General features: G+C 42.6%; 2 protein-coding genes and 1 pseudogene across 5 annotated transcripts; 2 read left to right on the plus strand and 1 right to left on the minus strand.

Moving 5' to 3' along the window:
* The first annotated feature begins 9,067 nt into the window (after positions 1–9,067).
* Positions 9,068–133,448, plus strand: LOC126184888 (uncharacterized). 4 transcript variants are annotated; one of them, XM_049927517.1, is made up of 12 exons: positions 9,068–9,149; positions 34,398–34,474; positions 55,549–55,721; positions 69,031–69,296; positions 69,403–69,582; positions 76,779–76,924; positions 89,658–90,141; positions 100,319–100,499; positions 109,966–110,656; positions 119,210–119,355; positions 124,035–124,108; positions 133,076–133,448. In XM_049927517.1, the coding sequence occupies exons 2-12, from the start codon at positions 34,402–34,404 to the stop codon at positions 133,194–133,196; spliced, it is 2,535 nt and encodes an 844-aa protein (XP_049783474.1). In that variant the 5' UTR covers positions 9,068–9,149; positions 34,398–34,401; the 3' UTR covers positions 133,197–133,448. The 4 variants fall into 4 exon arrangements, with proteins under 4 accessions (XP_049783474.1, XP_049783472.1, XP_049783475.1 ...); XM_049927515.1 differs by lacking the exon at positions 9,068–9,149 and adding an exon at positions 9,724–10,105; XM_049927516.1 differs by lacking the exon at positions 9,068–9,149 and adding an exon at positions 10,366–10,404.
* A 23,327-nt stretch (positions 133,449–156,775) lies between these two features.
* Positions 156,776–796,268, minus strand: LOC126183691 (uncharacterized). The gene is made up of 9 exons (XM_049925871.1): positions 796,253–796,268; positions 516,135–516,235; positions 451,112–451,315; positions 270,079–270,214; positions 259,611–259,750; positions 224,666–224,797; positions 199,828–200,016; positions 187,488–187,769; positions 156,776–157,516 (listed from the first exon to the last, which is right to left on the minus strand). Exons 2-9 carry the CDS (start codon positions 516,223–516,225, stop codon positions 157,392–157,394), a joined length of 1,299 nt encoding a protein of 432 aa, XP_049781828.1. The 5' UTR covers positions 516,226–516,235; positions 796,253–796,268; the 3' UTR covers positions 156,776–157,391.
* Positions 219,230–219,347, plus strand: LOC126186059 (5S ribosomal RNA; annotated as a pseudogene).
* Positions 796,269–884,560: the final 88,292 nt, after the last annotated feature.

Consider the following 884,560-nt stretch of genomic DNA (forward strand, 5'->3'; position numbering starts at 1 on the left):
AAAAAGAACTAATTCCGCTTGTTGTATATTAGGTCGAAAATCATTTACATACATGAGGACCCAAAGATTGAGCCTGTGAGAACCCCATGCATGAGTTCTCTCCAATCAGAATAATGTCCCTGCACTACTCTGTTTGAATTACTATGTGCAACTTTCTTCATTCTTTTCGTTAGATATAACATTATGTATTGGTTGACTATACCACCAAGCCGATAAAAAACTTCAGTTTATCTAGGAAACATGGGCGATAAACAGTTTAGACAAAAAGAGAGTAGAAGTTTTCGAAATGTGGTGCTACAGACAAATGTTGAAGGTCAGGTAGGTAGATCACGTAACTAATGAGGAGGTGTTGAATAGAATTGGAGAGGCAAGAAATTTATGGCACATCTTGACCAAACGAAGCAATTGGTTGATAGGACATCAAGGGATCACCAACTCAGTACTGCAGGAAAGTGCGGTGGATTAAAATTGGAGAGGGAGACTGAGGGATTAATACAGTAAGCAGATTCAGCAGGATGTAGGTTTCAGTAGTTATTTGGAGATGAAGAGGCTCATACATGGAAGAGCAACATGGAGAGCTGCATCAAACCAGTCTTAGGACTGAAGACGACAACAAAAACATCTAGGGAAATATTGTGATTCACACAGTCAAATACCTTAGATAGGTCGCAGAAAATAAAAACTAGACCTATTTTGTTGTTCAGTGCTTGTAAAATATACTGACTGAATATGCAAATGACTCTCTCAGTAGAGCAACTCTTCTGAAATCCAAACTGTGGTTTTCTGAAGGTGGTATTGTTGTTCAGGTGATACTTTATTCTAGAATACAGCACCTTCTCAAAAATTTTGAAAAATAATGTCTGTAGTGAAACAGATAAGTAATTATTGACCTTTCTCCAGTCACCTTTCTTGGGGTTCAACTGCTGCATACTTCAGTCTCTATGGAAAAATGCCTTGAGTTAGTGATGCATTACATCTTTTATATAAGACAAGTATTATTATATGAGAACAAATCATTTTATTCTATTGGGAACACCATCAAATCGAGATAAGCACTTATTTTTGAGAGAATATGTAATTTACTTAGTTTCAGAAAGAGAAATTGATGTTACTTTCATATGACTGAATTTTATGGGAGATGCTTTTTCAACATACTACTGTGATTTTTCTCTGGAATTATTGTCCCTATACTTTCTTCTATATTTAGAAGTGATTACCTATACTGCTATATGATGACAAGTTGTACTTTAACATCGTTTCCAAACATCTCAAAAAGTTCTTGACTGATTTACTTCAGATTTTTACATGATACTCTACTAAACGTTTGGGCAGACATGGGCAACATATTTTTAAATATATATGGCACACACAGACAGACACACACACACACACACACACACACACACACACACACACACACACACACAGATATATATATATAAGAGAGAAACCTTCATATAAAAAGTTCTTGGCCTATTTACTTCATATGTCTACACAAGACCAATAAACATCCAGTGAGATATAGTGTTCCTATTTTTAATAAATGGTATATAAGTATATACTATGTAAAGGGCAAAAGTAGTTAGCAAGAAACTAAAAAAGTTCCTGACTGTTTTACTTGAAATTCTTATGTGATACCCTAATGAAAATTTGAATGGACATAGACTGCACGTTTTTTACATTCACATGGTAGATAAAAACCTATATCTATACTACTATGTAAAAGTAAGTCGCTGTTTTACGTTGTAACCAAAAATGTAGAATAGTTATTGACTCATTTACTTCAAATTTTTCGTAATACTGTAATAAACATTCAGATGCACATAGGTTAGACATTTATTTATATGTGGCTTATAAATATATACACAGTATAAAGTGCAAAAGTTTTTAGCGACAGTCTTGGAAAGGTCTTGACCAATTTACATAAAATTGTTACACGATACATTAATAAATGTTCAGACAGACACAGACTACATACTTTTTTCATATTTTCTGTAGAAAAATATATACCACTGTAAAAAAACATGTCGTTGTTTAAAGTTCTTACCAAATATTTTGAAACATACTTGACTAATTTACTTCAAATTTTTACCCAATATTCTAATAAACGCCCAGGCAGACAGGCTACATATTTGTCACTGTATAAGGTATATAAATAATGTGTAGTACATTAAGAGTTAATACTGTTAGCAAAAATACAACATTCACTGTATTTAATATGTATTGTACAAAAATCTATACCACTGTACAAAAGCAAGTCGTTGTTTACAGTTCTTAGTGGTTATTTCGAAATGCACTTGACTGATTTACTAAAAATTTTTACACAATGGCATAATAAACATTTAGACAGACATAGGTTATATATATTAGGGGAAACAGTGTCAGAAACTCTCAAAAACTTCTATCGTCGACTTAATTCACATTTTCATGTGCTGCTCTAATAAACATACAGACAGACACAGGCCATCTATGATTTAAATATATGTAACATATGTACATATATATCTTTCTGTACTTACTTCACAAAGATAAGCCATGGATTAATGTTGCTACCAAAAGACTCGAAAAGTACATGGAAAACGTACTTCAAATTTTTCATGACACTAACAAACGTCCAGATGGACAGAGGATACACGTCTTTAAATATATGTGGTATATAAATATACAACTAATACCTATATGGAATATGTTAGCAAAAAAACTCGAAAAGTTCTTGATTCACTTAGATCAAATTTTTACCCAATATTCTTATAAACGCCCTGACAGACATAGGCTACATATTTGTCAATGTATGATGCATGTAATATATATATATATATATATATATATATATATATATATATATATATATATATAATAAATTAAGGGTTCTACATCTACATCTACATTTATACTCCGCAAGCCACCCAACGGTGTGTGGCGGAGGGCACTTTACGTGCCACTGTCATTACCACCCTTTTTCGTTCCAGTCGCGTATGGTTCGCGGGAAGAACGACTGTCTGAAAGCCTCCGTGCGCGCTCGAATCTCTCTAATTTTACATTCGTGATCTCCTCGGGAGGTATAAGTAGGGGGAAACAATATATTCGATATCTCATCCAGAAACGCACCCTCTCGAAACCTGGCGAGCAAGCTACACAGTGATGCAGAGCGCCTCTCTTGCAGAGTCTGCCACTTGAGTTTGCTAAACATCTCCATAACGCTATCACGGTTACCAAATAACCCTGTGACGAAATGCGCTGCTCTTCTTTGGATCTTCTCTATCTCCTCCGTCAACCCGATCAGGTATGGATCCCACACTGATGAGCAATACTCAAGTATAGGCTGAACGAGTGTTTTGTAAGCCACCTCCTTTGTTGATGGACTACATTTTCTAAGGACTCTCCCAATGAATCTCAACCTGGTACCCGCCTTACCAGCAATTAATTTTATATGATCATTCCACTTCAAATCGTTCCGCACGCATATTCCCAGATATTTTACAGAAGTAACTGCTACCAGTGTTTGTTCCGCTATCATATAATCACACAATAAAGGATCCTTCTTTCTATGTATTCGTAATACATTACATTTGTCTATGTTAAGGGTCAGTTGCCATTCCCTGCACCAAGTGCCTATCCGCTGCAGATCTTCCTGCATTTCACTACAATTTTGTAATGCTACAACTTCTCTGTATACTACAGCATCATCCGCGAAAAGCCACATGGAACTTCCGACACTATCTACTAGGTCATTTATATACATTGTGAAAAGCAATGGTCCCATAACACTCTCCTGTGGCACGCCAGAGGTTACTTTAACGTCTGTAGACGTCTCTCCATTGATAACAACATGCTGTGTTCTGTTTGCTAAAAACTCTTCAATCCAGCCACACAGCTGGTCTGATATTCCGTAGGCTCTTACTTAACATTGTTAGCAAAAATCTCAAAATGCTGTCCATCACTTTAGTTAAAATTTTTACACAATACTTTTAATAAATGCTCAGAAGGGCATATACACATATTTTTCAAAACTGTGTGGTACATAAGTGTATATGTAATACATAATGGCGAAATGTTGTTTGCAAAATATCTCGAAAAGTTCATGACTGGTTTGATTCAAATATTTGCACGATACTCGAATACACATTTGGATTGAAAAAGACTACATATCCCTTTAATGTATGTGGTGTATAAATGATTATATAGTTCAAAGGGAAAATGTTGTTAGCAAAAATGTCGAAACGCTCTTGATTATTTTATTCATTCAGGGGGACATAGACTGTCTATTTTTTAAACAATAATGTACAGAGTTTCTGTTAAATCCAACAACAAGAAACAAAAAGCTGTGCTGTGAAACTGTATGGTTTCGTTTTATTTCTTGCAGTCAATTTTAACTTAGATATCTAGGCATTTAAACCATTGGACAAATTCTTTCTTCCACATATATTCTTTCTTCTTATACATAATTTCAAACAATAATTGTATACACAGCTGAGTGGTGGGTTGCTTTCTTTGTCACATTAAACTTTAAGAGGAAAGAGGAATGTTCTATTTATGGCTTCTCGAATTATTGTTGGAAAACGATGGAATCTGAATCATCCAAACCTTTGTAAGTATGAGAAATACTATTATTGAATATACACTTCTGACATTGCCATTGTGGTGGCGACCTGTGGTATTACGAACAATGAATAAATTTTCAAGTGCCAAGATCCCAAATATCATTTATTCATATGGATGACCAGTTTTTGCAATTGATGGTTGCCACCTTCTGATCTGCAAAAGATGCGACTGAAAATGCTGTGATACAACAAATAACATAACAGCACACATAATTATATCCAAAATTTACAATACATACAATAGCAGCATACCTATGTTTACATCATTACACAATCTTATCCTTCAGTACAGTATGTGGTGCTATCAATGTATGTCCATGTTGGTATCGTGGGCTGTACTAGAAATCGGCATGTCAGTTTTAAAATAAGTGCTACGTACACACATATTATTCTGAGTGCACACATTTATTACCACTTTACAACTGACAGATTCCAATGTAAACATTCTTAGTGATACATAAGCACATCAGAATGTGCAGTGGTAGTACAAATCGATACTATCAACTCACATTGCATTAAGGCATGAATGTAATATTTCATAAAATTACATACACCTAAATTATTATCATAACGTATAAGTGAAGTCGGTATTCTACATTTAAAAAAAATCTGTAAAAGTAATTCATACATGAACCTTTTTACATCTTTAGAAAAATTTTAAAAACACTTTATAAACATTCTGCATAATTCTTTAGCAAACATTTCTTTATACAAAGTCACAACCAATATGACAACCTATAACCACTTAAAAGCTCTTTGTGTACAGTTAATGGTATTATATGTAGGTTGATTTTAATACATCCAGGAATAGCTCGATATCTACAGGCATAGATGTGATATTTCATCAAGAATACATTCAAGGTAAGTGTACCAACAGTGGAGCTATTTAATGTTTGTGCTTTTGTTGTGAATTATGATATTTTTATGGAGATCTTATCAAGATAACATGTCTCCTGAGGTCTAGGTGGAATCTCGTCACCTGACATCTGTGTGAAATACTATCACCTAATATCTAGGTAAACACTCTTTCCATGTTTAATATAACCAATGCACAATTATTACACCATGTATAATTGCATGCACTCTTAAACTGAGCCCATGATCTAGCATTACCAGCTCACTCTTACATATGCCTGTGCTAGAACAAATATGTTGATGTAAGGGGGTATAGTTTGTGTTCTTGTCCCAGATGATGATTACACTAATATTTTGTCAGGATTTGTAAGTGGTGGGTCCTTGAGTTATGGCAATACGCGAACACAAGAAGTAAGTTTAAACAGTTTTATTAACAAAGACAGAGTATAAAACACGCATTATATGTGCACCCATCATAACTGTGTCTGACATCCTAGCACTGGCTAATTATGGTCGTATCGAAAGGCTCCATGGTGAGCTAAGAAAAGAGACATATCCATGCCTGAGGCCGCGCTAGTTAATATTGCGCAGTGCGGATGGCGGCCAGTGGCGTACTCCCCCTCGCAGTGCTGCCGGACGCGCGTCTACTGACCAAGCAAATTGTCAGCATTCCAGACAGATCGGTTGGCGAGCGCGTGTTAATGTACCACACAGCTGCGTGCAACCCGTAGACCCTTACATTGACTTGATATTCATCTGAGATGACTAATGTCAAAATGCCATAATGTAACAAATATATCCAGTATCCAAATAAACATAATTTGAAAACATTACTTGCAAAAAATCCTTAAGCCAGTTCCTCATAAAGAATTACATTCTATGCCAATTTTGATCTAACAAACTTTTTCTAAAATATTTTAATTTTTTTTAACAACAGGCTATTTTCTTATGTAAAAATATGGTTTGGATTATTGTTATACTGATTGATTACACATTCAAATAGCATTTTGAGTCAACCTACTTTTTCACAAAATATGTGTTATTTTTATGTAATTAAAGCTTGAAAATCATTAAATATCAAGATCTGGTCATGTGATCAAAAACGCTTTGTTATTAGCTGATGCTCTGGTGATGTCACAGGCTATACTTGTGTTATAGGAGCGTTATCCGAAGTTATGAGGTTTTTATGTACATTTACTGTAAACAGTTTAGTTATTTAGTGATGGGAAACGTAATTACAACTTTTAAGTAACTGTAGTAAGGAATTTTGTGGATGCTTATAATGGAAGTCTTGCAAAAGTTGATCGTTGATGCTCCCCCATTTAGAGTGGCAATATGTGCACGATGGCTATTCTTTTCCCTGCTTCCTGCAGCATCATTAAACTCGCTCAAACTTGTAAACTATCAGTCATGAGCTACGTTATGAAGCACAAAAAACCTATTATTGGTAAAACTTAGTGGTGATTTCCTATGCAGAAGACACTCAGCTCAGAGAGAGCATCTGTCAGTTGTCCTGCATTGCAACGGATAGCACATAGAACTGTAGTGTAATAGGTCACATCTTCGAAACCTGGAAGGGTCTTTTTTGACAGTTATGAAATAAAATATGAACTGATTGTAATAGTTTTATCGATAGTAGGATATATTATATACAGCTTCACATTAGTGTTGGTCCGGCACAAATTTTTAATCTGCCAGGAAGTTTCACGTCAGCACACATTGCGCTGCAGTGGAAATCTCATTCTGGAAACATCACCCAGGCTGTGGCAAAGCCATGTCTCCACAATATCCTTTCTTCTAGGAGTGCTAGTTCTTCAAGGTTTGCAGGAGAGCTTCTGTGAAGTTTGGAAGGTGAGTCGTGCTTGGGTAGCTCAGTTGAGAGAGCACTTGCTCACAAAAGGTAAAGGTCCTGAGTTCGAGTCTCGGTCCTGCACACAGTTTTAATCTGCCAGAAAGTTTCATATCACCACACACTCCGCTGCAGAGTTAAAATCTCATTCTGCAGTCAAATACCTATTCATAATATCAAATTGAATAAAACGAACCTAAAACTTTATTAAAAAAGTATGGCGTTATAAGACACACAAAAGAATTTAAAAAAATGTTTTAGGTTTAATTACAGTTAAAAGTGAACTATGTTGTAATTTTTAATCACAAGCATACAATTCTATGTGGTGATTACTACAAAATGTACTTGTCTCAATGTTTTTGAACTTTTATTTTTATATGTAACAATTCATCCCTTTCCCATATTAGTTCTGAATGAGTAAGTTGCTATAGTATAATCTTTTATATGTAACTTATTTAACTCGGTGGCTATGTGGTGCTCAGATAGGCGCAGAATTTCTGTCTTTTCAGAGCTCTGTAAATTTTCCAAACAGCCAAGAAGCTCTTCTACTTTATTACTCAAGAATCTGATATTATGATGAAATTTGCTAACCTGGTTTTTCTGTACATTCTTAAGCACTTTCGATACTTTTCTGTTATTATGATTTCTTTCAAAACAGGGTGGCTGGATCCATATTCTAGCCTAAAAAGAACATCTTTCTGACACCAGTAACCTCTGGGATCTTGCTTTGTGTGATGGTGGCCTCCTGTATACTTTCTGCAAGAGGCTCAGACAACCTATCTTTCCTTCTAATATTCAGATGTGGCTAGTAAATCTCCAGGCAGTACACTCATATGATTGAATTTACTGCAAACATATGTTTAAGATCTGAAGATGACAGTGTAGAGTGTTGAAATCAGTTGTCTTGAATTAAAAATATTTTATGCGATCTTCGCTTTTGAATGGTTTTTAGCACTCATATGAGGTTTCATTTCAGTCAGCAGTAGCTCAGCGCAGTGTTCACACAGCTCACAGCAGCAGCTGCTCATGGCACTGTAGGACCTCCACAAAACTCACATAATATGTGTGTGTAGTTGCTACTCATATTTCATCCAGGTTATCTCTCATGCTGTAGTTACTGTCCTTAGCCAGGATGTTCTGCACTCCACCTACTACAAAACCTTATCCTCTTAATCCAAATATTTAGACATATTCCTTATGTTTTCTTTCACCTAGCTAAACCTGTCACTTGGCATTGCAATACTTGTGATCTGTCTCCCTAATCCTGATTTATCCTGCACCATCTGGCCTACACCCCTGCCTTGGCTACTACCTAGCATTATATATTTATAACGTCAGTATATATGTGTATATCAGTATATATGTATAGCGTCTAATCTCTTTTGGTACCGATCTAGACTTAGTTTCTTTGCTACAAGTCCGCTGCACACTACTGTGACCTACAACTGGATGAAGCTACTCCTGTCCTACTTCTAGTCACAAGTCAATTTTATTCGATACTACCATCTCAAATGTGGATGAAGGTGTTGAACAGTTGCTCCTCTTTCATCCACTGTTTGATACCTTCACCCAGTTGCTAAGATTTTTTCTCACCTTCAACCTATCTAGATCAAATTTCGCGGGCACTAATTCAGCTGGAAGGGCACAAATCTTTGTCTCCTGTTCAGCGATTTTCTTGTCTTTTTCGATGAGCCTATGGGAGAGTCTAGTTGATTTCCCATTGAGGTCCCTGCTGCATGTATGACATTCTGTTTGCAAGTATCTTTGTGTGTTCACACCACGTCAACTGAGAATCAATAGCTATAACGTCCTAATCATTGCAGCGCTCGGTGTATAGGACACGTGTAAGTTCCACTACCGCTCCTTATAGTAAGTGCTAATGGAATCAAACTAAAAGTAAACGAGCTAGCATACAACATTCAAAACCGAAGTGCTAATGGAATCAAACTAAAAGTAAACGAGCTAGCATACAAAATTCAAAACCGAACTGTCAGACTGAGAAGTGAAATACGTAAATCCTTAACGGCCTATTAAACAATACTGTTTCTTAAGCCAAGATTACTAGCACAGTTAACTATGACATATCCAGTATCCTTATAAATTGATCTACGAATGAATACTACTACTACTGAAGAGTTACTAATTCGTCAACAGTGCGAACTACTGGAGAAATGTTCAGCCTGTTACTATTTTAAAAGCTCCTCACTACCATAAACTGACTACACTTTTATGAGAACGGGTTAACACTACTGTTACTGTGAATCTACGGGCTGGTAACAGTAGTGTACATTGTACACGATAGCATCAGATGCGACTAACTTCCGATGGACGAAACAAGAAAGTATTTTGAATAAGTGCCTCAGTGTTTCCAAACTTACCCAATCGACATTCATATGCGATAGATCGAAGTTACCAAAACATAAACAAATGTCAACGCGCTATACATGATATTGTGTTGGTTTATAAACGTGTTGTTGACATTTTTTGTAGTATTTATCGTAGAGATAGCCAAAATAAGGGTTTTCATTGCATCATAAATGCAGCTTTAAAGAATAGTTGGACGACGATGTACTTACTATACCTTAAGAATTATTGTGTGCGAGTATTCAAAACCTGTGGTACGAAGTATGGTTTAAACGTGTGTAATAGTGCTAATCGTGCATTCTGGACCAATGAAAAGCGTATGCGGCATTCTTAGCGCCGAATTACGGCTACACTTCCGTTTAAAGAATATATTAGACTCTTACCACTGGAAGTTGTAGCACGGTGATACAGGAATCTAGTAGGGACGCCCGGAAATGTAAGTTCTCGGTTGCTTGACAAGTTTTAATTCCATTTTTCGCTTGTAATAGTTGTTGCGACACGGCTGTGTACGATACATGTAATTCTTAAACTCTTGGTTCAAGTGTTCTAATCTAAACTCACGTTTCCTTAATCAAGAATGCTTCTGGTAAGTTACGACATATTGTAAAATTATGCAGGAAATGCTTCCATTGAGTGTGTAGTGCTATATGTACAATAGGACGCTTGGTAAATGTTTGTGTATCATCTCTATTGTAGTGTAAATGTCAATGGAGGCGTCTGATAACACCATGTTCTGTAAGTAACCTGAATTGTTCTATAGCTATGAAATTTTCATATACAACGAAACCAGTGATGCTTGTATTTAACACACACTGCTGTTTACTAGAGCAATTGACAACAAAAGGTAATACACAAACATTGCTGACAATACTGTGCATTCTGTGGCACAGTTGCCTAGAGTGAAAAAGTCAGCAAAAGGGAGAAGTATGTCTCTTTCCATATTTTGGTTAATGTTGAACTGCTACTTCTGAGAAAAAAAATCAGTAGGCGATAGTTTCTATTTAAATATCAGATTAAGATTTTTAGTGTCAAATTCTTTCTTTGTTTATTAATTTCATTTGTTCATATTTAGACAGATTTCTTTTAATGGTGGTCATATTCATTATTTATAGCAGAGCAACTTATTATGAGAATAATTGAAAAAATGGGGTATACATAAAAAGTTCATGACACAGACATATACATGCTATTTGTCACTGAAGTATATAAGGAAAGATTAAAATGACAGAAAGAACCAGATTCTAACAAGAGTTCTACGTGTGTTCTCTTTTGTCTTTTTTACCCACAGGCAGGTAGGTCTACAGTTTGAGGTTGGTAAATGTGATGGTTCTGTAGGTATTCTGATATGCTGTAGGGACATGTCATAGTCATGTAAAATTTTGCTATCAATACTTTAATGCTTGTTATATCATGTGAGAGCTTATTGTAAAAGATACACCAAGCTTCCTCAGGGTCCTTACTTATTAACTTCAGTTTTTTTTGTTTTTCATATGGCAATCATTCCTGTTTCTAGTATCATCCGTGTGTGCGGATCTTTATTAGACGTTTCATGCAATGTTCCTTCAGGTACATAATTGCTTGATATTTACAGTATGTGTGAGACAACATGTCCTAATGTGAAATTTTGACAACACTAAAAACTCTGATTCCACTTGTGTCAACTGACATGCGATATCATCAAGATTGCTTAGACCCGTGTCTACAGTGTATACAATATATTAACCATAATGTCACTAAATGCATGCACAAATAAAGGTAAAGACAATATGAACTATTTCGTTCCATCAATAAAATGAAACTGAGGCAACTGTGGGAAATAGAGTTTTAGAGCAGGAACAAACCAGTTATGTAATGACAACAAAAACAGTGCCATCCCAAAACAAATATTGGCCATAAAATCAAACACAAAAAATGCTCAGCATTCAACACAACACTACAGAAACAAGAACTGTAGGCATTGTACATTTCACTTGACCGATATATCTTAAAAGGAAGCTCTTGATACCAGAGAACCCGCTCACAACTCAAACAATGCACCACAATTTTCACTTGACCTATATAGCTCAAATGAAGCCATCGATACAAAATAAGATTTCACTTGACTAATTCCACACACACAAATAACTAGAAAGCTAAACAAACATGCCATACATAATGCATTACTAAACAAATAAAGCAAGTAAAGAAACCCCCGCCCTCCCCCCACACACAAAGCCCTGGAGGGAAGGCAACACTCTTTTTGAGGAACACTGTTGAGAAAATTTGGATAACTGGAATTTGAAGAGCTCTGAGTGCTGGTCATTTCCACTGTCACGAACGTATATTCCATGTAAGGACCGCGTAGATAAGAAAAGAAAAATTAAGGTTCCTATGGAGGCATATAGATAGTCATTATTCCCGCACTCAGTTTGCGAGTGGAACAGTTAAGGAAATAACTAGTAGTGCTACATGATACCCTCCACCACACATCATATGGTGGCTTTCAGAGTATTTACGTAGGTGTAAATGTAAAGAAACAAAGAAAACCTTTAAAAATCACCCTTACATCCCAAAGCCGTGCCCCATCCCCGTTCTTCCCCCTCCCCCCAGGAAACTAACCCAAACCCACCCAATACTACTGTTACACACAGTACCCAAATCAAATTACAACAAACAAAAATTAACAACTTTCTTACCATACAAACAAACAAAAAGATCAAACCTATCCTTCGGAAGCAAAACTAAATAACTACTCAACCCACCCAACCCGCTCCCAAAACAGCTACCCCGACTCCCACAAACCGCACCAACAAATCCCCCCCCCCCCCCCCCCTCTCTCCTCTCCAGCCTATTCAACTGAAAACCCTTGCATACATTTTCTCTACTGCCCTCAGGAAACATCAAAACACACAATAATTATTGAGGACACTGTACCACCTCCAGTAGTCATCTTAATGAGTCTGTGGAGTGGAAGAGCACCTCTTCCCCTTACCTATAACAGGTTTCATAATGCCTCAAAACTCCTCTATTCTTTTGATACACGCCCCAGTGCTATGATAATAGCCCCTTTTCTCTAAACCCTAATGTGACAAAAAAAGCATCTGAAACTACAGTTATATTCTCCTCAATGTATTCCTCAATCAAACCAACTAATTTCTTTTTAGTTCTATTCTCAAGCACCTGAAAAATATCATCACCCCCTGCCCCTCCTGAAATGACAGCCACCCACCCGAAGAAACCTACCCGAGAACCACCGTTCCCATACTTCATTTTCCCAAACTGAAATTTGTCGATTTCCATTACCAGCCCCCCCCTCCCCCCCCCCCCCCAAACTTCCCACTATATATTTAATAAATTCAGAACTTACTTCTCTACAAAATCAATACCAATCTCACACACAACGAGCATTCACTTCATTCTCATGTGCAGAGAAATCAATGGACAACTAATAACAAAAATAATAAATAAACAAAACAATTTCTCAGATGGCCAGTGTAGATCTCTCAAACCAGGTACTATTATGTATGGATTGCCACACATTATCATGGCGACAGTGCCGTACATAAAGGTCCCTGGTCCGAGAAGCAGACAACTTCATGTGTTCATGACAAAGATGGCCTTCAATGTACTGACCATAAGAAACACATGGTACTAAGAATACCTAACACAAACTTGAAAGTATGATGCCCAATATACAAAATCAAAGTAACACTCTAGTGAACTGGCACACGCTATTCCAAATACTACTTCACGCCATGAGCCAACAATGCCAAATGTCTCGCTAATATATCTAACAAACAACATCGAAACATAAATGTGCAACCCAAGAACATGCCACAAACACACATCATCCCATTAAATACAACCTGACTCAAAAACACCATGCCACGATGACTTCACACAACACAGCACATTTACATCATGGGTCAAAGTAGAGGGCTGGGATCGGTCCCTTCTGTTGACGCAAAATTTCTATAGTACAATATGAAGAGCCCAGGAAAAAAGTGGGGCAAATCACATTGTGTGCATTTTTCAGGAGAGCATATTTAAATTTTCAAGATTACAAAAAGTACTGAAAACACTCCAGTCGACTGTGACCAATATAATTATGATGCCAAATGTAATGACTGTAGAGGAAGTATATTAAAAAGAATAAAAATTGAAATTATATGATTAAAAAGACAAAATTACATCTTAGCCATGAAAAGAACGTGGTGAGTCCATAACTTTTTGGTAGGCTGTGGTCCCATCTTTGTGTTGTTCGGCTTTGGAAGTTTCTTTATGTTGATTTGGATTTCGGTTTGTTATGTGGTAGACTGGGATAGAAATTTATTGCCTATTAACCACAAGGTTGTTTAAGTTTTTGAAGGTATGCATATTTTTCATAAGGTATTGGCAGGAGCTCTGAAAATGTACCCTAGAATTAGTTATTTGCAAAACAACATTGATTTACATAACAAAATGTTTCATATTACAAAACACTTACCATTGTTTGCTCAACAAGGCTGTAAGAATCCATCACGTCCTTGTGACATACTCAGGTTTGATATCTACTTGTAGACTACCAGAACGTTCCACATGTACTGGTGTCCAGGCTCACTTGTTAAGAAATCCTCTATTTGAACAGCTTACCTTCCTTCACAACCACAGCTTATCTGAGTGTTATGTCTGGAAAGAACATCTTGGTTTATAACACGTTTTTAAAAAAGGGCATCCAATCTCCTATAATTACTAGATGAACAAGAATGACTTTGTAAAGCCTTGGATTCATTATTACAGCTTAAAAGGCGTTAACCCAGTGCTTTGGTAACTACAATAGTTTTGTTTTTGTCAAAACAAAGTTTTTGACACATTCCAAGTAAGAGTGTCCTCTTATTCAAATATTATTTTGACACTATCTCATCTTTTAATGCTATGACCAACATGGTGATGGTATAGAAAGATTCCATAGTTCTTATTTTGTCCTGAACACAAGTCACAGAATATTACAAGAACCCTTACATTTGGTCCAAATGTTTCACTCACATAATTATGCAAAAAAACTAATAACTTCATTCACTCCTTTATTCTCTATATCTTCAGTGTAAGTATAAAATATTGCATCACTGTTGGACATTTGATGAATGTTGGAACTATAAAACAATAACTGGTGCTAGTAATAAGAAACATCAGTGCTGATGTACGAATGCAGAGTGTCGCGGCGATAACATTGAATAAAATGCTCCCGGGTTTCCAACCGCGTCAATTGCTTAAAAGGTCTCAGAACACCTGGGGTCTACGAAATACCTTGTGAGTGTGGCCAGAAGCAAATCGGACAAACAGTGTGCACTGTGGAACAATGCAGGAAAGAATGTGAGAGGTATTATCGCCTAAGCTATCTAGAGAAATCTGCGTTAGAAAACAGTCACCACATAAAATTTGACAATACCTCTGTTGTGGCTCGCACTAACAACTTCTGGGACAGTTTAATAAAGGAAGCTATTGAAATAAAAATTACCACAAACACCCTGAATAGAGACAGTGGCTTGCAGCTCAGCGCTGTGTGGGATCCAGCGATCGCGTGGTTGAAGAGGGCACATTGAACGCCGACCCAAAACATGCCCATATATGGCAATGTCACGGGCACCAGAGATGTCACAGCCGGCAGCTAGCGTATATAAGGGCGCACCAACAGCCCACTGGCAGTCATACCACTTGACAGTGGCCAAGGAGTGCTTGGCCAAAAGCTCGTGTAGTTTTAAGCAATTGACATGGTTTGAAACCCGAGAACATTTTATACATTAGTGCTGATATTTGGCAAGGATAGGTTTTTTTGATAGTCCATGCATATTCCATTTTCCACTATTTTTTTATTTTCTTGTCTCACTTTTTGCTTTTTTGAATAAAATGTGACAGCCCTTAGCTTTTTGAACCTAGTCTTCCACACCATAAGTACTTTAATTTTGTTTGTTATTTTTTAACTTTTCTTCTTCAGAGATGTTTTGTGAAAACTTTGCATCCAGACCTTTTAATTGAGCAGGTATTAGTATGCAGGTATCCAGATGATAAATTGAAGTTGGTGTTAACCACAGGAAGTTCAGAGTTATTTTCTTCATATAACTCATAGCCATAGTGACTCTTTCTTCTTCTTAAATGCACCTACGTGGTTTATAACAGCTGCCTCCTGTTTGGATAGTTTCCAGTGCTGGTTAGCAAGCAAGTCCGTTTTGTATTTTGGGGATTTTCCAGTTTCCTCCATACTCAGCTGTATAGTCTGCAATCTGTGCTTTGCTGTTCCATGCAAAGCAGTGAAGGCCTTTGGCAAACAGGAATTTCACTCATGGCATCATTCTGTTTGATTCACATAAAGTATCCAAAAGAGCAATCTCTGGCTTTGGAATCATCATGCCTAGGCCTTCTACGAGTGTTTAATGTCACAGGAATTAAGCTGGTGAAATAAGGAAGATTGATCATCTACATCTGCATTTATACTCCGCAAGCCACCCAACGGTGTGTGGCGGAGGGCACTTTACGTGCCACTGTCATTACCTCCCTTTCCTGTTCCAGTCGCGTATGTTTCGCGGGAAGAATGACTGTCTGAAAGCCTCCGTGCGTGCTCTAATCTCTCTAATTTTACGTTCGTGATCTCCTAGGGAGGTATAAGTAGGGGGAAACAATATATTCGATACCTCATCCAGAAACGCACCCTCTCGAAACCTGACGAGCAAGCTACACCGCGATGCAGAGCGCCTCTCTTGCAGAGTCTGCCACTTGAGTTTGTTAAACATCTCCGTAACGCTATCACAGTTACCAAATAACCCTGTGACGAAACGCGCCGCTCTTCTTTGGATCTTCTCTATCTCCTCCGTCAACCCGATCTGGTACGGATCCCACACTGATGAGCAATACTCAAGTATAGGTTGAACGAGTGTTTTGTAAGCCACCTCCTTTGTTGATGGACTACATTTTCTAAGGACTCTCCCAATGAATCTCAACCTGGTACCCGCCTTACCAACAATTAATTTTATATGATCATTCCACTTCAAATCGTTCCGCACGCATACTCCCAGATATTTTACAGAAGTAACTGCTACCAGTGTTTGTTCCGCTATCATATAACCATACAATAAAGGATCCTTCTTTCTATGTATTCGCAATACATTACATTTGTCTATGTTAAGGGTCAGTTGCCACTCCCTGCACCAAGTGCCTATCCACTGCAGATCTTCCTGCATTTCGCTACAATTTTCTAATGCTGCAACTTCTCTGTATACTACAGCATCATCCGCGAAAAGCCGCATGGAACTTCCGACACTATCTACTAGGTCATTTATATATATTGTGAAAAGCAATGGTCCCATAACACTCCCCTGTGGCACGCCAGAGGTTACTTTAACGTCTGTAGATGTCTCTCCATTGATAACAACATGCTGTGTTCTGTTTGCTAAAAACTCTTCAATCCAGCCACACAGCTGGTCTGATATTCCGTAGGCTCTTATTTTGTTTATCAGGCGACAGTGCGGAACTGTATCGAATGCCTTCCGGAAGTCAAGAAAAATAGCATCTACCTGGGAGCCTGTATCTGATATTTTCTGGGTCTCATGAACAAATAAAGCGAGTTGGGTCTCACACGATCGCTGTTTCCGGAATCCATGTTGATTCCTACATAGTAGATTCTGGGTTTCCAAAAACGACATGATACTTGAGCAAAAAACATGTTCTAAAATTCTACAACAGATCGACGTCAGAGATATAGGTCTATACTTTTGCGCATCTGATCGACGACCCTTCTTGAAGACTGGGACTACCTGTGCTCTTTTCCAATCATTTGGAACCTTCCGTTCCTTTAGAGACTTGCGGTACACGGCTGTTAGAAGGGGGGCAAGTTCTTTCGCGTACTCTGTGTAGAATCGAATTGGTATCCCATCATTTTGCAGTCACTGCCTCACTCATGAAACATTGCCATAAGATCCCTAAAAACATTACTCATTCTACCATAATTTTTTCTCTAGTTAGCTGATTGATTAACAGATGGCTTCTCACCTACATCTTGCGATGATCCACAAATTTTAAACGTCCTATTAACAACTGGCTTCCCACTTTCATCTTTCAATAATCCATAAATTTTAAACATTCTAAGAGGACCGTGCTACTGTCACACTTCAAACTAAGCACTGTTACTATAAGGAAACAACAACGAGTAAGAAATTCATGCGATCACATTTGCAGGTGCAAACTAACCGACGCAATAAATGTAGTGTAAACAGTGGAAGCAGACATTGGACTGCCATATTCTTTCCATGAGAAGATTGACTTAGAATGCTCATTCTGTTACAACTAAAAAGCGAGACCCTCTCTATCTTGATGACTTGCCCTGTTATTTAAAAGTCATTTTAACTGCCTTGTGGTACTGAATGTCTGCTCATAAGAACATTCCATAAACTCATTTCCTAAGTAAGTGGACATACCAGTCTTTTCTGTGCGGTCTTCATGTGTATGCAGTACATAAAGGAGATTCTTACAACAATGGACACACAAAGTTTTGAAGTCTTGTTTGTTGTCACACATTTCTAAATGAGCCCCGCAAGTGCCATGAAGGATGTCTAGTTGAGACTTGATTTCTCACCAGGTATTAATGAGCACGTGTGGTGTAACTGTCTGCATTGTAACTCTAATCTTTTCATGAAGCTGTTCCAGAGTTGACACTTTGGTATGGTACACTCTGTCCTGAACATACCTTGACTGGAAGAAATCCAGCAGAGTAGTGTCATGTGACCAAGGTGGACACGGGATTGGAACACTTCTTGCAGTGCATCATTGTGGAAATTTGTCACTTAGTGCTTTGAGCTTCCACATGTTATTATGGAGGTGCTTCATCCTGCTGGAATGGCAGATATGGGTGTCAATGTCTTATCTGAGAGAACACAAAATTAACCACTGTATCAAGATATCAATGAGCAGTGGCAATTGCCCCTTTAAAGAAGAATAGGTCCAGTAATTTCATCCTCAATTAAGCCACACCAAATGTAGGTTCGAATCCTGCCTCGGGAATGGCTGTGTGTGATGTCCTCAGGTTAGTTAGGTTTAATTAGTTCTAAGTTCTAGGCGACTGATGACCTCAGAAGTTAAATCGCATAGTGCTCAGAGCCAATCACACCAAATGTAGAGCTCTGGGCTTTCTCGTTGATATTTCATGGCTTCTTGAGGACATTTACTACCCTAAATTCACACATAGCATCTGCTGACCTTTCCAATAAGATGAAATGTTGCCTCATCAGAAAACAATTTTAGCCAAGAAGCAGTTGTCTGTCGATGCGCTAAAAATGTCTTCAGGAAATGTTTCTCTTTTGTGTTTAGAGTCGGGCTTCACCTCATGTACAATAGCACTTTGTTTGCATAAAGCCTTAGGTGCTTGTGTAGCACATCATGGGCAATTGATTTTGGGACACCAAGCTCATATGATGCTGTACAAATGGATTCCTTAGAACTTCTTGCAGATGTATCTAAAATGCAATTAAGAGTCTCCTCTCATTTTCTTGATGGCCCACCACCATGCTTCTTAGCAAGAGATCCTGTCTCTCTAGAAATGCTGCTTTCCACATCTGGAATCTCTTGGTGTTGGGAGGTTTCTGTGGTACTCTGCTCAGAAACATAATTGAACTGCAATAATGGATCCTGATTCTGCATACAACCACACTGTTTGTGCTTTCACAGAGTTCGTTGCCATTTTCAGTTGTTTGAAAATCTCTCTGTTTCTTCAGTGTTCAGCTCCGTGAATAAAAAACTCAATAGAAATATAAATGAACTTGATAGAACATTATAAATAATAAAATTTCACAGCTAATCTACCATCTAGAGTCTAGGTTCTTTATTGCGATCAGTATAAGTTTTTTAAATTGAAAGTGTTAAGATTTTTCTTGGCAAGATTCTTGTGGCTGTAATTTTTCAGTGCACTTCAAAGCATCCATTTGTATCATAACCATTCTTTTTATGTGAGGCTCATTTAATTTAAAATCACCCAAAATAATGAAATATTACAGCCCTCATGTCGCAAATATTTTTGGAAAATTTGTGCAAAAAAGTATGTAATGGGAGAAAGATAAAATAGTTTTTCCAGATTTTGTGTTAAAAACTGCAGTTAGAAGGCCATTTTCGAATGTTTGTCACTTTTACAAACTGATGTTAGTAGGAAAGGTGAGTTAAAGTTAAACATTTGTAACTACCATTACTTCTCCTTCTCTCTCTCTCTCTCTCTCTCCCTCCCTCTCTCCCCCCTTTCTTCCTTTTGCCCCCTCAGGTGGGTCAACTAAAGACCACGTGCTAATTTATTTCCATTCCTTATGCATTGTTGTCTTTTATTCTTCCAGTACTCTTTCATCTGTTCACTAGGTTTTTTCCTTCCTGTCTTCTGACCACTTCATAGCATTTTTCCCCCCCCCACCCTTTTGCCTTGGAATCCTTCCATATTCAACATTTCTTCCCTAAACACTTTTGTGTTAGTTGTCCCTTCAGCTTTTATATTATTTTTTTTTCTAAATCCTTTTTACTTCTTGGATTAAATTTGCAGTTAACTTCTTACACCACAAATATTTGAAGATTGTTTTTTGTCTATCTACTGTCTTGCATTCATTATAAATGTCCAAAAAATACCAGTCTTCTTTTTCTCATTACTTCTGCTATGTTTTCAATATTTCAATAAACTTCAACATAATTTCCAACCTTCCTTAGTTTTTTGTGGGCCTAGTATTTCCTAAAGATTCACCTTCATATTATTTCTAGTTTATGTGACTTATAGTTTAAAGCTAGACATTTGCATGCATATGGAGATTATTGCTTCACTACGGTATTGTAATGCCTTATTTTTGCATTTTTAGAAAGGTATTTTTTCTTGTAAAAGTCTTTGGTTTTACCATATGTTCTTCCCAGTACCTTCCATATGGCCTAAACTTCTTTGTTTTTGAATCAGTTTTCTTCTAGTTGGTGTCATTGGAAACATAAAAGGTTCAATGATGATATGAAGTTATTAAATTTCTGGAATTACGCATACAAATATTTACAAATCTTCTAATGAAAATAGTTTCTAAGTTTTTATTTTGTCATCAATTTCAGAAATTTTTTCGCCAAAATCACAAGTTTCACCATCTTTGTTTTTATTTCACGTAATGCCTACTATCATACTTTTTAACATAAAAAAATCAGAATGGTGTTTCTTCTGTTTAATAATTTAAAACTGAAAAACATAAATAAAAATATATTCATTTTATTTTGTGACTTTTAGTGTTCAACATATCATCTTCAGTTCACATAAAATACATTCATAACATTCTAAAATGTGTTCATTCTTTTAAACAAGTTATCAATGGAGAATACCATGTTGGATCCAAAAGTATATAAGCGACCAGTCCTTCTGGTTGTGATAGGAATAGGCAAAGTAATTAATGCAGACATGTATCACTCTCTGCCTCCTGGCCCACACATCCTGAGGTGCAGACCATGCTACTTTTATCCATCTTTACCGCACTCTGGTTTTGTTGAGACTAGACAATGGTTGTCAGGTTTATGGCTTGGAGGCTCCTTCCATTCTGAAACTACTTGACTCTGTTCATCATTATTGGGTGCGTCTGGCTATCAGTGCTTTTTGCACTAGTCCCGTCTACAATATCCTCGCAGAAGTGGGGATTCCCCCATTACAAATGCGATGGAGCCAACTCCTGGTTTCTTAGGCAATCACCATTCAACAATTATGTGACCATCCTTTTGTACCCCATCCTCTTTGCAAATGAGGGATATCTCCCTCCTGGTACCTTCCCTAGTTGGGATTGTCAGTTCGATTGTGTCTCATGTCCCTTTGTTGGGGTTTCCATCTCCACTCCTCGTATATTTCATCCTGCAGCCCCCAGTCCTAAGGTCTCTGTCCCCCCCCCCCTCCCCCCGTGATCCTTCTGTGGATCTGGGGTTAGAATAGTCCCGAGGTATCCTTTCCTGTCGTAAGAGGCGACAAAAAGAAGCCTCACACTTTTCGGCCCTATAGGTTCAGGTCCCATTTTATGGTTTGATCTGCCACTTTCCAGATTCCATGGAAGTGCAGGCCATGTGGGGAAGGACGCTTTACGTGGTGCACGAGTGCCCTTAGATTCGAGCTTCTGAACGTCTTGTCAGGGCTTTGCATCTCCACCTGCAATTCAACTGTTTGGGCGAGGACACTTTCCGGGGTATGTCATCTTCTTCCGTTGTCTCCTGTCCTCTTTAACCCCCCTGAGAGTATTGGATTCCTGTGCACCCAATATCCAGCATGGTAGCCAGTCCGTTGTGGTGGGGCTGCCATGTACCTATTTGGTGGTAGCCCCCCTGACAACACAGGGATCACACTGCTGATGCCTGAGCTGTAAACTCCCCACGTACGCCAAGGAGTAGATGCCTGTCTTCCTGGGCCATCAGGACTCCTAGCAACGGCCATCATGCCAGGTGGCCTTTGCTGTGGCTGGGTGGTGCCTGTGGGGAGAACCCCTGATCAGAGTGGGTGACATCAGAGCGAATGACCCGAAATGAAGCGGACTAAGTCGTCTCTTGCTGGTGACCATACGGCACCAGCAGTCTGTTAAGAAGAGCAAGATTGAGTACAATGCTGACAGATATGACACTAAATCGTTTCCCTCCCTCGCTACAACATGAGAGGAACATAGGGCTACAGAAAGAAGAAAGCCATATTCGCCTCAGTATTTAGTCTATAGCAGAATGGATGGGGACTCCTTTCTACTTATGAAGCCTCAATTTTTTATTTAACATCTTGAGGATAAGTTTGGGGACATGACAGTGCTGTCCAAGGTGAGAAGTGGTGCAGTCTTGATTCAGAAAGCATCCCCAGCCCAACCCCAGGCATTAATTGCTTGTGACCCACTGGGTGATATTTCTGTTTCTGTCACTCTCCATAAAAGCCTCAACATGGTCAAGGGGATTATTTTCCATTGCGACATCCTCTTGCAGTCTGACAATGAGCGCTGCACCGATCTAGAATGGCAGGGTGTTCATTTCATCCGGCGTGTTTACAGGTGGCCCAAAGACAGCAGGATTGCCACTGGTGCCTTCACCTTGGCTCCCCTTGCGGGTGTGGGGTTTACAATAGGTCTGAGGTATTCCTGCCTGTAGTAAGAGGCGACTAAAAGGAGTCTCACACATTTCGGCCTTTATATGATGGTCCCCTGTGGGGTTTGACCTCCATTTTTCAAAATTTTCCTTAAGAGTGAGCCAATTGGGGAAGCGCACCTTACATGGTGCATAGTGTCTATCATGCACTGATACCCCTCGCATCCTTCGTCAAGGTGGATCTGCACTTCCGCTGATTCTCCAGCTGTTGGGCAAGGTCACACTCCTGGGTGTGTTTTCCTCCATCCTCTGTGCAGTATCGCTTTCTGTGGTGTCAGCAATAATGGACTTCTTAGCTCGTTTGTGCCTGATATCCAGCACGGTAGCCAGTCCATTGTCATTGATGGGGCTGTCATGTACCCTGTTGCTGCTATGACAACAGTTCTATGATCTTCCATTCTGCTGTGTACACTTGGCTCTCAGAGCTGTTTGACTCAATCTGCCACCTTGTTGGTGGGGGACACTTCACTCGCTGTTGCTCCTGCACAACCTACTTCAGGAGCAACACAGCCCCCCCCCCCCCCTCCCCCGCACCCCGCCCACTTTTACGTGGACCCTCTATCTTAGGCAAAAAACTTCTGAATTGCAGGACTGATGACCTCGCCATTCAGTCCCGTAGCCATCATCAATCAGTCAGTCATTCGAAATTGAGAAACACAAACGCATGATTGAGCTGAGAATACACAGATAGGGTCTTAGCAAATGCTTCATAGACTAAACAAGAGAAACTGACAAGTGGCTGGTTGTGGTATTTATCAGCAGTATCACATCGATGACCATATCATCCTAACATGCAGGCTGTGCTTTCCATGAGACTTAGATAATATCAACTCAAAGGCTACACAGCTAGAGGGTTGGGTGGTTTGGGGGAGTAGACCAGACAGCAAGGTCATTGGTCTCATAGGATTAGGGAAGGATGGGGAAGGAAGTCGGCCATTCCCTTTCAAAGGAACCATCCTGGCATTTGCCTGGAGCGATTTAGGGAAATCACGGAAAACCTAAATCAGGATGGCCGGCTGCAGGATTGAACCGTCATCCTCTCGAATGTGAGTCCAGTGTGCTAGCCACTGTGCCACCTCGCTTGGTCACAGCTAGAGGATTTCTGACTGCACATCTGTATCAATAATCGGACCGAGTGGGGAATGTGAGTCATTGTCAGAAAGACAAAATGCGATAATCTTTGTAATGTTAAGTTATTTCATTGTATTGCACTCAAATAAGTGACTTCTTTGCACATCCTTAAGATCCCACTCTGCTGGATTTGTGGAATATGATGAATTCAGTGAATATAACTGATTTTTCAATTTTATCTGTTAGCATATAACTGTTGAATCGGAACAAATTTTAGTGCATTGAATGATGATATCTTCACAGTTCATGCATTATCATAAGGAATTTACAATAGTTATATTAATATATGTTTTGATGGCTCATTTTTACAGTAAATGTTTTGCGACTGAATTGACATTTGTAGTGTGTATACTATTTCCTTAGTGTTGATTGCTGTAGGGGGGGATGGGGGGGGGGGGGGAGAAACAGACTTATCCAGTGCATAAACTGCTGAATGGGGATGAGTTGCAGCATGGGAGCATGCACCACATTCCTTACAGTATTGTATCAGCTCCGCACCATACTTTGTGCTTTGCACTGAGTGTATGGGGTGTATAATTAACTTTTTCTCACCAAGGAAAAGTTGTAGGTAGTGCCCATGTTGTACAAGGAACTACTTTGTCTCTTGTTCTTGCACAAACATCGTGAACATAGCAAAATAAGAGGAACTATTCCATTCAACAGTGGATGCTGTTCACATTAAATTTTAGACGTATATTTGCCAGCAGCAATATAAAACATTAGCAGCCCAAAATCTTTTGTCTTACATCAATTGAGACCTAGGATGCCAAGCTCATGTGAAAAAGTGTTGTTTTCACATATTACTTTGTAAGTTTGAGTATGGTAGCGTCCTCCCCAATAATCTGGGTCGTCTTTATTTATGTCAGAAGTATCAAAGAAAACAGATCTTGTTTATAATGAATATGAAATATACATGGACAAATTAATCTGTTGACAAATTATAAACAAATAAATTGGGACAGATGATATAAAGTACTACACAAAACATAAAAGGGCATAATCAGATGTGTACACTTTACAGAATATTTATACAAGTTATAACAAGTGTTTCACTAAATTGATAGTTTTTGTTTTAGCCAGTGCCAGTTCCAGTCCTGTGCACAAATCGAGACAAAGGAGGCACTTCTTGGCATACCTAGAAATTTGTTCCTCACCACATTTGCATAGTAAGTCATCATCTTGCACGATACTCCACATATTGAGGTTTTCCTTGGATCTCACAACGCCTTTGTACAATCTGTTGAAGAACTTGCACATGCACTATCCCTTTTCATGGACAGGAACAACTCTTCTTCAGGTTTCATATGTTGTGGACAATCAGGATACTTCTGTTTCCATAGTTCATCCTTGGCTTTTCTTGGAACAGATTGAAGTGGAACAGAAGGTGGTAAGAAACTCTTCCTGGACTTCAGGCAAGCTAAGGTGGCTGAAAATCTTGGTTGTGTTGACAGATAGATCTTTAACATAGCTCAAGATCTACTTTATGATGTGGAAGGTGACAGCTGGGTTGAGAGTTGGCAAAACCAACAAAAGTGAATAAGAAATAAAGGTTGTGGTAAAAGATTGATCTGTAATGTTGCATAAAGTCTATGTTTGATGCACATCTAACACATTATAAGTAACTGAAACCTCAAAGTAAATGTTGAAAAGTAATAGACAAATTTTTATGAGTGTATTGATGCATGCTACGTATATATATTGCACATAAATTATGAATAGTGAAAAGGAGGGGGAGGGGTACTTTGTAATGCGTACACACTTTATGATTTATTTTATTTTCCTTGGTAGACTTCCAAGCAGTTTACTCACTGTGTAATATACTCCTTGCTGATCCAGTACTTAAATTCTTTATAGGTATTTGAAGTTCAGTTTTCATTTTAGTATAATGTCATGAATGTGAACATTATTCTCAATAAATAATCTAGTGTTAATAATGGTCTTCACTGAAGAATAAATGTACACTGACTCTGCTCTGTGTTGCCAGTCTAACAAATAGGTGGGCAGGACCTGTAACCAGGCAAATAGTTGGTAGATTGCCCAGTGAAGGTATTTGCTTCATTCTGAGGTGTAAGGAAAGACCGAGGTGACAACCAAATGGAGTGTAAGTAGATGACATTAGAAAGCTTGCAGTGTCAGTATGGTTGTATATAGCTGAAAACCATAAGGCATGGAGAAGACTGGAGGAGACCTTTATTTATCAGCCAGTGTAAATGGCTGATTATGATGATGAAATAGACTAATTGAACAAGAAGTCTCCAGACAGGCCATTGTGAAGAAGCTGTTATTTTCTGCTGTGGTGTGGGGCACTGACATTATAGAACTGAAAAGGAGAAGATGGAAGCGGTCTAAAAGTAGAGCAATTTACAGTTATTTTTGACTGTGAGGTACATTTCAATATGATTCTGAATGTGAAGTGGGCACAGTGTGTGAATACAAAGTTGAAGTTAGGCTAGAAGATTCGGAAACAGAGGAAGACAACAGTGAAGGTGATATGTAACTGCTTGAGGAAAACAACCATTACTATGTTGGAAGGAACAATGAGACAAAATTGAATAATGTTTCGCGATCATAGAGAGGAGTGTGTCGCAGGGATCATAATATTATTCAAAAGTTACATGGACCTATAGTTGTGATGAAAGCAGCAAGAATGCCTTTGGAATGGTGGAACTACATCATAGATGACAACATTTTTCCGTTACAATGTAGAAAGAAATTATCCCATTGGCAATGGTTATATTTTTTGCAATGATCAATATGAACGGAATGAGTGCTCAAGTAATTTATTTTGCCTACAGTGAAAATTTTATCAGAAGAAAAGCATTCCTAAAACAACTATCACATGCATTAGTTTGCCTCACTTGGTTCAAAGAAGTTTTACACCTCAGGGATTTATATAGATCTCCAGCAGAGGCTAAATCATGACAGGCCAACATGTGAAGAAGAAACAGAAAATGAAAGCAAAAATAAAGAAAATGGAGTTGGGGTCAGGAGGAAAAGGTGTAATACCTGCATAGTACAGAAAAGACTGACTAAATATTGTTGCAGAATGTGCCAAAAGCCAATCTGTTTGAAGTTCACTGAAACATTTCCTCTACAGCAAAGTTCCTCATGCGTTACCACAGCACAACAGTACTAATGATAAAATTGAATGATTAATACTTCTGCTGTTGTTGTTCTATGATGTCTTCATTTTTCTGTAAAGATGTTTGCCATTTATTATATGTTTCATTAGTAAAATCTGATAGAAACTAAGTGAATGTTTGAAAAGTTTTCAAATGCTGTTACCACTAACAAAATTTGTTGACAACTAAATTATTTATTTAGCAACATGTTTTGATGTGATACCTCATCATCAGGCTGTGTTGGCATTACAAAAACAATGAAGACAAGTGTATACAGATATTTAAGTTTCTTTACATGACTCTTGTGTGTAAAAGGCAAGCATAGTAAAGAAATGAAACATATTTCCTGAACAGGGTGCTGGATGATTCAAGGGTGAGGGTAAAGTTTAGTAATAGTAAAAAATTATAAGGGGCATGTGGTTACTCCTAGATGCCTTAAACATTTGAAAGTTGAAAGGCATCCTAGTGGCATACTATTTTCCTACTGTACAAAAGTTTCTAGCAACAGTTTAGAGCCTTTCACTATAACATATTTATTATATATACTATTGTAAATCTGCGGTGTGTGTGCATGCGGGCATCTTTGCGTGTGTGTGTGTGTGTGTGTGTGTGTGTGTGTGTGTGTGTGTGTGTGTGTCAATTTTTTAAGTCATTTCTTAAGTTTTCTTATCAGTTCCCTGTGATCAAGTAGCTTTTCCTTGCGTGGTCACATGGAACTTTACCAGCAACACATATTCAGTTTGTAGAGTAATTTTGACAGTCATATACAGTGATTCCCCTTCTTTTCTCTTTCCATTTTCTTCTTTTTCTCAGTTGTACTTACCTTTGGACATAGATGTATATTCAGTAGTGCCAAGAAAGACAGAATATAATCCAACTTGTCATTGCTTGTACTATTTTGGTCCCCCAAATATTAGCAATGATAGATGATGAATTGGTGTACGAGTCGAGGGGCATGAAAGGGAAGCAGTGGTTGGGAAAGGAGTAAGACAGGGTTGTAGCCTCTCCCCGATGTTATTCAATCTGTATATTGAGCAAGCAGTAAAGGAAACAAAAGAAAACTTCGGAATAGGTATTAAAATTCATGGAGAAGAAGTAAAAACTTTGAGGTTCGCCGATGACATTGTAATTCTGTCAGAGACAGCAAAGGATTTGGAAGAGCAGTTGAACGGAATGGACAGTGTCTTGAAAGGAGGATATAAGATGAACATCAACAAAAGCAAAACGAGGATAATGGAATGTAGTCAAATTAAGTCGGGTGATGCTGAGGGAATTAGATTAGGAAATGAGACACTTAAAGTAGTAAAGGAGTTTTGCTATTTAGGGAGTAAAATAACCGATGATGGTCGAAGTAGAGAGGATATAAAATGTAGACTGGCAATGGCAAGGAAAGCGTTTCTCAAGAAGAGGACTTTGTTAACATCGAGTATAGATTTAAGTGTCAGGAAGTCGTTTCTGAAAGTATTTGTATGGAGTGTAGCCATGTATGGAAGTGAAACATGGACGATAACTAGTTTGGACAAGAAGAGAATAGAAGCTTTCGAAATGTGGTGCTACAGAAGAACGCTGAAGATAAGGTGGGTAGATCACATAACTAATGAGGAGGTATTGAATAGGATTGGGGAGAAGAGAAGTTTGTGGCACAACTTGACTAGAAGAAGGGATCGGTTGGTAGGACATGTTTTGAGGCATCAAGGGATCACAAATTTAGCTTTGGAGGGCAGTGTGGAGGGTAAAAATCGTAGAGGGAGACCAAGAGATGAATACACTAAGCAGATTCAGAAGGATGTAGGTTGCAGTAGATACTGGGAGATGAAGAAGCTTGCACAGGATAGAGTAGCATGGAGAGCTGCATCAAACCAGTCTCAGGACTGAAGACCACAACAACAACAACAACAGGGCAACTGTAAAACCTACCGTGTATATAGTAAAATAAGTAAACAGGAGAATAAAAATACACCGTATTTCACCTGGCACCAGAAGGGAGTAATTAAAAGTAAATTCTGTGTGTCTGTGAAATGGAACATTATTATAAATATTTACATACTACCAACACTTAATATATGGCAATATGGTATGTGTGAACATTGTAAAATGATCATTGCTCAGTGAGCAATGGAAAGATACATGCTGGGAGTAATGAGAAAGACAAAGAAGAAACACAGATGTTACTATGAACATAATTTTTATGTTATTGGATGGAAATGATAAAAGTTGACCATATAGTTAGACGAGCTAAATGTATCATTTGTCAGGTGTATCATGATAAGAAATAATCTGAAGGCTTATCATACGGGAGATGGCAAGCCACAGTTGTAACCATAAACTTAAAATTGTAATATGTGGAAAAATTTGGAAGATTTCATTATCCAGCTGCTGATAACTAGCTAGAGAGGCAACTATTTTCTTTTTAGCCGTTTCACTGCTCTTGAGAAGACAGCATAAATCTTCAGTGTTCATTAGCGATGAATACACACAGCAATATTGACACTACCATTTACAAGATAACAATATGCATTGCTATTCCCTCTCCCCCTCCCCCTCCCCCGTCCCTCCTTCTCTCCCCCCTCTCCTGGACCCATCCACCCACACCATCCCCCTCCCCTTCCTCCTCTCCACATCCCCAACCCACACACAAAGGAACACTTATTACTAAGACACACAATTTTACATGTGGCACTGTAAAAAAAATCACAAATTTGTTTAGAGCCCTATCACTTCTGCATCCATACAAAATTTGCAGTTCGTGGTTCTTGTTTCTGTGGTTAGTGTATTTGATCACAACAGGAAGACAGGTTCTGTTCTTGTGTTCTGGTCAGAAGAAAACTGATTTTTTCTGCTTTGCATTTTGAAGGTAGTAAAATATTTGAAAACAGGCCAGCAACATTTTGTTGGCATGGCTACGAAGTGTTTCGCGACGTATTTCTTGAATAAAAATCTCTCGGTGTACATGCCGCGTCAATTCAGGATAAAACTCCAAGCTTTCGACCACTACCTCCATGGTCGTCGTCAGGGCTAAAACTGACTGTCGTGAACTAGCGAGGTTCCCACTTTTATATGCAAAGGACGGCTTCTGATTGCCTGGAATACGTCATAGCAACAGCGATATGGTGTGTAGTGAAGTGGTGTCCTCTACTTCCATAGATGTAGTTTCTATCCCGCGTTGCTTGCAGCGCCATCCCTTGAATCAGGAGGTAAAGTGCAGGAAGTTTTTTTCTGCGAGTTTTCTTTATCCAGTGCACTCTTTCAAGTGTTGCTAAGTGCATAGCCGTTGTCTCTGTTAAAGTTATTATCGCTAAGTCTAATTTCGACTGCTTCCCGGATCACGGAGTCCCAGTAATTCGATGCGTGGGCTATTACTCTGGTTTCTTCAAATAAAATCTTATGCTTGTTAAGCAGGCTATGTTCAGCCACCGCTGATTTTTCCAAATACCTGTATTTCAGGTGGTGCTGGTGCTCGATGCAGCGGTTGGCAACGGTTCTTACAGACTGGCCCACATAATTCTTGCCGCATTCGCAAGGAATAGTATAAATTCCCGGCACTCTTAAGCCGAGACTATCTTTGACTGATCTCAACATTTCCTTAATTTTCCTAGGTGATCGGAAAACTTGTTTTATTCCTTGCCTCTTCAGGACTCTTGGCTATCTTGCTCGTTGTAGCACGGCAAAAAGGAAGCCACGCTATGTGTTGGTCCTCTTCTTGTATATGGCCGGCATCGTGTCTTACTTTCTTGGACAATACTGATTTAATTTCACCGGCAGAATAACCATTCCTCTTGAAAACAGTCGTCAAATGGTTAATCTCGGGACCGAGGTGGTCCTTGTCGGAAATAGTCCTGGCTCTGTGTACTAAAGTATTCAGCATAGCTCTCTTCTGAGATGGATGATGGAAGCTATGGCTATGCAGATATAAGTCTGTATGGGTTGGCTTCCTGTACACAGAATGGCCCAGTCGTCCATCCGGCTTTCGCTCCACCAACACAACTAAAAAAGGTAACTTCCCTTCCTTCTCTACCTCCAATGTAAATTTTATGTTTGGATGTACACCATTTAAATGTTCGACGAACTGCTGCAGCGTGTCGCTGCCGTGTGGCCAGATTAAAAAAGCATCGTTGACGTATCTGTAGAAGCATGATGGGCGGAGGTGAGCACTGCTCAACACTCGTTCTTCAAAGTCCTCCATGAAAAAATTCGCTATTGCTGGTGACAGTGGCGAACCCATGGCTGTTCCATCCGTCATTTCATAATAATTTCCACTATATAAAAAGTAAGTGGTCGTCAAGGTATGCTGGAACAACTTCAAAATTTCTGAGGAAAAATGAGCAGCCAACAGTTGTAATGTGTCATCCACAGGTACTTTGGTGAACAGAGAAACCACGTCGAGGCTGACCGTGATATCACTTGGGTCTATCTTCATCTGTTTTATGATATCAACAAACATTTTTGAATTCTTAATATGATGTGGGCAGTGACCAACTATAGGCGCCAACAATTTAGTTAAGTGCTTTGCAAGCTTGTACATAGGAGAGCCAATAGCACTAACAATCGGTCTCAACGGGACGTTGTCCTTATGATCCTTTGGCAAACCGTACAGTCTTGGTGGCCTAGGTGCTCTCGGCCGTTAAGTTCTTCACCAGTTCGTCGGTGAGGCCAGAGTTTTTTAGTAGCTTCCTTGTCTTCTTGCTGAGCGCCGATGTGGGATCCCGTCTGAGAATCCGGTATGTGCTGTCCTCCAGTAATAATCCAACTTTCTTGTGGTAATCTGTAGCATTGAGGATTACCGTGGCGTTCCCCTTGTCAGCAGGTAAAACAACTAGATCTTCATCATTCTGCAACAATTTCAGTCCTTGTCTCTCCTCTCTGCTGATGTTTGACTTAGGCGGCTTGGATGTCGCTAAAATCTGGCTAGTAGCAAGCCTTACGTCATCCACTGCTTCTTGAGGAAGATGACAAACTGCTTGTTCCACTCCACTAATAATCTCAACCACCGGTAACTTACGTGGAGCTGGGGCAAAGTTCAATCCTTTACTGAGAGCCGAGATGGTAGCTTCATCAAGTTCCTTGTCAGAGAAGTTGATAACAGTGTGGTGAATGCCATTGGACCCAGTAGTTCCTTGATCACGGTTAAGCCGCTCAAATTTATTGGCCTGTTTCGCTGTAGTCCTGCTTAAATTGGCTCGTTGGTGTGCCGCCAAAGTCATATCCACCCATTCTCAGTCCAAAGGTGAGAAAGTTGGATTATTACTGGAGGACAGCACATACCGGATTCTCAGACAGGATTCCACATCGGCGCTCAGCAGGAAGACAAGGGAGCTACTAAAAAACTCTGGCCTCTCCGACGAACTGGTGAAGAACTTACGGCCGAGAGCACCTAGGCCACCAAGACTGTACGGTTTGCCAAAGGATCATAACGACAACGTGCGTTGAGACCGATTGTTAGCGCTATTGGCTCTCCTACGTACAAGCTTGCAAAGCACTTAACTAAATTGTTGGCGCCTATAGTTGGTCACTGCCCACATCATATTAAGAATTCAAAAATGTTTGTTGATATCATAAAACAGATGTAGATAGGCCCAAGTGATATCACGGTCAGCCTCGACGTGGTTTCTCTGTTCACCAAAGTACCTGTGGATGACACATTACAACTGTTGGCTGCTCATTTTTCCTCAGAAATTTTGAAGTTGTTCCGGCATACCTTGACGACCACTTACTTTTTATATAGTGGAAATTATTATGAAATGATGGATGGAACAGCCATGGATTTGCCACTGTCATCAGCAATAGCGAATTTTTTCATGGAGGACTTTGAAGAACGAGCGTTGAGCAGTGGTCACCTCCGCCCATGATGCTTCTACAGATACGTCGACGATACTTTTTTAATCTGGCCACACGGCAGCGACACGCTGCAGCAGTTTGTCGAACATTTAAATGGTGTACATCCAAACATAAAATTTACATTGGAGGTAGAGAAGGAAGGGAAGTTACCTTTTTTAGATGTGTTGGTGGAGCGAAAGCCGGATGGACGACTGGGCCATTCAGTGTACAGGAAGCCAACCCATACAGACTTATATCTGCATAGCCATAGCTTCCATCATCCGTCTCAGAAGAGAGCTATGCTGAATACTTTAGTACACAGAGCCAGGACTATTTCCAACAAGGACCACTTCGGTCCCGAGAGTAACCATTTGACGACTGTTTTCAAGAGGAATGGTTATTCTGCCGGTGAAATTAAATCAGTATTGTCCAAGAAAGTAAGACACGATGCCGGCCATATACAAGAAGAGGACCAACACATAGCGCGGCTTCCTTTTTGTGGTGCTACAACAAGCAAGATAGCCAGAGTCCTGAAGAGGCAAGGAATAAAACAAGTTTTCTGATCACCTAGGAAAATTAAGGAAATGTTGAGATCAGTCAAAGATAGTCTCGGCTTAAGAGTGTCGGGAATTTATACTGTTGCCGACCGCTGCATTGAGCACCAGCGCCACCTGAAATACAGGTATTTGGAAATATCAGCGGTGGCTGAACATAGCCTGCTTAACAAACATAAGATTTTATTTGAAGAAACCAGAGTAATAGCCCACGCATCGAATTACTGGGACTCCGTGATCCGGGAAGCAGTCGAAATTAGACTTAGCGATAATAACTTTAACAGAGACAACTGCTATGCACTTAGCAACACTTGGAAGAGTGCACTGGATAAAGAAAAATCGCAGAGAAAAACTTCCTGCACTTTACCTCCTGATTCAAGGGATGGTGCTGCAAGCAACGCGGGATAGAAACTACATCTATGGAAGTAGAGGGCACCACTTCACTACATATCGCTGTTGCTATGACGTATTCCAGGCAATCAGAAGCCGTCCTTTGCATATAAAAGTGGGAACCTCGCTAATTCACGACATTCAGTTTTAGCCCTGACGACGACCATGGAGGTAGTGGTCGAAAGCTTGGAGTTTTATCCTGAATTGACGCGGCATGTACACCGAGAGATTTTTATTTTGTTGGCATGTTACGTTGCAAAAGAAACAGCAAAGCCTCTCACAATCACAATTATGTATCTAAATCAAGTCACAGTGCTGCAGTCAATTCCACAAATTTAAATCGTGTGTGTGGAAGATTTAAAATTACTGTGAAAATGTATATGTTTTAAAAATTGATATAATGTTCTTCCTTAGCTCTTGCAGATTATCTGTATTTACAGACATGGTGTTCTTTGTATGTGTGTGAACATATTCTTAAAAATGAGTACTCACAAAATTTGAAGTAACTGTTGTAAAAAGTGAAGTAAATATTTTGTGGTGGTTTCAGTGTAAAAGTGTATCATAATTTTAAATCTGACTCTTTCCATTAACTAACTACTGGATTTGTCTTCTGTAGCAATATGGAAGAGACAGGAGGAGGTGACATGGAAGATGATGAGACATTCACTAGCCCATTTCCAAATAATGAAATAAGTGAGTATTTACAACCATTTTCTGTTGTCTGTTACTTGAGATGTTATTGTTTTTATTGTACGGTCTCCTACAAATAACACTGACCATAAACAATGGAGTTGCAATAAAAGTTGAAGCTGGTTTTTCTAACTTAGTGTATGGATTTTAACAGAAAATAGACAATGGGAATACTAATTATGTATCCCATTTTCTTTATAAATCATGTCACACACGTCTTTTCAGTAAACATTGGCCTTTTGTTCTCAACATTGTTTGTATATTGGTCACATGAATTACACTTTCACATAACATAGGAATGAAACACACAGAAAACTAAAGGACAAATTTTTTCTGAATATGAAATGAAAAGGTATGCGGACAATTTCCTTATGGTCATTTTATGTTGTCACATCGAAACCGTAGTCCAGTCCAAATCTGAAGGCAGGATCATCAGTGAAGTTCAACACTGAGAACTAAAAGCACATTTATTACTGACACCAACATACAGCCAGAACAGAACTGATCTCCTGCTGGGAGAATGCTGTTATTTATACAAACTTTGAATGTTTTAGAATTTATACAACATTGGCTATTGCAAATATACAAGCATTACAAACATAAGATATTTCAAGAACCTTCCAGAAATGATAGAGGCAAAATAACAAATAATTGTTGGTGTTTTTGTTCAAACCAGTAACCTGCAGTGCGTCAGTTAGCAACACTAACCACTACACCAGACTACGTGCATCAGAGGTCGCAGCATTGTTCCCTGCCCTGGAGAAACAGCTAGCCACTGTTTCATAAGTACTCACTGGAGTCAATTACAGCAACCTAAATCTAGAGCATGTCAATGGCCCTCTGTATGGCATCACTGGTTGAGCCTTGCATTTTGGTCATGTTGCTATATCTTCCTCACTATTATGAGCACTGAAGGTAGCCCTCCCATCAAAGTTTTGTGATCATCAAGTGGGTCTTCAGTTTCCTTGAGTCTGTGCTTCTGTACTGTAGTAGGGCTTCATACAGAGGACACTGATGATGTTTCTGCATTTTTGTCTTCATGGTGAAGGGTCATAACCTTCGACTTCATATGTGATATCTGAGAAAACACAAAGGGTACAATACGGCCCAAATGAGTGCTTTAGTAATTTTTCTGATGGACAGGTGTAAAAAGTCATGCCAAGTCTCCTGCATTGTATCTCATTGGCTAGTGTGTGGTGTTACAGCAGTCTTGGTCTTTCCCATGGGTATCCAGTGTCCATATGAGAGCCAGCTGCCTTACTTCTTCAGTCCTGGTGATGGGGTGTTTAATGTGGTCATCCTGAGTATCATTTGTCCGAAATGGGAACCTTCCCAAGAGGTTTATTCCAATTCAGCGGAATGGTGCTGCTGCAGGCAAGGTTGCTACCAGATGGCCCAGAGGTAATCGTGGGTGTGCTTCCCTCACTGGCATTCCTTTCCGGGGCTCACTTAGTGTGTAATGGTTCGGTATAGACCTGGCCAGTGATACCAGTGTCTGATTCCATCTAGAGTCTTCGTGAATCTTAAGTGATGTCGATGTGTTGTAGAAATACATAAGGATTGCTGTCAGTAGATGAGGTGGGAGGGCAAACAACCATTTCCACCCTGTTGGATCATATTCATTGTATACATTGTACTTAGAATCCTCCTTTGGTTGGTTCCTCAGTCTTCAGGGCTTCTATGGTTTTAACCAATGCTGGATCTTCCCTCTTTTCAGCAGCAGTGTTATTTAATGCAGCAATGACTGACATATTGTCTATGCTGCTTTGTTCTGCAAGAGGATTACTTAAAAAGCAGACAGTGTCCTTGTGTTTGTGTCAGTTTTTGTATACAACTGTGATGTCATACTCCTGAGGCCTCAGTGCCCATTCCTAGCACAGAACCTCCTTTTTAAAGACAATGAAAGATCTTTCTTGTGCTTCATTCCAGGAAAATTTATTGCCTCCTCTCATTGCAAGGGACATGCCTTAGTAGGGAAGTGCTTTGTGAATTGTACACTATGGACACATTTTGAGAAATCTTCTTGTATCACAAATGTGCCAAGGAGTCTGGAAATCTGTGACTGCTCAAATTGTTCCTGGATCAGGACAGACTCCAGGACCATTCACTAGGTGCCCCAGTATTGCCATTTCTTATGCGACAAAGAGGCACTTTTTTGGATTCAGGCAGAGAGCTGAAGTCTGAACACACATCCAATGCAGTTGTCAGTCAGTTTAGATGTTCTTCAAATGTCTTTGAAAAAATGACAAAGTTGTCCAAATAACAAAGACACATTGCCCATTTAAGGAGACAAAACAGATTGCCTATCATAAGTTCAAAGGTGGCTGGAGTGTTACATTGCCCAAATGGCATAACTTTAAACTCACAGAGGCCATCAGGAGTTATGAAAGCAGCCTTTTTCCCAGTCAGTCTTGTCGACCTCAATTTGCCAGTAGCCTGTCACAAAGTATGTTGTCAAGATAGTTAAGAAATACTTTGCTCCTTCAAGCACTTCAGGTGTCATCAATGCATGGCAGTGGATAGACATCATTCTTTGTGATTCTATTCAGTCATTGGTAGTCAATGTAGAGATGCCATTGCCGTTCTTCTTATAACGAGGACCAAGGATTCTCTGAAGGTAGAATGATGTCATCTTGTAGAAACTCCTCTACTTCCAGATTATCGGTCATTGAGCCAGCAACACACTATATGAATGCTGGCTACTTGGTGTATGATCCCCAATGTTGATATGGTGTTTTATCATGGGCGTCATGGTTTGTCTTTTCTTCACTCCGGATCTGAAAGCATCTGAAAATCAACGCAGAATGGCTATTACTGGCCAGCTTTATTCTTAGATATGGTCAGATCCTGTTAACAGTTTGATAGTACCTTTCTCCGTGCATTATCTGTCATGGTAACGGAGCACGATTCTTCATCAGTGGCGGTAAGCTGCCCTTCCTGGACTTACTTGGCTGTCCCCACACACATATGTTTATGGATGAGTTGTGGTTGCTTGTGATCACTGCAATGCTTGTGACTGTTGCTGGCATGTAGACTTCTTTAGTAAGCCTGAGTAGCTTTTTAACATCATGACTATATTATGTTAAACCAACAAATTTGTAAGGCTATATTCTGTGATTGATAGTTATTCTTGCAATACATGTTCCTGTTGGCTGCATGTATTTCTGATTTGCAATCCTCAGCACAGTCGTTATCATATCTTGGTACATAGTCTTCTTTAACTGGTGACAATAAGCATTCAGTATTACAGAAAAGGAAGCCCTTGGGTCGACTAGTGCCCGGACTGGTAGGCCATTGATGATGACATTGATGAGATGTCCTGTAATCTTGGTAAATGTCTACCCTGGAGGATTTTCATCTGTGCCGGCCTCACCTCCATAGATGGTCACCTCACTTAGTTTTCATGAAGTTAGGGACTGGATGAGCGACTGATATTTCTGTACAGCGATGGGGAACAGATAAGGTGTGTTGGGGAATGACCTCATCCAGGGTACAATGATGAAATTCACCCTAAAGGTCGGCTGTAATCATCTGCAATTCACTGGCATAAATAGGATTGTTGTGATGGTTGACATATTGCACATAATAGTCAGTGAACACTTGTCTTATTTCTCTGCAGTAGTGCACAATGTGTCCAGAGCATCCACAGTGAAAACAGACTGCTGTGTTGTCCTCAGTCTTGCAAACATCTGTTTTACTTACTAGAGAAGTTGGTTGTTCCTGCAGTGGTCATTTGATGGCAGCAACATAAGTCCAAGTTGGCTGTGTCGTTCTTTGTGGTGCATTCTACTTTTGGTCAATATTGGTGCAAAAGATTGACGTACCACATATACAATATTCTCTATTGCCTCCAGACATATCGAGCCGACTTTCAAGGCTCCTATCTCTTGCGTAGCCAGTCCAACATTTTTGGCTATCAAACTCTGTTCTATATCTTCTCTTACTACTTGGTGTATGAGAGAGAGGAGCTGGTGGTGATCTACCACAATTGCCATTGGGGCCACATTTGGCATTCAATCATACATTTTTCGTCTGATTCTTCTCTGTTGCATTTCTTTGATTCACTGGCACTGCTTGATGAATTCTTACGTTGTCATGACATTCTTTACCAGAAGAATTTGGTACATGTCTTCTATGATTCCTTTCATGAAGTGCAAGAGCTTGTCAACTTCTGATATATTTGGATTCACATTGTTGCAAAGGGCCAAAAGGTTCTGTACATATGACTGCATTGTTTCCCCATGACATTGGGCCCTGTTCTTCAGTTGTTCTTCTGCTAAACAGACTTGTTAATTGTTGCCAAATGTTTTCTTCAGTTCAGCCTGCAATTTGCCCCAGCTATTGGGCTTCTCTTAATTGTTGTCAAATGGTTGCTGAACTTTGCTGTCCAAGTAAAAGTATACATTTGCCAAACACATTAAGTCATCCTGCCTGTTGTATTTGGGAAATCAGTTGGCTCCTTTCAGCCATTTCGTCGGGTCCTTATCAGTGTCTCCAGAAAACACTAATGGAGTGCCTGATGTGCAGCTGACTTACTGATGTTTTGGAATCCATCCATCTTCTGAATATACAAATCATAGGACTGGACTGATGCACTGCTTGTGTTCCAGTTTCTGTCCATGTAGGCGACAGCTTACGGGTTCCCTAATTGGAGCCACTGTGATGTAGATATTTTGAAGTACCTGGCGGCTCCACCAAACAATGTCACGGAAATGGGAACCTGCAGTATGCTAGCAGGCAACACTAATCCCTACACCACAGTAAATACCAGCACTTGCAACAACGTACACATGTGTTGTTCTTGTTTTATTCTACAAAATGCTCTTTTCTGCTGTTACCTGAAAATTAACAGAATCCATATATCCGTGAAAAATGTACATAATGGCTTTCTTCACTTTTAGACAAACATTTGGAATTAAATATGGACTGTCAAAGAAAATTTATTTTCATCTTTTTTAACACAAAACATTTAATACATGGTTGAAACTTTATGTCCGTTCTACTGACTTGTTGTGATGACGGGCATTGAAAGAGAATCATCATGAATTGGACTCTATATCATTTACGTTTCCTTTGATCCTTCATATGAGTGTTGCAGAGCATCCTACAGAAAAAGAGGTTGTAATATGTAATGAATATTTTTCCACATGAACCATACAGTCGGCCTACCTATAATTCCTGCAGCCTCTCAGCAATTCAAATGACTTCAGTGTCAGCATAAGTACAGCCATTCTAAAAGTACACTAAACATCTTTCTTTTTGAATGTTGCAGAATGTCCTTGAGGGTATGTTAAGGAGTATATAAGTCATTAGTACATACTTTTGAATCAAAGAACTTTGGTTTCGTGAGTTGAGGCATCTTCCTGATCTGTGATCAATGCTTCAGAACAGTGGCAACATACTCAGCGGACTAAAAACCTACTCGTAACTGTTGCGCTCGAGCAGCAGAGGCGCACGCATCACTGGTGAAGTGCGCTACTTGTGCTTGGCCAGAACAAGTGCTGTGAAGCTGTGCTTGGACTGTAGCATGATGCTAAGCAAATTGTCATGTGTCGTTATTACGACACAGCAAAATTGTTGTGTCCATCACAGAATGGACAGACACGGGCAGAAGAAGGAGGCAGACACAGAGAAGAAGCCTTCGACACTGCAACGTACCAGGAATGTGAACTGGAAGCGCGACGAATGTCGTATACCTGTCCCCCCTCTGTACATTCAGTGCAATGTAGGGTCATGGGCAGAGATGTATGATATCGTATCCAACTGCTGCAGAGAAGAAGTAGGCGTAGAGTCCCTGGACTCAGACGCCATCGTCCAGCTGCAGGCAGCAAGTGCGGCTGACCATTGCACACTGAAGAGCGCTGCGGCTGCCAACATTGTTGATCCAGCTACTGTGGAGAAGACGACTGTGCCTAAATAGGGCGAGAAGCACTCCAAGGCTCTGATCAGGAGGCTGCCTTGTATCAGTGATGAGAAGACAGGCCAAGAGGGACTGCCACATGCTGGATTCTGGGGTGAAACTACTAAGCTGCACAACCGGACAAATATGAAGAGGCCGCCGCTGTACATCATCGTATTGGAAACTGCGATGGATGGCAGCGATAACTTCGGGATGAGGAAGGTCTTAGGCCTGTGACCATCGAAGCTCTCCCCCTAGGCATGGACCCTAAGCCACAGTGCTTCAGGTGCCAAGCTGAACGGCATGTGGCTAAATACTGCCGCAACTCGCCACGGTGCGTAAAATGCGCCGTCATGCACGACACCTGCGCCTGTGACAGATGATGAGAAGGAGGTGCTAACTTGTGCTTGCTGCAGCGGGCCACATGTGGCAAACTGGCGTGGCTGCCTGGCTTTCGCCAGCGAGGGCTGCGCTGGAGACAAGGCGCAAACCGAGATGACGCAGTGGTGGCGGCGCAAACACTGCCGAATGAAGGTGAGAAGAAAGCTCCCACTGCCAACAGGCGGCCGGAATACCATGCCAGTAAGAGTGGCACAGGGGACTGGGTGCTGGTGGTTGCACAGCAGGCACTTCAAGTGCAGCAGATGCACACCACGCTGGTGGCCGTGGCAGAGGAGGCAATTGTGGCCTTCAAAGCCGCCATGGACACAGATAGGGCAGCTTTTAAGGCCACCCTGACTGCAGAGATGGAGAGGCATGCAGCCAACTGCGGCAATTGCGCTCGCAGATGGTGCACGACATCCATGGGGACGCCACAGACTTAGAAAAGACATGTGCCACCGCTCCCCTTACGGAGCAGCCGGCGGAAGCTCACTCCACAGTGGACACCCCCAAAACGAAAGGCGGGATCCACCGCTACAACACCGAAGCCCATCAATTCCGAGCAGCTGCACTTCGGTGAGTGGGCTACAACTGTCAGAATGCTCAGGGGTATGGGCTACGGCATCCACTACACAGGAGAGACACAGCAGCAGCCCTCACTGAGCCTGTTAGCGCAGTCAGTGAGTAAGGAGTGGTGTCGCTACGCGACCACTCATCACCGATGGGTGACCTGGGCCTTTTCCTGTGCCATGTCACCACTGACGCAGCACGGCAGGGGGCTCTAACAGCCTGAACTGCAGCACACCATGCTGCAGCACTGTCACGGACTGATCTCTTATGACGAACATATGGCTTGACACGGTATCCACTTTCATGGTACCTGCTGCTAGCTTAACCCATCCTTGCAGGACTTATCGCAGTCAGCAAGATTCCACCACTACTCTTACTACCTGACTTAACTATTGCAGAGGTTTTTTTCCCTTGGCACTTTTTTCCCCTCTGCCCTTCAAACTGTTACCCTTCGTTTGACTTTCGACCCAATCTATCTCCAGATGAGCGCGTATTAATGGTTAACCTTAACCAGACGTACGCAAACATTGCAGTACCCACATCCTGCAACACCTCACATTAGTGAAAACTAACCCTTATGCAGAGATGGCTGTAGACCTTTTGAGTTGGCCATCATGCTGGGGTGGATGTGTAGGGGCTCCACCTCTTTTTTTTATTTATTAAACAGGTCGATATAAATAAATGCTAATGAGATTAGTCGGTGATTGTGTGCATGTTGTGAGTGAAGAAGTTACTGAGAAGCATATAAAGAAAACAGATCTCTCATAGTGCAAAGTCAAACAAAAAGAACGTGTAAAGATGACCAAGAACAAAGCAAAAACTTCAGATTTTTCAAAAATGTTGAAAATTTGACACATATACAGTTCACAGAAACAGAACAAGCTCTTCAAAGCTATAGAGCAGTAGGATTAAAAATATTATAGTTAATGCCAAAATAGCCTTAGGCATGCCACAATTCCCCATAGTTGACCAAACCAAAATTACATTTAAAATTTCCAAATTCATTTCAGAATAAATGAAGCATGACCACAAAGACAAACATGTATACCCATGCCACTGAAACTTTGCACTTGACATACGCATTTCAAGTTGGCAGTGTAACAATTTAACAACTGATGAAAGAGAAGCACGAGGTGCTAGGCATGGGGCGCAAACCAAGCACAGTGTAGTGATCACTGCTGGTTGTGATGATGAAGTTCCCATGTTGCTGGCTTTGTTGTATGTGAACATAAACAACTTGTATTGTATATAGTTTCTACCACATGCTTGTGTTGTACTGTGCTTTCTTTCATTATGCTTTAGAAAATTCTGATACTTGGAAAATGCCACAGAAAATACTTCATTCACGTCGAGGTGTGCTGCTGAACAGCCAGGCACTGGAGTTACTATGGAAAACTCATAAGTTTTACGGGCAGGAGAAAGAATACGTAAGTATTCATGGACAACCATCAATCCTGCCAATAAAGTTGCAGAATGAACATCTAAAACTCTTGGCATTAGCACAAGAACAGTAGTGAGTAGGAAAGTGTCATTGCCAAAGTCGGAAGATTCTTTCCAGAGGGATGCAACTTGCAGGCATGTTTATGCTTACTACAGCTGGAAAGAGTATCCTATCATAACAAAATTACTAGTATCCTTAAAAGAAACTGAACATTTCAGGAGTGGGAAAACATCACAAAATGTTGTGGGTTTCCATTACAAACTGCTAGACAGACGCAAAGTCATGCGAGAAAAGGTGTATTTTGTGCCCAGAATGAGATTTTCAGTCTGCAGCGTAGTGTGTGCTGATATGAAACTTCCTGGCAGATTAAAACTGTGTGCCGGACCGAGACTCGAGCTCTAGACCTTTGCCTATTGCGGGCAAGTGCTCTACCATCTGAGCTACCCAAGCACAACTCACGCCCCATCCAGGAGTGCTAGTTCTGCAAGGTTCAGAGGAGAGCGTCTGTGAAGTTTGGAAAATAGGAGACGAGGTACTGGCGGAAGTAAAGCTGTGAGGACGGGGCGTGAGTTGTGCTTGGGTAGCTCAGTTGGTAGAGCACTTGCCTGCGAAAGGCAAAGGTCCAGAGTTCAAGTCTCAGTCCGGCACACAGTTTTAATCTGCCAGGAAGTTTCATATCAGTGCATACTCCGCTGCAGAGTGAAAATCTCATTCTGGAAACATACCCCAGGCTGTGGCTAAGCCATGTCTCTGCAATATCCTTCCTTCCAGGAGTGCTAGTTCTGCAAGGTTCGGAGGAGAGCTTCTGTAAAGTTTGGAAAGTAGGAGATGAGGTACTGGTGGAAGTAAAGCTGTGAGGACGGGGCGTGAGTTGTGCTTGGGTAGCTCAGATGGTAGAGCACTTGCCTGCGAAAGGCAAAGGTCCCGAGTTCGAGTCTCAGTCCGGCACACAGTTTTAATCTGCCAGGAAGTTTCAGGTGTATTTTGTTATGGCACAGTCTTACATTTGCATTTGGATATTCTTGCACAAAATTGTGGGCAGACACATTCATTTGATAATGTGACTAGATGAAATGTGGGTAATGCCGGGAAAGGTGTCAGTAAATGTTGGACAGATGACACTCCAAGGAGTAGCAGTTATCAGCCAAAGGGAAGAGAAGCTGGATTACTTGCGGCCCATGCAGGCTCTTCCAGTGGATTCAGTCCAAAAATACAGGTGATTACCATGAAGACATGGTCCACAAACAATTTACTAAGTGGTACAACAACCTCTTAAAATAGTGTTCTGTCCCTATAACAGTTTAATAGCCAATGCTCCATATCATTTGATCATTCTGAACAGAGTCCCCACCACAAAGGATTGCAAAGAACTTATGGTGCAGTGGCTTAGAAGGACGAAATATTACTGTGGTTATATGTATGACAAAGCTTCTTTTATATTTGCTTTTTAAAGAAAATAACCGTATAACCCCTACATTTGTAGTAGACAAAATCGCCAAGGAGCAGCTGCCACCATATCACTGCCATTTCAAGACCATTGAGGTAGTATGGAGTGATGTGAAGACGTACTTAAGGAACAATAACGGAATTGGAAAAACTGTTGCATGACTCTCTTGACTGCAGATGGAGCCTCATGCAAGAAAAAGATCAAGCATGTCGAAAAACTGATTTGAGCAGCAGAGACAATGGAAGTTATCATCAGTGACCATGAACAACTAATGATTTTTTGTGGTGATGATGACAATGGAAATAGTTTTGATGCTGATTCTGACAGTAGTTAACAACAGAAAGCTGGATAGAATTGCACCATTGTTACCATAAAGCTATGAATACCGGTTGCTTATTGCTCATTGTCATTATGAAATATACAATCTCGGGTATTATTTATTTTGTAAACATGCACTCTTTCTTTTTTTTTGGGGTGGGGGTGGGAAGGCATTGGTCATCATCAAAGTATTATTTTTCTGTATTTCTTTGCTCTGTTATTGAAAGTTTGTGCTTGTTATGCCTATAACTACATTATTATGCACTTGTGCATTTTTGCTGTTGTTGTGGTTGCAGCTCAAAAATGGATTCTTATGTACACTGTTGTTGCTCAGTAGCTTACATGTAAGAGATGGCACGGAAAACTGTATTGGATGCTACATGTTTAGAGGTTGCTGTTGCAACATCGCTGTTGCAATATAGCCAGCCTAATTTGATATGGTGGAAACTTTCAAGTAAAATGTTTTGCCGGCATAGGTATAGTAGCAACTGACCAATGTACACTGCATAATACTAACAGAAAAAAAGAGAATGCATGATAATGAACCCCAGAGCCCTAACTTTATGTGCACAACCAAAAATTCATACAACAATTTCTGTACATATGAGAAGAAATATACAATGAAATACATTGGAATTAAGTAACCAAATCAAAAGTACTCATGTTCCTAACAAGACTAAGTTGGTTTTTTTCTATATGTTTATGCAGATATACCTAGAAAAGAAACTACAAATATGGTTGAAAGTAGTTTAATTAAACACAAGAAACTATGTTCAGGTGAAATCTGTGATCTCATTCAACTGTGACCACTTACCTTTCCTATAACTACTTTAGCTTCCAAAATGAAAGCTAATCACAACCAGACTGTTAAGCAGTGAAGAACTACATGGCAGGAACCTTTACTGACATATTCATCAACCACATTGAAATAATTTTTTTTGAGCAATTTAAACAGGCAGCTGAAAAAGTTACTTACTGTAAATTGTTTGTCAATGACGCATTAGGTCTGTTGAACGGTACAGTGGATGACATTGCTAACATGCATGCACAATTAAATACGAGGGCCGTTCAGAAAGTAACCTCCGGTTGATTTAAAAAAATACACCAAGTTAAATAAAAATATTTTAATATATACATCTTACAACTACATCTTTGCACTATTTTTCTACATAGTCTCCATAGCGATTGAGGCACTTATCGTATCTCTTCACAAGCTTTGAAATTCCTTCTGCATAAAAATCACCCGCTTGTGCCTGGAGCCAGCCTGTGACCGCATCTTTGAGCTCTTCGTCGTCATCAAACCGCTGTGACCCGAGCCATTTCTTCAAATGCATGAAGAGGTGATAATCACTTGGCGCCAGGTCTGGGCTGTAAGGTGGATGGTTGATAACGTCCCACTTGAAGGACTCAAGAAGGGCCGTTGTTCTGCGAGCAGAGTGAGGACGGGCGTTATCGTGCAAAAAAACGATACCGGAAGTCAGCATACCACGGCATTTGTTCTGTATAGCCCGTCGTAACTTTTTTATTGTTTCACAGTACACGTCTTGATTAATGGTCGTACCACGTTCCATGAATTCAACCAACAACACCCCTTTGGCATCCCAAAACACCGTTGCCATCAGTTTTCTGGCAGAAAAATCTTGCGAGGCTTTTCTTGGTTTGGTAGGCGAATTTGAATGTGCCCACATCTTTGATTGTTCTTTTGTCTCAGGGTTCACGTACTTAATCCATGTTTCGTCACCGGTCACGATTCTGTTTAACAATGGCTCTCCTTCGTCCTCATAACGTGACAGAAAGTCTAATGCAGAGGCCATTCTTTGAGTTTTGTGGTGGTCGGTAAGAATTTTGGGCACCCATCGTGCACAGAACTTACGGTAACCCAATCTTGCTGTCACTATCTCATACAAGAGAGTCTTAGAAATCTGTGGAAAACCAGTAGACAACTCCGACATTGAGAAACGTCGATTTTCACGAACTTTTGCATCAACTGTCTGAACGAGTTCGTCAGTCACCAATGATGGTCTACCACTCCTCTCTTCATCATGAACGTTTTCTCGTCCACTTTTAAATAAACGTACCCATTCATGGACAACTCCTTCACTCATAACTCTTGGTCCGTACATGGCACAAAGCTCACGATGAATAGCTGCTGCAGAATATCCTTTGGCTGTAAAAAACCTTATGACAGCACGCACTTCACATTTGGCGGGGTTTTCTATTGCAGCACACATTTCAAACTGCCACAAAAACTAAACTAGCGCAGGTACGACGTTCACTCGACCACGGCTTGATGCCGACTGACCTGTTGAGTGCGTGAACGCACAGATGGCGTCGCTACTCCCCCCACAACCCGCACTGTGACTGATCGGAGGTTACTTTCTGAACCGCCCTCGTAGTATGCATGATAAGATTCACCAGTGTGGTAAAAGTAAATAACTGTGTTAACTTTTTAGATATTAAAGAAAAAGAGGATGCAGTGCTGCAGACTGTTCTGGAAACCAACTGCAGACACATTAATTAATAATGGATCATGCCACCCAGAAATCCACAAAAAAGCATATTATCACACAGTGTTATGAAGAATGGTAAATTTCCAGTGTGATGAATATGAGATTAAGAAAGAAATGACAGTCTTTGAAAACTTAGCTAGATTTTTCTGGATGACAATGTGCCATGTCACTATGCCTTAACTTTTCACAATTAGTTTGAAGAACATTCTGGACAGTTTGAGTGAATGATTTGGCCAACCAGATAGCCCGATGTGAATCCCATTAAACATTTATCGGACATAATCAAGAGGTCAGTTTGTGCTCAAAATGATGCATTGGCAACACTTTTGCAATTATGGATGGCTACAGAGGTAGCTTTACTCAATATTTCTGCAGGGAACTACCAACAACTTGTTGAGTCCAATCCACATCAAGTTGCTGCACTACACTGGTCTAAAGGAGTCTGAGACAATGTTAGGAGGTAACCCTTGGCTTTTGTCACCACTTTTCTGTGCAGAATTCACTAGATAATGGCTCCGAAAGCCAAAACCTGTTGTGATAGTAAATAAAGAACAGTTTTAGCATTTATGAATTTTGTGGTATTTCACTCATGTATGTTGAAGTAGGAAATACTAGGCCAAAATAAAATAAAAGAATGTTTTCCTGTCCAGTCATGTGACAGTTATGTCATAAATTTGGTGATAATGATTGCAGCAGTAACACTTTGTGACAACTCTGAACATGCTTTATTTTTAAAGCATTTGGGCAGCCCATTTGATAGTTTGTTAATTCACCAGATGTTATTTCATTACAAATCAGGCCACCTTGTAAGGATTTCTGGAATAACTGATCAGTGCTACAGATTTTTTTTTAAAGTTTCAGTAATACAAATATAACCCAAGGAAACTCCACATATCATCCACTTTAGAATAGGTAAATCATTGATTGCTCACACTTAAAAAAGTTCTCATACTCACTTGGAGCAAATTGGCTCAGTGTTTACTCAATGGTTAGATCTGTTTGTACCCAAGAAGGCACAATTTTGGGCAGTGTTCCAGTCTTCTTAAATATTCGTTGTAAATTTCTTAGAATACTGTTATGTTGCGTAAACAACAGAAACATAGCCATTTAACTTGATACAAAATTCTGCATTATTCTTGTAGATGGGCCAGTGCATTATCCTAGCTGAGTGCCAGTCCGTCGCTTTCTTTGTCAAAACTGCAGTAACTATTGTTCCCGCCAGGGCTGAACAATGCCAGTTTAAAATTTCCATATTTTTTCTGAGCTATATAATGATCTTCCTAATAATGTTACAGCAATTCCTAACCTCCAAACTTACCCGTTAACCGTTCTGTAGAGGCCTTTGCAATGGGATCAGCACTCTACCATAGAAATAATTACTATCTGACACCTCAAAAAAGATATTGACATGATCATTGCCCTTGCAAACAAAGGTTTCTTCTTTGTAACTATGAACCACAGTGATTGTCTTTCAGATTGTGTCTACCAATTGTCTAATACAGCTACTTTCAAGCCCTACTGTAGAGACCTCATCCCAAAAGTCTGACTGACTTCTCATCCTCCTCAGATTCCTAGATCTGTATCATATCCTCTGTGCTGAGCCTGTCTTTTTTCCTCACTCCAACTCCTCCACAGACCCCTGCTATCTACATGCTTCCTAAGCTCCATAAGCAAATTGTAACTTGTTACTGCACTACGTTGGTCAACACTTTCAGTTCACTGCTCTTGTGTTAAAGGTGCAACCCATTTCTCTACTGGCTTTCCTCAGTTGCTGTTCATTTACCATCTGGTGCTCTGTCTCTCACTATCAGTATTACTATTCTCTACATGAACATCCCCAGTGGTCATAGGGATGGTCCCAGCATCCAATGCTACCTCTCTCAATGCCCAGTTTACTTGTAACCAACCAAGGCACAGCTTACAAACATATCTGCACCACTGTCATGGGTGCAAGAATGGTAGTGATCTGTTTTGTTGTATACTGCTGGGGGGATCTTTTGTAGCCATCCACTATCCTCAACTTCTCTCCTGCTTCAGTTTAGTTGTTGATGTCTTTATGATCTGGACCCAGGGCAAGGACATCTTTCTTATATTCCTCCAGAATTCAAACAATTTCTTGCTGATTAGTTTCTCCTGGCCTTACTCCACTCAGTGACCCACCTTTTTGGATGTTGACCTTCCACCTTATTTATGGAGTGCCATTGAAACTTTTGTCTATGTTCAGCTTAGCAATCAAAAAAATTTCTGAACTTTTTATTTTTATGACTGCTGCCAGTTTCACACCAAAATGTCCATTCCATGTATCTTAGCCGAACGTTGGTCTGGCAGACCAACAGAGGTGGCACAGTGGTGAGATACTGCTCTTGTGTTCGGAAGAACGGTGGTCCAAATCCCCATGTGGCTATCCATATTTAGGTTTTCTGTGCTTTCCCTAAATTATTAAGTTGAATCCCAGGATGGATCCTTTGAAAAGAGCACTGATAATTTCCATCTGCACACTGCAAAAACAAAATTGCAAATATATGCTGAAACACCAGAGAAAATGCGCCTGAGGACTCTTGTGAGAGATACCTCGTATATAAAACACCCGCGCGCGCGCGCCCACACACACACACACACACACACACACACACACACACACCATATTATTACATAGCTGCTTCCTTATGCCCTAGCAACAGGTATGAGGTGGTGCCCACTGTCCTTAGATCACCCAGCATGGGATGTTTTGTCTGTTGGGCCTGTAGCTGATTGTCCTGTAGAATCTGCACAAGTTGAGGGAGGAAGGGGGGGGGGGCGAGAGAGAGAGAGAGAGAGAGAGAGAGAGAGAGAGAGAGGGGGGGGGGGCACACTGTTCATTGGGAGTTGTAACATTTGGGGAGTATTGGAACCACTCATGGAGAGAGCAGGCAGATTCAGGAGGTTTCTTCTGAGATGTGGAAGAGGCTCTACCTGCAGTTGTTGAATATTCTGAGTGTAATTGGTTGCAAATCATAGCTGATGTTGGAATGAATAGCACCTGGACTCTGAGGCCAGACTCTGTTTCTTTCGACAGGTGACTGTGTTGGTGAATAAAGCTAGTCTCACGTGAAAGATGGAGACTTGGCTCACGATTTGCCACATTATACTCAGATCCAGTTGCAGTTCACTGGTTTGGAGCTGGATGGAATACTAAACCAGAGATTCAAGCAAATCTGTGATAATATGGGCTGTGAATTTCTTCATTTCCGATATTGATTGGAGAATTATAGCACTCCATCCCCATCCCCTTTCCCACCTTCAACAGGTCAGGTGTGCAATATATATAGAAAGGGGTTACTCTGTTGGCAGAGTACATGTGCAATATTCATACATTTTTTGTAAGTTGTAGGAACACCTATATTACTGTTTACCTCTCTTGTGGAACAGCACTCCTGGACAGTCTAGTGTACACAGCATACTAAGTTACTCGCTCTCATTGTTCGCCGTGCTTCTGCCAGGTGGTCAACAGAGTGTTTATATGATCATTATGTTCCAGAATTTGCCTTTAACATTACATGAGGTAACTAGACTTCTTAAATCATAATATTGTCACAACTCTGTGGGGGCTCCTTGTGAAGACTGTTAAGAACATGAATTGCACATCTTTATGCATATAAGTTTCTATAGCTTTTATCATAATTTTTGTTTTGTTCAACTGCAGGCAACGTGATGGTGTTCTTTCAGACAAAACCAGTTGTGACATAATAAATACCGAGCGAGGTGGCGCAGTGGTTAGACACTGGACTCGCATTCGGGAGGACGACGGTTCAATCCCGCGTCCGGCCATCCTGATTTAGGTTTTCTGTGATTTCCCTAAATCGCTCCAGGCAAATGCCGGGATGGTTCCTTTCAAAGGGCACGGCCGACTTCCTCGCCCCGTCCTTGCCTAATCCGATGAGACCGATGACCTCGCTGTCTGGTCTCCTTCCGCAAAACAACCAACCAACCAACCAAAATTTACATAATAAATATGTTTTTATAAAGCTATGGTGATTTCTTATCAATATTAATTGTAAAGGAGCACATCAGCTGTGTTAGTCACAGAGGAAAATATTCATCACTGCAGATTAAAAATAGTTAATGTTTAGGCCTATATGGTATGAATTAACTACAGGAATATGTCCATGGTAAGGTCCTAGACTTAGTCTCACTTATTGAAGCTAATAATGTCCACATAATACTAGGAGCAGAAAGCTGCTGAAACCAGAAGCAAATAACAGTGAAATATTAAATACAAATTGGAATATATATCACAAAGATAAGATACAGTAATTGAATGCATTTTATATACCAGGTAATTTAGGAGCTGTATTGACAGAATGCTTCTAATAAAACCTAGAGAATATCTATGGTAAATTTCCTGATAGTACTATTGTTGTAGGGGTATTTCTACTTTCCAGTTGTAAAATGGGGTATTCATGTAATGAAGACAAGTGCCATGGACAGATATTTGAGTGAAATTTGTATAATGCTTACTTTCTCCCATAAATATCTCTTGAACTGCCAACAATGAGAAACTAGAGCTGATGTGGAGGCTTACTAACAGTAGTGCTCCTTGTACACTATTCATGAATGGTATGGGAGAGAGGGGAAATGATTATGCTACCATAAGAACCCTCCACTACACACCATGAGGTTGCTTGCAGAATGTAGATGTGGATTTCTTCCTCATTCCGTATCCCTGTTTTTCTGATATACTATTCTTCGATTTTCTCCTTCTGTACCCATTGCCTCCTTATGTAGTTGCAAACCACCAACACTAGTCATGCCTATATTTTCCAGATGCATAACCCACCATAGCTCCATACTCTGCTTCTCCTCCCTTTCCCCACCTCACACTAATTCCATGTCACCGTTATATCAAAGCACAGCTCGTTACTGCCCTTTCTATATGCCCGCCTGCTGCTAAAATCCATTTGTACTCAGTAAGTAGTGACTTGCCCATATGTGATACTAATATGCAAGTTGAGATAATCATTATCCCTCTGTAGCTGACTGGTGGGTGATTCCTTGCACTTATTTGATATATCATATTCATGCAATGTATCTTGACCTCTGTTTCTGGTTTACAGCACTTGGAGAGGCAGCCTCTGTTGTTTTACAGTTGATTCAGGAGTCAAATGCCTATGTGTTGGATAGCTGGTGTGTCTTACTTACCCTTGATATGAATAAAAACATCAAAATATGTTGCTAGGAAATTTTTTCTTCCTTTTTCTCTCATCTGCGACTGTTTTAGATTGATGTAAGTCTCTTGATGTTATAATTATTAAACATATTTCATCTCCCTCTTGAGCAATGCACTATATATCTATCCGGTTAAAATGGTGAAAATATTTTGGCTAAATGTCCCAAGTCCCAAGATGCCAAGATCCCTCACATTATGTATAGCATCATAGATACTTCTTTGTGAGAGGTAACACTTTAGATTTGTGACCAAAACTTGCTTGTCTTCTTATCAGTTGATTTTTTCCTCGTGGTTTGTTATTAAGGTTCTTAAGTTGGCTTTGTAAATGCATTTTAAAGTACTCTGTCAGTATGACGAGAGGTCAACAGGTCTGGCTCTTTGTACATAACATCTGTTTTTACAATTTTCAGCAATTATTGGAACTCCTTTTGATCTGTTTTGTCATAAATATTTAACCAAAGCCACTTCTCTTCAAGAATAATGGTTGGTACCCATCTTCAGTAATGCCTCTCCTTTGATAATCCATCTTTCCTTCCTCAGTACCAAGTGAGGTGGTGCAGTGGTTAGCACACTGGACCTGTTGTCGGTAGGGTGACAGTTCAAACCTGCGTTTGGCCATCCTGATTTAGGCTTTCCATGAATGCCCTAAACTGCTCCAGGCAAATGCCAGGATGGTTCCTATGAAAGATCACAGCCAACTTCCTTCCCTAATCTGATGGGACCGATGACCTCACTGTTTGGTCCCCTCCCCCAAATCAACCAACCTTGCTCAGTCATATTTGAATTCATTGTTATACTCAGCCACAATGAGCTTTGAATGTATGGCTTTGTAGTATTGTTTGTTTGACATTGGTCTGTACACTTCAGTTGTATACATGTCCAATGTGTGCTTGCTCAGAGTAGGCAGGGTGGCAGCATCCTTAGGGAGGGTTAGAGGAGAAGGTGAAATGTTCCCTTATAAAAATGCCACCCTCTTTTGTAAACAGCAAGATGCCTCGGTGAATCTGGAACTGATGTCACTGTATGAAAAAAAAAGTGGATGCCTGATGATACTGAGGCTACTGAGTTGTTGGGCCATCCTGTTGGATGTGATGGAAAACACGCTGCAGTAGGGGATCCATTCAGGGTTCTGCTGCAACATCCCTAGAGTTTATCAGCAAGTCCTCAAAGATTATTGAACTTGGTAGACAGTCTGAAAACAGACAGTTCGCTGTGTGTCAAATTGCAAGTTTGGACCCTTAGGGGGTCAGTATAGGGCATCTGTATTATAGTGTTAATAGGATCGGCAATAATGTATGGAGTACTGGAGTAATGGCCTAACAATGAAGACAGTTGGCTGATCATTCCAGCAGTTTAACCTTGGACTCAAACAAAGATAGCAAAGGAATGTGGCCAATAACTAATGTATGCATTCCAAAAATTATAGCCTTCATTTTCTGTTTGTGAATAATGTTCTTGAGCTGGATTTAAGGTTGTGGAAATGAGCGTTACAGACTTTTCAGAACCATCTTGGAAAGAAGGGCATCACTGCCATGAAGGGAGGCATCTGGTGCCGAAACTGATGCAACCGAGAGAGATTGTTAAACAAGGAGATGACTGTCAACTAGTTTTCAAAGCTTGAAGTGCTTGCTGGCTGACCATAGACCATTGAATGGGAATGTCATTGTGACATAACTGATTCCAAGGATAGGCAATTGAAGCAGCCCGAGGGATAAAAGAGCCTAATAATTAAACTTTAAATGGAACACCTGGAGGTTATTCACAGATTGGGAGCCTCAATTTTTTTTATTTCCTTGACAGCACCCTGTGTGGGCTGTAACATTTCTTTACTAAGGACATATTCTAGGTAAGTGAGGGAACATTGAAGAAATGAAAAAATAGGAAAATTGCTCATAAGGCCCTTTTCAGAGAGAGCCACAAAAATCAGATGCAAGTTGCATGGATGTTCCTTGGTTGTATGACCCGTGACCAGGATGTTGTCAAGGTAGTTGCCTTATTGAGAAGTATTTACTGTCAACTGTTCTAAAGACTTCGTAGACATGTTCTAAAGACCGTTGGAAAATAGCAGGAGCACTCGCGACCCCTAATGGCAACCTTTTATACTTGTGAAGTCCAAAAGGTGTATTAAATACCAAGATTTTCCTCCACTCCTTGGCTAATTGAAGCTGGAAATAAGCCTCCACCAGGTTAATTTTTAAAAAGAAGTGACTACCAGCTAATGTGGAAAAGAATTGATCAGGCTGGAGCAAGGGATTAAAATTGATTTATTCTTGGGCATTGACAGGAAGTTTAAAGTCCTCATACAGCCATAAAGTGTCACCTAGCTTACATATGATCACTAAGAAAGAGGCCCATTGACTAAAGGGAATAGGTGGAAACACTTGCATTTGTTCCAAGCTTCTGATTCCAGTTTCACTTTATACTGAAGACCAGCAGAATTGGGTGAGTTATAACAAAGCAGGGCACTGCGGAATGTGTCTGAAAATTCAAGGCTGTCCCTGAAGCAGGCTCAAATAATGATTTTGCAAACGTGAAGTCTCAATCTATTCACCACCACTGAAAGCTCAATACTATTAACAGTATACTGAATAGAAAAACCAAAATCTGAATACACATAAAGTCCAAAAATATTTTCCACAGGTGGATTGGCGACCACCAGGAAAGTCAATGACCTGGTCACTTATATATACTTCACAGAGGGCTTTGTTTGGCCCAACAATGGAATGTTGGAATTTGGAATGCACACTGCCCAAAGGCAAAGTGCCAATAATATACACTCACTAAAGTATGTCAATAGATTGATCATAGACAGGTGCACCTGTATCAAATAAGAATGCAATTGGTATATCCCCTGTTTCTGTAACAGTATTTTTCCTGAAAACATTGTATGATCAGTTCCTGTAACATTGCTGGAGGATGTGCCAGACCAACAGCAAGTTTCAAAACACCTTACATTCTGATATTCATTTGGGAATTAGAAGTGTGCTAATAAAAGCAAATTTTGGACAAATTTCATGAAATCTGAGTTGTCAATAATCTTAGTGTGCATTGTGGAACAAATAGCTAATTATTTTCTCCCAAATGTAAATTGCAATTCCTTTGCTTGTTTCTAGTAAATGGCATGGTCTCACATGTTCCCACAATCTCAGTTAATTTCTACTAGAGTATTGATGCATAGAGTGTGTTGTTCACTTCTGTTTATATTGTGGTTAATTCGATTGCTTCTTGCTGCCATACCTGTATTTTACATCATGGAAGAAATTATAATAATTTTTTTACATCTAATTCAAATGCAAATTTTTCAGGTAAGGAAGAACGGCAGTTGAAGGCCAATACTATTTTTCAAAGAGAGTTTGACAAACAGTTAGATGAACTAGAGAAACAGATAATACGCCATGAATGCAGTATAACACTTGTGAAAAAGTACCTTAACATTATTCGCTGCCAGCTACTATTGAGAGGAGTTGGGGATGACAAGGTAATTTTATTAAGACACTGCTGTAGAGCTGTCAGTGTATTCAATGGTCGTAAGTATGTAGCCTTTAAATAAGTAAGTCACAGATCTGGTTTGAATCAGCTAGTTAGATTAATGGCTGAATTCTGGTGGACTGGCCAGTGCAGATGTGAAGTAGTAGTAGTAGTTGTTGTTGTTGTTTCATTGCCATTTACATGTCAACTGAAGCAACACCCTGATTCTGCATAAAATACATTCCTTAAAAACATTTAAAAATCATGAACCCCCCCCTCCGAATAATCCATGGTGCACAATGAATCTGGCTAATGGCATGTCTTATGTGTCTGAAAATTTAAACCTGATCTTAGACAGGCTGAAATAATGACGGATATTGGGAATGTAAAGTCTCAATTTCTATACACGACACCCAAAGTCTTAGCTGCATCTCATTAGAGGCATAGTGCTATATGTGTGTCAGTCTCAAAGTATGGGAATAGGGAAATTAATTACCAAAACAAGTGAAATCTACAAAGAGAGGATCTGATGTGACACAAGGAAAATATAAAAGGAAAAGCAGATGAAGAATTGTTAATGATATTAGAGTGTGGAATCTGTGCCATTGGAACTTGCCATTAAGAAAACGCTACATAAAGAGTGATGTAAAACAAACAATAATTGTGAATATATGTTCCAAATTTTATAGACATTTTGTTGTGCAGTGATGAGCAATGCATATTAAGTTTACTCAGTTAAGGGGGATGGGGATCTGCTTGGTCAGAGAGCATAACTCCACCTGGTTGTTCTTAAAACCAATATTCTTCTTTATCCATCTAATGTTCTGGGTGGGATGTTTGGCAGTGGGAAGAACCATTTGAAAATAAATACCCAGGAAACTTTTCATCCTGTTTAAAATGTATTTATCATGATACAAACTGATGAACAAAGTACTATATAACTTCGTTTCTATGTGCACATGGCACTGAACTGAATAGTTCTGCCATTGAGGTCCATAAAGAGTCTATACAACAGAATACTGGTGGTAGAGTCAGTGGCACCAGTCTTCTGGATGCAAAGGAATGGAGGAATATTCAATTGGAGTTTAACTGCGTCATAGCTTTAATTCCGGTATAACATGCTAACAAGATACTAAGTGTGGCAGTAGAGCTTCAGGAGGAACACACAGATGGATGTCTAACAGAAATGACTTAGGTTATACAACCATGAAAGTGTAACAGAAATGTCTTACATCGAGAAAACAGTAGTATCTACAGTATTTCACTTACCAAGGTGGCAAATTGCATAATTGGAGACAAAGCCCACAGTGCACCATGTCCACTTCCAATGTATAGAAAGGCAAACACCATTTAGGTCATCTTTTTATTTATTGGATAATCAGTTTCTATCCTTTTTTAGGTCATCTTTAGATCCATTAATTGTTAGAAAGGAAAGAAAATTTGGTGCCATAGCACAAAGATAGTTATGAAGTGACCTAAAAAGATATACAGTGGAAGTATGCAAAACAAAAATAAAACAACATATGAAGTTAGTCATATTGAATAACTGTGAAGCGCAGGTCGTTGGTTGACAAACGTTCAGTTAAAATTACTGAAGCTATGGAAATTAAACTACAGAGCATGATATACCAGTGCCTATCATCTGACAAAATTGAAAGATCTTTATGTGAAACTAAATCAAAAGTTGCATTTGGTACAGAAACACCATAGCACAGAGTATTGGGTCAGTTGAAGTGTGGATGCCGAGGAATAGATGGATGCTGAGACAGAGAGCAAAATAATGAGAAACACACATACAGTGTGTGTAACTCTGGTTTATTTAACTTGATTTCAGTTAGTTCAGTTGCATTCCAACAATTCCTTGTCACAAGGAAGTTGGTTGTAGATAATAATAATAATAGAAAGGTGAGGCTAATTAGTAGCTTTGAAGTGCACCTAGTCAACTCTGCTATGTGACAGTGCTGGCATCGATGTGGCGTCTTCGACTAGTAAGGCAGTCACATGAGTTATTACCACTTTGCTGGAGATGACGAGGGGATGAGGGAAGTCTGGGCACAGGTGACAATGGGGAGGCAGGAACTGAAATTTCAGCTGATGACAAGCTCCTTTCCGCACCCCCAACTTTTGTCATGCAAATGCCAGAAGTATCAGTGGAAAGACCAGCCATATAGTGCTCACCTGACCCAGGGAAAGAACGGCAACTGGAGGATCCATGTTGGCCCGCTGGAAGGCAGCTCAGGCAGCCAGCTGTGTGCTGTCGACAACGGCACTGTGTTGACAACCAAATGGCTCCCTGTCCAGCACACGTGCCTGGGGGAGGCGAAGGTGCCTGAGGCTGTAGTGTCCTCCTGGGCATCGAATGTACAAATGAAAAATCTGAAGCAGGATCGTGCAGCCCACGCAAATGAAGCTGATTCCAGCGGTGCTTCTGCAGCCCTATGGGACCCTATAAGACATAAAGAGTGGCCTAAGACTTTGGCAATAACTCTTTGTTCCCAGTGCTTGTGTCTGCCAAAAACTCTGAAAAAGACCAAATTATTTAAAGTTCTAGTGTTGCACAGAATGGCCCATCCACTGTGGAGGATGCAGCAACTAAAGCATTATCCTATGCTGGTGTCCACGCATGAGCACCACAAATAGAAACCTGCTAAAGGCAATCTACTGCAATAAGCCAAGAAGAATTCCAGTATGGTCCTGCAAAGTCTAAAGGCAGACGTTGATGAGGGGCACTGGGCTTGGACCAATCAAAAAAATTTCTGTAGCGGAGCAGCCTGGATGTCCCATGAATGGCAGACATTGAGAAGTCAGTTGTTCTATTAGAGTGTTCATACTGACTCATGTGCAAGCTGCTCAGAGCATGCAATGGCTCAAAGTCCTTGATAGAGGTGATGAAGAATTTCCTTCTGAAGCAAATGTAGCCCAACCACATAGGACTGATCATTGTCTGTATGTAATAAGACAACATCCTGCTGGACAGGTAAGTTAAGCGGGAGGGCAAAATAACCACCTACAACCAGATCACGAATCTACTTTATTGATCTCTGATACAGAGATACTGCAACAGAATCTTGAGATTGGGGTCTGCAGCCATCATCTGAGGAACCCATTGATTCTACGAGAAAAATATCAAATGTTTCGTTGTCCTGAACATCAGTGTGCAAACAAGAATCCTCTGAGGTGTTGAATGCCGCACCAGTGCCAACTGTTAGGCGAGAGACACTATCTGCATTCGAATTATTAGCTGTGGGCTTGTTCATAATTGCACATTGTAATTTGAGAGGAGCAAAAACTAACACTGCACGTGTGCAGATGGTCTGGCTTTGAAGGGCTGAAGAATGAGGTGAGACACTTGTGATACATCACAAGTAGAATTTTCTGCCATACGAGAATTGGTGGAATTCGGTCAGCACATACACGACAGCAAGAGCTTCCTTCTCAATCTGCGAGTAGTTGCACAGAGCTCTGTTTAGGAGTTTGGATGTAAAGGCAATTAGCCAGTCTAATGATCCGTCTCTGTGCAAGAGAACAGCACCAACCATGTAAGAGGAGTGTCAGCCGCAAGCACAACTGGCTTAGCGGGATCAAAATGTACCAAACAGTGATCGCTCAGTATAGCAGCTTTCAAGATCTGAAAAGCAACCTGACACTCTGAGTCCAGTCAAACGAAAAATTCTTTCAGCAAAGACAATGTAATGGAGCTGCAAACTACACAGTATTTGGAATGAACAGAATGTAATAAGTTGATTTACCCAAAACAGCTTGAAGTTCACTAATGTTCCTAGGAGCTGGGAGATCCCATATGGCAGTTAAGTGTGACTGTAAAGTGTGGATATCCTGACTGTTGATCACATGTCCTAAATATTCAGTCTCAGTCTGGAAGAATATGCACTTGTCTTTATTACACTTTGACCCAGCATCTGACAGCACTCGAAATAATTTCTGGAGATAGGAATGATGTTCATTGGGAGTATGACCTGAATTGAGTATGCCATCCACATAGTTCAAACAAGATGGAACTGTAGCAGTCAAATGTGACAAATAACATTGAAAAATTGCAGATCTGGGTGCACTCCTGAAGGTCAACCTCAAAAACATAAATAACCCAATGTGGGCATTGATCACAAGAACTTGTTGTGACTGTTTATCCAGGGTAAGCTGCAAATAAGCACCGCGAAGATCAATCTTGGAAAAAAAGCGACCTGCACCAAGTTTGTCAACAAGTTCCTCAGGCCATGGCAAAGAAAAAGAGTCAATCAAAGTCTGTGGATTTACTGTTGCCTTGAAATCTGCACATAAACATAACCTCTGCGAAGGTTTCTTTATTTCCACTAAAGGTGATGCCCACTGACTGATTGCTGCAGGGGAATCACACCATTGTCCTTCCAAGATAAGAGTTGCTATGCCACCTGATCTCTGATAGCGTGAAAGACAGGCTGTGCTCGGCAAAGCTGTCGTTGCACATTGTCTTTCAAATGTCATTGAATTCGTCATCACACAGTTCAGCTATCTTGTCTGTAGGCACAGAAGAGTTCACAGAGAGAACATTGTCTTGAATGAGCAAACCAAACAGATCAAAAGAGTCCATGCCAAAAATGTTTTCACTGCCATGTGAGCACAAAACTGTGAATGAAACTGCCTTGGTAATGTTACAAAAAGTAGCTGGTAGGCTGCAAACACTTTGAACAGGAATGTTATGTCCACCGTAACCAGAAAGAGGTGCCTGTGACTTACGTAGCTTATGCTTGTCTAACAGTTCGCAAGTGATTCTCTTCAACAAAGTCGCTGATGCACCAGTGTCCCCCGCATGCAGACTTTGTGATTGGCAGTCTGCAGAGAGACAAACAGCTTATTGGGCTGACACAGAATGGGAGATGTGTGCGACTTCTTTGCTATTGCACTTGACTTGCACTATGTAATACTAGAATCACTACTGGGCTTGGAAAAAATTGTATTAGCATTTATGGACTGAAGCTTTTGAGAAAGTGCATGTTGAGCTTCTGTTTTTGCAGACGTACGGATGGAACATGACTGTGCTTGCCACAAGGATAACACGTAGCTACAAGTCTGGGGCACGCCTGGCACTTGTGTGCTGTGAAACACCGAGGCCAAGATTTAACATCGCTAGTCTGCTGCCTAGCACACTGGTTCTGTTTATTTTGCTACCTGGCTGAGAATTTATGTGCTGTGGTGTACAAACTATGGGCACAACCTGTTTACCACTACTTTGTATGGCACAAATAGAGTGAAATCAAAGTCAATTGCTACAATATCATACGAGTCCTGACGCTCCACTAATTCCAAAACCTGTCACAAACTAGGATCAGGATACTTGAGAATCTATTCGCATATGTGAAGATCTTGCACATTTTGTGTAATTGTGTCCCTGATCATGGCGTCACTATAATAGTTTCCACACTCACACTTAAATTTGCAATGGCGTGTAGACCCTAATAAGTCTGATGCTCACGAGTCCAAGTAGGTTGCCTCCACAAATGAAAGAATTTGTAGCATGTAGCTGCCACATTAATCTGTTCATCAAAGTATTTGTCCAGCCCAGCAATTAATTCTTCAGAAATACTTTCAGGGTGGGCAGTGGGGAAAAGTTTGCAGGTGAACCTGTACACTGACATACCAGCCATTGCAAGAAGATCAGGTTGCCTGCTCCTACCTTCAGTGTATGCATCAAGCTGTGCTCGGTACTTGATCCATTCCTCGTGTGTTGAATCAAACACATGCAATGGTGGGATGGAAACAGGTGCTGGCACCTGTGGCTGTGCTGCAGAAGGCTGGGGTGGCAGCGGCATATTTGGTTGCACAGTGAGCAGTCTTGTTCATCATGTCCATGAGCTGCTGCATCTGCTGTGCCTGAAACTGAACAATCTGTGTTAGTAACAGTTCTTGTGAAGGACTAGCCATGCTCAGTACACACACCAAAAATTACAAAACAAGAAATAATGTGTGCAAGCATGAATGTTAGCCTCATTATACACAAACAAACACAGTCAAGTGCAGACCACATTTTGAAACTCAAAATCACAGGAAGGTGAGCACAGTGAAAAATGACAGTTCTGCAAGAAAAGAGAGACAATTAACAGTAGCACCAAATGGGTACAGACTCGTCGCTAGCTATGGGGTCGCTTCAGGGGTGGGTGCCGAGGAATAGGTTGGTGTTGAGACAGAGAGCGAAATAATGTGAGCACATGTAAAATGTATGTAACTCTGGGTTACTTAACTTCAATTCAGCTAGTCCACTTGTATTCCAACAGTTCCTTGACACAAGCAAGTTCATTGTGGATAATGGCAACAGAGAGGTGAGGCTAACTAGTAGGATTTGAATGCGTTGAGTGAACTCTGCTATCCAATTGTGCTGGCATTATTGCGGCAGCTTCTTAAGTCAGCTTGGTGGTGGCGCTACTCGCGCATGCAGCAGAGCAGAGTGTGTGTCTTTGAGCTGGCCGTGGGTTGATGGGGTAGTCATGTGAGTTACTTATTGCCTGACCTGGTGCCAATAGATTAAGACACAACACAGAAAGATTTCACGTGAAAAAATGAGTACCTGCACTCAGACATATATAGTGTCACAGGTGGCAACTGTCAGAAACAATGTATTGGACCTACGGGTAGAAGGTTTAAAATGTGTTTCGCAGAGTACATCTACACATGAAATAAAACTGCTCTTGGCACACACATCAACATACCATCATACAATCTTGGATTTAGACACAAACCTGAAGGTCCTCCACAAACCCAATAGGTGTGAATCAATACACCACGTTTGTGCAAGGAAGTAGAAATTAAAATACAAGAGCAAACTGAAACTTCCGGGCAGATTAAAATGGTATGTCAGTCTGAGACTCAAACTTGAGACCTTTGCCTTTCACAGGCAGTTGCTCTGCTGACTGAGCTACCGAAGCACGACTCATGACTCATGACAGATTATGAATTGTGCTTGGGTAACTCAGTCTGTGGAGTACTTGCACGCGAAAGGCAAAGATCCCGAGTTCGAGTCTCAGTCTGGCACACAGTTTTAATCTGCCAGGAAGTCTCAGATCAGTGCACACTTCACTGCAGAGTGAAAATTTTGTTCTGGAGACAAGAGTGAACTGATTACCAAATATCGGTAAAAAATCTACTACTTTAAAAAGCCTTTAAGAGGTTGAACATGGAATCACATATTAAAAACCAAGAAAAACATTAAAAAACAGATGCTGAAAGACAGCCACTTCAGAAAACCAGACAGAACCTACATCCAAAAATACACTTAACAAATACATGAACTACTATATATACAGCAAACGTGTGCGCACTTTTTTATGCTTGAAGCATGAAGTAGTACAAATCAGTTGTGTAAATAGGTCAGAATTAACTTAAAAACAATATACTAAATAGGAAGCAAAAATTGGGCTGCCACTTTAAAGTGCACATAGCACAGTATTCTTTAACTGGAAAAACATTGTAAAATATAGAATCTACATAGTGGAAACATCACAAAGGGAACTTAAAATGATCAATATCATATCGATTCTGTATTGCAACATGCATATTAATGATCACAAATGGGGAATAGCAAAATGCCATGAACCACAGAGGGACAGATAACCTACCTGTTATGTGTTTTGATTTGATTTGATTTTTTATTGGTCCAATTTTATCATACAGCACAAATTGTACAATTGATATTGGACAGGTCAAAGATAAGTTACAATAATACATAGTATTAACGAAGTAGTAGGTAAATTAAAAATAGGTACCTATAATTTTGTTACGTATTCAGAAATTTTCTGACAGAATAGAAACAGTGCTTTATTAGAAATGCCTTTAGTTTAGCTTTAAATATTGGATGAGTAGCATTTTTTATTTCCTCTGGTATCTTATTGTGTAGTATTACACCAGTGTTAATTATGCTCCTCTGGTAGGTGGTGGTTCTGTGATATTTTTGATGTATATTTGATTTCCCTCTGGTACTATAGTTGTGTAAATTTTTGTTCTGTAGCAGTTTGCCTGTTTTCAGGAGGTAGTCCCTAGCAAACAAGATAGTTTCATAAATGAATAAACTTGGAACATTTAGAACACCAAGCTCAGTAAAATGGGATTTACAGGACTCCATCTTTTTAAGACCACAAATTATTCTTAGAGATCTATTTTTCACTCTAAAAACCTTTACACTGTGAGTTGAGCATCCCCAGAAAATGATCCCATATCGGACTAGTGAATGGAACTGTGCATAGTATGCCTGCAGCACTGTTGTTTTGCTTGATGTAGCCTTTAAAATTTTTAGGCCATAGCACACAGATGATAGTTTTCTAGACAAGTTATTTATATGTGTGTCCCACTTTAAGTCTTGCTGAACCCATAAACCCAAACATTTTGTGACACATTTTCTAGGGGATCATTTTTTAATTGTGCTTGAATAGACGATTAGTTGGAGGAATTAAATGAAAATCGACAGACACAGTTTTTTCAGTATTTATAATGAGTTTGTTTTTTTGGGAATCACTCAGAAAGTCTTTTCGTAGAACTTTCTGCTGTGGACTGCAAAGTTTCTGGACTGGATCCAGTGAGCAATACGCTGGTGTCATTGGCAAACAGGATAGTTTTTGTGGGACTCGTATATTCAACTAAGTCGTCCACATAAATCAAGAAGAGTAGTGGACCTAAGATTGAGCCCTGTGCTACACAATATTTTATTGGTAATTCGCAAGAAAGAAAGTTGTTTCTTGTTTTATTCATTTTGTTGAATTCATAGTGAAGTGATACTTTCTGCCTGCAGTTTTTTTTAGGTATGAACACAACCAGCTATGTGCTACATCTCTTACTCCTTGTCTTTCTTATTTTTTGAGCAGAACGTTATGGTCCAGGACATCAAAGGCTTTTGATAGATCTAGAAAAATACCTGCAGTTAATTTATGTTGATCAAGGGATTTTAAAATGCAGTCCAAGAATTTAAAAATTGCTGTCTATGTAGATTTAGACTTTCTAAAACCATGTTGTTGTACTGCAAGTGGTGCATATTTATTTATGAATTTTATGAGTTTTTCTAGAATTTTTGAGAAGGAACTTAACTGTGACATGGGTCGGTAGTTTGATATTTTGTCAGAAGAAGTGGTGAAACTTTTGCTGTTTTTAAAACATCTGGAAATACACCATTTTTTTAAAGGGAGATGGAAAGTTTTTGCCAAGGGGTTTGCTGTGTGGTGATCACACGCTTTTGATATAAAATCAGGTACTTCATCAAGACCACTTGACATTTTATTGCTTAATGATTTAATTTTACTTATAATTTCATTGGGCTTTATATCATAAACATACATAGAAGCAGTTGAGATCACTGACTTACTGGAGAAGCTTGGGACTGGTCCTTGACAGTGTACTTGAATGAGGTCTTCAGCTAATGAAGTGAAGTATTCATTGAATTTTTCCACAACTAAATTTGGGTCTGTGACTGTTGAGCCTTCTAGTGTTAATGATACATTCTTTTTCTTTGGCACTGAACTACAAGTTTATTTCTTTATAACTCTCCACGTGGATCTTATTTTGTTAGATGAGTTTCTTATCAAATTGTCATTCCACATAATTTTTGCCTCTTTGACTACTCTACCATAGATTCTTTTGTAGGCTTTTGAATAATCTGCGAATTCTTGGGTTACTCTATATTTCTTACAACATTACTGCAGAAATCTGTTTCTCTCACTGGAAATTTTTATGCTTTTAGTTACCCATTACTTATTATTGTTATGTTTTACTGTTTTTACTACTTTTGGAAATACTAGATTAAAATAGTGAAGAAAGTTGCTCTGAAAACTCATGTACATGCTATCAACATTGTTCTGAGTGGCGATGCTTTCCCAGTTTTCCTTAGCCAGTAAGAGATTAAAAATTCTAATGTTATCTTCAGAAAAGGTTCTTTTTTCAACTACTTTTTCGGAACTGCTATTACTTGTTGGTATTTCTATACACAGCAGCTGTGCCTCATGATCACTATAACCTATGCTCAGTACACTGCTTGTGAATCTGTAATTTGTTCCTGAGATGAATATTTGGTCAATAATGGAATTTGTGCATTCTGTTAATCTTGTTGAGCTGTGTATTGCGGGCATCATATTGAATGTGTTGGTCATATTTATCAAAGCATCTCTGGTGCTGCTGTCTTTTGAAAAATCGATATTGAAATCCCCAGAAAGCACTATCTTCATATTTAGTATACTGATCCTGTTTAGCAGAACCTCTAGTTTATTCATGAAGACTGGCAGGCTTCCACTTGGTGCTCTATATATGTCAATAACTATGAAATTAAGCTCTGACAGTTTAGTAATGGAAAGTTCAAAGTCTTTTTCAATTGAGTTGATATAACTTTTACTGACATCACAAAACTTTATTTGTTCTTTCACAAAGATAGCAGAGCCACCATGTTTGGAAAACTCTCAGCTAAAATGACTTGCTAATCTATATCCTGAGATTGAGGTTAGTTTTACTTCGTCATTTCGTAGCCAATGTTCAGAAATGCAGATTATGTCTACATTTAGTGCATACTGGAGTAGTGCTTCCAACATGGAAATTTTATTTGTGAGTGTCTGAACATTATGGTGTAGTATAACAAAATCTGGGTATTTAGTAACTTTAGTTGAAACAGTTTCTGATTCTTTATCTAATGGCATTTCTAATACAGCACTTACCCTAAAAATTTTTCGGTATATGTCTTGTGTGTGGCTTCTGTTTGCTGGTGGCAATCAGCAGGTGAGTTAACTTCTGGAGCATGTATAATTTTTGCTTCATCCACATCTGTCCTCTTCGGTTTAAACCATTTTGTAATTTTCATTTGGCTGATGACTTGATTGTTTGTTTCTCACCTAATCAGTTTAAACCACTTTGTAATTTGCGTTTGGCCGATGGCACAGCTTGTAACTCATATAAAGCACTTCTTAATCTCCCTTTGTTTGCCACTTATACTTTTTTCTTCACTCTTCTTCGAAATGCGAGTACAAATTTTCCCAGCTAGTAATTTCTTTCCTGGCATATTTAAATGAAGTCCATAGACTGTATGGGACTTTTGCTCCAATCTGTTTATATCTACCATATCAACATTCTTAAAGTTAGTGCATATTTCAGTGATACACTCGTTTGCAACATTAATTTCGTGGTTCACGTACGACCAGGGTGGTAAATCATGATGATGTGGGATGTTCACAATGAGTACATTTGTGTGGGTTGAATTATTTAAACATTTCCTCATTCCTGTAATAACCTCGTATGTCTCGTTTCTATAGTCGTCGTTTGATCCTCCTATTAACACGGGGAAATCATCTTTATTCAAACTAGCTTCATCAGTTGATGTTGTTAGGTCTGTTATTTCACTCAGTGGAGCCCCTGCCTTTATGAAACCCCCGTCACTTGTGTGTGTTCTGTGCAGGCAATTAAAATTAGACGCAGTGGTATAGTTGTGTTGTGACACTGCCAGTAATACCAGTTATCAGATCAGAAGTAATTGTAATTAAGAACTACCTCAAGTAATTGCAGTGCATCACAATTTCCTTATTTGATTTGCCACTATGTATGCGAAGATTTGTTGCAACTAAGTTAAAAAACTCATCCTTGGCGACACTAGTGTACATATTCTTAATTTCAGGAGGTACAATATAGATTCCATGTGCAGTGTTAATTTAATCTAGGATTGTGGTAAGGTGGTCTCTATTTTTAGTATTATAATTTAGGGGTTTGTAAGTAGTGTTGATTCAAATATTTTTACAAAATTTTGTCAGTCCCATATCCTGATCCACTACATGCATTAACAATCGGCCACAAAGATAAATTTAGTTTATGGGTTTTTAAGGTAGCTCTAAGCATAAGAGCACTAGGATTCATCAGTAAAAGTGATGTTTTTTCCAATTCACTAGGAAAGGATGAGAATCCTTTAGCACGCTCATAAGTTGCTCAACATATTTAGTTATAGGATCTGTTCTACATTCCAGTGATCTCGTTTTCCAGTACAAATTGCTAAGCCTCACTTGTATACTGTTGTTCCTCCATTGTCACCACTCTTTTGCTCTTATCAGCCCTCACAGTTAATGCCTGATTATCCTCCAGTTTACTATTTATACCACTCAAAATAGCATTTTCCTTTTTATATCTCATCCATCTTGTATCTCGACTTTTACAACTAGTATCAGTCATCTGTTTTGCCCTAATAGGTACTTCATTATGCTGCACAACCATAAATTTGACTCTGTCGAAGGCTGTAACTTTATAAGTAATCAAGAATTTTTTTTGTTGATTAGTGATAGCGCTGTGTGTTGCACATTAAACCACATTCTAGCAGGCTAAGCTCCTCATCATTAAAAACAGTGTCTGTCGATTTGTAGATTTTAGGAAAAAAACTGAAATGATGACAGGGGGTGTCACTAATAACCACACAGTTGTCCAACTTTGTAAGTGTACCAGTGTGAATTTGATGTATCCTGTTCCTTTTTGACAGATTAAAAAACAAAATTGGAAATATCTTACTAAGCATCACGTTTAGTAGGGACATGAGGTATATATAGTTCTTACATTTGCTAGATTTTTTATCATTATTGTTATAGGATACAGCAACAAATGTTTGTGAATCTTACAGTGCTGTTGTAGTAATACTGCATTAATAATGCTGCTAAATGGAATAATAATAATAATAATAATAATAATAATAATAATAACAACTATGCTATTAGCTGAGCATGTAAAAATGGCTTACGAATGACAACACTGTACTTTGCACCATAATGCAGTGATCTGTTGTAATTTTGTTAGTCTTCTGTGCTTTGCTTCAAACGAAACAGAATACTGAAATTTTCAAATTTATCAGCTTCAATATTGCTATGGGTTATTTTTTTCTCCTTTACTGAATTTTTTCCTGTCAGTTATGTCATCCATCCAACTTCTCTGGCATTCCTTTTAATTTATTGGTCCTTTCTCCAATATTCTTCATAGTTTTACAAGCTATGGTTAGTCACTACTATTTTGTCTAGAGAGAAACATATTCCTCTTTGCTTTATTTTGTGAATTTCATCCCTTCTGTTCATGGTATTGCTTCTGTTTACATTATAACCATCTTTGAGTTCTTGTGTAAATTCTATCCATTTGGTCCACTCTCCTCCTCCTGTTTGTGTTGTAACTGCACACCATGGAATCTGAATGCCACCTTCCATAAAACATTTTAGCTCTCACATAATTTGCTACATGTTTTCTTGCTGTAGTGTCATTTCTTTCAGGGTATTTAGAGATGCCATGACATTTGTTTGATGAGCCTAAGTGTCATGCATTGTTAATTGTAATTTCTTACTTTTCAGTTTATTTTTGGTGCAGGGGCCTATCATTTTATTAATACCCGTAAAAGAGCAGAAAAACAAAATGTGAGAAGTAAAAGCATTTCTACAGGAATTCAGCCCGAACAGATTCCTTGTATAAAAGATGATAGTTCATGTGGAAACAACAACAGAGTTCTGGAAACAGAAATAAAGTCAGCTTTGACTAAGAACAACAACAGGATTGCCAGAGAACTTCACCAGAAGTCAGAATGTCACATAAGAGGGAGAAGATTTAAGAAGCTTCAAAGGCAAGTTTCTCTTGTTGAGACGTGGCTTGTCATTAAGTGAAGGAAAAATTTGTGTCACTCAATGAAAATTTGCTTATTGTTACCTGAATCTGGGCATTTTCTACAGGTTTGTTGTTGGAAATGTTTCTCAGTGGTGCCCTGAAAGACAGTACCAAGTTAGTGCTCCATACAAATGGATGTTATATATAAGGGGCCCAAGAGAGGATCCAGAGATCTCAAAATATGTGACAAAAGTTTCAGTCTTCCTTGATCCTTCATATTACCCAAACAATGTTGTGCACATGATGTAAGTTGCTTTGTGTGTTATTTGTGAGAAATTATCAATCTTTAATTAACTATTTGTTTAGTAATAAGAACATATAAATGGTCTTGAATGGTATCTTAATAATAAGGGAAATTAAATTCAGAATTCTCTCTCTCTCTCTCTCTCTCTCTCTCTCTCTCTCTGTGTGTGTGTGTGTGTGTGTGTGTGTGTGTGTGTGTGTGGAGTCAAAATTTAGTGGCAGAGTAGAACTTTCATATAGTTTATACTCATTATAGTACTGTTAATCTGATAGCATTACTCAGCAAATAGTGCTTGTTCTATCCATGAGATAATTTTCTTTGTTATCTTTTAATGTCAGTTCCTTATGGATTTACTGTGTCCAGTAAACCAGAACCATGGTATAAATTGTTGTAATGATGGCATCAGGATGATTAGTATGAGGACTTAAGCAGGGAAGGCAATAACTTGTTTTTATCATAGACAACAAAGGTCAAATGTTCCAGGTATATACAAAGACAGAATGAAATGATGTTGTTCTGTCTGATAAATATCGAAATTTCCTTAATCAAAAATTTCTACATATTACAATTAGCTCGATTTTACATATTATAGATATTGCAAAACATACATCACAGGTTTACAGGATGGTTCAGCTAAGCTGTTCCCCTCAAATATTTTCAGAGCCATTTAAGATATTGCAGTTCTGTTTTCATCCAGATGAATTGTGAGGTAGTTCTCACTAAATGACATTTCGTTTCTTTTTATAGCAATGTTAATTACAGAGATTTTGATATCAACTTCGCTGTATCATAGTTCAAAAAGAGACAAATTCTATGCCATTTCACTCTTCAAATTCCAGTTACTAGTTTCAGAATAATTACAACATTTATGTCTTATGATTTATCTATTTTAAACATGAAACAGATTGCAGTCTTATTTGGAGGTTCATGATTGCATACCCAAGTAGGGAAATAAGTCACTTTAGATTAGGAAGACACAAAGTGTTGCATTGCCGCAATACCAGTATAAAAGGTGCACAGAGGAGCTGTAGCTTTCATTCTGTCTTTAACGTTCGCAAGTATCAAGTGCTGGTTAGTTTGAAAAAAATAAATGTCTTTCACAAATGTGAAGAAACTAGATATACCACTTCTCTACAGGGAATACAGAAGGAACACAAAGAGAACAGCAAAGTGCTGGTTAGTTTGAAAAAAATAAATGTCTTTCACAAATGTGAAGAAACTAGATATACCACTTCTCTACAGGGAATACAGAAGGAACACAAAGAGAACAGCAAAGTTGTTAATATGCGGTGACCAACAAGAATGACAGTTCAACAAATGTACAAAAAAATTTATTCGAGAGGTGCTGGAATACCACACAGAGGACAAGCAGTAAGCCTGCAATGAGTGGACTGAATGAAATAGACAATTTTGTAGCTGTTGCTCCTAATCCACATGGTAACTGCAGAGAAATTGTGTGTGTTCCTGGAATCGATCGGCCCAGCAATGTTTGCAACTTTGGCACATACAGCTTCCATCCATATCATGGGTCACTTCACCAGTAGATTAATCAGTAGGATTGCTGAATACCTATGGAATTCTTTCACTCAGTTCTGATGCAACATCAGGACAATATATTCTTTCTTCAAAGAAATCTCTTTACCAGTGAAACTACCCTTACAAATCATGGAAAGCTGAATTATGAAATCTGCATTATTGGGATGCTGAGAATCTGCACTGGCTGAGTCAGGTTGAATGTCACAGGTACTGGAGTGTGAATGTAGAGGACATGCCTCTTGAAATATGCAGATGTATGTGGCACAAGTGGTGCCCAGCTCACTTATGTGCTAGTGGCTGGGAAAGTGATCACCTAGGTTTTTCCCAGTCTCTGGATCAGACATGAAGGCATTATCATTTGACCTATATGTCTGCCGTTATTTGACGCCTCTGGACAATCCAAGAGGATTTAACACATCATGATGTTACATACTGTATGTGCAGTGATATTCATGGACTCTGTCTGTCCAGGAGTCCTTTATGGGTGACTGAAAACGTATAGTGCTGTAGACAGTGGCCACGTGAAATACTTGATGACATAAACTGAATTTTGAGGAACTGTTTATGGCCACATTCCTCTGCATTTTCCTCTTTTTTTTTGTGATACTGTTGTTTTCCAATTTAAGTGTTTATTTTGACTTTAAACTCATGACATGAAGTTGTTATTTAACAATTTTTATATCCGAATTCCCCTTTTACAAATTGATTCAATTTTTGATGTGCACCTTTCTTTCAAGGCTTTGGCAAAAACAAGCAGACTATCACAGTAATTAGCTGGTGTCTCATACTTAAATGTCATGTCCTTTGCCTTCCAGTTGATGCATCGGTCCAACATCATGCATCTAAATGTGATTAGTGTCAGCTTTAAACTAATTTTTTTCCAAATATTGTGTATTTTTAAGTAGACTCTCTTAGCTGTGTCAAGCCGGAGTGCCCCAAACAACAACACACTTTTACACATAAGACAGCAGTTGGTTTCATGGACAAATCCTAAGTTCTAAATATTGCAGTTTGTCTGAAACTACTAATCAGATTTGGAAGAGTGACACACCATTGAATATATTTCTTTTTAGAACTATGATACTGGCAGTGGAATTTACTATAGTTCTGTGCAAAACAAGTAGATGTAGCCCTGAATGAGACAGAGTGGATCATTACAGGATGTCTTCACTGTACCTTTGCAAATCAGATCTATCAGCTTATGGACATAGCTCGCCTTGAAGTAAGGAGAAGAATAGCTGCAGAGGTTGAAAAGTGATCACCTAGGTTTTTCCCAGTCTCTGGATCAGATATGAAGGCAACTGGAAAAAAGTGCAGGTGACTCTTATATATAAGGGAGGGGGGGGGCAGGAGAATTAACCTGCAAAATTACAGACCAATATCCTTAACAGCAGAATTCTTGAACATCATCTCAGTTTGAATATAATAAAGTTCCATGAGACAGAAAAGCTTCTGTCAACAAATCAGCACAGTTTTAGACAGCATTGCTCATGCGAAACTCAGTTTGCCCTTTTCTCACATGATATCCTGTGAAATGTGGATTGAGGACAACAGGCAGATTCCATATTCCTAGATTTCTGAAAAGCATGTGATATGGTGCCCAACTGCAGACTTTTAATGAAAGTGCAAGCATAGGTTCTCAGATATGTGGGTGGCTCAAGGATTTCTTAAATAATAGGACCCAGTAAGTTGTCCTCGATGTTGAGTGCTCATCGGAGACAAGGGTATCTTCAGGAGTGCCCTAGGAAAGTGTAATAGGACCACTGTTATTCTCTATATACATAACTGATCTGACAGATGGGGCAAGCAGCAATCTGCGGCTGTTTGCTGATAATGCTGTGGCATACGGGAAGGTGTCATCACTGAGTGGCTATAGGAGGATACAAGATGACTTAGACAAACTTTCTAATTGGTGTGATGAATGGCAGCTAGCTCTAAATGTAGAAAAATGTAAGTTAATGTAGAGGAGTTGGAAAAACAATCTTCTGTTCTTTTAATACAGCATTAGTGTTGTGCTACTGGTCACAATCAGTATTAAGTTGGTTGGTTGGTTGTCTTGGGGAAGGAGACCAGACAGCGTGGTCATCGGTCTCATCGGATTAGGGAAGGATGGGGAAGGAAGTCGGCCGTGCCCTTTCAGAGGAACCATCCCAGCATTTGCCTGGAGTGATTTAGGGAAATCACGGAAAACCTAAATCAGGATGGCCGGACGCGGGATTGAACCGTCGTCCTCCCGAATGCGAGTCCAGTGTCTAACCACTGCGCCACCTCGCTCGGTCAGTATTAAGTATCTGAGTACAATGTTGCAGAGTGATATGAAATGGAATGAACATGTAAGGACTGTAATGGGGAAGGTGAATGGTTGACTTCAGTTTATTGGGAGAGTTTTAGGAAAGTGAAGTTCATTTGTAAAGGAGGCTGCATATAGAACTTTAGTGCGACCCATTCCTGAGTACTGCTGAAGTATTTGGGATTCCCACCAGGTCAAGTCAAACGAAGACATCGAAGCAATTCAGAGGTGGACTGCTAGATTTGTTACTGGTAGGTTCAATCAACATGCAAGTATTACGAAGATGTTTCGGGGACTCAAATCAGAATCCCTTTAGGGAAGACAGTGTTCTTTTCAAGGTACACTATTGAGAAAATTTAGAGAACTAGAATTTGAAACTGACTGCTCAACAATCCTACAGCCACCAACATACACTTCGCATAAGGACCACGAACATAAGATAAGAGAAATTAGGGCTTGTATGGAGGCATACAGATAGTTATTTTCCCTTACTTTGTGAGTGGAACAGGAAGGGAAATGGCTTATAGTGGTACAACATACCCTCTACCATGCACCGTACGGTGAGTACAGCATATGTATGTAGATGTTAAGTGGAACTGTGGCTAAACTCATTTCTAATAGGCCCATGGAACAACCCAAAGGAGGAATTATGTGGCTGTGTTGAACTACCTTAAATGACTTGGAAAATCCTGAATCACCGAAGGATGGTCATATCCCGGAGTAAAGAAAATTTGGAGCAATGGGGGTTACATTAGTACTGATGAATGCTGTGAATGTCACAGTCTATAGGATCCACCCCACTTGCTAATCTGCGGAAAGTTGGATGAGCTGTGAACTTTAGACAACTTCTGTTCAAGCAAATAACAAGGCTATTCAGACTATTTCCTGGACTAATTTTGGAATATGACCACCTGGAAACTGTGGTGGACATAATTTTCATTACACATGACATATAATAGTGTAATAAAATAGGTTTTTAAAGTGTTGATTTTATTGTTGCTATTGTATTATGTATTGGACAAGACTAAATAAATAAATACTTCCAGTTGGAAAAGGAAGTCCATACTGATATCTATATTGTATGTTGTATTGGACAAGACTAAATTAATAAATACTTCCAGTTGGAAAAGGAAGTCCATACTGATATCTATACTGTATGGTGTATTGGACAAGACTAAATAAATAAATAAATACTTCCAGTTGGAAAAGGAAGTCCATACTGATATCTCCTTAATTAAAATAACTATGAAAAAAGAACTCATTTGAGTGAAAGCAGAGTATGATATTTTTAATCGTTCAGTTTTAATGGTTCAGGAAATATCTGAGATGAACAGCCTAGTTGAGTCACCCTGTATATCAGGTCGCATTCTTGGCCTATGAGATGTATCCTTGGAAACATTGAATAAATGTCCGTTGAATCCAGTGTGGAGGATATGAAGACAGGATGTATCATAAGAATATCAACTATGGTTAGTACGTAGTGTGTGAGTGCAAGCTCATCATTTTTCAAGTGGAAATGCATAGTTTTCACACTGTGGAGTTAGAGAACTGTGGAGTCAGTATTTCTCCAGCTTGCATTTCGTATTTATGTAACTTACTAGCCATGAATGTAAGGATGATTAAAAAACTGTACTGAATAGTGTTCTTGCATGTGTGCTGCACCTTCATGAAGCAGTCAGGTCGAACAGGATTAGATGGTGGGGTCATGTTACACACATGGGAGAAGCAAGGTTACCCAAGAGACTCATGGGTTCAGCAGTAGAGGGTAGGAGTAGTTGGGGTAGACCAAGGAGAAGGTACCTGGATTTGGTTAAGAATGATTTTGAAGTAATAGGCTGAACATCAGAAGAGGCACCAATGTTAGCACTGAATAGGGGATCATGGAGGAGTTTTATAAGGGGGACTATGCTCCATACTGAACACTGAAAGGCATAATCAGTCTTAAATGATGATGAATGATTAGGACCACAAAGTTTAGCCACTGGAGAGTAGAATTATTTTTCAACTTTCTATTGTTAATTTTGCAACAATATAACACTAATGAGGGAAACTCCCCATTGCAGCCCCCCTCCCCCTCAGATTTAGTGGCAAGAGGATAGCCCATCAAAAACTGAACACAGATCAAGCATGAACACAGGAAGAAGGTGTACTGAACTGTGGAAAAAAGAAGCTAAATAGAAACAGCGATTGGTCCAAGATTAACATGGGCAACATCAAGTGACTTTGAATGATTTTGGCATTATGGTTATGTGGTCACGGTGTTGGAATGTGAAGGGGAAGATACAGATTCAAACCTCCCTCGTGCCCCACTTCTCCCCCCCCCCCCCAACCACCCCTCCCTGCCAACTCTCCTCCCCCCCCCACCCCCCCTCCCCAATTATGAACTCTCCATTGACGTGTCTGTTTGCTGTATTCAAATTTGTGTATGTATCTTGGTGTAATGTCCATTTGCAACAGCGACGTGTAATGAAGGGAACTCCAGTACGTACCTCCTATTTGATCTACACAAGTAACACATTATTCCTCTTGAGTTCCATTTTGGAAGTTTTGGCACTTGAATTTCTTTGTTGTAATGTAGTTCACACTTGTGTATTAGTTGTTTTCATTTCTGTGAGAGATCTATGTGGCATCTCGCCTGCTCTCGCTATTCATCACATTTACTTGCAATGGTAATATATTCTCACCACATGTCTCATATTCTATAACCAATGTTTAGTATGACAATTGCCAAGACTACAGAAGGAGAACAGACCTGCCAGTGACCGGATGAACAGTTCATAAATTTGTGAAAAAGAATGGGGCATGACAGAGGTTTGAACACGGATCTCCCGCTTTGCAGTCCAACATTATGACCACACAATCACGAGGCCATTGTTCATCTGAGTTGCCCAGTGTAACATATCTTGAGCTTGGCCCAATCACTGTTTCTATTTTGCTTATTTTTCCACAGTTCAATACAACTACTTCTTGTTTTCATGCTTGATCTGTGTTCTGGTTTTGACGGGCAGTCCACTAGGCCATTTTACCACTAAATCTGATGAGGGTGCAATGGGAGTTTCCCTCATAAGTGATGGATCAAATTTGTAAGAAAATTTTATTTGTAATCTTTAAGTAATTTTAAATTGCACTTTATTTTTATTTTTGATGTATTAGAGGTTACAGTATTTATTTAATGTTTCACATATGTGCCTGTCACATATTGTGGAGGTACATTAACATTCTGTATTTAATGTTTCTGTATTTCATGTTTCACGTATGTGTCTGTCGCATATTATGGAGGTACATTAAAATTTCATAGTTTACTATGACTCTCTTTATAGCTGTTCCCATTAGATAATGCTGGTTTCTTTTCATATATTGACTGTTTCTAGAGAACCGCCCTTCCATCTTGTGAGACGAGGATGGGGAGAATTCCTTGTTCGTATAGTTATATTTTTTTATTTATCAAGAAACAAACCATTGACAATTTACCATAGATTGCAACTTGATCGGACTCAGTGTGGATACCAGAGAGGTGGTAAGTAAGTTTATTCATATGGCAATCTTAAACTTACTTAATTTTTAAAGCTGCCAATATAACTGCTACATTCATAATTTCTTATGCCTATCACAAAAACATCTGTATTGCTAAAATGCTATTAACACAATAAGACAAATATTACTGTTAAAATCTCTGTGTCTGTTGTGAGACAGTGCAACTGACAGCGTGCAAATTCCCAGATTTCATTCATTGTGTATTTGAGAATGAGAGCACTAGTGACTTCCGACAAACTTTGCACGTATTTTGAAATCTTTATGAAACCTTTTCTCGCTGACACCTTCCACAAAATGATGAAAGGAAAAAAAGTTTATCACTTACAACATTTTCAATGTTTGTGCAGTCAAACCTAAGCATCAGGCATAATGTTTTAATTGATTACTTCTTTATCAATAACTCTCTTGACAACACAGTTTTCATATAGTATCCACATATACCACTGAATGTACCTACAAAATTATATTATTTTATGACCCATGCACTGGGAGATACATCGTTTTCGATATTTAGACTCATGACAAAGTAGTTTTTGCTTAAAATGGTACACAGTAAAATTTCATCATCAGATGTGATGTTTTAATTTGTTACTTCATTGCTACTAAAACTATTCACAACCTGCTTTGCACACAGTCTCTACATGTGTCACTTAATGTGGCTGCAAAATTATAGCATTTTACAACAGATAGTTCAAGAGCTATGACATTGTGAACATTGTGATGCCTGACAAACCATCTTTAGAATAAAATGGTGTGCAAGTTTCCAGACTATATTCATCCAGTGTTTCATAATGAGAGCACTTAGTGCCTTCCAAAGAACATTAAATATAATTTCAAATCGTCCCTAAACTTTTCCTCACTTACATTCTTAAAAGGAAATATTTTTAAAACCTATTTGTAAAGTGATCAGACATCTGAAGCTGTTTTATACGTGAGAGTTTGATTCTTTACAGAATCAGACATTTACTGGTCTTACTAACTTGTAAAAATGTTAATGTGCTAGTCAGTGTTGTAAGATGATGGGGATATGCTTTTCTTGACATGCATCTGATTAAGAGTGATACAGACAAATTAGTAATTTTATTAGCTGATAGCATAAAGTGAATCAAGTGTGACAAAATTTTACGTGTGTGTGTGTGTGTGTGTGTGTGTGTGTGTGTGTGTGTGTGTGTGTGTGTGTGTGTTCGTGAAATCTTCTCGGGTGATCAGCCGAGTAAAGGCGTCGTCTTCTCGCAACGTTTCGAAGGGTTTCGTACCCATCATCTTCAAGCGAAGTGTCGAGATGCTGTGTTGCGCGGTCCTATAAAGGCTCCTGGACCAGTGACTGATCCCGGGCGCCGACCAATCAGGTACCTGCGGAATCGGCCGCCGCGCCAGTGGTGGGGGGTTCGCGGCGCGGACCAGGCGTCGAGTCCCTGCCGGTTCCTACTACGTCTTTGACCACTACCGTCTTCGTGCCGGAGCGTTCTCTTCTAATTTTAGTTATTGCGGGATTCCAAGCTGTACTAAGTTGGAAACCAGTGTCTCGATTGATCAGGTTGCTGTTCAACCGAATTTCTACAGCCTCTTTGAAAACCGAATCCCAAAATCCTTTAGCGTCACACAGCTTCTTCGTACCCTCAAAGAGGAAGGTGTGTCCTTCGTTAAGACTATGTTCCGCAACCGCCGATTTTTCTGTCTGACCAAGGCGTACATGTCTAATGTGTTCCGAGCGCCTCTGCGTGATGCAGCGCTGCGTTTGTCCGATGTATTTCGTACCACATTCACATTCAATACTGTATACGCCCGGAGTCTGCAGTCCTAGGTGGTCTTTGACTGAGCCAAGTATGTCTTTAATTTTACTTGGGGCATGAAAAATGTCTTGATGTTGTGTTTCTCCAGAATGCGGGCAATCTTGGCTGTTGGCGGTCCCGCGTATGGTAGAAATGCCAGGCATCTGGTCTCATCTTCTTCTTCCGGTGTGTCTACCTTCCTGCTCTTGTGTAGGGCGCGCGAGATTTGCGTCTCATTATAACCGTTGCTGCGGAAGGTCTTCCTTAGGTGTTGTAACTCTGCAGGTAGGCTGTCATCATCACAGATAGACTTGGCCCTGTGCACAAGTGTGTTAAGCACTGAGTTGCGTTGTGCCGGGTGGTGGCAACTCTGTGCATGAAGGTATAAATCCGTATGTGTCTTCTTCCTATACACAGCGTGACCCAAGGTGCCATCAGGGTGCTTCTTGATTAGAATGTCAAGGAAGGGCAAGCTTCCGTTTTCTTCCACCTCCATGGTGAATTGTATGTTGTTGTGTATGCTGTTCAGATGTCGCAGGAAGTCTTGCAGGTTCTCTCTGCCATGTGGCCACACGACAAAAGTGTCATCCACATATCTGTGGAAGGCTTTAGGTTTCAGTGGGGCGGTGTCCAGGGCTATGTCTTCAAAGTGCTCCATGTAAAGATTAGCGATGCCTGGAGCTAAGGGGGACCCCATGGCTACACCATCCACTTGTTCATAAAATTTGCCTCCACATTTGAAGTGGGTGTTTGTTAACACATGCCGGAACAGCTTTATTGTGTCCTCACTAAAGCGTGTTTCGAGCAGCGCTAGGGAGTCTTCCAGCGGTACTCGTGTGAAGAGTGAGGTGACGTCAAAGCTGACAAGAAGATCTTCTTTATCCAGGCGAAAGCCTTGTAGTACCTTCACAAACTCCGCCGAGTTCTTGACATGGTGCTCACAGTGACCCACGATCGGTTTGAGCAGTTGTGCTAGGTACTTGGCTAAACCATATGTCGGTGAGTTGATGGTGCTCACTATGGGTCGCAATGGAACTCCGTCTTTGTGGATCTTAGGGAGCCCATATAGCCGTGGTGGTGCCGGTGCTCTGGGGTACAGCTTCCTGATGACGTCCTTTTCCAGTCCAGAGTCATTGAGCAAGGCGATGGTCTTGCGAGTCACGGAGGCTGTCGTGTCCTTGTCCAGTTGCTTGTAGGCAGTATCTTGTAGCAGTGAGTTTATCTTCTGCCAATAATCTTCTTTCCTCAGTATCACCGTGGCATTGCCTTTGTCAGCAGCTAGAACGACAGTGTCCTCATCCTCACGTAGGGCCTTAAGAGCCTTCCTTTCAGCGGGCGTTATGTTGTTCTTGGGCATTTTTGCCTTCTCCAGGACCCTGCACGTTTCTCTCCTAACTTCCTCAGCTGCCTCTGTAGGGAGGCCGCGCATGGCTTGCTCGATGCTGCTGATAATGTCTCGCTTAGGTAGTGTCCTGGGTACTGGAGCAAAGTTAAGTCCTCTCGACAGCACTGATATTGTGGTCTCGTCCAGTTCTTTGCTTGCCAGATTGATGACAGTCTTGGCATTGGTTGTGTGGTCGGCATGTTGCCGGGCTCCAGACAGTCTGGTGAACTTGCCACATTGTTTTTCCGTGGCTTTTCTCTTGTGGATCTCACTGCTTGCATATGTGTTTCCGTCGATCCACTCCCATGTGTGTGGTGGGAGATAGGAGGCCAATCGAAGGTGTTGAGTAAGCAGCATCCTTGCGTTCTTATCTAACTCCTGCCTGGTGACCCGTATGTGTTCGCGCACCAGGGCCGCACCGGCTCGTTGTAGTATGCGTCTGGATCTTGTCGTGCTAACAGGATGCCGCAAGTTGGCAAATTTCGGCAACACTTCTTTGTCTCGACACCGTTGTAAGAAGGCCAGTCTGCTAAGCAGCTTGCCCGCCTTGAGTCGTAGTTTCTGTAGCATCTGGTAGCTGCGATGGATATCCTCCCCGTAGAGGTATGTTAAATGTGATTTGAGACTTTCTCGGCGTATTCCATTCGTGAAATCTTCTCGGGTGATCAGCCGAGTAAAGGCGTCGTCTTCTCGCAACGTTTCGAAGGGTTTCATACCCATCATCTTCAAGCGAAGTGTCGAGATGCTGTGTTGCGCGGTCCTATAAAGGCTCCTGGACCAGTGACTGATCCCGGGCGCCGACCAATCAGGTACCTGCGGAATCGACCGCCGCGCCAGTGGTGGGGGGTTCGCGGCGCGGACCGGGCGTCGAGTCCCTGCCAGTTCCTACTACGTCTTTGACCGCTACCGTCTTCGTGCCGGAGCGTTCTCTTCTAATTTTAGTTATTGCGGGATTCCAAGCTGTACTAAGTTGGAAACCAGTGTCTCGATTGATCAGGTTGCTGTTCAACCGAATTTCTACAGCCTCTTTGAAAACCGAATCCCAAAATCCTTTAGCGTCACACAGCTTCTTCGTACCCTCAAAGAGGAAGGTGTGTCCTTCGTTAAGGCTATGTTCCGCAACCGCCGATTTTTCATGCCCCAAGTAAAATTAAAGACATACTTGGCTCAGTCAAAGACCACCTAGGACTGCAGACTCCGGGCGTATACAGTATTGAATGTGAATGTGGTACGAAATACATCGGACAAACGCAGCACTGCATCACGCAGAGGCGCTCGGAACACATTAGACATGTACGCCTTGGTCAGACAGAAAAATCGGCGGTTGCGGAACATAGTCTTAACGAAGGACACACCTTCCTCTTTGAGGGTACGAAGAAGCTGTGTGACGCTAAAGGATTTTGGGATTCGGTTTTCAAAGAGGCTGTAGAAATTCGGTTGAACAGCAACCTGATCAATCGAGACACTGGTTTCCAACTTAGTACAGCTTGGAATCCCGCAATAACTAAAATTAGAAGAGAACGCTCCGGCACGAAGACGGTAGTGGTCAAAGACGTAGTAGGAACCGGCAGGGACTCGACGCCCGGTCCGCGCCGCGAACCCCCCACCACTGGCGCGGCGGCCGATTCCGCAGGTACCTGATTGGTCGGCGCCCGGGATCAGTCACTGGTCCAGGAGCCTTTATAGGACCGCGCAACACAGCATCTCGACACTTCGCTTGAAGATGATGGGTACGAAACCCTTCGAAACGTTGCGAGAAGACGACGCCTTTACTCGGCTGATCACCCGAGAAGATTTCACGAAAGTATTCACAAAGTATCATGAATAGAAAAGAAGCTGATGCAGTGCATCTTTCTCAATGCCCATAACTATAGATATAGATAATGTTAGTAGCTGTAAAGCAGAAATGTTGAAAAAACTGAATTGGCACACTCTTGAAGATAGGTGCAAACTTTCCTATGAAAACCTACTTCCAAAATTTCAAGAACCAGTATGAAGTTAATACTTTAGAATATTCTTTCAAACCCTACATATCACCCCCTAGAGACCGTGAGGACAAAATTAAAAAATTAGAGTAATTAAAGCGCACACATTGGCATTTAGGCAGTCATTCTTCCCATGCACCATATCTAATTGGAACAGAAAGAAACACTAACATATGGTATCTCACTGAGTAGCCTCTGCCATGTACTTCACAGTGGTTTTTAGAGTATGTATGTAGGTGTAGACAAAGGTTATGATATATCATGGTGTGGACTCTATGAGAAACCAAAAGCATTAGTGAGCATTCTTAATGCATGAATGGTAAACTGTTGCCAAAAACTCATAGGAAATGTTGAAAGGTATGTCCAAAGGTACACATTCTGCTCGATGTTGCCCCAGTTGTGCTCTATAGGAGAGAGGTCAAGTGATTCGGGCACCCACACAACCACCCTCATGTCTGTCAAGTGTTCCTCAAATCATTCTGACTGACTTGGGGAATGATAAGCTGTTACATTGTCTTGTTGAAGGTACATATTGTCTGCAGCTTGCTGTCTGTGCCTTCGTGCACTGAAAGCCAACTTGTCCAGCCAGCTATAAGGGGAACTACAGTTCTCATTATACATACCTTGGTATTTTTAACATACAGAAAGAATTTCCAGTGGTGAATGTCAAGATAAGTACATTGAAAAGCCCAAGGATTGAATGGGCACAGATCCTGAAACTTTTGGATTTGTAGTGTGACACGAAACTCTTGCATTTGTAGTGTGACACTTACCTGTGGTGTCACCAATACTAAACTACTATGTTAACAGTGTGAGTGGTTTCATTGATACTCCATTGACAAGTTAGTCAGACAGTACAGATTACCTTAAGTGAAATAAATGTGTATGTAGTGCAAAAGGCAAAATTTTTGAGAAGATACAAATTTCAATCGATACATGGAATTGTTTCTGGAAACTAAATGAGTTATTGGTAACATGAGATGGGGTACATGCACAGCAAAGCCTTTGTTTGTATAGTTATATCAGTATGTTTTCCTGAATTGTGGTAATGAGACTGTCCTTTTTAAAGATATATATTCAGTAGTTGGTATTGTTAAGCATTTATTGTTGAGAATATGAAAGTTCTTTAAAAATGTCTAGTTGTGCACTTACCCCATAAAGTGGCTGTGAACATCTCATTTTAGTTGGCAGTGATACTGGAGCAAGTGCCCAGTAGTACATATTCTGACATTTATTTTTATTGCTGAAACTTCAAAGTGGGCTTAAAGCTTTTTGAGTTATCAACTTTTGTGCTCTGATGTGTCACAATGCTTGTGGACCTCAAGAAAATATATAGCATCAAAAACAAGATTTATTGAGGCAAAGAATATATTTTAATGATAGTCTTTCTTCATCAGTAAAAAGGGTTGTCAAAAGGGTCAAGATGTACATCTTTACACAAAATACAGCTTACAATAGAGGAGGAAATTACAAGTGACAGCAAATCTTGTCACTTTAAGTACTACAACGATGAACAAAGTAACAGTAGTTTTACTAAATGATAAATAACAACAAAATATACTGTAATATACATTACTGCACATCAGAATTAAAGAATTCGATGTTGAAGGTCATGTCCCCCCTTTTTCCTACTCTGGGGTGTGGTAGTATCTCATCTGGGTTTTGCCAGCATACTTCACTACTGCCCTGTCAACCATAGTTAACTTCTCTACAGTTTTCAAAGCCAAATCATACACCTGTTGTGCTTATTTCTCCACAGGTTCCACTGATACTGTTTCGTCTTCCCCCTATTGTGCCATACTTTCCTCTGAAAGATTGTTGCTGTAATCCACATTGGAATCTCTGATGCTGTTATCGTAATCATGTGATTCCAATGAACTTTCTATAATTTCTCTCTTTATACAGTTTCTTCTACAATCTTCTTTCTGGCCATCCTATTAGTCTCATTTTTTAGTAATTTCTGAACTTTTTGGTCTTATTTCAACTTTTCACTTTCTTATTTTTCCTTTTGTCGGACTACAAGCTTCCTATGCATTTCATCTTAAGTTTTTAGCTTTGACCCTTTGGCTATTCACTACTTCTTTTGTGTATTTGACATCTTCTGGCTGTGAATTATTTCTAAAAAGCCCTGAATTGTTTTTCTTTGCCCTGAGCTGATAGCTTGGCTTAGGTTAAGTTGACTGCTAAGAGAAAGAACAGCTTGCGTAGATTTTGAGGGCTCCCCACAGGGTGTTGGATCATCAATGGAATAAGTGGATAATACTTGTGAAATGGTCCTTGGGTGCTCTACTTAGTTATGTTGAAGAGCTTTAGGACCAAACATGTCCTCCTAAATCACATCGTTTTTGAGTGGATGAATTCTTTCTTTTTGAAGCCCTGCCTGGTTAACAGATGACTCAAAATTTGCCCACATATGACTTTAGATGTTAATTTTTTTCATCTTCTGGCCAATATTATGTTTTTTGCACTTAATGAGATCTATATCCTGGCAGTTTTTACAGATTTCATCACATTTAATTCCAATGGCTGGAGAAGGTGGGATGAATGAGGAAGCAAAATTAAAACTGTGATGTTTTTATGCAATGCCATTTCTGTCAACTTCAGAGATACGTGTGTTTTATGGCCGTCACATATTAGAATAGCAGGCCTATATCCTCTTAGTAATGGTGATAATGATTTCTTGAAAAAATTCTCAAACACATCAGCTTCCATCCAGCCATCAGGAGTGGCTGAGTAACAAAGTCTAGAAAAATTTCTTTTTCAGAAGCTTTCCATTCACAGATACACTAAGCAAAACTTAAATATTATCCTGTTCTGGAGAACTTTTTGTTCTTGAGGAAGGTAACCTTGTACCCCTCACAACTTTAGTTTTTGAGCGATCCCTAGCAAACCCTGTCTCGTCTAAATTAAAAATAATATGTTGTGTATTTTCAAGGACAATAACTTTTATGGTAACTTCAAGGAAGTTGAAATAGGGATAGGTAATGAATGGATCCACACAATTTTTTCTGCACATTTCAGTGCTTTGGGCGTGTTTTTAATGCAAAAATTATTGCATTTCATTAACACATAGAGCCAATAATAGCTTGCTTTGCCATTTGTGAATGGTGTTTTCAGTTTGTTACTTTTAACAAACTTGCCTTCCACTGACAAAAGCTCCTGTCTCGACAGTCCAAAACTGTACTTTTCATCTCAGTTATTCCTACTGCCATGCTCTTTTCAACATCAGGTGAAAACATGATTGAGCTGCCCTGAGAGGATGATTTGGCCCCTCTTCTACCTTTTAAAATGATCTCTTAATGTAAATGATGGTACATTCTATATCTTAGAAGTGCAATATATATTCATTCAGCCAGACTACACCTCTTCCACAGCAGCTTCTAGATCTCTTGCTGTATACAGCTTTCCTCTTTCTGTTTTCCTTACATAGTTTCTCACCTTTCTCACCATATAATAGTCCTGCCAAAGAGTATCTTTAATTATAAACATTGAAAGTAGTTTAAAAGGACAGTATTCATTAACCTGAGAATTTTATTTGATTTATTTATTCTTGTTCAACATTTTAGCCTTGCTGCACACTTCCCCATGAAAATTCAGAAATGGGGCAAGAGCACAGTTCTGTGCACTTTCCCCACAAATTAGAGTGCACTTGCCCCACTCTTGAATTTTGTGGGGCAAGTGCACAGTGAGGCCTCAGTGCATTTGTTAAACTACAATATCAGCACTGTTTACTTATCCTCACAAAACTGGAAAAAAAAAAAAAACTTCAAACGGTACCGGGATTGTGACAGAGTAGAGAAACACACTTGAACTCGGCAACTCTACTGTAGTTTAATGCATGCATGGGAATGCTTCTGGAAATGCTGTGCCTGACATGACTGCACCCTAGCCAAGTTTCATTCCACCCAATGCTATGTAGGAGCTAATGATATGGTCAGTGCTGTGTGACTGTTGTGAAAGATTACTTCTCTTTATCAGCCTCGTATTGTATTTCAGGTTTAATTAATATTTAAAGAAAGCTCTCAGTTTATTTACTCTGCATGAAGACAGTGAAGCTTCTGACTTACACATTTCACAGATTTCTATATTCTCTCTTAAGTATGTAAGCTGCTTGTCTAATAGTATATAAAATTTTCACTGGCATTGTTATTGTGTGGGATATATACGCCAAAATGAGAAAAGTCTCAAACAAATAGTGTTTATGACCCACCTAAAAATGAGTCTTTTAAACCCAACACAAAATGAAGTTCCAGAATCATGATGCATGCAACAAAGTCTACTGATCGACTGCAGTCATGGGCAGAAGCAGAATATCTAATATGTGGGACTGTCTAGCTTTTGAATGCTCGGATGTTTCTGGAGGATGTGGGGGAGGGGGGGGGGGGGGGGGGGGAATAATCTTGAAACATATAATCCACTGCTAGAAACCAAGCTCCATTGACTGAACAATCACCTACAATGGTCTTACAGGCCTTACCAGTTATCTTTTCAGGATAAAATCAACTGAAAATCATGATATGATTGTCTAAACCACTGCAGAGGTTCTTAAGATACTTCTCATTTTGAAGACGACATTTTGAATTATCTGCTTTCCCCGGTGTTATTCACATGTGAATAGGAGTGGCACAAAACTTGGTGTTTCAGGCTAGATTACATACTTACATTGGTTAGTTAATTAAGATTTTGTGCTCCTTGCACCAGTGCTTTGAATTCATTTTGTTTACAACACATGTGACACTACCATGAACGTTTGGTTCCTGCAGTTCCAGATGCACTGGTTTTGTTGACATTGTGTTCTCTGGAACTGTCGCTTTCATGGCATTGTCTTCTTGTAAGTCTTCTTTGATGTTAGTGTCTATTGATAAATTTATTTTTGGTTCTGCTCTTGTGTAAACTAGACAAAGTCTTCACATGAAATCCATTAGTAGATTTGTGACTTATCATATATACTCAGATGAACACTGGTGATTTGCCCTTGTGTGAAGTCTGCAAGGTTTAATTGTGACATCACATCATTATCCACTATAAAAATTATAGACACACAAACGAACACGAACATACACACAAAATTCAAGCTTTCGCAACAAACTGTTGCCTCATCAGGAAAGAGGGAAGGAGAGGGAAAGATGAAAGGATGTGGGTTTTAAGGGAGAGGGTAAGGAGTCATTCCAGTCCCGGGAGCGGAAAGACTTACCTTACCTTAGGGGGAAAAAAAGGACGGGTATACACTCGCGCACACACACACACATATCCATCCACCCCCTAAGGTAAGTCTTTCCGCTCCCGGGACTGGAATGACTCCTTACCCTCTCCCTTAAAACCCACATCCTTTCGTCTTTCCCTCTCCTTCCCACTTTCTTGATGAGGCAACAGTTTGTTGCGAAAGCTTGAATTTTGTGTGTATGTTCGTGTTCGTTTGTGTGTCTGTCGACCTGCCAGCACTTTCATTTGGTAAGTCACATCATCTTTGTTTTTAGGTATATTTTTCCTTCGTGGAATGTTTCCTTCTATTATAACCATATCATTAAAATTGTAGACATATTTATGATCTTGAACACTTCAAGACATTTAGGAGAGTGTTAATATTTTTTTGTCACTTGTGTATTCACATTGGTTGAACATGTTGGCATAGTAAATCTTTCAAAATTCCCCAGAATGTTCACCAGATGAAGCTTGGATATTTTTTGCCCTGGAATATCCTATTGCCATTAGGTTGGCCACATGAAGGGCTGCAGTTAGTCATTAGAGAGCCTTCAACTGGTTGTCGTGTTACAGTTTCTTCCTTAAAAAAGTAGGGTCCATAAACCATGCTTTGCAAAACAGCACAAAAAAATTCACTTTTGGTGAATCACATTCATGTTCAATTGTTTCATGAGGATTTTCGAGCCCCCATATACGCACATTATGACGGTGAACTTTGCCGCTAATATGGAAAGTTGCTTCATCGCTGAATATCAACCGTAACATAAAAGTGTCATCTTCCATGTCCTCTAGAATAGCATTGCTAAAGTCCACTCACTTCACTTTGTCAGTATCTTGAAGAGCTTGTACCAGTTGTAATCGGTATGGTTTGAGGGTTAAACGACACCGTAACACACACCGCACTGTCATGCGTGGTAAAGCATGACACGTAGATTTGCGGGGGGCTCCGCTCAAATTCTCATTGGATTTGTTCCACTGTTTGGTCAGGCACGTGTCGCCAGCCAGGACTTTTGCCTTTACAGAGGCACCCTGTTTCTTCAACCTGTTTATACCACTGTCGAACGTTCTTTGGTGATGGTGGTTTAGCACAAAATCGAATATGAAACGCCCGCTGAACTGCAATCACTGATTGAGTATGACTAAATTCAATAAAACAATATTCCTTCTGTTGCGTGGACACCATATTGCACATCTAGCGGATTTTTTCTGAAACTGTAGACCATGCCAATTACATCTAGTGCTGTTTCAGTTACCTAGTGACATTTGTCTCAGTACTATTACAAGCTAAAATTGTGTCATTCTTTTTGGGGTACCCTGTATTTTAACGTTTATGGCACACTTTACATGAATTAATCTTAAAAATAGACTCTCTAAGGAACATTTTAAGCCAGTAAAAATTAGGCTAAATGAATTTCTGTTCTGGTCTACCCCATTTAATAAAGTCGTGTGTGTGGATGTTTTTTATTTTTTTATTTATTCCTTTGAGAAACACCCATTAAGCATTTATTCGACTAGATTTTCAAGAGTGGTTTAACTTCCGTGATGTCAGATCAAAGTATGGTCCTCTGTAATGAGGGGGATGAAAGTGCAGTGTTGAAGAAACAGAAGAGTAGTGTGCTGAAGAACAACAGTAGAATTATGAAAGATAAATATATTAAAATCAATTTTATACGCAAGTTAAAGCTGTAAACCACATCTGGACTCAAAATCGGATCTCTTGTCTTTTTGTAAGCAGTAGGCTCAGTGTCTCAGTAGCTCTGTGGTAAAGTGCTGGACTACAAATCCAAAAGTCTTGGGTCTGATTCCCAGTCAATCCCAGGATTGTTATGTCACTTCCCACTTCTTTCACCTCTGGCAATGTTTGTTGATGTGAAAAATGTCGAGTTACACTGTGGTTTGAAATCCATGTTAAACTCTAATTCCCACTAAAATTGACTGGGTAATTCAAAGATAAGAGGAAAGGAAATACACGCCATCTCCAGCAGGACCATGCCTATTAAATGTGGTGTTCAAAATGATCTTCAGATTGAAGACAGTTTTACTTCCTTTTTTATGCTACCAGTTGTGCCACTCAAAACGCATCTCATAGACAGTTTGTAAGGCTTCAAATTGTCATTGGATCCTCCCCACCACACAATAACTGGAATATATACTACACAAATTGTAAGAGAATTTCATTCTAGGATTAAATCCATTTGTGTTACTGAGCAAATGAAACATCTCACTCAAATGTAGTTCTGCTTTGGGAGAGAATGACTGTAATGGTAAGTGTGATGTGTGAGGCTATACTAGTGGTGATTTGATATTTAAGCTCTTATAGCATTTTGTGTAGATCACTATTTAACTTATTTTGATGTGTTTTTTATCTTACAGCACCAGAGACCATTGCTGATTATTGGATATACACTGATATACCACGAAATAGTGTTAATTTAGACAGTGTTATTCAGTTAGGTTACAAAAAGGAAAATGTGACCATAAAGGAAGACAGAGATGATGGAAATAAATTGAAAGAATCAAGTTCAAAAGAGATTGACCATCATTTTATAAAGGATAGTGTATCTAATGTCAATATGCGCCAAACAAAGCGGATGTCAGTAACTGAGTTGCTGAGATTAGTTGGTGGCATTGTAACTGAGCATAACTATTCTTCATTGTATAACCCAGAGAAAATAATTCGAAGTAAACCCAGTCAGCAAGTCCCACTTGTAAATCCATTTCAGATATTGATTGAAGGCAAATCGGGAGTTTCTATACTTAAAACATCAGCAAAACGTAGTGCTTCAGGTGGTCCGCCTAAGAAGAGACGCATGTTAACAAAAAGTTCATCTGAGATTGAATATGATAAGCTTTTCAGGTTAGTTATGTATTGTGGATCTTGCAACATATTGTGAACAGTATATGTCGTGTATGTTACATGAAAGTTTATTTCCATATCTTCATGGTAATTTTCAGTTGTTTGGCTGTTTAGTGAAGTTATGTTTGAGAGTTGTTATAATAGACTTTACTACTAATAAGTCCTACATGTGTGTGCCTTTAAAGAAGAAGAAGAAGAAGAAGAAGAAGAAGACAGAATACTGACTGTAATTTATTTGTTGTTTATCCAACTTGCCTGCATAATAGATTATTTGAAGTGACCTTAGCATTGTGTGTATTGGTAATGAAACAAACATTATTACTGCTGCAGTGGATGAATGTAATCATGCAGAGATGAACAATTGTGCAAGTTGCCCTTGAAATTGATTGCACCTTTTTTGCACTATTATTAGGTGAAAATTAAAGTTGTTTACTTCACTGAGAGCAAATATGTTTCAAAGTGAATTTTAAGTGTTATTTCAAATAGAACCCATTGCTGTAGTTGGTTATTTGTGTGTGAGCCATGTTTCTGGATATTCTCTGATCACTTAATCCTAGAAGGATGAACTTGGGGTTAGGGTCTGAACATTGACATTAACCACTAGGTGGCCATTGCACAGTTTTTCACCTGAAGTGGACTGATTCCAATAGACTTCATTAGACTCAAAGAAACTGTTCTAAAATTAATTAATATCAATATACGAGGCGTGATTTTTAAGTAAGGTCCATTTGAACATAGGTACACAATGAAAGGTTATTTCAAAAAAGTAAATTTATTTTCAGAAAGTACATACTTCTCTCTATTTTTTGACATAGTTCCCAAGTTTGTTGAAACACATATCATACGTCTCAACCAATTTTAAAATACCGTATTCATAAAAACTTGCCGCCTGTTCCGATAATGAAGAGTTCATTGCCGAACGAAGAGTTCATTGCAGTCTTCACGTCGTTGTCATTGTAATGGTTGCCACTGAGGTGTTGTTTGAGGTGGAGGAACAGGTGGTAATCACTCAGCGCAAGATCAGGAGTGTAGGGTGGGTGATCTAAAACTTCCCAGCCAAAACTGTCCAATAAATCGCAGGTCTGACCTGCAGTGTGAGGTCTTGCATTGTCATGGAGAAGGACAATTACCTTTGTCAGCATGTCGTGTCTTTTGTTTTGAATCGCTCTGTGTAGCTTTCTCAGGGTTTGGTAGTATGCTTCTGCCTTGATAGTGGTTTCTTGTTCCATGAAGTCAACCAACAAAACACGATGCATATCCCAAAACACCAACGCCATGATTTTGCGCTGGGACAGAGTCTGTTTGGCCTTCACCTTTACAGGCGAGTCTCCATTCCATGCTCTGTTGCTTCGATTCGGGCATGATATGCAAAACCCTTGTTTCGTCTCCAGTTATGATCTGACTCAAGAAGCCGTCACCTTCTTCGTAATAACGAGTCAAGAACTTCATCGCACACTCAAATCTTTAGTTTTTGTGGTGCTCTGTTAGGAGTTTTGGGAACCAATGGGAGCACAGTTTTTTAAACTTTAAGTGTTCAGAAACAATGTTGTAAAGCACTGATCTTGACACGTCAGGAAATTCATTTGAGAGACCTGTTATTGTGAAGTGCTTGTTCTTAAGAATCCTTGCTTCAGCTGAAGCCACCAGATTTTCTGTAATCAGAGAAGGGCGACCGGAGCAGTCCTCATCATGGATGTTGTCACGGCTATCTTTCAATACTCATACCAACTTATGCACTTTGGTTTCACTGAGTTTATATTCTTAAACATTTTGAAAGCACAGAACATAACCGTACAGGTTAGCTACAGAGCTGAAACTGAACACAGTTGTTCCTGAGGCATGCCGGTACATGACGCATGCGCTCATTACAGTATACGCACGAACTACTAGTGTCTACAATAAAACAGACCTTACTTAAAAAACACGCCTCGTATAAGACGATGTTTGTGCGCTGAACAGGGAAGTTCAGAAAGTACAGAATTCCGATTCATGTCTGGCTATCCTTATCTAGGTTTCCCACAGTTTCTCAAAATCTGTTCATGCTAAACAACAAAATAAATATTGGCCCTAAGTCATGATTTCTCTAAAACACATGAAAGTCACTATAGTCAGTAATACATGTAACACATGTGAAGTGACAGTACAGTTGCCAGGAAGAAATGACTCTCTGTAAACCAGTTCACAACAAAATGTCAATAGAAGGCTCACAGTCAATCCATTTAAGTTCCAAAACAGGGACAAGGTAGCACATGGTTTGTTGTCAGTAGGGCAGTCTAGTGGATAACGAGTGAGTAGCATAATGTGTGATGAATGCCAAGTGAGGTGCTCAGGCTGTGGTGGTGGCTATTTGTGGCATACGATATCACATGGCGTACCTACCATATGGGACACATGACTACTTTTCTGTGACCAGTGAGGCATTGCTCTCTGGTGAGACAGGGCCTACAGCTGCATGTCTGTCTCTTGCAGGACACCAATGTCACTACCTGACACTGTATTCCTATCCCCTGGGTTTGGTGCATAGGAGTGGAAATCACTCAAGACATTTCCATCTGTGCTGGTGGAGGAGGAGAATGGTTGCCCTGGCCTCCGGTAGTGTGACACTGAGGGGGTGGCCATTTCAATGTTCTGCGGAGGTGGTGAGGGGTGATCTATGTTGTGTGAGGCATTCGCTTACACGGAGGCACCCAGCCGTGTGTTACTGTTTCACAGCTTGCATTCTGGGTCCAGTCTGTGTGATGATGGGACCTTGTAAGATGTGGTAGTGCTCGGTAGCACGTCGATCACTAATATTGGCTGAGGCTGGGGTTGGAGCTGTTTGTTCAGTGGCTACAGTGCATCATGCATCAGCTGGTTCTGTGATGACCGAGGGGGCATGACTGGGAGCAGCAGCTTTGACTGATGTGCCTACAGTCCTTCTGGTGTTGCCATTGCAGGTGAGCTCCACAGTAGGTGGTTCTGGGAGGCTGCGACTGTAGTGCACCCTAGGGCTGAGCTTTCTTAATGGTGTGCACGCACACTAGGGTGCCAGGCCAGAAGTGTGCCAAATGTACATTTGACAGTCTTGTTTATGGGTACACTATTGTGGAGAACCATCTGCTGCAGGCATCTGCTCAGGATCTCTGCTGGGCTCTTCCTGTTGAGGGAAGAGATTTTGTAAGTGCTCAGGAACAACGTTAGGGCTGTCTCTCCACTGCTGTTGTTATTTAATGCTTAAATGTGGAGGCCATTCTCCCCACCTCACAGGTGCTTTATATATGGAACAGACTTGCTGAACGCTATTTCTGTTATCGAAATTAGAAAATATTTTTGATGTTAGTTTTAGTCCATTGTCTGATACTAGTGTGGGAGATGCTTTTTGTTGACTAGATCCTAAATGGCACCCTGATCATAGCTTTTGCGCTGGTGAATGACATGAGGACAATGTATGGAAAATTGCGTAATGATTCCCCCCACCACTACTCACATGGATTCCTGAAAGGGCCAGTGAAATCCAGGTGGTATACATTACCATGGCTGTGTGGGTGTTAGTCAGTACGAGAATATGGTGCATGGGGCCTGCAGCTACTTGGCACACTTTTGACGATGTAAATATCTGGCCAGGATATGTGTTCAGTCAGATTTTCCAGTCTTGTTGTAAACCACTGGCTTTTGTGTTGCTGCAATAGAATCTGAAGTCAGAGAGCTGTGGCTACAACAACTCTGTGTTTTCCCCGATTTTAATTGACAGAAGTTGTCGATATTTATTATGCTTGGCATCTGATAAAATATTTGCAGTTTCGTATCTGCTGACATTTTTCTGTTGCCAATCTGTCTTTAAGGAGTTAATTACTTTGGAAAAAGTTGCATCAGTGCTTGTTTGCTGAGCAATGGCGTGTACTGATGGTGGAAAATTGTGTATAGTTTTCTGTAGCTCCACATCTGGATTGAAGTAGACTATTCATCTTTTTTGGTTGTGATAATGTATTAGCACTTGGGTGCATGTAATAAATTAATTTCACAATTGTAGGAGGTGAGGAAGACGGAGTCTTGAGAGAGAGTGTGTGTGTGTGTGTGTGTGTGTGTGTGTGTGTGTGTGTGTGTGTGTGTGTAGTTTCACTTCCATTCATGAAGAATACTGTGTACATCATACAAACCTTTTGTAAGTGATTGCTTAATAAGGATGCCTTCTATTTGTTTGCCAGTCATCTGGCACCATACTGTTCAATTTTTTCTGTTGCTTTAGAGACGCAGGATGAAACAGATAGGCTGATAAGTGTGTCATGTCTTTCTTTCCTCATTTGTGGAAACAGGAATTAATTTTGAGATTGTCAGTGACTGGGGGAAAGTATCTGCCTGCAAAGAACAGTCACAGAGCTGTGTTAGTGATCCAGCACTAGTATGCACACGTTTCTTGATGACAGTTGTTTGAATACCATCAATGTCAACTGCATAAGATTTTTTAAAACGTCTAAGGGCTTTTATATTATCATCTTTAGTGATTATTCTAATGAATATTGACTGTGTACACATGTGAATTTTTGATTTAATGCTTAATATTTCATGTTTGGGCTGTTTTTAACTAATTCTGTAGCTCTGCTTGGAAGAAATAGTTGAAAGTGGTCACTGCAGCTTTAGGATTAGTTATTACGTTGTTGTGTTTAATTTCTGTGCTTGTGTGCATTACTTTGTTTTCCCCCTCTTGCCCTTGTTACAATATTACTCATTGCTATTGATTTTACTTTATTGTTTGATTTGTTAATTTACTCATCTACATGTATACTCTGCAAATCACACTTAAGTGCCTGGCAGAGGGTTCATCAAACCACCTTGACAAGAATTCTCTGTTATTCCAGTCTCGAACAGCGCGTGGAAAAAAGTGGACACTTATATCTTTCCATGCAAGCTCTGATTTCCATTATTTTATTATGATTATCATTTCCTCATATGTAGGTTGGTGTCAACAAAATATTTTCGCATTCAGAAGAGGAAGTTGGTGATCGAAATTTCGTGAGAAGATTCTACTGCAATGAAAAATGCCCTTGTTTCAATGATGTCCACCCCAACTCGTGTATCATGTCAGTGACACTCTCTCCTCTTTTTCTCAATAATAAAAAATATGCTCCTCTTCTGTTGTGAACTTTCTCAATGTACTCCACACAGCAGTGCTCCAAAAGAGGACAGATAACGGTTGTGTAGGCAGTTTGTTTAGTAGATCTGTTGCATCTTCTAAGCGCTCTGCCAATAAAACACAGTCTTTGGTTCACGTTCCCCATATTTTCTATGTGTTCTCTCCAATGTAAGTTGTTCGCAATTGTATTTCTTAGGTATTTAGTTGAATTTATGGCCTTTAGATTTGACTGAGTTATCATGTAACCGAAGTTTAATGGATTCCCTTTAGCACTTATATGGATGACCTCATACTTTTCATTATTGAGGGTCAATTACCAATTTTTGCACCATACAGATATCTTTTCTAAATCATTGTGCAGTTTGTTTTGATCTTCTGATTACTTTTCTAGATGATAAATAAGAGCATCATCTGCAAACAACATAAGGCGACTGCTCAGATTGCATGCTTTTGGTCTGTCTTACTAACCCGCTTAGGACACATTGTAACTTCCATAGTATTTGAGTAATTGAGGAGAGTCATTACTTTGTATGCAAAACTTATGGATTATTCCGTTATTGTTGCAGAAGGCTTTTACAGCTGGTGTAATCCAATTCTTGTTTCCCTTTTTGTTATTTAATCTTACTGTTTTTTGTGGAAATGCCTCTTCAGAGAGGTGGACCATTGTGTTAAGAAACATGTTAATGTTTTTGATGACATAATTTACTGAATATATCTCTCTGTTAACTTTCCTTTACTTAAGGAGGCCATTCATATTGTTTAAACTATCCTTAGTGAAATACCTTCATAAAGTTTTAGGATTGATTGGATATGAGATATATTTATTTACATCAACATTTACTACAAGAGCTTGGTGGCTACTAAATCCTGCATTGTATAATTGTATCATTGAGCTAAGTTGATGTTAACTTACAAGAATTTGGTTTAAGGCTATCTTGCATCTAGATGTTTTATGGTGCACTCATGCAGTCCATGCAGAGTATAATATTTAAATGATTGAAATATTTCTCACTGCTTCCATTTTGTGTGAGAAAGTCAATTTAAAGTCACAACATAAAATTACACTGTGTTTCACTGGCTTACTTTGCTGAAAAACCATTTCAATTTCTGCAGGAAATCATTAAGATTGCTTAAGGGAGATGGTAAATTGTATCCACAATGAGATTTAGATTTGTAATTTTTGTGGCTGCACTTTCAAAGATTTTGTCTTCCCCCTATTTCTTTTACAGTAGGTAATGGGTTAGATTCAGTATGTTGTTTCATGAAAATTGCCACCACCACCCTTTTTATAAATGGTTGTGGACAGTGAAATTAACTTCATTACAGTGGTGCAGAGTAGGGGTTCTGCAAGGCATACTACTGAGACATCACTGAGCTCGTTGGTTAGCTGAATGTTTAAGTCCTGAATTTTGTTGGGTAAAGATTAGAAACTGTGACAGTTAATTTTCAGATTTGTATTGAGTTTTCTGGAGAAACTTGATGTCATATTTACTGTGTCACTGACCTTCAGTTTAAATTCTGCTGCATTCAGTATAAAGTGGCTTCAGAGACGTGCTGTTTCTGTTGGTCACCCTTGGGTGCAGGTTCATCTTTTAATTTGCCCACTGTACTGTGTACTTTTTTTTGGGGGGGGGGGGATTTAGTGTTGCCTTGATGGAATGACATAATATGCTTTGGTCAGATACCACACTATTTTTGTTTCTTTCTTTGTTATACAGAGAGGACAAACTAGCACATTTTGAATCCACAATTGCTTAGAGGAGCTGTGTTTGAGTTTCATACCTGACTGATTTGGAGGATCAGAGAGTTTCCATTTCCCTCATTGAGTTCTTGACCTATTGGTCTAGTGTTGTTTATTCAGTATACCCACTTGTACCCCTTTTTTCTTCTGACTTGTTTACTGTGATGAGTTGTTTACTGTGATCCATTTGCTCATAAGTAGCTGGTTTTGATTTATGACCTTTGATTTTGTATTTTCTTCAATGGATATCAGGAAGACCACTTTGTAGCAAATACGCTCTTTGTCATGCTTGTTTATGTGGAACCCACGTGTTGTGAAATGGTTTCCATTTAATCTCTTTAAGTTAGAGTTTATATCAACCTTTTTTTTAAAGGCATTTTTTTGCAAAATTAAGTCTCAGAATGAGGTGGAGATTTGAACCTGACCTTGTTTCCCTAACTGACTGTTCGATCTTATTCTTTGAGGTGGTTTGTTCACATTCTGGTTGTATTAATTTAGGCTTTATATTTTGTACAACATTAAACTGTACATGATCACTAATTCTATCCAGCACCAAGTGGTTACCAAGTGTTATGTTGTGTATGTGTGTGTTTCCCCATGTTTGGTACACTCATAAACAGAAACTGGCTCTGTTTTATACAATGTGTGTTCAAAAAGTAAGGTGACTATTTATTTTTATGAAAAAATATTTATTTATTCATCAATATTCACGTTGCTGTCTTCAAAGTAATCCCCCTCAGATACAATATACTTGTGCCAACGCTTCTTCCAATCCTTGAAGCACTTCTCTTAAGCACTTTGTGGTACAGCCTTGGAGTACTTCCATCAATGCCGTTTTTATTTCCTCAATCGTTAAAAACTTTTGTCATTTAATAGGTCTCTTCAGTTTTGGGAACAGGAAAAAGTCGCAGGGGGCCAAATCTTGTGAATATGGTGGCAGAGGCAGGATCGTAGTGTTGTTTTCGGCCAAAAAAATCTCTCACAAGCAATGATGAATGAGCAGGTGCATTTTCATGATGCAAAATCCATGAATTGTTTCTCCACAATTCCGGACTTTTTTGGATATTGCTTCTCGAAAACAGCGCAAAATATCAAGGTAAAATTCCTTATTGAGTGTACGACCTTGAGGCAAAACTTCATGATCCATTACGCCATGGCAATTGAAAAAAACAGCGAGCAAAACTTTGACATTTGATCAAACTTGGCGTGCTTTTTTATTTATCTTGGCTCTCTGGGATGCTTCCATTGGGACGATTGGGCTTTGGTTTTAGTGTCATAACTGTGAACCCAGGTTTCGTCACCAGTTATGACCCTTTTGAGCAAATCAGGATCATCATTGACATCATTCAAGAGCTCCTGAGTGATGCTCATGCGACGTTTCTTCTGATCAAAATTGAGAAGTTTTGGAACGAACTTCGCTACCACATGTCTCATTCCCAAAACATCCAAAAAAATTGCATGACACGAGCCAATCTTACGGTAATCGACGATTTTTAAAAACAGTTTTCTTTACAGCTTTGACATTATCATCTGTTGTTGTGTTGAGGTGTCCAGAGTGAGGTTCGTCATTGGCATCTTTTTGGCCATCTTGGAAGACCTTCTACCACTTGTAAACATTTTTTTTTTGTTGAAGTGCTGGGGCATCCAGAGCAAGGTTCATCATTGGCATCTTCTTGGCCATCTTGGAAGAGTGCGTACCACTTGTGAACATTTTTTTTACTTAGAGCAGACTCAATGTTCACCACTGTCAACATGTCAAGTATATTAGAGCACTTGATTCCATTTTTCACACAAAATGTGATGCAAATTCCTTGTTCCATTTTTTATAAAAACCAAAAATCATCGAACACAGTAAAACATGTCTAACCTTTCTATCTATCAAAAACAAATGAAGTATGCTGATCGCTAATTGAATGTACATTGCCCATGCAATTTGAAAAGTTACCTTACTTTTTGAACAACCCTCATATTTCAATGCATTAGCTTTGTGTACCTAGGAAGTTTGTTTACATATGGATTGTGTCATGATAAGTCTAAAATCAAACATAACACCAGACCGTAGTTGAATATTATTTGTAATCAGCACTTGGTTTCGAGCATAGTTTAAAGCTTGATTTCTTCTCTCAATTTGCTTTCCTAGCAAACACCACTTTTTGTTACAGATATTTACGTTTGGGTGGGGATTATGTGTTTGTATTGTCCATTTTTACTGTTTTTCCCCATTAAATTGCACTTCTGTTCTATTTTGACTGTTTATCATAATTGACATTGTTGCACTATTTCTTGTTCCAGAGATTCAGTTATGTGTTTCTATGTTTGCAGTATACTGTTTACTGTGAAATCTGCAGCATGTATAATGCATTGGTGGCATGTCCACTGGTCATCATTATTAAAGTATTTCAGGTGTACTTTGACACACTTGTCTTTGACATGTTGGGCATCATTTACATGTCCATTGAATTTACATTTCAACTGTGTGTTTGAGGTACCAGCATTGATAAGGCTTGGACTGAAACAAGTGCAAATTTAGATTTGTCAGGATCTTCAGTGGATTGTGTGCAAAACTCATTGTGGCATATCTCAGTTTCATCAGTGCATGCGATAGAGATTGTCTTCTTCACTGTGTCCCTTAAAGTAAATGTTCAAGGAATAATGTGGAACTCATTTGCTTTGTGGTGAAGGAACTGTGAGTTTCTTCTTTGACTACTGAGGAATGATTTACCAGTGTATAGTGCTTCCACATTCATTAGTTATTCGAGCTTATTACACGTAAGTTTTTAAGACGGGGCAACACATCCAACAAAAACACGATTATACATATATTTGCTACCCTAATATTGAGTGTGTGCTGTACCTTTCATGCAACCCACATCTTTCCCTGTGTTACTACATTTCACCTTGTATGGATGCTGAAATACAGGGCAATTGTTCAAAATCATCAGATACCATTCTGAAGAGTGTGGAATCAGTTTTAGTGACAGTGTCAGTAAGTGGATTCCAGCAGTTAATGATGAATCAACCAACACAATGGGCAGAAGAAGGCTGCGTTTGAAAGGCCAATGTAACTAAGTTGCAGTGTAAATTATTTCATAAGCTATATATGCATTGTAACTTTTACTCACTCTTTTCAAGACGACATAAAATAACGAAATAGGTGTATGCTATTCATTACGAAAATATTAGTATTATTTATTACACCTTTTTCTCTTGTGAGTAATGTAAAAGTATTAATCAGCATTTACTTTATCTCTCTGAAACATACACTTAATCTTGTGTTATTATTCAGTAGTGAAAATACTATGATACGCTCTTTTGTTGTGCATTAGATTAGCTGCAGAGAAGGGTAAGACTCTCCCATGGCACCAGGCTGTAAGCTTCTTACTTCACCGACTTCCCCTGGTGACAGATAAAGCAGCTTCTCAAGAATATTTGAGGTTTCATCCATACGCTGCCAAATCAGTGGATCAGTATCACTCTTGGAGTATGGCAAGACAATGTGCCGCACAGGTATTTTGAAGTTTAACTATTTAATTCTATACATCAGTACTGTGATGTTTTCATAGGTTGCTTATCTTTCAATAAATTGTTTACAATTGTTACGAGAATGTAGCGTAGTGTCTGTATATAACCAGTAGGCTAAGACTAAATATGGAAATTTTTATGTTGTCTTTTATGTTACCCTTAGAATACTGCCCTATTGTAGCAGTTAATTATTAACTACCATGAACTCCTTTTTTTTTTTTTTTTTTGATTGAGTAATATGCTTTTATGATGACGTATTGATCTCATAGTCTGATTACACAGATTTATGTGCTGTTACTTTTCTGCATTTTACGAGGTTGATTCAAATGAAAATCTTAAAAGTTCCATAAAATTTTGAAAAATTTTATGATGGAATTGGTAGGTGGCAGTAGTGTTCTTTGAGGTTCAGAAAGTGACTGATTGCTGACTGGTGGCAGAGAGATGCTACAATGCAGGAGAAGGCAGCAGCAACCACAACAAGATGGCCGCCCTACTGTCAACCTGCACCGTGATTGAGCAGCAATCTGTGATAGGTGTCAGACCAATCGAAATTCACTGCAGAATGAAAGTGCAGTATGGTGATTCATGTTAGTAGTTGCAGAAAGTGTGTGAGTGGTGTAGGAAGTTTAAAATTGGTGTAACTTCTGTGGAGGATGAGAACATTGTGTTAGTGGAGGAGCTCGTAAAGGAGAACAGATGTGTAACTCTGAATGAAGTAGCCACCAGTTTGAAGATTAGTATTGGTTCAGTGCAGAGTATGGTTCACAATGTGCAGACGTGGGGGTCAAATCTGCTGGGGCCCCGTGCACCAATCTGCCCATTGCGGCAAGTCCGATTGTTATAACAGGAGACATGAGCGATGTGTCCACATCCTTAGGAGAAGGAGGCAATTAGAGTTGCTCTGACAGATGATGGTCATCTGGTTCCTGCATGGGCACATCTCCTGGGGGCGTCAGTTCTTGTGCTGGCACCGATATGATGGTGAGAGGACTGCGTTGTGAGTAATGAGAGATTCCAGTATCCCGAGCATCAGGTAGAGCCGAAGGTGGTGTAGCCGCATCCGGAACAGGCGTTGCCGGCACACAAGGCCGAAGCTGGTCCGAATGACGCACTGCAACACCCGTGTTCGCCTGGATTTCATACAGGCGTTGGCCACGGTGTTGTAAGATGTGGCCAGGACTCCATTTTGGCCACCTGTCATATCCCTGTACCCATACAAGGTCATCGGCGGTGAACCGGCCAAGCGAAGGCACCCGCAGCCGTGAGGTGGAAGGCCGCAGAAGATGAAGTAGTGTGCGGGGCTGTCGACCATGTAAGAGCTCAGCCGGGCTGTGGTCGCCCATGGGGGTGAAACGGTGAAATTGGAGAAGCGCATCATCAGCAGCAGAAGAAGTCAGGAGTTTCCTCATCTGAGCCTTAAATGTGCGGACCAGTCGTTCAGCCTCACTGTTTGACTGTGGATGGAACGGAGGGGCCGTGACATGCATAAAAATCCGCAAAATCGGAAGAGGCAAATTGCGGACCTTTATCAGTAACAAGAGTAGAGGGAAGGCCTTCCAAAGTGAAAATGCCAGCTAGAGCATTGGTGGTTGCCGCGGTGGTAGGCGACATGCAACGGACAATGAAAGGAAAGTTAGAGTAGGTGTCAATAATGAGAAGCCAATAAGTACCTAAAAAAGGTCCCGTGAAGTCAGCATGAATACGCTCCCAGGGCTTCTCAGGCGAAGGCCACGGTGACGAAGATGACTTCGGGAGAGCGGCCTGTGACACACAAGGGCCGCAGGCAGTGACCATGTGGGTGATTTCAGAGTCGATGCCGGGCCAGTACACATGACGGCGCACCAGAGATTTTGTGTGAGAGACACCCCAGTGCCCTTGGTGAAGGAGGCGCAAGACCGAAGCACCCAAAGATGCAGGTACCACAACATGCGGCGAAGCATTTTCAGTGGAAAGGAGGATAACACCATCCCTAGCCGTGAGGCAGTAACGCAAAGCGTAGTAGTTTTGCAACGGATCAGAAGTCTTAGCGGACAGACAATCTGGCCAACCCTTCTGAATACAGCGGAAAACCCGGGAGAGAGTAGGGTCAGAACCTGTAGCAGCCGCCAGCCTGTCCCCGGTGATGGGGAACCCGTCCACAACCCACTGCTCGGCAACATCCAGGTGGAAACACGAAAGTTCGTCCCTATCGAATGCCAGATCAGGTCTCATGGAAAGGCGAGACAGTGCATCAGCATCTGCATGTTGAGCTGTCGGCTGGAAATGAATCTCATAATTGAAACGAGACAAGTAAAGAGCCCAGCGCTGGAGGCGGTGTGCAGCCTTGTCGGGAAGTGACGTTGATGGATGAAACAAAGAAACAAGTGGTTTGTGATCTGTTACAAGATGAAATTTGGATCCATAGAGAAAAACACCAAATTTATGAAGAGCATAAATAATAGCCAAAGCTTCTTTTTCAACTTGAGAATACTTTTGTTGGGCATCTGTGAGCGTTTTGGAGGCATAAGCAATGGATGGGTTGTTCAGAACCATCAGAAAAACGGTGTGCAAGGACTGCACCAACCCCTTATTGAGAGGCGTCCATGGCAAGAATAAGATGTAGGCTAGGTCGATAAGTAGCCAGGCACGGGGCCTGTTTCAGCATAGTCTTCAATTTCTGGAAAGCTGCATCGCATGACGCGGACCAGTGAAAAAGCACGTTTTTATGCAACAGGCGATGCAACGGCTGAGCCACCAAAGCAGCAGACGGTAAAAACTTGTGATAGTATGCTATTTTCCCCAAGAAGACCTGCAGTTCCTTAACAGATGTAGGGCGAGGAAGGGCATCGATCGCAGCGACAGTTTGCCGAAGTGGACAAATACCATCCCGAGAGAGTTGAAACCCCAAGTACGTGATAGATGCCTGAAAAAATTTTGATTTCTGAAGATTTCACTTAAGACCGGCAGTCGGTAAGACATGATAAAGTGTGCAGAGATTTTGAAGATGTTCGTCAGTGGTGGAGCCAGTGACAACAATGTTGTCCTGGTAATTTATACACCCAGGGACAGTAAGCAATAATTGTTCCAAGAATCGCTGAAAGAGAGCAGGGGCGCTGGCAACCCCGAATGGCAATCGTTGCTATTGATAGAGGCCGAAAGGCGTGTTAAGGACCAGAAACTGCTGGGAAGCAGCGTTGAGAGGAAGTTGATGATAAGCTTCTGACAGGTCAAGTTTAGAAAAATACTGGCCTCCAGCAAGTTTAGTGAACAATTCTTCAGGTCGAGGCATAGGGTAAGTGTCGATAAGGCATTGAGCATTTACAGTGGCTTTGAAATCGCCACAGAGACAAATATCACCATTTGGCTTAGCAACAACAACGACAGGAGAGGACCACTCACTGGAAGTGACAGGAAGCAAGACCCCTGAAGCAGTGGGATGATCCAGCTCCTGTTTGACCTGATCATGAAGGGCCACAGGAATGGGCCAAGCCCAAAAAAACTTAGGCTGAGCAGTGGGTTTGAGCATGATATGAGTTTCAAAGTCATTTGCATGGCCTAACCCAGGAGAAAAAAAGAGACGAAAATGTCGTCGACAAGGAATCCAATTGAGCATAAGGAATAGCATCAGAGACGATATTGAAGGAGTCATCTATGGAGAACCCAAAAACGCGAAAGGCATCGAAACCAAAAAGATTCTCCGCATTAGTATGGTCGACCACAAATATGGGAACAGTGCAAATGACAGATTTGTAAGATACCTCAGCATCAAATTGTCCCAAGAGAGAAATCTTCTGTTTATTGTAAATCCGTAATTGCCCAGTGACAGGTGACAGGATTGGAGAACCCAACTGAAGATACGTCTGAGAATTGATGGTAGTGGCAGCAGAACCAGTATCCACCTGCATGCGAACATCTCGACCAAGTATTTGGACAGTGAGGAATAACTTCCCTGAAAGGGAATAAGTACAATTGACAGACAACACAGAATCAGAATCAGCATCATGTTCATGAACATCACGTATGTGGTCGGATTTGCAATTGATGACACATGACCCTTTTTTTAGCATTTGTGACACACGGCCCAACGTTGTGGACAATCTTCTTGTGAATGTTTCGTAAAACACCACGGACATGAAGGAAGTTGCCGTGGGTTTTGCTGCAGTATCTTAGAGGTTTGTTTACGGTTAGGCAGAGGCTGCACTTGGGAGCGTACTGCGGCCACGTCGGCCGGCGGGGACACGCCACACGCTTCGTTAACATCGCACAGACGTTGTATTTCCCCGACGTCGCCCCATGCCCCTATTTGCGCTCCAGTGGCACGAGAAATTTCAAAAGACTGAGCTATGGATAGGACTTCAACTAGATTCGGATTTGCCAACTGAAGGGCACGTTGCCTAACTTCTTTGTTGGACGCCAATTGGATAATAGCATCCCGTACCAAGGAATCGGCGTAGGATTCTTTGTGAACTGTAGAGGCAAAGAAAGCAGGCATACATCATTGTTGCTCAACAGATTGAGAGTTTTTTCCTCTTTTCAGTATTGTTTTAATTATTCAACTCTGCTTAATGGCTTTTTTGTGCAGTGATTGCTTGAATTTCCCATTATCATTTTCTGTGTTCTATTCAGCACTTTATGTTCTTGAATTTATTTTGAAGCAAATTTAACATGGATCCCTCCTAGAAGGAATTTTTCTAAAAGAAATAGCTGTTTCTTTTATTAATTTGTATTCTTTGCATACTTGTATCACTTTGAGTGCTAGGTCACGCAGTGGTTAAAGGAATGGCATTACATTTGTGAAGAGCATGGTTCATATCCCCATTTGGCCATCCAGATTTAGATTTTTCATGAGATCTGTAAACCACTTAAGATAAATACAGGCATAATTTGCTGGGTAACTAAAATTGATCTTTCTTCCTTCCATTTTACTGTAGGCAATCTTGCTACACGTCGTGTTTAATGCTAACTTGTGATAGCCCAATATGACTACCTACACTAAGTACCTTAGGTTCGGGCAGCTACCTGGGGCTGAATCACACATGCGGCCTACTTCACATTCTGCCCAATATTTCTTGGTAACTGTTAATAAAGATTGTCATTATTTCTCTCAATGTTTCCACTACAGAGGCAAAACAAATACAGTGTTTTTAAAAATGTGTTGAACACACAAAGTTTGTCTGTAACTCTTTTAAACTTCTCTTCAAACTAATTAATGATCTGTCAGACATAAAGAAATGTTAAATTTTGTGATAAAGAATTACACCTTTCCATCAATTCCTAGATGATTATAATTTCACGGTGTAGGCAGCATGCCTCTGTGGATTGATCTCAGTAAATACTTAACAGAAACTTTTGAAATTAATGTTTTGTGATACTTTTTAATTAGTATTATCACTGTAAAATAATCTTTTGTAATTTTAATTAATTGACTTGCATTGCACTTGAAGTACATAAAATGTATATCTTTGACTTCTTTTCACATTCCAGAGACCCCTCTGCACGTGATCCATGGAATGCGACTTATGTAATGCTTAGTGTTCCTTCTTAACTACTACTCTATTATACCCATTGTGTTAAATACAGCACTTACTTAACTGCTAACAGATTCAATCATTTCTGGAGTTAATAAAGAGGATTTTTTGGATCAATCGGCTTGAGCTACTATTTGACAAAATGCAGATTGTAGTGTTTTGCTACATGGCTTACTTTAGGGTGTTTTTATAGTCCATCTACTTTCATTTTAATTTGCAGCAATATTTTCTTCACTTAATCTTAATTTAACAACTATCATGGAATTTGTTTTATAGCTCCAGATACAATTTTTTCATAAGAGGGTAACAACATAGTCTGAGCCCATAAGGCCAATAAAATTTTCCTAGAGAACATGTCTGAATACTGTTTGTTGGTGTTTGAACATTTTTTGTGTACCTAAGTACATAGGCATAATACAGTGAACTGATGTGAAAACATAGGTATAATACAGTGAACTGATGTGAAATCATGTAGAGGAAAGATGGGATGAATTTGATTTGCTGGGAGGATTATGAGAAAGTATAGTGAATCTGTTAAACAGGCATAGTACAAAATGGCAGTGTAAATCTATTTTAGAGTACTGCTCCAATATTTGGGCTCCTGATCAAGTAGACCTGATAGAAGATTGTCCCCAGATCTATAATCTGCATCTTATCTCCAATATAAAAGAAAGGAATGGAAAGGAAAGTTGTCTGGTCACAACATGTAAGCCTACACACTATTTTATAATAATTGTACCATAGGGAACTTACATAATTTTGACTGTGTACAGAGTCATTTGGGGTACCTTGTTGACTGCAAAGTAGAACCTTGTGTGTTACAAAGAGCAATTACCTTAGGTTTTTTGCTTGGATTTAAAGGACATCGTACAACTCTGTAAAAGCCTCTCAGTTGTTAGGTGGGCGTCATGCCAAATAGAAAAATGAATGCTGAAGCAACAGATGTAAATATCCTAGTTGTATTAGGCTTAACCAGATGTGAAGGACTTTGTTCTGATGAATTCTTACTCCAGCAACTGATAGTGAACCAACGCGGGCACTTGTAATTACCACAACTTACAGCAGTTTTATTGCATTGTCGCATCTAGCACCCCAACCTGTTGAGAGCACAGCAGATTATCCTGTCTGAAAGATACTACAAAATAGTTCAATATTTGTATCAGAAAGTATTTTCAAGAAGATGTTGTAGTATTTGTTGAGTTTTGATATTTTATTTGTGCTCATAATCATATATGGTAACAATCTTAAAGGGCTGATGACCACCTAGTTGAACTAATACTGAACAACCATAACAATGGTCATCAAATTGATTCTTGTTGTATGACCATAGAACTTTCATAGAACTATAGTAGCACTTTTCCATGTAGCTGTTTGGTAACCCAAGTGACACCAGAAGCATATAGTTAGAGTTTGGGGTCACCCTGATTAGTGAGTAGTATTGAAAATGCAACCTAATTTGTTGAGGGTTTGCTATTCAAAGTAATTAAACTGCTTTAAGCTTTTCTTAATGTCCATTATTTTATTATTTGCTCTAAACAGTATGTAGTTGCTGTTTTTTTCCAAATTTTCTGTTTATGTTTTCTAGTAGCACACTTTACAAGTACCGATATTCTTCAGAAACTGTGTATTTTTGCCTCTAGACGACTGTGCATGAGTATGTACAGAATTAAGCTGCAAAATATTTGTGTATCTTAGTTATCATAGAGGTATAAAAGAGAAGTGCTTGAGTTATATACACATTTCGTTTGTTTCAGCTGGTGAAACAGGGTGAAATAGCAATAGTGAAATAAGTTATATTGATATTTACATGAGACTGTACCAGTCATGGTATTAAATATTGTGTGACTTCAAGTAGAAAATAAGGCATGCGTGATTTGCATTAAGAAATTGTTGTTGCAGCATTTTATCTTATACGAGAAATTATTTCCCCTAGGAGGATGAAATTTTCTTTATAACTGTTCCTTAACACTCAGACCACAGTATCAACTACTTGTTGCATATGAAAATGTGAGTCTTTGTTGTGGAAAAGGTAGCAACTAAATTGTTAAAAAAAGTTTATTTATTCTTTTTTTTGTATTGAACTTCACACAATCACAGGTTTTATTCATACAGTTTTCTCTTTCAACTGTAATCAACACTCATCTACACTGCCTGAAAAAAAGTGAAGCACCCAGAAGGGGAGGAGGAAACAAAGTGAACCTTCATGGGATGAGAGTGTATGTGACATTATTTCAGTAATTACAAAATAAAGTCAGATTTACAAAGAAGTTACCAATATAAGCCCACTTAAGCATTGTGACATGGCACCACCTCTGTCCTGGATGCGTGCACTGATTTGAATTGGAAGGGTGTCGTAAAGCCATTGTATCCTCTCCTCAAGCAAGCTGGCCTACAGCTGTTGTAACTGGTCCTTGATATACTGGATACAGGCGCTATACAGAGTTGACATCCAAATTGGTCTCACACACTCTAACATCGACAGGTCTAAGAATCTTGCTGGCCATTGGAGTATCTCAACATCATTCAGACAGTTCAAAGTGACACATTAGTGGACAAGCACTGTCCTGTTGAAAAATGGCACCATGATACTGAGGTAACACAAGATGACACCGGAAGTGCATGACATATTGTTGCGCAATGTGAGTTCTCTCAATCACTGCCAGCTGTGACCTGAATCATACCTGACTGCTGCTCACACCATGTCACCGGGAGTAACACCACTGTACCTCTCCAAAAGTGTTGGAAGAATGGGAGCTGTGGCCAGGTTGCAGCCATACTCACTGATGATGGTCATCTGGGGTAGCTCGAATTGCGATTCACCGCTGACCACAATGTGATGCCATTCATCAGCAGTTCGTGCTTAATGGTCATACCACCACTCCAGACGTACCCATTTATGTTGTGATGTTAACGGCTTCCTACTCATGGTACGGTAGATCTCTAATCCGGTTGCTGCTACTTTCTGACTAATGGTGCGGGACAGCACAGAATGTTGCAAAGAGTCCATTACTTGTTCTTGAATGGTAGACACAGATGTAAAAGGGTTATGATAAGCTTGACACACAGTGTGGCAGTTCTGCGTTGTGGTGGTCAGATGTAGCCAACTGGAACCTTGATGATGAGTATGCCTGCCTCACATTCCCATGTGGTCCAGCAAGGGCCATTGTCACACTGGAATGCCCCACAATTCTGGATATTGCACAAATTGACTAGCTGGCCAAATGGAGACCCCCACAATGAGGGACCCTTTAAAACTCTGTTAGATGCTGATGACACCGTCTCTCGTGAATACACGGCATATCCATGCCTTTAACAGTGATCACTCAACATCTAACGTTGTTCTCACTCCTTAAATACCATATCAGGTGAGGTAACAATACTAAACAAGAACGACACGCACTGTTGGTCATTCTACGTATCACAAAGAATTACAACTCTGTCAGTTACTTACCTGGTCGATGGTGTGTACTTGTTTGAAGTTACATTGACATCCAACCATGTCTTCCGAGTACTTACCTTTGTCAGGCAGTGCACACGTTGTGTTGCAGCACAAGGAGCTCCCTGACACTAACACATACACAATTGAGTATAACAACACACACATATCAGTGTTACGAGACTTTTTATGTTGTAACAATGGATCTGATGAAGACTGTTGATTGCAGTTGAAACTGGTAATTGTATGACTAAACATGTCTAATTGAAGAAAAGAAAAAAAATTGTATCAATCATGGAATTCTGCAAACAATAATTATGTAGGGTTTTTGTACCAAACAAATGTTCTGTTATAAACAGACATAATTTTTCCTTTAAACATAGAATATTTATTGACTGTAAAAAAAAAAAAAACTCTTTTAAAAATAAGTGTCAGTTGATTTCCAAGATTTTAAAGTATATAAGTTTCTGTTCTGGTGCTTAATATTGGTATTTTCTTGCGTTTTCAGTATTACCGATCGAAGATGATAAAAAATGTACTGTTTGGGTGTGATTCATCTGAAAAATCCTGGACATGCAAAGAGATTGTGATTTATGCCAGGAGACATGGTTATGTTCCCTACCCAAAAATAAAATTAGTTCAGGATGGATGTGAAAAGAAATATGTTAAGATTTCTGCAAGTGACAGCATGTGCTATAAATTGAGTAGGAAACAGAAAACTTTCCCGAGAAGTAGTGCAGAAAAGGATGCTCGTGCTGTGATTAACAATAAACCTGAACGTGGAAGTAAAGTGAAGAAAAATAAAATGAGTCTTGACAAAAATAAAGGTGACACCACCACTGATACAAAAAATATAGCTGTAACAGAAATCACAAAGAAAGAAACTACTTCAGTCAACAAGAATTATACTCCATTAATCAGACCAAAAAATAACCCAGCTTTGGAGTTCAAGACAAATGAAAATAAAATATTTAAAGCTGATGCAAAAAAGATGTATAAAAGTAAGAAGAAGAGATCTGAAACACAGATTAACAAAGACAATCTTCTACAGAATTTGAGAAGACTGTGTATGAAGCCGACATTGTGTGAACCAAAGAGAGTACTAGAGTTCATATATGCAAATGATGAAGATGATGATGGCTGGAATGATGATCCCAGGGATGTTGACATCCTTTCAGTGTACAATATAGCGGATGGAGGTAAGATGGTTTTAACTGTGTCAGTTGTTGTCTTTAGCATTAATCTTTGATGTAATTTGTCCTCAAACACTGATATAATTTGTCGCCGTATAGCATAACCCTTTTCTTGTGACACAAAGGTGAGCCAGACCCAGATGGAATATGCGTGGTGGATTAACAACAGTGGTCGGTGCACTAGGCAGCCCAAATGTGGTTTTAGGTGGTTACCTTGGTCATTTAGGCAAATGCTGGTCTGGTCCCCAATTTCCACTTCAGACAATATGATACACAAATGGTTTAAATACAATAGCACACAAAACAAAGTTTACACAATTCACAGACATGTGGCATGCACAATTTCTTTCCTTCAAATAACTGACAACTGTGGGAACACAAAGGGTATCTGGTAGCAAATTTAAATACTATACATTTGCCAAATCTTCTAGATGGGATTATTGTTGTGACAGTGCCACGAGATTTAAAAGTGCCGCTACATCAGTACGCGAACTCGGCGATAGAGGCGCTCCGCAGCTCGGCTGAGTGTGGGAGCGCCACCTAGCTATGAACGGGGCCAGCCACATGTCACGGCATGGCAGTTGAGTGACAGATACGGAGTTGGTAGCATGAAACCCACTATTGTTTCTACGTTTGTATATCCACGCAATTTATTAGTGATTTAAAGGTTATAACACTTTTTGGCGACGAGGTCGGATATTTTTTTTCCTGCGTTGGGGAATTGTGCATTCGTGTCTGGGCAGACATGGAACAGCTTCTGCAAGCGCTCATTGAACAATAAACACAGCTGACGGCTGCTATTCAGGCATTGTCGACGTCGCTTACTTATCGTCTGTCTTCCTCTTCTCCGCCTCCGTTCCCTCCTTACGACGAGGCCGCTGAAGACTGGGAGGATTATGAGAAGCGTTTGTGGCAACACTTTTTGGCTTTCGGCGATGTCGACGCTCCTATGTGTAAGTCGTTATTTCTATCTTGGATTTCCCCACATATCTATCAGCTGCTGTCTCAGTTAGCCCCTCTGCGGGAACCTGCCTCTGTTTCCTTCCAAGAAATGTGTGACTTATTGTCTAACTATTACCGAAAAAACACCCACGTCGTTGCCGCCCGTGTGGCGTTCTACCAGTGTCGTAAACAGCCCCATCAATCTTACCGGGCTTGGGTGGCGGAACTACACAGTCTGAGTAGGAAATGTCAGATTGTCATGGACACTCATCATGAGTCTTATGCTGATTCAGTGGTTAGGGATGCTATTCTATGGCTTGCTCCTGATAAAGAAGTTCGGCAACGTGCCCTACAACTGCCAAACCTGTCGTTGTCGGAAGTTCTAAGCATCGCTCAATCCTTTGAAGTGTCTCACGCTGCTGGCGCGCAAATAGACGCGTGGTGTGATGTAGGCGCTGTACAGTCAACTTTCGACACGGACAATTTGCCTGTTTCCCAGGAGAACGAAGATGTGGCAGCGGTTCACTCGCGTAAACAACATCGGTGTTGGGCCCCAACGCTCGCAGCGAAAACAGCAACCACAGAAACAGGTTCGTTTCGCACTTCCTTCTTGTCCACGTTGTTTCGTACAGCATGACAGTGCCGCGTGTCGAAAACGTTGGGCCACGTGTAATTCATGTAGGAAAAAAGGCCACATTGCTTCTGTGTGTCAGTCCCCTAAAGTTCCTGTCGACGAGGACGAGGCATCGGACATGGATGTTAACTGTGTGCTTTCTCAAACAAATAAGTTGTTTGTTACTGTTCGTGCTCTGGATAGAGACATTCGCATGCAAGTGGACACTGGCTCTGCAGTAACTCTCATTAATTCTCGCACGTATTTGGAGTTGGGCTCCCCTCCCTTGTCTCCAGTTACGCAAAATTTGCAAACTTATAATAAGCAGAAAATCCCTATCGTTGGCCAGTTTGATGCTTCCACTGCCTACAAGTCTGTTGTTAGGCCCCTCACGTTTTATGTGGTGGATCATGCGGGCACTGAAAACCTGTTCGGTTATGATGCTTTCCAGTTGTTCGGGTTCTCCATTGATGATGATGTGCACCTCATATCTGAGGATATTCCGTATCAACAGCTGGATGGATTGTGTTCTGAATTCTCGTCCGTGTTCTCTGCTGGTCTGGGTCGTGCCAAGGATTTTGAAGCCCACATTACTCTTAAACCCACAGCTCGCCCTAAGTTTTTCCGGGCATGCCGTATTCCGATGGCGTTGCGTGCACCTGTCAAGGCTGAGATAGACAGGTTAACAGCTTCCGGGATTCTCCTTCCTGTTACCTCCAGCGGATGGGCATCGCCAATCGTGGTGGTTTCTAAACCAAACGGGAGTCTGCGATTGTGTGGCGATTTTAAAGCCACTGTCAATGCTCAGAGCCTCATTGACACTTATCCTCTTCCCCATCCTGAGGAGTTATTTACCAAGCTCGCTGGGGGCCAGTTCTTTTCCAAACTTGACTTATCGGAGGCGTACCATCAGTTGCCGTTGGATGCGTCTTCCAAGGAATTTCTCGTCATCAACACTCCTTGTGGGTTGTATCAGTACCAGCGGTTACCATTTGGTGTCGCTAGTGCGCCGGCCATTTTTCAGCGGATTTTTGGAAGAGCTCACGGCTTCCGTTCCTGGCTGCATCAACTACCTGGATGACTTTGTTGTCACGGGCGCCTCCACTGAGGAGCACCTTCGCAATTTGCGTTCCCTATTTCGGGTTCTGCATTCGGCTGGGTTGAAGTGCAATCTGGACAAGTCACAGTTCTTCCAACCCTCCATTGTGTATCTTGGTTTCTACTTGTCCCGTGGGTGTATACGTCCTCTACGTCAGCACGTTGCGGCCATTACCGCCCTACCCCGGCCGTCTACGGTCAAAGAACTTCAGGCGTTTCTAGGCAAGATTGTTTATTATCACAAATTCATTCTATCCGCGGCGGCGGTGGCTCATCCTCGGCATCAGCTGTTACGCAAAAACGTTCCTTTCTGTTGGTCCGACGAGTGTGAGCAGGCTTTTGTCCGCCTGAAGGCTCATTTGCAGTCGGCGCCTTGTCTTGCCACATTCCGTCCGGGTCAGCACTTGGTTCTGGTGACTGATGCGTCACAGTATGGCCTAGGGGCTGTTCTCGCCCATCGGTATGAGGATGGGTCAGAACGACCCATCGCCTATGCTTCCAAGACCCTCAACGATGCCCAACGGCGTTACTCTCAAATCGAAAAGGAGGCGCTCGCTATCATTTGTGCTCTAAAAAAGTTCAGCGTTTTTTTTTATGGTTCTAAGTTTCACCTCATCACCGACCACAAGCCGCTGGTCTCTCTGTTCAGCCCCTCGGCGTCGCTTCCGGATAAGGCAGCTCACCACCTGCAATGTTGGGCCTTATTCTTGTCTCGTTTTCACTATGAGATTCACTATCGCCCCACGGCCCAGCACGCCAACGCTGACGCGTTGTCGCGTTTGCCGATGGGCCCCGACCCGGTTTTCGATCGAGATGAACTACTCTGTTTCCACATTGATGAGGCAGAACGTCGTGCGGTCGAGGGTTTTCCGCTTACAGGTTCGCAGGTCGCGTCGGCTACTGCGCGGGACCCGGTCCTGCATCAGGTGATCGGTTTTGTTCAACGGGGTTGGCCGGACAGGACCAAGGGCCGGGCATCGGATCCCCTTCGCAACTACCTTGCCTTGCGCCTTCGTCTGTCTGTTCGTGAGGGTGTTGTTGTTCTGGCCACGGATGGCGCATCTCCACGGGTCGTGGTGCCAGCTTCTCTTCGCAAAGATGTTCTCAAACTGTTGCATGAAGGCCATTGGGGGATTTCTCGGACTAAGTCCCTGGCCTGTAGGCATGTTTATTGGCCCGGTATCAATTCGGACATCACCCACATGGTCGCTGCGTGTGGTCAGTGTGCTCAACAACTGGCTGCACCCCGTACAATGCCCTCTCCTTGGCCTGATCCGGCGCAGCCATGGGAACGGGTGCACGCTGACTTTGCCGGCCCCTTCCTCGGCACTTATTGGCTACCGTTGATTGACGCCTTCTCGAAGTTTCTGTTTGTTGTTCGATGTCCGTCGCCCACCACTGCGGCGACGACGCTGGCTTTGTCCAAAATCTTTGCGCTAGAAGGTCTTCCATCCACGATTGTCACGGACAACGGCCCTCAGTTCTCTTCGCAGGCCTTCCGTGATTTTTGTACGGGACAAGGGATTCATCATGTTCCAGCACCGCCCTTCCATCCCCAATCGAATGGGGAGGTCGAGCACTTTGTCCGCACTTTCAAAAGCCAGATGAAAAAATTCCTTACTGATTTTTCTACCGATGACGCTCTGTTGCAATTTCTGAGTTCTTATCGCTTCACGCCTCTGGGTGATTGCAGCCCTGCTGAACTCTTGCATGGCCACCAACCACGCACTCTCCTGCACCTGCTTCACCCTGTCAGGCCTAGTACTGTATCCCCTAGTGCGGGAAAATACTCGGTGGGCGCCGACGTGTGGGCACGAGGGTATGGATCTCGCCCTAAATGGATCCCAGGGGTGGTCAAGGCTCTTCGCGGCCGCTGGCTTTGTGAAATACGTACGGACGACGGCATGGTTGTTCGCCATTACGACCAGATGCGCCCACGAGTGGTGGCCACGCCGGTGCCACCGCCCCTTCTTTCGCCTCCACCGGCCTGCGAAGCCCGTCCTGTCACTGCTGCCGATCTCCCGTGCGTGTTGCTGCAGCCAACGTCGCTGCCGCTTCCAAGTATGCCGGAACCGGCCCCAGTCCCGACGCCGCCTTCTCTGGGACCCATCTCGCTGGAGCATACCCTCAGGTCCACGACACCTATGGAGGCTGCTCCGGAGTTTTCACCCATCATCTCGTCCAGGAGTCACGTTCCACGCACAAGCTTCCGTCCTGGACATTTTCGACCATATTCTCGTGTTTCTCCGCGGGATCTTCTCGGGGTCTTCCAAGAGGCCATGGATGTCTCCGCACTGTCCGTGTCTCCAAGGAAGTGAGTTTTTTTTTTTTTCAAGGGGGGGAAAAGTGTTGTGACAGTGCCACGAGATTTAAAAGTGCCGCTACATCAGTACGCGAACTCGGCGATAGAGGCGCTCCTCAGCTCGGCTGAGCGCGGGAGCGCCACCTAGCTATGAACGGCGCCGGCCCCATGTCACGGCACGGCAGTTGAGTGACAGATACGGAGTTGGTAGCATGAAACCCACTATTGTTTCTACGTTTGTATATCCACGCAATTTATTAGTGATTTAAAGGTTATAACAATAATGCCAATGAAAAAAATATAAAGAAATAATTTGTCTGCACTACCATTTATACCCAAAATTTTTCTCTGTGTTATACAGAAAGAGATCTCATATCCGGTTTCTTATCCTAAACTAATTCTTTTTTCTGTATCCATAACGTGTGAGATAGAAAATCATATTAACTAAAAAGACAGACCTGACTCCAACTATTATATTGAAACCACAAAAGTAAAAGTAGCAATACTAGTCACACAATTATTTATTCTGCATTTTTAATGATAATTTCATTGAATTATTATTTCTTGTTTCATAGTTAAGTATGTTTGTGACAAGGTTACTATTATTTAGTTCATTTAAGAAAAATGTTATTGTCAGCCATCAAGGAAACATAGATATTGCTGGTTACCCAAATGAGTACAGCCCATTCCATTTAGATCAGGGCTGGCCATGGTGTGTCAAACTTCACATGTGCAGGCCAAGTCCCAGCCTGTCACTCGGCTTTGCTCAGTCCTTCTCAGAAATACTCGAACAGTGTGACATTCCATTTAGCATTCCAGTGTGGCATTTTTTCGTTAACATAACTCACCTCAGTTCAGCAGAATTGTGGCATCAGCACTTTTACCCTTCGTCATTTGTTCATAGTGTGGAGGATGTTAATAGGTCCAGTGGCTGTTTGCACAAAAAGGGCCAGTCATAGATCTGTCATCACAATCATTTAAAAATGAATGGTAATGACAGAAGAGAGTGATGAGAATTCTCAATTTGAATAAGCAATGGGTACTGCATATTAGCTCGAAGTGACATTACAAAGTCGTGCAGAAAGAATCTAAAGATTTAGTTGACTATGGAAGAGCAGAAAATTACAATGATTGATAGACCGGATTCATTGTTCTGCACATCAAGAAGTACTTTGTGTTAAATTTGTAGCCAAGGAGCACGTGAAGAAATTGGTGGCGTGAACAGTAAAATTTCTGAAGATGCACACACTTTCCATTGTCAGTTGCAACAGTTTTCAATGAAACTGAATGAAGAGCGTGGAGACTTCATATATCACTGCAAAATACATTGGTTAATTCAAGGAGCATGCCTTGAATGATTTTTCGATTTAAAACTTGCTATTGTTGAATTTATGAAGGACAAGGGAGTGCAGGAACGAAAATTGAACATCCAGAATGGATTGCGGGCTTTGCATTTTAAGTGGACTTGACTGTACACTGCTCACAGTAAGACAATGGAAGGTAACTTGTTCTTGATTTGATGGGAATGCATTTAAAAAGAAAATCACATTGTAAAAGAGACACATTCTGACAAAGACAGTCCAGTTCCCTAAGCTCACTGATGTTAAAGAAAATGTGAGGTTTGAAACATTCATTGTGGCCTTGAAAGAATTACAAGGATAGTTTCCTCAATGTTTTCAGGACACTGCCAATTTTACATATGTTTTAAAGCTATTTTTGCGACCCTTAGCCGTTTCAGTTGAAAACACCCCTGTGCATGTGCAGATGTAGCTATTTGATTTGCAAGGTAATTCCTGTTTTAAAGACAAATACCTTTAACGTTAACATTGCTTTCCTGAGTTAGAGTTTCTGTGTCTCCATAATGAGGTTGCAAAAGTGCTACAATATTTAAATTAACATATGTGGGAAATATATATATGAAACTAAATAAGTTGCAATTATGTGCCAACCTAAGAGAGAAAATCTGTCAAATTGTCTGTGTCTGTCCGTATGCTAACAATTTGTAACAAAAAAATTATGTCTTCAACGGTCAGACCATGAGCACTCCGGAGAAATGATGCATAGAGCATAAGCATCACACATGCTTAAAACAACAAAGCAAATTTGCAATTTTAGAACATTATCTTGATAAAAGTTATCTGATGGAATATAATAACACAAAGATTCAGTTACTGGGATTATGTTAGTAAAGAAGTTGTTGAGATTCAATTAGCAAATGGCCTTCTAATTAGACAGATGTTTTTACCTGAATTTTGCCTGGAATCCTGCTCTCCCTCTGGTCATGTTGTTAATTAGTATTTCACAGTCAGTTATGCCAATGCTGGTTGTCTGATTGTGTGGTGGTAGTAGTTGTTCACAGTGTGTTGTCCTCCTGCATACAATGTCTTTTGTATCTAGTTGACATACCCCACCCACAGATGGTTTAAGTTACCTTGTACAGTGAACTCTCATTTCATTTGTGCCCTGAAAGTAATTGGGTGTTCACCTGTCAAAATATCGACAGTTATCAAGAACATTAAATGGCTGCATAGCCAAAGATATCTAAGTTTTCCATGGTATTTGTGGTGACTTGTGACAGATACGGATCCATCATAACAACTTAACACATTCTCAAAATGAGTATTAAGTGGTTATAATAGAAGGAAACATTCCACATAGGAAAAATATACCTAAAAACAAAGATGATGTGACTTACCAAATGAAAGTGCTGGCAGGTCGACAGACACACAAACGAACACAAACATACACACAAAATTCAAGCTTTCGCAACAAACTGTTGCCTCATCAGGAAAGAGGGAAGGAGAGGGAAAGACGAAAGGATGTGGGTTTTAAGGGAGAGGGTAAGGAGTCATTCCAGTCCCGGGAGCGGAAAGACTTACCTTAGTGGGAAATGGTAAGGTAAGTCTTTCCGCTCCCGGGACTGGAATGACTCCTTACCCTCTCCCTTAAAACCCACATCCTTTCGTCTTTCCCTCTCCTTCCCTCTTTCCTGATGAGGCAACAGTTTGTTGCGAAAGCTTGAATTTTGTGTGTATGTTTGTGTTCGTTTGTGTGTCTGTCAACCTGCCAGCACTCTCATTTGGTAAGTCACATCATCTTTGTTTTTTGAGTATTAAGTGGGACATTTATAAAAGCTATTCCAGTTCAAAGAGGAAAGACAAGCGTGATACCCTTTTGTGAAATCAAGATAGTATTTTGGAGTTTGTTTTCACCAGTTGAATTGGAAAGCCCTTTGCTTGGACGATGAAATGCTATTTTGATTCTAACAAACTCAAATTATTTGTTCACATGTTATCCCAACTTTAAGACCCCACCTTCTTCAGGGAGGAGAGGTCCCACATATGTAGAGGACATTCCCACGTGAGCATCTCTGTGAAAGTTTTCCTACAGGTTGCATAAAACTCACAGCTAGGAGTTACAGCCATTTTTAATTTTTGTACATAATTTCTTAGTGTATTGATATTGTTCTGCTTCAAAGCTACTGAAAAAAGCACTGGACAACTAATTTGAAATGCACACATGGGAAACTGCAGAAATTTGTTATTCAGGTCTGTCTCCTATAACAACTTGTACAGTAAACTTGATCATTTTTATTTTTTGGCAGGAGACTCTTTGAGTGAAGATATACTGGAAGTGGATAATGACCGTGCACAGCTGTGCCACTTTGTCCGAAAAAGTTTGAAGTGGCTTAGTCTTTGGCATGGTCCAGAACCAAATCACTATACAGTACCAGAAATCTTAATAGCAATTGTAAGTACCAAATATAATTTACCATTTGGAAATGTAGATGTTTGAACTGAAATAGCATGAATGCACGTTTGCATTGTATCAAGGAAAGGAGATAGGATCATCAAATAACAGCTCATTCTTTACTTTTATGAGCCCCTGTCAATATATGATTAACTAGTACAATGGGAAAATTGTTAATGTATAATGCTTTTGATAGCAATTTTTATGTACTCAAGTAATAGGTGGACATCAAGTACCATATTTACTCGAATCTAAGCCGCACCTGAAAAATGAGACTCGAAATCAAGGAAAAAAAATTTTCCCGAATCTAAGCTGCACCTGAAATTTGAGACTTGAAATTCAAGGGGAGAGAAAAGTTTTAGGCCGCACCTCCAGATCGAAACAAAGTTGGTCCATTGTAATATGAGACACAATTTAGGTCGAATGAATGATGATACAGCTGCAGTAGTTTGGTTCGAGTCGTAAGCTTAGCAGTTAAGCTTTACCAGGTAGCCATTGCTATGCGTCAGGTGCTCCGTCCGTATTTATACGGGTGCCCTTCCTTTTTCACGTGCTTCGTCTGGTTTGATTTGATTGCTTATTTTTCTTTGATCTGATAAGTGCCGTTCTCTTTGTTATAGGTGTTTACATCACTCTAAGCTGAAAATGTGTTATTGTACTGTGTCATGCATTGTTTGTCGCATTCTGATAATGAGTGTTTACGGCCTGTCGCTGCTCGCGGCATGGCTTGCTTTTGTGCGCGCTACCGCTGCTTACAATAAAAAAAAAAGAGAGGAACTCTCTCATAAGCAAAACAATAGCAAGAGACTGATATTTGTTGTTACTTACACTGCTGCTTTCCTTGATTATGATCAACAAGAACCCAATAATAGACTGTGTATGATAGATGGTGTGAACGAGAGTTTAGGGAAAATTTTTCTCCATTTGAAAATCTTTGCAGACGCCTCTTCAGTACATTACATTCTGCACAGAAATTGAGTCATCTTAGATTTAAAAATCTAATCAATTGTCGTGCTTCATTTCTGGCTGTATCACTATTAGGCATAAGAATAATATGAATATAAACATGACACGATATGCATATTTTTCTGCGTTTGCGGTTCGTAGTTTATTAGGCAGATGGGATTTAAATGAGATAGCAGGAAACACGAAACAATACATGGCAAAATGTTTATATTCGTATTATTTTTATGGTGAAGAGAATACTGCATGTGATTGACAATTCATAAAAGTTCCTATTAGCAACCATCTCTTCTCACAGGTAGGAAAAAATTCAGAACGTAGAGTTGGCCATATTGACAAACATCCCGAATAGTCTTGCCAGTCGGATCGGATTTTCATAATAAATTGAAATGCTGCTGCATTCGAAGATGAACAATACGGAATTTGTATTTACTTCGTTGGATAATGTATGAAAATGCAGTGGTCGAAACTTGAGGTGGAGAAAAAAGCTCGTCTTCCACCTTTTTTTTTTTTAATTTATTTACTGACGCAGAGGTTTTGACGCCAGTATTTATCTTTGTGCCTGCAAAGCATGTCTATGTAACGCTACATATATTCGACGGCAGAAGTTAGTTGTGGCGGCACCTACCGACATTTTTCAGAACTTCTGCTTACTTTGCACTCGATTATAAGCCGCAGGTGGTTTTTTGGATTGCAAAAACCGGGATATAAAGTGCGGCTTAGATTCGAGTAAATACGGTAGCCCTCTAGTTTCATTTTTGCACTGTATGTACAGTTATATTGTATGTTTCATTCATTCATCTCCTATTATAATAAGTATAGAAATAATAAAATTAAAATTACTATAACATGTTCAAAAGTCCTAGTACATGCAGCCAGAAACAACTTTTATCTAAATCTCACTGTTGTTGGCCGGCCGGTGTGGCCGAGCGGTTCTAGGCGCTTCAGTCTGGAAACACGCGACCGCTACGGTCGCACGTTCGAATCCTGCCTGGGGCACGGATGTGTGTGATGTCCTTAGGTTAGTTAGGTTTAAGTAGTTCTAAGTTCTAGGGGACCGATGACCTCAGATGTTAAGTCCCGTAGTGCTCAGAGCCATTGGAACCATTATGATGCAGAATTTCTGCCCAGTACTTATTTTCAGGAGGTGAAAAGTTTAGTACTGCTGGTAGACACACATAAAAGTAAAAGTGATACACTACTTAGCTTTCAGAGCTAATAGTTCCTTCATCAGTGAGGGGAGAGGGGTAAGGGCAGTACTCAGACCCCACAGCGAGAGACACCCACCTGTCGTGAGGATGAGGCTTGCAGTTTGATGTTGTGGAGTTCGTTATGCTAAATGAAACATCAGTATTTACACACACGTAATATTACTATTTAGGTACACTCCCAGAGGCACTTAGTCTTGTACAGCCTCCTCTGTCCATTTTACCGTTTAGATGCTGTATGTATATGAAGTTTTTCTAACAGCCCTCATTACCTAGGTCCACGTAATGTGTTTTTTTATCCCCCTGACATGTGTACTTCTAGCCTGGGGATGTCAAATTAAGAGAGTATGAGATCCTAGAAAGGTTTAAATAAACAAATAAACTATGCAGAAAAGATGGACCGTGTAGACTGTTGCACAGTTCAAACATTTTGCATGGTGGTGCTTTATGAGCAGTGAACAGTATGAGTATATGTAGTTCCTCACTAGTTTGTGACATTTTAGGTTGACTGGTTATGGATTGGTTCTCACATCTGTGATTGTTGATTGAAAGTGTGGTCATATTGTTGTAGCAGTGTAGTTTATTGCTAAGTTCTTTATATATTGTGTGCAGTTTCTCCTGTTATTTCTGACTGATTCAGGTCAGATCTATTTTTGTTGTTTTTCTCCCCTGGCTACATAGTACATGTTGAATTAAGACTGCAGTGATCAAAATCTTCTGTCAAAAGTTCTGGGTTTCAGTTATGTTCCGCGTCATTAATTTTGGTTGTGATTGCCGTAACACGTTTTTCACTTTTGTAAAGTTTTTGAAAATAAATTTATTTTCTGATTGATCAGCATATGTAAGAACTTCACAGATTTTAATTTTTCTGTAAATTGGAACACTTTGGTGCTCTTAAAGCTTAAAATATGTGGGAAAACTGTAACAAGGATCTATCAATTACCGTATTTACTCGAATCTAAGCTGCACTTTTTTTCCGGTTTTTGTAATCCAAAAATCCGCCTGCGGCTTAGAATCGAGTGCAAAGCAAGCGGAAGTTCTGAAAAATGTTGGTAGGTGCCGCCACAACTAACTTCTGCCGTCGAATATATGTAGCGCTACACAGACATGCTCTGTAGGCACAAAGATAAATACTGGCGCCAAAACCTATGCGTCAGTAAATAAATTAAAAAAAAGGGTACGATGAGCTTTTTTTTCTCCGCCCCGAGTTTCGACCACTGCATTTTCATACATTATCCAACGAAGTAAATACAAATTCCGTATTGTTCATCTTCGAATGTATTTAGAATTTCAATGTACTACGAAAATCCGACTGGCAAGACTGTTTGGGATGTTTTTCAATATGGCCAACTCTACATTCTGAATTTTTTCCTACCTGTGAGAAGAGATGGTTGCTAATAGTAACCTGATGAAATGTGAATCACAAGCAGTATTCTCTTCACCATTCACCATAAGAATAATACGAATATAAACATTTTGCCATGTGTTCTTCCGTGTTTGTTGCTATCTCATTTAAATCCTGTCTGCCTAATAAACTACGAAACTAGAGTGAGACAACAGCAAACGCGGAAGAATACACTTATCGTGTCATGTTTATATTCTTATTATTCTTAGCCTAATAGTGATACAGTCAGAAATGAACCACGGCAACTGACTAGATTTTTAAATCTAAGATGACTAATTTCTGTGCAGAATTTGATGTACTAAAGAAGTGGCCGCAAAGATTTTCAAACGGAGAAAAATTTTCGCCTAACTCTCGTTCAAAACATGTTCTATCATACGCAGCCTATTATTTGGTTCTTGTTGATCATTCTCAAAGAAAGCAGCAGTGTAAGTAAACAACAAATAGCAGTCTCTCGACATTGCTTAGCTAATTAGACGATTCGCCTCTTTTTAGCTGTAAGCGGCGGTAGCGCGCACAAAAGCAAGCCATGCCGCGAACGGCGACAGCCTGTAAACACGCACTATCAGAATGCGACAAACAATGCATGACACAGTACAGTGATGCATTTTCAGCTTAGAGTGACGTAAACACCTATAACAGAGAAAACGGCACTTATCAGATCAAACAAAATAAGCAATCGATTCAAACCAGACGAAGCACGTGAAAAAGGAAGGGTACCCGTATAAATACGGACGGAGCGCCTGACGCATAGCAATGGCTACCTGGTAAAGCTTACGACTCGAACCAAACTACTGTAGCTGTATCGTCATTCATTCGACCTAAATTGTGTCTCATATTACAATGGACCAACTTTGTTTCGATTTGGAGGTGCGGCCTAAAACTTTTCTCTCCCCTTGAATTTCGAGTCTCAAATTGCAGGTGCGGCTTAGATTCGGGAAATCTTTTTTTCCTTTGTTTCGAGTCTCATTTTTCAGGTGCGGCTTAGATTCGAGTGCGGCTTAGATTCGGGTAAATACGGTAACTACTGACTTTGCAATAAGGCTCTACATACTATGTAACTGTATTTCTCTCGTATATAAGAAAGTGTAATGTTTCTTCTCCAGGCTGCAGAATTATTTATGGAGGATATTTTTAGGAGAACACTGGATGTAGCATGGAACCACTATGATCCAAAGGGGTATGTATTCTTTGTTAAAAGAAATTTATTCTTTTTCTTTTGATGAAAATCACTTACTCTCTTTCTTAAGGAACAAGTACCTATACATATTTTCACTCCCATCTTCCTTGTTTCATATACACAAATTAAATCTAATACACACATCTTCTTATGTGGAAATTTATATCTCTCTGTACATGCACCTTACCCAGGAGCTCAGTATCCACCAACTTTACTGTTGCTGTTGGCCAGTTAATAGCAAGTAAAGGCATAATAGCGGAGCTTATGTAGACAGTGTAGAATGTTGTGTGCACTGTGTTTGAAGTAAGAATGGCTGAATAAACTTTAATGGCTTCATTCTCATATCCAGTTACAACTTTCCTTGTACCGTTTGACAATGTTCCAAATGACATCAAAAATATAAAGTAATTTGTGCAAAGAATGTTGTACCTTTAGTCCACTTTTATTTCAATGACAGCTGCTGGCACTTGTTGAAACACACAAATGGATTGAATGCCACAACAAAGTGCAGGGACATTTTGTAAATTACATTATTGCTTGGTTCAGTGTATTCAGTTCAGTTCTTAATTCACCATTGACCACATACAGTGGAATAGGTTTAGATATTATATATTTAATAAATAACAATTTTTGCAGAGGAGGTCTTTGATTTAATGCCACATATTTTAAAATATCTTAGAAACTAATTTCAGTAACATTTATTTCAATTAGTTCTGCTGTCTTATAAAATGGATGTTTCAGTAACCACTCATAAGTCTTAGCTTTGAAAGTATTATAGGGCAAGGACCAAGCAAATATTTTAAGTTTATCAAAAAGTTATAAGCTTGTTATTTTATGTGAGTTTATAGTCTTTGTCACTCTGTGTCTTGGAATATATAAGTCCAGTTTGCCTCTAATGTTGTGGAAGTGTATATTCTCTCTGGTTTAGAACTCACTTAAGTTGCTTTTGACACAAGGAAATATTGTATAGATGTGTAGGATACAGTGGACCTGTAGCTGTAGTTCATTTTTCACAACTGATATATGATCTGTGTCAACTCTATTGCACATATTATGTTTCAGTGGCAACAAAACAGTTAGTATGCCTGATTGTATATTGAACATCTAGCTTCATGCTTTTGAACATGATCTTTTCTGAGTTGGTTAAGTGATGATTGTCTCTGATGATGTGCTACTAATGTAAAATGCCATGCTGTGCTACTATACTTAGTGCATATGCTCTGGTTTTGTGGATTATTGTATGTGGCATCCTTTGCTGAGATTCAGTTACTACTGAATAGAACGATCCCAAAATCCTATCGACAGACTTTCAGAGGTTGTTGATCACAGATGCTATTTGAGGGTTTTGGTTGTGCACAATAAATTGTCTGTTACATTTTATGTACAGTGTAAATTCTTTTCTTATTTGTGTTGTCCTTGAACTTAAAAAATTTGACTAACACATAGCTGTTCTTTGCATTTTACAATTATGTGATGTAATTATTCTTTCTTGTTCTGTTGAATAAATTATATTTTCACGACACTTGTTGACCCCTGTTGTGTCACACTTCTTGGACACAGATGGCTAGTAATAATACAGTTCATTAGACCACTCTGAATAATTAGTACTATATTAATGAAAACCAAACTGATCTTTGCTCGCCAGGCTTGGCTGGAGCTATGAAACTGCATACATGGGCTTGTGGTTCAGAACACACTAAATGAGTCACAATTATTGAGTGGTGAATTGATGTAAGTTCAGATTGGCCGTATTGTGGTTATACTAGTCAGTAGAAAGTGCAAGTACGTAGACACTTGTTGACATAGATGTGATAGCGTTGGTGCATATGGACAGTTCACAGGAGATGTTAGTCTCTTCATTTCCTGATAGCTGATATGGGCTGTGACACGCCAAGTAGGTAGCACGGCAATGTTACTCTGACAGGAACTTCCTGGAAGTAGGCAGGATCTGATTTCGAACAGAACTGCTCTCCTGGCCTCTGGTGACACTAATTTGGGGCAGAGGCATGATGGTGACACCTCGGAAGTACGGGAGGCTCCTTCCTAGCATCTCATTGGGGCCTTGTGATACTGCTTTGCTGTGCAGTATCTCTGTAATGGTCAATACTTCTTGCGCCACTCTTGATACCTGACAACACGGCAACCACAAGTTTCTGAATCACATGCTTCAATGATTACACTGCTTGGTGGAAAAATTGAATCACATGCCAGAACAATAAAATGCATCTTACATAAGTTTTCGTGTCAGCCTTGCTGCACAGAACTACTCGTAAACAACCGTGTTATGTAAACATTACTTGCCATTAAAAACAGACAGAATGTTGCAAGCACCGACTTACTAGTGGCAAACATTGTTCTTAGTCAGATTGCAGTGAACCCCCCTCCCCCCAGCTCACCCCCCCCCCCCCTCCCCCTCTCCTGCTTTCGTCATATAATACAGTACTGTGGTTTGTCCAACTTGAGAGCCAACTTATCCTGCCCCACATCACCTGGGATGAAACTAAATATAGGTATGTGGTGGCTGCACCTAACGAACGAATAGCTGTGGAAGTGGAATTCTTCCTAGCTTTGCCACCAAGCACTAAACTGTGGTTACATGGTGTTCAGAGAGACACAGAACATCTATTACTTAAAGTTTTCCACATCTTCTAGGCATACAAGGAGGTCATCTATCTTGTTTTTAAATCCCCTAATATTCTGATGGAACAAATTTTTCTGAAAGCCATTATATATATTATAATCCTGTTTTTTTTCTAATTTCTTTCCAGACTGATTGTCTACAGACTGACTATAACCTAAAAATTTGTCCCTCTGGCTCCAGTAATCACAGGGATTTTGTCTTGTGTGCTTATGATCCTCCTTACACTTCCTACAAGATGCTCAGTTAATCTGTCCTTACCCTCATATTCAACTGCAGCCTGTGATTTGTGTATCCCCATCTCCCAATTGCAGCAACAGGCACAGTGTAAATATGACACCATGTTTCTGCAAAAGTAATCCACACAGCTCTTTTTTATGTCTGACAGCTGTGTTAACACAGGTCTGATCACGCCACTGCAGAACCTCCATAAACCCCACAAATATGTCTGCTGTTGCTGCTCTTGTTTCTAAGTTGCTAGCCAGACTGTTTCCTGCAAAATTTTTGCACAAAGCCACTATGTTCTCTGTCACATGGCTAAGCTTGACTCTAGATTTCACAGTGCTTGTGAACTAATCTTCTAAATCTACCACTTTTTTTAGCATTTGGTCTACACCTATCATATGACTGCTACCCAGAAGTGGGACTCTCTTCTTTCTGCTTGATGTTTTATCAACCTAGCAATAAAGTTGTTCCCATGAGTCTGCTGCTCTCTACTTTTCTCAAAAACTGGTTGAGGCTCTTATCCTATTTCAGGCGACAAGTCAAACTGATTGCTAATTGGGATTTGAAATTTGATTTCTGAGGTGTCCTTCATTTGCTTATTGCTCGTTACCATCTCCCAGCTCCCACAGTCTCTTTTTTCCCCTTCAACTTATCTCTTTGAAAATACACCATTTCTCTTTATGCTTGAAGGGCACAAATCTTTCTTCCCTGTTCCATGATCCTCTTGTCTTCACTACAAAATTTATTACTTTGTGGGATATTTCCTCATCTGTTACTTAACTGGGTTCCCCATTACAGTCACATCTGCATGGAAAATAAGATAAAGGCAACCACTCACCTATAGCGGATTGATGCATGGCACACAGTAAAGGAAAGCAGAAAACAGCATTCACACCAGCTTTTGAGCACTGTTTCTTTTTCCAGATATAGTACACACATTCCTACACACAACAACACAGTGGCCCAAACACACACTCTGTGGTTGCCTTTCACGTATTTTACGTATTTCTCTACCCAGGAATTCCCATAATTATTATACAATAACATCTGTGAAACATCAACCCGCTGTTGTGATGTGTTTCTCCAATACTAACTAACCTGTGGCAACATCCACATTAGTCACTTGATGCTATCTTTACAGCAAAATAAAAAGCAGTAACACACACTTACACTGTTATAAAGTAGTAATCAGTGAAAACTTGTCTTTTGTCTAACTTGTAGGTGACAGGCAAATGTAAAGGAGGAGGTGAATATGGAAGTAAAATTTTTAGTCTTCCTTATCCATGCACAAGGGATCCTACCCCTCAAGACAAAGTTGAAGCTATTTCTTAATTTCTGCAGCCCACTACAACACATGAACTATGCTGATTATTGGGATTAACAAACATATATCAACATTTTTGGGTGTAATCTTGCATTGTTGGCAGCACCTCACAACAAAAAGCTAAAATATTTGTCCAAACTTGGAGACATGCTCTTGTGGATTGATGAAAAGAAAGCTTCCTTTGCCAGAGTGAAAGCTGCTGTGCAGAGCTTGCATTGTTAGCTTGTCCTCATCCTGACGCTCCTCTAGCATTTATTGTGAATGCATCATCAACTGTCATTGGAGCTATAAGGGAACCCCACTTTTACACTTTTCAAAGGACTTCAAAAAATGGTGTAAAATGTGGGAAATAACGTTTTAAGCTGTAAAAGTTACATATAGGATAGCCACTTGCATTTCCAAACTTTATTTGGGATATATGCACATAATAGGCATCAAAATACTTGTCAGTGACTTTTTTATTATCTAGTAAAACCCAGTGATGTAACTGGAACTGATAACTGCCTGGGAAGCAGAAATGTTTGACTCAATTTCACATATTATAATCGATGTTTTTAAAAAGCCTGCAGCTGTCATTCATTATTTAGTTAACTAGCGGATTATAAGTGGCCAAATGCCAAAACACACTAAATATGGTTCGACAAAGGTATCGCGAAACTGTGTATGCGCAATACAGACAGTTTGGAAATAGTTGTGATTGGTCATGGTATCTTTATTCGAATGAACCTAGTTACTCCCATCAGCTACCACGCCGAATAGAGCTTGGCAGCGGCAGGAGATACGGCGCAAATTGTTCCAACTTTTACATGTTTACTGTTTAAAATCTGCTAAGTAGAGTATCCTGGTGTCAAGTTATTTAACCACATAATGTTTGTAAACACACTGATGGCCAACATCATGCCAGCATCATTTTCTGTCTTTTTTTTCTCCACGAACATTTTTTTCGTAATGCGTAAATTGCAGGAAAATTATAAATTTCTTGACGCAAAATTGGGAGCGAATTAGCATTGTGGACATAGGAAATTTGACGGGAGCAATAAAAAAAGTCATAACTAGTGGAAAAATGCTATTTTCGGGAATGTAAAAGCAGGGCAATACTGTATATTACAACAACTTGTACAACAGACTGGCAACCTCTAGCTTTGTTCAGTAAAAAATTATGACCTTCCGAAGACAGTCGGTCAGTGTATGACCATGAGCTCTACGCAGCATATGTCTCAATCAGAAAGTTTAGATGCATACGTGGAGATAAAGACCTTTCATTCTTATGAAAGACCATGAACCACTCATGTGTACCTTCCTTCAGAAACCAAACAAGGCATCACCAAGCCAGTTGCAGCATTTGGATCTCATTGCGCAATTTACTACAAATATTCAACATGCTGATGGTGGGTAGAGTAGACCAGGAGATTCATATCTCACATTGATGCCATTGCAAAGGAAACTGCCTTTGTAGCACTTGCAAATACCCAAAAAGGAGACAACGAACTGAAGGTATTCCTCGAAACATTGTCAGGCTTTCATCTTGGACATGTTGAAATACTGTGCTTCAGGATAGCACTGTACTGCAGCGTATCAACATCACAAGGACAACCGTTCATTACAACAGATTTCCGCCACCAGCAATTTCCTCTCTCCTCTCCCTCTCTCACCCAGGACTAAGGGCTACTGTACAGATAGTGAGAAAGATATTTGTTCGGCCATATATCAAGAATGATTGTAATGCATTCGTCCACTAGTGCAATGCTTATTGATGCAACAAAAGAACTCTGCAAAAAACAGCTTCACTCTGTAATTTCACCCCACTGAATCAGTGATTTATGCATGTCTGCATCAACATTACTGTATCTTTATCACCATCCGAAGAATATCAGTACACACTGCCTGACACTAACTGACTGTTTCTCTTGACAGCCTGAAGCCTGTCAAATGCAAGATGCAACAGCAGCCACAACCTTCTTTTGTGAGTAGATTGCTCACTTTGGCATTCCCCTCTGCATCACTACCAATCAGGGAAAACAGTTTGAGTCATACTTCTTGAAAGAACTTTCAGCATTACTTGGCATGAACCAAATTTAAATCTGTGCCTGCCACCCTGCTGCTAGTGGCCTCGTGGAACAGCTCCATCAACAACTAAAGACCTCATTCAGATGCCATGCCACAGAGCATTGGACTGACAGTCTCCCTTATGCCCTAATAGACTTCTGAACATTTTTTAAACAAGACTTCAGTGGATCAACAGCTGGGTTAGTGTATGGAAAAACAATTTGACTGCCTGGAGAACTCTTTTCTTATACATCAAATAACACTATTGGGACCTCAGACTTTGCACAACATGTATGCTCACAGATTCACGAGCTCCAGCTAGCTATTTCAAAAGAACCTTCTGCCCAGTGGCCATTCATTTTCTGCGACTGACTGTCCTGCAAACAAGTTGTTGTCCTACACAGTGCCATTCAAAAATCTCTACAATTGCCATACTATGGTTCATACACAATATTGTCATGCCACCACAGAAAATTCAGTCTACCAATGGTGACACAGAATGCATCTGGACTACCACTGCCACCGTTGCCATTGGGGGGGGGGGGGGGGGGGGCAGCTAACACCAAGATGCTATCTTAGTGTGACACAGAATGCACCTAGTCTTCCACCACTGCATACATTTCAACCCCAAATAATGTTGACTTTTGGGGTGAGGGGGCAGTGATGTGGACAGTAAATCTTCTGTTAGATTGTATGTACAGTGTAAATGGTTTGATTACTTGTGTTATCTCTGGACCTCAAACAGGTGATTGATGTATAGGCATTCTTTTTAGTTTACAGTTTCATGATGTAATTAACTTTTTTGTTGTGTCGAGTAAATTGTGTTTTCATATTACATGATATAAAGAACCTTTGCTCTCGTTTCTCATTACAGAGTAATTTATTCAGTCTCCTACCCCCATTACCTTTGTGATGGTGTTGACAGACAATTGCATATCAATGGAAATGAATGTGATATGCAATGTATGTCAAATCTGTCTAGAAGATATTTTCATTGATTAATGCTTTTCATCATTATGCTAATGGAATGTTATGGATGGAATACAAATAATTTGAGGAATATCGGTGACCATTCACCATATAGTTGAGATAGGTCAGTCATTGTATGGTCAACAGACATATAAACAGGTCTGAAAAATTTCTTTAGCTTTAGGATGATATCTTCTTTCTGTCCTGACTGACTACATTGTTCAGGCACTGCACACTGCAGCTCAATTGGGTTAGAAGGGGGCCCGAGAGAGAGAGAGAGAGAGAGAGAGAGAGAGAGAGAGAGAGAGACTAATAGCTCTGTAACATTTTCAATCTCATGTATGTACCTATCAACTGCTCAGTATCTGACTATAAAGTAAGTGATAACCATTACTCCTTTCATTCACAGTTTTGGAGACACTATTAAAATGTAAATGCCTCTTTGCTCCCAGGCTTGAACTCTGACAAGGGTAGAACACTATCATTTGTACAAAAAAAGATAGTGAAAGCTTACAAAACAAGGAGTGAAGATCATCTATACTTGGTGCTCCACAGCTTGTGAGCATTTGTCGTGTGTACGTATTACAGCTATCAAGTACTATGTGGCTACACTTCTTGGTCATATTGAACACTACTGCCCTGGGATGAAACCATGTTTCCATCCTGTGACAGAAGTGTCCAATACCGTCTTCATAGAAGTTGATCCAAATGCTGACAACCATGATCATGAATCCGTCTGGCACACAGTTTTAATCTGACAGGAAGTTTCATATCAGTGCACACTCTACTGCAGAGTGAAAATTTCATTCTGGAAGCATCCCTCAGGCTGTGGCTAAGCCATGTCTCCGCAGTACCTTTTCTTCCAGGAGTACCAGTTCTGCAAGGTTTGCAGAATAGCTTCTGTGAAGTTTGGAAGGTAGGAGACGAGGTACTGGCGGAACTGAAGCTGTGAGGACGGGTCGTGAGTCATGCTTGGGTAGCTAAGTCGGTAGAGCACTTGGCCATGAAAGGCAAAGGTCCAAGTTCGAGTTTTGGTTGGACACAAAGTTTTAATCTGACAGGAAGTTTCATTATCATGAAAGATTGTACAGTATTGTTGTGTCACAATTATGTTGCATCCCACTACCTCATACCCAAGGTGCATTACTTCCCACGAAAAACTAACTCTGCTGGAAACAAAATACGAAATGGGGCTGAGGGGTACAAAATTGAAGTTTGAGGGCAATCCATAAGTTAGTGAAAATATTTTGTTCACAAATTTGCTACATATTTTGTGTTATTGCATTTGTATTATTGTGGAGGTATTTTCAGTGCAAAATAATCACAAAGGTAATTGGGATAACAAACCAAATAAATTACTCTATAAAAAACCACTGGAGATCTAGATTTCATTATATCAAATTATTCATGAAAACACCTCTTATTAGCTTCTGAAACTGTTCTGATGGAGTTTAGACTCAGTTTACCATTTTAACAGTTATTATTTTGACTCTTTGGTAATTGGTTACTCCTTGTGTGTACAACAGTTTTGAAGTGTGAAGTGAATCTTAAAGATGCCCTTGTCTCCCTAGATCATTAAAGGCAAACAACATTTCAGCAAAAATTTTATTTTGTGATGCTGGACTCCTTATCAAATTGAAGGATTAGTGTGTAATGGGCTTCATTCTGTAACACTGTAGTGAATGATATATGTTTAATAATAAATGAAAAACCTCTCAGTATTCATATTTGTAGATAGTAATAATGTTATTTTGTTTATTTGCAGGAAAACTCCTGTGACCATTTACTTGAGGGATGCCTTAGTGGCACTAAGAAGAAGAAAACAGTTTGATATATTCAGTAACTGTGGACTTGGTGTTGATGATACTAGACAAGTGGACAAGTAAAATTCATTTGTATAGCGTTCTGAAAAATCTGTGATAACTGTTTACATTTAAAAAAAGTTACAAGAATGTTGTGTTGTGATTGGAGCTCTTTCCAGTGTTAAAAGACCGATTATATGAATTATTGTACTGTGTGTTAGTTTTACAGTGTGTGTGTGTGTGTGTGTGTGTGTGTGTGTGTGTGTGTGTGTGTGTGTGTGATGTCAGTTGTTAGAAACTCTTACTGTATTGATGTTTCAGTTGAAATAAAAAAGTTCATGGCTACATGTATGTCTTTCTGAGCTTCCACACTAAAAGCTGACAAGTGCATCATGTTTTCAAATTGTCAGTCTGCTGACCAAAATATGTGCATAGACTCATCAAAAAGTGTGTTCTTTTCATTTAAGAGATAGATGTTGCAGGTTCACTGTGGCTGTGGTATCAGTAAATATCATTGATCCCCAGTCAGTAACAGTTAGTTGCTACCTGAGCAACAGAGGTCAAGTGCACACCTTAGAGTTTAGATTGGCTCACTGAGTCAAAGAGAGATTGGTCATGCACTGTTGCTTAAAGCCCTAATTGAAATGTGGATCAACCACAAAGCTCATTCCTTAGCACAGACATTAATAAATAGTTAAGTAAGCAATAAATAGATAATCACATTTTAGGGTAAACAATATGAAATTCATTATTTATTTATTCGTATGGCTCACATGCAGTTTAAAATTACAGGTATATAACGTTAGTAATACTATATATAACAGGAATATGAAAATACAAAAACTACATATAAAACTAACTAAATGTCAATATCTAGGTTCCTAATCCATCTAATAGCCGTATCATCAGCTTTCATGAGGTCGCTCCAACTCCTCTGGTAGGAACGCTAGGGGCATTCATCTCTAATGTGCTCGATTATCTGTTTCAGAGCCCCACAGCCACAAAATGGAGACACTGTAGCACCCCATTTGTGATGAGAGTCTGCGCATCGTCCATGTCCAGTGTGAGCTCCGTTCAATTTGGCCCACAGTTTCCTGTCGAGTTCTGTGCCGGCAGGATCACAATTATACTTTCAGAATCACTCATGCTCTTCAGAATTTTCAATACATTCACAGCTTTGGTTCCACAGGTCTCTCACACCAGTATTACTGGCATCTAGCTCTTCTGATTGCCGTAATGGTGGGTTTCTTGAATGGAGTCTATTTCGTCGTAAACTTGGTATGTATTCCTGTATGGGTAATTACAGGTTCTCCTTTATCTTGCAGTATTCCCTAAGCAAGGCCTCACTTCTGCAGATAGTATCCTGGGGCACAATACTCTGCTGCTGAGAAGACCAGCGCAATGGATGATGTGCGACAATATGAAATAATCCCATGGGATAATGAGTTTGTGATAGCAAATAGTTTAAACCTTGACAATATGTTTGTTCAGATAAACATACGCAAATATATTCTGAATGGTGGCTTCACATCACTTGTCAATTTAACTCAATATTGATTGAAAATAGCAAAGAAATATTGATTTGTTGCACAGGCAGTGCATTCAAAGACAACAGCTAGTGTGGACTAAGTGCTTGGAGCCAAGCAACAAAATCATGAGAAACTGCAGTCAGAATTTCAAAATTCAATGGCTGCTTACAAGTTATTAAACAGTTACAAAATGAGTGTGACTGGAAATATTCAAACACTGGTAATAGGGCTCTGCCTTTAAGTCCAACAGCATTCAGAGTTCCAAAATATTCTAAGTCCTGAACTAGCAGACACCAAAATATTTCTAAGTACAATGTAACACACTTAAGCCCAAGCAGCTCTGTGGCCACACAATACCTTCCACGCATCTTATCAATCCAACTGCACACTGACCAAAGACGGCGAGCTCTATCTTGCTTGATTATTTTAAACTTAGGTCTCATGACCATTATGTTAGTCAACAACCTACCATTATTCACAAAATTAGGTATATTGTAACATTTATGCAATTGAAATACATTCATTAAGTACTCCTGATTAAGTTTCTGATGTTATCTTACAATATTACATTCAGAAAGTTATCAAAATATCACCAAATAAGCATATGATTGATGAGATGTTAGGATGGAACTGTCAAGGTGGAAATATTCTGTTGTGAACATGTGGAGAAAACGTGGTTTAAGCACCATTTTTAATGTTATTCAGTGAACAATTTATAACTGTTTGCTTATTTGTTTTACAATAATAGAAAATTGTTCATTCCACAGCTGGCATCAAGAGATTCATAATGATGTATCATACACATACAGCGTGTGTGTTTCCAATGTTAGTTATGCATTTTATAAACAATTTTGTTCAAATGTTAATAACTGTTATATGAATATGTGGTGTCTATTCTTTTGGACTGTTGAACAGTCGACAGGTGATGACTGAAGTGATCGCTGTGTCAAATAGAAATCTATGGATTCCAGTCATTGAATGCTGGGCACTATTTTGACTGGACCAGAGGTGGGAATCTTCCTACATGTCGGTCAGGGGGCCTGAAGAGAGCGTAATATATCGTGGAAACTGGTTGCTCAATAAAATAATAGTTTGGAAATGTAGACGGCTGAAAGGTGTTTTTAATTTGAAGTTCTGTATTGAACATCCAAAGTCCCATGACCATCTGTATAAATATGGACATACAGAAACTTTTTGAGGAACTGTTGTAATGGCACCCTGGCTGAGTGGTCAAGTGCATGGACTGGTAATCTGTCGACTCTGGTTTGGTTCCCAGTCTTACCCACATATTTTTTGCATTTTATTTTATTCCTTTCTATGCTAAAGTATTATCTACAAACTTTAAATATATTTCAAAATTTCAGTTCATATGCATAAAATTAATATATTCACTTTAGTTGAGATTACTACTATTGTAAGTCAAAAGGCTATGCGCTAGATGGTCGTAAAAGAAGTGAGTATGTGAGGTAATTTAGTATCAAAGTTTTCTGTAGATCATTTGTAGATGATTTGCAAAGAGACCCTTTTTCACTAGGTATTTTGAGAAAGTGAGATTTTAAGAGTCATACAGATCTAATTCAAATCTAAATGTAACTATAGAGAGGCATGGTACGAGGCTCACTGATTTGGCTTGTGCACCACTGAAAATTTCAAAATACTTGCAAGATATTTTGATCAGCCTCTTAATTGTCAGAACCAATCCATAAGCTCAAATACTCATGAAAACCTAGAATATTTACCTCCCGGTATCAAAGAAATTGAAAAAGTTGTTAAAACCTTATAAAACTAATGGAGAAGGCTCTATTACAGCAGAACTTTTGAAATGGTCTCTACCAAAAATAATCTTTGAGAAAAGCTGGAAAACAATAAAACTCTCAGGGGAGTAGAAGGAGGCTTTGATGCATCCACTACGTAAGAAATAAGATGTTAACAGCTACAGAGGAATTTCCATACAACCAGTTGCATATAACATATTTTCCGAGATTGTACTAACCAGAGTAGAAACCAACACTGGAGAATGATTTAGATGAATATCAGTGTGGTTTTAGGAAGGGGATATCATGTTCTGAACAAGTATTTAAACTGAAGTCAATCATTTGCCACAGATTACTGAATTCAAAAGATGTCTGTTGATTTTCAAAAGGCCACAAATTCCATTGACAGAAACTAAAGATAAAATAAAACTATGTGAGTAGAAGCAGGTAGATGTGCCTTTCATGTTTCTAGAATATTTTGCCTGAGTGAGCCGTAGGAAAAAGTTGAATGCTCTTTAAAGATTTACACATGGAGTATGAGAGATTTATGAACAGCAACTCACATAATGGTCTGATAGCCCAGAGGTTAAGAGCTTTGACTGGTAATTTGTTGGCTCGAGTTAAACTTTAAATATATTTAAACAGTTCAATTTTTGAAATTAATATATTCAATTTAGTTATGATTACTACCCTTGTAAGTCAAAAGCTACAGGCCACCACATTGTAGCACACTGGTAAAATTTTGCACTAGCTACCACTGCAGGAGACACTAATTTTTGAGATATATGGAGGCAGGTGCAGAGGCAGATCAATGCTTATGAGCAGTGTCAGAAGGCAAGAGTGGCTTCTTTTCCTATCAGGGCCTTAGTCAGCATATTAAAGTGGATGCTGAGGTGTGGCTCCTTATATCCCTGCTGTCTAGAGCCTGAGTATCAGGAGAATGGCTCATGCGTGCATAGTGACAGATGGTCTGAAGCGGGTTCAGTCGACTACATAGTTCTAATTTTCATCTGCTAAAGGACAGTAGTGCACAGAGACAGTAAAGAAACAGACCAAGAGAATGTTTTACGAATTGTTCTGTTTATTTTTAAGGCTTTTTTGTTTATTTATGTTTGTACAGTTTTGTATATATTTTTACCAGTGTGAATGATGCATGAATGTGGTCTAAAGTAAATGTGTAGATCATTGTTCTACTGATGAACGCTGTACGAACTAGCGTGAAAAAGTTTTAAAGACAGTGTGAATGCAGACGACAGGGAATTTTGTATCATATGTTAAGTAAGTCTATGGTAAAAGGAAAGCTAATTCAAGTGCAAATGAAAATAGTTAATAACATAAAGTATAAACAAAATATCAGAATGTTAAATATTTATGTCAGGAAAAAGTATAGTTTGAAATTGTATTATTTGTTGATTGTTTAGTCATGAAAAGTGTGAACTAATGTAGGAGAATAATGTTTTTCTATTGGCCTGAAAGAGAACTGACCAATCAGAATGGAGTATTCTTCATGCGTCTTTTCTCTTGGAGATGCAGAATGCTTACAGCAGGCTAAAGTCGGAGCCCAGCCTTTCAATGGCATGGCCGTGTGTTGTACGAGCTGCGAATGAAGTTATAATTTGCGAGCTTCAGTTGTACTACATGTTTCAAAAGTGTTTTAAAGTGAAGGCACATTTGTTTCGGTGTGTTTTTTAGAAAGTACAGATTTTTTAAGTAATTTTGTGTATGAGAAAAGACATTAATTCCGTGTGGCATATTGAGCAGATCACTGACTAAAACCTTGAGTGCATTAGACACTGATAAACTTAATAGTATGGCAAGCATTTTCATTTAAGAACAATCCATGCTTAGTAGCTGTTCAGATTTCTGGAAATACATTACCATAAACTTGCTAACATGAATGAAAGCGTTTGTGCATGACTGTGTTAAGATTAGCACAGGCTTGGCAGTGAACGTGTACATTATCAAGGTTCAGACCATACCGAAGTTTTGTCAGTATTTCCAGCTTTCCTTCAAAATTAAAACATTGCAGTATGGTTGGTTTCTGCTCAGCTTTCCTACCAGCGGTCTGCTGCAACGAGTTCACAGGTAGGTGTAGTTAATGGACGAAATAAACCACGCTGCCGCAGATGCCACTAGGCAGTTAATGGCAGTGGATTTATTTGGTCCATTGCCAATGTCAAGAGGGGAATGTACATACATTTTTGTAGCATTGGATGGATTTTCCAAATATGTTTGGTTATATCCAATCAGACTAGCCAGGGTGAAAATTTTGATAGACAAACTGGAGAAAAACTACTTTGGGCAAGTAGGTAAATCAGATGTGTTGCTGTCTGACAGTGGTCCCCAATTTACTACTCACTGGTTTGAAGAACTGTTAGAAAGCAATTGGGTTAGACATGTAAAGATTTCACAATATTTCCCTCAGGCAAGTTCGAGTGAGTAATGAAAGAATTAAGTTTGGTGTGTCAAACAGTCACAAATGCAACACTGGGATGAAGCATGGGTTTTGCACTGTGTGAACTAACGTTTGGGCGGAAAAGTGGGAACATTGATGAAGAAGGCTTTCCAGTGAGTAAGACTCTCATGCACAATGAAATCGAGAAACTGACCAAGGAACAAATGTTAAAGAGGGCAAAGGAGAGACAAAAAGTCACTGATTTTCAGCCTGGTGACTTGGTGTTAGTAAAGATGAAAAAGAGATCTAAAAAACTGTCACAAGAAATTAAAATGTTTACTGGTGTATCCTGAGCCATTCCTAGTGGAGAGTTCTCCATACACAAATGTGTATCACTTGGTGTACCCAAAATCAAAAATAGTTGTTAGATTAAGAAACATAATGGATTTAAAGATCCTGATGGAGCTCTCTGAGAGACTTCACAGCATGGCAACAGTGTGCATCTGAGCTGTCTAGAAAAATTATGCTTTTCCTTATGCTAGTCTCTTATGTGATATATTTTCTTTCTTATGTTCTAAGAAGTGTAGGGAGTTTCTCACTTTTAGTCTATCCTGACTTTAGACCAAATTAAGGGAAAAGGGTGATGCAAGTCAAGCTAGTGTGCCTCTAAAGGATAAAGTACGCAATAAAGAAGTTACCTAACCCAGTAACTGAATAGCATGAACAGAGGGTGTGAATATATAAATAAACTGGGAAATATATTTTAAAGTTGGAGAGTTGACGGGGTTGCGAGGAGGTGAGAAAGGTGTGGGTGCTGAAGTATTGTGGGAAGGGTTCGTAAGATGAGAGCACTGGAACTGTTTTGATTTAAGTGATAAGAAGTAGCTAAGGAAGTCTGATAAAGAACTTGTACATAATGTGAAGCAGAAGTAGGTAACAAAAAAAAACTGTGCTTTATAATGGGCCAGCTGATATTAGATTAAGTAAGTGAACAAAAAATGGTGTGATCTGGACTGAGATGCCTTGGGCTCCAGGGTAGTGTAAAATTTGCATGTTGAGAGAAGTATACACTTAGGATTATGATATGTGTTTACAGAGACTGACCAGCCATGAGAGCCAGTGAAAGAACATTTTAAGTTAATATGGTTATACAGGGTGTTACAAAAAGGTACGGCCAAACTCTCAGGAAACATTCCTCACACACAAAGAAAGATAATATGTTATATGGACATGTGTCTGGAAATGCTTACTTTCCATGTTAGAGCTCATTTTATTACTTCTCTTCAAATAACATTAATCATGGAATGGAAACACACAGCAACAGAACGTACCAGTGTGACTTCAAACACTTTGTTACAGGAAATGTTCAAAATGTCCTCCGTTAGCGAGGATACATGCATCCACCCTCCGTCGCATTGAATCCCTGATGCGCTGATGCAGCCCTGGAGAATGACGTTTTGTATCACAGCCGTCCACAATACGAGCACGAAGTGTCTCTACATTTGGTACCGAGGTTGCGTAGACAAGAGCTTTCAAATACCCCCATAAATGAAAGTCAAGAGGTTTGAGGTCAGGAGAGCATGGAGGCCATGGAATTGGTCCGCCTCTACCAATCCATTGGTCACTGAATCTGTTGTTGAGAAGCATACGAACACTTCGACTGAAATGTGCAGGAGCTCCATCGTGCATGAACCACGTGTTGTGTCGTACTTGTAAAGGCACATGTTCTAGCAGCACAGGTAGAGTATCCCGTATGAAATCACGATAACGTGCTCCATTGAGCGTAGGTGGATGAAACTAAAATGAGCTCTAACATGGAAATTAAGCGTTTCCGGACACACGTCCACATAACATCTTTTCTTTATTTGTGTGTGAGGAATGTTTTCTGAAAGTTTGGTCGTACCTTTTCGTAACACCCTGTATAAATAAATATAGGTGCATGGAGATAGTGGAAAAAAGTCACACTCTCCAGAAGGTTCAAAAAGTAATTCGAGGCCCAGTAGTAATGAACTTTTAGGCCAAACTGTTCAGAGAGACAAAATATGTGGATTTCTTAGTGTGAATAATACAGATGATGCGAGCAAACAGCTTCCGATGTTGACCAGTCTGGTGTGGCAGTAGAAGGTAGCGAGAGCAAATCTGAAGTTTTAAATTCATTCACACAAGAGAATCAAACAAACATACTGTTGTTTGAGCATCTCACACACTCCCATATGGAGAACATAAAAATAATAGGCATCCCTGGCATAGAGCTGCAACTAAAAGAGTTGAAAGCAAACAAGTCACCAGATCCAGATGGTATCCCAATTCAGTTTTACAAAGGGTGCTCCATGGCATTGGCTCCTTACTTAGCTTGCATTTATCACAACTGTCTCACACAGTGCAAAGTCTCAAGTGACTGGCAAAAAGCACAGGTGACTCCTGTATTTAAGAAGGGAAAAGGAAGGACCCACAAAATTACATACCAGTATCCTTAACATCAGTTTGCTGCAGAATTTTTGAACATATTCTCAATCTGAATATAATAAATTTTCTTGAGACAGAAAACCTTCTGTCCACAAATCAGCACAGGTTTAGAAAGCATTGTTCATGTGAATCTCAGCTTGCCCTTTTCTCACATGATACTCACAAACTACAGATGAAGGGCAATGGGTATAATATTTTGAGCTTTACAGCTATCATATTCAGCTACAAGAAACTCTTCTTAGAACACTTGAGGAGGCAGCAATAGGAAGATGATGCAATGTAATGGGAGGTGTCGGTGACAGGTGGTTTATTCAGTACATGTACCATGAAAAATACCACCTAAATTGTGATCCTTCTCCGCGATCGGCTGCTGCGTTTAAAAGTATCATGCCAAAATGGTAAACTTCTGCTATTTATATTTGAAAAACTTAACAGTGCATTTACTTGCATTTCACATAAAAGTATCTCTCACTGGCAGGCTATCGTTCCATCATTTCAACAGTGTTAATTACTGTCAGAATAATTGCAAAACAAAAAGGCAGGTGAAGCACTTAAGAGATCTTCAGCTCACTCCTAACTTGGATGGCAGGCGAGGTGGTCTAGCTATCACATCAGAGTTCAATCGGCTGTCTTGGAGGACAGACATGTTGTCTGCCACAGTCGGCATCAGTTAAGATTTAATTAGTAATCTCTCATTCGTAAATGTAGGAGCTTGATTGGCAGTTGAGGAGGAAAGACACATTGTGTCCTGAGGTCAGTATTGGTTAAAAACTTAATTAGCTATCTCTGATTTTTGAACATGTAGTTGATAACTAGTTTGATAACAATTACACAAACATGCAGCTCATTGTTTTTTTCTTTGTTCTCTGTGAATGTGTGAAGAAAGGAGATTATTTGTGATTCATAAAGTGGACTATAATTGTGCTATTTCTCATATTCTGCTAACAAAAAGTGAATGGCTTCCTGTTTAAACAAAACAGTTCAAAATTTAATTATTTATGCAATACCAGTTCCTCACTAACAGCTTATTACAGCCTCAAGATAACGATTTATGACCTACATGCTGTTTTCTATGCTGGGGACAACAATTATAGAACACTGCAGGTTGGCGAGCATTATTCAGAACTTGCCCATTCCACTCAGGGTGGTGGAAGTTATTAGGCACCTCACGTATACTGCAGTATTAGTGCAAATGAGATCAGTGACACACCATCAGTGATATCACAGAGGAAATATGAAGGAAGAAAATTTCGAGGGAAGGATTTATCATAAACACACAAATCCCTCTCACTATCTCTCTCTTTCACTTGCCATACAGGTAGATTCTATGAGGGTTGCCTAGAAAGTAACGCACCACACTTTTTTTCTCAGCCAGAGACAATGCTACAAATGCAAAACATTACGTATGTATTATTTGAAGTCTCCTGAGTGAGCATGCCAAGTTTCTGCCACTTCTGACAGATAGTGTAGCTACAGGACAGTATCAAAATGGTGTCTGTAGGTGATGTACATTACAAGCAATGTGCCGTCATTGAATTTCTCACTGCAGAGAAAAAAAACTGGGGGTAATATTCACAAACACTTGTGCAAAGTCTATGGAGCATCTGCTGTTGACAGAAGTTCAGTTAGTCAGTGGGCATGGAGGGTGAGGTCATCAGAAGGCAGTTCGGCAGAGCTTCACGATTTGCAGTGGTCGGGGAGACCCTCCATGACTGTCACAGCTGACATGTTGCAGCCCCCTCAGACTTCCACTTGTTTGGGCCATTAAAGGATGCCATTTGTGGAAGACATTTTGAGGACAGTGAGGAGGTGATTCACACAGTGAAGCACTGGCTCCACTCCCAGGACAAGGATCGGTAACAACAGGGCATGTACACCCTTGTTTCGCGCTGGAAGGCAGGCCAAAGAACGGGATGGAGATTATGTGGAAAAATAGGGTGTGTAGATAAAACACCATTCTTTTGTGTGTGTGTAATTCTCATGATGTTCAATAAAGAATTGTTGAAGGAAAAAATGTGGTGTATTACTTTCTGGGCAACCCTCGTATATTCCTAGATTTCCGAAAAACACTTGACATGGTGCCCCACTGCAGACCGGGAATAGAAGTATGAGCATGTGGACTAGGCTCCCAGAAATGTAAGTGGCTCAAAGACTACTTAAGTAACAGAACCCAGTACACTGTCCATGATGGTGAGTGTTCATCAGGAACAAGACTATCATCAGGAGTGCCCCAGGGAAATGTGATAGGACCACTGTTGTTTTCTATAGACATAAATGATCTGGCAGGAAGGGTGAGCAGCAATCTGTGACTCTTTGCTGATGATGCTGTGGTGTACGAGAAGATGTCATTACTGGGTGACTCAGGAGGAAACAAGAAGACTTAGACAATATTTCTAGTTTGGTGTGATGAATGGCAGCTAACTGTAAATGTAGAAAAATGCAAGTTAATGCTGATGAGTAGGAAAAACAAACCCATAATGTTCAACTACAACATTTATAGTGTTCTGCTTGACACAGTCATGTTGATTAAATATCTAGGAATAATGATGCAAAATGGTATCAAATGGATTGAGCATGTAAAGATTGTAGTAGGGTAGGTGAATGGTTGACTTCAGTTTTTTGTGAGAATTTTAGGAATGTGTGGTTCAGCTTATTGACGACAACATGTAGGACATTAGTGTGACCCATTCTTGAGTACAGCTCAAGTGTTTGGGATCTGCACCAGGTCATATTAAAGGAAGACATCAAAGCAATTCAGAGATGGGCTGCTAGATATGTTACTGGTATGTTCGAACAATATACAAGTTCATCAGGTTATCTTCCATTATGAACGTGGGTGCACTCATTGACTATGATCTGATTTATAAATGACAGAGCATAGCAATCAGTCATCTTTTTTTGCGGGTTTTATTTGGCAAATCCAAATTTTGGCTAGTGCCTAGCCATTATCAATGCACTATTTTCTAGTCTCAATGCATGTCAGTTCCCTGTTGTCCAGGCATCAGTCACAGTTCTTTGACTATGCAAGTATTATGGAGGTGCTGCAGGAACTCAAATGGGAATGCCTGGAGGGAAGGCAACATTCATTTTGAGGAATACTATTGAGAAATTTAGAGAAGCTGCATTTGAAGCTGACTGCAGCACAATTCTACTGCCACCAATGTACATTTTGCTTAAGGACCACAAAGATAAGACATGGTAGATTAGGGCTCACATGGAGGCTTATAGACAGTTTTTTCCTTGCTCTCTTTGTGAGTGGAATAGGAAAGGGAATGACTAGTAGTGGCGCAGGGTGCCCTCTGCCACACGCCATATGGTGGTTTGTAGAGTATATATGTAGATGTAAATTTGACAGTGTCACATTGATATGACAGTCAACACTGTCTTTGATGTCCCCTGAGTCTGGTAGACCACAAGGTGGAGAAATAAACACCCTTCCCAGTTATGTTTACTCAGTAAAGTAATGGGACATGTGGGAAAGTGAGTTGAGGTGAATGGAGAGGATAAAGACTAAACAATGCAGCAGCTCAGCAAAGCATGTAGATTGCAGAGTGAAACAGCCCTATCAGAAAGATCATGTATTAGAATTAGATTTATATGTTAGTAAATGATAAGAGTCAAAATTTTTTAAATAGTAAATAAGTGTTTTGATTGGATAGCAAGAAATATTCTTGATCATTAATGGAAAAATGAAGCCATAATTGGGGTAAGTAGTGAAAACATCTGAAATCTATGGCAAAAAAGGTTATAAATTGTAATGTAAGTGAGAGGAAGATTGGGCAAAAAAAAAAAAAAAAAAAAAAAAAAAAAAAAAAAAAAAAACGTATTAGCTACAATGATCAAAAATGTAGTTCATGGTGTTGTTCTATGAAACTCATGAAACATTTTAAAACAGTGGTGGTAGGGTGAGACACAGTGTGTTGTCATAACACTGCACTCACTCTAGTTGATAATGAAGCATAATAATTAAGAAAAGTAATTATTTGGAAACATGTTAATTGGTGCAGTACTTTATTACAGTAAGGATGGTGAAAAGTTTTAATTCAGTGAGCCTATCAGAATTTACTCGGCAGCAACTGAAGTGTGGGGAGGCAAGACAGCATTTTTGGCCATAGATGAAGCCAGCAGCCCTCTATATTGCAAGTCAGTATGGTGGGCTATGCAGCCTGGTCTGGAAAGTGGAGCAGTAGGTGCATGGATACTGAAAAAGGACCCAAAGTAAAAGTTAAGGCATAGTTTCCTGGGGCAGACACCTCTTCACTTTGGATCCTGTGACCGAGTTAACAAGCAGACTCAGCCCAAGGGAAAATTAGTGCACCTTAAATTTTATTGCTATGAGTTGTAGAGAATTTGCGGCATTTATTAAAGTAACATTTAGAGCTTGTCTTCATGTCAGTCAACCAAAGAGAATGATGTAATTAGAAGCAGAATTAGCATTTGGTAAACTGTAGTATCTGATAACACTGCCACCAAGAACTGTGAGTAGTGGGGAAACATGCCGTTGTTAAGAGAGACGCATCTTGGAAGTTGTACTGGACCCGTGTGCCAAGTGTCACTCCATCTTGATTGTGCAGTAAGCTTTGCTAATGCTCACACTGGGTGAATAATGTTGTCTAAGTAAAGTCACATAGTCAGTGAACTTTGTGAATGTATTTGAAGAATATTTCTGCTGGTGACAAACTGCTGAGGCTTAGACACAAGTATTAATAAGTGAAGCTTATTGTGTGTGTGGTGCATCATTCCCAAGTATGGCAATGTGCTCTGCGTGGCATACTATTAAACTTTTAACTACTTAAATGTTCTGATGTTGTCATCATGGGTGACCTTTTGGTTGCAACTTGTAACTGAGTTGAATTTTGTCAGCATGGAGAATATCTAATCAATTAGTTCCAGCTTTTCCTAACTACCCTGGCAAGGTGTGACAAGTCCATCACGGTAAATAGCATTAACTGAATCTTCCTAATATAGATTAGCTGTGTTGTGGCATGCATAAAACATAAAAGCTTACCAATAGAGAAATAATGCAGCCAACCGGTTGTGGTTTATTTGCAGCTGGTTGGCTGCATCATTTCTGCATTGAAACTTATATACAGTTTTTATTTGCAACAGATTGGCTGCATCATTTCTCTATTGAAACTTGTATACAGTTGCTGAAAGATAGCCATGTACAAAACTGTAATAAACACTTACATGAATGAAATTGTCATGTCTGGCTTTTGTGCCACTGGTACTGGCACACTCGCGTTTAAACAAGATTGGTGAATTCTGATTGGTGCTGTCTTTGATTTGGTTGAGATGTAATTATGAATGTACAAGCACTTATTCTGAGGACACTGGGCCTCCACAATATAGATGACTTTTACCGTAGTTAGTATCTCTCTATTGTAATGGACATTTCATAAGTCTGGTTGAGCTGTAAACTTAATTAGGCAAAATTCATATAGTGGAGTGCAGTGTACTGATAACTGCACTGGAAGTAAGATCAGGTGAGTTTGACTTGGTTGAGGAAGTGTGGTCGGCTTTTGGGGACATAGAACTGGCAGGTAGATCAGTGTCAATATAGTATCAGGCACTCCTGTAAACTGCCACTTACTGCAACAGTACGTTACATCCAACAGCACATTCTCAATTAGTATTTGACATTCTAATTTCTCTCTGAGTCAGTTGATGTCTTTCTGTTGTATTCATAAGCAAAACAGTTGTTAAATTCAGAGTAAGAATTAATCTGACTGTGAGAGGATATTAGAAATGAGTCATGTCCTGCAACAACCCTTGCTACAATTGTCCAGCTGCTGTGCCCTGCATCCAGCGTGACTCACTTTGCATGGCTACTCTATGCCAGTAACCGCTTAACCAGGTACTCAGTGTTTATGTAGTTCATAGCAGACTTACCATTCATAATGTCACAATGTGTCATACCAATATCTGAGTTAAGCGAGATTTTGTGGATTTAAGACTTACTTCAACCACTGCAGAGGGCATTACATAAGATTTACTGCTGACAGCCTTGAAGACTACAGTGAAAATTTCAATTCCATCAATCTAACAAAAACTCCCTGAGGATCATAATCTAGAGTCTGTATACTACATGTTGCCGTATCATCATGTCGTCATTTGTGTCTATCACCTGACCACAAGCAGTGCTTTCAAAATGTTTCATTCCAGCAGCATGCATCACTTTAGATTTCAATGTGTGTATGGAGATGTCCGCATGGGAATCAGCAATGTTAGGAGATGTGTGAAACATTTCAAAGATACCCTCACAGCAGTCGTCATCTAATGGCCTCCACAGAATCCAAGAAGGAAAAATTCTGGCTGTTTTTCTTAAATCTGGACTAACCATAAATGCTGCCCATTATATGCAGACACATTTGAAGCTACATTCTGCATTGCACAATAAGTGCTCTGGGAAGAACATCATCCTGCAACAAGATAACATGTGTTCTCACACTGCTCATGTCACTGTGGAGAAGATCAGGAATTCAGGTCCAAAAGTCTTGCACATCTTTCCTACAGTCCTGACATGGCATTCTCTGACTATCATCTTTTCAGTTCTGTTAAAGAACAGATGTGAGGCCATTGCTACGTGATAATGGAGGATGTTTGGTGTGCATAGTATAACTGTCTTGGGGAAGCTGAAAAGAGTTCTGTTGTAAGGATATTTCCAAACTTGCAGAGTGCTGGGAAAATGTGTGCAAAGAAATTAAGACTATGTTGAAAACTGACAGAAAGTATGTAGATTAGGGCGATGCACTTGGATTTACCTAAAAAATAAAGATTAAAATTTTTAAATTTGTTGGCGATTACTTTCAGTATGGCCCTTGTATATTCGTGCAAAATGGTTAGTTACGAAGTGACGCAGAGTCCACCTGATACTGTAGGTTCTGCAATAACTGGCTGGGTAAGTCAGCTCAGAAATCAGAGGAAGGCAATGGTGTACCACCTCCAATAAGGTCTTGCCTAGCATATCACTTTAGTGCTCAATCCAACTTTTGGGTTCAGGCCAGTTTTAGTTTCTTATTCTTCTAGCTTACGTAATGTAGATAATCAACAGATGATTTAGCATAAATATATTAGATAATGAAATGGGAAACAGATGAACAATACTTAAATATATCTAAGTATATATATAGTTGCTATGTTTGAAAATCTGATAGTATTTTATACTGCATGCATTATATACGGGGTGTTTCTAAAAGGATTTAACAACTTTGAAAATGTATTACATATTTATTCATATGACTTACTGACCTGGATTTGGTGTCTTTTTCACCAAAGCACATAATTTTGTTTATGTTTCTTGTATCTGCATAGGTCAAGACAATGGTGCAAAACTGTCACATTTTCACAACAAATGTAACTGAACAACTTACGAATGTGGAAACAGAGCATGCAGCAGGTGAAGGGCAGGTCCAAGGTAGTTGAAATCAGCATAAGAACCGATGAGCCTGGCCTGTCAGTCTTGACAGGTAAACACCTAGATTAGTGGTTCTGCATTGTGCACACCGTCAATGACAGCTTGCCACATCACGTGGCTGCGAGACCCATGTTATCTCATTGGCATCCATATTGATATCCGCTGGGCGGATACTAAATCTCTCCATCCTGGGAAGGCCGTGTAGGAATGAAAATGGCCAGGTTTGTGCTGTGACCTCCATCACAGAAGTGGAGAGGCCATAAGATTCCACATCAGCAGACATACCTCTGAAGTACACAATGCTGACATTGCTGATGCCTCCGAAGTGGTGGAATAATGCAAAATCTGGTGTAACAGTTGGTCCATGTGCATCAGTGATGGCAAGGACTTCTGCACAGGTAAATGGGGAGAGGGGAGATGATTCAAATTCCAGTGGAAGTCACAGGATTGATCACTGCCAGTGGCCTGTTCCACAGGGGAAATTTTGCGAATGCAGATGGTATGGTGGGGATGACAGTGGGTGTGCATGCTGCCACAATTGGGAACCTTCTACTGGGAAAACTCTGTGACTGACACTGTCACCCATGTGGCATAGAGACAGCAGCACAGCAGGTTCAACAGATCACTGATGCCACTGACTGGAATGTTGGGTCACCTGCTCCTGACCAACATCCACAACAAACAAATACCACCCTTTGTGGCCCACTACTACACCCAGCAGCCACCTTTCCTGCTGCTGCTGTCTGAAAGACTGGTCCTGTACGGCAGCCCCAAGAGGAGAGTGTGGTACGCAATGATGATCCAGGGCATGCAATTTGGAGTGCAGCAAATGCAAAAGACCCCGCAGCTGGTGCCCATATATACTTCCTGCCAGACTGTGCCTATTAACTGGTGTCACCCGGTATGTGTCTAGAAAACCAGTCAGTGTATTGTACAGGCAGACATATATTTTTTCTGTTGAGTCTTGATTGTCGTACCAAGTGCTTCTCCTCAGAGTTAGAAGCTGTGTGGAATGGGGCTGTAGTCAGATGCTGACTACTGCTACAAATGCAAAAATCTTCAAATTCCAGTGAAACAAAATGCTGACTATTGTTGGATATGGTGGTCTGGGGGGGGGGGGGGGGGGGGAGGGGGGAGGGAGGGACATCGATAGCAAAAATTATGGAATATGCACAAGTAACAACTGTTGATGTCATGGAAGACAGTTTGGCAACATATGGGAAATAGGACAACACATCCTCCACCAACAACCCACAAAGTTGATGTGCACCCTGTCCCAATGCTGACCAGGACTGGCCAAGGGAAAGATTGACTCAGCAGCACAGTGTAGCTCTGTGCACAGGCCACACAAGCCCACACAAGATGTTCAGTATCACAATCCACTGCCAGCCAGTAGATGTGAAACAATGGCAAAACCTTTGTACGAGATATACCCCTGTGTGACACATGTAGCAGCTGGGGTAGGCAAGGACACAACATTGGAGAGAAGTCCATTCAACAGCTTTGCTCCACTGTGCTTAGTATGAGGACCCCTAGAACCACTATGAAGCGGTCGCATAAGAGGAGAAACGTATGCCACATTGACTCATCTCCCGAAAGTGTGCACTCGGATTATCTCATCTGGACTGTTGAAATGATGTTTTCAAAAAATGGGTTGACAGCTGTGGCCACAGTGACGTCTGGCATTGCCAAAGGAAAATCAAATAATTTCTGCTGTAAGGTATCACCCAATGAGAAAATGAGATCTCCTGTTGGTCAAATTCCAAATCTGGTCCCATGGCAACCACAACAGTGCATCCGCATTAACATGCTGGGCGGTGGGCTGGTACCAAATGTCATAGCAGTTATCACTGAAATTGAGCACCCACCTCTGCAACGGATGGGCAGTCCTATCTAGTTGGTTGCAATGAGGTCCTAATAAGGAAACCAGCAGCCTGTTGTCGGTGATGCACGGAAACTTCTCTCTACATAAAAAAACATGAGACTTTTTAATGCAAATGATAGTCAGTGCCTCCTTTTCTACCTGTGAATAATCACGTTGCGCCACTGAAAGTGTATTCGATACTGCACCACTGAATGCACGTTCAAAGCATAGGTGATGGACTACTCGATGACATCTGAATTCTGATGCAACAGGATAACACCTACGCTACAATGGAATGTGTCAGCTGCCATAGTTAATGGTTTACTCAGCATACAAGAATACAAATGGATCAGAACACAAATACTGCTTGAGGGACTGGAAAGGTCATTTCCAATCTGTAGACAATGCAAATTTGATGAGATTTTGGTGACACCGGTTAAGAGGATGGCAGATGTGTGTGGCCTGGGGGATGAACTTGACATAACAGGAAATCTTGCCCAAAAAATACTGGGGGTCCTTCAGGTTTCTGGCTGCCAAAAGGTTTAAAATAGCTTTGATGTGCTTGTCCATATGGGTGAGGCCATCTTCACTAAGCACGTAACACTGACAAAAAAATTTTGGAATTTGACATGAATCTCTCTTATTTATATAAAGTGACTCAAATCATACTGGTTTTGGGGTGTAACAGTTAATTAACTGGCCTCATGTGCAAGAGGTTGTGATTTTGTATCTCTTCAGGTATTTTGAAATTTTTCATTTTAAAATTTTATCAAAATGACTTCCATCATTTTTTTCAATTAACTGGGTTAAATATATTTTTAATTTGTATTCCTTTGTCACACAATTTTAATCAAAGTAATTTTTTTCAAATTGCTCTCATTTTTTCTTCTTATCCTGCTCTTTCCTCTTGAGAACTTTGTGCATGTACATTTTATTATTTATCTGGCCATAATATCAAAACATTTGAAACTGCCAATGTATTGGCTAAAAAACAAAAGAGGAAAAAATATATTTGCATTAGCTGTGCAGTTGTGTCAGAGAAGTATTTAGCATTACAAGCTGTACATTTTTTCTATGGTTAATGTCATAAAAACATGTAAAACATTAATAACTATGCCACTATGGGTAAAGTAAAGCAGATGGAGATTTCATTGTAAGAACAGATTATAAATAAATGAAATTCAAGGAAAATGAGGAATGGGATTTATGAACACAGTAACATGGACAAAAATATAGAATGATAAAATGGAAGAAATTAGATCAAAGTTAATACATAAAAATAATTAAAACCACATGCACAAAGTTTACAAGTGGTAAAAGCATGATAGGAAGAAAAAATGAGAGCAATTTGAGGAAATTGATATGTTGATTAAAATGTTGTGACAAAGGAATAAAAATAAAAAAATACCACTAACCCAATTAATTGAATAAAACTAAAAATTAAAATCATTTCAATTAAGATTTAAAAGATAAAAAGTTTAAAGCAACTGACAAGATACAAACCAATGACCTCTCGCATGTGAGTCATATACTGTTTTCACTCCCTTTTTCTTTTTTCTAGAATCCAGGCATTTGGTGTGGGAGGACATCATATGACACTTGTTAAAGCTGATCATTGAATACTTCACTCAGCTTCTTTTATTGCAGATGGCAGCCAGCCCTCTGACTGAACACACAGATCTGCCATACTGGCTAACCCAATTAACTGAATAAAAATAATGATTAAAATGATTTCAATGAAGATTTTAAAAAATTATAGCAAGCAGCTAGATATGAACCCATGATTCCTAGTGTGTGAATCCTGTACCTTGACTGTTACAGTGCGTGATCAATTCGTTATTTGCATCCTTGAAACGTTCAAGTGGGTGAGGCAAAAATCTGATTTTTTGGTTGATTACTCACAAATGAGGGCGCACCATAGTGAATAGCTACACAATATGAAACTTGGAACCTTAACCTACATCAGAGTGCAAATCATTTAAAAATGTCGATCCCATTGCTGGGGACCTCTACGTGAAAGCCAATGAGGCTTGTCAGATGCTTTGAAGTTTATCATTTTTAAATCTTTATCGGAATGACTTTAATCACCTCTTTACCAGTTAATTGGGTTAAGTAAAATCTTAGTGATGAGCTTGATTTTTTTATTACTACTATTAGTTTTAACCAGTTTCTTGATTGCATAGATTCAGTGGCCTCCAAACTTTGTACAAAATGTCATTGTTCTTTGTTTATTTTATTACTGCAATAGGCACGGGGCACATCCTACAGAGCTTGGGTGTTACTGCAGGTTTTAGAGTGATATGCACTGTGAAAGTATTAGCTTATCCTAGGCATTGTGGAATATTTCTTTGAATGCAAGGCATCTGTTCTTTCAGACATGTGTGACAGAATAGACACCATGCAGGATCCACAGCTGTGATACATATTATGTAAACTGAAGGGGGAGGGGGGAGAAAGGAAAGAAAAGGGAAGGAACTAAAGACTTCAGCTGCATCAGGAGTGTGTTGTATCGGTGGTGATGAGTGAAAATGTGTGCTGGACCAGGAGTCGAACCTGGGATCTCCTGCTTACTAGGCAGTTGTGTTAACCACTGTGCCACGCAGACACAGAATTTATCACAAATGCACAGACTGTCACAGCACGCCGGCTGACTCATTCTCCCACCCAGCACCACCTATCTGCAGATGCTATCCATGTCCTCCATGCTCATCCATGTCTGAAAGAACAGACAGCACTCATTCACATAATTGATTCATCTCAATGGGCAATGAATCTGCAGCCTTTAGTGCAGATGCACATTTATGTTTGACCTCCAGCAGGAATCTAAAATCAGTGAGCACAGTGGCCATGGATAGGGACAGTGGATAGGTTGCTCTAGGTGGAAATGTAGGTCGGCCAGGGTGCATGCTGAGATAGTCTGCACATTTGCAATAAACACTGTGTTCAGGTGCTGCAGTGGTTAATGCAACTGTCTACTAAGCAGGAGATCCTCGGTTCAAGTCCTGGTCTTGCACAGATTTTCATTCATCATTGCACATTCAACACACAGTCTCAATGCAACTGATGTTGTTAATTCCTTCCCTTTGGTTTCCTTTCTGTGCTCTCTTCCTTCAATTTACATAATTGTGGGAATAGCAGCTCTAATTCCTTACATAAGTGTTCTAGGGCATTTAATGGACTATCCTGATTCATTAAGCTTAATGCATTCTGTATAGTGAATCAAAAACTGTAACTGTGCTGAGACCAAAAATATTTGCTACTCCATTTTGAATCATTACCAGAACAAGCATTTCATCAGTCACTTGCTTGCATTTCACCTCAGCAGTGGAACTGCCCATGATTAGAATGCTCTGTGTGTTATATGGCACCAAACAATGGATAATGGTGGGAGGCTGATTCAGTGTTCAGTTTCTAAATTGATTAAAGTCACTGCAGTACTGGCGTTGACTACTGAACTCACTGAGTGCTGGTTTATAACTAGGTTCATTGATATTTTATAGGGTTTATTTGAACCTGAATAATATTTGTCTCCTGGTGTATTAATGCCCATTTTGCTGGGTGAATCTTCTGAGAATTCCTGCACTTGTTGGCTATTGCATACAATGACTAAATGGCTTTTCGCACTCCACTTACATACTGCATTGCAGAAGTGCTAGTTATGCTGGTCATGTAACACAGAATGAGTGCAAGAAAGAGGTGTACAACTAGAAGGAAAAACTGGAACTGTGCAGGCAAATAGGAATCACATTCTGAGGGTTCTGCACACACTAACTATGCATATAGATAGTTCATCTATAGGTTTTGATGAGTGAGTTTGCAACTATCAAAATATGTGAAATAAATGGTCATATCTTTTGATTGCACTGACTTATAAGCTTAAATTTTTTACACTGCTAAGAGACTATAAGCCTGAGTATTTGACAAAAATTTCAACTTGATACCTGGCACCCATTCCTGAGAAAAATTGGCCTTAACAAACAGATGGACAACAAAGTAATCCTATAAGGGTTCCGTTTTCACCAATTGAGGTAGATTCCATAAAAATTATGTGCAATTCCCCCTAGCAAATCTAACTTTGGTAAAAAATGGAGTGAAACACACAGTTATAAAACTGATACAACCCCATTATCTTTCCCAGCATTTTGAACTGGTATAAAGTTCTTGGATTTCTTGTTCTGTGAGTTCATCATAGTGATTGGATGTTACTTCCATCATCTTCTGGCAAAGTGTTGAAATGTTTTGTGGGTCATCTTTATGTGGCCAATACCTTAGGGCAATACTTCCTCTCCCAGTGCCATAGGATGACATGGTCAGTCAGAGACATACACATGATCATTCAGAGACATACAGACAACATACATTGGTGGACCGTGACTGACCATGGTGAGGCTTAGTTGCAGGTCCTCTCTTTACTCGCACGAACTCTATGACACTGGAAAGGAATGGATTGGCCTGGGACATTGCCTACATAAAGATGACCAAGACGCTGTTTTGACACTTTACCAGAAGATAATGGGAGTGACAAGCATCAAAACCGCACCATTCTGATGAATTCACTCGGCTGGAAACTCGAGAACTTTATATTAGCTACAAAACTATTTGAGTTTCACCCCATAGAAATAAAATGCAAGATATAAAGCAGAAATGTCTTCAGATATAGATGATAGTTGTTTATCCTTAACAACTCCTTTTGTACCATAGAGGAATTCTTGAATAGAAATAAGTAGGCAATTACAAACCTGGAAATGAGCACTTTTTAACCATATAGTTATTGTTTTTTATTGTTTATGCAGTCTTTCGTTCAATGGATATGTTCCACATTTCAAGCCTGATCATGAATATGCTCTACGCAGCACAAAACCAGCTAACTAGTCTTGCAAGCTTTTTGTGGCATTTCATATTGTAAAGGCCATGACTTATCAGTGCTCAGTGACTAATTGCTGAAGATACTGTAGAATGTAGCTGCAGGAACCTGAATGTTATTTGTATTTCCCTCATCTCTTTCCTCAACATCTTTATTTTTGTAACTGGTCATGAGTTATGCTACTACTGCTGCCTCTTTCCCTCCGTTCTCCCTCACTTCACCTATCCTTGATTCTTTTTCAGAGTCTTCTTTCATTCCTATTTAGAAATCACACCTCTCTCTCTTGTCCATTTTTCTTGTCCTTGATATTCCCCTCCTCATTTAATTTTTTTCTTTTATATCTTCTTCATCAACCTCCTCCTCCAATCTTTGTCTCAATTATATGTGTATTTTTTTCAGTTGCAGATGTCAAATTTTATTCATTGAAATTCTTATAATTGTCTAATAAGTCAATATTTAAAACGTCTGTCCCACCCTCATGTCAACTGTACATCTTACCTTTCCTTTCATCTTGAAAAAATTGCTTTCTAGTTGTTATATCTTCTGTGCATATGTTAGTCATCTCCTAGCTATAATGTTTTGCCAGTTGTGTAAAGTATCATTAAAGCTTACTTTTTTAAATTGTCCTGCAAGCCATTTTGTGTGTAGAATGAATAGGTTACCAAATGACACTGATGAGCATAGGGAATAATTGTAACAGTGAACTGCAAGATGTTTGTGTGAGCATGGTTCATTCAGTGGGATACTATTATTTATTCCATTGCCAGATATTATGATTACCTCTTCATCGAGCTCTACTTTGTATTTTGAACTACATAATTGTGGAGTCCTGTCCACTTGTCTTGTATAGGGTACCTAAATGTATGCTGTGTTCTCAGAATGCTATACAACAATTCAAGCAAATAACATAAATAGTTTTATCTCAATAAAGTAGATTGACAATACTTAACTTTGTAGTTAGAACAAGTATTGCAAGTGATAGGCAACGTGCAAACAGTAATGCTCCTTGCCATAGACAATGTCCAAACAAGCAATGGATGCGGATTACTAATAACTGATACTGTAGCACTCTTTGCTAGGCCATGCTGATAGTGTCCACTAATATCCGGCCAAGGCTGGCAGGAGTGGTGCTTATATTCACTTTGGCTAGATGCTGCTCCAGTTGTGGTAATGTCCTGGTCAGTGCACTATTGGCCAATGTTGTTTCACAGCCTTCTCTTCTCTTGCGTTATTCGTCTTTGTTCCAGCGCTTGTGGTTACACCAGAACAATAACGGAATCTTACGCAGTTGGTAACCAACTAATGAACACAAAATATTCAATTACACATTATCTCTGCTGATAACTGTAATCTTGTGTGCCCTAAGCTAACAACGTACATTACCGTCAGGTTAAAAATCAGCAGAATGAGCTTTTGGTGTGTAAATTTCCAAGTGCAGGATACTGGAAGCAACAATGATTACCAGGTGAATATGACATTTTTGTGAATCTGTTCGTGGGTTATGCGGCTTAATAAGAATACTTCATAAAGTCTCTATTTATTTGACCTTCAGCACCGCTGCACCATACAACCATGAATCTCATAATCCAGCTGTACCTTAATGTTTCAAACATTTGACAAAAATAGCAGTCATCTCTAGTAGAGCACTGCTATATAACATCTTGTTATGTTTTGATAACAATTCTGGTTCATCATCGTAATTTTAGCTTGCAATTTAATGAATTCCAATGATTGGCAGCAATGAAATCACATACACTACATTAGGCAGTCTAATTCATCATTTTTTTGTTATTTTTGTCTAATGTTATGGGTCAAAGTATGGGCCTTTAGTGTTTCTGAAGTATGACTCTCATTTATAATATCTAGTTAACTATCACTTTGATGAGTATCTGCTCTGTGGATTTTGTTAGAGATTTTCAATACACCTTACTCTTATATAAATACAATAAATAAATATATAAATTTTATTGGTTATTGTTGAGCAGAATGTTTATCTTAGAGACCGCATGCAACCTGTTCCTAGTTGCTTGTAAGTAATGTGAAATCCCATTTCTTTTTCAGGCTCTGTAACATCATCACTATGAAATCTCAGCACTATAGGTCCAGATGCAAAACCTGAAAATAAATAAGGTTATAGACAATGATAAGAAAAACTGGAGATTAAAATTTTTCTAATTATTTAGTAATTAAATCTTTTATTCAGAGATAATCTGTAAATAATTTTATTACCAAGATATGAAAGAAACAAGACTTCTTACATTACTGAGGAAATATTTAGTACTATGTATTAGTGTATGAATGTTTTATGACATAGACCTGCATCCTTTTGCTGTGATAATATTGTCAAAATCAGTCATTATATGAGGTTTCAGGATTATAGCCACATCATGTTGACTTCTTGCCACAATATTCTGGCTGGCAACCATCCAGCCATCTTCAGGCAAGTGTCTGCCACTGGAGACTGCTACTTCACGGTGTTAGCTATATAGCAAAAATTGGCATGGAAACACATGCACATTGTCAGTCATCACAGGAGCATCTTCTATCAAAATCCACGCCCTCTGCAAATACCATTCCATCTGTGGTATGCAGGCTCTCTGTCAGAACGTGTGCTTGGAGTGCTAAAAACATATACCAGATGTTGCCACACATGTCATTATTAATAAACTGTTTTCTCTAAGAAGAAATTAAAGAGATCACTAGGTCCCAAGGCTTGTCCAGGTTTGATAGAGGACACTCCAGTGATGGCAGCCAATGCACATGCATATCCGCACCAATTTTTGCTATGTAGCCAACACCTTGAACTAGCAGTCATAAGTGGCAGACACTCACCTGAAAATGGCTCGACGGTTGCCAGCCAAAATATTGAGGCAAGAAGTCAACATGATCTGTCTGCAATCTCAAAACCTCATACAATATTCAATATGCCAGGAAAACATCAGGAACCAAAATCAGTCATGTTGGTGACAGTGGATGCGCAGTTTACTACAGACCTTTTTGCTGCACCCCATTGGAAAATGCCATGTCTGCAGTCTGACACAAATGAAAAATTTTCAATCAAAGGCCACTCCAGTTGCTGACATGTAGTTTATTTTACTCCATGACCATTTTCAGCCCTCACATCCATACCATTTTCCAGTTGTCTGAAACTGCCATTGTTGATGCATAACATGATGGATAAAATAAATATTTTACATAAAAAGAGATAAGAAATGAAGCTTAAACATGTACAGAATAAGTACAGAAAGGTTATGTAACATAAATTGTGCAGCTGTGAAGCAACATCAAATGATAAAAAAGTAAAAGTCTGATGACTTTAAAAGCTATGTGCTCAATGATATCATGGGAAAAAACACACACACACACACACACACACACACACACACACACACACACACACACACACACGGATGTGTCATGTTTGTGATGATGTCAGTAAGGGGTGGCAATTTCCAAGAACAATCACACTAAAAATCCATATTCATCAACATATACCACCCCATTACTGACAACTTCATTTAAAGATACTCAGCAATTTTGTAGCTGCACCTAGATTGCACCTAGATGTTAGTAACACATTCCTGTAAGTAGTCCATATTGTGTCCAAGACACGCTAGTGCCTAACTTTTACCCAGTTATGCTAGTGGACATAACAGCAACTATTTTCAATTTTTATTAAATCTAAGAATTATTTTTAGCTAGTTATTGGCTAAGTGTGCAAACTGAAATTTTGAATGTGTGAGAATATTACTCTTTTTCAAGCTAAAGCATGTCAATACTTTTAATGTACTGAATTGTTCAGTTTTCATGATAATGAAACAACTGTTCTTCTCATGTTATAGTTGAGCACATAACTTTTAAATCCACCAGACTTTTACTTCTTTTTATTTGATGTTGTTTCACAACAGCCCAGTGTAAATTATGTAGTCTTCATGTATGTATACTGTACAAGTGTGAGCTTTGTCTTTCAACTCACGCTATGCAAAATATTTATGTATCCATCATATTTTGCATTAACAATGGCAGTTTCAGATCCATGTAAAAATGGGCTGAATGTGAATGCCAGAACAGGTCAAGGACTTAAATAATGCATGTATCAGAAATTGGAGTGGCCTTTCATTAACTGAATGTACGGTTGCTAGACAACAGCAGCCTCTGAAATGAGGAAACTAATGAAAGAAAGAGTCTTATGCTGCAATTTTCATGCTTACTAAATATGTTAAATTAATAGTTGTGCACTTCAAAAGAGGAGTTCGAATTCACATAAATCTACCTATATATTTTTTTGTTTTCTGTGGGACTGCACAGTGTTTTGTTCTTTTTGCATTCTAGTGGAGCACAGGAACATGTCTGTAGTAAACTGCTCATCAACTGCTACTGAACTGATTGATTTTGATTAAACTTGTCACAGGAGACAATTCAAGGAAAAGAAAGTAGTCATATGCCAACATGCCATGACAAATAGTTGCTTAACAATGTGAACTGTCTCATTTCTTTTGTGCAAGGCAGTCTTTGTAGATATAGATAATGATTGATTGTAATGATTATATTTTGTAACTGTGTTTTTTCTTGTTTCCAGTAGTGATGTGAATGACTAAAAAAAAAAGAATTGCGTGATACCAGTATTTTGATTACAGCTGCAGGTAAAAGGCCCATGAAATCAGCAGTACATAATTCAGTGTTTCAGATTACCAGCTAGTTTCAATAAAATAACAGTTAGTTGATAACATGCTCTGTAGATCACTTGAATGACTCTTTTTATCAAACTGGTTTCAAACAAGTCAGTTAACAGATATTCATGATTCATGATTGGTGTTAACATTAATGAAGACATTATTTTTTAGTGACCATCATGCCTGAACACTTAGAAACTATTTGGTATTTTACTTTATTTTTCTAACAGGCTACAAATTTTTAAATAGAAATTCATGTATGGGCTAGAAGGAGATGTCCAGGGGAACTGATTTTGGGTTAGGTTTAAAACTTGCTGTGCAACCTGTCAGACATTTTATGGTATTGGTAAAACAACCAAAACTTTGTTGCTGCATATTGCACTCCTTTCTGAAACACTGACAGCTTTAATATTGGGTAATGAAGCTCATTTTTTTTCTACTGTGTTGAAGATATGAATATCATTATTCTTCTCAAATTGGGACCAGTTACTTATGACAAATTTTGTTAGTGCATGTGTGTATTGTAATGGCATATTAAAATGCCCAGCTCCTTGAAGAGATGAAAATCTCATATTATTCTTACTGCACACATTTGTGCAGTCAGTACTTTCTTTCTAAGTGATGAGTTACATCAAAAATTATTCCATAACACACTACTGAGTGGAAATAGGCAAAATATGTCAGAAGGTTGATTCATGTGTTTACAAGACTAGCAGTTACATGAAGAGCAAAAGTATCTGAACTTAATTGTCGGAGAAGTTCAGTAACATTCTTCTCCCAGGTCAAGTTTTCATCAAGACGTAGATCCAAAAACTTGGAGCATTCTATTCACTCTACTGATTCCTGTTCATGTGCTACATCAGTTGTTGGTATGACCATTTGTTGAACAGAATTGAATATAGTGTATTTTCTCAAAATTCAGGGAGAGTCCATTTTCAGAGAACCACTTAATAACTCTCTGTAAAACATCATTAACAATCTCTTCTGTTGATATCCATCTGTGTTGTGGTCTTTAGTCCAAAGATTGTTTTGATGCAGGTCTCCATACCACTCTATCCTGTGTGAGACTCTTCATGTCTGAATAACTACTGCAACCTACATCCTTCTGGATCTGCTTACTCTTATCATATCTTGGTCTCCCTCTATGATTTATACCCCCCCCCCCCCCCATACACATTTACCTCCAATACTAACTTAGTGATCCCTTGATCTCTCAGAATGTGTTATAAAACTGATCCCTTCTTTTGGTCAAATTGTTCCACAAATTTATTGTCTCCTCAGTTCTGTTCAGTACCTCCTCATTATTTATATGATCTACCCATCTAATCTTCAATATTCTTCTATAGAGCACCACAACCTGAAAGCTTCAATTTCAATGGAATTTATTGTAACACTAGGATCATCTTCAAAAAGTACCAGATCTACTTGATGAATGTTAAGTGGATGATCATTCACATATTTAAGTAATAGGAGTGGACCTGAAATTGAATCCTGTGGGAATCCCTTTGTCATTTCTCCCCTGCCACTAAAATTTTACCACATTTCAACATTGTTTAAATTATTCAGCACAACTTTTCACATTCTGTTTGTTATGTATGATTCAAACAAGTTGTGCGTAAATTCATGAATTCCATAAAACATGAGCTATTCTAATAGAGTAACATGATCTACACAATCAAATGCCTTGGGAAGATCACAAGAAATATCAACTGGTGATACTGTATTATTTAAGGCTTGTAATATATGGTGAGTGAAAGTATAAATGGAATTCTCAGATGAGTAATCATGGATTCCAAACTGTGATATGTTAAGTACATTGCTTCTACTTAAATGTGAGACAACTCTGAAGTACATTACTTTTTTAAATATTCCGGAAAAAGATTTCAGAAAGAAAATTGGGCAATATTTGTTTATTATCTGTCACTTTTCTTATTAACAGACTTAGCAATTACATATTTTGTCCTGTCTAGAAAAATTCTCTGTGCCAATGACGCATTGCATTATCATTACAGACATTATTCATTAAGTTGGAACAACTCAGAATTTTATTTGAAATTCCATCAGCACCACAGAGCTTTTGTTTCTAAGAATTTTTATAATTTTATTAATTTCATTAATTTCATTGTTGCTTAAGGTTTTGTGGAATGACATCTTCAGTCTACTCTCTTACTACTTCATCTGAACTATTTAATCTTACTTTTGCTGTTACATTTAGAATATGATTGTTAAAAGTACTTGCAGCTTGTGAATTATCAGTCACAACATTGTCATTTAATATAATTGTTACAGTATTTTGTTCACTGACAGGCCATCCTGACTCCCATTTGAAAATATCTCATATAGTTTTCATTTTATTATTGGTATTATTAATTTCTGTCAGGATGTGCATCAATCTGTAAATTTAATGACTTTCCCAAAAATATAACAGTACTTTTGTAGTGTGCAAGTAATGTCAGATCTTGACTTATTCTGGCCTTTATATAAATTTTCCTCTTCCTCTTACATGACATTTTAGTTTCCTTGTTTTCTTTAATGGTTTTTTCTGGCTAATTTTTCTAGGAAATATTGACAAAAATTTACTATGGAATTTACTGAATTTGACATCAGCATCTCTTTCCATATATACCTCACCCCAGACCACTTCTTTTAACTTAATCTTAAAACATTCCATTTGAAAAGCTACAAATCACACAAGAACCAGAATTCTGGCCAGAAAACATACAAGTATTTCAATTTTGTTTCCCAAGACGATCAATGGAAGAGGGAGCAAAGCTCAACTAAACTAAGAAGAAAACCAGAAGAACAAGAAATAAAAGCAGTCTTGTGGAATTCAGAGGGAATAAAAAGTGCTCTTAACCTAACACCAACAGACATTCTGCAAAACTCGGATCTTGCAATTCTAACAGAAACCTTCCTGATAGACAACTGGCAACATAAATGTTTCTACAATTATCACCTAATGGTAAAGAAGGGAGAAAGAGAACAACCCATGGGAGGAATATCTAGCCTACTGAAACACTGGTTGACACCCACCAAAAAAATATCATAAAACAACAAAATAGCATGCTAGTAGAAGCAGCAAAAATGAATATAATTGCAGCCTATTTTAAACCACACACAAATGCTGTAGAAATAATTAACGAAAAAGTCACACTCATCAAACAATGCGACAGCAAATCCACCATTATTGCAGGTGATCTCAACTGCAGAATAGACATGGAGAACTATAGAACAAAACTAGTCATTGAAACCCTAGAAGAAGATGGTTTCACCCTACTGAACAATAGACAGATAACTACAAACATATGCCACAATGGGAAAAGCACCATTGATATCGCATTAACAAGAGGAGAAATAAAAGGAAGTATTCAACCAATATGGCATGACTCCATTACTCCTATATGAAAGCACATTCCAATGAAGATAAAAATAAATAATGTCATGTCACTGGCAGCAAGAAAGACCCACCAAATCACACAAAGAAAAACAGATATAGAAAAATTAACAAAGCAGCAAGAACAAATAAGACAAATAGAAACTTTAATGGAGGAAGGAGACCTTGAAAAAGCAACAGACTAAATAGAAGACCTCCTAAAAAATTCAGTGATATAAACAAACCCAAAAACAAGGACGGCAAAAAGATGGTTCGATGCTGAATGCTACAGCAAAAGGAACACTGTTCTAAGAACGCTCCATACATTAAGAAACCAGCATGACGAGGAAACAGACAAACTGTACACAGAAGAGAGGAGAATCTAAAAAAAAACTAATAGAAGAGAAGAAAAAAGAATACATAGAAAGAGAGGCAAAAAGAGAAGCTGATGAAGCAGAGAAAGACCCATACATAACAGCAAGACCGAGAAAACTGTCTCATACACCAAATATAGACATAAAGGAATGGGAAGACTACTTCAGTAAGATACTGGCTCTAAATGAAGAAGATGTAAAAGAAGTAATAAAAGCACTGAAGAAAAAGAAAGCAGCAGGAACTGATAATATATATAATGAACATATAAAAGATGTGAAAGAGGCCCTCCAACACGTATGGATCAAACTATTTAACAAATGCCTAGAACTTGGAAGAATTCTGACACAATGGAGACATTCGACATAAAAGTTCTCTACAAAGGTAGAGGAGACCCAACAGATTCAAACAAGTACAGAGGCATAGCACTGAAAAATACTCAGTTCTAGATGTTTTCAAAGATAATTACACAAAAAACCAAAGCCTCTGTGGACAGTCATCTCCCAGAATGACAAATGTGTTTCAGATCTGGAAGATCAGCACTTATGGCAGTCAGGCTTCTTCTAAATAACATCGATGAAGTGCTACAAAAGAAATAAATGTTATACACAGTGTTCATAGACTTTAACAAAGCCTTTGACCTACTGGAAAGAGATGTCATAGTCCGAAAACTGTAAAACACAATGGGAGAAGATAGCATATGGCCAAGAATAATCAAGTCAATCCTCGAATACAACTTAATCACAATATCAGACAACCTCTCTTTTTCGAACGTCATTCTGCAATCGAACGGAGTCTTATAGGGTAACCCAATGAGTCCTTTGCTGTACATTATTGCCACTGAAGAAGTACTCCGAATTGGAGAAAATGAAGAAGATGTATATGTATATGCATACGCTGATGACATAGCCGTAGGTTCAACAGATATACAGAAGCTGCAGAAAATAATTGAGAAAATAGACAAATGGTGCAGTGAACACAAACTACACACAAACATAACAAAGTCAGAAATGGTGATTTTCAGAAAAGGAGGCAAAACACCCAAGAATGCAGAAATCAACATCAGAGGACAAAAAATAAAAATCTCATCAGACTTTAAATACCTAGGGGTGACATTGCAACCAACAGCCAAATGCTTCACAAAACATACAACAGAACATGCAGCCCAAGCAATAATAGCAATACAGGACATCAAAAGCATCCCCTTTCTCACTCTAGAAACAGCCATGAAATTATTCATGCAAAAATCTTGCCAATCCTGGCCTATGGGATGGAGATTATATGGGACCACCTGACAGAAAAAAATCTAGAAACACTAGAAAAGGTAAAATCAACTTATCTAAAAAGAGCACTAGGTCTCTCAAAGACAACAAGACCTAGACTAGTGTACCTACCAGCAAGAGAGACATTCCTAATTGAAGACATCAAACTTCAATATATGATGCCACACACCAGGGCTTCCAGAAAGCAACTGAAGACCATGGAGGACAAACGAGAAAAAGTATGGCCAGAGTTCTATGGCACCGAAGCAATGACGAACTGCTCATGGACAGCACCAAGCTTTGAGCTGCAACATGTCGTAACTAGACTTTCTATTCATGGCTTTCATCATCTAATTTGCAAAAACAAAACTTATCATGAACCAATCACAACGTGTATGTGAACTGTGTAACAAAGCCTGTGAACGGTACCACATAGAACTGTACAGTAAAAGAGTGAAATCAATAAATAAATATACAAAAATGTAAAATTGGCGGCAATTTTATTAAATAAAAAAAAAAAACATTGTATTCTGTTTTCATTAATGAGGCATGAACCTGCCTTAGGAGCATAAGGTCTACCGTTTATTTATATAAATTGTGCATAATTATCAGATAGTCCACTAACAACTGGGAAAAAAAAAATATCAGTCAGAGCCCTAATAGCTTGCTACACAGAGTTGGAGAATTAACCACTGAAATTATATTGAAATACCCACATAATGATTCCAGTTAATTGTTCTTGTCTGTGTCTTGTAAAAAATCAACATTGAAGTATCAAACTTTTAACTGTTTCTTCTTCTCTGACAGGCAGCTCAATTATGCATCTAGATTTCTTAAAAATGGGTGAATGTTTCCTAGAGGGGATATGTGGATTTTACAGTAACAAGATATAAAGAAAAATCTGTGTTCCTGAATTCTGACTCTACCTCACTTCTGCTGGCATGTGATGCAATCAATGACATACCCACATAGTGGGCATTTGCATCCTCCCGACCCCCCCCCCCCCCCACCCACCCTTCCAGAAAATATAATGATCTTTGAAAACCAAATTCATGTCCTGCCTCACCACACATGCACATGAAATAATTCAGTGTCAAATCATGAAAGCCAGAGTATATACTGAGTACTGACAAGTAGCAAGTGTACCCCAAATCCTTTTCAAGAACTCTCAAAACTATATTGCTGTTTGCCACTATTCTCCTTGCAACTAAAACTCTCAGATGTTCATAGCTGTTTTAGCAGTTAGTCTCATGTTCCATGCATCATTTGCAGGATAAATCATGATGATGTGAAATGAGTCAGTTTACATTCAGATAACAAATTAAGATGTAAATTTGTCTACATGCTAATAATTTTTTATTTTATTTTTATGTAATAATTTTTTATTTGATGTACAGATGTGAGTTTGTTATTCCTATCTGCCACCTTTCACACATTACAAGAATAGGAATTATTCTACAGAATAGAAGGAGCTGTCAACAAAAAACTTTTTCAATTTGTCTTCAAATTTTGCTTTGCTGTCTGTAAGATATTTTATATTACTGGGAAAGTGATCAAAAATTTTGGTTACAGCATTACGCATACCTTTTTGAAAAAAAGACAACTATAATTTGGAGTAACGATTGTATTTTTCCTTCTGGTGTTGTCATTATGTATGTCACTGTTCCTTTTGTGCTGCAGTGGATTATTTACAACAAAACTTCATGAGGGAATAAATATTCTGTAAAGCAGTGGTCAGATTGCTGAACTCCTTAAACAAATGTCTTCAAAATGATCATGGGTGAGCACCACATATTTTTCTTATATCATGGTTTTGGGCAATGAAGTCTTCCTTTCTTAAAGATGAGTTACCCAAGAATATTATTCCATATGATATTAATGAATCAAAATATGCAAAATAATAAATGTCTCCCCAAGATTTGCAATGATTATAAGAGAAAATGTGGCTGAACTGAGTTGTTTTAGGATTTCCAAAATGTTCTTTTTCCAGTGTACATTCTCATTAATATGGACACTTGACAATTTTGAAGTTTCCGCCCAATTTATTATTTCCTAACCATTTGTTACATTTGTCAATGGTGTAGTACTGCTAGATGAGCAGAAAAACTGAGCATCAAACCATTCACAGAAAACCTGTCAATGACACTTTTAAGAACAGTATTTACCATTTCTTCTGTTTCTGTATGAATGCTTTGATTGATGGTAGTTCTCATGGAAGAGGTGTTGGCCAACTTTTGCAGGATGAACTAGGATCAGAATACCAGGTCACCAATTTTTTTAAACCTAGTGCTGGTCTGGAGCAGGTGACAGAGGATTTAGGATCAGTTTTCAAAGATTTCACTAAGGAAGACACCGTGGTTATAGTGGGTGGGGTAGGTAACAGTATTGACAGAAATCCTGGGTACAGTATAGAGTGTGACCTGGCAAAGATTGCATCAGCATCGAAGCATACTAGTGTTGAGTTTGTATCTGTTCTTGGGCACCATGACCGACCTCATTTGAACTCTTCTGTCAGGAGAGTTAATTTGGAGCTGGAACGGCTGCTTATGTTGGGTGCAGGGTCACACATTGATGTGGTTCCTGTTGATTCTCTCAATAGGTGGGATTATACTAGGCATGGCCTTCACCTAAACAAGAAGAGGAAGGGTAAATTGGCTGGGAAAATAGCACGAATGTTAAAGGGGGGAGGCACTGTCATGAGTGGTAAAATACCAGTGGTTATAGGGCTCAGGAAAGACTCTTTTTTTAGAGTAGGGAGAACAGAAAGAAACCAAATTTTAAGAGAGGTTATAACTGAGACAAACCTTCAATTTGAGAAAGAAACCAAAAAACATAATTCTAGCTTGACATCTTGGGTTGTCGGGTGTTCTGCCGGATATCAGCATCGTACTTGCACTTGTTTGATGATACAACCTTAAAGGTACTCAGCAAGGGTCTCAACTTTGCTACGACCCCTAGAAACGTACCCATTTCATGTTTCATCAGTGCAGTAGAGCAAGTTGCAGCCACACTTCCACCTAATGTGGCAGAGGAAGTCCGCCAAGAGACCTGCAGGGCCCTCACCAAGGCCAGGCCGCCGAAATCGAACATCACAACCGAGGAGAGGCTTGCACTCAAGAAACTACGGGAGGACAACAGCATTGTGGTACTGCCAGCAGACAAAGGGAACTCCACTGTCATCTTGCAGCGGGTGGATTATGATGAGAAAGTACGCCAACTTCTGGAGGACCCTGCATACAGAATTCTGGAGTGTGACCCCACGGACAAGGTGGCCAAGAAGACTAGTGCTCTCTTGAAGGAAACAGGGATGCCCGATAAGATCATCAGACAACTACGGGAAAAAGCGCCAGTGCCACCTAGACTGTATGGTCTGCCTAAAATACACAAGGAGGGCGTGCCCCTATGTCCTATTGTCAGTAATATTGGGGCACCTACATACACAACAGCCAAGTACTTGAAAGATCTCCTGTCTCCATATATGGGGAAATGTATTCACCACATCCGCAACTCAGAAGATTTCCTGCAACGCCTCAAGCAACTGTACATCACAGATTCGGACATCATGGTTAGTTTTGATGTGGTATTGCTGTTCACCAGGGTCCCACTGAAGGACTCACTAGAACAGATTGCAGATAAATTTGACGGTGCTCTGTTGGACCTGTTCTGTCATACACTGACATCCACGTATTTCCTGTACAGAAACCAATATTATGAGCAAACTGAAGGTGTAGCTATGGGCAGCCCACTGTCCCCTGGGGTTGCCAACATGTTTATGGAGAGTTTTGAGGAGAGGGCATTGGAGACAGCCACATTTAAACCCACATGCTTCTTTAGGTATGTGGATGACACCTTCGTGATCTGGCCACATGGGATGGACAGGCTCAATGAGTTTCTTGAAAATCTTAACTCATGCCACCCTAATATCAAGTTCACCATGGAACTGGAGAAGAATGGCCAGCTGCCATTTCTGGATGTACTAGTCCAGAGGAAAGCAGATGGATCAATTGGCCACAGTGTGTACCGAAAACCAACACACACTGATTTATATCTGCAGGCCAGCAGCTGTCACCACCCTGCACAGAAGAATGGGGTTCTGAAGACTTTGGTCCACAGAGCATGTGCCCTGTCAGACCAAGAGAATCTACCTATAGAGATAGAACGTCTCAAAACAGTCTTCTCCAAGAATGGATACACGGACAGACAAATTGAGAGGGCACTCCAACCAGCCACTATACCACAAGTTCCTGAAGAAGACCAAGATGAAGCAAAGAAGGTGGCATATCTGCCCTGTGCTGGCTCTATTTCTGCCAGAATCAGTAGGATCCTCCGTAAACACAATATCAAGTGTGTTTTCTGTCCATCCAACAAGATCGGGGGACTGCTGGGGAGTGTCAAAGATGACCTGGGGTTACGACAACCAGTTGTCAATGTGGCATGTCCTACATTGGCCAGACGACAAGAACTGTGGAGATCAGGTGCAAAGAACATTAGACACACACTAGATTAAGACAGGTGACTAAGTCAGCCATTGCTGAACACTGTCTAGAACTAGATCATGCCATGAAGTATGAGGATGCCAAGATTCTAGCACAAACACCCAGATTTTGGGACAGTGTTTATAAGAGAATCGATAGAAATTAAAATGGCTGATGATCTTATGAACCGTGACACAGGGTACCAGCTAAGCAGAGCCTGGGATCCGGCTCTGGAATTGTTAAAGGAGCAACGGGGCCAGCTGCAACACTACACAAACAGAAGAACCAGAGACATGAAGATGGAAAACGAGCCCCTGGTGGACTTCCAGGTGCACCAGACTGAAGATGGAACACCCAGAAGTGGGACTGGTGGGCGCGGACCGCAGAGGAAACATCCAGAGCTGCAGCGGACGAAAAACGGAGCGGCAACGCTCCAACACGTCGTGGTGAGCGGGCACGGACCGCAGGGGGAACGCTTGGTACTCCAGACCGTAGATGAAACCCCCAGGAGTGGGTATGGTGGGCGCGGACTGCAGAGGGAACACCTAGAACTGCAGCAGACGAAAAACGGAGCAGCAACGCTCCAGCAGGTCGCAGGGAATGGGCGCGGACCACAGAGGAAGTGCCTGCAGCCGTTGGTGGAGGGGGAAGGCCATAGGCATAAATACTGGACCAGGTCCACTCAAGGAGCAGTCTCAGGTCGCACCTGATGAAGGTCACGAGCTACGTGACCAAAATATCGTGCAAGAATGACGCTGATATCCGGCAGAACACCCGACAACCCAAGATGCCATTAGATCGCCGGGAAAGCCTGAAGAGTTACACAATTCTAGCGTATTACATCAGCATAAACAACTATTGGTTAAGAATTTTCAACAGTCAGCAGATATTTTAACTCTACCAAATTTTAACTCAGTCAATGTGAAATGTCAGCTATCTTTATTGCATCAAAATGTTCGAGGACTGAGAAATAAAATTAATGAATTAACAATCTGCATAGATGAATTAGAGTCTTCAAACCCAACTGACTTAATCTGCCTCTCTGAACATCATGTGACCACTGGTATAGAACTTTTAAGTGTTACAGGGTTTAGCTTCGCATCTCACTTTTGTAGATCAGAAATGGAGAAAGGAGGAGTTGCCACATTCATCAGAAACTGTCATAAATTTAAGAACATAGACATTCATAAATTTTGCCTAGAGTAGCATATGGAAGCATGTGAAACAGAAGTAGAATTTCACAAAAAATCCTTCATAATATTAAGTGTATATCGAGCACCTGCAGGTAACTTTAATCTGTTCGTAAACCACCTTGAAGCTGTACTGGCCCATTTAACAACCAAAAACAAAGAAATAGTGGTTGCTGGTGATTTCAATGTAGATTTCCTTAAAGACTCTCCCAATAAGAACTTATTTGAGTTAGTAACACTATCAGTCAACTCAATTCCCACTGTAAAGTTCCCCACTAGAGTAGCCAATTGCTCACAAACAGCCATTGATAATATCTTTATAGAAAAGGCCATGAACAAAATTATATTACAAAACCAATAATCAATGGCCTCTCAGACCATGACATGCAGTTCCTTCTGTTAAATGATAATAATGAACAGGATATAAAATCTGTTAAATCTGAGCTCCACAGGGTAATCAATAAGCCAAAAATTGATTATTTTAGGGCACTCCTCAGAGACATTCACTGGACTGATGTTTACAGTGCTCATGGCATGAGTGAAAAATATAACACTTTTGCTAATAAAGTGCTTACCTTATTTGAACACTGTTTTCCCCCAAAGCTTACCAAGGTTAGAGCAAAGTCTACAAAGAAGCCATGGATTACTCAAGGAATAGGGGTATCTTGTAAAACAAAAAGAAAACTGTATCTGTCAGTCCGAAACAGTCCCGATGTTGATGCTTTTATTTATTTATTTATTTATTTATTTAAATGTCAAGTTCCGTAGGACCAAATTGAGGAGCAAATCTCCAAGGTCATGGAACGTGTCAGTACGTGAACTTACAACATAAAAAGTAATAACAGATAAAAATAAATGTTCATGAACCTGAAAGAAAATCAGTCCATACGTTTAAGGAAATGCTATCAGCAATACAATGAGAATCATCTTAATTTTTCAAGGAACTCCTCGACAGAATAGAAGGAGTGACCCATGAGGAATCTCTTCAGTTTCGATTTGAAAGCACATGGATTACTGTTAAGAATTTTGAATTTGAGTGGCAGCTTATTGAAAATGGATGCAGCAGTATACTGCACACCTTTTTGCACAAGAGTTAAGGAAGTCTGATCCAAATGGAGGTTTGATTTCTGCTGAGTATTAACCAAGTGAAAGCTGCTTATTGTTGGAAATAAACTAATATTGGTAACAAGAAACGCCAATAAGGAATATACATATTGAGAGGCCAATGTCAAAATACCCAGACTCGTGACAAGAGGTCAACAAGAGGTTTGTGAACTCACACCACTTATTGCCTGAACCACCCATTTCTGAGCCAAAAATATTCTTCTAAAATGGGAAGAGTTACCCCAAAACATAATCCCATATGACATAAGTGAATGAAAATAAGTAAAGTAGACTAATTTATGTGTCGAAATACCACTCACTTTCGATACCGTTCGAATAGTGAAAATGGCAGTATTAAGTCTTTGAACAAGATCCTGAACGTGGGCTTTCCACGACAGCTTACTATCTATCTGAACACCTAGGAATTTGAACTGTTCAGTTTCACTAATCATATGCCCGTTCTGTGAGATTAAAACGTCATGTTTTGTTGAATTGTGTGTTAGGAACTGTAAAAACTGAGTCTTACTGTGATTTAACATTAGTATATTTTCTACAAACCATGAACTGAGGTCATGTACTGCTCTACTTGAAACCGAGTCAATGTTGCACACAACATCCTTTACTACCAAGCTAGTGTCATCAGCAAACAGAAATATTTTAGAGTTACCCATAATACTAGAGGGCATATCATTTATATAAATAAGGAACAGGAGCGGCCCCAACACTGATCCCTGGGGCACCCCCCACTTGACAGTACCCCACTCAGATCCCACATCACAGCCGTTATCAACATTGTGAATAATGACCTTTTGCTGCCTGTTGCTAAAGTAAGAGGTAAACCAATTGTGAGCTACTCCCCTTATTCTGTAATTGTCCAACTTCTGGAGCAATATTTTGTGATCAACACAGTCAAATGCCTTTGTTAAATCAAAAAATACGCCAAGCGTTCGAAACTTTTTGTTTAGCCCCTCCAGTACCTCACAGAGAAAAGAGAATATAGCATTTTCAGTTGTCAAATGACTTCTAAGGCCAAACTGCACATTTGATAGCAAATCGTGTGATATAAAATGATCAATTAACCTTACATACACAGCCTTTTCGATAACTTTTGCAAACACTGATGGCATAGAAATAGGTCTAAAATTATCTACATTATTCCTTTCTCCCTTTTTATAAAGCGGCTTTACTACTGAGTACTTTAATCGCTCAGGAAACTGACCATTCCTAAAGGAAAAATTACAAATATGGCTAAATACAGGGCTAACACGTGCAGCACAGTATTTCAGTATTCTACTAGACACTCCATCATAACCATGAGAGTCCTTAGTCTTCAGTGATTTGATTATTGTCTCAATCTCCCTCTTGTCTGTATCACAGAGGAGTATTTCAGACGTCAATCTCGGAAAGGCATTTGCTAAGAATTTTATATGATTTTCTGTAGACACTAAATTTTTATTTAATTCACCAGCAATGCTCAGAAAATGGTTGTTAAATACTGTACATATATCTGATTTATCAGTAACAGAAATATTATTACTGCAAACTGACTTTATATCGTCAACCTTGTGCTGCTGACCAGACACTTCCTTCACAACTGACCATATGGCTTTAATTTTATCCTGTGAATTAGCTATTCTATTTGCATACCACATACTTTTTGCCTTGCTAATAACATTTGTAAGCACCTTACAATACTGTTTGTAATGGGCTACTGTAGCTTGATTGTGACTACTTCTAACATTTTGATATAATTCCCGCTTTGTTCTACATGATATCCTTATCCCACTAGTCAGCCATCCGGGCTGTCCATTACTGCTAGTACCCCATTTAGAATGTTCTAATGGAAAGCAACTCTCAAAGAGCATGAGAAATGTGTTATGGAAAGCATTGTATTTATCATCTATATTATCGGCACTATAAACATCTTACCACTCTTGTTCCTTGACAAGTTTTGAAAAACTCTCTATTGCTGTTGGATTAACTTTCCTACATAGTTTGTAATTAAATACAACATTGGTTAGAGTACAAAAACCTTTTAGTGTTAAAATTTGTGCATCATGGTCTGAAAGACCATTTACCCTTTTACTAACAGAATGCCCATCTAGTAATGAAGAATGAATAAAAATATTGTCTATGACTGTGCTACTGTTCCCCTGCAGCCTAGTTGGAAAAAACACAGTTTGCATAAGATCATATGAATTTAGGAGATCTACCAACATCCTTTTTCTTGCACAATCATGTACAAAATTAATATTGAAGTCACCACATAGAACTACTTTCTGGTACTTCCTACAAAGTGAATCAAGAACCCTCTCTAGCTTAAACATAAATGCTCTGAAGTCAGAGTTAGGGGACCTATAAACAACAGCAATTAGAAGTTTAGTTTCACTAAATTCAACTAATGCTGCACAACTTTCAAATATCTGTTCAGTGCAGTGTCATGATACGTCTATGGACTCAAATGAAATACTGTTTTTTACGTACAGAGCCACTCCCCCACCCCGTAAGGAACTCCTTGAGAAACAGCCAGCTAATCTGTAGCCTGGTAAAGGAAGCCTCTGAATTATCAAATTTTTAACATCTATTAGCAGTTCACTAACTTTATCTCTAATACCTCTTATATTTTGATGAAATATGCTAATTCCTTCTCTACTTGGAAACAGTACATCCTCTGGAGGTGATCCCTTAGTTAGAGGCACTTCCTTTAAGCAGATATACCTATCAGCTGACTTCAGTCTAAAAAAGGTGCAGCTCTAACACCAACTACTATAGGAATTTTTCCATGTGTGATGCCACTACCACCACCACCCACTGCGCTGTCACCTATAAGCTTAGCCAGCCTCCCCTTCCAATACCTGTTGAGGTGCAGGCCATGCCTAGTGAAACCCCATCTACTGATAGGCCCAACTGGCACCACTGAGATGTGATCCATGCCCTCCGCCATCAGTGCGCTCCCCAGCCCCACATTAATGCGCCTAACAGCCACATTAAGGTGAGGCCAATCATGACGCTGAAACAGTTGCACGAAATGCACATTAGTACCACCAGTTTGAGTAGCTATCTTAACCAAGTCACCACTGACAGCATATTCCCCGTCCCTATCGAGACTGTTCCCTGCTCCACCCACTATCACTACCTGATCCTCTTTCGTAAAATTCTTACATAACTCCCCTATGCTTTCAGTCACCTGAGCCAACCCTGCACTAGGCTTCACAATGCTGGTGACCTGGTACTCACTGCCCAACTCACTGCAACTGCTGGCCCACACCTCTACCGTGGGAACTACCTAGCAGCAGAACCTTCTTTCTGCTAGACTTTGCAACTAACCTACGCCTCCTAATTGCTGAGGACTGCTGCAAGTTACCTACATCTATGGCTACACGAGGCTCCTCTCCACTCAACTCTGACAGTTGGTCGTATCTATTGCATGTATGCAAAGTAAAACTGTCTGAGTACCTCCTCTTCCTATCTACCTTCTTGCCAACTGCCAGTTCCCATTCCCCACCACCCTTCACCCTCCTCAACCAATCTAGTTCCTCCTTTGCACATTGTAACTGCACCTGAAGGGCACAGATCTTACGCTCCTGCTCCTCTATTAACTTGTTTCTACTACAGATTCTACATTCCCAGGAGAGGATCTCCCTAAAATGACCACTGGCTTCCCCACTGCATTCCCCCCAATGAAAATATTTTGAACAAATCCCACACAGTAATCCACTACTCACAAACCTACGACAGAGCCCAAACTTTTCACTCATGGTAAATTTTACAGTTACTGAAAAAAACTATACGTCTACTTTACCAAAGTTCAGTTACACCAGTAGAACTATTTAAGAACTAACAATAATGGTCTTGAAATTCTCTGCCTACTAAGAAAGCAGCTACTTGGATTAATACTACTACAACACAGCCGATACCAATACCAGCAAAACTTCACAAAATTATTAACTACAACCAAAAAATTAAAACTACCACTGTAACACTAAGTGAAGTTAAAACACTATATGAAAATTTTACTGAAATATTTCACTAGAAAGAATAATAAACGTCAGTTGAAAACTAAAGCACGAAAATTACTAATGACTTCAACACACTGAAACCTCTCTAAAACACAGTGAGCTAACGATTACAAAAGTTTATTAAGTCGTTATTTCACCACAAATGGCATGCAACACCACTGAAATCTATTAAATTTAATAACTGTATTACAGAGCACAAGTAAGTTTGTCGTTACTTAGTTTATAACCGCTACAGCTGTAGTGCACGCCGCAAAATGTAAACACACTATAATGCTATAGCACATTACAAGAAATACTGCAAATATTAAAGACTGTAATATGGACATCAAAGCAAATATATTACAAGGAAAATATAGTCATATCAGATAACAAAATAAAGACAATATGGGATATAGTGAAGGAGGAGACCGGTAGAACCAGACATGAAAAGGAACAAATAGCATTAAGAGTAAATGATACATTGGTGACAGATATGTATAGTGTTGCAGAACTTTTTAACAAACATTTTATAACTGTTACTGAAAAGATGGGGTTGTCAGGTTCAGTAGATGCTGCTATGGAATACCTCAGACCAGAAATTTCAAGTAAATTCCATAATATCAATTTACCCAGCAGAAATAATGTCCATCATAAAATCTTTAAAATCAAAGACATCTAGTGGATATGATGAAATATCAACAAAGTTAATTAAAGAATGTGATTATGAGCTAAGTAACATATGAAGCTATCTGTGTAACCAGTTGTTTATCAGTGGAATATTTCCTGAATGGTTGAAATATGCTGAAGTTAAGCCACTGATTAAGAAGGGAGATAAAGAAACAGCATCAAATTTCCATCCAATTTCACTGTTGCCAGCATTCTCAAAAAATTTAGAAAAAGTAATGTACAATTGGCTTTATAAATATCTTATCTCAAATAACATACTGTCACAGTTTGGATTTCTAAACGGTTCTGATATTGAGAAGGCTATCTACACTTACATTGAAAATGTGCTTAATTCATTAGACAAAAAATTGCAGGCAACTGGTATATTTTGTGATCTGTCAAAGGCATTTGACTGTGTAAGTCACAATATCCTTTTAAATAAATTAGAATATTATAGTGTAACAGGAAATGGTGCAAAATGGTTCAAATCGTATATCTCTGGCAGGAAATAAAGGGTGTTATTAGGAAAGAGACATGTATCAAGCTATCAGGCATCATCCAAATGTGAATTAATTACATGTGTAGTCCCACAAGGTTCCATTTTGGGGCCCTTACTTTTTCTTGTGTATATCAATGACCTTTCATCAGCAACATTACCAGATGCCAAGATCATTTTGTTTGCTGATGATACAAACATTGCAATAAATAGCAAATCAAGTGTAGTCTTAGAAAGATCAGCTAATAAAATATTTGTGGACATTAATCACTGGTTCCTAGCCAATTCTTTGTCACTAAACTTTGAAAAAACACACTACATGCAGTTCAGAACTTGTAAGGGGTGTCCAATGAGTATATGCCTAACATATGATGACAAGCAGATAGAAGAAGTGTACAGTGTTAGATTCTTGGGATTACAGCTTGATAATAAATTCAACTGGGAGGAGCACACCACAGAACTGCTGAAGTGTCTTAACAAATCTCTATTTGCAATGTGAATTGTGTCAGACATAGGGGATATAAAAATGAAAAAGCTGGTGTACTATGCTTACTTTCATTCCATAATGTCATATGGGATTATTTTTTTTGGGTAATTAATCAAGCCAAGCTAAAGTTTTCCGGGCACAAAAACGTGCAGTAAGAGTTATATGTGGTGTGAACTCAAGAACATCCTGCAGAAGCCTGTTTAGGGAGCTAAGGATACTAACTACTGCTTCCCAATATATTTATTCCTTAATGAAATTTGTCATTAAAAATATATCACTTTTTCAAACCAACAGCTCAATTCATGGAAGCAATACTAGAAATAAGAATAATCTTCACGAGGATTTAAAGTCACTTAGTCTTGTACAAAAAGGTGTGCATTACTCAGGTACATACATTTTCAATAACTTGCCAGCAACCATAAAAAGCTTAACAACCAATGAAATTCAGTTTAAGAGAAGCCTAAAGGGTTTATTGGTGGCCAACTCGTTCTACTCCATTGATGAATTTCTCAGTAAAATCAACTAATATAACTTCTGCACAATTTCAGTGCAGTAATGTGCTCATTGTAAATATAAATCTAACTTCTGCACCATTTCTGTGCAGTAATGTGTCCATTGTATTATAGTAGTTGTATCACACATTTATTACCTTATAAATAAATAAATAAAACTTTTTTATTTTAAATTCAGTGCATTACTATTTGTAAAATGACTCTTTCATATAATGTTCACTAAAAATGATGATCATTCCACTTGGGACCTGTAGAATGGTACTTTAGCTTATTTGTTTTAGTTGTAAATATTTGTCATGTATTGTTGTTTTTCTGACATGTTCTACATCCTGGAGGACATCCTCACTATGGATCAATTGGATTGAAAGTAAATCTAATCTAATTACAAATCCAGTGCCATCTGCAAAAAGAACTAATTCTGTTTGTTATATAGTAGCTGTAAGATTATTTACGCATATGAGGAACAATAGTGAACCTAAGATTGAGACTTGGGAACCCCATACAGGATTCCTTCCCAGCCACAATAATGTTCCCAAACTACATTGGCTGAATTACTAAGTAAAACTTTCTGCATTCTTTTGGTTAGATATGATGTTATCCATTGGTTGGCTATAACATCAATTCCACAAAACTTCAGTTTATCTAGGAGAATATTGTGATTCATGGAGTCAAGTACCTTAGATATGTCAGAGAAAGTACCAATCAGTGCTATATTATTATTTAATGCTTGTAAAATTAAAATTTAGAAATGGCATTCTCAGAACAGTAACTCTTCTGTAATTCAAGCTGTGATTTACATAAGATATTTTCGTTGCTCAAATGGGATGCTATTCTAGAGTAAATCACCTTCTCGGTAACGCTGAATAATGATGCCAGTAGTGGAACAGGCCAGTAGTTATTTATATCTTTCCTATCACCTTTTCTATAGAGGTGTTCAACAATGTCATATTTCAGTCTCTGAGGAAAAATGGCTTGAGTTGGTGATGCATTACATATTTCAGATAATACATTGCTTAGTATATGGGAACAAATCTTTTGATTAGTTTTTTTATTGTGCAACTACTGCAGGACCTTTACTTGTACTTGCCAACAGATCAATTTCCTTTTCCTTTCACATTATATTTTAATCCCTCTAATGATCCATGTTTCTTTACATGGCTGTTTAATACCATTTCTGATTAGCTTATGCAGGAAGGTGTCTTCAAATAACAATATGAATTTGTCAAGGAATAGATTAAATTTTATGTCAGCATTTGGCTAGTTGAGAATTTTGTCCCAGTCATCTCTTGCAAACTATTCTTAAAAGCATTTGTTCTAGAGTCATTAATTCCACTGAGGAGTAGCTATACTGTAAGATGATATTTAAAATATCCTAACTAACAGGGCAAGGAAGAGTATTTGTTACTGAGTATGTCTTCTTGCTTAGAGCTTCATCAAAGAAATCATTATCAATTAGGGTCCTATTGTCTTTATCCACCCATTTTACAAAGTTAATTACTGAGATCAAATTGTAGGATGCAAATAAGATTTCAAGACCATTTTTCCTATCAGAATCCTTTTGAAAACCTAAACGAAAATCATCACAACAGCTTGCTGCTGTCCAGCAAATAAGGAGGACTCTATAATTATCATCAGTAGTTCAAAATTTCCCAGTGTGGATATACAGGATGGTCTGAAACATCCTGTAAAGCTTGTAAGGGCATTGCACGTTAGGCTGTATTGAGAAATAATTGTTAAGAAAATTACTCACTATGTTACACCATTTTCTAATTAATTAGCATTGAAATTTGCCAAGCAGGCTGTTTCTTGTGCAAATTCAATTGGACCACCAGAGATGGTGTCGGCAAATGTGTTCTTCATTTGGGTTCCGAAAACTGAATAAGAGAGCAATACAAAAACTGGACATGGGATGGTAGAAAGGATTGTATCCAAGCCAAAGGCTGAGCAGTCTCATGCACTGTTGCTGTGAGAACAACCGACACCAACTGTATATGGCAGGCCACTTGAATTTGTGCATGCAACAGCCTGACTTGCTAACTTCAATGCTGATTAACTTGTAAACAGTGCAATGTATCAAATCTTTTGCTTTATGATTATTTCTAAGCACAATATACCCAGCAACACCCTCTCAGATTGTTTCTGACCACCCTGTGTAGGCTACATAGTATCACAAGACAAACAGTCAATATTCATGGATGTAACATGAATGATAATTCAAAGCAAAAAAGTCTGGTGAACATACATTCTAAAATACATACATTGAGAGCTATGAGCACTTCTCCAACTGTGAAACAAATCTACACTGTTGCAGGCTCTTTGCTTTCCATATTTTGAGAGGTGGTATTGTTAAAGTGCCTACCATATGAGCTATGAGCAGTTATGCATCTTTGTTACTATGAAACATATTTTTTCTACTGAATAACTGCTCATAGATCTCAAGGCACACATTTTAGAGTCCATATTTACGGGAGAATTTTTTCATTTTTGGTTCATACTACCTCCTCCCAAAATGTGGAAACCAAATAGCTTGCAGTAGAAATTATCTTTTACATAATATCAAAGATACTTAAAGCACGCATTTTAGAGTTCATGTCTATCAGACTTTCTTGCTTTGAATAATCATCCCTGTCATAGCCGTGAATACTGGCCTTTCCTCCTGGGACATGATACATACAGTTACAATTAAAATGGAACTATTGCTCAATATTACTTCAGAGGAATACAATTATATTACTGATCACTGCAAAATCTACTTGTCTCATTGTTTTTTTTAACACAGTATTAATATATGCAACAATTCCTCCTTTTCCCCTATTAGTTCTTCATGTTAGTGTGTTATCATATATATTTAAATTTTCTAACCCAGTGGTTATGTTGTGCTAAGATAGGCATGGGATGCCTATCTTTTTGTAGCTCTCTAAATTTTCCAAACAGACAAGAACAAAACTAACCTTAATTTTCCATGCATTCTTAAGCATTTTGTGGAACTCTAGTGTCATTTTAACCTCTTTCAAAACAAGGAGCCTCAGTCCTGATTCTAACCTACAAAATTTACCCCAATGACACCAGCATTTTTTTTAATAGATTTATGTAGCTTTCTTGAAATGTTTTATGAAACTTTTCCATTTAGAAACACATGTAACAAAACGACTAATAAACTTAAATGGAGAACTCTGGCTATAAAAATTTCTAGAGCCAGGAAGAGGAAACTTCACAATGAACTGAAATATAATAAAAACAAATGTTTTACTGAGTATGTTCATCATTATAAAGCGATATTTAAAAAAAAGTTATGAAGGCAGCCAAACAAATGCTAAACAATAAGTTCATTGTACAACATAAAATTAAGACAAAAGCAGTGTGTCCTGTTGTCCAATCATAGTTGTGAAAGTTAGCAGTAATGAAATATCTTGGGTCTAGATGATAGCTTTATTGTAAACCCAGCTCAAGCACCACAGTGTTTAAAAGAATTCTTCATAAATTTGCAAAGTCAGATAGTGATGTAGAAGAGTAGCAGAGTGAAGTAAATATCTTTGGATTGCACCATGAAGCTGAGTATCTTAGAGATTAAAAAAAAAAAGTCACAGTAAAGGATGTGGAAAATGTTATATTATCATTAAAAATAAAAACTCTGCTTTGTGCCTTTGGATACCTACTAAAGTGATTAAAACAATGTGTGACATAATAGCACCTCCCCTAACTAAAATATTCCACCAATCTTTTGAACAGGGATGGTTTCCTGATGTTTTGGAGTATACCAAAGTTAGACCTCTATTCAAGAAAGGGTCAAGAGAAGACAAGATCAAAAATTCTATTGAAAAAATGAAATTATTATAAGTGACTAGTCTGGATTTCAATCAGGAACAAACACTCTGGATGTTTTGAATAACTTTACTGTAAAGGTAAACAAATCATTGAACCAGAGGAGTAAAGTTGTAGGTATCTACGTGATCTCACAAGAGTATCTGACTCTGTGAACCATGACTTCATTATTAAGAAATTAAGGACAATACTCTTAAATGGCTCACATCATACTTACACAACAGAAAACAAAGGGTAACTGTCACTTCAGATGCAATGAATTATTATTCTAAATGAAGTACAGTATCACACGGTGTGCCTCAAGGCTCCATTTTTGGGCCTATCCTGTTCCTATTCTACATAAATGATGTACCCATAAATATAAATTTCCCACCAGTTCTGTTTGCAGACAATACTTCTATTTTACTTGAAGATCATGATGCAGAAAACATTTTTATCTCCATTGTAAGGGCACTGGATACCTTAGAAAACTGGTTTCAGTTAAATGGATTGAAACTGATCATTGTGAAAACCCATATGGTTCATTTCAAAACCTAACATTCTAAATCTGTGGAAATTAAAATACAACAAAACAATCAAATTATGGAAGAAGTTGACATGGTCAAATTTGTAAGACTAAATGTGGACAAAAATTTTAGCTGGAATACACATATTGACTTCCCATCAAATAAACTATGCAGTGCTGCATTTTCAATGCAAATACCAGCAAATTCCACTGACTTGAGTACACAAAAAAATTTTTATCATAGTTATTTTGAATGTTACTAGATATGGTACAATTTTCTGGGGTGGGGAAGTTCAAGTAGTGTATCTCAAATACTGACACTGCAAAAGAAATTTGTCAGATACATGTGCACTGCACAGCAAACACAGTCTTGTTGCCCATTATTTCAGAAACTACAAATCCTACTGTTCCCTCCGCATACATTTATGAAGTTATAATCTTCCTACTCAGCAGACAAACATTATTTGTGGAGAATAATTTTTACAACACTTATAAAACGAGAAATAAAAATAATTGTATGCTACCCACACACAAGTTGATATTATATGCACAGACTCCACAGTATATAGGGATGACAATATATAACAAGTTAATGGAAAAAAAATATTTAATGTGAAGCCAGAAATTTTGAAAATGAGGCAACAGCTTATTCTGTGTGAGAAATGCTACTATTTAATAGAAGAATTCATAGAGGATGAAATGATAATTCGAGCAATGTGTAATTGTTAGATTTTTATTGAACATATATGTAATGAAACTGTATTATTATTATTATACTGTTTGTTGACACTAGGTGTTCTAAGTTTATTGTGAATTTTTATCACAATTTTGATGTGTCTTCTGTACCTGAATCAAATTATTTAGATTAAGTACGTTATGAGTGACTGGCAGAAAAGGTTGAGAAGACCAGCCTTGCACATCAAGTTTCAACAAAGCTCACAATTTGCAGCATTGTCCCCAGAAATGATCATGGCCCCTTGGTTCTAAGTTGAGTGGAAGGACTGAACCAGATACTTCAAAAGTTTGGTGAAAAGCTAGGCTGTGAGCTCCTGGACTTGCGCAATATGGTTGAGAACTGTGGGTGGGTATGTGGAGTTACATTGGGCAACTCTCCAGATAATGATAGCTGTAGGAAACCCAGAAATATCAGTGTAAGATCAAAAGAAATGCATCCCACAGGTGAGAGTATTAAAATCCTAATAGTAAACTGCTGAAGCATTCACTACAAAGTAACAGAGTTTGAAGCACTCATGAAAAGCAGTGAAGCTCAAATAATGCTAGGTGCAGCAAGCTGGTTGAAACCTGAAATTGATATTAGTCAGATTTTTGGGGAAAATTTAAGTGAGCATTGAATGGATAGCCAAATGGAAAATGGAAGTGGTGTATTTGTTGCAGTAGACAAGAAACTCAGATCCACTGAGACAGAAATTGAAGCTACATGTAGGATTGTTTGGGGTAAAAATGTTACCAGTTTTTGGGTTTACGTATTTATGAAAACTTGAACTGAAAGAAGCATATTACTGAGCTTCTCAAACAGTTATGTTCAGCTTCTTGTGCTCTTCATATAATTACTAGTCTTGAATGAAACAGTAGAAAACCCATGATGGAATGTAACAATATTATGAAAAGGAACGTTGCTACTCAATATAGTGGAGATTCTGATTCGCAGATAGGCACAACAAAAACACTGTCACAAATAAGCTTCTGGCCAGCAAGGCCTTTGTCAAAAATAGATGACAGACACACACACACACACACACACACACACACACTCACACTCCGACAAATGTAACTCACACACACATGACTGCAATGGCACTGGCAGTGGCTTCAGCTGCCGAAGACTGCAGTCATGTTCTTATTTGTGACAGTGTTTTTGTTGTGCCTATCTACAAATCAGAATCTCCATTATATTGAGTAGCAACTTTCCTTTTCATAATTACTAGTCTTGGAAAGTAATGAATCAGCTCCGACATATTTTCTATATTTCCACTCAATAATTTCTTATAGAATAATTTTCTGGGGTAACTCATCACTTAGAATAGATAACACAAAAGTGAGCAGTAAAAATAATAGGTGGTGTTGCATTTTAACTGTACCATCACAATATATATAATTTCCAATGAAATTCATCGTAAATAATCCATCACAATTTTAGAAGAACAGCCATGGACTCAACATTAGGGGAAAAAGTGACATTTATTACCCATTATTAAAGCTGTCAGCAGCTCAGAAAGGAGCTGGGAGAGGATGTTTGATCATTTGCCCAATAACATAAAATATCTGACAGATAGCAAAGCAAGTTTCAAATCTAACATTAAATCATTTCTTTTGGACAACTCCTTGTATTCCATAGATGAATTTCTATTTAAAAACTGGCAGCCTCTAAAAATTCTTATTTTTAAGTGCCGTTGGATTAGTGGGAGTAAAAAATAATATCTAAATTAGTGGTTACATTAACCATACATACATATATTTTACCCTAATTCCAAATCATTTCAATAAAAGATTTGTTCAAATGAACTAAGTAATGTGTAACTAACTGTTTGTGGTGGCATGCAATCAGTCGAGTGAACTATCTTTGGACTGCCATCTTTGAGGTTTGTGACCGATAGCGCATGGACCTCCAGTTCATTGCGAACATTTGAATTGGAATGATTGTGTTTTTATGCATAGTGATATCAAGCTGATCATTAAAGTGCTTGTCTCTACATGTGGAATCTTAGCGTACTCATTTAAGCCATCGTACCTATTTCCACACTGGTGACCCCGATGACAAGTGCTCCAAATTGTTTACGTTTTTTTGTATCACCTTTTGTTGCTATGCCATGTGGTCTTTTAACAGCCAAAGGCATCTACATTTGCCTGCTGCGACTCAAGCACCTTACTTATCAGTGAACCAGATGCCATTGTAGCTTCCAGCTATGCAATCAGAACATCCAAGCACCAACGTTCATCATTTTTCTACTGTGCCACAACTCCTCATGGTGTGACACATTACCCTAGGTTCTTGTGGGTATCCATGTGTTCTTCAAGGAGGACCTCAAGGCTTCCCTGGCTGAAATATTGTATGGTGAACCACTGGTCCTTCCGGCCCAGTTTGTTGAGGACTCACCTCCGCTTGCAGACACTGAACTCCCTCCCACAGTAGAGCAGGTGCACTCCCATATTTCTTGACAGCTTATGCCACCTCTCAGTTTTCACTCCACACTGTCCGTGTTTATCAACAAGGAACTAAACAAGAGTGATTATGTGATGTTATGCAATGACTCAGTGCCCACATTCTGGCCCCCATAAAGTGTTAGCATGTGAAACGAACACATTTGATGTCCTCCTACATGACCAACCTCTAACCATTTCAGTTCATCGACTGAAGCCAGCATGGACCGTTGTGGACCACACAGTGGATGAGCCTGCTCCTGTTGCACTGCCTACATCCCCACAAGAGGTCTCTGCTGACACTGATGTCTCGATGCTCGATGGTTGCTCGGCACTGGCTCCATCTCCAGCCTGCCTGAGTCTGGCCCCTGATGGCGATGGTTCCCCTTCCTCACCAAATACCCACTTTTTCCCTTCCCCTCCTAGGTCTTTCACTCTCCAAACAGATGTGTCCTGTTTTGCCCCAGATGACATCTCTCTATCGGTATGTGACAGTTGCATTTTCATCCTTCACACTCCTCCCTGCTCAGCCGACAACCCTCCCACTTCTTCCATTTCTATTATCAAAAACCTCCAACTCCCCCCAGGTGTGGCGATTAATGCAATCTCTTCTTTCATTGATGCTACATGCCTCCTAACTGTCACCATCCCACTCAGTCCTTCCCCCCTGACCAATTCTGATGGTCCACCCCACTCATAAACGGGCCGCTTATTATGCCCACCCATGCGGCATCAGGACTATGACATTCTTCCCCCACCCCCCCACCCCACCCCCTGCCCCACTCCCTTGCCCATCAGCAGTGACTCACTGGGTCCCTGCCTACAGACCCAGATGTACCTACTGCTCTAGGATCTTCGCCTGTGTGCGTATAGCAATATCAAGCTGATCATTAAAGTGCTTATCTCTACACATGTAATCTTAGCATATTCATTTAAGCCATCATACCTATTTCCACATGTTTATTGTGGTTATTTAGCTTTTCATTAAATGGGATCTATGTAAAAGTAGCATGAGAAAAGTAATGCTTATCTTTGTTGTAGTTCTATGATACTCTGAATAAGAATTAACTATTGTAGTGTTATTCCTACTAGTAACATACACTTCATTCTTACTGCTGTATTAGGGATTTGTTTCATGTTTTGGGTTCTTGTGGTCTTTGATGTACAAGCATCCTTGTCAAGGGTTTCAACTGCACAAAATTGGACAGAACCATGATAATAATAAACTTAGTGTTGTGTTGGTAGAAGAGCCAACATCGTGTTACTAGAGGAGGCCAAAATGCACGCGTTTTAGCTCACGCAGGCTGGCGTGAGGAGGACATGACTATATTGACGTGAGGTCTGGAACATGACAAGGAATTAGAATTCAGAAAGCGGATGAAGCTAGTTTGATACTTAACTTTAATCCATTAATTATGAACATCGCTCTTGACGGTACATGATTCACAATATTGTCTGTTCAGAATTGATTCTAATTACTGAATATGGTGCCTTGCTAGGTCATAGCAAATGACGTAGCTGAACGCTATGATAAACTATCGTCTCTGCAATTGAGAGCATATGTAGGCAGTGAACCATCGCTAGCAAAGTTGGCTGTACAACTGGGGTGAGTGCTAGGGAGTCTTTCTAGACTAGACCTGCCATATGGCGGTGCTCGGTCTGCAATCACTGATAGTGGCGACACGCGGGTCCGACGTATACTAACGGACCGCGGCCGATTTAAATGCTACCACCTAGCAAGTGTGGTGTCTGGCGGTGACACCACACTTAGAATGAAAGTGTTTCTCTGTAAAAAGTCTATCCACATTTATCAAAAACAAATCTTTCATACATAGGGTTGCTGTCACAGTCATACAAACAACACATCTGAAAGTAAACCAGTGCACACATTAATCTGGTACATTATATAAAATAACTGTCAGGTGTGTGTATAGTGTGAATGAGAATGTTTGCATGCTTGTGTGCTCTAATAACTTATTGAAGAGAACTTACTTGTAACTGCTGATGAAACTGATGTATTTTCTGGTGGGTCTAAAACATATCCAGACTTCAAACGCTCTGCTTCTTCAATAACTGCTAAACCAGATAGACTTCTCCCACAGAATTTATCACTTGATGAGGTAGAGAAACTACTAGGATCATCATGGAACTGTGTTTCATCATCATAATCGTCACTAGTTGCTCCCCGTCCATCAGGAATGTGAAGGTAATCATGGGTTGTTAGGTCACAACTTGCTGTGCCTGCACGTCCTATATTCTCCTCCAGGTACTCACCTGTAAATGTTGCATTTTGAAGCCTGCTTGTGTGGTAAATTGAAACAATAAGCATTTGAATGACATTATTTTTAAAATAATAACAAGCATAAAGACAAAAAGCAACATTTTACTGGGATTAATAGTACAGCCAGGAGCACTAGTTCTGCAGGTTCGTAGAAGAGCTTCTGTGAAGTTTGGAAGGTAGGAGACAAGGTACTGGCAGAATTGAAGCTGTGAGGATGGGTTGTGAGTCATGTGTGGGTGGCTCAGATGGTAGAGAAATTGCCCGTGAAAGGCAAAGGTCCCGAGTTCGAGTTTCGGTCTGGCAGACAGTTTCATATCAGCGCACACTCTACTGCAGAGTGAAAATCTCATGCAAGAGTAGCAACATTTGACTGTCATCAAAAAAGCAAAAAACAAACAGTTTTTCACATAGAGAATGTGAAAATCGAGTGATGAAGGGTATTTTGTGTGTGGTTGAACGAAAAGTGCATGAAAGTGAACCTAAAATTCATCAGTGATGATATTCAATGGACATGCGATGTTTGTTTATGAGTTGAAACAGCCAGTATAGTAAGTACAGTGGACTCAAAAAACGAAATTATGAAGTTGCTGCAAAAGGACATTGAGGCACTAAATACCAAAATAGTGAGTGCAAAAAAAGAAAATTGAAAAAATGGACTTTCTTGTTATTGGTGACTCCATACTCAAAAAAGTTACAGCTCCAGGTTGTGATATCGATGTTCGTCCTGGAATCCGATGGCATCAGATCAGCAGACACTTTCAAATATTTCCCAATTTGAAACAAAGTGAAACTGAAAGAGGAAATGAAAAAAAAAAGGACAAATACAAAGGCAAGGAGGAAGAAATAATCAGTGAAACATGGAACTTGATCCGTTCAGCAAAAAGTATATTTGCAAATTCAAAAACTGTCATTAGTGCAATTTTACACAGAAGGTCAGTAAGTGATACATACATAAATAAGATAAATAGTGGAATCAGGGAACAGTGCTACAAGCTGGGTGCAATTTTTGTAGACTCAAATAAATTTATAAGTGCTAAGTGTCTGGGAAAGGATGGGCTGCACTTGAATAGGTTAGGTTCAATGACTTCCAGCAAAATAATTGTAGACATCTGCAGAATCATTGAAAGCAAGGGAAACTGAAAACTTCCAAAAGGGGTGAGAAAACAAAAGTGGTGATCCAAAATGGAAACTTTAATATAATGGGACAAGTGAGGCTCTTCAAAGTATAAACAAACTCAAAAACTCTATCTTGATGCATCTAAATATAAACAGTTTAACAGAAAAATGCCCAAATCTAGGTTACTCTAAAATTGATGAACTGCAAGTTATACTTTCTGAACTGGCAAACATAAAGGCAGTCTGCTTAAAAAAAGGTAGTCTGGCTCACAAAAAAATGCATAGACATTCTAAATAAAATTAGTAATTTAAAACTTGCCAGCAGCTTTTGTAGAAAAAAGCAAATCTCGTGGGGTTTCCTGTATCTTACTGCATGCCTCCTTAAACATTAAAGTGAAAGATTTTAGTTATCTAACTGAAGAATGTATTTTTGAAAGCTGTTGTGTAGAGCTGTGATAATATCAATTTGCAGAATTTCTGGGAGTACTGCTACTAAATTGTTCTTAGAAAAATTTCAATATCTCTTAGATAAACTTAAAAAAAGAATGCAAGAAAAAGATTGAGATTGCAGGAGACTTCATCTTAAATACATTAACTGAAAGCAGTGACAGTGAAAAATTTCGCAATTTAATTCAAAAATCTGGTTTCAAGTTAAACTCTACTATGTGCACTAGAGAAAACTTCCACTCAGCAGCCTGCATAGATAATATTTTACAGATTATCAGTTTGATGATACAAGGAAGTTTTAGTTAGATCTATGGATATATGATCATTCAGCTTTCTTTATAGAGTTATCCAAAACAGAGAAACTAAAATCTGAATCTTATATAAGAAGGGATTTTAGCAAAGAAACATTTGAGTTGTTTTGTGATAAGTTAAGTGTTATAAACTGGCCTTTAGACCACTGTGAATCAAGCAACAAAAATTTTGATTAATTTCTAAATTGTTTTTTGGGTGTATTCAGTGAAACATTTCCCCCAATATCTTATCAAAAGATAGTCAGGAATAAACGAAATTGGATTACACCAGGCATAAAAATTTCAAGTGGCAGAAAAAGACAGCTGCACAATGAGCTCAAAGTAAATAGAAACCCTAATTTTGTAATTTATGTTAATCACTATAAGACTATATTAAAAAAAAGTGATACTGGCAGCAAAAAAACTGGCAAATAGTATATTTATAAGCAAACAAAGAAATAAAACAAAGGCAGTCTGTTGTGAAATCAGAGTTGGGAGTCAATCTTTAAAGTCAAGAACATTTGAAAATTACATTTCAGGGTGAATTTATTGTAAATCATGTTCAAATGTCAAACTGCTTCAATGATTTATTTGTCAGTATGGCAAAATCTGACATAGACATAACAGCCCATCAGGACAATATGATTTTCAGGCATAGTGATGACATACAAAACATTTGTTTTAAAAAATTCAGAAAAATCACACAGAAAGATGTGGAAGACACAATATTATCATTAAAAACAACAATTCAGCTGGATGGGATGGAATAGTTTCTGTGGTAATCAAGGCAGTACGCCATATTATTTCGTACCCACTGACTATTGTTGTAAACCAGTCATTCGAATGTGGGTCTTTCCCAGATGTCCTAAGATATGCAGAGATTAAGCCAGAAGATATGGGAAACTACCAGCCTTTTTCTCTCCCCACTGTCACTGTTTTTTCTAAAATATTTGAAAAACTTGTGGCAAAACAACCACTTCCTGTGGTGTCTAATTAATCTGTCTTTCTGGAAAATGTTCCATGACTTGCTAAATATTTCAGAGATTTCTACTTTTGGTTTAGCCCACTTTCAGCCCCAAGAATAATTTTAGCATGAGAACTTTACTGGAGGGCAGTAAATTTGGGAACTTTCTACTCTCTCTCTAGTGAGTAAGTGTTCATTAGAGTACCTCAAACTACCGGCTAGCCTAAGAAACCCATGTGCACTCCACAAGTATTCTGCTACCAGAGTAGCAGACAAAAATCTCTGTGCACAACTAGTTTAACATGTTTCTAGTCATCATCACAAATAAAAGCAGTGTGACAGGTAGTAAATATAAATGCCTTGAGTCACTCCCCTCTTGCCCATAATACACACATTATTAAAAAAGAATTTAAGGTGCCAAAAGTTAAACTTTGTAGTACTGTTAAAGTTATATCCAACAAGTTAGAAAATAAGGTAAGTATTACAACAGAGATTCATACATTGTTAGAATTATAAAGAAGTAAAGAGCCTAAGCATATGAAAGAAATGTTGTTAAGACTAAGAAGAAAAACTTTATCTCTGCAAAAGTTCAATTTTATTATCTGTCATAACAATAGAATGGAGAATCTGAACACTGGAAAAATTCTGTCATGGAGTTTATTCAGTCATGAGAAGCCACAAGCCACAGAAAGTGATACATCAAGAATTTATTTGAATGATAACAAGTAGTGCTCTGGACTCCTCCATGTTGTTAAAAAGTGAGTTATTCAGTTGCCACACTTGTTGTCATCAGAACAGTTCATACATAAAGAATAGCACATGCTGAAAGTATTACTTAATATTCAGGTAGTGATGTGCGAGTTGTATTACTAACACACCACACGAACAGTATTTCAAGTATTATTTGTTGAAAAGTATGGCATTAACACAGTGCATGCTGTATAAATAAAGGATGAGGGACCCAGTCTTTCACCTTGTGTATCTTTTGACATGCTAAATATATTGAAAATATACAGGGCTATTACAAATGATTGAAGCGATTTCATAAATTCACTGTAGCTCCATTCATTGACATATGGTCACGACACACTACAGCTACGTAGAAAAACTCATAAAGTTTTGTTCGGCTGAAGCCGCACTTCAGGTTTCTGCCACCAGAGCTCTCGAGAGCGCAGTGAGACAAAATGGCGACAGGACCCGAGAAAGCGTATTTTGTGCTTGAAATGCACTCACATCAGTCAGTCATAACAGTGCAACGACACTTCAGGACGAAGTTCAACAAAGATCCACCAACTGCTAACTCCATTCGGCGATGGTATGCGCAGTTTAAGGCTTCTGGATGCCTCTGTAAGGGGAAATCAACGGGTCGGCCTGCAGTGAGCGAAGAAATGGTTGAACGCGTGCGGCCAAGTTTCATGCGTAGCCCGCGGAAGTCGACAAATAAAGCAAGCAGGGAGCTAAACGTACCACAGCCGACGGTTTGGAAAATCTTACGGAAAAGGCTAAAGCAGCAGCCTTACCGTTTACAATTGCTACAAACCCTGACACCCGATGACAAAGTCAAACACTTTGAATTTTCGGCCCGGTTGCAACAGCTCATGGAAGAGGATGAGTTCAGTGCGAAACTTGTTTTCAGTGATGAAGCAACATTTTTTCTTAATGGTGAAGTGAACAGACACAATGTGTGAATCTGGGCGGTAGAGAATCCTCATGCATTCGTGCAGCAAATTCGCAATTCACCAAAAGTTAACGTGTTTTGTGAAATCTCACGGTTTAATGCTTACAGCCCCTTTTTCTTCTGCAAAAAAAACGTTACAGGACACGTGTATCTGGACATGCTGGAAAATTGGCTCATGCCACAACTGTAGACCGAAAGCGCCAACTTCATCTTTCAACAGGATGGTGCTCCACTGCACTTCCATCATGGTGTTCGGCATTTCTTAAACAGGAGATTGGAAAACCGATGGATCGGTCGTGGTGGAGATCATGATCAGCCATTCATGTCATGGCCTCCACGCTCTCCCGACTTAACCCCATGCGATTTCTTTCTGTGGGGTTATGCGAAAGATTCAGTGTTTAAACCTCCTCTACCAAGAAACGTGCCAGAACTGCGATCTCGCATCAACGATGCTTTCGAACTCATTGATGGGGACATGCTGCGCCGAGTGTGGGAGGAACTTGATTATCGGCTTGATGTCTGCTGAATCACTAAAGGGGCACATATCGAACATTTGTGAATGTCTAAAAAAACTTTTTGAGTTTTTGTATGTGTGTGCAAAGCATTGTGAAAATATCTCAAATAATAAAGTTATTGTAGAGCTGTGAAATCGCTTCAATCATTTGTAATAACCCTGTATTTTTACCTAGACTAGCAGTCAGAGCATGTTTGTAAAATAATGATCTATGTATTTTCATATCCTTATTAATAATGAAGATAAAGATAACAACTGTTGAATCTGTGCTGGATATTCCTTCTCAGCTTGTGGCTCTTTATGAGGAAAGTTCAGTGATATATCTATCTAGTAGGCCTGAACAGAATTTATGCAGTAAGAAGCATCTAAAATTAGGATTCCTTTGTATCTGTGCAGGTTATGTGGTGTGTTACCAAGAATTGACGTCATCCTCAAAGCTGACATCCTGTTTTTGGTTCATAAAGCTCCAAAAACTTATTGGTGTCTGTTTTGTAAGCCCCTTATGACTATTTGGATAAGTGAAAAGAAATGATTGAAGTCTTATTTGTCAAAAGATACTTTGTGAGGAAAAAACTGAGAGCCTCAACATTTTCACCAAACTATGCTACTGGAAAATGAGAACAGAACACTTTTAAAGCCATGAAATGTATATGCACTTGCATATATGAATGACAGTCAGCTGCCTACTGGAATGACAACAAAGAAAATCTCTGCCGGATTTCCTGCTGATTGTGAATGGTTGCCTTACCATTAGGCCATCCTAGCATGACTCACAGCCAGACACAAACTTCCATATGTCATCAATAATTTTGTCTACAACCTGTTCTCATACATCTATTATGTATATTCCTGTACTCACTCATCTGGTGTCAGCTGATAAATACAATATTGCAATGCCTGTGTTATTCTGAATGTGTGTGTGTGTGTAAGTACAATCTAACTTCTGCACCATTTCAGTGTAGTAATGTGTTCATTGTAAATAAGTATTGTAGAAGTTCTATTACATGTTTATTACCTTATAAATAAAAAAAACCTTTTTGATTTTAAATTCATTGCATTAGTGTTTGTAAAATGATTCTTTCATATAGTGTTCATTAAAAGAAATGACGATCATTCCACTTAGAATCTGTGGAATGGTACATTAGCTTATTTGTTTGAGTTGTAAGTATTTGTCATGTATTATTGTTTTTCTAACATGCTCTACATCCTGGAGGGCCTCCTCACTATGGATCAATTGGAATGAAAGTAAATCTAATCTAATGTAGATGCAATGTTCTTTTGGGCATGAATGCATGTAAAAAAAAAAAAAAAAAACCACAGCAACTACAGCCATTATGAAATACATGAAATGTATTCACAGTTGTGAATATGAAAAAAATCAACTGCATAATGGAATGATGACAATGAAAATCTGCCGGACTAGGACTCGAACCCAGATTTCTCATTTATCATGAGCAGTTGCCTTACCATTAGGCCATCTGAGCATGACTCATGGCCAGACCCAATCTTTCATATGTCATCAACCATTCGGTCTACACTTGTACTCATACATCCATTATGGATATTCCTGTACAGATGAGACATTTTACATTAAAGTTGCTCGCCTGGTGTTGGCAGATAAATACGATATTGCAGTCCCTGTGTTATTCCAAATTGTGATGCAATGTTTCTTTGGACATGCATGCATATATATGGTTGGTCATACTCCCAACTGCGAATACATTTCATGTATTTCATAATGGCTGTAATCGCCATAGTGCCCATTCCTTTGGACATGTACACATGCCCTAAGGAACACTGCATAATAATTCAGAATAACACAGGCACTGCAATATTACATTGTACTTTTAAAGGCATGTCATAGAAATTCCATGTTTAAATAGGTACTGATAGAAGGAAACAGAAACAATTTTCATGCTGTGCACTGTGTAGAAACCTTAATTACGCATGAAAATGTTGAGTATACAGCTATTTTTAATATGTTTAAAGAGTGGTCTGTTGTTTCAAGCATTATACTGGGCTAGTAATTGTAGATATGTCAGGGCAGAACTGACAAATATAACTTGTGCAGTTACCTCAATTTCAGTCCACTTGTGGCTGGATAGTACGTCCAAGAAATTGTCCAACATGTTAAATGTGTTGATAGTGGCATACTGTTTGAAAGATGGACTACTGTATCAGATGAGCAACCCCTACTGACCCTAAATAGAATTGCAACCATAAGTGGGACCAATGTTGCACTCACAGTCTTTGTTAGGTCCACCAAGAAATATTTGCTGAAGCTGACTTCATCAAAAGACTTCCACTCCTATCTCATTCCTGTGCACCTACCTCCAATAGTAGGAGACACAATGGGAGGATAGATAGTGTAATATTGCGTTTGGGGTGAATCAGATTTTGTTCTGTTCTCAGTGGTGACCATATAAGGCATGCTCAAAGAGTAATGGTAATTTTGTTTTTCTTAAAGAATCTTTATTTATTCATCAACATCAACTTTGTTGCCATTCAAATGAATCCCCTCAGATATAATACACATATGACTGTGGTTTTTCCAATCTTGGAAGCACTTCAGAAACGCAGTTTTTGTTATGGTGTTCAAGTTGTTCAGTGATTATGTTTTTATCTCGTCAATTATGGAAAAATGACATCTTTTCATAGTTCTCTTCAACCTCAAGAATTGAAAGAAGTTGCAGAGGGCCGTGTCCAATGAATATGGTGACCGAGGCAACATAACACTTTTGTTTTTTGCCAAAAAATCATGAACAAGCTTCGAGCTGTGAGAGGGAGCATTATTGGGATACGATTTTCACAAGTCTTTTTCCCAAAATTCTGGTCATTTTCTTCAGACTGCTTCATGCAAATGATGCATAGCTTCCAGGCAGTCTTCTTTACTGACTGTATGGCTATAAGGATGTCAAACTTAGCATAAGGAGGACTATGCGTGAAGCGTTCAGTGAATTCGAAAGTAAAATTCTATGTACCGACTTGGCAGAAAATTCTAGGAAGTTCTGGTCTTACGTTAAATCAGTAAGTGGCTCTAAACAGTATATCCAGACACTCTGGGATGATGATGGCATTGAAACAGAGGATGACACTCGTAAAGATGAAATACTAAACACCTTTTTCCAAAGCTGTTTCACAGAGGAAGACCTCACTGCAGTTCCTTCTCCAAATCCTTGCACAAACGAAAAAATGGCTGACATCAAAATAAGTGTCCAAGGAATAGAAAAGCAACTGAAATCACTCAACAGAGGAAAGTCCACTGGACCTGATGGGATACCAATTTGATTCTACACAGAGTACGCGAAAGAACTTGCCCCCCTTCTAACAGCTGTGTACTGCAATTATCTAGAGGAACGGAAGGTTCCAAATGATTGGAAAAGAGCACAGGTAGTCCCAGTCTTTAAGAAGGGTTGTCAAGCAGATGCGCAAAACTATAGACCTATATCTCTGACATCGATCTGTTGTAGAATTTTAGAACATGTATTTTGCTCATGTATCATGTCATTTCTGGAAACCCAGAACCTACTCTGTAGGAATCAACATGGATTCCAGAAACAGCGATCGTGTGAGACCCAACTCACTTTATTTGTTCATGAGACCAAGAAAATATTAGATACAGGCTCCCAGGTAGATGCCATTTTCCTTGACTTTCGGAAGGCATTAGATACAGTTCCACACGGATAGGCACTTGGTGCAGGGAGTGGCAACTGATGCTTAACATAGACAAATGTAATGTATTGCGAATACATAGAAAGAAGGATCCTTTATTGTATGATTATATGATAGCAGAAGAAACACTGATAGCAGTTACTTCTGTAAAATATCTGGGATTATGCATGTGGAATGATTTGAAGTAGAATGATCATATAAAATTAATTATTGGTAAGGCGGGTGCCAGGTTGAGATTCATTGGGAGAGTCCTTAGAAAATGTAGTCCATCAACAAAGGAGGTGGCTTACAAAACACTCGATCGACCTATACTTGAGTATTGCTCATCAGTGTGGGATCCATTCCAGGTCGGGTTGACAGAGGAGATACAGAAGATCCAAAGAAGAATGGCGCATTTCATTTATTTGGTAAGCGTGATAGCGTTACGGAGATGTTTAGCAAACTCAAGTGGCAGACTCTGCAAGCAAGGCGCCCTGCATCACGGTGTAGCTTGCTGTCCAGGTTTCGAGAGGGTGCGTTTCTGGATGAGGTATTGAATATACTGCTTCCCCATACCTCCCGAGGAGATCACGAATGTAAAATTAGAAAGATTCGAGCACACACGGAAGCTTTCCGGCAGTCGTTCTTCCCGCGAACCATACGCGACTGGAACAGGAAAGGGAGGTAATGACAGTGGCATGTAAAGTGCCCTCCATGACACACCATTGGGTGGCTTGCAGAGTATAAATGTAGACGTAGATGTAGAACTTTTGATGCACTATCCCACTGTAATCAGAGAAAGCAGTGAGAAGAGCCTTCACGTATAATCAAACTTTTCAAATTTATTTTCGGTCTCTTGGGATGACGGGACCATTGTTTCAACATCATAGACATATACCCACATTTTGTGAATTGTTATAATCTTCATTATGAGTTCTGGATCATTGTTGACTTCATTAAGCAATTCCTGAGCAATGTCTATACAACACCATTTTTGGTTGAAACTCAACAATTTTTGAACAAACTTTGCTGCTACTCACTTCATGCCCAAACCACCCAAAAAAACTGGTTGGCATGAGTCAAAGGTTATACTAACATCATCAGCAATCTCTCTGATGATGATTCAGTGATTTTTCAAAACCATTTTCTTTAGTGCTTTGATGCTCTTGTGAGTAATTGATGTGCTAGGGCATCCAGGATGATTGTCACCTTCAATGTCTTCTCAGCCCTCTTTGAAGCATGTATACTACTCATAAACTCTTGTCTTAATCACAGTAGATTTGCCAAAACTATAGGCAACATTTTGAATGTGGTGCTGTACTTTATTCTATATTTCAAGTAAAATCTAATGCAAATTCTTTGATCCCCTGTTTCTCACATAAAAATTTTCCGAGCACTTGAAAACACATATAATCTTTTTGACTGTAAAAAATAAACTATATATTCAAAACAGCTGAAAATGCAAACATACAATGGGAACATGCGTACCCACAAGATAATAAAATTTTTGAACAATCAGCTGTATAAAGCTTGCGAAATTAATGAATGTAATGTAGACTGGCAATGGGAAGGAAAGCGTTTCTGAAGAAGAGAAATTTGTTAACATCGAGTATATTTTTAAGCGTCAGCAAGTCGTTTCTGAAAGTATTTGTATGGAGTGTAGCCATGTATGGAAGTGAAACATGGACAATAAGTAGTTTAGACAAGAAGAGAATAGAAGCTTTCGAAATGTAGTGCTACAGAAGAATGCTGAAGATTAGATGGGTAGATCACATAACTAATGAGGAGGTGTTGAATAGGATTGGGGAGAAGAGAAGTTTGTGGCACAACTTGACTAGAAGAAGGGATCAGTTGGTAGGACATGTTCTGAGGCATCAAGGGATCACCAATTTAGTATTGGAGGGCAGCGTGGAGGGTAAAAATCGTAGAGGGAGACCAAGAGATGAATACACCAAGCAGATTCAGAAGGATGTAGGTTGCAGTAGGTACTGGGAGATGAAGAAGCTTGCGCAGGATAGGGTAGCATGGAGAGCTGCATCAAACCAGTCTCAGGACTGAAGACCACAGCAACAATATGTATAGTGATGACTGGGAAAGTGGTCACTACCACAATGTGTGAGAGCAAGGTGAATTTTTGAGCCTTTCAGTCAAAGACAGTGTTTTCCATACGAAAAATGCACTTACCTTTTGGTTAGTACACTTTGTTCCACTTTTTCCAGTAAGTAGATTCAATCCCTGAAGTATAATTCTGTTAGGTCTGCAAAATATCCATTTATGGCTGCCTTTTCATTGCTCTCAAAACATTTTCTAGTTGTTAATATATATAGCTTGGAAACAGTCCTATATTTGGGAAATAAGATGGATTTTCCAGCAGTCTGTGAAAATTTATAGGAAGATGCATTGTTCTAATACAAGATTATTATTGTTTTGTTTTTTCAATGTATGCCTCTGCTCATGTATTTATTTGTTTATCAATTAGTTGGCCCAGAAGACTTATGTAGTATTCACCAGTTATCATTTGGCCCTTTGTTGTGTAATTAGCAAATAAGAATCTTAGAAAACACTGTCTATAATGTCTCTCTTGCTGCCAAATGAAATAAACTTCATCCCTTTTTTTCAGGGCTGCTGACTTCCACCTACTACTTTGATCAATATTTCATGCAATAGTGTGAAGTAGTGGATCTCTGTCTAAACCACTGTAAGAAACCAACACACAAAATTAGTTTGATTCTATTTAAAATGATCCAAACATTGCTGAGAAACTAGTTTTTGCTTTTGCTTTTGATCAGAATTCTACAAATGCAGCCCCCATTTGCACAAAACTTTCTCATAGTTATATTCAGTTAAAAGTGTATTAAGAATTTCTTGTGACATTTCTTTAATGTCAATTATTTCATACACTTTCTTTATTGTACACTTTCCTGACATTTTCCTTTGTGGTGGCAGTATATCCATTGCACTCGATATTACTTTAATAAGCTGTATAAGAAAAATAAATACGCAAATCTATTTGATACTTGACTTACATTATTATGCACTGTTTACCAACAAAAATAAACTTCATTAATATCAGTGACCTTTTTGTTTATGCTCATATCAGGCAATGGAACACAAAATGGTTTCAGTCATCATGGTGTTCGGATCCATAGCCTGCAACAATATTGTACACATGTGGTTTTCAGCAAGGGAACAGTGGAATGTTCAGGATAGATCCAGAATGCCATTCAGTCCATTCTACACTCATAGAAAAGTTAAAATAGGTGCTGGTGAAATTAAAAGCAAGGATTGCAAGACTGAGAGTGCAAAGGGAATTCCACTGTTAAATGCAGAAGAGAGAGTGGATAAGTGGAAAAAGTAAACACAGGGTTTTCAAAAGGAGGAAGGAACTTACTGTCTGCAGAATTTATCCAAAATATTGAATCCTCTGCTTGTCTGTACTCAACACGGCATGTATTTGGTGAGCGAAGAATACAAATAGAATAATCCAGATTGCTTTGGTAGTGTCCCTGCCCATGGTAATAATTAAAACTTTGGATGGTTCCAGATAGCTCTGTGTAATACTGCAAACAGCCTTGTGGAGCTGAAAAACAAAACAGTCACTGAATTAAACATGAAATTTTTGCTCACATTTAGGCAAGACAGTTGAGTACTAGTATGGAAATTTACTTTAAGTAATAAGCAGAAGTTAAGTTTATACTATTACAGATATGTGTGATTGTGAGTCCACTACTGCATGACACAAATATAGTCTAAGCAATGTAATTCACAGCTAATTTAATTTTTACTCTACTCTCGCCCCTCCGTTCCCCAAAATCCCTCCAGATTTGAATTTTTTTGAATCTTTTGCCAAGATTCATGATACTTCTTTAAATACACAAGATATGGTTTCTTCGGTGGTGTTAAAAAATACATAGTATTTTAAGAGTGTGATGTTTTGAACATAAATACAAATGAACAAAGTCAGTAGATTCTGTGTCATTAAACTGAAACACAGAGTACTGTGTGAGGATCACCTATGATGAAATGTAAAAATTTATATACATAACTAAAAATGGATGGCATGTTTATATACTTTTCTGTGTGACAATTTGCATGTTGAAAATATTTAAAGATAATGTATATTATATGTGACTGTATGTAAATCATAGCTTATGTTGCTCTGCAAGATTTTACAGGATGAGTGAAAAATATTTACTTTTAGATTTCAGCTCCATCTGTTGGAGGGGATTTTGAACTACAATGTGGAAACAAACATAGCACTCATTGGGCATGTGAAAGCCTTCAAAAAGTCCTTTAAAGCAGGTTAAACACACAAAACCATAACATAAACTCACAATGTTATATCTATGTAAGTAATTTAATGTTTATTGAGTTTCAAGTGTTAACTTCTTACAATGTAAAGCTAAATAACAATATATGTACCACACTGCTGATACTACTGTCCTGTATTTTAAATATTTGGATGCATACCAAAGGCATCCTCCATGAATCCCGCCGTCTCTACCGTGCCTTCCTCCACACGCGTGGCCCGGACACACTCCGACGCCACCGGCAACTCCAGCGACACATTCGAAATTTGCTCATGGCTAAGAGATGCCAGGACTGGCAACAGACATGCACCTGTTTAAATGCTACCCTACCTATAAACTCGTACAAGTTCTGGTCAGCCTTCCGTCGCCTTACCGGAACTAAACCCTCCCCCTACTATCCTCTTCTCCATGATGATCACCCCTTCCCTGACACCCTTAGTAATGCCAATCACTTTGCCTCTTACCTCTCCGATATCTTTTCCATCCCCGATGATCCCCAGTTCGATTATTCCCTCTTTCCGGATGTCCGTGATCGAACTGACACATCTGTCCCTCCCCTCACACCTGGTTTCCAGAACTTGGACAACATTGCACACACGGAACTCAATGCCCCTATCACTACACAGGATCTCATTGCTACACTCCACATGAAATGCAACACTGCTCCTGGTCATGATCGTTTCACCTACCGTCACCTTCGTGAAGCTCCTGTCTCTTTCCTCTCCACCCTGGCCAGGTTCTACAATGTAGTCCTGTCCACCGGTTACTACCCCGACCTGTGGAAAACCTCCCATATCCTGATGTCCCTTAAACCTGGTAAACCGCTGTCCGCTGTCTCCTCCTACCATCCCATCAGCCTTACCTCGGTCTTCAGCAAGGTCCTGGAATCTATCCTCACCCGCCGCATCCACCAGCATCTCCACCAGCACCGCCACCTTCCCGTTACCCAGTGTGGCTTTTGGCCGTCCTTCTCTTCCAACGACCTTCTCCTTCACCTCACTCATCTCCTTTCTGAACAGCTTAATTCCTGTCGCTCCGCAATCTTCCTCTCCCTGGACCTCGAACGTGCTTATGACCGCGTGTGGCATTCCGGTCTCCTCTTCAAGCTCCAAACCTTCACCCTTCCCATTAACTACGTCCGTCTGATCAGCTCCTTTGTCTCCCACCGTCATTCCTATGTCACCATCCATAACACTGATTCCTACACCTTTTTTCCCTCCGCTGGTGTGCCCCTAGGCTCCGTCCTCTCCTCCCTTCTGTACCTTTTATATGCGGCGGACATGCTGCCGCCGTCACCCCCCGTCCACCTTCTCCAGTTTACCGATGACACTGCCTTCCTTGCCCTTGCCCCCACCCTGCAGTGCTCCCAACGCCTTCTCCAATCCCATCTTGACCGGTTCACCGCTTGGTGCAACCAGTGGTTGCTCAAGGTCAATCCCTCCAAAACCCAGGCGATCATTGTAGGCAAAACCACCCCTTCCTTCCGCCTCCTTGATTTCTATCTCACCATCTATGGCCGACCTATCGCCCTCACCCCCACCCTTAAGTACCTTGGTGTCACCCTCGACCATCGACTCTCCTGGACCCCCCATCTCCGGACAATCCAAGCCAAGGCACGCTCCCGACTCCATCTCCTAAAGCTCCTTTCCGGCCGTACGTGGGGTCTGGACCCCTCCACCATCCTCCACACCTATAAATCCCTCATCTGCCCTATCCTTTGTTACACCCATCTGGCCTGGATCTCCGCCCCCCCCCTCCCCCCCTACCTTTTATAAATCCCTTCAAATCCTTGAACGCCATGCCCTCTGCCTCGCATATCGCATCCGTCTCCCCTCTCCCACGTGGATCCTGTACGATCTCATTCCGTTCCCCCACCTCCTCATTTTCCTTGAAAGGATACGGATCCTGTACACCTTCTGCAAACTCGATGCTCCTCACCTGCTTGTCTCGTCCATCCTCTCCCGCCCCCGCCCACTGCTGTGCCTGTATTCCCACATCCCACTCGGTCTCCATCTCTCCACCCTCCTTACCCTCTCCCAAGGTGGCTTCTGCTAGCTCCCTCTCCCTGATGATGCCCTCGTCCCCTCCATCTACCCCTCCTACCAACTTTGATCCTCCCTCCCTCTTCCTGTGTTTGCTCCTTTGGACACACTCCCTCCCTTCTCTCCCTCTTCCCTCCCTCCTCCATTTCTCCCCACTCCTCCCCCGAGCTTCCCCTCCCCTGTCTCTCTCCTCCTCCCCCCATCTCCTCAGCCATTGGCATCCTTGTTCTCCCCTCTCCCCCACCTCACCCTTCTTCCCCTCTTGGCATGTCCCCGGACTCGCACACGCTAAGTGGACATTCGTGTGCCGGAGATCATCGCCATCAATGTCTCGTGTGTGCCGTCGTGTTTAGTGTTCAGTGTTCACTGTCACACTCCATTGTACACCAGTGCCATCGACATCTTCAGTGTTTGTGCTTCATGTCGTGGATGTAATGGAGCTAGAAAAACTTATTTTGCATACTTGTAACTCTTTCTCAAATGATGTTGACATTCTTCATGATATTCAGCCAGTTTGTAACAATTACTTGTTTCTGATTTCAGTGGTGATGAAAGCAGCACCAAATATGCTCCAGAGGATGACATAAGATAATATCCTTCATACTTTCACAGATTCCAGTACTTGATGCATTGCTAGTAAGTAGGAAATTTATTTTTTATTATATGTATGGGAAGTTTGAATATCAATGCTTGAAATGAAATGGTTTTTTTCAATTTCCATAGCAAGACTCACTGCAAGATGAAAATCACCTGAAGAGCATGAAGAGGGAGCTGAATGCGCTGTTACAGAACATTACGCAGTCTGCAGTGCAAAATTACTTGAAAGTAGCAGTAATGGAGGTTGTGTGCTTCAACCATCACCAGAGAAGTTTACTGCTGACAGTGATCATGAAATAAAGTCGCTTTTAAAGTATATTTGTGGCTGTCAGCAGACTTACGTTGGGAAACAGTGTAATGATAAATTATCTTAGAGTGAATTTAAGCACCTATTTGAAACTATTTCTCTTTGGTTATCACAGTAATAGCTACAATCCACTCTATCTTTTCATTCTTGGACAAATACCTTTACTTTGTTCAGTTGGTACCTTAGCTGTTTCTTTAAAAATGTAGATGATGAGGGACAGATAACATTCTAGCACAAGGTAAATGATAAATGGTATTCCACTTTGAACCTCAGCCCAGACAAGACATGCACAAAACAAATTGCATATAACTAGTCCCTAAGCCCCTATGTTCATTGGTGTGATGTAGAGATGGACACTCTACAGTGATGTGAGCCACTATCAGTGAAGCATTGTAGTCATATTTGGGAGAAGGAGGTAGGATAGTCACACAGGAGAAAACCATAATTCAGATGGAGATGACAAATATGAAGCCAAGATAAGACAGAAGAGTCTTTATAGGACAAATGGAAAGAGGAATGCCACACTGTATTGATCTACATGATGGCATGCAGTTTGATGGAGGTAGTAGTATCCCACCACTCCTTGCTCTGGTTGTGGTGGATTTCAAGTCTTATCTGTGCTCGCAAATCAGTGACTGATATCCACATTACCAATGTTGGCCATATGGTTGCTTTCCTGGTTAAGCAACAAGTTACCTCATTCCCCAGGAATCCTATATGACTTGGGATCCAGAAGAAAACCACCAAGGAGTATGGCTGCCATCATAAGGAGAGTCACGGATGGTGGACAGTTTGAGGAGGTGAGGACAGAATTGCTCAGTAGCCTCAGATTGCTCATTGTGTCACTGCATACCAAAGATTGATTGTGAGTTTTCATTTTAATGAAATAAAGGGCTCTAGCAATAGCTACCAGTTTCTCTGTGAAGACACTACAGTCACCTGGTAAATAGTATTGTTCCTGACCTTCATAAAGTGTGAGAGCGTATCCCATTTTTCTGCTATTTTAGAACCATCTGTATAAATGATTTCAGTGCCTTGGTATTCCTAGAAGACTGAGAGGAAGGTACATCAGAAAACCCTAGGGGTGACAGATTTTAAGTCTTTGGAATAGGTCTGATTAGCGCATTAGGAAGAACATGTAGTTAATGTCACCTCATGGGTACATAGAGGCAAAAGGTGGAGATTCCTACGATGAATGGGACTGCAATGATGTCAAGATGTTGATTCATAAAGTAGATGTCTGGCTCTAGATGGACCATGGTACGGTAACAAAAATTCATGATCCATGTTTTAATGTGGGACTCCTAAAAGACATGGTAGAATGTCAAAGAAGACATTAATTGTGTGACACCTTGAAGTTGATGCTTGGCTAAGGCCACAGACAGAGTTGTACCAAATGTGGAACTCATCAACATAAAGAGCAGGAGTGACTATCACACCCACGGAATCTTCAGTCTGATTGTGGCTATAAGCTCTGAGGGATGCCATTTCCTGGGACTGTGAAGAATTTAGCAAAGCACTGACTCTAAACTAAAACAATTATGGTGACAGAAAGTTGCGATTACAATTCAATAAAACAGTGGAGTGAGGTCGGTGTACAGTACGGCAGTACCAGGCAGTATTGTATGCTTTATGTGAGCAAAAAAGGACAGCTGTAATTTGTTGGTACTTGGTAAAAGCATGCTAGATTGATGTTTCCAACTGCACCAGATGATCAGTTTTGCACTACCCTTCCTAGAAGCCACAGATTATTTATTTACCATTGACCACCTGAGGTGGAATAGGCATTTTACATTGATAGCAGCTAACATTTCCCTTCAATAGTACCTTAAAACTAAAAGAGCAGTACATATTCCAAGTAGAACCTACAAATGATAGGATAAACAATAAAATAATAAATAAATACAATCAAGAAAATCACATAATGAAAACTTTAAAAATTAATGTCAATTGATTTTATATTCATAAGTTCAGTTATACCTTAAAAAAGGATTAATAAGTAACCAATGTAATAACTTGCATCTGAAGCTAGTTATGTGAGCTGACTGAGCAGAAAATGGAAATTTATTAAATATCACAATGTGGCATGGACTCGAATAATGTCTGAAGTAGTGCTGGAGAGAATTCATACCATGAATCCTGCAGGGCTGTCCATATATCTGTAAGAGTATGAGGGGGTGGAGATCTCTTCTGAACAGCATGTTGCAGGGCATCCCAGATATGCTCGATATTGTTCATGACTGGGGAATGTGATGGCTAGAGGAAGTGTTTAAACTCAGGAGAATATTCCTGGAGCTACTCCGTAGCAATTCTGGATGTGTGTGGTGTTGCATTGTCCTGCTGGAATTGTCCAAGCTTGTTGGACATGAGTAGATATGAACGGACATGAATGGATGCAGGTGATCAGACAGGATGCTGATGTACATTTTGCCTTTCAGAGTCATATCTAGATGTATCAGGGGTCCCATATCACTCCAACTGCACACACTCCATACTGTTACAGAGCCTCCACCAGCTTGAACAGTACCCTGCTGACATGCAGGATCCATGGATTCATCAGGTCGTCTCCATACTCTTATATGTCCATCCATTTGATACAATTTGAAATGAAACACATCTGACCAAGCAATATGTTTCAAGACATCAGCAGTCCAATGTTGGTGTTGACAGGCCCTGCTGAGGCATAAAGCTTTGTGTTGTGCAGTCGTCAAGGGTACACGGGAGGGCCTTCAGCTCTGAAAGCCCATATTGATTGTGTTTCGTTGAATGGTTCACACGCTGACACTTGTTGCTGGCACAGCACTGAAATCTGCAGCAATTTGCAGAAGGGTTGCACTTCTGTCATGTTGAATGATTCTCTTCAGTCATCGTTGGTCCCATTCTTGCAGGATCTTTTTCCAGTCACAGCCATGTCTGAGATTTGATGTTTTACCGGATTGCTGATATTCATGGCACACTCATGAAATCGTCGTATGGGAAAATCCCCACTTCATCACTACCTCAGAGATGCTGTGTCCGTCGCTCATGCACCAACTATAACACCACATTCAAACTCACTTAAATCTTCATAATCTGTCATTGTAGCAGCAGTAACCAATCTAACAACTTTGTCAGACACTTGTTGGCTTATGTAGGCATTGCTGACCACAGCACTTTATTATGCCTGTTTTGACATCTCTGTATTTGAATACACATGCCTGTGCCAGTTTATTTGACATTTCTGAGTCTGTATGAATTTTTCTAGAATTTTAACTGCTTTTAGTTCCACCTCTTTTGACAATCCTAGTATAATATGTTGGTATGAATTTTTCTAGAATTTTAACTGCTTTTAGTTCTACCTCTTTTGACAATCCTAGTATAATATGTTGGTTTTTTTTTCAGGGTTGCAAAGCAGTGCATTTGATGAGAACCAATTTAGTGCTGATTCCATGCCATCTTGCATTGTATCTTGCAGAACTAATGCATTGTCATGCTGAGCTAGCAGAGTTATGTCATTGGCTAATAACAGAGTTGGGGACACAGTGGGGTAAATTATCAACTGCAGTTATAAAAAAGAAGGGCTCAATGACAAACCCTTGTGAAACCCCTGTTTTAACATCTTGCAGCTGTGAGTGCCTATTTCTATCAGAGACAAACTGTTTCCTATTGTTTATGTATGATACAATTACTGCTAATGCAGGGTCTTGTACACCATAGAATTTATGTTTAACAAATAAGATGTCATGAGAAATACAGTCAAATGCCTTTCTTAAATCACACAAAAGAAGTGAAACTTTATTTTTATTCTGAAAAGCTGTTATCACTTCATGCATAATTGAGATAACAGCAATGGTAGTATTTCTTTCCTTGTGGAAGCCAAATTGACTACTAGAAAGTAGATTATGTGACTCAAAACAGTTGTTTAGTTGGTGATAAAAAGAAATTCAAATATTTTGGAGAAAATAGGAACTAATGAAACTATTTGGTAATTTTTGAGATCATGTTTGCTCCTTTTTTGTAAGATGGAATAACTGTCAATATTTTTAGTATTATAAGAAACAGACCAAACTCTATAGATACCCACTAAAAAGAAAGGCCAATGGTTCACTAATCACATGTACTGTTTTCCTAGTTATATAATTCAACACCCAAGAGTAGTTCATGCTCTTGGAGTTTGAGAATTTGGCCACTACATCTATAATCTCAGTGAGTGTGATTGTCCTACCCTTAAATCTATAGTTCCCATGTTGTTGTTGCTTAACCTTCTGTCAGGTGCGGTGTTTGTCGCAGCAAGATTGGGCGTGGTGTATCAAATTGATCTCACCATTTATTCACGTGATCATTTATTAAATTCTGTTCGCAAAACATATTATCAGTACCAAATATATTTAAAGAAAGACAAAGATGACATACGAGCACAACTGCAGTAGAAATATTCATCATCAGATTTCTTATCGTCAATGTTGGGCTTTAGTAACAAATGATAGAAACGTCACTTTCATTTGCTTCTTTATTATAGTTCACTAATAAAACACATTACAAATGACAATTATCTTTACAGAAAGGCTATTATGACACTGGAGCAGAACAACAATGATATTACAACTCATTCATTTGTTTCATCGTCACTTTTTGACTGTGGTAACAAATGCAGAATTTTTCCGCATTCAGAGCAAAAAGGTTCAATGAGTATCAAAGAGATAGGCTTCTGACACATTTTGCAACAATATTTTGTCAGTCCTTTTTTTCTGTGCAGGTATTACACCTTTTCCTCTTGATCCCAGTCCCTTGTTCTTTGTTTCTGCTTGTGTCTTCTGCTTCTTCTTCACACGTTGGCCTATATTGTTGTAGCTGCAGTTGAAGATCTTTGTGAATTCCTGAGGTGTCCAAGCATCTATGAACCAAGTGGGGTAGAACTAACACATGTGAGAGTTGCTTCAGGAATCCTTTTCTTTGGATAAAATTCTCATTGTTGCCATAGTAAATTACTTGTGAATTGATTCCACTCATATTGATCATTGCAAAAAATATGACCATGGGCCAACGGCACACATTTCTTGCTACATTGTATGAAACGGTCAACTTATCTGTAGTGTCGACTCCACCTTTGGTGCTATTGTAAAATGTTACAATGGATGGTTTCTGTTTATCTCCAGTGTCAGCATCTACTGAATTATCTTCATGCAAACTTGATGCCAAGATAACACACTTCCCCTTTTTAGGAATGTAGGAAACTAGAGTACAGCCTTTCTTGAAGCCAAAAAGTGAACTATGGACAGCCCTGCCTTTACTGGTAGCGAACTCCAGAGGAATCTCACGATTGTTTTTCTTCATCGTCCCAACAAAAGAAAGATTTTTTCTTCTTATCTCTTCTATCAAACCAATACTAGTAAACCAATTGTCTGCTGTCACATTCCAACCTGACTGATAAATTGGTTCACATAGTCAGAGAACAACATCTGAAGGTTTATTGCTAACATGGTACAATCCTTCTGGCTGCAGCCCAGCGTATATTTCCAGATTATAGAGATAAAATACTTGGGAATCCACAAGAGCATATATCTTAATTCCATATTTGTTTGGTTTGCTAGGTATGTATTGGCGAAAACTGCACCTTTCACAGAATCCTTCAAATTTCTCATATACTGTAACGTTTTCTCCGAGGGTGTAGGATTTTTGGCAATTCTGTACAAACAGAGAAAATATTTCCTGAATCGCTGTTATCTTGTCTAATTTTCTCCTTTCATCGTGAGTCACACGACTGTCAAATCTAAGGCATCGCAGGATGAATTTGAAACGTTTTATGTTCATAACGAGATGAAATTTTTCAATTCCATCCACATCACTTCCCCACAGATCTTCTAAGCTTTGTCTGTTACTTTTGTTAACACCAGCCAAAAACAGAAGACCAATGAAAGCTTTTAATTCTATAATATCTATAGGTTTTACGTCTCTCTCTCGCTGAAAAGAAGGCTTGATGCTCTCAATATACTGATTGGTATACACAACTATAATCGACAAAATGTCATCATCTATGAGGCAATTCCAACATTCCAAAGGTGTTCTCAATGCTTTTGCCGCACGTATGGGACCAGGTAACTTTCGAATAATCTTGTGGGCCCTGAAATGTACTCTCTGCGATGGCGGAACTTTATTCCATTTTGTCTCTTTGTCCCTTCCAGTATAATAATGCTGGCTTTCTTCAAGTACTTCCTTGTTGTTTTCACTGTCGTTTTCCTCTGTTTCTGAATCTTCCTGCCGAACTTCAACTGCGTCATCACAATTTGTGTCTACTTCATCTTCAAAATCCTCTTGAACTTCATCATTATCCTCTTCGAACAACATTTTTTGTATTTCTGCAACATGATTTGGGTCAATGAGGTTGTATGTCTTACTGTAGCCTGCCATGATCAAGTGTCTCACACTTAAAATGATAAAATTCCTATAAAATAACGCAGTCAGGTGCAGTGTATCAATTTGATACCTGATACTCAAACATTCTTAACTGACGATTAAACGGTCCAAAAAGAAAATAAGTGCATTACACATTGTATATTAACATTGTACTACTTACTAAATTATGTTGATAACCAAAGAAATGAATTGTTGAAATGCAACACGAACGGGCGCAGTGTATCAAACTGATCAATCAGCACATATATCGACAATAGAGCAGTCGTATCGACACTGAAGCACACAGTAATAACAAGTGTTTGGAAAAGGCTAGCTACTAGCGAGTAGGCATCAGTGCTGCCACTCGTTAGCAAATAATTTACAGTAAACTTCGAGGCGTACCAATTTGAACAGCTGCGCCCAACGGAAGGTTAAGTAGATCAGTTGCATTTTAATGTTGTTCCTAATATTGGTTACAGAATCAATAAAAAAAAGATTAACTTTATCCACGACAAGAGCTATGCTATGTTCATGATATGTACAATGCTTTTGTGCAACAACATTCCATGCAGCTTTGCATTTATGAGCACCTACAATTTACCTTTTCTATGTTGTTCTTTTTGCCATTTTAAGCTTAGTTCTGTAGGTTCTGTTACATTTCAGATAAGCTTCATACAATTCATCTTTCTGCTCAGTTCAATATTTAGAAGCTTTACATATGTGGTACGAAGGTAACATATTTTGCCTGATGATGTTAAGTTTATCCATGTACCACTTAATTTTCCTCTTTATAGGTTTGCTTTTATGACTAATTTTTAAAAGAGGAGGACACATATACCACAAATCTAAATAAATTTTAATGAGGCTCGCAAAAGCAGTTTCAGTTTTATTTATACCTGTTTGATACTGGTATATACAGTCCCACTTAATATTTCTAAGTTTCTGAATGAATTGGTTTACTATCTCTCCCTTCTGCTGCCTAACTCATGTCATCTTTTCCATAGCATTGGCACCTGCATTAGAGGGAAGTCTTTCAGTTTTGTTTTGGTTAAGCCTAGGGACAGCTAGATCATGGTCTGCAAATCCCCCACCAACATACTGATAGTGTTCAAATCGCTTCAAAGTTAACAATTATGTTATCTATACATGCTCCACTATGTGTGGAATTTCTGTTGCTACATTCTGAAGAGACTGAAAAATGATGTAATGACTTGCTCTCTCTTGTTTCCCATTTCTATATTGAAGTCCCCACAGACACCAATTTTTCTTTTAGATTTTAACAACTTTTACATTATTAATTCAAAATTCTGAAAGAAAATACCCATGTCACCACTTAGTGATCTGTAGAGACTTATAATGGTTAGGTTATAATCCACAAGATTTACACAGCAGAATTCCTCATCTGTTTCAGAACAGTATGAGCTAATATCAATTTTTGTAAATATTGTATCCTCTTTAACAAATATGCCTGCCCCACCATTTTTTTCACTTCTAGCACATTAAATCTGCAGCAACATATCCCTGAGGAATAAAGGGATCTGCCTCATTACTCCTAAGCCTATGCTCTGATACACATATAAAATCTACTGCAGAAATGCTCCAATTCCAACAACTTATTCCTAATGCTACATAAATTCACTTGCACCACAGTTAGTTTTTATTAATATGAGGATATTTTTCAGTCATATTTATGGTATTCAATGTCCCATTCTGTCCAGTGTGCTGGTGAGGTTCCAAAACTCCTTCAGAAGCACAAGCTTCCTGTATCTCATGGGTCATTCTCTTGACTGCGGCAAGTAATTTGCTGCTGCTGTTTTTCCATCTTTGTTTTCAGTGATGATGCTGTTGCTGTTACAGATATTTTGGGTGCTTGATCAGCCACTACTACTGCACTCCCCTGTGAATTTCTGGTGTTTCTTTGAAATGTTTCTGGAGGCTGAGCAATCTTCACAAATGGTAGTCCATCATACATTGTATCAGGCACACTATCTGATCTTGTTCTTCTGATTCTTTTCTGTGTACTGGTGTCATTTGGGATATTTCCTTCCTTTATCAGCATCTTACAGTTAGCTTGGAGTGATGTAACATCACTGGCAGCAGAAATTACATTTGATTATCCAGGAAACATACACTTTCTGTCTATGAGTGGTATGACTGTAGCATCACTGTGCGCATTTGGAGTCTTATTTTACCATTTATAAAACCTTCATTATTATAACATTTTTCCCTAGTCAATTTAGGTGAAAACCATGTTTAATGTGGGATCTTTTCCCCAAATTGCTATCGACAACAATTGTTGCATTTTCAAAATGACTGCAGATCTTCCACATCTCTGTATTAGCACTTTTAGTTTCTTCATTGACACATGACCACTCTGCCAAGTTCTGTTGATGTGGTACTAAAAAAAGGATAACATTTTTTCCTCTCAGCTCAAATACTCTTCTGTGAGATTAAGAGATCTTTTTTCTCGTTCATTGTAAAATCATTCGATCCCACCATTACTTAACAAAGAAATCTTTTCTGGACTTACTGATGTGACTGCACTAAATTTCATAACTAGCTTTATTATACAAGTTAATTTATGACTGCTTTTACTCCTAAATTCAGTGACTATACTTTGCTCTTGGCTCTCTGGGTAGAGTTCAATTTTACTTGTACTTGCTGTTTCAAGATAACCTATTTTTGGCTACCCTGCACAGTACACAAGGTCTTGGTTTTCCACTGTGTTTTCTTTACTTTACATTAAGGGAATCTGATAGTGCCTCAGGAGAACAACTTATTGCTGACAAATTATTGAGACCACTCTCAAATTTGTTTTCTTAAATAGTGGTGTAATATCCCTTGTTCCGTCCCATTTACAAAGACATTTTGTTTTCATGTGGTTCACTTGACTTGGTCACAACACTATCACACTCCATTTTTTGGAATAACCTGAAAGTAATTTTCATGCACTACACATATCTTCCAAGAGACCTCAGGGACCCAGTACAATTTACAGGTTGGCATCATCTCCAGCAATTTGTGTAGGATATTTTTGAGGTTGATTTGTTTATATCTATCAGTTGAAACTTGATTTTTTTGCCTGGTTTAGATACTGGAATGATGACACTGCCGTATCACTGTAAGGTGAAATCACCTCTAATCCAGCAGAATTAGCACTTAGCAATTAGTGTTTACAATTGTTCTTTGCAAAACAAAACAACACTAAATTAAAATAAACAAATATGTAGTGCATCTTTAAATTTATAGGGAGGCAAGCAATCTAAGTAAAATGAATTTAAAACTGCAACAAATTAAAATAAATCACTATCTCTGATGATATACGGAAGAAAGCATGAGTAACTAAACCATCAAATTTTGATATCTTCCCATATATTATATCAGAAAAAAAGCACATAAAAGCAGTACATAATAATTAAAATAGGATACTGTGTCTATCTGAAACAAAATTACAATCTAAACTACATATTCAATCAAAAGTGATAGCTGTTGGGTTAACACTTACGGTTGCACATGAGCATATCAACACAACAAAGGACTACAATATTCATTTCTGAATATCATCTATGAAGCAGCTTTACAGCACAAACACAAAGGTAATCCTAAGCCTCTAGAACACACAGTATTGGTGATCTGCATGCATTGTTACTGAAAATTTTAAATACAACATGTTTCCATGCGTTGAGTATTTGATAGAATACTAATATCAGTAATATAATCACTGCAAATCTATTGGACATGTAACTCACTAGTTGAGACAATTGAGGAGGATTCAGGGAACCCAAAGTCTGCTGTAGTGCAGGTCAGAAATACCATCATGAAGGATCTGAATCTTGGAAATAAAATGCCTGCACTAGTTGCACTTTTATTTTAAATTTTGATTACTGTGAGTGGTTTCAGCCACCAAGGCCATTGCCCAGTGGTCATGTGTTTATTGTCATGAGAGCATGTCAATAGACATGTAACCATTGTCAGTGGTAAAAAAAAGTGTCACTGGTCCTGGCATTTTTCTCCCAAGTAATACTACAATTGCATAACTTGCACCACCATGTTCCATATACTGGCCAAGAAATTTGCACTTGATCTTGTGATTTTTTTGATAAGTGGTGCACCACAGGGAATTTGGTCTACCTCAGGTTTATCACCATTTGCAGCCTCTTTCAGTTATGATCTCCACTCTGTGTGTTACCTACATCATAGCCATGCTAAAATTTGAGTAAGCTGCACTGGTGCCTGTGTTCTGTCAACTACTCTCAGTAACATTGTGTGACTGGAACTGTATGGTCTCACTAGGTTTACTTTGCATCTTCTACCTCTCCACTCACAGAAAATTTTTGACCCTGTTCCATTGATTTTCTATGTCTCCTTTCCTGCACTTTTTGAATCATAGAATGTTGTCACAGATGCCTCCCATGTTAAACAACTGAGTAAATGTTGTCTCAGCAAAATTTTCAGTATCTTCTTCTTATCCTGGGAAATTTATCCCTTCTCCAGTTTGCAAATATTTAATATTAGAGGCAAGAGACATACTTTACCTGTTTCTTGTCCAGATAAGTCATTACTGTTATTGTAGTTGGATTAGGTTAGGAAAGATCCTCACAATTTATGTCATAATCACTATCATCTTTTCCATCTCATGACATGGATTTTCATCTTCTAATTCTGCCATTGGAAGAGAGTTTATTGCTGAAAGTTCACTACCTGTCATTGCTGGCACTTAAGTAATAACAGACTGCCCCACAATAATTTAAGAATTTGATTGCATCTCTTCAGATTGATCCTGTGGTTCTGGTAGTTTTTTCTCTCTCTCCGCTTCAGTTTCCAAACATTCAACATTAGAAGCAAGAAGCAGGGCTTCATCCACTTCTCACATGGATAAATTAGTATCACTTTCTAGCTTATTTTGGGAAATATCTTCAGCTTTAGTCACAAATGTATTTCCCACCTAGTGCCATTAAATTTCCATCTAATTCCTCTGATTCACATCCTACATGTACATTCCATTCCTTTTACATGCTTCATGACTTAATTTGGTGAATCCGTTTCATTTATTACTGAGTTTCATTACTTGTGGATTACTTCATCTTCATGTTATTTTATTTTCCGTTAACTGATCCTTCATTATCACCTCTCAGTTTAAAAAGATCTTGGATTTAAATCAGTTATATCTTGTGGTTTAGAAGGGCTGTAAACTCTCTGGTTTTCTTAGTTTTGTAGTCTAAATAGCGTTTCTTAAACAGAGTTGCAACTTTAGATTAATTTTCATGTTGGATGGAGAATTCTTTTCTTATTTGCCAATTTTGTTCACTCCTTACTAGGCCTAATGATTTAATAGCTGAGGTACAGTAGAAGTTGTTTATACTATGTTGATTTGCTGTATTTTGCCTTGTTTTATGGACAATGATTTTATGAAACATAACTAAACTAAACTAATCTTAACTCCATCTGAACAGGCCATGAATGCCCAATGGCACCAACTGGCCACCGTGTCATCCTCAGCCCACAGGCATCACTGGATGCGGATATGGAGGGGCATGTGGTCAGCACACCACTCTGCCAGCTGTATGTCAGTTTTTGTGACTGGAGCTGCTACTTCTCAATCAAGTAGTTACTCAGTTTGCCTCACAAGGGCTGAGTGAACCCCCCTTGCCAACAGCGCTTGGCAGACCGGATGGTCACCCATCCAAGTGCTAGCTCAGCCTGACAGTGCTTAATTTCAGTGATCTGACAGGAACTAGTGTTAGCACTGCAGCAAGACCATTGGCGATTTCATGGAACATAGTAAATTTTATTTTGAAGTGTCTCATTAGTCTTTTTTCAATTGTTCTTTTTCAAAAATTATTTATGTTTGGGAACAGGCTAGCAGGTCACATGCATTGTGGAACCAAGTAATAGCTTTACCCAGTTGATAGAGGACACAAGGAATTTGTGTAAAGAATTTGACAAAGAGTATCAGGCTGTTGTAGCAGGTGGAGTGGGGAACAGCATTGAGGGTGACCTGGATGAAATAGGAGTAGCAATGACTCACCCTAATGTGAGTTTTATGGAGGGCCTACTGAACCATGACCAGTCTGTGTTGACTTCAATGGAGATTTAGAAAATAATTCTGATAAGAAATGTGATATGGAAACCTTGGATCCTACAATATAATCTCAATAATTAACTTTTCAACATGGGTGGATAAAGCCAATAGGGACCTAACTGATACCATTTCCTTTACCTAAGCTTAAAGCAAGAAAATAACAGTTTACCCAGTAACTAATGCTCTCTCTGATCTTAATACACAGTTAGATATGATAAATAAGATAGTGTCCTACAGTATGGACAGTTCTCAGTGGAAATCAGTTAGAATAATTAATGACTCCAGGACAAATGTTTTTAAGAATACTGTACAAGAGGTGACCTGGGATGAAATTTATTATGAACCAAATGCTGACATAAAATTTAATCTCTACCATATTAAATTGATATCATTGTTTGAAAATAGCTTTTGGCATAAGATAATCAGAAAGGACATTAAACAGCCATGTAAGAAATCAAGATCACTAGAGGGATTAAAGTATCTTATGAAAGGAAAAGGAAAATGTATCTGTTGGACAGAACAAGCAGAAATCCTACAGTAGTTGCACAGTATAAAAACTACTCAAAATTACTAAGAAAAGTTGTTAAAGAAAGTGAAGGAACATGTACCTAATGTTAGAAATGAGAAATTCTGATAACAGACTTAAGAGTGTATGGAATGTAGTGAAATGAGAGACAGGACAACCAATCACAGAACAAATATAGTAGAAAGTATATGGACAAACAGATCAAGAGAAAAATCACAACAGTATGTTGAAAGAGCAACTCTCATAAAATTCAGTGATATGAATGTATCACCAACATCTCCTCCTGAAATTAAGAAAATTGTACTAGTATATTCTTTCAAAAATAAAAGCTCATTTGGTTTTGATGGTACTTTGAATAGAGCACTAAAGGTTTGTTTCCATGTAATAAGTGAAATATGTAATGCATCACTAACACAAGGCATTTTTCCAGAGAGACTGAAATAGGCCACTATCAAATACCACATTAGGAAAGCTGATAGAAGATATACCAATAACTACCAACCTGTTTCACTGCTGATATCATTTTCCAAAATTATTGTGGAGGTGAAGTATTCTAAAGTATCTCACCTGAGCAACAGTAATATCTCAGCAAATCACAGTTTGGATTTCAGAGGAGTTGCTCTACTGAGAGTGCCATTTACATGTTATTCACCAAATTCTGAAAGTGTTAAATAATAAAATAGTGCAGGTCAGCATTTTCTGCTGCCCATCTGAGGCATTTGACTGTGGGAATCACAGAATTCTCCTAGATACATTGAAGTTTTATTGGATTGATTGTATAGCCAACCAATTGATAATATCTTAGTAACTCAACCAATGTAGTCCAAGGACATTATTCTGACTGGGGAGAAATCAGGCTAAATCATAGATCCACTATTGGTCCTCAAATATGTAAATTATCTTGTGTGTAATGTACAACAAACAGAATGAGTTGTTTTTGCAGATGATACTAGTATTGTAATCAGTCCAAGCATAAACACAGAAACAGAAGAAATGATAAAAAGTGTTCTTAAAAGTGTCATTGACTGTTTTTTTGGGAATGGTCTCACCTTCAATTTTAAAAAGGCACAACAAATGCAGTTCTGCACATTGGAGGTTACTACAACAATAATAAGTGTAACATGTGGTGAGACAATAATAAATAGAGTGGAAACTTCAAAATTATTAGGTGTCCATGTTAATGAGAATATAAACTGGAAAAAGCACATTTGGAACTCCTAAAACAACTTAGTAGTTCAGCCAGTTTTGCAGTCAGAATCATTGCAAATCTTGGGGAGAGACAAATCATTATGTTGATGTATTTTGCATATTTTAATTCAATAATGTGATAGGCAATAATATTCTTGGGTAGCTCATCTTCAAGAAAATAAGTCTTCACTTCTGAAAAACGTGTTGTAAGACTAATGTATGGTGCTCACTCACTATCATCATGTAGAAATCTGTTCCAGGAGTTGGGCAATCTGGCAACTGATTCACAGTATATTTATTCCCTCATGAAGTTTTTGCAAATAATTCACTGCAGTTCAAAAGGAACAATGATGTCCATAATTACAGAGCCAGAAGGAAAAATAACAAACATTGCTTCGCACTTAAGGTTGTCTTTATCGCAAAAAGGGGAGCACAATGTTGCAATTAAAATTTTTGTATAAAATGTCTAACAGACACATAAAAAGAAACTAAAAAAGTTTGTACTTCACAACTCCTTCCATTCTTTAGAAGAATTTCTGATATTTTAACAAGTTAAATGCAGTGGGTAGGAATTCGTAACTAACACTTGTATATTTTTAAAAAATTGTTCAGCATGGAGCCATATATACAAATTAACTCATGATGAATGTAAAATGAGATGTTCCATAGCATTACAAATTATTATTAAAATGATGCCCGGAACATGAAACTAACTAATTATAAGGTATTTGAAAACATGGTGTGAACTGGGCCTCTGCACCCAGAGACAACAGTAGCCATGAATGTGTGAGCTGTGCACATCCTTCTAAATCTGAAGAAGGACTGTGCCTGATAGCTTGCTATATTTTTAAATGTGATCATCTGCTATTCAATGTCTCCTCTATGTAGTCCACCTGCTTAGTTGAGTGGCTATATGCTTGCCTCCCATGCAGTGGGCCCAGGTTCGATTCCTGGATGGGTTGAAAATTTTTCTGCTCATGGACTGGGTGTTGTGTTGTCCTCATCAACATTTCACCCTCATCACCGGGATGCAAGTCACCCAATGTGGCGTCGACTGAAATAAGACTCGCACTCAGTGGCTGAACTTCCCTGGATGGGGCCTCCCGGCTGGCAGTACCATATGATTATTTCATTTCCTCTATGTAATGAGTGACAATCTATCCTAATTCATATTGTCCATTATTCCATCCCAGCTTTTCCATTGCTTGACATATGTAATTTAGGGTTGATGTCAAATGTCCATTTTTGACCAGTAGTTACTGAGAGAGATAGATGAGTACTCTGTAGACACAAACCAGTTAGCCATTGTTCCAGCTGGTTGTATAGATTTTTTAGCTCCAAAACTTTAATCACCCTGATAATAAATAATGCCAACAGCCTTGCCACAGTGGTAACACTGGTTCCCATCAGATCACCGAAGTTAAGCGCTGTCAGGCTGGGCTAGCACTTGGATGGATGACCATCCAGTCTGCCAAGCACTGTTGGCAAGCGGAGTGCACTCAGCTCTTGCAAGATCAACTGAGGAGCTACTTGATTGAGAAGTAGTGGCTCCGGTTCTGTAAACTGACATACGGCCAGGAGAGTGGTGTGCTAACCACATGGTCACTAGCATTGTGAAGCCTAGTGCAGGATTGGCTCAAGTGACTGACAGCATAGGGGAGTTATGTAGGAATTTTATGAAGGAGGATCAGGTAGTGATAGTGGGTGAAGCAGGGAACAGTCTTGACATGGATGGGGAATATGATGTAGGTGGTGACCTGGTAAAGACAGCTACTTAGACTGGTGGCACTAATGTGCATTTCATGCAACTGTTTCAGCATCATGATCAGCCTCACATTAATGTGGCTATTAGGCGCGTTAACATGGGGCTGGGGAGGGCACTGATGGTAGAGGGCATGGGTCACATCTCGGTGGTGCCAGTTGGGTCTATCAGTAGATTGGGTTTAACAAGGCATGGCCTGCACCTTAATAGGTATGCAAAGGGGAGGCTGGCAAAGCTTATAGGTGACAGTGTAGTAGGTGGTAGTGATGGGAACACTCATGGAAAAATTGCTGTAGTAGCTGGTGTCAGAGCTGCACCTTTTTTAGATCAAAGTCAGCTGATAGATATACTTGCTTAAAGGAAGTCCCTCTAACTAAGAGCTCACCTTCAGAGGATGTAATGTTTCCAAGTAGAGAAGGAATTAGCATATTTCATCAAAATATAAGAGGTATTAGAGATAAAGTTGGTGAACTGCCTATAGATGTTGACTCTGAAATTATTGGTATATCAGAGCTCCATTTAAATAATTTGACAGTTCAGAGGTTTATCAGATTAGCTGGCTGTTTTTCAAGGAGTTCCATGTGGGATGAGGGGGTGGCACTGTACGTAAAAAAACAGTATTCCATTTGAGTCCATAGACGTATCAAGGCACTGCACTGAACAGATATTTGAATGTTGTGCAGGGGCAGTTAAATTTAGTAAAACTGAACATCTAATTGTTGTTGTTTATAGGTCTCCTAACTCTAACTTCAGAGCATTTCTGTTCAAGCTAGAGAGGGGTCTTGATTTACTTTGTAGGAAGTACCAGAAATTAGTTATATGTGGTGACTTCAACATAAATTTAATATATGATGGTCCAAGAAAAGGGATGTTGGCAGATCTCATAAATTCATATGATCTAATGCAGACAGTGTTTTTTCCAACTAGCATGCAAGGGAACAGTAGCACAGCCATAGACATTATTTTTATTCATTCTTCTTTACCATCTTGTGAAGTGAATGCAACTCTTGGCTGCCTATCTCATAGCTTGCAAAAGAGTTTGTTGCCGTACCTTCTCAGAGGTCAATTCCTGGAGCACCGTCTGTGACTGGTCCTTGTGTTTTATTATTGTATTATTTATTACCATACCTTGTAATGCCTACATTAATGGTTATGTATGTCTAGTTAATAGTTCTGGTCACCTTCTGGAATAAATCTAGCAGTGTGAGGGATGTGTTTCAAGGTTTAACATCATCTTATTTCACCCATCTGGTGGTCAGTTGCTTGTTTCTTTTAATTAACCTTTGCTTGTATTTGCTGTTTGGCAGCAGGTTCCTAAATTTTTTTTTATATAATTGCCATTCCTGGCATGTAAGGCCTTCAGCCATGATTATGGTCATTTGCTTTGAAAACCTTATTCACTGCCATTCCTGTTGTCTGATACCTTCTGCTGTGTTTGTGGCCACTTACCTTTAATATTTCAATACCTGTAAGTTGTAAATTGCAGCGAGTTCTTAAAAATTCATAATTTATTGCCATTCTTGGCATGAAAGCCTTCAGCCATGATCACAGTGGCTTTTTTTAAACATTATTTGTATCTGTATTTTATGGTGATTTGCTAAACTGTAACACACTGAAAACACTTATTTACACAGTTGTTTATTCCTTCATTAATAATGTGTGGTATTTTTTTTATTCATTGTTGAGTCTGGGATTACTGTTTTAAAAATAAATGTGTGTAACTGTAAAACGCAACCAATAGTAACTGATTATGGCCCCGTCCACAATCATAACTGAATCCTGCCTTCCATTGACCACTAAATGGTCTCAGTGTTGTGGTACCTGACACAATCATGTAGATTAAATATTTCGGTGTAACACTGCAAAGCACCATTAAATGGAATGAGCAGATAATGTTGGTTGAATGGTCAACTTTGGTTTGTTAGGGGAATTCTAAGAAAGTGCAGCTCATCTATAAGACTGCATACAGAACACTTTTGCAACACAGTGTCGAATACTGCTTGAGTGTTTGGAATCCCCATCAGGTTGGATTAAAGGAAGTCATCAAAGCAATTCAGAAGCATACTGCTAGATTTGTTACCAGTAGGTTTGATCAACATGAAAGTGTTATGGAAATGCTATATGAACTCAAATGGCAGTCACTGGAGGGAAGATTATGTTCTTTTGGAGGAACTGTATTGAGAAAGTTTAGAGAACTGTTATCTGTGACAGACCGCAGTACAGTTTTACTGCCACCAATGTACATATACAGGGCTATTACAAATGATTGAAGCGATTTCATAAATTCACTGTAGCTCCATTCATTGACATATGGTCAGGACACATTACAGATACGTAGAAAAACTCATAAAGTTTTGTTCGGCTGAAGCTGCACTTCAGGTTTCTGCCGCCAGAGCGCTCGAGAGTGCAGTGAGACAAAATGGCGACAGGAGCCGAGAAAGCGTATGTCGTGCTTGAAATGCACTCACATCAGTCAGTCATAACAGTGCAACGACACTTCAGGACGAAGTTCAACAAAGATCCACCAACTGCTAACTCCATTCAGTGATGGTATGCGCAGTTTAAAGTTTCTGGATGCCTCTGTAAGGGGAAATCAACGGGTCGGCCTGCAGTGAGCGAAGAAACGGTTGAACGCGTGCGGGCAAGTTTCACGCGTAGCCCGCGGAAGTCGACAAATAAAGCAAGCAGGGAGCTAAACGTACCACAGGATGGTGCTCCACCGCACTTTCATCATGATGTTCAGCATTTCTTAAACAGGAGATTGGAAAACCGATGGATCGGTCGTGGTGGAGATCATGATCAGCAATTCATGTCATGGCCTCCACGCTCTCCCGACTTAACCCCATGCGATTTCTTTCTGTGGGGTTATGTGAAAGAGTCAGTGTTTAAACCTCCTCTACCAAGAAACGTGCCAGAACTGCGAGCTCGCATCAACGATGCTTTCGAACTCATTGATGGGGACATGCTGCGCCGAGTGTGGGAGCAACTTGATTATCGGCTTGATGTCTGCCGAATCACTAAAGGGGCACATATCGAACATTTGTGAATGCCTAAAAAAACTTTTTGAGTTTTTGTATGTGTGTGCAAAGCATTGTGAAAATATCTCAAACAATAAAGTTATTGTAGAGCTGTGAAATCGCTTCAATCATTTGTAATAACCCTGTAGTTTAAGGGCCATAAATATAAGTTAAGAGAAATTAAGGCTCATACAGAGGCTTATAGACAATAGTTTTCCCTCATTCCATTTGCAAGTGGAACAGGAAAGGTAATTACCAGCAGTGGTACAAGGTATTCTCCGCCAGGCACCATGTAGTGGCTGGGGAGTATGTATTTAGATGTAGCCCAAATCATAGTGGCAATTGAATCCAGTGCATCTCTGGTAATTCCAAGCTGCTGGTTAATGATCTTGCCATTCCCTATCATCCATTGGGTTATGGTGTGTGGCCTGCTGCAGCAAATATACTTACTCAAGCAGGTGTCATCAATTTTACCTAATGTCCGTGTCTAATAGAATGATGCTGAACTTTTGTTGATACTTTGAAGTATAGTTCAATTATGTCAGTCTCTAACTGTTTCACTTATATAACAACAATGGAAATTCCGTGATGGAGCAATATGTAATGTAAGATAGTCAGCCACTCACCTATAGCGAATCAATACATGGAGCACAGTAATGCGCAACATAAAACAGCATTCACACTAGCTTTTGTACACTAGCTCTTTTCACACCAATAGTATACACATTCACACGCACACACACACACCCACACAACACCCAGACACACACTCCAATGACTAGGGTGTGTGCATTTTGGTGTCTGCGTCTTTGTGTATGTGAACGTGTGTACTATTGCTGTAAAAAGAGCTAATGGTTGAAAGCTGGTGTGAATGCTGTTGTCTGTTAAGCATTACTAAGATCCCTGCATTGAGCCACTATAACTGAGTGGTCACCTTTTCCTTATTTTATGTGTTGTTTCACTTATATATTTACCAAACACTGCCTGTCTGTTCGCTGTGATCATCTGGGCATTCAAATACTATGTGATCTGGTTTTCATTCAACAGCATCATGTTTGTGGCAATTTTTTAACTGCACTGCATGAAAATGATGGGTAGAGATAATTATCATTAAGTAAATGGACAATTCCACATTCTCAGTGTGAAATGTAGTACTCTTAATTTCTTGTTTGCTAGATATTGCTTGCTATTATTTGTCTAATTTTGTAAAATTCTCATTTCTTTGACCAATAACTTACAGATTGTTGTTGAGTTACTAAGTCCAATGGACACAGGCCATTATTTCCAGTAATTCATCAGTTGGAGGGAACCAAAATGCCCCAAAAAATTGAGGAGATAATATTTCTTTTCACTTTTCTTATGGCCCTGGCAAGTATAAAGCCTGTTGACCCATGTGCTCTTGCCATAATAGACTACTGAAGAAAGTATACATTGTTTTGCCCTATACCAATAAGTTTATAAAATAACTAACTTAGGTTCATGGTCCATTGTAGGATTCAGCTAGTAACAAGAGTAGATAGTTGATATATACTATTTTGTATTGTGTCCTCATTTACTAAGGTTTCCAAGAGCGGTTAATTTCCCAAAAGTTGGGTCCAAATACAGACCATCATGGACAGCACTTGATTATTACTTTGCACAGAGGCATCTCTGGAGGTGACAGATCCATTGCCCAATTTCTGAAATTGTATTTCACAGAACTAGCCTCAGAAACATTGTATGAATATATGTTTGTAAGGTATGCTTCCTTGTGAAGGCAGCTTTCCTGTAAGCCATTCTCTTGTTTGTGATAATTCATGTATTAGTAATAGGAATTTTTTCAAAAATTTTGTTATTGACTCTTTTGATGTTTATAAAGACTTCTCTCTCTCTCTCTCTCTCTCTCTCTCTCTCTCTCTCTCTCTCTCTCTCTCTGTGTGTGTGTGTGTGTGTGTGTGTGTGTGTTTACAAAAATCAAAATGCAATACTTATATCTCTTGTTTACATTCTTTGCCCAGATTTTAATCTGATACATTGTTATTCATACCTGCAAGGTTGACATTTTCCTTACAGTTGATTTGTGTAGCGCGTATTCTCCATTGATATGGTTTTATGCCAGAGGTCATTATCATAATGGAAACAGAAGCACCTCCAATGGCCGCATCAACAGGGACATATACTGCAAAACAAATAATTCAGTGATGACGTCTGACATTTTAAAATAAATATTGAGTCATTTTTAAGTACCAAATCATGGGCAAGTTCAGAGAGTAGGTAACAGTTTATATACATGTTTTGGTAAGAAACAATGATTGTATTATTTATTATTATGTAAACAATGAATGATTTTCGGTATTATATGTTTCATAGTCTCTTCTAAGATATTTAAAAAGATAAGCTTCTTTGTCCTCTTTTATTTTAGTTCTAAAAGTACTGTGCAGTTGCTGCAGACAACATGTGAAAGACATTTCCTCTTTGAGTCTATACAATTTTTTTCTATCTGAAATGTTGTACCTCTAGCCTGCATGTGTTGCTATTCATTTCATGGGCCTCAAACGCTTTGTAGGTTGACTATAATTCTTATGAATCACTCAACCTGCTGAATATTGAAGAATTAACAAACTTCTTGCTGTTCAGTATGCATGGCCAAGCTTTAAATAACACACATGCTGAAATCCCTGACATTCTCTGCCTGATAGATTTTTTTAAAGAAATGTTTTCTGTACCTTCAATCTATAAAATATTTTTATACTCTCAATTTTCTGCTGCTGAGAGCTGAAGTACATTCATTTCACAATGGATGTTTGCTAATTTATCCAATGCCAAACACCTAAAAGACTAATATTGACACATGTCACTTGTGTGGAAACAGAACATTTTATTGTAGTCCTGTTACTGCTATGTCTTATCTCATAAATTGCATAGCTATGTGTCACATCTATATTGTATAGCAACATTTCTACAATTAATGAACAGCTTTTAGAGGCAACATGGCTACCAACTGGCTCTCCACGGCTGGCACCACAGCTGAAACTGTAACTAACCTCTTACAGAACACTTTTCCAAATCACAGCAATTTTACAGTTGAAAAATTGGAAACAAAGGGAATAAATAATAGCTTCAAAATTGGTGTTCATTTTGACCTAAAAGATAAAATAATGGACAACAGTATATGGCCAAAGAATTTTGTGATAAAATGTTTTTTATTCCAGAGGATGCCTAGTGTACCAGTGTGATAAACTCCCAAGACCAAGAACATTCCAGTGAAAAAGGAAATTGTTTCATTGAAGAAAATGTTGTCTTAGTTATAGCAAGTGTAAATGTGCAGTGCCTCAGAACAAAACTTGATACATTATCACTGCTTGTTGATGAAGTGAGACCTGATGTATTATATATACACTCCTGGAAATTGAAATAAGAACACCGTGAATTCAATGTCCCAGGAAGGGGAAACTTTATTGACACATTCCTGGGGTCAGATACATCACATGATCACACTGACAAAACCACAGGCACATAGACACAGGCAACAGAGCATGCACAATGTCGGCACTAGTACAGTGTATATCCACCTTTTGCAGCAATGCAGGCTGCTATTCTCCCATGGAGACGATCGTAGAGATGCTGGATGTAGTCCTGTGGAACCGCTTGCCATGCCATTTCCACCTGGCGCCTCAGTTGGACCAGCGTTCGTGCTGGATGTGCAGACCGCGTGAGACGACGCTTCATCCAGTCCCAAACATGCTCAATGGGGGACAGATCCAGAGATCTTGCTGGCCAGGGTAGTTGACTTACACCTTCTAGAGCACGTTGGGTGGCACGGGATACATGCGGACGTGCATTGTCCTGTTGGAACAGCAAGTTCCCTTGCCGGTCTAGGAATGGTAGAACGATGGGTTCGATGACGGTTTGGATGTACCGTGCACTATTCAGTGTCCCCTCGACGATCACCAGTGGTGTACGGCCAGTGTAGGAGATCGCTCCCCACACCATGATGCCGGGTGTTGCCCTGTGTGCCTCGGTCGTATGCAGTCCTGATTGTGGCGCTCACCTGCACGGCGCCAAACACGCATACGACCATCATTGGCACCAAGGCAGAAGCGACTCTCATCGCTGAAGACGACACGTCTCCATTCGTCCCTCCATTCACGTCTGTCGTGACACCACTGGAGGCGGGCTGCACGATGTTGGGGCGTGAGCGGAAGACGGCCTAACGGTGTGCGGGACCGTAGCCCAGCTTCATGGAGACGGTTGCGAATGGTCCTCGCCGATACCCCAGGAGCAACAGTGTCCCTAATTTGCTGGGAAGTGGTGGTGCGGTCCCCTACGGCACTGCGTAGGATCCTACGGTCTTGGCGTGCATCCGTGCGTCGCTGCGGTCCGGTCCCAGGTCGACGGGCACGTGCACCTTCCGCCGACCACTGGTGACAACATCGATGTACTGTGGATACCTCACGCCCCACGTGTTGAGCAATTCGGTGGTACGTCCACCCGGCCTCCCGCATGCCCACTATACGCCCTTGCTCAAAGTCCGTCAACTGCACATACGGTTCACGTCCACGCTGTCGCGGCATGCTACCAGTGTTAAAGACTGCGATGGAGCTCCGTATGCCACAGCAAACTGGCTGACACTGACGGCGGCGGTGCACAAATGCTGCGCAGCTAGCGCCATTCGACGGCCAACACCGCGGTTCCTGGTGTGTCCGCTGTGCCGTGCGTGTGATCATTGCTTGTACAGCCCTCTCGCAGTGCCCGGAGCAAGTATGGTGGGTCTGACACACCGGTGTCAATGTGTTCTTTTTTCCATTTCCAGGAGTGTATGTGAACACTAGCTAGCCCAACTAGAAACAGAATACTACAGAAACATTGAATATATAGAAATGGTGAATGCATGGTGTAGAGAAACTACTATCCATGGTGGTGTAGCTGTGTATGTAAATAGTAAACTCAATGCCAATAAAATTGACTTAAGTAAATTTTGTGTAGATCTAGACCTAGAATTAGCTACTTTGGGACTGTCAGATGCCAACTTAATTGTTGTTTCTGTGTACTGTTCCCCAGATGGAAATTTTGAAAATTTCCTCAACCAGTTGGAAAGCTGTCTGTGTCACCTAGTACACTTAGGGACGAAAATTGCTTTATGTGGAGACTTCAACATTCATATTGGAGAAGGTAATGATAAAGGAAGAACTTTCATGAACTTAGTAAGAAGCTATGAGCTATTCGTAGGAAACTCTCTACCAACAAGAGGAGCTATTTGTCTTGACACAATTGTGACAAACCTAAATAGTTGGGACTACAAAGTAAGTGTGGTGGACCCTATACTAGCGGATCACCATGCAGTAATCATGAAGTTATGGACAAACTCAGTAAGTACACAACAAATTCCCATCTGGCATTCAAATTATGTATTCAGAAACAGAGTTATTACAAAGAAAATCTTAGATGATTTCAAAACTACAGTGTCTTCTATGGATTGGCACCAAATAATTGATGAATTGCCACCAAATTCTGCATTCAATCACATTTTCCAGATCCTTAAAGTGAAATTTGATGAACATTTTCCATTAAAACCCAAGAGATTTCAAATGCTAAATCAAAATGTAGACAAAAAACTAACAAAGTAAAGAGGTGGTGTACTCCTAGACTAGCCAAAATAAAATGTATTGTCCAAATACTAAATGACAAGGACAAAGCTGCTAAAGGTGTAGAAATTAAGGATAGACTATACTCTAGTTATTTACAGACCAAAAGGATCTACAGAAAGAAAGTAGAAAAAGCAAAGAAGGAAACCAATGTCAGATTTATTGAAGCAGCTCACAATCCTTGTAAAGCAGCATGGGATCTGGTTAATGAGCACAGGAAAAAGCCCACCTCTTGCTCTAATTCTTGCAGTCCAGATGAGTTTAATGACTATTTTATAAAAATTGTGGAAAACACAGTAGATGGAATTCCTGACTTTGGAATAGATCCTGCAGCTGCTGTGAAATTTGAGAATAAATGCAGCAGGGTAATGTGGAAGAGAGTGTATCCAAAAAAAATTATAAAAATTGTAAAAAGCTACAAATCTTCAGGGAGTCCTGATATTTATGGCATGTCCTGTACTATGTTAAAACTATAATCAGTTAAATTGCACAGCCATTAACAGTAGTAATAAATAAAAGCCTCCGTGCAGGGGAATTTCCAGACTTCCTGAAAGTAGCATGCACAGTGCCTGTTTACAAAAAAGGCAGTCCAATGAAGTGTCGAGCTACAGGCCCATATCTATAATACCAGTACTAGCAAAGGTGATGGAGTCGATAATGAAAGAACAACTATTAAGTTACTTTGAAGGAAATAGTCTCTTTTATGATGTGCAACATGGCTTTTGGAATGGCAGGTCAACAACAACAGCTGTACTTGACTTAGTTACAAACATAAGTCAGGGTTTTGAAGACAAAGATCCTATAGCATTAGTACTCTGTGACCTTAGTAAGGCATTTGACTGCATCCCACATATGGCCCTGCTCAGAAAGCTAAAAACATATAATGTAGGGGGATCTGTCCTGCAAACTCTTGAATCCTACCCGAGAAACAGACAACAGATTGTCTCTGTGCAAGGTGGGAAGAAGCTACAGCATGATGTGCCACAGGAATCAGTAATAGGGCCCCTGCTGTTTTTTATCTTCATAAATGACATAGGCTCCAATGGGCACACCTTGCAGTTTGCAGATGATACAACCTTGTTTTCAAAACGAGAGAATGTACAGGCAGTCCAACAAGCAGAAGTCTTGTTCAATGAAGCTAAGGCCTGGTTTATCATGAACAAAATGAAAATTAATGAAGAAAAACCTCAGAGGATGATATGCAGCCTCAGCAATACTGGAGCACGGGGCAACGCAGCAGATGTTAAACATCTGGGCTTTCTCATTGATACCAAATTAACCTGGCAACAGCACACGAAACGTGTATGTTCCAAACTTTCACGGGTCCTGTACCTCTTGAGGAAACTGAAAAGTATAGTACCAGAACAGTACCTGCTAACTGTGTACTATGCAATGTTTCACAGCCACATCAGTTATGGGCTGTTGTTTTGGGACCATTCTGCAGGCTGCAAGAATGTGCTTTTACTGCAAAAGAAACCAATGAGGATAATTACTTCAAGCAAAAAAAAACAGACCACTGTAAACCAATTTTCACCAGGTTAGGAGTTCTGATGTTAACAGCCAGTATACAGGGTGTTACAAAAAGGTATGGCCAAACTTTCAGGAAACATTCCTCACACACAAAGAAAGAAAATATGTTATGTGGACATGTGTCTGGAAATGCCTACTTTCCATGTTAGAGCTCATTTTATTACTTCTCTTCAAATCACATTAATCATGGAATGGAAACACACAGCAACAGAACGTACCAGCGTGACTTCAAACACTTTGTTACAGGAAATGTTCAAAATGTTCTCCGTTAGCGAGGATACATGCATCCACCCTCTGTCGCATGGAATCCCTGATGGACTGATGCAGCCCTGGAGAATGGTGTATTGTATCACAGCCGTCCACAATACGAGCACGAGGAGTCTCTACATTTGGTACTGAGGTTGCGTAGACAAGAGATTTCAAATGCCCCCCTAAATGAAAGTCAAGAGGGTTGAGGTCAGGAGAGCGTGGAGACCATGGAACTGGTCCGCCTCTACCAATCCATCGGTCACCGAATCTGTTGTTGAGAAGCGTACGAACACTTCAACTGAAATGTGCAGGAGCTCCATCGTGCATGAACCACATGTTGTGTTGTACTTGTAAAGGCATATGTTCTAGCAGCACAGGTAGAGTATCCCGTATGAAATCATGATAACGTGCTCCATTGAGCATAGGTGGAAGAACATGGGGCCCAATCAAGACATCACCAACAATGCCTGCCCAAACATTCACAGAAAATCTGTGTTGATTATGAGATCGCACAATTGCGTGCGGATTCTCGTCAGCCCACACTTGTTGATTGTGAAAATTTACAATTTGATCACGTTGGAATGAAGCCTCATCCGTAAAGAGAACATTTGCACTGGAATGAGGATTGACACATTGTTGGATGAACCATTCACAGAAGTGTACCTGTGGAGGCCCATCAGCTGCTGATAGTGCCTGCACACACTGTACATGGTACGGAAACAACTGGTTCTCCCGTAGCACTCAAAATACAGTTACCTTGTACAGCAGCAACTTCTCTGACGCTGACATTAGGGTTATTGTCAATTGCACAAAGAATTGCCTCATCCATTGCCAGTGTCCTTGTCATTCTAGGTCTTCCCCAGTCGCGAGTCATAGGCTGGAATGTTCCGTGCTCCCTAAGACACCAATGAATTGCTTCGAACGTCTTGCTGTCAGGACACCTTCATTCTGGAAATCTGTCTCGATACAAATGTACCACACCACAGCTATTGCCCCGTGCTAATCCATACATCAAATGGGCATCTGCCAACTCTGCATTTGTAAACATTGCACTGACTGCACAACCATGTTCGTGATGAACACTAACCTGTTGATGCTACGTACTGATGTGCTTGATGCTAGTGCTGTAGAGCAATGAGTTGCATGTCAACACAAGCACTGAAGTCAACATTACCTTCCTTCAATTGGGCCAACTGGTGGTGAATCGAGGCAGTACAGTACATACTAACGAAACTAAAATGAGCACTAACATGGAAATTAAGCTTTTCCGGACACATGTCCATGTAACATCTTTTCTTTATTTGTGTGTGAGGAATGTTTTCTGAAAGTTTGGCTGTACCTTTTTGTAACACCCTGTATATTGAACTGCCTCTTCCACATAAAGAGAAACCATGATATCTACAGAAAGAGAAATGTAGTTCCGAAATACAGCACTCGCAAAAAAGACAATATCGACGTGCCAAGGTGTCGATTAGCAAAGACACAAAACAGCTTACCAATGGTGGCCCTAAAACTGTTTAATGGTCTACCTGATGACATTCAGTCTTTACATGGGAGCAGTTTAAAACTACTATTTTGTGTAAGCTAAAAGAGCAACCCTTCTACAATATTGAAGAATTCTTCTCTAGTAATAGCATAGTGTTTACTTGAGCTGCAGCTCAGTTCCATGACTCCCACAGCAACCGTTATGTATCTATTTTATTGTTGTGATATTATTGCAATCTAATTTATAACTTAAATATGTCTTGCAGTAATAAATTACTATCATAGTAGAGTTGTAGTCTTATATTTTGATAATGTTGTATCTTGATGTTGTCTGTCCAGCTATGGCTGGTGAATAACAGAATTGGTAATAAAGGTAAATAATAGGAATGACCACCACCAAATCAGGCCAAGAACTTGTGTCACCGCCCTATGGCAGAGCATGTTGCTCACTGTAACACCATAGACTGTTAATTGCTTCACAGCCCCAGCCATCTGGATCCAACCACCCTCCACCCCTCCTCCCCCATATAGATGCAGATATATTTGCCCCTCCCTTCCACCTGGGATCCACACTTTTCTTTTAAGCTATCATATAAATGGTTCACCACTACAATTCCATCCAGTTATACCAGAAGACAAAAAGCCACTGTATCACTGAAATATCATGGAATCTCCATGAAACTGCAATTAGCAACACTAAAAATAAAAAATAAAACACAAAATCATAGTAGCACAACTCACAACAATTTCATACTATTCAATTAAACTTATAGATTTAGACATAATATAGTACAGCCACATTGTAGACTAAAAGTTCTAGAATTGTTTGAACAAATTGGATTTTAGGTACTCATCAACAGAATAAAAAGGTGTGTAAGTAAAATTTGTTTTACTTTATTCCTAAATACATTCCTACTTTTTCTAACTGATACGGGTAATTTACTGTAAAGCACACTGCCAAACTGCCCATTTTCTTACACCATGTAAACCTTTGGTCAGTCTTTGACTATTAAGGTGAATGTCTGCACTAGAATGTGTATTATGACCCCAATAGACTCATTGGTCTTGAATATATTCAAATTCTTATTAACAAAAGTCACAGTTTCTAAATATTTTCAATTCCTTGAAAACAAGCTTAGTGGAGATATGTGGAGGCATCTGTGTCATTATCTTTAAGATCCTTATCTTGCATCATAAAAATTTTACTGAACACTGACCCCCAAAATGGGATTCCATAGGAGAGAATTGAGTTTACTACAGCAAATTAATCTGTTTCTATGGTTGAGATATCACAGGACTGACTAAGACTCTGAAAAGCATAACACAAACTGCTCAGTTTCTTTAGCAGCTTCTCTCTGTGAGTATTCCACTGGAATTTATTGCCTGTCCATCCCCCAAGAATTTTAATCTTACTGATTTGCTCCACTGCTTCATCACCAACTAACATGGGCTTCAAGTAGGTGGGGCGGTTTTTGGGGGCAGTGAAAAACAGATGAGCAGTTTTCTTTCTGTTTATTAATAATTTGTTTTTGTGTATCCAGAAAATTAGCCTGTTGGTAGATTGTCATTTACAGCCTGAAGAGATGGATTTAAGAAAGGCAGGTGTGTGTCATCTGCAAACAATACAGGTATGGCATTAGGTAGCTTCAGACGCTGGTGATTGATAAATAATATGAAAGATAACGGCACTGGAACTGAACCTTGAGGGACACCATGATTGACCATAGTTTCATTGGTAGGAACTTTAATACCATCTTTGTTCAAAAATTCAACTGTCTGCCTCCTGTTAGTGAGGCACGATTGAAACTACATACTCTTCCGTGAGCAAAATGGCGGCATTGTGTTTGCAAATGAATGTGTTCCTGCAAAAAATGAAAAAAATTACAGTAAAAATAAAGTGTGTACAAGTTGTATGACTGAAATCATGAAGTTAAATGAGCGTGTTTCTAGCCTTTAGTTAATCATTAGTTCATTGAGTAGTGATACCTTTGAACTTTGAAAAGAAATGAGTGAGCCATTAGGCAAACAAAGGTCCATTTCTTCTCCACTTAAAAATTCAAATGAGTGCACTAAAATACGAGGGGGAGCTGTAAAATAAGCTTCCCCTGTCGACTGTGGGCAGAGTTGTGTGATATGGGTGAAAGACGACATGGCAGATGAACACGCACGTGCAAGACACCAATACACCATTGGGTAGAGGTCAACTGCGATCAAGCAGATGGTGCTCTTGCAGTGCCTGTGCAAAGTGGAGGCCTGTCGCTCAGTCTTTTCCCAGAGCTACAGAGAGAAGGTGCATTTTGGAGTTGTGGTCAAAGGCTGAAGTGAGAGCTGTTATCTGCTATGAATGGGCATGTGGAGTATCAGGCACAGAAATTCATAACTGCGTTGTTGAGGTGTATGGGTCAGGTGTGATGTCGAGGCAAATGGTGCAGAGATGGTGCCAGCAATTCAGTGATGGACGTCAACAAGTGCAGGACATACCGAGACCTGGACAGATGCACATGAACACTACAGATGCAAATGTCAAGAATGTGGATGACATGATTAAAGCGAACCAGTGTATCACCACCCGGTGTATCACCATCGATGGAGTAGCAGCAGAACTTGAAATTGGACATGAGCGAGCTCACAAGATCATCCACAACATTCTTTGATACAAGAAGGTGTCAGCATGATGGGTGCCCCACCAACTGACCCCGACACACATGGAACAACACATAGCATTCAGCCTGGAACAGCTCGTGTGTTACCATGAATCTGGCAATGACCTTCTGTTTAGGATTGTGATGGGGGATGAAATCTGGGTCCACCATTACACACCCGAATCGAAGGCCGCACCCATGGAGTAGAAACATCCATAATCACCCGTCCCCAAGAAGTTCAAAAGCATACCATCTGCAGGTAAAGTGCTACTCACCATTTTCTGGGATGCCAATGGAGTTTTGCTAATGGACTTTCTGGAGGATGCAACCATTAATGCTGAGCGGTACTGTGCCACTCTGTCGAAATTGAAAGAGGTGATTCGGAAAAAGTGGCCTGGCCTTCTCAGATCTGGCATTCTGCTGTTGTATGACAATGCAAGACCACACAAGGTGACGGCAACGCAAAAGCATATTGCAACTCTTGGTTGGGAGTGCCTATACCATCCGCCTTACAGTCCGGATCTTGCACCAAGTGACTTCCATCTGTTACCTCTCAGCAGAAGGCGCTTTGGTAACAATGCTGACATCAAACAAGCCATTCAATGCTTCTTCCATATGCAATGCCCTGATTTTTTCCTGGAAGGCTGTTTGAAACAAATAAAGCGGTATGACAAATGTCTCAAAGTACTTGGAAATTTTGTAGAAAAATAAAGATATCTCTTATCTTTAATGTCTCATTCTCTTTTTTTTCCTTTCACACACAACTCTGACCACAGTCGACAGGGGAAACTTATTTTCCAACTCCCCTATGCACCACATAAAAACAAAAGTTCGAGCACAAAAAAATCACCAGAAAGTGAAAACATCGAACAACTGGTGCTCAAAAACAAACTTCAAGCTTTTCCCATGCGTGAAGAGACTGAACCAATACCAGTATGTGGAAATGAATATTCAAAACCACTGTGTTGACACAATGGTGAAATATCATCTAAATTCAGCGTTAGGAAAAGCAGTGGTGGTGAGAAGCTATGCATATCATCCATTGTATGTAATAATGAAATTAATGTGAAACACACTGTTAACAAAACCATAAATCACATAAACTGTGCATACAGGGTGTTACAAAAAGGTATGGCCAAACTTTCAGGAAACATTCCTCACACACAAATAAAGAAAAGATGTTTTTTGGACATGTGTCCGGAAACACTTAATTTCCATGTTAGAGCTCATTTTAGTTTCGTCAGTATGTACTGTACTTCCTCAATTCACCGCCAGTTTGCCCAATTGAAGGAAGGTAATGTAGACTTCGGTGCTTGTGTTGACATGCGACTCATTTGACATTTGACATTTGGGCAGGCATTGTTGATGATGTCTTGATTGGGCCCCATGTTCTTCCACCTACACTCAATGGAGCATGTTATCATGATTTCATACAGGATACTCTACCTGTGCTACTAGAACATGTGCCTTTATGACACAACATGTGGTTCATGCATGATGGAGCTCCTGCACATTTCAGTCGAAGTATTCGTATGCTTCTCAACAACAGATTTGGTGACCGATGGATTGGTAGAGGTGGACCAATTCCATGGCCTCCACGCTCTCCTGACCTCAACCCTCTTGACTCATTTATGGGGGCATTTGAAAGCTCTTGTCTACGCAACCCTGGTACTAAATGTAGAGACTCTTCGTGCTTGTATTGTGGATAGCTGTGACACAATACGCCATTCTCCAGGGCTGCATCAGCGCATCAGGGATTCCATGCGATGGAGGGTGGATGCATGTATTCTCACTAACGGAGGACATTTTGAACATTTCCTGTAACAAAATGTTTGAAGTCACGCTGGTACATTCTGTTGCTGTGTGTTTCCATTCCATGATTAATTTGATTTGAAGAGAAGTAATAAAATGAGCTCTAACATGGAGAGTAAGCGTTTCTGGACACACGTCCACATAACATATTTTCTTTCTTTGTGTGTGAGGAATGTTTCCTGAAAGTTTGGCCGTACCTTTTTGTGACACCCTGTATACCCACATATCAAAGAAAAATAGTAAAATACATGTTTTTGCAGATAGCAGTGGTAAAGGAATCCCTGAAATTTTAAGTATTGGTCACCAAAACTTGATGTAACCGGCACTGTCAAACCAGGAGCGCCTTTATGTGAAATTCTAAAAAATTATGAAAGCTCCTTACAGTCTGGAAGCAGCTGTATTGTGATAGGTGGTGCAAGACCACTAAAACTATAATTGATCAAATATTTTTTGTACTTGAAAACATTTGAGCATAGTGTAGAAGTGATTGAGACTGGATTCTCAGATTATGAAGCAATAAAATTTAGTGTAAATAATGCACTCAACACAAATTCCAAGGGAAGTGAGAAATACTTCTACAGAAGATTATAAATGAGGATAGCATTAGGATTTTTAATTCATGTTAAAAAATGCAGACTGGGGTTTGGATAAGTGTTGTGGCATTGCAAGACAGCCACGCCACTCGGAAGTAGCCGAAATGCACGCGTTACACACGCCGGCTGGCGTGAAGTCTGGAACAGGATACGTAATGAATGCTATAAAGAAAAGTACGTAGCTGCGGTTATACTTAACTTTAATCCATCATTTGTATACAGCATTCTTGATGATACAAGTGAGACTCTCAGATATGGTTAAAGGCGCCTTGCTAGGTCGTAGCCATGGACTTAGCTGAAGGCTATTCTAACTGTCTCTCGGCAAATGAGAGAAAGGCTTTGTCAGTGTAGTCGCTAGCAAAGTCGTCGTACAACTGGGGCGAGTGCTCGTACGTCTCTCTAGACCTGCCGTGTGGTGGCGCTCGGTCTGCAATTACTGACAGTGGCGACACGCGGGTCCGACATGTACTAATGGACCGCGGCCGATTTAAAGCTACCACCTAGCAAGTGTGGTGTCTGGCGGTGACACCACAATAAGTATCACAATTCAGATATAAAGTTTGAGTCTTTTTCAGCTTTTTACAAGCATAACTATGAAACTGCATTCCCTCTAAAGAAAATTAAAGTAAAAACCAGAATTAACACTTGGATAACACAAGGATAAGAAAATCTTCAGAGCAACTTAGGAAGTTCACTAAATCAGCTAGGCAAAATCCAGCTCTGACACAGTATGTAAAGAAAGTGTATAAGAAAGTCATTACAGCAGCAAAAAAATTAAGCAACAATTCATACATCAACAGAAACAAGGGTAGGAAGAAAAAAGAAATCAGTTTGGAATATGATAAATGCAAACTTAGACAGAATCAAAGCAGTAAACATCAACATTGTTCTTAAAAGTGAAGGCAAAACTATAATTTATCATTTAGAAATAGCCACTCTATTCAATAGCCACTATAAAATTTCAGTACAAAATCTTATAAGAAACCAAAGTCACATAATGGGTAATCATAACGCCTCTGTAAATCTTAAAGCCATATTTTTTTATCCTGTAACAGTATAAGAGGCAGAGAATGCAATCGGAAAACTAAAAAATAAATTTTTCTGTGGTACAGATGGCATTCCTGATAAAGTAATTGAACACTGCAAATATATTGTTCCTCTACTCATTGATATAATTAATGCTGCTTTCAGCACTGGTTGTTTCCCTAGAGAACTTAGTCTGTCAATAATAAAACCTGTTTAGCCAACTACAGCTTATCTCCATCTGCTAAAGAGATACAGCATAGTAGTCAGGCAATAACTTTTTATTTCTGAAAGCTCTAACACCAGTCAACTGAAAAATCTAATTCAATACAAAGAATAATAATAAAAATCAAAGAGTAAAGCAGAATGTTCGTGTGCTTGTCATCACAGAATAATGTTGTGTTTCATTGTGTGCATTCACAGATTTTCTTCTGATGACTCCCTACACATGCAAAGGGCAGCTGAAACATGTGATCCATGACGAAAGAAATACCCATGCCTCTGTTTCTGCACAAATGTCCAATAATGGAACTGCCTCCGCCCATATAATTAAGTGCTACATTGCACTGAGGAGGTAACAGTATCCTTAGTATCCTTCCAACAGCAATACAGGTCCCACGATGTCCAGGTGCACATATGTGAAATGTTACGTTGTAAGTGGGAGGTCTCCTACTGCTTTGAGCACATATCATCCAACCTTGGCCCTCTGAGAATCTAAGCATGTTTTTGGCCAACTGCAGCAGTCCTTCTTTATATTGGGCCACACGAATATATCTGTCATCAGTTTGATGCTGGTATTTATTCCTGGATGAGCCAGCCCATGGATGCAGTCAAATAATTGCCGTCACAATTTCTTAGGTACAAAAGGTCTCAGTTTTCCCTGTGATACATTGTACCAAACTCACACACGCTCACCAGCAGGTTGTATTTGCTGCATACGTAATGTGGCTGTACTGTTGCAAAGGAATTTGGCGAGTTGTTGGTCTGTCTCTTGCACAGCAGCTAGCTTCTTATAGTTAATAGACTGAGAGGTTGATTCCAACCAAGACATGAAATCTGCCATGATGTTCTCAGCTCCTTTTATATGCTGCAGGTCTGTCATGAACTGGGCAATGAATTCAAGTTGTCTAAATTGTTGTGGTGAGCAGCCATCCTTGTTCCTACTGAAGGCAAAAGCAACCAGCTTGCGGTCTGTGAAAACCGTGAATGGCCTGGCATCCACTTGGCTGGAAATGTCTGACAGCTTCATAAATTGCCAGAAATTCCCTATTGTAAGTGCTCCATTTAACTTGTGATAATGTATGCTTATAGAAGAAGAAGCCCAGGGGCTGCCAGTGGCCTTTGACATGCTGGTGTAGAGCTGTGCCAATGGCTAGCTGGCTAGCATCCACAACAATTGCCAGTTGTGCCTTGGTCTTATTGAATGCACTCAACATCTCTGGTGTCCATTGCAAAGGTCGCTTGCCCACTGCATCCTTTCCAGCTAGTGCTGATGTCAAAGGTGCCTGGATGGCTGCAGCATTAGGCAAATGTTATCTGTAGAAAATAACTGCTCCAAGGAACCAGTGTAGTTGGTGATAATCAATGGGTGAACCATCTTATCTTGCAGTGGGAAGGTACTGGCTGTTGTCTCTGAGTATCCCAAAAATGATACATGACATCGTTGAAGTAAACACTTTGATTCATTGACCGAAATTCCATATGCATCAGTGTGTTGGTAAACAGTCTTTAGATGCAGTTTGTGCAATTTCTCAGATTTGGAAAAGACCAGGATATCATCGAGGTATGAAAAGCAGTATGGTAAACCTCTTAGTACTTCATCAACGTACCACTGCCAAGATTGTGCTGCATTTTTCAAACCAAACAGCATACGGAGGTATTTGAATGAACCAAATGGTGTCATGACAGCCATCTTTGGTGTATCAGCAAGCACTATTGTTATCTGGTGATATGCTTTCTGGCAATCAATGACACTAAAAATGGTCGCACCTGGCAGTACACGCGTAAAATCCCTAATATAATGGTACTGGATAGCAATCGGGAATAGTATGGGTATTGAGTGCTCAGTAGTCTCCAGGACCAGTCTTTCTTCTCTACTAGATGAAGTGGTGATGACCATGGGGTGTCGGATCTATGGATGACTCCCAAGTGCAAGAATTCTTTGAGTTCTGCCTTCATTGCGGTGAAACAATCAGGAGCTAACTGGTGCGGGTGCTGCAATGCTAGTTGACCAGATGGAGTCCTGATGTGGTGGACCGTGTTGTGTTTAACTGTCTGAGCACACAGTATGGATTCTTAGTTTGCTACGTGTGGCATCACTCCCTGTCTGTCATCGAATGTGGTCAGAGAACCTTGTCCTAGGGTGCTGTTAATGCTCTGCTTACCCCAGCAGGTGCTCGACGAGCCAATGTCTCCTTCAACTGCTTAATGAATCAATAAATCTGCACCCAATATTGCATCTGACACATCAGCAATCACCAAAGTCCATGGTAAACAATCTTGGAAACTGAGGTCTACATCTATCTGGCATTTTCCATAAGTCATTATTGAAGTCTGATTTGCTGCTGTGAACTTCAGTTGAACTGGAACAAGCTTTACATCGCAACTTCCAACAGGCAGTGCACTGACATCTGAGCCTGAGTCGGTTAGATAAGCATGGCCAGATTTAGTGTCTGTGACAAAAAGTTGGTGGGACAGCGAAGGTAAAGAAGAAGGGTTACTCACCAGTAGTTTCCTGTCAACACTCTAACCTTGCAGTGGTAGGTGCTGGTGCTCGAACTCGCAACCAGCAGCGCCTATGGCCAGCTGCTGTCACCATTTGGGTGAATGCTGATGTGCATTGTGTCGTCTTGTTTCCGAAGCTATGGTGGTACCAGCCAATACGTGACATGGACACACTGCTATCTTCCTCATTCTTCTTGTATGTTGCCGCTTTGCCTCTGAGGAATGTTGATATCTGTTGCCAAAAGTCATCAATGTGATTTTGTAGCTTGTCCAATTGTTGAGTAAGATCCGTTTGTTGGCAGCTTTGTATCACTGCAGCTTCCTGAATGTCTGTACTGCTGCGTTCGAAAGCCACAGATGATGCTTGCCCTACATCTAATGAGACATAGATCTTGTCCGCTAGTGAAAGCAATAATGTAATATTGCCTGCATCAGAAAGCACCACACCCATTCTAACTGTCTCTGGCAACTGTATGTGCCATACATATTGCAGTGTCATAGCTGGCAACTCGGTGTCATTGACTAATCTTCACAGGTGCCACCAAAATCCCGAAGTGCCTGTTGGATACATTGTTCCAGCAGCCGATGTAGTCACTCAAGAAGTAACTGTTTATGTGTATACTGCTGTGTGTCGGGTGGGTGGAGTATTATATTTGCACTGATTGTTGCTGTTTTACTGTTGAACGCAGTAACAGCGATCATAAATTTGGTATCTTCATTTACAATGCCATGGTGCTGGAAAGTCAGATCGAGAATTGCAAGCCATAATTCCAGTTTATCAGGAATGAACTGCGGTGGGCGTATCTTCATCTTGCTAGTGTTATCTGCCAAATGGCAGATGCAATAGAAAAGTTCAACCCCGTGCTTTCCTTGTCTTCAATGTCACGTCATAAATCTTTGGTGTGCTTCAACAAAGCATTGTGCCGATTCATAGTACTCTGTGTGTCATGCAGACACGCCGACTCTGCAGTACATGATACCAAACGGTGCTGCATTTGCTCGTCTAAAATGGAAATCAGTATACGGGGTCATCACTTTAGCCAACTACAGCTTACCTCCATCTGCTAAAGAGATTCGATGTAGTAGTCAGGCAATAACTTTTTGTTTCCTAAAGATCTAACACCAATCAACTGAAAAATCTAAGTCAATACAAAGAATACTAATACAAATCAATGAGTAAAGCAGATTGTCCATGCACTCGTCGTCACAGGATAATTCTGAGCTTAATTGTGCATTCACAGATGTTTTTCTGAGACTCCCACACCAGTATATAATAACAGTGATCCTTATGATGTAAAAAACTACAGACCTTTGTCAAAGTTGTCTTTTCTCTCAAAAACTTTTGAAAGAATAATGTATGAAAGACTCTATGCTTTTTTGAACAAATGTGGAATATTTGTCAGTGAACAAAATGGTTTTAGAAAAAATAGATCAACAGAAATTGCTGTTTATAATTTCCTAAAACTTGCTCTAAATTCCATTGATCATAATGAAATAAACTGTGGATTGTTTTTAGACTTATCTAAGGCAATTGATGTTATTGATCATAAAATTTTGCTTGACAAACTATACTGCTATGAAGTCCTTGGCAATGTTCATATGTGGTTTAAATCATACTTATCTGATAGATACCAGAAAGTGGAAATAGTTAATGAAGGTAAATCCTTCTTTTCTGGATATGAGAAAGTTACTCATGGAGTACACCAAGATCAGTGTTAGCACCCCTGTTGTTCTTGATATTCATAAATGACTTACCAAGTTATTTAACACAAGCTGATTCTGTACTCTTTGCTGATGATACTAGACTCTTTGTCAAAGCTCAGAATGTGACTGAGTTACACAAAAAAATAGAAATAACAAATGATGAAGTAGTTAAATGGTTTTGAGAAAACAGTCCATTTGTTAATGAGAAGAAAACGGTATGGATGAATTACAAGCATACTTCAAATAAAGTAATACCTAACATAATAGTGAAGTTAGGCAAACAGGAAATATTTAAAACTTGAAATATTAAATTTTTAGGAATTTGGTTAAATGAGCATCTTGAATGGGGTAAATGTATATAATGGCTCAGTAAAAAACTAATTAAATGCTGTTACATATTAAGAATGCTCAAAAATTCCTGCAGTGAAGAAACGGTGATGAGTGCCTATTATGCATTTATGCATAGTCTACTGCGATATAGTGTCATATTTTGGGGTTTTTCAAGTCTAGCAAAACACTCCTTTACTATTCACAAACAAGCAATAATTACCATAAAAGGGATTGCAGCTAGGGAGTCCTGTAGGGAAAAATTAAAATAACTGGAAGTTATGACTCTTCCATCTAGTTATAGCTATAAAAGTATATGCTTTTTAAACTCCCATCCTCATCTCTTTTCTTTGAACAGTAATTACCACAACTATGAAACTAGACACAAAACTGACTTCCATTGAGAAGTACATAAGAAAGCCCTGTATCAAAAAAGTGTGATATATCATATCATAATTCTTTTTAGTGCCCTTCCCTTAAGAGTTAAAAAGATACAAAAGCTGCAAATTTTTAAAAATGAGCTTAAGAAAATACTTATAAGTGAAAGCTTTTACAGTGTTGACGAGTACATAAATTTTATGAATTTGAGGACATTCATAGCTTAAGTTAAACTTAGCCATATCTCACTGAACATAATGTAAACTTACAATTTGTTTGGTTTATGTATTTGGTTATCTGTATGATTTTATATGTTCCTGTATGATTTGGTTCTGTTTATGTACTTAATTATCTGCATGAGTTGTATACAGACACTATTATTTAATTTCTTTTTCATGTCATTTCTTTTTCAAGTCCTATATCATTTTACATGATAAAATGGATGATCAATAAAAAACAATATCTACTGTAATGAAAGTGGGTGGACAATGTGGGTTCTGAAAGACGAACTTCGAAATAACCCACAAATTACCTTCTTTGTTGTTGCTATTCCATGGAGGCATGATTTAATAGAAATGTTGTGTTTTAATATTGAAATCATGAATACTAATATAAAACTATGAAAAGTTGTAAATCATTTCCCAATGCAATCTTCATACCAGTTGACAGTTGTGTGAGAGAGCACTTTACAAAACATGGTCTCAACCAAAATAGCAGGGTAAAGATCCCATGTATCTCAATTCCCCTGCCAGCAGTAACAAGTATTGAAGACCCAACCATACCTGATTAAACAGCAGGTTACTCAACAGGAACACTATCACAGGCTTCAGATGCAGCAACAGGGGAATTTCAAAATGTAGCCATCAAACCTGCAACTGCTGTCCCATGCATTCACCAGTAGCAATGGTAGAAATTTCATCTACTGTTGACTGTCCATCAGTGGCTCAAGGTGCTTCATCAGTATTAGTCCCTCCACAATCTACAGCAGTGGAAGAACCTGCTCCACCTGATGTGTCTCCACCATCATCAGTGGTAACAGAGGCAAGCAGAAGAGGCACAATAACCAGGAAATGCAGAACTCTATAGGAGTTTTGGTACCCAGCCTCAGTTCCAGGACTAACTTAAGTCAAAAATTTGCAGGTACACTGCCTATAATCTCTAATTTCGGTTGACAACAAAACAATGACATCAGAACAAAGAGTTTAGGAAATGACAAAGTTTGTATTTTTCATCAGAATATAATGGGTCTAAGAAACAAACTGGACCAGTTGTATGTTTGCATTAGTGACATTCATACAATAAACAATACCCATATATTATGTCTTACTGATCATCATTTGACAGAAAGTATTGAAATGGTGCAACTATATAAGTACAGTCTAGCAGCTTATTATACTACATTCATGCTCATAAATTAAGGATAATTCTGATACATGGTGAAACAACGCTCTGGTGGGTGGTTTGTGGGTTTAAATAAGCTCGGGGTATGATCATGCAGTGCATCTGATCTGCGGTTCTTGCATGGTGGCACTGGCAGCAGTCCACATACGCAGAGGTGTGTTGGTGTATGTCAGAGTACGGTGCAGCGAGTAAGTGTAAAGATGTTTTCAGACGTGATAATGGTGACTTTGTGTTGAAAATGGCTCAAAGAACACCTATTGGTGACATTGTGAGGGGCAGAATAGTAGGGCGATTGGAGGCTGGTCAAACAAAGCAGGTCATTGCACGGGCCCTCCATGTACCACAAAGTTGATCTCAAGATTATGGCAACAATTCCAGCAGACAGGAAACGTGTCCAGGTGCTACAGTATGGGACATCCACCATGTACAACACCACAAGAAGACCGATACCTCACCATCAGTGCCCACAGACAGCCATGGAGTACTGCAGGTAGCCTTGCTCGGGACCTTACCGCAGGCACTGGAACAGTTGTCTCCAGACACACAGTCTACAGATGACTGAACAGACATGGTTTATTTACCCGGAGACCTTCAAAGTGCATTCCACTGACCCCTGGTCACAGGAGAGCCAGTAAAGTCTGGTGTCAAGAACACAGTACATGGTCATTGGAACAGTGGTCCCAAGTTTTGCTCATGGACGAGTCCAGGTATAGTCTGAACAGTGATTCTCACCGGGTTTTCATCTGGTGTGAACCAGGAACCAGATACCAACTCCTTAATGTCCTTGAAAGGGACCTGTATGGAGGTCGTGGTTTGATGGTGTGGGGTGGGATTATGATTGGTGCATGTACACCCCTGCATGTCTTTGACAGAGGAACTGTAACGGGTCAGGTGTATAGGGGCATCATTTTGTACCAGTATGTCTGCCTTTTCAGGGGTGCAGTAGTTTCCATCTTCCTCCTGATGAATGATAACGCATGGCCCCACTGAGCTGCCATTGTGGAATAGTACCTTGAAACAGAAGACATCAGGCAAATGGAGTGGCCTGCCTGTTCTCCAGACCTAAACCTCATGGAGCACGTCTGTGATGGTCTTGGTTGACATATCGCTGCACATCTTCAAACCCCTCCGACAGGCACTGGTGCAAGAAAGGGAGGCTATATCCTAGCAGATGCTCAACCACCTGATCCAGAGTATGCCAACCCACTGTGTGGCCTGTTTAGAGGTGTATGGTGATCATATCCCATATTGATGTCAGGGTAATTGTGCAGAAAACAGTGGCGTTTTGTAGCACATGTGTTTCAGGACAGTTTTCTCAACTTATCACCAATACCGTGTACTTACAGATCTGTGTTGTGTGTGTTCCCTATGTGCCTATGCTATCAGCGCCAGTTTTGTGTAGTGCCATGTTTTGTGGCACCACTTTCTGCAATTATCCTTAATTTATGAGCATGAGTGTAGAACCACAATGGATAAAGGTGGAATATTAAAGTATGTTAAAAATAATGCAGTGTACAAATCTGTAGATGTAAATAACTATTGTGTTGATCAACATTTTGAGGCATGTTGCATTGAACTCCATGTTAATTCTCTGCCTGTTAATGTGATTACTGTTTACACAGCACTCTCAGGAAACCCTAATATATTCCTCAAGCAAATAGAATCACTTTTAACTCACCTGTTCTCAAAAAACAAAGAAATTATCATGCTTGGCAATTTTAATGTAAATTTCCTTACCTGGCTCATTAAGGGAATCAAAATGTACTGTAAAACAAAGAGAATGCTTTATGTCTCACTCAGAAATCCAACAAACCTCAGGAGTGTCATGAAAAAATGCAAGAGCATTTTTATTAAATCTGAAATTAATAATTCAAATAATAAAATAAAAACTGTTTGGAAGATGTTCAAAAGAGAGACAGGAAAAATTACAGAAGATATAGACAGTATCGAAGTGTGTCATAATGGATCCATGGCAGATGAAGGTGATATAGTTGCCAATATCTTCAACAACAAATTAGTTGTAGAGGGTCTAGAGTTGAAGCCATGACTCTTCTACAAAAATCAATGCAGAATAAAATTAGTCAAATGCATCTACCCTATATTACAACCAAAGAGATTGAGGCAGTAATAAGGCAAATGAAAAATTAAAATTCCACTGGTGTGGATAATATATCTGTCAAAGTACGGAAGCAGTGCTGCAAATTTATTCTTGAAGTTCTCTGTCACATATTTAATGAGTCTGTAAATCAAGGTGCTGTCTCTAATGGATTCAAATATGCAAGTGTGAAACCACTGTTCAAAAAAGGTGCTAAAGCTGATGTTTCCAACTACTGGCCAATTTCATTGTACATTGATAGTCTGCCTGATTGTGAGTGCATCATGCCAGAGCTAAGTGAATTCAATTGTGGGGAAATTGTTGGTGCTTGTATGTTGGGTGCTTCAGTCCCCGAGGTAAATGAAGTGTTTGGTGTTTCAAGAGGCACCATATCAAAGATTTATACCTCTTGCAGGGTAAGCAGAAAAAAATTATCCACGAAGTCACAATGCAGATGAAAGTGTGTGTTGAGCAGCCATGAAAGATGGTCATTGAAGAGGATTGTGATCAAAACTAAGAAGATAACAGCTGCAAAAGCCACTGTAGAACTGCATGTCACACTTGCAACCCCTGTCTGGGCAAAACAATATGAAGGGAACTCCATAAGAATGGAACTGCAGGATGAGTTGGAATTCCAAAACCACTCACCAGTGATGCAAATTCCCATAACAGAAAAACATGATGCCATAGCATGGTGTATGGAGTAATGGAAGGAAGTTACTTAGCCAGATGGTTCTGGTTCCACACTGTCTTCAACTTTTGGCCAAGTTTACATCCCGAGAGCGAAACACAGTGGGGTTCAGTGAGGATTTGGACTAAACATTTCTACTTGTTTAGTGCCCTTTGTGCTTTGTGACAATTGCCTTTATTATGTACACCTCCTAGGTGACTCATTTATCTTTTTTCAATTTAATTTAATTTTCTTTATTTATTTCCTACTAACAGCTGCAGATGTCATTTCTCAACTTAGTGGGGTAATGTAGATCATCTGATATTTTTCCAATTTTTTGGTGGCTGTTTAGGAACAAAATAACTTGTGTTCATTATCTGAACAATAGTGCTGACTGTTGACTGATATTTACTTTATTTTATAGTTAAACAGAGGCCATGTGGCTATTCAAGTAATTTGTTTGCTATTTTCAGGGCTGTGCATAGATATCTACTTTGAAAGTGGTACATTTAGAGTCAGGAGAGTTTTAGAGTCCCAAATATCTTTGTTGGCTTTGTGGTGGTGATTCTGAGGACTTTATTAAGCATATAGCTTGCAAAATTATGAAACATACCACTACCAGTATTGGTTGGTATTGTACTTTTACATTGACACTATGCTCTTTTGCACCTGCCACTGACACTGTCCCATTTTGAAAAACTGTAGCTAACTTCAAGATGGTTAGTGTCATCCACACCAGTGTCCTTGGATCCTCTCAATTGTTAGATGGAAGATGCTGTACTATTATCATATGGAAACAATATAGAATAACCAGAGGTTGGGTTGACTGTTAATTTTGTTTAATTGTACAAACAAATACAGGTTCCAAACACAATACAATGTAGATTTTACAGTGATGGCACAGGAAATGAAATATTGTGTTCTCTGGCAAAAAATGCAATTTTGTTGTGACACATTTCATAATGAATCACTCTCTTTGTTAAGTGATTTCCATTGTGTACATCCAATCACTGAAATAAAATTATGTAAGGTCTGCAAAGTAGCTATCTATGGCTGCTGTAACCTCTTTGTTGGACTCAGTATGTTACATAACAACAAATCAAAAGTTAACAAATCTCATGAACAGGGTGGATGTCAAACACGTTTTACTGTTTTTGAGTTTTCCCATTGCCAAATGCACTTTTGTTGTCAGATGCACTGTTCTGATGTAAGATAATTGTTGTATTTTTGTTGTATTTTGGAATATATACCTATTTCCACATATTTGTTTTGATCTGTTGGCCCAGAAGACTTGTGTAATATATGTTGTTTAACTTCTTGCCAGATAATCTCCCAGAAAACACTGACCACAACAATTCTAGCAAATGAATTAAATCTTGCAATTTGTGGTGCATGGTGACTTGCTTCCAGCCAATGTTTTGGTTGTTATCTTGCTGTTGGCATGAACTGGCAAACCAATGTTTCATCATAAGTTATAACATTAATAACTTTCTAATGTCTTGACCACATTTTTTATTATTTCCAAAATCACCTTACGCATTTTGTTATTTCATCATTTTCAAAGGCTATCCAGCACCTACTATCAATATTCACACTACGTCTTTGCCAACCGGTGTGCTAGCAACAGCTTATGCCAGCACAATTCGTGTACACTGAAGAGCCAAAGAAACTGGTACACCTGCCTAATATTGTGTAGGGCCCCCATGAGCATGCAGAAGTGCCACAACATGACATGGCATGGGCTCGACTAATGTCTGAAATAGAGCCAGAGGGAACTGACACCATGAATCCTGCAGGGCTGTCCATAAATCTGTAAGTGTACACATGGGTGGAGATCTCTTCTGAACAGCATGTTGCAAGGCATCCCAGATATGCTCAATAATGTTCATGTTTGGGGAGTTTGGTAGCCAGCGGAAGAGTTTCAACTCAGAAGAATGTTCCTGGAGCCACTCTGTAGCATTTCTGGATGTGTGGGGTGTTGCATTGTCTTGCTGGTATTGCCCAAGTCCGTCAGAATGCACAATGGAAATGAATGGATGCAGGTGATCACCAGAATGCTTACGTTCATGTCACCTGTCAGAGTTGTATTTAGATGTATCAGGCGTTCCATATCACTCCAACTTCACATGGCCCATACCATTACAGAGCCTCCACCAGCTTGAACAGTCCCCTGCTGACATACAGGGTCCATAGATTCATGAGGTTGTCCCCATACCCATACATGCCCATCTGCTCGATCCAATTTGAAACGAGACTTGTCTGACCAGGCAACATGTGTCCACTCATCAACAGTCCAATGTCAGTGTTGACAGGCCCAGGCAAGATGTAAAGCTTTGTGTCGTGCAGTCATCATGGGTACACGAGTGGGCTTTGGGCTCCGAAAGCCCATATTGATGATGTTTTGTTGAATAGTTCACATGCAGACACTTGTTGATGGCCCAGCATTGAAAACTGCAGCAATTTGAAGAAGGGTTGCACTTCTGTCATGTTGAACGATTCTTTCCAGTCCTCATTAATACCATTCTTGCATGATCTTTCTCCAGCTGCAGTGACGTCAGAGAGTTGATGTTTTACCGGATTCCTGATATTCAGGGGTATACTTGTGTAATGGTCGTATGGGAAAATCCCCACTTCACTGCTACCTTGGAGGTGCTGTGTCCCATTGCTCATGTGACAACTATAACACCATGTTCAAACTCACTAAAGTCTTGGTAACCTGCCGTTGAAGCAGCATTAAACAAACAACTGTGCCAGACACTTGTTGTCTCATATAGGCATTACTCACTGCGGCACCATATTCCGCCTGTTTACATATGTCTGCATTTGAATACACATGCCTATACCAGTTTCTTTGGTGCTTCAGTGTACATCACAGAACTGGTATCAAAAGATATGAAAATATTACATTTCACAATATATCACAAAACTGGTATCAAAAGATATGAAAGTCTTACATTTCACAATTTATTAGTGACAGTATAATGAGTAGAATATAGATTTCTAGCTTACCAGTGTTATGTTGATCATATAAAATTGTTCAACGAATTGAAACTCCAGGTAGGAATATGAACAATGTAGGAAATATAGATTGCTACTTACTGTAAGAAGACATGTTAAGCTGTAGGCAGGCACAACTGAAAGACACTTACATAAAGCTTTCAGCCACAGCTTTCATTAGAAAATGAGAAACACACATCATTCATATTCACAAACAAATGCATTTCATTGATGTGTCAAATTGTGAACAGTCATGCTGCACTAATGTATAAGTTAACTAGGGACCTCAATAAAAGACTTAGAGAAGCTTAAACTTTTGAGAGGTGCTTTTCTTTGAGAAACTCATACCATTTTGTACAAAAGATAAAAGATTTAGTCCTTCCAGAGAATGCTTCTCTAGCCTCCTTGGATGTTGTTAACCCATACACTAACATACCAGTTTCCAAAACTATTGTTGTTATCAAGTGTAATTTGTTAAAACATAAAAAGGTTTGCCTAGAATAGAATGGAATTGATTGATATATCATAGTTTTCTTTGTTTTTCAACTATTTCTCTTTAAGGGAACCCGGAACCTAAAAATGATGAAATTTTGGGTTTTCAGTTTATTGTGAAATAAAATACTACATATCTTCCTCGTTAAAATGACATATTAATCTTACCTGTAGCTCAACTCCAAGTATTGAAAATATTATTTTCAATGATGTGCTGTAGAGAGCATGTCACCACATTGAATTTCCATGGATACATGTTCATTGAAAACATCGTTTTTCAAAACTTCTGGTCTTTCCAGAGACTTTATATTATGTTGGCAACACGATTTGATAGGCAATTGTTTTGTCTGTGTATTGTAGTCTTTGGCTACTGTTGTTTACATTGAGCATTTGGTGGTTATTGCACAATTTGTGTTGTATTTCTATTGTGTAACTGGAACTTATAAAATATGCCTCAATTTAGTAACAGAGTTTACAAGAGGAAGAAGCCTCCTCCAAGGTACACTAGTGGAACTGTGACAATTTCTCCAACCTTGGGAAATGATTCTGAAAATAATGAGGTTATTCATGAAGTGAAATCTACTCCTGTCTCTAGCACAAGCAAGAAGTTGCATGGTTCAACTGAAAAATACTGCAGTTTATTGGAGAAGTGTAGTGAGGATAATGTGAATGAAATAATTAACATTTCATTGCTCTCAAAGGTGATTGAGAGTTCAGTACTGTGTAAGGAATGTTGGAAATTGAGTATGTCAGTAAATGTCAAGCGAAACATAGGACTTTCAGCAGAAATCTGTCTCCATTGTACTACTTGTGATTACAGTGTTTCATTTTGGAACTCAGAATATGTCAAAATAGGCCAAGGTGAAACTGATAGTGAGAAAAGCAAGTACTATGGTGTAAATATTAGACGTGTTTATGCTCTAAGGTCAATTGGTAAGGGATACTCTGCTGGTCAAATGTTTTGTGATGTAATGAATCTACCACCACCACCAATGAAATTCTCAAAATACACTCCTGGAAATGGAAAAAAGAACACATTGACACCGGTGTGTCAGACCCACCATACTTGCTCCGGACACTGCGAGAGGGCTGTACAAGCAATGATCACACGCACGGCACAGCGGACACACCAGGAACCGCGGTGTTGGCCGTCGAATGGCGCTAGCTGCGCAGCATTTGTGCACCGCCGCCGTCAGTGTCAGCCAGTTTGCCGTGACATACGGAGCTCCATCGCAGTCTTTAACACTGGTAGCATGCCGCGACAGCGTGGACGTGAACCGTATGTGCAGTTGACGGACTTTGAGCGAGGGCGTATAGTGGGCATGCGGGAGGCCGGGTGGACGTACCGCCGAATTGCTCAACACGTGGGGCGTGAGGTCTCCACAGTACATCGATGTTGTCGCCAGTGGTCGGCGGAAGGTGCACGTGCCCGTCGACCTGGGACCGGACCGCAGCGACGCACGGATGCACGCCAAGACCGTAGGATCCTACGCAGTACCGTAGGGGACCGCACCGCCACTTCCCAGCAAATTAGGGACACTGTTGCTCCTGGGGTATCGGCGAGGACCATTCGCAACCATCTCCATGAAGCTGGGCTACGGTCCCGCACACTGTTAGGCCGTCTTCCGCTCACGCCCCAACATTGTGCAGCCCGCCTCCAGTGGTGTCGCGACAGGTGTGAATGGAGGGACGAATGGAGACGTGTCGTCTTCAGCGATGAGAGTCGCTTCTGCCTTGGTGCCAATGATGGTCGTATGCGTGTTTGGTGCCGTGCAGGTGAGCGCCACAATCAGGACTGCATACGACCGAGGCACACAGGGCAACACCCGGCATCATGGTGTGGGGAGCGATCTCCTACACAGGCCGTACACCACTGGTGATCGTCGAGGGGACACTGAATAGTGCACGGTACATCCAAACCGTCATCGAACCCATCGTTCTACCATTCCTAGACCGGCAAGGGAACTTGCTGTTCCAACAGGACAATGCACGTCCGCATGTATCCCGTGCCACCCAACGTGCTCTAGAAGGTGTAAGTCAACTACCCTGGCCAGCAAGATCTCCGGATCTGTCCCCGATTGAGCATGTTTGGGACTGGATGAAGCGTCGTCTCACGCGGTCTGCACGTCCAGCATGAACGCTGGTCCAACTGAGGCGCCAGGTGGAAATGGCATGGCAAGCCGTTCCACAGGACTACATCCAACATCTCTACGATCGTCTCCATGGGAGAATAGCAGCCTGCATTGCTGCGAAAGGTGGATATACACTGTACTAGTGCCGACATTGTGCATGCTCTGTTGCCTGTGTCTATGTGCCTGTGGTTCTGTCAGTGTGATCATGTGAAGTATCTGACCCCAGGAATGTGTAAATAAAGTTTCCCCTTCCTGGGACAATGAATTCACGGTGTTCTTATTTCAATTTCCAGGAGTGTATAACTCGGTTGTTGGATCCTGTGTTGAAGATATTGCCTAAGAATCCATGAAAGAAGCAGTGGAGGAGGCTGTGGCGGTGAATGAAGAAATTCCAGATGTTCAGAATCCTCGGGACCTGACTGTCGCACTAGATGGTACGTGGCAGAAGTGTGGGCACACTTCACATAATGTGGTAATAACGGCAACAAGTGCTGATACTACAAAAGTTATAGATGTTGTAATTAAATCCAAGCACTGTAGGTGTCCTAAGAGAGTGAAGGATGAGCATGCAGAAAACTGTCGAAGGAATTACAGTGGGTCTAGTGGGCCATCGAAGTTTCCGGTATGAAAGACATTTTCAGTCACTCTCTTCTGTGGTACAAGGTCAGATACCTACAGTTCCTGGGTGATGGTGATTCGAAGTCTTTTGCTGCTGTATCTGAGCTGAAACCTTATGGAAATTATGTTACCATTACTAAACAGGAGTGCATAGGTCACATTCAGAAATGTATGGGAACAGGGCTGCGTTGACTGAAGACCACAATGAAAGGCCAAGTACTCAGTGATGGAAAACCTTTGGGTGGAGCTAAAAGATTGACAGATGAGGTAATCAACAGATTGCAGAGAGACTATGGACTGGCAATAAGACAAAATACTCACAGTGTTGATGCACTTTACTACCACACCTTATCGACTGACGAGGAACCACTACATGGACTATGCCCACAGGGACCCAATTCCTGGTGCAAGTACAAAAAATATCAGGGATCTGATCATGTATACAAGCATCATCACAGTCTACAAGAAACTGTCATGAAGGCTATAAAACCAATTTTCAGAGATCTTTCTGCAACTAAACTTTTGAAGAAATGTCTCCATGGACGTACACAAAATCAAAATGAGTGTGTGAATAATGTAATTTGGACCAGAATCCCAAAAAAATGTGTTTGTGGAAATTCATACTCTTCATTTTGGAGTATATAATGCCATTGCTATGTACGACAAAGGTAACATTATAAAATTAATGTGCTGCAAAAGTTGGATGTAATACCTGGAAAGTACATGGTGAGTGCAATGATGTCGATAGACAATGAGAGGAAATGGGATGCTGAAAGGAAAAAAAAGGAGTGTGAGAGGCAAGCCAGACAAAGAATGAAAGGTGTGAAAAGAAGGCTAGATGGGGAGATGTCTAGTGACAGTGAAAACCCCTCTTATGGTGCTGGACTCCACTAAAATGTTAGTGAAACTTTGAAACTCGTTTTCCACAAGTTCACTTTTTTGCCATATAAGGAACATTTTCTGCTAAACTATTAGCGATAAAAACTTAAAATTTTCAAGGAATGTAAACAGTGCCAATATACACCTTGTATCAAAGCCTTTTTGTGATACATAATTGATAACAGATTTTATTTCAAAGATACTATGCCATAAAATGTGTCAATTATTTTCAGTAACAAAATAATTAATATGCTCCCAAGAAACATCAATAAATTAAAATCCATATGGTACATGGCATTAAATATATGTAATATTATACTGTAAAAGTTTCATCATTCTGGTGTTAATAGTTCATAAGAAAATGTTCCTTACATTTAACATTGGAGGTATAGGACGTTCCGGGTCCCCTTAATGGAAAATGTTACCATCAACCAGTAGGCCTAGCTACTAGAAACAGTTTATTGGGCACAGCAGCCCAGATTTTCAAGGATCAGTTGGAAAACAGTTTCGTTACTAAATACCCAGAAATCTGGAATAACATTCTCACTATAGCAGATATGTGGATGATACTTTTATAGTTGTGAAAGGTAATGATGAAACAATCAAAAAGATGTCTGTAAAATTTATCAGTATGCACCAAAACATAAAATTTATAGTTGAACATGAAGCTGGACAAGCTATAAATTTTCTTGAGTCAGCTATAAATAGGTCCACCAGCAAACTGGCATTTGGAACTTTTAGGGAGGCAGCATTTACAGATGCCATTATACTAGTGGAATCATGCCACCAAAAACTACACAAACGGCCCTATTTTTCATCTATGATAAAAAGGTTAATGAAGCTGCTCTTAAATGAAAATTACATTGATAAAGATTTGAATATTTTAGAACAAATGGCAAGGTTGAATAAGAATGAGTACGAAGTATAAAGGAACATTCACTAAACACATAATAAACAGATTCAGGAGGCATAATATCAGTTTGGGGGTAAAAAATAACAGGGAATTAGGGAACACATTATGACACTCAGTTGAGGCCAGGCATGAAAAGTATGAGGGCATGGGAGTTTACAGGCTTAAGTGTGGTGATTGTGAAAAATTTTATGTAGGACAGAGTCATAGGATCTTCATAAAACATATTAGAGAGCATGCATATGACAGCAATGAAGGCTATATGAAAAGGTATCTTTTATGAAACAATCACATATTAGGCAAAATTCAAATTAATCTTAAAGTTCTGCACTGTTGTTAAACGTGCTTAAGGAATTGGAGAATTTACAGAGTAAAACAAAATTTTCATCAGAAATACTAAACAGACAAACACATTTCACCAAAAACTTGTTTTTCAGTCTACTTACAGAGCACATATAGTTCTGCAATCATCCTAGGTCCTTGGTAGATGGCAACTCAATGTAGTTTGCCTCTACGTGGTATTGTTTTTGTGATAAACACTTTACCATTCTGTACTTTGCCCATAAAGCTGTACACCTTTCTGTGGCTCTTTCCTGTATCTTGCTTTTTACACAAGATGAGTAAAAGTTTAATCATTAACTACACATATAGTGTCATTCACTTGGTCATAGGCTGATGAAGTATTTGTAAGTTGTTGCTCAGTGCTTGACATTGCGTGACACAAATTGAAAACTCTCCACAACAGCACTAATACAACTATTCCACAACACTTTTGCATTATTTGATTCAAAGTCATTTATCAAAACATTTGTAGTCACAGGATTACAAACAGTTTTAAAGGATTTTTCAGTATGTCAAGATTTATCTTGTTTACCCCCCCCCCCCCTCCCCCCTCACCGCCTTTTAATTGCTCCATGAAATTTGACAATGTTTGTTATTCACTGAAAACAATTCTGTAGTCATAGGACTGCAGAAGCTCTTATGTACATTATTTTAAGTGCGCCAGTTGTAAACTAAACCCTTCCTGTCCTCTACTAATCTCTATAATTTTTATTAATTTTTATCAATTGGCATATGTACAATTACAGCTCTTGGTTTGTTATATACACTCCTGGAAATTGAAATAAGAACACCGTGAATTCATTGTCCCAGGAAGGGGAAACTTTATTGACACATTCCTGGGGTCAGATACATCACATGATCACACTGACAGAACCACAGGCACATAGACACAGGCAACAGAGCATGCACAATGTCGGCACTAGTACAGTGTATATCCACCTTTCGCAGCAATGCAGGCTGCTATTCTCCCATGGAGACGATCGTAGAGATGCTGGATGTAGTCCTGTGGAATGGCTTGCCATGCCATTTCCACCTGGCGCCTCAGTTGGACCAGCGTTCGTGCTGGACGTGCAGACCGCGTGAGACGACGCTTCATCCAGTCCCAAACATGCTCAATCGGGGACAGATCCGGAGATCTTGCTGGCCAGGGTAGTTGACTTACACCTTCTAGAGCACGTTGGGTGGCACGGGATACATGCAGACGTGCATTGTCCTGTTGGAACAGCAAGTTACCTTGCCGGTCTAGGAATGGTAGAACGATGGGTTCGATGACGGTTTGGATGTACCGTGCACTATTCAGTGTCCCCTCGACGATCACCAGTGGTGTACGGCCAGTGTAGGAGATCGCTCCCCACACCATGATGCCGGGTGTTGGCCCTGTGTGCCTCGGTCGTATGCAGTCCTGATTGTGGCGCTCACCTGCACGGCGCCAAACACGCATACGACCATCATTGGCACCAAGGCAGAAGCGACTCTCATCGCTGAAGACGACACGTCTCCATTCGTCCCTCCATTCACGCCTGTCGCGACACCACTGGAGGCGGGCTGCACGATGTTGGGGCGTGAGCGGAAGACGGCCTAACGGTGTGCGGGACCGTAGCCCAGCTTCATGGAGATGGTTGCGAATGGTCCTCGCCGATACCCCAGGAGCAACAGTGTCCCTAATTTGCTGGGAAGTGGCGGTGCGGTCCCCTACGGCACTGCGTAGGATCCTACGGTCTTGGCGTGCATCCGTGCGTCGCTGCGGTCCGGTCCCAGGTCGACGGGCACGTGCACCTTCCGCCGACCACTGGCGACAACATCGATGTACTGTGGAGACCTCACGCCCCACGTGTTGAGCAATTCGGCGGTACGTCCACCCGGCCTCCCACATGCCCACTATACGCCCTCGCTCAAAGTCCGTCAACTGCACATATGGTTCACGTCCAGACTGTCGCGGCATGCTACCAGTGTTAAAGACTGTGATGGAGCTCCGTATGCCACGGCAAACTGGCTGACACTGACAGCGGCGGTGCACAAATGCTGCACAGCTAGCGCCATTCGACGGCCAACACCGTGGTTCCTGGTGTGTCCGCTGTGCCGTGCGTGTGATCATTGCTTGTACAGCCCTCTCGCAGTGTCCGGAGCAAGTATGGTGGGTCTGACACACCGGTGTCAATGTGTTCTTTTTTCCATTTCCAGGAGTGTAGTTATACCTTTTTCTGTAAGAGTTATCTTTAATTGCTGGAAAAAACTGTGACATATAATGCAAGTAAAAGGAAACGAGTTATGTAACGTAGCGTAATTGACAGTGTACCATTAGCAGTAATGTTGCACTGGTTTTTATATGACTGTATTTTGGATGGTGCTTTAGTGAAACTTATGTTTGCAGGTTAAGGAATTTTAATTAGATAAGGCAATATGGGATGGTTGCCATATACTATTGAGGGAACTGATGTATGGGGTTCCAAAGTAGTGTCTTCTCAAATTGTTTGAATTTTCTGTATAGTGCTTAAGCTTTTGCTTCCATTGGCAGGAATGACAATGCATGGGTGCCACCTGTACTTCATAAGTGAGTGCTTGTCCCAACTGGTATTTCTAGGTGCTTATGAACTTTTATGGATGTTACCAATTTACATGCTGCAGGTTGTCAAAAAATTGTTTGTTGAAAGACAGTAGGCCTCATGTACCCTTGCGCTACCAAGTGAACTCTTCCAGTGCATTATTTTCAACCACTCAAAAGACCTGTTACACATTGTTTCGTAAAGAAATACCTTTTTGTAAAACATTTTACAGTGATTTCCACAAATTGTTTCCTGATGAAATTGTTTTATAAGATATAATGATGAAAATGTAGTTATAAACAAATAAATGTGGCATGTTTCATGCATCCAGCACAGCCTAGTGGTTTCATCCACTTGTTTTCCAATTTGTCCCTTGGTAGCGGTTTGCACTAGTCTCATGATTTAGACTGTTGACAAGATACAACATACTAAGGAACAATTTTATGATTTACATGACACTGGTAAGCTAGAAAGCCATAGTCTACTCATGATACTATATCTCTAGTTAATTGTCAAATACAACCTTTTTACATATATTTTGATACCAATTTTGTGATGTATTTTATAGGCTTTGAAACTGACATAATGTCAAAATGGATAAGGCAGTTTTGGAAATAATAAAAAGTGTGGTGAAGACATCAGAAAGTTATTAAAGTGCATACAGATGGCCACTTCATCTCATGGCATTTTCATGCAAATTGCAGCCTCAGTTATAAACTGGTTCACAAACTCAGCTGAATCTTTTTAAAATTAACCAAACATCACTCATAAAACTTTTGCTTTTGCTTTAAGTCAATATTCAGCATGTGTAGCATTCATTTTACACAAGGCTTTCTTATAGTTAACTCTTCATGTAAATGTATTATTCTCTTCTCTGCCATGCTTTTGGTGTCAGGTATTTAATAAATGCTAGTGGCATTTTTTGCATTTCATTTCCAGGACAGGTACAGGCAACTTTGAATTGAATTGCACATTTTGTAGCTATTGAAAATGTTGATGTGGGCTCCTTATAAGCCCCCATCAACTTTGGGTGAATAAATCACCCAAAACCAAAAAAATTATCATTGCACAGTATTACTGTTTATCAGTCTGAACAAACACACACAACTTAACTGAGTTATAAAGCTGTATAAAAAGAATGATTTTGCTCATTATGATGGCATTTGACTTACTGCATTGAAAAACATGTGCTAACATAACAAAAACAAAATTTTATTGCTATCAGTGCAACTTGGGTGCCAGGATGAAACACTTTTTTTCTTGTTGCAGTAATGTGTGAAAATAAAATGAGATAGGAATTTTACTTCTTGTTGATCACTACAGATGGATCACAAATTTAGATTGGGCAAGTATTGGTAGGAAATGAAGTACTGACTCATTATAGAGACCATCTTGACATTCACTTTAAGTGGTGTAGGAAACAGTGAAACTAATTCATAATGACCAAATGGGGAATTCTGCCCCCCTAGCATACAAGTAGAGCACTGTAGCAACTGCACTACCTCACATGAGAATTTGATCATGTGGAAGGGTTTTCATTGTAGTATGCGTATGAATAAAATGTCATTGAAGTATTAGCATGATGATTTAGAATAAAACTAAAAAATAAAGCTGTTTATATGGAATATTTCCTTTGTCTTATGACTTCATAACAATAAATCATTACTGAAATATTTTTATTTGAATTTCCAGCTAAATGAGCCATGTGAGATGTTAGTATTGATATTTGTGAGAACACTTATTACCTGTACTGAAAAGGATTGGCACAAACAGTTACAACTATCACAGTATCATTACTTACTGTGTTGTCCACCATTTTCTCCACATAGTTCTGATAATCCAATGCCATTTGGTAGTGAGGTGGTCACAATAAAACGGTCATTACGGCATATACCAAGTGTTCTGTGTGGCCCACTGAGAGAAAACTGTTCAAAATCCATGCTGCAAGTAAGTTTCAGCCATTACTTTTGTGGTATCATGTAAATGCAATTTAATTGTTTAAAAATATCATTAATTAATTTCTCTCTGAATGACAGTTTTCAGATATGCATGAGATAACAGCATTACATCATTTTTAGCTCTACACTTATAGGTTGGAAGTTTTGAATGCTATAATTATATAGCTGTGAGTGTGGGGGGGGGGGGGAGGGGAGGGGGGGGGGGGAGTGGCAGGTGCACAGGCTAGGTCTGTGATGCACAGGCACTGGAGCAGTGGGCTGCGGCGCACGATGGAGGTGACTTGGAGACAAGTATTTGCATGGGTTGACAGGACAGAGGAAGAGGAAACTGCTGAATGGAGGGTGTGGGGACAGTGGGTTAACAGAGACTGAGGCCATGATGGTTATGGGAGTGAAGGATGTGTTGGAAGGATAACTCCCATCTGCATAGTTCAGAAAAAGATGGTGGTGGAAGAGAGGATCCAGGTTGTGAAACAGCCATTGAAATCAAGCATGTTGGGCTCAGCTGTATGTTTTACCACTGGGTGGTCAACTTTGTCATTGTCCACAGTTTTGTGGTGGCCATTCATTCTGGTGGACAGCTGGTTGGTTGTCATATCAACATAAAAAGCTGTAGAGTGATTGCAGCAGAGTTTGTATATGACATTGCTGTTTTCACAGGTGACCCTGTATCTGATGGGAAAGGATAAGTCTGTGATAGGAATCAACTAAGACGTGGTGGGTGGGTGAATTGGGCAGATTTTGCATCTGGCTCTTCCACAGGGATATGATCATATCTAATAATTTAATAAAACATGTGGGTGTGGAAATAAATGAAGCACTTTTTGATATTGCAGACTGCTCATTCAGAGGTGGAGTGTTTCCAGGAAAAAATAAAAATGGACTAAGTTGTGCTAAAACACAAAAAAAGGTGACAAAGATTAGTAAAATAATTCCAGACCAGTATCCCTAATATCTGATTTTTCAAAAATATGGCTGCTTATGCAGAGTAGATTGATTAAATACTTACAGAAAGACAACTGTACTGTCACAACAAAGTGTCCAAAAAGGGAAATCTACAGAAACAGCTATTGACTAACAGAGTCTGTCACAGAAGCATTGGACAAAAGAAACTCTGTATCTGCTATGGTGATGATATTTGGTTTGTGGGATATGCAGCTGTATGGATATCAGTGCCCATACAAATTCCCAATCTTTTCACTTTCTAGTCTCACCACTTCTCCTGAATGATGATAAAATGATGAGGATACGCATATATCCAGCCCCTGGGGCGAGAAAACCCTCGACCTGTCAGGTAATCAAACCTGTACCCCCTTGGTCCAGAGACAGCAATGCCAGCCACAATACCATGAGCTGCAGATTGTCTGCTATGTTTCTAGATTTACCTAAGGCTTGTAATACAATCACCTTTACATTTCTACTCGAAAATATTGAAAGATATGGCATAATTGGACATGCAGTGCAATAATACAATCATATGTTGGCAACAAAAAGCAGTATGTGGTGACAGAATCTGTACACAACCTCTTTACAAACAATATTAATGTCAGTGACAAAAAACAGAAAATTCTTTGTGCTGATGACATTAGTAAAAGTAGAAAAAGTGTGGAAACATCTGAAAGAAGCACATTTATTTCAACAAACAACATGGTTGTGGCTCACAGAGAATGACTTAATTATAAATCTAAAATGAACAATGTTTACAGTGCTCACCAATAAAGAAAAAGAAGGTCACTACATTATTTATAAATGAAACAAAATGGGAAGAAGTAACTTCTGTAAAAATTTTGGAAATAGATTTAATCAATAATCTCCAATGGAGACAACATATAGACAATGTGTACTTAACATTAAGTTCTATAATATTTATTATGAAATAACTTGCACATTATGCCAGTAAACAACTTCTATGTACAGTATACCATGGTCTTTTTACACTTACTCAACAGTATGGAATTAGTGTGTGAGGAAACTTCAGCAGCAGCTACAAAAGGAATTTTTGTATTGCGAAAGAAAGGCATCAAAAATACTGATATTTCCATCTATGTAGGCTACATATCAGGATAACAGTTTTTTAACAAAGGACTACATATATCACTAGAAGAAACACAGATGTACATTCACGTGACACAAGTACTCAGTACTCAGGCATACAACTGGTAAAGTGTCTACCTAAGGGACTAAGGGATAGTATGAGTAAGAAGGCATTCCAGAAATGTTTTGAGGATTATTTTGTGCACAAAGAATTTTATATTGTAGAAGAATGAATATATAAATAGTGAATAATGTTTTATTTTCATTAATTTGTATTATAGTTACATGTGGGAAAGTGAGTGTGGAAATGATATTTATAACAACATATAAAACTACACATAGATATAAATTATTGCATGTATCATATGTTTTTGTATGTTTACACTGTATTCACCTGATTAAATCATTACTTAAATAACTTTAACATCTAAATATAAACTGAGAGGTAAGTGTATACTACATTACTGTCATATTTGCACATTTTGTATTTTAAATTGTAATATGTAGGCTAAATATTTTAAGACATTAGATTAAGCTGATCTGTCTTATATAAGAAGTGCATACTCTTTACATAATGTAGTAAAATATGACCAAATAAAAATCAGTCAATTACATACTCCCTTTCTACTTCATTTCGATCCCATTTACTTTCTCACTATTCATCTACATATTTTGTCAATAATCTGCATATATTTTTTTTTTCAGTAGCTCCTTTTTAGCTTCCAAGATTCATTTCCCATCAAAATAAACTATGTGGCAATTGGTATGCAAATGCCGTTTAAGATCATGTTACTTATGAAAAATTATTGAATGATGGTGTACACTATAATGAGGTACTATACAGTGCAAGGCAATTTAAATTAGAATAAGATTAGGGAAAGGGTAGATTGCTATTCACCATAAAGATGAAACACTGAGTTGCAGACAAACACAATGAACAGACTGTTGCACATTTAACTTTCAGCCAAAGCCTTCATCAGAAAATGAATTGCACACACATTCATACAAGCAAGCACACATCATCCACATGTGACTGCCATCTCTGGCAGCTTGTGCTTGCTCATATGAATATGTGTGTATGTGTCATTTCTTTTCATAGAAGGCTTTGGCCAAAAGCTGAATCTCTTCTTTCCATCTGTCTGCAACTTAACGTGCCATCTTTATGGTGAATAGTGATTTATCCTTTTCCTTATATTGTTAATATTTCAACCTGGTCTTTCCACTGTTCAAAAACAGATAGCATATGTGCAGAAGGCTCTGAACTCAGCAGATTCACTATCCTAACACAGTATCATTTATTAATTATGTAATGTTGACTGAATAGATCTCTCTGTGAAAATTTACACAGAAGTCATCCTCAAATTTGTGTGCTGACACAGTTTTTATGAGACTAAAAGTTAAACTCCTTCCTATTAACCAACAGATAATCTTTTCAGCAAAACGCTTTACTGTGTTTGGTATGTTTGAGGACAGACCTTTTATTATTATTTTTGTTCTCAAGGGCATTTTACTTTGATAGACCACTTCTGCAGTTCGTGAGTGAGTTAGATACTGAACCACATGTAATTCTATAATTGAATTTTCCTCGACTCTGAACTTTGGTGCAGTCTGTTATAGTCACCACATGCTCCTGTTATTAAAGCATGATTCCAATCATGCACATCAAGTGTCATTTATATCAAAAGTGTTAGTTCCCCACATACATTTTTATGTGTTATAGAATCAAAAGGTTTGGTAACATCTCGTGAAATTCCAAAAAGATGACTTCTCTTGTTTAACTATTTATATTCTTCATTTTGTGATACTGATTGACTTTATGAACGACATTCATACTACGTAAAACTAAGTACATTGTTGTATTCCAAATTTTAGGAATTTTTCCTGCTGCATACAGTGCACAGTATGTTTAGATTTTTCAGTAATATGACAAATTGTCAAATAATTAGCAGGTAACTGCATTTGTGAACTGGTTTGATCACAGATATATTAAATTTTTTTGGAAAAACAATTTGGATTTTGCATTTTGTAATGGCATTCTTCTTTTCATTCCTTATATGTTCGTAATTTATTAATTGTTGTTTCTGTCAGACTTGCAAATAATACTTTTATTAGTGCCTAGTTTTGAACAATTTTATTCATTCTCAAACCATTACCTACAATAGAAGAGACAATGTTATTAACAAAAATGTATTGATAAAGATAACAGACATTATCACACATTTTTATAAATTACTGGTATGTCATAAGCAAATGCTTTACTGTATCATGAATCCGCTTCTCAGGGAATGTAGGATTTGCCTATTAATTCATGACGATAAATATAATAGGAAACATCTAGTAGAATGTAAATGATTTTGGAGTAAAGGAGACCACCCAGTGAATAGCAGTCGTCAACAGGTGCACACAAAAAAGGAAACCAAAGACACACACACACACACACACACACACACACACACACACACACACACACACACACACACACACACACCATATCAGCTTCCCCCCCTCCACCCCCCCCCCCCCCACTACACACACACCATATTAGTTTCCAGTAGCATATTTCTGATCAGATAATGTATCCAACTTGATAGTTCCTAGTCTGATGAACAAGCATTAAGAATGGGCTGAACTAGAGCTTGCAAGCAACCTCCTTAGAAGGTGAATTACACTTTGTTAGTACATATACTGACTACCCAGACCACTTTGCTCTTAAATGACCTGGAAAAGTGCAAGTTATAATGCAGCTTGCCTACATACAGGTCCAGGGGCAATGACCTTGAACATATAACATCATCAAGATAGGGGCAAATCCCATCCCTCCTTATTAGTGATGCCATCACGCCAAACCCCTCCCTTCCCCTATTTTCAACCAACTAAAATCGAAGATGGCTGGACTAGCACAGTTGTGCTAGTGAGCAAATTTAATAAAAATACAAAATGGAAGAACTATCCCAGTTGTGCTTTGTACCTCATGCCACATCCCCCTCCTCTCTAACCAGTTAGATTGTAGTATTAAAATTATGCATAAAAATTGTGTCAAGTCACTGTTCAGTGAAAGTCAAAGATAAATGCGCATACATACATACCTCGGTATTTAATCAGTATTACATTAAAATGATGTGTAAAACTTGCGTCATGTTACATTATTTCTGTGAAAGTCAAAGATACACATACACAGTCTGTCACATTAATGTGACCAAGTGGGGTGGTGCAGTGGTTAGCACTCTAGACTCGCATTTGGGAGGATGACGATTCAAACCTTCATGTGGCCATCCTGATTCAGGTTTTCCGAGGTTTCCCTGAATCACTTCAGGCAAATGCCAGGATGGTTCCTCTGAAAGCGAATAGCCTATTTCTTTCCCCATCCTACTATAATCTGAGCTTGTGCTATATCTCTAATGTCATCGTTGTCGATGGGACATTATCCACAGTTCTCCTCCTCCTCCTAAATTAATTTGATCATCTCTCAAAAGCCTATGCAAGCACATTTTGCAGCGCCGATGTGCAGGAAGAGACTCAATGAAGTTCCGGGAGGTACCAACAGGGATGTGGAGAGATGCTGACTCGAGTGCCATGACCGACTGCACTAGGTATCTCAGTTAAGGAACGAGGTGTAACAGACCGATCAAGGTGGTCCACAGAGTCTCGATTGGGTATAAGTCAGTGGAGTTTGGTGGCAAGGGTAGCACAGTAAACCCATCCTGCTGCTTTTCAAACCATGCACGTACACCGTGAGCTATGTTACATGTTGCATTGTCCTGCTGGTGGATGTCACCGTGCTGAGGAAAAACACTCTCATGTAGGGGTGAACATGGTCTTCAAGGTTAGATGCATACATGTGTTGATCCACTATGCCTTCCAGAATGACGATATCACCCAGGCAATGGCACGGAAACATACCACAGACTATAACGCTCCGTCCTCTGGCTTGGAACATTTTGACGATTGTTGCAGGACCATACACTCCAACGACCATCTGTTCGATGGAGCATAAAATAGGATTCATCAGAAAAGACTACTTGTCGCCACTCAGTGGGCGTCCAGTGCGGTACTGGCGTGCAAATTCAGTCTACATCATCAACGAACGGCGCCTGCTGCGGAGGCCCATAAGCAGCAACGTTCGCTGAACAGTCGTTGAGGAGACACTGTCGGTAGCCCCTGGATTCACCTGGTCTGTCAGGTGCTGACTTTTTGTCGCTCGAAGCAGACGTGAAACTTTAATCCACCTTAAGCTGCCCAGCTGGACTACGACGATCACAATCAGTCAACGGACTCATTGTAGCAATATAACTAGATTACCAGCGGTATGCGGCGTACTATAACTCGCTGCTTCCGGCCTCCCCAATCTCCTGCCGTCTTAGTTTACAGACTGACTGCCTTGGATTTTTTCCTGATATGTGAGAGCTGCGACAGCGCTGATACATCTACTGCTGGGCCGATGCTCGTCAGTGTCTTCAACAAGCCAACTTCAAGCAGTTTACCGTCTGAAATTCTCTTTGTTCCATAGTAAATTTCAGTGTGCTTTATCCAAGACTTGTCGAGGTTTAATAACTTTAGAGAACCGCAGTTTTCACATTGCTGCCTGTTTCTTTTGCTGAAAATAGGATCTTCAGTTTTCCGATGCCCTGAACCTAGTTTACATCCTTGATATCACTAATAGAACATCGCGTTTCGCTTTCCCACGGCATTGCGACATCTATTTTAGCCTGAGAGCTTATCAGTTTCTTCATGTTCATTTTTTTTCCTGGGATGGATGCCAATGACGGTCAAGTACATGTAAGTAATAAGCGTAAAAGGATTTATAAATTTCCGTTAATGCCAACGGCCTTACCGCAGTGGTGACACCGGTTACCGTCAGATCACCGGAGCTAAGCGCTGTCGGGCTGGTCTACCACTTGGATGGGTGACCATGCAGTCTGCCGAGCGCTGTTGGAAGCGGGGTGCACTGAGCCCTTGTGAGGGAAACAGAGGAGTTACTTGATCGATAAGTAGCGGCTCCGGTCTCGTAAACAGACAAAACAGCCGGGAGAGAGGTGTGCTGACCAAAAATTACACGAAGCGAAAGGTAGTGTGAGGAGGGCTATGCGAGAGGTGTTCCATGAATTACGAAAGTAAAGTTCTATGTACTGACTTGGCAGAAAATCCTAAGAAATTCTGGTCTTATGTCAAAGCGGTAGGTGGATCAAAACAAAATGTCCAGACACTCTGTGACCAAAATGGTACTGAAACAGAGGATAACAGGCTAAAGGCCGAAATACTCAATGTCTTTTTCCAAAGCTGTTTCACAGAGGAAGACTGCACTGTAGTTCCTTCTCTAGATTCTCGCACAGATGACAAAATGGTAGATATCGAAATAGATGACAGAGGGATAGAAAAACAATTAAAATCGCTCAAAAGAGGAAAGGTCGATGGACTTGATGGGATTTTACACAGAGTACGCAAAGGAACTTGACCCCTTCTTGCAGCGGTGTACCGTAGGTCTCTAGAAGAGCGTAGCTTTCCAAGAGATTGCAAAAGGGCACAGGTCATCCCTGTTTTCAAGAAGGGACGTCGAACAGACGTGCAGAACTATAGACCTATATCTCTAACCTCGATCAGTTGTAGAATTTTGGAACACGTATTATGTTCGATTATAAAGACTTTTCTGGAGACTAGAAATCTAATATGTAGGAATCAGCTTGGGTTTCGAAAAAGACGATCGTGTGAAACCCAGCTCGCGCTATTCGTCCACGAGACTCACAGGGCCATAGACACGGGTTCCCAGGTAGATGCCGAGTTTATTGACTTCCGCAAGGCGTTTGATACAGTTCCCCACAGTCGTTTAATGAACAAAGAAAGAGCATATGGACTATCAGGCCAATTGTGTGATTGGATTGAAGAGTTCCTAGATAACAAAACGCAGCATGTCATTCTCAATGGAAAGAAGTCTTCCGAAGTAAGAGTAATTTCAGGTGTGCCGCAGGGGAGTGTCGTAGGACCGTTGCTACTCACAATTTATATAAATGACCTTGTGGATAACTTCGGAAGTTCACTGAGGCTTTTTGCGGATGATGCTGTAGTATATCGAGAGGTTGTAACAATGGAAGATTGTACTGAAATGCAGGAGGATCTGCAACGAGTTGACGCATGGTGCAGGGAATGGCAATTGAATCCCAATGTAGACAAGTGTAATGTGCTGCGAATACATAGAAAGAAAGCTCCATTATTATTTAGCTACAATATAGCAGGTCAGCAACTGGAAGCAGTTAATTCCATAAATTATCTGGGAGTAGGCATTAGGAGTGATTTAAAATGGAATGACCACATAAAATTAATCGTCGGTAAAGCAGATGCTAGACCGAGATTCATTAGAAGAATTCTAAGGAAATGCAGTCCGAAAACAAAGGAAGTAGGTTACAGTACACTTGTTCGCCAACTGCTTGAATACTGCTCACCGGTGTGGGATCCGTACCAGATAGGGTTGATAGAAGAGATAGAGAAGATCCAACGGAGAGCAGCGCGCTTCGTTACAGGATCATTTAGTAATCGCGAAAGCATTATGGAGATGATCGATAAACTGCAGTGGAAGACTCTGCAAGAGAGACGCTCAGTACTCGGTACGGGCTTTTGTTGAAGTTTCGAGAACATACCTTCACCGAGGAGTCAAGCAGTATATTGCTCCCTCCTACGTATATCTCGCGAAGAGACCATGAGGATAAAATCAGAGAGTTTAGAGCCTACTCAGAGGCATACCGACAATCAAAAATGGTTCAAATGGCTCTGAGCACTATGGGACTCAACTGCTGTGGTCATAAGTCCCCTAGAACTTAGAACTACTTAAACCTAACTAACCTAAGGACATCACACACATCCATGCCCGAGGCAGGATTCGAACCTGCGACCGTAGCGGTCGTGCGGTTCCAGACTGTAGCGCCTTTAACCGCTCGGCCACTCCGGCCGGCCATACCGACAATCCTTTCCACGAACAATACGAGACTGGAATAGGAGGGAGAACCGGTAGAGGTACTCAAGGTAACCCCCGCCATCAGGTGGCTTGCGGAGTATGGATGTAGATGTAGATGGCCCTCCATATCCTCATCCAGTGATGCCTATGGTCTGAGGATGACACGGCGGCCGGTCGGTACCGTTGGGCCTTCACGGCCTGTTCGGGCGGAGTTTAGTTTAGTTTAATTTCCGATAATGCGAGCCTTTTCGGCATCATTATTGTTTCACTGTTAGTCTGTGGAAAAACGTATGTACATAAGACCAGACACGTTGAGCTGTCTTAGGACAAGGGAATCGTGGCAGTAGTTTATGCAAATGTATATATTTTCTCATATTATGCCTTGTGTAAGGCGATTGATTGGTTGGTTCGGTGGTTGGGGGGAGGGGACCAAACAGCGAGGTCATCGGTTCCATCGGATTAGGGAAGGAGGTCGGTCGTGCCCTTACGATGGAACCATCCCGGCATTTGCCCGAAGCGATTTAGGAAAACACGGAAACCCGAAATCAAAATGGCCACACGCGGGTTTGAACCGTCGTCCTCCAGAATGCGAGTCCAGTGTGCTAACCACTGTGCCACCTGGCTCGCTCTTATCTCGAGTATAAAGGATCTATTACTGCAGAATTCTGCTGCAAATTACCATTCACTTCGAATATAAAAAGTTATGCTGCTTCCAGCAGTCTCAAATAGTGTATAATTATGTATAATTTACATACAGAGTACGAGTATTTTAAAATATTCTTTCCAAGATGTTAGATATGTATGAAACTCCCTGACATACTTAACTTGAGATGGCCCCGGGCTTCAACCTGGAACCTCGTTTTTAGTGATCAGTGTGCTTACTGAAAGACTTTTCTAGGCACGACTCACGAAACGCCCTCACAGCTAGGACTTCTCTCATACTTTCCACACTTCAGAGTAGCTCTACTGCATATCTTCTTGAAGGAACGATATCGTGAAGTGCTACTCCCGACGTCCTATTCCAGAAAGAATGCAGGAACGTTTTTGTAGTATTTGGAAAGTACGAGAAATGAAGCTGAGAGGGCGAGTTTGGGTCATGCCTGGACAGCTTAGTCAGTAAAAGCCGGGTTCGTTTCCCGGTCCGGTACGTAATTTTAATTTAAGAAAAGAATACAGATAATTTTAATGCCAGGAAGCTCCAAAAGAGCACATACACCGCTGCAGAGTGAAAGTTCCATTATTTATGAAAGGTATCTAGATACAATAGACTTACATTTTTATGTACATTGACAGATTAACAAAAGTAAAAATGATGGCAAATAATCTTCTCTTACCGTACTTGACAGATATCTTCATCGAGTACATCAATCCTGAAGTCACAGAATGTCCCAGCTCTGTCTTGGTTTGGGTAGCTGGGATTCACGAAGTATGATACCACTTCACTTGTTACATTTCGACAACTCTTTTCCACTAAAACAGAAATTTCAGAGGCTATGATAACAATTTGGTCATCGTAGTCTTTCGCGAGTACCCAAAATACACTACTGGCCAATAAAATTGCTTCACCACAAAGAAGACGTGCTACAGACGCGAAATTTAACCGACAGGAAGAAGATACTGTGATATGAAAATGATTAGCTTTTCAGAGCATACACAAGGTTGGCGCCGGTGGCGACACCTACAACGTGCTGACATGAGGAAAGTTTCCAACCGATTTCTCATACACAGACAGCAGTTGGCCGGCGTTGCCTGGCGGAACGTTGTTGTGATGCCTTGTGTAAGGAGGAGAATGCGTACCATCACGTTTCCGACTTTGATAAAGGTCGGATTGTAGCCTATCGCGATTGCGGTTTATCGTATCGCGACATTGCTGCTCGCGTTGGTCGAGATCCAATGGCTGTTAGCAGAATATAGAATCGGTTGGTTCAGGAGGGTCATACGAAACGCCGTGCTGGATCCCAACGGCCTCGTATCACTGGCAGTCGAGATGACAGGCATCTTATCCGCATGGCTGTAACGTATCGCGCAGCCACGTCTCGATCCATGAGTCAATAGATGGGGACGTTTACAAGACAACAACCATCTGCACGAATAGTTCGACGTCGTTTGCAGCAGCATGGACCATCAGCTCGGAGAACATGGCTGCGGTTACCCTTGACGCTGCAGCACAGACAGGAGCGCCTGCGGTGGTGTACTCAACGACGAACCTGGGTGCACGAATGGCAAAACGTCATTTTTTTGGATGAATCCAGGTTGTGTTTACAGCATCATGATGGTCGCATCCGTGTTTGGCGACATCGTGGTGACCGCACATTGGAAGCGTGTATTCGTCATCGCCATACTGGCGTATCACCCAGCGTGATGGTATGGGGTGCCACTGGTTACACGTCTCGGTCACCTCTTGTTCGCATTGACGTCACTTTGAACAGCGGACGTTACATTTAAGATGTGTTACGACCCGTGGCTCTACCCTTCATTCGATCCCTGCGAAACCCTACATTTCAGCAGGATAATGCACGACCGCATGTTGCAGGTCCTGTACGCGCCTTTCTGGATACAGAAAATTTCGACTTCTGCCCTGGTCAGCACATTCTCCAGATCTCTCACCAATTGAAAACGTCTGATCAATGTTGGCCGAGCAACTGGCTCCTCACAATACGCCAGTCACTACTCTTGATGGACTGCGGTATCGTGTTGAAGCTGCATGGGGAGCTGTACCTATACACGCCATCCAAGCCCTGTTTGACTCAATGCCCAGGCGTATCAAGGCCGTCATTACGGCCAGGGGTGGTTGTTCTGGGTACTGATTTCTCAGGATCTATGCACCCAAATTGCGTGAAAATGTAATCACATGTCAGTTCTAGTGTAATATATTTGTCCAATGAATACCCGTTTATCATCTGCATTTCTTCTTGGTGTAGCAATTTTAATGACCAGTAGTGTAGTTATTGAAAATAATTCCATATAAAAAATTTGTATATGCCATTATGATCAATACAAAGTACTTGTAAAGTGGGAGAAAAATGAATGTGTGAATTTAAAAATTTTGTTATTATAACAAAGTTTCACTCATTACCGTAGACACATTTAATTCATTTTTAAAGATGTAGAGAACTCTAATGAGAAGTCTTTGTTATACCAGATATACGAATCAATTAAAATTTGTTGCGGCTACACAAAAATTCATGCTATAGTTATGTGTACTGCACGGTATTCTGTTAAATTCTGAACGTTGGCATTTTAGCTTGTTGTGTCGTGAGACGAGAGCAACGTCGAAAATTGTAGGGACTGAGCAACGAGTCACATTTTGCACTGGGAACACGTGGCAGGTATTCGTGAGTTTGGAAGGCCATACAGACAAGCCCTGTTCTACGGAGCTTTATCTCACAGTTATTGTCGCTGCAAATTATCTGACACAAATGATAGGAAATCCCTTAGCTACATCTTAGTGGAGGTTGAAGGCAGCGACCACGGTAGATCCGAATGCCTAGTCCTCAAGTTCGCACCGTGCAGCTGTTAATACGCATAAGATAACCGTCTTGATGGAACGGCTTATGTGTGCGAACAAACGTTGGTGGGCTGCTCCCCAATTTGCAGTGCGAGCCAATGTTTGCAGCACCGTAGACGACACTTGAATTCGTATCGAGAAACACAAGTCCGCAGCTCGTGGTCGTGCGGTAGCGTTCTCGCTTCCCGCGCCCGGGTTCCCGGGTTCGATTCCCGGTGGGGTCAGGGATTGTCTCTGCCTCGTGATGACTGGGTGTTGTGTGATGTCCTTAGGTTAGTTAGGTTTAAGTAGTTCTAAGTTCTAGGGGACTGATGACCATAGCTGTTAAGTCCCATAGTGCTCAGAGCCATTTGAACCATTTTTTTTTTTTGAGGAACACAAAAACTGACTGCTAAATGAAGATTCTGACTGCCGACGTGATGGCTCTGCTAGCAAGTAATCCGCTCGCAAAGATCTCAGGATCCGAGACTTAGGACTCAGGCCTGTCGATAGACTGCTGTGTGCCTAGCTCTACATATACCGGGTAGCCCTCCTAAGAGACATCAGGCGCCTTTTTTCTGATGTTTCGCCGATATTTGCAAATTTAGTTTTTGCAAAGTTTAGCCGGAGTTGACCAGACAAATACTGAGCATCATGTTTTTCATGCGACGCCCATTGTCGACGGAAAGCGTAGGTTTGTTTCCCGTTACACACAAACTGATTTAAAAGTAGAATTTTACGTGCCCATTCTATAGAGCGGCCAAGAATTAATTTGGTGCGCTATTTGTTTTATCGATATAATCAGTTCTTCAGCAGCTACCGAGCCGAGCTGCTGCATAGTGGTAGAAGTTAGTTCAAATGGTTCAAATGGCTCTGAGCACTATAGGACAACTTCCGAGGTCATAAGTCCCCTAGAACTTAGAACTACTTAAACCTAACTAATCTAAGGACATCACACACATTCATGCCCGAGGCAAGATTCGAACCTGCAACTGTAACGGTCGCGCGGTTCCAGACTGTAGCGCCTAGAATCGCTCGGCCACTACGGCCGGCACTAGAAGTTAGTGCGGGCCAGGGCAGTGCTGTCGCTGGTGGAGTTCTGGTTCTCTTGACACATATCGATGAAACAAATATCTCACTAGACTACATTGTGATCGCTCTATAGAATGGACACATAAAATTCCCTTTTTGAAATACTTTTTTCGGTAACGGGAAAAAAACCGACCCTCCCCCCGGCGACACAGAGATGAAGCACGTGATGAAAAGTATATGTTTGGTCTGACTCCAGCTACACACTGAAAAAACGAAACTGCAGCTGCCAAAAGAGCAGAGAAAATGTGCTTGATGACTCATAGAAGGAACACCCGGTATACAGGTTGGTCGGAATGTCTGAAAATCTTGCAAGAGTGTTGCAGGACAGTTTCTGCTGAGAAATAACTATTAGGAAAAGAAATTTGATACGATGCGCCGATTTCGAGTTACTTAGCATTGAAGTTAGCCACTCAGGCTGTTGCACGCGCCAAATTCAAACGATCCACCAGAGACGGTGTCGCCAAACGTGTTCTTCGTTTGGTTTCCTATATCCGAACAAGAGAACGATACAAAGATTAGACACGGGATGGTAGAGATGATCGAATCCGAGCCAAAGTCTGAGAAGCCTCGTGCGCTATCATCTACACCAGACCTGTTCAGGATGCGGCTAGATGAGGAATAGCGCTCCCGCTCGCTTGCCGCTTGGGGGGTAAGAGCTCGCAGTAAAATTGTGTTGTCAGACATTATGAAGAGCAGTGGAAAGGCAACAGAAGCGCAGCCTTCAAAGGGATGAATGTAATTACGTTCGGCGTAGCCTTAGACACGAACATACAGTGTTTTAAATGGAGAGCAACCTTTTTTCCAGTTGATGAAAAGTGGCATGACATACGGTCAGTGCAGGGTGCTTTATGTTCATAGTATCTACATCTACATCCATACTCCGCAAGCCACCCGACGGTGTGTCGCGGAGGGTACCTTGAGTACCTCTATCGGTTCTCCCTTCTATTCCAGTCTCGTATTTCTCGTGGAAAGAAGGATTGTAGATATGCCTCTGTGTGGGCTCTAATCTCTCTGATTTTATCCTCATGGTCTCTTCGCGAGATATACGTAGGTGGGAGCAATATGCTTCTTGACTCCTCGGTGAAGGTATGTTCTCTAAACTTCAACAAAAGCCCGTACATAGCTACTGAGCGTCTCTCTTGCAGAGTCTTCCACTGCAGTTTAACTATCATCTCCATAACGCTTTCGCGGTTACTAAATGATCCTGTAACGAAGCGCGCTGCTCTCCGTTGGATTTTCTCTATCTCTTCTATCAACCCTATCTGGTACGGATCCCACACCGGTGAGCAGTATTCAAGCAGTTGTCGAACAAGTGTACTGTAACCTACTTCCTTTGTTTTCGGACTGCATTTCCTTTGGATTCTCCCAATGAATCACAGTCTAGCATTTGCTTTACCGACGATTAATTTTATATGGTCATTCCATTTTAAATCACTCCTAATGCCTACTCCCAGATAATTTATGGAATTAACTGCTTCCAGTTGCTGATCTGCTATATTGTAGCTAAATGATAATGGAGCTTTCTTTCTATGTATTCGCAGCACATTACACTTGCCTACATTGAGATTCAATTGCCATTCCCTGCACCATGCGTCAATTCGTTGCAGATCCTCCTGCATTTCGTACAATTTTCCATTGTTACAACCTCTCGATATACTAAAGCATAATACGCAAAAAGCCTCAGTGAACTTCTGATGTTATCCATTATGTTATATTGTGAATAGCAACGGTCCCATGACACTCCCCTGCGGCACACCCGAAATCACTCTCACTTCGGAAGACTTCTCTCCATTGAGAATGACATGCTGAGTTCTTTTATCTAGGAACTCTTCAATCCAATCACACAATTGGTCTGATAGTCCATATGCTCTTACTTTGTTCATTAAACGACTGTGGGGAACTGTATCAAACGCCTTGCGGAAGTCAATAAACTCGGCATCTACCTGGGAACCCGTGTCTATGGCCCTCTGAGTCTCGTGAACGAATAGCGCGAGCTGGGTTTCACACGATCATATTTTTCGAAACCCAAGCTGATTCCTACAGAGTAGATTTCTAGTCTCCAGAAAAGTCATTATACTCGAACATAATACGTGTTCCAAAATTCTACAACTGATCGATGTTAGAGATATAGGTCTATAGTTTTGCAAGTCTGTTCGACGTCCCTTCTTGAAAACAGGGATGACCTGTGCCCTTTTCCAATCTCTTGGAATGCTACGCTCTTCTAGAGACATACGGTACACCGCTGCGTACTCTGTGTAAAATCGAACTGGTATCCCATCAAGTCCATCGGCCTTCCCTCTATTGAGCGATTTTAATTGTTTTTCTATCTCTTTGACATCTATTTCGATATCTACCATTTTGTCATCTGTGCGACAATGTAGAGAAGGAACTACAGTGCAGTCTTCCTCTGTGAAACAGCTTTGGAAAAAGACATTTAGCATTTCGGCCTTTAGTCTGTCATCCTCTGTTTCAGTACTGTTTTGGTCACAGAGTGTCTGGACATTTTGTTTTGATCCACCTACCGCTTTAACGTAAGACCAAAATTTCTTAGGACTTTCTGCCAAGTCAGTACATAGAACTTTACTTTCGAATTCGTTGAACACCTCTCGCATAGCCCTCTTCACACTACATTTCGCTTCGTGTAAGTTTTGTTTGTCTGCAAGGCTTTGGCTATATTTGCTGTGAAGTTAAACGACTGTGGGGAACTGTATCAAACGCCTTGCGGAAGTCAAGAAACACGGCCTCTACCTGGGAACCCGTAGCAGTTTTCTAACTCGGTTGTTGTACCACGGTGACTCTTTTCTATCTCTTACGATCTTGCTTGGCACATACTCATCTAATGCATATTGTACGATGGTTCTGAACTTTGTCCACTGATCCTCAACACTATCTGTACTTGAGATAAAACTTTTGTGTTGAGCCGTCAAATATTCTGAAATCTGCTTTTTGTCACTTTTGCTAAACAGAAAAATCTTCCTACCTTTTTTAATATTTCTATTTACGGCTGAAATCACCGATGCTGTAACCGCTTTATGATCGCTGATTCCCTGTTCTGCATCAACTGTTTCAAATAGTTGGGATCTGTTTGTCACCAGAAGGTCTAATATCTTATCGCCACGAGTATGCGATGGTGCCCTGACATTGTTAGTGTGTGAACACGGAGAGAAAAATCAGATCACAACTACATTACAATATCTTCCATACAGAAGATTATGGGCAACTGGAAGGCGAACAGCGAGAAGTGAAAGTGCAAAAATTAAGAAAGCCCTATTAAGCGATGCGGCTGACGAAAATATTCCTCATAATGCGAGCGGAGAAATAAACATCTGAATAATCTTACTCCGAATTTCCCCTATGATTTTCATTTTGAGGAGGAACACCCAACAAATTTATCTGTAGTTCAAGCAACTTATATTGCCTTTCAGTTTGCAAAGCGTTGCACGGTTTCACTGATTTTCAATTGATGCAGACATTATGGAAACTGAGCTACAGTCAGAACTGTTGCAGATGCGTGATAAGTTTGATAATAATCTTAGCGACGCAAACTTTTATTTCTTCAACATAATTTCCACGATTAACCGGTCTGCAGCTACGGTTATGTCGATGTTCTGATCTACATACCTGTGCGAGCAACTTTTTAACGTATTGAAGAAAAGGAAATCTACCTGCATAAGCTTACTCATAGAACTCTTCGAATCAGCGGTGCTCAAGAAGTGGTATCAGCCATTAATGTATTAGTGAGTAGCAAAATAAGTGGTATTCATTGACATCTTAAGGCTTGGAAAATAAATTTTCCACGAAACGCATTAATCAGCCAGCGTTTAGCAGTGCATTCTCGTTGCTGAGCAATCTTCTTCCGATCCTTCCCTGTCTTACCCTCACCCCTCCTTTCGTCACCATATGTCGCGGTGAGTCAGCCGATTTCTCACTGCCCCGTGAGCGCGAACCAGCTCGCACGGGTAGATCGATGAACAGGCCTGATCTATACTGTGAGAACAACTGACACTAATTGTATCTGACGGGCCACATTTGCGCGCACAACGGCCTGATTGGCTAACTTCAATTCTAATTAAAGCGGAAACGGCGCAACGTATCGAATTTTTTTCTGAACAGTTATTTTTCAGCACAAAATATTCTGCAACACCCTTACAAGTTTGAATGTTTCTGGCTACCCTGTGTAACACTATTCTAGTCCGAAACTCTTGGATCCCTGGTAGGCTATTGTATCACACGCAGGGTGGTCGGAGGCCCTACTAACGTATGCGGATTACTGTGACATCCTGGTGAAAGAATACTTGTAGTGGACTAAGGGGATTCAGGAAATACAGGGTTATTACAAATGACTGAAGCGATTTCACAGCTCTACAATAACTTTATTATTTGAGATATTTTCACAATGCTTTGCACACACATACAAAAACTCAAAAAGTTTTTTTTTAGGCATTCACAAATGTTCGATATGTGCCCCTTTAGTGATTCAGCAGACATCAAGCCGATAATCAAGTTCCTCCCACACTCGGCGCAGCATGTCCCCATCAATGAGTTCGAAAGCATCGTTGATGCGAGCTCGCAGTTCTGGCACGTTTCTTGGTAGACGAGGTTTAAACACTGAATCTTTCACATAACCCCACAGATAGAAATCGCATGGGGTTAAGTCGGGAGAGCGTGGAGGCCATGACATGAATTGATGATCATGATTTCCACCACGACCGATCCATCGGTTTTCCAATCTCCTGTTTAAGGAATGCCGGACATCATGATGGAAGTGAGGTGGAGCACCATCCTGTTGAAAGATGAAGTCGGCGCTGTCGGCCTCCAGTTGTGGCATGAGCCAATTTTCCAGCATGTCCAGATACACGTGTCCTGTAACGTTTTTTTCGCAGAAGAAAAAGGGGCCGTAAACTTTAAACCGTGAGATTGCACAAAACACGTTAACTTTTGGTGAATTGCGAATTTGCTGCACGAATGCGTGAGGATTCTCTACCGCCCAGATTCGCACATTGAGTCTGTTCACTTCACCATTAAGAAAAAATGTTGCTTCATCACTGAAAAAAAGTTTCGCGCTGAACGCATCCTCTTCCATGAGCTGTTGCAACCGCGCCGAAAATTCAAAGCGTTTGACTTTGTCATCGGGTGTCAGGGCTTGTAGCAATTGTAAACGGTAAGGCTTCTGCTTTAGCCTTTTCCGTAAGATTTTCCAAACCGTCGGCTGTGGTACGTTTAGCCCCCTGCTTGCTTTATTCGTCGACTTCCGCGGGCTACGCGTGAAACTTGCCCGCACGCGTTCAACCGTTTCTTCGCTCACTGCAGGCCGACCCGTTGATTTCCCCTTACAGAGGCATCCAGAAGCTTTAAACCGCGCATACCATCGCCAAATGGAGTTAGCAGTTGGTGGATCTTTGTTGAACTTCGTCCTGAAGTGTCGTTGCACTGTTATGACTGACTGATGTGAGTGCATTTCAAGCACGACATACGCTTTCTCGGCTCTTGTCGCCATTTCGTCTCACTGCGCTCTCGAGCGCTCTGGAGGCAGAAACCTGAAGTGCGGCTTCAGCCGAACAAAACTTTATGAGTTTTTCTACGTATCTGTAGTGTGTCGTGACCATATGTCAATGAATGGAGCTACAGTGAATTTATGAAATCGCTTCAGTCATTTGTAATAGCCCTGTAGATTCGGACCACGGTGCACGCGCTGTTTTTCCGCGCCCATATCTCGCTACACGGTGATTGACTACATAGACAATAACCTTGGCGTTATAAACCCCACTGTTCCTCTAATTTTATTTAGGGTCAATCTACAGCTGCATGTATACTTCTGGTAGCACGACAATTTCTCCCTATCCCTGTTCCATTCGTGAATGGTGCGCGAGATAAACAACTGTTGATATATCTACATATGAGTTCAAATGCTGTGCGGCTGGTCGCGGCAGAGGTTCGAGTCCTCCCTCGGTCATAGGTGTGTGTGTGTTTGTCTTTAGGCTAATTTAGGTTAAGTAGTTTGTAAGCTTAGGGACTGATGACCTTAGCAGTCAAGTCCCATAAGATTTCACACACAGTTGCAGTTGAGTTCAAATTTCCCTGATTCTCTCGTCGTAGCCATTTCGTAAGGCCTATGTGGGAGAAAGTTATATGTTGCACGAACCTTCTTGGAGCAAACGCACTCGGAATTTGAACAGTAAGTTTTTCAGTGATACACAACACCTCTCTTGTAGCGGCTAGAACTGTAGTTTGCTGAGCATCTCCGTAACGCTCTCTCGGTTATTAAGGGGGGTAGGACGTCAAACGGGCCGACTTGGAGCAGGAGAGGCACCACAGGACGTTTTATTTTCTACTGTCTATCCTTTTACAAATAAATTCATAAAACGTTGTCAGCATGACGAGGAAGGATTCAGGATTCACACTCATAGCAGTGGAAGTGCAAAAACATAACAAAATAATTTTTTTTAGATACGAAATTTCATCATTTTTTCACTTACTGTTGTCGCATTTGTTGCTATAGGTACATTTTTCTTCACAAGTAAGAGAAATTCTTTGATGAATTTTGCACAGCATACAACCCATACTTACAGGTGTATGAAACTCTAGAATTTTTCAAATCTATTAAAAACTGTGGTAAAAATTTACATAATTAACTACAAAATTTGATTTTTTTCTAAACATAAAGTTTACAGAATGGTGGGCAATAAAACAGTAGACACAGAAAGACAAACACGGAGCCGTTCACACTCGACGATAATCCACACTGCAAACTGTTGATACGACGCACAAACACTGAAGATGACGATGACACTGGTGAACGATGGAGTGTGACGGTGAACACTGAACACTAAACACGACGGCACACACGAGACACTGATAGCGGTTATCTCCGGCGCGCGAATGTCCACTTAGCGTGTGCGAGTCCGGGGACCTGCCAGGAGGGGAACAAGGGTGAGGTGGGGGAGAGGGGAGAACAAGGATGCCAATGGCTGAGGATATGGGGGCAGGAGGAGAGGGACAGGAGAGGGGAAGCCCAGGGGAGGAGTGGGGAGGAATGGAGGAGGGAGGGAAGAGTGAGAGAAGGGTGGGAGGGTGCCCAGAGGAGCAAACACATGAGGAGGGTGGGAGGATCAAAGTTGGTAGGAGGGATAGATGGAGGGGAGGAGGGCATCAGCAGGGAGAGGGAGCTGGCGGAAGCCACCTTGGGAGAGGGTAAGGAGGGTGGAGAGATGGAGACCGGGTGGGATGTGGGAATACAGGCGTGGCAGCAGGCGGGGATGGGAGAGGATCGGGGAGACTAGCGGGTGAGGAGGATCGAGTTTACGGGAGGTGTACAGGATCCGTATCCTTTCAAGGAAAAGGAGGAGGTGGGGGAAGGGGATGAGATCGTACAGGATCCGCGTGGGAGAGGGGAGACGGATGTGATAGGCGAGGCGGACAGCATGGCATTCAAGGATTTGGAGGGATTTATAAAAGGTAGGGGGGGCGGAGATCCAAGCCAGATGGGCATAACAAGGATAGGGCGGATGAGGGATTTATAGGTGTGGAGGATGGTGGAGGGGTCCAGACCCCACGTACGGCTGGAGAGGAGCTTGAGGAGATTGAGTCGGGAGCGTGCCTTGGCTTGGATTGTCTGGAGGTGGGGAGTCCATGAGAGGCGACGGTCGAGGGTGACGCCAAGGTATTTAAGGGTGGGAGTGAGGGCGATAGGACGGCCATAGATGGTGAGATAGAAATCAAGGAGGCAGAAGGAAGGGGTGGTGTTGCCTACAATGATCGCCTGGGTTTTAGAGGGATTGACCTTGAGCAACCACTGGTTGCACCAAGCGGTGAACCGGTCAAGATGGGATTGGAGAAGGTGTTGGGAGCGCTGCAGGGTGGGGGCAAGGGCAAGGAAGACGGTGTCATCGGCAAACTGGAGAAGGTGGATGGGGGGTGACGGCGGCGGCATGTCCGCCGTGTACAAAAGGTACAGAAGGGGGGGAGAGGACGGAGCCTTGGGGCACACCGGCGGAGGGGAAAAAGGTGTAGGAATCTGTGTTATGGATGGTGACATAGGAAGGACGGCGGGAGAGAAAGGAGCTGATCAGATGGACGTAGTTAATGGGAAGGGCGAAAAATTTCACAAGTAAAAAAAAATTATTTTGTTATGTTTTTGAACTTCCAGTGCTACGAGTGTGAATCCTGAATCCTTCTTGGTCATTCTGACAAAGGTTTATGAATTTACTTGTAAAAGTATAGACAGTGGATATTAAAATGTCCTGTGGTGCCTCTCCTGCTCCAAGTCGGCCCGTTTGACGTCCTACGCCCCCTTAAACGATCTCATGACGAAACATTGGATATTCTCTACTCTTCTACAAGGCGGGATTAAAAATTTTCCGTCTGAGGGCGTTGCTGCAGCGTATACGCAAAGTAGCACAACTCCCATTCGGGTATATAAGCACCGACATGCAAGCAAGGGATTACTGTGGCTTTTGTGTCTTTCTGGTACGTGTGGTAAATGAGGAAGCGCGAACTATGGCGACGTTTTTATCCAATGCGGCCAAACAGGACCAAGGTGCTGTTGTCTTTTCCTTGGCTGCCAAAGAACACACTGTTAGACATACATCAGAGAATGAAAACTGTGAATGTGGAAACTTGTCTACCGAAAACCACAGTTGTGGAACGGTGCGCCGTGTTCCGTGCTGGCCGCGATTCGATAGGGGCTCGCGTTGCTACCTCTGAATCGCGGGGTCCCGGGTTCGATTCCCGGCCGTGTTGGGGATTTTTCTCTGCCAGAGGACTGGATGTTTGTGTTGTCCTCATCATTCCATCATCATTCGTGAAAGTGGCTAGATTGAACTGTGTACAGACTGGGAATTTGTACGGGCGCTGATGACCGGGCAGTTCAGCACCCCACAAACCAAACATCATCATCATCATCATCATCATCATCGTCCCTATATCACAAATATCATAACGCAAAAGTTACGCCACCTCAAGTGGGAGATCCCTTAGCTCCCGCCCTACAATCCTAGTTTCTCTCCATGTGATATCACGCCTTCGGTCCCTTGTAAAAGGCCTTGAAGGAACGACGATTCCTGTGGGACGAAGATGAGCTGCAGGCGGTTACAGACTTCTTCTCGAAGCAGGACACGGTGTTTCACCATAGGGGCACCTTCAGCCTGGTCCGTCGGCGCGATGATTGCCTCAATGCTCACGGTGATTTTGCCTAACTGGCATACCGATTCTAGAGTGTACGGATTTCAAACTGAAACTTTTTGATCGCATCTTATATTAATCCAACCTGATCAGTAATCAAGAATCGGTTTTACAACTGTTTTGCAAGTCACTTGTTTGATGAATGAATTATATTTCCTCAGTCTTCAAGTAAATCTCAGCCTGGCACCTGCTTTTCTTAGAATTAGTTGTGCGTACTCATTCCAATTTAGGTAGCTCCAGACAGCTATTCCTAGGTAGTTTATGACGTTAATGTTTATAGTGATTTATCGGCAACAGCATTATAGAAAAAATTGATCTCTTCATCTATTTGTGAGCGATACGTCTCGTTTGTTTGCTTTTAATTTCAACTTTAAGTCCCGGCACAATCATAGATCCTCCGCAGGTCTTCCTGCATTTCGCTTCAGTCTTATAACGTTGCAACCTTCCTAAAGACAACAGCACCGTCTGCCAACAGCCTCATGAAGATTCAGGCTATGGTTGTAAAGCTACCGTAGGCTACTGTAGACTTTCAGAAGTATACGAGACTATCGTAGTTTTCCTAATAGCCTTGGTCAGTTACGAACGTAACCGTGTTAATCTCATTTCAATCACTGTGCCTGCATATGCGATTAGTGTCTTAGCATTTTCGCCTAGAACCAGAAGTGATGAATCGTTCATTAACTGAATGAAGATATATAAAAGGCTGCGTGACATTCAGAACATCTCTGCTCTACTTAGTCAGCCTCCTATCTGTTATTTAAAATTAAACAGTATTTATAACAAAATTGAAACTTTCAATGTTTAATTCAGGTTATATACAAAAATTGTTGATTTGTAACGTGAAAGAGAGAATGTAGAAAAAATAAACAAAATGCAATACAGATGTATCGTGTGGCGCTAGAAATCGCAATTTCATCAAAAAACAGTAAAATTAAAAAAACCACAAAAAAGCATATCAAACAGCACAATAGCTCTTCGTTGAGCTTGTATAAAACATGTTTCTGTTTCCAGAATGGGACTTTCACTCTGCCCGTCCTCACAGCTTTACTTCTGCCAGTACCTGGTCTCCTACCTTCCAAACTTTACAGAAGCTGAAGTCGTGGTTGGGTAGCTCACTTGGTAGAGTCCTTGCCCGCGAAAGGCACACAGTTGTAATCTGCCAGAAAGTTTCAGGTTTCTGTTATTTATAAACAACTTTCGCACTTACGAATAATAACAGGAAACTCTTACCTTTGATCATGATGAAGAAGGTTCCGTTGAGTTCAAACAACAACAATAATTATATAGATTCATTACGTTTGTGCATAAAAACTCTACTTGCATCAAAAGTAATTGCTTTGGTTACATAAAACCGCAGAAGTTTACGATCAAATAATTTTTATGGTTTCAGAATGCAATTTATATACTTTTACGGATATAAAATACGCAATGGACTAACACTGAGTGATGTGTAATTCTAATTATGTGGAAAACAAACAAAATACAAAAACAAGTCCTCAACTCCCAGGTTCTCTCACATACATTTATTTATGTTTCTTCCCCTACCATTGCTAGCAATACTACCGATAATTCTACCATTTACTACGTCATTTACGTGCTGTACCAAAACTACCGAACCATAGTTTTGGTAGAGCACAAATCTATTTCAGACGTTACCCACTAAATCATTTATCTACACTGTAAGTAATATCGGTCCTATAATAGTCCCTTGGGGTAATCTTCAAATTACCATTACATGTGTTGATTTCGTCATGTTAAGATTCGAATGGCTCTGAGCGCTATGGGACTTAACATCTAAGGTCATCAGCCCCCTAGAACTTATGTAAGTAGGCTGTTTATGTTTTCTTATTGGCAACGTTACGTAGCGCTCTGTATGAAAATCACTGGCTGTGCTGTGTGCAGTCTGTAGCTAGTTTGCATTGTTGTCTGCCATTGTAGTGTTGGGCAGCGGCAGCTGGATGTGAACAGCGCGTAGCGTTGCGCAGTTGGAGGTGAGCCGCCAGCAGTGGTGGATGTGGGGAGAGAAATGGCGGAGATTTGAAATTTGTAAGACTGGATGTCAATTATGAATATTAAGGTAAATACATTGTTTGTTCTCTATTAAAATCTTTCATTTGCTAACTATGCCTACTAGTAGTTAGTGCCTTCCGTAGTTTGAATCTTTTATTTAGCTGGCAGTAGTGGCGCTCGCTGTACTGCAGTAGTTCGAGTAACGAAGATTTTTGTGAGGTAAGTGATTTGTGAAAGGTATAGGTTAATGTTAGTCAGGGTCATTCTTTTGTAGGGATTTTTGAAAGTCAGATTGCGTTGCGCTAAAAAAAGTATTGTGTGTCAGTTTAAGCACAGTCATGTATAAATGTTCAAAGGGGACGTTTCACTTAGAGCTACTTAAACCTAACTAACCTAAGGACAGCACACAACACCCAGCCATCACGAGGCAGAGAAAATCCCTGACCCCGCCGGGAGTCGAACGCGGGAACCCGGGCGTGGGAAGCGAGAACGCTACCGCACGACCACGAGATGCGGGCTCATGTTAAGAGCAACGCATTGTGTTCAGCCTGCTAGGAAGTCCTACATGAAGGCCCATTCATTCGTATCTATACCAAAATGGTAGGAATTTTGCTTTTGTTTTCTATACCCACCAACGGCCTTAGCGGCTGCTGTCATATCACTGAAGTTGAGAACTGTAGGGCTTGGCTGGACTGGTGACCGTAGGAGACTGCCGAGCGCTGTTGGCAAGGCTGTTGTGAGGCCAGTGAAGGAGTCACTTGACTGGAAACTAGCGGCTCCAGTGACGAAAGCTGACAAGGCCTGGGAGAGCGGTGTGCTGACCACACGCCCCTGCATACTCGCATCCTGTGATGCCTATCGTCTGAAGATGACACGGCAGTCGGTCGGTACCTCTGAGCCTTTCGATGTCTATTCGGACGGAGTTTTATATACCTACAACGCAGTCCGTTTGGTGCATTTACCAAAAATTTACACCAGAATAGCTGTACCACAACAAACCATCACTAGACGCGAAGCACTTGGATTTATTCTGTGGCCGTACAACAGCAAAGGTACTTCGTATAGGCATTAATGTTACTATATTCCTGAACGTCTTCGAAGCTGGCGTGCAACTGAGTACTTCCTGTATAGTGCGTGGGTGCGTCGCATCCTAGTTCTATATCTGAAGACCACGGGCAAACATCTCCCGTTCTCCTCCACCGGCGGTACATATTCCACCTTTGCAAATGGACAATGTGCTGTGTGACAGTCTGCCTACATCATTGGTTCAAAGTCTGGGGATAATTAAGTAAAAGCTTCTGAGGGGTAAAAACAAAATGGATTCCATGAAGCATTAGCGAAAAAACAAAATGGATTCCATGAGGCATAGCGAACACACTAAATTAATTTGCTAAAAGTAATCTCTGTCATAAAAATTTTTGTAGACTCTTATAACACATCGTCGTCATCATCGTTCTCATCAGACATTTGATAAAAGTCTACTCTAGATATTTCCATGCATATTTTGTCATGTCATCTACTCGCTGCTAACTACCATAAATTTGTCTTCTTAGTATTTTCTTATTCCATGGAATCGAGGCAAGAATTTCCTTTCGTCATCTGCCACCCATCTTCCTGGGTAATGTACAAGCCACTTCAACATTTTTTAGTCACTGTCATAGTTGTGTGCCACTCTGATACATTTTTGAATCTATTAATTTGCCTTCCTGTCTCTCCCAGTAATGTTCAGCAGTAATGTTCTCCATTAGTCGATGAGCCACTCTCAAATTTTTTATGGTCTTTGTGTATAAAGATCGTCTCACTTTCATGAGTCAAAACTGTTAATACGAGCCGGCCGGTGGGGCCGTGCGGTTCTAAGCGCGTCAGTTTGGAACCGCGTGACCGCTACGGTCGCAGGTTCGAATCCTGCCTCGGGCATGGATGTGTGTGATGTCCTTAGGTTAGTTAGGTTTAAGTAGTTCTAAGTTCTAGGGGACTGATGACCTCAGTAGTTAAGTCCCATAGTGCTCAGAGCCATTTTTTGTTAATACGAACTGCTTGGTAACGGTAAGTTCCACACACATTAAAAGCTTAATTTTAAAAATGTATTTATTTTACCAACAGCACTGAAGGTCAGCTTTACTCGTCTACTGAATGCTTTTGCTGTCCATCCAGTTATCACTTCCCATCAGTAACAACTTTGAAAAGTAACTATTTTTTCACATTTGTAAAACTGGCCTGGGTTGCAAGACTAGTTTCAGTGGATGAAGGAATTTTTCAGTTACTGAAATCTGGGCCGAAGTACAGTTTCTTGGACGTTACAATGGTAACGCACTCTGAACAGATTTTCATACAACAGAGGTAGCATTGCCTTAGCGATCGGTTTGTCGTTCGTTAGTAGCAGTTTTAATTTGAAGGACTCTTAAGAATACCGATGTCATTCGCCATGTCCTACAGATGTGAAAATAGGCTTCCGACTACAGTGGCAATGAGAAGTGAAGAACTGAACGAACTTGGTACATGACTTCCGATGTGCAGTGTTTAACACCAAAACAAAAATAAGGAGGAATTTTTAGGAATAAGCAGAAGAAACACCATTGACTAATTACAGTGAAGAGCCGAAGAAACTGGTACACCTGCCTAATATCGCGTAGGGTCCCCGCGAGCACGCAGAAGTGCCGCAAGACAACGTGCTATGCACTCGACTAGAGTCTGAAGTAGTGCTGCAGGGAACTGACCCCAAGAGTCCTGTGGGGCTGACTATAAATCAGTACGAGTACGAGGGGTCGAGATCTCTTCTCAACAGCAAGTTGCAAGATATCCGAGATGTGCTCAATAATGTTCATGTCTGGTGAGTCTGGTGACCAGCGGAAGTGTTTAGAGTCGGAAGAGTGTTCCTGGAGGCAATCTGTAGCAATTCTGGACGTATGGGGTGTCGCATTGTCCTGCTGGAATTTCCCAAGTCCGTCGGAATGCACAATGAACACGAATGGATGCAGGTGATCAGACATGTTGCTTATGCACGTGTCACCTGTAAGAGTATCTAGACGTATCAGGGGTTCCGTATCACTCCAACTGCACGCGCCCACGCCATTGCAGATCCTCCACCAGCTTGAAAAGTCCGCTGCTGACATGCAGGGTCCATGGATTTATGATGTTGTCCCTCGATACAATTTGAAACGAGACTCGTCAGACCAGGTAACATGTTTCCAGTCATCAACAGTCCAATATCGGTGCTGACGGGCCCAGGCAAGGCGTAAAGCTTTGTGTCGTGCAGTCATCAAGGGCACACGAGTGGGCCTTCGGCTCCGAAAGCCCATATCGATGATGTTTCGTTGAATGGTTCGCATTCTGACACTTACTGATGGTCCAGCATTGAAATCTGCAGCAATATGCGGAACGGTTGCATTTATGTCACGTTGAACGATTCTCTTCAGTTGTCGTTGGTCCCGTTCTTGCAGGACCTTTTTCCGCCCGCAGCAATGTCGGAGATTTGATGTTTTACCGCATTCCTGATGTTCACGGTACACTCGTGAAATGGAAAATCCTCACTTCATCGCTACCTCGGAGATGCTGTGTCCCGTCGCTCCTGCACTGACTATATCACCACTTCCAAACTCACTTAAATCTTGATAACCTGCCATTGTAACAGCAGTAACCGATCTAACAACTGCTCCAGACACTTGTTATCTTTTATAGGCGTTGCCGACCGCAGCGGCCATATTCTGCTATTTACATATCTCTGTATTTGAATACGCATGCCTGTAGCAGTTTCTTTGGCGCTTGAGTGTATCTTTTGGTTTGGTAAGAAACTTAGAATACGCATTATTTGCAGCTATTTGAACATTAACTAAGTACTATAATTAATTTCTCACTCTAAAAATACACTGTGCAACACAGTTAAATTGTAAGTTTTTCGAAACCGCGTTAGTATCTCCCACTGCCACGCAGAAGTTTGAAATTTGGCTCAAATGTGTCTACAACCTTCCTCTGTACTGGGCCAGAAGCATGGTGACCTGCGACGTCACCCTCAGGTTTGGTGAAGCTTGAAACAGGAACGTGTCGACACATGAGAAAAGAAAGTCAAAACTCACAAATCCATATGACAAGCAAAGTATGTTAATGATGTCACATTGTCAACAAACTTCACCACAGTTCTGCCCAACGCCAATGTGGACGTCTCACATGATGGGACTAATACTAATTCCTACCCACATTTCACCCATTTTTGACGCCTTTGTGATGAAGGTCAGAACTGACTCCCAGCGTTAAAATCACGCAGTTATCTTATGGGTAGCTGCGGAAAACATTTCAGACACACTGTCGCTCAGAAACGACTCGAAACTGTCTCAGGGGGTGGCATAAATGACGTCAATGAAACTACCCCTCTAAGGTAAGCAAAGGATTGGAGACTGAGGATCAATGACTTGACGACTAATTCCAAGGCTTTCATCCTCAGTTCCTCAGGGTGGAGGGACTATAAACTTCTTCCTTTCCTATCTTCTTTCCACTTCATCATTCTAAACTATATTTTTGTATTTCTCTTTCAAAATTTAAACTTCATGTAAATTTTTGTTAAACGGTTTGGGAAAGCTGCCACAAAGAAAAGAAAAGAAAGATAAACAGTAAACAAAGATAACCAAGTAAAAGAAAACAAAATAAAAGAGAAAAAAAAACAAGATCAACTATGACCTGCCTCCACGTGGCGGGACACGGGCAACGGTGCGATCGGATGCGGGAACTGGTGGGAAGGTTCAGCCATATCAGCGCCCATATATCGATCGCAGCGTCTAAGTGGTCAATAAAGATCCACCTTAAGCAATTAGGTGGTGGGTCGTAAAATCAGGGCGGCAAGTGAAAACAAAAAACTACTCCTCTCCTTGGGGGATTGATTCCCACATATTTCCCGGTCAAACACGACAGCTCGGAGTGCAATGAGCAGCAACACAATGGTCTTGACAACGTTTGAGACTGCTGACACCCACATACAATTCAACCCTTCAACAGCCCTGGTGTCACCTGCCCACCTATATTGAGCACTTTAAAAATGTACCTGTATAGAGACCAGTCTGTGACACAGTGCTAGACGCCTTCAAGCAGGCAACCCCTTGACCCTCTCTCCATCTCTGCGTGGCTGGAAGAGCGACAAGGTAGCTTACCTGCAGGGGGAAAAAAAAAAAAAGTTCAAGTGGCTCTGAGCACTATGGGACTTAACTGCTGAGGTCATCAGTCCCCTAGAACTGAGAACTATTTAAACCTAACTAACCTAAGAACATCACACACATCCATGCCCGAGGCAGGATTCGAACCTGCCACTGTAGCGGTCCTGCGGTTCCAGACTGTAGCGCCTAGAACCGCTCGGCTACTCCAGCCGGCTACCTGCAGGCACCTAGGACTCTTGCATGGGCTGCCTCTGTACATGTACATTTTTAAAATACTCAAAAAAGGTGGATGGATGGCAATGAGATATTGGCGATTTGTGGTGGGGGGGGGGGCGGCGGGGGAGGGGGAATGGGGGACGATCTCAGAGGGTCTCTCTGCCATTTAATTCATGCATGTGTCTATGTGCATATCAGGAGGGACGAAAAGTCATAAGCATCCTTTGCTGCATGGGATTGCGTTCAAATTTCGTCGAATGGTTTTGAATGGTTCCTAGTTTCTCTACCCTGTACGCCAGACCAAAAATTGCAGTCAGGCTGCACTGCAAAGGGCGTGCAGTCAAGTGAAGTGGGGTCGGAGCCCCACTATGCCCTTAGGGAAGGCTTGAATCGTCTGTGGGGTGTCAGCAGTGCCAAAAGTTGTCAAGAACGTCGTCTTGTTGCATTCAGATTTCGTCGAATGTCTTTCTAGATCGTGAAATGCGTGGGAATCAACGGCCCAAGGCTACGGGTGGTTTCATTAACGTCCTTTATGTCACTCTCTGAGGCCTTTTCGTGTCGATTCTGAGCGGTGGTGTGTCTAAAATGTTTTCCTCGGCTACCCATAAAATAATCAACGCTGGGAGTCGCCGTTCTGATCTCCATTGCAGAGGCGTCAAAATAAGGGGTGATATGTGGGTAAGAGGGTGTGTCACGCCCTTCGTATCGTGTGACACGTTCACAATGGCATTGGGCAGAAGTGTGTCGAAATTTGGTGCCAATGTGACATCATTAACCCACATTACAGCTCACATGATCTTCTTTTCACTTGTGTCGACACCTTGCTGTTTGGAGCGTCGCTTAGCCCGAGGGTGACGTCGGAGATCGCCACGCTTTTGCAGCAACTCAGACGAAGATTGTATGCATCTTCAAACCAAATTTCAAACTTCTTTGTAGCAATGGGAGACAATAATGTGTTTTCGAAAAAGTGATCCTTTAACGGTGTCGTCCAATTTAGGATTGCTAATTCTTGTCCAGGCTAATTTAACTAGGTCCGAAACTTTGTTTAGGGTGTCAGATGATATGGGATATAGTTCAGAGGTAATTGTTCAGAAAGAATGGGTACCACTGGCCTATTCCTTCCATGCGACGTTCGTCCGTTGGTGTAAGAGCCAGACAGAACAGGGCAGGAAGGAGAAAGAGGTCGTCCCATTTCAGATAGGAAAAGTCCGACGCCGCCATTCTCTGTAAATACAAACTTTATTTTACCACGTTACATTTGCTTTCCGATTACAAAAGATCCTAAACAGTTGTATAGTAATATTGATTGCTAGTGTTTTAGCCGTAATACATGTTTTTATTTCCTTCTTAGGTTCTGTGCCACTAATACCAATAGCTACACACAAATGTGATAACTCTGAAAAAATCTCATGCTCTGCACTGATTCACTGAAGTCTTACAGATTGTTACATACCCAACACTAACGGTTTTCTCCGACCTAGATAATACTGCAAACACCCACTTATTACACTGTAGCGCTAAGGAAACTGGTATAGGCATGCGTATTCAAATACAGAGATATGTAAAACAGGCGTCAGAATACGGCGCTGCGGTCGGCAACGCCTATATAAGACAAGTGTCTGGCGCAGTTGTTACATCGGTTACTGCTGCCACGATGGCAGGTTATCAAGATTTAAGTAAGTTTGAATATGGTGTTATAGTCCGCGCACGAGTGATGGCACACAGCATCTCCGAGATAGCGATGAAGTAGGGATTTTCCAGTACGACCATTTTACGAGTGTACTGTGAATATCAGGACTCCGGTAAAACATCATATCTCCGACATCGCTGCGGCTGGAAAAAGATTCTGCAAGAACGGGACCACATCTCATGGTCGTGCGGTAGCGTTCTCGCTTCCCACGCCCGGGTTCCCGGGTTCGATTCCCGGCGGGGTCAGGGATTTTCTCTGCCTCGTGATGGCTGGGTGTTGTGTGATGTCCTTAGGTTAGTTAGGTTTAAGTAGTTCTAAGTTCTAGGGGACTGATGACCATAGATGTTAAGTCCCATAGTGCTCAGAGCCATTTGAACAATTTGAACGGGACCAACGACGACTGAAGAGAATCGTTCAACGTGGCAGAAGTGCATCCCTTCCGCAAATTGCTGCAGATTTCAATGCTGGGCCATCAACAAGTGTTAGCGTGCCGCCCATTCAACGAAACATTATCGGTATGGGCTTTCGGAGCCGATGGCCCACTCGTGTATCATTGATGACTGCACAACGCAAAGCTTTACGCTTCGCCTGGGTTCGCCAGCACCGACGTTTGACTGTTGATGACTGGAAACATATTGCCTGCTCGGACGCGTCTCGTTTCAAATTCTATCGAGCGGAAGGACGTGTACGGGTGTGGAGAAAAATCCATGGACCCTGCATGTCATCAGGCGACTGTTCAAGCTGGTGGAGGCGCTGTAATGGTGTGGGGCGGGTTCAATTTGAGTTATATGGGATCCCTGATCAGGTGACACGTAGGTAAACATCCTGTTTCATCACCTGCATCCACTCATGTACATTATGCGTTCCGACGGACTTGGGCAATTCCAGCAGGATAATACGACACCCCACACGTCCAGAATTGCTACAGAGTGGGTCCAGGAGCACTCTTTTAAGTTTAAACACTGCCGCTGGCCACCAAACTCCCCAGCCATGAACAATGCTGAGCATATCTGGGATGTCTTGCAACGTGCTGTTCAGAAGGGATCTCCAACACCTCGTACTCTTACGGATTTGTGGACTACCTGGCAGGATTAGTGGTGTCTGTTTCCTCCAGAACTACTTCAGACATTAGTCGAGTGCATATGTGGTGTTGCCACACTTCTGCGTGCTCGCGGGGGCCGTACACGATATTAGGCAGGTGTATCAGTTTCTTGGGCTCTTCAGTGTATTTTTACATGGCGTTTCTAACGAACGCCAATTGATTCAAACCTATGTTATGAAAATTCTGTCAGTGCTAAATCTAATCATATATGATTTCTCTAACAGTCTTTGTTGATCATAAAATGATCCTGATCGCATCTGCGTGGCTCGTCTATCACCGGAAGAGTGTCGTATGGAAGATGTAGGTTTGCTGTGCTGCGGCAACAAATTGAAACCTAGTTAGTGCTCTACTTCTAGTGTTAGATATGTGTTTGGTTTGATCAACCAAACAGAGAACAGCTATTCTGGTAGTTTAATAGTGCTTACACATTCCTTGAAATGCACCAACGGCTGAACCGTAGGAACAGGTGTTATGAAGTAACAAAAGAAAAATTGCTACTATTATAGTATAGTTATGAGTGCATTCACAACCTCAACAGAACAAAAAGAAGTCCCAAAAGAGACAGAGGAGGAGATTAATGTTCAAGATACGTTCGACAATGAGGTCATTAAAGACGGAGCACAAGCTTGGACTGTAGAAGGACAGAGAAGGAAATCGGCTGTGCCCTTTCAGAGGAACCATCTCAGCATTTCCTTAAGCGATTTAGGGAAATGACGAAAAAACTCGCTTGGTCAAAAGCGACGTACGGTGAAGCCATCCTAGAAAACTACGGATCACCCGTAGTGGTGCATGTGCAGGGTGAAATACATAGGGTGTCACCACGTAAGTCACAAAGAGCAAAAAACCGCACATTTATTTGTAGATACGAGTGGTGTATACATTCTGTGCAAGGGCAAGTAGAACGTCTGTGGTATACAGCCAAATGGCGACGTACTATCGTACTCAAAAGTATCCGAACCACCTGAACCGCATGCCGCCTTATTTGCATGCGGTCCACATAACGTAACTGTCTTGCGGGTCCTCTAATCACTTTTTGGTACAACAGTTCAAGAGCGAAATCAGAGAAGTATGTTGAAAATGTAACTTTCATAAAATTCTGTCATACAAATGTATCACCAGCTTATCCTTATGAAATTAAGAAAATGATACATTCTCTCAAAATACAAGCTCATATGGTTTGATGAAGTTTCCAACAGAGTACTAAAAATTTGTTTCCATGTAATAAGCCCAGTCTTATCCGAAATAATGTAAAGCATCTATAACTCAACGCATTTTTCCAGAGAGACTGAAATATATCGTTGTTAAACCCCTCTTTAACAAAGGTGATAAGAGTGATGTCAATAACTGCCGATATGTTTCACTGCTGACATCATTCTCCAAAATTTTTGAGAAGATGATGTATTCTAGAATAGTATCTCACCTTAGCAGCAATAGTATCCATAGCAAATCCCAGTTTGGGTTTCAGAATGGTTACTCTACTGAGAATGCCATTTACACATTCACTCACCAGATTTGACAAGCAGTAAATAATAAAATAGCTCCGGTTGGTATTTTCTGTGACCTCTATAAGGCATTTGACTGCGTGAACCATAGTATTCTCCTAGATAAATTGACGTTTAATGGGCCTGATGGTATAGCCAACCAATGGATTATGTCATATCTAAAATGTCTGACAGACAGCAAAGTAAAATTTGATAAAAAGTCGTTCTATTCCCTAGAAGAATTTCTATTACTGTAATGGGTAGGTGGTGGGTAGGAATTGCTAACTCACATCTGTATATCTTTTTTCTTTTTGTAACAAAAAAACTTAGAAATGTCCTCAATGTAACCGTGTGTATAAATTAATTTGTGATGTGAATCTATAATGACACATTCCCCATCATTACAAACTATCGTGCAAAATGATTCCTGGAGCATGTAACTAACTAACTAACATTAGAACCTGAGACAACTAAACACTTCACTCTACCACACACAACGGTTCAGTCTTAGGTCCACTACTGTTCTCATGTATGTAAACGATTGTTCGTCTAGTATAAAACAAGCAGAAATAGTTCTCTTTGCAGATGACAATAGTATTGTAATCAGTCCAAGCACACGTACACAAACAGAAGAAATGGTAAACAAAGTTCTTAAATGTATCATTAAGTGGTCTCACTCCCAATTTTAAAAAGACACAACATAATCAGTTGTGCTCATCTAGAGGTACTACACCAGTGATAAGTGTAACACATGGTGAGGAAATAATAAATAGGATTGAAACTTCAAAATTCTTGGGACTCCTTACTGAAGAGAATTTAAAGTGGAAAAAATAATACATTTTGGAACTTCTAAAACAACTTAGTTCTGGCATATCTGCGCTTAGAATCATTGTAAATTTTGGGGAGAGGAAAATCAGTAAGTTGACGTATTTTGCGTATTTCCATTCAATAATGTCGTATGAAATAATATTCCGGGGTAATTCATCTTTAAGAAAAAAAAGTCCACTGAGGGAAAACGTGTTATAAGAATACCCCCATGAAGTGTGTTTTAAATAATCCACTACAGTTCAAAAGGAACAATGAGGTACACAATTACGATACCAGAAGGATAAATGAAATTCAACATTAATGTTATCTTTAGCAGAACATGGGGCACACAATGCTGCAACAAAAATTTTTGATCACTTGCGCAGTGATATAAAATGTCTGACAGACAGCAAAGTAAAATTTGATAAAAGTCGTTCTATTCCCTAGAAGAATTTCTATTACTGTAATGGGTAGGTGGTGGGTAGGAATTGCTAACTCACATCTGTATATCTTTTTTCTTTTTGTAACAAAAAAACTTAGAAATGTCCTCAATGTAACCGTGTGTATAAATTAATTTGTGATGTGAATCTATAATGACACATTCCCCATCATTACGAACTATCGTGCAAAATGATTCCTGGAGCATGTAACTAACTAACTAACATTAGAACCTGAGACAACTAAACACTTCACTCTACCACATAAATCATTTCTCGGGCCTCATTCAAAATTAATTTGTTTAAGAGTTAGAGATTTTTCAAGAATGTCTGAATAAAGTTGTCTGATAACCCGAAGTATTCTTGCTCTCTAAAAGGTTTCCCAAACCCTATTAATCGCCATTCGCTTGGTGAGTGGTTTTGTATCAGGTGGTTAATGATCTAACCACTTACAAAAACCATGATTAACAGCGTCAAACGGTCCATCGTCACCGTCAACAACGCATCACTAGTAATTTCACTATATTCTTGATGGCAAGTGGATATATACGGAATTCGAAAGTCGCCTATCACCCTTTTTATGTAACAAAAAGTTACAAAAAAAAATCTGCGTTATTCATGAGCAGCTGGATGTGCATGTGTTTGAACTTTAAAGGAAGCGACAACCTGTCTTATTCTGGATCTGGAATCAAAGCAAGCACCTATAGGTAATGCAGCTATGCAAAGCTATTGTACCCGACCGGAACTCGAACTCAGGACTAATTTTCACTGATGACTAGGCATAAAGAAACGAGATATGCCTTCTTTTTAGCCAGTATCAGTTATCAAGTATGATCTTGGTATGACATAACGAAACTTTTTGTGCTGAACCGGGACCCCTATCTGGTAAGTATTGTCTCTGTTAACTAACCACGAAAGATATTACACATGGTTTGATTCACAGGTAAGTAATTTGAAATGAAGTGACGTGAAGTACTGTGTTGAACGGGGGTTTCGAAAACAGAGTCTCATCGGATTACACAAGCACAGTCAAATGTCGGATATCGAATCTTCGTAACAGTAGCGGTGAGTTTTAATCTGAAGTGACTAGACAAATGAATAATTTATGCCTTCCTGGGTTTAGAATCCAACACCTATCACAGTTGTTTTCTAGCCACGAATGCACTTAAAAGATAGGTTTCTTTCACCAGTGCGAAATGTGTTCATTTTTGAACTAGAAGTAACGTGACGAGGAGTTCAAGCTGATTGCGGATCAAAACCCTCACTTATCGTTTTGACTACATACAACTAAAATACAACACAACCGGCTACTACTAAATTAGAAATTTGACAATAATCTTACTCCTATAAAATGATCTTAATTTGACCGTGGTCGTACATAATGGAAAGGTACTGGACTGTTTTCCTTTATCGAAAGATTACGAGTGAAAGAAAACAATATCAAATCGTACAGGATTCGAAACAAGGTTATATAAGCTATAAAGTAGAACGCAATTTGGTAAAAGAAAACGGTCATCAGCCCAATTAGGCAAATTTGTACCAAGTAGTAGCACTGTTCATAAAGAATGTTAACTATTGGTATTTACTTTACTTGGTAAAGGAAATACTATTTTTGATATAGTGTAGTATACTTTAGCAAGCAAATGACCAGTGGTCTGACATGAACAAAGCAGCAGGGATATTAAAACATTTTGGACAAAAACTGGCTCTCAGCAACACTTCGTATCTGTATGTTAAAAGCACAAAGTTAATGATCATTACAGGTAAATGATTCCTAATGCTGGATCACTTCTAACTTGGACAAGAGGTCCTTTTATCGGATTATTATTGGAAAATGCTGTAATTGAAATGGTTTTCAGATAATTATGTTATTTGTTCTGATTACTATTTATTTGACTAGGGAGCAAATACTTCTGTATACTAGATAGAGCACAAGTAAGAGATAAAATTCCCTGAATCTGTAGTAGCATGAACAGTGATAACCAGTTACTTTCTGTAGCACAGAAATGTTATAAGATTCGTAACTTCTCTTCATTTGTACTGTTATTGTAATGTAGAAACTAAAGCTGGCTCAACAGCTAGCATGAGGATCCAGAAACTAATCTACCAGCAGACTCAGATCAGGGCTGTCTAGTTATATTACAATATAATACACAAAAATTTAAAGTAGGGTTAGAATCCTGATCTTATGTATATCATCAAAGCATCAGTCTTAAACACGACCGGGCGAGATGGCGCAGTGGTTAGCACACTGGACTCGCATTCGGGAGGACGACGGTTGTAACCCGTGTCCGGCCACCCAGATTTAGGTTTTCCGTGATTTCCCTAAATCGCCCCAGGCAAATGCCGGGATGGTTCCTTTGACAGAGCACGGGCAGTTTCCTTTCCCATCCTTCCATAATCCGAGCTTGTGCTACGTCTCTAAGGACCTCACTGTGTACGGGACTTTAAACATTAATTTCCTCCTCCAATCCCAAACACCACTCGACGCCTAGCATCACGAATTTGTCGTAACTCAGCTGCGCCACACTGAGTGGGCATTCCGACTCGCTAGAGTGCATCACACCCTGCTCGATACATACTTTTCATTGTTCGATCGAATAACCATTAACCTGCTGCCTTAGCTACCCATTGTGTTCAGTCGACTTGATTTTGTAATCGGTCAAATAAAATCACGTTACGACCATCTACACAAACTTCCGAAAATTTAGGATGTGGAAGTTTCCACAGGAACTGTTGTCTTCCGTTGAGCTACTCTGCTGAGCGACGTGTTCGTGCCATACGTCGCGCAGTGCAAAAGAAAGGTGAGTCACCTGTACCAGATTTTTCATTGATTTAATAAACCACACATCGTCTGTCTGCTACTGGTACCAATCTGTTGGAAATTCAGAAATAATTTACTTCATTTTTAACCCTCTAAGAAGAGCAAAACTTTGGGCAAACATTTCCATGAAAGAGCCTGTGACTGCCTGTTCTGACCAATTTCTGTTCGACCGGGCACGCATTTCAGCGTGAAATATTTTCGATAAACTGAGGGTACACCATGCAGTGACAACAACATTGAAACCAGTGCTCACGCAGCAATTACGTTGGGAATACTAAGTATGTAATCTGCCATTGCGGGCAAAATTTAACCGAAAACGGTGTTTGGGGCATAAATTCGTGGCTATTTTGTTTGTCGTGATGACACGCGGATTGTTATGAGCATATTTATCAATCGCCATTTTTTTATTTGAGTTTCTTATATTGTTCTTGTGATGACATCTCGGACATTGCATATTTGAAGCTTATGAGTATCTTTGTTTGTGGGTTAAAAAACGGATGGTTAAACGGAAAAATGTTTAACATTTATGACATTTTGTTTTGCTTGGATTAATGGAGGTTTGAAGGAAATGGAAGGAGCTTGAACATTTGTGCTGTGTTATCGAAGAAATCACCTTAGAAAATAATTTTATCGTTTCATGTGGGATCATATTGACATGAACAAATCGCCACATTCAACAGCCCAACTGCTGAAGCTCTGTCACATGAGAGATGAAACGTTGCGAGACTGACCCAACGCAGATTTGGCTTGACAGCGCAATGTAGTTTCCGCAGACCTAGCGAGAAATTACGGCAGTCATTCCTCCCTCATTGTCCTGCTGATCACTGAGACAGAAAAACCGCAATGAAAACATGAAATTAGTTGTAGTTTCTGCGAGTAATGACCTTTCTGGATTAAAAACATACATATGGTAATTAGACGACACACCACAAGTGCTAATCATTTAGGATATTTAATTGAAATATCGACAAAGTATCACGTGAACTTAACAGGATAATTCTGTCACACACTAGGAAGTAACTCGACTATCACAGGGTTGACAGACATATTCTGCAATGTTGCCAAGTTCCACTCATCCTCTCAGCAAGAAGGAATACGTTTCCACAGCCAATGTGAATCTAGAGCAGGCTAGCGGGAGTAAAGTTTGCGCTTTATAATCTGTATAAGACAACCGAAAAACCGCAGATTAAGGGTAATTAACTAGACGGCCTTCCTTTTCATAGCTGTCATTAATTTATTTTTGTTTTAGTCTCTATGTTATCGGAATATTCATATGAGAATTATCGAGAAGTAATTGTTAGAATAGACTGCTGCGTTAAAAGTAAATAATAAAATAACTTAGCACTCATTCCAATGTGCAGCTCAAGGACAGCAAGTCCTTAAATAAAAAGAAATTTTTCATCATGTCTCATCAAGCTCTAGTATGAGCACATCTAATTGCTGGTGGAAAATAAGTTTGATTTTAAATGTCTCTCCATTGGCTGTCTGCAATAAAGATGTGCGCCGTTTTCAACTCCCAGTGAGACACAGAACTTTTCGTCACATCATTTCATGTATAAACATGCCATTCCTAGTCAATGGTGAAAAAGAATTCGATAGTTAACGTCTCTTCGACTGTAGTCAAAAACCTTATGTGAGGGGCTCGATTCCCAGTTAGCACTGAACTCTTCGTCACGTTATTTCTAGTTCAAAAATGCGCACATCTCGTTACTGATGAAAGAAATCTTTGTTTGATGTCCATTTGTGGCTAGAAAGAAAATAACTGTGATAAGTGCCGAGTTAGAATCCCGGAAGGGTAGAAATTATTCGTTGGTCTCCTCGTTTCAGTTCAGACATCTCGCTACTGATACGAACATTCGATATCTGACATTTGATTGTGCTTAGTTAACAATCCGATTAGGTACTGGGTTCGAAACCCCGTCCTACATAGTACTTTAAGTCACATCATTTCAATTTACTTGTGAATCAAACCATATTTAATATCTTTCGTTGCTAGTTAACTGGGACGATACGACTCCCATCAGTATAAAAATTTTATAATGTAATATCAAGATCATATTTGCTGACTGATATTTGCTAAAAATCATTATTTCATCTCCAACGAACTCCCAGCCTGCTATTGTCACAACCCTTTAGTGCCCTAGGATTTTGAGAATGGCAGATCATAAGCGGTTTTAATTTGCAATCCTCTGCAGCATCCTCTGCGAAAAAAAAGCTGCATCAGATCTTGGCAGCCTTAAAACTAGGTGCTGTTTTTTCTTCAGTAGAAATAAACGTGCGACTAGACACTTGTTTCCAAAATAAATCTGTTTCATCAATGTTGAAAACCTGCTTCGCTGTATGGCCTTTTTCTGTCACAGTTTCTTCAACCTCTTTTTAAATTCCTCGGCTCCGACTTCGTCTGCCGCAGCTGCTCTCTCCTATCATTTTAATATTGTGAAAGACAAAATGATGCTTGAAGCGATCAAACCAGTCTGAGCTGGCCGAGATAGGTGCTGAATCGTCATGGTCATTCGGTTAATCTGCATACAAGCTCTTAGCTTTATCTTGAATAGCAACTCAAGAGAGATGCAATTGCTGTTGGTCGTGGTGCTCAGTCCAATATCTTAGCATTTTTTTCCATTCTTTTCATCACCTCCGACCGAAATTTGGTTACGCCAGTCAGAATTAAGTCAGTTGAACAGTGAGTAGTCTTTCGAATCGATTCTGCATTGTCACGAACATTTCTCATAGTGGATCCACTGTCAGTGTCCCTTATCTTTCTCATAACGATTCAAAACTTCCCTCTTTGCTTCTAATGAATACGACCTTTCCCTCGACGGGCACGCTTTCATTCCCTGTACCCGAAATTTTAAATACGGACCCTGTCGAGTGCAACTTCACAGCTCTGCTGTCACGTACTGATGATTCACGTCTCGAGAAACACGACAGAAGATGCGCGTTGTGATGCACTACTGCATTAGTGCTTCCGTATACTGCTAACAGATGACAGCACTGAACTTTTAACTGAAATCGCGTACTTGCGAAAACGGGGGAAACGAATCCACGTATAACGGGGTTTAACTGTACATCCATATTTGTAAAAGTACAGTAAGGGACTGTAGTTTTCCTAGTAGCCTTGGTGAGTTAAGATCGTATGCGCGTTACTGTCCAACCCGGTAGCTGGGCGGTCAGTGCGACAGATTGCCACGAGAAGGGCCCCAGGCTCCATTCCCGGCTGGATCAGAGACTTTCTCTGTCCTTACGTTCGTATCGTTATAACTGACATTTCACTGTTGAGCTGTATGAATGGGTACCCCCAGAAAGCCAAAAAACTGAAAAAACAAAAACTGCCCTAATTACACGTTAGGTGTGTTGCATACTTATAGGGCGTTGCCTCATTTCGATCGCTTTCTTTGTGTATAAAGTCAGTGTCTTGTTAGATTCCTCTAGAAACCGCAAGCGGTGAATCGTCTACAAATTAGAGCCTCGTAACCCACGACACATTTTTGTCCTACCTAGTTATCTTTTTGTCAACTACTAAAAGATAAACAGTATTTATAGCAAAATTGACATTGTCCATGTTTAATTCAGATTTTATTCGAAAATTGTTGATTTGTAACGTGAAACAGAGCGATGTTGTAGCAAAAATAAACAAAAAATGCAGATTTATTATGTAGCGCTAGCAAGCACAATTTTCTCAAGAAAGGTGAAACTAAAAAAGAAGAAACAACAAACAAAATGTTATCAAATATCGCTTCAATACCTCGTTGAGCTTGTATAAACCCTGTTTCTGTTATTTATGAACAACTTTCGCACTTGCGAATGCTAACAAGAATGTCTTGCCTTTGATCATGAGAAAGAATGTTCCGTTGAGTGCAAAATAACAATAATAATTATATAGATTTTGTTTGTTTGTGAGTGTAAACTGAACTTGCATCAAAAGTAATTCCTTGGGTTACTTAAGAGCGGAGAAGTTACGCGATAAAGTAATCTTTATTACTTATGAAACGCAATTTATATTTTGTATGGATATAAAATACACAATTGACTAACACTGAGCGATGTGCGATTCTAATTACGCGAAAAAAAAACACACACAGACAAACAAAAAACCAAAGTGAAGTCATCGGTTTCCAATTTCTCTTACATACATTCATTTTCGTTTCTTCACCTGCCAGTGCTACCAGTCCTACCGATAATCCTATTTACTACGTCATTTATGTACGGTAACAAAACTATCGAATAGTAGTTTTAGTAGAGCGCAACTCTACGTGTATCGCATTTCTTTGTGTCTAGTCAGTAGTGAAGTCAGTCCTGTGTTCGAGTTCCGGTCAGGTACAACAGCTTTGCGTAGTTATATCGCCTGTAGGTACTGGGTTTGAATCTTGATCCTGGACAAAACAGTTCGTCGTGTCCTTTAAAGTTAAAACAAATACACAACTAGCTGCTCATGAATAACTTAGATTTTTAATGTCACACACATGGCTCTGAGCACTATGGGACTTAACATCTGAGGTCATCAGTCCCCTAGAACTTAGAACTACTTAAACCTAACTAACCTAAGGACATCACACACATCCATACCCGAGGCAGGATTCGAACCTGCGACCGTAGCAGTCTCGCGGTTCCAGACTGAGCGCCTAGAACCGCTCGCCCACCGCGGCCGGCTTTTAATGTCAGTTTTTGTTAGATAACAAGGGCGAAAGGTGACTTTCTAACAGCACATAGATCCACATGCCATCATGAATATAGTGATACTTGTTGATGGTGACGATAGATGGCTTGACGCTGTTAATCATGATTTTTCTAACTCGTTAGTTCATCAACCACCTTACACAAAACCACTCGCCAGGCGAGTGACAATTAAAAGGTGTTTGGGAAAACTTTTAGAGGGCAATAATAACTAGAATTGGCATACAATTTTTATTCACACTTCCTTGAAAAATCTCTTATTCGCAAATGATTTTAGTTTTGAGTAAGGACTGAGGAATTATTTCTGTGGTAGAGTTACGTGCATTACTTGTCTCAGATCCGAATGAGAGCAGTAACATTTTAGAAACATCGCTTATTATAAAATTTGAGTTTACAAGCGCTAAGGACTGTCTCATCTCTAATAAGGTGTTTCTTGTTATTTGTATTTGAGCCGTGACGCCAGGGATATCTTTGGCTTAGGCACTATCGATTCCCTCTGTCAGAAGTTTGTCTTTGGAGCCTGGGCCGGCTCAGGATATACCTGGCAGTACCGAGTGGAAAGGGGAGAACAACGTTGGGCACGGCACGCGGAAGTGCGCATATTAGCGAGACGTTGGATAGATGATAGCGAGCAGTGTGCCTGGGTACGGGCGCAGTTAGCGCTTGATCGTACGGGGGTCAGTAACAGCGGGCCGGCTGTGTGGCTTCTTGGCAACCTCGTGAAGCTATGCATGTGCTCGCATCCGTGAAGGAACACGCTGTTACTATCGGACTAAGCAACGTCTGGCGTCTTCGCCACATCGATCTAGTTTTTTTTTCTTTATTGTGATTTCATTCCCCTGCCCCATATGGGCAGGGGAGGGCTGTCAGCAGCACAATCCGCCGCTTTTCAGCCGAGTGACACGACAACTAAAACAAGAATAAAATAATACATACATAAGGAGATAAAAGAAGGGGAACATAAAACAGAGTAAGGGGAGAAAATGGAGGTAAAAATACACTGACACTTAGACGTTCATTGGGGACAGTTAAAAAAGTCATCAGAAAGTTAAAAAACACAGTTGGCGATTCTTAAAATACAGAGAAGACACTGGATGCGCATGCACAGGTTAAAAGTTGGCCACAGTATTAAAAACACTCCGAAACAACACACTTAAAACCCACTTGGAGCACACACGATGAAGAATAAAACTACCAGGTGGGACCTGCCGAGGGAAAGGTCAGAGAGGATGGAAAAGGAGGGGAGAGCATGGGGCAGCTGGGGAAGTGGCGGGATGAAGAGAGGAGGGGCAACCATGGGTTCACGAAGAGGCAGGAGACACATGGGGCGGGAGAGGAAAAGGGAAGACAGGGCAGGAGGGAGCGCAGAGACACTGAAAGAAGGCACAAGAGATGGAGGGGGAGTAGGAGGGGAAATCCGCTCAGAAGGAGGGAGGGGGGGGGAGAGGGAGCCCTGAGGAGGAGGCAGGAAGAGGGGGTTAGAGTTGGTAGGAAGGGTAGATGTCAGGGCGAAGCTCATCATCCGGGGGGGTAGATGGTGGAAGTTGTGTTGGGAAAGGAGATGGAGGGTGTGGAGATGGAGAGAGGGAGGGACACAATGGTAAAGGCACGGCAACTGGTTGGGAGTGGAGAGGAAGGGAGACACGAGGGGGTGAGGGGGATCAAAGCGGCGGACAATATATAGTGTGTGGATGTGTTTAAGGAAAAGGAGTAGGTGGGGGAAGGGGATGAGGTCATAGAGGATGCGCGTGAGGGACGGAAGGCGGATGCGGAAGGCGAGGCGGAGTGCATGGCGTTCGAGGATTTGGAGGGCTTTATAGAACCGGGGAGGGGCGGAAATCCAAGCGATGCTGGCATAACAAAGGATGGGGCGGATCATGGATTTGTAGGTGTGAAGGATGGTGGAAGGATGCAGACCCCACGTCCAGCTGGACAGGAGTTTCAGGAGGCGGAGGCAGTTGTGAGCTTTGTTTTGGATGGTAAGGAGATGGGGAGTCCAGGTGAGGTGGCGGTCGAGTGTGAGGCCAAGGTATTTGACGGTAGGAGTGAGGTGGATAGGACGGCCATAAATGGTGAGGTAGAAATCATGGAGGCGGAAGGAGCGGGTGGTGCGGCCTATGATGATCGCCTGGGTCTTGGAGGGATTAACACGGAGGAACCACTGGTTGCACCAAGCGGCGAATTGGTCAAGGTGGGTTTGGAGGGTACGTTGGGACCGTTGAAGGGTAGGATAAAGGGCTAGGAAGGCGGTGTCATCAGCGAACTGGACAAGATGAACAGGAGGGGGAGGTTTGGGCATATCAGCAGTGTACAGGAGATAGAGGAGAGGGGAAAGGACAGAACCTTGGGGCACGCCGGCAGAGGGGTAGAAAGTACGGGAGTTGGAATTGTGGATAGTCACATAGGAGGGACGATGGGAGAGGAAGGAAGCAACGAGACGGACGAAGTTGATGAGGAGAGCATAGGTCTGGAGTTTGAAAAGAAGCCCGGGATGCCAGACACGGTCATAGGCGTTCTGGAGATCAAGGGAAACAAAGATAGCAGAGCGACGGGAGTTAAGTTGGAGGGAAAGAAGATGGGTAAGGTTAAGGAGCTGGTCGTCAGCAGAGAAGGAAGGCCAGAAGCCACATTGGGTAAGAGGAAGGAGGCGATGCTGGTTAAGGTGGCGGTGGATACGGCAAGAGAGGATGGCCTCAAAGACCTTACTGAACACGGAGGTGAGGCAGATGGGACGATAGGAAGAGGTAGCAGAGGGGGGTTTGTTAGGCTTAGGGAACAGCAGGACACGGGAAGTCTTCCACAGGTCAGGGTAAAATCCAGTGGAGAGGAGGACATTGTACAGGGTAGCAAGTAGTCGATCGTCATGGAGGATGGGGTAATGCGGGGTGGGATGGCCACCAGTAAGGCGGTGGAAGGCTGACCAGTACTTGGAGGAGTTGACAGGGAGGGTGGAGTTGAGGCGTGTGCATGTCTGATGCCAGTCCCGGCGTTGCTTTGCCGTAAGGAGGTTCCGGATATGTCGCTGTAATTGCTGGTGGCGTGTGAGAGTATGTCGGTCACGAGTGTGGAGGAAAGAGCGGTAGAGCCTGCGGGATTCACGCAGAAGAAGGACGGCCTGTGGAGGAAGCGTAGGGCGGTGAGGGTGGATGAGTTTGGTAGGGACATGAGCCTCCACAGCGTCAGTGATGGTCTTCTGAAGGAAGGAAGAAGCATGGGTGATGTCATCAGGGTGGTGGAAAGTGAGGGGGTGGCTTTTGACCTGTAAGGCAATGGATTGTCGGTAGGCATCCCAATTGGCATGGTGGTAGTCATGGACAGACTTTGGAGGGGCAGTTGGGCTGGTGGCTGCAGTGGCGGGACGGGTAGAGGAGATGGTGAGAAGGACAGGGATATGGTCACTACCGACGGGATCGAGGACATCAACGGCAATGCGACCAAGGAGGTTGGGGGAAGCGAGGATAACATCGGGGGTGGAGTTACTTTCAGGACGGGTGTGTTGTGGGAGACGAACAAGGTCACCATGGAGGGTGGCAAGGAACTGATGCCACCGCCGAAGGGTGGCAGGGTCATGGCTGTGGATGTTGAGGTCAGTGGCGATCACATAGGTGGAGAAGGTACAGTCAACATGGGAAATGAAGTCAAAGGGGAGAGGAGCTGCGGGGCGAATATAGATAGTGGCACAGGTGACGGTGAGGGAGGGAAAAAAGAGGCTAAGGAGAAGGTGTTCGGTCGGGTCATTGAGGAGGGGTTGTGGCCGGACAGGGAGATGCCTGAGGTGGCCTATAGCGACCCCGCCTCAAGCTAGGGGAAGGGGATTGTCAGTGCGGTGAAGGAGATAAGGGGAGATGCGGACCACATGGTGGGGTTGGAGGAAGGCTTCATTAAGGATGAAGGAGTCAACCTGGTGCTGGGAGAGGGTATGCATGAAGAGGTATTTGTTTGCAGGGAGGGAGCGAATGTTGAGGTAGAGAAGACGATACTGTGGACGAGCCATGAGGTTGGGTGTGGGAAGGGTGTGGGAAGGGGAGAGAGGGGCTTAAACGAGGGTGTCTAGGCAGGTGAAGGTAAAGTAGGCCTGGTTGTGGGAGTATGTGGCGTAGGTGTTTAAGTGGAAAACAGAGCGGGCAGCGAGGGAAATCTGCTGGAGTGTGTGGGGGCGCTGGAAGGGGTGGATGTTCTGCAGGACAACGGTGAGGAACCGGATGATGTCTTCTGCTGTAGGGGGAGGGCGGAGGGAATTGTTAGGGTGGATGGGTGGGTCAATGGGGCGAACGGGGACAGTGAGTTCAGGGTTGGTGGGAGGGGCCTTGGCTTTGCATTTGGAGGAATAGGTGGGGTGAGGTTCATTGCAGGTGTTGCAGGATGGGGGGGGAGGCGAGGTTGGGACACTGTTTGAGGAAGTGGGAGGCTTTACAATGGGGGCAGGTGGGTGGGTTCTTGCAGTTTTGGGTGAGGTGGTCATTGTACAGAAGACAATGCTGGCAGCGGTAGGATTGAGGAGGGGAACGGGACGGGTCAACAGGGTGGTGGCGGTTGAAAATCAGGGCTCCCTGCGTGAGGAGGTGGTCAATGGAGGAGGCGGACTCTGTAAAGATACGCATGAGGAAAGTAGGGCCAGAGGAGTTGTAAATACGGCGGGCAGAGCGGACTTCCAGGGAGGGGTGGGCATTCAGTTCCGCCAACACCTCAGCCTCCGTGACCACAGGGCTGAGTTTTGTGATGACGGCAGTGAGGGTCGGCAGATGACGAGGCGGTTGGGGTTGACGAGGAGAGGAGGATGTAAGGAATGGGGTGAGGGATGCGTGGGGACCAAAGGTGATGCGGGGAAGGCGCCGGAGGAAATCAGTATGGAAGGACGGAGAGGGAGACTTGATGAGAACAGAGTCTCTGCGAGGGATAAGTTGGGTGATGGGTGCACTGGGGATGTACTTCCGGATTTCAAGGGTGAGGGTGCGGGCATCCAGGAATTTCGGATCAGGGTTGGATAGGACAAAGGTATACAGGGAGGGGGCTGGAGAGGAGGGAGGTGGGGTGATATCCATAGTGGGGTCAGTGGGAGGTGGGGCGGGCAGTGGCTTTTTGGATGAAGGAGTAGAGGAGAGGTCGCCACTGGGCCGTTTGGAAGATTTCTTGGCGGGTGTTGCCTGGGAGGAGGGATGAGGGACTGGATGGATGGGGAGGTGGTGGGAGGCAGAGCCCTCCTGTGAGGCAGTAGCACCGGATGAGAGGGTGGGGCGCTCTGTGGCGGCGACTGTGGCGCGGCGGGCGGAGACTCTGGAAGGGGAAGCAGTGGTAGTCGCAGGGGGGAGAGGGGGAAAGTCGTCTCGGCGGGCGACAGGAGCGGGAGGGGGGTTGGGAGCAGGGACAGAGGCAGGAGCAGGAGCAGCAGCAGGTGCAGTAGAAGGGGTAGGAGCAGGAGTGACGTACAGGTGGGGATACAGCGATGGAGAGAAGATAGATGGGGAGGAGACTGTGAGTAGGGGAGGTGCATGAGACGGGTGAATCCCAGAGGAAGCACTCCATGACGTTACAGTGGGGGCAGGTGAAGGAGAGGTGTAGATGATGGTGGTAGTTGGGGCGTCCATGATTGCAGGCGGCAGCGAACACCGAGAAACGGCGGCAGCGGCGGCGGCAGAAGCGGCGAGCACCGAGAGACGGCGGCAGAAGAAGCGGCGAGCACCAAGAGACGGCGACAGCGGCGGCGGCGGCAGAAGAAGCGGCGACCAGGCGGCGGCGGCAGAAGAAGAAGCGGTGAGCACCGACAGACGGAGACCAGGCGGCGGCGGCGGGCAGCAGTGACGGCGTGCAGACGGGCAACAACGCGACAGGCACGGGTGGGGCTCTTCCACGTCGAAGATACACCCTGAGAGTAGCCCAGGCAGTGCGAGTCCTCGACGAGGAAGTGAGGGAATCCAACCCTCGAATGATCGATCCAGCTGCTGGATCATGTTAAGTAATTCAAGTCCTACCAAATATTAGTGAAATATAAGGATGATTGCTCTTGATGCAGCAAAGTGTTGCAAGGACTGTGATGTGATATTCCATGCTTCTTATTAAGTGTGTGCTTCGCTCCTTAATAGTATTGTTCTTACTTCAGCTGGCAAGTGTCCAAAAAAAAAAAAAAAAAAAAAAACCGTGTACGCAGCCTTACCGAGCGATCTATGTTCTGTGTCTAAAGATTGCTGTGTGGTGTGGTACCTTAAAGGCCCACATGAGGTGCTTCATGTAATGCTTGGGTTTTAATGAGCCAGTTTCGTTTGCATCATTAGTGTACGTGGGTCTGCTTAAAGGAATGAAATTACTTTGATTATTGTTAACTTTATCGAAAGTAAAAATTAACAATAATAAAAGTAATTTCATTTATTATTGTTAATTTTATCGACCCCCATGAACCATGGACCTTGCCGTTCTAGGGATCGGAGCGTGGAATGTCAGGTCCCTTAATCGGGCAGGTAGGTTAGAAAATTTAAAAAGGGAAATGGATAGGTTAAAGTTAGATATAGTGGGAATTAGTGAAGTTCGGTGGCAGGAGGAACAAGACTTTTTGTCAGGCGAATACAGGGTTATAATACAAAGTCAAATAGGGGTAATGCAGGAGTAGGTTTAATAATGAATAAAAAATATGAATGCGGGTAAGCTACTACAAATAGCATGTTGTTGTTGTGGTCTTCAGGCCTGAGACTGGTTTGATGCAGCTCTCCATGCTACTCTATCCTGTGCAAGCTTCTTCATCTCCCAATACGTACTGCAGCCTACATCCTTCTGAATCTGTTTAGTGTATTCATCTCTTGGTCTCCCTCTACGATTTTTACCCTCCACGCTGCCCTCCAATACTAAATTGGTGATCCCTTGATGCCTCAGAACATGTCCTACCAGCCGATCCCTTCTTCTTGTCAAGTTGTGCCACAAACTCCTCTTCTCCCCAATCCTATTCAATACTTCCTCATTAGTTACGTGATCTACCCATCTAATCTTCAGCATTCTTCTGTAGCACCACATTTCGAAAGCTTCTATTCTCTTCTTGTCCAAACTAGTTATCGTCCATGTTTCACTTCCATACATGGCTACACTCCATACAAATACTTTCAGAAACGACTTCCTGACACTTAAATCTATACTCGATGTTAACAAATTCCTCTTCTTGAGAAACGCTTTCCTTGCCATTGCCAGTCTACATTTTATATCCTCTCTACTTCGACCATCATCAGTTACTTTGCTCCCCAAATAGCAAAACTCCTTTACTACTTTAAGTGTCTCATTTCCTAATCTAATTCCCTCACCATCCCCCGACTTAATTCGACTACACTCCATTATCCTCGTTTTGCTTTTGTTGATGGTCATCTTATATCCTCCCTTCAAGACATTGTCCATTCCGTTCAACTGCTCTTCTAAGTCCTTTGCTGTCTCTGACAGAATTACAATGTCATCGGCGAACCTCAAAGTTTTTATTTCTTGGATTTTAGTACCTACTCCGAATTTTTCTTTTGTTTCCTTTACTGCATGCTCAATATACAGATTGAATAACATCGGGGAGAGGGTACAACCCTGTCTCACTCCCTTCCCAACCACTGCTTCCCTTTCATGTCCCTCGACTCTTATAACTGCCATCTGGTTTCTGTACAAATTGTAAATAGCCTTTCGCTCCCTGTATTTTACCCCTGCCACCTTCAGAATTTGAGATTATTCCAGTCAACATTGTCAAAAGCTTTCTCCAAGTCTACAAATGCTAGAAACGTAGGTTTGCCGTTTCTTAATCTAGCTTATAAGATAAGTCGTAGGGTCAGTATTGCCTCACGTGTTTCCATATTTCTACGGAATCCAAACTGATCTTCCCCGAGGTCGGCGTCTACTAGTTTTTCCATTCGTCTGTAAAGAATTCGCGTTAGTATTTTGCAGCCGTGACTTATTAAACTGATAGTTCGGCAGTTTTCACATCTGTCAACACCTGCTTTCTTTGGGATTGGAATTATTATATTCTTCTTGAAGTCTGAGGGTATTTCGCCTGTCTCGTACATCTTGCTCACCAGATGGTAGAGTTTTGTCAGGAGTGGCTGTCCCAAGGCTGTCAGTAGTTCTAATGGAATGTTGTCTACTCCCAGGGCCTTGTTTCGACTTAGGTCTTACAGTGCTCTGTCAAACTCTTCACGCAGTATCGTATCTCCCATTTCATCTTCATCTACATCCTCTTCCATTTCCATAATATTGTCCTCAAGAACATCGCCCTTGTATAGTCCCTCTATATACTCCTTCCACCTTTCTGCTCTCCCTTCTTTGCTTATAACTGGGTTTCCATCTGAGCCCTTGATATTCATACAAGTGGTTCTCTTTTCTCCCAAGGTCTCTTTAATTTTCCTGTAGGCAGTATCTATCTTACCCCTAGTGGCATAAACCTCTACATCCTTACATTTGTCCTCTAGCCATGCCTGCTTAGCCATTTTGCACTTCCTGTCGATCTCATTTTTGAGACGTTTGTATTCCTTTTTGCTGCTTCATTTACTGCATTTTTATATTTTCTCCTTTCATCAATTAAATTCAATATTTCTTCTGTCACCCAAGGATTTCTACTAGCCCTCGGCTTTTTATCTACTTGATCCTCTGCTGCCTTCACTACTTCATCCCTCAAAGCTACCCATTCTTCTTCTACTGTATTTCTTTCCCCCATTCCTGTCAATTGTTCCCTTGTGCTCTCCCTGAAACTTTTTACAACCTCTGGTTTAGTCAGTTTATCCAGGTCCCATCTCCTTAAATTTCCACCTTTTTGCAGTTTCTTCAGTTTTAATCTACAGTTCATAACCAATAGATTGTGGTCACAGTCCACATCTGCCCCTGTAAATGTCTTACAGTTTAAAACCTGGTTCCTAAATCTCTGTCTTACCATTATATAATCTATCTGAAACCTGTCAGTATCTCCAGGCTTCTTCCATGTATACAACCTTCTTTTATGATTCTTGAACCAAGTGTTAGCTATGATTAAGTTGTGCTCTGTGCAAATTTCTATCAGGCGGCTTCCTCTTTCATTTCTTAGCCCCAATCCGTATTCACTTACTATGTTTCCTTCTCTCCCTTTTCCTACTCTCGAATTCCAATCACCCATGACTATTAAATTTTCGCCAGTATGGCGATGTCGAATACACGCTTCCAACGTGCGTTTACCGTGATGTCACCAAACACGGATGTGACCATCATAATGCTGTAAACAGAACCTGGATTCATCCGTAAAACAGACGCGTTGCCTTTCGTGCACCCAAGTTCGTCGTTGAGTACTCCATCGCAGGTGCTCCTGTCTGTTCAAAAAAATGGTTCAAATGGCTGTGAGCACTATGGGACTCAACTTCTGAGGTTATTAGTCCCCTAGAACTTAGAACTAGTTAAACCTAACTAACCTAAGGACATCACACACATCCATGCCAGAGGCAGGATTCGAACCTGCGACCGCTCCTGTCTGTGATGCAGCGTCAAGGGTTACCGCAGACACGGTCTCCGAGGTGATAGTCCATGCTGCTGCAAACGTCATCGAACTGTTCGCGCAGATGGTTGTTGTCTTGCAAACGTCCTCATCAGTTGGCTCAGGGATCGAGACGTGGCTGCACGATCCGTTACAGCCATGCGGATAAGATGCCTGTCATCTTGACTGCTAGTGATACGAGGCCGTTGGGATCCAGCACGGCGTTCCGTATTACCCTCCTGAACCCACCGATTCCATATTCTGCTAACAGTCATTGGATCTCGACCAACGCGAGCAGCAATGTCGCGATATGATAAACCGCACTCACGATAGGCTACAATTCGACCTTTATCAGAGTCTGAAACGTGATGGTACGCATGTCTCCTCCTTAAACGAGGCATCACAACAACATTTCACCAGGCAACGCCGGTCAACTGGTGTTTGTGTATGAGAAATCGGTTGGAAACTTTCCTAATGTCAGCACGTTGTAGATGTCGCCACCAGCGCCAACCTTGTATGAATGCTCTGGAAAGCTAATGATCTGCATATCACAGCGTCTTCTTCCTGTCGGTTAAATTTCGCGTCTGTAGCACGTCATCTTCGTGGTGTAGCAATTTTAATGGCCAGTAGTGTATAAACATCACTTGTCTGAAGCTAAGAGTGTGGTATAGCTACAGGCCTATGGAACTTATGGTGAAAGAGTGTTCACTATGTGCGCAGGACGGGTCAACTGAGCTGCAGTGTAAACTGTGCTTGGCGTGCTCTGTATCGAAAAGAGTTAAACAGTTATGGTGCGTAAAGCATCTGCTTCGACTAAGCTTTACCATTGACTGCAGTAAGCTTGCTAACAGCTGGAAGTGGTGTCCCATCCATACACTCCATACAACATTACGTCGGTGTAAGCACGTGGTAAGTAACGGGGCAAGTGTAGCATAATGCGCAGTACGATCTTCGTGCGCAGGGTATGAAGGCGGACGAGTATGGATGGCTCAACGGAGAGGAAAAACGGAAGGAAAGGTTACACGAAGTAGTGGCTATAATGTTAAAATAACTCGCAACTCACTCGTGCTGTATGGCTGTTCATAATTTAGTTTCCACAGTCGGACACATGTGGGTTTATCGTCTGTCTGCTTACTATTGATCGATGCATAGATCGATCAGGGCGTGGTGGCTATCACACAAATCTGTGATAGACTACACCATCTTTCGTAGTACCAGCTCCAGGCTTCAGTTAACTCCGGCGCGAGCACAGATTTATGAAGGGCACACAGCTTCGTATGGTAGGGACTGACGTCACGGGGGCACCACAGCTGGGACTGCAGGGCGAGGGGAGAGAGACGGGAGGAAATGAATGCGTCGGCTCCACATGGTGGCTCAGGGGTGTGTTATCGGGTGTGCGGAGAGGGGAAAAGACGGGAGCGCACCCACAAGACACGTACACGAGGCGCCCGAAGACTGGGAAGGGAGAGCAAGGGTGGGATGCGGGGTTGACCCCGTCTTTGCACAATGGTAGCGAAGTACGAGTCTGCCGCGAGGTACAAACATTTGACAGCTACCGTACTAACACCTCATTTGGTAATCTGGCAGTAGCAACATTGGTCGTATTATTAATTAATTTTAAGGACAAAATGACGCCACAGGCTTCTCTAATCATCCTCAACGGTCTCTCCTTTAACGGACAGTCTGGCAGCATACAAAAATGTTGGTAGTAGTTGAATGGAATGAATCACAAAATATTTTCCTAACTGTTTGATTGCCAAGATAGTTTTATGAACGGCATTGCGTGCAAGTAAGTGACACTAAAATACAAGGCTGTATTTAAAATGTCGGTAGTCAATATGTTAGAATTTTTCGCTATTACGGTACTTGTCTTGGTTTCTTTGTTTTGGTACTCAAGTTGAAACAAATTCAATGGTAATACTAATGTATTCCCAGGACTTCGCTTTTATTGGTTTACAGAGCGACGTAACGAGATGTATCCATCTGGCTAGTGTAGTAAGTACGAAATCGTTTCAGTGGCGTGGCGTAGATATCTGTCAACCGGTGCGAACCCTAAACTTGCCGCCCCACAATTTCGCAATTGAGAAAAAAAGCAACAGAGACCTCTGACAACGCGCAGCAGTATTTTCTTAAAGCTTCTAAAAAATAGAGACGTTGCCATTTATGTTCTGTGCATAACTTGTTGGATCTCCTCTATGCTTTCCGTTATGCTGAACAAATCTTTTTCGTATGGTATGTGTGTATGACTTATCTGTGTGAGTTGTCTGTAAATGAAAAGAAAAGATTAATACATACGTTCAATAATTAACGCAACACGTATCTTTCCCTGCCAACTTTGGTTGAAGAAATGCAGAATTTGTTGTGAGACATTGTGGAATATTCAGCCCCTTTAGTTTCATGAAGCTCCGATTGGTGGCGAGGCTATACGTAGCTTTCAAAATGGCTTCTGTAACGGTGGTGCTTTCCAAGCATTGTTTCCTTTGGTGGAAAACCAGAGCATCGCAGGTACCCACAGGCGTTTTCAGAATGTCTGCGGAAACCTAACTTTGAACAAAAACCTCGGAGAGTCGTTGGGCGACGCGTCTATCGCAACAAGATCGCACACAGCTGTGACTCTTGCAATGTTGGAACGTGCAGACACTCTCGTTCGAGGTGTTTATAGATCACTATCAGACACCTCGCTGCACAACTGGACGTCTTTGTAGGTAATGCTGACACACTCGTCCGTATTCCTGGATTTCCGGAAGGCTTTTGACACTGTACCGTACAAGCGGCTCGTAGTAAAATTGCGTGCTTATCGAATATCGTCTCAGTTATGTGACTGAATTTGCGATTTCCTGCCAGAGAGGTCACAGTTCGTAGTAACTGACGGAAAGTCATCGAGTAAAATAGAAGTGATTTCAGGCGTTCCCAAGGTAGTGTTATAGGCCCTTTGCTGTTCCTTATCTATATAAACGATTTGGGAGACAATCTGAGCAGCCGTCTTCGGTAGTTTGCAGATGACGCTGTCGTTTATCGACTAATAAAGTCATCAGAAGATCAAAACAAACTGCAAAACGATTTAGAAAAAATATCTGAATGGTGCGAAAAGTGGCAGTTGACCCTAAATAACGAAAAGTGTGAGGTCGTCCGCATGAGTGCGAAAAGGAACTCGTTAAATTTCGGTTACACAATAAATCAGTCTAATTTAAAAGCCGTAAATTCAACTAAATACCTAGGTATTACAATTACGAACAACATAAATTGGAAAAAACATATAGAAAATGTTGTGGGACGGCTAACCAAAGGCTGCGTTTTATTGGCAGGGCACTTAGAAAATGTAACAGACCTACTAAGGAGACTGCCTGCACTACGCTTGTCCGTCCTCTTTCAGAATACTTCAAAAATGGTTCAAATGGCTCTGAGCACTATGGAACTTAACAGCTGTGGTCATCAGTCCCATAGAACTTAGAACTACTTAAACCTAACTAACCTAAGGACATCACACACATCCATGCCCGAGGCAGGATTCGAACCTGCGACCGTAGCAGTCGCGCGCTTCCGGACTGTGCGCCTAGAACCGCGAGACCACCGCGGCCGGCTTCAGAATACTGCTGCGCGGTGTGGGATCCTTACCAGGTAGGACTGACGGAGTACTTCGAAAAAGTTCAAGGAAAGGCAGCATATTTTGTATTATCGCGAAATATGGGAGAGAGTGTCACAGAAATTATACAGGATTTGGGCTGGAAATCATTAAAAGAAAGGCGTTTTTCGTTGCCACGGAATCTTCTCACGAAATTCCAATCACCAGCTTTCTCCTCCGAATGCGAAAATATTTTGTTGACACCGACCTACATACGGCGGAACGATCACCACGATAAAATAAGGGAAATCAGAGCTCGTACGGAAAGATATAGGTGTTCATTCTTCCCGCGCGCTATACGACGTTGGAATAATAGAGAATTGTGAAGGTGGTTTGATGAATCCTCTGCCAGGCACTTAAATGTGATTTGCAGAGTATCCATATAGATATAGATGTAGATGTACTCAGGCGTGTGCCCACTTGGCTCCTCGACGCCTAGCAGAAGACGTATAACGAGCAACGATGGATCATCTGTGCGGAGTTGCTTGGACGTTAAGAAGCACATCGTGAGAATTTTTTGTCGAACATCGTCACAGGCGATGAAACTTGGGTTCACCACTTCGAACATGAAACAAAATGGCATTTCATGGAGGAGCGCCACACCACCTCTTCTCCGATGAAAAAGTTCAAAGTCGCACCCTCAGCCGGTCAAGTTATGACGACGTCTTCTGGGACTCTGGAGGGATTTTTCCGTTTGATGTCCTCACTCATGGTGCGAACATCAGCTGTGAAGTATATTGTGCTACTTTAAGGCCGGCCGGTGTGGCCGAGCGGTTCGAGGCGCTTCAAGGCGCTTCAAGGCGCTTCAGTCTGGAACCGCGCGGCCACTATGGTCGCAGGTTCGAATCCTGCCTCGGGCATGGATGTGTGTGACGTCCTTAGGTTAGTTAACATCTGTGGTCATCAGTCCCCTAGAACTTAGAACTACTTAAACCTAACCAACCTAAGGACATCACACACATCCATGCCCGAGGCAGGATTCGAACCTGCGACCGTAGCAGTCGCGCGGTTCCGGACTGAGCGCCTACAACCGCTAGACCACCGCGACCGGCCCAGTAGGGTGGCGTAAGGTCGTCGCACTGAACAGAGATTATGGTGACAAACTGTGGTTTTTAGCCAAAATATTGGGGAATAATATGGTGTGTTGGAATCCTGAATAAAACCAACCTGCTTTCAGAAAAAAGTATTGCGTTACTTATTGAACGCTCTTCCTATTTAAGACAGTTTCAATAAAGGAAACATAAACATTGATGTATTGAGAAGTAAATAAACTGTAAGATACAATTTATTTGTTGTTCGAAATAGGCTTTCACAGCAATAAATTACGCTACTCTGATTTAAGTTTTAGGAGAACTTTAACGTGTATTACGTCTGTATTAACTCCAAGTCAGTGGGACCTCTGTAGGCATTTTCACAGCCTCATTACGCGAGGTGCATCCATTCTGCGTGTGGACAAGCACGCACCATTTCGCCTGCTTACCACTAGCTGACGGGATAAACGCGGTTAAAGCAGACTTTGTTGGGTTCAGGGGAATTCCGATACTCACAAGAGATTACCTTGAAGTACACGTACTTCAGTTATTTGTAACGTTGAGATGAAAAGAGTAGTAATGAGTGGTCATGCCGGGAAGCGACACCAAGGAGCAGGGGGGAAAGCAGTAGTAGCAGAATACAGCAGAGAGGAACGAGTCAATGTCAATGTGAAGCATGAACATTATCGTTTGGTGACAGCCGTGTGTTAGGTTGTAGAGCTAATAGTTTATTGAAGCAAGCTTTCGATTTAGAGGGTTTTAGCTAGGGCTAAAAAAGTGGCTATCTTCTATCGAATTAAAGAAAATCTTTAAGTATTGCTAGAACCACTGATAAAATGTAGTTAAGATTGTTTCGCGTAACGAAATAAGAGTGCGTCTCACGTTACAGGAACGAGACCAACGGACGTTCTCACGGACGTCACGAAAGCAGGAAGATGATCGTTGCAACTTCACTACGTTTTGGATTCGATCGTCTTTAACGTCCTGGGCATCTTGGCACTCACAGAACAATGAATTCAAATAGAGCTTCACTATTGACATCAAAATCAAGAAAATTGTGTGTATAAGTGCCTAATAAATTGTTTTATTATTTGTAACATCCTTATGCTTTATATTAACAATTCGTTAGAGCCCCTTACACACGCCAGCGACATTGCTTTCAATCGGTCACTTTCCTCGGACCTATCACACACGAGCAATTTAGCAAGCTGTTTCAACCATTATTTCTAACGTCACTCTATCTTGAAATTCTGTCATGGAAAATGTATTGCTGCATTTAGGAGCGGGTGCCTTGATCTCGGTATGTTGACTAATATACGCTAAAAGTACTAATAAACAGAATGACATTTATTAAACCTGTTTCGGAACTCTTTTATGGAGAACTATAGGATATCTTACAGAATACATTACATTTTCCATTGACACCAGGTATGTTGCGCACATCCTTCCAGTATGTTATTAGCAAATACATTTTAAAGTCTGAAAGCCTCCGACTCGGTTTTGAACTAATCTGAGCAAGTGACTAATATGACCTCATTGAAAAGTACTTGAAAACATTTACCTTTTTACACAAAATTTTTACCCAAGAATGAATATAAACGTGTTCTAACTTCGATTTGATTGACATATTCAGAAGTGGCAGGTGTTTTCACAGCGCAACGAAAAATTTAAGACGAGCTTGAACATATATTTATCTGAATGCAACATTATATTCATACCTTCTAATTCCTAGGCAAAATCTATAAGTGACTTAGTGTTCTCTCTTATAGAGAGGACACGTGATAAGAGGATATAAGATCTCACTTTGTAAACATTAGAACGTATTCACAGATGAACATGAAATATAGCAATCGCTCCAAACGTGTTCAGGATCAGCGTGAAGTCATGAAGTTTACGGGAGCACCAATTACATCCATATCTACATCTACATACATACTCCACAACCCACCGTATGGTGCTTAGCTGAGCATACCCTGTCCCACTACCAGTCATTTCCTTTACCGTTCCACTCGCAGAGCGAGGGAAAAGCTACTGTCCGTATGCCTCAGTACGAGCTCTAATCTCTTTAATCTTATCTTCATAGTCCTTACGGGAAATGTACGTTGGTGGCTGTAGAACCGTTCTACAGTTAGCCCCAAATGCCGGCTCTCTAAATTTCCTCAGTAGTGCTCTTGGAGCAGAACGTCGCCTTCCCTCCACTGATTCTCATTTGAGTTCCCGAAGTATCTGCGTAATACTTGCATGTTGTTCGAACCTACCAGTAACAAATCTAGCAACCCATCTATGAATTGCTTCGCATTCCTTTAACCCGACCTGGTGCGGGTCCCAAACACTCGAACAGTATTCAACAATGGATCGCACTAGTGTCCTATATGCGGTCACCTTTACAGATGAACCCCACTTTTCTAAAATTCCCCCAATAAACCAAAGTCGACCATTCGGCTTCCGTACTACAATCCTTTCATGCTCGTTCCATTTCATATTGCTTGGCATCGTTGCGCCGAGATATTTAATCGATGTAACTGTGTCAAGCAGCACACTGATAATACTGTTCGAACATTATGGGTTTGTTTCTTCTACTCATCCGCATTAACTGACATTTTTCTACATTTGGAGCTAGCTGCCATTCACAACACCAAGTAGAAATTTTGTCTAGGTCATCTCGTATCCACCTACTGTCGTTCAACGACGACAGCTTCCCAAATACCACAGCAGCATCAGCAAACATCAGACTGCTGCTTACCCTGTCCATGAGATCATTCATGTAGAGTCTTGTATCGTAGGAGGCAAGGGAGAGGATGTTGTTATGGGTGGCGGTATCCTCTTTCTACAACTCAAATGCACGTTAATTAATACGGTTCTTTATTTATATGACCTGAATACTTAACTTTGATACAGTCCATGTACTGTGGTACAAGCTCATCCATAATAGTCCTCTTGCAGACAATATTGGTAATTTTGTTATTAAAAACCTGTCTGGTCCCGCTACAGGCACTAATCTGCGATGCGAACTGAGCCCGCACTGCAACTAACTGATAGACGTCAAACTGCAGTGTGAGTGAGTGCGTCAGTGACAGTGAGTTAGTGAGACCCTCCGGTGAGCGGCGGCGGTGGCCTAAATACAGGGTTATTACAAATGATTGAAGCGATTTCACAGCTCTACAATAACTTTATTATTTGAGATATTTTCACAATGCTTTGCACACACATACAAAAACTCAAAAAGTTTTTTTAGGCATTCACAAATGTTCGATATGTGCCCCTTTAGTGATTCGGCAGACATCAAGCCGATAATCAAGTTCCTCCCACACTCAGCGCAGCATGTCCCCATCAATGAGTTCGAAAGCATCGGTGATGCGAGCTCGCAGTTCTGGCACGTTTCTTGGTAGAGGAGGTTTAAACACTGAATCTTTCACATCACTATGCGTGAAACTTGCCCACACGCGTCCAACCGTTTCTTCGCTCACTGCAGGCCGACCCGTTGATTTCCCCTTACAGATGCATCCAGAAGCTTTAAACTGCGCATACCATCGCTGAATGGAGTTAGCAGTTGGTGGATCTTTGTTGAACTTCGTCCTGAAGTGTCGTTGCACTGTTATGACTGACTGATGTGAGTGCATTTCAAGCACGACATACGCTTTCTCGGCTCCTGTCGCCATTTTGTCTCACTGCGCTCTCGAGCGCTCTGGCGGCAGAAACCTGAAGTGCGGCTTCAGCCGAACAAAACTTTATGAGTTTTTCTACGTATCTGTAGTGTGTCGTGACCATATATCAATGAATGGAGCTACAGTGAATTTATGAAATCGCTTCAATCATTTGTAATAGCCCTGTACATGCTGCCGAGAGGGCGTTGGCGGCCTGTTGCTTATCTATGTGTCTCTGGCCTCTCTCGTGATAGGCGCGCTTGATCCAGCGCCTACTATCGATATTAGCGCTACATCTTTGTGACCGGCGTGCTGGAGACAGCTTACTCCAGTACAATTCATGTACACTGAAGAGCCAAAGAAACTGTTACACCTGCCTAATATCGTGTAGGGCACCCGTGAGCACGCAGAAGTGCCGCAGCACGAAGTGACATGGACTCGACTAATGTCTGAAGTAGTGCTGCAGGGAATTGACACCATTAACCCTGCAGGATTGTCCATAAATCAGTAAGAGTACGAGGCGGTGGAGGTCTTTTCTGAACAGCACGTTGCAAGGTATCCCAGATATACTCAATAATGTTCATGTCTGGGGAGTTTGGTGGGCAGCAGGAGTGTATAAACTTAGAAGAGTGTTCCTGGAGCCACTCTGTAGAATTCTGGACGTGTGGGGTGTCGCTTTGTCCTGGTTGAATTGCCCAAGTCCGTCGGAATGCACAATTGACATGAATGGATTCAGGTGATCAAACAGGATCCTTACGTACATGTCACCTGTCAGAGTCGTATCTAGACGTATCCCATATCACTCCAACTGCACACGCCTCACACCATTACAGAGCCTCCACCAGCTTGAACAATCCCCTGCTGACATGCAGGGTCCATGGATTCATGAGGCTGTCTCCATACCCGTACACGTCCATCTGCTCGATACAATCTGATATGAGACTCGTCCGACCAGGCAACATGTTTCCAGTCATCAACAGTCCAATGTCGGTGTTGATGGGCCCAGGCGAGGCGTAAAGCTTTGTGTCGTGCAGTCATCAAGGGTTCAAGAGTTTCGTTGAATGGTTTGCACGTTAACAGTTTTTGATGGCCTAGCACTGAAATCTGCAGCAGTTTGCGGAAGGGTTGCACTTCTGTTAAGTTGAACGATTCTCTTCAGTCGTCGTTGGTCCGTTCTTGCAGGATATTTTTCCGGCCGCAGCGATGTCGGAAATTTGTTGTTTTACTTGATTCGTGATAGTGTACACTCGTGAAATGGTCGTACTGGAAAATCCCCACTTCATCCTACCTCGAAGATGCTGTGTCCCATCGTTCGTGCACCGACTATAACACCATGTTTAAACTCACTTAAATCTTGATAATCAGCCATTGTAGCAGCAGTAACAGATCTAACAACTGTGCCGGACACTTGTTGTCTTACATAGTCGTTGCAGCGCCGTCTTGTGCCTGTTTACGTATCTCTGTATTTGAATACGCATACCTATACCAGTTTCAAATGGGTCAAATGGCTCTGAGCACTATGGGACTTAACATCTGAGGTCATCAGTCCCCTAGAACTTAGAACTACTTAAACTTAACTGACCTAAGGACATCACACACATCCATGCCCGAGGCAGGATTCGAACCTGCGACCGTAGCGGTCGCGCGGTTCCAGACTAAAGCGCCTATAACCGCTCGGCCACACCGGCCGGCTATACCAGTTTCTTTGGCGCTTCAGTGTATACAGAAAATAGCAGCTGTCCGATCACAATTTACCATACATCGAAAGCAAAATACATGTAAAGAATTGGAAAGGAAGAAAAATAGTGATGCTCTACCAATATTTCAAATCGATAAATGGATTCAATATAAAACATCTTTCTTGAATTGAAATTTTATTCTGTATGTTTTTTGCAACGCATACTCTTTAATATATTCGTGGAGAAGGAGAATAGTGTTTAACGTCCCGTCGACAACGAGGTCATTAGAGACGGAGCGCAAGCTCGGGTGAGGGAAGGATGGGGAAGGAAATCGGCCGTGCCCTTTCAAAGGAACCATCCCGGCTAATATATTCGTGGATGTTGATTTGTACCTATTGTTCGATTGACAAAATAGCTAGATTTGTTAATCTCAACGTGGACAATGTGGCTCTTAACTCATTGCTAGCGTTACTTATGGCAGCTGTGAGGAATAAGCTTGGTCGAGGTTGCATTCCTCATCATCGACAACCAGTATTATTGTAGTTCTTAAAAAGGCATATTATTCGGGCAATTTCTTGGGCGGCTGCAACCTTTCTCGAATTTCAGCGGTTACTCTATCTAACGGAAAGAACAAGTTTTCGTTTTAACTTGTCTTCGTGCGATAAGCCGACATCTCTGCTTCTGTCGCCAGAAATCCTTCTAATTCAACTTGGAAATTCAATAGAAATGTCAAGTTCTTCACACAAACTTTAAAAGTAATTTAAAGTCTTGTCTACGAAATCCTCTGCTATATCTCCCAATGTCGTCTATAAGGCCCTACTTTCTGAACAGAGTGATGTAGGTTAGGTATCTCTGTTTGCAAATGATTTTGAGTATCATTCACATCGCGCAGCAGTGATGGTCAAAGACCCACGATACATAGAGATGAAAGTGATTTTTTCACGACCAACAAAGTTCTCGCATCCGTTCGCGTGTCCAAACATTCGTATATTTTAGCTTCTCTAGCGTTGTCGAAATTTCTGTGTAATGATTTAATATCATGTTTACTGTATTGCCTCTTGCAATCCAACGCGCATCCTAAACGCTCTACAAACTCTTGCGTGTAACAGCAATCAGAAATTCCTATCGATGAGTGGACACAGAAAACAAAGCAAAACAACGTTCCAACATGAGGAAGAAATTCCTATAAATTCACCTACACCAAAGCCACATTCAAGCAAACAAGGTTCAACAAGTGGTTTAAAAAGAGCACAAATTCGGCATTAGGGCTGATATATTTTATTCGTTGCTGCAAACCTGTGTCTCTGCTGATCACCTTAGCAGCACTGCATAAGCTTGTCCTCTGCAGTTCATAATGTGGAGCCCATCTGCGTTGAGCGTGCTTAGTATCATCTGACAGATTCACTAATACCTTCGGCTATTTTGTTTTTCGTTTCATTAAAATCTATAAAAGATTCCACTAGTCGTGCTTTCGATTGTCAATCATAACATCTCGTACCACTTGGTTTGTTTGATATTTGTGGGAAATACTCGGGGTACTGTTCAATATCACGGAACAATACTTGCCTTTTGAACCTGACCGATAATATTTAAGGGGAACTGTATCCTCTAAAATTTTAATAAACTTGTTTTGAATTCCTGGTAGAACGCCAACGGCGTTGCCGCAGTGGTAACACCAGTTCCCGTCAGATCACGGAAGTGAAGCGTAGTCGGGTTGGGCTAGCACTTGGATGGGTGACCATCCGGCCTGCCGAGCGCTGTTGGCAAGCGGGGTGCACTCAGCTCTTGTGAGGCAAACTGAGGAGCTACTTGATTGAAAAGTAGCGGCTCCGGTCTCGGAAACCGACATACGGCCGGGAGAACGGTGTGCTGACCACATGTCCCTCCGTCCTATTCGGGAGGAGAGTAATAAGTAGAACAAATGTTTGGCCAGTTTTTCTTCTTTACTAAATGTTCTCGGAAAACAGGATCGTCCTTTGCCAGTAGATGCACTAGTTTTAAAAAGTTTAAAAAGTTGTCTCTATTGGTACTGATGTAATTTTCAAAAAAATTGTTCAAATGGCTCTGAGCACTATGGGACTTAACTACTGAGGTCATCAGTCCCCTAGAACTTAGAACTACTTAAACCTAACTAACCTAAGGACACCACACACATCCATGCCCGAGGCAGGATTCGAACCTGCGACCGTAGCGGTCACGCGGTTCCAAACTGACGCGCTTAGAACCGCACGGCCACACCGGCCGGCCGTGTAATTTTCCTTGTGGCCACGTGACACCAAATATCGTTTTGCCAGGAAACTTATTACATCAAATATTCTGGATAGAATTTGATACTGTATTTTTATTTCTTTTGCCACGACTTCTTGCTCTTTTTTGTCAATAGTCTGCGCTTTTTGAAGTCTTGTTTCCAACTTATTCCATTTGGTAAAGTTTTGGTTGTATATAGCGCTTTATTGATGGTTGACGACTAAGGGGCTCAGTTTCCATCAAGTATTAAACCCGTTGGAAGAGTAAAGCTTCGATGTGTTCAGTGAGTTCGTGTTCTCAAACAAACGACACCAGAAGCAAAATAATGGCTCTTTAGAAGGAGAATAAGTCACCCCAGCGCGTAAAACATTTTCACCATTTGTCAATGTGCGCCAAAACCATAATCGCATTAGCCGTCTCCCAGACAATATTTTCGATGTTAATGGGGTCTGTGTCAGACTCTGAATCGTGCGTGGTACTGTTGGTTCTTCAGTGAACTCTGTATTAACGTGCTGCAAGCTCCGGAACCACCTCGGATTAGTAGCAATCACATGTCTGAATCTACACTCATGTTCGGAGAAAACAGAAGACCTTGAGCGACTGGAGAGACAGGATGTTCATAATCACAGAACATATACATTAATATGTTCTGCAGAAATGATTAGCATTTGAACCATGTCGGCTCACTGGTTCAAGGTCAACATCGATATTTCGGCGCAACACCGCCTATCGGTAAAACGTGCCTGAGGCTCTCGTTGTCTCTAGAAACCGAAGATAATGGATCAGTGTCACTTGAGAAGATGTATAGGACGCCTCGCAGACGTATGCGCAAACCGTACCGTCAAATCAGTGAGTTTGAAAGAGCATGCGTTATTGGTATAAGAGAATGTGATGCATCCATCCGGGAAACTGCTTCTCGTGTTAGATGATGTGTTTCGGCAGTACAACGGGTGTGTGCGGAATGGTTCGGGGGAGGCCATAGAACACGACGAGATTGGCCAGGTCGCACCATCTAGACCACACCCCGAAAAGATCGACACCCCATCCTAATGGTATTGCAGGACAGATCTGAGCCCTCCTCGGCTCTGGCTCAAGAGTGGAACAGTTTACCACATCGTGCACTATCAGGGGTGACAGTCCGTCTCCGTTTATTACGACATAAGTTAAGTGAGCGTCGTCCACTGCTCGCCTGCTTTTGACGAATGTGGAGAAACATGCTAGATTCGAATGTCACTGGGGACAGGAATGGCATCAGACAGTGTTTTCGGACGAATTCAAGTTCTGTTAGTTTGAAAATGATGGCGGCATTTTTGTTCGCCACAGGCTGGGGGAGCGCCATCTACATCTACATCTACATTTATACTCCGTAAGCCACCCAGCGTTGTGTGGCGGAGGGCACTTTACGTGCCACTGCATTACCTTCCTTTCCTGTTCCAGTCGCGTTTGTTTCGTGGGAAGAACGACTGCCGGAAAGCCTCCGTGCGCGCTCGAATCTCTCTAATTTTACATTCGTGATCTCCTCTGGAGGTATAAGTAGGGGGAAGCAATATATTCGATACCTCATCCAGAAACGCACCCTCTCGAAACCTGGACAGCAAGCTACACCGCGATGCAGAGCGCCTCTCTTGCAGAGTCTGCCACTTGAATTTGCTTAACATCTCCGTAACGCTATCACGCTTACCAAATAACCCTGTGACGAAACGTGCCGCTCTTCTTTGGATCTTCTCTATCTCCTCTGTCAACCCGACCTGGTACGGATCCCACACTGATGAGCAATACTCAAGTATAGATCGAACTAGTGTTTTGTAAACCACCTCCTTTGTTGCTGGACTACACTTTCTGAGGACTCTCCCAATGAATCTCAACCTGGCACCCGCCTTACCAACAATTAATTTTATATGATCATTCCACTTCAGATCGTTCCGTACGCATGCTCCCAGGTATTTTACAGAAGTAACTGCTACCAGTGTTTGTTCCGCTATCATATAATCATACAATAAAGGATCCTTCTTTCTATGTATTTGCAATACATTACATTTGTCTATGTTAAGGGTCAGTTGCCACTCCCTGCACCAAGTGCCTATCCGCTGCAGATCTTCCGGCATTTCGCTGCAATTTTCTAATGTTGCAACTTCTCTGTATACTAGAGCATCATCCGCGAAAAGCCGCATGGAACTTCCGACACTATCTGCTAGGTCATTTATATATATCGAGAAAAGCAATGGTCCCATAACACTCCCGTGTGGCACGCCAGAGTTTACTTTAACGTCTGTAGACGTCTCTCCATTGAGAACAACATGCTGAGTTCTGTTTGCTAAAAACTCTTCAATCCAGCCACACAGCTGGTCTGATATTCCGTAGGCTCTTACTTTGTTTATCAGGTGACAGTGCGGAACTGTATCGAACGCCTTCCGGAAATCAAGAAAAATGGCATCTACCTGGGAGCTTGTGTCTAATATTTCCTGGGTCTCATGAACAAATAAAGCGAGTTGGGTCTCACAAGATCGCTGTTTCTGGAATCCATGTTTGGCCATGACGGTGACTGTATTCGCACAACACGTACAGTACCAACTCAGTGCCTTATGGTGTGGGGTGCTATTGGGTACTACCATAGATCACAGCTGGTGCGTGTCCAGAGCACTGTGACCAGTGTGATCTACGTGAATGACATCCGGCGACTCTCACCCATACCCTTTCTGCACAACACCCCAGACGCCATTTTTCAGCAAGACAATGCACGTCCACGTGCTGCACGAACCAGTTCCTCCTGTGTCACAGGATGTCAGCCTTTTACCCTATCCCGCCAGATGACTTGCAGCCAATCGAAAATGTGTGGGATATAGTGAAACGATGGCTGCAGTGCTGTGATTCAATGCCAACCACCACAGATGAACTTTGGAACCAGATGAATGAAGCATGGATGGATATACCACAGGACCCCATTCGCGCCTCATACGCGTCGGTACGATCACGCATGGAACAAGTTACCACGGTCCATAGCGGACCCTGTGCCTGTTTGGCTATAGGACACATGCTGAAGCGAGGTGACTAAAATGTTAATCATTTCTCAAGAACATATTATAATGTACATGGCCTGTAAATATGAACGTCCTATCTCTAGGCGTTCAAGGCATTCTGTTTTTCTGAACATTACTGTATACTTTCAGGCTATTTTACAATATCGTTTCCGAAGATATTTTACTCAGTCGATGTGGTTACAGTTTTCTTCTCGTATCGCAGTTTCAACAATCACTTCGTAAGGACGCAAAGCTGACAGTTCTTAGTATCAATTACAGGTCCGAGCAAGTCATCAGTGTATGTTCCTTGTACTACTTCCATTTCTTTTTGATTTTGATCAGCACAAGCATATGAAGAACTGAGATGTGATGGCTTTGGTGTAAATTCCCGTGTCTCCAAAGAAACTTTCGTAAAGCTTTGAACAGCTCCATCTTTCTTTTCCAAGTAACTTTGGTTTCCAAACTTATTTTGAGTACCAGTTTCGGTGATTTTCTACGCCATCTTCAGGCTCGTGACCGACGTGTAGGAACATTCCACCTCGGTTCTGATCGAAACAGGGCCCAGCAATACTAGTATTAGTAGATTTCTGCTTGCTCTAGCGATCACTTCAGCCATTATCTGCCGACTATATTTAAAATGATGTGAAAGCTTTCAGAAAAGCAACTGAGATAATATTGACCTGTCAAAAATGCGAAAAATAATATTGGTACCGACAAGTACTGTAATGCTAGAGGAGGATATTCCGTTACGCGGGTATGGCGAATTGCTACCAACTGCAATCGTAAATTTTATGAGGATTTAATAATCTACGGTTAGATGTGGAATGTCTGCAGTTCATAAAACACGATATTATGTCGTATACAACAGGGTGGGGTCTAATTCTTAGTGTTTCTCAACCATGTCACTGTGCGTACGTGTGCTGTCCTTTTACTAATTTTGTCAGTAGACTACAGGGGAAAATAGGATAAGACACGCTGTTCACTTATTTCACTGCACGTCTGTACTAAGGCAAGTCTTAAACTACGACAGGGTAGAAATGGCATAGACATGGCAGAACAACGAAGCACTATGAATTTATGCAGGAAACGGCCTCTAGGCTCCGTGCATTAATGTACAACGTGAGCATCAAAACACATAGGCACGTAATTCGTGGGTTGGATTAACTCAAGCCTTAATAGCATTCCCTACGCGGGAAAACCTGCAACGCATGAGTGGAAGTGGGATAACACCTGCTTCGATTTTCTACTGTGTGTAATTTTCATTCGTTTCTAATTCTTGCATTCGGTATTGCAGAAATATCTCCTCACAGACACACACTATCTCATCTCCTGCTTAGATTTGCATTACTCTTCGCTTCGATGGCGGGCAGTAAAAGGGATGTGTTGCCTTTTCTACTACTTCCTCGCTCAGCTGGCACAACATGTGATGAGGAAACATTTTCCTTAGCCTTTTGCCTCGGATTGTTGGCTTTGGGATTGTTCTGGTTACTATACTTCCTCTTTCTGTAAGTACTAAGACCCTGACGTGGCTTCCTCAGGAGTTGAACAGTGGTGGGTGCGTTTATGCCACGTCTGTTTTTCTGGTTTGGCTGGTTGCGGGCCGATACAGTGCCATGACCGAAATGTTGTCGACCCTGTATCTGGGCACAGTGCCTCCTCATATGGCTGAATTTACAGCATGTTGGACAATAAGGATCCGGGCAACGTCCAGCGTCGTGGCCGATGTGGCTGCATACGCAGCTATTTACCACTTCCGTAAACACGTGCCGTAGCTTATTTCTCCGTGTGGGTGGGGCCACAATTCTATAAGCCTCGTCCCAAAGGCAGACAACTCTGATAACTTCATCCAGGGAGTGGCGGAGGGGGAGGAGGGCGGAGGCAACCTGAAGCTGAACCCCTATGTGAGGGCTTATCCCTTTGATAAAGACATCTATTGCATGGTGTACGAGGTGCGACAATAAAGTAATGAGACTGATCTGAAAAAAAAATGTTGCTTAGCGTTTTAGTCAAGTTTAGAGTTTGAAACGTCCCCTTAGAAAAATTATACATGACTGTGCTTAAACTGACACACAATATTTTTTTAGCGCATCGCAATCTGACTTTCAAAAATCTCTACAAAAGAATGGTCCTGACTAACATTAACCTATACGTTTCACAAATCACTTACCTCACAAAAATCTTGGTTACTCGAACTACTGCAATACAGCGAGCGCCACTACTGCCAGCCAAATAAAAGATTCAAACTACTGAAGGCACTAACTACTGATAGGCATAGTTAGCAAATGAAAGATTTTGATAGAGAACAAACAATGTATTTACCTCAATAGTGTCCAAAAGTCATAATGTATATAGCAGTTCATGATATCCAGTACTACAAATTTCAAAACTCCGCCATTTCTCTCCCCACATCCACCACTGCTGGCGGCTCACCTCCAACTGCGCAACGCTACGCGCTGTTAACGTCCAGCTGCCCAACACTACAATGGCAGACAACAATGCAAACTAGCCACAGACTGCACACAGCACAGCCAGTGATTTTCATACAGAGAGCGCTACGTGGCGGCGGCGTTACCAATATAAGAACCTAAACAGCCTACATATAAGAACTTCAGCCTACTTACAAGTTGTCTCCTTCAGAGTAGTTCCCTTCTGATTGCACACACTTTTTCCAGCGCTTCTGTCATTGATGATAACATTTCTGGAATTCATCTTCTGTAATATACTCCAAGATCCTCGTCACAGCTTTTTGGACATCTTGTCTTGTTTGGAAATTGTGACCTTTGACAGCCATTTTGACTCCTGGAAGTAGAAAAATGTCGCATCGAGCGATATCTGGTGAATAACGTGGCTTTGGTAGTACTGAAATTTGTTTTGAGGTTAAAAATTGCTGTACTGACAGAGCAGTATGGGATGATGCATCATCATGATGCAGATCTTCAGTTGTTATTAGACGAACCGTTTCTCGATTGATGTTCAGTTCTTCTGCAATCATTTTCACGGATAATCTTCGATCAGATCGTACGAGTTCACGCACCCTGGCCAAGTTGACATCCGTCCGTGAGGTTGATGGTCGTCCACTGCGGTCTTCATCTTCAACATTCGTTCTGCCTTCACTAAACATTTTATGCCTACGAAAAACTTGAGCTGTTGACATAACCTCCTTTCCAAAAGCCTTGCGAAGCCTACTGTAAGTTGTCATCGGGGTTTCACCCAATTTAACGCAAAGATAAATAGCATACCATTACGCAATATTATGCGGTTCCATTTCCGTGACGAGAGACACAAACACGCGTTAACTTATTGCAGCACAACTCACGACTGAGCAGTTGCTCGATGTGCTGCTTGGACTAGAAGCAGCTTATAGACCAAGGTCAAAGACATTGTGCCTACGCAAGCCTGCAGGGTTGCCACATCTTGCGAAGAAAATAAGTCTCATTACTTTTTTGTCGCACCTCGCAAGTCTTGCATTAGATGGTTCTTATGCAGCTGTCAAATTGTTCAAAACCTTCCACAGGCCTTTTTCGACGGGTGAACAGTTTACCAAGATAGTAACTAACACCACTCTTGTCGAAATACCGTTCCGTTCTGCTAACCTGCGTGCCAGAACATCAAACTTCCATGCGTTTTTTTAACACTTCTACGGACTCCACAAAAATTATAGCATCGCCCGCGACCTTCGTGCTGCTGATGGTAAGCATAAATTCTCGCTGCGATGAGAGAAGGTTTCTGCATAGTGCGGCAAGAAGCGGCTCTGGCACAGAAATCGCAATAACATGCGCGGACTGCAGGCCGTAACTTCACTGCTGGTGCGGCATGGAGCGTCAACGTACGTAAACACGTTGCCTGACGTTCTGGCGCGTGACGCTACCTTGTGATAGTGGCAGAAGGACTAACGGTCTGGACTACAACGTCTGGCACACAACTAGTATAGGTCGTACGTCACGGCACCCGGTCAGAATTTGTCGAATATTTTGCTTACGAAGGAACCGAACGGTGGGGAAGCATCCCACTCCCGACACCAAACTGTTCAGGACGGTCAGCAGCGGACGGGTGGGTTTTGAGCCAAAAACCTTAATGAAAATTTATCCCCCTTCCGTATACAGCGTCACCAGGAGGAAACCGCCGGTACAGAGTTGTTGAAACAAGGGGGCTGAGAAGAAGCTATCAGGAGATGGAGTAGACACGTCTGTTCGGTTCGCTAGCCAGCCGAGAAGAGAGCGTCGCATTCGTGGCTACGTCTCTTCGATGGTCTCCCCAGGGCCTCACGTAACAGTACCATTGCACACTATTAGTTCCCTCTGGGCACACCACGGAATTAGCAGCGTCATGCACTCAGAATGTTTACCCATGAATAGCTGAATGGTGTTCACGTGAACAAAATAGTTCAAATGGCTCTGAGCACTATGGGACTTAACATCTGTGGTCATCAGTCCCCTAGAACTTCGAACTACTTAAACCTAACTAACCTAAGGACATCACACACATCCATGCCCGAGGCAGGATTCGAACCTGCGACCGTAGCGGTCACGCGGTTCCAGACTGTAGCGCCTAGAACCGCACGGCCACACCGGCCGGCTTGTTCATGTGAACAGTTTCTAGCTTGACTGTAGTCGTTAGCCGTGGTTCTCCATTAACTGTACTTGAGAGGCAAAAACTAGAAATTTTAAAAATGGTTTTCTCTTTGCCACAGTTCCTTCTTAGCTAGCGGTCCTGCACAACGATATGACTGAGAAGAGCTTAAGCTTAATCTGAGTGTGTTTCTAAAATGAAACTTTCATTCGGAAAGGCGAAGACCTGGGTTCGAGTCCTGGTTCAGTATAAATTTTAAATCTATGAGAAATTTTTGTAACTGTACACACTGAATTGCATAGTGAAACATTCAGTCTGGAGACGAGAACTAAAGTGTGATCTGGCCCTGTACTCTTATTTGTCCGTCGCTGACATAGAAGACCGCAAACCTTCTTTCCTTCCCGTGAGGGCAAGCTGTGCAGTGACTAGAGTACACGTAAAGCTTACTGGGACAGGGTAAATGCTAGCTACAATGAAGTCGATAATTCGGTTGTAATACTGGCATTTTAATTTGATATCCCCCACAACTGACAAAATTTACAAAAACGTGTGAATTTCCTTGTCCACCCACACTCTCCTGAGAATGGCACATTAACAATTTGCAATAACGCGCCCCTATTACCGGCAGCTACGTTGATAAATACACGGCACCCCGCAAGGATAACTACCAGATCAAGAATAGTAGGTAAGTTGTTGGAAATGGTTAAGCGTTGGTGAAAATCTCGCTTCTGAGCACACAAAGGGCTCTAACCGCAGAACTTTGTACGGAACACGCGTTGGTGCAATGCTGCGATACAGACAGTATATCTCCCTTCGAAGACGATGGCCAAGACGCCGTCTCCAAGTCCGTACCGCCCGATGGCTGAAGGCGAAGTCCACTCTCTCCACAATTCTCCCGTCTCCCACGTGTACGAAAACGCGGCGGAAGAATACTCAGTTTCGGCCAATGTCGAACGCTCTATCATCGCCGAAATCCCTCCAACGTCATTTCTGAGATCTACCCAATGATCGAGTAGGCCATCACCCCCTAGGCAAACGAAATTCCCGTCTTTGCCACGTGTTGCGCAGCACAGGCGGCTCCGGATGCCGGGCTATTCACAAAAGCGCCGTATTGTCCCGCTACATGCCGCCCGGCGAGCTACGGCCTGCTGCAGACTTTATATTCCACAATTCTCAACTTCCGACACTTTTCACCAACGCTTTAAGTTAGTGACTTAATCATGCAGACATGCAGGGAATACTGCTCGAGAGTGCCTCATATTTGTCATAATTCAATAGAGCCATGATCTGATGCCCTTGCCAGTCCCTTTATTATTAATACTAATTTTTGTGGCGGGATTCGTAGCGACAAACACTTCGCTGTAGAAACGGCTTACGAAGTCACCGCCACACTTTTAATAGCGGGCCGACCGGTCCGCTGGAACAGTGAACAGAAAGATGAAAACCCAAACACTCTGATTAAATAAAAGTCGGTACTTATCTTTATTAACGAAGATACAGAAACACAGTAGTGAACTCCGTGTCTACAGAAATCTGTCTAGTTCGAGTCGGAGCGGCTAGGTCAGCGTCGGCTGACGACAAACAACAACTCTGCTGCGATGAACACACAACTGACTAGCAAGTACACAAATCGGTGGCGAGTATACAACTGAGCGGCGAATACAGAACTGTCCTAGCGCTCGCGACTCCAGCGCTTAAGAAGCCAGAAGCCAGCCGTGGCGCGCGCAGACTTGCGGCGATTTCCTGTATCGCTGGCGCTGCTTATGCGGACGGCGTCCGGACTTTGATGCTGCCAACCTTTTGGCAGCGGGCTCGGTTGGCATTACTGGCTAGGATATAACACTAATGTTGGTAAGCTAACGTGTAAGTGGCCATGTCCTGGCACCTTACAGCCCTTATCCGCCATGTTCATTCTCCCCAGAAGAATTTTGCAGGAGACTTTCTTTATAAGAAAGAGAGGGAGCTATTGACAGCTTAATGATTTGAGTTGATGCTTTATGAGTCCTCGAACAGATCACTTGGTAGTATGACTCTCGGCGTAGTTCAGTTTCTACAGGGGCTGGACAAAAAGTATGGAAACATTGGGAGAACTGCAAGCTTGAACATAAGCGCAGATGCTAGTTAAGCCTACAGGTGGCGCTGTTGTATCTGAGCACGAACGACATCTGCGCTATGTCCCCAATGCATTGCAAGCGTCTGTTTTGGTCAGAACAGTGATCTGTGCAGTTGTGAGTGCATTACGTCGGAGCTAAGTGAATTCGCACACGGGCAGTCTGTTGGAGCTCGTCTGATGAGTGCTTCCGTAACCAAGGCAGCCGAAGTGATTGGTGTTTCAAAAGCCACCGTATCGAAGATTTAAAACGCATACGGGGAAAGCGGGAAACCCTCATCCGGTAAGTAACAACGCCGACGAAAGTTGGTACTGAGTGACCGTGACAGACGGTTGCTGAAAAGGATTGCGACGAGAAATAAGAAGACGACAGCTGCAAAAGTCACTGTAGAAATGCATGTCGCAGTCGCGAACCCTGTCAACATCAGAACACCACAGTGGAAGCTCCGTAAGCTGGGAACTGTACAGAGAGCTTGAATTCAAAGAACTGTGGTGTAGATACCCGTAACAGGAAAACGTTGTACGAAAGCCATAAAATCTGCATTATTGAGTAGTGAAATAAAGTCATGTCGTCGGATGAGTCATGTTTCACATTGTTTCCGACTTGTGGACTGGTTTACGTCTGGCGTACGCCGTCCTGAGCCTACGACGCAGACTGCTTGCTGCCAAGAGTGAAAAGTAGCGCAGGTCGATGATGATTTGGGAAACCATATCATGGTATTCCATGGGTCCCCTGGTACTCTGCTAGGTCACATTACTGCCAAGGGTTATTTGACCGTTGTGGCTGATAAAGTGGTCTACTTGTTGCTACCTACCTCCAAAGTCATTACCTCAGCTTGCCACTATTTTGCAAGAACAGTTGTATACGATTCCGTTGAAAACCATACAGGACAATTTTTATCCACTACGAGACGACTGGAACCTTCTTGGGATGCCAACGGGCTTCCTACAACGTATTAGGCATGGTAACGTATTTTTGGTGTTCCCATATTTTTGTTCACCCCCTTGCATCCGTCACTGTTTCGTTCCAGAGTACACTCTACTGCGCAGTGAAAGGCTGATTCTGGAACTGAGACCTACGTAGATAGATCTACAGTTTAGGCTTTCATGGCCGGTGTCTATTTCAGTTAATACTTTCGGGCTGAGAGCCGTGATTGATACATGAATCTACTCCCTAACGTTTCATCTCCGACTGTGGGAGACATCATCGGAGGTAAAACAACTGCAGCAAGGACTCGCGTGCCCCCCGAATTTATACACTACCGTTTGTGTAAACTGCAGCACCAAGAGGGAAACGCATAAATTTAATTTATTTAATACCACAGGTTAGATACATGACAACTAACCAATGATGACCTTTTCAAATCTGTACATGTCCTTTGAGCCCCACTATTCAGCATGTCGTGTGGCTACCACGCGCCGCAATTAGAGCAGCTATACGCCGTTTCATTGAATCAATAAGATTCTGAATACGTTCCTGAGGGATTTCCCTCCACGCAGTTTGCATCCGAGTCCACAAATCCGTGGCACCAGTTACTGGCCGGCCGCGGTGGCCGTGCGGTTCTAGGCGCTCCAGTCCGGAGCCGCGCTGCTGCTACGGTCGCAGGTTCGAATCCTGCCTCGGGCATGGGTGTGTGTGGTGTCCTTAGGTTAGTTAGGTTTAAGTAGTTCTAAGTTCTAGGGGACTGATGACCACAGCAGTTGAGTCCCATAGTGCTCAGAGCCATTTGAACCATTTTGAACCAGTTACTGGAGGACCGTGACGCACCAGGTGCTGACCAACCATATCCCAGACACGTTCGATGGGCGACATGTCTGGCGAATGCGCACGCCAGGGAAGCAATGGTATCCGTCGTTCTTTGAAGAAGGCCTGTACATTCCTCGCAATATATGGCCGGGCATTGTCCTGTTGAAATGTGGCCTGTGAAGGTGCCTTAAGCAGGGGGAGTACCTCAGGTTCCACAACATCCGTTAGGTACCGGTTGCTGTTCAAAGTGCCCGGAATTCGTACGAAGCGAAATCGGTTGTTGTAACCAATGGCGCCCCAAACCATCACACCTGGTGTTTGTCCGCTATGTCGCTCCACAATGCAGCCCTCCAGGTTGCGCTCATCACGGTACCGCTGGACACGTATGCGGCCATCGCTGTAGGACACGTTGAAGCGGGACTCATCTGAAAAGATTACATGTTGTCACTCAGCACCCCAGTGACGGTGTTCACGTACCCATTGAAACTGGAGGAGCTTGTGGATTCTGGATAATGGAAGCCTACGTAATGGCACTCGTACACCCAGTCCAACCTGTAGCAGACGGCGACGAACCGTCGATGCAGACAAGTTCACACCTGTTGCAGTGCTCCAGCGACGAGCCAACACTGTGGATGATGCTGTACGGTCCGTAATGGCCATGCGGACAAGATGACGGTCATCCCGTGCTGTGATCGTGTTCCGTGGTCCATTTCCTGCTCGTCGCTGCGTACGACCTTCCTCTGTCCACTGCTTCCACACACGCATCACTGTCGTAGCAGCATGCCCTGTGCGAGCCGAAATGTCACGGCACGACAACCCCGTTTCCTGGAGACCGCGCATTCTGCCCCGTTCGAACTCGCTCACATGCTGATATGGCTCCCTTTGACGTCGACGAGGCATGCTGGCACTAGAGTGCTGCAACGCTCAGTGTTTGACCGGTCACGGCTCGCCTGTTGACGTGGGGACCGAGCCGCTCGTGTCCGGCCCCATACGACTCGGCTCGGTCACGTACTCGCGCCATGTCTGTTGTCCGGATTCCGGACACGCGGATAACCGAGCATGACCGGCCACCGCTGACGTCTCACCTCGCCCCGCCCCGGCCCGCTGCACTGTACTTTACTGTACAAATCCAACGTCTCTCTCTTTCTCTCTCTCTCTCTCTTTCTCTTTCTCTTTTAATACAAAAGTAACGTTTCGAAGAACGGGTACGTAACACAGCTAAATTTATAGAGCACTTTCTTTTATAATATTTACTCCCGTCTTCCTAACGTCCGGCCATCTTGATTTACTTAAATCGCTCCAGGCAAATGCCGGGATGGTTCCTTTCAAAGGGCACGGCCGACTTCCTTCCCCGTCCGTCCCTAATCCGATGAGACCGATGACTTCGCTGTCTGGTCTCCTTCCCCAAAACAACCAACCAACCTAACGTCCGGGAATTTTGTTGTAAATAAAACATTGATCACAAGAGACCAATCTGTGTTAATGTAATGTGTTGTAAGCGTCATATAGTGCATCTGATTATGCGAATCAGTCCACATATCAACTCTCGCAGCAAATGTTTTATTAATAACTTCCGCCGGTCATTGTGGCCGAGCGGTTCTAGGCGCTACAGTGTGGAACCGTGCGACCGTTACGGTCGCAGGTTCGAATCCTGCCCCGGGCATGGATGTGTGTGATGTCCTTAGGTTAGTTAGGTTTAAGTAGTTCTAAGTTCTAGGTGACCGATGACCTTAGAAGTTAAGTCCCATAGTGCTCAGAGGCATTTGAACCATTTAATAACTTCCGCAATAACGGAAGGCATTATGTTGTTTCGTATTGCATCAGCTTGTTCTTTGACGTGTCTGCTTATAGTAGAGGGATGTGGCATGACATCTGCCACGTTAACTTCTCCATAATGGGCACCTAGATGTATTAATTCTTGGCCTAGTTCTCTGAAACCACCAGAAACAGCATTAAAAGGTCGCATATCGTTAGCACACATTGCAACACACTTTGCTGTAATACTATTTTTTATTATTGCCGGCATTTGTGAGGTTTCTTGCAACTGTGTTTCTTTAAAAGAGTGGTTCCCGATTGGATACACAATAATATGGAGCAGTTTATGCACGATACGTACCCAGTAGACGCACTGTTTTCGTCTACAACCAACAAAAATATGCTACATACTTGGCTTTTTAGACCTTCCCGTCTCTTCAATGTGTTAACATTGGTTTCAATCTTACGTCTTACTGCACTGGCTTCCCCGCACTGCATGATTACAGAGAGAGAGACACACCACAAATGAGAAGCCCGTACTGGCTGCGGTCTCACACGGATAATGACACGTGTAATGTGTTTGAAGTTAGTGCTACGTATTCGGTCACGGCTTCTTCTATGCTCGGTCACTAGAACTAGTGCGGGCAGCCTATCCAGTTAGGGTGTGCTCGCCCCATCTCGTATTTTGTGCTCGCTTACTCGGTCATGCAGGACTCTAGCTGGCACCCACTGTATTGTTTCCACCTTGTGTGACAGCTCTGCACCGACTACACTAGGCGCAACACGAGAGGACTCTGCTCGGCCTGCGTGTCCCCATCTTGCTGCAAAACGTATCACGTATTGCTTGCACACCAAGTGTGGCGCTATTCAGATAATTCCTTCTTGGTTCAAATGGCTCTGAGCACTATGGGACTCAACTGCTGAGGTCATTAGTCCCCTAGAACTTAGAACTAGTTAAACCTACCTAACCTAAGGACATCACAAACATCCATGCCCGAGGCAGGATTCGAACCTGCGACCGTAGCGGTCCTGCGGTTCCAGACTGCAGCGCCTTTAACCGCACGGCCACTGCGGCCGGCTAATTCCTTCTTGGTGTTGCCCTTCTCACAAACGGCAGTGTAGTCACATAGAGGGCAACACCATTCGTCACACGATGCCGTCTGTGTGATTATTAATCTGGTTGGCGCCATTCTTCTCGTTTAAAGTATTCGATCGCCATTCTGTTGGCGAAAAATCGACACTCATATTTTACCTAACTTTACACCTGCTTCAATTTTGTTAAAATTATTATGATGTTTTGGCTCATGGACCCTCCACACATGAGTTCTTTGCTTCAACGCTTCCCCCAGTGCATGTCCCCGTTTTAGTGTATATTTTAACTCCCATCATCTTTATTTACTGTGTTTCTCATGTCCCACTTTTTACGTAGGAGTCCCCCTTTCTGTATTTTTGTAAAGCCATACGAAAACTTCACGAATTGACGGCCGTTGTCGCTCATCAGTCCTAACTTCCCACCATCTTGGATATAGTGTTCGATTCATCTCCCTACTAGAGTAAACATTTTTCAGCTCATCTTGTAAAGAAACCGACTCGCAAGTTTTATCGGTCGTATTACCAAGGTTTAATGATACCTCGTTTTAGCCTTGGGTCATGATTAGATTCCTTATCGATCAGCGCGTGTAGCTTTCCTGTGCACCTTATGGTCCAGAGTCGCGAGTTTGATGACAGATACATACAGAAAATTAAGTTGCCTATTGCTGTCCTCCATCGTAAACTGAATTTTTGGGTTGACACTATTGACATTGAACTTATTTTCACGGTGTCTACGTACTACAAAAATATAATCCACATGGATGTACCACTAAGCTGGTCTTTTATTGACTGGCTGCATCGCCTGTTCTTCGAAAATCTCCATAAACAAACTGGCAACACCTTGTGTAACAAGTGGACCATCAGATCTGTTACTTACGGATTTTCATGAGTCTTAGGTATTGTTGTAGAGGGACGTGCCCTGAGTATCTGGTTAGTGACTTATAGTACGATGGCTCCTAGATTTCAAGGCGTACTACCTATACCTGCAATATTTAATTACGTTCCGACCACGCGAGCGTAGCGCCACAGGTAAGGTTCACGGCTTCCACGTTGGCGGCACGTTTTCACATCCTACACTGATGTGTGTTCATCATACAGAATATTATTAAATAGTATATATCATGCAAAATTATTCAAAAAGTCACATCCGTCATAGTATTACATTAATAAATCAATCATTACAGCACACTTTCTTTAAATGTGTATTCTATTTGTGTTCGTAGTTTAAATTCGAAATATTTGGACAGCCGCGAAGAGTTCGTAACGATAGACGAAGCAGTAGAAGCTGTGTCAGAACTCCAGATACAGACGAAAGTACTCATTCCTAATTTTGACCTCGATTGTCTAATTATTACCGATTAAACTTGCTGCCAGTCCTAATCGATCCCTTGTGGATCAAGGAGCGTCAACCGTTCCCATGCAGAAAAAGGATCTGAAGAAGATTAGTCATTCCTTCACAGCACAGCATACTACGACTGCGCCAGAAAAGATATTTCCTTACGTTTTCTTGTACAGTATATACAACAAGCGTTTAGGAAAGTTGATCGCATTCTTAAAAAAAAAAAAGTTGGCGAACTGACTCACAGATTGAAAAAATTGTGACCTGCACGACAATAGGGAATTTCACGGAAGTGCAGTACGAAGAAATTTTAAAATCTGTCATTCCTCCGTGTGTGGGACGAGTAAAGTTTCTTCACATTATTGATTCGTGGGGAGGTCAGACTAATCATAAACTTTATGATTAAGTATTTGAAGATAAAACGAAAGCACTTGCACCTGCACTGTAAAAATCATCCCAACCACATGCACTCCACTTTTTCAACCCTACAATTTTCATGAAAAAATTCAAAATACTCCAAACTTGATTGAGACTAATAGAAATCGCGTCGAGGGAAGATTCCATAAAAATACATTATTTGATTCTGCATCAATTTAGTTCTTGCTTTCACAGAAATGGTCAAATACACGCGGTAAGCATCGACGTTGATTGAAGGACACTCTTTTTGAATTTAACCGAACTGTGTTTTCCGATATCGCTTCTGAAAAATCCGTGTGCTCACATGGCAATAGATTTCATTACATGTGCGTGCTGCTCTACAAACTTGTGTTTTGGTTCCTCCTACGACAAGTACTATCCGGAATTCTGTTGTAGCATAGCAAGCGATGCGAGTGATAGCGGGTAAGACGATTCTCTAATCTCTTCTGCAACAAACGTAATATACATATGAAGAAAGTTTGCTGTAATGATTGATTTATTAATGAAATTACTACATCGGAAAGGACTATTTTTGATTAATATTGCATCAAATATAATATTCACTGATATTTTGAACGATGCAGTTGAGAAGGAAAAGCGCACGGAACAGGATTTGAAGTCGTATCGCCAGATTGGTAGCCTCACGGCTAGGCTTACTACGAGGGTCGGTCAATGAGTAATGCCTCACATTTTTTTCTCAGAACATATTTATTGTTAACAGTCAGAATTTGGTGACAATATACATCGACATCTCTTGTCCTCTTTTTCTACGTAGTTTCCATCACGTTCTGTGGCCGCACGCCAACGTTGTGAAAGAGCATGTGTTCCCTGCTGGTAAAAGCTCTTGTCCTGTAGGCCTAGCCATGTTTTTACTACATGACTGACACTCTCCTCATATTCAAAGTGTGTTGTCCGAAGAGAAACTTTAAGCGGTCCAAAGAGATGGAAGTCCGAGGGTGCCAGGTATGGACTGTAGGATGGATGAGGCAATGATGTCCAACCCAATTTGGCAATGTATTCCCGGGTTCTCAGACTTGTGTGTGGGCGTGCATTATCGTGTTAGAGCAAGATTTCTGCTGGATTCTTGTCCGATCGAACACGTCGGAAACGGTTCTGAAGTTTATTCAGACTCTTCACGTATGCCCCTGAATTGATGGTTGACCCTCTTGGCATCACATACACGGGAATGGCGCCATCACAATCCCAGAAGACTATCGCCATGACTTTTCTGGCAGAGGGGGTTGTCTTGAATTGCTTCTTTTGTGTTGAATGATGATGATGCCACTACATGGACTGCCATTTTGTTTCCGACCCAAAGTGGTGCACCCAGCGTTCGTCCCCCGTAACGATCCGTGACAGAAAGGCCTCTCCGTCGGTCTCAAAACGCTCCAACAATTCAGATGAAATGGCCTTTCTTTGAATCTTTTGGTCCGCTGTGAGCATTCGTGGAACCCATCTTCGAATATCCGAGAGTCTCGATCATTGCAGACGTACTTCCAATGCTGATCGACAGCTGTAGAACCAATTGTCGACTTGTCGGTACGAATAATGGCATCCGCACGATTCAACATGCCTGGAGCAGTGGCTGTGACAGGACGTCCCGAGCGTGGCTGATCACGGAGCTCTGTTTCTGCATTTCCTGAGGCTATAACTTTCCTTACTCATAACCCAACTGTACTCCTATCAACTGCAACATCGCCATACACTGCACACAAACGTTTATTGATGTTCACCACGGTTTCTTTCTCTGCACAAAAGAATTCAATTACAGTACGCTGCTTGTAACGTGAGTTGTGTACAGACGCCATTTTGACGCTGTACTACGGCTCTGCCATCTGCAAGAACGGTTCGAAACTTCACTGGCACACAGAACAAACATCAAATGTGAAGCACCAATAAGGAAGTTTGTCTATGTATATCAATGGCTTTTTTTTTTTAAATGTGGGCTATTACTTATCGAACGACCCTCATACCTGAGAAGATGACTACAGTTAAGGATATAAACGGTACGCATAAAATTTCAACATCGATTTTCTCGGAAATTAGACGATGTGGCATGAAAGGTCGCCAGGACAGGTCCCTTTACAACATACGTAAGACTCATCAAAATTCATGATTAACTGATGTGATGGTGCCCACTGGAACCATATTAATTTGCTCCTTAAATGCATTGTTGTACCGGAAACATGTTGCAGTGATACAGTGTCTAAATAAAGCTACAATATCGATCTGAAAAATATGCGGTACGTATAAAATACCTTCATTCACAGGAGTCGTCATTAATGAGGACACAATATCAAAACTGACAGGAATACCATTTGAGCTTACGTTCACATCTCTTAGTTTTTCAATAAAATGCGATGAGTTTTTGATATAGCTGTCAGTTCTACCAATGTACGGCTTCAGCAGTGAGGCAAAATACCTGGCCACCTCGTAGGGGGGAGGCCATATAGCACTCACAACAGGTCTCAAAGGATCTGTGAGGCGGCGGGCAAATAAATATAAATCTCTGCCTTCTGTAAGAGCCTGAAAACTATTTTTGCGTTCAGCCAGAAAGCGATGGAGAACATACTGACCATAAATATCAGTCTGCAAGTCCACATTACTCTTCGTACTCACTGAAAGAAAACGCTCCTACTTGCTATTTACTCAGCGGGATCAGGAACTATGACTAAAAATAAAAGTTTTGAGCTTTAACTAATTGATATATTCAGTAGGAGTTCACACTCATAAACATAATGATATTCCTGATAATAATAATGTCCCTATCGGAAACAGCACTTTTAACAGTTCAGAGATGACCTCTACGGGAAGTTCCAAGTAAAATGATCTATCAGCCTGACTTCTAATCATCAAAGTTAACTGCTCGCCACAAAAGTGGACAATAACCTCACCACATGCCACGCGGTTTTGTCAACACTACGGGCACCACACAAACAGTTAGTTCCGTGAAATCTAAGCGAGCCAGGATGATGTGCAGTCCTCGTGAGTTCATTTCCTACGTTTACTGGAAACGCTTTTGGTAGGTGCCTCGCTCTAACGTCATCCGAAGCGCAACCTACGTCAGCTTTGACTGACCCCCGCAAATTAATATCTCGCTGCGAAGCGTCGCTTCTCACTGGCTGTTATTTATATATGAGCGCAGTGGACCGCCGATCGCAACATCTGCTATCAACCGCTCTAAGCACAGGTAGCAGCCTCTAAATGACCCCTTTCTTGGACGCGTAATAATTAATATCACTGTCATTTAATAGTTTACAATCTTCATAATTTTTATACAATTAAAGTTTGTATTAGTTACTGAAAGAAATCTAGCTTGACTGCGTGTAAACTTTGCCAGCTAGAATTTTTAAAACGGACCTCTGAACTGCCTCTTTTAGATTCCTTGTAATGATTGTTATTTACAATAAAGTCTTGAAACTTGGTACAGTTGTATTATTTCGTCAATGTAATCAAGTGCTGTAATTAGAACTTTGTCACAAATACAAATGATACTTCATCTATTATGAATGAGGACGTTTCTGTTTTAAATTTGATTTTTTGTAAATAACTTGAATAATTTGCTAATAGAGGTAGCTTAATGGAGTCAAATAGTTGACGTTTCTATATCAAACTGAGGCTGCATACGAAGTTTCATCTTTATAAGTCTAATATTTAGTGAAAATGTTTTCGTAGACACGCCGATTTTGACCATAATATTGGTATGATCAAGCTGAGACTTGTAAATTTTGGTTGTGATATACATTTGCACATTCTTGGACAGTTTTTAGCTTCCTACCTTCATTATTTAGCGCCACTTACTTTTTTCTTAAAATAATATATTTAGCAAAACGTAATCATCTGCTCAATCTGAGAATTAACTATTTTAACATTAATGTACTGAAGCATACCCTGACAAAGTTTGTAAAACTTATTTTAATTTTTAATTTCATTTTTAAATTACGGCACAATACTTTGTATGCTACATACAGGCGCGTTATGATGACATTGCACTTTTAGTATTGATCTGGGGTAAGTCCCAGCACACTCGCTCGCATCTGTATCTCTCACAATGATACAGCGCTTGTTTCGCCACAGGACCTCTGGCTTGTGCACGTTTGGTAAGACATACAGTCTCGATGGGTAAGCTTTTGTCCTGTAGAGTTATTTCCTGTCGTCAGAAGAAAAATATGTTTTTCTCAGTTTATTGGTAATTCTTAAAATTTTTGTTCTAGGATGTTTCCGAAGCTTCTTATAAGTAGTCATATCCAAAATATCATTAATCCTGTGATAGTCTTAACTCTTCATCACAACTGTGGCGTTACCTTTGTCAGCGGTAATGACAATATTACTCACACTGATATCCCTCAGCGCCTTCCTTTCCAGTTTGGACGAAGTACCGTTAGAGGACTTGGATTTAAACAATATTCTAGCAGTTTCTGTCTTAATTTCGTCAGCAGACCGTTTTGCTAACATAAGGATTCTTACCTCGACATCTCCTAAAATGTTCTCCGTGGAAATCTAACGTTCAGGTCTATGGAACCCAGTGCAGAGGTGTCAGTTAACAGACAGAAGTGCAGAGGTGTCAGTTAATAGGCAGAAGAGGAAGTATGCTAGCTTACCGAAGAACAGACCAGAAAGTTTAATTGCTGACTATTTTCGATCCGCGATTAACTCTTCTGGTAGGGAATCAACTAAATATGAAAGTTCAGTTCTATCTAAAAGAGGTAATTTCGCTGTGACGCTCCTAAGTTCGGGAGCTCCTCGAGTCCTTGTTGCAGTTGCCCTTTTACGTCCGAAGATTTCTCGCCCACACTCGGTGACGAAGCGTCAGGGAATAGTTTTATGTATCGACCACGGCCTCTCAGCGCGGGGGAATTAACTGAAGTTGCGTAGACGGCTTGTATAAGCAGTCGTGAAAGAAACGAATCCAGGAACATTAGAGTTTAACGTCCGTTTGACGACGGGATCATTCGAGACCGAACACAGGCTGGCGTTAGAGAACGGTTGGGAACGATATCGGCAGCATTTTTCTTATGAAAGTTGGGGAAACCACGGAAAATTTAAATCTGGATGGCGGCTGTGGATTTGCACCGCTTTCCTTCAGAAGGTGAGCCTAGTGTCTTAACCGCTGTGCCACTTCTTCTACTAGAATAGGTTTTGTATCAGCACAGTTGGCACTTGTGCCCAGTACCAGTCGCGTTTATTTAAGCGTTTTAGCTTATGAGTTATATGTTCATCTCACAGCTGTCAGCCAAGGTCAGTACAAGCAATCGTGGCTAGTTCTGGTCATCTGGTGTTGTACCTTGTTGCATTACCTCACAGAAGCAGAGATTCCGTAGATCCAGTGACTATAAGGTTGTATTATAGGTATAATGGAAAAATGTTCCAAAATTTTTGAGAATCACGTCGGCGAAGGAAATTTCCCAACATTTTATGACTTAATATAAATGCAGCAAACTACATGCAGTTGTTTCTTGAAACATTGGTTCACTGCCACAAACTAGTTTTCGAGCCTTTTCAGGCTCGTCTTCAGATGCGTCCCAAACGAAATTTCCATCTTTATTTCCGTATTCTGTAGTGTGATGTTGGTATTCGCTTGTAACAGAATGTTCAGTATTATGAGATGACAACACATGCTACATTCTGGTATATATTTACATTTTTAGTGAAAAGTGATTAACCTGTGGCCAATAAGCAATTAAAATGAAAGCTACCAGGCAGATAGTAACCACAATGACGCCCACATTGTAGTGAGCCAGTACCGAGCGTCACGCTACGGAAATAAAAATGTAAATTCCATATGGGGCACATCTGAAGATTAGCCTGAAAAAACTCGAAAACTAATTTTTGGTATAAACAGATCTTTCAGAAACTGGCTCGTTTCCTACATTTATATTCAGTACGCCGTCACGGGCTGTAGAACATCGATAATGGATAAATTAATTTTGTGAATGTTTAGTTTGCCCTCTTTGACGAAACGGTACTTTCGAGCAGCGAAGAAGATATCCTTCATGGAAATGTTGAGTGATAAACTTACGAAACATGTTAAAATCCACTGCAACACATTCGCATTCATTCTGAGACTCAAGTTTCGAATACACTGTGGTACCGAATATAACTCGTTCCCCGTACATAAGACAGCAGAAGAGATTTTCCTTGGTTGCCCTCTTTTTATTGTACAGTGTTTTTCGAAGCCCAACTAATTTTAATCGACGAAGTTAAGTTCATAAAACCAGTCAGTCATCTGATTATTCGAAATACAGTCCAAAGCTTCAGACACAATACGTAAACATCTGATTAACTTGTAAACGCAGCGATCTTTTTCACTGCTCTTCTTTTAAAAATATATATTAAACAAATATTAAACTTTCTTTTCCATTGTGTTAGTTATATACGTTAGGGAAAACGCCTGAACATATCACTTAGAACCACGATGTTGGTTCCGTAACCTTTGTGTGGAATCTCATTTCAAACCATTTCAGAGGAGATTCTGACAACTGGTTACCATACTTACAGAATTCCTTTCCTGGCGAAGTCACGGTATGAGGGTTGCAAATGCTATCGCCATTATGTCACAGGGATTAAGAATCACCATGCGTCCATCTTAATTATATATTGCTGTTGTTTCCTAAGTTACTTGAGGCGTATGTTGGGATGTATGTGCTTTGATAGCCGATGGGCTTCACCGTCCATCTTGTATTGACCTGACGCTGCTCGTCTCACGGCCTCACGGTGCGACGATAAACTCTTACATCCTTCCGGCAAATGCTTACACAGTTATGGCGGAAAATTAAACCTTTAGTCATTAAACCTTTCGTCATTAAACCTTTCGTCATTAAGCCTTTCGTCGTTAAACCTGTCGTCGTTAAACCTGTCGTCGTTAAACCTGTCGTCGTTAAACCTGTCGTCGTTAAACCTGTCGTCGTTAAACCTGTCGTCGTTAAACCTGTCGTCGTTAAACCTGTCGTCGTTAAACCTGTCGTCGTTAAACCTGTCGTCGTTAAACCTGTCGTCGTTAAACCTGTCGTCGTTAAACCTGTCGTCGTTAAACCTGTCGTCGTTAAACCTGTCGTCGTTAAACCTGTCGTCGTTAAACCTGTCGTCGTTAAACCTGTCGTCGTTAAACCTGTCGTCGTTAAACCTGTCGTCGTTAAACCTGTCGTCGTTAAACCTGTCGTCGTTAAACCTGTCGTCGTTAAACCTGTCGTCGTTAAACCTGTCGTCGTTAAACCTGTCGTCGTTAAACCTGTCGTCGTTAAACCTGTCGTCGTTAAACCTGTCGTCGTTAAACCTGTCGTCGTTAAACCTGTCGTCGTTAAACCTGTCGTCGTTAAACCTGTCGTCGTTAAACCTGTCGTCGTTAAACCTGTCGTCGTTAAACCTGTCGTCGTTAAACCTGTCGTCGTTAAACCTGTCGTCGTTAAACCTGTCGTCGTTAAACCTGTCGTCGTTAAACCTGTCGTCGTTAAACCTGTCGTCGTTAAACCTGTCGTCGTTAAACCTGTCGTCGTTAAACCTGTCGTCGTTAAACCTGTCGTCGTTAAACCTGTCGTCGTTAAACCTGTCGTCGTTAAACCTGTCGTCGTTAAACCTGTCGTCGTTAAACCTGTCGTCGTTAAACCTGTCGTCGTTAAACCTGTCGTCGTTAAACCTGTCGTCGTTAAACCTGTCGTCGTTAAACCTGTCGTCGTTAAACCTGTCGTCGTTAAACCTGTCGTCGTTAAACCTGTCGTCGTTAAACCTGTCGTCGTTAAACCTGTCGTCGTTAAACCTGTCGTCGTTAAACCTGTCGTCGTTAAACCTGTCGTCGTTAAACCTGTCGTCGTTAAACCTGTCGTCGTTAAACCTGTCGTCGTTAAACCTGTCGTCGTTAAACCTGTCGTCGTTAAACCTGTCGTCGTTAAACCTGTCGTCGTTAAACCTGTCGTCGTTAAACCTGTCGTCGTTAAACCTGTCGTCGTTAAACCTGTCGTCGTTAAACCTGTCGTCGTTAAACCTGTCGTCGTTAAACCTGTCGTCGTTAAACCTGTCGTCGTTAAACCTGTCGTCGTTAAACCTGTCGTCGTTAAACCTGTCGTCGTTAAACCTGTCGTCGTTAAACCTGTCGTCGTTAAACCTGTCGTCGTTAAACCTGTCGTCGTTAAACCTGTCGTCGTTAAACCTGTCGTCGTTAAACCTGTCGTCGTTAAACCTGTCGTCGTTAAACCTGTCGTCGTTAAACCTTCCGTCGTTAAACCTTCCGTCGTTAAACCTTTCGTCATTAAACCTTTCACCCATTGGCTAATATTTTATATCAAAAATATTAACGTATGGTTATTTTAATTAATTGCTTAGTCAGAAGTAACAATACGAAAAGAATATTCCCAGCCATTTCGTTTTCCAAATGAGTTGAAAGGGGAGGGGGCATATTGTAACCCAAACTGCAGGTGCTGAATAGCGGCTTGTTTTGTGATGCGGCAAGCGTCACTTCGTGGGTGCAAGTCGTTGACGCTGTGTGTCCGGCAGCCCGCTTTGCGAATCTGGTAATTGGGTTACTTGTCTGTGTGGTGTGACAATACGGTGACGTGGACAGTACAACCTACAGGTGCAGTTGTAATTAATTGTAAGAATTCTGCTAACAAATAGTAGGCTTCCCGTTACCAGAGGAAAACTGATACATAACAGTAGAAAACTCCAACATGCAACAAATTCCAACTGGTTCTCTGATAACCTATAATGAGATCACGTACCCCGTTGGTAGTCAAAGGGTTAAACATTTTACCGACTCGTTCTGTTGTGGTCTTCAGTCCGAAGGCTCGTTTGGCGCAGCTCTCGACTCTTAATCTATCCTGTGCAAATCGCTTCATCTCTGAATAACTGCTGCACATTTACATCCATGTCAACCTTCATGGCCAGTTTGTACGCCACACACTTCCCTCCATTACCGAACACACTATTCATTGATGTCTCAGAATGTGTCCTATCGACCACTCCCTTCTTTTAGTCAATTTGTGCCACAAATTTCTTTTTCCCCAATTCGATCATACCATCTCATTAGTTATTAGGTGTGTCCATTTAAACTTCAGCATTCTTCTGTAGCACCACATGTCAAAACCTTGTATTCTCTTGTCTGGATTGCTTATCACATACGTTTCACCTCCGTGTTATATTTTATGAAATCTGTAAGTGGTATGTAATAAATTATGCATGTCCAGAGAAACTGTATTTCTGTTTCATAATAACGGTATCGGCGCTGAATGCCAAATAAATTTGGAAACCATTTTAGTTGCCAAGGAAATTATACTTTCATAATTTCTGACTCTCTCGTAGTATCGGTAAATTTTGGAAATTTTTGGTAAGGTCCTATGGGACCAAACTGCTGAGGTCATCCGTCCCCATGCTTGCTCATTATTTAACCTAACTTAAACTAACTTACGCTAAGGACAACACACGCACCCATGCCCGAGGGAGGGCTCGAGCCGCGCGATCCGTGACAAGGCGCCCCAGACCACACGGCTGCCCCGCGCAGCTCGTAGTATCGGTGCTGTAAAATTATGAACTACTGAATTATACTCTATCTACTAGCGGTTAGACCGCCTCCAGCCGTCCCATTATCAATTACCGGTACTGTCAGCAATTTTTCCTTCGTGAGAGGGCTGAAACGTGGTCCACTCGACCTCATAATGCCAACTGAGAAGCTGCCTGAACGAGAAGTAGCCCCTGCAAGGTCTGCAAAGTCGGTAACGACTGGGAGAGCTGTGTGTTTGCCCCAAGCCACCCCGTACCGCAATCGATTGACGCTGTTAGATGAGGATGACGCGGCGGTTGGTCGGCACCTGTTGGCCAATAAGGGAGCCTTTCTTTTTAGTAGAGTGTAGCATCCGCACTCGCTGTCGCTGTGTTGGTGGTGACGACACACGTGGTATCAGTCACATGGGACAAACAAGCTCACGAAGACTGGTCAGAGCCAGATGTAAGACATGCAACTCACACTCGATGGTCTACCATACGAGCTGCATTTGTTTGAGTCAGATGACTTGGAAGACATACAAGCATCCTCGTGTTTGTGAAGTGTCCTTCAAACAATTCTGATACTGAAACTTCCTGGCAGATTAAAACTGTGTGCGGGACCGAGACTCGAACTCAGGACCTTTGCCTTTCGCGGGCAAGTTGGAGGGTAGGAGAAGCGGTACTGGCGGAATTAGAGCTGTGGGGACGGGGCGTGAGTCGTGCTTGGGTAGCTCAGTTGGTAGAGCACTTGCCCGCGAAAGGTAAAGGTCCCGAGTTCGGGTCTCGGTCCGGCACACAGTTTTAATCTGCCAGGAAGTTTCATATCAGTGCACACTCCGCCGTAGAGTGAAAGTTTGCATTCTAGAATTCTGATACTACTGCTGCAGTGCCTGCGTGGAGCTGTAGGTGAAGGAATAGATGTGACGCTGGATCCCTGTGTATCGGTCTCCGGTGAGAGGCGATGACATACTTATTAAAGGCACTATCCATCTGATTATAAGTATCTCTAACAGGAAGGTACCTCTAGCACCTACATAAAGAGTCTCCTGTTGGAAAGCGGGCAGCATCTCCTCACGTTACTTACATCCAAAAGCGAGGAGGTGGTTCTAGCTGATATGACTGTTCACCGGTTGCTAGTGCCTGGCACTGAATCTGAGAGTGATTTACTGCACTTCGGAGTGTTGGCCAAAGAAGAAGGCTAAAATCAAAGACTGTTACAATAATTCATGTTTTGTGTTACATTAGCTATCCAGTCGGCTGAGACATATAAATGATAATATACAACAAATGAATTCGCAATTGCAAGTAAGGACAACCATCAGTTGTAGAATGGAATGACGACAATAAAAATTTGTGCCGGACCGCGACTCGAACCCGGATTTCCCGCTTATCGCGAGCGGTACCTTACCATTTGGCTATCCATACACGACCCACGGCCAGAAACCATCTTTCATATCTCGTCAACCATGCGTCTGCGATCTGTGCCCTTGCGTCAAAAATGTTGAAATGTGTGTGAAATCTTATGGGACTTAACTGCTAAGGTCATCAGTCCCTAAGCTTACACTCTACTTAACCTAAATTATCCTAAGGACAAACACACACACCCATGCCCGAGGGAGGAGTCGAACATCCGCTGGGACCAGCCGCACAGTCCACGACTGCAGCGCCTCAGACCGCTCGGCTAATTCCGCTCGGCTCGTACGTCCATTATGTATATTTACATACAGGTTAGACGTTGTACTTGAAAGTCGCTTGCTCGGTATCAGCAGATAAATACGGTATTGCAGTGCCTGTGTTATTCTGATTACGATGCAAAGCTCTTTTGCATCGTAATAAGAATAAAATAGCTACTGCAATATCGTATATATCGTATCGCAAATATCGTATAAATGGTGATGGTGAAATGAATCAACGTGTCGGTGAACATCTCTTTCTCAGCTTGAAATTAACGACGGTAACGGAAACAGACTCATAATGATGGAAATTTCTTATTATTCTTGTCTCGATTCGCGTCTACTCTTGGACTACACTTGAAGTCAGATAAACGTGAATTATTAGAGATTTGGTGCCACTTTTTGCGATAGTATACAGCGTTTACAGATGAAAATCGAATACTAAGAGTTATCAAAACTTCTTTTCCAAAATGGACTGCCCAAATCAGAGGTGTAAACCTCTTTCCAAATCTTCCCATAGTTGCAAATAATGTAGCTCTTTCAGGTGTGTTTCTCATCTCATAATTTCGTCACATTTTTTAATCTCTTTGCAAAATGTAGAGAAGGAAAACTAAAAGATGTTTTTCTTCAGGAAAATGTTTTCAGCATGGAACGTAGTATGAAAAAAAAAGATACTTGCAGATATTTCATAATCACGAGCTGTGTACACTCTCTCGTGATGATGATTACATTTTCCCATGTTCAGCTGTACGGCCGGCCGAAGTGGCGGAGCGGTTCTAGGCGCTACAGTCTGGAACCGCGCGACCGCTGCGGTCGCAGGTTCGAATCCTGCCTCGGGAATGTATGTGTGTGATGTCCTTAGGTTAGTTAGGTTTAAGTAGTTCTAAGTTCTAGGGGACTGATGACCTCAGAAGTTTAGTCCCATAGTGCTCAGAGCCATTTGAACCATTTTTTTTTGTTTAGCTGTTCCCTGTGTTCTTACTTACCTAAGTTTCGTTATCAATTATAATGAAACTTTTTCTGTCTTTTCCTTTCATTACATGGGTACACACGTGGAATTTATAGGTCTAAATAGAATTGAGGAAACTGTTCATTAATAAGCTTAAATCCCTTTAGCACATAATTCATCGAATAAAAAGCAAGGGCTGTTTTCGTACCAACTCCCTTACTGTCTCTTTGAGCGTATCTGAGAAATTTCTGAATGGTATTTTGTTTAACTATCTCGCTGAAAATCTGGTGAGTAACTGCCGCGAGCTCCACCTGTTCCCTAACAGAACTGTCAATAATACGTTAGAATGTCATTAAAACTTCTTGAAAATTATTATTTTAGTTCATCTGCTCCGACGTGGGCGTCCACTAATGAAGCTGTAGCCATTAGCAGCTTTAGACCACAGCGGTACTTCCTACGTGCCTTCGGCGTCTTCTTTCATCAGAAGCGCTTAGATTTTCAAATATGGCATCGTGGGATGACTACTTCGCACATTCTCAAAACGGTCTGGTTTTAAGCTATACACTTCATAACGCATAGATTGTGATCGTAGCTGCCGTGCTATACGCATTGTTAATTATGTCTCAATAAAAATACTTTTACCTCCGAGCACTCTGGATTAAATGACACTTACCAAGTTAGTTTTTTGTTACAGAAATAAGCGCTTTCGACCTCTCATTTCCAAGCACACTGCGTTATTTAGAGCCCGACCTGGCTCCAAAATTCTGCCGCTAGGGTAAGTCATATCAATTTGCATCAAAAAATTCTATTAAATTTTTTCAAATACCACTGCCTATGAACAAGATAACATTCACAACCCGTTTTCAGCCACATCGACTTCTGTTACCCTCTCAGCCATTTAGCAACCATGAAGGCTCACTGTTACGCCACCAAGACTCGGAACTGCTATGCGAAAAATCCAAAAACACGAGGTTTTGATGAATACAAGAAAAATTAGACATAACAATATAAAAAGTTGTTAAACACAGTTCTGGTACTGACTAAATTTGTAAAAACGTGTCCATCAAAGGCAATTGATCTTTCTTTCTTAACAAACAAAGAATATTCAAATAATGTAAAACTTAACAATAACTCACTGATTGATTAAAAATGTGAGCATGGTTAGGATTTAGCACAGAAGGTCGAATTAGGGAAGGAAATTATCCTTGGCCTTTCCAAGGGAAATATCGCAGCATTTGCTTATGCAATTTATGGAAACCACGGAAAAGCTAAATCTGGATGACCGTCCTTCCGAACGCGAGTCAGTTTCTCAGCCATCTCGCTCGGCTACTCTTCAGTTTTTAAATGTTGCAAACAAGTGAGTTAAGGCAGTCTGGTTATTATGCATCAGCAAAGCAGCTTTTTGTTCTGCTTCGTTATAATTATTCGACAGGGATAAAAACGAAATTTGATACCGCATTGTGTATAATATTGATTACCCCACGATTTATAATTACGGATATCTACAAAATTCCTGCCTAGGAATTATCCAAGCAACACTTGCGTGAGACGTAGTGAAATTTTAAACGGTGGGACTACACGGCAGATTTACTAATGACTGACACTTTTGAATTGACAAAAACTGCGTTATTTCATTTGCAAAATGGTTGAAATGGCTCTGAGCACTATGGGACTTAACATCTGAGGTCATCAGTCCCCTAGAACTTAGAACTACTTAAACCTAACTAACCTAAGAACATCCCACACATCCATGCCTGAGGCAGGATTCGAACCTGCGACCGTAGCAGTCGTGCGGTTCCGGATTGAAGCGCCTAGAACCGCTCGGCCACACCGGCCGGCTATTTCATTTGCAGTCACACAGTTACACACAGAATGGTTTCTTTTCGAAAATTGCCTTTTCAGATGTGTAAAAAGCGTAAAGTGGCTTCATCAGTTTACGCTATTACATTATTTACTTCCAAGAGAGAACGAAGCCATGGATTTATTTTGATACAGAAGTGATTAGTGAATCGATTGTTATAAAATTTTGAAATTTTTATCTTCATAATTAAGCGTATTTGATGATGGTAATGTCGTCATTTGCCGGAACGTTTTGCCAGTTAGACACAGAAATCCGACCGTACACTCATGAATTATTTTGTCAGCTATATTCCCATCTGTCGCCACTCTATGGTTATGACAACAACATTTAATTGAGCGCCGTACAGAACCATATTCCTGACTATACGCCGCGATAAACTTGTGTTGTGTTCTTTTCTAACATCCACATTTGATGAACTTGGCGAACTCTTCACGAGTAGTACGGGGTGGCAAAATAAAAACTGGTCCGGAAAATATTAATGAGACTGACGCAGAAATGGCCCTTGTTAATGAGCAGGAGAACTGCTTAACTGAAGAAGTAAAACAACAGGAAATTCGCATATTAGCAACAACGTAGGCTGTAGCCATCATGCTGTGAATACATCGGCCTCATTGGTGGAGGAATTTGTTGCGTAAAGCCCATATTTACTCCTATAGTATCGTGAGGCAAGACGTGCACATATCTTGGTCAACGACGAGGCAATAAAAACGGATTATTCATTTGAATGACATGATTCCAGTTTTTCATAAAAATTTTCGTTTCTTACTCAAGCTATCTCATGTAGTCAACCCAAGTAAATATTAAAATAGTTTTCACATCAGAAAAGTCTTACAAAATAAAGGTCTTCCTACCACTAGTCTTATGCTGTTACTACGAAGATCGATTTCGAATACGACTTATCGTCTGACGCGTACATCAAGTAAAGAAAGCACTTACCCTTGTATAAATAATCAGACTTACCTTCCTGCCAGTTCAGCACGACTAAATAAAGGTATGTGGCTCTGCTGTTGTCGATTGAGAACTTTTATGGTCGGCCAGTTGCACAGAGTCGTTGGAATGGCGGTGTGGCTATTTTGAAGTGACCGCAGGAGAGGGGAAGCCACGCCTGGAATGCCTACTTACGGCGTCACTTGTAGGGACTGTTGTCATTTCGCTGATTGCGGCATTCCGTTGCTCGCCTTTCCGGGTGCAATTTCCGGTGTTACAAACAACTTTCTGCGTTTCTACAACTCTGTTCGAGTTCCGCAATTCTGTGATCCCAGGCTGGCAGGAATCCGGGCAGTTAGCGAAGGGGCCTAAGCACCACTACTCCATGTGGGGTTAGCGTGCGTGCACGGAGAAAAAGAATGCCCGGTCAAGTTCTTAACGTCTGAACTATAACCTCATCTCCCGTAGCCCTCAGGACACTTCCGTGCCTCGTGGCAATGACAGCCTGTAAACTTCGCAATCACAGCTCGTGAACTGCACGTTGCCCGTCGACTGCCAACGGCGGCGTTACTGGACGCCATGTGGTTAGCACATCACTCTATTATGTCCCTCCGTAGCCGAGACAGCTAATGAACAACACTCCATGTAGATGAGTCCTCGTTTTCTAAGTACGAGGGTGGGTCAATAAATAAGTAGCAAACTGGGATAGAGACGCCACAGCCGGGAGTAACAGCCTGAAATTTATTTTCCTTTCCAATATACCACCTTGCAAATTTAAACATTTATTCCGTCGCTCGACAAAGCGTTACAAGCCTGCAGCATAGAATTCTTGTGGCAGCGTTCGCGTCTAAAATGTGACCTCTCGATATACATTACTGGCCATTAAAATTGCTACACCACGAAGATGACGTGCTACAGACGCGAAATTTAACCGACAGGAAGAAGATGCTGTGATATGCAAAGATTAGCTTCTCAGAGCATTCACACAAGGTTGGCGACACCTACAACATGCTGACATGAGGAAAGTTTCCAACCGATTTCTCATACACAAACAGAAGTTGATCGGCTTTGCCTGGTGAAACGTTGTTGTGATGCCTCGTGTAAGGAGGAGAAATGCGTACCATCACGTTTCCGACTTTGATAAAGGTCGGATTGTAGCCTATCGCGAATGCGGTTTATCGTATCGCGACATTGCTGCTCGCGTTGGTCGAGATCCAATGACTGTTATCAGAATATGGAATCGGTGAGTTCAGGAAGGTAATACAGAACGCCGTGCTGGATCCCAACGGCCTCGTTTCACTAGCAGTCGAGATGACAGGCATCTTATCCGCATGGCTGTAACGGATCGTGCAGCCACGTCTCGATCCATGAGTCAATAGATGGGGAAGTTTGCAAGACAAAAACCATCTGCACGAACAGTTCGACGACGTTTGCAGCAGCATGGACTATCAGCTCGGAGAACATGGCTGCGGTTACCCTTGACGCTGCATCACAGACAGGAGCGCCTGCGATGGTGTACTCACCGACGAACCTGGGTGCACGAATGGCAAAACGTCATTTTTTCGGACGTATCCAGGTTCTGTTTACAGCATCATGATGGTCGCATCCGTGTTTGGCGACATCGCGGTGAACGCACATTGGAAGCGTGTATTCGTCATCGCCATACTGGCGTATCACCCGGCGTGATGGTATGGGGTGCCACTGGTTACACGTCTCGGTCACCTCTTGTTCGCATTGACGGCACTTTGAACAGTGGACGTTACATTTCAGATGTGTTACGACCCGTGGCTCTACCCTTCATTCGATCCCTGCGAAACCCTACATTTCAGCAGGATAATGCACGACCGCATGTTGCAGGTCCTGTACGGGCCTTTCTGGATACAGAAAACGTTCGACTGCTGACCTGGCCAGCACATTCTCCAGATCTCTCACCAACTGAAAACGTCTGGTCAATGGTGTCCGAGTAACTGGCTTGTCATAATACGCCAGTCACTACTCTTGATGAACTGTGGTATTGTGTTGAAGCAGCATGGGCAGTTGTACCTGTACACGCCATCCAAGCTCTGTTTGACTCAGTGCCCAGGCGAATCAACGCCGTTATTACGGCCAGAGGTGGTTGTTCTTGGTACTGATTTCTCAGGATCTATGCACCCAAATTGCGTGAAAATGTAATCACATGTCAATTCTAGTATAATATATTTGTCCAATGAATACCCGTTTATCTTCTGCATTTCTTCTTGGTGTAGCAAATTTAATGGCCAGTAGTCTATAACATTTTTATTTGGTTCCTTTAATTGCTGCAACCCCCAAGACCGTCAGGTCCTGGGGGTAGCGAAATACCCCTAGACAACGATACAATATGCCATCATTGGATAACCAGGATGGCAAGAACACTTCTTGTTTGTGATTATGTTCGTCCTTTGCTGAATACATATATCCGATTGAACAAAGTTTCCGTTAAATACATTTCTAACCATACTCGGGACGAGTTTCGCTATGCACGTGCTCTGCGGATAGTGCCTCAGTTCACAAAATACGCGTTCTACTAGCCGGGTACACACTCATAGCACTCCTGCCATCTTCGTCTGACTGCAGATCAATAGTCATTGATCGCGGCATACTGTGTATTGGCTGCCTTCCACTCGACATGTGGTACTACCTTCTAGATATGTATAGACACGAAATTTAAAACGATATGCCGTACTCTGGCTTTTGCAATCTATTTATTGACTCACCCTCGTAGTCAGCACTGATAGTATTTGGCTGGCAAAGGCAGGAGTGGTGTGGTCGTAAAGTTCCTCATCATCAGACCTTGCGCCAATGTCTTGCGTCAAATTACAAACCTCTCTACACTGTAATGATTTTACTTTGGTGTGGAGTCAGTCATATAAAACTTTCTGAATGATATAACCGCCCTTTGAAAGTATAAGTGGTTTTATTCCATAATCTAGAATTCGGCCCTAGACCATGATAAAGTGTTACAAGCGCATATATATATATATATATATATATATATATATATATATATATATATATATATATATATATATATATATGTAACATTAGACTTGAGTGGAACACAAGTCATTGTAAAAATATGTATTTTCGGTTATACAAATTAATTTTGTCAAAAGTGAATACGAGAACATTTGTTTAACAGGCTAATTTACTGGCAATTAGCATGTCTTCCCCACTTGATATGGGTGTGGAATAGAATGGGTTGATGTTATCTTAGTATTTTCTCCCTTTTTTCTTGCCCGCATCTCGTGGTCGTGCGGTAGCGTTCTCGCTTCCCACGCCCGGGTTCCCGGGTTCGATTCCCGGTGGGGTCAGGGATTTTCTCTGCCTCGTGATGGCTGGGTGTTGTGTGCTGTCCTTAGGTTAGTTAGGTTTAAGTAGTTCTAAGTTCTAGTGGACTGATGACCATAGATGTTAAGTCCCATAATGGTCAGAGCCATTTGATCCCTTTTTTCTTCACTTTTCTTAGATTTTTTGGTTGACTATCTGGTGCGACGCCCGTGTTTCTTTCTGACTAGCCCGACCGTATGAACTTCATACTTGTAACTGGACAGTGAATCCCCACTGTTATTACAACAAACAAATTTTATACAGTCTATTATTATAGTTTCATTTCCCTTTTTCAGTGTTGTGCACCTGAAGATGGGATTATAATCGTCCGAAAACGGTCGTGATTTTGAACCAATAAAAAAATTTATAACTGAAGCGGTAATTTATCTGATAATACGAGGATTTTTAGTCGCATTTTTCCTATCACGAGCGTCACGGCGTCGAACCTTCGCCTCTTTGGCGTTTTGACACGTGGCGCCTTGGCTGACCTTCAGGTAGTAACTTGGTACCTGTTGGGTGGAAACAGATTACCTTTTATCAAATATCCTGCCCGCCGTTGCATCGTCTCCCAGCGCGTACAGGCCTGCCGACAGGAACTTTCTTTCTTCAGATCTGTGTTTTACAACAAAATACTTAAAACACTATCAAAGTTTAGACTTAAAACCACAATTTTGTTAACAAGAGGCTCATGTCACTGCGCACATGAGGACGTGGCCTGCCTCAGATCTGCAATCTTTGTGCGGTTGCATCAGTCTCTTTACAACTCTAAACTGAAATCAGCGGAGAAATATGATAAGCTATCACGAATTTGTGCCGTTAGATGTCTGATGAGAATTCTAAAATTACAGAGGAGCTAAACTGAAGCATAATACACTACTGGCTATTGAAATTGCTACACCAATAAGAAATGCAGATGATAAACGGGTATTCTTTGGACAAATATATTATATTGGGTGCATAGATCCTGAGAAATCAGTACCCAGCACAACCACCACTGGCCGTAATAACGGCCTTGATACGCTTGGCGTGCCCATGCAGCTTCAACAAGATACCACAGTTCATCAAGAGTAGTGACTGACGTATTGTGAGGAGCCAGTTGCTCGGCCACCATTGACCAGACGCTTTCAGTTGGTGAGAGATCTGGAGAATGTGCTGGCCAGGGCAGCAGTCGAACGTTTTCTGTATCCAGAAAGGCCCGTACAGGACCTGCAACATGCGGTCGTGCATATTCCTGCTGAAATGTAACGTCCACTGTTCAAAGTGCCGTCCATGCGAAGAAGAGGTGATCGAGACGTGTAACCAATGGCACCCCATACCATCACGCCGGGTGATACGCCCGAGTAGCGATGACGAATACACGCTTCCAATGTGCGGTCACCACGATGTCGCCAAACACGGATGCGACCATCATGATGCTGTAAACAGAACCTGGATTCATCCAAAAAAATGACGTTTTGTCATTCATGCACCCAGGTTAGTCATTGAGTACACTATCGCAGGCGCTCCTGTCTGTGCTGCAGCGTCAAGGGTAACCGCAGCCATGTTCTCCGAGCTGATGGTCCATGCTGCTGCAAACGACGTCGAACTGTTCCTGCAGATGGTTGTTGTCTTGCAAACGTCCCCATCTGTTGACTCAGGAATCGAGACGTGGCTGCACGATCCGTTACAGCCATGCCAATGTGATGCCTGTCATCTCGACTGCTAGTGATACGAGGCCGTTGGGATCCAGCAATGTCGCGATACGATAAACCGCAATCGCGATAGGCTACAATCCGACATTTGTCAAAGTCGAAACGTGATGGTACGCATTTCTCCTCCTTACACGAAGCATCACAACGTTTCACGAGGCAAAAAAATGGTTCAAATGGCTCTGAGCACTATGGGACTTAACTTCTGAGGTCATCAGTCCCATAGAACTTAGAACGACGTAAACCTAACTAACCTAAGGACATAACACTCATCCATGCCCGAGGCAGGATTCGAACCTGCGACCGTAGCGGTCGCGCGGTTCCAGACTGTAGCGCCTAGAACCGCTCGGCCACTCCGGCCGGCTTCACGAGCAACGCCAGTCAACTGCTGTTTGTGTTATGAGAAATCTGTTGGAAACTTTCCTCATGTCAGCACGTTGTAGGTGTCACCACCGGAGCCCACCTTGTGTAAATGCTCTGAAAAGCTAATCATTTGCATATCATAGCATCTTCTTCCTGTCGGTTAAATTTCGCGTCTGTAGCATGTCATCTTCGTGGTGTAGCAATTTTAATGGTTAGTAGTGTACGTAAATTGTGACAATGACAGGTTAACTATTATTTTCTTAAAGTGGAATGTTTCTTTTTCAGAATATGTAGTTTTTTTTGCATCGCCGAAAATTCTTTATGAAGAAATAAAAGAAAAAGTGGAAAATATTATGAGGTATAAATCAATATAAATGGAACAGACAAGGGGAGTTCCCCACGGGTGGGATTAAATTTTAAAACTATCTATATGGTTGTATAGGTTAGGATCGCACATATCACACCCTGCAGCTCTTCACACTAGTGGGCCCTCGTTTTGCGAGTAGTCGACGAAAAAATATTTTCTAATTTCACGAGATACTCGAAAGCTTTAACTGTAGGAGTAATACACAGACTGACAGCATAGCGTAGTGGTTAAAATGCAGTCCCACATATGGAGGGTTGTGGGTTCGCGTCTTCTCATGCGCTTTAAAATTCTTTATCGAAATGATTTTGATCGTTATTTTTATTCAAGTAATTAGTATAAATGTAACTTTTCGAATACACATTCACGTCGTTTTAATCATCGCAATAACTTCCTGATTTGCTCTCATTTTTGTTTCTTTCATTCTTGTTTCATTTGGAATTTTGTTCATATAATTTTAATTATTGTTAAGTTAGGTATTATTTTTGATTTAATTTCTTCCGTTTCATCATCTTACATTTTCTTCCATGTTATTACATTATTTATTTCCGTTCCTCATATTGCTTGAATTTACTTATAATCCCTCCCTTCGTTTAAATCTTTATCTGAGTTATTTTGTCCAAGTGCAACAAGAAGTTGTGCTTTAAATGCCTGTACGGCGATCACCATCCAAAAGGGTCTATATGTTACCTGGACAAGGTGTTTTTCGTGGTGAACCATTTTATTTTGCCTTAACAGATGTCGAAATGATACCTTACGGATGCTTTTGTACGAGTTGACCCAGCGTTGCGGCCATTGGCTAATAGGAAATTTGTGGCAACTTCTTATGGGACCAAACTACTGACGTCATCGCTCCCTAGGCTTACACACTAGGTAATCCAACTTAAACTAGCTTATGCAAAGGACAACACACACACCCACGCCCGAGGAAGGACTCCAACATCCGACGCAGGGGGCCGCGCGGACCGTGACAAGGCGCCCAAGACCGCACGGCTACCCCGAGCGGCCATTGGCTAATAGTTTGGAAATTTCCCACCTATTAATATTCTCGCTTACAGGACGTTTATGGCCATAAAAGCCGAAGTGTGACTCATACAGACACTTCTGATTGTTGCTGTTGTTGTTGTCTTCAGTCCTGAGACTGGTTTGATGCAGCTCTCCATGCTACCCTATCCTGTGCAAGCTTCTTCATCTCCCAGTACTTACTGCAACCTACATCCTTCTGAATCTGCTTAGTGTATTCATCTGTTGGTCCCCCTCTACGATTTTTACCCTCCACGCTGCCCTCCAATGCTAAATTTGTGATCCCTTGATGCCTCAGAACATGTCCTACCAACCGGTCCCTTCTTCTTGTCAAGTTGTGCCACAAACTCCTCTTCTCCTAAATCCTATTCAATACTTCCTCATTAGTTACGTGATCTACCCATCTAATCTTCAGCATTCTTCTGTAGCACCACATTTCAAAGGCTTCTATTCTCTTCTTGTCCAAACTATTTATCGTCCATGTTTCACTTCCATGCATGGCTACTCTCCATACAAATACTTTCAGAAACGACTTCCTGACACTTAAATCTATACTCGATGTTAACAAATTTCTCTTCTTCAGAAACGCTTTCCTTGCCATTGCCAGTCTACATTTTATATCCTCTCTACTTCGACCATCATCAGTTATTTTGCTCCCCAAATAGCAAAACTCCTTTACTACTTTTAGTATCTCATTTCCTAATCTAATTCCATCAGCATCAGCCGACTTAATTTGACTACATTCCATTATCCTCGTTTTGCTTTTGTTGATGTTCATCTTATATCCTCCCTTCAAGACCCTGTCCATTCCGTTCAACTGCTCTTCCAAGTCCTTTGCTGTCTCTGACAGAATTACAATCTCATCTGCGAACCTTAAAGGTATTTCTTCAGCATGGATTTTAATACCTACTCCGAATTTTTCTTTTGTTTCCTTTACTGCTTGCTCAATATACAGATTGAATAACATCGGGGAGAGGCTACAACCCTGTCTCACTCCCTTCCCAACCACTGCTTCCCCTTCATGCCCCTCGACTACTATAACTGCCATCTGGTTTCTGTACAAATTGTAAATAGCCTTTCGCTCCCTGTATTTTACCCCTGCCACCTTTAGAATTTGAAAGAGAGTATTCCAGTCAACATTGTCAAAAGCTTTCTCTAAGTCTACAAATGCTAGAAACGTAGGTTTGCCTTTCCTTAATCTTCCTTCTAAAATAAGTCGTAAGGTCATTATTGCCTTACGTGTTCCAGTACTTCTACGGAATCCAAACTGATCTTCCCCGAGGTCGGCGTCTACTAGTTTTTCCAATCGTCTGTAAAGAATTCGCGTTAGTATTTTGCAGCCGTGACTTATTAAACTGATAGTTCGGAAATTTTCACATCTGTCAACACCTGCTTTCTTTGGGGTTGGAATTATTATATTCTTCTTGAAGTCTGAGGGTATTTTGCCTGTCTCATACATCTTGCTCACCAGATGGTAGAGTTTTGTCAGGACTGGCTCTCCGAAGGCCGCCAGTAGTTCTAATGGAATGTTGTCTACTCCCGGGGCCTTGTTTCGACTCAGGTCTTTCAGTGCTCTGTCAAACTCTTCACGCAGTATCGTATCTCCCATTTCATCTACATCCTCTTCCATTACCATAATATTGTCCTCAAGTACATCGCCCTTGTATAGTCTCTCTATATACTCCTTCCACCTTTCTGCTTTCCCTTCTTTGCTTAGAACTGAGTTTCCATCTGAGCTCTTGATATTCATACAAGTGGTTCTCTTTTCTCCAAAGGTCTATTTAATTTTCCTGTAGGCAGTATCTGTCTTACCCCTAGTGACATTAGCCTCTACATCCTTACATTTGTCCTCTAGCCATGCCTGCTTAGCCATTCTGCACTTCCTGTCGATTTCATTTTTGAGACGTCTGTATTCCTTTTTGCCTGCTTTACTTGCTGCATTTTTGTATTTTCTCCTTTCATCAATTAAGTTCAATATTTCTTCTGTTACCCAAGGAGTTCTACTAGCCCTCGTCTTTTTACCTACTTTTACCCATTCTTCTTCTACTGTACTTCTTTCCCCCATTCCTGTCAATTGTTCCCTTACGATCTCGCTGAAACTCTGTACAACCTCTGGTTCTTTCAGTTTATCCAGGTCCCATCTCCTTAAGTTCCTACATTTTTGCAGTTTCTTCAGTTTTAATCTACAGTTCATAACCAACATATTGTGGTCAGAGTCCACATCTGCCCCTGGAATGGAAATTATGGTAAGACAGAGATTTAGGAACCAGGTTTTAAATTCTAAGACATTTCCAGGGGCAGATGTGGACTCCAGTCAATCATCCAGACTGTTGCCCCTGCAACTACTGAAAAGGCCGCTGCCCCTCTTCATTAACCACACGTTTGTCTGGCCTCTCAACAGATACCCCTCCGTTGTGGTTGCACCTACGGTACGGCCATCTGTATCGCTGAGGCACGCAAGCGTCCCCAGCAACGGCAAGGTCCATGGTTCATGGGGAAGGGTAGTTTCTTTTATTGATAAACCAATATGTATTAGTACTCTTCGTATGTGTAAATTACTCCTTGATACTGCTCGTTGATCTTGCCAAAAGCCGAGAGGCGTATTCACATGAGGTATATTTTCAGTGTATATTGTCTTAGAAATCATGTGACTTTGGTTGTATCGTTACTCAACGTCTCGCTCACTCGCGCTGTTGCAGCGTGTCACGTGTGCGATGCTAACACATGAAGGAAGGTGTGGGGCAGGTGGCTGGGTATTTTAATATATCTATGGTACATATAGAATCCCCTTAATGTAAACAAGAGTCCAAAACGTCAGTACACTACAGGACTCTGGCTGTGCCTACCTTAGGTATTTATTATGTGATACAATAAATGTATCCATTTTTGTGATGAAATACGCATATATTTTGGGATGCAATACTCATATTATTTTGCGCCTTAACGAAAAATGCGTTTTAACACCACTACACAGTCAATAAAATACATTATTTCGTCTTTTGTTTTTAACCAATAGTTCGTTTTGTGCAAATGTTTAAATATTATGGTACAAAAATAAAAACAAATTTCATTCACATAGATGCCAAACGGAAGAAGAACGGAAGGAAGAAAATGGGAGCAGATCGTAAATTTAAAACGATGATTAAAATGGCATGACAAATGCATTTAAACCACTTAACTGAATACGAATAATGATCAGAATCGCTTCGATAAAGATTAAAAAATAAAAACTGCAGAGCACCCAAAGAGATTCGAACCCACAACCTCCTGCATATGAGGAATGTATCTTAGACGAAACAATACACTACTAATCCAATCCGTACAAAGTTTCTATTTTTAATGCTCTAGAGTATTACGTGAACTGACGAGGACCCACCAAGGTAATGGCTGCAGAGTATGATATCTGGGACCCTAACCTACATCACTTTATAGATGGTTTCAAAAAATCGATCCCACCTCTGTGGATCTCTTCTTGTGAGTGATGTCTGAGCACTAAATTAATATGTACCATGTCACCAAATTCAGCTGACCAAGCACAACATTCTTAGGACAACGGAAGGTTTCACGGAGTTAGTCACGAATAAAATTATTTCAGTACCCACACCGGTGCATTTCATTGTAGAATACTACGTCGTAAATATACAGACACCTCACTGAACACGTGCTGAGGGACGCTAGACAATGCTGCTAGGGATGTGCAGGATGACCCATAGCGTTATGATCAAAATTAGGCAGAAGGTAGATGGATCTAAACTAAGTATTGCGAGATAAGGAACTAATGGTTATGAATGAACCTTTAATGCATAACTAACATGAACAGCTCCCATCCAATAGCTGAAACATGTGCTCATAGCAACTGTTCAAAATTATAGCCGTCAGTCTCAATGCAACGGCACAAATAGTTTTATTAATGCGTGGTGCCTGTTCTTTTGGACATGTTCAAAAGAGCAGACATCACTAGGAATCCGCTGCTTTGAAACATATTATGTAATTGAAGGTGGAGGGGGAAAAGACGAAGGGAAACGGAAACTACTGATGTCAGCTGAATCGGGAACTTAAGCGGAATTAGCGGCGACGAATGAAAAATGTGTGTAGGACCGGGATTCGAACACACCATCTCCTGCTTACTAGGCATACTGTCGACCGACCCACATTACCACGTACCGCCACCTTTCTGCATTTCCCGTCCATTTCCTTCATGCTCGCTAGTTTGAGATTTTCGCAAGACGTCGTTCGTAATTGTGCATCCGCACTGAAGGCGATGGATTCATTGTCCATTGAGGCGAATTTGTTACATGAATGCGTGGGGTCCTTTCTTTCGCAACGCAAGTGCCTAACAAACAGGAAATCCCGGGTTTGAATCCTGGTTCATCACACATTTTCACTCGTCGCCGCTGATTTCGCACCAAGTCCCGATGCAACTAACATCAATAGTTCCTTTCACTGCTTTACCTTTCATTTCTTCCGCCCCGCCTCCCATTCCACCTTCAATTTACAACATATAATTTGAATGCAGTCAGTCATAGACTGTGCGGCTGGTCTCGGTGGAGGTTCGAGTCCTCCCTAGGGCATGGGTGTGTGTGTTTGTCCTTAGGATAATTTAGGTTAAGTAGTGTGTAAGCTTAGGGACTGATGATCTTAGCAGTGAAGTCCCATAAGATTTCACACACATTTGAACATTTTTTTTTGGATGCAGTCATTGAAATATCTGTTTGAATTGTTCTCGAGTGTCCGGCTTACTGCAGTCGTTTACGTGACACGCTATTTCGACAACATACTTTGTCGTCAACTTCAGATGATACCTGTAGAACGACCATCTTGTCTCCATCGCTGATCTTTTATACCCTTATCACTCGCCACCCCTTCCGTAGCTATCCGGCCTGCGTCGGTTGGAGTGGTGGCGGTGGTAGTGGGGTGGGGTGGGGGGGGGGGGGACGCGATTGCGCTGTGTGCAAACACCTGTCCCTCAGTGCTTCTGCAGCCCACCATCAGGTGTGCAAATCGCTCTCAGACGAAGTTGTGAATTCAGTTGGGTGACCACTGGCTCCCACCCTGTATTGAGAGTGTGTAACCTCCCCCTCACTTATCGACCTTAATGACAGTGAAAAATTAAACCGCGTGTACCTAATGGAAATTTGGGAAAAGCAATCGTCAGTGAAGTTAATCTGTCGGTAAAGAGGGAGGAAAGAGTTACATCTAAATGAAAGGAAAAATGCAAATGAAATTGGTGGAAATTAATTTTGAGAAAAGGGTAAAATTAATAAAGAAAGTAAATGTGCGGTCGTTACGTTAACAATTAATTGGCGTTAATTAGATATTTGAGATTTTGGGAAAATTACGGTCGCCAGTCCTATGGACAACTACTATAATAACAGAAAATGAAAGATTAATGCACATATAATTAGCACTGAAAGCGTGGCAACTGAAGGTTGACACGTGTTGTGTGAAAACTGAATGTTTCTCAGAAATAATGAATTTAGCTACATTCTGACTTAATTTAGCAAAATAATTAATAAAACCGGAAAATTGAAAGTTAATTTTAAAAAAATGGCTCTGAGCACTATGGGACTTAACATCTAAGGTCATCAGTCCCCTAGAACTTAGAACTACTTAAACCTAACTAACCTAAGGACATCACACACATCGATGCCCGAGGCAGGATTCGAACCTGCGACCGTAGCGGTCGCGCAGTTCCAGACTGAAGCGCCTAGAACCACTCGGCCACACCGGCCGGCAAAGTTAATTTAGTGACTGAAATTAATAGTGAACTTTGTTTCTGAAGCACTACGAAATTCAATAAAATAAGGTTAGTCTTGGGCTACCTCAACAATCGTTTCAAAAGCTACTTGAATCTACGCAATTTAGAAATAAGACATTTAACTTTGAACTCGAATTAAATGATTCTGAACAATTAACAATAGTAAAATTTAGTATGTACCCAGCTGAGCTGCAGTCACAGGTAAGCTAAAATACGGTAACAAAACTCGCACTCTTAATTTGTGCTTGTGTAATCAAAATATTGTAGCCAGCTATGAATACTTTAACTGAACTCTGAAATTAAAGCAGTGAAATGGAATGATATTACTTTAATGCTGGCGTATGAATTTCAATGACACTCGGGTTCATTCCGGAAAAGGAAGGGACCCTGCTTGGTAATGCAATTGGGACAATGAGCAACAAAGGTTCATGCTACGTTGCTGTAATTTAGTGAGAAAATTTTAACAGTTGGAAAAGCTGAGGTCTGCCATACAGTTCTAAAACGTTACGTGCTACCAGTCTTCCTTGTTGGTTGATTGAAGGTTTGAAGTCGTCGATCGAGTAGGTGGCGACAGTCACTCATTGTCGGCCGTCGCTGTTGCAGAAGCTGGATGTTGGCGGGCCTCCTTCTCGACACGGTCACCAGGCGAAAAGGGCTCTTGATGTACGCCAGCTAATGCTTCCCGTCCGCGACACCGTGTCAGAAACTATCATAGCAAGTCGAGCGCAATTACATGCTGCCAAACCCCGAAAGCGCGGCAGCTCGCGGGAGCGTCACACAACACACCTGCTCCACCGCACTACTCCAGCCAGACTCTCCGCTCTGCCCGCACTCCACGCGGCAGCGTTAACACTACCAAAGATCCTAAACACTTTAATTCTCCACACGACCTATCGATGTAATAGTTCGATAGCATAGTTTTCCCTAAGTCAGACCCAGCGTAAAAATACAAATAATATTTACAAAACAAACCAATCATACATCGACATAAATACGTAGGTAACAAAATAAGGAAAAAAAATTATAGTACAATAGAAGGAAATAGGAGTATATGCATTTCCGGCGTTACAAGTGGAGCTACTGTCTCTGTTGATCAGGCTGTCAGTCGTTTTTCAACAGCCTTCATTGGACGACATTCCCAAACCGACGGAGTCGGTCTTAGCACACTCGTTTGTTCATATTTCATTGAGTTCCCTGCAGCAGATTTTATTGGTTGTTTGAGTTTGATGTGTCCCTTGTACTCCTGGCATCTTTCTTCGAGCGTCCACACAGTCTACCGGATATATACCTTATCTAATTTGCATGGAATACGGTAGACACCCGGTTTATGGAGCCATAAGTCATCCTGACTGACAAGGAGAAGGGGCAGGATGATAGGACATTTGTTAAGACATCAGGGTATGACTTCTATGGCACTAGAGGGAGCTGTAGAGGGCAAAAACTGTAAAGGAAGGCAGAGATTGGAATATATCCAGCAAATAACTGAGGACGTAGGTTGTAAGTGCTACTCTGAGATGAAGAGGTTGGCACAGGAGAGGAATTCGTGGTGGGTCGTATCACACCAGTCAGAAGACGGATGACTCAATAAAAAAAAGGTATATCATAGTGCACGGGTTTCCGGAGGTGGACGAGAAGATAATTTAATGTTATGTGGAGCCAAGACTGCCTATTTTGTTCGATACATTGCCTTAATACAGCAGATACGATATACGTTTATCCTCCTCGTTGTGTTCCACTTGCCTGGTCTGTACCGTCAGCCTGAAAGCACTTCGGACTTGTCCCTCGCCGTATCCGTTCTTCTCGAATACGTCCTTAATCTGGTTGAGCTCTCTTAGTAGGCTTTCATCGTCCAATATTGTATGGGCCCAATAAATCAGTGTACGTAGCACAACCTCATGGTATGAAGAAAGATGGTAGATTAATGCGTGGAGTAGGGTGGAGAGCGATAAGAGTATAAAGGAGGCGTGATGTACGATGGTTATTCGGAAAATAAGGAACGATCGGTCGCGAAATGTAAACCACAGTGAAAATCCGATGAAGTTTTTTACAGGTGTGTTGGACAGTGCCTCTAGTATGCCCGTCGATCACGTTACGTCGTTCTTTTTAGTTCTGAGCACACAGGGAGCACATAAAGATACCTAGAACAATAGTGTCTCCCGATAAGTAAGAGGGCCTGGTGAGAAATTTCGCCTGAAGCTATGCAGCCAACATTACATAAGTGTCGTGCGTTTTCTTCTTCAAGACAATTCTCAGTCGTATTTTGCAGGGGCAATGAAGATGCTCTTGCATCGTTTTCAGTTGGAAATGTATGATTACCCACAATACAATCCGTAAATGTATCTGATTTTCATCTCTGCTCACATGAACCGCTGGCTATGAAGACAACGTTTTGGCACAGACAACGAGCTATAGACCAGCGTAGAGAATTGGCGGAAAGCACTGGCGGCTGCCTTCTATAACGAGGGTATTAGAAGGTTTGTACAACGCTACGACAAACGTCTAAGTCGAATCGGCGACTATTTCGATAAGTAGCTGGAAGTTGTAGATAACTGTTGCAAATAAAACAGCTTTGATTTTCACCGTGGTTTCCATTTCGCGACCTATCATTCCTTACTTTCCGAATAGCGCTTGTATTTAAGAAGCTCATCCTACAGGTATCATCTGAGGATGATGCCGAGGTACGCTTTCAATATTTCGTGTTAGGTAAACTACTGAACCCATCTAGACACCAGAGAACAATACAAACAGTTGATTTGCCAGAAATCTTAAGATCACATCCCTGTTGTCTGTTGAGTGATGAGAGAGGTAACTAGAATCCTACCGATCAATTCCTCTTCAGTTCCTTCTAGGAAATAATACACCAACGATTTAATGTAACCCGTAGCAAAAATCCCACGGAAATGTGGTCTGTCGATCGTACTGAACTTGGGACTGGGCCTTTGCCAACCAAAAGATGAGGTTATTGTTGTTCAGGTGCTCACGCACATTCATATTGGAAGGGGCTGGTTCCCTGTCGTGTGTGAAACACATCATATCGAGGCTAACAAGAAGTACCGGTTAGCACAGCGAATTCGCATTCGGGAGAACGGCAGTTCAAATACGCCTCCAGTCATCCATATTTATGTTTTAGGTATTTTCCCTAAGTTGCTCCAAGCAAATGCCGATTTCCTATCAAAGGGCACAGCCGATTTATTTCCCTATCCTTCACAAAACAATCCGAGCTTGTGTTCCGTCTCTAATGACCTCCCTGTCGACGGAACGTTAAACCCTAATCTTCTTTTCTTTTTTTCTTCAACAACTGTTGCATCACAACTGAAATGAACACCACTCAGATGAGGCGACAGGAGGTGATTCTTATTAGTTTATCTTGTACAGTTATATCCAACAAGTAGTTGTAGAATCGTTGTTAGTGATCCGAGACAACTTTGGCGTATGGATTTTCATCTCTCTAGGATTCGCTATTGCGCCAGCTGTAAAGAATGTCACCGGCATCATTAGTAGACTACAAAAACTGTAGCTATTCCCACACTGTGTCACTGTTTTGTATAATCTATTGACGGCACTGAAGTCCGGGTTCTAAACCATTTGGTCCGAGTGAAAACTCACGTCGATTATAATAGGGGTATGATTACAGATAAATCACTACATTCCACACTGTTCATCGGTATGTGCATTTCAGTGGCAGTCGTCGTGTTCATATTCTTCAATCGTACGATGCGACACCATCTTCTCTTATACTGGTGTGCCAACAGTTACTGGTTGCGGATATTTGTCCTGCTTCAGTGTGTTGAACGACCCAGTTACTCGTATATTTCCACGGTGATAAATGTCTTTCAATTAGACTGATGCCTGTTGTACGCTGTTTGTGGTAATTGGTGCCCCACCAGTACTCTCCATGTTGTGTTTTTCGAAGTATCCGTGTATCGGACAATTTGATGAGTGCTTATTGACAAAATGTCTCCCACATGGTCCCACGCCATTTCAGTTCCTATTCTAATATTAACTCGTTGACAATCTTTCTGTTATAAATGTCCTCCTGCTAGGGTGACATCTGTTGTGAACGATTTCTACACACATTCTTTCTCATTTCCGGTTCTTCATCCCACTGCAATATACACTGCCCTGTTCATCACGCAAAACACCAAACAGTCTCGAGTTTTTAGGTCTTGCTTTAATAAAGCTTGTAAGTCGTACATATTTCTATTGTCTATTGTCAAACCACAATTTATGAAAAATGGTTGAAATGGCTCTGAGCACTATGGGACTTAACATCTGAGGTCATCAGTCCCCTAGAACTTAGAACTACTTAAACCTAACTAACCTAAGGACATCACACACACCCATGCCCGAGGCAGGATTCGAACCTGCGACCGTAGCGGTCGCGCGGTTCCAGACTGAAGCGCCTAGAACCGCTCGGCCCACAATTTATGAAAGATGTTTATATTTTATTAATAGGATTAAGTAGGAATAATTAATATTTGTCATGATGGAAATAATTGTGGTAGCAGGGAATGTCTGCACCAAAGTATTCTTGGCAAGAGAGACCGCACATTGATATAATGTTAAAAAGGGCGGGAGAGACAGCGTATGGAGACATTTTAAGAACAGATCGGGAAAGACCGCGCATTGATACATTTTGTAATGGTAGCAGGGATTGTCTGCACCAGAAAGCATTGTTGGCAGGAGAGACCGCACTTTAGCGTTCGTAAGAAGTCAGTAGTAAGCGAGATGTGAAGCGAGTCGGTAGCAGGTCTGAAGCGAGAGGTTGAGAGGAGCGGTGTGCCTGCCAGCCACTAGCTATGATTTACAAGAGATTATAAACGGATGTACAGAGACATCAGTTAACTATTATCATAAGAGGAACTAATATTATTGAACTAATTTTTTGAGAAACTCAAGGCTACTGAAGGTATGTTTGCGCATTGCTAATTGTAAGATTATTGTAGAAAGTAAGCCCCATTTGAACGTTTGTAGAATCATTTCATTCAGAATATAATTACTTCTTGCCAGCAATATTGCATTACTGATTATAATCCACCTAAAAATCATCAACGTAAAACTTCGCAAAATTTTATTGTTGTCAAGAAAAAGTTTAACTATGAATTACGTAACTTCAGTCATATTAATTAAAGAATAACGTCAGATTTGCTATTAAAGAATAACGTCAGCTTTGGTAATAAATACAGCCACTTATTATGACAGCCCACCAGCAACTAATAGAGCATAGGAAAACAGAGTAAGTATATTCATGTAGCAGTTCGATGTAGCAGTCAGATGGCGATCTAGTAACATCAAAAATGGTAAGGAACAGTTTTGGGTTATTGCAGGTAACGACTGAGGTCCACGACGACGACACATTCTATGTTTCGTCGAAATAATCAGAAAATCACTTTTAATAAGCAAGAATTAAATTTGTATGCGAAGATTGAGAAAGAGAATAAATTTCAAAGGGAAGATTTCATTTGTTATTATTAAGCAAGGGGTAGAAATCCTAAGGGAAGGTTTCGGAGGTTATTGTAAAAGGGAAGGTTGCGTAACAAAAGAGATATAGAGGAGACGGGAAGGTTTCAAGCTGACGATTTCTACTGCATCGTCAAGAGCTTTTTGGGGCACTATTCCAAACCTGTAACTGTTGGAGCCTCTCTATGTATGCTGCAATTTGTCCACTGAACCAAGGAAGCAACTCACCTAACTTTGGTGACTAAGCTAGTATAAAGATCAGACCTAGTATGTGCCCTATCAGTCGTCAAACATACGCATTTCGACCAGTCTACTTTACTTTCTTTCATAAATTTGTTAACAGATATGAAAATCTCGTCTCGCTTGTTATTGTGGGAATATACTTGCAAAACAACAGTTTTTCATCTGTACTGTCATTCAACTCATAACGACCAAAAGCAAACAAATTAGCCTAGTCAGAAACGACTCTAACTTCATCAGGTTGGAACGAAAAATATCCGCTTTGTTCCAAAGCAGTAATGGCAGCTTCTTTCACATTTTCCGACGTGTCATCAATTCTTCTCTTTGCAGTTTTATTTCATACCGGAATTTCATTTTTTTGTGTATAGTTATTTCTTTTGCTGCAGGTATGAGAATTTTTTCTCCCATGGCGTGAGTTGACGTTTTATTTGCAGTTAACAAAGACAACTCATAAGAAACTCTGGTATTAGTACGTTCACCTTTGAAGACGTTTCCATGATGGATTTAGTTACAACAAATTTTTTGTTGTTGAAAGAAATCGATAGACTCTCCTACACATTCAGGACGTTCAGTTGATAGATGCTTCGAACTTTTGATAGTTCGATACATTCATTGGATAGCGTTTCGAAACAAATCACCCAGTGAGTCATAGGCTATTCTTCGGCGCCAGAATACACAAACACGAATTTTAAAAATCAGATTTATATTTACGAAAATGTGTTTTAGGCTTTTTTACTGTTTTGGCATTGCTTGGATTCGGCATTGGCAATCTTACTACTTACAGAATATGATGTGGTTGGTTCTTCATCATCTCGCTGCTTCGTCTTACGGCAAGGCACGTCCGAAAACAAGCATCCGTATTTGACGTGCAGTAGCAGTAAGTAGTAGGGGACAGAACCCTACGATACAATGCGCAATCACTGACTATAGGTGGATTTATACGTATACGTGACGCAGCATTGCACTGGACCGTGATTTCACCGACGTGGTGGGCATGTAAATGACAGTGTTCACACTCGCCCGTAGCGTGACCGTGGCAGTGCAAACCATGCTCCCGCCATTGCAGTATCTACGTGGCACTCATTCTCTTCGGTTTCATATCAAAATATCTCTCTATAACGAGTTTTTGTACATTGTCACAAAAATTCTGTGTTGTTGTTAGATGCATTTCGGACACACTGGGAAACTATGACGTTAAATACTAATTGTGGGTCAAGTGTGTCTCAGAATTTTTTCTGTCCTCATTGTTAGTTATTATTCGTGAGACTTAGGCATTTTTAAGGAAAAAACGAGGAAAATAGTAATTACAAATCACTACAAGCTCAGTGATTGCATTCAACCATACAGCCTACAATACACTGATGTGACAAGAATCATGGGATAGCGATATGCACATATAAAAATGACGGTAGTATCGCGTATACAAGGTATAAAAGGGCAGTGTATTGGCGGAGCTGTCATGTGAAAAGGCTTTCGATGTGTGTATGGCCGCACAACGCGAATTAACGGACTATGAATGCGGTATGGTAGTTGGAGCTCGAAGCATGTCACATTCCATTTCAGAAATCGTTAAGAAATTCAGTATCTCAAGATCCTCAGTGTCACGACTGTGCCGAGAATACCGAATTTCAGGCATTACCTCTCACCACGAACAATACTGTGGCCAATGGTCTTCACTTAACGACCGAGAGCAGCGGCGTTTGCGTAGAGTTGTGAGTAGTAACAGACAAGCAATGCTGCGTGAAATAACCGTAGAAGTCAATGTGGGACGTACGACGAACGTATCCGTTCGGACAGTGCGGCGAAATTTGGGGTTAATGGGCTGTGACAGCAGACGACCGACGCGAACACCTTTGCTATCAGCACATCGCCTGCAGCTCCTTTCCTTGGCTCGTGACCATATCAGCTGGATACTGGACGACTGGAAAACCGTCGCCTGGCCAGATGAGCCACGATTTCAGTTGGTAAGAGCTGTTGGGTAGGGTTCGTCAGTGGCGCAGGTCCCACTAAACCAAGATCCCAAGTTGTCAACAAGGCACTGCGCAAGCTATTAGCGGCTCTATGATAGTATGGGCTGCGTTTATATGGAATGGACTGTTGTGTCCTCTGGTACAACTGAACTGATAATTGATTGGAAATGGTTGTGTTCGACGATGTGGAGACCATCTGTAGCCATTGGTGGACTTCTTGTTCCCAAATAATAATTGAATTTTTATGAATGACAAAGTGTCTTGTCACAGGCCCACAATTGTTTGCGATTGGTTTGAGCAACATTCTGGACAATTCGAGTGAATGATTGGCCACGCAGATCGCCTAAAATGAATCTCATCGAACATTTATGGTACATAATCGAGACGTCATTTCGCGCATAAAATCCTGCACCGGAAACACCTTCGCAATTATGGACAACTATAGACACACCGTGGCTCAGTATTTCTGCAAGAGACTTCCACGACTTGTTGAGTCCATGACACGTCGAGAGCTGCACTATGTCGGCCAAAGGGAGCTCCGACACTATGTAAGGAGGTATCTCATGACTTTTGTTACCTTAGTGTATGTCTCTGTAGTTTCCAAATGTTATTAAATCCGTGACTGCAAACAGAATACGGTGGCGTTAACGCTTCCTCTGTTGGATTTCCGTATAACACTGTCAAAGACAATGAATGTCCTTTGTCAGCTACACTCCTGGAAATTGAAATAAGAACACCGTGAATTCATTGTCCCAGGAAGGGGAAACTTTATTGACACATTCCTGGGGTCAGATACATCACATGATCACACTGACAGAACCACAGGCACATAGACACAGGCAACAGAGCATGCACAATGTCGGCACTAGTACAGTGTATATCCACCTTTCGCAGCAATGCAGGCTGCTATTCTCCCATGGAGACGATCGTAGAGATGCTGGATGTAGTCCTGTGGAACGGCTTGCCATGCCATTTCCACCTGGCGCCTCAGTTGGACCAGCGTTCGTGCTGGACGTGCAGACCGCGTGAGACGACGCTTCATCCAGTCCCAAACATGCTCAATGGGGGACAGATCCGGAGATCTTGCTGGCCAGGGTAGTTGACTTACACCTTCTAGAGCACGTTGGGTGGCACGGGATACATGCGGACGTGCATTGTCCTGTTGGAACAGCAAGTTCCCTTGCCGGTCTAGGAATGGTAGAACGATGGGTTCGATGACGGTTTGGATGTACCGTGCACTATTCAGTGTCCCCTCGACGATCACCAGTGGTGTACGGCCAGTGTAGGTGTTGGCCCTGTGTGGCTCGGTCGTATGCAGTCCTGATTGTGGCGCTCACCTGCACGGCGCCAAACACGCATACGACCATCATTGGCACCAAGGCAGAAGCGACTCTCATCGCTGAAGACGACACGTCTCCATTCGTCCCTCCATTCACGCCTGTCGCGACACCACTGGAGGCGGGCTGCACGATGTTGGGGCGTGAGCGGAAGACGGCCTAACGGTGTGCGGGACCGTAGCCCAGCTTCATGGAGACGGTTGCGAATGGTCCTCGCCGATACCCCAGGAGCAACAGTGTCCCTAATTTGCTGGGAAGTGGCGGTGCGGTCCCCTACGGCACTGCGTAGGATCCTACGGTCTTCGCGTGCATCCGTGCGTCGCTGCGGTCCGGTCCCAGGTCGACGGGCACGTGCACCTTCCGCCGACCACTGGCGACAACATCGATGTAGTGTGGAGACCTCACGCCCCACGTGTTGAGCAATTCGGCGGTACGTCCACCCGGCCTCCCGCATGCCCACTATACGCCCTCGCTCAAAGTCCGTCAACTGCACATACGGTTCACGTCCACGCTGTCGCGGCATGCTACCAGTGTTAAAGACTGCGATGGAGCTCCGTATGTCACGGCAAACTGGCTGACACTGACGGCGGTGGTGCACAAATGCTGCGCAGCTAGCGCCATTCGACGGCCAACACCGCGGTTCCTGGTGTGTCCGCTGTGCCGTGCGTGTGATCATTGCTTGTACAGCCCTCTCGCAGTGTCCGGAGCAAGTATGGTGGGTCTGACACACCGGTGTCAATGTGTTCTTTTTTCCATTTCCAGGAGTGTATAACAGTGCATAAGTAATATACAGACTGACTTTTCGATGTGTTCTGAAATTTTACCTGTAAAAATTACAGACAATACTCGGTAACAATTTTCTCACCTCTGTCTCTCTTTATTTTGCAACGACTTAGCAATAAAAACCAGTATACATGGCGAAATACCGGAATCTCAATATCAGTTCTACAAATCTGCACAAATACTTATCCAGTTAGCAGCCGAATATGAAGAAAACTCTGTGAATACTAATTGATCATTATCTCCAACGGAACTGAGCGAGGTGATGTAGTGGTTAACGCCCTAAACTCGTATTCGAGAGACCTGAGTTCAGTTCTTGTGCCGGCCATCCAGTCATCGGTTTAATACGGACACACATACAAATGCCAGGATGTTTCCTCAAAAGGGCCATCGCCGCCTCCTTCGTCTCCAGTAGTAAGAAACTCGAGCAAAACTCCATCTCTAATGATATTAGCTGTGAACGGAACGTAAAACACGAATTTTCCTTCCTTATTTCATGCTGTGCGGATGTTAAATGAGCAGATTCCAGCGAGTCGTTCTCGTGAACAACTGAGTTCGAGAATATATGAAATGTATTCGTAACTGCAAATACGAACAACCATCAGCTGTAGAAGGGAATAACGGCAGTGAAAATTAGTGCTCGACCGGAACTCGAAACGGGATTTCCCGCTTTACGTGAGTCATCGCCTTAAATGCATTGGCCATCCGTGAACGACTCACAGCCACGCTCGACCATCCAAATATCGTCGTTCCTGCTGCTTGACCTATATTCGTACCTGTATTATATAATTCCTGTTCATGGCAGACCATTTTAATTGGAAGTCGCTGCCTGGTATCGTCGGACAAAGACACTACTGGTCATTAAAATTGCTGCACCACGCAGATGACGTGCTACAGACGCGAAATTTAACAGGCAGGAAGAAGATGCTGTGATATGCAAATGATTAGCTTTTCAGAGCATTCACACAAGGTTGGCAGCAGTGGCGACACCTACAACGTGCTGACATGAGGAAAGTTTCCAACCGATTTCTCATACACAAACAGTAGTTGAGCGGCGTTGCCTGGTGAAACGTTGTTGTGATGCCTCGTGTAAGGAGGAGAAATGCGTACCGTCACGTTTCCGACTTTGATAAAGGTCGGATTGTAGCCTATCACGATTGCGGTTTATCGTATCGCGACATTGCTGCTCGCTTTGGTCGAGATCCAATGACTGTTTGCAGAATATGGAATCGGTAGGTTCAGGGGGGTAATACGGAACGCCGTGCTGGATCCCAAAGGCCTCGTATCACTAGAAGTCGAGACGACAGGCATCTTATCCGCATGGCTGTAACGGATCGTACAGCCACGTCTACATCCCTGAGTCAATAGATGGGGAAGTTTGCACGACAACTACCATCTGCACGAACAGTTCGACGACGTTTGCAGCGGCATGGACTATCAGCTCGGAGACCGTGGCTGCGGTTACCCTTGACGCTGCATCACAGCCAGGAGCGCCTGCGATGGTGTACTCAACCGACGAACCTGGGTGCACGAAGGCAAAACGTCATTTTTTCGCATGAATCCAGGTTCTGTTTACAGCATCATGATGGTCGCATCTGTGTTTGGCGACATCGCGGCGAACGCACATTAGAAGCGTGTATTCGTCATCGCCGTACTGGCGTATCACCCGGATTGTGATGGTATGGGGTGGCATTGGTTACACGTCTCAGTCACCTCTTGTTCGCACTGACGGCACTTTGAACAGTGGACGTTATATTTCAGATGTGTTACGACCCGTGGCTCTACCCTTCATTCGATCCCTGCGAAACCCTACATTTCAGCAGGATAATGCACGACCGCATGTTGCAGGTCCTGTAGTGGCCTTTCTGAATACAGAAAACGATAGACTGCTGTCCTGGCCAGCACATTCTCCAGATCTCTCACCAACTGAAAACGTCTGGTCAATGGTGGACGAGCAACTGGCTCGTCACAATACGCCAGTCACTACTCTTGATGATCTGTGATATCGTGTTGAAGCTGCATGGGCAGCTGTACCTGTACACGCCATCCAAGCTCTGTTTGACTCAATGCCCAGGCGTATCAAGGCCGTTATTACGGCCAGAGGTGGTTGTTCTGGGTACTGATTTCTCAGTATCTATGCACTCAAATTGCGTGAAAATGTAATTACATGTCAGTTCTAGTATAACATATTTGTCCAATGAATACCCGTTTATCATCTGCATTTCTTCTTGGTGTAGCAATTTTAATGGCCAGTAGTGTACTATATTGCAGTGCCTGCATGCATGTCCGAAGGAACATTACCTCGTTCTTCTTAACAACACAGCCACTGCAATATCGTATGTGTCCGAGAAAATATCAACCCGAGATATTACGATCGCATTGTGTCATATTATGTGTCTACGTCATGAGAAGTCAGCCAAGGCCGCATGTAAGACCTGTTACGCAGTCTGTAGGGGCGTACACTTCCAGGCGCCTGGTGACACACGATATTGGTAATTTTCAGTATTTAAAAAAAAATACTGGAAGTTTGTCTTAGCAGCTTCTTTTGATGTATTCTTCTTACGCGTACAAAAAAAAAGAATGTTTTTGACGTGATAGAATGGTCATTCCATTATGAGTGGAATAGGATAACGATAGAGCATTTCAACTCTAATCTCATTCCGTATCTGCAGACCTTAATGACTGACGATTGGAAACCCCGATACACGAGACAATTTTTAGTTTGTCTTCGACTCTCGCCCAGCGTGGCAACCAGGTGCCACTCTGCCATGGGTCTATAGTTTATAGTCTAGTTTATAGTCCTGTAAAGTCTTGTCTTATATAGCAATAGAGGAGTTTTGACGAAACGATTAATTAAACGCGCTTACGTTTCATATAGTGTGGAAATATGTTCCGAATCTTATGGAAGGCGTAGAGGAAGTGTTCCTGCATGTGACGACGGTATTTTCTGTCTGGCTCTAAGCACTATGGGACTTAACATCTATGGTCATCAGTCCCCTAGAACTTAGAACTACTTAAACCTAACTAGCCTAAGGACAACACACGACACCCAGTCATCACGAGGCAGAGAAAATCCCCGACCCCGTCGGGAATCGATCCCAGGAACCCGGGCGCGGGAAGCGAGAACGCTACCGCACGACCACGAGCTGCGGACGATGGTATTTTCTGCCGGGTTAAGATGTTCATCCAAAGTTACGCCCAAGTACTTGCTGATTTCTGATATGTCATTAGAATACCATAGAGAAGAATAACAAGTGACTGTTCGCGGAAATCTGAACCAATTAATTTCTGCTGCGATACTAAAATATTTGAGATTTTTCGCATTTAGTTTAAATCCCTGGATTTGCACCTATCTGTACGATGAAGGCAGATCGCCATTCATCTGGACGATGCAGTGTTGATATCATCAAATCTGGCACTCAGGTAAAGCTGGATGCGTCAGCATACAAATGATATTTACAGTAGAACGGTAGTGATGGGATGTCACTGACGTACAAGGAAAACAATAGTTGTCCCAGGACTGACCCCTGTAGCACTTCTTAGAGAACTGACTTCCAGGACTACTTCAGTCCCACAGACAATAAACTGCTGTCTAATCCTCATTTAGGTTTTAAACCACTGCAGCCTTTTCATGAAAAATCGTTACCAGCCGGGTCATGTAGAGGAATTTTGTGAATTGTAATGTAAAGGATCTAGATCAGTGCTCGCCAAACTCTTTGCTCAAGAGCCAATACTGACATTGTGGAGCGGCACCTCGGGCTGCGTAAGTACCGATCTTACTGTTAACAGGTAATCTACATAAAGGGTGTTTCCGTGTGAGCGTGCAAAAATGTAACAGGACATAGAGAATGCTCCCCTAAAAAATTTGAGGTAGGGGACCTGGGGTCGGAGAAGCCAGCTTATGGAGATATGGAAGTAAACTTGTCTACGGCTTTGTTTAGCATTTCTGTTTTCCAGCTTATGTACAACTAACATTCGTTCAATTTTACAAGTACTGTGCTATTTATTTGCATGTACATTCTTTATTTCCTGCAAGGAAACGTGGAGAACGAGCATGATTACTAGGAAATATTTCCTGGTCGCTGGATTGGAAGGGGAGGGGCTACATCATGGCCTGCAAGGTCACGTGACCTGAATCCCCTTCAAATGGTTCAAATGGCTCTGAGCACTATGGGACTTAACATCTGAGGCCATCAGTCCTCTAGACTTAGAACTATTTAAACCTATCAAACCTAAGGACATCACACACATCCTTGCACAAGGCAGGATTCGAACTGCGACTGTAGTAGCAATGCGGTTCCAGACTGAAGTGCCTAGAACCGCTCGGCCACAGCGGCCGTCTGGTATTTGTAGTTAACTGTAACTAATGTAAATTATAAAGTGCACAGTACTGTGATTTTATTCCTATTATGTCCTTAAAGTGGATTCTCCAAGCCTAGGTTTCCTACCTCAAATTGTTCAGTGGAGCATTTTCTATGTCCTGTTACATTTTTCCACTCTCTTATGGAAACACCTAGTAGATTAGCTTGTTATGAGCCCCCAGTAGACTAGCTACAGTAACGAAGAGGTAGGTTTGCCGCTGACGTCCAAGTCTAATCCGTAAAAGTCGGCGCCGTTCGAAAGACTTCATGTTGCCTGTTCTCTGTTTTACTGATAGATTTTTGTCACCCTCACTGAACTCAAAAGCGTAACACTGTAATTGCCTGACGAAGTATTATTGTGTTGTCATTGTGAGCAGGTGATTAATTGGTTAATAGCAGTAATACAATACTTATAGACTGACAGAAAAAATCGCAATTCCAAAAAAAAAGTAATGTAGAGTAGTGAAATTTCAGGAGTACATTTGTCTAGGTAACGTATTTAAATGATTAATACTGCAAGATAACAGGTTAATGTAAGCGCGAGGTAAGGCGTTACAAAATGTGAAATGGAGGTACATTATAACCGGCGTAATCGCCAGAATGTTGCATTCCAGCATGCTAACGCGCATGACTTGTGTTGTACATGAGCCGGTTGTGGAAATGGAAGTGAGCCTTTGGCGTCATTGGCCGGGAGGCCCCTTACGGGGCAGGTCCGGCCGCCGTGGTGCAGGTCTTGTTACATTCGACGCCACATTGGGCGACCTGTGCGCCGGATGGGGATGAAATGATGATGAAGACAGCACAGCACCCAGACCCTGAGCGGAGAAAATCCCCGACCCAGCCGGGAATCGAACCCGGGCCCCTTAGGACGGCAGTCCGTCACGCTGACCATTCAGCTATCGGAGCGGACGGCGCCGGTTGTCAGTTCGTGAGATGGAGTTCCAATGCCTGTTACACTTGGTCGGTCAACACAGGGACGATTAATGCTAATTGTGGGTGGCGCTAACGTTGTCGCCCAATGATGTCCCATGTGTGCTTGACTGGAGACAGATATGGTGATCGAGCAGGTCAAGGCAACATTTCGACACTGTAGAGCATGTTGGGCTACAACAGCTGCATGTGGGCGAGCGTTATCCTGTTGGAAAACAGCCCCTGGAATGCTGTTCATGATTGGCAGTCCAACAGGTCGAATCACCAGACTGACGAATAAATTTGCAGTCAGGATGCATGGGATAACCGCGAGAGTGCTCCCGTTGTAATATGAAATCGCAGCCCAGACAATAACTTGAGGTGTAGGTCCAGTGCGCCTAACACGCAAACAGGTCGGTTGTAGGCTGAACTGGCCTCCTTTTAACCAACACACGGCCGTCACTAGCACCGAGAGAGAACCAGCTTTCATCAGGAAACACAACAGACCTCCACCGTGTCCTGCAATTAAGTCTCGCTTGACTCCACTGAAGTCGCAAGTGGCAGTGGTTTCGGGTCAGTGGAATGCACTCTAAAGGGCGTCTGGCTGGGACCTGTCCTTGAAGTGAGCGATTTGTAACAATTCGTTGCGTCACATTAGTGCTAACTCCTGCTTAAATAGACGGTGCAGATGCAGCCAGTACGATGCGCCAGAGCCAAACGCGGAACGCGATGGTCTTTCCTCTCGGTAGTGCCACGTGGCCATTCGGAGCCCGACCTTCTTGAGGCCGTACCTTCCCGTGACCACCGCTGCCAGCAGTCATGTACCGTGGCTACATTACTTCCAAGTCTTTCTGCAATATCGCAGAAGGAACATCCAACTTTTCGCAGTCCCGTTACACGAACTCGTTCAAACTCAGTGAGGTGTTTGAAGCAAACCAAGCGCTTAGTGATGGGGAGCTCGTGAATGAGTCGTTCAAATGAACGCTTCACTTCAGTGAAGTGTGAACTAACCACTCAATTTCAATGAACTGGTACTTCAAACTCTTCACAGATAGCACACTCCACACTTTTTTCTAGTTCACTCACTCTCGTCTCCTCTCCCTCTCCCACTACATCGGCGCTACGTCACTCATTCTCCCTTCACTTCAGTCCTCCCTCTGCTGCTTGTTGACGAATCGCGCGGGGTTTGTGGGGAAAGATAGGTTTACGAGGGGTTGGGGTGGTGAGGGGTGAGGGGAAGGCAGCGTCAGCTGCTAAGTGCAGTGCTGACATTACTCGTGACTATTTGTGTATTTATACTTCGCGTCTACGGGTAGCCTACCGTTGGCAGCGCTTGCAGACAAATGAATATTAAAGATATAAACGAAGGGGTTGGCTGTGTGAGCACGCACAGCCAACATGAAAATAAAAGGTTTGTTAATAACACTGAAAGAGGGATTTTACCTGAAATCGTACCAATGACTACAGGTGACAGTTTACGTTTTGAATCTGGAGGGTTATTATTCTCAACAAAAATAAAATCTACAGGAAAACTTGTGAATAATTACTTAACGTAGGTATATAGACTGTGATAGTGGTAAACATACTCATTCTATTTTGGATTAAATTTTACAAGGAACATAAAATTGGACTGCATTTCGTTGGTAGCCCTATTTTTCAGTTCATGAATACAACAAATAATATTTCATTTGGCAGATAAAGACTTTTTTGGACGCTTCATGAGAAAATTTCGAGCAAGATTAAATGTAATACCTTCTTTATATGTGACAGGCTTCTCTGTTTATCTTTCCTTTGTCCCCTTCGACCATGCTCTATTTAAGTTAACTCAGACGCTGTAAGAGCGTAAAACGTTGCGTGCACGTTACTGCATAGTTCGGCCATCTGTTGGTAAAATTATGAAGTATTACGAAGCTTCATTGTACGAGCGAGGCGAAGCGAGCGTAGCAGCGGCTGAGCGGCGAACCGGGCAACTTTGACAGGCTTCCGTACTTCACGAATGAACTACTTCATTTGAACGCTTCACGGCAAAGAGTGAAATGAATGAAGTAGTTCACTGGAATGAACGAGTTCGACCCATCTCTACAAGCGCTGTATCATGTGCGAGATACAGAGGCGAGCGAGTGCTCTGGGAATTACCCCAGTTCACTGCTAGTAGCGCCACGTCACCTTAACGCGTCTGCATGTAGCGCACAAGTATTGCACCACAATTTAGTATGAAATTAAAAATCAAAATTTATGTTTAAAACGTCGTTACATTATAGTTTAGTGTAATAATGTTCCAAATACCAAGTCTTGATGTTCTAAACTTAATAGTTTACGGAACAATGCCGTTTTAAGAGAAAAATCAGAGGCGCTAAATAATGACGCTAGGGAGCCAGAATTTTGTCAGAAGGTGGAGTTAGAAGTTACAAATAAGTGATGCTGGTTTCCAAAACCATGAAACAAAAATTAACACCAGCATCCACATTTTTCGGAAAAACCAGAGGCGCTAAATAATGGACTTAGAAACTTGAAAATTTGTTTTATGCTTCAGTACCCCAAAAATAATAACAGAGAGTCCACGTTAATCTACCTCTTCTAGTTTTCGAGTAATTAAATAAAAACTAATTTTGTAATTAAAATGTACCTAAGTGTTGTAGATTAAGTACTTGAAATTTTAATGATAGAGAATTTTGGTTAAACCAGATGATCAAATATATCAAATAACAGAGCTACACCAAGCTTAAGACTTGTAACACAAATAGCAACTGATATGTCTTAGCAAAGGTATGGTTCAGAGGTAACAATCTACCGTTAGTTCCACTAAAGAAATTCTATTAAGCAAAGTTTTCCTTCTAGCGAGCTGAAACTTTCTACGTGCTTTCAAACTGCTTATCTGCAGAACAGCAAAAATTAAGAAGTTTCTGAAGTTATCGGTAACTATATTATTAAAGATTATGTCCCCGAGATAGCGGTCGTTTGTAGACTGCCGCCGTATGCAAATAGACAGAGACAACAGATGTTTTCTCGGCAGTCCGCACCGGCACCTTATAAATACAGCCCCTGAAGCAGTAGGAAGTTTCACTTCGCTCTCAGACACTGTGAGGTCCACGCCAGTTAAACGTCTGGTCGCGCTCTGCCTCGGCTGACTTCAGAGCCGAGCTGTGACAAGCGCCTATTTGGCAGTGAAAACGGATAATGAACTCGCGAGGACTGTACACCGTCCTGGATCGTCTAGAATTAGGTAAAATAACTGTTAGTGTGCAGTCCGTATGAAATTCAATTCCGCGTGGCAAGTGGTGGATTTATTTCCACTTTTATGGCGAGCATTAATTTTTGAACATTTATTGCGAACTTTCAATTGAGTGATGTTAGTCAGGGAGAAAAACAATATGGTAGGTTGTTACCGTAGATGTCGCCTCTGAACTGCTAAAGGTGCTGTTAGATTAGGAAGACTTGTTTTCAATTGGACATAACGCAATTTTAAGTGTTGTTTGTGAGAAACTTTGTTCGATTTCCGGCGGGGTCAGGGATTTACTCTGCCTCGTGATGACTGGGTGTTGTGTAATGTCCTTAGGTCAGTTAGGTTTAAGTAGTTCTAAGTTCTAGGGGACTGATGACCATAGATAAGTCCCATAGTGCTCAGAGCCAATTGAACCAATTGTGAGAAACTTTAATTAAATTACATCTTGACTGGAACTTTAAACTTTTATTGAAGTCATAGTCCTGATCCCACAAACAAATGGGAAACAGACGCGTTTCTTTCCGTGGGCTGGACCGGAATGTGGCCGTGCAGACTGGAAACTAAGGTCAGTATGTTTCCCTTCGCTTTCTGGCTGACCACCAAAATAGTTGCCAGGCTCACGTGATTAAAGACGGCATCAAAACTTTAAACCAGAGGAATAACTTACTCGCCGCCCCACATCTTGATAATGGCGTCTTTGTCGTCTTAAAAGCATTCTTGACGAACATCGACTTACCATTCGTATCCTCATAGTGGCACTACTAGCGCCACTCTTATGCTACCGGAGTGAAATTTGAACAGACATCATCTTTCAGATGTAGAAACTCGCCTATCCACTTTCGTTTATGTCACACAATTCGTTCTTTGTGCTGCGATTTTTTTTACCGTCAGTGTATTTAAAAGTCACTTTTCTTCTACTCATTGCATTTTACTACCACTGCCTTAATTTTGTTTCATATTCTTTTCTAAAAACATGTATTGCATTTAAAGCTGACTGTCTCTATAACGCGCATTCATGAATCCGTGTACTTCCGTTTGAAATTTATACCGTAGTATGCGGCTGACACGTGGCATACACACCCAACTCTTCGCGCGCCTACTACATTTGCTCCAGTGTATTTCTGGGCTGAATAAGGAGCCAGGTACATTTCACAGCTGAAAATCGTAAGTTTTTACTATTTACAGGATTCTGATATAAATCAGTTACCCTTCTTCAGGAGATATTAAACTTTAACAACTGTAACAAATGGAAATGTAATTTTGGAATCTGTAAAGAATAAATACTTACCATTCGCAAGTGTTGCCCAGTGGCAGCCACTTATCATGTGCTAGTGTGTTACAGCAGCTGCGAATATCGTACTTAAATTATGAGATTTCTCTTCGAATGCGAGCCGGAAGTCGCATTAGTACGCCATTTCTCTTCGAAAGAGAGCTAGCAATCTCATTAAGAGTACGCGATTTCTCTTCGAATGCGAAATAATATTAAAATAAAAAGGACGAAAACATGTTTTCTGGCACTCTCTTCGCGATAACTATAAACAAGTGTCGAGTGCTGAAACGGTCAATTCAGAGAGCGGCGCAGCTATCTCATTTCGACTGTGCATGATCTGATGTGACGCCATCCCTTTCCGGCACTAGGGCGCTACATTGCTCACAGCACCAGGTCAATATTTTTCTTCGTGAGTGCGTGTAACGTATTCTGCAAGCAACATGGCGAATTCTGTAGATGATCTGTTAAAGAGGCCATTTTCCAGTAGATCTTTGGAGGCGAAAGTGAGTAGATGCCCCTTTCAGGTTCCTAGAATATTTTACCTGAATGGTCTCTAGGAAAAGGTAAAAGGTTCTCTAAAGATTTAGGCGTAAAGTATGAAGGACTTTAGCGAAATTGTAGCCCTATGGGTGTCTTGACGCAATGGTCAAGCGCACTACGTCGCTAGTTGTTGGTTTTGGTTCGATTCTCGCTGCTACCATAATTTTTTTCCTTCATATTATTTTATTCCCCGCAATGTTAAACTATTAATTATAAAATCATTGCAGTCCATTGGTAAAATTTTTCACCTGCTGCCGCTACAATTGGCTGTACCTTACCTATTTGTCGAATAAAATTATTGTGCTGTTGCTGACAACGATCAGCCGTGTTTACAATATTAAAATTCTGCAATACAGGGTATACGAATTTTAAATCACCGCGGCGGATGTATTCATGGGAATCGATAGTAGGTATGCTCCCTGTTAACAACAATTACATTTTTTGTGAGTATTCACGGGAATGATGGGAGTCGAGTCTCTGACTGGAATAATCGTTATGGTACCATGAGCAAAAGACGTTATCCGCCATTAACAGAATTCCACGGAACGACTCCCACCATGTTTGCGAGCGCAACTAAAAGAAAGAATACAGTGCACCAGTCTAATTGAACCAATGTACCTTATCCCTGTGGAAATAAATATCACGTGATTTGCGTAGTCTTATAATGTTCATGTCGGTTGACAGGTGCATATGAAGGGTGCAGGAAAGGAAGGGACATACTAGTAATTTGATCATTTCGAGTCACTATCAGAAACGAGTCTGGGATCAGTGTATTTCGTTCCTGAAGTTGATTTCAAAGTGTTTTTATGCCACATCAGCCAGTTGTATAATTAAAAAATTATGTTACATTTTTCAAATGGCCACATAATCTTTACTCTAATGCCGTCAATCTCAAACTTTCAAAATGACAAGAAGCCGGCGAGCATTTGCAACACCCTTCACGTACCAAAGGCTTTATAAGAAAGCTATAGATTTGTTCTCTAATATGGATTTTTGTTTTTCTAATTGCAAGAAAAGCTTAAGGACAAAAATAGAACTGTTAATAAATGTGACTTCTGATGTATGTTTTTGGTATTCTCGTCCATATTTGCATGCAATCCTCACTGAGTCTTTTAAATGATTGGACACCGATTACGATATTTATTTTTCAAGTAGTTCATTTCTGAAAATAAGTTTCTCAAAGATAAATTGAAGGAATTAGTTTTGAAATAAACTGTGCACAATCTAGCAAATTTTTATAATCGCTAGACACATAACTCCAAAGTACAATGTACGTCTACGTTTCACGATGTTCTGTAAAATGAACTTTAAGCTGTGTGTCGTTCGAATATTTCATTTATCAAATGAGCTACATGAAACTCCAATTGGCAGAATAATTTGAGATCATCATGTTTAACACCATAAGGACTACCTACGAGAATGAAAGAGTTTTAAACCGTGAGTCGTGTTGAAGTTCGAACAGCTCACTTATCAAATGAGTTTTATGAAACCCAGGTTGGCAGAATAATTAGAGATCGATATGAACAACGTGCCAAGGGTTATTTACGAGAATGAAACAGCCTCCAATATTTCTAAGGTTTGAAAATTTGTTTTTTATTTCTTCCAAATATTCTTTCAAATAGTACGTCAAGCCTGGGCCAATACATGTGGAGATAGTTAAGTCTGATGGGATCTTAGCAACAGTTGGAAAATTAGACAAATGTTTTTCTTCAAATTAATTTGTATGCAATCTCAGTTTGGCTACAAATAAAATTATTTTATTAGTCAGATGTCCATTTATCTTTTTTGGTCCTTGCAATCTGAAATTCAGTTTGTTGAATTTCTGTGCAATATCGGACAAAGAAGCTGGAAGTGCCCACCATTCATCATTATCCACTTCAGCATAATATTTATCACTATGTTGTAAGAATAAAATATTTCCACATTTCAAACTGGCAAACCGTTCTAGCACTTTCCCTTTGCTTAGCCAAATGGAATTTATAACGCTTATGACTCTCATCATAACATCCTTCAGTTTATTACTTGAAATTTGACATGCCAAACTCAGTTGCTTTCTTTATGCAGTGAGCACTAAATGGAGAGTAAATTCGATAAGTTCCATTCTCTCTTCATTAATGCTATCAAACCATTTTTATGCCCATCATTGACAGGCGACCGTCTATAAACATTGATAGTTAATTGGTTGTAGGTAAGCCACTATTTTTCTACAAGATCTTTAACTGCATCCATATAATCACAACCTTTCATTTGATCTCTCATGGCTATAACTGCCAGATAGTCTTTTCTGTTACCCCATCATTTATGCACCAATACACAAATAATGAAAATTGAACCATCAGAGCTAAATATGTGCTGGAATTACGAGCATTTGCGTATTTTTACTTTATTAATTACTCCCTCAGGTGTAGAGAATGATTCCGCTGCCCCTCACTATGAGTCCTATGCAACCTGCAACACCTTCAAGTACCAGGTGCGAAATTTTAATATTTTCTCGCTCGCTCCTACAGAAATTATGAACAGGACCCTTTTGTAGGTAATTAAATGTAGTTAAATTTTGTACTGGGATATGTTTCCGTTATTTTTCTAATTATTAAAGAAAACCGTACATAAGTGACCTTCAAACACGTTTTCCTTTCATGAGTCGAAAACCGTGACCTCGAGCTAAAATATATTCCGCTACAAAATTTAACTAAATAAAATTTCCTACAAAAAGGTCCTTTTCATTTTTGCTGTTCGATTAATAGTTTGCGCGTAGCGAGAGAGAAAATATGAAAATCTCACATGAGGGTTTTGAAGGTGTTGCAGGTTGCATAAAAGCTATCAGCAGGGACAGCTGAATCACTCCGCATATTTTGAAATGTCTTCTATATGGCGACGACACGTAGGTTCTGAAAGTGTAAGCTTATTTGTCTCAGCCAATATTTGTTTACTGTTTGGGAAACGTTGAAACAAAGTTTGAGAAAGAGTTATCAATGATTGCTTCACTAATTCAGCATTATGAAAAGGTTTCATATTTTTTGCAAGAAGGTTACGTGCTTCATATGATGCTTTCGTTATAGCCACATTTTGCTCAACTGCTGCTAACACGAAGTTTTGTTGACGTTGAATTGTTGATTTTAGGAGAGCAATTTTTTCCTTTCTTTCATTTGTATCTAAAGGAAAAGCTACTGTAAATGAAGTTTGCTTAGTATTTAGTGGTCAAATAAATTGCATCACTTCATTCCCACAAGCGTTTCCCGGCATATTAAGCAAATAGCAGTACGTTCTTTGTGTCCACTTATAAAACTAAATTCTTCTTCCCATACAGGGCTATTACAAATGATTGAAGCGATTTCATAAATTCACTGTAGCTCCATTCATTGACATATGGTCACGACACACTACAGATACGTAGAAAAACTCATAAAGTTTTGTTCGGCTGAAGCCGCACTTCAGGTTTCTGCCGTCAGAGCGCTCGAGAGCGCAGTGAGACAAAATGGCGACAGGAGCCGAGAAAGCGTATGTCGTGCTTGAAATGCACTCACATCAGTCAGTCATAACAGTGCAACGACACTTCAGGACGAAGTTCAACAAAGATCCACCAACTGCTAACTCCATTCGGTGATGGTATGCGCAGTTTAAAGCTTCTGGATGCCTCTGTAAGGGGAAATCAACGGGTCGGCCTGCAGTGAGCGAAGAAACGGTTGAACACGTGCGGGCAAGTTTCACGCGTAGCCCGCGGAAAATTGGCTCATGCCACAACTGGAGACCGACAGCGCCGGCTTCATCTTTCAGCAGGATGGTTAGGGGTTAGTGTTGTTTAACGTCCTGTCGACAACGAGGTCATTAGAGACGGAGCGCAAGCTCGGGTTAGGGAAGGATGGGGAAGGAAATCGGCCGTGCCCTTTCAAAGGAACCATCCCGGCATTTGCCTGAAACGATTTAGGGAAATCACGGAAAACCTAAATCAGGATGGCTGGAGACGGGATTGAACCGTCGTCCTCCCGAATGCGAGTCCAGTGTGCTAACCACTGCGCCACCTCGCTCGGTTAGCAGCAGGATGGTGCCCCACCGCACTTTCATCATGATGTTCGGCATTTCTTAAACAGGAGATTGGAAAACCGATGGATTGGTCGTGGTGGAGATCATGATCAGCAATTCATGTCATGGTCTCCACGCTCTCCCGACTTAACCCCATGCGATTTCTTTCTGTGGGGTTATGTGAAAGATTCAGTGTTTAAACCTCCTCTACCAAGAAACGTGCCAGAACTGCGAGCTCGCATCAACGATGCTTTCGAACTCATTGATGGGGACATGCTGCGCCGAGTGTGGGAGGAGCTTGATTATCGGCTTGATATCTGCCAAATCACTAAAGGGGCACATATCGAACATTTGTGAATGCCTAAAAAAACTTTTTGAGTTTTTGTATGTGTGTGCAAAGCATTGTGAAAATATCTCAAATAATAAAGTTATTGTAGAGCTGTGAAATCGCTTCAATCATTTGTAATAACCCTGTATTTCTAAGAGACTTGTTGTCTTCACTTGTCTTCCTCTTAGTGACTGTTTTTGACGGTATTCCAGACATTATTTATTCCAATAACAAACGAGTACAAATACTTTCAACGCGACGAACGCTCAGGAGCGCCGAAACTTTGTGTGAGGCGGACACTGAGGGGCATGACAAAGGTGAGTTGGCGGCTGCGGCTATGTCCTCGGCTTCTCCCTCGCGCTGTTCTCCGTCGGTACGCCCCTAATGTTAAAGAGCTGTCGTAGAGGGGATTCGAACTCAGGTCCTGTCAGTGAGAGCACTCGTGTATTGTTAAGAGATCTCATGTCGTGCGAAAAATTGGAAAAGATGCCTCGCAAGCTATTTAGTTCTTTCTAAAAATGATAACAGGTTCTAAGTAACAATTATATAACGGATAAAGATAGAATTCAGACTTCAAGATTCGAATTAGGTATTTCAGATGAACGGTTAACGAATGAAACGAAAACTGCAAGAATAAAGGAACGTAAGTTCACATATGTTTTAATACTGTTTAAGAGCCATTTAAAAATTGTTAAAGTACGTCGCCCAACTTGTGAATGAATTTCATTTCAAGTACAATCAGAAGCAAATGAAGGAAAAAAGGTATAAGTAGAAAGACCGATTTTAAATTTGGCAGTGTGGCACCGATCAGTAATGAAAGGAGCTCAGCAGAAAATAGTGACATGGCCTTAGTCCCCACGGCGATAGGGTCAAAGCAGTTACAACTGGAAATGACAAAAATGGATGGAACACCTTCTTCTCCTTCATTTGTGCGAAGCTATGTAAAAACAATTACATACACTACTGGCCATTAAAACTATTGCACCACGAAGATGACGTGCTACAGATGCGAAATTTAACCGACAGGAAGAAGATGCTGTGATATGCAAATGATTAACTTTTCAGAGCATTCACACAAGGTTGGCACCGGCGGCGACACCTACAACGTGCTGGCATCAGGAAAGTTTCCAACCGATTTCTCATACACAGACAGCAACTGACCGGCGTTGCCTGGTGAAACGTTGTTGTGATGCCTCGTGTAAGGAGGAGAAATGCGTACCGTCACGTTTCCGACTTTGATAAAGGTCGGATTGTAGCCAATCGCGATTGCGGTTTATCGTATCGCATCATTGCTGCTCGCGTTGGTCGAGATTCAATGACTGTTAGCAGAATATGGAATCGGTGGGTTCACGAGGGTAATACGGAATGCCGTGCTGTATCCCAACGGCCTCGTATCACTAGCAGTCGAGATGACAGGCATCTTATCCGCATGGCTGTAAAGGATCGTGCAGCCACGTCTCGATCCCTGAGTCAACAGATGGGGAAGTTTGCAAGACAACAACCATCTGCACGAACAGTTCGACGACGTTTGCAGCAGCATGGACTATCAGCTCGGAGACCATGGCTGCTGTTACCCTTGACGGTGCATCACAGACAGGAGCGCCTGAGATGGTGTACTCGACGACGAACCTGGGTGCACGAATGGCAAAACGTCACTTTTTCGGATGAGTCCAGGTTCTGTTTATAGCATCCGCGTTTGGCGACATCGCGGTGAACGCACATTGGAAGCGTGTATTCGTCATCGCCATACTGGCGTATCACCCGGCGTGATGGTATGGGGTGCTATTGGTTACACGTCTCGGTCACCTCTTGTTCGCACTGAAGGCACTTTGAACAGTAGACGTTACATTTCAGTGTTACGCCCCGAGGCTCTACCCTTCATTCGATCCCTGCGAAACCCTACACTTCAGCAGGATAATACACGACCGCATGTTGTAGGTCCTGTACGGGCCTTTCAGGATAATGAAAATGTTCTACTGCTGCCCTCGCCAGCACATTCTCCAGATCTCTCACCAATTGAAAACGTCTGGTCAATGGTGGCCGAGCAACTGGCTCGTCACAATACGCCAGTCACTACTCTTGATGAACTGTGGTATCGTGTTGAAGCTGCATGGGCAGCTGTACCTGTACACGCCATCCAAGCTCTGTTTGACTCAATGCCCAGGCGTATCAAGGCCGTTATTAGGACCAGAGGCGGTTGTTCTGGGTACTGATTTCTCGGGTTCTCTGCACCCAAATTGCGTGAAAATGTAATCATATGTCAGTTCTAGTATAATACATTTGTCCAATGAATAACCGTTTATCATCTGCATTTCTTCTTGGTGCAGCAATTTTAATGGTCAGTAGTGTATTTGCTCTTCAACCCGGATCTTTGTTTCCTAAAATTACAAGGTAAATTTCAGTATAAAAGTATTTTAATTAATACGGCATGTAATGGGCTTTCTGTTATCTAGTTCTTTTAAGGCATGTTCAGCTGCGTGCAATCCTCACTGCGTTTCTAAATGTGGATACTTTCTCATGTGAGACAGTATGCTCAATAAAATTACTTTACACCTTACAATCGACGGTTTCAGATTTGTGCCAACCTGAGCGCTCTAACAGTTGTGAGACAATAGTTGCGTGATGAAGCATTGCTGGTTTTGCTACGTGTGCGAATGACTCTGTAGTCGTAGTTTTAAATGCGCTACCGAATATGATTAACTATCATAAAAGTTTGATAACTGATTTAAACGCCAGTTTTTTCTACTCACCACGTTGTATTGCAACAGCCTCAGTTAATTTAATGAACCTTGCTACATGTAAGTACCGCATTTTTAAAGACAGTCTGTGCAATGGGCACTTACGAATTCGCGTTACATCCGAATAAAAATTTATACCACAGAAGGTGATCAGTCGCGCATGCCTATAGGTTGTCAGTACTTGACGACTAACAATGAAACATTTTCGCTCTTACTCACTTAATTCCGCAATGGCCGCATTACCACTCTGTCCCTGAGATAAGTGGCATACTTCGCTCAACGCACTTCACCAACGTCATTTAAAATTAAGCACAGCTTAAATATTGTAGTCTCTAAGTATTTTTGTTTGTTACTGAGCAGAAAACTCTTAACGTTAATTGAAGTTTTCTGATTCGCCTGCAATTTGCTTCAAGCATATCTTCTCGCTATGTATAAACTGAAGTCCGCTACTCGCTTCTGTCTGAATGTGGGGCCTAATCGCAGAAACTGCAGTGGGAGACGTTGATACTCGCGGCGGACAGGCGCTGCCCCTCCTCCGACATGTGATCGGCGCCTTTGATGGACGGCTCGCATTGTTGGCAGGTCACGGTGGGGCAGTTCACGCACGCCTTTAGGAGCTGCAGTACGCTGGCCGGTGGCCTGTGCCGCTTAAATCGTTCTTTCCCGTGCTTAGCTAAACACAAACACACACACACACACACACACACACACACACACACACACACACCTGGAAAAACCATTAGTCTTCTTACGATAACTGGAAAATTTTGATCATAGGCGGACTTTTTCACTTGTAGCCCTACTTCGGTTTGTATTTAAGCTGCCAAAGAGTATACTAGACCAGTCAATAAAATTCTTCTGGGTTTGAGGCCGCATTGTCATTTGTAAAAATCCGACGTTTCGGAGACTGTTGCAAGGCGCCTCCCTCAAATCGTTCAAATGGCTCTGAGCACTATGGGACTTAACATCTGTGGTCATCAGTCCCCTAGAACTTAGAACTACTTAAACCTAACTAACCTAAGGACATCACACAACACCCAGTCATCACGAGGCAGAGAAAATCCCTGACCCCGCCGGGAATCGAACCCGGGAACCCGGGCGCGGCGCCTCCCTCAGGGTGTATTGCTGACTGCTGAATGAGCACTAGTTTGGGTACTTGTATACTATGGAGGAGTGCTGTCATTGGATGTGAGGGTGAGGAGGAAGGGTATTAGAAGTTCATTTTATTGTTCTTTGCATTGCGTGTTGTCATTGGCGGAAATGGCGTTTTCCATTGTAGTTTCCTTTACTGCTTACCATTGGTGGAAATCAGCGAATAGGAGACTGAGCGGCGAAATAGTGGTGTTACTTTTCTCACGGACTTCGTGGATAAGTGTTCTGATTTGGAGCATACACTGGTGTCCGAAATTAAAGCAACAAATGGAAATTTTGTGAGGTTGCGTTTATTTTGCCGGAAAACAGTATAAACAGGAGATAGTAAAGTAGAAACAATATAAAGAATACAGAATGTGAACAGCTGCAACATGCATAACGGAAGACAAAAATGATATTCGTTTTTTTCCAACTTAACGGATTTGCACATACATTCCGACAGCTGTTTAATGTGCTCAGTGAGGGGTTTGACCTCATCTGGCAGCAGTATAGGCCTAACAACGATAGGGCATGCTGTGAATGATGTCATCAATCTCATGTTGAAGCAGTAACGCCCATTCTTCACTCAGAGCTGCTCGCAAGTCTTGGAGGGTGGTTCGTGGATGGTGACGCGTACAACCCACCCGTCTCCCAGGTGCACGCCCGGCATGCTCTATGGGCTTCAAATTGGGACAGCGAGCAGCTCACGCCATCCGCGCAATATCTTTCGTTTCCAAGAAAACGTCAACCACCCAAGCTCTATGAGGTCGAGCATTATCGTCCATTAATACGAAGTCTAGGCCCGCAGATCCTCGGAGTAACCGCACATTAGGTCCGAAGATCTCGTCACGATACCTGACACCAATTAAACCTTTCCGATTCACCCGTACAATTCCATGGCGATGCATTCGAGTGATCAACATAATCCCTGCTCACACCATTAGCGATCTTCCTCGATATCGGTCTCTTTAAAACAATGTCTGGGTCCCGGAATAGTGTCCACGTTCCTTTCAGATGCAAATCCGTCGAGAACCACTCTCCGGACCAAATCGTGACTTATCTGGGGAGAGAACATTGGCCACTGTTTCATCGTCCAGGCGGCATGTGAACGACACAACTTGAGACGTTCCCTTCTGTGAAGACGCGTCAGAGGTAGACATACAGCATGTCTCTGACAATAAAGGCCACTCTGCCGAAGCCTTCTGTACACCATTTACCTCTATACAATATGTGGTGTCACCGCCAGGCAGCACACTTGCTAGGTGGTAGCGCGGTCCATTAGTACATATCGGACCCGCGTGTCGCCACTGTCGGTAATTGCAGACCGAGCGCCACCACACGGCAGGTCTAGAGAGACTGACTAGCACTCGCCCCAGTTGTACAGCCGACGTTGCTGGCCATGGTTCACTGAGAATTACGCTCTCATTTGCCGAGACGATAGTTAGCATAGCCTTCAGCTACAATTGCTACGACCTAGCAAGGCGCCATTACCAGTATAGATATTGAGAGTCTATTAATTTCTGTATCATCAAGAGCAATGTTCTACAAATGTGGATTAAAGTTAAGTATTCCAGAAGCTACGTACTTTTCTTTATAGCATTCATTACGTATCCTGTTTCAGACCTCACGCCAGCCTGCTTGATTTTAACGCGTGCATTTCGGCCTTCTCTAGCTATACAACACAATACGTCCAGTGGATGTTGGGAGGTCAAATATCAGTTGTCGTGCAGTACCAAGGCGGCACCGTCGTGCCCTTACAGCCAAATAACGGTCCTCTCTTTCCGATGTCACACGTGGTCGGCCCTGCCCTGGTGTTCGGAATACAGTTTCGGTCTCTATACATTGTCGCCACATCCGAGAAACAAGAGAACGATTCAATATAAGCTATCGGGCCATATCAATTTGTGTTTGTCCTGCTTTCATTCTTCCTATGGCAATCGACCGCAGAGAGCCTGGTAGACATCTCCTCTGTGCCATACTGTACCGTCTGTGAATGTGTACACAGCGACTGTGGATGTGGGACTACACGGTAAAAACTACCCCGTTTGATAGGTGCCCTGACGTCATCGTTAGTGTGGTTGTCCGTTGACCGGAATGCCATCTTCCGTACAGAACACGATCGTACGGGCATCTATTGACAATTTGTATGATTATATTGTGAAATTGTTAAGGCTTTCGTGGCCACTTGTTGACAAATATATCTCGTATACAGAAGCCAATAGGCAGTTTGTCATTATATTGTGAATTAGACAGAGGACGAGGAAATAGCGATTTGCCGCTTTAATTTTGGTCACCAGTGTGTGTTCATAGAGGGGTATGTAAAAAAAAACTACGTATACAAAAATTTATAGTTTTTAGAGGACATGAAAAGAAACACCGTGTGTATAAAAGAAATGTCACAACTGGCAACAGCGGCGTAGCGTGGGAGGTGCTGCGTGGGCCGTGGCCCCGGGCGACGCAGATGAGTGGGCGTCAGTAAACTGCTATGCAGGTTAATCCTGTCTACATTCTCATTAGACCAGTTAATGCATTGTCATTCGGACTGTATGGCTATTTACACATAATCTGAAGGCAACTGTAGTTCAAAATTGAGTTGTAAGATTTAACGTAAAGAGTACTGTATAAAGAAGGACTTACGGAGAATAAACTACCTGTTCCGCACACCGTTTATTCCCAGCCATCATGTCTTTCCCACGCGAAAATATTCCTTTCATTCGTTGAGGACGGCTGGATCTGTGTACAGGAGGCGTATCTTACATAAGGACAAAAAATGTAGCTGCTATCACGAAGTAAAGTAGATCACTGAGTTAAGCAGGTTTACCCTACTTCTAATAATTGATTACAGCGATGTTGTCCCGCATGGCCTTTCTCAGGAAAGCTTACGGTGCCTGTAACTGGTTATGAATGCCTGTGTTCGTTATATCTGTGATGTTCGACTATTTGATAATATTTCACCATCTTATGCACAGCTATCCTGACTGCGTGCAAATTGTCTTATCGACGAACACTGTCCCTCATATCTTTCCTCGGCCTTAATGCTCTTATATGAACAATATCTCATAAACACACGTTCCCGCCACACCTAAATCCCTTCTGTCCCACTCCATCGTTCAGGCACCTTCTCGAAATCCTCCTCAGTAGCAGGAACCCGACCCTGAAATAACCTCTCGCATTATATTAGAGAACTGAATAACATCTCCAGGTTCAGAAGACAATTAATGACATATCTACGAAAGCAACAGTAATGATTCCCATTGCCCCTGGACGCACTCGTTACCCTTGTACATACTTATTTCCAACCACTTTTTCCTCTTTTCCCAGCATTCATAGCAGGTGCAGTCTCCTTAAATTTCCTTTCCTCATAACTCCCTATATCACAAAAGATCTATCTTGTACACCTATAAACTCCTTAACATCTGAAATTATCATTATTGTTGTTATTGTTATTATTATTATCATTGTTATTCTTAATATCAGTAATGGCAATAGCCGCTTTATTACAATTACTACCAATATTAACTTTATTAGATTATAGCCAGTATGATTTACTCACATTGCCACTTCAGACGCTCAAATCATTTTAATACATTTTGGGATATAGAAATTGTTATTTTTTTTAGAAAACTATGCTGAAAAAACAGGTACTGCATGTGTGAAACCGTGGTCCAATGTAAGAATGGGCCAGATGGCCCTGATTAATCGGGTTAACTAAATAAATAAAATAACAACTTTCGTCTCTGTAGGCACCGTCAAAGGATACAGATTGTTGGTGAGTGATTTCTTCAAATTTCACCTTTAACAACTTTAACTGTACATATTTGAATGTTTTCGTAATGTAAACCACATAAACACATTGAATTAAAAACTTGTCAAGAAAACATGCAAAAGTGGGTTACTTTAACCCGTTGTTTTTGTCGCACGAGTGGAGCTCAAATGACGCTGAATTACATTTCTAATCATCAAATGCGATATTACTGTGAGCTCAAGCTGTCCATAAAAGAAATTGATTTGTAAAACTTGACTGCTGTTGGTCAAACGCAGTTTATTGAAAGATTTTCGAGTAATTACTAAATAGAAGACGAATATGCTCTAATCGAATGCATGAGGCCCACCAAGAAAGTCTGGGAACAGCCAACATCGAAGGATATTTTGCTATACAAATGGGAAGTCACTGATGGAAAAATTAAATCTCAAAAACTTGTGAGCAAAGTTCTTTTTACAGTCACTTGGAAGCACAACGTGTGAAGTCCGGCGGTTCGTGTTTTGTTGTAGTGGATGGTTCCCCAAAAAAGGGTCTCCCTTTGTAAATACATTTCAAAATGATTCATAAAATATTATTTACTTTGTTAAATGCTATTCAGTACAAAAAACACTTGCATGATATAAAAACTGTGAAGCGCTTTGCGTGTCACGAAATAAATGTAGTTAACATATCATCTAGATCTAGTTTATCGGTAGTATTGCAGTAAACATGTAAAATAATATGATTGGCTCGATCTTGTAATATTGTTGATCTTAAATAAGATTTGAATGGACGTAGAAACGAAAAACTTCGGTAATTAGAACAGGATGATAAAGGAATTGTAATAAGCAAGCGAACAAAGTTCACAGACTCTGAGTTAGTCCTCTTGTCCATTCATGTTTTTTTAAGAACTGAACTTACCTCGCGTTCTTTTCTTCCTCATTTTGTCTCTTCAAAAGTTACAGAAACAACCAGTCTTACTCCATCAAAATCATATTTTAGTTTATCAATTTTACTAACGCCTGTCGGTTGTCCAAGAGTAAATTTTTCCAACGATTTTAAAAAATATTGCAGAATGATTGTCGAATCTTTTCTTGAGTAGCACGATCAACTGGTTGAAAATTTCAAAGCATGATTTCCTGACAAACTCTTGAGACGTTTTGAATTTGATGCATTCTTTATCACCTTGGTCGAGACATTTTGGAGTTTTGTGCTGACGCAGAAGTTCCGGCTCGTCAGGATCAAGATAAGGAATACCTTGTTCACTTTAACGACAAATTTCCTCAGATTGAAGTTAATACATAACCAGCCACCCCCGAAAATTCAGAGCTGCGCGCTGTGTCTACCTGTGGTCTGGATTCCGCGAGGGTTTCGAATAAGGTGCTCTAAATCTTTAGTCTGGAGGATATTCATTTTAGATTAACTATTACGGCCAATATGTGCTGTGGTAACAGATTAACTGGTTTAAAAATATTTTCAAATGTGTCTGAATTCCTAAGGGACCAAACTGCTGAGGTCATCGGTCCCTAGACTTACACACTACTTAAACTAACTTATGCTACGAACAACACACACAGACACACCCATGCCCGAAGTAGAACTCGAACCTCCGGCGGGAGGGGCGGTGCAATAACTGAGTTCAACCCAGAATTTGAAGGGAAGCTAGAGGCGATGTGGTAAACGTTTCACAAAATGTTAGCAAAGAAATTTTGACAACGCTAACAGAAATAGACGAAAGGACGCAGAAACTTCGTTAGTCAGGATGCAATGATTTTCGTTTCTATATCTCCTGCACCCCTGGAACCGTGTAACACCGATATTAATATTTTCTGAATTTATCTCATGTAACTTCTTTGTCTGCTTTACTTAATGTGACTTCTGTATAACCATTCTCCTTGACGTGTCACCTATGTAAATGCTTTATTCATTATTTATAACCGTTTATGTAATTGTTCAAAAAAATGGTTCAAATGGCTCTGAGCACTATGGGACTCAACTGCGGAGGTCATTAGTCCCCTAGAACTTAGAACTAGTTAAACCTAACTAACCTAAGGACATCACAAACACCCATGCGGTTCCAGACTGCAGCGCCTTTAACCGCACGGCCACTTCGGCCGGCTATGTAATTGTAATTAATTTATAGATGTAATTTTAAAACTAACGGTCTGTAAAAAAGATGGAAATGTCGAACCTTTACTTGTGATACTGGTTCATTGATAGGGTGTTTAGGTTTGTAATGAAACAAAACATGTAGTGTAGCCCCTCCATAACGAAACTGACCTGGTGGAAATGCTATAGGTGGATTTTGTGATCAAACTGTAAGGTCCTTTTTGGCAAATGTCAGTCGGTGGCCAGCAGGCAAAGTGTTCGTATCTTGTGAACTGAACGATTCAAAAAAGCAGCAAGATTATATTATATAACCTGGTATGTGGAAGTACTTTGGCTTACTATTTATAGCATACTTTGATTGGCTCTGTACAAAGAAAGTTCGACATTAAGAAGAAAATTTTCAAGCTTATTACACACTAAGAGCGATCAATACTTCTGCTACCCTTTTTGAATGGCCATAGGAGATCGACACTGCCACCACTTTCATCTCAAAGAATCAGCTGAGTACTGTATAACTGCATGGACCAGTTATGTGGTTTCTTTTTCACTAATAAGTTTGCGTTTTTTTAAACTTTGCGTTGAGCACCGCTGTTTATTCACAGACATTTACCTAGACGGGATCCTATTCCAAGTGCTACAATATTTCCGAGTGTCTTATTTTATTGAATTGAAAGGTAATTGCCTTATTTAACAAAATTTAATAACTATTGTGAAGTAGTAAATTTCATAATTATTCAATGATCCTAAGGTTTGAAGTACTCCACGCATTTTTCACAGAAGGGCAGTTAAAGTTTCTCTAAAGTATAATTGCCAAGAAAAGATTTAAAGTATTCAGCTTAAAGATTGTTCTTGTTCAAATCTCAGTACAGTGTTTCAGTTACCTGCAGAAACTGTGATGGTTCATAATAGTTACTGGCTAGGACACTTGAAGGACCAGCACAAGGATTAATTGTTGTTCAGGTTTGGAGGTAACAGTGTTTACAAATTCATGTGAATGTAGTTAATAGTGTTTATCATTATGTCGTGACTAAATGTTCACCCTATATCTGAGTCTGCTGACAGATCAGTTTCTGGAACCCCGAGCTAATAGTTGACCCATATTCAAATTTCATAATACAAATACAGCATTAATGAAGTGCACTTGCCAATTCTGTAACATTCGTGTGCTTTAATACGTAACTGGCTGTAACTATTAAAACTACATCATATCCAGATATCATATGTCCCATTTGAGGCATATAGTATAAAGAAGTGAATGATCCGCGAGGATATAGATAGTAATCAGAATATAGATTACAATCACCTAAAACTATTTCTGTGTCAGTAAATTCCAATAATTAAACTGTTAAAATAACCCGTGGTCCAATGCAGTGGGTCTCCGCCATTGCAAATCATTTACTCATAATATCATTATCTTTATGCTTTAACATACAGATAGTAAGTGTTATTGAGAGTCAGTTGTTAAAAAAGAGGTTAATATTCCTCTTGAGTTGTTCGTGCCAAACCACTGTCACATTACTTGTTAAATTGCGCTACTGCGTTTTATCTTATCTGGGAAAAAGGATTTCAGTATCTAGTAAAATCAGTCTCAATAGTTAACCTTGTTTATGAACAATGCTAGCACTTGGCACAACTTTGCCCAATTAGGCTGCCAACAGTTTTCTTCTACGTAATTACAGTTTACGTTAGCATGAATAGAAATTTGGTTCGATTCCAGTTTGTTTAGATTGCTTCCTTTCAAAATAAATCTTTTGTGAAACTTTATTATGTCCGATACTTTAACCATTAAGCACTATCACGGTCCTTTCCAAGTCCTTTCCCGAGAATAACATTATCGGCGCATTGCTAATTCAGTAAGAGCCGGTAGCGTTATAAGTGGCGACAGTCACAGTACTAATAGTTCTATTGGAGAGAAGTGTGATACCTGTCGCCACGTGACAGGACTTTTTTTGGCTTGTGACACACCAAACACAGACTGCAGCATATGTACTAAGCGCGAAACGAACGCATTACGAGCACTTAATGTCCAGCGGGCTGAACTTGCAGTAAATTCAACAAAGACATTAATAAGAAATGTTATGAGAGTTTAGACAGTAAACAGTAATTCTTATTCAGTATTAGTACGGGTACAAAAACAGTAGCAGAGCAAAGCGGACAAAAGAGACAGTATATGCCGTACCGACAAACACCATGGAATAATTATGTGGAACTTAGCCGTTATGCGAATAAATTGGTTGATATGTTCAGTGCGCCACAAATAGAGGAGGAACCAATCTAAACACATGAGGCAGAATCAGAGCATTAAAATACGGTAGAGCAGGACAGTGAAAGAACATCCGTTAAAAAATTTACCTACACAAATTAAAGTACAAGGCAGCAGCGTTAGAAATTAACTAAAAACACAGGTAAGTGGTATTAGTAATCCTGAGAATCAAATTAAATCACTGGCAAGTAGGATCAATAATCAGCTCAAAACACAAGGAGTGAAAATCAGTAAATAAATCGAAAACGTAGACGAAAAAGTAGGTGTTTTGAATACTCCAATCAAGGACATGAAACCTAAAGCAGATACCATAAATACCAATGTGACCTCTACACAGGGGCAAATCAATGATATCAACACAAGGTTCGATTTAGACATTATGAAGATGTCACTAGACACGGCCTGCACCTCAACAGGTATGGGAAGGGGAGGTTGGCAAAGCTTATAGGTGACAGCATAGGTGGGGTTGGTGGGATCACTCATGGGAAAATTCCTGCAGTAGTGGGTGTTAGAGCTGCACCTTTTTTAGATTGAAGTCAGCTGATGGGTATTCCTGCTTAAGGGAAGTCTCTCTAACAAGGGAATCACTTTTGACAAAGCTTAGGTATCCGAGTAATGAGGGAATTAGTATATTTCATCAAAATATACAAGGTATTAGAGATAAAGTTAGTGAACTGCTTATAGATGTTGACTCTGAAATTATTGGTATATCTGAACACTTCTTAAATAAGGAGATAGTTCAGAGACTTCCTTTACCAGCATACAGGTTGGCTGGCTGCTTTTCGAGGAGCTCTTTGCGGTGTGGGGGAGTAGCCATGTATGTGAAAAACGGCATCCCATTTGAGTCAATTGATGTTTCAAAGTACTGCACTGAAAAGGTGTTTGAATGTTGTGCAGGTGTGGTTAAATTTAACGGAGCTAAACTTGTAACTGTTGTTATTTATAGATCCCCAGACTCCGATTTCACAACATTTTTGCTAAAGCTAGAGGAGGTTCTTGGTTCACTTTATAGGAAATACAAAAAGTTAGTTATATGTGGTGACTTCAATATTAAATTTATAAGTGATTGTGCAAGGAAGAGGATGCTGGTAGACCTCTTTAATTCATATAATCTTATGCTAACCGCATTCTTTCAAACGAGAGTGCAAGGAAACAGTAGAACAACCATAGACAACATTTTTGTTCATTCCTCATTACTAGAAGGGCATTCTGTTAGCAAAAAGGTGAATGGCCTTGCAGATCATGATGCGCAAATTTTAACTTTAAAAGATTTTTATACTGCAACACGTGTTAAATATAGTCATCAGCTGTTCAGGAAAGCTGATCCAGTTGCTGTAGAGACCTTTGTAAACCTTATAAAGGAACAAGAGTGGCAAGATGTTTATAGCGCTGATACAGTAGACGATAAATATAATGCTTTTCTCAAGACTTTTCTCATGCTCTTTGAAAGTTGCTTTCCGTTAGAACGTTTAAAACAGGGTACTAGCACAAACAGGCAGCCTGGGTGGCTGACTAGAGGGATAAGAATATCTTGTAGAACAAAGTGGCAATTATATCCAAACGTTAGAAACAGTCAAAATCTAAATGCAGCAGCCCATTACAAACAGTATTGTAAGGTGCTTAAAAACGTTATTAGGAAGGCAAAAAGTATGTGGTATGTATATAGAATAGCTAAGTCTCAGGATAAAATTAAAACCATATGGTCAGTCGTAAAGGAAGTGGCTGGTCTGCAGAGACAGGTCGAGGATATAGAATCAGTGCGTAGTGGGAATGTCCGTGTTACTGATAAGTCGCATATATGTACAGTATTTAATAATCACTTTCTGAATATAGCAGGTGACCTAAATAGAAACCTAGTCCCAACAGGGAATCATATAGCGCTCTTAGAAAAAAGTGTTCCGAGACTGTTACCTGAAATGCTCCTCCATGATACTGACAAGAGGGAGATTGAGTTAATAATTAAATAACTAAAGACCAAGAACTCTCATGGATATGACGGGGTATCTAGCAGAATACTGAAGTATTGTTCTATGTATGTTAGCCCACTTCTCAGCCATATCTGTAACTTTTCCTTTAGGAGTGGTCGATTTCCTGACCGATTAAAGTACTCGGTAGTGAAGCCACTTTATAAAAAGTGAGACATTGATAATGTTGACAATTTTAGACCTATTTCTATGCCATCGGTGTTTGCTAAAGTTACCGAGAAGGTTGTATATACAAGGTTACTGGAGCATTTAAATTCACATAATTTGCTGTCAAATGTTCAGTTTGGTTTTAGAAATGGTTTAACAACTGAAAATGCTACATTCTCTTTTCTCTGTGAGGTTTTGGACGGATTAAATAAAAGGTTGCGAACGCTAGGTGTTTTCTTTGATTTAACGAAGGCTTTTGACTGTGTTGATCACAAAATATTACTGCAGAAGTTGGACCATTATGGAGTAAGGGGAGTAGCTTACAATTGGTTCGCCTCTTACTTTAAGAACAGAAAGCAGGGGGTAATTCTCCGCAATATTGAGAGTGGTAATGATGTTCAGTCCCAATGGGGCACTGTTAAGTGGGGCGTTCCCCAAGGGTCGGTGCTGGGGCCACTGCTGTTTCTTATTTACAGTATATAAATGATATGCCTTCTAGTATTACAGGTGATTCAAAAATATTTCTGTTTGCTGATGACACCAGCTTGATAGTGAAGGATCTTGTGTGTAATATTGAAACAGTAACAAATAATGTAGTTCATGAAATAAGTTCGTGGCTTGTGGAAAATAATTTGATGCTAAATCACAGTAAGACTCAGTTTTTACAGTTTCTAACTCACAATTCAACAAGAACCGATATTTTGATCAGACAGAATGGGCATATTATAAGCGAGACGGAACAGTTCAAATTCCTAGGCGTTCGGATAGATAGTAAGCTGTTGTGGAAAGCCCATGTCCAGGATCTTGTTCAGAAGCTAAATGCTGCTTTATTTACCATTAGAACAGTATCTGAAATAAGTGACACTTCAACACGAAAAGTAGTCTACTTCGCATATTTTCATACGCTTATGTCGTATGGTATTATTTTTTGGGGTAATTCTTCTGATTCAAAAAGGGTATTTTTGGCTCAAAAACGGGCTGTTCGAGCTATATGTGGTGTGAGTTCGAGAACCTCTTGTCGACCCCTATTCAAAAATCTGGGAATTCTGACATTGCCCTCACAGTATATATTTTCTTTAATGTCGTTTGTTGTTAGCAATATTAGCCTATTCCCAAGAGTTAGCAGCTTTCACTCAGTTAGTACTAGGCAGAAATCAAATCTGCATGTAGAATGCACTTCCTTGACTCTTGTGCAGAAAGGAGTGCAGTATTCTGCTGCATCCATTTTCAATAAGCTACCACAAGAACTCAAAAAGCTTAGCAGTAGCCCAAACTCTTTTAAGTCTAAACTGAAGAGTTTCCTCATGGCTCACTCCTTCTATTCTGTCGAGGAGCTCCTGGAAGAGCTAAAAAATTAAGCAAATTCCAGTGTTACATTGTTGATTGCATTCATTTAAACTTACGACTTGTCACCTGAATATGTTTTTTTTATATTTCATTTTATCTGTTTCTAACATCGTGTTATAATTTCATGTATTGACTCGTTCCAGGACCATGGAGACTTCTCCTTAATTTGGTCCCACGGAACAATAAATAAATAAATAAAATAAATAAAAACAGAAACGGCAAAAACTTTAGTAGTAACGAAAGTGGACGAAAGGGTCATCGGTCTGAACACTGAAGTTGTTGACGAATTTACAGGGTTACAATTATTGAAGTATATGAAAAAAAGGTAAATTAATTACAAACTATGGCGATCACACATTTTGTTCAACAAGCAAACGTCACTACAGATATTCGGCTTTAGTTTATGACATGTTTGATATGTATGCCATCATTGGAGATGATGTGGCGCAGACGAATAGCTAAGTTCTGCATGACCCGCTGAAGTGTCGGAACATTGATGCTGTCGATGACCTTCTGAATGGCTTTTTTCAGCTCAGCAATGGTTTTGGGGTTATTCATGTACACATTGTCTTTAATACAGCACCACAAAAAGGAGTGGCATGTGTTCAGATCCGGAGAATATGGTGGCTAATTGAGGCCTATGCCATTGGCCTCTGGGTACCCCGAAGTGCTCCTCCAGGACATCAAACACTCTCCTGCTTCAATGGCGTCGAGCTCTATCTTGCATGAACCACATATTGTCGAAATCAGGTCCACTTTGGATAATGGGGACGAAATCATCTTCGAAAACTTTCTCGTACCGTTCGGTAGTCAGCGTGCCATCAAGGAATATATCACTGATTACTCCGTGAGTGGACATTGCACACCACACAGTCACCTGTTGAAGGTGAAGAGACTTCTCGATCACGAAATACGGATTCTCAGTCCTCCAAATGCGCCAATACTGCTTATTGGTAAACCTATCCAGATGAAAATGGGCTTCGTCGCTAAAGCAAACCATACGGCACATACTAATTCCCATCATGCCCTGCGGCCAATCACGCAGATTGAACGTCCTAACACAAACCGTTCAGAAGTTATGACGATTTCATTTCATAGGTCAATAATTGTCACCCTGTAGAAATGAAATCTCACAATGGTGAAATACAGTGTTTGACTCTGAGAAAGAAGTAAGTGAGCAGGTAAATATTTGCGAACTGAAGTGTGACCAAGACACTTCACAAATTCAAGGTAAAATCTGCGCTCTTGAAAAGAGAATAAGGGACAAGTCTAATTATGTGCTGAAGGAGAACCTCATAATAAACTACAGTATTAGAGGGGGCGAAGAACGCTTTGATCCTGCCAAAAGACGTACTGGTTGGCCCTCATCTGATTTCCTGAAAAGTTACGAAAGGATTTTTCCTGAATATTTGACAGATCAGGAAAAGATTTAAGGAGTTATCAGTGAATTAGCAGGTGATTCTAAACGATGGGGACTAAATCTGAATACAGATCAGATGACGTTCAACGAGTTTGATTAAAAATTTACCGAGGAATACTCGGAGCAAAAAAAAAAAAAAAAAAAAAAAAAATGTTCAAATGGCTCTGAGAACTATGGGACTTAACATCTGAGATCATCAGTCCCCTAGAACTTGGAACTACTTAAACCTAACTAACCTAAGGACATCACACACATCCATGCCCGAGGCAGGATTCGAACCTGGGACCGTAGCGGTCGCGCGGTTCCAGACTGTAGCGCCTATAACCGCTCGGCCACAACGGCCAGCACTCGGAGCAAAAACAGGATTGTTTGTGGCAAGAATTTATAATGGCCAGATTATATGACAATAGGGGCAGAAACTCCATGAAAGATTTCTACGAATCCTGGTACCGAAAAGTGACACACTTAAGAAGTAGACGATCTGAACCCGAGATTATTTGGGAGCTATGGAAGAAGCTACCAGAGGATTCGAAGAGGTACGTAGCAAGCAAACATAAATGATTTTCTGTGTTTCTAGAAAAAGTAGAGGACGAAGATCGCTGGAGAGTAAATCATGATTATAGTCAAAATAACAACAGGTGTAGAGGTAATCACAATGACAGTGAACGGAATGTCTGTGATGGGTATCGGCTAACATGGTGCATCGAGGTAGGGGCAAATGTCGAAGTACTTCAGCAGTTCGCGGTAGAGGATTTGCACCGCCACATTGCCACTACAGCAACAACGTGGAAAACTGTGCAACAACGAGGGAAATGAAGGACCGTGTATGTTGCGGGTTAAACTAACGCCGACAGATCTTCACGACCCAAACATAAGTAGCAATACCAGTTTAGAAGTAAGGCATTTAGTACGAGAGAGCGACTGCAAAGCACCGCAGGCCGATGCTAGCTTAGCGACAGGTGTGCTCAGTAATAATTCATGGCATTACAGGCAATTGAACGAATACTAACTTGCGGACAGAGCCCCGCAGCATTGAATAGATCGGATCGATCAGCTGCACGTGTTGTAGACGCGGTATTTATGGTAGCGGAACAGAATGAGGACGTCATAATAGAATGCCGCGAACCCCTACGGTAAATAACGACACCGGGGCAAGAGAAAACGTGAACATATTCGTAGGCGAGGAAAAAAGCGCCGTCGACAGTTTAAATAGCGATAAAATTTGTGAAAATGAGTTGTCAGAGTTTGCAAGTTGGTGCGAATAGGTCGATGATCTGTACTAAGCGCTAAAGCAGTTCGAGTGGGAGGATCTGAAAAGAAATTATGCGGCCAGCAGACTAAGTTAATAGTGAAGGGAGGAAAAGGGACGTCGATAGTAAGGAGGAAATGGAAGCAGTTAGCGGTATGCATTGTTCGCGAGCAGCAACTGTTAAAGAGGCGGTAAACAGTGAGGAAAAAGGCTACACGCAAAGGACACGAGCTGCCAATAATATTGAGAGTAATAAAAAATACTGTCGCTAGAAGAAGGAGAATGGAAGAAAATGAAATCCTCAGTATTTCAAACAAAGTATTCCTCACTAATGAATGGCATTCAGGAAAAACTGTTGGCAGTAACCTGTAAGAACTACTAACGTTAGGAGAAAACCGTAACTCTAGGTATTTAAGATCAGACAAAAGTTCAGATGAGGAATAAAGGATCTATTAAACTCGAACAGTGACCCGGAGTGATCAGATTACGAAGATAGTTCGGATGAAGAATATGTTGAAGTAACCGAAATAGAGGAATGCGTGACGAAAAATTGTTACATACAACAAGATGAAGTAAGGTCAAAACAAAACACTGAACCACCAGACGATGTTATATACTGTTAAAAACGGGTTCACTTAGCGAAAGATATTGAAATTCCAAAACCAAAGACGCCCTCTGCTATTGACAAAGTACATGTCGACAACATCCCTTGGGATTGAATTAGACATCCTTAAGACTTGTTATGGAAAGATCGGGAAAAAGAAATAACAGTGTGCACCGTACCCTATACTGCCACCATAATTATGGGATGTGGGGCAGGTTAATTTCAAAATCAACCGAGTTTATTTCCAAATTTATATTTAAAATGGTCCGTTTGAATTGCAAGGAACTCCTCACACTAACGTATATTATCTGGTGTACCCAAAATCAAAGAAGCCCTTAGGTGTTCGTAATATTGTGGACCTCAAACCTCGCCGCGCGGGATTAGCCGAGCGGTCTTGGGCGCTGCAGTCACGGACTGTGCGACTAGTCCCGGCGGAGGTTCGAGTCCTCCCTCGGGCATGGGTGTGTGTTTGTCCTTAGGATAATTTAGGTTAAGTAGTGTGTAAGCTTAGGGACTGATGATTCAAAAGGTTCAAATGGCTCTGAGCACTATTGGACTTAACTGCTGTGGTCATCAGTCCCCTAGAACTTAGAACAACTTAAACCTAACTAACCTAAGGACATCACACACATCCAACCCGAGGCAGGATTCGAACCTGCGACCGTAGCGGTCGCACGGTTCCAGACTGTAGCGCCTAGAACCTCTCGGCCACTCCGGCTGGCAGGGACTGATGACCTTAACAGTCAAGTCCCATAAAAAAAACCACAAACCTCATGTCTCATGTCCACGGAATAGAATAAGACGCACTGTCTAAAAATATGAGGTGAATAATTTGTACTAATTATAAAATATTTATTCTTCCGAAATGTCTTTTATACTCGAATGTTATACTGTTTTGATGACTTATATATCTATAAGTTTCATATTCGTACGGTTGAAACTGTTTATAGAATGAAATGGACGTTCCAAAAATGTGAAATACATTGCTAAAACGCTGCACTGTATAATGAGCTGTAGCTTAATAAAATGGAGTGTCAATATGTGAAATGTGCAGCATAATTCCTTGCTAAGTGAATAGGGCAGGAAAGGATACTGCAAAAAAAGAAAAAAAGAAAATGTCTCAGTGGGTATCCAAATATTTCACTGGTCAAACAAGGTGCCTAAATAAAATGAATGTGTACTACCTGAAACAATCAAAAGCCAGTGAAAAACTTTATGCTTATTATAAATAGCGTTGTTATTTTGATGAACTGCATAAAAATTTACACAGCAAAAAACACCTTTCGGGTGGAAGTATTAATTTTTCATAATTTTCTTTTTCCTGTACATAAACTGAAAGTAAAATCTTCACTGATATTTGGAAAATGATAAAAATTTGAAAAGTAAATGTTACCTTGAAAGCAAAATAAACGAACTGTTTAAAGTTTGTAATAAAGAACTGTACATTTTAAATTTTGTTTATGTAAAAGTATGTACCATATTTTCTCTCTCGTATTTACGTATCATATGTTCGCTTACATACGTGTCATTCTCATATGGGAACACTCAATGATAACCAAAGCCGGCCGGTGTGGCCGTGCGGTCTAGGCGCTTCAGTCTGGAACCGCGTGACCGCTCCGGTCGCAGGTTCGAATCCTGCCTCGGGCATGGATGTGTGTGACGTCCTTAGGTTTAAGTAGTTCTAAGTTCTAAGGGACTGATGACCACAGATGTTAAGTCCCATAGTGCTCAGAGCCATTTGAACCATTTGATAACCAAAGCTCTATTTAACATAGGTGGTTTACTATGATGCAGACGGCCTTGCCGCACACCGGTTCCCGTCAGATCACCGAAGTTAAGTGCTGTTGGGCTGGGCTAGCACTTGCCTGCTTACGACGCACCACTTCGTCATCCGGACAGAGTGTTTATTGCAAATGCACGTACTGTCTCGTCACGCTGCTCGGCCGACCCATATTCCCACACAGCGCCACCTATCCCCAGTCCTCCTCCATGTCCTCTATGATACCGCTAATTTTAGATTCCCGCTGGAGGTTGAACGATATTGTGCATCCACACTGAAGGTTGTGTATCCATCGCCCCTTAAGGCGAATCAGTCACATGAATGCATGGTGTCTGTTCTTTCGCAACGCAACTGCCTAGTAAGCAGGAGATCCCGGGTTCGAAGCCTGGTGCGGCACACATTTTCACTCATCGCCGCCGATTCCTTCCCTTTCCTTTCATTACTCCCCACTCCACCTTCAATTTAAATATTAACTTCTATTTTTTGTCTCGAATGTCTTCCAGAGGTCGTTGTCTCAGACAATGGAACGCAATTCTCATCTGCCGCTTCCCATCAGTTTTGTGCTGCCAATGACGTACATCATGTCACCACTCCGCAGGCCGGCGTGGCCGAGCGGTTCTAGGCGCTACAGTCTGGAACCGCAGGACCGCTACGGTCGCAGGTTCGAATCCTGCCTCGGGCATGGATGTGTGTGATGTCCTTAGGTTAGTTAGCTTTAAGTAGTTCTATGTTCTAGGGGACTGATGACCTTAGAGGTTAAGTCCCATAGTGCTCAGAGCCATTTGAACCCATGTCACCACTCCACCTTTCCACGCAGTCTAATGGTGAAGCTGAACGGTTCGTTCTAACATTCAGAATCCGCACGGATAAAACCCTGTTCCTCACTCAAAGTGGAGAGAGTTTTAAAAAAAGTTTTCTATCCTCCTAATGTTCCTTACCACGTGACGGGAAGTCGCCGGCAGAATTTTTACATGGCCGTAGACACTGCACTCGGAGGCCACCACAGAAACAACTCGTTCTGCCAGTTCAGACAAAGTTTCAGTCGCAAGATGAAGTCTTCTACAAAGTTTTTGGAAAGAAACAGCAATGGGAGCACGGAGTCGTTACAAAAGCCATCCAAGGTTCTGCAGGGATGCAGCAGGGCCACCAGAACCAGCTGCGATGCGATTCTGACTATGTCAGTGATTCTGCTGCATTTTTGTCCACAGGCCCAGCACGTCGCTGGGTCCACAGCGTCAGTCGCGTCGAGGTCGGCACCATCCGCTGTGATGCCCATGGTGGTCGAAGCCCCGCCTTCGTCGGCGCCCGTACAGCAACCTGAAATGTCCGTGGACGCACCACCCTCGGATGGTCATCGCACCCCTCCAGAAGATCGCGTAGCTGTTCAACTGATCACAGAGTCTGCATCTCTGGATGCGGGCGTGCACCCCGTGACAGATTTTTCGGCTGTTGTTCCAGATTACTCCAAGACCTATACCGGGATGCGGTAAGGGAGCTGCCCACCTTGTTCCCTCGCATGCATCCTCATTCGATCCTTCTCTCTCCCACCCTTCCCCCCTCCCCTTTCACCTTACGCGTCCTACACGGCGAGGATACAAGATGACTTGGACAGAATTTGCGATTGGTGTAAAGACTGGCAGCTAACACTAAATATAGATGAATGTAAATTAATGCAGATGAATAGGAAAAAGAATCCTGTAATGTTTGAATACTCCATTAGTAGTGTAGCGCTTGACACAGTCACGTCGATTAAATATTTGGGCGTAACATTGCAGAGCGATGTGAAGTGGGACAAGCATGTAATGACAGTTGTGGGGAAGGCGGATAGTCGTCTTCGGTTCATTGGTAGAATTTTGGGAAGATGTGGTTCATCTGTAAAGGAGACCGCTTATAAAACACTAAAACGACCTATTCTTGAGTACTGCTCGTGCGTTTGGGATCCCCATCAGGTCGGATTGAGGGAGGACATAGAAGCAATTCAGAGGCGGGCTGCTAGATTTGTTACTGGTAGGTTTGATCGTCACGCGAGTGTTACGGAAATGCTTCAGGAACTCGGTGGGAGTCTCTAGAGGAAAGGAGGCGTTCAAATGGTTCAAATGGCTCTGAGCACTATGGGACTTAACATCTATGGTCATCAGTCCCCTAGAACTTAGAACTACTTAAACCTAACTAACCTAAGGACATCACACAACACCCAGTCGTCACGAGGCAGAGAAAATCCCTGACCCCGCCGGGAATCGAACCCGGGAACCCGGGCGTGGGAAGCGAGAACGCTACAGCACGACCACGAGCTGCGGACAAAGGAGGCGTTCTTTTCGTGAAACGCAACTAACGAAATTCAGAGACCCAGCATTTGAGGCTGACTGCAGTACAATTTGACTGCCGCTTACTTACATTTCGCGGAAAGATAAGAGAGATTAGGGCTCGTACAGAGGCATATAGGCAGTCATTTTTCTCTCGTTCTGTTTGGGAGTGGAACAGGGAGAGAAGATGCCAGTTGTGGTACGAGGTACCCTCCGCCACGCACCGTATGGTGGATTGCGGAGTATGTATGTAGATGTAGATCTAGGTTTGTGGGCGAGGAATGTGGTATCAAGGTTGGCACCTCGCAACGAAACCACAGAAAACGATAGTTTTCCCTTTCAATCGTCGTACGAAAGTCGAAATGGCAGATATTGAGATAACAGATCACGGAACAGAAAAAACAAACTACAGTTGCTTAATAGTGGAAAGGCGTCAGGACCATATGAGATACCTATTAGATTCTACAAAGATTATGCGAAAGAACTTGCTCCCCTTCTAGCAGTAATTTATCGTAGATCGCATGAGAACGAAGGGCACCTAGCGACTGGAAGAAAGCGCAGGTCATTCCCGTTTTTAAGAATGGCCGTAGGACAGATGAACACAATTATAGACCTACATCGTTCACGTCAATCTACTGTAGACTTATGGAACATGTTTTATGCTCAGGAATTATGACTTTTAGGAGAACGAAAATCTCGTCTGTAAAAATCAACATGGTTTCCGCAGAGATCCTGCGAGAGTCAGCTCGCTCTGTTCCTCAAAGAGGTCCATAGAGCCATAGGCAACGGCGCTCAAGTTAATGAAGCGTTCCTTGACTTCAGGAAGGCATTTGATTCCGTTCCGCACTGTCGTTTAGTGAAAAAAATACGAACTTATCGAGTATCGGAGCAGATTTGCGACTGAATTCAAGCTGAACGGTTCGTTCGAGCATTCAGAAGCCACGCGGATAAACCCTGTTCCTCCCTAAAAGGGGAGAGAGTTTTAAAAAAGTTTTCTGTCCTCCTAACGTTCCTTACCACGTGATGGGAAGTCGCCGGCAACTTAGAACTATTAAAACCTAACTAACCTAAGGACATCATACACATCCATGCCCAAGGCAGGATTTGAACCTGTGACCGGAGCGGTCGCGCGGTTCCAAACTGTAGCGCCTAGAACCGCTCGGCCACACCGGCCGGCAAAGAGTTGCAGAATGACCTCCTGAGAATTGATGAATGGTGTAGGCTTTGACAGTTGATACTGAACGTAAATAAATGTAACATATTGCGCATACATAGAAAAAGAAATCCCCTACTGTACAGCTGCACTACCGATGACAAACCGCTGGAAACATCTAGAAGTAACTATACAGAGCGACGTGAAGTGAAATGACCACATAAAAGGAATAGTGGGAGAAGCAGATGCCGGATTCAGATTCATAGGAAGAATCTGAAGGAAGTGTAACTCATTCACGAAGGAAGTGGCTTATAAGGCTTGTTCCACCGATTCTTGAGTATTGTTCACCTACCAGGTAGGACTGACAGAAGAGATAGAGAAGATCCAATGAAGAGTGGCGCGCTTCATTACGGGGTCGTTCAGACGGCGTGAGAGCGTTACAGAGATACTCAACAAACAAGAGAGGCGTTGTGCATCACGGAGAGATTTGCTATTGAAATTTCGAGAGAACTCTTTACGGGAAGAGTCAGACAACATGTTACTTTCCCTCGCATACGTCTCGCGTAATGACCACGAGGAAAAAATTCGAGGAATTAGAGCCACTACAGAGGCTTACCGACAAACAGTGGAACAGAGTTGGAGGGCTCAGTTAGTGGCACGAAAAGAACCCTCTGCCACACACTATAAGGTGGCTTGCGGAGTATGGCGTAGATGTAGATAGTCGCTACATGCTGCACCGACAAACGAGAAACGCCGGCCTCATAGAGCTCCGCTGTGCCTCCTCAATCGATGGTCTAGTTACGGCTGAGCAGAGGAACGCTCGCCTCGGTTCACAATCACCAATCAAGACGACAGAATTGTCGTAGATAGACCGCCAATGTATGAAATGCCTAGGGCAGAACTCTAATGCGAACATTGTCAGTTGTACTTCAAGTGAAGAGTCTTGTAAATTTGTCTGTATCAAGCGATGCTTTAATATCCAAAGACAGTTGTGAATACGAGTAATAAGAGCACGCCTGTGGAAAGGGTTTGTGCAAAAGTTAAGTAAATCTTCATATCTATATTCCAATAAAGTGAACAAATAGTTTGTGTGTTATAGTTCACTCAGTCTCCTCCTGGAGCAAAGCAAAGAACCCACAATCCGTTTCTTCAAGCAGGTAGACGCTTACTTAGTGTATGACAAGAAATTTAGACGCTCAGATGTCTTACACAACGAATTCCATCACGACACTTTACTCATAATGGAATACATACTCGTAATTTTACGTTATCGATTTTCACATGTAACACAGAGAATTTTGCTCATTGTACTTTACATTCGTTGTTGATTTACACTAAAATCGCAATTGAACAGCATCTTTACCAACACCGCGGTACGTAACTGACTGCTCGACAATTATGGATTGACAAACACCTTCACGCTTTTACAAAACTGCGTGTATGGTATGTAGGCTGAGACTGGAAATCACGTCATGAGTTTTAATTCTGAAACAATCTCTTAATTGAAATCCGATGTACTTTGTACATATTGTCTTGAGTAACCCTACTGAGAGAATTTTTTTAAAAATTTTATTAAATGACCTATGGTTATATTTATTCAAATATAATGTAACAAATCTACAAATTTCTGCTTTATACGCATTACTATGAGCCAACAATGAATTTATGGGCTACTTCGAATCCCATTCTTTGTATCAGGGAACTTTATTTAATGCAAATATTTTGCTCCTTAAAAAAAATTCATAGGAAGACACATACGAGATACTTATTACGAGTATCTTTTATGTGACAAGTTTTTACACGAAGGCTGCTTGATTACCAGTACTGTCTCATTTCTTTGGAAGTACGATCATTCAGCATGATTTATATCCACGTCTTACAAAAATTTCCAGTTTCGCCATGTTTTCAATGTAACGAAAGAAAAAAGAACCGTCGAAGTATCACTATGGAGTTGAGGTTCCGTGTAATATCGATGCAATTTTACTATCGAGCAATCGTTTTTAAAACCCTATGAAGGAAACGGACACCAACAACACTGGTTTCCAGTCAGAGGCTAGTATTACAATCTATAGGAAGTCACTGGGGATGATGGGCAGTAGGCGTCTGCTGTTTATATCGTTTTGATAGATTTGACATCAGGACAGCAGCGCTATGCTCTTTGACGCAGTAAATATCGTAACTGTGATAGTTTTTAATTAGTTAATTTCATAGATTCGAGGAGAAAAAATGGTTCAAGTGGCTCTGAGCACTATGGGACTCAACATCTGAGGCCATCAGTCCCCCAGAACTTAAACCTAACTAACCTAAGGACATCACACACATCCATGCCCGGGGCAGGATTCGAACCTGCGATCGTAGCAGGCTTCGAGGAGACTTCTGACACCGATCCTCACAAGCTACTTCAAGTCAAATTGCCTGCCTATTGAGTATCGTTTCAGTTGTGAGAGTGGATTCGGTGTTTCCACTCAGAAAGGACAAAGTTCTTAATAGGTGTAATTGAGTGGATGTCATCCAGTGAAACCGAATTTAAATCTATGGTTCCATAGGAACGTTTTATAGGTCCTCTGCTGTTTCTGATCTATGTAAACGATTTGGGAGACAACGTGGACAGCCCTCTTACACTTTTTGCTGATGTTGTTGTCGTTTACCGTCTAGTATTGTCATCAAAAGATGGATGGGGATTACAAAATGATTTAAACAACATATATGTGTGGTGCCAAAAGTTGTAATTTAAGCTGAACGATAAAAGGTGCGAGGACCTACACATGAGTAGTAAAAAGACTCCGTTAAATTTGGGCTACACGATAAATAATATAAATTTAAATGTTGTCGATCCAACTAAATATCTATGGATTGCAATTACTAACATCTTAAATTGCAACCATCACATAGAAAATGTTGCGGGCAATACAAACCAAAATTTCGTTTTATTGGCAGAAGAATTAGAAGATGCAGAAAATGTAATAAAGAGACTGCCTATGCTACGCTTACTGTGCCGTATGGGATGCTTGCCAGATAGGGTTGACGGTGGACATCGATAAAGTCCAAAGGAGAGTACGTCTTGCAACTGCAGCCAGCTCTGCTAGATTCTATTCAGGGGCACTCCATTGTTTCAAGTCGTCATCATCATCATCGTTGGGATGCATGAAACTGGGAGATGTACTTAATTTGTTGCGTAGGATTTTTTATTCTTCTAGTCCCTGAAAGGATCTTTACTTCTGGCTAACGATGGCTCAGCACTTGAAGATTTAATGTTAATAAACGAAAGAGAGAGGAGTAGTACAACAATGATGTGGAAAGCATGAAGGCATACCCTGAAAGAAATGTGTTTTATGTGAGGAAATATTATACTAATTATAACATTCCTATATAGCTGTAATACACTGTGCACCAACTATACAAAAATGAAATGTTTCATGGTGTACCTGAATAACGTACACTCATTTGTTGCATTGAGCTGAAAAGTTCCTGCTTTTCATTTATGTTAACCATACTGACACCACGGAAAGATGGTCAAAGTAATGTAGCAGTATAATTTTTGAAAGTAATTACAGCCTTCTCATGTAGAAAAGGTAGGGATCGATCTTTAATTTCTAGGAAAGTTACGTCCAAGTTTTGATGGGAATCGAGGAAAGTATGTGTAAGGCTCCTTATAAAACAAATTTTGACCATACAAAACGAGCAAGTGCAATGCTCGTTCTTTTCTTCCAGTTGTTAGAATAAATGATCGTTAAATTTGGCCATTGTGCACAATGATAATACCGTCACAATGACAACAAGAAGCTCAGGTGTACACCAGGTTGCATTTATTATTAGGGTGTAGCCTAACTATGGAAAAGTTGAAAGAAAATGTAAAGGATCTTCGAATCTATGTCAAGACTGAGAATAACAGATAGTTATTTGCTCAAATGAATGACGAAGCTCACAACAAAAATTAAGACATAACAAAGTTCTCTAAAACTCAAATAAAATTATGAAATGATGCTAACAGTGTGGGGAGGTACCAAAACATACAGACAGCTCTATGGAGAAGGCTCTATATGATTTGCGTCATCTGGGCAGCTCGTGAAATCAGAATCAATGAGACAACAAGTTGCGAAAAATTATAACAAAATTCAGCACCACAAGTTGCGTGGCAAAATTAGTGACGAACTGCTCAGAATGTGGGCCGGCCGGAGTGGCCGAGCGGTTCTAGGCGCTACAGTATGGAACCGCGCGACCACTACGGTCGCAGGTTCGAATCCTGCCTCGGGCATGGATGTGTGTGATGTCCTTAGGTCAGTTAGGTTTAAGTAGTTCTAAGTTCTAGGGGACTGATGACCTCAGAAGTTAAGTCCCATAGTGCTCAGAGCCATTTGAACCAGAATGTGGATTGCGCTACTGCAATTGCGAAACTTACATTTCTCCTAAATCAGCAAACATTACACCCATCAGTAACAAAAGGCAGCTGGGAAATGGGAGAGCAGCGCTTTAATGGCCATGTAACATAGATCTCGCTCCAATACTCTCTACTTTCAAAAACATTCTACATGAAGGAGACGAATGAATGCTGTTGACAATGTGATGTACATGAGTATCACTTATTTCATGAGAAAATAGGGAAACGCTACAGTACTTCCCACTCTCGGGGTACAAAATGCACCATAAGAAATAGTAGGTTGGTACTGGGATGGAGCAGTGTCTCATCGATTAGTCGGCTTCTTCGCGCCTAGCACGGTGGCAGGGCGACTCAATTCGATTGAGTACATCAAATTTTGGAGCGTAAGTAACGCATCTTCCCGCGCTGGCCGGTAGGCGTTTCGGTGTCTCGTCCTTTGATGTCCAAACAGAATAGGTAACAATGTCGTGATCAGTTATTCTCTGGGGATGGCACTGACGACACGCCGCCTTTTGCTCACGCCTGGGGGAGGCTCTGTCTCTGCTAACAGAAGCACAAAGCCGGCCACAGCCTTACTTCCGCAAAAACAGCCCAGCTCCTAGGGGACATTCTGCCTTCCTAATGAGATTCACTGATCGCCTGGTGTCAACAAAGGGGACACAGAGATCACACGGGCAGAAAACCTTCCCAGCGAGAAAAAGCTAAGCTTACCTCCTAGAAAATGTTCCCAATATACCCTAAACACGTAAAATTAACCTCAAAATGTTGGCAAAAATGAATCAATATCACATAGTGTTATGTGACAGTAATGCCGCACCTTGTACCTCCTGTTAAAGATTTATTTCTGTTATATACATCAATTATGCTAGTCAATTACAAATTATCCTTTCCTTGTACCAAAATGAAACAGCACTTGTAGCTACAGTAATTAAATTTACCTCACACCCATTGTCATTGACACTGTAGATTTATTGAAGTTTGTGAAACCAGAGGAGAACTAATTAGACTGCTGGTTCTTTTTCGCCTTCCAGTTCACCTGTGACCCGTTCAAATGGTTTCAGGATATCCACTATTCTTCCTGCAATCTCATTATCATATCATTGTAACCTGCAAGCAGAATTATTTTCTGTCAGCACAGCAGCAACTTAGTTTTACAGAATATGTAAGGATTCTAGCCCAGTGTACAAGCTGTTTCAATGAGTGCTGACCTCTTGTTTCAAAAATATGCAGAGACCACTTATCTTCATGTACCATATCCACATTTTAAACTGGTTATTGTTTTTGCAATGTTTGGGACGTAATTTAACAAGAATTAGTCTTTCTCGAAAGAGTAGCTATGTGCTCTATTTATACAATGAGCAGCACAAGGAAGTCTTTCGTGATTTTCCAAAGCTTTTATTATATTGGAATCCTCGGCGGCGACCAAAAAGAAACATTATGCGACATACCTGGCGAAATGTTTCACACAGCCGTTCTTTCTTGACTTTTCTATTTCTTTCATAAAAATTATTATTGCCTTTTTAACGTCCAGACATTTAGTTGTAAATGTAATATTATGTAATGAAAGTCAAATTACTGCTATTGGAGTTTATTGTTTCATTGTGATGGATCCATTTCTGCTAGATTGCCATCTTCGGACCATCTGCGAAAGTTACATAATATTTGTATTTTATTTTATTGTAATGTTGGTTATTGTATTTCAGGATGTACAAATTTTGTCCATATATCATCTGTGGTCGTTGCCCCTCTGTATTCTATTACAGCGTGTTGTAGATTTAGCACTCTAATTTTATAAGCTGTTTTGTGTTTTACTGCTGTTAATCGTCCTGTCTCGTAATTTTTGTAATTTGACATTTTATCGTCATATTTGACAGACTGGCTGTTTTGACGGTTCGCCAAATATGCTGTATGGTTACAGCTGCTATGGTGTGTTGATGTTATAATTTAGGGCTGCATGTATATGATCTTTGTAATCGATGTGTCAGTGGGTAGTTGTTTGTGTTATCCGTTATCTTCGGTTAGGAATTCAATAAAATTATGTACGCAATATTTATGTTTTAAATCCGCCATAATGCGCATCTAGATCTGTTAAATCTTGATCTAGTTCTTCGAACTCTTCACTAGAAGTAGTACTAAAAGGTCCTCATATTTTCAGCACACACGGGAACACACTTTGCTGCTACACGTATTTTTAACACTGCCGGTAAACCTGAAGGACCTTTGTCTATGTGGGATTTCTTGCAACCGTGTTTCTGTAAATGATTCGATCCCAACTAGGAAAATAATAATTTAGGGAAGTTTATGCACGACACATACCCAGCAGACTTGCTGTTTTCGTCTACATCCAACAGAAATTTATTCCATATTTCACTTTTTAGACCCTCCGCTTGGTCAAAGGGTATTCATTGGTTTCACTCTTACTGCACTGGCTATCTCACGCTGCCTTATTACAGACGTATACGAATGAGAAACCTGTGCTGCATGTAGTGCACGGATAAGTACACATTTATGGTCTTCGGAGTCAACCATCGCCTAAGACTGTGTCATGACTTTTATGCTCGGCCAAAGTAACTTATGCAAGCAGCCTATCCAGTTAAGCTGTTCAGGTCCTAACTCGCCCTTCGTGCTCATTTACTCGGCTCGGTCATATAGGGCTCCGCTGCAGACCAATTACAAATTTTAAGTGTAATCACTATCTGCTTGTGCCTTCATGATCCAAAACGAATCTCCTCTGTCATTTAGAGGTAATCTATGATAATTTAATTATTTGCAGTTTATCGACAACGAATGTTGCAAGGCGTTTCTGCCTGGAAATATGGATGTCAGATATTCATACAAATACCTGTCTATGGATTATGGTTGCAATAAATCGTTTTCCTATTGTATGCTTCCGATCTCGTGTAAGGAAAATGCATTAATGCCGTGGTACTCGGCTCGGACGTGACCTGTTCGAGTCACGATAGTGGAGATATTTTTATCACTGGAACCTTCCCCCACCTACTTGTAACTTTTGATAGGTATCCCCACTCAGCCGCAACTTTAGATAGATACGTGCAATGGCGCTCATAAGAGGGGGCACTTACCCTCACCCCTCCTTCCAAGCTAGACTACTAGGTTTTTCATTACGGAATTCTCATACATTTCTAAAAGTGAGAGGATAACCATTAATTCTCTGGGGTATAATAAGTTTTTTTGTGTCACCCATGACATTTAGTTCTTCTGGCATAACACGTCTCGAAAGTGAGGGATTCATTTATATCAAAAATAGTAATTTCAGATAGTCTTGCCTCCCCCCGCTCCTGGTCTCCCCCCCGCCCCTGGTCTCCCCCCCCCCCCCCCCCCCCCCCCGCGCACTATAGGAAAATTACTGATTCCTGCGGACGGCCGTGGGTATCTGAACCATACAGTGCATATTTTTCTTGTTTTCAGAGAACTAACAGACCAGTCTGAAGTGCTAAATGTAACAATGTAAAAATGCAGATATCGTTGGCACTGTTAGCTGGGATATCCAACGGAGTGGTTTCAGCCGCTTGTCGGAAAGGCTGCCCTTCCTCCATGCGCATCTGCGCCTTTCCTTGGGGATATGTGAGAGTTGTTCAAAAATGGCTCTGAGCACTATGCGACTTAACTTCGGAGGTCATCAGTCGCCTAGAACTTAGAACTAATTAAACCTAACTAACCTAAGGACATCACACACATCCATGCCCGAGGCAGGATTCGAACCTGCGACCGTAGCGGTCTCTCGGTTCCAGACTGTAGCGCCTAGAACCGCACGGCCACTCCGGCCGGCTGTGAGAGTTGTGTCATATGTGTATTTATAGAGTGTAGGTGAGTGTAAGACATACGTGTTTAGTATGGAGTTTGTATTCTATGATGACGGTGCTGAGAGAAGAGACAGGGTGAAACCCGGTACAGGCACATAGCCTCCGACGAACGAATCACCATCAAATATGTCACATGCCCTAAATTCATGAAATACGGCGGACAGGCTTGGAATTTAACCCAAAACATTGGCGCAAAGACTGGTTTACAGTGAATTTACACCACCACGCTTTTTCCCTTACCAGCCAAGTACACGCAGTGAAAATTTCATCTACCACCAGGATTCGAAACGGCTTACCTCCAACTGGTCTGAATGCAACCCACGTAACGTAACTGTCTTGGAGGTTTCTGGTATATTTTCGGTACAGTTGTTTGACTATGTGGAATGGTTACGACAACTGAACGCTAGAGAACACTGATCTGTATGGCAATAACTTCATAAGTAAATTATTAGCACGATACTACAGATGTCAGCCGGTGTGGCCGAGCGGTTCTAGGCGCTTCAGTCTGGAACCGCGCGACCGCTACGGTCGCAGGTTCGAATCCTGTCTCGGGCATGGATGTTTGTGTTGTCCTTAGGTTAGTTAGGTTTAAGTAGTTCTAAGTTCTAGGGGACTGATGACCTCAGATGTTAAGTCCCATAGTGCTCAGAGCCATTTGAATCAATTGAACAGATGTCCTCACCTTAGTAGAGCTGTGACGTCCTTAACGCTTTTAAACTGAAATTTATTACCATACGTGACATTTCTAAAATGTTACAACTCTCATTAGTATCTGAGACAAATAACGCCCTTGACTCAATCAGAGGTGTACACTTTCCGCTTTTAACTTACCAATGCTTGCCTGTTAGCCAGGCAGCCAAACTGCCGCACATTAGCAGCAGAAAGGGCAGGCTGCTTTACTCCCACCCAAGGGAAGCTGTGCCAACCCTGGCAGGCTACAGGAGTCTTGCCTGCCTGCCCGTCTTCCCTCTGTGCTACGCTATGTACCAGATTATTCAATATGCTTTCATTGTGGTTTTATAAGTAGGATGCGGAAGTTGATGAAAGTACCCGAGTATCACAAGACGAGGCTCAGTGAAATAGATATTCATTTTGTGTCATCGTAGGCCAGAAAACGCTGGAGTTTATTTGACCTTTTTTCATTTCGGCGTATTTCTGGGTGATTTATTTATTTCGGTATGAATGGCACTCTCTACAGTCTCACCCTCTTTCGACTAGTATTGGCTATTCTCAGTTCGAATCATCATCAGGTGACCTCTAATGCATGGTTTCTGCAGTAATGAGAACCATCTCTGAAAGTCGAGATCCTTTGCATCCATGAACCTGGAGATGTCTGTTATACTTCAACGCCAACTAAAGTAAGGTTTTGGAAGTCTAGTTGCTGCAACCTTAGTGTGTTCGAGCCAAATTGATACCGGTTACACCAATTTTAATTACCTTTTGCAGGATGTGTATTTCGGGTTCGCTGCAGCATTCATTCATTCTAAGTGGCCGAGATAGGTCATTCTGAATTCCCCAAATGCGTTTCAGCAAACACGAATTTCGTTTTTCATATTATGCTAATCTAAAAAGTACATGTGCGAAAGAAGAAGCTTTTCTTTCCTACTAAGCTTTTTTCGCACTATGTTCCATACCACAGGATATAGTTTGTAATAGCCACCGAGCCACAGTTTTTTCCTATTTCAGTCAAAGTTTGCCCTAAATTTAGAAAGTACACATACTGCTAATGTGCCTCAAGTCCTTAGCACACATCTCCACACACTTGTCAGCCATTAAGTCTTAGTCCTCTTTCAAAATATTTACGGAGTGAGGAAAAAAATGCTCAGATTTGCAATCATGTCGTGATATATTCGAGGTTCCTAATGAGTGTTTAGTAAGTTTTTATACAATTTGCATTGCTTGAGACCTGTTGATTCATTTGAAGCCGCCTCATAAATACACAGCTTTTCCCTACTGGACGTGCGTTCTATTTCGTGAGTGGTATATATTCCACAATTCTTAATTTCCCCTCAATCTCCTTTAAATCTGGTATGTTCATTTTGCTGCTCCTACCGTTGTAATAAATGAGCTGCAGTGAAGACTCCTACGCAAACTTCTACCTGGCAAGCCACGTTTGATTGACAGCGCAACCTGTTGTTAGGTGTAGCAGGCTGGACGGGTCCCTTGGATCTTGCCAGGCTAGCGGAAACCCAAGCTGGCCTGCTTTGACCACCGTGCTCCAGTACACATGTACTCTTGTGTCTCCGTTGCGGCAGGTTGGGCTGCTTTAATGGACGTAAGGGCAGGCAGCCTGGAAGGAAAATTTGTGCGCCTCTGTACTCAACCACATAAATTATTCCGTAATCCTTTCCCAAAACTACGTTATTTTGCGAATAAGATATTTTTCAAGAATATCTGGGCTCCCGAAATTCTATGTTAATTTGATGTATTCTTCCTCTCTAAAGGGTTTTCCAACGACATATTAACCGTAGTTTGCATAAACTAGTTAATGAAGTAACCAGTTACAAAGCAGCGATTAACAACATCAGCTGGCCGGAGTGGCCGAGCGGTTCTAGGCGCTACAGTCTGGAACCGCGCGACCGCTACGGTCGCAGGTTCGAATCCTGCGTCGGGCATGGATGTGTGTGATGTCTTTAGGTTAGTTGGATTTAAGTAGTTCTAAGTTGTAGGGGACTGATGACCTCAGCAGTTAAGTCCCATAGTGCTCAGAGCCATTTGAACCATTAACAACGTCAAGTGCTCTGTGGAAACCTCACCATGAACAACATATACTAGTATTTTCACTGTATTCATGATGGCCCGTGGATCTATGTGGAGTACGAAAATTGCCTGCCGCCCTTGTTATCTAACACAAGGTGAGATCAGAAATCAGAAGCAGCTAATTGTGCATATTTTTGAACTTTAAAATACATGACCAAATTTTTTTGTGTATATTGATACAAACACAGTATATATGGACATTGCCACCTGAGCAAAGATTTCGGGTCTGAGCGAGAATCAAACACATTACTGATCTTCATTGCTGACTAAGCGTAAAGAGCCGTGATACACATCATTTTTCACTAATATCAGTTACTAAATCTGAACTTGAAATTACATCTACATCTACACGGGTACTCTGCAAATCACATTCAAGTGACTGGCAGAGGGTTCATCGATCCACTTTCACAATGGCTCTCTATTATTCCTATCTCGTACACCGCGCGCGGTTGAAAACGAATACCTACATCTTTACGTGTGAGCTCTGATATCCCTTATTTGATTATGAGGACTGAAATATTTGTACTTGACTGGGACTCCTATTCTGAATCTATTGTCACTGTTAAATAATCATAAAATATGTTAAATACGGTAATAAACTAGAAATTAACTGAAACCCCGTCAGAAGAGGCCTTAAGAGACGAGTGGGCCCGACCGACCGCCGTTTCATCCTCCGGACATAGGCATCAGTGGATGCGAATATGAAGGTGCATGCAGTCAGAGCACCATTCTCCCGGCTGTTGTCACTGTTGTCAGTTTACGAGACTGGAGGTAGTACTTCTCAATCAAGTAGCTGATCAATTAGCCTCACAAGGGCTGAGTGCACCCCACAGCAGTACTTTGCAGACCCGGACGATGACGCATCAAAGTGCTAGCCAAGTCCAACAGCGCTCAACTTCAGTGATCTGACGCGAACCAATGATACCACTGCGGTAAGGCCATTGGCGACAAACTTGAAATGACGTGACGTAAAGTTTTGTGTTAAACGGGGATTCTAACCCAGCACCTAATACACTCCTGGAAATTGAAATAAGAACACCGTGAATTCATTGTCCCAGGAAGGGGAAACTTTATTGACACATTCCTGGGGTCAGATACATCACATGATCACACTGACAGAACCACAGGCACATAGACACAGGCAACAGAGCATGCACAATGTCGGCACTAGTACAGTGTATATCCACCTTTCGCAGCAATGCAGGCTGCTATTCTCCCATGGAGACGATCGTAGAGATGCTGGATGTAGTCCTGTGGAACGGCTTGCCATGCCATTTCCACCTGGCGCCTCAGTTGGACCAGCGTTCGTGCTGGACGTGCAGACCGCGTGAGACGACGCTTCATCCAGTCTCAAACATGCTCAATGGGAGACAGATCCGGAGATCTTGCTGGCCAGGGTAGTTGACTTACACCTTCTAGAGCACGTTGGGTGGCACGGGATACATGCGGACGTGCATTGTCCTGTTGGAACAGCAAGTTCCCTTGCCGGTCTAGGAATGGTAGAACGATGGGTTCGATGACGGTTTGGATGTACCGTGCACTATTCAGTGTCCCCTCGACGATCACCAGTGGTGTACGGCCAGTGTAGGAGATCGCTCCCCACACCATGATGCCGGGTGTTGGCCCTGTGTGCCTCGGTCGTATGCAGTCCTGATTGTGGCGCTCACCTGCACGGCGCCAAACACGCATACGACCATCATTGGCACCAAGGCAGAAGCGACTCTCATCGCTGAAGACGACACGTCTCCATTCGTCCCTCCATTCACGCCTGTCGCGACACCACTAGAGGCGGGCTGCATGATGTTTGGGCGTGAGCGGAAGACGGCCTAACGGTGTGCGGGACCGTAGCCCAGCTTCATGGAGACGGTTGCGAATGGTCCTCGACGATACCCCAGGAGCAACAGTGTCCCTAATTTGCTGGGAAGTGGCGGTGCGGTCCCCTACGGCACTGCGTAGGATCCTACGGTCTTGGCGTGCATCCGTGCGTCGCTGCGGTCCGGTCCCAGGTCGACGGGCACGTGCACCTTCCGCCGACCACTGGCGACAACATCGATGTACTGTGGAGACCTCACGCCCCACGTGTTGAGCAATTCGACGGTACGCCCACCCGGCCTCCCGCATGCCCACTATACTCACTCGCTCAAAGTCCGTCAACTGCACATACGGTTCACGTCCACGCTGTCGCGGAATGTACCAGTGTTAAAGACTGCGATGGAGCTCCGTATGCCACGGCAAACTGGCTGACACTGACGGCGGCGGTGCACAAATGCTGCGCAGCTAGCGCCATTCGACGGCCAACACCGCGGTTCCTGGTGTGTCCGCTGTGCCGTGCGTGTGATCATTGCTTGTACAGCCCTCTCGCAGTGTCCGGAGCAAGTATGGTGGGTCTGACACACCGGTGTCAATGTGTTCTTTTTTCCATTTCCAGGAGTGTAGAATTGTTAACGAAGCACAATCAGGTGTAAGATACCGTTTCTTTTTCAGCTGCAGCGAAATGTTCGAACCTGCAATGACGAGACGAATGAACAGTTTTTGCCTTCCCATGATTCGAACCTGGCACCTACCGTTGTTGCTTTCTAGCGAAAATGGACTGTTAAATTTAGTTTCCTTTCACCATTAGCGACATGTGCGGAAGTTTGAACCAGAAATAACGTGATTAAGTGTTCACTGCTGACTGGGGATAGGACGCCTCACATATCGTCACTGTTTACAGTCGAAGAGACGTTAACTATCGAATTCTTTTTCACCAGTCGTTAGTAGTGGCACGTATGAACTAGAATTGAGGTGACGTAACGTTCTGTGTCTTATTGTGGTTCGAAACCGTCTCACATCGTTACAGTTGATAACGACCGAAAAGACGTTAAAAGTCGAAATTATTTTCCATCAGCAGTTAGTTGTACTCACGCTAGAGTTTGAAAACGAATGCTGAAAATTTTTGTGCTGGACTGGGATTCGAACCCAGATTCACACCTTACGTGGAAACATTGAGGAGTTTGGAATCTTGACAAGGCAAGGGATTGATGGAACTATATAATCTTGAAGGGATCAAATACTGCGAATGGGAAGATCCGAGTTCGAATCACTGTCCAGAACCGATACACTCAGCAGCTCAGGCTCAAATAAAAATGGAATATCTGGCCTGTGACGTTGCATGGCGTCTGGTTCATTAACCAAATTAAAGTTGCAAGTGAAGAAAGATTGCTAGTGACAGAGTTTCTAAATGCTGACACTTTCGCCGTTTTCGTGGCAAAACCTAACATTTAGTTGGTAGCGAAAGAAAATCACGTTTAATGTGAATTGAGAACCACGGTACAGACTTACTTTGCTCACTTGGCGTTAGCAGAGGTGAATAGGATCTCTTTCTTTCTTTCGCTTACGCCATAGTCCCACAGCAATCGCAGGGTCGGCGTGGTTACAACGGATTTGGCAGTGTTAGTGCTAGGGATGGCCGGATCCCCTTCCTGCCGCCACCCCGTACCCCCCAGGACGGAATCAGTGTACCCCAATTGTCTGCGTCGTGAAATAGTGCAGACGTGTTGCAAATGTCTGCGACGCGTGTAACTGAGGCGGAACGTGTGGACCAGCCCGGTATTCACCTAGCGGGATGTGGAAAACCGCCTAAAAACCACATCCAGGCTGGCTGGCACACCGGCCCTCGTCGTTAATCCGCCGGGCGGATTTGATCCGGGGCCAACGCGCCTACCCGAGTCCAGGAAGTAGCGCGTTAGCGCGCTCGGCTACCCTGGCGGGTGAATAGGATCTGTTTCTGCCTGTTAAAAACCATAACCTGAAGTGGGAATCGAACCCAGACCCTAAGTACACAAACCTCACACGGGCCTACCATCAATCTAGCAGATCTCCAAACTCCACATGTGGCAGCGTCGTGATTTTGCTGTAACGCGGGTGCCCCACCCTGCACAAGATTTCTGATTCCCTAACTCTCTGGAGTGGATTACAGAATGTTCAATACATTCATTTCCTTGTTCTATTGAATCGCCATTAACTAGCTCTTCAGCCACGCAGTGCGTACATTCTACTTCATATTGTAATCATAAAAACATATTATGGCCATTTTCAAAAACTGCTAACACTGTAGGCAACGGACATTTCCACGGGTAGTGTCACCTTCCATTTGAACTACACTGCTGTACTATCTATTCGTGGTAAGCATCGTATAGTGCAAAAGAAAAACTAAGTTATTGATCCCAATTCCGTTATTTAGTATACCACACCTCGTTTGATTCCCAACAATATCAATCTGTTAGAAGCTCAGAGATAATTTACTTCATTTTCTGTCCCGACAGTAATAGCAAATCCTTGGAGAAACCTTTCCACTGAAGAGCTCGTGGCTGCATGTCTTAATCAGAACGATATCTGCTCCACCTGGCGCTAACCAGGAGCCCAGGAGATCGCGACGCATCGTACGTTGAGCCTATCTGCATCTACACCTACATGATTACTCTGCTATTCACAGTTAAGTGCCTACAAGAGGGTTCATCGAACCCCCTTTAAGCTACTTCTCTACCGTTCCACTCCCGAATAGCGCACAGGGAAAATGAATACTTAAATCTTTCCGTGTGAGCTCTGACTTCTCTTATTTTATTATGATGATCGTTTCCCCATCTACATGTGAACGCCAACTAAATATTTTCATACTCTGACGAGAAAGTTGGTGAATGAAATCTCATGAGAAAGTCCTGCCCCAGAGAAAAACACATTTGTTTTAATGACTGCCATCCCCATTCGTGTATCAAATCCGTGATACTCTTACCCATATTTCGTGATAATATAAAACGAGCTGCCGTTATTTGAACTTTTTCGATGTCCTCCGTTAACCCTATCTGATGCGGATGCCACACCACACAGGAATACTCCAGAAGAGGATGGACAAGAATAGTGTAAGACGTCTCCTTAGTAGACTTGTTAAATTTTCTAAGTGTTCCACCACTAAAGCACAGCCTTTGGTTTACCTTCGCCACAACGTTATCTATGTATGTGATCGTTCCAATTTAAGCTACTCGTTATCGGAATCCCTTACATTTTTCCTGATTTAGAGTCAATTGCCACTTTTTGCAAGATAGAGATACCTCGCATAAATCGTTTTGCAATTAGTTTTGATCATCTGATTACTTTACATGACGCTAAATGACAGTATCATCTGCAAACATTCTGAGAGCACTGCTCAGATTGTCTCCTAAACCGTTTATGTAGATCAGGAACAACAGAAGGCGCATAACACTTCCTTGGGAAACTCCAGATATTATTCCTGTTTTATTCGATGACTTTCCGTCAAATATTACGAACTATGACCTTTCTGATAGGAAACCACTAATACAGTCACTCAACTGAGACTATAAGCCATAGGCCCGTAGTTTAATTAGAAGTCGCTTGTGAGAAACGACGTAAAAAGCCTTCTGGAAATATAAAAATATGGAATCAATTCGACGTCCCCTGTTGATAATACTCAATATTCCGTGCGTATAAGGAACTAGTTGTGTTTCACAAGAACGATAGTTTCTGAATCCGTGTTGGCTATTTGCCAATAAATCGTTTCTTCGAGGTGATTCACAAAATTAGAGCACAGTAATGTTCCAAAATCCTACTGCAAATGGACGTTAGTGAAATGGGTATGTGATTCAGCGGATTACTCCTATTTCCTTTCTTGGATATTGGCGTGAGTTGTGGAACATTCCAATCTTTCGGTACGGATCTTTCTACGAGCGAGTGGTTGTGTATAATTGCTAAGTATGGCGCTGTTTTATGAGAATTCTCTGAAAGGCACCTTAGTGTTATACAATCTGGAGCGGAAGCCTTGCCTTTCTTAAGTATTTTATACTGCTTCACTACACAGAGGATATCTACTTCTAAGTTACTGCAGATGTTCGTGATTCGAATTATCGAGTATTTACTTCTTCCTCTTTCGTGAAGGAATTTCGGAAATCGCTAATTTTGCTTCGTTTCTCACAGGAGAACGTTAAGAGGGATGTGCTGCCAGATCATGCAAAAGTTTGTTCGTTCGCCTGTATCCTCCTGATAGAACCTTCCACCAACAAATCGCTTTCGCACAGTGTTCTATTGAGCTTGTCAATGGGGTCTTTGCACGACTCGACAAGTCACCTGATCATATTCGTACTCACCACGTCTGGGATGTCGCCGAGAATGATGTGAGCGTTTTGGAAACAGGCCCGACCAGTCCTCGTAAGTTGTTTTGGCTGTGGAGTTGCCATGACTAAATATAGCATCCCTACGTTTCCCGTGTGGTGTCACCGCCAGACACCACACTTGCTAGGTGGTAGCCTTTAAATCGGCCGCGGTCCGTTAGTATACGTCGGACCCGCGTGTCGTCACTATCAGTGATTGCAGACCGAGCGCCGCCACACGGCAGGTCTAGAGAGACTTCCTAGCACTCGCCCCAGTTGGACAACCGACTTTGCTAGCGATGATTCACTGACAAAATACGCTCTCATTTGCCGAAAAGATAGTTAGCGTAGCCTTCAGCTACGTCATTTGCTACGACCTAGCAAGGCGCCATTACCAGTTACTATTGATACTGAGTCATGTACAGTCAAGAGCGACGCTCATCATTAATGGATTAAAGTTAAGTATTCCACCAGCTACGTCTGTTTTTCTAAAATCTAATTTCCTTGTCCTGTTCCAGACCTCACGCCAGCCTGCGTGAGCTAAAATGCGTGCCTTTCGGCTTCCTCTAATAATACGGTGTTGGTTCTCCTGCCAACCCACAACATCCTGTATCTTGTAGAAACCTTCGAAGGGAACGATATAACTGATAAGTGAATAACAAAATGTATTCCATAATAGTCAATCAAATAAATGGCTCGAGTTAGCAGCACAGTTTGTGAGAACGTAGTGGAGAATCACTCACAATTTACAAGTATGCCACAGTGCCACACGGATATTGCACATGTGTGAAGTAAAATTCCTGTTGTTGGCGAAATCACCTGGCATGAAGACAAGGATATCGGACCACAGCGCCGTCGAGTTCCGACACTGGGCTAGAGACGTAAAACTATCGTAGGCCACTGCAGACTATCATAAATAAGCGTCAGGAGCATGAGCTTGAGTGCTGATGATTATTCTAGCTAAATAGTGTTATCAGTAATGCCGTAAGATCAGTTACACTCATGAAGCTATCTTTTGATGACATAAACTGTGTTCTTGCTCAGTACATATAATATTGGGTAATATTTCCAGAGGGGGGGGGAGGGGGGGAGTAATGGCTGCCTGTTGGCTGAACAATCTGTGTAAGTAGGCTGTTTAGGTTCTTATATTGGTAACGCAGCCGCCACGTAGCGCTCTCTGTATGAAAATCACTGGCTGTGCTGTGTGCAGTCTGTGGCTAGTTTGCATTGTTGTCTGCCATTATAGTGTTGGGCAGCTGGACGTGAACAGCGCGTAGCGTTGCGCAGTTGGAGGTGAGCCGCCAGCAGTGGTGGATGTGAGGAGAGAGATGGCGGAGTTTTGAAATTTGTAATACTGGGTATTATGAACTGCTATGTATATTATGATTTTTCAACACTATTAAGGTAAATACATTGTTTGTTCTCTATCAAAATCTTTCATTTGCTAACTATGCCTATCAGTAGTTAGTGCCTTCCGTAGTTTGAATCTTTTATTTAGCTGGCAGTAGTGGCGCTCGCTGTATTGCAGTAGTTCGAGTAACCAAGATTTTTGTGAGATAAGCGATTTGTGAAACGCATGTTAGTCAGGGCCATTCTTTTGTAGGGATTTCTGAACAAGATAAAGATCCGATTTGGAAAGATATCAAAAGTAAATGGCATGAATAGCCGCACACTCAGATTCGGCATTATTATCTGGTTAGAAACAACATACTGTTCAAACGCTGCACTGTTGATGACAAGCTATGGGTACTTTGCATTCCTGACGATTTTGTTAATAAGCTCATTTGGTACATTCATTTCAGCTATGCACATTTTGGTCCACGAAAATGTTATCATTATTCTTCGAACGACTTGTTATTTTAACAATATGGAAAAGAGAATTCGAAGAGTCTTGTCTATTTGTAAACTTTGTCAAAAGGCGAAACCATCTACTATCTCACATCGTGCTCCGTTGTTTCCTATTATTCCTTCTAAATTAAAAGAATTTGCTGCTGTTGATCTCTTGGGACCCCTTGTCAGAACATCGAATGGATTTTCGTACGTTCTAGTCGCTGTTGAACTTACTTCAAAATTTGTTTCTTTCACTCCGTTACGTAAAGCCACTGGACGGTTTGTATCCAACGCCTTTGTTAAATATTTCTTACGTGAAGCTGGACACGTTAGTAAAGTCATTTCGGATAACGGACCGCAATTCAGATCTGCAGTTTGGTCACGCATGCTTCGGAATCATAAAATCAAACCTGTTTTTATTTCATTGTACTCACCACATTGTAACCCATCTGAACGGATTATGAAAGAAATCAATAAGCTTTGCAGACTTTATTGTCACAGAAAGCATCAGCATTGGGACAGATATTTACACTTATTTAAAAATGTGCTGAATGAAATGCCTCATGATTCCACTGCTTTACCACCTACTCTTGTACTAAAGAATGAAGAACCACCGAACAGAATCAGAGAGCTTGTACCTTTCCCGAATACACGTAAACTTCGACACAAAGACATAATTGATTTGGCTCTTAAAAATATAAAATCTGCAACAAACAAAAGGAGAAATCTACACGGTAAAGCAAATGTAAATAAATTATATATTGGTCAGAAAGTTCTCATTAAAGCTCATTCATTGTCACATAAGAAGAAACACTTGAGTCACAAATTCTTTCTAGTTTACAATGGACCTTACAGAATCCGACGTATACCACATGATAATTGCGTTGAAGTTGAAACTCTGCGTACTAGGAAGAGTAAAGGTTTACACCACATTTCACATGTAAAACCGTTTATTGAAAGATAATCTGCTTTTTAACTTTGTCTTTGCCATATAACTTTTCACTTTACATTACCAGTATGCTTTGTCAGACTTAGTATCTGTTAACATGCAACAGTGTTTGAAGTTAAATATCCAGTCAAGAACCAAGAGAACTTATTTAAACAGAAATTACGAATGCATTGTTATAGTGAACGGATGACGCAATGTTGTTGTTTGTACATTCTTGCTTGTTAGTTGCACGATCGCGTAACGACTATAAGGCTTACATACTTAGAACATATACAGGTACTGCTAATGAGATTTTAATGCAACATTTTGGTTTACTTGAAAATATATTCTGGATTTAAAGTACTTTCTGTGAGATACGAGATGACACAGTGGTTGGTTTGCGTGACAGCTACACGATTTTATCACGACGCTGCTAATGAGTGACAATTTACAATGTTGCTTTAGCGGTGTATCTGTTTTATATCTGCACAGTTTTTTCTGAATTCTTCTGTAAAGTGAGACATGTTTTAGTGGTGGCTTTTGTGCTATGGCTACAAGGAGACAGCCTTTTCCGTAGGACAACAATACGTTACAGCACAGTACTTTCCTCATCACGGCAATAAGCGTAATAACTAAGATATCTATACGCAAAGCATTTCACTTTTGTCGTATCATGAGGTAAGTACATTGGCTTCCGCAGAACTTAGCTTTCGGAGCACGATAACTACGACACTTCCACAGAGATTACCTTACAACAAGACGTACATTTAGCGCTACAGGACACGTATTTGAGTGATTAATTTTGTACTTAAATCATTTATTTTTAAAGATATTTGAAGTACAATGATACAAAGGTTTTCGGTAATACATTTCATTCCATTGTTGTAATCTGTAACACCTGAGGGTATAATTACATTAATCCGCAGGGGGGTACACACCTACTTTGTGTACCATGTGTTTGGCAAGCACAAGGAGCCCTAGCTAATATGGTATTTGCTTATACAACTTCACACATCGGTACCATATTCCTCTAACACATAAATTACACAGCTATCTGATCATTTAACTGAGAGATAAACTTTTTTTACATCAGTGACACATGTTTACATGATTACACAGTTGGATAACTTCACACTTATGAAACTGTATTTTGTCTGTACTGTGTGAATTGTTCATATTTTTTCGGACCCATTGTGATACTATGAGAGCTTTGAATGATGTATTTGGTATGAGATCATGATTTTTAAAGTACGTTTGAGGTAGATGACACTACAGAAATGAGCAGAGAATTTTCTTTAGCTTTTGAAATTATTGCAGAAAGCTACGACGTTTTTGAGATTTGACTGAGGTGTTATGATGTTATTTTTATGACGATGATGTGTATTATGCTGTTGAGGTATGTTTATGATCAATAAGCCGATGTTATATGAGGAATTTGATTAGGCTACGTATTTATTATGATGAAATATTGAAGAAGTGTCGACGAATATGTATATGTGTAATAAGGTAAGGAATAATGAGTAGTGTTTAGGGACTCTGGTTTGTGAAAAAGGTTGTTGGAAACCAAGAATCGTACTTTAAGAGTTATGAAATGTATGTAAATGCGTGAATGTATTACAATACCGACGAAAATTTTTTGCACACTGTTATATTCATAGGATTTTGTTTCTACACATTTGCAACGCAAATTCTTGATCTGTGAAATATTTTTATATGAGACTGTCACTGTAGCGAAAACTGCTGTCGTTAATATTTCCGTAAGAAAGTTAAGTGACCAGCTGCACATAATGCATCATGGGCACCCAGCTGTGTCAGACGCCTGGAGAAAAAGCCATTAGTGTGAGCCTTTTCAGAGGCACAGGTAGAAAAAAAAGGGAGGCAATTATCCTCACTATTGACATTCCTTTGTAGAAAGCATCGCAAATACGACACGCTTAAACTTAAAAACATATGATTATACTGTGGAGCTCTTAATTTATGATATTTACTAAAATGCCTAATGAAACGATGAGAAACATTTCACGGCTATTGTCTTGCTAGTTGCGAGAAATGCCATATGGCTTGCTTTATATATTTATTTACTCATTTTGTTTAATATCAAGTTTCTAGCTGCAGCAGCATTGGTTAAAATAAAATTTAATAGATGTACTAATATAAATATTTTATGCCTACAGATCCAGTAAAAAAGAACTGTATGACGTACTTAAAAAAAAAACGAAGGAGCACAAAAACATTTCACAGGAATTGCATACAGAATTTTCTTTTCAATTACTTGGTAATTTCTTTTGTAGAATAATTTGTGGTGCACCACTTTAATTACATAGACATTAAGATGTGAATATACATTTCCCTTGTCTGCATTATTGTCTTTAGTGTAATGTTTTTTTCTGCTTGAGCTATGTCATGTTTAGATATAAGTTATTTCATTTGCTGCTGCTGTTTGCCAGGCATAGTGTTACTGAATTTGACTTTGTGTTACTCTTCTAAGCCAGTTTACTACTGATTTATTTTTCTTGTTTGCTGCACATTGCCTTATATTAGTTGTAATATTGCAATTGCTTTGCTAATTTCTATAATGCTGCTTGCTTCGCAAATCTGCATTTTTTTCATTGCTGTTTGCGTTAATTGTTTTGTGATGCTGCATTGCCTCGTCCCTTAGTTTAGCATCTGAGCTCAGTAGATTTAAGTTAGCTTAAGAGGGGTAGACTATATAAGAAACTGACTATGGAGAATAGGTAAAGAATGCATTGCGAAGTTATATGAAAAAATTTGGGCCAAAATGAGTATTGTACAATCAGAAATAATTATTTTGAAAGAAATATGAATAGAATACAGGAAGGAGGTATAGATAGGACTTTTTGGGAATAATGATGAATGAAGGGAGATGTCCAAGAAGCAAAGAAAGTTTTGTTTGCAAAATACTGCAATAAAACAAAACCTGTCCTTTCCTTGTGTTATCCCACTATGTGTTTATGTACCCTTGTTTATTTGTCTTTTTCCTGTCTTTATGTGTTTAGCTGATGAGAGCTATGTTGTAGAATTTTTCTGATAATATGTTATTTTCTTTGTAAAGGTGTTTAGACATTATTTATTCTGTTTTAATGCTCATGTGTGAAGTTGATGTTTCGAAAGTTATTCTGATCTTTTATGTATGTACTCATGTCATAATTCCTGTAACACTGATGTATATGTTATTTCTATTCTTTTGTAAAGCCTGTATTACTACAAATGTTATCTGTATTGTTATGTTTTTAATGATGTATTTTGTACCTTTGTAATTGTATTCTCATGTTATAATATTGTAATTGACACCTGTTCATCTAATTAAGTAACTTGTAAGCATTCATTTCACTGCACACATTTCTGTTGGTCATAGTAATGCACAATATGTGAGAAGTTGGGACTGTTAGTGTTTGCACATGTGATACTAATTCAGCAAGGGACTGGATAACAGCATTGCTGGTTCTAAGGACAATTCCAAAAACTTCGTGAGTGTACAAGTGGTGGTTTATGGACTTGCTATATTGTCTGCAAGATTTCTAAAGACAATTCCAAAAACTTTGTGCGTGCACAAGTGGTGGTTTATGGACTTGCTATCTTCTCTGCAAGACTCTTCGATGGTGATTGTGCACCTGCACAGTCGCAGCAGATGGCTGCTGGCCATCTCTACAAGGACTACAGTGGGTCTACACCTTTGATGACCCACCAATACCATTATTTCTACAAGGACTACAGTGGGTCTACACCTTTGCTGACTCACCAGTACCATTATTTCTACAAGGACTGCAGTGGGTCTGCACCTCTGGTGGCCCACCAATACCGTAATCTCTACCAGGACTACAGTGGGTCTACTCCGTGATGGCCTACCTACCAATATTCTTCAAAACTTCGACTGACTCTGCTATGGGTTTGCTCTGTTGTGGCCCATTACCTGTCAGCATGTCAAGAGTCAGTACTGTCTTTCCGTTGGAAGGACAACACTACTTTTTCAAGACTGCATGGAAATCCACTACTTCCATGTGCATTGTCTTTTACTGCTCAGACTTTGAGAAAAGAAACGGCAGTTTTACTGTGATGAATGATCAGGACTGTCTTTATGGACTGTGAGAAAATTTTAGCTTTTGACCAACATTGTATTAATAAGTGTGTGCATTTGATTTCTTTGTTATTGTAATTACGATTATGAAAAATTTTAACAAATATGTATTGCCCAGTGCCCAAAACAATTTGTAAAATTTTTTGTGGGGAGCATGGGGGCTATGTAAGTAGGCTGTTTAGGTTCTTATATTGGTAACGCCGCCCCACGTAGCGCTCTCTGTATGAAAATCACTGTCTGTGCTGTGTGCAGTCTGTGGCTAGTTTGGATTGTTGTCTGCCATTGTAGTGTCGGGCAGCTGGACGTGAACAGCGCGTAGCGCTGCGCAGTTGGAGGTGAGCCGCCAGCAGGGATGGATGTGAGGAGAGAGATGGCGGAGTTTTGAAATTTGTAATACTGGATATTATGAACTGCTATGTATATTATGATTTTTCAACACTATTGAGGTAAATACATTGTTTGTTCTCTATCAAAATCTTTCATTTGCTAACTATGCCTATCAGTAGTTAGTGCCTTCCGTAATTTGAATCTTTTATTTAGCTGGCAGTAGTAGCGCTCGCTGTATTGCAGTAGTTCCAGTAACAAAGATTTTTGTGAGGTAAGCGATTTGTGAAACGCATGTTAGTCAGGGCCATTCTTTTGTAGGGATTTCTGAAAGTCAGATTGCGTTGCGCTAAAAATATTGTGTGTCAGTTTAAGCACAGTCATGTATAATTTTTCTAAGGGAACGTTTCACCTGCTTCAGTGCGACTGGCACCTGCTCGGACGGTTTGGATTTTTTGTTGGAGAACTCCTGAGCTGGATTAAGACTGTATGGCCGTATTTAATATCTACCATTTGAGAAAGTCTCTTAGGTTTTTTTTCCGGCATTAATTGACTTTATTCCTGATATCTACGTTCAAATTAATGTGAGCAAATTAGTTTCGGAGATAATGATGGTATGCCTACAGTTACTTTCGTTCCCGAGTGAATGATTTCAGTCTTTTACAATCGAAGTTCAAATAAACTACTAAATGATTAATATTCTATCTAAGTGAACTTATTTCCGAAATATGTTTCCAGAGGCAAATATGTGTCACTTTGATGTTTTCTGCTTAAGTACCCAATGTTGTATCGGCAGCAGCTGCACACACACACGACCCACTGCTTTAATGAATTCAGTGATTCCACGACAATTGAGCAGCGAAGTTACAAGCGCGACACGATGGGGTACTGCCTTCATCGGGGCGAAAGGTGGAGCAACACGGAGCTCGCGAGATATCTTATTACCGTATTGTACAGGTTTGATTGAATTCCATACTTTCCCATTAAACCATTAAATTGTGTGCAGGACAACTTTAACTATATAGATAATTGAGCGGCTCGGGGGTACACAATGGTAAACGCCAATACCGTGTATTTTGTTATAGGCCATCGGCGCTGCCTATGGACAGCAGAATACACTGGTGTGACAAAAGTCATGGTCTACCGATATGCATATTGTGGTGTCACCGCCAGACACCACACTTGCTAGGTGGTAGCCTTTAAATCGGCCGCGGTCCGTTAGTATACGTCGGACCCGCGTGTCGCCACTATCAGTGATTGCAGACCGAGCGCCGCCACACGGCAGGTCTAGAGAGATTTCCTAGCACTCGCCCCAGTTGTACAGCCGACTTTGCTAGCGATGGTTCACTGACAAATTACGCTCTCATTTGCCGAGACGATAGTTAGCATAGCCTTCAGCTACGTCATTTGCTACGACCTAGCAAGGCGCCATTATCATTGGCTATTTATCTTGTGATGCATGTACCGTCAGACCGATGTTCACCAATTATGGATTAAAGTTAAGTATTCCAGAATCTACGTACCTATTTTGCTAGTATAATTACTTTACCTGTTCCAGACCTCACGCCAGCCTGCGTGAGCTTAAACGCGTGCCTTTCGGCTTCCTCATAGTGGCTTGGCTGCCTTGCCAAGTCACAACACATATATATAGGTGGCGCTTGTATCGCGTACACAAGGTATAAAAGGGCAATGCGTTGGCGGAGCTGTCATTTGTACTATGGTGACTAATGCGAAAAGTTGCTGACTTGATTATGACCGCACGACGGGAATTAACAGACTTTGAAAGCGAAATTGTAGTTGCAGCTAAACGCATAGGACATTCCATTTCGGGAACCGTTTGCGAATTCAATATTCCGAGATCCACAATGTCAAGAGTTACCGAGGATAGGAAATTTCAGGCATTACCTCTCACCACGGTCAACGCAGTAGCTGACGGCCTTCACTTAATGACCGAGGTCGGCGGCATTTGCGTAGTGTTGTCAGTGCTAAGAGATATGCAACACTGCGTGAAATAACCGCAGAAATCAATGTGGGACGTACAATGAACGTTTCCTTCAGAACTGTGCTGCGAAATTTGGCGTTAATAGGCTATGGCAGTAGACGACCAACGTGAGTGCCCATCCTAACAGCACGACATCGCCTGCAGTGCCTCTCCTGGGCTCGTGACCATATCAGTTGGACCCTCGACTACTGGAAAATCGTGGCCTGGTCAGAAGAGTCCCGATTTCAGTTGCAAGAGCTGATGGCAAGGTTCGATTGTGGCGCAGACCACACGAAGCCATGGATCCAAGTTGCCAACGAGGCACTGTCCAAGCTGGTGGTGGCTCCATAATGGTGTGGGCTGTGTTTACATGGAAGGGACTGGGTCGTCTGATCCGACTGAACCGATGATTGACTGGAAATGGTTATGTTCCGCTACTTGGAGACCATTTTAAGGTTCATCCACTTCGCGTTCGCCGGCCGCGGTGGTCTAGGGGTTCTAGGCGCGCAGTCCGGAACCGCGCGACTGCTACGGTCGCAGGTTCGAATCCTGCCTCGGGCATGGATGTGTGTGATGTCCTTAGATTAGTTTGGTTTAAGTAGTTCTAAGTTCTAGGGGACTGATGACCACAGATGTTAAGTCCCATAGTGCTCAGAGCCATTTGAACCATTTAGCCATTTGAACTTCCTGTTCCCAAACAGCGATGGAATTTTCTTGTGGATGACAGTGAGCCATGCCACCGGGCGACAGTTATTCGCGACTGGTTTGAAGAAGATTCTGGACAATTTGAGCGAATGGTTTAGCCACCCAGAACGCCCAACGTGAATCCCATCGACCATTACTTTTGCAGTTACGAACAGCTGTAGAGGCAGGATGGCTCAATATTTCTACAGGGAACTTCCAAGACCTCGCCGATTTGCTGCACTACTACGGGCAAAAGGAGGTCCGACACGATATTGGAAGGTAAACCACGACTTTTGGCACCTCAGTTTACAATACATCCGGAAAAAATTCTAATTTCACACAGCGGAAGTCAGGGTGATGCTTTATGGTAAATGCCAGTGGCTGCCTGCCTCAGGAACATAATGTAAGGGACTGTAAGATGGACCCGTGTACGTTTTCCCGGGTTATAGCCATATTTGACGAGGAAACGATGTTGTTAGTGATCCTCATATATCCAAGCAGGATCCTGACAAGGGAAGCTCACCATCGCACCCCCCTCAGATTTAGTTATAAGTTGGCACAGTGGATAGGCCTTGATAAACTGAACACAGATCAATCGAGAAAACAGGAAGAAGTTGTGTGGAACTATGAAAAAAATAAGCAAAATATACAAATTGAGTAGTCCATGTGCAAGATAGGCAACATCAAGGATAAAGTGCGCTCAGTAGCGTCGTGGTCCCGTGGTTAGCGTGAGCAGATGCGGAACAAGAGGTCCTTGGTTCAAGTCTTCTCTGGAGTGAAGAGTTTATTTTCAGACAATTATTATCTGTCCGTCCGTCCAATGCGAGGTAACTGCGCCGTAGCATGAGGATGCTACACCTAAACAAACATCGAAACACACGACGTCAGTTGACAACAGCGCACGGAAGAGAGTATTCCTGCTAACGAGGCTCCCTGGCTGGCAGTTGACTGGTTGCTACTTTGGACGGGAGTGCATTAAATACGTGAGATGTATTCCGTGGGCAATATGAATCCAGAAAATATAGCTCGCGGCTTCAATAACAAGGTCACTGAATATTTTCCGAACTGTAAGTTTGCGGTGCGGTCGCAAAACATAGACACTAAACGTATTACAGTGGACAGAGACGTCAATGAGCGAACGGACAGATCATAACTTTGCGAAAATAAAGGAGGAAAATTTTTCACACGAGGGAAGACTTTTTTTTTTTTTTTTTTTTTTTTTTTTTTTTTTTTTTTTTTTTTTTTAGATGGACGTCCGATGACACTCGTTCAGGTGACGTTAATTCGTTCACTCAGTTGTTTGAACCAAGGACCTCTCGCTCCGCAGCCGCAGTTGCTCACGCTAACCACGGGACCACGTGGCCCCTACGCTCACGTTCTCCTTGATGTTGACTATCTTTCACATGGACTACTCAGTTTGCTTATTTTGCTTATTTTTTTCACAGTTCCACACAACTTCTTCCTGTTTTCTCGAATGATCCGTGTTCAGTTTTTCAAGGCCTATCCACTGTACCAACTTATAACTAAATCTGAGGGGGGTGCGATGGGAAGGTTCCCTTGTGAGTAAATTCCCAGTGACTCAGATGACGCAGAGGTATGAAGATGTGCAAATCTGTTGTACTTAGTATGTTTCAGGAACATTATGTTAAGTGCATGTACAAAGAATTGTGTTTCTGAAACGAATGAAGTACGAGGTTATTACTGAATGACTGCTGTTAAAATCTTTATTGTGTGTATATGCATTTTTCTTCATTTATATTCGTACAAGTTATCATAATAGTAACAATCTTTGATGCTTTTCAGGTAATCTGCGAAGGATTTGGAATTAGCCTTCACAACGAGCAGCCTGTCACTGTCCCAGAAACCTGTCATAAAGGGGCAGATGAACAGACGAAGGAGTTTTCTCGAAAAACACTGTGATGCAATTCACAATGTAATTTCAAGCAGAAGATGAAAAATATGTGTCTCTTTCTGGAAAAACTGTGCATAAAAAGGATGAAAAACCTAATCGCCACTGTCCTCTTAAATGTTCTGAGAAATTAGGCGTAAGCTATGTTTCGCAAACGTTCAAAACGTTCAGGGAAACTGGTGACTGAGGATCAGAATGCATCTAGCTGTCATCGTAAGGGATGTATGATGGTGGAAAGTGACTTCTGAATACCCATAATCTTTACTCATCAGCGAGACCATATTCATGACATCTGGCACAAAGTAAGATTTAGGTAATGTGGGATGCCAAACCGAGTTCACACTCAACCATTTAAATGCGCCGGATCCAGACTCACTGAAAAGAAGAAAGTTGCTCACGTTCTGTCCATCTTAGACTACATCCCTCCTCTTCATCATGGATTTTTCTCGTCACTAGAATCAGCATGTCTGGACATCGGACACATCTGTGATTAGAATGATTAGTGACTAAGTACTTTCAAGCAATGAGCTGTGCAGTTAAGTCTTCTAGTAACTCTCTGTAAATGTTCTTATATGATCATCTATATTATGTGTCCTTGTCGGCCTACGTGATTTGGGTAACATAGTGGTATCTCCATCACAGTAATGCGCTTATTTTAATATATTTCATATTTCATGGTCTGTCTCTTGTTCTTTTTATGTCTGTATAAGTTAATTAGGGAAATACGGAAGCGTCCGATCCCGCCCGTCTGCTTTGACCCATGACGTCAGAAATATGGCGGAAACGACCATAAACCACGATTCCAATATGGCGCATATAAAGTAGTTACGTACACATTATGAGGACGAAAATACATCGAAAAACAAACACACACACTTTCCACAAGAAGCGTAATGACACTAACGGGACAAGCGCGGGAAATGGGGTGTTTTGGGTGGGGGGCAAACTAAATATAAACTAAATTAGACACCCACCCCCATACAAAACCGCACAAAAAGACGAAAAAACCGACATCACAAAACTCCCCAAATACCACTAAACAGTATCATCTGGAATCGGACACTTCCCTTGACCTGTATAGCTCAACAGCAGCTCCCGATCCCATAAATTAGGATCAAACACTTCCCTTGGCCTATATAGCTCAAAAACATATCCTGATACACAGCCACACATCGGGATCGAACACTTCCCTTGACCTGCGCACTTAATTTTATCCGTCATATCCATTCCTGAACAAAACCGATTAATTTTACTAAAATTACCACACGACGTACAGTGAACACTAAATTAACTTTGACACAAAATCGTTAACTCACTGAAACGAATTCCACTACAAACACAGCTGACACACTAACAATTCTGGACAATGAGCAAAAGCAAACTGAGCCCATTACAGCACACGAACGAAACCCCTCAACATACCACCAGAGAGCACAACAAACCACAACACGACGACATCTACAAACACGCCACACTCAAACCAAACTCCGCGCCGTCATGACGTCACACACAACACCCTTACGTCACGGGTCAAAGCCGACGCGTGGGATCGGACGCTTCTGTCGACCCTTAATTAGTTAGTTACATATTCCATAGATCATCTGAACGATTCTTTTATCGAAATGATGTGGAACGAGTCGGTTTACAGGATATGTGTATGTGATAAGTTTTAACAGCAACGAACACGTCATTATTTATAGCCCTACTCATGCAACTACATAGTTTTTACGTCAGTTGAATATAAGTTGTCCAGGAGAAATGATTTTAAATTTGATTTACAACTAGCTTCGCTATGTGTCAGACATTTTATGTTCTTGGGCAAATGACCAAATGGTTCAAATGACTTTGAGCACTTAACTGCTGAGGTCATCAGTCGCCTATAACTTAGAAAACTAATTAAAGCTAACTAACCTAAGGACATCACACACATCCATGCCCGAAGCAGGATTCGAACCTGCGACCGTAGCGGTCGCTCGGCTCCAGACTGTAGCGCCTAGAACCGCACGGCCACTCCGGCCGGCGGCAAATGATCAAAAAATTTTGTTGCTGCATATTGAACTCCTTTCTGAGCCACTGAAAGCTTTAACAATGGGTGAGAGAGGTCATTTTCCCTCTAGTGCTGTAGGCGTGGATGTCACTGTTCTTCTCATATAGTGATGGATTATTTTTATGACGAATTTCGTTAGCGAATATACTGCATGTATTACGACGGCGCAGTTCAGATGCCTAGCTCTAAGAGGTACATACATGACGTCCGTGAGTGAAAACCACATAAAATTCTTACTGCTCGCTTTTGCGTAATAATACTTTCTAAGTGATGAGTTACCCCAGAAAAAAATTCCGTAAGAAGTTATAGAGTGGAAAAATGCAAAATAAGTCAGGAGGCCGATACGTTTGTTTCCAAGATAGCAATTATACAGAGAGCAAAAGTAGCGGAACTGAATAGTTTGAGAAGCTCAGTTATATGCTTCTTCCTGATCAAGTTTCCATCAGTATGTAAACCCAAAAATTTGGAGCATTCTATCCTACTTACAGACTCCTCTTCATGTGCTACATCAGTTGTTGGTATGACTTATTTGTTGTATAGAACTGAATGTAATGTGTGTTTTTTCCATTTTCAAATAACCACTTAATAATTCTTTGTAAAATATCATTTACTAACCCTTCAGCTGCACCCTCTCTTATGGGATTTATACTACTGGACATTAAAATTGCTACACCAAGAAGAAATGCAGATGATAAACGGGTATTCATTGGACAAACATATTGTACTAGAACTGACATGTGATTACATGTTCACGCAATTTGGATGCATAGATCCTGAGAAATCAGGACCCAGAACAACCACATCTGGCCGTAATAACGGCCTTGATACGCCTGGGCATTGAGTCAAACAGAGCTTGGATGGTGTGTGCAGGTACAGCTGCCCATGCAGCTTCAGCACAATACCACAGTTCACCAAGAGTAGTGACTGGCGTATTGTGACGAACCAGTTGCTCGGCCACCATTGAGCAGACGTTTTCAATTGGTGATAGATCTGGAGAATGTGCTGGCCAGGGTAGCAGTCGAACATTTTCTGTATCCAGAAAGGACCGTACAGGAGCTGCAACATGCGGTCGTGCATTATGCTCCTGAAATGTATCGTTTCGCAGGGATCGAATGAAGGGTGGAGCCACGGGTCGTAACACATCTGAAATGTAACGTCCACTGTTCAAAGTGCCGTCAATGCTAACAAGAAGTGACCGGGACGTGTAACCAATGGCACTCCATACCATCACGCCGGGTGATACGCCAGTATGGCGATGACGAATACACGCTTCCAATGTGCGTTCACCGCGATGACGCCAAACACGGATGCAACCGTCATGATGCTGTAAACAGAACCTCGATTCATCCGAAAAAATCACGTTTTGCCATTCGTACACCCAGGTTTGTCGTTGAGTACACCACCGCAGGCGCTCCTGTCTTTGATGTAGCGTCAAGGGTAACCGCAGCCACGGTCTCCGAGCTGATAGTCCATGCTACTGCAAACGTCGTCGAAGTGTTCGTGCAGATGGTTGTTGTCTTGCAAACGTCCCCATCTGTTGACTCAGGGATCGATACGTGGCTACACGATCCGTTACAGCCATGCGCATAACATGCCTGTCATCTCGACTTCTAGTGATACGAGGCCGTTGGGATCCAGCACGGCGTTCCGTATTACCCTCTGAACCCACCGATTCCATATTCTGCTAACAGTCTTTGGATCTCGACCAACGCGAGCAGCAATGTCGCGATACGATAAACCGCAATCGCGATAGGCTACAATCCGACCTTTATCAAAGTCGGAAACGTGATGGTACGCATTTCTCCTCCTTACACGAAGCATCAGAACAACGTTTCACCAGACAACGCCGGTCAATTGCTGTCTGTGTATGAGAAATCGGTTGGAAACTTTACTCATGTCAGCACGTTGTAGGTGTCGCCACCAGCACCAACCTTGTGTGAATGCTCTGAAAAGCTAATCATTTTCATATCACAGCATCTTCTTCCTGTCGGTTAAATTTCGCGTCTGTAACAAGTCATATTTGTGGTGTAGCAATTTTAATGGCCAGTAGTGTATTATAACACTAGAATCGTCTGCAAGAGTACCAGTTTTGCTTGTTGAATGTTAAGTGGAAGGTCGTTCACATATGAATATACACTCCTGGAAATGGAAAAAAAGAACACATTGACACCGGTGTGTCAGACCCACCATACTTGCTCCGGACACTGCGAGAGGGCTGTACAAGCAATGATCACACGCACGGCACAGCGGACACACCAGGAACCGCGGTGTTGGCCGTCGAATGGCGCTAGCTGCGCAGCATTTGTGCACCGCCGCCGTCAGTGCCAGCCAGTTTGCCGTGGCATACGGAGCTCCATCGCAGTCTTTAACACTGGTAGCATGCCGCGACAGCGTGGACGTGAACCGTATGTGCAGTTGACGGACTTTGAGCGAGGGCGTATAGTGGGCATGCGGGAGGCCGGGTGGACGTACCGCCGAATTGCTCAACACGTGGGGCGTGAGGTCTCCACAGTACATCTATGTTGTCGCCAGTGGTCGGCGGAAGGTGCACGTGCCCGTCGACCTGGGACCGGACCGCAGCGACACACGGATGCACGCCAAGACCGTAGGATCCTACGCAGTGCCGTAGGGGACCGCACCGCCACTTCCCAGCAAATTAGGGACACTGTTGCTCCTGGGGTATCGGCGAGGACCATTCGCAACCGTCTCCATGAAGCTGGGCTACGGTCCCGCACACCGTTAGGCCGTCTTCCGCTCACGCCCCAACATCGTGCAGCCCGCCTCCAGTGGTGTCGCGACAGGCGTGAATGGAGGGACGAATGGAGACGTGTCGTCTTCAGCGATGAGAGTCGCTTCTGCCTTGGTGCCAATGATGGTCGTATGCGTGTTTGGCGCCGTGCAGGTGAGCGCCACAATCAGGACTGCATACGACCGAGGCACACAGGGCCAACACCCGGCATCATGGTGTGGGGAGCGATCTCCTACACTGGCCGTACACCACTGGTGATCGTCGAGGGGACACTGAATAGTGCACGGTACATCCAAACCGTCATCGAACCCATCGTTCTACCATTCCTAGACCGGCAAGGGAACTTGCTGTTCCAACAGGACAATGCACGTCCGCATGTATCCCGTGCCACCCAACGTGCTCTAGAAGGTGTAAGTCAACTACCCTGGCCAGCAAGATCTCCGGATCTGTCCCCCATTGAGCATGTTTGGGACTGGATGAAGCGTCGTCTCACGCGGTCTGCACGTCCAGCACGAACGCTGGTCCAACTGAGGCGCCAGGTGGAAATGGCATGGCAAGCCGTTCCACAGGACTACATCCAGCATCTCTACGATCGTCTCCATGGGAGAATAGCAGCCTGCTTTGCTGCGAAAGGTGGATATACACTGTACTAGTGCCGACATTGTGCATGCTCTGTTGCCTGTGTCTATGTGCCTGTGGTTCTGTCAGTGTGATCATGTGATGTATCTGACCCCAGGAATGTGTCAATAAAGTTTCCCCTTCCTGGGACAATGAATTCACGGTGTTCTTATTTCACTTTCCAGGAGTGTAGATGTTAAAGGGCATTCAGAACAATATGGGTTTTAGAATAAAATTATTCTAATTTTGTGGATCAATCGCTAATTTTGATCCGCTGTACCTCCTAATTCCCAGTGTGACGCTTATTATTTTGTTTCCACGAACAGCTCAGTTATATATCTGTTTCTAAAATATTACCGAGTTTTTTACCTACAAACCAAAAACTTAAATCGATAGAAGTGGTAACTCACCCAGGCAGCAGACGCGCTGCTGGTCGTCGCAGGGGGCCAGCGACAGCCCGCCCAGCTGCTCGCACTCCTCTTCCGGGTAGCAGACGCCCGTCGTGCCGTCTGGAGAGTCGCAGAGGACGCTGTTGCTGCGCCCGACCACGCTGGGCTGCTCAGGACTCCTCACGGGCTGAGGCGGGGAAAACAAGGTCTGGTACAGGAACATTCCTGCAACGAAAACAGGTCTTCAAGTAAACTACTATCGACTACTATCCACGTAAGTATTGGCTTAAAAAACGCAGCACTGTCAGGCCTCAGACGCTTTGGCGATAGATGTAAACGAAAGACCAAGAACAGAAATATAGACTTCTGCGATTTCATCAAAATGATGACACCTGCTTTTTGAGAACCTGGAAGCAGCTTCTACATCTACATCTACATACATACTCCGCAATCCACCATACGGTGCGTGGCGGAGGGTACCTCGTACCACAACTAGCATCTTCTCTCCCTGTTCCACTCCCAACAGAACGAGGGAAAAATGTCTGCCTATATGCATCTGTACGAGCCCTAATCTCTCTTATATTATCTTTGTGGTCTTTCCGCGAAATGTAAGTAGGCAGCAGTAAAATTGTACTGCAGTCAGCCTAAAATGCTGGTTCTCTAAATTTCCTCAGTAGCGACTCACGAAAAGAACGCCTCCTTTCGTCTAGAGACTCCCACCCGAGTTCCTGAAGCATTTCCGTAACACTCGCGTGATTATCAAACCTACCAGTAACAAATCTAGCAGCCCGCCTCTGAATTGCTTCTATGTCCTCCCTCAATCCGATCTGATAGGGATCCCAAACGATCGAGCAGTACTCAAGAATAGGTCGTATTAGCGCTTTATAAGCGGTCTCCTTTACAGATGATGAACCACATCTTCCCAAAATTCTACCAATGAACCGAAGACGACTATCCGCCTTCCCCACAACTGCCATTACATGCTTGTCCCACTTCATATCCCTCTGCAATGTTACGCCTAAATATTTAATCGACGTGTCTGTGTCAAGCGCTACACCACTAATGGAGTATTCAAACACTACAGGATTCTTTTTCCTATTCATCTGCATTAATTTACATTTATCTATATTTAGATTTAGCTTCCATTCTTTACACCAATCACAAATCATGTCCAAGTCATCTTGTATCCTCCTACAGTCACCCAACGACGACACCTTCCCGTACACCACAGCATCATCAGCAAACAGCCGCACATTGCTATCCACCCTATCCAAAAGATCATTATGTAGATAGAAAACAACAGCGGACCTACCACACTTCCCACGGGCACTCCAGATGATACCCTCACCTCCGATGAACACTCACCATCGAGGACAACGTACTGGGTTCTATTACTTAAGAAGTCTTCGAGCCACTCACATACTTGGGAACCAATCCCATATGCTCGTACCTTAGTTAGGGCTCTGCAGCGGGCACCGAATCAAACGCTTTCCAGAAGTCAAGGAATATGGCATCCGTCTGATACCCTCCATCCATGGTTCGTAAGATATCATGTGAAAAAAGGGCGAGTTGCGTTTCGCAGGAGCGATGCTTTCTAAAGCCGTGCTGATGCACGGACAGCAACTTCTCTGTCTGAAGGAAATTCATTATATTCGAACTGAGAATATGTTAGAGAATCCTGCAACAAACCGATGTTAAGGATATTGGTCTGTAATTTTGAGGATCTGTCCTTCTACCCTTCTTATAGCTTCAACACTGGTTCTTAAATATTACACACGTCAGCAAAAGTTTTCGAAATTCATGGCTCGGAAAACAAAAAGAAACTGACTGAAGCTTACACGTACAGAATCATTCAGCTGCCCCTACTGCTGTCCTTTTATGCAACCCCCAATGTTAAATCTGGCCTTTATAAACAACGCGCGAGATTTTCATATTCTCTCGCTCGCTGCGCGCCATGTATTAGACCGACAGAGAAAATGAACAGGACCATTTTTGTAGGAAGTTTGAAGAGGTTAAATTTTGTACTGGGATACGTTTTCGCTAAAGGCCTCAGTTTTCGAGTTATTAGAGAAAAACGTACAAAAGTGACCTTCAAACGCCATTCTCACCAGTCAGGATTTCTGATACTTTGTTCATGGCGCTCCCCCCTACTATCGTACAAAAATTTCCTACTACACGACCTAATCCCGATATTCGTCTTTTTTCAGTCTCTATTTGTTGGGCTATATCGTCATCAGCATAGTTAGCTATTTCGTTAACATTATTAATTTAAACGTGCCCGCGAGTGTAATGAAAGAGAAACGAAGTTTGTGAACTTTGTAGTAAAACTAATCACGTTGACAATTCGATCCAAACTTCGCCCTTACAAATGCAGTGGTTCTGTAGTCAGAAGGCATGACGAATGCAAGGATGTAATTGTATATTTTATGGTATTAAAACTCACAAAATTGTTAAGTAAAATTTACACAAACGTCAGTTTTACAATTTGTAAGTGCTCGATGAACATCAACAAAAGCAAAACGAGAATAATGGAATGTAGTCGAATTAAATCGGGTGACGCTGCGGAAATTAGATTAGGAAATGAGACGCTTAAAGTAGTAAATGAGTTTTGCTATTTGGGGAGCAAAATAACTGATGATGGTCGTAGTAGAGGGGATACAAAATGTAGACTGGCAATGACAAGGAAAGCGTTTCTGAAGAAGAGAAATTTGTTAACATCGAGTATAGATTTAAGTGTCAGGAAGTCTTTTCTGAAATTATTTGTATGGAGTGTAGCCATGTATGGAAGTGAAACGTGGACGATAAATAGTTTAGACAAGAAGAGAATAGAAGCTTTCGAAATGTGGTGCTACAGAAGAATGCTGAAGATTAGATGGGTAGATCATATAACTAATGAGGAGGTATTGAATAGAATTGTAGAATTGGGGAGAAGAGGAGTTTGTGGCACAAGTTGACTAGAAGAAGGGATCGGTTGGTAGGGCATATTCTGCTGCATCAAGGGATCACCAATTTAATATTCGAGGGCAGAGTGGACGGTAAAACTCGTAGAGGGAGACCAAGAGAGGAATACACTAACGTGCGGTTCTGGGCGCTGCAGTCTGGAGCCGAGCGACCGCTACGGTCGCAGGTTCGAATCCTGCCTCGGGGCCGGCCGGTGTGGCCGTGCGGTTAAAGGCGCTTCAGTCTGGAACCGCGTGACCGCTACGGTCGCAGGTTCGTATCCTGCCTCGGGCATGGGTGTGTGTGATGTCCTTAGGTTAGTTAGGTTTAATTAGTTCTAAGTTCTAGGCGACTGATGACCTCAGAAGTTAAGTCGCATAGTGCTCAGAGCCATTTGAACCATTTTTGAATACACTAAACAGATTGAGAAGGATGTAGGTTGCAGTAGGTACTGGGAGATGAAAAACCCTGCACAGGATAGAGTAGCATGGAGAGCTGCATCAAACCAGTCTCAGGACTGAAGATCACAACAACAACAACAAGTGCTCGACTAAGCCGGTGTCGTGATAAGGCCAATCAATGAAGAGCAAAAAGATCGAATGTAGGAAATAATTCGTGCAGTCAAAAATTTTTGTGCGATGGTAGGAGGTAGTGCAATGAACAACATACTAGAAATCCTAACCGATGGGGCAAGATGTGGGAGTGGGAGTGCGTCTGAAGGTTACTTTTATAGGTTTGTCTAGAATATCTCTGGAACTACAGCCTCTAGCAAAAACGTATCCCTGTACAAAATTTAACTACACTAAATTTCCTACCAAGAAGGTCCTGTTCATTTTTTTCTCTTGGACTGTAGTTTGCACGCAGCTAGCGAGAGAATATGAAAATCTCGCGCGCGGTTTTGGAATGCCAGATATTAAACTGCGGTTTGACTAAAACGACAAAATGTATATTTATTTTCAGTGTGTCTAAATCACGAAATCAAATAAACATACGTGTAACGACGAAGTCGTTTGTTTCCCATGGCGGGTGTTTTACAGCACTCTTCAGCAACGTCAGTCAATACATGGTGGAACATTACCTTTCTCGGACACTGATATGTATATCACTCATCTTTTCAGTGGTTCGAGAATTAAAATGGGACAGTACCCTGGGTTTTCGTTTGTAAAGGAACATTTGAAAAGAGAGTTAAGCATTTCTGCTCTTGCTTTGCTATCCTCAGTTTCAGTTCCTGCCTAGTTCGTGAGTAACTGAAAACTAACTTTTTCTGCCACTGATAACCTTTACACACAATCAAACTTTCTTTGGGTTTTGCGAGAGATCTTTCAACAGTATTCTGCTATGGTGGGCACTGAAGCCTCTCGACAGCTACACGTGTTTCATTCAGGGTTTCTGTCTATTGCATGCGGACTTTGTCTTCGTCATTTTTTGGATTCATTCGGTATTTTACAGTTTACCCTGTTACAAGTACCCTGCCTTTTGTTAGCGCCTCATTTTATACCTCCGTTAGATAAATATTGCACCGAACTCTGCTGCAGGCAGCGTGGAGTTGCTGTTAGAGTAACTGGCTGGCCTGCTGCGTGCCACTAGCTGGAATCTGATCACCAGCAAATATTTATTACTTTATTTTTATCATTTCTAGAAGGTTCTCTAAATTTCTTATGGGTGTAATGTTAGCATATTCTGGAATATTCGACGTTTGTATACCAGGGACGATCAAAATATTTCTGTTTGAGGTCGCTGCTGTAGCGGACGAGGTGTGTTGGAAAAACAATGAGACTGATTATTTATCTAACAAAATTGTTATTTTTTTTTCAAACAACAATATTGCCCCCTTCAAAAAAGTTCCCTATACACCGGCGGATTCGTTGTTTCGTCTTGGTAGTAGTGCTGAAAGGCTGCAACTGGTAGAGCCCTTAACATGTCGGTCACATTCTTTTGATTGTTTTCCAGAGTCCAAAACTGACATCTTTCTAAGACTTTTTCAATTTCGGGAAACGAAAAAAAGTCCCAAGGACTCAGATTAAGTGAATAGGGGGGTTGTGGAACAACAGGAACGCCTTTTGAGGTCAAAAAGTCCGTGATGGATGTGGCCATCTGACATAGGGCGTTGTCATGATGGAGCATCCATTTGTCTGCAATGTCCGGTGTCACTCGATTCACTCTTTTCCTGAGCTAATCAAGAACACCTTTGTAAAACACTTGTTGACAGTTTCACTTGGAAGAACAGTCTCACAAGAGCACCAACACGTTCGACGTTTTTGTCAGTTTTTGAAGTTGAAGGCCTGTCTCACTTTCCAAGTGTTTTCGGCCTTCCAAAAGTGATCCGTGTCAGCCAAAAACTTGTGCTCTTGATAAAAAGTGTTCTCCGTCTGATTACTTCAACTTTTCAAAGGTCACCCCCGCGGATTCCCCAAATTTAACACAAAACTTGTTGGCATAACGTTACTCAAAATTCTGCTGTTCCGTTTTCGTAACACACAACAAAAACTCAACTTCACTGATGACGCTCTCAAAAATCGCGTGTGGACGTACAGAACTGAAATTCAGACTGAGCATGTGGAAGGTATGAACACACCGGTCAACACAAGTAGAACAACACAGCGTCGCCAGATTGCTGGCAGTGTTGTCAGTCTCATTACTTTTCTCAAACACCTCGCGTATGCAACGTAGCGAGACCCCGATGCGGGTATTGAAGCACTGACATGTAGGCAAGGGATTAGCATGGAATTCGTGTCTTTCCGACGTGGGTACGGTGAACACGGAAACGTGAACTACGGCGACTTTATTACCAAATGTGTCCAAACAGGACCAACGTGTTGTCGAAGGACAAACACCGGTAGACATCCATCGGAGAGTGAAGAACGTGTATGGCACCACTATGGTGCTGCTTCATGATAACGCACATTCACATATCGCAAATGTCTCACCCAGAAGTTAGCCAACTCAAGTGGGTGACACTCGAGCACCCGCCCTATAGTCCTGATATCTCCCCATGGGGTTATCACGCCTCCGGTCCCTTGTAAAAAGGTCTTGAAGGGTCGATACTTTCTGCAACTGGCAGTTACGGACTTCTTCACGCTGCAGGACATGGTGTTTTACCAAACGGTTTTGTTCAATCTGGAGCGTTGATGGGATGATTGCCTCAATCCTCACGGCGATTTTACCTCATTGGAATACTTATTCTGGACTGTACGGCCTTCGAACGGAAACTTTTTGATAGCACCTTTTAAGTAGCAGCGCTCTCCGCCCAAGAGGCAATTCTATGTATACGTTAATCTTCATACATTCATGCGAGGGTTAGAACTTAAATAGTGGCAACTATTTATTCACAACCGATACAAAAGAGTTACATGTTTGCACCTGTTACTGTCCTTCAGAGTAGTCACCAGCGTTGTGTAGAACCCGCTGCCAGCGATGTGGAAGGTGTAGTATACGGTTAGCACAGGCTGTTTTTTTGATGGTGCGAATGGAGCGGTCTAAAGTTATGGTGATTCTCTTGTACGACTGTGATGGTGTTATCCTAAGACATTATGTTCCTCCACGGCAGACGGTCAATGCACAGTATTACTGTTCGTTTTTGGAGCATCACCTGCAACCAGCTTTGCGAAAGAAGTGGCTACACTTTCCGCGCAACCCACCCATCATTTTGTACGACAATGCGCGGGCGCATACAGCGCAAGCTGAGGCTGCTCTGTTCGGTCAATGGGACTGGGAAGTACTGTACGATCCACCATACTCCCCGGACTTAAGTCCTTGTTACTTTGATTTGATTCCGAAGATGAAGGAACCACTTCGTGGCATTCACTTCAGAACTGTTCCAGAGATTCGACAGGCAGTAGACCGCTCCACTCGCACCATCAACAGAACAGTCTCTGTTAACTGTTTACTACGCCTTCCACATCGCTGGCAACGAGTTCTACACAACGCTGGTGACTACTTTGAAGGATAGTAACACGTGCAAACATGTAACTCTTTATATCGGTTGTGAATAGTTGCCACTATGTAAGTGCCAACCCTTGTACAATCAGTGCTAAATGTTGTATTTCATTGACGATCCAGTTTCCGGATTTGGAACTGATCGTGGTAACCATGTGTCATTGTTTGATGAAGACTTCGGGTACTTCGAAACTTCTACAGCACCGTCGCTCCAATTAGGAAACGTAAAAGGCGTCGCCTGCACGAACAGCAGCCGGGATTGAGCAGTAAATCGTCCCCAAGGTCCATATATCCAGGAGAATGATTGATTCCAAAAGAGCAGTAAGCACATCACGCATCCGTCAGCGTTTACTGGAGACTCTAGTCAAGGCGCTACAAAATGGATGAAAGGATTCGACACAATCACAAAATACAACAGGCGGAATGAGATGATGTGTTTGGCAAACGTATACTTTTACTTGGACGGCACAGCCCAGCAGTGGCTCTACAATAACGAAGAGAAGCTCGATAGCTGGAAGAAATTCCGGACCTAACTGAAGAAAACATTTAGCGACAGTCAGAAACAAGTCCCCGTAGCGGAAGAAACACTCAACAATAGAAGCCAAAGAGCCTTACATACAAAATGTTTTGACCACTTTGGGAATCCGAATATGATAAAAGCCGGCAAAATCTCACACCTGACGAAACGAGGTACAGAAAACTTGTACAAAGCAATTCTGGTGAAGGATGTCACAACGACAGAGGAATCCATAAAGCGGTGGCAGCGCATCAAGGTAATGTAACAGAGAAAAAAGTCGGGCGATAGACGTATGACCGACTCGCGAATGTGATGTCTATGCAGTCGTAGAAGAACTCCATGGGCCTCCCTCATACACCAGGTGGTACGAGAAGGGAGTCAGAAGTTTTTGGCAGCCAGAAATGTTGGATACAGGACAAGAGACTGCAGCCATGAATGTCGGCGCCATAAATTAGCAGATAATAGAAAGTATTGAAGCAGAGGTGCGTTGATCCTTAGTACCACACTCTGCCATCAGTCGAATGCTCCATGAAGACCAGACTCGGCCATTTCGTACTTACATCGCAGCCGCGAAACGGCAACCACGAATCCGATCAACGCATGTTCAGCCAATTCCTTTGTAGACGAGCAAGCAGTCAGAGGACGAAGGACAATGTTTCCACTGTGGACGCCCCGGACACATTGTACGCTATTGCAGAGTGTGAAGACGAGCGTTCAGCAACTGTTACACCGCAAGACGTCAACCATCACAACAGTCCTCTAACGCCTATCAATCTGTGAGAAGAAGCCCATCGCCGTAGCCTGAACGAAGTCGCCCCCCAACACGCCGTAGACCAGGGCTTCACAACATACGCGCTCGCGGAGCAAGCTGTGAGCAGCAAGGCGGGAGCACGGAGCAGTGCGAGCACGCTACCCCCACTACCGAACCAGAGCGGAGAGTGGGGAGAGTCACGTGGCGCACACAACAGCGGCCGCCAGTCAACGTAAATCCGCGGCCACCTGTAAGGATATCACTCACGAATTATTACTGCGACAAATGAAACAAATAAAGGAGAATGTACACGTGCCACATAATTTTATTAGCTTAGTGTATGCCTCTACATTCGTATTAATTTATGAACTGTTACACAATAAAAGGTGTCCCTGAAGTGTGGGGTTCTCGGTTATCTTGTACTTTTTGCCCTTTACAATTGGGTCTATGTTCGGAGTAATTGTTCTTGTGCATTGTAGGTGCAGCGTGCAGTTTAAATTTCGATCAGACAATGCGTTTCTCAGGCGCGTCTTGTTACATTTCATTGCAGAGAACAGTTGTTCACAAACCTACGTGGAACCGATCATTGATATTATTGTAGCCGCCAGTTTGTGCAAACGAGGAAATCTATCCTGAGGGAAGCCTCTGTAGAATTCCAAACTGTTTTTCTTGTTCTGAAATTTGTCTCTGTATTCTCTGTCACACTGCAGGTCAATAATTTCTAGTCGCAGCTCAGGACGAATCTCTTCAATATTCGCTTAATATGGAGAGGAGAACAGATCAAAATCACTGTCTAATGTTGTCAGATCTTGAAAGTGTTGATCAAATTCTTCCTTAAGGGCATGTGAATAACGTTCACAGTCTTTGTGAACATCTTGCATGGATGATAATGTAGGAAAATGAGCTAGATTTCCTGTTTCCGGCTGACTTACCCAAAGTGTCAATTTCATTTTAAAAGCTCGTATTCGATCTATGAAATGAGTAATTAACAGATCTTTACCTCGTAGTGAAATGTTGAAAGCGTTCAGATGGCTAATTAAATCTGCTAAGAACGCGAGATCACATTTCCATGAAGGCTCTTTCAATTCAGGAACACGCATATTATTTATTTCCATGAACATATTTATCTCATCTAATAGGCAAAAAAATCGATTTAATAATTCGCCACGACTAAGCCAGCGGACCTCGCTGTAATAAGGCAGGCTACCATACTGGCTTTCTACATACTCAAGAAAGCTTTTAAATTGCCTGTGTTGTAGCCCATGCTTCCTTATATAATTGGTTGTACGAAAAACAACACTCATCACATTTTTTAGACTGATACTCTTTGCACATAAGTTTTCCTGGTGGATCAGTCAGTGAACGCCCCTTGTTTCATTCGGGACGGTCAGATTTTGCATTTTCTCCTTCAACAGCGCGACGAAACCTGATTTTTTCCCTGTCATCGCTGGTGCACCGTCTGTAGACACTGAAACTAAAGAATTCCACGACAATCCAATATTTTCAACACTTTCTTCAACACTACTTAAAATATCACCTCCTGTTGTAGTGTTCTTCATGGCTACTACATCAAGGAGCTCAAGATCTCTATTAACACCTCTAATAAATATGGTAAGCCGCGCTGTTCCTGTGATATCAACACTTTCGTCCAGAGATAGAGAATACGCCATAAAATCTTTAAGGGTATTTGCAATCTGGCTCTGGACGTCGTCTGCCATGTCCTGTATGCGACGCATAATGGTCATGTTAGATAATGGCACAATCCGAAACTGTTCAGCTCGACATGGACACAAATGTTCCGCGGCAACTACCAAACATTCTTTTATTAAATCGCCATCAGTGATGGGGAGCAGGGATTTTGCTAAAAGCAAAGCAATTTTGTAACCCACTCTGAGAGCTGCCTCAGTTGATTTTTCTTCGTCGTCCAGATCTTCTTCGGATAGCTTCCTTTTAAGTTTAATAACTTCCTGTGCACGATCTGGTCCATCACATTTTCCACTTCCGTAGTCTTTCGCATGGTACGACATATAATGTTGCTGCAAATTAAATTTCCTAAAAGAATTCAGCGTTTTGTGACATACTAAACATTTTGCAACACCATCTTTTTCTGTAAACAGATACAATTCCTCCCAATGGGGGTTGAACTGCGAAAGCATGGTTGGGGTTACACAACGGCGACTTGACATGATTCTTAACCAGCGAAGTGACTGTTAGAGCTTATCGTAGTACTTTAAACGTTACACAGTCGGCGCGAATTCAATAGGCACGCTGCGGCCCTATCCAAACGTGCGCGCGCCTTTCCCCTCCTTCCCCTCACTCCCTACTCCGCGACCTTGCACCTGCTCGCGAGCACGTGCCTGAGCAGACGCTAGTACTCGCGCTCAAAACCGGCCAGTTGTTAAGCCCTGTCGTAGACGTTCCTCGTTAGCGTAAGGAGGTACCAGCCTCTCGCCTAGCCACCGGATTCAGGAAAACTAAATGAAGCATCCATCTAATGATGGTCAACATATGCTCTTATCAAGTGATCCAGATCGCCACAGTATAACATGAGGTACAATTATTGCTAGGAAGAACAGGAGCGGAAGGATGCCCGTGGAACATCATGGGGCCGCAATTCTATTTTCAGAAAGCAGATCCACACTGGATGTAAAGGGAGTTCAGAAATTCCCGTTACAAAGTTCTTGGAATTGTAGAGCCGGCCACTGTGCTCGAGCGGTTCTAGGCACTTCAGTCCGGAACCACGCGGCTGCTACAGTCGCAGGTTCGAATCCTGCCTCGGGCATGGATGTGTGTGATGCCCTTAGGTTAGTTAGGTTTAAGTAGTTCTAAATCTAAGGGACTGATGACCTCATATGTTAAGTCCCATAGTGCTTAGAGGCATTTGAGTCATATATATATATATATATATATATATATATATATATATATATATATATATGGACTTGTAGAGGGAAGTTAGTCATAATATTTTGAATAGGAACCCAACGGTTTCAGTTCAGATGTGTAAGGCGTCCACGTCTGCTGAGGGAAAGTCTCAGAGCTGCTTGTCCTAGTACACAATAGGCTAGACAGGATGACGTGTACTACGTGAGACGGTAACCTGATGTGGGGTTTTATGCAAGCAAAGTTTACTTTACGACACTCCTGAAGAAACAGAGACAGATCTGCTGGCACGAGGTTTGGCAGCTGCATTAGAAATTGAAGGGACAGCAGATGGGATGGAGAGAGTGTACCAGAACATGCTTCGTAGATACGATGTCTGTAACAAAGTTGGTGGTCACCACACCGAGCCGCTATTGTAATGCATCACTACTATCCTGTTTAAGTGATAATACAAACAAGTGATAAATAGATATTTCGTTACGTTTTCTTTCGAATTATTACTTGATAATTGTACTAAGTCACGCCTAATTGAATTCCTCAAACAGAAGTGGATGAGTTAAACATCTGAATTGAAACCGTCGTAGAACGGAAACGGTATGTTTCCGGCCATATGTTCCTATTCAAAGTATTATGCACTCACTCCCCTCTTCAAGTCCTAGAAGTTTGTAATGGTATTTTCAGAACATCCTGTATTACGTATTTCATCCATAATGGGTATCGCGAACTACTACAAGTAAGGGCGACCTCAATGTACAGAAGTATTGGAGGTGGAAGATAGGGGAATATTGGTAAAACCTGTGATATTTCGGTATAACTTTCATTTTCCAAAAACTATAAAAGGAGCTTCAATTCTGAACGTACCATATCTGATACTGTACTGAGCTGACAAACCTGTAGATATGCTACCTGCCCACAACTTGACCTTTCTGGACGGCACCTTACAACCCAACCTCCTTAACTAACTAGGTGAGTTGATAACGCCGAAGTGACGAATTAATTTGGAGCAAACGCTACAGCACACGCAGCAATACTGCTATAATTACCACCACAAAGTTGTGTCAGTAGGCCCTACGTGTTCCAAATACAGGTACTATCTTGATTTTGACTAATCTATGGAGACTATATCTGTTTACGGCGGAAAACTGCCCACCCTTCTGAACTCACTGTACAACACGTAGCAGCCGAGTGGGCCACCTTTAGCGAATATTTAGTGGTTAAGTATAGTAGCTATTGGACATTGTCTTAAGAGAAATAGGACGGAGAGGTGTACTCAAATGTAAAACACGCAAGACGTATTGTTTAATCGATTTCGAGAAGTGGTATCAGTCTACGATCCAGTGTAATGAATGGGAGGGGGGGGGGAAGGGGGAGGGGGGAGGGGAATGTTGCACCATCACCTTACCAAAGCGATGTCTGTATCCTGTAGCCAAGCAAACAGGAGACAGTCTCCATATTCCTCCTCCAGAAGCTCTAAAATGACTGAGATGACATGATGGATAATGGATAATGTTGATAATTATAGACCTATTTCTATGCCATCGGTGTTTGCTAAAGTTATCGAGAGGGTTGTATATACAAGGTTACTGCAGCATTTAAATTCACATAATTTGCTGTCAAATGTACAGTTTGGTTTTAGAAATGGCTTAACAACTGAAAATGCAATAGTCTCTTTTCTCTGTGAGGTTTTGGACGGATTAAATAAAAGGTTGAGAACGTTAGGTGTTTTCTTTGATTTAACGAAGGCTTTTGACTGTGTTGATCACAAAATATTACTGCAGAAGTTGGAACATTATGGAGTAAGGGGAGTAGCTTACAATTGGTTCGCCTCTTACTTTAAGAACAGAGAGCAGAAGGTAATTCTCCGCAATATTGAGAGTGGTAATGATGTTCAGTCCCAATGGGGCACTGTTAAATGGGGCGTTCCCCAAGGATCGGTGCTGGGGCCACTGCTGTTTCTTATTTATATAAATGATATGCCTTCTAGTATTACAGGTGATTCAAAAATATTTCTGTTTGCTGATGACACCAGCTTGGTAGTGAAGGATCTTGTGTGTAATATTGAAACATTATCAAATAATGTAGTTCATGAAATAAGTTCGTGGCTTGTGGAAAATAATTTGATGCTAAATCACAGTAAGACTCAGTTTTTACAGTTTCTAACTCACAATTCAACAAGAACTGATATTTCAATCAGACAGAATGTGCATGTTAGAAGCGAGACGGAACAGTTCAAGTTCCTAGGCGTTCGGATAGATAGTAAGCTCTTGTGGAAAGCCCATGTTCAGGATCTTGTTCAGAAACTAAATGCTGCTTTATTTACCATTAGAACAGTATCTGAAATAAGTGACACTTCAACACGAAAAGTAGTCTACTTCGCATATTTCCATACGCTTATGTTATATGGTATTATTTTTTGGGGTAATTCTTCTGATTCAAAAAGGGTATTTTTGGCTCAAAAACGGGCTGTTCGAGCTATGTATGGTGTAAGTTCGAGAACCTCTTGTCGACCCCTATTCAATAGTCTGGGAAATCTGACATTGCCCTCACAGTATATATTTTCTTTAATGTCGTTTGCTGTTAGCAATATTAGCTTATTCCCAAGAGTTAGCAGCTTTCACTCAGTTAATACTAGGCAGAAATCAAATCTGCATGTGGAATGCACGTCCTTGACTCTTGTGCAGAAAGGAGTGCAGTATTCTGCTGCATCCATTTTCAATAAGCTACCACAAGAAATCCAAATCTTAGCAGTAGCCCAAACTCTTTTAAGTCTAAACTGAAGAGCTTCCTCATGGCTCACTCCTTCTATTCTGTCGAGGAGCTCCTGGAAGAGCTAAAAAATTAAGCAAATTCCAGTGTTACATTCTTGATTTCTTTATTTAAACTAATGACGTGTCGCCTGAATATGTTTCTTATATTTCATTTTATCTGTTTCTACAACCGTGTTATAATTTCATGTATTGACTCGTTCCATGACCATGGAGACTTCTCCTTAATGTGATCCCACGGAACAATAAATAAATAAAAATAAATAAATAAATAAATGGAAGTGTCCACCCTGTCAATGAAGCGAGTTTGGTTGCCACAAACCTACTCCTGCTGGCTGCTTCCGGAGCTGGAATATTTTCGATGCAGCATGGTGCAAGGGTCAGGCCGTCGCAGTGGGGACCTGTATTACAGCATGCCTTAGCCTGTCGCTGCGCCCCTTCCTGGGTATATGTGGTCAAAGGAGATGTTCTGCCACAAAAGAGCCAGTTAGGGACGCCCTAATGCCGCCCGCTCCAGCTACGCATCGTCCTCAGCCAGCACTGAAAAGTACTCTACACCTTTCGTCGACCTAATGTGGGTCATCCAGATTCAGTTACTACTAGGCGCTGACTCTGCTAGTTGCGGTTTTGGGGGGCTTTGCCTAGCCCTGATGCGCCGTGAACTGAACTGGTGCTTTCCAGAAAAGGGCCAAATGATAGCTGACTGCAAGCGAGTTCAGAGTGCCTTCCAGAGATGCGTTGGTCGCAACCTATGCTGAGGGCCGGCCGTGGTGGCCGAACGGTTCTAGGCGCTTCAGTCTGGAACCGCGCGACCGCTACGGTCGCATGTTCGAATCCTGCCTCGGGCATGGCTGTGTGTGATGTCCTTATGTTAGTTAGGTTTAAGTAGTGTAAGTGCTAGGGGGCTGATGACCTCAAATGTTAAGTCCCATAGTGCTCACAGCCATTTGAACCATATGCTGAGGCTCCACGCGCTCCTCATTTGTTACTGAACTGGTGCCTGCCCTGTACACACGCTCTGTCATACCGCAAACTTGTGTCCATGTGACAAGGACGCTGCATCGTACGCCGGGGAACCCTGGTTTGCAGCCGTGCTCGAGTGCCTTCTGCACTAGACCGGTCACAGGCCGGTGGCTGGTCACACATTTGCGCTAAATGGCGTTACCGACCTCCGTCGGCACACAGGCCGTGCTTTTGAACGTCAACGTTGAGCATGAAGAGTTCAACGTGCTGCCGAACGCTCAGAAACGATGTGACTTGTCCATGGTACGTGGGCCCTAACGTGGTATACAGCAACGCGCTCCAGCGGCATTTGTCGGCTGTGTCTGGCTCGTAATTCACACTGTTTACGAAATGGACGGGCGTAAAATTAGTACTTATGCTCTCCCTTGTCCATATGCTAGTCAGGTTGTTCTGCCTGCAGTATACGTAAATAAAAACTTCAGTATCCGTGAAAGTGATATAAGGCAAAAAGGAAACTACCATGTGCAGTCAGAATGGACTTCGGCGTATAAAAGTTCCATTATTAATAGTGCGATACAACTTTACAATAGTTCTCCACGTGAGGTATGCATTATTTCATCATTCATACTTTTTAACAAAACCCTAATGTCATTCCTACCTTGATCACCGTTCCTGTTTAGTAGCAGAATCTTTACAGCATATGAAATAAAAAACTGAAAAGAAAAAAGGGTAAAATATCTTACTGCAAGCAGTGCAAGCTATCCTGTAGATTAAGCCAATCGAACAAACTTGCTCCACAAACAAGTGCACTTATATTCACATAACATCGATATTACAGTAAAGAGGGTGATTCATGAAAATATGCAGACATTTTAATGTGTTATTCTACAAGTCAAACTAAAAAAAAGTTCATATAAGTTACAGAGTTACGCCTAATAAAAGAGTTTTCCTGAAATTTAGTGACTTCGCTAATAGGAAGTCATCGCAAAACTGTACGGGATTAAAGTAAAGCACGATTTCCATTTATTTTGCAGTTATTGATCTGGTGAATCTAATAAAACACGTCCCAGACGTGTATCTGCAGCCGTTTTCCAGAACATCCAGAGAATAGAAATGTTTATGTCACTGTTGGCAACCGTTAGTGAGTTGTTTCAGTCGTTTCCTAACCTTGAAACGAGTTAAATGGTTCAAATGGCTCTGAGCGCTATGGGACTTAACATCTGAGGTCATCAGTCCCCTAGAACTTAGAACTACTTAAACCTAACTAACCTAAGGACATCATACACATCCATGCCCGAGACAGGACTCGAACCTGCGACCGTAGTAGTCGCGCGGTTCCGGACTGAAGCGCCTAAAACCGCTCGGCCACCGCGGCCGGCGAAATGAGTTAGTTTTCTGTATTGTTCAGTGAAAGAACATAATAACAACAGTGAATTTAAGTGAAACCGCATAGTAACTGTATTTTGTGGATTATATATGAAATGGTATGCATTTCAAATTTACGACAGAGGAATACGCCGATATGGTATTTATTTATGGCAACTGTGATGGTAATGCTACGGCTGCAGTTAACGAATACGTTATCCAACTCAGAGGATATCGAATGCACGAACCGTTAGTGGAGTATTTGGAATGTTACGTGAGACAGGTTCTCTACCTACGGTTCATAAGTACGAGCGCTCGACACGTGACGACGATGATGAGGATATTATGAATGCTGTTCAACGTAGCCTGGGTACCAGTACGCGACGTATCTCTAAACGATTAGGCATTTCACAATCTAAGGTATGGCGTACGCTGAAGTACAATAATCTGTATCCTTACCATAAACAAAAAGTGCATCATTTTCATCCGGAAGATCCTACCCTTCGCTTGGAGTTGTGCAACTGGTTAAATACGTATCGGCAGTTACACAAATACATTTTATTTACTGATGAGGCACCGTTTACTCGAGATGGTATAAACAATTTACGTAACGAGGACGTATGGTCTGAAGCAAACCCACATGCAACAGTGCAACGCAATTTCCAGCAGAGATTTAGCATAAATGTGTGGTGTGGTATAATCAACACACACTTAATTGGACCATTCATTTCCTCAGGACGTCTAACTGGCGAGACGCACTTACAATTCCTTCAAGAAGAGATGCCCCGCTTGTTCGAAGATGTTCCACCCGCTACGCGATTGCAAATCAATTTTCAACATGACGGCGCACCTTCACATTCCATCAACGCCATTACTATACATTTAAATGAACATTTTCGCCAAAAATGGATTGCTACACGTTTGTGGCCACACAGATCGCCAGATTTAACACCAATGGATTTTTGTGTATGGGGATGGGTGAACGTCATAGTTCAGGGGCGGGCAAACGTTGCACGCGGCTCATGAGCGCACAGCGCTGCACGTGTGCTGCACGCGTGCAATCGTCAAACGGGACAGTGACGACAGCCGGCAGGTTGTGGCAGTGTAGTACCAGGCTAAGCTGCGGACGTTGATGCGTAGCGACCACTACGTAGTCAACGTTGTGTTTCAAGAACCGGAAAATGCAGAGTGAAACAAGGAAACGGAGAAGTGGAGATTTGCTACCTTTTAAAAAGTAATTGGAGAATCATTTTTTCTTTGTGCAAAAACGTGAAAATTCAAAATGTTTAATATGTGGCAGTATTCTCGCTGGTCAGCGGAAGTTTAGTATTGAAGGCCATTATAACAAATTTCACAAGGACGAGTACAATTTATTGTCGGATTCTGAGCGGATGGGGAAATTGACTCAGCTTAAGAAGAGCGATCTGATGATACTAGATGAATCTGTCGTAGTTGCTGTGGTCACGAGAGATCTGCGACTTCCGTTCGTCATGTCTCTCATGTAACTGATTTAACATTTTACGGAGCACCGTTTTCAATTTTTCAGGACGACAACAATAATAGCCCAGCGGTACGAGCTTAATATAGCGAGAGCTGGAAAACCATTTGCTGAATTAGTAAGTGTCGGTTAAGAGCAAAAATCAGTGATGAAAATTTAAGTAACTGCTTGCGTTTGTCTGTATGTAGAAATTTTGTTCCACTCCACCTGTGATAATTAAATAAAACGTATCTTAGGTATTAGGTACTCTCAAAACACGACATCTTTCAAGCACTCCTACTAACCTTATTTTGCTCCACTCCACCTGTGATAATCAAATAAAACGTATCTTAGGTAATAGGTACTCTTTCAAACCACGATATCTTTCAAGCACTACTACTACTAATCTTATTCCTACATTCAATAAAGCAAGCTAGGAAACAAAACGCGTTGCAGAGGAAGGAGCGGACAGAAGGTATGGTGGGGAGGGGAGATAAGCGGGTGACCAGCTTGCCCCTGTGTGCACGCAGAACACCTGTTAACTGCACGCGTGCAAGTGCACCGCACACGTGCAGGATTCCTGCCCGCCCCTGTCATAGTTTATGAGGACAAAGTTCAAAAACGGTTCAAACGGCTCTAAGCACTATGAGACTTAACATCTGAGGTCATCAGTACCCCAGACGTAGAACTACTTAAACCCAACTAGCGTAAGGACATCACACACATACATACTCGAGGCAGGATGAGGACAAAGTCAATACACATGAGGCATTATTTGCTCGCATTATGGATGCAATAGACGAAATTAATAACAGCCCTAGAAGTGAAACGAGCAACAAAATCTCTTCATACACGTGCAGCTAAATGCATTGAGCTCGGTGGGGATAGTTTTGAACATTTATTGTGAACGTATTGTGAAATTGTATGTACTCTGTACAGCTTCCTTAACACTGCGCTTTGTTTTTTCCGGTTTAACGTGAATTCACGTGTGCTATAGAATTAATAAAAAACAGATTATCTGACACATTCATACAGTTTCAGTTAACGTTATTACTATCATTTTCCAAAATTAAATTCTCTACAGATTCTATTGAAAACTTTGTGCAATTGTCTGGAATATAAAAAACAAATTGGGCCAAGTAGTTAATAAATTAGAAATTTTACGAAATTACTTCTTTGCTTCTCTGGATGTTCTGGAAAACTACTGCAGGTACACGTCTGGGACATGTTTTATTAGATTCAATAGACCAATAACAACAAAATAAATGGATATCGTGCTTTACTTTAACCTCGTACAGGTTTGCGATGGCTTCATATTAGCGAAGTTGCTAAAATTCAGACAAAATTTTTTATTAGCCGTAACTCCGTAACTAAACATTTGCGGACCTATGTTTATATGAACTTTCTTCTTTAGCTTTACTTGCAGAATAAGATATTAAAAAATTTGCATATCATCGTGAATCACCCTGTATACTTACGTTAAGCTAGTAAGAAAGTATCAGAAACTATTAAAAAACTGAGGGTCAGAATATATATAATGGGACACGAACCACCCACACAACACACTTTTTCTTACGAATCCGTGACGCTACTCAATGTGGTAATTCGACCAGAAACGTTTGTTGACTAAACCTAGCATGTTACAATTCTTGAAAGTTTTAATAGTACCTGTGTGACAAACTGAAATTTGATTGTGACAAATTATACTAAAAATGATATGTTTTTTTACGGATCATCAGCATTCCGTTGCCTTGAAATTGCATACTCTCTTAATACGCAAGTTACAATAATTGTTGAACCACGAATGAAACCTTTCTCGTCATTTTATGACAATGAATCATACATTTAACGACGGGTTTTCGATACATTTGCTGGTGCACAGAAACGGCATATACAGGGTGTTTCACTAAATGTTTTTGCCTCTGTAAGTTACGAAGTAATAGGCGAAGGAAATATTTATTGCGGTAGGTCACCATAAGTAACGTTACACTGTCGGCGGAGCTATGAACATAGTTTATTGTGATATTATCTAAAGAGTTACAGCAAAAAGATACAATTTTTAAATGCAACAATAGTTTTTTCTGGACTCAGTAACACCCGCTGTGTATACATCAATTTAAATTACATTTCTATCACTTTCAGTTTGGGAGCTACAACCCTTCACAATTTCAGGGGAAGATACCACACACGCTGCGCATAACGCAATGCGCCTTGTAAATGTCGTGCGGCCGAGTTGTAATGTCGCCGGTGTTACGGAGCGAGAAGCATCCTCGATGCGCTGTTAGACTGCCGACTGTCGCCGCACACGGCTGTATATCCGATAGTTCGAGCCACATAAACAAACAGGACTCAATATACCACAGTTACTGGCATCGGATGAAAATGGAATACACGAACAACGAGTACGTTCGTACGTGCCGAACAACGACTTCGGGAAACAGACAGCTTGGTAATGTGCCGCAATAACAGACGAAGAACTGCAAGAAGTGAGGAGACGGAGGTGTTTGTTTTAGCTGTAGTACACCACGATCCTCATGTCAGCTTACGAGCCGTTGCTGCAGTCGCTGGTGTCAGTCTCACATCTGTGTGGCGTATAGTACACGGCCACAGGTTTCACCCGTACCGCCTGTCACTGACCTAGGAGCTGCAGGGGAACGATTTCCGTGCGAGAGCTACATTCTGTGAATGGGCCATGCGTCTTTACAAGGTTTTATGCTCTCTGATGAGTCCACGTTCACAAATTATGGTGCAGTGAATCGCCATAACGTGCACTACTGGGCCGCAGACAATCCTCGGTGGGTACGACCCGTCCACCGTCAACGTAGGTAGTCTATTAATGTATGGTGTGAAATCCTTGGGGATGAAATCATCGGTCCACACTACTTCCCAGGTACACTGACAGGTGAGTTATATCGCGCGTTTATAGTCGACAGTTTGGGTGCTCTCCTTGAGCATGTGTGTCTACACACGAGAGTCCATATGTGGATGCAGCACCATGGTCACCCAGCCCATTCTGCAGGTGCTGTTGTGGAATAACTAAACAACGGGTGGTTGGGGCACCATGGTCCTCATTCATGGCCCGCAAGGTCGCCCGATTTAACACTATTAGATTTCTTTTTGTGGGGATATCTAAAGGATTCGTGTTTGTGTCACTGTCATCCTCAGATGATCTAAAACGGCGCATCGAGGACGCACGTTGCTCCGTGACAATGGCGACGTTAAATCTCGTCCGCAGACCCTTTAGAAGGCGCATTGCATTGTGCATTCAGGAACATGGACACACATTTGAACATCTCATTCAGATCAACTTCCCATCGCCAGAACATCCATCACCCACCACACAGCCATGTATTATGTACAGCGTGTGGTATCTGCCCCTGAAACTTTGAAGGGTTGTAGCTCCAAAAGTAAAAGTTATAGGAATTTGATTTAAATTGATGTATACACAGCTGGTGTTACTGATTCCAGTGCATGATAGAAACAACTATTGTTCCATTTAAGAAATTGTATCTTTTTGCTGTAACTCTTTGGATAATAACACAACAGACTATAAAAATTGTCGAGGCTTTCGTGGCCACTTGTTGACAAACTGCCTATTGGCTTCTGCCTCGGGTTCTTCGGCCGACGTTCATCTAATGATTTTTCTGACGTTTCGCCAGCACGAGTGGCTGGCATTGTCAAAGCTTCACCCTCCATTGCCGGTGGTGAACTGGAGCCGAGCTCGCGGGCGCAGACTATATGTACCTGGCGCGCCAACGTCCGAGGGCTTCTCCGCGGTCATTTCCGGTGCGGTTCTCCTCTTGCTACCTGCGACGGTCGTTCGCTGCAGTACGGGAAGCCAGGATCCGTTTACCTTAAGGCTTTGCTCTTTCTTGTTCAAACTGTTCGCGTGTTTTTGTATCTCTACAGCTTCTCTGAACAAGCGCGTGTGATAGTGGTTCTCTACAGCCAGAACTTCCGTGTCGGCGAATTTTATTACGTGGTCGGTCTCATATGTGAGCCGCAACACCTCAAACGAGAAATGCAACACCTGGAAACTGTCCTGAGGAGCAATGGGTACTCCACAAATTATATTAGAAGTGTAACTGAGCCAAACACTCGGCGAAGTAAGGAACCAGAAAAAGAAATGTCGGGTACGGCCTTTCTGCCATACATTCCCAGAGTGACGGACAGAATCGGCCGTATATTGCGCAAACATGGCGTAAAGACGATTTTCAAACCGACAAGGAAGATCAAAGAGTGTGTTAGATCGGCGAAGGAGAAAAGAGACTCACTTGCAATGTCGGGAATATACCGCATACCATGCACATGTGGAAAAGTTTATGTCGGAATGACTGGACGATCCATTAACACCAGGATCAAAGAGCATAAGCGACATTGCAGGTTGGGGCAGGTGGAGAAATCGGCCGTGGCAGAGCACGCACTGAATGAGACCGACCACGTAATAAAATTCGCCGACACGGAAGTTCTGGCTGTAGAGAACCAGTATCACACGCGCTTGTTCAGAGAAGCTGTAGAGATACAAAAACACGCGAACAGTTTGAACAAGAAAGAGCAAAGCCTTAAGGTAAACGGATCCTGGCTTCCCGTACTGCAACGAACGACCGTCGCAGGTAGCAAGAGGAGAACCGCACCGGAAATGACCGTGGAGAAGCCCTCGGACGTTGGCGCGCCAGGTACATATAGTCTGCGCCCGCGAGCTCGGCTCCAGTTCACCACCGGCAATGGAGGGTGAAGCTTAGACAATGCCAGCCACTCGTGCTGGCGAAACGTCAGAAAAATCATTAGATGAACGTCGGCCGAAGAACCCGAGACAGAAGCCAATAGGCAGTTTGTCACAATAGACTATGTTCATAGCTCCGCAAACAGTGTAACCTTTCTTATGGTGACCTACCGCAATAAATATTTCCGTCGCCTATTACTTCGTAACTTACAGAGGCAAACACATTTAGTGAAATAACTTGTATACATAAGGGCTTCAACTGAAGGCCAATATGTCGCCTCGCGACTGACGCTAGATATTGCTTTGCACGTTTAAAAAGATTCTCCAACGTGCTATTCGACGCTATGACGTCAGAATCTCGGTACTCTCGACGCTCAACGTTCGGAAGCACAGTCCGTGTGCCGACGGCTTACGTCGTAGTTGCTGCCGCGTCGTGCCTGCAACCTGTCAGGCGTGACGCAGCTGACATAGCTTCTTTCGCAGGCGCTTTTTCAGCCTGACTACTCTGTGCCACTGGCTGCCTCTGCTGCTGCATGCTGTGCAAAGCAAACCCCACCGCGTGGGGCCAGTCTGAGCTACTGATACACTGACTACTGCGAGACCGAGCTTCCAACTGATGTACGAATTATGGCAGCAGCATATGGCGCAGATAAATGCAATGCATTGTGAACCTCAGCAAGACTGGCGGTGGGCTGAGGATGCACAAGGAAGGGGAGACAGCTGCTCTTCAAAATTAAATCGTGCTTACCTATCACGATAGCAACGGAAGATACCCTTCCAAAGAAAATATTTTACCGCTGTGCATAAAAGCTGGATATGTTCTACGAGTTCCGATTGAGTTGTCTGAATTCTGAGAACATGTTGAAGACCAAGAACTCTCATGGATATGACGGGGTATCTAGCAGAATACTGAAGTATTGTTCCATGTATGTTAGCTCAGTACTTAGCCATATCTGTAACTTTTCCTTTAGGAGTGGTCGGTTTCCTGACCGATTAAAGTACTCGGTAGTGAAGCCACTTTATAAAAAGGGAGACAGGGATAATGTTGATAATTATAGACCTATTTCTATGCCATAGGTGTTTGCTAAAGTTATCGAGAGGGTTGTATATACAAGGTTACTGCAGCATTTAAATTCACATAATTTGCTATCAAATGTACAGTTTGGTTTTAGAAATGGCTTAACAACTGAAAATGCTATAGTCTCTTTTCTCTGTGAGGTTTTGGACAGATTAAATAAAAGGTTGCGAACGTTAGGTGTTTTCTTTGATTTAACGAAGGCTTTTGACTGTGTCGACCACAAAATATTACTGCAGAAGTTGGAACATTATGGAGTAAGGGGAGTAGCTTACAATTGGTTCGCCTCTTACTTTAAGAACAGAAAGCAGAAGGTAATTCTCCGCAATATTGAGAGTGGTAATGATGTTCAGTCCCAATGGGGCACTGTTAAATGGGGCGTTCCCCAAGGATCGGTGCTGGGGCCACTGCTGTTTCTTATTTATATAAACGATATGCCTTCTAGTATTACAGGTGATTCAAAAATATTTCTGTTTGCTGATGACACCAGCTTGGTAGTGAAGGATCTTGTGTGTAATATTGAAACATTATCAAATAATGTAGTTCATGAAATACGTTCTTGGCTTGTGGAAAATAATTTGATGCTAAATCACAGTAAGACTCAGTTTTTACAGTTTCTAACTCACAATTCAACGAGAACTGATATTTTAATCAGACAGAATGGGCATGTTATAAGCGAGACGGAACAGTTCAAGTTCCTAGGCGTACGGATAGATGGTAAGCTGCTGTGGAAAGCCCATGTTCACGATCCCGTTCAGAAACTAAATGCCGCATTATTTACCATTAGAACAGTATCTCAAATAAGTGACATTTCAACACGAAAAGTAATCTACTTCGCATATTTTCATACGCATATGTCATATGGTATTATTTTTTGGGGTAATTCTTCTGATTCAAAAAGGGTATATTTGGCTCAAAAACGGGCTGTTCGAGCTATGTGTGGTGTAAGTTCTAGAACCTCTTGTCGACCCCTATTCAATAGTCTGGGAATTCTGACATTGCCCTCACAGTATATATTTTCTTTAATGTCGTTTGCTGTTAGCAATATTAGCTTATTCCCAAGAGTTAGCAGCTTTCACTCAGTTAATACTAGGCAGAAATCAAATCTGCATGTGGAATGCACTTCCTTGACTCTTGTGCAGAAAGGAGTGCAGTATTCTGCTGCATCCATTTTCAATAAGCTACCACAAGAACTCAAAAATCTTAGCAGTAGCCCAAACGCTTTTAAGTCTAAACTGAAGAGTTTCCTCATGGCTCACTCCTTATATTCTGTCGAGGACCTCCTGGAAGAGCTAAAAAATTAAGCAAATTCCAGTGTTACATTCTTGATTTTCTTTATTTAAACTAATGACGTATCGCCTGAATATGTTTCTTATACACTCCTGGAAATGGAAAAAAGAACACATTGACACCGGTGTGTCAGACCCAACATACTTGCTCCGGACACTGCGAGAGGGCTGTAAAAGCAATGATCACATGCACGGCACAGCGGACACACCAGGAACTGCGGTGTTGGCCGTCGAATGGCGCTAGCTGCGCAGCATTTGTGCACCGCCGCCGTCAGTGTCAGCCAGTTTGCCGTGGCATACGGAGCTCCATCGCAGTCTTTAACACTGGTAGCATGCCGCGACAGCGTGGACGTGAACCGTATGTGCAGTTGACGGACTTTGAGCGAGGGCGTATAGTGGGCACGCGGGAGGCCGGGTGGACGTACCGCCGAATTGCTCAACACGTGGGGCGTGAGGTCTCCACAGTACATCGATGTTGTCGCCAGTGGTCGGCGGAAGGTGCACGTGCCCGTCGACCTGGGACCGGACCGCAGCGACGCACGGATGCACGCCAAGACCGTAGGATCCTACGCAGTGCCGTAGGGGACCGCACCGCCACTTCCCAGCAAATTAGGGACACTGTTGCTCCTGAGGTATCGGCGAGGACCACTCGCAACCGTCTCCATGAAGCTGGGCTACGGTCCCGCACACCGTTAGGCCGTCTTCCGCTCACGCCCCAACATCGTGCAGCCCGCCTCCAGTGGTGTCGCGACAGGCGTGAATGGAGGGACAAATGGAGACGTGTCGTCTTCAGCGATGAGAGTCGCTTCTGCCTTGGTGCCAATGATGGTCGTATGCGTGTTTGGCGCCGTGCAGGTGAGCGCCACAATCAGGACTGCATACGACCGAGGCACACAGGGCCAACACCCGGCATCATGGTGTGGGGAGCGATCTCCTACACTGGCCGTACACCACTGGTGATCGTCGAGGGGACACTGAATAGTGCACGGTACATCCAAACCGTCATCGAACCCATCGTTCTACCATTCCTAGACCGGCAAGGGAACTTGCTGTTCCAACAGGACAATGCACGTCCGCATGTATCCCGAGCCACCCAACGTGCTCTAGAAGGTGTAAGTCAACTACCCTGGCCAGCAAGATCTCCGGATCTGTCCCCCATTGAGCATGTTTGGGACTGGATGAAGCGTCGTCTCACGCGGTCTGCACGTCCAGCACGAACGCTGGTCCAACTGAGGCGCCAGGTGGAAATGGCATGGCAAGCCGTTCCACAGGACTACATCCAGCATCTCTACGATCGTCTCCATGGGAGAATAGCAGCCTGCATTGCTGCGAAAGGTGGATATACACTGTACTAGTGCCGACATTGTACATGCTCTGTTGCCTGTGTCTATGTGCCTGTGGTTCTGTCAGTGTGATCATGTGATGTATCTGACCCCAGGAATGTGTCAATAAAGTTCCCCTTCCTGGGACAATGAATTCACGGTGTTCTTATTTCAATTTCCAGGAGTGTATTTCATTTTATCTGTTTCTACAATCGTGTTATAATTTCATGTATTGACTCGTTCCATGACCATGGAGACTTCTCCTTAATGTGGTCCCACGGAACAATAAGTAAATAAATAAATAAAATAAAATGTAACAGAGAAGCAATTACCTGTCGAGAATAGACAGAGAGATGAGGTGCAAGTAAAGTTGTTGTTATCCTCTCACTGTCTCTGTGGCTCCACGGTGGCCAACCACCTAGTTCTACGTACCTGCTGCACTACAACAATACTGCAACGTCATCGTGACCCAATTTTCGGGGGGGTCATCAGTCTTGTTTTGTTGCGGCTCGCCACGAATTACTCTTCTGTGCCAACCTCTTCATATCAGAGTAATACTTGCAACCTACGTCCTCAAGTATTTGCTGGATGTATTCCAATCTCTGTCTTCCTCTACCGTTTTTGTTCTCTATAGCTCCCTCTAGTACTATGAAAATCATTCCCTGATGTCTTAATAGATGCCCTATCATCCTGTCCCTTCTCCTTGTCAGTGTTTTCCACATATTCCTTTCCTCTCTGTCCTTAATAGCCGTCAAGCCATCCTGAAACACGTTATATTACGATGGTTTGCTGAAAAGTAACACTTCCGAATTTTTTATGTGACAACTTTTAAAGCTTTTCAAATAAAACAAACATTATTAACATTCTACATCTGTATTCTTCATGTCTACATATTGGCACGCCTCTGGAAGGCTGCGAACAGTAGCGTGTAACTTGGCGGGCTGTAACGTAATTTTGTCGGTGCATGAGAAACAGCGTGCTGTAACAGAGTTTCCAAATCGAAGAGTTCGTTCACACATGGAACACCCTCTCCTTCAGCATGACAATGCCACATATGAGCAATGCGGCATCTGCAACAATCCGACCCCTTGGCTTACCTTCATCGATCGTACTCCATGCAGTCACCGGCCGCTGTGCAGAGCGGTTCTAGGCGATTCAGTCTGGAAACACGCGGCTGCTACGGTCGCAGGCACGAATCCTGCCTCGGGCACGGATGTGTGTGATGTCCTTAGGTTAGTTAGGTTTAAGTAGTTCTAAGTCTAGGGGACTGATGACCTCAGATGTTAAGTCTCATAGTGGTTAGGGCCATTTGAACCTCCATGCAGTCCCGACTTGGCCCCCTTACGGTTTTCATCTGCTTCCAGGATTTAAAGAGGACTTAATTTTGATAGTGTTAAAGCGGTGCAAGCGGAGGTGAAGTTGTGACTCCGTCAACAATGTACGACATCCTATAATGATAGTATCAACAAACTGGTTTCTGGTCGGGAGAAATTTGTCCATCGCCAGGGTGACTATTTGAGAAATAAATATGTAGACGTGAAAAATAAAGCTTTAGAATGTTAATCAAGTTCGTTATATTTAAAAGGCTTTAAGAGTTTTCGCTTAATAATTTCGGAGTCTTAATCTTATATATGGATTTGTCGTTAGTCTTATAAAAATGTTTAACACACTGCTATCGAAAAAAATGGTTCAAATGGCTCTGAGCACTATGGGACTTAACTCCTGTGGTCATCAGTCCCCTAGAACTTAGAACTACTTAAACCTAACTAACCTAAGGATATCACGCACATCCATGCCCGAGGCAGGATTCGAACCTGCGACCGTAGCGGTCCCGCGGTTACAGACTGTAGCGCCTAGGACCGCACGGCCACCCCGGCCGGCTACTGCTATCGCCTGGCACGTTGGATTGAACGTAAAGTAAGCAAATCACAGTAGATGTGTCGGGAAGACGTGTCACCTTGCAGTGTGCATGTGATGGAGACAGTTATGTACCCGAGATACAGTCATTCTGGTTTGCATGATTCTCGAAATTTTGTGGGGAACTGCGTAGCCTCGGTGTTGGCAGGACGAAAATTGCACTATTGTTTAATGTCTGCCCTGCAGAAGTCAACGAATTGTTTTTTTTTTCTGAGTGTCTTCTTGTTATAACGTACAAAAACAACAAAATCTATGTCAGAAACCGTCTTTTACGGGGTGTAGTAGGGACATTGCACGGCATCCATGCCACCTGCGGACCATTCACAATTCTACTTCTGTGTGATCGACAGGGAATTACACTTGCTGCTTTCTGTCACCCAAATAATATAAAAAACACTAACCAGTTGTGGTCACCATTCCATAATATTTAAAATTTTGTGTCAGGCTACCATGAGTAACATAATTAAACGCTTTAGCAAAATCACAACATATATTAACGGCAAAAATTTTGCATTTATTGATTGTAGTGTTTCATATAACAAGGTCAATAAATGTTGCCTGTTCAGTTGACAGTCCTTTCTGGAATCCAAACTCTTTGCCTCTGAATGTATTTTTCTTTGTCAGGTTTTCTTTCGCCTCTAAAATGTTTGTTGAAAAATTCCAAACTGAACCGTTGTTTGGAGTCGATTTTAAACTTTATGTTCTCCTATAACTTGTTAGGCCAGCCAGTACAATGGTCGGAGTAAGGCGTACCACCTCTAATAGTATCATTCCTAGTAAAGTATTGTGGTGTTCGGGTTAACCTTCTTATTATACCTTTTTATTATACATGATAATCTGGAAAATTGTGGAAAATATTGGCAATACTGAGATGGTGTGGTAATTATTTATTAATTTCCATTTCCTTTTTCGTGAAGTGGCTTGACAATAGCACGTCCAAATCTGTCCAGGAAAATAAGACTATGTAAAGATTCATTACATAAATAACGTAGTATATATCAAACTTCAGCTAAACAACATTTGATCATTTTACTACTCATCCTAACCGCTTCAAGTTTTATTTTTTAAGAGAGCTGATAACACAAAAAACTACTTCTAGAGATGTAGGATACAGCTAGTATTATGGAACTTGTTCTGGAATGCTTTTCTTCGAACCTGTAGGCTATCTGGTAAAGAAGTGTTCAGGCCTAGATTATCTGTTACTGACAAAAAAATTATTAAAAAGAATTGTAATTTTGGGACTGTCTTTGATAAACTCATTATCTAACTTTAATAAAATGTCCTAATTATCTTGATTCGTTTTTCCTCCGTAATTTTTTACTTTGTTCCAAATAGTTTTGGTCTAATTACTGTAGAAATTTATTTGTCGTTGAAAGTACATACATTTTGATATTATTATGATTTGTTTAGGATTTTACACTGCAGTTTATAAAGCGATTTAATCCTGTCATCATCTTTCTTTGATAAGTAGATTATTATCTTAGTTTTGCGTAATATACTTATACTACTATTAGCCCAGACTATGGGAGCATTTAATCTTCTTACACATGTTAATTTCCTAGCGAAGCAGCTTTCAAAATCCCCTATAATTATATTACAGAGTATGCAGCATTTATTCGTTAACAGCAAGCGTTAGTGTACATCTTTCCATTAATTAATTTGCAGACAGTTCTGGAGCTCCACAACTCCTTTTTCATTTATTGCTCCTACATTTCTCCAATACTTTTTATTTTTGTCGCGCTTTCTCATATGAAACGTCAGCTGTTGCCTGTCGTGATGGGAGAGACATTAAGTACAGATGGCATCGCAGTTTCGATGCGTCTATAAAAGATGTTGTCAGTAGCAGTGCTACTGTTTCTTACGACATTTTGTAAATTGTAGGATGGGAGTTTGATTATATGAAATCAAAATGACGTCAAGTAGGGTCCTATAGTAGGTATATTCTATATATTTTGAAAGAAAATCTGTACTCATTCCGTTTCTAAGTTAGCAAGTTTAATAATGTATCAAGTTGTTCCATCAATAAGTCAAAATTTACGGATGGAGCTCCGTACATTGTGACGATTGCTATTATCTTCCCATATTTGTTATTCCCTTTTCAGTATTCAAATTATTTTCTGAAAGCAATATTTCATTTGCAAAATTTGTGGGCTTCAGTTCATCTATACAAACGGGAAGTTTCTTAAAGTTTTCTAGGCGGATAGAACACTCCATGATCGGGAGTGCATGCAAAACAGCAATATGTCTTCTTCCGAGATTTCGGTTGATACTCCACAGTATATCGTTGTGTCAGGTGGTTTAAATTTACACTACTGGCCATTAAAATTGCTACACCAAGAAGAAATGCAGATGATAAACGGGTATTCATTGGACAAATACATTATACTAGAACTGACATTTTCAAGCAATTTGGGTGCATAGATCCTGAGAAACCAGTACCCAGAACAACCACCTCTGGCCGTAATAACGGCCTTGATACGCCTGGGCATTGAGTCAAACAGAGCTTGAATGGCGTGTACAGGTACAGCTGCCCATGCGGCTTCAACACGATGCCACAGTTCATCAAGAGTAGTGACTGGCGCATTGTGACGAGCCAGTTTCTCGGCCACCATTGACCAGACGTTTTCAATTGGTGAGAGATCTGGAGAATGTGCTGGACAGGGCACCAGTCGAACACTTTTTGTATCCAGAAAGGCCCGTACAGGACCTGTAACATGCGGTCGTGCATGATCCTGCTGAAATGTAGGGTTTCGCAGGGATCGAATGAAGGGTAGAGCCACGGGTCGTAACACGTCTGCAATGTAACGTCCACTGTTCAAAGTGCCGCCAATGCGAACAAGGGCTGACCAAGACGTGTAACCAATGGCACCCCATACCATCACGCCGGGTGATACGCTAGTATGGCGATGACGAATACACGCTTCCTATGTGCGTTCACCACGATGTCGCCAAACACGGATGCGACCGTCATGATGCTGTAAACAGAACCTCGATTCATCCGAAAAAATGACGTTTTGCCATTCGTGCAATCAGGTTCGTCGTGAAGTACACCATCGCAGGCGCTCCTGTCGGTGATGTAGCGTCAAGAGTAACCGCAGCCACGGTCTCCGAGCTGATAGTCCATGCTGCTGCAAACGTCGTCGAACTGTTCGTGCCGCCGCGCGCGATTAGCCGAGCGGTCTGAAGCGCTGCAGTCATGGACAGTGCGGCTGGTCCCGGCGGACGTTCGGGTCCTCTCTCGGGCATGGGTGTGTGTGTTTGTCCTTAGGATAATTTAGGTTAAGTAGTGTGTAAGCTTAGGGACTGATGACCTTAGCAGTTAGATCCCATAAATTTTCACACACATTTGAAGATTTTTTTTGATCTGTTCGTGCAGATGGTTGTTGTCTTGCAAATGTCCCCATCTGTTGATTTAGGGATCGAGACGTGGCTGCACGATCCGTTACAGCCATGCGGATAAGATGCCAGTCATCTTGACTGCTAGTGATACGAGGCCGTTGGGATCCAGCACGGCGTTCCGTATTACCCTCCTGAACCCACCGATTCCATATTCTGCTAACAGTCATTGGATCTCGACCAACGCGAGCAGCAATGTCGCGATACGATAAGCCGCAATCGCGATAGGCACCAATCCGACCTTTACCAAATGCGGAAACGTGATGGTACGCGTTTCTCCTCCTTACACGAGGCATCACAACAACGTTTGACCAGGCAACGCCGGTCAACTGCTGTTTGTTTATGAGAAATCGGTTGGAAACTTTCCTCATGTCAGCACGTTGTAGGTGTCGCCACGGGTGCCAACCTTGTGCGAATGCTCTGAAAAGCTAAACATTTTCATATCACAGCATCTTCTTCCTGTCGGTTAAATTTCGCGTCTGTAGCACGTCATCTTCGTGGTGTAGCAATATTAATGGCCAGTAGTGTAGTTACCGACTTACTTTGAAGATGGTTGTGCAGTAACAACCGAAATATCAGAAGAAGAAACATTGCTATCCTGGATGCACACCCGAAAGCAGATGGAATAAATTAGAAATTCGATTATTTTGTTTTTTACTCGTCGGATGTATCAACCGAAAGCAAACCAATATTTGACCCTGTGTCACTGAGATGCTGTACATTCCATGTTGAGAAAACTCAAAAATTTGTGGAATTCGGGGTGACCGTAACGCTTCAAAACAGCAACTGTCTCAACAAAAAAAGAAAAAAATGGTTCGAATCGCTCTGAGCACTATGGGACGTAACAGCTATGGTTATCAGTCCCCTAGAACTTAGAACTACTTAAACCTAACTAACCTAAGGACATCACACAAACTGTCTCAACAATTTAATACTTCATGACTAAGTTATGTTTCCCTAGTCACTCTAAGTACGGTGGCTCTGATTCCGGTCAATACCGTTCTTTACCAAAATCGTGCGCTAACAACTTACACCCTGCTACCTGGCTAAGTTATGCACTTTGCTTGAAGAAATTTGTGACTGGATACATGTTCCTTAGTTCTCCAGCCAACAAATGGCCCATACTTGTTCCTTGAGCATTATCTGCAAACGAGACTTTTCTCCTCTTGTGTATTTTATGTGAAACCATTAGTTTCCTATCGTAATCCTGCTGCTCCTTGGCTACCTCTATTTCTACTGGAAATTCTTTCTTATCTGTGGTAGCACATTAAAGCCATTTTTTGTGCTAATGAGAAAACATTCTGATACTGTTCTCTTGCCGTGGTACCTGTTTACTGTTAATACTTTTCATTTCTGGTTTTCCTTCTTCTGCCTTAACCTTCCCTGTCCCTTCCTCGCACTGTCCAGCTCCGCTTTAAGGGCCCTAATTTTTCCTGTCTCGCACACAGACTCTACAATAGTATGGAAGAGTCTCGCTCAATCCACTCTTTCCCATCCCACTGCATAATTCGCGAAGAAGGCATCACAACAGCTGCCCTGCGCCCCAGAACTAATTTTGCACTATATGAAAATCTACACCAACTAATAAAAGTAAATGTTTACAATAACCAATTAAATAAGTTGAATAGCACCATATTGATACCATTATTAAGTAACAACACAAAAACTCAGTGAAAATTTTAGACTTAGACATGAGTATGCGTGATGCGAAAATCATACGTTTAAAAAAAAAATACAAATGATAAAATGAAATCCTCAGTCACTCAACTAGAATGGGGAGAAATTCACAGATAAAGAACAAAGTCTTCTTTACTATTACATCTAATAGTTACAAATAATGACTTGATTTGCGAGATCATGGCACAGTCACACAGTCAGAGATATTACACACAGTGAACAAGTGAACGTTCCAACTAAATCACCCAGATGACGGTATACCTTTTTCTGTGCTTTTCCTCGGATCATCATGCAGAGATTCATATTAAAGGCTTCTAGGGGCTGTGGAGGGAACTTAGTAGATAAAGTTGTGAAAGTACCTTTTAGATCTAAAATAAATTTGAAGATCGGATCACATTCGTCCTCCCGCTTCTCGTTACACATGTAACCTGAGGACTGGGCGGTCGCCTCATCAGTCCCCTGACTTAAGGTACCCTCTGTTTACAATTTAAATCTACATCTACATTCATACTCCCCAACCACCATACGGTGCATGACGGAAGATACCAAGTACCACTACCACTTCCTTTCCTGATCCACTCGCAGATAGAGAGAGGGAAAAACGAGTATCTATAAGCCTTTGTACGAGCCCTAATTTCTCCCATCTAATATTCGTGGTCCTAACTCCAAATATACGTTGGTGGCAGTAGAATCGATCTACAGATGGTCTCAAATGTCAGTTCTCTAAAGTTTTGCAGTAGTGTCTCGCGAAAAGAGCGTCGTCTTCGCACAGGGATTCCCATTTGAGTTGACGAAGCATTTCAGTAACACTTTCTTGCTGATCGAACCTACCGGTAACAAATCTAGCCGCATTCCCCCGAATTGATTCGGTGTCTTCCTTTAATCCGACCTGGTAGGGATCCCAAACACTCGAGCAATTCTCAAGCATGGGTCGTACAAGAGTTCTACATGCCGTCCCCTTTACAGATGAACTACACTTTCCCAAAATTATCCCAGTAAAACGAAGTCGAGCATTCCCCTTCCAGACTACCAACCTGACGTGGTCATTCCATTTCATATAGCTTTGCGATGTTATTCCTGGATATTTAATCGATGTGAGTGTGTCAAGAAACACATTACTAACGTTCTAATGGAACGTTACAGGATTATTTTTCCTACTCATCTGCATTAACTTACATTTTTCTACATTTAGAGGAAGGTGCTATTCATCACATCAACTAGAAATTCTCTCGAAGTCATTTTGTGTCTCCCTATAGCCACTCAAGAACGACGCCTTTTCGAACACCATCAACAAGCAGCCGTAAATTACTGTCCACCATGTCCGCCAAATCGTTTATGTATATCGAGTATAAGAACGGTCCTATCACACCTTCCTGGACTACCCCTGACGAAACATTTGTCTCTGATGAACACTCGCCGTCGAGTACAACGCACTGACTTCTATTACTTAAAAAGTCATCGAGATACTCACATACCTGGTGAAACTTCTTAATAAAATAATTTTTATTTAAATAGTAATCACTGAGAGGGTGAAACTTCTAGCCGGCCGGAGTGGCCGTGCGGTTCTAGGCGCTACAGTCTAGAGCCGAGCGACCGCTACGGTCGCAGGTTCGAATCCTGCCTCGGGCATGGGTTTGTGTGATGTCCTTAGGTTAGTTAGGTTTAATTAGTTCTAAGTTCTAGGCGACTGATGACCTTAGAAGTTAAGTCGCATAGTGCTCAGAGCCATTTTTTTGAAACTTCTACGTTATCTAATTCTGAAACTGCTGAGCAAAATTGAAAATGCAAGTAAACCTGCTTAAACTGCCGAGTGAAACTGACGTATTGAAATTGCCCTGACTAACAGAACTCAGACTTTTCCTATTCATTAATTACTCACAATACTCAAGGATAACGCGATCTGACTGCTTTAAAATTGATAATCTGACTTCAAATAATTAACACAAAAGAATGGTCCTGAATTAGACGAAATCCTAACAAATAACCCATACGTTTCATAAGTCACTTACCTCATAAAAATCTTCATTGCACGAACTACTGCAATGCAGCAAGCGCCAATACAGCCAGCTAAATAAAAGATTCTAACTACTGAAGGCTCTAACTACTAATAGGCATGTGGTTAGTAAAGGAATGATTTTGTTGCAAAGCAAACAATGTATATTTACCTTAATAATGTGACATCCAGTTCAAATATATATATATATATATATATATATATATATATATATATATATATATATATATATATATAATCGTCCGTGACATCCAGTTCGAAAAATTATAGAATCATGAATAATATTCAATCTCGAAGTCGGACACGTCCAGATCGTCCGCTCGCACTAATACTGCAAACCTCCAGCACTGCTAAATATTAACCTCTAACCTCCATCCCTGCTGACTACTCACTCCCAACTTCCATCACTGCTGGCGATTCACCTCCAACTGCTAGTCTGACCAGCTGCAGAGTCTCTTACAGAGTGCTCACAGCGCTGTCAGAGTTATTAATGCAGAGCGCGACATAGCGCTGCCAACATACAAACACATAAACAGGCTACTTACACTGGGAACCTAAACCGTATGCTCGGACCTTCGTCAACAATCTGCAGTAGGACACCGTGTCAAACGCTTTCCGGAAATCTTGGAATACTGAAGGCTCAAATGGCTCTGAGCACTATGGGACTTAACATCTATGGTCATCAGTCCCCTAGAACTTAGAACTAATTAAACCTAACTAACCTAAGGACAGCACACAACACCCAGCCATCACGAGGCAGAGAAAATCCCTGACCCCGCCGGGAGTCGAACCCGGGAACCCGGGCGTGGGGAGCGAGAACGCTACCGCACGACCACGAGATGCGGGCTTGGAATACTGAATCTGCCCGTTGCCCTCCGTCAATAGTTTACAGGATGTTATGTGACAAAAGGACAAACTGAATTTCGCACGGGTGATGCTTTCTAAATCCGTGCTCATTCATGGACAGAAGCTTTTCTGTCTCAATGAAATTGTTCAAGAGTTCTGCAGCAAACCCATGTTAAGGATATTGGTCTGTAATTATGCGGGTCCGTTCTTTTACCTTTATTACACACAGGAGTCACCTGCGCTTTCATCCAGTCACTTGGGACTTTGCCCTGGGAGAGAGATTCGCTAGAAAAGCAAGCTACGTTAAGGGCCCAGTGCCGCGGAATGCTCTCTGTAAAACCAAATTGGAACTTACTTGTTTTCAACTCTTTCAGTTGCTTCTCTATGCCAGAGATGCCTATTTCTACGTCCTTCATCCACGAGTCTGTGTAACAACCTAAAGACGATTTTTCGTACGACTCTTCTGATTGAATGATTTCTTCAACGCGGAATTTAAAACTTCAGCTTTCCTTTTGCTGTCTTCTATTGCCACACCAGACTGGTCAGCGAGTGACTGGGTAGAAACCTTCGACCCACTTAGTGATTTTAAGAATGACCAGAATTTTCTCGGCTTCTCAGCAAGATTTTTCGCTAAGGTATAACGTTGGAAGTTCTATTCTTCGCGTATTCATATTGCGGACGCACGAATGTCTACTAACTACTGCCTGTCGACATTTGCTCATTATTCGGGAGGACGACGGTTCAATCCCGCGTCCGGCCATCCTGATTTAGGTTTCCCGTGATTTCCCTAAATCACTCCAGGCCAATGCCGGGATGGTTCCTCTGAAAGGGCACGGCCGACTTCCTTCCCCATCCTTCCCTAATCCGATGAGACCGATGACCACGCTGTCTGGTCTCCTTCCCCAAACCAACCAATCAACCATTTGCTCATTGGCCGGCCAGTGTGGCCGAGCGGTTCTAGACGCTTCAGTCTTGAACCGCGCGACCGCTACGGTCGCAAGTTTGAATCCTGCCTCGGGCATGGATGTGGGTGATAACCTTAGGTCAGTTAGGTTTAAGTAGTTCTAAGTTCTAGGGGACTGATGATCTCAGCAGTTAAATCCCATAGTGCTCAGAGCCATTTGAGCCATTTGCTCATTCTTTTTCGAACCGAGAGTGCAACATTCTCTGTTTCGTCAGCAATTTCACTGTTTCAGCGTTCAGATCACTTGTCAGCCGGTCATTGAACAGTAAGGACAACTGAGATATTCAGGATATCCGAATACACATTTGAAGAGTGTAGAGAGAGTTCGTTAATCTATGGTAAAGCTACACTCCTGGAAATGGAAAAAAGAACACATTGACACCGGTGTGTCAGACCCACCATACTTGCTCCGGACACTGCGAGAGGGCTGTACAAGCAATGATCACACGCACGGCACAGCGAACACACCAGGAACCGCGGTGTTGGCCGTCGAATGGCGCTAGCTGCGCAGCATTTGTGCACCGCCGCCGTCAGTGTCAGCCAGTTTGCCGTGGCATACGGAGCTCCATCGCAGTCTTTAACACTGGTAGCATGCCGCGACAGCGTGGACGTGAACCGTATGTGCAGTTGACGGACTTTGAGCGAGGGCGTATAGTGGGCATGCGGGAGGCCGGGTGGACGTACCGCCGAATTGCTCAACACGTGGGGCGTGAGGTCTCCACAGTACATCGATGTTGTCGCCAGTGGTCGGCGGAAGGTGCACGTGCCCGTCGACCTGAGACCAGACCGCAGCGACACACGGATGCACGCCAAGACCGTAGGATCCTACGCAGTGCCGTAGGGGACCGCATCGCCACTTCCCAGCAAATTAGGGACACTGTTGCTCCTGGGGTATCGGCGAGGACCATTCGCAACCGTCTCCATGAAGCTGGGCTACGGTCCCGCACACCGTTAGGCCGTCTTCCGCTCACGCCCCAACATCGTGCAGCCCGCCTCCAGTGGTGTCGCGACAGGCGTGAATGGAGGGACGAATGGAGACGTGTCGTCTTCAGCGATGAGAGTCGCTTCTGCCTTGGTGCCAATGATGGTCGTATGCGTGTTTGGCGCCGTGCAGGTGAGCGCCACAATCAGGACTGCATACGACCGAGGCACACAGGGCCAACACCCGGCATCATGGTGTGGGGAGCGATCTCCTACACTGGCCGTACACCACTGGTGATCGTCGAGGGGACACTGAATAGTGCACGGTACATCCAAACCGTCATCGAAGCCATCGTTCTACCATTCCTAGACCGGCAAGGGAACTTGCTGTCCAACAGGACAATGCACGTCCGCATGTATCCCGTGCCACCCAACGTGCTGTAGAATGTGTAAGTCAACTACCCTGGCCAGCAAGATCTCCGGATCTGTCCCCCATTGAGAATGTTTGGGACTGGATGAAGCGTCGTCTCACGCGGTCTGCACGTCCAGCACGAACGCTGGTCCAACTGAGGCGCCAGGTGGAAATGGCATGGCAAGCCGTTCCACAGGACTACATCCAGCATCTCTACGATCGTCTCCATGGGAGAATAGCAGCCTGCATTGCTGCGAAAGGTGGATATACACTGTACTAGTGGCGACATTGTGCATGCTCTGTTGCCTGTGTCTATGTGCCTGTGGTTCTGTCAGTGTGATCATGTGATGTATCTGACCCCAGGAATGTGTCAATAAAGTTTCCCCTTCCTGGGACAATGAATTCACGGTGTTCTTATTTCAATTTCCAGGAGTGTATATGTAATGGGAGAGTGCACAACTCATGTATCGGGAAAGTTATCCGGATCCTCTCAGTCCGTCACATCCCATTTTCGTCCGACTACAGCAGAAACTGTGAGTAGTTGGTACTTTTGCAACTAGGAGGGTTGACTGTGGTGCCCCACGGATACCCGGAATGCCGACTTTGAAGAGGATGGCCTTCATCACTTAGAAGAGAAGCCGATGACGTGTACTCGAAACGTTATGGCATGGACGTCACCCACTCGAGCGTCTGGCGTGTATTGCGTGACCAGTATCTCCAGGCTGCGTTTATGCTGCCATCTCGCTGCTCGCTGCTTGTCGACGTCGCCCTCCAATGAAGAGACAAGGGCACTATACCGCCTTTAAAATAAGTGACGATTATTGAGAGTTCAGCAAGGAAGGAATAGAGGGAAGCGTAGTTGCCAGCATGTGCTGAGAGGGTTAGTAGGTGACGGAAAAAATGCTGGACCTACTCGGCTCTGAGCAGTATGCGACTCAACTTGTGAGGTCATCAGTCGCCTAGAACTTAGAACTAATTAAACCTAACTAACCTAAGGACATCTCACACATCCATGCCCGAGGCAGGATTCGAACCTGCGACCGTAGCGGTCACGCGGTTCCAGACTGAAGCGCCTTTAACCGCACGGCCTCACCGGCCGGCTACCTACTCGGCGAGAAACCTGCCATTCTCGCATGATTGCGTGAGCAGCAAGTCGTGCAAGCTGGCCAATCTGCAATCTTTCTCAAACGAGTGTAAAGAAATTATTCGCTAATAAACTCTGCGTCTTGCGCGTCTTGTAGCTTAAGGGGAAGTTTACTATCTTTTGGTTCAAAAAATCGATTTTTTAAAAATTGTATTTTTGGTTCCATAAAAGTGTTTAGAATCCACCCTTGAAACGGTTTTTCCGAATACGGAACGGAAATGTTTGTTATTCGCGGTTGAACAAAAAATGCACCTGCCTGAAAGCGGCCTTTTTCACGCACCAGTTTTTTCGGAGGACGAGTTATTGTACCGGTGCTTGGGAGGAAACACAAAATTCAAATGAAAGTTTGAACGCGTGTGTTTGGAAGTTAGCCCCCAAGCATATGCATTCTGGTGTGAAGACTGTGGAGACTGCAACTTTCCTGGCAGTGAGCAGCTTCAACGAAGGGTATTCAGCAATTCTGAAGACCATGACAACGATGGACCTCACCCTGGGACTCTATTCGACGCAGTTCGCCAAGCATTCGGACGACCGCCAGATCCAAGCGGCCGAAAACCGCTTGTCACCGGCCGTACGAGCGGCTCTGGAGCAGCGCAGGATGGCCCAGATCGAGCAGAACGCCCTCTATGAGGAAGAGGAAGGACTAGTTTCTACATCTACATCTACATCCATACTCCGCAAGCCACCTGACGGTGTGTGGCGGAGGGTACCTTCAGTACCTCTATCGGTTCTCCCTTCTATTCCAGTCTCGTATTGTTCGTGGAAAGAAGGATTGTCGGTATGCCTCTGTGTGGGCTCTAATCTCTCTGATTTTATCCTCATGGTCTCTTCGCGAGATATACGTAGGAGGGAGCAATATACTGCTTGACTCTTCGGTGAAGGTATGTTCTCGAAACTTTGACAAAAGCCCGTACCGAGCTACTGTGCGTCTCTCCTGCAGAGTCTTCCACTGGAGTTTATCTATCATCTCCGTAACGCTTTCGCGATTACTAAATGATCCTGTAACGAAGCGCGCTGCTCTCCGTTGGATCTTCTCTATGTCTTGTATCAACCCTATCTGGTACGGATCCCACGCTGCTGAGCAGTATTCAAGCAGTGGGCGAACAAGCGTACTGTAACCTACTTCCTTTGTTTTCGGATTGCATTTCCTTAGGATTCTTCCAATGAATCTCAGTCTGGCATCTGCTTTACCGACAATCAACATTATATGATCATTCCATTTTAAATCACTCCTAATGCGTACTCCCAGATAATTTATGGTATTAACTGCTTCCAGTTGCTGACCTGCTATTTTGTAGCTAAATGATAAAGGATCTATCTTTCTGTGTATTCGCAGCACATTACACTTGTCTACATTGAGATTCAGTTGCCATTCCCTGCACCATGCGTCAATTCGCTGCAGATCCTCCTGCATTTCAGTACAATTTTCCATTGTTACAACCTCTCGATACACCACAGCATCATCTGCAAAAAGCCTCAGTGAACTTCCGTTGTCATCCACCAGGTCATTTATGTATATTGTGAATAGCAACGGTCCTATGACACTCCCCTGCGGCACACCTGAAATTACTCTTACTTCGGAAGACTTCTCTCCATTGAGAATGACATGCTGCGTCCTGTTATCTAGGAACTCCTCAATCCAATCACACAATTGGTCTGATAGTCCATATGCTCTTACTTTGTTCAATAAACGACTGTGGGGAACTGTATCGAACGCCTTGCGGAAGTCAAGAAACACGGCATCTACCTGTGAACCCGTGTCTATGGCCCTCTGAGTCTCGTGGACGAATAGCGCGAGCTGGGTTTCACATGACCGTCTTTTTTGAAACCCATGCTGATTCCTACAGAGTAGATTTCTGGTCTCCAGAAAAGTCATTATACTCGAACACAATACGTGTTCCAAAATTCTACAACTGATCGACGTTAGAGATATAGGTCTATAGTTCTGCACATCTGTTCGACGTCCCTTCTTGAAAACGGGGATGACCTGTGCCCTTTTCCAATCCTTTGGAACGCTACGCTCTTCTAGAGACCTACGGTACACCGCTGCAAGAAGGGGGGCAAGTTCCTTCGCGTAATCTGTGTAAAATTGAACTGGTATCCCATCAGGTCCAGAGGCCTTTCCTCTTTTGAGCGATTTTAATTGTTTCTCTATCCCTCTGTCGTCTATTTCGATATCTACCATTTTGTCATCTGTGCGACAATCTAGAGAAGGAACTACAGTGCAATCTTCTTCTGTGAAACAACTTTGGAAAAAGACATTTAGTATTTCGGCCTTTAGTCTGTCATCCTCTGTTTCAGTACCATTTTGGTCACAGAGTGTCTGGACATTTTGTTTTGATCCACCTACCGCTTTGACATAAGACCAAAATTTCTTAGGATTTTCTGCTAAGTCAGTACATAGAACTTTACTTTCGAATTCATTGAACGCCTCTCGCATAGCTCTCTTCACACTACATGGACCCGGAGTAGCAGATTGAACGTAAATGGCGTAATATTGCATTTATATGTAATCAAAACGCGTTTTTCTCGAAATGTTTTTTTTTTATCGCGATGTACGGTAACTTCAAATCTACTGAACCGATTGGCAAGATTCTTTGTTTCCGACGAAGCTAACTAAATTGTCTAGGAGTTGTACCACTTTTATTCCGATACATCAACTATAAATATTTTTACTTGGCCGACGAAGTCGAAAAATCGATGAAAAAACCCTTTTTTTCAAATGGCCGCCATTTTGTTTTCTATGGTCCAAATAACTTAAGCGAGATACAACTCCTAAAGAGTGTTATATACTTCGCTAACGTCAACTCAGTTTTGATTTCAGACGAGGCGGCTGACATGCGACATACCGCGCGTGGAGGTCTACATCGAAATTTTGTTTCGTTCCGACGGCACTTCCGCCTTTGCTCTTCGACATTTCCGGTCGAAAAAATTCCAGTTTGTAGAGGAAATGTCAATAAACATTTTGACCAAATTTGACATTGATATCTGTAACACATCCCGAAAAAAAATTCTCAAAGAACATGCTTTTTTCGAGCCAAAGATAGTAAACCTCCCCTTAATTCGTCAGCTTCATGATGAACTGCGTATCATTAGTGGTCATAGGTATTGTGATTTTTCAGTTTTAGGTAAACTACTGCGAGAAATCCTTAAAGTTTGTAGTGAAAAATAGGTGTCGCTACGAATTTGCTTTTGGTGCGTGTTATGTCATATTTTGCCGCATATGAAATGTAGATAACACATTCAATTAGTCTTTAAACTATGAAGAATGTCGATGTTTGTCTTCAGTCTGGAGAAAATGTTACATTTGTAAAGTGCTCCGTCAGGAACGCGTGCGCCAGTAGAAAAGCCAGAATGAAATATTAATAAATCCCTGGTATCACATAAACGGTTTGAGATATCGAAACACGATTTTGGCAAATCGTAGCACGCAAAAAGGAGAGTGTTTTGCCATATGATTAATATGCGAAACTTCCATACCTACCACAACATCAAGCAACTACCGATTTTTTCAATAAAATATTGTAATTATTGAGGGCCATCCACTGCTGGTGAAACGAGAATTACTGTTGCTTTTGCAACAATATTAAGTGAAGAGGTTACACATAAATTTTTTTTACTGAGAATGCGCTTTTTCATAAGCTATTGACCTGTCTTGCCCTCAGTTCCTAGTTTAATAATACACACTTTCAGGATTCTGTCACAATTTCCACTGCATTAGAATGTTAGTGAGACGAATATTTCTAATCTCTACTGTGTTTCGCAAAAAGAGGCAGATTTTAACATAACAACAAGAGAAGTTACGTACTTCTCAAAACTCGTCGCATTTCTTCATGAATCCATATCACCGCAACTACCTTTTGCTATGGCTGACAGCTCGAGTTAAGTCCTGTGGTGTGAAATTTGCAATGGCTTCTTCTGTCAGCATTTCAACTGCGGTGAGCGTAAACTTCTTGTTGTGTTTTGCCACATTTTTTTTCTCCTAGGCCCGTATATTCTCAGTCGGATTTAAAGGAGCATTTTAGGGAGGAAACCTGTTTAAACATGCCCTTTAGCGTCAGCCACTTCGTCGACCTCTTAGCATGCAGTTTTTGGCTTGTACAGTACTTCAAATTCCATTAGCTTCGTCTTATATAAGCTACGTTCAAATTTATCCCATGGAACAGTTCTTTGTACCCAGAATAAAACTGCTTTGGTGGAGCTTTATCCATAACAACAAAGTGGTATGGCTTACTGTCCATTACTATTATCGAATCCGGAGAAATATTTTGCAGCAGAACATTATCTTCACAACAGGTGGACGTGTTCTTAGATGACACTTTTATTGCGAATCTCGTATTCAGACGTATTGTACGGTTATTATTAATGCAACGCCAACACGAAAAACCTTGTGCGCAATATCTGACGACCGCAGGACACTTCAACGCCAGAAAATACAGGGCTATTACAACTGATTGAAGCGATTTCATAAATTCACTGTAGCTCCATTCATTGACATATGGTCACGACACACTACAGATACGTAGAAAAACTCATAAAGTTTTGTTCGGCTGAAGCCGCACTTCAGGTTTCTGCCGCCAGAGCGCTCGAGAGCGCAGTGAGACAAAATGCCGACAGGAGCCGAGAAAGCGTATGTCGTGCTTGAAATGCACTCACATCAGTCAATCATAACAGTGCAATGACACTTCAGGACGAAGTTCAACAAAGATCCACCACCTGCTAACTCCATTCGGCGATGGAATGCGCAGTTTAAAGCTTCTGGATGCCTCTGTAAGGGGAAATCAACGGGTCGGCCTGCAGTGAGCGAAGAAACGGTTGAACGCGTGCGTTCAAGTTTCACGCGTAGCCCGCGGAAGTCGACGAATAAAGCAAGCAGGGAGCTAAACGTACCACAGCCGACGGTTTGGAAAATCTTACGGAAAAGGCTAAAGCAGAAGCATTTCTTAAACAGGAGATTGGAAAACCGATGGATCGGTCGTGGTGGAGATCATGATCAACAATTCATGTCATGGCCTCCACGCTCTCCCGACTTAACCCCATGCGATTTCTTTCTGTGGGGTTATGTGAAAGATTCAGTGTTTAAACCTCCTCTACCAAGAAACGTGTCAGAACTGCGAGCTAGCATCAACGATGCTTTCGAACTCATTGATGGGGACATGCTGCGCCGAGTGTGGGAGGAACTTGATTATCGGCTTGTTGTCTGCCGAATCACTAAAGGGGCACATATCGAACATTTGTGAACGCCTAATAAAACTTTTTGAGTTTTTGTATGTGTGTGCAAAGCATTGTGAAAATATCTCAAATAATAAAGTTATTGTAGAGCTGTGAAATCGCTTCAATCATTTGTAATAGCCCTGTACCTCTTTACAACGAGAACTGACGAACGCAGATGCATCTAATGGCGTGACCATATGGTACTGTTTATCCACGGCTTGGCAACAGGGGCGCTTTACCAACTGGTGGCGTGGTAGGGAAAGCCGGTTCGCCCGTCTTACCTGAGCAACGGCGTTACATTACCTTCGGTGAGCCAAACGTCAAAAGCCGCAACTAATTTTAAACGCACTATGTCTTATCTATCCATCGACCCATTTTACGGCTGTTCACCCCGCTGCTCGCTACAATCCTCACCAGGCGATGATATCAAGCTGGTTTGTGTTTCGCACCACGACCATTGCCGCATGTCTTGAAACTTGAGCCGAGATTGGCTGCTTCAAGGTCACTCCAGCAGTGCTGTGTGTTTGGCTCTGCTAGCATTCTGCTACATCTACATCTGCATGAATACTACGCAAGACACCTGACGACGTGTGGCAGTGGGTACTTCTGGTAACACTAACTAATCCACCCTTCTTGTTCCATTCGCGAACTGCGCATGGGAAGAATGATTGTCGGTAAGCCTGTGTATTAGCTCTATTTTCTCGAATTTTCTGGTTGTGCTTATTTCACGAGATGTATGCGGGAGGAAGTAGTATGTTGTGTGATTCTTCCTCGAAAGCAATCACTCGAAATTTGAACAGTAAACTTCTCCATAACGCACAATGTATATCTTGTATTGTCTGCCACTGGAGTTTGTTGAGCATTTCTGTAACGCTCTCATGCCGCCTAAACGATCCGATGACGAAACGCGGCGCTTTTTGTTGGATCTTCTCCCTCTCTTCTTCAGTCATACCTGGTGATGGTCCCAGATTAATGAACAATACTCAAGAATCGGTCGAACAAGCGTCTTATAGGTACTTCTTCAGTGGTTGAATTACGTTTCCTTAAGATTCTTACTATGAATCTTAGATTCGCATCTCCTTTTCCTACTGATTGTTTTACGTGGTCATTCCACTTACGGTGGCTCCTAATACATACGCGCCGGCCGGTGTGGCCAAGCGGTTAAAGGCGCTACAGTCTGTAACCGCGTGACCGCTACGGTCGCAGGTTCGAATCCTGCCTCGGGCATGGATGTCTGTGATGTCCTTAGGTTAGTTAGGTTTAAGTAGTTCTAAGTTCTAGGGGACTGATGACCTTAGAAGTTAAGTCCCATAGTGCTCAGAGCCATTTGAACCATTTTGAACCTAATATATACGCCTAGATATTATATGGTGGTTACTGTTCCCAGCAATTTGTCATCAATTGTCTTGTTTTGTACTGAAGTGCAGACCTAGAAACGACGGAGAGGCTTCGTCCCCACCGTATCCCTCAGTGGTTCACAACCCCACAACAGGCTACAGCAGTCCACTCATCCCACCGCCGCCCCACACCGAACCCAGGCGCTAATGACCATAGAAGTTTTGCGCCTTAAAACCAAAAAAACAAAAAACAAACACCGAACCCAGAGTTGTGCAGTTCGGCCCCCAGTGAACGACTCCCCCCCACTCCCCCTCTCCCCCGCTCCCGGTAATGTCTCACACCAGACGAGTGTAACCCCAAATGTTTGTGTGGTAGAGTAATGATGGTGTATGCGTATGTGGAGACAGTGTTTGCGCAGCAATCGCCGACATAGTGTAACTGAGGCAGAATAAAGGGGACCATCCCTTATTCGCCGAGGCAGATAGAAAACTGCTGCGGACGAGTTAACTCGTCATGTCTCACCTTTCCCCTGGCGCGCCTGACGCGTATACACGCGGCCTTGGGTCTTCCCTAAAGTGCGAAGAACCCGCCGCTAGGGAAGAGTTTAGGCGCTCTGAGTCACAAGTACCTGAACGCTACGGACGTGTATACAATCAGAGCTGTCTTTCCGCCCTGTTCTTCTGGTAGCTGTTCAGCAGTTCTTCTGAATCCGAGGATTCAGAAAGTAACAGTGAAACAGTTAAGAAAAGAGCGCGCTTGAGTGACATATATGACTGGAAAGAAATCGATTTCGAGTTCAGGACACAAATGTCAATTAGATACTGACCCAAGCATTCTTTCATTTTCTGTGATATTTATGTCTCAAGAACTGTTGCAATTTATTGCAGACGAAACAAATCGTTTTTTACGTTTACACCAGAGAAAATACTACAGAATCTTTGAATTCTCGACTGTCAAAGTGGAAAGACACAGGATTTGAGGAAATGTACTGTTTTGTTGCTGTTTTCCTTCTAATGGCGCAAGTTAAGAAGTTAAAATTAAGTGATCATTGGTCCAGAAATACACTCTTGAACACACCAGTTTTCAGAGAAATTATGTCACGAGACCTTTTTGACTACTTCTGAGAATGTTACACTTCAGTGATAACTCCGCGAGTACTGGAGGCGACAGTCTATTTAAAATTAGGACGATTATTGACAAAGTTCGTGAGACGTTTCGTAATTCATTTCGCCCACATCTCAAGCTTTGTATAGATGAAAGTCTCTTGCTGTTCAAAGGACGATTATCTTTTAAGCAATTTATTCCAACCAAGCGAAGTACATTCGGAATAAAGACATTTGTACTGTGTGACTGTCAGAGTGGGTATATTTTAGATTTTATTGTATATACAGGCGCAACAACAGAAATTGGGTTCTACAATTTGAGAAAAATTGGCGACGTAGTGGCAACTCTTATGGGACTATATCTGGAACAGGGTCAGATTCTATATGTCGATAACTGGTACTCTAGCCCGGACCTGTTCTCTGGCTTCACAATAATGGAACAGCCGCATGTGGCACTGTTCCTGAGAAAAGGCGCAACATGCCAAAACTGCAGAAGAAATTAAAACGAGAAGAAACTGAGTTTAGGTCCACTGACAAGGTCCCTGCTATCAAGTGCTGCGATAAGAGAGAGGTGTACGCCGCGCGGGATTAGCCGAGCGGTCTCAGGTGCTGCAGTCATGGACTGTGCGGCTGGTCCCGGCGGAGGTTCGAGTCCTCCCTCGGGCATGGGTGTTTGTGTTTGTCCTTAGGATAATTTAGGTTAAGTAGTGTGTAAGCTTAGAGACTGATGACCTTAGCAGTTAAGTCCCATAAGATTTCACACATCTACATCTACATCTACATCCATACTCCGCAAGCCACCTGACGGTGTGTGGCGGAGGGTACCTTGAGTACCTCTATCGGTTCTCTCTTCTATTCCAGTCTCGTATTGTTCGTGGAAAGAAGGATTGTCGGTATGCCTCTGTGTGGGCTCTAATCTCTCTGATTTTATCCTCATGGTCTCTTCGCGGGATGTACGTAGGAGGCAGCAATATACTGCTTGACTCTTCGGTGAAGGTATGTTCTCGAAACTTCAACAAAAGCCCGTACCGAGCTACTGAGCGTCTCTCCTGCAGAGTCTTCCACTGGAGTTTATCTATCATCTCCGTAACGCTTTCGCGATTACTAAATGATCCTGTAACGAAGCGCGCTGCTCTCCGTTGGATCTTCTCTATGTCTTGTATCAACCCTATCTGGTACGGATCCCACACTGCTGAGCAGTATTCAAGCAGAAAGAAACCTCAATGTATTGTAGATTACAATTCGAGTGCGGGTGCAGTTGACCGTTGTGAAATGTTACTGAGCTCCGTGGGATCAGTGCGTAAGACTGTGATATGGTATAAGAAATATTTTTTTCACATTCTTGATTTGTGTATTCTTAACGCTCATGCTATCCACCGGTCGGTAACAGGGCGAAAAATGGCACTCACAGAATTTCACCTTTCTCTCGCAAGGGAAATTGTAGAAAAATATGCTACCGAACGGAGAAAAGCTGGTAGGGGAAGGCGCTACTATGGCGAGAATCCTCTGTGATTCACAGGGAGATATTTTCCGGCTGTTATCGTGAGTAAACATTCGCAGAAAAGTACGATAATCTGCAGATGCGTGGTTTTCACGAAACAGAATGTGCACCTGGAAACTAGATACTAATGCAAAACAAGCAACGTTCCATTATGTGTTGCACCCTGCTTTGAGACTTATCATACATAGAAACATTACTAACATTGGGAACTAAATCTTAGAAAATTTATTGACGCTTCTGAATGAATTGCTAAAGAAAAGGCAAAGCCTGACATCTTCATATGTAGCTCTTTACTGGAAAATGAACAGACTTGGTGATTGAGACGGCGCTATATGTGTACTGTGACAAATGTAATTAGGCCGAGTTCATTGCATCAGTATAACAAAACCCGTACACTAATCTGTGTACGATACATTTAAACTATTAACACGTAACATGGACAGTTATGTTCTTTTATCCTTAGTAGGAGAAATGTAGATCACACAGGGGCTACTTGTACAAAACATGTTTTCCACAACCGATTTAAACGCCTTTGATCAACGAGAAACAACATGCCAAAGTTAAAACTCTTTTCTCAGTGCGATTTTTCTTGCTACTTTGCCTCTGTTGTTAGCCAATATTGAAAATTGAAGTCATTGTTCTTGGGAGGGTGGGGGGCTTAAAATTTGTTGTTCTAATCACATTGGCTTTAAAGCGCTAATAGAAAACGGTATTTGAAAAGAGAGTATCGAATACACCCTGGTTTCATGTTTTCATAAAAATCAACATCTTTCCGACTAATTCTTAGATTATTGGAAAATAATAGTGGAATAAAAATTTTTATTCTTTATCGTTGTGCAGTCAATCTATTGCACTCTAAATTTCATTTTTATCATGCGTTTACACTACTAAACATGCTAAACCGAAGTTTACATCGTTTCTGGGCCTGATTTTCGCGCCCAACTCTCATTTCAGTTGTGCAACTTGGTATGTTTTATGGAGCATAAATTTTTTAGTAAAATCGGAACGAAAATACCGTATTTTTGACGTTTTCACAAAATTATCAATTTTGTGCTTAATTCATTCAGTTCTGAAAAGTGCTGTGGGAATGAAACTTTATATTTAAGAACCTTGTGTTGTTAGGTTACTACATGCCAAGTTTCACGTTCGTCATAGCATTAGTTCAGGAGATGCAAGAAGACAAACTTCGAAATTTTTTCGGGCACCTTTTTTTTTGGCCAATTTACCTACAATTTTCTGGCTCAATATGGCTCGTAAAATTCTTTTCATTATCGTTCTTAAGAGAACGCATGAAGTTGTACAAGATGGACAAATTTTATTTCTTTACAAAAACTTTTGCCCGAGATATTCACGCTGGCTCTAAGCGAGTCGTATTCAGCCGAGAAATACTCAGCACAGGGCGGGTTGAGCAGCGCGGGCCGATCCGGCCCCGGCAACGGCTCCGAGAGACAGGCACGCAGCGCAGGTAGACGGGTTACGCCGCAGACCGCGGCGCCTCAAAGGGTTAAAAACCATCTCCAGACTTGCCGGCACGCCGGACCTCGACACTAATCCACCGGTGGATTCGTGCCGGGGACCGGCACGCCTTCGCTCTAGGAAAGCAGTGCGTTAGACCGTACGGCTAACCGAGCGGGCCATTTATTATCAGTAGTACAGATTTATTATCCTATGTACGCAGAATATGTTACATCTACTTACACTCAGCGTCAACTACCAGTCTCTCATGATACAGCAATCCTCTGTAGGTCTGCTGCAAATCGTTACTGTTATCTAGCGTTTCTACCGTCTGACAGACAACCGCATCACCTGCAAACAGCCTTAAAGAGCTCTCGACACATGCTATTAGATCATTTATATACATTGTAAACAGTAACAGTCCTATCAAACGTTCTTGGGGTACCTCCAAAATTACCTTTACTAACTGCTGCAGAGTAATTACTCTAGCGAGAAGCGAGCAGCGCGGCTGCAGTGTAATATAAGAAGGCTCACAGCGAGAAGCGACGGGCGATGCGTCAGCAACAAGCAGCAAGTGACAGCAGGGAGGTTGCAGCGTAAAGTATCCTTAAGTAGTGGGGCAAAGAGCATACGAGGGTTCTTTTGGTATCGAATTGATGTGCAAAATTAGTGAAATTGTGGTAGCTGATTGATTTATGACCTTAAGCAACTGATCTGCTAAGTGGTTCCTCATGTAACCACCCCCCCCCCCCCCCCACCGTCCTCACCTCAGGGGTCCATTAAGCTAGAGTTCTCCTAAGTAATTCCTCCCCCTCCCCTAACCCTCCAGTTCCCTATCCTCCTAACCCACCCCTCTAGGAAAAGGTACACTTGTTCTGTTCTGAGCCACTTGTCTCCCTCCTGGGAAATCCCCCAGCCCTCTTCTCTCCCACTTCCCCGTTGACTCCCCCACTTCCCCTCCCCTCCTCCACTTGTGAACCGGCAGGAAAAAGATTCAGTCTATGCAGAGCTGCTGCAGAGGAAGGAGATATAGTAGTGTCTTCATTTATTTACTTTATTTATTTCTTTTTGAAGGTGCTGGATTGTCCTCCACACTCCACCACCCCACATTCCGCTGCCCCCAACCCTGTGTGTGTGTGTGTGTGTGTGTGTGTGTGTGTGTGTGTGTGTGTGTGAGCGCTCGCTTCGAAAGTTTGAAGACTGACTGCTCTAGTCCACAATACTGCCACCAGGGGATACTTGAACCTGTCCTACAGCAGCCCCCACTTGTCCCCACTTTCTACATCCACCCCAAGCACCACTTGTGAATTGGCAGGAAAAAGGTTGGAATGGAAGGTACTGTCTTTATTTTTGGTGGGAAATATGTTAAGTTGACGAGATGCTGGTGCTGGCCAGTGGCCGGCCGATGTGATGAACGCTCGCCGTCGAAGACAACACACTGGCTTCTATTACTTAAAAAGTCATCGAGCTACTCACATATCTGGTGCAACTTCTTAATAAAATAATTTTTTTTATTTAAATAGAAATCACTGACAGGGTGAAACTTCTATGTTATTTAATTCTGAAACCGCTGAGTGAAATTGAAAATGCAAGTAAACCTGCTTAAACTGCTGAGTGAAACTGACGTACTGAATTTGCCCTGACTAACAGAACTCAAACTTTTCCTATTCATTAATTACTCACAGTATTCAAGGATAAGCCACCCTCTGTGACCGAGCGGTTCTAGGCGCTTCAGTCCGGAACCGCACGGCTGCTACTGTCGTAGGTTCAAATCCCGCCTCGGGCATGGCTGTGTGTGGTGTCCTTAGGTTAGTTAGTTTTAAGTAGTTCCAAGTCTAGGGGACTGATCACCTCAGATGTTAAGTCCCATAGTGCTTAGAGTCATTTGAACCATTTTTATTCAAGGATAACGCGATATGACTGCTTTAATTGATAACCTGACTTCAAATAATAAATAAAAAAGAATGGCCCTGAATTAGAAGACATCCTAACATTAACCCATACATTTCACCTCATAAAAATCTTCAGTACACGAACTACTGCAATACAGCAAGCGCCAATACAGTCAGCTAAATAAAAAATTCTTACTACTGAAGGCTCTAACTACTAATAGGCATGTGATCAGCAAAGGAAAGATTTTGTTGCAAAGCAAACAATGTATTTTTACAGAATAAGAGCTTCACTCTGCAGTGGAGTGTGCGCTGTTATGAAACTTTCTGGCAGGTTAAAACTGTGTGCCGGACTGAGGCTCGAACTCGGGGCCTTTGCTTTCGCGAGTAAGTGCTCTACCATCTTTTTTTTTTTAAATCTCATTTTTTGTTCTATATTGTTCATTGAATTTGTTCGGGGCGGAGGTGCGATGACACCCATTTAGGTTCTCCGGCCGGCCAGAGTGGCCGAGCGGTTCTAGGCGCTACAGTCTGGAACCGCGCGACCGCTACGATCGCAGGTTCGAATCCTGCCTCGGGCATGGATGTGTGTGATGTCCTTACGTTAGTTAGGTTTAAGTAGTTCTAAGTTCTAGGGGACTGATGACCTCAGATGTTGAGTCCCATAATGCTCAGAGCCATTTAAACCATTTGCTGGCCAGTGAGGAGTTTAATATATGTATTACTTCCAAGCATGCGGCTGAGGACAGCATTCATAGCCTCCTACATGGGGAATGGAAGAAGGTCACAATGGTTGAACATAGGGGGAAGACTTTTCAGCAAATGGTGGTGGTACAGCAGGATTGAGTGGCGATGCATTTTGCAGTTCATATTGACTACAGCCTGTGCTGAAGCTATTCGTATTTTTTAAGATGACTGCAGAGAGGATCGCATGTTTGATCCTGTGCAAGACTGTTTAAGTGCTTTAAATTCTAACCAACAGTATTTAAAATGTACTTCTTTTTCTTCTGTACCAATCACAACTGTATGGTGTCAGCTAACAAATACTTTACAGAGCAGTTGCTGTGTGGTTTTCAACAACATTCTACAGTATGTCTACTGAGGTAAAGGGGTACATGCAAGTTGACTGCTGTCTTGGATGCTTTCCTAGAAAAGAGAGCCATCTGCCTCTAATTTGACATGGATCTGCGTTAAAGGATAATAGAAAGTAGATAATCGGTTGAGATGGACTGTAACAAGGTACACTCATAATGCATTCTAGAAAGAGGAAGATGCTGTGCCAGGTCATTTATCGCACATTTAACCATTTTTCCGTTATTCTCTTGGGCTCTATCAGTTGTGTAGTATAGCCTGTGTTCAACTTGTGTACAATTCGTTTGTTCTTGGTGAGAGTTAGAGCGTTGTCTACCTACAATCGTCAACAGCAAACCTCACCTCATACCACAGCCAGCTTAGGACTTTAAACACATATGTGATGAATCATGCCCACCAAACCGATGGAAAACCTATTTTGGTACCTTCCTCTAGATGAACAAAGATGAATGCTAAGTACACTATTTCCCCACCACACAGGAAACTATGCTTTTTTCTTCTTTGGTGTCGAAGGTAGTAGTTTTATCATCTTAAAGTTTGTTGCCATAAAGAGTGGGATAAAAAACTGGCAGGGTAAACGTATGTCAGGCGTTGGAAATATATTTCCTGCATTGGAGTATTGGAAGCACTGCATTCCACTACTAATATATCAGAAACCACACGGCTATAACATTATAGCATGTTTAGGTGCAGAACCATGCAGCCTTAGGAGTGTGTGTTTATGTTCTATGATCAATTCTTTCTTTCCAATACCTCCTTGGTATGGACTCCAAACAATAAAACAATATGTTGATGGTGTCAGGACAGCAACCAGCCACAAATTTACTTTGAGTTCCTTTATTCAAAGGAAACCGTTACCGGTTTCGAATCGTTGCGATTCATCATCAGACGGTTTACACGCTTTCTTTCTGACATTTGGTGTGTTTTTTATACATTAATTGTCCTAAAATATAAATAAAACATAATTACAAACACGCCACACACAGATGGTTGCGTTGCAGATTTTCGTTGCATGTGACTTACGTGAAACGTCGGTTTCGAGTGATTGTTTCCATAACGTTCATCCAATCGATGTAAATCCATTTCCACTGCATCCTCGTTGTTGCACACGTAATAGTTCTCACTGTACACTGTCACTGAGATCATTCCACCCACACACCAAATGTTTTGGCACATACAAAGAGTTTACAAACATATGGGTGTCACAGATGCTATGATATATCGTAAATTTGACAATGATGTCCTATGTTTGGAATGGATCATATATTGTTTTACAAAACTGTAATGTCTTTTACTTTAGTACAGAGAGAGATCGATGATTTTTTTTTTATCTGTTATTGCTAATTTAATTATAAAGTTTTTTATATATATTTAGAACTGTATAGGTAAAATAGTATATTATTTTATTACATTTGGCAGCATGAGAATTATAGTGACATATAAATTTTCTACTTGATCTGCAGATAGGTGTATTAATATTATTTGCTTTGGAGGCTGGAAAGTAATTTTTGGAAATTTTTCAGGAAAGGGGTGTTAGCCAACTCTGTTTGTTCGTTAAGGATATAGTCTGGGGTGCTGTTTTTGTGTGTGTGTATTTCTATTTCTTCTAGTATATTCATAGTGGCTCCTTTTTCTGTTAGATGCAAAATCTTTAAGTTGTCCTCAATGTTTCCCACTGAATGGCTTTCTTCAGCAATATGGGCTGCAAATGCTGATTTGTTCAAGTTACCAAGTCTTAGAGCATCAATATGTTCTTTGTATCTAATTTCAAAACTTCTGCCTGTCTGTCCAATGTAGAATTTTGGGCATGTATCACATTTGAGTTTGTATATTCCTGACTTACGGTAGGGACTCTTGGAGGTGTTTACATCATGGATTACTTTTTGTTGTAATTTATTATTTGTGGAAAAGCTGATTCTGATATTTTTCTTCTTTTTAAATAAGTTTGCTATTTGGTATGAAAGTGGGCCTATGTATGGGAGAGTAGCATATTTAGGTTTGGCTTCAGTGGCACACTGATTTGGCTTGAAGTGACTGCTGTGAAGTGGATCTGTGGGTTTTGTCTGCATTTTGTTGTGGAGTTTTTCTATTATTGTGGGTTTATATTCATTATTGTGAGCAACTGTTTTAATTATATTAATTTCATTTTGTTGGTCTGTGTCACTCATTGGTACTTTTTTAATTCGGTGTAGCATCGTTCTGAAATATGCCATTTTTTGTTGGCGGGGGTGGCAAGATGAGTTGCTAATACTGACATCTGTGGTGGTAGGTTTTCTGTAAATACTGAATTGATGTTTATTGTTACTATTGCAAATTTTCAGGTCAAGAAAGTTAATGCTTTTATTAGTTTCATGTTCAACTGTGAATTTAATATTTTTGTGCATTTTGCTAAGATCTGCTGCTAATCCATCTATTTCATTGCTTGTACCATCAAAAAGCAGTATTGTATCATCAACATATCTTCTGTAGTATATTATTTTGTTTGAGATGTGCTGATTGGCAGAAAAGAATTTTTGTTCTATATGGTTGATGTAGATGTCAGCCAATATCCCAGCTAAGCTACTTCCCATTGCCAAACCATCATGTTGTTGGTACAGTTTGTTGTTGAAGCTAAAGTAATTATGCTCTAGAATAAGTGAAAGTATTTCTATGAGTTCACAGATCTCTGCAACACTAATTTTCTTATATTTAAGCAGATTGTTTCTTATAATGTTAATAGTCTCTTTCACAGGGATGTTCGTGTACAGGTTGACTATGTCTAGTGATGCTAATTTAGCTGTTGGTGGGATGTGGATGTCTTTAATTAAGCTTATGAGTTCATGTGTGTTATGTATGGTGTAGTTATTTTCAAATGTATAGTATTTGGTAATGAGGTCTTTTAATTTACGGCTTATGAAGTATGCAGGGCTGTTTCTTGAGTTAACAATCGGGCGGATGGGACAATTTTCTTTATGAACCTTATGAACGTTATGGAAACAATCACTCGAAACCGACGTTTCACGTAAGTCACATGCAACGAAAATCTGCAACACAACCATCTGTGTGTGGCGTGTTTGTAATTATGTTTTATTTATATTTTAGGACAATTAATGTATAAAAAACACACCAAATGTCAGAAAGAAAGCGTGTAAACCGTCTGATGATGAATCGCAACGATTCGAAACCGGTAACGGTTTCCTTTGAATAAAGGAACTCAAAGTAAATTTGTGGCTGGTTGCTGTCCTGACACCATCAACATTTGTCTTCAAAAACAGCCACGGTCTCCAACATGTCTTCATATGACAAAATTGCAATAAAACAATACTCCAATATTGATAGCACAAGTGATTTACGTAAAATGTAACAAACTTCTTCTTCCTCTAACTCCAGCATGCATGAACCATATGTTTCTTCTTCTTCTAAACCGTCTATTATATCACAAAAACACTATCAAATGTATCAGGCTCATATCTACAGTCTTCTCAGAACGGCAGTTACGTTATTGGAATGAGAATACTGGTCTATTTCGGTCGATCGGTTGTACAAGTTTGGAGCATTTGTTATGCTCTTTCTGAAAGAAAAATATCTAAGTGTATTGTTTATGTGGAACTCAGCTCGTTCTGTTCCTTCACGAGACGTCAAATGTAGCGGGTATAGGGAATAGTCGGAGATAATGTTGCACGGTGGAGGGGGTTGGTTGAAGACAAAGAAAGAGTTACGAGATGCATAGAGAGAGACCATTTAGAGTATTACCCAGGATCCTTAGCCGATTGTTTCAACAAAGGGCAGCTAGTTTCGAAGGGGACAGAGTACTGCTATGGATATGATTCGTGTTTGTTGGGGCTGGAGTCATCAAAAGTGTTGGTGAGATCTTTCAATCTGCGACTTTATCCTACGAACGTGAGAATAATTTGTGACTCCCATTCACATAGGGAGAGATGGCCAGTCTTAAAAAAAATCTTTCTGAATTTGTAGAGCGTTTCAGCTAAGGAACGTAATTTTTGTACCTCCTCTCTGCCGCTGGCTGTTTCCCACGCTACGGATCACTACAGAGGACAGCCAAAATAAAGTGAACACCTGTACTTACTTGGGAATGGTTTATTAATAAGGGGTTGGACCTCCATTTGCCCGTAATACAGCTGCGATTCTTCTTGGAATACTGGCACATAATTACTGTATTGTCTCCAGTGGAATGTAATGCCACTCTTTGATCAGAACCTCTTCTAACTCCTGCAGTGACGAGGGAGGCGGAAATCTGCTCCGGAGTCTGCTCTCCAATACCACCCACAAGGGTTCGATAATGTTCAAGTCTGGGGACTGTGCTGGCCAGGGAAGACGCTGCAGCTCAGTTACATGCTCCTCATACCTCGATTGTACTGTCCTGGCTGTGTGAATGGGTGCATTATCGTCCTGAAATATGGCATCATTGTAGGGGAATCATGGGGTGCACCTGATCACCTAAAATGTTCACATAATCGTTGGCTGTAACACGGCCTTTGAGAATAGTGACGGGACCAGCAGAATACCATGATACGGCTGCCCACATCATTACACTTCCACCTCCATGCTTAACCGTTGGAATCAAGTAATCAGGATTGTAGGCTTCTTTTGGTGTTCTCCAGTCATTTAGTTTTGATTTGCGCCCACTATTACGTTTTCACGATGATGTGTTTCCATATCTTGTGTAGGCGGTCATGACTGTTGAAACAGTTGCTCTTGAAACATTCAATAACTTGGCTGTCTTGGTTACTGATGCTCCAGCTAATCGGGCCCCTCACAATTTGCCCTCTTTGGAATTCTGTTAGGTCTTTCATTGCACGTCGACCTCGGCTTCTGAATGGAAATACGAAGTGTGCACTACTCGTAAACAACCAGCACTGATGCCTAGTCTGTACTGAACACGTACAGTGTAGCTGTAGCGCGACTTACCTGCGTTGTTGACCGTCAGACACAACCAACCCATTACTGCCATTGTTCACATTATTTTGCCTATCCCCTGTATTTGTGTCATGTGATGTAGGCAGTGTAACAAGGTTCATGATATGTTCACATGTATATGGCACTTGCAAAGTAGTGGAGGGTGGGTTTCGCAATGACACAGAAACCATGCTGCAATGTCATCGGCTGATAGCATCACCAGGTAGACGCGACGAGACGTTTTGTTGATGTGAGAAGTCGTCGAAGCAGCGGTTTTGAATTCGAGGAATTGGGCAAAATGCGTTGAAATTACGGAAAATCTGGTAAAATTGTGAAATTGATGGAAAACGTGTAAAATGATGGAAAAATGCGACAATTTGCTCATTCGTCATCGACAACAGTATCGCAGATGGAGTTTGTAGTTTTACTCGGTTGGATGTAACGAAATAACGAGGAGGGAGGGATGCGAATTTTAGCTTCCTGTCAGGCGTAAAAATGACTGTGTTTATTTTCCGGCATGTGAACAGATAGCGTGAAAATCGATGTTCTGTACTGATATTTATGAGTCTGATGTGTATGTAATACCAATATGCATGACAGTCATGCTTTCACACTTCCACGGACACTAATTTTGAGTGCTTGGGCTATCTGCAGTATCTATATCTGCAGGGGGAGAAGAGGGATGGAGGAGGGGATGTGGGAAGGGAGGTAAGACCGGTTCTAAGCTGCTTAGTCTCTATCCACATACTGAGGTGAAGAGACATGCAGAGTTCTGGTTTAAGGTTTCTTTTTTTTTCGATAGTTGTGTGATATTATCACAGCGTTTTGTCTTCCTGTAAAACTAGGGGCGGAAAGCCCTCGCACCATAACATAGTCGTTGCTATTGTGTTTTTTTAAATAGTTGCTCATTATAAGAGGATTATGTCTCTCTCCTCCTAATACACACTGGTAACAAACACAAAAAAATAATGTGTCTATCCATCTTATAATGTTCAGTCAAAAATGGTTCAAATGGCACTGAGCACTATGGGACTTAACTGCTGAGGTCATCAGTCCTCTAGAACTTAGAACTACTTAAACCTAACTAACCTAAGGACATCACACACATCCATGCCCGAGGCAGGATTCGAACCTGCGGTCGTAGCGGTCGTGCGGTTCCAGACTGTAGCGCCTAGAACCGCTCGGCCACATAAGCCGGCAATGTTCAGTCAATATTGATTATTGTGTTGTTGCTGGTCCTACCAGCATTTTGCCATTAGTGAAGTGTTCTCCTCATCATAGTGTGTGGAACTTGTTGGCTAAACGTACGTCTAAGGACTGCTGGATGGTGTTCAGTGCTTATTTTGTAGTATATTCAACACAAGATTCATTGTTCTCCGTTCAATAATCATTGTAACAAGTATAAATTCTGTTTACACCTATTTAGCTGGACATTTCATTGATTTTAGTACTGTATCAACTATTTACACTATTGCCGTCATAATATTTGTTTTAAAAGCGCAAGACTACACCATTTTTCCGACATGTGAACAAATAGCGCGAAAGTCACTGTTCTCTATTGATATTTATACATCTAAAATGTATGTAATACCCACCCACATGCATGACAGTCTGTTTACATGACTTCCACAGACACTAATTTTGAATGCTCAGGTTACGAGAGGCCACTAGAAGCGGCTGTAGGACAGTTTCGAGCTCGCTGTGTTGGCAGTATTGTGGACTAGAGCAGCCGGTCTTCAAACTTTCAAGGCAAACATACACATGCAGAATTCGAAAAAGTGGGGGTGGGGGAGACGGAAAATGGGTCCAGGTTGCGGTGAAGCATGGAGCACAATCCAACACACTCAAAAATAAATACACTAAATAGATAAAGACATTATCTTATGTTCTTCTTCTGCAGCAGTTCAGCACAGACTGAGCCATTTGCCACCAGTTCAAGACTGGGGGAGAGGAGGGGATGTGGGGGGAGGGGAGACAAGGAGGGATGTAAGGGAGGAGAGGTCTGGGAGACTTCTCAGGAGGAAGACAAGTGGCTCAAAAATGAGCAAGGGTCCCTTTCCCTAGAAGGGGGAAGGAGGAGGAGGGGGATGAAGGGGAAATCACTTAGCGGAACAATAGTTTAAGGGACCTCTGGGGTGAGGAAGGGCGAGGGTTACATGAATAACCACTGAGCAGAGCAATAGGTGAAGGTCATAAATCAATCAGCTGTCACAATGTAATCAGTTTGGATGACAGTTTGATGTCAGAAGAGCCATCATACCTGCTTTGCCGCACTACATCCTTAGGCTGCGTTTGTGCTGCCACTTCATTACTGGCTGCCCGCCAGCATGGCCCGGCGATGATGAAACAAGCTCCCTGAGTCTTACTGGCCCATTTAACTTGGACCATCGCTGCCCTCCTAGCTGCTCACTACGATCTATAACAGGTGACGGTATCAAGTTGGTTTGTTGTTCGTGCCCTGACCATCACCACATGTCCTGAAACTTGTGCTATGTTTGGCTCCTTCAAGGTCACTCTAGCAAAGCTTTGTTTGACTTGCACTTGTTGCACAGTTTCTCACACAGCGTACATCTGTTTCTACACCTCCATCTACATCCATACTCTGTTAACTACTGTGAAGTGCATGGCAGAAGGTTCTTCCCATTGTACCATGTATTAAGGTATGGAGTGTGGGAAAATGACTTCTGAAATACCACTTTGCAAGTTTTAATTAGATTAATCCTACTTTCGCGATCTCTGTAAGATCTATGTGTAGGGAACTGTACTCGTATATTCATAGATTCGTCACTTAACACTGGCACCTGAAACAATGTACATACACTTTTGAGAAGTAGTTTGCATCCAACTTCTAAAATCTTCCAGTTCAGGTTTTTCTCTACTTCTGTGATACTCTCTCATGATCAGACAAACATCTGACTATTGTTGCTGCCCTTCTTTATATACTTTCAGTGTCTGCTGAGAGCCTTATTTGGTATGGATCCCACACACATGAGCTGTTTTCTAGGATGGGTTGTATGAATGTTTTTAAGCAATCTGTTTTGTAGATTGACTGTATTTCCCCAGTATACCACCAATGGAACCACTACAATGAGACTATTGTTGTAGGAACTACAAGTGACGATTTTAAACAGACACTTATTTGAACCGTTTCTGGACGCAATGCTTTCTGGAATCAGGGACATAGAGATCATTGTAGCCACTTCGTGAAGGATAACAGTGCATCTAATAATTTTTCAAAATTCGTTGCCCTGTTTTTCTTTAGAATTTCATTACTAAAATCTACAAGTGGCAGATGTAGTGTGTGAAGTAACTGTGGATAAACACTGACGAAATATTACCTCAGAGTGATTAGGTCTAGGAAATGCTCTCCAACAGAAATTACTTTACTAATTTTGGGTCGAATCTTCGTATCTTACACTATTATGGTTTAATAATACTTAAAATAAACGGGAAAATTTGTTACAATATACGTAACAGTCTGACAACGAGCTCTGGCTAATCTTTTTAAGTTCTTCTTAGACTGGTGACAGTATCTACAGTGTGGACAATCTACATTCAAAGGGTGTGTCCATAGCTCTTCCTTTTTCTAATTATCAATAACAACATTTTTGGTATGAACAGACCACTATTGTTAACTTTGGACTATTCGTATGACATGCTTTTTGCTTCACAAACTGCAAGGAATCCAGTCAACTAGAGGTGTGAACAGCCGCCAGCTAAAGGTTCCAGGCGAGAAGTCAGAAGCCGGCACGGCCACCTAGCAGCAATGTGCCAGCAGCGAGGAGCGAACTGCCAGCAGCGAAGCTGTAGCGCAAACGTATCCTTATCACCTACAGAACGTGCATGCATTGAATCTGGCTCATTTTCTGTTATGTATAATTTATGTACATGGTTTATGCATCATTGTGCAGGCATGCTCGTATTTCCATGCCGCATTCTTTTTACACATAAAACTTACTTCACCAGAGAGGCTGTTTTGAACTGCCGAAACAGCCACATTTGGGATGAAGAAAATAATTATACGAAAATTTCTCATGGATTTGAGCAACAGTTCTGTATCAGTGTATGTACTGGCACTACCAATGGTCTTATTGGGCTTATTGCCTAACAGGTTCCAGATACATGGCATTCCTGCAACTGTTATGGGTGGTGTTATCGAAAAATTTGGCACTGTCGATCCACCATGAAATGTGGTTCTAACATAGAACCCAAGCAACTTGCACATGACATCTGTGAACATCTCAACCAAACATTTGGTGAGAGGTGGATAGGTCGATGTGAACCAACAGTAGTAGCACAAGGGGAGTTCGATATCAATAGCGCCCATTGTTCTTGTATGCCAAGGTCGTCGATAATATAAGCCCCATCCTCCCCTTTCCCTCCTCCAGGCATTTCGTGGGTCATCAAACAACATGGCTGGTACTTGGACAATTGGACAAAGGCTTATTGATCTCCTACGCCATGGTCACTGTGGAAGGGCTATTGTTCTCATGTGCTGAGGTCACTGGGCCAACAGAGACTGGGGTGCCACAGCCAGTCTCTGCATGCTTCATGTCACACTGCCACCATGGCCATCGTCAGACACGAGGCCATGAAAGAGGGAACTTTGCCTGGCTGACCAACACTCGGTCGTGACCCACCACAATGGAGAATACGTTGTTATTGGCTCCACGTTTTATGCATGCTTTTCCTGTATATGCCCTGTCTTGAGCTTAGTCCCAGCCAAGCCACAGCCTCTAGCCAATGGGTATATGGGCCAGCCACTTGTGTAATTTTGCAGCTGAGTGCTGCGGTAATCCTGGCGTGTCAAAATGGTTCAAATGGCTCTCAGCACTATGGGACTTAACATCTGTGGTCATCAGTCCCCTAGAACTTAGAACTACGTAAACCTAACTAACCTAAGGAAATCACACACACATCCATGCCCGAGGCAGGATTCGAACCTGCGACCGTAGCAGTCGCGCGGTTCCGGACTGAGCGCCTTAACCGCGAGACCACCGCGGCCGGCAATCCTGGCGTGTCATTCGCAGTACAGTGCCTATTGCAGAAGTGGACTGGATTGTTACATGCTGTAGCACAAAGTAACGTTCTACAGCCAGCTACGTGATGGGAACTGTACTCATGTCACTACACACCCAGCAACAGAAAGCATATACAGGGTGAGTCACCTAACATTACCGCTGGATATATTTCGTAAACCACATCAAATACTGACGAATCGATTCCACAGACCGAACGTGAGGAGAGGGGCTAGTGTAACTGGTTACTACAAACCATAAAAAAATACCCGGAAGTATGTTTTTTAACACAAACCTACGTTTTTTAAAATGGAACCCCGTTAGTTTTGTTAGCACATCTGAACATATAAACAAATACGTAATCAGTGCCGTTTGTTGCATTGTAAAATGTTAATTACATCCGGAGATATTGTAACCTAAAGTTGACGTTTGAGTACCACTCCTCCACTGTTCGATCGTGTGTATCGGAGAGCGCCGAATTACGTAGGGATAAAGGGAACGGTGATGGTCCTTAGGTACAGAAGAGACTGGAACAGCACATTACGTCCACATGCTAACACCTTTTTATTGGTCTTTTTCACTGTCGCACATGTACATTACCATGAGGGGTGAGGTACACGTACACACGTGGTTTCCGTTTTCAATTACGGAGTGGAATAGAGTGTGTCCCGACATGTCAGGCCAATAGATGTTCAATGTGGTGGCCGTCATTTGCTGCACACAATTGCAATCTCTGGCGTAATGAATGTCGTACACGCCGCAGTAAATCTGGTGTAATGTCGCCGCAGGCTCACACAATACGTTGTTTCATATCCTCTGGGGTTGTAGGCACATCACGGTACACATTCTCCTTTAACGTACCCCACAGAAAGAAGTCCAGAGGTGTAAGATCAGAAGAATGGGCTGGCCAATTTATGCGTCCTCCACGTCCTATGAACCGCCCGTCGAACATCCTGTCAAGGGTCAGCCTAGTGTTAATTGCGGAATGTGCAGGTGCACCATCATGCTGATATCACATACGTCGACGCGTTTCCAGTGGGACATTTTCGAGCAACGTTGGCAGATCATTCTGTAGAAACGCGATGTATGTTGCAGCTGTTTGGGCCCCTGCAATGAAGTGAGGACAATGTTTCAAGCGTCAACTTTAGGTTACAATATCTCCGGATGTAATTAACATTTTACAATGCAACAAACGGCACTGATTACGTATTTGTTTATATGTTCAGATGTGCTAACAAAACTAACGTGGTTCCATTTTAAAAAACGTAGGTTTGTGTTAGAAAACATACTTCCGTGCATTTTTGTATGGTTTGTATTAAACAATTACACTAGCCCCTCTCCTCACGTTCGGTCTGTGGAATCGGTTCGTCAGTATTTGATGTGGTTTACGAAATATATCCAGCGGTAACGTTAGGTGACTCACCCTGTATATCCCCAGTTCATCCAGTAGCTTCCTTCCACCTCTATCACAATTACGTCTGGTATATTCTCTGCGCCAGTCTTAAGCCAGATGTGTAGCAAGCATCAGTAGATTCATCGAGCGGCACTATCAACTAGGGGAAGTCGCTGGTACGCGAGGTGTCAGCTAGCATTGATGGTTCCAGGCCTTCAGTTGGTACTACCGAGGCAAGACCTCTCATTGTGTGGCACTGCCTGACACTAGCCAGCCTTCGAGAATCCTGGGTTGGACTTGAGTGATCCGCATGCCCCCGCCAGCCATCTCGAGCTACAGGCAGAGAACTCCAGTCCTGCTGTAAGGCGAGACTGCCACTGCCAGCAGCCCTGGTTAAGCTGTCTCAGCATTCTGTTGCCTCAGCGGACTCACATGCTGCCACCAGCCATGGTCAGAACCTACTGTATGAGAACCGTCGAATAATAAAGAATTTTATAATCCACCAGCATTCTCGATTCCTCGCTCGCCAAAGTACTGGAAGATCCCACTCTCACAGCTTCCCATACATGCTATTTGTGAGCAGATATGGCCGTCCTGCAATACTGGCGTCAGAAAAGCGGTCAACATAAAAACGGCACTATTACAGTCCTGTAAATACAATCTATATGCTCAATAATCTGTGTTGGCTTCTACATCTATATGCTGCGTACTATAAATACGAAGGAATATAACTTGTTAAACACACGGGACTGGAACCATAGTTACTGACTTCCATTTAAATGCATACAGTCCAAATGCCAAAACTTATTTTTTAGAAGCACAGTAACAGGAAGACAAAAGCTACTTACCATGCTGCCTGCGCTGGCGATCGTCTGCCGCGGTCAGCAGTAGCAGAGTCACGAGCACACACGCTACAGACTGCCCTAGTGTAGATCCCATGTCGTACGTCCTGCAAATATGGTTGGTTAGCTATTAGCATTACTTTAATCAGGTGGCCTTCCGATACAAGATACTTTTGTCCACTAGCGTTTGTGCAACCTCTTGCAATAACAAAAGCCCAATAAACCATTTCAGGCAGGTAGATCAGATTATAAAACAGAAACCCATCTCGTAGATACGCTTGTGAACGCGACAGTTTCTGTGACGGGGAGGTATGCCATCCCTGGATCGAATCAGCCCGGCGGATTAACGACAAAGGATCAGCGTGCCGGTCAGCCTGAATGTGATATTTGGGCGATTTCCCACATCCCACTAGGTGTATATAGTGCAGGTTCCCATGTTCTGTCTCAGATACGAGCTGCGCAAACAGCTACTACACTTCCTCTCTCATTCACACAAAATTTACTCTACACACAGACAGGGTAGGTAGACTGCTTCTGACCTGGCGGGGGGTGGGGGGGGGGGAGGGGAGGGGGGGGAGGGTGAATAGGAGACTTATGATCTTAGCCTTCAACACTTACTCAGAATCAGCATAAACTCGAAATGACTTGTCGCGTTCAACTGTATTTGCTATCCACTAAGTTCTTCTCAGCCGATTTTAGAGAAGAGGTACAGGGATGTGTGAAAATAAGCCCTTACGCATGCAGTGAGTGCTACGGTGCAAGAACCAGCTTTTAGGGAGTAAACTGCCCTTCCCTCATGCAATGATGTTTCCAAGAGTCATTATGTAAAGATTTAACCCTTTGAGTACCAGTGATTTCTGCCGGAAACCACCGTTTTACCAATTTTTTTTTGAAGTACCACCTTTCACAGGAAACCACCTGTGCTATTGCAGGACATAAACATCTAGTGGTACACTGAGGTACTTCTACGAATGTAGTGCACGTGTTTTTTTTTATAATGATCATATTGAGGATATCATTGACAATCAAAGTGTTGTGTATATAGTTCCGCGTAGTCAGCGCGTACACAACTGTCCCACTAGAGCGCACCCCGCTAAGCAGAATTTATTATTTTTTTTTTAATATGTGTGTGTAGTGTGGACTGAAGAGATCATCCTTGATGACTTATTCTTCTAGGATGGGATGTAAGGATAAAAGGAGAGCACTTTATTTATTACGCATTCAGTTAGGCTTGGGCACGCAATGGGTCCTTTAGCCTGCTGTCTTTGGTGTTGTCTATCTCCTGTGGAGGGTGAAATGTGTCAAGGCTGTTATGTGTGACTGCTTCCTCGTGTTATGACAGATTGCCTATGGGGGGTGAAACGTTATTGACTTCGGTACGCGATACTTGTGCCATCTTGCAGGGTTTACCGTTCCTACCGATTTTAATTGTCGAACTTCGTCCCTAAGGGCATCGATCTTGTCAAAAACTCGTAGAGCTTTCTCATGGACCTTCTCTTGTATGGTGGTCTCGTGGAGTGCGGTGCGGATGTCGACGTTTCTTGTCCACCATGGATCTCCTGTGATCCATCGATAGCAAATGTTTTGCAGCGCTTGGAGTGTGTTGTAGTTGGAGACGCACGTAGTTCCCCACGAGGTGGAGCCATACAACATTGTGGATTCCACCGTTGCCTTATACAATTGGAGTTTAGTCTTAGGGTTGAGATCCTTACTCTTCAGAATCGGAATCAACGACCTGGCCATCTTCTGGGCTGCCGTCTTCTTGTCGTCAATATGCTGCGTAAAGAGTAATTTTTTGTCAAGGTAGACACCGAGATACTTCACTCCCGGCGACCATGGGATAAATTGGTCAGCTATTTGGAGTCTGTCGTTCAGAACTGGTTTCCTCCGTGTGAACAGAACGGCTGCCGTCTTCGTCGGGTTGATCGTTATCTTATTGTGCAGCGCCCAGCGTTCCATTACAGCAAGTTGCCGTTGCATCCTAGCGATTAGCTGGTCCAAGTGTCGTCCAGTTGTCAGAAAGGCCGTATCGTCCGCATAAAAACTCGCCGTAACAAGGGGGACTGTTGGGATGTCATTTATATATAAGTTGAAAAGTAGAGGCGAAATGACAAAGCCCTGCGGAATTCCTGCTGAGATCAGTTTCATTTCGGAGTTTTTATCGTCGACTCGGACATACAGTTTCCTGTCCTGCAGAAAGCTGTCTATGAGTCTAATGTAACAATCGGCAATAGGGGTAGTGCGATGCAGTTTGACGATAAGGTTGGGCCGCCACACCTTATCGTAAGCTTTTTCGATGTCAAGGAAGACACCAATCGTGAAGTGCTGCTTGTTGTATCCTTCTTGTATCCGTTCGGTGATCCGTAGAAGTTGAAGTTCGGCAGATAACTTGTCCTTGAAACCGAATTGTTCGGGTCGTATAACATCATGCGCTGTAAGCGTGTCATGGAGCCTCTGCAACAGCTCTCTCTCGTGCACCTTGCCAAGGGTCGGCAGGAGGCTAATAGGCCGGTAACTGTTGGGTTCTACTGGGTCTTTACCTGGCTTGGGTATTGGAACTACTCGAGCCGTCTTCCATGCCGTAGGAAAATATCCCTGCAGAAGGTAGCTGTTGAGAATTCGGGTAAGGAGCACAGTTGGCTTCCTGGGCAACTGTTTCAAATCGGTGCTGCTTATGGAGTCGTTGCCCGGCGCATTATTCCGAGTCTTCCGGATAATTTTACGGATCTCTGCTGGTGTGGTGAGTTGTGGGCGGCTCTGCACAGCGCAGCACGAAGAGCAGTCCATTCTGCTGTAACGACGGCTTCCTGTTCTTGCAGGCGGACGTCGTTCACGGGGGTCGCTGGTGTAGACATCTGTTCTTGGTAAGTCGTAGCATACAGCTCCGCCTGGGCGGGTTCGTCATAGAGGAGGCCATCTGGTCCTCTGATGGCTGGTTTAGGTGGCCGCTGGTGTCGTATGTTCTTGACTACCTGCCATTCGTTCTTGGTTCGAAGTAAGAATTCATCCATCTTATCTTCCCAGACCTGCTGTCGCCACTCGGCCACTCTCCTGTGCAGTTCTCGTGTTAAGACGTGTGTTTCTCGTCGATCGATCGGGTTTCTATAGCGGAGCCAACGTCGCCTGCTCCTGTTTCTCTGTGTCTTCAGTTCTTGGAGTAGAGGCGGGAACTCGTCGAAAGCTACTACAGGGTAGACCGTGTGAGTAGTTGCCCTCCGTTTGGCTACCTTTATTTTCTGCGTCAAAATTTGTACAGCGGTGTCGATGGCTTCCGGTGTTGAAACGTCCTGCGTCGGGCAGATATTGTTGTCAAGATATGTCCGAAATTGACCCCAGTTCAGAGTTTGTGAGGTTGGGGGCGGAAGGTTGGCCGTTGCGTTTTCCACTATACTGGTAACAGGTCGGTGGTCAGACGAAAGATCGTCGACGGTGCGGAGCTGGAGGTTCGTCTCAATATTTTTGATGACAGCAATATCTAGGACGTCTGCTTCTTGCCGATCGACGTAAGGAATCCGTGTGGGCTCTCGTGGGCCATGGACTGTGATGCCCAGTTCTTCTTCCATGGCAATCAAAGTTCGTCCACGAGGGTTCGTACGCCGGGAATTACACGCGACGTGCTTGCTGTTAAGGTTACCTCCTAGGAAGATTTTGTCAAAATTGGTGAAGATACTCCGTAGGTCGTCTGGCTCCAGGTTTTTACCGGGGCTGTTGTACGCCGCAATGAAAGTGATGTTGCCTGCGGTCGATCGAACTGTTACTGCTGTTGCCTCCAGATGTTGGAGGTGAGGTAGTGTTTCATGATGGTGCCGCAGCTCCCTTTTAAGCAGAACTGCGGTCCCTCCACCTCGTTGGCCTTGTCTGTCCGTTCTATAGACGCACATGTTACGAAATCTGAGCTCAGTTGTTGGACGAAGGTGCGTCTCCGATACAAGTGCGATGTCGATTTTGTGACGTTGTAAAAATTCAGTGAATTCTGTTTTCTTGTGTTTCATTCCGTTGGTGTTCCATAGACAGATTTGCAGGTTTCTCGTGGTCCCAGGCCGATCCATCTTAAGGTGTTCCAAAGGCCTTCAATACACTTTCGATTAAAGAAAGTATCCCCACTAGTTGTTGCTGCACGGCGGTGAGAAGTTTCGCGACATCAGAGAGCGCTGGAGCTATAGATTGCATCAAATGAGCTGGTGAGACGTAGGTTTCCGGTTCCGGTCGGCGTGGTGATGCTGCGTGGGCGTATGAATAATGCTGGCGGTGCTCTCGAGGTGGAAGTGCTTCAGGAGGAGGCTGTGTTACTGGCTGCCGTGTCGCCGCCGGCTGTTCTTGTGGCGTTTGCTGTCGCGGGGGAGGAGGGTGTGGCGTCAGGTTGGAGTTCCGTATTACACGAGTCCTCCGTTGAGAGGGCTGCGGGGAAGACCGTTGTGAGTATTTCCTGAAAAGGTCCTGGTACTTCTGGCAGCCACGCCACGTGGCAGGATGGTCCTTTTCACAGTTAGCACATTTCGGCGGAGCCCCTCGGGGATGAGTACATGCTGAAGATCGGTGTTGCCCTCCACATCGAACGCAGCGAGCAGGCAAGCTGCAATAATTAGCTGTATGTTCGAATCGCTGGCAGTGGCGACATTGAACAGGTCCTTCTTGTCTGTTGTAGGTTTCAATAACGACTTTAGTATATAGAAGGTATTTGATGTCGTAAATCTTGTAGTTTTCCTTTTGAGCTGGCAACGTGACACAGTAAGCATCTTGAGGTCGTAATTCCTTCGTCTTGTCGTCTCGATTTTTAAACTGGTGGACGTTGATGACAGGGAAACCCTTCTCTATCAGTGCGTCTTTCAGTTCTTCCTCCGTAACTTCGGCAGGTAGACGTTTGACAACCACTTTGAGGTCCTTGTCCTCCGCGGCCTCATGTGTAAAAAAGTGGATGTCATTCGACACAAAGAAATTGATGGCCCGCCGTTGATCTTCATAGGAGTCAAAGTGATATTTGATCCTCTCACGTTGGTAGATGGCCTTAAGACTGCCGTCAATATTCGCTTTCAGCGCCTTGTTGAGTTCCATGTAGTTCTTGGTATGGTAAATAGTAACGGGCGGGACTTTGCGTAGTAAGTTCCGGCCAGAGCTATCTGTCCCCTCTTTATCTGCTTCGAGATTGACATCACTCGTCTGGTCCATACGTTCTGGAGCATCTGTAGTATCTTCCGTCGCAATAGCCGCATAACGGTTGGAAGTTTTCAGTTCTTCTGGACGTCGTCGCTTCCGAGAGTTCTTCTGCTTAGGAGAAGCGTTGAGTCGTTTCCTTTGGCGAACTAGTGTAAAATCGCCCTCTCCTTCGGTGGGCTGCATGGTCCAAACTTCTTCAGAAGAGACTCCCTCTATTTCGTCGTCGTCGTCGTCTGGTGGAGAAAATTGTTCCACGTCGTCTACTTGTTCTTCATGCTGTGAAGGAGGAACTGTACTAGTGCGGTTGTCGTATACTTGCTGACTTTGCAGAATCATGTATTGTATTTCACGTCTCAGTTCCCGTTGTTGCCGATCGTTCTGTGTTAGCTGATGTCTCTCGTCAGAGGGGTTTGACGTATGGTATCCTCCGCTCTGCATTCGCGTATCGCTCGTCGTGGTTCTGTCCTCATTATGTTGCCTGTCAGAATTCGTTGTCGTTGCAGGGGTCGTCGCCGTTGTATCCGTCCTGTGGGGAGCGGGGCAGGCCCCACCGACCGGCCAGCGGCCGGCCCCGGCGAGAGCGAGCCGGCTGGCTCGGACGCGCGCGTTCCGTTGTCCGCACTCACCGGCATCGCGCGCTCAACTGCTAAGCAGAACAGCGCAGGCGCAGCGCTCATCCGTCTCCGCTCTACGAGATGGCGCTGACATAAAGACGGACCAAATTCTGCTTCCGCCGATCCGCGTATTAATATGTAACGCAGCCAATGAGATTGCTGCTAACGTAGAACCTTTTCTCCTCGCGGATCACAATGGCGCAGTGATACCTGAACGCTCGAGGTATCATAACGAGTGTACAGACCTCCGATTAGTCAGTCTGCATCACTCTGTACCAGTCTGCATTAGTCTGTAGTCAAGTTTCAGTCTGCGCCTAATAAGGTTATCATATTCCTGTACATAGCCATGAAGAGAAATGTATAGACACTTTGTCAAGTATCAGAGATATGTGATAATAAGATTAACGTACCAAGACCAAAGGAACTTCAGATTGTCAATTGTAAATAGCATCCAGAACTAAGTTAAGTTATTTTTATGCTTGTTATTATTTTAATAAATGTGTGTGAAAATTAATCAAAGTTGGTCACCGTCAATATGCTACTCTAAGCTTGCAAGTGGCATTTCTATCGTCTGACCTAACGGCAGAAGATTAACACGCCACGATAAGACCACGAGACATATTGCTGACACTCGCCTACTTCGATAGAGCGACAAGTCAAATAATCTGATGGTGTGAGTACCGAAGGTCTTACAGTACGCACACCACACAAAGTAAGTACATCCAAAGTTATTTTAATTTAAATTTGTGTTTCTACTATGTCTTTTACGAGTGGTTTCGAAATAAAAGCACTGGAGCAGTATGAACTTTTCATATAAATTAATTAAATTTTAAGTCCACTTTTGATTGTTATTTTAGACTATAATTTGTTTTAGCCATTATCAGTCCATGGAAGTTTCCAGATGTCGGATTGTATCTTGGATAAATGTGAAATTGCTCTCAGATATATCTCGTGAAATGGAGGGCGGTCGGAAACTGTATGTCCGAACGCTTCTTCCTGAAACAATTGATTTTTTACTTTTTGCCAATTTCTTTTTGTATTCATTGCTTCCTATGATGATTCAGGAAAACTCTGTGAAAAATTTTAAAATATCTTCTTTATATTGTTGGGACTGAAAGGGTTAACGAATGTACAAATCTTGCACACGATCAAAGATGAAATTACCTTACAACTTATGATATGTGGAGGATGGTTTACTGTATCATAGATATTCTTCCACAAAATTTCTTATTAAAAATGACACTGTAGCTGTTCCTCTGGTAAAGTATTGTTTGCCCGATACATTCACGGCTGCTGAGGTAGATATGGGTGTGTCTAAAGTCTACCGGCTTCAAACACTTGACGAGTAGAGAACCAAACTGCGAAGCAAAATACACTCCCGGAAATGGAAAAAAGAACACATTGACACCGGTGTGTCAGACCCACCATACTTGCTCCGGACACTGCGAGAGGGCTGTACAAGCAATGATCACACGAACAGCACAGCGGACACACCAGGAACCGCGGTGTTGGCCGTCGAATGGCGCTAGCTGCGCAGCATTTGTGCACCGCCGCCGTCAGTGTCAGCCAGTTTGCCGTGGCATACGGAGCTCCATCGCAGTCTTTAACACTGGTAGCATGCCGCGACAGCGTGGACGTGAACCGTATGTGCAGTTGACGGACTTTGAGCGAGGGCGTATAGTGGGCATGCGGGAGGCCGGGTGGACGTACCGCCGAATTGCTCAACACGTGGGGCGTGAGGTCTCCACAGTACATCGATGTTGTCGCCAGTGGTCGGCGGAAGGTGCACGTGCCCGTCGACCTGGGACCGGACAGCAGCGACGCACGGATGCACGCCAAGACCGTAGGATCCTACGCAGTGCCGTAGGGGACCGCACCGCACCGCCACTTCCCAGCAAATTAGGGACACTGTTGCTCCTGGGGTATCGGCGAGGACCATTCGCAACCGTCTCCATGAAGCTGGGCTACGGTCCCGCACACCGTTAGGCCGTCTTCCGCTCACGCCCCAACATCGTGCAGCCCGCCTCCAGTGGTGTCGCGACAGGCGTGAATGGAGGGACGAATGGAGACGTGTCGTCTTCAGCGATGAGAGTCGCTTCTGCCTTGGTGCCAATGATGGTCGTATGCGTGTTTGGCGCCGTGCAGGTGAGCGCCACAATCAGGACTGCATACGACCGAGGCACACAGGGCCAACACCCGGCATCATGGTGTGGGGAGCGATCTCCTACACTGGCCGTACACTACTGGTGATCGTCGAGGGGACACTGAGTAGTGCACGGTACATCCAAACCGTCATCGAACCCATCGTTCTACCATTCCTAGACCGGCAAGGGAACTTGCTGTTCCAACAGGACAATGCACGTCCGCATGTATCCCGTGCCACCCAACGTGCTCTAGAAGGTGTAAGTCAACTACCCTGGCCAGCAAGATCTCCGGATCTGTCCCCCATTGAGCATGTTTGGGACTGGATGAAGCGTCGTCTCACGCGGTCTGCACGTCCAGCACGAACGCTGGTGCAACTGAGGCGCCAGGTGAAAATGGCATGGCAAGCCGTTCCACAGGACTACATCCAGCATCTCTACGATCGTCTCCGTGGGAGAATAGCAGCCTGCATTGCTGCGAAAGGTGGATATACACTGTACTAGTGCCGACATTGTGCATGCTCTGTTGCCTGTGTCTATGTGCCTGTGGTTCTGTCAGTGTGATCATGTGATGTATCTGACCCCAGGAATGTGTCAATAAAGTTTCCCCTTCCTGGGACAATGAATTCACGGTGTTCTTATTTCAATTTCCAGGAGTGTAGTACTCATAATACACAAAAGAAAGAAACTTACAAGGAACCCCTTGAGTGCGAGGTCGCAAAAGGCCAATGATGTTTACAGCATTAGACGCCCTGCATATTGTCTACCATGCAACCACAATATTGGCTGCTTGTGGCAACAGGGGGCGGGACCAGAGGTATCCAATTGTGAGACAGCGTGATGAACTGCTTGGTCAACGAGTAGCTCACAACAGTGCTACAGTGCTAGTGATGTTGATACAAAGCAGAGCAATGACAACGACAAACAAAGCAGACATTGCATTGTATCTACGTTAACAATTGACGAAGTGTACATTTCGTCAGAAAGAACCCAAGGAATTTCGCAATGAGAAAGAAGAGGCAGATGAAATATTAACTTTCCTCCAAGGTGAATCGTGGAATGTGTGGTGTCCCATACGCCCGACTGTGTGCGGACAATGTACGTGAGGAATACAATGATGACGATACGTGCTTAACACGTGAAAGTGATGGTGAAACAGGTGTAGAGCCAACAGTTAATCATCTTTGTCAGACAGGGATCCACGAATCCCGTCTCCAGTGAAGGGTAGTAAAGGACAATCGTTGTCCATGGAGCGAGTACTAAAAGTGGAAGATCATCCGCAGCACAGTATAAAAAAAAAAATGTGAGCAGATACCGAATAAGTCCGCAGTAATATGAGCGTGAAATGCATAAGAAAAGATACGGATATTCAAGGGAGGACAAAGCGCACTTGTTACAAAAACTGGTGTTTGCGCGTTTCAAGGATGCTCGGCTCAATTTTAAGGATGTACATGGTAGTGACCTACTACGCCGTCGACATCAAACTGCACCCGACATAGATTATAGTGATTTCAAGCGAAGCAGTGGGTGGTTGCATAACTCATAGCGGCGCTGCAGGATTGGAAAACGTAAGGTAACGAAATTTCAATCAAATGTTTAACTAGACGATGCACAGCAAACTGGAAAATCGGTCCGAAAATTTATAGATGAGATAAACAAACTTATCCTATCGTTCAGTAAGGAATTTGTTTTCTATTCCCGCCTATCGGGATTTGGAGAGGAAATGCATATGAAGCGATCCCTGTAAATTAGAACTACGAAGAGAAGTTGTATCAGTATCAGATAACATAAATGCATTAACACATTCGTAAAAAATTATACCGACTGTCAATCTTGATGATACATTGGTTGTGGTGCGAGAAGTTGAAGGTGCTCTGCCTCCTACGATTCTTACTTGTGTGCGTGACCTTAGAAGGGCAGTAAGGAATGTTTACGTCACAGCATGCAAGAACGGGAAAATGGCCCTAAGAGAACTACAACTATGGTATGAGCGCTAGGCCAACAGCGGGTCAATATAACTTGCTTTTGCTTGATTTCTGATCTGCGTATAAAAATCATACTCATTTAGAGCAAAATGTCTCTCCTGCAAAGTGTGTGACATTGCAATTCATACCACCTGGAACCACTGGACAAATTCAGCCTCTGGATGTTTGTCTTTTTCCGTGCCTATAAAACATATTATCGTACTATCTGCAGCTACGCCTTAAAGGATAGCCACTTTCACGACAAGCACCACGACAGACTGTTTCACATTCGGTTGCATGTCATCGCCTTCCATCAGTTCTCGTCACCTCTTTACATCAATATGATTCAATATGGATTCCTTAAGAGCGGATATCAGCTTAACGTACTGCACCATTTGTAACTCGCATGGGTTTCGAGTTCGATCTTGACTATGCGAATCGCAAATACAGCTCCCGGAACACTTGCTAGCTCAAATTCGACATAAGAACAGAGTGGCAAAAGAGTGGAAGATCACCAGAAATCAGGCCACCAGGAGGCTGCTCAATCGTCTACAGAGAGAACTGAAGGTAGCGCTCAATGAGCACAGAAACCAGCAATGGCAAAACCGCCTCACAGCTCTCAAAGTAGACGATCATACACTATGGCAAGCGACCAAACAGTTTACAAAAAGACGCGCTGGGATGCCGCCACTGCACGGCGAGCAGGGATTGGTCTACAGCCATGCTGGAAAGGCCAACGCCCTCGCCGACTCCTTCGAGAAGCAGTTCCAAGCGGCAGAACCCCAGGATGACGAGCATGAAAGAGTGGTCCGTCGTCAGCTGGCTGTCTTCCTCAATGCCGAGGAAGACCCAGAGGACGAACCCATACATTTTGCCCCCGAGGACGTGGCAAGAGTAATCAGGTCCCTCCCTACAAAAAAGGCACCAGGGCACGATAGTGTCACCAATCAGTTAGTAAAAAAACTCCCACCCACAGCAATCACACACCTCGCGAACGTCCTCAACGAGATTACTCGATCCCGTGTTTTCCCAGCTTGCTGGAAACATGCGGAAGTGGTCGCGATACACAAACCAGGGAAAGACCCTCTATTCCCGCAGCACTACAGGCCGATTAGCCTCTTGCCAACCCTCAGCAAGATCTATGAGCGCCTCCTGCTAAGACCCATACAAGAACATATTACCAGAGAGCAAATTCTGCCAGATTTCCAATTTGGGTTTCGGCAGCACCACTCTGCCCCACAACAGGTCATGAGAATGGTTGAAGCAGCCACAGAGGGCTTCAACCACAGAGGCTACTGCGGGATAGTGCTACTAGATGTAGCGAAAGCCTTCGATTCGGTATGACATAGAGGGCTACTCTACAAGTTGTACAGACAAGGGTTTCCCGGGAGCATAGTTCAGCTGATCAAGAGCTATCTCACGAATAGGACTTTCACCGTCAAAGTAGAAACTGCCACCTCCACCAGAAGGCGTATTCGCGCTGGGGTGCCACAGGGATCGGTCCTGGGGCCCGTATTGTACAGTTTGTACACTGCGGACACTCCAACGGCCCCCCTGGTGCACACCGCACAGTACGCTGACGATACAGCCTTCTACACGAGAAACGCGAATAAGGACCTGGTCATCCGCAGGCTACAAAAGGTTTTAGATGACATAGAAACTTGGGCCCGTCGCTGGCGCATCACCATCAACTCTGAGAAGACGCAGGCAATGTTGATTACCCGCAGGCTCGGAAGGCGCGAACCTCCTCAACGCCCCCCCCCCCCCCTCCACCTTTACCTAAACGGAAACCAACTCCCCTGGCGCAGAACCGCCAAGTACCTTGGCGTAACCTTGGACTCTCGTCTTACGTGGAAACCCCACATAGACGAGGTCCACAGGAAGGCCTGCGCCAGAATGTCCATCCTATACCCTATCCTGAACACAACCAGCTCCCTTCCCTGCCCAGTAGCAGTAAATGTATATCAGGCCCTGATCCGGCCAGTAATGGAGTATGCGTGCCCTGTCTGGGGATACGCGGCGAAGCAGCACCTGGACAAACTCCAGAGGCTGCAGAACCGCGCCCTCAGAAGGGCACTGCGTCTACCCCTTGGATTCCCCACAGACGACCTGCACGCCGCAGCCGAAATCCCACTCCTGAGAGAGCGTTTCCAGGATCTGGCAAGGGCCTTCTATGAGGGTTCTTCCAGATCCGGCAACGCACTCATCCACTCCCTAGGACGGTATGACATGTCCCGCGATAAACACAAGCGCCCTATGACGATCTTCGACGACTAAGTCGAAGAGAAAATCCCAACACACAATCCCTAATCCTGTTCCTTCCCCCACAACACCAAAATTCTCGCCTACCCCAGGCAAGTACCAGACACACTCACAACAATCATCACATTATCACAGACACCTTAAAAACTATAGAAAAATCACACACACACGTCCACAGGGGAGTAAAAGCCGAAAGGCTACAAACTCCCCCTCACACTTCCCCAAAGAGGGGAAAGTAAAAGATGAGAGCAGCAGCAGCACCATTTGTAACTCGCATGGGTTTCGAGTTCGATCTTGACTATGCGAATCATTATGATCGCTGTGGCGCACCATTTTTCATTCGATGTTTATGGTGGAAGCTAATGGTTTGTTTTGAACGTTTCTTGAATGTCGATAATGTCCATTTTGTGAAGTGTAATACACACATCCTCTTAGAAGGTTGATCTCTGCACCTTCCGGACACTCATTTTATGTCACCCTCCAGATGCGCACGGTGAGTCAATAGCAGCTAATATTTTTCCTGTCATAATTGTTAAAGCGACACTTTCAAGTGAGTCTTACTAATGATTAAACTTGCGACCTCGCACGCAAGCGGTTCCTTGTTAATGTTTAATGTCGCAGTGGTGCCAGGGTCACACGAAACAGAGCACAAGATAAGAAGAGTAAGGAAACAGGCGGTTTCCTCCACAAAGGAACCATCCACATTACGTCTCTTTAGGAAACAATGCAAAACATCATTCTGGTCTGGGGAGGGAGGGTTTAGTGGTCGCTGCGTCCGTGGCATTCGATGAACTGCACTGATGCACTGAATCCCACCACATACGAAATGGCAAGCACCTCGGGGAAACGGTGTTAGTTGGCCGGGCACGGGTCAGAAAAAGCCAGGCTTCCTGAGTGCTCTGTAGCCATAAACTCTTTGCATACTTCAGCGACCACCGTGCGGCGCGGCGGTGGAACGTTTTGTGATAGGGAACGAGGATCATGGCTTAATCGCCCGGTTCATGAAGATAGTACAAACCACTATAAAAACAAAAATAAATACCTCTAGTTGTGCGTTAATCGATGGAATAGGTGGCTGAGGCGTAGCAGGCAGACAACCTCTGGTCTACTTGCCACACCTCAGCTGCAAAAGGCATATACAGACAAGCGTTGCAGTGTCTGGGTTGAACCTTATTTCCAAAACAGCATATGGATCCTACATAGATTACAAAACTCCTAGTAGCTCGGTTCATTTCGCACTAATGATACCCATATACCCATACAGCATAAAGACCTGGCTAGTACACTTAAGAAGTCTTTCAACAATGGACAAACTGCATTCAGTAATAATCCACTCCAAGTGGAATACAACGTTTGTATTATAACTAAACGTGTTGAAGGTACATTCCATAAACTGTAACCCCTCCTCATACATAAAGCATTAGAGGGGCTTGCAGAGTCACTAAAGAAACTGTTAAACGGTGCTCTCGTAGAAGAGATAGCAATAACTGCCACGTAAACAAGTTGTTTAACGCTAAATCGCTAGGAGAGTATGCCGTAATTACAGAGCTACACCCAGCTTGAAATCGTAGTTAAGGGGTAGTCAGCTGCAGAGACATAATGCGCTTCGACATCAAATACCTGCAATAAGTGTGGCAAAATTAAAGTGTGACTAAAATCTGAAATATGAAGACAGTAAAGGGCGAGCTAGAAAAGACGGCAGCTTTAACCTTTAAGCTTAATTTTCAGAATCACGGCGGAAGTTTCATTTACCTGTTAGCTGGTATATACGTATCTCCATACAGCCCTTTAAATGCCAACATTTGCGGCATGCAGCCATCGGCTACAAAGGGCAGGCGACGTGTGGCATATGTGGTTTAGCTATCTGCGATTGGTAATATACTCCCTGTATGGTGTGACACCCTGTGTGTGAATTCCTCGCAACAATATTATGTATGGCACAGGGAATTTCAGGTATTGGTTCAAATGGTTCAAATGGCTCTGAGCACTATGGGACTTAACATCTATGGTCATCAGTCCCCTAGAACTTAGAACTACTTAAACCTAACTAACCTAAGGACATCACACAATACCCAGTCATCACGAGGCAGAGAAAATCCCTGACCCTGCCGGGAATCGAACCCGGGAACCCGGGCGTGGACAGCGGGACCGCTACCGCACGACCACGAGCTGCGGACAATTTGAGGTATTCATAGAGGAGAAAAAGATGCAGGAAGTCAAGATCACCCAAAGTAATATATAGTCTGAAAAGAAAAGGCATTTAAAACCATCCAGCCCCCGACGCTCATCAAATCATTCACCTCAGCTTCATTGTTGCATCGAAAAACAGCGTTGGCTTCTAGACGATGAAATACGGTCAAAGCACAACAGTCTGAAGCTGTAAATGCACATGCAAAGCTGCATCACAGACTAAGCAAAGTAAACATACAGCAGAAATAATGGTATAAAGTATTTGGTCAGGCGAACATCCGCAACTGAGGAACATATTAATAGAATAAATACACTATTGGCCACTAAAATTGCTACATCACGAAGATGACGTGCTACAGACGCGAAATTTAACCGACAGGAAGAAGATGCTGTGATACGCAAATGATTAGCTTTTCAGAGCATTCACACAAGGTTGGCGTCGGTGGCGACACCTACAACGTGCTGACTTGAGGAAAGTTTCTAACCGATTTCTCATACACAAACAGCAGTTGACCGGCATTGCCTGGTCAAACGTTGTTGTGATGCCTCGTTTAAGGAGGAGAAATGCGTACCATCACGTTTCCGACTTTGATAAAGGTCGGACTGTAGCCTATAGCGATTGCTGTTTATCGTATCGCGACATTGCTGCTCGCGTCTGTCGAGACCCAATGACTGTTAGCAGAATATGGAATTGGTGGGTTCAGGAGGGTAATACGGAACGCCGTGCTGGATCCCAACGGCGTCGTATCACTAGCAGTCGAGATGACTGGCATCTTATCCGCATTGTTGTAACGGATCGTGCAGCCACGTCTCGATTCCTGAGTCAACAGATGGGGACGTTCGCAATACAAATGGTTCAAATGGCTCTGAGCACTATGGGACTTAACATCTGTGGACATCAGTCCCCTAGAACTTAAAACTACTTAAACATAACTAACCTAAGGACATCACACACACCCATGCCCGAGGCAGGATTCGAACCTGCGACCGTAGCAGTCGCGCGGTTCCGGACTGAGCGCCTGGAACCGCGAGACCACCGCGGCCGGCGTTTGCAATACAACAACCATCTCCACGAACAGTTCGACGACGTTTGCAGCAGCATGGACTATCAGCTCGGAGACCATGGCTGCGATTACCCTTGACGCTGCATCACAGACAGGAGCGCCTGCGATGGTGTACTCAACGACGAACCTGGGTGCACGAATGGCGAAACGTCATTTTTTCGGATGAATCCAGGTTCTGTATGCAGAATCACGATGGTCGCATCCGTGTTTGGCGACATCGCGGTGAACGCACATTGGAAGCGTGTATTCGTCATCATCGTACTGGCGTATCACCCGGCGTGATGGTATATGGTGCCATTGGTTACACGTCTCGGTCACCTCTTGTTCGCATTGACGGCACTTTGAACAGTGGACGGTACATTTCAGATGCGTTATGACCCGTGGCTTTACCCTTCATTCGATCCTTCGATCGAGATCTTACCCTTGAGGAGGATAATGCACGACCGCATGTTGCAGCTCCTGTACGGGCCTTTCTGGATACAGAAAATGTTCGACTGCTGCCCATGCCAGCACATTCTCCAGATCTCTCACCAATTGAAAACGTCTGGTCAATGGTGGCCGAGAAACTGGCTCGTCACAATACGCCAGTCACTACTCTTGATGAACTGTGGTATCGTGTCGAAGCTGCATGGGCAGCTGTACCTGTACACGCTATCCAAGCTCTGTTTGACTCAATAGCCAGGCGTAGCAAGGCTGTTATTACGCCCAGAGGTGGTTGTTCTGGGTACTGATTTCTCAGGACCTATGCACCCAAACTGCGTGAAAATGTAATCACATGTCAGATCTAATATAATATATTTGTCCAATGAATACCCGTTTATGATCTGCATTTCTTCTTGGTGTAGCAATTTTAATGGCCAGTAGTTAAATCCGCTTCAGTTGCCAGCAATTTCATATTTATTGCACGACCAGTTTCGAAGCCTAAGGCTTCATCTTCAGGTGACACCAAATAATTATGGAGACATAAATGTCTGGTGATTGGGCCAGTCGGTCATGGGGACTTACACCCATTTCAAAGGAGTGCAGGACCAGCAGCCCGCATCTCGTGGTTGTGCGGTAGCGTTCTCGCTTCCCACGCCCGGGTTCCCGGGTTCGATTCCCGGCGGGTTCGGGGATTTTCTCTGCCTCGTGATGGCTGGGTGTTGTGTGCTGTCCTTAGGTTAGTTAGGTTTAAATAGTTCTAAGTTCTAGGGGACTGATGACCATAGATGTTAAGTCCCATAGTGCTCAGAACCATTTTGAACCAGGACCAGCAACCGCGGCTCCCGCCTCTACAGCACTTCACGGAAGCGACTAGTGTAGCCGACCAGGGAGCCAGCTGTCCGTGGCGCTGGTCTTAATTCCCATGCTTTTGTTTGACGTGGGTATGACTGCCACGACTGGCCGGCCTTACCGCTGCACATTCATGTTTCCATAATTATCTGGTGGCACCTGAAGGTGAAGCTTTAGGCTTCGAAGCCACTCGTTCAATAAATAAGAAATTACTGGCAACTCAAGCGGATTTTTTATTGTGTTCAGAAATAATAGTGGTAACAGAAAGTGCTGTTCAGAAGAACCATGCGTCTTCCCGCCAGACAAAGGGAAAAAGAAGAACGGGATAGATAAAACAATCTTAATAAAGCCATCAAAATCAAATCAGTGTACCAAGATTCTTAGATCTGGCTCAAAACTGGCAGACCTTGAGATTTTGATCTTGTCCGATGGATCAGATGACAACCGAACATACGATATTTCCTTGAGGGAACTAGCAACACTCTCAACTTACGTATATCCACTCGGCCCCTCCCCTTTTCAATTGCAAATTTGTCGGAACATGGCTCCCCTAATGCAGTGGAATATATGTGAACGAACTACGTCTTCTAGCGCAAGGAAGAGTAACTCATGGTTCTACAAGAGACACATGTTAAAGCTCCTGACATATCTGTACTACATCGTTAGACCCTCCACAAAAAGGACGACCTTAGATGGGAGTGAGCTGAAGCAGGGGTAGCTATTTTTGTGATTACTGCATACCACTGCTCGGTTATCCCTCACAACACCAGATTACGAGCAGTCACCGAATCAATGCATGTTTATCATAGATTAACGCTTTGTTCTCCTTAGTTGTCCCTATGTGAAGTTCTAGATCAGAAAACTCTCACAGAATTCATGACGCTGCTCCCTCAACCTTTACTCGTATATAAAAAATTTGGCGCGCACAAGATGCTATAAGGCCCAGAAACTACATGCCCTATGTGTAGAACAGCTGAGAGCAACTTATCGTCACCAAATACACGTCTAATGAACAGGAGGCAAAGCATGCTCTTCAGCAATGCAGCAGGGTATTCACTGATAAAGAATTATCGGTATGCTCTACAGCCCAGGAATGGGACAGAGCTTGTCCTGGAACACGTTTCACCCCCTCTACGTCTGCAACGTAAGGGTCCAGCATGATCTATGACCCCCTCCTCTTCCCCTCCCCCTTCTTCCTCTCCCTGTAGGCCAGTTGGATAACGTATAAATGGCAGGCTGTTACGCTATCGGTTGGGCTGCTGATTTCAGTAGTGAATTGTTTAGAAGACTTAAGTTAGTAATAATTATACAACGCTTAGTGTCCCCCCCCCCCCCACCCCGCAGGCCACCATTACTTTGTACATCTTCCCACGAGATGACAGCGCACAATGCAGAGCTGCTTTAAGAGTAGAGAAAGATTTAGGTGTTTAATACATGCCTTGTTCATTTTTCCCACGTGCTGTTAGAGAGTTTAATGGTCAATATGGCTGGTTGTGATATCGGTTTCCGGCTAGGAGTAGCGTATACCTCCCATCGATTGGGCAGTGTACATGTGCGAACTAGCTCTTCTCTTAGATGCTGGCAGTGCGCTGTGTGATCTACATTCTGCATGCACTAACTGATCAAAGTTATGTAGATAGCTAGAAGTGACATTAATATGGCGTGTGTCTTCAGTGAAACGCACACCGTATTTAAAAAGAAAATCGTGTCTGTCAATAGAGAAAAGTAATTATACTATCCTGTTAGTGATTTATCTACAAACAAAGAGGGTGTCGCTGGCATATCTTTTTAAATATCATGAATCTGCCATTGCTGCGTAGTCTGTAAATAAAAAAGACAAGCTGCACTGACAGTATAAAAAAGGAATTTTTATAGACAATTCCGTTACTTATATTTCGTTCCGCAGGTGGAACTTCTGCTATCACTGTCATTTAATCCCCGTCCCTGTGTCATCTGCGAATCGCACGTGGAAAGAATTATTGTCGGTAAACTCCCATATCAGCTCTTATGTCATGGATTTTCTCACTGTTGTAATTTCGCAATACTTTTGTAGTGGGACGAAGTAATAAGTTGCCCACCTCTGCTCGGAAGGTATTCTCTTGTATTTTTATCACTAAGCATCTCCGTGACGTACAACACCTCTCTTGTAGTGTCCACCACCGGATCTTGTTTAGCATCTCCATAATGCTGTAGCACTGATTAAACAACTGCATGCTGCCCATTCTGCGTTGGATCTTGTCTACCTCTTCTATTATCGTGACGTGGTAAGGGTCCGAGGCTGACGAGCAGTAATCAAAAATTGGTCAAAGAAGTGTGTCTTCGTGGACGAATTACATTTACTTACGATTCTTCCATTGAATCTGGGCTTTCCATCTGATTTTCCCTACAATTTGTTTTATGTGGTAATTCCACTTTAGGTCGCTCCGGATGGTTGCTTTAGAGTATTTTATGAGTCTTATTGTTTCTAGTAATTTGTCATCAATAGTGTAATCGTACAGTAATGTCCACACCATTAGGTTTACTTACATTCAGTGTCAACTTCCAGTCTCTGTACCTATCGTTGATCCACTGCATGTATTTCTGCAACCAAGTCTAATTACGAAGTACTACGAAGCGTGTCTCCCCCATAAAGGAGTAGTTGTCCCCTGGACGGTTCAATCGTTAAAAAACACCTGCTGTTCAGAATTTTGGCTCACACATCCGTGTTCTGGACTATGTAGCACATTTCAAAAAACTTCTACTGTAGAATGCTCCTTCCGTTCAAGAATCGAAGTGAACCAATACCACTCTATACTTACGAAGCTTTGTCACCCTTCCACTGATTCCCTTGCTCATAAAAACAACAATTACTCAATTTGTTTTTAAAGAGAGAGGGTGACGCTGCCTTAGAGGTGTTCGGACGAAGATTCTACTTCCAAAACGTATGAGAATTATAATATTGTCAGACAGATGATGACAGATGTTTGTGCTGGGGTATTTTTTTTATTTCTTTACTTTGGCTTCGTGTTACAAGGACCATACAGCCAACAACCGTTATAAAGTTCCAAAGAAAAATTATCACAGAAAAGCAGAATAGCACAAAATTACGAAGTTAGCATCAAACAGACTCTTAAGTAAATTAAAAGCGTAGTTAGACGAATATCAGACAGGCGGCGGCAGTGATGACGAAGCCATGGGAGGTGCGTGGGGGTATTTTTACGCAATAACTTTGCTTGTCACCTTTTAATACATTCAGACAAGGACCATACGGCACGTGGACGTGGCGTGCGGGCCGTTGGCAGGCCAAGACTTAGCCTGCCAACTTTGCTCGTTAGTTACCGGAAGTACGCGGTACCGCTCGACGTTTCAGTTAGCATTGTGGTGCGACATTTTCCGGCCGGTAGTACTACTCTCTTCAGTTCAGCAGAGTCAAGGTGTCAGCGCTGTTTACCGTTCGCTATTTGTTAGTGGTACGACAGACGTTCTCAAATCCAGTGGCTGTCTGCACAAAAAGAAGCAAGTTAGCAATCTATAATCATAAACCTTTAGAAATGAATGTGAATGGCAAAAGAGAGGGACGAAAATTCTCAGTATCTATTTTGCAGTTGCCACGAAATTACAGCACAATGTAGAAAGAATGAAAAGACTTATTTGTCAATAAAACGGAAAAAAATTGCAACGATCGACAGATGTGGTTATTGTTCTATACATTATGAATTACTTTGTGTTAAACTGGTTGGCATGGAGCACGTGAAGAAATTAAATTGAATTCCTGAAGTCGTACACATTATTTCACTTTCTATTGCAAGAGGTTTCGATAGAATGGAACGAAGAGTACGGGGACTTTATGTATTACTGTGAAGTACGATGGTTAAGTCAAGCGACATGTCTGGAACGACTTTTTCATTTAAAATCCAATATCATTGAATTTATGAAGTACAAAGGGGACAGGAAAGAAAATTAGAACCTCTGGAATGGATTGCATACCTCACATTTTAAGTGGACTTGAGTGCACACTGCCCATAGTAAGACATTACAAGATGAGAAAGAACTTATTTCTAATTTCATGCGGGAGCATTTGAAAAGAAAATCGCATTGTAGAAAGGACAAATTCTGACAAAAAGATAGTTGTGTTCCCTAGCCGGCCGGTGTGGCCGAGCGGTTCTAGGCGCTTCAGTCTGGAGTCGCGCGACCGCTACGTTCGCAGGTTCGAATCCTGCCTCGGGCATAGATGTGTGTGATGTACTTAGGTTAGTTAGGTTTAAGTAGTTATAAGTTCTAGGGGACTGATGACCTCAGATGTTAAGTCCCATAGTGCTCAGAGCCATTTGAACCATTTTTTTGTGTTCCCTAAGCTCATAGGCCTTAAGGAAAATGCAGGGTCTGAAGAATTCATTGTGGCCTTGAAAGAATTACATGGACAGTTTTCTAAACGCCTTTGAGGACACTGCCAGTCTTACACCTGTTTTCGAACTATTTTCGAGAGCGTTTGCTGTTTCAGTTGAAAGTGACCGTGTGTGTGTGTGTGTGTGTGTGTGTGTGTGTGTGTGTGTGTGTGTGTGTGCATGTGTAACTGATTGATCTGCCATGTAATTCCCGCTTTAAAGACTTTAGAGCTGCGCAGGACGTCTAAATTTTTTTCCCGCAGTTAGAGTTTCCATGTCCTCATAATAAGTTCGCAAACTTGATAAATTTTTCTACCAGAATATGTGCGTGAAAGCCTTTTCTCGATTATGAAACTAATAAGTCATGATTATGTGGGAACCTGACTACGAATATTCATGGAATTGTTTCCGTGGTTCGTATACCTACAGTCTGCACCAGATAAAAATTATGTCTTCAGCATACCAAAAATAGTTAAGTAATACTGATAGTTTATTTGGTTTGAGATCAATGTTGTTGAGAGATATGAAACAAGCCGTATACAGTACGACTGTATTGCCATTTAAATACGGCGCTATCGCCGTTTACCCATGTTCACACTCTTTCCACTCAGCGTGGCGTGGCGGTGGGGATAAGGTGCACTCTCATTGAGCGCTATGGCATGTGCGCCAAGGCACGGCACGCGAGCCGAATTCTTGGCCAGCCCTGATGTAGACAGTCTCCCATGGAGTTAAAAAGAATGTAATTCATTTGCATTTTTATTCCCTGCAGAGTAATATTGTTAAGACATTAAGGCCAGCAGTAGATCCTCCAGGGTAGCCGAGAGCGCTAACGTGCTGCTTCCTGGACTCGGGTAGGCGCGCTGGCCCCGGATTGAATCCGCCCGGCGGATTAACGACGATGGCCAGTGTGCCGGCTAGGCTGGGTGTGGTTTTTAGGCGGTTTTCCACATCCCGCTAGGTGAATGCCGGGCTGGTCCCCACGTTCCGCCTCAGTTACACGCGTCGCAGACATTTGAAACCCGTCCGCACTATTCCACGATTTACACTCGACGCAGACAGTTGGGGTACACTGATTTCGTCCTGGGGGGTACGGGGTGGCGGCAGGAAGGGCATCCTGCCATCCCTAACACTAACATTGCCAAATCCGTTGTAACCACGCCGACCCTGCGATCGCTGAGGGACTATGGCGTAAGCGAAAGAATTAAGGCCAGCAGTACAACCGAGCGAAGTGGTGCAGTGGTTATCACACTGCACTCGCATTCGGGAGGACGACGATTCAAACAAGCGTCCGGCCATCCTGCTTTAGGTTTTCCGTGATTTCCCTAAATTGCTCCAGACAAATGCCGGGACGGTTCCTTCGAAGGGGACGGCCGACTTCTTTCCCTAATCCGATTGGACTGATGACCTCGCTGTTTGGTCCCCTCTCCAAAATCAGCCCATCAACCAACCAACACTACACAGTTAAATACAATCTGTAAACAAGTGCGCTAAGTGATCGTCAGGTAGGTAAGGGGGTTAGTTTCCTAGGAATGGTCGGTGTCATAACCTTCTTTCCATTCCGTTTTTGGTCAGTGACCTACTTTTTTCCTGTGACAAGATCTACAACGAGGAAATTGAAAATAGTATCCCTCCCCACTAGACCTATCAACGACGACCAAAAAAGGCGGATTAGGGGAAAAATAGTGCAGTCGAAAATTTTTTGCACAGTTCTAGGAGGGAGTGTCCTGAACAACATACTAAATATCCTGACTGGTGGGGTATGAGTGTTGGGGTGGGGATCGGTCTAAAGGCTACTTTTTTTGTTTTTCCCGAATAACTCGAAAACGGCAGCTTCTGGCGAAAATGTTTCCAAGTACAAAATTAAACTACACTAAATTTCCTGTGAAACAGGTCCTATTCATTTTTTCTCTAGGACTAATAGTTTCTGTGTTGCAAGGATGGAAAAATCGCATATTATTAAAAATATTGTTCTGACGGTATAAGATTAATGTTTATCTTTACATGAAGTGGCTCAAAAACAAATATTAAATGAGTGTACAGCATCCAAGTGCAGTACAGCCATATTGAGGGATAAATTGTGTTCCGTGAATGTAATACAGTGGAGGGGAAGAGGTGTGGGATAGTAGCGCGAGGGAAGGTAGACTACTAGGTTACGTCCCAGAATTTTCCTCCTTCATATGTCTGCAATCTGAAGAGCGGGCGGGTGATTCTCCTCTCTGTCAACCGCTCTCACAAAAAGCAATTATAGGGTGTTTCAGGAAGTTATACGTGCCTTCCACAGCGAAACCAGTGAATCACTGGCGAGCTCGTGTGCAGACATGCCCGAAGAGTGTTGCAAAAAAAGCGTTAACGCTACTTGGAATGTGGATATGAGTTAATACTAGCGAAAGAAACGCATATGAACAGAATGTACGGCTCGATGCATACGAGTGGGAAGCAGCCGCTCGTGATCGCAAAGAGTCGGGGCGTCAGCAACAGTTTCCGAGCACACACGACTGCATAGCAGCAATAATAGTGCAGGAATGCTATATTAAAATCCAACCAGTATGCACGTAGGCAGAAGAATGCAGGAAGAGATTGCTTATATCGTTTATGAATACAGCAATAAACGCAACAGGAGGTTTTGGACTCACACAATGATTTGTTCACGACTGCTGAATAGGAGTGGTCGTGCCACTCTTTATGAATTTAAGAGAAGATCAAAGCGTATTCTTTATTTTCAAATGTATGTACAGTCGCTTGATGAAGTAACTGTAAAGCAGTAGCTATAGTGCCAATTTTTCATCTTTTCCAGATATCTGCGTAGTGGTTGCATTCTAATTAATCCGTATTACTATTAAAGAATCGATCCAGCCGGCGGCTGTGGCCGAGCGGTTCTAGGCGCTTCAGTCAGGAACCGCGCTGCTGCTGCAGCCGCAGGTTCGAATCCTGCCTCGGGCATGGATGTATGTGATGTCCTCAGGTTAGTTAGGTTTAAGTAGTTCTAAAAGTTCTAGGAGCCATTTGAACAATCCCTCCCCCTCTCCCCCCCCCCCCTCCCGACCGTCCTCTTACATCCACGAAACACCATTTATCCCTTAATACGGATATACTGCACTTAGAAGTGGTACACACTTTTAATATTTGTTTTAACCTCGTTCATTTAAAGAAAAGTATACATTTTATACCGTTAGAACAAACTTTTTAATAAACTGCGATTTCTCCACCCCTGCAAGGTGGAAACTATTAGTTCTAGAGATAAAATTAATAAGACCTTTCTTATGGACCGGCCGGAGTGGCCGGGCGGTTCTAGGCGCTACAGTCTGGAACCGCGCGACCGCTACGGTCGCAGGTTCGAATCCTGCCTCGGGCATGGATGTGTGTGATGTCCTTAGGTTAGTTAGGTTTAAGTAGTTCTAAGTTTTAGGGGACTGATGACCTCAGAAGTTAAGTCCCATAGTGCTCAGAGCCTTTCTTATGGGATATTTAATGTAGATTATTTTCCTACTGGAAAACATTTTCGCTAGAAGCCGTGGTTTTCGAGTTATTCGAGAAAAACATAAAAAAGCGTCCTTGAAACCCGCTCTCACCCGAACGTTCACACTCAACCTGTCAACATTTTTAACATGTTGTTCAGGACACTCTCTCCTAGCATTGCGCAAAAAATTGCAACTAAACGACTTTTTCCCCTAATTTTCCTCCGTTGACTGGATTACACCAGTCCAGAGTGATGTGGACTACTGTGATTGGTTGACAGCAATTGGGGCTGGGAGTTTTACATATGTATGTAAGTAAATACAACGGTTCACTCATCACTTTAGTTTCAACACAGTGTTGCTTCCGACTGTTTGAAGATCGAAATGCACCAATGTTGGAATAGCGCCAGACGTCGAGTTTGCCGTCATAGTTGAACTAAAGTATGTACAGCAACATAGAAGTGTTCAGTTCAGTCAAATAGAGTGTAGTGTTAAAGACGGAAAGTTGCGGTGCATGTAAAAAGTATCTATGGGTCAGATTCTTCAAGTTCATCTGCGAGAGATATGGTGTCAACGCAAAAATACCATTTCTTCTTCATACGGGCAATATTAGTAAAAATTGTTCAAATAGCTCTGAGCACTATGCGACTTAACTTCTGAAGTCATCAGTCGCCTAGAACTTAGAACTAATTAAACCTAACTAACCTAAGGACATCACACACATCCATGCCCGAGGCAGGATTCGAACCTGCGACCGTAGCGGTCACGCGGTTCCAGACTGAAGCGCCTTTAACCGCACGGCCACACCGGCCGGCAATATATATTAGTAAAATATCTTCCTTAGTGATCTGTAGGTACTTCTCTGAGAAAAGTAAATCTTCGATGTATGTAGTATGAAAAATCTTAAAATATATAGACGACACATCTACACTCATCATTAGGTACGAGTCTTTATAGACATTCCCTGGATTTTTATTGTAATGACTGTAGGAGCACGTCATTTAATATTGATTGAAACATCAGCAAAGAGCCTTAAATTAAGTCAGGAGCACCAAGAAAGAATTAATCTAGTTTCGGAATAAAACGGCGATTCAAGTTGCACCTAATACTAAATGAAACAACCAGTTTGCTGTTACCAGTCACTGTTTATTTATTTCCACGACGCGTTTAAAAGATTTAAAACTCCATCATCAAATGGATTTACATTTACGCAGATGTAAATCCACCTTATGATGGAGGTTTAAACCTTTGAAATGTGTCGTGGAGATAAATGAACAGTGACTGATAACAGTAAACTTGTTGTTTCGTTTAATGTCATTAATAGTCACGGTAAAGCCCAACCTAAAATGTTCACATTTTAAGTTGCGCCTAATATTTGAATGTTAACAATTTGTATGACAACAATTTCTGTCTATAGGAGTCTGTCCCGATAATAAAGATTTATTTAAGTCTTAATAGTTTGCTGCTCTCAAGTTCTGTCATGTATTTTTGCAGAATATGAAGAAGGAAATTTTAGACTCGTATATTTATTAAAATGTATAGGGAGCCACTCCTAACAGCCATCAGACACATTTTTCTTGTGTTTCGGTAGGTATCTGCAATTTCGTTTTTGCAACGTGTAGCTGGAGTCAGCCCAAACAAATACTGCTAATCACGGCTTTCATGCAACGCACAACGCAAATGGAAAGAGTCGGTTTGTTTCCCGTTACGTAAAAATTATTTTTAAAGTGAAATTTTACGCCGGCATTCGAAAACGCGGTCCCAAATTGGTCTATTGTGATATTCGCTTTATCCACGTGTATTAACAGGGACAGTAAAACACGGAGAATAACCAGTAATTCAGCAGCGACGGCACCGCCGTGGCCCACGCTGACTGCTACCACCATGCAGAAGTCTCTGCACGACTATGATTATTCTTCGTGTTTTACTGTTCCTATTAATACATATCGATAAAAAGAATAACACGCTAGACTAATGTGGGACCGCTCTATCGATGACCACGAAAAACTCCGATTTAAAAACAATTTTGTTTGTAATGGGAACCAAATCGACGTCTTCCGCCGACACTAGGCGTTATATGAAAAACGTGATGAGCCGGATTTATTTGGGCTACACGTTGCACGAAACGAAATTGCAGATATCTGTTGAAACACCAGAGAAAATGCGCTGAGGCCTCATAGGAGACACACCTGGTAGGTATGAGGTGTCATCTTCCTTCTACATTGTAGCATCATCTTATTTGACAGCTGCAATACGTAATGTGATGTGTAATTTAGACTGTTTCGTCATTACTCTATTAAAGAATTGTATGTGGTATCATCATCTTCTTATATTGCACTGTAATCTTATTAGACAGCTTGTGCTTTCCATACTTAATTTAAAGTATAACTTAGAATGTTTTGTCATTCCTCTGTTGAAATATTGAAATGTGGTGTCGTATTCCTCTTATATTGTAATGTAATCTCACTTGTGAGCATGTGCTTACATTGTTTATCCGACTTACGCACTGTGTAATTCTATGGATAACTTACAATTTTTCGTCTTCCCCCTATTGAAGTACACATACATTGTGTTATCTTCCTATTATATTTAGTGTTTACGTTAAAACCCCACAGATTCTGTTGCAAATTTTGATTACTTTCTGTATCTACTGTTTTTTTTAGTGTATCTATAAATCAGTATAATATTGCTTTAGTGGGAATTGTATAGGATTCAGACATTTGCGTGCAAGAAACGAATTATAGCTGAGAACATTTTTAACAAAACTCAACAGAAGCCATTTTTTGAAAACGCATTTGTTCACAGATTCTGGTACTTTAATATGAGCCTCACACAATGGCTATAAGAAAGTGCGACAAAACTGAATATATGCAGTTATAGAAAAGGCCTGGATATAGCAAATGTTCACAAAACTCGCCATCTCCGTTTCTTAATGTTCCACAAAACTCCACTAACACTTCTTTTATACTGCCTGGTTGACTTTGAACAAAAAATGTAAAAGTTAAATTAGCCTTTACAATCACACGTGTTAATTGGCGGGCAATCACGTAACATCCTAAAAGACAAAGCAATTGTTTGCTAAGCGATTGTTAGAAAACAATGCATACTGTGCTGCGTAATTCTCTTTTGTGTTCAGCCACTGTTTCATTATAAGATCAGTAGCTGTTGTGGAACGTTCGTGTTGGAACCTTATTATTAAGATGTTAGAAGATTCAGTATATTCTGAGACTGTCCAGGAGGTGGAAAGTGGAAGAAAAAGTAGGAGTCGTCAATGTCAAAAGAGCCAGAAGTGTGGGGTTGAAACCCTCAACGAAGATCTGAATATAGACTGTAAGCATATTGAAACAACAAAGGATACAACATGCAAATCAGAATGATTGTGTTCCAGTGATATTATTCATTTGCATCTGAATAAGACAAAAGTTGAACAGATAATTTCTTACTGCGATACATGAAAATGAACTTGCTTGAAAGACGAGGAGGGAAGGAAGACGATAATAGTAAACGGAGATCTGTGTCAATCTCATAATACACTGAAGCGCCAAAGAAACTGGTATAGTCATACGTATTCAAATACAGAGATATGTAAACAGGTAGAATATGGTGCAATGGTCGGCAACGCCAATATAAGAAACAAATGTTTGGCGCACTTGTTATATCGGTTACTGCTGTTACAATGGCAGGTTATCAAGATTTAAGTGAGTTTGAACGTAGTGTTACAGTCGGCGAACGAGTGATAGGACACAGTATCTCGGAGGCAGCGATGAAGTGGGGATTTTCCCGTACGACCATTTCACAAGTGTACCGTGAATATCAGGAATCCGGTGAAACATCAAATCTCTGACATCGCTGAGGCCGGAAAAAGATCCTGCAAGAATGGGATCAACGATGACTGAAGAGAATCGTTCAACCGTTCCTCAAATTGCTGCAGATTTCCATGCTGGGCCATCAGCAAGTGTCAGCGTGCAAACCATTAAACGAAACATCATCGATATAGACTTTTGGAACCGAAGACTCACTCGTGTACCCATGATGACTTCACGGCACAAAGCTTTACGCCTCGCCTCGGCCCGTGAACACCGACGCTGGACTGTTGATGACTGGAAATATGTTACCTGGTCGGAAGAGTCTCGTTTCAAATTGTATCGAGCGGACGGACATGTACTGGTATGGAGACTACCTCATCAATTCATGGAACATGCATGTCAGCGGGGACTGTTCAAGCTAGTGCAGGCTCTGTAATGGTGTGGGGCATGTGCAGTTGGAGTGATACGGGACCCCTGATACGTGTAGATAGGACACTGATAGGTGACATATACGTAAGCATCCTATCTGATCACCTGCATCCAGTCATGTCCATTGTGCATTCCGGCGGACTTGGGCAATTCCAGCAGGACAATGCGACTCCCGACCCGTCCGGAATTGCTACAGAGTGGCTCCAAACACACAATTATTGAGCATATCTGGGATGTCTTGCAATGTGCTGTTCAGAAAAGGTCTCTAAACCATCGTTATCTTACGGATTTATGGACAGCCCTGCAGGATTCATGGTGTCAGTTGCCTCTAGCACTACTTCAGGCATTAGTCGAGTCTATGCCACGTCATGTTGCGGCACTTATGCGTGCTCGCGGGGCTCGTACACGATATTAGGCAGGTGTACAAATTTTTTTGGTTCTTCAGTGTATATAAGAGGAGAAGAAGGCCGAGAGATTCCTATATGTTCCTCAACATTTAGAAAAATGGCAGATAAGTCTGATTCTATTTGTAGCCTAAACAGAAAGTTTGTAGAACGGAAATAATTGTCTGGACAGATTATATTTATTCCATGCGTATTTTTCCAGGAGTCCTCGGAGACAGACTCAGGCGTATTGCCAAAAGATATAAGGTGGATGGTGTCCTACCGAAAAAGAATCGAGGTGGACGAGCTCACAAGCTGCAGGAGGAGGACGAAGAGCGGACGCAGTTCATTAAGAAGTAAAGGGGTGCGCACAATGCTCTGTCTAAAAATTTTAACTTACCCAGGGATATAAAATGTCTGATAGACGGCATGTAAAACCTGAAAACAAACTGAAAAAGTTTCCTTGTCACCTCATTGTAGTCTGTAAGAAGAATGGCTATTTTTGTAGTGTGTAAAATCTGGTAGGAATTACTAACTCACATCTGTGTATTAAGAAAAAGCCTTATAAATGGCCCGCATCTCGTGGTCGTGCGGTAGCGTTCTCGCTTCCCACGCCCGGGTTCCCGTGTTCGATTCCCGGCGGGGTCGGGGATTTTCTCTGCCTCGTGATGGCTGGGTGTTGTGTGCTGTCCTTAGGTTAGTTAGGTTTAAGTAGTTCTAAGTTCTAGGGGACTGATGACCGTAGATGTTAAGTCCCATAGTGCTCAGAGCCATTTGAACCATTTTTGAACCTTATAAATGTTGGTTATGTACCTATATTTACAAATTAATTTGCGATGTGGGTGTAAAATGACTCGTCCCATATCATTACGATTTATAGCGCAAATGTTCCATGGAACATGAAACTAACCCACTGACTACCTAACAAACTTAATTATTGGATTCCAGGGAGGGCGGGCCTCATTAGGAATCTGCACGTCTTACCACAGAATTAACAGTTCACTACATTTTGCCCCCAACGCATCGGAGTATCATTATAATTTTGTGTGATATGTAATATCATGGAGCTCTGAACGATTCACCACAGCATAAAGAGCAAATATTGTTAGCGAACAACTCGACAAGTTCTTGGGCGATTTACTTCAAGTTATTACATGATGCTCTAATAAACATTTGGACGTATGTAGGTTATATGTTTTTGCTTATAATATATAACAGGGAAGCGTTGTTAGAAAAATTCTCGAAAACTTTTTTCACTGTTTTACTTCAAATTTTTACACGGTGCAATAATAAAAGTTCAGGAAGACGTACGCTACACATTTTAAATGCATATGGGTTATAAATATATGTATAAAATTGTAATAAAGACAATTCGTTTAACATTGTAACCAAAAATCTGGAGAAGTTCTTGAAACATTTATTTCAGATTTTTACGCGATACTCTAATGAATGTCCGTACACAACATTTATTAGAGCATCATGTAAAAATTTGAAATAAATAGGTCAAGAAATTTTCGATATATATATATATATATATATATATATATATATATATATATATATATATATATACGTAGCAGAGACAGGCCACGCCAAATCCAGAAGGAATAAATATATCGAGGTATGGTTTCCCCAAGTTATAGCGGACAGTAGAATGAATTTGCTGAGGTTCACAAATTTTTTTTATCGTTTATATATTTTTTTCTGTGGCATTTGAAAGAAACTGCTATGAGAACTTCAACGACGTAACGTGTATGGGACTTGATCAAATAGTATCAAGATAACAGCGCCGCACATCACTGTCCAGCCATCAGGAGAAGATGTTTCCTAAACGTCTGATCTACAGGGTGAGCACAAAGTCTAGCCCTGATTATAAAAATTTATAACAGAATATCCGTTTGACATAATAAGTTACATTTGATGCCGTTACTAGTTTTTTTTAAGACCACTTACGTTAGTAAACCCCAACGTGTGCTCCCTTGGTAGCTCGGAGAATGTCGAGGCGCTATTCCAGTTCCCGCCAGGTGTTTCGTAACATGTGTTCTGTCACAGTGCCCACAGCAGCTTGTATCCTAGCCTTCAGTGCGTCTACGTCAGCAACTGGTGTGACGTAGACTCTGTCCTTGATATAGCCCGAGAAAAAAAGGTCAAGGGGCGTAATGTCTGGAGAGCAGGGTGGCCAGGGTGTTGGACCGTTCCTTCCAATCCACCGATCCGTACATTACTTCCCTCTCCCTTTTTAAACAAGAATGTACATGTTTTCTGTTAAAATTGACTGCGTGAAAGGAAATGCTGTACAGTGAAAATGTGCTGTTTATTTTTTTTATTTTTTACAGTTAGTTAAACTAAAATAGCAGGGTATTTGAACGATTAGACAGGTTGTTTCTCCCATTTATATTTTCTTCCTCCTTATATGCCAATAATTTCATATAAAAATGTATGCACAACTATGCGCTGTTTTGCTTTCATCGTCACAGTAGATTTTAACAAAAAAAAAAAGGTTCAAATGGCTATGGGACTTATCATCTGAGGTCTTCAGTCCCATAGACTTAGAAGTACTTAAACCTAACTAACCACCGAGCGGGGTGGCGCAGTGGTTAGCACACTGGACTTGCATTCGAGAGGACGACGGTTCGGTTCAATCCCGCGTTCGACCATCCTGATTTAGGTTTTCCGTGATTTCCCTAAATCGCTCCAGGCAAATGCCGGGATGGTTCCTTCGAAAAGGCACGGCTGACTTCCTTCCCCGTCCTTCCCCAATCCTATGAGACCGATGACCTCGCTGTTTGGTCTCTTCCCACAAACAACCCAACCCAACCATAATTAACCTAAGGACATCACGCACATCCATGCCCGAGGCAGGAATGGTACCTGCGACCGTAGCAGGAGCGAGGTTCCAGACTGAAGCGCCTAGAACCACCCGGCCACAGCGGCCGGCTAGATTTTAACAGAAAACAGGAGTGTTGTATTCGTGACTTATTGGTTGATGATTAGAATACTATTTATGGAATCTGAATCGTCCGAAACTTCGTAATCTTACCTGTCTCCAGATTAAAATTATTCAGAAAACTGTCAATGAAGTCCAATCGCTTTACCCATTCATTTTAAGCGACTTGAGTTCCAAATCAAGGATTCGTTAGCTATAACAGTAAACAAGGCTCAAGATCAAAGACGGAGGGTGTGGTGTCTTGCCCACTCGTTGCTTATAGGGTACCTATGGGATGCAGCATTCTCGGAATGCTATACAACAATTGAATCAAATAACATCAGCAGTTTTATTTTTAGAAAGCCAACTGAAAATACTCAACTTTCTTTACAGCATTTGTCGCCAGCGAGAGGCGACATGAAAACAGTACAGTTCTTGCTATACAGCGAGTCCAAGGAAACACTTGATACGGATCACGACAATCTGACAGCGTAGCATTAATCACGTTGTAGACTCGGGCCGATATGAGCGGCCGAGGCTATTTTTTTTTTTCTTTATTGATTTTCGATTCCCCCCGAAGTGGGCGGGCTGGCGGCAGCTTAGTATGCCGCTCTTCAGCCTACAGACTTTATTTTAAAAAGGCGAAGATAATATATAATAAAAAACAGGCGATAAAATGGAAGACTTAAAGGGTAACATGGCGAAAAAAAATCGTGGAACTTAAAACATAGAACAAAGGGATGATGATGCTAATAAAAATACATACGAAGTGGACAGGTAAAGTAATAGACAGACAATTAAAAAAACACGGCGACAGTCTGGTTTCTGTTCGCAAAGGACATAAAATTCACACCCAGCGACAGCATGGTTTCTGTTCGTAACACGGGGAAAAGATGAAACAACACTGGACATTCACTGGAACACTGCGCTAAAATATGACATACCACAGCCGAGAGCACGTGGGGGGAAACTGGACAGATGAGGGGAAGAAAAAAAAGGGGGGAAGGTGTGGAAAAGCGAAGGGTGGAGGGGGGGAAGGAGCCAATGGAGGATGAGGACCCATAAGAGGGGTGGGGGGTGGCGGGCAGACACGGCAGGGAGTGGGGAAGGCAGAGGACGGGAATACAAAGGGACTCGGGGGGGGGGGGGGAGAAGGGAGGTAGGGAGAGGTTAGGTGGGGAGAAACACTGGATGGAAGGGGTGAAGAGGGAGCCCAGGGAAAGGATGGAGGAAAGGAGGGGGGGGGGGTGAGGATCAGAGTTGATAGGAGGGATAAATTGAGGGAGAGGGGGCATCATCTGGGAGGGGGAGTTGATGGAAGCCACTTTGGGAAAGGAGAAAAAATGACTGACTCTGAGCACTATGGGACTTAACATCTATGGTCATCAGTCCCCTAGAACTTAGAACTACTTAAACCTAACTAACCTAAGGACAGCACACAACACCCAGCCATCACGAGGCAGAGAAAATCCCTGACCCCGCCGGGAATCGAACCCGGGAACCCGTGGGGAAAGGAGATGAAGGATGTAGAGATGGAGGGTAGGGGGTACACAACAGTGAAGACGTGGCAGGGGGCGGGGATGGGAGAGGAGAGGAGCAACCAGGGGGTGAGGGGGATCAAGGCGGCGGGAGGTGTAGAGTATGTGGGTATGTTCGAGGAAGAGGAGCAGAGCCGGCCGGTGTGGCCGTGCGGTTCTAAGCGCGTCAGTTTGGAACCGCGTGACCGCTACGGTCGCAGATTCGAATCCTGCCTCGGGCATGGATGTGTGTGATGTCCTTAGGTTAGTTAGGTTTAAGTAGTTCTAAGTTCTAGGGGACTGATGACCTCAGTAGTTAAGTCCCATAGTGCTCAGAGCCATTTGAGCCAGAGGAGCAGATGGGGGAAAGGAATGAGGTCATAGAGGATCCGCGTGGGGGACGGGAGGCGTATACGGAAGGCAAGGCGGAGTGCATGACGCTCAAGGATCTGGAGGGACTTATAGAATTTGGGGGGGGGGGCGAGGCTAGCAGGAGCGGCGTTTATATGCACTTGTTGCAGGGGGCGCGCCTGAGGCGGCGCGGTCCCACTCCGCGCACCATTGCCCGCTGTTTACTCACAGCCTTCTCTGCTCTTGCGCTCCGCCTCTTCTTTCCGGCGTTTGTGGTTACGCCAGAAGAGAGGAGAAGAGGGGATTGACATAAATGGGGGGAGGAAATTGGCATAGACATGGGGAAGGATGAGATGGAAAGAAAGAGGCGGGAGAAGGAGGAAGAGGAGAGAGATAGAGAGGAGGAAGAGATAAAGAGAGGGGGAGGAGGTGAAGGACAGAGATCGGGGATAAGAGGAGATGGACAAAGAGCAAGTGTATGAGGAGATGAAGGGAGATTAGGACATACATCCAATTCTCATACGTATTTAGCAATTACAAAGCATTGTCTAGTTCGCTAGTTTTGTATATCCCTGATTTATGCATTGGTTCAGTTTTGTGAGCGGTGTGTGTTAAAACATTAAAAATGTCATTTCTGTGAGAAATCTTATTTCAAATTTTATTTGTTGAAAAGTTCTGGCTGTTTTGTCTGGAACTGCAAAATTAGTCTTTTGTTTAGTCATTTCTCTTGTAAGTAGGCTGTTTAGGTTTTTATGTTGGTAACGCTTCGTAGTGCTCTATATGAAAATCACTGACTGTGCTGTGTGAAGGCTGTGGTTGGTTTGCATTGTTGGAGTATATGCTATTGTAGTGTTGGGCAGTTGACTGTTAATAGCGCGTAGCGTTGCGCAGTTGGAGGTGAGCCACCAGTAGTGGTGGATGTGGGGGAGAGATGGCGGAGTTTTGAGAGCGGATGATCTGGACGTGTGTCCATCAGAGACAGTAAATTTGTAAGATTGGATGTCATGAACTGATATATATAATGACTTGTGAACACTATTAAGGTAAATACATTGTTTGTTCTCTATCAAAATCTTTCATTTACTAACTATGCCTGTCAGTAGTTAGTGCCTTCAGTAGTTAGAATCTTTTATTTAGCTGGCAGTATTGGCGCTCGCTGTATTGCAGTAGTTCGAGTAACGAAGATTTTTGTGAGGTAAGTGATTCGTGAAAGGTATAGGTTATTGTCAGTCAGATTGCGTTGCGCTAAAAATATTGTGTGTCAGTTTAGTGTTGATCAGAATAAGTAAAGGGCGAAATGTCTGAGTACGTTCAGTTCTGCTCACCTGTTTGAAAATCAAATAACGTAAGGGGTTTACCAGCACAGTAATTCATAAATTTTTCTAAGGGGACGTTTCACTCTTTCTAGAGTAATGTCGTTGGTAGCTGATTTCTCTGCTAAAATTGTTATTTCGTCCTCATCCAGCTGAAAATTATCATTGTCAATAAAACTGTGTAGAAGTATGCCCTTTTTTATTATTTTAATTACTGTGTCTGTATTTGTGGTTTTGTGCTTTGAATCCTTTCTCTTTGTTGAAAAGTTAATACAGTTGCCTTCTTCTGCCTCACTGGTGAATGTGATCTTATCATGCATACTATTTAGTTGTGCATGCATGTTAGTAGCATCATCTTCTGTACTGTTTAATACAAGTACATCTGCCATGCATCTACTACACAAAAACACACATATGGATACATTTTCGAAAAATTAGAAAACCTTCATCAGAAAGAAAGAAAAGAAAACGGATATTCTGAAAGAAATCGAAATATTTAGCAAATATAAAAATCGATCAGATAAGCGTATCAATAAAGAAACTGAGATTAGATTAGTCATATGTAATTTCCGCACTGACAAATGAAATAGTTCATATTATTTAAATACTAAGTGAAATTTATATTTTCGTACTACTTATTTTGTAACAGTTTATAATAATTTTTTTACATTATTTTATTAGTCCCTTGGTTAGGTATACACTGAGATTATTAGACAGCCACTCCTCCATTCTTCGGTTAAGACAAAATATATAAGTAAATTATATTTTTGCGAGTTTCAAGTCTTGTATGCAGAAGCACAGTGTCAAAACGTCAATTACAGATGAATTTTGTAAAGCAGTACGAATGGAAACACGGATTCTGAAGACGCTGCCAATTTAGACAGTTGGCAGATTTAAAGGTAACTAATTTACCTTCACACCAGTGCCTTAGTTGGGTGGGAACAGCGTTCCCAGAAACACTTACTCTGTTAACTGCAATCAACAATCATGAAATTCGTTGAGTGCAAAGAAACGTCTGTCTCTCCACGCCTACAGTCGATAGCTACCCAAGATGGACTGTAGCGACACTAGTGTAAACTCCATTTTTGTTGCCACACCCGTAAACAAGTTCTCATAAATATTCTATTCCTTCTAAAACACTTCTTCACACCACTGTGTTTCATTTCGTGTTGGTAACATAGCGCGCTAGAAAATGACTTCATAAGCCGAAACCGGTGGCGAAAAGAAAGAACGATTGAATAACAGCCTAAGTAGAAAAAAAATTCATTCAATAAACATTTGGGTGTGGTACCCTCTGAGAAAAATATGAAAAGCTATAGTAATTTCTGTTGCTAGTATTGTAGATTTCAAAGAAACAAATTCAACCCTTTCACTCTCCGAAATCTGATAAGTAGTTATGGAGAAATTACAATATTTAGAGCTGGAGATGCGTCTGTTTTGAAAGTTAGACTAATTGCTTTATTATGCGGGAGCTCGTGACTTGATGGCCAACGAGCGGAGCGAACGAAATGGATATTCTGGCAGCTGTTGCTCATTAATCACATACTAGTTCAAGAGAAATTGTGAATCCCTCAAACAGATACCATTCCTATCACATATCATTCCACCAGCAGATGAATCTTCGGGACCGCAGGAGGTGGGTGGAATTCTGTCGCTCCGTTCTAATGCGACATCTGGACAGTAGGTTTTTTCTTCAAACCACTCTCCTTACCGATGAAGCAGTGGAAAACTTAATTGAATAAGAATGGATTATTAGGCTGCTCAGAATATGCACTGCGTGAGACCTGTTGAACATTAAAGGTCTTAGAGTACGACCGTTTAATGTCGGATTGCTAGTGACTGTGTAATTGGTCCTTATTTAAATGAAGAACTTTAACGGGTGGCAGGTAATTAGAGAGTCTTATCAAAGTACTTCCCGTTTTTATAGAGAATGTACCACTGAAAATATATGTACCCACATGGTATGAGCACGAATATGTTCGGCTCACTTCTCACTTGTGATTAAAAAGTCGCCCAACTCTTTCCTGGTCGCTTAATAGAAAGCGGAGGCGTTAATACTTGGCTTGTACTAATGTATGTTAGCTATTGTCAGGTAGGCCGGCCACTGTGGTCGAGCGGTTCTAGGCGCTTCAGTTTGGAACTACGCGGCTGCTACGGTCACAGGTTCGAATCCTGCCTTGGACATGGATGTGTGTGATGTCCTTAGGTTAGTTAGGTTTAAGTAGTTCTGAGTCTAGGGGTCTGATGACAGATGTTAAGTCCCATAGTGCTTAAGGCCATTTGAAGGGGCTCCGGAAAGGCTCAAAATCATGAAAAGTTCAATTTCTACTTTTTTGCGTTTTCTGAATCTGCAGACTATTACCTTTTAATAGATATATAATTTATTCAATTCCGAAGACTACAACTATTTTTAAATTTTTTTAAAAATGTGTTCTACATGGGCGTGACCCACTGTGGCGCTGTTAAACTGCTGTCAAATGGTGTTATTATTAACGTCCGTGTTCATCAGGTACATTTTAGTGATGTGAGATAAAGTATGTGTTGTGGCTAACCTGTGATGGTTCAATATATATCGCTGATGTGATTGTCGATTGTTTCATGTTTATTTACTCTGTCGTTATCTCGAAAATATTCGTAATTAATTCTGTTTCTTGAGTCTCTGTTTTGCTGAAGTATAATAATGAGTAAAAGTAAAGTTATTAGAAATCCTCTGAAGGATGGCAACATTGTAAGGTGCAAGGTATTTAGAAATATGGGAATGAAGATAGGTTCTAACATGGTACGAGCGATGCTTGCTTTAGTCAAGGAACGCCTTCGGGCTGCAGACAGGGCTGTAAAGAGTCTAGAAATACAAGCAAGAGTAAACAGGAGGAGGAACAAGAGGAAGCTGGAGGAGGAGTTTGCAGAGGATGAAGATAATCCATCCTATGGATCTGGAATGCACTAAAAAGTTAATCCAATCTTTGTCGCTCGATTCCCAAAACTTTTATTTTCTCATACGAATTACATGTTTTCTAAGGATCTCCCAAACATATTTGTTTCAAACTTTCAGTAAATGTTACACAGTACCTTCTGCATAATTTAACACAGCCTTTTTCCAAAAAACTGCATATTTTTGAGTATATAAATAAAAAATTGCAAAAAAAGTTGTGAATTTTCATTACAATTGGAAAAAAAATCATCTTTAATAACTGAACTAAAATTTTGTAAAATCCCTGTGTTAAGTTGTAGCCCATGTTCCAATAAATAATCTGGAAAAAGTTCAACTTCCTACCTCAAATACTTTGTGAGGAAAGATGTAATTTATAAGCGTTATTTTAACTTTGCAAGTATAGGGCGTTCCGGAGCCCCTTGAACCATTTGAGTTACTGTCGCGTCAGACCTGCACCCCATGCCCGATAACATCAGTGCTCGGCCGCTTGAAGTCTCAACACCAGTGTCTCGTCTAGCGGACTATGCAGGGTGCTCTGTAACGATGCTGATACTAAGTTTCGGATACTATGGAGAAGCAAACAATTCATATAAAAAGTCTGGTCTGGAAACGACTGAGTCGAAAGTTACGAAGACAGATGTGTAGTGGGACAAATCTGCCAGTGGAATAACAAAAACTACAATTCGTCTCATGTCAACCGCAGTGCTTATTCTTAGCAAAACGAGACAGTGAGATGAATGCTAAATTCAGTAATAAAATCCGTCTTCTGTCTTACTGATAGCGGTCTTCCTTCGCCACTGTATATTTCGGGCCTGTTGACATCGCAATAAAAGCGTTCTTAGTGAGGGCTGGGAAAAGGAACCACCACCAGGGAACGCACTGCATGTGGCTAAATACGCACTCTTACATTGTCAGTCCTGATGTGATAATGTACAGGACTGCGGCATGTGTTTAGAAGTTGAAGGCTTTAACAAGCCGTCGACGACGAGGTCATTAGTGACGGATACAGGACGGATGTTAATGGAAATCGACCGTGTCCCTTTCAGCGTAACCATGACGCAGACATTTGTCTTAGGCGATTGAGGGAAACTATGAAAATACTAAATATGGGTGATGGACGCGGATTTGAGCCACTGCACTCCCGTATTAGGGTCGTGTTCCTTATCGCTGCGCCACTTGGTTGCAACAAGTTGAAGTGTGTAGTCGATCGATTCCAGTGAACTGTCATTGTACCATGCTACGGAAATACAGTGAAGGAAAAAAATCGCAATGCCAAGAAACTTATCATTTTTAAATAACAAGTCTGGTCTGGAAACGACTGAGTCGAAAGTTACGATGACAAATGTGTAGTGGGACAAATCTGCCAGTGGAATACCAGAAACCACAAATCGCCTCATGGCAACCGTGGCCTGTAGGTTAACCTGATCTGAGTACTCAGATTTCGGGATTACGTTCCAAGATCACAGCATTCACGTAAGCGTGGCGCAAGCCATTGCATATGTGAAATGCTGGTACATTAATAGGCGAGGTAATTGCCAAAATGTTAAATGCAAGCACGCAAATGTTTATGCTTGTGTCGTACAGGGCCGAATATCGGTTTGTGGGATGGAGATCCATGTCTGTTGCACTTGGTCGATCAGTACAGGGTCGGTTAATGCTGATTGTGGAGTTGTCGTCGGGTGATGTTGCATAGTTTCTCGATTGGAGACAGATATGGTGATCGAGCAGGCCAAGGCAACATGTCGACGTTCTGCAGAGCATATTGGGTTACAACAGCGGTACATGGGCGATCGTTATCCTGTTGGAAAACACCCCCTCGAATGCTGTTCATGAATGACAGCAAAACAGGTTGAATCACCAGACTGATGTATAAATTTGCAGTCGGAATACATGGAATAGCCACGAGAGTGCTTCTAATGTCATACAAAATCGCACCTCAGACCATAATCACATGTGTAGCTCCAGTGTGTGTAGGACGCAGACAGTTTGGTTGCAGGTGCTCATCTGGCTTCCTCCTAACAAACACACTGCCATCAGTGGCAACGAGGCAGAACCGGTTTTCAGCAGAAAATACAACAGACCTCCACCTTGCCCTCCAATGAGTTCTAGCTTGACACCACGGAAGTCTCAAATGGCGGTGGTTTGGGGTCAGTGGAATGCAAGCTACAGGGGGTCTGGCTCGGAGCTGTCCTTGAAATAACCGATTTGTAACAGTTTATTGTGTCACTGCTAGAATTGCTGCTGCAGACGCAGTACGATGCACCATATCCATAGGTCGAAGACGACAGTCTCCCCTCTCGGTAGTACCACGTGACCATCCGGAGCCCGGTATTCTTGCTGTTGTACCTTCCTGTGACCACCACTGCCAGCAATCAAGCACAGTAGCAACATACCTGCCAAGTCTTTCTGCAGTGTCGCGGAAGGAACATCCATCTTCTCGTAGCCCCATTACACGACCTCGTTCTAACGCCGTGAGCTGTTGATAATGGCCTCGTCGTTGTCTTAAACACATTCTTCACCAGCATCAACTCACTATGTCTAGTCTCAAAGGTAACAAACGCTTATGACGATCAGAGCGCGTATTTAAAGCGAACCTGATTTGTAATGGCGTAGTGACGACACTAGCGCCGGTCTTATCCGACTGGCGCAAAATTTCAATAGGCATCATCTTTCGGATATAGAAACTGCCAGCTTTCGTTTATCATGCAAAACTTCTTCTTGGTGTTGCGATTTCGTGTCGGTCAACGTATCAACCAACATAATTGACTCCCAGCTCATTATTATGTTTTGATCACCTCAGACATTTCCGTAACGATGAACAGGAACACGTGGTCTTGTATTGTGGCCTATAGGTTAACTAGATCTGACCTCACCTGATTTTCTCTTGTGGGGTTGTGTGAACCTGCTTACAGTGCACCTTTGGAGGACGAAATGAATATTCTTTCGCTACCTGTGATATTTTTTGGACAATATCGGGGTTGTTCGAATGGGCACAACAGAACTTGGAGCGACGATACCATACCTGCATAGAAGCTCTGAACAATCATTGTCAAGTAAACTACATGCGCGAGTTGAGCAAATACATAAATTATTACCAAAGGTGTGCTAGTCCAACACGGCGTAGGCAGAAAAAAACCAGCAACTCAGTTTATTTATTTTAGTTTTTCGTTACACCTTTACAGTCACATGTTAAATTAGGATTATGTGCAACTGTGACGGAAAACTGAATAAATAGCTAACACAAGTGTCTACTCGGATTTTTTGTCGTTATCAGCAAATCAATTGTAAATTTTAAATTTTCTACATCTACATCCATACTCCACAAGCCACCTGACGGTGTGTGGCGGAGGGTACCTTGAGTACCTCTATCGGTTCTCCCTTCTGTTCCAGTCTCGTATTGTTCGTGGAAAGAAAGATTGTCGGTATGCCTCTGTGTGGGCTCTTATCTCTCTGATTTTATCCTCATGTTCTCTTCGCGAGACATACGTAGGAAGGAGCAATATACTACTTGACTCCTCGGTGAAGGTATGTTCTCGAAACTTCAACAAAAGCCCGTACCGAGCTACTGAGCGTCTCTCCTGCAGAGTCTTCCACTGGAGTTTATCTATCATCTCCGCAACACTTTCTCGATTACTAAATGATCCTGTAACGAAGCGCGCTGCTCTCCATTGGATCTTCTCTATCTCTTCTATCAACCCTATCTGGTACGGATCTCACACCGGTGAGCAGTATTCAAGCAGTGGGCGAACAAGTGTACTGCAACCTACTTCCTTTGTTTTCGGACTGCATGTCTGGCATCTGCTTTACCGACGATTAATTTTATATGGTCATTCCATTTTAAATCACTCCTAATGCCTGCTCCCAGATAATTTATGGAATTAACTGCTTCCAAAAAATGGTTCAAATGGCTCTGAGCTCTATGGGACTCAACTGCTGAGGTCATTAGTCCCCTAGAACTTAGAACTAGTTAAACCTAACTAACCTAAGGACATCACAAACATCCATGCCCGAGGCAGGATTTGAACCTGCGACCGTAGTGGTCTTGCGGTGCCAGACTGCAGCGCCTTTAACCGCACGGCCACTTCGGCCGGCTAACTGCTTCCAGTTGCTGACCTGCTATACTGTAGCTGATTGATAAAGGATCTTTCTTTCTATGTATTCCTAGCACATTACACGTGTCTGCATTGAGATTCAGTTGCCATTCCCTGAACCATGCGTCAATTCGTTGCAGATCCTCATGCATTTCAGTACAATTTTCCACTGTTACAAGCTCTCGATATACTACAGCATCATTCTCAAATATTCTAAATTTAGATACAAACTTTCGACTCAGTCGTTTCTGTTAGGGAGTTTACTACTTCAATCCACTGTATTTGCCGTACCCACGGAGATACCACGTATTTTTGCTGGCTCACAGCAGTCCGTTTCGCTAGTGAGGGGGTGCCTACGCTGCGTTAGGTAAGGAGCACATCCAGTGAACAGTACAGTTTGGGAATACACAGGCTACTGCCGGACAAAACGAAACTAGGAAACAAAGTGCTGGTCACCGCACCTAAGGAACAGTCAAAATTTTGTTTATTTATTTTTTATTTTTTGTTTGTTTTATCAGTGCTCCGATTAGTTTGCTGTGGCCCGGTACTTCTTCCCATGTGCCAAGCCGTTCATGTGAGAGCAGCACTTTCAGCCAACCTCCTCAGTTATTCGCTTTTGTTGGATGTATTCCAGTCTTTATCTTCCCTTCCAGTTTTTACCCTCTATAGCAGTGGTTCGCAAGGGGTGTGCTGCGTCACACTGGTGTACCGCCAGAAAGTAAAGGGCGTGACACGAACGTTCACATATTATTGTACTATTATAAGAAATTAAGGAATTTCTATTTTAGACATACTGCGAATTTTTCTGTTACTAAAGAAATTAAATGTAATTTATTTTCTCCTATTTTAAGTAAGAAGGTACTTGTTTGTTCTTTAATACATACTGGTAATTATTATAGTTTCATAGAAATTAAATGTAATTCATGTACTCAGTATTGTTGCTGTAATTTGCTTCTTTAAGTCAACTGTATTTTCGTCTTTAGCGCTGCACCGGCTATGTCGCTAGGGTGCGATTACTTCGAAACACGGCATCTTTCGTGTATGGCTGACTGTACGTGCTTTTCCCTAGGATTCCGGAGCTTAGTAAAATGTCTCTCTCTCTTTTTTTTAATCGCATTGAGCAACTAGGATCACGTTAATAACTTCAGTTCCCCTTCTTCCTTTGTTGTTGTTTCCTATTTTCCCAGTATTCCCTCATTTTCTCCCCATGAAGTCTCTTCCTTTCTTCTGTCCGTGTCGTTCCCGATTTTTAGTTTCTTCTGCTTTGAAAGCCTTCCAAATTTAGTATTTTATTTTTAAAACGGTTTCTTTCTGCTATTTCTGATTCTTTGATGTTGCTTCTCTCCGTATCTTTCCTTACTCCTGTAATCCACGATATTGTTAATTTCTTCTTCCAGAAATATAGGAGTATTTGTTTTGTTAGTCCATTTCCATCCATTCTGTAGAGATGTGCGAAAAAGGTTAATTTTAGTTTGGCCATTACTTCATTCTACATGTTTGTAGATCTCCTCATTACAGCTTATTTTACAAACATCTGCAGTTTTTATTGCACCCATTATTTTTCTAATAATCCTTCTTTCCAGTATCTCTAGCTTGTCCATCGTTAGGCATTCAGATCCGTATAAACATTCTGGTCGTACCACTATCGTGTAGTGTTTTAGTTTTGTTTTTCTAGATATACATTGCTTGTTGTAAATATTTTTGGTCAAACCATATACTCTTTCCATTTTGTTAATTCTTACATCTATTGCAGATTTTTCTAGTCATTCTGTTGTATAGTTTCACCAACAAATTTAAATTTATTTACTCGCTCTGTTTTACCTACTTGTGTATCTATCAATTTTTGCGCATTTTTCATATTTGTCATGAATTTTGTTTTTTCAGCTGAAATTTTGAGACCAGATCTGTTTGCTATTTATTCCAGAAGGTTTATCTGAATAACTGCTTCTGTCAGGTTTTCTGAAAGTATTGCAAAACCATCCACAAAAACCAAGCAGTATACCTAAATTCCATTTATTTTGCTTCCCAGAGTTATTGGTTCAATTTTGTGATTTTTTAGATCCGGAATCCAGATCCTTACAATTTTTTCTAGAACACAATTAAACAGTAAAGGTGATAAACCATCACCTTGTCTAACACCAGTTTTTATTTGAAATGGCTTATTATTTTTATTGTCTTGTTTGATATTAGTTGCAGTTCGTAGCCGCTTTTAAGCTTTATTGCTCATTTAGTTCGCCACCAAAGGATCCACACGTTGTCAGACAACCATACGGTATTTCAGTTCACCAATTTTGTTCTTACTCCATCCTGGGCTCTCTATTGTTTAAGCATTTCAGTTCAGATTTATCGCATCTGTGCTCTACAGTACTGCGAATATTGTGATTGCTACACCGCTGTTGTCTATTACAGTGTAATTAAACTATGTTTTTCGATATGAATAAATTCATTATACCGGGTAGTCTGTCCTCGAGCCCCGAGGGATTAGCCGAGCGGTCTAAGGCGCAGCAGCCATAGGCAGTGCGGCTAGTCCCGGCGGCGGTTCGAGTCCTCCCTCGGGCATGGGTGTGTGTGTTTGTCCTTAGGATAATTTAGGTTAAGTAGAGTGTAAGCTTACGGACTGATGACCTTAGCAGTTAAGTCCCATAAGATTTCACACACATTTGAACATTTTATGTCCTCGAGTGCAAACAGTAAAACCATCAATCCCGAAAAAAAAAAAGAATCAGAAAATAGTTCAAAGGCAATATGGTGATAATTATTTATCTTACGGTTTCTTTTGGTGTGGTGACAAAAACATGCTCAGTCTCCGAGCGTGTTGTGTGTTGTGTAAAACTCAGTAATGCTGCTTAGGTTCCCAGTAAACTGAAATGATGTTTGTTAACAAAACATTCCTCCCTACTATATAAAGATGTGGATTATTTTCGTCCGCTGTTGGAGCAAAGTAAAAAGCAATTGAAGCTCATGACTACTTCAGTACGTGTTTCGTAAAACGTACAAGAAGCTGCCTATAAGGCAGCCGAATTTATCGTAAAGGTCGAAAAACCGCACACATTAGCATAATCATTGTTAATACCCGCTTGTGAAGATATGGTAAAAATGGTTAGTGGTTCAGAAGCTGCTACGGAGTTCCAAAAATTCTTCGCTCTGCCGACACAATTAGCCGCTGAGTTACTGACATGTCCGTGAAATCGAAGGCATTTTGAAGGAGAAAATAAAGAGCAGTCATAAGTTCTGATTTCAGGTCGACGAGTCCACAGATATTGGCGGTCGAGCGCAACTTCTTTTTTACAGGTGGTATATTACGGGGGTTGTACTTGCAAGCAATTTCTTTTTTAGCAAAGAAATATCCGATCAGGCAACTGGTGAGGAAATATTTCGTGCAACTAATGAAATTTTGGTCTGTAATGAATTAACGTGGGAGGATTGCGATAGTTTTCGTACAGACGGAGCTGTTTTCTGACAGGCCGAGTGAAAAGATTCGTGGTTAAAGTACGCGAAGTAGGTCCTAAGTTATGAACCGACCATTCTCCCAGTTATCACCAGGGTTTGGTAGCTAAGTCTTTACCATAACCTCTAAAAACTGTGGTGGAGAAAGTAGTAAACTCTGTTAACTACGTCAAATTGCGGCCGCTAAATATGCTGCTTTTTAACATTTTGTGACAAGTAATAGGATCACAGCACGCTACACTTCTGCTACATACAGAAGCAGGATTCCTATCTCGAGGTTAAGTGTTAACGTGAATGTTTGAGCTTAGAGAGATGAAGCACAAACATTTTTGATTATTGAGGACCATATATTTTCCATATTTTCCTACACTTTGATGAACTAAAAAGAAAAATACAAGATAGAAACGAAAATATTCTGACTAGTATGGATAATATTCAGTGGTTTATTAATAAGTTTTCGGATACCTCAGATGTTAAGTCCCATAGTGCTCAGAGCCATTTGAACCATTTTGAACAGAAAATTGAAAATGGTTCGTGTGAGATGTTCCCAACTGTATCGCCCTTTACTAATTGTAATAAGGTGTTGATGGATTTAATTAAAGAATTTTAAAAACTGTTTTGGAGAGACTATTAAACATTTTGACTGGATCTGAGATCCATCCATGAATCCGAAACATTTTCCGAATAATTTAGGTTTTGGCTTAGAAGAGGAGCGGGCAGATTTGAAAGCAGACAGAACGCTGAAACAAATTTTTTTCGAAATGCCTTTGGATAAATTCTGGTTGCCAATAAGCAGTGAATACGCGGTTGTCTCCGATATGGCGTTCAAAAGATAACGCGCAAATTACGATAGGCAAATAATTAGTAGAGACTCGTGTGTCTGTAAAAAGATCGATGAGCCAAGGGTTCAACAACTACCACCGTCATATCTAAGCAAAAGATATTGCCGAGAATCCCAGAAAATTCTGTCCTACATATAATCGCTGACGAGTGTAAGGCTTCTATCCAGTCACTCGGTGGCCAGTCTGGTGTGGCAGTAAAAGACAGCAAAACGAAAGCCAAAGTTTTACATTTAGCGTTTAAGAAAGAGTTCACTCAGTAGACTCGTACAAACATGTCGTCATTTGACCATCGCACGGACTCCCGTATGGACGACACAGTAATATGCATTCCTGACTTGGAAAAGCAACGTGACAGAATTGAAGACAGATAAGTCGCCATGTTCGGATGGTATTCCAGTTCGGTTTTACAAACACTACTCAATGGCATTGGCTCCTTACTTAGCTAGCATTTATCGTGAATCTCTCGCCCAGCGCAAAGTCCCAAGCCGCTGTAAAAAAGCGCAGGTAACTGCTATATGTAATAAGAGTAGAAGAACAGACTCCAAAAATAACAGACAAATAGCCTTAACATGGGTTTCCAGCAGAATTCTTGAACATATTCTCAGTTCGAATATAATAAGTTTCCTTGAGACGTAAAGGCTTCTGTCCACGAATCAGCAAGATTTCAGAAAGAATCGCTTGTGGAAAACTCAGATTGTTCTTTTCTCCTACAATATAAAATAGTTCAAATGGCTCTGAGCACTATGGGACTCAACTGCTGTGGTCATAAGTCCCCTATAACTTAGAACTACTTAAACCTAATTAACCTAAGGACATCACACACATCCATACCCGAGGCAGGATTCGAACCTGCGACCGTAGCGGTCGTGCGGTTCCAGACTGTAGCGCCTTTAACCGCTCGGCCACTCCGGCCGGCCCTCCTACAATACACTGCGAACTATGGATGAAGAGCAACAGGCAGACTCCGTATTTCTACATTTCCGAAAATTACTTGACACGGTGCCCCACTGCAGACTGTTAACGAATGTACGAGCATACGGAATAGGTTCCAAGATATGTGAGTGGTTCGAGGACTTCTTAAGTAACAGAACTCAATACGTTGCCCCCGAGGCGTTCATCAGAGATAAGGGTATCGTCAGGGGTGCCCCATGGAAGTGTGGCAGGACCGCTATTACGCCGGCCGTTGTGACCGAGCGGTTCTAGGTAGTCCGGAACCGCGCTGCTGCTACGGTCGCAGGTTCGAATCCTGCCTCCGGCATGGATGTGTGTGATGTCCTTAGGTTAGTTAGGTTTAAGTAATTCTACGTCTAGGGGACTGATGACCTCAGAAGTTAAGTCCCATAGTGATCAGAGCCATTTGAACCATTTTGAACCGCTGTTACTTTCTATATAGATAAACGATAAGGCGGACAGGGTGGGCAACAATCTGTGGTCGTTTCCTGATGATGCTGTGGTGTGCGGGAAGGTGTCGTCGTTGAGCGACTCCACGAGTATACAAAATGACTTAGACAAAATTTCTAATTGGTGAGATGAATGGGAGCTTGCTCTAAATGCCGAAATAATGTGTGTTAATGCAGATGAGTAGGAAAAACAAACCCGTAATATTCGAATACAGCGTTAGCGACACTTGGCACAGTCATATCATTTAAATATATGCGCGTAACGTTGCAAAGCGATATGAAGTGGAACAAGCGTGTAAGGATTGTAGTAGGGAAGACGAATGGTCGACTTCGGTTTATTGGGAGAATTATGGGAAAGTTTGGTTAATCTTAAATGCGACGGCATATAGGACACTAGTGCGACCTGTTCTTGAGTACTGCTCAAGAGTTTGGGATCCATGTTAAAGGGAGACGACGAAATAATTCAGTGGCGAGCTGCTAGATTTGTTACTGGTGAGTTCGAACAACACTTCGGGAACTCAAATGGGAATCCCTGGAGAGATTCGAGGAACACATCTGAGAAAATTTGGAGAACCGGCAACTCAAGCTGACTGCAGAACGATTCTACTGCCGCCAAAGTACACTACTGGTCATTAAAATTGCTACACCAAGAAGAAATGCAGATGATAAACAGGTATTCATTGGACAAATATATTATACTAGAATTGACATGTGATTACATTTTCACGCAATTTGGGTGCCTGGCCGTAATAACGGCCTCGATACTCCTGGGCATTGAGTCAAACAGAGCTTGGATGGCGTGTACAGATACAGCTGCCCATGCAGCTCCAACACGATACCACAATTAATGAAGAGTACTGACCGGCGTCTTGTGACGAGCCAGTTGCAGGCCACCATTGACCAGACGTTTTCAGTTGGTGAGAGATGTGGAGAATGTGCTGGCCCGGGCAGTAGTCGAACATTTTTTTGTATCCAGAAAGGCCCGTACAGGACCTGCAACATGCAATCGTGCATTATCCTCCTGAAGTGTAAGGTCTAGATCGAAGGATCGAATGAAGGGTAGAGCCACGGGTCATAACGCATCTGAAATGTAGCGTCCACTGTTCAAAGTGCCGTCAATGCGAACAAAAGGTGACCGAGACGTGTAACCAATGGCACCCCATACCATCACGCCGGGTGATACGCCAGTATGGTGATGACGAATACACGCATCCAATGTGCGTTCACCGCGCTGTCGCCAAATACGGATGCGACCATCATGCTGCTGTAAACAGAACCTGGATTCATGCGAAAAAATGATGTTTTGCCATTCGTGAACCCAGGTTCGTCGTTGAGTACACCATCGCAGTCGCTCCTGTCTGTGATGCAGCGTCAAGGGTAGCCGCAGCCATGGTCTCCGAGCTGATACTCCATGGTGCTGCAAACATCGTCGAACTGTTCGTGCAGATGGTTGTCGTCTTGCAAACGTCCCAATCTGTTGACTCAAGGATCGAGACGTGTCTGCACGATCCGTTACAGCCATGCGGATAAGATGCCTGTCATCTCGACTGCTAGTGATACGAGGCCGTTGGGATCCAGCACGGCGTTCCGTATTACCCTCCTGAACCCATATTCCGCGAACAGTCATTGGACCTCGACCAACGCGAGCAGCAATGTCGCAATACGATAAACAGCAATCGCGATAGGCTACAATCCGATCTTTATCAAAGTCGGAAACGTGATGGTAGGCATTTCTCCTCCTTACACGAGGCATCACAACAACGTTTGACCAGGCAACGCCGGTCAACTGCTGTTTGTGTACGAGAAATCGATTGGAAACTTTCCTCATGTCAGCACGTTGTAGGTGTCACCACCGGCACCAACCTTGTGTGAATGCTCTGAAAAGCTAATCATTTGGATATCACAGCATCTTCTTCGTGTCGGTCAAATTTCGCGTCTGTAGCACGTCATTTTCGTGGTGTAGCAATTTTACTGGCCAGTGGTGTACATTTCTCTTAAGGACCATAAAGTGAAGATAAAAGAAATTAGAGCTGATACGGAAGCATACAGACAGTCGTTTTTCCTTCGCTCTATTTGTGAGTGGAGCAGGAAAGAAATTGAATAGCAATGGTACAGGGTAGCACCCTCCACGCTCCGTACGGTGGCTGCGGAGTATGTATGTAGATGCAGACAGATAATGTAGTTATTCCTCAGTTGGTATGCTCATAAGAGTCACATGAGTTTTGGCTCATCTCGCTTATCCACCAGTTCCAGTCCGCCAGCTACGCTGTCTACTCCACCACCTCTGTCACGTTGCCAAGCCACAATCACTATTTATCTTAAGGCCAATAACTTAATTGCTGTTGTTACTGTCGTTTTTAAAAGGCCTCAAACTATATTGCAATCGAATGTAAGACAGTCAAACTTTTCCTTTTTTCCTTTATCCTTCCACCAATAATCAAAATTCTCCAATACAAGAAAAAAATCACCACGTCACGTGGTGTACAATTTATAATTGTTAATAACAAAACTTTAAGTGTACAGATACATTCCGAAGCCTCTTCGTAGGCCGGGGCAGGGAACGGGGATCCCCACGCCGAACCGCCAGTGCTGACGCTGCAGCGTCCACTGTGATGCAGAGTCACACATGCGACCAATTAGCTGCGGTGCGGTGTTACACAGGCGACCAATCAGCTGCCCCAATCAGATTATGCGAGGTATACGTATAGCAGGCCTGGGACGCCGCTCGCCCTCTGTGGTTCTCGTCCCGGCTGAAACACTCGCTTCGATCCCAAATCCTGACATCAAAGAGACGGAAGTATTCCATTATGGCTCCGGCTATGTAAGGCCCTTGTACTCGTATGTAAATAAACCATTTGTGTGTTAAGTATAAATTCTTATTACCCCTAAATCCTCCTCCTATCAAGAAGCACACCCGCTTAACTTGGCTACAGTGCACAATATAATACTGCCCACACCATTCCGAGGAGTGGCGCATGTTACTAGCAGCTGTTCGCCTGGACGGCGGCGTATCCGTACGTGACCATCGTAATGGTGTAACAATAAACGCGATTCCTCCGACGAGACGACACTTTACCATTGATCCAAAGTACAATGTCGGTGATCCTGTGCCCACTGCAATCGTAACTGACAATGTCGTTGGGTTAACATGAGATCATGTAAAGATGGTCTGCTGCTGAGCCCCACGTTCAAGAATGTGTGCAGAACACTTTTGCTTGCACCAGAATCATATTCTATCGTAAGATCTGCCACATTATCCTGTTGTACAGAGCGGCCAAATTTCCGACCTTCACTTTCTGTGGCGAGGAGTGGTCGTAAACCTCTTTGTCGCATTCAGTCATCCAATCACTTTCCATAGATGCTCAAGACTGTGGCATGCGGACAGCTGACCAGCTTTCACTGACGCCAGGACACGACAGTCTGCCCTTTGTGACTGTCGCTTATGTGAGTGAATTTATATTTGCGGACAGTATCATCGCTAGAATGATTCCCCGTTCGATTCTGCTCCGCTTACATATTGTGTTTGTCTTACCTTGAGACAACTAAACATCTCGAAAACGACGCATAGTACGAAAAAAATATGTTCTAGGAGAAAAGCTAAAATTAATAAAGGTAGACGTCTTCTGTGCTACAACTGACCATCTCGTAGACCCATTATGGTGGGCAAAGTCAGCTTCGTATTTTCAAATGGGACCCCCCCCCCCCCCCAGTTTTATTGCATATTCGGATTCTACGCCAAAAAATACGCACGGTTTCCACAAATATGGTTTCACATTCGTCGTAGATGGCGCTGTAATCGAAAAATATCAAGTGTGCCTGTTGTTGCAACTAAGCAGCGATGTATTTGATTCTACATTTCATTTACGATGTAAATGTTTTCTAACTGTTGATACTGATGTTCAAACGGTATTTGAGTGTTGCAAATGTGGTTGTACAGTATAAATAATATGGCTAGACATCGAAATTTTTGGCAGTTAAACTACTTACATGGTAACGCATTTTTTTATGTTCTTACGGGGTTGATTGAGTCAGTCCCCAAACCATCGGAATGGTTGATTTCGGTGGCCGCACTCAGGTTGACTGACTTCGATGTGTGATTCCCTCCAACCGCCATAACTCTCGCACTGGCATTTACGCTGCTATCAACGGAAGACAAACCACAACCACTCTGATGAGGTAAAATGTCCCTGGAGTGATAGTGACAGGCGTACCTACGATAGATATTCACCAAAATCAAGCATCCCAGAGGTGAGAGGCAAAGGGACTCATCGATATCAAGCATCCCGATGGGAACAGAAAACTACACAACTGGCCATTAAAATTGCTACACCAAGAAGTGCAGATGATAAACGGGTATTCATTGGACAAATATATTATACTAGAGCTGACATGTGATTACATTTTCACGCAATTAGGTTGCATAGATCCGGAGAAATCAGTACCCAGAACAACCACCTCTGGCCATAATAACGGCCTTGATACGCCTGGGCATTGAGTCAAACAGAGGTTTGATGGCGTGTACAGGTACAGCTGCCCATGCAGCTTCAACACGATACCACAGTTCATCAAGAGTAGTGACTGGCGCATTGTGACGAGCCAGTTGCTCGGCCACCATTGACCAGACGATTTCAGTTGGTGAGAGATCTGGAGAATGTGCTGGCCAGGGCAGCAGTCGAACATTTTCTGTTTCCAGAAAGGCCCGTACAGGACCTGCAACATGCGATCGTGCATTATCCTGCTGAAATGTAGGGGTTCGGAGGGATCGAATGAAGGGTAGAGCCACGGGTCGTAACACATCTGAAATGTAACGTGCACTGTTCAAAGTGCCGTCAATGCGAACAAGAGGTGACCGAGACGTGTAACCAATGGCACCCCATACCATCACGCCAGTATGGCGATGACGAATACACGCTTCCAATGTACGTTCAACACGATGTCGCCAAACACAGATCCGACCATCGTTATGCTGTAAACAGGACCTGGATTCATCCGAAAAAATGACGTTTTGCCATTCGTGCACCCAGGTTCGTCGTTGAATACACTATTGCAGGCGTTCCTGTCCTTGATGCAGCGTCAAGGGTAACCGCAGCCATGGTCTCCGAGCTGATAGTCCATGCTGCTACAAACGTCGTCGAACTGTTCGTGCAGATAGTTGTTGTCTTGCAAACGTCGCAATCTGTTGACTCAGGGATCGAGACGTGGCTGCACGATCCGTTACAGCCATGCGGATAAGGTGCCTGTCATCTCGACTGCTAGTGATGACGAGGCCGTTGGGATCCAGCACGACGTTCCGTATTACCCTCCTGAACCCACTGATTCCATATTCCGCTAACAGTCATTGGATCTCGACCAACGCGAGCAGCAATGTCGCGATACGATAAACCGCAATCGCGATAGGCTACAATCCGACCTTTATCAAAGTCGGAAACGTGATGGTGCGCATTTCTCCTCCTTACACGAGGCATCACAACAACGTTTCACCAGGCAACGCCGGTCAGCTGCTGTTAGTGTATGAGAAATCGGTTGGAAACATTCTTCATGTCAGCACGTTGTAGGTGACGCCACCGGCGCCAACCTTGTGTGAATGCTCTGAAAAGCTAATCATTTGCATGTCACAGCATCTTCTTCCTGTCAGTTAAATTTCGCGTATGTAGCACGTCAGATTGGTGGTGTAGCAATTCTAATGGCCAGTAGTGTATTACATACACTTCGTTGCCCCTGGATCTCGCTAGACGTAGTTTCTAATCAGACATTGGAACGGCGAACCATATTGTACTCTACAATGAAATCTGAAACACTAAGGTAAATTTCGAACATAAATACGTTAGAACGCAGGGTTTTACATTTACGTCGTAAATGGAATGTATACTCAAATGCGTCAGTTACCAATTGCAAAAACAAGTACACTTGATATTTGTCGATTACAGCGTCATCTACCACAAATAGAAAACAATGGTTTGAGTAAACTGTATGTATTTTTGTCTAGAATCCGATTACGCAATAAAATGGAAGATGGGGAGTGGGGGGTTACCATTTCCAAAAAACAAAGGTGTCCCCTTCCACGCAGGAGGAGTCGTTTTGATGTGGGCAGTTGTAGCACAGACAGATGTTCCCTTTACTAATATTAACTTTTCACCTAGAACATTTTGTTTTCGTACGATGAGTCATCTTCGGGATATTTAGTTGTCTCAACAAACACTCTGCATTCTTTCCTAACAGTGTCACGTGTCCACAATGAAACCAGGCTGCACTGAATCCCGCGGTGGACAGTGGTAGTATGACGTTTTGGCCCATCGCTGTATGTCTTACTATAGGTATAACGCACCCCATGACGTCTACCTCCTACCAAGTACCTCCGTTTTTCTGAATTTTCTGTTTCTGAATCGACTGTAAGTTTCATGTTGAATACCACAGTTGGTTTCACCTACGACAAAAGAACTGTGTTCGGTGTGGAGCAGAAACTAACGTCTGGGAGGCAGCCTCTGGTCAACCCATACGCTATCGCTCGCTACTCGTACTGTGGTATGTAGCGTATCGGTTTTAGCGGGTTGGGAGCGACCGTGGAAAGAAGTCCTAGAAAATCGTTGTGCTGTTTAGCTCCGTAGACTGATGCATCCGTAGAATATCTTGTAAAGCAACGGCTCCTGTCATTAAAATACGTTATGAGTTTGTCGTGGACGTTTTGACGCTGTGTGCTTTTGCAGTTTACTGTATAAAATGAACATAGATATTTCTGTTAGTTGTTACTTATCAACAGAAAAGATTGCAACTTATTGTTCATGTACCTATCACAGTTTAATCGGTGATAAGTGCGGCGCATTTCATCACGATGTTGTTTAGTCATCGCGAGAGAGTGATGAAGCGGTGCAAGCAGAGGTGAGGTTGTGGCTCCGTCAACAAAATGAAACGTTCTACAGTGACGGTACCAACAAACTGGTCTCTCATTGATAAAAATGTGTTCGTCGCCGGGGTGACTATGTTGGGAAATAAATATGTAGACATGCAGAATAAAGATGAGAGATTTTAATGAAGTTTGCTTTATTTAAAAAGTGTTAAGGGTTTCCACTTACAAAATTCAGAGGCATTACTTTTCAGCACGCCCTCGTATTTCCTCACACATATGTCTCGTGAATGACGACAGCGAGAAGATGAATGAAATTAGATCTCCTGAGGAGTTTTATTCACAATCGTTTTTACCAAGCCCCATTTGCAAATGGAATAAGGAATCGGGAAAATACAGTGTTATACGAAGTACGCCCACCACATACCTTACGGTCGCCACGGAAAATAGATGTAAGAGAAAGGTCAAATAATTGATTTTGCAGTAATTGCACTTTACGGTCCATAATTGAGTGTCCTGCGAGGTCGAGTTCCCCGACAAATGCAGCCATGATTCATCAGGAAAGATCATTTCATGTTTAATCTCTCCATCATGCACAGACTGGAATAGACAACTGCAATACTGACGTGGAGCAACAGTACGTCAATTACTCAGCCGAAGCACTACTGTTGTTCGGAAGGTTTGATAGTTAAGGCCACGCACAGGCCTGTGATAAGATACAACCTACATGCCAGTCTCAACTACTAAATGGCGCAACAACTTTCTCAAACTTCTTTCCACGGAAACCGGTAACTTGTCAGTACGACAAAACCGATACGCCACCTGCCACAGACCGAGGAAAGAACCGCAGTTCATGTGGCAATCAGTATCATCCTGGTACTGGTTACCATGCAAAGCTGGACACACCAGGAACCGCGGTGTTGGCCGCCGAATGGCGCTAGCTGCGCAGCATTTGTGCACCGCCGCCGTCAGTGTCAGCCAGTTTGCCGTGGCATACGGAGCTCCATCGCAGTCTTTAACACTGGTAGCATGCCGCGACAGCGTGGACGTGAACCGTATGTGCAGTTGACGGACTTTGAGCGAGGGCGTATAGTGGGCATGCGGGAGGCCGGGTGGACGTACCGCCGAATTGCTCAACACGTGGGGCGTGAGGTCTCCACAGTACATCGATGTTGTCGCCAGTGGTCGGCGGAAGGTGCACGTGCCCGTCGACCTGGGACCGGACCGCAGCGACGCACGGATGCACGCCAAGACCGTAGGATCCTACGCAGTGCCGTAGGGGACCGCACCGCCACTTCCCAGCAAATTAGGGACACTGTTGCACCTGGGGTATCGGCGAGGACCATTCGCAACCGTCTCCATGAAGCTGGGCTACGGTCCCGCACACCGTTAGGCCGTCTTCCGCTCACGCCCCAACATCGTGCAGCCCGCCTCCAGTGGTGTCGCGACAGGCGTGAATGGAGGGACGAATGGAGACGTGTCGTCTTCAGCGATGAGAGTCGCTTCTGCCTTGGTGCCAATGATGGTCGTATGCGTGTTTGGCGCCGTGCAGGTGAGCGCCACAATAAGGACTGCATACGTCCGAGGCACACAGGGCCAACACCCGGCATCATGGTGTGGGGAGCGATCTCCTACACTGGCCGTACACCACTGGTGATCGTCGAGGGGACACTGAATAGTGCACGGTACATCCAAACCGTCATCGAACCCATCGTTCTACCATTCCTAGACCGGCAAGGGAACTTGCTGTTCCAACAGGACAATGCACGTCTGCATGTATCCCGTGCCACCCAACGTGCTCTAGAAGGTGTCAGTCAACTACCCTGGCCAGCAAGATCTCCGGATCTGTCCCCCATTGAGCATGTTTGGGACTGGATGAAGCGTCGTCTCACGCGGTCTGCACGTCCAGCACGAACGCTGGTCCAACTGAGGCGCCAGGTGGAAATGGCATGGCAAGCCGTTCCACAGGACTACATCCAGCATCTCTACGGTCGTCTCCATGGGAGAATAGCAGCCTGCATTGCTGCGAAAGGTGGATATACACTGTACTAGTGCCGACATTGTGAATGCTCTGTTGCCTGTGTCTATGTGCCTGTGGTTCTGTCAGTGTGATCACGTGATGTATCTGACCCCAGGAATGTGTCAATAAAGTTTCCCCTTCCTGGGACAATGAATTCACGGTGTTCTTATTTCAATTTCCAGGAGTGTATATGTATACAGGGTGTTTCAAAAATGACCGGTATATTTGAAACGGCAATAAAAACTAAACGAGCAGCGATAGAAATACACCGTTTGTTGCAATATGCTTGGGACAACAGTACATTTTCAGGCGGACAAACTTTCGAAATTACAGTAGTTACAATTTTCAACAACAGATGGCGCTGCAAGTGATGTGAAAGATATAGAAGACAACGCAGTCTGTGGGTGCGCCATTCTGTACGTCGTCTTTCTGCTGTAAGCGTGTGCTGTTCACAACGTGCAAGTGTGCTGTAGACAACATGGTTTATTCCTTAGAACAGAGGATTTTTCTGGTGTTGGAATTCCACGGCCTAGAGCACAGTGTTGTTGCAACAAGACGAAGTTTTCAACGGAGGTTTAATGTAACCAAAGGACCGAAAAGCGATACAATAAAGGATCTGTTTGAAAAATTTCAACGGACTGGGAACGTGACGGACGAACGTGCTGGAAAGGTAGGGCGACCGCGTACGGCAACCACAGAGGGCAACGCGCAGCTAGTGCAACAGGTGATCCAACAGCGGCCTCGGGTTTCCGTTCGCCGTGTTGCAGATGCGGTCCAAATGACGCCAACGTCCACGTACCGTCTCATGCGCCAGAGTTTACACCTCTATCCATACAAAATTCAAATGCGGGAACCCCTCAGCGCCGCTACCATTGCTGCACGAGAGACATTCACTAACGATATAGTGCACAGGATTGATGACGGCGATATGCATGTGGGCAGCATTTGGTTTACTGACGAAGCTTAGTTTTACCTGGACGGCTTCGTCAATAAACAGAACTGGCGCATATGGGGAACCGAAAAGCCCCATGTTGCAGTCCCATCGTCCCTGCATCCTCAAAAAGTACTCGTCTGGGCCGCCATTTCTTCCAAAGGAATCATTGGCCCATTTTTCAGATCCGAAACGATTACTGCATCACGCTATCTGGACATTCTTCGTGAATTTGTGGCGGTACAAACTGCCTTAGACGACACTGCGAACACCTCGTGGTTTAGGCAAGATGGTGCCCGGTCACATCGCACGGCCGACGTCTTTAATTTCCTGAATGAATATTTCGATGATCGTGTGATTGCTTTGGGCTATCCGAAACATACAGGAGGCGGCGTGGATTGGCCTCCCTGTTCGCCAGACATGAACCCCTGTGACTTCTTTCTGTGGGGACACTTGAAAGACCAGGTGTACCGCCAGAATCCAGAAACAATTGAACAGCTGAAGCAGTACATCTCATCTGCATGTGAAGCCATTCCGCCAGACACGTTGTCAAAGGTTTCGGGTAATTTCATTCAGAGACTACACCATATTATTGCTACGCATGGTGGATATGTGGAAAATGTCGTACTATAGAGTTTCCCAGACCGCAGCGCCATCTGTTGTTGAAAATTGTAACTACTGTAATATCGAAAGTTTGTCTGCCTGAAAATGTACTGTTGTCCCAAGCATATTGCCACAAACGGTGTATTTCTATCGCTGCTCGTTTAGTTTTTATTGCCGTTTCAAATATACCGGTCATTTTTGAAACACCATATATATATATATATATAAGGCTCACCGGCCATTTGACCATTTTCTTCTGTACGAATGCACAAACAGGGCCCGAACTGTTACGGAAACCGGCAAAAAGCAGCGAGTAATGAGTATCATGGGCAGGGGCACTATGAATGTAGTGCGGGACAATAAGTTGGGAAATTGGGTCTCACGGGAGGCGTGCCAGAGATATTTCCCTGCAGTCGCACTATCCTCTGTGTCCTCGGTGGCTCAGGTGGATACAGCGTCTGCCGTGTAAGCAGGAGATCATGGGTTCGAGTCCCGCTTCGGGCACACATTTTCAACTGTCCCCGTTGACGTATACCAACGCCTGTATGCATCTAGGGGTTATTATTTCATTGTAATTTCATTCTAACGAGCTGCATGGTCACCGATGGTGTATATATATATATATATATATATATATATATATATATATATGATTGAATTGGCTGATGATGATGATGATGATATATAAAACTAATTGTTAAATAACGTAACTTTGTCAGGGGTTCTTCGCAGTCATCTTAACGTTCTTCAAATATTTATGAGCTGTGGGGCACCACCTCTGAAAATACATGGCGTCCCAGGAGGAATGGTCAATATTCAGGGATATGATAGGAACGATCATTCGAAGCAAAAAATTCCAGTGAACAGGGACTCTAAAATACATACCTTCAGAGCTATGAGTACTTGTTCAGTAGACAAGATGTGTTTCAGGGTAACAATGATGAACAAGTGCTCACAGGTCTTAAGGAATGCACTGTAGGGCCCATCGTTACTGGATGTATTTTCCTACTTTTGGTCCATAGCGACACCTCTCAAAATTTGGAAAGCAAAGAGCTTTTGTTAGAAGAGACTTATTTCTCAGTACGGAAGATGAAGAAGTGCCCTTACGGTGCAATGCCATTTAGAGCCCACGTTTACTACAGTTTTTTGCTTCGAATGATCGTTCTTGTCATACCCCTGACCATTCGTCGCTTGACACACCGTATATTAGGACTCGTTCCTACAAAAAATATTATTCCACGGATCTTAGGAAAATAACAAGTGTGTTAAGCCCACTGAAATCAGTCCCAGTCAAAGATTTCGAATGTAAAGCACATATGTAGCACTACTGGCATAGCGGGTGTCAGCATGTATACCGTTGTAAGTGTAGCGCATGCTGTCTTTTCAACATATTTCCCACGTCTCATTCTAAGTGGTTTGCTAATAAAACGCAATACTACTGTGGCAGATTACAAGATAAAGTGGTTTACGTGATACTTCTGACATGAGAGGCATGCAAAGAGATTTGAAATTGGGTACTCCTCTTATAAAAAAATACCCTGATACACATCTTCATAACTAAAAAGCATAGTGTTAAGCTCCGTTGAGTCACATCTATTCCCAATGAAACAATAATAAAAATGATGAATTAAACAAATATATACAACTGAAAAAATATCAATTTACTATATTTTTTTAGTTTGGTCTCTTAGCTATGCAAAATACTCGTACATAGTGACAACACTGTCTACAAATTGCAACTTTAAAACACAGTGTTTCATCTTCATTCCACAATAATCCAATGACCATGTGGCAGTAAGTCGTGAATAATTGTTTTAATATGCTTGGAATTCCGCATGTAATGTATTCAAACCTATGGGACAGGTATGCTGCCTTGTTCAAGAACATGTATCAGAAATTCAGTACAATTACCTAACTCGGCATCATCAATATCATGTACATTAATTTCCAATACACAATTAGCAATATTGTGGAAAAAGCGTTTTAACAGGATCAACTCCTTGACTTAATCTGATCACCACAAAACCAATTGCATCTTGTAAACCATGTAAGTTTGATACTTTTGAAATGCACTCTAAAATTATTATTGAGCTGTTAATTTTAACGTAGCACCTCCAAACGCAATGACTGATGATTCATTGACATTGCTGCCACTGCTGCTACCGCTGCTGTCGAAGATGTGAATGTTGAGATGGAATGGCCTGTACCTGGTTGTCAATTGATCCTTGGTATGTCAGGCTGCTCCACAGTTTCTTCCACTCTGTTTAAATGAGTCTCACCTTCGTACCTCGCAGTGCATTTTCTACTTCTGCTAAAACTTCGAAGTTAATTTCAAATGCTATCATAACATTAAGGCCCTTCAACCGGTTGGTTGTAAAAAGATACGTATTGACGAGCAGCAACATTGCTTTGAGAGCTAATTAGACGGGTGGAGCGGAGCGGGGGGGTGGGGGGGGGGGTGGATGGGAGGGTTATATACTTCCTTAACAGAGGCTATCTACCAATCATGGTAGCCCACGTTTCTCTGGAGGGCTACCAAGTTGAAACTTGTCGGTCCAGTTTGGGCAGGTTGGATGGAGTGATGGATACCGGTACTATTTTGAATTTCCAGGATACAGGGTTTGTCTCCGGAACAAGGATGCGATAGATTAAAAATGGGACTGAAAATAGAGCATAAACTGCTCTTACGCACATAAAAAAAGTTTTTCATCACTTCGGTTCCGAGAGCTCCGGAACCTGTACAGAAAATTGGAATAGAGATCAAAATAAACATAATTTCCCCGCCCTTTTTATTGCTCATGAAAGCCACACATTGCTTGTTTTACCATCGTACAGCGAGACTTTCAAAGGTGGTGGTCCAGATTTCTGTACACACCAGCACTTCTAATACCCAGTAGCACGTCCTCTTGCATTGATGCATGCCTGTATTCGTCGTGGCATACTATCCACAAGTTCATCAAGACACTGTTGGTCCAGATTGTCCCACACTTCAATGGCGATTCGGCGAAGATCTCTCAGAGTGGTGGGTGGTCACGTCGTGCATAAACAGCCCTTTTCAGTCTATCCTAGGCACATTCGATAGGGTTCATGTCTGGAGAACATCCTGGACACTCTAGTCAAGCGATGTCGTTATCCTGAAGGAAGTGATTCACAAGATGCGCACGACTGGGACGCGAATTGCCGTCTATAAAGACGAATACCTTGCCAATATGCTGCCGAATGGTTGCACTATCGGTCGGAGGATGGCATTCACGTATCCTACAGCCGTTACGGCGCCTTCCATGACCACAAGCGGCGTAAGTCGATCTCACGTAATGCCACCCCAAAACAGCAGGGAACCCACACCCTGCTGTACTCGCTGGACAGTGTGTCTAGAGCGTTCAGCCTGACCGGGTTGCCTCCAAACAAGTCTCCGACGATTGTCTGGTTGAAGGCATATGCGACACTCATGGATGAAGAGATCGTGATGCTAGTCCTGAGCAGTCCATTCGACATGTTGTTGGGCCATTTGCACCGCGCTGCATGGTGTCGTGGTTGCAAAGATGGCCCTCGCCATGGACGTCGGGAATGAAGTTGCGCATTATGAAGCCTATTGCGCACAATTTGAGTCGTAACACAACGTCCTGTGGCTGCACGAAAAGCATTATTCAACATGGTGGCGTTGCTGCCAGGGTTCCTCTGAGCCGTAATCCGTAGGTACCGGTCATCCACTGCAGTAGTAGCCAATGGGCGGCCTGAGCGACTCATGTCATCGACAGCTCCTGTCTTCATATATCTCCTCCAGTCCGAACAACATCGCTTTCGTTCACTCCGGCATGCCTGGATACTCCCATTGCCCTAGTTGAGAGCCCTTCCTGGCACAAAGTAACAATGCGGACTCGATCAAACCGCAGTATTTACCGTCTAGGCATGGTTGAACTACAGACAACACGAGCCGCGTACCTCCTTCCTGATGGAATGACTGGAACTGATCGGCTGCCTGACCCCCTCCGTCTAATAGGCACTGCTTATGCATAGTTATTTACATCTTTCGGCGGGTTTGGTGACATCTCTGAAGAGTCAAAGGGACTGTGTCTGTGGTACAATATCCACAGTCAACGTCTGTCTTCAGGAGTTCTGGGAACCGGGGTGATGCAAAACGTTATTTGATTTTTGTATAAGTAAAGGAGGGAGTTGGGAGGGTGGCAATGTTACGTAAATAGTAACATGGCCATGGCATACTTGAGTTCTTGTAAGGAAAGGGAATTCTACAGTATGCATTTTTTATCATAATACTCAAAGGCTGACCACAGATGATGTTGTTATCTATATGAAAATTATACCAGTGCTGACAGACTGTAGCGAACTGCAGAGTATCTGACTGGTACAGCGAGATATAATACTGGATGTAACCCATTGTGCATACATAAGGGAAGAAATTCAATTCTGTTTTATTAGTTGTCTGTAGCTGATGGGCTTGTGGTTAGCGTTGCAGATTCTCGAGCACGGGGCTCCGGGTTCGATTTGCGGCCGGGACGGGAATTTTCTCTACTCAGGACTGGATATGTGTGTTGTCCTCATCATTATTTCATCATTATCGATGCGCAAGTCGCCGATGTGGCGTCAAATAAAAAGACTTGCAACAGGAGGCCGAACAACACCAGGTGGGGTCTACCGGCCAATAAAACAATGTGATCATTTCGTTTCTGTTACAATGTCGCTGGAAACAGTAGTTACCGTGTAATACCTAGGAATAACCGGCTTAATGTGTAATTGGTACATAGGGCAGAAGCAGATGTTGGACTTAGAGAAATGTAGATCAGCCACGAAAGATTTGGTATCCAAAATACTGCTACTTATAAGATTGTGTTACGTAATTAGTTGTGGCTAACCTACGAAGCAGCTTCATCATGTGGTTATAAGACTCGTATCAGGCAGATATACTACATTCAAATATGTAGCACAAGAAGCTCGGGGAATCCTTGGAGAAAAGACGACGTATTTCTCGTTAAACATAACAGAGATTACGGCATGCACGCGGTATGCAGAAATTCATTGCATTTTACTAGATCCGTGCATGAGAAGATGAGTATGTAGCATGTTTGCAGATGATACATTTGTTTATAAGATGACCACAACGAACTGCAGGAAGACCGGTGTAGGATCTTTGATTGGTGCAGGGACTGGCAGTAGATATGAACATATATAAATGCAACTATCGCATGTAAATAGGTCTAGAAATCTGCTAATTTACAATTACAGGGAGTGGAAAAAAATATCGAAACACCAAAAACACAATACATTACCATGTCTAATACGGTGTTTTTTTGGTTATCAGTCTACTGACTGGTTTGATGCGGCCCGCCACGAATTCCTTTCCTGTGCTAACCTCTTCATCTCAGAGTAGCACTTGCAACCTACGTCCTCAATTATTTGCTTGACGTATTCCAATCTCTGTCTTCCTCTACAGTTTTTGCCCTCTACAGCTCCCTCTAGTACCATGGAAGTCATTCCCTCGTGTCTTAGCAAATGTCCTATCATCCTGTCCCTTCTCCTTATCAGTGTTTTCCACATATTCCTTTCCTCTCCGATTCTGCGTAGAACCTCCTCATTCCTTACCTTATTAGTCCACCTAATTTTCAACATTCGTCTATAGCACCACATCTCAAATGCTTCGATTCTCTTCTGTTCCGGTTTTCCCACAGTCCATGTTTCACTACTATACAATGCTGTACTCCAGACGTACATCCTCAGAAATTTCTTCCTCAAATTAAGGCCGGTATTTGATATTAGTAGACTTCTCTTGGCCAGAAATGCTTTTTTGCCATAGCGAGTCTGCTTTTGATGTCCTCCTTGCTCCGTCCGTCATTGGTTATTTTACTGCCTAGGTAGCAGAATTCCTTAACTTCATTGACTTCGTGACCATCAATCCTGATGTTAAGTTTCTCGCTGTTCTCATTTCTACTACTTCTCATTACCTTCGTCTTTCTCCGATTTACTCTCAAACCATACTGTGTACTCATTAGACTGTTCATTCCGTTCAGCAGATCATTTAATCCTTCTTCACTTTCACTCAGGGTAGCAATGTCATCAGCGAATCGTATCATTGATATCCTTTCACCTTGTATTTTAATTCCACGAATACGGTGTAGGGAATCCATTGAAGCCGGCCGTTGTGGCCGTGCGGTTCTAGGCGCTTCAGTCCGGAACCGCGCTGCTGCGACGATCGCAGGTTAGAATCCTGCGTCGGACATGGATGTGTGTGACGTCCTTAGGTTAGTTAGGCTTAAGTAGTTCTAAGTTTAGGGGACTGATAGCCTGAGATGTTAAGTCCCATAGTGCTCAGAGCCATTTGAACCATTTTTTTGAACCCATTGACGTTCGCAACAGCTTCCAGTCGTGTCGGATTGGATAAATACGGCTTCTGTATGGTTTACGATGGAATATTTCACCATTCTTCCTGCAAAACAGTGGACACGTGAGGTGAATAGCGATCATGCACCCTTCCCTCCAAAGTTGACCATAAAGTCTCAATAATACTGAGATCTGGAGACTAGTGGTGAGGTGAGAGGCAACAATTCATCGGCGTGCTAACATAACCAGTCCTGGACGATGCGAGCTGTGTGAACAGAGCGTCACCGTTTGGAACAAAGGTTGTGCTATGGGATCAGACAACATAGCCACATAATCCTTGGCAGTAATGGTTCCTTTTAGAGTAACCGTGAGGACCACGGAATATCACGTTACGGCTGCGTTGCAATCTCAAAATCACCACCACTTTTCAATATTGGCAGCAAGCTTTCTGCATCGTAGCACAGCCGACCCTGGGTGTGGCTACATGGTCACGATGTTGAACGGCCGAAGGTTGAGGCTGGGTGGTAGGCCGATGGAGGCCCAGAGAGAAGCAGCGGTCCAAATCAATAATTTATTTTCTACTTGTAGGTCAGCACTACGTCAATATAGGGTGGCGACTACGCCCACGCCCCATGGAAAAACGTCCGGTAGGCGGCCAGACGGCTGCTATCGACCACCGGCCAGCGACGCCTGCACTAGATGCGTGACATGTGACCCTGTTGTGCGAGTCACAGCAGCGCATAAAGACAGAGAGGAAACTTTCAGAGGTAGCCAACTCAACAATGAATGACTGCACGTGGGCGTCCGAAACATGCAGAAAGGGAGCGTGCCAACCACGTTATTGCAAGCGGGCTGCTGTGCCTGTGGTGTCCCGCTGCCCCTGGGCAGGTGTCTGGCTGCTGCTGAAGTGAGCCGGGAAGGCCCGCCGTGCTACGTCTGGAGGGCACACTCTGTGTGTCAAGACGAAGACTCGAACCCGTGGCTGCTGCCGGTGGTTCCATGTCGCCTTCTTGTCTGGCGTAGTTCCGTTGTCCTGGCAGACTGTGGGCTGCCCATGAATCAGTTACAAAATCGACAGCTATTTATTCCAGATACCAGATCACCTGTTATGCCGATGTTCTGCTTCTGGTCGCGTAATTTGCGACACCACCGAAACCCTGACTATGGAGAAATCCCCAGCAAATGCAATATTCTACCACACTTTCTTACAGTACATATTTTACTCTTAACAGCCCTCTCTCTCCATGGAAAAGACCTGACCTCTCAGATGTCCTTTACGACTGGCCTACACAGTATATCACATGTACACATAAATTTCTATTTCACAAATATCCAGCGGCTCACTTTACACAGCTCATTCGTCCACTTTCCTGCTGTAGGGATCCAGTCTACTGGGATTTGTACACTACTGGCTATTAAAATTGCTACACCAAGAAGAAATGCAGATGATAAACGGGTATTGATTGGACAAATATTTTATACTAGAAATGACATGTGATTTCATTTTCACGCAATTTGGATGCATAGGTCCTGAGAAATAAGTACCCAGAACAACCACCTCTGGCCGTAATAACGGCCTTGATACGCCTGGGCATTGAGTCAAACAGGTATGGATGGCGCGTACAGGTACAGCTGCCCATGCATCTTCAACACGATACCACAGTTCATCAAGAGTAGTGACTGGCGTACTGTGACGAGCCAGTTGCTCAGCCACCATTGACCAGACGTTTTCAATTGGTGAGAGATCTTTAGAATGTGCTGGTCAGAGCAGCAGTCGAACATTTTCTGTATCCAGAAAGGCCCGTACAGAACCTGCAACATGCGGTCGTGCATTATCCTCCTGAAGTGTAAGGGTGCAGGGATCGAATGAAGGGTAGAGCCACGGATCATAACACATCTGAAATGCAGCGTCCACTGTTCAAAGTACCGTCAATGTGAACAAGAGGTGACCGCGACCGATGAGTACACCATCGCAGGCGCTCCTGTCTGTGATGCAGCGTCAAGGGTAACCGCAGCCATGGTCTCCGAGCTGATAGTCCATGGTGCTGCAAACGTCGTCGAACTGTTAGTGCAGATGGTTATTGTTTTGCTAACGTCCCCATCTGTTGACTCAGGGATCGAGACGTGTTTGCACGATCCGTTACAGCCGTGCGGATAAGATGCCTGTCATCTCGACTGCTAGTGATACGAGGCCGTTGGGATCCAGCACGGTGTTCCGTATTACCCTCCTGAACCCACCGATTCCATATTCTGCTAGCAGTCATTGGATCTCGACCAACGCGAGCGGCAATGTCGCGATACGATAAACCGCAATCGCGATAGGCTACAATGCGACCTTTATCAAAGTCGGAAACGTGATGGTACGCATTTCTCCTCCTTACACGAGGCATCACAACAACGTTTCACCAGGCAACGCCGATCAACTGCTGTTTGTGTATGAGAAATCGGTTGGAAACTTTCCTTATGTCAGCACGTTGTAGGTGTCGCCACCGGCGTCAACCGTGTGCGAATGCTCTGAAAAGCTAATGATTTGCATATCACAGCTTCGTCTTCCTGTCGGTTCAATTTCGCGTCTGTAGTACGTCATCGTTGTGGTATAACAATTTTAATGGCCAGTAGTGTATTACCGGTGGATCGGTTTGCTGGGCGGCTCTCTACCTCAAACAGATAAAGTTGATGCATAGCGAGGTTGGGGCCACTAAGGCGTTAGCTATCACAACACTAAAGGTACTGAATGGTTACTCGTCGTTGCGCTTACAGAGATTCTTTGCATGAGGCATCAATCATTCTACAGGAATTCGGTTCTCTTGTGCCCCTGTTTACCGGTTCATGGACTCGATCAGGTCTGGTTTCAACGTTTGGCTAAGGAAGATTTGATTCTTCTTTGGGAGCATCTCTAGTGGTTTATATGGTCAGTACAGCTGTTTCTATTTTATATTGAAGTGAGTAACTCCTGTTACTGTGGCTAGTAGATGGAAGGTTGTTCCTGCTATGTCACACGATTTCGTTTTAATAAATAACCCAGTACGTCTCAGTTCCAGTCATCTCGCTGTAGTGAGCCGTCACTTGTAGTAACTTGCTACCACTACCCCTGTCATATACAGAATAAATCCAGTGCAGTACTGCTTACTGGAACTATGGTCAAGTTGCCACAATACTCCTTGGACTATTCTGTCCCCCTACTTTGCACACGAATAGTTGCACCACGCATACATTTGCACCAGTTTGAATCATTCGAGCTGGACACACTATAATGATCTCCTTCCGACACTGTCGCAGATCCCCCCTGTCATCAACACATGTCTGCCCCCCTCTTCAGAAATCTGTAGCACAGCACCTGTTCTGTTATCACCTTCATAAATTTCCCTGCGGCTCTCCATTTCACCAGACAGGCGTGTATGGCGTAACGCCTAAATTGTGCATTCCTGCCCGTTACTGGCTAACTAACCCGTATGTACTGCTGTTCCTGGTCCATCCTTACCTCTACCATTGCCATATGATAATCAAAAGGCAAACGCTGCCGACTGGGCTACGCTATCAATCTCAGCTCTGGCGTTAGTTCCCCATGCACGTTTCCTCAATCCCGATAGATACTGGCCTGACAACTACAAGACTGGACTGAACCGCCAGCGCTATACATATTGAATAGCGTCTTGTAAGCATGCCATTTCCGCTCTCACGTCCCAGACAGTATCCACTAATGATTGCAACACTCTTGTCATTGTAACTCCTGCGACCAGCACATCTAGTCGTCCTCATACTATAGAAACCTGAGGGCAATGACTACTATCATCGTTCCTCTTCCCTCATCAGGCTGTTGTTACCTGTCAGCACTTCACATGAAACTAAAGAGCCCTTATCCCTAACACAAAACTTATCCTTTCTTTCATAAAATATTACAGTTCGATACGTTGCACATAACAGCCTGAATAATCACAAACTAACACAATGTACAGTTTTTCTCCATTTTTGCTTCCTCTATCTTCATGCGTGGGGTAATTCTCGAAAAGGTTCATCCATATCTCACGTATACTCCTCCGCTTCTTTCTTTAGTTTTTTCAATGAGTTTTAACGTTTTTAATAGTTTCCCACATTACGCTATTTATATCTTCCAGTAATAGTCAGTTTAAATTTTCTATTTCAAGTATTTGAGTTTGTAATCTCATGTGCAACGGATTTCTAGTATTTTCCTCACACTCAAGAGTCCGCCTTATCTCCTCTGCGCATGCGCCACTTGTCTAGTGGACCATCATACGTTTCTGCGTTAGTTTTGAATCAGCTGCGACGCTGACATGTACTCCATTCGTCTGATCCACTAGTACATGTACGGTTTTTCTCCATTTTTTCCCGTTTGCTTCCATTCTCCCCACTGCACCATATTTTAATGGTTTATCCACATTCCTTTTTGGGTTCTGGCTATTAGTTCTCCTTCGAAGTTAATCTATCGTGGGCTGTGACAAGATTTTTAGAATGTAGTAAAATTCTAGGAATCGTGGGAAAGTTTAGTATCAACTGTACTTAGCCACTTTTGGCTATCATCTGAGGTTCTTTTTGTCCAAGGTTGTCGTTTCCTTTTATTATTTCAGTTTCTTTCTATTTAGAACTTCATGTGATAACGTAACTGGCGTTACGAAACTGGTCGTGATTTTTAAATAAAGCAACCATACAGCTGCAGCAGTGGTTTTGACTCGGCGTTCTTCTTTTTGCCTCTTTCTCTGGCCCCGCTCTGACTACTCATGGAGTCGACTCTGGTGCGCCTCTGAACGGTCCCAGGCGTCCAATACGCACTACTGTCGATCTTGTCAGAAACTGTACCGTAACGTGGACTATCAGTCTCTATCACTTGGTAGGATCCTTGGTACCTTGCGACAAATTCCTTTGTCTTTACCTTCGATACATAAGAACTGGAAAACATCATCCACTGCCTTACTCCATAAAGTGTTAAGCTTCCCATGTATTACACAGCTTCCTCCTGTTTCTCTAGCGCCTTTGTGTTCGCTTTCTGCATCCGTTTTCATACCTCTCTTACTGTTCTTGTGAACTCACGGACCACCTCTCTGTCCTTGCCTCTTCTCACTTTAATCATTTCAAACAGTGACAGCACTTTTCTTCCATACACCATCTTGTGCAGACTAGTCACTGGATGTTGTAAAGTGGCTATAATTTCGCATGTTACAAGCACTCATACGAGGTGCATTCAAGTTCTAAAGGCCTCCGATTTTTTTTCTCCAGACTGGAAAGAGATAGAAACATGCGCATTGTTTTAAAATGAGGCCGCGTTCATTGTCAATACGTCCCAGAGATGGCAGCACTGTACGGCAGATGGAATTTTACCGCCAGCGGCGAGAATAAGAACTGTTTTAAATACTTAAAATGGCGACGTTTTCCTTACTTGAACAGCATGAAATCATTCGTTTTCTGAATTTGCGTGGTGTGAAACCAATTGAAATTCATCGACAGTTGAAGGAGACATGTGGTGATGGAGTTATGGATGTGTCGAAAGTGCGTTCGTGGGTGCGACAGTTTAATGAAGGCAGAACATCGTGTGACAACAAACCGAAACAACCTCGGACTCGCACAAGCCGGTCTGACGACATGATCGAGAAAGTAGAGAGAATTGTTTTGGGGGATCGCCGAATGACTGTTGAACAGATCGCCTCCAGAGTTGGCATTTCTATGGGTTCTGTGCACACAATCCTGCATGACGACTTGAAAATGCGAAAAGTGTCATCCAGATGGGTGCCACGAATGCTGACGGACGACCACACGGCTGCCCGTGTGGCATGTTGCCAAGCAATGTTGACGCGCAACGACAGCATGAATGGGACTTTCTTTTCGTCGGTTGTGACAATGGATGAGACGTGGATGCCATTTTTCAATCCAGAAACAAAGCGCCAGTCAGCTCAATGGAAGCACACAGATTCACCGCCACCAAAAAAATTTCGGGTAACCGCCAGTGCTGAAAAAATGTTGGTATCCATGTTCTGGGACAGCGAGGGCGTAATCCTTACCCATTGCGTTCCAAAGGGCACTACGGTAACAGGTGCATCCTACGAAAATGTTTTGAAGAACAAATTCCTTCCTGCACTGCAACAAAAACGTCCCGTGATAACAACTTTGAAGTGATTCCTCATGCTCCCTACTCACCTGACCTGGCTCCTAGTGACTTTTGGCTTTTTCCAACAATGAAAGACACTCTCCATGCTGCTATTGCCTCAGCGATTTTCCAGTGGTCAAAACAGACTCCTAAAGAAGCCTTCGCCGCTGCCATGGAATCATGGCTTCAGCGTTGTGAAAAATGTGTACGTCTGCAGGGCGATTACGTCGAGAAGTAACGTCAGTTTCGTCGATTTCGGGTGAGTAGTTAATTAGAAAAAAAATCGGAGGCCTTAGAACTTGTATGCACCTCGTACACATACTTTGTCGTGATCTACAACCACATTAGGTATTATTTGACAGGTAGTACATCATATATATGAGTGTTTGAAGGAGACTGACATTGTCACGTACGTCTTGTAAATAATTGCTAACGCTAATTGCATGAAAGGTGACGGAGTGTCTTTATTATAAGAAAGTTGTAATGAATGATTGCCTATACTAGTAGAGGTTGGAACGCCAGTGGAGATGAAACGGCAGGCAGAACTCAAGCTCTGGGTGGAAGGCCCGCACAGGTGTTGGTCCTGCTTAAACACAGCAAGTAGCTGGTGACGGCCGAACGCTGAAAATCTTGGACGCAGGTGAGAGGAACGAAGAAGCGGCATCTCGGAAACCACGCAGGCTGTGTTATTTCCAAGGATTTTTACTCAGAAGCGTACCATTGTACGAGTATAGGTTTTTCCTCTCAAACTTTCCGCACTGGACGACAAAAGACTAAAATACGGTTGGTCGGCGTTTGGAAGAATCTATAGAGAGGGAGAATATTCCATGCTATTGGAAATGATTCGTTTTCGGAAATACGATTGTGGGGAGCCAAGCCTTCTGGGAAGCCAGCGCGTAAGAGACGTGGTCTTCCGTTGTGAGCGCCCGTGCGTGACGGTCGCTCGATATCAGCTTTGTTGGTACGGACGGAGTTGCTGTCTTTGCTCTCTGGAGAGTTTATACTTAGAACAGTTAGGCACTGTACTGTTGCGAATCTATACGATTCTGCACTTCACCTCCGAGTTGGAAGTCGTCGTTGAGTACGCAGCGTTCAGTAATTGAGAGCACTTTCTCTGCCTATACTTACGTTGAGACGTTATCTGAACTCCGTCGTTGTAGCTGGGAGTTGGAGTTTCTCGTCTGTAGAAAACAGAGAGGAGAAGACAGTATTAGAGTATATTAGCCCGAGGACCGCCATCTGCCATCCTAGTGCTTTAAAGAGTTTATTTGTGGCTGGAGTTCTTCTATCGTCGCAAACGAGTACGAGAACCATCACTTCGACGCACTGGACGCAGTACATACGGTGATATCGCAAATTGCTTCGGCTTATTACAACTATAAAAGCTAAACAGCTGTGATCACGTTAGGTTGTTTCCACTGAGGTTCCACACTATCGTACATCATTTCTGAAAGTAGTGTCTTTTAGTGTTTGGTACGTAGATGATGTCAGTCATTTCGCGTTATTGATATTAGACTGCGCAGTCATAATAAGGGGCAGAGTTTGGCAATTGATTAGTAATTTTACTTAGGGAATGTAAACTATGTAATATAAAGGTTTTTTTAAATCTACAATAAATATACACTACTGGCCATTAAAATTGCTACACCAAGAAGAAATGAAGATGATAAACGGGTATTCATTGGACAAATATATTACACTACAACTGACATGTGATTACATTTTCACGCAATTTGGGTGCATAGATCCTGAGAAATCAGTACTCAGAACAACCACCTCTGGCCGTAATAACGGCCTTAATACGCCTGGGCATTGAGTGAAACAGAGCATTGATGCCGTGTGCAGGTACAGCTGCCCATGCAGCTTCAACAGGATACCACAGTTCATCAAGAGTAGTGAATGGCGTATTGTGACGAGCCAGTTGCTCGGCCACCATTGACCAGACGTTTCAAATTGGTGAGAGATGTGGAGAATGTGCTGGCCAGGGCAGCAGTCGAACATTTTCTGTATCCAGAAAGGGCAGTACAGGACCTGCAACACACGGTCGAGCATTATCCTGCTGAAATGTAGGGTTTCGCAGGGATCGAATGAAGGGTAGAGCCACGGGTCGTAACACATCTGAAATGTAACGTGCACTGTTCAAAGTGCCGTCAATGCGAACAAGAGGTGACCGAGACGTGTAACCAATGGCACCCCATAACATCACGCCGAGTGCTACGCCAGTATGGTGATGACGAATACACGCTTCCAATATGCGTTCACCGCGATGTCGCCAAACACGGATGCGACCATCGTGATGCTGTAAACAGAACCTGGATTCATCCGAAAAAATGACGTTTTGCCATTCGTGCACCCAGGTTCCTCGTTGAGTACACCGTCGCAGGCGCTCCTGTCTGTGATGCAGTATCAAGGGTAACCGCAGCCATGGTCTCCGAGCTGATAGTCCATGCTGCTGCAAACGTCATCGAACTGTTCGTTCAGATGGTTGTTGTTTTGCAAACGTCCCCATCTGTTGACTCAGGGATCGAGACGTGGGTGCACGATCTGTTACAGCCATGCGGATAACATGCCTCTCATCTCGACTGCTAGTGATGCGAGGCCCTTGAGATCCAGCACGGCGTTCCGTATTAACCTCCTGAACCAACCGATTCCATATTCTGCTAACAGTCACTGGATCTCGACCAACGCTAGCAACGATGTCCCGATACGATAAACCGCAATCGCGATAGGCTACAATCCGACCTTTATCACAGTCGGAAACGTAATGGTACGCATTTCTCCTCCTTACGCGACGCATCACAACAACGTTTCACCAGGGAACGTCGGTTAACTGCTGTCTGTGTATGAGAAATCAGTTGTAAACTTTCCTCATGTCAGCACGTGGTAGGTGTCACCACCGGCGCCAACCTTGTGTGAATGCTCCGAAAAGCTAATCATTTGCATATCACAGCATCTTCTTCCTATCGGTTAAATTTCGCTTCTGTCGCACGTCATCTTCATGGTGTAGCAATTTTAATAGCCAGTTGTGTAATATGTAACTCATTCTGTTTGTAACTGAAACATGTGTCGTTTTAGAAAATTAATTTGATTGAGTTGTTTTTCTGAGAATACTGTCGTGCTTGAATAACACAGACGGTATGAGGACTGGCCGCGTAGGGAAAGGTTTCGGCTGGTGATTGCAGTTCGGTATACAATTTTAATCTATCAGGAAGTTTCAAAACTGCGCACGCTCCACTACAGAGTGAAGATTCGTACTTGATTATCTCCAACGAGTTCCGTATTTACTGCTAACACCACTGTCATTCAGCTGGCTTTTTCCTTCTCGAGCACAAAACGCTACTGTGGACAACGACTTCCTCGATTAAACCGACTGATTCTTTCGTAGATTAGATCCAAACGCAAGCCATTAATTTAGGCACGAAAATGAAAAGATAAGTACTATGACTGCTTAACAAAGTTTGTCTTCGCAAATCACAAACTAAAAAATTTTTCTAGAATAAAATGTTAACACCTTGATCTTGGTCGTTTTCGAGACGAGAAGTGAAACTACAGTTATATTTGACGTGAAATAATTACAGTTTTCTTTTTATTTCACAAAGTATTCTCAAATTTTGCATATTAATTTCGGAAATGTGTGCCTTAATTACACGAGTGTGTGTTATCTTTGACGACACTTGCCTTCAAGAATCTGCAGACTCAGCCGCCCTCGTCGAGTGTAAACGAATTCTCTTTATTTTGTTGTCCTCGAGGCCACAGAAACCGCCGTTTCCCGGTTAAATCTCCAGTTTAGACCTTCGCATCAGCCTTAGCAGTTCTTAGCTCTTATCATAAACAGGACAATGTCTGGAAGGTTGTTGCTGAGCTAACGCCGTAAGCCTGAGACGACTGCGTAAAGCCGTGATCCGCACATTCACGTAGTTATGTCGCTATCACCGTGTGATGCACTGCGTGGATACAAGATACACGCAACGTGACGAAATCGTTAAAAATAATTATTAGCAACTCATTAGAAAATGTAGCTCACCTCTGTCAGGCGTTTTGGAGTTCTCACACGGCCGCATGATATGTTCTCTCTGTTCTGCACTCGTTGTGAGAGACGCGACCAAAGCCTGCAGCGGTCAAATGGATCTTGACTCGAGAACAGACAAAAGTGTCTTCAACATCTCTCGCCTCAGTGCAATAAGTGGCTTAAATAAAATATCTATCTTAGAAATTCTTTACGCAGACGACGTATGCATGATGGCTGATTCTCCCGAGTCTCTCGAAACATACATGAATCTGCTAAATGACTCCTGCAGAAGATTTGGTTTAGTCATAAGCATCACAAAGACGCAAGTGCTTCAACGACCAGACGACTGCAGTATTAAGTTGGACAACAAACATTTGGAAAACGTGTCACACTTTAAATATCTAGGTAACCAAATCAGAAGCGACAACAGCCTGGCAACAGAAATTGCAGCTCGTATGGCCAATGCAGCCTCAGTTTTCGGCAAATTGAATCACCGAGTATGGAAATCACATGATCTCAGACTACAAACTAAAATTGCGGTCTACAAAACAATAAAATTACCAACTTTACTCTACGCCTCGGAAACCTGGTGCTGTTATAAAGCTGACATTAGGAGGCTAGACACCTTTCATCTTCGCTGTCTGAGATCAATTCTCCGCTCTCTTAATGAAACACCAACTGAGATGGAGTGGCCATATCATGGACGACAGTAGACTTCCCAAAGCGGTGCTCTACTCAGAGCTCTCGTATGGAAAGTGGCGGCAAGATGGCCAACACCTGCGATATAAAGTCACCATCAAACTCCACCTCATAGCCTGTGGCATTCCGAGCAAACGTTGGGAGGAGTTTGGATTGCACCGATCAGAGGGGCGCTCAACTGTACACAAGAGTGTGGAGCAGCTCGAGAATATCCGCCTAAAGAACCTGGACGATAAACGAAAGCTCCGCAAATCCAAGCCTAATTACGTTTATACGTATAACTCCACTGGGCAACTGTATTCTACATCTACATTTATACTCCGCAAGCCACCCAACGGTGTGTGGCGGAGGGCACTTTACGTGCCATTGTACTTACCTCCCTTTCCTGTTCCAGTCGCGTATGGTTCGCGGGAAGAACGACTGTCTGAAAGCCTCTGTGCGCGCTCTAATCTCTCTAATTTTACATTCGTGATCTCCTCGGGAGGTATAAGTAGGGGGAAGCAATATATTCGATACCTCATCCAGAAACGCACCTTCTCGAAACCTGGCGAGCAAGCTACACCGCGATGCAGAGCGCCTCTCTTGCAGAGTCTGCCACTTGAGTTTGTTAAACATCTCCGTAACGCTATCACGGTTACCAAATAACCCTGTGACGAAACGCGCCGCTCTTCTTTGGATCTTCTCTATCTCCTCCGTCAACCCGATCTGGTACGGATCCCACACTGATGCGCAATACTCAAGTATATGTCGAACGAGTGTTTTGTAAGCCACCTCTTTTGTTGATGGACTACATTTTCTAAGGACTCTCCCAATGAATCTCAACCTGGTACCCGCCTTACCAACAATTAATTTTATATGATCATTCCACTTCAAATCGTTCCGCACGCATACTCCCAGATATTTTACAGAAGTAACTGCTACCAGTGTTTGTTCTGCTATAATATAATCATACAATAAAGGATCCTTCTTTCTATGTATTCGCAATACATTACATTTGTCTATGTTAAGGGTCAGTTGCCACTCCCTGCACCAAGTGCCTATCCGCTGCAGATCTTCCTGCATTTCGCTACAACTTTCTAATGCTGCAACTTCTCTGTATATTACAGCATCATCCGCGAAAAGCCGCATGGAACTTCCGACACTATCTACTAGGTCATTTATATATATTGTGAAAAGCAATGGTCCCATAACACTCCCCTGTGGCATGCCAGAAGTTACTTTAACGTCTGTAGACGTCTCTCCATTGCTCTTCGTGTGATCGGATCTTCAAAGCAAAGGTCGGTTTTGCAAGCCACATCCGAGCCCACCACAACACGGACTAAAGGACTGATGGAGTCGCTGTCGCCGGACACGGCGAGGAGGACATGCCTGTCTCTCTGCTCGGTTCAGTGTTGTGGTGCCCCAAATTAATACTACTTTTGTTTGATAAGAATCTCAAAACAGCAGTAACCCTGTAAATCACGAAATAAATTCACACAGAAGCTGAGTATGTTGCTACGACAGCTGTACTGTTGCAGTACGCTTTCGTAACTTGTACGTAGCAGATACTTGAATGTACGAGGGCATGCTGAAAAGTAGTTTATTTGAAAACTGTTGAAGCTTTTTAAATAAAACAAACTTTAACAACATTCTACGTCTTTATTCTTCATGTATACATATTTATTTCTTAATATAGCCACCTTGGTTGTTGTTGTTGTGGTCTTCAGTCCTGAGACTGGTTTGATGCAGCTCTCCATGCTACTCTATCCAGTACAACCTTCTTCATCTCCCAGTACCTACTGCAACCTACATCCTTCTGAATCTGCTTAGTGTATTCATCTCTTGGTCTTCCCCCACGATTTTTACCCTCCAATACTAAATTGGTGATCCCTTGATGCCTCAGAACATGTCCTACCAACCGATCCCTTCTTCTGGTCAAGTTGTGCCACAAACTTCTCTTCTCCCCAATCCTATTCAATACTTCCTCATTAGTTATGTGATCTACCCATCTAAGCTTCAGCATTCTTCTGTAGCACCACATTTCGAAAGCTTCTATTCTCTTCTTGTCCAAACTATTTACCGTCCATGTTTCACTTCCATACATGGCTACACTCCATACAAATACTTTCAGAAATGACTTCCTGACACTTAAATCTATACTCGATGTTAACAAATTTCTCTTCTTCAGAAACGCTTTCCTTGCCATTGCCAGTCTACATTTTATATCCTCTCTACTTCGACTATCATCAGTTATTTTGCTCCCCAAATAGCAAAACTCCTTTACTACTTTAAGCGTCTCATTTCCTAATCTAACACCCTCAACATCACCCGACTTAATTCGACTACATTCCATTATCCTCGTTTTGCTTTTGCTGATGTTCATCTTATATCCTCCCTTCAAGACACTGTCCATTCCGTTCAACTGCTCTTCCAAGTCCTTTGCTGTCTCTGACAGAATTACAATGTCATCGGCGAACATCAAAGTTTTTATTTCTTCTCCATGGATTTTAATACCTACTCCGAATTTTTCTTTTGTTTCCTTTACTGCTTGCTCAATATACAGATTGAATAACATCGGGGAGAGGCTACAACCCTGTCTTACTCCCTTCCCAACCACTGCTTCCCTTTCATGTCCCTCGACTCTTATAACTGCAATCTGGTTTCTGTACAAATTGTAAATAGCCTTTCGCTCCATGTATTTTACCCCTGCCACCTTTAGAATCTGAAAGAGAGTATTCCAGTCAACATTGTCAAAAGCTTTCTCTAAGTCTACAAATGCTAGAAACGTAGGTTTGCCTTTCCTTAATCTTTCTTCTAAGATAAGTCGTAAGGTCAGTATTGCCACCTTGGTGACGAACGCATTTCTCTCAACGTGAGATCAGTGTGTTGATTCAGCCACGGTAGAATGTTTGACACTGTTGACGAAGCCAGATGCGCCACTTCGTCACTGTCAAAGTGAAGTTCTCGAAGGTGCTCTCTAAGTTTTGGAAACAGATGAAAATCAGATGGGGCCGAATCGGAATTGTATGGAGGATGATCGATGACAGTGAACCCAAAGCGTCGGATGTGTTGCAGACGTCGCAGCGCTCGTGTGTGGTTTAGGGTTGTCATTCTGAAAGAGAGGGTGCTCCGTGTGTGGACGAACTCTTCGAATTCGCGCTTTCAGTTTTCTGAGGCTCCGACATAGTTACGTACACACCGCCACGTTACGCGCTGCAGTTCGGAGCCCTCTAGCGGCACGACATTGCAAACTACGTAAGCGAGGCGGGAAAGTCGATCAGTAACATACCTCAACCGAAATTGAGGGCAGAATAAAAAATTCGGAGGTATTACTTTTCAACGTGCCCCCGTATGTCAGTCCATAACTGTGTCAGTTACCTCTGATCACAGGTTCGACACCAAGAAGCTTCGACTAAGGAAGATCAAAGGCTAAGACGCAATCTACGATGCCACTGATAGGAGAGATTCAAGTGCTGCACTGCCACTTCGAGAAATATAAACTAGGAGAAGGACTAATCCCATATCTATTTGTAATCAAATCTCATCGGATTTCCGTCATAGTTCGGAGTCTTCTTCCCTTTCGGCAGTCTCATTTATTTTAGAATGACACCAACAGTTATTTCAACAACGCCCCCCCCCCCCCCCCAAATTTTTTGGTTTTCGAGATGGTCTAACTGTGACAAGGGTGTGGATACTTACGATTGGACACACATTTCAAAGCAGAATTTAGTAGTTGGTCTTTCTATCTGTTTTGTTCAGTTTCGATCAGAGTGAAGCACGACAGACTGGACTGACGGTTTCACTGCGTTCATTGGCTTTACATACGATCAAAACGTCCTAGAATTTTGTGTAGACCTTACAGGAGGACGTCATTGTGTAAACTGTTTTACGTTTTATGCATATACATTTTATGGATGCATGAGTTACCATTAAGTTTTCCATGCCAGTTTCCCAACATTATCTTTCTTAATGACGGTGTAATAGAAATCTCTTCTGTAAGTTTCTCTAAATGACTTTTACATCAAGCAAATGCCAAGATAGTTTCTAAAGCAATGTGATGGACGACACCTACTAGCGTTTTAGTCAATACACAAGTTGCAATTGTTCTACAACGTGTTCATTGTTAAGATGCACCAACCAACCGAGAAAAAAATCTCCTATTCACCCTTCAGTCTCATCTCACATACTTGAGCGCCTTTCTAGCCATTCTACAAGTGTGACGAGCCGATGTGCTCGTCCAACTAGGATATCGTGACGCTGCCACTGCAGTCAATACGGACGAATACAGAAAGATTACGTCCACATGATTCCCATATTGTTGTGCGGTCAATGATAATGTCTTTTTTCTGATATTTGCTAATACACTGCCTGACAAAAAAAGTGAAGTACCAAAAAGACATGGTCGGATGTCAAAGTAACTGCGTACCCATACACATACATACCATCGACGGGTACGCACATTGTTAGAATTGCAGTTCTCTGTGACAGCCAGAACGACAACCAGAGTGCACGAGAGGGGCTCAGGGCTCACACGTCGCGAACGAGTCTGCCAGCAGGTAGTGGCCCCAAGCCATCCCTGCCTCTTCGGAGTTGTAGTTTGTGGGTTCATATTTGTGTCTACGATAGATCGTTTCATAGTTAATAAGTCCTCTGATGCTACTGCAATTACTGTGAGTTGAATGGAAAAGAAAGTGCTGCTACAGAAAGATTACGCTTTCAGATTCCAAAAATTGTTGAAACATGGTGTAGTGTGACGGACGTGCGACATTAAGAATTTCATAAGTTTTATGAAAACTGCCTCCATAGCACATACAGGTATGCTCGAACTTCAATACGACAACAATCACGCATTTTTAGCTGGTGACAAAATTCATAATCAGAAAATAATTTGAGATCTGAATAGGAAAGTTGACAGAAGAAATATGTGAGAGACGTTAAGGACTTATGAACAATCAACTTAAAGGAGAACACACGGAAAACGAAACTATTAAAGATGCCAATAGCGTTCGTAAATCGATTTACAAAGCTTTGTGGAATACACTCCTGGAAATTGAAATAAGAACACCGTGAATTCATTGTCCCAGGAAGGGGAAACTTTATTGACACATTCCTGGGGTCAGATACATCACATGATCACACTGACAGAACCACAGGCACATAGACACAGGCAACAGAGCATGCGCAATGTCGGCACTAGTACAGTGTATATCCACCTTTCGCAGCAATGCAGGCTGCTATTCTCCCATGGAGACGATCGTAGAGATGCTGGATGTAGTCCTGTGGAACGGCTTGCCATGCCATTTCCACCTGGCGCCTCAGTTGGACCAGCGTTCGTGCTGGACGTGCAGACCGCGTGAGACGACGCTTCATCCAGTCCCAAACATGCTCAATGGGGGACAGATCCGGAGATCTTGCTGGCCAGGGTAGTTGACTTACACCTTCTAGAGCACGTTGGGTGGCACGGGATACATGCGGACGTGCATTGTCCTGTTGGAACAGCAAGTTCCCTTGCCGGTCTAGGAATGGTAGAACGATGGGTTCGATGACGGTTTGGATGTACCGTGCACTATACAGTGTCCCCTCGACGATCACCAGTGGTGTACGGCCAGTGTAGGAGATCGCTCCCCACACCATGATGCCGGGTGTTGGCCCTGTGTGCCTCGGTCGTATGCAGTCCTGATTGTGGCGCTCACCTGCACGGCGCCAAACACGCATACGACCATCATTGGCACCAAGGCAGAAGCGACTCTCATCGCTGAAGACGACACGTCTCCATTCGTCCCTCCATTCACGCCTGTCGCGACACCACTGGAGGCGGGCTGCACGATGTTGGGGCGTGAGCGGAAGACGGCCTAACGGTGTGCGGGACCGTAGCCCAGCTTCATGGAGACGGTTGCGAATGGTCCTCGCCGATACCCCAGGAGCAACAGTGTCCCTAATTTGCTGGGAAGTGGCGGTGCGGTCCCCTACGGCACTGCGTAGGATCCTACGGTCTTGGCGTGCATCCGTGTGTCGCTGAGGTCCGGTCCCAGGTCGACGGGCACGTGCACCTTCCGCCGACCACTGGCGACAACATCGATGTACTGTGGAGACCTCACGCCCCACGTGTTGAGCAATTCGGCGGTACGTCCACCCGGCCTCCCGCATGCCCACTATACGCCCTCGCTCAAAGTCCGTCAACTGCACATACGGTTCACGTCAAGGCTGTCGCGGCATGCTACCAGTGTTAAAGACTGCGATGGAGCTCCGTATGCCACGGCAAACTGGCTGACACTGACGGCGGCGGTGCACAAATGCTGCGCAGCTAGCGCCATTCGACGGCCAACACCGCGGTTCCTGGTGTGTCCACTGTGCCGTGCGTGTGATCATTGCTTGTACAGCCCTCTCGCAGTGTCCGGAGCAAGTATGGTGGGTCTGACACACCGGTGTCAATGTGTTCTTTTTTCCATTTCCAGGAGTGTATTTTGCCAAAATGAACTGCGATGATTCAAGAAGTTCATGTTTCTCTCAATACATTAATTGTCGTAACTACAGATGGGAGGGACTTGGTGCCACATGATGATGAGAACAAGAACACTGTAATATTACAATGAGGTGACAAAAGCCATGGGATACCTCCTAACATCGTGTCAGACCTCCTTGAGCCCCACGTAGCGCAGTAACTCGACGTGGCATAGTCTCAAAAGGTAGTTGGACGTTTCCTGCAGAAATATTGAGGCTTGGTGCCCCTACAACCGTCCAAAAACTGCGAAAGTGCGGCCAGTGCAGGATTTTGTGCCCATTTGATTATGTGCCATAACTGTTCGATGGGATTCACGTCGGGCGATCTGGGTGGCTCGAACTGTCCAGAATGTTCTTCAAACTGATCGCCAACAGCTGTAGCCCGGTGCAGTTGTTTTTTTGAAACATGAAGTCCATGAAGGAAAATGGTCTCCAAGTAGCCGAACATAACCATTTCCACTGAGTGATCAGTTCAAGTGGACCAGAGGACCCAGTCCATTCCATGTAAACACAACCCACATCATTATGGAGCCATCTCCAGTTCGCATAGTGCCTTGTTGACAAATTGGGTCCGTGGCTTCGTAGGGTTTGCACCACACTCGAACTCTACCATCAAACCAACTGAAATCAGAACTCATCTGACCAGGCCACGGTTTTACAATCGTCTAGCGTCCAATCGACATGGTCACGAGCCCAGGAGAGATGCTGCAGGCAATGTCATGTAACCACATGCAAAGGCACTCGCATCGGTCGTCTGCTGCCATAACCCAATAACGCCAAATTTCGCCGCGCTGTCCTAACGGATACGTTCGTCGTACGTCTCACATTGATTTCTACGGCTATTTCATGCACTTTTGCTTGTCTGTTAGCACATAACTGTACGCAAACACCGCTGCTCTCGGTCGTTAACCGAAGGCCCTTGGCCACTGCGTTGTCCGTGGTCAGTGGTAAAGCGCTGAAATTTGGTATTTTTGGCACATTCTTGACACTGTGGATCTCGGAATACTGAATTCCCAAACCATTTCCGAAATAGAATGTCCATTACGTCTAGCTCCAACCACCATCCCGCGTTCAAAGTCTGTTAATTGCCGTCCTGCGGCCATAATCACGTCGCAAACCTTTTCACGTGAATCAACTGAGTACAAATGACAGCTCCGCCAATGCACTGCCCTTTTACAGATTGTGCACGCGATGATAGCGCCATATATATATCAGCAAGTCGATGTCCCACGTGTTTTGTCACCTGAAAGCGGTACTCCTAGTACGCTTCGCAACTATTGTCGATATGCAGATCAATATAAGGCATATTGGAGTACGCTTCACGACTATTGTCGATATCAAAGGCAAATTAGCTAATGTTTACAATAATCTATGACATGACAAGAGTGTTTTTCTCTGGCAATCATAAACCTCGGCCAATTGTGCACCACTGGGTGTTTTTTTTGTTTTTTTGTTTTTTGTTTTGTTTTTTGTTTTGGCAAGTACTCCTATGTGTCACGCTTCCTCGTCCAATCTGTACCTTTCCTAGTGTATATGAAGGCTAGAGATGAGAATATAATGGGATGTAGGTGGGTGAAGGACTAACCTAAGGGTAGTTAGAAAGCAGCAGGCTTGCCAAAGCATACCATGAGAAAGCTAAGCACAAAGTTTGTCTCAGGGGCGTTGTAGAAAGATTGAGTCGAACGGGAGTAGAAGGCGCTGGTTGGCCCTCAGCCAATTGGAGACCAGCATTTTGAACGAAGGACTGTTGTCTCTGGAAAGCAGCCACGTTTCGAATACTACTAGTAGTGGGGTCGAGCTGAAGAGAAGTGCTGCAGCTTAGCTCTGGTTGGTATATGGTAAGAAGTCGAAAAATGAGTTTCATCATCGTACATAGCAGAATTGATGTGTTATTTAGGGTTGGATTGATTAGTGAAGTGTCAAGTTTCGGTTTAATTGTCATTAGTTTGGCGAAATGAGATGATGGGAGAGTAGTAGTTGCAATCGCCTTTGTACTTGTGCTGACCATCAGTCTTACACCTTACACGACGTGCTTCAGAGTGTTAAATGATGGTATTTACAAAAGCAGGTGAAGATATTCCTTTGCAAACATAATTTTATTCTATGGAGGTAGATCTTGAAGTAGTGTTCTTTGTAATGGGATCTTGGCCTCCGGCTCGCGCCGTTCCTGGGATGGCACAGTAGTTCCGATCGGTCGCTAAATGGAAACCACAGTGAAAATCAGAAACATTTTATTTGCAAGAGTTAGCTACACTTTCCAGATACTTCTCTACATAGCCGCCGCTCCGACTTAGACATTTGTCGGAGCGTTATACCAAATTTCCAACACCGTCGTCATAAAAGGCAGCCGCCTGTGCTTCCCGATAATTCTCTACGCTGGTCTATAGCGCGTAGCCTGCGCCCAACTGTTGTCTTCGTATCCAGAGTTTCATGTGAACAGAGATGATACTCAGGACGAGCCAATTAGGGCTGTGTTGTGGGTGATCGAACACTTCCCATCGAAAAGGCTGCGGGACCGTCCTCACTGCCCCTGCAGAGTGCGGCCGGGAATTGCTACACTCCTGGAAATTGAAATAAGAACACCGTAAATTCATTGTCCCAGGAAGGGGAAACTTTATTGACACATTCCTGGGGTCAGATACATCACATGATCACACTGACAGAACCACAGGCACATAGACACAGGCAACAGAGCATGCACAATGTCGGCACTAGTACAGTGTATATCCACCTTTCGCAGCAATGCAGGCTGCTATTCTCCCATGGAGACGATCGTAGAGATGCTGGATGCAGTCCTGTGGAACGGCTTGCCATCCATTTCCACCTGGCGCCTCAGTTGGACCAGCGTTCGTGCTGGACGTGCAGACCGCTTGAGACGACGCTTCATCCAGTCCCAAACATGCTCAATGGGGGACAGATCCGGAGATCTTGCTGGCCAGGGTAGTTGACTTACACCTTCTAGAGCACGTTGGGTGGCACGGGATGCATGCGGACGTGCATTGTCCTGTTGGAACAGCAAGTTCCCCTGCCGGTCTAGGAATGGTAGAACGATGGGATCGATGACAGTTTGGATGTACCGTGCACTATTCAGTGTCCCCTCGACGATCACCAGTGGTGTACGGCCAGTGTAGGAGATCGCTCCCCACACCATGATGCCGGGTGTTGGCCCTGTGTGCCTCGGTCGTATGCAGTCCTGATTGTGGCGCTCACCTGCACGGCGCCAAACACGCATACGACCATCATTGGCACCAAGGCAGAAGCGACTCTCATCGCTGAAGACGACACGTCTCCATTCGTCCCTCCATTCACGCCTGTCGCGACACCACTGGAGGCGGGCTGCACGATGTTGGGGCGTGAGCGGAAGACGGCCTAACGGTGTGCGGGACCGTAGCCCAGCTTCATGGAGACGGTTGCGAATGGTCCTCGCCGATACCCCAGGAGCAACAGTGTCCGTAATTTGCTGGGAAGTGGCGGTGCGGTCCCCTACGGCACTGCGTAGGATCCTACGATCTTGGCGTGCATCCGTGCGTCGCTGCGGTCCGGTCCCAGGTCGACGGGCACGTGCACCTTCCGCCGACCCCTGGCGACAACATCGATGTACTGTGGAAACCTCACGCCCCACGTGTTGAGCAATTCGGCGGTACGTCCACCCGGCCTCTCGCATGCCCACTATACGCCCTCGCTCAAAGTCCGTCAACTGCACATACGGTTCACGTCCACGCTGTCGCGGCATGCTACCAGTGTTAAAGACTGCGATGGAGCTCCGTATGCCACGGCAAACTGGCTGACACTGACGGCGGCGGTGCACAAATGCTGCGCAGCTAGCGCCATTCGACGGCCAACACCGCGGTTCCTGGTGTGTCCGCTGTGCCGTGCGTGTGATCATTGCTTGTACAGCCCTCTCGCAGTGTCCGGAGCAAGTATGGTGGGTCTGACACTCCAGTGTCAATGTGTTCTTTTTTCCATTTCCAGGAGTGTATGAAGAAGGAAGTGCGTGGCAGTTGTGTTAGGTGGGCTGCATTCATTAAGGCGATGCCTCTCAGCGGGCCATCCTACTTGGCGGGAGACATCGTTGTTGTAAGCACCTTTACTCGCTCACAGTGCGCTCACAACTGAAAAGAGCGTCTTGATGCGATCGACAGTCATACTAGAGACACTACCCAACACATCAGTGCAAAGCTTCATCAGGTTTTCACAATGGTGTCCATTTCGCGACCGATCGGAACTTACTTTCTGGACAACCTTTATATAGAGGTTTGAAATCGGTCAGTGGTAGCGAACATTCACTAAAAAAAATTGAAAGCGGGCTAGAATGCTTTTAGTTAATTTTTGGACGAATTTGCGGCACTTTCTTTGGAGCTTGTGTCTGCGCCACCTGTGCGTGCGACTCACGAAAGAAAGCAGTAACTGTCAGAATATCACGGTTGGTGAGTGTTTAACGATGGTCAGGAATTATTAGAGGTTGCATGAATTGCAGATTGATATTTTACTAGATTAACTTGAGTGTTGCATTGAATCTCTTTGTGATTCGTGGTAGATGCATTAAGGTTGGTTGGTTGATGTAGGGGAGGGGATCAAACAGCGAAATCATTGGTCCCATCGGATTAGGAAGGGATGGAGAAGAACGTCGGCGATGCCCTTTCAAAGGAATCAAGCCGGCATTTGCCTGCAGCGATTTAGGGAAATCTTGGAAAACCTAAATCAGGATGGTCGGATGCGGGTTTGAACCGTCGTCGTCCCGAATGCGAGCCCAGTGTGCTAACCACTGTGCCAACTCGCTCGGTGGATGCATTATGTCGCCGACGTCTATGCAAGTAGTAGACAGTGTACTGAACGAGGCAGTCATCTAAGAACACAATGTCCTAACAGGTATTTAAAGTAATTTGGAACATTTTGATTTTGATCTTGTGTGAATTTTGTGTCTGTTTTGAATTTGTTTCTTTGTGAGGGAGAAATAGACACGTTCTTAGCAAAGATCCATGTGGTGCCTATGCCCATAGTCTTTCATTTACTGTCTCCCCCCTTTTTCTGTGTTAATATCAGAATTATAACACTTTCAGCCACGTATATGGTAACATACATGCGGCTTTTACGTGAGTGATAGCAGTTCTGGCCTCACGTTTCAGTCTGCTATAGCGAGCATGTCTTCTGATGTGACTGCAGCTACAGTGAGTAGAATGTGAAGGAACATGCTGATTCACAAAGGATACATTTTCTGATTTCAAAACCTGCAGCATGATGGATGTACAACGCTAAGAATCACAAAGAGTTTTATTAAAACGGTCTCCACTGAAGACATAGATGTACTCGTGCGTCAAGACTACCACATCCACGCGGAAATAGTTGGTAACAAAATTTAGAGGCAGAAAATAGCTTGCGATCTGAAGAGGAAGCTACAGAAAAAAAGAGAAATTACCATGAAAATGTCGACAGTTTACATTAATCCATTTACAAAGCTAGGCGGAAAATTCTGCCGAAATTACCTATTAGTGTTCAGAAGGTTCATGTTGTTCCGAATACAATAAGTATGGAATCTACAGACGGGGAGGATATGTTGTTAAATAATCATGTTGGTAAAAGCATTGTAATATTCTGCGAAGCTGAAAACTTCAAAATACTTAGTCAGTGTAACAGAATATATGTTGATGAAACATTCAAATATTACACGAAGTTTTTTGTCTCTTATTTACTAACTATGGGCTTGTTAATGCACATTACATTCCAATGATCTTTTCTTTGCTGAACGATAAGAAAACATCTTATAGTCTTTTCAACAGCTGTCTAACTGTGATGTGTAGGTCTGAAATTATCTCCACCGACAATGTTTTCAGTCTCTGAACAAACCATTATCAAGGCTGGACGTGAACTTTGAACTGATGTAATAATCCAGACATGCAAATTCCATCTAACACATGGCTGGTGGCGAAAGATACAAACATTGGGACTTGCATATGAGTACTAATTCAGAAATGAAATCAGAAAGTTTCTACCTTATATATTTTCATTGCGAATGCTGGATCCTGATATAGTCAGTCACAGTTTTGTTGAGGACTTGATGTCACTGAAAGGCTACAAGCTTTTGCGAGTACTTACATAAACATAAACGCTCTCTTTGCACCATCCGTGTGCATGCAACTAAGCTGCAATAAAAGAGAACCTCCAATGCTTGCGAACGTTTCCGCAGCAATCACAGCAGCCAGTTACGGCAGCACAAACGTATATAAATTATTGAGATAATGTGCAAATTCGACACTAAAATTGCTATCGGTTCCTCAAAACACAAGAAAAAGAAAAGGTCCTGCCTGGCTTTAAAATTTATGATGGTGCAAAGGCGAACTACAGAGCTGGAAGAACGCGCAAGAATGCAATATGTGTAATTACTTTCCTATAAAATAAAACTTGAAAGTACATATAATGGGAAAAATAGTGATATTAAATACGAACGTACATAGTAGGCTATATGACAGAAATGTAAATTAGGAAATACTTTTGGGGTGTAAGACATTTCGCCCCTTGTGGAGCGTCCTGAGAAATGTAAAATAAATTAGTGCAAAAATGACTAATTCACGTTTAAGCATTTTCTTTTTTTACTTACGATAGCCGCAAAAAATGTTTCAGGGCTTCGACTTGAGGTACATAGCTACGTTGTAGCAATGGGAGGACTGGGTCTCATCCGTACTGTGAATGGTGTGTGTCCTGCTTGGACCCTTAGGGGTCAAGGAGAGATGGGCCCTATTTTTCTAACCGCAGGAGGCGTGGATCCTGCGTCTAAGTGTATTAGTGTTGTGGTGTTTAGTGCTGCTGTCAAGCCTGGTGGGGTATATAAGGGTTGTGAGGCAGCGTCACTGCGAAGGATATGGAGATGCTGCGTACTATTGTGAGCTTTATCAGAGATAGAATTGACAGAGTTTGAAAGATGCCACATTGTAGGTCTCCACTTGGCAGCCTGGTCGAATCGTGCAATATCCAGATTTGTGGGGCTCTAGAATGTGGCAGTGACCCAGTGTTGGTCTGTATGGAAACTTGAGGGCAGGCATAGTAGTTGTCAAGGTTCCATACCTGCCCATCACAACGAAGGATCACCATATTATGCACCAAGCAAACAGTAACCACTTCATGTCTGCGACTGCCGTGCGAGAACAAGTAATGGAGTCCCTACAGCCTTCTGTGTCATTTCTCACCATTGGCTGGAGACTAGCAGTAGCCGTAATAGGACGTTACTATCCCATGCGTAGGCTGACGATTAAACTGAAACACAAAACACTGCATTTGCAGTGCTGTGAGTGGGAAGTAAGGACTGCTGATGAATGACGTCGCATTGTGTTCAGCGTTGAATCGTGGTTCTGCGCTACCCCAGGTGACTATCGTCAACGAATATGGTGGCACCTTCAGAGAGGTCCCATTCTTCCAATGTTTTGGAGAAGTGTAGCGGTATTACTCGGGAACCAATGGATAAGAATTCAGGTCACAGATGGTGCTGAGCCGGCCGCTGAGGCCGAGCGGTTCTAGGCGCTTCAGTCTGGAACCTCTCGACCGCTACGGTCGCAGGTTCGAATCCTGCCTCGGGCCTGGATGTGTGTGATGTCCTTAGGTTAGCTAGTAGTTCTAGGTTCTAGGGGACTGATGACCTCAGATGTTAAGTCCCATAGTGCTCAGAGCCATTTGAACCATTTTTGCTGCTGCTGATTGAGGGAACTCTGGTGGCACAACGGTACGTCACGGACATCCTGCATCATCAAATGTTACCCTTCATGCGACAGTATGGTGTTGCCTTTCTTCAACAGGAGAATGCTCGTCCACACATGGCACATATATCTATGAAATGTCTGTGTGATGTTGAGGCACTTCTGTTGCCAGCTAGATCCTCAGATCAGGTCCAGTAGACCATGATTGAGACCAGCTCGGACGTTAAATTCGTCCCAGTGGTAGTATCCCAGACATTATGGACCGCTTACAACAGTTGCCGATCATTTTGGCCCAGGGGAGGGCAAAAAGTCTTTATGACACTTCTCATCCGGATCAGTGCTTGCATCTAGACCAGACGGGGTCCAACATCATACTCATAAGTAATCTTATATTGTCACGTTGTTTACAAATTTGACGCCATTTGCCGGCCGGAGTGGCCGAGCGGTTCTAGGCTATACAGTCTGGAACCGCACGACCACTACGGTCGCAGGTTCGAATCCTGCTTCGGGCATGGATGTGTGTGATGTCCTTAGGTTAGTTAGGTTTAAGTAGTTCTACGTTCTAGGGGACTGATGACCATAGCAGTTAAGTCCCATAGTGCTCAGAGCCATTTTTTTACTCTGTTTTGTAATCACTGAAATAATATCGTATACCCTCCCAAACCATGCCGGCCGCTGTGGCCGAGCGGTTCTAGGCGCTTCAGTCCTGAATCGCGTGACCGCTACGGTCGCAGTTTCGAATCCTGCCTCTGGCACGGATGTGTGTGATGTCCTAAGGTTAGTTAGGTTTAAGTAGTTCTAAGCTCTAGGGGACTGATGACCTCAGATGTTGAGTCCCATAATGCTCAGAGCCATTTGAACCATTTTTGAACCCGAACCATGATGTTTACTCTCGTTTCTCCCCCCCCCCCCCCCTTCTCGGTGCTTCACTTTTATCAGGAAGTGTATTTTATATCCTTTCGGAAATCTGTAAATTCGCTTCAGTAAGGGAAGTAACTATGACACTTAGCGAAAATGATTCAAGGAAACAATGGAATATGTAAAACATTGGTGGCTACATCACATACTTTAAGTGACTGGCAGTGTAGTGCATCTGATGCTACTGGTTTATTAAGGTACCGTAGAGGCCAACATAAATTTTAACCAGAAAAATAAGATACTTTCGTTTACTTACCATTTGTAAATGGAAGGGTTACAAATTACTTTCTTTCGCATATGAGTTGCAGCAAAACTTTTTTCTAAAGCGATTTTTTTAAGAACATGAATTGAGTTGTGAACATAATCTCCTTTGAAGTCAATGCATGTGAACCAGCGAATTTGTAATTTATTATTACATTAGAAAACAAATTTGTTTCTAGTTCTGTACAAAAGTCATTTACAACACTGATAACTTCTGCATTAGATTAAATGTCATGCTTCAAATCGCTTTTTTCGTGACACATGGCCAAACAGGGGAAATAAGATGGTTGGTGTAAGGGTCCTTCCCTACAAGAACGAACGCAAACCGTAGAAACCAGACGCGCGCGGCTATGCGCGCATCTTGGTCTGACGGGTAAAAGCAGTCAGCTGGCAGAGAGTAAGCGTTTTGACAGCTGAAAAGGCGTGCCGGCCTTGCTATGCTGTGCTCAAGAGGGGGCTAGCGATTGTCAGTAGTTGGCGCTATTTCATTGAGCCTCACACGGACACTGAACCTGTGAGTCATTACCAGTTTCAACCAGATGTATGGTGTGTGCATGGCTTGGACAGATGCGAAAGTGGCAGAACTGGGAGCTCCAGATGGCCAAACATTCATCAAAAAATGACATTTTTGTCGTAGGTCGGGCTAGACACGACCCATTTATATTAGCTTACCTTCCAGGCAGCGGTTAGTGCAGCGGAAAGAGTGGAAGAAGCTAATTAGAATGCCGTGGGGTCAAGTGCCTATGAGGAAATTTCTTTTAATTTTCCAAGTTTACATTATCTAAAATGCAAATAAACCGAAATAACGCTCAACATATTGTATTTATTAATAACTTCATTAAAGGTATATTTGGGATTGCAAACAAATTTTCAAGTAGGGATTGTACTTACAGCATACACGACGACTATGCAAATAATTTTGCAGGAGGGGATTGTAATTAAAGTGTACAGGACTTCGTAATCCGTTAGTTTCATGTTGACCTTCAAGCAGCGCTCAGCAGCTGCACGCGAACGAAAGATGCCCGGTGCAAGATGCCGAGAAAATTACTGCTTACGCTGTTTTTACGGTGAATAAAATACAAAACGTGTAAATTATCAACTGCACGACAGTAAAAATAATGTTTTATATTCGAATTTCTCATGTACGCCTTACAAGCGCTTACTGGAAATTTTCTTTTGCCTTTCTTTTCGTGCATTTTATGAAAATTTGAATAAATAAAACATGCTGAGCATTGTTTCCGCTTATTTACAGAATACTCGGGAGTAACAAACAAATTGAAAATAAAAAAGTTGAAACATACACTATGTGATCAAAAGTATCCGAGCGACACTAAAACACACATTTTTCATATTAGGTGCAATGTGCTGCCACCTAGTGCCAGGAACTCTATATCAGCGAGCTCAGTAGTCATTAGACATCGTGAGAGAGCAGGATGGGGCGCTCTGCGGAACTCACGGACTTCGAACGTGGTCAGGTGATTGGGTGTCACTTGTGTCATGTGTCTGTATGCTAGATTTACACACTCCTAAACATCCCTAGGTCCACTATTTCCGATGTGATAGTGAAGTAGAAACGTGAAGGGACACGTGCAGCACAAAAGCGTAAAGGCCGACCTCGTCCTGTTGACTGACAGAGACCGCCGACCGTCGTAATGTGTAATAGGCAGACATTTATCCAGACCATCACACAGGAATTCCAAACTGCATCAGGATCCACTGCAAGTACTATGACAGTTAGGCCGGAAGTGAGAAAACTTAGAGTTCATGGTCGAGCGGCTGCTCATAAGCCACACATCACGCCGGTAAATGCCAAACGACGCCTCGCTTGGTGTAAGGAGCGTAAACGTTGGACGATTGAACAGTGATAAACGTTGTGTGGAGTGACGAATCACGGTACACAATGTGGCGATCCGATGGCAGGAAGTGGGTATGGCGAATGCCCGGTGAACGTCATCTGCCAGCGTGTGTAGTGCCAACAGTAAAATTCGGAGGCGGTGGTGTTATGGTGTGGTCGTGTTTTTCATGGAGGGGGCTTGCACCCCTCGTTGTTTTGCGTGGCACTATCACAGCACAGGCCTACATTGATGTTTTAAGCACCTTCTTGCTTCCCACTGTTGAAGAGCAATGAGGGGATGGCGATTGTGTCTTCCAACATGATCCAGCACCTGCTCATAATGCACGGCCTGTGGCGGAGTGGTTACAAGACAATAACATCCCTGTAATGGACTGGCCTGCACAGAGTCCTGGCCTGAATCGTATATAAACACCTCTGCGATGTTTTGGAATGCCGACATCGCGCCAGGCCTCACAGACCGATATCGGTACCTCCCTCAATCCAGCACTTCGTGAAGAATGGGCTGCCATTCTCCAAGAAACCTTCCAGCACCTGATTGGACGTATATCTGCGAGAGTGGAAGCTGTCATCAAGGCTAAGGGAGGGCTAACACCATATTGAATTCCAGCATTACCGACAGTTGAAGAAGGTCGTAATGTGTAATTGGCAGACATCTATCCAGACCATCACACAGTACTTGTAAGTCATTTTTAGCCATTTGTTCGGATACTTTTGGTCACACAATGTAGGTACTGGCACCTGCAATCGTCGGTTCATCGTTTCGCCTTCTTGCCACTGCGCCAAGCGCTAGCAGAAAATTACACTACCATAAATGGGTGATGCCTCCCCCAATCCGCGTGAAAACTGCTATTTTTTTTTTTTTTTACACTAGGCCATCTGTATGTAGCTCCCACTTCTGTCGAAGTCAGTTACGGCCAAGCTTTGCGTATACCATAAATTTGGACGAAATGGCTGATGATGAGCAGGTGCAGCCCCTTTGCAGTGATAAGCACACGCCGTGAATATGAGAAATACAATGTCTGCAAAAGTGAGAGTAGGTAAACGCATACTTGGACACACGGCTGGGAAATACTCGTGCTCCCCAGCCATTACCGGAAGACTTGGAAACGATAATCGTTGAGGCTGAACTGAATGGCAACCACAGGATTTATATAAAGTTAAATTCAATGCAGATTAATCCAGACTCATTACAGAAAAGCCAATACCATTTTTATAAAGAGAAAAATAAGACGAGTTTTTAGGTGAAAACGCAGCTTTAGTAAGTTAATGAAGGTCAAAAGTTTTGCAACTACTGTAAAATGAACTTTGAAAATTAGTGTCTTAACAAGGCCTTATGCGATTTTCATCAACTAAGTGTCCATGGATAGGCCTAATTGAGTACTATAAGGATATGATTGTAGATTTCTTGTAAATAAACTACTGGTCATTAAAATTGCTACACCAAGCAGAAATGCAGATGATAAACGGGTATTCATTGGACAAATATACTAGAACTGACATGTGATTACATTTTCACGCAATTTGGGTGCATAGATCCTGAGAAATCAGTACGCACAACAACCACCTCTGGCCGTAATAACCTCCTTGATACGCCAGGGCATTGAGTCAAACAGAGCTTGGATGACGTGTACAGGTACAGCTGCCCATGCAGCTTCAACACAATACCACAATTCATCAAGAGTAGTGACTGGGGTAATGTGACGAGCACGTTGCTAGGCTACCATTGACCAGACGTTTCAATTGGTGAGAGATCTGGAGAATGTGCTGGCCAGGTCAGTAGTCGAACATTTTCTGTATGCAGAAAGGCCCGTACAGGACATGCGATCGTGCATTATCCTGCTGAAATGTAGGGTTTCGCAGGGATCGAATGAAGGGTAGAGCCACGGGTCGTAACACATCTGAAATGTAACGTCCACTGTTCAAAGTGCCGTCAATGCAAACAAGAGGTGACCTAGACGTGTAACCAATGGCACTCCATACCATCACGCCGGGTGATATGCCAGTATGGCGATGACGAATTAACGCTTCCAACGTGCGTTCACCGCGATGTCGCCAAACACGGATGCGACCATCATGATGCTGTAAACAGAACCTGGATCCATCCGAAAAAATGACGTTTTGCCATTCGTGCACCCAGGTTCGTCGTTGAGTACACCATCGCAGGCGCTCCTGTCTGTGATGCAGCGTCAAGGGTAACCGCAGTCATGGTCTCCGAGCTGATAGTCCATGGTGCTGCTAACGTTGTTGAACTGTTCGTGCAGATGGTTGTTGTCATGCAAACGTCCCCATCTGCTGACTCAGGGATCGAGACGTGGCTGCACGATCCGTTATAGCCATGCGGATAAGATGCCTGTCATCTCGACTGCTAGTGATACGAGGCCGTTGGGATCCAGCACGGCGTTGCGTATTACCCTCCTGAACCCACTAATTCCATACTCCGCTAACAGACATTGGATCTCGACCAACGCGAGCAGCAATGTTGCAATACGATGAACCGCAATCGCGATAGGCTACAATGCGACGTTTATCAAAGTCGGAAACGTGACAGTACGCATTTCTCCTCCTTACACGAGGCATCAGAACAACGTTTCATCAGGTAACGCCGGTCAACTGCTATTTGTGTATGAGAAATCGGTTGGAAACTTTCCTCATGTCAGCACGTTGTAGGTGTCGCCACCGGGGCCAACATTGTGTGAATGCTCTGAAAAGCTAATCATTTGCATATCACAGCATCTTCTTGCTGTCTGTTAAATTTCGCGTCTGTAGCACATCACCTTCGTGGTGTAGCAATTTTAGTGTTCAGTAGTGTATTATGTATTTTGAACTGGCGGAGAAACCCAGAATTGTCCAGGTATTTATTTATTCCATTCCTCTATTAGTTCACTTCTTCATCCCTCCACTCTCTGTCCATCTCCTCCTTCCCCTCTCTCTGCCCATCTCTCCGCCCCCCTTGTAACACTTACATCGATTATAAGTTACATTTCAGATGTAGGTTTATATTACGTAACTTTTTATCTGCAATTTACGAAGGGTGTATTCTGTGTTGTTTAAACTTCTTGATCTATGGCAAGGAAATTAGAGTTTTGTAATGTATATAAGAAAAAAGCAAAAGAAAATGTTGGAATGGTAAATTATAACCATATGAGTATGTTTATAAAAAGAAGAGGTTAGTTAAAAGCTGGTTCATGCTTATGGCACTTGTATTTGCAACATGTAAACGCTTTAGGGAAGTCCCTCCGCAACGAAAGTGGCATGGCGCGATGTAAAAGTTGGGTCTGGCGGTCGAACTGAACGGCTCCTTTGTGTGAACAACACGCAGTATGTGGCTAGCCTTAGTACGGTACATTTCGACGGTTGTAAGAGAGGCATTTGGAAGCTGCATTTTAAAGGATTTGCTTCGGATGTGGATCTGTCTGTTATTTGGTATTCACGCCATAATGGGCTGTCTCCAAGATGTTGAAAATCGGACGCTAAGACGAAGTTTTATAGAGCATTCGTACATCAAGAGCAGTGAGTATAGTCACCCGCCATGTCGCCTCCCACCAATCTTCGCCACTGCTTCACAAACTTCATACATTCAGTGAAGTAATGTATATGGGCATGGACCTGTTAATTTGTGTGATGTTTCAATAATAACCATACGAAACATAAATCTGTGTCCGGATGCTGATAGCCTTCACGAAGAATTAGTGTATCTGGAGAAGGTTTTTAAAGAGAATGGCTATACTTCGCGTCAAATACGGAAGGCCATGCACAATTATAATAACAAGAAACAACGCTCTGAGGAGACTGATGACAACTATAAATCAACTGCGTTCCTTCCATACGCCGGGAACATGTCTTCTAAAATAGGCAGATTGCTTAGGAAGTATAATATTAATGTCATCTTCCGTCCACCAACAAAGACCAGGGCCTTAGTCGGATCCGTTAAAGGTAATCTGCATTTGAGGAAGGCGGGTGTTTATAAAATTCCCTATGAGTGTAACTCTGTATATATAGGTCAGACGACACGAACGGTAGCAACGCTGTGTAGAACACCCGTCTGCGGCAACCTTTAAAATCAGCAGTAGGAGAACATTGTACTTCCATGGGACATTCAATGGAATACAATAATACCAAAATTTTTAGCACCGGTTTCCAGCTTCTGGACTCTGTAATTAAAGAATCCGTGGAAATACGTCTTGCTGATAGCTTAATAAATCGTGATAACGGCTTTCAGCTGGATAAAAATTGGAACCCAATTATTAAAATTATGCAGTCACAACGGAATCGACATGCTCAGTCGATACTCGGCGATTAGATTGTTTTTTACTTCACCACTGAGGGCAGCACATATCATTTGGCAGGCTCGCGCATGTCACCTCCTAACACATGCGCCATAAACCGCCAGTACGATTCGCATGCGTGGAATTCGCTATAAATACCATGACTGCATCAGGTCCCTTCCTCACCCGCCCGTCTCCCCGATCCTCTCCCAGCCCCGCCCGCTGCCGCGCCTGTATTCCCACGTCCCACCCGGTCTCCATCTCTCCACCCTCCTTACCCTCTCCCAAGGTGGCTTCCGCCAGCTCCCTCTCCCTGATGATGCCCTCCTCCCCTCCATCTACCCCTCCTACAAACTTTGATCCTCCCACCCTCCTCCTGTGCTTGCTCCTCTGGGCACCCTCCCTCCCTTCTCTCCCTTTTCCCTCCCTCCTCCATTTCTCCCCGCTCCTCCCCCGGGCTTCCCCTCCCCTGTCCCTCTCCTCCTGCCCCCGTATCCTCAGCCATTGGCATCCTTGTTCTCCCCTCTCCCCCACCTCACCCCTGTTCCCCTCTTGGAAGGTCCCCGGACTCGCACACGCTACGTGGACATTCGCGCGCCGGAGATCACCGCCATCAGTGTCTCGTGTGTGCCGTCATGCTTAGTGTTCAGTGTTCACCGTCACACTCCATCGTTCACCAGTGCCATCGTCTTCTTCAGTGTTTGTGCGTCGTATCAACAGTTTGCAGTGTGGATTCCCGTCGAGTGTGAACGGCTCCGTGTTTGTCTTTATGTGTCTCCTGTTTTATTGCCCACCGTTCTGTAACTTATGTGTCTTCTCCGTGTTTATCTCTCATTGTGTCTCCTATGGCTGAAGAGCAGCGTAGAATGCTGCTGACAGCCTGCCTGTTGTACAGGTTTAAAATAACAATAAAGAAAAAAAAAACAGGTCTCTTCTACGACCTTATCCCGTTTCCCCACCTCCTCCTTCTCCTCGAACGGATACGGATCCTCTGCACCTCCTGTAAACTAGATCCCCCTCACCCACTTGTCTCTCATATCCTCTCCCACCCCCGTCCGCTGCCAAGCCTATATTTCCACATCCCACATGCTCTCCATCTCTCCACCCTCCTTACCCTCTCCCAAGGTGGCTTCCACCAACTCCCCCTCCATGATGATGCCCTTCTCCCCTCCATCTGCCCCTCCTATCGACTTTGGTCCTCCCCTCCCACTTCCTGTGTTTTTTCCTCTCTCCCTTCCCTCCCTCCTCCCTTCCTCCCCCCTCCTCCCCCAGGCTTCCCCTACCCCCCATACCTTCATTCCTCCCTCCATCTCCTCTGCCATTGGCATCTCTGCTCTCCCCTCTCCCTCCCCCATCACCTTCTTCCCCTCTTGGCAGGTCCCCGGGCTCGCACACGTTAAGTGGACATCCGCGCGCCGGAGATCATCGCCATCGGTTTACTGTGTGTGCCATCGTGTTTGTGCCTCAGTGTTTTCGCCGCCCACGTTCCATCGTTCACGTGTCATCTCCATCATCAGTGTCCATGTTCAGTGCTAACAAAAAAATGGCTCTGGGCACTATGGGACTAAACATCTGTGGTCATCAGTCCCCTAGAACTTAGAACTACTTAAACCTAACTAACCTAAGGACATCACACACATCCATGCCCGAGGCAGCATTCGAACCTGCGACCGTAGCAGTCGCGCGGCTCTGGACTGAGCGCCTAGAACCGCTAGACCACCGCGGCCGGCTCAGTGCTAACAGTTTCTTTGGTTTTCTTCGCGTGTGAAAGGCTTCGTGTTTTTTCGTTACTGTGTCTACTGTTTTTTGTCCCCCACTATGTTATGTATATTCAGTGACTCCATTGTTTTTCTTTTGTAATACCTGTGGCTGAAGAGCAGCATACTGTGCTGCTGCCAGCCCACCTTCTGTAAGGTGTGAAATAACAATAAAGGGAAAAAAAACAGGTCTCTTCACTTCTGAACAGGACTAGCGCTTGGCCTGGCACGCCTACCACGGTTGCCTCTTTTGCCAGGACTCGACCTCCATTCCACGTCCACGGCTTTCCAATCTTACCTACCCATGTCGGACTGCGTTTTTATGCCAGACAGAAGAGTACTGCCACCGTTTCAGGGTGGTATGGGACTCCAAGTCCCACCGCAACACCTCCAAAGTGTATTGCAGTAAGACCGCCGAAGGCTGATGATGCTGTAGTGTACCGTATCACAAAGAAAAGGTCTCTTCAGTACTTCGTCTACTCACCTAAGGATGGCCGGACGTCTCTTTGCCGAAATATCGTGCCAGAATGTTGACGGGATCCGGTTGCAAACCCGAAAATTACTGGAAGAAGAAATATGCCGGGAAAATTTCAGAATTCACAGCGTGAAATGTTTTAAATATGTGTGAAATACATTTGACATGTGCATATGCGAATAAAGCGGGTAAAAATGTCGTCCTTAACACTTGGAACGATTTCAATCAAATTTGGTCCACGTATTAATTACTATCTGGAAAGAATTAATGTAAGGGTAACATCTATCAGCTTCCTGTTGCGTTGAGTGTGATTACATGAAGAGAGAATGGAGGACGAGGTAATGGACAGAGAGCGACAGAGAAGGAGGAGGAGATGGACAGAAGGGTGATTGGACAGAGAGAGGGGATAGTAGGAGATTGACAGCATAAAGAAAGAGTCGGGGCGATGAGGAGTCAGGCAGAGGGATGGGGGAGGAGGGAATATTGAGAGAGAATGGGAGGAGGATATGGAATTAGATTGGAGAGGAGGAAGTGGACAGAGGGGGAAGGAGTAGATGGACAGAGGGGGAGGAGCAGATTGACGCAGAGAGTGGGTAGGAGGAGATGGACAGAGAGAGGGAGTGATGGAGAGGAGGAGGAGGAGGAGATTAGTGTTTAACGTCCCGTCGACAACGAGGTCATTAGAGACGGAGCGCAAGCTCGGGTGAGGAAAGGATGGGGAAGGAAATCGGCAGTGCCCTTTCAAAGGAACCATCCCGGCATTTGCCTGAAGCGATTTAGGGAAATCACGGAAAACCTAAATCAGGATGGCCGGAGACGGGATTGAACCGTCGTCCTCCCGAATGCGAGTCCAGTGTGCTAACCACTGCGCCACCTCGCTCGGTAGGGAGTGATGGAGATGAACAGAGAGAGGGAGGAGTGGAGTTGACGGACAGGGGCAGGGAGGATGGGTAGAGATATGGGGGAACAGGTGGTAGATAGAGAGAGGGGGAGGAGATGATAGACACAGATACGAGGAGCGGGAGATGGACAGCGATAGGGTATAACACTAACGTATATCACTCTTTCCTAACAACCGAACCTCTAGTCCTGACACGGGAAAAGCCACACATAACACTAACGTGCCGTGAAACACGCTAATGTTATTCTCTGAGAGGATTTTGAAGTTCGTCCGGGAGTGTGTCTAATGCACCAGGGTATCGGACTGTAATTTTTAATTTGGTGAAATAACAGAAAAACAAAACGGGCTTTAATCTTGGGAGGAAACGAAAGTGGTAAAATCATAAATGAAAGAGAAAAATGGACGGTCGCCAGCCCAATTAGGCATATTAATTTGTAAATATATTTTTGAGAAAATTGAATATTGGATATTGATGTTACTTTTGTTGAGATTTCCCTTTGAATAACAAACAGGATACAAATTGACACAGTGCACTCTGTACTGTGTGGAGCAGCAGTTACCAATAGCACATACACCAGTAAATTATGGGGAGTAATTTGCAGCAAACTCATACTAATGACAGCCACACTCAAGAGCATTACTTAATCAAATACTGAAATGTCAGTGCATGAAGTGGAGAACTAAATTTGGACATGAGCGGTTTCTATCTTGACTGGCATGAAAAACACAAATAAACATGAATAACACCATAAACACACTGTTTAAACTCCTCTACATATATCAGCTTTCCTTAGCAACAGTAATAGTTCAGTTTCTTTTTCTAATAGGTGGAGAATATGATGGGGACCCATAAACTAGTATAGTTCCACTAGTCAACGATCTCTGATTATTACAATAGTAAAGTCTAACTCTAAAAGCTAATCATTCATTTCACTTGAAGTAGTTCATAAATTTCTTTGCAAGACAATAAAATACAACGCTGGGCTTAATTAACTTCCAAAAAGGAACCTTTCGTGATGAGCACCAAAATTACACCTTCTTTAAAATTGTGCACAAGCTTTCTCCTAACAATACTATAGTAAATCTGTTCATTAAAGATTTATATGTACTTGAACTTTAGTTACCTGTGTAGCAGGTATTCTTTTCAATAATATTTTCACAATCTTGCACTCCAATCCTACCAAACTATATTTCATAATACCAAAGCATACTTTAGCAAAAGCCTATCCAACTTCACATTTGTGATTTTAGCTTTAACCTTTACTACTCCTCTTACTTTAGACAAAAAATCACTTTTAAACACATGAATGCAAGAATTGTTCATATAAATCAAGAGACTCGGTTTTAGTAGCACTTAGGTGAGGACCATACGTAGGTTCGTGATCAGGATTCAAAATATGGTCATGTCCCAAAGATCCCTCATTCCTACGGCGTACTGACACATCTAGAAGGGGTAAAGTCCCATCCTTCTCAATCTACATAGTAAACTTGACGTTCTCATGTAAAGAGTTTAAATGGCAAAGGAATTTTTCTAGTTGTCTGCCATGAGGCCATACAACGAAAGTATTATCTACGTACCGCCAGAAAACTGTAAGCTTTAAGACGGCCGACTCAAGAGCTTTCCCCTGAAAGTCCTCCATAAAAAGATTGGCCACCACAGGGGACAGGGATTCCCCATGGCGAGACGGTTAGTTTGTTCAAAAATTCGTTATTAAATAAAAAATAAGTTGAGGAGAGATTATGTTCAAACAAAGCCGTCAAATTATCACTGAACAACTTACCAATAAGATGTAACGAGACAAATAAAGGCACTTTGCTAAAAAGTGAGACCGCATGGAAGTTAACTAGTAAATCCGAGCTGCTCAGCTTAGCAGACTTCAAACGATTGATAAAATCCTTGGAATTACGTGTATGATGGTAGCACTTACGGCTTGAGTAAGGAGGCCAGATGTTTTGCACTCGAATAAGAACACTCATGCTCATAAATTAAGGATAATGCTGATACATGGTGAAACAACGCTCTGGTGGGCGGTTAGCGGGTTTAAATCACCTCGGGGTATGACCATGCGGTGCATCTGACCTGCGGTCGTAGCACGGTGGCGCTGGCAGCAGTCCACATACGCAGAGGTGTGTTGGTGCATGTCAGAGTACGGTGTAGCGAGTAAGTGTTCAGACGTTTTCAGACGTGCTAATTGTGACTGTGTGTAGAAAATGGCTCAAAGAACACATATTGAGGAAGTTATGAGGGGGTAGAATACTAGGGCGACTGGAGGCTGGTCAAACACAGCAGGTCATTGCACGGGCCCTCCGTGTGCCACAAAGTGTGAGCTCAAGATTATGGCAACGATTCCAGCAGACAGGAAACGTGTCCAGGCGCTACAGTACGGGAAGTCCACAGTGTACAACACCACAAGAAGACCGATATCTCACCATCAGTGCCCGCAGACGGCCACAGAGTATTGCATGTAGCCTTGCTCGGGACCTTACCACAGCCACTGGAACAGTTGTCTCCAGACAGTCTACAGACGACTGAAAAGACATGGATTATTCGCCTGGAGACCTGCAAGGTGCATTCCACTTACCCATGGTCACAGGAGAGCCCGTAAAGCCTGGTGTCAAGAACACAGGACATGGTCATTGGAACAGTGATCCCACGTTATGTTCACGGACGATTCCAGGTATAGTCTGAACAGTGATTTTCGTCGGGTTTTGATCTGGCGTGAACCAGGAACCAGATACCAACCCAGGAACTATAACAGGTCAGGTGTGTCGGGACGTTATTTTGCACCAGTATGGCCGCCTTTTCAGGGGTGTAGTGGGTCCTACCTCCATCCAGATGAATGATAAAGCACGGCCCCACCTTGAAACAGAAGATATCAGGCGAATGGAGTGGCCTGCGTGTTCTCCAGACCTAAACCCCATCGACCACGTCTGGGATGCTCTCAGTCGACGTATCGTTGGACATCTTCAAGCCCCAAGGATACTTCAGGAGCTGCGACAGGCACTGGTGCAAGAATGGGAGGCTATACCCCAGCAGCTGCTCGACCTGATCCAAAGTATGCCACCCGTTGTGCGACATGTGTACGTGTGCATGGTGATCATATTCCATATGGATGTCGGGGTACATGCGCAGGAAACAGTGGCGTTTTGTAGCACATGTGTTTCGGGACGGTTTTCCCAACTTATCACCAATACCGTGGACATACTGCTCTGTGTCGTGTGTGTTCCTTTCGTGCCTATGCTATTAGCGCCAGTTCTATGTAGTGCCACGTTGTGTGGCACCACATTCTGCAATTATCCTTAATTTATGAGCATGAGTGTAGAAGTACCAATATTACTCACTATCAGTCGTAATGGAACGCCATCCTTGTGAATCTTAGGCAGCCCAGACAGTCTTGGTGGAACAGCATTGTGTGGTCTCAGCCTCTCGATAACTTGTTTAGGTAAAGAACTATCGTTTAAAGGGGTAGCAGTTTTTCTGGACATACGGCTCGTTGGGTCCTTATCGATTTTGCGGTACATAGAATCACTTAGTTGATTATATATCTTCTCGTTGTAGGCTTCCCTTGTCAAAAGGACCGTAGCATTACCCTTATCAGCAGGGAGTACCAATATCTTCACGGAGGTTGCGAAAAGCAGCTCTTTACGCTGGAGAAATGTTACTCCGTTGCGGTGCACATTTCAGTAAGGTACGACACGATTCCCTTCGAACTTCGTCTGCAGAATCCGCGGACAGAGGTCTACTAGCCTCCTCAATAGAACTCATGAAATCCATATATATTTTTCTAGGAATATTCAGAGGCATATGTGGGTGCTGTCTGCGAAGCGTGTTGCGAATAGAGTATGTAGTCAAGAAATGCATGATGCGACATTTTTTTCTCGAATCTCAGTATTAGACCTCATATCTCCTGAACTATGTGTCGTACAGTGATATAGTTTTGTAGATACATTCAGTGGTAAATTCAGGTAGTGTGTGCGTGGATTGTTGCGAATAGAGTTAGTAGCAATGAAGTAATAAAATTAAACGTCTTCTACGATGCGGTAATTTTTCACGCATTATGTGTTTATGACGTTGTACCTCCTGAATTAAGAATCGTACAGTGATGTAATTGTTCTGGTAGGCTCAGTGGTATATGTGAATACTGTCTGCAGAATGTATCACGAATAAAGTTTATAGTAAAGAAGCAATAAATTAAAACTTCGTGTTTCATATGGTCATTTTACTGCACGAACAGCGAAAATTAGTAAGCGACAAAGTTTTCCTCATTTTGTGGAGGTTGTCAGCGAGAAAAAGTTGCTTAAAGGTTTGAAATTATGTGTAAAGTTTGTTGCAAGTGACTAAGTGTTCTCATTCTCAAATACTGGATAACTAATGTATGGGTATTCTCATATTGTGGGCTGCGCTGCTTTTTCTCCCTCACACTTGTTATAGGTGGGTGATTATTGTTCTTTGCAGATAGAAAATGATAGGTGTATCAAGTTTGGCTGGAATCAGTCCAGTGATTTAGGAGAATACACGTTACATCCACACATGCATGCACATATATATCCATTTTTATAATTTCTACATCTACATCTACGTGATTACTCTGCTATTCACACTAAAGTGCCTGGCAGAGGGTTCAATGAACCACCTTCATGCTGTCTCTCTACCGTTCCACTCTCGAACGGAACGCGGGAAAAACGAGCACTTAAATTTTTCCGTGCGAGCCCTAATTTCTCTCATTTTATCGTGATGATAATTTCTCCCTATGTAGGTGGGTGCCAACAGAATGTTTTCGCAATCGGAGGGGAAAACTGGTGATTGAAATTTCATGAGAAGATCCCATCGAAACGAAAAACGCCTTTGTTTTAATGCTTTCCACTGCAATTCACGTATCATGTCTGTGACACTATCTCCCATACTTCGCGATAACACAAAACGAGCTGCCTTTCTTTGTACTTTTTCGATGTCATCCGTCAGTCCCACCTGATGCGGATCCCACACCGCACAACAGTACTCCAGAATAGGGCGGACAAGCGTAGTGTAAGCACTCTCTTTGGTAGACCTGTTGCACCTTCTAAGTGTTCTGCCAATGAATCGCAGTTGTTGGTTTGCTCTACGCACAATATTATCTATGTGATCGTTCCAATTTAGGTTATTTGTAATCGTAATCCCTAAGTATTTAATTGAATTTACAGCCCTCAGATTTGTGTGACTTATCGCGTAATCGAAAATTAGCTGATTTCTTTTAGTACTCATGTGAATAACTTCGCACTTTTCTTTATTCAGGGTCAATTGCCACTTTTAGAACCATACAGATATCTTATCTAAATCATTTTGCAAGTCGCTTTGATCATCTGATGACTTTACAAGACGGTAAATGACAGCATCATCTGCAAACAATCTGAGATGGCTACTCAGATTGTCTCCTATGTCGTTAAAATAGATCAGGAACAATAGAGGGCCTATAACACTTCCTTGGGGAAAGCCGGATATTACTTCTGTTTTACTCGATGATCTTCCGTCTATTACTACGGACTGTGAACTTTCTGACAGGAAACCACGAATCCAGTCGCACAATTTGCATGGAATACACGCAGGAATATACATTCCGTGCATAGAAACGTGCATTTTCGCCAAAATAATTAATGAAAAATTGAAAGTAGCGGCAGCGTAGTAGATTAAACTAAGATATTGATGTATAAATGTATTTAATTTTATTTGTTTACGTTTGTTAGCAACAAAGCAGTATAAAAGAACATTTACGATAACAAAATCTTAATTATCCCACAAAGTGTTTAACTTAAGAAAAAACCAAGAGTAGCAATGGGAAGCTGAGAAACTTTTCATGCAACTTCCACCACTAAAGCCAGAGCTGTGAAGCAGATACGAGCGAAGAACGAAGAGAGCGTCGCGTTTCCATAGTGTCCGGAAATTTTCTACGTGTTAATCCGGAGACTTGAGATTTATCGCTCGTGTCGGCAGCGAATACTTCGAATTATTTCAGCTTGAGAACTCAGTATAATTCACGTCAGATGAACTCTGAAACTTTTCCGCGATTATTTGCGAGTGATCTGAACTTGTCATTTTTAACTCTTTCGCGAATGGAGAACTTTAATTTAAAACTTCAGCTGACTGAACTTGAATTTATTCTGAGATTCTACCAGAGGTGTTCGCGATTCTTAAGGTGAGATGCTGCCCTAGTTTGCTCGCCCAGTCTTACTTTACTTCAGTGATAAGCAATTACAAAGTTGATACAGTGCTAAAAGGCAGCGAATAAACTCAATTTTATTTAAATCACAACATACCGCGAGTTGTGAGCAGTATCTTTCACCGCGTATTCCTGCCTGCATATTTCTGAAATTTTGCGATTAGTTTTCGAGGGTAAATATGACAAATGCGTTTTTTTGGCCCCTAGACAGCAATTATAAAAATCCAACGAAGCATTCTAACACACAGAAACTTCATTATTTCAGTTAACAATTCGTGCAGTCGCGCCAGTCGCAAGAGCTAAAATAATTATTTTTAAAGCATTCATATTTTGTTTAATATCAATCACGTCGCACTGGGAAACTATTTCGTAGTTCCACTTTTAGTTTCGCAGTGGTTAATGTGTGGCCAGACGCACAGTCCTAGTGCAAGAGCGGTGTTTTTTGAGCGTACTGTGGTCGGTTACAATTCAACTCACTATCGATATAGCATAGTGACGTTGAATAATCACGGCCAGCCACTATTTCAGTGTACTCCAGATATGCAGTCACGAGGATATGCTTTGAGTCCCTAGAAAGAGCCGACATTACATTCCCAATCGACAAAACGGTTTTCTATTTTATCGGTGCTTTCATCTTCATGCACCCACTAATTTGATGCATATATGTCTACGTAGTACGAGGTGCATTCAAGTTCTAAGGCCTCCGATTTTTTTTCTCCGGACTGGAAAGAGATAGAAACATGCGCATTGTTTTAAAATGAGGCCGCGTTCATTGTCAATACGTCCCAGAGATGGCAGCACTGTACGGCAGATGGAATTTTACCGCCAGTGGCGAGAATGAGAACTGTTTTAAATACTTAAAATGGCGACGTTTTCCTTACTTGAACAGCGTACAATCATTCGTTTTCTGAATTTGCGTGGTTTGAAACCAATTGAAATTCATCGACAGTTGAAGGAGACATGTGGTGATGGAGTTATGGATGTGTCGAAAGTGCGTTCGTGGGTACGACAGTTTAATGAAGGCAGAACATCGCGTGACAACAAACCGAAACAACCTCGGGCTCGCACAAGCCGGTCTGACGACATGATCGAGAAAGTGGAGAGAATTGTTTTGGGGGATCGCCGAATGACTGTTGAACAGATCGCCTCCAGAGTTGGCATTTCTGTGGGTTCTGTGCACACAATCCTGCATGACGACCTGAAAATGCGAAAAGTGTCATCCAGGTGGGTGCCACGAATGCTGACGGACGACCACATGACTGCCTGTGTGGCATGTTGCCAAGCAATGTTGACGCGCAACGACAGCATGAATGGGACTTTCTTTTCGTCGTTTGTGACAATGGATGAGACGTGGATGCCATTTTTCAATCCAGAAACAGAGGGCCAGTCAGCTCAGTGGAAGCACACAGATTCACCGCCACCAAAAAAATTTCGGGTAACCGCCAGTGCTGAAAAAATGATGGTGTCCATGTTCTGGGACAGCGAGGGCGTAATCCTTACCCATTGCGTTCCAAAGGGCACTACGGTAACAGGTGCATCCTACGAAAGTGTTTTGAAGAACAAATTCCTTCCTGCACTGCAACAAAAACGTCCGGGAAGGGCTGCGCGTGTGCTGTTTCACCAAGACAACGCACCCGCACATCGAGCTAACGTTACGCAACAGTTTCTTCGTGATAACAACTTTGAAGTGATTCCTCATGCTCCCTACTCACCTGACCTGGCTCCTAGTGACTTTAGGCTTTTTCCAACAATGAAAGACACTCTCCGTGGCCGCACATTCACCAGCTGTGCTGCTACTGCCTCAGCGATTTTCCAGTGGTCAAAACAGACTCCTAAAGAAGCCTTCCCCGCTGCCATGGAATCATGGCGTCAGCGTTGTGAAAAATGTGTACGTCTGCAGGGCGATTACGTCGAGAAGTAACACCAGTTTCATTGATTTCGGGTGAGTAGTTAATTAGAAAAAAAATCGGAGGCCTTAGAACTTGAATGCACCTCGTATAATGACCGATCGACGTTTCATGCATAGTAACATAACAACGCAAAAAGTCCCTCACAAAGCACTTAAGCTCTTATACAGTAAATTTTGCTTTCTGAAGATGCCACACTTGTCGCACAACATTATCACTAGCCATTCACCAGTTGCCACAGCTGGAGGCCCGGGAACATTTTATTTAATGAGCTTCTCATATTTATAAAGGCTGCCCCTCTCTAGGAAGCCTGGACGCTTCGTTGCTCGTTGGTGATTACTAAAATGTCGTTCCATTCACAGGCTGTCAACGGTACGATAGAAGGTATTGTAGTGTGATTAATATTTTATGTAGTTGTCGCTCCGTTAGGGGTTGTCGCTTGTTAAGCGGCTGCTCAATAGCTTCAGCACGGAGTGTGGGAAAAGGACAGGTCCTAAGAGTCCCGGTGCTCCGATTAATTATGTTTCAAACAGTATGATCTGACTAACTCACAGCCCTTTCATCCACAATCAAGCAGAGATGACACAAAGGATTTTGTAAAATTGGAGCAGGTATACTGTATCTACTTTTCATTAACTATGACTAACGCGTTTTAAAATATCTAGAAAATTTAGGGGCGGTAGCCTCAGATCATTAAGGTGTGACAACAAGGTATGGTCAAAATCATTTCTCAGCTGAGATCCTGAAACGAATATTATCCGGCCATCCTTCCAGCTTCCAGCTTCCAAATTGTTACTTGCAAATGACAAGTTATTCTTGTGAAGCAGCATCTATAATAAAGGACAGAGAAATCATCTACTAATAAAGAACATTGCAGATAACTTCTCATTGTGGACGTTAAACTTAACAGCTACACCAAAGAAAATCGCACTTAAAAACTACCTTAGGCGGACGCCGCTCTCTTGTTTAAAGCGCCAAGATAGGATTTTGCTGATTCGATATTTAAAATAACACAGGTAAAGGAAGTGCCGTATAAAGATAGAAATACATCCTCGGAGTTCCCGTTTGCTGAGCTCTAAGCAGTTTCCAAGACATTCCTCATATTAAAAGATACCCAATATTTGATGGCCGCACAAGGAAGTCTTTTGTGTTGGCACCACGTTGCGAATGGTGGAGTCAATTATCTGAATACACAGGAAAACGATCAATGAGTTGTCTGGATTCTACGATTCAAACAGTGCGGTCGTAACTTCACAACTGTCAAGGACAACGCTATGGCATCTGTTTGGCCATATGCTTTCATTCACAAGCTTGAACAGGGGAACAGAAATACGCTGCTCAAAAAAGTTTTGCACGATCAGCATATCTACGAACGTGTATGTGTGTTTAATTCAAGGAGAGTAGGAAATTAAAGAATAAGCTTCTCTTTGAAATGAAAAAAAAAGATCCAAAATAAAAGAAGTCTGTTCGAAAGTGCACATCTGTGAAATCCATAATTGCTGCTGGGTAACATTCAGTACCGCATTCCTCCACTTACAAAGAGACGGCACGACCGTGGGGTCGGGGATTTGTCCGCAATTTTGTGTGGTGGAAGAGGACCCCTAACACCTCACGTGTTTAAAATATTAGGACGCACTACTCGGAAAATCCCGAGAAAAATCGATCCAAAGAGTCTTAGGTGCGTTATGAGTATAAAATGTTAATACACTGCCGAGCCGCCGTCTGGCCTAGGTGTTTTCCGGCACGGTAGCTCAGCGTGAACGGTCAGAGAGCCGGTTGGCCTCTGTAATAAAAAACTAAGTGGAAGGATCAACCACCGAACTTAAACAGGATGTCTTGTGACGTCCGCAACGACCAAACCCAACGACCAATAACGAACAAAAATGAAAAAAAAGGTGTTTAGGGCTCGGATTCTTACACCAGAGGTCTCGTGTTCGATTCCTCATCTGGCACTTTTTTTCCTTCTGTTTCATTTTCTTTGGTTATTCCACCAATTATTCAGAAAGTTTCCTAAACCTACATTATCTTTAACAAATTAGTTTCATTATTGAATAAAAATTATTTTCTTTTTGTCCAACAACACAATTCATGGCGGTGGGTTTTCCATTTTTCATTGTAAAGTGTGAGGAGAAACATTGCCTTTTTAATCAGAATGACAAAGTCGATTGGAAAACATTCAATTTTTATACATATAGTAATTATAAACGAGAACCGCAGTGGTAATTATCGTAAAAACAAACAAAGCAATGATTATTGCGACATCTTGTGCAACATATAAAAGCGAATTTTTTACAAGCACAGGGCGTTTGCAATAGATCTGTACAAAAACATGCCCCTTTAACATTTACGAAAATGTTTCGAGTTTCTGACAATTTTTAGGCAAACCAGGCATATTGAATCATGTCTCGGAATATTGGTGACGATAATTGATGGTGTATTATAGAATGAATTTTTATACAATCTTCCCGGAAAATAATTTCACGATTCTCCTGTAACAATGCGCTGCAATTTTGCAAGCAACAGAAGAAAAAAAAAGTGCCGGAGGAGGAACGGAACCCCTGACCTTTGGCGTAAGTGTCCGAGCGCTAACCATGTACGCCAGATGGCGGCTCGGCAATGAACTAACATTTTATACTCATAAGGAACCTAAGAAACGTTGGATCGATTTTTCTCGGGATTTTCCGAGTAGCGCGTCCTAATATTTTAACCACGTGAGGTGTTAGGGGTCCTCTTTCACCACACAAAATTGCGAAGAAATCCCCGACCCCTCTGTCGTGCCGTCTCCTTGTTAGTGGATCATTGTTGGCATGCTGTCGACAATGTGGTAGAGTCGTTGCTGCTAAGGCCTGCCCAGTCCTTGGTGGGCAGCCCGCACGAGTTCACCCAATGTGTGAGGAGGGTCCGTGCGATGACGAACTACAAGTTTCAACTGGTCTCAGCCACGAGCAGTCGGATTTCTCACAGCAAATCCCGCAAACCTTTCAATTTGGTTGATTCCTGTCCTCCTGGAGGAAGATGCTCACGAAGTTGGGGGGAGGCTTACTCAACCCATTGTGGCGACTGTGTGGCGACAGGTGTCCTTTTCAGATGAATCATGTTTTGTGCTCCAACGGACAAATGACCGTTGGCATGTGCGGCGTGAAACTTCTGAAAACAAACACGCTGCAAAAATCATCGAAATGCTCCATTCTGGAGGAAGGAGCGTTGTGGTCTGAGAAATGTTTTCGTGGAATTCCCTGGCGCAATGGATCAACACAAGTATGCATCTATCCTTGAGGACCACGACCACCCCTACATGCAGTTTGTTTTTCCTTGGCATGATGACGTCTACCATCAGGACAATGCAACATCTCATACAGCTCCTAGTGTAAGAGCATGGTTCGGAGAGCAGCAAAATAGTTAACCTTACTCCCCTGGCCACAAAACTCAGTGGTTTTAAACCCAGTCGAGAGTCTGTGGGGCCATCTAGATCGGGCTGTTCGCGGTATGGATCCTCAATCGAGAAACCTAGATCAGCTGGCCACGATGCTGGCTGGAGTGGGCTGGGTGCAACAACCACATCACTGTTGGTACCTTGCAGAAAGTCATTGACTCTCCTCCTGCACGTGGATATTCAGCCTTTTGACATGTACTCACATCGATGTGACTAAAGTGTAAGAGGGCCTGAACTCTCGGCCCCTGGAACACTGAGTCGCATAGCACACTTTATACGTTAAAATTCTCACATAGGAGAAATTATTGGAGAGTTTGATGACGAGTTTAACGAAAACCTGTCGGTCTAGGCCGTCAAGTGGGGGCAGGTATAGAATACTCATGATTATCCTATTTTGAACATGCACAAATATTATTTGTAAGCTGGTCGTGAATGAAAGAGGTGATTAGGAGTAGGCTTTATTTATGAAAATGGCACTCCTTTTATACTCCTCCCCACCTTTGTTGTTCGGTTTGCCATGGCTGTAACTACTTACACTACCGGCCATTACAATTGCTACACCAAGAAGAAATGCAGATGATAAATGGGTATTCATTAGACAAATATATAATACTAGAACTGCCATGTGATTACATTTTCACGCAATTTGAGTCATAGATCCTGAGAAATCAGTACCCAGAACAACCACCTCTGGCCGTAATAACGGCCTTGATACGCCTGGGCATTGAGTCAAACAGAGCTTGGATGGTGTGCACAGGTACAGCTGACCATGCAGCGTCAACACGATACCACAGTTCATCAAGAGTAGTGACTGCCGTATTGTGACGAGCCCGTTGCTCGGCCACCATTGATCAGACGTTTACAATTGGTGAGAGATCTGTATAATGTGCTGGCCAGGGCAGCAGTCGAACATTTTCTGTATCCAGAAAGGCCCGTACAGAGCCTGCAACATGCGGGCGTGCATTATCCTGCTGAAATGTAGGGTTTCGCAGGGATCGAATGAAGGGTAGAGCTGGCCGAGCGGTTCTAGGCGCTACACTCTGGAGCCGCGCGACCGCTACGGTCGCAGATTCGAATCCTGCCTCGGGCATGGATTTGTGTGTTGTCCTTAGGTTAGTTAGGTTTAAGTAGTTCTAAGTTCTAGGGGACTGATGACCTCAGAAGTTAAGTCCCGTAGTGCTCAGATCCATTTGAACCATTTTGAAGGGTCCCCACGGGTCGTAACACATCTGAAATGTAACGTCCACTGTTCAAAGTGCCGTCAATGCGAACAAGAGTTGACCGAAACGTATCACCAATGGCACCCCATATCATCACGCCAGGTGGTACGCCAGTAAGGCGATGACGAATACATGCTTCCAATGTGCGTTCACCGCGATGTCGCCAAACACGGATGCGACCATCATGATGCTGTAAACAGAACCTGGATTCATCCGAAAAAATTACGTTTTGCCATTCGTGCGCCCAGGTTCGTCGTTGAGTACACCATCGCAGGCGCTCCTGTCTGTGATCCAGCGTCAAGGGTAACCGCAACCATGGTCTCCGAGCTGATAGTCCATGCTGCTGCAAACGTCATCGGACTGTTCGTGCAGATGGTTGTTGTCTTGCAAACGTCCCCATCTGTTTACTCAGGGATCGAGACGTGGCTGCACGTTCCGTTACAGCTATGCGCATAAGATGCCTTTCATCTTGACTGCTAGTGATACGAGGCTGTTGGGATGCAGCACGGCGTTCCGTATTACTCTCCTGAACCCACCGATTCCATATTCTGCTAACAGTCATTGGATCTCGACCGACGCGAGCAGCAATGTCGCGATACGATAAACGGCAATCGCGATAGGCTACAATCCGACCTTTATCAAAGTCGGAAACGTGATGGTACGTATTTCTCCTCCTTATACGAGGCATCTCAACAACGTTTTACCAGGCAATGCCGGTCAACTGCTGTTTGTGTATGAGAAATCGCTTGGAAGCTTTCCTCATGTCAGCACGTTGTAGGTGTCGCCACCGGCGCCAAGTTTGTGTGAATGCTCTGAAAAGCTAATCATTTGCGTATCACAGCATCGTCTTCCTGTCGGTTAAATTTCGCGTCTGTAGCACGTCATCTTCGTGGTGGAGCAATTTTAATGGCTAGTAGTACAGTGCGTGGGCGTTAAAATTTTTAAAATGTGTCTCCTGGTGCCGTACATATGTGGCATTACGTGTTATAGATATTTTAGTTACACCGTATGTACCTTGAACACACTGATGTGCCGCTGTTATACACTACGTTAGTAGTGAGTTTAATCTCTTCCTGTACACAAGCTTCCTGTCAAGGTGAAGAGTTTGCGGCGGAGATATGGTTACTTGAGTGACTTGTTGTTTCCCTCAGGCAGAGATCGGCTTCAGTATGAATGGTTTAATTATCTTCATCTTGTGACACTAGATGAGGCTGGTCGCTGAGGCCTGCCTGGGGAGAAGTAGCTGGCTGGATACTGCAAGGCGCGCAACGAACCTACGCAGCTGTGGCCGTGAGCGGCTAATTAAGAGTTTTTCGCGAGCGGCAGGAGTGTGCTCTCTCTTCTGCAGGCGTAAGATGGAAATGATAAGATGGATATTATATTTCTATGAAAATTACGTTACATATCCCACAAACAAACCACAGAAAAAGCTAATACGTTCGCAATCTCGGAGCAATGAAGCCAATTTATTTCAACTTGAAGAGTAATTGTAGAACCAATATTATGGCGGCTACAATAGCTTGTAAAATTTATAAAAATTGAACCACTGAAACAATATGCTCATATGATGTGTCATATGAAAGCTGACGATGTCTATGAACAGCACAAGTGGTTGCTTTTTCAAATCAGGTATGTGTAGTCTATAAAGATTTACAGACGAGTTTACTAATCACGATTACCGGTTTCGGCCATTCCCATCTTCAGATCAGTTACAAAAAGTTGCAATAAAACCAGGCGATAAAACGGTGACTGTTAAAAACTGAAACATGGCGAAAAAGTTGCGAATAAAATATAAAAACAAAGGTCGGTGATGTTGATTAAGGGGCTCCGGAAAGGCTCAAAATCATGAAAAGTTCAATTTTTACTTTTTTGCGTTTTCTGAATCTGCAGACTATTACCTTTTGATAGATATATAATTTATTCAATTCCGAAGACTACAACTATTTTTAAATTTTTTTTGAAATGTGTTCTACATGGGCGTGACCCACTGTGGCGCTGTTAAACTGCTGTCAAATGGTGTTATTATTAACGTCCGTGTTCATCAGGTACATTTTAGTGATGTGAGATAAAGTATGTGTTGTGGCTAACCTGTGATGGTTCAATATATATCGCTGGTGTGATTGTCGATTGTTTCATGTTTATTTACTCTGTCGTTATCTCGAAAATATTCGTAATTAATTCTGTTTCTTGAGTCTCTGTTTTGTTGAAGTATAATAATGAGTAAAAGTAAAGTTATTAGAAATCCTCTGAAGGCTTTTAAGAAAAGGAGAAATGTTGGAAAGCCAAAGGTATGTGTTATTACTGTAAATAATAACATTCTAACATGGTACGAGCGATGCTTGCTTTAGACAAGGAACGCCTTCGGGCTGCAGACAGGGCTGTAAAGAGTCTAGAAATACAAGCAAGAGTAAACAGGAGAAGGAACAAGAGGAAGATGGAGGAGGAGTTTGCAGAGGATGAAGATAATCCATCCTATGGACCTGGAATGCACTAAAAAGTTAATCCAATCTTTGTCGCTCGATTCCCAAAACTTTTATTTTCTCATACTAATTACATGTTTTCTAAAGATCTTCCAAACATATTTGTTTCAAACTTTCAGTAAATGTTACACAGTACCTTCTGCATAATTTAACACAGCCTTTTTCCAAAAAACTGTATATTTTTGAATATATAAATAAAAAATTGCAAAAAAATGTTGTGAATTTTCATTACAATTGAAAAAAAAATCATCTTTAATAAGTGAACTAAAATTTTGTAAAATCCCTGTGTTAAGTTGTAGCCCATATTCCAATAAATAATCTGTAAAAAGTTCAACTTCCTACCTCAAATACTTTGTGAGGAAAGATGTAATTTATAAGCGTTATTTTAACATTGCAAGTATAGGGCGTTCCGGAGCCCCTTAAAACACATAGTAAGTAGACAAGCACAATCGAAAAAACACGGCAACAGTCCGTTTTCTGTTCGCAACAGTTGAAAGCACACCTATCGACAGTATGGGGGCTGTTCGCAACACTTAAAAAGGGGCCGCACAACACTGAACATTCACAGAAACACTGTGCTACAGAGTACGAGGGCATAAGGGGGGGGGGGATGAGGGCGGGCAGATGAGGATTGAGGAGGAAAAAAGGGAGAGCCGATGGAGGGAGAGGACACAGAAAAGGGGCAACAGTTGAAAACACACCTAGCGACAGTATGGGGGCTGTTCGCTACACTTAAAAAGGGGACGCACAACACTGAACACTCGCGGAAACACTGCGCTACAGAGTACGAGGACATAAGGCGGGTGGTGGGGGGAGGGGGCGGGGGGGGGGAGGACCCGGACAGATGAGGGGGAGAAAAGGGAGAGCCGATGGAGGGAGAGGACACAGAAAAGGGGCGGGCAGGGAGGACACGAGAAGGAGTGGGGAAGGCAGTGGAGGGGAAAGAAAAAGGACTCGAGGTTACAAATAGAAAAACAGCGATGTGCTATACCAAGTTCAATTTGCTGAAGCTAAATCCATAACAGTCCTAGTAATACATAGGAACAACAAATAAAAAGCCATGCCTGTCAGCCGTACAGACCATAAATATATTCTGATATGAGTATCAACGCCAGTGTCTACACCGATCAGCCAGAACAATATGGCCACCGATCTAATATCGTCCAGGTGATAGCAGCGGAATGACTGGTAGTCAGATACAGGCACGGTGCATGTCGTAAAAGTGAGGGTGCTGTCCGTGTGTGGAATGGGAAAGGCTCCTGATCTTGATTGTGATGGCCAGGAGGCTCGGCACTAGCATTTCGGAAACTGTACGACTTGTCGAGTGTTCGATGAGTGCTGTGGTGAGTGTCTTCAACACGTGGAGAAACCAATGTGAAACCACGTCCAGATGTCGTGAGGCGGTCACTCCTCAGTTCAGATGTCGGCGTTGTAGGCTGGGCAGACGGGTAAAACAGGACAGGTGGCGAACTGTGGCGGAACTAACACCAGACTTTGATGCTGGGCAGGGTACAAGTATATCTGAACACAGTGCGCCGAATATTCTGCAGCCAAAGACCCATGCTTGTGCCATTGTTAACACCACGACATCGGTAAACTACGACTGAAAAGGGCGCGTGACCGTCGGAATTGGACCATTGCGCAGTGACAGAGCGTTGCATGGTCTGATGAATCCCGGTACCTTCTTCATCATGCCGATAGGACGGCTCGAATCCGTCGTCTTCCAGGGAAATAGCTCCTTGACACCCGTACTGCGGGATGGAGACTAGCTGGCGGCGGCTCCATTATGCTCTGGAAAACATTCACGTTGACATCCATGGGTAAGTGGAGCTGCTGCAAGGTACCATATCGGTCACGGAGTATCGTACACTAGTTGCAGACCCCGTACACCCCTTCATGCCGATCATATTTTCCGACGGCAATGGCATTCTTCAGCAAGATAATGCGCCATGTCACAAGGCCAGGAATGTGATGGAGTGGTTCGAGGAACACAGTGGCGAATCCAAATGGGTGTGCTGGGCCCCCAGCTCGACGAGCGAGATCCCTCGCCTTTTCGTTATGCTGATCCGCACAACTTTAAAGTCTGCTACACAACATAACAGGCAAGGCGACGAAGTGCTACCAACATTCTATGCACAGGCGTGAAATTGACAAACTATCCGAATTTTCTCAGACTGTTTTCAATCATGTGTATGACTATATTAATGCTGATTAGTGTGTTAAACACAACACGTGAATCTAAGATATAAATGAAAGAAGAAACGCTAATTAGTATTGTTGTGGATTGGCAGGAGAGCCAACACCGGGTACTAGAGGAAGCCGAAAGGAGGCACGCGTTTTAGCTCACGCAGGCTGGCGTGAGGTCTGGAACAGGACAAGGAATTTAGACTTCAGAAAAAACGGACGTAGCTGGTGGAATACTTAACTTTAATCCATAAATGATGAGCGTCGCTCTTGACGGTACATGTTTTACAGTATCAATAGTAACTGGTAATGGCGCCTTGCTAGGTCGTAGCAAATGACGTAGCTGAAGGCTATGCTAACTATCGTCTCGGCAAATGCGAGCGTATTTTGTCAGTGAACCATCGCTAGCAAAGTCGGTTGTACAACTGGGGCGAGTGCTAGGAAGTCTCTCTAGACCTGCCGTGTGGCGGCGCTCGGTCTGCACTCACTGATAGTGGCGACACGCGGGTCCGACGTATACTAACGGACCGCGGCCGATTTAAAGGCTACCACCTAGCAAGTATGGTGTCTGGCGGTGACACCACAAGTATGAACTGCACTAATGAAAATGAATTTCAGCTTATCGAGAAAACATAACTGCTTTAGTAAGACAAAGTACCCCAGATCGTTACGAATTAGCAAAACCGGTTTTAAGGGCTGGGTCCATAGATAGACGGTCAGGAAAGTGAGACTACTAGGGTTCCATTTTTACCGATTTAGGTCACGAAATCCGAACGACGAAAATAGCTACGACAGTTACTGAAGATGAGGGCCGCATAAATAATTCCCCCTACTTTTTATTGGAAATGTTCTAGTTGCAGTCGATACATCAGCATATTACTCGTAGCTATGCTTTCGATACAAATCACGTTTACAGGAATGCAACTAAGATCCATTTGCATATACACATGGTAATTCAGATCCCAGTATTAATGCCACCGCGTTTTAGAAGTGCGAGCATTCCCATTGCTAGGTAGCGTAGGAAACACTTCGGCTAATGAACGTTTTCTGGCTGTGGCGAGTCTAATGGATAATTCGAAACATTGTAGAATACGTTTGGCAGCTGTGTAGGCAGAATTATCCCACTAAATTTACTCGCTAATAACAGTATTTTGTTATTTCGATAAACATCCCGAATGATTGACACATAAGCGGTGACATAAAGGTAGAAAATTCTTGTTTTTGAGTCCAGAAAGCTCTATGCAACAGAAACTGCAGATCATTTTGCCATTTTCATTGCGAAATTGCCGGCTTATACAAGTCTAGGGTAATAATAGAGGGCTGTTTGCCTGGGTTGTCTGCTAGAGTAGTGAAAGGTGTTTGCTACTGCAAGGGAGGTCTGGTTTGTTTTTCGGTTCTAATCCCGATGGAGGCAGATAGACTAGCAGGAAAGCAATTTTAAGAAATTCTCGCGCCCCCAATACGCTTTATTGCTACCTTTATTCTGTACCGGCGCCCTGTGGATGTAAATATGAAGATCTTGTAGAATTTCATACCTCTTACTGATTACTTTTTCCGCTTCTGTCAATAACTGAATTGACTTACGTGTGGCACTGAATGATTTTTAACTGAATTTCGTTATGAATCTTTACACATTGCTAAATTTGCACATTTTCATGGTAGGTCAGCAACGGTAATCCAGTATGACTGGTCTGAACGTTGACACAGTCCGTTTTGCAGTCAAATACGCAATTTTGCTAATTCGTAACGATCTGGGGTACTTTGTCTTACTAAAACAGTTATGTTATCTCGATAAGCTGAAATTCAAATGGTTCAAATGGCTCTGAGCACTATGGGACTTAGCAGCTGTGGTCATCAGTCCCCTAGAACTTAGAACTACTTAAACCTAACTAACCTAAGGACATCACACACATCCATGCCCGAGGCAGGATTCGAACCTGCGACCGTAGCAGTCGCGCGGTTCCGGACTGCGCGCCTAGAACCGCGAGACCACCGCGGCCAGCGGCTGAAATTCATTTTTATTAGTACAGTTCATACTAATTAGCGTTTCTTCTTTCATTTATATCTTATATTTACGTGTTGTGTTTAACACACTAATCAGCATTAATATAGTCATACACAGTCTGACAAAGTTCGGATAGTTCGTCAATTTGATGCCTGTGCGTAGTATGTTGGTAGCACTTCGTCACCTTGCCTGTTATGCTGTGTAGCAGACTTTAAAGCTGTGCGGATCAGCATAACGAAAAGGCGAGGGGTCTCGCTCGTTCTGTCCACGATTGTACCTATCTAGAGAGAAAGTGCTGGTGATGGCCTGGGTGAGTTCTGTATTTCTAAAAATAACAAATAAATGTAACCTAGAAGATTGAGAAACATAAATAAATGTAATTTAAGTGAAAGATAATTAAGAAGAAAATGACTGCACCGCCTCGCGGAGTGGAAAATAAGTGGCTCCGCCTCGTGCCTTCTCTGTAAGAAGTTTTTGTTTTTTTGTGGCGGAGTTCGCAAAGAAGCCACGAGCCGGCGCCACTTACAAGGGAACCTCCCCATCGCACCCCCCCTCAGATTTAGTTATAAGTTGGCACAGTGGATAGGCCTTGAAAAACTGAGCATAGATCAATCGAGAAAACAGGGAGAAGTTGTGTGGAACTATGACAAAAATAAGCAAAATATACAAACTGAGTAGTCCATGCGTAAGATAGGCAACATCAAGCAAAATAGGAGCTCATGAGCCCCGTGGTCCCGTGGTTAGCGTGAGCAGCTGCGGAACGAGAGGTCCTTGGTTCAAGTCTTCCCTCTACTGAGAAGTTTCGATTATTTATTTTCGCAAAGTTATGATCTGTCGGTTCGTTCATTGACGTCTCTGTTCACTGTAATAAGTTTAGTGTCTGTGTTTTGCGACCGCACCGCAAAACCGTGCGATTAGTAGGCGAAAGGACGTGCCTCTCCAATGGGAACCGAAAACATTTGATCGGAAGGTCATAGGTCAACCGATTCCTCCATAGGAAAACACGTCCGATATATTCTTTACGACACTGGTGACGGCATGTGCGTCAGACGACAGGAATATGTTGTCGACCCACCTAACTTGTACACTTGGCGAAAGGGTAAAAAGATTCTTCTACCTTGCCCGATTTAGGTTTTCTTGTGGATGTGATATTCACTCCCAAAAAAGTGATGGAAACATAAGAGTTCGTCACATAAACTGCAACAAATGAATGCAACAGTTTCACTGTCGCACAGTTTTCCCTGTGCTCTGTCAAAACATATGTTTTTAACGTTTTTGAAATTTTTCCGCGTGTAGACCGTCAAATCCTGCATATGTCCAAGCAAATCTGAACATGTCCTGGAATTTTGGAGAGCGAAGTTGATTATGTGTGAGTGCCTGAACTTTGATAATTGTCTGAAAATAAAAAAAAAATTAACTTTTCACTCGAGGGAAGACTTGAACCACGGACCTCTCGTGCCGCAGGTCCTCACGCTAAGCGCGGGACCAAGGCGCTCCTGAGTTCACATTTTCCTTGATGTTGCCTATCATGAGCATGGACTACTCAGTTTGTATATTTTGCTTATTTTTTCCATAGTTCCACACAACTTCTTCCTGTTTTCTCGATTGATCTGTGTTCAGTTTTTCAAGGCCTATCCACTGTGCCAACTTATAACTAAATCTGAGGGGAATGCGATGGGGAGGTTCCCTTGTTAGATTCCACTGCGAATGGATCATCCCGTACCAACCTTTTAATTAACAGGCATTGTCTTGTTTTTTTTCCGACTCTTGATGTGATTTTAGTACTGAATATTTTATTCTGACTTTTTGCACGTTTATGCTGTTAGCAAATGCACTCACGTCGGTCGTCTGCTGCCATACCCCATTAATGCCAAATTTCGTCGCAGTGTCCTCAATGCTGCGTTTGTCGTACGTCCCACATTGATATCTGCTGTTATTTTACGCAGTGTTGATTGTCTGTTAGCACTGACAACTCTACTTAAACGCCGCTGCTCTCGATCGTTACGTGAAGGCCGTAGGCGACTGCTTTGTCCGTGCTGAGATGTAATGCCTGAAATTTTGTATTCTCAGGTCACTTTTCACACTGTCGATTGACTGAATTACCTAACGACTTCCGAAATGAAATGTGCAGTGCGTCTAGCTGCAACTGCCACTCCGCGTTCAAAGTCTGTTAATTCCCGTAGTGCAATCGTAGCACGTTGAACACCGTTTCACATGAATTACCTGAGTACATATGTAGGCTCCGCCAGTGCACTCCCCTATTGTACCTTGTGTATGCGACACTACCGCCTTCTGGATGTGCATACCGCTGTCCTATGGCGTCTGTCACGTCAGTGTAACATCGTTAAACCGCGAGATAGAATGTTAAATAAATAATCAAACTGAATGAAACATGCCTTAATAAACTCGTGCTGGGAGGCCGCAGTGGTAAGACCACACTCAGAAAGAAGAGTACACATTTAAAGGTAATACACAGAGATGTCGCCGCAGCTTAATGGCAGAGCATCAAGCGGGCACGCAATGGAATTTGGAATAAGGCTTGCGTACGATCACTGCAGAGGACACACATAGATGGGGCTCAAACAGTTATATGACAGCATACTTAGTGCTTACAAAACAAACAAAAAAGATTACAATTAATCAGCCGATAGTCGCCCATAAAGGAAACCTTTGAATGACTCCAAACAGATTAAATACACTACTGGCCATTAAAATTGCTACACCAAGAAGAAATGCAGATGATAAACGGGTATTCATTGAACAAATATATTATACTAGAACTGACATGTGATTACATTTTCACTCAATTTGGGTGCATAAATCCTGAGACATCAGTACCCAGAACAACCACCTCTGGCCGTAATAACGGCCTTGATACGCCTGTACATTGAGTCAAACAGCGCTTGGATGGCGTGTACAGGTACAGCTGCCCGTGCAGCTTCAACACGATACCACAGTTCATCAAGAGTAGTGACTGGCGTATTGTGAGGAGCCAGTTGCTCGGCCACCATTGACCAGACGTTTTCAGTTGGTGAGATATCTGGAGAATGTGCTTTCCAGGGCAGCAGTCGAACATTTTCTGTATCCAGAAAGGCCCTTATAGGACCTGCAACATGCGGTCGTGCATTATCCTGCTGAAATGTAGGGTTTCGCAGGGATCGAATGAAGGGTAGAGCCACGGGTCGTAACGCATCTGAAATGTAGCGTCCACTTTTCAAAGTGCTGTCAATGCAAACAAAAGGTGACCGAGACGTGTAACCAATGGCACTCCATACCATCACGCCGGGTGATACGCCAGTATGGCGATGACGAATACACGCTTCCAATGTGCGTTCACCGCAATGTCGCCCAAACACGGATGCGACCATCATGATGCTGTAAACAGAACCTGGATTCATCCGAAAAAATGACGTTTTGCCATTCGTGCACCCAGGTTCGTCGTTGAGTGCACCATCACAGGCGTTCCTGTCTGTGACGCAGTGTCAAGGGTAACCGCAACCATGATCTCCGAGCTGATAGTCCATGCTGCTGCAAACGTCGTCGAACTGTTCGTGCAGATGGTTGTTGTCTTGCTAACGTCCCCGTCTGTTGACTCAGGGATCGAGACCTGGTTGCACGATCCGTTACAGCCATGCGGATAAGATGCCTGTCACCTCGACTGCTAGTGATACGAGGCCGTTGGGATCCAGCACGGCGTTCCGTATTACCCTTCTGAACCCACCAATTCCATATTCTGCTAACAGTCATTGGATCTCGACCAACGCGAGCAGCAATGTCGCGTTACGATAAAACGCAATCGTGATTGGAAACTTTCCTCATGTCAGCACGTTGTAGGTGTCGCCACCGGCGCCAGCCTTGTGTGAATACTCTGAAAAGCTAATCATTTGCATAAGTAGCAATTTTAATGGCCAGTAGTGTAGTAACATCAGTGTTAACTAAATAAAACCGTAAGATAACCACCAGAGATTGGCCTAATCCCGATAACCGGAGATGAAACAAACTCTTAAAACATCAAGTCCCGACTCGACTTGAGACGTACATATAATGTCTAGGAATGAATCGGGGGGGCGGGGGGGGGGGGGGGCGAGAGTTATAAAAATTAAGTAAAAATTTCAAAAATTGGCATCACTGTGTCATAATAGCGTTGGTTTCTACTAGTGAGCTGATGGTTAGCAATTCTTCGTCGACTGGACACATACGTTTAAGGATTACCAACTCTTCCAGTAAGTCAAGTTTTCGCCTTCCAGAGCTCACTGTAAGATGCAAAGTCGTCGATCGTTGGTGGCTGGTGCCCTATAGTCTTCAGGTATTCAGAAAATGCGGAGTGCTGGTTTACTTGAACTTTCTTGGTTAAGAAATTCTCGCTAAACCTAGTTCTAAACATCCTTCCAGTTTGACCAGTATAGAACTCTTAAGTCCAAGAGGAAGCATACCAATCTTTATTAGGCAATTCATTATGCACGTAAGAGTTCTGAGCTTTATTATGCGGTAAAAAGCTACACGGACGTCGAGAGTTTGGAGTAACTTAGCTACTTGATATAACAATTTCCCCATAACGGAAGCTTTATATATCTCTGCGGTGGTGACGAAAGATTCGATTGCGTGTTTTTCCTGTCATCCGATAATTTTCTTTTATATCGTATATTTGTCATCCGTGGGCTATAAAGGTTAGTAGGTGCAATAAACTTTAAGTTAGCAAACTCTCTGTTTCTGTTACGGTCCAACTTTTGGAGCAATATTTTGTGATCAACACAATGAAATGCTTTACTTAAATCTAAAAATATGCCAAGCGTTCGAAACCTTTTGTTTAGCCCATTCAGTACGCCACAGAGAAAAGAAAATATAGCATTTTCAGTTGTTAAACGACTTCTAAAGCTGAACTGTACATTTGGTAGCCAATCGTGTGATATAAAATGATCAATTATCTTTACATACACAGACTTTTCAATGACTTTGCAAACACTAAGGGCACAGAAATAGGTCTAAAATTATCTACATTATTCCTTTCTCCCTTTTTATAAAGCGGCTTTACTATTGAGTAGTCAGGAAACTGACCATTCCTAAAGGAAAAATTACAAATATGGCTAAATACAGGGCTAACATGTGCAGCACAGTACTTTAATATTCTGCTAGACACTCCATCATAACCATGAGAGTCCTTAGTCTTCAGTGATTTAATTATTGACTCAATCTCCCTCTTGTCTCTATCACAGAGGAGTATTTCAGATATCAATGTCGGAAAGGCATTTGCCAAGAAAGTTATATGATTTCCTGTAGAAACTAAATTTTTATTTAATTCAGCAGCAATGCTCAGAAAATGATTGTTAAACACCGTACATATATCTAATTTATCAGTAACAGAAATACTTTTACTGCTAACTAACTTTATATCATCGACCTTGTGCTGCTGACCAGACACTTCCTTCACAACTGACCACATGGTTTTAATTTTATCCTGTGAATTAGCTATTCTGTTTGCATACCACATACTCTTTGTCTTCCTAATAACATTTTTAAGCACCTTACAATACTGTTTGTAATGGGCTACTGTAGCTTGATTGTGACTACTTCTAACATTTTGATACAATTCCCGCTTTGTTCTACAAGATATCCTTATCCCACTAGTCAATCACCCGGACTGCCTATTATTGCTAGTAACCCGTTTAGAACGTTCTAATGGAAAGTAACTCTCACAGAGCATGAGAAATGTGTTAAGGAAAGAATTATATTTATCATCTATGTTATCGGCACTTTAAACAACCTGCCACCCTTGTTCCTTGACAAGGTTTAAAAAACTCTATATTGCTGTTGGATTAACTTTCCTACATTGTTTGTAATTAAATATGACATTGGTTTGAGTACAAAAGCCTTTTAGTGTTAAAATTTGTGCATCATGGTCTGAAAGGCCATTCACGCTTTTACTAATGGAATGCCCATCTAGTAATGAAGAATGAATAAAAATATTGTATATGGCTGTGCTACTGTTCCCCTGCATTCTAGTTGGAAAAAATACAGTCTGCATGAGATCATATGAATTTAGGAGATCTACCAACATCCTTTTTCTTGCACCATCATATACAAAATTAAATTTGAAGTCACCTCATATTACTAATTACTGGTACTTCCTACAAAGTGAATCAAAAAAATGGTTCAAATGGCTCTGAGCACTATGGGACTCAACTGCTGTGGTCATCAGTCCCCTAGAACTTAGAACTATTTAAACCTAACTAACCTAAGGACATCACTCACATCCATGCCCGAGGCAGGATTCGAACCTGCGACCGTAGCAGTCACGCGGTTCCAGACTGTAGTGCCTAGAACCGCACGGCCACTCCGGCCGGCAAAGTGAATCAGGCGACCTCTCTAGCTTGAGCAGAAATACTCTGAATTCGGAGTTAGGGGACCTATAAACAACAACAATTAGAATTTTAGTTTCACTAAATTCAACTGCCCCTGCACAACACTCAAATATCTGTTCACTGCAGTGTCGTGATACTGCACTGACTACTGCAATGTTGAAACGAGCGGACACTCGCATTCGAGGTGATCGACGGACTATAATCAAACATCTCGCTACTCTGTGGAGTGCATCCTTCATCGTACGTGGATGATGGGGAGGTTATTCATGCAACAAGACGTTGGCTCCAACGTCGACCAGTAGAATGACTCCATTCGGGCATACAAGTACTCCCATCGTATTGAATGGAGATTGTGTTAAGAAACAGGGTTTATAGTCAGAAGAGTGGGAAATAATATGGTGTACTGGAATCCTAAATAAACGCATGTATGGTGAGAAACCCAAATTAATATCAGTGCAGGATCTCTGTGGCATTGCCGATCTAGGAGACGGAGCACTAGGCTCCAGCCCTGGAGGTCCTGAGTTCAATACTAGAGAGAGACAGGGTGTTTTCCTCGTTCCAGTTTCTTCAGGACGCTCTTAGGTCCAGTCAGACTGCTACCAAATGAGCAGCGGGGATCTTTCTCGGGGATAAAAGGCGACCGGAGGGATGGGCCCGTCACCCTCACTATCTTAGTGCCGCGCCGAATAAAGGCAGTCTGCAGTCACGTCAACAGCCGAATCACGGGCTTGCGCCCCAGTGCTCCCTGCCGCCGTTGGATAAGCAGCTGCAGCAGCAAGTCGTATACTCCTAGCTCACTCATTTGTAACATAGTTTAATTCTTAATTTCTTTGCGTGTTATTGCTACTTGCATTGTTTAATTCATAAATTTCGGGCGTATTATAGTATTTGAGAGTTGTAGCATCGCGTTTTAGTACCTGAATAGTGTAAAATCGCGTAGTCTCCTTCCGCCGCCGATCAGTGTGTCAGCAGTGCGCATGTAGCAGCATTTATTGCATTTACTAGGCAATCTTGAATTTTAATAACCGTTTAAATTTTGTGTCGATTCGTTTGCGCTCTCTGTAGATTAGTTCAGACGTTCTTTGCACAACAGTTTTTAGCATGGATAGGGACTGCAACTGCTGTGTTCGGATGCAGGCTGAGTTGGCATCCCTTCGCTCCCAGCTTCAGGCAGTGTTGGCTTCGGTCACACAGCTTGAGGCTGTTGCCAATGGGCATCACTGTGGGGGTCCGGATGGGGTTTTGTCGGGGATGGCCAGCTCGTCCCACGCATCCCCCGATCGGACTACGACTGTGGTTGCCCGGGATACTGCCTACATTGAGGCTGATCCCTCACCTGTGGTAGAGTGGGAGGTCGTCTCAAGGTGTGGCAGGGGGCGAAAGACATTCCGGAGGGCTGAACGGAAGGCCTCTCCAGTTTGTCTGACGAACCGGTTTCAGGCTCTGTCTCACGCTGATACTGATCTTCGGCCTGACATGGCTGCTTGTCCTGTTCCAGAGGTTGCCCCTCAGTCTGCAAGATCCGGGCGGTCGCAGAGGGTGGGCTTACTGGTAGTTGAGAGCTCCAACGTCAGGTGCGTAATGGGGCCCCTTAGGGATATGGCAGCAAGAGAGGGGAAGAAAACCAATGTGCACTCCGTGTGCATACCGGGAGGAGTCATTCCAGATGTGGAAAGGGTTCTTCCGGATGCCATGAAGGGTACAGGGTGCACCCATCTGCAGGTGGTCGCTCATGTCGGCACCAATGATGTGTGTCGCTATGGATCGGAGGAAATCCTCTCTGGCTTCCGGCGGCTATCTGATTTGGTGAAGACTGCCAGTCTCGCTAGCGGGATGAAAGCAGAGCTCACCATCTGCAGCATCGTCGACAGGACTGACTGCGGACCTTTGGTACAGAGCCGAGTGGAGGGTCTGAATCAGAGGTTGAGACGGTTCTGCGACGGTGTGGGCTGCAGATTTCTCGACTTGCGCCATAGGATGGTGGGGTTTCGGGTTCCGCTGGATAGGTCAGGAGTCCACTACACGCAACAAGCGGCTACACGCGTAGCAGGGGTTGTGTGGCGTGGGCTGGGCGGTTTTTTAGGTTAGATGGCCTTGGGCAAGTACAGAAAGGGCAACAGCCTCAACGGGTGCGGGGCAAAGTCAACACATGCAGGGACCAAGCAGCAATCGGTATTGTAATTGTAAACTGTCGAAGCTGCGTTGGTAAAGTACCGGAACTTCAAGAGCTGATAGAAAGCACCGAAGCTGAAATCGTTATAGGTACAGAAAGCTGGCTGAAGCCAGAGATAAATTCTGCCGAAATTTTTACAAAGGTACAGACGGTGTTTAGAAAGGATAGATTGCATGCAACCGGTGGTGGAGTGTTCGTCGCTGTTAGTAGTAGTTTATCCTGTAGTGAAGTAGAAGTGGATAGTTCCTGTGAATTATTATGGGTGGAGGTTACTTTCAACAACCGAGCTAGGTTAATAATTGGCTCCTTTTACCAACCTCCCGACTCAGCAGCATTAGTGGCAGAACAACTGAGAGAAAATTTGGAATTCATTTCACATAAATTTTCTCAGCATGTTATAGTCTTAGGTGGAGATTTCAATTTACCAGATATAGACCGGGACACTCAGATGTTTAGGACGGGTGGTAGGGACAGAGCATCGAGTGACATTATACTGAGTGCGCTATCCGAAAATTACCTCGAGCAATTAAACAGAGAACCGACTCGTGGAGATAACATCTTGGAACTACTGATAACAAACAGACCCGAACTTTTCGACTCTGTATGTGCAGAACAGGGAATCAGTGATCATAAGGCCGTTGCAGCATCCCTGAATATGGAAGTTAATAGGAATATAAAAAGGGAGGAAGGTTTATCTGTTTAGCAAGAGTAATAGAAGGCAGATTTCAGACTACCTAACAGATCAAAACGAAAATTTCTGTTCCGACACTGACAATGTTGAGTGTTTATGGAAAAAGTTCAAGGCAATCGTAAAATGCGTTTTAGACAGGTACGTGCCGAGTAAAACTGTGAGGGACGGGAAAAACCCACCGTGGTACAACAACAAAGTTAGGAAACTACTGCGAAAGCAAAGAGAGCTTCACTCCAAGTTTAAACGCAGCCAAAACCTCTCAGACAAACAGAAGCTAAACGATGTCAAAGTTAGCGTAAGGAGGGCTATGCGTGAAGCGTTCAGTGAAGTCGAAGGTAAAATTCTATGTACCGACTTGACAGAAAATCCTAGGAAGTTCTGGTCTTACGTTAAATCAGTAAGTGGCTCGAAACAGCATATCCAGACACTCCGGGATGATGAAGGCATTGAAACAGAGGATGACACGCGTAAAGCTGAAATACTAAACACCTTTTTCCAAAGCTGTTTCACAGAGGAAGACTGCACTGCAGTTCCTTCTCTAAATCCTCGCACAAACGAAAAAATGGCTGACATCGAAATAAGTGTCCAAGGAATAGAAAAGCAACTGGAATCACTCAACAGAGGAAAGTCCACTGGACCTGACGGGATACCAATTCGATTCTACACAGAGTACGCGAAAGAACTTGCCCCACTTCTAACAGCCGTGTACCGCAAGTCTCTAGAGGAACGGAAGAAAAATGGTTCAAATGGCTCTGAGCACTATGGGACTCAACAGCTGAGGTCATTAGTCCCCTAGAACTTAGAACTACTTAAACCTAACTAACCTAAGGACATCACAAACATCCATGCCCGAGGCAGGATTCGAACCTGCGACCGTAGCGGTCTTGCGGTTCCAGACTGCAGCGCCTTTAACCGCACGGCCACTTCGGCCGGCGAGGAACGGAAGGTTCCAAATGATTGGAAAAGAGCACAGGTAGTCCCAGTCTTCAAGAAGGGTCGTCGAGCAGATGCGCAAAACTATAGACCTATATCTCTGACGTCGATCTGTTGTAGAATTTTAGAACATGTTTTTTGCTCGAGTATCATGTCGTTTTTGGAAACCCGGAATCTACTATGTAGGAATCAACATGGATTCCGGAAACAGCGATCGTGTGAGACCCAACTCGCTTTATTTGTCCATGAGAACCAGAAAATATTAGATACAGGCTCCCAGGTAGATGCTATTTTTCTTGACTTCCGGAAGGCGTTCGATACAGTTTCGCACTGTCGCCTGATAAACAAAATAAGAGCCTACGGAATATCAGGCCAGCTGTGTGGCTGGATTGAAGAGTTTTTAGCAAACAGAACACAGCATGTTGTTATCAATGGAGAGACGTCTACAGACGTTAAAGTAACCTCTGGCGTGCCACAGGGGAGTGTTATGGGACCATTGCTTTTCACAATATATATAAATGACCTAGTAGATAGTGTCGGAAGTTCCATGTGGCTTTTCGCGGATGATGCTGTAGTATACAGAGAAGTTGCAGCATTAGAAAATTGTAGCGAAATGCAGGAAGATCTGCAGCGGATAGGCACTTGGTGCAGGGAGTAGCAACTGACCCTTAACATAGACAAATGTAATGTATTGCGAATACATAGAAAGAAGGATCCTTTATTGTATGATTATATGATAGCGGAACAAACACTGGTAGCAGTTAGTTCTGTAAAATATCTGGGAGTATGCGTGCGGAACGATTTGAAGTGGAATGACCATATGAAATTAATTGTTGGTAAGGCGGGTACCAGGTTGAGATTCATTGGGAGAGTCCTTAGAAAATGTAGTCCATCAACAAAGGAGGTGGCTTACAAAACACTCGTTCGACCTATACTTGAGTATTGCTCATCAGTGTGGGATCCGTACCAGATCGGGTTGACGGAGGAGATAGAGAAGATCCAAAGAAGAGCGGCGCGTTTCGTCACAGGGTTATTTGGTAAGCGTGATAGCGTTACGGAGATGTTTAACAATCTCAAGTGGCAGACTCTGCAAGAGAGGGACTCTGCATCGCGGTGTAGCTTGCTCGTCAGGTTTCGAGAGGGGGCGTTTCTGGATGAGGTATCGAATATATTGCTTCTCCCTACTTATACCTCCCGAGGAGATCACGAATGTAAAATTAGAGAGATTAGAGCGCGCACGGAGGCTTTCAGACAGTCGTTCTTCCCGCGAACCATACGCGACTGGAACAGGAAAGGGAGGTAATGACAGTGGCACGTAAAGTGCCCTCCGCCACACACCGTTGGGTGGCTTGCGGAGTATAAATGTAGATGTAGATGTAGATGTACTTTTACAGGGCTTCTAGTATCTGATACTTGTATCACGACGGATTAATGCTTATATTAGTGGTATTTTGAAGATGCTTAACATTACGTTGGGCAACGGCACTGCCGCAGTGGGTACACTGGTTCCCGTCACATCACCGTAGTTGAGCGCTGTCGGCCGTGGCCAGCACTTTAATGGGTGACCATCAGGGCCACAATGCTCTGTTGCCATTTTTCGGGGTGCACTCAGCCTCGTGATGTCAATTGAGGAGCTATTCGGCCGAATAGTAGCGGCTTCGGTCACATAAAACCATCATAACGACCGGGAGAGCGGTGTGCTGACCACATACCCCTCCTATCCGCATCCTTATCTGAGGATGACACGGCGGTCGGATGGTCCCGCTAGGCCACTTGTGGCCTGAAGACGGAGTGCAAAACATTACGTTAGCTCAGTTTCAACAGTCGTTACACTGGACCTTGAACAAGAACACAAATTAAAAATTAATCAAATAATTAAAACTCCAGGCTGTTATAGAAAGAAGAGTCACACATAAACAGAAGCTGTGGATTTTTTAGCCTTTAGTGGGAAGAATATCAAAGGAGTTGAAGTCGTTAAGATTCTGCTGTCCTTTTCCGCAACAGAGAAGAGAGTATGACAGCACCTAGGCGCTGCCAGACAACAGAATTTATAAGGTTGGTACTTCGATGTTCCTTACGGTAAGTGGAAACGGGCGAGGGTGATTGGCAATTAAGGAAGTACTGCGTAGCATCGAACTAATATTTCCGTTTTATTTGAGACTTTAAGGTAAACTCGAATACCACAAAACTGTATGATGACCAAACAACACGCAGGAAAACTAAGCAAACCTCACATTTTCATGCTAGGGAGAAGGAGAGAATCATCATGTAATTGCTTTCACAGACCAGACCCATGCTACAGATGAAGGTAGTTGTTAATGATATCAGACTAATCGGATATTTTGAATGCAGCAAACCAATGCGTGGTATCTATACCGCTGTTAAAATTACTTTATGATTAACATATTGCAGTGGTTTGGGGCAGTGTTGTCGACGTGCATCAGCCAAGCTAATCAAGGCGCTGCATCTATTTACAAAACAGGCAACTCAGCGAGCACGTGACGCTCGAGAAAGGACTACGATTGAATGGCGGCTGGCCTCTTCCACTCAACTCGCTGAAACGTCTGCCATAAAGCAATTTTGATCGGAATATAATAAGAGTACAAAATAAACACGGAGAGCTAAAGACTTCTCGTGTCTGATATCCCAAAATACAGTAACTTGTGAAACGCTATACGGGAAACGTAAGACGTTACTGCCGGTGACAGGTAAGGGAGAAAAGCTGTTAATTTGGTTTCACAAAGCTGCTACTGCGACAGCTGCCTGTGAACACCAAATTTTGGTGGTGTGATGCAATGACAAGGCATCTGACAGTGGCAAACGTACATGTCTCTCACGGTCGAGATATAATGGTGTAACCGAATAAGTTTTTTGATATCTGCGAGATTCTTTTCTTTCTCCCGAAAAGGAAGCAGGAAAAAAGTTATTACTGTACGGCGGCGAGAATCATTGTTGTTATTTTTCTTTTGTGAAGCAGACAGAGGGAGCTCGCACTGGGGTGAACGACCACGCGTCGGCAGGTCGATGCCCTCGGGAGCACGCTTGGAACACGCACGTCAGCGTGACTCTGCCGCCTCATCTACACACTCCTGTCTGAGCCACCTGCCGAGCTCTGCACGATAACGGCATTTAACTTCCTAACAAGTTTTCTTTTTCTTTGCGACTGTTTCTCCATCTACAGTTAGATCCTTAGAGATACTTTCTGTTCATGTCGTTTACTAGCATGTCATTCGAGGTGTTACTAGCCCGTAGTGCCTCCGCAAAGATCTGCACATTGTCGTGGGAGAAGGTTCATCATGATGTACAACGGGAGCATTCTGCGTCTTAATTGGAAACATTACGGGTATTACTTACATAAAACCGAACAACTGCCATAGACACTTCAGGGGCGTGCCACAGGCTTATAAATACCAGACAGTTCACCCAATCTGGGAATGTTATTGATCTGATGGGTGATATCGAAATAGAAGTGCCGGAGGCAAACGTCGAATGTCTACAACGGAGTATTTCCAATTCCTGACACAGGCTAAACGGCTCCACTGCCTATGTTAAAGTAGTGGAAAAAATACGATGTTGGTCTCTGTTTAGCCTCTCGAGCAGTTCTGACTATCTGCGCGATAGATTAATACTTTTTTACCTCACGGAATTTTGTATTATTTGCCATTCCGATAGCTATAACGAGCGGGTAGTGTGATACTGCACCCTGTTCTGTTGGATTTTGAAGCGGATGTGGCGCGATGGATCAGTTACGAATCGTAGACGACTTTATAGAATGGAACAACGAGTGTGAACTACTACACTGCCTGTGAGACACAGATTTTTGAAAAAGCATTTTATTCCATTAACTAAAGGCACTAATAGTTCTTGAGGATAAAATAATTGAGTCAACATACGTTAGTAAAGTGAAGCGTACATATGTATGTGTTACAGCTTTCATTAGAATACGTCACGATAGCAGCAAATTTGGAATTGGAAGAGAACTATTCTCAGCACCTCTAGAGAAACTTCCTATCCTTATGTTGTGAAAATGAAGAAGTAATATGTGCTAATACAACATATTTCTACCACGTTCATTCTACTGCTGACGGTCTGCTGTTTATCTCCGTTGCAGATTCTCATCTACAAGTACTGGAAGACTTTAATAAAGCAAGTTTGCCAACATGCCTGAAATTCAGTTTTAATGAGATAAAATTACACCTCGAAAAGAAAATAGTACAAAATAACAATGAAGTCATAGATCCATCATATGAGTTCTTGTATTTAGTTTTCCGGAGGACAACGAGTGGATGAAGACCAGAGTAAATTAACGGCATAAATATGGCTCCAACCGCTTCTGGAATACTAAACAGCCTTTTCAAACCCAAGCCTGTGGTGTACGTGAAATAGAATGTACACAGAAAGTGCATATTAGCAGTTCTGATTTATTGCTATGATACACAGACTTTTAACGCCAAAGTCGATCAAAAATTGAGGGCTGCTGAGAGGGAAATAGAGACACAGATGTTGAGAATTACTGGGAGCGGCGGTAAGACAAACAATTGGCTCCGGGAACAGACCTGAGTGGAAAAATGCAAAAAAAATCCCTGTAGAATATATTCCAAGACAATAACTGATGTAATGTAAGAGGAATAGCAAACAGGATTTAGAACGTGTCGTTTATGCATGGATGAAATTTTCACTCTAAAACAAATAACAGAGAATACACATAAATCAACTTGGAGATTCAAACTGCATTTACTGACTTCAAAAACGCCTTCAATAAAGTAAAAGAGATCTAAACTAGGAGAAATTGTGCGCCACAGGCAATTCAAACACGGACAATAATAATTGAAACAACTGATGTTTTAATAAATACCGGGAAGACTAAGAATGTTAAATTGACAACTACTCAAGGACTAAGACAAGGGTGTAGTATTTCACCCGCATTATTCAACATATACAATTGCCATCTTGTTTAAAAATGGAAACTAGAGATGAAACACAGAATAAAATAAATCATGGTACATCAATGAATGTTTTACTGTTGCAGATGATCTAACAGTTACACAGAAAGAGAAGATGATCTTCAAAGATCTGTGTATAGACTTGAACAAATTATAAAAGAATATAACTTAGAAATTTCGATACCTAAAAATAGAGCACTGGAATTTCGGGGAAAACATGTAGTCTGTTCAAAGACAATTATCAACAGAAAACCAACAAAACAAATCTTACATTTCTGCTATCTAGGAGCAGATATAAACTGCAATACAGATCGAGATATAAATTGAGATTCAACGTTTTGCACACATATGTGGTACTAAAAACAGAATGTTGAATAACAAGACAAGAAAAGACACTAGAATCTAAATCTGTAAAATAATGTCAACACTAGTTTTAATGTATTGTATTGAGATTTGTGTGCCTATACAGGAGGACGAGAAATAGATCCATCAGTGGAAAAGAGTGTTCTAAGAAAGATTAAAGGATGCTCAGGATTAGACAGAACACGTAACGCAGACGTGTGAACAGAACATAATGTTCATAATATTGGGGAATGGGTGAACGATTACGGTAGGAAATGGAGAAAAAATATTAAGAGAATGAGTGAAGATAGATTGCCAAAATAGATAAAGCCTTATATGCTATAAGGAAGAAGAGACCTGGAATGCCTAGGAAAATACGGGAATATTTAAAAATGGCTCTGAGGACTGTGGGACTTAACATCTGAGTTCATCAGTGCCCTAGAACTTAGAACTACTTAAATCTAACTAATCTAAGGACATCACACACATCCATGCCCGAGGCAGGATTCGAACCTGCGACCGTAGCGGTCGCGCGGTTCCAGACTGAAGCGCCGAGAACCGCTCGGCCACAGCGGCCTGCCTTGTGAACATTTCTGAACATGGAGTAAGAAGAGGCATTTTGCCTAGACAACGAAGTGCATAAGAAGAAGAACATGAAATGGGGATGAGCTGAACATATATCGACGGGAATGGAAGGTCATGGACCAGAGAAGTATTTTTCTGTGTTCCAAAAGATGGGAAAAGACCGAGAAGACAACTTAAACGAAAGGTGGGCGGATAACATTACAAAACCTACGTTTATACATAACGCTGAAAACCGTAATGGAAGGAAGTCTGGAGGAGGCTTTTATCTGCCAGTGAATGCCACATGACTGATGATGAGTATTATTGTAGTCTGTAAAAACAATCACCACAACTGAAACAGCAGTGTGAACTGGAGGTTAGAAAAGGTCCGTCGTAACAATAGCACCAGTGCAATATCACCATCATAACGCAACCTTCACGTTTAGCGACAGGAAGTAGACAGTCTAGCACTTAAGCTGTCGTGAGCGTATGTTAACGGAGTTCCAACCCACTGTTGCAGCAAGGATGATAAATCGAAGCGTATCACTCATGTCTAATTGTTTTTGGTATGTGTTGTTTGGTTTCGGCCTTACATTTTCCTTGGTCTTGGTAGTGATTAGAAGTTCGGAGACTGCTGCTGTAAGGTGCCCCTCCGTTTTCGAAATGCGTCCCACAGTTCATTTAATTGGAAGGCAATCGAATCATTCGCAGAGAGCCAACTTAAAATCAGATCACATTCGACAAAAGATGAAACCGTGTGCTAAATGCCCGCGACTTGTCTGTAATTAACTGCCACACAAAATTAATATCTGGTGATGACAAATGTTGCCCATTGACTTAGTTCATTAATTTTCAAACAATATAATACGCTTCTTCTCATTCGTACTGACAATTCACAAAGCAAAATCGATCTTTTCCAGAGAAGACCTCTTTGATCATGTTGGTTCAGTACGAAACTGATTACAACTGTAGAAATGTCGCCTGTAAATTATTCCGCGTACCAGTGTCCAAGCTGTCAATAAGTCTTCACAGGAATTACGTATGTTAACATCTCTTCCCAAAAATTTCTGCGTGCTTGCTACTGTAAACACGGTAATTTCCCGGCCGCCAGGAAAGACGCGTAGCAACAAAAAATGTTGGAAGCTAAGGCTGACCAACTAGCGCATGCTAATCCAAAGAGTAAAAGTGTTAAAGATACTCCGCTCTTACACTGTTCATACGTGGATATTCCGTTTCTGAACTGAATGTGATCGCAGAACATACAGATTATGTTGTGCATTAATTTGTTTCGCATTGGTGTTACGATTCTTTCCAATAACTATTTATGCTCTTCAGCAATACTGATCGCTGAGGATTTCTGTAGGTCCGCCATTTTGATGGCACCCTCTGGGAGGTTTTACGGGACACCAAATAATTTAATCCGGTAGAGGGTGTGTTTACTCTTCAGTTGTAATGAATAATTTGTTGTTCTAACGGTCCCTGTTACACCGGTGGGCGGCATACTTCACTCTTCATTTGTAGCAGCTGTTTCACATTCACATTTAGTTGTACGTCTTGACCCAGCACAGTACTTGTTTACTAAATGGCAATGGGGTCTCCTACATCGACTATCCACACGCTGGAGTGAGTTTAATCCACCTGTCACATTTACTCGCGCTCATCAAGTGCGGTTCTACGGCAATGTGTGGGCAGGCGTTATTGGTGACTGTTCAATTGGTCCATATCTCCTACCTAGGCCATTAAATGGCAGGCATTATTACAATTTTCTTGCATAGCATCGCCAGAATTGCTGGATCACATGACGCTCGCTGCAAGACAGCCCATGTGGTTCCAATATGATGGGGCGCCGACACATTGCAGTCACCCAGTGCGTCTGTTCTTGAACCGACAGTTTCCAGGAAAGTGAATTGGCAGAGGTGGTCCTGTACCATACTGTAGTCTGAACTTTTTTGATATGGGGAGAGATACGCAACCTTGTTTACAAAATCGCTGTCAAATCAGAAGAGGATCTGGTTCCCCGGATAGTAGCAGCAGCAGGAGAAATTAAGGACACTCCTGCAGTCTTTGACCGTGTTAGACAGAACATGTCCCGCCGGTGTAATCTTCGTTTACAAGTCAATGGAGGCATTTTTGAATCTCTACCGTAATTGAAGTTAATATCTTGTGTTAATCTTGTTGTCTGTTTGTAAAAAAGAATTAAAAATTGTTTGTGCTACTCTACTGTAAGGAAGATTTGTTGTACTCATAAAATGGTATATCATAGGAAAACACGTTAGAAAAAGTGTTTTGAATGTCACATGCATCTTCCCAGAGGTTGTTGGTTTCACTAATTTCCTCGCAGAGAAAACTCCTTCTGCCGGTTTAGACAATCTTCACAGGAAAATATGACATTAGAGAAAGATATTTGTTTTGGTGCCCCATGGAAACTCCCAGAGTTCGCTGGTTTATATAATTTGTACACGGAACAGCTGGCTCGCTAGGAGCGTGTGTCATCGTTGAAACGCAGGGTTCTCGCATACCTGATAAAACTCACCACCTAGCTGCTGCAGACTAATCAGCGTTTCCATTATGTTGCAATCGTATGCGTCTCACATCAGGGGCACAGGGACATGACAAAGAAGCTAATCATTTTTCGTCTTATTAAGATATAAAACTGAACACAACTACACTCCACAGCAGGTTCGAGAAATGATCGTGGGGATAGAAATAAATTAAATCTTTTAAAGCAATGAAATGATTTTCACGCTTATTTGAGCGAATTAAGTTTCAGTAGATTCTTTGTTACCTATTAGAACATGGCGTGGCCAGGACATTAAAATGGTGCAAATGGCTCTGAGCACTATAGGACTTAACTTCTGAGGTCATCTGTCCCCTTAGAACTACATAAACCTAACTAACCTAAAGACATCACACACATCCATGCCCGAGGCAGGATTCGAACTTGCGACCGTAGCGGTCGTGCGGTTCCAGACAGTAGCGCCTACAACCGCTCGGCTACCCCGGCCGGCAGGACATTAAAACAACAAAATTTTGGAACAGGAGGATCTTCTCTGACAGTGAAATACTCTGTGAACTCACTTGTAGCTAGACGAGCTGATCTACGAACAAAATGACTAAAGCTGTGGCACACTGGATAGCATGGGTTTGGTATGTATATTTGTTCTGATTTCCCTTTAAGTAGATACTGAAATGGTTTGTCTACTTCTCAAGTATAGAATACGTAAACAAGTTAAAATATATGAAGGTAAGAGAGGCTTGGCCAAAATTATTATAGCTTTTGTTCAAGCTGTTCCCGTTTAAATTTCTTGCGGCTTATTGCATTCGCCTCTAATGATATCTCCGTCAATACGATATCTAATCTGAACAAAAATTGAAATTTATACAGATATTTGGAGGCCACGTGAGTTTTACCTGCAACTGAGCCGTAGCAGAACTGTCAGAACGATGACGATTAAACGTGAAAGAGACAATCAAGGAATGAGTAAACTAGCAAAGGAAAGATGACGTCTCGTAATTGCGTACAATGCTTGGAGTGTGTACTTATTGGCCAATTTACACATCATATACAGAACTCAATAAAAAGATTTTCTCTTTCGTTCGGCCGGCAGCTGTGGCCTAGCGGTTCTAGGCGCTTCAGTGCGGAACTGCGCTGCTGCTGTGGTCGCAGGTTGGAATCCTGCCTCGGGCATGGATGTGTGTGATGTCCTTAGGTTAGTAAGCTTTAAGTAGTTCTAAGTCTAGGGGACTGATGACCTCAGATGTTAAGTCCCATAGTGCTTAGAGCCATTTGAACCATTTTTATTCTTTCGTTGTCTGACAAAGTTTAAATGAGGGAGGCGGGGGAGGGTAATCTTCTAGTGGGCACAATGCTTCCTGTGCAGGCCCGAAATGTGCTGGAAATAAGTCATGGGTAGTAGATATGAAGAGTTATCTGTTTCCAAAATTGCGACATAAAGCAATAATGAGCTACTGGTCTTCCATCTGTTGCACAATTATATTTATTTATTTCAGATCCCTTAAAATTTCTGTCGAACGTTTTTGTTTATCATGTAAATCAATGATGAAAGGAGAGAATGTAAAGGACAGGGAAGGATATCAGCTGCATCGGAACTTTATGCAGAATCAGCGGCGACGAAGGAAAATGTGTGCCGGACCGGGATTCGAGCACAAGGTCTCCTGCTTCCTACACAGTTGCATTAACCACTGTGCCACCCGGAGGCAGTGTTCATCGTGTAATTTCTTAGACTTTCCTGGCGATTTGATGACATCTCGTGGGAATCAAGTTTTCTGCCGGATATCAGCGTCTTCCAAACACGATATTTCGACGTCATTACTTGACGTCTTCATCACGTGTTCCCTGAGACTGGCTGCTTGCTGGACCGGGTCGCATATTTATGCCTGCCCAGTGCCTGGTGTTCTGTTTGCCGTTCCGTAAGCGGTCCGCGCCCGCGAGTCGCGCTATCCTGCGCTCTAGCGCTTCCCTATTCCGTCCGAGTCCACTCCGGCCGCCTCCAACTGCGTTCGTGGCCTCCTGGTGTTGCCTTCTCGGTCCGCGCCCGTGAGTGTCGCTCCCCTGCCACTTTGGACGTTCCCTATTCCGTCTGCGCACGCTCCGGCCGCCTCCAACTGCGGTCGTGGCCTCCTGGTGTTCCCTTCTCGGTCCGCACCCGCGAGTGGCACTCCCCTGCCGCTCTGGACGTTCCCCATTCCGTCCGCGCCCGCTCTGTCCGCTTCCGACTGCGGTGGTGGCCTCCTGGTGTTCCCTTCTCGGTCCGCGCTCTCGAGTGGCGCTCCCCTGCCGCTCTGGACGTTCTCTATTCCGTTCGCGCCCGCTCTGGCCGCCTCCAACTGCGGTCGTGGCCTCCTGGTGTTCCCTTCTCGGTCCGCACCCGCGAGTGGCGCTCCCCTGCCGCTCTGGACGTTCCCCATTCCGTCCGCGCCCGCTCTGGCCGCCTCCGACTGCACTTGAGGCTTCCTGGTCACTCGAGTAAGCGATGCAGTGCAAGCAGGACCATGCTACTCAAGCGAAGGGTGTGGCAGATCGCCGCCAGGCGGGACGGGCTCGGGCGACCGAGTCCGCCCCGTCTGCGGCCCCATCCGGCCCCCCACGTACGACGACGCAGCAAACGGCAATGGACCACGAGACGGCATATTCTAGGGAAACAGGACCGCTTACAGCGGCGCAATTGTACGTCATCCTACACCGAATGTCACGGGATACTGATTACTGGGAACGAGCAGCCGACGAACGAGCTCTCCACTTGTTCCACCAGTACCTCAAGTCACTCAGTTGCGTGGTCAATGAAGAGGAACGAGTACCATCGGGAGCCCTGACAGGCGTGTTCAATACAGACGACACTGTTCTGTCAGCGGCGGCCCCGATGAGTGTTGCACCACCAGTCCCAGTTCCGGAAGAAACTGGCGCACTGCTGGCTGCCACTCCGGTCTCTTCCAGTGAAGAGGCCACAGATATACCGGAAGCTGTACCGCCAGGCGTGACGACAGAAGACGTCACCGTCCTGCCACGTGACAACACTATTGTAGAGGCCAACCTTGGCGACCTGCTCGAGGCGCAAGCCATGGCAACACCGCAGCCCTCCACGAAGAGGCCGGCAGCAATAGAGGAGGACGACTCCTCCACATTCTCTCAGTCTGCTTGCAGGAGAAGCCAGAAGTAGAAGATGGCAGACGACCCTGCCCCCACTGAGGCAGACCAGACACCAGATGACGGGTTCACCGTCCTGAAGCGGCGGCACACTGCTCGGGCCAAACGGCTCCAAACAGTGCAGCCGCTCCCGACGAAGAACTCATTCATCGATGTCGACGAGCAAGAGGCCATGGAGGCCACTGAGCCACCCAAGAGGCGGGCACCCGCCCCACCGTCGATAACTGTCTCATGGACGGGCACTTACAAGTCCTTCCTTGATAAATTTGAGACAGTTGCGACCGCTGCCAAGGTCAAATGTGTCGGGCGAGACCTATACCGGGTTTCGACCGCCACCATGGATGACTACCGCGCAGCCATGAAGATCATTGAGACCGACAAGCTACACTGCTTTACACATAATGCGGAGCCCGTGAAGCAGCTGAAGGTGGTTTTCCGCCGCCTCCCGCTGAAAATGGAGCCCTCGCACCTCAAAGAAGACCTGGTGGGGCTGGGCTACATGGCCAGCTCCGTGACCATCTTGAAGTCGCCCAGGACGAGGCGAGACATGCCTCTTTTCCTAGTTGTCCTCCCAGACAACTTCGAAAACTGAAAAACCTTCCAGCTGCAGATGGTGGCCCGAATTGGGGTGGAAGTGGAGCCGCTCAAGGCCAAGGGAAGGCGCGCCCAGTGCTTCTCCTGCCAGGACCTTGACCACATGGCTCACTACTGCACCATGCCGGCCCGCTGTGTCAAGTGCGCCGACTCCCACCAGAGTCGGGACTGTACGAAGAAGAGAGAGGAGGCGCCAAAGTGCTGGAACTGTAGCGAGCCACATGTGGCGAGCTACAGAGGCTGCGCTGCATTCCGCCGCCGCCCACGGCAGAACGGACGATCAGCACCTGCCAGGAAGGTGCAACCTGGCACCAGCTACGCCTCCGCCACCAATGGGGAGTCCGCTGACGCCACCACGAGACGACAAGCGGCCTTCCTGCCACTTCCACCACGGGAATCGAACGAGACCGCACCATCCACCGCGCCTGAATTCCTCAGCCCCACAGGTTGCCTCTCAGGCCGACCACCACCAGGGTGGACGACGCACTGCCCGTCCACTCAACACTCCCGCGCCGCAGGCTGCTGGGTGCGCGGTCCAGCGAACGAACGCGACGGCGACGCCGCGCCCGGCCGTCCCCGCGCCCGCCGCTGCCGCTGTACCTGCACCATCAACAGGACCAGGAGCCGCAGACCTGGGAGCCCTTCTGGGCTCTCTCTCTGCCCTACTCCAACAACTGCCCGTGCTAGTCACGGCAGTCACGGAGGCCCTCCAGGCTGCTACCGTCACCATGAAGCCGCACCATGGATAATCCACTCATCCGTGGACTGACCGTTTGCGGCTTCAACGCAAACAGCCTGTTCCCCCAACAAGGTAAGTTTCGCTAGTTCATGCAGGACGAGGCCATTGACCTCTGCCTGGTCGGCGATTCTCACCTTAAACCTGGGGTCCACGCGCGTGTAGCAAACTATGTTTGCCACCGCAATGACAGGCCAACAGCCGGCGGTCGCACTGCCATCTATGTACGTGCATCACTCAGGCACCTCCCGGTGCAACTTTCGGACCTGGCAACCCTGGAAGCCACCGGGGTGACGGTCACCACGACAGCCGGGCAGATCACATTCGTGGCAGTATACAGGCCACCACGCGGACACCTCCAGGAGGCGGACGTCGACGCGCTGCTGACAGTTGGGGGGAGGGTGTTCATTGCAGGTGACTTCAATGCGAAGTACCCGGAATGGAACTCCTGCCTCACAAATGTCAGTGGCCGCCGACTTTCCCGCGCTGCCGCGAGGAACGGCGCCCTGATCCTGGGCCCACAGGAGCCCACAATCTACCCAGCCAGGGGACGGCCGGACGTGATCGATGTCGCAGTCATAAAAAACATCGGGCACCACACGACTGTCTCCACACGGTGTGCACTGTCGTCAGACCACCTGCCGGTGGTCTTCGACATAGATGTCGCCGGAGCCATGCTGCCACCACGCCGACAGACGTACCGGCGCATGGACTGCGAGCGCTTTCAAGAGATAGCCCTGGAGTCGATTGTGGACACACTCGATCCCGACGCAGAGAGCGCGGACGCCGCTCTGCGTGTCCTCTCTCGCCAGGGAGTGGCAGCTCACCCGCCAACCCGCGACGAAGCGACGCCTCAACCGCATGCGGAGAGACATCAAAGCAGCGGCTGAGGTGCACAGGAACAGCGTGTGGCCGGCCTTCGTCGCCTCCCTCAACCCAGAGGACGGCAGCATCTGGCGCACGGTGAAGTCGTTCCTGCGCCTACGGCAGCACATACCACCAATACTGGTTGGGCAAGACGTTGTCTGCAGCCCAGACGGCAAAGCAGGTGTCCTGACGGACCAATTCCCATCGTCATTCACCCCGGTGGACGAAGACCACATCCAGCGGGTAGCCGAGCAACTCCCTGTGTTCCTGGAGGCAAGGGATGATGGGGACGTCATCTAAGCCATCTCCAAGGCAGAGGTGGCCGCACAGCTGAAGGCACTCAATACTAGAAAGGTTGGAGGCGCTGATGGGGTCACCAACCACCTGCTGAGGAACCTTCCAGCAGGGGCCCATCCGCTGCTGGCAGGTATCTTCAACCAGGTCCTTCGCTTGGGTGTCTACCCCCCTGTGTGGAAACATGCAGAGGTGGTGGCCATCCCGAAAGCGAACAAGGACCCGTGTGACGCTGCCGATTACAGACCCATCAGTCTGCTACCGGCCCTCTCCAAAGTGGTTGAGCGCCTCTACGCCAGGCGCCTGCTTCGCCAAGTGACAGCAGAAGGAGTGATACCGGATGAGCAGTTCGGCTTCCGGAGGGGTCACTCCACCGTCCATCAGCTGATGCGGCTGATGGAAGAGGCCATGCGCGCCCTGGAGACGCGGGAATACCTTGGGGCGGTGTTCCTCGACGTCTCCAGGGCATTCGACTCCGTGTGGCACGACGGCCTCGTGTACAAACTTTTTGTGCACGGGGTCCCGACGTCGCACGGGGTCCTACTCCGGTCGTATCTGGCCGACAGGAGTTTCCACGTCCGCCTGGACGAGGGGACGTCCCCGCACCGACCCATCCGTGCTGGAGTGCCGCAGGGGTCCGTTCTCGGCCCCCTGCTCTACTCCTTATTGCCGGCCGACGCTCCGCGCTTGGCGCCAGTGAAGTAGGCACTCTACGCAGACGACACGGCGCTATTCGTGCGGAGTATGAAGGCAGTCGAGATGCGCCGTGTGCTGCAGCGTGGATGTGAGGCCCTTGGTGCGTGGTCGACGAAGTGGCGCCTGAAACAGAATGCGGCGAAGAGCCAGGCAGTGGTGTTCACACGAAGACCACTGCCACCAGATCTTTTGCCAGTCACCATCATGGGAAGCCCCGTCCCATGGAGCAGGACTGGCCGCTACCTGGGAGTCATTCTCGACCAGAAGCTAACGTGGAAAGCCCTCATCGAGGGCGTCAGGCGCAGAGCAATAGGGCGTCTACACGTTCTGTACCCTCTGCTCAACCCGTCGTCTGCCTTGCCTCCCCACCACGGCATCACGCTGTACCGGGCGCTGGTTCGTCCAGTGCTGGAATATGCGGTCGTGGTGTGGGGCGACGCAGCCGACACACACATCAACAAGCTGCAGAGGGTGCAGAACAAGGCGCTCAAGCTCGCTCTGCGCCTACCGAGGCTCTATTCGACTGCTCGGCTACACCGCCAAACCAGCATCCCCTTCCTCCGCGACCGATTTAAACAATCGGTGCGGCTGAGCGGACTGTACAGTCCGACAATAGGCTCATTAGGGACTTGGGCCATCCTATTCACCACAGGCCAACCACGCGTTGGCCTGACCTGTTACGATATTAATATCTCGTGGCAGAGAGAGGACAACTCCACCCCAGTAAACACCTCAGGCCAATTCGTACCGTGAGGAAGCCACTCCACAGATACAGGATTATGCAGGAACAGCAGTGTATGCTTAGCCTGCTCCCAACACGGGTCAGGGCAGACCCGTCTGGACAAGTGACGGTGACGGTGACGGTGGACGTTCCCTATTCCGTCCGCGCCCGCTCTGGCCGCCTCCGACTGCATCTGAGGCTTCATGGTGTTCCCTTCTTGGTTCGTGCCCGCAGTGTGCGGATGTCTGAGGCTCGTTGTTGGTGTTGGAAACATATTTTCTCTGGTATTGCTTCAGCAGTTCAAATGCCGGGTTCCATGCAGTGCTTAGCTGGTATCCTGTTTCCCTGTTTCATCGTAATTGGGCGCCCTATCTCGGCACGTCTCCAGACCGACAATCCCACCTAGCGCCACCTACCCGTAGTCCCCATCCATCGCCTCCATGCTCGCTACTTTGAAATTCTACCAGGTGGCCGAAGTTAATTGTGCATTCGCACTAAAAAAAATGTAAATTTCATGTGACTAGGGCCACCCGTCAGGTAGAGCGTTCGCTGGGTGCAAGTCTTTCGATTTGACGCCACTTCGGCGACCTCCGCGTCGATGGGGATGAAATGATGATGGTTAGGACAACACAACACTCAGTCCCTGAGCGTATAAAATCTCCGAGACAGCCTGGAATCGAATCCGGGCCCTTAGGATTGACATTCTGTCGCACTGACCACGTAGCTACTGGGGGTGGGCTGCATACGCACTGAAGGTGGTGGATTCATTGCACATCGAGGCGGATCAATTATATATGAATACATGGCATCTGTTCTTTCGAAAATGTTCGAAAGAACAGTCACCACGTGAGTCCGCAGCTGTGACACATATTATGTACTGTCTAGTAAGCAGGAGATCCCGGCTTCGAATCCCTATCCGGCACACATTTTCACTCGTCGCTGCTAATTACGCATAAAGTCCCGATGCCACTAACATCAATAGTTCCTCCCCTTCCCCTTCCTTTTATTTCTCTTCCCTCCACTTTCATTTTATGTAATAGGTATCATAGATGCAAATTCCGCGAAGTGTATGTTCTCTCGCTCATGTCCGAAAGAACAGGTACCACGCATTCATACACTACTGGCCATTAAAATTGCTACACCAAGAAGAAATGCAGATGATAAACGGGTAATCATTGGACAAATATATTATACTGGAACTGATATGTGATTACATTTTCATGCAATTTGGGTGCATAGATACTGAGATATCAGTATCCAGAACAACCACCTCTGGCCGTAATAATGGCCTTGATACGCCTCGGCATTGAGTCAAACAGGTACAGCTGCCCATTCAGCTTCAACACGATACCACAGTTCATCAAGAGTAGTGACTGGCGTATTGTGACGAGCCAGTTGCTCGGCCACCATTGACCAGACGTTTTCAGTTGGTGAGAGATCTGGAGAATGTGCTGGCTAGGGCAGCAGTCGAACGTTTTCTATATCCAGAAAGGCCCGTACAGGACCACCAACATGCAGTCGTGCATTATCCTGCTGAAATGTAGGGTTTCGCAGGGATCGAATGAAGGGTAGAGCCACGGGTCGTAACACGTTTGAAATGAAACGTCCACTGTTCAAAGTGCCGTCAATGCGAACAAGAGGTGACCGAGACGTGTAACCAATGGCACCCCATACCATCACGCTGGGTGATACACCAGTATGGCGATGACAAATACACGCTTCCAATGTGCGTTCACCGCATGTCGCCAAACATGGATGCCACCATCATGATACTGTAAACAGAATGTGGATTCATCCGAAAAAATGACGTTTTGCCATTCGTGCACCCAGGTTCGTCGTTGAGTACACCATCGCAGGCGCTCCTGTCTGTGATGCAGCGTCAAGGGTAACCGCAGCAATGGTCTCCGAGCTGATAGTTCACGGAGCTGAAAACGTCGTCGAACTGTTCGTGCAGATGATTGATGTCTTGCAAAAGTCCCCATGTGTTGACTCAGGGATCGAGACATGGCTGCACGATCTGTTACAGCCATGCGGATAAGATGCCTGTCATCTCGACTGCTAGTGATACGAGGTCGTTGGGATCCAGCACGGCGTTCCGTATTACCGTCCTGAACCCACCGATTCCATATTCTACTAACTTTCGTTGGATCTCGACCAAAGCGAGCAGCGATGTCGCGATACGATAAACCGCAATCGCGATAGGCTACAATCCGACCTTTGTCAAAGTCGGAAACGTGATGGTACGCATTTTTCCTCCTTACACAAGGCATCACAACAACGTGTCACCAGGCAACGCCGTTCAACTGCTGTTTGTGTATGAGAAATCGGTTGGAAACCTTCCTGATGTAAGCACGTTGCAGGTGTCGCCACCGGCGCCAACCTTGTGTGAATGCTCTGAAAAGCTAATCATTTGCGTATCACAGCATGGTCTTCCTGAGAGTTAAATTTCGCGTCTGTAGCACGTCATCATCGTGGTGTAGCAATTTTAATGGCCAGTAGTGTATTTAAGTTTCTGCTTACATTATCGACGAAAAAAGTACCACCTGCGAATTTAAAAAATTAGCATGCCTGGATTACCAAGGAACTGTTTATCATTGCTTCTGAATGTGTTAAGCCATACACTTATGCTATGACACGTTCCACCAAAATCCTCCACCTCAATAATGATGGACGAGCAGTTTGCCACACGTGTGGTTGGTGCTCCATAGGAAGGCAGGAACGGCAGAGTGAAACGATAAGAAGAAGAGTTTAGAGCAGTGCAAGCAGTGAAGCAGTGAAAGACATTTGTACGATTTTACTGCGTTCTGCATTAAAGGTGAAATCCAATAATAACAAATATTTGCGGCCTGTTTTCCTGCCCAGTCCGGACAAGTGCAGAGGATCGGTATGCTAGTCATTGGGAGCTCCAACGTTAGGCGCGTAATGGACCTCACAAGGAAATAACAGGCAAGGCGTGAAAGAATTCCATTGTGGATTCGGCATGTTTGTCGGGGGGTCACGTCCGAGACCGAGAGGAGGTTCTGCCGCCGGCTATCTACAGCGCTGGGTGTAATGTCGGCATGAATAACGCCTTCCGCTCGGGTTCTGAAGCCATGTTATGTTCTTTTCGGCGGATGGCTGATTTGGTGAAGGCAGCAACAGCCTGCTCAGAATTACTTTAGGATTGACAGCTACGATGGTAATAGTATGGGGCAAGCTCACGCGGTAGGTACGGTCCGCATTACGCCAAATCCCAGCATCACAATTGCGCTGTGCGTGTTTCAGTTGAAGTCAGCTTGCTGACCTATCTTATCGTTGCACCTTGTGACTTTGTCTGCGTTCGGTGTTACCTATTTAGGAGTTATTATTTTATTTGTTGTTCTGTTTTGTTGTTCTTGTTTTTTGTTGCTACTGTTATTTGTTGTTATTGTTATTTGTTCTGCGGTACTGAACAAAGTCAGCACGAAGTTCGTCAATAGGTATGAGGGAAAAAGTCAGACGTCGTTCTCTCGGACAGGGAACTGTCATACGACGGTAGTCGAGGGAAATAGTTTGCATGGTGTGTCTTCTTTGAGACGGAAAAACTTAATGGTGGCCCGCTGCTCTCCGTTAACAAGGTAATCGATAGAACTGCTGCAGCTCTGAATATAGACAAAGACACTGTTGTGAAGACTGGGAAGGAAATATCTGTGAAACGAAAGGAAACTGGAGAAACGAGAAACCTAAAAGCACTGGGAAGAAACGTCGTATGGATAATCGGTTACCATTATGATACATTCGCTTGCAGAGAATGCGATTCATCTCGTGTCTATGATTGTTATCTCAGAAAGGAACATCCGATACTCTGCAAGTTACTGATAACACTTGAGGAATCGGATCTTTTCCACAGGAGCCGCACGTCGTTATTCACAGTTTTATACAACATAGGCTTTCACTATGGACAATTTTGTGGCCGAAAATTGTTGATGGAGAGAGAGAGAGGATGTAGGTGCATTGCAATGCCGATTTTTAAGACAGATCAATAGCATGAATATCAACGAAGTGGTGTGATTTGATGAAACGTGGGACGATTCTGGTCACGTTGTCAAACAAGGCTGGGCAAACGATTCGACTAAAGGAACAATGTCAATATCCTTCCGGTGAGTGGGGCAGACTTATGCTTCTTCATGGAGGCACATCGCAAGTAATATGCTGATTTTTAAATCAAACAATACAGGATATTATCACGAAGAAATGAACCACGTTCCATTTACAAAGTGGTTCGTAGAATCACTAATACCAAATCTTGAGAAACCGTCAACAATCGTTCTAGATAATGCCCCTTATCAAGTTGTTGTTGACTAGGCCCTAGGGCACGACAAAGCCAAAGGACAATATGATTCATTGGTTTCAACGTCGTAACGTCGATGTAAGTGATGGCCTCAAAAAGATGGGGCTTATGGAAAAAATATCTCTCCACAAACCGCAGCTCCCATCATACGAAATCGACGATCTAGTAAAGACACATGGACACACTAGACGTAACACTGCCATTTGAACACAAATGAGTTAATAAAGCCTAAGATGAAAGGTTACGTTGCCAGGAACAACAATAAATTTACCCTCTCTGCAGTCGAAGCACTAACAAAAGAAGCTGTTAATAACGTCACCTCTGAAGACTGGAAGAAAGCCGTCAAATATACGCAAAGCATCATGAAGAGAGCCTGTCAGCATGAAACTCTTTTGGAAAATTCAGAGGAAGAGATGACCATTTCTTTAAGTAACAACAGTGACAGTGACACTACAACTATCTTCCTTAGCGAAGAAAGTGATGTCTGGAATTTTTCCATTATCACCACAGAAATGGAGCACAGGCGGATTCAGCTGCAAGTTCGGAGTGCGCCGTATTTTAAGTAGCTACTTAACAAAATTAAACTGTAATAAGATGCGAAATTTTAATAAAAAGGTCTTACTAGTAACTAGTTCAGTCGTGAAGTTCATCTCATGAATTCAGTTTGTAAAGTAAGGTGGTAAGGTCTTATGGGACCCAACTGCTGGGGTCATCGGTCCCTGCACTTACACACTTCTTAATCCAACTTTAACTTACGCTAAGGACAACACACACACTCATGCCCGAGGGAGGACTCGAACGTCCGACGGGGGGAGTCGCGCCAACCGGGACAAAATTCAGTTTGTATCATGCAGATTAAATATAATTTTTTACGATATACGAGGTGTGGCTAGAAAAAAACCGGACTAATACTGGTGAAACAATAAAACGAATGCAATAAGGCTGAAAGTCGCGTGGCCTGTCACGTGACTCTCGCTCCGCCTATTGCTCGAGTTTCATCTGCCTCCTACACTCAGTCTGCCCGTGGCGTCTGTTTTAAGTAGTTGACGTTTTGTCTGTGCGTCGGAAAATGTTGAGTGTACAGAAAGAACAGCATGTTAACATCAAATTTTGTGATCCCACCTTCTTACAAAATGTTATTACTTGCGATGAATCGTGGATTTTACTTACGATCCCGAAACTAAACGCCAATCGATGCATTGGAAAACTCCTGGTTCTCCATGACAAAAAAAAAGCACGAATGTCAAAATCGAAATTCAAGGCAATGATGATTGTTTTTTTTTGACATCAAAGGGATTGTGCACATTGATTGGGTACCAGAGGGACAAACAGTGAATCAGCATTACTACACTAGCATCCTGGCTACCCTACGTGAGCGAGTACGGAGAAAACGGAACGATTTGTGGAGAAAAAAGTCATGGATCCTTCACCAAGACAATGCCCCAGCTCACAGTGCGTTGTCAGTGAAGACATTTTTGGCAAAACACAACATTCCCATCTTAGATCATCCACCCTACTCACCTGATTTGGCCCCCTGTGACTTTTTTCTTTTCCCTAAAGTCAAGTCAGCTTTGAAAGGAACTAGATTTGAGACTGTTGAAGCAGTAAAAGAAAAAGCGACGGAAGTAATGTATGGACTTACCGAAAATGATCTGCAGCATTGCTATGAACACTGGAAAATTCGTATGGAGCGGTGTAGAGACCGAGGAGGAGAGTACATTGAAGGAGATAACATGAAATTGTAAATAATTGTAAATAAATGTTTTTTCCAGCATCAGTCCGGTTTTTTTCTAGCCGCAAATCGTAATTGCTGCAATACAGAGGCCCTGCTTTTTGTACCGCTTATGTTCTTTCTCACAATAGAGGTTGGCCCATTTAAGATACGTTTTCACGCCGAGATAAAACACGCATTATATTTTTTTTATTGCATTAGAAATAAGTAGGCGGTTCATAAAATTTAGTAACATTTTCATTACAAACCTAGCAGTCTGTTTCTCGTAACAAAACTGTGCCGGCGGTCGATTAGTAGTTGACATGCAAGCGGACAATTGTGTCTCATATTTAACTTAAATTATTACGCCTAGGAGATTCCCGACAGAGTTCCGGTGAAGAAAAAACGAAAATATGATATATTCTGAAGACTTCGTTCACATAATGTGTTCATTTAACTTCAATAACAAGAAAGTTCCCTGCATGTCCCAAATTCGGCAACGACGTGAGAGAATGCAGCCGGCTAGTGTGGCCGAGCGCTTCTAGGCGCTTCAGTCTGGAACCGCGCGACCGCTACGGTCGCAGGTTCGAATCCTGCCTCCGGCATGGATGGCTCTGTGCACTATGGGACTTAACATCTACGGTCATCAGTCCCCTAGAACTTAGAACTACTTAAACCTAACTAACCTAAGCCGGCCGCGGTGGTCTAGCGGTTCTGGCGCTGCAGTCCGGAACCGCAGGACTGCTACGGTCGCAGGTTCGAATCCTGCCTCGGGCATGGGTGTGTGTGGTGTCCTTAGGTTAGTTAGGTTTAAGTAGTTCTACGTTCTAGGGGACTTATGACCTAAGATGTTGAGTCCCATAGTGCTCAGAGCCTTTTGAACCATTTTTTTAACTAACCTAAGGACATCACACACATCCATGCCAGAGGCAGGAGTCGAACCTGCGAACGTAGCGGTCACGCGGTTCCAGACTGAAGCGCCTAGAACCGCACGGCCACACCGGCCGGCTGGGCATGGATGTGTGTGATGTCCTTAGGTTAGATAGGTTTAAGTAGTTCTAAGTTCTAGGGGACTGATGACCTCAGATGTTGAGTCCCATAGTGCGCAGAGCCATTTGAACCATTTGAGAGAACCCATTTCTGTAAACTGCCCATATCAAATGGTTCAAATGGCTCTGAGCACTATGGGACTTAACTTCTGAAGTCTTAGAACTACTTAAACATAACTAACCTAAGGACATCACACACAGCCTTGCCCGAGGCAAGCTTCGAACCTGCGACCGTAGCGGTCGCGTGGTTCCAGACTGTAGCGCCTAGAAACGCTCGGCCACACCGTTGCCCATATCTCGCCTCACTAATTTGTTAGCGTAGACAAAAATAAAATCAAAACATAGTGTAACTCTTCCAGAATAAACTCGTGATAGTTCCATCTTTGTACAGTGAATAGTTTGCCTGTGCCAGTGAGTTGAATGAAACGTAAGATTACGCGCAAGTTTGTGAGGGAAGCAGCACCTCGCCTCCACGCGCTCCTGCCGAACAGTCAATCGTACATTACATAAACCGATTACAGACTTTGTCTGCAAGTGGGCAGTGATTGAAATCAATGGGGAATGTTGAAAATTTGTGCCGGACAGGGATCCGAACCTAGGGTTCCTATTTACTATGCAGATGCTCTGACCACTGAGTCATCCAGAAGACAGTGCACGGATTACCCGAGCACGCCTCCCGTCAGACCCGACTTCTCAATTTGCCCATGTATATATATATATATATATATATATATATATATATATATATATATATATATATATATAGTGTCTGTTCTTTCGGATATGACTGAAAGACCAGTAGCAACGTTCACTGATCGTCACCGGGCCAAATATCTCACGAAATAAGCGTCAAACGAAAAAAACTACAAACAACGAAACTTGTTTAGCTTGAAGAGGGAAACCAGATGGCGCTATGGTTGGCCCGCTATATGGCGTTGCTATAGGTCAAACGGATATCAAGTGCGTTTTTTTTAAATAGGTACCAACATTTTTTATTACATATTCGTGTAGTACGTAAAGAAATATCAATATTTTAGTTGGACCACTTTTTTCGCTTTGTGATAGATGGCGCTGTAATAGTCACAAACTTATAAGTACGTGGTATCACGTAACATTCCCCCACTGCGGACGGTACTTGCTTCGTGATACGTTACCCGTGTTAAAATGCACCGTTTACCAATTGCCGAAAAGGTCGATATCATGTTGATGTATGGCTATTGTGATGTGTGCTCGGTATCCTGGACGACATCATTCAAGAGTCCGGACCGTTCGCCGGATAGTTACGTTCTTTAAGGAAACAGGAAGTGTTGAGCCACATGTGAAACGTCAGCCACGACCTGCAACAAATGATGATTCCCAAGTAGGTGTTTTAGCTACTGTCACGGCTAATCCGCACATCAGTAGCGGACAAATTGCGCGAGAATCGGGAATATCAAAAACGTCGGTGTTGAGAATGCTACATCAACATCGATTGCACCCGTACCATATTTCTACGCACCAGGAATTGCATGGCGACGACTTTGAACGTCGTGTACAGTTCTGCCACTGGGCACAAGTGAAATTACGGGACGATGACAGATTTTTTGCACGCGTTGCATTTAGCGACGAAATGTCATTCACCAACAGCGGTAACGTAAACCGAAATAATATGCACTATTGGGCAACGGAAATTCACGATGGCTGCGACAAGTGGAACATCAGCGACCTTCACGGGTAAATGTATGGAGCAGCATTATGGGAGGAAGGATAATTGGTTCCCGTTTTATCGATGGCAATCTAAATGGTGCAATGTATGCTGATTTCCTACGTAATGTTCCACCGATGTTACTACAAGATTTTTCACTGCATGACAGAATGGCGATGTACTTCCATCATGATGGATGTCCGGCACATATCTCGCGTGCGGTTGAAGCAGTATTGAATAGCATATTTCATGACAGGTGTATTGGTCGTCGAAGCACCATACCATGGCCCGCACGTTCACCGGATCTGACGTCCCCGGATTTCTTTCTGTGGGGAAAGTGGAAGGATATTTGCTATCGTGATCTACCGACAACGCCTGACAATATGCGTCAGCACATTGTCAATGCATGTGCGAACATTACGGAAGGCGAACTACTCGCTGTTGAGAGGAATGTCGTTACACGTATTGCCAAATGCATTAATGTTGACGGACATCATTTTGAGCATTTATTGCATTAATGTGGTATTTGCAGATAATCACGCTGTAACAGCATGCGTTCTCAGAAATGATAAGTTCACAAACGTACATGTATCACATTGGAACAACCGAAATAAAAGTTTCAAACGTACCTACGTCCTGTGTTTTAATTTAAAAAACCTACATGTTACCAACTGTTCGTCTAAAATTGTGAGCCATATGTTTGTGACTATTACAGTGTCATCTAGCGGGCCAACCATAGCGCCATCTGGTTTCCCCCTTCAAGCTAGACGAGTTTCGTTCTTTGTAGTTTTTTCGTTTGATGCTTATTTCGTGAGATATTTGGCCCGGTTACTATCAATGGACCACCCTGCGAATAATCCTACAGCGGTATTGGTCAGACGTCGCACGTGGTGTATTTGTAGCATCGTCCCCGGGGTCGATCGCAGTCTTCTGGTTTGGAGCAAAATGGAAGATCAAAACCAGAGGCTCAGACGACTCTACGACGGTATCGGATGCGAATTACACGACCTACGCTATTGCATGGAGAATTGTAGGGTTCCTCTTAATAGGCCAGACGTGCGCTAAACGGAGGAAGCCGCTACTAGGGTAGCGGAGAAATTGTAGCTTGCACATGGGTTTTTTCAGATTAGAGAACGCCCCTCCCCCCGGGATCAGACACGAATTACGTACCAAAATCGGAGATAATTTAGCCAAAATATTGTCAGAGAATGCTCGTCCTTGGTGTCGTACATAGGAAAGGTTAATATGGTATCAGTAAATTGCAGGAACATCCACAGAAAGGTTACAGAATCCGTTGGAGACTATGAAGTCCAGATAGTATTAGGAACAGAAAGTTGGTTGAACCCGGAAGTGAGCAGCAATGAAATCTTAAGTTCATACTGGAATAGTTACTGTAAGGATAGCTTAGTCGCCAGTTGTGGCGGCGTATTTGTTGCAGTGAAGAATTCGATAATACACTGTGTGTTCAAAGGTATCTGGACACCCCAAAAAATAAACGTTTTTCATATTAGGGGCATTGTGCTACCACCTACTGCCAGGTACTCCATATCAGCGACCTCAGTAGTCATTAGACATCATGAGGGAGCAGAACGGGGCGCTTCGCGAATCTCACGGACTTCGAACGTGGTCAGGTGGTTGGGTGTCACTTGTGTCATACGTCTGTACGCGAGATTTCAACACTCCTAAACATCCCTAGGTCCACTATTTCCGATGTGATAGTGAAGTAGAAACGTGAAGGGAGACGTACAGCACAAAAGCGTACAGGCTGACCTCGTCTGTTGACTGACAGAGACCGCCGACAGTTTAAGAGGGTCGTAATGTCTAATAGGCAGACATCTATCCAGACCAAACCGCATCAGGATCGACTGCAAGTACTATGGCAGTTAGGCGGGCGGTGAGAAAACTTGGATTTCATGGTCGAGCGGCTGATCATAAGCCATACATCACGCCGGTAAATGCCAAACGAAGCCTCGCTTGGTGTAAGGAGTGTAAACATTGGGCGATTGAACAGTGATAAACGTTATGTGGAGTGACGAATCACGGTACACAATGTGGCGATCCGATGGCAGGAGGTGGGTATGGCGAATTCCCGGTGAATGGCATCTGCCAGCGTGTGTAGCGCCAACAGTAAAATTCGGAGGCGGTGGTGTTATGGTGTGGTCGTGTTTTTTATGGAGGGTGCTTGCACCCCTTGTTGTTTTGTGTGGCACTATCACAGCACAGGCCAACATTGATGTTTTAAGCACGGTCTTGTTTCCCACTGTTGAAGAGCAATTCGGGGATGGCGATTGTATCTTTCAACACGATCGAGCACCTGTTCATAATGCACGGCCTGTGGCGGAGTGTTTACACGACAATAATATCCCTGTAATGGGGTTGGCCTGCACAGAGTCCTTACCTGAATCCTATAGAACACCTTTCGGATGGTTTGGAAAGCCGACTTCGTGCCAGGCCTTACCGACTGGCATCGCTACTTTCCTCGTCGTGAAGAATGGGCTGCCATTCCCCAATAAACCTTCCAGCTCCTGATTGAAGGTATACCTGCAAGACTGAAAGCTGTCATCAAGGCTAAGGGTGGGTAACACCATATTGAATTCCAGCATTACCGATGGAGGGCGCCACGAACTTGTAAGTCATTTTCAGCCAGGTGTCTGGATACATTTGATCACATAGTGTATCTAGCGAGATCATCTCGGATTCCGAATGTGTATTAATCAGGGTGAAGTTAAGTGTCAAAGGTCGGTAAAAAATGGTTATCGGATACTTTTATAGACCACCTGCGTCAGCAGCTTTAGGTGTAGAGTGCTTCAGAGAGAACGTGCAGAATATCGTTTGTAACTTTCCTGATCATGCCGTTGTAATAGGGGGTGACTTTAGCTTGCCAGGTGTAGATTGAGAGTCACGCTATCAAAACTGGTGCCAGAGACACGGACTCGTGGGACTTTATTATCAGTGTCTTATTCGAAAATTACTTCGAGCAGATAATTAGGGAACCAATTTGTGAAGGTAACGAATTAGTCGTCTGAACAACACACAGACCTGAACTTATCGAATCAGTTAACGTAGAGTATCATAAAGCTGTGATAGTATTTATGACTCCGGGTATTGCAAGTAATGTTAAGAAATGTAGTAAATATTTGTGTTTAACAAGAGTGACGTGGTACAAATTGCAGAGTACTGAGCAATCAGTATCAAATATTCAGTGCTGATAACAAAGAATAGGACTGCAAATAGAAAAATTCAAAAGCATCGTTCAGTATGCCTTAGACAAGAGCGTTCCGTGAAGGAAACGACGGGAAAGACCCACCTTGGTTTAACAGTCGTGTTAGAAAACTGCTACATAGACAAAGAGAGCTTCATCATAGATTCGAGAGAAGTCAGAACTTAGCTGACAAAAGAAAGATGAACGAAGGGAAAATGAGCATAAGGGGAGCAATGAGAGAAGCGTTCAATGACCTTGAAAATAAAATATTGTCAATCAGTCTGACTAAAAACCCTAAGAGGTTTTGGTCTTACGTAAAATCAGTAACCCGTTTGAAGTCCCCTATTCCGTGACCATACTGGCTCCAAAACGGAAGAGGACAGAGAGAAGAACTAAATATTGAATTCGGTCTTCCAAATTGTTTAACCGGGTAAGGTCGTAATGCCACCCCTCCTTTCAGTCATTCTACGAATGTCAAAATAGCAGATACTGAGATAACCAATCGCGTAAGAGAAAAACAACTACAATCAATTTGTAGTGGAAAGGCATTAGGACCAGATGAGATACCTGAAATATTCTACGAAGACTGTGCGAAAAAACTTGCTCCACTTCTAGCGGCAGTTTATCGTAGATCACTGGAACTATGAAGGGTATCTATAGACTGGAAAAAGCGCAGATCATTCACGTTTTCAAGAAAGGTCGTAGGACAGATGCACATAATTATAGGCCTATATAGTTGATGTCAGTCTGTTGTAGAATTCTGGAAGGTATTTTATGCTCAGTAATTATGACGTTTTTGGAGAACGGAAACGCCCTCTATAAAAATCAACATGGATTCCGCAAACAGAGATATTGCAAACTCGGCTCGCTCTATTCATCTATGAGATTCATAGCGCTGTAGACAGCGATGCTTAGGTTGATATGTTCTTTGACTTCAGGAAGGCATTTGACACCGTTTAGAGCCGCTTACAGAAAAGAAAGAAAATACGAGCTTACCGAGTATCGGACCAGATTTGCGACTGAATTCAAGACTTATTGGCAGATACAACTCAAAATGTCGCTCTTAATGGAATAGGATCGACAGATGTAAAGCTAATTTTGTGAGTACCCCAAGGAAAAGTAATGGGACTGTTACTGTTCACAGGGTGTATAAATGATCTAGTAAAAAGCGTCGGAAGCTCTTTAAGACCGTTCGTAGATGATCCGGTTGTCTATAACAAAGTAGCGATGCCAGAAGACTGTATTGATTTTCAGAATAACCTGCAGAGGACTGGTGAATATTGCAGTGACTGGCAGTTGACCCTGAACGAAAAAAAGTGTAACATACTGCGCATAGATAGGGAAAGAAATCAACTACTTTGCAACTAGACTATTGATGACAAAATGCTGGAAACAGTGTCTATCGTAAAATATCTAGGATTAACTATCCAGAGCGACCTTAAGTGGAATGACCATAGAAAACAAATATTAGGAAAAGCAGATGTTAGATTTAGATTCACGGGAAGAATCTTAAGGAACAATAGCTCATCTACGAAAGAAATGGCTTACAAGGCACTTGTCCGACCGATTCTTGAGTGTTGTTCATCAGTCTGGAATCCTGGAATCCTTACCAGGTGGGACTGATAGAAGAGACAGAGAAGATCCAAGGAAGGGTGGCGCGTTTTATGACGGGATCGTTTAGTAGCACGAGAGCGTCACAGAGATGCTCCACAAATCCCATGGTAGACGTTACGAGAGAGGCGATGCGCATCACGTGCAGGTTTACTACGAAATATTGAGAGATAACTTCCTGCGAGGAGTCAGACAACATATTACTTCCTTCCACATACACCTCGCGAAATAAACACGACAAGAAAATTTGAGAAATTGAAGCTAATACAGAGATGTGCCGATAATCATTCTGCCTATGCAGGTGAACGGAGAAGGAAGGGATCAGTTAGCGGTACCAGAAGCACCCACCGCCATACACCGTTAGGTGGCTTGCGGCGTATAATGTAGATGTACATGCATGTGTCATGTACACAAACTTGCTGCACCAGTCTCGATTCTTTTGCTGCAAACTTCGAACGCGACAATTCCGGCGGAGCGTAAGAATATACCTGTATTAAACGGCTCATCCAGTGCCACTGTAGGGATCGATATTGATGAAACTTTTAACACCTTAAAGACACAGTACAAGTCTGCATCAGTCACGCACTGAAATTTAGCATCGACTGTGACAGTGGCACAGTTTTTAGCCTACAAGGTTTCTTACTTCAGTGCTATCCTAGGTTCAAATTTCTTACCCTAACAGAATCACAGTGGATTACATACCGTGCATGTACTAATATTGTCGTATTTTTGGCAAAAACTTTTACTGAAGTAAGTTATTGTGCATTACATAAATACCTTATGAGTAATGGGTCACGTATTCTCCAATACGAAACATTCATAATATCTTTGCTTGATGGCTGACACCCACAGAAACATATCTCAAACTGCAGTGTAAAATGTGACCAATATATAACTCATGTACAGGTCACTGCATTTAGATTCTGAACTTTCTGCAAAAATATACAACAAACATTGTATGACGCACGTATACTGCCTAGTATTTGCATTTGAATTTTTTTAGTCTAACATAGAAACAGCTGTATAACATTGAGGAATTATAAAATTCTGCTCACGTAATACTGAATTCGGTCTTCCGAAACTGTTTAACCTCGGAAGGTCGTAACACCGTCACCGTTTCAATCATCCTACGAACGTCAAAATGGCAGATACTGAGATAACCGATCGCGTAAGAGAAAAGCAACTACAATCGCTTTGTAGTGGAAAGGCATCAGGACCTATAATCTGATATATTAAATAAGCCTTGCTGTCGGAGAAGCATGGTTTATGTACTAGTAAATGGTATGTTTTATGCCATTGCTTCACAATTTTTTTCACAAAAACTGCTACAGAATTCCGGTGTTTGTCCTGCATCTTTGACTTTTCCTTGTAAAAACAATATTTTTCTACTTAATACTGGCCACCTTTTGCTGTTCCTATTTAGGACTCTAGATGATCTGTTTAAACAAAAAAATGGTTCAAATGGCTCTGAGCAGTATGGGACTTAACTTCTGAGGTCATCAGTCACCTAGAACTTAAAACTATTTAAACCTAACTAACCTAAGGACATCACGCATATCCATGCCCGAGGCAGGATTCGAACCTGCGACCGTAGCGATCGCGCGGTTCCAGACTGTAGCGCCAAGAACCGCTCGGCCACTCCGGCCGGCGATCTGTTTAAAGCCACTTACGATAAAACTAGGTATTTGAGCTCACTGTCGTAACAGGAACTGCAAAATTTATCCAGTCGATGTTAATAAATGACAACAACACGAAAATTCTTGATTATCCTCGTCATAAAAAGTATTTTTCGACCCGTTCTGCTCAGAGACAAACCCGATGCTGAGCAGAAGTAGAGAGAAAATATTAAGTTCACTGCTCATTCATTTACCGCTACAGTATAGTTAGTTAAAGAAAGGAGCTCAAAAACATCATCTATTGCTAAGGTACGGCAACAGCTTCAAATTAATCGTCTATAAATCGAAGAACATCAGGACAAGATGAAATACCTGTGATATTCTACAAAAACTATGTGAAAGAACTTGCTCCCCTTCTGGTGGCAGTTTATCGTAGATCGCTGGAACAATGAAGGGTATCTATCGACTGGAAAAAAGCGCAGATCATTCACGTTTTCAAGAAGGGATCATCACTAAAGTCAGAAAACGCAGGTAGCAGCCGCAACGCTGAAATTTAATAAGTGTTACAAGCGATATGATCAGTCTCATGCAGCATGGGCCACAGAACTGTAAAGTCTATCCTAGCAATATAATCTCGCATGTAAGACGTGGGATGAATCCTGTTCTGAATTGCTCACAGAGGGTTTAATTGTTGAGCTTCCAATAGAGAAGTATTATCAAAGATACTTAGTTTATCTGACACTTTCGTCAACGGAGTGCTTCAATCAGCTACATCGTTTATAGTTGCTTTACAAAAATGGCTCTGAGCACTATGGGACTTAACGTCTGCGGTCATCAGTCCCCTAGAACTTAGAACTACTTAAATCTAACTAACCTAAGGACATCACACACATCCATGCCCGAGGCAGGATTCGAACCTGCGACCGTAGCAGTCGCGAGTTGCTTTACATGTACAACAAGCTTTCCAGGAATATGTCCAGTAGACGACACTGCCACCAACAATCAGAAGATGAAAAACTGCACATTCATCCTCCCAGAGCCCACCGTTGGACGACATTCTTGCGCTTGAGGTATATTAACCCTTTAACGTCTAGACCCTTAGTCTGAAGGACCAATGAACGTGTGCCCTCCCTACGAAACAAAACAAAATTTTAAGCTACTTGGTAGTATCAAAGTAAATTTATAAACCTTAGCCAAGTCAGCCAAAGTATCAATTCATATTCACGCCACAGAGTACCTACCCCCTTACTCCACTAGGAGGGTTAAGCACTAATAAAAGACTCCTAGTGTTGCTCAGAATTGTCAGCGAACATTTTGTCCGGGTTCCCGGGTTCGATTCCCGGCGGGGTCAGGGATTTTCTCTGCCTCGTGATGGCTGGGTGTTGTGTGCTGTCCTTAGGTTAGTTAGGTTTAAGTAGTTCTAAGTTCTAGGGGACTGATGACCATAGATGTTAAGTCCCATAGTGCTCAGAGCCATTTGAACCGAACATTTTGTCTCTAACAAAAGTTATTCCCCATGTCAACTCTAAACGTTTGATGCAAAGATTTTGAAACACCGTGTATATAGAAATTATTATACTTGGTGGTTATAATTAAAGTGTGACTACTCATGGAGGTCCAGTGTGGTTTGTAATTATCGTATAGCAGAGAAACTTGGTAGATATTCTAATGCGTTAATGCGAAACTGCTGTATGCTACGAAAAAAGAAAATTAATTCCAATTTAGACCACTAGTAGCAAATAGGTGGTGTATGGCATCTCGTCGACACATCTCGTGCTCACAACGAACAAATTGTGTAAGCAGCGGTAAATAATAAAATCAACATCATGTCTTTTTCATTTGTTGATCTTTTCTGTCCACGTAACATTCCTAATCTATTACATATAGAAACATTTCTATCCGTTTTTTCCGTTTTTCTTGCGTTCACGACGTCAGATTTGCGCATTGTGGTCGAAATTGGAACTAACTTTTTTCCTGCGTAAATCGATTCCGCATTAACGCATTAGAGCATCTACCCAGTTTCGCAGCCATACGATAATTGCAGCCCACACTTAAACTCTGCGAGTAGCTGCACTTTTATTATTACCACCCTGTAGTTCATTTTTAAAAAGTGAAGTTGATACCAATATCTCTGTAATGAACGTAGTTATTGAAAGGAACTATTCGTCGTTTTTAGTGCAGTCTTTCTCACAATTTATCTGGGTGAAAACAGAATTGCGATATCTTAAATCCTTAAACTGTTTCAGAAATATTTTAGGTGAGCACCTCAAACACATTTGCAACTCTTTAATATATTGTAATTCTCTTTTCCCTCAGATGACTTGGAGAAAGGCTTCACTAAACGACGTATAATCTTATTTCATAGCTATATTAATTGCGCAGATATCGGTATCAACTTCACTTGTTCAAACTAAACTAATTTCTGGTGCTAGTATCGTAGTTCTAAAAGAGACGGATTGAACGGAGTTTTACTCTTTAAAGTCTGGTTAGTACTTTCGACGTACTTAGAATATTACTACACTCCTGGAAATTGAAATAAGAACACCGTGAATTCATTGTCCCAGGAAGGGGAAACTTTATTGACACATTCCTGGGGTCAGATACATCACATGATCACACTGACAGAACCACAGGCACATAGACACAGGCAACAGAGCATGCACAATGTCGGCACTAGTACAGTGTATATCCACCTTTCGCAGCAATGCAGGCTGCTATTCTCCCATGGAGACGATCGTAGAGATGCTGGATGTAGTCCTGTGGAACGGCTTGCCATGCCATTTCCACCTGGCGCCTCAGTTGGACCAGCGCTCGTGCTGGACGTGCAGACCGCGTGAGACGACGCTTCATCCAATCCCAAACATGCTCAATGGGGGACAGATCGAGAGATCTTGCTGGCCAGGGTAGTTGACTTACACCTTCTAGAGCACGTTGGGTGGCACGGGATACATGCGGACGTGCATTGTCCTGTTGGAACAGCAAGTTGCCTTGCCGGTCTAGGAATGGTAGAACGATGGGTTCGATGACGGTTTGGATGTACCGTGCACTATTCAGTGTCCCCTCGACGATCACCAGTGGTGTACGGCCAGCGTAGGAGATCGCTCCCCACACCATGATGCCGGGTGTTGGCCCTGTGTGCCTCGGTCGTATGCAGTCCTGATTGTGGCGCTCACCTGCACGGCGCCAAACACGCATACGACCATCATTGGCACCAAGGCAGAAGCGACTCTCATCGCTGAAGACGACACGTCTCCATTCGTCCCTCCATTCACGCCTGTCGCGACACCACTGGAGGCGGGCTGCACGATGTTGGGGCGTGAGCGGAAGACGGCCTAACGGTGTGCGGGACCGTAGCCCAGCTTCATGGAGACGGTTGCGAATGGTCCTCGCCGATACCCCAGGAGCAACAGTGTCCCTGATTTGCTGGGAAGTGGCGGTGCGGTCCCCTACGGCACTGCGTAGGATCCTACGGTCTTGGCGTGCATCCGTGCGTCGCTGCGGTCCGGTCCCAGGTCGACGGGCACGTGCACCTTCCGACGACCACTGGCGACAACATCGATGTACTGTGGAGACCTCACGCCCCACGTGTTGAGCAATTCGGCAGTACGTCCACCCGGCCTCCCGCATGCCCACTATACGCCCTCGCTCAAAGTCCGTCAACTGCACATACGGTTCACGTCCACGCTGTCGCGGCATGCTACCAGTGTTAAAGACTGCGATGGAGCTCCGTATGCCACGGCAAACTGGCTGACACTGACGGCGGCGGTGCACAAATGCTGCGCAGCTAGCGCCATTCGACGGCCAACACCGCGGTTCCTGGTGTGTCCGCTGTGCCGTGCGTGTGATCATTGCTTGTACAGCCCTCTCGCAGTGTCCGGAGCAAGTATGGTGAGTCTGACACACCGGTGTCAATGTGTTCTTTTTTCCATTTCCAGGAGTGTATATTAGGATTTATGTTTTTTGAGCATAAAACTGATTGACGTTTTAACGCCGCTTCGTCTACCTCAGTAACGTGACAGTGTCATTACGTCCCGTGATTGCACTGGCCGTGATGCCACAGTGATGCTTGTTCACAGTGGTCAATGTTTCTTCCGGCTTGTGGCAGTGCACTTGAGCCGTGAGAGCGAAGTTGTCGGACGACGATCTCATGGCGATTGCTGTGATTTTGGATGAACGGGAGGAAACGCAAGTGAAAAAACGGAAGAGGGTTCATTAGGCGTGGAAAAACAGAGCAATAGAAGGGGAGTTTGCCATTCTGTACAGTAAATTGATGGACGATGAAGCAAAGTTTTGGGAATATTTTAGAACGTCAGAAAATACCATCAACTTACTACTGAACAAGATGGAAGATGAAAAAGTGAAACACAAACTTCAGAAAAGCCGTCACACAAAGAGGAAGGCTCTCCTTTTGCTTGAGGTTAGTTAAAACATAATACAACTGACACTCATTTTGAAAGTTTATTGGTATTGAGTTATATGAAATCTACATTCTTCATTATTGGCTTCTGTTGTATAGTCTTGATTATTTTCTTCTATTTTGCGCGATACTGATTCATTACCGCTAAGACCACTAGTAAAATCTTTGTTCTTTATATCCCTACTGTCTACCTTTTTTCAGATAATTGGCCACTGGAGATTCGTTAAGCATGATTTCATTTAAATATTGCATGGGGCATAGTACGGTTCATAAGATCGTACGAGAAACCTGCAAGATAATTACAGACAACGTATTTGACGAATTGGTGCCTACTGCGACAGAAGAAAATGCTAAGAATTTTTATAAAATGTGGAATTTTTCTAACTGTATAGGAGCTCTGGATCGGTAGCACGTCACTATTCAGGCTCCTTCGAACTCTGTATCACTATTCTTTAATTACAAAAAGACGTTTCCCATAATTCTGCTGGCTCTTGAAAACGTTTAATGTAGCTTTATTCCAACCGATGTCACGGCAAATGGGGAAAAAAAATGTTACAGCTGTAGCCAACATTCTCAAACAGTAATCTTTTACCTAACTGGTTTTGTTGATTGATGTAAAATCAGAAAGGTACACGTACGTACTTACCGGTTATTCTTATTTCTGCTCCTATTTTATTCCAAAGTGTATTCTTTACCTCTGTGTCCATGTATTTGGGATTGTGTAGATCAAACAACACATGATGGTTGCATTCTAATTTAATAAGTTTTTTGTCATTCTTGTTTATGATAATAACCTACTACTCGACAACGTAACAACCTGACTGTGTCGCGACGGTGAAGTGAGAAAATATCGACCACAAGAAATACCACGATCACGGTACAGCTTCGGCAGGAGAACGGTTTGCACTTCAACGGCCGTGCTACGGGCTAGTGTGAACAATGCCCATTAAATTCCTACAAGAAAACCTTCAATCACGTCGGCAGTATTCCGGGCCGGTCATGACAGTTTGTTGCACTGCCGCGACACCAGCATAATAGGAAAAGAGAAGAAACGCAGCTTTCACCCTGTCTGTGTCGTTCGCTTGTGTCAAGTGCTGATTAGTTTAAAAAAAATGCCTTCCAAAAGCCAAGATAAACTAGATATGCTAATTCCACACGGTGAACGCAGAAGGAACGCAAAGAGAACTATTGAGTTGACACACAAATGAATTTCGAAGAACGGCGTCCAATTGACCGAGAATGCAAAAAAAAATTAAAAAAAAATTGAGTGGGATCTAAAATATCCTGCAGAGAATAAGAAGCAAGACTGCAACGAGCAGAGTGAACAACATAGATGTTCTGGCAGCAGTTGCTCATAATCCACATGTTAGCTCCAGAGTATTTGCGAATGCTTCTGGAATAAGTGACCCCATCGTTGTTCGCATTTTGTGTGCAGACGGATTCCCCTTCACTAGCGGAATTCTAGAAGACGCATGGAGTTTTGTCGTTCAGTTCTGTAGCGACATCAGGACAGTAGGTTCTTTCTTCAAAGAATTCCATTTACCGACGAAATTACCTTTACAAATCACCGAACGCTGAATGTAAGAAATTTGCAGTATCGGCCCACTGAGAAGCCGCACTGGCTGAGGCAGTGTTGCACATTGTAAGTGTTGCACTCTGTAAGTAAGTGCACGAGTAAAATTTTGTTAAAGAACTAACGGAGAAGGCTAAGAGGGGCGCGTCTGCCGGCTACGCAACGGTGTCGTAGCCGAATTTCAACAAGTTGGGCCCGAAGTACAAACAAGCAAGACAAGATTCAGCACTTCGACAATAGTGCGGAGCAGAATGTGCTACTGTAACGAGGCTGAATGTAGTAACTTCTCTCACAGATGCCATAAGAACACCTTTCAGGATGCAATCTTCGCATAAAGGAACGCTCTGAAACCATGAAGTTAAACACTAGAGCAGTCGAGTGCGCTGACAGGTTCAGAAAACTAGAGCAGATTCTGTCACCAGGCCTGTTATAAAACCTCCGCCCTCCTCAAGCTAAGTCTCATAGTTAGTCCATTCGATCTGCATAATGGATACCGATGAAAGACCAATTGTATTAAGTTGCAGGATGCTCTGGTGAATTTAACAAGTGTCTGCACTGCTGCAAACACACAGCCGTCCGGCTGTAGATGGGACTTCTGATCTGCAAGTCGCATTCCTGCTGGTCACAACGGTGACTGACTGAGGATGAGGCCGACCTTATCTTCGATGGGTGAGGAACCGATCTGCCCGTCTGCAAGCTCTCCAACTTGGGTTCTGGGGCCCCTGTGTCGACGCTATCTGGGCAAGACAAATACCGCCTTACCGGCTGTATGCTGGGACAGCCACTCGGGCTATTCCTCGTATTGCTACTTGGTCTTCCGTCTACATGCCATTTCGATAACCGACAACAGGGTACGTAAATTTCTGGGGCCGAGCGTAAGCGCAGCTTCACTCATCGATAGCGCTGAGGCTCTGACTAGAGTTGCAAAACTACCGTAGGCTGTGTGGACTATCAAATGGCTCTGAGCACTATGGTACTTAACAGCTATGGTCATCAGTCCCCTAGAACTTAGAACTACTTAAACCTAACTAACCTAAGGACAGCACACAACACCCAGCCATCACTAGGCAGAGAAAATCCCTGACCCCGCCGGGAATCGAACCCGGGAACCCGGGCTGTGGACTATCATAAGAAAAGAATAGACTACAGTAGTTTTCCTAGTAACTCTGGTCAATTAAGGTCGTACCCACGTTACCTGTACGTTAGGTGTATTGCATAGCTATCGAGAGTTACCTCATTTCGATTGTTTCCTTTACGTATGCGTGCAGTGTCATACTGGAGTCCCCTAAAAGCCAGAAGCAGTGAACCGTCTAGAAACTGATTGAGGATATTTATAGGGCCAGGTAACTTACGGAACATTTTTGTTCTACATAACTATCCTCTTATCTGTTTCTTAAAAGTAAACAGTATTTATAGCAAAATAAAAATTGTCAATTTTTGTATAAAAAGGTTTTGTTCGAAAATTGTTGATTTTTAATTTCAAGCAGAAAGATTTTGTGTCAAAAATGAAGAAAGCGATACAGATTTATCCTATAGCACTTAAAAACGCAATTTCGTCAACAAAGGGGTAAAATAAACAAAAATACACAACAAAAATGTATAAAACATCGCTTCAGTTCTTCGTCGAACTTAAATAAACCATATTTCTGTTGAAACTTCCTGGCAGATTAAAACTGTGTGCCCGACCGAGACTCGAACTCGGGACCTTTGCCTTTCGCGGGTAAGTGCTCTACCATCAGAGCTACCGAAGCACGACTCACGCCCGGTACTCACAGCTTCACTTCTGCCAGTATCTCGTCTCCTACCTTCCAAACTTTACAGAAGCTCTCCTGCGAACCTTGCAGAACTAGCACTCCTGAAAGAAGGGGTATTTCTGTTATTCATAAACAACTTTCACATTTATCAATAATACAGGAAACTCTTGCCTTTGATCATGATGAAGATCGTTCTATTGAGTACAAAACAACAATAATAATTACAAATATACACTGAAGCGCGAAAGAAACTGGTATAGGCATGCGTATTCAAATACAGAGATATGTAAACAGGCAGAATACGGCGCTGCGCGGTCAGCAACGCCTATATAAGACAAGTGTCTAGCGCATTTGTTACATCGGTTACTGCTGCTACAACGGCAGGTTATCAAGATTTAAGTGAGTTTGAATGCGGTGTTATAGTCGGCGCACGAGGGATGGGACACAGCAACTTCGAGGTAGCGATGAAGTGGGGAAATTCCCGTACGACTATTTTACAAGGGTACCATCAATATCAGAAATCCGGTGAAACATCAAATCTCTGCCATCGCTGTGGCCGGAAAAAGATCCTGCAAGAATGGGACAAACGACGCCTGAATAGAATCGTTCAACGTGACAGAAGTGCAACCCTTCTGCAAATTGCTGCAGATTTCAATGCTGGGCCATCAAAAAGTGTCAGCGTGCGAACCATTCAACGAAACATCATCGATATGGGCTTTCGAAGCCGAAGGTCCATTAGTGTACCCTTGATGACTGCGCGACACAAAGCCTTACCCCTCGCCTGGGCCCCTCAAAAACGACTTTGGACTGTTGATGACTAGACACATGTTGCCTGGTCAGACGAGTCTCGTTTCAAATTGTATCGAGCAGATGGACGTGTGTGGGTATGGAGACAACTTCATGAATCCATGGATCCTGCATGTCAACAGGGGACTCTTCAAGCTGGTGGAGTCTCTGTAATGGTGTGGGGCGTGTGCAGTTGGGGGACCCTTGATACGTCTAGATACGACTCTGACAGATGACACGTACATAAGCATCCTGCCTGATCACCTGCATCCATTCGTGTCCATCGTACACTCCGACGGACTTGGGAAATTCCAGCAGGATAATGTGACACCCCACAGGTCCAGAACTGCTACAGAGTGGCTCCGGAAAGAGTCTTTTGAGTCTAAACATTTGCGCTGGCCACATTATTGAGCATATCTGGGATGGCTTGTAACCGGCTGTTCAGAAGACATCTCCACCCCCTCGTATTCTTGCGGATTTATGGACAGCCCTGCAGGATTCATGGTGTCAGTTCCTTCCAGCACTACTTCAGACATTAGTCGAGTCCATGCCACGTCGTTTTGCGCCACTTCTGCGTGCTCGCGGGGGCCCTACACAATATTAGGAGGGTGTGTCAGTTTCTTTGACTCTTCTATGTATTTTTTATGTTTGTGCATGTAGACTGTACTTGCATCAAAAGTAAATGCTTTGGTTACATGAAGGCGCAGAAGTTACGCGATCAACTAATTTTTATTATTTATAACATGCAATTTATATTCTGTAAGGATACATAATACACAATGAACTAACACTGAATCATGTGCGGTTCTTATTATGTGAAAAAAGTAATAGAAGTCGTCAGCTATTACGCATTCATTAATGTTTCTTTCCCAGGCAATACTACCAGTAATTCTCCCATTTATTACGTCATTTATGTAGTGTACCAAAAACACCGAACCGTTGTTTTGGTAGCTCTGACGGACGTCCACAGTCACGCCAGGCTAAGGGGACACACAGCCGCAGCACCCTCCTACGACAGGAGAGCAGCAATGACCACATGAAACGCAGGACCTGTGGTCAGCTAGTTCCTCGCCGGCACTGACTTGTCACATCCTGCTTTCAAGCAGCGCGGACTCGACACGGTCACTATAGCCAGCGCCGGGAAGACGACGCAGTGATTGTAAAACTCTCGCCAGTAAATGTTAACTGGACGATGTTTCATTAGCGCCCCGGTGCTTAAGGGATCACTCACCCCAGCTCTTTGCTCAACCCCCTAATAACAATGGGACCATGGCTCGGGTGGTAACAGCGGGCTGAACATAGAGGTAGCGCTTCAAATGGTTCAAATGCCTCTGAGCACTATGGGACGAAACATCTGAGATCATCAGTCCCCTAGACTTAGAACTACTTAAACCTAACTAACCTAAGGACATCACACGTCCATGCCAGAGGCAGGATTCGAACCTGCGACCGTAGCAGCAGGGCGGTTCCGGACTGAAGCGCCTAGAACCGTTCGGTCACAGAGGCCGGGTAGAGGTATTGAAGTGTGAAGTTTGGTGCGGGATTATTTGAGGCTACGTGATTGGTCCTTACTTCCGTGAAGAAACCTTGACGGATAAAATATAAGCACAATTTCTTCCCGAAGTGCTACCGGCTCTTGAAGCACATAGATGTGTATGGTACCAGCACGAAGTGTGCCCGGCTCACTAATCAATTGTGGCGAGGAAAGCGCTTATCCAGCTCTTTCCTATTCCCTGGAAAGGACCTGATAGCCTTTCCAGTTGGTCTGCTCGTACAGCTAATTTGTTGCTACTGAGCTTTTCTCTGGGGTAAACTCAACTCGAAGTCTATGTACAAGGTCCGCCAACCGAAGAGAATTTGAAACATCGCATTACTACACTATGAGCGATGATATCGAAGGAATCCCTTCAGTCGGTTCAGAAGTAATTGTACCAGCGACTGCTAATGTCTATTGTAGTAGATGTAGGGCATTTCAAACACAGTGTAGCATAAATGGAATTTTAAGGAAGTGTTTATGATCACTTTTTTATTATTTCATTTTTGTTGTTGTTGCTAATGTAATGTTGCGATGTAAGTGTGTATCTTGACATTCATGATGCAAGTTTATTACTTAACAGTCTTTATATTGAAGTTTTGTTTTATAGATGCAATAAATTTTTGACGTTCACATTCCTTTCAAGGCTCTTGCAGAAACAAGAGCAGAGCTTTTACCATAGTTAAGTGGTGAACTATCCTTAGATGCCAGGTCCTCTGCCTTCAAAATGGTGTGTCAGTTCAAGTACATGAGGCCAAATGTGATTAGTATCAATTTTAAATTAAACTTTTCTCCATTATTCCGCGTTTCTAAGTAGATTATCTTACAAGGAGAGGTCCGTAGCGGTGGGATCAACTTCTTTAAACCAGTTATACGGTGATGTACGTTAAGATCCCATGTATTACACCCTGCGACCGTTCAACCTGGAGGCCCTAATTTTCGAGTAATCGGCAAAAAAGTATTTGGAATTTCTCGTAAAGTTCTGTAGCTTAAAAAATTGTTATCTGGACTGGTTACGTAGCGTAATGGTTGTAGTACAAGCCACATATGCAAAAGTTTGTGCTTTCAAATCTCGTCTGTTGCTTTGGAATTTTTATCTTAAAATCTTAGTCGGAATGACTTTGATATTTTTTTATTCAATTAATAGGTCTGAATGTCTTTTTATTTCTATTCCTTTGTCATGTCATTTTAATCACCGTATTAACTTTTTCAATTGCTCTGACAATTTCTTCCCAAAATTCTTTTTCCAGTTGGAGCCTCTGTGCATGCGATTTTCATTATTTCCATGTATTAATATCAATCTAACTTCTTCCGTTTCATCATCCTGTATTTTCGTCCCTGTTACTGAGTTCATTATTTCTATTCCTAATTTTACTTGACTTTTGTTTCACTTATCATCCCTTCTTTCATTTAAATCTTCATCTGCATTATTTTGTCTATAGAGCAACAACAATTTATGTTTCAATGTTTGTTGATGATTACCCTCCAAGAAAATGTACATATCCTAACCAAAATTACATTTATGACGCAATTACACATATAAATATATTATTTCGTATTTTGTTTTTTAACCGATAGATTGGCATTTCCAAATGCTTAAACATTGTGATAGATAAGTAAAAATAATTAAATTCACATGCACAAAGATTCCCCCTGCAAAAAGAAAGACGGGAAGAAAACATTAGAGCAATTGAAAAGGTTTAATATGTCGATGAAAACGATGTGACAAAGTAATAGAGATGAAAAAATAACGAGATTGTTAAATGAATAAAAATAATGATTAAAGTCATTTTGATAAAGATTTAGAAAGAAAAAATTTCAGAATACCAGACGAGATTCGAACACACCAGTTTCTGAATGCGGGCTTATTGTACGCCATTATGCTACGCAACCACTTTCGATAACATTTCTTTTCTAAAGTTCTAGAGCATCACGCGAAATTCCAAAATGTTTTTCGTCGATTGCTCGCAAATAAGCCCCCACCGAGGCGAATGGTTGCAGAGTGTAACATCTGAGACATCAGCCTACAATACCGCACATATAGTTTCAAAAAGTCAACCCCATACCTAGGGATCTCTCCGTATAAGCTGCCTCAAGATATAGAAATACTAGAGGTTATTGGTAACCGGAATACTGGATAACTGGGGTCGATTGTTGTTTCATATGTCGAAGATGCTAGAAGGCTCCTTTTTCAGTTAGCTGCATCATCCGATAAATATGCCACGTGACAGCATTGAGTGAGATGCACAGTATGCTAGCAATCCTGTTTGCAGGGCAACACAATGAGAAAGATTTGTAATGCTCATAGAAGTCGTTGGTCTCACAAAGGGGCCACATGTATATGGGAAGGGGAGGGGGTTGGTTTGGGATTCAAGCCTTCCTTTCCCTAATATCCTACGTAAGAGCTGTGTTATCCATTAGCGCAGCTATTAAATCCAACTCGACGGCAATACCATCGCATGTATAGAAGCAGCGTCCACGGATACCATACGAAAGCGTTAAAGGACCTTCGGGTCAGCATACAGAAGACGCGAGCTACTTGGATATTGGCATCAGATGGCCAATGACCCAGACCAGCGCTATGATCGAGGCTTTGCTGTAAGGAACAGGAAACAGTACGAGCAGAAGCACTCAACGCCTGCGGCTGCGCTCGCTATTGCCGTCCGCCGCTCGTGGTCTCGCGGTAGCGTTCTCGCTTCCCGAGCACGGGGTCCCGGGTTCGATTCCCGGCGGGGTCAGGGATTTTCACCTGCCTCGAGATGACTGGGTGTTTGTGTTGTCCTCATCATTTCATCATCATCATCCAGGAAAGTGGCGAAATTGGACTGAGCAAAGGTTGGGACATTGTACGGGCGCTGATAACCACGCAGTTGAGCGCCCCACAAACCAAACATCATCATCATCATCATCGCTATTGCCGGCCAGCCTGCGGGAACGTACAGACACACTCTTTGCCTCGTGACTGCATCTGCCCTGAGGAGAACGAATCTGTCCCGTAGAGAGAAGCATATACTCTGAAGTCTCAGAGCATAGCACTATTCTAAAACAGAGACTCAAAACTATGGGCGAATTCCAAGCTATCGATTTTGGTTTCAAGTACAGACGAAGGTCTTGATTAGCTGCTTTTAGAAATGGCTCTTCCTATTTTTTTTTTTTTTTAAGCTGGGGTATAAGTCTGAATATTAACTTCAGATATAAAGTAATAATAAGACTAGAAGACCAAGAACTAAATGCCCGGATTAAGAAGGGTGCAAGACACGTAGTCTTTCGCCGCTACTGTTCAGTCTATACACTGAAGAAACAATAACGGAAATAAAAGAAAGATTCAAGAGTAGGAGTCAATTTCAGGGTGAAAGCATAGCAATCATAAAATCCACTGACGACATTGCTATCCTCAATGAAATTAATACAATAGCCATTGAATGGAATGAACAGTCTAATGACTACAGAATATGGATTGAGAGTAGACCGAAGAAAGACGAAAGTCATGAGAAGTAGCAGAAATGAGAACAGCCATAAATTTAACATTAGAGTTCGGGATCACGGAGTAGACGAAGTTAAGGAATTCTGCTAACTAGACAGCAACATAACCCGTGATGGATGGAGCAAGGAGGACATAAAAAGCAGACTAGCAATGGCAAAAAGGGCATTTCTGACCAAGAGAAGTCTACTAGTATCAAACATAGGCCTTAATCTGAGGAAGAAATTTCTGAGAATGCACTTCTGGAGCACAGAATGGTATGATAGTGAAATGTGAACGGTGGGAGCACCGGAACAGAGGAGAATCGAAGCATTTGAGATGTGGTGCTACAGAAGTATGTTGAAAATTAGGTGAACTGATAACGTAAGGAATGAAGAGGTTTTTCGCAGAATTGGCAAGGAAAGGAATACGTGGGAAACACCGACAAGAGGAAGCGACAGGATGAAAGGATATGTGTTAAGACATCAGGGAATAAATTCCATGGTATCAGAGGGAGCTGTAGAGGGTGAAAATTGTAGAGAAAAAGAGAGACTGGAATACACCCAGCAAATAATTGAGGACGTACGTTGCAACTGCTAGTTTTAGATGAAAAGATTGGCACTCGAGAGGAATTTGTAGCGGGCCGCATCAAACCAGTTAGAAGACTGACAAAAAAAAGTTAAATTTTCTTCTCCTGAGAATTTTATGTGAGGCTCTGTCCTCAAAAATTCCTCACAGACATTTGCTGCTAGGCTACAGATATGATTCGTACTAAATTTCGTGCCAGTTTTTTGGATGCTATGGAATGCAGTATTACTAAAATATCAGAGGATATCATCATCATCACTTATATGAAATACACTACTTGGTATAGTTCCATTTCAGACTTCTTCGCATTTATGCATGCATGCTTTATGACGTGATCTACTGTAAAGTAGGGGTGGCAAAAATTAACTTGAGTGGACTACATAATTGAGTATCCACAGAGTCGCGTCCCGGCAGAGCCTTACTACACCAAAATGAAGTAAGTGTGAACTGCGTAGCGCAATCGGAACGTTAACGACAATGGGTTAGTTATAAATTGCTGTAAACCTTTATATCGGAGATGAGAGAGAGAGAATCTCCTTGGTTTGAAGCAAATAAGTTTCCTGAAAATAGGTTACAGAATTGCAATAGGCAGAAAAGATTGGTGAGTTTCTATCAAGTTTATTCTCACATATACTTATGTGAGGTGTTGGAACATAAACCCCTTAGTAAGATTCAGTCTATTTACTCGGACTTGCTACTTCAAAGCTAATTGCCGGTACATACAAGAAACAAGTAGAAAGCAATCACTTGTTCTTGGTTAGCACTGAAATCTCTCTAAGTAATTGAGACAAAGACTGATAGCCTCTGTTCGACACTATTCCAATGAAACTCTAAAAATTCTACTTGACCTGCAGTTCCTGAGTATCCACCAGAGTCTATCACCGTCTTCTCGTAGTTGAAGTCTTTATCAGCTGTATCGGCTGCTATGGGCCTATTCGGCCCCGCTGGCGTCTCGCTGCTGAATCTCCAAACTGCCGGCACTGGCTCTGAATCTGCATCTGAATCTCTGCCCCTAGCTATTCCGCTGCCTGGCCTTTTATTTCGTTTCTCATGTACTTGGGTGCACACGTGTTAATTTGCTTCACACGACCCTTTCATTTTTAAGTGATTGGATTGCACAAGAACGCCTATGGTTTCACACGACACTCTCGTTTCTAATTGGTCGGCTTGCGCAAGAATACCTTCGGTTCCACATGACACTTTCGTTTCTAGCTGCACACAACTTAATTTGGTTCCACACGACGATGAACTTGAACAAGCGTCATGGGACGTCCCTCAATAACAAACAGAACGAACACTCACGAAAAAAATGAGATTAAAGAGAACTGATAAGACGACCGCCCTCGATAAGCGGGAAATCCGTACTCGAGTCCCGGTCCGGCACAAATTTTTATTGTTGTTATTCCATTCTACAGCTGATGGTAGTCCTTATTCGCAATTGCGAATTAATTTGATGCCTTTATAAATGTTCAACCTTTTCATCACGGACAAGTCACTATGACAATATGAGCAATTCAACATGCAGCCTGCTGGACCTCGTGACCACCAGAATACACAGATGCGGTTGGTTCGCTCTACGCCAACATACATTGAATATTGTTATTTTATTTTGCCTGATAACTATTGAATGACCATTTTGCTATTTATTTCAATAGAGAATATTTCGTAGTTAGTTATTTTAGTCCATGAAATGAAGCCAAGTGTACAAAGTATGTTTTGAAAACGGGTACCTAGTTTTCTATAATTCTTGCTTTCAAAATTATTAAAAAATTACCTAAGACTACTATCACACGAAGAAAAATTTTCCTTCCTCAAGAAAAAATGCAAGTCTGAAGGCTTAATTTAGTTTCAATCCCTAATGGACCCCCTCAGGTCTGCCAGCATTCGCCGTCGTTCGTCAGAAAACAAGTGCATTGTATCGTCTTTGTTGACGGTGTTGCAATGACGTTCCAATAAATGACGACCCGATAAATGTTTTTCCAGCTGATAATAGTGCGATGGCATATTAAGCCCTGTGCTTGGCCTTTAAACGATACGAAAAGTAAGGCAATTTCCATTCGGCGTTGAACGAGTGGCTTGTCCACTCTTCTTTGGACAAGTTCGTAGACGCTATAATACTCCTAATGCAGAAGGTAAATCTAATTTAACGCAAGTTACTCAGCAAACTGCTTGGCGGGTTACAAGGTGGTTGTCCAGCTGTAGCGGAGTGCGGCTCCAGCCTTCATTGTTCGCTTCCTCCTCTCCCCAACCCCACCCATTGTTGCGTTCGGAGCGCTACGCAGGAGCTCGGCCGGTTCGCTCGCTCTCGCGGGCCTCTGTATGGCCAGGCCTGTTGTAGAGCGCATGTCCTGCGTACCTGTCTAGCGTCTTTTGTTGCGAAGGCCCCTAGTTTCCGAGAAAATCGATGTTGAAGTTTCATGCATGTCTGCTATAGTTGTAAAGTTAGTGACTGTTTGACCAACCGAGCCTAGTGCAGCAGCTAACGTAAGGCTTACCATACTAGCGACAAGTACATCTTTATCTATTTCATCATATACAATATCATTAAATAGTACGTGTCGCGCAAAATGATAGAAAATTAGTAATTTCTGCAGTAGTAATTTCATTAATGAAGCAATTATTGCAGTAAACTTTCTCCAAATGTGTATTCCGTTTGTTACAGATTGGATTACAGATTCTTCTTACTCGCTATCGCTTGCATAGCTTGCTGTGCTAGAACAGAATAGCGATGATATTTGTTGTAGAAGTAACCGAAACACAAATTCTTAGAACACCAAGCACAATTAATGGAAGCTATGGCCTTGTAGGCATAAGGATTTTTCAGAAGTGGCACTGGAAAAAAGAGTTCGTTTAAATTTAAAACGATTGTTGTTTCTTCAGTCAGTTGCGATACAACCCACGCATATTTGATTATTCCTGTGAAAGCAGGTGGATTAAATTGACGCAGAATTAAATTATGTATTTTTATGGAACCTTCCCTCGAAGAGATTTCTCTATTAGTCTTGAGCAAGTCGGGATCATATGAATTCTTTTCGTGAAAATTATTAACCTGCCTGTAAAAATAAACACCATGGGATGGACAAAGTGGAATAAATTTGGGTGAGCTCCTTTTTATTAATTCTGCGTGACATGTACTGTTTAATGATATTCTGTACGATGAAATTGAAATAAAAATTTGAACCGGCACCACCAGCGTTGTAGTCCTAAATGTTAGTCACTGCGCTGAGCTCACACGGCCGTAACATAACTAACGTTACTCGTGTAAGCGACCCGCGTGGAACTTCAACATCGATTTCCTTGGAAACTTGGAGCCGCTGCATGAGAAACCGCTTGAACGTAATCCGGCCCCTCTACAACGTACCTAAGACTCATCAAAGTCCGTGATTAACAGGTCTGATGGTACGCCGGACAGACAAAAATTTGATAAGTCATCAGCTGAAATAATATTGTGAGCTGTTTTTAAAACCTTACTAAAACCTTTATCGCCATGCTCTTAGTTTTTCTCGAACGCAAATCTTGCACGTGTATGTACGACTCTACCACCTCGTTAGCACTATTACGTGTGCAACATTCACTATGCCAAACAGCAGAAATTAAGCTTCGGGTTTTGCCTACACAGCCTATTAATCATTCTTGAAAAAGCAGTTATTAAAACTTTCTCTGTTAATAACGCAATGTAATTTTTCACCCACTGTACGTTTGAAACTAACTTTCTGAAGTTGCTTAGATAACAACATTTCACATTAGGTCACGATGCTCATCTTATATGAAACGCCGATAATCTCTGAAACATCATTACATGAAAGTTCTGGAAACCTAGTCAGCCTAAGATTTCTACATATGCAGTATGTAGGCAGTTCAGTTTGACAGTCTGGTAATACTGCCAGAGTTAAGTAGATACTGCTGCCAGTTAATAATAACTACAGTAACTGCTACGTGTTCTGTAACTGCCACACTGATAAATAATCGCGCCTGGAATAACTTATACCGTGTGCCCAGGGATTTGGTAATACGAATAAGTTATTTTTGGCATTTATTTATAACTGATATAACTGATCAGCCCAACCCTACTGTAAAGCCCCGCGCCGGTTTTAGATTATGTCGGTTCTTGAATACTGCATTCTTTAGTTTGGCGTCGTATTGGTTTGATATCAACGCTTGATCTTCATAGCATTAGCGAGCAGCTGTGCTCCCAAGGTGCACATATCACGGCAATCAAGTTTCTAACCGTATGTCTAATTGATACGTGCCCTACAAATTCCTGCTCTCACTACTATTCATAACGAAGTGAACAACCCACGAAAAATGATGAGAAAGATGAAACTTCCTGAAGATTAAAACTATGTGCCGGACCGAGACTCGAACATGGGACCTTTGCCTTTCGCGGGCTAGTGCCCTACCAACTTCTTTCTCTCTCTCTTTGTTTTTTTTTTAATCTCATTGTGGTCTATATTGCGCGTTGACTTTGTTCGTAGCGGACGTCCGTTCAAGTTGTTCGTTGATCCGTTCGCTCAGTTTTCTATTACAGAGGGTAGCGAAACCCTCTGACCGAACACGCTGAGCTACCGTGCCGGTGGCCAATTGAGCTACCCAAGCACGACTCACATCCCGTCCTCACAGCTTCGATTCTGCCAGTACCTCGTCTCCTTCGCAGAAGAGCTTCTGTGAAGTTTGGAAGGTAGGAGACGAGGTACTGGCAGAATCGAAGCTGTGAGGACGGGTCGTGAGTCGTGCTTGGGTAGCTCAGTTGGCCACTACTAGAAGTTAGATTAATAGAGCAGGAATAAGTGACCACCGTCTTAGACATCTAGACCTCCTGCAACGGACGCGGTATGCTAACGTCTACTTGGCGTCACGTATCCCCCATTTTGCCCAGATACTCCCGATACCACCTACTCTGGCTCACCGCATGCTGGCGGTTTTGGGATCGTTTGTTAATTCGGGCATGTTATTTAAGATTCGTTACGAGTCGCTAACCCTCCCGAGGAGCAGAGGAGGTTTAGGCCTTTGTCATGTTCAGAACAGAGCGAAGGCCCTGTTTATAAGCTGTCACCTGCAACTGTGGCGACGAAGCCCGACGTGCCTCACAAGTCTCTTACTGGAGGCCTTACGTCCGACCTCACTCGCGCCCCCTGTGATGATATCGGACATCCCAGCACCTTTCTTCTACATTAACCAATTCTTAGTTTTCCTTGAATTAAGCTACATCCGAACCGCACTACTACCCACACGCTTGATGATGACGAGGGCTATATATGCTGCCATGCAAATGAACAGGACGCCGAATGTGATTGAAAGAAAACACCCCACTACAAAGTGGCGAGCTGTGTGGCAGGCAGTGAATGCCACCACCCTTGATACTGACGTGCAATCTTCATGGTACGTAACTGTTAATGGGGAACAGTTGTGCCAGTCCCGCCTACATCACATCCATCTCACCGATTCACCCTTGTGTGCCACATGCCAAGTGTTGACACGGATGAACACCGTTTCGAATGCGGGTCGGCAAAGGATATTTGGTATTTGGTGCGCCAGATATTGACTTTTCTCACACGCACGACTCCCGACAGGATAACTACCCGATCACTTCTTTTCCCCGATGAGATATATTTCCCAAGAGCAAAAACGAACTCTGTGACGTGGATTAGCGGCCACGCTGTTCACTACCTATTCGGTAATGGCGAAAAGACAGTACCCGATTTTTGGCATTACCTCAACGAACGACATTGTGCAATCGTCAAGAACCCTAAATACAGGCAATATTTTCCTAATTTTCTTCGGAGCGCATTCCATAATCCGCCTCGCAGCTGGATTATCGATGACATGACAAGATAACCATAGCACCTCTTTCGAGTTCCCTTTTCTTTTTATGAGATTTGAACAAACAACGGAAACAACACAGCATCGAGACGACAGTCATCGAAAAATTCGCAGCGGGCTATAGTATGGAGCATCCTTATGTCGTAACGGGACGACTTCCTATTATCATGTTTATGTAGCCGAAGAGGAACGGCTTTCCCTGCCAGGAAGTTTCATATCAGCGTACACTCCGCTGCAGAGTGTAAATCTAATTTTGATGAGAAAGATCTTTTGATATCAGAAACATGTTGAATACTTTCAGTTCATAGAAAACATCACTACAATGTCTAAAGTTCATCAGCTAGCGTTCACACGATTTCACGACTCCACTCGAGTCAGCCAAAACTTTTCTGGCCGCCGCAAAATATTTTGTCTCACTTCATATAAAACTAAAAGGAATCAACAATTATTAACGTTCGCGCCTATTTTTCACACTCTGATTCGTGCTGTACACAGCGTGCTCGCCTGCACCTCATTATACGAACCCCCTCATACCAACTGCCGTGTCTGCAGCTCGTGGTCTCGCGGTAGCGTTCTGGCTTCTCGAGCACGGGGTCCCGGGTTCGATTCCCGGCGGGGTCAGGGATTTTCTCTGCCTCGTGATGACTGGGTGTTGTGTGTTGTCCTTAGGTTAGTTAGGTTTAAGTAGTTCTAAGTTCTAGGGGACTGATGACCATAGCTGTTAAGTCCCATAGTGCTCAGAGCCATTTGAACCATTTTTTTGAACCAACTGCCGCACTCCAAATCAGCAGTCACAAAAACATTTTGTTTCACAGCAGAATAGTAATTAGGTGTAGAAATAAAACTTTGTTAGAACCGGCTGGGGCGATGTTAGGTGGAATACGTCCGCCAGTTACGCAACGGTGACGCAGCCAATGCCAACATTAGGCAGTGCCGAAGTACAGGTTGCTTATTGCCTGATACTGAAATGATGGGCATCCCGGCGCCGCATGTGGACCAAGTCCGGTGGAGATGGGTAAGGACAACATTCGATATGTAGGAACTGTGTCGATACATATACCTCACACTACCCACCTGCCATTATACCATCTTCTTGGTCTTTATACAGGGTGAGTCACGTAAGACGTAACACCCCTTTTATTTCATGAACAGATCCAAATGTCGAAAAGAGGTTTTTGATAAATGAAAGGACACTACGGGGCACGTAGTTTTGTTATGTGACAAAGAGTCCTAACTATTATATCGATCGAGATATAGGACTAAGTATGATTTTTTAAACAGAATTATTTAATTTTATAACCGCATCCGAAAGCGCTTGAAAAGACGAGTACAGTGTTAATTTTGAATTGGAAACTCTTTGCGAAAGAATCTGACAAATATTCTAAAACTGAAAGGAAAGTTGGCTGGAGTCAGGTATTGCGCTGTAAATACGCTCATGTTAGGCTATGTCGTTGTGTCACGAGTTCCAACAGTTCACGTGTCTGCACTGCAAAACTAGCAGGAACTACGCTGTCTATGGGCAGGTCATATCTGCTTCAACTTTCCTTGCATGCAGACATGTACGCCAATGAGGAGAAGTTTGATACGCTATTTTCATACGGTGAATGTCAGAGGAATGTAGTCGAAATGTTATGGTGGTATAGGGATGTCTACCCTGATCGTCGCTGTCCGTCGCACCAGGCACTTTCACAAATTACTCGTATTAAGTCACTAGTGCGAACAGGCAGTTTCAACATCAGACAGAGGACGACGAAGTCTGGAACTGACAGAGCACATGAAGAAGCTGTTCTGGCTCATCAGCCCTCTTGATGGCAGGAGACGTACTGCCAGGGAATGTGGGATAAGCCAGACGAGTGTCATACGCATTTTGCATCGACATAAATTCCAGCATTATCATCTGTCACTACATCAGGCACTGAGAGAACGTGATTTCGAAGGTAGTACACAATTTTGTCTGTTTGCTATGCAGCGCCTGGGAGACGACACTACGATTTTCCAACGTGTGCTCATTACCGACGAAGCTCATTTACTAACAACGTGTAAGAGGTCCATGACTGAAGAATTTATTGCTAGCGCACTCGAGCAGATGTAATTTTGATGGATTGCTCACGCGCTGCCTGCGATATGTAAGCTATAAGAGAATCTCAGACCAGAGAGCAGTGTTGTATGAAGTAGGAACTGAGTAGCAGTAGGAGTCTGTAGCAGCTAGCAGTCTGGTGTATCGAGTTGGCTGGGCCGGTCGCCGGGAGCGATGGCGATGCCTGAACGATGTAGTATAAGGTAAAAGCAGCCTTGCGCATTTGTACTATTATTATATCAACTCCCATGTAAATGTTTTTAAAAAAATCTCTTAATAATAATCTTTCTTATAAAAAGTAACTTTCGACAATCATTCGTCTCAATTTAAAGAATTTACCAATTTCTCCAATCCATAGTCATCCTGATTATTGTAAAGAAAAATCAGTTGTTCCTTTTATACATGACAAATCTATCAGCCAGCATTGCACTGGGCTGTGCCAGAAAAAATTCTTATAGGACAGATATATACGCGTTATCCGGCGGCTTACTGAGGTAAGCATTTTCAATTTATTCAGTATGATCTTTCAGTGCCATGATGCAGCACTGCTGACGTCCAAACTTACCAGTTTACATTCACAGTCAGTCAATTGGTGAAAGGTTATAAGTCAGCCACAATTTTATTAAGAAATTAGTCACGTTATTATTGGTAGGTTACGGGATAATAAACTGTTGCTAGGTTACACTAAATGGCAATGCTATACATATTTTTACTGTTGGGTAGTTACACTGAAATGTGAATGCTATACATATTATTTTTACTGTTGGGAGGCTATAAATGGTAATGTAAATTTACGTAAATAGGTGTTATACTGTAACAGTTGTGATACTAAATGTAACTGGGTTTTCTCTTTTGATGCTAGTCAATTGTCAGGATGAGCATTCTAAAGCATTCTGTCACGGTGAAAATACTAAATTAATTAATTTTTCTCTCTTAACAACATGTGGGCAGGGTGGGTTCTTCCTTGGCTCGGGTATGAGGTAGAATGAAACAGCATTTTTGCATAAGATAACTTTTATTGAAGATTTGTACAACTGTTTCCTTACTCGATATTCTGGCTCGGAGAACAACAGCTGTGTCGTTTGCGAAGCCTTCTGCTGCGGCAGCGGCGGCGTCTGATTATGCGTGGCAGTGTGTATCTCGTGTCGCCGTCTCGCCCAGTTGACTGGAGACGCGCAGCACGAGGTGGCCCGTTTAATTATTGCGAGCGAAGTCGTGCATTGGATGGTGATACCTTGGATGTAGCGTCCCAGTGTTTCTCTTCTCTAAGCGACCGCGTGTGTTGTGCGTGAGCCAGCGGAGCGGCGCGGCGGGGGAAGGCCAGTGTCACGGACTCGAACAATGGACTCCCGCTTGCCAACCTTCGGCTGTCAGATCTTCATCCCAGCTCACAGGTGACTGCTGATGTGAGGCCATCTCCTTCCCGTCCTCACGAGTCACCCGGGTATGTAAAAATCAGACTTCAAATACCTTTTAACTTCTGTCTTCTGGCGCCGAGGCTGCTGCTTGCTGTTCCATTCAGCGGCGGACTTGGTGCGTCTGTGTATGATGTAGTTTCTTCTTGCATGATGGTCTTCAGCACCAAAACTGACTGAAAACTACTGCTACTCTCTTCTCTTTTCTTCGTCTCGGGCCCACTGCGTCTCGCGTATTTATTCACTTCAGTTCACTGGAGGTGAACGACTTCACGGTCATTACCTCGTCTGTCACGTTGAAAAGCTTCTCGAAGAGTCTTCTTAACGTCAGTCATTGGCTCTTGGAATGTAGGCGAGGGCCTTTGCTCACATGTGACTACTGAGAAACACGTGAGCCGGTCGGGCGATGCCCTGACGGCTGAATCGACAGCGTCCGCTTATGTGGAACTTGCTGACTGCATGGTCATTGTCTCTTCTGCTCTGCTGTTCTGCCCGCTGTTTGCCAGTATGTAATTCTCTATACTAAACCAAGTTTTTCATTTATATTCTAATTTCTACTTCACTTTGATTTCACTAATTTATTTACTTAAGTACCACTCAACATTCCTCCACCCTTCGGAGAAATTCGCCCTCAAATTTACCACTCAACATTCCTCCACTCTTCACACGGCAAAAGCACTAACACAAGCAATGAAAGCTCTTGACTTAAAAGATTACACACGCTTTACATTAAGTATGTTGAAAATATTTTATCACTTTACAAAAGTACTGTATGCTCATGAATCACATAGTTCACACATAATTGGTAATAATATGTGTAACAAATCTTGATGTCAATGAATAAACAAAAATAGATTATTCACTTAAAAAGTTACAAAGCGACACCTGTTTAATCTACCCTATATTAATGAAAGAATATCTATTCTACACTACTGTTTATTTTAACATGAGACTGTTTAGTAAAGACTGAAGTACAATAAACAAGCAACTTGGCTATGGACCTACCATCCTAGGAAGAACAAAAATAAAGAAAAGAAGGAATACATTGTTAACTACTAGATCTACATGTTTCTATGTTCACTTTTTTTTCTTAAAAAATAACCGTTATCATTTATTACTTATTTACATTTGTATACTATCCACAGTTTACTATGATTCAACTAGGACATTCTCACCCTTGGTCGAAGATTGTATGGTGCCATGTCTGTATGTTGTGCTGGCATGGCTACTCTTTTTCCTCTTCGGGAACTTCCTCCACCCTTCAGAAAAGCAGACTCTATTGTTGAAGGAATTACATCTGGAGGGCCCTTAAAAGGTTTTAAACGACATGCATGGACTATAGTAGTTCGGGTGGGCAGTTGCAGTTTAACGTTGACTGGTGACGTGATCTCAATAATTTGATAAGGACCTCTGAAGTTTGTTACAAATTTCTTCGTTTTTCCTTTCACAATGTATGGGGTTGACAGCATCACCCACTGACAGATTTTGTAATTTGGATATTTAGCTTGGGCATTACCTAATCTTTCCTGTCGTTCCAAAGCCTTTGTATTAGATTTTTGAACCTTTTTCCATACATTCTTCATCATTCGACTGAAACTCTTACTGTTTCTCCGACTTTTCCGTTTTTCTGCCTGATTACATCAAAAGGGGACGGCATTCTTCTCCCATAGATCATTTCATAAGGTGACATGCCAGTTGCTTCATGCGTTTTGGCGTTGTATACCGACACGATTATTGGTAAATACGTATCCCAAATAGAATGTTGTTCGTTAATATAATAACTAAGCATCTTGCCAATTGTCCGATGAACTCTTTCTGTGCACCCGTTGCAGTGAGGGTGTAAAGGAGCTATGCGTAATTTATGTATTTTTAGTAAGTGGCATAGTTGTTTCATTAATTCAGACATAAAATTAGATCCCTGATCTGTGATAATAGCTTCTGGTACGCCAAATTTAAGTATCCAGTTGTTAACTAAAGCTTGGGCAACTGTATTTGCTTGCTGATCTGGGAGACTCACCATAGTTAGATAGCGTGAAAAGTGATCTATAATCGTAAGAACATACTTATTACCAGCAGGTGTTTTATGAAATGGCCCGTGGAGATCCATTGCACAGACTTGAAATGGACATGAAGCCTTGGGGAGCCTCTGTAAGGGTATTTTTAATCGAGAAAGTTCAGCTCGTTGTGCACACGCAATGCAATTACGAACGTACTGCACAACATCCTGCTTTCTGGTTTACCACCAAAATCGCTCTGCTACATGTCTTTCGGTTGTCCGCTGTCCACCGTGTCCTGCAAGGATATGATCGTGGGCCTCTGCCATTATTTCTTGTCTAAGGTGTTGGGGAACAACAACTCGCGGTCCAAGTTTTGTTTTACGGCATAATACACCATCTTCAAAGCAAAATTGTTTTTGAGTTGCGTATTTTTTGCATTCTGTATCCTCATCTTGTGCCTTTCTCCAGTCCTCAGTATCTTGGCCTGTTGCTTCCAAAAGTGCTATTTTCCGACTTAGGCAATCTGCATTCGTATGTTTTTTGCCTGGTTTATGGATAACTTCGAAATCCATTTCGGAAAGACATAGGGCCCAACGGGTGAGACGACTAGATGGATCCTTTAATCCAAGCAACCATTTTAAAGCTGTGTGGTCTGTAATAACCTTGAATTTTCTACCATACAAGTAGCATTTAAAGTATTTGATGCCATAAATAACACTTAACAATTCTTTCTCCGTTGTGGAATAATTTCTTTCTGCCGTTGTTAGTTGTCTCGAAGCGTAGGCTATGGGGTGTTCCGCACCATTAATATTCTGACTCAAAACAACTCCTACTGAATGACCACTTGCGTCACAGGATAAAATAAATTCTTTATTATAATCTGGGTAGGCTAATACTGGACTGTGTGTTAACTTATCTTTAAGGGTTTGAAATGCTGATTCACAATCTTCAGACCAATGAAATTTTGCACCCTTTTTCAATAATTGGGTTAAGGGTCGGGCAATTTCAGCAAACTTTTGAACATATTTTCGGTAATACAATGCAAGACCAATGAAACTTTGTACTTCCTTAACGCGTTGTGGTGTTGGGAAGTCCTTAACTGCTGAAATTAATTGAGGATATGTTTTAATTCCTTTTTCACTAATGACATGCCCTAGGTATGTAACCTCTGTCAATGCAAAACTACATTTTTCCATATTTAATGTTAATTTAGCTTTTCTAAGTCTCTGAAAAGCATTACGCAAACGCACAGCATGTTCATTAATGTCTTTGGAGAATACAATAATATCGTCTAGATAAACACAACATTGCTGAGTTCTGAGTCCTCGCAATACTCCATCGAGTACTCTTTGAAAAGTTGCTGGTGCATTTTTCAAACCGAAAGGAATTCTTTTAAATTGCCAGTGGCCTCCAGGGGTAGAAAATGCTGTTTTATGCCTATCTTCAGGTGCAACTTCCAATTGATGATATCCGCTACGTAAATCGATTGTTGAAAAGTATTTACTGTTACCCAAACTGTCAATGATATCTGTAATGTTTGGAAGAGGATAAACATCTGAGATAGTTTGTTTGTTAAGGTGTGTGTAGTCACAACAAAATATATATCGTTTCGTACCGTCGGGAGACTTCTTTGGAATAATTACAATATTTGAATTATAAGGCGAATCAGAATATTCTATAATTCCATCTCTTAGATGCTGTTCTAAAAATGCATCCAGTACTGGCTGTAAATGATGCAGAACTCTATAAGGCTTCCTATAAACTGGAGGGCTATTTCCTGTTGGGATCCTATGCTGTGTGATATCTGTCGCTGGCAGTGGACCTTCTGCATTAAATAAATCTTGAAACTCAACTAAAACTGCTTCTATCGCGTCTCTATAATTTCCTTTCAAATGCTCAATCTTCTGGCGTAATGCGGTTTTATAGGCGTCTGGTTTATGACCATCAGTATTATCTGACCAAATGAAATCTTCTTCAAAAGTACTGACTGTAGCTACTAAAATTCCCTTATGCAACTCTTTGTCCTCCACTCCGAAATTGTCAGTATGTACCGGTACTTTTCTTTCTCCCTCAACGTCTTGAACCCGTACAACGCTTCTACGTACAAAACAATGTGATATGTCCAATTCCTCATTTTCCTTTCGTGGCTCTATTAGACACACTGTATCTGTAGGTACCTCGGGGTCAACGGTCATCCAGAAAAGTTTCCCTGAACCAAATGGTATCTTATCCTGCGAATCAACCTTCAAGGACGTTGCACGCAGTGTAGTTGATTTCGCCTTCCGGTTAGGGAAATCTTGCGGCAGCGGGCCCTTTGCAGTGGCGTCACCTAGCTGAAACACTATTCCGCTAAGTTCTACAGTTTGCTGTCTGAGGTCGATTTTAGCGTGATGTTTATTCAGGAAATCCAGTCCTAGGATCGCGTCGTAACCGTCAGTTACCTTTGTTACCACTTCTGCATCTTCTTGAAATTGTACACTGTGAATATAGAAAATCAATTATGTACATCCTAATGACTTCACTCTACCTCCTCCTACCCCACTCAATCTATACCTTGGAGGGTCATATTTCTTTTCTCCAATGTATTCATTACTCACTATTGATACGTTTGCGCCTGTATCCACCAGTATCCTTGCCTCTTTATCCTGTATGGTAGCAGATAACCAGCATTCCGCCTTCACATTCGCCTTGATGGCATGAAATTTTATTGGGAACGCCTGGCGGCGGCTCCGACATTCCCGTTTGAGTTTAAGTGATTTCTATTTCCAAAAACTTTCTTAGACCTGCATTCCTTGAATGTGTGACCTATTCTTTGACAATTAGTGCATTTAGGTTGTTTGCAATTTTTTGCTATATGTCCCTGTCGATCGCACCTAAAACATCATACTCCTGCTGAAAATACATTTCGCTTCTCCTTGTATCTGGTAGCAATCTCTATTTCTTCGAAATCCGTCGCCACAGATACAGCTTCCGCTAAATTTTTAGGGAACTCTGCCCTCACACGACGGGACGTTTCAGGAGGTAAGCCACGTAAAAATGTATCCAGAGCTCTATTTTCTGCCTCTTGTAAAATAACTTTATTTGCTTCATCACTAGTTGTCAACTGATAGGTGTTAATATTAACTTTTTTGATCCTATCTACAAAGCTTTCTAACGACTCATTTTGCCTCTGAGTGATAGTGTGTAATTTTTCCCTATAAAATCTACAGCTGTTCTGTTTTTGAAAACGTTTAAGTAATCCTTTCTTCAATTCCTCAAATGTTGTAGCATTTCGTAATTCTTCATGGTATAATACGTGTGCTTTAGCCTCTCCTATCAATCTTAACTTTGTCATTTGTAAGAACTGTTCATCTGACCATGATCCTAACTTTGCATCTGCTACTAAATCATCAAGAAAGGCTGTTATGTCTTCGCCAGGTTTACCTGAAAAAAGAGTTACCAAGGCTGCTGCTGAGGAATCTAGGGTGGGAGGGATTGAATTGGTTTGCCTAACCTCACACAACTGCTTAAATAATGTATTATTATCATTTTTAAGCTGCGCTATCGGATTAACTAAGTTCTGAATAGCTTCCTCAGTAGAAACCGCTTGTGGTGCTGACTCTGACTTTGTATGATTTCGTGTCACCATTTTACAAACTATTAGTTACACAATCTTACTACACTGAATGAAACAGATGTTAAAATATTTTCGACAAACTCTTAAAATTTGGAGAGGGAATACACTTTTAAATAAAGAAAATATGATGACTGCTATGCAAACCTCTATCCTTTCAAACATTAAACAATACTAACTGTGGACCTTTAGTGACTGTCATTCACACCTCATATGGAGCCAAGGATTTTTTTCTCTGACACCAAATGTAACAGTTATGATACTAAATGTAACTGGGTTTTCTCTTTTGATGCTAGTCAATTGTCAGGATGAGCATTCTAAAGCATTCTGTCAGGGTGAAAATACTAAATTAATTAATGTTCCTCTCTTAACAACATGTGGGCAGGGTGGGTTCTTCCTTGGCTCGGGTATGAGGTAGAATGAAACAGCATTTTTACATAAGATAACTTTTATTGTAGATTTGTACAACTGTTTCCTTACTCGATATTCTGGCTCGGAGAACGGCAGCTGTGTCGTTTGCGAAGCCTTCTGCTGGGGCAGCGGCGGCGTCTAATTACGCGTGGCAGTGTGTATCTCGTGTCGCCGTCTCGCCCAGTTGACTGGAGACGCGCAGCGCGAGGTGGCCCATTTAATTATTGCGAGCGAAGTCGTGCATCGGATGGTGATACCTGGGATGTGGCGTCCCAGTGTTTCTCTTCTCTAAGCGGCCGCGTGTGTTGTGCGTCAGCCAGCGGAGCAGCGCGGCGGGGGAAGGCCAGTGCCCCGGACTCGAACAACGGACTCCCGCTTGCCAGTCTTCGGCTGTCAGATCTTCATCCCAGCTCACAGGTGACTGCTGATGTGAGGCCATCTCCTTCCCATCCTCATGAGTCACCCGGGTATGTAAAAATCAGACTTCAAATACCTTTTAACTTCTGTCTTCTGGCGCCGAGGCTGCTGCTTGCTATTCCATTACAGCGGCGGACTTTGTGCGTCTGTGTATGATGTAGTTTCTTCTTGCATGACGGTCTTCAGCACCAAAACTGACTGAAAACTACTGCTACTCTCTTCTCTTTTCTTCATCTCGGGCCCACTGCATCTCACGTATTTATTCACTTCAGTTCACTGGAGGTGAACGACTTCACGGTCATTGCCTCGTCTGTTGCGTTGAAAAGCTTCTCGAAGAGTCTTCTTAACGTCGGTCATTGGCTCTTGGAATGTAGGCGAGGGCCTTTGCTCACATGTGACTACTGAGAAACACGTGAGCCGGTCGGGCGATGCCCTGACGGCTGAATCGACAGCGTCCGCTTATGTGGAACTTGCTGACTTCACGGTCATTGTCTCTTCTGCTCTGCTGTTCTGCCCGCTGTTTGCCAGTATGTAATTCTCTAAACTAAACCAAGTTTTTCATTTATATTCTAATTTCTACTTCACTTTGATTTCACTAATTTATTTACTTAAGTACCACTCAACAATACCTTTAAGAAATTCAAGCGGCCCAATGCAGTGACAGGTCAGGTACAATTTTTTTCCCAAATCTAAGAAAGTTAGTTGTGTAGTTTCTTTTGTCTGTGACTAGGGTTGTTTATAACTATGAAGTATGAAGGACCGATGTTTCTGTTTCGGCTTTGACAAGTAAGCAGTAGTGGAAAAACTGCCTGACGAAATAGTTTTCGTAAGTCCCATATCATGCTACAGATACTAGCATATGCCGCAATCACAGATACAAAAAATTATAGCTGACTCCGTGTCTATGCCGTATAGGAAATGAGAACTCTGGCTGATGGTGATTACATCGCAGTAAGCCGACTCTGGTCGCATTGCTTTGCAATTTTAGTACGTTTCTCGGTTTCTTTTGCGAAAGGTTTCAATGTCTATATTAACAAGTGATATCTCACCGTTATTGTCTGTCCAAGAGCTATTGAATTTAATTATAAAAAGTATACGGTTTCATTAAAAAGGCCGTTCTTGTTTCAATATCTCGGTTGATACCATGTGTTGCTGTTGTGGTCTTCAGTCCTGAGACTGGTTTGATGCAGCTCTCCACGCTACTCTACCCTGTGCAAGCTTTTTCAACTCCCAATACTTACTGCAACCTACATCCTTCTGAATCTGTTTAGTATATTCATCTCTTGGTCGCCCTCTACGATTTTTACCCTCCACGCTGCCCTCCAATGCTAAATTTGTGATCCCTTGATGCCTCAGAACATGTCCTACCAACCGGTCCCTTCTTCTTGTCAAGTTGTGCCACAAACTCCTCTTCTCCCCAATCCTATTCAATACCTCCTCATTAGTTATGTGATCTACCCATCTAATCGTCAGCATTCTTCTGCAGCACCACATTTCAAAAGCTTCTATTCTCCTCTTGTCCAAACTATTTATCGTCCATGTTTCACTTCCACACATGGCTACACTCCATACAAATACTTTCAGAAACGACTTCCTGACACTTAAATCTATACTCGATGTTAACAAATTTCCCTTCTTCAGAAACGCTTTCCTTGCCATTGCCATTTAATATCCTCTCTACTTCGACCATCATCAGTTATTTTGTTCCCCAAATAGCAAAACTCCTTTACTACCTTAAGTGTCTCATTTCCTAATCAAATTCCCTCAGCATCACCCGACTTAATTTGACCACATTCCATTATGCTCGTTTTGCTTTTGTTGATGTTCATCTTATATCCTCCTTTCAAGACACTTTCCATTCCGTTCAACTGCTCTTCCAAGTCCTTTGCTGTCACTGACAGATTTACAATGTCATCGGCGAACCTTAAAGTTTTTATTTTTTCTCCATGGATTTTAATACCTACTCCGAATTTTTCTTTTGTTTCCTTTACTGCTTGCTCAATATACAGATTGAACAACATCTGGGACAGGCTACAACCCTGTCTCACTCCCTTCCCAACCGCTGCTTCCCTTTCATGCCCCTCGACTCTTATAACTGCCATCTGGTTTCTGTACAAATTGTAAATAGCCTTTCGCTCCCTGTATTTTACCCCTGCCACCTTCAGAATTTGAAAGAGATTATTCCAGTCAACATTGTCAAAAGCTTTCTCTAAGTCTACAAATGCTAGAAACGTAGGTTTGCCTTTCCTTAATCTATTTTCTAAGATAAGTCGTCGGGTCAATATTGCCTCACGTGTTCCAACATTTCTACGGAATCCAAACTGATCTTCCCCAAGGTCGGCTTCTACCAGTTTTTCCGTTCGTCTGTAAAGAATTCGCGTTAGTATTTTGCAGCTGTGACTCATTAAACTGATAGTTCGGTAAATTTCAAATCTGTCAACACCTGCTTTCTTTGGGATTGGAATTATTATATTCTTCTTGAAATCTGAGGGTATTTCACCTGTCTCATACATCTTGCTCACCAGATGATAGAGTTTTGTCAGGACTGGCTCTCCCAAGGCCGTCAGTAGTTCCAATGGAATGTTATCTACCCCCGGGGCCTTGTTTCGACTCAGGTCTTTCAGTGCTCTGTCAAACTCTTCACGCAATATCGTATCTCCCATTTCATCTTCATCTACATCCTCTTCCATTTCCATAATATTGTCCTCAAGCACATCGCCCTTGTATAGACCCTCTATATACTCCTTCCACCTTTCTGCTTACCCTTCTTTGCTAAGAACTGGGTTTCGATCTGAGCTCTTGATATTCATACAAGTGGCTCTCTTTTCTCCAAAGGTCTCTTTAATTTTCCTGTAGGCAGAATCTATCTTGACCCTAATGAGATAAGCATCTACATCCTTACATTTGTCCTGTAGCCATCCCTTCTATCTCACCGTAATCGTCTGTCCAAGGGATACTGAATTTAATTATGAAAAGTGATGTGTTGGCAAATGTGCCAACACCTTGTAGATAGAGGAGGCTGAAATGCACGCTAACTAATGCAGACTGGCGTGAAGTCTGGAACAGGATAAGTTGTGAAAGCTATAGAGAAAAGTATGCAGCTTAGGTTATACTTAACTTTTAATTCCATCATTGTGGTACATCGCTCTTGACTATACAAATGAGACTCTCTCCAGGTATGGTTAATGGCGCCTTGCTAGGTCGTAGTCATGGACTGAGCTGAAGGCTATTCTAACTGTCTCTCGGCAAATGAGAGAAAGGCTTCGTACGTGTAGTCGCTAGCAAAGTCGTCGTACAACTGGGGCGAGTGCTAGTCCGCCTCTCTAGACCTGCCATGTGGTGGCGCTAGGTCTGCAAGTACTGACAGTGGTGATACGCGGGTCCGACATGTACTAATGGACCGCGGCCGATTTAAAGCTACCACCTAGCAAGTGTGGTGTCTGGCGGTGACACCACAAAAAGTATACGGTTTCATTAAAAAAAGCCGTACTTGTTTCAATATCTCGGTTGATACCATGTGTTGTTGTTGTGGTCTTCAGTCCTGAGACTGGTTTGGTTCAGAGCATTATTCATAGAAAATTACGTGCCCCTCAGTGCACTATCAATTGCGGAAAACCTCGTTTCGATACCTGGAACCTTTCAAGAAATAAAAGGGGTGTTACGTGCTCATTTGTATGTATGTGTGTGTGTGAGTGTGTGTGGGTGTATTTGTCCCCAACATCTCGGAGTATCTATCTGAAATGAAATTTCGTATGTTGAAAGAGGTCTCAATGTACAGCTACTTTTTCATTAACTATGCGAGTCCTTGCATAAACATTTCTTAGTTCACTTGTCGCGTCAAATTCGGATAAAATTCCAAGCTTTCGATGATATCCACCATCATCTTCGTCTGGGAGAAAAACTGACCGGCCTGAAGTGGCAAGGTTCCCTCTGTACGCGTCATCGTGACGTAATCCAGCCAATCGGATGCTGTTCTGTGGCTGTAAAAAAGGGAAGATTGCCAGTTCACGTGCCGCCCAGTTCTGAGAGCTGTTCACTTTTGGGGGTTCTAAATAATATCAGAAAGCTGCCTCCCTGCGTACAGGATCGGCACGTTGAATCCCTGGGTCCTTTGCGTTCGCACTCATGTCGGTTCCTTCGTATTTGGCACAGCTCCAATCACTTTCCTAATACAAAGAAGCGTTCATGTTGTCTACCTAACGACAACACGTGTTCCCTAATGGTCTACATTTCTAGCAGCCTTTGTTCCTTTGTACGCGGCACTGCCGATGTTATGCTGTGTTTAAGTTCATTGCGTTAACAGTGACTGGTGCGGAAGAAAGAATGTACTTCCTCTATATGTGTAAGTGTCGGATTTTCGCAAGTGTTCAAACTTCAAGTTTTGGATGTGAGTAATGCGTTTAACGCCATAAAATCAGTGTTGTAATCGGAAGAAAAATGAAGCACATGGGAGAGAAACATTTACCTCTAATGAACATAGAATAAAAAATAAGTTCTAAACCAGAATGAGATTTTCACTCTGCAGCGGAGTGTGCGCTGATATGAAACTTCCTGGCATATTAAAACTGTGTGCCCGACCGAGACTCGAACTCGGGACCTTTGCCTTTCGCGGGCAAGTTCTAAACCAATTGCAAACTTGGTTTCTGTTGATACTAATACATCCCAAATTATTTCAGAGTCAAGTGACGTTATAGTGCATACAGTAAGATGCAGTAGTACACGGAATACAGGATGATATGTGAACGAAGGATATATTGATGCCCTCTGTAAACAACAGTTATTGAAATTCCCGCGGGTATCACCTCAAGACTATGTCTTTCCGCTACTTTCCAAGAGTAACTTCCATTTAGAAAATAATAGTTTCTTAGGTACCCCTGGTTAGCGCAGTCGGGACACATGCAAGGAGCGTCTTGTAAATGTTGCATCCTTCTCAAGCCGGACATTCTAAGCATCGTTTGACATCAACACTTGGGTCTTTTACGTCTAGGAGATTTTTCGGATGATGCAAAGACAATGAATCATCTAAAATGTTTCGAATGGGCCAATAGTTTTTTGAAGATAGCAGAGTGAAAGGAAAAACTGTTCTGCGTCAACTGAACAGTGAAAGGGCTAACCGCAGAAAGGTGCTTCTGTCAGTTATAAAAACTGTGACCTTTTGTGGTTGGGAGGAACTGGTTCTTTGCGCCAACCACGATTCTGGAAATTCAACATCACATGACGGTGAGTTAAATGATGGTAATTTTCGTTCTATCCTGAGGTTCTGAGCTGAATCTGCTGATACAGTTTCGGAAAGGAATCTTCCAAATGGTCCTAAGATTGCTTTGGTGTTCTTTCCAGAACGCTTAAGAGTGTTAACTGTGAGCTTGTTGCAACATTAAAATACGTTATCAGTGTGTCTTAGAATAACTGGTACGGGATAGTGATTGTGGTGTCGTCTAAAGAGTGAGGTCCCATGTTAAAGTTGGTACCTCACGACGGAACCACAAGCTAAAAACAGTCGCTGCTATTCGCATTCACGAATGAGAGACGTCAATGAAGAAACGCCCTGAAGAGGTTCCGAACGCCGCCGCCGCTGGAAGGCTAGTTACACTACTGGCCATTAAAATTGCTACACCACGAAGATGACGTGCTACAGACGCGAAGTTTAACCGACAGGAAGAAGATGCTGTGATATGCAAAAAAAATGATTAGCTTTTAAGAGCATTCACACAAGGTTGGCGCCGGTGGCGACACCCACAACGTGCTCACATGAGGAAAGTTTCCAATCGGTTTCTAATACACAAACAGCAGTTGACCGGCGTTGCCTGGTGAAGCGTTGTTGTGATGCCTCGTGTAAGGAGGAGAAATGCGTACCATCACGTTTTCACCTTTGATAAAGGTCGCTAGCCGGGGTGGCCAAGCGGTTAAAGGCGCTACTGTCTGGAACCGCGCGACCGCTACGGTCAAAGGTTCGAATCCTGCCTCGGGCATGGATGTGTGTGATGTCCTTAGGTTAGTTAGGTTTAAGTAGTTCTAAGTTATAGGGGACTGATGACCTTAGAAGTTAAGTCACATAGTGCTCAGAGCCATTTGAACCATTCGATAAAGGTCGGAGTGAAGCCTATCGCGACTGCGGTTTATCGTATTGCGACATTGCTGCTCGCGTTGGTCGAGATCCAATGACTGTGAACAGAATATGGAATCGGTGGGTTCACGAGGGTAATACGGAACGCCGTGCTGGATCCCAACGGCCTCGTATCACTAGCAGTCGAGATGACAGGCATCTTATCCGCGTGGCTGTAACAGATCGTGCAGCCACGTCTCGATCCCTGAGTCAACAGATGGGGACGTTTGCAAGACAACAAACATCTGCACGAACAGTTCGACGACGTTTGCAGCAGCATAGACTGTCAGCTCGGAGACCATGGCTGCGTTTACCCTTGACGCTGCATCACAGACAGGAGCGCCTCCGATGGTGTACTCATCAACGAACCTGGTTGCACGAGTGGCAAAATGGCATTTCTTCCGATGCATCCAGGTTCTGTTTACAGTATCATGATGGTCGCATCCGTGTTTGTCGACATCGCGGTGAACGCACATTGGAAGCGTGTATTCGTCATCGCCATACTGGCGTATCACCCGGCGTGATGGTATGGAGTGCCATTGGTTACACGTCTCCGTCACTTGTTGTTAGCATTGACGGCACTTTGAACAGTGGACGTTACATTTCAGATGTGTTACGACCCGTGGCTCTACCCTTCATTCGGTCCCTGCGAAACCCTACATTTAGCAGGATAATGCACGACCGCATGTTGCAGGTCCTGTACGGGCCTTTCTGGATACAGAAAATGTTAGACTGCTGCTCTGACCAGCACATTCTAAAGATCTCTCACCAACTGAAAACGTTTGGTCAGTGGTGGCTGAGCAACTGGCTCGTCACAATACGCCAGTCACTACTCTTGATGAACTGTGGTATCGTGTTGAAGCTGCATGGACAGTTGTACCTGTACACAACATCCAAGCTCTGTTTGACTCAATGCCCAGGCGTATCAAGGAGGTTATTTCGGCCAGAGGTGGTTGTTGTGCGTACTGATTTCTCAGGATCTATGCACCCAAATTGCCTGAAAATGTAATCACATATCAGGTTAGTATAATATATTTGTCCAATGAATACCCGTTTATCATCTGCATTTCTTCTTGGTGTAGCAATTTTAATGGCCAGTAGTGCACATCAGAGCTCAGTGCCACTGGCCTTCTCTTTGATAACCTAATTTGATAGCCACCTTAATGGCAGCCTGATAGTGGTTCAGAACCAGGAGCGTGCTAGTATCGTTAGTCAGAACTCATGTTTTTTCAAAGTTCATAGTAAAATGTAAAGTAATAGCTGACTGTCATTCAGTACTACAATGAAACATATTCAGATGTGTGTGAAATCTTATGGGACTTAACTGCTAAGGTGATCAGTCCCTAAGCTTACACACTACTTAACCGAAATTATCCTATAGACGAACACACACACATACACACACACACACACACACACACACACACACACACACACGCACACACGCATGCCCGAGGGAGGACTCGAACCTCCGCTGGGACCAGTCGCACAGTCCAGTACTACAATCAGTTCTACAAGAAAGTGTATCTGTATAAAATAAAAGACGCTATCATAAATATACGAGGGCAGTTCAATAAGTAATGCAACACTTTTTTTTCTCGGCCAGTTTTGGTTGAAAAAACCAGAAATTTCTTGTGGAATATTTTCAAACATTCCCGCTTCGTCTCGTATAGTTTCATTGACTTCCGACAGGTGGCAGCGCTGTACGTAGCTGTTAAAATGGCGTCTGTAACGGATGTGCGTTGCAAACAACGGGCAGTGATCGAGTTTGTTTTGGCGGAAAACCAGGGCATCTCAGATATTCATAGGCGCTTGCAGAATGTCTACGGTGATCTGGCAGTGGACAAAAGCACGGTGAGTCGTTGGGCAAAGCGTGTGTCATCATCGCCGCAAGGTCAAGCAAGACTGTCTGATCTCCCGCGTGCGGGCCGGCCGTGCACAGCTGGTACCGTACAGGCATACAGGCCCTCATTTCAAGGTGGCGTAAGGCCGTAGCATTGAATGGAGATTACGTTGAAAAATAGTGTTGTGTAGCTAAAAGATTGGGGAACAACCTGGTGTATTTCAATGCTGAATAAAACAACCCCGGTTTCAGAAAAAAAATGTGTTGCATTACTTATTGAACTGCCCTCGTATATTTACATGCAAATAAATGTTATTACTAATTGCACAATTATCTAATAGTTAATCCAATCACCGCTATTATCTATTATAGCTTGTCATCTTTTTGGCATGTTTTTCACGAGATCTTCTGCATATTCTCTCTGTAACGATCTCCATATCGTCCTGCTTTTATATGACAGCTGTTTCAAAGTACATATTGGCTTTCATTTACGCTAAATCGTAATAATCGACCAAACATTTTCGATCTGACTTGCATCGAGAGACATTGCAGGCCAATCCATCGTGGACACCCCATTATCTTTTTTCCACGCTGTACAGAGACAGTTGCGATGTTTCGGATCATTATCCTCTTGAAGCACGCAGCTTGCCTCGTTCGAACCAAGAAGCTTCCTAACTGACCTCAGAAGGCATTTTTGATAAATACTGCACATTTTTTGAGCATTTAAATTAGCTGTAAATAAGTGGAAATAGCCAAAACTGCAACCGACAAAACAAAACATTCAACTCTTACACTGTTTATTTATACACTGTGCAAAAGTGCATTCAGTACATATTCGAGACCACTTCCGGAAATGTCGCTACGGAAGTTGCAGTTAAAATTATGGCGTACACTTTCTTGAGGCACTGACTGTATTCAAAGTAATAAACAGTCATCATTGTGTTCTGCGATAGTATGAAATGTACGGGTCGTTTCACAATTCCTGTTACACACTTGTAGAGCTATAGAGGGGACTTACTAGATCAAGTTTTACATAGGACCCCATGTCCGGAAACGTCATCCAACGACGCTATGGAGCCTCAAAGTTATAGGTGCCAGCGACTATAAATGTATTTATATATACAGGGTGGTTACATGATGATGTTACAGACTATCTGGGATGATGGAGAAGGATATATGTATCAATTTCAAGTGAGGATCCCTGTACCAGAAACAAAGAAGTCGAAAGTTATGAGCGAAAATCCTTCTGTTACCTCTGATAGTAGACTACATGTACTGATACTGTTGTTGCTAATATTGTAGGATGGGCAACTCTGAGGTGGTAGTATGTACCAGGAAAAAAATTTATAGTAAAGCTCTATGTACACAATAAGAGTTCAATAGAGGAGATGTGTTTCTCACTAGCGAAGATGAACAAGTGCTCACAGCTCCTCAGGTATGCATTTTATAACCCATTTTTTCTTGTCTTGGTCCATACTACCATCTCTGTAAGTTACCTACCCTACAATCGTAGCAACAACAGTACCAGTACATGTATTCCACAGTCAGAGGTATCACAACGCTTTTCGCTTAGAACTTTCGACTCACTCGTTTCCGGTATGGGGACCCTTACCTCAAACTGATACATTTATTCATCTCCGTAGTCACAGAAAGTCTGTAGCACCTCACGGAATCTCATCATGTGCACATGCATTTACAAGCGCCGGCGTCTATAACGTTGTGGTTCTGTATCGTTGTTGGATAACGTTTTTTCGGACATGGATTCCTATGTAAAACTTTATCTCCTGTACAGCCTCAAGAAGTGTGTAACATTAATCGTGAAATACCCTGTATATCGTCCCTTATATGGACATGGAAGTTGACAAAGTTAAGTATCCTGTATGTTAAAGTGTTTTACTGTAATTGATCTAATGTTCATTATATGTTGATGCGTCTACTCGACCTCCTCCAGAAGGAAAACTACTGAACTGTTGTATAGGCTTGCTACGTCATATAAAAATGGCGACGAGTCTGATTCTCACGTTTGTTCAAGTGTGTTTTGAAGGTGTCTCCTCATCTCCCGCCCGCCTTATAAAAATGGCGTCAAGTCTTTTTTTTTTTACTTGTCTTCCATCTTCGCCTGTCTTTGTGAACGTGCTTGGTGTTTCGCTAGTCACAGCGGTAATAATTTTTCTATGTTATTATATCTCGTTCGAAGTGTTTCACTGTATTTAAGCCCACACGTGAGCTATAAGCAAACGAAGTTGTTCAGTTTCATGTGAATGACAGCTGCTCAGTGTTCAGCAAATGACGAACTTATTGTCGCAACGCGCAGCACTACAGCCGGTTGCTGCACCCAACTTTCGTCAGTTTAACTGGAAGGAAGAAGACTGGTGGGAATACTGCGCTCAACTGGAAGTGCACTTCTCAATTACAGCATTAAAAGCACGACGTGCCTAGCATTCTTTCAGTCCACTGTTTGAGCTGACGCCTATCGCCTGTGTCTCAAATTGTTCCGAGACTCTCGTCTAGAAGATGTTGTCTGTGAAGAATTCGTTAGGAAAATCGATGAGCATCACGAGGCATAGATTCATGTCGCTGCGGCGAGATTTAATTTTTTCATCTAAATAAGCACTTCGAACAGTCATTAAGGTAGTGGATTCCTCAACGCAAGTTCCTAAAACAGGGTACAATAAAGTGTTCCTGCGGACAAAATTATAATGATGATGTGCTACACGATGAAATCACGCAAAACTATCCTGAAATTGCCAGACTTTGGATCTGAAAACATTTTTGTCAGTTGTAGTGTCTCTGTATAACCTATGGAACATTTTTTTTCGACGTTTTATCCTCCTGTCTGTTACTTAAAACAAAAATTGTTTATAGTAAAACTGAAATTAGCATTGTTTAATTCAGGTTTGATTCGAAAATTGTCTATTTGTAATGTGTAACAGAGGGCTGTTGTATCAGAAATAAAAGAAATTACAGAATTATCATATAGCGCTGGAAAACGCAAGTTACTAAAACAGGGTACAATAAAAAACTGCAAAACAGAAACATATAAAACATGTTTTCGAAATCTCATCGAAATTATATAAAACATACATAAACAACTATAGCACTCATCAGTAATAACAGGAAACTCTTGCCTCTGATCATAATGAAGAACCTTCCATTGAGTACAAAAAAAAAAAATATTTATTAGATCTTTCTGTGTTTGTGCATGTAATCTGTACTTACATTAGAAGTAATTGCTTTGGTTTCATGAAAGCGCAGAAATTAAGTTCAAAATGTTCAAATGTGTGTGAAATCTTATGGGACTTAATTGCTAAGGTCATCAGTCCCTAAGCTTACACACTACTTAACCTAAATTATCCTAAGGGCAAACACACACACCCATGCCCGTGGGAGGACTTGAACTTCCGCCGGGACCAGCCGTACAGTCCATGACTGCAGCGCCTGAGACCGCTCGGCTAATCCCGCGCTGCGGAAATTAAGTGATCAACTATTTTTTATTACTTATAAAATGCAATTTATTTTTTGTAAGAATATAAAATAGACAATGGACTAGCACTGAACGATGTGCGGTTATAATAACGTGTTAATCAATCAAACAAATAAAAAACACAGAAAAGTCGTCAGCCTCCAGTTTATCTCTCACACATTCATTTACTTTTCTTCCCGAACCAGAACTACCAAACCGTAGTTTTTTAGTTGTAACCAGGGTCATATTCAAATCATCCGTTTCAATGCCACCACGTTCGGCGCGAGTCTAACGTGAAGCCACAGAGTAACTTTCAGCACGTGCGTATTGTCTCGGCTCAGACAATGCAGGAAGCACAAATTAAGTCTCGTTTTTCCGCTTCGCAGAGACTCCTAATGTAGTCCAAAAACAGACGAACAAACTTTTTTGTCCAATTAAGACTATCTAACAAGACAGCTAAATTTCAATTAGACACAGACGCATCTGTATCACTCATAAATATAGACACCTATGACGTGGTCGGTATCCCACGGCTACAAAAGCCCATTTCTGTTTTGTTTGCTAATGAAGGACACGAAATACCAACGCTTGCCGTGTGAAGTTTGACAGCAACTTTTCGTGGCTTTGCGACGTGTGTTTCATTCCATGTACTATGTTCTAGATACAGTGCGAAATTTTTGGCTTGGACTTGTTTGATTTTTTCAACCCGTCCATACAATAAAAATCGTTACAAATCAGTGTTTCCATGCCTCATACCCCTGTTTATGTCTTCTTCAACTAGGATTAGGAAATGCTAAAAATTTTGAGATGCAAGTTACTGTTAAAGATAATACGCAGCTACTATTTTATAGTGCTAGGTCTGTCCTCCACGCTATAAGTGAGCAGACTGCAAAGGAACTACAACGACGGAAAGAGAATGGGGTGATACAACCCATCCGTTTCTGTAAACGAGTGGGTGCCGCCTCCCCCCCCTCCACCCTCCTTCCCACGTGGTAATACTTAAAAGGCCACCAGGAGATTTACGTCTGTGCATGGATTTCAAAGCCACGATAAACCCACAAACTGTCATAGATCCTTTTCCTCTTCCACGACTGGAGCAGTTGATGGACAGGCTGGCTGACTGGAGCAGGTTAGATACTTTTCGAAACTTGGTTTCAGTGAGACATATTTACAGTTACTACTTTACGAGTAGTCCAATCAGTATTTTGTGATCAATACTCACTTGAGGTTGTTCCAGTTTCAAAGGCTACCATTCAGATACGCTTCAGATCCTGCTATTTTTCCATGTTTCCTGGAACAATTAGCAGCTAAAGTCCTTTCGTGTATGAACTATCTGGATGATATAGTCGTAGTGGGTGATGCGTCTATTGAACATTTGGAAAATTCAAAATGTTTATTTCAAGTGCTCCCAAAGGCTAGCTTAAGTGTAACAAGGAAAAGTGCTCCTTCTTCCACGAAGCACTTGAATGTTTAGAACGTCTCATAAATGCACAGGGTATTCATCCTGCTGATTCTCACTTGTCTGCAATTAAAATATTTGACGGCACGCCTTAACGTCAAGGAGTTTCAGGCCATCATGCGGAAATTAACATATTATATTAAGTATATTGGAGATGGTGCGCAAATTGCTGCTCCGCTTGTGCAGGAAAGGTGTTGCTTTTGCGTGGCCCCAACAATGTCAGGATGCATTTCAGCAATTAAAGAACATTTTGTTAAGTCGTCGTTGTCTAAGTTTGATACAGCTAAATCTGTTGTATTAGCTGTGGATGCATCTTTTTACAGGATTGAGGCAGTGCTATCCCACAGAATTGTAGTCTGATAGGCCCGTTGCTTTTTACTCAGAAACTCTCAATAAAGTGCAATGAAATCACAGTCAGCTTGAAAAAGAGACGCTGGTCATTGTCTGTAATGTTACAAGTTCCACAAATACTTGTACGATCGAAAGTTCTATCTGATTACGGATCATCGGATTTTAATGGCTTTGTACAATCCAGCTAAGCCTGTCCCACCATAGACAGCGCAAAAATTGCAAAGTTGGGCTGTAATTATCTATACGAGTGTTGTACAGACGCACTGTACAACATCCAGTTTCTGACTTGTTGTCTCGGTTACTGGTCGGTACCGACACAGCGTTTGATGATTCTTGTTATCAAACCGTCAGTGAAGATTTTGAAATTCTTCAGAATTTTCCTCTTGACCTTCAGCGTATTAGTGGGGAAAATGCTTCCGACCCAGCTCCTCAGTTAGTTTCGTAATATGTATGCCATGGTTGGCCACATTGTTTGAAAGACATTCGCCATCCAGTGGCGCATCTCTACTTTTTGCTTCGTAACGCTGTCGGTGCGGTCAGGGCGTGCTGCTGCTACATACAGAGAATGAAGATCCATGGGTTGTGATTTCTCAGTCCCTCCAGTCGGAACTTTTGCCTTTGTTACAGTAAGGTCGCTAGCGCGTAGCACACACAAAAGCAGCTCGCCTGACGTCATTGCATCTACGCCCACATTCAGCTTATGACCTCTAGTTGCTCCGCTTGTGCGGAGCGTCAGTACGCTCCGCTGAATGCTTCTTTCAGCAGCCACGTCCGCACGGACCGTTGCAACGCTTGCATATTGATTTCGCGGGTCTATTCGGGAACACGTGTTCGAGGTAGACGCGTACAGTTAATTTCCTTTTGTCGTCCCCACGACACCCACCACTAATATTACTACTGTGTCCGTTTCGTCCTCTATTTTTTCCCTCGATGGTCTCCCCGAGGCTATTGTCTCGGAAAATCAAAAAGAGTTCACGTTACTCGATCTTCTATTTGTGCTGACAATGATATACATCACGTAACCGCAACTCCTTTTCACTGTCAGTCCAACGGTAAAGTTGAAAGGTTCGTTCGAGCTTTCAAAAGTCACATAGAGGAATTCCGTTTCTACTGCACAGGGGAGAAGGCCTTAAGGATTTTTCTCTCCCCCTACCGCTGCAGCGATCGTAAGCGGTTACGGCATCGATGATTTCAGCCGTAAATAGGAATATTAAAAAGGGTAGGAAGATTTTTCTGTTTAGAAAAAGTGACAAAAAGCAGATTTCAGAGTACCTGTTGGCTCAACACAAAAGTTTTGCCTCAAGTACAGATAGTGTTGAGGATCAGTGGACAAAGTTCAAAACCGTCGTACATTATGCGTTGGATGAGTATGTGCCAAGCAAGATCGTAAGAGATGGAAAAGAGCCACCGTGGTACAACAACCGAGTTAGAAAACTGCTGCGGAAGCAAAGGGAACTTCACAGCAAACATGAACATAGCCAAAGCCTTGCAGACAAACAAAAATTACGCGAAGTGAAATGTAGTGTGAGGAGGGCTATGCGAGAGGCGTTCAATGAATTCGAAAGTAAAGTTCTATGTACTGACTTGGCAGAAAATCCTAACAAATTTTGGTCTTATGTCAAAGCGGTAGGTGGATCAAAACAAAATGTCCAGACACTCTGTGACCAAAATGGTACTGAAACGGAGGATGACAGACTAAAGGCCGAAATACTAAATGTCTTTTTCCAAAGTTGTTTCACAGAGGAAGACTGCACTGTAGTTCCTTCTCTAGATTGTCGCACAGATGACAAAATGGTAGATATCGAAATAGACGACAGAGGGATAAAGAAACAATTAAAATCGCTCAAAAGAGGAAAGGCCTCTGGACCTGATGGGATACCAGTTCAATTTTACACAGAGTACGCGAATGAACTTGCCCCCCTTCTTGCAGCGGTGTACCGTAGGTCTCTAGAAGAGCGTAGCGTTCCAAAGGATTGGAAAAGGGCACAGGTCATCCCCGTTTTCAAGAAGGGACGTCGAACAGATGTGCAGAACTATAGACCTATATCTCTAACGTCGATCAGTTGTAGAATTTTGGAACACGTATTGTGTTCGAGTATAATGACTTTTCTGGAGACTAGAAATCTACTCTGTAGGAATCAGCATGGGTTTCGAAAAAGACTGTCATGTGAGACCCAGCTCGCGCTATTCGTCCACGAGACTCAGAGGGCCATAGACACGGGTTCCCAGGTAGATGCCGTGTTTCTTGACTTCCGCAAGGCGTTCGATACAGTTCCCCACAGTCGTTTAATGAACAAAGTAAGAGCATATGGACTATCAGACCAATTGTGTGATTGGATTGAGGAGTTCCTAGATAACAGAACGCAGCATTTCATTCTCAATGGAGAGAAGTCTTCCGAAGTAAGAGTGATTTCAGGTGTGCCGCAGGGGAGTGTCATAGGACCGTTGCTATTCACAATATACATAAATGACCTGGTGGATGACATCGGAAGGTCACTGAGGCTTTTTGCAGATGATGCTGTGGTGTATGGAGAGGTTGTAACAATGGAAAATTGTACCGAAATGCAGGAGGATCTGCAGCGAATTGACGCATGGTGCAGGGAATGGCAATTGAATCTCAATGTAGACAAGTTTAATGTGCTGCGAATACACAGAAAGATACATCCTTTATCATTTAGCTACAAAATAGCAGGTCAGCAACTGGAAGCAGTTAATACCATAAATTATCTGGGAGTACGCATTAGGAATGATTTAAAATGGAATGATCATATAATGTTGATCGTCGGTAAAGCAGATGCCAGACTGAGATTCATTGGAAGAATCCTAAGGAAATGCAATCCGAAAACAAAGGAAGTAGGTTACAGTACGCTTATTCGCCCACTGCTTGAATACTGCTCAGCAGTGTGGGATCCGTACCAGATAGGGTTGATAGAAGATATAGAGAAGATCCAACGGAGAGCAGTGCGTTTCGTTACAGGATCATTTAGTAATCGCGAAAGCGTTACGGAGATGATAGATAAACTCCAGTGGAAGACTCTGCAGGAGAGACGCTCAGTAGCTCGGTACGGGCTTTTGTCAAAGTTTCGAGAACATACCTTTACCGAAGAGTCAAGCGTTATATTGCTCCCTCCTACGTATATCTCGCGAAGAGACCATGAGGATAAAATCAGAGAGATTAGAGCCCACACAGAGGCATACCGACAATCCTTCTTTCCACGAACAATATTGGACTGGAATAGAAGGGAGAACAGATAGAGGTACTCAAGGTACCCTCCGCCGCTTACGGAGTATGGATGTAGATGTAGAAAGGAAGGCGAAATCAGAATTATTACACAGTCATCGTCACGGTACCCTGCTGCATCTTCTGCGGCCGCCGCGGGAAGTTCTTCCTCACGTCAGACAAGTTTCAATTGCAGGACAACGTTTTCTTCAAAGTTTTTCAAATGTTTCATATGGCTCTGGACACTATGGGACTTAACATATGAGGTCATCAGTCCCCTAAAGCTACTTAAACCTAACTAACCTAAGGACATCACACACATCCATGCCCGAGGCAGGATTCGAATCTGCGACTGTGGCGGTCTGGCGGTTCCAGCCTGAAGCGCCTAGAACCGCTCGGCCACAGCGGCCGGCTCAAAGCTTTTAGCAAGTAACAACGGTGGGAGCACGGTGTCATCACACAAGTATTGGGCCGTTCGTCTTACATCATTGAAGGTTCCTGTGTCGTCCGAAGAGTGAGGTCCCATGTTAAAGTCGGTGCCGCACGGGGGAACCACAAGGTAAAGACAATCGCTGGCAGTCGCATCCACGAATGGAAGATGTCAACGAAGGCACAGTTCAAGAGGTTCCGTAAGCTGCCGCTGGTGAAAGGCCTCTAACGTCAGAACTCAGCGCTGCTCAGCTCATTCTCTGATAGCCCACATTGATAGCCACACTGATAGAAGCCTCGTCGTAGTTCAGATCCAGGAGCGAGCTAGTATGACAATAGCTTATTCAGAACTGTGTACAAAAGATCATAATCAAATATAAAGTGGTGTGACTAGGGCCTCCCTTCGGGTAGACCGTTCGCCGGGTGCAAGTCTTACGATTTGACGCCACTTCGGCGATTTGCGCGTCGATGGGGATGAAATGATGATGATTAGGAAAACACAACACCCAGTCTCTGAACGGAGAAAACCTCCGACCCAGCCGGGAATCGAACCCGGGCCCTTAGGATTGACATTCTGTCACGCTGACCACTCTGATACCGGGGGCGGACATGAAGAGTGCTAACGGACGGTCATTCAGGACGACACTCCTGGAAATGGAAAAAAGAACACATTGACACCGGTGTGTCAGACCCACCATACTTGCTCCGGACACTGCGAGAGGGCTGTACAAGCAATGATCACACGCACGGCACAGCGGACACACCAGGAACCGCGGTGTTGGCCGTCGAATGGCGCTAGCTGAGCAGCATTTGTGCACCGCCGCCGTCAGTGTCAGCCAGTTTGCCGTGGCATACGGAGCTCCATCGCAGTCTTTAACACTGGTAGCATGCCGCGACAGCGTGGACGTGAACCGTATGTGCAGTTGACGGACTTTGAGCGAGGGCGTATAGTGGGCATGCGGGAGGCCGGGTGGACGTACCGCCGAATTGCTCAACACGTGGGGCGTGAGGTCTCCACAGTACATCGATATTGTCGCCAGTGGTCGGCGGAAGGTGCACGTGCCCGTCGACCTGGGACCGGACCGCAGCGACGCACGGATGCACGCCAAGACCGTAGGATCCTACGCAGTGCCGTAGGGGACCGCACCGCCACTTCCCAGCAAATTAGGGACACTGTTGCTCCTGGGGTATCGGCGAGGACCATTCGCAACCGTCTCCATGAAGCTGGGCTACGGTCCCGCACACCGTTAGGCCGTCTTCCGCTCACGCCCCAACATCGTGCAGCCCGCCTCCAGTGGTGTCGCGACAGGCGTGTATGGAGGGACGAATGGAGACGTGTCGTCTTCAGCGATGAGAGTCGCTTCTGCCTTGGTGCCAATGATGGTCGTATGCGTGTTTGGCGCCGTGCAGGTGAGCGCCACAATCAGGACTGCATACGACCGAGGCACACAGGGCCAACACCCGGCATCATGGTGTGGGGAGCGATCTCCTACACTGGCCGTACACCACTGGTGATCGTCGAGGGGACACTGAATAGTGCACGGTACATCCAAACCGTCATCGAACCCATCGTTCTACCATTCCTAGACCGGCAAGGGAACTTGCTGTTCCAACAGGACAATGCACGTCCGCATGTATCCCGTGCCACCCAACGTGCTCTAGAAGGTGTAAGTCAACTACCCTGGCCAGCAAGATCTCCGGATCTGTCCCCCATTGGGACTGGATGAAGCGTCGTCTCACGCAGTCTGCACGTACAGCACGAACGCTGGTCCAACTGAGGCGCCAGGTGGAAATGGCATCCAGCATCTCTACGATCGTCTCCATGGGAGAATAGCAGCCTGCATTGCTGCGAAAGGTGGATATACACTGTACTAGTGCCGACATTGTGCATGCTCTGTTGTCTGTGTCTATGTGCCTGTGGTTCTGTCAGTGTGATCATGTGATGTATCTGACCCCAGGAATGTGTCAATAAAGTTTCCCCTTCCTGGGACAATGAATTCACGGTGTTCTTATTTCAATTTCCAGGAGTGTATAAATAATAAAGTTATCAATATGTTCAACGAAGGTATAAAAGGTATTTCATCCCTCAAAGAGAAGAAGAAGGCAGAAGCTTTCGAAATGTGGTGTTACAGAAGAAGGCTGAAGATTAGATGGGTAGATCGCATAACTAATGAGGAGGTACTGAGTATAATTGGGGAGAAGAGAAATTTGTGGTACAAACTGACTAGAAGAAGGGATTGGTTGGTAGGACACGCTCTGAGTCATCAAGGGATCACCAATTTAATACTGCAGTGAAGTGTGGGGTTTAAAAATTGTAGATGGAGACCAGGAGATGAATAGACTATGCAGATTCAGAAGGATGTAGGTTGCAGTAGTTACCAAGATATGAAGAGGCTTGCCCAGTATAGAGCAGCATGTACAGCTGCATCAAACCAGTCTTTGGACTGAAGACCACAACAATATTGTTCAAATGGCTCTGAGCACTATGGGACTTAACATCTGAGGTCATCAGTCCAAAGTTAAGTATCTTGTATTGAAGTGTTTTACTGAATGTAACCTAATGATCATTATACGCCGAAGAAAATAAATCGCATCATCAAAAAATAGTTAATGTAATATAATGAAATTGAGGGAAATACACTTGTCTAGGTAACATGTCAAACGGATTAACATTGTCAGATCAGAGGTTAATGTAAGCGCAAGATATGCCATTGCAAATGTGAAATTTTGGCACATTAATAACGGGTGTAGCCACCAGACTGCTGAATCGAAGAATGAAAACGTACATGCATTGCGTTGTACAGATTCCTGATGTCAGTTTTTGGGATGGAGTTCCATGCCTGTTGCACTTGATCGGTCAGTATACGGACGGCTAATGCTGTTTGTGGATGACACTGGAGTTGTCGTCCGATGATGTCCCATATGAGCTCGACTGGAGACAGGTCTTGTGATGCGGCAGGCCGAGGCAATATGTCGACACTCTGTAGAGCATGTTGGATTACAACAGTGGTTTGTGGGCGAGCGTTATCCTGTTGGAAAACACCCCTTCTAATGCTGCTTGCGAATGGCAGCACAACAAGACGAATCACCAGACTGACGTACTTTTTGTAGTCAGCGTGCATGGGTAACAACGAGATTACTCCTGCTGTCGCACGGAATCGCACCCTAGACCATAACTCCAGGCAAACCCTCAATTGGCCTCCTTCTAACCGACATACGTCCATAAATGGCACCGAGGGAGAACCAGATTTCACCAGGGGATACAACAGACTTCCACCCTACCCTCAAACGAGCTCTCGCTTGACACCACTGGAGTCGCAAAGGGCGGTGGTTTGGGGTCAGTAGAATGTACGCTACAGGGCATCTGGCTCGGAGCTGCCCTTGAAATAACTGATTTGTAACAGTTCTTTGTGTCACTGTGGTGCCAAATGCTGCTTAAATTGCTGCTGCAGATTGCAGTACGATGTGCCAGAGCCATACGCCGAACATAATGGTATTTCCTCTCGTTAGTGTCATGTGGCCGTCAGGAGCCGGTCTTCTTGCGACCGTACCACGTGACCACTGCTGGCAGCAGCGATTTACAGTGATTACATTCTTGTCACGTTTCTCTGCAGTATCGCAGGACGACATCTAGCTTCTCGTAGCCCTATTACACGACGTCATTCAAACTCAGTGAGGTGTTGATAATGTCATCTTTGTCGTCGTGAAGGCATGCTTTACTAACGTCAACTCACCACGTCCAATCTACATCTACATTTACATCTACATTTATACTCCGCAAGCCACCCAACGGTGTGTGGCGGAGGGCACTTTACGTGCCACTGTCATTACCTCCCTTTCCTGTTCCAGTCGCGTATGGTTCGCGGGAAGAACGACTGTCTGAAAGCCTCTGTGCGCGCTCTAATCTCTCTAATTTTACATTCGTGATCTCCTCGGGAGGTATAAGTAGGGGGAAGCAATATATTCGTTACCTCATCCAGAAACGCACCCTCTCGAAACCTGGCGAGCAAGCTACACCGCGATGCAGAGCGCCTCTCTTGCAGACTCTGCCACTTGAGTTTGTTAAACATCTCCGTAACGCTATCACGCTTACCAAATAACCCTGTGCCGAAACGCGCCGCTCTTCTTTGGATCTTCTCTATCTCCTCCGTCAACCCGATCTGGTACGGATCCCACACTGATGAGCCATACTCAAGTATAGGTCGAACGAGTGTCTTGTAAGCCACCTCCTTTGTTGATGGACTACATTTTCTAAGGACTCTCCCAATGAATCTCAACCTGGTACCCGCCTTACCAACAATTAATTTTATATGATCATTCCACTTCAAATCGTTCCGCACGCATACTCCCAGATATTTTACAGAAGTAACTGCTACCAGTGTTTGTTCCGCTATCATATACTCATACAATAAAGGATCCTTCTTTCTATGTATTCGCAATACATTACATTTGTCTATGTTAAGGGTCAGTTGCCACTCCCTGCACCAAGTGCCTATCCGCTGCAGATCTTCCTGCATTTCGCTACAATTTTCTAATGCTGCAACTTCTCTGTATACTACAGCATCATCCGCGAAAAGCCGCATGGAACTTCCGACACTATCTACTAGGTCATTTATATATATTGTGAAAAGCAATGGTCCCATAACACTCCCCTGTGGCACGCCAGAGGTTACTTTAATGTCTGTAGACGTCTCTCCGCTGATAACAACATGCTGTGTTCTGTTAGCTAAAAACTCTTCAATCCAGCCACACAGCTGGTCTGATATTCCGTAGGCTCTTACTTTGTTTATCAGGCGACAGTGCGGAACTGTATCGAACGCCTTCCGGAAGTCAAGAAAAATAGCATCTACCTGGGAGCCTGTATCTAATATTTTCTGGGTCTGATGAACAAATAAAGCGAGTTGGGTCTCACACGATCGCTGTTTCCGGAATCCATGTTGATTCCTACATGGTAGATTCTGAGTTTCCAAAAACGACATGATACTCGAGCAAAACACATGTTCTAAAAATCTCAAGGGTAAATAACGCTCTCAACCGTTACAGCGTGTATTTAAAGCAAATCTGATTTGCATCTTCATAGTGGCGCTACTAGCGCCACCCTTATGTGACCGGTGCGAAATTTGAATAGAAATCATTTGTCAGATGTAGAAACACGCCTACCAACTTTCACCTATGTCACACAACTGCTTCTTGGTGCTGAGATTTTCTTCCGTTAGTGTATATTGCAGCGTCTACACAATCCCCCTAAGAAATAAAACTATTAAACTGTTGTCTAGGCTTGCAACGACACATAAAAGCGATAAATATTTGAAATTTCTGTTTCGTGAGTCCTCAAAACGCGCAGAAGTCGAAGTAACAATCACAGTAGCAAGGTCCGCGTCTACAATTAAATATCGGAACCACAGTCCTGCTAAAATCCACGAAGGGTATAACAAAATGGTTCAAATGGCTCTGAGCACTATGGGACTGCTGAGGTCATCAGTCCCCTAGAACTTAGAACTGCTTAAACCTAACTAACCTAAGGACGTCACACACATCCATGCCCGAAGCAGGATTCGAACCTACGACCGTAGCGGTCGCTCGGCTCCAGACTGTAGCGCCTAGAACCGCTCGGCCACACCGGCCGGCAAGGGTATAACAGAAAAAACGTAGCCTTATCATTCTTTCGTCATGTAAGAAACTAGCTCCACGTTAGGTTTAAGAGGCATCAAAATTAAATTAAATCCCTTCAGAGCATAATTCCCAGAAAATGCGTAAACTGCAGTGCCGAAGATATACTGAAGTCGTTCACCAGAACCTTCGTCTGCAGTTGGAGAATTTTCCATCCGGAAAAATGCCTTAAAGAAGATTCAACTACAGGATCAGAGAACGCTTTGGCACCGTTAGACATATGCAATTCAACCACCTAAGAAACAGTGCAAATCAAAACGGACTGAGTCGTCTTGTCTTCCTTTCTGTGCACCGCAGCATCCCAATTCATCCAGAGGAAGCAATAAATCACTTTTTTTAAACTGCCTAAAGGTAAGAGCTAAAAACTTTACTGTATTTGACCTTATGAGTAGTAACGATAATTATGTGTCTTTGTAACATGGAAAGAGACCATTTCCCAAACAAAATTCTGAATACTCCCATGGCCTCATTAGTCGAAAGCGACAGTTCATTATAACAACACAAATTTCCGCGCGAGACAAAATAGATTTCGTTATGGAAAGAGATGAGTTCTAAGTATCATAATTTCTTCAGAATTACTGGTGAAACGTCACTGAATTCATGTCTTTAACACCTACTACACTAGCAGCAGAAATTACTGTAATTCTGTTTCAGAAAACGAATGGTTCAAATGGCTCTGAGCACTATGGGACTCAACATCTTAGGTCATAAGTCCCCTAAAACTTAGAACTACTTAAACCTAGCTAACCTAAGGACATCACACACACCCATGCCCGAGGCAGGATTCGAACCTGCGACCGTAGCAGTCCCGCAGTTCCGGACTGCAGCGCCAGAACCGCACGGCCGCCGCGGCCGGCAGAAAACGAAGCTGATACCGGTATCTCTGTAATTAATATAGCAATGAAAAAGTCATACCTCACTTAGTGAGGACTGTTTCACTACCCATTCGGGTAGAAACACAGTTTCGATAACTTAAACGGTCCAGGAAGTTCCGGAGGTGAACAGTTTAGCTGAATCATCCTATATAATAAGAGAATACTGATAATAACACAGAAGAACAATGAATTCTTCATTTGTGTGGCCATAGTGTGCGTAGTTGCTTTACAATTCTTATTTTTGTTTTCATCGTTGCAACTACAAAAATGCGTGATATTTTCACCAGAAGCGTTTCGCTATATTGACGTAAAGCATCATCAGTGGTCTGTAAATAAGTTATTTACATTTTGATTTCCTTTTAGATCGAAAAACAGTTCGTTATGAATATGTTGATTTGTACTTACGGTGAATTTCGCTTGATTTCTCGCTTACATCGGGAATTCCTTCTGCTAGCATATTGTTGTTTTTCTACACTAGAAAATGGTTCAAATGTCTCTAAGCACTATGGGACTTAACATCTGAGGTCATCAGTTAACTAGACTTAGAAATACTTAAACCTAACTAACATAAGACCGCTACGATCGCAGGTTCGAATCCTGCCTCGGGTATGGATGTGTGTGATGTCCTTAGGTTAGTTAGGTTTAAGCAGTTCTAAGTTCTAGGGGACTGATGACCTTAGAAGTTAAGTCCCATAGTGCTGAGAGCCATTTGAACTAACATAAAGACAACACACACATGCATGCCCGAGGCAGGATTCGAACCTGCGACCGTAGCAGCAGCACGGTTCCGGACTGCGCCTAGAACGCTCGGCCACAGCGGCCGGCTTTTTACACTAGGCACTGATAATTTGGTCTAATTTTTAGTTGTTCTGCCGCACTATGCATTTCTTATGTTGTTGCTTTTTTTTTACGCTTCACATTATACGGAAAAGCGTATATATCGTGAAGCATAGCAGAGTTGCAGAATGTAGATTTAGCCTTAGTTACGTAATAGCAGCCGGCCGGAGTAGCCGAGCGGTACTAGGCGCTACAGTCTGGAGCTGCGCGACCGCTACGGTCGCAGGTTCGAATCCTGCCTCGGGCATGGATGTGTGTGATGTCCTTAGGTTAGTTACGGTTAAGTAGTTCTAGGGGACTGATGACCTCAGAAGTTAAGTCCCATAGTGCTCAGAGCCCACGTAATAGCAATTATATATTTAACGTGAAAAGTAATAATAACCAGTAATTTATAAGTTAAAACTCACCTTTCAACAGAAATGTTGAAAGGTTTAAATCGTCGATACAGAAGAGGGATGGGAAATATTTACTTTACTTCATAGTGTCCGCTTCCCACGCCCGGGCTCCCGGGTTCGATTCCCGGCGGGGTCAGGGATTTTCTCTGCCTCGTGATGACTGGGTGTTGTGTGCTGTCCTTAGGTTAGTTAGGTTTAAGTAGTTCTAAGTTCTAGGGGACTGATGACCATAGCTGTTAAGTCCCATAGTGCTCAGGGCCATTTGAACCATTTCATAGTGTCCAGTCTCGTGTCGTGTGTCCGTTGTCTGACTCATTATTTGTGTATACAGAGGACTTCGCTCGTACGGACGATTCCGTATCATGTGAGGCCACACAGCGTGGCTGTGACCGGCGTTAAAGGGTTAAGACGTAGATTAGATCCGGATATGGCCTACACACTGTTGGACGGTTCTTCTGAATGGGGACTGAAATAATGTAGTCGACCTGCAGCGCGAGCGGCAGACCAGAGTCGCACTGCCACCACAACTTTATCATCTTGTCCAAATTCATCGTGTCTCTCGGTCGGCAGGTGCCAACATTATGCAGCGCGCCACCTTTGCACGTTATTACGGCGGTGCCTGCAGCTGACGGGACTCCGACCAAATTGATGATCTCATTAATCATCGATAACCAGCAAGCGGAGTTCCAGGTTCTCTTGGGAGCCTGCGTCCCACATCAGCCTGGACGCATATCATTGCACGAATTCCCGCACTTTTCAACGTCCATTACGGCAAGTGGTTGCTTGCAGAGGCTACAAAATTTCAGTAAGTGATTAACTCACTGCCTAAATAAAGTGTCAAAATTTGTAATTTAAACTACCATTTATGGTAGTAAATCTTCAAAATGGTTAAGATCTCTTGCGTACGTCGTTTGGTGACGATAACGTGCTGAGACACCACTTCCGTCATGCTTAGCCTCTCACGTCCTCAGGCCTCAATCCGTCTGATTATTGGTTATGGGGTTACTTGAAGTCGTAACTCTACCGTCATCGTCAGAGCTCATTAGGGTTACTAAAAGACGACATCCGATGGCAATTTCTCGTCGTGCTTACCGACAGACTGTACAGTGCTGCTCACAACATTGTCCCTCGACTGAAGGTATTGTTGATGAATGACGGCCGACATGATGAACATTTATTACAAAGAACATCGTCTTTGTCAAAAATTTATATTTTTATTATACAAAACTCCATCTTTTGGCCATTTTGAGCACTTTTTTGGTTTCAATAAAACCCCAGGTCATTTCAAGAGCGTGTGTCAATTTTTACCTCTGTCCCTACATTATTCCGTGAAGTTTCAAATTTACTGCCGGCCGTTGTGGCCGAACGGATCTAGGCGCTTCAGTCTGGAACCGCGCGGCTGTTACGGTCGCAGGTTCGAATCCTGCCTCGGGCATGGATGTGTGTGATGTCCTTAAGTTAGTTAGGTTTAAGTAGTTCTAAGTCTAGGGCACTGATGACCTCAGATGTTAAGTCCCATAGTGCTTGGGGCCATTTGAGATGTGTGTTGGACGCAAGAGATCTTTCACACGTGGAGCAATATAGGGTGGAGCACCATTCTCCATAAAAGTTCCACCTTACAGCAGGTGTTAATCAAGCGGGCTATGGACGATGCGATTCTGTAAGATATCACCGTACCTCACACCCATTCCGTTGAACAAAATGGATAGTGCCTGAAAGGAGGGTATTAGATGAACATCAACAAAAGCAAAACGAGGATAATGGAATGTAGTCGAATTAAGTCGGGTGATGCTGAGGGAATTAGATTAGGAAATGAGACACTTAAAGTAGTAAAGGAGTTTTGCTATTTGGGGAGCAAAATAACTGATGATGGTCGGAGTAGAGAGGATATAAAATGTAGACTGGTAATGGCAAGGAAAGCGTTTCTGAAGATGAGAAATTTGTTAACATCGAGTATAGATTTAAGTGTCAGGAAGTCGTTTCTGAAATTATTTGTATGGAGTGTAGCCATGTATGGAAGTGAAACATGGACGATAACTAGTTTGGACAAGAAGAGAATAGAAGCTTTCGAGATGTGGTGCTAGAGAATAATGCTGAAGATTAGATGGGTAGATCATATAACTAATGAGGAGGTATTGAATAGAATTGGGGAGAAGAGGAGTTAGTGGCACAGCTTGACTAGAAGAAGGGATCGGTTGGTAGGACATGTTCTGAGGCATCAAGGGATCACCAATTTAGTATTGGAGGGCAGCGTGGGCCGGCCGAAGTGGCCGTGCGGTTCTAGGCGCTACAGTCTGGAACCGCGGGACCGCTACGGTCGCAGGTTCGAATCCTGCCTCGGGTATGGATGTGAGTGATGTCCTTAGGTTAGTTAGGTTTAAGTAGTTCTAAGTTCTAGGGGACTGATGACCACAGCAGTTGAGTCCCATAGTGCTCAGAGCCATTTGAACCATTTTTAGGGCAGCGTGGAGGGTAAAAATCGTAGAGGGAGACCAAGAGATGAATACACTAAGCAGATTCAGAAGGATGTAGGTTGCAGTAGGTACTGGGAGATGAAGAAGCTCGCACAGGATAGAGTAGCATGGAGAGCTGCATCAAACCAGTCTCAGGACTGAAGACCAGAACAACAACACCTCACACCCATCACGCCGACAGAATCTCATGAGCCGTTGCTGACGGGCTGTCCAGCGGCATCTGCTGGCCGATTCTTGCACTTGTTTTTTATTTCAATAAAATCCCATGTCATTTGAGGCATATGGGTCAAATTTTACCTCTATACCTACATTATTCCGTGAATTAGTGTAGTTTCAAATGTTAACGGACTTTTAGGTCACCCTGTACATCAGGGGTCGGCAACACGACGATCGCGATCTACTGGTAGATCGCGAGTGCTTATTTGGTAGATCGCGTGAGTACTGAGAGCGCAAAAGAAAAATTGTCGAATAAAATCGTGAATTGTTTTCCGTAGCAGTAAAAATGCGTGCTCGTTCGACACAAGTTGTTTTGTTTGTTAATAACAGCGTAGAACTGGTACCAACATCTACCTTGAACCTCTACAATTTTTTGCTGCGTTAGTTAAATCAGCCGCCACCTGCGCGCCACTCGTTGCTGCACTTTTTCACTCGTCTTTGTGAAATGTGTTCGATAAGTATCAGGAGAAGGCGGTGAGTTTCGTGCTGTGTACTACCAACTTTTGCGATGTAGCAGAGCGTGGAAAGGACATAGGTAGAACTTTATTGTGCCGTCAGTACTCAGTACTGAGCATGCGTAGCTGCATACCTTGTTGACACTTTTCGAGAACGTACGAGTAGTGCAGCGACTTCAGGCATAATGGGCTGTGTATAAAAAAACGTAAAATTTATCATTTTTATTACGAATGGGAACACGAATTTTTCGTAACAGAAAGAAATGGCACATCCACTGTTGTAAAGTTAGTCTATAAAATTAGGTCTCACTCTCTTCAAAGAACAACAGTATGGAGATTTACTGCTCCACACTGAATTGCGTTGGCTCAGCAAGGGAAAAGTGCTGCAACGTTTCTACATCTACATCTACATCCATACTCCGCAAGCCACCTAACGGTGTGTGGCGGAGGGTACTTAGAGTACTTCTATCAGTTCTCCCTTCTTTTCCAGTCTCGTCTTGTTCGTGGAAAGAAGGATTGTGGGGGCTCTAATCTCTCTGATTTTATCCTCATGGTCTCTTCGCGAGATGTACGTAGGAGGGAGAAATATACTTCTTGACTCCTCGGTGGTGGTGGTGGTGGTTAGTGTTTAACGTCCCGTCGACAACGAGGTCATTAGAGACGGAGCGCAAGCTCGGGTTAGGGAAGGATTGGGAAGCAAATCGGCCGTGCCCTTTGAAAGGATCCATCCCGGCATTTGCCTGAAACGATTTAGGGAAATCACGGAAAACCTAAATCAGGATGGCCGGAGACGGGATTGAACCGTCGTCCTCCCGAATGCGAGTCCAGTGTGCTAACCACTGCGCCACCTCGCTCGGCGACTCCTCGGTGAAGGTATGTTCTCGAAACTTCAACGAAAGCCCGTACCGAGCTACTGAGCGTCTCTCCTGCAGAGTCTTCCACTGGACTTTATCTGTCATCTCCGTAACGCTTTCGCGATTACTAAATGGTCCTGTAACGAAGCGCGCTGCTCTCCGTGGGATCTTCTCTATCTCTTCTATCAACCCTGTCTGGTACAGATCCCACACTGGTGAGCAATATTCAAGCAGTGGGCGAACAAGTGTACTGTAACCTACTTCCTTTGTTTTCGGACTGCATTTCCAATGGGTCCAATGGCTCTGAGCACTACGGGACTAGCCGGCCGGTGTGGCCGTGCGGTTTTAGGCGCTTCAGTTTGGAACCGCGTGACCACTACTGTCGCAGGTTCGAATCCTGCCTTGGGCATGGATGTCTGTGATGTCCTTAGGTTAGTTAGGTTTAAGTAGTTCTAAGTTCTAGGGGACTGATGACCACAGATGTTAAGTCCCCTAGTGCTCAGAGCCATTTGCACCATTTTTTGAACCACTACGGGACTTAACATCGGAGGTCATCAGTCCCCTAGAACTTAGAACTACTTAAACCTAACTAACCTAAGGACATCACACACATCCATGCCCGAGGCAGAATTCGAACCTGCGACCGTAGCAATCGCGCAGTTCCGGACCTTCCCGGGTTCGATTCCCGGCGGGGTCAGGGATTTTCTCTGCCTCGTGATGACTGGATGTTGTGTGCTGTCCTTAGGTTAGTTAGGTTTAAGTAGTTCTAAGTTCTAGGGGACTGATGACCATAGATGTTAAATCCCATAGTGCTCAGAGCCATTTGAACCATTTTGAGTTCCGGACTGAAGCGCCTAGAATCGCTTGGCTACCGAGGCCGACGACTGCATTTCCTTAGGATTTTTCCAATGAATCTCAGTCTGGCATCTGCTTTACCGACGATTAACTTTATATTATCATTCCATTTTAAATCACTCCTAATGCCTACTCCCAGATAATTTATGGAATTAACTGCTTGCAGTTGCTGACCTGCTATATTGTAGATAAATGATAAAGCATCTCTTTTTCTATGTATCCGCAGCACATTAGACTTGTCTACATTGAGATTCAATTGCCATTTCCGGCACCATGCGTCAATTCGTTGCAGATCCTCCTGCATTTCAGTACAATATCCGTTGTTACAACCTCTCGAGATACCACAGCATCATCCGCAAAAAGCCTCAGTGAACTTCCGATGTTATCCACAAGGTTATTTATGTATATTGTGAATAGCAACGGTCCTACGACACTCCCCTGCGGCACACCTGAAATCACTCTTACTTCGGAAGTCTTCTCTCCATTGAGAATGACATGCTGCGTTCTGTTATCTAGGAGCTCTTCAATCGAATCACACAATTGGTCTGATAGTCGATATGCTCTTACTTTGTTCATTAAACGACTGTGGGGAACTGTATCAAACGCCTTGCGGAAGTCAATAATCTCGGCATCTACCTGGGAACCCGTGTCTATGGCCCTCTGAGTCGCGTGGACGAATAGTACGGGCTGGGTTTCACACGATTCTCTTTTTCGAAACCCATGCTGGTTCCTCCAGAGTAGTCTCCAAAAAAAGTCATTATACTCGAACACAATACGTGTTCCAAAATTCTACAACTGATGGACGTTAAAGATCTAGGTCTATAGTTCTGCACATCTGTTCGATCTCCTTTCTTGAAAACGGGGATGACCTGTGCCCTTTTCCAGTCCTTTGGAACGCTACGCTCTTCTAGAGACCTACGGTACACCGCTGCAAGAAGGGGGGGGGGGGGGGGGCAAGTTCCTTCGCGTACTCTGTGTAAAATCGAACTGGTATCCCATCACATCCAGCGGGCTTTACTCTTTTTAGCGATTTTAATTGTTTATTTATCCCGCTGTCGTCAAATCGATATCTACCGTTTTGTCATCTGTGCGACAATCTAGAGAGGGAACTACAGTGCAAGCTTTCACCGGCTATCAAACTGTTTTTGCAAGAACAAGATGAAAATAGTCTGTCAGCTTGTATTGAAGATCCTCTCTGGCTTATGAGTTTTGCTTACTTAACTGACCTAACAGAAAAGCTTAATGAGCTAAATTTGAAATGTCAAGGCAATGACAAAGATATTGCTGATATGATATCCGAAGTAAATTCTTTTACTGAAAAATTGTTTTTGTGGGAGTGCTGCCTTAAGAGGAGTGAATTAAGACATTTTCCAACTCTGAAGACACAAATAGAAGAAAGTGAGATACCTTACAGTAGTGAATGTCATGCAATAATGATCTCCAATTTGAGGGATGATTTCACTGATCGGTTTTCAGACTTCATAAGTATTTCAGTGGTAACCCAGTTTGCATCTTTCCCTTAGGTTAACATTGAACTATTGAATATATCTTCTTCCTCTGAAAAAGTTTTTGACATAGATAGGGCAGCTCTTGAACTTGAAATAATATCATTAAAAATGATTTGTTTCTCAAAAGTGTTGCAGAACCCAAAACCTGTTGGCCTCTAATTCCTCGGGAGAAATAGCCTATCTTAGTTAATGTTGCTGTTGGAACAAAGGCCTTGTTTGCTTCTACCTACCTGTGTGAATCACTGTTTTCAAATATGAACTTTATTAAAAATAAACACAGAAGAAGGTTGACTGATGAACATCTGAACTCGTGTATTCGACTGAGTGTAACAAGTTATACACCAAACCTGAAGGTCATTGTTGACAAAACAGCTATTCGGATTTCACTGTAAATGTAAAATAATTCTTGTGTTATTAATGTAAGAATATACTTAAGAATACTATGAAATAAAATTATTACGTTTCGAATAAATAGTGAAGGTTTAAAACTTTTATTTTAAATAGTTGTTTTACAGTACCGGTATCCAAAAATTAAAACTGTTGCAACTGAATTTTTAAAAGTAGGTCACTTTGATATGTTGGTACGGAATAGTAGAGTGTAGGCTTTGTGGTTGCCTACCCTGCCGTACATGACAGGAAAATCTGGACCTCTCTACTTCTCCATTTGAAGACCTGGGTGAGTTCTACGGGGATGCGAGCAATGATTCGTGTGCTAGCTTACGCCGTCGCCAGCACACCGGTCGGCATTAGGAAACATCGTATAGCAGGAGCTGAACTAGGCGCGCCTATGACAAAAGACGTCCGCAGGCTACGCGCCGATAACGCCTCCTGGGCAGTGTGCATCAGTTCGCATTGCACCTCAATATGTCGCACTGTGCTCTAGCCTGCCACAGTGATAGTCGTCGCCTCGTACCTTAGCTAGCTGTGAGGGAACTTTAGTCACTGTATGTAGTTGTGATATGGACAAGATTCAAGAATGAGTACAGGTTAACTGATTGCTGTCAACCACAGAATTTCAGACAGGATGTCATTGAAGTTAAGTACTCAATTGTTCCTTGTAATAAAGTGTATTTTAACCACGTGTGCATTTTGTGTTGTAGTGAGGCAAAACCAGCCACCAACCTATCATACCGCTCTCTCCTCATCCAGCCAGCAGCCACAAGAAGTTACACGAGGGCACAGCTATAACAATTCGAATCATCACTGGATTGTGTCAAAAATTTACAGGCACACACATAATTAAAGCTTTACTATTTGGCATGTCCGGTTCCATTCCGTTTGGTGATGAGGTTACTTCCTAACTACACTACTGGCCATTAAAATTGCTACACCACGAAGATGACGTGCTACAGACGCGAAATTTAACCGACAGGAAGAAGATGCTGTGATACGCAAATGATTAGCTTTTCAGAGCATTCACACAAGGTTGGCGCCGGTGGCGACACCTACAACGTACTGACATGGGGAAAGTTTCCAACCGATTTCTCATACACAAACAGCAGTTGACCGGCGTTGCCTGGTGAAACGTTGATGTGATGTCTCGTGTAAGGAGGAGAAATGCGTACCATCACGTTTCCGACTTTGGTAAAGGTCGAATTGTAGCCTATTGCGATTACGATTTATCGTTTCGCGACATTGTTACTCGCGTTTGTCGAGATCCAATGACTGTTAGCAGAATATGGAATCGATGGGTTCAGGAGGGCAATACGGAACGCCGTGCTGGATCCCCGGCCTCGTATCACTAGCAGTCGAGATGACAGGCACCTTATCCGCATGGCTGTAACAGATCGAGTTGCCAGGTCTCGCTCCCTGAGTCAACAGATGAGGCCGTTTGTAAGACAACAACCATCTGCACAAACAGTTCGACGACGTTTGCAGCAGCATGGACTATCAGCTGGGAGACCATGGTTGCGGTTGCCCTTGACGCTGCATCACAGACAGGAGCGCCTGCGATGGTGTACTCAACGACGAACCTGGGTGCACGAATAGCAAAACGTCATTTTTTCGGATGAATCCAGGTTCTGTTTACAGCATCATGATGGTCGCATCCGTGTTTGGCGACATCGCGGTGAACGCATATTGGAAGCGTGTATTCGTCATCGCCATACTGGCGTATCACCCGGCGTGATGGTATGGGGTGCCATTGGGTACACGTCTCGGTCGCCTCTTGTTCGCACTGACGGCACTTTGAACAGTGGACGTTACATTTCAGATGTTTTACAACCCGTGGCTCTACCCTCCATTCGGTCCCTGCGAAACCCTACATTTCAGCAGGATAATGCACGACCGCATGTTTCAGGTCCTGTACGGGCCTTCCTTGATACAGAAAATGTTAGACTGCTGCCCTGGCCAGCACATTCTCCAGATCTCTCACCAACTGAAAACGTCTGATCAATGGTGGCCGAGCAACTGGCTCGTCGCAATTCACCAGTCACTTCTACTGTGGTATCGTGTTGAAGCTGCATGAGCAGGTGTATCTGTACACGCCATCCAAGCTCTGTTTGACTCAATGCCCGGCGTATCAAGGCCGTTATTACGGCTAGAGGTGGTTGTTCTGGGTACTGATTTCTCAGGATCTAAGCACCCAAATTTCGTGAAAATGTAATCACATGTCAGTTCGAGTATAACATATTTATATATTTGTCTAATGAATACCCGTTATCATCTGCATTTCTTCTTGGTGTAGCGATTTTAATGGCCAGTAGTGTAGATAGACTCCGTGGGTTCGGTGACGCTATTCCCACATCAGCAAGTCAATAGGCCACATTCATGGTATTCATAAAAAAAACTTAATGGTAAAAAACAATTTAGCGATGATTTAAAACCAGCCATCTGTGAACAATCACAGATCAAGCTGTATCCATTTCTGAGTACAGGAGGGCTATCGAAGAGACTGGCTTGTGCTCGTATTTTCCCAAAAGGGACCTCACGGACGCGGATTTGCAGTTGCCACTAGACGCAAGTCTCGTATTGAATACGATATGAGATATACGAGTATAGCCGTTTACCCTTTGGTGTGGCTAGCGCGCCGCTCATATTCCAGCGCTGTTAGAGCAACTGATCCACGTAAATTCCTAATGGCGCTAATTACTTAGGCGGTATTATTGTAAGAGGAGCAGCGTAGAAGCAGCACGTGCAAAACTTTCAGTTGCTATTCACCCGTTTACAGCTCAGCGGTTTGCTCTACCAGCTAGACAATTATAGTTTCTGCGTCCACATCTACATAATTACTCTCAGTCCACAATTCAGAGCCTGGCAAAGGGTTTATCGAACTGCTTTCATGCTGTTTCTCTACCGTTCCACTCTCGAACAGCGGGGGAAAAACGAACACTTTAATCTTACCATGCGAGCTCTAATTTCTCTAACTTTATTATGATGATCGTTTCTACCTATGCAGGTGGGCGTCAACACAATATTTTCACACTCTGAGGAGAAAGTTGGAGACTGAAATTTCGCGAGAAGATTCTGCCGCAACGTTTTTCACTTTCATTTTAATGACTGCCACCCCAATTCACGTATAATATCCGTGGCACTTTCTCACCTATCTCTCGATAGTACAAGAGCTTTTTTAGATGTTCTACGTCAATCGTATATGGTGTAAATCCCACACGGCACAGTATTACTCCAGGAGAGGGCGAACGAAGTTAGTAGATCTGTTGCATTTTTTAAGTTTTTTGCCAGTATATCGCAGTTTTTGGTTTGCTTTACCCACAACATTATCTATGTGATGGTTCCATTTAGATCATTCATAATTATAATACTTAAGTATGTAGTAGAATTTACGGCATTTAGTCTTGTGTGATTTATCGTGTAACCGAAATTTAGTACTCATGTCGATGACTTCACACGTTTATTTTTTAGCGTCAATTTCCACTTTTCGCAAGATAAAGATATCTTTCTAAATAATTTTGCAATTGGTGTTTATCATCTGATGACTTTACAAGGTGGTAAATGACAGTATCATCTGCAATCAATCAAAGAGCGCTGCTCTGATTGCCACCTAAATCGGTTATGTAGATTAGGAGCAGCAGAGGCTCTATAACACTTTCTTTGGGAACACCATTTGTTACATGTGTTTTGAACCGAGCATTCAGTATTCAAACCATATTCTGAGTAGTAGGGCAACAAGGATGTCACCCCATTCTCCATAGTTGCCAGATGTATCCAAGATGGCGGCGATGACGTCATCCAAGATGGTGGCTTTAGGCAGAAAGTTTGAATTTTGACGGGAAGATAGGTCAATTGTTCTACCTCCACTAACCTAACCCCCTCTCCCCTCCCCCAGAAAAGTGGCGGGAAGTTCAAATTCTAACAGGATAATGCATCACACCTCTACTAACCTAAGAAAATTGCAGGAAGATAGGTCACTTGGACTACCTCCACTAACCTAAGTCACCCGACCGCCACCTTCTCTTAGGGATTTGTGGGAAAATGACTCAGCCTGCATTGGGCTGCTGGAGTGAGGAAGGAGTGTATTTTATTTATTTTGGAACAATTTATTTAAGGATGGAGTATATTTATCACAGTGATACAGAACAAACGCTCTGACATGCCACACAGCATACAGACCAGCAAACTTCTCCTAAATAACTCATGTATAATGCTCTATAGACATTCGCTTGCACAGCCTACAGACATGCAAACCACTCGAAAAGAATGCAATACATTTATGTCCAGAGAGCCAAACAACTCATAAATTGTCAAAATTATAATCCATCTAAAAGACTCTGCAAACATGCTTGCTAATCGTCAACTGTCAAAATCATGCACCAGGCTTTATTTAAACAATTAGCTACAGCACCACCATCCAGTGTGTTTGCCAGGAGGTCGCACTCCAACTGACCTAGTACACAGTACCACCGACAGAGGGTGCTGCCGTCCATTCTGTGATGTAATCCAAGATAGCAGCCATGACGTCAGCTTATGATGCAAGTACCATTATCCAAGATGTGACCAATTTCTTGGGATGAACATTGTAGCTGTGCAGGCTCGGCCTGCAGCGCCAGTGTCCTGTGCAGTGGTGATTCGTTTCCTGTTAATGGTAGGAGCTGTCAGACTGGAGATGCCTGTTGGAGTGCAGCAATGTAGATGAATTAACTGTGTTGTCCACTAGATGACCGAATAGCGAACTAATTCTTAGTATATGTTGGATAGCTTTCGTGATTTGAGAAGATTGAATATGGAGGTGCGTTTATGCTGGAATTTGTTCGGTTGACTGCTTCTGCGTGGCCGTGCGGTTCTAGGCGCTGCAGTCTGGAACCGCGAGACTGCTACGGTCGCAGGTTCGAATCCTGCCTCGGGCATGGATGTGTGTGATGACCTTAGGTTAGTTAGGTTTAACTAGTTCTAAGTTCTAGGGGACTAATGACCTCAGAAGTTGAGTCCCATAGTGCTCAGAGCCATTTGACTGCTTCTGCACATTTTGCGCCTTTATTTAGTTGAGAGAAGGTCGATTGTGGTGTGTGGAAGACATGTTTGCCGGTTCTCTAGACATGACAAACATTTTAGTTGACCTTGTAAATTATAGGGATGATTTCGAATCTACTACATCACCAACATCGGTATTCAAGAGCGGAAATATCAGTTTCCTCTATTTGTTTCGAGTTGCCGAGTAAAAGTCTCTGCATATGTGACAAGTTTCTAGTTAATCAGTGGTTTACAGCATGCCCCACCTAGCTAAAGTTTCGGGTATGTAGAGTAATAATTTCCAGTCTGTATCTTGGGAACTATGTTGCACTTGCGATCGGTAGGATACTGCCCAGCACTTGATATCGATAAGTACTGCGAAAATGGTATAATATTATGGCGAATCATGCGAAAATACGTGTGTTCTTGTAATCCCCAAGTATTTAGATGTGTGCAGAAAAGCGAGCAAGCAAGGAAGCAGGTTCGGACCAGAAACAGTAATGTGTTTGTGCCAAGGGGAAACGAGCCCGAATTTGTAGGACAGTTCTGAGAGCGACTTCAGTCTGCTGAGTGTTCTCTGTTCGCGCGTTGGGGTGGATGACTTGGGTTTGTTGGCTGCGGGAAAATATCTAGTGCTGTGAGTAGTATATACAGTACTATCCGTCTTCACGGTATATGTATGAATGATGTAAAAGGGATAATTTTGTTTGGCAAAGGATACGAATTGTATGTTTACTAAATCGACGTGGTACGTGGTGATATATTGCTGGGTTGGAGATTGGTTTCGCGCACTAATATTCAGGCTCCTGTCCTCAGTGGGAGAGCAATGTAATTGAGTGGGAGTCTTTCTGTATTTGACGTTATGTAGGGTCTGCAGTGATATATTGATGGGTCAGAGGTTAGTTTCACGTTCTAATACTCAAGAGCCTGTCCTCGATGGGAGAGCAGTATAAATGAGTAAGAATCTTTCCGTATTTGACAATATGTGTGGTAGTTTGTAAGATTTAATTGCTAGTGCAATATGGCGATCTGTGTAAAATAACCACTGAAAGCCTCATCTGCAGAAGGTAAAAAGGTGGAAGGTGCTTTGATACTGGTGGCAACAGTAATTCGGTGGGTATATTCGATAAGAGGCAATTATAATGCTCGATTCATTCACATCCTTTGTGCTGGGATATAGGAGCCTCTACATAGCGGAAGGAACGTTTGTATATGTTGAAAGCAGGAAGGGTAGCACGTAATAGACTGGGTACCAAGTTAGTTCCGTGAGTAAGACTGCATTTGACGTTGATCTGCGCTATTTTCGTAAACAGGTTCTGTTAGGGTAAGAATTTCCATGCATACAAGCTGAGACATCAAGAAAGTGAGCGTTAACTATTTCTCGGATGCTATACAATTTCCGCGAGGTCGACTCGGTTCTTACTTTTTACATAGTCATGTGACATCAGTATAAGATTGAGAACCTTGTTAGATGGGCTTGCGAAGGTTTGTAGCTATGCGAACGCACTTCACGGTGTTGTGCCAGTCATACTAGACAGTTAAGCAGGGTTAGACATGTCTCTCATGTTGCGCTAGGAATAATGTGCCTTGTAGAACTTTGTCATCACCAGTAAAGACACATGCTGCCAAGAGGTGTCTCACGTATGAGAGCGGCGTGAGCATGCCTTGGAGTTCTGTGATGTCAGTATAACACTGAGTGTATACTCGAAAACAGAAACAACTTTCACCTGCGTCTGACGGTGGCTCACAGCTGTGTAGGTGCGTGCGCCCTGAAGCATCTGCACTCCCACTCTGTCGTATCAGGTATGGTGCCTAGGTGAACATATATTTTGAGAGGAATTACTCAGGTATCAAGTATGAAAGGGATGTCACTGTCTCATGCATGTGGGCATCTGTGTATGATTTGACACATCACTTGATGCAGCTGCAGGTAGCCTACTGTGCGATCTACTGGACAGAGGGTAGCAGACCATGTCTGCGTATGTTGTTTGCGTGACGTTTGTGTTATTTTGCGAGCAGGTCTGTAGGCTGCACTATGCATTATTTGGACATTTTACGATGTCTGCACATCAGTGTAATAAATATACTCCATCCGTAAATAAATTATTCCAAAATAAATAAAGTACACTCCTTCCAGACTCTATCCAGCATACCAGCACAGGCTTAGTAATTTTTGCGCCATTTGCCCCCTCCAGATAACCATCTTGGATTATGTCACACGAGGGATGACAGCACCCTCTGGTGACAGTATTGTGAACTTGGTCAGTTGGAGTCTAGATCTTGAGGTGGAGACATTGCATGAAAAAAAAAACCTTATGTACAGCACAGGCTGAATCGTTTTCCCACCATTTTCCCCCACACCAGTCCGCCATCTTAGATTATGCCACAGGGGGTATGACAACACCCTCTGGTGGCAATTTTGTGTACTAGGTCAGCTGGAGTCTAGATTTCGTAGTGGAGACACTGCATGCAAAATGAAAACTTATGTCCAACACAGGCAGAGTCGTTTTCACACCATTCCCCCCCCCCCCCCCCCCCCATCTTGGATTATGTCACAAGGCAGACGACATTACACTCTTGTGGTGGTACTGTGTACTAGGTCCAGACCTCGTGGTTAACACACTGTTTGCCGCCATATTGGATAATGGTACTGTAAGGTGTCAGGCAAATCCAACACCTTCCATGAAAACCCTGACATGATAAGCAAAAGTATGTCACATACCTCCAAATAAATCGTGACATTAAATTAACCAAAGTAATACGAGTAACGAGTGAGCAAATGGAATACCACAGACTAACACAAGAATGCCTAAATGCATGTCATACCTTCCCACCGTGAGACAGACGCAGTTCCGAGGGGAGAAACGAGAACAGAAGCCGAGAGCAGAACTGTGTTAAGTAAGAAGGCCCTACGATAAGGGGCGGACACCCACGTCGCCAGATAACCGCTAGGACCACCCCCAAGCCCATGTTAAAAGCTAGAACCCTCCAGAAGAACAGTATAGATCTTACGATAACACAAAAAAGGGCTACCCCCATCCACAAGTTTTAGCGTGAGACTTTTTCGTGTCTCTGTTACGTCAGGACCACCCCCCAGACCATGTTAAAAGCTAGAGCCCTCCAGAAGAACAGTATAGATTTTACGATAACACTAAAAGGACCACACCAGCTGCAAGTTTTAGCGTGAGACTTTTTCGCGTCTCTGTTACGTTGCAAACTTTAAAAAAAATTGCCCCACCACAAAAAGTATAACGTTTCTCACTGGATAGACAGAATTTTAGTAGGCGGAGCTTAAGGTTAACATTGAGACCCTGATTGGTCAGATGAAAACACAGCCAGATAGTTTTTTTAAACCAACTCCGGTAAATTGTAGTAAGGAAAAGTTAGGAGAGAGTTGCTTCCGAGACGGCGAGGTGAGCGGAGCTGTGCTGTCCGCCGCCCCCTGATGAACACCGACAAGGTAATGAATGCACCGATGCCGCATAACAGCGCATAAAGCTTCACTCAGAACTGCAGAAGTCTCATCTGTTACACCCCCTCTTTGCGTAATACTAGTGTCGATCGTCAATTAAAGCTCATGGTGTTCAGATTTGCCACTTGAAGTAAAAATCTGAAACGCGATGATTTTTCTGTTATATAGTTATTGAGAAGCCACATCAGCCACTGTAATTTACGACAAGTTAGATAAGTAATTAAAGATATTGAGGGTCACTGTAGACGATTTTGATTGTTTTCTCTTTTGTGAAACTTAATTTAAACCTGGATTATAGATGTGATATGGCATAGGTCATCCTTCGATCCATTGTAGAACTTGGAAACCCATTCAGGGAATATTCGTTCACATTTTTGTTGAATGCAGTTGGTTCTTATCACCCTGTATTAAAACATTTCCTTTTACCAATAGTGCAATTTATAAACAATGTTTTGTGAGTAGAATAAAATTTCCAATGGTAAACTTAACTGCTTTTTCGACGTTATTTTACCAGCTAACTAAAAATAGGAACGCCTTGAACCCCTTCCACTAAATTTAGTTAGTATTAAGATTCTTTTACAGGGAGTGCAGTGGAGCTGACGCTGAAATCATTAAGTATTTGGTTATATCATCGCTAGTCTCACTGAACTCTTCTGAACTCTACATGTCATGTGTGGTCTGGCGTCTCCTTACCAGCAACAGGTCCCAGGTTCAAACTACTCAATTCCCTAAAAAACACGCTCAGAGCGTCGTTGCGCGAACGTGGTAGGGAGACACGACTTAGAACAACAGACACCACGCAGAATGTTAGAGTACTTGCATCATCAGCTGACGTCACGGCTGTCATCTTGGATTATGTCACAGAATGGACGACAGCGCCCTGTGGTGGTACTGTGTACTAGGTAGGTCAGTTGAAGTGCGGACCTCCTGGCGAACACACTGAATGGTGGTGGTGTCTCTAATTGTTTAAATAAAGCCTGGTGCATGATCTCGACAGCTGACGATTAGCAAGCATGTTTGCAGAGTCTTTTAGATGGATTACTATTTTGACAATTGACGAGTTGTTTGGCTCTCTGGACGTTAATGTATTGCATTCTTTATGAGTGGTTTGCATGTCTGCAGGTTGTGCATTCGTTATTTTGACAGTTTACAATTAGCAAGTGCAAGTGTAAAGAATTATACATGAGTTATTTAGGAGTAGTTTGCAGGTCTGTATGCTGTGTGGCATATCAGAGTGTATGTTCTATATCACTGTGATAAATATACTCCATCCCTAAATAAAGTGTTCCAAAATAAATAAAGTACACTCCTTCCTCTCTCCAGCACCCCAGTGCAGGCTGAGTCTTTTTCCCACGAATTCCTTAGAGGAGGTGACAGTCGGGTGACTTAGGTTAGTGGAGGTAGTCTAAGTGTCCTTTCTTTTGCGCCATTTTCTTAGCTTAATAGAGATGACCATATTTTGACCTTTCTTTACCACCAAAATTCAAAGTTGGTGCCAGTTCCCAGGAAGAGGTGGCAGTTGGGTGACTTAGGTTAGTGAGGGTAGCCCAAGTGACCTATCTTCCAGTGATTTTCTTAGGTTGGTAAGGTGTGATGCATTATCTTGTTGGAATTTGAACTTTCCATCATTATTCTGGGGAAGGGGGATGTGGGGGGTTTAGGTTAGTGGAGGTAGCCCAATTCACCTATATTCCCACAAAAATTCAAACTGATCGCCAAAAGCCACCATGTTGGGTGACGTCACGGCCACTGTCTTTGATGACGTCATGCGCTGATTCCAAGTCTACACGCCGCCATGTTGGATACATCTGGCAACAGTGGAAGGTGGGGTGATGTCCTTGTTGCCCTACCACAATACTGAGAAAGAGAGGTCTCAAGCCTATGGCAGAGTATGTGGAGGAATTCATCAAATTACCACCACTGCTCAAAAACCGTAAGAAATTCTTTCTTTTTTGAGCAAAATTAGTTACTAGGGAAATTACTTACTACTTGAAGCTGCTCAAATCACATAGTCTCCTAGAAAGGGGCATGAGGCTTGAGTGGTCTGGGAGCTGTCAACAAGCCTTCTGCAAATTAGAAAAAAGTCTATCTGTTCCCTGCCTGTTAACTTCCACGACAGGTACGCGACTGACTCTAACGACCAATTCGTCCCAGTACAGCTGGGTCTCGTGCTGCTGCACAAACTTCCCGATGGCACGGAACACCTGACAGCGATAGCTCCTACGAACTATTCACAGATTGAAACAGGTGCGTTAGCATTATTTTATGGCGTAGAAAAACACCGAGTATCCTTGCAATATAAAAAGTTCCTACTGTCAACTGATCACGAGTCACTGATCTCTGTATTTTACCTCTACAATAAGCTCCCAAAGAAAATGGTGCAACGGCTGCAGCCGTCTGCTCTATATTTCAGCAAGTATGATATTCATTATCGATCCATGCCTGACATTCGAATACGGACGGTCTGCTGCGCTTACACCCACGCCAGACACGCAGGAAGCGTTGTGTTCAGTCCATTCTCAGCCTTCTGTCACCGTTCGTGAGGTATCTACAACCACAGGTTGGGACGTACTACTTCCCCGGGCTTTACAAAATGTTAAGAACTTTATAGAAGAGTTATCTTTCTGTTGCAACTACAATCATTATTTAATAGAGGAATAAATGGCGTACACCTTATAGCAGAGAGTATGCCAGTACAATAGATGTGCCGGTTATGCCAAGACTCAGTGATGCTTCAAAGCAATGCATGTTAGAAATGACGCGCTAATCAACTCCACCATCTAGCAACTTTACGACAAATTCCTGAAGGTGAAAAATGTGACTAATCGAGCCAAAAGAGGTCGACCGAAAGTGCTAAGAGCCTGAAAGTAATCGACGTGCAAGTTTCATTCGCTTTGAGTAACACGAAGTATTTACGACAGCTATACACCCTGTCTCGTCTCTTCTATGGTAGTGCCTACACGGCATTGGAATAGAGTTTTAAAATGCACCCGTATAGTATTCGTGCTATTAATGAGTTTTTATTTGTAGACAAGGGAAAACATGTAGCTTTGGTTGGTTGGTTGGTTGATTTGAGGGAAGGGAGCAAACAGCGAGGTTATCGGTCCCATTGGATTAGGGAAGGATAGGGAAGGAAGTCGGCCTTTCAAAGGAACCATTCCAGCATTTGCCTAAGGCGATTTAGAGAAATCACAGAAACCCTAAATGAGAATGGTCGGACGCGGGTTTGAACCGTCGCCCTCCGGAATGCGAATCCAGTGTGCTAACCACTGCGTCACTTCGCTCGGGATGTAGCCTTCTGTTAATGGTTGGTGTCACCGGTCGTCCGAGATAGGGATGAACTCTGTGGCTGATGTTATCCTGACGTGGCTTGGTTAGATACACTCCTGGAAATTGAAATAAGAACACCGTGAATTCATTGTCCCAGGAAGGGGAAACTTTATTGACACATTCCTGGGGTCAGATACATCACATGATCACACTGACAGAACCACAGGCACATAGACACATAGACACAGGCAACAGAGCATGCACAATGTCGGCACTAGTACAGTGTATATCCACCTTTCGCAGCAATGCAGGCTGCTATTCTCCCATGGAGACGATCGTAGAGATGCTGGATGTAGTCCTGTGGAACGGCTTGCCATGCCATTTCCACCTGGCTCCTCAGTTGGACCAGCGTTCGTGCTGGACGTGCAGACCGCGTGAGACGACGCTTCATCCAGTCCAAAACATGCTCAATGGGGGACAGATCCAGAGATCTTGCTGGCCAGGGTAGTAGACTTACACCTTCTAGAGCACGTTGGGTGGCACGGGATACATGCGGACGTGCATTGTCCTGTTGGAACAGCAAGTTCCCTTGCCGGTCTAGGAATGGTAGAACGATGGGTTCGATGACGGTTTGGATGTACCGTGCACTATTCAGTGTCCCCTCGACGATCACCAGTGGTGTACGGCCAGTGTAGGAGATCGCTCCCCACACCATGATGCCGGGTGTTGGCCCTGTGTGCCTCGGTCGTATGCAGTCCTGATTGTGGCGCTCACCTGCACGGCGCCAAACACGCATACGACCATCATTGGCACCAAGGCAGAAGCGACTCTCATCGCTGAAGACGACACGTCTCCATTCGTCCCTCCATTCACGCCTGTCGCGACACCACTGGAGGCGGGCTGCACGATGTTAGGGCGTGAGTGGAAGACGGCCTAACGGTGTGCGGGACCGTAGCCCAGCTTCATGGAGACGGTTGCGAATGGTCCTCGCCGATACCCCAGGAGCAACAGTGTCCCTAATTTGCTGGGAAGTGGCGGTGCGGTCCCCTACGGCACTGCGTAGGATCCTACGGTCTTAGCGTGCATCCGTGCGTCGCTGCGGTCCGGTCCCAGGTCGACGGGCACGTGCACCTTCCGCCGACCACTGGCGATAACATCGATGTACTGTGGAGACCTCACGCCCCACGTGTTGAGCAATTCGGCGGTACGTCCACCCGGCCTCCCGCATGCGCACTATACGCCCTCGCTCAAAGTCCGTCAACTGCACATACGGTTCACGTCCACGCTGTTGCGGCATGCTACCAGTGTTAAAGACTGCGATGGAGCTCCGTATGCCACGGCAAACTGACTGACACTGACGGCGGTGGCGCACAAATGCTGCGCAGCTAGCGCCATTCGACGGCCAACACCGCGGTTCCTGGTGTGTCCGCTGTGCCGTGCGTGTGATCATTGCTTGTACAGCCCTCTCGCAGTGTCCGGAGCAAGTATGGTGAGTCTGACACACCGGTGTCAATGTGTTCTTTTTTCCATTTCCAGGAGTGTATGTTAATGCATAGAATTCACTTATCTGAGCAACGGAAAGTCCACGAGTCCCCTGTACATATACAAATGTAGGAGTCTGGTGTGCAATGTCACGCAGGCGAATCTTCACCCATTCTTTCATGTCACACTAAACAGTGACTGCTATGTATAGGTAATGCAATAATTCGTTAAACATTATACCGGATTACCAGCTACAGTACAAGTGGTTCCAACAGGGCAATTCTACGGCTCATATAGCCAACAGCACATTGACTTCCGTTTTCATTTACTACTGATTTTGGAGGTATTATTGCCTTAAGATCTCCTGACTTATCCCTACCTGACTTTTTTATGTACGGATATCTTAAGGATGCTGCATACAAAAGTCATCGTTAAGACTATTCTCGAATTACAGAAATAGTGTAACCTATGTGTTACTGCAATTCCCCAAAAAACGTTAGAATATGTATTTAGGGTCATGTAAAGTTGGATGCAGCTAGCTGAATCGCATAACGGAGGCCACTTGCATCAAATTTTGTGTTAATCATTCCCCTAGAAGGTTGCGTTATTTCTTCAGTATCCTGTGTTAACAGCGCAGCGGAGGTGCTCAGAACGTTTATCTAAAGCAATTGACCTTGATTGCTATACATTTGATTTGGAATATTACTTGGATTTGTGTATGAATGGGTTTGGCTCTGAGCGCTATGGGACTTCTTAAACCTAACTAACCTAAGGACATCACACACATCCATACCCGAGGCAGGATTCGAACCTGCGACCGTAGCGGTCGCGCGGTTCCAGACTGTAGCGCCTAGAACCGCTCGGCCACATCGGCCGGCATGAATGGGTTTAAATGGCTTTATATGACTTTAGCTTGTTATTCAGTTTTCGCTTCAGATATCTTTTGAAAATCGTTTCGCAGTTTGTTTTGATCTTCTGATGACTTTAATAGTCGATAAACGACAGCGTCATCTGCAAACAACCGAAAACGGCTGCTCAGATTGTCTTCCAAATCGTTTATATAGATAAGGAACAGCAAAGGGCCTATAACACTACCTTTGGGAACCTCAGGAATCACTTCTGTTTTACTCGATGACTTTCCGTCAATTACTACGAACTGTGACCTCTCTGACAGGAAATCGCAAATCCAGTCACCTTTCTTGAATATTGGTGTGACCTGTGCAACTTTCCAGTCTTTGGGTACGGATCTTTCGTCGAGCGGACGGTTGTATATGATTGTTAAGTATGGAGCTAATGCATCAGCATACTCGGAAAGGAACCTATCATGTTGTCAGGACTGACATAATGTTTCCATCCTACATCAGTCATTTATTTATGTTCTTTTTGTGATATCTGAATGTGTGAGGGAGATGGTGTAACTGGAACATCTAAGTTTTGCATTATTACCTTACAACATTTTTTTACTTTTCCAAATTATGCAAAGTAATTTACGCATATTTTGTCGACGGTTCTTTTTTGTAGTTAATATTTACCAGTTACAACAAATATTCAATGAGTCACTCTTGTACGCTGGCCTCTGCCGGCCTTTCTCTGCATATCCGAGTTCTTTTCCGAACGCTTGCAATCCTATAATGCTTACGTAAACCTTGTGCCTCCCATCCTAGAATAACATTTCTCAAGTGTGTGGGACCTACATTGCACCTAGAAAGACGACGACGATTTACATCCGATGACGGCATTGGCCATCTGGGGGATAGTAGATATACTGATAACGGTTTCAACGTCTTCCACCAACAGATAGCTTAGTGGCATAGTTACCAACTGTCTACTCTTTAATGGGTAATGCTCACAGCCAGGAGGCTCACAAGGAACCCCTTGAGTGAGAGGTCACAAGTTCAATCTTTAGTAAGGCTCTTTTCGAATTGCTGTGTTAACAGTTACGATAGGAAAATTATTAGCTGCTAGTGACCCACTATGTTGTATCAGAGGGTAACAAAATAAGTGTCCAGAAGATGCAGAGATCAAACTTATATGGCATGTACAGGGTGTTTCAAAAATGACCAGTATATTTGAAACGGCAATAAAAACTAAACGAGCAGCGATAGAAATACACCGTTTGTTGCAATATGCTTGGGACAACAGTACATTTTCAGGCAGACAAACTTTCGAAATTACAGTAGTTACAAGTTTCAACAACAGATGGCGCTGCGGTCTGGGAAACTCTATAGTACGATATTTTCCACATATCCACCATGCGTAGCAATAATATGGCGTAGTCTCTGAATGAAATTACCCGAAACCTTTGACAACGTGTCTGGCGGAATGGCTTCACATGCAGATGAGATGTACTGCTTCAGCTGTTCAATTGTTTCTGGATTCTGGCGGTACACCTGGTCTTTCAAGTGTCCCCACAGAAAGAAGTCACAGGGGTTCATGTCTGGCGAATAGGGAGGCCAATCCACGCCGCCTCCTGTATGTTTCGGATAGCCCAAAGCAATCACACGATCATCGAAATATTAATTCAGGAAATTAAAGACGTCGGCCGTGCGATGTGGCCGGGCACCATCTTGCATAAACCACGAGGTGTTCGCATTGTCGTCTAAGGCAGTTTGTACCGCCACAAATTCACGAAGAATGTCCAGATAGCGTGATGCAGTAATCGTTTCGGATCTGAAAAATGGGCCAATGATTCCTTTGGAAGAAATGGCGGCCCAATCCAGTACTTTTTGAGGATGCAGGGACGATGGGACTGCAACATGGGGCTTTTCGGTTCCCAATATGCGCCAGTTCTGTTTATTGACGAAGCCATCCAGGTAAAAATAAGCTTTGTCAGTAAACCAAATGCTGCCCACATACATATCGCCGTCATCAATCCTGTGCACTATATCGTTAGCGAATGTCTCTCGTGCAGCAATGGTAGCGGCGCTGAGGGGTTGCCGTGTTTGAATTTTGTATGGGTAGAGATGTAAACTCTGGCGCATGAGACGATACGTGGACGTTGGCGTCATTTGGACCGCAGCTGCAACACGGCGAACGGAAACCCGAGGCCACTGTTGGATCACCTGCTGCACTAGCTGCGCGTTGCCCTCTGTGGTTGCCGTACGCGGTCGCCCTACCTTTCCAGCACGTTCATCCGTCACGTTCCCAGTCCGTTGAAATTTTTCAAACAGATCCTTTATTGTATTGCTTTTCGGTCCTTTGGTTACATTAAACCTCCGTTGAAAACTTCGTCTTGTTGCAACAACACTGTGTTCTAGGCGGTGGAATTCCAACACCAGAAAAATCCTCTGTTCTAAGGAATAAACCATGTTGTCTACAGCACACTTGCACGTTGTGAACAGCACACGCTTACAGCAGAAAGACGACGTACAGAATGGCGCACCCACAGACTGCGTTGTCTTCTGTATCTTTCACATCACTTGCAGCGCCATCTGTTGTTGAAAATTGTAACTACTGTAATTTCGAAAGTTTGTCCGCGTGTCGTCCCAAGCATATTGCAACAAACGGTGTATTTATATCGCTGCTCGTTTAGTTTTTATTGCCGTTGCAAATATACCGGTCATTTTTGAAACACCCTGTATGTATTCCGCTTCACAAACTGAACATCGTCTACATTCAAGATGTGTTCAAAACACCATTAACTTTCACCATGAACACCGAATGAAAAATGTCGCGCTACAGTGGTAGCAAAGGTTCGTACCATCAAGATCGAAGGTGAACTGCTTGGAAGTTACAAACCGTGCAGGACATTCAGCTATGAATCCACTCTTAAAGAATATGTATTGAACCATATTGATGTAACGGTGTAATGAGAGCTGATGGAATTTGATGGCATGCAACTGAATGCGAAACAGAACGTCCTAGAACTTATCGCGAAACTGGCTATCCTTTAAGGCGCACCTGCAGACATTACGATAATATATTTTATAGGAACCAAAAAAAAAAAAACCGTCCAGAGGCTCAGTCTGTTCAGTGGCTCCTGGTGGTATGAATTACAATGTCTAAAGGAGTAGGATTTTTATACGCAGACCAGAAACGACGCAAAAGCAAATTATTTTGACCAACTATTTGCCAAAAGCAGGGCTTATACCATAGTTATAGTTCTCTTACACCCATTTTCCCACTCGTGATTGCTGTGACGTAAATATTCCCTACTGCCCTTGCAATATCACGCACACGAGAAAGAATCATAGGGGGCAGAGCACCTCCAACTTCTCCCAGCACAATAAATAACTTTCCAGTCAATTTACCATCTAGATTAATAGTCGGCATAATTGTATACGAATGTGTTAAGACATTGATTTTAGCTGATCGAGGTATAACTCTCTTGGTACCCTTAACTTCTAGGATGCGTTTCATAAGCATTTCTTCTCCAATCCCGATTGGTTGGAGTTACAAAGAAATTCACTACTCACCGATGGGATACGTTTATCTCATCTGCAAATTTTCGGGCCGATTCAGCAGTTTGCTGTGCTTCGTCAAGTTGAAGTTTTGTTTAAAATTTCGTTATCTTACATTCTCTAATTGTGTCCTTGAAATCACTGTAATCTACATCTCACGCAATTTGATGTGCATATCGTAGTAGGTTACTATCATTCACATACTTTAAATTGTATAGAGCATCTTTGAAACGCTCAAACACCGGTTTTTGTAACAAGTGTACCTTGTCTTCCCCTTAATATCCGTATTTGAATAAAGTCAGCTTTCTGTAAGTTGAATTATTCACAATTGTCAAAAAAGAGATGAAGAAAGATTAGGGTTTAGCGCCTCGTCGACTCGCCATGTTGAGCTGTTGCACTGAGTTTTAACATGGCTCGAAAATTTCATACAAAGTGTGTTGACAAGCTTTTAAAGTTCCACTCTTATAATCAGCGGATGGTTAAAAATGGATTGTTTCTCTACCAGGCGGTGAATGGTTCATTTTATGACCGGCCACGGTCCTTGGCCACAAAATATACGTCAAATTCAGGAACGACAGAGAAGACAATGCGACTGAGGACTGTCTCAGAAGATATTGAATTTCAACGTGTGAAATATCGAACGTATACAACTGAAGAAGTCCTATACTAGTTTCAAAGTAAGTTAACTGGCCTCCCAGTTCTGTGACAGCATTTCAGACTCAGAACAGTTGTGTTCTGGATTTTTCCTTATGCGCCGAAATGGATTGCATGGACAGTCACATGTTCGGGTTACTTCGTGTGAACATGATGTACCCACTGATAGTGTTGATGTTACCGTGTAGCGCGTGCACATGCGCATAGCGTATTGTCTCCTGCAAAGCGTGCACTTACAGTGTAGGTGTTCGGCCTTCTAAACAGCCACGTATGTTCTGCAGCAATGATCGTACCATCGTTGTGCTACCTCCCTCATCCCCCCTAACTATCACCTTCCTTCTGTAATACAGCACTACAGCAACAGTTACAGTTGTCGGGAACATCATCATTATCATCGCTGATTGACACAGCCAAGATAGGACCTAATGTGATGCGAAGGCCACATGACGCTTATACACCCGACACAACATTTAATTAAAGTGTACAGGAGGTTAATTTTCAATTACTAACAGTCGATTTTGAACATTTAGATGTAACGATAAATTTAGTTTGTGCAGTTTATAACCCATATCGGAAATCCAGCCGTACGGAGTGGCCGCGCGGTTTGAGGCGCCGTGTCTCGGTTTACGAGGCCCCTCCCGCCGGTGGTTCGAATTCTCCCTCGGGCCTGGGTGTGTGTTGTTCTAAGCATAGGTTAGTTTAAGTAGTGTGTAAGTCTAGCGACCGATGACCTTAGCAGTTTCGTCCCTTAGGAATTCACACACATTTGAACGTTTCGGAAATCCACCGATACGAGACAGATTACACTGTTGGTTCACAGGTCCTAGTGAAACGTATTATTAAGCTCCATATCGTCTGTGAGATACTTGAGTTATTATCATTGTTTTATCAACTAGTAAATAAATTCAACGCTAATATTTTTTGTTATTCTAGTTTTATTTAGTGCGGTAGTTATATAGGAAGATGAACAATACACCGAGTACTGATTATTTCCATTATATTATTAAGTTGGTATTGTACTTCTAACCAAGTGTGGCATAACATTGCCCACTACAGGAACGTAGATACTAAGTCAAAACAAACTGCAGCAAATACAATATTGGACGTGATCTCGAGATTTCGATTTCTTCTTTTCTTACCATTATAGCTTAGATAAAGTTACGTCTCTAGTGGTCCTCTTGTCTAGGAGACAAACTTCATTTCTATTCAGTACGACAAAGTTTTCTCAGATTTCTTGTCGCGTCAATTCACAATGAGTCAGCGACGTTTTGGAAGGTACCAGAATATGGAAGGACAGTGTATGGCTTCAGAAATGTCGCTGCTTCATAGCGAATTTACGTGGCAAGAACCCCGAAAACATTTTGTTGGACTGATATGCCACGAAAACTTTCATTTGTGCTTCATTCATATTCCTGAAAATTTCACGTCAACGCAGAGTATGCTTACTAGAGAAAGTTTATTTTTAGACAAACCAAAAATACAGTGAGAAGCACTGGGACTCGACACGCCACCCCAGGAGCCTGTATTATCAACTTTCACTCTTATGATGAGATATACCACTCAGTAGTCGACTGTTACAGAGTTAGAGACACCTACATATCTCTCGACATCTCGTATATTCTGAATAAGAGACGCCTCATAGGTACCCTCATGTCCGTGATATATTCATTTTACCGCATTCTCACATTTCTGGCGAGATAGGATAGTGTTTTATCTTGCTGAACGAGCGCGATCCACTGCATCATTATGTGAGACGGACAATATCAGAGGTACCGGAGGTCACATTATATTGTAGTCGAGTATGACAGATAAAAATATATTTATGAAATAATTTCTATTGCTTCAGTCATTTTTCACTAATGTTTAATTAGCACACCACGTTTCGGCATCATCATTAAATGCATTACAATTACTACTGAATTACTATGAGGTTCATTTCCTGGGTGTGGCAGTGAGGTTATATATCGAAATACGGCCCTGTACAAAAAGACATATTTATTTAAATGTCTGCCGTAAGTCGGTTGTATGTTTTAAATCATTTCGTTAGTGTGTTTACTTACATTTTTAAAAATGATTCAAATGGCTCTGAGCATTATGGGACTTAACTTCTGAGGTCATCAATCCCCTAGAACTTAGAACTACTTAAACCTAACTAACCTAAGGACATCACACACAACCATGCCCGAGGCAGGATTCGAACCTGTGACCGTAGCGGTCACGCGGTTCCAGGCTGAAGCGCCTAGAGCCGCTCGGCCACAGTGGTAGGTTACATTTTTACTGGAAACTTGATTGTCCAGCACACAGTGCACAACAACAAACGTATCACAACTTACCACCCTCACATTTAGATATTTACATCATTACAGAGACCCTTAACTGCTAAGATAAACTACTTTCAGTTGATAAGGTAGTATATGAAGATGAAACCTTTTCTATATAGATGTATTTATGTAATGGCACATATTCCGTGATACAATTATTTGATTAGACACTTTTTCTAATAAAATAAGCTTTCGATATTGGAGAAATTTTTGAAGAGATTTATATTGCTACTTACTAGCTGATCATTTAGCAGCCTGTCACAATGTTCTGTGCCATGAATGATTCTTCATACAAATCCATCTGGTGTTCCTTATCCGTTTCATGCACTACATGAAGACCATTCGTGATGTGTAAAGGCTGGCAAGTGTCCCTTATGTGTGGTAGCTGTTGCTCATTTAGTGTAACTGTTTGTGTGGTAGGCACTTGTGTGATTGTTGTGTCTTTTTTAGAAGTCTTTCGCAGACACACTGAGACATAACATAAGCACACAGACAGATGAAAACACACACAATCAGGCATTGACAAAATAGTGTAAGCACTCTTCGTAGGTCAAACTGGGAGTGTAATAAAATTCAGAAATGAATATTTTTATTGATGTCTACTGCCATGTTCTAAGAAAGAATATTTACGTAAAGAAATAAATGAAAAATCGACGAAATCACATAAAGTATTACATAGAGAAAATGAACTGGAATTGATTAAATTTAGAACTGTACTACTGTCACTCATGATCCTGTGGGAATACTTGAGATTTAGCCATCCGAATTCAAGAGAGAACAGAGTGTAGTATTTTTTATTAATTATTACGTTCCTCGTGCATATTCCAAATTCACTGCGAACGGTGGTGCAATGCCTGATGGGTTTCTTTCTGAAGAATTAGATAAAAGTTCCAGCGACACTCGCCTCATATGTTTCCCGCGAGTTTTACCTATGCTCGAACACATCATCTGCCCCCAAGGTTTCCTGTAAATACATTTCTTGTGGTCAGACATAATGACACAGTTACACATAATTACAGGATACACATCTTGCAGGCAAATGCCAGCTAAGCTAGGCTAAACCTGCGATAGAAACACGGAAAAATGGAAGTTTTGTTCGGGACGAGCGTGAATGAAATACCCACCTGGCCATACTTGTTTAGGTTTCCTGTGGTTTTCCTAAGTAACTCCGGGTGAATACTGGGACGGTTCCTTCAACATGGCAACAAACCATGAATCTTGTTTACATTTGTCCAACTGATTTAGTGCTCATTCCCTTATGACCTAGACTTCGAGCTCGATGGGATAATGAACACTAACGTCCCTTCCTAGAAAGATGGTAATGATCACCCACTGAACAGCAGGCAGAATACGCAGGTGGAGAAACTCTATGAAACAGGTCTCCCGTAATATGATTTAGACACTAGTTTCCTCAATTAAAACATATTTTCGGACTTGTACTGAGAGACTAATAAAACGTCCATCAACTACAGAAAACTCGCATCCGAACTATAAACTTTGGCAAAAATAGCAGATAACGACGGTAAAGGTCCCATCATAGTCGTCAGAATGTATACAAAAAAGTTACACACCAATGGAAACAAGGTACAGGAAAGAAGAAGAGATGCGATAAGAAAATACGTCACTTCAGTGCCGCATCGTATGGGGGAAAAACTCCAGATAAAATCAAACTTTCACTTCAAAAAACAAACTGAGAGAAAGCTTCAGAAGGTGAAAGCAATACGATCTCTAATTTGTTATTCTCAGGAATAACACAGCACATTTACCTGCTCGGGTGCTAGCTGTGGTTACAGTGAGAAAATATATATATAAAGGTCAGACAGGAATAAATTTTAAAACAAGATACAGAAACTATTAGAATCCCACTGGTAACAACCTATGTTCATTTAGTTCACATCTTAAAGAAGAGAACACGCAGTTAGTGACATAAAGCTGTGCCTGTCACTTCTATACTGTACTGAAAAAGTCAACCTAGTAAATATTTTAAAATAAATAGAATTTTCTCACCCTGACATTATTCTCGAAGAAGAGACAGATTTCAAAAACATACAATTCATCGAAAATTTCAGCTATATTCTTATAAACTTTCAGTCATAAAGTGCAGTCATTTGTTTTACAGACACTGTAGAAAAAAAATCCAATCTCCAAGAAGGAATTGTGCGAGATAAACGAAAGCTCGTAGGCGTATTTCTATATCTATATATTTCGCGCCAGTCGCAAAGGGAGTGGCGCTAGCAGCGCCACTACGAAGACACAAATCAGGTTTGCTTTAAATATACGCTGTAACGGTCATGAGCGGTAGTTACGTTTGAGATTAGACTTAGTGAGTTGGTGTTAGTCAAGAATACCTTTAATACGACGAAGATCCCGTTATCAACAGCTCATTGAGTTTGAACGACGTCGTGTAATAGGGCTACGAGAAGCTGCATGTTATCTCACGATATTGCAGAAAGTCTTGGCAGAAATGTAGCCATTGTACATGATTGCTGGTAATGGTGGTCACGGGATAGCACGGTCGCAAGAAGACAGGGCTCCGGGCGGCGACGTGGTACAACCGAGAGAGAAGATCGTCGTGTTCGGCATATGGCACTGGCGCAACGTACTGCGTCTGCAGCAGCACTTCGAGTAGCAGTGGGTACTACAGTGGCACAACGAACTGTTACAAATCGGTTACTTTAAGGACAGTTCTCAGCTAGACATTCTGTGGCGTCCATTTCTATTAGGCTAGGCGCAAACTGAGACGCGTATAGCACGCGTGACGTGACACGACACTACAGCGCGGCACGCACGTGCCGCACGGGTCGCGCGGGACCAGCGCATATTGCAACGCGTCACCATACTTCGCACGCGCCGACTGGCGACGCTCTGCGCTGACAGAACCGAAGCGCGCGCAACCTGTTATCTTTCTCAAACGATTTTACAGAAACTATTCACTGAAAATATATGATTTTTGCCTTACTTGTAGCGTTATATGTCAGCTTCGTGGCAAAGTGCCCATCACCTCGCTAATGACGATTCTTATTCTGATGTACACGTTTTAGTAAGACACTACGCAAAACTATAAAAGTTTGCAACGAAAATTAGGGTCGCTATGATTTTGCGTTTGGTGCGTAGTACACCATATCTTGCTGCGTATGAAATTTAGCTAACATGCTGAATTTTTGTTTAGACTTGGGAGGAGGTCTATATCTGCCTCCGATCTCGAGAAAATGGATCCCATGTAGCGCGCTCACTTCCGATCTCACGCCCGCGAGAATGAAATACTCGCAACATCTCTCATATCTCCTAAACCGCTCGAGACATCGAAACGAAACTTTGGCGAATGATAGCACACAAGGATGAGAGTGTTTTGGCTATTCTTAAACACATGGAACTTTCTTATCTATGGCGATATATCAGTACTTACACTTCCCTTTTTATTTATTTCACTCCAGTGACTGTAATTTTTTGAGAGTCATCGACAGCTAGCGAAACAACAGCTTCCTAGTATGAAAATAAATATGAAATTTCTTATTTTATGTTACTGCAAACCGACACCATGAGGTTTTTCGTAAGCTATTGAGATCTGTGATTGCCAATTATTTGTTTAATGAGCACTACGTTTCGGAATTCTGTCTCAATAGCTGCTGTGAGATGAGTTTCGCAAATTACACTGTGACAAAGGAAGTACAATTAAACCAGTCACCAAGAGAAATGTGGCCGTTACTCACAAACGGTGATGCTTCTTCGAATGAGAAAAGTTAACAACTCACACAAAAATAGATTGCCAATTTTGGTGGAATCCCCGTTGTTGTTGTGGTCTTCAGTCCTGAGACTGGTTTGATGCAGCTCTCCATGCTAATCTACCCTGTGCAAGCTCCTTCATCTCCCAGTACCTACTGCAACCTACATCCTTCTGAATCTGCTTAGTGTATTCATCTCTTGGTCTCCCTCTACGATTTTTACCCTCCACACTGCCCTCCAATGCTAAATTGGTGATCCCTTGATGCCTCAGGACATGTCCTACCAACCGATCCCTTCCTCTAGTCTAGTTGTGGCACAAACTTCTCTTCTCCCCAATCCTATTCAATACCTCCTCATTAGTTACATGATCTACCCACCTAATCTTCAACAATCTTCTGTAGCACCACATTTCAAAAGCTTCTATTCCCTTCTTGTCCAAACTATTTATCGTCCATGTTTCACTTCCATACATGGCTACACTCCATACAAATACTTTCAGAAACGACTTCCTGACACTTAAATCTATACACGACGTTAACAAATTTCTCTTCTTTAGAAACGCTTTCGTTGCCACTGCCAGTTTACATGTTATATCCTCTCTACTTCGACCATCATCAGTTATTTTGCTCCCCAAATAGCAAAACTCCTTTACTATTTTAAGTGTCTCATTTCCTAATCTAATTCCCTCAGAATCACCCGAGTTAACTCGACTACAGTCCATTATCCTCGTTTTGCTTTTGTTGATGTTCATCTTATACCCTTCTTTCAAGACACTGTCCATTCCGTTCAGCTGCTCTTCCAGGTCCTTTGCTGTCTGTGACAGAATTACAATGTCATCGGCGAACCTTAAAGTTTTTATTTCTTCTCCATGGAATTTAATACCTTCTCCGAATTTTTCTTTTGTTTCCTTTACTGCTTGCTCAATATACAGATTGAATAGCATTTGGGAAAGGCTACAACCCTGTCTCACTCCCTTCCCAACCAATGCTTCCCTTTCGTGTCCCTTGACTCCTATAACTGCCATCTGGTTTCTGTACAAATTGTAAAGAGCCTTTCGCTCCCTGTATTTTACCCCTGCCACCTTCAGAATTTGAAAGAGTGTATTCCAGTCAACATTGTCAAAAGCTTTCTCTAAGTCTACAAATGCTAGAAATGTAGGTGTGCCTTTCCTTAATCTACACTCCTGGAAATGGAAAAAAGAACACATTGACACCGGTGTGTCAGACCCACCATACTTGCTCCGGACACTGCGAGAGGGCTGTACAAGCAATGATCACACGCACGGCACAGCGGACACACCAGGAACCGCGGTGTTGGCCGTCGAATGGCGCTAGCTGCGCAGCATTTGTGCACCGCCGCCGTCAGTGTCAGCCAGTTTGCCGTGGCATACGGAGCTCCATCGCAGTCTTTAACACTGGTAGCATGCCGCGACAGCGTGGACGTGAACCGTATGTGCAGTTGACGGACTTTGAGCGAGGGCGTATAGTGGGCATGCGGGAGGCCGGGTGGACGTACCGCCGAATTGCTCAACACGTGGGGCGTGAGGTCTCCACAGTACATCGATGTTGTCGCCAGTGGTCGGCGGAAGGTGCACGTGCCCGTCGACCTGGGACTGGACCGCAGCGACACACGGATGCACGCCAAGACCGTAGGATCCTACGCAGTGCCGTAGGGGACCGCACCGCCACTTCCCAGCAAATTAGGGACACTGTTGCTCCTGGGGTATCGGCGAGGACCATTCGCAACCGTCTCCATGAAGCTGGGCTACGGTCCCGCACACCGTTAGGCCGTATTCCGCTCACGCCCCAACATCGTGCAGCCCGCCTCCAGTGGTGTCGCGACAGGCGTGAATGGAGGGACGAATGGAGACGTGTCGTCTTCAGCGATGAGAGTCGCTTCTGCCTTGGTGCCAATGATGGTCGTATGCGTGTTTGGCGCCGTGCAGGTGAGCGCCACAATCAGGACTGCATACGACTGAGGCACACAGGGCCAACACCCGGCATCATGGTGTGGGGAGCGATCTCCTACACTGGCCGTACACCACTGGTGATCGTCGAGGGGACACTGAATAGTGCACGGTACATCCAAACCGTCATCGAACCCATCGTTCTACCATTCCTAGACCGGCAAGGGAACTTACTGTTCCAACAGGACAATGCACGTCCGCATGTATCCCGTGCCACCCAACGTGCTCTTGAAGGTGTAAGTCAACTATCCTGGCCAGCAAGATCTCCGGATCTGTCCCCCATTGAGCATGTTTGGGACTGGATGAAGCGTCGTCTCACGCGATCTGCACGTCCAGCGCGAACGCTGGTCCAACTGAGGCGCCAGGTGGAAATGGCATGGCAAGCCGTTCCACAGGACTACATGCAGCATCTCTACGATCGTCTCCATGGGAGAATAGCAGCCTGCATTGCTGCGAAAGGTGGATATACACTGTACTAGTGCCGACATTGTGCATGCTCTGTTGCCTGTGTCTATGTGCCTGTGGTTCTGTCAGTGTGATCATGTGATGTATCTGACCCCAGGAATGTGTCAATAAAGTTTCCCCTTCCTGGGACAATGAATTCACGGTGTTCTTATTTCAATTTCCAGGAGTGTATCTTCTAAGATAAGTCGTAGGGTCAGTATTGCCTCACGTGTTCCAACATTTCTACGGAATCCAAACTGATCTTCCCCGAGGTCGGCTTCTACCAGTTTTTTTCATTCGTCTGTAAAGAATTCACGTTAGTATTTTGCAGCCGTGACTTATTAAACTGATAGTTTGGTAATTTTCACATCTGTCAACACCCGCTTTCTTTGGGATTGGAATTGTTAAATTCTTCTTGAAGTCTGAGTTTATTTCGCCTGTCTCGTACATGTTGCTCACCAGATGGTCGAGTTTTGTCAGGACTGGCTCTCCCAAGGCTGTCAGTAGTTCTAATGGAATGTTGTCTACTCCCAGGGCCTTGTTTCGACTCAAGTCTTTCAGTACTCTGTCAAACTCTTCACGCAGTGTCATATCTCCCATTTCATCTTCATCTACATCCTCTTCCATTTCCAGAATATTGTCCTCAAGTACACCGCCCTTGTATAGACCCTCTACATACTCCTTCCACCTTTCTGCTTTCCCTTCTTTGCTTAGAACTGGGTTTCCATCTGAGCTCTTGATATTCATACAAGTGGTTCTCTTTTCTCCAAAGGTCTCTTTAATTTTCCTGTAGGCTGTATCTATCTTACCCCTAGTGAGATAAGCCTCTACATCCTTACATTTGTCCTCTACCCATCCCTGCTTAGCCATTTTGCACTTCCAGTCGATCTCATTTTTGAGACGCTTGTATTCCTTTTTGCCTGCGTAATTTACTGCATTTTTATATTTTCTCCTTTCATCAATTAAATTCAATATTTCTTCTGTTACCGAAGGATTTCTACTAGCCCTCGTCATTTTACCTACTTGATCCTCTGCTGCCTTCACTACTTAATCCCTCAGAGCTACCCATTTTTCTTCTACTGTATTTCTTTCCCCCATTCCTGTCAATTGTTCCCTTATGCTCTCCCTGAAACTCTGTACAACCTCTGGTTCTTTCAGTTTATCCAGGTCCCATCTCCTTAAATTCCCACCTTTTTGCAGTTTCTTCAGTTTTAATCTACAGTTTATAACCAATAGATTGTGGTCAGAGTCCACATCTGCCCCTGGAAATGTCCTACAATTTAAAACCTGTTTCCTAAATCTCTGTCTTACCATTATATAATCTATCTGATACCTTTTAGTATCTCCAGGATTCTTCCATGTATACAACCTTCTTTTATGATTCTTGAGCCAAGTGTTAGCTGTGATTAAGTTATGCTCTGTGCAGAATTCTACCAGACGGCTTCCTCTTTCATTTCTTAGCCCCAATCCATATTCACCTACTATGTTTCCTTCTCTCCCTTTTCCTACTGTCGAATTCCAGTCACCCATGACTGTTAAATTTTCGTCTCCCTTCACAATCTGAATAATTTCTTTTATCTCATCATACAATTCTTCAATTTCTTCATCATCTGCAGAGCTAGTTGGCATATAAGCTTGTACTACTGTAGTAGGCATGGGCTTCGTGTCCACCTTGGCCACTATAATACGTTCACTATGCTGTTTGTAGTAGCTTACCCGCACTCCTATTTTTTATTCATTATTGAACCTACTCCTGCATTACCCCTATTTGATTTTGTATTTATGACCCTGTATTCACCTGACCAGAAGTCTTGTTCCTCCTGCCACCAAACTTCACTAATTCCCACTATATCTAACTTTAACCTATCTATTTCCCTTTTTAAATTTTCTAACCTACCTGCCCGATTAAGGGATCTGACATTCCACGCTCCGATCCGTAGAACGCCAGTTTTCTTTCTCCTGATAACGACGTCCTCCTGAGTAGTCCCCGCCCGGAGATCCGAATGGGGGACTATTTTACCTCCGGAATATTTTACCCAAGAGGACGCCATCATCATTTAACCATACAGTAAAGCTGCATGCCCTCGGGAAAAATTACGGCTGTAGTTTCCCCTTGCTTCAGCCGTTCGCAGTACCACAACAGCAAGGCCGTTTTGGTTAGTGTTACAAGGCCAGATCAGTCAATCATCCAGGCTGTTGCCCCTGCAGCTACTGAAAAGGCTGCTGCCCCTCTTCAGGAACCACACGTTTGTCTGGCCTCTCAACAGATACCCCTCCGTTGTGGTTGCACCTACGGTACGGCTATCTGTATCGTTGAGGCACGCAAGCCTCCCCACCAACGGCAAGGTCCATGGTTCATGGGGGGGGGGGGGGGGGGAAATCCCCGTAACCCATCGTATTTTTAACACTGAGCGACTGTAATGGAAACTTACCAAAGGATTTTGTTCCTTCTCTTGATCTGAGCAGTATTAAAATAATGACGAGCGTTCCTTCAGGCGGAATGATAGGCACATGCCAGATACTGGTTACTCACCTACGGCTTGACAAACTCAAAATGTGTGATCGCGAATAAAATAGTTGTTATAGAGAAAAATAAACAACTGATCTTTCGCACAACACAATGGTCAGTGCATTGTCAGTAGCGGAGGATAATGCGCGTGACAGGAATGCACAACAAGGTGCCTTGTGAGTTGGAGTTCGAAAAACATTGTCACGAAAGTAGTAGATCTACCTTTGACATCTGTACATTTCAACAAATTAAATATATCTAAGCATAACTCTTTTCGGATATTCCTACTTTCGTAATAATACCGATCATTTTCTTCATTTGTGTAGCCAGTTGAATTAGTTTATTAATGCTGATAATGTGCATGCAACAATTGAAATGCTTTTTCTCATCACGGCGAACCAAATAAAACATTGTTATATGTGACTGCTTTTCGACTGTTTCTAGCTTGCAGTGGAAATGTGATGTTCGCATGCATGCAGTACAGTGTGTCGTATTACATTATTACATCCATATCAGAGTAACCACAGTGAGACTTCTATACTTCAGATCTTGGACGCTTTTTACCAGGAGCACAAAGGGATCACTACTATGGAGATTATGCCTTTCTAAATTTTTGTAAGAGATCGTACAGATCTGCCAACATACTAGGCAGCGAGAAGATAACCTTGTTTTACTTACCTGCCTTGATTCTTAATCACATGATTTTATAATATTCCATGCTTCCTTATTCACTACCCACTGTCCCTTCTTGCGATCTGAAAACATCGCGGAGGCATATGATACAATACCAGCGGCCAATGGTTCATCAGTTACTGAAATACGCATTTTTCTTGACAGAAGAAAAACAAAACAAAACAAAACTATACAGATATAAATAACAGAAAAGTATAATGTACTAACGAAGAAAGCTGGAGCGTTTAAATGGCGAAAAACGAAACACTACACAAAGGCAATAAAATTTAGTACACAGTAAGGCAAAATTTATCGTATGGGCAATACCACCACTGCTCATATGCGCCGTTCCGATGTGGGCATACAGCCGGGCTACTTTTCCGCTGCCCGCCTCAAAATTCCCACGGTGCTAGCGAGGCACGCGCGACGCGCGGCGCGAGTAACTGTGCCTCAACCACAACGCCGCGCGACCTGGCGCAGGCGCGTGTCGCGTCCCAGTCACGTCGCGTCGCAATTTGCGCGGTCCCATTTGAACCTATGATGTCACAAAAACTCGCGCTGCGCTGCGTCGCGCCGCACGCGCTATACGCGTCTCAATTTGCGCCTAGACTAGTCGGTTCTGCCTCGGTGCTATTAACGGCTGTGTGTTGGTTAGAAGGTGGCCAGATGAGTGCCTGCAACGAACCTGTCCGCAGCCTAGAAGAACTGGACCTACACCTGGAGCTATTGTGTGAGGTGCGATTTCGTATGACAGCAGGAGCACTCTCGTAGTTATCCCACAAAAATGGTTCAAACGGCTCTGAGCACTATGGGACTTAACTGCTGAGGTCATCAGTCCTCTAGAACTTAGAACTACTTAAACCTAACTAACCTAAAGACATCACCCACATCCATGCCCGAGGCAGGATTCGAACCTGCGACCGTAGCGGTCGCGCGGTTCCAGACTGTAGCGCCTAGAACCGTTCGGCCACTCCGGCCGGCGGTTATCCCACACACCATGACTGCAAATCTGTACGTCAGTCTGGTGATGTGATCTCTTGTGCTGCCATTCATGCACAGCAATCCAGGGGGAGGGGGGCTGTACCAACAGGATAACGGTTGCCCATGTACCGCTGTTGTTACCCAACGTACTATGCAGAGTGTCGACATGTTGCCTTGGATTTCTCGATCGTCAGATCTGTCTCCAATCGAACACGTATGGGACATCATCGGACAACAACTTCAGCGTCATCTACAACCAGCATAACCGTCCCTGTATTGACCGACCAAGTGTTACAGGTATGGAACTCCATTCGAAAAACTGACGTCCGGCACCTGTGTGACACAATGCATGCACGTTTGCATGCTTTCATTCAAGTTTCTGGTGGTTATACCATTTATTAATATATCAGAATTTCACATTTGCGTTGGTTTTTCTCGCGCTTGCATTAATCTGTGAACTTGCAACGTTAATAATCTAGGCTAAATATGTTACCTAGACAAATTCATTCCAGAAATGTCATTACTGTACATTATATATTTCTTGACGTTGGGACTTTTTCCGTCAGTCTATTCGTTAACACACGTAAAACAAACTAGAAATGAAGTTATACAGGGTGATTCAAAAAGAATACCACAACTTTAAAAATGTGTATTTAATGAAAGAAACATAATATAACCTTCTGTTATACATCATTACAAAGAGTATTTAAAAAGGTTTTTTTTCACCCCAAAAACAAGTTCAGAGATGTTCAATATGGCCCCCTCCAGACACTCGAGCAATATCAACCCGATACTCCAACTCGTTCCACACTCTCTGTAGCATATCAGGCGTAACAGTTTGGATAGCTGCTGTTAATTCTCGTTTCAAATCATCAATGGTGGCTGGGAGAGGTGGCCGAAACACCATATCCTTAACATACCCCCATAAGAAAAAATCGCAGGGGGTAAGATCAGGGCTTCTTGGAGGCCAGTGATGAAGTGCTCTGTCACGGGCTGCCTGGCGGCCGATCCATCGCCTCGGGTAGTTGACGTTCAGGTTTCATAACTAACCTTTTTCGTAGGACTCTCCATACAGTTGATTGTGGAATTTGCAGCTCTCTGCTAGCTCTGCGAGTCGATTTTCCTGGGCTGCGAACAAATGCTTGCTGGATGCGTGCTACATTTTCATCACTCGTTCTCGGCCGTCCAGAACTTTTCCCTTTGCACAAACACCCATTCTCTGTAAACTGTTTATACCAACGTTTAATACACCACCTATCAGGAGGTTTAACACCATACTTCGTTCGAAATGCACGCTGAACAACTGTCGTCGATTCACTTCTGCCGTACTCAATAACACTAAAAGTTTTCTGTTGAGCGGTCGCCATCTTAGCATCAACTGACGCTGACGCCTAGTCAACAGCGCCTCAAGCGAACAAATGTACAACTAAATGAAACTTTATAGCTCCCTTAATTCGCCGACAGATAGTGCTTAGCTCTGCCTTTTGTCGTTGCAGAGTTTTAAATTCCTAAAGTTGTGGTATTCTTTTTGAATCACCCTGTATAATGCGTGATATCAAAAAATCAATGATAATTTCATAGAAAGTGCATCTTACTTGCCATTTGCACAAAATGAGAATTAATACTCTGATTACTACGTTGAAGAATTACACGAATATTATCATCAAATGTCTTTAGCGTGTGCCAAGAAACCAGTGAAATTATGACGTGTGAAGAGACAGCAAGCACGTCAGCTCATAGAAAAGACTATACCCTAAAGACAGACATATTAAACACTGTATTTTGTCTTCTGTAATGAAGATGCCACTGAAGATGGTCATGTGTCCGATATTTTATATTTTTCGGATACAAAATGAAAAACACAAAAAGTGCACTCTATTGAGCACTCTTGTGTTTCTAATTTTTTAATATATTATGTATTTCTCATATTTTCAAGATACAGAGCACCGCATGTGCAAGACATGGAGTGTTGTTCGATAAAGGTCCTTTTCTTCGAATGATGTCAATCATCAGTGCGTGACGCAGCTCTGAGTTGGCACTTTGAAAGCTAAACCGGTCCTTACGGTGAGGAAAACGGTTCTCCTTTCAGCTGGAGTTCATTGAACACGTTAGCGTGTCCATTGCAGACACTCGATCCTTCGAGGAGCGGCGACTGGATGCCTATTCACAGGATGCCTATTCACATGTACAGCCTACGCGGAGAGCTAGCTGATACCAATATGTCAGTGGTAAACAATAGCTGGCACAGGCAACGGTACTATCCACTTGAATGCGTAGCTGCATATGTGGGTCATGGCCGGACGGCTCAGCCTGTAGCCGCATTAAACTTTCTGCGTGACGCATCGCTGGCTAGACATTGTTGCCACAGCCTATGAATAACAGAACAACAAACATTTAACCATCTGGCCAACCTTGCTCATTTTAACGGCTTTCAGTCCTCCCACCGTCTTCCACTGCAGTTCGTCCAGCAAATTATGCCATTCAGCCAAGGAAGCCATCCCAGTCTTCGACTCTCACACTCAGAGAGCACGAGGTGTCATATTCTTTTCAATTATACTACTGCGAACAAGAACTACAGAGGCGCTTGCATGTGCTATCTTGGTCGAGTAACAACATATTCTCTAGTTATCTTATGTTTTCCTCCCTTATTGATATTTTGTGAGATGTTACTAATTTGTACAAACCATTGTAGTTAGACGAGAAATTCGAAGATATTGGTCGGATTTCAGTTGGGTATAGGGCTTTGCGTGACTTCTACACGTTGAAACTCTTTCTGCATGTAAAAAAGTTTGAGCTTCACAATAGTTCACATTCTAGGTTTATGAACCAATAGAATCATCTGTAGTAATGCCCTGTGGTAACAAAATTACTAATGCCCTGTGGTAACAAAATTAACCTTTACTTTGCCTCTTCTTACATTAAAAATAATGTCGATTTTCAAGGTCGTTTGGATTTAGATATTGTCTAGAGTCGAATCAATGAAGGAAGAAAGCAAGCTTAGGATTTAATGACCGTCCGCCGATGAGCCATTAAAGGCAACAGTACAAGCTGCGATACTACAAGTTTGAGGAAGGAAATCGGCTGTATATTTTCAGAGGGCCCATACCGGCAATCACTTCAACCGATTTAGGGAAACCATGGAAAGTGTAAATCTGGACTTCCGGACATGGATTTGCAACCTGCACCTCTTGAAGTTTGCTCTAATGGAACCGCCACTCTCTCTCCATCGGGCGGAGAGGAAACCCCCTGATAATAAACGCATAAGCTAAAGGAATCATTTTCAGTCACTTTAATTTCCCATACTAAAAAATGGAAGTTCCCCAGCTCTACGGCTTAAACGGAATAAACAGAAATTTAAAATACAAAGATGTGCTTTCCGTCATCCATCAACGTCATTTAACTACAGAACTCTACAGCTACGTAAAGCGGTGTCTGAAAGTTAACCAATCTAAAGACGAAAGACTCTAAAATAGCTGAGTACCCTGTAGCAGACAATTATGACCAGCAATTGCGCAAAAGCTACAAATAACGTACTATTTGACAAAAAGCTAAACATTTCCTTGAAACAATGGATTTTAACCAAATAGTACTTGCCGAGTACTACACTGACAGAAAAAAAAAAAATCGCAACACAAAGAAGGAGTTACGCGACATAAACGAATGTTGGTAGGCGTGCTTCTACATCTGAAAGATGATGTCTATTCAGATTTCACGCCAGTCTCAAATGGTAGCGTTAATAGTGCCACAAAAATTATGCAAATCAGGTTTGCTTTAAATACACGCTGTAGCCTTCGTGAGCGTTATTTACCTATGATATCGGACGTGGTGAGTTGATGTTGGTCAAGAATGCCTTTAAGGCGACAAAGACGCCATTATCAACAGCTCACCGAATTTGAACGAGGTCGAATAATAGGGCTACAAGAAGCTGCATGTTTTTTCTGCGATACTGCAGAAAGACTTGGCAGGAATGTAACCACTGTACATGAATGCTGTTGTCACGAGGATGTACAGTGGCAAGAAGACCTGGTTCCGTACGGCCACGTGGCACTACCGAGAGAAGACTGTCGTGTTCGGTGTATGGCTCTGGCGCATCGTACTGCATCTTCAGCAGCAATTAGGATCGCAATGAACAAAGAACTGTTACAAACCGGTTATTTTAAGGACAGCTCAGAGCCAGACGCCCTGTAGCTTGCATTACGCTGCTGTCGTGTGTACCCCCCCCCCCCAAAAAAAAAAACATAAAACTAGAAGCACGCCGGCTCACTCTCCTTAAGCCGTCGGTACACGGACCGTGCATCCGAACGTTGAGCGTTGAGCGTGCCGAGTTTCTGACGTCATAGCGTGGAATAGCACGCTCGGGAGCCTTTCCGAACTTGCAGAGTATAATATCTGGCATGTCAGATATTCTGAGCGTGCGTCTGAGCGTTGACCAATGAGATGGCACAACGCCACCTACGTCACAAGCACGCCGTTTCCCTTCAGTACAGAGTTGTGAGACGCCATATTGGCATTCATTTCAGCCTACATGTGTATATGCCGTTTCTCAGCACCAGCAAATTGAGAATCCCTGGTGTGGTGTCATCGCCAGACACCACACTTGCTAGGTGGTAGCCTTTAAATCGGCCGCGGTCCGTTAGTATACGTCGGACCCGCGTGTCGCCACTATCAGTGATTGCAGACCGAGAGCCGCCACACGGCAGGTCTAGAGAGACTTCCTAGCACTCGCCCCAGTTGTACAGCCGAATTTGCTAGCGATGGTTCACTGACAATTTACGCTCTCATTTGCCGAGACGATAGTTAGCATAGCCTTCAGCTACGTCATTTGCTGCGACCTAGCAAGGCGCCATTACCAGTTACTATTGATGCTGTAAAACATGTACCGTCAAGAGCGATGTTCACCTATTATGGATTAAAGTTAAGTATTCTACCAGTTACCTCCTTTTTTCTGAAGTCTAAAATCCGTGTCCTGTTCCAGACCTCACGCCAGCCTGCGTGAGCTTAAACGCTGAAACGTCCCCTTACAAAAATTGTACAAGACTGTGTTTAAACTGACACACAATATTTTTAGCGCAACGCAATCTGACTTTCAAAAATCCCTGCAAAAGAATGGCCCTGACTAACATTAACCTATACCTTTCACAAATCACTTACCTCACAAAAATCTTCATTACTCGAACTACTGCAATACAGCGAGCGCCACTACTGCCAGCTAAATAAAAGATTCAAACTACGGAAGGCACTAACTACTGATAGGCATAGTTAGCAAATGAAAGATTTTAATAGAGGACAAACAATGTATTTACCTTAATAATCATAATATATGGAGCAGTTCAAGACATCCAGTCTAACAAATTTCAAAACTCCGCCATCTCTCTCCCCACATCCACCACTGCTGACGGCTCACCTCCAACTGCGCAACGCTATGCGCTGTTCACATCCAGCTGCCGCTGCCCAACACTACAATGGCAGACAACAATGCAAACTAGCCACAGACTGCACACAGCACAGCCAGTGATTTTCATACAGAGCGCTACGTAACGTTGCCAATAAGAAAACATAAACAGCCTACTTACAACGCATGCCTTTTGGCTTCCTGTCATAGTGGATTGGCTGTCTTGCCAGTCCACAACAGTTGGCGACGAGGCCAATTCGCGTTCGTAATTATACTGCCCTGATTTACTTGTACAATGGCTTCGCCACCATCTCCAGATGTACTGTGCGAATTTTATCGCTTACAGAACCAGCAGACGCAGGCCTTACTAGATGCCCTTGGACAGCTCGTCCATGGTCAACGTGCAATGCAAAACGATGCAGCAGCCGCCGCTCCACCGCTCACGCAGCCACAACACGCAGTTGCACCAACTTTTCGTCCTTTTGATGCTGCACTGGAAAGCTGGACGGAGTGGTCACGCCAATTTGGATTCCATCTCGCCGCCTACAGAATTCAAGGTAATGAGCGGCAGCCTTATCTCCTTTCGTCCGTCGGCGTCCAAACGTACCGTATGATAGTCAAATTATTTCCCCGACACGACGTAGCAACTCTGTCCTACGACGAAATTTTCTCTGCGTTAGATGCATATTTCAAAGAATCAGTCAATGTCGTTGCCAAACGGTACACGTTCTTTCGTACAAAACGTACGGCCAGTCAGACTAATAGGGAGTGGGTTGCAACCCTGCAAGGCCTTACTAGGGATTGTGCTTTTGAGTGTCAATGTGGACACCCTTATTCAGATACTATGGTACGTGATGCAATTGCACAGAACGTTTCTGATGTTCGTATAAGGGAACAGATTTTGAAACTAGTCAATCCCTCCCTTCAACAAGTGATGGACATACTGGATCGGCAGGACACACTTGACTTTGCTCAGGAATCATTTGAAACTTCGCCACCTGTGTGTCAGGTTAACCAGCCCACTGGGCGAGCTGCACGGAACAGTAAACAGTCCTCACGCCCGGCCGCACCAAAGCCGCCTGGCGTTCAGCCCCGTGTACCGCGCAAGCAAGCAAATGCAGTGAAATCATGCCCGCGGTGTGCTACTAGATATTCGCGTGAGAATTGCCCGTCACGCCAGGCTATTTGCTTTTTCTGTAATGAAAAAAGGACATGTTCAAAGTGTTTGCCAGAAAAAGCTCCGATCGGAAGCTCAAAACCATTCCAGGCCCTTTGCTTCGCGCCGGAATCGGAATCGAACCAAGGATACTCCGGCTCGTGAAACTTCGCCTATGGAAATTCATGTAGTTCATTCCACTCCGCCCAGTGCCACTCTCTCTAACAGTGACTGTGTTCGTCCCACAAATAGTGTGCATCGACATAGCCAGAAATCCCGTCAAGTCGCAAGTGATTCTGTACCAGTGTCAGTTCACGTTGCACGAGACAGTCGCTCTTGTTGTCAGCGGGACGATAAACTTTTTGTAGACTTGGACATTAACGGCAAAGTGATACCATTCCAGCTCGATACCGGAGCTGCAGTTTCGCTGATCAATCAAGACACTTACAAACAGCTGGGCACACCTCCGTTGTGTGGAGCAAATGTTAAGTTAAGTAGTTATTCAGGAGAAGCGATAGCTGTGTTAGGACAGTGCAGCCTTCTGCCAACATACAAAGGACAAACAAAACTTGTGTCATTTTACGTCCTTTGTTCTTCTTCTGCAGTGAACTTGTTTGGTTTCGATTTATTTCAGCTGTTTAACTTGTCTATAGTAAATCAGGTCCTATCAGTGAACCTGACTGTGCCTTCAGCCAGTGTTTCTCGTCTCTGTGAAGAATTTACTGACATTTTTGCACCGGGCCTTGGTTGCGCTAGGAACTATACAGCACATTTGGAACTGAAAGTAAACTTGCAACCGAAGTTTTTCAGAGCGCACAATGTTCCCCACGCATTGCGTGGTGAGGTCGCAAAAACATTACACGATTTGGAATGACAAGGTGTAATTGAACGTGTGCAGGCTTCTCTCTGGGCATCACCCTTAGTAATTTTGCCAAAACCTTCCGGAAAATTGAGACTTTGTGTGGACTTCAAGGCAACAGTGAATCCACAACTAGTGACTGCAACTTTTCCTTTACCCCGCCCGGAAGATCTTTTTGACAAACTGTGCCCGGGTAAATATTTTTCGAAGTTGGACCTAACAGATGCGTACTTGCAAATACCTGTGGACGAAGAATCCCAGCGCGTTTTAGTGGTTAACACGCATCTTGGTTTGTACCGATTCAAACGACTGCCATTCGGGTGTGCATCCGCCCCTGCATTGTTTCAGCAATATCTACAAACTGTTTGTGCGTCAGTCCCTACTGCAGCAAACTATCTGGACGATATTGTGATCGCCGGAAAGACGGAAGCAGAACATTTAGCCAAACTCAGAACATTATTTCAGGTCTTGCAACACAATGGCCTTCGCTTGCGGAAGGACATATGTGTGTTTTTTGCTCGTGACTTGCCCTATCTGGGACATGTACTCAATGCCCAAGGCATACATCCCAGTCCAGAGCACCTCCGTGCCATACAAGACTTGCCTTCGCCGCAGAATTTGACGCAGCTACAGAGTGTGCTGGGAAAAATAAATTACTGTCACAGATATGTGCCTCATGCTTCTTCCATTTCAGCTCCGCTTCATCGCTTACGCCATAAAGGTGTTCCGTTCGTCTGGACGACGGAATGCGAACGCGCCTTTCGCCAGTTGAAATCGGCGTTGCTTTCCAATACTTGCCTTACGCCATTCGATATCCGGAAGCCCCTTTTGTTGATGGTGGATGCATCGGATTTCGGGATCGGTGCTGTGATCGCGCACAAAGATGTTTCACACGATCGCCCTATTGCCTTTGCGTGATTTCTTGTATGGTCGTCACTTTACCATCATCACAGACCACAAACCTTTGACATCGCCGTTAGTATACGTCGGACCCGCGTGTCTCCACTATCAGTGATTGCAGACCGAGCGCCGCCACACGGCAGGTCTAGAGAGACTTCCTAGCACTCGCCCCAGTTGTACAGCCGACTTTGCTAGCGATGGTTCACTGACAATTTACGCTCTCATTTGCCGAGACGATAGTTAGCATAGCCTTCAGCTACGTCATTTGCTACGACCTAGCAAGGCGCCATTACCAGCTACTATTGATGCTGTAAAACATGTACCGTCAAGAGCGATGTTCACCTATTATGGATTAAAGTTAAGTATTCTACCAGTTACCTCCTTTTTTCTGAAGTCTAAAATCCGTGTCCTGTTCCAGACCTCACGCCAGCCTGCGTAAGCTTAAACGCGTGCCTTTGGGCTTCCTGTCATAGTGGATTGGCTGTCTTGCCAGTCCACAACACCTAAAAAACCCGTTGTTAACTGTGTGATTCATTCCAATAAAATAATGAGAAACATCATATTCGTGGTAAAATAATTATTGTAACTTGCGTATAATGAGAGTAGGCTATTTGAAGGCAGTGACACACTGAAGATCCATCCAAAACGTATTGTTCTTGGTACAATTTGTTATAATTAAATTTCAATTAATGACATATCTACAATTAAGGTTTTCAGACCGAGGTAAGATAACATGGTTAGTTATAAACGCAGTGATGTTGGTTTAGCGTAATGAGTTGAGTTCCCAACAAGAGATGTGTTTTGTAGTGGAACAGTGGTTCGCGTCTTGACTTTTCCCAATTATTTTTCCTAACATTCGTGTTTTTATTAGGTTCTGATACTTTATTATTAGTTTAATATAAGCATATACTATAATATTTGTTGTTATGTAAATATAAGTTCACCTTTTTTTGAGGGGTGACTGCTGGATTGGCTTAATCTACAGGACAGCTTGTGATAGTACCGCTTGGGACGCGACAGCGATCGGACGTGTCGGTACTACCACGTAGTCGTAGCGCCGCAAGCCGTGTTTATAATAATTCTTGGATTGTGACCTGTGATATTCTCAGTGCTTCTTCACTACCGTTGTACACAAGCTTCTTAATTTACTCACAGCGGTCCCGACCGCGCATATAGTGCAGTTATGGCTCCCAGTGTACCACGTAAGAATACCCTGTGTTTTGCATTTGAGAAATCTTCCAGGAATGTGCAACCGAGTTCTCTAGAAATCCATGACTGTATAGTAGATATTATTGGCATCACGTCCGATCAGGTCCACACAGCATATTATGACATGGCGGAATACTGTTTCTTTGTGAAGTTTTTAGACCAGATACAACTGGAGAAAATTTTGGTGAATACTGGTGGAAAAGCAGAGTTCCGACATCGTGATCAGTCGGTGAGTACAGTTTCAATAACTAACGCTGACTTTGAGTATAAACAAGTGCGAGTGTTCAATTAGCCACCTGAGGTTGAGAATTGTTTTCCTAGAGATGTCCTCGCCAAATACGGTGACATCCGACAGATTAGAAACGAAAAATGGTCGAGCCGTCACAAACTCCAATGTTATAGTGGGGTTCGCTCAGTTGACATGGCAGTTAAAGTCAATATCCTATCCTATATAATGGTTTGTGGTTATAAGGCTCATGTCATTTACGAGGGGCAAGTAGGTACTTGTTTCATCTGTAACACGAGTGGCCATTTACGAGAGGATTGCCCACGGCGAGTTGTCGTACTTCGAAACAATCTGCAACAACGACAGAGGTTAACATTGGCTGATGTCCTAACTCAAAATCAGACGCCTTCTGTGACTGACTCCCAACCGAGTGCATCTGTGTCAGAGGACAACGATCTCGGTAACGGCACCTTCCCACCCTTGCCTCAAAAACCCGTGGCCAGTCACCCCTTAGCCACCGGTGTTGCATTATCTGTCGGTAACAAACGACGACGTACTATAAGTGACGGTAGTGGTTCCGACGAACAGGCAGTAAAAAATCAAACCGATGACGCGGAGCCACGGGCCTCCACACAGGACACGCATGTGTCGGATGGCTCAGTTACGACCCGCCAAATTCCCATTCAACCGCCCCACGCCGAAACTGTCAATACGAGTGCAGCCGAGTGTTTACAGCAATCCGTTCCGATGCCGCTTGCCGACTCGCCACAGGTGGCCAACACACAAGAGGCGGCAGTCAGTCAACTGCAACTCGTAAACACGGCGGATGAAGCACGCGGTGTAGAGCATAACATAAACAGCCGCCATCTCGAAACTGCTTCCAAACAACACGAGGACCCGGACAGCTGTATACAAACAGCCAGTGCGGCTCCAAACAAACACAGTGAGCCTACTGACGCCGCGTCTTCGGACTTGCCGTCACCCGTTCCGAAGCAAGGACTTTCACAAACTGCTTACAGCCATGACTCGCCGACTCCGCCGTCTTCAATGACACTTCGGACGCCTTTGCGACGGCAAAATAAAGTTAAACCAAAGGACTCCGTGGCTCGAAGTAACTCAAAAAGTAAAGTCAGCGCAAAAACTGGTACAAAACCTGCGGATGTAGGTTCGAAATCCGACGGTGAGATGGACTGGGCTTCCTATCACCCACAAGTCTCGGACGATCATGAGTCAAGCTCATAAGTTTTTGTCCCTGAACATTAATAGAGTTAGGACAGATTTAAAATTAGCAATGCTACGGCAGTTTATCTATGAGTCCGAAGCTGATATAGTTCTGTTACAGGAAGTGTCTATCTTAAGTTTTCATGTATCAGGATTTGCAACAATCGTAAACACCGTGGCGGACGGGGGTACAGGTACGGCCATTCTATCACGAGACGGAATCCCAGTGAGCAATATCGAAATGTTGGACTCCGGTAGAGGCATAGCTTGCCAAATTTTTGATGTCACCCTCGTCAATATCTATGCTCCATCTGGAACGACCTTAAAATCAGAAAGAGCTAACTTCTTTAAACAAGACATCGTATACTTGCTACGCCGCAACCCAACCCAGTTGATAATTAGTGGTGATTTCAACTGTGTGATCCACCGGAAAGACCAATCGCCAAACTTTAATTACTGTAGGGAACTACATAATTTGGTGCGTCACCTGCAGCTGAAGGATGCGTGGGAACTAAAATTTCCTACCCTGGTAAAGTACACGTACCTGACCACCACCGCATGTAGCCGTCTAGACCGTTTGTACATCTCTGAGAACATTTGCCAACATGTTCTGGACGCCGATGTCATTCCGGCTAGCTTCTCCGACCACTGCGCCCTCTGTGTCACGATAAATCTCGCCAAACAGCATACTAAATGGCACAGGATTCCGTGGAGCCTAAATGTTTCTATTCTCGCCGATGCCTTGCTACAAGATGTCATCTCCACGACATGGGCGGATTGTCTCAAGCAATGCTGCAGATATCCGAGCAAGATAGCCTGGTGGAATGCTGTGGTCAAACGGAAAATACGATTATCTTTAAGAAACTACAGTTGGCAACGGGCGCAAGATGTCAAACGCACGATTGATTTTTACCAAACAGTTCTGCGAGAGTTGTATGCGACTACGACACCAACAAACACACAGCTGACGACCATCAAACAAATAAAGGCGAAGCTTATAGGCATAAAGCGAACGCAGCTTGAAGGACTGAAGATCAGATCTAAAGCAAAATCGCTTCAAGAGGACGAACTTGCATCGCTGTATCACCTCATAAAACATCGTGCCCATCGCAAGCGAGCTTTTATCGGGGAGCTGGACACAGATGATGGACTCCGTTTGACCCGACAGAGTGATATTCTTACTGCAGTTTACCGGTACTTCACGGATCTGTACTCGCAATGCGATACATATGGTGATGACGGCAGCGATATCGTGAGTGCTCTGCCCACCGTAGTCACGCCTGCGGACAACTTGGCGGTCGTACACGATTTTGCTCCAGACGAAGTCCTTGAACTGATTTCTGGTTCTCCATCCAATAAATCCCCTGGCCCTGATGGTTTGCCACGGGAATTTTATGTGCGCTTCTGGCCCATAATCGGACACGCATTTACAGATGTTCTCAATGAAGTGATGCGAGGGAGTGACATGCCGGCCGAAATGAAGGAAGGCCGAATTGTATTGATACCATAAAGCAAACACCGAAAAGCCTTAGATAACTTCCGACCTATTACTTTACTCAATTTTGATTACAAAACCTTCGCCAGAGCACTCAACAGCAGATTGTCTCCGTTAATGAAGCAAGTGATTCACAACCATCAATCATGCATCCCTGGTCGCACTATTATGACGCCCCTTTCGGAATATAGAGATGTAATAGCCATAGCGTCAGACACTAATGTGAATCTCGCATTGCTGTTTATCGACTTTTGCAAGGCTTTTGATCGCGTCCGCCACGAGTACCTCCTACAGCTACTGCAGCGGTGTGGTTTTGAGCAACGGGTTATAAATGTCGTGCAACATTTCGTCACGGGCATTACAAGCAGAATCAGTGTAAATGGACAGCTTACTCAACCCATCGAGGTCCAAAGAGGAGTGCCGCAGGGGAGCCCTCTCTCCATGATGTTATTTGTTTTATCGCTCGAGCCGCTCTTACGCTCTATTCATGACAAACTTGCAGGCCTTTCGATCGCCGGGACGTCCTTCGTGGTTCGTGCTTACGCCGACGCCGTCGGAGTGTTACTGCGCAACGACGGAGACGTATCAACCCTCAAGACCGCGGTAGGCGAGTACTGTCGTGCTTCCGGTGCTAAAATCAACGCCGGTAAATTCACCTTTGTCAACATTCGAGGATTCGACGCAGTTATTATACCTTGGGCGAAGCGTGTCGAAAACCACACCACTCTGGGGATGATTATCGACAAACGCCCGCTAAAAATGAATGCAAAAAATTGGAAGCAGGTCACCAATAAAATGCAAGGTGTCATCTATGAAAACAATTGGCGGTCCGTTAACATTCTCCAGCGCATACGACTCCTCAGCAGTTATATATTCAGTAAAGCGTACTATATGGCCCAACTATTTCCAGTCCCCAAGATGCAGGCCAAACACGTGATGAAACTCTCTAATAGATTTATCTGGCAAGGGCATCTGTTCAAAGTGAAATACATCACGCTGACGTCTTCCAGACAGGCCGGCGGACTTAAACATGCCTGACATTAACCGAAAGTGAACTGCATTATATATTAAACGAATCACCCATTTGTTGGACAAGGAACCTCTCAGCGTAACCAGTTGGCTCTTCCGAACGTTACAACCCACTGATACGCATCCACCCATTGATGTAGGTAAAATACATTACAAACTACGACATGTCAAGCAGTTTTTTCTTGAAGTAAGCTATATTGATGGACATTATTTCACGCAGGATTTACCGACGACGCACCTGTTATTAAAAAGATGGACATCTCCAATAGTCCGAAATCCTATTGAACTTAAATACCCGAGTGTTCATTGGAAGGCAGTTTGGGACAACGTAAGTTAACCGTCCACACTGCTGAAGTGGCGTCCACATGGTATAAAGTGGTAAACGATGTTATACCCACTAATGAAAGGTTGCATAGAATCGGTTTAAGTGACAGTGATAAATGCGTCCGCTGTGGCCTGGTCGACACCTTACGCCATCGCTTCACTTGTGGCGGTCATCTCATTAACTGGAAATGGGTGCAGCAGAGGCTGGGCCTGATTACCCGCAGCAGCCCAGCCAGCCACTGCACCGACATCCTGCTCTGGCCGGACACGAAACATTTTCCCGCTACCATAACAACACCGTGATGTAGATGTTAGGACAGTTTGTGACATATATCATCATCCACAATAGTGAAGATAATCTCATTAGTTTCGAGGCTTACATGAGAACGGCACGCTGGAAGATGAAACGTTACCCAAATTTCAGGAAGATGTTTGCTAACATGTTAGACATAATTTTTGAAAAACAAGGCGTAGGGTAATTCTCGATGCCGGTAAGGACACAAATCACATGCAAGACTATGTAGCGAACAAAATACACAACGAGTAAGGGGGTAATACCAGTTCCTAGGACTACTCCCGCCTTCTCAATGGTGTTATTAACTTCATTATGACGTTTTCATTAATTTATGTACCTGTGCATCTCTTGTTATCCGTTTGTGTGCTCCAAATGACTTTGAATTTGGACGGTTATGAATCAAATGACAGAACTGTCATTCCAGTTAAGACAATCAATTATATATATGTTTGCGTTTCGGATCTATGTATCTGTCTGGACTGAAGAGGCTACTATTTTTGTTCTATTTTGTAAGCTTACAAATGGCACTATATTGAAATATATTTTTCAGTCTATTGTAGGATACAATTCGTGTTGAATCAGTTCCAGAACTTCAATATTTTGTTTTTGTGCTTATGTACATATATGGTTGTTTTAATAAAGGAAAAAAAGGTAAAAAAAAGGTAGAGTTCCCAACAAGAGATGAGTTTTGTAGTGGAACAGTGGTTCGCGTCTTGACTTTTCCCAATTATTTTTCCTAACATTCGTGTTTTTATTAGGTTCTGATACTTTATTATTAGTTTAATATAAGCATATACTATAATATTTGTTGTTATGTAAATATAAGTTCACCTTTTTTTGAGGGGTGACTGCTGGATTGGCTTAATCTACAGGACAGCTTGCGCTACTTGTATAAAGATAGTTTGCTCCTTTTTCTTTTACGCCACGTGATTAACGTGTTGCAAAGATTTTGCAACTGCGTAGGAACAGTGATCAAGTAAGACTGGCCTTGGGGTTTTACTAAAATGCGGGAATGATGAAACAATGTTTATCTTATGCGGAGAAGTGTTCCAAATTTGTAATGCACTGTTTGTAATGGAACTTTTATAGACCTGTGTCCTTATTAATTGGACATGGTACTTTCATTTTCGTGGACGATGGAGAAATGTGCGTTTTAATAGAGCTAACGTGGGAATTTTACGCGCGCCAGTTGAGTAAACAGTGTCGAACTAGAAGCATCCCTCAACTGCCGCTGGAGTGCGTTGCGATCGCGTATACCACGTTGGGGCCCAAGTGGGGCAGCAAGCGGCTACACGGGTAGCAGGGGTTGTGTGGCGTGGACGGAGATTTTTTAGGTTAGATGGCCTCGGGCAAGTACAGAAAGGGCAACAGCCTCAAAGGGTGCGGGGCAAAGTCAGGACATGCGGGGACTAAGCAGCAATCGGTATTGTAATTGTAAACTGTCGAAGCTGCATTGGTAAAGTACCGGAACTTCAAGGGCTGATAGAAAGCACCGAAGCTGAAATCGTTATAGGTACAGAAAGCTGGCTGAAGCCAGAGATAAATTCTGCCGAAATTTTTACAAAGGCACAGACGGTGTTTAGAATGGATAGATTGCATGCAACCGGTGGTGGCGTGTTTGTCACTGTTAGTAGTAGTTTATCCTGTAGTGAAGTAGAGGTGGATAGTTCCTGTGAATTATTATGGGTGGAGGTTACACTCAACAACCGAGCTAGATGAATAATTGGCTCCTTTTACCGACCTCCCGACTCAGCAGCATTAGTGGCAGAACAACTGAGAGAAAATTTGGAATACATCTCACAAAAATTTTCTCAGCATGTTATAGTCTTAGGTGGAGATTCCAATTTACCAGATATAGACTGGGACACTCAGATGTTTAGGACGGGTGGTAGGGACGGAGCATCGAGTGACATTATACTGAGTGCACTATCCGAAAATTACCTCGAGCAATTAAACAGAGAACCGACTTGTGGAGGGAACATCTTGGACCTACTAATAACAAACAGACCCGAACTTTTCGACTCTGTAAGTGCAGAACAGGGAATCAGTGATCATAAGGCCGTTGCAGCATCCCTGAATATGGAAGTTAATAGGAATATAAAAAAAAGGGAGGAAGGTTTATCTGTTTAGCAAGAGTAATAGAAGGCAGATTTCAGACTACCTAACAGATCAAAACGAAAATTTCTGTTCCGACACTGACAATGTTGAGTGTTTATGGAAAAAGTTCAAGGCAATCGTAAAATGCGTTTTAGACAGGTACTTGCAGAGTAAAATTGTGAGGGACGGGAAAAACCCACCGTGGTACAACAACAAAGTTAGGCAACTACTGCGAAAGCAAAGAGAGCTTCACTCCAAGTTTAAACGCAGCCGAAACCTCTCAGACAAACAGAAGCTAAACAATGTCAAAGTTAGCGTAAGGAGGGCTATGCGTGAAGCATTCAGTGAATTCGAAAGTAAAATTCTATGTACCGACTTGACAGAAAATCCTAGGAAGTTCCGGCCTTACGTTAAATCAGTAAGTGGCTCGAAACAGCATATCCAGACACTCCGGGATGATGATGGCATTGAAACAGAGGATGACACGCGTAAAGCTGAAATACTAAACACCTTTTTCCAAAGCTGTTTCACAGAGGAAGACCGCACTGCAGTTCCTTCTCTAAATCCTCGCACAAACGAAAAAATGGCTGACATCGAAATAAGTGTCCAAGGAATAGAAAAGCAACTGGAATCACTCAACAGAGGAAAGTCCACTGGACCTGACGGGATACCAATTCGATTCTACACAGAGTACGCGAAAGAACTTGTCCGCCTTCTAACAGCCGTGCACCGCAAGTCTCTAGAGGAACGGAAGGTTCCAAATGATTGGAAAAGAGCACAGGTAGTCCCAGTCTTCAAGAAGGGCCGTCGAACAGATGCGCAAAACTATAGACCTATATCTCTGACGTCGATCTGTTGTAGAATTTTAGAACATGTTTTTTGCTCGAGTATCATGTCGTTTTTGGAAACCAAGAATCTACTCTGTAGGAATCAACATGAATTCCGGAAACAGCGATCGTGTGAGATCCACCTCGCTTTATTTGTTCATGAGACCCAGAAAATATTAGATACAGGCTCCCAGGTAGATGCTATTTTCCTTGACTTCCGGAAGGCGTTCGATACAGTTCCGCACTGTCGCCTGATAAACAAAGTAAGAGCCTACGGAATATCAGACCAGCTGTGTGGCTGGATTGAAGAGTTTTTAGCAAACAGAAAACAGCACGTTGTTATCGATGGAGAGACGTCTACAGACGTTAAAGTAACCTCTGGCGTGCCACAGGGGAGTGTTATGGGACCATTGCTTTTCACAATATATATAAATGACCTAGTAGATAGTTTCGGAAGTTCCATGCGGCTTTTCGCGGATGATGCTGTAGTATACAGAGAAGTTGCAGCATTAGAAAATTGTAGCGAAATGCAGGAAGATCTGCAGCGGATAGGCACTTGGTGCAGGGAGTAGCAACTGACCCTTAACATAGACAAATGTAATGTATTGCGAATACATAGAAAGAAGGATCCTTTATTGTATGATTATATGATAGCGGAACAAACACTGGTAGCAGTTACTTCTGTAAAATATCTGGGAGTATGCGTGCGGAACGATTTGAAGTCGAATGGTCATATCAAATTAATTGTTGGTAAGGCGGGTACCAGGTTGAGATTCATTGGGAGAGTCCTTAGAAAATGTAGTCCATCAACAAATGAAGTGGCTTACAAAACACTCGTTCGACCTATACTTGCTCATCAGTGTGGGATCCCTACCAGATCGGGTTGACGGAGGAGATAGAGAAGATCCAAAGAAGAGCGGCGCGTTTCGTCACAGGGTTATTTGGTAAGCGTGATAGCATTACGGAGATGTTTAGCAAACTCAAGTGGCAGACTCTGCAAGAGAGGCGCTCTGCATCGCGATGTAGCTTGCTCGCCAGGTTTCAAGAGGGTGCGCTTCTGCATGAGGTATCGAATATATTGCTTCCCCCTACTTATACCTCCCGAGGAGATCACGAATGTAAAATTAGAGAGATTCGAGCGCGCACGGAGGCTTTCAGACAGTCGTTCTTCCCGCGAACCATACGCGACTGGGACAGGAAAGGGAGGTAATGACAGTGGCACGTAAAGTGCCCTCCGCCACACACCGTTGGGTGGCTTCCGGAGTATAAATGTAGATGTAGATGTAGATGTACCGTATGCACAAGTCATATCGTTCCTGAGCGTTCAGCAGCACGTTGAACTTGGCACGCTCAACGTTAACGTTCGACAGCACGGTCCGTGTGCCGACGGCCTTACAAACATCTCTGTCAATCTACGCTGACCACACGTACGACATCTGTGATGTTTGAGAGCAAAGTAATACTCTCAACTCATGAACGATTGCACTTCCATTGTTTGGGATGAAGTTTCAATATCCTATAAAATATGAAAATCTCAGAACTACCCACACAGATATCTTGCCAGTATCAATATCGGTAACTGGAAAAAATCGTATATTTTCTCGATTCTTAGGATAGATGAACTATCTATGTTGGGTCTTGCCCACTCGTCTCGTATAGGGACCCTAAGGGATGCTGCGTTCTCGGAATGCTACACAACAGTTCAAGCAAATAACATTAATAGTTTTATTTCAATAAAGCAGATCTACGATACTTAACTTTGAAATAACAATGGTGTCGTAAGCGACGTGTGACAAACAACATAAATCCGAGTCATTTGTTATGTACAATGTTTATGAAAGTTTGTCATGCAGTTTGTGGATCACTGCTAACTGCAATCGTAGCACTCTCTGCTAGGCCGGCGCTAATACTTTGCGGGTACTGTCCACTAACGTCCGCCCGAGGCTGGCAGGAGCGGCAGTTGTATTCACTTCTGCTAGATGCCGCTCCTCTCGTGGTGACGTCCTGGTCAGCGCGCTATTGGCCGATGTCGTTTCACCTGCTTCTCTTATCTTGCGTTCCTCATCTTCATTCTGGCGCTTGTGGTTACGCCAGAACAGTAGTCACCACAGTTCCTGTTCCTTCGGGCTTGCATGCAGGCACTGCAATATTGTCTATCGAAAGTGGTTGAAGGATGGTGGTACCACAAGTAAGCGACAACGTGCTAGACGCCCACGCCTAATCACAGAGCTAATCCAACCAAATGGTGTACAAAAACGGCTCGAAGTGGAAAGTTTTGGGGTAATATGCTTGTAGTTTTTTTTTTTTTTTTTGGGTGGTGAATACGAATCTGAAGTTTTCCAGCAAAAATTTTTCCCACAAATATGCGAAATCATGAAACAGTCATTTAAATAATATTTTAGTGGTTTTCTGTTTATAACTTGTAAAGCAAGCTGTTTAAGCAAAAAGTGATCTGGTAGTAAAATAAAGAGCACAAAATTGCCTACAATTTATGATTGTAACATTTTTTGTACGCCGTATGGTTTCCACGCAAAAGAGCGAAATATCGGGAAATTAGAACCTTGGAAAATAGAAAAAAATGCAATTTTAACTCCAAGATTTTTTTTTTTTTTTTTTTTTTTTACAGCTCGCAGCGTTTCAACATGTTTACCTGGCAGACTATGGAAGAAGCACTTCTTTGTCTCCTTTGTGACTTGAAACTCAATTGCGCTCCCTTTCTGTCTCTCCCCCTACCTGTGGCGCGCCCTGCTCCCCCCTTCTTCGCTGCCACTCATCGGTTACCTGGCAAACCGAAGAAGCCCTTCTTTTGGTCCTTTGTGATCTCGAACTCCACCTTTACTAAATCACAGGGGGAGGGGGTCTTTATGCCTATCCTTATTTCCCCAGTTCGTTTAGGTTCACTGTCGCAGTCCTGTCATTTTTCTCTCTCTGCAACGGCGTGTATTTAATTTCGTTTCTGTGTGTTTTCATTGGAACACAACCCAACAACTCGGTCGTGATGGCCAGTGATAAGTGTTTTACTTACAAAGTTGGTTTGAGTAAGGGTGTGGCGAAGGTGGTCAAGGAAAAAGGAATAGAAACATTATGTGGCGCTAGTAAAAAAATAAATGATAAGGAAGTTCCTGTTTCGGCAGATGAAACACCTGTTAGCGTACATGTTTCATGTCATAATAGTTACATAAATGAAAGAATGATAGCTCCTCTCCTGAAGAAAGCTGTTGAACCAAATATCTTCAGGAAAATTAATATAGCCACTGAGTATTTTTGTTCCAAAACACATTGTTTTGCGCGTGTGCAACAGGTATTTCTGGAGATTACGCAAGGTCCCAACGACGACTACCTCCTCATACATGTAATTTGGTACATCAGATGACGAAAACAGGGATTAAAGGTATAGTTTCGAAACAGGCTCAGCTACTTGGAGATGATTTCAGTGCAGCAGTTATCAACAGTATCCAGCCGATAACAGACATAGTGGTGCAAAATTTTGAAAACAATTCTACGTTACCAGGCCCAAGGTTGATGAAAAAAATGTTTTGCCCTCACGCTGAAGAGGTTGAGAGGGCTATGAATGACATTTTTGCTTTTATGGAAAGCACTGACGAGGGAAGTCAGTTTTTATTCTACCAGCTAATGCCTCTGATAGAGGGCAACTACATTCCTCAAAGAAAAACTGTTAGACAACATTTGTTGGAGAGGTGTGGGGAAGATGTTATCATATCAAAGTTGAGACACATTACAACCTTATGTTTCAAAAATGCTGGCAATAAGATTTTGACAGATGCGCGGTACGTTGTAGAACGTCTTCGATTAGTTGAGACAGCAGCTGGTGTAATTTTTGAATAGTTACGATCAGTACCGTATAGCAAAGCTGACTATCCTCCTTCAGATTCTATCTTGGACGAAAACAAAGCCTTGTTCCAGAGGTTTTCAAAGTATTCTTAGAAAGACTGATACTCAAGAAGAAGTAAGGGAACACTGAAAAGTGGGAAAAAAAACGTTTTAGCCATTTCACATAATGTTATTAGCGCTGAATGCAACTTCTTTCCTTTCTCCCTTACAAATTAGGCCATCATTTTTTTATATAGAAGGTGTAGGTTACGAAAACTGACTGATATTGTGTCATCCATAGGATTTTGCGCCTCTTATTCCGAAGCTATTCGTAGCTTTCCTTCAATTTGTTCATGACAACGTAGATTTTAACACTCGTATACTGGATGGATATAATACCTTCCATGCAATGGGGGGGGGGGGGAGGGGGAATACGTTTGATAACACCTAAAGATGATATTGCCAACGGCCTCGCCGCAGTGGTAACACCGGTTCCTGTCAGATCACCGAAGTTAGGCGCTGTCTAGCTGGGTTGGCCCTTGGATGGGTGACCATCCGGTCTGTCAAGCGCTGTCGGCAAGCGGGGTGCACCCAGCCCTTGTGAGGCAAACTGAGGAGCTACTTGACTGAGAAGTAGCGGCTCCGGCCTCGTAAACTAACATACGGCCGGGAGAGCGGTGTGCTGACCACTTGCCCCTCCATATCCGCGTCCCGTGACGCCTGTGGGCTGAGGATGACACGGCGGCCGGTCAAAAAAGAAAAAGATGCTATTGCTCCACATCAAAGAGCTGTCCTAGTAAAGAAAACAATACCAGTTCAACTAGTTGGTGAGATGCGAACTGTTCCCATAAAACATTTTAAGAAAGCAAGTTCTCTTGGCTTAATCACGATCAACACTGAGGATCTCAAACAACTGCTCGTTTCACCTGATACCATCACACTCTCTTTGGTAGACCTGATTTGGCTTTATGGCAAGGCGAAATAAGTGCTCGAGATACCAACATCGAGTGGTTTCATGGAGCAAATCGTAGGTGGTCTTCCCTTTGAGACGAACTATGTTGCTTTTCTGGCATTTATAAATGCTCCACCATCTAGTCAAAATACAGTACATACATCGTCACTCACTTCCATAGAACAGAGCAAATAGATGAATCAACAAGCAACTGATAACAGCTTCGACCAGCCTCTCTACGTAAAGGCACGGGTCTCCCCAACAGGGAGAGCCCGATTTTAATTATGTCGTTATTAGTGTACACTTGTTAAGCTATTTATTGAAGCCGAAAGAGCAGGCAGGTGGATCCTCCATCTCCAAGTACTCCTATGATATCGGACATTTTTTTGTATGCAATATGTTGCCACTTCCACCTGTAAGTCACGCACAGCTTGAAAGATAAAATGAGCGCTCAGGAATACGAAATGTTCACGAATGGCGGGTTCACAGTGCGAAGGACAAACAAATTCTGGTGTGGAACATGGACCGACATGACCATTGACCAGTCCCTAATGAGGATAATGGCTCTGAGCACTATGGGACTTAACATCTATGGTCATCAGTTCCCTAGAACTTAGAACTACTTAAACATAACTAACCTAAGGACAGCACACAACACCCAGTCATCACGAGGCAGAGAAAATCTCTGACCCCGCCGGGAATCGAACCCGGGAACCCGGTTGTGGGAAGTGAGAACGCTACCCCACGACCACGAGCTGCGGACCTAATGAGGATAATGAAAAATGCTGGAGGGCTGACTCATGGTAGTGGGGTTAATGCAGGTGGACTAAAGGAATGACTTCCCTCCAAAATCTTTGTGAGGAAATGCATAAGATGTGTGGAGTGGCATTCACTAGTTCAGAACAACGCGTGGTTGTGTGAGAATCGAGGACTGAAAGGGCTACAAGTGAGTCGAAAAAAAAAATGGTGGACTGATTTACGCAACTTTATTCTCTTCCTGATCTCACAGACATCTTATCACTTAGCACTGGTGTTGTAGGACACAATACCATCAACTGTCGCGTGTCCAGGGAAGTTGGACTTCTTGCAATTGATAGAATTGTAGATAATGATCCTAAAACTGTTAAATTCTGCTGGAAAGAAAGAGTTTTCCCACTTGCTACGATGAACAATGCAGTCAAAATAGTTGATGAAACCACCATCATCATTTCTACGACAATTTTTTAAAGAATTACAATTACTAAACAATCTGATGAACATGAAAAATTCTTAAAATGCAAACTATGCACTCATCCGTTGTCTCTTTTTAACGCCTACTGTATGCAGAAAGAAACCAAATCTGCTTGCTACAGTGCATTCACACTAACTGAATAGGCAAATCTCCAAATGTGTGTGTGTGTGTGTGTGTGTGTGTGTGTGTGTGTGTGTGTGTGTGTGTGTGTGTCATAGATGGAGGATACTTGCTGCATAGAGTCGTGTGGGTCAGGGGTCTTTCATTTTCATCAATTTGTGGAAGTTATGCTTCATTTATTAAGTCCAAATAAAAGGACAGTCCTGTAGTCGTCTTCGATGGTTACCCTCAAGAAGGTACTAAATATGCTGAGCGAGCAGACAAGAGGATCACACGAACAGAAGTCAGTAGATGTCATGTTCGACGAAACAATGATCCCGACAATGCACAAAGCAGGCACAAGAGGATGTGGATACACTTATTGCAGCTACAGAAATGTGTCTCTGTAATTATTGTGGATGAAGATGTAGATTTGCTTGTGATTCTGATTTGTCATTGTGGAGGCGAACATTCATATGTGTACTTTCTGAAGCCAGGCAAAGGGACAGTTTCACAACACTCTTTTACGCTTGTTTTGATAGTTACAGGCTGAAAACCGCTAAAAACGTTATTTTTTGTGTTTTTGTTGATTTATGAACATAAAAAAAACATAAAATATACCACTAAAACAATTACGTCATAACTTTCCACTTCAAACTACCATTTGACTGGTCTAATATTGGAGGTCGGAGGCTTGTCCCCTCTGGCAGCGATCTGTAGCAGATCTGACGACGCTGGTGCAGATAAAAATGTTTCGGAGCACACGTTTGAGCGCACATTGTTAAACACGGGGCCTCGCAGCAGACGACCTGTACGTAAACCCATGTTGACCTAACGACATCGTCAATTACGATTGTAGAGGGAATGGGATAATCGAAATTGAACGGAGAGCCAATGAATACGTGTCACCAGGTAGGATAAATGACGTTTCTTGTTGCTCTAGAACGTTAAGGAGGCTGCAAGATCATAAAGGAACTGATAATATATCTGCAGCGTTACATAAATTAATTTTCCAAAAATGTAAACGCACGTTATTTCAAATGATGCACAAAGCGTACATGAAGGGAGCAATACCCTGACGTTTGGTGCAAATATGCATAATATGCATGACTGGAGACCAACACTTGAAAGAAGTCGTACAGCATAGGACACTCAGAATCGTTTCATATAATTCAAAAACATTAACGAAGTTTATCTATCGTCTGATTCGAAAGAAAAAAGAAGAAACTTTTTCAAATGGGACAAAATGTTAACATTTATGGAGAATAATTCCGTAACCCTACAAAGATACAAAGACCTGATTACTTCATAGGTGAGAAAGGTCAACAGGCAAGGATGTGGAAAAGCAGTTAGCCAGGGATGTTGCTTATCCACACTGTTATCTGGTTTCTGCATACAAATGGAGTGAACGAATTCTCAGTACTCAGTACCAGTGGTACAACAGTTCATGGGAATGATTTATAACGTTTCGTTTTGCAGAAGACATTAGGACGAAACGGACTATCTATGGAAGGCACTTTCTAACAGAAAAGCGCGTAGATAAATAGGAGCAAAACAAAAATTTAAATTGTTTATGAAGTGGACAACGAAGTTCAACGGCGTATCTTGACTGCGGAAAACTGTCAGTTGAAACTAAGTTCGAAAGAAAAAAAGAAGAAGAATTATAACGGATGGGCAACAAAAAATTGCTAAAGCAAAATAATTATTTCTTAAAAAAAACAAGGCAACCCCCCGCTCCCCCCCCCCCCCCCCCACACACACACAACGCTATTGATAGCAAAACAAGTATACCATGTATACTAGGAACCGATTCTAAAGGACGTAAATTATTACATTCAAGTATTGATCGCGCAGTCAACCATGTTTTATAGTTCTCAAGGTGTTACCATGTGGAGATTATGCTTGTATGGGTCAGAGACGGACGTTGAGGAAGGTGGAAAAGAAAATACTCCTGAAATGTGCCGCATAAATAAAAATTTAAAGATATAGCGGGCAGACAGTTCCTCAGTCGAAGAAGTATTGCGAAGAGCAGTAGAGACAAGGAGCTTACGCAAAACAATTACCGTCAGGGCAAACAGCACGGTTAAGCACGTACTTCGCGATTTCAGTCATTTCATCCAATCCTGATTGAGAGTTTGATGGAGGGAAGGAAACAAAGAGTACGGCCACGATAGGTATTCATGCAGGAGATTGAAACTGCTAGAAAATACGGGAACAGAAAGAGACTAGATGATAGAAGGGAGGAAATATGAGAGTGCCTATAACCCTCTGGTTGGAAAGGAGGAAAAGAAGAAGAAGCAGAAAAAAATGTATTTGTACATTTACGAAAAATATTCGAAAATATAATCTACATCTACATCTACATGTACGTGATTACTCTGCTATTCACAATAAAGTGCCTGGCAGAGGGTTCAATGAACCACTCACGAACTGCGCGCGGGAAAAACGAGCACTTAAATTTTTCTGTGCAAGCCCTGATTTCTCTTATTTTATCGTGATGATCATTTCTCCCTATTTAGGTGCCAACACAATGTTTTCGCAATCGGAGGAGAAAACTGGTGATTCAAATTTCATGAGAATATCCCGTTGCAACGAAAAACGCCTCTGTTTTAATGATTGACTCTCCAATTCACGTACCATGTCTGTGGCACAATCTCCCCTATTTCACAAATAATACAAAACAAACCACCCTTCTTCGAACTTTTTCAATGTCACTTAAAATATCCACTGATGCGGATCCCACACCGCACAGCAATATTCCAGAACAGGGCGGGCAAGTGTGGTGTAAGTAGTCTCTTTAGTAGACCTGTTGCACCTTCTAAGTGTTCTGACAATGAATCGTAGTCTTTGGTTTGCTCTACCCACAACATTATCTATGTGATCGTTCCAATTTAGGTTATTTGTAATTGTAATTCCTAAGTATTTAGTTGAATTTACAGCCTTCAGATTTGTGTGACTTATCGTGTAATCGAAATTCAGCGTATTTCTTTTAGTACTCGTGTGAATAACTTCACACTTTTCTTTATTCAGGGTGAATCGCCACTTTTCGCACCATACAGATATCTTATCTAAATCATTTTTCAATTCGTATTGGTCATGTGATAACTTTACAAGACGGTAAATGACAGCATCATCTGCAAACACTCTAATAGCGCTACTCAGATTGTCTCTTATGTCGTTAATATAGATCAGGTACAATAGAGGGGAACGCCGGATATTACTTCTGTTTTACTCGATGACTTTCCGTCTATTACTACGAACTGTGATCTTTCTGACAGGAAATTACGAATCCAGTCGCACAACTGAGGCGATATTCCATAGGCATGCAGTTTTGTTAGAAGACGTTTGTGAGGAACGGTGTCGAAAGCCTTCTGGAAACCTAAAAATATGGAATCAATTTGACATGCCCTGTCGATAGCACCCATTACTTCATGAGTATAAAGATCTTGTTATGTTTCACAAGAACGATGTTTTCTGAACCCGTGCTGACCATGTGTCATAAATCGTTTTCTTCGAGGTAAATCATAATGTTCGAACACAATATACTTTCCAGAAACCTACTGCAAATCGACGTTACTGATATGGGCCTGTAATTCAGCGGATTACTCCTGTTTCCCTTTTTGGGTATTGGTGTGACTTGAGCAATTTTCCAGTCCTTAATATTTTCGTTCTGAAGACTGAAGACTGCCTATGGAGCATTCATTGAGTTAAAGTGAACAATATGTATGTGGAAACTTCGAATACTTTCGCAAACAATGAGTTTTAGCTCTGTGGGTTAGTTCATGTCGGATTTTTGTCTACATAAAGTTAGAGTAAGCGCCTGTAAGTATAGCCTACTGCGTAATCCTGCAGACAGGGAAATAGGATAAACTCCGATGATGCATACGCTACGGGCTAATCACCGTTGCCCTGTTACCCTGGTTATTCCGCGTGCAGTTTCTTAAGTGAATTCTAGGGGAATACAAAAAAAGAACTCCTAAATACCTTCTTTTTAAAATCTAACGTATATGCGATACCCGAGAAATAATTCAACACTTAAAATATCTACTGATGAGGCCTCGGTATTTGCTCCAATGTAGACGAAACGTCTCAAACTTTAATCAATAAAAGGTTCTAGGAAATAACGTCTATTTACTAAAAAAACACTTTTCTTGACATTCAGTAATTTTGCTTCCACATAAACATATGCGCGCATACGATGACACACACACACACACACACACACACACACACACACACACACAATTCATGCTCTTCTCATGTAATGATTATGATCTTAGCTATAAATCAACACCGCTAGAACATAAGTGTTCCGTCAGAGTAACCGGAAACTTATGGTTACCAACAACACGTGATCTATGTTTACCAATTTTTTATATCGATCGTGAGATATTCTTAATCAAGAAATGGGATAATACCACATTGATTTCTGGAGAGCACTACTGTAGACTCATCAACGCTACTATAAATTTCGACAGTAGTGGAACACAATCTAATAAAAGTGTTCAGTTCATTTATCAAGTTACTTTCGTACTATGTTTACGAAGAACATGTTTAGTGGTACTGTAACCAACATGCTTACCTGCCCGTCAGCTCGCCTGCGTCCTACTGGTAGCAGGCAAGCGCCACAACGCCGCAGGGACGCAGATGTAGTCTTATTGCAGCTGTGCATTCGCGGCTATTGGCCCAGCCTTAGAAGTTACCCCGTCATTGGTCCCTGATGAACAATAGCGGAGGAGCCAGGTTCATCCACCTGCCGCTGCGTTAGCGAGCGGAACAAGAAACTGTGACCTTTGCACAGGAGGCATCACACGCCGCGCAACTATTTGCTGTTAGTTCCCTTCACGAGAACTGAGTTGGCTTTTCCTAAGATCGCGACCAACAAAATACGGATTGCGTTCTAAATAGCACGTCTGATGTATTAAGCAGACATCCTCCTAACCTGCAGGAAATAAATGCCGTTACGCAATGCTGATATCACAGGTCTACAAATTTATACTTCGGAAAATTTTTAAATTCATTTTAGGTGGTCCTAATGTTTTTAGTATGCTAAGTTCGGAAATGCCAAGGCTTTCTCTATACTACGTAAGGTTTTCCACAAAGAATTAATGAAGATTCAGAAAATTCGTTGTAATCGATATCGGTCTTACTAGTCTGCGAATATTTATTTCACATAAAACTTGAAACGCCAGACCTACGTGCAGTAATCGCTCCTGAATATCTGATGATGAATGCATTCTGAAACGTGTCGTATGAGCGATAAAGTCATTCCTTTCCTAATGTTGACGTTTATCATCGCGATCCAGTCAGCCTGTATGCAGAACTACTGACTGTTTTAATTTCAAGTTTGACGTCGGTTAACAAATGACAAAATAAATAAGTTTTCCGTGTGATATCATTACAAATTAACAATTTTCGGGTTTTTCCCCTTTATGTGTACTGCGAACTCTTATTTCTTGTCAAATTTCTTGATTCTAGGTCAACGGGAAGTACCCAATAAAGTTTGTTGAGTGAGTTTTCAAGTATCAAAACATGTGACACAAACGGCAGTATCTTTTGACTGCATTAACTTAGAAGCTTAAAATTTATACACGGCCAAGCGTCTATTGACCTTAGTGTGTAACATAAATTTGAATCTGATACGCCAAACGATTCAAGAGAAAAGGCGGTCTTAAGAGATGGACATACAAACAGACAGACTGATGACAAATGACAAAATATTTTTTCGTTTTATGTAACTATAATCAACAATTTATGGATTTTTCTTTATTTGTACTGTGAAACGTTACTTCTAGTCAAATGTTATGAATCTTGTTCACCGGGAAGTGCCCTATAGGTTCTGATGAGTGAGTTTTCGAGTATCAAAATATGTGACATAAATGGACGTATATTTTGACTGAAATGACTTAAAAGTTTAAAATTTTTACATTGCCAAGGGACCATTGACCTTAATATTACGACATAAATATGAAATTTTTAAGCCTACCCTTTCCTGAGAAAATGGATTCTAAACAGCCTGACAGACAGACGAACAGCAAAGCCATCATATAAGCTGGCTACTGTGGCCGAGCGGTTCTAGGCGCTTCAGTCTGGGACCGCGTGACTGCTACGGTAGCAGGTTCGAATCCTGCCTCGGGCATGGGTGTGTGTGCTGTCCTTAGGTTAGTTAGGTTTAAGTAGTTCTAAGTTCTAGGGGACCGATGACCTAAGAAGTTAAGTCCCATAGTGCTCAGAGCCATTTGAATCATTATATATGGGTTCCGGGTTTACAGACTGAGGCACGGAAGCCTAAAAATTTATTGCAAAGAACATGCTAAAATAACGTACTCCTAACATTATAACGGGTTATTATATTTTTCATTACAAATACGAAGCCACAAATCTTACTATCTCTTCTATGACCCTAAAAACCCAGTTTCAAAACTTTCATTTCGTGCTCTAAGGACAATCCCTGAGCAGCTTCCAGCGTTATCCAGCTGTTTATTAAAAGACATCTTGCTGTACGTTATGAGCTGCATCTAAAATGTTTAGTTACCAGACTATTATTCGGGCATAGAAGCCATCGTCAGTGGCATCTGATGCAGAGGACAAACAAACGTATGTACTCTTATCGACATCCCATCGACCCTGATACCTTTGTTCAATTTCTTTAATCTCTTGATGAAACCTTTTCTCCTATTTCTCATTCACAACATCTGGATTTTCTGGAGAATAACGGAATAGTCGAGGAAATGCAGATTCCAGCTCTTTGAGGCCTCCAGCATGTTTTTTTACTGTATTCTCGTAATCAAGATCTTTGTAGCTGTTGTGAAACTTGTTAATAAGCTATTTAAAAGATATGCCAGCTGATATTAAAGCGTCTTTAATTTTATCTGCAAATGTATCATCTTCTCTCGTTAGACTCCGAATGTCATGGGTGACGAAAACTTCCAGTTTCGATCCTGATAGCCTCGGAAACCTACTTGTCAGGTACCTGAATGGGTCAGCATTTTTCAGTAGGACTTCAGGAAATTGTTTTATAATTTCAAGTGTTATGTAAAGCGGAGGCTAGTTATTTTGTGCGTGTGGAGGCACCGAATAGTGCGTTTTCCCTTCACCTTACGGCGTTCTACTGGGCCAGATTTTCTGGATCCAATGCTCGTCTTTTGCACGACTGTTCCGTAGGGAGGTAGCTGTATTACAGACTATAAAATAGAACACATTGTTGTAGCAGGTAACACTGCAAAACACCGCAAAACATACTGAACTTGTTATGATGGTAACGTAGCTACGTTTTGCATACCTCACAGAAATTCTCAGTTTCTGTCAAAACTGCATGTAACTGAATATGTTATGTACTTGACCTCAAATCAGCAAACAAAAAGACACCAGAATGACTTTTTAGGTTTAAGGAATAAATTTATTGTTAACCAGTGTATCCAGTCGTGAAAGATGATGACAGTGGTGCATCTATGCATGAGTATTTAATAGTGAGAGAAATGGCGTAGTGGTTGCACTTTTACTCGTGTTATGGAGGAGCTGGGTTTAAACCCCCATACCGCCATCCATATTGAGGTTTACGATGCTTTCCCTAAATCGATTATGGTGAACGTCAGGATAGATGCTTCGCAAATAAGATACTGGAGCCCTTTCCTTATCCTTAACTTATTCGAGCTTGTACAAGGTGGGGCGAACAAAAGTGGCCTGGAGAACAGAGTACCAGGGTATAAGGAAACACAGCAGAGGGAAGTAATACAGTACTAACATGACTATAGCAGATGTAGAAAGTGACCACCATTCATCTCTTGGCACTTCTGCGTCCTGGTCAGTAAGTTGCTGAAGGCGGATCGTAGCTGGACTGCTGGAGTTGCTCTAATCTCATTCGAAATGTTCTGCTGCGACTCTTGAAGACTGTTAGGACTGTTGCGATACACCTTAGATTTCAGGGCTCCCCACAGAAAGTAATCGCACACAAGATATCAGGTGACCTGCTAAAAACTCTGTCATGCGTGAAGATTGTGTAAATGTGCTCCAAGGTTCGGCCATTGTACGGGCAGTTGCTCCACCCTGCTGGAAGTAGCTGTAGCTCTTTTCCTCCACCGTTAATGCTACCACAAATCGTATCCACTAGTCCGGACCACTTTTATTTGCCCCACACTGTACTTCATCTCTAATGACCTTTTTGTTGTACGGGGCGTTAAATCCTAGCCTTCCTTCTTTTTCCTTCCGTGTTGAACAGGACATGAAACACGATAGTCTAAGGCTCTAGCGTACGCTACTGTGGTGGCACATCATCCGGGTGAGACCAGTTCGCATCTGGTTGGTGGAGGAAACTTTAATGGCAAGTATTTGACCTTTAGGGCGAGGTGAAGTTTTACCGAAATTAAATTTTCCAATAACTAAGTTTTTCGCTGTTGTCCAGGATTATATCTCAAATCTAATGGCCGTGTGGAGAACGTGTGACGCTTTTGAGGAAACCCATACAGAAGTCTTATTCCTATTGGGAGAAGTACGAGGGGAAGTCACAGAGTTTCAGTTATCATCTCGAAGAAATCAAGTTACTAATTAATTGTTTGCTTGTATTCGGCCCTCCAGAATTCTACCACTCTCCAAACTCCTGGAAGACATTCACTTCGCCGGCCGGTGTGGCCGTGCGGTTCTAAGCGCGTCAGTTTGGAACCGCGTGACCGCTACGGTCGCAGGTTCGAATCCTGCCTCGGTCATGGATGTGTGTGATGTCCTTAGGTTAGTTAGGTTTAAGTAGTTCTAAGTTCTAGGGGACTGATGACCTAGGATGTTAAGTCCCATAGTGCTCAGAGCCATTTTTTGAACATTCACTTCATTTTACTTACGGCATTTGCTTATCCTCACCCACCATCAATGGCCGACCACTTATTAAATCCTTATCCATCCTCAACAACTGTGGACACTAAGGAATTCTGGAGACTTAACACAAATCGTACTCCATATAATTTACGATACGGGTGTTATACTCCACCTACACAAATACTCACCCCTTCAAATTTACGTTAACACCACTCTTCATTTTCTAATAACCTGCTCTCCCCCATTAAATTTACAACGTAGGTACAGCAACTCACCTAAACAAACACTCCCCCTTTCAGCTATAGACACTGAGGTTACAAGAGTCATGGGATACATCCTAATATCATGTTAGACCTTCTTTCACCCAGTGTAGTAAAGCAGCTCCACCTGGCATAGACTGCACAAGTAGTTGAAAGTACCCTGCGGAGATGCGGAGCCATGCTGCTCTATAGCCGTCTATAATTGCGACAATGTTGCCGCCGCAGGATTTTGTGTATGAACTGATTTCTCGATTGTGTCCCATAAATGTTTGACGGGATTCATGTCAGACGATTTAGGTGGCCACATCATTCGGCCGAATTGTCCAGAATGTTCTTCATACCAGTGGCGAACAATTGTGGCCTGGTGACATGACGCATCTGTATAAGTTCGATACCCTATCCCATGATATTTGTCACCTCAGTGTATCTACACCGTTCTTTCTCTTCTAATATCCCCACCCGCCACATGTAAATGTTCCTTATATCCATACTGGCTCCTCTAGATCTTAAGTAACCCTCCTATTCCTTATGCTTATGTTGTAAAAGATCAACAAAATCACCTCTTTTAATTTTAAAATTAAACTCAAGGTCATCATATTTTTATGCAGAGAACTGCACACTCTTGAATATTTTCAGATTTCGATATTGAATCCTTTTACGTTTCTGATCTCTCGAGCTAAAGAACTTGTACTGCTAATTGCCTTCACTCCCTCCCCCATCTCCCCCTTTCCCCTTGGCCGGCTGGAGTGGCCGAGCGGTTCTAGGCGCTACAGTCTGGAACCGCGCGAGCGCTACGTTCGCAGGTTCGAATCCTGCCTCGGGCATGGATGTGTGTGATGTCCTTAGGTTAGTTAGGTTTAAGTAGTCCTAAGTTCTAGGGGACTGATGACCTCAGAAGTTGAGTCCCATAGTGCTCAGAGCCATTTGAACCATTTGAACCCTTTCCCCTTCTCCTACCAAGAGAGAAGAGGATGAAACGGCAATAAGGGGATAGTAGTGATTATTTATATTCTTTCTCTATATTTTTATTTATATTATTTTTCTGGCGACGTATGTGATCAGATATTTTTCTTTCTGGATTAATTTTTTATGTGCTTTAATCCTTTTCCATCCTAACACTTTACAAGAGCGAACTGCAGTCTCTAGCTCGGTGCCGTTCGAACATACCCAATAACGCGATTTTACCCTGATGACTCACAATATTATGATCACCTGTTTAATAGCTTATATGTCCGTCTTTGGAATGAAATACATGACTGATTCTGCGTATCACGGATCCGACAGTTCGTTGGTAGGTTTGTGGAAGTGTGTGGCACTAGATGTCTACGCACAGGTCACGTTCAAAATGGTTCAAATGGCTCTGAGCACTATGGGACTCAACATCTGTGGTCATAAGTCCCCTAGAACTTAGAACTACTTAAACCTAACTAACCTAAGGACATCACACACATCCATGCCCGAGGCAGGATTCGAACCTGCGACCGTAGCGGTCACGCGGTTCCAGACTGAAGCGCCTTTAACCGCATGGCCACACCGGCCGGCACAGGTCACGTAATTCGCGTAAATAAGTGGCCGCTGATTTGCGTACGCGGTGATGGTGCCCCATAGCGACCCATATGGGTTCTAGAGGATTTACGTAAGGTGAATTTTGTCGCCAAGACATCAATGTAAGTTCTATGAAATGCTTCTCAAAATCACTGTAACACGGTTCTGGCTCCGAGACAGAGATAATTATATTGCTGAAAGATGACATCGCCGTCGGGCAAGACATCAAGCATGAAGCTGCTGTCAGCGTGTCTTCGATTACTACCACAGGTCCCATACAAGCGCAGGAGAATGTCTCCCGCAGCATAATGCTGCTCCCATGAGCTTACATCCGCCGCGCGCTGCACGCTTCCAGCCGTCGTTCATCTCGATGACGGCGCTTGTGCAGACGACCATCATCTACATCTACATCCATATTCCGCAAGCCACCCGACGGTGTGTGGTGGAGGGTACCTTGAGTACCTCTATCGGTTCTCCCTTCTATTCCAGTCCAATATTGTTCGTGGAAAGAAAGATTGTAGGTATACCTCTGTGTGGGCTCTAATCTCTCTGATTTCATCCTCATGGTCTCTTCGCGAGATATACGTAGGAGGGAGCAATATACTGCTTGACTCCTCGGTGAAGGTATGTTCTCGAAACTTTGACAAAAGCCCGTACCGAGCTACTGAGCGTCTCTCTTACAGAGTCTTCTGTCATCTCCATAACGTTTTCGCGATTACTAAATGATCCTGTAACGAAGCGCGCTGCTCTCCGTTGGATCTTCTCTATCTCTTCTATCAACCCTATCTGGTACTGATCCCACACTGCTGAGCAGTATTCAAGCAGTGGGCGAACAAGTGTACTGTAACCTACTTCCTTTGTTTTCAGATTGCATTTCCTTAGGATTCTTCCAATGAATCTCACTCTGGCATCTGCTTTACTGACTATCAACTTTATGTGATTATTCCATTTTAAATCACTCCTAATGCGTACTCCCAGATAATTTATGGAATTAACTGCTTCCAGCTGCTGACCTGCTATATTGTAGCTAAATGATAAGGGATCTTTCTTTCTGTGTATTCGCAGCACATTACACTTGTCTACATTGAGATTCAGTTGCCATTCCCTGCACCATGCGTCAATTCGCTGCAGGTCCTCCTGCAATTCAGTACAATTTTCCATTGTTACAACCTCTCGATATACCACAGCATCATCCGCAAAAAGCCCCAGTGAACTTCCAATGTTATGCACAAGGTCATTTATGTATATTGTGAATAGCAACGGTCCTACGACACTCCCCTGCGTCACACCTGAAATCACTCTTACTTCGGAAGACTTCTCTCCATTGAGAATGACATGCTGCGTTCTGTTATCTGGGAACCGAGTGTAGCAAAAATGTGATTCACCCAAAGAGCCGACACGTCTCCATTGATTGACGGTCGAATCCCGATTGTCCCGTCCCCACTGCAATCATAATTGACGATGTCGTTGAGTCAATATGTGAACACGTAGGGGCGGTCTGCTGCGGAGCTCCATTTTTAACAATGAGGGATGAATGGTGCTCTCAAAAACACTTGTGCGTGCACCACCATTGTGTTCTTTCGGCAGAGATACCAGAGATCACCATCTGTCCTACTTTACAAAGCAGAGAGGCATCCGAACTCCACGTTCTGTGAAGGCTCATGGACGTTCAACCATTTAGCGCGTATGCTAGTTTCACTGTCTTTCTACCTCTTTCCGTAGATGCTGACAACAGTAGCACGTGAACATTCGACTAGCTTCGCCATTTTCGAGACACTCGTTCACAGGCTCTGCGCAGTACTAATCTGCCCTTTGTGAATGTCGCTTATCTCAATGGATTTCCCCATTTGCGCCGCATATGTTCTCTAGGGTGATCACCCGTCCGTGTCTGCTGCGCTTACACACTTTTGTTTGTTAGGTGTCACGTGCCCGCAACGCCACCAGTTTACATCCAACGTCGCAGTGGGTAGTGGTCATAATGTTTCGGCTTATCAGTGTACTTAAGCATTAATTACAGCCTGTATACAATTTTCACCGCGTCTTCATGGCAACTGGGCGATTACTCCGATTGACTACAAGCACGAAAAGGTGTTTTAAGTACATTGTTAATAGGCGACAAAGGAAAGATTGAATAGTAAAATATACTAGTGTTAGAACAAACTAAGAAAACGTGTGCAGTTTCTAACAACCCTACCACAACAAAGGTCAAAAATTAATTATGATTTGTAGTGTTGCTCACGCTGCTAAACATTGCATTTTCGGGCAACAATGAAGTTATATTATGTGGCAGGTGTCTTTAGAGCACAGTTAATAAAGTCATTTCATGAAATAATGGATAAACTAGGCACTCATCTTTTCGTGTTTCCCACGCTGGTCTCGTTGTGAATTCGTGGCTCTATCGTCGAAAATGTAGGTAGTGATGATTCCAAGCTCGGATGCAAAGAGGCTTAGGTGTTATTCTGCGATATTCAAAAGTTTTATGGATGTGTTTCACATACCATTCTTGAAGATTAAACTTGAAAACATCTTCCTCACTGTTAAAGTTCACATTTTATAAACTGACTACAATTTGCGTCTTCCCAACATGACGTCCGAGACTTGACTTTCCCTCTAATAACCGCTTAAGCGCCCAAAAATCAGAGCTACAAGTACGACAAAGGTCATAGTGAGAAAAAGAAAGAATACACATAAGAATAATATCATTGCAACATAAACATATCGATGTATCAAAGTACCTCTACATTAATGAAATCAGATCTGAATGTTGTCTCAGAAATATGTTAACTACTTTACAGAAACAAAGTAGAATATTGCTGGTATCTAGAGGTTGAGGTGAGCTGCCGTAATGGTTACGTAATTCAAGTACCATTACAAGTTGAAGACTTGGCGATACCGCTAGAGCTACCAATGTCGTGGAAACAGACAGTCAAGGATATGTATTGGACAAACCCACACAAGGTAATTCACTATCAGTGAAATATAACAGCTATAACGCCTTGAATATTATTTGTTCCAATAACAAAAGTACGAAAATGTCCGCCCGCGGTTTCTGAGTGGTCAGCGCGTCAGAATGTCAATCCTAATGGCCCGGGTTCGATTCCCGGCTGGGTCTGAGACTTTCTCCGCTCAGGGACTGGGTATTGTGTTGTACTAACCATCATCATTTCATCCCCATCGACGTGCAAGTCGCCAAAGTGGCGTCAAATCGAAAGACTTGCACACAGCGAACGGTCTACCAGACGGGAGGCCCTAGTCACACGCCTATATAGTACGAAAATGGAAGATATCGGTTTAGGGATGGGTGTGGACCAAAATAGATAGCAGAAATAAAGTTACAAAAGAATTAAAAACGAGTTAGCGCTGTGTTAAAGAGATTAAGAAGTCTCTCAAGCAAGAAGTGATTATGATCATAAAATAAGTAAAATGCAGCACGTCGAAGCTACAGTAGTGAGTGATGGTTAAGCAAACTCTTTAACAGGTCTAACAATAAACATACTATCTCGAAACAAAAGAACTAGATTGCTCACATAACTGAGGAACTATTTATCGTCGTCTATTAGTGCGCGACTCTTTATCGATCTTCAACTGTATGATCACGCAGTGACAAGTTTCATTAGAGTCAATAAATTCAGTAGCATTGGTTGAGCAGCTTACTACAGACATGTTCGTCATGTTCGTGCGCTCTGCCAGGAAATGTCGAGTGTGGGAATTAATATCAAATAAACGAGACCGATTCAGCACATTTGTGTACTTAGCAAATACCGGGTGGTCATAATTAAATTGCAGCTACTCACAAAGGTTCATTGTGGACTGTAATTATCGCATGGCAGCGATACTTTGTAGATATTCTATTGGGTTAATGCGGAACCGATTTACTCTGAAAAAAAAAGAGAATGTGTGCCAGTTCTGGCCTCCAGGTGCAAATATGGCACTATGAATGTCAGATAGATATATAGAAATGTCCCCATATATAATGGATTACGATCGGGCCATGAGCAGAAAATGTAAAACAAGTGAGAAAGACATAATGTTGATTTTATTATTAACTACCGATTGCACAATTTGTTGAATATGAGCATCTGAGACGTCGACGAGATGCTGCATCTGTGAAAAGACGCAATAAACAGTTTCTCGCAGCTGAGCAACATGTTTCGTATATTAGCCTTCACATCAGGTAGAGCGAAAGTGTCCCTGGTAAACGTTTTCTTTTAGATATCCCCAAAGGTCACATGGATTCACATCAAGTGATCTTGCAGCCTATGCATCTGGCAAACCTCTGGAGACAACACGTTCGTGGAAAGTTGCATCAAACAGATTTTTCACTGGACAGGCGACTTGATGTGTTCTACATCTACATCTACATCCATACTCCCCAAGCCACCTGACGGTGTGTGGCGGAGGGTACCTTGAGTACCTCTATCGGTTCTCCCTTCTATTCCAGTCTCGTATTGTTCGTGGAAAGAAGGATTGTCGGTATGCCTCCGTGTGGGCTCTAATCTCTCTGATTTTATCCTCATGGCCTCTTCGCGAGATATACGTAGGAAAGAGCAATATACTGCTTGACTCCTCCGTGAAGGTATATTGTCGAAACTTCAACAAAAGCCCGTACCGAGCTACTGAGCGTTTCTCCTGCAGTCTTCCACTGCAGTTTATCTGTCATCTCCGTAACGCTTTCGCGATTACTAAATGATCATGTAACGAAGCGCGCTGCTCTCCGTTGGATCTTCTCTGTCTCTTCTATCAACCCTATCTGGTACTGATCCTACACTGTTGAGCAGTATTCAAGCAGTGGGCGAACAAGTGTATTGTAACCTACTTCCTTTGTTTTCGGATTGCATTTCCTTAGGATTCTTCCAATGAATCTCAGTCTGGCATCTGCTTTACCGGCGATCAACTTTATATGATCATTCCATTTTAAATCACTCCTAATGCGTACTCCCAGATAATTTATGGAATTAATTGCTTCCAGTTGCTGACCTGTTATATTGTAGCTAAATGATAAGGGATCTTTCTTTCTATGTATTCGCAGCACATTACACTTGTAGAATTTCCATTGTTACAACCTCTAGATATACTACAGCAACATCCGCAAAAAGCCTCAGTGAACTTCCGATGTTATCCACAAGGTTATTTATGTAAATTGTGAATAGCAACAGTCCTACGACACTCCCCTGCGGCACACCTGAAATCGCTCTTACTTCGGAAGACTTCTCTCCATTTAGAATGACATGCTGCGTTCTGTTATCTAGGAACTCTTCAATCCAATCACACAAATGGTCTGGTAGTCCATATGCTCTTACTTTGTTCATCTTGCCCCATCTTTCATGAAAACAGTGGTCTCTACACAGTTGCGCTCTTCCAAAACAGGAATCACGTACTGTAAAAGGAGGTGTCGATAACCTGTAGACGTCACGGTGCATCTGACAGACCCTCTAGGTGTACTCTCTTCAAACAAGACCGGATCGAGAATAAACGTGCTTGTGAATCCTCACCACACAGCCACATACGGCGAGTTCATTGGCTCTTCGTCCACAACACGCGATTTAGCAGTACTCCAAATTCGGTGGTTTTGTCTATTCACTCCCCCCCCCCCCCCCAACACACATACAGAATTTTGCCCCGCCAGATGCCATCAGCTTCGATATGTGCCAAAAACCAAAGAGCAAATTCAGGACGTAGCAGCGGATCACGGGGTTCCGGTTGCTGCATCGTCTGGATCTTGTACGGCTACCAGTGTAAAATAAACCACAAATCTTTCCATTCTGTTGAACATGGGAGGGACGATTCTCGTGACACCGGGGCACGTACTGCACGGTCAGTTATAGCGGCAGCATTCTCATCAATAATTTCCACGGCGATAGTACGCTTTCCTCTTCCAGGTGCCAAACCAAGCTCACCCGTGTTTTCGAGTTTCATTCTAATCTTCTTTAAACCACTTAATGACGTCGGGCTCCTCCTCAGACCTTTCTCGCAGTACAGCACTGTAATTGCTACAGTTCACATAAAACAAAAGATGGCTCTGAGCACCATGGGACTTTACTTCTGAGGTCATCAGTCCCCTAGAACTTAGAACTACTTAAACCTAACTAACCTAAGGACATCACACACATCCATGCCCGAGGCAGGATTCGAACCTGCGACCGTAGCGGTCGCGCGGTTCCAGACTGTAGCGCCTAGAACCGCTCGGTCATCCCGGCTGGCTCACATAAAACAGTTTCACTAACAGCGCACAGTATCTCCTCTCGCTTGTCATACTGTTCACTCACGTTATGGTCTGTCAAATGACAGCGTGGATGTCATACTGTCATACAAGCGGTGTACAGCGCCAGATCTGCGCCTGGTGGCCACAGTTGGAACTAATTTTTTTTTCCTGCGTAAATCGGTTCCGCATTAACGCATTAGCATATCTGTCCAGTTTCGCTGCCATACGATAATTTCATCTCACACTGGAATTCCGTGCACTTAATTATTTAGGAACCAGGTTTTAAATTGTAAGACATTTCCTGGGGCAGATGTGGATTCTGACCACAATCTATTGGTTATGAACTGCAGATTGAAACTGAAGAAACTGCAAAAAGGTGGGAATTTAAGGAGATGGGACCTGGATAAACTGAAAGAACCAGAGGTTGTAGAGAGTTTCAGGGAGAGCATAAGGGAACAATTGACAGGAATGGGGGAAAGAAATACAGTAGAAGAAGAATGGGTAGCTCTGAGAGATGAAGTAGTGAAGGCAGCAGAGGATCAAGTAGGTAAAAAGACGAGGGCTAATAGAAATCCTTGGGTAACAGAAGAAATATTGAATTTAATTGATGAAAGGAGAAAATACAAAAATGCAGTAAATGAAGCAGGCAAAAAGGAATACAGACGTCTCAAAAATGATATCGACAGGAAGTGCAAAATGGCTAAGCAGGGATGGCTAGAGGACAAATGTAAGGATGTAGAGGCTTGTCTCACTAGGGGTAAGATAGATACTGCCTACAGGAAAATTAAAGAGACCTTTGGAGAGAAGAGAACCACTTGTATGAATATCAAGAGCTCAGATGGCAACCCAGTTCTAAGCAAAGAAGGGAAGGCAGAAAGGTGGAAGGAGTATATAGAGGGTTTATACAAGGGCGATGTACTTGAGGACAATATTATGGAAATGGAAGAGGATGTAGATGAAGACGAAATGGGAGATACGATACTGCGTGAAGAGTTTGACAGAGCACTGAAAGACCTGAGTCGAAACAAGGCCCCCGGAGTAGACAACATTCCAGTAGAACTACTGACGGCCTTGGGAGAGCCAGTCCTGACAAAACTCTACCATCTGGTGAGCAAGATGTATGAAACAGGCGAAATACCCTCAGACTTCAAGAAGAATGTAATAATTCCAATCCCAAAGAAAGCAGGTGTTGACAGATGTGAAAATTACCGAACTATCAGTTTAATAAGTCACAGCTGCAAAATACTAACGCGAATTCTTTACAGACGAATGGAAAAACTGGTAGAAGCCGACCTCGGGGAAGATCAGTTTGGATTCCGTAGAAATGTTGGAACACGTGAGGCAATACTGACCTTACGACTTATCTTGGAAGAAAGATTAAGAAAAGGCAAACCTACGTTTCTAGCATTTGTAGACTTAGAGAAAGCTTTTGACAATGTTAACTGGAATACTCTCTTTCAAATTCTGAAGGTGGCAGGGGTAAAATACAGGGAGCGAAAGGCTATTTACAGTTTGTACAGAAACCAGATGGCAGTTATAAGAGTCGAGGGGCAGGAAAGGGAAGCAGTGGTTGGGAAAGGTGTGAGACAGGGTTGTAGCCTCTCCCCGATGTTATTCAATCTGTATATTGAGCAAGCAGTAAAGGAAACAAAAGAAAAATTCGGAGTAGGTATTAAAATTCATGGAGAAGTAGTAATAACTTTGAGGTTCGCCGATGACATTGTAATTCTGTCAGAGACAGCAAAGGACTTGGAAGAGCAGTTGAACGGAATGGACAGTGTCTTGAAAGGAGGATATAAGATGAACATCAACAAAAGCAAAACGAGGATAATGGAATGTAGTCAAATTAAGTCGGGTGATGCTGAGGGAATTATATTAGGAAATGAGACACTTAAAGTAGTAAAGGAGTTTTGCTATTTAGGGAGTAAAATAACCGATGATGGTCGAAGTAGAGAGGATATAAAATGTAGACTGGCAATGGCAAGGAAAGCGTTTCTCAAGAAGAGGAATTTGTTAACATCGAGTATAGATTTAAGTGTCAGGAAGTCGTTTCTGAAAGTATTTGTATGGAGTGTAGCCATGTATGGAAGTGAAACATGGACGATAACTAGTTTGGACAAGAAGAGAATAGAAGCTTTCGAAATGTGGTGCTACAGAAGAATGCTGAAGATAAGGTGGGTAGATCACGTAACTAATGAGGAGGTATTGAATAGGATTGGGGAGAAGAGAAGTTTGTGGCACAACTTGACTAGAAGAAGGGCTCGGTTGGTAGGACATGTTTTGAGGCATCAAGGGATCACAAATTTAGCATTGGAGGGCAGCGTGGAGGGTAAAAATCGTAGAGGGAGACCAAGAGATGAATACACTAAGCAGATTCAGAAGGATGTAGGTTGCAGTAGATACTGGGAGATGAAGAAGCTTGCACAGGATAGAGTAGCATGGAGAGCTGCATCAAACCAGTCTCAGGACTGAAGACCACAACAACAACAACAATTATAACCACGCCGTATGTCCAGTTTATGTCAATCGCATTCAAAGTTGTGTCACACACATCCTCATTACTTTCTTATATCGCTCAAAACATTTATACTACTGCTTTCCGTAAGGCCATGAAGTAGATACGTCAGTTCTGCCTTGACAAATCTGCGCTCAGCATTGTAATATGCTCTTCCTCTGTCGCTTAGATGACCGATTTTGACGGAGGTTGTTCCATCTTTCTAATGTCCTAAAAGGTGTAGCATTAATACAGTATGACAAACAGTTCCTTAAAAATTTGAGCATTCTCGTTCCTTTTATGCTAAGTCAGTATACATTGACAATAGAATGGACCCTGACATTTCTGATAGAATTCGAGATCTTGAATCTTGTAGCACCTGCCATATCGCAATTAATGTTGGTAATCGCTCATCTCCTTGGTACTGACAGTGTTAAAGAAATTTAAAAAGTAAATTTACGAACGAGTAATCTGCATGAATGAAATACGTGATCGGCACGATTGTTATCCGGTCTTTTTTTTTTTTGTATACGCCGGAAATATACATCAACTTCAATTCCAAGCGTAGCGATGGCCGAATGTATCTAATATCGGATTCACTGATGACATATCTGAAGTCATAAGTCCATTATCAAAATATTCACAAAAGGTAAAAAAAACTGTGAGTAGATTGAGATCAAATTATCGTTGTGGATGATCAGTATATGAGCAATTGGAAGCAAACGTCTTTAGAGTTTCAAATAGAGCCATCATGTGAGAGCAAGAAAAGTACTGATTCGAAACATAGATGCCAATCTCACCGATGAAGAACTTTCAGGGGAAATGGGAACAGAGGTATAAATTACTGACGTACGTTGTGTCTTGAGAAAGGACTCGCGAAATGGGATGATTAAATATCTCCTGAGACAGCTGACTAGAATTGCTTTCGTTGGGCACAGTCTTCCCGCGCTGCACAGATTATGAGTACAAGGTGGATTGTAGCACCGTATGTTCAGAAAGTCATTCAGCGCACTATCCACAACAATTTAAATACACTGAAGCGCCAAATAAACAGGAATGGGCATACGTATTCAAATAAAGAGATATGTAAACAGGCAGAATACGGCGCTGCGGTCGGCAAATCTATAAAAGACAAGTGTCTGGCGCACTAGTAGATCGGTTACTGCTTCTATAATGGCAGGTTATCGGATTTAAGTGAGTATCGACGTGGTGTTATAGTCGGCACACGAGCGATGGGACACAGCATATCCGAGGTAGAGATGAAGTGGTGATTTTCCCGTACGCTCGTTTCACGAGTGTACCGTGTATATCAGGAATCCGGTAAAACATCAAATCTCCGACATCGCTGCGGTTGGAAAAGGATCTTGCAAGAACGGAACCAACGACGACTGAAAATAACCGTTCAACGAGACAGAAGTGCAACCCTTCCGCTAATTTCTGCAGATTTCAATGCTGGGCCATCAACAAGTGTCACCGTGCGAAATATTCAACGAAACATCATCGATAAAGGCTTTCGGAACCGAAGGCCCACTCGTGTACCCTTAATGACTGCAGGACACAAAGCTTTACGCCTCGCCTGTCAACACCGACATTGAACTGTTGATGACTGGAAACATGTTGCTGATGTTTCTGCATGTCTGCAGGGTCAGCATGAGACCCCTGATACGTCTAGATACGACTCTGACAAGTGACAGGTACGTAAACATCCTGTCTGATCACCTGCATCATTCGTATCCATTGTGCATTCCGACGGTTCAAATGGTCCAAATGGCTCTAAGCACTATGGGACTTAACATCTGAGGTCATCAGTCCCCTAGACTTAGAACTACTTAAACTTAACTAACCTAAGGACATCATACACATCCATGCCCGAGGCAGGATTCGAACCTGCGACCGTACCAGCAGTGCGGTTCTGGACTGAAGCGCCCAGAACCGCTCTGCCTCAGCGGCCGGCCATTCCGATGGACTTGGGCAATTCCAGCACGAAAATGCGACACCCCACACGTTCAGAATTGCTATAGAGTGGCTCCAGGAACGCTCTTCTGAGGTTAAACACTTCCGTTGGCCACCAAACTCCCCAGCCATGACCATTATTGAGCATATTTGGAATGCCTTGCAACTGCTGTTCAGAAGAGATCTCCACCCCGTCATACACTTACGGATTTATGGACTGCCCTACAGGATTCATGGTGTCAATTGCCTCCAGCACTACTTCAGACTATAGTCGAGTCCATGCCACGTCGTGTTGCGCCACTTCTACGTGCTCGCGAGGGTCCTACACGATATTAGGCAGGTGTACCAGTTTCTTTGGCTCTTCAGTGTAATAATATGACCAGGTTTTGTTACCGTCGCCTTTCTGCCAACGCAGCATTGGTGGCTAGGAACGCCACCATTAGTGGCTCCACCTGCCGTCATGTCGCCAGAAAATCTGTAGACGGCTGTTCTTCCTGCACATAATTCACTGATCTGTATCCAATGATCGAAATGCTGCTGTCTAAGTGTGGCGGCCAAAATCATCTATGTCTTCCGTAACTAAAGGATGGCGGCCAGAAAGTGACACTAGAAAATGCACTGTTTGATTTAAAGTGGACATTAATTTGCGGTGTGTGCAGCCCATCGCCTTCATGACGTCTTTAACTCTGCTGAGGGAACTTTAAATGAGGGTCTGAATGTCTGTGGAGGAATGGTAGCCCATTCTTCTTCAGTAGTCGAAACTAGAGAAGGTAGTGACTTTGGGTGCTGAGACCTGGAGCGAAGTCGGTGTACTATCTCATCCTGTAGATGTTCCATTGGACCGGCTGGAGTGGCCGAGCGGTTCTAGGCGCTACAGTGTGGAACAGCGACCGCTACGGTCGCAGGTTCGAATCCTGCCTCAGGCATGGATGTGTGTGATGTCCTTAGGTTAGTTAGGTTTAAGTAGTTCTAAGTTCTAGGGGACTGATGACCTCAGACGTTAAGTCCCATAGTGCTCAAAGCGATTTGAACCATGTTCCATTGGGTTTAGGTCGAGACTCTGGGCAGGCCATCCCATCTCAGAAACGTTACTGCCCACAGACTATTAAATCACAGATGCTAATTAACAACAGTGTGCATTGTCATAAACAATCATTGCCCCTGAACAGTTCCTCTAGTGTACACAAGGCACAATGCTATAAAATTTGTTCATATCCTTCTGAATTTAGCGTTTTCTGAAGCTGACTGATGGTACCACACCAAAACCACGAGAAACACCCCCAATACCTATCACCGTTTCCTCTGTATTTCACTGTTGGCACCCCCTTCATCGTACTGCCACAGTGCATAGTGTGAGTCATTACTCCGAATCACTCGTTTCCAGTCATCCACCGTGCAGTTGCATCGATATTTACACCGCCTCAGTCGCCGCTCAGCATTGATTACAGAGGGCTGGGTTGGGGTTGGGTTGTTTGGGGGAAGAGACCAAACAGCGAGGTCATCGGTCTCATCGGATTAGGGAAGTATGGGGAAGGAAGTCTGCCGTGCCCTTTCAAAGGAACCATCCCGGAATTTGCCTGTTGCGATTTAGGGAAATCACGGAAAACCTAAATCAGGATGAGCAGACGCGGGTCTGAACCGTAGTCCTCCAGAACGCGAGTCCAGTGTGCTAACCACTGCGCCACCTCGCTCGGTCATTGACTACAGAAACGTGTGGCTTATGAGGAGCTGCTCTAATAATGTATCCCACTCATTTTAACACGGTACACACAGTCATTGTGCTAACTGGATTGCTGGTAGTACTTCAGAACTCAAGAATGATTCCTTCAGATATTTCATGTGATTTTTTAGAATCAAGCTTCGCAATCTTCGGTTGTTTCTGCCTGTCATGAGGTCTGCCTGATGTTGGTTTAGCTGTGGTTGTTCGTTCGCTCATCCACTTCACAATCAGGTCACCAACAGCCGACTTGGGCAACTTCAGAAGGGGTGAAATGTTCCATATGGATTAGTTGCTAATGTGACATCTAATGACTAGGCTGCGTTCGAAGCGACTGAGCTCTCCTGATCGACCCATTCTGTTTCTGCTTCTCCAGTGACAACACAATACTCGCCACCTCCATTTATAACGTCAGGTCCACCTCTCGTGACATAGAGTGGTCAATTCAGCATTACATAGAGGCGCGTAGATAACTCTGATCAGATGGTGTACTCTCCGACTCTGCACCGGCGTGAGCCTATTACATCGAATTTTCGAGATTTTTAGGGGAGAAAAAAATAAAATGTTAACACGTAGGGATCATCTGTGGCGGAGATTCAGTTCCAACAAAGTGTGCTGAATTGTGTTCCGAAACATTTGTGTCCGCACCAGCGTTGTACTCTGCCGTCAGATCTGCCAGATATCGCCACCTACCTTGCTTTACAGAACAGGCAAACCTCTGACCTCCATGATCTCTGATTCGGCTCGGACGTCTAACTATTGTAAACTACGTGGTTACACGGTGCTTCAACAAGTTTCAAAACAGTAGCATGCCAACAGATAAACAGCTTCGCCGTTTCGGTTAGCAGGCACCTTGTCGTGACAATCTGCTGACTGCTGTCCATCGGCGGCAAAGGCGGGAATTTGTGCACCAGTACCGCAACTGCACGTCCAAAGAGTGGCGAAAGATGGCCTTTTCATATGAGGCACGTTTTATGCTCCATCTGACAGATGGCCGTTGGCGGGTAAGTCGCGAAACATCTGAAAGCGAAGGAGGGAGCGTTGTGGCCTGGGAAATGTTTTTGTGGCATTCTCTGAGTGGTCTCTATTCTCAAAGGCACAATGGATCAACGCAAGTATGCATCTGTTGCTGGGGACCATGTACACCCGTACAAGCAGTTTGTTTTTCCTCGGTACGATGGCATCTACCAGCAGGACAAAGCAACGTGTCACACTGCTGTGTACGTGCGTGGTTCGAAGAGTATCAGGATGAGTTTGCCGTTCTCCCCTGGCCACCATACTCCCCGGATTTAAACCCAATCGAGACTCTATGGACCTCTATCCGTCTTCTGTTCACGCCATGTATTCTCAACCGAGAAACCTAACACATATGGCCACGGCAGTGGAGTCGGCATGGCTCCAGATCCCTGTCGGTACCCTGCGGAACCTTACTGACTCTCTTTCTGCAAGTCTCACAGTGGTCCGCGTGCAAAAGTTGGTTATTAAGGATTTTGACAGGTTATCACTTTGATGTGACCAGACAGTGTACTTTCCTTAACGTGTCACGTGCCTGCATCATCATTAGGCGGCAGTTAATCTCGCTGTGGGCCGTGGTCATAACCTTTTGACTCATTAGTGTAGTTCCTTACTATTTCCAAAGTAGTTTTGTGGCAGCCCTTCACCTGCGGCATCTAGTGCTGAGAAAAAAATATCATTATTGTGATCGTTTCATAGCTTTGGTTACTGATAATAACTTGACACCAGTGCCTATGAGTTTAATTTGTGCACTACAGCACTGAAGTTGATCACTGTGTGATTGAAAATCGATTTTGCTGTCAATAAACCATCAAAATTACGCCCAACGCTGACCTTTCTTCTAATTTCACGTATATGGTCGTTGTGCACACAGTAATCTATGGAGTCGTCAATCAATAAAAATATCACTAAAACACGTGCCTTACATCCAATAACAAGAAATCGTCAAATGATGGACTGCCTCATGTAATTATCTCAGATAAAAAATGTGACTTCATGACAGGTGCTCCATAATTGCTATAGAGAGCCGACTGAGGTTATGGTGGTTTTGTGTATTAATAAGCTCAACAATGCAGCTGCCGCGTTCGGTTCTTGCGGTAATGACTGAGAAACTGTCCGCAGATAATATTCTTTTATCTGATGCAATTATTTTATGTGTATAAAGTTTAGTTTTATCTGTTTTGTGCTATGTATTTTAGTAATCTGCTCCTGGTTGCCTTAATATCGTCTGTAATGTGTAATTTTATCTCAAGACTGTTCGGATTTGTTATTGTTTTCTTTTTATACATATGTTTCGTAATTCATGTTGTAACGTCCCCTTAGAACTATTATATAAGACTGTGCTTAAACTGACACACAATATTTTTAGCGCAACGCAATCTGACTATCAAAAATCCCTACAAAAGAGTGGCCCTGACTAACATTAACCTATACCTTTCACAAATCACTTACCTCACCAAAAATCTTCGTTACTCGAACTACTGCAAAACAGCGAGCGCCACTACTGCCAGCTAAATAAAAGATTCAAACTACGGAAGGCACTAACTACTGATAGGCATAGTTAGCAAATGAAAGATTTTAATAGAGAACAAACAATTTATTTACCTTAATAGTCATAATATATATAGCAGTTCATGCACAAATTTCAAATCTCCGCCATTTCTCTCCCCACATCCACCACTGCTGGCAGCTCACCTCCAACTGCGCAATGCTACGCGCTGTTCACATCCAGCTGCCGCTGCCCAACACTACAATGGCAGACAACAATGCAAACTAGCCACAGACTCCACACAGCACAACCAGTGATTTTCATACAGAGCGCTACGTAACGTTGCCAATAAGAAAATATAAACAGCCTACTTACAATGTTCAAAAAATGTTATCAGTTTTGTATATTGTGTACTCTGCACAATGTAAATTCACACAAGATCTGTGTGATAGCCTACATGTTGATACGTTGTTACTGTATGTGATGTATATTTTGCAACTGCATTTGTTCCCTTCATTTGGTACATCAGCAGCCAAAAGAAAAGAATTATAATTTTCAGTTTTGGTTGAACTTACACGTACGTAATTTTTCACTGTATTTTTTTTCATTTTAGCAGCCCTACTGAACGCTCTTACCATTGAACATCTTTTTTTAAAATTGAGTAATAAGATCACATATCCAGGAATTACCACGTACGACTTTAGAGTGATGCGTGGAAGTTCTACGAGTAAAACAGACTGGGAAGGTGGTCTCCTGCTCACGGCTGTAGACGATCACAATCTGATAATTCTGAATGACAGATACTCCATCAGGATCGGGGCAAGTTCAGTCGGCAGTGGGGAGGTTTTGCAAGACAGATTGCTCCAGTGACTTGCCTGTGTATTTTCAGTACTGATGCTTAGGGAATTGTCATTACCGAAGGATTAGTCCTTAACTTTGGAATATTAAGAATGTGAATAGCCTCACGGGGCAAAAAATGTGGGAAGTCCTCATGTAATGAACTGGGTATATTGAGGAATATTTTAGAGGACTGGTGGAGATGATTGAAGAGGCCGCGGCTGCGTCGGTACCACGTACACCATATCAGAATGATGGCTGCTTTCGTCAAAACTTGAAGTATTTTACATCACAGTTGAGTCAAGGTGGCGGAACCTTGTGGGGAGCTCGGTCACGCTGGTCTCTATTCGAGAATCCGAGGATATCTTCAGAGCTTGAACTTGCGATAACTCGATTACTCACAAGGGAACCTCCCCATCGCACACCCTCAGATTTAGTTATAAGTTGGCACAGTGGATAGGCCTTGAAAAACTGAACACAGATCAATCGAGAAAACAGGAAGAAGTTGTGTGGAACTATGAAAAAAATTAGTAAAATATACAAACTGAGTAGTCCACGCGAAGATAGGCAACATCAAGGACATTGGCAGTCAAGGAGCGCCATGGTCCCGTGGTTAGCGAGAGCAGCTACGGAACGAGAGGTCCTAGGTTCAAGTCTTCCCTCCAGTGAAAAGTTTAATTTTTATTTTCAGTTTATGTGACAAACTCTTATGTTTTCATTACTTTTTTGAAGTGATTATCACATTCACAAAAAACCTAAATCGGGCAAGGTAGAAGAATCTTTTTACCCATTCGGTAAGTTTACAAGTTAGGTGGGTCGACAACATATTCCTGTCATGTGACGCAAATGCCGTCACCAGTGTCGTATAGAATATATCAGACGTGTTTTCCCGTGGAGGAATCGGTTGACCTATGACCTTGCGATCAAATGTTTTCGGTTCCCATTGGAGAGGCACGTCCTTTCGTCTACTAATCGCACGGTTTTGTGGTGCGGTCGCAAAACACAGAAACTAAACTTATTGCAGTGAACAGAGACTTCAATGAACGAACGGACAGATCATAACTTTGCGAAAATAAAGAAAGTAAAATTTTCAGTCGAGGGAAGGACCTTAAGTTCCGCAGCTACTCACGCTAACCACGGGACCACGGCGCCCCTGAACTGACCTTCTCCTTGATGTTGCCTATTTTTCCCATGGAGTACTCAGTTTGTATATTTTACTAATTTTTTTCACGGTTCCATACAACTTCTTCCTGTTTTCTCGATTGATCTGTGTTCAGTTTTTCAAGGCCTATCCACTGTGCCAACTTATAACTAAATCTGAGGGGGGTGCGATGGGGAGGTTCCCTTGTCAGTGAGTCCTTTGCGTATGACTGAAGATGCAGTCTTATAATTACTATGATTTTCAAAAAGACTGTTAACGGCTGCTTAGCTGTGGCCATCTGTTACCATTCTCTGCGCTGGAAGGAAGCGTTATATGCAAAGGATGACAGGGTCTTGCGGTCATAACCAAGTGGTGCTGTGGAGCTAATTAGCGAGGCGCACACATTTGACGCTTATGGAGATAGGAGCACGTGTAACGCACTTTCATGATCAAAGTTCCGACGTTACAATCGACAACAAAATGTGTTTGTCAGTCAGTTATCCGCAGTCTGTTTCAATATCTCTCTCACTATCTAGGGATCATTTTCAGTTTGAATCAAGCTTATGTGGGGCAGACTAAGTTTTCTGTTCTGCAGAGTCTAACCATAGCCCCCTCCAGTCTACAACTGTAGAACATCGAGCCGATTGTGCCCCCTGAACAACTTGACGAAGACCCTTTGTCAGCGGAACAAGTCAAATCGTTCGTGAAGGCAATCAGAATATATAAAAAAGTGTTATCCATCGCCAAAAATATACAGAGCATTACGAACGTTTGAGGCAAATGACTGGAGAAAACCTCGTCTAGAAAAGGACAAAAAGACGAAACAAATTAAAAGAGTTCATTAGCGCTAGAAAAGGAAACACGATGCAGAATTGCGTGGACGTAGCTTCTATCGTAAAACAACAACAGAACACAAATGATTAACCGGCTGAGCTCCACCAAATGTAACATAATTTCTTCAAGCACTACACGGAACCCTCGACAGTACATTGCCTATATACAAGTAACTCTGCAGCATTTTAGAGCGCCTACAAACAATGTTATGCAACTTGTCTTGCAGCAGAATTTAGTTCGCGGCAATATTTTTCCGAGAACCCTACTGTTTAAAAAATTATGTCGTTGGAATAGGAAGAAACTATAAAGTATTTAGGGTACAAAATTCGAGGTACAGAGCAGCAATGATCGTTGCCAACAAATTAATAGATGTCATAATCTGCATTAACTTTCAGATGAAGGCACGGTGGTCTTAGATCTCACCGAAGGGTCTTACAAATTTCAACCAGCCAGTAAGTATTTGGACATAACATGAGATATAAATATTGACTTCGAGAAATTAGACATAGTTTTAAGATTTCAGTCAAAAATGCGATACGATAAAATTGCCAGATCAGGGGGAGCATATCTTAGTGTTAATATTTTTTTAACATGAACGAACAGCGTAACATTACTACATTCGAGAGCAGTACTGGAAAACGAAATAAGATTAATTACTGACTGTCTCGCACGATCATTGAATGATTGGAAACACTGAGACAAAGAAAGTTGCTCGGATTGTAGATTTATGACTTTTATTATGTGTAGGATGACCGTCACTACATCACAGCGTCAGTGATTCAGACGGTATTAAGTGCATAGTCAATGAGAAAAATTTAACGATTTTGAAGAACATATTCGCACAAAAATTTAAATCGAACTGCACAATGACTTTAAAATCATGGACACAGGACTGAATAGGTTGATGGAAAAAGAAATTGACATTGATAGATTCATGACAGACTACGAAACAATCGTTGGTATGGCATGCATGAAGACCTTCGTAGCAAAAGAACCATTACGAACTGAGCCTGAAAGGTGGTCAGTTCCACGGGGAACAGCCTATTTCTCAATCCAGAGGAAAAAAAGCAATGCTGGGAGGTGGTTTCAACAAAGAACTCTACGTAGACAGCTATATCTTAAGTGGAAGAAAGAATATATAGAGACAGTTCGTGAAAGAAACTACAATAATCGCGGAAATATTGTAGTTTCAAGTCTGGATACAACTCAGGTGAAGTAAGGAATACCTCTTCCATTACGACTCTACAAAAACAAGCCGCTACGGTAACATTAAACTTAGAAAGTATGTTGAACTGCATGGTAGACTAAATCATACCAGTAGGTAAAGATGGAGAAGATAACGAATACCACAGAGCGGTTTGGCAATTTACTGCTACAGCTCGAAGAACATATGACGATGAGGACTTAATGCAACTGGAAATTCGTGAAGTACTAAGACATATGAATCCCAAAGGACGCCATGAGAAAATGACATTCATAGTATAATTTTACTTAGAATATTCAGCATGTTTCCTCAGTTTGTTACAACAGTCCACAATCGTTGACTTAAAACCCAATATTTCTGAAGCTGTGGAAATGCGTTTAAATAATAACTATAGCATAGAAATCAACACGTTCCTCCCAATAAGTCCTCTACGCACAGAAAAGATACTGAAAAAGCTGTTAATAAATCGAATAATGCAGTTCATCTACTCCAAGGATCTACTACATAAAAATGAATACGTTGCCACTCCACAAGAAAGCACGACTGATGAGTTAACGGCAGTAAAAAAAAAAAAAAGTAGACAACAATCTCACAGTTAATATTTGTGTAAACATGGTGGATCTATATGTACAAGGGGCTCTCGACGGATCTTGGTAGTCTAGCATTTTAAAAATGTTGCGTGAATCCGAACGTCCTGGGAGTATGTAAAACTTGACTTCAGACACAGAACCGCAACGTTAACTATTAGCAGCCCTAAGAGGAACAGAAACCAACAGATATCCACAAGTGTCGATTTGTGGTCCAGATCCATGGAATATGCTATAAAATTGATTACTTTGCTAGGGTTACTCAAGGCACTCTCTTGTAATTGCTTCTGCGGACGATGTAATTCCAGATCTATGGAATATGTTATACAACTGATTACTTAGCCTGGCTTACACAAAACACTCTCTTGTAATTGCTTTTGCGGACCATCCAATTCTACTAACTAAAGAAAGGACCACTCTGGAAACTGAGAACATCTACAACACAATTGCGCAACAAATCGCGTGGTGGGTCGATAACACAAACTCCGATTCAAGGAACAGAAATCAAAAGCAGTACTAATCATAAGAAAAGAAGCATTTACCTTAAGAACAAAGAACTTCAGCATGTAATATCTGCGTTTCATAATAAACAGTAAGTTTACATTCACTAAAGTATTCGACACACTACAGATAGATGCACAGCTTTCATTAAAGCTTTCTCAAGATCAGTTGAGGACGGCAGGGGTGTGCGCTCTGAGCCACTACGAACTACACTACTGGACATTAAAATTGCTACACCACGAAGACGACATGCTACAGACGCGAAATTTAACCGAAAGGAAGAAGAAGCTGTGACATGCAAATGATTAGCTATTCAGAGCATCCACACAAAGTCGGCACGGGTGGCGACACCTACAACGTGCTGATGCGAGGAAAGTTTCCAACCAATTTCTCATACACGAACAGCAGTTGACCGGCGCTGCCTGGTGAAACGTTGTTGTGATGCCTCCTGTAAGGAGGAGAAATGGGTACCATCACGTTCAGACTTTGATAAAGGTCGGATTGTAGCCTATCGCGATTGCGGTTTATCGTATCGCGCCACTGCTGCTCGCATTTCTCGAAATCCAATGACTGTTAGCAGAATATGGAATCGGTAAGTTCAGGAGGGTAATATGGAACGCCGTTCTGGATCCCAACGGCCTCGTATCACTAGCAGTCGAGATGACAGGCAACTTATCCACATGGCTGTAACGTGCAGCCACGTCTCGATTCCTGAGTCAACACATGGGGAAGTTTGCAAGACAACAACCATCTGCACGAACAGTTCGACGACGTTTGCAGCAGCATGGACTATCAGTTCGGAGACCATGGCAGCGGTTACCCTTGACGCTGCATCACAAACAGGACCGCCTGCGATCGTGTACTCAACGACGAACCTGGGTGCACGAATGGCAAAACGTCATTTTTTCGCATGAATCCAGGTTCTGTTTACAGCATCATGATGGTCGCATCCGTGTTTGACGACATCGCGGTGAACGCACATTGGAAGAGTGTATTCGTCATCGCTATACTGGCGTATCACCCAGCGTGATGGTATGGGCTGCCATTAGTTACACGTCTCGGTCACCTCTTGTTCGCATTGACGGCAGTTTGAACAGTGGACGTTACATTTCAGATGTGTTACGACCCGTGGCTCTACCCCTCATTCGATCCCTGCGGAACCCTACATTTCAGCATGTTGCAGGTCCTGTAGAGACCTTTTTGGATACAGAAAATGTTCGACTGCTGCCCTGGCCAGCACATTCTCCAGATCTCTCACCAATTGAAAACGTCAGGTGAATGGTGGCCGAGCAACTGGCTCGTCACAATACGCGTCATTACTCTTGATGAACTGTGGTATCGTGTTGAAGGTGCATGGGCAGCTGTTCCTGTACACGCCATCCAAGCTCTGTTTGACTCAATGTCCAGGAAGATGCTGGCGTCAGTGCTGGCAGCATACCTAGGCAACTAGTCAAATCCGCTGAGGTGGCAGGTCATTCACCATATGTCAGCTACTCTGCGTGTTGGCAGCTGGACAGTACTGCACAGGATATTCCGTGGCGTGCCGATTCACGCTGCTGCCTCTGGACACCAGTGGCTCTACCCCTCATTCGATCCCTGCGGAACCCTACATTTCAGTATGTTGCAGGTCCTGTAGAGACCTTTTTGGATACAGAAAATGTAGCAGCAGAGGCGAGGAGCAAGGAGGCTGTTCAACCTTGCTATGCTGGAATACTGGCTGTACATCCAGGCTCCTGCCGGAGGCCTCCAAGTGGACTGCTGGTCGCAGGTGCATAAGTTTTCCTCATCAGACAGCATGAAAGGGTGGCGCTGAGGCTAATAGCGCCCAAGCCCCCAGGGTACGACTTCCAGCGACATGGAAGCATGTCAATTGCTATGTGAGTAGACACCAGAACGACGTAGGCCCCTCCTCGATGCAGGTCGTCAGCGAACTGTGCGTACCTCTACTGAAAACGACAAATTTTTATACGTAGTTGGCCCACGCTTGTTACGCTATCATACTTGTTTTTTCACCTCAGCCCATAACAGAGCTGCAGACTGGACATGGTGAAATCAGGCCATCTGAGTCATAGACGCTCCGTCTTTCTGCTGTGTCCGTATTTTCCCATCTTGGATTGCCTGGTCTGACCATAGTGTGAAGTAACCAGCTCACTGGTGCGGCTGTAGTACTGCGATATCAGCGAACCTCCTTTATTGAAATTCCTCCCGTCTGTTATGGCTTGGCCCGCTTTCCTCGCCTTCTTGCGTTGCCAGGGAAGGCATCTGAATTCTACTCTGCTCCACGAAGCACATTATCTCGCAGTGAGACAGCGCTGTATTAAAAGACAGCTCTGCTTTCCACATTTGTAGTTCTACAGTCATTGTCATTTAAATAACGATCAGTTGATTCCGGCGATGAGTCATTCCTCTTATTGTTTTAAATTTACATCATTGCCCTCTGTGGGTGTATACAAATGTGTGTTCGTCATTGAAATACATAGTTGTTGTAGTAGTAAATGTGAATGAATACTATGCTCCATACTTTCCAACGATTTGAAATAACTTTAATGCCGTAAGGGCACATGTATGTAAACATAAAAACTCATATTACATTGCGCAGAACATTGCTCTGCGCGGGTTTATTCGACAGGTTGTTACCGTGCTACGGCATGGGCAATCTCGGGAAACCCATCAAGTGAGTTTTTCAAGTCTGTGTCTAACTGAAAACACATCATTTACTGATTATCAAAACCCGGGGTTGGATCTATTGTCGATTTTATATTGCATCATTATCAATATACTTACTAATTCTTCTATACTACATTTTATAAATATAATCATTTACAAATACTGCACGATCCTGTAGTCTTCAAGTACTTTTATCTCAATGAAAAAAATTGGTTGGATCAGAAAGCAGTAGGCGTTCATGATCCGTGACTAAACTGAATTTTGTACCCTGCAAAAGACATAGAGTTTCTTCAACCTGTAAATTATTTTTGAAGCCTCTTTCGCGGTACGAAAACAGTCAGTTTGAGTGCAATTAGCTTTTCTTCGCATAAGCGATGGGTTTTAGCTGTTGTATAAATTCTTCTGGGAAGTTTACCATTTAGAGATGTGTCCTTTTCTAAGGTTAAGTGAGCCACTATCGGATCTAATGCTGAATCTAGTACTGAAAGCAAACCAAGGCTCAAAACTTTGTAAAAAGAATTCGTTTCTGACAACTGTTTTCGACAGATATGCATGTCATCTTCTGGTTAGTAACATAATGCATATACATGGAATACATCTCCTGTCATGATATATGACGTAATATTTCAGAAAATAGTTTTGTGTGGCATTAAAACGACTGAAAATGGGAACTGTAAATTAACACATCTTCGAAAAAATTTTCTTAAAAAACGTGTTCATTCTGAGTTCGAACCTCATGTCAGGTTGTCACTGAGGGGCACAAAATACAGCACATTATTCAAAAGCTTGTCAGAAATAAAACATTTACAGTTAAAAAGCACGTTGCGCACATGACCATGTCCGTATACGTAGCGCTCACAGATGACTGTTAATTATTAAAAATCACAATATACAGTAAAATGCAGATTTGCACATCCGTTTACGTTTCCACAACATGTTTCATACATTATGGATCCACCTTAAACGAGGTACATAGTGCAAATGGGTGACAGTATACCAAAATTTTGGTATTTACTTTTTTACAGTATATTTCCGTGTTGTGTCATGTTCATGCCAGTAAAAACGAAACCACACATTGCAAGACGTCCGTTGCATCCGCAAGCCACCATGCACGACAGGCGTCTTGAAAGAAGGGGATGGGAACGGGGGACCGGGTGATATGGCCCGAACGTGATACCAACATGAACAACTGGATGTTACAGCCTACTGGCCTAGTGGATAAGGTAAGTTTGCAGTATAACTTTTACAGTAGGATTAACTTTTTTTTTACAGTATAACTTTTACAGTATAACTTTTGGAATAATGAAGTAATGAAATACAGGGAGGATTGTCCATATTACCATGAACATTGGTAAACTGTAACTTGCAGAGTATTGGTTCAGTAGATTGCATCAATCTGAAAAGTATGTATAAAGCATTCATTACAGAATATTAAAGCATTGGGGTATAAATATTCATGACGATGATGTGTAATAGTGTAGAATGAATATACACTCCTGGAAATTGAAATAAGAACACCGTGAATTCATTGTCCCAGGAAGGAGAAACTTTATTGACACATTCCTGGGGTCAGATACATCACATGATCACACTGACAGAACCACAGGCACATAGACACAGGCAACAGAGCATGCACAATGTCGGCACTAGTACAGTGCACATCCACCTTTCGCAGCAATGCAGGCTGCTATTCTCCCATGGAGACGATCGTAGAGATGCTGGATGTAGTCCTGTGGAACGGCTTGCCATGCCATTTCCACCTGGCGCCTCAGTTGGACCAGCGTTCGTGCTGGACGTGCAGACCGCGTGAGACGACGCTTCATCCAGTCCCAAACATGCTCAATGGGGGACAGATCCGGAGATCTTGCTGGCCAGGGTAGTTGACTTACACCTTCTAGAGCACGTTGGGTGGCACGGGATACATGCGGACGTGCATTGTCCTGTTGGAACAGCAAGTTCCCTTGCCGGTCTAGGAATGGTAGAACGATGGGTTCGATGACGGTTTGGATGTACCGTGCACTATTCAGTGTCCCCTCGACGATCACCAGTGGTGTACGGCCAGTGTAGGAGATCGCTCCCCACACCATGATGCCGGGTGTTGGCCCTGTGTGCCTCGGTTGTATGCAGTCCTGATTGTGGCGCTCACCTGCACGGCGCCAAACACGCATACGACCATCATTGGCACCAAGGCAGAAGCGACTCTCATCGCTGAAGACGACACGTCTCCATTCGTCCCTCCATTCACGCCTGTCGCGACACCACTGGAGGCGGGCTGCACGATGTTGGGGCGTGAGCGGAAGACGGCCTAACGGTGTGCGGGACCGTAGCCCAGCTTCATGGAGACGGTTGCGAATGGTCCTCGCCGATACCCCAGGAGCAACAGTGTCCCTAATTTGCTGGGAAGTGGCGGTGCGGTCCCCTACGGCACTGCGTAGGATCCTACGGTCTTGGCGTGCATCCGTGCGTCGCTGCGGTCCGGTCCCAGGTCGACGGGCACGTGCACCTTCCGCCGACCACTGGCGACAACATCGATGTACTGTGGAGACCTCACGCCCCACGTGTTGAGCAATTCGGCGGTACGTCCACCCGGCCTCCCGCATGCCCACTATACGCCCTCGCTCAAAGTCCGTCAACTGCACATACGGTTCACGTCCACGCTGTCGCGGCATGCTACCAGTGTTAAAGACTGCGATGGAGCTCCGTATGCCACGGCAAACTGGCTGACACTGACGGCGGCGGTGCACAAATGCTGCGCAGCTAGCGCCATTCGACGGCCAACGCCGCGGTTCCTGGTGTGTCCGCTGTGCCGTGCGTGTGATCATTGCTTGTACAGCCCTCTCGCAGTGTCCGGAGCAAGTATGGTGGGTCTGACACACCGGTGTCAATGTGTTCTTTTTTCCATTTCCAGGAGTGTATTATGTAGTGGCACTGGTGAAACAACGAAGAAGAGCAATTCAACATGATAAGTATAAATCCCCCTTTTCCCTGGACAGGTTTGAACTCACACAAGTGATATTCTGCTGTGGAGGACTGGGCCTACATAGATGTGAACCAGGTTATACCTCAGTACAGTAAATATATAGATATGCACTTTAGAGTAATTGTCACATAAGGAGGAGTATTTGACACGTAACCCCAAAAACATGGAGTGGATATTTTTTATGAAATGCAGATGACAACAGGGCTGACTTCATCGAAAGAACGTACAAGAGCAAATATTTAAGATAAAAGGTCTCAGTAAAGCAACAGTCTGGAGTGCAAATAATTTTTTTAAAGTCGTTAACTGTAGGAGTGAGATTAAAAGTAAAAACATACAAGTGTAATCCTTTAAGAAAAAAAATCTCAACAAATTAAAAACGTGAAAGTGCAGTGATGTAAATAAAGAAGAGTCTCAGCAACATCTACACTGGGAAATATGTGGGGTAATTGTTATATAATAACAAGTACAATAATATTATAGAATACATGAAGAGGTGCATAATACAACATGATGACAAAGCTCTACGTATATCTGAGCAAGAACTTTATAGCAAGGCACAGCAAAGTCAGAAAGGTGTATTAGTATAACACCAAGGATATTAACATACTTCTCAATAGAAAGCTATGTTAAGTACATATTGTACTGAAATGCAAATAAAGATTAACTTCATGCTCAAATGAGAATAATGTAAGTAGGTTATCATGAAGTAAAGCACCATAAATACAAGTATAATCTATATCGTATCATATAAGGCAAGGAAATGTACACTACTGGCCATTAAAGTTGCTACACCACGAAGATGATGTGCTACAGACGCGAAATTTAACCGACAGGAAGAAGATGCTGTGATATGCAAATGATTAGCTTTTCAGAGGATTCACATAAGGTTGGCGCCGGTGGCGACACCTACAACGTGCTGACATGAGGACAGTTTCCAACCGATTTCTCATACACAAACAGCAGTTGACCGGCGTTGCCTGGTGAAACGTTGTTGTGAAGCCTCGTGTAAGAAGGAGAAATGCGTACCATCACGTTTCCGACTTTGATAAAGGTCGGATTGTAGTCTATCGCGATTGCGGTTTATCGTATCGCTACATTGCTGCTCGCGTTGGTCGAGATCCAATGACTGTTAGCAGAATATGGAATCACTGGGTTGAAAGGGTAATACGGAACGCCGTGCTGGATCCCAACGCCCTCGTATCAATAGCAGTCGAGATGACAGGCATCTTATCCGCATGACTGTAACGGATCGTGCAGCCACGTCCCGATCCCTGAGTCAACAGATGGGGATGTTTGCAAGACAACCGTCAGCACGGACAGTTCGACTACTCGGACACCATGGCTGCGGTTACCCTTGACGCTGCATCACAGACTGCCATGGTGTACTGAATGACGAACCTGGGTGTACGAATGGCAAAACGTCATTTTTTCGGATGAATCCAGGTTCTATTTACAGCATCATGATTGTCGCATGCGTGTTTGGCGACATCGCGCTGAACGCGCATTGGAAGCTTGTATTCGTCATCGCCATACTGGCGTATCACCCGGCGTGATGGTATGGGGTGCCACTGGTTACACATCTCGGTCACCTCTTGTTCGCATTGACGGCACTTTGAACAGTGGACGTTACATTTCAGATATGTTACGACCCGTGGCTCTACCCTTCATTCGATCCCTGCGAAACCCTACATTTCAGAAGGATAATGCACGAGCGCATGTTGCAGGTCCTGTACGTGCCTTTCTGGATACAGAAAATGTTCGACTGCTACCCTGGCCAGCACATTCTGCAGAACTCTCACCAACTGAAAACATCTGGTCAATGGTGGTCGAGCAACTGGCTCGTCACAATACGCCAGTCACTACTATTGATGAACTGTGGTATCGTGTTGAAGCTGCATGGGCAGCTGTACCTGTACACGCCATCCAAGCTCTGTTTGACTCAATGCCCAGGCGTATAAAGGCCGTTATTACGGCCAGAGGTGGTTGTTCTGGGTACTGATTTCACAGGATCTATGCACCCAAATTTCGTGAAAATGTAATCACATGTCGGTTCTAGTATAATATATTTGTCCAATGAGTACCCGTTTATCATGTACATTTCTTCTTGGTGTAGTAATTTTAATTGCCAGTAGTATATAAAGCATAAAGTGCATCCGATACGGTATGGTAGAAGAACATAAGCCAATCCACTTCAAAGCAACAGGTCACTTGTGTAGGTATTTGCGACGAAACCTAACATAACAAAAGGATTTTTCCATCTGGAACTGAATGCTCCTCGAACATTTTAATACGTATCCAAGGTAAGAGCAAGGGCAGCATCACCCGTAAAGTTTTAATCTGTTAAATGCAGATCCATTTCAGCTGTTGTATAACTACCCTCAGTGCAAATACATCCAAGTCGTGATATTATGTGTAACGGCAACATGTTTCCATGTGTGGTTTTATTCTCGGTGAGTCATCATGACTTGGATATAACTACAGTGAAATAGCTACACAGTAGCTGAAATCAATATGCTTAAACAGATTAAAAATTTACGACCAGTGCTCACCGTTCTCCCGTCGTAGATAGACAAAAAGTAGTGGAAAATAAGACATGGAGAAGAAAAATACACACTGTTTACAACACGCTGATCGTATGAGATCTTGTGACATAAAACATATAAGCGTAAACTACCTAAAACATATGCATACCATACTCTGCTTCCAAAATCTGACCGAGCGAGGTGGCGTAGTGGTTAGACAGTGGACTCGCATTCGGGAGGACGACGGCTCAATCCCGCGTCCGGCCATCCTGATTTCGGTTTTCCGTGATTTCCCTAAATCGCTCCAGGCAAATGCCGGGATGGTTCCTTTCAAAGGGCACGGGCGACTTCCTTCCCTAATCCGATGAGACCGATGACCTCGCTGTCTGGTCTCCTTCCCCAAACAACCCACCCCAACCCAGTCATCCAGTCATCCAGTCATCCAAAATTTGTAGGGTATGCGCACAAAATTAGACTTTGTATAATTAATACAGTATATACTTTGGAATGCCATATTCTATTACAAAGGTACTTGTGACAGAAAGTACTAGAAGGATAAAGATACTCTCGCTGTGTAAGATAAGTCTGTATTTTAGAGAATTGGGAAATACAGCCTTGAACAAACAGCGACATACAACGATAAATACTTAGGTGATAACCGCACATAGGATAAAATTATTTAAGTTAATCTTACTTTATAGTAGTTCACACAGTCATAAGATTATATGGCAATTGTGAGCCAGTTACAAAGATGAACATAAGATGTACAATTTTAAGGGGGTATCATATAGGCAAGCTCATGTGAAATAATCACAGACCATAAAAAACGTATGATGTGGTGGGTGGTGAACAAAAAAACTCCGTCCGAACAGGCCTCGCAAGGCCCAACGCCACTGACCGACCGCCGTGTCACCCTCAATCTATGAGCCGCGTGGGATTAGCCGAGCGGTCTATGGCGCTGCAGTTATGGACTGTGCGGCTGGTCCCGGTGGAGGTTCGAGTCCTCCCTCGGGCATGGGTGTTTGTGTTTGTCCTTAGGATAATTTAGGTTAAGTAGTGTGTAAGCTTAGGGGCTGATGACCTTAGCAGTTAAGTCCCATAAGGTTTCACACACATTTGAACCCTCAGCCTATAGACGTCACTGGATGCGGATATGGAAGGGCATGTGTTCAGCACACCGTTCTCCTGGCAGTTGTCAGTTTTCGTGACCGAAGCCTCTATATCTCAATCAATTAGGTACTCAGTTGGTCCCACAAGGGCTGAGTGCACCACACTTGCCAACAGCGTACGGAAGACCCAGACGGCGACCCTAGTCAAGCTCTAAAGCGCTCTACTTCGGTGATCTGACGAGAACCAGTTACCACTGTGTCAAGGCCGTTGGCACTGGTGGACAAAACCTGATTTACAATTCAGAATGAAGGTCAAATAAGGGGGATCATGTACTACATTCGTATTAGCACCAGAAGTCTTACTTACAATATACATAAGTTACATCTAGCTTCAGTGGCTTGCAGCGTACATGTAAACATGGATGTATTATAGTAAAATTATGTAAGTTTATACGTACGTTATAGCCTGTTTCCGCGTGTCATGTGACATAATATAAGACAAAAGAAAATACTTTGAGGATGGAGGGGAATATGGTACTGTATTCAGTATGGGAAATACAAAAAGAACATTAGTACACAAAATAAGGCCCCTTTTTAAAACGGCATATATATCTCACTCTATTAAGACTGCCATGTATGAACATAAATGCCTAAGAAAATGGATCAAATGCATCACCAATATTATAAAATGATCAAATAGAGATATATATGTCACATTCTGTTCCTTCTGAAATTGTTATAAATGTAAACGTTACACAAATATTTATAGTTTATAGGCGATCCTTTTAGGACAATAGCGTAAAATTTCGATGTTGTGCTACGTATTGACTATACTATGTTAGGATTGCCTTAAGCTATCACCAGAGGTAATGGTATTATGATTTCCAATATGACCTCTAAGCCTTGTAAAAAATAACGGCCTCTCCGTCCAATATAAAGCCCTTTGCATTTCCCACATTCTAATTTGTAAACACCTGTGCAATTATATTTATTCGCACAGTCATTTATTTCATGTTTTAGTCTGAATCCTAATTTACTGGAGGGGTTGAGCGAAGATAAGATATTTGATTTTCGAAAATATCTCTCAACGTTATGTGAGACTGTTCCTCGGTATGTCATTCAGAAATATTTTTTTATTTTTTAAAATTATTTTGCTTGTGCTCTGTGTTTTTCTTAATCACTATCTTACTATCTTTTTTATTTTCTTGTATGAGTTATCAACTATTTGAGGTTTCTAATCATTTTTGTTTCAAAGTTAGTAATTTATTTTCCAAACTATCTGCATCTAACGGAAGTCTTAAGAGTCTATTTAGTGTACATCAAAATAGGAATATTAATACATTACAGGCTGGCAACCATTTTCGTTTATTACTATATATGTACAAGTTGGTTTTCTGCGTTATAAACTTATGTTTCCTATTAACGTTTTTGACAGTGAGATGTAATCTTGTATTATTTGCTCATCTCCAGATATAAGAGGTATGATATCGTCAACATATAATTTGAAGTATACCGTATTGATTTACTTCCAAGATTTATATTTTCATTAAAAAATTTGTTTTGTACACTTCTGGTCATTTAAATTGCTACACCAAGAAGAAAACCAGATGATAAACGGGTATTCATTGGACAAATATATTATACTAGAACTGACATGTGATTACATTTTCATTCAATTTGGGTGCATAGATCCTGAGAAATCAGTACCCAGAACAACCACATCTGGCCGTAATAATGGCCTCGATACGCCTGGGCATTGAGTCAAACAGAGCTTGGATGGCGTGTACAAATACAGCTGCCCACGCAGCTTCAACACGATACCAAAGTTCATCAAGAGAAGTGACTGGCGTATTGTGACGAGCCAGTTGCTCGGCCACCATTGACCAGACGTTTTCAATTGGTGAGAGATCTGGCCAGGGCAGCTGTCGAAAATTTTCTGTATCCAGAAAGGCCTTTACAGGACCCGCAACATACGGTCATGCATTATCCTGCTGAAATGTAGGGTTTCGCAGGCATCAAATGACCAACAGAACAAGCGCGAGGCTCAAACAGCTCTACTCCATTCTCAACAGGCATAGCACACTGAATAGACGGGTGTCGAGGTCCATGTACATGACACTTATTCGACCCCTGATGACGTACGCAGCTCCTATCTGGGGATACGCTGCGCCCACACGCCTGCGCCGTCTGCAGATCATACAAAACAAAGTACTTAAAATCATAAGCAACGCTCCACGATACACACGCATCGCGGATCTTCACCGGGAATACCGACTTCAGACTCTCACGGAGGCAATCCACAAACTCACCACAAGATTCTACAAAAACTCCAGACATTCGCAGAACCCGTTCATTCTGAATCTGGGGAACTACGACCACAACCATAGATGGAAACATAATAGACCAAAAATCATAATTGCAAGGACCTAACATCTATGGCCAAGTACACGCAAACAGAACGGTACTGGTGAGCCCCTATTTATCAGTCACGATTACTGGATATATAGTCGTAACACACTTGCCGAAAAACTGGCACCACGCAGTAAAGTCGTACCGTACACTACATGCAGACAAGCTATACACCCCCCCCCCCCCACACACACACAGTGAGATAATCTACAGATAATCTATGGCCGATATCCCACTAATATACACTAATAGCCATTAAAATTGCTACACCACGAAGATGACGTGCTACAGACGCGAAATGTAACCGACAGGAAGAAGATGCTGTGTTATGCAGATGATTAGCTTTTCAGAGCAGTCACACAAGGGTGGCGCCGGTGGCGACACCTACAACGTGCTGACATGAGGAAAGTTGCCAACTGATTTCTCATACACAAACAGCAGTTGACCAAAAAAAAAAAAAAATGGTTCAAATGGCTCTGAGCACTATGGGACTTAACATCTGTGGTCATCAGTCCCCTAGAACTTAGAACTACTTAAACCTAACTAACCTAAGAACATCACACACATCCATGCCCGAGGCAGGATTCGAACCTGCGACCGTAGCAGTCGCGCGGTTCAGGACTGAGCGCCTAGAACCGCTAGACCACCGCGGCCGGCAGCAGTTGACCAGCGTTGCCTGGTGGAACGCCGTTGTGATGCCTCGTGTAAGGAGGAGAAATGCGTACCATCACGTTTCCGACATTGATTGAGGTCGGATTGTAGCCTACCGCGATTTCGGTTCATCGTATAGCGACATTGCTGCTCGCGTTGGTCGAGATCCAATGACTGTTAGCAGAATATGGAATCGGTGGGTTCAGGAGGGTAATACGGAACGCCGTGCTGGATCCCAACGGCCTCTTATCACTAGCAGTCGAGATGACAGGCATCTTATCCACATGGCTGTAACGGATCGTGCAGCCACGTCTCGATCCCTGAGTCAACAGATGGGGACGTTTGCAAGACAACAACCATCTGAACGAACAGTTGGACGACGTTTGCAGCAGCATGGACTATCAGCTCGGAGACCATGGCTGGGGTTACCCTTGACGCTGCATCACAGACAGGAGCGCCTGCGATGGTGTACTCAACGACGAACTTGGGTGCACGAATGGCAAAAAGTCATTTTTTCGGATGAATCCAGGTTATTTTTACTGTTAAAGCATCATTATGGTCGCATCCGTGTTTGGTGACATCGCGGTGAACACACATTGGAAGCGTGTATTCGTCATCGCCATACTGGCGTATCACCCGGCGTGATGGTATGGGGTGCCATTGGCTACACGTCTTGGTCACCTCTTGTTCGCATTGACGGCACTTTGAACACTGGACGTTACATTTCAGATATGTTACGACCCGCGGCTCTACCCTTCTTTCGATCCCTGCGAAACCCTACATTTCAGCAGGATAATGCACGACCATACCTTGCGTTTCTGGATACAGAAAATGTTCGACTGAAGCTCTGGCATTCTCCAGATCTCTCACCAACTGAAAACGCCGGCCGGAGTGGTCGAGCGGTTCTAGGCGCTACATTCTGGAGCCGCGCGACCGCTACGGTCGCAGGTTCGAATCCTGCCTCGGGCATGGATGTGTGTGATGTCCTTAGGTCAGTTAGGTTTAAGTAGTTCGAAGTTCTAGGGGACTGATTACCTCGGCAGTTAAGTCCCATAGTGCTCAGAGCCATTGGAACCATTGGAACTGAAAACGTCTGGTCAATGGTGGCCGAGCAACTGGCTCGTCATAATACGTCAGTCACTACTCTTGATGGACTGTGGTACCGTGTTGAAGCTGCATGGGCAGCTGTACGTGTACACGCCGTCCAAGCTCTGTTTGACTCAATGCCCAGGCGTATCAAGCCCGTTATTACGGCCAGAGGTGGTTGTTCTGGTACTGTTTTCTCAGGATCTATGCACCCAAATAGCGTGAAAATGTAACCACATGTCAGTTCTGGTATAATATATTTGTCCAATGAATACCCGTTTATCATCTGCATTTCTTCTTGGTGTAGCAATTTTAATGGCCAGTTGTGTATAACGACCCTGATTGTTCCAGGAATGCAGCAGCATCAGCAAACCGGGATACATCGCCATCGCCTGCCACGGTAATGATTCATGATACCTACACTAACAGACCCAACCTTGCATGAACTATCGCAGCTAGTAAGCCACTACTGCCCTTACTAACCATTCCACTGTCGCAGAGGTTTTTGTTTTCCTTCGGCACGAGCCTTGGCACTTTTTTCCCTCTGCTCTTCAAATCGCTACCCTCATTCGCCTTTCGTCCACAATCTATCACCTGATGGACCGTGTTAATGCGTAGTCTTACCCAGACGCACGGATAACATCACAGCCCAGGATTCTGTGATCCACTTATTGGACACCTAACATGTTGGCGGAGGTGACAGTAGAACTTTTGGTTTGGTCACCACGTTGGTGCGGGCGTGGAGGAGCCTCATCTCCTATTAAAAAGTCAAGAGTGCCTTTAAGGTGCCAGAGACGCTATTATCAACACCTCACTGAGTTTGAACGAAGTCGTGTAATAGGGCTACGGGAAGCTAGATGTTCCTTCTGCGGTATTGCAGGAAGACTATGCAGGAATGTAGCCGCTGAACATGTTTACTGGTAGCGATGGTCACGGATAAGTGTTATGTCCATAGGTTAGTTAGGTTTAAGTAGTTCTAAGTTCTAGGGGGCTGATGACCATAGATGTTAAGTCCCATAGTGCTCAGAGCCATTTGAACCATTTTTTTTTTCACGGATAAGTACGGTCACAAGAAGACCCGGCTCCGGACGGCCACATGGCACTACCGAGGGGAAAGATCATCGTCTTCGACATGTGACTCTGGCGCATCGTACTGCATCTGCAACAGCAATCTGAGCAGCATTTGGCAGCACAGCGACACAAGGAACTGTTACAAATCGGTTACTTCAATGACAGCTCCGAGCCAGACACCCTGTAGCGTGCATGCCACCGATCCCAAACCACCGCTATTTGATAATTCAGTGGTGTCAAGTGACAGCTCATTTTAGGGCTGTTGCGTTTTCTGATGAAAGCTGGATTTCCCTCGGTGCCGGTGATGGCTGTGTGTTGGTCAGAAGGAGGCCGGTTGAGGGCCTCCAACCAGTCTGTCCTTGCACTGGACACATTGGACCTACACCTGGAGTTGTGGTCTGGGGTGCGATGTCGCTTGACAGCAGGAGCAATTTCCCACGCACCCTAGATTCAAATGTGTGCGTCAGTCTGCCATTCGTGAACAACATTCTGGGGGGTGTTTTCCAACAGGATAACGCCCTCCCACGTACCACTCCTGTAACTAAGCATGCTCTGCAGAATGTTGACATGTTACCTTGGCCTGCTCGATGACCAGATCTGTCTTCATTGAAGCACACGTGGGATGTCAAAGGACAACAACTCCAGCGTCATCTACAAACAGCATTAACCGTCATTGTATTGACCGACCACGTGCAAACGGCATGGAATGACATCCGGCACCGGTACAACACAGGGCATGCACGTTTGTCTGCTCGCATTTACATTCTGGCGGTCACACCGGTTATTAATATACCAGCATTTCACATTCGCGTTGACTTATCTCGCGCTCACATTAACCTGTGATCTTTCGACGTTATTCACTTCAATATGTTACGTAGACGAATTTATTCCAGAAAATTTCATTACTCTACATTAATTATTTTTTGGTGTTAACTTTCTTCCGTCATGTAGTTATATACCAGAGACAGGTCTAAGAGTTTCTTGTACAGAGATATTTGTGCATAAGTCCTTTATGTCGAGTGAAACTGGAATACAAATTTTTCCTTAATTTTTTTATTTAAGGACTTATTTAGCTTATAATTTGAAGCGTATCTGCCATGCACAATCGGACGAATGCCTTTTTCATGCTTATGAGTCTTCATATGTGCACGTAATGTGGGAATTCTAAAATTCGTTATTTTTTTACAAAATTGCCCTTATCGTTTAAGAGGAAATTATAGTGATTCAGTTTTCTCTTCAGACCATTACTAAATGTAGTATTGGGATCTCTCTCAACAATGACAACATTATTGTCAACGAAAAACTGTTTTGTTTTGGCTCTGTTTTCCTTTACTCTGTTTTTTGACGAAGTAAAACATATCGCTCCTCCTAATTTCTCAACATGAGAAAATTCATTCCCTTAAAACTCTGTAACATTCCTATGATAACTGAAAGTCGTATGAAATAAGTGCAAAATGTTTGGCTACTGACTAATAGTACTTATGAACTGTAAGCCGCCGACCGTGGTGGCCGAGCGGTTCTCGGCGCTCCAGTCCGGAACTGCGTGACTGCTACGGTTGCAGGTTCGAATCCTGCCTCGGGCATGGATGTGCGTGATGTCCTTAGGTTAGTTAGGTTTAAGTAATTCTAAGTTCTAATGGGCTGATGACCTCAGATGTTGAGTTACATAGCGCTCAGAGCCATTTGAACTGTAAGCCTTACTTTTAACTACAAAGTAGAACATCTGTAACTTTAAAAACAGAATGTCTATAGGTCATTAGTTGTATATAACTAATCACCTATAGTAAAAATAAATCGCCATCTGTAGGTTGTAGATGGTTTAGTATCTGCAATAATAAATGGTTAACTATCCGGTAATGTAAGCAGGTAGCCACTGAAAATGCTGTAGATGCCTGACAACCCGTACTTATACTGTTTCGTACTATATTGTTTAATACATTTGTTACATACAGTTAGTTTTTTATCTTTTTTACACAGTTTCTTTACTAAGTTGACAATATATAGCAGTTTTTTTCAACCTTTTTGATTACGCAACCACTTCCCAAGTATAAAAATTCTAGCGACCCACCAGAACGGTAATAAAACTGCGCCAGTGATTTCAAAGGCAACGAATTTAATTTTCTTGCTGTTGATGCTACGCTGATCGAGAAATCAAGTGCACTGTGCATTTAGTTGCAGCGCTCTGCGGGCAGTGTTTCAATCTTTGCCGCGGTGGATACGTGGGGGCAGGAAAGGGTCACCAGGCGCGTAGGCGCTCGCTTTCGCCCGCTTCGATCAGTTGTCAGAGTACGTCAGCGAGAACGGGCGTGATTATTGTCTCTGCGCTTCGTTCCGACAAAATGGAAAAGTTTTTCAAAAGATCTGCGCCACCATCCACGTCTGGTACAAGCGGCAGTGGCGGAAGTGAATCAATACCTAGAATTTGTGACGACATTTATCTGAAGTATAGTCTTACTGTCATGAATAATAAACCTCAATGTGTAATTTGCCGCGAAGTACTGTCACGTGAGAGAATGAAGCCATAAAGCTTATGCATCACCTCCCAGTTAAATATTCCAAGGATAAACCTTTGGATTTCTTCGAAAGGAGACTGATAACTCTTAAACATCTGCAAACTACTATGATTTCGCCAATAAAATACTTTTGTTACTTCTTGATAAAAATTAATATGATATTGACTCTTTAGTTGTTTTTCTGGTTTAACAATATTTTTATCTTATTTTAGGTATCCAGTGTCAAGAGGCAAACGTTATTAGCTAGCTACAGAATCGCATACTCAGTCGCTAAGGTCGGAAAGCCGCTACATATTGTAGTGGTACTTGAACTACGTAACCATTACGGCAGCTCACCTCAACCTCTCGATACCAGCAATATTCTACTGTGTTTCTGTAAAGTAGTTAACATATTTCTGAGACAATATTCAGATTTGATTTCATTAATGTAGAGGTACTTTGATACATCGATATGTTTATGTTGCAATGATATTATTCTTATGTGTATTCTTTCTTTTGTCACTATGCTCTTTGTCGTATTTGTAACTCTGATTTTTGGGCACGTAAGTGGTTATTAGAGACTAGAGAGTCAAGTCTTCGTCGTCATGTTGAAAAGACGCAAATTGTAGTCAGTTTATGAAATGTGAACTTTAACAGTGAGGAAGATATTTTCAAGTATGTTTTATATTGTGAAGTGATGTTGCAACAAAAGTAATAAAAAAAGAAGGGTAACTTAAATTCGGAGTGCTGACTACTTTTTACATCACCATTGTCTTAACTTTCAAAAGTTTAATCTTCAAGAATGGTTTATGAAACATATCTATAAAACTTTTGAATATCGCAGGAAAACACCTTGGCCTCTTTGCATCCGAGCTTGGAATCACCACAACCTAGATTTTCGACGATTGAGCCATGTTTTTACAACAAGACCAGCGTGGGAAACACGAAAAATGAGTGCTTAGTTTATCCATTATTTCATGAAATGACTTTATTAACTGTGCTCTAATGACACCTGCCACATAATATAACTTTGTTGTTGCCCGAAAACGCAGTATTTAGCAGCGTGAGCAACACCACAATCACACTTAATTTTTGACCTTTGTTGTGGTAGGGTTGTTAGAATATGCTGAGAATTTTATTTTGCCAGCAGCCCTGGATACGGTAGAAATTATGTTAGGTAAGCAGGAGACAAACCAGCTAAAAAGCATGCCACTTTCTGATAATACCAATGAACACGAAACAAACGATAAGGCCGATGACGTACGAGTGCAGTTAGTCGAAAAGTTAAGGAAGAGCCCACATTTTGCTTTGCAGTTTGATGAATCTACTGATGTTTCAGATTGTGGACAATTTATGGCTTTTGTGCGCTTTGAAGCAAATGAAAGTATCATGGAAGACATTTTATTTTGGAAAGCAGTTCCTGCGAATCCTACTGACCAGTGTTGGTACAATATGTTTCTACAAAGCACTCGCAACTACGATACTGATTGGACAAAATGTATCGCCATTTATAGTGATGGTGCTCAAGCTATGACTGACAATAAAAGTGAGCTCATTGGGAAATTAAAATCAATAATTTCACATGTTTCACGCACACCCTACTTTCTTCAGCGACAAGCTCTGGCAGTCACGGTTTTACCTTCTGATTTAAATGGTTCAAATGGCTCTGAGCACTATGGGACTTAACATCTGGGGTCATCAGTCCCCTAGAACTTAGAACTACTTAAACATAACTAACCTAAGGACATCACACACATCCATGCCCGAGACAGGATTCGAACCTGCGACCGTAGCAGTAGCGTGGTTCCAGACTGAAGCGCCTAGAACCACTCGGTGACAGCGGCCGGTCTCTGATTTAAATGATGTGCTTAAAGAGGAGATCAAAGTTGTGAACTCCATTAGACAGAGCATTGCCAACCGGAGTGATTAGAATCATTTGTGAAGGCATGAGTTTGTTCCATCAAAATCTCCTTTACCATACAGAGGTCAGGTGGCTCTCCGAAGGAAAGGTATTAACACAACTTCTAGAACTAAAAGCTGGATTGTTAATGTTTCTACGATATTCTAAACTTGGATGTGCGAATTATTTTTATGACCCTGTTTTGCTACTGAAATTAGCATTTCTCGTTCTTCTTTTTTCAACGAGCAAAACATTTTAAAAGTAAACCTATAAGTGACAGAAGAAAACATTACAACGGTCAAGAACAAAATCAAAAGATTCCGCCCAAAATTCCGTTTGTGGTCAGTGTCTTTACGAAAGTTGATGTTTGAGTCTTTTCCCTTCCGTTAAGAAGATTTTAGAAGAAATTGCAATGGACCAGTGAGTGGTAGTTAAGTCCTCATATTCCTTGCGTGATACAGAGCTTCCATAATTTGGAGGAGAAAATATTAAGTTACTTTCCAGAACCGAACTCCGAAGCTGATAGTAGGAATGGATGGATACTAAATACATTTTTAGGGTTCTGTATCTCAATGGTTAAAAACGGAACCCTTATAGGATCACTTCGCTGTGCGTGTGTGTCTGTCTGACCGACTGCTGAAAACCCTTTTTCTCAGGAACGGGTAGACATACCAAGTTGAAATTCATGCCACGTACTACGGTCTACATTCCGTTCGCGGTGTAAAAACCCGAAGCTTGTAAGTCAGTGCAGTCGAAAGATAGGCCATTTATGTCACATATTTTTATACTTGCAAACTCACTCATCGAAACCTATAGGATACTTCCCGTTGACCTGGAATCATGAAGTTTGACAAAAAGCACTTTTTCACACAAAAACTAATGGAAAAATTCCGAAATTAGGACTTTTTTTGTAATTTGTTAGCAGACTATGTCTGATGGTCCGTCCGTTAAGACCCTTTTTTCTCAGGAACGGGTAAATGTATGAAGTTGAAACTTACGTCACATACTAAAGGCTATATTCGTTTGGCGGTGCAAAACACGTAAGCTTTTAAGTCAATGCAATCAAAAGATGCGGCCAATTCTGTCACATAATATGATACTCGCAAGCTCACTAATCAAAACCCACACGGTACTTTCCTTTTGCGTAGGGTCTGAAATATGGCAAACATCAAAGTCTCGCGATAAAACCAGAGAAAAAAATCCGAAAATTGTTAATCTCTAATCATTCCACAGGAAAAAAATTTTCATTTGTTATTGAACTGTTTGTCTGTCCGTTAAGACCTCTTTTTCTTAGGAACAGGTAGACGTGTGGAGTTGAAATTTCTCTCACATCCTCTAAGATCTACGGACCCTTTGCAGTGTAAAACGTTTAAGTTTCTACCTCAGTGCAGTCAGATGATAAGGCTATTTATGTCACATGTTTTGATAGCTTGCCAGAACCGATTTAGATAACAGACAAAAATCGGCGAAACTCTAGATCTCCGCGTAGATGAACTGTCTATATACATAATTAAATTTGTGCGGAGCCCTTGGTGAGTGTGTCGTATTCGCACTCACCCGAATTTTTTTGATTACGTCAGTAGAACTGGATGATCTTAGCACGAGGATGAAAAAAAAAACTTACAAATTTATCTGCTGATGGCATGCTTAAAATGGAATTCCCAAAAGACTGACCTCTTCTGTATGAAGAGAAAGAAGGTTATCCACAACTGGCAATGGAAGCTTTGAAATTGTCAGTTCCATTCACCACTTCTCACCTATGTGAATTAGCCGTCTCTTCAATGATGAACGTAAAAGCTAAGAAGAGAATTTGGCTTCAGTTAGAAAATGGTTTGTTTATTTGTGCCTCAGAAACAGAACCACGATTTGATCAATTATTAATAAATAAACATGCACAACCCTCTCGCTCACACTGTATTTTTATTGTAGTACAGCACATACAACAGTTTTATTTGGCTAAGCGGCACCCGTGACAGCCATCACTGGTGTTACACTGTGAATAAAAACTGTTAATAACAATAAAATTGTGATAACCGTCAAGTATAATTTTAAATAATACAAATGAGAGACATTAGTTATTTATCATCAAATTGCAGTTGTACAGATAAACCAGTGTGCATCTGCGTACATTAGCTGAATCGTACCATTATTGTTATTGACTTTGATCTTGATGGCATGGCTTATATGCTCCGCGGGAAAGAAACGACAGGGAGATAACAGAAAGCGTGAAAGAATAAACAGCGTAAAGTAAAGACAGACCTCGCTTAAGAGCATCTTATGTAGAAAATGAGTCGCATGACGAGCAATACATAATTTAATTCTGTAAAACGACCTCTTCAGCTGCTACACTTGGGCAATAAGTCTCTTGCTGTAGTACGATCTTCCACCTTGTGAAGTAGAAACTCCGACAAATGACAATGCCGGCCATTTCGACAAAGCTCCATTATTTGTGACGATGTTGCAAGCTCTCCAACTTTAGAAGACTCCCGTTAATTCATGGCCTTGAAATATGTGTTTTGAATTCCATTTTTTTTATTTGTCGTAGTTAACCAAGACGAATTCAATAAAGCTGCCCGTTAACCATTTCGTACAGAGTTGTTTCATCCAACTAGCCACCTTCTGTGTTTAGCACTCATTTTCAGGACCAGGCAAGAATAAATGCCTTTAGACAACTTTCTTGTAAAAAGGGGTGTACAGCGTTGTACATTATATTACTATTTTTTCTGAACGGAATGCATTACCCTATTTTTACGCAAATTTCTGCAGAAAATTATGTTTCGCATAAAGAGTGTTTCGCATTGCGAACTATGCTCGATCAGTGAGGCCCCACTGTATAGTTAAATTTGTAACTAAGTACATCCTTTTTCCAATTTATCATTGTTACTTACTGGATTTTGTTCATTTAGCTGTCGATCGGTTCCTGAAAACAGTTTTCAGGCTTTGCGTTTATTCGTCGTTAATACGATGTATTTATTACAAAAAATTATGTGTGTAATCTTATGGGACTTAACTGCTAAGGTCATCAGTCCCTAAGCTTACACACTACTTAACCTAAACTATCCTAAGGACAAACACACACACCCATGCCCGAGGAAGGACTCGAACCTCCGCCGGGACCAGCCGCACAGTCCATGACTGCAGCGCCTGAGACCGCTCGGCTAATCCCGCGCGGCTATTTATTACAAAACTCTCTACCCTCTATTCACGCAGAATCAGTTTTAAACAAGGAATTACGTAATTTTAATAAAAAATTAATTTAATTGTTTTAGTCTATGATTTTGTATTACAGAACCCCTAGTATTCATGCATGCGCTGGGCTGATGGTTTCATTTACTTTCATCTACTTTCAAACGACGCCAACATTTATTCTTAATTAATTACGAGAATATTTGGTGCATTTTACTACAAATTATTATACTAGTTTTTATAAAATATTGTTAACCCTTTTATATAGCACTATCAAAATAACAATAATTCACTTCATGGCACTCGCAATAAACAACACGAAGGAAATGAGACATTAACCCCGTGATAGGAAATGACGGTTTTGTAGGAATCCAGATCCAGCCACAGAGTTATGGAAATAGTAACAACGTCAACACACGGTGGGTCAATTACAGTATGAAGTGAGCTAACTTGTCCTAGATCCCCTCAGTTGAAATTGGTGTATTTCGTGCCTTCTGTCAGTGCTGCCATGGAATTCTTTCAGATAAGTGTAAGTATTGTGGTATGAGTGGCACAGTGCAAAATGGTGCAAATGGCTCTGAGCACTATGGGACTCAACTGCTGAGGTCATTAGTCCCCTAGAACTTAGAACTAGTTAAACCTAACTAACCTAAGGACAGCACAAACATCCATGCCCGAGGCAGGATTCGAACCTGCGACCGTAGCGGTCTTGCGGTTCCAGACTGCAGCGCCTTTAACCGCACGGCCACTTCGGCCGGCCGGCACAGTGCACAAATGGTTTAGTTCATATTTAACTGGAAGAATGCAGAAGGTTGAAACTAACAGAACAGGTAGTCTGCAAAAAATCAAGAGAGTCTTCTGACTGGGGAGGAATCAAGAACGGTGTTCAAATGGTTCAAATGGCTCAGAGCACTATGGGACTCAACATCTTAGGTCATAAGTCCCCTAGAACTTAGAACTACTTAAACCTAACTAACCTAAGGACATCACACACACCCATGCCCGAGGCAGGATTCGAACCTGCGACCGTAGCAGTCCCGCGGTTCCGGACTGCAGCGCCAGAACCGCTATACAACCGCGGCCGGCCAAGAACGGTGTCCCACCGGGTTCAGTCATGGTTGCCTAACTGTTCTTAATATACAAATATATTAATGATTTGTCACTCTGTAATTATTAAGATGCAAAGCTAGTTCCGTTAGCTGATGATAGACGTTTAGTAATCACACCCAAGAAACAAGAATTAGCTGAGACAATTGTACATTATGGCTTTCAGAAAATTAGTAAGTGCTTCTCTGCAGCCGGCCGGGGTGAGCGAGCGGTTCTAGGCGCTACAGGCTGGAACTGCGCTACCGCTACGGTCGCAGGTTCGAATCCTGCCTCGGGCATGGATGTGTGTGATGTCCTTAGGTTAGTTAGGTTTAAGTAGTTCTAAGTTCTCGGGGACTGATGACCTCAGAAGTTAAGTCCCATAGTGCTCAGAGCCATTTGAACCATTTGCTTCTCTGCAAGCGGACTTTCACTAAATTTTGAGAAAACAGTATACGCAGTTCTGTACAGTAAATGGCATAACATCATTGATGAATATAGACTTTGAACAGAAATGTGTTGCTAGCGCAGAGTATTCAAAATTTCTGGATGTGTGCATTGATGAGAAATTGAACTGGAAGAAACACTTTGATGCCCTGTTGGAAATTCAGCTGCTTATGCTATTAGGGTTATTGCGAATTTCAGTGATAAACACATCAGTAAATTAGCTAATATGCCTATTTTGATTCTTTGCTTTCATATGACGTTATGTTTTGGGGTAATTCATCATCAAGAAAAATCAGAATAATAGCTGGAGTCCACCCAAGATCGTCTTGCAGACATTTATTTTAGGAACTAGAGATATTCACAGTACGTTCACAATACATATATTCACTTACGAAATTTGTTATTAATAACCCATCCAGATTCAAAAATAATAGCAAAGTGCGTAGCTACAACACTACAAGAAAAGATGATATTCATTATTCTACGTTAAATCTGACTTTGGCACAGAAGGGTGTGAATTATGCTGTCACAAAAGTCTTCGTCATTTACCAAATAGCATCAAAAGTCTTATACAGAGCCAACCAGCATTTAAAAACAAATTAAAGGAATTTCTGAATGACAACTCCTCCTACGCAGTAGACGAATTTTTAGACTGAAGTTGTACAAAAATTAAAATTAAATAAAATAAAACAAAAATTTAACTATATTGTGTAAAGAAACCTTATCTTAAACTGACACGTTTAACATCATTACTAAATGTTGTGTTCGTGATTTATGGAACAAGTATTAATGTAATGTAATCCTAGCGATCTATTGCTTGGTTCGAAGCACGGTTACTGAAATGCACTCTAGTGTCCGTGGTGCGAAGTCTTGCACGTGAACTAAGTGTGTATTGTTGCAACCATTTTGAATCACATTTCAACGCGAACGTCTTTTAAATGCGCTTTCACGAATGATCCTCGTCCCGTGTGATATTTTTACCACAGTCGACGATTGGCATGAAACTTACGTTGTCAGTACTGCACACGACGCTGGCCCCGCACAGCCGTTCCTACCTGGAACATAATACAGTCCTTGTCACCTCCTTGTGACATTTCTAATGATCGTTCCGGCAACCAGGATCCAACAAGCAAGACTTTGCGACTCCCCTGGGGATCACGACACACAACTAGAAAAGTACTGATCTATAGTAATAGGTTGTTAGGCACCTACAGTTATAAGTAGTCAAACATTTTCAGCTCTAAGTAGTTACCCACTTACATTATCAGGCACTTAATCATGTATCATTGCAGATACTAAGCTAACTACAATCTACAGGTAGTGATTCACTTTCGCGACAATGGTTTGCTATATACACTACTGGCCATTAAAATTGCTACACCAAGAAGAAATGCAGATGATAAACGGGTATACATTGGACAAATTTATTATTATCAGTTGATGGAGTAATATCTGTGCATAGGAGGAATCTCTTTCATACAATTCAGGAGGAATTTCTCAGTTATCTGTAGTGGCGAACAGCATACTTTACTGTATGCTTTGACATTAATTAAGGAATACGATGCACCAGCATCTGTAAGCAGAATTTCAAAGGTGTGCATGTATGTAAAGCGTAAGAAGCAGTTTTTGTTACAACGCCGTCTCCGGATAAATACTGGGTTCATCGAAACTGACAACTGATTTCCAGCTTGGCTAAACATGTAGACGTGCTTTCTTTGGCAAAAAACAGCGAAGTGGACCCGCTTCCAACAATGCACACACATTGATTGTGACGGTACCTACCGGTTACTGTTAGTATAGGGTGTTTCAAAAGGGACTTTACAACTTTGAAAATTCATATAAATTAATTCATAGCACCTACAGAGGTGATTGTAGTGTCAATTTGTAGGAAAATACATCAAGTTTTGTCTCGCATAGCTCGCTAGTGCCGATTCACACCGTAAGGAGCGCTAGCGGTAGTTGCGTTAAAGATGGCTGCCTGCGCTGGACCCGAGCGTGCTAGCTAGAATCGAAGTCGGCGACAACAGTTCAGCAGTGAAAATCCATATCAAACATTGCAACATGTTCGTGATAGCCCGAAACTGAAATTTTTTGTGCACTGAGCAAGAACAAAGTGTACGGCCCCTTTTTTTCCATGAGAGAACCATCAATGGGATAGTGTTTCTGGATATGTTACAACAATTTTTGATACCATAGATCGATGACGATGACCAAGAATGAAATGTTTACTTCATACAAGATGGTACACCAACTCACTACCTGGCTGATGTCTGGGATTTTCTCAGTGACTGCTTTCCAGGTCAATGGATTGGCCATGATGCTCTAATTGCATGGCCCCCACGTTCCCCAGACCTGACACCACTCGATTTTTTTTTTTTTTTTTTTTTTTTTACGGGGATTCGTCAAGGATATCATGTATGTACCTGAACTTAGAGCAATAATTTACGCCACCATTGAGCAAGTTGCACTTGCAACGCTACAGTGAGTTTGGGAAGAAACTGACTTCCGATGGGATGTGTGTAGGATAACTAATGGAAGCCACATACAACATCTTTAGTTAAAGGTAAAAAAGATTTGATGTGTTTCCCTGCTAGATAACACTAAACCCAGCTCTGTATCTTCTTTCAATAAATTTATACGAATTTTTAAAGTTGCAAAGTGCTTTTTGAAACACCCGGTATAGTTGCTCTTCCAAACAGCCGACCTTACGAGCAAACCAGTGGCGTCCTTACTTAAAGTTACTCGTACATTAGGTACTGAAGCTATGCACGGCCGTGTGATCCCGCAGTAAAATATTCTATGCATTGATAGAATTGCGAGTTCATAAAATACACAGAAACATAAATAAAAGAAAAACGAATAATTTAATGAAATGGGTTCTATTCTAACGTCTATAATTGATGAAGAAGGCAGAAAATTATGTTGAATAATGTTTTTTCCAAGAAAGGACATCTTACATAAACGGGCAGTGGTCCTACGATATTCAGTTAAAATGCAGACAGTAATTAGCCTTAACAAATGCAGCAACGTGACGTTGAGAGCGATACGAGAATGGTAGCAAAATTCCCAAACTAAATACTCATCAAAGGCCCACGAAAACTAAGTCGATTTCGTGATCACAATACACAAAAGATTCACCAGCTCAAAATATTTCAGAGTTCAACATCCTGATACACAAATTAGCACAAGCATTATGAATATTAGTAACCCATACTCTGCCTATTCTCAATTCCGTAAATCAAACGGCAAAAGCTAAAGTCCTACCCTGGAGCACATTCAGACCTCTCGAAATGTGTAGTCCCTTCCGAAGTTAAAGTATGGCAGCGGTCGTTCACCGCCTGGAAACACTCACCTACACAACTGAATCATGTACAGTACTACAGACAGGTCTTCCTTCTTCCAGAACTCGCAGTAAAGTGTCCAGAATCGCTCCCTCGAGCTCTTCCCTCGAAAAGTCCTTGTCTCCACTTGACTTTCTTAGTGCTCCGCTACTAACTGTTTTTGTACTGGGTGAAGGCCATCCCATCAAAAATACATCGTCCTTAACATGACATGACTTGATTCAAGCAGACCACTTCCCGGACTAATCTAATATATTACAACAATGTTTAAACAAATAAATATCATAAACATTCGGTTACACTTGGATCATTTGCAATCAATATAAGTAATAGTCGGTTCACAAATAAATAAGCCAGCATTCTCGCGCAACTGAGCTCACGATGAATGGCAACAGATTGTCTTTAAGTATTATTCAAACAGTTATTTATGCGTTCTTGACAGAAGCGTCATTTGGTTCTCTTTTCATTTGTGGTGTCCGTTAACACATATGAGTCACCACTTTTAAATTAGCACAGTTTTTTTAATAGTACTTGGACTCAATATCTGAATAAAGTTTCTGATAAAATATTAAACTGTTCATTAAATAAATACACAAGTATGAAAAAATATGAGGTACTGGTGCTGTGTTCATTTGCTGTGTTAATGTGGAGAGGACGATCTTCTGACAAACATTTGCATAATGGAACAGGTATAAAAGACGTCGTAAATAACTAAATAAAATAGATAAAGATATGTAGCTTCCAGAGATGGTAACTATACTGGAATGGTATCACCTGAGATATCGTCTTGAAATCGGATGAAGCGATTAAAAATTGTTAATTCAGATTTTCATCGTGTAAATGTTCAAGCAGTGCGATATATTAACTTCTGCAGTTTTAAAGATATTGAAATACTATTGTGTCACTGGATGCGCCTCATTTTTCTAAGAGTGCAGTGTAATCAGATTTGCATTAATATTTTATGTGAGTTATTGTCGAATCTCAAAGAGTCGTAACTTGGCCATCGTCTGACACTCTTCCATTTCCTGGAGCACGTCCTGCACAAAGGCAATGCGAGCTTCAGCCGTCCATATTCCCCGCTCTGGCATTTATTGGTTTCCGGTGACGTGCTCATTGTCCCTGCACCTGGCTGACCGGAAATGGGCTGGCCACGGCGCGCCCTGTGCACTGGCCCTGCTAGCTTTCAGCCACGCAACAAATTCGCCATACTCGTACAGATTCTAAGCGGCCGACTAGCTCGCCTGCTGACGCGTAACGTTACTTCGTCTCGGTGTGGACAGGTCCTACCGCTGTGGGTTTTATGACTGTCTAGAAAAGCCAAAAAGGTTGGACCGCCCTGTCTGCTGGAGCTATTTACACGCTTACCAGAATAAGAGTAGGCTGACGGCGAGGGAAAAAACGATAGTTAGTAGAATGAGGAAATAACGCTAGTTTTCTACAGCTATTTTGACTTCCTAATCTATATGAGAACGATGAGAATGTTGGCCACGCTAGTTTATTGAGCATTCTGCTGTGTTATTGAGGTACCTCTGTAACTTTTGTGACTTCAGGTTCAGCATGCATGAATTTCGAGTTACTTTTATGATTTTCTACGACTGTACAATCGGCAAAACCGAATATAATGATGGATCCAATAATTATAGTGCTTAAGACCATACCGAAGGGCCCCAAACGTACTAAGATATAATAAAGTAACGATTATTCATACGAACACTTGTAATTTACAATTTCACCATAACACTTGAAACGTAAGCTCAACCCTTTGACGCCGGCCGGAAGTGGCCGAGTGGTTCTAGGCGCTACAGTCTGGAACCGCGCGACCGCTACGGTCGCAGGTTCGAGTCCTGCCTCGAGCATGGATGTGTGTGGTGTCCTTAGGTTAGTTAGGTTTAAGTAGCTCTAAGTTCTAGGGGACTGATGACCTCAGAAGTTAAGTCCCATAGTGCTCAGAGCCATTTTCAACCCTTTGAGGTCTGATGGGCAAGATCTGTCTGGCTTGGCATATTGCATGAAGTCTAAGTGTCTGCTTAGAGAAGTGATCAGACAATCTACTGCAGATATCTGCCCAATCTTACCATCTTGATTATTTTCTGATTACTGGCATCCACAGGCCTGCAATAAGGAGTGTTATTAAATATATTTATTCACAGTCGTGTTTTCAGCCTATTATGCCCTTCTTAAGTGACGATTGTAACAACATAAATTCCCCAAGACCCAGCTCAACTTTAAGAACACACTCTCTTATCAAAATTCCTTATAGAAACCAAATTAACGATTTAAAAAATTCTGTCTCTTTCTACCTCATTATAAACTGCATCAACGCATAATCGTCCCTTTTTAAAGGGCACTGACCTCGTGTCAAGCGCGTTTACATATTACATATGCACAGCAACACACGAGTTTCATCAGATATACACTCTAAGACAAGAAAAAACGATGCACTACTCATAAAAGTATCGGAATGGCACGTAAATCGGCAGATATAATCTACATGAACAGACAAAACAAATGATTAAAATTTCATAAAAAATGGATGATTTATTCAAAAGAAACAGATTCACAAATAGAGCAAATCAATAACGCGTTGGTCCATCTCTGTCCCTTGTGGAAGTTTTATTCGGCTTAGCATTAATTGACAGAGTTGACGGATGTCGTCCTGAGGGATATCGTGCCAAATTCTGTCCAATTGGTGCGTTAGATCGTGAAAATCCCGAGAGGGTTGGAGGGCCCCGCCCTTAATGTTCCAAGCGTTCTCAACTGGGGAGAGATCCGACGACCTTACTGGCCAAGTTAGGGTCTGGCAAGCACAAAGACAAGCAGCAGAAACTCTGGCCGTGTGCGGACGGGCATTATCTTGCTGAAATGTAAGCCCAGGATGGTTTGCCACGAAGGCCAACAATATGGGGAGTAGAATATCGTCGGCTTACCACTGGGTTGTAAGGGTGCCCCAATGACAACCAAAGGGGTCCTGCTATGAAATGAAGTGGCGTCTCAGACCACCATTCCTGACTGTCGGGTCGCATAGCGGGCGACAGTCAGGTTGGTGTCCCACCGCTGTCCAGGCCGTTTCCAGACACGTCTTCGACCTGGAATCTCATTCACTGGAGAAGAACTGTCTTCAGCGATGAGTCCCGCTTCGAAATGAGACCGACGACCAGCGAAGAAGCGTATGGAGACACTAAGGGACTAAACGGCGAGGTCATCAGTCCCTCGGTCAAGAGTTATTTCATTTGGAGTTATGATGTCCGCCAGAAAAGCGATCGGATGATGGAAGTGCGTAGGAGTGGTAAAATTGAGATACTGAAGGAACTGCTGATACCAGAATAATTTGTGGAGGAGTAAAAGTATATAGATCAGGCCGATACGTACGTCAGAGCAGACGAGAGGTCTCAAAGGGCTCGTCTGTGGAAATGGAAAGAAAGGAAGGAAGGAAGATTAGAGTTTAACGTCCCATCGATAACAACGCCAGTAGATATGGAGTAGGAGCTCGCATTAGGGAGGGATGCGGAAGGAAACTGACCCGTTTCCGAAGGAACCATACCACCATTTGCCTTAAATGATTTAGGGAAATCATGGAAAACCCTGCCGCAAACGAACCCCTGCCGAAACAATTAAGGGCGAAGATAGTTACAGAATAAAGGATTCTTTCTAGTCGTGAGATTTATACTAGTAAAAGAAGGGTAAAAATGTAATGGGCACCAGTTGCTTCGCGGGAGAAATAATGAAGGCAGCAGGAGTCTGTGGGTCAGGCGAGTGTCCCTTGGGGCTCTGCACTAGGTTGGAGTCATACCACCATCAGCCAATCCATCCCCAACGGAGGAAGGGGGGGGGGTTCATGAATTAGAGTTCTAAAACTCGATTTTTCAACAATTAATTTTTTTAATCCATAGAGTTTAAGCTAGGCCGTATATAAATTTTATCCTGACAACGGGACTCAAAATGGCTTTAAAATGCACTCTGCACTCGTAGTCACACCAACATTTGGGAAACTGCTTGCTTCAGCGGAATTATTGTGTCTGTAAAGAGCCTTTCTTCCAGATATCTTTCACTGACAGCTTTATTTTTGGATGAAATCTCTAACTTAGGCTGCAAAATTTGGTGCATAGGAGGTAGCAAAACTGCGTGTAAGGAACGTAGACTTCATGGGAACAATCAGGCATATTGTGTAGGCAATTTTCGGAAACTATCAACCGACCAAACAGCAATACAATGTATTTGCATGGAGGACGATTCAGGTAAATACAACATAATGACTGAAACTTGTCTACTTTTATAGTTTACATCTTTAGTTAATCTTGCTGGGATGGGTAGGTTTTGTACATGCTGTGTGCGTCGCAGGAAGAGCTGACTGCAGTCTGAGAACAACTGGAAGCGCTTTGGGCTACGATCACGCAGCTTCAGGCAGCTGCCTCGGAGTGTAGCACTGGCGGAGAATCTGGTACGTCGCGTGGAACACCTCAGATATCGCTTGTTTAAAAATAGCTCTGAGCACTATGGGACTTAACATCTATGGTCATCAGTCCCCTAGAACTTAGAACTACTTAAACCTAACTAACCTAAGGACAGCACACAACACCCAGCCATCACGAGGCAGAGAAAATCACTGACCCCGCCGGGAATCGAACCCGGGAACCCGGGCGTGGGAAGCGAGAACGCTACCGCACGACCACCAGATGCGGGCCATCGCTTGTTTCCCATGGGCTCTGCCACCGAGGCGCTTGCTAGTGTAGCCGACGTGGTGATCCGCATTCACAGCAGAGTGAGTGGCGGGTGACAAAAGTTTCGCTTGGTTCGAGACGGAGGGCCAGTGTGGAGACTGGTCATCTCACCCTGTGAGTGGACAGAAGGCCCCTCCTTTAGCAGGGTCCGAGCAGGCACATGGTGGATGGAGGAGTTTACTAGTTATCGGGGGCTCCAAAGTTAGGCATGGTATGGAGCCCCTTAGGCAGATAACGTTCAGGGCTTTAAAGAAAGCCAGTGTGCACTCTGTATGTTCATCGAGGGGCGTCATCCGAGATGTGGAGGTTGCCTTGCCTGAGGCTATCGAGCGTGCAGGGTGCAGTCGTCTTCAAGTTGTGGCTCACTTCGGCACCAACGACGCCTGTCGCATGGGTTCTGTGTCCACCCTCAGTTCATACAGGCGGCTGGTGAAAAATGGTAAACAGTGCCGCTCTCTCGTGTGGGGTGCTAGAAGAACTCGCAATTAGCATGATTGTTCCCTAAGTTCTACATCTACATGGATACTCCGCAAATCACATTTAAGTGCTGACAGAGGGTTCATCGAACCACCTTCACAATTATCTATTATTCAAATCTCGTAGAGCGCGCGGAAAGAATGAACATCTACACAACCGGCCATTAAAATTGCTACATCAAGAAAAAATGCAGGTGATAAACGGTATTCATTGGACAAATATATTATAACTGACATGTGATTACATTTTCACGGAACTTGGGTGCATAGATCCTGAGAAATCAACACCTAGAACAAACAACTCTGGCCGTAATAACGGCCTTGATACGCCTGGGCATTGAGTCAAACAGAGCTTGGATGGCGTGTACAGGTACAGCTGCCCATGCAGCTTCAACACGACACCACAGTTCATCAAGAGTAGTGACTGGCGTATTGTGACGAGCCAGTTGCTCGGCCACCATTGACCAGACGTTTTCAATTGGTGAGAGATCTGGAGAATGTGCTGGCCAGGGCAGCAGTCGAACATTTCCTGTATCCAGAAAGGCTCGTACAGGACGTGCAACATGCGGTCATGCATTATCCTGCTCAAATGTACGGTTTCGCAGGGATCGAATGAAGGACAGAGCCACGGGTCGTAACACATATGAAAAGTGACGTCCACTGTTCAAAGTGCCGTCAATGCGAACAAGAGGTGACCGAGACGTGTAACCAATGACACCCCATACCATTACGCCGGGTGATACGCCAATATGGTGAGGACGAATACACGCCTCCAATGTGCGTTCACCGCGATGTCGCCAAACACGGATGCGACCATCATGATGCTGTAAACAGAACCTGGATTCATCCGAAAAAATGACGTTTTGCCATTCGTGCACCCAGGTTCGTCGTTGAGTACACCATCGCAGGCGCTCCTGTCTGTGACGCAGTGTCAAGGGTAACCGCAGCCATGGTCTCCGAGCTGACAGTCCACGCTGCTGCAAACGTTGTCGAACTGTTCGTGCAGATGGTGGTTGTCTTGCAAACGTCCCCATCTGTTGACTCAGTGATCTAGACCTGGCTGCACGATCCGTTACAGTCATGCGGATAAGATGCCTGTCATCTCGACTGCTAGTGATACGAGGCCGTTGGGATCCAGCACGGCGTTCCTTATTACCCTCCTGAACCCAGTGATTCCATATTCTGCTAACAGTCATTGGATCTCGACCAACGCGAGCAGCAATGTCGCGATACGATAAACCGCAATCGCGATAGGCTACAATCCGACCTTTATCAAAGTCGGAAACGTGATGGTATGCATTTCTCCTCCTTACACGAGGCATCACAACAACGTTTCACCAGGCGACGCCCGTCAACTGCTGTTTGTGTATGAGAAATCGGTTGGAAACTTTTCTCATGTCTGCACGTTGAAGGTGTCGCCACCGGCGCCAACCTTGTATGAATGCTCTGAAAAGCTAGTCATTTGCGTATCAAAGCATCTTCTTCCTGTCGGTTAAATTTCGCTTCAGTAGCACGTCATCTTCGAAGTGTAGCAATTTTAATGGCCAGTAGTGTATATCTTTCCGTACGAGCTCTGATTTCCCTTATTTTATCGTGGTGATCGTTCCTCCCTATGTAGGTCGTGTCAACAAAACATTTCCGCATTCGGAGGAGAAAGTTGGTGATTGGAATTTCGTGAGAAGATTCCGTCACAACGAAAAACGCCTTTCTTTTAACGCTTTCCAGCCCAAATCCTGTATCATTTCTGTGACACTCTCTCCCATATTTCGCGATAATACAAAACGTGCTGCCTTTCTTTGAGCTTTTTCGATGTACTCCGTCAGTCCTATCGGGTAAGCATCGCACACCGCGCAGCAGTATTCTAAAAGAGGACGGACAAGCGAAGTGTAGGCACTCTCCTTAGTAGATCTGTTACATTTTCTAAGTGTCCTGCTAATAAAACACAGTCTTTGGTTAGACTTCCCCCCAACATTTTCTGTGTGTTCCTTCCAATTAAAGTTGTTCGTAATTGTATTACCTAGGTATTTAGTTGAATTTACGGCCCTTAGATTTGACTGATCTATCGTGTAACCGAAGCTTAACGGATTCCTTTTAGCACTCATGTGGATGACCTCACACTTTTCGTCATTTAGGGTCAACTGCCACGTTTCACACCATTCAAATATCTTCCCTAAATCATTTTGCAATTTGTTTTGATCTTCTGATGACTTTATTAGTCGATAAACGACAGCGTCATTTGCAAACAATCTAAGACGGTTGCTCAGATTGTCTCCCAAATCGTCTATATAGATAAGAACAGAAAAGGGCCCATAACACTACCTTGGGGAACACCCGAAATCACTTCTGTTTTACTCGATGACTTTCCACCAGTTACTACGAACTGTGACCTCTCTGACAGGAAATCACAAATTCCGTCACATAACTGAGACGATATTCCATAAGCACGCAATTTTATTACGAGCCCCTTGTGTGGTACAATGTCAAAAGCCTTCCGGAAATCCAGAAATACGGAATCAATATGAAATCCCTTGTCAATAGCACTCAACACTTGATGTGAATGAAAAGCTAGTTGTGTTTCATAGGAACGATGTTTTCTAAACCAATGTTGACTGTGTGTCAATAGACAGTTTTCTTCGAGGTAATTCATAATGTTAGAACACAATATATGTTGTAAAACCCTCTACATCACGACGTTAACGTGCGGGCCTGTAATTTAGTGGATTACCCATACTACCTTTCTCGAATATTGGTGTGACCTGTGCAACTTTCCAGTCTTTGGGTACGGATCTTTCGTCGAGCGAACGGTTGTATATGATTGTTAAATATGGAGCTAATGCATCAGCATACTCCGAAAGGAACATAATTGGTATACAGTCTGGACCAGAAGACTTGCTTTTATTAAGTGATTTAAGTTGCTTCACTACCCCGAGTGTATTTACTTCTATGTTACTCACGTTGGCAGCTGTTCTTGATTCGGATTCTGGAATATTTACTTCGTCTTCTTTTGTGAAGGCATTTCGGAAGACTGTGTTTAGTAACTCTGCTTTGGCAGCACTGTCTTCGATAGTAACTCCATTGCTATTGCGCAGAGAAGGCATTGATTGTTTCTTGCCGCTAACATACTTCACATACGACCAGAATCTCTTTGGATTTATTGGGTCCTTTAATTTGGAGCTGAGTGTAGGGTCTCAACAAAAGGATTTGCCGGTTTATGACAGTCTTGGACGCAGATTTCTAGACCTGAGTTATCATGTGGCGATTTTTAGGGCTGTCCTTGATAGGACAGGGGCGCACTACACAAGGGAAGCAGCTACTCAGGCAGCAGAGCACTAATGGAGTGCACATGAGGATTTTCAAGCTAAGCAGTATTTTGAGGTACTCTGACCAATACTTGCCAGTCAATTTGCAGCAAGTGAAGTCAAACCGCTTCAGAGTAAAGACACTTTGTCTGTCAAAATTTTATCAGTAAATTGTCGAAATATTCGCAACAAAGTTTCCGAATGTACTGCCGTTCAAGAAAGTTCCCGTGCTCAGATTATTCTCGGAACCAAGAGCTGGCTGAAACCCGTTGTGGAGAGCCCTGAGATATATGGCGAGTAATGGAATGTATATCGGAAATAAATATTAGAGGCCATAGGAGGAGGAGTGTTCATTGCAGTTGATAAAAATATTGTCTCTATTGAGGTCGAAGTTGAGCGTGACAGGGAAGTTATCTGGTCGCGTATAACAGATCTAGGTGAAACTAAGTTAACTGTTGGATGTTTTTACTGGCCACGCGACTCTGCTGGGACAGTTATAGAGTCATTCAAAGAATGTCTGTCGTCAGTAGCCCGTAAATACCCAGATCATGCATTACTCGCTGGAGGCGACTTTAACCTACCGAGTATAGGCTGGGATGTCTATGGCTTCATGTCTGGGGGCACACACAGAGAGTCTTGCGAAGTGTGATTGGATTGAAGAGTTCCTAGATAACAGAACGCAGCATTTCATTCTCAATGGAGAGAAGTCTTCCGAAGTAAGAGTGATTTCAGGTGTGCCGCAGGGGAGTGTCGTAGGACCGTTGCTATTCACAATATACATAAATGACCTTGTGGATGACATCGGAAGTTCACTGAGGCTTTTTGCGGATGATGCTGTGGTGTATCGAGAGGTTGTAACAATGGAAAATTGTACTGAAATGCAGGAGGATCTGCAGCGAATTGACGCATGGTGCAGGGAATGGCAACTGAATCTCAATGTAGACAAGTGTAATGTGCTGCGAATACACAGAAAGAAAGATCCCTTATCATTTAGCTACAATATAGTAGGTCAGCAACTGGAAGCATTTAATTCCATAAATTATCTGGGAGTAGGCATTAGGAGTGATTTAAAATGGAATGATCATATAAAGTTGATCGTCGGTAAAGCAGATGCCAGACTGAGATTCATTGGAAGAATCCTAAGGAAATACGATCCGAAAACAAAGGAAGTAGGTTACAGTACGCTTGTTCGCCCACTGCTTGAATACTGCTCAGCAGTGTGGGATCCGTACCAGATAGGGTTGATAGAGGAGATAGAGAAGATCCAACGGAGAGCAGCGCGCTTCGTTACAGGATCATTTAGTAATCGCGAAACCGTTACGGAGATGATAGATAAATTCCAGTGGAAGACTCTGAAGGAGAGACGCTCAGTAGCTCGGTACGGGCTTTTGTTGAAGTATCGAGGACATAACTTCACCGAGGAGTCAAGCAGTATATTGCTCCCTCCTACGTATATCTCGCGAAGAGACCATGAGGATAAAATCAGAGAGATTAAAGCCCACACAGAGGCATACCGACAATCCTTCTTTCCACGAACAATACGAGACTGGAATAGAAGGAAGAACCGGTAGAGGTACTCAAGGTACCCTCCGCCACACACCGTCAGGTGGCTTGCAGAATATGGATGTAGATGTAGATGTAGATACTTTTGTAATCGGTCTTGAGCAGCTAGTTCGGCAGCCCACACTGAACTGAAGTGTCTCAGGGTTTATAACTACCAACAGACCGGACCTTACGGACGACGTCAGTATAGAAGCGGGGATTAGTGATCATGATGTCGTTATAGGAACTATGGTTACGAAAGTTACTAAATCAGTTAAGAAGGCTAGGGTTATATTCTAGCTAGAAAGAGCAGATAAGCAGTTGTTAGCATATCACTTACAAGTGAAGAGAAATCACTTAATTCCAGTGAGGTGGACGAAAGGAATAATGGGCAAAGTTTAAGCAGATTGTAAATCGTAGTCTGGAGAGTTGAGTGCCTAGTAAGTAGATTAAGGACGGAAAAGACTCACCATGGATTAATAACGAGATGTGGAAAATGTTGAGGAAGCAGAGCCTGTTGAACTCTCTATTCAAAAGAGAACACATGAATGGCGACAGGCAAAGATTAGTAGAGAATCGTGCGTCTGCGGAAAGATCTATGCGCGAAGCACACAACTACTATCACCTCACCAAGAGATCTGGCAGAGAATCCGAGAAAATTCTTGACCAATGTGAAATAGCTGAGTGGGTCTAAGGCTTCCATCCAGCCACTTGTTCACCAGTCTGGTGTGGCAGTTGAAGACAGCAAAACGAAATCCGAAGTTTTAAATTTCACGTTCACGAAATCGTTCATGCTGGAGAATCGTACAAACATACCATCGTTTGACAATAATTGAAAACAAGTAATTCACCAGATGCGGATGGAATCCCAGTTCGGGTTTTCAAAAAGTACTCTGCGGCATTGGCCCCTTACTTAGCTTGCAATCATCGCAAATTTCTCGCCCAGCGCAAAGTCCCAAGCGGCTGGAAAAAAAGAGCAGGTGATTCCTGTATACAAGAAGGGCAAAAGAACGGACGCGAAAAATTACAGACCAGTATCCCTAACATCGGTTTGCAGCAGAATCCTTGAACATATTTTTAGATCGAATGTTCTAAACTTTGTTGAGACTGAGAAGCTTATGTCCACGCATCAGTATGGTTTTAGAAAGCATCGCTCGTACTAAAATCAGCTTTCCATTTTCTCACATGATATACTGCGAACTGTCGATCAAGGGCAACAGACAGATTCCGTTTTTCTAGATTTCCGGAAAGCGTTTGACACCGTGCCCCATTGCAGGCTGTTAAAGAAGGTACGAACATACGCAATAATCTCACAGATATATGAGTGGTTCGAAGACTCCTAAAGTTACAGAACCCAGTACCTTGTTCTCGACAGCGACTGTTCATCAGAGACAAGGGTATCGTCAGTAGTGCCCCAGGGAAGTGTGACAGGACCGCTGTTATTCGCTATATACATAAATGATTTGGCGGAAAAGGTGGGCAGCAGTCTGCGGTTGGTTGCTGCTGATAAGGTGTCGAAGTTGAGTTACTGGAGGAGCATATGAGATGACTTACAAGGGGAGGCCGCCAATTGTGAAATTCAAATTCGATTCATACTGCGCATATTAAAAGCTCATGGCCAGAGGTGTAACGTGGCAAAGCACCAAGTTGCACTTCTCAGCCGTCGTCGAGAAAATCGACAGTTAAAAGAAACCGTTGCGGTGAAATACGCTATGATTTATGATTTCCTACAGCGTCGTGGCGCAGCGGTAAGCGCTCGTGTTCGTAATCCGAAGGTCGCCGGATCGAATCTCGCGCCATGCAACCTTTTTTTTTTTTTAGTATTTGTTTTTTGTAATTCAAATATATATATATCGTGGGGTCTCTACTCTAATTCGAACGTTTGACTTACACTACACGTATTCGTTTCGGAATATCGTTTCTACGTCTTCCGTTAACTACACGTGTAAACATTATGAAGACAATTAATAACATTTGTGAAATACAACTTTGTTTGCGGAAAACATAATCATGTTCAAGGTCGCCAGTTTTTCCACGACAAACGACTTGCAACAACTTATTATATGCATAATTGTTGCAACTGATTGCCGGGAATTTTATATATATATATATATATATATATATATAGATATATATATAGATATATGTAAAATTCCCGGCAATCAGTTGCAACAATTATGCATATAATAAGTTGTTGAAAGTCCTTTGTCGTGGAAAAACTGGCGACTTCGAACATGATTATGTTTTTTGTAATTCAAATATATATATATATATATATATTACAAAAAATAAATACTAAAAAAAAGTTGCGTGGCGCGAGATTCGATCCAGCGACCTTCGGATTACGAACCCGAGCGCTTACCGCTGCGCCACGACGCTTTAGGAAACCGTAGATCGTAGAGAGTGTTTTACAACAACGGTTCCTTTTAACTGTCGATTTTCTCGACAACGGCTGAGAAGTGCATCTTGGTGCTTTGCCACATTACACCTCTGGCGATGAGCTTTTATTATGTACAGTATGAATCGAATCTGAAATTCACAATTGGCGGCCTCCCCTTGTTAGACAAAATTTCTAGTTGGTGTGATGAATGACAGCTAGCTCTAAATGTAGAAGAAGGAAGGTTGATGCGGAGTAGGAAGAACAAACCAGTATTGTTCGAATACAGCACTGGTAGTGTCCTGCTTTACACAATCACGTCGTTTAAATATCTGGGAGTAACGTCGCAAAACGATATGAAATGGAACGAGCATGTAAGGATTGTGGTAGGAAAGGCGAGTGGTCGACTTGTTTGTTGGAAGAATTCTAAGAAAGTGTGGTTCATCTAGAAAGGAGACCGCTTATAAGACGCAAGTGCGACCTATTCTTGAGTACTGCTCGAGTGTTTGGGATCGGTACCAGGTCGGATTAAAATAAGACATCGAAGCAATTCAGCGGCTGTCTGCTAGATTTGTTACTGGTAGGTACGAACAACACGCAAGAAGCTTCGGGAACTCAAATTGGAATCCCTGCAAGGAAGGCGACGTTCTTTCCGACGAAGACTATTGAGGAACTTTAGAGAACTGGCGTTTGTAGGTGGCCACATAAGAATTCTGTAGCTTTCAACATACACTACTGGCCATTAAAATTGCTACACCACGAAGATTACGTGCTACAGACGCAAAATTTAACCGACAGGAAGAAGATGCTGCGATATACACTCCTGGAAATTGAAATAAGAACACCGTGAATTCATTGTCCCAGGAAGGGGAAACTTTATTGACACATTCCTGGGGTCAGATACATCACATGATCACACTGACAGAACCACAGGCACATAGACACAGGCAACAGAGCATGCACAATGTCGGCACTAGTACAGTGTATATCCACCTTTCGCAGCAATGCAGGCTGCTATTCTCCCATGGAGACGATCGTAGAGATGCTGGATGTAGTCCTGTGGAACAGCTTGCCATGCCATTCCCACCTGGCGCCTCAGTTGGACCAGCGTTCGTGCTGGACGTGCAGACCGCGTGAGACGACGCTTCATCCAGTCCCAAACATGCTCAATGGGGGACAGATCCGGAGATCTTGCTGGCCAGGGTAGGTGACTTACACCTTCTAGAGCACGTTGGGTGGCACGGGATACATGCGGACGTGCATTGTCCTGTTGGAACAGCAAGTTCCCTTGCCGGTCTAGGAATGGTAGAACGATGGGTTCGATGACGGTTTGGATGTACCGTGCACTATTCAGTGTCCCCTCGACGATCACCAGTGGTGTACGGCCAGTGTAGGAGATCGCTCCCCACACCATGATGCCGGGTGTTGGCCCTGTGTGCCTCGGTCGTATGCAGTCCTGATTGTGGCGCTCACCTGCACGGCGCCAAACACGCATACGACCATCATTGGCTCCAAGGCAGAAGCGACTCTCATCGCTGAAGACGACACGTCTCCATTCGTCCCTCCATTCACGCCTGTCGCGACACCACTGGAGGCGGGCTGCACGATGTTGGGGCGTGAGCGGAAGACGGCCTAACGGTGTGCGGGACCGTAGCCCAGCTTCATGGAGACGGTTGCGAATGGTCCTCGCCGATACCCCAGGAGCAACAGTGTCCCTAATTTGCTGGGAAGTGGCGGTGCGGTCCCCTACGGCACTGCGTAGGATCCTACGGTCTTGGCGTGCATCCGTGCGTCGCTGCGGTCCGGTCCCAGGTCGACGGGCACGTGCACCTTCCGCCGACCACTGGCGACAACATCGATGTACTGTGGAGACCTCACGCCCCACGTGTTGAGCAATTCGGCGGTACGTCCACCCGGCCTCCCGCATGCCCACTATACGCCCTCGCTCAAAGTCCGTCAACTGCACATACGGTTCACGTCCACGCTGTCGCGGCATGCTACCAGTGTTAAAGACTGCGATGGAGCTCCGTATGCCACGGCAAACTGGCTGACACTGACGGCGGCGGTGCACAAATGCTGCGCAGCTAGCGCCATTCGACGGCCAACACCGCGGTTCCTGGTGTGTCCGCTGTGCCGTGCGTGTGATCATTGCTTGTACAGCCCTCTCGCAGTGTCCGGAGCAAGTATGGTGGGTCTGACACACCGGTGTCAATGTGTTCTTTTTTCCATTTCCAGGAGTGTACAAATGATAAGCATTTCAGAGCATTCACACAAGGTTGGCGCCGGTGGCGACACCTACACCGTGCTGACATGAGGAAAATTTCCAACCGATTTCTCATACACTAACAGCAGTTTACCGGGGTTGCCTGGTGAAACGTTGTTGTGATGCCTCGTGTAAGGAGGAGAAATGCGTACCATCACGTTTCCGACTATCGCGATTCCGGTTTATCGTATCGCGACATTGCTGTTCGCGTTCGTCGAGATCCAATGATTGTTAGCAGAATATGGAATCGGTGGGTTCTGGAAGGTAATACGGAACGCCGTGCTGGATCCCACTAGCAGTCGAGATGACAGGCATGTTATCCGCATGGCTGTAACGGATCGTGCAGCCACGTCTCGATCCCTGAGTCAACAGATGGGGACGTTTGCAAGACAACAACCATCTGCACGAACAGTACGACGACGTTTGCAGCATCATGGACTATCAACTCGGAGACCTTGGCTGCGGTTACAATTGACGCTGCATCACAGACAGGAGCGCCTGCGATGGTGTACTCAACGACGAACCTGGGTGCACGAATGGCAAAACGTCATTTTTTCGGATGAATCCAGGTTCTGTTTACAGTATCACGATGGTCGCATCCGTGTTTGGCGACATCGCGGTGAATGCACATTGGAAGCGTTAATTCGTCATCGCCATACTGGCGTATCACCCGTCGTGATGGTATGGGGTGCCATTGGTTATACGTCTCGGTCACCTCTTGTTCGCATTGACGGCACTTTGAGTAGTGGACGTTACATTTCAGATGTGTTACGACCCGTGGCTCTACCCTTCATTCGATCTCTGCGAAACCCTACATTTCAGCAGGATAATACCCGACCGCATCTAGTTACTGTACGGGCCTTTCTGGATACAGAAAATGTTCGACTGCTGCCCTGGCCAGCGCATTCTCCAGATCTCTCACCAATTGAAAACGTCTGGTTAATGGCGGCCGAGCAACTGGCTCGTCACTATACGCCAGTCACTACTCTTGATGAACTGTGGTATCGTGTTGAAGCTGCATGGGTAGGTGTACCTGTACACGCCATCCAAGCTCTGTTTGACTCAATGCCCAGGCGCATCAAGGCCGTTATTACGGCCAGAGATGGTTGTTCTGGGTACTGATTTTTCAGGATCTATGCACCCAAATTGCGTGAAAATGTAATCACATGTCAGTTCTAGTAAAACATATTTGTCCAATGAATTATCGTTTACCATCTGCATTTCTTCTTGGTGTAGCAATTTTAATGACCAGTAGTGTATATTGCGCCTAAGGATCACGAAGAAAAGATACGAGATGTTAGGGCTCGTACGGAGGCATGTCGACAGTCATTTCTCCCACGTTATGTTTGTGAATTGAACAGGAAAGGAAATAACCGGTAGCGGTAGGGGGTACACTCCTCCCTGTGCCGTAAGATGGAGTGCCGTGTATTGACGTAGACGTAGCCCTATCTATATAAGCAATCACGGCCAGAACCTGCTACGAATACAATTAAGCCTACAGTCAGATTTCTTGCAAACCATGATTTACTGTGGAAGTGTCTTGCTGGGAAAACAGAGAATGCCAATGAAAGCCTAAATTATTGAACTTGGATTAGATGGTCAAAGAGGGCAATATGTGGACCAAATATACTATAAATTGATGTCTATTGTATAGTTTTATATTTGAATCAGATAATAATGGCAGATTTGACGTGTTGCAGAGAGGTGGTGCGAATCCAGGTGTGTTTCCTGCGAAAGCCTTTTATCTCATCGATCAGAACAGGATCAACATTTTCGTCTACGTCCCCCTTTAAGAGGGGCGTAGCATTGACCGTTCAACAGAGCGCTACATTGAAAACGGAAAATAGGATGCGGCAGAAAAGAGGCAAACCGAATCTAAAAGCAATTAAAACAGAGTAAAAGAGGGATGAAAAAGGCAGCCGACAAAGGAAGTAGCCAGGACGTCCATTGGGGCCGTATTCGCCCGACTAACAGATTGTCCGTATCGTCGTTCACTTTGGCCGACCGCTGAAGCTCGTCCACTGCAGCCGAGTAACATCCGACACAAGGCAGGCCGTTAATCAGTCGCGAGGCAACGTAACTGCTGGGTTGGACAACGGACACTGATTAGTACTTTCTAGAAAATGCGTACCTAAACGACACAAAGAACGAAACTAAAGCGAAATGAATTCTGGGTCAGTCCTATACCAAGCAAACGAATTCGTCTAGGAAAATTTCATCAGTTACGTGAATAACTGAGGAGGGACACAGGAAAAGCTTTCAACTACTACAGGATGAATACGGATACATTTCAGTACATCCTTACAGCTAATCAGCATGCAATTTCAGGGAAACTATACAACCTGTGGAAGATTTCTCTTTAACATTTATTTAACTTGCATACGCATTTAACGATGCAAGGAAGCAGGTGTAATATGTTGCGGGGTCACACGGAGGTAGCAAGCTACCATCTGTCTTCCTAGGAGCCAGACGTCCTCCACCGCGAGACAAGTTAAGCGGTGATGGTCGTCATCCATTTGGCAACATTTCGGGCATAGTGGAGTGTCCACTAGTGCAATTGCATGGAGCCGTTGGTTGGTGTTGAACTTGCCACAGGCGACAGAGAACCACAGTGCCCGAACGAAGGTAGGAAGGAATTTTTGGTGCACATGTCTCCAAATCTTCGGCCAATGCAGCCTAGGGTGTTTGAGCTCAATGACATTACGACTTATCCGTCGTAGCAGCCAAACATAAAAATCTTTCGCGCATGGCGGTCTCGTACGCGGAAGCTCGTCTCTGATATAACTAAGTTCGACGATAAATGTTGATACATGCGCAAAATGTGGCGCAATGTTGCCCACCGCCACCGGAGGTGTGAGGGACGCTGGAACCAGGAGGTCCAGTAGGTGGGATGTAAGGGAATCACGCCCGCTACGCCATTGCTTGTACATCGTGGCTAGAAGGAGCGCCGTCGCTCGGCAGTGAACATTCGTAAGTCCGAGTCCCCCCTTGTTCGTAGGGAGCGTGACAGTTTCGTATCGCACCTTGAGAGGCGATCCAATCATCACAAAATAGCCTAGTGCTGATTGAAGTCGACGTCCGAGCGTGAGTGGTAGGGGCAGGATCTGCGAAATATGCACCATTCGAGAAACCACATAAGTGTTCAGTTACTCGACTCGCTGCAAAGCATCAAGGCGCCGTAGGAGGTGTTGTCGGACCATGGTACGTGTTGTCTGTAAAATACGCCGGTAGTTAACTGCCGCAGTATGTTTTACAGATGAGGTAAAGTCTACGCCGAGATAGCGGAATCGTTGCACATAAGGAAACGGACTGATTTCTTCCAGCGTAAGGCCCATTCCAACCGGCATTGCCGCCGATTTGTTCATGTTCACTGCACTACCCGCCGTCACACTGTGGTCCAACAACAGTTTAAGGACCGTCTTCACCTCTTCCTCAGAACGAACGAGCAGCAGGAGGTCGTCCGCATAGGCACGACATTTGAAGGTGTAGCCCCGTAGTTCTATCCCAGAAAGAGAACTGGTTAGCCTCCAAATTAATGGTTCCAACGCTATCGCGAACAGCAGCATCGAAAGAGGGCAGCCCTGGCGAATGGATCGTCGAATTTGAATGGGCCCTGATATACGCCCATTAACCTGTACCAAGGATTGTGCGCCCCCATAAATCCTTCTAATGAGACCAGTAAAACGGCCTGGAAATCCCATTTGTTCCAGTACAGCGTACAGATAGTTGTGGCGCACCTTATCAAAAGCACTGTCAAAATCAACCGCCACCATCGCCGCTTTAAGCCGGCACTCCTCCGCCAGCGCTATCACATCACGGCATTCGCCAGTAGCTGTTTGCACATTCACCGATCCACCCGTTGTCGTCTGTTCTGAAGAGAGAACGCTACGAATTAACATATGACATCGGGACGCTAGCAACCGTGCAAAGATCTTATAGTCGGCATTAAGCAGAGTGATGGGGCGATAATGTGTGACCGTAATTCCTGGCTTCGGTTTATGCACTGGCACCAAGAGGCCTTCCATAAAAGCCGGTGGAATAGGCGCATCGAAATTTAACATCTCATTGTACATTTCCGCCCATCGCGGTGCCATTTCATTGCGAAATTCTCGATAAAATTCAGCAGGAAGCCCATCAATGCCTGGGGAGCGATTCAACGCACCTTGTGCGATCGCATCATGTACTTTCTCAGAGCTAATGGCTTTCAGTAAGGTTCCCGCGGCTTCCACCGTCAGTGTACGGGAGACGTAGATGACTATACGGTCGATGTCATCGACAGGGGCTGCTTCTTCCCGACAGATGTGTTGGTAATGGTCGACGAATGTAGAGACAATGTCCGCTTGACGCGTCACTCTTCGGTCTTCGCGGGTAATTAATTCCCGTACCAAAACGCGTCATCGGTGCTTTCGTTCATTCACGACGTGGTGTGTTGTGGACTGACAAGACAGCCAGTCCACAGTGACGGGTAACCGAAAGGCACGCGTTTACACATGCCGGCTGGCGTTATGTCTGAAACAGGATACGTAATGAATGCTATAAAGAAAAGTACGTAGCTTCTGGAATACTTAACTTTAATCCATCATTTGTATACAGCGTTCTTGATGATACAAGTGAGACTCTCTCTAGATATGGTTAATGGCGCCTTGCTAGGTCGTAGCCATGGACTTAGCTGAAGGCTATTCTAACTATCTCTCGGCAAATGAGTGAAAGGCTTCGTCAGTGTAGTCGCTAGCAAAGTCGTCCGTACAACTGGGGCGAATGCTAGTAAGTCTCTCAAGACCTGCCGTGTGGTGGCGCTCGGTCTGCAATTACTGACAGTGGCGACACGCGGGTCCGACATGTACTAATGGACCGCGGCCGATTTAAAGCTACCACCTAGCAAGTGTGGTGTCTGGCGGTGACACCACATGGTGCATGGTAGGAATCTCGTGCCTTATCGTATCGTGACATCTGGCGCGCACCATGGTTCCCTGAAGATGTTTGCGAGCGAAAGCCACTAGTTTAGCTTTTATCCTTTTGCGTTCGATCCAGATGTCCTGTCCCGGCGGACCATCATCCAGGTCGCGCAGTGCTGCAAAAGATAAGTCGGTCGTACGGCGGCGCCATTCTGCCATCTCCCTGCTATACGAGTGTGAGATGAACGTACGGCGAAGCGCCGGTTTAGCACATGTCAGCCACCAATCAAGCATCGTCGTACACCTTCCAACCCTTCGCTCGCACATCGTCCATGTCTCAAGGATCCGTTGACGGCATTCAGGATCATGTAGATGTTGAATGCTTAGTTTCCACGGGGCCTTACTGTTCCACACCTCTCTACGGGGAAGAAGCACCGTACAGATGTAAGCGCTGTGATCGGAAAATGCCAATGGCCAGCGTTCCGCGTCCTGGACATCATTTGCATGAGCCCGTAAGATATAAATGCGATCTAATCTGCTCGCCGAATGACTTGTCACATAGGTGTATCCCCGTACATCTCCATGTCGTAATTCCCACGTGTCACTAAGTACAAGGTCGTTGACAACGAGTCGCAACCCCTGGCTGATGTTTGCTTGCGGCCATTGGTCTTTCTGGCTGAGAACACAGTTGAAATCTCCACCAATTATTACACATTCATAACGTCCATGGAATAGTGGGGCAATGTCTTCAGCATAAAATCGCGCCCTTTCCCGCCGCCGATTATTTCCCGACGGTGCACAAAGATTGATGATGCGTGTCCCAAACGTCGTGAAAGCCATTCCCCTGGCCGACGGAAGATAACACACGTTTTCCACTGGGAAGCCATCTCTCACGTGAACTGCCACCCCACTCCCATTGTGATCTCCATGTGACGAATAGGATTGGTAGCCTGCGATGTATGGGAGTGCAGCTATGTGGACTTCCTGCAGCAAAGCAATATCCACATCAGATGCCCAAATCGTTTCCTTTAGTAGGTGTATTTTGGTCGGTGAACGCACGTCATTTATATTTAATGTCGCAATACGGTTCGCATGGCGTTGAATCTCACTCTGTCGCGGCGCAACAGCATCTCCCTGCATCGGCGCTGGGGGCTGAGTTAGAAGACGTTCTCTCGCCCCTCTCCCTTCACCTTCAGCAATTATTAGGCCGTCTTCGTGAGTGCCGGCTGCCTCTGTATGACGTCCGACGCCTCCTCAATATCGTCATACCACATCTTTTCAGGCTGTGATATATTCGTGTCCATAGCCACATCATCAGCGTCTGGAGAGCCAACTGGCTGTGATTCCTCTTCAGCATCACCACGTCCCGGTACCGTCAATGTGACAGACCGCTGTGGGTCTGATCGAACAGTTCGCATTGCCTCATCCTGTTTCGTAGAGGCTGTTGTGTCGTCTCGGTCCACAGGCACATCGTCGTCGGGGCAAGGGGAGTCATCCCGAGGAGATGTCGTGCGACGCCGCCGTTTCCTCCTTTTCGGGGAACGTTGTTTGCGTGATCTTCCTCCCGTGTCCTCAGATTGTAGGGAATCACGGCTGCTCGACAGAAAAGCATCCGTAGGAACTGGAAGTGTTTCGAGTCCCATCGTTGTACTTGGCGGGAGTTCGGTCGAAACTGATGTTGTTGTTTCAGGGTGCGTTCCAGATGGAACAGCATCCGTAGTGGCTGGAACTGCTTCGTGTACTATCGATGTGCTTGGTGGGAGTTCGGTCTCATCTGATGTTGTCGCCGTAGATTGTTTGCTCCATGGAGCAGCATCCTCTGTCATCCCGACGTCTGCGACAAGGTTTCGGAGAGTGCCATCTTGATCTTCCACCGGGGCTGTGTCCTTTCGGTCATCAGCGGACGCAGTGACGGCTTTGGCATAGGTGATCGGTAGTACTCTCATCGCCAGCGATGGCTCCCGTACATCTGGAGGTAGTTGCGTAATCCGTCGTTGCATACAGTTCGACCTGAGGTGTCCCTCCTGTCCACAGCCAGAACATGTACGTGGTTGACCATCGTAAATCACCACCGCCCGACAACCACCGATTGTCAGATAGGACGGTACATGCTTCTGAAGATCAATAGTGATCTGTCGTACTCCGTTAAGAACGGGGTACGTGGCGAATTGTCTCCAGCGTTCTGCCGTGTGACCATGTACCGTGCCGTATGGCTTAAAAGCCTCGATAACTTCTTCAGCCGGGAGCTCAAATGGCAGCACAAAAACACGTATTGTCCGTACACCCAGACCAGCATGTTCTACAGTTACCGTGCCGACATTCCCGTCACTATGACAAAATCGGAGACCTGCTTTTGTCGCCTGTAGAATTCTCTCACACGCCGCGTTATTTACAATCTTAACATACACTGTGGGACTAATGATGGACAGGTGAATTCCGACAATATCGTTTGGCGGTATCTTGACTTCCTCTCGAATGGATCGTTCCACTGCTAAAGCCTTTGGTCGTTCGTAGTCTTTGCAGAAATTGAATTGTATGTAGTTTTCCTGTACTTGTTCGCCATGATCGTTGTTACTAGCCCGCGCGCAGACTAAGTCCACAAGTAAACAAACACTCGCACACGCCGCACAGGCGGAAGTATCGGACCTCCGCTTCGCACGGCCGCTAGCGCCGAACTGATCTTCCACCTGCCATGTTGATAACAACTAATAAATACGGAGGTTAAAATGATGATGAGACTGCGTAAGAGAAAAAAAATGGTTCAAATGGCTCTGAGCACTATGGGACTTAACATCTACGGTCATCAGTCCCCTAGAACTTAGAACAACTTAAACCTAACTAACCTAAGGACAGCACACAACACCCAGCCATCACGAGGCAGAGAAAATCCCTGACCCCGCCGGGAATCGAACCCGGGAACCCGGGCGTGGGAAGCGAGAACACTACCGCACGACCACGAGATGCGGGCTGCGTAAGAGAAAATAATATACAACTGTGTTAGTGGGAATGCGTCCTGCGCCTCACAAACTATCCATACTGCCGAGTCTGTTCACGTGGATAATGATTACGGTGGGTTAGATAATATTTTCACGTAGAAGAAGGTGTAATTAGATGAATGACGAACACTAACTTCGCTTAACGTAAGTTTATTCAGCACTTGCACATACAAGAGCGCGGAGCGAACTGCCTCCGGCCAAAACACATACAGTATATATACAGCTACAGAACATTCCAGTACAATGATTCTTGACATTTGTGGATACTTCTAAAATGCACTCGAACCGAGTATAGAAATTAAAATGGTATAGTCTAGGTGAATTTTGAAATCACGACCCTCCATTCAACAGTTCAGTATCATAACCACTACACCGCGGTACTACTCAGCTTCTTCTGCGACAACATATACTTCTTTGAAATAGATACATAGTGAGGATATAGTCAAGGATGTAAAACATATCATAAACAAGAATATGAAATAAATATTTACAAGGAAAGCGGTATACTAATATCCCTCCACAGGTCTTAAGTTAAAGGGCCCACATGTATGTGGAATAAGTAAAAAACATAACTAACTAAAAATAAATAAAAAGAGAATCTGAAACATATTTTCGTTTAAGAAGAACTAAAAAAACTTGTCACTAAAATTGTAAATTTACAATACACTAAGGTCCATGTGATAACTGTAATGCTATTGTAGCCATGCATCATCAAACAGGGAGTCAGCTTGGAACATATATTTACATTCGTCACTTTACTGCACTGAACGTATGCAGAAGTTAGATTTGAGGTAGAATTCTCGTTATCTGGTATTACTAATAACATATAAATCAAGTGGTTCACTAAGAAATTGGTTAATGAAGTAGGTGTTGATCAGTAATAAATCCTTAACGCTCCTTTTTAAACGGAACTTCTTTAGCAGCTAAACTTTTTATGACTGCTTGCAGGTTATGAAAATGTGTGTTTCTGAATAATCTACACCTTTCTGGACCAAAGTTCTTAAGTAACAGAACTCAGTATGTTGTCCTCAATTCCTCAGTGGTGAGTGTTCATTGGTATCGTCAGGAGTGACCCAGGGAGGTGTGGTAGGAGCGCTGCTGTTCTCTACATAAATAATTCATTTGACAGGCAGGGTGGGCATCAATCTGCGGTTGTTTGCTGATGATGCCGTGGTGTACGGTAAGGTGTCGAAGTTGAGTAACTGTAGGAAGATACAAGTCGACTTAAACAAATTTTACAGTTGTTGTGATGAAAGGCAGGTAGCCCTAAATGTGGAAAAATGTAAGTTAATGCGGATGAATAAGAACAAACCTGTAATGTTTGGATACAGTGTTGCTAGTGTCCTGCTTGACACAGTCAAGTCGTTTAAATATCACGACATAACATTGCAAAGTGATATGAAATGGAATGAGCATGTGAGGATTGTAGTAGGAAAGGCGAATGGTGGAATTCGGTTTGATGGTTCAAATGGCTCTGAGCACTATGGGACTCAACTGCTGTGGTCATAAGTCCTCTAGAACTTAGAACTACTTAAACCTAACTAACCTAAGGACATCACACACATCCATGCCCGAGGCAGGATTCGAACCTGCGACCGTAGCGGTCGTGCGGTTCCAGACTGTAGCGCCTTTAACCGCTCGGCCACGCCGGCCGGCGAATTCGGTTTATTTGGAGAAATTTAGAAAGAGTGGTTCACCTGTAAAGGAGACAGCACATATGACGCTGGTACGACCTGCTCTTGAGTACTGCTCGAGAGTTTGGGATCCGCACCAGGTCGGACTGAAGGAAAACATCGCAGTAATTCAGAGGCGGATTGCTAGATTTGTTACCTGTAGGTTTGAACAACACGTAAGTGTTACGGAGAAGCTTCGGGAACCCAAATGGGAATTCCTGGAGGGAAGACGACGTTCTTTTAGCGAAACGCTGTCGAGAAAACTTAGAGAAGCGCATCTGAAGCTGACTGACGAACGATTCTACTGCCGCCAACATACAGTGCGCGTAAGGAGCACGAAGATAAGGTACGAGAAATCTGGGCCCATACAGAGGCATTTGGAAATACGGAGGCATACGGAAATTTCTGAGGATGTACGTTTGGAGCACAGAATTGTGTGTTAAAGAAACATGGACTATGGGAGAACCGGAACAGAAGAGAATCGAAGCATTTGAGACGTGGTGCTGCAGACAAATGTTGAAAATTAGGTGGACTGGTAAGTTAAGGAATGAGAAGATTCTGCGCAGAATCGGAGAGGAAAGGAATATGTGGACAACACCAACAGGGAGAAGGGACAGAATGATAGGACATCTTTTAAGACATCAGGGAATGACTTCCATGGTACTAGAGGGAGCTGTAAAGGGCAAAAACTGTAGAGGAAGACAAAGATTGAAATACATCCAGCAAATAATTCAGGACGTAGGTTGCAAGTGCTACTCGAAGATGAAGAGGTTGGCACAGGAGATAATTTCGTGGCGGGTCGCATCAAACCAGTCAGAAGACTGATGACCTCCCTATGAGAGTGGAACAGGAAAGGAAATGACAAGTAGAGGTGCAGGGTACCCTCCGCCACGCACCGTACGGGGTGACTTGCGGAGTACCTATGTACCTGTAGATTATTGGTTTTGTCTTAAGCTTATTGCTAATAATTAAGGATTATTCTTTAGCAGACGTGTTTCGCTTTCTTTTATAAAGCATCTTCTGTGGTTATATGTAATATGTTTTTGTTCATAGTTGCAGTTCAGCAGCTGCAGAGCGCATTCTTTCAACAAAGATAAAAATCCGTCGTCGGCTGCACAAATGTTTTATTGGATTCACTCTACCGGTTTCAAGAGTTTAAACTGTCATCTTCCAAAGTTTGAAACAGGCTCAAATAACAGGTAAGCCGACGTCAAATAGGGATCAGACGATTGTGTTCTTTGTTACGGAATCAAAAAATAGTCACATCCAGGAGAATACATAACATATACGACGCGTAACAAGCAAAGGCTGTCAAATCGCGAATCTGACATAACATATGCGATGAATATCAACTAGCATACAAATGATTTGCACCTATTTCAAACTTGTGAAGACGACAGTTTAAACTGTTGAAATCGCTAAAGTGAATCCAATAAAACATTTGTGCAGCCGACGCCGGATTTTTATCTTTGTTGAAAGAATGCGCTCTGCAGCTGCTGAACTGCAATTATGAACAAAAACATATTCCGAATACTGATTTTCATCTTTCTTGAAAGAATACATAATATGTGTATACATTTTGGTATTTATATATTGAAAACAGTATTTCCTTATAAAACTGGCGTACAATTTACTCACGGTGATTTTGCTTTATGTTTAGATATTCAGCAAACCACTGCTTTTTTCCTTTGTTGCTAGCGGAGGTTAAGGCCGCAAAATTGGTAGCACAGTAATTTTTGACAAGTTTTCACCGTTTTTTCACCAACTTATTTTTACACTGCATTGATTTACGTTGTTTTGCTACATCACCTCACTCTCACAAATGTGCACTTTGTACTTCCTGGTAATCTCATTTTTATCCGGTTTTCGAAAGCGAGTGCCAACAGCTGGTGCGTATTTCTAAAAATGTGTGACACGCAACTGTTTAATTCTCTTTTATTATATGGGTTGGGTTTACTCTATCATCACGGTATCTATATACGAGGGCATGCGGAAAAATAATGCCTCCGAATTTTTAGGGTGAAAACTCTTAAAACTTTTAAACAAAACAAACCTCTTGGACGTTCTACATCTCTATTCTTCACGTTTACATATTTATTTCTCAACATAGTCTCTCTGGCGACGAACACACTTCCCCCAACAATACAGCAGTTTGTTCATACCGCCACTTTAGAACGTTCGACTTTGTTGACTGTCACAACCCCAGCTCTACATGTACCGCTTCATCAACATCAAAGTGAAGTCCTCGAAGGTGTTGTTTAAGTTTTGGAAACAGATGAAAATCAGATGTGGCCAAACGGGACTGTAGAGAGGATGATCAGATTGTTGCAGAAGAGACAGCGCTCGTATGTGGTCTGGCGTTGTCATGATGAAGGAGAAGGTGCTCCATGTGTAGACTTTTTCCTCGGTTAGAAACTCGATTAGAGCACGCTGTTTCTCAAGCACCGACATAGTTACGCTAGACGCTACAATTCGGAGCCGCACAGCGGCACGGTGTTGCAGTTTGCATCAGCGAAGCGGGGAAGTCGACCAAGTGATATGAGTGACACAAATACCACAACCGATATTGAGAACTGAATAAAAAGTTCGGAAGCATTACTTTTCACCACTCCCTCGTACAACCAAACAAACAATGAAACACCTACAAAGGTGTAAAGTTCAATCAGTTATACATAGGTGGTATAGATTAGTGCTTACAAAAGATCAAATGTTAATTATATGTCATAGCATATCATATCAATGTGGCAGTCCATATCTGAACTGCCAAACATGTACAGCTATCATTACGCAAGAGATGGTGTGGCAAGTTTGAAATAACGGCTATAATCGATCGTCATTAGAGTGTAGCCAACCACAGATTTTTGTTATGAAGAACAAATAGAAGCAAATTCATGAGTATTGCTTCTCCTGTGTTATTAATAAAGAGAAAAACACTCCATCATATTTTGCAAAGAACATTAGGAAGTGTTTTGCTTTTCAAAATTATTGTCATGTTCTGTCAAGTATCGACGGAAAATTCAGTTAATGTTATACAGCATATTATATGAAACGTTGACTCTAGACTTAAAAAAAGAATAAATTTTTTTCTGAAAAATTACAAGTCACTTGTACAAGGTCGTAATGAAAAGATAAGTAGTAACATTTCAGAATCAATAGCATTCGAGGTGGTGGTGACGTATTCAGAAACCGCTAGTTATAACGGAAGACGCTCAAGCAAGTGGACGTCATACTTTAAAAAATGGTTTTTATTCATTTGTGTTCAATTTTACGTGCTCGATTTTCTACATTTTTATATTTCCTCCTGTTGTGAATTGAACATATCTCGAGTCTTACTCAAGGATTTCTGCTGAACATTGTCTTTTTGCCTAGTTGTTCCTCTGCTGCCTTCACTATTTCATCTCTCAAAGCTGCACATTCATCTCCCATTATTTATATTTCGCCTATGTCAGCCAATCGTTGCCTAATGCTCTCTTTGAAACTTTGAACAACTCTTGCTGTCTCACCGTCTTAATTTTCCGCTTTTATGCGATTTCTTCACTTTTTGTCTGAACTAACACTCTGCCGTCCGGCGACACAACAGTGGTGTCGTGCGCGAAATAGCGGTCAACGGCCGGCGACACCACAGTGGTGTTGTGTGCACAGTATCGCTCAATGGTCGGCGACACCACAGTACTGTCGTGAGCATAGTACCGCGCAGTGGCAGGCGACAGCACTTTAGTATCTTCTGCATTCTGTTGGTGTTTTGTTTAGGTAACAATAAGTTACACACGCCAACAAGTTATTTGTTTCTATAAGTACTTGTGCTCTTTCATCATGGCAGACGAAAGAGACAATACGATTGTTTACGATGAAAGCGCGGACGTCTTGTCTGATGTTCCGGACGACTTGGACGATTGGGAAGAAGACACTGGATATCAAAAAAATGAAAGTGAAGCAGAATCGTCGGAAGATATTGAAATACGTCCAAGAAGAATTCGGCGAACGCTACGGTTGCCAACTGGTTCGGATGAATCAGACGAAGAAGACAGTGCACAGTGGTCAGACTTTGATTTACCGACGACCAGTAATAAATTTGAAGGATCTCCGGGCCCAAACATATTTCCCAAAGATACACAGAGCGTCGAGGATATCGTAGAATTATATATTGGGAATGATCTATTTGAATATATTAGCAACGAGACGAACAAGTACTACAGTCAAAATTGCAATAGAAGGAAACTGGAAAAAAATGCGAAATTTGTCGATATTACGAACCCGAACTTAGAAAATGGTTTGGGCTTGCTATCCTTATGGGAATTGTAAAAAAATCAAGGATCGATGATTATTGGTCAACGAATCCGGTGATAGACACACCGATATTTCGCAAAACGATGTCCCGCAACCGATTCAGACAAATATTATCATTTTTACATTTTTCCGAAAACAACAATAAACCGGATGATGTCAACCGGCTTTTCAAAGTGGATTTCGTAATTGATTATTTTTACAAAAAGCTTAAAGAAACGTTTAATCCAAGTCAAAACACCTCGAATGATGAAGGAATGATACTATGGCGCGGATGGTTAAATTTTAAAGTTTACAATCCGTCGAAAATTACGAAATACGGCATACTCATTCCAACGGTGTGTGATTCGAGTACGGGATACATTTCCTCATTCAAGATATGTTTGGCAAAAGCAGTGATGGAACTATTGACACCTTCTTACGAAAAGTGACATCAGCTCTGCATGGATAATTATTATAACAGTGTAGAACTTGCAGAAAAGTTACTTGAAAAGAAAATTCGAGTTTGTGGAACGATACCGTTTAATAGAGGATTTCCGGAAAAATTAAAGCGTACAAAAGTCAATGTGATTGAAGCTTGTCATCAACGGAAAGGTGACAAGCGGCCGGCGACAAGCCAAGTAATACAAATTAGCGCTGCCGGCGCCAAGCGAATAAATTTATACGAGGTGTGCGGACGGCAAAGTGTTAAGTAACTTGTCTACAGAGTGTAAACGCCACCTGCAGTTACCGACACAATACTGTATCTGCATGCACGAACTGCAAATCGCATTGAAGCTGGAGGTGTCATTCTGCAACAACTACAGAGAGAAATTGACAGTAAAACACAAGTAACTATCTGTGCTCTGCCTTTCATCGCACATTCCCGGAATCGTCACAGAGAGCGTCTGGAACAGAGAACAAGTTTGCTGACGCTTTTCTTTCCATGATGCACACATGCAGACTAAGGCGACGAATGGAAATTTGTACCAAGGCTGGGATCCGAACCCAGGTGTACTGCTAATTAGACAGATGAGCTAACCACTACGCCACGCTGGCACAATGGTTTTGCAGGGACTGCCCTAGCACGCAGATTCTCATTCACGCCTTGTAACGTGTGCGTGGGGCACACGATACTCATGAAAGCCTGTACTATGGTAAATGAGTGGGGTTTACCTTACGAGACAGGATTTTTGTATAGATATTGACCGCGTGTACCTGAATGGAGGCAAATCAGACTTACACCCACTCCGTAATAACAATGATACGTCAAGTAAGTCCGAAATACAACTACACGTCAGGACGGACAAAAAGCAACACAGAAGATGCTACCAATTTGTTAATAATACGGTCGCCAGCCTAATTAGGCATTAACTGAGTTTCTTCTCTGTACAAGTTGATGTACATTCATGCAAACCAACACGTAGTAACACTGCATAATATAGTAAATTTTAGAACTAGAAAATCTATTGAACTGATAGTTTTACTTTCTGTACTGATATGGAAAAGACCATGAATACATAACACTACAGTATAATGTATATTACCAAACTTCGTACTGTTTATTGATCCGATTAAAATCGGGCATAGGTTACCCTAGAAATAGTAATTTCGAGCCACAAACAAATTGTTAATTTTCATAAAGATAAAACACTGATTAATTTTGACTTTTGTATTGACTTTAACTTTTGCTGGTCAAATCAATTTAGAACACTTCAGAATTCAAATGAATAAAGAAAAGGGGGGATGGGGGGACCTTGAAACAGTTATGATCACTGTACAAAAAAAAAAAAAAAAAAAAAAAAAAAAAAAAAAAAAAAAAAATTAGTTACTGACACCATTATGCGCTCAGGATTTCCAATATATGAGTTACTACTCTCTTTATCTTATTTCCTACTAATTTAAATACCTTTATATCTGTCTCGAAATAATTAAACTTCATTACTAAATAAATATTAAAGTTATCTTCCAACTTTGTCAGACCTTCGTTATTCATTTACTGGTTCATTAACAAAACAGTTCTTTAAACACCATTCTAACATAGTTAGGTCTGCAGGTAATTATTATTAACACAAACTTTAATTTTTCATCTCGGGACACTCGGATTGCACAACAATTGGAAAGGACCCTATCTAGGTTAGTTGTGAGGATAATTAAATGATAGGACAGTTCTGGTAAAATTTAAGTTGTTATTGAACAGTATGGAACGAAAGTAACACATACGAATACAGTACTAAAAGTTTCAACCTGTTCGTATCGATGCGGCGGTTGGCGGGCGGCGAGATGGCGAAGCACAGAGCACACATACAACCACAGCAATGGTTCTTGACGTATCGGCACTTTATTTCTTCATAGCGTCGCAATACTTTTCCATTTAGTGCCTATGGAATTTTGCCATGCTGTATGGGCGTTGGAACGGCATACCCGAGGCTCAATGAAACTACTTCTTCCAGGAGAGCCTCCTCGCTCCAGAACGTGTTGCTCAAACCAATGCCAAACTCCAGCTACTACTGCTGAGCCCGTTATGCCGTGCAGCGCCCGTGTGCATTTTCCCGCGCTCGCCTGCCATCCACCTTTTACCGCTCCCTTACAGACAGGGTATTCACCCGAGGTTTTACATTCTACATATTCTAACACATTGCCTACGTATGGACCAGACGCACAGTTACAATTTTAAACATCTTACAATAATTTCAACGTTTCTTACATTTCCGTTCTGTTACAATATTGTTTGACATTTGCCATAAACATTAATATTCACATTGAAATTTGTTTATAGTTTTCTTAACACAATGACATGAAACAAAAAAGAAATGAAATCAGAACATCGATTACACTAATTTATCGAAAAATCAGAAGAAAAAGAATATTATTTATGTGTACAATAGTACAGCGTTGTTGTTGTTGCAGCCTCAGCCCACCTGGTATTCCCCATAAACTCGAACAGCGCTCCAGAGGCTCTGGAACTGTATAAGAATAGTACTTCAGCATCGAACGAAACGAGGGATCCCGCCTGTTTTAATCAAATGGAACCACAGATGGGTCAAGAAAAATCTAGGTACTCTTTGATAGTCAATATTAATGGAATAAAATGACATACCGTTACAATTCTTACATGGGCGAGAGGTTATTTTGTGTGTTTCAAAGCGAACTCCCATTAGCAGCCAAACGTCCGCCCCAGTAGCTGAGTGGTCAGCGTGACGGATTGCCGTCCTCCGGGCCCGGGTTCGATTCCCGGCTGGGTCGGAGATTTTCTCCGCTCAGGGACTGGGTGTTGTGTTGTGTTCATCATCATTTCATCTCCATCCGGCGTGCAGGTCGCCCAATGTGGCGCCGAATGTAATAAGACCTGCGCCAAGGCGGCCGGACCTGCCCCGCGAGGGGCCTCCCGGCCAATGACGCCAAACGCTCATCATCATCATCATCAGCAGCAGCCAAACAACATCGATGCCGCTGAACTGTTGACAGAACTACGACTGTCAGTGTTGCCAGTGTGATAGCTGCACAAGATCTACATCTACATTTATACTCCGCAAGCCACCCAACGGTGTGTGGCGGAGGGCACTTTACGTGCCACTGTCATTACCTCCTTCTCCTGTTTCAGTCGCGCATGGTTCGCGGGAAGAACGACTGGCTGAAAGCCTCCGTGCGCGCTCTAATCTCTCTAATTTTACATTCGTGATCTCCTCGGGAGGTATAAGTAGGGGGAAGCAATATATTCGATACCTCATCCAGAAACGCACCCTCTCGAAACCTGGCGAGCAAGCTACACCGCGATGCAGAGCGCCTCTCTTGCAGAGTCCGCCACTTGAGTTTGTTAAACATCTCCGTAACGCTATCACGCTTACCAAATAACCCTGTGACGAAACGCGCCGCTCTTCTTTGGATCTTCTCTATCTCCTCCGTCAACCCTATCTGGTACGGATCCCACACTGATGAGGCATGAGATGCCTCGATGGTTCCTCCTAGCTCTTCAGTGTAGCTGGCTTCTGTTGATAAACTTCATTTTTAAAGGCCTCCCATTGGTAGAAGCCAAGAGGTGTAAGGTCTAGAGACCGTGGTTGGTGCTCGACAGCTCCTCTTCGATCTATCCATCATCCAGATAGATTTTATCGAAGTAGGCCCTGACAAAAATGAAATGGGCTTATGGCATCTTTGGACGGGGCGCCCCATCAGGGGAAGTTCGGCCGCCAAGTGCAAGTCTTATTGCAGTCGACGCCACATTGGGCGACTTACGCGCCGGTGATGAGGATAAGATGATGATGAGGACAACACAACACCCAGTCCCCAAGCGGAGAAAATCTCCAACCCGGCCGGGAATCAAACCTAGCTAAGCAGGCGGACGTAGGCTCTGACATCTCTGTTGTAGTGAGGCGGAGTGTCATCTTTTTGTAGGTAAAATCTTTCATTTCCAAACACCTCTCGGATGGCAAGTAAAGCCGGTGTCTGCAGAATATTAAGATACACCTCACCATTTACGGTAGCTTCAAAAACGAATGGTCCAATCAAACGACGCGATGGCTGACTACATCACTCATTAACGACCGGTTGGTTAACATGTTTGTCCACGTGAACGTGAGGATTTTCAGGAGCCCAGCACACGCAGTTGTGACGGCTTACAGTACCGTTCAGTTTGAATCACGCCTCATTACAGCAGATAACCATCCCTGCAAACCGTTCATCCTCGCGAAGCACGCCTTCAAACCACTCACAGAGCTCCATCCTTCGATCCGAGTCGTCCTCGTTCATACCGAGCAGAGATCTTGAAATGTACACTTTCCACTTTGCAGCCTTCACAACTCGTCGTACGCTTGATCGGCTTACCCCGCTTTCACGTGCACCTTGCTTCAGAGATTTTTGAGGTGACCTCGTTAAATATTGCAACACAGCAGCACTGGAAGCTTGACTTGTTGATGTTTTGGTCGGAGAAATCTTACCTTATGCACATCCTGAACAGTATCGTCGGCTTCAAATTCGTCCGAACACGATAAATTGTTGAATGTGTTGGTGGTTGAGTTCCGTACACACTATGCTATTGCTGTTGTACCTTCATCATATTTCTATACTTTCAGTAGCACTTCAATAGTGCCTTTCATTGCTCAAGCGACTACCGGACTTCATTCATTGCTGCACTGTCGTCTGCTGGAAAACGTTCGCCAAGACCTGTTGAAGAAATAATGGGCCACGCTACCTCGAAAACTGCAACGATATGTCATTTTGTTCCAAAGATATTAACTGCCAATGAATGTCTACATTTTTCTGGACCCCTCTGTATATGGTTCAAGGGATCTTTTCAAGTATCAAACATCTGTGATGTATACAGGGTGGTCCATTGGTCGTGACCGGGCCAAGTATCTCACGAAATAAGGGTCAAACTAAAAAACTACAAAGAACGAAACTCGTCTAGCAAAGGGGGAAACCAGTGGCACTATGGTTGACCCGCTAGATGGCGCTGCCATAGGTCAAACGGATATCAACTGCGTTTTATTAAATAGGAACCCACATTTTTTATTACATATTCGTGTAGTACGTAAAGAAATATGAATGTTTTAGCTGGACCACTTTTTTCGCTTTGTGATAGATGGCGCTGTAATAGTCTCAGACATATGGCTCACAATTTTAGACGAACAGTTCTTAACACGTAGGTTTTTTAAATTAAAATACAGAACGTAGATACGTTTGAACATTTTATTTCGGTTGTTCCAATGTGATACATGTACCTTTGTGAACTTATCATTTCTGAGAACGCATGCTGTTACAGCTTGATTACCTGTAAATACCGCATTAATGCAATAAATGCTCAAAATGATGTCCGTCAACCTCAATGCATTTGGCCATACATGTAACGACATTCCTCTCAACAGCGAGTAGTTCGCCTTCCGTAATGTTCGCACATGCATTGACAATGCGCTGACGCATGTTGTCAGGCGTTGTCGGTGGATCACGATAGCAAATATCCTTCCACTTTCCCCACAGAAAGAAATCCGGGGACGTCAGATCCGGTGAACGTGCGGGCCATGGTATGGTGCTTCGACGACCAATCCACCTGTCAAGAATTATGCTATTCAATACTGCTTCAACCGCACGCGAGTTATGTGCCGGAAATCCATCATGTTGGAAGTACATCGCCATTCTGTCATGCAGTGAAACATCTTGTAGTAACATCGGTAGAATATTACGCAGGAAATCAGCATACATTGCACCATTTAGATTACCATCGATAAAATGGGGGCCAATTATCATTCCTCCCATAATACCGCACCATACATTAACCCGACAAGGTCGCTGATGTTCCACTTGTCGCAGCCATCGTGGATTTTCCGTTGACCAATAGTGCATATTATGCCAGTTTAGGTTACCGCTGTTGGTAAATTACGCTTCGTCGCTATATACAACGCGTGCAAAAAATCTGTCATCGTCCCGTAATTTCTCTTGTGCCCAGTGGCAGAACTGTACACGACGTTTAAAGTCGTCGCCATGCAATTCCTGGTGCATAGAAATATGGTACGGGTGCAATCGATGTTGATGTAGCATTCTCAACACCGACGTTTTTGATATTTGCGATTCTCGCGCAATTTGTCTGCTACTGATGTGCGGATTAGCCACGACAGCAGCTAAAACACCTACTTGGGCATCATCATTTGTTACAGGTCGTGGTTGACGTTTCACATGTGGCTGAACACTTCCTGTTTCCTTAAACAACATAACTATCCGGCGAACAGTCCGGACACTTGGATGATGTCGTCCAGGATACCGAGCAGCATACGTAGCACACGCCCGTCGGGCATTTTGATCACAACAGCCATACATCAGCACGATATCGACCTCTTCCGCAATTGGTAAACGGTCCATTTTAAC

The sequence above is a fragment of the Schistocerca cancellata genome, chromosome 4 (assembly GCF_023864275.1).
Source record: "Schistocerca cancellata isolate TAMUIC-IGC-003103 chromosome 4, iqSchCanc2.1, whole genome shotgun sequence".
Lineage (NCBI taxonomy): Eukaryota > Metazoa > Arthropoda > Insecta > Orthoptera > Acrididae > Schistocerca > Schistocerca cancellata.

Coding starts and splice junctions, on each gene's coding strand:
- LOC126184888 (XM_049927517.1), top strand. CDS start 34,402: ATGGAAGAGACAGGAGGAGGTGACATGGAAGATGATGAGACATTCACT. Junction 69,297..69,402: donor AGATTTAAGAAGCTTCAAAG/GCAAGTTTCTCT, acceptor CATTTTCTACAG/GTTTGTTGTTGGAAATGTTT. Junction 124,109..133,075: donor AACCACTATGATCCAAAGGG/GTATGTATTCTT, acceptor GTTTATTTGCAG/GAAAACTCCTGTGACCATTT.
- LOC126183691 (XM_049925871.1), bottom strand. CDS start 516,225: ATGGGATCTACACTAGGGCAGTCTGTAGCGTGTGTGCTCGTGACTCTG. Junction 259,751..270,078: donor GAAGATATCTGTCAAGTACG/GTAAGAGAAGAT, acceptor ACTTACTTGCAG/CATGGATTTTGAACAGTTTT. Junction 187,770..199,827: donor TTGGATAAATTCTGCAGACA/GTAAGTTCCTTC, acceptor CAACATTTACAG/GTGAGTACCTGGAGGAGAAT.